The sequence below is a fragment of the Lepidochelys olivacea genome (assembly GCF_965140295.1).
Source record: "Lepidochelys olivacea isolate rLepOli2 genome assembly, chromosome: 15".
Classification (NCBI taxonomy): domain Eukaryota; kingdom Metazoa; phylum Chordata; order Testudines; family Cheloniidae; genus Lepidochelys; species Lepidochelys olivacea.
Genome location: NC_140425.1, coordinates 24,722,490 through 25,875,922, shown reverse-complemented (window position 1 = coordinate 25,875,922; position 1,153,433 = coordinate 24,722,490). Strand labels below are relative to the sequence as shown.

At 43.3% G+C, this 1,153,433-nt stretch overlaps 6 protein-coding genes and 1 long non-coding RNA gene across 10 annotated transcripts; 2 read left to right on the top strand and 5 right to left on the bottom strand.

The window, feature by feature from the left end:
• Positions 1–38,059: 38,059 nt before the first annotated feature.
• SCARB1 (scavenger receptor class B member 1) lies at positions 38,060–80,560 on the bottom strand. Of its 2 annotated transcripts, XM_084648891.1 has the most exons (13): positions 80,273–80,560; positions 61,659–61,816; positions 59,192–59,333; positions 57,643–57,846; positions 56,999–57,094; positions 56,257–56,372; positions 54,641–54,807; positions 53,048–53,166; positions 50,021–50,094; positions 48,480–48,531; positions 47,584–47,730; positions 43,056–43,172; positions 41,228–41,340 (listed from the first exon to the last, which is right to left on the bottom strand). In XM_084648891.1, the coding sequence occupies exons 1-12, from the start codon at positions 80,393–80,395 to the stop codon at positions 43,056–43,058; spliced, it is 1,515 nt and encodes a 504-aa protein (XP_084505017.1). In that variant the 5' UTR covers positions 80,396–80,560; the 3' UTR covers positions 41,228–41,340. The 2 variants fall into 2 exon arrangements, with proteins under 2 accessions (XP_084505016.1, XP_084505017.1); XM_084648890.1 differs by lacking the exon at positions 43,056–43,172 and having other exon boundaries at positions 38,060–41,340; positions 80,273–80,527.
• Positions 80,561–86,324: 5,764 nt separating this feature from the next.
• UBB (ubiquitin B) lies at positions 86,325–88,318 on the bottom strand. The gene is made up of 2 exons (XM_084649110.1): positions 88,179–88,318; positions 86,325–87,313 (listed from the first exon to the last, which is right to left on the bottom strand). Exon 2 carries the CDS (start codon positions 87,308–87,310, stop codon positions 86,393–86,395), a length of 918 nt encoding a protein of 305 aa, XP_084505236.1. The 5' UTR covers positions 87,311–87,313; positions 88,179–88,318; the 3' UTR covers positions 86,325–86,392.
• An 11,924-nt stretch (positions 88,319–100,242) lies between these two features.
• Positions 100,243–125,354, bottom strand: DHX37 (DEAH-box helicase 37). The gene is made up of 27 exons (XM_084648702.1): positions 125,145–125,354; positions 123,900–124,069; positions 122,804–122,916; positions 122,145–122,472; positions 121,043–121,191; positions 120,222–120,314; positions 119,484–119,580; positions 118,666–118,779; positions 117,049–117,150; positions 115,658–115,772; positions 115,184–115,279; positions 114,532–114,602; positions 113,547–113,691; positions 113,156–113,232; positions 112,603–112,835; positions 111,488–111,599; positions 110,539–110,645; positions 109,170–109,358; positions 108,026–108,150; positions 107,509–107,625; positions 107,113–107,285; positions 106,553–106,667; positions 105,576–105,713; positions 105,065–105,159; positions 104,896–104,969; positions 102,583–102,680; positions 100,243–101,453 (listed from the first exon to the last, which is right to left on the bottom strand). The coding sequence occupies exons 1-27, from the start codon at positions 125,245–125,247 to the stop codon at positions 101,371–101,373; spliced, it is 3,432 nt and encodes a 1,143-aa protein (XP_084504828.1). The 5' UTR covers positions 125,248–125,354; the 3' UTR covers positions 100,243–101,370.
• A 9,543-nt stretch (positions 125,355–134,897) lies between these two features.
• Positions 134,898–140,177, bottom strand: BRI3BP (BRI3 binding protein). The gene is made up of 3 exons (XM_084649219.1): positions 139,898–140,177; positions 137,839–137,941; positions 134,898–135,600 (listed from the first exon to the last, which is right to left on the bottom strand). Exons 1-3 carry the CDS (start codon positions 140,102–140,104, stop codon positions 135,182–135,184), a joined length of 729 nt encoding a protein of 242 aa, XP_084505345.1. The 5' UTR covers positions 140,105–140,177; the 3' UTR covers positions 134,898–135,181.
• Positions 140,178–151,009: 10,832 nt separating this feature from the next.
• On the top strand, positions 151,010–212,676 carry AACS (acetoacetyl-CoA synthetase). The gene is made up of 18 exons (XM_084648977.1): positions 151,010–151,166; positions 157,338–157,441; positions 159,880–160,000; positions 163,868–163,981; positions 175,186–175,283; positions 184,927–185,041; positions 185,944–186,025; positions 188,418–188,565; positions 191,722–191,802; positions 194,269–194,393; positions 198,185–198,249; positions 198,409–198,531; positions 199,918–200,031; positions 200,944–201,069; positions 203,615–203,684; positions 205,409–205,467; positions 207,202–207,404; positions 211,301–212,676. Exons 1-18 carry the CDS (start codon positions 151,049–151,051, stop codon positions 211,436–211,438), a joined length of 2,004 nt encoding a protein of 667 aa, XP_084505103.1. The 5' UTR covers positions 151,010–151,048; the 3' UTR covers positions 211,439–212,676.
• A 52,058-nt stretch (positions 212,677–264,734) lies between these two features.
• On the top strand, positions 264,735–625,732 carry TMEM132B (transmembrane protein 132B). 2 transcript variants are annotated; one of them, XM_084648700.1, is made up of 9 exons: positions 264,735–264,875; positions 375,948–376,836; positions 432,033–432,179; positions 516,788–516,974; positions 567,962–568,105; positions 610,732–610,937; positions 620,707–620,980; positions 622,198–622,389; positions 623,966–625,732. In XM_084648700.1, the coding sequence occupies exons 1-9, from the start codon at positions 264,794–264,796 to the stop codon at positions 625,115–625,117; spliced, it is 3,273 nt and encodes a 1,090-aa protein (XP_084504826.1). In that variant the 5' UTR covers positions 264,735–264,793; the 3' UTR covers positions 625,118–625,732. The 2 variants fall into 2 exon arrangements, with proteins under 2 accessions (XP_084504826.1, XP_084504827.1); XM_084648701.1 differs by lacking the exons at positions 264,735–264,875; positions 375,948–376,836; positions 432,033–432,179; positions 516,788–516,974; positions 567,962–568,105 and adding an exon at positions 602,388–602,410 and having other exon boundaries at positions 623,966–625,728.
• LOC311531379 lies at positions 584,928–859,680 on the bottom strand. 2 transcript variants are annotated; one of them, XR_014714210.1, is made up of 9 exons: positions 859,407–859,680; positions 730,058–730,168; positions 630,245–630,356; positions 622,185–622,305; positions 620,713–620,921; positions 616,774–616,982; positions 610,813–610,918; positions 585,946–586,084; positions 584,928–585,273 (listed from the first exon to the last, which is right to left on the bottom strand). It is a non-coding gene; the product is annotated as an uncharacterized lncRNA (long non-coding RNA). The 2 variants fall into 2 exon arrangements; XR_014714211.1 differs by lacking the exons at positions 730,058–730,168; positions 859,407–859,680 and having other exon boundaries at positions 630,245–630,801.
• Between the last annotated feature and the right edge of the window lie 293,753 nt (positions 859,681–1,153,433).

The following is a 1,153,433-nucleotide window of genomic DNA, read 5'->3' as shown; positions in this document are numbered from 1 at the left end:
AACGTGGTGTCAGCAGTGAGTCAGGGCCTTAGAATATTTCAATAAGTAATCATGGTGGCATCCCAGATTCCTGTCCCTGAGGAAATGGACATGAAGGGGGTGGGGGCATGTTTTGCAATTGGCCGTTCTTTAGATCAAAATATGGAAACTACGGAATTGCAAGGAGGCTGGATAAAAATTAGAGCAGCCACACTGTTAGCAGTAATGAGCAAAGGCTGCGCACATGCTCCAACGGCATCTGGATAGGTCAGCGGAAAGCCGTGTAAAACCCTAGCAGCGTTTTCAGCCCACAGAGAATGTCCTATTACAAAAAGGTATCCTTTCAACCAGTGTCATCAAGAACCTGGAGAAACTATACATCAGTATATTGCCAAACTTCAAAATGGCTGATTTATGTGATGATCAATCTTAAAAGATGAACTAATTCGTGATAGGTTTCAGAATAGCAGCTGTGTTAGTCAGTATTCACAAAAAGAAAAGGAGTACTTGTGGCACCTTAGAGACTAACCAATTTATTTGAGCATAAGCTTTCGTGAGCTACAGCCCATTTCATCGAATGCATTCGATGAAATGGGCTGTAGCTCACGAAAGCTTATGCTCAAATAAATTGGTTAGTGTCTAAGGTGCCACAAGTCCTCCTTTTCTTAAATTTGTGATAGGTTAGTAATAGGGGTGAAAGATGCACGAGCTCAAATGAGCATGTTCCGAGCCCCCACATTAACTCCATGAAGAGCTAAAGACGCACAGAGCTAGCGAGCAAGCTCACATCCCAGTGCAGAGAGTACATGGAGCAGACACCGAGATCATTAACCAAGTATCACAGGGAAGGCATGAAAACACAAGGAAAAATACATCAACATTTGGGCTAACGCCAATGCACAAACACAAAGCAGACGAAACAAACAACTTTGTTTAGTATTTGCAAAGGAAGAGCTGAGGGTGATGTGGAGGAGAATAGAAAGTACCCTAAGTATAGTCCCATGCAATAATTTTGGCAAGTGAATTTATGCCAGAGCTTGAAGACAAGTAAAACAAAGACAAAAAATGCACCGCCACAAGGGAGAAACCACAGATTTTGCTCATATATGACAACAATGTGGTGCAAAAGAGCAGAAATAAATGATTTGTATAGCTCAGACGAGTACCAGATTCAAAGACAAGGCAGCAGCACACAGACAAGAAAATGAATACGAGGCGGGGGGGCATCATTGGATGTGCTAGGCTACAAAGATTTCCTCAGCATTGTGCAAGAGAACAAAGTGAATTTGCAATCAAGCAAAACTAAATTAAAGTTATGATGGTACCATCGTAATACCTTTCGGACAATGTAATTTACAAGCAGAATGCCACAGGGAAAAGCATACAGGCTGACATTTCAGGGAGTACAGAAACCATCGTTGTCAGCTAAAACAAGCGAATGCACTAATTTAATGACACTAAACTTGGGACAAAGGATTCATAAAATAGACACAAGCAAAACAAAAACCATTATCAGAGCAGACAATGACTTGTGATAGCCCCGCCACAAAGCTTGCTAAAAATTACCAAGATGTTTTTGATGGACCGTGTTGCCTTCCGGCGTGTAACACCTGGAAATAGGTAAAATGATTCAACCAGTACAGCATCCGTCCAGCAGAGCGCTCGTCCCATTGCATTGCGGGAAAAAAAAATGGGAGCAATAAAGCACGTGGGAAAAGAAGCCTCATGGCTAAAGGCACAGAACCCACAAGTTGGATGAGCAGCCATTGAGAACCAGGCAAGCTGCACATAGTAAAGACCCAAGCAATTTAAACAAAGCACTAAAAAGATCTCACTGTCACATGCCTACAACTGAAGAATGATTACCTGACTTGCAAAACAAACATATTTTCAGTACCTGATCCAAAGACGGATATTGCCAAATGCTACTGGATAAGGAAAGCAGGCTCCCCCCACCCCCTCTCATTTGGGGCACCAGCAAGTAGATAGAGATGGTGGAAAATGCCATTTGGGATCAAACTTGGGTGAGAAGAATATCAATGCTGCTAGCAAACAGTACTAACAGGACTTGCAGAGATCAGAATGGATGGCATTCTGGTGTATGGCCGTGGAGACAGCATAGCTAAAGCTGTGGCAGATCATGTCCAAAACCTCATCTGTCTGCTAGAAAGAGCCAGGGATCCAACTCCAGAATTAATACAAACAAGATGAAGTTGCAATTGACTGCAGTCCCCTCCGTGGGACACTTCCTGACCTCCCAGTGGGATCCTGATTAAGGTAAAAGCAATGCAGCAGATGGCCACACCTAAAGATATTAAGTTAATTCAGAGACGCTTAGCATCTGACAGTTTTTTTCCCCAAGCCTCTCAGATGTGTATGAACCCAGAGGCAACTACAGGACAAAGATGCAGCCTGGATGTGATTACGTCACGATGCAGCCATCACACATATCAAGGAGGTGGTGACCCGTTATCCCATCCTGAAATCCATGGGCTGTGAGTATCAGAGGGCAGGGCAGGCTAAATCCTCCCCTAACCCAGGCCATGGCCTCACCCATGTTCCACCCCGAGGCCATACCCCCCCTCCCCTGGGTGGACAGGCTGGGGCTCCTTCAGCCGCGGGGGGTCGCGAGTGGAAGAGGCAGGGCTGGCAGGTTAGCCCATGCTGAAATCCTATGCTGTGAACACAGAGGCAGTCATGCAACATGATGCCAGTGACTCAGGACTGCGGGGTTCATTCCTACAAAAGCTGCTCGCTTTTACATCAAGGTCACTATTACCAAGAGAACAAAGATTCACTCACACTGAAAAGTAATGCCTTGCAATGGTGTTCACGGGTGAAAAGTTCAACCAGTCTGTTCAAGAACAGGAAACCGTTTGAGTAGAAGTGGCCATAAACTACCAGATAGCATTTTTTAAAAGCCGCTGCCAGCCACCCCAAAATGCCTTCAGCACGTGGTCCTGAAACTGCAATGCTACAACTTAGATGCACGCAACAAGAAAGGTATTGAGATGTGCTTAGCTGACTTCTTATCCAGAGCTGCGTTGCACCATGAAAATACGGCAGTGAAACAAGAATATGAGATCCTCAACCTGCTAGACATAGAAAGTGTCCATCAAATGCCAGTTTCAAAGCAGGGGCTGGAAAGAACCCAAGAACACACTATTACAAGACAAAGATTTTCAAGGACATTAGTCTAATCAGAGTGGCTAGACACAAGGGGAGAAATCCCACTTACCTCTCAAGAGCACTGGACCCATCAAGACAAGCTGAGTGTACAAGATACCATTATGTACAAAGGGAGTTGAATCATAATGCTCAGATAATTGATAACTGAGACTTTCATACACTGGAGCCATGCTGGAATAGAAGCCTGTGTCCAGAAAGCCAGAGAGAAGACAAATAGTATCTCCTCTGGACGACTGTTACTCATGGTTCACAGATTACTGTTTGCTTCAACCTACAAAGGTTTAGCTGAAGGCTAAAAGCCTGTTTTGAGAACTTCAGAGAGGAGAAGAGTATATGGGTCATTTAAAAATGCCAGTAGGCATATAGAATACTGCAGTCTGATGTAACCACGCGCTCTCTATGAATCTAAGGAAGCTGATCTACAGGCTTCCCATGTCCACTGCACACACATGAAACTGTCACACTTGGAGCCAATCCCTTCTGAAGCTGTGTTTCCATTGTCTTATAACCAGTACTGTGCGTAGCTTTCACAGACAAACTCAAGTTAAAGGGTCCATCACAAACCCAGAACTCTGTGCAGGTTTGAAACTTTTGAGGCTGATTTAGGGGCTTCTATATGGACACTGAAAAAATAATTCCCCAAACCAGAAAGTCTCCACAATTTCTATCTTTACCTTTTAAATGGGGGAAGATGGGATGCGGGGGGAGGGGAAGCGGAGGATGCTCAAATTTGAAAAAGCCGAATGAAATTTTCGAGACAAAAAACAAATCCACAAGCTATTTTTAAAGGCTGCTGTTTCTCATGCCAAAGTCTTAGCCCCACTTTTTTAACTTCAGCATTTGCCATGTAACTTCATCCCAGGCCCTTGTTCTCACTGAGTTTTTAAATGTGGATCCAAATTTCTGTAGAGTCAAAAGTAATTGACAAGGACATGCCAACCCACTGTTTGTTACTGGAGTTGGGTTGGTTTTTTTAACAACACTCATTGATAGCAATGGTCCTTGGTAACTCATCTACAGTCACCTCTCATTCTGTCAGAAGCCTGACAGGCTGGCTCATCCACCCCTGTACTGAATGAGGTTTCTTGCATTTGTGTCACTCCTCAGACATGTGCACAGGAAGTGTATCATTTCCCTCTTTTTTGGGGATGGGGGTGGGGGGAAGAGAGAGAGCACGCTTTTCTTTATGAGCTTCTATTGCCTGTTAAAAAGGCATCAGAATCTCTAGCCAGGGGCCATGTGCACAAACAAAAATAAAAGCCATATTCTCCCTGCTGTGCAAGACTTAATACCTTACTGCACATGAATAATCTATAGCCTCCACACATGCCACTGCATTGCCCTGCTCTGACCCGAGACGAGCGGTCTCTCTGAGCTCTTCCAAATGTCTTTCCCCACTTTACATTCCAGTGCCTGTGGCTAGGGAGAGGAGGGGAGGAAAAATAGGAGGAGAGCGAGAGACGTTACACCCTCCACTTGTGATGTGTGGCCAAGTGTCCATGTGCTGCCACACACGGGGCTGCAAGCGTTTCGGTTTTGGAAAATGTAGAGGATTGAAGTGGTCTATTGCGTGAGCTTCTCCTTTGTGACTGTTCTATCAATTATATAGAAAGGTGCAGAGAAGCTATATCAGAAGGAAGATCTTGGCTTGTGTGTGACCTTGCCTAGGCTTAATCTTTCCTGAGGTAACATTAATATATTCAGTATTGCCGCCTACTTCACTCCTCCACAACGCTCAACGATGGATTTGATCATGTGGGTCAGGTCTTATCTTGACGAGAAACTCAGGTTGAACTTCAGATTTCACTAAAGGCTGATGGGTCAAAATGTTTACTTTAGCTCAGTTATGTTCCACTGAACAGTCAAAGGACACTGGTAGCAAAGCCTCCTGCTTGGCCTTTTATACTGAACAGATGAGGGACTGCACAGACTAGTCAGGTTAACTTGACAATGGTTAGTCTGTTACCGTGCTGGGCCCACTGCCTCTCGTATCGACCAATATTGTCTCACTGTTTCCTTGTTCTCCCCCAGTCAGTCAGTCTGTGTCTATCTGCTGTTTCTTGTCTTAGAATTAGCTTGTAAATAGAGTAGGGCCTATATTTTTGTTGTGTTTGTACAGCGCCGAGCGCAGTGAGGTTCTGCTCCATGACTAGGGCGCCTAGTCCCACAATAATACAAATAATAATTAATAACTGGTTAACCACTTGCTAGAGATCGATTTCATTTGCTTTTTGCTGATGCAAGCATTCACTAACAGACTGGGCTTTTTCTATCATCTTGGTTTCAAGTTCCTCAGGATGCACTGAGTTAGAGCATTACTGATGTTCCTCCTTAACTGTACTGCCAAGGAGTTTTGGTCTTTTTCATGTCATAGAAATTAGGAGTCTGATTCTCCACTGCCTGGGTGTCACCGTTTGTGACATGGTGGGTACAAAGCAGACACAAAATGCTAACGCTCAGACGTTGTGGCATTTTACACCCATTTGGCACAAGTTTAAATGGCGACACAAGATGTAACACGGGGAAGGATCAGTCCTTAGGAGCCTGACCAGGTTGCCAAGGGAGAAAGCACAATAGGTGCTGTGCAGCTGCCGGAGATCAGGCACACACATCAATCAGACACACATGGTGCGGGGTGCGGAATCTCTGCATTCCAAGAGTCATGGCTGAAGTAAGCAAGGCTAGGATAAAACCTTCGAGGTCTCCCTCCCTGCAGAGCAAACAGGTGGTTAACATGAGCGGCCATTTAGGTAGCTACGGCCACTTGTCCTAGTGTGACCACAGCTTGCAGCTAAGTGGACAAACGATCAAAGCACCGTGTAATTCAGCAGTAGTTTCACTGAACTTTCACTCAAGGCGGTAGCACTGTGGAAGAGCTGGACTCGGAGGCACGCGCCGGCTTCTACAGACTGCCAGTCCCCTGCGACAACCTTCTCCTGCAAGCACTGGTGTAGAATTTGACTGGGATACTTTGGGCTTTTCAATTGGACAGGCTGGAGACGAACCATGGTGGCTAAACACAAGCCTCATTTCACCAAGGTCATCCCTTATGTTGGGCTTCGATCTGCTTACTCTGCCTAGGGTGACCAGATGTCCAGTTTTTAAAGTGACAGCCCCGGTTTTTGGGACTTTTTCTTATATAGGCACCTATTATCCCCCCCACCCCCTGTCCCATTTTTTCCACAGTTGCTATCTGGTCACCCTAACTCTGCCCCACCCAGTGTTTAGTAACATTCCCCCCCAAGAAACACTACCATCAAGTTGGTCTTATTAGCCACCAGAGCAAGTTGGGTGCCCCGCCCTCCAATGATGCACCTTCAGAGTCATTGTTGCAGCCCTGGATAAGACCGTAACATGGGTAGAAATTGGCAGCCGTTGATCCCAATATCCCAGCTCCTATTCGTAACAGTTCAGGGCAGAGACAGCAGCTGTTCGAGAAACTGTGGCCTGTCAATAAATCTCCAAGGCTGAAATCAAGTAGGACTCCAAGTAGCTGCATCTAAAAAAGGGGATTACTTTCCAGTGAGTGTCCTTTGAGCCATGTTTGTATTCAGTGTTTTGTGGAACCGACAGAAGGAGACCAGCAATGGATCGTAAATTCAGATTTAAAAAAAAAAAAAAGAAAAAAGAAAAAGAAAAAAAAACACACCTGTGCATTGTTCTCCGCTTACTGCCCTACGCTGGTTTTATTAGGTCCGCTCTTGCTGACGTGTCATGCTACTGGTAGACAGCATTTCCATTCGACATCCCGTTGGAGGGACTTATAATTTTGTCGTAAGCATGCTGCGCGCTGGCCCAGCATTTCTGCTTTGCACCAGTTGGGATTACTTGAACTGCCCTACTGGACTGTACAACGTGGGCTTCTCGGCCAATATGGCAAAGCTCTTGAACACGTACTTTGCTTTCCGCACACAAGTGGTCCCACTGAAGTCTATTAGATCGGGACCTATACGGCTCCACAAAATTCCATGGTCAGTGTTTCAGTAAAAGCAAAGGGGGAAGCGGTCACCGTCACATGTCTGGATTGGCTCCCGACAGAGTGCCTACCTCAGGGCAGACTGTTAGAAGCCAGGGCAGACACCCCAAACTGGTGGGGTGTTCTAGAACTAGATTTCACCATGCCAGTAGCAAACGTGGGTCCTGGGTCACTATACCACACACTTACCATTGGGCCACAGGCAGTCCCCTTGCACTCTCCAGTCTATCTTGCCACCGAGACAAACTGGACTTAGCGATAAAAGATCTTTTAAACCAAAAGTCACATAATATTCAGGTTGCTCCCAGTCCCAAGAGACCAGCCACATACCCCAGATTAATTGGTACTCTAGATCAGCGGTGGCCAAACTGCAGCTCGCAAGCCACATGCGGCTCTTTTACAGTTAAAGTGCAGCTTGCAGAGCTCCCCACGTGCCCCCCCCCATTCTCCACCTACTTACCTTGCAGCAGGATGATGGGACTAGGGGCTTCTGGCAACTGGAGAGGGGGTCCTAGGGGCTTCAGCCCTGCAGGAGATGCCTGCTGAGGCTTGGGGTTTCAGCCCCACTCTTACTGAAGCCCTGAGCCCAGCAGGCACCTTCCATGGGGCTGATGCCCCTACCCCCACCACCCTGCCGCAGGGCAGAAGCCCAGAGTCCTGGCAGGTGCGCCCGACTCTCAAACTTCTGATAATTATCATATGTGGCTTGAAGGGTCAGTAAGTCTGGCCACCCCTGCTCTAGATTTTACATGAAAGACAACACTGGTAGTTTACTATTGAATTGGCTAATTCAAGGTTTATTAGCTAAGAAAGGGAAGTGACAGTTATTGAGAGGTTAAACCAGGTAAAATATATGTACAGGTATGTCACAGTCTATCACTCCAAATTGTAGCAGAGATGTAATAATCTGCCAGTTACCCAAAAGTCTCTCAGGACTACCCAGAACAACTCTGGGGATCTTAGTCTTCTTGTTCAGTTATTCTACCCTCTTAGAATCCAAACAGTCCAGGGATGAAGGATCTTTCCTTGAATCCATTCTGATAGCTTCTCCTCACAGGAAACAAGCTGACAATCTCACTGCCTATGTGGGCTTTTCCTTTGGGGACAAAGAGTGGGGAATGCATTTAGAGTCTTTGACCTCCGATCCTCACACAATGACCACTCGCTTTGAAATTAGCACTTTTCTGTTAAAGTTCTTCATTTGCATTCCACATGGCTTTTTCCTCATTTGATGGGTTATTTAGTTACAGTTGCAGTGTCAATGTTTGCTATTCCATTATAAAAGGATATAGATAAGTAACAACAATGCATGTAACATCCCATTAGTTTTCATGAAGTTTAAACACCAAATACACTCTTATACATTTAATAATTGCTTTGATCTATACAAGTGAATTGACCCGGGGCTCTGGCATGAGATGGCACCTGGCCTGCCAGCGTCACAGTCACAAAATTAAGAAAATTCCTGCTGCTTTCCTAGCCACTTGCTGATTTCTGGACCACAGACATCCCATTTTGGATCTAGAGCATATTGAAACCTGATCCAAAGCCCATCAAAATCTATGGGAACCTTTCCACTGGCTTCAATGTGCTTTGGATCAGGCCTTTAGTGAATGAAAGATTTAACTATGAATGGCCGACGACTGGTGAGTGTTCGCAATATTTATTAACTCTGCTTATTGATATACTCCTCAGTTTTAGACCTTCTGGTCCCCTGGAACTAGGTACTTGGTGTGCATTGCATAGGGATGGGGTTACAAAGGTAGAAATGTGAGTTTGTTCTCTCAAGTCATTGAGTCTCCAAGATCAGAAATCCAGCCTAAGGCTCTAATGACCCCTGATCTCACCATTAACTAAACAGCTCTGATAAGCTGAATATGAAAAGTGTTTGTACCTTGATGAATATTTTCCAACGTCACCAGACACTCACATGTGGCCAAAATTTAGTTCAGCAGCCAGTCACTTAAAATAATGCACAGCCACCAATTCTGCAAGAAAACAACATGCTAATTCTGGATAGTGGAGCCAAAGTAATGAGCCATTACCGGCACAGAGTGCAAAATTATTATCTCGGTCACTGAAAAGCAGCCCATTAAGCATAGCACAAAAGGTGCTGCGGAGATTGCACTCAAAGACTCCAGACCTGCTGATGACTAATCCTGAAGAACAGTTCATCAGGAATGCAGGCATTAAGAGACGAAAAACTATGCCAAGCACATTGATCCCAAGAATATATTTAAGAAGGGACTAGGATATTAGCACCAATATCATTGAAGGTCTCTTTTTCTTCTTCAATATGGTTATCAATTTTCTTTTTGCAATGCAGTTTAGTGGCAGGTTTGTCTTGATTCACTGGAGTGTGTAGTAAGAATATTGAATGCCCAAAAGCGGTTTATGTTTTCCACAGCCGTGACGGAGGTCAGTGTATTTCCCATTAAAATACGTATGGGAGGTGAGGGTCATAACTCTGATGCAAATGCCGCACTCTGGAGCATTTTTAAGTTATCAATTGCCACAGATCTGACACGTGCCAACCCATATGCAGTGGTCAGAACAGAGATTATGCCAATTTTAAAGTTAAAGTTAGTCTAAAAAGTTAGAATAAAAGAATCTAGTTAGAAAGAAAAAGCTTAGGGCCCAATTTCCAGAGAGGCTGAGCATCTGCAGCTCCCACTGACTTCACTTAAAACTCAGCACCTCTGAAAAGCAGACCCGATCTAGCAAAGCATCCCAGCTTGTGCTTAAGTCTATCTCTGGTCAGCAAAGCGCTTAAACACATGCTTTAAGTCACACCGAGGTCAAAGCCACCTTCCCACCAAATTGACGTCAAAGGAGAGCATACGCTTAAGTGCTTTTCTGAATCAGGGGCCGGGCCTTAATGATTTTCTGGGTAGGGTGAAAAGGAGAATGAAAAGAAAAGGCAAAGATGAAAGAGGAGATAAAATCTTTGAGACACAAGAAATTTTAAGATCACTACATTTTTTTCCGTAGAGCCAACTATGTGCTCATTTTTGACCTTGAATTTTATGTTTATAATCAATTATGTTTATATACCAGTACTACTATTTAGCACAGTGAAGGAGTAGAACCCGGGAAGTTTCTAAGGATTCATCTACATGTAAACCCGCTACAGCTGCACTACTGCGGTGCTTCAGTGGAGACACTAGTGATGGGTCTCCCATCAGCGTAAGTAATCCACCTCCCTGAGAGGCGATAGCTAGGATGATGGAAGAATTCTTCTGTCAACCTAGCGCTGTCTACACTGGGGTTAGGTCAGCATAGCTACATCTCTCAGCGATACAGATTTTTCGCACCCTTGAGGGATGTAGCTCTGCCAATGTAAGTTCCCAGTGTAGACCAGCCCTAAAAGTCACAGGTCCTGCAATTTATTCCTTCCTGTTAAATATCCCTCGATGACATACATCTCGACCTTGCTTTATCGAATGAATGCCCTTCACCTGTCTTAGTCAAAACCAAACAGAAACCCAGCCCTGCCAACCTCCTCAATAATCATACATATTACATGACGATTTTGCATGAAAGTTAGGACCAATCCATAGAAAGAAATTCTTGACTCATATTGGCAGAAAGATGGCATTTTCTGTATATATTATTCTCTTATAGCCATTTAAATAGCGTTATCCGGGGGGGGGGATCTTTCAGGAAAATCCACTTTACAGAAGTTTGTTTCTGTGGGGCTAGAGCCAATGATAGAGCAGCAGCTAGGCCAACAGCCTAGAAGTTAGGAGACCTGAGTTCAAATCCCTCCTCCCAACGATTTCCCATGTGATCTTGGGCAAGTCACTTAACCTCACTGTGCCTCAGTTCTGCATCTGTACAATGGGGATAATGCACTGCCATGCTTAATAGGGTTGTTGTGAGGCTACACACACACACACACACAACGATACTGGAATAATGGGGACCATATCAGCACCTGAGATAGCAAGGCCATTAGCCTAGCAATATTTGACCTGTGTAAGGTTGGCCCTGCTTTACTGCACAAGTCTCCTCGGTTACAAACCATTTGTTACCTACATTTTGCCATTGATTTCGATCTTCTAGTACCTACTTGACCCTAGAGCCTCCCAAAGTTAAAGAAAATAATGTTTCCATGCTACGTTTAAACTCATTCACATACTTACAGAATGGCCTTAATGGCAGGTCCCATCTCTAATGAAAGAAGCACATTGGCTATTCAACTCCCACCACTGCCTAATTTTGGCATCTTCTTCAGTAAGCAGATAGCATCAAGCAAGGAGAAGAGGTAAGAAGTTGTCTAAAAAAAGAGTCCACAGATTGTCTTTAATTTCAGTGCATCTAAACAGACTGTCCCCTATGGGGTGAATTTAAGAGTTTTCAAATTAAAGAGTAATGTTCTTTTGGCACTTTAATTACAAAACAGCGGGTAAGAACTTCTGTAATGTTCAACAGGAAATTCAACTGCATAAGCAAATCAGCCATATTCTTACAAGGCTCCCTTAGCAGCTCTGGGACAGTTTCCAAATCACTGCACCATTAATATTTAAGGCATCCTCTATAAATTCTAGTACTTAAACAGTAAGAAGAAATAAGATACTGCTCCACTTAAGGTCAGTTACCAGAGGGCAGTTTAAAACAAGGCTTGCAGCTTCACAACTTATGTGAGAGTCCCGTCTTAAAAGTTAATCATCTTAACTTATCCTTCTGTTGTGACCATTGGCCAACTACAGCAACATCAGACCTTCCAGAGTCACAGAGTGGAGGGATAGCTAATAGGATACAAATACTTTCAATCTGAGGTATTAGTTCAAATCCAGATCACAGCAGGATTTAGTGGCCTTTGTTAAATAAATTGGTCGTCTTATTCCCATTCCTTTGCACCAGCAACCACCAACCCAACAGGATGTCTCAGCAGAAATGTCACAAGAAGATCATGACTGAGGGTAACTCAGAGATGATTTCCCAAGCAAGGCTGTCCTCTACTGAAGAGCATGATAGCTGCTATCTCTACAGCTGGTAATCAGGCACCATTCTTGAGCACTGACTTCACTTCAGAGGTCTGTCTTGGTGAGTAATGCAGCAACTCCACTGAAGCTGCTTTTAAGAATGCTAGAAAACCACACGTATGGCCCAAACGCAAACACACATTTTATTTTCAACTCCAGTAGTTACTTGTTGTCTTTTTTTCCAGGCTGTTTCACATAAAGACAAAGGCCAACAGTCTCTGAAAGGGAGTGACCCTTAACAAACATGAACCCTGCCAGGGAAACCTCATTTATTTTGATACCAGTAGGTGGTAGGGGATCAGAAATGCCTCAGATTCACACTCAGTTGTGTTTGAATAATTTAGTGCTGTATTTCCTGGCCAAGTCCCTGTGTACGTACATTGGGCTGAGAGAGGACAGTGTGTGTGTGTGTGTGTGTGTGTAACAGCTCATTGAGTAGGCAGCTTGTTGTTTCTAAGACCACTGATGCAATAGTTACATACCATTATGGGGTATTTTATATAAATCAATGCGTATTACGGATGTGATTCTCCTTTGTGTTAGTAATGCCTGGGCTTCAATCGGAGCTTCTAGGCTCTCAGCTTTTTTTGGAAGCCAGTCCCCTTCTTAGGTGAAAAAAGATAAATTTAGGCGCCTAACTTTAGGCACCCAATTAAAAAAAAAGTCAACCTATGACCTAGAGACTCTAGGAGAGATTCTCAGGTCTGCTGCATTGTCACTGGATTCTCTAAGGGTACATCTACACTGGAGTTGGAAGGGGTCATTTCCAGCTCAAGGAGACATACCCAGGCTAGCTCGATCAGAGCTAAACACACTAAAGACAGACATGTAGCTGCCGTGGTAGAAGTAGCAGGAGGGACTGGCTGCACTGAATACATGCCTAGGCTCTGGGAACGGATGGTCAACATAGTCGGTCCTGCCAGTCACGCCATAGCAGCTGCACTTCTGTTTTTAGCATGCTAGCTCTAATCAAGTTAGGGCATGAATGTCTCCTTGCTGTGGACATTACACCTTCCTGCTCTAGTGTAGACATACCCCAAGAGGCACAACACACATTAGAACTCATCGCCAAGAGGGGTTAGAACGGCTTAAAGCCAGCTTTACAACCTCCAGGATGCCCTGGGGAACATGTGTGGACTGCAGTGCTGTAGCCCCACCCCGTCTCACCCACTCCAGCCCCACCCTGATCCACCCCCAACACCGGAGCTCAGAGGGGGAGGCTCAGGAGACAGCCTTGCAGTTGTCTCTGCAGTGCCTACTCCAGGAGGGGTCATGAGAAATCTATCCCAGCTGGACAAGGGGCCTTTTATGGCCCCTTTATGCCACTTCAGCCCTTTTTCCTCACCTGCCATAAAGAAGCTGGAGCAAGGGCAAAAACCTGGCTCTCTGTAAGCCACCAACTATCCTCTAAGCCGCCCCAATGCCTCTAGAAAGACTTTTGTTGAAAAACGGACATCGCTTGCTCTAGCTTAGCCCTGGTGCACCCAGGCAAGTAGCACGGTGCAACAAAAGCCACAGCAAATGCCAACTCTTTATATTAAAGCCCATTTCAGCTATTCAGCAAGCCCCTGCCTTCTCCAGCTGCTGCGTCTCTTGGAGCAAGTAAATAGGATAAATGCTCACTGTAATTTATTGTTCCGCTGAAAAGCTAGCCCCTGCTCAGAACCTCAGTGGATATACCCAGCCTAGGATGCATTCAATTGGACTGTTCAATAGCCAGTTCTAAGCATCATGTGAAGTATTAACATAAGTACAGTCCCCCGAAGAAGGTTACAGAAACAATTAAGAGCTCATTGAATCCTGGTGAACCTGTATTTCATTCCTCTTTATTCACAGGGTATCTTAAACCAGTGCCACTTACAAGCATTTTAAAAGTTGCATGCCTGCCATTTCCTCTGGCACAGAACTGCCACCTGACACATGGACCGTAGCAGGGCTTCATTAATGTGCAATCAAGAACGCCGGTATGAAAGTTCAAGTGCCAAGAGCATCTATCCCTATTGTCTGGCTGTGGGCTGTCACTCAGACCCTTGGCTACATTCCCCACTCTGCCTGCTCTCGTAGGAGTTGTGAACGCACACCCACCGCAGGTCTTCACAGCTGAGTTAGCGCAGGCGATTGGCACCTGGGTTGGCCAATCCAGGCAGTGCAATGTCCTACCCAAGTTGCTGTGTCCTCACTGGCCCTGCACGTGTTGCTAGGACTCCTGGGGGCCTAGTTGGTGCGGCGCTAAGCTGAGCTGAGGGACTCTGATAATTGCCCAGTGAGATGTGGGAGAACTTCTCTGTCCTTCTGGGGAGAATTGTGGGGAGGCATTGGAGGACTGCCAGCATTTGGGTGATTTAGCCTGCATCGTCACTCCAAAATGGGCAGTTCACCAGCCCCAGTGAAAACAGAATCCAGGGCCTAGCCCACACCCCTGACCAGCCCAACTAGCCCAGGTTGAAACCACCACCAAACTTGGGTGAGAGATTGGCGTGTGTGGACTGGAAAGGGGCCAGGGACAACACTCACGTAAACTCTTCAGTGAAGACACACCCTAAGAAGGGTCTATACCCCAGTGCCTGAGGGCTAGCACTTATAGGCCTCGTAGAAGCTACGCGTTCAAACCCCAGCCGTTCTGAGTCAGCCCTGCATCTGCCTGTAACAGAGAGGACTGTTTTAGGGAGCGGGGCACGGGGAGTAGAGCGCATGGGAACTAGGTGATTGCTCTGAGTCGTCTGGCAGCCCATCATTGACCCTCCCTGTCTTCTTCTGCAGAAGCCGCAGGATCCTAACACACCAACAGCATCTGTATGTAGTTAGGCCTTTTATGTTTGTTTGTCGTTACTAAACTCAGTTATTTGGAGCCCAACTGCGTCTATGCGGTTTCCTCATATTCTTCACACTGTGTGGAGACCAAAGACACAACAGGAGGTATTGTTTGGACAAGACCCTAGACCCTCTCTGGTTTGTGGAGACATTAAGATTTCACAGCCGTTGTAAAAAGAGGCTTCTGGGAACAGCATGACTGCACACAGGAGGCCATTTTGATGAGCACGCCAGCCCACCCCTGCCAGCATGACCTCGCATGCACCATGCGTGCAAGGTCACACCAGTGGGGGCGGGGCAGGGCGTTCTTCAAAATGGGGTTCCCTGTTCAATACCAGACAAAACCACATCCGGTTTTGTCTGAATACTGGATGGAGACAGAGCTTGGGAAAGCAGGACTGGCCAGCTTAAAACCAGACAAATGGCCCGCCTGTGCTGGGTGGATACATTAAAATTGTGTTTGTGTAGATGTAACCCACACAAACTGTGGGACTCTGTCCCCCTCTAGTGGCCGGACCACATACAAGTCTGGATCCAGAGTTTGCTCTCCACTACTACTAACCTGTTCAGGCTGTGGCGTTACAAGTGATGACCCATGTATTTTAGGCCTCTTCTGGATGAAGAGCTGTGCGTGTGTATATTTTACTGTCCTATAAATGTGTACAGTGATTTAGAGAGAAATGTTATTTTCAATATAAGCAGGCAATGGCATGCTGTACCAAAGCCTAGCACTATGGGGCCTTGATCTCATTTAGGGCTTCAAGGTGCTACAGTAATACAAACTAATTAATTAATTAAATCCTATGTAACAAAGTCATAAAACCGCCACCAATTCCCTAGTGGTTGTCCTGGACATACAATAAAGCAGAATATGCTACGTTATGAACCATAATGCCAGAGCTGCTGATTTTCTAGTTTCCCCAGGGGTTTCGACCCCTGCCCTGCCCCAAGCCCCGCCCCCACTTCACTTCACGGCCCTGCTCCACCCCCTCCTACCCCTGTTCCGCCCCCAGCCCTGAGCACACCCCACCCTCCCTCCCTGCCCCTGCTCCTCCCCTTCCCCCCAGCACACCACTCAACAGCTGATCCGTGGCAGGCGGGAGGCGTGGGGGGGGGGGGGAGGGAGAGCTGATCAGCGGGGCCACAGAGTCAGCGTCTATGCATGGTGCAATTCTGCCTCTTCCCCTGTCCTCAGTTCAGAGCCTCCCACCCACTGCAGTGCGCGAAACTCCTCCTTAAACACCCAGAACATTTGTAAGAACCAAAATGTACCCCACCCCCCCACTACCAACATTTTTGCACAAGATACCAGAGGCAGCCTAAGAAACTCAGATTCACGAGGCGGGCTGGAACAATTTGTATAGTGGGGGTGCTCAGAGCCATTGAACCAAACTATAAACCCTGTATTTGATGGAAACCACTTCAAGGCAGCACCCCCCATTCCAGCACCTATGAGATTCACTGTCTGGAGAAGATACAAAGCACTTGTTTTATGAAACATCTGGGATGAATAGAAAAACAATGTTGTTTTTCTCATGTTCGCAGTGAGGAGAATGAGGTTTCTGGAAGGGTTCTGAGAACCCCTCATGGGATTCTGGTTCAATAATTGCTGGTTACAGATATGTTTTTTCCCCCCTTACGCATTATTGACCTTGCAACTTTTTCTAAAGCAAACTGAAGATGAAAGCCCCAATCCGCTCACTCTCACCCCCCTCTGGGTATGTGGTAATTGCAACATGTATCACTTCAGAGCACCAGGTGTCTCTCTGCGGCTATCTGCAGCGGCCTGTGGATTTAAAACTACACCCACCACTTACAGCAAGAGCCTTTCATCCCAAAGGGGTGCCCATGCTGAAATGCACTCACCCCTGGGATGGAATGAATTATACGGCAGTAGTGTCTAGGAACCCCAGTATACTAGGAACCCCAGGCTTGGACCTCATTGTGTCAGGTGCTGAGCAAACAGAACAGAATACAGCCAGATTCACTGTTGCCCTACACCTTGTGCAAGCATATTGTGCACCAGTATAAAATGATTGCAAAGGGAGCGTGAAATGGTTCTAGATCCAAATGGTGACCATTTACATCCACTTTGAACTCATGTAAGTAACCTCCCAACGTGCCAGGCAATGGCGAACTGGACTCCAATTGGAGCCAAACCCCAGCATGGTGCTAAGCTAATGCTTCGTTTAATGGCAGCCGTGTAACCGGTGCTGTACAAATCTGGACCCTAACAGCTTGCAAACCTAGAAGACTGATGAAACAGAAAAGACAGGCTATTCTGGGAAAGCCAGGAATGAGAGAAGGGGAGTTATATTTTGGTGCACAGCACACTGGACTATACTGGGAAGTCCCCTACCCAAGTACCACACTGACCTGCAGTTGCATAGCTTGAGACCCGACAAGTTCAAAGCCGAAGGATGTAAACTACCGGAGCAACATGCAGCGTGCAGGGACGCTGGAAGAATTAGCATCGTGGGGGTGCCGAGAGTCATTGAACTGAACTGTAAACCCTGTATATAATGGAAACCACTTCAAGCCAGGAAGCGCAGCAGCACCCCTAGTTCCAGCCCCTATGTTAGTGTTCTGTACTGGTGCCCTTTCCTCATTATCCATGTGGTGGGTGCAGCCCCCTTGAGTCCCCACGAGACCGAGATGTGGGTTGCTTCTCTTCTCTAGGACAGAGTTTTCCCCCTGCTTGGGGCATACAAGAGTTTGTCTAAACAAACAAGATTCTTTCCTTCCCCCTCTCCAGGGAAAGGGAGAATCAGAGCAAACAGAAAAAGGTGCTCAGCTTACCCGCAGGCTCCAGCATCCTAGATCAGGGTTAGGGCCTGTCCGTAAGCCCCCTGCTTTTGGGAACCCCCACTCTGTACCTGGTCCTTACAGTCTGAGGGGCAGCAGGGTCTGTGACTTGTCTTCCTCCTTGTTGATCTCTCCCAGGCATAGCAGACTTCCCCCCAATTACCAACCCTCCCTATTCTTTCCTTCTCTAAGCTTCCTGTCTCCAGGCACAGCAAGCCCTCAGGTGTGTCTGGTTAGTGCTGGCTGAGCCCATAAGAGTTCATTAGCCTCCTCTCTGCCGGGGTGCAGGTGTGCCCCCTCACGTTCCATCAGACTGATATTAAACTTGCCTCTTGTAGGAGGATTTGACTTATTCACATGATAGTTGCACCTCGAAGCCTCAAGAGACTGGAGCTCCACTGGGCTCGGCCTTGTACAAATAGATAGCACAGGCTAGTCTTAGCCCTGACCAGCATACAGGCTAAATAGACAAGCTGCAGAAAGAATGGGAGGGGAAAGAGAGGCACAAAGAGATGAGTTCAAAACAGGTCATTGCAGACAGCTGATGAGTGGCAGAGTTCAAATCAGAATCCAGGCCTCCTGAGTCCCAACCCAGTGCTCCATCAAAAAGGGAAAAAATAACCCACTCTGTCTTCTCCCCTGCCTTGTCCTGTCTGTGATTTTAAGAAGTCATTTTACTTTTCATTAAGTATCAGCTGCTGGGGGGAAGGAGATGACAGCACCTGGGAGAAAGGCCCTAAGTGCCCCCTATTCTTTCCTATAATAAAGATCCTGCTATTTAGACAGGAGACCAACTAAAACCCAGAGCTGAACTTTCCCAACTTTGGTGAAGTTTGGGTCCAGATGTGAACTCTGGAGCGTGAGTAGGCTCTGACATAGAATGCAATGGCTCCCAGCCAGGATGCTGGAGAGGGGCCCAGTCACCTCTCACCCATTCATAATTCAGCCAGCTAGAAACCAGAGCGTCCAAAGCACAAGACAGCTTTAAAGCCAAGTTATATATACACAAACACACACCGCATTTGTGATCCAGTGCTGCTTGATTTATGGTATATTTCAGCCAGTCAAAATGCAGCTGGTCAATAATGGTACAGTCATAAAGCATCACGCAGCTACACCAGCATCCCTCAGATAAAATGACCCGTCGGCATCCATCACTTGGGATAGGAGAAATAAAGGCACTGGAATATTGTTGTCCCAGGATTAATGCCTCCTGCTGCTGTGACAAACGTTCCAGCGTTGCCTCAACATTTATTGTTGATAAACGATTTGACTTTGCCTTGACATTTCTGTAGCAGCAGGAGACCGTTATCCTGTGACAATGTTTTATTCTATTGACATTATCTCTTAATTATAACTTGAGTAATGTAGGAGAGAGAGAGACCACCAATGGCTCAGATGAAAGTCGTCATAGTTTATCCTGTCAGGGTGTCTTGGAAAGATTCTACTCTGCTGTTTTATGACCCGGTCAGCTTTGAGATGCAAAGGGCTCATTAACAGAGGGCCGTATCCTCAGCTGGTGTAAACCTGCATGGCTCCACAGAAGTCAATGGAGCCGTGACAATTTGTGCCAGCTGAAGATCTGCATGTTGAATGACATCCACTTGCCTGGGATTAAAAAACAAACAAACAAACACTCAACAGGGAAGTGGGATTTTTGGGGAGAAAAGGTCATTTGCATATTTTTTTTAGAATGAGAATTTAGCAAGATTCAAAAAGGGATTGGACATTTATATGGCTATCAAGGCTATTCAGAGTTATAATTAATTAGAAAGTTTTTGGATGGGATATTAAACCTCATGCCTGAGGGCTTGAGCCAGCTGGTAACTATTGGAGATCAGGATGAGACCTAGTGTGGGGCCAGATTATCTCACAACTGCCTATGGCAGGATTTGACACCTTCCTCCAAAGCATGGGATTCTGGCCACGATCAGAGACAGAATACTGGACTAGATGCACACAGGACCAGACCCGAGTTCCTAGGAGATGCTGCTGCATGGTGGGCAAGTTTATGCTCTGCACTGATTGTTTTCTGGAGTTTACAAAACTGTTTTGCATATGTTGAATAATGGCTGGCGTTAATTTAATAAGGGAGGACATCCCACTAAGGGGATTCCCAAAGCAAACTCTAGGCAGTCCCATTTACGGTCTCCTTTTTACACGATCTCTATGGTTTTAGAACACAGACTGGGAATTCCAAAGGAAGCTCCACATGGGACTTGGGTATTGAACTCCCTTTAAATACGTAACTAATACAGAAGCACCGGTCCCGTAGCGAGTCTGCCTTGGTGGATCCCGGATTGGATTGGAAGCCCTGATAATAACCTTACTATTAAGGCATGTCGGTGTCTTCAACACTGATGGCACAATACCTATTTTAAAAAACAGTCTGTACAAAGAATACCCAGACAGCAGCATGACAAAGCCCACAGCTACAATGAACTAGGAAATTTAAAAACAGCAAAAGAATACACCACTCCACCCATTCCAGCAATGCCCTCAGCCCTCTCCAAAAGCCCTAGCCCAGAGATGACCTTTGCAGCCTGCCCCGAAAGTCAGAGGGGAGCTATTTTATACCAAAAGAGTTGGGGAAGGGAACAAGTCCTAGAAGCGAGGGGTCCTCGTGGAAAATGCCAGGCCAACAACCACCTCTCTTTTCTATCACGGGAGATCCAATTCAAGTGCTTCTGCTGACCACACCACCAGGAGAGTAGTGTCATGATTCTGCTAGATGGAAGCCTGCTAAAAAGGGTGATTAGAGTCTCAAGTTAGACAGCATTTAGTCCACTTTGGAGCCCACAGGTAGGCAGCCATGTTTAGCTGTCGTAGTCAGATACTTCCCCTTTGCATTTCTAAGGAGTCCACTTGTCTTGGGGGGTAGCTGCCACTTTGGGAGGTAAAGTGATGCAGTAGGATACAAGGGAAACACACAGACACTGTGCTCTCGCATGGAGACCTGACTGATTCCTCCTTGTTTACACATCTGCTTTTTGTGCATGGAAAACATAACCTGGTGACTTTTTCTTTTATTGAACTCTAGAATTTCCAGAACATATTGATGTTCTTCATACAGCTCTTCCCAGGCTGCCTTGATCCTGCCCTGCTTGTTGTTTACAATGGTAATATTTATCAGATTCCCCCACTGAAGCAGTTGCCTTACTAATGGTTTATTCCAGATCAAGAGTCTATCCTGCGAAGAACAGGAACTCACTTTGCATCCTTTACAAATCCCTGAGTCAGGAAATCACATCTGCTTCTTTCAGCAAGAACGCTGCAGAACATCAGTTTGGAGCTTTTGAACCGTCTCTTTGTAGAAAAACAAAATAGCTAGAGAATAGCATTTTAATATTTAAACAGGGCCAATTTAATTAACTTCCAAGAGGATGCGGCTTGGTACTTAGCTACCGGGATGCACATATATTTAAGACATGCAGAGAGCCCTAGTTTTCATCTTGTAGCCATCTACAGCTTATGTTAATGCATACCTATCATTAATGGGGGGGGGGGGAAGGGATAGCTCAGTGGTTTGAGCATTGGCCTGCTAAACCCAGGGTTGTGAGTTCAATCCTTGAGGGGGCCATTTAGGGATCTGGGGCAAAAATTGGGGATTGGTCCTGCTTTGAGCAGGGGCTTGGACTAGATGATCTCCTGACATCCCTTCCAACCCTGATATTCTATGATGTTTTAATGCAGAACATCTAGAAGCATCAGCTGCTAAGGCATTTAACAAAACAGGATGAGAAAAACTATATGGACTATCATGACATCTTCATTCTTCTTCTGCATCCTCTAGATCAGGGGTTCTCAAACTGTGGGTCAGGACCCCAAAGTGGATCATGACCCCATTTTAATGGGGTCACCAAAGCTGGTGTTGGCCCTGAGCCTCAGCAAGTCTGAAGCCCAAGCCCCAGCCCCATTGCCCTGGCCTGAAGCCCAAGCCCCACCACCCAGGGCTAAGGTTACATGCCCCATGCCCCAGGCAGAAGCCCTTTGGCTTCAGTTTTGGACCTGCCACCCAGGGTGGCGGGGCTCAGGCGGGCTTGGTCTTCTGTCCCCCCTCCTGGGGTTATGTAGTAATTTTTATTGTCAGAAGGGGACCATGGCTGGGGCAATGAAGTTTGAGAACTGCTGCTTTAGATTTTGGTTTCCTCAAATATCAATATTATTTATTTGTACTAGTGAGATCAGGTTGCATTATGCCAAGCACTTTACAAACACATACTTAGAAACAGTCCGTGGCCTGAAGAGCTTAGGGTCTAAATAGACACGACAAAGATCCTGGGTGGGTTAACAGTGGCACACAGAGATGAAGGGCCAAATTTTCAGTGATAAGTAGGCACCTAAACATACAGATAGGTGCTTTTTGAAAATCCCAAGCAGGTTAAGTGTCTCATTGAATCCAATGGGAATTAGACATGTAATCTGCTTAGGTGCTTCTGAAAATTCCACTGAGCACCTACCTGCATCGTTAGGCACTTAAATAGCTTTGGGAATCTGGCCCAAAGTGACTTGAGTAAGGTCAGGTGGCAGCTCAGTGGCTGAGCTGGAAATGGAACCCAGCGTCCCGGCTTCCAGCCCAGTGCGCTCTTCACCTTATGTCCAGACAGCAAACATGGAGGCAGAGGAGAGTGGAAAGCAACTGATAAGACTTCCAAAAAAAAAAAAAAAAAAAGGCAAGGTAAGCAAGGTCCAGCAAGAGAGGAGTGACTCACTGGGGAACCTTGGAGGGGTTTTGGACACGATTGCTGGAAGAGGAAGTGTATTGTCACCACCACCTGTAACAATATTCAGATAGTTCCCATTGCTACTGACCTGCCAGAAGCATCCCCCATTTTCTTTACTTCATGTATCCTTTCGAGGGCGTGTTCACAATGGGCGAAATACACCCCAGCACAGAGTCAGGACAAGGCCCAGGTACCGCGTTGGTCCCAAGGATTAAGGAGCGACTGAACTCTGGGCTGGTCGTCGACACTGGGGAGAATTTCACTCTCAGCATTTGACCTGGCCCCACGCTGAAGTTCTAATATAATTAGAGACAGTTCGGGAATGGCTTGAACCAAACTGAACTAATGCCCGCGACGCACAAAACTAATTGATCACTGGCTGTAACCAGCCCTTTCCTGGAAAGCCAATTACCTCTAGGTAGTGCCCATTCGCCTGATCTTATTCCATAATTGAAGTCAGTCTGTGATTGAGAAACTGTGGCTTTTGGGGGGAGGGAGAAAAGGGGGGGAACGTCGTTCATTTTAAATGAAGGAATACAGATTATGTGGATTAATTGTGTCTCTGTCCAGAAAGCACACACAATAGGTACATTCCAATATAACGGTCCCATTACACTAAGCACTATACAAATACGGAGAGCGACATTCCCTGCCCCAGAGAGCTTACAAAACAGAAAAATTAAAAAATTATTAAGATGCAAGTCACGTTAGCAGGGATTTCCCTACACCCCCCTGAACTCCTCCATCCCCCCTAGTGGTCAACTAGTTACATCATGTAACTAGTGTTGCCAATTTAGTCATTTTCCACCCCCTACCCCCGTAAACTCAAACACTCCCTCTAATTTCAATTCCTGGGGAAGACTCTGCCTGTGAGTTACCTTAGACCACGATAGAGCTGACATATGTTCAGTATGGCGCTACATAGGCCGACAGCCTCTCCCTCTGAGATGGTAAAACCACTCTTCTACCGAGGCATGAACCCTTGGTCAAGACTTGAACAACCTCTTTCAGAAGTGGTTACCAAAGATAAAACAATGGGAAAGACTTATGTCTAAAAGTAAACCTGGCTCCCAGGACTTCCATCCCATTGATATGCTGCCCTTAAAAAAGTCTGTCTACACTGAAGTTAGACACCCACGGCTGGACTACGCCAGCTGACTCAAGCTCAGGGGGTTCAGGATGTTTAACTGCAGTGTAGACTTCCGGGCTCAGGCTGGCGCCCGGGCTCTAGGACCCTGTGAGGTGGGAGGGTCCCAGAGCTTGGACTGCAGCCCCCATCAGCTAATATGGGCCAGCCCGGGTTTTTAATTTCAGTGTAGACATACCCCAAGACTCCACCCAAACACACCACTTCTCTCCCTTAATCTGACTTAAACATTCACCCTTCTCCAGCAAGAAGCCATCACAAGAGTCCCTGACTCAAGGATAGACCAGGCCTTCTGAACATGTTCACGTGTTGTTCAGCTTTAGATCACAGCCCATGCCATGCCCAGGTGTCGTACAGGGCTGCAAAGGACCTATGATCAGCTGTAGCTTTCAAGGGTTACTTGACATATGATGACATAGATCACGTGTAAATGGGGGTATGGCATGTGAACTCCTCCAGCCAACTAAGATTGCTAAATCCTCTGGTTTCTCTCAGAAGTCTTGCAGCTGAGAAGAAAAGCTTCCGATCAATTATTTGCCTGTAGGAGGTGGCAGGGGAAGGGTAGACTTTTCAAGCCAAGGAAGATCTGAAACGTGTGCCCCTAGGGCTGCCCTCCATCGGAGCTGATGCATGTTTGCTGCACTAAGGCAGGTTAAGCCCAGGAACGAAGGAACATAATCCATACATAACTTTCACCCCCCTAGGATGGACAAGATTGGTTACCTCTGTGAGGATCCTACTGCAGGGATCTCAAAGTTCCTATCCATTGAAGATTGCAGATGGTAAGAGCGATGGTCTATATAACAATCACTCCCCTCCCACTAGCCACCACACAACATCCCTGGAGCAGCCACGGGAACTGCTTTCACGGAAAAGTAACCTTGTTAGCCTACTTCAAGTGCATTAAAAGAAGCTGAAAATGCATTAACAGGCATATACGAGGAGAAGTCAGTGCCATGTGACTAGCCATCCATCCACTGCTTGAGAACCACTGGGCTAGAGTAAAATGTGGAAGTCTTATTCTTTGCAGACCAACAGTCTATCCAGTGATGTGGGATGAAACACAATTACCACTCCTGGCATGGCGAAGCTGTGCGAGGCAGAGCTCTAAAGTAACACACAGAGGGGACTCCTTATTCCTAAGAGGAAGATGGTTTATAAAAGGGCCTCACACAATCAGTGCAAAAGTCAGAGCGACTCCCTCTAGAAGATCAGGGCTTTGGGAGTGGGGATGATCGTGGTTTTGTGGGCAAAGGATAAAGATAGGTGTTGGCTCATCAACTGTGTTTCACCAGTACACAGCATAAAGCTTTGACCGTCTGTCTTTTCTTGGCATTGGGGATTGTCTCAGTGCAGCGCTAGGCACATCATCACGTGATAAATAAAGCTATACCCACAAGAAGGGTACTTAAGACAAGACACTAGAAGTGCTTATCACTCCCAAAACAAGTATAGATTTGAAAGAGGGCCAGCCCGAGCCTGCAGCTCAAACACTATTCCAATGGATCCAGCTAGGGACTCATTTGATTTTCTAGAAACATGGAGTCAAACCAAAGACTGACTTGGAAAACCAGAGAATATCTCGGCGCATCGGGGCGAGGGGGTGTTCCTTTAAATATTCTTAGCTTTGGAAAGACATTTGTAATCACTGGGCATTCCTTCACCGTCAAATTGAGACTAAGGCTGGCTCTTGCTTCGGGTCTGCATCTAACCTAGAGAATTTAGTCTGCTCCTCATCATTTGCAGGGGGAAAGGAAACTCAGAATTCCAACGTCAGTGAGTGGAAGATAACGGAGGGAGCGTGCAGATATTGTACAAAGGAGTAAGAAATCGAGATGTGCTCCTTGGCACCCCGGAATCAACAGGAGGCTTCTGATGGGAACTGCAGGCCCCAAGGAACAATGGCTCACAGATGAAAGAGACAAAGCGGCAGGGTCCTTACCTAAGGAAGAGGTTACTGCTTTCCTAGATTCCTGAAAACACAGAATTAACCCTCAAGTGCAGCCAAGGAAGTTCTTGGCAATATATCAACAACTTCAATAAACCTACAAACACAAGAATACCATACACACACACACACCCCCGAAAAGGGTGGCATTCTTCAAACTATCTAGCTGCATCCTGCCCCAGCATGTGCTCGTGTCTCATGCAAACCACTCCAGAGTACCAGTAAGAAGCTGCCCCTAAAGCAGGCATCCTAAGCAGAGCTGGTCAGGAATTTTCCAGTGAAACATTCTTTTTCTTTTGGTTTCAGTGACTCGGTGTTTTCCAAACTGTTTGTGGGAATGGATCAGTTTCAAGGAATGTTTTGCACAAAGTATCAAAAGATTGTTTTGATATTTTCAAAATGGAAAGTTCTGTTTTTCCGGCTCAATGTGATATTTTTTTTTTTTTACTATAATGAACAAAGTCAAAACTGAATTGATATGACCTCACCCACCTTGTCTCTCTCATATCCTGAGATCAACACAGCTACAACACCACTGCATCCAACTGAAACGAAACATGATTGACCTGAACCAATTTTTTTTTTGGGGGGTGGGGGTGAGGGAGGAATTTTGGGATCATAATGTTTGAGGTTGACTTTTTGTCCCAATTTGGTATTTTTCAATATCTCAAGAATTTTCACAGGACAGGACAACTGTTTCCTGACCAGCTGTACTCCTAAACCCTGATCTTTCAAGTAGCCATTTTAAAGTATCTCTAGCAATCAATTACCTGCATTTGGTAAAAGTCTAGCTCAGAAACTCTATGCCAGAATTTCAGATCCAAGTGAGCAGAAAGGCCTGGACTCCAATCCACGTCTTTTCCCGCATTGCATCCCAGCATGCCGGGCTTTTGCAGCTTGCAAAGTGGTACTCTGAAGGTTAAGCAGGAAAGTGTGGACGCCACTTGAAAGACATGATCTAAAATGGACACTTTGCAATGATAGCATCTCTCATCAGACAATCTCAAAACACTTTTCCTCAAGCCAACGGGTAAACATGACTTCCATGTCAGAGCCTGGGAAACTGATGCACAGCCTGGTTAAGAGGCATTTCAGAGACAGGGACTTCCTCTTTTCCACACTCAGTCTTCTGCTCAAATCAATAGATACCATCGCCTCCACATTCAATAGGAAACGTTTGAGAGTAACATTCAAGTTGTCAGTGACCCCCAATGGAGAAAGGAAGAACATACTTACATGACCAACTCCTTATCTGCAGTACTGTACACTCCCTTTCTGCAAGCCGACAGCAGTAATCTATTTAAGCTCCTCACCCAAATTCCGTAAACTCTGTTTGCTAGCTACTGCTTCAGATGGTCCAGCAACACTTCACGTGTTGTTATAAAAGCTAACTCAGCATATTTACTTCACCACCACCGAAGGGCTGCGAGAATCAACGGCCACTAGGAAGATGCAGCCTGCACAGCTGAAATACAGCACTGCAGGCAAACTGACCAAGGCACAGTGGATGAAAAGCGGGGCTTGTTCTCTCTGCACTTCATTTGCAGCTGCAGGACTGCAAAGTAAAAGACACTTGGAATAACTTTTAAGCGCATACGTGAAGAAGTGCTCCTGGCAAGGCAGAAGGGTCTCCCCGGTAAATCCAGCCACAGCAGAGAAAGAGAGCTGGGAGTAGCACGGTTTTACAGGAAAGCAAATAAAGGAATTTTAGGAAGGGCCATCTGAAAAGGCAGGAGGGAATGTAGCCTGCTGGTAAGAGCTTGGGACAGTGGTGAGTCAGGCCTCTGTCACAGATTTGCAGCACAACCTTGAGCAAGACAGACTGAGGCAGCAGGCAAGAGGATGTTAGCTGCAAGCGCAGGTATAGCATTGTTCACAGTGTGGGTTTTTAGAGTTTGCCAGGCACCATCAGCATGCTCGAAGCTGCCAGACAAGACTCTTGCTCCAAGGAGTTGACGATCCCTGGTCTCATCCTGCAAAACAATGGGTTCAGGCCATGCAGGAGCCCATAGGAGTGCAAGGCTCTACCCGTGTGCATCACGCTGCAGGATCAGAACCTGAGACAACCAACCCAAACCCCCATTTAGAGTGGTCTGCAGTCCCCGGATGAAGGCGCAAGGGATAAAACAGAGTCACAAAATGTTTCCATTGGCCATGGATTTCAGTGGCACAGCTCAAGGTTATCAAAGGAGAACACAACACCATGCGGTAATTCCATTTCAGAGGCGGCACAAGACTAATCCCCCTCCCGCCCCCCCATGACATTTTGTTTGTGCTGGAAAATGTAAACTTTGATTTCCACCCCAGAGGTGGCTGCCTTTCAGCCATTGTCTGGAGAACACTTTGGAGTCGCGGTACAGAAAGTAAAATATGACTAACTTTAATCGAGAACCTTTGGTTCTGAGGAGAGTTGTCCAGTGTATAGTGGCAGCTATGGTACCTCAGAGAGAAGGCAGGTGATGTACTTACCTGGCCCCAGCACTACAGTGTCTGAGCACCTCTGTGTCTTCAATATATCGATCTGCACAGCACCCCTGTGAGGCAGGGCTGTGCTATCATCCCCATTTCACAGATGGGAAGCTGAGGCCCAGGGAGACTCAATGACTTGCCCAAGGTCACACACAGAGTCTATGGTGGAGTGGGGACTTGAACCTGGCTCTCCTAAGCCCCAGCCTAAAGGCACTGGACCATCCTTCTGCTCTCCTGCTTTTCAACGACTGAGATAATATGCTTATCCCGGGCCCCCATTTACAAGGCGCCAAAGCCTTTGGGATTTGCCCAGCTCTGGTTTTCCTGCTTAGGCCATTAAATAAATATGCAGTAGGGTTCACTCATTACAAGACAGAAAGCCTGAGAGGAACATAGGTTTAGAGCATCCTTTGTACAGTCCGCATCCCAGTGGGCTCAAAGCAGTAAGTCTTTGCCAGATCAGGGCCTTCGATACTATATATTGATTAGTGAGACAAAAAACAGAGAGAGAGAGAGAGACGGACAGACAAGGGGCATCATTGTAAGTGTGACATCTTCCTTGTATTCCTTAGAAGGCCAATGGCCAGGCCAAGCTGACCACACTTTGACTGAGGGCAACGGCCAGTGCTAAGGTGGGCAAGGAGCTTACCAGGCCACAGAAGAGCCCTGCAAACTCCCAGGGACAGACGCCGTTCTGCCCCTCACAAGTACGCTGCCTTTGTGGTATGTGGGTACTGAGCTGGCTGGCCACGAAGCCTGGGGTAAGTTAAAGCAGCTCTAACTTACAGCAGCCTTCAGCCCGGCTGCCCCACTTCCCAGAATCTCCATGGTGCTCCTCTTCCCACCCCGACACATCCCCACCTGTGACAGGAGCAGCATAAGGACATGTAGGTGAATCCTCCTCCGCAAGGGTCAGGCCCCCGTCTGCTGCCCGTGCATTGCCAGAGCCGTATACAAGGGCCAGGGTGGGGGCCAGAGCTGGGCCGGGTGGCTCTCCTCTCTCAGTGCGTGTCAAGATGCAGCACTCAGCCTAGAAAGGACACCACAGGCCATTACGTCCAAAACAACAGCCTGTGCCATCTTTCATGCATTCGTTTCTGGGAAAACCCATTCAGGTCTGGGGGAAAACACAAACTTAAGGCCAGAAAACAAAAAACATCCCCAAAACAGCACGTCTATCTCCATCGCCTCCACCCCAGGGGCACAGGTTTAGAAATAAAACCCTGTTTCCAGGGGGAGCAATAGCCACATTTGGGATCAGTTTTCCATTTAGCTGATAGTTTGGGGGGAATGTTTTCTGCAGTGACAGAAACTGCATTCCCAGCAAGCCTCTGAACAGAGAGAGGGGAAGGTCCTGGACTGCAGCCCGCTCTGCACTGGGTAGTTTCTGAGGGCCTGGCGTGCCCCAACAAAGCGAGCATTGCTTTCCCCCCTGAGGCGCTCCTCCCTGTGCCATGCACTCAGTCTTTAATGGAGCACAGCCAAGTGAGACAGAGACCACTCAGAGAGGATTGCAGCGGCTTGCTCCCACATGCACCACGGAACGCCATGTTGATGGAATCTGAATCCGTCCCGTCTCCTGCCAAAAGCAAAGCAAGGTATTAGAAAATAATCCCTTTCTTTGGCTCACCTAGAAGGCCTAGGTTCTAGGGCAGCCCTGAAGTTGGCATGGGATGAGAACAGCATGGCACCCGTGCATCTCCTCACCCACCCCAGCAGCAAAGAGAAAGCAACCCAACCCAGACACCCTGTCTGAGAGTGACACTTTCAGGGATGGTCCCAGTTGGGGGAGAGCCAGGTTCGGATCTCATTACAGGTGACCTCCCAAGGGGAAAAAGGTGGCTTGTGCCCTCGTTTCATTATGATGGACAGAGAAAGCCTGAAAAGTTTGGTCAGAGGGGGTTCCCTCCCCAAGTACACACACTTGTTTTTCCAAATTAGAACATCAGATTTTACCTACCCTGGAGGAACATAACGACTGGTGAGCTGGTGAAGTTATAACATTGCAAAAGCATAAAAGGTAAGCACCTGGAGTGGGGAGGAGCATGGGAATTTAGTCAGACCACTTAAACACAGTTGGTGTTTTCAACTCCTCATTTAACTCCAATGGCCAATTAACATTTTGGAGACAGGACATCTTTGTTAAATATTCAGCAGCCCTCCACCCCTTCCGCTGAGGCAAGAACTGACAGTGCGCATCTCGGAAACCCTCCAAACGCCTCCAACAAAACAAAGGCAGGACACATTTGGGGAAAAAAAAAAAAGCAGAAGCACGGTCTTTCTGACGGAAGGGAAGATGGTTTGGATGGCACAATCCAATTCCTTACAGCATAAAGATCAAAAAGGGAGCAAAACCCCATCCCTAGCCCCTTTTAAAAAAAATCCTTTGTATCCTAAGGGGTGGAGCCTCCCACTGCCAAACGAGTGAAGATTTGGCCAATTTCCGCAGTCTCAGAGCGGGCTTGTGTCTGTTGGCCCCAGCCCTGGAGCGGCTGCTTTATATACACACTGCCTGCCCGCCACGAATGCGCACCTGGCTAGAGAGATGCCGGGTTAGCTGGGATTTGATGTTGGTGTGTGGCCACAAGCCGGCGGAAACGAGCAGCTGCCTAGCTCCAAGTCTCACATCTGGGAGAAAGGGCTAACTAGCAAGGCACCCAGGGCAGCCCCAGGCAGAATGACCTGTGCACAGCCAGCCAAGGCACTGCACAACGAAGCTTTACGAAAACCCTGAATTCTGCTCTCGGAGAGCTGGAGTGACTGGCTCTCAGCTTCCCAACAAGCCCAGCTCACCTTGGCAGTGCTGCAGGGGCGTTATGCAAAGGGCAAACTGTTCCTGAACAAGTTCTTCAGCGTATCAGGCCCCAATGGGCTTTTCTCCAATGTCCAGCAAGTGCCTCATCCTCCGTCCAGCTGTTTTCCTCCTTGGACCGAGGCCGAATCCAAGAGAAAGCAGGAGCCACAACGATGTTCAAATTCCCTTAGCGCTTCTGGGAGAGGTTCCCCACCCATACTGCAATGCAGCCTCCTCACCAGGTTTGTTTGTGGCCCATCTGCCCAGTCTTCAGCAACCAGCCCAGCAGCCCCACAGCCATCTGTACCGGCAGCAAGAGGAAAGGAGGAGAGCGCTCCTTGGCTAGAACTTGGGTAGATCCACAGCATGGTACCTTCCACCCCACCTTGCAAGCATGCAGCAGGAATGACTGCAGAAGGTGCCCTGTCTACAGATCGGTGAACTTCAGCCAGAACGTTATGTGCAGGGGAGGTGGGGCTCCTGTAATCTGGACTAAAGCGCCCCATTACCACCCTTCCCCCCACAACCAGACTTTCATTGCCAGACACTGTGGTCAATTACCAACAAGCAGTAACTCTTGAGTTTTCCCAAGGGCTCCACAACCGCGGAAAGCGCCTCAGAATTTAGACTAGGGTTTTCAAAGGAGCCTAAGGGAGTTAGGTGGCCCAATCCCAGTGCAAATTGGACATCCAACTCCCTTTGGCCTTGTCACAGGAGCTTTAGATTCCAACACAAAGCACATCCACCTCCAAGACCAGCAACACTGTTCACAACATAATTGCGAAGCAACACAAGGCCTGAGTTTTCTTACATGAGTGTATATCAGGAGCTATTGCACTGACGTCTGTGGTGTAATACAGGTGTAAACGAAAGAAGAATCAGCCCAGACCGAACAAGCCTGAAGGTAGGACTCAATCAGCAGAGGAGAGGAGATTAAAATCATCTTTTAGAAAGGACAAGATCTATGAGGAAAGAAAGTCCTTCCAGTAAATTTAACTTCAGGTGGGTTGGAATGAGACGAGGGCAATTTTCTGTGTCACACAGACAAAGTCAGCTGCTGGACAAAGCGCCACAGATTTTTTCTAGTGCGCTTAAAAGACAAGAGCCCTCAGGCTTTCACTCACTTTCCCCATCCCGCACGGCTGTAGCTTTGTGTTACTGCTCGGGTACAGAGGGGGTAGAATTGCATCACGGTTACACTGGGCTTAGCCTGGAGAAAGTAGTTTACCGGTGAAGCGTCTGCTCTATAACAAAAAGCAAAGCAACTCCCCACCCATCTAGGGGACGAAGGTAAAACATGCACCTGTGTGAAGCCAGGAAGTTACACTTAGGGCTACCTACGTTTTTAACACAATCCAACAAGCTGGGGCAACCACCTCCACTCGGCAGCCAGCCTGGACAGGTGTAGGGGACAACACAAAGTGCAAGGCCCTGGGCATCAGGTCTCCAGAGCACAGCCATTTGGAGAGTTCAAACCCACCCCTTTTGCTACCTCATCTGGACTTGCCTTTGTGCCCATTAACCTGTCACAGGTGACTTTAGCTGATTTCCTTGCATCCAACCCTGGGGCTTATCAGACTGCTGACAGCCCCAAACTGGGCTCTAATTAGCACCAAGGAGAAGGGAATATAAAGGGAGAAGAAGAGCTAGAGGGATGTGGCAGTAGGAAGAGAAAGTAATGATCATCCTCTGTTTATAAAGTGCCTTTCCTGGATTCACTCAGACTGAAAAGTGGCCACCTCTGGGGTGGAACATGGCAGCTGTTTAAAACCATACAACAGTTTAAGGCAAGAAATAAAGAAGGCCATATTCAGCTGACACTGCCGAGGGAACTTAGTAACAGAAAATAATTACCCAGGCTCAGGTGGGTGGATGCTCTTCCTCTTACAGACAGTATGAGGGGCTCTTCAGTGATCACAACTCATGGCAGGGGGGCAGTTTTCCAAAGGGTGCAGAGAGGAAGAGCAGGATAAAGCAAAGGGGCAAGGGAGACTTTGCAGCTGGATCAGAAGAGCTTTGGCTGGCTCTGTGTAGAAAACAAACAACAGGTGCTGTTTCTGTCCCCACCCGCAACCTGCTTTCCTTGCCGCTGACCACCCCTTCTTTGAGAGTGGAGCCCGGAGCCCCAGTGTGAATTAGAAGTGCTAAGTAAGTAACATGACCTGAGAGCAGTCTCTGGGGAAGCAGGCTAGGCTGAGAGCAGGCCTGTTCTCACAGAAGCATAGATTCTCCTGGCCTTTCAGGTTCTGGAGACCCCTCCTACCCAAGCCATGTATATCACAGAGGATGCTTGTCTGCAGAGTCCACTGTGTTTATCAAAAAATAGAAGGGGGGACCAAGTCACCCAGTGATGTCAGAACTCCAGGAAAGAACTGGTCTGAACAAGTGAGAATGTTCATCCATGCCCACAGCTGGGCAACGACAGGCATAGAATAGAAACAGTCTTTCTATGACAGGTTTCAGAGTAACAGCCGTGTTAGTCCGTATTCGCAAAAAGAAAAGGAGTACTTGTGGCACCTTAGAGACTAACCAATTTATTTGTGCATGAGCTTTCGTGAGCTACAGCTGACTTCATCGGATGCATACCGTGGAAACTGCAGCAGACTTTATATACACACAGAGATCATGAAACAATACCTCCTCCCACCCCACTGTCCTGCTGGTAATAGCTTATCTAAAGTGATCATCAAGTTGGGCCATTTCCAGCACAAATCCAGGTTTTCTCACCCTCCACCCCTTTCCCCACAAACTCACTCTCCTGCTGGTAATAGAGAGTGAGTTTGTGTGTGGGGGGGTGGAGGGTGAGAAAACCTGGATTTGTGCTGGAAATGGCCCAACTTGATGATCACTTTAGATAAGCTATTACCAGCAGGAGAGTGGGGTGGGAGGAGGTATTGTTTCATGGTCTCTGTGTATATAATGTCTTCTGCAGTTTCCACAGTACGCATCCGATGAAGTCAGCTGTAGCTCACGAGAGCTCATGCTCAAATAAATTGGTTAGTCTCTAAGGTGCCACAAGTACTGCTGTCTTTCTATGGAGTCTATACACAGTTTGCACAGATGCAGCGCTTGCCATCGGCAGCCTCTCTTAGAGCCTTTTTCCAGCACCAGTCGGTTTCCACAATACCTCGGTGATGTATGTATTATTATTGTCAGACCATTTTACAGACGAGTAAACTGAGGCACTGTAAAACCAGCCTCAAACAAAAGGAAAAGAACACCAGAGCCCAGTCTGACTCCCATTCCTCTGCACTAACCACGGGATAACACTGTAATGCTCCCTCTCCTGCAGCATTTCTGCTCAAAATAATTCTGAGTCAAATGGGCAAGCTGAGCTTTTCAAAGTGAATTTGCTCCACTTCAGTTCATCAGGAAACAAGCCACAGAGATTTCTACTGGTTAAATGCATTTTGATTAGCAATAATTCACTTATAATGGGCATTTTTATGGCACTAATCCCCATAGAACGTTAATGAATGGTGTCTCCCATCCTTTGCATGATTTTTCAGGGGCGAAAGCCCTGCTCTTCAATGGGATCCAGGTGCCTAAATACCTTTGTGGATCTCTGCCTAAGTGACTTGCCACGGTGACATGAAGTTTGTGGTAGAACTGGGGCTAGAACTCATATAATACATGTTCCAGACTTAGCTCCAAATCACATGCCTTCCTGTAGTATTTGAAACCTGAATGACCCAGAGGATTGTTGACAGGGAACTGGAGAGAGTCTTTCTTCACTAGGTCCTGCTAGAAGTAGGTCTGAAGCAAAACCCAGGCCTGAACCCTACTAAATTTGCAGGCATGTGGATTTGTTTTGTCCTCTTTCTAGATGTCTCTGAGTTCAACTAGGGCAGGACAGATAATACCTTCTAAAAGGAGCCTCCCAATGCTCTGTATGGTAACAGGAGATCATTCTAATAATTACCAAGCTGGTTTAGGCCAATTAAAATCCTCAGGCGAACACAAATGCCTTTAACTTTGCTTGGACCAGAGAGCGGGAGGGGGGGCTGACCTGGCAGCAGAAAGCAGAGGGGGCACATTAACCAAGGCAGGGGTCTGTGCTTCATCTGTATTTGCAGACATAATAGTCCTGTGGCCAAGGATCATAATGTACAGAGCCGAGTAGAAAGGAAATTGGCCAGAGAGAGTGAGTCAGGGCCATGAAAGGACTTGGGGGTTGCTCAAAGCATTTTTAAACGAATTGGAAACTTCAGAGGGAGCCAACGAGGTGAATGAAGCACGGGGGAAGTAGACTCAGAATGCTCCGAGCCGATGAGGAACCATCTTGCAGAACTGCTGACCAGCTGTGGCTTCCGGACAGCGTGTGCCGAGAGCCAGAGCAACGCCAATCAATCCACAAAGGCACAAACGAGCAGAACGGAGGCAGCTGAGGTGAGAAAGTGGCTTGATAGCCTGGTTAGCTTTGTCCATTGATCAAAGATCTCATTAGTGGGCTTAGAGCAGAGAAAAGGAATCCTGGAAGTCTAAATTCTATTCCCAGCTCTGCCACACCCTCACAGCCATGCTCTGTGCCTCAGTTTCCCCTTCTGCAAAACAAACATCATAAGGATGCTCCCCTTCGTCTCCAGGGTGTCATGAGGCTGGTTTGTGAAGTGCTTTGAGATTTGCTGAACATCTCGGCAACTTATATGTATCTATGGAAATTATTATGCAATCATCTGACTTGGGTTGGGATTCATATTTTGATGGGGTGGGTGGGAGGGAGTGCGAAAAAGGAGCCTAGATGTCAGGTGGGAACAGCTCAGCATTCACCATTTTTGAAGTGCCCAGCTGTGTCTTTCATGCTGCTAGGGAGGGAGCCAAGAGCTGCTGCCACTTGGAGCTGCGGAGAAAGCCAAATAAAGCCAGGTATTGTTAGCCCAGGATAGGTGAGCAGGCCGGTGAGACAGGACGGAACCCAGCGGGAGCACGTAACCACTGTGCTGAAAGGGGCCCGCCCAGCCCAAGCCTGAGAAAGCGCCACCTCATAGCTCCACTGAGTCCGATCTTGTGAATATTCTGGTCTTGCACGTGAAACCCAATGAGACAAAGGCCAATAAAATTATCATGGTAAACATCAGTATTGCATCATGGCTGCATTTCTTAGCTTTCCCTTCAGTCTGCAGGTGTTACTCGTGGAAGAAGTGCTGGGTAGTGGTTAGAACAGGGGCTGGTTCTGTTCCCTGGCCTGCCACTGACTCACTACATTACCTTAAGCGAGTCATTTAACCTCTCTGTCCCTCACCTTATACTTGGCTGTAAAATGAGTATGTTGATGGAAGAGGAGGGCTGTATGTGCACCATTGCCCTCTACTGAACAGAATCAGAACTGCGCAACTGTGTGTCGTGCTACTGTGTGTCATGTACCCTGCACTGCTGACAGCTAATGAAGGTTCTCCCGATGGAAACTGTGTTTTATCCCAGCTGTTGCCATGTTGTTCTAAGTGGCCGTGTTGGATGCAGCAAAGCAACCACCATGAATTCCTAGCCGGCCATAGATCTATTGCAATATAACAGCACCTGACCCAACAGAGCGTTTGAGAGACTTAATCAATGTTCGTAAAAAACTTGAAGATCTTCAGGGCCTTTAAACAAGTGCAAGGTGTTATTGTCCGGGGCACGTACTGGAAGAAGCAGAAGTTAAAAATGTATTGCAAAGAGATAGGAAGCATTATTAAAATTGTCCTATGAGCAGCTGCAAAGGGATCAGCTGGGTTGTCAGATAGACCTGAACAGAACAAAATGAAAGCTTGTACGTTCCATCCTTTCCCCTGCATTGGGAGATTAAATTAAAACTTTATAAAAAGTTCCCTTGGCTCAGTCAGTTTTAACAGCACTAACAGCAGCCATTCACACACGCTCCTCGTATTACTGGGCTTGGTCTGTGGGTTTGCTGGCATAAACCACTCATCCTACCTCCTGTGTACCAACAGTGGCCCCCAGTGACCACTCTGCTGTACTTCTAGCAGGAGTTGTTTCCTGACACTCCACCTTTAAACACCGATTTCATGCCCCATGAAACTCAAGTCCTCAGGCTTTAATCCATGATTAATTATAGGGTAGACTTCTAAAACTTTCTCTTACTCTAGATGAGGCTTTACAAACGTCACGTGATTTACAGAATACTGCTTTCCAGTCTATATAAAATCCACTATCTGCTATTTTAAAGCGACACTAGCTTGTTCATTTCAGATTTGTTTGCAGAAGAGTAAACCCAGGGTTGTGAGTTCAATCCTTGAGGGGGCCATTTGGGATCTGGGGAAAAAATTGGGGGTTGGGTCCTGCTTTGAGCAGGGGGTTGGACTAGATGACCTCCTGAGGTCCCTTCCGACCCTGAAATTCTGTGAGGCACAGTAGCACCAGCAAGCGCTTGAGTAAGTGAGGGCTTTAAGTCATTGCTGCTGGTCTGGACACAGTCCTAAAAGGCTGGGGCAGCCTGGAAAAGTGTCATGTTCCTATTTCACTTGCTTAAAGAGCATATGGCTCAAGCGAGAGGAATATATGTTTACTTGCAGTATGTTATTCAGCCAGTAAATATCTCCATGGTCAAGCATTCCAGACAGTGGAGAATCAGGTAAACAAGAGAAACAAAGCTGGCCCTCAAAGTGTGTGGAAGCCTTCATGTCTCTAGTGAGAGCTGTTTTCTTTAATAAATACTCCTGATGAATGTAATTCCACACAGCATGACTGCCAGAGAACAAGCCTGGAGAGGGGTCCCACAGGTGGAGTCTAATATTTGTACTTTGAAAGACCACTAGGAAACTAAAGTTCCTATTTTTAAAATGATTCCTTACCTCTTAGCGGCTAGGTACTTGGTAATGATCATTTTAAAATTCAGGTTATTTATAGGAGAAACTAGAATGAAACCAACTTCCTTCCTGTGAACTGGTAGGGAGTTTTTAGGTGGTAATAATTTCTGACCACACAATGGTGCTTAAAATAATGCAGCAGCACCCTACCCATATGCTCCCATCCATTGGACATTTTTGCCAAAAAAACCTCAGCATAAGGTGGCCCCATTGCCTGGTTTGTCAATCACACACACACCCCCGCCCACCATATGCAGAGACTGGGTGGGCACGGTATTTCTCAGAACTTTGGCACGATAAAGATGGTGACAGTCCCCGTGACTGTTGCCAAGCAGTGTTGGTTTGTTTTTTAAGTGCTTGTGGTGGCTTAATACATCCCAGAATGACAGACATCAGACAAGCAGAGGAAACACAGCCAGCTGCTGGAAGGAGGGTGCTTTATGGGGGCAGGGCAACTGTACATCACAGCAAATTTTGCAAGTAACATTTATGATGGGGCCAGAAGACTGTAAGGAACGGAGGGATTGCACCGCCATCTCGCTGCCTCCCTTTCAGAGAGTTAATATTCCCCATCTCCTGTACAAAACTCATGTGGCACAGGAACTATGCCAAGCTGCTGGAGCCTTGTAAGCAGATGGGCTTAGCAGCCATTATTTCTACCAGCATAGCACTCAAGAAACCAGTCAGGTTTAGTCTACATCTAAAACGTTTTACTGCTATCATAATGGGGTGAGATGTGTGTGTGCGCGCACGCATATATCTTTTTGCACCCACATAGCTATGCTGGAAAAAACCTTCATGGAGACAGTTATACCACTATACGGGATTTATAACAGTATAACATTTTGCTTCAGCAAATGCTACATTAGCAAAAGAATTTTTATAGACACTGGCATAACTGCATCCATTTTTTTTTTTATGTCTAGGAGCAGAAAGGGACCCATAAGCACAGAAGGGAAAGAGTTATTTTAAACGATCAGTTGAGTTGGGGGTAGTAAAGGCATTACAGTACAGTGGTTAAAAAATGGATATTAAAAGTGTTTTTAAATACAACGGCTGAGCTGACTTCACTGTTTAAACATCTTCTCCCCTCCTCCCCAGCCCTTCTCTGCTTTACCTTTCCCCTGGCAGCAGCAAGGATTTGGACTCTGGCCCCACCCACCTACAGCTGATGCCCACCAAAAGAAGAGGGTGGATTCCCACTACTGCTGCTACACAACAGGGCTCTCCTGCACCTAGAATTGCTCCGCTCCCGTCCCAGGGCTGCCGGCAATTTTTACCGGGGGAAGGGGTGGGCTAGACTTAAAAATAAAGTATTTGCTGTTGAAGGTCACTTTAGTGAGTAGTTTTGTAGCATGATTAAAGTTGTCCACTTTTAATAAAGCTTCTGTTCCTAACTCACTGTTTCCTTGGTTACAGCAACCCCCTGCATTTGGGGGAGCCACCCCCCCACCACCACAGGTGAGGGTCACCAGTCTCACAGAGGGGACCTGGGCTAAAGACTGTGAGTGCACAGGACTGGAGCTAACAAATGGTAATCCATAGACCTTGTTCAATTAATGATCAGGCCCTAGCCAGGGGGTGCCATTGGAAGAGGAGGAGCTGGACCTGCTGGCAGTGAGGTGCAGCTGTCCCGCCCAACACCCACGTGCCCCAGCTTTGCGATCGCATCAGACTTTAGCATGCAGCTGGCTTGACAGAACGCAGAGTCAGCTGGAGAGCGGAGGTGGGGCTGGGGAAAGAAGTGGGGTGTGAACCCTACAAATCATTTGCCAAGAGTCTATGATCTAAGCTAGTGTCTTGATAGATGTCCCTCCACATCCCATACCTGCCAGGCACGCCCAACACTAGCACAAGAGCCATAAGACCAGCCAACTGAGAGTGTTCTCAGAGCACTGATCCAGGCAGTCTTAGGGCACAGCAGTTAATAGCAATTTGCATGGTAAAAAGAAATCCTCAACTTCTCTGGAAGCCCTACACTGTGTAAGGCCCATGCACCCCCGTGCCTCACATAGGAAAGTCCTTCGCTGCCATCAGGACTCACAACGCAAAGCTTAAGCCACAGGAGTGGTTTTCCTACCATTCGGGTGTATTTCAGTTGTCGCTGGTCTGCAGCCTTTAAGGCACCCTGAGAGCCACCCACTAAGTTAGGGAATCTCCTGACATGGGAGGGGCTTTACTGTGTGGAAAGCTACATGGAACACCCTGCCTGCAAACTGCCAGGAGGTCTTCTTGGCTGGAGTGTGACCTGCCTCACATTCTGCCAGCTAATTTTCCATACGTGGTAGCACACCCCGTGTCATACTGCAAGGAAGAGATCTCATTTGATTGGGGAATGGCACAGTTCTGGAATAGCTCTTACCCCTGGTGACATTTTACAATGTCATGATTAAAGACACTAGTAGAACAATGAGAAGAGTGACATCATATGTGGAACAATGCAATGCACCTGGCTGGCTCTGTGTAGGTAGAAGAGCTCAGATTAATTTGAAATCCAGGGAAAAAACTAGATACTTGTAAAGAGTAAGTGGTTTCCATACAAGTTAAAAGTCGGTGGCCTCTGCACGAATTTCACCACAGAAGTTGAGTGGGAGCGCCAAGGAGCTAAGCAATATTTCTTTGGCAAAAATCAAATGAGCACCACTGCCACATGTCTAACCCACAATGGCACCTGGGAACCAACTAGCCAGATTAGAAAAACCCACTAAGCTTTAGAGCAGTGACAAATGAGGCTTCAGTCTAGAGCACCACCCCTCCAAAACAGCAATCACCACAACCTTGAATCTTACACCCGCACATGGCTGCATAGCCTAAAACCGGTATATAAAAAGAGTGGGCAGCATACATCTCAACCTGTGCAGCATGTGAGAACTCATTTCTACTCAGTGACCCCGAGCAAATGAACCCATCCCATCCCAGTTTAAAACAGGATGAATAGGACCTACTGCAAATCGCTGCCAGTTTTCCCAGATTAGCATTAGCCTCCTGAATGGGAGTGAACTTCAGCCAGTGTAGATCTATTTAGTAAGCCCCTCTCCATAAACCTTGAGTGGCACAGGTTGTTAAATACTGACATTTTCCTTTATACACCAGTTATTTCTACACATGTAAACCTTGTTTGCTTTAAAGGATTATTCATTACAGTGCCTTTTTCTTTTAGAATTCTCTCAACAGCTTCTAGGTGGAGAGAGACTACGTGGGCAGACGAAAGGACTCTTCAGGGGATTAGCCACCAGGTATTCTTCATCCCTGCCAGGCTGGAAATAGCAAAAAAGAGAGGTCTCAGCCCATGCCAGCCCCAGGCCAACAAATGTTCTTTGAATGTTTTGTATTTCAAATGCTAGGACTGAACTGGTTTTATCCTCATCTCAGGTCTTGATGCAGGAAGTGTGAGCCGTGGCAATACAGCTCAATAGCCTCTGAGTATTTTGTGCCTCTCTCAAGATAGTTCGGAATCAGGTATTTTATCCAACTCTGCATCTCCTTTCTAGGATCCTGCTAATGGACCCAGAGCAAGTCTGATCCCTAAGCAGAGTCAGGTACCAGTGGGAATCACCCTTCTGTAAGAGACTGGCACTTCAGGCTTCAGCAGCATCATTCTGGTTTGTTTTACTATCATCTTGAAGGAGTGGTGTTGTTTCGGAAGACTGAGGTGGTTCAGTCCGTGGGTCTGGCTCTCGTGGGCTCTTCTCTCTGGCGTTTCTCTGAATAAATAAAAGCAAGGACAGGTGACTCAGGATGCAGCTAGACACCAGCATTGGTCATCACATAAGCCAGTGACTAAAGATTTACAGGCTACTTGACAGTATGTTCAGCACTGGAATTTGTCACCATGTAAAGACTCCAGACTAATCTGTAGTTTAATGACACCCCAGAAAGGGAGAGCAAGCTGCTCCCCGACATGTCCCATTCAGAGACCAGAAACGTGATGTTTATTAATCCACAGCTACTGTCCTCTCAAGAGCAGCAATGAACCCTGGGATGAAGTAAACGCTTAAGAGCACCAACACGTGGTCCATTTTATCACAGAACATTCTACACAGGTTTCTAAACAAAGCCAGGATGAAATAAAGCTGAAGAATGAACTACAGGTTCCAAGAGAGGTGTAAAATTGGCCTTTACTACAATAGTATCTCAGACAGTAAATACATCAGGCATTCTAGATCAATACATTACCCCAGCAGCCTACAGCACTTAGTCCATTCCTGGGCTGTTCCATCCTGCCAGTGAAAGTTTAGTGCAAAAAGCCTTTTGAATATACAAACAAGCCGTATGGCAACTTAACCCAAAAAGCTTTCCAAAGTAAGCATCATGCATGAGAACAGCGTGACCTGGTGACTCATTCTTTAGAAGGTGGTTGACCTACTTTTCTGTAATAAATGAAGAGCAATCCTAATATATGTGAGTATGAAATAGTCAGACTGGTAATACTGGGATACATCTGTCAGTATTCTTTAAGTGTAAAGATCAGAAGCAATAAAACCCTCTATTTTGCCTAATGAGAGAAGTAGTCTCAGCTCCATGTGGGTGCTCCATATTTGTACAGAGCTCTGACTGTGACCTCATGGAATCCCAGCAGATGCCCCTCCCAAGAGATTTTTACCCCAAGTTAGGTTAAACAATCTCAGGCTGCTCAACCTGGAAAGCACTTAAGCATATGTGTTAGACTCCCTTGTAGGAAGGGCTCCTTTCTTGATTATAGGGCCTTTAACTGGAGTATGTCTCTCGATCCACAAAGCGAGCACACATTTAAAAGGCTGAACAGCTCAACACCTTGATATAGAATCTAAAAATATTTAGCAGGTGCCAAGAAAGTTTTAGTCAATCCATTTCTAAATCACGGCTTTGAAAAAAGTGTTGCCTAGTCTCTCCTGGTGTTGGCTGTATCTGTTAACACTAAGAAGACTGGCGAACAACAAGTTTTGGTCTCCAAATTCATTTTCAGATTTAGCCAAAGTGAGGGAGGTCCACAGGTGTCACCCAGACTCTTGTATGTCATTGCTGATTTTACACCCTTCCCCCCCCATGCCCCAGCAAGCAAAAGTTCTTACAGATGATAGGACCTCACCTCCATGCCAACTGTCACATCTAGCCAACATTGCACCCATCTCCAGGGCTGCAGATCATGTTTCACATCAATCTACCAAGAAGGGGGTTTGAAAGAAGCGTTACCTGCACCTTCTCTCCCCAACACCTAATGAAGTGTGATCTAAATGCATGCAATATTCCCATTTCCTAGTTTAAACCCAAAGCAAGCTTATTGCCATGAAGCACGAATAAAGTTTACCAAGAGGGGGTATTTTACACGTGAACATTGAGCACTTCAATTTGACAGCAGATTTAAGCAACATTTCAGCAGATTTATCATCAAGTTAGTATTGTTTAGAGAAGAGGAGTTTTACCTTTACTGGGTACCCACCTACAGGCTGGCTTCCTGCAGCACCATCCCCTTAACTGGAGTCAGCCGTTTTTCGGACAAGGCCTGGTTGGCCTCTTTAGTCTTTTTATTGCTACTCCAAAATAAAAAGCATTTTTCCTAGAAGATAATCAGGCTAGTTTATGTTGTATTTTAAAAGACATTTGGAAGAGGTTTCACTTGAAAAAGGGCAGCTGTGTTTAAGTTGTAATCATGGTTTGCTTAGTTACTAAATTCTAGTTCTTTACACAGTGTTTAAATTAGAGCTACAACTTTATTAATCTTCTTAAAATAATCTGTACCAAGCCATCTTTAAAATGGTCTGTTCACATTTCAGACCCTTTAGAGACTTCTAATGAAATGTAAAAGGGTTTGTTCAGTGGATTGGGATTGTCGCACACAGTCAGCTGCAGGTAAGCTCTACTGTGGTTGTGCAAGGGAGGATTTTTTTATTTTTTTTTAAAAAGCTTTTGTTTGGATTGGTAGGACAGACAGACACCATTTTAAATTGGCTCAAGTTATAATCCAGAATCTAACTTTGCATTTAAGAGACTATTTAACATTTTCCAGTATCTCACTGAGGTTGAGTTTAAGCAACAGTGCTCCCTCTAGAAAGCTGCTATGGGAAATGAAGTACATTTTATATGCAGTTGCAAGAATTTAGGGAGATTTCATAATGGATCACAGATGGATTTAGAGCCTTTGCCTTAGCTCAGGTGCTCAGTGAAGAGCATTCTGGCTCTTCAGAGGGAGGACTGTTGTTGATTAAGCAATCTATTAAGAGCTGATCATTAACCCTTCACTAGATCAAGAATACACCTTAAATGCAGCATTTATTTTGACCTGTGTTGCAGTTTGTATTATGCATCTATTGATCACTATAGAGTTACATAATCCTAAATGCTCAGCAATATTCCCCTACAGATTTATAGGGCCACTTCCAGGTTCTCTGCTGTGATTTTTGTTAACTCACTTTTTAGCGAAGAAGAAGAAAGTTTCCTGAAGTTGCATTTGGTTGTATAGCACCAATATAGGCTCAGTTGTGGCTTAGCTGGCAACACTACTTAGCTCACCAATGGATAATTGCAAGTGCCTTGTGCCTAGGATTCTCTTTTGCAGATCGGTATTCAGTTTGTTACCAGAGGCCTCCATTCATGCAAGTGGCCAACTGGAGTTTGTTAACCCTGTACTGAATCCCCATTGATTGAGTGCTCCCTGTAGAGGATACCCACGGCTTAGGGTCTGTTGTGGTGTCCCTGTTAAAGCCAACTCCTGCAGAGTGGCCACTGGAAGGAGCTGTGAGCCAGTGTATTTGACAGCAATACACTGGTTGCAATTGCCCTGCATAAACACCCTCCACAGGAAGTTCTTTGGGCTGGTCTTCCCTACAGAATTAACTTGGGTTCCTTGCTCTGCGCTCACAGCCCCATCTCCATCTAAGGGTGCAGAAGCAGGGGGTAAAGTCTCAGACCAGTGTAAATGTGGAGTAGCTTCTGGTTTCATAGATTGCAAGGCTAGAGGGGACCACAGATCTAGTTTAACTGCCTATATCACACAGGCCATAGAAACTGCCCCAAAATATTTCCTTTCAAACTACAGCATCTCCAAAAAAAAAAAAAAAAAAAATCCAGCCTTGATTTAAAGGATGCCAGGAATTGAGAACCCACCCACAACCCTTGTTACAATTTCCTATGGTTAATTACACTCATTGTTAAACAACAATCAAAGTCAACGATCATGTGGTTCCCACTTTATGACAAGGAACAACAGCACTTTGCTTTTCACATAATGGAGCTCGCTACTAACAGGTCAGTCACTTGGGCAATAGTTTTGATCATCATTTATCCCAGCTAATTTACTAATCTAAATCACTTCAGAGAACCATCAAGTGAATCAAACACTAGTGAATCAGTTTCAGTATACAGTAAATGGCTTAGCTTTAAGATTACACACACACCCAGTATTCCTTCGGAATTGTTCATCCACGCTCACTTTGCAACAAAGGGATTTGGAAATAATATGCCAAAATCAATTATGCTGTGGTGTGGCCTGGTTTAAATCCAATTATTTACTACTTGGAAAACCTGGGCAACTAGTTAAAATGGGTTTGAATATCAGCAGTTAAGATAAGTGGGATAAGGAAAAGCTAGCCATTTCTTTAGTGTATGCATAAGTCATGATTGTTTCAAGGATTTAAGGACTGGAGGGTAAAGTATGATCTGCTTTGGGCATCTGTTGCGCTAACATTGCGGATAGCTCAATCACAGGCGAGTTGAGCCAAAACAACGAGTTTTAAGCCAGATTCAAATGAGCTAGTTGGGAGAAGTATGTACACACGCGCGACTTGCTGGTCAATAACCAGGAGGCTGTTTTAAAGCACACATGGACTATTTGGAGTCTTTTCAGGTGCACATTTTGGGGCCAAAGCTGAAAGACGTCACTATCAACGGTTTGTTTTTAAAGTTTTTTTTGCATCTTTTCTCCTGCATTATCCTCATGTTGCACAGCAATCCTCAAGATTACTCCAGCACAGTAAGGGAGTGAGACTGCCCCATAATGCCGCTATAAGTCCCAAAGCCACTCATGTTGAAGTGCCCTATATGCTGCTCTCTGAGTAAACAGCACAGATTCTCAACACACCTTGATGATCTTCCCTAAGCCCTGGTCTACACTTGGGGGGAGAAGAATCGATCTAAGTTATGCAACTTCAGCTACAGCTATGTGAATAACGTAGCTGAAATCGACGTACTTAGATCGACTTACAGTGGCGTCTTCGCCGCAGTGACTCGACTACTGCTGCTCCCCCGTCAACTCCGCCTCTCGCAGCACTGGAGTATAGGAGTCGACAGGAGAGCACTCAGGAGTCAATTTATCGTGTCTAGTCTAGACACGATAAATTGATCCCTGCTGGCTCGATCGCTTCCCGCCGATCTGGCAGGTAGTGAAGACATACCCTAAGACAAAGGGCACCAGAAAGTTTTCCTGCCTTAAGTGTACCTGAGAGGAACTACTGCAAGTGTACACTGGTTAACAGACTTTTTAGGAACTTAGGAGCTGGCTTGAGTCACTAAGGCCTGGTCTACACTACAGTTAGATCGCCGTAAGCTGCCTTGCATTGACTTAACTACGTCCGGGTCTACACTACAGCCTTGTCCCACCCATGTAAGTGCCTTACTACACCAGCAAAACTATTCCACCTACATGAGAGGCTTACTTCGGTGCAGTTAGGATGACACAGTGTCTGTGTAAACGCTAACTTACATGGGTTGGCCCCTGCTCCCAGTTGGGAATGGAGCGGTGGGGAGGGTAGCCTATCAGGAGCTGGTGGGCTCTCAGCTCCCCTCACTGCCCCTCTTAGGTTGGTGGAAGTGCTCCTGGTGAGAATGCGCACCACCAACCCAAGGAAGGTAGAGTGGACATGCACAACTAGTAATTACTGTGGTGGCTGCAAGTTGACCTAACAAACTTCAGTGTAGAACTATCCTAAAGTTGCTAAATGCAGCAGAAACCAGCAATGGATTCTGAAGTCTAGAATCTGAACTACTGTCATACTGCTGCCTTTGGTACTGGGGGGAGAATAGGAATCAGGGTTCCAGGAAAGAAGAGGGAGAAAGCAGCTTACCCTCTTCTTGTTAGCTTGCTGCATTGAACACAGTGAGCTCCTGGCCCTGTTCCAGACTATTTTACCCACTGCAAAGGATCACAGCCCCTACAGAAAGTATTTGCAGTCCAGACTGCTATGTGGTTTAGCAAACCCCACTGCGAAGGCACTGAGTGATCTTAAATAGAGATGTCAGTCAGCTCTAAGAAGCAGCTAGGCAAGGGAATATCTTTTATTGGACCAACTTCTGTTAGGAAGAGAGAGAGACAAGCTTTTGACCTTGAAGTCACCTGAAGCAGAGCTCCGTGGGAGCTTGAAAGCTGGTGTGTGTCTCTCTCAGCAACAGAAGTTGGCCCAATAAAAGATATTACCTCACCCACCTTCTCTGGCTAATATCCTGGGACCAACTGCCACAACACCATGTATAATAAGCCAGACTTCTGGAGAATAAGCTTGGGGTTTAGCTAGTGAAAGGAACTGTTCATATACTTTGAGCCATTCAAGCAATAATTAACTAACAAGCATCAGTGGCTACTTCAATGCTTGCTCTGGTCAGACCAAAAAAAAAAAAAAAGGGGGAGAGTGACCTTCCCACACCTATCACATGGCAGAAATAGCTTGTAGGAACATTGATGAGGAATTTGGAGGCAGGGCTGGAAGGTACAAAACAAAGACGCCTCATTGGTCAGAGTGTCAGCCCAAAAGACCCACTCATTTATTGAAGTCTTTCAGGTGTTAAGAGTTAGAAGTGAGCAGAGGTGAGCAATGCCCCCTAGTGCCTACTTCGCAGCAGGGCGTGTGACCATCAAGCTATGACATCTTACATTGGATTAAGTAGCACTACAAGTGAAAAATCAGAAATTTCTGGATTAGGTTGAAAGTTGGCATCAGTTGATTAAGTCAGGAGTTTTGCCGTTTGCTTTTTCCTACCTGTCTCTTCACCTCCAGTACAACGGCAGCAACAACCAAAGCGACGCCCAGACCGATGCAGATATATTGCACGTACTCCAGCACAGATGGGATCAGAACCAGGTTGGTGTAGAACTGCTTTAAGACTGAACCTTCAATGGCTCCGCTCTGCCCAGAAGAGAGTAGTTTTCAGTGGCAGTTTCACAGCACAGAGACTCTGTATTAGTGGTGTCCCCACTGCCTCTAAAGCCTGGCTTGGAAAACTTATTTCGGTATATAGAGGAATTCAGGGAAGCGTAAGACGTTAACAGGCCACAAGGAAATAAATGCTAGTCTGTAAAACAGAAGCTGCCAGAAGAAGGAAACAGAAACAGAAGGGACTTGCACTACAAGTAGTACTCCTGGTGGCAAGAAATGCCTAGACAGCAGGGTCTAAAGTGTTTGGGCCAGCGACAGTCACGTTTTATTCATTTCGTTAAGTGACAAATACTCAGCATGCTCTTCCAGCTTGCACAGCTGGTAGGTATTTGCCCATCTGTGTTAACTTGGGAGACCTAGACCAAGAAGTTAAGATAGAATATCACCGATGCTTTCTAAACGCATACGGAAGTGGACAGAAGAGTTTAATGGCTCAAATTGCAAGTCTGAGTCAGGAAGTGTGCAGCCAAATGTTGAACAAAGTGATTCTAATCCATTTATGCAAAGTTACCAGTTAAGAACTGTGCAGCTTAGACCTCTACTCCAGTTGAAGTTTCTCCAGTAGAGACATGTAACGCTGCCCTTCTAGTCCCTTCCCACACTGCTGCTCATCACAAGCCATCTACTTCTTCCAGTTGCCCCTAAATTTCCTCCTCTGCAGTACAGACTTTGCATGGTTAACGTTACTTTTCCAACCAAGAGGAGGAAATCCAACTCACCTCTGCAAACCAAAGTATAGGCAAGACAACTGGCTTGATCTGTCCCGTTTGACTGAACAGAAAGAAAAGTTCACACTTATATTTATAATCACACAGTCAATCTACACAGACCAGCATTATACTCCAATGGTTTCTAAGGAGCTGGTCAGTTTTTACTAGACATTTCAAAATTTTACAGGCATGAAGACAATGCAAAGAGTTGGTAATTTCCCCCACCCCTCCCATTTCAGTGAATTCTTTCTATGCAATATTAGGTCTGATTAAACTTCACAGATGCAAACTTTAAAGTTGTTAGTTTTTAGGAGAAGAACTTGAATTTTAGTTGATGTTTAATAAGTAGTCAGCATTTCCCAGATATCACTGTAGTATCTGAAATACCACTGTTCTTCCCTTAGAATTCCCATAGGAATCACTTTCCAAGCATTGAGTTTAATGGGAACCTCTGTGCTTAATCCAAGAGTAGTTGTAATGCATTCTGGTAACCTATGGAGTACTGAAAGTGTAGGTAATAGTGTTACTGTCTCAGGTAATTGTTAGAGGCTGGAATAAAACTGGTTGAGAGAGAGCAAGTTTACCTCCTCCTCCAAGAGCAAGTAACCTACTGCTCCAAGTACTATAGCACCAGATTTTAAGAGCTCAGAACCCATTTGGAAGTCTGACCACTTGTTTTGATACTTGAGTGGTAGGAGCATGTTTTTGGAAGGCTGACTGCAATTGTGAGCACACAGCATTTTAGGAATCTGACCCAGGGAGTCTACTTTGAATTTTCGTTTGCAACAGGGCCATCAGAACACAGACTATTGCACAACTAGGCACTGCTACATTCCAAGCTCTTAGCCTAACATCAGCCTGCGGCTTTATGTCTACCCTAGAAATGCTTTGCCAGTGTATCTCCCAGCATGGATGCAACTGTAAAAGCAAAACTGCACTTTGTACCAGTATAGAAACCACCCCCCTCCCCAAGTGAAACAAGCTACACTAGTAAGAGTACAGTTTTGCCAGTATAAACACATCTGCACTTGGAGTTCTGATAGCATAGCTGTGTCAGGGTTCACACCTCTTCACACTCCTGACCAACACAGCCATGTTGATAGGAGTCCAGTGTAGACATAGCCATGAACTGGTACAGAGGTGTCATCCACACAAATAGCTAAAGCAAGCTAAAGAAGAAAGCCAATTGAAGAGGCATATATCTGCAGATGGTGTGTTAAAAAGAGAAAAACCACGTAGAGCTTGTCTGTTCATGAGCTCAGCTGAGCAGTAAGATACCAAATGTCTTTCTCTCAGACAGAGAAGGCACTATGCTTTGTGAGGTATGTTTATGACAATATCTTGACAAGTTGAGGTTTAACAACTGATATGAAACTGAGGAATGGGATTAGACTGAACAGATTGTACTACAATAGAGCTGTTTCTTTGGAGCCCGAAGAATTATAACAAAGAAGCTATTCAAACAGCATTACATTTGTGAAGTTAGTCTCCTTAACTTTCAAGCATGTAAGCCACATGCCTCTTGGACATCCTCAGAGCAAGCTACTTACCTTATGCCAGAGACTTTCTTCATATACAGACTCAGTTGCAGCTTGATGGAGCAGTTCATTGGAATTCCCGTGACCTGCATTAGAACAGGAAACCAAGCACTTCTCAGCAATACCTCCTGGTGTTCATGTAGAGGAAAGCGCTTCAAAAAAAACAACTAACAAAGAATTGCAACATGTGAAAGCACACAGTGTATACAAAAGAGGCGAGGGAAGGCGACCAGAAAGAGGGTAAACGGCTCTGAGGAAGACCTTGTCTTAGGAGGCAACCTGTATCATTGTTTTTCACTTTGAGCCTGGGCTACGGGGAGTGCTTAAGCAGAGACAAAGAGGTGTGGCAGTCGAGTCAAGATTCAGAAGACAGAACAGTTGTCTAGGAAGATCGTAACAGCCTCTTCTGGGAAATCTGATGTGTTAGCAGAAGAACTCTGCTTTCAGAAGATACTTGAAAGGGTCCTCCAAGGTGGGCAACCAAACCATTCCTCAAATCACAAGACAAAACAAAAGCTGGCACATAAGAACGGCTGCTACTCTAACAGAGAAACACTAGGCGGAGCTGTAGCAGACCAATATTTTCAAGTTAGCACACAGCAACTCTAGAAGGCCAAATAACTGACTTACACTCTAGCACTCAAAGGCCTAAAGGCAAGCTGGAACAATCAAAAAATCGGGCATTTCTATCCTAGTGTAACTTATGAAGATAGTTTTAGTGCCACTTCAGCTTGCTTTGAAGTTTAAGAGCATGAGGATATTGCCCTGCAGACAACTAAGTGTCAAGGTGGTAAGAGGCACAAAAAGCGAATGCCCACCCACACAATGTTTCATTCTTTGATTCAAGCAGTTTACTCACATTACTTCCACAGTTGTGCTAACATCCATGAGGATGATTGACAGGTGTCTGGCTACAAACTGTTGCAATATCAAAACATCTGTCAAAATGATGTTACTATGGAGAGTTAAAGCTAACAAGATTAAGGCTTTAGCACGATTGCAACATCACTACAGCTTCCTGTTTAAGAGTATTATGCTACCCATACACTATTAAATATCTTCCCCACCATCCCCAGCCTTTCCCACTCCTCTGCTACTAACCTTCAATAGCTTTGTAGTGCAAAGCGACAGAACGGTTTGTGAATTGTGCAGTACTGAGGTTTTATCTCTACAGTTCATGTTTATTACAGCTATTTTAATTAAGCCTTTATTGCCATGGACTTTATTTTATGATCTACACAGATTAGCAAGTAATTGGGGGCGGAGGGTGGAGAATTAATCTTTACCTTTTAAAGAGCCAAAGTACACTTACCTCAGCCCAATATTGTAAAAACATGGCGTGCTTAGCTCTAGAACATCTATTACCCCTCCTTATCCCTGCAGATTGACAAGACATTTGCATGAGAGCTATTGTTTTGGTTGTTTATTTTAAGCCTGTGCATTCGTCTATAGGCAGGCTTAAAACAGCTCTACAAGTGATATCTAGAAGTCAGAACACAGCCCCTTAATGTGTTCAAGATTGCTTCATTGCCCTGCAACCCAACCTCTGGTAAGAGCACCACTGCACTCTCTGCAGGTCCCATGGTTGCTGGTCAGGAGGAAATCCTTAAATTGCATTCTCTGGAGCTTACCAAAAAACCCACCACACTTTACTGAGCGTGCCTTGGGTGCTTGTTACCTGGGGAAACCCTATAAAATACAGGATCCAGAACAGCAGCTAGACTTTAGGATGGTCCTGGTAGCCTACCAAGCTGGAGGTGCCACGTCTACATTGGAAGTGGAAGAGAAACAGGTGAGAAATAGAACAGTCACAAGAGAAGCCAGCCAAAAGCTAGTAACCAGAAGGGAACAGAATAAGGAAGATAACCTTCTGGGGGTAAAGTTTTGGATACAAAATTTAAGATTTAGGATAGGCTTGTCCAAAAGTGTGTTGAAAGGGGTCCAATAGCAATAAGTGCAGGATGCAGAAAAAGTATTTATTCCTCCCTTTTTTTTTTAATGACAGCAGCCTGTCAGGAGGTCACTGACAGTTCTAGCTGTTGCACAATCACTTGGAAGTGTGCCCTGTTTGTACATTTGCGTATGCTACTGGGCTACTTCTCACAGCATCAAATGGCTTTGCTCTGTAACTTCATGGATAGCATTCCTGTTTGCACTACAGAGCAGAGTCTTACTGCCAGATACTAAGGAAAAGGAAGACATTTCACCCACTACAATAGGTTAGCGGTCAGCTCCAGGTAAGTATTTCCTCCAGGATTAGCTGGTGCTCTTGTAAGACCTGTATGTTGTCTTGACAGACCGTGCAAGAGAACAGCTAAGTTCTGACTAGATACAGCAAAGTGCCGGATCTTGGTGAGGTTCGATGTGCAGTGAGGAACGGGGGAGGGTTTGAACCTCATTTATTCTATTTCTTTAGTACATATTAGACTTTTATTCACTAATTTTGAAAAGCCCCTTAGCAGGGTGAGAAGTCATTCCCAGCGGGGCCATTAAGCCAGAGCCATCAACGCAATTATGCTGGTGCTGTGTCTATCTGGCACGCTGTATTTTGCAATTCTCTGGAAGTAGATCAGAAAGTTTTAATTATGGTTTTACAGCCATTTTATCTAAACACATCTCAGCAATAACCATTTAAAATCCTTGTACTATGGAACCTAGTCTTGTGGCAGCAGTTTTAGTGCCAGAGCATGAGGAAGTTGACGGGCAGCCAATGTGCGGCTCTGTTGAGAGCCTACGCTGAAAATGACAGGTTTCAGAGTAGCAGCCGTGTTAGTCTGTATTCGCTAAAAGAAAAGGAGCACTTGTGGCACCTTAGAGTGGAAAAACATTCACTGAATGCATCCGATGAAGTGAGCTGTAGCTCACGAAAGCTTGTGCTCAAATAACTTGGTTAGTCTCTAAGGTGCCACTAGTCCTCCTTTTCTTTTTACACTGAAAATAACATTCCCAGACACCTCATTGTGCAGAGCCTAGACAGAAAAGCATCTAGAGTCTCACTCTCTCAAGAAACAGCCTGCATGAGACTTGAAGCTAGCTCACCGGATGAACGTCAAGGAAGAGCCCATGCTGCTCCTTATTGGGATGTAATCCATCGACGGCTTCCACCAATACAGGGTCAGCATTGTAGAAGTGCGGGTGGGATATGAACACTGGTGCATCTGAACAGAGTTAAGTCACATTAGAGGGTTTGCACGAATGTGCTTATTTATAGGAGTTACTGGCTAAAGAAATGCCAACATGAGATCTTTCGTGTTGCAAGCCAGATCCTTGAGGGTCTGCTTCCCCCTGCCCCCCACAGCTCATCACCCCATGCCCCAGATTTGGGCAGAATGACATCAGACCTAAGCCTACTTTGGCAGATGAGCGTGAAGGAAGGAGATTTCCATACCTTTCCCAGCAGTTTATTCCATTGCTTAGTGAAGCTTAAAATTTCTTAATACTTAACCTACTTTTTCCCTGCTGCAGCTTAATCCTACTACTTCTCACTATCCATGCTGATTTAATAACTCATCTGTATTGTCCAGCATCTTCTATGCCTTTGGAGATCATGAAGCCAGAGGTGTCACAAAACTGACAGGGGCCTTCTGTTCTCCAGAGCAACAGCTGAAAGGTGATTGGGCTTCAGTTTAGCTTCTTCACACCCATGGGTAATTGTGCGTGCCCAACTGATACATCTCTCTTCCCAATTGTGCTTAACTATTTCCCCTCCCTATCAGGTTAGATATGTACAACTTGACTATAGGACAAAAACCTTGCATGAAAATTTATCCGTCCTTACTGCTAATCCCCTGGAGATGCTCAGGATACAACGAAGGGGCTTTTGTATAGCCTATGGACCCATGCCATCTCTGTACACAGCACAAGCCAAGAGTAAAAGGCTTGGTTCTGGAGGGCAACATTCACTGGATTCTTGTTATGATCTGGATATTAGCAGGTTTAAAACCAGATTACATGGGCTACAAGCATTGCCAGAGGTGGCATGCCGAAAGATAGTCTGTACAGCCCATCAACAGTGGTACAATCTCAAATTAAGACATGTTGACTATTTTTCTTGGGCCATCAGGCAAGGCAACAGCCTAGAATGATTTTTATTTTATTTTTTTTTTTAAAAAAGCAGTAGAAGTAGAACTGTGCCCATTTTATAAATTATTAGAGCTCCAGCATAACTGCTTGGAGCAAAAACCAAGCATCTTGTCCCCTATTTTCAATAAGCTTTAGAGATCTACATTTGTCGTCATTCTAAAGTGACTGCCAATATCCTAAAACCAGTTCTTGATTTTTTTTTTTTTTTTTTTTGGTTTGCTTTACAGCTTCAGGCCCTACTCCCCACTTCCTTACACCTTACTTTACTTACACTGGGGGCACAGCATGGGGAAAAGTGCTACACAGTCAGAATTCCCCAGACATGCTGCCATTGGTAACTAGTTGTATTACTTAAACAGTAGCAAGACCACAAAGAGATTTGCCTCAAGGGAGTGATGGGAGAACTACTGCTTATGGCTTGAGATTAGCCTAGCCAACACAGTAGAGTAGCCTAGGGTGCATTCCCCGCAATGCAAAGGGAATGGACTGTGTTTCATAATAGCTCTGTCTCCAGCTGCTATTGGACAGACACGGACATACAAGACTCACTCATTCGACAGGTGCTGACATTCTGGATTCCAGATTCCCTGCAGGGGCAGAAGCCTTCATTTGGAGGATAATCTGTTCCGTTGGCAAATAAAGTCTTCGGAGCCACAAATCGATAGGTTGGCACCCCTTTAAATACTCCAGACTGCTCATACACTAGCTTCATGGATCTAGAGGGATTACAGTGAAATATCAGAGAGAAGGAAGCAGCTCTTCTTACAGATAACTAAGGGGTGCAGATGAGCTGCTTTGTGGTGTCACTAAACTATTTGATGGGCCATATCTGCTCTCTCTTGTTTAGTCTCAAGTTTAAGAGAAGGCTCTCACCCCTGTTGCATCTGGGGCATTTCTATCAGGGGTCCTAAGCAGTGGCACAAACAAACAAGTCTATGGGGCACTCTGGTAAGAGGGGAATCAGGAAAGAATACATTGCTGCACTCAAGGAAAGTGAACAGGGATGCAGAGAAGATTCCATGCCCCCTTCCTCATGTAGTTTCACCCAGGTCTCTAGGAGTCGGAGTCCTTCCAGTGGCAGGGCTCCTCTCTTGTCTGGTTCCGAGTACTGCTATCCCAGAACATGTTACTGACCTCTTGACTGGAGACTAAGTACTTAACCCTGCATTCTCCCTTCTAGGAAGCCAAGCTTTTTCTCCTGCAGGAAAGGCAGGTGATCCTTACAGACAGCAGCCTGCAAGGTTCATATAAATACCATGCCAGGCACTGGGGAAACATTCTGTATAGGCGTGGTGTTAATTTCAGTTTGTAAGAGCATGAGAACAAGGCAAGGGGACTGAACTGGAAGTGACCAATGTCATTTCCTTAGTGGGACCCACAGCACTATGACTTGACTGGAGCACTTGAGACTCCACAGGCTTCCATATGCGGAGCGATCTATTTATTCGGAGGGGAGTGGTGACCGCTGCGTGGCATGGAGCTCCAAGAGAAACGGATGGTTACTTTGGCCTACAGGATATTGCTCATCCTTGGAAGATGACCTTCTGCTTTGTTAGAGAAAGAGAAGGCCAACAAATTATCCTTGCTTGATTCTCACAACCCAAGTCTTGGGACTCTTAATTACTAGGGTGCCCAACCCTGTGACCTTAGCACTAAGTTCTCTTGGTATTGCTTAATGCCTTCTGCACACACAGATGTTACGTTTCTCTTGTAAGACGGCCTTTGGCTTAGTGAGCTAGTTTGCATGGTAACTGGGAAAAAGTTAAAAAATCCAAACATTTTCAATTCTGTTTGCTGTCATAGCAAGAACTTGTTTTGCATTGCAACTGCTACCTAGTAACGCAATTAGCATAGTAGACCAGTGTAGACTCATTTTTTGAGAGCAGCAGATCTTTTGATGGTAAGACGTGCCCAATCAGACAAACAACTGCACTCTGAATATTTGAGATCACTTCAGAACTCCACCTTGAACACTGGATGGTAGCTGAAGTTTAGTTCTACAAATCAGTGTTATTTTAGAGGACAGGTGAGTTATAATGAAAATAGCTATTTAACTAAGCAAGACCATACATCTTCCACCCACTTGCATCCTAAAGCTGAAGACTTTGCACTTCCAGTCATGTGGATAGACATGCAGCATATAAGACAATGTAAGCTAATCTTACCGGCAGGCATCAGGACTATAAAACTCTAGAGAAGAGAAAGGGGTCATGAAAGGAGGCCACATCTCTCCAGAAGTCCCATTGATCATGTTACACTCATCAGACCGCCAGTAATTCAACTGCAAGAAAAGTTGAAAGAGGAATTTAAAAGCCAGACTGACAACTACGTTAGCCAAACAGCCAAGCTAACAGTTTCCTCTACATTTTAGCCCTAAGTTATTCGCTTGTTCTTCATCCTCCACTTCAAAAATAGTCTTCCAGCAGTTCTACCTGGTGAGCAACAGAGCAGTTCAAAGAAGTCTAGAGAGCTCAAACTAAAAAGAGACCCTTCAAAAGAGTGTCATGTAAACCTTGTCTCCCATCCAACACCAAGAGGAAGTCCATTCCCTCAACATTTAAGGACTTTAGCCCCAGGCAGGTGGCCTGTAACCTGAGCCCTGCCACTCAGGGCTGAACCCCTCAGCCCTGGGCAACAAGGTTCGGACTTTGGCCCTGGGCCCCAGCAAGCCTAAGCCACCCTTGGCGACCCCATTAAAACAGGATCCCAACCCACTTTGGGTTCCTAACCCACAATTTGAGAACCCATCTTAGACCTTTGTCTAGCATCAGGCACCATTTTAGCTTCAGAAAAAAAATTGGTCAGCCATAAAAAGAGCTCTTGACTTGGTTAGCAGAATGATGTTAGGCAAAGAGGTGTCTTTTTAGAAAGCTAGAGTTGCTTCCTAGAAAGCAAGGGTACATTTACCTTTTTTAATCCATTCCACGTATCCACAATGTGGATTTGATTGATGTCTGTGGCCCCTGTATACACTGTGAACATTCCTGTATTCGAGTTGTTAAACTGTACAAAAGAAAGAAGAACAACAACTTCCCTGGACCCATCCTATGCAGCAAGATGACAGCATGTGGCAACATCGCTACATTCCTAAGCTTAGTTCTGGGGACACTTTCTGAAGACTAACCAGGTTAGTAAAGACTTTGCTGACTAACTCCTTTGAGGTATGCCTAGGGACATTTTAAGTTCCTCCCCTGCTGGGGCAATGCTGCCTAGCATTTAGAGAAGGGGAATAGGAGTCAGGACTCCAGGGTTCCATCCCCAATCTTGGCACAGACTTACTATGGGACCTCAAGCAAGACTGCATCAGGTCCCCTATATGCAAGACACAGATAATGCGGTACAGGAATATGGGAGGCTAAATGAACTACTGTTCCAATGCTTTGATGCAGGGTTCCAAGCAGTGTGAACACAGCAAAACTTAACCCATCTCTTTCAAGAAGCTATGAGATCCGTGGCCTTGTGGGCAACATTCACCTGCATGAACAATCCTATGTTGGCAGAGGGGTAGCCTAAGAGTTGGTTTTAAAGTTACCAAGCACAGGTGTACTTACATCCACAAATAAGCCAAACTTCCCCTTGAAAGGGATCAAACCAGGCACAAAATTGTTCAGCACGTCTATAAGAGGGTCGTCATAGCCCCACATGATCTCTCCCACGGTTCGGTTCATAAAAGCGCCCTGTCCCAAGCCAGCCAGTGCGCCACTTATTAACATCTTCAAAAACTGAGGTAATGTCTCCAGCATAACAGCTGCCCCCTAGGGTAGAGAGAGAGATTCAGACAGGGAATACCAGGATGCCATTTGGTATAGGAAGTGAATGGTAACAAGTAACAAGGGAAAGTGGGTGTCAGCTCCATTGTTTGGCCAGCTGGTCTGAAGCTCCAGGATGGATTCCTCAAGCAAGAGAGTTTCCCCCACCTCGAGCCTTTTGCAGTTACCTCCCACTGCAAGCACAGGATACACAGGAATAATTTCTGCTTCGAGTTCTGCTAAATTCTCATTCAAACCCCATGTGACCCCTAGTTTTACATGGTCACAAGCTAAATTCAACCCAGGTTAGCTAAGGTTAGAGAACCAAAGCCAGCATTCCCCACCCCCACATCAATTCCCTGGAAACACTTGTTTGGTTTTTAGAAAAAAACAAAACCCAGTGACACTCAGCAATCACATTGTAACAAGGTCACCAATCATCACAATCCAAGGTACTTTCAGGAGTCCTCTGTGGAGGAGGCCCAACTCCACCAGGGACAGTTTGAAGTGCTATTGGGACGCTTTTGGTACATGCTCCAGTACCACATGGTGTGAGTAGAGGCTCTTATTGTCCAAGAGCTTTGCTGAAGAGAGACTTGATGCTTGCTTCCCCCCATCCCCCAGCTGCTTTACCTCAGCGCTGGCTGCAACACACCATTGGTTTAATACAATATCCCTCATCTACTTGAGAACTGAGCCTGCCCCCCAAAAACATACCCCATTCTGGACACTTTCCTATTTGCCTAAATAGCTCACTCCTGCGAAAGGGTGGAGGTAAACACCCCCCTCCCTCACTTCCCCCAAGTTTTGGAAGTAGGGATGAACAGGGCAGTATTTTCTGAGGTGGACTGCTCAATTCTGGGTTTTGTGGCTGCCCCCCTCCATCATCTGTGTCTTGACTGAATGCCTTTATACCTGTATGGAGCCACATTTTGCTCAATCACCCCTCCTGCTTACCCAAGAGCAGGTAATTACCACTGTGCAAAGCTATCAAAACTCCCCCAAAAAGAAACAAGTTCCCCATGTCCTGTAGGCCAGTGCTTCTCAAGCTCTCTGATGTGGGGGACCAGCAATTCCCCCCCCCAATGTACGCGCAGACCAGCAGCCGATGGCTCCGGTCTGTGGCACCAGTCCGTAGACCACCATTTTGAGCAGCACTGCTGTAGGCCACAGCAGCCATATGGAGCCGGTCCTTGCTTAAGTCTAGTGTCTATCGTCTAAGCAGGGGAATGCACAGCCTTTGCCAGGCAGGCTGGCAGAGTGTCATTTTAGGGTACTGCAGCAGAGTAACTCCCAACCCCTGCAGACACAAGAGTAAGTAAAACCCCTTCGGAGTTTAAAGTAGTCTTACCATCACAAGGATGTTTGGCACAACAATGTAATCCTCTTCCATCCCGTGAGACAGGTCTGGCTGGAAGTAAAACCTCCGGTATTCCAGGAAGGAAACTGTACCATTATCATGGAACGTTATATTGGTTTTAAACCTGTACTCTCTATTTTAAAAAAAAAAAAAAAACCACCAGGCATAAGTAGTCATTGGGGGACTTTCTCCAACAACTCCAGATTACATATCTCCAACCCCCATGCTGCAGGAGTCAGAGTAAAGCTCACACAACATGCTAAGGTTTTGCTAGCACATCACTAGTGCCCTTTCAGTTCTGGCTTCATTAACTCCATGGCTGAAGTTGCTATTAGGTTCTCTTCTGCAAAAGGAGTAGGTGCTTATCCGGCACTTCATGACATATTCTGTAGGAACCATTTCAAGAGATTTGGCTTTGGGATGGGGAGTCTGGGATGAGATTTGTGGTGGGAATATAGCCATTATAAGTGGCCACCTCTCTGCTGTTCTCAGTCTGATATAAAAGAGCAGTCCTGAAGCACTTCTTGAACTGCAGAAAGCCAGCTCTAGTACAATCCTGCGCAGAAGGCCAGCTCTAGTACAATCCTGCGCAGAAGGCCAGCTCTAGTACAATCCTGCGCAGAAGGCCAGCTCTAGTACAATCCTGCGCAGAAGGCCAGCTCTAGTACAATCCTGCGCAGAAGGCCAGCTCTAGTACAATCCTGCGCAGAAGAGTGAAAAGCAGAGGGGAGGAGGCAGGATATGTAGCAGAGAAGAAAAACAGGAAGCCAGAGTGAAATGCAACATAAAGGAAGGGAGTCATCTGGGGAACAGAAAGTAAAATCAGGCCAAGAATTGAGATGAAGAGCAGAGTGCCTGGCTACTTGATTTAACACCCTTTGCTAGTGGAGAGATTCTGTTGCTAGCAGACAGGAATCTGAAAGATCAGTGCATTCTGGGAAACACTGGAACCCATCTATGGCAGCAGCTATTTGCTATTAGTAGCTAGTTACCTTCCAAACCAGTTGACAATCAAATGCAAACTGCTTGTGTGACTTGAATATCGTCCCCTCCCCCAATCTGAGAAAAGAACAGAGTTGTCTACTACCAGTTCACACAAATTCAGCAAATCACAGCTATTAACAAGGGGCAGGAATGCACAACCCTACTCACTGGGGAGCCCAACAAAAAGGAGACAGGATGGTAAGAGTTAATCTCCCCACGCCGCCCCAAGGCAGATATCAACCCAACATCTAGCACATCCAACTGGCAGAATTCCCATGCGGATTTAAGTTAAGATCCGGGATTCAATTCAAGGTTCATGTGGCAAATACAGTACAGTAGACCTGCTCCCCTGGGGCTGGGAGTTTTTAGTTTGTGACACAAAGTGTGCACGTTGTGGGATTCTGGAGAACTAGCTAATTATGCTACTTTGAATCAGTGGAAGCCCAAAAGAAAGCCTCGTATTGTGTGAGCCAGGTAAGAATAGAGGCCCAATAATTACAGCAGAGAAAGGACAAGAGTCTTGATTAATCCTAATCTGCTGGAACACACACTTATATTAAGCAGCTTTGCCTTTATTCAGTTTGTAGGCTCATAATAAGCCTACTCAAAACTGAAAGCATGTTAAGATATCTCAACCTACAGGTGATCAACATGGCTTTAGCAGAGTGCTGACTTGCCCGTTCGGACGGCAATGCCGATGTGTATATACAGTCAGGCTCCCAAATCCTACCCAACCAAAAAGGGATTAAAGAGAGCTAATCTTCCCACACAATCTTTCTTGGTCTACTGAACTGACTTTGGGTACAAGTTTGTGTCAGGGACATCTGGTAAGATTACTGTTAACAAATGGAAGGCCATCTGGTCTAATGCCTCCCCCTGCAAACGCACCAAAGCCAAGATTTTCAAAAAGTTACTGATTTTTGGATGTACTCCTTAACATTTCTGCTCCCTTTAAAAAAGGCCAGATTTCAGAGGACAGGTGCCTGGTACTTTTGGAAAAAGTCAGGCTTGTTAAGAGCGAGTGAGTGAGTGTAAGGGGTGCACCTCAATTTGGCAACCAAAATATTGGCCTGAAGTATTACAGCTGAAGTTTAAAAAAAGAAAAGTCGTTCTTTCAGACTTCAGTTTTTACTGTGCATTTTTCTCCTGTGCCTCCTAGCTGCTCTCTTGTTTGCTCAGCTCTGCTTACAACCTTGATCATCTTAGCTAGCTCTGTTTTAATTGACAGCCATGAGCTGGAGGATTAAAAGACGACTTAAACTGTTCCCTGTCCTGCCTTGTCTGGGTTCAGTGATGTATGAGACAGAAGCCCTGGCATGGATTTCAACTATTCTTCCCCCTAGATCTGCATCACTCAGCCCCACGTAAACCTTCACCAAGCTGGAGCAGAACTTCAGGAATAAAAGTCTAACAGTGAACCCTTCATTTTGGCTCAGCTTGTATGAAGGTGATTCTGCCAATAGCAATACTAGACCTGTAAACATAAGGCCCACGCTGATTCACCACTGGCTTGGCTCCCAGACGAATCTCTGTTGGATTCATCACCTCAAAGAAGAAGGCTGACAGGTAAAAAGGAACAGGAACGTCTTTCCACATACTGAAGGCGATGCTATTGGGGTCAATCCTCACATTCTGTAAGAGAAAGCAGACATTTGGGCTAGGCTTTATCACACCTGTATTGTTCCCTCTCACGGAAGACAGTGATTTTACTGTCATTGATGCAATGGACTCGTTACGGAGCAGCTTTTAAAGTGTACAAGACAAAACAGACAAGCGATCCTTACACTGGTCATACTAAGGGCTAAACTGGAAGAAGGCTCTTCGTAGGCTGAACTTTTTTTTTTTGGCACAGTTAAAGCCCCCTTGTGAACCTGGGAGCTCGGTCTTATCAAATTCCTTTAGTGAGAAGTAACTTTATTAAAAAGTAGAACTTGATCAAGTAGAGCAGGTTAAGAAGATGCAGACAGCCTGGCCTTCGAGGGTATTTGGGGCGGAGCTGCTCCATTTTGCACGATGAGGTGCTTGTTTTGGATTTGAACTAGTGGTCACTGCGCTACCAGCTTCAGCGCATGCAGGTACAGTGGGCTCAGCTTGATACACGGAGCTGGCTTCTCCAGTCACTTTAACAAGAGCATGCTGACTCACACTCAGTGTTCACACCACACTTTTCACACACATGCTAAATGCAGACACGTTCTTTGATCAAGCCAGCAATGGAGGGTAGAATCTTGTTCAAACTAATTTTCCTCACACCAACCATTCTCTGCCCTGAAGCGCTTACAGTCTAATGCAACCAAGGACAAATCACAACACAGATGAGTGCATGGGATAGCCAAGCTCTGGGAAACCTTTGCATACAGGGCTGTTCCAGACCTAGGGAAGGAGAGACAGCATGAACTAAAGCATATGCCGAGAGCGGTGGAAGTAAACAGAGTGGCCAGGACAGGTGCTCAGGTGGCACAAACAGAACAGGAAACTCTGAGTTTTGCCATAAGCAGCTTTGTCTAAGACAGTAATTTGAGCAGCCACAACATGCTTCCCTTTAATCTGCCTGTATTCGAGCTGCAACAAGCTATCCAGGTTGAAGCCTGATAAGAATCTAGCAGAATCCTCATTCCAATGAGAATGGAAGGCAATTTAAGGCAATTTTTTTCTCAAATTCCATAGCCACAGCAGGATACAAGACCCTAAAAAGATTCTTTGGAAAGCCAGAGAGAGCACCTCTATCTCTGGATTCAACTTGGCTACGTTTGTTTGTACAACTGCACTGCCCCAGAAAAGCCTGCTCATTGGAGGTACAGATGTCAGCAGCACTGACAAGAGCAATACAGGCTTGGAAGAGGGAGATAATATTGATCCTGCAGGCTGATCTACATGAGGCCCACTGACCCCTGAAGAACCCTACCTGCATGGATCGAGACTATTTCGCTACTAATGTGTAATGAGATCGCCCTGGGGATGCAGCTGGGACTGTGGGACCGCTGTGCCCCCTTAATGCTCTCCAGCCGGGGCTGTCTCTCAATACCTAGCTAATGACCAGCAGCAAACCCCTCCAGGCGCTGTGATCACTCAACACAAAAGCATGGAGAGCCCCACACCTGGCTATACTGCATGAATGCTCCCAGAGCCACTCATTAATCACAGAGAAAGGCACCAGAACCAAATCCTCCCAGCACTGTACCTCAGGTCTTGCACTGCTCAAGGTGGGCAGTGCAGGTTTATTAATTGTTTCACCACTTCAGTAACGGAAAGTTGACATACACCAGCCTGTGCCAGACCTGAGCAGATCTGCCCCATGCTTCATACAAACGCACTGGTAAAGATAAACAGTAAAACAAATTTATTGACTACAAAAGTGATAGGCAAAAAGTCAGAGTGAGTTACCAAAAGAAATAAAACATAAGCATGCAGTCTAAACTCTCAGCCCTATTAGACTGGGCAGCAACTAGACTAAGCCGTTTTTCCTCACCCCACTGGATATTTCAGTCCTTAATATACAGGCTTGTTCCTTAAACTTGGGCCAATCTCCTCTGTTGGAGTCTTCAATCTTCTTCAGAGTCCTGGTTGCTTGCAGTGTAGGTGGGGGCAGAAGGGCCCAGTATGTGTCCACTCTGTGTTTTATACCCTCAGTCCAGATGCTTAGAAAAAACAAGTCCAGGCATGTCAGGGCATTGCTTAGTCTCCAGGCAAGGTTTAGCAATCCTCTGGTTTAGCGAATATCTAGCTGATTCCCCAGCTTACAGCATGTTTTAGTGACAACCATACAACACAATTCTCAACTTCATATGCATTAATGATATACATGTATGGATAGAGAAATGACTTTCAGCAGATCATAACCTTTCCCCGGATACCTTACAAGGCATGTTTTATGCAAGCTCACAATTATATAAAAATGAGGAATGTGGGGGTTACAGGATGCTCCCTCAAGGTAAAGCATGTCATAGGTATATCTGGAAGAGGGCACTGGACTCTACTAAGCTGGGGAGGGGGCAGAGGGAACCTTACAGCTTGACGATGGTCAGGGACTCATCTGATATCAAGAGGACATAGCTTGTGGTTTGCAATTGTCAAGTCCTATTTGGCACAAGAGCGTCTTCAAATGGACATCAGTGCATCAGCTTTGGCGTTTCCCCTTCAGCCACTACTCAATCAGGCATAAGCCAGAAGAGAAAGGATACTGCATGAGCTACAAGACTCCGCTTGTTTGTCCTCAGACAAGCAAAATTTCCACTGAATGCATCCGAGGAAGTGAGCTGTAGCTCACAAAAGCTTATGCTCAAATAAGTTTGTTAGTCTCCAAGGTGCCACAAGTCCTCCTTTTCTTTCTTCAAAATAAGGAAGAGGAGGAGGGTCTATTAAGTAACATGGCTCAGACAGCAAAAGTGCTGGAGAAAGCAACAAGATTTTAAGCTATTCTAATTGGAGAAGTACTTCCACCAGATCCAGATTACACAGAGCCTTGTGTCCAAGAGCTCCCTCTGATTGTAACCCAAGTCCCAACCTACCATCCAAGGTGGCATGACATGTGCCTAGGCAGCAGGCGGACTCCGACAAGAACGTTCAAGGTCTGGTGTTTCTTTATAAGCATGCATCAAATGAAGAAAGGATCATAGATAGGCGGACAAAGGAAAGATGCCTTGACTGAATATGCCTCCGCTGTGTTAAGGATACCAGGTAATTTTGGTGTAATAAGCAGCATTTCCAGGGCTTTTAATGAGAGATTTTACAAATCCTTAACTCAATAGCCCTGAGACAGGCAAGTTGTCTGGAAATATTCACTGTAGGCCAGCATCTATGTATTAAAATACATATGAAAATAAGATCCTTGCCCCAAAGATTTTACAAGCCCCAGGCACACAATGTTCAAACTGAAGAGGGACTGGGAGTGGAATTTTGCTCTGCTGGATCTGTTAAAATGAACCCAGCCTCTCAACTAGTAAAGTTAGATTTCTTTATGTCACGAGTATCACTTTTGATATTTGATTTGGTGCCTGTTCAATGGTTAGTTTCATTTGTTTCCTTCCTTTGTAAATAGGTTTAAACTCCATTCAAATGATTAAATAACTCGACACTCTTATGGAACCAGATTAAAGTTGTGTTGATAATCAGTTAAGGAATTTCAGCATGTATCATGCTTTGTGCAGTTTTGTTCTGTGACTGGTCTTTAAAAAGGAAAGCCACATGAAAGGCTCAGAACTCTGCATCCCATTTATGTGAGTTTTACATGACGTCCATTACTAAACTGGATTTAAGATGCTCCGACTATCTGCGTCAGTTATTTAAGAGCAGCATTTTGCAGTGAATATGTAAACAGCTCTAAAGATACCCTACTTTTGCCCCACCAATGCCCATTCACTGTGGTCACCATCATGCACAGGGCTGGCCACAGTATCTTGGGAAGGCTCACGCTAACGCAGTGGGTTCATTTTATAGGGGGTGGGACAGAGGTCATCTTTGGACCACCATCAGCCTCTGAAGGGGCACGAGAAGCAAAGCAGAGCTGTTTTGAAGGTTCTTCCTTCAGATCAACAGGGACAGGCCCTCCACCAGGTCCCCAGCCAGAGGAAGACTGTGCACATTTGACAAATTGCATTATTCAGATTCTTCCAGTCCCTCCACTATAGAATCCACAGTCACCCGCAATATTAACGTAAGTGCCAAAGACAGCCACCCCATCCTCACCCCTGAGCTTGGAAAGATAGGACATCTGGTAGGAAACGGTGAGCAGAAAGGAGTCACTTGAGTTGGACTTTCTCTTGTCAACCCCCCACTACATCCATTAGCCCTATAAATGGAAGGCAAGAAAGGAATAAAGTGATATTATCCCATGCTTTTATAGTCAATACTTTTCAGTCTCTGAAGAGCAACATCTCCTTTCTTTTCATTTCTGGAATCTTATTCATCCCCTATTCCGTTGTCCACCCTCCCCACCCACTTGTATTCTCCTCCCTTGATCACCCTGTCCTTATCCCACCTGTATACAATCCATAGCACTTAATGCTTCATGGACACTCACTCTCACAACACCCCCCATAGGCAATATCTGATTTTACCTACAGGGATGTCAGAGTCAAGTGACATGAAGGCCAGATGTGACAGAGAGGAGATTAGATGGCAGAAGTCCTCAGGTCTCAGTTCCTGTGGAGCTGCAAAAGGCAGCTTGAGGTGAACTGGCAGATACAGCAGAAAGGCTGTAGTTTGCATTAACCTGGCATTCTATAAAAATACTAGAATCTACTGTTGCTTGTGTACAGCAAAATCATCCAGGCAGCTGGTATTAAAGCCAGCAGCGAGCACTGCTTGAACCATTCATATACCGGATTTTTAGCAAAACAAGAGGATTAGCCCTATCAGGGCAATTCACCGAGTCAGATAGGCTTTGAGACAATTAGCAATAAATTGCCCCTGCAATGTGTACACTTTGGCTACTGACCAGGTGTATTATGAATTCTGGATCCTCTGATACTGGCTACTAGATTAAGTGGCCTGAAGGCCTGACCATGAACAGCAAATGTCATTTGTACCACCAAACTGGTATGCACTATACACAAACAATGCTCAAAGCACAACAGCACTTTAACAGGACTTAAAATGTTGTCATCTGGACTAGCCTTACTCCAAGTTAGATTTCCCCTCAAATTAAGATAAGCTTTCAAATATCTTATGCAACAGACAAAATATGTGAGATTAAGTGTTTGAGGTTTTAGACTGTGGAGGTTACAAGAGATTTTAGACCTCATGAATGTATGCCATAGTTGAGACAGCATTAAAGCTCAGAGGCATGAGAAAACTTTTAGCTGATATTGCGAAGTATTTCTGCTAATGAGTCATTAACACTGGGGTTAGGCTTTGCCAGAACCCTGGAGACCGTGATAAAGATGGCACAAGGGAGATCAGTAAACTGGTGACTAAACATAGCGCTGGAGTAAGCAAGTCCAACCACCTTTCAATAAATGGTCTGCCAAACTCCGGCAGATGGTCAGACTGCATGTGTCCAGTACTGAAGAAATTAGTTTAAATTAATTTAGGTGAGCAGGGAAGTATTTAAGTGGATTCTTCCAGCTAGATCATCTCCTGAACACAACCTGCACCATAGCCAATAGACCCTTTAGTCTAGTGCAAGTTCTAATTTGTAGTATTTGTTGCATTTGCAGCAAGCCAGTGCTATGGAGCCAGCAAGCTCATCCCTGGGGAAGGGAGTGAAATAAGAATGTGATGCTCTACCAGCCAATTAAATAACAGTTTTAAAAGTTCACCCCGTACAGTCCTCAGCTAGAAGGATGGAAGCTGAGACAGCCATTCACTGGGAGGGTTGGAGATGGGTAAGGGTTCTTAGGATCACTGCAAGAACGCATCAGAGGATAGAAAAGGAGATAAAAGAACAGCCACTCCGCAGTGATTCTTACAGCGGCAGTTTTACTGAGCACACACCAAGATTTGTTTTACTTCGGATCAAGTGGCTCTTCATGTGATGTGAGTGCAAAGATTGGATTTATGAACCAAAACAAATGCCTTTCTACCTAAAAACCCAGAGCATTGTCTTGCTTAGTTCACAGTTACATCATTTGAGGATTAAAGACGTTTCATGAAGCACATGAATACCAGAAAATAGGATGACCTTCCACTTCCTGAGCCTGCTTTTTCATGCTTAATGGTGAAACCTAATATCATAGGACATTGTAGATGCTGGGCCACATGACTCATCTGGTGGCATGATGTCCTTTCCACGTGGGGGTGTTAATTTTTGCTGATGATTTGGAGCTACTACAAAAATAGCTGACAAGCACTGAGAAGTCTTTCTGAATTATTTGTGGATAACTAGGACCACAGCCATGCAGACAGCCATATTTCCAAGCAAGACAATCACGCTGGTCTATTTTCCCACTCTGCTTTGGAATAGTGGGATCTGAATGCTGAACAGATGCTCACCTGTCTTCCAGGTGATGTGAATGGTACTCCTACCACCCCAAGGCAGTGACTCAAGTCACTGACTCAGTCAAGGTTCTCCCACTCCTTAGACAAGCTATTTACTCACTCCCCACCGCCAGAGGGTTAGCCCTGGTCTACACTAGGACTTTAGGTCGAATTTAGCAGCGTTAAATCGATGTAAACCTGCACCCGTCCACACAATGAAGCCCTTTATTTCGACTTAAAGGGCTCTTAAAATCGATTTCCTTACTCCACCCCTGACAAGTGGATTAGCGCTTAAATCGACGTTGCCGGCTCGAATTTGGGGTACTGTGGACACAATTCGATGGTATTGGCCTCCGGGAGCTATCCCAGAGTGCTCCATTATGACCACTCTGGACAGCACTCTCAACTCAGATGCACTGGCCAGGTAGACAGGAAAAGAACCGCGAACTTTTGAATCTCATTTCCTGTTTGGCCAGCGTGGCAAGCTGCAGGTGACCATGCAAAGCTCATCAGCACAGGTGACCATGATGAAGTCCCAGAATCGCAAAAGAGCTCCAGCACGGACTGAACGGGAGGTACGGGATCTGATCGCTGTTTGGGGAGAGGAATCCGTGCTATCAGAACTCCGTTCCAGTTTTCGAAATGCCAAAACCTTTGTCAAAATCTCCCAGGGCATGAAGGACAGAGGCCATAACAGGGACCCAAAGCAGTGTCACGTGAAACTGAAGGAGCTGAGGCAAGCCTACCAGAAAACCAGAGAGGCGAACAGCCGCTCTGGGTCAGAGCCCCAAACATGCCGCTTCTATGATGAGCTGCATGCCATTTTAGGGGGTTCAGCCACCACTACCCCAGCCGTGTTGTTTGACTCCTTCAATGGAGATGGAGGCAATATGGAAGCAGGTCTTGGGGTCGAAGAAGATGATGAGGAGGAGGAGGTTGTAGATAGCTCACAGCAAGCAAGCGGAGAAACCGGTTTTCCCGACAGCCAGGAACTGTTTCTCACCCTAGACCTGGAGCCAGTACCCCCCGAACCCACCCAAGGCTGCCTCCTGGACCCAGCAGGCGGAGAAGGGACCTCTGGTGAGTGTACCTTTTAAAATACTATACATGGTTTAAAAGCAAGCATGTGAAAGGATTACTTTGCCCTGGCATTTGTGGTTCTCCTAGATGTAGTCCTAAAGCCTTTGCAAAAGGTTTCTGGGGAGGGCAGCCTTATTGCGTCCTTCATGGTAGGACACTTTACCACTCCAGGCCAGTAACACGTACTCGGGAATCATTGTAGAACAAAGCATTGCAGTGTATGTTTGCTGGCATTCAAACAACATCCGTTCTTTATCTCTCTGTGTTATCCTCAGGAGAGTGAGATCTAATTCATGGTCACCTGGTTGAAATAGAGTGCTTTTCTTCAGGGGACACTCAGAGGAGCCCATTCCTGCTGGGCTGTTTGCCTGTGGCTAAACAGAAATGTTCCCCGCTGTTAGCCACAGGGAGGGGGGAAGGTTGAGGGGGTAGTCACGCGGTGGGAGGAGGCAAAATGCGACCTTGTAACGAAAGCACATGTGCTATGTATGTAATGTTAACAGCAAGGTTTACCCTGAAAGAGTGTAGCCACTGTTTTATAAAATGTGTCTTTTTAAATACCGCTGTCCCTTTTTTTTTCTCCACCAGCTGGATGTGTTTCAATGATCACAGGATCTTCTCCTTCCCAGAGGCTAGTGAAGCTTAGAAAGAAAAAAAAAAAAAAACACACTCGTGATGAAATGTTCTCCAAGCTCATGCTGTCCTCCCACACTGACAGAGCACAGACGAATGTGTGGAGGCAAATAATGTCAGAGTGCAGGAAAGCACAAAATGACCGGGAGGAGAGGTGGCGGGCTGAAGAGAGTAAGTGGCGGGCTGAAGAGAGGGCTGAAGCTCAAATGTGGCGGCAGCGTGATGAGAGGAGGCAGGATTCAATGCTGAGGCTGCTGCAGGACCAAACCAGTATGCTCCAGTGTATGGTTGAGCTGCAGCAAAGGCAGCTGGAGCACAGACTGCCACTGCTGCCCCTCTGTAACCAACCGCCCTCCTCCCCAAGTTCCATAGCCTCCACACCCAGACGCCCAAGAACTCGGTGGGGGGGGCCCTCCGGCCAACCAGCCACTCCACCACAGAGGATTGCCCAAAAAAAAGAAGGCTGTCATTCAATAAATTTTAAAGTTGTAAACTTTTAAAGTGCTGTGCTTAAAGTGCTGTGTGGCATTTTCCTTCCCTCCTCCACCACCCCTCCTGGGCTACCTTGGTAGTCATCCCCCTATTTGTGTGATGAATGAATAAAGAATGCATGAATGTGAAGCAACAATGACTTTATTGCCTCTGCAAGCGGTGATTGAAGGGAGGAGGGGAGGGTGGTTAGCTTACAGGGAAGTAGAGTGAACCAAGGGGCGGGGGGTTTCATCAAGGAGAAACCAACAGAACTTTCACACCGTAGCCTGGCCAGTCATGAAACTGGTTTTCAAAGCTTCTCTGATGCGTACCGCGCCCTCCTGTGCTCTTCTAACCGCCCTGGTGTCTGGCTGCGCGTAACCAGCAGCCAGGCGATTTGCCTCAACCTCCCACCCCGCCATAAACGTCTCCCCCTTACTCTCACAGATATTGTGGAGCACACAGCAAGCAGTAATAACAGTGGGAATATTGGTTTCGCTGAGGTCTAAGCGAGTCAGTAAACTGCGCCAGCGCGCCTTTAAACGTCCAAATGCACATTCTACCACCATTCTGCACTTGCTCAGCCTGTAGTTGAACAGCTCCTGACTACTGTCCAGGTTGCCTGTGTACGGCTTCATGAGCCATGGCATTAAGGGGTAGGCTGGGTCCCCAAGGATACATATAGGCATTTCAACATCCCCAACGGTTATTTTCTGGTCTGGGAATAAAGTCTTCCTGCAGCTTTTGAAACAGACCAGAGTTCCTGAAGATGTGAGCATCATGCACCTTTCCCGGCCATCCCACGTTGATGTTGGTGAAACGTCCCTTGTGATCCACCAGAGCTTGCAGCACTATCAAAAAGTACCCCTTGCGGTTTATGTACTCGGCGGCTTGGTGCTCCGGTGCCAAGATAGGGATATGGGTTCCGTCTATAGCCCCACCACTGTTAGGGAATCCCATTGCAGCAAAGCCATCCACTATGACCTGCACATTTCCCAGGGTCACTACCCTTGATATCAGCAGATCTTTGATTGCGTGGGCTACTTGCATCACAGCAGCCCCCACAGTAGATTTGCCCACTCCAAATTGATTCCCAACTGACCGGTAGCTGTCTGGCGTTGCAAGCTTCCACAGGGCTATCGCCACTCGCTTCTCAACTGTGAGGGCTGCTCTCATCTTGGTATTCATGCGCTTCAGGGCAGGGGAAAGCAAGTCACAAAGTTCCATGAAAGTGCCCTTACGCATGCGAAAGTTTCGCAGCCACTGGGAATTGTCCCAGACCTGCAACACTATGCGGTCCCACCAGTCTGTGCTTGTTTCCCGAGCCCAGAATCGGCGTTCCACAGCATGAACCTGCCCCATTAGCACCATGATGCATGCATTGGCAGGGCCCATGCTTTCAGAGAAATCTGTGTCCATCTCCTGATCACTCACGTGACTGCGCTGACATCGCCTCCTCGCCCGGTATCGCTTTGCCAGGTTCTGGTGCTGCATATACTGCTGGATAATGCGTGTGGTGTTTAATGTGCTCCTAATTGCCAAAGTGAGCTGAGCGGCCTCCATGCTTGCCTTGGTATGGCGTCCGCACAGAAAAAAGGTGCGGAACGATTGTTTGCCGTTGCTCTGACGGAGGGAGGGGCGACTGACGACACGGCTTACAGGTTTGGCTTCAGGGAGCTAAAATCAACAAAGGGGGTGCCTGTACATCAAGGAGTATTTCAGGCAGGACTTCACGGAGGGTTCCAGTAAGAAATGGTGCACCTAAGTTATTGTCCTTATTGGAACAAGGTTAGCCTGGCCTCTGATTGATACATGGCTAGATTTACCTCGCTGCACCTTCTCTGTGAGTGACTGCAGTGTGATCTAGAAGAATGAGTCCCCTAGACAGGGGAGGGGGGGAAGCAAATGAGTACAAAACAAATCTGGTCTATTTCTTGTTTTGATCCACTCCATCTATCTTTTACATCTTTGGCTGCCAGCAGACGGTGCAGAAGGACTGCATGCCATCTACATCTCATGGCTGCTCGGCAGAAGATGGTACAGTACGACTGCTAGCAGTCCGCATCGCCTGCCCGCTCACCATAAGACGGTTCAATAGGACTGACTGCAGGACTAAAGAGAATGACCTGGTCAAGTCACTCCAAATTTAGTCCCTGCGCCCATGTCTGCCCAGGCGCTCCCAGCCGACGTGGCCAGGAGCACCTCGGACATGATGATGACGGCTACCAGTCGTACTGTACCGTCTGCTGCCACAAGGCAAGGGGTTGCTGCTACTGTGTAGCAATGCCGTACCGCGTCTGCCAGCACCCAGGAGACATAGGGTGACGCTTACCTGAGCGGGCTCCATGCTTGCAGTGGTATGGCGTCTGCACAGGTAACTCAGGAAAAAAGGCGCGAAATGATTGTCTGCCCTTGGTTTCACGGAGGGAGGGAGGGAACGGGGGCCTGACGATATGTACCCAGAACCACCCGCGACAATGTTTTAGCCCCATCAGGCATTGGGATCTCAACCCAGAATTCCAATGGGCAGCGGAGACTGCGGGAACTGTGGGATAGCTACCCACAGTGCAACGCTCCGGAAGGCGACTCTAGCCTCGGTACTGTGGAAGCGCTCCGCCGAGTTAATGCACTTAGAGCATTTTCTGTGGGGACACACACTCGAATATATAAAACCGATTTCTAAAAAACCAACTTCTATAAATTCGACCTTATTCCGTAGTGTAGACATACCCTCAGTGTTCTAAAACAAGAGCATATGATCTGTCAATGTTCTCTATTGTTGCAGCACTCAGTCTCTGCTGAATTTCTGCAGTATGCAACCCAAAACAGCTCTGCCTTGCTAGCAAAATGGGCCAGAGCAGCAACTGGTCCTGCAGCAGGACTTGGCAATATGAACTCAAGTGCATCAAGCAAATCAAAGTGTGAATCTGACTCTTCCCAACCTAGTGATCTGATCTCTCTTCTCCACATCCCTCCTCACACCAGGAGTTCATTTGTCTTCCAGCTACCAGACTGATTGGGGGGGGGGGATTTTTAATTCTAGACACACTTAAGCCCAGACCCTCCAAAGTATTTAGGCTCTTGAAATCAATGGAAGTTAGGAGCCTAACTACCTTTGAGCGCCATAGTGCCTTTCCCCACTTTGGAAATAGTTAGTGCCACATCTGAAATTTGAGCCAGTGGGGTTGCATGGACCTAACAGAAGGTAGAATGTAGGTTATGCTTAATGCCTTATCCAAGTAAGTGTCTGGATCTTTGAATTGCTCTACCGGAGCTCTGGGTATTTCACACTCTGAAAAGTCAGGACTCTCTAGCAATCATCCTAGCTGCAGATAACTGCACACATGCCAGACCTGGCCTGCATGCCCCATTGCAGAAGGGAAGGAACAGTAGAAGGACATTAGCTGCACAGCATTAATCAAACTGTCAGCTTTTAATCCATCTTAATGCTTCTTATGGGGACACATGGCATTTTCAGAACTTCCTGGGGAGCTAGCCAGAGAGATTCCTCTACTGCAATAATCATATCTGTCAAAAGCTCAGATTCATTTACCGTAGGGTTGGGACATTTGACTGGTCCAAAAATAATTGATCAGTCAACTATTGGTCAAGCATGGTCACATGTCAAAAATGGTCTAATATTTTAAAGCACTAATTTACTAGAACAGTAACAAAAAGAGAAAGACCTGATGGTCTCCATTTGGCTTAGCCTTAGATAGATATTTATGTATAATTAGCAAAAACCCAGATTTGACTGAGTTATTTTAGCACAGAAAAAATGCTATACAATGAAATGAAGTCCCTCCCGCACTGCCTTCTGGTTAGTTTCTATAGGTTTGTCTAGTCAGTTTAGACTATAAACTCTTCAGGGCAAGGACTGTGTCTTAACTTGTTTAATGTGCTTTGTAAGCCACCCCATAGGTTTATGGCCTGCTATACAAAGAAAGATATTGTAGAAGATTTCAGGCAATCAAAAGGCTTTATATTCAATTATTTGGTCTTTCTTCCCCTCCCCCACAACCACCAGATGGCAAAACAGGTAGTAAAATGACATTTAACCAGCCTAACGGGGTATCATGATGCAATGAAATATTTAGGTGGCTGCCTACAGCAAGACCTTCTTGCTGGAATATTTGACAATATTTAACAGTGATCAAATAATAGGTGGTCGACTGACATGTCACAGGGCCCCCCCCCATGAAGCTACATTGCTCAGGCTTCAGCCCCAGGTGGCAGGGCTCAGGGACCTGGGTTTCAGCTCCATGCAGTGGGACTTCGATTTGCTGCCCTGTGCCCCAGCAAGTCTAATGCTGGCCCTGCTAGAGGCCCCCTAGGAGGATTTAGATTTCTACCAGCTACTCAAAAGCTTATTAAGCCTGGCAGCTGTAGCCCAGAAAACACACTGAACTTAAAACAGTTTTGCTGCATGACATTTGTTCATTAGACAGTTGTCCAACTACATTGGCTGCAGAAGCAGTACAAGCTTGCTAAGTAAGCCAGTGTTTCATTCAAATCCAGGGTCCTTGTAATCATAGCGGCAGAGTGAAGTAGTAGGACCAATATCATGGAAATTAGGGGTCAGCCAGGAATCAGCCCTAAATTAAAATCTGCTAAGAATTAACTTTTCTCATTAATATACAGGTGGTTATTTGATCACCAAGCCACCTCCTTTACAATGTTATGACCTCTATGTTATAACGGTGCTCTCTGCATAGGCTGTACCCAGCTTACACTCAAATCATTGGATGAAAGTATCACCATATCGACTATTTGTATCGCCGACATTCACTAGATCAAGCCTCTTAACAAGACAAGTACTTACAGATGGACAAGTCATGTTTCTTTCCCTGTGTCATCAAACACGCATGGTGTGGGGAGGACCATTGAGACAAAATAACTACAGTTGATGGCATCACACAAAGACATTCCTAGATCTGGAAAATCTCTGGGGCAACCCAGCAGGCAGCACCTGATGGAGCCAGAGCGCACATCCTTTCGTGTATCAGAGAGTCTAACAGCTCAGAGTGCTGGGGTGTCTTAGTCCGTCCTGCCAACATGTCAGAGGAGCATCCAACACAGCTTTGGAATAGAATGAGCGAAGGAAGGCCAGATCTCCGAGAGGCTGACATTTCGTACAAAGTAAATCACTAAGTCCTTGTAGCAAGTCTGAGACAGCTGCCACTCATGATTGTCCCAGTTCCAGTCATCCCAATACAATCATGCTGGTGCTCTATATGTTTTTATGGAATGTAGAACACTTCCTCAGTATAAACGTCCAGGGGCAAGTATAACTGACCGATTTATACTAAGGTTTACTCATGCTGGTATTCAGGGAAATAAGAAAGAGCCCAAGCTACCTGGAGGCAGTTAATCAGTAGCCCTAGTTATTGACGGCTGGTCTAAAACCATTTAAAAAGATTAAGACTTGCATATGTTGAATCCTTTACTGTGTTATCACGGCAAACCTCAATCAGTTACACAAATATAAATTTTGCAAATGGGATAAGAGGAAGGAGAAATAAAGTATTAAAATTAGATCATGCTAGTAAAAGGCCGAGGAATAGAGGAGGGGGAAGGTCTCCTCAATATCCAATTTCTTGCTATCTTTGCCACACATCTCGAAGTGTCAGCCAGTTCATCTCACTATCTCTTCCCTGGACCTTAGATACTCTTGATTCCCAAGTCAACATTACGTGTTCAGAAATCCCATTTAGCATAAGAGAACCTCTTGCTGCCAGGCACCTGGTATTATAATCTTTGACCTGCTACATAACAAGCATATTAACTTCACTGGCATCCTAGGCATTGCATTAAATATGCTGTTAAGACGATCTTCGACCTCAGGAGCAAGCGGCAGCAGCCACCACTGCTACTGCCTAAGAAGCTGGCTCCACCATTGCCAGTTCAGGAAGTTCAACAAGCAACTTTCCATTGCTGAGCACTTCTACTATTGAGAGCAGTCGCCCAGGACCCTAGTAGGGGGAAAGCCCAGGATGAGGCTTCAAATTTTTCACCAAACACCCCGTAAGGACAGCACCACATTACACAGATATTGTAAGCAGGAGTCTGCTATCTAGGTACTTGTATTCAAGTCCTGTGAGCGCCGTACAAGCACCTACTCACCCACTCCAAACACATATGGCCTGAATGCTGAACTGCACCTCAGGTTTGATTCGGCCAAAACTAAAGAAAGTGACTTGTCAGCATTTTACAGGAATAAAAATGCTCTCAAGTACAGCATGTCCTAAGGCTGGGATTTTAAAGGAGACTAAGGGACCCTGACATCACTTTAAAGTTTTCCATCACTTTAAAGGGGATTTGGGTGCCCAACTCCTTGGCTCCTCTGAAATCCCAGGCTAAAAGGCGCTAGAATGTAACACACTAGTGTCATAAAACAAGTATTTAAGTCTCTAGCTTGTACGGCTTCCTGATGACTCTAAATACTGTCACAATCTATGGCCACTTACAGCTTTATGTCTATCACAAAGCCACATGCCATGGCCACCACTGGAACTTGACAGCAACAGTAAACGTACATCTCAGATCCCTCCTGCTCCAAGAGGGCAGGCCTCCTATCACTTGAGCTAAAGAAAATCTCCTTTAGCTCTTAGCAATATAGGGCCTATGTCAAGGGAGCAGCTCTGACTCTATCCAGATGAATGTAATGAAACACATGCTACCTAGTACAATCAATAAAGTTGATCTTTCACCACAAGAATTATTGCGGGTCATCCAGGATGTTACTTGATGCTGAGGGCAAAACCTGCTAAAAGATGCCATTAATTATATTATATTAGTTAACCTCACAAGTTTAAACAAGTCCTATGCAGTCAGGACATGCTCCCTTGTCAAAATGAAATTTAAAAACACCTAATGAAAAGTTGAGGAAACTTAAAATCACACTGCTTTGTTAGGGGAAAAAAGTCACCCTCCAGTGATCTATTCTCAATGGCAGCATAACAACTTACGAAAGATGCTATATAAAAGTCTCTGAAGGATCCCAGACTGAGGAGGGATATGAGAACAGATTTCAAGTACATAAAAGGCTGTTACAAGGAAGAGGGAGAACAGTTGTTCTTGTTAACCTCCGAGGATAGGACAAGCAGCAATGGGCTTAAACTGCAGCGAGAGATTTTTAAGTTGGACATTAGGAAAAACTTCCAAACTGTCAGGGTAGCTAAACACTGGAATAAATTGCCTAGGGAGGTTGTGAAATCTCTGTCACTGAAGGTTTTTAAGAGCAGGTTAGACAAACACCAGTCAGGGATGGTCTAGATAATATTTAGCCCTGCCTTGAGTGCAGGGGACTGGACTAGAAGATCTCTCAAGGTTCCTTCCAATCCTATGATTCTATGACATTGTCTATACTAGACAAGTTTGAACCATTGCAGCTTCATCAGTGGTAGCACTAGAGTAAAGCAGACACAAGGGTTTTTTTGTTGTTGTTTTAAATCAAATCACCACCTTTCCCTGCTTAAAGAGGGTCTACACAGCACAGGGGGAAAAGATTCCAGCAGCCACCAATTAGAGCTAGCAGAATGTAGGTAAAGTATTGGCAGGAGACCTAGTCAGAAACTTAGTGATAAAACACAGCTAGCCTGCGAGCTGGGAAGCTCCGGAGTCTCTGCCCCAGGGCAGACTCATGGTTTGGCTGCTGCCCTCATGTCACAGGCCCTGAGAGCCCCAGCAGCTTTGGAGTGAAACTGGCATCTGCTGACAGTGTCACTGTTGCAATAAACAATGTCATTTACTCCATAGCTGAAGGGTGGTCGGGTAGACCAAATTTTCATTTGGAAACACCATTCCAGAATGTCTGGTTTTGTTGTAATTCAAAACAGAACCATATTTTGAAATGCCAAAGTTTCTCGTGAACTTGAAATCCTGATCACTGTTGCCAACAGGGGTAGAGGCAGGAAATTTCAGGGAAAAGGAATGTAGCAGCTTTTCACATAGCCCTAATTTGTACAGGTTTGGGAGGTCTACTTATATTTCTTTTGTGCTAACCCTTCTGGTTGGGGGTGGAGGTGGGGGAGAACCTGGATTTATGCTGGAAATGGCCCACCTTGATTATCATACACATTGTAAGGAGAGTGATCACTTTAGATAAGCTATTACCAGCAGGAGAGTGGGATGGGGGGAGAGAAAACCTTTTATAGTGGTAAACACCCATTTTTTCGTGGTTTGTATGTATAAGAACATCTTCTATATTTTCCACAGTATGCATCCGATGAAGTGAGCTGTAGCTCACGAAAGCTTATGCTCAGATAAATTGGTTTGTCTCTAAGGTGCCACAAGTACTCCTTTTCTTTTTGCGAATACAGACTAACACGGCTGTTACTCTGAAACCTTCTGGTCTTCTATTGCTACCTATCCCATGGACCAAATACTTCATTTTCATTAACAAATGCTGCCGTTATGTCACGAAGCAATTAGAACTAGTGTTGCTTGGGAAGGGAACAGAGACCTTAAAATATACTACAGCGCAGGTAGGAGTTTTTTAGCACGAACCCCGAGCTTTCTACAGCATCCTTCGCTTCAGTAATGGTTAGCATTTTGAACACATAAGGGGCAATGCATGATTTATTACAATACTCAGTACAGCAATCGTTTACAGAAGTGTTACTATCTAGGACTTGGGGGTCCATTAGCATTGCTCAGTATAGTACATCTTTAAGAGCTAAAAGTCAATCAGCCAAAGTCATCCATATCTGGAGCAGGACAGAAAAGCTTTTGTGACAAAGTTTTTCACCTAACAGAGAAGTAGGTCATGTTTCTGAAGCACTCCTAATGGGTTATAGAGTAACAGCCGTGTTAGTCTGTATTCGCAAAAAGAAAAGGAGGACTTGTGGCACCTTAGAGACTAACCAATTTATTTGAGCATGAGCATTCGTGAGCTACAGCATCCGATGAAGTGAGCTGCAGCTCACGAAAGCTCATGCTCAAATAAATTGGTTAGTCTCTAAGGTGCCACAAGTACTCCTTTTCTTTTTGCTAATGGGTTATGTTACCAATGCATTTTAGCGGGGAAGGAGGAAGCATGCAAGCAGAGAGCCCCAGCACCCAGACATCACTCCTGTAATGCTGGATGGGAAGGAAGGCAAATTTTAACCATATGCACAAGGAGCAGAGAAAAAAACAAAAAGATACTGTGGGGAAGTGTGAGAGCCTCTCACACCCCCACCAAGCCATCCCCAGACCAAGGGGACAGAGGAGTGCTTCAGGTCACAAGCCACGGCTGACCAGAACCCCCCAGTCGGTCATTTGTGCATCTGAGCCCAACTCCCCACATGAGCATACAGAAATACTTCATGTCAGTAGTATTTGTCCCCTCACCTTGTTTACTCCTCACCAGAACTGACTCCTTTCTACCTTAGTATCCTCTATGGACCAGCTTTAACGCTTATTGATTTCAGGGGGGAGTTAGAGGGGCCAGCACCTGGCAGGGCCAATGAAGAAGAGTTGACTAACTAGAACAGAATTCACTGTTCCTGGGGCACTAGAGAGGACAGATGGGGTGTCGTGTCAATCAACCCTGGGCTAGCGGGGGTAGTCTGCCCTTCGCCCCACATGGGGACATGTCATTACCCAGCCAGCTGCAGCCCACTTCGCCTGTCCTGTGTGCCCCCATCCCTTCTGGGTAGGAAAAAGGTTCCCCAGCCCTGCCAGGGGGATCAGGCTAGGTGACCTAGTGGGGTCCCTTCCAGCCCGAGACTTCTAGGAGCCTCCGCGGAGGGAGATTTGAAACATCAGCCCGGTCAGCACCTCAGCACGCAGGGAGGCTGGAGCTCGAGCGAGCCCGGAGCTCGAGCGAGCCCGGCAAGGCGGATCTGGAGGCGAGAGGGGCACGATACAGACATTAGCGGGGGGGAACCTGGTGCCGCCGCCGCCCCCAGCCTTTGATGGGGGAAGGCAAAGGGGTCGCCAGCCCGGCTGGCTCCAGCGCAGGATGCACCCCCCCGCACGGCGAGCCCAGGGCGCGGGTATCACCTTGATGACCTGGTCCCGGACCACGCTGGGCAGGACGAAGAACAGGACGAGGCCGAAGAGGGCGAAGACCAGCCCGGTCAGCCCCAGCGCCAGGGGGACTCTGCGCCCCGCGGGAGCGGCCATGGCGAGCAGAGAGGCGTCCCCGGCAGCGCAGCCACCAGCCGGGCCTCGCTGCCGACTCCGCGGTTTTATTCCCTCCGCCCACGCCGGGCCGGGCCGGGCCGGGCCCGCCCCCTCGGCCGGCTCTGCCCAGCGCTCGGCGGGAAGGGCCGCGCCCGCCCCCGGCCGCAGCGGCCTCTGGCTAGGGGGACCCGAGCGAGGCTGTTCCCCGCCCCGAGGAGCAGGAGGCGGGGGCGGTTCTCTCCGCAGTCCCCGTCACAGGAGCCGCCCTGGGGAGCGTTTTTCCAGAAATCCGCCCCCGCCACGATCCTGGGGAGCTTTTCTCCAACCCCCCCCCCACCTCCTCCCCCAGGATCCTGGGGAGCTGTTCTCCAACCCCCCCCCCACCTCCCCTCCCCCCAGATCCCGGGGAGCGTCTCTCCAACACCCCCCGACCACCACCACAAAGATCCTGGGGAGCTTCTCTCCAATCCTCCCCCCACCCCCAGGGAGCTTCTCTCCAACCCCCCCCCCACACCTCCTCCCCCAGGATCCTGGGGAGCTGTTCTCCAACCCCCCCCCCACCTCCCCTCCCCCCAGATCCCGGGGAGCGTCTCTCCAACACCCCCCGACCACCACCACAAAGATCCTGGGGAGCTTCTCTCCAATCCTCCCCCCACCCCCAGGGAGCTTCTCTCCAACCCCCCCCCCCCACACCTCCTCCCCCAGGATCCTGGGGAGCTGTTCTCCATTTCCCCCACCTTCCCTCCCCCCAGATCCCGGCGAGCTTTTCTCCAACCACCCCCCCCACACACACACACACCAAGATCCTGGGGAACTTTTCTCCACCCCACCCCCCGAGAGATCCGCGGGAGCTATTCTCCAACCACACCCCCCCCCAGATCCTGGGGAGCTTTTCTCCAACCCCCCCCACGCCCTCCCCCAGGATCTCCCCCCAGATCCCGGGGAGCTTCTCTCCACCCCCCCACCTACTCCCCCAGGATCCTGGGGAGCTGTTCTCCAACCCCCCCCACCTCCCCTCCCCCCAGATCCCGGGGAGCGTCTCTCCAACACCCCCCGACCACCACCACAAAGATCCTGGGGAGCTTCTCTCCAATCCTCCCCCCACCCCCAGATCCCAGGGAGCTTCTCTCCAACCCCCCCACACCTCCTCCCCCAGGATCCTGGGGAGCTGTTCTCCATTTCCCCCACCTTCCCTCCCCCCAGATCCCGGGGAGCTTTTCTCCAACCACCACCCCCCCACACACACACACCAAGATCCTGGGGAACTTTTCTCCACCCCACCCCCTGCGAGATCCAGGGGAGCTATTCTCCAACCACACACACACCCCAAGATCCTGGGGAGCTTTTCTCCAACCCCTCCAAGATCCTGGGGAGCTTTTTTCTAGCCCCCCCCACCTCCTCCCCTAGGATCCTGGGAGCTTTTCTGCAACCTCCCACCGCCAAGATCCCAGGGAGCTTCTCTCCAACCACCCCCCCTCCAGATCCCAGGGAGCTTGTCTCCAACACACACACCCCAGATCCTGGGGAGCTTTTCTCCAACTCCCCCACCCCCTCCCCCAGGATCCTGGGGAGCTGTTCTCCAATTCCTCCACACACCCCCTCCAGCTCCCAAGGAGCTTCTCTCCACCACCACCACCACCCCCAGATCCCAGGGAGCTTCTCTCCAACCCTCCCCACCTCCTCCCCCAGGATCCTGGACAGTTTTTCTCCAACTCCCCAACTAGGGTGGCCAATTTTGGTTGGACTATTCCTGGCTGTTTCATCACATGACAGTCTTTAATTAAAAATTAATCTTTAATTCCTGGAGACTCCAGGGTAATCATGGAGGGTTGGCAACCCTATCCCCACCATTCCCCCAGGATCCTGGGGAGTTTTTCTCCAGTCTCTCCCCGCCTCCTCCCTCAAGATCCTGAGGTGCTTTTCTCTAATCTTGCCCCTTCCAACCCCCAGGACAAATCCGCTTCTGGGTTGTTTTTTTTCCCAACAATCCACTCCAAGAGACCCATGAGAATCTGTGAAATCTTGTATAAGGCACTGGGAGTTCTTGTAATTTTTTTCGCTTTGAGCGAGTCCTGGTTCGTGATGGGTAGGTGTCCGGGTCACACAACTTCCTTGTCATTTGGCACTAGCTGGCACTCAGTCTCCGTAGAGAGGCCAGGAAGCAAATGGACCCTGGAGGCAAACTAAACTCCCATGCCAGAAGCGGTGCTGCCAGCACCAGGGGTGTAGCTGAGGCCCACTGGCAAGGCAGAATTGATGAGCTTGCACGAATGCTGTCCTTCCAGTATCCTAGGCTGTTTCTGTGAACAAAGAAAGGCGTTGGATCTCACAGCTGTCAAGCCTGCAGCTTGCTGCAGCACTGACATTCATATAATTGGTTTCTTTAAATCATAACATCACTAGTACCAGGCCTTATATTTCAAATCAACTGTGTAATAATTACGGGCTCAATTTTGAAGTCTATGCTGAGGCAAAACAACTATTGATTGGTTCCAGCTGGAGTTTTACCTAATAAGGACCATAGAATTGGGTCTAGTTATGCAGAACCCTGTATTCTAAATCAGCCAACCTAACAAAAGTCCAGTTCAGACTGTTCTAGAAAATTGTTTATGAAAATCAGCAAAAGGTGAAGGCAAACTGGTTCAAAGTTAAACTATAAGTGATCTTTTTCCAAGGCTCCTAGTGAAACCACATGCTGAGATGACAGTGAGCTGAAAGATTCTAGAAGTGGGAGGAAATGCTTACAGCTGATATCACTGAAAAGTGTCTCAGAAGGTTAATGTTCACAGGATGAAGCTGAAGTCTCTTTGTGGCCATTCAAAGGAGCCAGGGGGCCAAAAGCTGCAAGCTTTACTGGGATAGCTGCCACCCCAGTCACCTGGAACCCACCATGATACCACTGGGCCTTCATCCGCCTGATCTTAAACAATGGTCTAACCACATGAGGCCAGAAAGCAGGGCTCAGACAACACCACCACCAGCTTCGCCTAAATCCAGGACGTGACACTTTGGGCTAGTGGACACTACAAAATTAAGTCGACAGACAGCCACTGCAGTAATTAAAGCAATGGTTCACTTCCACACTTGCTTCTTCTGTCAGGGGTGCACATCCTCACCACATGCACTTCCACAGACTGAAGTGAGATATTGTGTGACACTGGCAGCTGGAGCCTGGGGCTGAGCGCCTCAGTTGTACATGCGGGGTTCACAGCTGCCCCTGCCTCCCCCAAGCTGTCAGCCTAATTTCTGGCTAACAACTTGGGCTGTAAGTCTCACAGCTGCCAACCCAGCACCTGAGTGAGTTTGGGCTGTCAGCTTTGGAGGTCAAGGGAGGGCTCCAGCTGTCAGCCCCATTTGAGGCAGACAGCCAACAGGTGATTTAAGTAGCACAGTCTACACCCATACTGCATCATCCTAACTACATCGACATAAGCGCTGCGACTCTCATGGAGGTGGAGTTATGTCAGTGCAGCTGGCCACTTCAGGCATGTGCTGTATTAAGGGCTTTTGTTCAGTAATAAACGTTATGCTGTTTTGTGTTTAAATTCCAGTTATCACAAATCATGAGGAAAAATTAGTAAACAATGAATCATTCACGATTTTCTAATGTACTGAGAACAATTAAGAATGTAAAAATATTAAGTTATGTAGTTGCTTAATTTATATATATATAAATAAAATGTTCCCTCCCAGAAAACAAAAACAGGTACCAACAAAAATCTAGTGTAAAGGCTCTATCTAGTTTCAAATCAGCATGTTCTAATGTTTATATTAAGCAATGAGAATGCACCTCCCTTTAGAAAATAATTGAAATACAAATGGAAAAGTTTATTAAAATGGATTTAAATCAATCTATCCTGATTCTTAGTCTTTAAATAGTGCTTTATGTTCAAAGCACTGTAACACATTAGTTTATCATACAAGTAATCTGAATTACATCAGAGGTACTCTCAATTAGAAATCACTGCTTTGAAGTAGATTGGCACCCACACCATGTGCTCCCCTAGGACAGGAGTTGGGAAAAAATATTTGAAATTACATAGTGACTTTATGTAGGCTAAACTCACCCAGAGGGCCTGGCCTAACATTTTTCCAAAGTTTCCCACAAGAATTTTGTTCCCAGTGGTCAGAACCTTAGTTACACATTTATTCAAAATATACAATTCTCCAGCATCCTCCTAGCACACCATCAGCAGTCTCAGAAGCTAACATCACATGTTGAACTACCAATGCAGATTCCCTGTCTCCTTGAAGGCCTCAGGAACTTTTGATTGCAGTCTAAACAGCAGGCCTTGACTCCTGCACAGACCAGGAACAGGAGACAGCGTAGTCACCATAAACTCATTAAGCAACTGTGTATTTAATGTGATGCATTACTCTGCTCTACCAGTAGATTACACAAACAGAAGATAGGGTTCCATAGCATTCACAATGTTCCATATAAATTTGTCCCTACCAACAATCAAAGCATTTCAAGAAAGAGGCATTTGAGACTCCTGTTTTTCCATCTCTAATTAAAAGAGCCCATCCACACCGAGACAGATCACTTAGGACTTAGGTTAGATCCCTCAGAATGTTTCTAATTACCACCAACTCCTTGAATTCCCTTCTGGTTCCATGGGTTTTCAGCAGCAGCATTTCTAGCACTGTACTGGAAACAAAACTACTGCTCAATTTAATTCACTATTTCAAACCAGGGTGTTGCATTCCTGTTATTAGAGATGCAGATGCATTGTTGAAATTTTAACATACTTCAAGTTCTCTTCACCCCAATTATTGGGCGGGGAGAAGATATCAAGCATCCTCATCTTTTATTGCTAAACGTAGCAGCAAAATGTTTACACTAGACTTGAGGCCTTAGCTAGTGTACTCTGTACCAGCGGTTTTCACACTTCTCTTCTGGGGACCCAGTTGAAGAAAATTGTCGATGCCAGTGACCCAACAGAGTTGGGGATGAGGGTTTTGGGGTGGAGGGGCTCAGGGATGAGAATAAGGGGTTCAGGATGTGGGAATGGTCTCTGGGTTTGGTGGGGCTCAGGAGAGGATAAAGGCTCTGGGCTGGGAGGTTTGGGATGCAGTAGAGGATCTGGGTTTGGGAAGGCTCAGGCACAGACTTACCTCTGATAGCTCAGTGGTGCAGTCAGAGGTGCACTGTGGACCATGCCGCACGCCAAAAGCGTTCAGCAGCAGGTCTGGCTCCTAGGTGGAAGCACACAAGCAGCTCCACGTGACTCTCACCCACACCCAGTGGTCCTGCCCACCCGTCCCCCCAGGTTCCCATTGGCCCAAGTGTGGAGCCAGTGCTCAGGGTGGGGGCAGCACACACAGACCTGTGGCCCCCCCTGCCTAAAAGCCAGACTGTTGCTGGCTGCTTCCAGAGCACAGTGCAGTGTCAGAAAAGGTAGGCACTAGCCTTCCTTAGCTGGGAAACACCAAGACTTTTAATGTCCCGGTTGGCAGTGCTGACCAGAGCAAAGCGACCCAGCACCTTACATGTCGCAACCCATGGATTGCAACACAATGCTCTATACAATATATGCCCAACTTGTTACAGCTATTAAAATGAGTTCCTTCCCAGCATGCAGTAGGGGTCAGGTGAGACCACCTTACCCAATTTTAACTTGGTTGTAATTTAAAGAAAAAAAAACCACAGACAAGCTGTTTTATTCTTCAATAGCAACCTTTAAAGGTTAGTCAGACTCTAGTAACTGATAAAGCTCAGCCACAAGAAACTAGATTCCAGACATCTCAGAAGTACCTTATGACTCAGTGGTCCATTTTACCACCTTTATCAACAGCGGACATGCTTTTACAGTTGGAATAATCGAATAAAAAGTTTGCCAACTCTGTCATTATACAATTCTAGCTCACTGAATCAAGTCTGACTAAATGAGTGCACCTTTACATTACAAAGGGACAGACAAAGAACTTGTGAATGCAAGCTTTATTGGAACAAGGTGCAGTGAAATTTCTATTCAGATGCTAACAGGAGCAAGTTCAGTTACCGCCCCTTAAACGCAGGACCAAGTGCAGGGTGGATTCTTTCTGGATATTGTAGTCGGACAGAGTGCGCCCATCTTCCAGCTGCTTTCCGGCAAAGATCAACCTCTGCTGATCTGGAGGAATGCCTTCTTTGTCTTGGATTTTGGCCTTGACATTCTCAATGGTGTCACTGGGCTCCACCTCTAGGGTGATGGTTTTGCCCGTCAAGGTTTTCACAAAGATCTGCATACCACCTCTCAGGCGCAGGACCAAGTGCAGGGTGGATTCTTTCTGGATGTTGTAGTCGGACAGAGTGCGTCCATCTTCCAGCTGCTTTCCGGCAAAGATCAACCTCTGCTGATCTGGAGGAATGCCTTCTTTGTCTTGGATTTTGGCCTTGACATTCTCAATGGTGTCACTGGGCTCCACCTCTAGGGTGATGGTTTTGCCCGTCAAGGTTTTCACAAAGATCTGCATACCACCTCTCAGGCGCAGGACCAAGTGCAGGGTGGATTCTTTCTGGATGTTGTAGTCGGACAGAGTGCGCCCATCTTCCAGCTGCTTTCCGGCAAAGATCAACCTCTGCTGATCTGGAGGAATGCCTTCTTTGTCTTGGATTTTGGCCTTGACATTCTCAATGGTGTCACTGGGCTCCACCTCTAGGGTGATGGTTTTGCCCGTCAAGGTTTTCACAAAGATCTGCATACCACCTCTCAGGCGCAGGACCAAGTGCAGGGTGGATTCTTTCTGAATGTTGTAGTCGGACAGGGTGCGTCCATCTTCCAGCTGCTTTCCGGCAAAGATCAACCTCTGCTGATCTGGAGGAATGCCTTCTTTGTCTTGGATTTTGGCCTTGACATTCTCAATGGTGTCACTGGGCTCCACCTCTAGGGTGATGGTTTTGCCCGTCAAGGTCTTCACAAAGATCTGCATTTTCTGTACAAAAATAGAAGTTATGAAGCATATAAGCCTTTTTGTACTCCAAAATACTAACGTTACATCCCAAGAAATCAGAAAAGTATGGATTTACCCTTTCGCTTAATCATCAAGCAGCGTAGAGAGCTTTTGACACCAGTACACACCTTGAATTGCAGCTCCACTTTGTGTCCTCTCCCCCCCCCCCCACGTAGGCTACTTCCTCCTCCAAAGCTCACTCCAAGGCCCCACTACAGTGAGTTGCGTCACACTGAGATAACACCAGTACCCCAGGGCCACTACGTCAGTACGGCTGGCCAGCCGCGCCCAATGCAATGGGCCAGTCCGTGCCAAACAACCGCGCCGGCGGGTCCGCTCAGGCGGGCCCAGGAGCCGGTCCCTAACCCCGCCCCCCGGCAGGCGGGCGTCAGAGGCACGGGGCAGCCCACGGCCATGCAGGGGCGGGGCCTCCCGCGCGCCCAGACCGCCATTTTAGCGCCGGCCCGACTCTAGTCCCCCCTTCAACCAGGGAGCCGCCCTTCGCCGCTCCTAGCGCAGCGAGCCGGTTGCCTCAGCCCGCGCTCCGTAGGTTCCTCCCGCCGCGCTACGGCACAGCCGCCTCCCTACACGGCAGTGAGCGCAGAGAGCTGCCTCCGCGCCCCGCCCGCCCGCTCCCCCCACGGCTCATCGCCAGGCGCCTCACGATCGACACCAACCCCTCCCCCCACAATATCCGCGACGGCCCGGGCCATCCACCCCCGCCGCCGCCCTCGATAAACGTAGCCACCGGGCTGGGCTCTCGGCACAGCTTCGGACCCTCTTTTCCCTCAGGCCGGACTCGCCCCCCAAGAAGCCCAACAGCTAGCCAGGCCCGTTGCCCACTCACCGCAGGGACGGCGCTCCAGACAGACAACAAAACAACACTCACTGAGGGTCACGGGAATGTAACTGCGTGACGACGCTGGCGCGGTCCTTATATAGTCTCTTCCTCCCCAGTTGAGATCCCTCCGCCGGGGACTATCTCGTCTCACTGCATCTTGGCGCGTGCACCCAGCATGGGCAAGGGGGCGAGTTCCGGTCGGCAGTGCGGAGGAATCAGCCGGCCGCTCAGTGTGTGACATGATCCGATGACGGCAAGGGCCAAGGAACGGAAGATGGAGCGTGGAGTAAAACCCGGACTGGAGTTTCGCCTGCCTAGAACGGGGTCTCAGCTCAGCCTGGTTCCCTGAGCAGGGAATAGACCTGGGGGACACGTCCCTGCGTGTGATTGTGATAGGGTGACCAGACATCAAATGTGAAGAATCGGAAAGTGGGTGGGGGGTAATAGGAGCCTATATAAGAAAAAGACCCAAAAATCGGGACTATCCCTATGAAATCGCGGCATCTGGTCACCCTAGATTGTGAGTTGGGGCTGTGTGTCTCATTGTGTGAGCTGTGTGTTTTCTTCTGTGTGTCTAGGTCATTGCAAATCTCTACATGAAAATTAATGTGGAAAAAAAGGCAGAAAAAATAAAATAAAATAAACCTGAAGCATCGTGCATTCTAATTTCATCTGATAATACTTCTATTCTTTTTCCTCTGGGATCCAGACCCTGAGGTCAAAGGGGGCCTGAAACACAAAGCAGAGTAGGAGAGGCAGAATGGCAGATGGTGACTGACATGTAGGGAGGAAGATCAAAGCCTTGGAAATGTGAGGAAGACAAGGTGGAAGAATGGTTTCAGAATGGTAGCTGTATTAATCTGTATTAGCAAAAACAATGAGGAGTCCTTGTGGCACTTTAGAGACTTACACATTTATTTGGGCATAAGCTTTCATGGGCTAGAACCCACTTCATCAGATGCATGGAGTGGAAAATACAGTAGTAGGTATATTTATACATAGTACATGAAGAGATGGGAGTTGCCTTACCAGGTGGGGGGTCAGTCTAACAAGACAATTGAATTAACAGTAGAATACCAAGGGAGGAAAAATCACATTTGTAGTGGTAATGAGGGTGGTCAATTTCAAACAGTTGACAAGAAGGTGTGAGTAACAGTGGGGGGAAATTAGTATGATAAAATTAGGTTTTGTAATGACTCATCCACAGAAGAGTTTGTCTAGAGTTCCCCAAAGTGAGCCTTGTGAGCCATTCAAAGTGTCCAGCGCTGCAACAAGGCCATAACAAAATAGGCTTTGTTTGCATGATTCATTCAGATGGTATTTAGTTCATTCCACCTACAAAAGCCTTTCTTTGCATGTACCCAAAAGATAGAGCTGCCTAAGCGTTCACACACAGAACAAGGAGTGCTGAAAACCAATTGAAAAAGAGCTGAAACCCAGCAACAGCTACCTGATTGGGTCAGACATGACACCCATAGAATTTACAGAAGGAGGGGGCGGGTTTCTCTTTGGGGATTTATTTCAGCCTGTAAGTGGGTTGTAAGCTCCGTCTGTATTAACATTTACTCAATAATATCATAATAGGTTTAAAAAAAAAAAACAGTCCAAACATCGAATTGGCTTAGTTGAAGCAAAGGTCCCTTAGTTTCTGATCAAAGTAGGGCTGGAATTGTAGGGTAGAGGTTGCATTGTGTGCGTCCTTAATTATAGAAACATAAAAGACTTGAACAGAAGCTCAGCTGTAGAAGGTGAATCACCTAGTCTGAAAACAGGCAGGGACGTTAGGCTTACTCTGCGAGTTATCGGCCGTGCATTTCGGCAGGACTGATTTGAAAATGATCAAATCTAAAAACTGAAGAACAACCCATTTTGCTACAAAATGGAGTTTCACAGCATGATTAGATAGACATGGGTACCTGCCTAATTTTCATCCCCTATGTGCCATGTATCTACATTAGTGGTGTAGAGTCTAGTGCAGGGGTGGGCAAACTTTTTGGCCTGAGGGCCACATCAGGGAATAGCAATTGTGTGGCGGGTCATGAATGCTCACAAAATTGGGGTGGAGGCCCGGGGGGTGGGGTGAGGGTGCTGGTTGGCGGTGCAGACTCTGGGGTGGGGCTGGGGAGCTTGGGGTGTAGGAGGGTGCTCTGGGTTGGGACTGAGGGGTTTGGAGCAGGGCCGGCTCTCGTTTTTTTGTCGCCCCAAGCAAAAAAAAAAAAAACCCTCCAAGAGCGCAACTGCCAAAGCGAAGAAAAAAACAGAAAAGAAAAAAAAACCTCCAAGAGCGCAACTGCCGAAGCAGAAAACAAAAAAAAAAACCCATCCAGAATGCCGCTTCTGGAATTGTGCCAGCCCACGCACGTGCTTGGTTTGCTGGTGCCTCGAGCTGGTCCTGGTTTGGAGGGTGGGAGGGGGATCAGGGCTGGGGCAAGGGTGGGGGAAGGGGTGCAGGTTCTGGCTGGGGATGCGGGCTCTGGGGTGGGGCTGGGGATGAGAGGTTTGGGGTGCAGGAGGGTACTCCATCCTGGGATCGAGGGGTTTGGAGAGCGGGAGGAGGATGAGGGCTGGGGCAGGGGGTTGGGGCGTGGGGAGAGGCTCAGGGGTGCAGGCTCTGACTGGCGCTTACCTTTAAGCGGTTCCTGGAAGCAGTGGCATGTCCCTTCGCCAGCTCCTACGTGTGGAGCGGCCCCTGACTCCGCTAGCACCGGAGCAGGGCCATGCGACTGCTTCCGGGAGCCGTGTGGTGTGGCCCCTGACCCAGTGCCCTGGCTGGAGTGCCAGAGTGGCCCCCAACCCGGCGCCCCGGCTGGAGCACCGGAGCAGGGTCGAGCCACATGGTGCAGCCCCTCACCCGATGCCCCCGCTGGAGCATCGGAGCAGGGTACGCCCCAGACCCTGCTCCCCAGTGGGAACTTGGGGGCCAGCTTAAAACGGCTCCGGCCCGCAGTTTGCCCACCCCTGGCCTAGTGCCTGGCACTATGGGTGAATTTCCCCCTGAAGGCTGACTCCTGCACTTAGATCTATGGGGTGCCCCACTGGTGCAGAGGCTTGTGCTAGAGGCTCAGATTGCAGGCCTGAGACCTTAAACCCTGATTCAGAAAAGCACTTAAATGTGTACTTTGGGATGCTTTCCTGAGTTGGTACTAAGATTGTAAACCATTTACCGCAGGAAACTTGTCTTCGGGCTTGTCTGTAAAGCACTTTTGGTTCAATACAATTATGAAAAATAACAATGAATAGTGCATAAGACCTATTCTTACCATGTTGCTAGAAACATCATTTTATTGCTTTTTCAATTTAGATATTCATGCTGGTCTGGAGCACCAAAAACAGTGGCAAAGAGTCCTGTGGCACCTTACTGACTAACGGACGTACGGGAGCATAAGCTTTCGTGGGCGACTACCCGCTTCGTCGGATGCATGTGGACGGCGAACATAGGCTTCCAGACCACCGCAGAACTGTATCATGTTTTGGGGGGAGAGGTGTGGCGGGGCAGAAAGAGAGTCCCCGAGACAGGACAGACTCTTCTGCCAGGCCGCTGGAGAGTGAGGATATTGCTGGGTGAGTTAGGGGTGGCCCCCTGTGGCAGGTAGGCTTTTAGACCGGTTGCCGTCCTTTTTCCTCTGTAGAGAGGGGAAGGGGTGCCATGTGGACCCCCTCTCTGATCTTTGTATGGCGTCTCCAGGAGGGAGAGCTCATTTGAGACGTTGTCCCGTTTGCCACGGGCTGCTGGTACAAAATGAAGGCGGGCGAGGAAAACGCTGGAGATGCCGGGGATTGAACCCGGGGCCTCATACATGCAAAGCATGCGCTCTACCACTGAGCTACATCCCCTGCCTGGCGGGTGACTGCTCAGAGACGGGGATAGACTCTCGCCGGGGGACGATGGTTTCGCCAGCCCAGGACACATCCCTTCCGCGCTGCAAACGCCCGGCGCCCGCGCGCCGCCCCAGATGCCTCGCTGCTCCGCTCGTTGCTTCAACGGCCCCGCTCTCCACGCCTCAGAAAAGGGCGCGCGCGCGCGCGCGCGCGGGGGGGAGGGGAGGGGAGGGGAGGGGAGGGGGCTACAATGCAGGGCGCAGACCGACCCGCAGCGCCCCGGCGGGGGGGTGGGGGTGGGGGTGGGGGGGGCGTGCAATGGGGCTGCGCTGCCCCTGTGTGGGGCGCATTGAAATAAATCCACCGGGGGCGGGAAGGGGGGGATCCAGAGTAATGGGCGGGCACGGCGGCGCCAGGGGAAGCGGGGGGGGGGGCGAGGCTCGCAGCGGAGCGGGCGGGCGGGCAGTAGGAAGCTCGAGGCAGCCCGTCGAGGCAGCGGCAGCAGCGGGGCCGAGGTGGGGGCCCCCCCGGGCAGCGTTGGGGAGGCGGGGGCGGGGGGGGGGTCTGTGGCCTTTTGAGAGACAGGCAGGCGGCTCAAGGACACGCGGGTCGGTTGCGCGGCTGCCCACGGAGGCGCGCTGAGCCCCCCCCCCCCACTCGCCGGACGTCAGCGGGGGGGGGGGGGGGCGGGTCGCTCTTGCCCGGCTCCCCCCCCCCCCCCGCAGAGCGCCAAAGGCTCGCGGGGGGAGGGGGGGTATCAAAATACAAAGCGGCCTCCCCGTCGGGGAATCGAACCCCGGTCTCCCGCGTGACAGGCGGGGATACTTACCACTATACTAACGAGGACAGGCTGAGGGGATGTTCCCCAAAGCGCCTATTCGAAGCCTCCACTTCCAGAAGCCCCGAGGTGCGGCTGGGGCAGCCTGGGTTGCTGCCGGGGGCTCGTTAGGCAACAGGCTCGCACAGCTGCAGCCCAGCCAGTACCGCCGCGAAAGCAGCAGTCACCCCCCGCTCCCCAAAAAAAGGCCCTGTTGGGGTTAGCTCCCAGGGGGCTACGCAGTTCCAGCCGGCCCTGGGCTTGGCATCCTGCCTGGACGGCCCTTGCCCCCCGACCCTTCCTCCTAAAAAGGGGAAAACTATCTGCCGAAACCCGGGATCGAACCAGGGACCTTTAGATCTTCAGTCTAACGCTCTCCCAACTGAGCTATTTCGGCGGGTGAAAAAAGTTATGGCTGAATGTGAACACCACCCTGCTGCAGAGAAGCCTTTCATAATGCATAGCAGGATTTTTTGGTTTGTTTGTCACATTTTGTAGGGTCAACCACCCGCCTCACTCCAGCAGCAACTCCAATCTCATTCTTGAAACCCATTTTTAAATGCTCTTTCCTTTATACAATAAAAAAAGCAAGTAAGATGCCAGGTGTGAAGGATAGGGCCAATATTAATTCAATAATAATAATTATTAATAATTAATTCAACACTAATTAACTGCTTTAGCATATTGATTTGTCACATTAACCGTGTTATGTTCTGTTGCACTGTGCAAAGGTTGTTCTTTTGTTTCAGGTTGTTTCATTGTGTTCCATCAAAAACTCATAATTACATTCCAGAAAGAAATTCAAGAGTTTGGGGGCAATGGGGCCTGTGGTCTCCTCCCCTAACATAAGAGGCTGGGGTGGAGATCAGGTGCATCTAGGACAAGAGTAAAGATGAAGGACAGGTCCACCTCTGTAGCATCCACGGAAGCCTATTGGTAGTTTGGGTGCATGGGGTGGCTGGGGGAAGGTCATACCTAAACACACAACATGTCTCTCTTTCCAGAGGTTGTAAAACATAAAGGTAAATGCCAAAGTCATTGTAAATAGTCAATGGAACAATGATAAATGCCAACAGAAATGGTTATCAGTCCCCCAAAATTGTCTAGCATGAGCAATTTGAAACAGACTGGACAAGGTAGGATCCAGTCAGAAGAAGAGTTAGAACACATTTTAAAATCTAGGAAACATGCTTAACTCAAACTGCTTAGGTACAAACTTGTCATAAGCCATTTTACATTAGCAGTTGTAGTCTAAGAACTATGGCCCTGATCCTGCAAAGACTTACACACAGGTTTCACTTTGCACACTGTGGTCCTGATTGAGGAACGCACTGGAACATGTGCTTAACTTTACCACTGGGACTGGTCCCGTTGACATCAATAGATAACGGTGTGCAAAATTAAACATGTGCCTTAGGTCTGGTCTACACTACCGAGTTAGGTTGACATAAGGCAGCTTACATCGACCTAACTATGGAAGTCTAATTAGGCCTGGTCTACACTATGGAGCTAAATCAACCTAAGTTACGCAACTCCATCCACGTGAATTACATAGCTGGAGTCGACATACCTTAGGACGACTTATTGTGGTGTCTACACCACGCTGGATCAATGGGAGAAACTCTCCCGTTGACTTACCTTATGCTTCTCGTTCTTGTGGATTACCGGAGTCAACGGGAGAGTGATCTGCGGTCTTCAAGAGACCCGCTAAATCGACCCCCTGAAGGATCGATCGCCGCAGCATCAATCCACGGTAAGTGTAGACATACACTTCGCTCCTCCCGATGTAACTGCCCAGCTACGCCAACTTAACTCCAACTCCATCTTTATGAGTGGTGTAGAGGCAAGCTCAATGTAGTTAGGACAATCCAGTGTCAAAGTGTGGACACTGTGTTGCTTATATCAACTGTTACTAGCTTTCAAGAGTCTTCGCACAATGCCCTACACTGACAGTACAATTGATACAAGTGCACCTGGTGAGGCCGCACACTGCTGACACAAGGAGCAAAATGTAGACACGCACAAGTGATGTAATTACTGCATGGCATCTGTATGCCAAAATAAGTTATGTTGACTATTTTTGTAGTTTAGACAAGCCCTTGGTCTTTTCAGCATTAGGATCTAATGTTGCAGACCTTGTTTAACATTAATGATTGTTGTTCTCTGGGGAACTTTGTTCAAAGAAGCTAGTACTTCATCTTCATAAATAATGACCTCACCTTGTAACTTCAGGGTGATGTTTAATAGTCAGCAGAGGTTGGCATTTTTATGAGGAACCCAATGTTCCATGCTCTGCTTGTTCTAATTATTGCCACTAATGAGACAGTTACACAAGGCATAGGTAATCAGATGACAAACAATATATTAACTGATGAAATATTATAGCATGCGTTGGGCCAGAGATTGTATATTTATGGATGATGAGGCAATTTTATTACATCCTCCTGCTTTGACATGTTCATACATTTGCTAAATAATGTTATTTCACAAAAGCTTATGCTCATATAAATTGGTTAGTCTCTAAGGTGCCACAAGTCCTGCTTTTCTTTTTGCAGATACGGACTAACACGGCTGCTACTCTGAAACCTGTTGTTGTGGATGAAATTCTTGTTTTCTGCCCAAAGGAGTATTTTGTGTATATGCAGAGGAGTAATTGTTTAAAGTTATTATTATGAATAATAAATAATAATTAGGCTGGACGTGAACATGGACCTGTACTGTGGGTTAGCCGTGCCATTCAATAAATCCAGACTCATAGAGAAAGACTAGATCACTTAAGATACTTTTGCAATAGAGAACAAAGGGCCTGATACTGTACATTCTCGTGCAGAGAATGCCTACGGTTTTTAATAGATGTTCCGAACATGAACGGCCTGCAGGATTGAATGTAGCTAGTGGCCTAGTGGTATAGCTGAAACAAGTGGGTGTTCAGGAGTTTTTGAAGGACAGGAGCGAGCTCATCTCCTTCAAAGAGTTTGGTCATGTTTAACTTGTCTGAGCATGCAAATTGTGTTTTTTACACTTAATGGAAGCATCCAATTATTGTATGTGTGTGTTCAAATAACTGAAAAATGCTTTCAGTTTAACACTTGAAGCATAGCACATGCATAAGCTTCAGTGAGGCCTGCAGCTCTGTTATATTTTTAAACAAAAATAGTTAAGAAATAAGGAAGCTGTGAACAAGAGGAAACAGAGCTGGTTAGCATAGTTTTCCTTGCCGATTTTAGTACTTGCTGAATGCAGGTTACTGTGTATATGATTCGCATCCTTGCAACCCTGCCCATGTCCCTCTTGCACAGGTACCTGAATCCTCCTACTCTTAAAATAGCATCCAAAAAGGCCCTCAGTATTTTTCTGATGCTTGCAGTTTCCAATGTTTCATGTGTTCTAGCCTGAGCCCTAGAGTGTGAAAATCTGCTTTGATTCTGAGAGGTACTGGGCACAGGCAACTCCCACTGACATCAGCAGACCCCTCCTGCTCCCATTTAAGTCAGTGGCAAAACTCCCAAACTTTCCCCAATTTGAACCGGGTCAGACCTAAACAGTGGTGCAGGTGTTCAGCCGCCAGTCAGGATCTTGCAATCCTCTTACCCTCGTCAACTGTGCCGGGCTGCCCAGAGGATTCAGGGGGCCTGGGGCAAAGCAATTTCGGGTGCCCTTTAATTAATTAATTATGCGCCTTTTTAATGTTTACTCACCCGGCGGCGCTCCGGGTCTTCGGCGGCGGGTCCTTCACTCACTCCGGGTGCGTTCGGCCGCACTGAAGGACCCGCTGCCGAAGTGCCGCCGAAAACGTGGAGGACCGCCCAGCCGGTAAAAGCGCCACCGGGTGACACCTTTTTTGTGATCGCTCCCCCTGGTTACTCCACTGGCCCTTCCATCAAAAAAAGTTGCAAGACTATAGAAAACTATATTCTTATGGGGGTCCCGGCAGGGCCCGGGGCAAATTGCCCCACTTGCCCCCCCCCCCCGGGTGGCCCTGCAAAGGTGTGTTTATTTAAAACATACAGACAAATACTCTGTTGCTTTTCTTTTCTGAACAATGAACAGCCATGTTAATCTGGCGCTGGTAGTGAGAGACTAAATACACAACAATGAGGAAACGCAGTTAGGATTTCCAAGGCAACCTTGGGCCCACTCTTCGCATATGTATCATGGCCCAAATCCTGACCCCTTCACTGCTTTTCTTCCCATGCACGTATCCTACTAACAAAGGGTGTAGCTAATTGTTTGACGACATTCGGGTTCATGCTGAAAAATGTTCAAGAGACCAAATATCCAAATTTAGCCAAAGCAATCCACGATGAAAAGGAGACATACATACCCTCCTTCCGGGAAGCAATTCTTGTCTTGCAGCAGAAGGTCTGTTTCAAAGATATGTGTTTCATCCAGTAGAATTTATAGGGTGATGTTATAAGTTACAAAACTCTTTACACCAACCAGTTTGTAATACTTCCTTAACTTACTGTATTGTTCTGATTTTCTTCTTATCTCTGTTTTGGACACTACGTTCCAAACCAGCTGGGGGGAGAGGAACAGCCCGACCTCCGCTAGGAATCACCATTTGTGTATCTTGGCTTAACTGGCTTCCTATTTTCAAATGCCAATGCTGACTTCAGCTTTGCAAAGTGTTGTGGGATATTTGACATGGGTAAACAGAATTGTGGGGAGAGTATACACACACACACAATATACAGTGCACACAGAACTAGTGTGGTGTTTCCTTGTCCCCGGGGATTAAGCAGGGGTGGTCTGCCGCAGACAGCGCATCCTTACAGTGCTCTGAAACTGTGAACTTTTACAAGATTTTAATCAGTCAGAGAGCAGAGCGGCCATCCCCCTCTGACATTCTGGGGTGCAATCCAGACCAGTGAGGAGTTGTGTCACCATTGCCCTGCCGTCTGGGCTGCCTCACAATGCTTTGCTGCTATAGCTCCCACCTGGGCCAATCACAAACAGCATGCAGGTCACACCCTGAGTGTCTGTGTATAGCCACAGCCCTGGTCCAGCAACTCTGACTCCAGCAGCCTGGCCCCCCAACCAGGCTGTCTTGCAACAGCCTTGGTTACTATTTGTGAGGTGACCTCAAAACACTCCCAGTCTCGAAGTTTCCCCAAAACACGTGTGTTCTGCACTTTCCATCCCTCTCCTGGGCAGTCCAGATATATTCGGTCCATTGCCCCTCTAAGGGGATCAACATACAGCAGTGTGCCACCCTAAATGGAGTTACCCACATAGTTCACAGTTTTGATGAAAGAACAAAACAGGCTTATTTAACTACCAGGAGACAGGTTTTAAGTGACTACAAATATAAGGCGTTAAAGTCAGAAATGGTTACATGAGAAATAAAATGTTACAAGCTAGACTTGGGTCAAGATAAAATTCTTACCACATGCTTCCAGCAACAGGGCTGACCAAATTTCAGATCAGGATCTTTCCCAAAGTCCAATAGCTGCTTCTTTTGTCTTCTTAGGTGAAATGGAAAGAGATGGATAGGGAGGGATTAACTTGGGGTGGTTTTGCCCCTCACTCTTATAGTTAAGTCATGCTTTGAAATGCATTTTCCTGAGGGCTACCCACAGAGAAAGTTCATTTCCATTGGGAGGTTGGAATCAAGGGGTCTGGTGGTGAAAGAGGTTCTGTGCTGTTGTTTGCTAAGAGGCAGATCTGTTTGGTCCTGCCCTGTTCCTTGCCAAAGAATGGCCACTTGAGAGGTAATTGTCCATCAGCTTTGATGACACCTGGCTAATGTTGTCAGCTTGTTCTTTGTCTTTCAGAAACAGGTTTACCCACTCCCCGGACCTGTCTGGTACACACGCGTCAGTCACAATTTCAGCTTATGTTCGTAACTCTACATATAATGTCGCAACACACATTTCATCATGACGTTATTGACCATTGACCATTAGTTTTCAAACTATACCTCACAAGGCATATTTTGTACAAAGATTATTACAATAACATGTGGGGTGTGAATAGAGAGGTGCATTCTGCTCCCCCCCCCAGTTTATTACTCCATTAACTTCAAAGCAGGTTGCTTGGCCCAAGATGGTTTCTGTGCTAGGACTGGCTTATATCAATGCTGATAGGTTTCATGAAGGGTTTGTCCTCCCCATCCTCAAAGCCAAAATTCCCTTTGAAACAAGAGGAAGGAAACAAAAAACATTGCAGCCTCCCCGTCGGGGAATCGAACCCCGGTCTCCCGCGTGACAGGCGGGGATACTTACCACTATACTAACGAGGATACACTTAAAAAGTCTTTCCCCACAAGCTGTGATATACTGAAACCTGCTTAGTACAGCTTGTGCCCAAGGAGTGCAGCCGGGTGTATCCATTTAGCTCGTGCTTACAAAGCTGTTACCAGCAAGGGGATGTAGCTCAGTGGTAGAGCGCATGCTTTGCATGTATGAGGCCCCGGGTTCAATCCCCGGCATCTCCACATTTTGGGAGCTCGGCTCATCTGTGGAAGGCAAAAGCAGAATTTTGCCCACTCGCTCTGCCGGGGTTTAGTCACCCAAGCAATGCGCGCGAGGAACTGATGCAATCTCATTGCAACAAGGGCAGACACCTGGGTGCAGGCCCCCAGGGCCCTAAAAAAAATCCATCCCCCCCCCAGCCCCCACTTAGTGCTGCTTCGTATCACTCCCGCAGTAATGTTTTAAATCAATGTCCTGGACTCCTCCTGCAAAAGAGACACTCCCCTAGGGTTCAGAGTAGCAGCCCTGTTAGTCTGTATCCGCAAAAAGAAAAGGAGGTCTTGTGGCACCTTGGAGACGAACAAATTTATCTGAGCATAAACTTTCGTGAGCTACAGCTCACTTCATCAGCTGCAAACCATAGACAGAGTGTGGGGTGCATTATTTCTACCCCCCCATGACCACTGCTGCCCTCACCCCCGAACTAGCTTTAAAGTAACACAGGGTTAAGCAAGGGCAAATTGATGTGGCCTGAGCACTGGATTTAGCAATAACGAACATTACAACAGTAGGTGAAGCGAAAGGGAAGTTTAGCTGGTGGTTTAACCCCAAGAATGCACAACGGTTCCTTGCGGCCAAAGGTCTCACTCTGAATGTGTGTAGGGTATGCTAGGGCTGTCCTTTGCCACCTCCCAAGCATGCTTGCTGCTTCCTTTCAATTCCCAAGGCAAGGGCAGAGGATCCGTCAAAGGTGCATTCCGACAGGCTCACTGCAGAATACAGAAGGGTATCGATCAGCCAGACCATGGGGGCAGAATTGAGGGTATGGAAAAGCAGCCTCAACCCCAGTGGCTTTATCGGTTAACCGTTTAAATGAAATATTTTTAGTCGTTTAAACGGTTAATTTTTAAAATGGTATTTACATCCCTAATAAGGGCATGTCTAGCACTCTGCAAACCTGTTACAATGAACAGGAAAAATTAGCCAGCAGATATAAAAGAAATAGACAATAGTTTTAATTCACAAAATCCCCTTTCAAAATATGAACAATTTTTACATTTTTTTACAATGTATAAACAGTTTCAAATAGCTATTTATGGCCATATTTCAATAACTGCAGGTCCATGGTCTCTACGAAGGATAAAAAACACCTATTTTATACACAATAGCTCACCACGTTTCTAGAGATACACACTGAACAGACCCCAAACAAAGCTGCATCAGCTTTTTCCACATTTAAATATATCTCCAGTTTAGTTTGGGATGCTGACTTGCCTACGCAAGGAAATCATGATGCCCTTTTATGATGCTTTAATATAAAAAGTGAGCCTGATTTAAAGATTATATCTGTAAAATAATCTAAGGCATCCCCCCCTTGCCCTATATTCCTTTTCAAAAAGAGTTTTGCACTGTACAAATTGACAATACAAATAACCCTACAGCATTTGCTGACCAATTGAAATATGACCAGCACCAACTGGATTTTTGGCAAGACACACTGTGTTGTCTAGCAGGACAGTAGTCTTGGCATTCTTCCCCACTGGAGCTAGACGCAGGCAGGCTGGTTGCAGGAAAAAAAAAAAAACAGTTGGAAAAAGTGATGAGACAGGAAAGGAATTAAAAAAAAGAAAAGAGAAAGTGGCTTGAAGGTGTGAGGTTTGTGGCTATCCTGGTTCTGTGGTGAATTCAAATGACAAAAAGGAATATTGGAACATGAAGGGGCTATATACTCATTTGTGTCTTGAACTTCAGCTGTGCATATGAGGCGTTCATCCTGGATGACCAGGAACACTAGAGAGATTTTTGGGTTTTTTTTAAGCTACAACATACCACGGTCACATATACCCCCCTTTACTTGCTCAAGTCAAGTACTCTACACATCTACTATAGTCCGATTGACTAATATAGTCTAAAAAGAAGCTTTTAAGAAAAATCAATTAAATACAATAGATAAAGTTACCCAAGAGATAATAAATATTACAAAACACCCTAGCAAAAACAGCTGGTAAGATGTCCTCCATTAGTAAATCAGTCTCTCCCCACCAAAATATGGACTTTCCTTTTTTTCCCTCAAGTCTTCCCTCAAAAAGGGAGTTCTAGAGAAGTCTGAGATAGGGATTATCCATAGAAGGGAAATCTTCACAATTCATAATGTCACAGGTGGCCAGCGTTTGGCTACGTCATCATGCATAACTTCGGGGATCCATTGGCAATACGCAGACAGCAAGTCTGAAACAGAAAGGTATGAATCATCAGTCCACGAGTCAAAAATAGCTAACAGCAGAAGAGGGTCTACTAGAAGGCAGGACTAACAACTGGGTCAGTTTGATCATGCTTTCAAGAGTCTGTAAAAGAATTAAACTCTGCTTACAGCCAGAGAAATAAAAACATAGCAATGGAAGGCTGGATTATTTTAATTTCTCTGTTGCACTGTGTTTTCCCACGAAAGACCAAAGAAGAAACTCCTTTGCACACATTCATTGCACAAATCTCAGTATTCAGGGCCACAAACTTGAGAGAGAACTTTTCTCCTTGAGAAAGGTACAGCTGAAGTGTTGGGGCATTTCTGCTTTTTTGTGATGAAGACAAATCATCATTAAATCCAAATTAAGGCCCTGATCCAACAGAGTACTTATATAAGTGTGTAGTACCATTAATTTTGATGGGACTATTCCCAGGTTAAAGATAAGGCCCAGGGCTCAAGAGTGAGTAGGAGAACATAGAGAGGTACAGGACTGGAAACCAGGACCTACTCAAGGCTCTCTCTGGGACCTTATACAGGCCACTACTCTGCCTCAGCTTCCCCACCTGTAAAAATGGGGAAAAATACTTGTCTGACAGTTAACGCTTTTAAAGTGTTTTAATGATCTAAAAGTATGCAAGAGTTATTGTTAAAGTTAATACTGGGAATCCTGTTAGGAAAGGATTTTTTTTACTCCTTGCAGCATCTGGTATAAAGGTCAAATTATTTGGTATGCTTAATATTGTGAAAAATAAATTTAATTGGCACAGGATTCTTCCTATATCATGGCCACTTTGTGACAGAGCTGCTACAAAATCTGCTTAGCATCATTTACAAATCCAGACAACTGTATGACAAAAAAATAATCTTTTCAAATATTCATTTCCGGAGGACGACAGTTTATGAACTCTCCTAACTCTTCCAGTCCTACTGGAAGACCAAAACCACAACTTGAACTACCCTAATGGGGAAGACACTGAAATGATTGCTAATTTCTCTGGCAGGGTATTGTCTGTTCCTTTTGTAAAAGTTCGAAAGACCAGCTCTGCTTGAAATCAGATAAGAACCCTATGCTGGAATGGTTAATCGCCACCACCCAGCAAATGGATCACTTACACCTGGGATTTTTTTTCCACGCAGCCAGCAAAGCATCACGACTATCAGCACTTTCTGAAACAAGAGCCGTCAGCAGGATTTCTGTCCGGGGCTGAAGCCTGAGTGAATTCCAAAACGAAAGGGGATCAGATATAGATGTGAGCTACGTTCATTTATTTAACTATATTATGGCTGCATCTCTACTTCAGTGCTTAATGTCTAGCGTTCTGCATTTGTTTTATGACAATACTGGTTAGAGGTTAGATGTAGACATAAAACATGTAACCTATGACTAAAGGGACAGTCCCAACTTGAAATCTACCACTGTTGTATGCAGGGTTGCTGTAGCCACGTTCGTCCTAGGATACGAGAGAGACAAGGTGGGTGAGGCCGTATCTTTTATTGGACGAACTGTTGGTGAGAGGGACACAAACTTTCAAGCTACACAGAGCTCTTCTTTGGTCCTGGGACAGGCACTCTGTGTCACAGCTAAATACAAGACTGAACAGGGAGTTTAACATAAGTAAAAAGAAAAGGAGTACATGTGGCACCTTAGAGACTAACAAATTTATTTGAGCATAAGCTTTCGTGAGCTTTCATGCATCGGATGAAGTGGGCTGTAGCTCACGAAAGCTTATGCTCAAATAAATGTGTTAATCTCTACGGTGCCACAAGTCCTCCTTTTCTTTTCGCGGATACAGACTAACACGGCTGCTACTTTGCAACCTAGCATAAGTAGTTAGCACATATTCAAGGTGAAGTGGACCGTTAACGCCCCTGTAGTCATAGGATAAAAAGGGGGTGAGCGGGTTCCAGATTGTTGGAATGAGTCATAAATCCAGTATTTTTATTAAGACTATGATTTTTAGTATCTAGCAAAGTTATGCATTTAAGCTCCCAGGTTCGTCTTTTGAAAATGTGCAGGCTTCCTTTGAGAATGAGGTCTGATAGGTCAGATATAGAAAGAGATCACTTTGTGAAAAGGTCTGTATTCGCAAAAAGAAAAGGAGGACTTGTGGCACCTTAGAGACTAACCAATTTATTTGAGCATTAATATAAATTTGTTAGTCTTTAAGGTGCCACAAGTCCTCCTTTTCTTTTTGTGAAAAGTGGCACCCACAGATAACAGGATGTTGCTGTCTTATCTTTTTCCTGTGTGAGCTCATTTGAAAGTGTAGTGATTGTCACTCTCATAGTTGCTGGGGAATTTAGTGCACTGGATGAGGTACACTGCATGTTATGATAGGCATGTGTAGGTTCCATGGATCTTGAAAGGTGTGTTGTGTACGGCAGTGCTGATCATTGATAGGGTCCTACCAAACTCACGGTCCATTTGGGTCAATTTCACAGTCATAGGATTTCAAAAATCATAAATTTCAGGATTTCAGCTATTTAAGTCTGAAATTTCATGGTGCTGTAATTGGAGGGATCCTGACCCAAAAAGGAGGGGTGTGTGTGTGTGTGGGGGGGTTTTGCAAAGTTGTTGTATGGCAGGTTGCAGTACTGCTACCCTTACTCCAGCGGTGCTGCTTTCAGAGCTGGGAAGCTGGAGAGCGGCGGCTGCTGGCTTGGACCCAGCTCTGAAGGCAGAGCCGCTACCCGCAACAGCGCAGAAATAAGGATGGCATGCAGCCTGCAGAGCTGGACCCTCAGTCAGCAGCTGCCACTCTCTGGCTGCCCAGCTCTGAAGGCAGTGCAGAAGTAAGGGTGGCAATGCCATGACCCTGCCCCCCTAAAATAACCTTGCGACCCCCTTGCAACTCCCTTTTGGTTCAGGACCCCCAATTTGAGAAATGCCGGTCTTCCCCGTTAAATCTGTATAGTATAGGGTAAAAGCACACAAAAGACCAGATTTCACAGTCTGGGACACATCTTTCATGGCCACGAATTTGGTAGGGCCCTAATTATTATACTGCTACAATGTCAGTGTCACAAAAGGAAAAACCTCTTTGGAACTTCTATTTTGTTAGACGACTGAAAATGGTTTAGCTGGCTAAACTGTGAAGAAAATTAAATACAGAGGCCCAGAGACTGATCCTGCAAATAGTTACACACAAGTAATTTTACTGGCACCAATAATCCCATTGAAGCCAGCGTAACTACTCACATGTGTAAGTCTTTACAGGATCCTTACAGTTCACCAGTTTCCCTTGATAAAGGCCACTGGCCTTAGGTTTACTAAGACAATTTTCCTTCTCTCTCCCTTTAACAATTGAGGTAATTATCTTCATGCTCTTCCCAGTTTGGAAGTCCCTCCCTTTTAAGAAGGCTCAAGTGACTAACACCACTCCTGGGTGGCATGACCTTGTTTAGCTGATTATTTTAACAACTTACTTGGACCATGTCTTCAGCATTGTGAGTGGACTGGACAGCAAACAACGCTTATAAGAGCCCAGCTGTTTAACAATCTAAAATAAACATTAGCATTCGTTAGACACTTGCCATAAAGTAAGAGAATGCTCTAAAATGTAAGGGGAAACCATGCAAGTTGCAATACACTTACCTTTCCTTCCAGTAAAAATTTGGCAAAGTATTTGTAGCGATCAATACCCTCTGGGTAATCTACCTCCACTGCTGGAAGCTGCCAGCCTACTCGATCTGGAAATACAGGTCATATTAGGTCTTCTATTTAATTCTCAATGTGCATTTTCCCATCAGCGTAAGATTGCAGAGCACAAAGAGACATTGCAGGCATTTAGAGAAATGCGCAGCTAGTAACAGTGACATCAGAAGTCCTCCAGTATAGGACAGGATGTGACACACATCACAGCACTCCCAGTGCCAAGAGGTTGGTATGCTAGCAGCTCTGCGCTAGCTCTGGAGAACTCAATGGAGATACATAAGCCGTATCAAGGCACGTACAACATTGACAACTAGCAGGATTCAGTCCTTTTGGACATAAAGAGTTTTTATTTCATGGCCTTACAGCCAATAGGGCAATACAGAGCAGTTTACAGGGGAATGTAATATACATCAGAGCTACATTCCAACATGCTGTGCTTCAAGAAACTTACAGAAAACACTTGGTCTGTGGCACCTTATTCTGCCTGTATCCGGGCAATAAAATGGAGGAGGATTTTCCAAAGGTTTCCCAAAGTGACAGTACGGAGGTAGCAGGACTGGGATCCATTCAGATTCAATGGCCGAAACACCTTCAGAATGAAAACACATACCACAAAATGAAGCGTCTTTGCCTTCAGAACAATCTGTTCAGTACTGTTTACGCAGGGGTAATGTTCAGTGAAACTCGCATTCACTGGAGGCGAGCTCCTCAGACAGGTTGCCTCAGGGTCCATTTGAAAGTATCCCCATGGATTCCAGCACAGTTTTGTTTGACCTAGAGTCAAAGGAGAGCGGAGAGGGACTCTAAGCCCTTGTTTCAGACCCAAGCCTCACTCTCCTGCCCTGTACCATTTTGTTGGGTGGGAGGGGAGGCAGAATCTGACTTGATGGAGCCCATTTCTCTTTGGCTGGTCTGTGGAAAGCAGCTACCAGCCATGAGGCTCCAGCGCCTCTTTTGACCACCTGGCTCCTTTGAAAAAGGTCTTTCTCCCTGCTTAGGGCAGTCAACTGGGGGTGGGAGGAGAACCACCCGAGCAGTCGGAGAGAACGCAACGTGCAGCTGGATGTCGGTTTCCTAAGCCAATCCAACTCTGCACCTAGGAAGGGAAAGACCACCAGGAGCCAGAGGGGGGATGGTCTAGGATACTGTGAAACAAGGAGGAAATCAGCAGCAATTTTCATGGCTGCCTCAGGGAGGCCCAGAGCCACCAAGGGCTGGCAGCTCTGGAGGCTGTTTCCAGCTGGACAGGGCTCCTTGGTCCTGGGGATAAGTCAATGAGAAGTTAGTCGCTGCCCTCTACTGATCCCCACGCTCCTGGCCAGCACCAAAGGGCAGGTAGGACTTGTGCAGCGAGCAAGTGAAATACTCTGATTCCACAGTAAACTGCTGGACGGATCTGAAGACTGAGGAGGAGCTGAGCAATCTTACCTTTCATGTACATTTGAGTAGTTTCAACAATTTCTTGATACACCACAAACTCTGGGAGTTGTTTGAAGAGGACAGAATTGGGGTGGATAAAGACAGGGTCATCCAGCAGAGGAGTCTTAAAGAAAGCACAAAGGGCTCGAGATGAACGGTAGCATGGAAGGAGACCGTGATTATTAGCAATCCAGTTCCTTGAGAGCACCTAGTTTAAATCCTTCACCAATTTACGATGTTCTTTAAGTGATGGAGATTTTTGGTAACACCCTGGTTTTCTGCATCACCTTCCTTCTAGGGACCTCACAGCACTTTGCAAATCGCCATTCATTACGTTTCCTAAAATCTTGACGAGACACCATAGAAAATAATCACCCCAGACTGGGAGTGGGTTACCTGCAGCATGGAAGAGTTAACTTCCTATCATGACACTGGAGCAGGGCTGGGAACAGAGCCCCAATCCTGCGTTTGGGCCACGAGACCATGCTCCGCAGAGAACTCTTATTTCTAGATCACAGAGTTACAGGAGGAGGGTGATGGTCAAATTGAGCCATGCCACTCATCTTTACCTTGTAGGCATTTTTCCATTTCTCATCCAGAAGTTCCTCTGCCTGGATTCTTCGGGCAATATGGTCCCCTAACCCCGCCAACACTATCTGTCTCAAATAGGTCACCTGGGTCTCCGTGGGGGGGTTCATTTTTGGATCAACGAAGAGGCCAGCATCGGGGCAGACTGAATTCACTGAGGAAGAGCAAGAGTAGTTAAGATAAGTAAATACTGTCTTCCTCTCTAAAGCCATGGATATTTGTCACGGAGACTTAACCTCCAGTTTAGGGTTTACGAAAAATACCACTGTGGTGAGCCACAGAGCATGGGCTATGCTGCTGGCAGCATAAAAGGCTGCACCGTGCTGAACAGAGAAAGCCCAAGCCCGCAACTGAGTTATCTGCTGCTAAACGTTTACCTGCTGTTGTTAGCTGCCCCCGTAAGCGCCTGATTTCCACCATAGCTTTGTATCGCAGCCCATTCGCTTCACAGAATTTAGGAGTGCACCCTGCATACTCACAGGCCCCCACAGCTCCTGGAAAAGGGTATTTATTCAGCAGGGAAAGAACAAAGAGCTTTAACAAAACAAAACAGAAACGCCAACTAGCTTCCCAAAGATGAAACTGATTAGGCTGCAGAACATTTCCTCACAGTGGGGTAGCGAATCCCATAGTTTCTATCTATTCAGTTTTGCTCATTGGCTGGAACTAGCCTGGAGGATGCACTGATGAACATATTACAGAACACCAGCTTCCAGAGGGCAAGAGATGGACTACAGGACTCAACTTCTATGAACAGCAAGTCTCCCTCGTTATACGGCATTTCCCTTTGCTGCGGCACTATGAATCCTTTAGCTTTGTATATCCGATTACATTGATTGAAATTAACCACCTCCCCGCAACAAACAGTATGTTCAAGTCACTGGCAAGAGATACCTAACATCACCATGAGGTCTCCTAGCTTTTGAAAAGGCCCTTGTCCAGCCCAGATCCTTCGCATCTGTATAACTCTTGCTTTCTTCCCCTTGAGCTTCTCCGTCTCTTCTTCACTTACAGCTGGTCTAAACCAAAAGCACAATCAATACACTTTAAACCTTCCTAGCAAGCACCAGAAGCCATGTCAAAGCAGCCCTGTATTTTCCCTTCCAGAATCACTAACCACCAGACAGACTGATGTAAAATTGGTAGCAAGAAGCCTGTATAAAACTGGAAGATAAAAAGGAAACCCAGGGATCAGTCGGTTCATTCTCTCAGGCTGATCCAAAAATAGAAAAAAACTGGGACACTATCAGAAGAAAGCGCTGCCCCAGCACTCCAGGGGTTGATCTACCACCTGGGAGAATGGCGTGTGAATGGAACGCCACCCCCAGGAGTATTAAGAAGCTACAACAAAGGATCAGGGACACTGCTGCTGTTGAAGCCGGTGCTGCATCCTATCAGAGAGGTGTACGTCTGAACAGGGTGTTGAGGAAGCCATTGGACGAGAGACTCAGACTCTTCACCATGCCCCTGCCTACATATGGACCCAACTCCCCCGTCCAGCAAGTGAGACTGAACAGCCAGTGAGCAGTTTTAAAAAGCTAAGTCGTTAGTGCTGGGGAATCAGACAGACAGCACGCTGGTCATGTTTAACAGAATGCCCTGCCTCGCCTCTACTCTGATCTCCCCTACAGCTTTCCAACTTCAGGCTACTGGCAGAATGACCACTGATGTCAGCTATACATGGGATACATTTTAGTCTGTTATCTGTAACTCTTCAGCAATCACAAGACAAATGTTAGAAACGGGGAGACAAGATCTTTAGGTATCTACAAGGCTATGGTTTTAATTAATGCCACCAAGCACAGAACGCAGGAGTCAGTCAACGATGCTTCACTGCCACCTTCATGCTTACCTCTATAGGCACCAGTTTCATGGGGTAACCATTAGAGATGCTGTATATAAGGGGTTAAACAAGCATTTCCCTGTCCAGCTTCTCTCTCCAGTTTTGGCTGGTATTCCAGAAAGCAATACCTAGGCACTCTTTAAATGGTATCTGGTGCTAAGGGAACCTATTTGTACTCCAGCTTAAGCCACTCACCTCTCAAACTCCTCAAAAAGCTCTCGAACAGTCATTGCGGACACTATGGTAATGGCATAGGGCAGGCAGTCGTGCTGTTTACTTAAAGCGAGCATCTTAGCGTAGCGTGGGGCCACAGGAAAGGACGCCATGGTCACGCCCAAGGGACTAACTGGACAGCTCAGCTTTGCTCTCTGCAGCTCTTTCAGCCTGGAAGAGGCGGAAACCAAGTCATGAGATAACAGCATTTCCCCCCCTTTCGCACAAGCTTTTTCTGTAGACTTTGACTCGCCAGCTGTTTATTACACACTTGGATTTTTCTCTCTCCGATTGCATATGTGACTTTAGTAGCAACTAAAGACTCCAAATTCAGGCTGTGAATTCCTTTCTTCCCAACACTGCCTCCACCCTGCCCTGCCCGGACCACCTCCAAGTGTCAGGAGGGCTCATTCTCAGTCCTGGGACTCTCAGGGTGTGAGCAAGTGTGGGGATGGCAGCAGGAGTTAGGCTGAAAAACCAATTCATTTCACAGAACAAGAGTCACATGGTGACAGTTTCTGGTCCCTAGCAGCCCGGGCTGCATTCGAAACGGTCACTTAGGGCCGATTTACCCAAATTCACAGCAAAGGAACTGCATCGGTTTCAATTTGCCCCTTTTGTTATTTCATTGCAAGTCTGCGTGCGAACCCTCATTTCAGAATAAGAGTGTCCAATTTTGATGTAGCTTAAATTGATTTTTTTTTTTTACTGATTTCGGTGAATATCAAAACAGGGCACCTATTCCAGAGTAAGAGTGGCCATGCAGAAACTCACGGCAAAACAACAGAAGGGATTAACAGAATTAAAACTGACTGTTATTTTGCTGCAAGCGTGTTGGGCAGCCAAGGTTTTAGAAATGAAAAGCTTCATATTCCACTATCAATCCACTGAGCTACTGGGTCCCCTTGTTTCACCTTTATATTTAATCGGCACAAACATTACAAGGCCTGGAAAGGCCTCTGAACGTTATTAACCAAGATTTCAGTGGTGCATGAAATGCTCCCCATCTGTAGGGTTTATACAGTGCTTCAAGAGCGGTGTCAATTCAAAATGCAGTAGAAATCCAAGCCATTAAAGTCTGAACAGCTGGTTTAAACACCAGTTTATGACAGACTAGGAAGTGCAAAGAATTCTGGCAAGTAGCCTGGTTGACAAACCTGCTACAGCATTGATACCCAGGAGAGACGGTCAGAGAACTAGTACAGAAGGGAGACGGGCAAAGCTCCGTCTCACCATCATGTAAAAGAGGATGTACGGAAAAAAACCCACTTATTGCTGCCTCCAGCCACTGCTATAATCCTCAGTAACTCTTCGCTGTGAAGAAACTTGTGGGAGACCTCAGACACCCTACCTTCCTGTTTTGGGTGGTTCCTGCAGGGCTCCGAGCGCTATCAGTAGCTCTTCAGCGGCTGCAAGCGCCTCTGTTGGAGGTGGGGTTGGAAAAGGGAAGTTGATCACCTAAGAACGCAGGAAGAAAGGAATGTATAACTGACACTGAACAGTAGCGTTTAGGTGTAGTTTATCTGAGACAAGTCCTCTTTGGTTTCAAAAGTCAGAGAGGCAATATATTTAGGAGAACTCCCCAGCACAAAGAGAAACAGACACCTGGAAGGTAGTGGCAAGAGCACACAATTAGGAGTCAGGAATCCAGGGTTTTACTCTTGACTGTTACTGAATAAAACTATGGTCTTAGACAAGCCACTTGAAGGCCTTTTCAGAAGTGCTGAGTGCCCAGAACTCCCAATTTAAGGCAATGAGAGTCTGGGGGGACTCGGTACCTCTGAAAAGTAAGCCCTTAGCCTGTGTGTCTCAGAGTACCCCTCTGTAAAATGGAGATATTGCCCCTCATATGGGAGCTGAGAGGCTTAGAGGACACCTGTGAAGTTAGCATACACAAACAATGGACATGTAGGCTTTACTGCTCCTTTTGCATGAACATAACCTCTGTTCTTTTAAGGAACAATAGATTCCATTATTTTCCTTGCCCCATTTTTGAAATCCCAGGTCTGTGCTTCGCTGGCTGTTTTCATGAGACTGTTGCTGAAAAAGCACAGTGCACGCACAAGTGGAGATGAGGCTGTAAAGCCTATTGAGGAGGTCTGATGCAATGCATTGCAAGATCAGAGCCAATGAAAACCAAGCCCTGGGACTACAACATAGCACTCCCCCCCGCCATCTATAATACAAGGCACAACGTATCCTCAAACCAAACAGGCAGCGGTACGGCAATTTATGCTTATTTCTGGCTCCCAGAAGACATTGAAAGAGTGCTATAACATAAAGCCGGCGTTTCGGCTCACCTTTTCAATGTTTAATGCTTTCATCTGTAGAATCAAGTCTTCCACAGGTCGCCTTGTAATTTCCGGAGGAGAAAATTTCTCAAAGTCACTGAAAACTGCAGATGAATAGAGCCTAATGAAAGAGAAGTGCTGGTTAGGGACTTATATGAAATCTGAACCAACATACACTTCACCGAGATGAAAACAAAAGCAAATAAAGGGTTTTTTTTTTGTTTTTAACATTGCTTTGGAATAAGAAAAAGTGAATTTTTAAAGGTTTAACCTTCAGATTTTGAAGCATTTTAACCACATTTACATCTAAAATACCACACAAGAGAAATCAATTCATCTTCGTGCATAAAGTATTAAGACAGCATCATTAAATCGGAACTGGACATAAAGCGTTAACAGATATTTCTAAAATCACAGTGGTACAAATTAAGCCAGCACAAGCAAGCAGCTCAGTGCATCTGTCCCTCACTGACCTGCAATTTCATCTACTAGATGAAGTCGTACAGTCAACGTATTGTACTAGGTAGCTTGTGGAAATATCACGCTACATCTGTTTCAGTTGAATAAAACATAACAGAAGTGCTGACTATACTATGATAAAAGTTAAGCCAAGCTAATGGGCTAGTGCCACGCCAATCATTCCGGTCTAGCTCCTCCCACTGAAGTCTCATTCCTTGAGCCAGAGGCAGCTAGCAATGCTGCAGTTAGGAAATCATGACTTCTTCTCAAAACTATAGCTGACTCTAAAATCCCATCCAGACCTCCTTTGTTGCAAAGACAGTGGGCAGACAAGAAATTTTCAGGAAGGCGTCCAGGAGTTAATATCCTGCAATCTTTTCCCTCTTTGCTAACATTATCTAGAGGCTATCTTGGGCTGGGCAGTTCTATTTGGATCATTTTAAGTGTTCTGTATTTGGGCTGTTTTATCAAGTAGTGCTTCAATGCCTTGAGAGAGGTGCATTCTAAACAAGTGAAGTGCACGAAATGAGACCCAGGGGAGCTGTCCACTACACAACGGCGAGTGTTGGTATTTTCCTTTCATTTGGCTGCCCAACAAACAGAGAATGGTTTTCAGACCCTGACCCCTCCTTTGCAAGAAGCCTGTGGAGAGGGAACTGACCAACCTGTAACAGTGCCCTGGCTCCGTGCGGCCAGCTCGTCCTGCTCGCTGGTTTGCAGATGCTTGAGACGTCCAGGTGACTCTGAAAGACGAAACCCCAGTAACTTTGTCATAGAAGCGTTTCTTGACTTTCCCGCAGTCAACCACGTATTTAATGCTGGGGATAGTGAGAGATGTCTCAGCCACATTGGTTGCAACAACACACAGTCTTGTTCCAAGAGGAGGAGGTCGGAACACCTGCAGCAAACACAGTTCAGCAGATGTAATGCATTGCACGTAAAGCAAATTAGCAAGGTCAACTCAGATGAGCTAGAAAGACAGAAGCGATCACAATGAGCGTGACCTCACATCACATCTCTTGGTACGTGAATTGAGCAAAAAGGTCAGCAGAGGCCTGTTTTCTCCCCTACCTGAAGCTCCCACTGGGCCCATTCTGGTCTGCCCACTGCAGGCTATTTCAAGATGCTCATTTTAGCACACAACCCAAGAGCTGCTGCATACATTCTAAAGTCAGGTATTGAGAATGGTCACTTATTCCTGTGCAAATAACCCTTTACCTTGGCTTGCTTTTCTGGTGCTAGTAAAGAGTAGAGCGGGAGCACGTAGAGTGGAAGGGAAGAATCGGACTTCTCACCTGTCAAGAAACAAAATGGCATTCTTAAAAACATGGAAAGCAAACACTAAGCGTTTCATTCCCAACAGTGTCCTGGCAAACTAAACTTTTATACACCTTTCAACCTGAAAAAAATCAGATTTTGTATATCACTTCTTTTAAAATTGCCATCAGAAACCCTGCAATGAGAAACCCACGCTTTGTAAATAATGGTTTACACTACACACCCCAAAGTGTTAACACAACAGTTTAGAAACAAAGCAAACAGGACAGTTTCACATATTGGTAAGTGAGGTTTGTTTGACATATGTGGTTTTCATTTCAAAGTATCAAACCTTCGTCCAGTCCATCATCCCCCAAATCTAGGTCAATGTCAGAGCCCACAGCATCCTCATCATCATCCATTTCAGCTTCTCTGTCCTCATCGCCTTCGTCCACTGGCAAAACGGAGTAACTGTTCAGATCGATTTTGGGTAGCAGCTAGAGGCAAGAGAAGGGGGAACCATTAAGCCTTTCTAGATTTAATATAAGCAGTTGTGCAAATCGTCATTAAAAGCTTTTAGAAGCAGGTAATAAATGCAACTCTAGGGTCCCAATCCTGAACTTCCATTGATCTCAAGATGCACGGGGGATTGGGCTCTAAATATTTCATTCGTACTACATGGCAGGAACATTAACTCAGCATCTGTAACAGAGGAATCAGGAAAGACAAGCCGGTTAAATATTTTTAAGGACATTTTGAGTAGAAATGATGTTTTGTACATCAGGTTTCTCCCTTCCCCACAATCCTCCTTCAGGCAATTTTACCTATCAGGGTCTAAAATCAGAGAGCAATATTTTAATAATGTAATGATCTGTTGACAATAAAGTTTACATCACTTACACAGTCAGCAGCCAAACACCAGTTTTCCTCACAAAGGAATCCTGAACCCATCAAGTCCAGAGTTCCTTCCATTAAAGTGCTAATTTATTAGTGCTTCCTAGTGGAAATCCATCTCCCCTTCTTGTAGTGCCCAGGGGTGCACTCAAGCCCTCTCCCTCAACCAACCACTTAATGCAGCAGTTGCAAATCTAGATCAAAGTGGGATGGAATTCTTTACTTAAGGGACAGCCACACAACTGCAAGTTGCTTATAAATCGGACCAAGTATTTAAAAAAAAAAAATTGTTTGAAAACCTTCCGTTTTCCTGAGCTATATACAAATGACTGAAAAGGAAGTTCAGTGTTGGCTTTCAACAGGGGTAATCTAAATTCCTGCCCTTTTGAAACAATTAACCACTCACATGAGTGCCAATTCCGTTCAAGTTTAAAATATATTACCATAGTTTTCTTCTGTTTGGATTTCTTAAATTTCCTGGCTTCTTCGACTGATTCTTCCTTCTCTTCATCTCCTATGAAGAAGCATGAGGGATTCTCAGAGTGCTGAAAGATGACTCTGCAGAGCAGAGCTTAACATTGTCATTGCCCCAAGGAGCTCATAATTCAAGATGTCAAAGCAAAAAGTAGCCAGTGACCAAGTAGGTAAGGGGGCCTCAGTGGCATTTTCGTTATGTTAAGAAATCACAGCATGTCAGTGGCTGAGGGCTGGCAGATTGCTGTGAAATGGTGCATTTTGAGGAGGACTCTGAAGCAGAGGATTAGCTTGCTGCAACAGGAGAGGATGTGAAAATGATCTTCCATTTTAGGAAACTGCACCATTCTTTGCAAGCTCCTGTAACCACTGCAAGGCTGAAACAGTGGCGAAATGCAATGGACCCCAGGGGAGTTAAGGATGGGGAAATCACACACAACACAGAAAGATCTGTTTTCTCAAAGGTTATTTAGCTGAAGCTGAGTCATCAGCATGTCTCTCAATAGGTCTTTCCAAAAGTTCATTTCTGGAACACTCGTTGCTTAAAACCTTAAAAGTAAACTTGTGTCTCCGTGTGATGTAACGGTCAAACACTAGCAGCCCTTTAGTCCCTGGAGTTACCTTCAGTTTTATTTTTACGGAACGGAAAGGCTTTTCTTAGTCTTCTACAGAGCGAGTGTACTTCCGCTTGGCCTGTTAAGAACACCAAGATCCCTCCTGCAACAGAACAGGTCACCTTAAATCAGAAGACAGGTAGTTTCAAAAAGAAAATCACAGAACTAGTGCTCACTCTTCAGAGAGGACAATGCCAAATACATCATAACTGTGGAACATACCGCGTATCCCTCTTCACAATTCCTTACTAACACATGAGAGAAATCATGCAGCACACCAACGCATATTTAAGTATAGGCTTATTCTCCAACATCATCCCTTGCAAGGAATAAAGTACAAGAGACAGCGCTGCTGTTTTTTATGGGGTTTTTTTGTTTTTAAACAAACAAATTTTAGACCCTAAAACAGTTAGACCCTTCTGGGAAACATCTTAAGTGTAAAGAATTTGAGATGCTGAAGAGTTCTCTGCAGCAGTCCTACCTGCGGGTAACATTCGGTGGATTTTACAGACTTTTCTGAAACATTCCCCATTGTAGTCATCTACTGGAGTTCTCTTATTAAAATGAACAGCCACAGGGAATTGCCTTGCATCCACCTAGAAAGGAATACAACAGGAAAGAGCCTCGTTTTACGATTACAGCAGAAGTGGGTTTTATGTACTGTGGCTCAGGGGGAAATCAGAAAGCTCGTTAAAAGCCTTGACAATGTGTCCTTTCACACAGTTAAACAGATATTTCACCACGCGCCATAGAACTGGTTTATACATTTGTTTTAAATAACCTATTCTTGTAAACCATTTTATTTCTTCTCTGTATTTACGTTCACATTTACTGTTTTGATGCTCTGAAAATATGAGTGCAGCAAATCATCTTAAAAAAATAAAGAGAATGAGAATACCTGGGCGGTAACCCAGTCCAGCAGTTGCTTTGGTAAGCGTTCTATCCGCAGCCCCAGTGTCGAGCTTACTGTTAGTTTGAGACCCCGAAGACGGGAAGCTCACTACAACCAATATGTTTGGCTTTTGCCCTAAGGTATAACAGTATTTTTCATACTACAAAGACCTTTCCAATGATACTTTACGTTCAATCAACCAGAATTACCACTTTGAATGGAGACCTCTCTTTCCAGTATAATTTTCTAAACAATCAAGGGCTTAAGATTCCTTATATCTGGCTTGCTACCCACAGAAAACTAGCTGTCACATTTAAAGCAACAAACAGAATAATCGTGAACATCTTGCACTCCTACTGAACACAAACAGCACTAAATTAACATTAAAGTGACTTCAGACTTTCAAGTAAGAATGAAGGTGCTAATCTGGCCCCACGGTGCCTTTCACCTTCTGTGCATGGGCAGTATCAGCACAGCTCTGAATACTATGTTCACTGCTTCAGCAGAGCCAACATTTTGTAGGTTACCAAAAATAGCAGACGTTTCTCCAGCCTCTACCACACAAATTGATGACAAGTCAGTAGAATCAGAGACTCATGAGAGCTATTTAAGAGTCCAAAAGGCTTTTTAAAAATTATTGAGTGTCAAAATTTGAGGGATTCCACTCTATGAAAAGTAGAACTCTACTTGGATCATTTTCTAAACTGTAACCGTCAATGTTTTGAGATCACTTTCTTCAGTGGGAGCTGGAATTCTTAGCAAGAGAAGCTGTAAAATACATAGTTCAAAACAAATTACAAGCAGGACAATTGCCTGCAGTTGCCATCGCTGAAATGACTGCAGTGCTGGCTGAGAGGACTGTAAATAAGAGGCAGCAAAAGGAAAAATGCCCCTGTAAGCATCCAGATTTATAAAGGAAACCCAAGTCAGACCCCATTCATTACAGCCATGGCAGCAGACGCCACTAGGATGACCATTACCTGGATAGCAGGGGGAACAGCAGGAAAGAGTTTCTTGTTATCAGTGAAGTCTTCAACACGAAGGGTGGCAGACATAATGATCAGCTTCATAGGTTGCCCTTTCTGTGGAAATGCAAACATGCAGTCTTACGCTGCAGTCTGGCCACTTGTAATCACTTATGTAGCACTAGACACGCGCACGTGTGCTGCCATAACAGACACCAAATGTAAGCCTCTGCCCCAAAGCCCTCACAGTCTGAAAGGCACAAAGTGCAATACAAGGCCAAATGACAGTACAGACAGAGGGCTGAATATTGTGGTCCTTAGACAGACAAAAATCCTATTCGCAATCCTGACTCTGCCACAGACTCACCAAGAGGCCAGCCTTAAGCAAGGCACCGAACCTCCCGCTGCATGTTTGCAAAGGTACAATGAAAACAGACGCCTAGGAATGGTCATGCTGAAGTAGCCAAGTGGTCCACTTACTCCAGCATCCCTGTCTCCACCAGTGGCCAGTACCAGATATTTCAAGGTACATAAGAGCAGCCATACTGGGTCAGACCAAAGGTCTATCTAGCCCAGTATCCCGTCTTCTGACAGTGGCCAAAACCAGGTGCCCCAGTGGGAATGAACAGAACAGGTAATCATTAAGTGATCCATTCTGTCACCCATTCCCAGCTTCTGGCAAACAGGCTAGGGACACCATCCCTCCCCATCCTGGCTAATAGCCATTGATGGACCTAACCTCCATTAACTTATCTAGTTGTTTTTTGAACCCTGTAATAGTTTTGGCCTTCACAACATCCTCTGGCAAAGAGTTCCACAGGTTGACTGTGCGTTGTGTGAAAAAAAATACTTATTTTTGTTTGTTTTAAACCTGCTGCCTATTCATTTCATTTGGTGACCCCTAGTTCTTGAGTTCTGAGGAGGAGTAAATAACAATTCCTTATTTACTTTCTCCACACCAGTTATGATTTTATACACCTCTGTCATGTCCTCCCTTAGTTGTCTCTTTTCCAGGGTCAGTCTTATTAATCTCTCCTCATATGGCAGCCATTCCATACCCCTAATAATTTTTGTTGCCCTTTTCCGAATCTTTTCCAATTTGGTGAGGGACCTTGTCAAAGGCTTTCTGAAAATCTAAGTACACTATATCCACTGGATCCCCCTTGTCCACATGCTTGTTGACTGCCTCAAAGAATTCTAGTATATCAGTGAGGCATGATTTCCCTTTACCAAAACCATGGTGTAAGGTAGATGTAAGATTCCCCTAGGGGAAGTCTTTTCCTAATCGTTGGCTTATACCTTGAAGGATGAGGGTTTACATTCACATGTAATGGTGAGCGTCCTCACTTTCTGAATAAATGTCTAATTTTAAATCCCCCTCAGTTCTTGGACTTGATGTCTTGTGGCAGTGAGTTATGCAGGTTAAATGGGTACTGTGTAACAATTTATTTCCTTTTTATGTGTGTGTAAGTGTTTTACGTGCCCGTTTCATGGAACATCCCGCAGTTCTTGTGATGTAACAAAAGACAAAAGCGGCCCCTTATCTACTTTTTCTTTGCTATTCATTATTTAATCTAGCTTCCTCATACTCCTCTTTATTCATCTCAGCACAACCACCTCTGCTTTTGTTACCTTTCCACGAAGGGGCACGATGCGAGATAGGAGGCCGATCAGGATATCTGTGTACACGCTTCTTTCATGGGCTTCATCAATAATGATCACTTTGTACTTCAAAAGCAAGAAGTCCTGGAAATAAAGACGGAAGCTGAGTCATCTCATCACATCAAGTCAAGTCTCAGTCGGGTCGGTCTCTGCGTTAAGGTTGGGTCAGTCATCGTAGTCATCCTTCGAATCTATCTAGGTTTATATGACCATCCTCATTACTATCCTATCTGAACACATCACAGAATCTTTAGTGTACTGAAATGGATTGTCTTGAAATTGGTTGTGCATCATGGGGGAAGAAGTAGAGGTGATTAGGGATCATTTGTCCTCTTAACACCTCTGTGAGGTAGGAAAGTGCTATCCCCATTTTACAGGTGGGAAATGAAGGCACAGTCCTAGTCTAGCCATATTTCACAGTCTAAGTGACTTGCCCAAGGTTACATAGGAAGCCAGTGGCAGAACAGGGGCTTGAACCCAGGTTACCCCAAGATGTAGACTGTTGCCCTAATCCCTGGACCATTCTCAGACTGGAAAATGTGATGTAGAAATCCCAACGTCTATTCCTATGAAGGTCAATACAGCAGCTGAAACAAGAACTGTACCTCCAACAAGCATAAAAAGAATAATCATAGACACCTAGTCACCAAAAATACAACTTAAATGCTGAAAGGGGTTTTGTTTTAGAAAGGAACGCTTGTACTCATGGCAAGTGCTAGCAGGAATGTGTGGAATTTCTCTCTAGAGACATTAAATACTTTGTTTTTTCATTGCAGAAGGTAATCTACCTTCTGAATTTCTTTCAGTAGCACACCATCCGTCATGAACTTAATTTTGGTTTCATCTGTAACGTTTCCTTCATAACGTATTTGATATGACACTACCCTGTAGAGAAAATACATCAGTATTACACAAACAAAGCCACACACTTTTTTTTTTTTTAAAAAGAGCAAAGCATTATAGACTGAATGTAAAAAGCTGGGAAAGGAAGGAAAGTCAGAGTTCAGTTTAGAATGCTGCCTTCAGCCCAATTCAGCTATGACTTGGTACCGCAGCATAAGGCGCGTGAAAGATCACAGATTGCCTGAGTCTCCGCTTCCCAGACTCTAGCACATGCAGAATGCCACTGTCCCATACAGGAACCTTCCCCGCTAAGAAAGCTGGATATAGAATGGCTTTATTTTCAACTAGCCCGTTGTTATGGCACACCTGCTCTCCCCTTCACACAGCACAGCCATGTCTCCTTCCGCACCTCCTCATTAATCCACGGGCTCCCCAATGGGAGCTATGAGGGCTTGTTAACACCAAGACCGCCATCGATTTTTCTAGGGAGCAGCAGTGCTGAGTTCATTGAAAGATTCCTACGGCTCCTCTCTGGAAAGGCCAGCAGAACAGACTGCAACTAATCCGACCCCAAGATAACATCCCTCCAACCTCTCCCACTCAGCAGAAGATTTATACTAGAAGGGGACTGGGTTTTGCTGTTTTTGACTTTCCTGGTTAGCCCCTGATCTTTTGTCCCTTACCTGTGTGAAAAATTCATTTCCCTAGCGACCCGATGAGACATAGACACTGCGGCTACACGCCGAGGCTCTGTGATTCCAATGATGCCATCGGAACTAGGACAGAGGAGAAAAGCTTTTTACAGACAAACCTAGGAAAGAGGACAAGAGGCTTTCCTCCGGGTGGGTTTTGAGGTTGTCTTACCACACCCGCAGGTTCTCCTTTATTGTTGGGAGGACCAGGTAATCCCTACCAAACTGGCTCTTTTGGAAAAGAAGTCTGGGCTGGAGAGGGAATACTGCAGAAGTGGAACGTTCATTGCACCTGAATGAGACTGAGCGGCGGAAGGCAGGCAGCATCTTGGTTATGCCACCTAATCCTGTAAAAGGGTCTGTAGCCCCTGACAAGCTGCAGATGGTTTTTCACTACATATGATGGTGTTTATTTCAATTTTGCAAGGAACATGTGGCGTGTCTTGGAGAGATGAACCCACCAGCTTTCCCCCTTAGCTAACCTACCTTCACAGTTAGTGACAAGTATTATAGCCCTACTGTGAAAAACAAAACAGTCATGTTTAAAACACAGTAGCAGTTTAAAAGCTCTAAAATAAATTATCTGGAGGGATTTTTGTGCAAACTAAGGACTGCCCACAGATTTTTCTCCTTCAAGTTCATTTCACCTCCATCTGATGTAGGCACAATTGCTGCTCATAGAGTTAATAGCACTAACACAGGAGTCTTAAACAGAGACAAAGTTCAAAAAACAGAAAGGGACGGAACTTAACTAAAAAAAAAAACCAAAACAAATTCTCAACAATTTTCAGTATAAAAGAACAGAATCCTACCTGGCATAGCCGGCTTCATACAGAAACTGAGGCACTTGAGTGGTTTTACCACTCCCGGTTTCTCCGCATATGATGACAACAGGATTCTCGTTAATAGCTTCCATGATAACTTGCTCTTCAGCGAGGATAGGAAGCTTTAGTCTCGCTTCCTATTGAAAACAAAACAAACTTTATTTTCAGTCTGTGTGTCTTGATCCCTCTTCTTGCTTTGCTTTTCAATGGGTCAAGCTCAGTAAAAAAAAAAAAAAAAAAAAAAAAGCTGTATGAAAAGTCTGAAAGATTCAACCCACCATGGATTTTCCACTCCAAAAGTCATGAATGATATTTACACACACAGTCCAATACATGTAGGAGCAGAAGTGGCTATAGACCTCTAATATCTAGGTTATTTTGGTAACAGTCTGCCCTCCTCCTCCTCCTGGCTTGAAAAGTTTTAAAATGTAGGGTAACACACCACCAGGCCAACCAAGAACTGGGATCAGCAAAATATTCCATCCTGACTTCTCAAAAGGTAGCTGGCAACTCAAGCATGAAACTAAACCAGTCCTCCGATTTGTTAGATTCCATATAGTCATCTAAGATTCTCTTGAGTTTAACAACATTTCAAATGGAAACTCATTCCATAACTCACTATCATATATCTGCTCAATAAGTGGACGCTTTCAAATTTCTGCAGATTAAATCTATCCGAAACTACATTTAGCATAATGGAGAATAAAACCCAGTTTAACAATTAAGATTTTCAGTTCATTACACCAAAAGGGTTTAAGATCTCAGATCACTAATAAATTAAATATTTAGAATTAGTGACTAATACATGGTTTGAAACAAAACTGAAAGTCGTTTCCTTCTTTATTCACTTGACAAGCTCAAAGCCCAAAGTTGTGTCTCTAACCGGCAACAGCTGGTATCAGTAATACAAAGCAATGCTGGGAATGCACTCTGCACTGTTTGCAGTGTTATCAACGTTAATGACTGATGCAGGTGAATCCCACAAGTCTCCACTCAAGTATTTGCCATGAATTAGTCTGATGGAGAGTGTCACTCCGATTTTTCCTCCTTGAAGAACGTTTATTGTGATGAATCACTAACAAAGACTGACCTGTATCTCAGGCGACCTGTCCACTGGGATGAAAACCGCAGGCTTGGAAGATGGCTTATGAAAAGCTTTTTGATGAGCTGATGTGCTAGGAGGAGCCGGATCACTATGCAATGGCTTCGTAATGCATTCTTCCACCTTTCCAAAGTTAAAGCTGTCAGCGGCTGGCTTTTCAATTGTTTCTTTATGCTCTTCCTCTTCACAAGAACTATCAGAGGATTCAGTCTTCTTCTCAGCCTCCAGTTCTAGGTCTAGTCTGCACCTTTTTTTATTTGCACCACTGATGCTACTAATCTTCTCCGGACATGTGGTGCCTGCTTCTTGTACTGTCCTAAAGCAGAACATTTACACATTATGGGCATTTTCCCCAATATAGCGAGCATTTTCACACTTCAGATCCTCAAACACGCCCCCCCCCCCCCAAAAAAAAAGGAAAACCGCTCAAAGAACATGAGGCTGTAATAAGTCTCATTTTCTTTCTACCTCACCATAACTACCAAACTGTTTTGGACTTTAAAAAATTTACAAATCTATCAAGTAGTATGTATAGTAACATAGGTGAAGAAGTCATTTAAAGGAAAAAGGGAATCTACGTGCAACACAGAGACTGAGAAAGCAATAGTATGCCTGATTCACAACTGCAGCAATAGATGGAAGTTTACCGTTTGGTCTGGTACATGCGTCCTCCAATACCCAGCTTGGAAGTGGTGTACAGAAGTTTCATTTCAGCCTCAGAAGCCTGGACCTCATTTAACTTACTTAGCAATTCAGCTCGCTACAGAAAAAAAAAAAATTATATATATATACACACACACACACATAATCACTGTTAGAACTGCTGTACCAGCAAAAATGATTCACTTCAAGTTCTATCTTACTCAGCTACCAAGTCAACTGGAGTTTAGCTTGAGTAAGGACTAGGGGGACAGAACCATACTATATTTGCATGCTGGGAAAAACCACAATAAGGTAGAGAGAGATGCTATGGAAGTGTTGCTAGTGACCCCATGAGTAAGGCTGGTCAAGGATCTTCATCCTACTTATTTCTCTACCTTTTAATTGATGGAATTTTGTCTCATATTTTGATACAAGAGGGGTATTGGAGCCTTTCATTCTGCCAGTCATCTTGAAAAAAGTAATGTTTGCCCAATGCTTTTTATTTATAAACAACATTTTTCACCTTCAAAATACTTTGCAAATATTAGACAATCCTTAGAATAATACTTCTAAGAATCATCCCTATTTAACAGATGCTCAAAGTGGTTACGTGACTTGTCCAAAGCCGGACTAGACTTCAGAAGTCCTAGGCTCCCAGACCTGCACTCCTGCTCTCTCACTGCATTCTGATATCAGTGGTAGGACTCTACTCAAACTCTGTCTACAGCCGCATGCTGTACCAATAGTCCCTGGGTAGCTGTATACTTTTAGCAAAACAAGCAGCAGTTAAATAGCGAACGCCGTTCCAACTTAAACTGGCAGCAGGCTTCACTGTCAACCTCCCACCTGAAATGCATGTGGCAGTCTACACAGTTCTTGACAATGCACTGGACCACAATAAGGTGTCTAGACACTTCTCCTCTGCTCCTGCAAGCTGGTGATTGGCAGATGCTATAAAATGATTCTAAGGAGAAAATCCTTGCTTATATTCCCAGGGAAGCGACTCTGGAATCCTGTTGACAACAGGCCTGTTTAAACAGTTTTCTTTATCACCGACTCAACCACAGCTGGGCAAAGCCTTACGACCAAGATGCAACCTACCTGATTTTTCTTCTCTTTCTGCTCTAAAACTTTCTGCAAGATTTTCCTCTGTTTTTTGCTCAGGGGCTTCTTCTCTCGTTGTGTCTCACAAGCTACTTTTTTCGTCTTTGTCTTTTTAGCTGGCAGGACCAGGGCATTACTTTCATCCACTCCTTTCAGCTTTGCCTCATCTGAAAGTGTCGATTTTGGTCAGTCACATGCCCTAGATAGCTTATTTTTAACAGGCTTATTGCAAAGCTCGCTGATTTTAAATAAAAGGGCAATAGCAACAACTATATTATTGACAAAGCCAGTAGGATGGCTGAGCAGGGAAACAATGCTCCTCTCCTTTCATGGTTATTTTCATGATGAAATCTGTCTTTTCTTGTTTTTGAGTAATACCACTGTGGAAAAAGGTTAAGTTTTCATAATCAAAACATTGTACCAAATAATTCTCCCCTGGGAAATGAGTACTACCCCTATTTTCATAATGAAGAAAGGGGTACACACAAGGTAGGTGACTTGTCCAAGCCCACACACCAAGTTAGCAGCACTCAAAAGCTTTACCACATGGCTCTAAAACTTGCCTTGACTTGGGTCTGAACTTATTGACACCTCTTGTTGCTGCTAAAAGGTAAATAACCCTGGATTTATTGATAGGCTTGTATCTGAGATTAGGGCAGGTACAGCACAAGCAAATGCACTGCAAGTTTCCCCACACTGCCAATGACAACGTACCTCAAAACCATGACAGATGAAGGTGAGGGGCAACTCAACCTCTCAACCAGTTCATTTTCTTCCAAAGAAAGAGACATTAGGGCTCAACAGGAGTGACTTACTGTGTAAAGGGGTCACGCATTCGGGAAGGAGAGTGAGCATGCAAGGAGGTGAGAGCGTGCAAAGGGGGTCACCCACTCAGGAAGGTGTGTGTGTGCGCAAGGAGGTGAGAGCGTGCAAAGGGCACTCACTCAGGAACGGGAGAGTGTGCAAAGGGGTCACTCATTCGGGAGGAGATGAGTGTGCACAGTGGAGGTGAGGGTACACGGCGAGGTAAGGGTAGAAGGGAGCGTGCCCATTTGGGAGGGGGTGAGTGTGCACGGGGGGGGGTGAGCGTGCCAGGGGCGCCTCCTCAGGAAGGGGTGAGTGTGCCAAGGAGTCACCCACTCGGGAGGGGGCGAGTGTGCCGGGGGGGGAGGGGGCGCCCGTTCGAAGGGGGGGGGAGGTGCCCCGGGCCGCCCATTCCCGCTCATAGGGCGCCGGACTCACCTCCCAGCTCCAGCTGCACAGGCTCTGGGGCGGGCGGCGGCGGCCCCCCGGCGCCCCCCGGCGGCCGCGCCTTCCAGTTGTGTCTCTTGCGCGCTTTGCCCATGGCGGGGGCGGGCGGGCAGCGCCAGGAGCAGGGACCCGGCCCGGGACGGGAAAGGGGCCGCCGGCCTGCCTGGCACCCACGTGCGGCACCGGCAGCAAACACTTCCGGGGTCGGCGCCCCAGATCGCGCGAGAGCGGCGGGGTCAGGGGGCGGGGCGAGAGAAAGAGGCGGGGCGTGGATGGCTGGAGTGACACGGAGCAGGGGAGGGAGGACTTGTGGCCCCTTAGAGACTAACCAGTTTATTGGAGCATGAGCTTCCGAGAGCTACAGCTCACTCCATCGGATGCCTACTGTGGAAACTGCAGAAGATCTTTTTATATACACACAAAGCATGAAAAAATACCTCCCCCAACAAACCCACTCTCCTGCTTGTAAGGAGAGTGGTCACTTTAGATAAACTATTAGCAGCAGGAGAGTGGGTTTGTTGGGGGAGGGATTTTTTCATGCTTTGTGTGTGTATAAAAAGATCTTCTACACTTTCCACAGTATGCATCCGATGGAGTGAGCTGTAGCTCACGAAAGCTCATGCTCCAATAACTTGGTTAGTCTCTAAGGGGCCACAAGTCCTCCTTTTCTTTTTGCCAATACAGACTAACACGGCTGCTACTCTGAAACTTCTCCTTGCAACGTGTATGATGGTCAAGGTGGGCCATTTCCAGCACAAATCCAGGTTCCCCCCCCCGCCCCAAAAAAACAAACAAACAAACCCACTCTCCTGTTGGTAATAGCTTATCTAAATGGCCCACCTTAATTATCATACACATTGTAAGGAGAGTGATCACTTTAGATGGGCTATTACCAGCAGGAGAGTGGGTTTTTGTGGAGGGGGGGAGGGGAGAAAACCTGGATTTGTGCTGGAAATGGCCCACCTTGATTATCATACACATTGTAAGGAGAGTGGTCACTTTAGATAAACTATTAGCAGCAGGAGAGTGGGTTTGTTGGGGGAGGGATTTTTTCATGCTTTGTGTGTGTATAAAAAGATCTTCTACACTTTCCACAGTATGCATCCGATGGAGTGAGCTGTAGCTCACGAAAGCTCATGCTCCAATAACTTGGTTAGTCTCTAAAGGGCCACAAGTCCTCCTTTTCTTTTTGCCAATACAGACTAACACGGCTGCTACTCTGAAACTTCTCCTTGCAACGTGTATGATGGTCAAGGTGGGCCATTTCCAGCACAAATCCAGGTTCCCCCCCGCCCCAAAAAAACAAACAAACAAACCCACTCTCCTGTTGGTAATAGCTTATCTAAATGGCCCACCTTAATTATCATACACATTGTAAGGAGAGTGATCACTTTAGATGGGCTATTACCAGCAGGAGAGTGGGTTTTTGTGGAGGGGGGGAGGGGAGAAAACCTGGATTTGTGCTGGAAATGGCCCACCTTGATTATCATACACATTGTAAGGAGAGTGGTCACTTTAGATAAACTATTAGCAGCAGGAGAGTGGGTTTGTTGGGGGAGGGATTTTTTCATGCTTTGTGTGTGTATAAAAAGATCTTCTACACTTTCCACAGTATGCATCCGATGGAGTGAGCTGTAGCTCACGAAAGCTCATGCTCCAATAACTTGGTTAGTCTCTAAAGGGCCACAAGTCCTCCTTTTCTTTTTGCCAATACAGACAAACACGGCTGCTACTCTGAAACTTCTCCTTGCAACGTGTATGATGGTCAAGGTGGGCCATTTCCAGCACAAATCCAGGTCCCCCCCCCCGCCCCAAAAAAACAAACAAACAAACAAACCCACTCTCCTGTTGGTAATAGCTTATCTAAATGGCCCACCTTAATTATCATACACATTGTAAGGAGAGTGATCACTTTAGATGGGCTATTACCAGCAGGAGAGTGGGTTTTTGTGGAGGGGGGGGAGGGAGAAAACCTGGATTTGTGCTGGAAATGGCCCACCTTGATTATCATACACATTGTAAGGAGAGTGATCACTTTAGATAAGCTATTACCAGCAGGAGAGTGGGGTGGGGGGAGAGAAAACCTTTTGTAGTGATAAACACCCATTTTTTCATGGTCTGTGTGTATAAGAACATCTTCTGTATTTTCCACAGTATGCATCCGATGAAGTGAGCTGTCGCTCACGAAAGCTTATGCTCCTATAAATTGGTTAGTCTCTAAGGTGCCACAAGTACTCCTTTTCTTTTTGCGAACACAGACTAACACGGCTGTTACTCTGAAACAGAGCAGGGGAGGGAAGGAGGAAGAGCGAGTGGAGGGATGGAGGGAGAGAGGAGGGCAATGGGCGAAGGGGCCGAGGAAGGGCTGCTGTGCAGACCCTGGCTTTCCTCTCCTTTGTGTGAGCAGAGCAGATAAGTTGCATCTTTCTATTGCCCGTAAACTCAGCACACCAGCACTGGCTGGTTCACCTCTCAGATAAAAATACAGCTACAAGGAAATCCCCAGTGTGTGTGTGTGTCTGTTTATTGCCAATAGCAACATGAGATTAGTGTGCAATGCAACTAATTGGAGCCCTCAGGTTCCTGGCAAATAGCCAGCTCAGTATCTCATTTTGGAATCATAAATAGGCGTGTGAGTAGCCCCAGGGATTGCAATGGAACTTAAGCAAAGTTTGTCCATCTTGGAAGGATGAAGGGCGGAGTTGACTGTGCTAGTAGATGAAAGAAGTGTTACTCAAAGTCACGCAAAGTAACTATTTCTTCAAGATGTGTTGTCCACATAGATTCCACTTCGTGTGCACACCGTGCTCATGAGATTTGATTCCACTGGGGCTTTCATCAACAGAAGTTGGCCCAATAAAAGATATGACCTCACCCACCTTGTCTCTCTAATATCCTGGGACCAACGGCTACAACCACATTACATACCATATGTATACGATAACACTGAACTGCAATCACGGGAAACAAACTGGCATAATAAGCCTCTGTGCTAGGCACTGTACAAACACAAGGCATCCCTTTCCTGGATGACCTAAGTGTAAAAAAGAGACCACAGATGGATACAAATGGGGACAGCAAGATACCAGTGGGATGAAACTGTTAATGCTGAAAAGTAAGCAAACATCTTTGTTCTCACATGTACTTATGCCTCATTGCCAACCCCAAGTATTCAAAAATCACAAGACAGACACCTCCAAAAATCATGAGATTTTATTTTTTTTAAAATGGGGTTCTTTTTATTTGGTTTCTGTTTTTTGAAGCTTTGTGGTGCATGGTCACATTTGCAAGCTTTTCTCCACAACCATGAGGACTAGAAATTTACTGTTTTTGTTTAAAAGGTGATATTCTCACCTAATCACATGCTTCCAGGAGCTCGGTGTAACGCTGGCAGGCCAGATGCCAGCTTTTATCCAGGCTGCAAGCATTAGCTAAAAACTGACAACCTCATAGCTAGAGACCAGACCAGGTATGGTAGTTTTCCTCAAAATAGGTATTAGTCTTATAAGAATGTATTTAGTATTTAGACTCTATGAAATGCTGGTAAGTTGCTGCGTGCCTTAAACTCACGGGTAACGTTAGTATTCCATGCTATAAGAAAATATGTACGTTTTGCTTCTTAACTTTGAAAATGTTTGCTCTGAACTTATGAATTCAGGCACAGGAATCATTCCCTTCCCCCCCGCCAGGAGGCGGGGACAGGGGATGCTCTTGGGCACCATGGCCCCCTGCCCAGGACAGATTGAGGGACCCTGGCCCTCCATAGGAGCCTGGGCTCCCCTGGGCAGCTCTTAGCATGGCCTACCTCCAGTTTGCAGCCTGACCACAGGGTGGGGAGGAGGATGAGCAGGGCCACAGGGGAATAAGAGGGGCAGGGCATGGGGCTCCTACATGTGTATATGTTTGCTTTCTTTAATCTGTTAACATTCCTTTTTCCTAGTTAATAATAAACCTTTAGTTAGTTTATTACAGGATTGGCTCCAGGTGGTGTCTTTGGTGTAAGATCTAGGGTACCAAATGATCTGGGGGTCAGTGACTGGCCTCTTGAGACTGGGAGAAAATTGCATATTATGTGATGTTTTGTGTAAGTGACCATTTATCACTAAGTCCAGTTTGTCTGGGTGGCAAGATAGACTGGAAAGTCTAAGGGGACTGTCTTTGACTCCATGGTTAAGTGTTACAGTGATCCAGGAGTTCACATTTGTTACTGGCCTGGTAAAATCTAGTAATAAAACTCCCCACCAGTTTAGGGTCTCTGCCCTGTTTTGACAGTCTATCCTGAGGTAGACACGGGCACTCACGGTTGTGAGCCAGATACATGACGGGGGCCTTTAATAAAACCATCAAATATTCGCAGTTAGATCAAGAGATTAGCAACACGGCCCTGCCCCTCAGGAAGTCCCATTAGCAGGGTGGGACAAGTTTCTCCAATGACACAACTGCAGAAGGCCTCCCTGGCCCCTGCTCTATCACCTCACTCACCTTTGGTCTCCCTTCCAAGGACCAAACTCATCGGATCCTGCTTAGCTTCCCTCCCGCTAGGTAATTTCACCCCTCTAACGTCAGAGAAGCGGGGTAGGGATAAGGGGGTTTGAAATTCCCACCTGCCGCCGACCGTTGGTCTCGCATTGTCTCCGCCGCCCCCTGCGGCTGCGTGAGGTCCTAGCTCGGGCGGCGATAGGCCCTGGCCCCCGTGGACAGGCCGCCCCCTGCCTGCCCGCCAGCACAGGCAAACCACCAGCAGGGAGTCCGCCCCCCTCGGCAGACAGGTGTCACACAGGATGATCTGCCTACCCCCGCCAAGCAACAGAGAAGCTGGCTCATGATGGCCTGGGAGCAGCCCCCCGCTTTACCCACAAGAGGGGACCTGCTTTGTCTACACCCAGCTCAGACATCCCCATGCAGGCTCACAGACACGAACAAAAGTGCACCTGAAGGACAAGACACCCTTTGTCCTATTGCATTGACAGATCAGCAGCCCCCTGATGACATGGCATAGTGCTAGGAAGGGAAAGGGTGTGGGAGGAAACATTACTGCTGTAAAATCTGCGTAGGAGTCAATGATCCACTCTCTTTAGTCTTTTGTGACCTAGACACAGACCATGGGGATAGATCATTATCAACAGAACTAAGTCAAGGGACAGAGGCTTGCAACAGCTTGTATACCATAGGTAAGAATAAAGACAGGTTTCAGAGTAGCAGCCGTGTTAGTCTGTATTCGCAAAAAGAAACGGAGGACTTGTGGCACCTTAGAGACTAACAAAGTTATTTGAGCATAAGCTTTCGTGAGCTACAGCTCACTTCATGATGAAGTGAGCTGTAGCTCACGAAAGCTTATGCTCAAATAACTTTGTTAGTCTCTAAGGTGCCACAAGTCCTCCGTTTCTTTTTGCGAATACAGACTAACACGGCTGCTACTCTGAAACCTGCTTCTTTTAAAGGGTTTTAAGCTGCAGGGATATGATCACAAACGACGTATGATGCAAATTTTCTCTAATTTAGACAGTCAGGTGCCATCAGACCTCTTTCTCAAATAGTGGAGTTCCAGAAAATTACTTTCCTCCAAACACACGACTTGCAACAAAACAGTCTTAAGAGCAATACAGGTCTCAGTGCAAAGTTTTAGCAAACATTTATTTTGTTTAAGCTAAGTCACAATACCATAATTTATTTGCGAAATCGGTCTACAAATATTTAACTACATAATACATTGATCTGGTGGTCAGAGAAGTAATAAATAAAGCCATGTATAGCTCTGTAAAAATAAGTTTGATAGTCATAACTTCTTAAAATATCAGCAAAATCTAATATTTCCCTAAGGGTCATATGTCAAAAGTAAACACACACAATTTTCTTCAGAACAAATCGTTTTACATAACAATTTGCACAAATTTAAATATGATCTACACTTTAAATCTCATGTACAAAACAGGATGTGAAATTAAATGACTGACATCAGTGCTGAGAACTAGTGCTACAATAGCAAATATAATTCCTGGTTAAAAAGAAGAAAGATCAATTTTTAATGTGCTAATTCTAATCACAGTTCAATGGAATTATCCAAAAATTTAAAATACATGCAGATACAATAAAATCTTTATTCTCAAAAACCAGACAAGTAGAACTTATGGTCAATAACATCATTAGCTGCCAAAACTGGATTATTAGTATGTGAGGCAAATCACATTAAAAAAACTTTACACCATCAAAAAGCTAAGGTTGGTACTGAGTCTATTTTCCATATTAACTATGCAACAAGTCTTTAAAAGCAAATCACAATTTGAAGAACACACTATTAAGTACTCTACTGATCTACATCGGACTTTGTACATTGTACTCTGACATTCAATACCACTTTTGAAAACATTACATTCTGAATCCAAAACAGTTAACTATAGGTGAGTTGTGTACTTTCGGATAAACTGCTACAAATGTAAAGCTTTACAGAATGTTGATGTACTGAAATACACACAGTAGTTTCAAATATTAGGCCCTAAAGTATGAAATATAAAAACTTAAGACCTTAATGGAATTTCTGTTAAAGCCAGACAGCTTGAGGTCCATCATAAAAGATCATGTCAATCAATAAAGTAAGGTGACATTCTTCTAAGTAGCTGCTGAAGACTGGACAATAAAAAGGAGCCGGTCAATATTACTAGCCTCTAGAACGGATGACAGGATTTGTTAAACTATGCTAAAGAATGCAAAGATATTACTGCCCATCTCGGAATGAGCCATTTAGTGATTAGAGCAAAGTACGGGGAATCACAAGATCTGGGTTTTATTCCTATCTCTGCCACTGACTTGCTGTATGGTCGTGGGCAAGTCACTCAAACTCCGTGCCTCAGTGTACCCATCTGTAAAATGGAGTGATTACACATCTTTGTAAAGTGCCCTGAGGCCTTCAGATAAAAGCCAGTATCACACAATCACTTCCTATGGAATGAATTATGAAGAATGGAGTAGAAGAGCCTAGTAGGTGAACAGTATGGAAAATAATATTGTATGGAAAAATATTAGTAAACTATATTTACAAAAGTAACTTGAGAACTGAAATACACCACCAGATTAGCCTTCCAAAAGCATTTTAACTACTGTGCACATTAAATTCAGAGCATTTACAATCACTGAATTTTTGTTTGTGCTCTTTCAAAATAACTACTTTTGAAGTTAGCAGACTATACACTGAGATAATTGAATATTGGGAAACAATACTGATTAAAATAGCCAATTTTAAATAAACTGCCTAAGCATATTTGCCTTGTCTATTTATAACATTTTAAATTTTCTACTGTGTTTAAAATGAAACATTTCACTATACCTGGGATGTAAGTAAATACAAAAATATATTTTCCTGCATGCAGCAGGGTGGGGAAGTTTGGGAGAAGAGTGTTGACACAAAAGGGCTGGTTTTACCAAAAACTAAAAAAGTGACATAAAAAGAGACATGGGAATAATATGAATATAATCCAAAAGTAAATTTTATGGTAACATTTTAATGTAAGTCTGTAATATGCAATTCTTATTATTCTTATATTAATCTTTGTGTTTTTATCTTCAGTACTAAATATAGATTACCTAAAATATAAACATTTTATGTAAAATATAAATCATATTCATAGAAAACAGGCATGAATGTACACTTCAGGTAACAGTTACACATCCCTGTATTTCCTTATTTAGGACACAATTATGCAAAACTGACTCATGTGGGTCACCTTCTCCCCCAGGAGTTGTCCCACTGAAGACAGTGCAACTATATGCTCTAGTAAGGTTTGTTTGCAGGCTTCAGTCCTTAGGCCCCAAATTCACAAAGCACTTTGCTAACTTGGGACTTTAATACCTAATTTCAGAGTCTACTTTGTACCCAGATCCTACGAGCACTACTGAGGGTAGTGATTTTTACTATGAATAGTCCCGTTGCTATCAACAGCACTACATCTATTAGAGACCACAGGGTTGAGCCTGTAGGACCCTAACCTAGGTTTTTAAAGCATAAGAATGAAGAAAGAAGTTTAAATACAGCATTATTAGTTTGGAAGCCTGCACATAATCATACAATTTTTTTTTTTTTTGTAGACAAGGGTTGGGCTTTTTGTTGTTAAATCAGATACTTTGCAATTTTCAACAAAAACTTTGTAAGGATTCAGGGTTTTTGCATTTGCATATGTGGCCACTTAGATAGCATGAAGGATTAAAAAGGCTCACACTACATACTGTCAATTGCAAATTAAACCAATTAACTAAGTTTAAGTTATCACTGACAAGTTGGTGCCAAAGATCAAAAAACCCTATATTTTAAAATGGCCATAAATATGGATTTAAAAATAAATCATAGTAATACAAGTTCAATATGACAGACCAAAAGAGAGATCAGGCAAGTAACATGCATTTTTAAAATAGTCTTCTTGTATGCTTCAGCATTAAAAATTAAAAGGAAATTTACAATGAAAATTCAATGAAATGTTAAAATCCTGGTTAAACCCCAAAACAACAAGTTGAAGACAAAATGCCAAATTCTGCTTAGGTGGTTATATGCAATTCCCCTGAAGAAAACAGGGACACATATGTGAAATAGCAGTTTTTGGCTCAGCACAAGATTTTATTTTAACACAGCTTTTAAAAAATATTAGAAACTGGTTCTTCTGAAATGATGGTGCATATTATCTGTTTAGGTATTTATACTGTGCTCATTGCTATGGCATAAATGCTTTCCCACCATACATCCCCAGAACAGCCTTGAAAGTACTGCATTACAAAAGTTAAATGATTTCTCAGACTTTCCTCCCTGAGGTTACCTTTGTCTCAACACACTTCAACAAATCTTACAAAGTCAATGTCATAATGATCTAGCTTGTTAGCATGGTAAGGATACAAATACAAACACCCACCAAAATAAAGTCGCTTCAAAGCTTCCTAACATCACTTTGAAATAATCCTCTATTTTATACACACTTAAGTGACTGACCTCCCAAAGACCCACTGGGGACACGGACTTCAAGCAAAAAGCACCCATAAGACTTAAAATTTTAGAAAAAAATCCAGATCTTCCTCAAGATAGATTTATTGCTGCTTATTGGTCCTGAGAAAGCTTTAAGCAACAATACATTTGGAAGTATTTTATCTGCTGCATTTTTTGTTCTGAGGAAGCATGTGGGTCCTGAGATTTAAAAATAAAAAAAATTTCTTCTTATGCGCTCGTATGTGGAAAATGCTTTACTGTGAAGATCAAATATAAACTACTCTGCCACTGAAAATTTGTCAGCACACTACATTTCTTATCCTCGTAGCAATTTTTGATTTTTTAAACTGCACTTTAAAACAAAACAAAACACTGAAGGCAAAGTCCATAATATGAAAAGCTAAGAAAGAAAACCACATAGCTGTAGAGAGTTATGGGTCCTTCATTTTGGGGTGGCTTTAAAGGGCTTCTGATTTAATGAAGTAACTCCCTTCTTGCCATTAAAAGCTATGGTATGATATTTTTTGGCCTGAATGTGAGAAAATTTTTCATACTACATGAAAAGGCAACTTCAGGCAATGAAATAAATCAACAGTAAATTAGAATGCTCACACCTTTGTAAAAAAAAAAAAAATTAAAACATGGACCCACTATCACTACTTCTCAAGAAAAACATTTGGTAGCCTAAGTAAGATTTTTTTAATGTCAAATTTGCATAATGCTCAGCTCAGCTTCAATATTTTAAATAATTACTCAATTTGCTTTTATAAAAACTCTACAAAAAGATGTTTTTAAATGCTTGTAAAAGTAAGCGTTTTCACTGATAAAATTCTAGTCATGGATAACGTTCTCTGAATATATAGCTAAATCTCATATCTTATTTTACAAGTGTTTTTTTCTGAGTGTATGGTCTAGATAAATTACTCTTATTCTTCTAAACACATGATCTAAAGTTTTAACATTGCACATTTTTATCATGTGATTTTTTGTTGCTTAGTAACTTTCAATGAGATAGTGCTTAGTAACCTTCTAGTGAGCTGGTGTGAAGTGATCTATAGGTTTTATTTCATTGGTCATTGGCTCTGTCCATGTTTTCCATTATCCTAGTAAGACGTATGTTCAGAAGTCTAATTTGACTGTCAATATGGTCAATCTTCTCCTCAAGGCTGCTGCTGCTGTTTCTCCTCCAATAAAATCCAACGGGTCCAGTCATGAAGTAGACTGCTACAACAAAGCACAGAGGCAAGACTGCATGCTCTGGTTCTCCTTCATACTTCTGGAGGATGTATACACATGAGAGGGCAAACAGAGCAACTCTTACAATCCAGAAGAAGCGACCAAACAGCATATGTAAGAGACAGAAGAAGAATCCAAGGAAGATAGAAAAAAACCAATAGGCAAGTAAAACAGCACCAATCAGCAGAAGAACACGCGTAGGGTTGTTGGCAACTGCTGCAGGGCTGAAATAATGAGTCAGGTTGGAAGCTGAAAAATAAAAACAAATTTATGAGAAATTAAAAGATAGTTTAATTACATCCAGCAAAGGTAAGTGTAAACTGTGAGCATAACAACTGAAGGGCCATATATCTGCAGAAGTTTCAAGGCTGTGGTTTCTAGAGAAAAAAAAAAGGGGGGGGGGGGTGGGGGTGTGTGTGACCAAATTACTGGATAATGATAAATACATATGTACCCCCGTGTGTCTCTTTCATATACCAGCAATCATTAGATTATTTCTATGGTTGTGACTGAGTGAATTCACTTCAGTTAAAGAGAGGGCCACACTAGTCCAGGGCATAAAGTTTAGAACTAAGATCAAGGGTAAATATGGTCTTCATGTAGTAACATTTAGATATTATTTGTTAAGCTGCATTCAGCATCACACAACAGAATAGTACATCCACCTTTAGGATCACGACTATTTCTACCCTTTGTTTCTTTTCATTCTCCTCCCCCTCCCCCATCTTCCTTTGTTTCTCTGCCCTTTCCTTGTGTCTTTCCTTTTCCCCTCTGCATTTCTTTCCCTGCAGCAACTCTCAGTTTACCCTTCGGACTTTTTCCTCATCCCATTCCACCTGATAAAGCGATCAGCAATAAAATAACGACAACATGTAAAGAGATTAATGACAGGAACTCCATCTGCACGCAAGACTGCTTAAAATTATTCAGCTTTGTGGAGTCTAGATCCCAGAACCATTAGGAAAATAACTTAGTTGGAAAAACAGTATTTTAATTTTTAAAGTGTCTATTTTTGCTCTATTACAAAAACAAGTCATTGTAATCAGAGAGCCACATATCCCAAACTTTTCCTTCAAAATTCACAGAACACTGGTGCAAGGTGCTATTTCCTAGGCAAGGTTTATAAGCACAAACGAGTGTGTCACCATATTAGAGCACCTGGGCAAGCCACAGCAATATGCCCTTGTTTCGGAAAAGCTAGGAATTCAGTCAAACCAAAGAAAGATATTACATTAGAAGTGGAGAGAACATTCTACTACTAACTATTGCAAAGCACATTATAGAAAAGTGCTCCGTTAACTTCAACAAGGTTTCCATCATTAAATGACACACTTAGTGATAAAAATCCTCTTAATTTATTCCTGTTCCAGCTCCAGTGTCTGATCTACAGCAATCCTAGGACCCATGGGTCTTCTTTTCTCTCTTACAGATAGGAAAGGAGTCACATTTACAGAGTGCTCTATATGACCAGACTTAGCATTAAGAATGTTACAAATATCAGAGATGGGAGTAAGAAAAGGGAGAAATAAAGAGCAGGGAAAACAAGAGAAAACTTAGGTACAGGCAAGGAAATGTACAAAATGAAGGAAGGAAAAAAAATGTGAAAATACCAGGAAAAATTATGCAGATCTTTTTCATTCTTTTCTAAAGAAAACTTTCTAATAACTGTCCTCTCTTCAGAGAAATATTTTCAAGGCACCCTCATCATGCTAACACAGTAAAGTGATTAAGCTACACAAACCCTTTAAAAGTTTTATTTCCCATACCCCTGCCCAGAGAATTTAACAGTGTTGAGTCCTGTTTACAGAACAAATATAGCAGCAGTGCAAAGCTTTTCTCATACTGCTTTACCAAAATACTTCACCTGCTTCTGGAGTGTTGAGGAGCGTTGGGATAGATGGAATTTCAGGGATTACATTATAAGAAAAGGAGAAACAAACTAGAGGTAGAAACTAGTCCCCACCAACACTCTAGAAGGGGTAGCTACCTAAACCAGCCCTCACAGTTGCATACTCTAGGTGCTCCAGAAACTGTCCTCTCCATTCTCTTTAGTGGATGACACCCAGTCACAAGTCTCAAAACACCCAGTGAAGAACAAAGATTAACCACTAACCTGTCCAGATTTAGAAAGCTACACAAGACATCTCTTTGCCCAGATTTTCAACTCAGTGAACTATCAGCTCTTGGATTTTAGCTCACTGGTCAGATCTCCTTCCATTCTCTGCTTCAAAGCTACAGAATGCAGAGTAGCAGGATTGTTTTACTTCTTTTGTTTGGAAGTATTAATGACAAAATGTAAACCCTGGAAGTGCTCCCAGAAATTGTGGTGATGGATGATTTATAAATGCATGTAATAACAGGTATCAAAGATAATACAAATGCAAAGGTAATACATACCTTCTTAATATTCTCCATCCTCCCCATACCTGTAAAAACATCCATAAGGATTACCTGCATAATTTTGGGTTTAATAGACATCACACTTACCATCAATTCCAAGAACATCCAGCACATCAGTCCATATTCTCCAGAATGTGTCTACTAATACATCCACACCGTAAACAAATCTTTCTGTCAGCCTTGAGAAAAACTGTAAAATAAAATGCTACTGTAAAGAATGACCATTGGAAATCAACCTTGAGGGGTTTATGCAGTTTATTCAGTTTTCAGTACATCTTAAACAAACAAACAAACATAAATATATAAATATATATATATATAAATATATACATATATTTCCCTTTACCATAGTATCTGCGTGCCTCCAAGTATTTAAAAATAAATGTAGCAAATCTTTCTTTCGTTCCAGATCACAGGAAAAACTGAATTAACATAGGTTTTTGTTTGCCTGCTTGTTCATATTTGTGTGTTATTTGCAACAAGTTCATAACTGGTGTGTGAAAACCAAAAACTCTTTCAATGCAATTCTCAGATATTTACTGAAAACCTGACAGGTCCATAAACAATGTGGACAAAACTACACAAAACTTTAACGACAGTGCAAATTATACTCATTCAATTCAGCAAATTACATACCTTCATGTTGTTATGATACAGAGGGAGTTAAGATTGGGAAATGTGAAGTTAGAAGATTGAATGAGAAAATGAGTACACCTGAAGGCTGATTTGGTTTCCTTTGGGAACAGCCTAATCTAAATTTGTTTTGAAGATTACTCTACTTGTTAGTCTTATTTCAGTTCTTGTGTGTATCCCTGAAGAATCTGACCTGAATCCCTAAGAAGCCTTCTGAAGGTTGTCACTATAAAATTCCTGAACAAAAAGCTATCGAGATTATAGGTGAAAAAGATGGATATTTGGCTCAGCTTGCTTCATCTAATCTAGCACCTGCATCTTCCATGCTGCTCCCTAATTTACTGCCAGCTATTGTGCAAGAACCTTCTCCTGGCCTCCTAGTGACATCCAGCTCAGCCTTCCTCTCTCTCCATTTCAACAATCTTATCTGAACACATTTTCTTCTCCTCCTTGCCCAAGTGTCTTGATTCTTTCCCTCTGACACTTTACTGTATTGAATACAAACAATGCTGTAACTATATTTCAAAAAGCACTGTGACAAAACTGAAATATATGCTCTGTATAAATCGTTTAGTATTGCTTCTAATTTACTCTCCAGCACTAGTTTAATAATCCATCCTATTTGTACTAACAACGAGAAGGAAGCCAAAGATTTCTCATTCAGTTTTTGCTTGGGAGGGTAGGGAGTTCTCAAACCCAGTTTTTCTTTGCTATAGAGCACTAGGGGACAGAGGGCCCTGGGTCCACAATGTGAAAGTCATTGGCCACCGCTTCTAAACAGCACGAACCTGCGCTAGTATCTGGTGGATCAGAGACGCAGAGCAGCCACCCACAGAGGGAGCCCGACAGCTCGCAGCGCCCTCCCCGTCCCGCCCCATGGCCCCCGGGAAGGCTCTTTTCCTTACGATGGGTTAATCCTAATCGTTAATCCTCACGATGGGTCTCCTTTAAGTTTTCGGGGGAGCAGACTGTCCGCGCGGAGGGGGGCTGTTTCTACGCTCCTACACCAGCTGAAAAAGGTGCACGCCCCGAGCGTCCCCCCTTCCAGCCTCGCCCCACGCCCCCAAGAGACGCTTCGGGGTGAGGAGGCAACGAAGGCAAGCGGCCCCCGTGGGGCTTTCAACGATTCCGGCTCCCACCCCCCCACCTCCACCCCGGGCAGACCCCCCCCCCGCGGCTCCCGGGCAGCCTTAGTCCCCGTAGGGCTGGCGCGGGGCGCCCGGGAACTTGCGGGGCTTGCTCGGGGCGGGGGGGCCTGCGCCGGGGGGGGGGAGGGGGCTGCGGGGAGCGCCGGGGGGGGGAGGGGGCTGCGGGGAGCGCCCGAAGCCGGGACCGGGGCGGCGGCGCGGGATGGCGGGAGCCGGGGGGAGGGATCGGCCGCAGGGCCCGCGCCTTTTCCTCACCCCGCTAGGGGAGGGCAGGGGGCTCGGGGCTCGCCGAGGGCGGGGGGGGGCTCGCCGGGGGGCTCGCCGGGGGCGGGGGGGGGGCTCGCCGGGGGCGGGGGGGGTCTCACCTTCTGCAGGGCCCGCACGTTCTCCTCGCCGAACAAGCTGCTCACCCCCTGGTAGATGCCGCTGGCCGCCCGGCGGAAGCTGTTCTGCTTGTCGGCGCCGCGGCTCCGGGCCGCCCAGGCTCCCGGTCCCACCACCTCGCCCAGCAGCAGCAGCAGGAGAAGCAGCGCCAGGCCGGGCACGAGCCGCCCCCTGCCTCCCGCCGCCATGTCGCTCAGCCCGGCCGAGCCCCCCTAGCGCCGCCGCCTGAGCGCGAGGAGCCTGTGGCCGCCGCTCCCAGCATCCTCCCGCCCGGCGGGCCGCGCAGGGTCCCGCGGCGGCTGCAGCGCCCCCTGCGGGAGGCGGAGTGACAGGGCCGGTCCCTCGGGGCCGCCCGCCCAGGCGCCCGCGGCGAGCCCGGGCCGCGTAGCGCTCGTCGCCGGGCGGCGTGACGGGCAGCGCCCACAACGCAACACACACACGCTGCACACCCCTGACCTCACAATACACAGAGTGCACACCCCTCACCTCACAGTGCACACCCCTGACAGTGCTACACGCACACCCCACACCCCTCACCTCACAATACACCCACACCGCACACCCCTCACCTCACAATACACCACACCGCACACCCCTGACAGTGCGACACGCACACCGCACACCCCTCACCTCACAATACACCCACACCGCACACCCCTCACCTCACACTGCACACCCCTGACAGTGCGACACGCACACCGCACACCCCTCACCTCACAATACACCCACACCGCACACCCCTCACCTCACAATACACCACACCGCACACCCCTCATCTCACACTGCACACCCCTGACAGTGCGACACGCACACCGCACACCCCTCACCTCACAATACACCACACCGCACACCCCTCACCTCACAGTGCACACCCCTGACAGTGCGACACGCACACCGCACACCCCACACCTCACAATACACCCACACCGCACACCCCTCACCTCACACTGCACACCCCTGACAGTGCAACACCCACACTGCACACCCTTCACCTCACAATACACCCACACCGCACACCCCTCACCTCACACTGCACACCCCTGACCTCACAATACACAGAGTGCACACCCCTCAGCTCACAGTGCACACCCCTCACCTCACAATACACAGAGTGCACACCCCTCAGCTCACAGTGCACACCCCTGACAGTGCTACACACACACCGCACACCCCTCACAATACACCCACACCGTACACCCCTCACCTCACACTGCACACCCCTGACAGTGCAACACCCACACCACACACCCCTCACCTCACACTGCACACCCCTGACAGTGTGACACGCACACCGCACACCCCTCACCTCACGATACACCCACACCGCACACCCCTCACCTCACAATACACCACACCGCACACCCCTCACCTCACAATACACCCACACTGCACACCCCTCACCTCACACTGCACATCCCTGACAGTGCAACACCCACACTGCACACCCCTCACCTCACGATACACCCACACCGCACACCCCTCACCTCACAGTGCACACCCCTCACCTCACAATACACAGAGTGCACACCCCTCACCTCACACTGCACACCCCTGACAGTGCTACACGCACACCGCACACCCATCACCTCACAATACACCCACACCGCACACCCCTCACCTCACAGTGCACACCCCTGACAGTGCAACACCCACACCGCACACCCCTCACCTCACAATACACAGACAGTGCACACCCCTCACCTCACAATACACAGAGTGCACACCCCTCAGCTCACAGTGCACACCCCTGACAGTGCAACACCCACACTGCACACCCTTCACCTCACAATACACCCACACCGCACACCCCTCACCTCACACTGCACACCCCTGACCTCACAATACACAGAGTGCACACCCCTCAGCTCACAGTGCACACCCCTCACCTCACAATACACAGAGTGCACACCCCTCAGCTCACAGTGCACACCCCTCACCTCACAATACACAGAGTGCACACCCCTCACCTCACACTGCACACCCCTGACAGTGCAACACCCACACTGCACACCCTTCACCTCACAATACACCCACACCGTACACCCCTCACCTCACACTGCACACCCCTGACCTCACAATACACAGAGTGCACACCCCTCACCTCACAGTGCACACCCCTCACCTCACAATACACAGAGTGCACACCCCTCAGCTCACAGTGCACACCCCTCACCTCACAATACACAGAGTGCACACCCCTCAGCTCACAGTGCACACCCCTGACAGTGCTACACACACACCGCACACCCCTCACAATACACCCACACCGTACACCCCTCACCTCACACTGCACACCCCTGACAGTGCGACACGCACACCGCACACCCCTCACCTCACGATACACCCACACCGCACACCCCTCACCTCACAATACACCACACCGCACACCCCTCACCTCACAATACACCCACACTGCACACCCCTCACCTCACACTGCACATCCCTGACAGTGCAACACCCACACTGCACACCCCTCACCTCACGATACACCCACACCGCACACCCCTCACCTCACAGTGCACACCCCTCACCTCACAATACACAGAGTGCACACCCCTCACCTCACACTGCACACCCCTGACAGTGCTACACGCACACCGCACACCCATCACCTCGCAATACACCCACACCGCACACCCCTCACCTCACAGTGCACACCCCTGACAGTGCAACACCCACACCGCACACCCCTCACCTCACAATACACAGACAGTGCACACCCCTCACCTCACAGTGCACACCCCTGACAGTGCTACACGCACACCGCACACCCCTCACCTCACGATACACCCACACCGCACACCCCTCACCTCATACTGCACACCCCTGACAGTGCAACACGCACACCGCACACCCCACAATACACCCACACCGCACACCCCTCACCTCACACTGCACACCCCTGACAGTGCAACACGCACACCCCTCACCTCACGATACACCCACACTGCACACCCCTCACCTCACACTGCACACCCCTGACAGTGCTACATGCACACTGCACACCCCTGACCTCACAATACACAGAGTGCACACCCCTCACCTCACAGTGCACACCCCTGACAGTGCAACACGCACACCCCTCACCTCACAATACACCCACACCGCACACCCCTCACCTCACACTGCACACCCCTGACAGTGCAACACCCACACTGCACACTCCTCACCTCACAATACACAGGCAGTGCACACCCCTCACAATGCAACACACACTGCATATCCCTCACCTCACAATATACACACCCCGCACAGCACACACTGCATAGCCCACCTCACAATATACACACATTGTCCACCCCTCACCTTACAACATACAAACCACCCCTCCCAGCACAACACGCACGCTGCACACCCTCACCTCACAATAAACACTTTGCACACCCTCACAGCACAACATACACCCTGTACATTCTTCTCTTCACAATATACACACACACCGCACACCCTTCACAGCTAGGGTGACCAGATAGCAAGTGTGAAAAATCAGGACACTTTTTTTTCCCAGGGTGTGTGTGTGTTATAGTTGCATATATAAGACAAAGTCCCTAATATCAGGACGTCTGGTTACCCTACTTACAGCGTATCACACACACACCCCTCACAGTGCACCACATCCACCTCTCATTTCACAACACACACACCTTGCACATCCCTCACCTCATAATTAGGGCCCTACCAAATTCAGGGTCCATTTTGGTCAATTTCACTGTCATAGGATTTTAAAAATGGTAAATTTCAGGATTTCAGCTATTTAAATCTGAAATTTCATGGTGTTGTAATTAGAGGGGTCCTGACCCAAAAAGAAGTTGTTGGGGGGGGTTGCAAGGTTATTGTAGGGGGGGTTGCAGTACTGCTACCCTTACTTCTGTGCTGCCTTCAGAGCTGGGCAGCTGGAGAGCTGCGGCTGCTGTCTCAAACTGTCTACATCCTCTGTTCCTGCATTTATAGAGAAAAACAGGCTTCTGGGTGGCTGCAAAAGTAAGACTGTTAGAGGTATTATTGCATCCTCTGCTAATGAGCAGTGCATTGAATTAGAATAGGGGGTAGGCCTGGACATAAGGCACTCTGTTATTTGATATGAAAATAGATAGATAGGCTCATGTGTAAGCAACTTTGCTGAAAGTATCAAATAAATGAACTGGGTTTAGAGGTCGGGTGGCATGTTCAAAAGCAACCAAGTGACTTTAGGTGCATGAGTCCCATTGACTTTCACTTTAACTTGTGCTCCCAAGTCCTAAATCAGCAGTTCTCAAACTTCATTGCACCATGACCACCTTCTGACAACAAAATTTACTACATGACCCCACGAGGGGGGACCAAAGACTGAGCCTGCTGCCCCGGATGTGGGGGCCAAAGCTGATGCCCAAGACCTTCTACCTTGGGCGGGGGGCATGTAATCTTAGCCCTGGTCAGTGCGGCTTGGGCTTCAGGCTAGGGCAATGGAGCTTGGGCTTGGGCTTCAGACTTGCTGGGGCCCAGGGCCAATACCAGTCTTGGCGACCCCATTAAAATGGGCTCGCAACCCACTTTGGGCTCCTGACCCACAGTTTGAAAATCCCTATCCTCAGTCATTCACGGGCTTTTGACAATCCCACTCAGAGGCAATAAATAATAAAAAAAATGCACAAGGGAGCATTGGAGCTGGCTGCAGTGCTGTGGGGAAGAATGGAAAGTGAAAATATTACCTGGAATCTTATCACAGCTTGGCTCCTAAGAAGCAATATTGTCAACCCGAAAAGTTCAAAAATCATGAGTCAGACCCATGGGTGGTGGGTGAACACCCGCCAGCCCTTCCCCTTTCACCCGAGATCCCGCCAACCATAGCTGGAGGAGCCCTGAGCGGCCAGAGGAGCCCCAGGCTGCCTGCCCCACCCAGCTCCCCCAGCACTGGGCCGGCCCCATCGCCACCCCAGGGTGCTGGCTCGACCCCCCCAGGCTATCTGTGGCTACTAGCAGGCCCAAGCTCCAGGCCACTGGCTAGAGCTGAGCCCCCGCCCGCTTAAGGGTAGATGGCGAGGGAGGGTGATACCTCGGGGTGGAACATGGGCGGGGCCACAGCCTGGGTCAGGGGAGGCTTAGCCTGCCCTGGCCTTTGATACCCACCACCCATGGTCAGACTCCCAAAAATCATAAGATTGGCCAAAAAGGGGTGGGTCACAGGAGGTGGGGTGTGAAGGGGTAGGTGTGTGTGTTATGTATCAGTCTGCCCCTGGCTGCCCTGATGCCTGACTCTCTCTCAGGTGTGTTTGTGTTGTGAAGAAGATAGGTGTGTGTTGTGTTGTGAGGAGTGATGTGGCAGGGGTGTGTGTTGTGCTGTGAGGAGTGATGACGAGGGTGTTGTGCTGTGAAGGGTGTACAGTGTGTGTGTTGTGCTGTGAGAGGTGGGTATATGCAGTGTATGTATTATAAATAGGGCCTTACCAAATTCAAGGCCATGAAAAACACATCATGGACCGTGAAATCTAGTCCCTCCTACCCCCGGTGAAATCTGGTCTTTCATGTGCTTTTACCCTATACTATACAGATTTCATGGGAGGAGACCAGCATTTCTCAAATTGGGGGTCCTGACCCAAAAGGGGCTTCACAGGGTTATTTTAGGGGGGTCATGGCATCGTCACCCTTACTTCTGCCCTGCCTTCAGAGCTAGGTGGCCAGAGAACAGCGGCTGTTGGCTGGCTCTGAAGGCAGCGCCCTGCCAGCAGCAGTGCAGAAGTAAGGGTGGCAATACCATACCATGCCACCCTGGGCAGCTGCCGCTCTCCAGCCGCCCAGCTCCGAAGACAGTGCTGCGGCCAGCAGCAGCACAGAAGTAAGGGTAGCAGTACCGCAACCCCCTACAATAACCTTGCAACCCCCCAACAACTTCTTTGCGCAACCTTAATTTGATCCCCCTGTGCATGTGTATTATGGTGCAATCTAATTACATGATCAAACTATTTTTTTCATAGGATCCCTGCTTCATTCAGTGCCCTGGACAGACTGTGCCCTGGGGAGGAGTCAGGATCGTTATCATCAGGGTTGGGATCTTTAGATCCACAGCACAGTCCCTTGTCATTTGAACTAAGAGTAACTGGTAACTGCTGTTATCTTTGTTTGGACCTGCCACTAGAGGTGGTGAAGACACACACTTTTCCAGTGGGTTTCACACCTATTTTCTAGAGAGCAAAGGGATATTGAGACTTGGGAATATAAGTCAATTCCAGCAATGTTTCCAACAAAATGATGCAAGTATAGAGGAAAGCTCCCATAGCCACAAGCTACTCTGAGCAGGTACTTGTCAGGGTTAGGGGCTATGCTACCACTGGTGATGCTCCCCTAGGGAGTAGGGATACAGCAGCCCCTCAGGTCCTCAGAGCACAGGGGCTGTGGTTTCCCCTGGCCATTATGCAGGCTGGGTAAGGTTGGAGACAAAGGCTCCTTACACTTCCCCCAAACATGCTGCCTGTGTGAGGGCCCCATGTCAACCTCTTCCTTACAGCGATTGCACCTTTGGCAGGGACCAGTGCTGTGACATCATCTGAGCTACATGGTGTTCAGTGATCACACAGTGTTTAAGGTGCTTGCAAGAGTTTTGCTTTGTTCGGAATCCAGCTCCAACCCTGTGTGCATAATAACTTTCACAGCAAGCAGTCCAGACTCTCTGTCAAGCTCAATCTTTAAAGGCACAGCCCCAAATACAAACTTTTACAGTGAAGTGGAGAGTGGTTAAGGATGTCTCTCTCTGGGCCACATTTCATTAGACCCTAAGAATCAAGAAGAGGTGAAAGGTAGCTACAGATAATTATTAGTGTTTTAGAACTACCAAACTTCTCACTTGTACAGGTATGAATATTATTTGTATGTATTCTAATCAAGATCTGAAATTACAGCTAGTACTTTCATGTATGTAATAGATTCCAGGACTGAAGTGGACTCTGGATGTAAGCTTTTACATGTTGTCCACAAGAAGAACTGGATTTGCTTCAATTATTGTGTTGAAAGTTTCCTCAATTGGAGAAGGATCTCCCTCACTCCTGCAGAACAAGCAAGGTCCAGCCCTTTGTCCCTGCGTGGTCTGGAGCAGAACAAAGGACATTTGGTGTCTTTTTGGTGACTAAAAGCTTTATTTTGGGAGTTCTCCACCTTCAGAACAAGTCCTCAGAACCATTTGTGCTGAACTTGTTAGTGTCTGCTTGAGGAGTTTGTCTATTTTAGAACAATCCTCATAAGGGTGCTTAAGAGTTTAGACTTCCAATCATTCCATAAAATGTGTGCCTTGTGGTGTATCCTGCCTCATTGTGTCAACCAGACAACCTCTTCAGTTCTCAAAATGGAATTTAATCTTTGGATACTTGCACAGGTTTATTCACATACTTATTATATTCAAGTGGGTGTGTGGAGTGTCCTTAATCCAAACCTAGAATAAGGTGGGTATCTTGTTTTGAAATGATTTTGTTATACAAAAGTAGCATTTGAAAGATATTTGGGTGAAAATGGTGAATTACAATGAATACTGTTCACACTGTTATTCTCCAGTCTTTAAAGCTGCTGAAATGTGGGTATATTCTAGTGTAAAAAAAAAAATTTCTAAAGTAGCCATACAACGATATTCAAGGGATGCTTGTTCAGTTTTCCTTCAAGTTCTTACAGTTTCCTAAAGCCTCCTTTGGAATCCTGGAAAATTAAGGATGAGACTGAGAAAAGGAGAGAAAGAATTGAAAACAAGGTAAGAAAGGAAGAGGATCGGTGGAGGGAGATGGGAGCAGAGATGTACACAGGGGTGGAATTACTGTAAATGCTGAATATATGTGTCAAGATAGTCTGTGGGTTAGAGGATAATATATGATAAAATTCTCAAAGTGCCCCCTCCTCTTTCATCCTCGTGTATAAAGTAAACTGGGCCACTTTCTTTTCAATTAAATTCTCAGCTCAGTAAAATAAATTACACTGTTCCTCCTAAATCATGTTGTACTGGCATTTTTCAGGTATAGGCTGCTTTCGGGTGGAGGAAGGCAGTTGCTACTGCTTTTTTATTATCTTAAACGGAGTATAGATTTAATTATCAGCTGGTATGTCTAGACTGGAGGTATTCTCTTTAGGTCTCTGTCTTACTCAACTCAAAATAGATAAGGCTGCCACCTGCACGAGCGCCAAGCTAAAAGCTTTCCTCTGATTGGGCACACCTCCATCCCATTCTTCAGCTCATTGGTTCACAGCGCATTAGGTTTTTTTAAAGCTCTTAGGCAATTAGTCTGTCCTTGTGTCGGTTTCTCCATTGTCTGGCTAGCCTCACATGAGGTGGGTTCTGGGCTGATGTGGGACCAGCCAATCCCGGTGCAATCTGATTGTGGTGCGCTGCCGCAAGGGATCCGTCCGCACTACACAGCCGGCGCGATGTTCAGAGCACATGGGCCAGGTGCTATTTAAAGAAACAGTCAGCGGCTTTGAAAGGGAATTACAGTTTTTCGTATATTCCCCTCCTACACGCACGCACAACCATGATTGTGGAATTTTTTTTCTTACCGGTTGAATAATAGAAAGTAAAGAGATGATTGGTCATGCTGTAAGGCTGATAAACTGGGATGATTTGAATGGTATTTTTTAAAAAGATGACAAATGAAATGTAAAATGCCTAACTGCAACACACACAATGCGAGAAAGCCTCACTTTAAAAATGTACTTTTAAAACTGACTAAATGCAAAGTGAGAGGTATTTGGCAACTCTCTTTGGAAGCATACCAAGATACATGAAGTGAACTATTTGCCAGACATTTATATCAGTTTACTTAGATAACATGCAGGGCATCTTAGAAATAGGAAGTAGCATAAATTAAAAATCTATACATTTACAAAATAATTACAACCTAATCTGGAAATTGGAGAGACAAATAGTGTAGCCAGCTGGAAAAAGGTAAAATTCTCATTAAAGGAGAGAATACAATTATGATTTCCTTAGAATACTGCTAAAACTGATTTGCTTTGTTGCTTAACTACTTCTGTACCTTCTGCCTAATGTTGATGCAGACAGTTAAGGTTTTTTCGCTCTGGTGTTTGTTTGATTTTATCTGGTGAATGTATCCGATGAAGTGAGCTGTAGCTCACGAAAGCTTATGCTCAAATAAATTCGTTAGTCTCTAAGGTGCCACTAGTACTCCTTTTCTTTTTGCAAATACAGACTAACACGGGTGCTACTCTGAAACCTGATTTTATTTAGGAAGTATTGGGGTTTCATACACTTATTTTTCTTTTTGGATTCAAGAAAGTTAAAACAGTAATAACTCCTCTCTATTTTAAATCTAGATGTGTCTTTTTCAAGTGCCTTAGGAAAGTCACAAAATAGACAGTGTAGACCTCCTGCAGAGATATTGTTTTTGTGCCACCTGCAAATATCTTTATATCCGTTTATATTTGGTCAGATTTTTAAGGTTATCTTCACACCAGAAGGGCAGGAGACTCAGAGCCAGATTATCTGCTTCCTACTTGGAAAAGCTGTGGGAAGAGATTAACAGAGAATCTCCATGCAGAGACTACCCCTGCAACAAGCCACCTTGGCCCCCAAACCTGATTTGTTTCTATCCCCTTGGATCCCAATATGGTTTAATTGGACCTGAATCACCAACAACCTCCTCTCTCTGTAGTTGCCCCAGGAGGGGCTCTGTGGAAAAGGTAATACAGCCTTTCATTGTACCTTTACTTCATTCCATTGTGCTCTCGCAGCCCAGTGTGACCCAGCCCATGAGAAGGTTTTTTTGTATGTGGAAAAGCAGCGTTTCAAAGAAAATTACAACATTATTCAAACTCTTTTCTGCCAGCCTTCAAACTTGCTAAAACTGGGTGTATTCTAGCCTCAAAATATCTAAAGTAGTAATATACTGTGATCTCTACTGTACCCTTCATTAGAGAGACAAGGTGAGTGAGGTAATACAGTATCTTTTGTTGGACAAACTTCTGTTGGTGAGAGAGACAAGCTTTCAAGCTACACAGAGCTGGGAAATGTACTCAAAGGTATGTCTACACTGCCGTTAGACACCTGTGGCTAGTCAGTGCCAGCTGACTCAGGCTCCGGAGACTGAGGCTAAGGGGCTGTTTAATTTTGGTGTAGGCATAGCGGCTCAGGCTGCAGCCTGAGCTATGGGACCCTCCCATCTTGCAGGGTCCTAGAGCCTGGGTTTTAGCTGGAGCCTGAACATCTACTTTGAGCATCTATTTGAGCATCGGATGAAGTGAGCTGTAGCTCACGAATGCTCATGCTCAAATAAATTGGTTAGTCTCTAAGGTGCCACAAGTCCTCCTTTTCTTTTTGCGAATACAGACTAACACGGCTGTTACTCTAAAACATCTACACTGCAATCCAAGAGCCCCAAACCTCATGAGTCAGCTGGAACAGCCTGGCTTTTTAATTGCAGTGTACACATACCCAGTGTCACACCTAATACAAGGCTGAACAGATTGTTTAGCACAGTGGTTTTCAAGCTTTTTTCATTTGCACACTCTCTCCCCCCCCCAAAAAAATTTTTTTTAATAGAGGCTCAGACCCCCTCTGGAAATCTTAGACCCCCAGGGGTCCACGGGCCACTGGTTTAGCACAAGCCGTTCACACCTATTTCCAGGGACCATTCAGGGTGAGTGCCCCAGGAACACCTTTCCAGTCGGGGGGCGAGGGGTGTGCAGCGGGAAATGGGGAAGGCCCAGTTGCTTGCCCTTCTGTTACAGTGCTAGGTTGGAGCGGCATTCCCCGTTGTGACTACATCACCACCCGCGATGGCAACAGGAGATGCCTCTGCTCCATTCCTTTATCACGGCTCGCTTCTCTCCATTAACCGTGCTTGCATCCCCCCTCCCCCGAGCATTAGCGATGCTGGGGACTGCGCTGCATTTATCCCGGGTTTCTGACTGCTTGGGGTGGAGGTGTGCGGGGACAGGGCAAGGTTACCCTGGCCGGCAGCGGGTGGGGCCCCTGGCTCGCTGCCGTCTCCAGCCCCCGGCGGCGTGCGGGGGTGGGGGCGGCGCACTCATTCGCCTGCCCGCCCGGCGGAAGGTTACGGCGGGGGGCGCGCTGCCTTTAAAGGCCGGCCCGGTAGGCGGGGCGGGGCAGTATTGGCTGAGGCACCGGCAGAGCCGGTCGGGTGGAGTGAGGAGGAGGCGCCGCCATGTCCCGGGAGCCGGAGATCTTGGAGTCCCAGGTGATGTGGGAGCCCGACTCCAAGCGCAACACCCAGATGGACCGGTTCCGGGCCGGGTTGGTCGGCGCCTGCGGGCTGCGCCTGGGTGAGCGGGGCGGAGCCGGGGGGCTGCGGGATGGAGGGTGGCCCCGGGGGCGGGGGGGGCCCTGCTTGAGGCAACGCTTGTGGGGTGGCCGTGCGGGCAGTGGCTGGGCTGGGGCAACCTGCTGGGGATAGAGCCCCATCAGCACGGGGGGGGCGGGGGCTGGGCTGGGGGGATAGAGCCCCATCAGCACGGGGGGGGCGGGGGCTGGGGCGGGGCTGGGGGGATAGAGCCCCATCAGCGCGGGGGGGGCGGGGGCTGGGCTGGGGGGATAGAGCCCCATCAGCGCGGGGGGGGCGGGGGCGGGGGCTGGGGGGATAGAGCCCCATCAGCACGGGGGGGGGCGGGGGCGGGGGCTGGGCTGGGGGGATAGAGCCCCATCAGCACGGGGGGGGGCGGGGGCTGGGCTGGGGGGATAGAGCCCCATCAGCACGGGGGGGGCGGGGGCTGGGCTGGGGGGATAGAGCCCCATCAGCGCGGGGGGGGCGGGGGCTGGGCTGGGGGGATAGAGCCCCATCAGCGCGGGGGGGGCGGGGGCTGGGCTGGGGGGATAGAGCCCCATCAGCGCGGGGGGGGCGGGGGCTGGGCTGGGGGGATAGAGCCCCATCAGCGCGGGGGGGGCGGGGGCTGGGCTGGGGGGATAGAGCCCCATCAGCGCGGGGGGGGCGGGGGCGGGGGCTGGGGGGATAGAGCCCCATCAGCACGGGGGGGCGGGGGCGGGGGCTGGGCTGGGGGGATAGAGCCCCATCAGCACGGGGGGGCGGGGGCGGGGGCTGGGCTGGGGGGATAGAGCCCCATCAGCACGGGGGGGGCGGGGGCGGGGGCTGGGCTGGGGGGATAGAGCCCCATCAGCACGGGGGGGGGCGGGGGCGGGGGCTGGGCTGGGGGGATAGAGCCCCATCAGCACGGGGGGGGGCGGGGGCGGGGGCTGGGCTGGGGGGATAGAGCCCCATCAGCACGGGGGGGGGCGGGGGCTGGGCTGGGGGGATAGAGCCCCATCAGCACGGGGGGGGGCGGGGGCTGGGCTGGGGGGATAGAGCCCCATCAGCACGGGGGGGGGCGGGGGCTGGGCTGGGGGGATAGAGCCCCATCAGCACGGGGGGGGGCGGGGGCTGGGCTGGGGGGATAGAGCCCCATCAGCACGGGGGGGGGCGGGGGCGGGGGCTGGGCTGGGGGGATAGAGCCCCATCAGCACGGGGGGGGGGCGGGGGCTGGGCTGGGGGGATAGAGCCCCATCAGCACGGGGGGGGGGCGGGGGCTGGGCTGGGGGGATAGAGCCCCATCAGCACGGGGGGGGGCGGGGGCTGGGCTGGGGGGATAGAGCCCCATCAGCACGGGGGGGGGCGGGGGCTGGGCTGGGGGGATAGAGCCCCATCAGCACGGGGGGGGGCGGGGGCTGGGCTGGGGGGATAGAGCCCCATCAGCACGGGGGGGGGCGGGGGCTGGGCTGGGGGGATAGAGCCCCATCAGCACGGGGGGGGCGGGGGCTGGGGCTGGGCTGGGGGGATAGAGCCCCATCAGCACGGGGGGGGGCGGGGGCTGGGGCTGGGCTGGGGGGATAGAGCCCCATCAGCACGGGGGGGGGGGCGGGGGCGGGGGCTGGGGCTGGGCTGGGGGGATAGAGCCCCATCAGCACGGGGGGGGGGCGGGGGCTGGGGCTGGGCTGGGGGGATAGAGCCCCATCAGCACGGGGGGGGGGGCGGGGGCGGGGGCTGGGGCTGGGCTGGGGGGATAGAGCCCCATCAGCACGGGGGGGGGCGGGGGCTGGGGCTGGGCTGGGGGGATAGAGCCCCATCAGCACGGGGGGGGGGCGGGGGCTGGGGCTGGGCTGGGGGGATAGAGCCCCATCAGCACGGGGGGGGGGCGGGGGCTGGGGCTGGGCTGGGGGGATAGAGCCCCATCAGCACGGGGGGGGGGGCGGGGGCTGGGGCTGGGCTGGGGGGATAGAGCCCCATCAGCACGGGGGGGGGCGGGGGCTGGGGCTGGGCTGGGGGGATAGAGCCCCATCAGCACGGGGGGGGGGCGGGGGCTGGGGCTGGGCTGGGGGGATAGAGCCCCATCAGCACGGGGGGGGGGCGGGGGCTGGGGCTGCGCTGGGGGGATAGAGCCCCATCAGCACGGGGGGGGGCGGGGGCTGGGGCTGGGCTGGGGGGGTAGAGCCCCATCAGCACGGGCGGGGGCTGGGCTGGGGGGATAGAGCCCCATCAGCACAGGGGGGGGCGGGGGCTGGGGCTGGGCTGGGGCTGGGCTGGGGGGATAGAGCCCCATCAGCACGGGGGGGGGCGGGGGCTGGGGCTGGGCTGGGGGGATAGAGCCCCATCAGCACGGGGGGGGCGGGGGCTGGGGCTGGGCTGGGGGGATAGAGCCCCATCAGCACGGGGGGGGGCGGGGGCTGGGCGGGGCTGGGGGGGTAGAGCCCCATCAGCACGGGGGGGGGCGGGGGCTGGGCTGGGCGGGGCTGGGGGGGTAGAGCCCCATCAGCACGGGGGGGGCGGGGGCTGGGCTGGGCGGGGCTGGGGGGATAGAGCCCCATCAGCAAGGGGGGGCGGGGCTGGGGGGATAGAGCCCCATGAGCAAGGGGGGGGCGGGGGCGGGGCTAGAGGTTTGGACGAAGGTGGTGTCCAGAGGACTTTAAAAGGGCTGAAGGAGGTGGCGGGAGCCAGGAGGTGTCAGTGAAGTGAGCGTTGTAGGGCGCTTTCAAGGTGCAGCTTAAGGAACAGGAGGACTTGTGGCACCGAAGAGACTAACACATTTGTTAGCGCAGAAGCTTTCGTGGGCTACAGCCCACTTCATCGGCGGCACAGAATGGAACATATAGTAAGAAGACCGCTCTACATGCAGAGAGGGTGGAAGTTGCCATACAAACTGTAAGAGGCTAATTAATTAAGATGCGCTATTATCAGCAGGAGAAAAAAACTTTTGTAGTGATGATCAAGATGGCCCATTTAGACAGTTGACAAGAAGGTGCAGCTTAGGGAGTGGTGGGATGGGAAGATGTTATCCTACTTTAAGGGGCAGATTGCTCTATTTGCCTTTAGGAATAAAGGGCCTGATTCTGATTTCCAACCCCCCCCCCCACCAGTTTTTGATGCCTGACATTGATGGAGTTACTCCTGACTTTCACCCTGCGAGTGAGGTGGGAATCAGGCCCTGTGTCTTTGGGTTACTGCATAACTAAGACAGACAAGGCCCCCTGAAGAAATATCAAATATATTCTCTGCAAATAATGTCGTGGGGGTGTGGAGTTACTTTCTGAGAAGGACTTGCTTACAATTTCTAAAGCACGTTTTGAAACCTTTGAAGCATCCTGCACCCTCTTAGGTCTAGAGGGTGGCCCAGGCTGTGAACAGTCTCTGGTGCCCTGCAAGTGCCTAATATATGAAGATGCTTCAAAATCCTGCGTCTAATTCTATTAGGAACTAAGAGAAGAAGAATAAAAATGGATGGGTTTCCTGTCAGTCTTGGCAAGGGGTATCAGCCCTAAAGACATGAATATTAGTGGCTACTGTGCACTTATGACTTCCAGGGACATGAATATCAGGTGTCGGTTTTGCCTGGCAGAGGCCTCTGTCAAGAGGCAAATTCTACTGTCTTTGTTTAAAATTGATCTATTTTGAGATCCCAGGCATGAGAGTCTGTTAGAGAATTCATTTACATAATGCTGAATGCAGTAGCATGTCAGGGCTAAACTAACAGGTCCCTGCCTTGAAGGGTTTACAGCCTAAAGGCTCAAGTGAGGACAAACTGTACAAATAAGACAACAAACAAAATGGGGAATGGCTATCTCTTCGAGTATATATGATTCATGGAGAGCATGTGGATCTGTAATTTCTGGAAGGAGGAGACACAGGGAGTTTGTCATATTAATAGGAAGAAGAAAAGGAGGACTTGTGGCACCTTAGACTAACAAATTTATTTGAGCATAAGCTTTCGTGAGCTACATCTCACTTCTTCGGGTGCATTCAGTGGAAAATACGGTGGCGAGATTTATATACTTCATCGGATGCTGTAGCTCATGAAAGCTTATGCTCAAATAAGTTTGTTACTCTCTAAGGTGCCACAAGTCCTCCTTTTCTTTTTGCAAATACAGACTAATATGGCTGCTACTCTGAAACCTGTCATTAATAGGAAGGTTATCCTATTTATATGGGTTGATGTGGGAACAAATAGGGTAGTGATGAGAAGCTTAGGTGGAATGCAAAGAGCAGAATGGTATGTAGGAGGTTGAGATTAGGGCATATGTAGGCAAGAATAGGATAAAATATATAGGAAAGGGTGGAATTATGGTGTGCTTTGGAGGTATGGGGGGGAAGAAGAGGTTTGAATAAGATATGGTGGAAGAGTGGGAGCCAGTGTAGATTTTTAAAGTAGTGGGAAGATCTACTGGGAACATCTGGATAGAGATTATGTTGACAATGGCTGCGTATCTTTGATCAACTGGAGGAATGAGAGATGAGAATGGGGCAGGCCAGAGACGTATAGGCTGCAGTGGTTTAAAATGTCCTGAATGCTGGACTGGAAAAGAACTTTCTCATTTTTATATAGCGATCTTAAAAAAAAATTAGTCGCAGGATTTGGCAATGGCCTGGGTATGAGGAAAGAATAGAAGAGAGGAGTCAAAATGATCTTCATGCATCTGTCAGTCAAGCTCTGGTATTTCTAAGATGCCTGTTATCATGCAGTCTAAGTCCTCAATCAGAAAAATTGACATTTACTTCCCATCTGAAGGCATCAAAACAGGAACTAAATCATTGTAGCACTTCTTGCTCTGTCAACCTTTGACAATGTGATGGTGACTGCTTATCCCTAGGGAGCTTGCAAAGAGGAGGCTCATGATGATCATACTTAGAATTTTTATTCTGTATAGCTCAGTGCTTTACGAAGGTGGGCAGTATTTTTCATTTATAAATGGTGAAACAGACATCCTGAGGTCGAGGTCAAAGTTTTCAAAAATGATTAGTAAATGGGGGTGCCTCAAATGTGGGGTGCCCAGCTTGAAACAACTGGGCCCTGACTTTAAGGGGTGCTGAGCATTCAACTCCATTTGAAGCCATTGAGGAGTGAATGCTCCCTTATGGTGACATTTGTGGTAGGGAATGGCAACAGTTCATTAACAAGTGGAACATTGTGTTCTTTGTGAGGGCCTGTTGATGTATGGTTCTCAGGTGGCTTGACAAAGGAGGGGGCTACGAATTCATTCTGAATAAACAAATACACATTTTTCAGCCCATTAATGAATGGGTTGTAAAGCACTCAGGTGAGCTAAAACCATCTGTTACGAATGCTGTATCCGCGCATGTGCGTTGCTGTAGTGCTTCTAGGGCAGATGGTCTAAACCAGTGGGAGAGATTTCTCCCATTGAGTTAATGACTCCAGCCCCTGTGAGTGGTGGTAGCTGAGATGGTGGGAGAAGCTCTCCAACTGACAGTGTTGTCCCTACCGGGGTTTAGGTAGGTGTAACCTACATCGTTTAGAGGGATGCTTATTCACACACCTGACTGACTTAAGTTATTGCCAAAGTAAGTTGTAAGGTCTAAATTGTCCATGTGGATCAGTCACTTCCGCTTGAAGTCATATTGGTGATACCCCTAGCAGGGAAATGGCTGTTTATCTTTTGGATGCCTTAGATTGTCCCTAATTAGACTTATTAATGTGGATCCATCATCGGTTTTCCCTTTCCATTTATTCCGCTTCATCCACTGACTTGCTGGAAATGGCCCACCTTGATTATCATACACATTTTAAAGAGCGTGGTCACTTTGGATGGGCTATTACCAGCAGGAGAGTGAGTTTGTGGGGGGGGCGGAGGGTGAGAGAACCTGGATTTGTGCTGGAAGTGGCCCAACTTGATGATCACTTTAGATAAGCTATTACCAGCAGGAGAGTGGGGTGGGAGGAGGTATTGTTTCATGGTCTCTGTGTATATAATGTCTTCTGCAGTTTCCACAGTATGCATCCGATGAAGTGAGCTGTAGCTCACGAAAGCTCATGCTCAAATAAATTGGTTAGTCTCTAAGGTGCCACAAGTCCTCCTTTTCTTTTTGCGAATACAGACTAACACGGCTGTTACTCTGAAACCTGACTTTCTAAGCTGGTCGATATCCTCAGAAGTTTAAAAAATACTCTATTTTTTGTAATTGTAGATAAGTACACTAATACACATTTTACTTTTAGCCACCTACAATGAGTTGTACCAGTGGTCTGTTGAGTCCTACTCTGATTTCTGGGCAGAATTTTGGAAGTTCAGTGAGATTGTGTTCTCTCATCTATATGATGAGGTAAGTCAGTGCTTGCTTAATTTTGGTGGTATTTAACCTGGATTTAATAACCGTCATAGTCTTTGTAAAATTGGAGTAGGTAGAGGGATAGGGAAAGGGGGTGGAAAATCAATTTTATGGAAGTACTTTTACTACCTAGTGGACTGTTACTTAAGGATCACTTCCTAATTGTCATCTAATGTAACGGGAAAATAAGTTATTTACATTAGACATTACATTACAATGGACAAAAGTCATAGGAGACTTCATCCACCTTGAAGCAACTCTTTGGTTAGCCCTCTTATTGTCAGCAGAATACAAGCATGTATTCATCCAGCTGTTTAAAACCAGGTGTCTGTCCTAGTGAATGGAGCATGGGACTATTCCTAGTGCCAGGTGGCTAGATACTAGGGGGAAGGCTGTGTTAGTTACTTAAGAAACATCTATCCTGGTAGTTTACTGAGCTGTCAGAAGGTTGTACCTGGTCCATTGTTCAGCATGTAAAAGCATACAGGGACAGATACTGCCAGTGGGCCAGATTGTGCCATTAAAGCACTGGCCCAGTTTGGGGGCAGTCTGGACTCTTGCTGCTTCAGGAGAGAACTGTGCTGCTGGAAACACAATTGATCCCTGTCTCATTCTTAATTTACACAGTACAATCCATTAAGTGCAAGTGAAACATCTGATTGTTACTGTAAATTAGTCGTCTAAATGCTAGCATATTCACTTAGTTACAAGCACGAAAACTGGGGGCATAGCTGAGGCCTCTTTCAAACCCATGCTCCTAAATACATAGTTGGACAATACAGTGCTTCCTTATGAGCTTTCCTGTTGTAGAAGGACTTGGATGGTAAGTTCAGAGTTGCCTCTGGTCAAATACATATGCTGAGCACTTACAATCATAAAAACTCTCTTCTTTGGAGGAAGCCCTGTAGCTGAAATCTTATCAAGTTTTTGTAGAAGTCAGCTTTGTACTTGACAAGAAGAGTTTTTTCATTACACTACCTTCACCATCCATGTGATAGGACCCCGAGGGCATAAATTGAAGCTTTAAAAAAAAAGAGAACATTGTATGGTCATAAGAGAACATTTTAACTTGGAAAAATAACTAATATGTACCCTACATGTCAGCTTAAAGCAAAACACTGTAACCATTCAGGAAGCTTGAAGTAAAACTAAGCAGTTTTTTTTCCTGTCCCAAATGTTAGAGATACTCCTAAAGTGTGACTTATTGTAACATAATTTGGGAAAAATTGTGTGATGGGCACCTGAAATCTTCTTGGAACTGATGATTAGTTCAAGATGTGGCAGGGGATAAGTGTTTCTGTTGCACTTTTTTTTTTTTTTTGGGGGTAACTCCTTTCTATTGTGGTTTTCCAATCTGTTGGGGGGGGGGGGGTCTCAGATCCCTGGGTGGGTGATCTTTGGTGTAGAGTTGCTTAATGAATAGATAACTCCCTTTGCAGACCTATGTGCAAATAATAGGTGGTGCAAAAATTTACTTTTGTGCATAGGGTCCTATTGTGCCTTAGTAGGGGAGACAAGGAGAGAGCACTACCTTTGCAAATTCGTCTTAACAGCCCCCCACTCTTTTGTGTGTGGGGCAATTAAGGCCCAGTCCACATATTACATTCCATCAGTTTAACTAAATTATTTAAACATAGCATAATTTAGAATACCCCGGAGCTTCTGTTTTTTAGGAAAGTCCTAAATTTAACGTCTTTACTTGCATTTATCCGTTAAAAAATGGAGTTAGTACCTACCTTTTGTCAAGCACTCTGAGCTCGCCAGATAATATCTAGCACTTCCTTTGGATTTCATAATTAGAGCTAGGCATGTTAGACATCACATCGCTCCAGCCTCTTGCTGGCATGGCACTCAAGCTCTGCCTGCTTGCAAGTAGGACAGCACCCTGTTACTTGGGTACTAGGGTAGACTGTTCCTGTGAAGGAAACACTGCACTCAGTTTGAGATTAGTGGTACATTTTTATTGAGCTCAGTGCAGGAGGGGAAACCAGGGCAAACAATCTAAATACAAGCTTGCCTTGCTATGTGTGTCCATATTTTTTTTTTTTTTTTTAAATTGGAAGATGAGAGCAAAAAGCATGCTTTCCAGAAAGGCTTGGCTTGTGTACTATTCAAGAAGTCACAAACCAGTTGTAGTGACGAAGGGGTTTAGTTTGAGGTTTGTGCATCTCTATCTTGAACTCAGGACTGGCAGACAGGAATGTCTGAGTTCTGATCTTGGCTCGGACACTGATTCCACCTGTGGCAATGGGCAGGTCACTAAACTTTCTGTCGCCAATGTTGCGGGACCTAGCCTGTCTGTCCCCCTGTAAACTGAATAAATGTACTTGGCTATTAAAATGACTTCTCTAGCTAATGTCTGTAAAGTCCTCTGAAGATGAAGAGCTGCAGGTTTTCCTATTTTCCAAGGATGTCTGATACTGTTCCTGCAGGTAGTTGACCCATCTAAGGGAATTGCAGATGTTCCAGAATGGTTTAAAGGCAGTCGGCTCAACTATGCAGAAAACCTTCTGAAGCATAAGGAAAATGACAAAATTGCTCTCTATGCGGCGAGTAAGTATTTAGCTGTGACTTCCATTAGCCAGTAGCCCTGTGTTCTTTACTTGTGAGATAGTGAGTTTGCCCAACTAAAATGGGTAGTGCTTTTTTTACATGTTCCTCATCACTGCCTGATAAACCTTGAGATAAAGTAGGTTTTGGATGAAGTGGGAGGTGGACAGCAAATCAGCCAGCTCGGAAGCATCTGCCCAGGTCCCCTATCTTGAAGGACAGTGAGAAGATGGTCTGTGGTGGCAAGCAGCCAATTTTGGAAAATTCCCTACGGACTGGTGAAGATGAGCTGGGTTAGTTGGGGTTATGCTGTCTTGTTTAGCACTATCGTCAACTCTTTCATTTAATCTGCATTCCAGCATCGTTGGAATTTCCATTATAAATGCTTGCTTTAAAATGGGGTCTTTCTGTTACAGTCACTCCTAATCTGTTACCTTAGATATTGTCAGAGATTTGGGGGGTTTAAAATCCTTTTTTGATATTACAGGAAGAAAGGGTCACATGGGGGGGGGGGGGGGCTCCAAACTTCACTGTGCAATAACATCAAAGTTCAGTTCCAATAAACTTTCCCCATTGTAATAGGATACATTTCAGGAAAATCAAGGTTTTAGGATGATGGATGGAATCCTCTATTAATGGATGTTTATTGCCCTGCTCATACACTTGAGGTTTAGTTGTGCTTTTTAAAAAATGCTTTACAAACACTTGCTAACTTGCTGCTTTAAGTCTTCAAGTCACGAATATACACTGAAGAGAATTGTATGAACTGAGCTGAAATCCAAACATTATTTGCATTGGGCCTGAAGAGGCATATCCAGAAAAGAGAGCTTCTGGCACTTACTTGCATGATCTTTGTTTCACATTAGCAGATTTTGTGTGTGTGTAGTCTCTCCTGTCTACAGCCTTTTTTACGAAATTGTCTCATTGTGGCTGCTCCCTCCACCCAGAAGTGCAGTGATGGAACTGCTCTGGGGCTGCTACTGCAAACACACAAGCTGTGGTAACTGCTGTGCCACTATTTATCACTTCCTAACATAATTTGCACCCTTAAGAATCTGCATAAGTGTAAGTTATGCTATGTAAGTGTTCAAATAAATGTATATGGATGTAGTATAGCTCCTGTTTGGCAAAAAGATGCACCAAATTTAGTGTAAAGGCTATATCTGGTTTCAGAACAACGAGCTTTAATGGCTGCCAACCAGTGAGTTGACCTTAGTTATTTTCCTTAAAAAAAACAAACAAAAAAAGTACAAATGCAAAACAAGATTAAAATTGATTATTTAAATCAAAGCAATTTGAATCCTGGTTTAAATCACTCAACCTTGCTTGCATGTACCAAGATTAAGATTTAGCTTTTAAATTTGTCATGGAACTTGGATTGTTTTTTAATATACATAAATGAGCAGATCTTAGATATATACAGAACAACCTGAACAGTGCAGTTCACTTGTTTTTCAAAAATCTAAACCTTCCCAGTACCTCCATGTATATCGGGGGGGTTTTTGGTAACTTTTTGATTTTTATCTCCTACTCTAAGGATTTTTGTTATACACCTTGGAAGGAGATACTCAGTAAGGAGCCACTACGCACCTTAAATTAGATTATTCTTCTGAGCTCTCAATGTAGCTTTAGCCAGGCCTAATCCTTTTAGTGAGGACTGGCCCAGACAAATGCCCCTTTTAATTGCTTAATAATAATCAAAGACCTATGACCCGCAGTCTGAACACTCCAGTTAGACAAAATATGATGTAAAATTTTAGGCTTGCTATTGGAATGGTAAAGAGTCTATGTGGGATTCTTTTTCTCTTGAATATGGAGAACAGGTAAGTGGGTTTTTTTCCCTCCCTTTAGATATATAAATAAAAACATGAGAGCCATCTGCAGTAGGTTACCCTAATGAAGAAGGAAAAGTATAAATAGCTGCATTTTGTTTCTTCAATTAATTAAAATGAAATTGAACATCTATATAAAATCTATACAGAGTTGAGAGAGAGTGAGTGGCAAAATCTGTAACCTGGTTCAGCTGCAACAAGAAGTGATCTGTTAAAGTGTCATTGAAATGAAGTTTATGTAGCTTCAACCTTGAAAGATTGACTCATCACTTATGCTCTTTAAAAAAAAAATCTTAGAAACCTTTTCTTGTATTTAGGAGACAATGTAGTTAGTTGTTTTTAAACAAGCCCTCTGCAATGGCTGCAAGGCAAACAGTTAGTGAAAGTGGGTAAATTTGTGAAACTGGCTTAATTGACCTTTTTTTTTTGTCTCAAGGAAAAGGTTAAAAGTAAGTTGAGGTAAATAGTTTCTAAAATTATTTCCATTCTAATCTAAGGAATTATGAGCCAACTGTTTTGATGAATTAGTTGGGTTAACATATGATGATGTTGTTTCTTTTATGTAGAGATTAGGTTTGTTTGTTCTATTAGGTGTGCCAGAGACTCATCGCTTTGTTTAGCTTAACCATGTGAGACAACATCAATAGGAGGAAACAATATTTCCTGGTTCACAGGATATTTTCTAATACATAGTTCTAAATCTGCACTATTATTGATTCAGCATGGGCAAGTACTGTACGAGTGCATGAATGCAGCGAGTATCAGTACTCCTTCTGCAGAGAGTACGGAGTTGCATCTGCATCTTCATTCCAGGCCCTTTCCAGCGTTTAATCTTCTTAAGTAGTCTTATTTCAGTATATTTGTGAACTCCTTACTGCTGTGTCAGAATGGAGCTTAGGGAATCTGTTGGGTTCCAGCAGTCACTGGTGGAGATCTTGTAGAAAGGTTGTGAGTCTCTCAGACAGAAGATTAAATGCAACTTTTATAAACTTCTACCCCCTTCCATGCAGACCTTTAATTTGGATTGCATCTTGGCTCTTGTAATATTTCACACAATTGGTTATGAATGTTTGAGGCCTACTACCCACTCCATGGGCAGCTAAACTTGCAGAGGAGGAACAGCAAAGCAAATATTATACTCTGCTAAAGGAGCTCTGCTGACCATAGCAGTCTGCTAGAATACAGGCTATAAGATTCAGCATCACTAGTGCAATTTACTTGCCACATTCCTTGACTTGTATATGTGTTAGGAATTCTGGACCTTGAAGACAGGGCAGGCCCTTTTGTCAGTGGAAGACAGATTGGGGAGCCAAGAGAAGACAGTTTCAGAACTCTTAGACGTTCACTTATTTTATTTAGCCAATTTATTAAGGCCTTATGTAACCTCTAGTCTTGAGTACAAAAATTAAAACTTGCGATAGTTCCGCTCTTGAGATGAACCTGGCCCAGATGAGTATATTTGCGCTGGAGACATGCCAAGAAGAAAATTGCAGTATCTTCGAGATCCTAGAATGCTAGGAGTCCTAGAGTAGACTCTAACTGAGACATAAATAACAGGCTCATACATTTCTTTAGTCACCCAGTGACCAGCAAATTTAAATCAAATTTAACCTTAACAAACAACTGATTGTTTTGGTTTTTTTAGCTCTAATTAGAAAACTGGGCAGCAGTCCTTTTTTTCTAGATCAGAAAGGTATGGGGTAAAGCAATCAATCCATGCTTTAATTTTGAACAAATGCTCTCTGACTCTTGCCTATCTACAATCAGCAACTTACATTTTCAGGAACAGAGGTACAGTCCTGCCCTGTAGGAAGTGAATCCCATCCATTAACACAGAGGTCTCATTATAAAGACAAGCTTTGCACAGGACAAGAATATTATTGAAGGGCTAGTGTTAACAATTGTCTGAGAGCTTTTTCCTCAAAATAGCATCCTCGTCTTTCTTTCCCCCAGGATGAATCCCTTGCAGTGGACTCTGGTTCTTAGATTGCAGTGTACCATTTCTAATTGATTTATGTTGTAAACCCTTTTTCTTCAGAGGAAGGCAAAGAAGAAATCTCAAAAGTCACTTTTGAAGAGCTGAGACAAGATGTTGCTTTGTATGCTTCAGCCATGAGGAAAATGGGAGTGAAAATAGGAGACAGAGTTGTTGGTGAGTAATTTTGGGGCAGGATTGGAGGGGAAATATCCCTGAAGCAAACAAAGTGAGTTGTTTGGGGCTCCAGAAACACGCACATAAGAGGAGCACACCAAAGAAAAGACCCTTGTGCTGGTGCATTTATATTGCTATGAAATATGCTTCTCGAGGGATGGAAGCTGGTTTAGCCTCAAGTTTTCCATCTCTGGAGGAAAAAGTAAATGATTTATTCATAACTTCGCACAGAGGTCTATTTCACAACTTAAGCCCTCTGTGGAAGTCAAAAGTGAGCAAGATGTACACGGCCAACTGGTGAGCCTGTTAATAATAATGTCTCTGCAGCAATTTGAGGAGACGAATATTCTCATTGAACTCTCTGCTCTCATATGTTTTTATTTTGTGTGTCTTTTGTCTCATGAAGAACAAACAATATTGGCTAAATTCAAGCAAAGTGTAGGCAAGGGTTATGCAAGCTTCTGTTCAGCTCTGTCAACGCACCTCACTGGTGATTTTTGCATTCAGTTTTCTGATCTGTGTAGTATGTCTGAAATAGAGCATAGGTCTTCAGGGCATGGATCTTCTCTATCTCTGTCTGCGCATCAGATACTAATGGTACTTGCAAAAAGGATGATGCACAATCCCTTCATGTTTGAAGTTCTGGGTTCAGGTTCTCACTTGTGCATGCTGGTGGGCAGTGGAGCACATCTTAACCCTTGATATACTGTTCTACCACTACTGCTCTCACTCCCCGCCCGTAGATGTCTCTTGGCTAGTATCTGTCACCTATGCTAAATTGTATGTTGGTCTTGGGGAGAAAAATCTAATGAAACTCACTCTCACTTATGACTTAAGTGAGAACTCAAACCCAGATCTTCAAAGATGAAAAGATTGTTCATCGTTTATTTAAATCACACTAATAGTACTTCCAGAGTCTACAAATGGGAGTAGATGAAATCCATGCCACAGAGACCTTTACTCTAAGTGGAACATATACTGTGCTATACAGAGCAGATAAGTGGACCTTCAACTGATATGAGCCTCTGGTTTGGTGAAAGGGAAGGACACTTATTAAATAATACACGATGAAGTCCTGAGGCCCTTACTTAGGTGAAATGCCTGTCAGTCAGTGGAGCTTGCCCTGATTAAGGATTGCCTCAGATTTTATCCTGCTGGTGTCAGGTTCATTACTGGCTCAGAAAAACAACTTTAGATCTGAAACCAAGTGTTGAGTGAAACTAACGGGTGGAGGAAAGTTCAGATTTTAGCACCTGCATCTATAGGGTTCCCGTTCTACCTCTTATTTGGGGCACGGTATATTTAACAAGTGCAGGTCATGTCCGAATGAAGTTCGGACTTCCCGCTTGCTACTGATTATTCACCCCCCCCCAGCAAACAGTCAAATCACTACAAGTAACAGGAACTGAAGGCATTTGGAAATCTGCCTGAGTCACATAATAGTCCAGATCCTTTTTCAGATAAGCTTTGTAGTGTCTGATTGCTTGTAATTGTGGACTAGACTGAGCAAATTTATGCTGACTTTGAGCACCAGCTATTCTGAAATGAAGTTTCCCCTGGTATGCACAGAAGGAAGTGTGCAGACATGAGTTTGTAGACAGTACTTCATGGAGAGAGGGAAACAAGCAACATACCTTGTTTTATATTGTAAAGTTGTGACTTTTTTTTACCACAGAACATCTCTGCAAGCAGATGTTCTCTAAACTGTATGCCGAAGTGGTGCAAACTGTGTTAAATATTCATCTGAATCCAGAGGGCTCTCCTGTGGTGGTGTGTGTTGAATCTCCTCTGTATGCCGCGAAAGCGAGATTCATGTTCATAGCCAAAAAAAAAAAAAAAAAAAATTGCTGAAGGGAGGCATTGGAAGGGTGAGGGGAGAAATTCAGAAGAGGGACCACAGGCATGTTTTCAGAAGCTGCAAAACTTAGCATGGGGGATGTGGAGGGATTGCAGCACGTTTCTAGCCTTCAGGCGTGAGTACTGGTCCTGGATGATCTTCATTACAGTTCCGTTGCCTGCCTGTGGCTAGGTTAATTCCATCCTACCCACCGCTGCTTAATTCCTCCCTAAAAGTTCATTATTTGGGTGTTGTGCAATGATGGTGAATTCTGCTAAATTGAGTGTCTTAAACTCTGGGATGAAATAACTTCTCACTAGACTGTAAAACTTTAAAATAAGTCAAGCAGTGACTCCCATGACTGGAGCCTTTCCCTGCCTGAGTCAGAGATTCTGGCAATGAGGAAAGGCTCTGGGAGATCCCCACTGCTGCATGCAGCTACAAACTGCAGCGTGGATGCAGCCATAGCCTGGAGGAGGGTTGGGGGAGGGAAGGAAGGAATTGGGGAGGAAAAAAAAAATCCGGTCTGTCTTGTTGCTTGTGTTTGTTTTGCATGCATCTTCACACTGCCATTTATCAAATTCCTTCCACAGGCAGGATATGTAGTAGAGATCTGCACTGCAGTTAGAAGAGGCTTTGGGCCCATCTAGAAATGTCTTTTATTAGCTCCTGTAATGAGAGCATTTTGTCTCTCAATTATAGGTTGGCTGACTTTTGCATCTTATTTGCTCTTTATTTGTTTCAGACTTAGAGCTGCTAAAGCTCTGCTTAATTGATATACATTTTTTTTAAATGCATTCCAAGTAGGGGTGTGTTTAGGTAATTTACTTAACACATAGTGTTGATAGTAACTGTTTAACATATCTCCTTCCTTTCCAGTTTAGGGCCTGATCCTGCTTCCTTTAAAGTCCCCTCCCCCCCAAAACCACCTTGTTTTTTCACATTGGCTATCTGGTCACCCTGCTTGAAAGAGTACGCTTTAAATGCTATTTTCTTTTTTTTTCTTTTTTCTTTTTTATTTTTTCAATAAAGGTAAGGTCAGGAGATATGCCTAGCAATTCCAAATTTAACTAATGCAGCATTTCCTCCTCCCTGAAGCGTAGGCATCAAGGATGAGCTACAAGCATTAGGGTCCCAATCCTGCTATCCTAACAGGAGACAATTCCCTTTGGCTTCATTGGGAGGCTTGACTCTTAAGAACCACAAGAAGAGGTATAAATTGGAATTTCTTGTCTTCTTGTATTATACTTCCAGTACACAGCGTAAATTGAACACTTTAGGGAGAAATACTTGTGATATAGCAAAATGTTTAATTTCAAGGCACTGTTATCTTCCAGGGTTTGTGATCTATTTAATATGTAGCTGATTCACCATAGTGGGGTCACTTCGTCTACATGTTTTATTCCTTTCTCTTCATAACACCTTCCTCCCCCCCCCCATAGCCTTTTCATGATTTCTCAGGCTATTCCTTCCAGCTTATATTGGTCTTCAAAATGAGTACGAAGGGAGTGTCTCGTCCATTGTAGTGGCTACGCTTTTAATGTTAGGATCTCCAAGGCACCAAAAGAAATGTTTCTCTAAGATTTTTATGTAAAACGCTAACATGGGTTCCTATCTGAAGATCAGCTATTTTAAGAGAACCTACATAGGAGTCATAGTATCATACACGCTTCCATATTGCAACTCTAAGGAAAACTGCCTTTTTAGTGATGTATGAGCTGACTTTTCAAGTCCTGATGGCCTAGGAGTTCATGTCTGACCTTTAATTTTGTGGGTCTTATTACATTACCTGCTTTTTCAAAATGTGTCTTTCAAAATACTAAGATCACTTGGATTCAGGTCTCACAAGCTAAGTAGGGATGGCCTGGCTCAGAGCTCTTATGAGACACCTTCAAAGAGACCCCAGTGCACTGAAGGAAGTGGTAGTGATGCACCTGAATACAGTCTTCTGAGTTAGTTTTGAGCCTGGGGCCTGCTGTAGTGTTCAGGTGCGCTGCTCGAGGTACCATCTCTTGGCTGAAATGAGGTCCTGATGTATAGTTGCTAGAGATGATCTGGGTTTTTGCAGGAGTAGGGAAGTTAACTCTTTTGGTTTGGTCAAATTCCAGTTGGTTTTAGAAGTCTTGGAAAGCATCTTTCCGTTTGATAGATAAACATGTGGAGGGCAGAGTGAGATGTCGGGTGATATTTAAAACCACATGTACTCTATTACCACCTTCCTTATCATCTTGAACCTTTGTTTGCCTAGCTCCCTGCCTAGCCCCAGCAATTTTACAAATTATTCCTCTTCCTGCCCTAAAACTATATTGGGTAGTGTTCTGTGTTAAACAGCTGCCACCTACCACTCTAGAGAGAGCCATCTGTATGCGCTTTCATCCTAGACCAAGCTCTCAAACCAAAGAAGATCTATTCTCCTATTAAGATGTGCTGTGCTACTCTGACACCTGCTCTCTTTATGATGTAGAAAAGCAATATCAAAAAACTTGTTGTTTTTCTGCTTTTTATATTAGAAAAGTAAGTCCTGACTTGTGCCTTTCTCTCTTCCCTTCCCTCCCTGCCCTTGAGGTTTTTGGCAATCTTTGGAGGGCCCGAATTGTGACATCACTGCTGGAGGCTGAAACGAAGATGGCAGCTGTCCAAATCCTTAGTACTGCAGAAGGAGGTGAGGGAGTGTTGAGTATTAGGCTGGGAAAGCTTCAGCTCAGACTTCCACACCCACATGCAATACCACAGTCCAGGGCCTCCCAAAGATTGCCACCTTCCTCCAGGACCTAACCTGTTTTGAACATAAAAGTAGCACTTAGAAAACCCTTTGTTTGGCATGGGAGCTTTGTACATTTTACAGCAGCAGTAATAGGCATATTTCTCCCCCCCCCCCCCATTTTGTGAGTTATTATTTCAAATGGGCAGAAATGCTGTTTTAACTGAGTGTTGCCTGACCTTTCCAGTCACCCTACTGTGATTTGGATGCTTTCCCTGTCATTCTGGCCCAAAAAGCCCTCTTGATCTGCAACCACAGTAGCAGGATCTTGGGCTGTTGGAACCTTCATTCCATGGAAGCCTAATCTATAAGGGAAAGTAACCAGCCCATCCAGTTGACATCCCTTGTGAATGTTTTACTCTTGCCTAGTTGTCTCTTGGGCAGCAAACTCTTCATGATAGGTATCGTGTCCTCTGTTGTAAGTGCAATGAACACTTCCATCCCTACAACCATAAAGATGGAGGCAGATGAACAAGGCAGCACTGTTGGGGCTTTCTCTTTCAGCTTGATCTCTTCTCCTTGGTCTTCAGCTTCTTATTGCCAGGTGTACTTAAAAGCTTAGCAGCTGTGAGGAAGAGCTATTTAGCAGCAAGCATTGTTTCAAAAGCTGTGGCAGCATATACATTTTCTGTCTGGGGATGTCTTGCAGGTCTACCTAGATCTTAGAGGGGTGTGTGGCAGGTGCAGTAACACCTGTAGCCTTAACATAAACTGTGGCTCATTCAAGCGACACCAAGGGGACCCAATCTTGAGGTGCCTCATATCCCTCCTCCACCTCAATGCCACTGCTAATGTAAAGCTGGAAAAATAGTCCTCGCTGGCAAATAACTGACGGATATCAGAATAAAATAGGCTCCAGTTTATCTTTCTTTCTCCTTTCTGGATAGTTGACTCTTCCTGTGCTCCTGTAACCGGTATTGTCTTATCAGCCAACAAACCCCGCAAAGGCATTCGACAAAACGGCATTTCATTGTATTTTTTAAAGCTAGTACTTAAGCTACTAGGGCTAATGTGGTTTTAAAGCTAGCTTTCTAAGAGGATTGGTGGGTTACTAATAGTCTTGGGTTGTAGTAATATTAGCCAGGAGGCGATCTTAAAATCCAAGTAAGAGTATGAAATGTTGTGTTAAGGTTAAAAGCTGACACGGGCCCTGGCCTTGAATTATCCCCTTTCTTATACCAGGCATTTAGGAGTAGGGAAGGAGCTGCCTTGAGGATTTTTCAGCCTTGAGTTTGCTGCTTTCCTTGTGTTGTACGGTTTCATGGCTTAAAGTAAACCTTGGCCTGAATGCCAAAGTCTTTCCTTTTCTGAGTGACAAGTGATGTTTGGATGCCTCAGTTTCTGGCCAGTTTCTGGATGCCCAGCTTCCGTCTGCAAAGGAGCTTGATTTCTCTTTCAGAGTTGGGTGCTCAGCATTTTCTGAAAATAGGGCCCCTTGTCATCTTTGCAAATTGGGCACCCAAACTCTCTGGCTACCTCTGGAAATTTTGGCCTACAACTTTTAGCAGGACTGACTTCAGCATTGTAATGTCCCTACACATTTAAACTTAAAACCTCAGCAAACACCAGCTCAGGTAAATAGGGACTTACGGGAAATGCAAAGACCTGACAGTTCTGTGTCTTGAACCTATTTTTAACATAAACAACAACTTTTTCTCATTTTTAAGTAGCCTGTAGTATTAAGGTCTGACGTGTCCTGTCAGAGTGGGTGTCATAGGTTAAATTACTTTGATGTAGCTTATGCTTAGAGCCCCGTGCAAATCATGATTTATTAAAGAAAGTTCCCAACGGTGTAAAATGGAGAAGGACTAAATTTTGCAAAGTTTGCACTGAATGAATTTTACAGGTAAACGTAGTAAATTTCAGGGGCAGAATAACTTTTACAAGCTACTTGTAAAAGTCATTGTATCCTTGAAATGGACTAAACTCACCTTTTTGTATTTGAAGACTTTGTAGACACTTTCCTTTTTAAAATACATTAAAAAATTGAAATCCTGGGGTGGGGCATTTTTACTGTTTCCATGCCCTCTGTGAAATTGATTTACAATGGGTACTACTCATGCTGCCTTTGTTTTCATGGAAGCTGCATACTAGTGGTGTAAGATGTGTACTCCCTGAGCCAGCTGTGAGTTCAGCTGATTGCAGATTGAGCCCTCTTGTTCCCAGTACCTAGTCCCAGGTTTCTATCCATGTGGTCAGAACTGGTTGGTTTAAATAAATATCCCTCCTGTCTGGGCTCTACCATGTGAAAAGCGCCACTTTACCAGGTGTAGCTGGGTTTGTCAGTTCTCTTGCCACTTGGATCTCTGTGTGAGAAGACCTCCGAAGCTCATTGCACCATGTGGACCAACTCTCAGTATCTGGGATAGCTTGCATGGGAGCTTGATGAATTTATGAAAGGAATTATGTAACACGGTTGCCTCGGTATCGCAGGGGATTGGACTTGATGACCCAGGCTGTACCTGCCAGTTGTGTTTTCTTTACCTTCCTAGGCTTTCCCAGAGTACATTGAGAAGTATGGTTTTACAGTGTGGGAAATGAGGTGAAAACTAATGCTGTCGCTTATGCTGAGCTTTGTGTGCTGTCCGTGTCAGGAGAGCTTGTCCAAACCTGCTTGCATGTAACAGTTTTGTGCAGTGCAGATACAGGAAAAAGGGATGTTAGTCTCAAATTTCCCCTTGGATGTTCAGGATGGATCTGTTGAGGAGATGGACTGGCACTCTTTTCCTGGTCTTGGTTAAAGAACACTATTCTAACCTGTAAATGGTTGGCGTGACAAAGGTAATTAATAGTTTACTCCCATCAAAATCAACAGGAGTTAGGGCCTTTGTGAATCCAGCTGTCAAGTGATTGTAAAAAGGACACTTTCTCACTCAACAGATCAGGTCATTGTTCTTTTAGCCTTACAGGACCAACACAGCAGAGAGCACACACTTGATACTGTTCCTTTTTTGGGTATCAGTAAAAACTCTTACCAGATTTCAGTCACTTACACCTGTGCAAATGTACTGAAAGCACTGAGGGATTCCAAGGATATCCCTGAGAGCATGCTTTGAAAGCGGTAAGTTGCCCATATGTGGATAAGGGTTTAATTTGCCCTGCAGAATCTGACCAGTGGTGGTGTGAGAAGAGCAGAAACCAGGCTGTTTTTCAAGTGCTTGCTCATGTCAATTCCATTCTAAGTGTGCGTGCCTCTGTGTGTGGTTGTTAGCGGTATCCATAGGGCTGGCTGTGGTGCCCCCTAGAGTGCTGCGCTCATGCCGCAGTATATCAGGTGCCTCCAGCCCTGAGCCCCCTCAGTTCTTTCTTTCCACCATGGTGGTCAGTTGGAGCACCTCTGTCCCTTGCTTCGCAAGCCGGCCAGCAATTTCTTTCTCAGCCTTGTGCTTCTAGTTGTAAATAGTTCTATTGTTTGTTAGTAATTAAGTAGCTGTTAAGTGTTCAGTTAGTTAGGGTCTCAGCAGGGACTTTGCTGCCCCTGTCTCTGGGTTTTAAGCCCTGCTCCACGTGCAACAGCCTATGCCTGTTTGACCCACCTGATAGAGGCACTGCGGACAACTGGGAATCCCACTGAAGGAGCATTCACATCTGTAAGAACTTTCCTCAGAGGAACCCGACTCAGGGCCCTCCTGATGCAGGCTGCCCTGTCACATGTAGCCAAATGGTGAAGTTGCTATAGGGAAGGTTTGGGCCAGTGAAGGAGAGGGTGCAGCAAATTTCTACCTTTTTAAAAAGTAGTGCATGCTCTGAAATGTGAGAGAACCTTTTGAAAACAGGAACATTGAGCCTTGCCTCACAAACTCTGATCCCAAAGGAATGAGCATGAGTTTACTAAATGATGCTTTATGCCTTTGGGCGTATGGCTTATAATATGAGAGATCAAAGTCAAACATGGTAGAAACAATGCAAACTTTATGTAGGTCCGTGTGAAGAAATAACATCTTGATGTATGCTGAGAGACTTCTGTTGACAGTCCTGTATTTCTTCCAGAACTCCCTATGTCAGGGCATGTCAGACCACATCCAGTGCCTGATCAGAGATTGGATAGATGTTCCATGATTAATGGCAAAAAGCCTAACGGTCCATAAATTAGTGGTGATTGGTCAGCCCTATTTAACATGGCACACGCCAATGATATGAAGGGTGATGCAGAAATAGCTCAGTCCACCTCAGAAACCCACCCCTAGCCCCTGTAAACAAATTCACTGCTTGCACGCTGGGAACAAGCAGCTCCTTAAAATGCATCGCAGTAGACTGGCTAACAAACCAACCCAGTGCGTGCATAGAAACCAATAACCTCTGGGTTGAGGGTGTGTGGGTTATTTTGTTTTTTATAGAGGCAGCTTTAGGGTCTTGTTTTCAGAAATACCCATCAGGGCAGGGAGTGTTGTCCTCTGTGTTTTGGAAAGTTCCTAACACATGATGGGATACAATGGTACAATTTACTGCATTGTAAATTGGACCCATGAAAATCCATGGGAGCTACAGGTACTTAGTATCCTTGGAAGCCAGGCCCCTGGTCCTTTAAAGAGCCCATGCATATATTTATAAAAATGCTCAATTTTAAACTTTAGGGTACCTAATAAAACTCCTATTCTGTATTTGGGCATTGTTGCTTGCTTGGATGTCGTTTAGGTCCTTTAAAACAGATAAGTGCCCAAATCCATGTTTGGGCACCCTAACTTAATGTCCTTTGAATCATCAGGTTTGAACCCACATCTCAACCTTTCAATTGACTTTGGGGGCAGGAGCAGCCTGTTGAAAATCTACCTCTCCTGACTCTTCCTCTTGTCAGAATATCTGACAGAGGGGATCTTTTTGTGTATTTAAATCTCAAAATCATGTTGGAGGCTGATGATGATGCTGTATTTCAGATTTGCAAAGCTAATGCATTTTGAATGCAAAGTGAAAACATACTGGCTGCATTCCTGCTTGAAAAGTGCATCTGTCTGTGTCTGTGTATACAGGTTATATTACTTTAGGATCTACTGTATATACCCTACAGTATTGCTGACCCCAAATGTTCAAAAATTATGTCAGGCTCACAAAAACTCATGAGATTGGCTTTAAAATTATGAAATTATATAAAAATTATGGTTTTGTGGGGTTTTTTGAGCTTTTAGGCAGGGAATCACAGTCAGCTCAGCTGGGAGCAGCCTGGGGCAAAACCATCTCCCTTCAGCCAGGGTGTAACCTGGGGAGGTGGGGATGGGAAGGTCCCTCTTACTGTCCCTCCAAGCGGTGCACTCCCTGGGAGCAGATGGCTGGGTCCCAGGAAGGGGTGTCATGCGCAGGCTGGGGTCTCTGCACTGGGAGAGTCTCCTGCAGAGCAGCAGGAATGTTACTCCTCAATATTAACCTCTCCTAGCTGCAACCAGAGCTCTCGGGACCCCAGCAGCAGCTGTGGGGCTTGAGGATCTTGCAAGGAGCGTGGACTCCCCAAAGCAACCCTGAGTTACTTCAGTGAGTGCAATTCATTTTCTCCTTCCACTGGGACAGAGTGACCCCAGTGATCACTGAGTCGCATCCCAGCACCTCCTGGGTCCTAGCTATCCTGTGCCTGACTCTTGGGGGTTCCACGTTTCCTGGGCACAGGGCTGACTGGCTTCCTCACTCGGGCTCCCGCTCTCAGCCCTGGGTGACTGGGACTCCTGCTGTTGGCCCTGAGGCTGCCTGACTGCTGGAGTCCTGGCTGCTGGGGCCGACGAACAGTGGGAACTCGCACAGGATTATTTAAAAAAAATTTTTTTTTTTGACATTTGAGAGTTCTTTTGCAAGATCATATGTCAGGCTTAATTTTACTTACAAATCGTGTCAATTGTGAGGAATTTGTGAGAGTTGGCATGTCTGCCCTGACACTCATGTTGATTAAGATTAAGGGCATGGAGCCAGAAATAAGTCAGCTGATCTTGACGCTAGATGAGCCGTGTCACTTCTGCTCATGTTTGCAATGTAACGTTGCCTCTGGCTGGATAGCTTTAGCACAAAGCTAGTTAGGTTATCAAAGGGGGGTGGGGAGAGGCTATCTGCACAGCGATTATTTCTCCCTCCTTCCACCTGCCCTGGCATGCTTGTGGGGAGAGAGCTGCCGTTAACTGAATTTGCCTTACAGTTGGATACTGGGCATTTCATAATCCCACCTTCTAAACAAACTTTTTTTCCAGTACTTCTAAGTGCCTGGTAGCTTTTTGGTAATGGGTAGTCCTATGTCTTCAGTTCACATTTGCCCTGGCCATTAAATTGCTCTCCTCTTTTCACATCCCCCTTCAAATCTTCAGCTCCCTCCCCGTGAGATTTTGATTGATAAACAAGATCTGGATCTTTGTGACTGCACTGTAAATTGGGAGGCTGTCAAATATGGAGTAATTCTTTGTCAGTGCAGTTACAACAAACTTTCCCCAGTGTCTGTGATCAGACTCTGGCCCCTTAGAAGGGGGAAGTGGCATCTGGCAGTAGAAACTTGCAGGTGCAGTTATGTGTCTGATAAGATATTTTATTTCTCATTTGCACATCTGTATAAACTGACTACAGTAAAGGTTGGGTTTACTTTAAGATCTGCGCATTCCAGGTCTCTCCCTTCTTTAACTATTGAAATCCTGTTTGTAGGTTATTTGCCCAATGGTATTCACGCAGTGGAAGCAATGCTGGCTACTGCAAGTATTGGTGCTATTTGGAGTTCAACTTCGCCTGACTTTGGAATTAACGTAAGTAATCTCAGAATTGCCCATTCCAGGGAAGTGATAATCATGAGCCTGCCTAGTGCAGATGGTGGTTAGATCTGGGATGTATCTGTTTAGAGTTCTTGACTGAAGAGGTACATGTTCCATTTGTTTACTACTTCTGCCATCTTGTGGCAAAACTCCAGAAAACTAGATTTCCTTCCAAACTTGAGAAAGGAAACTGTTTGTTTAGGCTGAGACTTTTCAAACTGCCATGGAATCCAGAAGCCCAATTTCCATTAATTTAAACACAAACTAGGTGTTCAAATCCATGAGAAGGTTTTGAAAGTCGCAGCTTTCAATTGCTCATTTCCAAATCAAGCCTACATTGGTAGTGTGCAATAGCTGATGCTGTCTGACTACTTGTTGCCATGTTACATGAATTGGTGCTTAATTCACTCCATAAAGGATAGATCACAAAAAGCACCATCTGTTAATACCGAGGTGGCACACTTAGATTCATAGATATTAAGGTCAGAAGGGACCATTATGATCATCTAGTTCGACCTCTTGCACAACGCAGGCCACAGAATCTCACCCACCCATTCCTGCGATAAACTTCTCACCTATGTCTGAGCTATTGAAGTCCTCAAATTGTGGTTTGAAGACTTCAAGGAGCAGAGAATCCTCCAGCAAGTGACCTGTGCCCCATGCTACAGAGGAAGGCGAAAAACCTCCAGGGCCTCTTCCAATCTGCCCTGGAGGAAAATTCCTTCCTGACCCCAAATATGGCGATCAGCTAAATCCTGAGCATATGGGCAAGATTCACCAGCTAGATACCCAGGAAAGAATTTTCTGTCGTAACTCAGGTCCCACTCCATCTAACATCCCATCACAGGCCTTGTTGACAGAGGCCAAGGATTGAGTAGGCCATGGAAACTGACAGTCTTCCTGGTGTCAAGGTAGCCTCTCCGGAATATGGCTCCAGCACATCAACATTGTAAGAATATACTGTGGATGGTATGAGACCCCTTCCTGGCCTCATCTCTCAATCAATTTATGCCCTGAAACATGCAGATCAACAGCCCTTATGCTAGCTAGGATAGTTTACAACTGCAGAAGCTATTCCTATTCCTAGATTAATCCTCTTTTGAATTATACTGAGCTATTTGCCTACAATATTCACTGCTACAGGATAGTTTTGCAAGTCTTTATATGACAAAAGAAAAACCAGTATCTATTTTCTTCCAGTATTTTTTCTGGTTTTACTTTTATCCTATTATCGTAGAATCCTTGAAGATTAGGGTTAGAAGAGACCTCTGGAGGTCATCTAGCCCAACCCCCTGTTCAAACCAGGACCAACCCCAACTAAATCATCCCAGCCAGGGCTTTGTCAAGCCGAGCCGTAAATCCTCTAAGGATGGAGATTCCACCACCTCCCTAGGTGCTTCACCACCCTCCTAGTGAAATAGTTTTTCCTAATATCCAACCTAGATCTTCTCCACTGCAACTTGAGACCACTGCTCCTTGTTCTGTCATCTGCCACCACTGAGAGCAGCCTAGCTCCATCCTCTTTAGAACCCCCTTTCAGGTTGTTGAAGGCTTCTATCAAATCCCCCCCTCACTCTTCTCTTCCCAGAGGCTTCCTAATAATTAGCTGCAGGATGGGACCAAGATCCATGAATCCAAATGCCAAAAAAAACCCCTGGCCCTCCTATTGGGAGAAAGAAGGAACACTTTTTGATAGATGGTCCTCCCCTATATCAGAGCTGCTCATCTTTGAGGGCTGACATTTGAGCATTAGTATTAAGGATTTTGGAGTTAAATAGCAAGACTGGTGTTCAAAGGCATGTACAGAACTTTAGTTTTAAACGATCAAGGATGTTGCATAGCGATCCCACGTCTAGAAGAAGCAACGAGAGAATGTAGCCAGGATTGCAATGGTCTTCATGTGCCTGCCAGACAGAAACTAGTGCCATCAAGCCTCATTGCCGAGGACAGAAGTCAGTCCAAGACTTCTCACACAAATCTCCTTTTGGGAGGTGCTCTGAAAGCTAACAAGCAGCCAGTTTCTAACCACAGCTGCCTTCGCTTCTGTGCCACAGCAGAATTCTGTGGCTTTCTAGTGCTAAGTGCTATATCTTGTACGTGAGGTAGTACACAGCGTGCACTCTGCCTCATGCTGGTAAATGGCTTGAAGATCTTTGGCTGGAAGGAGCTGAATGAATGTGAAGTATTACCTGGGATAGGATAACTAAGACACTCCCCTGTGTTGTGCTGGGCCCTTTCTCCCCTTATTTTGCACACCAGCTGCTTAGTTTCACTTTCTTTTTCCATCCAATTGAGGAATGTCTCTGCCAGTACACAACTTATTTGTGACCTCTCCAGGAGTTTGCAGTTAATACTTTGTCATTCTCTTGTGCTCTTCCTCTGACAAGCTTTAGAGGCCTTGTTGAATTAAGCCTCAGGACACCCCTTTGAGATTAGTATCAACCCCATTTTACCAGTGAGGAAACTGAGGCACAGAGATCAAGGGACTTGCCCAAGGTTGCACAGGAAGCCTGCTGCAGAGTCAGTGTTAGAACCCACATCTCCTGCTTCACTCTGGTGCTTTAACGCTGCCTTAATGAGCCCTGCAAATCGGTGGATAACTGCATCCACGGATGCAGATACCTGCTGACCACTTTTCGGATAGTGGATCAGATGCAGCTACAACTGTGCAGGGCTCTACTCACCGGCAGCGCCTGGCCAGTGGCATCCAGCTCAAGCAGCCCAGGGGGCGCAGAGCGCTTAGGGCCAGTGGCTGGTGCTCGGTAGCAGGTTGGAGTCAGGGTCTGTCCTGCTTCCTGTCCAGCAGCTCAGGCCCCTCAGGCAGTTCTAGCAGCGCCAGCATCCCCACCATGGTCCAGCCCGGCAGCACTGGTTGCGTTCCCAGTCCTGGGCCTGGCCCGCCGGCTCCTGGGCAGCAGGACCAATCTGCAGCCATGGGGATTGGAACAGGCGGTGCCCCACCCCTCTGCCCCACTGTGGTGCAACACCTGCTGCTGCTGCTGTGTGCCCTGACTTGTGAGCCCCCGTCATAGTTGTAGTTTCTAATCTAATTCGTCTTTAGCCTGGGCTGCATCTCTGAATACCAGGCTGGCTTTCCAGTAACATAGATGGCACTTCTGATTTTGGCCTTTTGAATTTTGAGGCACAGAGCCATGTTGAGTCACTATGGATAAGCTTGTGTTTGCAACGGCCTATCACTTCATCCCAAGACCTGACAGGTAATATAGTAGGTGAGGCTCTCGTGTATATAAAATCATATTGTAAGTATTCAGTTTTTGGGTGGAATCTATCTTTGCAGAATGAAACTGCTGCATAAAATGACATCAAAGTTCTCGCTTGGCACCTTTGAGCAAGTTGTGACCTACATTTTCTTATTCCCTTGAAGGCATAAACTGTATCTTATGGGATTGGAAACTCTCTAGCACATCATGAGCAGTACTAGATACAAACCACAATGGTAATACAGGAGTATTGAATCCCTGTTCATTCTTATAGGATTTTTAGATTGCAAGTGTTATGAAGCAGGGACTGTTACTTGTTATATTTGTATTGGAGAAATCAAAATGGGGACCAACCTGGTTAAGTGATTTAGATGTTACCTCAATATAAATGGTTAGTAATCATAGAACTGGAAGGGACCTCAAGAGGTCATATAGTCCAGTTTCCTGCTCTCATGGCAGGACTAAGTATTATCTAGACCATCCCTGATAGGTGTTTGTCCAACCTGCTCTCAAAAATCCCCAGTGATGAGATTCCACAACCTCCCTCGGCAGTTTATTCCAGTGCTTAACCACTGACAGGAAGGTTTTCCTGATTTCCAACCTAAACTGGCCTTGCTACAATTTAAGCCCATTGCTTCTTGTCCTATCCTCGGAGGTTAAGAACGATTTTTCTCCCTTCTCCTTGTAACAATCTTTTGTGTGCTTGAAAACTTGTGTCCCCTCTGTCTTCTCTTCGCCAGACTAAACAAACCCAATTTTTTCTATCTTCCCTCATAGGTCATGTTTTCTAGACCATGAATAATTTTTGTTGCTCTTCTCTGGGCTTTCTCCAGTTTGTCCACATCTTTCCTGAAATGTGGCACCCAGAACTGGACACAATACTCCAGTTGAGGCGTTATCAGCACAGAATAGAGCAGAAGAATTACTTCTCGTGTCTTGCTTACAATACTCCTGCTAATACATTCCAGAATGATGTTCGCTTTTTTGCGACTGCATAACACTGTTGACTCCTATTTTAGCTTGTGATCCACTATGACCCCCAGATTCCTTTCCACAGTACTCCTTCATAGGCAGTTATTTCTCGTTTTTTGTAGTGTGCAGCTGATTGTTCCTTCGTAAGTGGAGTACTTTGTATTTGTCTTTATTGAATTTCATCCTATTTACTTCAAACCATTTCTCCAGTTTGTCCAGATGATTTTGAATTTTAATCCTATCCTCCAAAGCACTTGCAACCCCTCCCAGCTTGGTATAGTCTGCAAACCTTATAAATGTACTCTCTCTATGCCATTATCTAAATCACTGAAGATATTGAACAGAACTGGACCCAGAATAGCCATCTGCAGAGCCTCAAAAGTATCAAACTGTCATAGTGCCCAATAGGGACTAGAGGGCACCATAATTCCATTTTCTTGCACAAAATATTTTTTTCAGCAATACAATGATTAAAAAAAAAATAACTCTACACATTGTAATGACCATTTGTAGAACAGATATTTTCTGCTTGGTCTGAAAGTGACGGAGTATTTTCTTTGCAGTGTGATTTGATCTTTCATCTGGGGAAGATTGTTCATTTTACTTGTTCTACAATGTACGAATGTGTTTCTCTCCATGCTGATGGGCTATTTTCAGTGCCCAGTTTTGTTAAGTTTTTGTGATAGGTTTTTTTTTTAACCAGGCTTAGCCTTGGGATATCTGTACCATCTGTCATAAATATAAAGGGAAGGGCAAACACCTATAAAATCCCTCCTGGCCAGAGGAAAAACCCTTTCACTTGTAAAGGGTTAAGAAGCTAGGATAACATCGCTGGCACCTGATCAAAATGACCAATGAGGAGACAAGATACTTTCAAAAGCTGGACGGGGGGAGAAACAAAGGCTCTCTGTCTGGGTGATGCTTTTGCTGGGGACAGAACAGGAATGGAGTCTTAGAACTTAGTAAGTAATCTAGCTAGATATGCATTAGATTCTGATTGCTTTAAATGGCTGAGAAAATAAGAAGCTGTGCTGAATGGAATGTAGATTCCTGTTTTTGTGTCTTTTTGTAACTTAAGGTTTTGCATAGAGGGATTCTGTGTTTTGAATCTGATTACCCTGTAAGGTGTTTACCATCCTGATTTTACAGAGGTAATTTTTTTCTTTTTCTTCTATTAAAATTCTTCTTTTAAGAATCTGAATGCTTTTTCATTGTTCTTAAGATCCAAGGGTTTGGGTCTGTGGTCACCTATGCAAATTGGTGAGGATTTTTATCAAACCTTCCCCAGGAAAGGGGGTGTAAGGTTTGGGAGGATTTTTGGGGGCAAAGATGTTTTCCAACGGGCTCTTTCCCAGTTATATACCTGTTAGACATTTGGTGGTGGCAGTGATGAAGTCCAAGGGCAAAAGGTAAAATAGTTTGTACCTTGGGGAAGTTTTAACCTAAGCTGGTAAAAGTAAGCTTCGGAGGTTTTCATGCAGGTCCCCACATCTGTACCCTAGAGTTCAGAGGTGGGGAAGGAACCTTGACACCATCAATAGCACTTATGCTCCTTCTGTTAGTCAAAGGCTGGGTTGGCTCAAATTCAAATCCAAGTCTGTGGCCTTTTGATAGTCAGAAGTAGCAATATCCATTTCCACCCAAAGGGTAGATCTTTCTCCTTCCGTGTGTTCATGTAACTCCATTAACACAATTAAAGCTTACACACCTACGTTTTGGGGTGGAACTGTGTGGTTCTGTAACTTGTAGCTTTCAACAATATTTCATATTTAAAGGTATGTTTGTTCTATGAAATTTTGGAGGTCATCTTGCATTGCTCAAACAATTTTTTTTAAAGGCCCTGCATGTTATAAATCTTCAGCAAACCTGGAAGATACCTGTTGCCACAGGCAAATAAACAGAGAACTAAGGGGGTTCCCTCCCGTGCGGAGCCCTTCCCCCTCCTTTCAACACCCTCCGTGGGCCTCCTGTTTGCCTCAGAGGTATATCCACAGGCAAAGGGGACGGTTTGGCCTGTGCATAAGTAGGTGGACAAAAAAAGCGTAAGTTCAGATCTTGCACTGAGAACTGTGTGGACAGACCCCTACAGGCAGCCCCTTGAAGTCAGGAGGCCACCTGCACAGTTCTGAGTGCAAGATCTGAGAATACAAGCCAATTCTAATGCATCTGGGCTTCCTTGAGATTTGATCCCTGCTGAGCTATCTGGTTGGATTGAAGTCCCAGTATTGCCAGTGAAGCAAGTTCCATCTATTTGTATCCTCCTTGCAGAGGAGGGCTTGCATCCTGTCGTGAATCCAGTCTAGCGGGTTCGCATGGCCCAGATAAGATCCCGCAACTTGTAATTGTCTGAGTCTTGGATTTCCTCTTCCCTTCCCCCAACTCCTCCCTCACAGGACATTCCTGGTATTCTGTCCGTCTTCGTTTTTAAACTTTTTTTTTTTAAAGCCACTTGTTTAGATGCTATATTCAGCATGGGGGGCAGCAGTCTTTTGTGTGTGTGCATGCACGTGTTACTAGGACACTTGAGCAATTTCCAGAAAACACTGCAAACAAATCGATAAGATGGCAATCCGATTTGAGACTGTCCCCTACTTGGCCGTAAGCTCTTTGGAGAACTACTTTAATGTTGTAATGTAATTAAATCAGCGTGTCTGAGTGTGGGTCTTCTCAACAGTGAATGCTTTAGATAAGTTTCTTGAAAACCTGTGTCGTGTCATCTCACTGGAGTGAGACTGGAGATTTTTCAACTAACTCAGTATGTTATTTCTGAGGCTAGGACGAGAATCGAAAGGCTTAAATTGCAGCAAGGGTGGTTTAGGTTGGACATTAGGAAAAACTTCCTAACTGTCAGGGTGGTGAAGCAGAGGAACAAATTGCATAGGGAGATTGGAGGTTTCTAAGAGCAGGTTAGACAGATACCTGTCAGGGATGGTCTAATACTTAGGCCTGTCTTGAAGGCAGGGGACTGGACTAGATGACCTCTCAGTCCTGCAGTTCTATGATTGAAGCTTGAATTTATTGAGTTTCACATTCTCTCTCCACTTCCCTGAGAAACACACCTTGATGCTTTTCTGTGTACTGTAAACTGCTTTTCTTTAATTGATAGCCCAGAGCGCTGAGTGACTGCTACTAGGATAACTTGTGGAGTCAGACCAGAGTAGAATTTAAAGGAGACAAGGAAGTGCTTATTGTCCAAAGTGCAAGAGGAATGTCTGCAAAATCCAGGAGTAATATCTGAACTAAGGGGGAAACTCTCTCTGTTGTGGAGAGTTGGCATGAAGATCTCTGCACCACCAGAAGCCCTATGATGAGGCTGCGTGGACATTGGAGAGGTTATGGAGGACAGGGTCTCTGCACTCCTTCAGGAGGTTTCATACCAACCCTGATTAGGCCAGCATGGAGAACATACAGTGGGGGAAGAACTACAAGATGCCTGGTTATGATCTTGCTCACATCGGTCCTACACGAGAGTAACTCCATGGACTCACTCCTGTTCATACTGGCCTGAGAGAAGAATCAGGTCAAGTTTATCCTCAACTGTGCAGATCCAATGGCTCAAAATCATCCTTCTGGCCTTGGAATTAATGAATCTGCATAGGGAGAGTTGCTGCGGATTTGCCACAAAGGATGAAATAGGCATACGTGGTCTGTAGTCATGCAGCTGTGCCTGCAGGTTGAGTGGGTGAAGTCTCTCTTTCCCAAGCAATTACTTTAACTTTATGCAGGAGGAGGAGGGGACTTCCAGTTCACTGCAGTGGTCTACTTAGATTTCTCCTTCAGTTGGTCTGGTCCCAAAGGCTGGTTCTGTGTAGGAGACTTGTAAGCGGCTCATTATTTAGTACAATTTCTTAGTTGCTGTTACCACATTTACTGGGTGTATAAAAGTAATTTGTCTTCCTGGGAAAGTGATCTAAGGAAATTGCTCTAAGTGCAGTATATAAGAAGCCCACAGGAATTCCTAGAAAACTAGTTGTTGCATCTCATTTTGACTAATATGCAGAGGGCTAGGCAGGAAGCAGAAGGGAATGGAGGTGGCTAGCAGTGAATAAACATCCTAGTGAACTGAGCTGAGGTGAAATTTTTTGGTCAAATAGTTCATTTGTTGAAAAATGAAGCTTCAGGGTGACTGAAACTATTTGCTCTAATCTGGTAAATGTTTCCTTTTTAAAATTTGGTGGAAAGAAAAATTAGAAAGTTAAAACATTTTCAAATGTATAGCTACAAATTGTTTCATTTTGAAATTTAGCTTGGTCTGTTTGAGTTTTTTTTAACTTTTTTTCTTTTTAAGAAATTAAAGAAAAAACTGGGGGGTGGGGTGAAGGAAGGGACCATTGTTTTGAACAAAAATATTTGTTTGACCCCAAATTAATCTTTTGGGTCAGTCACTAAATTGAAAAATCAGTTACTCTCTCAGCTCTACTGGTGAGGTCTCTGGCTTTGTAGTGTTTTGGGAGATTGTTTTCCTGTGGCCAACTCTGTCAATTTTACAATGCTTAATATTTCAATGAACATAGCTAGAGAGGAAGATGCTGTCTGCGATATGTTTTTATTAATAGGATTTGGTCCTTGCTGTTGATTACAAAAGCCCCATTTTAGGAATGTTTTTAGCATGTGGTGTAAATCCACCAAGTGCCAAGAGGGCTTATCACTCAGATGTGAGTATAGTTCTGGTTCATTATTGAAAACAGAGGCCAGTTAACTGGAGAATAAGAGCTGAATGTTTAGTATTTGTGCCTTAGGGAGAAGAAGCTTGAAGAACTGAATTAACTTTTTTTTTTTTTTTTTTTTGCAATGCCTAATCATGTTAATCAAGTTAGTGTTTCCTTTACTAACCTTCATTAGCAGAATAAATGGTTTCAAATTGATGTGGCCTTTCTATTGGATGCATTTATATATATAAAATATATATTTTAAATGCTGAAATGTTTTTTGGTTTCTTAGACAAATACATTATTTTGTTGCAGTGGCTTCAGGCCTGATTTTTACAAAGATATTTAGATGCCTTATGATGCAGATAGGGGCCTGGTGCTAGGTAGGTACAAATCTCCCTTACAATCAATTGTCATAAAGTGCCTAACCCACGCTAGGCATATTTGCTCCTAGTTCCATCATTAGGCACCTAAATATTTTTGTAAATCTGACCCTACAACTTATAGTGTTACTATGGTATTCTGGGTAATCTGTCTAGGACACAGTAGTACTTTTTGGTATAGGCATTGGGATTATAAAACAGATTGGTGCTCTCACACTCACTGTTCCTTAAAATGTTGGGGGTGGATGGAGAAAACGGAAGTGATTGGTCTCTAACATTATCCCTGTACTCTGCCGTGCCTGTTCTCTTCTTGACGTTTTGTGACATGGCTTGGACTTAGCAACCAGTGGCTTTTTCCCCTTTGCAGTGTTGTTTGTGATTGTATTTCTTGTCCTTTCCCTTTTCTCCACAGGGCGTACTGGACAGGTTTTCACAAATTCAGCCCAAGCTGATCTTCTCTGTTGAGGCTGTCGTATACAATGGCAAAGAACATAACCACATGGAAAAACTGCATAATGTAGTAAAAGGTATTTCACTTCATACCATGTTATCTCGCATAGAGTTGTGGGAAACTTCAAAGCTGTTTAAGTGATGAGGAAATCAAATCTTATTTAGGCAAAACTATTTAGCCTTTTGGATTTTTTTTTCAAATTAAAACAGCAACTATAAGAGTCCGTATTTTCCGCTTGATGAGAATAATTCACATGGTGGGATTCCTGCAGGGTTAGAGGGAAAGGGCATATTGCTGAGCTGACTTCTCCCTCCCACCACTTCTTCCTGGCTCACTTACATGGGATTGGGCCTTTGAGTGGAGAAAGAAGCAGAGAGAGCATGGAACATTTGAGGAAAAATGCTGTATGTGCTTATGCTGAACAGATGGAGGCAGTGTTTGCTAGTGAATATAGCGCTGGGCTTAGACTTGATTCTATTCCCATCTCGGCTACTTGCCTGCAGGTTGACCTTGGGAAAGTCACTTTACCTCTCTGTGCTTCAGGTTCCCCATCTGTAAAATGGGATAATGGTACTGGCTTTTTTTTAAAGCATGTTGATCTCCTGATGAACAATGTCTATAAGAGCTTGGTTTTGCTATTCATGTGGCCGAATTCAGCTCTCATGTATGCTCATGAAACCTGTGACGCACCAAGGTTGTGTGGATTTTTCTAATAGAAAAACTTGGCCCTTGGGACTGGTTCTAATCCTCCCATTGTTGATGTTACACTGTATTTACATCTAAGTTTCAATCGCTTGCTGCTGGTGCTGTTTGACGTTGTCAGTGACAAACAGAAAGATGGGAGTTGGGAAAAGCTTGAATTGTGTCCATTACTTGTACGTACATTACACAAACTAACCAAACAGAGAAGAGGCCTTTTGTTTATGTAACTGGAAATAAGTGAGTAATGGTTTTTGTACTCCATTTTTTTTCCCCTAGGACTCCCAGATTTAAGAAAAGTGGTGGTGATTCCATATGTTTCATCGCGAGAAGTGATAGATATTTCTAAAATACCAAACAGGTAATGGGACAAAATCAGCCTTTGGGCATGTGCTCTGTCTATCAGAACTAGAGATGGGATGGACACGGAACCCTACACGGATTTTTCTCACTAGTGTGTTCCTGAATGTTGGGAAATGTTAGTATTTGCCTGTTAGTTTAGTTACAAACTTCATGTTAGGGGGCCCAACTTCATCTCATCTGGAAAGAACCTGTAAGGATCAGGCTCCTGTTACATACAAGGATCCTCAGACATCCAGCAATACAAATCTCATGGAGAAAAGAATGGACACTTGACCTAGCACAAGACGCTCTTCTCTTAGAGCTGTGGGATAATCTTGACCAGACACTGAAGAAACCATGTTTTTATAGCCTTTTTTTTTTTCTTCAGTTGGTTAGCTTTTTAAGCTTCTCTCCATTTTAACTTTTCACTTTTTCTTCTGTATTTAGCACATAATTTAGGATCTGACCATGCAGCTCTTATATGAGCAGTTTTATTGGATCAGAACTGTTCTCACTCTAATAAGTTGGTGGAATCATTGCTCTCACTTACACCTTTGTAAATTCAGGGAGTTTAGCCCATTGACTTTATTGGAATGATTCTTGAGGTTTTTGGGCTTTAGGATCAGGCTTGGAAGTTGACTTAGACTGATCAGTGTTTTTTTTTTTTAAACTTTCTAGTTCATTTCATTTTGTGTTGCATGCTCTAGTATAGTGATGGTGTGCTTTGCTTTCTAGCATTGCTTAAGGATGCTGCAGTACGCCAAAAGAAAACGTCTTGGCTTTACAAAATAAGGTGTTTTTTTGTTTTTGTTTTTTTTAACTGTCCATTCAGCAGAATTTTTTCAGAAACTTGTGACAGAATAATGGGAAGGAATGGGAAGGTGGGGGCGGTGGAGCAAGAATACTTTTGTCAAACTAGTAAAAATGTTGTTTACTTCAGTAAACTTTTTGCTTATATTAGAGAAACCCCACTACTGATGAGCATGAAGCTAAACGAGCAATTGATCTGCTTTCTTTCATTACAACACTTCTCTCTCTCTCTCTCTCTCTCTCTCCTTCTCCCCATTAGTATTGACCCAGCAAGAAATCTCTCCACAAAGAAAGATGGAATTCGGTTGCTTACAAAATGAATGTACTTTTCAGCTTGTCAATACTAGATTTATCACTGCTGTCTCAGTCTCGTTCCTTCCCCCAACATGCATTTGTAGTATCTTTTACTCAGTCATATTTCACGTTTTGTCTAAGCAATAATTGATATAAAACAGGAGCATCCAGTAAAATTACATTATCCACTTAATTTAGCTTTATACAAAGCAACAAGCTACCCTCGTTAGCCTTCTGAATTTTGCTTTCCATTGCTATTGATTGTTGGGTCCTGCAGATAAACTTGAACATAAAAGTGTGGTGAGACTTTTATAAAAGCAACAAAATGACAACTATTGAGTTTGATTTGTTGTTTATCTTAGAGAAAATGTTGCTCTGTGAAATATCCTATTAGCACATTTCTATAAATGAGATCTGGTATAACGAGGAGAAGAAAGCATGCTCCAAAATCGAGCAGTAAACAATTTTAAATAACAATTAGAGGTAGGTTGGCTGGTTTATTTACTGTTCAGGGTTAGGTTATTCAGATACCTTTTTGATACTGCTAATGTTCCAAACCGTGCAGTAAGCGTCAGATTCTGTCACTCCAGAACAATTTCATTGTAATTGATACTACAAGCCAAAAGTACATTCACAGCTGAATCAAGGGCTGGCATAGCTTCCTTCTGACAGTCATAACAGCCATTCTGTCTGCACTGCAACCTGGACCCACATTATAACTGTTATAATTTAATATTTCCCTTGAGGGCCTGATCCTTTATTCCAAGCCAGGCCTCAAAGATTTTTCTCAGGCCTGATCTTAAGGCCTGTCTACACGGTGAGCTACTGTGTGGCAAGGCAGGGTTTGTTCTACAATGTCCCAGATTGCTGCACAGTAACATTCCATCTGGACTCGGCTACAGCACAGGGAGGTCATGGCTTAGTGTGCTACTTGAAAGTATGGTAGACTAATTTGCACTCTGCTAGTTGTATGATAGGGGCTATACAAGTACCTACCTGCTACCTCTGCCTCTCTGTATGGGGCTTTTAAGGCTGGCAACTGTTCATATGTGCAAATTTGTAGGCCTGTTCTTAAAATATAGCCGTTAATGTCTTATTCTTAAACATTTTGTTGACATTTCATTTTAAAGAAAATCCCCAAAGGCCTGAAAAGCCAAAAGAAGGGTTACATATACAGGCTGGATTATTTTAAGAGTGCTGTTGGGTCTGAAAATGATCGTATAGATGTCTGTGGTTGAGTAGCAGTTAGTTTTGTTTTTAAAGTTGAAGTCGTTTTAAGTAGTTGCTTTTCCCTCTCTTTTGTACAGTGTTTTTCTAGAAGATTTCCTGGCTACTGGGAAAGGAGACCAAGCCCCCCAGCTGGAGTTCGAACAGCTGCCCTTCAGTCATCCTCTCTTTATCATGTATTCATCTGGCACAACAGGAGCACCAAAATGCATGGTTCATTCAGCAGGGGTACGTCTTCCCTCCTGGGGCTGCAATGTCGCACTGTCTATTTATAATCATCAGAGCAATTTTTTGTTTTTTTTGGGGGGAGGGGAGAAGAGTGTATGTGGTGATGTAAGATACTGATCGTTCCCAAGGGGGGCCTGGTTGGCTCAGTGGATTTTGATAACTATGTGAAACCTTTCACCTTTCGGTCCATAGCTGAAAGAGATGGGTCAATAAGGACCAAAAGTCCTTACTATCTGGAGCTTGTTCTGGTTGTTCATGATACTTCCCAGTGGACAAGTATCTGTCACACAACCACAGTTGGCACAACTGATGTCCTTGCTGGGAGAGACGAACGACTGAATGAACCTTGACAACTGTGGTTGTATCTGACATTCGCAGAGATGACATGGGGAAGTTTGCAACCCCCATGCTGGGCTTTTGTGACTAGAAGAATTCTGCCACTTGAGCTGTTAATCCAAAACCATCTCCATCAGTAAATTCACTTAAGGCTTGTCTACATTTAAAACACTCCAGCAGCATAGCAGAATTTTTCTGTTGTCCTAGTGCTGTCTACTCTGGGGGGTTAGGTCAACTTAACGCACTGCGCAGTGGTGTGGATTTGCCACACCCCTGAGTGGTGATGTTAAATCAACCTGATATTCTGGTGTAGACCAGACCTTTTTGTGACAGTTGGGTAGCTGTTGGTAACTGCTCTGGGTTCAGAATGTTAGGATAAGCACTTGTGAAGACAGGTTAGTGAGCAGAGAAGGTAGTGAAAGGTGTGTGATAAATACAGTTGACCAGCTAGATTAAAATACACTGAGGTAGAGAAGACAAAGGGAAGGGGGTTTTCTCCTCTTCAAAGTTCTGTTCATCACCAGATAATTTACAGAGCTGCTTAGCTTGCCCTTGAATCCTACCCTTCCTCTTCTTCTGCCTCATCCTCCCAACTTGGTTGGAGCCACACAGTGGTGCTGATACAGCTGAAGTTTAGTTTCAATAATCAAAAATACAAGAGGAGATGAAATGACAGCAAAAGTGTATTAAATAACGTTGATCACAGTGGATTTAAAATAGCTTGATTATCCCCTGGATCTTTTTACAGGAAATGTTTTTTCCTTGTAATCTTAACTTCATATACCCTACTGTGTGCAATGTGGTAAATGCGTATGTTTCCTCTGCAAGTCTGTTGTGGTGTATATTTAAATGATAGCCATAAATAATTTAAAGGAAGACAAACCTTTAAAATGTATTATCCTGCAGGCAGAAGTAAGGGTAGGTGGGGGTGTGTGTGTATTTAAATATATGTAACTTTTTTTGTTTCAGAAGCAAAGCTCTAATGTATTAATGGTCTAAAGAGAAACATGTGGAGGTTGTTGTAGGGTTTTTGTTTTAGTTCTCTAACAAATGATTCAGCAACTTTGTTTTTATTTTCATTTTATTTTTTAATTCCTAAATCATAGAAACATAGTCCCCAATTCTAATCTCCCTTTACACTGATTTCACACCTTGGCAGTTACACCTGATTTACACCCATGTAAGCAAATGGAGAATTGGGTTCTTCAGCTAGAATCCAAGACACAAAGGGGTAGATTCTCTTCTCTCCCCCCCCCCCCCAAAACAAAAACAAAAAAAGAGCTAGGCAGTCTTCTCCTCTGAACTGGTTTACACTCCGTTTTCTCCATAGTAGTAGTTCATAGTTTGTGGGTGGATTTATCTTTAGAAATTTCGTTACTATTTCAGACCCTGAGAATCCAGAAGTGTAAATTGGGAAGAAGAGAGGCAACAAACATTTAATTGAATTTGATCCAATGGGGGTATAGTCTCAATTTCTACAGGACTGTAACTATAAGGGTACCATTAAAAATCCTGCTCCTGCAAAGATTTAAGCCTGCATTTCACTTGCACACTGTGAACGCTCCCATTAAACGTGTGCATAAGTCTTGTGCAAGATTGCTTCTCAGTTACTGGTTGTGGTATGGCAAAGCCATGAATTCTACGTTTAAAATGCAGGTTGTAGAAAGTAGTCTGTAGCTAGATGGCAGCATTGTGACATCTTAGCGCACTGGAGCGTTAGCAGGTAAAATCCAGACGTGGCTCCTCTGAGATGCTGAGGAAAAATTGGATTTGCTTGTATATTTTTTATTTAATATTTTTTCCTTTCCATCCCTTAAAGCATGTGCAATTTACATTAGTTTTTTGTTTTAAATTTTTATCTATAATGGATTTTCTTTCAACATATATTTTGCTTGATTCATGTGAAGTCCCTAATAGCTCCACCATGAGCACTTCCAAAAATGCAAAGCACAGTTTTTGTTTTTAAATCAACCATTTTAATGTGTCACTGTAGTAAAGTGACACAAGGAAGCAGTTTATACGTTCATTGATCCTAGAAAGTCTGTCTTGAATGATGATCCAAGAAGTGTTTTAGCTACATTTTCAACAAAAGAGAAAAGTGAGTAATAGCGTAGTTCAGTGCATTATGTGCCAGTGGAATTTTCCATGCTGCTAGCCACATGAATGCTTAGGAGGAAGTCTACATAGTTCTGCCTGCAGTCTCCAAAGAATTAAAATTTGAGATAGCTTGAGCTACTGTTGTGACCTAGTATATGACGTGAATGCTTTGTGCCATGACGCCTAAGTCCAGAACAACTTTGGGTCCCTCACTCCTTCCAGTCAGCTGGGTGTATTGTGAGTGTGAAACTACGTCAAAGGACTTTTTCACTTGGGGAAATGGATCTGCAGAACTAGAGTGATATATTACTGTACTGCTATAGTTCTCTTGGTCAATTTCCTCATGTAGGCAAATCCTTACGGGTTACATCGGGTGCTGCACTATCCTAGTGGCTGGCTATGGAGTGATGCTGCAGTTTGTAGTAAACAACATGCTCCCTTTGTTGTAGGTTAAGTGCAGACACTGCTGAGATCTAGTGAAGGAGGATGGAAAGTTACATGAAAGGGGAGTGGAGAATGCTATCCATGCTGACGTGGATAGGTCTGGGAGTTGCTGCCTGTTTGTTTCTTTTTTACTTTGAAAGATGGTGGAATTCAATACCTGTCTGTAACCTTGAAATACTCATTGTGCAGCATTAGGAGACTGAAAAGTATATTTGGCCACCAGATCTTTGCTTTTTATTTACATAAACTTATTTTTCCCTTCACTCTTTTATTTTTCAGGGCACACTAATTCAGCACCTGAAGGAGCATATTCTTCATGGCAACACGACTAGCAATGACGTTATTATGTACTATACAACGGCAAGTGGGGCTTATGACATTTATAAAACTTTTTTTAAAAGTTTTAAGCTTATTGCTATAATGACCTCCTCAGGTGCATCTTCAAAGCATCTGCATCATGTGGGGAACTGAACATGTTGGAGATGAGTGACAATTTTACCCTGTTCATCTTGGTGGAATAGCAAGAATTTGTGCATCCCTGGGAGCCTGGTGGAGGGGGTATCTAAAAGGCTATGAACCTTCATGGTTGGGGCATGAGCCAACCTCTGTCACCCCCACTTGGGAACCCCATAAGTGCACTGGGATTCTTTGCACCTTCCTTTGAGACATCTGGTTCTGACCACTGTCAGAGATGTGATAGTGGGCCAGATGGCCCACTGGTCTTCTCCATTGTGGAAATGCCCATGTTCTGAATGAGTGATTTCTAATAATATAAAGGGAAGAAAATATAATGGCTGTTTTGTGACTTCTTGGAGTTTAACCGTCCTTATTTGGTGCTAGTGTAGTCAACACAGTGCAACTTAGGTTTAACAGTGACTTATTTTTAAGAAAATAAAAGCCTAAAAAGGTTGTTTTGGGGCTTTTCAAACATTTTAAATATTATCCTAACACTATCCTACTACCGTGATGCTCTCCATGCTCCCAACAGTCATTTATATTCTGTTGAGGAAGGTGTAAATTTATCTCTGTGGAAGTTTGTTTATATCATGTTGGGGCAGTAGCAAGGTAGAAGGTATTGTACATGGTATGAAAGGAGTTTCTGCTTGGCTAGCCTGTCTTTCCCTGGTGAGCTCCTGTATAAACTTGTGACAGTAACAGCTAATCTACATTGCCTCCACTGAGGAGTCTGGTTATTTTTCCCCTATCGTTGTTTAGGCTTGTACCTCAATGGCAAATCAGATAATACAAGTAGAGGTGATCAGCAGAGGTGTGTATAAACTCAGATCTTTATAATAAACTCTTAGGCTGTAGCAGTTTGAGGCTGGAAAAATTTGAGAGATGTGGGAAAACTAATTATGCTTAGTTTGTAAGAGTCCTGCTGAAGGTCAGAACAGAGGCTGCTATGGCCCTTGACATAAATTAGAGCAACCCCTACTTCTCCCAGGCTGCTCTGAAAAAGCAATCTCCAATGCTTAGTACTATGAACACACTCCTAGTGTGACTTGTCTGCTGGAGTTGCAGTGGAGTTGGGCAAGAAGGGGAGGGATAGCTCAGCGGTTTGAGTATTGGCCTGCTAAACCCAGGGTTGTGAGCTCAATCCTTGAGGGGGGCCATTTAGGGATTAGGGCAAAAACTGGGGATTGGTCCTGCTTTGAGCAGGGGGTTGGACCACCTGACCTCCTGAGGTCCCTTCCAATCCTGATATTCTATGATTCTAAGTAGGACCACTTACAGATGCCTTACATGGCCCAGGCACTGAGATTTTCCTGGCTAGCTGCAGGCCCCCATATGCCAACAAAGTGACATGTATGGGTGGAGGGAGGGAAGAATCCTTTTTCCCCCAAGTGTTTTTTAGCACAGGCACTGTACCTGCATTCTGCAAGGAGATGCGTACATACAGTGAACACTGGAACTTTCATAATTTCTGATTAAAAGTTTTGTTTTTTTTAAATGTCAAGACGTATTGCATTGGCATATGATGGGATTCAGTGTAAAGCAGCAATGGAGTGTCATAAAATACACACTAGATACTACAAACCATGTCCGAATTGGTGTTTTAGTTGTCTCAAATACCTGCTGTCACTTGTATCCTGTGAAGTATTTTGGGCTAAATACCAAATCAAGTACCACCTGAAGTATTTGTGGAAGTTGCTACACAAAATAAAACTATTATGTTTTTGGTCTATAATTATCAGGTAAGTCTAATGCCCTATAATCATTGTAATTTGGGATAAGTACATGGGACTCCTTGTATGATGGATTCTCCATCTCTTGATGTCTTCAGATCAGGACAGGATGCTGTTCTGGTACATGCGCTTTATTTGCGTGCAGGTTACTGGGCTCAGTACAGGAGCAACTGGATGAAACTCTGTGGCCTGTGTGTTAGGAAGGCAGACTGAGTGATCTCATGGTCCCTTCTGGCCTTAAACCTATGAATATATTATCGGGCTAATTTCAAACCGACATACACATTTTGCGGCCCTACATTAATTCCATGAGTCTTCCTCTTCCCCCCCCCCCCCCTTTTTTTTTTTTTTTTTTTGAAGGCCCGAAATAAGGTTACTAAAGTGGGGGCCAGGTTCTGAGTCAGCTACAACAAGTGTAAATCTTGAATAGCTTCGCTGGATTTACAGTGATAACAGTTGAAACTGGTCCATGGGTTATGATAAATTTACTCTAACAGTAAACAAATGTAATGCAGTGGTATTCTGAAGTAACATTGAGAGACTGAATTCACAGGTCAATAAATAGTTGGGAGAGATGTCTCCCTCCGAGTATGTGAGCTCACAAAGATAGAAATTAACATGGGAGTCTTGTTTGTTCTAGACTGGCTGGATGATGTGGAATTGGTTAGTGTCTGCGCTTGCTGCAGGAGCTTCAGTGGTCTTATATGATGGATCTCCTCTTGTTCCATCACCCAATGTGCTCTGGGATTTGGTTGACCGACTGGGGTAGGTAAACAAGATGTTGAAGTGAACTATAGAACTTCTTCTCAATTTAAGTCCTAGAAATTGCTGTCTTCACTCGTTAGTCTGTTACTAATCCCACATAAAAACAGCTTCAATAGAGGCTCTTTGCTTGATCTGAAGCCAACGTATAGGGTGGCATAGTTTTTAAACTTTGGCTTAATTTAGGATAAACTCTTTAAATCTTAGACTGAAGTGGTCTTTTTTAGAGGGAGTGAAAGACAAAGGGTTGAATGGTGTGTTTTAGAATTCATTCAGGCATTTTGATTCCCTGTAAATAAAGAATGTCAGTTCAACAGTCAGTTTTAAGAGCAGCCTTTTCAAAAGGCAGTAATTGGGAACAGTCTAAAGAGTAATTTCTCAGTGCACTCGGAATTAGTGAAACAAGAATCCTTTATTTCAGACTACTCAGCATAAACCTGAGTATGGTGCTTGATAGAATTTGAAAGCCTTAAATTGACTGGGGCCATTCAGCAGGGCTACTTGTATTTTCATACTTTGCTTTCTAATCTGTTTCATTCTTTGTCAAGCAATTTTTTAGTTGTCATATATACCTGTGTGAACATAATGCAGTGCCGGGTGCCCTCTACTGGTGCATAAAGAAATAACAAAATTTGAAACTAAAGCAGCTTTAAGGCCTTTCATGATATTTGACCTTTGTGCACACTGGACAGAGCATTGATTTTTATAACTCTACCATTTTGCAAACTGGAGGTAAACTGCAGATCTTTACATTTTTACCATAAAAATATTGAGTATTTAAAAATTACTTAATGCTCAGGTTTAATGCATTTATGGTGGAAAGTGGATGCAGTGCATGTCACCTAACTATTGCCAATTAATAATTAAAATGCAGCTTTGCCTTTCATGCTACGCAGTATTTAACAATTTGGTGCTGGCTATTATAATTAAAGGTTACATCTTAATGAAATTGTTTCTAGTGGAAGGCTAATAAAATCTGTTGAAATTTAGAGGGATTCAAGAGCAGAACCAGTGGGATAAAAAGTTAGTCTAGAAATAGAACAGATTATTTCTGAGCATCATCAGGGTATGTGGAAGGTAAACGAAAGCAGTTCAAGCATGTATGCAGGTCTAATATTTTAATTGATTGCTAAAAGCATTAGCCAGCTGTATGCTAGCCTTCTAATGTAGTTTGTTCCAAAATATTCATGTTGGCTGTTATCTTATATGTAGCACACTGCACCTTCATGACAGGGCATAACTGTTTACCCTGGAGATACTGAATAACAATAACTCCTTGATTGGGATGATTTTAGTAAAGAGTCTGCTCAGTAGTGCTCGATTTAGCCCATATCAAGGGGTTAAGTCAGGGTGGGCAAACTACGACTCAAGGGCTTCATTCGGCCCTCCAGATGTTTTAATCTGGCCCTTGAGCTCCTGCCGGGGAGTAGGGTCGGGGGCTTGCCCTGCTCCGCACAGCTCCTGGAAGCAGTGGCATGTCCCCAATCTGGTTCCTATGTATAGGGGCAGACGGGGTTCTGCACACTGCCCCTGCAGCTCCTATTGGCCAGGAACCTCAGCCAATGGGAGCTACAGGGGTGGTGCCGGTGGACAGGGCAGCATGCAGAGCTTCCTGGCCACACCTCTGCTTAGGAACTGGAGGGGGGACATGCTGCTGATTCTGGGAGCTGCTTGTGGTAAGCGCTGCCTAGAGCCCATACCCCGACCCTTCCCTCCTGTGCCCTGACTCTGCCCCAGTCCTGATTTTTCCCCCACCCTTCGTCCCAGCCTGGAGCACCTTCCTGCACCCCCAGCCCTGCCCCACCCCACCCCTGAGCCAGAGCCCTTAGCCCCCTCCTGTACCCCAAGCCCCAATTTTGTGAGCATTCATGCCCTGCCATACAATTTCCATACTCAGATGTGGGCCTCAGGCCAAAAAGTTTGCCCACCCCTGGGTTAAGTGGTGGTAAACTGGTGTTGGGGGGGAGGGAACTACTCAAAAGACTTCGGAAAGAGAGTATGTCAAATAGTAAACCAAAAAAATAGACCAGTGTAGAGTATCCTTGCTGTATAATAAATGGCTCAGAGGGTGCTAGTAAGTAAAATATTGCATAAGGATAAAAATACTTCATATGATTGTAGTAAACCACAGCCAAAGGACCAGCCAATCACTGTTTGTAATAGAGAAGAGATTATGATTTATTCTTTATACAAAGAGGTGCCCATCCCGTGCTCTAGGCGCTCATGCAATATTCCATATACTTGCATGTCTCTAAAGCACCTTGCAGAAATAATAATTATCTTCATACACTTCAGCATATCCTCAAGGGAATTTATTGCCACCATGTAAAACTAACACTATGCCAACACAAATCACTTGAGCATTACTTACCCAGGAGCAGGATTTCTTGAAGGTTAATGTATAGATCAGGCTAACACTTCCAGCAATAAATGGAGTTGAGGGGGAGACTTCATTTTAACTTTTAATTGGTGTGTGGGAAGACTTTTTTTTCCTTCTTCTCTCCTTCCTTGTGATCAGAAAACTGAAAATGAGTTATATGCAGTCATTTAAAAATCTGTTTCCTGGTTAGATTAATGGCATCTCAGAACTCCCATATTAAAGCAGTAGGCAAATGAAGCTCTTGGGATTCTATTGCAGCCCCAGTTATATTTTTAACTAATATAGACAAATGTAGGTATTAAGCGTCATTGATTACTTTGGATAGTTTAACTTTTTCAAACTGAATAACACCCACTGTTCTTTTTACCACATTACTGCTTGCTATGCAATCCTTCTAGAGTCCATTGGTTTGATCAGGGGGTTGGAGCCAGGACTCCTGAGTTCTATTTCTGGTACAGGCCTTGAGTAAGTCACTTTGCCTCTCAGGACCTGATCAAATGGGTGTTACAAGAATATTTTAACTTATTGGATGGTTGTGAAGCTTGATTGTTTAGGGGAGAGGGGTAGCATGCAAGGAAAATGTTTATGCTCCTGATGCTTTAACTGGCTTGTCTCTTTCTTGCATATGACCACATTCTCCAGCTATGTATCTTATTTATTTATTGCATTAATTGAAATATTTATTTCACACTGTGCCTTCAGTGTTGGTGTGACTGTTTTGCGTAATGTGAATAGTAATGCTGCAGAGCTGATTGCATTGTCCTAAAGATCTGTAATTTGCAACTGGGAAAAGGAGGAGACTGCTCAAACTTAGATACTAAACACGGTGCCTTAGCAAGTGTAGCAAAAAATTGCCTTGTTTTGTGAGTAGCAGAAAGGTGCTGAACCAGGGTTTTTTCCTTATGACATCTCCTCAATTCTAGAATTCTTCAACAGGCAGCCACATATACACTGTGCTCCATATGTATGCAACTCTCATTGACTTCAGTTGGAATTGAGTGTGTATCTGAGAGCAAAACTTGGATCACTGTTGTCATTTGCACTGCACTGGAATAACACAATTCTGATACTTGAGAGACTATAACAAGGCGACGATGCCCTGTTAAACAGCAATTATGGCAAATTAATGAATTATATGTTAGGAGATTTCCTAAAGTATTTGGAGTGCTTTGTACTTCAGGATTCCTGAAACTGTAAGCGAATGCTTTCCACTAGATGGGAAGGCTGTGCTTAATATTTAAAGCCAGAATTAAAAATTTCAAAGCTACAGAAATGACTCAATTGACCTGACTAATTTTGATTGCGGAAAAAGACATGCCTAGAATCATTGAAGCTTTAAGCAGATCTGATACTTGACTGATCCTGCAAGGTGTAGAATGTGCAAAGTCCTTGAAAATTTCTTTCCCCTCTCTAGGATCACCATCCTTGGAACGGGTGCAAAGTGGCTGGCTGTGTTAGAAGAGAGAAACTTAAAACCATGTAAGCTTCAAACCCCTCTGTTTTTTCTCTGGCCTTGTAGCCTGTTCACAGACAGTGAGCTGAGGATTAAGTTTGACTATTTGGATTTATTTAAGTGGTGAATAGATAATGTGATAGAACTTAAATGTTTGTAATTCCTGGTTTTCTTCCCTCTTTAAGGTGACACCCATAATCTTCAAACACTTCATACTATACTATCTACAGGGTCACCGCTCAAATCTCAAAGCTATGAGTATGTCTACAAACATATAAAGAGCAGTGTCCTCCTGGGATCCATTTCAGGTAATACTTACTCCAAAAGCATTTGCTAATTCCTTCTGTAGCCAGTTCCCATCTTTGCTGCCTCTTTGCAACTTTGTGTACAGGAAAATTGGGCTGGGAGATCAGTCAGCCGTGATTATACTTAAACTGCAACTACCTTTGACTTGTGCAGGGTTTTTCTGCATAATTCAGCATGCCATTGCATTAGTATAATGAACTTGGTGCACTCAAAGACTTTGAGGTGGAATTATTGTGACAGAGTAGATGTAAGGAAGCAGGATACTTTCTTTTGACTGGCTGTCCTCGCGGGCAGCAGGGTGAGGGGAGGAAGAGAGTCTGTTAACCTACAGCACGCATTGTTCTCTGCATAGCTGATTTCACCAGGAAACTTCTCCTGAGACTTATGCCAGGCTTCCATTTCAGTTAATGGCCACAATAGACGGGTCAATGTGTAGATTATATAATTAACAATGGAGATGTGTCAATCCATATCCAGTGTAGTGTGGGGAGAGCTCACTTGGGCAGTTTCTCTTCTATTCATATAAAGTCGCACTCATACAGGGCCCTGTTGTGCAGGGTACCAAGGATCCGGTCTTCAGTGGGACCGTGTCAACCTAGTTTAGACCCCAGATCCAGAGTCCAATCCTTCTGCCGTTAAAGTCGATGGGAGTTCTGTCTCTGACTTTAATGGAAGCAGGTCTGGACCTTAAGATGACATTTATTAATGGTCTCTGATGTCAAAGTACAGTCATGTGAGTGAGATTTGCAGGATTGGGCCTTTTGTTGTAACTCTGCTTTTTATTTAAATATGACTAGAAATATCCTGATTACTCGAGTAAAAACTTTTTTTTAAAATTAAGGCTTAAATATTCCCCATGAGTGCAAAGATCCCAAACATAACTACTATTGTGCTAATGCACAAGAACAAGAAATAGAAATGGACCACCAGCAACTATCTAGTCCAGCTATACTGTTTGATTGCAAGATGCCCCAAGGAACCAAAGTGTCATTTCCTTATCTTAAACCCCTCTGGATCAGTGACCTAACTGTAGACTAGGGGCCTGAATCGCCACTCTCACTGTGTAAATTAGGAGTTACTCCAGTGAAGTTAATGAATCTTTTACCAGTGTAAAACTAGTGGGAGAAAAAAATTCAGTCCCTAAGGTATATGCCTATACAAAGGGCATGCGTATTGTAAGAAAAGCCTCTCTAACTTTCTTCATTGTAAATTGTATAGAAATAGTAGACAATCTGGGCAGTGTATTCTAGGTTTTGTTACTTAGAATGGACAGAATTTATTTCAGTATTATGTGAAAATAAAATAAAAACTCATGTGCCCTTTATTTGATATTTTAAAAAGTTCTTTAAAAGTATCTGAATTCTAAGTGTCCCTCCTTTTTGTTATAGGTGGAACAGATATCATTTCATGTTTCATGGGTCAGAATGTTACAATCCCAGTTTACAAAGGAGAGATTCAGGCCAGGAACCTGGGCATGGCAGTGGAAGCATGGAATGATGAAGGTAACCATTTTCCAGTCAACTCCAATAGGCATTTCTAACTAAAATGTAATAGCTGCAGGAATTTGGATGGTGATTAATGGGACTGATAGAGAGACACTCATCTCTTGATCAGCTGATAATCCAACCCGATGACCAAAAGTGGCAACCATCTCATGGCTAAGTGGCTAGCTGTAAATGAGTTAGTGATCTCAAAACCATTTCTCAACCGTGCCCTTAATGGTGGTGGTGGTGGTCTTTGATGTAGAAGCTTGTCCCACAAGAAACTGGACTGAGCAAATCTGATGGCTGTTCAGGACCCTGTGTTAGTATGAGACCATATCCCAACATCTTGTATTTGTGTTTGGTAGTTATGCTCCTGTCCAATTAAAATCTGTCTGTACCAGACACTGGACTAAATTCACCACTGATGTAATTCCATTAAACTTTAATGAATTTTTTTTTGCATTCCTCTGCAACATAGTGTGATTTTTTTTTTTTCCTGCTGTGATCATCTGGGTGTATCTCACCTAATCAGTTTCCTGCTATTCTAGCGACCTTGGGCATTGGTAGTACTTTGGTCTTTCTGTTCTGTCCCTGTGGCTCAAAGTTTAGCTCCTGAGGACTGAAGTACATTGGTCTAATTGAAGTCTTTTTGGGTTTAATATAGGGGTATTTGGGAGAGGCTTGTGCTAAACAGGAGGCTAGAACAGAGGGGACCATTAGATCATCTAACCTTACTCTGTGAAGTTAAATCAAGGTTGAATTTAGCCCATTGACCATAAACTTTTTAGATCAGCTACCAACGCCCAGAGTGACGGGGCCTCTGGGTGTTACCATTCTGCAAATAATAATCCTATGTTCTTTGCTTTGCTTTTGTACCCAGCGGTTTACAAAAGGGAAATGCAGAAAATCTGTCTCTTTATTTGTAAACAGGCGAACCAGTTTGGGGAGAAAGCGGTGAGCTGGTTTGTACCAAGCCTATGCCCTGTCAGCCTACACACTTCTGGAATGATGAGAATGGAAATAAATACAGGAAAGCTTATTTTTCAAAATTCCCAGGTATGTAGTGAAATGCTTAGTTCATTATCTGAACTGACCAGGCATACAGAACTGACGGTTGTTTACAAAATTATAAGCCTGCTCTTTCCCATGGTTGGGTGGATGCAGCTGTATCTAGATTTGCTAGGGTGGCACTTGTAACAAATGTTTGATAAATATCTTGCTATTTATTCGCTGGTGCTTTGGTCTGAATTTCAGTCTGGGTTAGTCGAATTTGAATTTCTGGAAAACTAATTCCTCTGTTGCTGCTGTTAGGCAGATAGGACTGCTAGAGCAGCTTGATCTGGCTCGGCACAGATGTACGCTGTTGGGTGTATAAGTGGGAAAGGAATGATCTTCTATTGACTGCTACTATACGGATGCCAGACTGTTCCTGCCTAGTATTAGAGGTGAGGCCTAGGAGATAAGCCCAGGCCTAGTACCTAATTAGTGTGAGGGGCAAGCCAGTATCTCGTTCTCCACTCCTCCACCAGCCCTGTGCTGATAAGAGTAAGGGGACAGATGTGCAGCGGGTTAGATGCTTGTTTGTGCTTTATTCTGGAGGACTGGATCCACCCATAGCCTTTGCTCGTACTTGCACTGAAGCACAGCAACATTGCCCTCCGTGTTGCATGCTGGGCATGGGCTTGTGAGATCAAGGCCTTGAGTCCATTTCTTTTCAGCGCTAGATGGAGATGTTTATCAATCACAGCCTCACAAAGGCATTTCAAGTGAGTAACAAGGAAGAGTGCCTTTTACTGTGAGAAGCCATGATCCACAGTAGGAGAGTGCTACCTTTCACTTAACCACAGGGGTCTGTTTACCGTTCCATTCCTTGGCCCTTTTCTTATTTTATAAGCAATATTCAGCTATTGCTGCCACGTTTATAATTTTAGCAACCTTTTCTGTCCCATTGTTTATACTGAGTGGCCAGTTTCCTTCCATGGGGGTGGGGGAAGGGGATGACCGTGTAACATCACAATGCCCGGCGAGACCCCACACGTTACAAGTTGCATTTCAAGTTTTAATTCCACTATAAAGTTTTCTTCCTAGCAGATGGCCTAGGATCATACACCATGAAATAAGTCGAACTCTAAATAAAGCCCTGGTACACTTTTTAAAACAGATCTTTTGACAGCTTTCCGCACACTCTTCCACAGTCACCAATCAAAACAGTCTTTGTGTTCTTCCTTTGCTGCCTCACTACAGTTTGAAAGACTGCATATAAAACCACTGCACGCACTCTGCCTAGCTGTGGCAGTAGTTACCAATACACAGCCACCTCGTCTGTCATTTGTTTGTAAGCTTTCTCCTGGAAAGAGGTGCGTGTTTTATTTTTAACAATAGATTCTTTCTTTCTTTGGCTTTATAGTACTATGTTCTTGATGATTCGGTGGTTTATAGTACATTTCACTTATCTGGCCGCTAAAACCAGAGTGGCCTTTAAGAACAAAAGGGACCACTGAATCCATGTAAAAGCATGTGCGTGTGCACCCGTAGCAACCGCAACTCTGAAAGGACAGATCGCTGTGTTTGACAGCAGTCTTCCCTAAGAAACCTGTACCGATGGTGGTTTCAGTGAACTGTTGGAAACCCTATTTTTTGTGGTGGTCTGTAGAAATGTTTCAGGTTGAAACGAAGTATAAAATTCCTCAGTTGAGGAGTGGAGTGGTGCCTGCACGGGCGTGGTTGAGGTTTTGTCCTTACCCAATCTAATTCAAATTTTGCTTAACGTTTCCATTCCCAACCCTGCTGTAGATGAGAAAAACATCTAGCCCAGCTTCTAGGGGTCTGATTCTGATTTTTTGCACTAGTGTAAATCCAGAGTAACTCCGTCAAGCTAACGGGAGCCCCTGTGACTCTATTGAGAGCCTGCCATGTAATCCCAGAGAGTGCCTCTGCCCCAGAATTACTGACAGGGTTGAGGGAGACATCCCCTTTGAGTGTTACCTCTACTGGAGGTACCCTCATGCCTCACTGTGGGTGGTGGTCAAAGCATTGACTCAGATCTCCGAGGATCCTGTATCACACAATCAATGAAGCATTTAACACAAGACTCAGGAGCCTGGGTATGTGGAGTGAGGCTGGGCGTTGACTCTGAGCACGCTCAGGCTGATCAATCTTTCTTCCCCTCCCTCTGATGGGGAAAGAGCAACATCCCAAATCTGGGTCCCATACAGATGCATGTTGTGCAGCCAGCTAGAACTAGCCTCTGTTGAGGTCAGGGGAGTTAAACCACTGTGTGGAGGATCAGAATCCTGCCCGGAATGTTGAGGATTAGACAGCTCTCCCTCAGGTGAGTAAGGGCTGTACATATTCACAGGAGTGGTCCGACTGACAGAATCAAAGGACTTACACCTTCCACGTACTTGTAGACTTTTGTGTGTGTCCCCTTTGTCATAAACTCTACAGACTTAACTTTTAATTTTCCGCCTAACTCAGTCTCTCCAAACTCTGGTGCCGTCCCCTTCTGGTCTTTGATAACTAAATTGCAGTTGCATGGTGAGTCAATCAGATCTGCATTGATGGCAAATGGGCTGGTTAACACTTTGTCACCTTCTGACAGGTGTTTGGGCCCACGGTGACTACTGCAAAATAAATCCTGAGACTGGAGGAATCATCATGCTTGGCCGCAGGTAAAGTATAGTTTGGTAAAACTGTTCTGAGGGAACATGTGTACAGTTGGCAGGCTCTGTTGGGTTGCAGGAGAACATGTACATTTCTCAGATGACTCCCCACTCTGCTTGTTGGCGGAGTTTCTGGATCTGAGGAAATATACTAGAATCCTATTACTTTCAACATCGTAAATTTCAACATTTATGTAACACAAGACCTAGGGGTTACCAAATGAAATTAATAGGCAGCAGGTTTAAAACAAACAAAAGGAAGCCTTTCTTCACACAAAGCACAGTCAACCTATGGAACTCCCTGTCAGAGGATGTTGTGAAGGCCAAGACTATCACAGGGTTCAAAAAACTAGATAAGTTCATGGAGGATAGGTCCATCAATGGCTATTAGCCAGGCTGGGCAGGGATGATGTTTCTAGCCTCTGTTTGCCAGAAGCTGGGAATGGATGACAAGGGACCGATCACTTGACTGCCTGTTCTGGTCATGCCCTCTGGGGCACCTGGCTTTGGCCACTGTTGGAAGACAGGATACTGGGATAGATGGGCCTTTGGTCTGACCCAGTATGGCCAGTAAGTTCACAGTGAAGGGACAGCACATTGTAAATAGCTAATATACGGTACTTGTGCAGGATTGCTAGCCTACAGCCTCTTGGGTTTTGAGAGGTCATGCTGCTGAGAAGCTGGGATTTCACAGGATGCAGTGAGGCCCAGTGGGTGGGGCACCAGACAGGGAGTCAAAACTGGGCTTGCTCTTGGCTCTGCATTTGATTTGCTACATAATCTTGAGCATGTTGCTGCCCTGCACTTCTAAAAGTATCCTTTGAGTTCTTCTGTTTTTGTTTTGATTCTTTTGCCAGAGGTCCAACTTGAGGCACCATGGGCATAACTTTCAAAAGTGCCACGCACCACAACTCTAGTGGGCTTCAGTGATAAGTGCTGGGTGCCTCTGAAAATTAGGCCTTGCATGTTGGACTCCCAGAAAATGGAGAGACTGAAAATGTCTGCCTTAACCTCTCTACCTCGGGTTCCCTATGGCGCTGTGGGATAATGATACTTATCCATCTTTTTAAACCACTTTGAAAGCTACAGGTTAGAAGTGTGAGGTGTTACCTTGTTATAAGTTGCCATGCTTGTTTTGAAGAGTTAATAGGACTTCAGGATCAGGAGCATTGTTTGGTAAATACTGCCATATAATTTATCAGCTCTCCGTTTTAATGGCAAGTTAGTGGTCCAGGATTTTGTCCAGATTTTCACGCAACAGGCCTGGTTCAGTTTCTAGGCTCAGCTCATGGAGTCCACTGTCTGCAGGGAGTGAGACGTGCTTCTGAAATGGAGATGCTCTGCCTCAGGTGGTGGGAGAGGGAAGACAAAATAGCAGTGCCAAGGAGTGCCTCAAAGGCACCTGGCTGTGTTACTTGGTGGCTGGATATTGGTGGCTACTTTTTGTGAAGGCCTGTGTGCATGCAGGTTTAAGTGAGGAAAGCCAGTGGAATCTTTGGGCATGGAGGAAACAAATGATGAAGGGAAGAATGTGGTTTGTTTATATTTTGTGTAAAACTTAATTTTAATGAGCACAAAGCTGCTTTTAGAAAAAATCTCTTGTAATCCTATTTCTGCTACAACTTCCTGCATATTTCACCACACCAAATATTGAGAAACCTAGTAAATTGCATCATTTCTTCATCAAACCCTAACTACATTTTTATAGTCCTTTGTTTGTGTGTAACTTTCAGTGATGGTACGCTAAATCCAAGTGGAGTGAGATTTGGAAGTTCCGAAATCTATAACATAGGTAGGAAAAACTTTCATCCACCTTTTGCAACAGTGACATTTGTGTAGTCTTAAATCTGAAATGTGAGTATTTAAAGGGTTGTTGAAAGGATTAATTAATTAACACATGAGATCTTTCATTGGAAAGGGGCTAAAGAAAGAGGTTATTCTCATTTAACAATGAAATAACTGCTTTGTTGACTATGAAATTTCCTTCCTTCCAAAAGGATCTACAGAGCTGGAGGTGACTAACTGAAATGGACTGCATTTTCCTCATAAGATGTTGCACTCATGTAATAAGGCTTACAAGAATTGTGTGAACCATTTTATGTGACTTCAAAAGAGAAATCCATTATTTCCATTGTTTGTTCTTCCAAGACGAACTATTAGACAGTGCTCGGTTGTTTTTACTGAGCCGTTGTCAATAGCCGAAATAAATTCTTGTGCCTTTTTATTACTGCCATAAGTGAATCTGTGCACAAAGGCAGTGTGTGACTGTATGAAGTCAGCAGAAAGTTAGCAGTAATGAGGGAGGGCAGAGAGATGGTGTCAAGCATTCCTCTGGCATAGTGAATTGAGGTATTGTTCTGCTGCAAAAGCTGTCATCCTCGTACAATGTGAAATCTGGAGGGTCAGTTTCCCTTGTGGGTGGTGGGGCAACTTTCAGAATGTTCATGGCTATTGCCCTAGGCTGCATTTCACTTAGTTACTCCCTTGCGTAAGCTTTGGAACAGTCTCTCTCCCTTGTCTTGTTTTTGGAACCTACCAGCCAGAGTCTAGTCCAGGTTACATTGGTGGAAATGGTATCTGATTCTGGCTTCCTGTGTTCAAGGGCTCTGTGTAACTATCAGTATAGTAAATAAATATTTTGTTTCAGTTGGGGATGCAGTTGAATACTGAACCAGTTTGTGATCAGCCTGTGATTTGATAATGCCTCCTCACCTTTTTTTTAAACCAGTTGAGATTGTACTGCCTGGATCATCCAGCTGCACATGGTGAAATGTACTTAAGGCATCCTGCCTCATGACTGGTTGAAAAGCAGTCATATGATGGGCGGGGGGCGGGGGGGGGAGAAGAGAGGGGCTGGTCAGGGCTCAAGCTTGGATTCAATTCCCTGCTCCAACACGGACTTCCTGTGCCACCTTGTGACAGCCACTTAGTCTCTCTGGACCTCCATTCCCCATCTGTAAAATGGGGATAGTAGCACTGGCCTACCTCACTTGGTTGTTGAGGGTAAATACATTAAGGACCCGGAAGTGCTCAGACTGTGGTAATAAGGGGTATAGAAGTACCTTAGTTGTGGTAAATCAGCAAACGTATTGCCTGTGTTTGAACAAAAAGGTTTATTAAGCCAACAACTATATCAAAATTTTAGCCTGACCTAAGTCCGTATTTATTGGAGTTATAAACTTTGATATTCACTTTCCCAGAAATCAATGACTGGGATTTAAAAAACATAAAAATTCCACAAGGGAGTTGGTGACTTGGATGACCGACTTTCAGTGTGGTTTGCTTATTTAATTGCATTAAACTTTTTTGAAAATCTTAATTAGGTAGGCCAATGCCACTGACAGTGTGGTACTTGGGTGCCTAATTCCCTTAGGTGTTCTCTTTAAGAATCCTAGTCAATATCTGTTTGTTTGCCTCATCAGTGCCAGAACAGGTGATGGGAGATGTGCCCTTTAGTGTAAAATAAAAAAAGCATCCAGTGGAAAAAACAAGTGCATGTGATGATAAAGCACTCTTCTTCTTTCAGTGGAAGCCTTTGAGGAGGTTTCAGATAGCCTCTGTGTCCCTCAGTACAACAAAGAGGGGGAGGAAAGGGTGATCCTCTTCCTGAAGATGGCGTCGGACCAGGTGTTCAGTCAGGATCTGGTGAAAAGGATTAGGGATGCGATACGCATAGCGCTGTCTGCCAGACATGTTCCTAGCCTCATTCTAGAAACCAAAGGCATTCCGGTATGTCATGAAAATACTGCTTAATTTTTTTCTTTGTCACCTTGAGCAGTAATTAAGGAGCAGTTGTCATCACTCTTCAAACCCACACGCCTGGAAATTTTAGCATCTTAAAAAGCATTTTCAAGTTTTATAAATAGTTTGTCTACGTTGCCTAGCGACTTCACTTTTTTTTTTTTTTGCTTTCTTCTCAACTAAGCTTGTTTTTGGAACTATCCCTACCCACCCTTAGTTTATAAATATACATGTGCCCTGCTGAGCTAAAGATTGGGTTATATTTTCTTATAAAATACTTTGTGCTTTCTCAATGCATATTATAAAGCTAACTTTAGCTTATAGGTGTGCCAAAAAGCTTTTGCTTGCCTTTTTGTTTGTTTTCCATTTCAAATAGTCTGTTTTTGAAAGCTGAGCATTGAGCAAATGTTTGAAATCACTTTTCTTACACCCGTTTTTGCATTTCAATTTTAGGTCCATCCATATTTTTAACAATAGCTATAACTACAATAAGAGACCTTCCTCTGCCTGTGTCTAACAGATATATAATTAGTCACACTATATATAGCACCAGCGTGGCATCATTTTAATATCAGACACATTCTCTGCAACACGCTATATCCTGCCCATTGAATGGGCTCCATGGAAATGAATCTTTTCCATCTTGAGCTATTATAAATCTGTGATCTTAATATATTGTGTTTAACAAGGCCAGGGAGAAAGGGACGTCCCTGATGTCCCTAGTGATGGCCTTTATCCTGTCTAGTGACTCTTTTTGGAGCACAGGTGTGAATGAGTTGTACTTTAATGGGTATATTTGCATGCTGTATAGAGTCATCTTGCCTCTCTTCTCAAGTGTGGGAAACCTCTTCTGAAAGCAGAGATGGACATCAGAAGTACTTTCCCTGCTTTAACTTTTACCTAAATTCAGAGAAATATAAGCAGTAGTGAGGAATCTTCCAGTAATTCAGTACCGATATGGAAGGCAAGAGCTGGGGTTCCCAGTAAAGAGAGTACTGTCAGTAGGTGACTGACCGTGTCACTGTTAAACCACAGGGGCCCTTTCTGCAAAGTCGAACACGTTCCTTCCCGAGGAAAACTCAGCTGCCTCCACAGAGTGGTGGACACCTTTATACATTTGTTTGAGAGAGACCCTCCGTTTTCAGACATGTCTGTGCAGGTGAACATGCTGGGGCCTGATTCTACTCAACCATGCAGCACAGTAACCCATCTTGTCTTCAGTGGAGTTACTGACACACCCCATTGTAAGTCAGGCTTATGGAGCCTGGTCCGAGAGGAGCCTGCTTGGTGCTTCTCTGTTCTTCTCCCAACTCACTGGAGGAGCCTCTCCATTTTAAAAGCCCTATCCCCAGTCCCCACCTGCTGCTCTGTGAGTAGCTCACTGTTGGCAAGGCTGGAACGTGCAGGGTGGTTCCTGGCAGGCCATGTGCATATGGGCTTAAGTCTTCAAGCATTTTCTCTAAAGCACTGTAAGCCTAATTTTTCAAACATGCCTAACTAAATCCAAATGTAGGCTTCTGACCCAAAGTGGCCTGCCTTTCAGTGGCACTGTGCACTGGGAGCTCCCATTTGGTTTCATACATCAGGCAAGGGCCTGATTCTGGTGTCTTTTGGCTTACACTGCTGTAAATAAGTAGCATTGGGCTTAGCATGTCTTGTTTGCATGAGGGTTTAAAAAAAAAACCTTCGTGACTTACCTCTTGAGTAGTGATATAGATTTTTCTAGACTGCATCTTTGGCTTCTACATAAAATGTTAAATTTCAAAGATGCATAAATCACCTGAATGCAAAGAATGAAGTTGATGGCGATGAGGCATTTATGAGAGCCAGCCCCTTAGGAATGCCTGCTTAGATGGTTAATTAGTTCACATTGTGACTGAATTTACAATGGAATGAATTTTAGTTATGTTTCAGATAAAATGTATCTGCAGTAAAATGATCAAAGCTGTCTCCTTGCTTTCTTTGAAGGTTTTACTTGGGAAGGAAAAAATCTTTCCATATACTGCTATTTCTAGATGTCAATTCGCGTTTATAAAAACAAAGTACCTGCCCCCAAAATTATAGGGCTTTGAGCCTGGTGTCATTTTACACTGGTTGAAATTGGGAATAACTCTGGCATCAGTGGAGTTGGTGTAAAACACCCCCGTAAGTGAAATCAGGATCAGGCCTATATTTTACAAACTGTCAAAAATAGACATGCCAAAAACTCTGGAAAAGGCTTGGAAATTACTTCATGCTTCTAGTTAAATGTTTAAAGAACATTTTTTCCCGTGCACAGATAATATACAGTGATAAAGGGCTGTGCGCACAAGCATACATTTATATTGTAAAATATTCTTGATCTGGTTAAAACACCTGATCCGCTTTGACCTCTATATCGTCTTTGGGCTGTGCGTGTGTTAACTGATACAAAACTGTGGAAGTCCCCTGCTGTTCTGTCTGTCTGGGTATTTGGTGTGGATAAACCGTTCAGAGTTAGTATTTAGGGAATTCGAACTGGGAAAGATTTGCAGTACCTTGACTCAATGAGCCCTGTGGCCCCAATTTGGCAAAGCACTAAATTTTTTTGAAACATGTTGTATGACTAGCTTCTCCCCCCCCCCCCCCCAAGAAGTGAACTTCCAGCAGCTCCCATCGGATTCTAGTCAGCCTCGCTTCTCAAAACCAGGTTGGTAATCACTGAGGAGGAAGAGTGGCTGTTTAGTGTTATGCAAGGGGATAAGAACTATGTAGTATTAAACAAGGAAAAAATAGACCAAATACCTGAATAACTTCCTAACTATACAGTATTGTTGCCAAAGACCATTTATTTGGCCTGCTCTGAAAGATCTGTAATGAAAAGTTGTCTCAGAAGGGTTAACTTCTGGGCTTCACCTTGAGGAGATAACTTTGAGCCCACTGGCTGCTTTGCTATATCTTGCCACAACCTCGGTTATCTTAACCAAAATGAAGAGTAGACAGAACAAGGCGGTGGCTGGTACTAAAAATCAGGCCAAACGATGCTCTTGTTCAACAGCTTCCGTAATGGAGACACCTGGTGCTCCCTAAGATGAGATCGACCATCCCTCAGGGATCATCCCTGCCAACAGGAGAATCAGGTCTTCCCTACTTGCCTTTGCCAGCCAAGAATTCCACTGTTCTGGAGCACAGATTGGGATTTCTTCACTGCACAATTGCAGTAGTGCCTTGGTCAGCAACACTGAAACCCAAGCACAGAGAACCTGTCTTTTGCCTCCTCATGATGTCTTGTTCCCACAGAAGCTGTTTTCTATCTGAATCTGTTGATTAACAGCAATTAAATGTCTAGGGAAACAAGTGAAAGTCCTTGAAGTAAATCAAAGTTGTGTAGCTTGGCTCCATCTCCAAGTCCAGGGCTTTGAAAAGCAGGGTTTTGGTTTGGCCCCTTATAAAGAGAGAGAACACTTGCGGAATTGAGATCAAGGTACATGTACACATGCACGTATCCAGGGCTTCTTGGATCTAGGGTTTTGGTTTGGGCCTATTTCTAGAAAACCTAAAAAGCTGAAAATCATGTGTAATTTTAAATGGCAGAAAGTTGCAAAATTTTAATTATTGCATTAAGGGCCCGATCCTGCTTCCCTAGAAGTAAAGGGGAGCTGGCTTAGGGTGATAGTATTGTCTGTCTATTAAAAAACTAAAATCACTAATAAAACTCATCAAATTCAGTTTGCTTTTCAAACTGTTTAAGAAACTATTTGATGTCAGGTGTAGCAGAATTCCTGCCTCCACTGCTAGGGGTAATGAATCAATGCCAGCCTTAGCAGCAGCTTTTCCATTAGACCATTTATAAAGCAACCAGACAAAGAGTGTAGCTTCATTGTTGCCTGATTTATTTATTTACTTATTTTATTTAATTTTTGCAGTACACAATAAATGGGAAGAAAGTTGAAGTGGCTGTGAAGCAGGTCATTGCAGGGAAGGATGTTGATCAGCGGGGATCTTTCTCAAATCCAGAGACGCTGGATTTGTACCAAAATATTCCTGAGCTTCAGAATTTCTGAATCTGTTTGTTGCATCTCTGTGTTCTGTTTGGTTTTTTTTTTTGTATATATGAATACTGTATGTAAAGAAAAAGCTATTTAAATACCAGTGGTTCTTTTAAAGGAAAAAATATTTCATTAAGTGCATTATGAAAGGCTTGGGTAAAATGTAGCTACCTTTTACTAGATGAATAGGCAATGTGTCTTGGAGTCTATCTTTAAGCCTGGAAGAGGGAAACTGCCTGTTGGGTTTTTATACATGTGACAAATGCATCTTTTCTGGTTAGATTTATATCAACAACCTGGCAAACTAGAACCTGAAGAGCAAACGGTTTCCAATTGATGATGGAATATTGTGTTCATAAAATTTTCCTTTTTTTATTTTTTAAATGGAATTCAAGCTATTTATTTAAAACAACACTACTACCCGGTTAGAGCCAGGTGCAGGGAGTCTGTGGCTTTTTTAAATACTTGATGTTTGTCCTATGCAGGAGGGTAAAGGCATGTCAGCATGGCCATGAAATATAAAAGTATGAAGTACTTTTTAATGTGTTTTTATAAAGCCACATCTCAATTCGTGGCTGCTACTCTGAAACCTCTTTTTATTTGACTGACTCAGTGTGAGCAGTCTTGAAATATCTCACTGTACCCTTGGAGGTAATTGCTGCTTCATTTTGTGATATCTTCACATATAGTTTTAAGCTTTCAGCTGATATGTTTTTATAGATTTTTTTTTTGGGGGGGGGGGGGAGGGACAAATGCTGTGTCACTTGTGTTGGTGAAAAGCCAGAGTTTGTCTGATTTTCAGTGGAATTACATCAGTCTAAATGAATAGAATTTGACTCTTACTGCTCTAAAATCCATTATTAGAGTCTGCAGGCAAAAATCCAGTACTGCATTAGCTGAGCAATTCCAGTTATTAATGTAATAAAAGCCAATGTTTTTGTAAGACATTTTTTTTACTAAATGTGATGTTGAAAGTGAAAAACTAAATTTTTTAAATTCTTTATCCTTCCAGTTTATAAAGGGGAAAAAACCTTTTACAAGTATGTTGACACTATAAACACAGAAGATACAATTTTCACAAAGAAGATACAATTGCAATAGGTATACAGAACCCCTGGCATTCAGGATCCCATGCACTGTTTGAATATTGTGGGTAAAGTATTTAATGCGTTAAAATCATGGGGTGTCCTTAATTGTGTTCAGTGCATTCAACGCTGTTAATATGTTCAACTTAATAAAAATGAAACCGATCCTTAAGCGTCGGTTTTTATTTTCACTCAATTGTCTCATTTGACTCTTTTCTTTTCTTCACGCTCTGGTATGATCGGATTCTTAGCTTAATTTCCTTTTCTTCCACCCATCCCCCAACACTTGAGTCTTTTTGTCTCTCCCCTCCCCCAAAATCTCTGCATTGTGTGCTCTTCAGGGCCCGGGTTGCCATCTACATGTTCTGCACAGCACTAGGCATGTGGCACATTACTGAGATGCCTGTTGATGTATGGGGTGTGGCACATGTGACTAAATGCGGAAGCAAGCCTCTTGAGAATGTGCCCCTCTGCTTTACATCTTCCAGCACGGTCCTAAAATAGTATGTCCGGCTAGATCTTCACTGCAAAGTGTGTGTTTATATGGAGACAGCGAACACCAAGCAAAATGCTAGTGGAGATAAGTAACTGGAGTTTTTATCTCAGTGGAGCTATTAGAGGTCAATCCTATCTCCCCCACATATCTGGCATTTATCTCTCGTAGCTCTGTCCAGTATAAATTCCAGTGCTTTGCCTCCATTAGCATTTTAGGTTGTGATAGTTGTCCCACTGTAAATTCATCCCTTCTGCAATGAAGACCACCTCAGGTCTGTAATTACTGCACTTCTCACTTGTTGGCAAGCTGTAACTTTTCGTTAATGTGCTACTAAAGCTTTGATCAAAAAGGTTCTTTTTTAAAATTTTGAAGGTCAAGAGGAAACTTGAAGTGGCTTTGAGGATGGTCTCAATGGGCAAACTTCAAGAGTGTGTTTACTTCTTTAAACCCTTCAAGCGACTTGTGTGTCCAAAACTGAGCTGGGAATTTTTGCAAGAGCAGGTGATCTCTCGAGCACTGATCCTTCTTGCACAAGAACCTCCTGGCTTGTATGGATTTTGATCATTTGTACCGGCTGAGCCACAAGATGCAGAGATGGAATAAAAATACTTTTTAAGATAAGGATGAGAATTTTTTATTTTCAGTCTCACTTCTGTTTCACTTCAGATGTTTGATTACTCTCTCTGGACCACTCATCCCTATTTAAGATGATAAATAATCACAGAATATAGATTGTCCTCATGAGGGGAAGCAGGGGTGTTGCAACGAAGAAGCTGTTTCTGTTAATTGCCTCCAAGACTGCACTTGAGCCCTGGAAATCTTGAGCAGCTGTATTGCCAGGCTTGGACTGAATAACACAGGCAGGGTTTCTTCTCTGGGAGGTAGAGGGACAAAAGTGTGCACCTCCTTAAAGGAACAACTCAATCTTTCCAAGGATGAGGTGAGTTTGAGGATAAACACGGTCCCTAGAAAATGTCTCATGGGACCAGTGTAATATATAGCCACTAACAGCTGAACTCCTACCACTTGCCTTCATGTTGCAGAGGTATTCTTAACTAAAAGTGGGTGTGTGACAGGCAGGTGTCTGGGGACTTTGCCTGGAGCAATCTGGTTATAAGAGGGGGTTTGCTAGCCATGGTAGGCAGCCCACCTAGGAGAAGGGACTCCAATTTCAAACTAAGAATGTCCTAGCCAGCTGGCTTGTAAAAAGTTGTGGCAATCGCATGTGATCTTTGGGCCTTTGTCTTCAGGGAGTGAATCAGTACAATGTTAAGGTATCCCCAGGAAGCGACAATAGGGAGAAACAGCTGTGGCTACAGTGAAGAAAATGGCTTATGAATCAGCTGACAAAAGATAGAATACATGTGATGCCTCATTAGGAAGGACAACGAGAAGCCTATAAAACTAGATAGTATAGAGTTAGTCTGTGCAACAATTTAAATACCTCAGTTCAGTGTTGAACCATAGTGGAAATGGGGACGCAAATGTTGGGAGCTGCATGAAGAAATATATGCCAAATAAACTAAAGCGCAAAGTGTAGAAGATCATGATTAGGCCAGCTGTGACATACAGGTGGAAATGTTGGGTAATTAGGAAGTGAGAACTACTTCATGCTGGCAAAAAGAGTGCTCAGGTGGTTACTTGGTAAGATGAGAGCTGATAGGCTATGCAATGAAACAGAATGAGCCATGATGCTCGTAAAAGCTGAGAGAGTGTCAACTCAGCTGGCTAGGTCATGTGAGACAATAGTAGTCATGGGACAAAGGTCATAAGGAAGATCTAGGAAAAAGTGGTTTGAGATGCTGAAGGAAGATGAGAAGAAGGTTGGTGTCAATTTGGAAGATGTACTTGAGATGAAGATGAAGAACAAGAACTGTTGCCCCATCTTGATGGGATAAGACAATGAAGAAAACTCTTCCCAAGGCGGGGGATAAGACTAAAAGAAACATCATAATCATAGGGACAGCGATTTTGGGGGCAAATCCTCTTCCAGGGAGAAAGCTTAGTAGGCAAGTGTTGCCCCACTGGGTTGGGTAGTAGGCTTGCTTCAGGGAGCTTGCTCAAGGAGTCCACACCCCTGGAGTGCTGTGCAGTTTTGTTCTCGGGGGGTGGGGGGGGGGTGTCTCCATTTGCCTTAGCATTCAGGAGGTTAGTGGGTAGAAGCAGGGAGGATGCAGGATCATGGCCATCTGTGACTGTATCCCTGTGTTCACCCTTTTTACAAGACTATAATGGATTTTGTACAAAGTATGCCTTGTAAGTTTTCATTTGAAAACTTACAATGTGCTGATCATTATTGTCCTGGTAAAATGTGTGGTAACATTATATGTAAAAAAAAAAATATAAGATTCTACTGTATAACATTGAAACACATTTCAAGTTTAGAAAAGCCGGCATAAACCAGTTCCTCAAAGACAAAAGGCAAACTGATGCCTCAGCCAGGTGTCGACAAAATCAAATGGACCATCACCTGGTTAAGCGGCCATTCTTTGGCAGGAAAAAAGGTGAGAGAAATTTACATGTTAGCAAAGAAACAGCTGGAAGTTCCCTCTCACAGACTGGAGATGATTCTCAAAGGGAAGAAATGGGCAACAGACGCTCCAAATGATCTCTCCCTTCATCTCTACTCACGGCATCAACACCTGAAGGACAAAGAAATTAACACTGATCTAGGGGAGGGGTCCTGGCTGAAAAGTTTCTAGCCAGTAAGACTGCTAAAGCATGTGGTAAGAGAAACCTTTGCTTTGAATTCACTTAACTCTGGTATTAGTTTGCGTTTTAACTTTATTTCTTTGTAACCTATTCTGACTTGCCTCCATACTAATAATCACTTAAAATCACTCTCTGTAGTTAATAAACCTGTTTTATTGTTTTACCTTCACCCGTGTGTGTGGCTGGGGGGACTTCATTTGGGATAATATTTGTGCATGTCATTTTCTATTAATGAAATGTCGGACTTTATCTGAGCTTGTGTTGTCCTGGAGGATACTGAGCAGTACAAGACACACACTTCTTAGGGAAAGTCTAGGACTGGAAATTTGCTGGTGGTGGTCCATAATGTAATTGATGGGTTGGTGGCCAATCTAGGGAGGGGTGATTTACATGATGGAGGCTGTGTGTGGGCAGGTCAGGAGCGGTTGATCTCACAGCGAAGCGTTGTGAAAGATCCCCCCCCCCCAGATTGGAGAAGCAACGACACAGCTGTCCATCAGTTCAGATGGTAGCCTGGGTAATGTGCCACCATCCCAACACACAACCCTGTGTGGAACTCTTCTGCAACTGCTAATCTAGCTCTCCACCTTGGGAGGATGCGGGCCTGGAAACACCTTCCTGGCTTTTGGGGGCCGGTAGAGCACTGTTGCGAAGCCAAATCTGTTGTCTCAGTGGAATTTTTCTTTACTGGCTTTGAAACTAAAAAAAAAAAAAAAAGTGTAACAGAGTAGTACCCCCAAAATCTTAGCTTTTCTAGCAACGCACTTGTGCATATGCTTAATCTTATGTATAAGAACAGTTCCACTGCCTTCACCAGAGATACCCGTGCTTAAAGTTAAGTACATGCTTGCTTGTGCCTTATACTTCAACTCCCTTAGATCCATACATAATCCCTTTAATTGTCCGTTATGAACAAGCAAAGGGCTGTAGCAAAAATTAGTCAGGTGTTGAATATGCAGTTAGCAGCAGTATTGTATCCGTGCCCTCACAGCCAGGCAGCCCTGTCTTCATGATGTGAACTGAACTATTGATCCAACTCTGAGGTAGCCCTTTCCTCAGACAGGCCCTGCCTGAGCTGGGTAAGTGAATAATGCAGGCATTGTGGACAAGAGCTTCAGGGCCACTGCGGAACGTAGAGATCTTTCATTGCCAAATGAGATCTTGAAACAAACCAGTTTCCATGTAACTTTCTGAACTGTGGCAGAGTTGACACATCTGTTCATCATGCCGGTATGCTGTACACTTCCATATAAAGGCCGTGCACCCTCTAGAAACGTAGAGAAGAGAGTTGCTTAGCTGCCAGTAACCTATGATTAAAAGTCCCTCCTATATACTTTGAATTCCATGCTCCTCCAGCATGCTAAATATAAATTTTATATTAACTGTGTATATGTAGTCATTAAAACTTCATTACACTGTTCTTTAATTCATGCAAAACGTCTGGGGTTTATAGAGCACACAGATCCTTATAAGTAATTTTGGACTATTTCATTTATAAAAACCAGATGGTTTGGAAACACACATGTTGATGACCTACCCAACCTCTAGGCATAGTATATGTGTGCGTGTGTTTTCAATAATGTCTCCTATCAAATGCATGGTAGAAAGGTTGATAACAGATGGAATTCGATTTCTTACAAATTTCAGATTTTAAAATAGTTTGGAAATGGCTTCAGTGCATAAACCCAAACCTTGATGTAGGATACTATGCTGGTGTGCATTTGCTGATCTAAGGAATGCAAAGAACTTTAGAACCATTAAATTTACCCTGGTAAGTAGGCAAGTAACCTCTTTATACCTCAGTTGATTTAAGGACCTGATTTTCACAAGGGCTGAGCATCTGCAACTCCCGTTGAAGTCAGTGGGATTTGTGAGGGCTGAACATCAGGCACTGAAATGACCTACCTAAGGTCACCTGGGAGAGGCTCTGGAAGAGTTGGGAACAGATCTCCGATTTCCTGAGTCCCACTCCCACATTTGAACCACTTTTTATTAAAGCCACCACCACTAAAACTCGCCAAAGGCAAATGCAAATCTCTTGTTACATCTACAAGTTTGGATGCACCAGCTATGTTCCACCCTATTGGGGAAAGTACAGTACCAGGATGAAGCTGGTATATGGTACAGGGGCAGACTGACTGTTTCTCGCAGGGGAAGTAGAGGGTTCAAAAAGCTTCTTTCCTTCAGGTCTCCACCCCCACCACATATATGCCCTGTGCCATAGGCACCCACTTCTGCGGCACTGGTGGGTGCTCGACCCCCCTCTCTGCCCCTGCCCCTAGTCGACTCCTTCTCCAAATCCCGGCCCTGCCTCCTCCCCTGAGGGCGCCACGTTCTCCCTCCTCCCTCCCAGAGCTTGTTACACTGCAAAACAGCTGTTTTGCGGTGGCAAGCCCTGGGAGGTGGGTGGAGGAGCGGGGATGCTGCGTGCTCAGGGGAGGAGGTGAGGTGGGGGGGGGAAGGGGAGGTTGGCTGCCGATGGGTGCAGAGCACCCACTAATTTTTCCCCATGGGTGCTGCAGCCCATGGAGCCAGCGCCTATGCCCTGTGCTGCTCCTCCTCTTAGGAGCTGGCACACTGGGAATCTTTGCACTTAGGGAGGTGAGAACAGTGTTGCCATCGGCAATAGCCTCCTCCAGTAGCCCTGGGAGGAAGAATTGGCTGGATACCAAGGTGGGCTGACGCTGCAGCCTTCGCCAGGGTGGCGCAGCAGCCAGGCGTCCCCGAACTTGCAGACTGATTCCCGCTGGGTGCTGCAATGGTGCACCACTATCAGTGAGTGGCCGTGTCTGATCAGCATATCTGCCTTCACAGCAGACTCAGCTAAGCTCTTTTGACCACAGCGTCCCACTGGGAGCTCATGTTCCGCTGATCAGCCACCATGACTCCCAAGTTCTTTTCAGAGTCGCTGCTTCCTGGGGTAGAGTCCCCCATCCTGTAAGTATGGCCTGAAGACTTTGTTCCTAGCTGGATAATTTATATTTGGTCATATTAAAATGCATATTGTTTGAGCCGAGCTTACAAAACGCTCCAGATCACTCGGTCTCGGTGACTTGTCCTCCTCATTATTTACCATCCCTTAGACTTTGTGCTCTCTGCAAACTTTATCAGTAATGATTTTAATGTTTTCTTCCAGGTCACTGATAAAATTAACTAGCATAATGCCAAGAATTGACCCCACTGGGGCCACACCAGCAACACTCTAGCTCAGTGATGATTGGCTGTTTACGCATACATTTGAGACCTATCAGTTGGCCAGTTTTTAATCCAATTAATGTGTGCCATGTTGATTTTTGTATTGTTCTAGGTTTTTACTCAAAATGTGTGATACTGTATCAAATGCCTTACAGAAGTCAGTGTATTTCAGCAACACTTACTTATATCAACCAAATGTAATCTCATACCAAAATCTTTACTAACTTGATATCTTTTCTGTAAACCTTGTTAATTGGCATTTAATTAGATTACTCTTTTAATTTGTTGTTGAGTCCCATATCAGCTACTCCATTATTTTTCTCAGGATCAATGTCAGGCTGACAGGCCTGTAATTACCATTTACTCGTTAAAAATATTGGCACAACAATAACTGTTTTCAAGTCCTCTAGCGTTTCCAGACTTGTTGAAAATCAACATTAACAAGCCCTCGGCCAGCTCTTTTAAAACTTTTGGATTCAAGTTATCTGGAGCTGCTGATTTTAAAAACATGTAGCTTGTTTTTAAACATCTGTTTAACAGCCTCTTTAGTTACTATGGGAATGGAGAAAGTATTTGATCATCATAAATCATGACATGACTGCATCTGTTTTTTTCGCCAAATACAGAACAGAATATTTATTGAACACTTCCATCTTTGCTCCATTATTATTAATAATTCTACCATTTTCATCTAGGAATGGAGCAATGCCATCATTAGGTTTCCTTTTGTTCCTAATAAGATACATGAAAATCTCCTTCTGATTGTTAGCCATAGTTTTATCTGAGGCCTTTTGCTTCCCTTGTGAATTTTCTACAATTCCTAACTTCTGATTAAATTCATTATTATTAACTTCCCCTTTCTTCTGTTTTTTATATATGGGATTTCACTTCTTCCCTTCTAAGCCAGGTTGTTTTTTTAACCCGTGTGGCCTTCTTTCTCAGCTGTGGGATTGTGGCTTTTTGGCACGTAGTAAAATGTTCTTAAACCGTTCCCAATTATCATTCACATTTTTCTCTTTAAATTCTTTCTTCCGGCTGATTTTTGTTCATAATTAATGCATAACTCATCCAGTTGTGCATTGTTGTTCTATAATGCCTCTGCTTTTGTCATTTGGTTTAAAACATGTACTTCCCCTCATGCTTACTTTTTTAATAATTAATTTCCCTTTAGTGGTAGTTTTCCAAGAGGAAATAAAAGAAGCAGGAACACAACAGCCTGTACTGGCTTCAGCTGATAAAAAATCCGTATTGTATGTGCAAGAGAAAGAGATTGCTTGAGTTACCTATTCAGTGACTTTAAAAACACAAAAAGAAAAGGAGTACTAGGGGCACCTTAGAGACTAACCAATTTATTTGAGCATAAGCTTTCATGAGCTACAGCTCACTTCATCGGAATGCATCCGATGAAGTGAGCTGTAGCTCACGAAAGCTTATGCTCAAATTGGTTAGTCTCTAAGGTGCCCCTAGTACTCCTTTTTTTTTTTTTTTTTGCGAATACAGACCAAAACGGCTGCTACTCTGAAACCTGTTTAAAAACACAGGTAGTTGCCTGATGGAGTGGACTTTCCCTGGAGCCATTATTGTCTTTCAGGTTAATACATACAGTTTTTAAAGTATATTATTTACAAGGTAGCACTGTCAGGGTCTAATAGGTAAATTGGTGCTAAAATACCATTTAAAATGCATTAGAGAGCAGTATCAACACTTTAGATATGGTTTATCATGTTATGGAGAGAGAGAATCCCAGGACACAACGGCAGCGTTAAGTTTCTTTAATACTATTTGCTTTGTGGATGGCTCTAAGAGAGAAGTGAGATCCAGCCAAGTCCTTGCTAAAGGTGCACACGTATCATCGTCACAACCGTCGCTATCTCTTACATCTGTCGGAGTCCTGGGCCTGTTCTGTCTTGACATAGTTGTCATACTGACAAGCTGAGGAAGTGGCAGGTCAGAGTGACAAACACTCAAATTCTTTAGTGTCACCAGATATTGAGGTCATGTTGCTAACTAACCCCATTGTTCTAGACAGTTCATGTGTGATTGCTGAATACCAATCAGGAGCTGAAGTGGGGAGAATATAAGGAACCACCATACTGGGTCAGACCAATGGTCTATCTAGCCCAGTATCCTGTCTTCCGACAATGGCTGATGCCAGATGCTTCAGAGAGAATGAACAGAACAGGGTAATTGAGTGATCCATTCCCTGTTGTCCAATCCCAGTTTTTGGCAAGTGGAGGTTTGGGGACACCTAGAGCATAGGGTTGCATCAGTGACCATCTTGGCTAATAGCCAGTGATGGACCATGAATTTATTTAATTCCTTTTTTAATCCAGTTACACTTTTGGCCTTCAAAACATCCCCTGGCAATGAGTTCCACAGGTTGACTGTGTATTGTGTAGAGAAGTAGTTCCTCATGTTTGTTTTAAACCTGCTGCCCTACTAATTTCATTGGGTGACCCCTGGTTCTTGTGTTATGCAAATGAGTAAATAACTGATCACTTTCACACCATTCATAAGTAAGGTGGGTAGCATAAGACACAAGGGCATCCTCCCTGAGGAGCATTGCATCCTTTCTATTCATTCAGGAGAAGACCGATAAACTTGTCAGACAGAACTAACGAGCCCTAATGAATCTGTTGTAGTCGGGCACTTGGATTCAGTGATCTGCACTTCTAGCCACTAAAGAGAAAGTGCCTTAACACAGTGGGTTGAGGAGAGACACTGACCCTGGTACCAGCCTGGAGGGCTAATTATTTTATTTGAAAGCATTCTGTCTGCTTTGACTCAGTTTAAATGTAGATTCACCACTCTGATTGAGAGGAATTTAAATAGTATTTGAAGTAGTATTCTCTCTCTCCCCCTCCTGGCACCAGCGATTCCTCTCCTCCCACTAACTGCTCTTTATTCAGCTTTTAAACCATGGTGCACTCTGTGACTCCACCCACAAAGGTTCACGTTTGCCAGAACAGATCTAGTCTGCTGTCTCTCTACACCTGAACTTTGTCTCCCTTTAAATATTTCAGTCTGTGGCAAGCAGGTTGCCTGGTTCAACCTCTCATCTCGTCACTGACAAAAACAACTTCCCTCAGTATCTTAGTCACTGTCTAGTTCTCAGCTGTCTTCCCCAGAGCTGAGATCTTTATTTCACCTGTGCCTAATTCTCTCTCCAATTGTACTGCCTTCTTGAAGATGGAGTATTTCTAGCTTTAAAGGACCAGGGTTTAATATATGAAGAAGGTCTGATTTCCCTTTCCTCCAGATGGTATCTTTTTTTTTATTTTTAAGTGAAAACTAAATTTGGTTAATTGTAATTTACTGAAAAAATTTCAGTGCATGTCTGTAAATCTTCATGAAGCTACAATCACATACTGCAGAATAGGGTGGCTCTAGATATTTGGAGACTGTACATATTTTTCCTTGCTGGAAATTAGGGGCCTTTTTAGATTCAAATAATAAGATAATCAGCATCAGTTCAAGCATCTTTCTCAACATGATCTGTGTGAGAAGTGGAAGTGAATCTGTTACGCAAAGCAGAGGGCAACAGTCTCTCAAGTGCCATGAGGGAGTCAGAGTGGTTCGGATAGAATCGTTTTCGTCACAGAACAATAAGAAATCCCAAAGTTTTGATGTAGCAGACAGCAGCCGTCTGCACAAACTCTCATCATTACTTCTGATGGTCACAGGGATTTTGCCAAGCAACCTGACAGAAATGCATTTCACAGCTGTACAGATGATGGAGGGGCGATGCGGGTGGGGAATCCCTAGCATGCCATTTATAACTGGGTTACGTAGCGCGTTAGTGAACGTTTAATTGGATCTAGTACTTTCCAATGAGAAGATTTTAAATAAGTCATGTCTCTCTTACTACTTTAGGCAGGTGTTTTTGCAAGGTTCGAGAGCATTATCTCTGCCAGCATGAGGTTAATCTGGAATCGGAAGATTAGGGTTGGAAGAGAACTTACCAGGTCACCTAGTCCAACCCCCTGCTCAAAGCAAGACCAACCCTCAACTGACTGAGTTCCTTGGAAAAACCTTAATTTCTAGTATTCTTAGTAAATTACTGTACAATAGTAAATGTAACAGAACACGTAGTTGATTTTTGTAACTACTATGGAGTTTGCTCAAACTATCTTGCAGCTTAGTTCTTTCATTTGGTGCTACTGCAGTAAAGAAAAGGGACAATCAGATCTACTGGTGAAAAGTGCATTCCAGCATGGTTTCTGTTTTAGTTTTTACAAAGAGGCCATTTATAGCAGTACTAGGATATTAAGATTCGAGCGACAAATTATCCAAAACATTCCTTCCTTTCATCATAAATCTTCATGCACAACTATAAACAATTATTTGATTGATGCTCTCCAAGATGGTCCTGGGTATCCTCTGGTTGCTGCAGTATGGAAGGAGTGAATCAGAAGGGATAGGTTCATAGCAGCCACATGCGCCGTGCTAGGTATGAATGTGTACAGTGACCACTAGGCGGTAGAGGGCGAGGAGAGGTATATGTGTCTGTGTAAACAGGAAACAAAGATCATGGTGTGCTGGGTCTATGTAAACCCTACTGCACAATAGGGTGACCAGATGTCCCGATTTTATAGGGGCAGTCCTGACTTGTGGTCTTTTTCTTATATAGGTTCCTGTTACCCCCCCCACCCCCGTCCCGATTTTTCACACTTGCTGTCTGGTCACCCTACTGCACAATGCAATCCATGTGAACACAGTGTTCACAAGGTCTCAGCAGTAAACCCAGCTGAGGAAGAAGCTCAGGTTGGTATTACTACCGAGATCCAAGAGCAGGGTTGATAAGACATTAGCAGTGTTCCAACTCTCATGATTTTGTCATGAGTCTTATGATGATTGTTTTCCTGAAAGCCCCAGCTCCTGGAATCAAGTGGATATGTGATCATTTCAGCCTTCATTCTTAAAGAAAATAAGTTTTTCTAACCCTCCTGGCTGCGTAGAAAGCTTCAAAATGTGACCCTAGTGGGCCCCAAAGGCTCAAAAAGCAGAAGGCAAATTAAAAGAACACCCCATCTATTATTTCTACATAATCTCACGATGTTTAAAGCCAATTTCATGATTTTTGGTGAACCTGACTCATGACTTTAGAATGCTTGGAGTTGGCAGTATTCAGTGCTTAATTTGTAACGAAAGAGGTTCTGGGGCTCAAGCAATTAGGTGCCAGGGCTCAAGGAATGTTTAAAATTTCATAAATGATACAGCAAGTCCAGAGGTGCTGGGGATATGAACTACCAAGCTAGAGCTGCCGGAGCTCAGCCCTGGCACAAATTAAGCTCTGGCCATGCTGCGTTACTGAGATTGACGTCCTGGGAGTAGGTCTGTGACAGGCAGGGGTCAGAGTGGATGATGGGAGTCTGATATTGTTTGATTTACTGTTCTTTGGCATGGTGACTTTCATATAATGTGGTTTAACTGACCGGTCCCCCTCATCTTCACACAGTGGCTGGAGAATCCTGTTCGCTCTCACTCCGATATTTGGAAAAGCTTCTAAAGTTTTGCAAACTGTGGGGCAAATCCGGGTCTCACTGAAGGACTAAATTTTGCTGGACTATAATGGGACCCAGGGTAAACCTGAGTGGGAACTAGTGACGTAGACTACTCAGGAACCAGCCTGCCTTTGTTGGGTTTTCTGGTTACTTGCTTTGCTTTCTCTTCCTTCTCTACAGTTTGATCTCTCCTCTCTACTTGAGTCCCTGCTCTTTTCCACTTTCCAGAACAGTTTGCTGAAGAGTCTGTGATATCACACAGGAATTTGGTACGACGGAAGGATGCAGAGCACTATTAGGGGGAGTGTAAACGCTCGAGTTTGGAATTATACATGCACCCAGAACATTGTCTGGGAGCTCGCCAGGGCCAGAGTTTGGCCTGAGCTCTGCAGGCTCTGTGGCCAGATTTCAACCTCCCTTCCCACCTAGACTACAAGGACATTTGGATGATCCAGGGGTTTGGCTGGGCCTATTAATATTGGTCAGCTGTGACCTTCGGATCCAGATCTGGGTTTAGAGTCTGATTTCCCCTCCCTAAAGAGCAGAAGTGTTTGTTTGGCTTGGTAGTTCGGGCTCAGGCTGCTCTCTCTGCTGAGTACTCAGCTAGGGGTGATGCTAGCTAGGCAGTGAGGCTCTGTTATTAAGCTCTATCTGTTCATCGCCTGCAAAGGAGTAGGTAGCATGCTTTATACCCAGTGAAATGCTGCTGCCCAAGAGCTCATCTACATGTAGAGTTGCACCAGTTTAGTTTAAGGTGTGATGTTTTAAAAACCAGTTAATTTAAACTGGTGCAACAGGCTGCATGGACCCTCTCATTTTAGTTTAAACCAGGCTTATTTAATTTAACTTAAATTGGTTAGGAAGAGGTTAAAGCTAAACTGAAATAAATTGCTCTTAAACCCAGCTAAGAATACATACACAGGTTTGCACTGGTTTAAAGAAAGAGGTTTAAAAATGGATTTTGGTTTAAATGGGTGCAATTGTTGTGTGTGTAGACAAGCCATAAGGAGCCAGTCCTGAGTGTACCTAAGTGATCTCCATCCAAGAATTTTAATTCTCCTAGTTCTCATGTCTAATAAAATATGGTAGATACATGACACTTCATGTATTAATGCAAGTGTGTAAGGCATGAAGAGAGATTCTTGTACAGGATTAGTTCTTATAGTGCAAATTCAGAGTGAGGTTTATAAATTGACCTGGTTATCTGGGACCATGAAACCTATTTCACGCTTTGCGTTAGGGGTTTTGTTCCTGTTTCATGAACCATTTTATTGTCACAATGTGTGGGGTGGCGGGGGTGGGGAGGGAGACACACACCCGTGCACGTGCACACACGCATGTGAACTTTCAACACAACTAGGGTCTCAGCAGGCTATTACCAACCTGTGGAATTGTTGGAAAGTTGCGATGGGCGAGATCAATGTGTCAGATTGCTATCCCCCATCATCAAGAAATGTGTTAGGGAAAGGCATTATTAAACTCCGCTGGTGTGAATTGGATTACAAGTGCTGCTGAGGCAGGGGAAAAAAAGACACTACCATGTGTTTCTACCACACACACACACAAATTGCCAGGGTTTGGGTAATGAGAATAATCCACATGCATTGCCTATGGGAAAGGGCCTTTTCTTAGAGACTGCGCTGGGAAGACAAGTGCATGTCAGCTCAGTCCTGTTGGTTTTGTTCTGCAAACTCAACAGTCACTGGCTGCAGTTATGGCAAGGTGCCGGGTGTGAATGACGCTGTAGAATCAGGCCTGAAACTCGTACTCAGGTTAGACTCCTGTTGATTTCTATGGGAGTTTAGCAGGCTGAGGAGACCGGCTGAGTGAGTTCTGAGGCATCCATGCTGCTTGAACAAACCGTCATGTGCTCAGTTCCCTGATCCCCTAAAATTTAAACTACTGCACTGGCAGCATGGAATGGAACGACGGGGAGAGAGTGTGCGTGAACTTTGTAAAACTTCCTACCAGTTTTAACTTTAGTGGCTTGGGGATGATAGATTGATTTAAAGAAAAAAGACCCCACTCCCACCCCCAAAACCTCCAGGCAAAACAAACCCCATGGAAAAATGATTAAACGAAGAGATGGCCATATACCATTTCCAATCCATGTTGACATGCACGGTGAAACCTGTAATTAGATTGAAAAGATGACTGACCGTTCCCATGTCATAAAAATATTAAGACTTCACCACAAGAATGGAATTTTCTTCTAGTGTAGCTCTATTGAAATGTTGCAGGAGGCAAGTTAAGGTATTTTTTTATAGCCCTCAAGACGAGCAGGTTTCTTCTCAACTATTCCTTACCTTGCTCGCTTTAAAAGTCAAACCGTAACATAAGTGGAAAGATGAACTGGCTTAGGACACTATGCTGGAACTAGATTGCATAGGGGTGCTGCCACAGATGTCCCATCTGATCATGAGCTAGTCACTTAATCTCTCCTTGCCTCAATCCCCATCTGTAAAATAGGTCTAGTATTTCCTTTCTCCCACCCTTCATGTGAGCTATTTGGAATGTAAGCTCTTCAGGGCAGGGGCTGTCACTACAGTGCCTTGTCCAATTGCTTTGCACTGATCTTGGTTAGAGCCTGCAGTTTGTACCCTGATACAAAGAATGTCCAGACTTTTAGAAGGGAGACTTGAGTATTTTTCCTCCTTGATTTGGGGTGTTGGGTTTTTTATCCTGATGTAAAACCCAACTTCCTGCCAGGTTATGTATCACATAATTACTGTCATGTACAAACTTGAGGAAAGAACTTTTAAACCTGTGCAGATTCTGATGCGACAATTCTATTCGGTTTCAGTGGGTACCTGATTAACCCTGTAAATTGAAACTCCAAAAGGTCAGTGCTTCTGTCTTATCACTGTATTTAATTTTCCTTGCTTAGACTCAGGGGGAGAGAGGGGAAAGGGACTGGAAAAGATTTATTTAAATCCATGTATGGATTGAGTGTGAGGACGATAACATTTTTTTTTTCCTAAATGGCTTTAAACACACAGATAGTGCTGGTTTACTTTATTCCTCTTATTTCTATCTCCCGGGGTTCTGAAATGGAAACATGGTTTTGCAGTGTAAGAATAGCTCAGCCAGCCAATGTGGCAATGTTGTTTTTCATTTTTTATGATCCTAAAGCTGGCTTAATATAGATCCTACATTATGTAATTAGGGCTTTGTCAAAAACGTGATGTCTGAGCTGCATCTGTAGCAGGGTATTTCCCAGAATTAGGGGCATCGTAAGATGGTGCTGTGTGTGCATTAATAGCTGAGGGAAGAAACCTCCAAGTTGACATCAGTTGGAACTAGACTCCACAAGAATAAGTTCAGGTCACAGGAGAAATCACTTCAAAAGAAGAGAATTGAATCACTTGCTGAAATCTTCAGGGTTCACGCCCCCCCCACCCCCCATTCCCGGCTCTAAGTCTCCTGTACCATTTTTTATATCTTAAATGTTCTCACGGGGCATGTTTTTCCAAGGGTCTAATTATAAACTTCATTATAATTGTTCATTAGTTTTATTTTGTTCAATTAGTTTAACAAGTTGCCAAATGAAATACAAGGCAGGCAATTAGCTTGATATAATTGTAATGAGCCCCTCAAATTGGGTTACCAAATACGTTCTTTTATAGCCCATTTTTTTTCAATCAGGGACTGATACCGTAAATGCTCAGGGTGTCTCCTGATCTTTCTTAGTGGAAATTTCCCTCTGCTGTTAAAGTGGAGAACAAGACAAGAAGAAAGAGAGAAGCTGAAACATCTCTTATCTTCAGCATAAGAACCTAAGAATGGCCATATGGAGTCAGACCAAAGGTCCATCCTGTCTACTGACAGTGACCAGTGCCAGGTGTCCCAGAGTGAGTGAACCTAACAGGTAATGATCTAGTGATCTCTCTCCTGCCCTCCATCTCCACCCTCTGACAAACAGAGGCTAGGGACACCATTCCTTACCAATCCTGGCTAATAGCCATTAATGGACTTAACCTCCATGCATTTTTCTAATTCTCTTTTAAACCCTGTTATAGTCCTAGCCTTCACAACCTCCTCAGGCAAGGAGTTCCACAGGTTGACTGTGCACTGTGTGAAGAAGAACTTCCTTTTATTTGTTTTAAACCTGCTGCCCAGGAAAGGCTTCAGTGTTACTGAAGAGACCCTATAAAAATTCAGTACACTGAAGACTTTAAAAATATCTATCGTATTTTGCAGTACATGACAAACCTTACCATGCCCTGTTATGATCTCAGAGGACCCTGACTGTGACCATTTGCGGTAAGAAAGGAAAGTCCTGGAGAGTGTGTGGGGGTGTGTGTGGCAGCAGGACAGATGGGTGAAACGCTCCTGTAAGTCTGAGTCAATCAAACTTAATGGTCCAACCACAGTTAGTCATACTTGAGACTGTGAAATTCTTCCCAAGAGTTCACACCCCACCCTGTTGCGGGAGCTGCATAATGTTATCTCCATTTTACAGAGGAGTAAACTGAGGCACAGAGCAGTCAGGGACCAGATCCTGTCATGAGCTCTGTGCTAGTGCGGGGATCTAGAGCAATGAATGAGATTTCATCTCACTAAAATTATTATTTGTATTACAATAGCACCTAGACGTCACTTAGTCTCTCTGTGCCTCGGTTCCCCCACTGTAAAATGGGGATAGTACTATGTCCTGTCTCCCATGCTTTCTCTGTCTTGTCTGTTTGATTTGGCAGGGACTGTCTCTCACTGCATGTGTGTACAGTGCCGGTAGAGAGGGGCTCTGATTTTGGGTTGGGCCTCTTGGAGCTAATGTCCTATAAATGATTCCAATAAATATTTGGCTGGATCCATTATAGGTGTGTTTAAACTTCCCTCTAAGCCATGGGGAATGGTCTGCTGCTAGGGGTAAGTTACTAGGCTTGACGGACTGAAGGTCTGACCCTATTTGGGAAATGCAGTGAGTTGTGACATAGCAGTGGGAGTTGACCATGACGAACCCTATGTTGTGGGTTACTGAATTCAGCCAGTCAGGAAACCAGAGGGTTAACATTCAAGGTCCAGCCTTGGATCCAACTTGTTGAGACCCTAGCGAATGAGACCACAGACCTTTTTCTTCGATTACGTTTGAAATTCCCTGGGGGAAACCGGGAGGAAACTTCCTGTGACAACCGAGGTGTGACTCAAGCACTTCTGGGGAGCTTTTAATTGGGGTGTGCAAGGAAAAAAAAAAAAAAAAGGGCCGGTCCCAGACTAAATGGTTTTGCATATCTTGCTGAAATCACAACGGAGAATATTCTGTGTGCAGCTGAACAGAAAGTAAAGAGCCCGTCTGTGAAGAGTGCAGCAGCCTTCAAATATCCACCCGGAACCGATGTATTCTTTGCAATTCCTTTCCTTTTAGAACTTGTGTGTTAGATGAATAAGTGACCTCCGTGGGAGAAGATCTGTCTAAACTTTATGACATGAGACACTTAAAATCGCTGCCTACAATAAGCTTTGAGTCAGCTTAGTCTGAGAACAGGGAGAGTCACTGGCTGAGAAGAAAGAAGGGTCAGGACAACGGGGACCATGGATATTACAAAACTGTATTTCTCTCCTTGTCCAACTAGCCTGACATAGAGTGACACAGTAACTCCCTTCCCTCCATTGAGGGAGGTGGGAAGGCTCCTGACAGGCGAGTTGGCTTCTCTCAACATCACTTACATTGGACATGCAGATGTTAGAAATTGGGCTCCCCGCCACTCCAAAGGCCTTGTCTCTCTGCAGGTGTGTTCATCCCCTTATCACAGTAATGGGTGTTCTCTTGGAATGGCTGTGGGATTCCTAAACATCCTGTTCTTCGAACGCTGGTTGCGGTGTGAATTCCACATGTGGGTCTGCCTGAGGCCGGAAGTTTTCCCAGGCAGTCCCCATTGACCCGCATGTGAGCAATATCTTCCCTCGTGGGCCTGGCCAAGCGTAAAAGAGGCAGGGTGGATCAACATCACTCCCAGTTCCTTCTGACCGCTGCGTGGCCTGAGTCGGAACCCTGTTCTCCCTCGCTCTTCTAATCTCTAAAGGAGCTGTAGATATTTAGAAATCTTAGTCTACATAGTCCAGTATAGCATAGAAACCTCCCCTTCTCCAGTTGGGGAACCCCCTTTTTATCCTGGGGACTATGCCCAGGGTCTCGGTCTTCAAGAACTGCCTCTTCACTGCTTGTTAACTGGGAGTTAGTCAAGATGCAGCGGCCTAACCCGTGACAGCACAGCCATGTTGTTGATAACATGCTGCTGTCATGCCCCACATCTGCGGCGGGGCTGTATCTGGTATCCTGAGATCGAGTGCTGCAACTCACTGCCTCGTTCTGTGCTTGCATTCACAGGGTGCTGGGGACAGCTTGTCTGCCCACGCTTGGGATTGTGGGAGGAAATGGCCAAGACCTTGGTAGGACTCAAGATGGTGTGGCGGAGTGCTGCTGAGTGCTGAAGGTATGGATCCCACTTGCCCCAGTAACTGGTAGCTGCTGCTTCTCATGGAGGCAACACATCTCTTTCATGCCTCTTCAGAAGCTGCTGCCAAGAGACAGTGACAAGTGTTTCTGAGGCAGCTTTTGGCCTGCAGAAGATGGAGACAGCGGCTTACAACCAGAAGCACAATAAGAGGAGGAGACGATGAGGCTGTGGGACTTGGGAGCGTGGACCGAGTCAGTGCTGGTTCTCATGGCAGATCCCCTGCTATGCACATGGCTACTTCTGGACCAGGACCACAAGCACTCGGGTGGGACTACACTGTGATGGAAACTTGGATGACCATACTGGGCGCAGAACTTTGCCACGAGGAAAGCCACATTCCTGGAGCTGCGTGAGGAGCTCCCCCTGGTACGTGCATGGCAGAATAAGGTAGGTCGGAGAGCCAATACTGCTCAGCAAGAGCGCTGCTGTTGTGCTGTGGCAGCTGGCAACCTCAGATCGTTACAGACCCGTTGGCAAGTCCTCGGTTGGCACGGTGGCCATGGAGGTTTGCAAGGCAATTAACGCTGGGTTGTCCCCCAGGGATGCAAAAATTGGAAATGTTCCTGAAATAATTGCAGTTTGAACAGATGAGGTTCCCAAGCCGTGCAGGTGTGATCGATAGCATGCAGACCATCCTACGCTGCCATTTCAAGCAAGCGAGCCCAGAAATGGGAAAGGACACGACTCCATCATTATGCAGGCTCTTGGGGACCATTGTGACAATCTAGGGGTGCACTGGGAGGGTGCATGGTGCCTGGGTATTCTGGAGGTCTGGCCTGTTTGAGCATGGGCAGGCTGGTACTTTGTTCCCCCGCAACCCACCCACACACACATCAATGGGGGTGTCTGTGCCAGCTATGATTTTACCTAGCTCAGCATAGCCTCTGCTGCTCTGGTTGGCAAAAGGCTTATCCTGACGTGTGCCAGCCAAACAAGAGGCAATTTAACGATGTGCTGAGCAAGCGCAGATGGTGGTGGAATAGGCAGTGATCCACTGAAAGCAAACTGGCACTGCTTCAGACTGCAGCTTGTCAAAGCATACTCGGGAAGTTCTAGTTGCATCAGCGGAGTCCGTGCAGATGCTTCGTGCATGGCATTCAGGAACTCTAGATTTACACAGCTGGCTTGCTGCGCGGCAAGTATACGTGTAGACACGCCCTGACCAGCTCTCCCCGGCATTGTTGGGAATATGCGTATGGATTGAGGATGCTGAGCAGAGGCATATGAAGGTGGAACTCTTTTTGGTGAGGGGGGGTCAGAGCACAGGTGGAAAGAAAGTACAGAAAGTAGATGCCGGTGGGGGCTTGTGGGAAGGGGGTGAAGGACGGTCAGGCATCCACTTGTAGGATTGGCCATAGCTGCATGCTTCCGCTGCAGTGACCTTGGGTTAGCATCACGCAGCACGAGCTAACCAGAGGTCTGCCCCAGACCTCAGGGGATGACGACTGCCTCGCCGTGTGTGGAGGGGGACCACAGAGTGTGTTAAGGGGAAAACCTGTGTTGAACCCAACTGAAATCTGCAGTGAAGACAAGGCCCAAGACTGGATTTTACCGCCAGGCAGGGCTGCCCTAGAGAGAGACTCTCTCAAGCTTATCTTGAGTGATTCCCTTAGGAGGGGATGGCTCTTTGTGCTCTCTTAATGGGAGGCATTGATAAGGACTACAAACGAGTCATGAGACCTTGCTGGGAAGAGTTCGGTTAAGGGAAGGAGAGAGAGGCTGGTTGTGCAGTTACCGCATTGGCCTAAGGCTCAGGGTTCAAATCCTGCCTCTGCCACAGAATTCCTGGGGGGGAGACACTCCATGCTTCAGTCCGCTACCTGTAAAAGGGGGCGAAAAAATGTACCACCTTTCTCCTGTGGCTTGTCTGTTTAGACTGTAATCTCTTCAGAGCAGGGTGTGTGTGTGTGTGTCTGCTTTTTGGGCTGCTAGGTAATACAACACTGCAGTAAAAAATACTAACGAATAATAAGAGAAGCTGCCAGCAAGAGTCTGTTGTTAGCCAAGCTTCTCTTTTGGTTTGTGCTATGGTGACTCATTAGACTGTGTCAATGTTTTTGTACGAGTCTAGGAAAATGTTTAGTTATTCAAAATCTCTTTTAATTCCTGTACTTTTGCATTTTTTGAGAGGATACCAATTAAAGCACCATGTTCTTTATAAACCTAGACTAAAAACTCATTTCGCCCCCTCCTGTTGCCTTTGCAACAGCCAGTCCCTCCAAAAGGGGTAGGAATAATAATAAAAACTAATTATTTTCAAATTATTTTCTATTTGCTGACTTTAACTCTTCAAAGCCGATTGTCTCCAAATGTGGCTTGTGATTCTAGATCTCAGTCAGACTTGATAACCAAGACAGCAGAGCACAAGCTGTGCACTGTAAACTCTTTGAAAATTGGCTGAGCAATTCCAGTTTGTCTTGTGTTTACACCATGGTGATTCATAACGGTCTCAGCACAACCTGAAGTTTAAGGCATTAGCACAAGGGGTGGGAGATAAGGTTGATTGTCCAGCCCCAATTCCGAGGGCTTGATTTGTCCATTTCAACAGTGAAATAATGCTGGTTTTTGGCCTAGTAAGTTACAGTGAGGGCCAAATAAACTGTAAAAAGAACAGGAGGACTTGTGGCACCTTAGAGATTAACAAATTTATTTGAGCATAAGCTTTCGTGAGCTACAGCTCACTTCACAGGATGCAATAAACTGTGTGTCAGATCAAAGAATGACATGGGACCCTGTTCTGCTTTCTGAGGCAGTGAGAATCGGCCAAATCCATTTGGCAATTCTGCTATCATGACGCCTGGTACCAATAGGTCCATTGGGTTTACCCCTTCTCAGTCCAATTCCCACTGCGGGAAGCACCCAGGATTTGGGCCAGTAGGTCCCCATCCTGCAATGAACTCTGAGTGGGCAGAGTCCAATTGACCTAGGTGGAATTCTGCACAGGGGCAGGGGTCTGCCAATGCACAGCTGATGGCAGAAATGGGGCTGTGACAGGGTCCTGGGTAAGGAATGCTTAATCAACCCCCCTGCCACGCCAGCACCAATTAAGGGGAGTAGACTGGAGCAAGTTGAATAGGCCTGCGTCTGCCTGGCAACTAGCAACAGCTGCCAGCCTAATTAGCCAGGGGCTATGAAAGGGCTGGGAGGGAGGGAGAGCCTGAGAGGGACCTGTGGCTTTGGTCTGCTGCTCGTAAAGTCTGGCTAGGAAATAAACCTATAGATCAAGTGAGTGGTTGTGATGGGAAACAGCTACAAATAAAGTGCAGTGATGATTGTATCCACCTGAGGGGGCCCTGACTGGTTGGTGAGGGAAGAAGCCAGAGGGGCCCAGCTGTGCCTCGCTATAGGGGCCTTAAAGAATCTGTGTTTCTAAGGGTTAATCAACAAACTGTTCTTCTCTGGGCAGATCTTCCCGAATCTCTCGCCATCCCCTGCCCTTAGAGTATCAGTTTAAAAGGACGGGAGGGAAACGTCTAACGCTTTTTGCAATTAGTGGGACAGACTCGCTCCTGCAAGTATGTGCACGGTAAAGCTGCATCTCCTCTATTTTATCTCAGCCGCAAAGGCTCATCCATTAAGGTCTAGAGGTGCCAGGTTCAATCCCCACTATGAGCTGCATGGTGCAACAAGTGGGTTGCCTGCAGCAGAGAGCCCCTGGATCTAAATAGGTGAGTCTTTACTGCCTGTAACAGGCTTATCAACCTCCTCACTAGACGAGGTACAGCGTGCCACACTGAGTGGATTCAGCCAGAGTAGAAACTGCACAGAGTGGGGAAGAATTCATCCTGGGGGAGGTTTGGGGGCAGCCCTGCCACCACTGGGATTTCCTCAGCTTTCAATTCGAGCTCGGGACTGCACAGCAGCTGCCTCTCCAGAGGGATAGGCACTGGCTCGGGGCTGGAAGGGGGAGTTTCCTGCAATTCTTCCATGTCACTGATCTGGTGTATGCACTTGTCCTGACCTCCATCTGGAAGCATTGCTTCCTCTGGGGGGGAAAAAGGGAAAATCACTGCTTGTAAGAACAGATGGGAATACTGGATCCTCTTCCTTGTTATAAATCATTCTAAGGAAGGTTATGGATGCATGCATCCATGGAGAGCAGCTGTTTCTGCTGCGACTTTTGGATAACCAAAAAAGGGTGCACAGATTCATTCTCCATCTGCAGAGCTGAGGCACTCTGGTTTGTCTAGCTGCTGAGCAAAAGCTCTTGCCTGCATTGTCTGATGAAGTTACCGGGCTCTCTACCAGAATAACAGCATGACAAATTCCTCCAAGGGGGCTGCACATCAGATCTGAATAACAGGAGACCAACACACGTGGCTTTGTTTTTTAGCCACGCAGACAGTGGCATTTCTGTGGCTCCGTGCTGGACTTTAATTTCTCTCTGATATTGTGCTGGGTTTTACTTAATGAAAAGATGAAATATTAAACTAAGCTGAAGACGGAGAATTGCCGGTAAGTCATTTATAAAATCGTATTTTGATGGCGAGCACGGAAAGACTTACTGCAGGGCCTCTTGGCAGGGCAAGATGACCTGGCAGCCCCGAGATGAGCATGTGCTGTAAAGCCTGGGCTCAAGATTTTTCAAGAGTTACTGGTGCCTGCAGGCGCCTTAAAGGGGCTTGATTTTCAGAGCGTGGGTGCTCAGCACTTTCTGAAAATGAGGCCCCTTTAAGGAGGCCTTGAATTGAGCAGACACACTCACGAGTCGCTTTTGAAACGCTTGGCTCTAGTTTTTAACAGCCACACTTTTGCCACTTGGTCCCACTATTGATCCTGATCATCCAGATGTGCAATTCAGCTCAGTTACTCTTGTTGATTAGATTTATATAGCGTGCATGGTGCTGTACAGTCCCGGCCTTGCAAAACAGGCCATTTACAGGCCCGTTTCTGCCTGCCCATTGTGTGCATGAGGGCAACATTGTCAGGTGGGTACCAAGAGGTGTCCTCCCCACCTTGCACAGACCACGTCAGGCTCGGGCAGACTTCCTGCTTCCATTCCCCTGCTGGCACAAGGTGCCCTAAAAGCGGGAGGAGCCGTTCCCCATCCCCTCTCCACCCTGCGCAGCAGGGAAAGTGAGTTGCATCCCATGAAGAGGAGTAGCATGTGCACTGTCTCCCCCAGCGTGCTCTCCATGTCTCCAGCTGCTCCCCCTGCAGAGATGTGGCTCCAAGTCCATAACACATCCTCCGCAATCCAAGACCCACAGGAAATGATGACCGAGGCTGAGCGAAAGGGAAGATGAGGGTGTCAGTAGGTGGCATCCCACTCTGCCTCACATGTTGATGATCCAGCCTTAACCATTTCCTGGGGTTTGGCCCTATTGGTAAGTCAGATAGCCGGAGCTTTAGGTCTTCTAGAAGCTAAGCTTTCTTCCCAAGCTGGGCTCTGGCTAGGATTTTCCCTGCAGGACCTCTTCTGTCCTAGCTCCCTCAGCCAGTGGGAGAGGTTGGTATCACATCAGTGACTTCAATGGGTTTACTTCTGATTTGCACTAATGTGAGTTCAGAATCAGCCTAAGTGCCTATGAAGCTGACAAGAGGGGTTATTAATCTGGGGAGTAAGGCAGAAGTAGCTAGCGCTAGAGCGAAGGTCAGTCATGGAGAGTCGTGCTCGCCTAGAGAAGCGGGCGTTGAAAGAGGGGATGTTATCTAGTGGTTAAAGCAGGAGACGTGAAGTCAGAGCTCTGTGATTCTATTCCTACCTCTGTCACTGACTCACTGTGTGCCTTAGGGGTGGCCACTTAACCTGCTTTGCGCCTCAGTTTACCTTTCCCCAAATGACTGTAATAATACCTGCCTCCTTGGGTGAAGCAAGGTTTTAATTTGATTGTAAAGTCCTTTGAGGTGCTCTGGCGGATGGTGCTATATCAGTGCAAAGTGTTATCAAAGGGAAATCTATATTCATTCCTCATTGTTGGCACCTTTCCTCAGCGTCACTGCCTGACAAACCCAGTGGCTTGACAGATGGATGAGTTTTGTGCTCTATTAAAGGGTTTCCTTTAAAGCTCTTATAATTTCACCTGGGGATCTTGTTCCTATGCTGAAAGGGAGAGAGAAATGATTTGTCTCATCTGAAAGACTAACACCTCCACCCAAGATAGTTTATATGCTGTCTTTTTTTTTATCTGTCGCAAAACCCCTGGAAAGCGGCATTATGTCTCCATACCGTCTCTAATTAGTCTCTGTTTTCCAGATGGAGTGCGGGCTGGTGTCAGAAATCTGTTCACTTAGCAGGTTGAGATTAAAGACTCTGATAGCACGGGATGGAGGGAATTTCACACCTCTGCCTCTCACACTGAAAGCAGCTCTTACATCAGCTAGTCAAATATTACCTCCAGGCGTTGTTTAGCTTAATGAACGCTCTTGGCGTTTACTTTAAAGTCTGGGCTTCTGCCTAAATGCATGTCCTGATGGTGCTTTTCTCCTCGCCTTCTCCTCTTCTCCTGCGTCATCTTCAGGAATGGAGGGTGAGCACACATGCAGGACAGAAGCCATTTTGCTCACTGTAGTTCAGAGAGCAAGGAGCACTTCCGAAGGGAAAGCTTCAGGCCTTTGCTGACGCATGCTGCCATGATGTGGAATGAGAAGGAGCTTGAACAGCTCCTTATTCCCGGGGGAAAAGGTTGGCTGTAAGGAGGATCCGTTCTGATGAGCAGGCCGTTAGGTCCCCTGGGTTGTCTCGTTCCCATGCAGGGTGGGTCTGTTAACACGGAGCCGTGCTCGACCAGCCTGGCGGAGCTTCTAGCCAAGCCCGCTCCTGTGCTTTGACAAAACGAACGTGGCTGCTATTCATCCCTTTTGTGTGGCGGGGAGAGTGAGTCCGACTGAGAGACTAAACAAGCCTGGGTCTGAAAAGGTTCAGATCATGCGGAGAACAGCCCTGGCGGGATTCAACGTGCCTGTAATTCACTTCAAAGCTTCATTATTCTCTGTGCCCTTTCCCGCCTACGTTTGACCCCAGAGGGGCTGGCTCACGTCATCTGAAGGGTCTCAGAGGAGCACTCGCTCCTGCTTTCTCTGAAGACCAGGGGTAGCAGGATCAGGAGTCTGCCAGCGAAGCATCGAGGGCTGCAGTTTGGACAGGTCACATTTAGGGCCTCTCTGCTCTTATTTCTGTTTAAAGCAGGCTTACTCCTGTTTGATCAGGGACAGGTTTAATTTAAACCAGGAGTCTCAAACACACGGCCCATGGGCTGCATGTGGCCCGCGGGGTTATTTCCTGCCGCCCGCCAAGCTCCCCGCACCCCCGGAGTTATTTCCTGTGGCCCACCAGGCTCCCCTCTCCCCGCTACCCCTCCCCCCAGCGCGCCGTGTCCCAGCTCCTCTGCCTACCTGCAGGTGCTTCCCGCCGCCAAACAGGTGTTTGGCAACGCTTAGCACTTTCCAGGAGGGAGGGGGAGGAGCAGGGAGCCACATGCCCAGGGGAGGAGGCGGAGAAGAGGCAGGGCAGGGATTTGGGGAAGGGGTTGGAATAGGGGCAGGGAAGGGGTGGGAAGAAACGGGGCCTCATGGAAGGGGTGAAGAGGGGGTGGGGCCAGAGGCAGCGCGGGGGAGGAGGGGTTCCAGTGATGCGGCCCTCTGGCCAATGTACTAGTCCTCATGTGGCCCTCGTGGTGATTTGAGTTTGAGACCCCTGATCTAAACCGCAGTTAGCCACTTGGACTAATATAAGACTCTCCACAGGGGATTGCACTGGTTTAATGAAACCAATGCGTGTGTGATGACATAAGAACGGCCATACTGGGTCAGAGCAATGGTCCATCTAGTCCAGTATCCTGTCTTCTAACAGTGGCTGGTGCCAGATGCTTCAGAGAGAGCGAACAGAACAGGGTAATCATCGAGTGATCCACCGTTTGTCGTCCACTCCCAGCTTCTGGCAGCTGGCGGTTTAGGGATACCCAGAGCATGGGGTTGCATCCCTGACCATCTTGGCTAATAGCCATTGGGGGACCTACCCTCCAGGAATTTATCTAATTCTTTTTTGAACCCATTTATAGAGGGAAAACAATGTATGGATAAACACCCAAACCGTAATTCCAGCCTTATTCTTTGTCTGAACAGAGCTTATGAGTCCTGCTGAATCAGACTGAATTGCGATTGTTCTGGGCCAGGAACAAACACCCTACCAGTTCAGTACCATCCAACTCATTTGCCCTGGCCCTTGAAGCAGCTTTGAAGCCGCATCTCCAAGGCAGAGGGTAGAGCGTTCTCGGTATGGTAATTACCTGCACAGGAGCTTGGAGGCTCCTCAAGGATCTCCTGAGTTCTTGGAGCATTTATTCCCTGGGGGAGCAGGGTTTGTCCCGATAGATTAAGTAGGAGGGTCCATCCCACTCCCAAATCAACAGGTTTTTGAGAGCTGCAAAGTCCCTGTGTATTTACCAGGACTCCAGCAACCCCTTTTCCCCTCTGGCCCCCTGACAACATGTCTCCTCTAGGCTTTCAACCTTCCCAGACTACTGTACCCCCTTTCAGGAGTCTGATTTGTCTTGCGTACCCGCAAGTTTCACCTCACTTAAAAACTACATGCTTACAAAATCAGACCTAGAAATACGAAAATGTCACAGCACGCTGTTCCTGAAAAAGTGCTGACTTTCTCATTTTTACCATATCATTATAACATAAATTGATTGGAATATAAATATTGCGCTTACATTTCAGTGAGTAGTATACAGAGCCGTACAAACAAGTCATTGTATGAAATATTAGTTTGTACCTACTTTCTTAGTGCTTTTTATGTAGCTTGTTGTAAAATGAGTCAAATATCCAGATGAGTTGATGTACCCCTGGGAAGACCTCTGCGTACCCCCAGGGTTACACATACCCTTGGTTGAGAACCACTGCTCCAGAGGCTGTGCTGTGGGGGTCCTAACCCATGGAAGGGGACCCTAGAGTGAAGCCAAGGCTTGCACCAATTTACCAACAAAAGACCTCTGGGCTTAGGAGGGGGGGACAGAGTTGCAGAGAGCAGCTGTCCTTCCTGCTCCAACCTCTCCCATCCATAGAATCACAGAATCAGAAAGGACCTCAGGAGGTCATCTAGTCCAACCCCCTGCTCAAAGCAGGCACAATCCCCAATTTTTTTTTGCCCCAGATCCGTAAACAGCTCTCTCAAGGATTGAACTCACAACCCTGGGTTTAGCAGGCCAATGCTCAAACCCCTGAGCTATCCCTCCCCATAGGCGGCTCCCTCCCAAGTTGGGCTGCCTGGGCTCGTGGAAGGGCTTCTGAAAAGTCACTTGGTGCGGGAATGAGGCAGCGCTTCTTCCTTCCCTACGCCCCCTGAATGGAGCTGCCAGCCCTTCTCCCCGGGCTCAGGCGGTGAGGACAACTTGGCCCTAATTGGTTTGTCTGACACCCAGCCTCCATCTCCCCCCACCCCCATTGTAAAGGGGCCCTCGGCTCCTAGAACTCTTCCCTTCCTAGTGAGCTGCTCTGTGTGAATACAGCCACAAAGCAGGTGGTGAATAGCAGAGGAAATCGTTAGTCTAGCTTTAAGGCTCCTATTTATTAAAGACCCATTCCCTGAAACTCTTCTGCTAAGAATATCTACAGAGCGATATTGGGTGGGGAGGCAGGAGATGGTTTAAAAATAGTGTTTTTGGCAAGTCTGTCTTAATATAAAGGTTGAAGCAAAGCAGAACTGCAGATAATTCTTCAAAGCCAAAGCATGAATGCCATTCAGGGAGGATGGATGTGTTCTCCATTCATTTGACTAGGAAAGCTTTTTATTTGCCGTCTTGTTCCATTTCTGTCTGCAAGGTATCTTTGAAACAGCCTCTTTGAGGGCTGCAGGCATTTCACAGTTGTGTGTGTGGAGAACGGGCAAACTTAGGAGAATCAACCTATAAGAATGCTCTGTGTGTGTGTGTATACACAGTATTTGAAGAGCAAAGATTTATTTTAATATGCAGGCAGCTTAACTAAGAATGGCTCCTCGGATGGAATTAGCTGATAACTTTTCACCTGTGATGTCTGTCATGAAACCATGAGTGTTTTCCCCAAAATGCCACGGAATCAATGTGTGAAAGAAATAGACCCAGCGAGTCTCTTCGGGACTGGACTGGCACGAGGAGCTAACCACCTTTTTTGATGTGCACAATCACTAATGCCTGCGTTGACCAGGGACCCACTGCTGGGAAAACCTGTGCAGAAAAGTAGATTCTGTGCGGGATCCCCAAGTCTGGAACTGCCTCTCCTGATGGGGCCTGAAAACTGCAACGGCTAGGACCAGTGCTACATACAGAATTACTAACACAATTATGCATCCCTGCTGAGGCTGTACACACACCTCTTTTTTCATAGAAAAGCTTCAGTGAAAAGGGAAAAGATGATGATGATGATGATGACTGTGCCTAGATGCCCCAGCTGAGATTTGGGCCCATCGTGCAAGGTGCAGTGTGAACCAATAGCAAGAGACAGTCCCTGGCCTGGAGATCTTACAGTCTGAATAGACAAAAGAGGGGAGAGAGAAAATACTAAACCCATTTTAGAGATGGGTAGCTTAGGCACACAGAGCTTAAATGATTCACCCAACATCGCAAAGCCAGGAGTTAAATCCAGAACACCCAAGTGCCAGTCCAAGGCCTTCTCCATAAGACCATTTTTCCTTGATGCAAATCTTTGGCTCTTCTCTACGTCTCACCAGACACCCTGACCCAAGGGAGTGAATGTCAAGTGAGTGCCGTGTTCCAAAGCCTCTAGTTGTCATGTTTTCAGCAAGCGCGTGAGGGTTGCATGGAGCCAAATAAAATAAAGGCCACTCCACAAATAGCAACAACAACAAAAAGCCCATAAAATCATAATTATACATATCCCGTCCAGCTCTGAACAAAGCTATAGTTAAAGCTTTTCAAGCAGTCTCCATCTGTCTGCCATGTTGTGAGAAAGAAGCCATTCCAGATGGCATTCAGGATTATAGCGGATGGCTTGGTGTGCCAATGACTCAAAGCTAATTCTTAATAACGATGTAGCTTTGTAAAAGGAACATCTGGATCGGCTCGAGGTGGCTTGTTAAAATGTGCACACCTGTGTACAGAACCGGAATGACATTTTGACGCTGGGACAGCTGCTGTGGTATTAGAATTAATTTTCATCCTGAGCTCTGCTAACCTCCCTGGGAAAGCACGCTCGAGTTTAGGCAAGCTGCTTGATTTCTTTCCCATGGAAAAAACCCAAACCACTTTGCGTGGGGCACACAAGCCTTACCTGGGCTGGCATGTTGCAGGAGATCTCAGCGCCTTGCATGAGTCCCAGCCCAGCTCTGCTCATGGCAGCAACGTTGGGAATGCAAATGTAAGCCGGGCACAGATGTTTAGGCCACCATGCCACTGGGAGGAGACAAATCAGACAACATGGAGGTAAAAATGCCCATAGCCTCTGTATGCTATCTATCACAGCCTCAATCGGTGCTGTCTGGCCAGGTGCCCTGCTGGTGGTCAACATTGGGACTTTTCCTGAAAATGCCACTGTAAATGTGACCCCCAGAAATGATGCAAAGGGCATGCTGGAGCCAAACTCCATGGAAAAGAGGATTTTAACCTTGACTTCTTTAGCAGCATACGGGCCTGGTCCTGCTAGGTTCTGAGGTGCTCCCAGCTCCCACCCATGTCAATGGGAGTGGAGGATACTCAGCACTGAGCATGGGGCTGCTCAGGACCCTGCAGGATTGGACCCTATGTGCCTAGCTCTTGTCAGGAGACAGGGCAGGTTGACCTGTCTAGCACTGATGAGATTTCCAGCATTATTTACTAGGCCAAAGAGGTGTGGATAAGCGACCATCATTTCACATGCTTCCCAGAACCGAAGTGAAGATCCAAACCCTTAGCAGTTTCCCCCATTGCTAATTTAAATGGCTGGGTTGCGAAAGCCACTGAACGCCAGAAGAAGAATGTTAAAAGGCATAAATGGAGAAGAGCTCAAAGGAGAGCTGTCCAGGTAAAGAGCAGCGTTCGGATTCCCAGCAGCCGAGACAAGCTTTAATTCCAGGGGGCAGTGCTGTCAGCAGCTGCTCACCTGCAAAAGCAGGAAAGACACAAGCTGCGAACCTCACCTACTAAGGTAAAGTGCTAAAGAAAGACAGTGGGGCCCAGTCCTGTTCCCACTGTTGTCAACAGCCCTTTACTCCAAGGGGAAGACGGATTGGGCCCTATAAGCTCTGGCCCCTTGGCCTCAAGTTAATCTACAACCCAACATTTTCAAAAGTAAGTGATTGTGTGTCTCCCGTTCTCGGTGTCTGGCTTGAGAGGCCAAAAAGGGACCCAATTTAAAAAAGAAAAAGTGGGGGGCTTTGAGCCCCCATTCTTAGAAAATCAGATTCTCTAGGATGCCTCAAGCTGAAGCAGCCAAAATCATGAGTCACTTTGGAAAATCTTGAGCACAGTATTTTATTATACAGCACTGCTTGGTGCAAAGGATTCAAAACCCAGTGGAAAATTATGCTTTGGAGCATCTGAGAGCTGTGGTAGGTGCAAACAAATTCTCTGTGGAGGCACTGGGAGCTTTGCCCACCTAAGGACTGCAGCACCAGGCCTTTGATTGATCCACAGCACCATTCAGTAAACAGCAGCCTGACGGGGAGTAAACAAACACTCTGGTTCCATCCGCACTGAGGAAGCTCGCTGTTTTGATCAGCCGAAAGCCATCAGAAAATGATGCATTCAGAATATGGTATGAAATTTATTTCCCTTTATTTTGACAAAGATAAAACCAGGTTCCCTGTAATTATGCAAATAATGGCATCTGTGTGGTATACAACTGATGTTTGTTTATATGCTGAATTATCTTTTTTTTTTTTTTTTTTTTTTTTTAAGAATTATTTTTTTTCCGGCTATCCGCAAAAATAAATAGACTACTCGAAGGAGGCTTTATCTGATCAGCTTCCACGAGTCCTTGGGCTCCTATTATTGTCCTGCAGCCGTTGTTTGCGAGGCGTCTAGAGCATGCATAGAAAAGCCTGCACTGCCTGCAGAAGAGTTTTGCAGATTTATGTCGTCATATGCTGCGCAACTGCTGAGGCACCCAAAATGAATGACTGAGCCATATTTACATGTACGTTTCAAGCCTTGTGATGCACATTTTGCAGTAAAGATAATGTTTTCCCAATAAAAATATAATTGAAGCTGTTCCCTTTAAAGCTTTCTTTACCTACCCATAAAAATCTATTTTCCCTAGCAGTATGTAATACAAATTTTAGAGCGTAATCCTGCTCCTCTTGAAGTCAGTGGTAAATTCCCATTGATTTCAGGGGGAGCAAGATCAGGTCTTTTGCTTGGTTAACAGTGTTGCTCCTTCTCACAGCAGTGGCCTGCTTATAATACCAGTGTTTCCCCTCTGGTGAGTGATAGCAGATGTCCAGGGCCTTGTAGACCTACTTCCCTATGGAGGAGAAATCAGCGATGCAGAGCCGCCTGGGTGTATTCTAACTGTAACTTGTTCTTTTGTGTACAAACAGTCTTCCAGAAATCTCAGCCCACATCCCAATGCCTGGTTCCCAGGAAGCTGTTCTGTCTGAAGAATTGCCTGCAACTGTAGAGAATAAAGCAGAGAGCAAACTACGAATAACAATACAGCATTTCTTCAAAGACTAAAAACTTGCTCACACACTAAGAGAGGGAACTTGTAAGACTGTGTGATGGTGCCAGATGGTGACACACACCCTAACAATTGCCTTTTGTCCATGTCATTTTTTGACTTTTGTGTCTCAGAGTTTTGTAATTTCTTAGCCTGCTCCATTCTGTCTTGGCAGTTTCTTGTTTTTCCCCTGCCTCTTTTATTCCCCTGGGGCCAGTGAACTCTAGTTCTATCTACTCCCACCGGGCATCTATAGTTTAAGGCAGGGAATAGGTCCTAGAGTAGCTAGAGCAGCAGCCTGTGTTGTCCTGAGTTCTTTTCCCCAGTTTGACCACTGACTCGCTGTACAGTGTTGAGCGATGACCTTGAAGGCAACGGCAGTTTTGGATGTACAAAAAACACATGCGCCAGCCCCTTCTGTAAGTCACTCAGAGCCAGATTTTCAGAATTGTTTAGCACCTGTAGGACACGAGACAACACTGGCCCTTTAAGAGGGGAGAGCCGGCTACCTCCACATCGGAAGGCACCTGGGCCATAGAAATGGGGAGAGAGTGAGACAGAAGGGGCAGTCAGGAAAAAGGCAGGGGAGAACTGTCGGAGTCCAGGAGACGGTGGGAAGGTCCTGGGGGACGGTAGGAGAGCAGCAGAGAGGTTTGCTGGCTGACTTCCCCAAGCCAGAGAATCCAGGTGAGAGGGCTAAAGGTCAGAGAGGTGAAGTTGAGAGCTGGAGAGGGCCAAAGGCAGGGAGCAGCGGAGGGACTTAGCAGCTGCTGTGCAAGAACAGAGGGCCAAGGGCCAGGCGGAGTGAGGGGTGCTTCCCTAGTGAGGACGGGCCCCCAGGAGAAAAGCTGTGGAGGTCCCTGCTGGAGGGGTGGGGTTGCACTCCATCTGGAAGAGCTGCAGTGGTTGTCCTGGTGAAAGAATAGGAGAGGACAGGTGTGGAGCTATGATGATGGGCTAGGTGTGTTGGGATTTTAAGGACTATGTGTGTGGGAGGGTGAGAAATGGGCTATGCTTGGGACTATTCGCGCTACATTTGGGTAATAAACCAGCCCCAAGGAGGGGGATGGTTGAGGCAAGGAAGCTATTATGGAATTACTGGGGACTCTGAAGGAGGGAAACCGAGGCAGGTACATTGGCTCTGCTGTAGCCCATGGCAGGTGCCTGGCTCCTTTAAGACAGAATGGGGCTAGTCCCCAGTGATTCATTATCTACTTCTCAGGCAGGACTATGTAGCTTACGTGGGGCCATCTCAATTTGCCCCAACTGGGGATGGACTTAGAGCCTCTCATAAAGAAAAGAGCTGGGAATGCAGGGACACTTGCTGGGTTACTGCTCCTTGGAGCAGGGGAGCTCAAGCCCGGGCAGCCAGATTCCCCAGAGGAATGAAGAAGCAGGAGCAAGCTGCTGGGGCCTTCCCTGAGGAAGGCTGAGAGTTCCCTGAGAAGGGAAAGAGGAGAATCTGAGGAGGGAAAGGCTAAGGGCAATGAACCTGGAGCCTGCTGTTCTGCATGAAGGACAGACTACCTGGGGGGGGGAGCCCTGGCTGGATTTAAAGAGAGATAGAAACCGTGAAAAAACGAGATGGATGTGTGCGTGGGGGGGTAATAGGTACCTATATAAGAAAAAGTCCCCCAAAACAGGACTGTCCCTATAAAAACGGGACATCTGGTCACCCTACCCTCACTGTACAAATTGTTCCAGCACCCCTGGCTGGCCTTGCACTCTTCTGAAAGTCTGACCCCTAGTAGCTCTGCCTCCATTTCCTTCGCTGCAAAATGGGTTTGCTAACACTTGCCTCTTTAATCGGGGGTTGTAACAAGGCCTAAGGATTGCTTGCAAATAGGCTTGCAGAATTTGTTTTTTGTTTTTTATAATTTCAACAGAGAACATTGATGGTTTTTAAGCATTTTTAATGTGCAGTTTTACAGTTGCAGGAATTTTCTTCTTGGAGGGTGAGACAATAGGGCGTAAGACCATCATTATTTAAAGACACTTGACACTGAGATTCATAAAGCCTAACGTTTTGACTGTTAAAACACACATTGTGAACATCCCGTGTCAAAATATACAAAGCAAATATTCTAAAAGTATAAATATACAAATCAAATTCTAATAAATTCTTAAGCAGCATTTTTCTTACTTTGCCCATCTCTAAATTTGGATTATCAATGGAAATATTTGTTCATTGGCTCGTGTGTATGGTAAATGTCGATCTCACCACTTAAAAATCGAATCCTTCCAAGGCTGTTAGTAATGCCCTGTGAAATTTTTGGAGGAGAGACGCCCCAAGAATTAGCCCTGTTGTTAGTTTTGTTTGTTATACCTATTGAGAGCTTTATATATAAAGATGTCAGAGAGATAAAGCAGCAAAAAACACAACAGAAAAAAATACAAACTGATCCGAATAATTGTTCCACATAAAAGCTAAGTGCTCCAGACCAAATACCAAGTCATGGGCTCCCAACGCAATCAAAGACTGTGGGAAAGCTAGAGAGGTTTTGGCCCTCAGAGTTTATCATGCAAATGTTGCTTTCTGAGATGGCGACAGATGTGCTGCTTTTCCAGAAATAAATCACGAGGGCCCAGATCCTCAAAGGATTTAGGAACCAAATTCCTATTAAAATCCAGGGGAGTTAGGTATCTGAATACCTTTTGAAGATCTGGGCCAAGCTGGTTTGGGAATCGTGTGGGAGAGAATCCATCGCTCCAGGTCTTTGAGAACTCTCTGGTTTGGAACTTGGGAGTGCGTGAATCAATAAGGAATCTGATCCTCTAGTCTGAGCAAGTGCTAGAAGGGGAGTTAACAGGCAGGACACTTTAGGACTGAGTTCATCAGCATCCAATTCAGTGACAGAAACCAAGCAAAGTACTCGGAAGCAAATAAGCTTCTGATGAGCACAGCCCCACAGAAAGGGTGGGCTCAGGGAACTGTTACACTACTCTCCTCCTCCCACTTTATTTTGCTTTACACTTTAGCTGATTCTCTGTCCCCGTGAGAGCTGTTAACATGGAAGCTGCATAAAAGCAATCGCTTAGGAAAACGTGGCATGGCTGCCCTTTACCGTAGGCAGAAACACTTGCTCTGAGGTTTTGTATAATTTTCCACTGAGAACAAAAGTTCAGTTTGTGCTGACCTGCTCTTGAAGGATGAAATAATAACTCCGTCTCTCTTTGGAAACTCCAAACTGCTTATTGTCAGAACACGCGGCATATTCCAGATTTGTATTAATAGACCTCGCCTGTCTTATTCCGCACTTAATGCCTGTTTGTAATTCTAATAGCTGGCGCTCATTTTTTGACAGCTCATCCAGCGGCTTTGCCTTCAGCACGCTGGGCTCTTGCATCTCCTTGGGGAATCAAAGTTCACAGTACTCAAAGCTAATCGGTGGAAAGGCTGGCCCTGAGGCCTGGAGATGGTGGGTGTTGCTGCCCGGCTTTGTGTAGCGTGACCTTGCTTGATAGAGACAGGTTCACGTACAGGGCTATGGGACTATAAGCAGGTGGGAAGATGATAGCTTGCTGCAAACAGCTGCATAGTTCCAGGTCCTTTGCTTAGGGCTCTATCTGACTAACTTAGAAGCAAAGATGCCAAGCAACCTGGAAGTTTCACTGCTCTCCAGGGCTCGTCTTAGCCCTTGTCTCCAGGGCTAATGAGGCCTCTGAAGCTGGCTCCAAGTCCCTGCAGGCCTTCCTTCTTCTGTCTGATCCGAGTGGAGAATGAGACTTTGTCTCATGGCAATTATTGAGGTTTCAGGTTTTCGCTCAGCATTGGAACAAAACCAAAACCTTTGGAACAGCTTCACAAAAGCAAAATTGCGTCAGGAAGGCAGGGGAAGGTGCGTGTGCACACGCACGGTTAGGGCTCTGGTCTGAGATGTTGGAGACCCAGGTTCAAGTCCCTGATTTGGAGCAGAACTTTTAATTTCCGATCAGGCAGAGCAGGGTTTCCAACATCCCAGGCCAGGGCCTTAACGGGCCAGTCAGTGAGTCTGTCGCCCTCCTTCCCAACTCAGACTTTGCCAACAAAAGTTTCATGCAAACAGATTTGAAACTTTGTTTTGTCAAAAATGTTCCGGCCTGCTCTAGTGAAAACCCCTCCTTCGATACTCAGTCTCTCATCTACCCCGATGCCTAGGAGGTGGGAAGCTTTACGTGTGCTTTCCTGTAGGGCATGGGATGAGGAGCAAGCACATGCCCTCAACTACACCTGCTGGCTTTAAAGTCCCAGGGGTCAAAACAAACGTGCGTGTGTCCCACAAAGCCCAGTGCCCTGCTTCAAGGACCTACTAATGCCGGCAGGAGTTCAAGTGGAGACACAGAGCCAGGAATGGGTTACACACTCCAGAGACCATAATGGAGGGGTGGGCAGCAGCTGATCTAGACCCACACCCAGTTGGTGGCAAGTTGGGGTTTAAATCTAGCCTGCTGGGCACCAAGTGTCCATGGAATCCTGCAGCCAGGCAGTAACAGTTCCCTAGTGCACTTTGATCCCGTCCCTGCTCTGGACACAAGATACCACAAGTTTTCAGAAGGACAGAGCTAGTGATAGAGGGACTAGAGGGTGGGCACTGTCAGGCAGAAACAGGCTGCTGTTAGGGGTCAGAAAACACAGGTGAAAATGTGATCCAAGCCATGAGATCTAACCTGATCCTGGCCTGACCATCCCCAGAGGAGCCGTCTCTCTCTGGTTGTATTCGGCTGAGGGGGCCCGATGGTGGAAATGGAGCCAGGACCGCCACACGCTTCTTTCTTGTAAAGGTTTTATGTTGCGGAGGCACTGAGCAGTTCCAGGGCTTTTCTCTCCTTCCCTGTGATTGTGGGTGTCTGTCGGAGATCCTTGTTCCTGAGCCGTCTTATCGCTCTAATACTCAAGCCTGAGGCAAGATGAGCATGTGTCTGTCCTCCAGCCTCTTTGTTTCCAGCTCCCTTTGGTGCCTGAGGAATGGGCAGTCATGTTCTCTGGCTCCCTGCAAGATGTTCTCTGCCAGGGCTTTCCTTGCCCACCTGCTGAGAGCTCTCCTGGTGCAAACAAAGCTCTGCTGGACACCTTCTTCCACTTCTCTCCCCACTCTGCTTCCACTAAATAGAGCCTCCTGAGCAAAGAATCTTCCCTTTCCAAAAAGGAAATAAATAGAATCCCACGGGCTGCATCCTGACCTTGCGTGCTCTGGTTTCTTCACATCCAGGAGGCTGTTTTCTAGGGAGTTGCTCCTACTATATGCTGGCCTAACCAAATGCAGAATCTGGCTGCGTATGATGTGTCACGACAAGGACTTTATTTCTCTTCTGAGCAATTGTGAATTGCAGGTTCAAGCAGTTATGTTCTGTCTCTGTTTGTAGCTGCTTGTGTTTGCAGCAGCGGAGAAGACAGCAGCTAAACTGAGATGGAAATATTAAAGGTGACTTTAGGGTTGGCAGGGGGTAGGGGTTGTTCATTAAGGAATCTCAAAATACCCACCTACGTTTTCCTTAAGCTGATGATTTCTTCTTATTGAATGGAGGAAGACAATGCAGAAAGATCAATAGAGCAGTCTGAACGCTGCCTCCTTGTCAAACTGTGCCAGTTGATGGTGTGAGAGAGGGGGATATGGGAGAGGTTGGTTTTGTTGACAACTAGGACAGTGCTTTTTAAAATTGCTCTTATCTATAAATATTTACATTTGATAACTTCTGTTTTGTGTGTGTCCATTTTGACCTGATCTGTGTGCATGGGTGCTTTAAATTTAAAAAGAAATCAGTCAATCTTCTGCTCTGATCTGCCTTCAACCTCTTTTATGAAACAGGTGCAGGAGGGAATGTAAATTGCAACAATATACCACCCTTTAATCTCAGGCACTTCTAGCTGATCAGAGCACAACAATTCACAGACTCCAGTTTGTTTTGGGGGCATAAAAGGTGACATTAACTCTTTACCTGCTGGATTACAATGCTATTCTAAGCAATATCTAACAGAGGCAGAGAAATATCAGATTGAATACAGTGAGGATTATAGGGTTACGGTACTTGATGTGGACTGAAGAGATCTAGGTTCAGTTCCTGGCTCCACTACAGACTTCCTCTGTGGCCTCGGGCAAGTCACTGAACCTCCCCTGGTTTCCGTTCCCCAGCTGTAAAATGGGGTTAGGACTTTCCCTTGTCTATTTAGATTGTAAACTCTTCAGGGCAGGGACGGTCTCACTATGCCTGTGTGCCATGCTTAGCATGCTCGGGCCCTGCTACCGACGGAGCCTTTCAGTGCTCCTGCAATACGAACGTACGGTGACCTACCAAGAAAAAGCTTAAGAGGAGGATTAAATATCCCCTGTCGCTTTAACTCACAAAATGGATGCAACATTTGTGCATGATTTAGGCCCTCTCTTGCATGGCTTTAGCCAGCTAGCTCACAACTTGTGAGCTAATGCACAGCTGTGGTCTGAGGGGACCACCTGATTTAATGAAGATCTAAAATGAAGCACGGTTTCTAATGGGGGCCATCTGGCACCCTGGCACAACTTCCTGCCACCATCTCTCTACAACACGGCATTAAGGCTGCTTCTTACAAGGAAACTGGCTGGCTGATTTGCAATGTCCAGTTGGTGCCTATTAACAATCCAGGTTAAACAGACTGGCAGCTCATGAGGCAGCATTAAATGTTTTAATTCCCTCAGTCTGTGGATCCCAGTGTTAAATAATTGGAATGTGTTGCTAAATTGTTGCAGGGTACGAGAGACCCTGATGCTGATATGAGTCTTATGCTCCCCACACTAACTTCAGTGGGACCGTTGCCTCTGCTAAGGTGGACACGAGCGATCGGATTCCAGGCAACGGAGAGAAGACGTGAATGAATAAACCCCAAACCACATGCAACTCGAGAGCAAAGTCTCTTCTTTTGTGGGGGGGTGGGTTCATACCATTTAAACAAGGGAAGGCCAACGCAGGGAGGGGCCTCTTCCCTGAGCCTCGTCAAATCCTCTCTCTGCCTCAAAGGTGGAAGCAAATACAGAGCCAGCATAGATGAAAATACCCACAGAGTTCTTGCAGGGCTATGTAGCTCCAGATCCTCAAAGGTAGTTAGGCACCTGACTCCCACTGATGTCAGTGGAAGTTGGGAGCCTACAGGTAAATTCGGAGGAAGTGGGCCTTAGCCAAGTACGGAACCTGAGGAGATGGCTTGCGGAGAGCTGTGGCTCTGAATAGCAGCAGGTCCATCAACCCAATCCCGCCCTTCCTGTCCCCATGTGAAACAGCACTCTGGGAACGGCCATGGAGCACGGAGCGGATTTTATCCCCAATCTTACTGCCTCTCCCCCCCCCCCCCCTTGAACAGCAGGACTGAACAGGCTCCATTGACTCTGGAATCGCTGCAGCGTGGACCAAGCTCATAGTGGGTGTTTTTTCTTAAAGCCTCAGCTCCTGGATGCATGGTTATGTGAGAATCTCGCCTTTAAAGACAGGGAAAGTTTACAGCTCTGCGGGTTGTGGAGAAAAGCCTGAAAATGCGACTCTGAAAGGCTTAACAACCAGAAGGCAAATAAAATGAACTCAAAGGGTATGTGTGATTGCCCCTTTTTCTTTTTAAGCCAGTCTCGTGACTTTTGAATGCGTGGGGTTGGCTAAAAGGATGTAGCGGGATTCCTCCCTCTAAAGACAATGAAAATCCTGGGCCCGAGCTATTTAAGCTTGAAATGCTGTGTAATAAACCCAGATTTGGTCATGCTGGTCACAACTGAATCAGATGACAAAATGCTGTAGGCAGGTTTCAAATAGTATAATGTACCTTAATGGGTAATTAAACGTTATTCTTTCCATTCATTATGAATCTGTGGCAGAACAAAGCAGGGATGAGCTAATATTCACTGGCTGCTCTCCTTACCTATCAGTTTCCTAAGTATTGTTGTTTCTGTTCTGCTCCTGAAAACTGGAGCCCGCTTGCTTTGTCAAAAGGAAACCCTCCTGAATTCTCACTAGCCATCGAAGTTCAAATACCAAAAGTAGTAATAATTACCAGTACTACGGCTCTGCAATTCTACAGCACACTTCCTCCAAGAATCTCAAAGCACTTTGCAAACACTAGTTCCTTAGGCATCACAGGATTATCCCCCTTTAAAAAAGGGGGTAAATTGAGGCCCAGAGGGGTTAAGTGACTTGCCCATGGTCACATATTGACTCTGTGGCAGAACTGTGAACAGAACCCAGGAGTTCTGACACCTAATCCCCTTTTCTGTCCATCCAGACAACACTATTATTATTTTGAAACCGTGGGTTATGTTGAACAGCTGCAATCCTGATCAGTGTCCAAACTGAATGTCACTTTTCCTTTATTTTGTTCCTTCTTGCATCTGGGCTCAGAAAAAAGGCACAGAATTCAATTAGAAGTTCTGCCCTGATTATATGAGAGATGTTTAGGCATGAGCTTGATTGGTTCAGGTCCTGGCTGGAGCCCCAAACTCAAATCACACTTTTCTGAAGTTTGAAAAAAGGTCCTTTTACGGTCTCCTGCCTGTTGTTTTTCACTGCCATGATTCCCCCAGGTTCCAGAGGACCAGATGAAGTACTGAAATACAGAAGCATGAGGGAAGGTACTGGGTACCATATGGGAGAGCCTTTTCTCTTTAGATTTCAGCCCCAGTTTGGCAGAGCAAAGAGGGGGTGGGAGTGGATTTTTGGCTGATTAGATCAGATTTTGTTGAGACAAATGGTGACATTTCTGACACTCTCCCATCATTAATGATATTCAAGCTTACAGCCATGTTCCAATATTTTCTATTTATCGAACATCCCAAGAGTGCATGATCTTAGCCTGGCATTTTCTAAGGTGCTATGAGAATTGGTGCCTAACTCCCATTGACTTCAATGGGACTTGGGCACTTACCATCCTCAGCCTATTTCTCAGCCTTACTGTTTAACCTGGGGCATTCCCGAAACTATATTCTGAGATTCCGGTGAATAAAACCCCCAGACTTAGTGATGTTCCAAATTCTTTCCCATCATTCATATACAGTTTGCTTACGTGTGTGAAAATCCCTTGGGCACAAGGAAAACTCAATCAACAGCGTACCAGCATCATTTAAAAAAAACTGTCTTGGGAAAAGATTTATTTGAAGAACCAGATGTGGAAAAGCCAGTGCATGGCAGCCACAGCTTTGTGTGTCTTGGCTGCTTCCACAGTGTCTCGTCAGTTTGCTTGTGCTGCTCTCACACCAGAAGAACGTGCAAAGACAAGACTCGCTCTAAGCCAGCCAAGGCACTTGAAAGCAGCTCAGCCACTGATACAGAAACCAGAAGCTCGGACAGATTGAGCAGGCTCAGTCAATAAGCATTCGTTGTTCTGATGCTTTGATGAGAATGGCCATGTTTTAGCATCTGTAACTATTTATTGCATTGATTGAGGTGCAACACTTCTTGGGGGGGGGGTTATTCCCCAATAATCCCCTTCTGGTGGTGTTGCTGATGTCTCACACCTACTGCTTTAGACTTAATGAGGAAAATAAATCCAGACTGTCCCTGTACTTAGTGACTCGCTGGATTCTCTATATCTCTTTGTGCTCTGATGCTGAAAATGCCTGAAACAATCCCCAATAGCCTCTATAATAGAAGTAACTTCCCTACCAGATTTCAGAGTAGCAGCCGTGTTAGTCTGTATCCGTAAAAAGAAAAGGAGTACTTGTGGCACCTTAGAGACGAACAAATTTATTAGAGCATAAGCTTTTGTGAGCTACAGCTCACTTCATTGGATGCATACAGTGGAAAATATAGGGGGGGAGATTTTATGTACACGGCTAACCTGGTGGCTGAACTCTTTGACTTTGTCCTCACCCATAACTATTTCACATTTGGGGACAATGTATACCTTCAGATCAGTGGCACTGCTATGGGTACCCGCATGGCCCCACAGTATGCCAACATTTTTATGACTGACTTAGAACAACGCTTCCTCAGCTCTTGTCCCCTAATGCTCCTTCTCTACTTACGTTACAATGATGACATCTTCATCATCTGGACCCATGGAAAAGAAGCCCTTGAGGAATTCCACCATGATTTCAACCATTTCCATCCCACCATCAGCCTCAGCCTGGAGCAGTCCACACAAGAGATCCACTTCCTGGACACTACAGTGCTAATAAGCGATGGTCACATAAACATCACCCTATACCGGAAACCTACTGACTGCTGTACTTACCTACATGCCTCCAGCTTTCATCCAGACCACACCACATGATCCATTGTCTACAGCCAAGCTCTACGATACAACCGCATTTGCTCCAACCCCTCAGACAGAGACAAGCACCTACAAGATCTCTATCAAGCATTCTTACAACTTCAATACCCATCTGCTGAAGTGAAGAAACAGATTGACAGAGCCCGAAGAGTACCCAGAAGTTACCTACTACAGGACAGGCCAACAAAGAAAATAAGAGAACGCCACTAGCCATCACCTTCAGCCCCCAACTAAAACCTCTCCAACGCATCATCAAGGATCTACAACCTATCCTGAAGGACGACCCATCACTCTCACAGATCTTGGGAGACAGGCCCGTCCTTGCTTACAGACAGCCCTCCAACCTGAAGCAAATACTCACCAGCAACCACATACCACACAACAGAACCATTAACCCAGGAACCTATCCTTGCAACAAAGCCCGTTGCCAACTGTGTCCACATATCTATCCAGGGGACACCATCATAGGTCCTAATCACATCAGCCACACTATCAGAGGCTCGTTCACCTGCACATCTACCAATGTGATATATGCCATCATATGCCAGCAATGCCCCTCTACCATGTACATTGGCCAGACTGGACAGTCACTATGTAAAAGAATAAATGGACACAAATCAGACGTCAAGAATTATAACATTCAAAAACCAGTCGGAGAACACTTCAATCTCTTTGGTCACTCGATTACAGACCTAAAAGTGGCAATTCTTCAACAAAAAAATTTCAAAACCAGACTCCAACGAAAGATTGCTGAATCCGAATTAATTTGCAAACTGGATACAATTAACTTAGGCTTGAATAAAGACTGAGAGTGGATGGGTCATTACACAAAGTAAAACTATTTCCCTTTATTTATTTCCCCTCCTACTGTTCTTGTAAAGTGCTGGAAATGGCCCACCTTGATTATCACTACAAAAGGTCCTTCAACACCCCCCAACCCCTGCTCTCCTGCTGGTAATAGCTCACCTTTCCTGATCACTCTTGTTACAGGCTGTATGGTAACACCCATTGTTTCATGCTCTCTGTGTATATAAAATCTCCCCACTATATTTTCCACTGTATGCATCCAATGAAGTGAGCTGCCCCATGCTACAGAGGAAGGTGAAAAACCTCCAGGGCCTCTTCCAATCTGCCCTGGAGGAAAATTCCTTCCCGACCCCAAATATGGCGATCAGCTAAACCCTGAGCATATGGGCAAGATTCACCAGCCAGATACCCAGGAAAGAATTTTCTGTAGTAACTCAGAACCCACCCCATCTAACATCCCATCACAGGCCATTGGGCCTATTTACCATGAATATTTAAAGATCAATTAATTACCAAAATCATGTTATCCCATCATACCATCTAGTGCAAGACAAATATGTTTGCCCACAAGAAAATGAAAGAGACGTGTTAATGGGGGAAACCCATTTCACAACTTGTAAATACAAATGAGACCATTTCCCCTCTTATTAGCTGGCTGAATGGTTTTATGTTGCAGTCAAAGGTCTCTGTAGAAGAAATGTAAAATAAAAGCGTTATACTTACAACAAGAAAGTTCATGACTGGTTGAGAAACCCCCTTCAGGGGTAGTCAATTATTTTTTGTCTAGGTCCAAATTTCTTGGACAAGGTATAGTGAAGGTCCCGAGTGCAGAGAAAATAATAAAAAATAATAATAATTAGTAAATAAAAATAATTCAGAGTCCATTCAAAAGCATCTGGCAGTCCAGATTTGGCCTGCTGTCCACCTATTGACTACCCAGGCCTACATAGTTATTATTTATATTCTCCCCCAGGTATGGGAAGATGCTGATCCAAAGAATCATGTATGCAACTAATAGAATCCCACTGATCACTATCAGCCAGTTACATTGTTACATATATAAGTTGAAACTTCCTGATTAACTCATCAGAGGTTTTCAGAATCTCTGGATCTATCTTGCCTCTCAATACTAGTTAGGTTTTCTTTTTAATTGAAAAATTCATAACAATAATGGGAGGATTTCCAGATACTCTGCTCTTGTCCGGTCTTGCTATTTCTCCTATTTAAGGGAGGGGAAGGTCCTTGATTGCTGTGGGTTACTATTTTGGCAGGGGCTGGGAAAAAAACGAACCTTTCAAAGGGATTTGAATAAGAAGAGATGGGGTGAAAGGGAAGGTTAGAGCACTGGGATTGGAAGGTTGCTCACAATATTTTGGGCAGTATGGAACAAGACTCAAAGATAGGATTAGGAGAAGCTAATGAAGGACATGGAATTATGTTGGTTTTTATAGGTAAGGGGGAGACTCTGGAGAAGTATGCTAGTAACCTCTTTGGGGCAGAGCAATGCATTTTTGTTTGTACAGTACCCTGGAGTACATCTGATGAAGTGAGCTGTAGCTCACGAAAGCTCATGCTCAAATAAATTGGTTAGTCTCTAAGGTGCCACTAGTACTCCTTTTCTTTTCACCTAGAGTATGTGGGAGTTAGCAAATAACTGTTTACTACTTCTAAGGGAAGGGGGAAAATGTTGTCGAACGTCTTACATTTGTAGGTGCTAAAAACAGATATTCAAGGAAGAAAGTGGATACTTCATCTAATTCCAGAGAAACAAGAATTGATTCCTTTCTTCTCTGTTTTAACTCAAGGAAGCCTTAGTCATTGAGGGAATCCAGGTCAAGGGCAAGTTTACCTTAGGTCAGTAACATTAGCTTCCTTATCGCCACTTGACTGATTGCCAGTAGCTAGTCTCTTTTCTGGGAAAGAAACAGGATGTTGAACAATGTGCAACATATCCAATTAAACTTATTTTGGGCCCATTAAAGCTGAGTTAGCAGCTAAATGTGCCATATAATATTTTATTATGGTGAATAAAAGATAAGACAGCAAGGTGATCTTTATTATTGCAGTGAGTTCTTTTAATTAACCCTGTGTTTCCTTAAGGAAATTTAAACCTCTGAGTTTCCTTTTACTTGCCTTGGCCTAATTCTTCCTGAATGAATTGGACTTCTTTTATTTCTCCGAGTCTCACAATTACATACCATTTCATTTTCCCCTTATGAAAGATAAGCATTGATTCTCGTTTCCATTTGCATGGAGCGGTAAAACATAAGACTTAAAAATTTTATGACAATAATAGCTGCTAAGGAGGCAAACAGGATGTGCTACAGAAAAGCTGGCGCATGTGAAAAGGGGAAAAGAAAAACCCAGAGACATGTTTACAAAAGCATGGAAGAACCCAGGGGCATAGGTTTTGTTAAACTGCTCTTTCCTTTTTCTCTCCCAGCAGTTTTGTTGTAATCACATTAAAAACTCAATCCTTAAAGGACTCAGGTTTGCTTTTTAGTGAATATTGAAACTTTTGTTCCTGCAGAAGATTTTTGGATGCAGGGGATAGAGCCAGTGAATTTTTTTCAAGGGCAGCTCAGGAAGCATCTAGTAGTTTGATTTTTTTTTTAAATTGAAACACATTTGAGGGAATTTATTATTAGTTTTAGGATTTTTTTTACTCTGTGTGTGTGAGAGAGAGAGATTTTTTTTTTTGCACATCTATGTGAGAGATTTTTGCACCACAGTTGTCTGGTTTTTTTCCTTCCAGCAATAATGAGAATGACCACTAGAGGGGAATCTTGCTCTTTTATCAATAAGCAGTATCTTGGCCTGTTGAGTAAGGACAGATGCACAGGAAAAGCTCAGGTCCTGGATTGTGACCACCCAGACACTGCCTTTTAGCCTGCAAGAAAAAATCCTTCAGTTTGCTGGGGAGACTCTAGGTAATTAAAAATATTTTAACTCCTAATCAAAGCAAAAATCGGGAGACGTTTTCCCAGGACCCCGGCAGCTCTGGAACTGCAGCTAGGCCATGGTGCAGAGGTGGTCATTCTGCCTTTTCTGCACTTAAGCGATAGGGATGGACCATTGATATTTATCTAGATGAAGAAGTGTAATCAACACACCCTATTCCCTCCCAGCTGGACTGTGGAAATTTGCAGTGCAGGATGGACCCGTGTCTCCTGCTGTATCCCAAAGTACTTGTTAGCTTCTAGTGTAACCCCTTGTCGATAAAAGGAAAGGAGGACTTGTGGCACCTTAGAGACTAACCAATTGATTTGAGCATAAGCTTTCGTGAGCTACAGCTAGCTCACGAAAGCTTATGCTCCAATAAATTGGTTAGTCTCTAAGGTGCCACAAGTCCTCCTTTTCTTTTTGCAAATACAGACTAACACGGCTGTTACTCTGAAACCTCTTATCGATAGCTACTGCAGCCTGCTGGGGGAATGGAAGGGGACCCTGTTGATCTGCATTTAGATGCTGTGTGGGACTGAGGCTTTCTTCTGTCTCCCGCAAGGGAGTCCCTGTGAAAGCAAGGAACAGGGAGGGACCCAGAGCAAGGCAGGTTTTGCAGAGCAAGGCAAAGCAATACATGTGCAGAGAAACGAGTTCAGCTCTTCCCTCTGCTTACAAAGATGCTGCTGCCACGTGCCACTGAAAGGGCTGCCTATTGCCTGCTTTTCTTACACTGTGTGGCTGTGTCATGTCAATAACACTCATTCCAAGACATGTGACCGTGCAATCTCTTCTCTCTCCGGTTTTGGAGAGGCAAATGGCGCACACCTACATTATGGATCATTCACAGATGTGACAAATTCTGCCCAGGAGCTGGGGACTCCGAATAATTAAGTTCTCTTGAACAGAGGCAAGAGTGATATTGTAGAGAACAATGCTTTTTTGTTTTTGTGGGGGTTTTTTGCAGCGAAGGATGATGGCAGTGAGGATCTGCATTAGTCAGTTCGGAGCTGGAGGAGATCAATTGCAGATGTCATCTATTGTTCCCACTATCTGAGCTAATTTTAATTTTACATTAGGGTGAGGTGATTTGGTGACCCAGCGGGCTAATGCACTAAAAACATTTTACTGCTACCGCCAGGAGCTCAGTATATTTGGGGCTCAGCGAAATCGGTTTGGTGGTCTTCACCTAGTCCCTAGTAGATGTTTGTTTTGCAAACACACCAAGTTGGCCCAGTTTGTTAAAAGTGGGATTTCTACTGGCGTGGATCCAGGCTGGGATTGCACAGCTGGGCTGTCTTGCTCTGCTAGACTTTACAAAGCAACTGGCTGCCTAACCAGTGAAGTCAGCGCCTCCTTCTCAAGAGCAACAAATTCACAGCCAGTACTTTTGCCCTTTTTATTTACAGTGAGTAATCCCACCTGTTAAGTATTGTTCCCAAATAGATCCCAACGGAGGGGGATTTTGTTTTACTTCCCCCCTTTCCTTGCAAAGCCCCCTTGGAAATAAAAACTCTTTATTTTATCTTGAAATAAAAATGAAGCTTTGCCAACATTTAGCAACCCTCAGACAAAGAAAAAAGAAAAAGTGTTTAACCACAAAAGCTGTGCAAAAGGAAAGGAGAATGCTGTTTATGGACAAAGTAGGTTGTCTCAAAAATCCACACCAGTGTGCCAGCTGCTTCTTGGAAACCTCTGCTTTATTTATTGAACTGAAAAACAACCTGGCTTGGATTTAGTGACTAAAGTTAGGATTCAAAATACAATGCAGCCTCTTGCATCCCTGCATCAGAACCAAAATTTTTATAAGTAAACCCTAAGCTTTTAAAATTCAGACTCCGAGGCTGAACCTTCCCCTCTAGTGTGTTCCTAGGCTCGCAGTTGGAAACGTTTGCCGGTTTAAATTCATGCTTAGGAAAGAGGCAACATGCATAAATACAGCACTTCCCAAAAGCCGGCTGTCAGAAGAAGCCCTATTTGAAACTGCAGCAAAATGATTCGTAGGGGGAGCCATTATACGTTTTAACTGCTGCAGTTAAAAGAGGGGTAAGAAATCTTATAGCTTCATGCATAAAATGAGACATGGTAGTAAGAATGGAATATACAGGAGGTCAGGCTCTGACTCAGAATTTAATCCCAGTGCTGTTGTGCAGCATTGCCTTGGGTAGTTTGGCCATCCTGCCACCTGTAGATTAGGGATGCGAGGTTTCTTGCACCATTCTCATGGAAGGATGCCCTTGTTGTTTCTCTGCTTTTTCTGGGTAGATCAACATGCTTCAAAACCAAAAATCAATCAGGCGGGATTGACGATGCTCAGCTGTCAGGGTGCTGTTCACACACATTCTCCTCCAAGTGGAGCGGCAGATTCTTTTGTCTTAAATTTGGGCATCTATTAACAGTGGCTCTGAAGATGCTCATGGCCAAATTGAGTATTTTAATACATGGTTTAGTATTTTATGAAAGCAAAGAAATTATACTATCAAATGCCCCAAATTCTCTGAAAATGTAATTGGACCCTTTTTACTTTTGAAAACTACATACATATTTAGTCATATAAAATCCAGTGGATGTCATTTCATCTGTTTGTGGGAAGAGGATGTTAGTTACATTTGGGCTTGTATGGGCTGGGAGAGGCCATCTGAAAAACAAAACCACTCTTTATAACCAGTGTTATGAGCTGGGTAACACCGTGTTATGGGATTGAGTTTGATAGATATGAACTCACCCTTCAGTTCTAATAACTGAAAGCATAACCTCCCATCTATGTGCTAGGACAGGTGGGCCTGCCCAAAGTATAGGCCCACCCCCTCCATTGAGGAGGAGGAGCCATTGGATCCAGGCTTCAAGTGAGTACTGGGGACAACAAATGGGAAAATAGGGAGGGGAGTGAGGGTTAAAACTCAGGGACCCGGAGGAGGACACGGAGCAGAGAAACCCTGACAGCGCCCACGACTCCTCAAAGGTGTCAATGGGCATTGCCCAAGGGACTCTGCCCAGGGGTGTGATTGGATGAGGGATGAAAACAGGCCCCACACCTTAGACAAAAAGAGTGTGTGAACCCATGCTGGAGCTTTGACTGAATATTGTTTTGGGGGTGTGTGCAGGAAGGTAGAACATGAAGAAACCGAGAACAGAGAAGAAAAACAGGAGAGAATGAGAGAGAGAAAGACTGCCTAAAGGAGCAACGGAAAGGAGAATGGCTGACACTGCAAGAAAACCGGGGAGAGATTTTTGTGTCAGGAATGCAGGCTGAAAAGTGTTCACTTGCTCTAAGCAAAAGAAGCCATTTCCTGCTACTTGATTCTCTTTGCTTCAGAGAAACAGGACTTTGTAATTTCTTTGTAAATAAACAACACTACATCAAAGAAATACCAGACTACCACCAGTTTCTACTCCCCATTGGAACACCCATAGGGCACTAAACTTTGACTGGGTGCGTGGGTCAAAAGGGGACACCGCTATAGAAATATGGCAAAATAAGCTGGTACCTTTTAAACACAGCAGTGGCTGCTATGGATATATGGGGTTTAGCCTGGGGAGGATTTCTCAGGGTGATGCTGATGGTGAAAAACAACGTCAATATGTGAAAGCAAAACAAAAAGTAGAATTCTGTTCTCAAAGGGGTTTCTCCAGGGGGAGAAGAGAGAGAGAAGCTTTGTGCTCCCGGACAGCTGCTGTCCCTTGGTCTCTCTTCCATTGTAGTGCTTGATATTATTGCTTTGAGAGTGTGCAGTTGTGAATCCAGAGGACCCGAAAAGCGTAGAGGATTGATTTGCCATTTTGTGCAGTTCTTAATTGACTTGCATCCCTTCAACAGCGCACAAAAGGCTCCCTGTGGCATTGCTTTAACTCGGTGGGAGTGCTGGGCACCCAAGGAAGGCAGGCGGTGATGCCCTTAGCTTTGCTTTTGGGGGTGGAAGGCAAAGTTGCGGGCTGCAGCTTTTGAACATTCCCAGAGCTGCCTCTGAATCATTCTGGAGGTTAAAAGAGCAGGTGAGGACTTGTGGCACCTTAGAAACTAACAAATTTATTTGAGCATAAGCTTTCGTGAGCTACAGCTCACTTGATTCCTGAGGTTGGTGGTGCCATGCAAAGGCCCCCGGTTGGTGAGTCACACCATGCACCTGATATCCCCTGTCTGAGGCACACAGTATAAAGAAAAGCCAGGCCCAACGCAACTGTGCCTTCATGCATTCTTGCTGGTCTCTGGAACGGGCCATTTTACATTCCTCCACCGCAGAAGGCCTGCGACACATTTAGCTAATAAAAGGCTTCTTCAGAAATTGCTGCAGCAGGTCCATCCTTATCTTGGGGGCATCCACTCACCCGCTCAATCTAGTGTGACCACAATGAAAAGAGGGGTGGGGACAGTCACCCAGAGAAATCAGAGCAAAAAATCCCAACATCTGTGGTTAGCTTTTGGTATTTTCCATCACCTGCTGATTATTTTGTACAGATTGCAGCTCTGTTGGGGGGTAGGGGCTGTGTTTTGCTACATGTTTGTACAGCCTGAGGGTTACTGTCACCTTAATAAAGAATAGCCTCAATCCTTCTGCAGTAAGTTTCCTTTTTCTGCAGGGAGACAGCTTTTCATGGTGGCCCAGGACCTTCTGAACAGCTAGGCACCGCTCAGTAGTTACCAAGAGGCAGTGTGACAAACATCTAGAATTACGGTGGGTTCAAACTCAAGCACGGGCTCTAGTTGTTTTTTAATCAGGACCCTGCCTTAACTACGCTCTGCCGAAGGAGCTGGTTTGAAACCAGCTCTGTGGCCAGGTGGTCTATGGCCCAGGGGAGTTTTGTGCCAAGAGCGCAATGGGAAGAGCCTGGGCCTTGTTTGCGCCTCTCTCTTGCACCTGTTGGAACCCCAGCCAGTGAGTTCAGGGCAGCGGCTCCCCCTGGGCAGGTATCCACCTGCTCTCCTGGGAACTGGCCTGGGCCCCCAAAGCCAGAGACGGGAGAAAGCCAGCCTGCGGGAAACCAGCCTCAGGCTGATACTGACTGTCCCATGAAAGCGCCTTCCCCCGCCCCAAGAAATCCTGGACTCGGTCCTGCCCTATGGATCTCAGCTCACCAGGGGAGACTGGCCTGGATTTGGCCTCTCCTAGGGCAAGCCGCTCCGCACCTGCTCAGCAATCAAACCTCCCCCCGCCCTAGCAATGGGGGCCCCTCCCAGGCTTGGGCTGAGCCCCCCCCGGCGGCGCTGGGAGCGACCCCGAGAGCGGCCAGGAGCCCAGCCGGGGGCTGTTATGAAACCCCTGAATGCGGCGCTTCCTCCGGCCGAGAGCGAGGGCCGCGGCGGGACCCAGCGGGGGGCGGCCCCTGCGCTCCCCCGGGCGGGCAGGAGGCGCTCGGGGGCTCCGCGGGGTGCCCCCCACCCCCCTGCACGGCGGAGCTGAACAACTTCCCGAGCATCCGCTTCTCCCGGCCTCCCCACGGTGGTTTCCCAGGCTGGGGCCAGCCTGGCTGAGATCGCCCCCCCCCCTCCCCCGCTTCTCCCCAGGCTGCTCCTCCATGGTGCCCCCCCCCCACCCCGTCCTGTGCCCTTCTCCCGAGGGTTGATCCATCCAGCCGCAGCCCCCAGGCCTGTCCCGGGGCAGGGGATCCGCGGGCTGCCCGGGAGAGGGGCTCGCACAGCTGGGCAGCGGCCAGTCTGCCCCCGCCCCCCTGAATCCCCCCCCATTTCCCCGAGCCAGAGCCTCGCTGGCTCCCCCCGCTCCCCTTCGGGCTACAGCCCAGGCAGGTAAAGGCGATTCCCCTCCCCCCGCAACTCCCGGGGGTTCCCAGGGTGTCCGCCCCCCTTCCTCCCCCCCCCCGCCTGCCCCGTTTCCCAGCCCACCCCCCTTCCATTGGCGCTGCCGGCTCGTCACTCGCAGCCCCCCCGCGCTGTAGCCCGGGAGTTGGGGGGAGTTGGGGGGGGATCCTGGCGCCGCTCGCAGATGCGCCCCGCTCGGAGGTGAGACGGGCGGTCCCCGGCTGAAGCGCCGCAGCCGCCCGGGCTGGGCTCCGGCCGCAGGCTGGGGCTGGGGGGGGGGGGGGGCGGGACGCGCCGGGGACCAGCCGCCGGGGTGGAGCCCGGCCGCCGGGGAGGATTTGCAAGCACCCGCGGCGCCCGGGGATGGGCGAGGGTTCCCCGCGGCGCTGGGAGGAGCGGAGACCGCGGGGCCAGCCGCCGTGCGCCCGGGAGGACGGGCTGCTGCGCCCCGGCCCTGCCCCAGGGGGCTCGGCTTTCCCGGGGGCTGTGGTCATCGCTGGCGGGCCGGAGCCGCTTCTTTAGGGGTTTTTTTTTTTGGGGGGGGGGTTTAACCACAAGGGGGGGGAGGGGGATCTGTTTACTCAGACCCCCCCCCCTCAATCCGCCACACCCCCCTCCCCTTGCGAATAACTCCGCACCATGACTGCTGGGGATGGAGCAGAGAGGATGGTGCCCAGGTGCCCCGCGTTGGCGTTGGCGCTGGCCGCCCTGCTGTGCGAAGGTAAAAAAACAAAAAATACAAACAAAAAAAAACCCGCGAAGTTTTTCCTCGTTGTTGTGGCGGGGGTTTCACGTGTGGGCCCCCCCCCGCGCGCGGAGGCTGCGGGCTGGACACGCGTGGGGCATGTGCGGGGGGGGGGGTGCGCGCGCGCGGCGGGGCCGGGGTGTCCCGTGTGCCCCGGGGAGGATGGGGCTGGCTGGCGTGTCCGTTCCCACGCGTGACCTTCGCCGGGCGCCTCCGTCCCCCGGCTCGCGGCGCTGGAGGGGGACGAGCAGGGCAAAGCGAAGTGACGCAAATAAACTTAAGGCGGAATCACCCCCCCCCGCCCCCCCCCGCGGCTGCGAACTGTCCGCAGGGGACTGAGGAGGCTGGGGGGGGCCCGGATCTCTCACCCTGGGGCGGGGGGGGGCAGCTCCTCCCACACTGTCCATTGGTGTGACAGTCCCTTCCTGGGCTGGCCCCTCTCCCCCACTACGGTCCTGGGGTTCATTTTCCTTGGGGGGGGGGTGCCCGAAATAGCAGCCCTCGTTCAGGTCCCGGGGGGGGGCGACCTCCCCCCCCACCCACCCAAGCCCTGCCCGACCCCTGGCAAAGCTCGCTCCAGCTTTCCCAGTCGGGAAGGCGGTGGGAGGGTTTTCCACCCACCTGCTGGGCTCTGTCGCCTTCTCTCCCACCCCTGCCTCCCCCTCGGGGCACGGGAACGCTTTCCCGCCTCCCCTCCCCTCTGGCGAGCTGCGGGACACCCAAGGCGGCACGGCTGGAGGAGGGCTGGCAAATTGAGGGTCTGGCACTGCCTCCGCCAGCGGTGGGGAGATGTGAGGGGTGGGGTCGCAGGTAGCATGAAGCCGGCTGGATTTCTCCCGGGCTGCCAGCCCCAGGCTTGCCAATCCCACTGGCGGTGGGGCCCCGGCATCCTCCCACCGAGCGGCAGGGACAGCCCCGAATCCCGAGGGCTTTGCAACCTTCTGGAGGGAAACACAGACCGCTGTGTGTTTACAAGAAATCCTGGGGAAAGTTACTGATGTCACCGCTCTGGGGCAAGGGCAGAGTTAGCGAAAAGCGAGTGAGCAGAAGCGTAAAGATCCCGACTGTACCTGGGGGGGGGTCGCTGCGCGCTCGGTGAAGACTCCCTGGTGGGAAATGCTCACCGGACACTCTCCCCGTTGTCGCAGAGAAAGAAATCCCAGGAATTTAAAACTCGTAGGTGACCTGATGCTAGTGCCACCTTTCCTGGCTGTAAGGAGATTGGCCAGGAGGCAGGGTGTTGCCTGCTTTTCTTGGCTTGATAAAGAGCAACAAGGGTTCAGGAATCGCTGGAAAAGAAAGGTCCCCCATCCCACAAAGCCTGGCTTTAACTCAAGCGGACTAGTCCCCGTGGGCCCGCATTCATGTATCTTTGCAGACAATGGGGGTTCTGCTTTAAAACAACTGATGCCCCACTGAGCCCAGGGGGACTACTCTTGCAAGACTAAAGCCTCGACCCACCGGTAGCATATTTGCTAGCATATTTAGGCTCTGATCCTGCAAGCTTACCTGAGTGGGGAGTTGAGGGCTCTGAGCGTCTCCCCTGCGGATCTGAGCATCTTGCAGGGTTTCAGGTCAATAGCAGAGGAGCCAATTAATTCATGTTTTGAAAGCAACCGACTTTAAACTATATAATATCCCTGCATTATGGTTTGCAATCGAGCGTGAGAGCAGCGTTTTATTTTGGGTCCCCCCTCCGATCTGGAGAAGGGGTCAGATTGCCTCTTGGTGGCTTTGGGGCGAACATCCCATCCCAGGCTCTTGCAGAAGTCTCGAAGGACCTTCTCCTGGAACAGCTGAACTCGCCACTGGGGGCGTGGGGTCCCGCACAGCGGTTTAGTACGAAATAATGGTAGTTAAAAACAAGTTGAATGTAGATGCGCCGGTGCCGAAATAGCGCGGTAGTTCTTCTATTTTTATTGACCATTGAGCCGCACGGCTGTCACTCTGGGTTGCAGGCATTTTGCTTGGAAACACTCGCGCTGAATGTTTAGTTATTGAAGGATTTCAGATTAAATATGAGTGAGCCTTATGATGTGAATGTAGAAGCCCAGTTACCACTATGACCTGGGACACAAGGAGTCTTTGTATGCAAACAGGACAGATTTCAATAAGGACCCTTGAGTTATGGGTGCAGAGAATGGGAAAATGCTCGTAACTGCGAAGGGAGTCAGCTTTCAGCCCTCCTGGATATGCGCCTTCCCGGGGGGAAAGAAGAGGAAGGGGCAGGCAGAAGTCGAACCCCATAGCCCTGGAGGACAGGAAAGCTCGGCAGTCTTCTCCATGGCATTGGGTCCCTCTCCGCATCTCTGCACTTAAACCTTCCTCTCTGCGCCACCGCGGAGCCTGTCCTGGGAGAATCAGTTGGGGGAAACTTTCCCTAATCCCCAGTCCGGCTGCCAATTCACAGATAGCGAGGTACAAATTACATTTCTCTCCCCAGCAAGGCGAGCAAAAGTGTTTGATCAGCTCGCCCTGGGGGACGTGAGAAAACAGACCTGGGACTCTCTGCTTGCCAAAGCTTAACATCCCCCCACCCCAGTCAACAGACATAGCCGGGGTGGGGGACGCCTGGGCAGTGTCATTGTGTTTGTTACATGCAATAGTCCTTTGCAAGCTTTTGACTCTTTGAAATATTAATTGCCGGAGTAAGACCCAGCGGTTGATTTCATTAGAGTTAGAGCGGGAGACCAGTGGTTTGCATTTGTGGACTCTTTAAAAAATTTCAAATAGAGGTGTGGATCCTTTTGGAAATCTTATATATCGTCTGCGGACCCACAGGGGTCCACGGACCACAGGTTGAAACCCACTGCTGCTGCCTGTCTCTACAGTAGTAGCAATGGAGTGGGGTTTTTTTCTTACTCATTGTAATGTGCATCTCCTTTCTTTCAGAGTAGCAGCCTTGTTAGTCTGTATTCGCAAAAAGAAAAGGAGGACTTGTGGCACCTTAGAGACTAACCAATTTATTTGAGCATAAGCTTTCGTGAGCTACAGCTCACTTCATCGGATGCGTACTGTGGAAACTGCAGAAGACATTATATACACAGAGACCATGAAACAATACCTCCTCCCATCCCACTCTCCTGCTGCTAATAGCTTATCTAAAGTGATCACTCTCCTTACAATGTGTATGATAATCAAGTTGGGCCACTTCCAGCACAAATCCAGGTTTTCTCACCCTCTGCCCCCCTTCCCCCCCAAACTCACTCTCCTTCCTGACTCTTTTATACATATGAAAACCCGCTTTGTTGCTGGAAATGTACCATCTTAGCCGACTTCTGTAACGTTCTACCTCTGCTCTTCAAACTACTCTGTGGCCTTTGGAAAGGAGCAGTGCAGTTCCAGTTCAGGCTGGTGTTTGGTGAACACCTCACAGTCCGTAAAAAGAGCAGGAGGACTTGTGGCACCTTAGAGACTAACCAATTGATTTGAGCATGAGCTTTCGTGAGCTACAGCTCAGTTCATCGGACGCATACAGTGGAAAATATAGTGGGGAGATTTTATATACACAGAGAACATGAAACAATGGGTTACAGTCTGTATGGTAACACCTATTGTTTCATGTTCTCTGTGTATATAAAATCTCCCCACTGTATTTTCCACTGTATGCGTCCGATGAACTGAGCTGTAGCTCACGAAAGCTCATGCTCAAATCAATTGGTTAGTCTCTAAGGTGCCACAAGTCCTCCTGCTCTTTTTACGGATACAGACTAACACAGCTGCTACTCTGAAACCTCACAGTCCCACTCTTCTCTTTGGCCTGTCTAATCTAGTGCACCTGTTCACCTTGGCTAGCTGCACACTAGAGCTGGCCTGTGTCATGCCCATCGGCCATGGGTTGTAGATGACAGGACAGTCTATGGTCTGTGAGCTGCACTTTCTGGGCATCACAAAACTTCACCTGAAGTTCAAATTTTCTGTGAGGCTTGGAAATATTCAGAACTCCGCCCCAGCCTTCATTATATCCGATGGGTATCTTTGCGTCTGCATCAGCTGGTTCTGTGTAGAAGCAGAAGGTGAAATGCCAAAGGGCTACAAGAAAGTGGACTTTGTGCACATTCCTGACCTGCTTAGAAGCAGAAGCCAAAGGGAATTTGATGCGCAAGCCTCTCAGTCTGAGACTGCCAGCCCTGGTTCTGCAGAGCCAAGAGGTTCAGATCCTGTACTGCTGAGGTTTGGGTCCTTTTGCTTAAATAAACTTCCAAACACTTTGATGTTTACCCATAATAGGGAGAATATTTTAAAATGATCTTACTCAAAGCATCTGGCAGCTCCTCTTTACTTCTAGGTAATGAGAATATTCCACATCTCCCCTCTAGTTATAACGAGGAGAGAATGCAATATGTTTCCTTGAGGGAAATCTGTTTGTCCACTCTCTTCGCCTTTTACCCTTGCCAGCTATAAGATGGGGAGCAGTGCACAAATTTATTGAATTTCAGCCACAACGTGGTTCCCCTTCCTGTTTTTCTGTTCCTCTCCTCACTTCTAATGAGCCTAGTGTAGCCCAGTGATGCTCAGACCTCAGTGGTTCAGGAGTCAAATTAGCGATTAACATTATTCAAAAGAGCCACAGTCATGTGAATTCATTTTTAATATACTATAGTACTATATATCATATTTAAATATTTAGTTTTATATAAAGAGTGTGTGTATGTATATGTGTGTGTGTGTATATATATATATATAAAAATTCTCCCAGCAAAATGCCTGACCAAGTATTTTATCAACTACTGTTGGTTAATAACACAGTAAAAGCATTCTGATTGGTTAATAACTTAGATTAGTTAATAATTAAATCACACAGTGGTTTAATATTGTGTTGCAAAGAGCCACAGGAGACACATTAGAGGGACTCATGTGCTCAAGAGCCGCAGTCTGAGTATCACTGGCTTAGGCAGTCACTCATTTGGGAGCATGGAAGTTGTCATTAGTAAGGACCAGATCTTGCAGGCTTTATTCTACTTATAGTCTCCATTGGCCTCAAGGATACAGGTGAAGGCCTAATGAGGAGGTTTAAGGGGGAATGATGGGACTGGCAGGATAGGCTCATTGCTTTCTCTTCAGGGGGAATGCTGCCTCCCATGCAACCAGTAGCTCAACAGGGTGGCAGCAGCTTCTGTTGACCTACACTTTAGCAGTGTTGGAATCCTGCAGGGATATGCTGGTTATTTCTTCCTGATTCATTAGCAGGTGCGTACATTAACTCTCCTCTGGATGTAAGGGTGCATGGGTCTTGGTGAAAGGGAACATAAGACTGGCCATACTGGGTCAGACCGATGGTCCGGCAACGGCCAATGCCAGGTGCTTCAAAGGGAATGAACAGAACAGGTATCAAGGGATCCAAGTGTCTTTCTGGGTGCAAGAGCTGAGGTCTAGGATGGCATGGTCTTTTCAGGGAAGCCCTAGGAGCAGCCAACCTTGAGAGAGAAAATGCTAATTTTAGTGTTATTGCTCACTGCTACTAAACCCAGCCCGTTAGAAGGGGGTCACTGTGAATGAAATACAGGGTGTGCAGTAAAACAGCTGGAGTTCACACCCTGCTCACAAACTCCCACAACACGTTTGCTCATCACCTGATAGGCTTTGAGTGCATTTGCTTGTGGACCAGAGAGGTGAGGAACAGTGAAAGGCAGGGAAATCTTCCCAAGCTTTCCGTCTGCAAGGTGGTCGCATTTTAACAAGCGCCTTTCAGGAATCGTCCGTGGTACATTACTGTTTCACCCCGACCATTTCATCTATTTTATACCCCCAGAGCCATGGCAACCTGGGGCTTTATTCAGACAGCTCTGTGGGCATCTCTGTGTCTCGGACCAGTTGTTCTGCTCTGTGTTCTCATCACCGTGTTCTGGACGGCTTTCTGAAGTGGACTCGACTTGTTTGTTCTCCAGTGTGTTGCTCAAATCACTTTGTGAGGATCCAGTGGAGAGATCATTCCCCTGTCTCTGGTGACACAATAACTGGAGTGCATGGGGCTTCAAGCAGGGTGCGCACACTTGGCTGCTAGCGGCCCCATATGCCCTGCTCTGGAGTGTATCTTCCTGGGTAGTGGTCCTTGGTCTGTTGCCGGGGCTCGGCCTGGCAGCAGTGAAACTGTCTCTAAGGTTATGTGACTAGGTATCCTGTGGATGACCTGGATGAGTTGCCCGACTTTTCACATGCCTGCCTGATTCCACCTGTAACCCTTCCCATCCTTAAGGCATTGCAATTAGCCTCCTTGCAGGTAGGAAGAGCTGAATGGGACTCTCTTTCGAATCCCTCCAGGTATTTCTGAACTGGTTGCAGTGGTCACTTTTGATCAACAGGAGGTACTGTCTCCTTCTGTGCAGGTGAGCGGGCATCAGTGCTATTGTCTGCTTGTTGGGTGAGCCGTGAAGAGCTCGGGACTGGGTCTTCCCGAGCTTACTCACTTTTGGTTTAATGAATTTACTGCCTTAATGGCTGTAAAATGTACGCAGGCCAGGAAGATCCTTGCGTGCAAAAAAGTGCTTGGAATGGAAGAGGTGGAGGGGGATTATATATGTGTGTATCTACCTGCCTATTACTCTAGCTACAGAATATGGCAGCATTTTTATGCAGAGCCATCTTTGACACTAAAAACCCAGAGTATCCATTGTACAAGAAATTTCTAAAATGTGATCACACAAGAAGTTTAAAAATGCAGATTATGTTTACAGGTTAGTACAGCATCCGTTAGATTTAAATATTTCATCTAATAAGGTTACTTTTCACAATGGAGCTTTATGTGTGCGTGTAGAATCATATGCTGCCTCCTGCTGAAAGTCCCACTAAAGGAATATATTTCAAACACTCTGATTGCACATCACACCAGTGTAAATCTGGTGTAGCTCCACTGAAATAAATGGAATTACTCTGGATTTATGGCATTGTTACTGAAATCAGAATCTGGTCCAGCGAGAGTACAGTCCTGTCCTTGCTCAATATTCTTCAGTCACTGACACGCCACCCTGATTTTGTATATTTCAAACACTAGAAAATCATTCAGCGTGTTTCAATTTTTGATCATTTTCTTCAATTTGTCAAGCTTGGTCTCAAAGCTCCGTTCACTGAAATCAGACTTTTCAGCTGATCGATCGTCTTTCTTTAGGTTTCCACTCCAAAATAGTTACATACAAAAATCCATACAGTACAATTAGTTTTGGTGTATTTTACTACTGGGCATGATCCAGGCTTCGAGACACTCACTCGAAACACTGCTGTCCCAGTGACTAAACTGGCATTAACACAGTAGGTGCTGCTTATTCTTTATAATGGACCCATATAGGGCTAGACTGGCCCCGCTACAGGAATCACTGCGGGAAGAGGGCACGGGGGAGGGGAAAACTCCCTGAGGTTCCACTTACGGAGTTCCCTCCAAATTGATATTTTGGGACCTCATGGTGGCAGGATTTGCTTTCCCATGGGAGAAGCAGGGTGTCCAGACCTCAGATCCCCAGCGTGTCATCTGCATGGAGATGTTAGGTGAAATCCTGGCTCTGCTGAAGTCTCTCATTGACTTCAGTGGGGCCAGGATTTCACCTTTGTGCCTCCTGTCCCATGCTCTAGCTCCCTAGACATGTGCCTGCCAAAGACACCATGATGCTGCTAAGGACTTGCTTGCTGATTGTTGCCCCAGGTTGTTGAACGGGGTTGCTCACAGGGTGGGGTGACTGTGGGTACAGATACATATAGCTTCAGACTGCATTAATTCATCAAGCTGCTCCCACTGATGTCAATTGTAAAGCTCTCAGTGGAAGCAGTACTGGGCACAGAATGGTACTGACATCTTCAGATGGGTACGTGCAAAGTTATCTGTCTATGTGCAAAGATACTCATTTTGTTCACGTAACTGTGCATTTGGCATGCGTGAAGGAGCCATGCATATTCAGGAAGTGCAGCATAGCCAGCCAGCTATGAAAAATTGGTCTCATGTGTTCTGTAAAACCCTATTCCTTTTTGTTTAAACCTTGTTGGTTTAAAAATCTTAATCTGTTACTTATCAGCCACTCAGTGGACCATGTTTTCCAGAGAGATGCATGCCTGTGACTTTGCCATACTTATTGTTTAATAAGCCACATTCTTTTCTTGGTTACACTAGTTGTAAATCCGGACTAACTCCTCTGTCATGAGTTGTTTACATAGTGGCGTAACTGAGATCAGAGTCTGTGCTTGCCTGTTCTTCACTTTCTAATTTACCAATGATAGTGGGCCTCATTCTGCTCTCTCATACGAATGTAAGTGTGGACCAACTCTGCTGGAATGGATAGTTAAGGGAGATTAAAATCAGGCCCCTTAAAATTTCATCAGACACTTGATGCTTTTAATGACAGGCAGTGGCTGGAATTTTTTTAACAGAAAGCTAGCACTCACCTTTGACAATTGCTCTGCTGGTGCCTTGGAATGTGATTATCGCACATAAACACTCTCCAAGTACAGCCTTCAAATATTCTCACTTTAAGGCTTTTCAGTGAGAATTACCACTTGTTTATGTCCCTCGGTGCTTTTTAGGTAGTGGAAGATGCTTCTGTTCCACATTGTCAGGAATTTTCCCAAATGGTCCCTCAGTGGAGGCTGTCGACATCTGAAAGCAAAGAGGCAAAACTGACATGCAGAGATGTCCTCCTAGGCGAGTTACAGCAGTGGGTAAAGGGCACACTGTATCTGACTCTGTCTAGGTCCTTATGTGGCTCAGATTGCTGTACGATCGGCTGCCCTGCCTACCCTGGAGAGTGACCACTGTGATATATTCAGAGTAAGATCTTTGGGGAAGGGGCTATACGTTTGCACGGTACCGAGCCTATTGGGATCCTGACCTGGCTGGCTTCTAGGCACAAGGGCAATATATATGTTGGTGATGATGATGATAATCCAAAAATACTCTTACAACAGGCTTTCAATTGTTCTTTGGTTACACAGGTGGGTGTTAGAGCTGGGAAAACTTCATTAATTTATGAGGTACTCCAGATTTTGTGTGTGTATTTTAAACTGCTTTTCTTCCAAACTTTGGTGATGAAATGAAGGCAGGTATGCATATTTCAGGAGTGATGTTATTGAACGGCAGTGTAGACACTGTTTTTCACAGAAAACCAGTTTGTTCAAGTGCAAAAGCAGCTGAGACTTACCACTTGATCAATTTGCCTGTCGTTTAAGATCATTTTAAAAGAGTTGATTTACACCCTCACGGTCTCTCGCCACTTCAGGCAAAGACAGGAGCGAAGTGTGGCATCAGATTTTTCACCAGAAGAAGAAGAAGGAAAAAAACCAACAACATTGTGCCAAGCTTGGGGAACACGTTTCGCTTAGTTCTGTCCTCATGGAAGGGAGGGAGGTACGTATGCCAGGAGCAAACATCACAGTCTTCCACTAGGCCAGAGCCTACTGCATATGGGTTTTTTTATATGCCGTTTCCAATATCTTCTATTTGTACAGCTGTGCTCCTCTCAAATTGCTTTGCAGATTCTCTCTGGGTGATCACTTCCCCCACCACTGGGATGGAAAACAGCAACCAAAGAGAGATCTGGTGGTTAGGGTGCTACTCTGTGAGTTGGGGAAACTTGAGTTCACTTCCCTGATGCTGCCGCAGGCTCCTGATGTGGCTGTGGGCAAGTCGCTTAGGGCTAGATCCCCAAAGGAATTTGCAGTGCCTAATTTTTAGGTGCCCTGCCACCTAGTAGAATTCTCAGCCCTGAGTTAGGCCCCTCGGTTCCCTGTACAAGGCATGGGGACAGGTAGGTGCCTACAAATGGGATTCTCAGAAACCAGCAAGCTGAGCAGGGAGTGGCCTAAGGCAGCCAGTAGGAAATGCTGAGGAGAAGGTGGGGGCTCAGGCCCCACCCCTCTACGGTATTTTATTTGGGAGTCCCAAATAGAGTCCCTAACTCTATTTGGGAGTCGCAGCTATGACGCCTCTCCTGGAGGTAGGGCTGACCCGGGCCAGCCCTTTCTCGAGAGGAGAGAGTGACCCCCATGCAATGATGGCCAATAGCCCACCCAGTAATTTGGTTCAGGGACTTGAACTCCAGTCTCCCACGTCCCAAGAAGTGCCCCGACCACCTGGTTACAGAGTCAGTCTTTCTGTCTGGGCCAGTGAATATTTATATGAAGCAGACACAGGATCAACATGACAGATGGAGACCCCCCTGCACCCAGAATGCTTAACAGTGTGGGAGCCTGGGAGCTCCCCTGGGATGCAGGCATCCTGGTTTCATGTCCCCGTTTGAAATCAGGCAGAGCAGGGATTTGAAAACTGGTGTCTTACAACCTGGGGCAGTGCCCTAACCACTAGGCAGTTGGGTAGTCTGGGACATGCACATGTCCCAGCCCCAGCAAAGCACATTGCTGATCTGGTCACTGCTGGCTTTCTCTTGTGTAAGGCCCAGCCCAATAGGCATGCTCTGAGAACACGCGCGGGCTCAGGCCCCTCAGGTGAGATAAGCAAGGCAATGGCCAGAGCGCCTCTGGAGACTTGGGCATCAGCTAGGCTGCCAAGGAGCTTGGGGTTGTCAGGACTTAAGCAGTTTTGTGCCTGCCCACTGATAGAAACTTTGGGGCCAAGGGGATTTAGGTACCTGCACGGTTAAGTAGCTGAGCTAAGGTTTTGAGGATCTGTGGCACCTCAGGTGTCAATTAGATGCCAAAGTCCCTGGGTAGATCTAAGCCCTTCGTCTCTCTGGGCCTCACTTCCCCACCTGAAAAATGGGTTCCATAGAATTCACAGTAACCCTGCCTCACATGGGTGTTGAAGGATTAACTATCTGGATGAAAATTAGATGCCACTAGATGATTTAATGGTCCCTTCTGGCCTTAAATGCTGTGAAGCTGGATACAGTAAAGAATGCGAGACCTCCAGACGTTATGGTAATAAGTACCGAAGTTAGAAAATATATATATATATTTAACAACAAACGGCAATGCTACAAAGCTATTCAGAATGGGAAGGGAAGAAGAATACAATTGAAACCACTGGGGAATTTAAACAGACCAATGTAATGACCTAAATCAGAGTCTAGTTAAGACTTTGAGTCTAAAATCCCTACTCCTGCGAAAAGGGCCCTGGGATCTTAAGGGCTCTCCCCCAGCCTGTGGAGTGAGTAGCGCTTGCTTATTTGAGTTGGTCCCTTACCGCTCACAGGACAGATACTCCCTAGTATTGAACCACTGTCTCAGCCTGGTGCTAAGTTGCGGGTAGTGTGTTAGGGAAATCTCACCACCTCTAAGGGAACTCTGTGAAGAGTTTGCCTGTGGAAGATAATATTTTTTTTTGCAGGAAGAAAAGTCCTTCTTCTTACCAAAGAAAGAAATCAAGATCCTTTTGATGATTCCGTTAAAGGTGCCTGCCTACATCTTTGGTCTCTTTTGTTAATATGGAAACATTTGAAAAACAGATGGCAAAGCAGAGATTCATCTCTTGTTAAGTGCAGAGGTATGGTGCATGGTACCCTTATCTTCTTGCCGGCCATGTAATAAACCTGCCAGCAGATGATTTTAATCTAGTTTCTCTGATCGGGAGAGCAGTGGAAGCAACAGCATTTATGTTGTTTATGCATTTTATGTGCAACGTTAGATGTCAGGACACCGGCAGGATCCAGGCATTGCCTTGTCAAAAAGGAGACTTGGACATCTTTCATAAAGAATTTCCCAAGTTGGAAAAAAGAACCATTTTATGTTATTTAGCAGACTCTTAGTTGGACTCCAGACCCCACCACTCTCATGAATGACACACATGCTTAATGTGTATCTTTGTTTAGGACCTGCTATCAGTTAGTTTGGCGGCTGCATGATTGCAATGGGGTAGGGGTGGGGAGTAATTACATTTAATGGAATGTGCTGCTTTGAAAGGAAGAAATGTGGTACCCAGAACTTCCTATAGAAAGATACAGGCAGAATCCATAGACTCTAGGGCAGGGAATCCTTGAACACACCGGAAACACAGCAGTTGTGGCTGCCAAAGAGAAACAGTCTGTTTGCTACTCACTCAGGAGTGACATTTTTGATTCAGAGAAGAGAAGAACCCCACAGTAACCTTAAAGGGAGAAAGGATGGTCTGGTGCTTTAATCACAGAAGTATGAGTTGGGAGATTTGGATTGTATTCTTGCTTCTGCCACGAACTTCTTTGGTAACATTCATCAAGTCACTGGGTGCTCAGCAGCTCTGGGAATCGGGCAGTGAGTGTGTCTGTTCTTCAGTTCTCCAGCGGTAAAATGGGAATGCTGCTGCTGTCCCAGCTCACAGGGTGGTGAGTGTAAGTGTCACAGGTGTTTGTAAAGCCCTTGGGCGGAAGACCGCATCGAAGAGCAAAGTCCTATTAAATTCTTTCATTGCTTAATGGGGGAAAGAAAGAAGAAAATGTGTGTGTACATTTAGTGAACTAGATTTTAGTTTAATTATAGAAGTTGAAATCCAGGGTCTAAAAAGTTTGATCTAATAGCAGCAGCTCTGTGGCCATGCAGACCGAGACACATCATGGGCTTCTCTGCGCTCTCATCTTTTTTAGCACGGGACACTCAGCTACCCGCATGCATCAGTTGCACAGAATCATAGGAATAAGAGATGGAAAAGACCCATTAAGTCATCTTTTCCATCCCCTCCCACAATGCGGGATTGTTTAGTCCATTTTTAAATGACTCCAGGAATGAGGCGTCTACTGTGTCCTTTGGCAGACCATTTCACAGTCTATTAGACCTCCCTGATATTCAGCCTAAATTTCCCCTTCCCTCAGTTGCATTCCATGATTTCTAGCTCTGTCCCTTGGATGACCCTAAGCTATTCCTCTTCCTCTTCAGTGCTTACACCCTTTAGATCCTTGCATTAGCTGATGGAAGAGTCGGTAACAAAAGGAACTATTTAAATGGTGGCCGGACAGTGGCTAGAAAAATGAGTTCTGTGCAGGTGGATAAATATATGACAGTTGTAAGTTATCTGTACAATAAAGGACACGGGAATTTAGTTGAACACGGTGAAAGCATGCTCTGTGGCTCATCAAGAACCAAAAGGAGGAAGGTAGAGTCACACTATCTCTAAAAACATCATCTTGCACTAAGACGTTCTCTGCCCTGTTTTGCAATAATGGAGTATATTCGTTATCAGCATTATTATTTGTTCATCTCTGGCAGCCACTGGAATTAATATAAAAAGGTTTCTTCCTTTTTTTTTCTATATAACCAAAATGATATGCCCTTATTCACTGATTGTATTTCATTTGAAAGGAATCCATTGAAATTTGTTAGCGTCAGTGAATTTGGGCCAGAAAACTCATCTCCGTTAAAAACAAGTCATATAAATGTTAATGTCATCTGAAGTTGAGACACTTTCCCCTCCTAAATCCACTGGGCAGAGCTAGACCAATACCACCACCTAGCTCTTATTTAATGCTTCTCCCCTGTAGATCTCAAAGTGCATTAGAAATACTGTCATGCCCTTTTTCTAGATAGCCACTGTGCAGAGGTCTCCATGGCAGTGGAGAATTGGGATCTTGGATGTCTCACTTCTGGGCATCTAAAATTAGAGATCACGTCTGCATCTTGGCCTATGGCTTGCAATCTTTTTGAGGCAATTGTACAGGATTACCAGAGAGTGCCCTGATCCCGCAACCCCTCGGGAGGTACAGCGTGCTCTTAACTTCTGCTGAAGTCAATGGGAGTTGAGGGTGCTCAGTGTCTTTCAAGAGACAGTCAACCCCTGCAGGATCAGGCCCGTGGAGCTGGGTGGTTCCGTGTATGCTCTAAAATGCCCTGTAGGTCCATGAGGACTTCAAGTGCACATGGCTGAATGAGAGAAGGATGTCAGAGCTGTAAATCCAGTACGGACTCACAAGTGAAGTAGGGAGGGGGAAGCCTGAAGGTCCCATGGCAAGAGAGGTATAAGCACACTAGTGTCTGGGAATCACTGTGTCAGGCTTCGGTACTGGGAACGTTCTCATGTAAGTGGTTATCTACAAAATGTGGCATCAGCTCTCCGTTGGAAACGATCTCTTTCAGCAGCACACACACAATTATTTACTGCACAGCTTTTTCCATTAGCATAATCATTACTCCCTGGCCTGGGTTTGAATTCGGAGCATCCCACTGAGGCACTTAAAAAATTAATTACAGCAACGAAAGAATTCCTCTAAAGAGTTCCACGAATTGGTCTGGCTGAAGCGTTTTAGCCTTGCTTCAATTGGTGCAGCTCTTGTCAAAGGATTGTGAGAACACTGCATGGGTCAGTGATTTCGATTAGACAAATTAAGTTAGGAAAAATTGATTTGATTTAGAAAGTGAGCTTTCAGATCAAGGGGAATTACCTGCGTCTTACTCTGCTGGGCTTCCTCTCTCTGAGTGAAGACAGGCATAGGCAGATGATTTAGGGTTAAAGTAAATGGCTGTTTTAAAAGGTATCTCTGAAAGCTGAAGAAAAATGAGTTGACATGTTTCGTCAGATAAACAAGTATTGACCCATATATCAGAAAGTCAGCTGAAGATACGGACAAGTCAGGATACTTAGGCTGCAAGCCTATTCACATGGCTTGCTAAGAAATGGGTGGGTAAGTATGTACTCTGGAGTCTTAACATTGCGTTTAGCTTTGTTCAGAGATTGCTTTCATGCCTTTTGAGTCTGCTTGCTGTAATCTTGGAGTTTGCTCCAGAGGTTGGCTCCAGCCAGCATGAGGCTCTGGTTTTCACTGAGGCTCTGGTTTTCATTGATATATGCAGAGCCATTTTTATGGCTGGGGAATTTGCTGTTCATGATAGTTTCTTATGAGCTCAAAATTAATATTTCTTTTGTCTGTCCGTTTTCATCAGCTTGAAAGGGTCACTGTTGACTGCAATCTATTATCCTGAACGGGCCCGTGCCCCATAACAAGCACCATGTCTGGCAGTGAATGCTGGTCAGGCCAGGCCCTAAGAAACACCGTCTGAACTGATCCCACTTCCTGCAGCATCAAGGAGCTCTTTAGAGAGGAGGCCCCCTCCAAGTACTGGCCTAGCCCACCCTTATTTCCCTTGTGAGAGTAAAAGGGAGAGCAGAACAAGGGTTGCTGGCTGATGGGCAGATCCTGAAGATGCTTGTTGCTGTACTGAGTTACTGCGGCAAGAAGTCTCACTGAACTATTCAGGGTAGTAAGTGTTTCAGGATTGGGCCTTTACATATTATTTTTTTGGAGAACGCAATATTATTTGAAGAAACTGATCATTTTCTTGAAAGGAAGGATGGCCTGGTGGTTGGTGCACTGACCCGGGACATGTAAGACCTGGCTTCAAGACCCTGTTTTGCCACAGACTTCTTGTGTGAGCATGGGAGAATCACTTAGCTCCCTGTGCCTCAGTTTCCCATCTGTAAAATGAGCTAAGACTTGTGGTGGCTGGCAATCTAGGTACCAAAGCCAAGAAACCAACAGAAGCTGTCCCTACCCAACTTGGACACTGGAAAAAAGGTGGTGGTGATGAGCATTTCCTTAGAACTTCAAGTTCTGCTACTTAAAAATAATACTTAATGAGACTAAGACTTTTTTGCCTTAAAAGAGCTCTTCAGTCTGCTTAGTGCATCTCGTACACCAAACCTCTGCAAGTCGGTGAATTTGAAGAAAGAAGTGAGGCTGGAGACATTGCCAAATTGGAGACCTCTGCCAAATTCCACACTGTACCCAATTTCAAAGTAGCAATCCATCTGTCCACTTAGTGGGAGAAATGGAGATTGTTCCACAGTAAACCGTGCCCTAATGTTTTAAAAAAAAATGATTAATGTTTTTAGTTTTAATGTGTTTTGCTGGGCAAATCTGAAACACATGCGAGTGTGCTCAGAAACCATGAGGCTTTATTAATCCTTTTGGTAAATCAGAGTTACCACATCATATGAAAGAATGTGAGGAAAAAACAGCTTGTCATTGCTTTTTAGATACCACGTTGTAACCCCCATAATGTTTCAGAGGCATTCTTCCCTCCCGGAAACACTCCAGTTAATTACCAGCGGAGTTATTGGCAAATGAATATTTTTCTGACCCTCAGGTAGAGTCGGGCAGCAAACATTGTCATCTTCCCATATCTCGCAGTAATATAGACTCAGGGTGATGCATTATGCAACTGTGTTCCCTTATGTTATAGTCACTCAGTTCTATCAGCCTGTCCATTAAAATCCACAATATGCAGGGGTTTTTAATCTGGTTGTAAAAAATTTGCTCCGGGCTCTAGCTCAGATTACAAAGTCTTTGTCGGGGAGTGATTTTTTGAATGCATTTCCCAGTGTTTTGATTTGTAAGAGTGTCAAGGAAATGAACTCCAATGGCACTTTGATTTTTGTAAAGCAAAACTGACAGATAGTGAGCTGGACTAAATAGAGTTTCTTTTTTAATTTATGTATAAAAGGTAAGAAACTAAATGCTACCCCCATATTTAACTAATTATTCTTGGTTTTGTGTGCTCATCTCTGATATGTTGTTTTCCATCTCTGGGGCCTATCAGATGGGGCTAAATGTGGGAGTAAGGTGAGCAGGATTCAACCCTTTTGGGCTAAATTAAGACCTAGTGTGCAAACTTTTACTCTAAGGCTGAGATGTTAAAAGCCATCTATGGGATTTAGGCACTCAAGTGCCATCCAGTTTTAATGAGAATTGGGTGCCCAGGTCCCCTAAGTGCCTTTGAAGATCTCAGCCTATATGCGTGAAAACTGTTACACAGCTTAAAATGGGGAGTCATTTCTAAGGGCTAAGTCTGAGTTCTCCAGGACTGTAGGTGCAGAGGAGTACAGGAGGTCTTAGGCAGCCTTGATTATACAGCGCAGGAGTGGAGAGATGTGGGGGCGAAGGCCGTTTTAAGGACAGGGTTTCCTTTGCTGGAGAAAAAGCAAGGAGGCTAGATGGTCCCTTGTAACACCAGTGCCTGAGGAAGTGTGAACACGCGCGCTGCAGATGCTGAAATCCCAGAGGTGTGTTCGTGGAGAGAGCCCCCAGTAAAAGTTGCAGTGGGGCCATGGGCATGTTGGCACATTCAGAATGTGGGTTTCCATGTTTGTGTGTGGGGAGGAGAAAGGAGGTGGTTGATATTTGGCACCTGTAGGCTTGAACAGCATGCGGAGGGATGTCAGAATACCAGGTCTTCTGCGCATCAGGACCATAGCCACTAAATCATAGCAGATGCTTTGCCTGTGCACACCAATTTGTAATTAAAACACAACTTGCCATCCTGATTAGATTAAGCAGTTACATTCATTTGCAATAGTTTTTTCCCCCTCTGCATTGTGTAATTAGGAACATATGATGCTTACATTAGCTCAATTAAAAGTTATAATGATTAATTTGCATTTCAAAGCCTAACCATGAATCAACTGGTACAACACGCTGGAACAAGTTCAGTTACACTGTAACTGTGTGAGCTGCCCACGTGAACACTTCCCTCTGCTCGTGCCAGGGAGTTTATGTAGGAAGTGTAATATGTAACTCCATGGACTGATCTTCACAGGTGGGAACTGTAGGTGCTCAACACCTCTGAAAATTATACAGGTTCTGTGTTCATCCCTATGGTACCTGAGCGCTTTCCAACTGTGCTTTAAGCAACATGACTAGCACCTGCCACATAGCATTCATTCCTTTTCTCAGAATCAGGCTCTAGAGATTAATATTATTCAAAAATCACCCAAGTGATTTAGGAATTGATCATCATCCTGTTTTCAAGGCCACGTCTCCGCTGCGGGTACTACACAGCAGTGGCGGTGTGCTTGTGTAGCCTCAATGCGTAGACGCAGACTAGAGCCATGGAAGGGGCTTTTCCGTCGCTGCAGGAACTCCACCTCCCCCAGCGATGGTAGCGAGGTTGATGGAAGCATCTACCCCAGGGGTTAAACTGGTACAGCCACGGCGCTCACTCCTGTGGTTTTTCATACCCCCGGAGTGCAGTAACTATGTTGATCTATGTTTTCAGCGTAGACCGTGCCTTACGCAGTTAAGAGCCCAAGTCCCATGGAAAGTCAGTGGGACTTAAGCTCCTAAATCACAGGAGCTTTTGGAAATTTTTATCCTAGGTACTTATTCAAGCCCCGTTTATGTAAGGTATAATTCTGAAATGTTTGGGCCAAATTCAGAATGCTTTCCCCAGACAAGTCTCCCGCTGAAGCTGTAACAGGAGATTTGCCTGAGAAAAGGCTTTGGGACTTAGGCCCAAAATTAGTAACGTAACTTTGTTTAAAAAAATAACATTGTAGGCTAACTGTAACAAATTATTTTTCTTTACTCAGTCAGAATGTTTTGTCTTTTTATCCACCTTCTGCCAAACTCTTAAAAAAAACCCTGCAAAACAATATTTTGAGATGTTAGAAAAGTACACCCCCATCAACAGTATTTCCATTTGTTTGCTGGAAACAGACTCCATAACAAAAGAGATCAGTGTTTGAAACGTACGTCAGCCGCAGATGGTTGATACAAAATCTGCTCAAACAGCCTCGACATCTTATGAGTTATGGCTCCAAACGAAGATGAAACACAAAAGCAGTTTCCAATCTTTCCAAGAAATGGATGGGACAGGCTATAATAACGGATTGCCACTTTTACAATGTATGGGCTTTAAATGAAAAATCTCAGTGGTGCAAAGTCTGGGGACGTTAGAATATTCATTTACTGCTTAAGTTACTGTATGAGGGAAGAGAGAAGATTTTTTTCCCCCATTTTTTTGACAGCCCTATGGGAACGATAGACACTTATATGGTGCTTCTGTGAACAGATTGCAGTGTTGGGGGAAATTGGTCCTCAGCCATTGGGTGTGTGTGTGTGTGTTTATGCTGATGTTACATTGACAGGATGTTAAAATGTTTTACTTTTCCAGCCATCAATTTCAATTGAATTTCATATCGCCATTAAAGTTCTATGCTGTTTTCTTCACTGTTCCAGCTATGTGAACTCCAGCCATTTACTTGCAATTCCTGCGGCATGATTGTTTCACAGAGCAGCAAAAGTAAATTGGTTCCCAATGTTAATTTTTTCTTTAAATGTCTCTAACTGTCCATGAGCGATGTCCTGGGTTGACTACATGCCTCTTCAGCTGGTTTTTCCAAAATGCTTCTTTGACTCACCCGCTGGTAGATGTAGTGTGTTGAAGGCCCTTGAATGTAGAGTTTAATGGCTGGGTCTCTTGTATTTTCTGATGATGGTGGCAGAGATGCCAAGCTGCTAAACTGTTTTCCCGTCCCCTCCCGCCCCGGTTTGCAATATTGTTAAGAATTATACTTGTTTGGATAAATGGAGGATTTCTAACCGTTTCCTGCTGACCTCATTTCAGTACTAGCAGTGTGGCAAGTGGCTAAAAAGCCATCATTTTCCTGTTCTGCTCAGGGTAAAATTAGTCATTAAGATCTTTGTGCTTAAAAAAAAAAAGAAAAAAAGTTATACATGGCTCTTAAAAAAAAAAACAAAAAAACACTTACCTTTTTAATAGCTGTGATTTTGATCCTTTCTTTCCGGTTTGCATTCTGTCCTCTTTGCTGCCAGCTAAACTTGTAGGGACCTTGTAGGCTGAACTTAATTTATATTTCAGGAATTCTCTGCAGTGCCATGGCTGTAGCATTTTATCCGATGTAGCAGCCTATGTAGTTTAAGCGACTGGAATTGTGGTCTCTAGGCCACCAATAGTTTGCCTCGTGGTTAGTGGAATTAAATGGGGTTTGTTTAATTTTTCAGAACCAAGCAGTGGGAACCTAGTTGGAAAGAGAGATGAATACATTATTTTTATCTGTAGTGAAGTGGCTCGTAAAACAGGGAAACTCTAAGCTCCGCTAGGGTCTGATTCAGCAGTTCATCCCTGTTCAGCAAAGCATCTAAGAATTGACTGGGACTAAGGCACATGGTTAAAGTTAAGTGAATGCTTATACACTTAACTGGGGCCTATATGAGGGGAGCCAATATTTGACACATGACTTGAAATAGTTAGAATAAGCCCCTTTGAAAAGTTAGCACATTTGTTTGGCTGAGCAAGACCGGAGGAACAGAGCTGTGCTTCTAATTCCAGAAAACTGGCTATGGCTGCATACAGAGGCTGTGTGGCATATGGACAGGGTGTTGGACTCAGAGTCAAGAGAGGTGGGTTCTAGTCCTGCCTTTGCCACTGGCCTGCTAGGTGACCATGGGCAAGTCACTTCCCTGGGGTGCCTCAGTTTTCCCGTTGGTAAAATGGGAATTAAGATAGTGATCTCCTTTGTATAGCACATAGAGATCTTCTGATGTAGAGTTTGAAAGTAGCTCTGTCTAAGAATGAGGTAGTATTATAGTGGTATGCAAACACAGGAGAATGTCCACGTGTATTTTTCAGAAGTCTGACATATTGTTCCCTTTTCTTCCTTTCCTCACTTATGCTACTGCTTATGTGAGCATGGATTCTGTGCATTTGCTTTCTCAGCCCAAAAGCTAAACTGTACCCTTTAGGATTAGATGACATAATACTCAAAACTGCATTGGAGACACTGACAGGGCAGTTCAGGTTGCCCAAAAAACTGTAATTCTGCATTTCTAAACATTAACCTGCATGGGTAAGTGTTTTAACTGAATTTCCTGGGGTTGTAGTCCTTGTTTTGGGAAGAAGGGTTTAAAACAAAAATGACAAGATCATTCCAAATAAGTTACAGATATGTGTTCCTGACCTTCACTCCAGCTTAATACAGGTTTGTGTCTGGGAATAATAGTTATAAACATGCATTGTCTTGCCTTTTAAACACACGGCGGCTGACCACACTGTGCAGGACTCATTCCTTCACGGAGGTGACATTTCACCCCCTGTCTTCAGCTATCCAGGACAAGCTCTTCCAAGGAATTCAGAAGCCGTTCCCACGAGGCCCTCTAACTAGCAGCTATTACTGCAGGCTGTTGCATCAGCAAAGAGGGCAGGGGAACAGTTTCCTGTGTAATTACAGTTCATACGGCCAGAGGGCCTGATTCTGTCACACCGATAGTGTCTTGCTGGGACTACTCAGAGAGCAAAGTATCCCTCAGCCTGGTAGAACCCTTAGAACTTGATACTGGGGTGGGCTAAATGGTGTTCCAGGATACATCTCCTTCCATAAGATAGAAAAACGTCCCACTCATTCCATCACCTTCACTCATGATTGGTACTTCCATTAAAGTCAATGGCGTTGCTGGCCTGAATAACAGCACTGGCTGCAGTCTTTTTCTCTCCGTGTTTGCTAGGCAAGTCAAAGTTCTGCTGGGCTGATATCATTTTCAGAGCCAATGGTACACAAGGGACTGATGTAGCAGCATCATGTCCGACTGCCTTTGACTGCCCTAACCTGATGGATCAGGTGCCCATTTTGCAGCGGGGTGAACCGGAGGTGGCCTTTCAGTATGAGATCGAGTGAGACTTTCAGGAATGCAGTTGAGTGCCTTAACTACTCAGCCACTGCACCTCTGTCTTCTATTCACTGTCTGCTATCTTGGCATCCATATGTTCTGGGCAGGGTGATTGGTTAAAATATGGCTGTCCTCATCCATCAGTGAGGCAGCTGCTGGCTTGTGTTAAAAGAGAGAGAGGCAAAGATTTGTTGCAGAATAGCGAAGGTGAATTTAGAGTTTCACCCTTTGAGTTTTCTAGTATTGGGGGAAAACAGTGATTTCAGTTCTTTAATTGAAACCTGCCCCAAGTTGAGTAGGCTTTTGCTTTCACTGATGCCAATAGGTGTTGTTGTTGACTTCCCTGATAGAAATATTGGGTCCACTGAGTCACCTTTGTCTCGCTTTCTCTGAGAAGAGTCTTTGTAGCTTTTTAGCCTCCTGGTAGGCATCTGCAGCTTAAATTGAGGTTTAAAAATGTATTACTGAGTGACAAGCCAGCTTCCTGTATGTGCTCTGCTGGGCTGGGCCACTGAAATTCCAGGAGATTTAGGAAAGCCAGTGGCTTGGGGAACCTCCCATGGCGTCACCTGCACTTGTCTCATCTCAGGTTCAGCGAGATACAGTTTCATTTCAGGAACTGATCAACCTCTCCAGGCAATGGGGAGAAATCTCCCTGGAAAGAGCCAGTTACAGAGGATGGGAAATCAGAGCTGGAGGAATAAATGGATTTTTATGTCGGGACATTGAGGGATGGATTGTGCCTGACACAGGGTAAAGTGCAAGGAGCAGAGGGGGCAAGAAGCCTGCAACTTCATACCCTGTGTTTAAGGGCCAGACAAAATATCAATCTTTGTGCTTGTAACCCTTCTGTCAGTCAGAGTTGGCAGCAACAAGGGCCAGGTTCAGTACCTAGGAGTTCCTTTTCAATAATACAAGATAAAATCAGCTTGAGCCCCCACCCAGTGACCTGGGACGATTACACACCACCCCCTGGGCGCCTCTAAGAGGCAAGCACAGAGCCTGAGGGTAGCAAAACACTTTTAATATAAGGAGGGAAATAATGCGGCATTAATTTGGGGAAACGCCGCAATCAAGGTTTATAAACATAAGCCATGAGCAAAAGGCTCACCACCAAGTAAGTTGGGCAGTGTCCTTTACCCCCAGGTTCTTAAGTCCAGCAACTCAAAAGTCCCTTTAATCATAGAATCATAGAATATCAGGGTTGGAAGGGACCTGAGGAGGTCATCTAGTCCAACCCCCTGCTCAAAGCAGGACCAATCCCCAATTAAATCATCCCAGCCAGGGCTTTGTCAAGCCTGACCTTAAAAACTTCTAAGGAAGGAGATTCCACCACCCCCCTAGGTAACGCTTTGCCTTCCAGTGTTTCACCACCCTCTTAGTGAAAAAGTTTTTCCTAATATCCAACCTAAATCTCCCCCACTGCAACTTGAGACCTCGTTCTGTCATCCGCTACCACTGAGAATAGTCTAGATCCATCCTCTTTGGAACCCCCTTTCAGGTAGTTGAAAGCAGCTATCAAATCCCCCCCTTATTCTTCTCTTCCGTAGACTAAACATCCCCAGTTCCCTCAGCCTCTCCTCATAACTCATGTGTTCCAGTCCCCTAATCATTTTTGTTGCCTTCCGCTGGACTCTTTCCAATTTTTTCACATCCTTCTTGTAGTGTGGGGCCCAAAACTGGACACAGTACTCCAGATGAGGCCTCACCAGTGTTAATGTCCCTGTCCCTTCAATACACTCCACTCATAGTTGCTGTCCTTGGACAGTGCAGACCCAGAGTTCACCTCCCACCTTGGGTAGAGGTGGGGGTAAGGAGGCACCTTACTCGCTCCTCTGCTTGCCGCGCCTCTCCACCAGCCGCCCTGCTGGCCAAGCCAAGATGTCGTCACTGCCCCCCACTTAACACAGCTCTCAGTGATTTTAGCTGTTAGTGGGGGACCCTCACTGCTGGTGCACACTGGGCAGTCTCTTGCATCAGAGACAGTGTCCCAAAGCAGGTCTAATACTTAGACCTAGATATCAGTGATTTCAGCTCTGCAGCATGTAACAAGACATGAGGATAAATTAACTTTTGTTATTACACAGCAGAGAGAGGAAGGGTCAAATGGTGTCTGGGGCCCTTAGGCAAGGTGCACACCACTGTACAAGTACTTGTCCCCACCCTCTCTTAACTGAAGTACCTGTCCCCACCCTCTCTCAACTGGGCTTTGGAACCCATGTCCCCTGCCTAGTGAGTGCCATTTAGTTGCGGGTGAGTCCCTCAATCGGCAAATGCCAAGTACAGTTCTGCTGCCCTTGATTCACACAATGAGGATGACAACGCTTTATTACTCCTGCCCCAATAACGAGGAGACTGGGGATCCCACACCAGCCAAGAGTGACCATTTGGGCCAGCAATCCCATTGTGCTGAGCACCTAGGTAGGGTAGGTGTGCCCATGCAAATGAGATCAGCTCCTGAAGACCTTTTTCACTTCTCACCACTAGATGTCAAGGGAGAGCTCATTCAGACTCTGTTTACATGCTCCAGAGAAATGGGGATTGCTCCCTTCCCAGCACCCTGAATGGGATTATGCGAATCCAAGGGGGTGGGTAGTAGTTGAGGCCATGGCAAGTTACCTATATTGATGTTGGCCCACTGAGCAGCCCAAGCATGGGGCTGTACTGTTCCAGAGAGGGTGGCGTGAAGTAAGCCACCATGTTTCTACTATATGTTCTGTTCATGCAAGTGATCCACTGAGGTCAATGGGAGAAGTCCTGTTAATAAGGCAATCAAGATTTATCACTTGCACTTCACAGTGTGAGCAAGCATCAGCCGTGTGCTGAATTGAAGGCGGGTTGCCGTACACCGCACCACTTTGCTGTAAAGTTTAACTGGGTTACAAGAGAACACAATTTACTTTGATTCAGTCCTTTCTTAAAGAAGTACAGATTTAATCAACATGGATTCTAAATTAATGCTGGGCATGGAGCCAGCAATGATAGGAAGCAAAGATGAATACTCAGCCTGTCGCTTCCTCTTTTAAAAGTACATTGAAGGAGGTCAGAAGTCACTGCGGAGGCTGGTGGTGGATATTTTTCCGAGTGGCGTGTGGATGAATTCTGAGGGTTGTACACCAAGCTGGTGAAGGTAGCCCTCAAACAACATCTCCCTTCACGCTAACGCTTCTAAGCAGGTTGTTTTGTAAATGTCTTACTCTAAAAATTGGAGCTCTACCAAAGTTGTCATATTGTTATTTAATTGTATGCCAAATGCTACTTCACAGCCACCTCTCTGTGTTAGGGACTGGTTTAGGGGATTGTTAATGGCACGCGGAACTCTTGACCTCCAGGTCATCAGTTTGTATCTAGCCCAGTTCAGCAGTGGCCAAAGATCATTCTCCTCTAATCACCACTCAATGGCGTACATGCGAGTTGGTGTCTACCTGTCACAAAACTCCCTATCGTTAATTGGGAGCTTTAATCAGAGAAGCCAGGAATTTAAGAACTGGATTATGCTGTCTTGCTGGGAGGAGGTTTCTTCAAGCCAAAGATATGTAGGACCTCCACCTTCTGCGCTACCTATCTGCCATGTTTAACTGTCTTTGAAGTCATGTCATGTTAAAAATCCCTGTGGATCAGTGTTGCATGCAGGCTAATAGGCAGCTTTGGGCTTCTTATTTTTCAGCAACTTTGAGTGGCTCAGCACTTGTCTTCATGAAAGGAGCCACTCCACCCTGAAGCCTTCAATTGGGCAATTTCCAGGGGAAGGGATGAACCATTTCATCTGCAGCCAAAGGCTGCAAAGCCGAGCGCTGTTGGGATGAGGAATGCAACGTTCTTAAAAGAAAATCTTGTGCGGGTAATTTTTCAGGCTGTTTGAGGGGCTGTGGATTAGTAAAGTACATCATGTGCCCTGGGATCTAGGAAATAATGTACCTAGAGTGGGTTGCAGTTCCTACTGCCACAAAAATAATCAAAAGTAGGTGAAAGAAATAACACAGAGATTCTAATCTGAGGGGAAAAGAATGGTCTGAGTCCTGTGTCGAAAGAGCAGCTCGCCGTTAAAACGGATGGCCCATGAAGACGAGAGGGGCTGCTACAAGTCAAAAGCAGCTAAGCCATGAGGCAGACCCAGTGACCGTTTTAAACCTATAAACATAATTGCCTGAGGAGTCTGCCAAGGAGCCAGACGCTGTAAATGAAAGAATCACTTCCACAGCTTGGCATCTGCTTGGAATCCAAAGGGGAGGAGCAGCGGTGGTGAATGCATGTGGAATGGGTAGCTCTCACGCCGACAGCCAAATATGTATATTTTAAATATTTGTTCTTATTGAGATTTCTGGTCTGATCGTGTCGACAACAGTGGATTCCTCAAAGAGAGGCGGGTGGGGGTGTTGATAGTGAGTTCGTCCATCTTCTGAATTGCGATGCCCAAACCGGTTGTGCATGTGTCAGGATTAACCAGTTGTTCCACTGCGGTGAAGATTTTGGTGCTGCTCTAACATAAAGAGGCTGGGGTAGCTGAGAATGATGCTTCAAATTCTAATCTTTGGGCCAGGTTTCCAATTTCCCGGGGCTCGTATCAGCTACTAACTCCACAAAATCAGCTGCTTTCCATGCGCTGCTAAACTCAGGGACTGATTTTGCGAGACAGGTGGCTACACCTGACCTGGTGTTTACAGTCAGAAGGGCCTTTAATTCTGAAAACAGAAGAGGAAAGTTCCTTTGATCTTTTGCCAATTTATTTTTACAATTCAAAATGATCACAAACATAATAAAATACGCACCTGAGATTGCCACCATCACTTTAATCAAAACCATTAATCGCTTGTTTGGGGCGAAGAGTCCGCAACGAGAGACATTGCAAAGGCAGTTGTATTTTTAAGAAAGCAAATACCTTAATGAGAAAAATACTTTATTGGGGATGGGAAGGGGGGAAATTAATCAGCTGCAGTTCCATTTTTGCACTCTGAGACCTGGCACACTTGGTTACCAACATCTGTGTCCGTAGCAGAGACGTGGATCCTTTTTGTGTTTGCTTGAGCTGTCTGCCCGCAAAGAAGGTAGTAGCAGCAACACTGAATTCTGCTATGGCATGTTGCATCTTCAAAGAACATAAATAGCCAATGTTTCTCAATATAACCTTCATTCTGCACCCCAGGGAAACTATGGCTGAGAGCAGTGGTTGAAGTAGGCTGAAACAGCAGAGGGAGCTCTTGCCATGCCAGAGGGACATGGGGCAGCTCCTTCCCTGCTTTTGGGATCCTCACTTCTCCTTAATATAATCCATAGAAGAGAGGTTAAGAGAGTTGCCCAGAACCACAGAGGGGACGCAGTGTCAGGAATGAGATTAGAACTCAGGAATTGTTAGTACCTAGTTCTCAGCTCAATCAATAGACCCATGGCCTCCACTCGGGAAAACTCACAGCAGGTCAGGTAGAAGCAGGCTTGGCAGAATTTGATTTTTTTAAAAAATAATTTCAAGGGACAATATCGATGTTTATTCTGAAGCATTTTTTTAGTTTGACTCAAGTTTTCAGTTGTGCAAAAAACATATTTTTTTTTCATCTTTTACCGAATGATCACAGTTGTGGGAAAGTAAGGGCATGTCAGACAGGAATTAATGACAGACACGGAGAGTCCAAAAAGTTCATGCTTTATAACTGTTAAAACACAAATTGTCAACATCACATCTCAGAATAGACACAGCAAATATCCTTAGATCAAACTCAGATAAATTCTCAAGCAGCATTTTCCCTAGCTGTAAGTTTCAGTTATTATAGATGGAAACATTTCTTGTCTATTTGTGTGTGTGGTAAAATTGATGTTTACTGATAACCTGATCCTTCCAAGTCGAGGTATAAGATATTTGCTGATGGGCCAGAGGAAGATTTGTTTACGTTAAAATGGATGGGTGGTGGCTATTTTAACACACACTTTGTCACCCCCCTATTTTGTTGCTTTTCCTGTTGCACCTCTCCTTCCCATCCCTTCTGTGTGTAAGGTTGTGTGCATATTTATACGTATGTGTGACATTTAGCTAATGATCAAAAAGCATTTTAGTAAGGGGTGGCTATCCTTCCACAGTTCAGGGTTAGAATTGCCCTTAAGCTCTCTCTCTCTCTCTACTATTCCTACTCTATTCTGCTAGTTAAAATTAAAAATTGCTCTCATGACAAGCGCTACACCCTGAGTACATAGGATTCCTCCCTAACCAAACCTTTATTAATGCTTTCTCATTGGAAATCTGTCCATCACCTGCAAATTGCACTCTGTGTGCGTTAAGAGCATTGAACAAGGGCTTGCGTGAGCTTTTATGCACATTGTGGCTTGGAGTCTTGCTCTAGTCTCTAAGTTTATATACTCTGCTCATCACCATGGTATCTGAGTTCCTTGGATACAGTAAGTATCAGAGAGTTCAGCTTTTTTTCCCCCTTCGTTTTCAAGGTGAAATTTTATCCTGAGGAGCATTTGCACAAAATGTTTTCCTCAGATATGTTACATAAAAAGCCCTTTTGTCTTGTTCCCAGCTAGAGAAGCACAAGTCTGTCTCTCCCTCCCCCCATCTCCATCTGTAATGGAGATATTCACCTTCCTCACCTGTTGTCTTCCACAAAATATGAGCTTTCATGTCAGGGGAGGGTTGAATTCGCCCTTTGGCCATGGAAGGAATGACTGGGGCTAGAGACCAGCCAGAGGCTGAAGTAATGGCTGCTGTCCATCTGCACCTACTCATTTAAAATGTTGGACCACTGGATCTGTAGAAGCATGGCTGCAGTATCCCCATCCCTGCTCTGCCCCCAAAGAATTCCTCTCACTGGACTTTTCAGAGCTGCTTGCAGAGTCTCTTGTACTGAGGTGCCAAGGATGCCAGTGGTAGCAGTTTGAATGGAGGGCACTGCAGGGTTTAAAATGGTTGGATTGGCCTTTGCACAGGCCTGGTGTATCTGGGTGAATTTCACTTGTCCAGAATCGAGGGCTTGTGAGAGTCTAGCAAGTGAAATATTTGCTTCCCTTCAGAAGAGGTACAACACATCAACACCTCCCAAGGTGTCTCTGCACTGATGCGTAGGGGAACCACCTTTTGGTGAAGGGGAAGAGACTGATAATGCACATTGCCTATGCCGTGACAATTGGGATGGTGCTTCTGAGTGATACAGGAACTGGACTGAGAATACCCACCTCATTACGCAGCTGCTGAATGGGAGCGAGGTTTGGTCACTACCAGCCGAGGTCACATTTGGACTGGTGATCTTGAAGGGGCATTGGAGTGCGGGCAGACACCATGTAAATAGATTGTGGGCCTGATTCTTCCTCTGTGTGTTCTGATCTAAATCAGGAATAACTCAGTTATACGCAATGGAATAACCCTGGTGTAGATGTGGTCTGAGATCAGAATCAGTCCCATGTATTTCTTTAAAATACTGTTCTGCGTGAATTACAAGAATCAATTACCTTACAAATTTTCTATTTAAAAATTGACTTGTGTTTGTTTTCCCCGCCTTTCCTGACTGCGATCTTCCTTTCTTTCCTGAGCAGTTTTGAATCCCCCCACTTCCCCTAATAGGCTTCAGGCATCTGTGTTGGGTTTAATTCCCCTAATGCAGGTGGTGTTGATTTTATATTAGTACATCTACTGCAGCATATTGAAATGACTCAGTTTCCAGGGGGCTGGTTGCTTTGCCTCTAAAAGGAAGAATATTCTAACCCAGGAAAGAAACAAAAAACCTAAGTGAAAACAATGTGAACAGTGTCCCTGCCCAGATTCTTCTTAAGTGTTGTTTTGCATCAAACTAATGAACACTGAATATATTAGGTTGATTCATGTTGTCTCTACCCAAAGGGGTGCTATAATAAATGAGTATGAAGGATTTAATGTTCCTCTGCTCATACTTTGCTGGCTTGTGGCTAAAAATAGGACACATTTCTAGTATTTCATAGGTATTGGCTTGACACATCTGTAGCCTTTTCCTCTAATCAGGGACAGGGTTCAATACACAGGCTGAAATATTTTTTTGACCCATTTGGGGGGGTTCCTATAGGTTATAACCGAGACACTCATTTAACAGCAGTGTAGTGTTACCTGTGGAAAGCTGAGAGAGATTTTTGAAGCTATTTTCAGCACAAGCTACATCTATTATGAATTAACTAGATTGAATAATAAGTGGAGCCTGATTGTTCTGGATTTTTTCCTTTTAGATATTTAAATAAGTTTTTACTCTGTTTTTACTCCCCTGCTCTCTCCCAACAATGCCATCTTGCATGGTTGATCCTTTAATGTCACCTAACCTGCCACTGCAAAATCAATAGATGAGCAATTGTGAGTTCTTGGTTGCATCACAACAAGAAACTAAAATCCCCTTTAAATGACCCTGAAATGCAATTTACTTTTTTTTCGTTAGTGTTTGAGGTTTCATTGATGTCTACAAAAAAAATGAGAATTTATGGTAGCACCAAATGGAATGTGACAAACATCTTGAACACTGACAAGAAATCTTTAAAGCCAAGAGATGAGGATTTCCAAAAGAGGAGCGGGTAGTTCCCAATTCTCAGGTTTTCACGTCATTTTAACACAAAAAGCGTCAAACACACTTGCAATTTTTTTGCATGCTCTTTTAGAGCAATCCAGCTTTAGGGGGTAAAATAGGCCATAGAGTTCTTATTTATGTTACTCCAGTTTTAAAAATGCATCATCTTGTTTCTGTAAAATACTTCAGGTGTACAGGCTTTTGGTTTATTAATAATGCTTTGCTCATCTTTTTAATGTGCAAAATCTCGGTGTTTTTAAAAAAGGCTGTAAATATAATTATCCCAGTTTTACAGGTGGGGAAACCGAGGCACAGAAACTTGGTTGCTGGCAGAGCCAGGAATAGAACTGAAGTCCCTGGATCACCAGTCCCATGACCTGTCCACTAGACCACACTACCTTCTATTTTTTTTTTAAAAGCACCTGTGATATAGTTATAGCACTTTATGAGAATGTGTCTAAGCCACCTGTGGCCCTTATTCCCCATTGTGGTCTGTTAACTTTGCGTGCAGGGATCCACGTTTAATGAGATTCCATGCAGATGCAGCAGATTCTCTTGCACCAGCAGATTCTCTTGCAGGCTCATGGTCCAGGTTGCCTCTGGCCTAATATTAATATAAACCAATATAAAGACGCGCACTTACCACTAGTGAGCTGCACCCCCTTGTGGCAGCCTCTGGGGCTAGAAATCAAGAGATTAGCTGAAATTCTCATGTACCCTTAAAAAAAAATTTCTGGCCCTCGTGGTTGCAGAAGAAAGCATGACCCAAGTGTGCCCTAAGGGCTCAGAAACTGGAAGGCAAATAAAATGAACCCCAAATTTATGATTTTTTAAAAAAAAGCCAATTCTGGGGGGCCTGACTCATGATTGTTGAATGCTCATGGTTGGCAGTGCTGACAACTCTGATGCATAAATTCGCAAGCAGGAATGTATAAAAGAGACTGCAAAACTGTTTGACATTTACAGTTTTTGCAGTGTTGAAAATAGTTTGCAGACTGGAAATGGCAGGTGTCTTAAGATCACCCATACTCTTCTCAGAGCCATCTCTGAAAATCAGACAAAATAAATGCTTCCATTTCTAAGGCTGTCAATCTGATGTCTATTGCCACCCACAACAAATGCACTCAAAATTGTTTTTTTGTTTTTAAAAAATTAAACACAGAGCCCAAACTTCCATGACTTTGATTTTGGAAAAGTTTGGCCCCTTTTGGGTGATCAAGGGGGGTACAATATTTATCATTATGCCTATTCTTAGGCATCAATCTTAACTTTAAGCATGTGCCTAAGTGTTTGCAGGATCGGGGTAGTAGTTTTCCAGACTACTGTACTCCTTTCAGGAGTCTGATTTGTCTTGTGTACCCGCAAGTTTCACCTCCCTTAAAAACTACTTGCTTACAAAATCAGACCTAAAAATACAAAAATGCCACAGCACGCTGTTTTTACCATATAATTATAAAATAAATCAATTGGAATATAAATATTATACTTACATTTCAGTGTATAGTATATAAAGCAGCGTACAAAAGTCATTATATGAAATGTTAGTTTGTTCTGACTTCGCTAGTGCTTTTTACGTAACCTGTTGTAAACTAGGCAAATATCTAGACAAGTTGGTGTACCCCCTGGAAGACCTCTGCGTACCCCCAAGGGTTCGTATACCACTGGTTGAGAGCCACTGCTGAGGACTGTAAGTTCCTGAGGCCAGGAAGCACGTCTTCAATGCCCCATGAGTAAATAAATAATAGTTTATTCAGGATTTTCAAGCAACTGGCATTATTTCACACTTTCATTTATTTAAAACAAGTATTCTTATTTTGTCCCCTGTAGGATAAAGTTTAAAAACAACTTTAAAAAAATCCCTGTGTAGTATTACAAGTAAATGTTGATTGACAGCTGGATGTTTCCGATATAGCTGGACTGACATTCTGTTTAATGCAAAGGGATTTTCAACCAGTAACCATGAGGCATCCCTTCACGCACTTGAGAAGACTGTCAAGACTGTCACAACACAATTGGCCACTTACTTTGTCCCCACCAGTTAACTTTAGTTCCCGGAACAGTTCCCCGGTGGCTTTGATTTACCAGCACAGCAGAGGCCTGGAATGTGGAACAGGTCTGGGCGTTGTGCGCTTGGAAAGCAACGGCGCATTCGAAAGTACACTGTGCTCTGTGTTCCTCGTTGAGGGCTTCAGTAACGCACACTAAATTAAATCCTTCTTTGAAAGGTTTAATTTGGCGTGTGACCAAGAAAACAAACAGCATGTTCATATTCAATTGCTCTGGCAGTCACCATCTCTATCACACTCACACTCACCCAACCCACCAGCAGTCATTGCAGGCCATGCAGCTCTTGTTTTCTAACTATAAGCAATACCTATACTGACCTAAGAAGTTTGGCAGTGTGAATGCTGGCTCCACCAGTGCATGCCACGTTTAGCAATACACAACACAACTCTGAAGCACTGTCATGTCCAGCTTATGTCATTTCAGCCCTTTAAAATACCATGGTTTTCATTTGTCATATCTATCAATGACCTGAGTCAATCGCTGCTCAAGTTATTCCAGCCTGCGTGGAAATTTACTATCGGCAGACAATTTGCAAATCGAAGGAGAGACAAAACTGATCAAATATTGCAAATTCTTTGCCGAGCTCTACTTGAAATGTATCCCTCTCTGCGGCTCCGATCCTGCAAGCGGATGAGCACTTATCACTGTCACTGAAGTCACTGGGGAAAACTAAGGAAATCTGTGAGGGCAGTTTTCCTCCATAAGTATGGCTCTCCACAGTTTTACCTACCTCTTGCAGTGTTGTGGCGATGAAAGAGTTACATTGTTGTAAACTATACTGGAAATGCAAAGTAGATGGGCTATTATTTATTTCCCATGCAATCCCTCCTCCTCCTTCACCTCCACAGCATTCCTATTGCTTTTGAAAAATCTCCCTCCTCCCATGGTGGGGTAGGCAGCGCTATGGGTAGTCTGTGCTTGGGCTTCATTGCTAAGCAACACTGAGCAAGCACCGTATAGCTCAGGCTGTGTTGCGCAATGGATGTGATGTGTGTCTTCTGTGGAGCAGGCATGTTTCCTGGACGAAGCCTTTGCTCCATTTCAATCACTCAGGCGTACCAGTGTCATTGATATGGGGAGAGTACATTGATCATAAAGGTGGGCTGATGTGAGGCTAACAGCATCGACATGTTGTTCTGTGTGAACTGATGCTCATGGCTATTGATTGGCAAACCCTTCGCATTGAACTGAGTGTCGGTCTAGTTGGCTCATAATATATGGATGTCAGTTCTTCATTTGACACTAAACTTTCCTGCATCCGGTGTCGTTCCTTGAAAGTTCTGACTATAGATAATAAGACCAAGAATATCATATTGGCCCTATATAAATCCATGGCACACCCACATCTTGAACACTGTGTGCAGATGTGGTCGCCCCATCTCAAAAATGATATATTGGAATTGGAAAAGGTTCAGAAAAGGGGCAACAAACCTGATTAGGGGGTCTGGAATGACTTCCGTAGGAGGAGTGATTAATAAGACTGGGACTTTTCAGCTTGGAAAAGAGACGTCTAAGGGGGATATGATAGAGGTCTATAAAATCAGGACTGGTGTGGCGAAAGTAAAGAAGTGTTATTTACTCCTTCTTATAACACAAGAACTAGGAGTCACTAAATGAAATTAAAAGGCAGCAGGTTTAAAACAAGTAGAAGGGAGTATTTCTTCACACAGCGCACGGTCAACCTGTGGAATTCCTTGCCAGAGGATGTTGTAAAGGCCAAGACTATAACAGGGTTCAAAAAAGAACTAGATAAGTTCATGGAGAATAGGTCCATCCCTTGCTATTAGCCAGGATGGACTCCCTAGCCTCTGTTTGCCAGAAGCTGGGAATGGGCGACAGGGGATGGATCACTTGATGATTACCTGTTCTGTTCATTACCTCTGGGGTACCTGGCATAGGCCACTGTTGCTAGATGGTCTGACCCAGTATGGTCATTCTTACGACTAAAATGGCAACTCAATGTGTTATCATGAACAAAATGGAAATACAGGGATAAGATCTTGGTTGTATATTTACTCTTTTTATACCTTGGAGAGTGCAGAGTTTAACACACCTATGCCTTTAAAAAAAATGTTTTGCATGTATTTTTGCCATCCTGATGCAGATGACAGAAAGCAAAATTCTGTGCTGATGTCATTATTATTTGTGCAATTGCATTTGGAGGCTGTGTTATTAAGTAATTTTCATTTCTTGTGCATGAATGCACAACATTTATTTAATGCTCTGGGGACAGTTTGAGTATTTCAAATGTAAGCTGGGTAATTGAAAACAAATGTTAGCTGCTTTAAGATCGCTCTTCATAGTAGCCACAGTTTGAAACACAGATTTCCCCTCCCTCCCAGTTTAGTATTAGTTTGAGATGAATGAAATGTTTGGATTCTTAAATCCTAGCTGGCTCAGAGAGATGTGTTCATTGTCCTTTTGTTTCCAGAGATAGACAATCTAGACTTTGCACACTCTAAAGTCCACAGCTAGCTCCCTCTGCATCCTGGCCACCTCAGATCAGGTGCATTCTCCACATCTCTCAGACTTTCCCAGCGGTGATTAGGTAAGCACCGTAAATAACTGAGGCTCTGCTATGGTGCTAAGAACCTGAGTCATGCCAGTGAGGAACTGGAGGTTCACCCAAGCAGTGGTGGTATAGAACAAGTATAACATATGCTGCCTCCTGCACTTGACACTACCTTCTTTGTGGTGAGATGTGGCTTGGGCCCCTTCCCTGCTCCATATGCCGTGTGCCTCTGACAGCCTAAGCATCATCAGCAGACCTGCCAGGGCTCAACGTTGCACTCAGGTGGCCTATGCAGCCATGCTGTGGCTGTTTCTTGTGAGAACTGGGCTAATGGCTTGCCTCCATGGCAGCGTTAATGCTGCTCGCATTAGCCTCGCTCCAGTGAGAGTGCCCAGGCTCCGGAATAAAACTCAAGCAGCACAGAGCAGCTGTTTTAGCAGCCGACACGTTGTGCTAGCCCAAGTTCAACTTATGCCCCCCGATGGGCCAGCCAACTTGAGTTAAGTCACTGCCACACTTGAATGACAGGTTTATACGTGTGGATGGGACTTTAGGGGCCACGCTTGAGTTATAAATAGAGTTAACTTTGCAGTGAAGACAAACTTTAGATCATGATCACATTATTTCACTCGGCTTACCAAACAGTAGCTAGCTAGTAATGCCTTTCCATTGCAATTGACTTGGGTTGGATTCAGACCAATGACCTAGAGATGGGCAGTGTTGTGTGTTCCATTGCCAGTTCCTAGAGCAGTGGTCTTCAACCTTTTCTTCATTTGCGGACCCCTAAAAATTTCAAATGGAGGCATGGATCCCTTTAGAAATCTTAGGCATAGTCTGAAACCACAAGCTGAAAACCACTGTCCTAGAGCCATCCAGTTTCCTTATTTTTTCTTTATTTTCGAAAACGCTCCCTGTGTTGGTATAGGATCAGTAAATTTACCTTTCTGTCTGCCAACGTGGGGAGATGAGTATACTTGCACACCTCTGATTCATGGCACCTCTTTTTTGTTTCCAACGAAACAAACCACTCCTGAAGGACAAGCTTAGATTTAATGAAGGGAGTTTAGAGTTGGTTATTCTTTGAAAAGTAAGTCTACAAATAACTGTGAAGCTGAATGCTTTTGTGTCTCAGTGACATCCAGATCAAATTTAGCTGCTTAACAGTAAAAGGATGTTTTTAAAACTGCTCTGGGAATTTAAAATCCAGCGAAGTTCTTTCTGATTTGTGTATCATCACCCATAGTAAAGACACTGCATTGTGGCCAGAACTCAGGTGGTAATTCTGTTGGTGAAATGCAAAGCAGAATAAAGTCCACCTCGCTTTCCTCATACTGTGCTGTCTTCTGTGCTGCCTCAAAGAAATAATAATAATAATTAATAAAAAGCCCTTGCTAAAGTCAGCAGATCTGACTCAATTCACATGGGTAGCAGATTGTCCGAGGAAGAAGGTGACATGTTTATATAGCCCCCTGGTTCCCATATCAGAAATTTAAGTCCTTATTGACCCTGGCCATAGTCTTTTCAGATACCTTGAAGCTCTGAGGGAGAAGCAGCTTCCTTTGTAAGGCAGGTATACCCAGAGAGGCCATCCCTGCTATGCTGTGTAGTAATACAAATGAAGTCATTTGTAAAATAGCTAAAATGAAAAGGGGCAACTCCAACCTCTAAGATTGACTCCATTTGGACTTGTGAAATGGTCACATTTTCCTTCAGCTGAGCTTTGGGTGATGGAATCAGAATATACAGTCACTGATGCCTGGGCTCATTTCTGGTTGAATCCGCCCACCAGGGACGTCTTTTACAGGAAATGGTAGGCTCCTGATTTGTCATCTTATCATAGAAAGGGAAATAAATCCTGCTGTTGCTTGCCCCGTATCATCATTCTCGCTAAATTTGATCCAGTCTGGAGTAATTCTTTAACTGGCAAGAACAAAGTTTTTGAAAAACAATGTAACCTCTTCCTTAAAACATACAAATCTGAAGATTCGTCCTGCTAAATAAAACCAGCAAAGACAGCTGAAAATTCAAACCACTGAATAGCTGAGATAGTGACACATGCTGTTGACTCATACAAATATATCTCCTTTGGGAGAATCCCTAGTGTAGGAAATGTCTGAGCACGCATCCTATATGGGTATTAATAAGGACTGTTTTTTTTTTTAACCTTAGTGGATCTATTTAAAAACTGATCTTAATTCTCCTACGATTCAAAAGATGTCAGATTACACAAATCAAATATCTGACATGTTAATAGCTGAGGAGGCTCAAAGAGGTGATACTGAAAATATAACCTGAGGAAATACATGCCTGATCAGTGGCATTTTTTTCTGCTCCTGCTCTACAGTACTTACTGTAGCTTGCACTTCCTTGGTAGCAGTTTCCTATATGCCTGTTAACCGTAACCTGCATAATGCAAAATGAAGCTTGCATGCAGTAGGTGGACACCTGCAGTGTGTGGAAGTGAACTGTGGAGTGAGCAATTTTCTTTTAAAGGGTGTGTAAATACACCCTTATTTTTCAGACCATATACCCAATCTGCTACCTCATGTGCATTAAAAAATAAGCTCGCTTTGGAATCGGCTATTGCATACTGATTCGCTATGGGGTTTCTTGCATCAGTGTTAGATAAGATATTGGACAGGGTTCTGATTCAACGTGGGAATTGTTATAATCCTGACTTTAGGGACATGGATTGCACATAGTCCTTTCTGTTAAAGGACTCTGTGGCCTAGCGCTTTTCTATTTTGCTTTCTAACTGAATAATAAAATTACAACTGTCCTTGTCAGAACAGCAAGTGTAGCATCTTATCCACTCAAAAAATTTGGCTCCTGAGAATCATGAGCCAGGGAGAATGGATCATAATTTCAGGATATGTGCCACTCCCAGTCAACCTTTCTAAAGAAATTCTGACTTCCAGCTAGGACGTGTTAGTACAGTATTTCAGCAAAAGTTGTCAAGTGTCTGCAGGCTAGATCAATATGCTGTGTTAGCGTGCGTCTGCGGGGGATGGGGCAGAATAGGGGCTCGCTAAACTGGATTTGATCTTAGAAGGATTAGTCTAAATGAAAATGAAGCATTTGAAATCCTCAACTAATCCATTTCTCCCCCGCATTCCCCCAATGCTCCCCTTCTGCCTGAGGGAATTCATCATTTTAGCAAGGCAATTTACAGCTGTTGTAGTCAGCTGTGGCAGAGGGTCGCTCAGCAGAGGGTTAGCTCAATGTGGGGTTCGTGAATTTGAAGGTTCCAGTCATATGTTTCGTGCTGTACTACACTGAAGGCAAGTTGGTTGGAGCATGAGTTGCGAAGGGCATAACACAGAGCTAAAATCCATTTTGGGTCCGCCTGAAATTCCAGTTATGTATTTACCAGTGATTCAGGAGAACCACAGGAACCACTGGTCCATCAAGTCCTATATCTTTCCTTCAGCAAGGCCCAGTACCTTCAGAAGAAGGCTGAAAGCTCTGTATGATGCCCCCTAGTCCATTGTGCAATGCTGCACATGAGGGTACCGTGAACTAACAAAATCTGCAGTCGCATACAGGTAGGTCATTCCCCATTTCACATAAGATCTAAATGGGATTTCTGTGGCCACTTAGTGCCTGAGCCTCCGTTCTTTATGCACCACCAGTCTTCGTGTGTGAGGTTAGTGGGTGTCGTGTCTGAAAGGAATGCAGGAGCAGGTCTACACCGCACAGCAGACGCTGGATGTATTGCTCATGGGCAGGCTGTATCGCTGGCCAGTGATGAGTGGCTATTCTGCGAGCCGTTATGTTTACTTCCTTGATTTTTAATAATGTGATGCCTTTCTGGTTATGGTTTTTAAGGTATTTAGAGAGAGAGGGTGGAGTCTTCACACCGATAGAATTCCCCCTGAAGGCAAGCACTGCAAGATTTGACACACCCAACGTCGCTGAAGCTTTGGGGACTGTGATGGGTCCGGCACTGCAGCGCCCCTTTGTGGCAGGGGCGGATGGGGTGTCGGGGCCTCGCCACTCTTACGTTCCCACGCCCGTCTTGTAAGGGTGTTCCGATGTGGCCCAACAGCTGGTTTCCCCATGCTTGCCCCTTGGCCGGGGTGGTGAGACCGAATGGTCTGAGACCATGTATTGTGCCCCCAAGTCTCAGGGCAGCGTGGCCCCATGGCAAACAGTCCATATAGCTCGCCCCAAGTATCCAGACAGTATGGCCCAACGGCCCGAGTATCAGGGCATCGTGGCCCAATGGCCAAAGTCCTTATAGCTTGTCCCGAGTATCAGGGCATTGTGGCCCAACGGCCAGAGTCCATATAACTTGCCCTCAGGCAGGGAAGTGTATCCCAGTGGTCGGAGGGGTTGGGGGACCCAGGCCCGCCCTCTCCACCGGGTCCTGACCCAGGGCTCTCCTATTGGCAGGGTTTCCCCTCGCGCTTAGCTCGGTGGGGATCCGCCCGCAACACACCGAGCGTCAGTGCAGCTTTAACGCTGCTTGTCTCTAAAATGCCCCGGGTCACTTCCTACCCTCAATGTCGTCTTCTCCACTCCGGGGGGCGGGGGGGGTCCTCCGGTCCATCCCCTCCTGCCGAGACCCCCATCTGGGACGCCGGGTGCATCCCGGCTTGGCCAGCCCCTGGACCCAGTAGAGTTGGCTGTCCTTCCTCAGGAGCTGGCGGTGTGCCTCCTTCTCCTCCGGTGGTCAGCCCAGACTGAGCACCTTTGCAGGCGTTTATACTTATTCTCCAGTTGGAGCATGCCCAGCAGGGCGTCGGGGCGGGGCTTCCTCTGCCAGGAAGGAAGGGTTAACCCCTGTGGTACTAGTGCGGGGCCAGTCTGCCCCATCACAGGGAGGTTTACCTGAGTAAGGACAGTAAAGACTAAAGTCAGCATGGTGCTGAGTCTTCCTCAGTTCCCATTGAAACTGCCTCACAATAACTCCAAAGGCCAGATATCTAAGGTCTCAGCACCCACCATTGGGGCCAGATTTTCAGAAGACTCCTTGTCCTGCCTCAGCACCTAAGCAAGGGCCAGAATTTGAAAAAAAGTGTTCCTCACTCAGCGGCTCCCACTGTGGTATTTATAGTCAGAAAAGCTTGGAGTTTTGGGTCCATAGTGTGGGTGCAAAGCTCTTCTGAAAATTCCATTTCAAGAATCCACTGGCTAGAAGATAGACTTTTTGGAGGTGTAGATCTAACTTGGGGTGGGATCTGAGTTACTACAGAGAATTCTTTCCTGGGTATCTGGCTGGTGAATCTTGCCCATATGCTCAGGGTTTAGCTGATCGCCATATTTGGGGTCGGGAAGGAATTTTCCTCCAGGGCAGATTGGAAGAGGCCCTGGAGGTTTTTTGCCTTCCTCTGTAGCATAGGGCACGGGTCACTTGCTGGAGGATTCTCTGCTCCTTGAAGTCCTTAAACCACGATTTGAGGACTTCAGTAGCTCAGACATAGGTGAGAGGTTTTTCGCAGGAGTGGGTGGGTGAGATTCTGTGGCCTGCATTGTGCAGGAGGTCAGATTAGATGATCATAACGGTCCCTTCTGACCTTAATATCTATGAAACTTATTACAGTATACCCTTGCTGGATGCATGGTTGTGGTGGATCTTTAGGAAAAGGCTGGTGGTTATTCTGTTGGTTCAAATGGACAAGATGTCTGCATGCTTTTATTTCAAGATCCGTGGATATGTTGCTGTTCTGAGGTTATGAAGAACTGTACAACACTCAAATTGGAGACTTCGCAAACAATCTCTGATAAAGAACATTCAGGTTTTGAGAGTTCTGTTAGGCAGATGGGGGTGGGGAGAGTGCTGTGCTTTGCCACTGATTATGAAAGTTCGGGAATGGCAAATGTTGAGCTTTTCTCTGCAGTGTTTTATGACGCATCATATGCCTTGGCAGAACAAACTGGGTCACTGTTTTTACTGGTTGCTTGTGGAATGTGTGGGACTGAAGGGCAACATTTTAAAATTTGCACAGAAATTGGGAGTTTAGCTGTCAGGATTTGAGATACTTATTTTTCTTGGATTATGCTTCTATTTATTGGCATCTGGAGGTGCTTGAGAGACCTAAAGCGGGAATAGAAAAATTGGATTCTCGGTTTTGCAGTTTTGTTTTTTTTAATCCTGCTAAAATGTTTTCCTTTGAGAGTTGGATATTGAGTGACCTTACTCTCCCATGTCTGTGGAAAGGTGAACTACCATATGTATTCCTAGAAGAGAGACAATAATAAAAAAAAATAGTTAAAAAGGAGTAGGGTGAACTATTCCGAATCCACAACATTGGACTCTGACCCTTAAGAGGCATTCTGAAACAGTTTGGATTTGTACTTCTCTTTATGTTCTTTGATATATATAAAAAACCCATAATTGGGCCAACTAATGAAAATCATAATCCTTTAAAACCCCAAATCAAGAGTTAATGGGAATTTTCCTGAGTAAGGGATATGTATAATGAGCAAAGATTTAGGATTTGAACCTTTGACATTGTCAGTTTGTATGATGGGAACTTTAAATATTACCCCTGGCTATTCCTATTCATGTTGTTGCAAAGTGTAAAGGGGTGCAACTCACCCCTGCGGCGCCTCCTGCTGGTCCTTGCGAATCAGTTCTTTTCCAGCATGGAGCGTCCTCTGCAGGCCAGTGATCCGCCACAGTTCTGGCCCCCGTGTCCCTCACAGACCCTGGTGCCCCTTTCTCTGGGGTTCTGCCCCCTGGCAGTACCCCCACACTCTGCCTCTGGGTCTCCCCTTCCTGGGGAACCCACTATCCCCACCTTGCCCCAGTCTGGACTACTGCGTCATCACCAAGCCCCCCGCTCCCTGGGGTTTATACAGGGCAGCTGGGGCCTGATTGGGGTGTGGCCCAGCTGCGGCTGCTTCCCCAATCAGCCATCCCCAGCCACAGCCCTCTCCAGGGCTGCTTTTAACCCCATCTATTTTAGGAGCGGGGTAGCCACCCTGCTACATAAAGCATTGCATTTTCACTCTTTGTCCTTTAAATTTTGGCATTTGCTCCAGGGGAGGGCAGAGAAAATGAAGATTCTGAATTAGAAATAATGTTTGTTCTTGACAGGAACATATTTTCAGGATGATATTTTTACGGTGGTGGGAGGGGAACTCCAATTTCGTCACCCTTTAAACTGGATTTGAGGTAATTGGTGTACGCATGGTGGATACCTTTATGTAATGCTGCTGTGTTCCATCCTAGACTTGGCCATATTTCTCTGGTGTGAAATAATTCCTGTTTTACATAAAGGCTAAATTCTTCCATCCACTATGTGCATGCACCGCCAGTTGATATCAAAGTTGTACAGAAGAGCAGAATTTGGTGCAAAGTTTGTCAAGTATTTTGGGCTCTTTCAGAATAGATGACACTGTCACACTTGTAAGCAAATTCTTCTTCTAATTTTGTTTAATTTTTTATATCCTACTCTATACAGACTTGGAGCCTTAACTCCATCCCTAGCAATTTTAAAATCAAGATTGGATGTTTTTTCCTAAAAGATGTACTTTAGGTCAAAAAGGAATTATTTTCGGGAAAGTCTATGATCTGTGTTAGCCAGGAGGTCAGCCTAGATGACCACAGTGGTCCCTTGGAATCTATGAATCTACCTTCTGTCCTGCTGGAAGGGGCTGGCTTTTTTTCTGATTCTTAAAGGCAGTCATGGGAAATCCCGTGCAGGATAGGAAGATTTTTAAGGCTCAAAGACAATAATATTGGCTGGGAATTCCAGCGAGAATTGCCATGGGAGTTGAGCACTCTAATCCCTTATGGTCCTTACAAATTCCCAGGCATTGTCTGTGTCTGCTCTGAGTTTTATGGATTGGAGCATATTTCAGATTATTCAGTGTTCCCACTAAGTGGCTTCTTTTATATATGAATGTTTATCTCTGTGCACATACACCATTCAAGAGAGAAATGCGACTTAGTCAAATACTGTTTCTGCTCCACCACTGTTGCAAAAGAATGGTACATTTTATATGACATGGGGCTTTGCTATTTGAATTGCTACTGTTAAAATAGGAACAGATATGTGCCTGTCAGTGATATATTGATAGGTATTGACTATAGAAAACTAGTGACAGGGGCAGACTGAATAGTCCCTGTGACACAGAAGCCCCTGAAATCTTATCCCACAGTGTAATTGATTATTAGGGATTTGTGTGGCTCCCAAGCCAGAAGGAGTTCTTATTGGATCTGGACTTTAATGGCGACACAGTTACCTGAGGGCAGAATTACAGCTTGACAGTTCCTGAGCATTTATCCACTCCATCTCTTCTCTTTCTTTAATGCTGTTCAAGGTGACTGTCAAACCCACAGAAGTTTTTCCGAATGAAATGTAAAGTGTGTCAATCTATCCTTCTGTGCACAGAAGTCTTTTTCTTTTTATCTCCTAGTAATTGTTCCCCCTAGGATTGGCTGCATGATGTTGAAGAATCTTTTACTGTTGTACAATTAGTTTCAAAACAGTTTATTCTGCCTGTGCATCCGTCTTGTTCTCCTGGAGGCAGGTGGCTGCGGACCAGAAAGACCTCAGCATTGGTTCCATGGCTTGTTTGGTTTTTTTTAATCCTTGCAGGGTCTGTTTTTAAATGTGTGTGTGTTGCACAAGTCAGACTAGGGCAGGAAAAGGAGCCGCCTGGAGGAGAAATCTGCAAGAGAACAACTAGCAAAAAGGCTGCTTATTGCGGAAACATTCCAGTAGGAGGCGCTAACGGGCAATTCCCATTCTCCGTGCTCAGCCCAAGGCAGGGGGAGGTCGCTGCAGGGATAAAGAGCAGTAGGTCCACTGATATACAGTACATCTGTCTATCTAGGATATTTGTATGGCCACGGTTACCAATGCCTCACAATCTTTAAGGTGTTTAGCCTTAATTAGGCAAGTGCTATTCTCATTTTACAGATGGGGTGCTGAGTGACTTGTCTGGTGTCCCCCTGGGAGCCTGTGGCTAAGCAGGATATCGAACCAACATGAGCACCCTAACCACTGGGCCATCCTGCCTCTCTTTCTGCTTGGGGACTATTCCACATGGCAGAGTAGCCTCTGTGCTTCTCTTTTCACACATCAATAGCTCTCTGGATTGGTAGATCCATGGGTCCCTCAGTAAATCCACGGGTCCCCAGTAAATCCCTACAGAACTGGATGTAGAGGTCTACTGGGGCTGCCTGCACCGGCTCTCGAAATCCAGTGTCCTCCCCTTGCGTAGTAGAACCACAGCGTTTCTGATACAGGCAGGGCCTGGGCATTCACACAGAAGGTCAGGTGGGGTTTCAGGCTTACCTGTGCTTACCTGATTCGCAAAAGAAATCTCCCGGCCCTATTCAAACCATGCACAGCATTGTTCAAAACAAGCTGTAATGTACAAATCTTTCATCTGTTCTGCGATATCCTATTCTCCATAGAAATATAGTCTAGGTATGAAAGAAAGCTGAATGAATTCTGATTGGCCTGTTCATACAAGTAAGACTGCGATGGAGATTTTGCCTCAGAAACAGTGCACTATACCAAGTTGTGCTCCGAGATTGTACGTTCTTGAGGCAGGGATTCTGTATGGGTTTTGCTGAGTATATACTACCTGGTGTAAAGCAACCTGGCAGTGTTTAAATAACAATAATAAATGGCTCCATGTTACGATAATACAGGAAAACCATTGTAGAACTCCGTCAGCTTTCAGACTGTCAGCTACATGAACGAACAACCCACTGGTGAGCGAGTGTTATTGGTTATGTGCTATTTGTATCCTATATTTGTTTGTGAAACTGCTACTCTGAAACCTGTCAAGTTAACTGTCAAGATAAAAGGTCATGAAACTTAAGAAAACACAAAACCAAACTTCCTCACCTCTATTAGAACTTTAACTTTAAAAACTTCATTGACTTTTCACTGTTTCTTTTTTGTTTGTTTCCCTTCTTGAACTTCTTTCAATTAAAACGCTGAAAATAAACTAACAACATTTCACTTTTTAAAAAAAGAGAAGTCCTTTTTCCGATTTAGGTTCTCCTGCATCAGCACAACATTCCAGTGTTTGTGTTGCAAAAACTGGAAGGGAATATTTATTTAAATAAACAGCCCCACCACAAAATCCCTGTGTCTAGTGGACTTTCACAGAAAAGATCTATAGAACTGAACAGATACGAAAACAATAGAATTCTTTAGAAATGCAATACGTTTTTGGTAGGAATCGCTTTCAAACCTACAGAATTTAATAGAAAATGATAGGGTTTTTAATCATCCTGTGGAACTCTGTAGCACAGACCTAAATCTTTCTTAAATTTTGTAGGCTGGTTTAGGGGGAAAAAAACCTACAGGAAGATAACTTTCTATTAAAACCTATAGAACTTTTCCATAAAGAGAATAAAAAGTCATTGATTAGTTTCTTTTTGTCTTAATTTTTTTTTTTAACAAAACCTAAATTTTGGCCACAAATCTTTCTGCCTTGTCTTTTATCCGTGGTTTGGGTCTTCTTTGCCCCAGGATTGAGCAGGCAATAGAAAGAGGAGGCTCCATTCAAAATGAGGGTTATAATCTTGCTGAACCTCTAAGTTACTGTGATCCTATGTCTCTTACTGGGCCTCCTTTTCTGCTTCGCATAATCCATCTAGAAAACTGAGTGAAGCAGGACCTTGCTGAAAACCAGATCCTGAATATGTGTCAAACTTTGCTGGATGCAGAATATATATACACAAATGTACTTTGGCTTTCAGTTTAGAAACGGATTTTCGGGGCCTGTGCTGATGGTGTCTAAGACCTCCCTTCTTCTTTGCTACCTGGCTCCTTCTGCCTGAAGAGCAAGAACCCTGATCTTGCACGCAGTCTTGAGTATCCTGTTTGGCAGCGTTGAGCGTTCTTGACTGGCTCACTTCACATGTTTTGAATTCGATTCAGGACTGAAGTATATAAGAGAGCTACCCTCTCTCAGTGCTCAGAAGTTTCCTAGGTAATCCAATGAGATGAATCATGCCTCAGGGAGGGTTTAATACTGAAACTGCAAGATTCCTACCAACTGTTTGAAAGATTCAATTTCTGAGGAAGGGATTAAGTTGAGACAAGGGATGAAAAATGTCTGGTCCCTCCCATCTGGTTTGACACAGATAATTAAAAGACCCAGAATGGTTCTGGCCCACAGTAAGTGTGGGGGACACTGGCCATCAGCTTTTCTTTCTCTAGAGTTGTTGGATTTGATTTGCAGTGCTTCTGTAAAATGAAGTAACGAAGGAAAAACCTGAGAAAATCATCAGCCTTTTGGCCACTTGTAGTTTCTCGCCAGGCTGGATTGGAGCCTTGTAACGATTGTGATCACATGGGCCATTGGTCTTTTAAATGAAATTTCATTCCATGCTTTGAAAAAATACTTTGCATTTCCTTTAGTCTGAGGGAAACCAAGTCCACGGATCCCCTGGTAAATGGCTTCAGTAATTAATCCTATGAGGCTTGTAAACGTTGGTGGTGTCTCCATTACTTAGACACAGAAATAAAGATAAATGGCCCTGGTTAATAATCTCGGGAATGCATAAATCTTGCTTGCTTATGGTAAAAGGTAACACAAGAGGACATTGTTAGTGAAAGTTTTATTCTATTTCTGGGGTGATGCCTGTTTACGTGGTCACAGATTTAAGGAAGAAATGCTTGCATGTGTACAATATCCTATCTGTGCCTTTGCTGTCTGCAGCTGCCCCCTGAGCCCCTCACAAAGGGAGGTTCTACAGTATGAATGGAGAAATCTGTGTCGGGGAACAGGGAGGTAAGGCCTAAGGCTGTATTAACTCAGGCCAGCTTCCTCCTGTCTGGTGGTATGGGGGGAAGGAAGATAAAATCTGGAGGAGTGTGACTTTTCTGCACCACTCCTTCCCATTCTTGGTCCACCCATTCAGGTCTGGAGCCTACAGATTTACTGCATAGGTCCTCCCAGCCCCATGGAAGAAGTATGCTTGCTAGCCTGAGCTCCCTCTCTCTTTGTGGGGATAGGCTCCTCTTTGCTTATGGACTTGGTGGGGACCACTGTTCCCTCTAAGCTATGCGCACGCGCACACAGATCCTAAACCCCGTGCACATGGTGAAACACCGCGCACACAAAAATTTGCACAGAAGCACAACAATTTGCACAGAAGAAATTTTTTGCACACGCAGACTGTCAAAAATTAGAGGGAACATTGGTGGGGAGCATGGGATCCTTTTGTTATCACCCTTCAGAGAAGCTTTATCTCCATTTATATCATGCCAATCCCGTCATTCCAAAGAAGGTGGCTGTCGGAGATATGTCTGTATCTTCCTGAGTTGTCATGGTAAAGTGCCCTGGACGGTGCCAGCTCTCACTGTGAGAAAGTGCAAAAATTTTGTACAGAAAAGCTAGTGGGTTGCACCTGGCCCTTCATCTTCACTATTGCTGTCGTCTTCTCCTGTGCTTTCTCCTTGTCACCCACATTGCTCCATCCCCCAGTCCAGACCAAATGCAGCTGGTAACCACCTGCATTGCCCGTCGCTCTGACCATATCCTCTTCCTCTTTGGATGACTCAACTGGCTCCCCACTTTTTCCACCACATCAACTTCAAGCTTCTTCTAATACCCTTCCAGGCTATTTTGTAACTCTGCCCTCCTTGCTGATCCACTCTTGCTTCAACTCCTCTTCCACCAGACCCCCTGCTCCACCAGAGATGCTAGCCTTCATTGCCTGTTTGTCCACTTCTCCCATCGCTGTCTTGGTACCTCTCCTCCTCCAAATCCTTCCTCAAGAACCATTCCTCCTACAATGCCTAAAAGAAATCAGCCAACGAATAGTGTTGAGGGACATTTGGGTATAGCTGATGGTTTTTGGAGAAAAAAATGTATAAAATGTATATAAATACATAGTGATTCTATCCCACTTCCTTGCTGTTCACTTCTTGCTTGTCTCCTGAGATTGAAAATGCTTCGGTGTTAAGCACCTAGGTACCTATCTGTATCTTTAGGTGCCTAAATACCTTTACAAATCTGGCTCTGAGGCTAAGATTTTTAAGGCTCATGTGATTTTGGATACCTCTGATTTTCGGCTGGTCAATCTGAGGTTCCTTAAAGAGGCCTGGTTCTCAGCACTTCCTGAAAATCAGGGTCTTGTTACGGTGTCTCAAATGGGCTCCCTAAAACACTATCATGTTTGCAAAATGGGTTCAGCTCTTCCCATGTGTGTGTCTGGGCAGTGCTTAGCTCACAGTCAGTGTTACAGCTGTGTTGCTAATAATATGTAGTGCTAGCAATAATATGCAGAGCTGCATTAATAATAATGTGAAGAAGGACTTAGGGGGAGGGATAGCTCAGTGGTTTGAGCATTGGCCTGCTAAACCCAGGGTTGTGAGTTCAATCCTTGAGGGGGCCATTTAGGGATCTGGGGCAAAAATTGGGGATTGGTCTTGCTTTGAGCAGGGGGTTGGACTAGATGACCTGCTGAGGTCCCTTCCAACCTTGATATTCTATGATTCTAAGTGTTAGCTGTACTGTAACTTTTCCAAACAGCGCAGAAAGAGTTGGGTAATTTCCTCTTGATTCTGAAGCAGTGAAACAAACTCTATTAACTCTGTGTGGCTTGTTTTAAACAGTTGATATAATTAATGCTGCTCTTTAGATGGGGCTGCTATTTTTATCCATCCTGAACTCATGTACTTCTGTAGTAGGCTCTGGGGCAGAGCTCCTGTTCCTCAGAATCCCAAATGTGAGACCAGCTCTAATGATATTTACAGTTAGTTCACAGTTCAGTGAGCAGAGCTTGGGGCCAGTTTCACAAGTGCTCATCGTCTTTATCAAACTGTTAACAAACACTGGGAAACACTTTGAGTGAAAACAAGCAACAAAAATTCTAAGGGGGTAAGAAACTCCTGCGTCATTAACTGTGCATTATGGCAGCTGATGAAAGACCACAACTAGCGGAAGGCGTGTCTAGGATGTAACTTAGAATCAACGGTCACTACAATTACATTGTACTGAAACACAATTTAACTGGCACATAAGTGGTTTTTTTTTAAAACTCCCCTTTGAATCTTTAATCATTACCTAGGTATTTGTGTTTAGGAGGGAAAAGTGGGGATGTAGTTTTATATTTAAGTCACTAGCCTCTGAGATTCAGGACATCTGGGTTCAGTTTTGGTCTGCTACAGAATTCCGGCATGACTCTGCCTCAGTTTTCCATCTGTAAAATAGGGATATTGCTATTTCTAGAGCTACTAACATGAGTTGCAAACATGGTCATGGTTCCATTTTTCCACTGCTCCTGGTAAGCGAATTGAAAGAACTCCCAATATCAATACTGCACAATCCTTAATTTGTCCCTTTTTATTGTGCAGATTCTATAAATACATATTTAAGCATATTTCCCCGAAGTAAATGTCTTACCTTGGTTAGCCCAAGAAATTGAACATTTGCTTGAATTACCAACAAGACTTTAGCATCATCTAACTCATATAAAAAATATGGAAGGGTTTATGTTTAAAACTACATGGGAAAGATTTTTCAGTATAACCTAAGGGGTGAATCTTCTCTCACTCTCTCTAGACATTCTTATTCTTGTACAAGAATGCCGATTATTGGTTTATCTTACATAATTTGGAAAAGGAGTCAAGCTACATTTGAAAAAAAAGCCATGTTTGTATACAGGATTAAGCCTCCATATGGGGAGATTATAATTCGGTATAACTATGTCGGTACAACGGATAAAACTTTCCCATGTAGACGAGGCCTAAGTCATTGAGTGTCTCCAGTGTATCAAAGGGTGTGATTGCAGCTTGTGTAGACATACTTGAGTTAGCTTTACCCTAGCTTACTTGGATACTAATGCCCTAAAGCCACAGCAAAGCGGGCGTCAGCATGGGCTAGCTGTTTGAGTAATTACCCAAGGTCCTGGGTGGGCTTGTTCAGCCTGCACTTCTGTGGCTTCACTTGCCTGGCACCTGAGCTAGCTAGATTAAAACTAGCTCGGGTAGATGTGCCTGAGTGCCAGTCGCACCCTGTGACTGCAGCATAGATGTGCCGTAGTTGTCATGGTTCAGGACTAGCTACACCTTGAGCCCCCTGTCTCCTCTCACGGTGCACCCGCGCAGAGGACAGGCCCTGTGCTGTCACCTCTCTCAGGGTGGAACCGTGAGATTCTCCCGCTCTGACTGTGTCGCCGGGCGCCAGCCCCTTCTACCCACTGTGATTATCCAGCAGGTCCGACTGGGTTCAGGTCCTGCGAGTCTTTCCTGCAGGAGCTGTGACCGGCAGTGACCCAAACCGCCTTTTCAAAACCAAGTATGGTTTAATCTCAACAGTAGGAATGTGCCATGACAAGAGCAAAGGTTTGAACACAGCAAAAGGTCTACAGCCATATCTGTCTGACTATGATGGGATGAATACCCCAGATAGCAGTAAAGGGGAGCCAGAGAGGCCAGTTAGCCCATGCTGTGATACCTGGAGGAGAAACCGGTAATTAAGGATTAGGCCCAGCTGGGGAGAGCTAGACTGAATGGTTCCTATAAAGGGAGGACTGCCAGGCAGTGGGAAGAGTAGGCTCAGGAGAGCTCTATTTGGGAGTTTCTACAGTCTGAGAAAGAAACCACAGAGGGGCCTGCAGGAAAGTGCCTCTACCCTGAAAGGAGAGGGCAGCTGGGGAGAAGGAGACTCCTAGAGCAGCTTTGGGAGAAGAGAGACTCCAGGGAAGAAGCCCGGCAGGTCAGTGGCTCGGGGGGAGCTGGGTCTCCAGGGAGAAGGCCCTGGGAGGCAGCGCTCTGTGATGGAGGGAGGAAGAACTCTGCAGAGCCTGGGGAGGAGCAGAGAGTCTGAGGGTTGAGCTTGGGGAGGGTGGAAGAGTTTCTGTTCCTTTGAACTGGGCTATTGTTACCCTGGAAGGGTAGGACTCTTAGGCCAGGTCTACACTAAAAACTTACATTGCTCAGGGGTTGGAAAAACCCACACTCCACAGTGACGTAATTACACTGACCTAACCCCCGGTGTGGACAGCGCTGTGTCAACAGGAGAGCTTCTCCTGTCGCCGTAGCTACTGTCCCTCATGGTGGTGGATTAACTACGCCAAGGGGAGAAGCTCTCCTATCAGTGAAGTAGAGTCGTCAATGGTGCAGCCGGGCCACTGCAGCTTTTTAAGTGCAGCCCTGCCCTCGTGTGACCTGGCTGGAGGGTCAAGTCACTGCACAGATCACGGAAGTCATGAGGAGGAGGAGGGAATGGCATAGGGGCTGCATTGCCAGAACTAACCATGAGGAGGCGCACTGGGATGATGATGATGATTGACGCTTACCTATAGGCTTAGGCAGGCCTAGCTTACCCCAGACACCACCACCTCAGGGGGCTGGAGTTCAAGCTTCTCCACAAAAATCTCTGCTTCTCTTTCCCCTGTTCTTCAGGGGCTGAGCTTTTATTAACCCCAAGGTTCTTTGTTTCAGTTTCAGGATCTCAAACCCTCTCCTCTCCCTCCTGCCCATGATACAAGTCAGATGGTTGAACTTGAGCATGGTCAAAGATAAGACTTCAAGCCGAAGAACCCCTGAATTGTCCCTCTGAGAATTGATAAATGGGACAATCAGAAGTGACTGTGCACTTTCTCGCGGATGTGCCATCAGCTCCTGCTGGAATTAACCTCTTGTAATTATATACACCACAATAACAGATGGAACATATAATATTCATAAAATATTCTGGGCAGCTCCCACGTCCTTCCAATAGTATATCAGGGACTAGGACAGATGTAGTGAAGCCCAACGAAGCATGTTGGGAGTGTAAATAACAAGAGAACTTGAAAATGGGGAAACAGCTTCAGACTTTTTTTTTTTATCCAAGTATTTGGTACCGGATTTTAAACATGTTGTTCTGCATTGTTTTTTTCCCAAGGATGAGCTGAGTATCTCTCAGGAGTTCGGATTTTGTTATTGAATGACAAAGCTGGGATGCATGTATCGAGGACTTTCCGCTGAGTACGATAAGCCCTTTAAAAAGTTTTTTCATGTGGCTTGTCCTGAGAGTTGGTAGGATTTAGTCTTAATTTTATGTTTAGGTTACTGAACCAGTACAAAAAGCGAGAGAGCCAGCGAGACATACACACAATTCAGGCCTAATTCACTGCTGGTGTAAATGAGCGAACGACTTGGCTTCATAGTAGCAGCCGTGTTAGTCTGTATTCGCAAAAAGAAAAGGAGGACTCGTGGCATTTTAGAGACTAAGAGATGAAGTGAGCTGTAGCTCACGAAAGCTTATGCTCAGATAAATTGGTTAGTCTCTAAGGTGCCACGAGTCCTCCTTTTCTTTTTACTTGGCTTCAGTCGAGCTGCCCCTCTTACACCAGTGGTGAATTTGGCACTTGTCTCTGGAATTTGGAGCCCTAGTATCTGTGTCTAGTAGGCGAGCACATTCCCCTCATTATCTGCCCTGAGGATGTGAAGCTGATGTTGTTGTTTGTCAAACAGGCCAGTACAGCTTGCAGTTTTCCTTAATCTAGTTATTTGTGAGAAGGAAGCCTGCGAATAGACTGTATTGCTTTCCTTGTTAAAATATCACTTCATTTGGTCAGTAGAAGGGAAAGAGTAAAAGTCAAAACCAGTTTGCAGGGTAGTCAGCGCTGTACATTTATTTTTCCTTGCTGGTAACCAGTAATTGGGACCCTTTTTCAGCCTTGTCAATTGCTATTTCTTTTATTTATGACTCAATATTTGTTTGATGGCAGCTCCCACAGGTCTGAACCCGGGAGAGTTCTATTGTGCTAGGTACTATGTGTTCACACAAACAAAGACCCAGGGTCAAATTTTCAAACACACCGAAATCTCTAGTTACGCTTAATCCGTTTCCAAAGGGAATTAAGCTAATTTGGAAAATGGCACTCTTCTTCCTGAACAAGAGTGCTCACACATAGTTATTCTGGAATAGCTATTCCATTTTAAATTCACACCCCATCTTATTCCAGAATGAAAAGGAGGACTTGTGGCACCTTAGAGACTAACCAATTTATTTGAGCATGAGCTTTCGTGAGCTACAGCTCACTTCATCGGATGCATACTGTGGAAAGTGTAGAAGATCTTTTTATACACACAAAGCATGAAAAAATATCTCCCCCCCACCCCACTCTTCTGCTGGTAATAGCTTATCTAAAGTGATCACTCTCCTTACAATGTGTATGATAATCAAGTTGGGCCATTTCCAGCACAAATCCAGGTTTTCTCACCCCCCTCTCCCCCCACAAACCCACTCTCCTGCTGCTAATAGCTTATCTAAAGTGACCACTCTCCTTACAATGTGTATGATAATCAAGGTGGGCCATTTCCAGTACAAATCCAGGGTTTAACAAGAACGTCTGGGGGGGAGGGGGTAGGAAAAAACAAGGGGAAATAGGTTACCTTGCATAATGACTTAGCCACTCCCAGTCTCTATTCAAGCCTAAGTTAATTGTATCCAATTTGCAAATGAATTCCAATTCAACACTATGCCTACCTGCATGCCTCCAGCTTTCATCCAGACCACACCATACAATCCATTGTCTGTAGCCAAGCTCTACGATACAACCGCATTTGCTCCAACCCCTCAGACAGAGACAAACACCTACAAGATCTCTATCAAGCATTCTTACAACTACAATACTCACCTGCAAAGTGAAGAAACAGATTGATAGAGCCAGAAGAGTTCCCAGAAGTCACCTACTACAGGACAGGCCTAACAAAGAAAATAAGAGAATGCCACTAGCCGTCACCTTCAGTCCCCAACTAAAACCCCTCCAAAGCATTATTAAGGATCTACAACCTATCCTGAAGGATGACCCAACACTCTCACAAATCCTGGGAGACAGGCCAGTCCTTGCCTACAGACAGCCCCCCAACCTGAAGCAAATACTCACCAGCAACCACAAACCACACAACAGAACCATTAACCCAGGAACCTATCCTTGCAACAAAGCCCGTTGCCAACTGTGCCCACATATCTATTCAGGGGACACCATCACAGGGCCTAATAACATCAGCCACACTATCAGAGGCTTGTTCACCTGCACATCCACCAATGTGATCTATGCCATCATGTGCCAGCAATGCCCCTCTGCCATGTACATTGGCCAAACTGGACAGTCTCTACGCAAAAGAATAAATGGACACAAATCAGATGTCAAGAATTATAACATTCATAAACCAGTCAGAGAACACTTCAATCTCTCTGGTCACGCGATTACAGACATGAAAGTTGCGATATTACAACAAAAAAACTTTAAATCCAGACTCCAGCGAGAAACTGTTGAATTGGAATTCATTTGCAAATTGGATACAATTAATTTAGGCTTGAATAGAGACTGGGAGTGGCTAAGTCATTATGCAAGGTAACCTATTTCCCCTTGTTTTTTCATACCCCCCCCCCAGATGTTCTTGTTAAACCCTGGATTTGTGCTGGAAATGGCCCACCTTGATAATCATACACATAGTAAAGAGAGTGGTCACTTTAGATAAGCTATTACCAGCAGGAGAGTGGGTTTGTGTGTGTGTGTGAGGGGGGGCAGGGGGTGGTGGGAAAACCTGGATTTGTGCTGAAAATGGCCCAACTTGATTGTCATACACATTGTAAGGAGAGTGATCACTTTAGATAAGCTATTGCCAGCAGGAGAGTGGGGTGGGGGGAGGTATTTTTTCATGCTTTGTGTGTATAAAAAGATCTTCTACACTTTCCACAGTATGCATCCGATGAAGTGAGCTGTAGCCCAGGAAAGCTTATGCTCAAATAAATTGGTTAGTCTCTAAGGTGCCACAAGTACTCCTTTTCTTTTTGCGAATACAGACTAACACGGCTGTTACTCTGAAACTTATTCCAGAATAACTGTCATGTGTAGACAAGTCCTTAGGCACCTAAATCCTATTGAAAGTCTATGAAATGTAGGCTCCTAAGCACCTAAGTAATTGTTGAAAATAAGACGTAGGTTTCTAAATCACTTGGTTGTGAAAATTTTATACACTGTCTCTACAGTAGTCCCCTTTGATACACATAAGTATTTGCAGGATCAGGACCTATTTGTTTAATGAACTAGCCATGATGATAATTAATGTCTCAGTCAGAAACCTCAGGCCCAGATTCTCAAAGGTATTTAGGGACCATTGATTTCAATGGAAGTTAGGTGCCTAAAAATGCCTTCGAGAATCTGGACCCCAATCCTTTCCCATTCTAAGGTAACAATGTTAGAAAACATTATCTTTTGTAAAAAGAAAAGGAGTACTTGTGGCACCTTAGAGACTAACAAATTTATTTGAGCATAAGCTTTCATGAGCTACAGCTCACTTCACCAGATGCATTCAGTGGAAAATACAATGGGGAGATTTATATACACAGAGAACATGAAACAATATGTGTTACCATACACACTGTAACGAGAGTGATAAGGTAAGGTGAGCTATTACCAGCAGGGGAGCGGGGGTGGGGGGGAAACCTTTTGTAGTGATAATCAAGGTGGGCCATTTTCAGCAGTTGACAAGAATGTCTGAGGAACAGTGAGGGGAGGAATAAACATGGGGAAATAGTTTTACTTTGTGCATTGACCCATCCACTCCCAGTCTCTATTCAAGCCTAAGTTAATTGTATCCAGTTTGCAAATTAATTCCGATTCAGCAGTCTCTCCTTGGAGTCTGTTTTTGAAGTTTTTTTGTTGAAGAATAGCGACTTTTAGGTCTGTAATTGAGTGTCCAAAGAGATTGAAGTGTTCTCCGACTGGTTTTTGAATGTTATAATTCTTGATGTCTGATTTGTGTCCATTTATTCTTTTGCGTAGAGACTGCCCAGTTTGGCCAATGTACATGGCAGAGGGGCATTGCTGGCACATGATGGCATAGATCACATTGGTGGATGTGCAGGTGAACGAGCCTCTGATAGTGTGGCTGATGTGATTAGGCCCTATGATGGTGTCCCCTGAATAGATATGTGGGCACAGTTGGCAATGGGCTTTGTTGCAAGGATAGGTTCCTGGGTTAGTGGTTCTGTTGTGTGGTGTGTGTGACCACAAACAAGGGCGTTTGAGAAGGAGTCGTAATATAATCGCTGTGATTAGGAAGGGATGCATCTCCAGTGCCAACGCTGCTCCTGCCTCCTCCACCTGCACCTGTATCCAGAGAGAGAACTTTACCATGGATGCCTCTACCCAGATCCTGGTGTGGATTTGCAGAGACTGTGGCCTGCATTTCCCACTCTCAGAAAGCCAGGCTGGGGGGACCGTCCAGTGTGAGAGGTGCCTGTTGATAGACTCCTCAGGAAGCAGGTGGGAGAGCTACAGGAGGAGGTGGCCAGGCTGAGGAGCATCCATGCCCAGGAGGAATTCATTGACAGTATTCATATGGAGACATCCAAGGCTAAGGAAGCTATCTAGCTAGAGAGGACTGCTGTCACACCACCGAAGGAGGAGGAGGATATGGCTCTGTCACAGAGAGGACGCTGACTGCTGGTTACTTCTGGCAGCAGGCAGTGCTCCACCCCTGCTCCCAACCCACCCATGATAGTAATGAAGAACCGTTATACTGCCCTGGCAACAAGTAATGAGGAATCACCCCTAAAGGTGGAAGAGGAGAAGCCATGTACCCCCAAGGCTGGGAGGATCACAACCACCACTCCCAGGAGGAAACATAGGGTAGTGGTGGTTGGTGATCCTCTTCTGAGGGGGATGGAGGCACCCATCTGTTGGCCTACCTTGGCATCCCAGGAGCTATGCTGCCTGTCAGGGGCCCGTATGCGAGACATTACAGAGGGATTGTTGAGGATCATCCAGCCGTCTGATGACTACCGCATGCTACTCACCCATGTGGGCACTACTGATACTGCCAGGTACGACCCTTAGCAGATCAGAAGTGACTACAGGGCTCTGGGAGTAAGGGTGAAGGAGCTGGGGGAGCAGGTGGTGTTTTCTTCAATCCTTATGGTCAAGGGTAGGGGCCCAGGCAGAGACAGATGCATCCTGGAGGTGAATGCCTGGCTGCGAGGTCATGGTGTCGCCACAGGGCTTTGGCTTCCTTGACCACAGGATGCTGTTCTGGAAAGGAGGTGCTAAGCAGAGATGGGGACCACCTATCAAGAAAGGGGAAGAGCATATTTGGATACAGACTAGATAACCCAATGAGGAGGGCTTTAAACTAGGTTCAATGGGGGCAGGAGACAAAAGCCCTCAGGTAAGTCAAAAACACGGGGACCTGGGAGAAGGGTTGGAATCTGGGGGGAGCATCGGCTGTTATAGCAGGGATAAGGGAGAGACAAGAGTGAATATGGGGGAAAATCATATCAGTATCTTAGATGTCTGTATACTAATGTGAGAAGTATGGGGAATAAGCAGGAAGAACTAGAAATGCTAGTCAATAAACACAATTATGACAGACATAGCATCACAGATTGACTTGGTGTGATAATACACATGACTGGAATATTGGTATAGAAGGGTACAGCTTGCTCAGGAAGGACAGACGGGGCGGGGGGAAGGGGAAGGGGAGAAGGTGTTGCCTTATATATCAACTTGGACTGAGATTGTGATGGAAACAGGAGACAGACTTGTTGAAAGTCTCTGGGTAAGGATAAAAGGGGTAAAAAACAAGGGTGATGTTATGGTAGGTGGTCTACTGTAGACCATTTAACCAGGAAGAAGAGGTGGATGAGGCTTTTTATAAACAACTAACAAAATCATCCAAAGCACAGGACCTGGTGGTGATGGGAGACTCCAACTACACAAGGGAAATAACACAGCAAGGCACAGATTATCCAACAAGTTCTTGGAATGTATTGGAAACAATTTTTTATTTCAGAAGGTGGAGAAAGCCACTAGGGGAGAGGCTGTTCTAGATTTGATTTTGACAAATAGGGAAGAACTGGTTGAGAATTTGAAACTGGAAGGCAGCTTGGGTGAGAGTGATCATGAAATGAGAGTTCATGATTCTAAGGAATGGTAGGAAAGAAAATAGCATAATAAAAAAGATGGATTTCAAGAAGGCAGACTTCAGCAAACTCAGGGAGTTGGTAGGTAAGACGCATGGGAAGCAAGTCTAAGGGCAAAAACAGTTCAAAAGAGTTGGCAGTTTTTCAGAGAGACATTATTAAGGGCACAAGAGCAAACTATCCCACTGCGTAGGAAAGATGGGAAGTCTGGCATGAGACCACCCTGGCTTAACCAGGAGATCTTCAACGATCTACAATAAAAAAAGAGTCTTAGGTGGAAACTAGGTCAAATTACAAAGGATGAATATAAACAAATAACCCAAGTATGTGGGGACAAACATAGACAGGCCAAGGCACAAAACGAGATTAAACCAGCTAGACACATAAAGGGTAACAAGAAAACAGTCTACAAGTACATTAGAGGCAAGAGGAAGACCAAATACAGAGAAGGGCCGTTACTGTTGCGCGTGGGGGAAAAAAACCAAAAAAAAAACCCCAAGGCAAACATCATTCTGGACTGTATTAGCAGGAGTGTTATAAGCAAGACACGAGAAGTAATTCTTCCGCTCTATTCTGTGCTGATTTGGTCTCACCTGGAGCATTGTGTCCAGTTCTGGGTGCCACATTTCAGGAAAGATGTGGACAAATTGGAGAAAGTCCAGAGAAGAGCAACAAAAATGATTAAAGGTCTAGAGAACATGACCTATGAGGGTAGATTGAAAAAATTGGGTTTGTTCAGTCTGGAGAAGAGAAGACTGAGAAGGGACATGATCACAGTTTTCAAGTACATAAAAGGTTGTTACAAGGAGGAGGGAGAAAAATTGTTCTTGTTAACTTCTGAGGATAGGACAAGAAGCAATGGACTTAAATAGCAACAAGGGGCAGTTTAGGTTGGACATTAGGAAAAACTTCCTAGCTGTCAGGGTGGTTAAGCACTGGAATAAATTGCCTAGGGAGGTTGTGGAATCTTCATAATTGGGGATTTTAAAGAGCAGGTTAGACAAACATCTGTCAGGGATGGTCTAGATAATACTTAGTCCTACCATGAGTGCAGGGGACTGGACTAGATGATATGTTGAGGTCCCTTCCAATCCTATGAGTCTAATTTAAAAAAGCATTCTCAGGGCTTGAACATGCCACAGGACTGTGTATGTTGCTTTAAAGAAGATTTGATGTAACACTTTGCAGAAATTCTGTGGTTGCATAAAGGTTTCTTTTAGGCTCTGATTCAGCAACCTAGCCATTGACTTCAGTGAGATTTAAGCAGGTGCCTAAAGTTAAGCAGGTGCTTAAGTGCTTTGCTGAAATGGGGCTTTTGATTGTAAGCTGTTTGATGCAGGGACTGTCTTAATTTTATGTCTTGGATAGTAACCTATAGGTTGTTAGAGGTTAACAAATTAATAATAATAATTATCATTAATGGCGATAAGCTGTTCTGTATGTTGTGATCAGACAAGACTTTATAGCCTACAGCAATGATGGAATCTGCCACCTTCTGGTCCAGATATGTAGGCCCCTTCCACAGAAAATATTTGACACTCCCACCAGTAGAGGCCAGCAGTAAACTTACACATGACATAAAAGATATTTTCATCTCAGAGAGCTAAGCATTCCTGTAAGCCTTACGCACGTCAGAAATCCCATTGAAACGAATGGAACGACATGCAAAGTAAGACACTACTCACAGGGAGACAGGGTAGTAGAATCTGGCCTATGATGATGGCTTGCAAGAGAGACATTCACAGATTCAACAACAGGTACTTGGAAAGGAATGCAGAATGGCCATGTTCATGAGCAATCCTGAGCTAGTTCGTCTGTGAACAGGCTAAAGAGAAGTGATTTCATAGCAAAGGAATTGTTAATTACTGAGCTCCTGTGAATTCCTATAATTTTAAACTCACCTTGGCAACAAATCAAAAGAACATGTGGTGCCACAGTGTTAGGGTATTTTTATTTATATCTGATTCACAATTGTCTCCATGGCAATGTGAGAGATGAAGGCGGAGGAAAGAAATGAGTTATCACATTATTAAATGACCCAGTGGAAAAAAAACAGAGGCATGTTAATGATTAATTTAACATTATAGGGCTGCCTGGCAAGTCATTATCATTATAGTTAAGGATTTGTTAGCCTTTCTATTATAAATGTTTCAGAGTAGCAGCCGTGTTAGTCTGTATAAATAAATTTGTTAGTCTCTAAGGTGCCACAAGTCCTCTTTTTCTTATTATAAATGTGGTTTTCAAGTGTTTATAACTCATCTGTTTTAATTTGCATCAGGCTGCAACTTTGCACACAGGTTCTCGGCAGAAAAGCAAAATAAATTACTGTCATTTTAAAACGCCCTGAATTGGATCACCAGTTTTTAGCTCTAGAGCATCTCAGAATTTTGTTTCTGGCTGGGGATTATTTTTTGTTGTTGCTCTACTCTAGTAGCTAAATAATGGCCTACTTTTAAAAACTGAAATTTGGCAGGAGCTCCCTGCTGCATTTTTCAAGAGCTGAGTAGGACCAGAGCGAATGCGTTAAAACACAGTGCAATACTTCGGAAATGTACCTTTCAATTCCCACTGTGCCATTATCAAAAATAAAAATAATAGAGGTTATGTAAGTGTGATAAATATCTGCAAAGGCCGAATCTTAGTCAAATTACTGTCCCCCTCCCCCCTTTTGTTAACAGTGCATTTAGCAGCCATTCCCTTCATGACCGTATAGAGATTATTCTAAATACCACTGCTGTAAATGGAACTTTTGCATACGTAGGACCAAATTTCAAACTTGCCGTCAGTTACCTAAATAAAAAGTCTTGATTTCCAAAGACCATGAGCATTTGCAGCTTCTAGAAACCCCAGAGTTCGTTTTGGGTGCCAAGCACATCTAATAATCAAGGTGCCTTTTGACTAATTTTAGACACCCAGGTTTGAATTTTTGTCCTTGAGGATCTGATTCAGAAGACTACCCTCCTGGAAGATCTCCCATCAGGACCTAGTTTTTAAAAGAGAAAAGTTCCTTTCAGATTGCAAACAGTGTCTCATGTCAGCGTGGCAAGTCGAATGTGGGATGGTGGGAGAGGCATGAATGAGTTAGCGTGCTGTGAGTGTGTCATCTGTTCGCATGCCTGCACTGCTGGGATTCTGACACAGTAAGAATTCAATAGAATACAGGGCAGGAAGATTTCACTTGCATAGTGCTGCAGTTATGTTGGAGACTATTCTTCCATTCTTCTCTTTACCACAGAATTTATATGGGAAAAAATGACTATTAGGTAATTAAATGTATAGTTAAATTGTCATTATGGTTTTAATAAAAATAGTGATTACCATACATCTCTGTAGCACATTTCATCCCACAGCCCTTTACAAAACTAAATTGATATCAAAACAGGAATCCCTAATATAAACAGGGCTAACTTTATCTATCACAGAAAGAGTCACTTCTGGGGTGGAGCACAGCAGCTGTTTAGCAGTGTGCACAGGAATACTAAACACACTTTAGGAAGGGAAATAAGGTGTGTTTTGTCCCAACTGAAACTGCTGGGAAATGTAGGTAGGTTGAAAGCAATTACAGGGGGTTGAATTTGACAAGGCCCTGGGCTTTAGCACTCCTACTTACATGAAAATGCTTTGACTGCAAAGGCTCAGAACCTGATTTTACATTTCAATTAAAAGACCTCATGTCCAGCAGTGCCGTGCCCCCTACCACCATGCTGGGGCACTGGTTCAAGGCTCACTCAGTGGAAAGACTCAGCCACACACCAATCTCCTGCAGCTTCTGCGTATTCTTTGGTGGTCTCCCATCTGACTACTGATCTCATTTGACCCTGCCTAGCTTTCGACTTTTATTTTTTTAACAAGGTAACCGCAACCAAACCGTGGGCAGTGTAGAACTGTGCAGGTCCAGTGATTGTTAGATCTGAATTCAGGACGTGAGCTGCAACTTTTACCTGTATAAGTCCAATGACACCTCTGCAATCTGCTAACTAGCACTCTGTAGGTGATAGAATAACTAACTGGAGTAAAAACATCAGGTGAAATGAAATATAGACTGCAAACACCATTCTAATTAGTAGCTTTATGGGAATATTTGACTCAGTGATCATGGAGCATATTTCTTGTTTTGCATTTTAAGACTGTTTGGAGTATTAGTCATGGCTGAATGCTTGCCTTTGTCTTACTATCTGGGATTTAGAATATTTTCCTCCCTGTCCTCTGTGCAGGCTGCTGAAAACTGTACTTGGCCTCAAACTGACCTGTTTTTGCCTCTGTGTCAGTCAAATAAACATAAAGAACAAGGGCTCATTTGACAGCTGGTGGTGTAACTACCATCAGAGTGGCTGAATAGCTTGCTCTTTTCTCAAGGAATCCTGACTTGATGGTTTAATTTGGAAATCTGGGGGATGAGTTGCATGTAAATGGAGGAGACAGTACAGGATCTGTAATTTCTGGTGGTCTGTTTTTTTGGAACACCAGAAAATAATGGCCAGTTTGACCTTTGCCTTATTCATGTGAGTTGTCCACTGAAGTCAAGTAAGATGAGGATAGTTTTATTTTCCAGTCTTGTAATGCACTGTATTGATGAGGTATCTTCTTGGGTGGATTTATAGGAAGTGTAGGCTGATCTAGTAGTCACAGTGAGGAAGGGATGAAATGGTTTGGGGAAAAATAATAGCCCCTCCCACCAGAACCTCTGAACCCAACCCCAAACTGGTTGAAGTCTCTGAATGGTTTGGTTCTCTTTTGTTGCCTCTGTTCATTTTCCTGTGCCTTGGCTCATCCGGGTTGTGGCAGGGCCCGGAGAAGTAGAGGAAGTGAAGTGAGAATTGAAGCAGCACAGAGGAAGGCTGGTGTCATAAATATAAAGGGAAGGGTAACCACCTTTCTATATACAGTGCTATAAAATCCCTCCTCGCCAGAGGCAACATCCTGTTACCTGTAAAGGGTTAAGAAGCTCAGCTGACCTGGCTGGCACCTGACCCAAAGGACCAATAAGGGGACAAGATACTTTCAAATCTTGGGGCTGGGGAAGGGTTTTGTTTGTGCTCTTTGTTTACGTGGTTGTTCTCTCTTGGGACTGAGAGAGGCCAGACAGAAATCCATCTTCTCCAACCCATCCTAATCCAAGTCTCCAATATTGCAACCAGTACAGGTAAGCCAGGCAAGGCGGATTAGTTTCTCTTTTGTTTTATGTGAATTTTCCCTGTGTTAAGAGGGAGGTTTATTCCTGTTTTCTGTAACTTTAAGGTTTTGCCCAGAGGGGGATCCTCTGTGTTTTGAATCTGAATGCCCTGTAAAGTATTTTCCATCCTGATTTTACAGAGGTGATTCTTTTACCTTTTCTTTAATTCAAATTCTTCTTTTAAGAATCTGATTGATTTTTCATTGTTCTTAAGATCCAAGGGTTTGGGTCTGTGTTCACCTGTACCAATTGGTGAGGATTATTATCAAGCCTTCCCCAGGAAAGGGGGTGTAGGGCTTGGGGGGGGATATTTTGGGGAAAGACGTCTCCAAGTGGTCTCTTTCCCTGTTCTTTGTTTAACACGCTTGGTGGTGGCAGCATACTGTTCAAGGACAAGGCAAAGTTTGTACCTTGGGGAAGATTTTAACCTAAGCTGGTAAGAATAAGCTTAGGGGGTCTTTCATGCTGGTCCCCACATCTGTATTCTAGAGTTCAGAGTGGGGAATGAACCCTGACAGCTGGTCTGGTGGTTAGGGTGGTTAGGCTATGACTTGGAAGCCCTGGGTTCAGTTCCCTGCATAGGCTTCCTCTGTAGCCTTTGGCCAATCCCTTCGTGTCTCTGTTCTTCCTCAATAGGGGTAGTAATGTCTCCCAAGAGTGCTTAGGATGACTACATTACAGGATTGTGAAGTGCTCAGATGCCGTGGTAATGGCATCCATATAAGTACCAAAGAGGGATAGATAGAAGCCTCAACATTATGAGACAAGATTTTCCTGTGGGATTTTTGGCCTGATCAAAGCTACCAAGTGGTGGAAATCTTTTGAGATGTTATACCAATAAAATAAAAACCAGCAGGATCTTATTAAAGGGGAAAAGGCAAAATGCCACATTTATTGTGAATACAGAAAGAATCATAGTAAGCAGTTAGTTATAGCTATAACATTCCATTCAATTTCATATTTATTCACACATACATTCATACACACACACACACAGGTTCTGCAAGGTTGTTATCATAGTTACCAGCCTTAGAGTTGCTCATGCCAAGCCACTGGCCAGGTGGCCTGGACATGAGGAGGGAGCAGGGCCTTGTCAGATGCTCATCTGATGCTCCTGGAAGTTGGTTTGCAGAATCAGACCCCAAAGTTCTCACTTTCTAGAGTCCATTTTTATAGGAATTTCTTCCAAGGCCAGTCTATGGGAATTGCTTCATCATGCTGTTGCTGAATCAATCAGCAGATGGCACATTCCTGACGGCTCTGTGCTGTCAGATGTTATCTTGTTCTTTGGTTCTCCCATTCTTGAGGCTGTTGGGTGGATTCCAGTCTGCCCTCCGGGGGTCCTCTGGTTATTTCCACTTGACGCCTTCTTCAGCTGATGGACACTGGATTCTTAGGCTGGCACCTCCCTGATCATTCAGTTATTATCCACACCAAGCATCCATCCACATACATCCTCTATCTCTATTTTAATCACAATTGTTAACAAAGAGAGATGAATACAACAAAAGGACAGGGAGTCTCTGGATGCTGTTTCTGTTGTTACAGAGTATTGCTTCGAGTCTCTCTCTGTGTGAGTAGTTGTTGTTACAAAGAATTGCTTTGAGAACAGACTGTGTCTTAGAATGTACTAACACAATTAGCAGCTTGCAAGTTTCACACAAAGAGGGAGAGAAACAGTACCAAAAACCAAGAGACCTCTTAATTAGTAATACCCTGGAATTTAAACTCTGGGGAATCAAACTCATTTGTGATTTTAATACAGAACTTCTTTAATATGATCCAACAGAGAGAGCTTGTTATTTCTGGTTTCCAGGCAACTTTTGCAGTCTGGAGCAGTCTGGGTAGTTAGCTCAAAGAAGCATCAAACAAGAATCCAGATTTTGGGGGTCCTATTTCGAGGAAACCTGAATTCTGAACCTCCAGAGATAGAGATGACTTGATCCAAACACTCTTGGGACTTTGTGATGTTTAAAATCTGAATGCAGAGTTGGATTTGAATGTGGTTCTGGGTGTGGAAATAGCCTGTATCTCTATGCTGGGCTGATCCTAGCCCCTTATTGTGAGCACACCTGAACTTTGGAATTGTAGGAGCACTGGCTATAGATCTTGCAGCTTTGCCCACCTCTGCTTTTGAGTTTCACCCCATCCTGCTCCTTGCTTTGGAGTCTGTTATAACACCAGACAATTCTGGGCTGGTAAATGAGCCAAAACTTGAGTTGAAAATTTGTCAAGTCTGCTTTGCTGACTGCAAATTGGCTTAACCTATCTATATGTCACAGGTCACTGTGAACATATTCCGTATTTGGTGACTAGTGGCTCACAAAGCTGTAAATGTACCTTAGGATTGGTCAGGGATGAAAACTGGGATATAGAAAATCAGTTGGTAATCAGTATGCTAGGGAGGCAGTGCCCAGAGACCCCAGTTAAAACCAGCGCCCCATTGTGGTAGGTGCTGTGGCGACCACGTCTAATGGATTTCATATATAGACATGGGCTCTGTTCTGAAGCGCTGACAGTCTAGTAGAACTCTAAAGTTCTTGACCCAACAAAAATAGCTGGAGTATCTAAAAGGCTGCTTCCATGTGCAGGGAGGAGATGTGGCGGGGCTGATTGCTGTCAGTGGGAAAAGTGACAAAGCAGGGGGCTGGTGTTTAAAGCCTTTCAAGAAAGAGTGAGAGGGAGAAAGATTTCCATGACAACAACTCAATTAGAGGGAGAAATGAAGCCTCTCAGAGGGAAACCTGAAAGAAGGTGTCAGTGAAAAGAAACTAGAATGTGGGGCGGGGAGGGAGAAGAAAGAAAATGACTAAGTGGAATCAGAAACTTTAAACACAAAAGTTTGATTATTCCTTGTGAATCAACCATTTCAAAGGAAATACGTGATTCGAACAGCAGTCTGAAGCAAGCACATGTCAAGGTGGAGAAATGCATGCAGCGAGAATGATAGGCCGGTTGTTTGGAATGTGTTTCATAATACTTTGGCTTAGGGAGCTAGTAATGGGGTTTGTCCTGCATATTCTTGTTTAAATTTCACAGTTCCATTAAACATGCTCTCAGTCACGCAGCTCTTTGTACTACAGTGATGCCTACCCACTTGAGGCGAAAGGATCTTTTAATTTAAGGAGGGCATCTGGGATCAGTTTCCAGGAGCTTGATCTCTTTCTCTGTTGACCTGACAGAGCTGCCTGCTTGTGTTCTCTCTGTTTTATTTTTTTAAGGCCTCTTTCTCTTTCTGCTCTGAAAGTTCTGGTTGCGCTTGTTCATTTCAAAGTGCTAGCAATGTCTTCCCCATGCCTCCTTATTCCTTTGTTAATCGCCACCTCACCCGTCTTTTCCAAACGCCTGTTTCTCTGTTTGCATGCTTTCTTCTCCTGCTGGTATCAGCCCAGCTTTTCCTTCTCTTCGCCCGTAAGCCCAATTCTTTTTGAAGTTGACTAGAAATGACCTGCAGTCTGCACATTTGTATCTGGACCTGGATCCAGTTATTAAATACCCTAAAGTTTGGTGGTGGTTGGATCTGAAGGCTTGGTTCTGAACCATCACTGACAACTAACCATTTCAGAAGCATTACGGAACCCATCCTGGGATGCTGGTTGGGACACAAATGTGGAGAAGCCGCTCTGATGAAATTGAAGAACTTTCCAAATATTTTGTCTGCTGAATAAATTTGAATCACGTGTAGCACAATGGACTTGAAATATACTTGGATACGTTCTCCTACTACATGCTGAGTGGGTATCCTTTTCAAGGGCATTGGATTATGACTAGTAAAAGTCAGGAAGACACACCGTAGGGAATAAATAACCAGGTCTATAAACAATTAGCGCTAGCCATATGTCTTCGTAATGCTGTGTTTACACAGACAAGTGCACTGGAATTTCGGTTTATCAGTGTGAGAAAAATAAATGCTGTTTTCGGCCAGGCTGGGCGGTCTGATGTAGTGTAATACCATTAATTCTGCAGGAGCTTGATGGGAATGTGCTGTAGAGAGAAATCTGCATCATCATCATCCCAGGTTAAAAGGATATTGAAATATATTTTAACAAGATTGTGAAGAGCTTTGACAGTTACTGATGAAAAGTGCTATATAAGAGCTGGTTATTATTATCCATAGTGACATATGGGGGGACTGCACTGATGTATAGGAGCTGAGCATCTGATCCTGTGTGTGCTCCACAAACCTGTATCCACCTTCCTAGCAGAACAGCCCCAGTTCTGCTGCTGCTTTGGAGGAGGGAGCGGGACTGGGAAAGAGAAGAGCAGTTTAGTTTGTGTATTACTGACGAATTATAGACACTTGCCTTTATAGTACCCTGTTTTCAGTTGCTTGTAAGCGTTGCCAGACTTGACCTGTTTGGGCTGAAATTCTCCATGTTTGGTGTCTGCCTTGAGCTGATATATATATATATATATATATTAAGCATTTCAGCCAAAACCATCCAGCCATTTCTAAGTATGAGGCTAGTGAAAAACAAGTTGTTTTGCCCGTGGTAAAATATTCTGGTGGCCTTTCGTTTGGGAAGCTCTGGCACCCTCGTGCTTTCAGAACGGGGACTAGAAATGCATCGGGGGTTTATCTTTCTGTGAGAAAGGTGCCTTCTCTCATCCCCTGTGAAAATCTGCCCACATTTGGCCGTGTTATAAACCTTTGAAAAATTGTACTTTGCTCATGTACAGTAGAGAATTCCTAGAGCACAGCTGATTTCCCCAAAGAATCCATTGGCATCGAGCAAGCTCCAGTCCAGGGCTGCAGGGGGCTGAACTGGACTCTCCATAGGGTGACCATATGTCCCGATTTTATAGGGACAGTCCTGATATTCGGGGCTTTTTCATATATAGGCACCTATCACCCCCACACCCTGTCCCAATTTTTCACACTTGCTGTCTGGTCACCCTAACTCTCCAGCACCTGTTGTTTCAAGCCCAGGCCAGGCACCAGAACTGGAAAGCGGAGAGACTCTTTCCTGTGCTCTCAGTGCCCCTGTCACACTCCCCCTCCCACACCGCTGATGCTCAGGCAACACTGGATGAGGAAGCTGCCTGATTTGAATGCAAAGGGGATACGAGCCAGACCTGGGGGTGGCAGGGGGGAATAGATCTGGAGAAGGAGCCTGATTGTGTGTGTGTGGGAGGGGGAGATGGGGAGAGAGGGTGGGGGACTGGGACTGGAGGCTGTTTGGGGGAAGTTGGGACACTGGGTGTGGGAGTTGGAGCTCTGGGGAGACTAGGATTTGCTGAGCAAAGAGAATGGGACTGGGACCTGCAAGGAGGCGGGGGGAGGGAAGGTCAAAGGAGACTAGGAGCTGGCTGGGTGAGACTAAGATTGGATATGCAAGGAGACTGGGATAGGGAGGAGAAACCGTGAGACAGTGGATGCTGGGGAGAGATTTAGATTGAATAAGGAGATGGGGAGACTGGGATCAGGAACCAGTGGGATGTGGCGGGGAGGTGACGCTGCGCGGATGAGGCGCCAAGGTGCTGAAGGAGAACTGGGAGTGCTGGGCAAAGAGACTGGGACAATGAGCTGGGTGTGTGTGTGTGTGACACTGAGCTTAGATGAGGAGCCTGGGGGAGGGAGACCGGCAGCCAATAGAAATGGAGAACCTGGATGAGGAGGGAGGTGAATTGGAAGCCAAGGGTGGTGCCGGGGAGGAGACAGGATGGATATACTCTGGAGATGAGTTGACTTTCTGTAGTGAAAGAGTGGATTTCAGGGATACCAGGGAGTGCCAACAAACATATATAAGATCATCTTGCTGTGGTAGCACATTTTGTGCAGCATTTGCGAACTGCAGCCAGGCTGTAAAGCCAAATACTCATATGGAGGGGCTGTTGACAGGAAGTTTGCTCAGACGGCTGCATGTGAGAAATCAGGCAGTGTTTCTTGCATATTTACCAACTAAACTTTTCGGGTGGGATTGAGTTATTCGCGTCTGAAATGCTCTTTGGCATTGATGGGGGAAAAAGCCAGACCACATCATGAGCCAGTAGGAATGGTGACTAAAGCACCAAGGGGCAATGTGCCACATTGTTGTTTTGCAAAAAGAAAAGGAGGACTTGTGGCACCTTAGAGACTAACCAATTGATTTGAGCATAAGCTTTCGTGGGCTACAGCTCACTTCATCGGATGCATACTGTGGAAACTGCAGAAGACATTATATACACAGAGACCATGAAACAATACCTCCTCCCATCCCACTCTCCTGCTGGTAATAGCTTATCTAAAGTGATCACTCTCCTTACAATGTGTATGATAATCAAGGTGGGCCATTTCCAGCACAAATCCAGGTTTTCTCACCCTCCGCCCCACCCCACACAAACTCACTCTCCTGCTGGTAATAGCCCATCCAAAGTGACCACTCTCTTTACAATGTGTATGATAATCAAGGTGGGCCATTTCCAGCACAAATCCAGGTTTTCTAACCCCCCCCCACCAAAACACACACACACAAACTCACTCTCCTGCTGGTAATAGCTTATCCAAAGTGACCACTCTCCCTACAATGTGCATGAAAATCAAGGTGGGCCATTTCCAGCTCAAATCCACGTTTTCTCACCCCCCCAGCCCCATACACACACAAACTCACTCTCCTGCTGGTAATAGCTCATCCAAAGTGACCACTCTCCCTACAATGTGCATGATAATCAAGGTGGATTGTCTGGCTATGTAGACTCCCTCCTCAGGCCCTACGCTAGCAGCACTCCCAGCTACCTTCGAGACACCACTGACTTCCTGAGGAAACTACAATCCATCGGTGATCTTCCTGATAACACCATCCTGGCCACTATGGATGTAGAAGCCCTCTACACCAACATTCCACACAAAGGTGGACTACAAGCCGTCAAGAACACTATCCCCGATAATGTCACGGCTAACCTGGTGGCTGAACTTTGTGACTTTGTCCTTACCCATAACTATTTTACATTTGGGGACAATGTATACCTTCAGATCAGCGGCACTGCTATGGGTGCCCGCATGGCCCCACAGTATGCCAACATTTTTATGGCTGATTTAGAACAATGCTTCCTCAGCTCTCGTCCCCTAACGCCCCTACTCTACTTGCGCTATATTGATGACATCTCCATCATCTGGACCCATGGAAAAGAAGCCCTTGAGAAATTCCACCATGATTTCAACAATTTCCATCCCACCATCAACCTCAGCCTGGTCCAGTCCACACAAGAGATACACTTTCTGGACACTACAGTGCTAATAAACAATGGTCACATAAACACCACCCTATACCGGAAACCTACTGACCGCTATTCCTACCTACATGTCTCCAGCTTTCACCCTGACCACACCACACGATCCATCGTCTACAGCCAAGCTCTGCGATACAACCGCATTTGCTCCAACCCCTCAGACAGAGACAAATACCTACAAGATCTCTATCAAGCATTCTTACAACTACAATACCCACCTGCGGAAGTGAAGAAACAGATTGACAGAGCTAGAAGAGTTCCCAGAAGTCACCTACTACAGGACAGGCCTAACAAAGAAAATAACAGAACGCCACTAGCCGTCACCTTCAGTCCCCAACTAAAACCCCTCCAATGCATTATTAAGGATCTACAACCTATCCTGAAGGATGACCCAACACTCTTACAAATCTTGGGAGACAGACCAGTCCTTGCCTACAGACAGCCCCCCAACCTGAAGCAAATACTCACCAGCAACCACAAGCCACACAACAGAACCATTAACCCAGGAACCTATCCTTGCAACAAAACCCATTGCCAACTGTGCCCACATATCTATTCAGGGGACACCATCACAGGGCCTAATAACATCAGCCACACTATCAGAGGCTCGTTCACCTGCACATCCACCAATGTGATATATGCCATCATGTGCCAGCAATGCCCCTCTGCCATGTACATTGGTCAAACTGGACAGTCTCTACATAAAAGAATAAATGGACACAAATCAGATGTCAAGAATTATAAAACATTCATAAACCAGTCGGAGAACACTTCAATCTCTCTGGTCATGCAATAACAGGTATGAAGGTCGCTATCTTACAACAAAAAAACTTCAAATCCAGACTCCAGCGAGAAACTGCTGAATTGGAAATCATTTGTAAATTGGATACTATTAATTCAGGCTTAAATAGAGATTGGGAGTGGCTAAGTCATTATGCAAGCCCTTGTCCCCCCCCCCCCCCAGACGTTCTGGTTAAACTTGGATTTATGCTGGAAATGGCCCACCTTGATAATCATACACACTGTAGGGAGAGTGGTCACTTTGGATGAGCTATTACCAGCAGGAGAGTGAGTTTGTGTGTGTATGGGGCTGGGGGGGGGGGTGAGAAAACCTGGATCTGAGCTGGAAATGGCCCACCTTGATTATCATGCACATTGTAGGGAGAGTGGTCACTTTGGATAAGCTATTACCAGCAGGAGAGTGAGTTTGTGTGTGTATGGGGCTGGGGGGGTGAGAAAACGTGGATTTGAGCTGGAAATGGCCCACCTTGATTTTCATACACATTGTAGGGAGAGTGGTCACTTTGGATAAGCTATTACCAGCAGGAGAGTGAGTTTGTGTGTGTGGTTTTTGGAGGGGGGAGTGGGGGGTGACAAAACCTGGATTTGTGCTGGAAATGGCCCACCTTGATTATCATACACATTGTAAGGAGAGTGATCACTTTAGATAAGCTATTACCAGCAGGAGAGTGGGATGGGAGGAGGTATTGTTTCATGGTCTCTGTGTATATAATGTCTTCTGCAGTTTCCACAGTACGCATCCGATGAAGTGAGCTGTAGCTCACGAAAGCTCATGCTCAAATCAATTGGTTAGTCTCTAAGGTGCCACAAGTACTCCTTTTCTTTTTGCGAATACAGACTAACACGGCTGTTACTCTGAAACCTGTCATTGTTGTTTTGATGGATAATCTCATTTTCACTTTCATTTGCTCTGTTTGATTGTTGTTAAACATTTGTTGCTCTGTTTCAGAGTAGCAGCCATGTTAGTCTGTATTCGCAAAAAGAACAGGAGGACTTGTGGCACCTTAGAGACTAACCAATTTATTTGAGCATAAGATTTTGTGAGCTACAGCTCACTTCATTGGATGCTCTGGTTACTTTCTGCTGAAGTTTTGTTTTGTGTTTTTATTCACAAGATGAGAAACCCACAAAAACTTGACACTAATTGGGTACAAAATGTTGTGTTGATTGCTGAGATGACCAACATGCAGTTTGTCCAGATTATAGGAAGTGGGGCTATTAGCGTTTGATAAATAGCTTGTACAAGCCACACAAATTCAAAACACTCTTGCACTGCAGGTGAATTGCAAGAGGTTTTTCAGCAGTTGCAGGGTGTCATTTTGTTATGTAAATAAAATTAAAATAAAATGCCTTTGGACTCGGAAAAGACTCAAATTTCCCAGGTTAAAACTGTGAGAACTGAAAACTGTACGAACTGGGAAACAGCTAATGCTCTGGGGCTGCGGCCAAGCTTCTGACCCAGTCAGGAATAGATGGAATTAAAACTGTTTAGAATATTGTGCGTGTTTTAAGCAATCTTATGGTTATATTTAGCCTCTAATGGTCAAAGAGAAATAAAAAAGAAATGTTGTGTGGCTTGATTGCCAGTATGTGGCAGTCTGAAAAGATGATATGCTACAATTTGATATTTACTTTTTATTTGCCAGTGGAATATATTAGATTATTTTGAATGTAACTAAACATGGAAGGGAATTTTTAAAAAACATTATTGGATACACTGCTTTTGATCCAAAATTAAAACTGACTTGAAATTCCTGCAGGGAAGAGGTTTGCGAGATACTGAAGGAAGATGAGGGAAATGAGCATTACAATAAAGAGTTACTGGTAGAGAAACCTTAAAGAAAATATGCTCCCTTCAGCAAACCCTCTACATCATAAATTAGCAACATCTATCCTTCCTATTTTATAGGTCTATTTCCTTTCCAAATCTACCACTTTGTCTCCCGCAAATGCCCTCCCCGCATATTTACCATATTTTGAGAGATGCCCCCGGAAATGTGTGAACATTTGTGAAGCTCCTTCAACAAAATCAGAAATACTTGGCACTGAAAATACTTGTCACTTTACTGTACTTTGTTAATTAGCCTTCTATCCCTCCATGTGTCATATATACCCATTGTGACATTCTGTACCCTGGGGGAGCACACTGCACCCTCATATTCATCCTTATAATAGGATTGTGTGGTATCCAATGCAAAATTTGTCATGTTGGGTGTCTTCGGAAGGGTCATGATGCACTGAGCATTGTTGTTATAGTGATGTTATAGGTTTTAATTTCATATATATAGTTATGAGGCTGAAAATGTGTCCTCATGGCTTAAAACAAGCCCAGGCAAAAGTCTGCAGGAGCAGAGGGGCAGTTCACACATCATCAGGGCATGTTTGGGACAAACCCAGCCTAGCCTCACAGGAACAAAGGATACTGGCCTAGGCAGAAACAAAGGCTTTGGCTACACTTGCACGTTATACCGCAATAAAACTTCCCAGAGCGCTCTACCTTACTCCCTGTCCACACTGGCAAGGCATGTAGAGCGCTCTGACTCCCTGGCTGGAGCGCTCCTGGTACTCCACCTCCCCGAGAGGATTAACAGCTGTTGCGCATTGGCGGAGACACTCCAGCTCCAGTGTAAACGGGAAGTAATGTTATTACGCACTGATTGACCTCCGGAAACTCCCCATAATCCTTTTAACTGAAGTGTCCTCTCTTGTTTTGTTGTGAACTCTGGACGCGGAAGTGCCATTTCAAAGCTCTGTTTCAGGGGCTGTTTATCAAAAAAAACAAACACAACTACTGTTTGCTTTGAATGAGTGAGGGGCAGGCAGGGGGGCTCCGTTTGGAGTGCCGACAGCTAATGTTTGCTTGAAGGGAGAGGCAGCATGGGTGGGGGGAAGGGGAAGGCGGTTGGGGTCCGTTTAGCGAGCGGCTGCTTATCTCGTCTATGAGAAAAAAAGAAACAGCTGCCATTTGCTTTCAGTGAGTGGGAGAGAGACGGGGTGGAGGGGGGTCTGTACTTACAAGACAGAATGCTGACACACTCTCAGCACCGCAAAAACCCACTCTCTCTCCCCACCCCCCATTTGAAAAGCACGTTGCAGCCACTTGAATGCTGGGAGAGCTGCCCATAATGCACCGCTCCCAATGCAGCTGCAAATGCTGCAAATGTGGCCGCGACAGTGCGCTGGCGGCTGTCAGTGTGGACAGACTGCAGTGCTTTCCCTATTCAGCTGTATGAAGGCGGGTTTAACTCACAGTGCTGTACATCCGTAAGTGTAGCCAAGGCCAAAGTATCTGGACTTTGGAGTGAGTCACCCCCCTTCCCTTGGCCAGTTTGGGACTACGATGAGGTAGCACTCACCTGACTCTGAAAGGGGGGGCAAAGCCAAGAGGGAAGAAAGAACATGATAAAAGGGAGAGATGTTTGCCATGCTCTTCCTCTCTCTTCCACCTGCATCTACAGACACCACCACCAAACGACTGAAGCGCTGATCAAAGGGGAGAGCCTGGCTGAAGGGCAACCAGCCAGCCTGTGGTGGGAAACATCTAAGTTTGTAAGGACATTGAAAGTGTTAAGATCAGCTTAGAATGCATTTTGCTTTTATTTCATTTGACCAAATCTGACTTGTGCTTTGACTTATAGTCACTTAAAACCCACCTTTTGTAGTTAATAAATTTGTTTGTTTATTCTACCTGAAGCAGTGCGTTTGGTGTCAGAGACTCCCCTTGGGATAACAAGCCTGATACATGTCAATTTCTTTGTTAAATTGATGAACTCATATAAGTGTGCAGTGTCAGGCGGGCATAACTGGACACTGCAAGACGGAGGTTCCTAGGATTGTGTCTGGGACCAGAGATATTGGCTAGTGTCATTTGGTTGGACAATCCAAGCAGTGGCTGGCCAAGAGTGCTCACTCACGGAGCTGGGAACAGCTTACACGCTAGAGGCTGTGCGTAAACAGCCCAGGAGTTGGGGCTTTCACAGCAGAGCAGGGTAAGGCTGTCTCCCAGAGTCGAGGATTGGAATGACCTAGCAGATCACCGGTTTGGATAACACCCGGGGAATGTCACACCCATTTAACAGATGGGTGACTCAGGCTTAGGCTGACCAGACAGCATGTGTGAAAAATTGGGACAGGGGGTGGAGGGGGTAATAGTAACCTATATAAGAAAAAGCCACACATATCAGGCCTGTCACTATAAAATCGGGACATCTGGTCACCCTACTCAGGCTATGTCTAAACTACAAGCTAAGGGTTAGCTTATGTCTAAACTACAAGCTAGTGTAGACACAGCATCAGAAGGAGAGAAGTTAAGTGGCTTGATCAGAGAGTGATTGAATGAGGAAAATACCCAGGAGTTCCTGCCTCTGAGAGTGAAAACCTGACCCCATTGAAATCAGTGTAAAACTCTCATTGACTTCAATGGAGTCAGGATTTCACTCACTTTATCCACTAATCAAATCTGCCTCTTTGCAGTCATAGTCTTACCAGTGAACAATGTGTCCGCTCAGAGCTGTGTGTGTCCTGGTGATGCGAGTGTACAGGCACTGCCATATGGAGACAGACAGACCTGAATTTTTCAGGTGCAAAGGTACTACAGACTTTCAGAAGTGCTCAGCTCCCAAACACTCCCTTCTGAAAATCTGGCCACTAATTTTAGTGCCTAAATGGAAGCTGAGATCTCTTGAAAATCTACTCCCTTGAGCCTAGTGTAAATTAGACTGCTACTGGAACTACATGGTATAAAACTAATTGAAGTAAGACCAGAATCAGAGCTGTATTTTATAATAGCTTTTGCTGCGTTAGAATAAGGACAAATGCAATTTTTGCCATATCCAAAGTGCAAAAACGGGTAAGGAAAGCGATTTCAGTGCAAAGTTCACAAGCAGTTATAGAAATGCTGTGTTTTACATCTGGGAAAGGAAACAAGTATGATGAAGTAGGTATCTCTTTAAGTGCTGGTGTTGAACATTTTTCTACCTCTCTCTTTCTAAAAGCATTAAATTATCCTGGAAACTCTTCAATTCCGAGCTTGCTAAAGTGCTAAAAACCGTAATAATAGCAACCCAAACAAAGCGCAAAGCAGGGATCCTCTAAGCCTAATTTGCCTCATGGAGAAGAGGGCTTTGGTTCCATACGGCAGATGCAATTTATGCGTGGCTTGCCAGTAAGGAGCATGGACTGCTGTGCAGAAGGGCTATAGGGATTTAACTCTGCAAGGGATAAATATCAAATACTTCTTGTAAACTGTTGAATCAAACTGAGAATTGACTTACGGTGTTCTAGAGTTTTGTTTCGCTAACTTGGAAGTGTTTGATTCAAGTACTGTGATGTACAATGTCAGTATTTCGTTTGTATTTGTATGGGGCAGGGTTGCTATGCGATGCGTAGTCTCTGCATTTTATATTCCATGTTTATGTTTTTTTAACCTCACAGAGGAACGGGAACAACTGTCAATACACTTGGCTTGAGGCGACTCCAAACCAATTTTGGCACAGAGGGTCAAAAGCCCTTAAAGCCAATATACAGTGTCATTAGGGAATAGTCAGGCAGAACCCTGATGGAATAAAGTCTACCTTTTGAATTAAAAGAAGATTTGGAGTTAAATGGGCCAAATTCTGCACTGAACTTTTATTTGTTTTCCCCATTGCCAGTATGACAGGACTCTCCGCTACATAGAATCATAGAAGATCAGGGTTGGAAGGGACCTCAGGAGGTTATCTAGTCCAACCCCCATCAACCTTTTACCTAGTTAACTTATATAATAGCAGCGGCAGCATTATTACACCACTTAATAGCTTATATATTAATAGCTTATTAGGCCCTTGCATTTGATGACCCGCTAGCAGCAAATTCAGACTCATGGCTTAACACTAAGGGTGCCCAGGAAATCAGTAATGTTGACTTAATGATTCTCCACAAACAACTTTACCGTAATAAAAAGTTACAATAAAATGTTAACATACCACACCGTCCATTACTTACTGAGGATCAGGTTAATATTCAAAGAACCTGACTAAAGATTCTGGCTTGCTGGCTGGGGAGTCCTGCTCCTCTGAGTAGGCTAAAAAGGATGACCAGATTTCTAGATTCCTGTCCTCTTCTCTTGTGTACGTACTTGGTGTGAAAGCTTTTACATTACATGGACAATCTCTGTTTTACTCTACTGCAATTCCATAGAAGGACTGCCATTTTTCCAGTATTGTGCAATACAAAGTCTAGCTGCTAGCAATAGAAAATAAATTAATTTGTCATTCATGTTTAAAATGTGGCTCCTTTACAGGAGCTTTAAAAAAGCAGGTCCGGGGATCTCTAGGAAGCTGGCATTTTGTCAGAAGGCGAATCTCTTTGATAACTTCCTCCCCAAACCATTTGCTTCCTGGACATAAACACCACATGTGCAAGTGTGTTCCCCGCAACCCCTCCAACAGAGCACCTCCCTAATAGCAAAAATCTTATGCCACTTAACTGGAGTTAAAAAGTACCCATACGATAATTTATAAAAAAAATTCTTTATGACCTATGCAAACTGAAAATATCTATCTATCTATCTATCTATCTATCTATCTATCTATCTATCTATCTATCTATCTATCTCCCCTTCCCATGTACATCATTTGCTTTGTCCAAATCCTGATAATTTGCTTTGTCCAAATTCCTCTCCAATCTTTTCGTTTGGGTTGTTTCCTTATCAACATCTTTTTAGATCAAAATTGTATATATCTTAGAAATTAAACCTTTGTTCTAGCTTGCACTTGGGTCAACTCCTCAACGTGGTTAAAGGTCGAATTAGAGCCCCCTCCTATTCAGATGTCACAATAAAATCTTGACTTGTAAATATTGAAACTACGAGATCATTATATTATTTACATTATTACATATCTCTTGGTATGATTTCAAATCAGGATCCAGGAACAGCTGCCTGAATTGAGTAATTGCCACTCTTACACATGATGAACAGTCAACTTGATATTTTCTCGGGATAAATGCCAGATGATAATGAAAGTAGTTATGACTTCCAAAATTTTACATGGGAAAATAGGCTGCAAGTGCACATACAACTTGTGTACGCAGGTATCGCAACTGTGCATACACACCAAGCATGTGAACTGGGGCAAATGTTAAGTTATACATTTAAGTCTGAAAGCATGTGCAATTTTGAAAAATTAGGTCCTGTAGGTGACCAGAATCTACTGTGTAAGAACCGATAGTAAAGTCTTCAGAATAAAGTTACAGGCAGGCTTTGGGATAAGCTTTAGGATAACCAGATTTTAGGAGGATGCTTAGACTGTGTAGGACAAACTCACTGGTTCCAAACCACAGATCCTTCACTTCCTTGAATTTACAGTAATGCTTGTTCCATTCCTTGACTGCTTGGTTAAACTTGTTCTCTCCAGAAGTCCAACTAAGTCTTCTCTGGACACAGAGGTTTGCAAAATGGAGCAGTTCTTGTATGTCTACACTACGAAATTAGGTTGAATTTATAGAAGTCGGTTTTGTAGAAAATGTTTTTATACAGTCGATTGTGTGTGTCCCCACACAAATGCTCTAAGTGCATGTAGTTGGCGGAGTGTGTCCACAATACCGAGGCAACCATCAACTTCCAGAGCGTTGCACTGTGGGTGGCTATCCCACAGTTCCTGCAGTCTCTGCCGCCCCTTTGAATTCTGGGTAGAAATCCCAGTGCCTGATGGGGCTAAAACATTGTCGCGGGTGGTTCTGGGTACATATCGTCAGGCCCCTCTTCCCTCCCTCCCTCCATGAAAGCAAGGGCAGACAATCCTTTTGCACCTTTTTTCTTTAGTTACCTGTGCAGATGCCATACCACGGCAAGCATGGAGCCCACCCAGCTAACTGTCACCGTATGTCTCCTGGGTGCTGGCAGACGCGGTACTGCATTGCTACACAGCAACAGTTTATTGCCTTTTGGCAGCAGACAGTGCAGTATCATGGGTAGCCGTCGTCGATGTAGTCCAGGGTGCTCTTTTAACTGACCTCGATGAGGTCAGGGGCGCCTGGGCAAACATGGGAGTGATTCAGCCAGGTCATTTCCCTTTTAAGTTTCATTTCATGGTGATTCAGTCCTCCTGGCAGTGCACTGTCTTTTAATCTGCAGCCAGCAGAAGACAATGGCCAGCAGTCATACTGCACCGTCTTCTGCCGAGCACCCAGGAGATGACAATGGCTAGTGGTCGTACTGCACAGTCTGCTGCCAGCAAGATGTATAAAGATAGATGAAGTGGATCAAAAGAAGAAATAGACCAGATTTGTTTTGTATTCATTTTACCCTCCCTCCCTCCATTAAATCAACGGCCTGCTAAACCCAGTTTTGAGTTCTACCCTTGAGGTTTTGAGTTCTATCCTTGAGGGGGCCATTCTGTTTCTCGCAAAGCCACCCCCTTTGTTGATTTTAATTCCCTGTAAGCCAACCCTGTAAGCCATGTCATCAGTCGCCCCTCCCTCCATCAGAGCAACGGCAGACAATCGTTCCATGCCTTTTTTCTGTGCAGACGTCATATCACAGCAAGCATGGAGCCCGCTCAGATCACTTTGGCAATTAGGAGCACATTAAACTCCACATGCATTATCCAGCAGTATATGCAGCACCAGAACCTGGCAAAGCGAAACTGGGCGAGTAGGCAACGTCCGCGCGGTGACGAGAGTGATGAGGACATGGACACAGACTTCTCTCAAAGCATGGGCCCTGGCAATGTGGGCATCATGGTGCTAATGGGGCAGGTTCATGCGGTGGAACGCTGATTCTGGGCTCGGGAAACAAGCACAGACTGGTGGGACCGCATAGTGTTGCAGGTCTGGGACGATTCCCAGTGGCTGCGAAACTTTCGCATGTGTAAGGGCACTTTTAGGGAACTTTGTGACTTGCTTTCCCCTGACCTGAGGCGCAAGAATACCAAGATGAGAGCCACCCTCACAGTTGAAAAGCAAGTGGCAATAGTCCCATGAAAGCTTGCAACACCAGACAGCTACCAGTCAGTTGGGAATCAATTTGGAGTGGGCAAATCTACTGTGGGGGCTGCTGTGATGCAAGTAGCCAATGCAATCAAAGATCTGCTGATATCAAGGGTAGTGACCCTGGGAAATGTGCAGGTCATAGTGGATGGCTTTGCTGCAATGGGATTCCCTAACTGTGGTGGGGTCATAGACGGAACCCATTCCCTATCTTGGCACCGGAGCACCAAGCCGGCAAGTACATAAACCACAAGGGGTACTTTTCAATAGTGCTGCAAGCTCTGGTGGATCACAAGGGACGTTTCACCAACATCAACGTGGGATGGCCGGGAAAGGTACATGACGCTCGCATCTTCAGGAACTCTGGTATGTTTCAAAAGCTGCAGGAAGGGACTTTATTCCCAGACCAGAAAATAACCGTTGGGGATGTTGAAATGCCTATAGTTATCCTTGGGGACCCAGCCTACCCCTTAATGCCATGGCTCATGAAGCCGTACACAGGCAGCCTGGACAGTAATCAGGAGCTGTTCAACTACAGGCTGAGCAAGTGCAGAATGTGCATTTGGACGTTTAAAAGTGCGCTGGCGCAGTTTACTGACTCGCTTAGACCTCAGAGAAACCAATATTCCTGCTGTTATTACTGCTTGCTGTGCGCTCCACAATATCTGTGAGAGTAAGGGGGAGATGTTTATGGTGGTGTGGGAGGTTGAGGCAAATCGCCTGAACGCTGGTTACACACAGCCAGACACCAGGGCGGTTAGAAGAGCACAGGAGGGTGCAGTGCACATCAGAGAAGGTTTGAAAACCAGTTTCATGACTGGCCAGGCTACGGTGTGAAAATTCTGTTTGTTTCTCCTTGATGAAACCCCCTGCCCCTTGGTTCACTCTACTTCCCTGTAAGCTAACCACCCTCCCCTCCTCCCTTTGATCACTGCTTGCAGAGGCAATAAAGTCATTGTTGCTTCACATTCATGCATTCTTTATTAATTCATCACACAAATAGGGGGATAACTACCAAGGTAGCCCAGGAGGGGTGGTGGAGGAGGGAAGGACAAGGCCACACAGCACTTTAAAAGTTTAAAACTTTAAAACTTATTGAATGCCAGCCTTCTGTTGCTTGGACAATCCTCTGGGTGGAGTGGCTGAGTGGCCGGAGGCCCCCCCACCATGTTCTTGGGCGTCTGGGTGAGGAGGCTATGGAACTTGGAGAGGAGGGCGGTTGGTTACACAGGGGCTGTTGCAGTGGTCTGTGCTCCAGCTGCCTTTCCTGCAGCTCAACCATATGCTGGAGCATATTAGTTTGATCCTCCGGCAGCCTCAGCATTGAATCCTGCCTCCTCCCATCACGCTGCCGCCACCTTTCAGCTTCAGCCCTCTCTTCAGCCAGCCACTTACTCTCTTCAGCCCGCCACCTCTCCTTCTGGTCATTTTATGCTTTCCTGCACTCTGACATTGCCTCCGCTCATTCGTCTGTGCTCTGTCAGTGTGGGAGGACAGAATGAGCTCAGAGAACATTTCATCGCGAGTGCATTTTTTTCACCTTCTAATCTTCGCTAGCCTCTGGGAAGGAGAAGATCCTGTGATCCTTGAAACACATGCAGCTGGTGGAGGAAAAAAAAAGGGACAATGGTATTTAAAAAGACACATTTTATAGAACAATGGGTACACTCTTTCACAATAAACCTTGCTGTTAACATTACATACATAGCACATGTGCTTTCATTCCAAGGTCGCATTTTGCCTCCCCACACCTCGTGGCTAGCCTCTCATCCCTCCCCCGTCCCTGTGGCTAACAGCGGGGAACATTTCTGTTCAGCTACAGGCAGGAATGGGCACCTCTGAATGTCTCCTTAAGAAAAGCACCCTATTTCAACCAGGTGACCATGAATGATATCACTCTCCTGAGGATAACACAGAGAGAAAAAGAACGGATGTTGTTTGAACGCCAGCAAACATTCACTGCAATGCTTTGTTCTACAATGATTTCTGCGTACGTGCTACTGGCCTGGAGTGGTAAAGTGTCCTACCATGGTGGATGGAATAAGGCTGCCCTTCCCAGAAACCTTTTGCAAAGGCTTTGGGAGTACATCCAGGAGAGCCGCGAATGCCAGGGCAAATTAATCATTAAACATGCTTGCATTTAAACCATGTATAGTATTTTAAAAGGTACACTCACCAGAGGTCCCTTCTCTGCCTGGCGGGTCTGGGAGGCAGCCTTGGGTGGGTTCAGGGGGTACTGGCTCCAGGTCCAGGGTGAGAAACAGTTCCTGGCTGTTGGGAAAACCGGTTTTTCTGCTTGCTTGCTGTGAGCTATCTACAACCTCATCATCATCACCTTCCTTGTCCCCAAAACCTGCTTCCATGTTGCCTCCCTCTCCATTGACGGAGTCAAAGCAAACGGTTGGGGTAGTGGTGGCTGAACCCCCTAAAATGGCATCATAGAAGCAGCATGTTTTGGGCTCTGACCCAGAGCGGCCATTTGCCTCTCTGGTTTTCTGGTAGGCTTGACTTAGCTCCTTCAGTTTCACGCGGCACTGCTTTGGGTCCCTGTTATGGCCTCTATCCTTCATGCCCTGGGAGATTTTGACAAATGTTTTGGCATTTTGAAAACTGGAACGTAGTTCTGATAGCACGGATTCCTCTCCCCAAACAGCGATCAGATCCCGTACCTCCCGTTCGGTCCATGCTGGAGCTCTTTTGACACTTCATGCCAGTGGCATATTCGCATTCGTGTAGCACTTCAGAGGAAACTTGTATTGCATAGTATTAGAAACCCTTGGGAACCTTGTCAAAGGGCAAATGAAAGCCCTTGGAAATGGAGTGTAGAATTCTCGACTGGTATTGAGCAATAACTAGGAGCCAAATCCCGGAGCACTTTAGATGTCCGGGATAACATTTCAAAGTCAATACCCAGCTGTACAGGGAGTAAATATATGTGCAGCGACACTGAAGAAATAGACTGGTCTGATTTAATGCCCAGTCCAGAAGTCCTTACGCAGGCAAAATTCTTGTTTATTTCTGCCTTACTGCATTAATGGGCTGTATTAGTCCATTAGTGGTAAATCCTGAGCTTTCCTCCATACCACTGAAGGAGCCACGTGCAGTGGAAGATTCTACTTGATGGGGGAAAGGGGTATATGGGAGGAATTGCTTTCTTTCTGGTGGGGAAGGGGCAGCAGTTTAAAGGGGGTGTTCACCTCCTGCATGGCACTTGAGCCCAGCTTTGTGTGCATTTCGGGGTGGTGGTGGTTTGGCAGTGACCTGGGGGAGTTAACGATAGCAGGGCTGATCAATCTGCTTGCTATGCAGAGGCACCCACCGTTGCCCCCCGCAGTGAGTGTTCTGCCAGCGGAGGGGTCACTGAAGGCTGAGTGTTACAGCGGTGGCCAGGGAGTAGCTTTGTGAACAGGAGGGGACGGATTGCTGTCCTGTCTCAGCCCTGGTCTCCACAGTGATCACAAAGGCACACTGTGCTGTTTGAGCTTGATTCTCCTGTGGAGAGGGATTGGTAGCTCAAAGCCACTTTTTGTGGTGCCCTGATGTTTTCTCTGGCTGAGGCTGGGGAAAACTATCTGGATTTAAATAAGAAAAGAAGTCAACTCCAAATTAACTGAAGATCCATGCTTTGTTCTTCGCGCACTGGCGACTGTAGCACTTGTGTTGCAGCGGTAATAAATCAAAGAAAAGAGGGTGGAGACCGTTATCTTCCAAGCTTGTAATGTATGCTAGGTTAGTCACTGAAAGGTCAGCTAGATTCCTGTACATCAGCAACAGACATAAAAATTAGTGAACTGGATGGTTGTTGTGGAATTTTTTTAACGAATGAGAGTCAATTTTTATTTTTATTTTTTATTTTATTTTAGCATAGTGTAGTGGAAATGAATTTCTGGGTTCTCATTGAGGAAAAGACCACAAGAGATGAAGCAGGAGTGAAGTATTGACCTGATTCTGTGGGTGTCTGAGGCAATACTTCCCTCACTAACCTGTTTTAAGTTGGCCCACCTCTATTAACGGCAGAGTTGCTGAACGTCATTGCACCCAGCCTGAGTTTGGCCTGGAGCGTCAGGCCATTAGTGCTGCGAATGCTCATGCTGGAATGGATCAATGATCCAGTTAGTCCAAAATCCTGTCTTTGACAGTAACCGATGCTGGATGCTTCACATGTAGGTGTAACATACCCATGGTGTGTATGGCTTGGAAAAATAACTAATTTTTGTTCCTGCTAGTGGATCAATGTATGTTCTGAGGTATGAGGATAGGGGACCCTTGTGACTTTACCGAATGCAACCGCAGATTCTGCAAAACTCTGTCCATCCATTTAAAGTACCTTATCTGTCTCTGCCCCCATTACTACAGTATCTCAGTACCTCACAACGTCTAATGTATTTATCCTCACAACACCCCTGTGAGGTAGCACATTGCTACCCCATTTTGCAGCTGGGGAGCTGAGACACAGAGAGGCTAAGTGACTTGCCCAAGGGGACACAGAAAGTCTGTGGCAGAGCAGGGACTTGAACCTGGGTCCTAAACTACTGCTCTTACCACTGGACCATTCCCAGAGCAACAGTCCCAGTGAAAATGCTGTCAAGTATAAAGGCAATCCCTGGTACTTGCTCTCCCTGCTGCAGTAGGAACAGCTTTGGGTTTAGAGGGTGAGGTTTGGTTTAGAGCATCACATCTTTTTATGTTAGAAGTTGGACTAATTTGGTCCTTCTCTGATGTCACCCATATATTCTGGGAATGCTGCAGTTAAGTGTTTTGGCAAACATGAAGCTCAGGTTGCGTTAGTACATGGTTTCTGAAATGCTTCTGTTAAAAAAATGCATTTTTCCTTTTTACTTGGAGGAAAGAATTGAGGTTTTTTTGTTTCAGTTCAATCCATCCAATTAACTGCATGAAAAAAATGCAGTAGTTCTGAAAACGAATACTCCTGAGGAACGGAGAGAACACGTTCTGTGTAAATATGATAATCTCCTGCGAATCTTGCACCTCTAATGTTCAAATGATAATCTTCCAAAGAGACCACCACAATTGGGCAGCTCCCTCATCAGCTGTATGGTTGTAGGGGTGTTTAAAATACTCGGTAAAAGGAAAATTTAGCTGTAGTTTATGCTTAGGGCCAGACTGATCACTGCAGCCCCTGGGGATGAAATCCTGTGGATCCATACTGTGGGGCTATGGAGGGGAGGAATGTCACCTCAGGGGCATTGCTCACTCCCCGCCCACTTTCTCCAGACTCTGCGGAAGCATGTGGGAGGCTGTACGGGGCTGGAAACTCTGAGTGTGTGGGTGAAGCAGCATTAACCCTGGTGCTTTCCCATTGTGCTGTAAAGCCACTCTTAGTGTATTTGGGGGGCACTGGTACAATGGGTGATTCTGGCAGCACTAGTCCATTGGAGTCTTGGAGCAAGGGAAGAGCCAGTGTGGAAGCAGGGGGCCTCTCTTTGGGCCATCTTGTGCCTGAGTGGGATCTGCTGATTTTGGAGGGGTTGAATGTGCTACTTCCCTGTAGACAGGATGCCAAGGTAACTCTGGAAGGGGAACGTTGTATAGTATCCAGTGTCCGCTGATTCCTTCAAAGACAATTATTTGGCCCTGTATCTTTACTAATGACTTTGAAAAACTGTTATTTTTCTTTGGCATCACTTATTTAGAGGCCACTATGAATCTATATTTGGTTGCAGACTTGGGGAAAGCTTAGTTGAGGGGCATCTTTCCATACTGAGTATCAGAGCTTTTTTTTCTTTTTTTTTAGTGCCCTTGTTCAGCAGAGCAGGTTGCTGACAACCAATCAAGTGCCAGGTTGTGGCTGGCGGTCACTGCTGAGGTTAAATCAGGTTTTTTTGTGGTCTTGCATTAGCAGCATGGATTGACAAGTTCCTACTCAATTAATCTGCCCTCCTGTGTTTGAGTTTCTATCTTGCACATCTGGGACTGAAGGCTGTGAAGGGGAGGATAAAGAAGAAGTTCATTTGTACTCTGTCTGTAAATATTTGCTCCTGAGCTTTATCTAAAATTCCATGGAGATGGAGAGGTAGAAAGAATGCATTCTAAAGGGACACTTTTTTAACCAAATAGCTCTTATTTTACTTCTGCTATTGTTTGCCTATTGGAGATTTTGAACAGAGCCTTAAGAGTTCTCAAAGTGTCTGAACAGAGGACATGCCTACTCTACAAAATTATGTTGACCACAGTTACGTCGGCCTACAGCTGCAGCAGTAATTAAATTGCTTTTGCGTGTCCATACTACACTCCTTGTGTTCTCAGTGCCTGTCCTCATCAGGATCACTTGTACCGGTTGTACTATCAGTGTGGGACAGCGTCTGAAAGCCAGTAACAGTCAATGCAAGCAACACAGTGTCTACTGTCGGTGTAGCAGGGCGGTTACATTGGCGGGACTGACATTTTAGTGTAGATACTTACAGAGCTAGGGTGATATAAGCTGCCTTGTGTCAACCTAACTCTGTAGTGTAGACCAGGCTGTCGTAAGAATTGAGGGTGCGCTGTCTCTCACAGGTGGTGCTCAGCAACTTGTGGCATCAGCATCAAAGGAGTCTGGCATAACCTGATGATGGAATTTCATCAGAGAGTAATAAAGGATCCATTTCTGAACCCCCTACTCACAAGTAGTTCTTCCTCATGGTAGTACACTCACTGAGCTGGAAAACACCACCCAGTGTTCCTAAGGGTGGCAGAGTTGGTTCCAAAATATTACGGCAGTGGTGGCTTGTTTAAATAGATTAACATGGGCTACTGCTTCTTTGTCACGTTTCCCTTCTTTGTGAGGGCCAGGGAAACGTCGTTTTAATACTGAAGAGCCAAAGCAGGACAGATGCCAGGGTGAAATGATCTGAATTTGCTAGTTGCAGACCGTTGCCTGGATGGATGACAACACAGTGGAATCCAATATGGTGCTCCCAGTTATCTGAATGTTCAAGATGGCTGGGTGCTGTCCCCTGGGTGAGTTTGGACATTGAAGGTTTTGGATGACGGAGTGAATTTTCAATGCAATAGTTGTCAGGGGACGTTGTTATCATTATTGCACACGTATAGATTGTGCCTAGGTGCACATGGCTCTTCATGTAGGGTCAGCTTCTGCAGCCCCTTACTCCCTTAGAGTAGCATTTATTCAGGAGGCTAACTCATGTATTCATGAGACTTATTTCTGAGCTGAAATAACCCCAGGGTGTGTCCCTGTGCCTCGCTCTGTTATGGTGGCAGGATTGCACGTAGCCTTATGAAGGAGCAACAAAATGACTGGCATAAAAGCCACGGTGGGCTGGTATGTGGCTGTTGGCCTGAGTGCTGGCAAGACTTCATTCAGACTCAGCTGTGTCACCATTTGCCTGACAGCAATTGAACCATCACCGAATGCTCTTGCTCCTTCCTTCTTCCCCTTGAGCCTGGAGTCCCAGGAGCTCCAGCCCACATCAGGCCTTGTTCTTGGAAATACTTGATATCAATGGTTCTCTACCTTTTCCATCCCGGGACCCCCCTTCTTGCAGCAGAAAAAAGTTTTGGGGACTCCCTCTCCTTTAGCCATTAGCAAAGGAAGGAGGATGGTTGTGCCCCCTGTAAACCTGTTGAGACTGCCCGGGGAAGAAGCCCTGCTTTATGGAGTCTCCTGGCAGATTTGTTCACCATGATTTTTCTCCTCCTTCCAAAGTCCTTCAGGCCAAAGTCCTTGCTTGAGCATCAGACTCACAGAATAGGAATATGGATCAGCACTGGGAATACTCTTATCCAAGCCTTTCAGAAGAGACACCCAGCTTTTCAGTGGAGTATAGGCTAGAGAAGGTAAATGAGAAGACTCATGGCCCCACAGTTAGGGTGCTAACCTGGGACTTGGGAGACCTGGGATCAATTCCCTGCTCCATCATGAGCTTCTTATGTGACCTTGGGCAAGTCGTTTTTAAAAGGTACGTAGGCATCACCTAAATCGCTTTAAAAATCTGGCTTTTAGTCTCTTTGTGCAGATGTAAATCTGTAAAATGGGATAAGTGCAGTGCTGTGAAGATAAGATGGTGAGGTGCTCAGATACTATGGTAATGGGGGGCCTGTGGTGGGGGAGATTACCACCTCCCAGGCAAGAAGGAGTGAAAGAACTCCTGTGCTCACAATCAGCCCCACCCCGCTGCACCTATGTGGCGCGTCAGGCTTGGGGGAAGGCCCTCAAAAGGGGGGAACTCGCCCCAGGTGGGGTGGCACTTTGAGACAAGCAGCGTTAGAGCTCCCGGGCCAGGGCACTGGGTTACTTGCTGAGGAACGGTTTGAGAGCACCGCCAGCTCGTGCCTTTTGAGGAAAGTCGATGGGCTGCTTTGTTAAACACCCCCCAGGACTAACTCTTGGTCTTTAGCCGTGCAAGTGGGCGGGAGCTGAGACTATCTGCAGGGTCTGAAAGACGTCTTCCCCTCCTTTTGTGTGGGAGAGAGGGACTGCCTTTGACAGGGCCATATAAGTACCTGAGATAGAAAAGAGCAAGGGGGAAATGCAATGATTATTTTTGTGTGTGTGTGCGTCACAAACTTGGTGGTGTGACACTGGTGAAACTCATCAGAATAAAAAAAAAGATTTATTTTTAATTTTAGCGGATAATCTCCATCAGACCAGAAGGATTTTCCAGTCAATCAAATTTTGAGGCCTGCAGGCATGTTATAAATAAATATAATCTACAAGAGTTAAACCAACAGTAATTAAAGCAGAGTTTGGCTCAGTGGTCCAGAGGGAAACATCCTTTCTGCCAAACAAAAAGGAAATGAAAAATTCACAAAGGAAGAACTGTTTGTCTTCAAGGCTTGTCTGTGGCCATCCTGACCTCCCTTTAATCAAATAGCTACAGAGCAACTCTAGCTGATGTTTTCAGGGAAGAATGTGGATCCTGAATGTGTTCTCATGGATCCCTGAAACACGAAGATCCTGCTCCCTCCCTCATCCCGAGGGACATGGAGCATGGACAATCTGAGCTCCTTGCTTGGGAGGGTCCTAGCAGGAAAGTCTTTCAAGAAGCTTGTAGCTCTTTGGTGCAGGGACCTTAGCCAAAATTGTCAAACTTGGGTGCATAAAATTAGTGCAGCCAAATCCATATTTAGGCATCAGACTTAAAAGCAGGTTAATTTCTACTTCCCCACCTCCCCGGCAGGGTTTATAATCTGCAGCTCCAATTGAAATCAATGAGAGTTGCAGATATTCAGCACCCGAGAAAACAGGAAACTTTTATTCGGGTGCCAAAATATGGGATTTAGGTGCTTAATTTTAGGCACCCAAATTTGCAAATGTTGGTCCCTTGTTTTGTATTTATCTGCAGGAATAGATACCTAAGGCTGAGAATTTCAAAGGGGCCAGCCCACATTCAATTTCAATGGCAGCCACACCCCCAACTCCCTTATGTGCCTTTGCCAATCCATCCCTAGCAGTATGGTGGACCCAGATTGCTAAGCGCTTTTAGTAATACACGCCACAAGATCTTGAACGGAATCCTAGATTAATATTTGACTGCATCTCTTTAAATCAAGATTCAACACTCAGAATAGAGCGGCTGGGTTCCTAGCAGTTGTGTACGATGTGAATCTGGAATGCTAATGTTGCAAACAAACTTGGATCCAAATGGCTCATTATCCAGGTGTAAAAAAAGTCGAATATTTTGGCTCGTAAATTTATGAGCTATCAGAGAGAGTATTGTCAAAGTCAATGTTTATCTCCCCTATTTGGCAAATTTATGCACCTTAACAACTGCTTCAGATTTATTGTTACTGTGCTTTGTGCTCATTACATGGAGTTTAAGAACACATGCGGTTTTGGAGCTCTGCAGTGATAGTCTGAGCCCATCTCTGACGGAAAATATAAGACCCGCTTTAATGACTTATCAACGCAACATAGGATTGCACCAACATGTCCCAAAACTTGGGGAAACCTGTCAGTTAAAAATTAATGGAGTAGGAAGCCCTAACATAAAGTAAAGCCTTGAGTAAAACTCCATGGCTTCATGGACTGTTAATTCTTTATTAGGTTTTCCTAAGACTGAGATAAAAGGCATTTTATCTTTTTTAAGGTTTGCATTAACATGTCATTGAGTTTTATAGATACATTGATCTTCATTTGGCTAATCTGGAAAGGGTAATAGAAATGTGTGTGTTATATGCTATAGCAAAGACAACTCCATAACACTTCAGGATTTTAGTTATTTTTATTTCTTCAAATTTTAAAATGTGGCCAGTGCCTTGACATCCTGAAATTCAGCTAGACGACTGTTTTATATTGAATGTCCTTTCAATGTTGTTCTTTTCTTGTTCCCTGTCTGTCTAAGTTGGCAGCAAGGTTGATGCATCCCCTCCAAAAGCCCCCCCCCCGCAAAAGTTTTAATATACCATCTTTCAGAAGTACGTACTATACTGTATCATGTGACTGGTAATGCTGGATTCTGTACAAACAGCATCTAGAAATAGACAGAACTCTGATACTCCAGGGGTGAAAGCCTGGCCTCACCTGAACTCAACAGAGCCATGATTTTCCCTGCAGGTATTTAACAGTAACAAATAATAAATGATTATTAATGATGAGTCATTCAAAATTCTCATTTATTATCTGTTACTGTCTGGGTAGGAGCATGTAGAAGGGGAACAACCTAGCAAAAATATACCCTCAAGGGTCCACTGGAGCTGTGGAATCAACATTCTCCCAGCTCATGGTGGAGATGCAGGACAGACGGAAGGTGGGGCCGCAGGAAAAAAGAGGAAGGGTCCTGGATCTGTCCAGCTGTGCAGGGGGGCTTGTCCTCCTTGCTGCCCTGCAGCTCCACCCTCCCTCACAAGCCATGGCAGCGTGAGAGAATGAGTAGCCATTGCTACCATTGACTTAACTGTCCCACGCAGCATTCTGATCTTGAATGGTCTCACTCACTAAGTTGTAGGTGGAAGGTCCTGCTTTTTTCCAGGGGAGCCTCATTTAATAAGACACTTTCTGGGAGGCCAAATTCATTGACTTTGATGGAGATATGCTCCCTTATACCGGAGTTGCATTTGATCCTTGCATCAGCAACCAGCCTCACCAATACTGACCAGGCACTTTAGAACTTAATTCACTTCTCATAAGTGTGCTCTCCCTCCTGGAGCCTCCTACAAACGTTCCATGCTTAACACCAGCTAGCTGCGATCCTATTTCATTTCTCGGAGAGTAGATTAAATATGTTGTTGTATCATAGATCTGATTATATGGTTAAATATGGTACCCCTCTGACCTTAGAAATCAAATTTTAGATTTGCATGCATGAGTACTTGTTCTGGGAGTATTTGCATAGTCCTCCAGTCAGGGAAGAGAAGCAATACCATGTGACTTACCTGACCAGTCACAACTAACCAACACAGTGGGAACGTTGAAAACTTACAGTTCAAAACCGATCCGTAGTTTAAAAAAAAATTTCCAGAAAGAGTCAGTGAAATTTTTTTTAACAAATGGAACTGAGGAAATTGTTGTTGGTTTTGGCTGTTCCCAGGGCAGACCAAGCAGGAAAGTTCATTCATTGTAAATTATTCACTTGGCTCTAGTTCTAACCAGCAGATGTAGCCTACAGCTGAGGTGTTCTGAGTTTCCACAGCATTTTGCTCTCTGAACTAGCAGGTGGGCAAACAGTACTGGAGCTAAGAAGAACCCTCCAGCGTATCTACCACTCCTCCCAGTTTAGTATCATCCGCAATGATTTAACTGGGGATTGGTCCTGCTTCGAGCAGGGGGTTGGACTAGATGACCTTCTGGGGTCCCTTCCAACCCTGAGATTCTATGATTCTATGAACTGACTTGAACTTGAATTGACTCAAATCTAAACTCTGCTTATTGTGCGACAAACCCGCAGCCAGCCCAGGGTTGCTCATTCAGGTACCATGACACGTCCCTCTAACAGACTCATCGCCCTGGCAGGCCGCAGCAGCCTATCCCTGAGCAGGGCCTGGGTCAGATGACCTATTTCAGTGACCTTGCCAGAGCTGCAAGTTAGTCTGTGCCACAAAGCCACTTGGCCGGCAACCCTGCTGCTGTCTTGCAGATTTACAGCCTGCCCTTGATCCGTTTCCTGCTCCTGCTCCCATCCTTGCCTGAGCCCTCTTCCAGCCTGCTTCAGCCTTGTCTGTGCCTGTAACATGGCCCTGACTCACTGCCGCAGCGCCTCCTGCTGGTTGTCCAGGAATTAGCTCATCCCAGCCTCTGAGCGCCTCCTGCTGGCAGGTGTCTCCCTGCCTGCTTCCTCGTCAATCTCCACCACTTATAGTACTTCCGACCCTGCGTCCCTCACCGGCCCGCAGTGCCCCTTCTCCTGGGGTATTGCCTCGCAGCAGTGCCCCCAGACTCAGGAGTCCTCCCCTCCCTGGGGAACCCCAATCCCCTAAACCCACTTTGCCACAGTGACTCACTGCCAGTCTTCATCTAGCCCCTTCCCTTAGGGGTGAATTGCAGTCTGAAATGGCCACTCCTGATCAGCCAGGGGGTTGGACCTGCTGCGTCCTCCTTCCCTGGCTGCTTACCCACAGCCTTAGTACCTCCTCCAACCCTGACAGCAAGGCCTCTGCCTGGGGGTTTGCCAGGCTGGAGCTCCCTAGCTCCTCCTGCCCTTCCCCAGCACTGCACTGTCCAAGGTACCCTTTTCTCTTTCAAGCAGCCAGGTCCATCTCTCTCCAAGGCTGGAGAGAGACTAACTACCCCTTCTGATCTGCTCCCTTTTATACCGGCTTGCAATTGGCAAGCCCTTCTGCCTCTTCCTAATTGGCTGTCAGCCCCACCCCCCTCCAAGGGTTGGCTTTTAACCCTTCCTGAGCTGGAGCAGGGTGACTGCCCTACTACAGTGCCCTACCCTGACCCGCTGCAGTCCTGCACCCCGTGCTGACCCCCAAGCCCTTGGACTGACTCCAAACTGGCTTTGAACTTCACCCTGCTACGTTCCTGATTTGTCTTGTCCACAGACTCTGATCCTGGTTCTGACCCAGGGCCTATCCCTGGGTTTCAGTGCTGCCCTTGGCCCAGTTCTGACCCTGCATCTGGCTTTGACCACCTATAACCCAGAGCCTGACACTCATGATATTTCCAGCCTGGTGTCTAGATACAAATTTATGAAAGATTCGGATGAACAGAAGGGAAATAAGTTTTTCTTGTGGTTCTGTTCCACTGCATGGTCATGCAGGTTCTGTAGTGCAAACTATAAAGTTCAAGTATGGTGGACTGATGTCATCTGCATCCATGAAAATTATGTGATATATATGTGCTTGCCATATTGATGTGCACAATGGGCAAAACTCTGAGCTGAGTTACACAGGAGCCAAGGAAAATTACGTTGACCTCAGTGGGAGCAAGACCAGGCTGTTGGCTGAGATTGGGATCAATGAAGTTATATTGGATTTATGCTGGTGTCATTCAAAACAGAATCTGGCCCTATAGGTTTGTATTAATGCAAGTGTTGGCTTATATAAGATAAGGACTAGCTCTTAGTATTTCTAAGCTCAGTGAGAGATTATTACCCAGCCCAAAATTCTATGCAGTTGACATCTCTTGAGTAACTACACTTTCCTGCATGTCGTACTGCTCAGTTAGACCGATGCAGTATGTCCTCATCTTAAACTAATGTTATTTTGATGAACTGTAGCTTGTCAAATAATATATATTGGTCCCAATTCTAGTCCGCTGCATACAAATGACCCCCTTGTCAACAGCACTGTCCTCGTGTCATTGAGGGAAGAATTAGGCCCAATTTTTTTAACTTCACAGGTAGAGCTGGGCAAATAATTGATTTTTTGGGGGGTTCTCTGGCAGTTCCAGAAAAAGAAACAAAAATTCGTTTTGGGTAAACATTTTTGGTGAATTGAAAAGTCAAAACAAAACACTTTGTTTTGATTTTGAAATGTTTTTCTTTTTTAAAAAAAATTAAAGGCAATTTGGAAACAAGAAGTCATTTTGAATCAAACGGTGTCCTTTTGAACATAGTGAAACAAAACTTTTAGACTTCTGGAATTTTTGTAGTCGTTTTGAACAATTTGCCGAAATTGACATGAATTCATGAAATCCTTGATAACCCAAATCTGCATTTGCTGCTGAAAAATTTCAGTCCAAACCCCAGCTCTACTAACAGGTGCTGGCTCTTGCATTCTCATCATAGATCACTTCATTTCCTTGACTCTTGAAGAGTTTAGAAATGCTGTTCATTCTCAGCTCCTAATGATCATTATCTTTAATTACATTATTATATCAACATAACTGAACCACACTGCATGTATGACCTAATGTGTGGAGGCCTGTCAGCAAGATAACTGTATTTGGTGCACCGCAGCATGAAAGCCATCATAAGGTTTCACTTTCTTTATGCGCCAATATTTTGACAAGAACTCTTGGAATTAGCTCCTCCAGAGCAACTGGGGATTTCCCTAGTGCTTAGGAATTGGAAGGTTAAATTGCAAATCGGCAAGAAGGAGAGAAACAAACAATGAAAGAGACCTATGTAAAGTTGCAGACTCGCTCTTCCCTTCCGGAGAAGAGCAGTGCTCCATACATAAATGGCATCTTGCCACCTTTGATCATTGTAGTAGGAGACAAGTCAGACAAAGAAAAGGTTATTTTGTCTTTTCTGACAGTATCTGCCATGAATTTGTAAAATATGTCAAACGTATATTCTAAACATAAAATAATGCATTCATGCATGAAAAATTATGTTTGGTTCTAATCTCAGGATTGTGTCAGAATCTTAAGGGATTGTAGGGAGAAGATCAGGAGTTACCGTAGGAATGCAAAGATCTTGTTCACAGAAGCAAATTAATGAAATTGCTAGCGGCTGTTGTCGTTTCAAAACTAAAATGTTGGGATGAAGTATAGAAATGTGAGACTACCCCGAAATTTTTGTTCTGGAGATGGTGAAACCCCAGAAAAGGCCAGGAGAGCTTCCTTTTAAAGGAAATATCTTGTGGTGGTGGTCACTGTTTCCGATGAAGTGAGCTGTAGCTCACGAAAGCTCATGCTCAGATAAATTGGTTAGTCTCTAAGGTGCCACAAGTCCTCCTTTTCTTTTTGTTTCTTGAGAGTAATCTCTGAACTGATAACTTAATGCTATTGATACCAAATTCAGTAAAGCTAGGCGTATGCCACTGGCTCTTGAAAGGGCCAGAGATGGCATATTGCTTTTGGATGGTACAGTGGTGTGAAGTTGGCTGCCTTAGAGAGAGATGCAAGGTGCAGATTAGAGACTGGGCACACAGAATTGTTAGGGCTAAGATGCCACCGAACTAATGGTGCGGTGCGTGAACCTCTGAAGTGCTGGTGCTCTGATTTGTTTTGCTGTTTTAACCAGTTAAAAGGTTGGATGGTATCTAAGGCCCCAGTCCTGAAAATGCTCAAGTATGTGCTTAACTTTAAGCACGTGAGAGAACCCATTGACTTCAATGAGACTCACTCACGTATTTAAAGTTAAGCATGTGCATAAGTGTTTGCAGGACTGGGGCTCAGGTCTCATGGGGTGTGATCCAGCTCCCATTGTGAAGTAAATGGAAAGACCTCAATGAGGAGCTGTTGCCTTCCTATAGGCCCTAATGCTGCAAAGATTTAAGCCTGAGGTTATCTTTCTCTGCATAGTTGGTAGCCCCAACATTAAACATGTGCTTAAGTCTTTGCAGGATTGGGGCCATAGTCTGTAAACAAGGCTGGAAATGTCCCAGTAACCCTTTGCTGTGCTCTTCTTGCTCACAACAGTGAGGGGAGCTGTGAGACTGACAGGGGAAGGTAGGGGTATGCTTCCTATACCACCTAGGACTACAGCATGTTTTTAGCAGCGTTCTTCCATGAGAACCATGGGTGGGATGTAGAGTACGTCTACACTGCAAAAAAAGTGTTCTTCTCTGGGGTGAGCTAATCCACATTAGCTACCTTGGGTTGAAATAGCAGGGAAGCCATGGCAGCTGTGCTTTTGACTTAGGTTAGCAGAAGCAGGACCGGCTTTAGGCACCAGCAAAGCAAGCACGTGCTTTGGGCGGCACAAGTCCAGGGGTGGCCTTCCGGCCCTTCCTTTTTTTTTTTTCCGCTCGGGCAGTCGCGCTCCGGAGCTTGGGGCAGCAAAAACCTAGAGCCGGCCCTGGCAGAAGGAGTTCAGCCCCAGGGTCCCCTATATATAGACTTTTAACTCTGGTTAGCAGCTTGAGTTAAAGCTTATGGGGGAGGCTGGGGTAGAACTCCATGGGGTAACCCGAGCCCGAAGCTGCGTTGCCGTGTCTTTGTTGCTGATTCAACCTGTGTTTAGCTAATGTTGGTTAGCTCACCTGAGTTCAGAACGCACCTTTTTTCCGCAGTGTTGCTATACCCACAACGTTCCTGGGAATACAGAGGCCGTGAGATGCGGATGAGAGCTGGCCAGTCTGAGGGTTTTATGTACATTCAAGGCATGTGTGTTTTAAATAACCATAGGGACAGTGATTTTATTCTGAGTTACTTTTATAGTGAGCCTTAGCTTTTTGGGCCCGTCAGTTTGGAGTACGTCCCGTGGCCCGCGCCGCTTCCAGCAGCTCCCATTGGCTTGGAGCAGCGAACTGCGGCCACTGGGAGCCGCGATCGGCCGAACCTGCGGACGCGGCAGGTAAACAAACCGGCCCGGCCCGCCAGGGGCTTTCCCTGCAAAAGTGGTGGAACAAGTTTGGGAACCACGGCTCTAAGCTCTCCCAAGTGACTGGATGGAGGGCCCACTCTTCTAAGGGCTAGCTTTGGAACTCAGTTTACTTCTTTTGGTCGAGCATGTCCAACAAGGTCTACTGACCTCTCTTCTGGCCCATCTCTAGTGCAAATATTTTTTTTTTTCAATACCATCAAAGAGAAAATTTCCTATGAGTAGTTTTGCCAGGCTCACAAAATGTTGCATCTAAATAAACTGCAGCTATGGGATAAAGAAGAAGTGTACAAAGTCTATCTTTCCCCTATCCTGTTTAGGTTTCTATTTGATGTAAGTTTCTATAATGACCACTCAGCCGTGCCACGAGAAGGGGGTTTGCGCAAATAAAACCACCCAACCAGCAAACAAATAAATTTTTTTAAAAACAGCGGAAGGAACTGGTAGAATAGAAATATCTCTAAGACCTTTAAAACAATAATTGCTGGGTTGTACTGCACATACATTTTAAGCTATGGGAAAGGGGAAGAGGCCCCAGAGTGTAGTTTGGGCCAGATGTAATCTTCACTGAGCTGGATCTAAATCTTGGGGCAAGGCTGTGTGATTAGTGCGACAGACTGAAAATTCGGCAGTAGATTGAGGTCATTTAAATAAGAGGTTTTTACTGAATTGAACCTAATACAGGTTTCAGAGTAGCAGCCGTGTTAGTCTGTATTCGCAAAAAGAAAAGGAGTACTTGTGGCACCTTAGAGACTAACCAATTTATTTGAGCATGAGCTTTCGTGAGCTACAGCTCACTTCATCGGATGCATGCCGTGGAAACTGCGGCATGCATCGGATGAAGTGAGCTGTAGCTCACGAAAGCTCATGCTCAAATAAATTGGTTAGTCTCTAAGGTGCCACAAGTACTCCTTTTCTTTTTTTGAACCTAATACAGTCAGTACAGTGTATCCATTTCTTTCTCCTGCAAATAAGAACTTAATCTAGAAATTATAAGCACTGATGTTGACAACCCAGCCCACACTTGTGACTCCCTGGGCCAAAACAGTCTCAATGGAAATGTTTTGGGCAGAGGTAAGATGGGCACTGGGAGTGCAGCCTGTCTAAACCAACTCTTTATCACTATACCAATGACTAGCCGAGAGATGGTGGTGCACTGTGTATTCAACCTGAGCTGTTCAGATCAATATCTGTATGAGGAGTGTGACTTTAATAAAAGGACTCTCTCTGCTTTCCTACCTCCATGACAGATAGACCGGAGCTAACATAAATCCTAGCCTTTCTGCTGTCAGTCTCCTGGCTTAGCGTGCCATATAGATATTTTGACACAGAATACAAATATTCCTGAGCTGGCTAATAGTGGTGAGCATATATTTAAGAGATTTACTTCCACAATTACTACCGGTGCCTTGAGTGAATGTGTTTCCCCTTAAAGCCCTTCTGTTGTCTGGCAAATATATACACAAATTCATTTTGTGGTGTTTATGGAATATCACTGGGGGGGGGGGGTGCGGGGCGGAAATAGGCTTCTTTGCTTTGAATAACAGCTGCATGGAGCCTCATCCTAAATACCTCCTTAGCAACGAGCCTCTCCAGTAGCTGTGACAAATCATATCTACTGTGTCTCAAGAGAGAAGAACAGCACTCTGAAATAATGGCAGATAGAAGCGATAACTTGTTGGAATTCAGGAGAGTTTGTTCATCAGTGCTGCACAGTAAAAGTTGGCTAAATGAGAAACACTGGTGCAGAGTATAGTTTAGTGGTTGGAGCAGTGTTGTGTGTCAGGGCTCCTAGGTTCTGTTCTGAGCTCTGCCACTGACTTCCTCAGCAACTTGGGCAAGTCACTGAGTGTGGGATTTTCACAGATGCTTTTGGCCCAAATCCTCAAAGGCATTTAAGTGCCTGACTCCCATTGAAATCAGATACCTTTGAGGATCTGGGCCTAAGTGACTTAGGAGGGCAAAACCCATTAGCTGTCCATGGGATTTGTGCACATACATCCCTACAGCACAGATTTTTAAAGGTATTTAGGCACTGCGGAGCACTTAAGAGTCCAAATCCCTTTAAAAATGATATTTAGTATCCGAAATCAGTTAGACATTGCGACACTGAGCACCACAACGCATAAATACCTTTTAAAAATCTGGGCTGCAGGGACTTTTGAAAATCCCACCATTAATCTCTATCCCTCAGTTTACTCGTGTGTAAAATGGACATAAAAATACAGGTAGCAGAGGAGAGTTGTGAGCCTTAACTAATTCTTGTTTGTAAAGTACTATGAGATCCTTGGGTGACAGCTGCTGCGTCAGTGCGAAACCTTATGCATTTTAAGATTGACCCATGAAGCCTGTTTTGAGCAATTTCTGTCATTTGCTAGAGGATCATGTACTAAGGATTTGCTGTGTAGAACTTTTTGACTTTTGCACTGTGACTATCCCTTTCACAAAAATGTGTTGTTCCTGGAGGTTGTACTGGGCAATGCTAGAATTTGGGAACAAGTGGATACTGAAGTGCAGCATTAATGCAGTAGAGTAAAAACAGGTCATCAAGATGCCTCCATAGATTCACATTTGTAATATATTACTATGTACGTTGTGGCAAGCTACCCACAGCCAACTGTGCTGGCCTCTTGGAAACTCTCCTGTGCTCTTGTGTCCTTGCATTTCTTGATGGCCTCTTGCTGGACTTGGAACAGCCTCTAGCCTCTACTGTATCAAGCAATATTGCTCTCCTCCTTCAGTCCTTTTGATGCCTTCCTCAGCTTACTATCTGTCCACCCCTGTTCTGGCACCTCCCCCTCATACTCCTCCGAGCTCACATTACTATGCAAGATGTTCTCATTTTAATGGGAAAAAGCTATTAGACTCATGCCAGATGTAATTAGTCCTCAGTCACCCTGACTTCAGGCTGCATATCTTCGCTCCATCCCTTGGACTTTGTCAGTTTGAAACTGTAAACTCCAGGAGTCACATGGACCGAAAATAAGGGGTGATGCTCTACCAGGCTCTGCCCACAAAACTAACTGCCCACTCTTGCTGCCAAAATGATATTGTGCTTGCAGTTGATTGTGAAGATCTTCATAATAAGACTCTCTCTCTTCTTTCTGGCACCCTATGATCAGCTGTGAAACTTAAATTGTAATCATTACACTCCAGAGTTAACATCCTGTGAGACACATGAGAGGAGTTCACACCTCTCTCCATTCCTGTTTCAGGCTCTCTGCAAACTGAAGCAGATTTCATTGCATCACTTTATGCCTGCTCTACAGTGTTAATTATAAGGTCTAGTGCTTTTTTATTACTCTATTTTTAAATGAAAGATTAAATTCTGCAGCACAAGATGCAGTCATCAGCGAGCAGGGAGTGGGGGGGGGGCCAAGAGTACTGGCTTGCTGAGCCACCAGAGTAAACCAGTTTGCAACAAGGATGCTGTTTTCTTGCATGCCTCTAAGCTGCTGTGCACAACTGTGGAGCTAAGCCGTAATACTCACCCCCAACAAGTGGCTGTCCCATTTGAAGGCTCAGTGGTGCTCTTTCGACTGAGGGAGGTTTGGAGCTATGCAGTTCTGCTTGTGCTTTCTGAAGCTCAGTGGGTGCAGCTGTAGTCCTTCCCGGGGTAAAGCAAAGCCTTCTCTGCACACTCCATCACCTATGCCAGCTTGCTGCATGGAGCGGGGCCATTGCTCTGCTTGTTCCTCAGCCCTTTGGGGTACTTGCACTTCATGGAAGGTGGGGAATGTGACTATGTCTCGCTGCTGTGCAAGGTGCAAAAAGTGTGTGTGATCCTTTTTGTCCTTTCTCCTCTCCAGGTACCAGGGTACAGTCTAGCCCTTAATCCAGTTTATTTTAAATGCTATTTAATTTATAATATCTCTGTAGTTCAGTTGATTCAACAGATGAATTGGTGACCTTTCACCACTATGTTAACAATTCTAATTGTAATTGACAGGGTAATTTCCTGGTTGCTCTCCTATGAGGTAAGCTGCGAACACTAGCCAGAAGCAGTCTGTGACTTTTTAACCACCATATCAACACCTCCTCATTGTAACTGAAATGGCAAGTAGGCCAGCGATCATCCCAACAAAGCGGCTTGAGCAACCCTCATAGTCCCATTAAAGCAACAGAACTCTCAGGGAAACAGTATTGTGCCAGGAAAGCAGCTTTCTCCAGTTATTTGCACCTTGAGTGGCTTCTGCGGTAGTATGCGATATTGAAGAAACCTGTGTTCCAGTAATGCAGGGATAAACCCAGTGTGTGGAGCTCGAAAGCCTTAGCTCTCAAAATAGCTCCCTTGCATTTGTCAGTGGAGGGAGGAATTAAAGAGGGATAGTGAAAAAATGCAAAAGGACCGTAATAATCTAACTGCCTCAGTTCATTTCTGCCTGGCTGTTTTGGGGAAAGAGAGAGTGTTTCTAATTTTCAAACAGGCCTCTCTGACCACGCTTATCGCCGTCCCTTTATTAAAAAGTCACCTCTGCTACTTACCGTGTGCCTCACTCCCACATCACTCGTGCATTGAAAAGGCCACTTTCATTTTAATGGGATTTTGTTGGTTTTGACCTATTAGATTCGGAAAGGAAGGCTGCAGACCTTGGGGGGTATCAGCTGGTGTTTAGATAAAAAAACGACCTGCCTTACTAGCAGTGGCTAGGAAGAAAACCAGTGTTTGTACAGCATCTAGCACAATGGGGTCTTGGGCCATGACTGGGGCTACTAGGTGCCACCTCTATACAAGTAAAAATAATCGTTGAACATCATTTACATTTGCTGGTTCAACTACTTCTGTGGAATGGGTTTTGAATCAATGTTTATAACAAGAAAAACTCTTTGGATAAAAAAATACGTGAGCTTCTTAAGTGGAATATGTGATGGTATAAAAGTTTCATCAGCATGTGTTTGGGATGGGTGCCATGCACAACTCACAGATAGTGAAACCAGCCCCACATGTTTCAGGAAAAGCTATTTTATGAATGTTTTAAAGAGCTTTAAACCATTTTTTTACTGGGTCTATTTTTTTGTATCACTTGGCCAATAAAACAGGGGCCCTAGTTACTATGTTCCCCACCGTACAGGGCTCCCGGGGAGCCATAAAACCTCAAAAATAACTTAGAATTGATTTCTTACACTTACAAATGTCACTGGCTTAGTGGCCAGGATCTCAGGCTCTTCCAGAGCTTGAAGCGAGTGCACCGTTATATAGGAAAGGGGGAATCTCTCCATCCAAGTGGAATAAAGCTCCCATTTCTAGCCTTGCAGGGATGCTATGTATCCAACTTTGCAAGTGTGACAAACTTAGGTTCAGAAAATCTCCTGATGTCAGACTGAATCTTGTCTGTCTTTGGCTTGGGTGGGGTTAAGTTTGGATAGGGTTAATTTTGACAGGGAATTCCACATTTGGGAGGGAATTCTACGTTTCTGGGGCTGGTTGACTTAAAAAATAAATTTTCCCATGTAGACAAGCCTTACATCTTTGTGGGGGAATCAGCTGAATGTTCACAATAACATTATTTATTGCATAGCTCTGCAATTTATCTGCTGGTGAGGGGGGTGTGTGTGTGTGTGTGTGTGTGTGTGAAAAAACAATAGAAACTCCTCTCCCCAACTAATCAAGTTGTAGACTAGTATCTTCCTAGATGATGCATACGCAAATGCAGAATAATGAAGCAGTGAGCTAGAGCAGTGCTTCTCAAGGTATCCGATGTGGGGGACCGGCAATTTTTTTTTCCAGCGTGTGCGCAGACCAGCAGCCAATGGCTCGTGGACCAGCATCGGTCCGCGGACCACCACTTTGAGTAGCACTGAGCTAGAGGACAGAATGAGCAGTTTCCTTACCTTTCCCTGAGTCCAGTGTTCTCTGCCCTTCCTAAACTGGACTAATATGAATCATGTGCCTTGTTTCCTTCTCGTTCTCCAAACTTTTTTAATTGGTAGAGAACCTGAGTTAATCTTTGGGCCTTTTGGGTATTGGATTACAGCTGTGCCTTGCTTCTCCAGACGCCAAATGTAATCCTGCCAACAATGGCGGAACTGGCATGGGACGCTAATCCCGCCGTACCTATTCAATCAGTCATTGAAGGGTGCATATGAAAGCAAATTGCTAGCCCAAGTGAAATTTAGATTTATTCAGTTGGAGTTAATTATAATCTTTATTTAGTCTCAAGTGATGCCTTCTTATCATGCACTTATTATAGCTGCGAAAATTAATTTTTATTCTACCATAAAGGTGAATGTAATAATCTGGGTTCAGGGAGGGGATTACTTTAATAAGATTTATAGGCAGTCTTTCAAACGGTAGAGTTTTATTACAATCTGTAGATGGCCTTGCTCGATGCACATGTCTATCAGTATGGGTGATGGTGCCAAATGTGCTATCTGCATACTAACAGTGAACACCAGCTCGGAAACTTCCCGGCCCAACTTTGTGTTTTGGCTAAGCAATGCAGGCACGATAGGTAGTGTGGTGCTAGAAATGATAATTAAACTCTCTTTACTAAACAGGTGGGTGGGCTGAAGGTTTCATCTGCCTGCGTGACTGTTGGATTTTGCACTTGGAAAAAGCTCAATAGACAAAATATTTCTAAGGACACAGATGTTGATTTCTTGTATTTTTTCATGCCATAGGCACATTCAGCAAAGATACGCGTGCAACGTAAGAACAAAAGCTAAGATGGAGAAAGTGAGACTGGTAAAACAGACTGCCCAGATTTTTGGCACTGAAATATGGGTAATAGCGGCTGACTGACCTTGTAAAGATAGACACAGTAGATACAGGCCAAAATCATAACCAGCTATTTTAAACTGACTGCAATTTTCGGTGTTTGGATAAAATGGATTTGTTTTTTTTGTCCCCGGCCCCTTTGTTGCCTTGGTTTTGTAGCGCAAACACCCGACTAGCAACATTTTGCAATGCCAAAATCAAGACCTGAGCCAATATCCAAAGTAATCATTGCATAATGCTTTAGAGCCCTGTTCAATTATTTCTATCCTATCAAACTCCAGTTGAAACTAGTGGGAGTTAGGAGGGCTGAATAGGGATCCTACAGCTTCTGTTCCCCCCCACCCCCTGATGGTTTATACGGTGGGTGCTACTGGACTGGTTTTAATTCAGTGTAATGAAGGTCTGCAAGCCTTTCCTAGCTATCTCTTGGAAACTTTCAGTATAACTTCTCCCAAAAGTTACTCAATCAGAAGTGGAAGGAATTATTGTATTAGTTTGATGTTTTAAGATTTTTTTCTCTCTCTAGTGCCCATGTATTTTGCTGTGGAGCTGATTCAAATACGCAACAGTTTCAGATTGATTTTTGAGTGAGGGTTGGTCTATTCTTAAAATGTAGGTCACTATAGCTCTGGCTGTCAGAGGTGTGAAAAATCGACACTCCAGAGTGCTGTGGCTATGCCAACCTAATCCTTGGTTTAGACACCGCTAGATAGATTGAAGAATGCTTCTGTTGCCCTAGCTACCATGACTTGGAGAGGTGGCATTCCTACAGAGATTGGAAACACCTCTTCTGTCGCTGTGGGTTGTGTCTACGGTGTGGAGCTATGCTGGTATAGCTACGGCACCATCGCTATGCTGCTGTCCCCAGAGTGTAGATGTGGCCCGAGCGATGCAGGTTGTACCTTTTGAGGGAAGGATGCTAGCGGAAAGGAAAAGAAACTTTCAGAAAACCATTCGGATAAGTCGCAGGAACTCTGCAGAGTAAAATGACAAGAATCCCGCCGTCAAATCTCTCATGTCTATTGTATTGCATGTATGAATCATGTGGGGGGTGGAAGAGGGAAAGACAAGTTGTCGGTATGCTCCCAAGCTCCTTAAATCCTTATGTAACCCACACACCTTCTGGGCATGGTGCTCTGTCTCCCTCTAGTGGCACCGAGACCACTTAGAGATTTAATGATTCTGCCACCGCCTTAGCTAAAAGCCATGTGCCTTTAGCTCATGTGGTAGACACTCGTACACTGAGCTCTAGAGGTCCCAGGTTCGATACCGACAACCGGGGCCTGTTGGTGTTACACTTGCACAGCCTAAACTCTTCTCACTCAAGGATGTCTCTGCTTACAGTGGGTTATGCAGATCCTCACACTACAGTCATTCCTCTTCTTTCGTGCTTTGATCAGCAGTGAAATAATTAATAGTGTGAACTCCCAATTGAGGGGAGTGGGAATAATTTACACCTCATTCGTTTAGACCCGGTGTACTCTAGAAAAGGTTTGGCGGTATACCTATATCAGCAAACTCTCCTAGTGTGAACGCCGTTATACTGGCAAAAATGTGCTTTTGCCATTATAGGCTAAACTAGCTGCTTAGTGGAATAAACCATGCTGGTAAAAACACTTTCATGCCAGTATAACTGCATTACACGAGGGCTTTTGCCACACCCCTAAGCTCTATTACTATACTGGCTTTCTAAATGTTTCTAGTATGTTTTCATACGCACCCTTCAATGACTGATTGAATAGGTAGTATGCAGACTCAGGCCGATACCAGATTTATGTTTGGTTGAGTTCTGGAATATCTTCTCAACCATGATGACTTTTTTTTTTTTTTTTAAATGAAAGCTTGAATTTTGGAGCACAAGATGGCTGCCAGTGCTCAATGGTTATATTATTTTAGTTAGGCACTCGACTCTCACAAGCATCATAAAAATAGTTGGTGAAAAAGTACTGTTTGATTCTATGTCCATGTGTGCACAAAATTTCATGACTAGACCGCTGTAAATTCATGTCAAGATGTGGCTGTCAATGAAATAACCGCTAATGAAATAACCTGCTAAATACGGCTGCTATTTTAGGTATTGTGCTATAGGCACATGGGAATATACTAAACATTTAATAGTTTGAGGAGAAAAAAGCAAATTAATTAGAAATTAAGGGCTAGATTGTGACCAGCCCAGTGTGGCTATGGGAGACATCCAAAGAAGCCTTCCACCCAGCAGTGTATCTTTCACAGGAAGTAGTCACTCTCTGGGGGAGCGCTCCTACCTAGTGTCAATAGCAGTGCTGTCCTCTCAGAAGAGGGGGGGCATGTCTGTGTCCCCCTGTCTGTACACTAGACAGTTGAAGTAGGTGGTTGGGCAGGGATGGTGTCCCTAGCCTCTGTTTGCCAGAAGCTGGGAATGAGTGACAAGGGATGGAATGAGCCACACTGACCAGATTATAATAGGGTTCAAAAAAGAACCAGATAAGTTCATGAAGGATATGTCCTTCCATGGCTATTAGCCAGGATGGGCAGGGATGGTGTCCCTAGCTTCTGTTTGCCAGAAGCTGGGAATGAGCGACAGGGGATGGATCACTTGATGATTACCGGTTCTGTTCCTTGTCTCTGGGGCACCTGGCATTGGCCACTGTCTGAAGACAGGATACTAAGCTAGATGGACCTTTGGTCTGACCCAGGATGGCCATTCTTATGTTTTAGTGGAACCAGAGATTCATGCACAATGCTGTTATAAATTCCCAGTGTGGCAGATTGTCTTGCATACCCCCACTGCAGAACTATGGCTTTGTGGCAACAATCAGGCCTAAAACGTGTTGAGTCTTAGGCTTTGTCTACATGGGGGGAATTGCCAGTATAGCTATTTCGGAAGTACAATTCTGATGTAATTTAGCTATTCTGGAATACCTCCACTGTGTGGACGCTCTCTTCCACAATAAAAGTGACTATATTCCAGAATAATTATTTCACTTCCAAAGCACAGTAATTCATTCTGCAGTATAGTCACTGTTATTCCAGAGCAAAGTCACTCTTTTTGAGGAATAGTGTCGACAAGGAGAGTTACTCTGGAATCGCTATATTGGTCAATTTCCCTGTGTATAGACAAGCCCCTAATCTTCCAGAAAACCAGGTGAGCCATTGACCACATCCTAATGCAGTGCCAGCAAGTATTACTTGAAGTTATTCCTCTTTCATGTAGCAGAGTAGCTTAACGGTCTCAAACACCTGATCCTACTCACTTTTGAATTGAAAGGCAAAGCTCCCACTGACTTCATGGATACAGGATTGGGCCTTCTATTTGCTTTCAAGATAGTAACACTTACAAAGCTAAATATTTCAGCATTTTCCCCAGTATCTCTTCCATATCTACGAGGGCATTGCTTACAAGGTCAGAGCTCAATTTCTGGCAGGTTTCCATTCAGCTACCAGAGGGTTTGGGTGAGAATTCACATCTGTAATGAGGCCTTTTTTGTTTTATTCTAAGGAGAAATGTGTTTTGACAGACTCTTTTCAAAACAACTTAGATTCAGTGATTTACAATGCTGACATTCAGCTGCCATGATCTTACTTATGTTACAGTGGTTGTTTTGCCTGCTAATTAGAATATTATATTAAAAGTCTCTGAAATACTCTGTGAATTTCATTGGCATCTTTAGTCTGCTTGGGAGCTTCATTTTAATATCTTACCCTCAGCCTGCATGATCTTCCTTTGATGAAACCTTGAGTTAGAGGAAAGACTGATTCTCATTGCTTACTATGATGTTCAGCTATGGATTTGCTTGTGTTTTTACTGTCATGTGCTGTGTTTCATTATGGCATTGGTTCAGGGTCAAGTGCCATAGCTGGATTAAAAAAAATAGTCTGGATAATTTAAAAACTAACAACGTGCAAAGAAGAGAGAGCAAATCTCCTTTTTTAAAGGCGTAAGCTGACCATGATAAGAGTCATGAAGGAAACCTCTTCCCCAGGCACAGTTAGGAAAGTGATTACAAGCATTAATTTTTTTTTTTTTTTGCAAGCTTCCTCTGATGAGTCAGGTATTCATCTTTGCCACATTGTACCCTGCCTCGTGGTCTAGCAATCTGAAGGGACAGGGCAAATGCTACTTCCTTACACTGAAGAGCAGAATGTTGTCACAAAAATGAAGGGCCAAGATTTTCATAGGTGACTAGTCACTTGGGGCGTCTCTTTTTTTGAGAGACCAACTTGAAACACGGTAAAGGGGCTTGATGTCCAGAAATTGCTGAGCACCTGATCCAGAGGGGCTGGAACTAGGGGTGCTGCTGCACCCCCCGACTGGAAGTGGTTTCCATTCTATACAGGGTTTTTCAGTTTGGTTCAATGGCTCTCAGCACCCCCACTATACAAATTGTTCCAGCCCCTGTGCCCTGCCAATGGAAGAAAATCAATCCCTTTTAAGGCATCTCAAATTGGGCACCCAAAATCACAGGTCACTTTTGATTTTGCCCGAATGCTTGTGTGTGTTGTTTATATGCATTTCTTTTTTTCCTTTCCCCTCCCCTTCTGTTAGTACCACAGTGACGTGACTATGGCTTTGAAATAGCACCATGCTCCGGGGAAGTTCCCTGCTGCTCTGCTAGTTCTCTCCCACCATTGCTCTTCTTTGTTTTATTACTTTAAATGGGACCAAATAACGTTCTTCTCTCCTGCTCTTACTGAAGCTGTCGTTTAAAGAACAGGCGATTTAATAGTTGTTTTGTCGCAACTCCTAAAGCTGACTGCTACTGTAAAGTGATTGATGCTACAGTGTTGAATCTTGGAATTAAAACGGAGGGGTGGTGGCCCGTTGTGGTATGAAGTATTTCTTTTTAGGTGTTCAGACAGCATCATAAAATGCTGCTCAATTCAGATATCATATTTTGTTTCAGGCTGGTTCTGGGACAAAACCTAGCTGTGTCTACTGGTGTTTATGGTTTCCCGTATAAGCTTTCAGACAAAAATTGTCTCATTTTATTTGAATTATAGCAGGATAGAATCCTCGGCTTCACACCAAGGTGTCAAAAGATGCACTGACTGCCACTACTATAATGAAATCAGTGAAGGGGAGAGACATACCTTTTAAAGTTCCTGTAAATCAGTATTTGAGAGAAATAAAACATCTGCGTAAAAAGGTGATAAAACTTGCTATAATGTAAATGCTAATATATTTAAGCCTCACATCCTTTCCCAATTTCTCTTTAGTTCCTAGAATTGCGCCAGTATCTAAATCTCCCCAAGAATCAGGTTTGTCTTGGGAAAAGGCAAAGTTTAACATCTCTGTTGGAAATCAGAGGATACCTGGCTGCTGTATGTCCTTTGCTTATTAGTGTAGCTGGATTATTTTATGATGAATGAGACTTTGGAAAAGCCGTGCCTTCAGATGCAGCTAGATGTATCTACAATTAGTTCGTCAAAGGCACTTGTCTGAAATTTGACTTTTCAGCAAAGAAACAAACCACCCTACCTCTCTGCTCTCACAAGAACAAAGTTCACTTGCAACTACTGAAATCTGTAATCTCAGTCCCTGCCATGGCCGGTCTTGCTGGGTCAGGGTACTCCATAAACAGCAGCACAGAAATGGAGCTGCTACAGCATTGCTTGGTGACTAGAATAGGCTTTGGAGCTACCCACCATTTTGAATGGTTTTGGTTTTTTTAATTTCCCTGCTATAAATAAGACATGTCAAATCCTGCGGCATGATCACCGAAGGGCTTTCTCATTCGGCAAAGGAGTGACAGTATGGATACTGTGGTAGTCGGGGCTGGGTCAACCCAAGGAGCACCAACGGGCCCTGCAATGTTTTGTGCTCCCCAATTCTATAGCAATCGTAGGGCCCCACTGTTGCTACTGCTTGATCTCCTGTTGTTTTCGCTGAACCGTCGTCTTAGTTGGCTCTGCGGGTTCCCTGTGCCCACCAGACTGCCCTGGGCATTACTCCCCCACCTTCTGATGGCTGCCTTGCTATCCCACCCCCTGGCATGACCGACAGACACCTGCAGGTCCTCTCTTAGGCTAGCCAGCACATAGGCAGCTTCTACACGTGACCCCATGTTGCTTCTCCTTGGGTTGGCTACTTCTCCTTTTCTGCCTCCCTCCGGGTTCCATCTCACGCTACATTAGAATCCCTCCAAGTCCTGTCATCTCCCACAGTTGCTTTTGCACCCAGTCTAGCCTATGACTTCCCATAGAAGATTATTTTCTCCAACCACTGCATGCTTCAGGGCGCTCCTCAGCTTCCCCTTGGTTCACCCCTGGATGAAGAGAAATGCAGAAGTGAAGTGATTAACATGCCTCTTCTCGTCCCGAGAGTGACTGACACTGGAAGAGCTAGACTGTGACCCTGGCTATGCTCCCTCACAGGGGTTGTCAGGGTCTCCTCACTCTCTGGCGTGGGCTTCCCTTCTTGTGCATCATGCATGGAGCTGGGAGGGGATATGCTGGTTTTACCGTGGGACATAATCTGTTCTGTGTGTACGGTTAGTACAGATCCCTTCGTCCCAGGAGCAAGGGAGGAACCAGGAACCAGCTTGTGACTCAAAATGTCCACTCTGCGAGTGGGAAGTGTAATTGCAGCACATGCCGGCATAACTGAGCTCATTCAAAATAGCAACACAGCCACACGAGTATGTACTTAGGGTTGAGGGCGGGGACGGGGGAGATGCTGCACTTTTGGGTGGCTAGCCCATGCTGTTTCCTCTGCCATGGTGGCCCGCTGCTATTTTTAGGAGCTAGTTTGATCAAAGCTTGGCTATGCCGAGGCGTGCTACCGGTGCACCTCCCAACTGCAGTGTAGACGTGTCCTCTGAGTCCCAACATGGCTCCAGAGCAGTGCAACTTCACTGCCCCTTACCTGGAATTTGTAGCAAAGCCACAATTAAACCCATAGCCGATATATATGTGTGTATGTATGGCACTCACGGTGGGAGTATCTCAGCTAAACTGTGTGCATGAAAGCAGGAGGGGGGATGCTTTTCATGAATATTGTGTTTTGCTAATGCATGTTATGATGTTTTTACACTTTCTTGTACATTCAGGGAAAAAGCAGTTAGGTGACCACATTAAAAAAAACTGAAATATATCGCAAAAAAAGAAGAAGAAATTCTATAATAAGTTGGGGGAGGGATTTAAATAAGCAATAGAGAAAAAAATCAAGCAATCAAAAATAAATGAGTGGAATTTTAAAAGAGAACAAGTCAAAGGCGAATAGATGAAGAGATTTGCCTTATAACATATCTTCAAGAAATGTAGCCTTGTTAAATACACAACTTGAAAAGGCAGCTTAAATATTACAGCTTTTATAGGTGCTAAATTTTAGCTGACAGTATCTGAGTCATCTAGCATGTAACAGGTGTAATTGTTGCTGTAGCATTGTGCATCTTCTGTAACCACTAATGACAAAACGTTACATTTGCGCCCTGAGATTTAGATATAGACTGTAAGAGGTTTGACCTTAGAATCTGTCATTGTTCCTGCGATCTCTTCACATTATGGAACTGCTTTGTATTTAATAAGTTGGATTCTGTTTGTTTTTGGTATGATTCCCAGAGGATCAGCTTTTACTGGACTTTTGCCATAAAATAAAAAATATTAGTTTAGAAGACGTGATTTTTTCCCCCCTTTTCTTTTAGTATTATAGTCCATTTGGACTATACTTCACTATTCATTAGAGATGGGCCCAAACCAAGACTTTGTAATCTAAGTCTCTTCATTGACACCCTCTCCCCCTGCCCCGGAATGTTTTGTGGTAGGAAAAAATGGAATTCGAGCTGGGCGGAGGATGACAAATCTGTTTTCTGACTACTTTCAGGGTTTTGAATTTTTTCCCTTCCTCACTGGAACAAAACCAAACTCTTTAGAAGGTTTTTGTGAAATGGACTTATGTCAAAACATCTGGTTTTTGGATCAAAAAGATCAGGTTTCATCTCTCTGTCTGGGGCTGCCCTGGACCTGAGAGACCGTCCCACTGAAACCTCCCACAAAATTCATAGGTATCTGTGGTTTTGCAGAACCCAAACTAGAACCTGGCCTTATCTCTGCTACTAGTGCCTGATCCAAAACCCGCTTGACTTCAGTTGGCTTTGGATCAAGGCCTTATGGCAAACTTTATAAGGGGCACTACAGGAACAATGGAATGTTAAGTATTGGCACGCTAGGTCTAATAGTGTGCCGTGTTACCTTCATGGTGACAATATGTAAATGCTTTGTAGAGGTGACTAACAATAATTATGTATAGTAAATAATTTCTTCTGGGAGGAACTGAAGAAAAATTGCTAAGTAAATATTAGAATTCTTTTTTTGTTTTCTTTTTCTTTTTCCTTTGGTTTGCAGTGGTGGAAAGCCGAGGAGGAGTCATGGACAGCACACAGAGATTTTCAAACCTGCCGGTATATCTTCCCATGAGCTATCACATCTCCAGTGCTGATGTTTCCTTCTTCCTCAAAGAAGCCAATCAAGATATCATGAGGAACTCCAGTTTGCAGGCTAGGGTGGAGTCATTCTTTATATACAAAGCCAAGCAGCCACCTGTAGTAAATGCAACTTATGGACCTTTTTCAGTGGAACAAGTTGTTCCTGAGGACCTAATGCTGACTTCTGCTCCTTTTGGTTTCGCTAATGAATTCACATTTAATTGGAAATTAAAATCACACATAATCGACAGCTCAATCTATTCCAACAGACCTAAAGTGCAAGCCTTGTTCTATATCGCAGGAAAGGACTGGGATGACTATGATTCTGCAGAGAGATTGCCCTGTGTGAAGATGTTTGCTTTCCTGGAGGCTAGAGAAGCTGTGGCCAGCTGTAGGTTGAAAGGTCATTTAGGATTATGTGTCGCAGAACTGGAATTAGCGCCGAGCTGGTTCAGCTCCCCTCCACCATTGATTTCGGAGCGTGAGCCAACAGCAGCTTTGTTGGAAGGCATTACTGTGGAGCTCTTCTATAAAATGTATGCAGCAGATGGGGAGTGTTCTCCTGAGGATGCAAAATGGGAAAACAACATACACGCAGGTCAAGATAATGCACATGAGGCTTTGCCGCCTGTGGAGAGGATTGGTAGCATCATTGTCTATCCAACTCAAGACAAACTAAAACAATCTTCACTGAGGCTAGATGAGAACGTCATGATCCACTTACCACTCAACCCTGTCAAGGAAGGTGACATAGTAACCTTTCATGTGTCCCTTTCCGGTGACTCCCTAGCAGATCAGTTTACATTAAGGTAGGTGTTTTTAAAAAAAATACTTTGTGTATTCAAACAATCCAGCAAATAACAGGGGTTGAGTGCATCCCAGGTATAGATCCATTGACTTCAGTGGGTGTTTGCCTCAGAAAGGACTTCAAGATTTGGCCTGCAGCTTGGGGGAAAATTATAAGTGTTCTTTAAGCATCTGTGAGTATAATAGGATTTGGTACCTGGAAGCTGACTTTGAAGTCTGTGCCATTAATATTTCTATGACTTTCTTATAAAATGTGTCATTGATTATGACTAGTTTAAGTGACTTTGCTTCTACTCATTATACCTCCTGTAGGCTAGCCAGAATGATTGACTATGCTCGTCCATTTTGCTAGAGAAATATTTATAATTGGCATTTCCCACTGCTTTGATGTAGCTTTAATCCATTTCCTCTTATAGAACGTATTATCATAGTCCCTGAGCACCTCCAAAGTATTTATTTTTTGCTCCTCACAACACTCCCACACGGTAGGGAAATGTTATCCCCATATTTTTTACAGATGGGGGAACTGAGACACACAGATTAAGAGTTTGTCCACGCTGCCTTGCAGTTCAGATTACATGGGTGTGAATAGTGGTGCACTCCAAAATGCTGTGTTGTAAATCCTTGCAGATGCTGTGGCTCTGAATTAAAAGGTTCCTAGTTTGCATGATTGTAGTCTGCAGTCCTTTTAGTTTGTGCCTGTAGCATCCACTAGGGGGAGTTACAGTGCAGCACTTTGGTATGCAGTGCTATTTACAGCCCCTGTAGTCTGAACTGCAGGGCATGTAGACTTGCCCAAGGCTTTTTGAAAAAAAAAAAAAGTGATCCGGGTAACTACAGGCCTGTTAGTTTGACATCTGTAGTATGCATGGTCTTGGAAAAAAATTTGAAGGAGAAAGTAGTTAAGGACATTGAAGTCAATGGTAAATGGGACAAAATACAACATGGTTTTACAAAACGTAGATCGTGCCAAGCAAACCTGATCTCCTTCTTTGAGAAAGTAACAGATTTTTTAGACAAAGGAAACGCAGTGGATCTAATTTACCTAGATTTCAGTAAGGCATTTGGTACCGTACCACATGGGGAATTATTAGTTAAATTGGAAAAGATGGGGATCAATATGAAAATTGAAAGGTGGATAAGGAATTGGTTAACAGGGAGACTACAGCGGGTCCTACTGAAAGGTGAACTGTCAGGCTGGAGGGAGGTTACCAGTGGAGTTCCTCAGGGATCAGTTTTGGGACCAATCTTATTTAATCTTTTTATTACTGAGCTCGGCACAAAAAGTGGGAGTGTGCTAATAAAGTTTGCGGATGATACAAAGCTGGGAGGTATTGCCAATTTAGAGAAGGACCGGGATATCATACAGGAGGATCTGGATGACCTTGTAAACTGGAATAATAGTAATAGGATGAAATTTAATAGTGAGAAATGTAAGGTTATACATTTAGGGATTAATAACAAGAATTTTAGTTATAAGCTGGGGACGCATCAATTAGAAGTAACGGAGGAGGAGAAGGACCTTGGAGTACTGGTTGATCATAGGATGACTATGAGCCGCCAATGTGGTATGGCTGTGAAAAAAGCTAATGCGGTCTTGGGATGCATCAGGAGAGGTATTTCCAGTAGAGATAAGGAGGTTTTAGAACTGTTATACAAGGCACTGGTGAGACCTCACCTGGAATACTGTGTGCAGTTTGAGAGGGAATTCAAACTGGAACAGATATAGAGAAGGGCTACTAGGATGGTCTGAGGAATGGAAAACTTGTCTTATGAAAGAGACTCAAGGAGCTTGGCTTGTTTAGCCTAACTAAAAGAAAGTTGAGGGGAGATATGATTGCTCTCTATAAATATATCAGAGGGATAAATACCGGAGAGGGAGAGGAATTATTTAAGCTCAGTACCAATGTGGACACAAGAACAAATGGATATAAACTGGTCATTGGGAAGTTTAGACTTGAAATTAGACAAAGGTTTCTAACCATCAGAGGAATGAAGTTTTGGAATACCCTTCCGAGGGAAGCAGTGGGGGCAAAAGATCTATCTGGCTTTAAGATTAAACTCGATAAGTTTATGGAGGAGATGGTATGATGGAATAACATGATTTTGGTAATTAATTGATCTTTAAATATTCATGGTAAATAGGCCCAATGGCCTGTGACGGGATGTTAGATGGGGTGGGATCTGAGTTACTACAGAAAATTCTTTCCTGGGTATCTGGCTGGTGAATCTTGCCCATATGCTCAGGGTTTAGCTGATTGCTATATTTGGGGAAGGAATTTTCCTCCAGGGCAGATTGGAGGTTTTTCACCTTCCTCTGTAGCATGGGGCACGGGTCACTTGCTGGAGGATTCTCTTCTCCTTGAAGTCTTTAAACCACGATTTGAGGACTTCAATAGCTCAGACATAGGTGAGAGGTTTTTCACAGGAGTGGGTGGGTGAGATTCTGTGGCCTGCGTTGTGCAGGAGGTAGGACTAGATGATCATAATGGTCCCTTCTGACCTTAGTATCTATGAATCTATGAAACAATGAATCTAAGGTCATGCTAGAAATGCATGGCAGAGCCAGGATTTGGAACCAGATTGTCTGAGTCCCTATTCAGTGTTTTAACAACAAGACCAGCTATCCTTTCTCTCCTTAGTAGTAGTTTATTTATTTTCAAGCTTAAATGATTGCTTGCTTGTGGCATGGCACATTCCCATTGCACAGCAAAGGAGAAAACTGGAAAAAATTAACCCACCAAAAATACGTTTTTCTTTGTATACCTCTCAAAATTGGAATCCGCTTCCTTGGTCTTGAATAGAAATGATTGGAAAACAGAAAATCTTTTTGTGAAAATTTTAGTGGAAACTTTCCCCCCGTTTTTTTGGGGTGAAATGTTGTAATTTTTGAAATTTTCCAAGCAGTTTTATTAGTGAATTTCAGTTTTATCAGAGAACTGTTGAGTTGCATAGTACTTGATTTCAGGCACTCTTAACCAACATGAGGGTTAGTGCTGTATATTTATTACTATGCCTTTAACTGTTAATGTTGGTTAAGAGCTACACATAGACACAACTCAGAGAAATAGGAGCCAGACTTGGGGAATAGAAAGGCCCAAAGGTAATTGGAAAGTGTCTTACCGAGAGAGTGTTAAACACTAGGGAAAAGAGGAGTTGCAATACACGCTGGCAACTTAGACACATTTTTACTCCTCACTTTTAAGTCTAAAAAGGTGCAGGAAGAAGATGACAGAAACATACTATCCGTGACAAAGATGCAAAGTGAATGAATAACAGATCTTATGCCAGCACCTTTCTTCTTCTAAGTACTTTGTCATGGTGTCTGGACTGGCTCACGACTGTGAGTGCCTTCCTCAAGGCAGATTGTCAAAAACAGGGCAGACACCCAAATTGGTGGTGTGTTCTTTGATTTATATTTCGCCAAGCCAGTAACACATGTCAACTCCTGGGTCACTATAACACTCTTCCCATGGAGTCGCAGACAGTCCCCTTAGACTCTCCAGTCTATCTTGCCACCCAGACACTAGACTTAGTGATAAATGGTTGCTTACACCAAAAAAATCACACCATATTCAGGTTGCTTCCAGTCCCAAGAGACTTACCCCAGATCAGTTGGTACCTAGATCTTACACCAAAGATATTGCCTGTATCCAATCCTGTAATAAACTATCTAAAGGTTTATTTAAGTAGGAAAAAGAAATGAGTTATTTCCAGGTTAAAGCAAATGAACATATTCTCACCAAATGAGTTCTCTAAATCCTCTGAGTGACAGAGTTGTAGTGATCTGCCAATTTAAAGTGTCTTTTAGAGGGGACCCAGGAGATAACCCCTGAGGATCTCTGGCTTCAGTTTGGTGTCTCTAGTTCTGTCAGAGTTCTAGCAGCACAGAGATGGAAAATTTTCCTGTGACTTTGTTTTATTTCCTCCATTCAGCTTACAAGCCCAAAGGATGAGTTTCCTTGAACGTAGCATTTCCAAGGTGTGATAGGGCCATTAACCAATCCTTTGTATTGCAATGTTCCTTGATGGCCCTTCTAGGGAGGAGGACAATTCCCGTGTCTGGGTTCATAAGGTCAGACCAAACATTTTCAAAGTTATAAGGCAAAACTTACAGATTTTCTTATAGCCTGGAATACTGACATTACAAGTGAGATTAATGCATGCAGCGACTTAAAAGCAATTCATAGAGTTTAAACGCTAAATACATTCTTATAAAACTAATACCTAACAAACAAGTGAACTGGCCCGGTCTCCGGCTATGAGTTTGTTAGTTCTTAGCTCGTGCCTTCAGTCTTGGCAAGAGCTGGCATCTGGTTTGCTAGCATCACACACTTTATAAACATGAATTAAACATTTTAAACATATAATGTAACATCCATATTATTATGAAACATGGATATTGCAGTCAGAATTAGTCAGTGCCTATTGTACAAACACAGTGAATGACCGTCCCCATGTTGCTAGGGTAAAAATGTGTCATGGATATAAATTCTCATGCTTCAGGGCCTACAACAACCATTATGCTTATGGTCAGGAAGAAACTTCCCATAAGAGCAAGTTATTCTGTAATTGTTCAGTTTTGGGTTTCTTGCATCTTCCTGAAGCAAATACTCACCAGCAACCACACACCAAAAACACTAACCCAGGAACCTATCCTTGCAACAAAGCCCGTTGCCAACTGTATCCACATATCTATTCAGGGGAAACCATCATAGGGCCTAATCACATCGGCCACACTATCAGAGGCTCATTCACCTGCGCATCTACCAATGTGATATATGCCATCATGTGCCAGCAATGCCCCTCTGCCATGTACATTGGCCAAACTGGACAGTCTCTACGTAAAACAATAAATGGACACAAATCGGATGTCAAGAATTATAACATTCAAAAACCAGTCGGAGAACACTTCAGTCTCTTTGGTCACTCGATTACAGACCTAAAAGTGGCAATATTACAACAAAAAAACTTCAAAAACAGACTCCAAAAAGAGACTGCTGAATTGGAATTAATTTGCAAACTGGATACAGTTAACTTAGGCTTGAATAAAGACGGTGAGTGGATGGGTCATTACACAAAGTAAAACTATTTCCCCATGTTTATTTCACCCCCTACTGTTCCTCACACGTTCTTGTCAACTGCTGAAAATGGCCCACCTTGATTATCACTACAAAAGGTCCCTCCACCCCACCCCCCCCCCCGGCTCTCCTGCTGGTAATAGCTCACCTTACCTGATCACTCTTGTTACAGTCTGTATGGTAACACCCATTGTTTCATGTTCTCTGTGTATATAAAATCTCCCCACTGTATTTTCCACTGAATGCATCTGATGAAGTGAGCTGTAGCTCACGAAAGCTTATGCTCAAATAAATGGGTTAGTTTCTAAGGTGCCACAACTACTCCTGTTCTTTTTGCATCTTCCTCTGATGTATACAGTACTGATTAATCGTCAGTGATGGAGACAGGATACTGGACTAAATGGACCAATGTTATGATGTTGGATCATATGTTCTTATGTTCCCATGAATCTGTTCAAACCATGGGAGATATGGAGGAGCCGAATCAAAGAGATTTAACTAATTTGCCCAAGATTACAGTGGGAGTCCATGTTAGCTCTGAGATTCTTGGATCCGAGGTTGGTATTCAGCCTAGAAGACCAAAGTGGAAATTCCCCAAGCAATTAGATACTACTCAAAAGAGTGTCTGGCAAGTCATTTCCTTCATTATGTTTGTAAGTCAAAGAAACAGTGGGTGCTTTATTTCAGGAAGCTAAATGCTAAAGGTAAGAGGCAGAATGCAGATCTGTTACCTGCTCACTGACGCTGCTGGGTGGAAAGAGCAGAGGCAGTTGTTGCTCTGAATGTTTCAAATGACATTCACTCTTTGCCTATGGAGAATTTATTCAACTAAAGTTTACACAGTTAGCAGGGAATTATGCTGAGGGAAATAAAATCACCATAGTTCCTACATCTAATTTATAACAGTTTTCCTCTGTCGGCTCTCCCTGTTTTTCAGTCCATTAGTAATGTCCATAAAAACCCAGAAGGTTATTATACCTAGAGTTTCTGTGTGTTTTCACCAGAGAAAAATATATTGAAGTGACTATGTTTGCCTTGGGGAAATATGTTTTTGCCCAGTATAACCGATTGTTTTAAATCGTGTCTGTTATAAGTGGAGTGTAATGTATTCCATTCTGGTTCAGATGAGACTATAGATCAAAATCAAATCATTCTTAAGATTTTCACTGTGATGCAAACTTCATTGATATGACTGTATGCAAACAGAATGGATGTGTGCAATTTTATGTGCCTCTTTAGTATTTCATACACTATGTTGTACAGTGTTTTATTTTGTGCTGAATTTTGTACTAGTAAATACTGAATTTCAGTCCATAAAAAGAATCCAACTCTCCCTTTTTGGGTGAAATATTGGGATCTTAACCTAGCTCTCAAATTACAAAGCTTAACAGCTTCTTGGCAAATGGTGAGGAAAACAAATAGTAATTTGATGATGGACCCTGTTGTTTTTTGCAACCGTATCAAGAAAGTGGTTCAGGGAAGGTATCTGTATTAGAAAGCACTCAAAATGTATCCGTCATACCCAAAGAGAATGTTAACCAATTCCAACCTGGAAAACTCAAACCTTTGTTATCTTGCAAATGGCATCTAAATCTGTATTGACCTTGTAGACTCAAGTTGCCAACCCAAGCTCCTTTATCAGCCTTTACAGATTTTACATTTTCCAATGAACGTGTCCCATTAAGAAGTCCATGTTTGAAAGCTGGTCTCTGTGTGTCCAACAACAATTTCTTTTCCACACAGATCACTCCTGGAACAACTGTTCACTTTTTAAACCCGCTCCCATTTATTAATGCTAGCCCCCATCTTGATCGGGATGCAACTGGAAAGTGAGCCGGAGAGACACAACATACTGCTTTCAATCATTCACCAGTTAAATATATTTTTGTTCTTTTTTATATTACAGAAGCTATGTCTGAGTAATCAGAATAACCTATGGCTTTGTAATAGTCCCTTAATAAACAGAATTTGATTGATTAAAAGCTTTAGCTTTGCTTTGACCATTAATCAGTCTCTGCAGACATTTATTGCTTTGTATACTGCAAAGCAGACTACAGAGGTTATGTCTGGCTTGAAAGACAGACAGATAGACACACTTCCACGCAAACCGCCAGAATTGTGATGAACCCCAGAAAGCATAGAACTTTGGAAGTTAGGCTTGAATGCCGTCCGTTAGCCCATTGCCTTGGATTCTGTAGCAAGTTCTCTATGCAAAATGTTGCTGGTGTTGTGCTCGTTCCATAGTGGTGACGTGGGCTTGTTCCCTATTGTTGGTGAGAGCCTATGCAGTGATGCACAATTGCATGGGATTCAGCTGCTGCAAAACTGCTTCGTAGGAATAACTTTTAAATCAAGATTCAATTTGTTTTAAAAAGGGATGCTGTGGTTCAAAGAGGAATTATTTGGGGTAAATTCTGTGGCCTGTGTTATACAGGTGGTCACACTAGATGGTCATAATGCTCCCTTCTAGTGCCTGTTAACATTAAGCAGTTTGGAGAACCCTGCAAAGCTAGTACAAGAATTTATAGGCCAAATTCTCTCTTCTGATGCACATGTGACTACTAAGGATATTTACTTTACTAATATAAGTTTATAATGAGTAATATACATGGATTAGTATATAATAAATATATACACAGTGAGAAAAAATGGAAACTATGAAGAAGCAAGGGGAATTTTATTTTATTTTATTTTATTTTTTTTTACAAAAGGAGTCTCCTGATATAAATGGAGAAGTTGTATAAACATGAGAGAGGAGAGACTGATTCTTTCTTGACTGAAAAGACAGATGTCTCATCAAATAGATGCAGCTGGGGATGGTTTAACATTGCTTTCCTGGAGTGTACAGTTATTTTAACACTATCTTGGGGCAGTAAAGACATTTTGAAAGAAAAACCTTTTTGTGGCATTTAGTGGAGTAATGGATAATCACTTACTTCTTAGTTATGAAAAAAGGAGCCATGACTTTGTTTATAAAAACGTGTGGCATATTGGTTCTGTTTTAATTGTGAATAAGAATACAGAAATAAAGCAAGTCTGAGAACTAACAGTTCATGGAGAAAAGGTAGGGATGTTAGCATACTTTACATGTGCCTAATATGAATGACCCGTCATTCTTTAATCCTCTGTCCGAATGGAAACCGAGACTGGAGATATTCCAATAATAAGGAAGGGACAGACATCATGTAATGAATCCTATACTAGACAAATACAACATGCTGTAGGCGGGATGCAATCATCACCATGCTTAAGAGGAATGGCAGGAATATACAGAAGCTAAAAACCTAGCAGATATTTGGTGGATTATACTTTTTTTCCTCCCTGTGCCGCACTCTGCATATTGCAGCAGTGAAAATTACTTTTTGATTTGGGATGAATTAGTACAAGGTGAAATACAGGAGTGTTAGCTTTTACTAATCACTCTCACTAGCAGAACTGATATGAAGAATTTATATTAATAAACATAAATCCATACAGATGAGGTTAAATGTCTGCCTACTTAGGGGAGAAAAATCACACAGGACATTAAAATAGACTTTACAAGACTTCTTTGTTAATGATGAAAGATCTGTGAAGACATGAAATGGTAAGAGGCAGTCTCCTGCCAATAGCTGCTGAGAGCAACAAGGAAAAACAAAACCGGCTTTAGACCTTGAAATACATAGGAAACAAGAGAACACAAAATACTGGGAACATAGCACGGCTGAGTAGCGGGAACATGCTGAACATGGCCTTCATCGTTTAAAATGAAATCATTCTGAATCAGGTAGCAAGGCAGGAACATGGTGGCTACACAACTAAAATGACTACTTATTAAAGGCCGAGAGATAACAATCCAGCACAAGTAGAGTGGGGGGTGGAGGGAAGGACCCGTCTCAAATTAATCACAGTTCTCTCTATTAACAAAAAATCACAACATTAAATTATTCCTGGAGACCATAATGGGAGACATGGGAATACTTGAAAAAAATGTCTAAAGAACTTAAGATACAGTCCGTTAATATTGACACAAACCCTATCTCGATGAGATATGTGTGAGTGCACGTGTGTGTGTACGCCACACACAACAACTACATTAAAAGAACATTATTAAGGTTGCAAAGTCAAGCGTTCAAAGATGGGAAATGCCAGGATTAAGGTTGACTGATGCTGTCTTTAATTGCATCATATGCTATTTTTACACAGGAGTCCACAGGACCACTGCCTCGCTCAGTGCTCGGGATGGATGGTGCTCACTTAATGAATAGTTATTCTCACAACGTGTGGCCCTGTGCCTTATTACTGCGCATTGTTCAAATCCTGCTCTGAAGACCATTATTTGCTCCTGGGTTTTTCTGTGGAGCTCGTCACCATAGTATTGGAGTGACTCACAGATTTTCCCCATTTTCCATATAGGGAGTTTACGTACAGGGATATTAAGATCCAAAGTTTCCACTAATTTTGGCTGCCCAATTTGAGAGATCTAGGACTTGTATATGTAGCATTATATGCACTTTCTATGTTCAAATAACAGCTCCTACTGACTTTGATTGCAGCTGTGAGTGCTCAGCGCTCCTGCAAATCAGACCCCAGGGTCTCAAGTCAGACATCCAGAAAATGAGGAACACACAATTAGTGACCCCCTGTGAAAATTTAGTTTATGTGACTTGCTCAGAGTCACACAGGATCTTTGCGGCAGAGGCTGGGATAAAATCCAGTGCTCCAGGGCAGCAATGGATTGCCTAGGACACCATCCTTTCTCTTCCTTCAGTCACTTGCCTCATGCACTCCACCCCTTCCAACACCTGCAAGAAATGAGGCGGGGTCCTACAGCCAACAGCCTCCTTTACCACGCAATCCTGACTCATCTCCAGAGCAGGTTCTTTCTGTGCGCTGAATAAGACAGGGTCCTGTGGGAAAAAATAATGTAATCCTATAGGTAAAGACTGCGTCATAATGCACACACACGAGGGCTGTGAATTAAAGTTGCATAGACGATCTTAATTCTGGCATTTCCTAATTTTTAAGTGCTTGACTTTTGCAGTCTTAATATTCTTTTAATGTAGTTTTGTGTGTGTGCAGTTTCCGAGGTGTTTAGAAAAGCAAACGAGAAAACAGAAATCCCATCATATAGACACCAGCATGATTTATCAGCAGGTTTGGAACCTTTAGATCCCCTTCACAGACCTCTGGTACTTGAGCTAATTGAGTAACTGATAGCAATAGGAAAAGGAGTACTTGTGGCACCTTAGAGACTAACCAATTTATTTGAGCATAAGCTTTCATGAGCTACAGCTCACTTCATTGGATGCTGTAGCTCACGAAAGCTTACGCTCAAATAAATTGGTTAGTCTCTAAGGTGCCACAAGTACTTCTTTTCTTTTTGCAAATACAGACTAACACGGCTGCTACTCTGAAACCTGATAGCAATAGAAGGTTGTCATCCCTTCTGTGGACTGGCATTAGAGGGGGATGAGACGTATACTCTGCCAGTGGATTTCACAGAGATTTTCTGATAGCAGAGGAACAGTGAGATTCAGGAATGTTGGTTTCCATTCCAGGCTCTGAATGGGAGTGTATCTAGTTGGCTCGGACTCTTCCATCTGTTACCCTCCAAGTTTGAATTTACCTGTCCCCTTCCCAACTGTGCCTCTTTTCCACCCCAGGTTCCTTGTTCCAGCCCCATTCTCCTTGCCTATCCAGTCTCCCCTACTCAGGCTTCTTATCCCAATCCTAATCTCCCCACTTCCCTAGTCTCACTGTTCCAGTCTCCTTGTCTAGTCAGTCCCAGTTCTCCCCCGACATCCCAGTTCCGTGTCAAATCTGTCTTCCCTGCCACCTTTACTAATTCCTAGTCTGAATCATCTTGTCCAGTGAGTCCAGGTCTTCCCCTTTCCCCCATCTTCTCAGATCTTAATGTCCTCCCACATCCCTAGCCTGTTGGCTCCCAAACCCACTCGAGTTGCCCAGCCAGTACTAAAAGCTTAAATAACGATAGATGTCCAAACGAGGATAAATGACCCGGTTAATTCTATAAAATCACAAAGGACTCACAATGTCGCAGCTGGCAAAGCCATTTAATGGACTTTTAGATAACGAGCAACGACCTGCTACAATAGTAGGGCAGCAATCATTCTTCATATGAAAAACAGGCAGCATGGCAGCGAGAGGCTGGTTTCACGATTGAATAACGGGTATGAAATAGTCTCAGAAATAACCACAATGCGATCACAATGAAGTAATACTAACGGCAATAACTCTGTCTCTCTCTGACTTCTGTCCTGCAAAAGGCAAAAGCACCAGAATCTCACTGGCTTATGGAGATACAGAGCTTCCCATCTTGTTGTTAAAGTGCATATCCTATAGGAAGGAAGCCTATCTGTGCCTCAGTTTTCCCTTTGTAAAACTGGGGTTAAAAGCACTTCCCTATCTCACAGGGAAGGATAAACACATGAAAAGACTGAGGCTGTCTGAGTACCCAAGGAAGATAGATATTTTATATGAAATAACTTAGTATATTCCATATGCCTCTAGATACGTAACTGTAGAATGGAAAGAAAAAATTATTTATGGAAATTTAAAGGCAACCCACATATAAGCTGGCACCTCGTATACCAGATTGCATTAGAAATAGATAAGTGGGGCCAAGCATAATCAGTTGCAGTGCATCTCATACAATGTATCAGGCGATGGATTCTGAAGCACTTAGTTTTACATCTGAGTAGCAAACTAATGGAAAAACAAGATTTAGAGCAGAAGCACTGACAACCTCTTGTCTACACTGGTGTTAGCAGGAGCTGTTATAATCAACAAACAAGCGGAAAATGTGAAAAACGTTTCCAGTATATTTGGAAGGTGCCAATATACCCTATGGCTTGACACAAATTTATCCTTGTTGACAGTAATGGAATGAGATTTTACATTTTTAAGTAGTTGGGATTTTACAAGCCCATTTTCAGGCCTATCCTTCTTTCCTGAAGTTTCAGCATGACAGCTCCGGCTAATTATCTCCAGCCAGCTTCTGCGTAACTTGAGATTTTGTTTCAAAACGTGTAAAGATCTGGGGAGCAATGTCAGACCAATGTGGCATTGTGCACATTACGGAGAGCACACTGAGGGGGAAAGCGTGAGATTCTGTTAAAAGGCTCAGGAGGCATTTCGCTTTCTAAAGCGTTGTAGTTGTAAGGGTTGGCTGGGGTGCTGTGATGAGGGTGCATAGTGCTGCAGTGTGACACGCATCTAAGAACCTAGATGAAGGGAGATGGCCACCTTGGAGATGATTGGCTCGATTCTTTGGTCCAGTTAAGTTCCCACTGTGCTGGTTAAGTGAAGTGAACTTAGACTGGCTGAAGATTCCTCATGGAGCGTCCTCTCCTCTGGCTGCTTCCTTCTCCCCTAGAGTGGCGGGGAGGTGGGAATGGATAGGTCTGGGCAGGGAGTAGGTCGGGGTGTAGGGGAGCAAGGCTTTGCTGCTATTGATTCTCTACTAGGGGAAGGTCTTTCACCAGCCCTGTAAGTTAAAGCTGCCTCCCTGAAGTTTATGCTGTGGCCAATCAGCTGAGAATCAGGGAACTGTGTTCAGCTCCCTGACAGCCTCCCTTTTCCACTCGGCCCATGTGTTGCTTTGCTCTGCCACAGTCGAGAACTGAGCCTGGCAGGTTTAGGCCCTGATTCAGCAACGTACTTAAGTATGTGCTTAACTTTATGCATGTGATAAAATATTTCACTGTATAGGAATGGGAAACTCACATGCCTAAAGTCAAATATGTGGTTGACTGTTGTGCTGAAATGAGTTCTTCTTTTTGGAGCACTAAGTAGCCGGTGATTTCTAGATGGTCATTAATGTTAGATGTGGGGGAAACTTTGAGTTATACCCTCACCGTTGAAGGAAAGGGGCAGGATGTTTTGGATTAATACAACAAAATCTTGGGTGAATTCCTGGCCACTTTGAAGTCAATGGGAGTTCTGGTGATGACCCCATCTGCTGGATTTCACCCTTTAACTTGGATTGCTTCCTAGGGCCACTCATCCAGGACTCATCTAAATCTTGTCTCCTGTTCTTGTCTAATGTCTCAAAGATCCGGCCTTTTCTGTCTGGACTGATTACCAGCACTCTTCTCCAAACCCGTATTGTCTCAAGGTTGGGGCTGTGGGTGTCTTTGTTTTATTCCAGGGTGTTGCACAAATGGGGCAGCTGATTGTGGCCTGAAAATATTATGGTAATTTAAATAATAAATAATGGGAAGTAAAAGTTGCAAAAGATGGAACTAATTGAGTGAGATTTGTACATACACAACTGGCTCTGAGCTCAACAGCAACTGGAAATGAATTAAAAGCTATTTTCAGTTGACAAAATTGATTAAATATTCAATAGTGCAGCGAGTGATTTAAAGGTAGCCAGTTATGAGGTAAAATTTTTATGTACCCAATTACTTCCTTTAAAAAAAACAAACCTAAAAAAACCCCTCACAAAGCTTGTGATGTATGAGGGTAGATTAAAAAGGTTCTTAGCTTGGGGAGAACATTCTAACTTGCAGAACATCTGCTGGTTTCATGCAAATTGTGTGCCCTAATGACTCAACCAACATTGGGATTGGGATTCTTTATTTTGGACTGTGTGTTGAATGCTGCTGTAGCTGTGTGCTGCTAGCCAAGGACTACGTGATCAAATCCCAATGCGGGTCTTCATTAACTGAAAAGGCAGTAAGTCTCAGTCTTGTTTAAACAAATTGGATTGCTGTAGTTAGTGGTCCTATGTGTAATGAACAGTACTAAAACAGAAAGTAGAAAGCAGGCACCTTTAAATTTGCTTTCTTTGGGCGACAGACTTTTGGGTCCGATTCTGCTGTCAGTTGCGCAGGTGTAAATATGGTGTAACACCATTTGAAATCAGTGAAGTTTTACTCTGAGTGCATTGATTTTAGTTTCAAATGTTTCATATACATGCTGATGCATCTGGGCAGACTTTTTGGTCCCTTTGTTTCCCAGTGTGTTTTTTCACAGCTGAAGATAAGAAGGATGGTCCAGTGAGTAGGACACGAGCTTCAGGCTTGGGAGACTCAGGTTCGATTTCCTGTTCTGCCACAGACTTCCTGTGTTGCCTTGAACAAGTCACTTAGTCTTTCTATGCCTCAGTTTCCCCTATCTGTAAAATGCGGTAAGAGCACTCCCCTCTCTTGCAGCACCCCTGTGAGGATAAACAAACACATTAAAGATTGTTTACACAGTATGGCTCACACAGTATGGCAGTGGAAGCCATGTAAGTGCTTAAGATAGAATATTCCAAGAAAAATGTTCAGTGCATGGGTTCATTTTAATGCTTAAGAAAAGTAAAGAAATAGAAGTCAGATAATCGGCTACAATCCACATTGGTAGAAAAGTTGAAAGGAGGGCATTTAAATGGGCATAGTTAGGGCCAACGGGGGAGCCGGGTGCTGCTACATCCCCATCTGGTAACTCTCTATTATGGCAGGTGAATGGAGGGAGGCCAAGTCAACCCGCAATTATGCCTTGTTTTAATTGGCCATTGTGACAAAACTACCCGCTTCTTGCAGTCACTTTCTTCTCTTTGGGTGGTCTAAGCTTTTTATGTTGGATTAATGAAAGAGAGTAGTTAGAAGGCAGTTACACTGAAAAGCCATCTCTAATTGCGCTGGTACTAGAAGGCAGTGAGTGGGGGAAGCAAAAAGCAAAGAAGCAAAACCAGCGTTAGATACAGTGCATTCCTTGCGCATTCAAAACATCCACTGAAGTTACTGAGGGTTTGGTGCAAGGAATGTAGGAGGTAGGCGGGATGTGTACAAATTCTTTTATACAAAATCTTTAATATAGGAGATGATAATAAAATGTACCAATTAATAATTGAAAGTTCCTGGGTGTTCAGAGTTTTGGAGTTTGTCCCATGATAGATGGGGGCTAGCAGTGAAGCTTGGATCTGGATCCAAACAAATTTTAAATTTTGGGTTGTTTTGGATCCAGGGTTTTGGCTCTGGTCCACACTGGCGTAATTCCATTGATGCTACCTCCACTGAGGTATGTATGAATGAAAGTAATAGAATTTTGGGGGCAGGAGGGGGGACAGAGAGAGAGAGAGAGAGAGAGAGTGAATATTGTAAATTCACATGCATGATAACTAATGGGAAATATGCCAATGCCTGGAGTGGATGGCCTTGTGATTTTGGTGATCTGGGCCATTCATGTGTACGTTATGTGTTCTGAACCCTTATTTTTAGATGGTATACACCGCCACAGCATAGTAAATCAAACACATTCTTAGTTATGGAGTTGCTACTGTTGTCTGCGTGACAGAGCACAAGCATCTGCACATAGCTCCGTAAATTTCAGTGCTTCTTTTGCCTTTTAATTATGTTCATTTGTCTGTATTAGCACGGATACCGCTGCTTGTGTGATGCATTCTACCTATAGTTCTCAAAATATAAAGAAAACAGTAACAGAACTGTGCAAAAAAATCTGCTGTCTAATTCAGTCTTAAGAAGTTGTGCAAGCAATAGACATTGTGCAATGAGCAATTATGAAATGCTAAAGGAACAGCTAGTTGTAGCCAAGCAGCCTTTGTCTGAAGGTGGCTCTATTTATTTACCTCTGGCATGAATTACACAGTGGATTCATGCTAAAATGTTTTATATGAATTCATTCAAACTCTCCATTATTTAAAGAGGCTTTAAAAAAATAACTGCCAATGGAAATGTAGGTCAAAGAATGCATATCCTATATTTGCTGAAAAACTGTGTATTGAACATTTCATGCATCTGAGTTCATTAAAGCAAGAGCCCCCCCCTTTCCTGCATAATACCTTTCACCTGGGAATTCCAGAGAGAGATTGATTAGCATTAAGGGTCAGGGTTTGCCACCATTGCTCACATGGAATAATACTTTACTCTGCAAATAGTCCCATTAAGGCCAAGGGGAAAGGTACACTTCTGTGTGAGTAAGGGTGATAGAATCTGGCCCCACTCAACAGACTTGGGAGGCAGGGGGTACTTAGATTCACTCTGGGTCAAAGAGCAAGCCCAACCAGAACTGTAGAGTTCTGATTTGCAATACATTGCTCTAACCCCTAGACAATACTTCCTCTTTTGGTGGGAAATAGGAGGGTTAGAATGCATTCTTTGTGTTGGCTCTTAGTACGTGAAATGCTAAACTTGTCCCTCAAACGATATCACAGTCCCACCTCATTGATGAAATGCACGTGTACTGTAGAGGCCTATTTTCTTCTAGAGGAATGCCTATGGAGTAGAGAATGACCTCACCACGCATTAAGTGGCGGGGGTCATTGTCCGGCTTGTCGGAAAGGCTGTGTGCCCCCTTTAAGGGATAGAGAGCCAGGGAGTGGCTTTCTGCTGCAGTTGCCTTCCAGGTCAGCATGGGGATGCTGACCCATCCCCCAGGGGACTGGAAGTGGTGGTGAAGGGGACTATATAGGTCTATGCTGGTGCAGGAAAAGCCCTCTTTTACCTGGACGGGGTGGAGAAGCACCTCCTCTCTCACCCATGGAAGTGGTGAAATGCCAGGTTTGGTCAGGATCTGCTGTGGGCCTGGCACTAATCACTCCATTCTCGGGGGGCTGGGAAAGAATTTTTCCCTCGCTACCAGATTGCCCAAGGCAAAATGTCCCCCCCGCCACTTTCCCCACAGCAGGTTCGGGGGAGGCTTCCCTGGGGCAAACATGAAACAAGAGTTCGGCTATGATGTTGCAACTCAGTATGTAAACATGGGGTGGATCTCTGGTGCAGGAACTCCCTAGGGAGGGATACAGTGATCAGATAGAATGGACTGGGAAAGGATTGAAAGGATGTAGTGTTTAAAGGAGCAGAAACGGGAATTTCAGTGCTCCTCTGACTGGTACAGCAGGGAGCCAACCCTCCTCTAGCCTCCATTAGCCCTCATTCGGGGTGGTGGATGCTGAGGTCCCAGCAGCAGGTTGGCTGGGGACCGGGATGGGGAAGGGAGGGGCTGACAGATGCCCCTTGGTATATATTGAAATGATGATGGAATTACTTGCTCTGTACACTTTTGTCTGCCGGGTACTCCCAGGTGTTTAAGAATAAAGTTGTGGCCTAATAAACTACGCTCAGTGTCCCCTGTCCATCTTCCAGCATAGCTGCACAATAGGTCACTTCATCTCCAGGATGCCCTGTAGTGGACGGACACTGAGAGTTTTGAGAAGGTTTCATGTCTCGGTTGCTGGATCACCCTGATGAGTATGTTGTGTACAAAGCAGACTGCTGCATGCTCGCCTCTCTGCCATCTCCTTGTGGGTGTCTCACTGCCGCCTTTATACCAGAATAGCCAAAACTAAGCTCATTATCTACCCACCAAAACCTTCTCCTCTCTGAGGCCCCTCTGTCTTCAATGCACAAACTGGATATTCTCTTAGATTCCTTTCTCTTCCACCCTGGCTCCTGCTAAGTCCTGCCCCTTCTTCTGTAAAATCCCTCCTTTCTACTCCGAGAGACAGAACCGTGGTCTGTCTCCTCTCTTTCTCCGCTTGCTCCCTAGCAGCCATGCCTATCTCCTTACCCCCTTCTAGTTTATGCAAAATGCCTCTGCTAAAAAATCTCCTCTGACTACATCATCCTGCTCCCACCCAGCTGAAATCCCTTCACTGGCTTGTCCCACTCCTTCTGCATTACGTTTAAGCTCATCCTTTAAACCATCCACAATGCCAGTCCGGCCTTAGACAGCTCCCTCACACTATACACCCCCCTCAGACTGCCTTTGCTTCTCCGTATCCCACTTCTAAATGATGCTACAAGCTGCCTAGTAACCTCATCTCTCACTGAAGTTGAGGCACTCCACAACGCCCAGCACTGGGCCCTCTTGCATCTTTTCAGCTTCACACTTCCTTTCATGATACCTTCTAGGCTTGGAACAGTCCCTCATTTCCTTTGTGCCAAGAATTCTCCCTCACCAGCTTCAAATCCCTTCCCTTTTGTGATTCTCTTCTAAGCTGATCTGTTTACTGACAGTGCCCCATGCCTTCTAGCACCTTACCGATCGTTGTCTTTATGGCCTGTGTCTGGAAGTGCTCTAGGTCAGGGTTGCTGTATTATGTGTACCACGTGATATCCAGTAAATTCACAGGGCTACATAAATGCTAAATAATACAATATGTATTTGACTCAAATATATGTTTCAAATCACACACACAAATCTAGTCTAAAGTCTTCTAAAGCTAGTTTTATACAAAGAACTGCTATTCTCTGTAAAATTGCTGAGAGATAAGACTTCTGCTGTTCAGTGTTTTTATTTAAGCATGAAATAAAAAATTCAAAGGGAGCCTTTTTGCAAAGATGGCTTTACTTACTCAAGCTAATAACTTTTTTTCCTGGCCCTTAATATTAATTTAGTTGTCTCCAGGTTGCTATCTTGGGATATCAATAGTTGTCTATTTACCCGCAGAACAGGGAAAGCACAAGAAGTTAGCAATAGCAGCTCCCTCGAAGTCCGCTACTGATGTATCTCAAACCAAGATCTCAAGTTAGATGTGGAGACTAAAGCAGCTTAATCGTTTTTTAACCATTTCATCCACTTCCATTTCAAAATTAAGATCGATCTGTCACAAAATGAATCTCATTTCATCCGATAACAAATTGCTGCTTGAGTTGTTCATTGTGTTGGCAAACATTCATACAAAGAGGATTCGACTTGCATGAATGTCATGAACATGGCAAGCTGAAATTCAGTGTTATGTGTTTGTATTGTGGTGGTGCGTATTCATGGACCAAGACCCCCATTGTGTTAGGCACTGTAAAAACACAGATCAAAAAGACAGGCCAGACAGCACAGAACAGAACAGCACAGAACAAAAAGACAATATTTACAAGTACTGAATTCCTGGAATTGTTTGCAGACAATTTGCACTGCTTTTTCCCCAGCTCTGTAATACGAGTGTCTGAGTTATAATATAAAAAGAAAAGGAGTACTTGTGGCACCTTAGAGACTAACAAATTTTCTTTTTGCGGAAACAGACTAACACGGCTGCTACTCTGACACCTGAGTTATAACATGTCGTGAACTGGACACTTAGCCAGAGGGATCTGCTCACAAACTTATTTTACTTAAGCTATTTGAAAAAAGCAGATCTCGTCAGCCTAGACTTGTAAAATTCTACTTGCCCAGGGTGAGTGAAACATGGTACTTTTTTTCCCCATTGTGATCATTACTATGGAAAAGGATGGATGAGCAGAAGCTTTGATTGGCCTGGTAAATATTCTGGACAATTTTGCAAGCTTTAGTTTATTGTAATATTCCTTTTGCTCAGGTTTTTTTTTTAAACACAGATGCTTCTTGATAGTTCTAATACCCTTATCTAGGATATAGTACACCTTCCTTTTAGGACTAAGCAAGTTCATTGTCTGTCTCTGCTGTTATCAAGATGAATAGCGTGTTGATTGACAAGAAAACTAAGATGACTTCTGTTGAAATCTGTTCTGCTCTCTGAAACTACTTACATTCATTATTCCCAGGATGAGTAAAAGATTTACAATAGTTTATAATTTGGTCTAATTTCTTTCTTCTTGGTGTGCTTATTAATCACCTTTTCATAGAGCAGCCAGGAGAATTTTGTTCGTTCTCTGTGGTTTGGCCTGAGAGAGCAGTATTTTTAATATTAGGTTTTCTTGGGAAATTAAATAGATATCCTTGAATTTTGGGGACCATAAAAATAGATGAGTGATAGAATAGACCTTGTTGCAGTTAAAGAATGATGAAAGAAACCCGTAGCCATACAACCTCAAGATGAGCTCGTAAACTAAGCAGGCCTGGGCTAGTCAATACTTGGATGGAAACCTCTGAAATCATAGGTTTCAGATGGGTAGCCATGTTAGTCTGTATCAGCAAAAAGAATGAGGAGTACTTGTGGCACCTTAGAGACTAACACATTTATTTGGGCATAAGCTTCCGTGGGCTAAAACCCACTTCATCAGATGCATGAATGCATGCGTTTTAGCCCACGAAAGCTTGTGGCCAAATAAATTTGTTAGTCTCTAAGGTGCCACAAGTACTCCTTGTTCTTTTTGCTGAAATCATAGGGGCTGCAGGGGTTAGGGCTGGGGTTAGTGATTCATTCTACATTGTTAGTATTGAACCAATGCTCCAGCATGGCACCGGGGTGGCGGGGGGGGGGGCTGTGTTGATGGAGGTATCCCCTTGGCTGAGAGGTAAAACCAAGGTCCTGATTGTTGGTTGTTTAAAGATCCCATGTCACTGTTCACATTGTAAGGAGAGTGATCACTTTAGATAAGCTATTACCAGCAGGGATTGGGGTGGGGGGAGAGAAAACCTTTTGTAGTGGTAAACACCCATTTTTTCATGGTTTGTATGTATAAGAACATCTTCTGTATTTTCCACAGTATGCATCCAATGAAGTGAGCTGTAGCTCACGAAAGCTTATGCTCAAATAAATTGGTTAATCTCTTAGGTGCCACAAGTACTCCTTTTCTTTTCACAAGAGTAGAGTAATTCAACCCAATGTCCTGGCTAAATTCCAAGTTCAGTAATTACAACTTGCCTACGCAAGTTCTGCTTGCCATTTCAATCCTGTGTACTGTTCTTCACCTCTTTTTTCCTAAAGTGTTGTGTTTCCATATGCTATTATTGAGGATGATAAAAATAATACTTGGCATTTTTATATAGCATTTTTCATCCATAAGATCTCAAAGGATTTTACAAAATCAAGGTATCATTCCCTGGTTTTACAAATTATTATTTTTATCTCGTGTGTTCCGTCAAACCCATAATACATTACGCTGTGTAAACTCAGGAAGGCAAAATCCCTATTTCCCAAGTAGGGAAAGTGAGGTACAGAGGGGATAAGTGAGTGTCCCAAGGTCACTATCACAGTTAGGAACCAAACATGGAATTGCTAACTCAAAGGCTGGTGCCTTGGCCACAGAAGCTACTGAAAGCCTTTTAAAGCAGCTGCTACATTTCACCCTGGAAATGGCCACCCTTCAGGGGTAGGTGAAATGAACTAGATTGTTCACCCCTTTGTACAATTGCTCAGGGACACAACCAGAATTTTCCTAAGGAGGAGGCCAAGGGCTGCTGATTTTGGGGTGTCTTCCTTGGGCCGAGCATATGATGGGGAGAGGGCCTATTGCACAGAGGGAGGGTTTTTTTTCCTTTTTGGGACCATCATCTATCTCCTCAAGCCCCCATCAGCCCCGGGCGCCTCCCACCTTTCCCAGCCTGGGGTGCCCCTGCCTATATCGCTCCAGCAGCTCTGTGTTGTGGACTCAGCTGCCTTCGCAGATGTGGAGAAACCTCAGCACTCTGGCCTCTGCAGGATCCCCATACATGATGCTTGTGCAACAGAGCTGCCCAGCCAGGGGAGGGTCTGGGGACCACCAGGGTGCGTGTGCTTCTTGGCAAATCCCTGCGGGATGCCAATGCGGGAGGGGGAGGGTTTGGCTCTCTGGGCCCACCCTTCGTTGTGCCCCAGCAATCACTTCAGAAAGTGGCTTGAGGTCCGACTGGATGAAAGGCACAGCAAAGATATCTGTATCTTCTAAATCTGGGATGGAGACCGCCTCTGTATGTGTTGTGCAAGATGCAACCCTGTTTAATTCAGAAACTGTCAGTGTTGGCAGTAATTTCACAGTATCCTTGAGGAGAGATTTATTGCATTTTCATGTGGATTTACAGTGGCGTATGCAGTAGGTAGTCGGCTTAGACATGCCTTAAAGTGTGGGTATTTAAAAAAGTAATTATGTGCAGAATGTAGTTTCTGTAATAGGCTTTTGGAGAGTTTGTTGAATTTGCATCTTCAGCATGGATAGGCTGCCCAATGACATGACTGTACAGTAAACAATTCTGAAATGTTTGCCAGCCCAGGGACACAGCTGATTAAAAATACAAGGTGCATGTTGTGATCACTCTGTCCAGACTAGAAGGGGTGTTATTTAGCGACACATTTCATCAGCTTGTTGTCTAGGAGGAAAGGTACCCATTTGTTTGGGCTTTTAAACTTAGTCCCTTTATAACTTGCCATTAGATATAGCACCTGGGGCCATAGGGTGCTATTGATTTTTTAAGCGGGACTCCTCATTGATATGTTTGCATGTAAAATAGGAGTAGAGATTTCCTTACAAAGGGCACCACAATATTTTAAATGGCAGATATTGGGATTGTACAGGATTTGTTACAAGTCCTTTGCCAGGCCTGATTCTGCTTTCATGTGAACAAGATATTGTGTAACCTCACGAGCCCACAAAGAATATCTCTATTGGGGTGTTCTGTGTACATTCCCTTGAGAGTCTGTTAATGCTTTTGATGCTCATGTTATATGACACATCTTTCATGGCTGAGAAACCTTATATGTTCTTGTTAAAGGGAATCTCATTGACCGTAATTGAAATCCTGGCAGCACTTCAGTTTCATTAAAGGATAACTAAAAGCGATGCGTTTTTCTTCCTATGAATCAACAGCAGCCCTTGTGCGCTCTAGACATTGTACATATTATTAATAAAACTAACTTTTGGCTTGCAGCTCTCCTGCGTGTGATGTTCTTTTTTATTTTTATATTTTGGGAGACCGCATATTTGAGTATGGCGCAGGTCCCCCTGGCAACAGTGCAAGGACAAGGTGTGGGGGAGAGTGGCGTTAAAGATGTATTTAATATGATAGGAAGGCCTTTCACTATACATGCCAAGGTTGAGGGGGTTGGTGAGCAGGGATTCCTAGATGCTGTTCCCTCTTCTTCAATTGAGGTGCTGCAGTTTGCTTAATGTCTTTGTGTCAGAATTTATGCACCTGTAAAAAAAAGTGTTTTAATACTTGCCTACTTTGCAGGACGGTTGGGAAGCTTTTTAAGGCTTATAAAACATTGAGATCCTCAAGGTGTTCTGCAAATGCAAAGGACTGGTATCATTGTTATTTCACGGGGCAAAACATGCATCCGCTGCCGAAGGGGGCGCGATACCTGCGGAGAACATAACACCATCCGAGGTGCTGCACATGGAGTAGAACACAGAGAGGAGCAAGTTTTGTTGCAGCTTCTAAAAGGAGCAGGCTGCATTCACTTCACTGCTTGCCATGCTGCATGGAAATGGCTGGTGCCCTGCTCTCACCCCCTTGAAGATGTTTTCTTGCTCTGCTCCTTAGCTCTGATCACCTAACAATAATATTTTGAGCGGAGCAAAGATCCGAATTTTGGTCCAGCAGGAAATTCTCTGTTGTAAACTTTGGTTTTTGTCCCAAATCAGGACGAAAAGATGAAACATTGAAATCATTCTACAGACAGAAATCCTGAAAAATTTTGATTTGGAAATGGCAAAATGGTGAGTTTAGCGTCTGTGCACATTGAGCTGCAATTCTGTATGATGCCACATTGCCTTATGGGAGTTGTGGTTTGGAAACCTGGTGCCTTCCTTCTCCTGCAGTAGGCTAGACTACATCTCATATAAGCATGGCCACTGGCATCTGTCACATCATGGAGCACAAAATCCAGCTGGGGACCCTGGCCTATAAGGAGGGTCTGAACTACAACTCCCATAAGGCAATGTGGCACAATAGGGAACTTGCAGTTTAATGTTGAACTGACCTGAAAAGAATGGTTTCATTTTGGTTTTCCTCATAGAAAACATGATTTTTTTTTCCTGAAAATGCGTTTTCTGTTGAAAAATGATTTTGACAGAAAATTCCCAGCGGCGCTAATGATTATCCAAAAAGAAAAGGAGTACAGTGGCACCTTAGAGACTAACCAATTTATTTGAGCATAAGCTTTCGTGAGCTACTAAGTGAGCTGTAGCTCACGAAAGCTCATGCTCAAATAAATTGGTTAGTCTCTAAGGTGCCACAAGTCCTCCTTTTCTTTTTGCGAATACAGACTAACACGGCTGCTACTCTGAAACCTGTCAATGATTATCCAGTTTGAGAGTAGTGCAGGGAATAGACTCTGTGCACGCTTCAGCATGAGCCACACTAGAAGGGCCATTGTTTGGCCCCAAGAGGACAGAAATGTTTGCACGGTGAATTGTGTGAAAATAACACTAGCAAAGTAGAGCTGGGCAAATACTTTGTAACAAATAACGTAGTAGAAAAATCTCGCCCCTGTCTCAGTTGATGAATTATTTGGGAATAGCTCTGGATTTTCTCAGATTTCTTAGAATTTTTTGGCTGGATAGCCTCTGCGAGCAATTCTTGGCTTGTCGTTTGTTTGCTCCAACAAACTGGAAAACTGTGGATTGCTGGGCTATGGCCAAGCGGGCTACAAAGTGCTAGTGGCCCCAGAGCGATCATGGTTGGCTAGTTTAGTTTGCACATTCAATGACTGAACTATTTTGATTGGGCCCATGGGCCACATACTCACATGGTATGTTCCATTTCTCTGAGTGGATGGGTCCAACCAGGTAGAATCAGAGTTCCACCAGGAACACTCAAGATTGCAAATTTTAAAATTCACTTTCTCTCGGCAGCATCTGCACCAAATTCGCTGTTTCCACGAACGTCCCTGCCAGTGGTTTTGAGGGAAAGAACACTTGCAGAAATTGAACACAAAAGGGGTGTGAACCCAGCTGAAGTGAAGTTGTTTACCAGTTTGAAAGAATATGCTTTTAGATTGTGATATCTTTGGGGAAGGGACTGTCACTTATTGTATTCTTGTAGCGTGCCTAGAACGATGGTTCCCTGACTTCATTGGCCTCCAGATACTCCTGCAATATACATCAGAAATACTAAGATTCTTAGAAACCAGTGACTGTGTTCACTCTGCTCTGTACAGCAGCAGATACGTAAGATGGCACAGGTACATTTTATTTTCTCGGATCCATGGTCAGTCATGCTCGATAACAGTGTGAAAATTGGATTTGTCAACTAGTAATCCCTCAGTGATCAATAATTAGTTGTAATTATGTGCTGTTTAAGTGCTCTGGAGAAGGAAGTTTGTGGCTGGAATGGGAAATTAGGAATGGCAGATATATCAGCCCATTTGACATCGGAGAAACTAATTTAAATAATTGAAGTTGCACAAAGAAAACAGAGCTGAAATCCTTTACAGAGCCGCATTATGTCACACCGCTGTAGTCCTGAAGATCAGATGCAGCATTTTAGTCAAGAAGTAGGTTATATAAGAGTTAATTGGGTTTACTGACCATAAGCACCATAATTTGAATGATAGAGGAGTTTGCTTTATTTATTAGTCCCCTGGTATATGTTTCCTATTATGGGAATTGTGTAAGACAACCCTTCCCCCCCCCGCCCCAAAGGGTTAGTGTGGAATGTCCTTTTGATATTTTAGCTGTTTCACAACCAAACCCCAACATATATGTGTATATGAATAACCTAGCTCACTGTACAGTCCATGAGAAATTAAGTCTCTATTTAAATATGTAATCTTTGACCTAAGCAAATCTATTAATTAGGTATGGAAGAGTCACCCAAAATAAAGCTGGGCACATACTGTACTCTAACAGAGACGTCCATATGCTTGGTTTGGATTTAGATCTTCTCTGTCTATTTTCTACTAATGATCCTTAAAAAGTGAAAAATATAGGCTAGATTTTCAGAGGGGCTGAGATTTATTTCAATGAGAAGTGTGGGTACTCAGCTCCTCTGAAAATGTAGCTCCTTGGATTTGAATAAAGGACAACCTCTTCATCTACCACAGGTGGCAATTCTCAACCAACGAGCTAAAGAGGATCTCTGACATCCGATCGGGATAAGTTATTTCTGCTCTCCAGCCATGTCTGATCGTTGTTCTCTATACAGTCATTAAAATGACATGAACCATTTAACCTCAGGAAGTGGGAGTGAGAGTAGACCTATTACACAATTATATGTGAGAATGAGCTGATATAATTTATGGTATTTGAGGGACCAGTGCTTTTTAAGGTTCTTGTATCCCTGTGGTACATGGCTAAGCTTAGCAGATTGTTGTTCACATCTCCATGATGTATCCATAGTAACCTGGCTGGCATCCAGTGGAAGTGATTGACTTTTATTTTGAATGAGCCTGCGACACACAGAATTAGAGATGCGTTTTCTGTTAGAAATCCATAGTATGTCCTGTGGTTTTGCCACAGCACAGGAAACTGCAAGATCTGGGCTCTGCTCCTGGCTTCACCACAGATTTTGTGTATGACCTTTAATGAGTTGTCTAACTTCTCTGTGCCTCAGTTACGCCATCCATAAAATGGGGGTGGAGGAGAAAAATAACACGTACCTTACTTATGACTATTCTTGTTCCTTTCTCAGTAATATTCGAGCCTGACATATGTTCCTACCAGCAACTTCCTTCTACTTCAATAGGAGTTGAGGATACTCAGCACCTTCCAGAAAGGAGCCCTGCATTTGCAGTTGGCGTTGATCATTTTATGGGTTCTTGTGATAAATTTAAATAATTTTGGATTTAACCACGTTGAATATTTGAAGTGAAACTGACCAGTTTACACCTTGGGAACTCTCTCCCCCAGACCATATAGTTAGTAGAGGAGATACTTTAGATCAAATTCTGCTCTCAGTTACACTGCTGAAAATGTAGAGTAACTCAATTGTTGTATTTGCAGATTTTGGAATTATATATGCTAAATAAAGTAGAATTGCTATATAACCATGTTAGGGGCTTATTCCTTCACCCACTTACTTCCCTGGTCCTTCTCGCATGAACAGAGAGCAACAATACCCGAAGTCCAAAGGTGCAAACAATTCAATGTTTATTGGGGTGAACTTCCAGCAAGCATGATTCCAGTTTCCTTCCTTAGTTTCCCCATCCCCCTTCCCAGCTCTGACACCACAGAGCCTTACCTGTGTCCCTGTTCCCATTCCCCCCTCTTAGCAAGACATGATTCCAATTTCCCCACCCCCATATCCTGTTCCCTCCCCCCCCCCACTTCCTGATTGACTGCAGACTATGTAGTAAAACTTGAGTTCTGCTTAGCTATACCTTAACCAATCATTTCACTGAAATTTAACTAACCAATCCTAACATATTGTAACATGATTATTTAACCATTATATCCCACCACCTTAATTAGTTTACACTCAGCAAACTTAATTATAAGCAGACCGAAACAATCACAGAACCAAACAGAGATTATACAGACAAACAATAGGGAAATGGGGACTACAGCGATAGAACAACACAGAAATGAGGATTTCACATCCCAGCTATTGATAAGTGAGTCTTACCAGACAGGATGCTATCAAACTAAGTTTCCTTTTACATCTTCTAGGCACTTCCCTTTCTCTGGAGGTGATAGGCATTATCAGGACAGGACTGTATTCCTAACAGCCCAATAGCACCTTCTTTCAATGTGACTAGTTTGGAATGTGAGGATGTGACCGGTCGCTTCCCAGCTTATGGCTGCCTCTGCTGCTTAGCCAGAGGCCTTAGCCTAAGAACAGGGCCTCAGACTGTCACAGTGAGAGAAGGCCCTTATACGGGCAGACAGTGATTTTGATTCTTTCTTTCATACTTCTAGAACTAGCTAAGTGATAAGAATACACCTACATTCTTAGAGTAGGTGAAATCTACCCTGGCCCACCCTTTTCTAAGGGCCTGATTTTGATCTCACTTACATCAGTATAATTAAGAAGCAATTTAGCTGAGGTCAGTGGATTTATATGGATGTAAGGGAGATCAGAATCCAGCCCCGTATCTCCGGTTGTGCCAGAAGAATTGAGAGTAGTGCTCAGTAGAAAATAGCATTTTGAATACATGATTTGGGCTTAGTATAGCTGATATATTGAACTCCAAGAGCTGAAGGCTCGATTTGCTTACAGTAGTTCTGATAATCTGTCATTGTAGAGAGACAAGTGAATAATGGGTTACAGAGTAGCAGCCGTGTTAGTCTGTATCCGCAAAAAGAACAGGCATCCTTGTGGCACCTTAGAGACTAATACACTTATTTGAGCATAAGCTTTCATGGGCTAGAACCCACTTCATCAGATGCATGCAGTGGAAAATACAGTGGGGAGATTTTAGATACACAGAGAACATGAAACAATGGGTGTTACCATACAGACTGTAATGAGAGTGATCAGGTAAGGTGAGCTATTGCTAGCAGGAGAGAAAAAAACCCTTTTGTAGAGATAATCAAGGTGGGCCATTTCCAGCAGTTGACAAGAACGTGTGAGGAACAGTGTGTTTGTGTCTGTGTGTGTGTGCGGGAAATAAACATCTCCCCACTGTATTTTCCGCTGCATGCATCCGATGACGTGAGCTGTAGCTCACGAAAGCTTATGCTCAAATAAATTTGTTATTCTGGAAGGTGCCACCAGTCCTCCTTTTCTTTAAGTAAATAAAGATGCAAGATAAAAGTGATAGCAGAGGCCAGTGCAAAGGAAACCAACAGGAGACAAAATGTAACTGAAAGGCTCAGGGGACATAGTTTGGAACTACAAGTTCTTCCTCTTGTGTAATGGAGACTTTGTTAATGTTTTGAAAAACAGGCAGTTACAAAAATTGAATTCTATGAATCCCTAGAACAATTATGAGCATTTTAATTTGCTTAGCAAGGCCTCTAAGGAGAAGGCATCTGCATCTATTTGTCTCTGTATCATGAAGAAATAAACATAAAAAAGAAGATCTGTTTGTTGGTGACATTTCCCCCTGTGCTCTCTGAGGAGCTAAGATACAATAAATTGGTTAGTCTCTAAGGTGCCACAAGTCCTCCTTTTCTTTATACAGGAGAGTGGCACAGAAGTATTTTTTTTAAACATTTCTCCATATTATAGCCAACATGGGAACTTTGCGGTGCCATCCTTTCAACAAATGATGAGGAAGGCGGCTCCTTGGAGTTTACAGAGCATATGGTTAGCAAATGGACACTTGTTTAGCCCTATTGGTTTGAGTTGTCTGATTTCCATAGTTGGCATGCCACTGGGATTGGCAGAGAAGAGTTAATTATAGTGGAAAGATGGTGCTCTAAAAGGAGGACTATACAGTAGGCATAGATGCTGACTCTGTGGATCAGACCTTATGAGCAGATTTGGCCAGAAAAGCCAAAGGAGTAGCCAGTTGGGAAGAGGAACTGCACTCCATATGTGAATCTGTCCAACAGCTGAGCATCTGTACTCTATATTGCCAAGTCTGGAGCAGCAGAAATCTTAAGGAATGGGGCAGAGAAAGAAGCAGCATATTGCACATCTCCAGTAACACTGAAGATATACACAGGAGGAATTGTCAAGCAATCGAATCCTGTTTCTAAGCCATGCCCTGAAGTCCTTAGGAATTTTCCTAAAGGAGGGCACCCCAGCTCCTATTGTGTTCTAGGCCTGGCTTACTGTTGTGGAAAGAAGTCCAGATTGTATCTAGAAATGGATCTTTCTGACTTTATGGAAGCCATTTCGGAGTATAATGGAGCAGATAAAGCAGGGGTGGGCAAACTTTTTGGCTTGAGGGCCACATCGGGTTTCCAAAATTGTATGGAGGGCCGGTTAGGGGAGGCTGTGTCTCCCCAAAGAGCCAGGTGTGGCCTGGCCCCTGCCCCCATCCGACCCCCACCCCCATCCGATCCCCACCCCCCGCTTCTCGCCCCCTGATGGCTCCCCCAGGACTTCTGCCCCATCCAACCCACCCCGTCCCCTGATGGCCCCCCAGGACTCCTGCCCCATCCATCACCCCCTGCTCCCTGTCCCCTGACCATCCCTGGACCCCGCCACCCCTGACTGCCCCCTGCCGCCCCATCCAACCCCCCTCTCATTCCTGACTTGCCCCCCGGGACCCGTGCCCCATCCAACCACCCCTTCTCCCTGTCCCCTGACCGCCCCTGGAAACCCTGCCCCTGACTGCTCCCCACTGCCCCATCCAACCCCCCTTTTCCTTCCTGACTGCCCCCTGGGACCTCTGCCCCATCCAACCCCCCGTTCCCTGCCCTCTGACTGCCCTGCCCCCTATCCACGCCCCCTCCCCCAGCCGCGCCGCCCAAAGCACCGGGTCAGGCCTCGGCTCTGCAACTGGGCTGCCAGCCGCCCAGAGCGTTGTGCCGGTGGCACGGCACGCTGAGGCTGTGGGAGAGAGGGTCAGTAGGGGAGGGGCTGGGGGCGAGCCTCCCCGGCCGGGAGCTCAAGGGCCGGGTAGGACGGTCCCGCGGGCCGGTTGTGGCCCGTGGGCTGTAGTTTGCCCACCTCTGAGATAAAGGAAACTCTGTGCACGTAATAATTCTAAAGCAAGTATTTTACAGAGACTACATGGATTCAGGTTTGCTTCACATTCCTGTTTCTCAGAGAAGAGGAAGCAAGTGGATAAAATGGCTTGAGAGAATGGATGTGAAACCAAAGGAACAAAATGTTACAGGGCCAATATTATTACCTGATGACTGGACATTAGGGAATACATAGTGTATACTGTATTTTTTTTTGTTGTAAAGGCTTGCAGTAGTCCATTGTAAATTATGAAACAATGGAAATACCCATGTCCATACATGCATTCTGCTTAGAAATATGCATCCTAGTTACTTATTTAAATAAGCTCACCTCATGCAACTTCCTTTATGTGCTGAAAATATTAGAGGAATAGGGCATGTTTGTGTCAAAGTCTAATAGACCTAATGGAACCTAAGAAGTCAGAGGTAGAGTTGATTCAGCAGTGTCAAAGGTATCCTGCAGTCTATTTAGTAAGTGCCATGATTTATATCATGCATTTCTGTACTTCATAGTCTTTGCTCTTATTTTTACTGAAGGATGTAAGTAAGAAAACACAAGAAGAGGACAGAGATGCAGAATTAATTTGCAAAAAGAAAAGGAGTACTTGTGGCACCTTAGAGACTAACCAATTTATTTGAGCATAAGCTTTCGTGAGCTACAGCTCACTTCATCTGTAGCTCACGAAAGCTTATGCTCAAATAAATTTGTTAGTCTCTAAGGTGCCACAAGTCCTCCTTTTCTTTTTGCAAATATAGACTAACACGACTGCTACTCTGAAACCTGTCAGAATTAATTTGGCAACTCAAACCCTGCCACCAAGCTTAGCAGGATGTGAGAAAGCAGAGCAAAGCAATAGAGAAATTGCTACTTCTGCCTTACAAAGAAAGCGAGAGATACAGCAGTGGTGAATGGTGCTTTGCACCCCTGTAGCACCTTGCAACCAAGGCTTTATGGACATTCATGAATAAAGCTTCATAACCCCAATGTGGGCGGTTAGTATTTAAGAGAGACTCTCACATGCTACCTATCTTGGTGGTTAGTGCACTGGCCTGGACTGTGGGAGACCTGCTTGATGCAGAGCAGAGTTTTTCATCCCAAGTCACTTTGAATCAGGCAGAGCTGGTACTTGAAATTGGGTCTCCCACATCCCAGGCCATTCCTCTAACCACCTGCCTACCTACGCACAAACCGATAAGCTTAGTTTTCAGTCCAAATACTGACTTTTTGACACAATTTCATTTTCAAGGAAATGTTTGAAAATGTGTTTTTGTTCCAGTGAAAACACATTTTGAAATTTTGAAGATTGCAGCAAAACAGAATTGTCACCCTCTGGTCAGTGCTAGTATTATCTCCATTTTATAGATAAGGAAACCGAGGCACACTTACATCAAGCCTGCGTTCTGTTACTTCACTCCACCACAGATCTCCTGGCTCCTAGTCCTGTGTTTCAACTGGATGTGTTTCTTCTACAGAGGTATAGTACAGTGCACTTTCAAATGGGTTATACATCTAAAATGGACATTCTGCCTTTTGTGCTACAAACTGTCATGGAGAGTATTGTCCTTAGGGCGTATAGCATATGTGTAGCAAATGGACACTTATCTAACCCTACTGGTTTATGCTTTATGATTTCCATTGTTGGCTTGCCATGGGGGTTTGGAACAGAAGAGTTAGGCAATATAAATAGAAAGATGACATCCTCAAAAGAGCACCATCCAGCACATGTTACCGGATGGCCTCATGGTTCAGAGCCAATAAGCAAATATGGCCTGGAAAAGGAGGGTCTGTTGCAATGTTTACAGTAGCACCACTGCAGAAGAATGGGCAACGTCCACAGAGGTGAACTCTGTTGATCTGATTCGCCCATCCATCGCCAATGACTTCGACTAGGTTGGATATTAGGAAAAACTTTTTCACTAGGAGGGTGGTGAAACACTGGAATGCGTTACCTAGGGAGGTGGTGGAATCTCCTTCCTTAGAGGTTTTTAAGGTCAGGCTTGGCAAAGCCCTGGCTGGGATGATTTAATTGGGGATCGGTCCTGCTTTGAGCAGGGGGTTGAACTAGCTGACCTCCTGAGGTCCCTTCCAACCCTGATCTTCTATGATTCTATGATTCTAGAGGAGGTTGCCTCTTAGCTCAGTGGCAGAAACCTAGGGCTGAATTTAAGCTTTGATTATACGTTGGGCCTACAGATCACATTCCCTCAGTTGACCTCAGGGTGCTTTACAACAGACATCAGCATCATTGTTGCCATTCATTGCTATCAGCGGAGTTACTGTGAAGATGAATTGGTCCCGCAGAGAGCATTGCCCAGAAGGACGCCTTCTGCTTCTTCATAAGGCCTCTTTCAAATCTTCTTTTCCCTCCTTTCCACAATTAACACGAAGAACAACCAAACACAGACATTTTGCATTATTTAATACCTTACAGGGTTTGGATGACAGAGTTTCTCGTGTCATCTTTCCATTGGCTTTTAAATGGCATCCTGGCCCACATTTGAAATTACTGTAGTAATGATCGGGGCTAAATCTTGAGGTCCTTACTCAGATGTCTCTCAGGGCCAAATTCCATGCAATTGTGCAAAACTGCCATTAAGCATTGATTGAGTCAGGATTGTGGAATTTGACTTCACCGGAAATTGCCTAAATCAGGACAGAGTAAAAACTGAATGAGGACCTCAGGATTTGGCCCGTAATGAAATGCTATATTTTTAACGACTTCCAGGTAGTTTATTAAGTGAAAATAAACGTGGCCAGTTGAAGGGCTGCAGCAAAACAGGGGTTAATGGTGTTATTCCTTGCAGCGGTATTGGGAACCAATGTATATTCAATTTAAAAAAAAGAAAGTACACTGAAGTGCACTTTTAAGCCGATTCATCCCACTGTTCTTTTCATTTCCTATTGTGAATATTCTGTGGAACTGACTGTTGAAGGTTTTGCTCAGTCTAAGGGGTGCCCCACAGTTGTATAACAAGGACACAGAAAGTAAAGCACAAGTACATGTTTAAAGGGAGTGTTTATAGAAACCTGGGAAATTGTGCTTTGACCCAAGCTTTAAGAAAAGCTGCATGTGTTTCGCTCGCTGCAGCTCTCTGAAAGTTCATATGTAGAGAAGCACTTCTCACCACTGCCAAATGCATTTGAAATGAAAGTTTCTGATTAAATGGGCAGGTTGGAGCCCCCCAGCTGCTGGCAGCCATCTTGTGCAACAATTATAGCAGTTTTCAGAGTAACAGCCGTGTTAGTCTGTATTCGCAAAAAGAAAAGGAGTACTTGTGGCACCTTAGAGACTAACCAATTTATTATAGCAGTTGTGATCCCTGCACAGAAGCTGTTGCTTTAACGATCAGGAGAACTTTAAATACCTAACCCCAATGGTTAATGGTTTAAATATTCAAGAGTATTGTTTTTCTTCTGATTAACTCAGGATGGAAACTGGTCTAGAATCAGATTGCCCATGTCACAGATACAGGTATACAACCAATTACTTTCAACTTCACTTCATGAGCTTAGATTGATCTGCACAGAAAGCATTTGAGAGGGCTCTGGCCCTATTTGTAAGCCATATCCTGAAGTTCCTACTAAGGGAGAGATCCTGTCACCTCTCCTCTCCTCCCCTCCATGTCCCATGGAAAAATCCAGAGGAGGCCTGTGGGTGGAGAAAAAAAATCACCAGTTCCATTCCATTGAGGGGTTGTTGGGATTTGCAGGGGGTTCTGCCATCCAGAACCAACTAATCTTGGAAGGAAGGGTGGTCCAGTGGCCCATTTCCCAGTTCTGCCCCAATGGTTCTGTGTGACCTTGGGCAAGTCACTCTAACCCCTCTGTGCCTTAGTTCCTCATCTGTAAAATGGAAATAATAGCACTTCCCTATCCCTTGGGGTGTTGCGGATCAAGACATTAGATTGTGAGTGTGGTAATAAGGGTCATATAAATATCTAAGAGAGGCAATGGGTCCCATGTCATTGCCCTGGTTTCAGTCTCCTCTGTTCTCATTCCAGGAACCCCTGCTCAAAGGAGACAAGTTTCTTTATGGCAGGAGGTGCCCTGCCCCAAAGCTAATGCAGCCAGTGATATCTTCAGATTTAGACTATACAATTTGCTAGAAACTCAGATAACAGCAAGGTGTAAATTCAGTCTAGTTCCCCTCTAATATGCTTAGTGACAGGTCTACACTACGGGGGTGGGAGGGGGGATCGATCTAAGTTACGTGAATAACGTGAATAGCATAGCTGAAGTCGACCTACTAGACTTCACTGTGGTGTGTCGATGGGAGATGCTCTCCCATTGATTCCCCGTGCGCTTCTTGTTGAGGTGGAGTACCAGAGTTGACGCTAGAGTGATTGGCGGTCGATTTATCACATCTATACTAGACACGATAAATCGACCCCTGCTGTATGCATGCTGTCCTTTTGGTCATCTAAGTTGTATGGCATTTTTTCTACTCCAGGATTTGATAATTACACTCTCAAAGGGTTTTCAAGTTGGCAATGCAAACTGTCTCAGTGCAATGGCAATATATTTATTGGCAGTATATTTATTTGAATAACTATGATGCTTTTCTCTTTCTGGATACATTTTAGTAAACTAAAATTTACTGTGATGAGTGATCATGGACACTGTCTAAAAGGGGGTAGGAGACCTTTTGACTCAAATTCACGCTCTTTATTGAAATGAACTTCTGTTAATTTTTTTGGATGGTATCTGCCCTGCCCTTTTCTGTAGTCAGAATTTCTCCCATCTATTTATTTAGTTACAGTTTTCTAAAACATGCCTAATACAGCATCTAGGGGGCCAACACAGGAAGTTTAAAAAACAAAATAAGACTCCTTTTGTCTAAAACAAAATTCACCTCAACTCTTTGTACTCCCAGAGAGCAGAGGTGATCACACCCTACTCCAAAGTTCAGCAAACTTCTTTGTCATGCCAGGAACGGAAGTGAATTCGACAAACAAAGGTCACCCACTGAGAATCCTCTTTCCAGAAATTTAAATCTATCACCCATACGTGTGAAGATCCCCTGCAGTTTTATGCCATCACGGTGATGGTCTATGGCTGGTGCTTTCCTTTATTTCCCCATGATCATCATAAAGTCTTAGGGCTTGTCTACCTTATCTACCTGCGCCACTGCGGCGTGTCTGTTCTCCCATCAGCATAATAAAACAACCTCCACGAGAGGCGGTAGCTATGTTAGCGGGAGAAGTTCTCCTGCCCAACATAGCAGTGTCTGCACGGGCGCTTACGTCGGTGTTTATGTCGTTGCTTACGTAGGTGTAACTTACGTCACTCGGGTGGGTGGTTTATTCACACATAAGTGATGTCGACATAAGCTGTTATGTAGACATAGCCTTAATGCCTTTTCTCTTTTTCTCCAAACAACATCAAACTAATTTTGCCTAGATTGTCATGCTCAATGCAAGAGCAAGAATGTGGAGGAGGCTGAGTTTTCAACCAGTGGCAGGAAATCACATTAAATTCAATGTAATTACATTGTTCTCGAGGTGTGATTGTGTTTCAGCTACCACTCTCCCATTAAATTACTTCCAATCAGTCTCAAGCTGCAGAACGAAATGCTCCTGATGTAGATGTAAAAATGTAATGCCTATGAAGAAGTGCATTTTGCATTTATATTTTATCTTCACCGGGCACTGTATATAACACAATCTTCAGTTTTACCCTGGTCCCAAGCATATATCTCACCTATTACACTCAGGTGTAATGTACATTGACTTCTCTCTTTATCCTAGTCTGCTCTTTGGTACACCAGCTGTGAACTGTTAGCAGTTAAATTTGATACATAAGATATCTTGGATGCATGAAGGCACTTTATGACACATGAAGACTGGTAAAATGTTCCCACTAGCAAGACAAAGTTTAACCTTCATCTTTATTATACATCTCAGGTTGTATTTTCCTTGCTTTTACAGAAATGTGCATGTACTTCAGTATCTCTGACCAGAAAGGCTTTAGACAACGGTTTAAAGACCCGATTTTCAGACACGTGACTTTTTTTCAGGCAAAGTTCTGTATCTACCTATAATTAATTGCAGGCAGATAAGTCAGCAATAAAGACTCAGTTCAGGAAAGAATTTGAGCATGTGCTTAAGTCCAATTAAAGTCAATGGGATTGAATCAATGCTTAAAGTTAAGCATGTGGTTAAGTTCTTTCCTGAATAGAAGCGCATCAATAAGTGCTCTGTTGAACTGGTGCCTTGAATTTGTATCTTTTACCAGAAAATTAGGTAGCGGGAAATCTAAATGCTAGGTTTAAAAAATGGCCTGCCTTTTAGTACCCGTAAACTGCAGGCGAAAATAACCTGGTGATACAATTTTGCACCAGTGATTATTTACACAGGAAGATGCTCTTGGATGCTTAAGTACTTGACTTATGCTGCAGTCAGATAAAGTGTAAGTAATTGCTGGAGGAAATTTTTGGTTAGATAAAATCAAGCTCCCCAGTGCTGATGAGCTCTTTATTTTTCCAAGCACAGGGTAATTTTAAACCTTCCACTTCCTCAAAGAATGGGAATTTTAGGTATATGGCAATCTGGTGTATCTCAGCTTCAAAGGGACACTGGCTATAAAGAGTCCAGGTCTTTTCCCCCCAGTTGCCCTACTCTAGAATTAGGAGTGGGTGGACACATGGCTACTCCCTTGAAGACAGTATGGGGAAGATTTGAGGGAGGAGCATGGCTAATCTTGCTGTCCCCTTAAATAAATGGGGAGAGGGAGCCAGATCACCATTCCTTGAAAATATTGGGGAAGAGGAAGACTCCAGGACTGGCTTCCCTTAGAACAGGGCTGTGGGTAAATGCTGTTGGGGTTGCCATCCTCAGAGCCTGGGGAGAGGGAGAATCCAAAGAGAAAATCTTCATTCCCTTCCAGGTTTGGGGCAGAAGAACCATTGAGGGATTCGTCCCTCTCCTCTCCTCTCTCTGTAGCCTGGAGAGGAAGTATGACTGTTTTTCTACCCACGTATAGCCAGTTATAATTACTTTAGCCTTTAGTTAGTTTAATTGATTCATAAGTGCAGATAGGGATTTTGGTAGAAAATCACTCTTGAGCCTTTTCTTTCCAGTCATGCCATTTTTTTTTTTACTGACTCCAGATTTACTAGCAGATGTTAAGAATCCCTAACACACGGAGATTATTGTGTCCCAGATGCCAAGTTGTGAGTCCATCATGTTTTAAGATGGAACTTCTGAGTCTAGAGCACTGCATGACACCCCTTGTTGAAATGACTTAACAGCTGAATTCCTTTATTAGAGATTTGGAATACCCCCTAAGCACCACAGAATCCCTTGTTGAATTAGCTTGTCTTTTCTGTGGTTATATGCCCTGTGTATCAGAACAATTTCAGTATTCAAGTCTTCTAAACAAGGCTCATTAATTGCAAATTCATGACTAACGGGGTTAGGGACTAGTTAGAATTAAAAAAGCAGCCTATAGAACAGGAATGGAAAGTGCTTAATGCTCAGTGGGATACCATATCTTACTGTGAACAGTTCCCACTGCAAATCTCTAAATATACTATAAAAGGTCATAGCCTCTCTATAGCAGGTTGACTCACCCCCACCCTTCCAAGGTGAAAGCCTGTGTTTTCAAATGTTTATAACATTAAGTACAGTGTACCCCTTTTTGAAACTCTTTCAGTTTAAACTACTTGTTAGTCAGTGTCTGAAAATGTGTAGCCCTAATTAAATCTGTATTTTCCCCTCCCTTTTTGTTTGTGACATTTCACAAAACTGGTTTCTAATTTGTCTTCTGAAGAGGTGAAGTGGAGGAAACATAAAGACAGTCAAGAAAATGGAAGTCCTTTATACCATAGCAGAAGAAATGGAAAAGCCAAATGAAACCTCGATGGGTGCCACAGTATGGTCTTATGGCACACAATTATTTTAGGAATTATTTGTTGCTTGTTTTACTGTTGTTCCCAGAGGCCCTAATTAGGATCAGAGTCCCATTGTGCTAGGTACTATATCAGCAGTACTTTTGATAAAGCATTAGAAAAATCCCTGATTGTTAATAAATGAATGTCCTCTGCTCTCAATTTATGGGAGTAATTTATGTTCACAAATTCGCCATGATTCCTTACCTAACAGACCCCAAGATTCTGTCATCCACACAGTGGGAATGATAGTACCTTAGGCAAAACTTTAGTGACATAATGTTAGTCAATGGACATCATACAATGGGGAAGTAAAGGGAGGAGGAGTTGTAGAATAATTTAGTAATAATGACAGGAAGGAAAACTGAAGATGGAAAGCAACTGATAATAGACAGAACCTAATTCACGGGGGTCTGAAGCAGAGTGACCCCTGCAAACGTGGTTAAGATTGCCTTAAATGCCTATAGCTACTCTTCTTTGAGGATCTCAAGATGATCTGCACACATAAGTGGGCCAGTTCTGCAGCCCTTACTCACACTGACTAGCATTTACTCACATGAGTAGGTGCTCAGCATCTCTAGATCACACAATTATTGTCCCCTAAATTTTGCATAGTTTGTTTAACTTCAATGGGACCTATTCTCTGTTGCTCCTTGTTCTATCCCTCCTCCAGCTGGTATATGAGTTTGGGGCAGGTGTGTAGGGGAGTCTGGCTGGCTGTTAATTCTTGGACCTTATTGTGAGTGGTCCAAACAAATGGCTTCACTTGTTCAGGGCTCAGCATTTCTCAGGAGCCAGCCCTGTATCATCGTCAAGCCATATCTATCTATCTTTGCTTTATGTTGGCAGTACCCATCGTAGTCCAACAAGAGTAATGCAGGCAAACGACCTAACTAGTTTTAGGATGGAGCTAGATAAATTTCCAAATGGATTATATACGGGTTTCCTAAAAAACCTAGGAGGTCCCTTCCAATCCTGTGTTCTTATGGACCAGCATCCAGGGCTTCAATTCAGATTAGAAATCTGGGACTGGATTTGGGCTCCAGAAAGTGCTGTACTTTGTCCTCGAGTCCAAAGGACAGTATGCTTGCTAGCTACTTTTTACTCTCTTTCATTGCTTTGCCTGCTACCTGTCTGTGTCTGTCCCACCTGTCTTCACCCTGGAAGCACAACAGAAAACATGAGAGCTTAATTTTAAAAGGGCTACAAGGATTAAAGCAGCCTTGCAAACTTTTTAATTGACCAGGGCGAATAATTTCTCTTGAGAGGTAAGTAAAATTTTATTAATGACTTTCTGGCAAGTGGTTTTGGGCTGTGACTGGTAAATTTTCCTGACAATTTTGCTAGGCTGGATTAAACACACTGAGCTGATGCAGTGTTGTGAGCAGGCAGTTTCAAATGGCTGGATCATTTTCACCTTCTGCCCACATAATACCCCTGGAGGAATTCTGCACCACTGTGCATATGTATAATTCATGTCCCATGCAGATTTCTTTGCTTCCTCGCAGAAAAATGACCCTTTGACGGGGAAGCAAAGGGAAGCCACAAGAGTAGTCATGTGCTCCTCTCCAGCAGCATGGGTGCATTGTTTCAGGCACCCAGACCCCCCACTGAGCTGCCCACACATAGATTGACCCACACAGAGCCCTCTGACCCATACCAAGCCTCTCCACACTTGGATCCTGCCGGGCTGAACCTGCCTGCCTCACACTTGGTGATCCTGGTGTGGAGGGGCAGGATCCTGGTGTGGAGGGGCAGCACCCTGGAGTGTTTCTGGGGCAGGCCTGGCCCTTGCAAAGTGTCAGGATCAGCTGCAGCCTCACCGCTGAATCTGTGCCCTGGGGTGGGGTGGGGGGGCTGCATGGTAATCTCCCACCTCTGTGCAGCCAATCATCTGTGCTCCCCACTGCCATGCGGGAGCCTCCACATTTATTTATTGACAAATAAAATTTGCAGAATTTTAAATTATTGTGCACAGACTTTTAATTTTTTTGGCACAGAATTCCCTCAGGAGTAATATAAGAAGGTGGATCTATTAGACAGGCAGCAGCTTTCAGAATGTTGCTTCGCTAAATAAGTGGTGCAAGAACAGGTGGGGTTTTGTGGTCTCAGCATTGGAAGCAGAAGATGAATGAGAAAGCTATAGGGAAGAAATGGCCTCAACATGTTCGTGATTTAGAAAACTTGCAGGTAAATTGAGGGAGATCCCCCATCCCAGTACCTGACCATCTAAACTGATCATCTGTGGAACATTCTCCGAACTGGACGTGAGGACCAAGTCCACATCTTCTGCAGAATCTTCTCAACAAAGCTGACAAAGGAACAAAGATTGGAACCTGGGCTCAGCGAATCCTTATGAAACTGTCAAGACCACAAGGGGTGAAAGGACAGGTGTAGAAATGGCAAGCTGTCCACAGGGATTCTTGAGGAGAGAAGCACCCCACAAGCATCACCTGTGGAGACTGATCTGGAGCTTTCAAAGACCATGGATCTCTGGGCTGGCAGCCAAAGGACATTTTTCTAGTGAGCCACAGGACCTGATCCAAGGTGCAGGACTTGTAGGTTGATATAATTGTTGCGAAGTGCTTATTCTGTGAGTGAATCTTTAAGAAGTGTTGTCTGCCACTAAAGAAAGTCTCACAGTAAAGAAAACAGATAGTAAAAAAGGCTAGGATAGGCTATTCCGCCAAGAGGGCTGAATTCCCTTGGAAATCATATATTACAAGCTCACTTAGTGGTTAGTGATGCATCTACTTTACGTCTGAAGTGTAAATCACACACTGTCATAAATATAAAGGGAAGGGGAAACACCTTTAAAATCCCTCCTGGCCAGAGGAAAAACCCTTTCACCTGTAAAGGGTTAAGAAGCTAGGATAACCTCACTGGCACCTGACCAAAATGACCAATGAGGAGACAAGATACTTTCAAAAGCTGGAGGGGGGGAGAAACAAAGGCTCTCTCTGTCTGGGTGATGCTTTTGCTGGGGACAAAAACAGGAATCTACATTCCATTCAGCACAGCTTATTTTCTCAGCCATTTAAAGGAATCCGAATCTAATGCATATCTAGCTAGATTACTTACTAAGTTCTAAGACTCCATTCCTGTTCTGTCCCCGGCAAAAGCATCACACAGACAGAGAGAGCCTTTGTTTCTCCCCCCCTCCAGCTTTTGAAGGTATCTTGTCTCCTCATTGGTCATTTTGGTCAGGTGCCAGGGAGGTTATCCTAGCTTCTTAACCCTTTACAGATGAAAGGGTTTTTCCTCTGGCCAGGAGGGATTTTAAAGGTGTTTACCCTTCCCTTTATATTTATGACACATACTCATACTGGTCACTAAGGTTTTCACTAGAAGCCAAAAATATGTTTTTTTGATAAGGTATGGGTGCTGTCTTCTGTGAAAGTAGAATGAATTATATTGAAATTATAATTCATTAAAGAAATGCTGCTTGAAGGGTTTGTTGAAATATAGTTGTCAGGAAGAGAAACATGAAGGAGTGTGAGACAATGGGTCCTTAAACTAATTAACTTAGAGCTCCTACTGAGCTAGGAGATTGGTAAACGTTAGTATGCAAATAAGATATGTATGTATATTTGTCAGTTTCTGCTTCCTTTTGTCTCTTATGTTAAATTGGCTTTGGCTTGTCTGTATAAATAAGTTAGCTTGAGCTTTTGCAGGGACTCACATATCTGGGTGCATTGGCAAAGCGCTTTGCTAGTAAACAGAGTGGTCTGACAAATTATGGGAGTCCTGAATCTGACTTTGACACTTCTCAGAAAAAGTTTAGGTCTGAGCTACATTGGAAATTGAATTCCATCTTGCTGAGAGAAAGGGAGATTACTTCCTGAGCTTGGCTGATTCACCATTCTAGCACTTACGCCTCAAGGTAAAGGTACAGACCAAGATGATTGATAGGTAAACACAATAGGACTGCTGTGACGTGTTGACAAGCGTATAAGGAATGGTATTTTTATTTTTTGACAGTGAAGGGGAAACAGCCTTACTGGTAATATCGAGCCATACACTGTGCCACTCCGGCTTGCGTTGCAGTGTCTATGGTCCCCTATGTCCTTTCTTCAGTCAAACAAAGGAAATGCCCATGAAATAATCCAATTAAAAACAACTGGTTCAGACAAACTGTTCATGTCCCTTTAAAATAGGAAAGGGTTTTCATTGCGGTGACCCCAACTCAGCAATGGTTTTTCATTTTTTCCTCCAGCTGCCTGTTTTCTCTGAAGTGCCTTTGCATTTCCTTGGTTCTTTTCTTTCCCTCAGTTCTTGTAGTTGCTGTTTCTATTTAACAACCCTTCCTTTTTTTTTTTTTTTTTTGCCCTTTAGGCTGATACGCTGAGCAGTGATGTAAAAATACATGAAACGTGCACTAAGGACCATTGGAAACAAGCAACGAATTGTCTCATGCACTTTACCATTAATGTATTCTATTGTGGTTTCTCGCACAATTTTTAAAAAAACATCCTTTAAAGACCACCTCTTGTAAATGACCTCTTATTTCTCTTATCCCTTGAGAGGTTGCTTAAAACAGATTACACTGTAATTACATTGTGTTTGTACACTGATTGAAAGAGAATGCTTCCAACAGTCAGAATAATACAGGGAGGGATAGCTCAGTGGTTTGAGCATTGGCCTGCTAAACCCAGGGTTGTGAGTTCAATCCTTGAGGGGGCCATTTAGGGATCTGGGGCAAATGTTGGGGATTGGTCCTGCTTTGAGCAGGGGGGTTGGAGTAGATGACCTTCTGACCCTGATATTCTATGATACAGCAAACATAAAGGCATATGCTTGTACCCTCTTGGTAACTCAAACCATCCTATTCTGTTGTCACCATTTAGAAACTCCATGGCTGACCCTTCTGTAAGTAGCGGAAAAGGTAAATTGAGATTCTCTTTCCAAAGATACCATCAATATATTGTATTATTTACATATAATGCACACTGTAGTTTTAGGTAGAACTGGTTGGAAAGTGGATTTTCCATTTGAGGGGATGGGGAGTTCATCCCAAATTGGGACAAAAATCCAACATTTCAAAATTTTTCATAAAATGAAATTCTGGAAAAAAAATATTTCAGTTCAATCAAAATGTTTCAGTTTGAAGTGGATGCTTTTTATTTATTTAATTTTTTAACATCAAATGAAGTAAATTGCTCAATAAAAATATCTGAACATTTCAGTCTGAAAAATGTGAGAAAAATGTCAGAATGAAATGTATTGACACTTCCAAAATGTTTATCTAATTTTTATCAAATTCAATTAAAAAAACAAACAAACAAACAAAAAAACAAAAACAAAACGTGGTGTAGTTAAAACCAGCTTTTTTCAATGGAAAGCTGTTCTGATTAAAATTTTCCAACTAGCTGTGGTTTTAACATCATAGCTGCATCAACACTATCTGCATTCTATCCCTTTAAATTCCCAGCCTAGAAGCGCATGTACAAGTGAACCGCAAAGGTGAGCAAATTTGAATTTCTGCTGCAGTACGAAGATAGGCGTCATTGTGCTGCTGTACTAAAGAAAGGTCTTAATTATTCCAAAATGGTCCATTCAGTCAGTGAAATAAATAAATGGAATGATTTCAAAATGACACACAAGGCTGCCTTTGTAAGGTGCTACATGGAATACAGACAGTGTAGCCTAGTGGAGAGGGCATTGGGCTCAGACGCAGGAAATTCTGCCACTGCTTTGCTGTCAGCTCACATATCTTTAAAATGGGGATAAAAATACTGACCACCTTTGTGAAGTGCTTTAAGATATACTGATGCGATCTGATTTATAAGTAATACTATAAAATATGGTACAAACCCTGATAGGGCAATTATTAGCTATGTTAATGTCAATTATAATTAATACACTTCTTGCTTTATAACATGGACATCTAATAAGCAAATATTGTTCCTTAAGGGCAAGAAAATTTAAAGAAAGATTTGTGAGCTATTCTGAGCACCAACCCCACCCCAAATTTTGACAGAGAGAAACTGCAGTACTAAGTTTAATCAGTGTACAAAAATCTCCCATTTTTAATTTTCCTTAAATTCTAAGCATCCATGTATGATCTTTTTACTAGGGAAAGTTTGACAGAGAAAGATGAACAGTTTTGCTTTTTTGGAAGAACCTAAGCAACAGCAACAATGACCTTCACAGTTTTTTATTTATAAAGTTGGAAAAATAACACCTTTAATAAGACTTTTTTGGTCTCCTACTAGGCCTGACATGTATTCGGTCTTCAAACATCTTTTCAGGGTTGACTTCTATGGGAACATCTTCCGTAGAAAAGGGACCAGAAGGCATCTTTGTCTTTGCACAAGGAAACCTATGACTTACTTTGATATATGGCTTTCAGAGATGTGTTTCTACAAGATAGCAGGAACCCCAGGTTCAAATACTTTGGGCACCTTCAGATTTGATAATGCATTCTGCTACTGTAGTTCTGGGCTTTAAGGAACAGTTTCATCTACTGCAGCATTACAATGGTTTGAAGGCAAAGGACATAGATTGAGTATTTCAGATCCTTCGGAGAAAGGTTGGAGAGAAAATTTAAAGGCTTTGATTTTTGTTCTGTAGACCTGTGGTATTGACAGTCACTCCAGCATTTTGTACAGAGAAGCTACACCATAGACTGTTTTGTGGGAGCAGATAGGATTAAGAGGGCATATGCTTGAAGTTTTCAAGATGCTTAAGAGAACTATGGGAGCAGATGCTGATGAACTCCTCGAATAACGATAAACAACACGTATCAGAGTAGCAGCTGTATTAGTCTGTATCCGTAAAAAGAAAAGGAGTACTTGTGGCACCTTGTTAAACAACATGTAGTGTCTCTGGTACCTGGACTAAAAATGAAATAGGAAAGTAAACTAAATCTTTCTTCTTTTATGTGTTTTCTTTTATTTAAAAAAAAAGAAAAGAGAGAGATGCAGTCTGGTGAACTTGTTCGACAAATGTATTCATGGTGACAAGAAGAAAATGTCAGGATAAGTACTGAGCAAGGAAAATACGATGACTAGTTTGCACAAACAAGCTTTAAAACCAGGAGCTGGGCTCACGTGGCTCCTTTTGATCCATAAATTCTCTACAATAACAATAGTTAATTAGTTAATGTCTGTACAGTGCCTTGAACATGTAAAATGCTGGGCAAATGTTAGGAATGATTAATTTATTTATTTGTAGAGAATGAACAGTGTTTCATACATTTTTCGGTAGGGTAAAAGACAAGAGGCCTGATTCTCCTCTCACTCTGGTGAAAATCAGGAATCAATGAAAGCTAGTGTAGGCAAGGGCAGAGTCAAGCCTGTGTTGCCAATGTGAAGAGTTTGCAGCGTAGGTAATAGCGCACAGAACAATCCCGATACATTTATTCATAATCTGATTAAAGTAATTTGTATGTTTAAGGACCAGCAATGTTTCCTGGTGGATTGCAAATTAGAAAATCTGGAGTCAGTATTTCGCATCTTTTTTGACGAAACTAACTGCTAAAGGACTCTTAGATCCACAGTTGTTAGACCCATTTGGAGATTATAGAAATATAATCCAATGAAGTCCAATGTAAACTTTTAACTGAACAAAAGTACAGTTTTTCTGCAATACTAATAAAATGGAGCACTTTTTCTCCATAGATCTTGAGGTAAACTGTACCATCCCCATTTTGAACTGAGACATGGACAGGTTAAGTGATTAACAGCCTGCACAGTGAGTCTGTCAGGAGAAAGGGCACGCAACTATCCTGCTTACCTGCTAGCTTAGCCCCCAGGCAGTCTGATGAGTGCAGCTGGCCCCCCAGTTGAGCCACTTGATTGGCCAAAGTGCCCAGTTGGCTAACAGGACTAGCGGACATGCTCTTAAGACCAGCGGCAGCAGAAGGTGCTGGCTGCTCAAAGCATTTGCCTATGGCTGCGCTAACTTCTGCTCTCGTCTTTTTCCGGTCCCAGTCCTCCCTTTTTCCAGCACTGTCCCAACCCTGCTCCTGCCTTCCCTGACTCCAGAAAATCTGGTTCTGATTCCTGGTTCTCACTTCAGCTTGACCCTTGACTTTGGCATTCGGCCTCTGACCCCGGCTCTGACCTTTGGCTCTGATTCTTGGTTCTGACTCTGTTTTGATCCTTGGCTCTGTTATCTGGCCTCTGACTCTGGTTTTGACCCTCACCTCCGTTTTCCTGCTCCGCATGCCTGCTCCAACAATTACACTGGACGCCTGCTCCGACCACTAAGCCAGACTGCCCACATCCCAATCTCTAACAGTGTCAGTGGAATATGACACAAGTTTCCTGACTCCCAGTCCAGAACCCAGCAACCTGCCTCCATTTAAAAATGAAAAGTTCCATTATAGATACTTTCCCTTGGTAAACCCTAGTTTTTAAAAAATGTAAATTTTGCATTTCCGTCACAAAAAAGCTCTGTTGAGAGTAGTTCTCAATTTTCACCCTGGATCAATGTAGTAAAGACTTGCAAAAATATCCGCTTTCAGATAAGAATAGTCACAAATAAAAATTAGGTTTCAGAGTAGCAGCCGTGTTAGTCTGTATCTGCAAAAAGAACAGGAGGACTTGTAGCACCTTAGAGACTAACAAATTTATTTGAGCAATGTGATATATGCCATCATGTGCCAGCAGTGCCCCTCTGCCATGTGCATTGGGCAAACCAGACAGTCTCTATGTAAAAGAATAAATGGACACAAATCAGATGTCAAGAATTATAACATTCAAAAACCAGTCGGAGAACACTTCAATCTCTCTGGTCACTTGATTACAGACCTAAAAGTTTCAATATTACAACAAAAAAACTTCAAAAACAGACTCCAATGAGAGACTGCTGAATTGGAATTAATTTGCAAACTGGACACCATTAAATTAGACTTGAATAAAGACTGGGAGTGAATGTGTCATTACACAAAGTAAAACTATTTCCCCATGTTTATTTCCCCCCCCCCCCACTGTTCCTCACATGTTCTTGTCAACTGCTGGAAATGGCCCATCTTGATTATCACTACAAAAGTTTTTTTTCTCTCCTGCTGGTAACAGCTCACCTTAACTGATCACTTTCGTTACAGTGTGCGTGGTAACACCCATTGTTTCCTGTTCTCTGTGAATATATATCTTCCTACTGTATTTTCCACTGCATGCATCCGATGAAGTGGGCTGTAACCCATGAAAGCTTATGCTCAAATAAATTTGTTAGTCTCTAAGGTGCCACAAGGACTCCTGTTCTTTTTGCAAATAAAAATTAGTAGCTCTACCTTCAAGATGTTCAGGATGTTTCCTTTATCTTTGTTGGTTTCTTCAATTCATTTGCCTGTCTGATTTAGATATAGAGCTGGCCAAAAACAGCCTTTCCATCCTGCAGGAAATTTCAGGATTTCATTTTGTCCTGAATCAGGACAAAAAGTCAAAATCTTGGAATTTCTCATGAGTGAAACACTTCGTTTTGATAGTCAAAAAGTTTCATTTGACATCATCTTTTCAACTTTTATATTGTAAATTATAAAAGTCAAAATGAAACAGTTTGGTAAATTCCCATTAAATTTCAATGAAATTGATATTTTCCCACGAAACATTTGCTTTTGTGGAATCAGCATTTTCTGATGGCAAATTGTTCTGTCAGAAAATTTTCAAACAGATCTATGTAGAGGCTTTGCCAGGTAGTGTTGGAATTCTTGAAGTAGTTAAAATGGTCTCTGTTGATATTATTTATGCAGCCTTATATCTACAAAATGTTTCAGAGACACACTAAAATCTCTGAGGGAGAGATCCCTCCTTCCCTCACTTCTCACTCTCTCTTTTCTTATGTCCATTGGACATATGTTTCATAGAAGCAAAATGTAGCTTTAATATTGAGTGGGTCAGGTCAATTGAAGTCAATGAAACTATGACCATTTATACCAGTTGAAGATCTAACCCTGAATGTTTAGAAGTTTTGATGAAAAATGCGGGGTGGGAAATTCCACAGTACTTTATTTGCGAAATTTTCCATGTATTTTGACCAGCTCTATAGCTGACTGGAAAAATTTTTTTTGGAAAAAAAAGAAGCAGGGAAATTTTGAGAAAATATTCATAGGTTTCCCCCCTTGTTTTTCAACTGGCCCTATTTTTATCTTAATTCTTCTGAAGCCTTAAATGGAGTCTCCATAGAATCACAAGCAAGCATACTAAAGGGTAGGGTGTATTAATTTGCCTTGTCTAAGAGTTAATTTATCACATGGACAGTACTTTCAGAATTCAAATTAAAATGCTGTTTACGCTTTTCATTATTCAAAATCCAATATGTTAGTGAACGTAATACTTAGCACATTTTGATACATTTGATGGGCTGAAAAAAGATTGATAGCTTTATTTCTATGAGTAGAGGAATGATAATTGTATCACTCAGGTTCTTTAGGATTCTATTCTCTCTCTTACATTCTGCAAACAGTTTTGTTAGTTCATGATCCATTGACCTCTTTTTATCTATTAGCCACCATGTTTATTGAGCAATTTTGTTTCTTGTCCTTGTGCTGTTTGCTGTACCTCTTTTGTCTTTCCTTTCCTACCCAATGTTTTGGCGTAGGGATATTCCAGTACAACAAAATAATAGCTGCTTTCATACAACCTGCATCATGTAATGTTTGTAAGGACAGCTACAAGAGGTTAAATAAAAATGGCAGCTGCAGAGAGAAATTAAGAAGTATACAGGAGGGAAGAAAGACCTGTTTTCAGATGCAGTTTGAAAGATGATCGAGAGCTGGGGAGATGAGATACAGGTCCATGAGTTCCAGTGAGAATGAACTTGCATCGGCACTGATGGGAATACTGGGACAGAGAGAGAGCCAGAGGAGTGCAGAGAGACACAAATAGGCAGGAGTTAATCCATGGAACTGGAGCCTGAAATGAATGGGAAGTCAGTGGAAGTCAGTGGAGTTGTTTCTAAGATGGATGGGACTTGATGGTAGAACTTCAGGTAAAACTCCTGTTCTCTTTGCAACATGCTGTCTCTGTCTATAGTTACTGATCTCCCTTCATCATCCCTAAGGGCAATCATCTGCTTTGGTCCCATTGTCAATTGTCAGGTACTTTCCTGTTTCTACTAGGAATATCTCAAGATCATTTTGAGGCTTTCTTCCTGTTATCCTTACTCAAACCCTGTTCCTGGGGGGTTTTGTTCCATGCATTGCAATCACCCTCTGCTCCATGTTGCCATCTGCCTACCATCTATCTTTCTCTTTTAGGATTTGTAGGCTTGTTGTTTTACTTCACAGAATATCAGGGTTGGAAGGGACCTCAGGAGATCACCTAGTCCAACCCCCTGCTCAAAGCAGGACCAATCCCCATTTTTTGCCACAGATCAACTAACAGCCCCCTCAAGGATTGAACTCACAACCCTGGGTTTAGCAGGCCAATGCTCAAACCACTGAGCTATTCCACCCCCGTGATTTAAAAAAAAAACAACCCCATGCTATTTCGGCTTCTACCATCATACTCTTTCTTGAGCAGGACTCACTTTGCCCCAGAGACTTCATATCATATTTGACATGTATTTCAAATAAAGTTAACTTTAACCTTTTAACAATTCAGTATTAATTTCAATAAAAGCATGTGCAGCTGCTATTGTATTGCTATTTTTAGGAGGCTTTGGTAGAGAACCAATTTCAGTGTAAGTCTGTGATGAGCCCATTACAATGTAAAAATGAAATAATCACTAAGATGAAGAAGATTTAGGGCCTCATCCTGAGACTTGCTGAGCGTCCCAAGGGCTGAGCGCACTCAGTATCTTGCAGGAAGTGCTCAGCAGTTCATAGGCTTGGGGCCTTAATTTTTTTTTTCCCTAGGTAAGTAATATCTCATTTTTTCAATGCAACAGTTAGGTAGGGCTGATTTCTGTTGGTTTCTTGGCTTTGGTAAGTATCTAGACTGCTAGCCACAGCAAATGTAACCCTATTTTGTAAAGTTCTTGTAAAGTTATTTTTGCTCCCGCAGTGGAACATTCTATGGAAGCTTCTTATTATATCTGTTGTTATTATGTAACAGAGGATGAATTCAATTCAGACCGTGTTGTACTTTTCCATAATAGCAGGGGGAAATAAATTACCATCTCAGAGCTATTTTAGAAATCTTCCTTTCTAATCAGTTTAAGTGAGTTCCATCTGCTCTAAGCATATTCCTGGTATAGGTTTCTAAATATCTTTTCATTCTGTTTCTGTTTAAAATGTATTTTTGCTGAGGTTGTACATCACAATTATAGCTGCTTGAAAGCAACTGCCTGTGTATAGCAAGCAGACATTTACCTTTCAGGTTTCCCATTCAATTGCACGGGAAGCAGTGGAAGTATCCTGTATCACATCCTTTCAGTGGTCAGCAGTTTTCTTCCCCCACACCAGGGATTCCTTGCAGCTTCTCTCCTTTTGGTCTTATAATAGCTGAGAGAAAAAGTTCCGAGCTGTTGAATTCATAGGGCCAGATGCTTTTAGGATGGGACTGCGTTTTAAAGTAGTTCCTTATCACTGTGATTTGAGGGGTTGGAGAATGCTTCTGCCTTACTACTCCATTCAGTATATCGTACCCACAGCTTTACATGGTGGAAGACACACTAAGTACGAAAAAGTGCTGTCAAAGCAACCAGACACATTCTGGAGACTGAAGCCAAATAAACTCCCTACTTACCATAATTATAGTAGGGAAGGAAGACATTTATAGGGGACATCAGGTTCACTCACAGGGAAGTGGTTTCATTGGTTCCCATCCTCTGAATATTCTTGAAATTACGTTTTTTCCTCTTTCTGCCAGCAGCCGCCTCCCACCCTTTCTGGGCTGATGGGCACACATGTCCCAGGAGGCCAGGCTTACGCTTTTGACTGTACTACTAGTCCTATCACTACTTTTACCAGTCTGCCCTTGGCTATTATTTCCCTTGCTCTGTTCTGATTCTTCTGGAAAAAGCTAGAGGAGAGCCTCAACCAAAAGTACACAGCACAATTATCCTACGTTCTGGAAAAGTTTGGATCCACTTCAGGACCATAGCTCTCAGGTCCATCCATGGGAGGTGTCAGCAAGGTCAGCGGCATGTAATTTACTTTAATGGGGTGTATGTGGCTTGATTGTTTCATTTCCTCAAGGTAAAGTTTGCAGTACCTGTTCCTGGCTGCAGTCTCCAATTCTAGCTCTGGTGTCTTTCATGAGAACTAATTCAGTGGAGAAAAGGGTATACACGGTGGATGCTAAACATACCGCATCCTGGATTGCATGTTGTTCGGGGTACATGGTAACCTACTTTTTAGAGAGCCCCCTCTATTGGATTACAGTATCTATCAGTCTTAGGTACTTCATGGCCCCCGTTACAGAGGATCTAAGTAACTCGCAAAGTCTGTATCAGAGCAGGTTGAAAAAAATGTCAATATAATGATTTTCCCTCTGAGGGTGCTGTTTTGTCAACATTGAAATATTTGAGGGATCATGTTGATTTTGGTGAAAATTTGGATGGATTTTTTAAAAAAATATTCGGACTAAAATGGAACGCTTTTGTTTAGATTTTCTCATTTCACTCCAATGTTATCTTCTCATTTTGATTTTTAATGTTTTAACTTTTTAAAATACTTTAAGTGAAATATTATATTTAATATCATATATCCTGTTTTGACATGAAAAATGAAATGCTTTGATAAGGTCACTTCAGTGTTTCCAAAACAAAATATTTTGGAATTTTCATTCCACAGTAAATTTCAAAATGTTGACTTCTGTACCGATTTGGGATGAAAAGAAATTCCAAAAAGGCCAGAATTTCCCCTTGGACAGAATTTCTATTTTCTGGCCAACTCTGGTATTTATCCTCACAACACCCCTGTGGTGAAAGGAACTGATACTATCCCTGTTTTACAGATGGGGGGGGTTTGAGGCCCAGAGAGACTAAGTGACTTGACCAAGGTCACACAAGGGTCTCTGCCACAGCAAGGAATTGACCCTAGGGTTTCCTGAGTCGGATAGTAGCAGCTTAACCACTGGACTGTTGTTCAAGTCAGTAATGTCAGCTTTGGAAGGAATTGCCCATTCTTTTTCACATTCAGCTCCACCAGTTCTCACAATGGGTTTTCCATGTCCATGGAACTGTGCGACTCTGTCTGAGGGATGAAAGGATCAAAATGTTCTTCTGCAGACTTGTTTAATTTGAATATCTTGCTTTCCCAAGCTGAATTCAATTTCCTCCCTCTCCCACCCTTCCTGGCTCTCATGACGTCCAAAAAGGCCAAATGACATCTTGCAGCATTCTGAAACGTTTTGGAGAGAGTAAGAGGGAGAAAGAAAGTACGAGACGTTCCCCTGATGCTAACCCAGTAAGACAGCAGAAACACAGCAAAGGAAATCTGCAGGCGCAGTCAACAAGGCAGCCCTGCCAAAAACCAGAAGGCCTCCTGTTAAGGGACAGTACCCTAAGGGGGAGAAGCAAATGGTGAGCCAACAGGACAGAGTCATCCGGGAGTTTCATCTGCCGTCCAGATGGTCAAAAAATAGCTCGTAGCTGTGCTCAGACACAAGAGGAGTAGGTGGCATTGCCTTCTGGTTTACAGGACTCTAGGCACCAGCAGTTGGTTGAGGCAGAAGAGAGTGTCAGTGTTGTTGGGCGCAATCTATTTGGGAGAGCTAGAAAAGCGAGAATGGGATGCAGGAGTAACAGTATGTGCCAACAGTATTTACAGGAGATGGATCTGAACTATATGCACCCAAACTTTGGTCAAGTTTGGATCTGGAAACCCCGAGTATGTGGTTCTTTCTCTCCTCAGCAAAGAGTCTGCTTCCCCCTCAGGAAATTCTTCCCTTTCCCTCTTATTCCTCTGCAGAGTCGGTTCTTCCCTCATCCCGCAGACTCCGCCCCTTCCTGTCTTGTTCCCTGCTGGCACCTTATCTCCCTCCCTCCTGCACATCTTTTCCCCTCAGCATTCTCCCCCAGGGTCTTTTACCCCAACTTTTACCCCAACCATGACTAACTCTCTCCTCCCCCATGGTTCTGTCCGCTTCTTGGTGTCACTCATCACCTGCTTCCATGACTCCCCCTGAATGCTGCCCTCTTTCTGCTTCCCAGCATCTCTTGCTCCCTTTCCCCCCATGGTTTCTCTTGGTGTCTCGGCCTCATTCCCCTCCTTGGTGCTCTCTATACCTCTTAGCCATCAAAGAGCCTTCCACACTGATGACTGCTCCTCCAACAGAGGATTAACTTGGGGCTGGGGGAGAGATGGAGGGGCATTTGAGGCTGCTGCATCCATACCAACATCCTCTTATCCCCTCAGCGTGCAGCAGTGGGAAAGCTGGTGGGGGCAGATGCAGAGAGGTAGGTGTGGCAGGGTGCATGCGGGGTGGGGGGAGGGAAGACTTGCAACACAAAACCCTGCATGGGTAAAGGCGTCTCTGCAGCCCAGTACTCTGGGGAGACTGTGAGGGTGAGTGTGGAGAAGCTGTCTCCTGCATTAATGGGATATAGGGTACGTCAATCAAAATAGATTCAGCTTTGAGTGCAAGAAAGAGAACACTGAAGCATAAAGAAATCTAGTGAAACGGTTATATAGGAGGAAGCATTAAAATCAGATGTTTGGAGGAAGTCTGGTGAATCCAAAAATGATACAGGACCAAATCCTGCTGTCCTTCCTCCTTTGTGCGTCCTTGTCCCCTACAGTCTCAGTAATCAGACAAGGACCTGATTCTCTTCTCATTTCCATTAGTGTAACTCAGGAAGTCAATGGAGTCACTGTGCGATAAGCGAGAGGAGGATTTGGCTCAGTATAACTAATGCAAAGTAAATGAAAATGCCTCGGAAAAGGGGAAAAAGAAAAGGGCATTTTGGCTTGGTGAGAAGCTGCTCAGAGATCTGGAGAAGCACGAGGGAAACAAATCTGGCCAGATGCGTTCTCCGTTGGAATTCCTTTGCCCCCAGAGGAGTTGTATCGGGCACGGATTTGGCCTGTCACATTGGTGAAGGCTTGCAAGGGAAAAGATAAAAGCAGAATGAGTTAAAACGATCTCAAGGGTAGCGGCTTCCACTGGATCTTGAAGACCCTTCGATCCAAAATCACGAACTCTTCAAGCACTTAAAGGAGATTCGTAAATAGCTTTCAGTGTGGTGCTAGCATGGACAGACATCGGGGTGGGGGGTGGAACAGGGTCGGATAAACCCATCACAGTTCACTGTTAAGTAACATTTCAAGCCTCAGCCGTGCTGTTTCATCCCACCATAAGACTTAGAGGTCCCTTTTGGCATTACTTATCATTCATTAAGTCTGGTAGCAGTGCTTTCAGCCGAAGTATACTCCAAGCACGTTTTCAGTGCTCCCATGGAAATCCCTGGATTGTTTTGCAGAACTTGAACAGTACAAATGAAGTCCCTGCTGTTCCAACGGAGTTTATTTTCCGTTCTTTGGCATCCCCTTTGTAGCATGGAACAACAGCACAAATTCCTTTTTTTCTTTTTTGGCAATCACGCAAAAAGGCAAAAAAAAAAAAGTCACTGGACTGACTTTAGAGTCATTGTCCTCTGCACGTGCTGAAGAAAAAAAAAGATTTTTCCGTTTAGCTTATTTCTTCAGCAAATGGAACGGGGCAATGCTTTTTGTCGTCATATAATCCACTAGGATTGCTCAAGCTAAATGCAACTCTGTCATTGTTTTCATTCTGCAATCCACTCACCGTGACAAGGCAATAAGACATGTCTCCCCCTCTCCCTGATGTGGTGCTCTTTGACCACTTGAGCATGTTCCTTGTGGTAGGTCTCCCTTATACGTATAAGCAGCTCATTCCGAGAGCTTGACAAACATTAGGATCTGTTTATTCCACATCACTATGGTTCTCACTGTTAAACTAAGATATAAACACAACAAATTAAATCAATGTATGCTTAGTCACATCTGTTTCATTTATGTCCAACTGGTGCCACTGAGGCAAAAAGTGCTCTGATTCTTTCCACATTGTTCAAGCTGAAAATTAACTGGCTTTGCGCACAATGAAACTCATACTTGTGTCAAAGAATCGGATCACTTCTATTGTTTTAAGGCAGAGTGACTTACAGTTCCCGTGGACCAGTCTATTATGGATGCAAAGGGGAACATTTCCTCTTTTATTTCCCCTGTTTACCTCGCCGGGTTTATTTTCATGTGTTTCTAACTAAAACCATCTCTGTTGTTCCCCAACAGAATTAAGGCAGCACCAGGTGTGAAGATAATGGCCATCAGAGTCAGTGATGCAGACCAGTGGGGAATTCAAGAGGAAGTAGACAATGGAGGGATGCAGACCACTGCCTCTGTTGTTTGTGTGCGCAATGATCCAAATATAGAGAGCAGGTAAGAGATCCAAGCTATTTGATGCCTCACCATAGAGGTGATGTCTAGCAAGAAAATAATAGTCCCTTTTATAAACGATGCTGCTTTTGAAAGCACTGCTGTCCTTTCGCCACCCTCCTAAATTCAAAAGCCTTGCCAAATTATAACATGATTCCATGTTATCTTACGAAAGCTTTAGGGGTTTTTTTTCCCAGTGCTTCATAAGTGAATAACCTAATTATACTCGATACAGCAGAAATTACCTCTCTCCTATTGTCTGTCACCTAGGGGGGATGGTAGGAATAAATGCCTGCTGCAAAAGAGCCAACAGCAAGAAGTGGATTAAAATGGGAGAAATACTACAAATAATTTAACGGCATATAGGACAGCGCTCTCACTTTTATTTGAAAAGCTATAAAACTAATAGCTACCAAGTATCATTCATTACCACCGCAGCATACCTATGGTTGTCTCAGACTTCTCATGAATGCCATATATATTTATGATGATGATGCTCTAACAAACTATATCCAAAGATATCAAAAGTAATGGAAATTTAAATTGTGACTCAAAATTATGTATTTTATAATACAAGCAATTGCTCTTGCAACTACACTATATTTAGAGTACACAAAGCATATGTTTAGCCCAAAATTGTATTGTAGCTAGTCACAAAACTGTGTCAGACTTTAAATTCGAGAATCCTCCTTCTGCATCTGTCCTTCTCTGAAGATCCTTTTAAGGAAGAAAAACAGATGATAGTGTCTGTTCAGACCCAGGGAAATTATTATTGAATGTTTGGATTTCAGATTCAATTTCTCACCAGTTTCACATTCCATTTCTCATGCTATATTTGAGGAACAAACACCGCAGGGACCTATTTAAATAAAAAGTTGTCAATGAGATTTCTAGTGCAAAATTTCAGTGGAATATTTCTATCCATACTGGGTTTCTTTAACTTCTTCTCCCCTATTTTTAGCCTTCTCCACTCACTTCTTCCCCCCTCCCGCCCCAAAGTGGCAAACCCAAATTTTGGGGTCTGATTTATCTGGGTCCCATATTGGAGGTTGAAGGGAAATTCTAGCTTTTTTTTGTAATTTGCTGCTGTTCATTTTCATCATAACAATTATCATTGCTATTCTTATAGCTCACCTATTTCTAACACATGGGATGGGCACTGCATAATTTGTTTCTGATTCAGTTCTTTTTCAATAAGACTCCTTGTGTCTTCTGTGGCTAAAGCTTTAAAAGCTTTGGGAGGACTGTCTGCCAGTGCAGGGTGTTTGACTGGGAGGAGAACCACCACTGTTATACTGGAGTTACGGTTGCCACATGCAGACTTGGGCTATGAAAACTCCAATGATTAAATTTAGTCAAGGTTTCTCTGAATGAACCCAGATTGCCAGTCAAGAGGCTTGCTCAATATTGACCTCAAGTTTAGATTTTCCATTACAATAGCTGTGATCTATGTTCCATTTAGAGCAACAAACCCCCATCATATTAAAAGGGAAATGCTGAGGTTTAAGGAAATCTTAATATTATTCTTTCCTGCAGAAGAATCTATTTAATTGAACTGAAGTTACTAATTTTTGTTTTAGTAAAGCAAAAACTGTGGAGAACACTGAAAGTTTTTGCCTTGTACATGTTTCACTAATCCATGAAATTATACCTGTCACAGTAACTTAGTTTTTATTAACACTGTTTTTTACTTTGTGTTGAACTGTTAAATTATACAAAAGCAACAAATCTCAAGTTAATTAATACTTTGACCCTTTCCTTTGTGAGATTAGTTTTAATATTTCTGGATTAATTAAAGTATGCAAATAGAAACTGCTGAAAGATCGGTTCCAGATTTGCAAATATTGTAGCGCTTAGAGTAAATATTTAACTTTGATCTTTATTTTAATTTTCTTTTTTTTTTTGGCCTTGACACTCTTTCTTTTGAACAATGTGTATAGTTCATATACAGATTCTGCCACTTTGTTTGTTGGTTCATTTAAATCATTGGGGGCCCAAATCCTGCTCCTATTTCAATCAATATGGCAAAATTGCCATTGGGACTGATTCTGCATCCCTTGCTTCTGTTAGTAACTTCAAGTAGCTTCATTCAAGTCAAGTGGAGTTTTACCTGAGGAAGATGTTGCAAGATCATGCTCCTTAATTGTATAGCAAAAGGACAGACTGTAAATATTGATAAATAATTTTTTCCTTGAGGGACTCAGCCAGTTCCCACAGAAGTCAGTGAGCTCAATGTTATACCACTGATTTCCTTGGAGTGAAACCAGTGTAAAGCTGGAGTAACCCAGTGAATTGAGCCTAATAATTTTAGTGGAAGCATGTCATCCTGGAGGAGGAACTTCTTCTGTTTGCTAATATTTGCAGCATATACTTTTGCTTTACAATTAAAGGGAAAAATCCTGCAACCCTCACTCCAGTGGACTTCAATGGAACTATTTGGATGAGTAAGAGCTACTCATATATAAGAGAGAGTTGCAGAAGCGGGCATTCTGTTGAAATTTCCCTGACTACTTTTGGATGCCCTTACCTTACTGAGGTCTGTTTTCCACTACTTAGGCATCAGCTGCTATTGCTTTCCCCAATGCTTAGCTCTGATAAGAGTCATGAAGGACCTTGGAGTCAGACTTTGACTACAAGAAGAACAGTGGCTTTAGACTGCAAGACATTCATAATCCAGTTTCTATTCCTTTTAGCTGGCATTATCTTTCAGAGCCCTTTCAAATTTGCTTACTTTTCTAATCTTTCTCCTCCTTCTCTCTGCGGTATTATCCTTTATCATGAGTTTTTCATCTCCCTTTTTCACATTTGTGAATGCAAATTGAGTGTTTGTTAAAATATTTTAAATTAAGACCTTTCCTCCTTTCATGCCAAGTGCATCATGCCTTGTCTCTACAACACTTACCAAAAAAAAAAAAAAATCCTTATCACAATGGCTCAGGCGGTTTACATTATATTCTATTAAAAATCCATTTTGTCTAGAGTTGTCACCATTCATAGATTAAAGCTTTCCGGAGTGTGTTTTGTTAGGAACACATTCATAAATTCACCTCCTTAGAACTCCAACACATCCCATAAGCTTGTATTTCAAATCTCTTTCGATAACACGCTTTAACAAAGAGCATAAAAGGGAGCAATTATTGTATTTATTTGTATATATTCCCAGACACACTATATAGGTTCTTATACCACCCTCACCACTGTAGTGTCTGAGCACCTTCCAACAGTGCATTAAGAAACATGACTAGCATCTGTCATTTGTGCTCTCTCTCGTCCTCTCCGCAGGGGCAGAACTGTGTGGTAGTATTTTGTTTTGATAGTGTTGTGGGTTTTTTTTTTAAAATGCCTATGCCACTCTGTGTTAATATCGGTGAAGGCAAGGTTGCAGAAGTGTGCTGGGCGCTTGAAGCAGAAGGTGATGAAGTCTCTGATGATCTTTAGTTCCTGTGGAGTCTGGCACCAGCCCCTGAGAAAACTGTTTCCTGCACAGATGAGCTTTGCCCTTATTGTGAATACATGTGAGCACGCCTACACTATTCAGGAGTTATTTAATAAGCATGCCTTGTCACTTCCAAGTGGCAACTGTTTACATTTCAACCAGCTACTGAGAGGTCAAAGCAAAGGAAACCAGAAAAGGAAAAACTAGGAAGGAAGACATGAAAAGATTATATCTTGGACAGATCTTTGAACTCAGCAGCTGCTTGACAAAACAGACTCTGGTGCTGAATGTAGTAAAACCTGATAGAACGTTCTAATTTTTTTTAATCTATTAGGCAAATAAAAATCTTGCTGTCATTCATGAGGATGCAGTTTCTACTCCAAGCACATACACATGGAGCCAGAGTCTCCCTTTTCATGGGGAAAAATTATCATTTTGTGGGCCTGATCCTGTGAAGGGCTGAGTGCTGCTTGTGAGGTTTTGTGCACTCTTATCTCCTGGTGACTGCATTGGGAATTGAGTCCTCAGCATCCCATTTACAGTCCTTACCTTGTTTTCAGGATTGGGTCCCTTGTCGTCTAGGAACATGTGGCTTAATACATAAAGCAGTAGCAAGAAAATAGGTCGAATGCCAGTAACTAGGAGACTGCCAGTCACACTAGTGCTTAATAATGTCGTGAGAGCTGATCCTGTGCCCACTGAAGACAATGGACTTTTTCCTTTGAATTCAGCAGGAGCAGGATTGGGTCTTACAACTCCATAGCTCCTTTCTTCGCAAAGAATCTGAAAGCACCACTGGAATGTAGCTACCTCTGGTTGGCATGTAGCTATTGCATAGCAGCCTGGGACATAGTAGGGTCGGGAAGCAAAAGGTGAAAGACATCTGGGCAAATACCTACTTTTGGGAATGTGCTGTGGGAACTTGCGGCCTAATTCTGCAAGGTGCTGAGCACCATCCCTCCCACTGAAGTCACTGAGAAATGAGCACTCAGCATCTTGTAGTATTGGGTTATTTAAAGTCACCATAGAACAGGACATTGGTTTTTGAAGGTCTCATCTGAAACACTTCCCAGTACAGGATATTTTTTCATGGTGCTCAATTTCTCTTCCCTGGAACGTGGAGGGGATCAGTTAACCCTCCCGGGATTTGAATCTATGGTTTGGTGGTGACTAAGCATCCCAAATGAGATGTGTAGACTGGCACGTGGGCCCTCTGCTTTTTGAAGGTGTATATTTAGTATGGGTCAACTTCTTCACTCAGAAAAACTTTGCCATTGAATTCTTTGGCACAATTGCCTGAGGGAGGAGTGTGCGATGTGCCTCTAAGTCTATGACGAACTAGCACTTTAATCAGAATGGTTATATTTATGCTAACTAGCAACATTAATTGAATTGATCCTTCCCTCAATAGTATTATTGAGACCAAACAAATTATTTTCACTTAGGGGATTATTTCCTCTCGAGGTCTGTAATACTGCTTCTGTCTATTAGGTTATCTACCACTGTATAAATCAAACTTACGCTAAAGTAAGTCAGACTACAGAAAAGCAGGGGGATAGTGGGGAGGAGGTGGGAAGAAATCTATAGCGATATCTTTTAATTTTCGTCAAGGAATATTTATTCTGTCACTTGAAAGTTTTTTTTCACCTGATAGAGGCTAGCCCGACTGCACATAATTTGAAGAAATTGGTCTTTAAACTTGGATAAAAGTTAGAGTTAGTAGTTACCTTTCCATATTTCGCATGGGAGAAAAAATATATTCTACCCCTCTTGAAAACATTTTCCATTTAACTCAAGATACCTTGATAGCCACACACAGCAAATCAGTTGTGATAATATGTATCTTTAAACCAAAGAATAGAAGTGGCATGACTGTGTGTGCAAATGGAGTCTTCTATTCTGAAGAGGTTTTTCTGTACTTGGGAGTGTCACTAGAACTAGTAATATCACGCAAAAGAAGGAACATTTTAAGTGTGACTGCCTGTTTTTGTGTTTTATATATACATGTGCACATTCATACAATATATACAATATATACATTGTGTATATATATATATATATATATATTATATATATATATAATATATTGTATAGATATTGTATACACAATATATACATATACACATTCATACAATGTGTGCATATTCGTTGCATATAAATGTATGTACATATTATTTGAGCTGGCACAAACTACTGAACAAAAATATTGTTTTTTCTTTTCTTTTTCCTGGTGGTCCCTGCCTCAAAATTCAGAGTCTGGGCTCTCTTTTGCTACACTCATCTTTGTGAAAAGGGCTGTGATGATCCCTATCCACTTTATTCTGGGCAACATTATTTTTCCCACTAGATGTTGCCAATCCCACTCAATATCAGAAGTAATAAACAAATGCTCACCCTGTAGCTGGAATGGTAGGGAAGGGTTCTGCTTTGAGGCCAGTGCCGGTCCTGTGCTATGTATTGGCCGGTATGTGGCACGCTCTCAGTGACAGGATTATGACTGCACACTGTAGCCCCGTGACAGTGTTCCTGAACCTCGTTGGACCACACACGTCTTTCTGCTGTAGCACTGTTAGCCACCCAGCCAACTGGGCTTGATTCTGCCTGAATTCTGCCCTCACGCTGCAGTAAGTCCATCAGCAACCTGGCCTGTGGGAGAACAGATGCAGGCCTTGGTTTTTCACATACCTTGTTCATCAATTAAAAATGGAACCTCACCCAGTCATCTGACCTGTCATTGAACATCAATGACAAATCAGGTGGCTGGGTTATCAGCGCTTGTTAAAGTCGTGTGTGTGTGTGTGTTTGTGTGTGTGACATCTAGATATTGACGCTAACAGGCAGTTAATGTAAATGGGGAAATTGGCATGTTTGTGGTGCTGCTGTTGTTTCACTTAATCTTTTTGCTGACTCCAGTGTTTGGAGCTGTGTTCATACTCAGGAAATAGCAGGCAAGGTAGGTACTGTGCTGCTACTTACTAGACTTACATATAATTTGAAATACACAAGCTTTCAGGCCCCAAAGGTCCCTTGTTGCAGGGTTGGCAGTTCAGACAGAGATCAGATGGCCTGGCACTCAGGTGTTGAGCCCCAACAATGTCCTTTGCAGTCATCTTAGGAAAGTCACACTGGAGTGAATGTGAATGAAAATTAAACATGTACTTAACTTCACACACAAAATTAAGTGCTGTCTTGAATAGGGATGGACTTAAGCAGATGCTCACATGCTTTCCTGAATCAGGGCCTAAGATTGTAGGCTATTTGGGACCTTGCTATCTTTTACCATATGTTTGTACAGCACAAGACTGATCTTGAATGCGGGTTGGTTGCGGGTTGTCATACAAATGATTACCTAAATGAGGAGCAGCATCTTGCCATGGCGCACACAGGAGTGTGCTGTTAACTACACCCACATAAGGCTCTGGGACATGCTCCATAGCACTCTAGGGACACGGTTTACTGCAAAAGAAGCTTGCTAGGCCTCAAGCATATAAGAACTACACCTGGCTGATGGAAGCTCAGTTTCACCTGTTGCTTCTACACAAAGCAGCAGTAACTCCTAGAGAGAAAGGCAAAACTTGTTGTGTCTTATTTCAAGCCCATGCACATGCTGTGGGCTGGAGTCCGGCTTAGAAGCCATTAGGTTGAGCTATTAGTAAGGAGAGAGTGCGAAAAAATGAGCAGATGGGACAAAGAAGAAAAACATCTGTGGAAATATAGGGTGAAAAATAGAGCGGAATGAAAACTACATAGAGAGGGACTGTAAAGAAAGGACTGAAGAGAACAGTTCTAGTGGGAAAATAGAGAGGGCTCACTTCTGTAGAGAGGGTAAGCTCAGCTTGCATCAATTTACAAGTGACCCCTGAATTTGGCCCAATGTATGTAAAGCAACCATCTGTGCTCACCAGCTTTGTGCAGAAGCTTTTCTATCCCTGTCAGAGAAGCTCTGGCTTTTCTTCAGCTGGAAAAACATGTTTGTTTCGCATAGAAAGATGACTCAATTTAAAAAGAGAGTCTCAAGCTACAGGAAAAATGTCTGCTCAGACAGTTCTGCAAGCCTCGTGAAGGCAAACAGTAGCTCTGGTTTATTTTATGGCTGTGTGTGGGCTGAAATGGAGTGTTTGTGCAGTGGGCTTCTGTGTGCCTTGTGAATCAGATGACACTGAGGTGGGGGAAGGCCGGGTGCAGATTAAAGGATTTGCACAGGTCCTGTGGTCCCACGTGCTATCACCACTACCTCACTTCACCAGGGGAAGGGCAACGACTCTACTCGGAATATCCTACATACTAATATAGTCACAGTTGAAACGCTGTAGCCCTGTCCCTTCGGTTTTGGGGCCACTTAGACCTTCATTCAGAATAGCTTCCTTAGTTAGGACGTCACTTACGCACATGTTTAGTTGTAAGCATCTGCTCAAGTCCCATTTACGTCGGTTGTAATGATAAGGAGGTACTCAGAGTTAGCTTTGTTAATCCTAGTAAAAGCAGCACCATGCTGAAAATATAAATGGTGACCGTAAGCCATGTTAGGGATAACTAGATGGATTTAGTTTGTTACACTTGAAAATACTGGAGAAGTCAGAAATTAACCTCTTGAACAATGCTGAAAGCTTATGAGTAAATTGAACATTTTTGCAGACAAATTATTTATTTATTTCTGGCAATCACATACAAAGGGATTGAAGGATACAGAGGCCAGAACTGTTTTTTCTTATATTATGAGAGGAGTAATTGAACACAAACTGAAATTGGGAGGCCTGTGTTTTAGGAACCTCTGAGGCCCATCTTACTGATTTACTATTTGTAAGTCAGCCAATTGGAAGGTCCAGCACACATTTGAATTCCATTACAGATGAAAAATTGACTTGCTTACTTAACAATCAGTGCATTAAAGTATAAAAGCCAACAACTAGTTTACTCGGCGTTTAGTCAAAATTTAAGCCCATTTTATTGTCTGGAGGTGCGATAGACTGGAAAGCATTATGTTTTTTACTTTTTGATTTATTTGACTCCTCAGTGCCAGATACATTATAAACTAACTTAGCATTAACTTTACACAAATTAATTTTTGCTTGTGTTAGAATTCCCCCTCCTCCCCAGCTTAAAGGGTTTGATTGAGAAGCCAGTGATATAATGAGTATAAAATAAAAATCAAATTGAAATGAGCTGTTAGGAAGGTCTGTGTGTGTGCGTGTGTAAACACTTGGTGTTGTTTTGAGAAGATATTTTGTTGGAATAAGACTAAGGGCAAATCTAATGCTAATTCTGTAAACTGTGGGGCACGGGCTGTCTTTTTGTTCTGTTTGTACAGTACCCGGCGCAGTGGGGTCCTGGACCATGACTAGGACTCCTAGGAGCTACTGGAAGACAAATAATAAATAATAATAATAAAAATGGAAGTCAGTGATAAAGTTCTCAGTGACTTTGGTGGAGCAGGATCAGAGTGCACCAGATTAGCGTCCTTTCTGCTGGTGCAAGGGAGATAGAGGTGCAAGCAGTGTGATTGGCAGCAGCAGTTCATTACAGGGACAATTCCACACTCCATCAACGCTTATTTATGGGAGTGGTCCCATGGGCGTCCCTGGAGCTGTTTGCATGAGTACAGCTTGTTGTAAGAGTTGCGGGATTTGGCTCATAAGGAGTGAAGAGTTATGGGAACAAATTGTGCCTGCTAAAGAACTTCACTCTGTAATGTCTAGCTAAAAATGTAGGCCACCAGGTACATTTCTTGAACATGTGACCTGTGGGCACTTGAACACAGGGACTTAAAGGCTAACATTCAGTTCGTTCTTTCTGTACAGTTTGGTCTGGGTAGGTTTTCCCATGATACCTGTTGCGGAGCTCACTTTGAAAGATTACAGTCCTTAAGGCAACAAGCAAGCTTACCTTAAGAGTGACTGCAAATGGCTTAACTCTTGGATATGCCTCTTTTGTGTGTTTAAATAAGCAAGTCTCCATTCACTTGAAAGTTTTGGGGCCTGTTGGGCCCAAAAGTTTTTGTAACAAATGTAGTCCCAGAATTTTACGAAGTAAAGTCCTCTTAGAAGACAGCTTTGTTGTTAGGGGTCTCTCTTTTGTGTGTTGTCTAAAAATCCTGTACTGAAATTCCTGTTTTCTCATTTGTAATCTCTAGATTGTGAATAGTGCTGTGCAGCTGTATAAAAGCATGGAGAGGCGGTGCAAGAATCCTTCCCCTAAGCCCCTCCGGCACCGGTGCATGGTCCGGTCACAAACCCAAGCCTGGATTTATTCCTTGGGTTGATTACTCATGGCTCCTATTGTTATATATGTTAATTTATCCAAAGGGCTTGGGGCCAGTAACGGCCCTGTGTCCCTCCCACTCTGTTCAATGGAGTAGAACTGGTTAGGCACAGTCAGTATGCTGTAGTTTTTCTAAGGGTATCCGTACACTGGAGCTCAGGGTGTAGCTTCCAGTTCAGATAGACAGACCTGCCCCAGCTTGGTTAGTGCTAGCGCACCAAAAATAGACGTGTAGCCATGACAGCGTGAGCAGTGGGAGGGGTTAGTTGCCCCCAGTACAATGCCATCTGATACCCTAGGTACATACTTGGGGCGTCTAGCACCTCCTGCCATGCATGCCATTGCTACTACACTTCTAATTTTAGCATGCTACCGTGATCAGATCTAGCGTAAGTATGTCTACCTGAGCTGGAAAATGGCACCTCCACCTTCAGTAGAGACATAACCCGATAGCAAGTCGGCTGTGCTCCTGAAGCTATGAAACTGCAGAGTTTAACATCGAAAATCCCCAATGTCAAAACCAAAAACCACTCAACAAATGTCAGCAACATCACGAGCCGAACATGAACGAGTCTTGAATCGGTTGCTGAGTTGCTTGAGTTTGACACATTTTAGCTCCTCAGGTAACTGGCTATTTTGTTTATGTGTGTGCTTGGTGCTGTACAAGCTGCAAAGAAAGACATGGCCCCAGCCCAGAGAAGTTTTCAGTCTGCACATTAAACTCTAGAAATTCTCCAACTTAACAGTGAATGGAGAGTAAAGATGTTTGGTCTTAAGGTACCTAGTTTTCAACTTCTTTTAGGTAGTTTTTTTTCTAGGCTGATTTCATGGATACATAACCAGGGTTTCATTTAGTCAGATAAGCACTCATCTTAATGTTGTACCATTTAATTTCTTTAGTGTCAAGAGGAGGAAATAAGTTATTCCTCTCTTTAGAAGAGTGATTTAAGTAGGGAATAATGAATGCAAAATGCTGTAGTTAAAAATCAGCAGATAAACTGATGGATCATCTGTCACTCTTAAGCCTTGCTCTAATGGGAAGGGAGATAATCATTTAAAAAAATAAAAATGGTAGTGATGAATTTAGTGTATGTTGGCTGTGAATCACTTTTTAACGAAAACTGTTATTTCTCAATTTATCAAGCGCTCAACACATACGCTCCCTGCTGACCTACATACTGTAGGAGCAAGAAGTTATTTTCAAGGGTCTTTTAAAGGACTGAGCACATAAGATGAGACATTTTGTAGCTTATAGGCCTGAATTTTCCATTGAATTACACCAATTTAGTCTCTAAAGTGCCACAAGTACTCCTTTTCTTTTTACCGATTTTATATGAGTGGGTCTCCATTAAATTCAGTGAAAGGGCAGAGTTATTGCAAAAGAAATGATGCTACAACATGAAAAGCTTTCATAGACACGAGCATAAAGCTGGACTGAACACAGCAGAGAATCAGGCCTTTGGTGTTTTGGTAACCTGCTGCTGCCTGCTTTTATACAATTAGAAAAGTCAGCATTTGAAGGGAGTTATCAACAGAGTTATATTGGATATAGCAACGTTTCTCTATACTTAGGAAAGGAATTGGCTGTGTGGTAACTGTTGACTATTGGAGACTGTTGCCTTTATTAATTTACAAAGAGTTGCTGCCAATGCATTATTTTTTTCTTCCTTATAAATATATTGTAACTGTAACAAAAGGCAAATGAAGAATTAAAAAAAATTACTATAAATTACTATCCAAAGTTTAACGCAATCCAGTTTTTTTAAAAAAAATTAAATAAACTCTTCCTGGGATTTCCAGGAATGTACACTAGGAAAGGGGGTCTCTGTTAAAATCAAACTTACTGGAAAAGTCTTTTAATATCTGCCACATACCAAACATAATTGTTTGTTCATCTTTTATATTGTGGTGGCACCAAAAGGTGTCTGCCAGGTCTGGGACTGCATTTCTGCAGGCAGGATTCTTCAGAAGGGTTCACAAACTACAACTGGGGTTAGATTTCCAAAGCCCCCTGAAGTCAGTGGGTGCCTTTTCACTGACTTGTGTGCCTTTAGATCTGGCCCTAAGTGAGGCGCTGAGCTGGTGTATGATAACTGATGGTCTCTGCCTCAAGCAGCTTATGAGAATCTAATCTAGCTAGGTTCTTATACCGTGCCCATTGCTACGCTGACTTGAACACCTATCTTCACTATTAATTAACAACATTGTAGAAGGGAGATTTTCAAGTCCATACTGCTGTATGTTTTCCAGCTTATCAAAGATATATATCTGTTGTGTCTGTAGCTTTATAAAGTGGTGCATTCATCAGGGGTAACATCGGTCCTTGGCCTTTGCAATAAGTGTCAATGTAGATGTGTTTACCTTACCTCTTGTCTGTAACAGTTCCACGCAGCAGATATTCCACAGGCTATTCACTGTTGATGGCCAAAGGTCGATGAAAGCCTTTCCCATTGTGGCATAATTTCTTTTGCAATGTGAAACAGAGGCGGTCACTCTTGCATGATTGCAATAACTCCGCCCTTTCATTTTACATTGTTAGAGCAGCTGAACAAAACGGGTCAAACCCTGGACTGCAGCTCCCCATCCTTGTTATGTCAGTGCACAATTAGCTAAACTTTTTGTGTTTCACATTATGTTGTTGCCCCAAGCCAGGTGAACAAATGCACTTTACAGAAAGACTATGATGAAGAACGAGACATGAATATGTTATCAGAAGCCAAAATTACAGGCTTCCTTTTCTGTTGACTTGGTGCCTCAGCATCATTATATTTATTCCTCATGTGACTGTTTTAAAATGCGGCAACGTGCACCATATTTTGAACCTCACAGAACATTTTCTCCTTTGATCTTTTTAAATTAACAATAAATGTCATAAATAGCAGGAGAGCTGGGTGGACAGGAGAGAGATTTGTGTGAACCGTTCGAGTGGAAAACATAATTGATCACCCATCGCAGAATTTGGAGGAACCGTTGTGCTTTTGCCTCTTGTAATTCAGTGAATTTGTAAGGTTTTTAGTTTGCCAGTAGATTAGTCTCTTAAATTTCATTTATTTGATGAAGGGAATGGCTGCTGGACTACTTCCTCCCCATCTCCTCTGAACTCCAGCAGAGATCCACAGAACTTATGTAGTGACGTGAACTGTAATTCTGTTTCAGCCATGATTATATGTCAGTCTGCAGTACACTGTAAGTGGCACTTTTGGAATCCTGCTGTGAGTGGTTGATTAGATTCTGGTCGCTTTTAGTCCTGTACATAAGATATTTTTAATTTAACTTTTATATTTTTTTTTTTACAAAGCAGAGAAATGCACACAAGTTATGGAGATTTTTTTAATTTTGTTTTTTTTGCTAACAGTGCTTGCTTAAATACAGAATATTAGGAAAGACTGAGTTTCCATCAGAAGTCTTCCCACCTGTCTCAAAAAGCAAGTAAATAAATAAATGTGAAGACTCATATCGGCCTCAGAATTGGTAGGGTAGGTCTGAGGCCAAGATAGAATTTCCCTACAAAACATGACTCATAAATTGCATTTGGAACTCTCTATAATAAAATGAACTGTAACTGCAAGTGTATCTGTAGCCAGGCTTGTTACATTTTTCATTGTCAGCACAAGCTTTCTCCTCCAAATATCCTATTGAACCAAAGAAAGAAACTCTGCTCTCTGTTAATGCTGATGTCTATAATTCATCCCGTTCATTTTCTGCACTGTTATTTTCTTAGTGTGCTTCTCAAACTTATATGGTACAGCAGAACTTAATTGATCAGGTCTGATGCACTTCTTTTCTATTCTTGGCAGAAGTGTAGGCTGCTTAAGCCATTCTGTGGGAGATGCCTTCTGGAACATGCAACGTGCCACGCTTTTGGGATATGACAGGTTTAGGGCTTAATTCAGGAAGATCCTTTTAATTAGTTTTGGACACTTTCTTTAACGCTGCCAATTAGGCTGTCGACTCTGAGCAGCTTTTGCAAGCAGGGAACATTTATTTCTGTAGGCCTGATGCTACAAGCTCTTTGCAGCATGAGTAGCCCCACTGGGTTTTGTGGGATTACTTGGGTGAGTAAGAGATTGACTGCTGGACCCCAGTGAGTGCTGGCAGTGTTCACATGTTAGCAGAATGTGTATGATAGCTGCATGCAAAGTTAGAAAGTGTATATTATTATTAATTTAATAGATTAAGGCCAGAAGAGACCATTAGATCAGCTAGTCTGAGTCCTGTATAACCCAAGTCTGTGGCAGAGTGTACCACCTTTTTAAGGGATAATCTGGGGTTTATAGCCAAGACAGTCTGGGTGCAATCAAGGAGCACCCTTCCCCTCCTCAGGGCTGGGCTATATAAACAGGAAAAGAAAGCTGAGCAGGACAGAGGGGACCAGAACCACGTTGGCTGCTACAGGTTCAATATGCTTGTCTGACCTGGGCCCTAGAGACTTTTTCTGACTATACGATGGGTTGCTGTGACTCAAGGCAGTGAGGTCAGGGCCTTATGAAGTGAGTTAGGGGCAACACCCCAGATTTGACATGTAAGGAAAGGGAGAAAGTCTGCTTGCTCCCTAGACCAATAAGACAGCTAAGAACTCTGCTGACCGTGGTCAGTTTGAGGGCCTTATTAAAGGAGATGTATGGGGAAGGGAGGCTTGTTAGTTTGGTTCTGGCCTCCTCCTTTTAGGATCCTGTACACAGCCACAGAATTTCACTCAGTTGCCTCTATACTGAGCCCAATAACTTACACTTGGCTAAAGCTTGCACCACTTCCGTTGTTTGCTCCCATGGTTATTCATCCTTGTGTAGTTTTATAACAGCTTTATTTCTAATTTGAATTTTTCTGGCTTTAACTTCCATCCATAGGAATATTTTTTATTTCTTTTTTTGATAGGTCATTAGCAATGGGCTTGACGCTGTATAAGACATGAACATCAAGACAGTCCATGCCCCAAATTGTTGGACCCCCAACCCCAAAATTCACTGATGTACCTGTAATGAGCCTGATGGGTGAATTGGGGGTGCAGTCACTGGCAGGTTCAGAATTGCACCTGTCAAAATGGAGGCTGTTTTCAAGCTCATGCCCTATAGATTGTAATTTAGTGCAATGCCAGAAGAAAGCAAAATGTAAAAATGTGGCACTACAGGTCAAGACATCATATTATTTCTATTGGATGAAATTCACCGCTATGCAGAGGTCCAGCGGAAGGGCTATCCACCACGTAAACCCTTAAAATAGGGTTCAGGTGGGATTTGTAGCACATAGACTCTATGGTGCTCCCCTGCACAGGGGTAAATATCACCGGCTTACTATAAGGAATACTGCAAACACAACGATAATGTTACTTATGTATAAATAGGAATGGAAAGATTTTAATGGCGATTGACTTAAAGTAAGTAAAGCAGGGTTGCCAAGTCTCGCTGCTTTATCACGAGCGTTGTGATATCTGGTACTTTTCTTACGGCCCTCACTCCAGAAGTCAAGTGATTATATATTTCATTTTAAAAGCAATATAATATTCTACCTCTCCTGGTTTCAGGGAAAAATCTTGAGAATGTGTCTTGACTACGTCCTGGTGCTCAAAAACACAGTGGCAAACAAAGGAAGGTCTGACATTTAAAATATCTCTAGATTTCTAAGCATAACTCATGATTTTTGGGGGCCTGAGTCATGATTACTTTGGTTGTTTTGCATGTTTTGAGCTGTCAGCCTGTTTGCTTCAGCATGTGGTTGCTTCCCAAGCAGCCAAAATTGGTCTCTGAAAAGTGGCGGTTTCATTTCCCATCACAGCAAGTAACCATGGAGCGCACACTCATTCCACCACAAGCATGATGAGGTTGTAGTTAACACACCATTCAATTCTGTGGATCCCTGCACTGTTAATTTTTCTGTGGGTTTACACTAATCACTTGCACTGGGAATCGGGCCAAAACTAACCGAAGAGAGTTCTAGTGAAATACATTGTTTTAATGTTGTGGGCGGCTCTTATGCATGGGGTCAGTGTATCTGAAGGCATGGTTGGAACAATCTAATTTTTCATGATTAAATATTCAAATCAGGCCTTTTCGGTCCCAGATGCAGCTGCTCATCTCTTGAGGTGATGCCGGCAATATGCTGTCAAGAATAAAAAGCCGCTACAACTCTATTTCACTGATAATATTAATATTTCTTCGTAATTTACCTTAACCATGGAGCAAATTCTGGCCCTGTGTTAAGAGCCCATAACTCCCATTGCCTTGCCTCATTTATGATTTATAGAATGCTTTAGGGTTCATGGCACTTTGGAAACATATATAAAAGATTGACAAGTCCCTGCCCCAAAGAGCTTGAATGTTCTGCAAGCTTAGCAGCAGTCAGAATTTGGTCCTATGTGAATTTTGCTTTTAAGCCCACTGCATAAAGTACCCATTATGCTGCTACCACAAGAAGTGGCATTTCATTGTTAGTTATAAATGTATAGTCTTTTTCATGCTTGTTAAAGGGGCTGGAATCCTCTCTCCACTGAGCACAGGATAGAATAGTGACAGTGTGAAATATCCTATGATGCCCTGAGAATGTGCCGAAACCCTAACCTGGAAAGACCACCTCTAGCTGTGAGTCTCCATGGCCCATGCAATCCTTCTCTAGAGAGACTGCCAACGAGGGAGCCGTGTAGTGCTAAATGTTGTGGTATGTTTTATGATGTGGACATATCCTCTATGAGATGGAGAAGATCAATAACTCATTTCACATAGGGCACTGAATACTGTTCAGATGGTGATGACTCTTGGCCACCATAGGCCTAAGCTAGATTTGAACTGGCGACCTAGATAAATGAAAAGTGTCATATCCCATTATCAGTTCCCAAGAACACCTTTAAGTAGATATTTAGAGGTACCTTTTTAGCAATGCTCTCTATAGATCTTAATACAGGTCAGTCAGTTGATTCTTCATGTGATGCATAGAAAATCATTCCTTTAAAGTTTAGGGGGCTAGGTATGTAAGGGTGTGAGAAACACCCTGTACTTACATGTACCTCTTTTTCTGCGGAATACGTACATCTGTCAATCTCTGTCTTTCTTTTTATCAAAAAGCACTTTTTCCCAAACTTGATGTGGAAGTAATTGGACTTGCTTATTATAAATATTTGGGTTGTCGTCTTGCTACTTCTGGTACATTTTTGCATGTAATATTAGACCCACAAAGTTTCACTTAGAGTAAAATGTGGGTAAATTTCCACTTGCACATAGACAAATTAAGGATTTCAAACCAGTTGTATAAGACAAAAATACATCAATAACCTGCCCAAATAATTTAGCAGAATTATATATATAAACATAAAATTAAAAGCAATTTTCTGAGCCTCATGATTACATTGATTTTTTGTTTGCAGCACACCTGCTTGTACTGACTTATCATATTTCATCATTTATGTAGTAAACTATGTCCCACAGCATAATGTGACATATGCAAATGAATATGATGGATCACAAAATTTCAGAGCAGGAATATTTGGAAAGATACAGCTTTTCATATCAATATGTTTTGAAAGTGTATTTTATTAAACATGGACGAAGGTCCATTATTTACAACTGGGATTTTTAAAGGCACTTAAGCGAGACCCTCAAATCCCATTGACATAGAAGTTAGTTACTTCACTTAGTTAGGCTGCTTTGAAAATCCCGGCCTACATTTTTCTGGGCAATAAGCAAGTAGAATTACTCTGAGAGGCCAAGTCTTGTTTCCAGTGAAGTCAACAGCAAAACTCCCCTTAGTCACAGAACAGGTATATTTCTATAGGACAAGACAGGAGGGGGTGCTGTTTTGTTTGTAGTCATGAGTTGTCATAAGGAACTCTGATGCTCACCAGGTCAAAGCTGTCTAGGGTTTGGCAGGCACCCCGCCTTTCTCTTTGTATAGAAATCCAGCAGCAATCTTGATACATCTACTTTTCAGAGATTTAGCAAATAGTTTCAAAGAGAGAGTCCTTCACTTTAAGACTTCAGGGGTGAGATACCATTCAAAATCCACCTGTCATTCTGCAAGTGAAGTGCTTATACCAGTGCTAATCATTGCACATGCACCCATATCAGTTCTTATATTTGGCAGTCGAGCACCTTCCTCTGATTTGGGTTGTCCGTTGTTACCTCTTTGATTGAAGTAAGTGTTGATCTTGTTATGTAGGGGCCTGAGTCTGGAATTAGGCAAAATTTACATTGGCCCATAGGTGACGCTCCTATTCACTTCCAATATGACTGTGATGGGGGGTATGCAGGCCCTACCCTAGTCTGGCGAGAAAGAGTTGTAATCCTTTGGTACTAGGAAGGGCTGTAGTCAGTGTGAAGAGACTCCAGAATGGTCATGTGACTGAGAGGGACGTGTCTGTGGGAACTGTACTAAGCAATACTCCAAGCTGAGTCTGACAGGGAGGGATGTATCAGGGGCTGAGTAAGACCTGATGCAGTAGAAGTCTATGGAGAAGGATAACTGTCTGGGGAAAGGGCAACAGCCTAGGGTCTGGAGTGAGATTTAGGAGAGCCTTGTAGACTGGAGGGAGGACCCTGACAGCGAAACAAGAGAGAGATCTTGCGAGGAAGAGGGGGTGAGGTCCTGGGGAAGGGCCAGAAAGGACTTGGGGAGTCAGGGTGCAAGGTGAACACTTTTTGTTGCTCTATATTATAAACCAGGGGCTGGAAGGTGAGACTTTCATTTGGAACACCTGTTGCGTGGTGTTTGCTTGACCAAATGAGGGAAACTGAGGCAGTGTGGCATAACAGACAGAAATGGTAGAGTGAACAGATCACTTTGATGGAAGAGGACTGTGGTTCTTAATCATGCACGATATTAGCATGAGTTCAGTGGGGTCTTTGCCTGAACAAGGACCGAGTAAATAATGTGTAAGACTTGACTCCACATGACCACTAAGATGGCATTTATTCCCTCTCTGGAGCAGCAGGGAGCTGGTGACTCTAAATCACACACTTCTTTGCAGGCTGCTCTAGGGATAGTTCAGCAGTGTTATTCAGCCCAGTGTTATTGCATGCTAGCCCATTGTCTGAACATAAGAATGGTCATACTGGGTCAGAGCAATTGTCCATCTAGTCCAGTATCCTGTCACTGACAGTGGCCAGTGCCAGATGCTTCAGAGGGAATGAACAGAACAGGGCAATTCCCAAGTGATCCATCGTCTGTTGTCCAGTCCCAATTTCTGGCAGTTAGAGTTGTAGGGTCATCCGGAGCATGGGGTTGCATCCCTGACCATCTTGGCTAATTGCCATTGATGGACCTATCCTCCATGAACTGATCTAATTCTTTTTTGAACCAAGTTATACTTTTGGCCTTCACAATATCCCATGGCAACAATTTCCACATGTTGACTGTGCGATGTGTGAAGAAGAATTTCCTTTTGTTTGTTTTAAACCTGCTGCCTATTAATTTAATTGGGTGACCACTAGTTCTTGTGTTATGTGAAGGAGTAAATAGCACTTTTCCATTCACTTTCAGCACACCATTCATGATTTTATAGACCTCTGTCATATCCCCCCCTTACGTCTCTTTTTTTCAAAACGGAACAATCACAGTCTTTTTAAAGTCTCCTTGCATGAAAGCTAATAATAATTAGCTAATAATTTTTGTTGCCTTTCTCTGGACCTTTTCCAATTCTAATATATATTTTTGTGGGGATGGGACAACCAGAACTGCATGAAATATTCAAGCTCTGGGTATACCATGAATTTATATAGTGGAATTATGATATTTTCTGTTTTATTATCTGCCCTTTTCTTAAAGATTCCTAACATTCAGTTCGCTTTTTTTGACTGCCACTGCACGTTGAGTGGATGTTTTTGGAGAACTATCTCCAGTGACTCCAATATTTCTTTCTTAAGTGGTAACTGTTAATTTAGACCCCATCATTTTGTGGGGTATAGTGGGGATTGTGTTTCCCAATGTGCATTACTTTGTGCTTATCAACATGGAATTTCATCTGCCATTTTGTCGTCCAGTCACTCAGTTTAGTAAGATCCCTTTTAAACTCTTTGCAGTCAACTTTGGACTTACCAAACTTGAGTAACTTTGTATAATCTGCAAATTGTGCAGCCTCACTGTTCACCCCTTTTTTCAGATAATTACTGATTACGTTGAACAGTACAGGTCCCAGTACAGATCTTTGGGGGACCTCACTATTTACCCCTTTCCATTGTGAAAACTCGCCATGTATTCCTACTCTTTGTTTCCTATCTTTTAACCAGTCACTGAGAGGACTTTCTCTCTTATCACATGATTGCTTAGTTTGCTTAAGAGCCTTTGGTGAGGGACCTTGTCAAAGGCTTTCTGAAAGTCCAAGTACATGTTATCAACATGATCACTCTTGTCTTGATGCTTGTTGATACCTTCAAAGAATTCTAATAGATTGGTGAGGGATGGTTTCCCTTTACAAAAGCTGCATTGATTCTTCCACAACATATCATGTTTATCTATGAGTCTGATAACTGTGTTCTTTACTATAGGTTCAATCAATTTGCCTGCTACTGGATTTCCATCTTGTAATTGCTAGGATCACCTCTGGAGCCTTTTTTTAAAATAGGCGATAATAATGTACTTCAACAGTACATTTTGGGAAGCACTAGTCAGGCAAACAAAACCAACTCTCTCCCCATAAATAAGAGTTTTATGGGAGTCATATTTTCTCCTCTTAGAATCTGTGAGCAAATCTGAATGGTGCTGTCTTGGTTTATGTAATAATAGGGGCAGTTCAAGCTTTTCCTCTCTCTCCTACCTAAGAATCTCATTCTTGATGTGTATCAGCTCAGTGAATCTAATCCTAGGTCTCTCTCTCTCTCTCTCTTGTTCAGAGGTTGCCAGTCATGCTGAACCATATCAGGTCATGTGATGGATTTGTGATATGCACAAATGTTTTACAAGCTATGCTTTAAACTATGAGGATCACATAACTATGAGCCACAGAAAACTGCTGGAGGGAGTTAATATCCTGACTGAGTGCATTGCCCAGAGGGACCATTTTGTATATAACAGTCTAGTAGAGAGAGTCATACCATGCGGCTGAGAGGCCTGGAACAAAAAAGACTAACGTGCACAATGTTAAATGGTATCTTGGGTTTTGTTGGGTCCTGATTCCTAAAATGCGACACAGTGGCGACAAAGATAAACCTTGTCATCTGAAAGAGCTGCTGGGAATAACTGAGAGTACGTAGTGACTAAAACAAATCAAACTTTGAAATCCTCCCTTCCCAAGGAAAGTGCAGAGGGATTTAACTAGATCGGACAAGTATATTTGCAGAAAATGTGCCGCGTTTGTTGGGGAGAGGGGAAAGAAGATTGAACAATTAGATATTCCCTACCAGGCCAGATCATTGTTCTATCCAGTTTGGGGCGCTGCCTCCAGCAGTAGCTAAACAAGGTATGCTATAGAAAAAACCACCCTTCCGAACAGTTGCAGGTATCCATTTTATGCCCTGAAACACAAAGCTTGACTAACCTTATTTTCTTAGCTTGCATAGCTACAAAATGTTGGTAGAGGTAATGAAACGATCAAGTCCTCTCAAAACCTCATCCACGCTGGCTGACTTGGTGGTCTCCTGTTACAGGTTGACTACATGTTGTTTCCTCTGACTGTATTTGTTCTACTCAGGCTGACCTTTAATTGTATTTAGGTTGCCCTAAATTTAAGTTATTTATCGAGTGGGTCCATATGAGACCGAGGCCATGTCTATATGCACAGCGCTGCAGCTGGGGAAGACATTCTATGCTGATGGGAGAGAGCTCTGTGCACATGAGCGCTTATGTCAGTGTAACTTATGTCACGCAGGGGAGTGGTTTTTTCACACCCCGGAGTGATACAAGTTATGCCGACATAGGCTGTAGTGTAGGCATAGCCTTATTCAGTGAGTAAGACTGGTCCAGTGGTTAGCATGCTAGCCTGCAACTCAGGAAACTGGGGTTCAATTCGTGCTTTCCCATAGACTCTGTTTGTGGTCTTGGATAAGTCACTTAGCCTCTCTGTGCCTCAGTTCCCCATCTGTCCAACAGGTAAAATAGCATTTGGCTAGCTCAAGGGGTGTTGTGAGGATAACTACACTAAACGTTTTTATGTGCTCAGATACTATGATAATGCAGACCATATAAATACCTAAGATCCCATTGTCAATACCCATTGACTTCATTGTGTGTTGGAGCGGGTCCTAGTGAATAGAGGCTGGCCAACCAGTTCACAATAATAATAATAAGCACTGATCTGAATTTCCTACCAAAGCTCAGACTGAGTCTAAAGCGAATTGTATTGGGGATCCGTAGGAAGAGGAGATAAGCATGAGATGACTTTGCCCCTTAGTTGGTGGTTATTTATTTCCTGACAGAGTCTCTTGCTGGGATGCACTGTAAGCCTCCTGAGCGGCACATCTGCTCATTTATTGGAAGTACTTACAGGAATACCCCTCAGTTCTCTGCTGTTGCTGTGTCAGGCTGTTTCACTTGGTGAAATCCTCTTCTTGCTTTTGCTCTGGAGGCCCCTACTTGGATAACGACTACATTGCTTGGGACACTGGAGCAGCTGCCTGGAATGGATCCTTTCTCTGGGGTACAGCAGTGCTCCATTACTAAATCAACAACTGTGAATGGCACAGAAAACCGGAATGAAGGTGAACTTTATCTTCCTTTGAGTTACCTCTTCATTGTTGTGAAGAGGGCAGTGCTGTAGGTATCCCTCAATGGTAGGGCCACTGCTCTTATACAATTAAACTTATCAAAAGCTTTTGGAAAATGATGCTCACTCTCAGCTTTATCTATTATTTTATTAACCTTTTGAGAGATCTCCAGCAGCTAAGTGAGACAGTTTTCTCCTTGCAGACACTCGTCTGCCTTGACTCTATCATGTTACATGGTACTTACCTGAAAACACTACTAGACTGTCCTTAATTAGATTCTAAGTCAGGTTCCCAGGAACAGAAGAAAGGCTCTTGGGTGTGGAGTTCTCCGGATCCCCTTATAGACTGGAATGGCTGCCCAAGACCCTCCACATCCATTGCGTGGGGGTGCTGCTTGGAGGTGTTATTGCAGGTAACCCTGCACAGTTCCCCCAACAACAGTCCCCTGGTTTGAAGAGCTGCCTGCTGCCCTATGGGGGAATTTCCTCCAAATCAGGATTTCTCGTCTTTAAAAGGATACTTGTTTTGCTAGAACGCACCCGAGCCTTCCTCTCTTTCACCATGCCTTTATAAATCTCCTTCTCGGACAAACCATTTGTACTGCTCTTGCGGTGTTCTTAAGCAGCTCGTTGACAGGTTCCAGGTCTCATTTTCATTTTCAGTCTGATTTTTTTAACCATTTTCCTTCTTCTCAAAATCATTCCCCTATCGCAGTGGTTCTTAACCTGGGGTGCGAGATGCCCTTTTTGGGGGTGCGAGACATGCCAGATTTTTTTAGGAGGTAAATCATCGAAAACACAAATTAAGCACAGGCATGTAAGTACACTACTTTGTTTCATCAAACCTATGTATTTAATTAACATTATACATTTTTTAACGATTACTGTAATAGACAAACAGGTTTAAAGAACTGACCTACTTCAACGATTTTTGATAAGGGGTGCAAGAACATATTTTGAGAACCAGAGAGGTGCAGGCTGCAGTAAAGGTTAAGAACCACTGCTCTATAGGGTTCCACACCAATGTGTGGCCACCAGGATAGTAAGCTCTTTTACGCAAATAAACCTAATTGTGCAGTAGTCACTGATATTCAGTGGAGCTAACATCCTCCCCTCCTGTATTAACGCCTGTGTATTCTAGAAGACCGAGTGGAGAGTCACCTCTTTCAGATTATAAATGGTAACAAAATCTGCTTCAAACCCCCAGTGCTTTACAGTATTAATAAACGGTGGGCCTGATTCTCTCTTGCCTTGCGCTGTGTGTTGGCATTTACACCTGTGAAAAGGAGGAGTGGTGTCGGAGTATGAGATGTAAAGCAGCAGAAATTTAAGCCTTGCCTTTCTGTGATAGTCTTCTGTTTACTATGGGCTGTTAAAATCATCCATTACTGCTGTTATACCCCCAGATTGTGCATGTCTTTCAATATTCTTCTTCTTTAACATCTGAACATGACCCCAAAATTGCATTGCATGGTGCCTCACAGGGACAATGACACAGTCCCTACCCTGAATCCATTCAGTTGAATATGGCATAGTACAATGCAGGGAAAGAAGGCACCGGAGAAATAGGCAGCGGGAGCTGAGCCTTTCTCTTTTCCTCATTTATGATTTTAAAGAAATTTGGGATGTTGAGGGTTGGTGTAGAAGTCATTCCTTATCAGTATTCTGATCTGGGGTCCTCCAAAGAATTCTTAATATGCTACCGATATACCTCTAACCTTGGTAGCTAAACCGCTGCTAACCAGCAGTCACCTATGCCCTGGAACTATCATTTCTTAATATCTGTAGGTTTTCTTATATAGAACTTGATGCACAACTTTGTGCATTAACCTCTCCTGGCTTTCCTAAGCTCATGGGCCTGATCCCGTCAAGTCAATGAGAATTCTGTGAGTAAGATGTCTGCAGACTCAGGTTAATTTATAACAGGACAGCACAAACGTCCTTCAAGAAATCCAGAGGAAAATTCAAACACCAAGCTGAGCCCCCGACATTGTCTATGTGGGGATCACTTGGAAGCCTGTGAAATTTTACATGATGCTTTTTGTTTGCTTGGTCTCCTGAGAACATACTGAGCTATCAAAATAAGACCATAAAAGGAGCCACTGGTTTTGGTATGTGTGTATGTTTGGCAAAAACCACAGCAATAAGATTTAAACCAGACACCTTTTTGACGTTATAGTACCTAACAGGAAGCCCAGGCCAATCGATGGGAGGCTGTTTTCATTGTGGCTGCAGAAATCATGAGACGGACTCATGCTATTGCAGTGATACATGGTGCTGTCAGTATAATGGACTTGGGTACTTGGCATATACAGTAGGCGTGTGAAAGGCAAGGGGGTAGTCTGCAGGCCTCTAGGGCCACACTTTGGCCTAGGGATTTTTTTTTTTTAATATGGCTAAGATAAAGACTACTCAGTTTTTGATAAGGCGAGCGCTTTTCACCCTGCCCTAGTACCTCTGTCATGCCATATATGACAGTATATATCCCCCAAGGGATACGGTGTATCCCCTAAGGCAAGGCTCTTCCTGTCTTCGCTCTACAGTGTTGTTTGTGAGCTTTCTGCTGCCTTGCAGGTTTCCTCTTGCTGATACCCAAGCAGGTTCCCACCGCAGGAAACAAATGGAAATTAAAAAGGAAATTATCATCGTCAAATAATGACTCCCATTTCAGTTCCTTAGGAAAGGACCTTAACTATAAAGGCATTATTGGACACAGCTGTTAAGGAGACTGAATCAAGGAAGTCCGATACAGACAAGGCTCCAAGGACCACATTTATAATCCACCAAAGACTATTTCTTTTATTGGCAGCAACATTTTAAAACATCATTTAAAGACAAGTTTGACGGGATCAGCTCTTTTGTACAATTGGTTAATGAAGTCTAAGGACTCATCTCCTGTGGTATCTACTGAAGAGCCAGGAAAAGTGTGTTTTCATTATCTAAACGTTGTAATCCAGCTGGCTCACTTAATTCTATTCTTATGAGAGGGGAAAAATGATAAAAATGCAGTTACCTGTTAAACATAATCAAGATGAGGGATTGCTGCTTATAAAGCTTTATAAAACAAATTCTCTTGCACACCTGCCTTTCTTTTACTAACTGTAATGAAACCAGAAATGGCCAGTAAAAAAGAAATACCTGCTCTAATGAGGTAATCTGATTTATAAGGCTCCATAATGTTAAGTATTTGAATAATCAGATTGAAGACTTGTCTGGAGAGGGGGATATTTTGTGGAAACTTACTGCTAGAACAGAGTCCAGTGATGTGGAAGAGCGGCAAGTAATGGAACACACGTGAAAGCATGTTACAGCCAAGGGGGGACTAGGCTGTGTCTGGAAGAGCATACCTGGACACTCGATAGCTTGTTCTGCTTTCAGAGTGGAGGGAGGATGACCGCGGCATCAAATCCCGAGGAGGAGGAGATATTCCCCACCCTAAAGGTTTTGGGGCAGGGACATATTATGAGGGTTAAAGACAGAACTATCTCTACATTACGAATCAGAGAAGACTTGGTCCATTTGTATCTGTGCAACGTGGACTAATGGTCATCTCATCAGAGGCCTGATCCAAAGCCCAGTGATGCCATTGGAAAAAATTCCCATTGACTTCACTTGGGTTTTGGATCAGGCCCTAGATGAGAGAAGTCTGAGATCCACCATGTTGACGCAGGCCCTAATTCAGGAAAACATTTAAATCTGCGCTTAATTTCAAGCACGTGCTAAAGTCCCATTGATATCAGTGGGCATGTGGGTTGGAGCATCCTGAATCAGCGCCACAATGGGGTTAGTTTTGCTACAACACCAGAAAAGGACAGTATAAGGAATATTGGCATGTGCTTTTTCCGGAGGTGGGAGTGTTTGTGACTGACATTTAGCAGTGATTTATCTTGTGATGGGTGCATTGTACAAACATCAAGAAACACACATTAAAATACATTTTGAAATCAATTATACTGAGGCAGAGCTAAGGCCACAATCTTCCATGAATGACGTTAGGATTCTAGGGACATTGTTTTTGATATTGTAAATTTTGTGTCAATTTTAATTATTTTTAATATTTATTTTGTGGTAATAGAGCCATTATATTCCAAGCCATGGTAGCTATTATATGTAGATGAGGGAGGTCCTAGAAACAATTTAGAAAGTCATGAATAGTCAAAGGATTTTGATATTAGTCATAGGGTAACAACGACAGTATTTACTTTGAATCATGACACACCATGAAGTTGGCTTATACATGTAGCAATTCATTTGAAGCTAAATAAAATGCCACTTAAATAACAATAGTGGACATTAGTAATCCTAAAATATCAGTAATAATTCTGTGTATTTCAATCCATTACTTGCTCAAAAGTGTAATCAAACAAATTATAGCCTACATATGGTCTGATGCCCCCTCATATTCAAGCATTTTTCCTTGGTTAAGGAATGAAAATAATTTTAAAGTAGAGGAGGAAGTTTCCCAGGGTCAAATTTTGAACCAGGCTATCAATCACAACAGGAAAAAACCTAATTTGGAAGGAGTTAGTTGGCTGCACAATACTGTGTTAGAAGGACTTGTTGATAATTAGCTACATGGAGTTGAGTTGTGCTAACCATAGGAAAACATGACTGTTAACGTGATGCCCTTTGACTTGAATGCTACCAACCTGGAAAGTGTATTCGCTTACAGTTTAAGCTATTGAATATTGAAGGTCAGTTATTTTCCCTAGGCAAGAAAATCCTGAAGGTGTGGGCCCTGGGTTTATATTGTAACATCGACCTCAAATTTTATTTCCAAGGAAAAAAAGGGTTGGAATTACATAATATATAATAAAGGTATCTTACAGTTTAGCACTTTTCATTTTAAAGGTTCCCAAAGTACCTTACAAACTCTGGACTATGTTCCCTACTCTGATCCACGTGGTGGACCTCATGAGTTTTAGCTTGTTCTCCACACATACTCTAAATTCTATTGATTTACTGTGAAGATTGGAGAGGAAAAGTCAGTCCTAAATCTGTTGGGTCTGTGTCTTTGTATACCATATAGTACTGAAGACACGGTTGATGCTTAAGGTTTTATTCTCAGTTACACCAGAGCAGTGTAAAGAGGCCCTTCCACCACCTGAGAATTCAGGCTTTAGGAAATAACATACAGACATCACTTCACCCATGCTGAAATGTGCTCTGAGCCATGTTGGAACGTAACAACTCCTTTAATAACACACAGGAATATCATTCATAATTTAGGATGGGAAATAAAGCAGAATACAGTGGGCCAGATCCTCAGCTAGTGTAAATGAGCATAGCTCCAGTGAAACTAAAACTATGCTGATTTCTGTTCTCTTTTGTATTGGTTCTTATATTGCACTCATCACTGTAGTATCTGAGTGCCTGATTTATACGAGCTCAGGATCTGGGCCTATAGTCCAACTCCCAGTGCATACCACATTTGACTCATAGTTTTGTGAGAAACATATAATTTTTAAAATACATACTTTGCTGCAGCAGCTTCACTGCTGTTCGTTGTTTGAGCTGGCTTCATCAAAGCTAATTTGGGCATGTCGACATGTGATGCAGTCAGACCTCTGATTGCAGTGTAGACATACCCTACAAATATTAAGATGCTCAGTGTTAGGCCATGGGGCTTTTCTCTCTGGATTGAGTCTGGGCATACAGAGCAGTTATCTGCCTTCCCCTTTTCTTGACTTCAGGGGCGGTGGGAGGGGCAAAAGAGAGGACATACACACTGCCCTAATTCTCCAGCAAAGACAGGTATCCTCTTTTAGCCATTAAAGGGTACGTGAAAACCAGAAAAAGTGCAGCCTTGCGGCCCAGGCCAGTATTTTCAAACTTCAGTGCCTCAAGTTAGGCACCTAAATCCATATTTAATCATATTTAAGCACCCAAATAAAGGCCTGATTTTCAGAGATGAGGGAACTGTGTTCCTCAGCATCCCTGAAAATATTCAGGCTGCTGTTATTTAGGTGCTGTACAGTAGACCCTCAAGTTTGTAAATCTTGGCTTAAATAAATGAATAGGAACCCAGAGTCATTGATGGGTGGGATAAATGGTGTGGGATCTTTTTGTCACTTTTTTGGGGGTGATAAATATGTTTTTGCCTATTTTATATTGTTTCCATCTGATCTATGAACCTAAGAATCTTTCCTGTCTGAATTTGAAATTATTCTGACATTGGTCCTGCTTTTGAGCAGGGGTTTGGACTAGATGACCTCCTGAGGTCCCTTCCAACCCTGATATTCTATGATTCTATGGTGCACCCTCCCCTTCTCCACTTATGATTATGATTTCTTTGAGATATATTGCATTGAAGTGTCACTGTATATTTGTAGGGAAACAACCATGAAACTAACAGTCCACAATCTTAAATCCCAGATCTGTAAACATTTGCACATTGGAAATGAGATGGCGCGCTCTCACCTTAGTCATTGAAGTATTTCTCTTTCTGTCGTGGAAACTTTTACAATGCAAAACTAAACTAGGCAGGTGGTTATGGGCAGGATACCTAAAAACTGATGATTTCCAAAGGCTTTTCTGTCAGTAAGTGTAATTCATGTACATGGAAAACAGCCCTTGCTGCCTGAGAGCCCTAGGGCTTGGACTTCTCTGTACATGAATAGAACACTAGTAGAACATTGTTCATCAAGGCAGCAGCTCTGCTGGAAGAAACCATAGCCTTACTGTGCTGGCATTTCTGTGTCTAGACAAAAATGTCAAAGGGCAGGTAGAAAGTGAACTCAGGACACCTTGCTCTTTCACTTTCAGGTAACAAGCCAATTTCCCCACGGTGCCTATTTATGGCCTTAGCCATACGCTCTAAAATGTTGCTGGCTGACTTAAATATATATATATATATATATATATAGATGAATGATTTATATTTATGATCTGGAATGTGTGTTAATGCAGTTGTTGTGATGTTCATTCCTGGACAGTAGCAAGCAGACACTGTAAATACAAGCCAGAAGGTATGGCACATAAAATGGAGTTTTAGAAATGACAGCAATGGTATATCTGCCTGATGCTGCAAATTAACAATAAACCTCAAGGGCATGGTGTAATTATTTACTTTGCTAAATAACACAGAGAAGCTATGGTTTAATTATAGTAGTTTAGCTATGAAAAAGAATTGCAGCAATTTTAGCTTCAGTGCATTGCATTAATGAGCCTTGCTAACAGTTACTTGTAATATTGGATAATGCTTCTTTTGTTTTAAATCATCTTTTTTTAAATGAGTTGCGTGCAGATGAGAAGGAACCTTTCCAAAATATCTCAATGAAATATTTTAGTTTCCAAAAGACACACACCAACAAGGCACTTGATAGCACAATTATACTCTATAAAGCCAGATGTGTTTGGCTCAGCTCTTCTGTTACTGACACCCCTTGCATGCTGGCTTTTTGTGGTGATTTCATCAGGAAAGGCATGTGACTGAGAATCTTTATCCAGATGATGAAAAATCTGTATGTTTCTACCTGATCACATGCAATCTCAAACTCCTTTCCAGTTAAACTGGGGGTGGGGTGAGAGGGAGAGGGTGGGGGAGGAAGAGGAGTAACAATGCACGCAATTGTTTTTTCTAAAAATGTAGCTAGTCCTGATTTTTGTGATGATGTGGTACAATACAACTGTAAGGTCCATGCCTATCTTCATTGAAGTCAATGGCAAAACTGCCATTGACTTAGTGGGAGCAAAGTGAGCCATGGTTTTGTAGTGTGTCTCATGCAAAATGCATCTCCTTACTGCTGCTGCTGCCTGCTCTCCACTGGTCTCCCTACATTTAACCTCTGCCGCTGCTTGTCTAGCCAACAGGCTGTTGCTAAAATCATCTCTGTCTCCCACAGTTCTGACCACCTTATGCCTCTCCTTGGACGCTGTTCTCCCATTGAAGGCGCAAGAAACTTCCATTTGGCAGTTAGTTAGTTGCATCTTGTGGCACCTACAACCATTTGTACTGTCACTGGCTCCTGTATTCTTGAATCCTTTCATTGTCTTCTCTGCTCTTTCCTTTCTAACATGAAGCTCTTTACACCCTGTCATGGGTTCTGTATACACCAGCCAAAGGGTTAACAAAGCAAGCCTGCCCAGCCAGAACTGATTGGCAGCCCAACAGCGGCTGTGAGGATAAAACGGCTGCAAGCAGGAGTGTGGAGTGGCTGCCAGAGAGACAAGGGGATTGCAGAGAGGATCCCTCCAGCAGACGGGGAGAAGCTGCCAGACTAACCAGTCCACCAAAGAGGGAGAAGTAGGGCAAGGCGCTGGGGAAAGCTACCGAGGTAGGCAGTAGCTCAGGGAACAGCACGGGACTGAGGAGGACTGGTTCTGGCTGTTCCAAACAAGGACCCTTAGCTGGAACCCGAAGGAGTGAGTAGTCCTGGGTTCCCTTACCTACCCCCGGCACGGACTGCTTGAGAGCTAGGGCTGATTAGCCCCTACTGGTGTCAGGGGAGCTTCTGCTTCCCCATTATCCTAAAAGAGCCAGAGACTACTGAGGACCTGGCCAGGAGGGGTCAATCAGGAGGGATCAGTCCTTGACAAACACTTGATAACTGCAGAGTTGGGTGTGACCGTGTAGCACATACAGACTCCATAGTACACCCCCTCAGACTTACAACTCAAAGTACAACTTACAACTTTAAATTCATATCTTTAGTTGATGTGGATTAATTTTCCTGAGCGTCCCCGTGTAGAACGCTGAGCATTTTACAGTGAACTGTATTAGAGAAGTATGAGTAATCTTGGAAACAGTTTGTGGCTAGTTTATATGATTTCACATCTCACTGGGTGGGTAGTTTCATTCTAGTTTCAGCTACAGACCTAAACTATGCACATTAACTCGATGCTTAAGCAGAATGTGCTCTCTCCTGTCTTACATCTCTGAAAAGGCTTCAGGGCCGGCCTTAGGGAAAATGGCACCCTGGGGTGAACTTGCATCCCTCCCCAGGCCAAACTGGACACGACCCACATCCCTCCCCAGACTGAACCCCCTGAACTGGACCCAACCCACATTCCTCCCTAGACCAGGGGCACTGGTGGGGGGATAGGACGAAGGGACTCCGTTGCTCCACGGGGCCCAGGCTGAGGGGGCTTACCTGGAGCAAGGAGCACCCACTGGTCGGGGTGTCCATCCACTGGGTACTGGTGCCACCTCTTGCTCAGCATGGTCTGGGACCCCCATGCTCCCCGGCCTCTGCATTTGAATAATGGCAGGACCGGGGTGGGCGCACGGGTGGGGGAGCTGCATGCGCAGCACCCTCCCACCAGTGCTGCCCCAGGCCTGGCAGAAGCCTGAGACCCCAGGGAGGAGGTGGGTGCCACAGGGAAGCCTAGCAGTAATGAGGGTGGAGGGGAGCCCTCAGCTGGCGGCCAGCTGGCTGAGAGGAGCAGGGTGGGAGGGCCTGGGCCGGGAGGGAGAGGAACCAGCAGCGTGCAAGTAGAGTGCAGGGCCGGGTCAGCGCACAGCACCCTCTTTGGCAGGCCGCCCTGGACAACCACCCTGGCTGCCCACCCCAAAGGCCGGCCCTGAAAGGAGTACCATAAGAAAGATGGTAAGAAACATGAAGTGCTTAGTGTGACGAAGAGCAATGTACTTTCCATTCACATGGAAAATCAGTTTGTACACAGCTACTGCAATTGAGATCCAGACAGGTGTCTTTTAATGAGAACTGGCTTCTTCATACAGACTGCTTCACTGAGATGAGTACACTAGAGTCTGAATGAGTTCTCCCCTGCTATCTATGGAGGAACTGGGGGGAAAAGACTTCAGGAGTAGACCAGATTTGCATAGACACACCTATTTTCCCTAGGTGATTTGCAGACAGACCTGTTTCGGTAGGGGACGCTTCCTATGTGGGTCAACAATGAATTAAGCTGTTGCAGGGGTGCTGTAATGTTGGAAGATCTGCTCTTAGATGAGAGGTAACACCAGGGTCTTGACTATTTACATTTATAAGAGGTTTGAAGGTACTTTTCTCAAGAATAGAGATGTTAGCCTCAGAGTCCTGCCTACTGCAATTCTCGCCACTGTTTCACTTATATAAAATTATCAGTTGTTCAAACTGAGGAAGTTACTTTTCACTTCAAAATGCGAGGGGAGAGTGAAGAGCTCCATTTGTTCCAAATGTTGTGCTCATGAAGCTTGACATGGTAGAGCAGCCATCTTTAGAACTATTGTACAGTGTGGGCTGGGATGGAAGAGAGGGAAATTCATCACGCTGCTGCTTTTAATCCCATTCTGCTTTCCCAAATTTATTTTCCTCAAAGTTAACTCAGTGGGGGCTCACTAGAGCTGCGTGACTAACTGGTTTTTTGGTTTGAATTTGAAAAATAGGAAAAAATGTTTCAGGTTGAATAAAACATTTTATTTTATTTCGTTTTGGGTGTTTGTTTTACTCTTTTTGGTTTGGGTTTGGGTTTTTTATTTAAATCTAGGTAAAATTTTTAAACAAAATGTCGTTTCAAAACAAATAGTCAAAACACTTTGTTTCAAAAATGTCAGTGAAATGTTTTGTGCAGTCTTCACAAAGTGTTCACTCTGTATCGGACCTATCCGTCCTCATCCTCAAAGGAAAACTGCACAACACATTCAAAAGACGGCCCTGGCAGCTTAAATTCATAACTTTGCTAGACACTAAAAATCACGGCCTTAATAAAGGTTTCAGAGGGGCAGCCATGTTAGTCTGTATTAGCAAGAAGAACGAGGCGTCGTTGTGGCACCTTAGAGACTAACAAATTTATTTTGGCAGTGGCTTTTAGCCCACAAAAGCACATGTAGCTTATTAGTCTGTTTACTGGCCCACGAGTCTATTTTGAGATGAATTGCCTGACCTAGATGGCTCCTCAAGTCAACAAGAGAACAGCAGTTAAGAAAGAGAAAGGCCCATGGGTTGCGTACAAAAGAGCTTCAGCCAAGCAGGCAGACCACTAGAACACAGCATAGCTCAATACCAAATACAGGGCAACAGCAGGATTGAAAACACAGGCAGCATTTAAATGAGAAAGTACGTGTAAAATTGCAGACATGGAACAGCCTCTTCAGCAAAAGGAGCAGATAAGCCAGACTCTTTCCCACCAGGGCCCCACAGAGTATTCAGAGCATTACCCGTTCTTGTGATCTATACACTGTACATCGAGAGTCACGGAAGTGGTGATCCATAAAATATATAAGTATAATAAACTCAGACAGCAGCAGCGGAGTTAGGGGCCTCTTGCCATGATCACCTTCCTTCCAACTGTTATAAATCTGTAACCAGAGCCTTGCTGATCTGCCCAGTACACTCAAAGACGTTCATATGCTGGATTGAACATATGCTCTGAGTATACTCCACAGAGGCTGGCAAAATGCTTACTAGTCTATACAGCCATTTGTGTTGCCTACATTCTGCTCAAGTGTAAACCCCAAACTGAATTATTTGAACGAGCTGAAGATTTTGGATTGCCGTCTTACAAGAATAGCTCATGAGATTTCAGTGGTGTTGAATGTTAATTGAAATCCTAGCCATGATTTGGCCTTGAACCTTGAACCACCACTTCAGCTCTTCTATAGACATAAGCAGGTGTGTGTAATACATTAGTAGTGCGTGGAGAGTACTGGTTGGAATATCTAAGATGAAAAGTGTTACACTATATAGTGTATAATATTGTGGTCCGCTGACCAGTGTGTATGTATTTTTGCCCTCTGCTGGATGGAATCAGAACTGCCCAACTCTGTGTCATAGACTCTACACTGCTAGTAGCTAGTGGGGCTTCTTCATTAGGTCAGTTGATATGGGCTTGTGCTTTAGGAGCTAAAAAATAAGATATAATTTTTGTCCCTGCTTTTGCTGTGAAGTTCCAAGTGGCTGTGCTGTGTGGCAGAGTTACGAACATGAAGTTCTTTTTGGCCATGGATTTGTTACTCTCTTTATCATCAGTGACTTACTCTTTCCAGTTGAGAGAGCAGAGGTTTTGTTCTTGACATTTTTTTCCCAGAGGCCATAAGGACTTCTTGGCTTTGAGTTGAAGCCCAGGACATGATGATGCAAACAAACAAACTTTGCATATGGGCCGCTGTTATGTTGCTGCCACTAATGTCTGCTCATCTGTAAGAGAGAGTCTGTGTAAAGCAGATATGGAATAGTAAATTAGGAAATACAGCTGATCATAGACAAGCTTAAACTTTAGAAGCTCCATAGGATGGCAGGGAGGGAGAGCAGAGGGTGGCTGTGGAAAGAAAAGGATGCGACTCGCTGAAAGGCTGGTATTAGGATAAATGCTTCCTCTGGGTGCATTTAGGCTACAGTGGTTGGTGTGGGGGGAAGATAGTGGTCACTGTGCATTTTCACTTCTGCTAGGCTGCTTATTATTCTATGAGGAAAGATTGTTTAATTGTTATATGTAGTTTCTTCCAGTCATATACAAGTGGCTTGAATTTCATTTACATGACGACTCCTTTGCATCACTCTGATAGGGTAAAAGGGCCTTCATGTAAATGAGAATCAGCCCCACAATCTTAAAAAAAAGTAGTCCCCAAACCAAAATGAGGCTTAGAATCTATTGCTCTGTAAGCATTTGAAGTGATCTGGATATTTGCCAGACTGACTGATCGGTTTTCCCTGTTATCCCAGGTTCTTGGAAATGATGTATGTGCCTCAGATCCACAGGGCTACATTCGTTTGAGTTTAACAAGAGCAACACATGGGTAGGGGCTTAGAGAATCAGGCATCTTGCCTGTATGTGTCTGTATGGGGTGTAACAACCCTGCACTGGGCAAGCGCAGTGACGAACAAGTCACTTAGGGCCCAAGAGGCCATGACCCCCTTGCCTCTGCTGCACTTGCTGTAGGTGGAGGGAGCAGATAAAAGGAAGCTGGTTAGCTCAATCAAGGCTGTCTGAGGAGGAGGATGGACATGTGCTGCTTGCTCCTGCTGAAGAATGGTCAGCCCTCCAGAATGTTGAAGTGGGTATCCCTGACGACGCTATGGAGAACCCACCGGCTGTGGAGACTGACAGAGATGCCAGGCTGCGGCCCAGAGAAGACAGGCCCAAAGTGTATTTAAGGGTAGGAAGTGACCCAGGGAATGTATTGGGAGCCGATATTTGAATCCTGAAATGGGAGGTTGCTGGCTTCACAGGGCCCTGGGCTGGAACCTGGTGGAATAGGGTGGGCCCAGGTTCCCCTACCTTCCACTGCTCACTGGAAGGTGAGCATTACTGCTAGAGACCCTACAGACTATTCGTTGGCTCTTTCCCACCCAGAGGGCTGGAGTCTCTGATTGTGTTTGTCCCAGTTGAGAGTCTCGACGACTGTGTGACGAGGTGTATCAACCCCGCACTGGGCAAGCAGGGTTGCCTCCCGCTCTCCTCCCTCCCCCCGAATGGGCAGAGCCCTGTGATAGTGCCCTTGATGACCAGAGATGGTGGGGTGATCCGGTTCTGATGAAATAACAAAAATCTGACTCTGGAACTTTCATCTCAATCCTGAACGTGACCTGAAAACTTGTGGATGTTCAGAGATTTTTCAGATAGTTTTAAAATAAATTGCTATCTGCACTTCCAGGTTCCAGTTGGAGGCCTAGACAGGGAAAAGTCAAAATACAACGAGAGAGGTGATTCTGAAACTCTAGTCTGACTTGGAAGGAGGAACCATATCTCAGAGCAAAGCTTATTCAGAGGCTTCAGAATTGGTTTTGTAGGCCAATGGTAAGGCTCAGATATTGAGGCGACTGTTTAAGAAGTGACTACCACTACTTGCATGTAAAATTACCTTTCCTGTGGCAATCACAGCATTCCTATATTCATCATGTACTTGGAGCATGGAGTACAGGGAGTACCACGTTGATATGCTGCAAATAACCTGGCAGTTGTAAATTGGCTCTCAGATACCACGTTGATGAGCACCATAGAAATGCCTACAAGTAAATAAATGGGCAAACAGGTCCAGACCCTGCCAAATGCTACATGCCAGCCACTTGAACTTTGGCCATCACCAGACAGAACAGTGCCTAATGTAAGTTCATACTGAAACAATCTGCTGAATTTTAAACAAAATCAATGCTTTCAGACCATGGTGTCTGTTTAAGGAAAGGTACAATTAACTCTTCTGATACATATGTTAATGAATCAAAAAGGGTTAGAGACAGGGAGGGGCAACACAAGTTGTTTGATTTTAATGAAATAATTTTTTTTGGCATTTTGTTCTATTGAGAGAAATGTCCCATTAAGCTTAATCCAATGAAAGCTTTGATAAATTGTCTTATCAAGCACCCTGTGATAGAAAAATGAACTAATTTAATTGTGGTGGCTAAACAAAATGGACTATTTTCTTTTGTTAGAAATTAAAGGGAATAAGATCTAATGTCACTGCACTTATTTGTATTTCTGATATGTAAATTCAAAGCATTCAGTGCATACATAGTGAGATGATCCATAGTTTCTCTAGACAGAGTAAAAAATGTGAACCAATTTTTTTAATGTGGAAAACTGATATAATTAGAAGGCTGTTAACATTTTTTTCAGCTGTGTGAAATGAACAAGGCACAGGAGACGAGTTCTTCGTAATAATTAAAGTTCAGGAATAGCTTTATAATATGTTTCAGATTTGATAGATATCTTTTTAATTTACAGTAAACATCTGCTTATTTTAAAAAAAATAGAACTCGGGTGATGATTCTGTTTGCTTCAGATTCTCCAACGTCTGTTATTTGCCCAGGACATACATTAGGCATCTTACTAATGAAGGGGAACGTATGGGTTGCCACTTCACATGGGGGAAGACCAAACAAATGCAACAGTTTCTCTTCAGTCCTGGATGTGCACTGAGTGTAACCCCTGGATACCAGTGGATGACATCATTTTTTGAAACTCAGAATGCAGTTCTTGCAATAAAGGTTGATGAAGCATTTAGGACAAGCTAATGGTAAAGAAATGATACCAGGGTGAGGCCTTTTGGAATTTCATCACTTTTAATATGGCCATTATTTCTATGACGTTGTATGGGTAGCATATGGTGGACAAGGCACTATCTTATGTGCGAAACAAGAGTCCTGGCCCCCAAAGTGCTGAGAGGCTAAGGGCTTGGTCCTGCAAGGGGCCAAGCACTCTGGCCCTGATCCAGCAAAACACTAAAGTGCAGGCTTAACTTCAAGCATGTGAGTAGTTCCATTTCAAACAATGGGACTGCTCTTTATCATGGGCTGGCTGGCTGGCCCTTTAAGGCAAGCCAGGCTCAGCTTTGCCTGTGACCCACCAGCTAGCCCTTAGCTGATGGTGACATGGAAACTTCAGGATCATTAGTGACGCCAGCTGGGAAAGGGTTAGGAAAAGGCTATACAGTGAGGGGAGAGTCTGCAGAGAAGGCATGACTCTCCTGCAGGTAGGAGAACCCACAAGGAGCAGCACAGGCTCCTGTGGGGGAAGCCCTGAGCTTGGACCCACAGTGAGCTGGGAAATCCTTAGGGGCAGCTGCCAGAGTCCCTGGGGAAGGGAGGCAATAAGAGGCAACTCTGCTAAAACCAGAAGCAACTGAGGAAGAGCCTGAGAGAGGTTGAAGACTGATGAGCTCAGCAGAGAAAGGAGGAGCTGGAAGGCTCTAGGGAGGAGCCAGAGGCCTGGGAGTCAAAGGAAGGCCTTGTGAAACACAAGCTGCTGGGAAGCAGGAACAAGCGGGCGTGGAGGTAGGAAGCAGCCCAGGGAAATAGCAGCATGTCTGAAGAAGCAGACCTAGCTGATTACTACTGCAGGGTCTCTGGGCTGGAACTCCATAGAAGAGGGTGGGCCTGGGACCCCCTACCAACCCCTGAGGAAGGGGCATGCAAGCCTCACTGAAGGAATATTGAGCCCAGGGTGGGGCTGAAGACTGAACCCAAAGGATGGGCCAAGGAATAACCCAAGGGAGGGGTGCTGATGGCTCTTTTGCGTTTGTATTTTGAGTTGGATGTTTTGTCACCCTGAACTTTGTGACTTGGCCAGTGGGCTGAGCCATGAATGATCTGGTGAGAGGCAGCCTGCCAGCAGCAGGTCCCGGAGATGATGGGCCCCTTGCAACGTCACACTCTGGGACAGATCCATGCTATGGGTACTGAGTGCACTACCTTACCCACAAACTTTGGGGAGCATGGCCATTGAAAAACCCTTACAGAGAGAGCCACGTCTGGTCCCCTTTTGTAGTGGCTAGTTCTGCTGGCTGGTGTATGGGCGGGCCGGTGTGTGTGTGGGGGAACGGACGGGGGGGGGCAGAGGGCCATGGTTTTGGCCTGGCCTGCTCTTTTCCTACCCACTTAGAGAAGGCTAGTGTAGGCCTGGCATAAGCCTTGAGCAGCCCTTATGCTCAAAGAAGTGCCGGATCATGTCATCCTGTACCCCTGGGGTGCGTGTGCAAAGTGCACAACTCCCATTGAGTTGAGCTTGAGCTGGGTGCGTGCGTTGCTGCCATTTGTGCCTCTGAAAATATCCCCCCGAAATGTCTTCCACCCTCTCTTACAACCTGTGCAGGGCTGGGCACTGCCTTGCTTGGAACGTAACATGATCTTCCTAGCTGGCATGCTGCTAGTTTTGAGAGTGAAATGTGTCTCTGTGTAGTGCCTTTAGGAACACGGTTGGCAAGATTATTCTTCTATTGTAAGATAGGTTGCTTTTTTCCAAGGTCCTAAATATTAAATCTATCTTCACTCTCATTCTGTTGGCTTACTGAGCCATTTCTTTCCATATTCAATCCTAAACCCCCGCTTGATATATCTACAAGTTTACCTAAATCGTTGTCATGTGGATGATTTCGGGCAGACTAACTCAGTGCATATGGGTGTCTTCTACAATAAATAAAAAACACATCACAGATTCATGGGCACCATGGGATCTGTATAGCAATTCCACTGCTGTTTTATTCAGATGGCCTGGAAACACAGTTCAGTTGTGTCACATATTGCAAGTTTCTGATATTTCAACGCAGACTGATTTTCCACTTTACTTATAATGGAGAATGGGACATTCATTGTATTAGTAACAAAACAAAGCAAAACAAAAAAACCTCGCCAATGGAATCTACTTTAATTCGTAGCTATCACGCTCTATCCATGTCTAAAGCAGACTTTAAGTAACTTTAGTTATGTCATGCAGACATTGTCTTGGTCCCGAAACATTGACATTCAATTTATTTTGGCTTTCAATCAGCATTTTCAACATACACATCCAGGTCAAGAATCCTATTTTCTTGATAATGCCCAGGGACATACATGGCAGATCCAGAAGCATGTGTTACAGATTACATAAATGGAATCGAAGGGCAATCTTTCTTTGTGTCACTGACCATACTTTCTAGACATGAGTTACCGCACAGAGATGCTTTATGACCTATATTTCAACAGCATCTTTTTTGCCTTCTTGTAGATTGCAGAGGAAAGAACAGCATAGATAGGTCGTAAATAAGAGATGTAAGTTAGTGCCACCTAGAAAATGAGCAGCTGGGGAAATGTAAATTGAGGCACCAAGGGTCATATGACCAGTAAATAGGGCACTCATCTGATTTGTCTGTGGATCACAAATAAGATGACAATTTGGATTCCTCCAAGTTAGTCAAGCTTTATTTTCCTGCCCTGATGATTTATTACTATTATTTTTAGTTCCTCTAGGAGGAAGTTAATGCACTGGACTAGCCTTCAAAGATCTGGGTTTAATTCCTGGCTCTGGCACAGATTTCAGTGTGACCTTGGATATGCCATTTTTGTGCTGTTCCTCAAGTTCCCATCTGTAGAAAGGGGGATAATCACCCTTCCCTACACGGGGGGTGGGGGGGGGGCGATTGTGAGACTACAGGAAGTGATGGCTGTGAGGTGCTCTGATGCTGTGCCAATGGGTGCCAAATAAGCACTACGCTCAGAGAAGATTCTTGCAAGCAGAAGCTAATTGCAGTGTTAGAAGCACAATAAAGATAATGGATTTCAAGAAGGCAGCCTTTAGCAAACTCAAGGAGTTGGTAGGTAAGATTTCATGGGATGCAAGTTTAATGGGAAAAACAGTTTAAGAGAGTGGGCAGTTTTTCAAAGAGACATTATTAAGGGCATAAGAACAAATTGTCCCACTTCATAGGAAAGATAGGAAGTATGGCAAGAGACCACCCTGGCTTAACCTAGAGATCTTCAATGATCTGAAAGTAGGTCAAATTACAAAGGATGAATAGAAACCAATAACACAGGTATATGGGGACAAAATTAGAAAGACCAAGGCACAGAATGAGATTAAACCAGCTAGAGACATAAGGGGTAACAAGAAAACATTCTACAAATACATTAGAAGCAAGAGAAAGGGCAGGGTAGGCCTCTTCCTCAATGAGGGTGGGGGAGAACAATAACACAACATGTGGAAATGGCAGAAGTGCTAATGACTTTTTTGTTTGTTTTACCAAAAAGTTTAGTAGCAAGTTTAGTAGGACATCTAACTTAATGAATGCCAATGAAAATGAGGTAGGATCAGAGGCTAAAATAGGGAAAGAACAAGTTAAAAATTACTTAAGCAAGTTAGATGTCTTCAGGTCACCAAGGCCTGATGAAATACATCCTGGAATACTCAAGGAGCCATTAGTGATTATCTTTGAAAAATCATGGAAGACAGGTGAGATTCCAGAAGACCGGAAAAGGGCAAATATAGTGCCCATCTATAAAAAGGGGAATAAGGGAAACCCGGGGAATTATAGACCAGTCATCTTAACTTCTGTACCCAGAAGGATAATGGAGTAAATAATTAAGCAATCAATTTGCAGATACCTAGAAAATAATAAGATGATAAGTAACAGTCAGCATGGATTTGTCAAGAAGAAATTATGTCAAACCAACCTAATAGCTTTCTTTGACAGGGTAACAAGCCTTGTGGATGGGGGCAAGTGGTAGATGTGGTATATCTTGACTTAGTAAGACTTTTGATACTGTCTCACATGATGTTCTCATAAACAAACCAGGGAAATACAACCTGGATGGAGCTACTATAAGGTGAGTGCATAACTGGTTGGAAAACCATTTCCAGAGAGTAGTTATCAGTGGTTCACAGTCAAGTGGAAAGGCATATTGAGTGGGGTCCTGCAGGGATCAGTTTTGGGTCCAGTTCTACTGAATATCTTCAACAATGATTTAGATATAGAGACTTCACTTATAAAGTTTGTGGATGATAGCAAGCTGCGAGGGGTTGCAAGTGCTTTGGAGGGTAGGATTAAAATTCAAAATGATCTGGGCAAACTGGAGAAATGGTCTGAAGTCAATAGGATGAAATTCAGTAAGGACAAATGTAAAGTACTCCACTTAGGAAGAAACAATTAGTTCCATACATACAAAATAGGAAATGACTGCCTACGGAGTACCGTGGAAAGAGATTTAGGGATCATAGTATATCACAAGCTAAATATGAGTCAGCAGTGTAACACTGTTGCAAAAACAAGAGAACATCATTCTTGGACGTATTAGCAGGTGTGTTGTAAGCGAGACACAAGAACTAATTCTTCCACTCTACTCTGGGCTGATTAGGCCTCAGCAGAGTATTGTGCCCCGTTCTGGGTTCAACATTTTGGGAAAGGTATGGACAAATTGGAGAAAGCCCAGAGAAGAGCGACAAAAATGATTAAAGGTCTAGAAAACATGACCTATTAGGGAAGACTGAAAAAATTGGGTTTGTTTAGTCTGGAAAAGAGAAGACTCAAGGGACATGGTATCAGCTTTCAAGTACATAAAAAGTTGTTACAAGGAGGAAGGAGGTAAATTGTTCTTGTTAACCTCTGAGGATGGGCCAAGAAGCAATGGGCTTAAATTGCTGCAAGGGCAGTTTAGGTTAAACATTAGGAAAAACTTCCTAGCTGTCAGGGTAGTTCAGCACTGGAACAAATTGCCTAGGGAGGTTATGGAGTCTCTGTCATTAAATGATTTTAAGAGCAGGTTAGACAACACCTGTGAGGGATGGTCTAGATAATACTTAGTCCTGCCATGAGTGCAGGGCACTGGATTAGGAGACATCAGGGGGCCCCTTCCAGTCCTACGATTCTATGATTCTAAGTGCTCATCCTGAATAATATCAAAGTAAGAGAACAAGATGAGCCTGTTTTACAGCAATATTGTGAAATTAGAGCGTTCTCCCCTATTCTAGAATAACTGGCATAGGAGAGGGTCAAAATTGCAAGTTTCACCTACTTATTCTTCTGTTGGGGAAGAGAGCTGGGGTTGCCTCCACCATGGAAGAAGCTAGGGGCTCCAATGTAAGGCTACGCTTACACTACAAGTTAAGGGTGTGATTCCCAGCTCATGTATATGTACTCATGCTAGCTTTTATTGAACAATGTAGACATAGTAACATAGGCAACGGCAGCATGGCTTAGCCGTGTTGAGTACAAACCTGCCTGACACTGGTGGGTATGTATTCAGTACTCAGCTAACCCTTGCCACCCCTGCTGCTGTCACAGCATACAAGTAGTCTAAGAAACTATGGATTTCATGGGATCAGCACGAGACAAGAGGCATCCCTGCAGATGCCCTTATCTGCTTTGTTTTCTGGCGTCCCTGGTCCTAGGACAGCATGACTATAGTAACTAATATACAGCTAGCTGGTCATGCCCCTAACCTGTATTCTGGTCCCATCTCATTTCCCCGTATGGGTCATTTCCTACGCAGGAATGATCTCTGGGAGGCCAAGGGAAGGCGATATAGTACCACAGAGATGTCTGATTCCTCCTGCCACTTCAGCACAGTCTGGGATGGCTTCCTATTTGAACATAGGAGGAATCATCCGCTCTTGATTTTACTCAGCGGGTGTTTTCCCAGAGCAAGCGGTAAATAAAGATTTCAGGATTAGACTCTGTGTGTTGTTAAAAGGAAAAGATGATTATGCTGGCGTGCGAGCAAATGTTTAGGGTTAAAGTCTCCTAGAATTAGAGTGGCACCATTTGTGTTATTAATTAAGGTCCTGGCAGTGTTTCCACTATAAATCCTTATTATAAAATTTCACTCTAGATTAAAACTCAACCTAGAAAGTTCCCTCCTGGGAGGTGATATCTTGAAATCTGTTACCAATTGTGTCAAGACTTTGAGAGTTGCCCAGTAGTCTTCTCTTCTTCTTTGCCCGCACCCACACAAAAGAAAAGAAGGGGAATTACAGTCAGTTCTTTAAGGGTTTTTTTTGTTGCATTTATTATATAAATAAACTGGCATTAAAATAATGATGGTAGAAAGCTGCAGCTGGTGCTTCCTCACAATTAACATATCTCTGAGCGGGGCTAATGACAATGGCTAGGTGCACAAGGGTGGATATCTGCATTCTGGTACTCAGTTATGACTGCATTTTCAAGGGCTCAGGACCCACCATCAGGGCCAGGTGTCAAAAGTGCTTAGCACTCGACAGCTCCCATGTGTGATATGCGAGGCCAGATTTTTCAAGGAGCGTCACACCTAACATGCTGAGAAATTTTGAAAATCTGCCTCCGAGGGTGGGTGCTGAACACTTTTGAGAACCTGGCCCCTATATGCCCATAGTCTCCATAGGCCTCATTGGAAGATCCACGCATGTAGGGAAACCTCAGTGTGATTCTGAGAGGAGAAATGGACTTTGTGCCAAATCTGAGGAAATGGGCTTGATGCAGGAAAATCCCACAGAAATAGGCGGGAGGAGGCCTCCTCTTTTAGGCTGTGGAACTGGTTCATGGCTGCAATAGTCCATGCAGCTATTGAATAGGGCCCAGGAGACCTGAGTTCTGTTTGCAGTCTCTGTGGATAAATTCTGTGCCTCAGATTATCTGTCTATCATTTGCGCCTACCTAGCTATCTTAGGTGTTTATATGCATTCAACAGCCTTCACCAGGAGACCATCATTTTAATTTCTGCAATCCCATGCTTCATTCACTACATACCTTCCAACTTCTCCAGGGGTCCATCGGACAACACCCTCTATGTCAGCACTTACATGGCCCCAATTACTGTAATATAAGAGCATCTCGCAATCTTTAACATGTTTACCCTCAGAGCTCCCCTCTGATTTAGGGAAATGCCGTAATCCCCATGAAGAACTGAGAAACAGCGACTTGGCCAAGGTCTGCGGAGAGCTTTTGGCAAAGCAGAGAATTGAAACGTCCAAGTCTGAAGCTAGCACCCTAACCACTGGGCTATTCTTCCTCTCATCATCGTGGTATCTGAGCCTCTCATTTGAGGATAAATCTTTGTACCAAACTCTCAGGGGCATTGTGAGACTAAGACCTTGACTACATTTGCCTACACTTGCAGCAGCATGTCGGGTATGTGCAGCTACACGCCGCAGTGAAAGGCTCTAGAAGGGAGGAAGGAGGCAGTGGGAAAGTCTCAGGCAGCAGGATGCTACATGGCTAAAAACGGCCGTGTAGATGGAGAAGGCGCTGCTAGGGTGTTTGTGGAGAGCGTGTAGGGTATATACCTTAGGGTTCAGGCGTGCAGAACATTCTACCTGACTTGCCTCAGCAACGCTTACTGTCTGCACTGCTGTTTATGCTCAAGTTAGCTGGGCTTGTAGTGTCTGTAGTCTACGTACCACTGCAAGGATAGACTTACCCTCCGTTCATTGCTGTTTGCATAGTGTTTTGAGATCTTTGGATGGAAGGTGCTGTATTATTGCTATTTATTCATTTATTTTATTAAGACTGTAACTGGAAAAGTAAAAAGCTTGTGTGAACTAACATACCCCCCACCATTAATTTTTTTTGGGATCATCTCTGAATACATTAACTGTAAGTATATTTTATCAGGAGAGACGAGGTTCACGTACTGGGATTGGAAAGAGCATTACCATAATTCTGATTTAGTGCCCGCTCCCTATTAGAACCAGACTCTCATCAGACACACTTAAATGTTAATTTATGTTTTTAACGGGCAGAGTACTTTACTGCCCACAGAGTTCTAAACTGAGCTGAAATTTATGTTCCCCTCTTCAAAATCATGTGTATTTCACTCTCACTTGGAAATGGAAGAGCTGAATCTGTGAAGACTGACAATCTGTCCCTGTGGTTTACTGGGCTTTTTTAAAAGGGGTTTTTCAGTAGAAACCGGAGACCGGAGGATGCAGATTTAACAGAAATCAGCTGACTGTGCTGCCTTTCACTTTTATATGAGGGTGGAGGAGGAATTGGCAGAGCAGTAGAAGAAAGCTGTCTCTGAGCTATTATCATATCGTTTTATCTCAAATTTCTTTCTTTCCTTGACGTACAATTTTTTTGGTTGCCTTGATGCTGTGGTTTAAATTGTAGCTTGAAGCTGCCATGCATCATAAGGAGGTCCTGGAGGCATTGTGCTCAAGGCACACCTGGTGCCTCTGGAGCCCAGGGAGTCACCGTGATACTGTCTAAAAGGGGACAGCATGCCTTCCTGCTACTCTTGTGTCAGGGCCTGTGGAGTGAGTCCTGGGGGGGATTTTCGTAAGGTTGCATTGATAAACAGCGGGAAGGAGCCTGTAGAAATATATAAATAGTCCTCAAGACACAAACCAGATTCACACAGAGATAGCAAGAGCGGGGAAGAGTGTCAACCACGTCCTTTCCATGCTGCCTGTAAAACTAACCAGGAACCAATTTTTTTCTTCAGGAAAATGCTGTTTGTCAAAACTGCAACTTTTTACAGAAATGTATCGTTTTTTTATTAACCTGTGTTGGAAGGTTTCTCGGGGGCAGAATGGAATTCCAGGTCAGAGAGAGGGAGACCCCCTGCAATAGCCAATAGTCTAGTGGATAGGGCACTCCCCTGGGGTGTGGGAGAGCCACATTCGACTCCCTGTTCTGCCTTATTGGCCAGGTAGAGCAGGGATTTGAACCAGCCTATCAAGAGTCTCTTTCTTGGTGTGGAACAGCAACATCATTTTTTGGAAATCTCAAAGTTTCACAGGATGGGGAAACCATTTTTCCACCCAGCTCTGGCTGTCTGCAGGGCCATGGCCTACTCACTCCACCACCCTGCCACTAGACTAGCTTCACACAGTCCCGCTGCTCCCAGGCTGAGAAGACTGATGGTTCCTGATTTCTGTGCCAGGGCAGGATTCGAAACGGGGGAGGCTCCTTGTGCCCCTTTTCTCACCTCGACCACCCACTCATTGCTGCTACACAGTCTTGCTGGTAGAGCGTGTTTTCCACTGACATTCGTATCGTTTTAGTCCAGTAGTTCTCAAACTGTTGTATGGGTGACCCCTTTCACGCAGCAAGCCTCTGAGTGCGACCTCCTCCCCCCCGCTTATAAATTAAAGACACTTTTAAAAAATATTTAACAGTGGAGATGTTGGAGATGGAACCTGACAGCTCGCGACCCCCACGTAATAACCTTGTGACCCCTTGAGAGATCATGACCCCCAGTTTGAGAACCCCTGTTTTAGTCACCGTTGGCATAGTTGACACAAGGTGAATCTCTGCTGTCTCTCCATTACTCCGGATGTCCCATCATCGTCTTTCTCCAGCCTGCCCCTTGTTCTTAATTGTGTTATTACTAATTAGTATTTGTATTGTGGTATCACTCCAGGCATAGACCAGAACCCCACTGTGCTAGGCGCTATACAAACAATGAACAAAAAGACAGTCCCGCCCCAAAGTGCTTGCCACCGAAATAAATATATACATCACTGCAAGCGCATAGCAGGTAAGATATGTCAGCTGGATAAAGACCCTTTCATGAAGATCTTATGGTGCAGTGGCTCTTGTGGGCATGATATGGTGCTGCACGACGCTGAACCATTAGAGTGGCAGGTGGCCTTTACAGCTCAAATGAAGCCCACCAAATTTTCCCAGATTTTCAGATCTCACAGTGGCTAGTCCTCTCAGTCACATTGCCTGAAAGCTGCAGGTTGCCATTAGGCTTCTGGGATCGTGGTGTTGGTGAAATTCCCACAGCAGCCTCATCGGTGCTCAAAAGCTGCTTTCTCTTCTCAACCTCCTGCCATCATCCAACAAACATTGTCATAAACACCGTTTAAACTTCGTCATGAAGGGAAACTAGGAAATGTGTCTTTCTTTGACTGAACCATTTTGTTTCAGTCTGTCTCTAGTAAAGAGGAAAGTATGACCCCTGGAGTCTGTAAATTCTGTTTTCTTGACTATCCTAAAAGATGGGGCAGAGTTTTCCTTGTTCTTGGGGCTGGCCCTAGACCAAATGGCACCCCAGGCGAGGAGTGTCTTCAATGCCCCCTGCTCCATTAGTAAAATTTTTGAATACCTTATTTTTTATTCCATTTGTAGCCCATTTCACAACTTTGATGCACGATTTGCATGCATTATTATCCCTTATATACTCACGAGGACATGGCTGACAACATTTTAGGAGGTTTGAGGAAAATGTAGTCCTCACAAAGTCTGGAAGGTTCCATGAGAGTCTACAACGGTCCAGAACATTCTATGAGGTTAGTGAAAAAAAATGAATCCACATACGGAATACCTGAAACATTTTCCTTCAAACATTCTATTTCCCCTTTTGTTGTGAACACCAAAAACAGCATGCCGAGCCCAGCATCTCCCAAACCTGGCACCCCAGGCAGTCACATGGGTCGCCTGCCCCTAAATCTGGCCCTGCTTGTGGTTAGGAAGTACAGTAAGAGGGTTTCTTATGTTTAGAGTCAGTTACAGCTTGGAGTATAGTACAGGTGGAATCTGAGATGTAAAGTAATCAGAAAGGACAGTTTGAGGATGATTGCAGTGATATAGGTTTTTGACGATTTTTTTGACATGTGCCAGTCACGGCTCAGAGCACAGTGAATGGAATTATTCCCAAACGCCCTGCAACCTTCCATTTTCAGAAATCTCCAAGTCTAATAAGTATCAATTACAGCTCCCAACTCCACTTCCCTGACCATCATCCACTTTCAAATAAATCTTCCACTAGCTTCCAACTACGAGGTTCCACTTGACATTTAATTTAAATATGCAGCAGCCATATTTGAGATGCTCCGATGCAGGAGGAGTTATTTTTGTGATTATAAAAATACATACTACAAAATGTCACCTGGAAAGGGTCTGTTCCATTTTATTAGGGTCGGAACCATCATCCAGGTCTTGCAGTGTCAGACTGTAGGTGACATGAGTGTGTGTGTGAGAGAGATTTAGATATGATTTGGTCAGGTTAAGAGATTATACAATATTTTGCTAAAAAAGCAGTACAGATAGGAAATAGGTAAGAGTAAAAGATTTGGGAAGAGGAATAAAAAAGAATAGCCCTTGATAGAATGAGGGTGGAGGAGGGAATAAGATATGAAGGTGGGAAATTGGAGTGTTGGGATTAGTATTCTTACCTATATTAGATCGTGCCTATGAAACTCATTAAAGGTAAGGGATCCCGTGTGTTGGGTGCTGTAGATAACCAAGATTAAACAGATTAAAGAAGAAGAAAGACAGTCCCCATCCCAGGGAGCTCCCAGTCTAGGTCAGACAGGATGCAGCAGGTGAACAAAACAGACAAATGAGGCAGGAGGATGAGGTAATAATAAAATGAGCAGAGTTTAGCAGGAAGGCAGACGTCTCAGCTCACCTAGCCAGTGCCAGACATCCAGGCAGAGGTTGGCTTTAAGGTGGGATTGAAGAGGAAAATGAATGTTATGAATTATGAATTTTGACAGGGAGTTTCTCCCAGGCATTATATGGGGGTGGGGCATGACAGAGAGCGCAGGATGTCTGAGGGGAAAGGGGGCAGGCAGGTGATTGAGGCTGCCATCAGTGGGAGATCAAAAGTGAGAGCTTGAGTGCATAGCCCCATCCTGTTTATCAGGCCTAATGGTGAAAACCCTTAAAGACCAAGACGAGGAGCTTGCACTTGATGTGGTGGAGGAGGGGGAGCCAGCGGGGAGAGACAATGAAGTGGGCAGGTATGCCTTGGTTGAAGTGATGAGCTGGGAAGATGACCCTTGCAGCAATGTTTGAAAGAGGCTTGAGATGGTCAGTGTGACTTGCCTCAAAACCAGAGATTACAGTAGTTAATGGCAAGTTGATGAGGGCCTGAACAAGAGCTATGGTAGCCTGGACAGACAGGATATGGTTAATCTGTGAATTTTAATTAGGCTCCATCCAGTGATGAGCTGCCAAAATCTTAACAACCAGTTCCCTCCTCACCCCACGAGGGGGTCGTGCCCCGCCCCCAGGACTCCTGCCCCATCCAATCCCCCGCGTTCCTTGACGCCCCCACTCCTGGGACCCCTGCCCCATCCACCCTGCTCCCCTGTCTCCTGACTGTGCCCAGAACTGGGCAGGAGGGTCTCGTGGGCCACCGTAGTGGGTGCCTACCCTGCCCCTAAGAGCCAGAGGGATCTGCCGGGGGGCGAGGTGGGGAGTCCCAGCAGTGCTTACCTGGGGAAGCTCCCAGGACACATCCGGCAGGTCCTTCTGGCTCCTAGGAGCAGGTAGCATAGCTAGGGGGAGAGCAGGGGGAGCGGGAGCTCCCCCACTGATCATATCAAAAGTGGCGCCTTAGGCACCGACTCCCTGGGTGCTCCGGGAAAATTTCGCGCTCAGGCCCAGGGAGGCGGAGGTGAGCTGGGGCAGGGAGCGGTTCCCCTGCGCGCCCCCCCGGGTTACCTGCTGCGGTGCGGGCGTCCCTCCTCCCGCCCCCTCGCCCCAGCTCCCCTCCGCCTCCCTGGGCCTGAGTGCGAAGCTGCCGCCTGCTTCTCAGCCCTCCCAGGCTTCCCGCGCGAACAGCTGATTCGCGGGAAACCGGGGGGGGCGGAGAAGCAGAGCAGGGCGGCACGTTCAGGGGAGGAGGCGGAGGCGGAGTGGAGGTGAGCTGGGGCTGGGCGCGGGTCGGGGAGCTGCCGGTGGGTGCACCCACCAAATTTTCCCCATGCGTGCTCCAGTCCCCAAGCACCCACGGAGTCGGCGCCTAAGGCGCCACTTTTGGCCAGGTGTTAATTTTAGAAGCCCTTTTAGAACCGGTTGTCCGGTTCTAAAAGGGCTTCTAAATTTAACAACCGGTTCCAGCGAACCAGTGCGAACTGGCTCCAGCTCACCACTGGCTCCATCTAAGGGCGTGTCTGTAGAATGAATTAGCGCACAGCAAGCTGGGTTGTCCATCTCCAGTGCTCTGGTGCACCACATAAACCCTGCTGCTGCACACGAAAAGTGCTACAGCAGTAGGTCTAAGTGCACGAGAGAACTTTTCGTGTGCAGCAGCAGCGTCCAGAGGGACAGCGCGCGGCAGGCTGAAGAGCTGTAGATTTATGGTCCGGCTTGCCACGTATTAACGTCTCATAATGACAGACCCTGAGCTGGTGTCATTTACATGCCCTGGAGGCTTGGAGAAAAATGTAAGTTACACCATCCCTTCAATTCTCTTTAGATGTTAAACTCCCTTTGGTAATTCGCCTGCCCTCAGAATTGTTGGTGTAACTTGGGATGTTGCCATCGCTAGGTGTCTTGAATCACAATTGACTAGGTGCATTCAGAGTTGTTGATTTTAATTTGCCTTTCTCTGATGCACCAATTATTGGCCATTGCTGGAGGCTGGTTCCTGGACTGACTAGATCAGTAGTCCAATATGGTAATTCCTATGTTGCATATGATGTTGAATGATTCTTTTTTCAACACCTGTCAACCTCTGTCATGGGATATGCCTGGCTCTTGGAATGGAAGTAACACAAATATTTCAGTCACACTCCATCTCAGATTTAAATTATTTTTAGCAACTTCTGGGTAGTCGTATTTGAAAAGCAGCAATTTCACTTTTTGAGGGTTTGTGCAAACATTTTTGCTGGCTTTGACCCAATGAGGTTCAAACCCCCAATGTTAGCTTTGAGTTTCTCCTTTGAATGAAGTCAATTTTGAGATTTAAATAATGTAAAACCACTGAACGGGTAACAGTTTGATTGAATAGCTGGCAAACATGAGTGAACCTTTTGACAAACCCGCTCTGATTTTTGACTTGGTAAACGAAATCTTAGACAAGGTGAGACAGAGGGTGTTGTGTATCTTTGTGAACATTTTTTCACAGCTCTTCATCAGAGATGAAAATCAGATGGCTGCTCTGTGTTTTACTGGCTGAAAGGCATGGGTCAGTTGCATATGACTTTGCATGCAAACCTTGTCACATTTCGTACTGGTGTGTCAAAAGAGGAGATGAGCCGATTTAAACGTAGTGGCTGATTTACTGTGGGGTTTTGAGGTGTTGTTGAGAGAACATTCTGTGGATATATTTGTGCATAAGTAACTGGTAAATCAGTAATTTACACTGAGACATCAGGCTGAAAAGGTGGAGTTTGATTCAGCCTTGCGTCCAGAGAGGCAGCTGTGCCCAGGTGGAAATTCTCTGTGGGTGGACGGAGTCGTTGTGCTGTCTCCATCTGCAAGAGGCTCAGATATAACATCCATAGGAGTTCCACCAGCACAGGGGATTTGTGCTCTTCTCACAGGTATCCCATCCCCATCGCCTTTTTTTGGCAAGCCCCATCCACTTGGTGACTTGTGTTGGCTGACTACACCCCTTGTCCCGGGAGGAGCAGGGGTTGCAGGTGGCGTGTGCAACCATTGCTCTCAATGGACTTTCTGCTCTCAGGGGCCTGCACCTACTGGTGGAAGCTGGACACTGATTCTGGCCCCTTTTGTGTGTGCCTGTGTTAAGGTACTTTCTTTGAAGCTGGAACTGAAAGAAACCCAAGCCTTTGTTTTGTGGCGCATGATCGTGCCCTTTTACATAAAGGCATTTTACATTTACCTAATTAAAGTTGCCCAGATGAATTTCTCCAATCATTTACTATGCAGTATTGTTGAGAAGCTGTTAAGGGGGGGATAATTCATTTAAATTATAGCACAAGGGAACATCCACTTCACTTTAAAATTACATTACCCGGAGCACTGGAATGCCTTTATTGTAAATGCTTTGTTGAAGGCTCCCTTGGTCACAGTACAGCTGGCATTACAGGTTTCATAATATTTGGCACTTGTTGTGACTCCAGGTTATTAGAGTTGCAGTGTGAGGCTGGAGATATTCACCTCTATTTAAGAATACCAGCTTAATTTAGAAACTAGAAAGCACTGAAGTATCCATGTGGGGAAATGTGTTTGCAAATATTTCCGAGGTAGTTACTCCTGGTAGATTTCCAAGTCTATTCAATGTCTAACATAAGACAAGCTGGCCCTGTCAATAAGACTGAATGCTTACATTATACTGCCTCCTCATTGCTCTCCCAACATGTTACCCAGGCTACGGTGCATACTAGGATGCCCTGTCCATCTTTCTGCAGTCTCAGTCAGGCAGCCATACATTGTGGTCACAGTCAGAAGGTTCTCTTCCGTTGCAAGGGCTAGAAACTTTAACTTTCCAAAAGATGGAACCTTTATTTCTGCAGAAGCTAATGGAGCCACCAGAGAAGTTTTGGGAGAGCACCCCAGAGAATATCAACTCCGGCCCTGATCTTGCAGGGACTCCCTGTGATTAAATTTAAGCAGGTGCTTAAGTGCTTTGCTGGATCAGGGCCTTAGTGAGCATTGTCTGTAGAGCTGCCAGTTCCCTACACATCAGTCATCTCTTGCTCCTCATTTTATGCAAGGCCCAGCTAAAGCCACAGAATTTAGCTGGATCTTCTGAAATTGACAAACGTTGGAATGACTGCTTGAAATGCATATGCATTGTAAAGTAACATGCAACGTGATACACTGATACTGTAGAATGAGAGTTAGAGCTCAGCGTATAGTGTTGTATACATTTGGAGGAAATTATCATTTGCTAACTGCTTAGCTAAGGAATACTATCGTGTGAATTTATTTACCTTGAAAACTATTTATGCATTTGTTCTACTGGTTTTGTTGGCTGCATTTACCTTAAATACGAGTTAATTGTTTATTTCTGAAACTAATGATGCAAGAGTAATTAAAATTAACAGAGAAAAGATTAAAATTAGCAATCAGAGAGACAGCTATTGTGCTTTCATACTAATGGGAATTTCTTTACATGTCTTTTTATGCAACACACAGATTATTGGAAAAATTGGAAGTGAGAATATGAAAAGCCTGTCTGACAAATGTATTTAAATTTTTAAAATGTAAGAGTGAAATGAAAATTTTCCTTTAGATTTGTTAAGCTTCTTCGCCAGCTGAGAATTTTAAAGTGATTGGGCAAAAATGTAGAGAAGACAGTACCTCTCCTCAGAAAATTATATTATGGGGCTTTGATCCCCCCACACCTCTCTGCTTCCAGTCCCAGAGGTTTCAAAAGTTTACAGAACTGGACTGTAGCACTTATTTCTCATTGTACAGGGATGAATGCAGAATCCCCAAGCAGGTGTTATGGTCCAAGGGCTTGTCTAAATAAAAAGATTATACTGCTTTAACTCTGCCGTTATGGTTACAGTGGTATAAGCCTCTAGTGTGGACCCAGTTATACCGGTATAAATGTGCTTTGTATGGCTCTTCCTATACACTAAGGGGAATAACTGTGCTGCTATAGGACATCCTTGGAATCTATGAATCTTTACACTTGTGTAACTGCATGCACGCTAAGGGCGTGGCTATACTTGCAGATGGAGAGCGCTGGGAGTTAAACCACCCTTTGGAGACCGCAGCAGGGGAAACGCTGCCCTGTGTTTACACTGTCTGCTGCAGGTGCACCGGCGTGGCCACATTAGCAGCTCTTGCAGCGTCACAAAGAGCAGTGCCTTGTGGTAGCTATCCCAGTGTGCAAGTGGCTTCAGTGTGCTTTTCAAATGTGGGGGGTGGGGTGGAGTGTGACAGAGAATGTGTTGTGTGTCGGTGTTTTGGGGGGCTGAGAGCGTGTCAGCAGGCTGTCTTGTAAGTTCAGACAGCAGCAGACCCCCCCTTGCGCCCGCCTCTCTCTCTCACACACTCACAGCAAGCAGCATTCCAGAGTAACGGTTTGCTTTGTCCTGGAGCAGATAAGCAGCCGGCTGTCAGAAACGGAGCTTTGAAAGGGCATATCCACATTCCTGCAGTGATTCAAAAACAAGGACAAGAGTGGACACTTGACTTCAGGGGATTATGGGACGTTTCCGGAGGCCAATCACAGCGCAGTAATGCAACACTTCGTTCACACTGACGCTGGGGCGTTTCAGCCGAGGCGCAGCAAGCTTTATGCTTCTCGTGGAGGTAGATTACCAGAAGCGCTCCAGCTGCAGAGTCCAGGCGCTCTGTGTGCCTTGCCAGTGTGGACACATCGGGAGTTAGAGCGCCCGGGGCTGCTTTAATGCGCTCTAACTTGCAAGTGTAGCCAAGCCCTAAGGGTTGTAGTAATATACTGGTTTAAAATCACACCCCTAACAGGAATAGTTATATGCATTCACTGTGTGTATAGGCCAGGTGTAAGATAAAAGGGGAATCTGTGTTCCTTCCATGCATGAAACTGCTGGCTTCTTAATCATGCTCTACACTATGGAATGAACATTATGGGGGCGGGGAGGGGCAGTCCCCTCAAAACCACCAGGCCTGTGTGAGGCCAGGGCCACCAGCATGGGAACAGAGTGCCAGCTCTGAGCCCCCAGGGAAGGGAGGCTTCAGCAGAACAGAGTAGCCATAGTTTCCCCACAGCCCATGGCTGCCCTTGCAACCTCCCTTTAAGGGGAGGGAGAGTTTACGTGTGAAAGTTAACACCTCCTTTCTGAGACTGCATTCACTTTGTTGCCCAGTTTTGTGAGATCCTTTTGTAGCCCTTCACAGTCTTGCTTTGGACTTCACTGTCTTGAGTAGTTTTGTATCATCTGCAAATTTTGCCACCTTGCTGTTTACCCCTTTTTCCAGATCTGGTTGATTCCTCCTGGGCTTAAGGGGCTGGGGGGGCGGGGGGGGTGGATATTATACACATTTCCCCCTTGCTGCCACCTCCAGACCACTGGCGCCACAACCAACATCAACATATTCATAAATGATCTGGAAATTCAATGTTGATAAATGCAAAGTAATGCACATTGGAAAACATAATCCCAACTATACATATAAAATGATGTGGTCTAAACGAGTTGTTACCATGCAAAAAAGAGATCTGGGAGCCATTGTGGATAGTTCTCTGAAAACATCGACTCATTGTGCAGCAAAAACAATGAGTAGTCCTTGTGGCAGCTTAGTGACTAACACATTTATTTGGGCATAAGCTCTCATGGGCTACAACCCACTTCATCAGATGCATGGAGTGGAAAATACAGGAGCAGGTATAAATACATGAAAAGATGGGAGTTGCCTTACCAAGTGTGAGGTCAGTCTAATGAGACAATTCAATTAACAGTAGGATACCAAGGGAGGAAAAATCACTTTTGTGATGGTAATGAGAGTGGCCCATTTCAAAAGTTGACAAGAAGGTGTGAGTAACAGTAGGGGGAAATTAGTATTGGGGAAATTAGGTTTAGGTTTTGTAATGACTCAACCATTCCCAGTCTTTATTCAGGCCGAATGTGATGGTGTCCAGTTTGCAAATTAATTCCAGTTCTGCAGTTTCATGTTGGAGTCTGTTTTTGAAGTTTTTTTGTTGAAGAATTGCCCCTTTTAGGTCTGTTATTGAGTGACCAGGGAGATTGAAGTGTTCTCCTACTGGTTTTTGAATGTTATAATTCCTGGTGTCAGATTTGTGTCCATCTATTCTTTTGCATAGAGACTGTCTGGTTTGGCCAATGTACATGGCAGAGGGGCATTGCTGGCACATGATGACATATATTACATTGGTAGATGTACAGGTGAACAAGCCCCTGATGGTGTGGCTGATGTGGTTAGGTCCTATGATGGTGTCCCTTGAATAGATATGTGGACAGAGTTGGCACCGGGGTTTCTTGCAGGGTTTGGTTCCTGGGTTGGTGTTTTTGTTGTGTGGTGTGTAGTTGCTGGTGAGTACTTGCTTCAGGTTGGAGGGCTGTCTGTAAGCGAGGACTGGCCTGTCTCCCAAGGTCTGTGAGAGTGAGGGATCATCCTTCAGGATAGGCTGTAGATCCTTGATGATGCGCTGGAGAGGTTTTAGTTGGGGGCTGTAGGTGACGGCTAGTGGCGTTCTGTTACTTTCTTTGTTGGGCCTGTCTTGTAGTAGGTGACTTCTGTGTACCCTTCTGGCTCTGTCAGTCTGTTTCTTCACTTCACCAGGTGGGTATTGTAGTTTTAAGAATGCTTGATAGAGATCCTGTAGGTGTTTGTCTCAGTGGATTGTGTGATGTGGTCTGGATGAAAGCTGGAGGCTTGTAGGTAAGTATAGCGGTCAGTAGGTTTCCGATATAGGGTGGTGGTTTTGCTGATACAGACTAACACGGCTACCACTCTGAAACCTGTCATGCAGCGTTAGTCAAAAAAACGAACAGAATGTTGGGAATCATTAAGAAGGGATAGATAATAAGACAGAAAATATCATATTGCCTCTATATAAATCCGTGGTATGCCCACATCTTGAATACTGCATGCATATGTGGTCGCCCCATCTCAAAAAAGATAGATTGGAATTGGAAAAGGTTCAGAAAAGGGCAACAAAAATGATTAAGGGTATGGAACAGCTTCCATATGAGGAGAGATGAATAAGATTGGAACTTTTCATCTTGGAAAAGAGACGACGAAGGAGGGATATGATAGAGGTCTACAAAATCATGACTGGTGTGGAGCAAGTAAATTAGGAAGTGTTATTTACTCTTTCAGATCACAAGAACTAGGGTCACCAAATGAAATTAATAGGCAGCAGGTTTAAAACAAACAAAAGGAAGTATTTCTTCACACAGTGCGCCATCAACCTGTGGAACTCCTTGCCAGAGGATGTTGAGAAGGTCAACACTATCACAGGGTTAAAAAAAACCTAGATAAATTCATGGAAGATCGGTCCATTAATGGCTATTAGCCAGGATGGGGAGGGATGGTGTCTCTAGCCTCTGTTTGCCAGAAGCTAGGAATGGGAGACAGGGGATGGATCACTTGTTGTTTACCTGTTCTGTTCATGCCCTCTGGTGCTCCTGGCATTGGCCACTGTTGGAAGACAATATGGACCTTTGGTCTGACCCAGTATGGCCGTTCTTATGTTCTCTAACTCCCCCACCGTGATTCTACAATCCTTACTCAAGCTGAGTAACTCTTACTCAAGTGATTAGCCCCTTGGGGTGATTTGGTGTGTATGTGCTCTCCAGTAGCAAGGGCTGCAGAATCAGGATTTGTTGTTACTATTTTATTTAACAAAAATTATCTGATAAGCCACCGGTGTGAGATCTGATTTTTCCCAAAGCACAACCATCTATCTCGTACCAAAACATGGGCAGAACTGCCCATGTCTAACTTAAGGCCATGGAAAGAGGGGGAAAATTTTGTTATTCCTTTTCTCCTTTGTGGTAGAGGATCCTGGAAGGGTTCGCTGTGCTAGCAATTTAACTTAAGCATCAAAATCTTAGGTTGCTGTAAAGAGTTAAACTTACAATGTGGAAGACACTGCACTTGTGCGGAGAAACTAGTCTCCGTTCCCACCCCACACACCGCAGCTGCACAAATAAGCAAGGTCCAGCTTGCCTTTATTTTTTGGTTAAAGAACATTCAGCATTCAACTGTTCCTGCCTCTTGCACACCCTTTGTGCTCCCTGTTCATTTCAGCAGCTACCCAGTAAACAGTCTGTTAAAGCCACTGCCGTTGTGTGGTTTAACTTGCAGCCACTGTACTTTCTCCATTACCCTCTGCCTTACACCCAGACCGTAAGCCCCTGTCAGAATTTCCTTCCTCAATAAGCAGGTTGAATTTCCATCCTGCACCCCCGCCACCCAGGAATTAAGCTGGCAGTTGTTCTACCATCCCCAGCAAATTTTAGTCCTCATTTTGTTCCAGAATATCTTGATCTTTCAACAGTTTGTTAGGTAGAAGCAGAGGAGGAAAGAACAGATGGCCATTGGTATTGCTGAACAGTATCATTGATGACACCTACTCAAATTGGCAGCTGCCATTCTAGTTGGTGCCAGACTGCAGATGTACTGACATGAGTTTTAGACTCATCATTTACTGTAGAGCTAAACTTGCAACGTAGGACGCTTAGTGCTACCCCACTGAGACCATATGCATCACCCGGAGAGTAGGCAGGAGTGGGAATCTTTTGGCATGGCAAATGTTTTAGTAGATGGAGTTCAGGTCTTAGTGGCTTGTATAGGCTAATGATGAAGGGCTAATACAGGAAGATAGACTTATTGTTATGGTATTGGACTGGGAGCTGGCTAGGTGATCTGTGTTCTATCCCTGTTCTGCCACAGTCCCCATGTGACTTTGAATAAGTTATTTAGGGTCATGTTCTGCAACCCTTGCTCCCACTGAGAAGCAAATGGACAGTACCATGGAATGGATGAGGCAGAGTGCATGCCACAAAGTGATAATGTGTCACTCTGTGAGCTTCGAGGTAGTGATGGGTGAGATTGTCCCCGCTTCTCTTCAGCAGCCCTGGGAGTGGTATGTGTCTGCCAGGCCCCTTTCACAGAGCATTGGGCAAATTGTGCAATCTTGCCCTCAATAATTCCTCTTTCTCTTTATTGTTTACACCCTTCAAATACAGAGAGAGTCTTAGTATTGTCTACACTCTCTATTAGTGTGCCATTTGCTGCCTCATCCATAAATATTACCAGTCTAACACCAGTCCTGTACCCAACTGAACACCCTCTTCAGGGCAGCACTTATTCAACATGTTAAAGATTCTCCAAGTAAAGAAATTTCTCCTAAATTCCTTTTAATGCTCAGTCATTTCAATTTGGGCCTCTTCTGTTCCACTGGAACAGCTTTGTTACATTATCCAAGTAATGAATATATGTCTGTCATTATTATTCTTATATTTAATATCTATAATAATATAGGATCATTTTCCAAACTGTACATATTTTACAAGAATTTTTATAGAGGTCTGTGTTGCAAGCAGCAAGAATCGTGGTTTATCTATCACCTACACCTGCAAATCATACAAAATATTGCTGAATAAAACTGTAAGTTTTTTATGCTTCTGCAATGATTTTGTTCTGTTTTGTATCCTAACAGGTGACAGAACAAAGCATAAGTGAGTTATTGAACATAGTTTCTAGCTTTGGATGAATAGTTTGTAGTGGATGATTTATTCTACTTCTTCTTCTCTTTGTGAATTGTCCACACGCTGTTTGCAATGTGACCACCTTTATCTGTCGTTTTAAATTATTTGCCAGATATCGTCCCCAAATGATTTTTGGTCTGTAGATTTCAGGCAAGTGATTTATTGTGAGTGTTCCATTCACCGCACCCCTCTGTCTTTCATCTCACCCTCTTCTGTAAAATCGTGACAATTATGCCTACCTACCTCCGTAAAACACTTTGAAATTTAAGGGTATATATACCTGATGCAAATGAAGTAAAAATTTTGATGAGTCATAAATAGATTTGATGAGTAATGAATAGATTATTCATTGTGTCTGATTCACTTACTCCTAATCTGTGAATGTATATATGTAAGTGTAACCCACAGCTGCTCAGTGTGATGCTGTCACCTTCTAGCGGTGGCTGGACTGCAGTTTAGCCTGCTGCAGCCTTGATTAACAGAAGGGAGTCTTTTAGCTGAAGCAGGGGTGAGTCATGCATCTACATCCAGAAGCCTCAGGTTCAGTCTCCGTTGCCAGTGATTGAGGGGCACAGTACATTATAGACTCCAGTCCTGCGAATATTTACACACATGCTTAACTTTGTTCACATGAGTAAAGTAAAATCACGTGTAAGTGTTTGCAGGAATGGGCGTTGACTCCGTAGCCTATTAGAGTATGTTTCAAGCTATTCTTTGGAAGGTATTGCCATTTAAAGATGAAGCGCCAGGGGAGTAGATATTTTTGTAATTTATGCAAATAAATTTACTCTCAATAAATCTGTCCTAAATTCTTAATTCAAGAGTTTGTTAGTAACCCTGGCGAAGGGTAATTAACATTTTAATGACAATAAAAACAGTTTCCAGAGCATTATGGTTATAATTAAATATCTTTTCCATAAATTTATTATGGAGATTGTAAGTAGCATTATCTTCAAATCTTTTTTAATTGCACAGTTTATTATTTTTTTCAAGGTTCAGGAGAATAAAGAAAAGGGAAGAAGGGGAAAATATAGAATATAGACGTGTATGTATACTCACACTCACACACAAGGAGAAATGCTTTACTGCTGCTGGTAGTTCAGCAGGCGCAATTCCTCATCCGTACCAGAACTGACCCAATGGCTCAGGATGCCACAAGGGAAAACTTTCTCGTGAGGTAGAAAATGAAGATCCTGTCCCCATATGGTCTTTGAAGACCCCATAATGTTTTTTTTTATTGCAAGAGTAGGGCTGTTAATTCTAGTATCCTAGACAAATTTGAATTTAGTAAATTACATTCTGCCTCTCTAAATTCTCCCTGTAACTTCAAGTGACAGTGTCGTTCACATCCTGTCCTAAACTAATGTGAAACGTTGAGTGACTGTTCTCTTCCACCTGTGACAGGTTGTCTTTCCAGTGGAGGCGAAGTGATTCCCTGTTGGTGCATAGTTTGCAGGAGCTTCCATAGAATCATAGAAGATCAGGGTTGGAAGGGACCTCAGGAGGTCATCTAGTTCAACCCCTTGCTCAAAGCAGGACCAATCCCCAACTAAATCATCCCAGCCAGCGCTTTGTCAAGCCTGACCTTAAAAGCCTCAAAGGAAGGAGATTCCACCACCTCCCTAGGTAACGCATTCCAGTGCTTCACCACCCTCCTAGTGAAAATTCTTTTCCTAATATCCAACCTAAACCTCCCCCACCGCAACTTGAGACCATTACTCCTTGTTCTGTCAACTGCTACCACTGAGAACAGTCTAGATCCATCCTCTTTGGAACCCCCTTTCTTCTCTTCTGCAGACTAAACAATCCCAGTTCCCTCAGCCTCTCCTCATAAGTCATGTGTTCCAGTCCCCTAATCATTTTTGTTGCCCTCCGCTGGATGCTTTCCAATTTTTCCACATCCTTCTTATAGTGTGGGGCCCAAAGCTGGACACAGTACTCCAGATGAGGCCTCACCAATGTCAAATAGAGGGGAACGATCACGTCCCTCGATCTGCTGGCAATGCCCCTACTTATACAGCCCAAAATGACATTAGCCTTCTTGACTGCATAATCTAGGTCAGGGTTTAGTTCATGATTCCTCGTTCATTAAAGTCAATGGAAAAGCCCCCACTGACTTTAATGGTGCAGTATTAGGGTCTAACTGAGATCTTATGTGGAAATTATATTTGGAAGGGAATTTTCCATGAGAATGATTTTCCAATGGAATAATGTTTCCAGTAGTTAAGGTTTGCTGAATGTGAAGGCTAATGCAAACATTGAGGACTGCCCTTTATTGGGTGAAATATCAGATCTTCTCTGCTGTATGAACGGAGCACATGACCAACTTTAAGAATGTGAGTTGTCCCACTGGATTCAGGGCCTATCTGACCACTCAAACTTATGGAGATTCTCCATTCACTCCAGGGCTGGGGTCTGTGGAGCGGCCCTGAACTGGGTTTCTTTTGGCAGTTTCAAACATCATGCATCAATGATGACCATTACACCCTGTGTGCAAGTATTATTATTCTAGCAAGATTAGTTATCCCTTTACCTCTGTCACCAGCAAAGTCACTTCATTAGGAACCCAGGGAATGCAAAAGGTTTTGTGTGTGTGTGTGGGGGGGGGGGGAGTCATTTTTTTAAAGAGTAATTTGGAATCTGAATATCTCATCATATGTGTGTGCCAGATAGTCAAAGTGCTACTCCAGTAAATACCCCACTCTCCTGCTGGAAAGTCACTGTCACCATTATCCCTCTCATTTACTGTGCATGCATCTCAAAGCTGCAGACTGAGCCTGTGTAATTGGCTTGTTGTGCTTTTAAAAAGCTCTTGACGCGTGTGCGCTGTAAGCTGTGCTATATGTTCAAATGTTTTGGCATTAAGTATGAATCAAAAGAACAAGAGTCTGAATTTTCAGCACCCCCATGCCTAGATGAATACATGAAGAAAGAAGAGAGTTAATTTTTGTTGTGGTTGTTTGCCTAGATGAATACATGAAGAAAGAAGAGAGTTAATTTTTGTTGTGGTTGTTTTTTTAAACAAAAAGAGGCTTTAAGGAAGGCCCATTATCGTGATCATCTGGGGATAGAGTCATCTGTCCTTCGCCTCAGAGACAATCCTTGCTATTCACCTGGGCCTCTTAATTTAAGATAAATTGTTTTAGGGATGCCACATTATCTGCTTTTTCTTTCAACGGCAAAACCACCACTCCTACTTGATCTCTTTAGTGACCAGAATTTGAACTGGGGTTGGATCATAACAAAAGCCATAACATTCGCCCTCTCACTATTTAGTGAGAGTATTGTCCGCTTTCAGCTGGGCGTGCGTGGTGCTCCAATGTAACACAGTGCCCTGGGGAGTTAGTCAGTAGGCGTATGCCTGATTGATCTTTTTATGGCGGTCTCCTGTAATCGCTCTTTTATGGACCAGAAGTCTAATTTTTCCATCAGGAACTGGGTACCCAGCAAATATTATGGGATCGTGAGGTGTGCAGAGATAACATGCTGTCCACTGAGGGCTCGAGTGCCTGGTAGACATACTCCAGTGGAGGGCCAAAGGGAGCCCTGGGCATTTTCTACCCAGGACCATGTATGCTGCACGTCAACTGCTAGACCTTCTTTATGGGGCAGAGTTTACTACTCCCTCGAGCCAGTGCCAAGAGGGGATAGACCCCCTCCTCCTTGACCTTCCCCATGCCTTCTGGGTTAGGGAGGGGGCAGTCTCTGTTCTCCCTCAAGCCCAGGAAATGAAATTCTGCCCAGCTCCCCTGCTGCTCTGGCAGGGATCTCGTGGCTTCTGGATCACAGATGATAGTGAGGGCCAATATAGGGCTCACAACCTATTTAAAGGGATACTGCCCCATTCCTACAGATTCCAGGGCTATCAATATATTTTTTTTTGTCAGCAGTAAAAATTACACCATGTTAGGAGGAGGAGGGGGAAAAACCCATACAAGCCAAAGAAAAATCGCAATTTTTTTTTTCAAAAAAATAAAGCCTTGATTTTTGTCGCTTTGGTTCCATGAAAGATATCCTTCTGTTCTTCATCTGAGATGCCAGCTGCAGGCAGTTTGTTAAAGGAAGCTTAGAATTGATGTGATTTAGAGTATGGTAAGAATGAATGACAATGGCTTTATTATCTTTTTTTAATTTGTATGTTTCCCCCGGAACATTTCCCATTAAGTGTAATTTAAAATTAACAGCTTACTCCAATCACTCCAAGTTACAGGTGGCGAGCAAAAGCTGCCCTTAAGGCATTTTGATGAAATGAGGTTTCAGTGAGGTATTGCACAGACTTCACAGATTGAAATCAGGCTGCTGGTTTGAAATGTTCTGCTGGTTTGGGTGTTGAATTTGCTGAAAAAAGATTTTTAGAAGCAATACAAAATCCTGAAGCCATGTACTTACCATTACTACCAGGTCTTTCTACATTTCCCCCTTTTCTTTTCACAGTAATAAAATAGGTAATGTAGTAGCTGGAGCATAAAGACTACACAGAAGATGAGGATATGGCTCCAGTACTTAGACTGTAAGCTGTTTTCTTAGATTGCAGCTCTTTGGGGGCAGAGACCCTCTTTTTCTTGTGTTTGTACAGCACCTAGCCCAGTGGGATCCTTGTTTGTGACTGAGGCTCCTAAGTGCTACCTCAATACAAATAATAAATGGTGATGATAATGGAAAGTAACCTAGACCCTGATTCTACAGGCCCTGTTCTGCCTCCATAGAACCCCTTTTATTTCAGGGGGGCTCCGTGTAGGTACAAGGATCTGCCCTGTGGGGTAGCTTGTAGGAGCAGGGCTTTAGAGACAGAAACTATGAATGCTAAGGGATACTGGAAATCTGCAGGAAATTTTGTTAAATCCTATGAATATTTTTCTCTCTGATTCTTCAGAAAGTGTTGGAGAATCTGCAGAATTTATTCTAAAGCCACTTCACTAAAAACACACATGGAAGCACTAATACGTTATCTAGTAAATTATTTCTGTTTTTACTGAATATCATTAAACAAAGTGAGACACTTTGCACCCAACTTTGTCTTTTAAAAATAAAATCTCCCCACACTTTTCTGAGATCTTCCTCATTCCTTTTTGAGATCCTTCCCCATGTGATCTTCCATACCACCCAAAGCGTTGCCAGTTACCCTAGATCTTCTCTTTCCTTCTCTCCCGCAGCCCTATGCTGAAGACTTCATTGTTTCTCCCTAATATAAATATTTGGTATAACTTTAAATTACACTCCTCTTTAAAACATGCAGATTTATATCCATTGAACATCTTTTCATAAAGGACATTAGCTTGATGTTTTTCACAAAAAGGATCAGCAGTGTAAGAGCGAAAACATGTTCAATGTTATCATTAGGTTTCAGAGTCAATGTCACAATCGGATGTATGGTGGAATTCTCCTTTGTCTTGGAGCTACTGTTTCAATGTTCTGTTTACAAACCAAGGAAAAAATCTGGAAAGTTTTCTTCACATTCAGAAGTCAATTAAAAATAACGACTATTTTTTTTCAAAAACCACAATTAATACCAAATCCACGGACAGATGCTAAAACTGCTTCATGCTGTAGGATTTCTGTGCCATGAATTTCCTGAGAAAACAGGAGAGCACTTTGAATTCTGAATTGTTTTAGCACTGATATTAATTACAGCATTGCTAATAATAATTAATTATGTATTCATGGTCATATCCTGCTGGCACATGCAGTTTTTGTGAGTGCTGCTGCCCTGGAAATTTTCCTCAACAAATGAACCCGTAAATGTTACCCTAAATTCTAAAATAATATTAGGATTACGATTAGCTCCTTAATCATGTGTAGATTATGTGGTTGTTTGTGTGGCAGTTTACACTTCTTTGTGTAATTTTCCTCAACAATTAGGATTCTCCAAACCCTGAAAGGACAGGATCTCATTTGGTGGCAGTCAACCCATACATTTTCTGTATCAGAAAACTTCAAGAGCTCTGTGCATTTGGGTTTGAGTTGAATTAAGACCAATTTGAAAGTGGTTATGAGAAAGCAAAAAGGGTACACAAAAATAATTATTATTTTATTTGTATTACCGTAGCACTTAGGAGCTCCAGTCGTGGATCAGGATCCCATTTTGCTAGGCGCTGTATAGAAACAGAACAAAAACATGGTCCTTGCCCCAATCTAAGTATAAGGCAAGAGACAACAGATAGAGGAGTACAAGGAAACAATAAGACAATATTGGTTAGCCTGATAGGCCATGGTCTGTGCACAGTGTTGTCATGAAAAAGGAGAGTGTGAAGGAAGAACCTCAGAGTTATGAACACCAGAGCTGTGAACTGACCAGTCAACCACACACCTCATTTGGAACTGGAAGTACACAATCAGGCAGTAGCAGAGACCCCACACTCCCGCAAAAAAAAGGGAAAAAAGGCAAATACAGTACAGTACTGTTAAAAGTAATCTACTAAAAAATAAAGGGAAAGTTTAAAAAAAAGATTTGACAAGGTAAGGAAACGGTTTCTGTGCTTGTTTCATTTAAATTAAGATGGTTAAAAGCGGCATTTTTCTTCTGCATAGTAAAGATTCAAAGCTGTATTAAGTCAATGTTCAGCTGTAAACTTTTGAAAGAACAACCATAATGTTACAAACATTTCAGAGTTACGGACAACCTCCATTCCCGAGGTGTTCGTAACTGTGAGGTTCTACTGCTATGCGTTGGTTTTGCGGATGTTGGTGGGAAGCGCTTCCCAAGCATTGGAGACAGCATGTGAGAAAGCATCTCCATCCTTATAGGTTTTTAAGGCCCGGCTTGACAAAGCCCTGGCTGGGATAATTTAGTTGATGTTGATCCTGCTTTGAGCAGGGGGTTGGACTAGATGACCTCCTGAGGCCTCTTCCAATCCTAATCTTCTGTGATTTTATGAAAGCATGAAGCTTGTTTGAAAACGTAACACGTGGCCGATGGAAGCTGGCATCATGGGTAGATTGGAGGCAGCAGCTGGCCTTTCCGTACTGAATGAGAGACAATAGGGAGAGTGGCAGTAGACTGTGAAGGGCCTTGAAAGTGAAGGCAAGTCGTTTGTTTGATTTGAGAGAGAAGGGAGAGCCAGTGAAGAGATGCAAAGAGGTGGCTGACGATGTCAAAGCGACTGGCTAGGGAATAGTCTTTGCAGTAGCATTCAGAATGGGGCATGATGGCATTTGTCAAGAGCAGAGAACAGGATGTTGTGGTAGTGAGACACGAGGTGATGAGAGGCTAAAGGAGAGGTTTAGCTGTGTGGAATGATAGGAGAAGCCACCGTGTCCTACAGATGTTATGAAGAAAGAATCTGCAACGTTTGACATAGCCCGGATGTGAGGACATAGCAGAAGGTCTGAGTTGAAGGTGCTACACAGGTCATGGACCTGAGGGTACATCTACATTGCAGCATGCTTCCCAGTCCAGGTAGACACTAAAAATAGCAGGATAGTTGGGGATAGCACAGGTGGGGACTCAGGCCAGGTGCCTTAGTATGTACCCGAGAGGTCCCGGTAGGTGTGTACTTAAATGGCTAGCCTGAGCTGCCACCCATGCTTCTCTGGCTACACTGCTACTTTGAGTGAGCTAGCACATGTCTATACCCATGCTGGGAAGCATGCTTCTAGCTGCAGTGTAGACGTAGCTGGAGTGACAGGCAGCAATATGCTGTTGAAAGGAGGTTGCGGGCAGGACTTGGGGGGAAGATTAAGAGGGCTATTTTAGCTCTGTTGAGCTTGAGCTGACAGCTAGACATCCACGAGGAGATGTCAGAGAGAGGCCAGATTTTAGCTCACTGCTTATCAAAAATATATCTAATGAAATCGTACAGTATTCTATAGGGCCTTTTTGAATGTAGCTTGTAATAGAAAAAGTGGAACTTGGATTTGCCAAGTCAGAGCTCGCTGTTTATTGCTATTTCTTTTTTATGGCCCTCACACAGGTTAGATTTATTTTCAGCAAATAGGGCTTGATCCTGTACCCACTGAAGTCAATTGTAAAGCTCCCACTAACTTAATTGGGACAGGATCAGGCATATATCCATTAACTCAACTTCTCGTATGGTCAGTGCAGTAAAATAAAATAGAACAGGCTCTGGGACCCTGGAGCACTCAACAGAACAATGTGCTAGTTATCAGTGACTGTGTAGGCCAATGCATCTGATGGATGCACTCAACAATAGTTTACACAAAGTCTTGGATATCATAATTGGAGTAAGGTAGTTGCTATTCCACAGATATGGCTCCGGCTTGAGAACCAGGATTCATGGGTTCTCTTCCCAGCTCTGTGGCTGACTTGCTTTCTGATCTTGGACAAATCACTTAATAGCTTTGTGCCTCAGTTTGCCCATCTGTGGAAATGGGATGCTGCTGCTTACCCAACTTTGTGGAATGCTTTGAGATCTAGGGATAATAAGTGTCCAGGATCAATTACTCTTTATATTTTTTTTGCTGGTAGAAGGAAAATTGGCCACAGTGCACCAGTTTTCCTTCCCAGTTTTCAAAGAGTGACATGACGGCTGTGGCTTCCTGCCAAGACATCAGAAGTTCCTTCTCTCCATTGGGTGTATGCTTTGAGCCATTTGGATTTCCCCATTCGTGTTTGTTTTATATCCCTTTTCTTCAAAGACTTCTTGCCATTATGATTTTCCTTGCTGTATTTGGGTCGGGAAGGAATTTTCCTCCAGGGCAGATTGGAAGATGCCCTGGAGCTTTTTCGCCTTCCTCTGTAGCATGGGCCACGGGTCACTTGCTGGAGGATTCTCTGCTCCTTGAAGTCTTTAAACCACGATTTGAGGACTTCAATAGCTCAGACATAGGTGAGAGGTTTTTCGCAGGAGTGGGTGGGTGAAATTCTGTGGCCTGCGTTGTGCAGGAGGTCAGACTAGATGATCATAATGGTACCTTCTGACCTTAGTATCTATGAATCTAAGAGACCTGGATGGGGCTCCTTCAAGAGCCCCTCAATATCCCCTAGGTAAGGGGTCTCTAGCAAAAAGCAATTCCTAATTCTCTCTCTGCAGGTACTCAGGAAAGACAAGGAGAGCAGAAGGCTCAGAGACAGATAAATTTCATCTGTCAAGTATCAAACACAATATAATCTTTGCAGGATCATCTTTCACATTATATCCCGCCAATCTCATCTGGATTAGCAGGGGTTGAGTCACCTACCATCCTGAGAATGTTCAGTGGCAAGGATTCATCTCTGGAACATCCTCACTGGGGGGAAAGTCTGTACAAACACAGTTTGTACAGAACCTAACACAGTGGGGTGCAGGTCCATGGTGGGGTTTCAAGGTGCCGTACAATACAACATCATAATTAATAATACATCTCTATGTAACAGACATTCAGTGAAAACATGTAGAAGGAGTTTTGGGTGGGATTTTCAGGAGAGCCTAAGGGAGTTAGACACCCAAATCCCAGCCTTTATTATAAAGCACAGAGGGTTAAGTGAAAGCTCTTTACAGTGGAGGAATAAATGGCCTTTGTTATAGCGGGCACAGAGCTTTCAAGTTGGAATGCCTGAAGTGAGTTCAGGCAAAGACCCGCTTTCGCTTCCGTTCAGAGGTGAAAGTCCAGTGCTCCATCCCACTTTCTCACCACTCTGAGGATTAATGTAGGTGCTGTGAAACAGCACAGGGTAGAAACGCATAATGGTGCGGAGAGGGATTTACAGTCAGATGCTGGGAAGAATACAGTAAATCCTTTCTTAATTGACCACTCAAAGGACCAAAAAAAATTGGTTGCTTAATAGAGGTAGGCCCTCTAATAAAGGTGGATTAGAATTATACTCTGGGATCCTTTTTGGGAGTCACATAAAACAGAAGGTTGCTGAACAACAGGGGTGTATGGTACAGATTCCACTGTAATTAAAAGGAAAACGTGAAACACTTCAATTGAGATTAGAATATTAAACGTTGAAAGCTCGGTATTCCTCTGTTACTGATCATCAGTTAAGAATTGCATATGTGGAACAAACCATTGCATTTTAAAAATGGAACAATAAAAAAGCTGCTGTAATTTAAAAGCAGCCAATTTACTAGGAGTACAGTTTGCAGCTCAGTCACTTGCTAATCAGTCTGTTAAACATAATAGCCATTCTTGTCTTGAGGCAGTTAATCATGTTGTGAATGCACTTATCAGCACATATTAGAAATACAATACAAGACTTTCTGACAGAGGAATGGATGCAATTACTGCAATCAGTATACATTTAGCTACTGTCTTATCATGCTGTGCTTTTTTTTTTTTTTTTTTTAACTATCCCAGCAGAGATGGAATTTTCTTAGTAAATACAAGTGATGTACTTGAGGGTATTGGTAATAATACCATGCTGCTACAAATGAGGTCAGCTGAGGTGTTTGAGATAACCCTCTTGGTATAAATCAGAAAGGGCTGCTGGCAGTGTACTCTTTGTCAGTCCCCATGCTTTGAAATCTGATGACCTTCAGGATTTGTTGCAGTGCTCATATTTCTCCAAACCCCTCTCACCCCCAGCCATTTGACCATTTCAATATCAGAGATGGTGAATTGTTTGAGTAAGAGATGGATTAGTTGTTGGTGGGAATCTTAAGTTGCCGCATTTAATAGGCCGAAGATGGTTAGAGTGTGTGGATGGGCGCTCTCTTTTTTAGTGCTTCAGTAAAACTTACCAAACAAGTTAGAAACAAGAGATTTCAAATTCCCTGAAAGAGGATATTCAAAAATCACGGAGGCAAATTGCTTCCAGCATAACCATCCACCGTGATAGGTGTAAGTATAACTCTCCTGAAAGAAAAACTGGGACAACAAAATACAAAACTTTCAGCTAATCTGTTTTCCAGAGCTGAGCAATTCGTTTATGGGGGGAAAAATAGATAAAAGACAATATTCTGAAAAGAGATGCATGTAAAGAGGATGATTTTGTGACAGCTGACAGCATTTTTCATAAAGCCTGCTCAATGCTTACCCTAAATGTTAGGACTCTTGATATTTTACATAATTCTTCTGGGCAAAGATGAATTTACTGCCAGTGTTTCGAAGAACCTGCCGTTACACTTCACACTGCTTTCACATGACTTGCTCCATTTTTCTTGGCAGCTGGAAATGTATTTTTTTCGGCAATATAATGATTTTTTAATTGTGTCAAAGGAGAACAAAAAACAGGAACAATTGCAGTGGAATAATTGTAAAGGTAAGTTCTGTATGATGTCCTATCCATCTTTACATTAATTAATATTTGTTATTAGCTCTGTGCTTTTATATTATAATAAGGTTGCAAGGGGAAAAAGCAGAGGAAAAAGAAACAAGCCAGAGAAAAAAAAGGGAGAGACGATCCTGTGATTTAGGCTTGGATTCAGGAAGCCTAAATTAGTGCTTTATTGTACTGGGGCCAGAGCCAATAAATTATCACATAGCGTAGAGATCAGTCTATAATTATCTTCAGCACTATTTCACCAGGTCCATCACTAGTGCTCTTCCACACAGAGCCATTCTATAGTCACCTGTCAATCAAATAACTAAAAGTAAAGACCAAACATTACCAAATGTGTGGAATTCTTCCTCTCCTTTCTGTGCTCCTCATTGACATGATCCATTGCATCAGTGTTCTGTCCTGGGGGACATTGCTCTTGGATTGGTATTGTAATGTCAGGTGCTTTGCTGTAAATTAGCTCCAGTATAAACAACTCTGGCTGCACTGAAGGAAGTCCCTGGTATTTAACTGTGCCTCTTCCTAAGCGCTCTGAGGTCTGGTCCTCCTTATGCAGGTGAGTAACTTAACTCACACGAGTAATCCCAATGAATCCAGCAAAGTGTTGAGCATCCTCAATGCCCGTTAACTTCACTGAGAGTTAAAGGTGCCCAACTTCTCGACGGGAGGGGGACATTTGATCACCTCAAAGGATAAAGCCCCAAAGAGACATTATACATAGAAATGTGGGGTTGGAATAAGGACCTCTAGGGGTCATCTCGCGCAGCCCTTGTGTTGAGGTAGGACCAAGTATTCTATCATATGGATGAAGGAATGAGAGGGAAGATGGAACATCACTTCCCCCCTTTCCGTTTCTAATTATACCTTCTCAGTTCCCAATGTAATTACTTACTTATTACTCCTTTATGACAATGCCCATTTATTCACAGTTGTGACCCGGTCTCCCAGCAATGCCCCACTGCATCCCAGCAACAGCCAGGGCATTGGAATTCATGTCACATGTTGGGGATGTTATTGTATTGTGAGTGTGACTTATCCTCTGAGAAGGTGACCTAGAGACAATGTTGCATGGGTGACCATTCTCTTGACCTCATTTTCATGCCATTATGAAATAATGGTGGAATAATTTTTGAGAGGGGAAATATTAAATTCCCTCCCTGCTGCTAAGTAGATCAGATGCAATATTTATCTTTACAGGTCTAGCAGAGTTCAGATTCATTATTTTGTCAAAAATCCAGAGACACTTTTCATAGAGTAATTTACATTACAAATCTTGGTTATTCTGATACTTTTGGTTTTGCAGTGAGCAATCAGGAACATAAACTGGTATCAAATAACAAAGAAAGCATGTGAAACTATAGTAAGTAGCTTTATTCTGTCAATATATTGAATGTGGACCCTAATCCACTCCCCTATTTGCTCATCTGGGTTGAATTAATCTCCTTTATTAGTTAATATGTAGTAATGCTCAGACACACATATAGTGTCATTTTCAGGGTTTATTAAGTATTTTGAAATCACTAGTGGTGAAAAAAATCAGAACTAAAATTGGTTCATCATAATTGGCCTATAAAGCCAATTTTGTTCATGCCCTACTTAAACCAGGAGATTTGGGGGGCGGTGATGGGGGGAGGTAAACTCACTTGTGGTGAAGTTAATGGGTTAAACTCATCCCTGGTGTAACTCCATTGGCTATGTTGTTATCATTACCACTTATTTTGTTAGCAGATGTGAACTATCCCTAAGACACACATTAAGGATATGTCTACGCTGGCAAGTTTCTGTGTAACAAATTATACCACTTTTATTAAAGTGCTGGAATACAACTGCTGTTGCGTGTTCACACTGTGCGCTGGAGCGCATCCACATTAGCAACTCTTGCAATGGGAAAGAGAGCAGTGCATTGTGGTCACTATCCCACCATGCAACTGGCTGCAGGGTGCTTAGGGAAGGGTTTGCAATGCCTCATGGGACAGGCACAGTGTCGTATGATGCAGATTTCCCAATCCCATTGTTCCATGGGCATCCTACTACATTGCCAGCTGCTTTTCAACTGAAGGAGGGGTGTTTGACAGAGAGGTTGTGCGTGTGTGTGTGTGTGGAGCGGGGGAGAGAGACAGTGTGTTTTGGGGGACAGAGCGTGTATCAGCATGCTGTCCTGTACGTTCAGACAGTCCACATTAATGGTTTGCTTTGTGTCCCGGAGCAGATCAGCCCAACACGCAAGGGCAGCCGAGTTCAAAACAATGAGTAGAGCAGCCATTTGAGGGATTATGGGACACCTCCGGAGGCCAGTTGATTGCTTCCTGCGCTGTAATATGTTTACACTGCCAATACAGCACTGGAGCCTCTGTGCTGTAAGGCTTACGACTCTCATCGAGGTGTTCTTTTTGCAACCCTGCCACTGAGGAGTTTCTGTGCACTGAGTGGCTTGGCAGTGTGTACACCTCGGGAGTTACACCGCAGAAAGCTGCTTTCCTGCGCAGTAACTTGCCGGTGTAGATAAGGCCCATCTCCTGCTTTGAGCTGTAACAGTAGGTGCAATAGGTTCAAAAGAAGGGATTTTTTAAATGTTCAAAACTTGTAGAAATCTGAACAGAATGTAGGAGGACAAAAATAATTCTTGGCCACATTTTTATTTTTATTTGTTCTTTGATTATTTCATCTATGGACTATTGCAGTAGTTTTCACACTGGGCTCCTGGTGATTTCTATCCACCCTCAGCAAGCAGTTGCAAATGAGGTTGCTTGCTTAATTTTCCAATGTCCTTGCTCTCCGTTATTTCTTTGTTTACACTGGCTGCCCATTAAATTGAGGATTAAGTTCAAGGTGTGGCGAGAGGCTTTTAAAGTCCTCCAGCCCCTAGCACTCTTCTCCCTTTGTTCTTGTGTATCTGCTCCAACACATTGGGTCCATTAGTGTCACCATCTGCAGCTCGTCACCACATCCTTTTCATTCACAAATTCAACTCGCATAGAGCTTGCATCTTTAGATTCCCTCTGGTTGAATTGTCTCCCCAAGGAGATCCAGCTGTCAGACTAGATTGTCTCTCTAAAATATAAATGGCAACCTGCTTGTGAGTAACTTTTTGCTGTGTCTGAGAGTGGTGGTTTTATTAAAAAAAAAAAATGTTTGAAATACTTCCATGTTTCTGAATGACTCTAATACTTAGTATTGCCAACTCCAAGCAGTCAGAAATCATGAGTCAGTCTCTCAAAAATTATGAGATTAGGTTAAAAATCGCAAGACGTTAAAGAAATAATAAATGGAGGGTTCTTTTTATTTGCCTTCTGAATTTTGAATCTTTAGGGCACTTCCAGGTCTCATTTTCAAGCTTCTTTCTGTAACCAAGAGGGCTAGAAACTTGTTTAAAAACAATCAAAGCCAAGATTCTTATGTAATCCCATGAGTCCTGGAGCTGGGGCTTAAAAAATGCCAAATATTGCAAGACCCTGCAACAGTGTATCCTGGAAATGAGGCTATTGTGACTTAGCTCAGTTTTATGTTATATATATAGCTGAGCTACTACCCAACACTACACAACCATACAATTGTAAATAGTCTGATGAGTCATGTGCTTTAGCTTTCTTTTTTCAGTCTCAGGCCTGTAGTTTGTAATAGGAGGAGTGGGGAGTGTATGTGTTCCTCCGTGCACACCTAGTGGCCGCTAACTCCTGCACATGGATTCATGGAGGAGCTATTAACAGGTTGGGGATGGATTCCGTTCTCGCCAATCCCTGCATAGATTCTTCACAACAAAGCTCATTTCCTTGGACAGGTTGTGTGGGTAGGTGAATCACCCTCAGTGGGATTCCTCCATATTTCAATATATAGAGCAAATTGTGCTTACAGTGTCGTATCGTAGACAGACCTAGAAGCTGTCCCCTGGCTTTGCAGTGTGTCTCTAGAGACTGGAATTGTGACGGTTGGCTTCTGTTTCATGGATCTGGCATTGATTTGCTATTTGACTATGAAGTCACTTCGGGCCTGCTCTTATTCTCTTTGAAGGCAGTTGGAATGTTTGCTATAAACTTCATTGGCAGAATGGCTGGGTCATTAAATCGCCCGGTGCCTCAGTTTACCCATCTGCAACATTGGTGGGGCAATACGGGGGCATGGGGAAATGTTTATTATTTATTTATTTATGGTTTATAAAGTGCTTTAAGATCCTTTGAGGAGAAATGCTGTTATATCATCTAATACATCGGAAATATTTTTGAACTCTAAATCATCTGTAGATTAAAACTCAGCCACTGCAGATATGCATGCAGTAAATGTTTTATGGCATATTTTACAGGCTCTGCACAACAATTTGAAAATATACAATGTTATGATGATCTCAAAATGTTTAAGGATTTCTGAACAGGTAAAGGAAAATTATAAATAAGCTGATAAATCAGGAGCTGTTTTGGCTCCAGTGTTTATTAACCATTTTAAGTTCGGCAACATTTCTCCTTATAAATACTTTTTTTCCCCCCTTTTAAACAAAAATAGTTGGTTTTATTCGTATCCAGCATCCGCTAACCCTGACTTCTGCTTCTGTCTAATTGAATGTGTTTGTTAAAATCCCCAGTATGGAGCTTTCTCATGGTGATAAGAGTTCTATTTTAAGAACTATGCAGTACAACAATGAAGAGCTTCTAAGTGGTAGTCAGAAAAATATTCTGGTTTAATTGAAATGTTCTCTGAAACCTAAAGAGCCTCCATAAAGCTTGAGCCGGGGAAAATTGAAACCAAGGACTGAATGGAGCTGCAGTGCAAATGGGTGCATTGCTCTCAATGAAGCTCCACCCAATCACAACAGAACTGACTTTAATCTGGTAAGTCCTATTTAGTAAAGGCTTGCTAAAATAGTGTCCACGGCCTCTTTTCCTAGCAGGGTTTCCTGCATGCTGTCACAAAGATAGAGGCAAATAAAAACGATTGTCTCAGTTATCTCTGGAGTTGTCATGATGATGTGGATAAAATCAAATAAATGGGATGTCATTGCAAGAGTTAGTGTGAGGGACAGTTGTGAATTGGCAGTGAAGAAAGCTGAGGAGCTTAAAATGTTTGCTCATTATCTAGATTTATTGTTTTTCGTAGGGAAATGTTGGCTAAGCAAAAATATGGGTAATGTCTGGTCTTGATGGTGTGCTTTGAACAAAAACAGCTGTTTTGTTATTGGGCTATAAGAAATTGCTGTGTCAATCCATACATGATCACCAGATCATGCTGCTTGGCTTCATCCTGCATTCTTTGCACTCTCACAGCAGCGATGGAAGTCCTGAGGTTTAGAGTGTAAAAAAGAACCTGGATCAGGCACCATGAGAGCATCTTCGGACCAGTGGTGGATTGCAATGTAAACTTGAAAACTGAAGTATGGTACCTGCCCTGTCACTGCTAGGTAACAGGGCACAAGACACAGTGAGTGTAAATTGGAGTTTTAAAACTCCATCATGGGGGAATCAGTTTCCAACCACAAAGAGCAAAGTTCCTTCCCTCTCCTCCGCCTTCCCCCTGAAGCTTGCTGAGAACGTGACAATTCTGCCATCAGCCTTTTGGTCCTTCATGTTAAAGACATCTGCCCTTGGTTTTTGCACAGGCCCTGTCAGATCTGGAGTGGCGGCGATGGAGATGAGGGAGAGTATACCGTCTCTACTTCCTTCCCCCTACTGGCAGTAGGAGTGAGTTGGGCGGGTGGCTTCTTTTCAGGGCATTGTACCTGTCTCCAGTCCTCAAAAGAATCATGTGATTCCCCAGGATGTGCTTATTTTGATAACTAAGCCCTAAAAGTCTGGGTTAATCGGAAAGACAATTAAACAATCACTTCAGTCACTAACCCCATCTTTTGAAAGTTATGCAACATATTTTTGTTAAACACACCCAGTGTTCACATTTCAGAAAGTGGCACTTTACGAAGCTTAACCTGCAGGATAGTATGGAAATCCTCCTCTCGGCTCAAAAATGAGGAGATTTTTGTTTGAAATTTCCATATATGCACTGAAGAGAGAGGGAATATGCTGAGGGCCCGATTTTCCTCCATTAGAAACTATTGGAATCTAAGTGTCTTCAATGGGAGAAGGATTTTTTACAGAGGTGCTATTGCCCAACTGCAGCTGTGATTGACTTTAGCTGGAGTTTTGGGTGCTCAGCGTTTCCAAACAGCTGTTGAAATATGGGGCCTGATCCTGTAGCTCTTTGCTCTTGATCAACAAATATATATACAAGAAGTCCCACGGAGATCAAAGGAGTAAGGCTTGGACTACTGACATGTTCTGAACCTTACCTGTCTCAGGTCCTATTCCTGTTCACATTGAATTCAATGGGAATTTGACATTAACTTCAGGGGGAGCAGGAGTAGGTCTTTATTAACTTTAAAATGATCCAAAATATTCTCAAATGACATGGCATCAAAGACATTTATTATTATTAACTAGTTCACACTCATTTTTTTTTCACAATTTCCCACTGCTGTGTGTGTCTCATAAACAGACTGTCATTTACTGAAAACATTGTGTCATGAATTAATGAAAAATCATGATTTGTTCTTAAAAGCCAACACCACTAACATAACTTTCTGGTTTTTATGAAAACTGAATTGTTGACGGAATTTGACAACAAACTCTCAATAATCCAGCGATGCACCTAACCTAGCCGCATTTCAGAACTTGCTTTGCTGTCATCTTCCACTGCGACATTGTGAATATTTCATTCTTTACAAAAAGCAGACACCAGCCTCTTCAGGTACATTCGCAATCCAGATCTTTGTTAAAAGAATCTGATTCTGATAGCTCTGCCTTCTTTTGTTTATAAAAGGTAACTACTAACTAGTCAGATTTCAACTATCATTATGACATAAATCATAGTATGATATTGATCCAGTATTTAGATTGCTAATGCTATAATTCCTGTGTTCCACCTAAAGAAATATGTTAAATATAAAGTGAATCCAGTCATATTTCAATAACAATAATTGATTTTCTAGTGCTTATTAATGCCTTTGCATTAGAGTTGTAGTACATTTTCAAAGTAACCTATAAGTTTGCTAAATGAGCCCATGCAATTCACATATTAATAATATTGATCTAATATTATAGTGAATATACAGAGCCATTGGTTTTTAAGATAGAGATTTTAAAAGGTATCCTTTACTGCCACTTGCAACGTTAAGGTAAAAGAAAAGTGTGTGTGTGTGTGTGTGTGTTTGAAAAAAAAAGTACCATGACAGTTCATTGTTTTTTGGTAATGAAGGTCAATAGAGGTAACAATTAGTCTAAATATCAGGCTTGATTTCAAAAACACCTAAGTGACTTAATAGCACAAATACTATGGATTTTTAGTGGAACTCATGCTCTTAAGGCACTTGGGTGGGATTTTCAATAGCACCGATAGTCTCTATCTGGAGTCGTAGTCCAGGATTTGTCCCACTGGAAGACCATTCTTGATTGGAGACATCCATTGTCTCAAGGTGGGCAAATGCTCTTTACTGCGTTAATAGAACTCAGTTTTAGAACTGAGTTTTAGAAGGAAATATTTAAAGCTTCAGCCCTGCAAGTGATATCACATAGGAAGATGGCTGCCTCTCCATTGCTGTATCTTCATGGAGGTCCATGCAAGTCAGCAGGGCTCTGCTTGGGTACGTTGACCTGCCTGTGCAATGTGAGGTGCAGGATTGGGGACCAAAACGTTATTCTGGAATTTAACCAGATTGTGTTGTCCAAATTAATTGCCATTAAATATATTTCTGGATCTTATGAAAATTGCATTTGGAATGTATTTGGCATGGGTTTCTAAATCATATCCCAGAAACCATATGTTCCAGGACAGGAACACAGAGTTACACAAACCTCCCAATGATTTTGTAGTGCATGGAGCAATGACAAGTCTGAAAATGGCCCACGGCCACTTTCTGTTGGAGACCTGGCAGAATCCATTAAATACGTTTGAGGTGAGACATTTTGGGAAGCTGAGTAAAATCATCAAAATCTTGAGGGGTTCTTCATCTGCCCTGGGAAAGAGATATTGCGACAGAGCAATTACAGTAGAATGTAGGATTATAAATAAGACGGTGTTTTGATGAACAAGGCCTCCTTACTTCAGGCTGTGAGAAGAAATAAAACTGAGCCATGCTTCCTTTTTCTCCTCTCCAGAAAGAAAAATGTCTCATGAATGTCTCATGTCTGAAACACTGGGTGGGATTCATCAAAGGGAGTTAGTAATTACCAAATTGAGAGAATCATGAAGCGCTTTTCTAAATTTGAAAGGCTCATCAAGAATAGATCAGGAGCAGGCAAAATTAATAGTTATGAACTCATTTCCATAGAAATGGACTTATTAGCAAGCATGCCAGCTGCCTAAAATTATAAGGTCTTTTCCTCCTGCTTGCAGGAAATAATCTTACTTTTATTTAAAAAGAAAAGTTAGACTTTATTTTTTATTGCTCTTCTAAACTGGGTTTGGCAAAGTTCTTGCAAGATAGCAGACGCTTTGACTAGACAGTAAAAATGGAGGAGAAAGAAGATGAAGGAAGGGAGAGAAGAAAAGAAACTTACAACCCTCGGATTCCATGAGCACTTCTCTGCTGCAAACTTGTTTAGACAAAGATGGAATGGGCTGCAAGAAAGAGTTGCCAGGTTTTAGGACAGAGTTTGGTTTAATAGGATTTAATGGCTGATAATAGTATGAGTTACACTCTTCTCCTTTGCTGGTAGAATTTCCACTTCCATGGCATTTTATCTTTGCTGGACACTTAAAGAACATCAGTGACCCAGAGGATGTGAGAGCCAACTTCTCAATATTGGTCACAAAGTACAGAGTAGGCCAAGGAGAAATCGAAGATTTGCCATGACAGGACAGAGCTTCTTTAAAAAGAAAAGATGGAACAGAAAGGCATGTAGATAATCCCCACTACTGAAGGTGGGAACTTTAAGACAGAGTATCATGGTTGGTAAATAGAGGTTGATGAAGTCTGAAGAAAGTAAATACTAAATTCTCAGGGATTGATTCTGATTTATTTGAGATTTTACTCCAGCCTACCTCCAGTTGCTTCAGTGGAGTTTACTTCTGATTTGCCCCACTGTAAAGGAGAGATGCTCCAGGTCTTTAGTGCCCTGGATTTAAGAATTTCAGAGTTCCTGAATTAACTACTGAGAGGCCTGCTGACAACACACTGTTATTGAAAACAGTTAATACATTGCTTTATGTATCAATATTCATTAAGTGTCAGTCTTCCTGCTATTGGAAACACAAGAATCTATAGATGAGAGATAGAACAAGGACTGTAGGGACAGAAGGGAGGCCATGAACTGAGGAAGAAAGAAATTGACTTTTAAAGCTTTATCATTTGTTTGCAATAGCTGTAACCTGGGAAGAGATCTGGAGCAAAGTCTGTGGACTGATCGTACGCCTCTCCGTGGGGGACTCCGTGTCCCAGATACTATAGCACATAGCATTGCTCTGAGGGCTAGATCTTTGTTTTGAAGAGTGAAAAAGAGAGACCACAGTTTTGGAGACAATTCGCTGACCTGCTGTCAAGAAAGTAATTTGTAGCACTGCCGATGAATAGAGTAGTGCAGGGGCTTGAATGCCATTTTGTGAAAGCTGTGTACTTGGTGGAGGAACTCTCTAAATGAAACCTAATTAGAGCACAGTGAATCTGGCACATCAGTACAGCTCTTTTAGCAGTCTTCCAAAAAAAAAAAAAAAGAAAAAAGCTGGTGCCCTGTTTTGAAATGTTGACATCTTTCGGTACATTTAAATTGTTTCAGAAACAAAGCAGGAAGCATTTGACTAGCAATATTTTTTTCATTTAAGTAATGGCAGAGAATTTTCCTGGCAAACTGGATTCCACCAGCACCCTTTTTTCCTGTTTTGTAGTTTCCGATTGTTCATTTCAAGTCAGGGACTGTGTGTGTGTGTGTTTGTGTTAACTGATCAGGAATTTTTTGACACTAGATTTCTTCACAGAAAATGTCAAGCTGTTGAAACTTTTCATGGAAATTGTATCTGTTTTGATGAAGGTTTCATTGGGAAAGTTGCTCAGTTTGAGAATGGGATTTCTGGTTAAAATCAGAGAGTGAGACCTCAGAATAGCCAATGGTCTGTTGGTTAGGGTGCAGGAGACTCGGGTTCAAGTCTTTTCTCTAAATTAGGTAGAGTAGAGATTGGAACCTGCTTCTCCCCTGTCCCACACGAATGCGCTGACCGCTGAGATAGTGGCTATCCTGGGGTCAGGGCCCCCACTGAAATTTTTCATGAAATGGAATTCTTGATTTCCTGCCAATCCTAGTGAGTGTATCTGATGTTCTCCTTTTGTATTCTATGTCGGAATTTAAATCTGATTTCAAGCAATTGGAGTATACAGAGGTATCTATCTTTAAATGAAAGTTAGAACTTCGCCTGTTTACAGAGGAAGTGGCCATTTTCCTCCCTGACAGTCTCTGCAGTCTGTTATATATAGGCTCAGATTAGATTTTTATTGGTAAATGTTGGTAAACATTGATTTCACAGTTCACACACAAGCCGACGAAAAAAATGTTTCCACTGATGGTGATTGAAAACTACAGATAGGCAAAATAAGAAAAGTGCTGCTTGAGAACTTATGGGAGTTTGATTTAAGAATATTTATATATCTGTATATTTCAATTTGAGGTTTGTAATTTCTTTTAACAGTTATAAAGCTTTAACTTTCTGAATGTCAGTGTCTGCTGTTATTAAATGATTTCCTGTCAATGTGAAAATTTAAATTGATAAAAATAGAAAAAAATACTTAAAATAAACAAAGCTATCATCTGTCAAAATTACAAAAATATAAAAATGTAATTCTGCCAAGTCTAGCTGTATACAGAACACACACGCGCTGTTCTTGCCTAGAATCAGAGATACGTAGGACTGGAAGGGACCTCAAGAAGTCATCAAGTCCAGCCCCCGTGTGCTGAGGGAGGACCAGGTAAACCTTGATGACTATGGAGACTTCGTGCTGTTGTCTTTAACATAACATTGGCCATTTAGACTGTAAGTGTATAGTTTTTCTCTGGATACAGAAAAACAGAAGAGGATAACAGAGTCATGGGTTGAGCACAAAACAGCTGACATCATGACATTGTTCGTTTAGCTCGGTTTTTGACAGAGCTTGTGGTGTACTGAAATGCTACCTAGTCTTACTAATTACTTTAGAGATGAATCCTAACCAGAACTGTAGGTCCAAAGAGTTTTTAAGAATTCTGAACCCAGTTCTGAATTTTTTTTCAGTTAGTCCCTTTTGGGGTAATGGGTTGAACCGAAACTCCAGATCCAGACACACCCAGAGGGTTCAAAATTTGAATCTAGAATTTGTATCCAGGGCTGATCTCTAAATTTAATTTCTGACTTATGACTGTCTTCTGTCTGTGACTAAGTGAAACAAATAGTTAGAAGTAATGAGCAGGGTCCCGTACTATTGAATTCTGCATTATGCTGACAATATTTTTCTGCAGAAATTGAGACGTTTCTAATTATATCCCTGACTTTGTATAGCGTAATTTGTCTTTGGCATCTTGTTGGTAGTCTGGTTGGTCACCCAGGCGATGCATTAATAGCTTCTAGCCTTGCCTGAGGGTAGAGAAGATAAATGAACATTAAGGTCTCTGCACTGCACTTTCACTTCAGAGCAGCAGTATAAGAAAGTTAAAGCTATGCATGGATAGACTTTTCTGCAGTATTACTTTAGACTAGTTTAGTGGACTCGAGCATTTTGGGCAAAAATCATCTTAAAAAAGCAGTAGTGTTGTAGTTGTGGGAGTGAGAGCCAGGTGTTTGTAAGGGGGGTAGTGTTTCCCAGTAGGTAGATCATTCAACTTGGCTTTAGGAGACCTCGGTTCCATTCCTGTCTTTGTCACTGATCTGTTGTGTGGCTGTGGGCAAGTCCTTGTACCTAAGGCCTTGTCTACACTATGGGGGGGGGAGGGAGATTGATCTATTCACGTAGCTGAAGTCGACATACTTAGATCTACTCACCGCGGGGGCCACGCTTTGCGATGTCAATGGGAGACACTCTCCCGTCGACTCCCCTTCCGCTTCTCGTTCAGGTGGAGTACAGGAGTTGATGGGAGAGCGATCTGCGGTTGATTTAGCGGGTCTTCACTAGACCCGCTAAATCGACCGTCAGTGCATCGATTGCAGTGTGTGGATCCCCTGGTAAGTGTGGACATGCCCTCAGTGTCGTTCTTAATAAAAGAAACAGAAATAAGTCACAAACAGAGTTTGAATGCTTTGCATTTACATCCACTTTTAATCTTTTATTCCCAGATGACCAAAATAAAACGATCTTCATACAATTACAAGTGTGCATCAGCAACAAGCAATATATTCCCATGAACTGAAAATACGGATAATGTAACCGCACGTTTTTGTGATGTATAATTAGCACAAATCCATTTTTTGCATGGAGATAAAGGCCAGTTCATATTTGAATGAGGGGGAAAAAAAAAAAAGCTGAGAGCTCATTTCTGGTGCAACATGAGGAATGACCAAACATTCTACTGTTTCAGAACGTCAGTATTTGCAACAACCAAATGATAGTGGTACCTGAATAAACAATTTAGCAACATCTGTGCCGTGTGGTGTCTGGGGTTTATATTACAGGTTCATTGAGATTACTTAGAATTAAAGTCTGAGTTTAATGGGAAACATGCTTCCTTTCCAGAAAGCTAAAAGATAGATTGTCAGCTCATCTATAAAGTATAGCCATTGCCCACTGGATTGTTTGATTTAGTCTTTTATCAACTTCTATAGCCTATGGGTTAGCCTAGTGGTTCTCAAACTGTGGGTCAGGATCTCAAAGTGGGTTGTGACCCCTTTTTAATGGGGTCGCCAGGGCTGGCGTTAGATTTGCTGGGGCTCGGAGCTGAAGCCGAAGTCCGAGCCCCACTGCCCAGGACTGAAGCTCTCAACTTCAGCACCCCCCCAGGGCCTCAGGGCTTTGGCCCCTGTCCTGGGTCAGCAGGCTTGGGCTTCGGTCCCTGCTGCGATCATGTAGTAATTTTTGTTGTCAGAAGGAGGTCACGATGCAATGAAGTTTGAGAATCCCTGTATAAGCCTATAGGCTTAAAGTTAACTTTTAAGTATAAGGATAAGATATAGGTATAAGACAACAATATAAGACTACAGGCCCAAACCCATAAGACATTAGCTTAAGTAATTAGCATAAGTTAGGCCTATTAAGCATTAGCATAAGCAAAATGATCAACAGTGACCCTAAATCCCAATATTGCATAAGAGATAATTTTGCTAGAAATTCTTATGAAATTCCGCAAAATGCTGATTGGTAACTGCAGAAAGTCAGATGATGCCAGTTTGGCTGTTTTGGGATAGGAACGTGAGTGAGGGTTTTCAACCCTCCAGGACTGTCCTGGAGTCTCCAAGAATTAAAGATTAATTTTTAATTAAAAATTATGTCATGTGGTGAAACCTCCGGGAATACATCCAACCAAAAATTGGCAACTCTAACATGAGCAGAAGCTTAACCTCAGTATTGCTATAGTAACTAATTGACATATATGCTAATATATCTGAAATAATTAATATTTGAACATACAGAATCAGGATACCCCAACATTATTAGAATGAGGAAGTGAGTTATGGGCAAAGGAGGCTGAACACTCTGATGAATATTCATAGCAGCCATTTATGGCTAACCACGGCCTAGAGTCTAGACAACTGAGACCTCAACCATTGGAATCACTTGACATGCAAGATATAGGATTGGACACTTGTGGACCACCACCTGTTTTTCTACTCTGGGTCTTCACAAGGATTGTATGAGTGTGCATATGGCATGGTGCTGGATGTAAAATTAATATTGCATTACTGTTGCATTCTGGTTTGGGTCGGAACATTTGTGAGTTTACTAATTGTGTCAATACAACTATTAAAAGGTCAAAAGCTTTTTCCTCAGTGAGTGTTGCAACTGTGCACGTTGGGGTTTCCAATTAAACCGTAACCAACCGATTTCCAACTCTCTGGACTCTTGGAACTGAAGCCTGTCAAACCTAGGGTGTTAATTTGTCGATTGGAGATTTTTAAATAATTAATACACAATCAATAGATCAGGCAACGTTTCCTGAAGTCTGCATGTTGAATCTGATAATTCCCCTACTGGAAAGAAAAAAACCTGTTGCAATTTATTTTGTGCTTGACATTTCGCTGATGCTTCATTTTAAATTGCACTTAATGTGCATTTTGTTTTCCAGAGCAAACATCTCCTTCTATGAGATCTTGCAGATGGACTTTGAAATTGACAATAGCAGTAGCCTGGCAGGAGCTCAGCAAATTACCTGGCAGGTGGAATACCCCAGAGAAGACTCGATGAGTGAACTGGTGGTCTCAGAGATCTTTGTCAGCCAAACAACATTTGCAGGAATTGTTCCTCTTGCAATGGTAAGAAACTGCTGCTTTGTTTTTCAAATGCTTCTTTTGATTCCTTTCAGTACTCAAGGAAACATGAACCATTTTTTTAATTTGCTACTTCCTATGCATCTGCTGAAAATGGTTTAAATGCAAAAACTACATTTCAATAATATTTTATTTACCTGATATACCATAATGGCTCCTTGGAAACCATTAGAGTCTATTGTGCAAATTCTTTTCTGTTAGTGGATTATTGGCCTGGTACATAGTAACAACTCCTTTGGAGCTGTTGTCTTCTGTTGTGTTAATGCGACTGCCATGCATACTCACTAAGGCTAAATGCTACAATTAGTTATGACATTTTCATTTAAATAAATTAGCCCACATGTGTAGAAAAATTCATTTATAAGCCAGACAACTGGGCCATATTTTGCTTTGCTTTTCCCCAAAGCACTCAAATGCACTAGACTAAATCACCGACCAGTGGGCTGCAAAATGTCAATTTAATAAAAAACTCATTTTGAGTTATACAGTGGGGACACAAAATCGTTTCTAAAGACTTAGATTTTTAGATTTAGAGAGAGGCCCTGTTTCCAAAGCAGGGTGTAATATGTGTGGTCAAAAAAACCTAACCCCCGCTTTTTTTCATGTAAGTGGCTACTTGTGTACTCAAATGCAGCTTGTTATATGGACCTTCGGTGTGACTGTGGGACCTCTGTTACTAGAACTTTTTGCTGGTTGCAAATCAATTGCATTTAAATGCAGTTACACTGGTGTAAAGCAGATGTAACAGAATGGTGAATTAGGCCCTGTCTGCAGAACTTCCTTTGAGAAATTGTCCTAAAGATCTTATGAAGAATTAATTTTTTTCCTGCTTAATTTGATTTAAAAAATTATGAATTTAATGATAAATTTCAATCTACTGATACATTTTAAATCTCTCCCCACCCCAGTCCTGCGAAAGGAAGTTAATTTTTTTTCTTGTTCCTCTACCACCTAATCAACAAAAATCCAAACATTCCAAGTCAGCTGTAACTCACGAAAGCTTATGCTCAAATAAATCTGTTAGTCTCTAAGGTTCCACAAGTACTCCTTTTCTTTTTGCGGATACAGACTAACACGGCTGCTACTCTGAAACCTCTCCACAAATGTTACCCTGTCCTTCTGGGAGAGAAGAAAAGGAGGAGAGCAGTAAATACAGACAAAGATCTAGTCAGGACTCTTTTGTGTTCTCACTGACAATGTCTAAACTTGCTGGATATCCAGCGATAGAAAAAAAAATACAAGTGAGGTATTTTACAGGGTGATTTTTTGGGAGGCTTTCCTGGAGCATATAAATAAGTGATCAGTACACTTAGAGGAGACTGAGCAAAACTAAAATAAACTGGAGGTGATGTTGTCAATTATTAGTGATGATTCAGGTTGTAATACTAATGTACAGTGAGGGATAAACAATACCACTGTTATACAAGTTGGTTGAAATGGCTCATAAGATATTTACACTACTAAGAGTGCTACCGGTACATAGTAGAGTTGGGTTCAAATTAGCAGCCCTCTGGAGGTGAACTTTCAAAGGTGCATAATGTATGTTTGGATCAGAAATTTGCAATTGGTCCTGCTTTCTCTATAATAGTCCCCCGCTCCCTCTAATCGCTGAATTGGCCGCTGGTGCCTATTTCTAACCCCGGATCTCTGAATGTAGGTCAGAGGTTTGTAGTCCTGATCTACAGATGCATCTTAATTTTGCTGCTCATATTCTCATCTCTTATTTTACATCATGATGGGGAAAAAAACCTGAAGTGTAATATATATATATATATATAGAGAGAGAGAGAGTAAAATATATATATATATATATATATAATATATATATATAATATTTACGTATTTTTGTCTCCTTTTGGGACATCCTAATGTTTCTTCATATGGTCACAGTCCTTAGTGATGTTTTTCATCAGTAGCTCAGCTATCTCCCTCTGACTGCAAGCTTCTTTGCCTGGCTGGCCCTAGGCTAACAGAAGAGTCTGAGATAGCAGTAGCAAGAACAACAGATTTTATTTGCATTCCTTCCTCTCATATTTGCTCATTTGTGGTGCTGCTTCACTTCACTGCAAGACAAGCTCCAGCCTGTGTTGCTGAACTGGGAACAAAAGCCAATGCACCATACACTATCATGTTCTGTTCAGTGAAACCAGGTGTTACAGAAAGTTCTTGAAAAGTTAAGAAAATATATTTTAATGTTCTTCTTGAGGGGTTCCTCAACTCCTTCCATCACTAATAAGTCAATTTTATTGTAAATTTTTTCCTACCGTTTCCTGAACTACATAGAATCTGTAAATAAATATCATCTCATATATTTTTGTCCCTTAGAAGAACACTATAAAGGTGTATCAAAATGCAGTGGGTTTTAAACTCCTTGTTTCTACATTGAATGTAAATTACTTGGGGGGGTCCCTTTAATTTCTTGACTGTTCTAATTTTCCTATACAAAACGTAGAGCCAAATGCAAGCTCATTGGCTTGAGAGACGTTGCATGAATGTGAAAAGAGGAGTTGATTCTTAGTTTGTGGGATCAGGTATTTTGATGACCTCAAAATCCCATGGCCAGTGAAAAATAATTAAGTCTTTGTAATTTCCTGTACAAATTCACTTTGTGTATAAATCGGACCATCGGCACTGTGTAAAGCTAAACTGTATACTGAAAAATGTCTTGTCAGGAAGAGTTTTGCAGGTGGCTACCATTATAATTAGCTGAAAACTGGAACTCTAAGTCTGGTTTACATTGTTTGAGACCTCTGTATGTTTGTTGAGGGAAAACTAAACAAACAAAACCAGACTGTGGAATTGTGCAGAGCATTAGGGACCCTTCTTAATAAAGACTTAAACTGAAGTTAAATTCCTAAATCTTTCTGTTGGTCAGGATAAATAAGCCCCATGCTCATGCCAGAACAAACAGGGTTTCTCTTACACATGGTTCAGTATCTCACTATTGTTTTCTGCTGCTGCTGCTGGTAGGGCCAATCATAAGTACATCTGTAACTTTTTCAAGGCTTTCCTGGAATACAAAATAAAAAGAGCAAGAGCCCTCTATGATCAACATTCCCTCATTGCCGGGTTGTCAGGACCAAGATGTGGGTGGATTGACCTGGTGGTTAGACCCAGAGCCCAACTTACTGGTTAGAGAAAGGGACAGGAGCCAGAGCCATGGACGAGAGCTGGAGTAAGGAACCAGGAATCAAGCCAAGGGGTCAGAGCCAGAAATCAGTAGCTGGAGTCAGAAGCTAGGCAAGAGAGCAGGGCAAGGTGGAATGAAGCAGGACAAGGACAAGGCTGGAGAGGCTGGATACAAGGCAGAAGCATGGCTGGGTATGGGGGCAATTGCAGACTTGCTGCTGATGCTGCTGAGCTTAAGTGCAGACCTGTTGGCTCCTATTGACAGCCAGGTGAGCTGGCCACTTGGGCAGGCCGGGAAAAAGGGCGATTCTGCTGCAGTCCATCTTGGCTCATTAACCTGCCCGAAGGCTGAGCCACCTAACGGCAAGCTAAGCTGGGGAAACTCAACCCCATGGTTCCTGAGAATGATGGTGGCAGTCGTAGTGGTAGGGATCGTTCTCCATTACCTAAACTTATTTTTCTTCTAGATAAAGTAGGTGTGGTGGGTCTCATGCTAGCATTTGTGTAATAGTCTGATCAAAAGAGCTGATTTCTTGCTTCGGTGGGTTTACGAATCATCTCTCATGAAATCTTGTGTGTTAACATTCACAGTTGGTAGGAAGTTTAAGAGATTAGATTTGTGTCTGTAAGATGTGAAAACATACAGTTGATTTCTGCATATTATGTAGCAAAACAGGGCTCCATATGAGCAGACAATCCTGCTGTACTGTGCAGATAGGTGCTGCATGCCCCTGGCTGCAAAGTACACTAGTCCCTTTGTTTAAAATCATTGGTGCATTAAAGAGCAGCGCTTTGAGATTGCTAACAGAGAAGGGCCTTGTACAGCTGAAATGTAACTCACTCTTACATAGTTAATCACTTTGGGTCCCAGTAAGAAAAAGTGCAGGCTTGTAATGCAAGATGTACATTTTGATTGATTAGTTGGGGGTGAGGGGGCAAGCTTATGGCACAAGTAATTTCCTTATTGGGCGTAGGCGGCATTAAGGTTTCAACATACAGTATCTTTATACGAAAAGGAGATGTGGGTGTGGAGAACACTAATTATTGCACAAATGCTAATCGAGAAATTGGTATGCAAATGTCATTAGGAATTCGCTGTGAATTTGCGAACAAATAAGACAGTTCCTGGTTTCTCAGAAATAGAGGAAAACCCCAACCAGGAGAACGGGTGGTACAGTCAGCTGCCAATTCTAAAACCACGAACCCAATTGCATCTGGCATTCAACAGTAGTGCCCAAGAAGTACAAATCTACTTACATCTACATGTGTATGTTCTGAACAAGACTGAAACGTCTTCAAGTTTGTGCGAAACTAATGAACTGAAATACCTATTTATTTATTTATGTATTCATTATGGGCAACTGGGCAGCTTTCAAAGATTTCCTCATTGAATAATATTCAAAGTGTCCATTGGAACCATTTATTGTGACGTGCACCTTCTTGGTTTAAATCCAAATAGCAGTTGGACCCCACTTACACAGTTTGAGGAGAAGCTATATTGTTTTGCAGCTTTGAAGTGGCCCAGCCAACAGCTCTTGGTATTATTCTGTTTTACCAGTAACTATGAAATAATCTGATTTTTTTTTTGAGTGGAGAAGTGTGGAAGAACAAGGCTAAAATATAATTTTGGAATTCTGGGAATGCCTGAAAAACTTGAATCTATCTCCATTTGGAAGATCATCCATATAATTTTAACTCCAAAGCACTGTTTTCACTTTTTTAATATTTTGAATCTAATTTTGATTAGAACAAATACAATAAATATGTTCACAAACAGCAGAAAATCTAAACATTTTCCTGCTGGGACACAGGGAGTTTTCTCCACAATTTGAAGCAATAATTCCTTGCTCTCCTGATAATGATAAAGTCCAATTTGAATGACTGTGTGGAACAAAATAAAGTAAAATTTATTATGGAAGTGATCAGACCATTTTACTATATTAGGACTGGGACAGTTTAATTTTAGTTAGTAGAATTTACTTTCCGATCCCCACATCTCTAATTCCAGATGGAACATATGCATTGCAGGGAGTAATGGAAAAGATGAGGTAGAATAGCAGGCCACCTCCAACTGATTTGGTAATGAAGTGACTTCTCATGAAATGAGAAAATAGCAAGGTGGTTGATCACAGTTGTTTATGGCCTGCACTTGACTCAAGAATGGATTTGGATGACCGCTGTGACAGGCCTACTGCTGTTGCAAAAGGATATCAGTCTACTTTAAGATGAGCTGTTCTTATAAATCAGCTACCCATAGAGAGGTTTCTCTCCTTTAGTGGCACATGGTGGGAATGCTCTAGTTAGGCTATATCATCATTTCCATCATACACCTGCTAGAGAAAATATGGAAAAGGAGGTAACTCCCTGTGCATCCTCTGGCTGGGCCATAAAGCCAAAGTTATGGGAGGTTAAAGGAGGTCCGGTGACTGTAGATAGACAAAGGTAATTCATCCAAGACATCTGGATGAACACTCCTCCTCTTACAAAAATGCCATTAGCACTTTCATCTTTTGTCTGATGCAAAAGGGGACGTGTTGCCTCCTAATATCCTGCTGGACCATTGGTTCAGTACTGGCTTAAATGGAACGGGACCACTTACTGAATCATTCGCACCACTTCCCCTAAACGAGGTTGTGAACTCAAGACGACATTGCTGCATGGATTTTCTACCTTTTTAGAAACACACCACAACTGTTTTGGGCAGATCTGTCTGTGGCTTCCAATTCTCTTGGCCAACATTCCCAACACAACTTTCATCTTTTTTCTTTTATGTTGAGCTTGTCAGCCTGGGAAGTGATTTTTTTTGATGTATTTGAAGGTAGGAAAGAATTAATTTCACACGATACTGAGTTATATGCATACCGTTTGTAGGAGGGCAACATACAGCTTGATGGATCTGCCGTGCCCTCAGGATGCCCCTTCTCCAGGGAGACACTGTTTCTGTGCATATATCTAATTTGGGAAATTCACTGTTTGTGAGTGAGTGTGACCAAATTGTTAAGGGCTCCTAATAGGGTATACGCAAACATACATCTATGATGTATAGATCTATATAAATAACATATGCCATGTGTGGTGGTGAAATCGGTGTAACAAGTTGCATTTAGAATTTATTTTATCATTATCTTAAAGCTGTCTATTCATCCGTCTCTGAGCAGATTTCCAACATGACAAATCTCTGAGCAGCTTGAAGCAGCCATTTCATAAACATCAATTTGCCAAAAAAAAAAAAATTTCTCCAGTTGTACTAAAGCTACCCCGGTAATTACACTGCTCTGAGTCGCACGTTTCAGTCTTTAGCCAGTTCTGCCCCTGTATCTTCAGTGGCATAATTTTGTAGCCTTGTATATTTTGAGATATTAGATTGTAAAATCCCAATATTAAGTGTAGAAAAGGTATTCTAAACAATTTTTCTGCTTTCTAAATTTTATGAACTATACGTTTTCTTATTCTCAGAGGCCTGTACAGTTGGATTCTTGCCACTAAAGGACATTTGTTTTGGCAGGTGGAGGTTAAAGGGAGAAAAAAAGATTTGTATATATTTTAAAACTTTGCTTGGCAGATCACTCTCCAGGGGATGGGAGCCTTTAATGGGAACAGGTGGAAGGAGATTGCTAAACATGCTACAACTCACCCACTAATGGGAATGTGACTTCTTGGGGTAGAATTGCTGTCCCAGGGACGACTCAGGGCAAGAAGGCACAGAAGGTGGCTTGGTGGTCAGCTGCAAGTATGGTTATGCTGGGGTGGCTGACCCAATGGGAGTTCACCTTCTTGGTACTATTAAAGAAACAGGCTGAGAGGTGAATATGTGGACTTATTGTCACTGTTGCACAGAGAGGTGCTGACATAAAGTGAGCTGGGGAACAGTGAGCAGGGCAATGAAATGCCCAAGTGGCCACGGGTGTCTAGAAAATGGGAAAATTGGGAAACTTCTTTCCTAATGTAGGTGGTCATGGTTGTAGGGCTTCCTCAGCCTGAAGCCCAGTACCATCTCCAGTTAAGCATGAGGTGTTAAGAGTGCTTCTTACCCTAACAAGATAGATTGGCATTTTTGTGGGCTGGGTTTACTTTGGGGGTTAGGAACTCCTTTACAGGGTAAAAAAGGCATGTAATGTTGACAAATTTGAAGGTGTTATTGGGAATGGGCCATACTGTAAAGAAAAAGATTACACAAGAATTAAAGGGGAATAGGATAGCAGGGCCATTCGGTCATCTCACTATACAGGACTTGCAGGTTTTCCCCCTAGGGTTGATCCGGAAGAAGGCCCTGAGTGAGTATCATGTAATTCCCCACCTGTCTTACCCACGGGATAGCTCAGTTAATGATGAAATAGGCCTGGCCTTGTGTTCCGTGCCCTATTCCTCCATTGGTGGGGCTGAGTGCCTGGTTAGGTCTTGTGGCCAAGGGTTTTTAGTGTGGAGGTTCGAGTGGGGTGGTCTGAAAGCATCAGCCTTAGGGAGGATACATGCTGTTCCATCACTCTTATGCACAGGGATCTTGTGAGGATCCTGCATCCCATGTGTCACTGTGGACAAGAGGTGACCTTGTTGAGGGAGACATTCTTGGTACTATGTTTTGGAGCTTTTAGGATCAGCAAGCTAGTATCTGGGTCCTGTAGGGATTCTTCTGGAGGGGGCTTTGGAATTTAGGGATATACATTGGGAGGGGCGATTGGTGATATTAACCTTGAGGAGGTCAAAGACAGATCTTCCCCGTTGAGACTGTGAGGGCATACATGGCAATAAGACCAGAGAGGGATGGGTCCCACCTTTATTCATGGTAACGGGAATCCCCTCGCAACCTACCAGTTTATTACAGTTTTAAGACAGGTGTAATGTGCTACAAAAGAAATGAACGATCATTCTTAAAAATCATCACAAATTGACTTTTTTCCCTCAAATACTGCTCTAAATGTAACATTTATATATCATTTATATATTCAAAAAACGGTACTGGCTTTAATTAACTAATCAATCCTGAATAAATGCAGCTTGGTAAGAATGAAAAATTATATGGAAATGAAGCCACTCTTACTCAGTTTTACCTGTTCCTGAATGTTTTATGAGTCACTTTTCAGATTCCTTAAAGTGCTTTTTGAAGCACACTCAAAAGTTCCATAATAATATGGCTTAATATCTCTAAAACTGATTTACTTAGAAAAAGTTGGGATTTGCAACTTGAAGAATAAATTTTCCCCCAATACCTAGAGCCTTTATGAATGACTTTGACAATGTAAATACTGATTTATCAACTAAGATTGTCTGTAACTACTTAAGGCCTCTTTAATGCAGGCAAAATTTCCACTGTAGTCAATGGGAAATTTACCAGAGCAAGGAATAATTGTTCGCTTAAGTTGGAGTCTAGTTCAAATGCAAAATTTCTAATTTATGTTATGTTTTTGTTTTCTTTTTTTTTTTTTTGAACTTTCAGTGCCAACCTTTGAGAAATTTTGCCCACAGAAAATATGAAGTGTCTTGAGTTAGACTCTCAGCATTGTCTATTCTGAATATCTGGAAAGGATGTTCAGACAGTGAGCAGAGTATAAGACCACTTGTTTAGTACAACAAAGCATGATGCATTCAGTATCAGCATCAGCTGCTTTGGTCCTGTGAAACTTATTTTGTTTTCCTTTCGGCACTAAATAGTTCTAATAATTGAGTCTTTCAGCATCTGGTGTACCAATTAACATGTGCTGCTAATGTCTCAGAAAGTAGAAAGGTGATTCATTTTCATCATGTTTAATACAATCACAGAGCGAGGTGGAGAAGTAGAATGTCAAAAACACTTAAATTCTTCTTTGCATTCAGATATTCTGGTGCATTACTGAGTATTCACAAAAGAACTTCCTTTTCAGTATGACAATAATTAAATGTAAACATTGAGCCTGCTTTTCAAACATAGGATACCTAGGATAGGATGCCAGTCTGATGACTCAAATTGTGGTTTATACGTCCAGTATGTCTTGCATATTATTATAGAGTTGTTTAGTTGGATTTCTTTAGACACCTATGTCTTGATTCTGTTCTCACACCAGTAGATAGGAAATCAAGAGTAACTTTCCTGAGATCAATGGAGATGTAATGGTATAAAACTGGTGTAACTGAGGGGAAATTGTGTCCTTATTGTGCATCTCTGATCTGTTTCAAGAGTCAGCAAATAATTAGGGTTTTCAGAGAAGTCCTTTAGAGACGAGTTCTTACCGTACCATGACAGTGTTTCCCATCTATATTTTGTTCTAATTTAGTGTCATTTTGGGAGCCTTAGTTTCCCCTTGTTCTTGTTTGGTTCTTGCTCATTTCTTCACCACCAATAGCGGCTTGAAGGAGCCATATCCACTGAAGGAGCAGGTGAACATGTGACAGACATATAATGCGATGCAGCGGCGGAATGAAAAGCGTGTTCAGTTGTAACAGAAAGACTTGAATTAAAATAAAGTGATGTATAGAAGGCTAAGTACCTGATTCTCTTTTACACTGAAGGCCCCTATACATAACTCGGGGCTGAGGGAACAGATCCTCTGATGGTGTACGTTGACTCAGTTGAAGTCAGTGGTTCTATGACAATTTGCACCAGGTGCGAATGTGCCTCTGGCACTTGCACTTATATCCCCTTTACACAGAGAGTTCGGTGTTAATTTACCTTAGTGTAAATGGAAATCATGCCTTAAAATCTTTGAAGAACAATTCTGCCTAGAAAAGTGACTAGGCAACAATGGCCTCTTCTTACTCAACAGATCTGGTTCTTGTGTGTATTCAGGGTCCTATCTGTTTACTTTAAGTAACAAAAATACTGTACATTTGTACTCCTTTCTACTCATGTTAGTCCTGCAGAGGCAATACAGCTAAGAGTATGAACTGGATTTTATTTCTTCTCGTGCATCATCAGCTGACTAATGCACTAAATGTCCGTTAGTTACTCCTGAGCAGGTCCCTTGAAGACAATGGAGAGGCACAGATGTCAAAGAGCATAATTGACAAGTGGGTGGCATGGGGTTCACTGGTATAATTGAGATCTCTAAATTCTTTATTCCTGGAGAAGATGTATGAAAAGGAGAAGGACCTTTGCTTGACTCACAGATCTCAAGTGAAGTTTTCAGGGCTGGCAGGAAGAAAAAACATCTTTTTACTTATAAACTGAGCACATTGGCTATGTTAACTCATTGAGAAACAATAAACATGAAACCCCACAATGTCCTATTTAGAGTCACTTTGCAAAGTAGAACTGCGGTTAAAACTAAATGTAGAAATTGGTGGAATAAAGATGGATCTGGTTGCATAATGGTACAGCAGTTCTCCCCATCATCTCTCTCAATCAGATAGACATCTGCAATTTATCACAGATTGGGAAACACTGAATCGGCTGAGCTTGTTAGGATAGCCCTACTCTGTTTTCTGGGGTAGACGAACTCCCCCCCGCCCCCCACCATCACTTTACCCATTCCTGGCTTGTCACCCAGGTTTCCACCACAGAAAATGTGACTGGCTTAAATTGTCTACCTAAAGGTCAAAATCAGCCCTAACCCAGCAACTTCAGAGAGTTTCTAGGCAAGCAGGAACTTTGCCAATGTGAAGAACAAGAGATGATAGAGAGACATTGTCACTGTTTTTGCAAGAAAGCTCCAGCTGCAGCCTAGGAACAATAGTTGTTATAATAAAAGAATATTTAGTGTTACCATATTGTCTACAGCAGTGTTTCCCAAACTTACAACAGTTGCGTACTCCTTTTGAGACATTTGTCTTACCAGTGTACCCCTTCTCCAGTGAAGATTATCTTGGGGGTGGAGGGTAGCCACATTTTTATAACACACTCCTGGTTCATTTCATTTTGGATTAAATGTTTATTAGAAATAAATACAAAATTATATTGCATACAGTTGAAACAAAAATTTTAATAGAAATAATAGTTACATATAGAAATAGTACTAGAAATAATTAAAATAATAGAAGCGAATCAACAGTCTGGCAGAACAGCATATATCTATCTATCTATATAGATGTGTATATATATATAGATATAGATAGATATATATATATATGGTGAATTCGTATATTCTGAAATTAAAATACGTTGCTTTGGTTAGGTTAGTGAAGAAAGCATTAGTTTTAATGCTTACTATTTCGGTACTGAAAAATTTTCAGTACAAATCAAACTATTCAGTGCGAGGGATGGAACTGCTTTTGACCAGACACGATCGCGGGGATATCTGGCTCAATGTTTGTGATCTTAAGACGAAGATGGGGCTCTACGTCAATAAGACGATTTCGGTTTTTTGTTTTGATGCCAACCAGCGCACAGAATCCGATCTCGCACAAATCCAAGGTGGGAAAAGGCAGAAGATACTTGACAGCTTTGTCTGACAGAGCTGGATATTCAAAGCTAACCCCCAACCAAAATGACGTCAGTGTATTTTGCTCAAATTTTGTTTTCAGGAAGCTATCTGCAGCCCGCTCCAAGAGCTGTTCTTCTGAAGCAGAGAGGTTATTTGGCAATGTTTGAACATAGATGATAAAAGGGTTCCTTATCCATTCAAAGGTGCCGTCCGATTCAGGGAAATACTTACGAAGATCTTTCTGCAAGCTTTCCAAATGCTGCTTTATGGTTTGCAACACATCACTAACATGTTCGTTAGTGGAGTTTATTACTCAGTCATGAAGAGATGGAAAAGAATCCAGTTCACGACAACTAAGACGTTTATGCCACAGTTTCAATTTTGCGACCATGGCACTCACTTTGTCTTGAACATGGAATATGGATATGAGTTTCCCTTGCAAAGATAGATTGAGGTTGTTTAAATGAGCAAAGGTATCTGCAATATATGCTAGTTTGCATAGTCACTTCCAGTCGTGTATACAGTCTTGCAGGTTAAATGTTTCATCTAAAAAAACTTGCAGTTCTTCTCGCAGCTCAAACAGGCGATTCAGAACTTTTCCACGTGAAAGCCAATGCACTTCAGTGTGAAATAGGAGTTTTGTGTAATCACTGCCCATCTCATCACAAAGCTGAGAAAACAGCCGGGCATTCAGAGGGCGGCCTTTCACAAAATTGATTATTATCACAGCTTCATCCAGTACTTGCTTTAGATCTGCCTGCATATTCTGGGTGCCGAGTGCTTCCCTGTGAATGCAACAATGAGTCAATTTTGCTTCTGGCGCAACAGCTTGAATACGTGCAACAACTCCTTTCTTCAAACCAATCATGGCTCTGGCGACATCCATGCTTCTTCCAACGCAACGACTCCAATCCAAGTTATTGTTTTTGATAAAGTCATCAATAACTTTAAAAATAGCTTCTCCAGTTGTACGTGTTGGTATAGGTTGGCAGAACAAAATATCATCGTGGACTTCATTATTCAGCTCGTAACTGACAAACAACAAAAGATTAGCTAAATTCACAACATCAGTGGATTCATCCGCTTGCAGTGCATAGTAGCGACTCTTTTGTACTCTTGACAATAATTGCTGCTTTACGTTTTCAGCCATGTCTGTGATTCTACGATGAACAGTGTTATTCGAGAGGGGGACACGATCTATAGCTTTGCTAGCCTTGTCTCCAATCATCACTTGCACCATTACTTTGGCTGCAGGTTTTACTAATGTCTCGCCAATCACTTCAGCAGCTCTGGACTTTGCAATTAAGTATGCCACACTACATGAAGCTTCCAAAGCTTTAATATTTTCACCTCCCATCTGTCAAGGTTCCTCCCCCACTCTGAACTCTAGGGTACAGATGTGGGGACCTGCATGAAAACCTCCTAAATTTACTTTTACCAGCTTAGGTTAAAACTTCCCCAAGGTACAAATTAATTTTATCCTTTGTCCTTGGAATATCCACTGCCACCACCAAACTCTAACTGGGTTTACTGGGAAACATAGTTTGGACGTGTCTTTCCCCCAAAAATCCTCCCAACCCTTGCACCCTACTTCCTGGGAAAGGTTTGGTAAAAATCCTCACCAATTTGCATAGGTGACCACAGACCCAAACCCTTGGATCTGAGAACAATGAAAAAGCATTCAGTTTTCTTACAGGAAGACTTTTAATAGGAATAGAAGTAAACAGAAGAAAAGGAATCACCCCTGTAAAATCAGGATGGTAGATACCTTACAGGGTAATTAGATTCAAAACATAGAGAATCCCTCTAGGCAAAACCTTAAGTTACAAAAAAGACACACAGACAGAAATAGTTATTCTATTCAGCACAATTCTTTTCTCAGCCATTTAAAGAAATCATAATCTAACTCATACCTAGCTAGATTACTTACTAAAAGTTCTAAGACTCCATTCCTGTTCTATCCCCGGCAAGAGCAGCATACCAACAGACACACAGACCCTTTGTTTTTCTCCCTCCTCCCAGCTTTTGAAAGTATCTTGTCTCCTCATTGGTCATTTTGGTCAGGTGCCAGCGAGGTTACCTTTAGCTTCTTAACCCTTTACAGGTGAGAGGATTTTTCCTCTGGCCAGGAGGGATTTTAAAGGGGTTTACCCTTCCCTTTATATTTATGACACCGTCACATTACGAATTGTTTTCTGGGACTTTTGGAGATCTTTGCGCCTATTTTCGAAGAATTCTACAGGTTTTCCCTCATATTCTTTATGTTTGCTATCAAAATGGCATTTTAGGTTGGATGGTTTCATACTTTCATTTGTGAGTCTCATAACAAATCACACATAGTGGAACAGGCTCCACCATAGTATGTACTTGCTATGATCTGTAGAGTAGTTATTCACTTTTATCCATCAGTATGACTTCTGCGCATGCCACAAAGGCAAGTGTATTGCCCCAGCCACGGTAATGCGCATGTGTGGTTTGCATCGGCTTTGCTGTGCTTCTGACCCTCTTCTTTCTTCGGTACAGCTCTTCGGCAGTATGACTTCCACTTTTCTTTTCTTCACTGCTTGGGGCGGCAAAAAAAGCTGGAGCCGCCCTGGCTGCCAGCCGGTGTGAACAGAACCCTAGGCCGGCAGAGGGCTGAGCGGGGCCGGTGGCCAGGACCCCTGCTGGCAAGAGCTGGCAGTCCGGCAGCGGGTCTGAGCCACTCAGACCGGCCCCTTGCCAGCTGGGGTCCCAGCCGCCAGCCCCATTCAGCCCGCTGCCGGCTGGGGGTCCCGTTATGATAAAGTAAAATAAAAAATTCTGCCCCATACCCCTTGTCAAGGTTCCTCCCCCACTCTGAACTCTAGGGTACAGATGTGGGGACCTGCATGAAAAACCTCCTAAGCTTATCTTTACCAGCTTAGGTCAAAACTTCCCCAAGGTACAAAATATTCCACCCGTTGTCCTTGGACTGGCTGCTACCACCACCAAACTAATACTGGTTACTGGGGAAGAGCTGTTTGGATGCGTCCTTCCCCCCAAAATACTTCCCAAAACCTTGCACCCCACTTCCTGGACAAGGTTTGGTAAAAAGCCTCACCAATTTGCCTAGGTGACTACAGACCCAGACCCTTGGATCTTAAGAACAATGAACAATCCTCCTAACACTTGCACCCCCCCTTTCCTGGGAAATGTTGGATAAAAAGCCTCACCAATTTGCATAGGTGACCACAGACCCAAACCCTTGGATCTGAGAACAATGAAAAAGCATTCAGTTTCTTACAAGAAGACTTTTAATAAAGATAGAAGTAAATAGAAATGAAGAAATCCCCCCTGTAAAATCAGGATGGTAGATATCTTACAGGGTAATTAGATTCAAAAACATAGAGAACCCCTCTAGGCAAAACCTTAAGTTACAAAAAAGATACACAGACAGAAATAGTTATTCTATTCAGCACAATTCTTTTCTCAGCCATTTAAAGAAATCATAATCTAACACATACCTAGCTAGATTACTTACTAAAAGTTCTAAGACTCCATTCCTGGTCTATCCCTGACAAAGACCAGCATATAGACAGACAGACAGACAGACCCTTTGTTTCTCTCCCTCCTCCCAGCTTTTGAAAGTATCTTGTCTCCTCATTGGTCATTTTGGTCAGGTGCCAGCGAGGTTACCTTTAGCTTCTTAACCCTTTACAGGTGAGAGGAGCTTTCCCCTGGCCAGGAGGGATTTCAAAGGGGTTTACCCTTCCCTTTATATTTATGACACCCCTTGAAACCCTTTCACGTACCACCATGGGTACACGTACCACACTTTGGGAAGTACTGGTCTAGAGAAATGATTTTGGTTTGTGAATGGCAGCGCTGGTGGTTTTTATATATGGATACAAATCCTTTGCTGAACAGTAATAGGATTGTGATTCCCAGGATGTCATTATCTTTAAAGTGTTTTTCAGATGTAATCATCAATATTTCACCAGTGCAGCAAGCCCCTGGCGCTGAAACATTTTTTGTGTACGCCGCAAGTATTTAATCGATGTCTTCTGAAATCTTGCTTCCTCCCGAAAAATGTAAGCTGTGGGTTGACTAATGTTGTGAATCACTTAGAACCACAGATGGCCATATATACACGAGTAAGTTTTCTTTTAAATGGGAGATTGAATAATAGCATCTTCAGTTGCTGCTGGCAAACATGCTGACAGGAACACCCAGGAAAAATGGTCCTTAAAGATGCCCATTTCTATAACTCAAACTGAAAGAAAATTGCTGAGTACACCACTTTATTTGTTTTAGGATGTGCAAGAATGCAGAGGTTTTTACATGTTACTAGCTTGCTTTGCCTGCACTATGGCTACAGGGTGATATGAAGTTTAGAAAAGAGATGACTAAGGGAGATCCGATAGAGGTCTATGAAATCGTGAACGGTGTGGCGAAAATGAATAATGAAGTGTTATTTACACCTTCAAATAATACAAGAACCAAGGGTCATCCAATGACATTAACAAGCAGCAGGTTTAAAACAAACAAAAGAGGTACTGCTTCATACAATAGTCACCCTGTGGAAGTCATTGCCAGGGGATGTTGTGCAGGCTAAAAGTATAACTTGGTTAAAAATAAAGAATTAGATAAGTTCATGGAGGACAAGTCCATCAATGTTAGCTAAGATGGTCAGGGATGCAACCCCATGCTCTGGGTGTCCCTAAACATCCACCTGCTAGAAGCTGGGACTGGAAAACATGGAATTGGTCATTCAATAATTGTCCTGTTCCGTTCGTTCCCTCTAAAGCATCTGACAGGTTTCAGAGTAGCAGCCGTGTTAGTCTGTATTCGCAAAAAGAAAAGGAGGACTTGTGGCACCTTAGAGACTAACAAAGTTATTTGAGCATAAGCTTTCGTGAGCTACAGCTCACTTCATCGGATGCATTCGATGAAGTGAGCTGTAGTTCACGAAAGCTTATGCTCAAATAAATTGGTTAGTCTCTAAGGTGCCACAAGTACTCCTTTTCTTTTTTCTAAAGCATCTTGCACCGGCCACTGTTGGAAGACAAGATAGTGGGCTAGATGCACTATTGGTCTGACCCAGTATGGCCATTCTTAAGGTAAACTCAGTTTCTAAGAAATGTCGTGAAATGTCCAACTATACAGCAGGCCACATCATCTTCCCCTTTTATGTATGCAACTTCCATCGCTTTCGCGTATTCAAAGAGCCGTGTTCTGGTGTCTCTACTTCCCAGTAATTCCAGCTTGGGAACCAGCCATCGTACTGTATGCTTCTTTGCATGATTGGTCAAGATCCTGGCTACCATGCCTGGCAATGTCTTCAACCTATGTTGCAGCAGGCACAGGAGTGAGGCATCTTTTCAAAGCAGCACTAAGGGCTAGCAAGGGAGGTCTCCAAGCACAGCAGAATGCCCCAAGCTAGCTCCACATGACTACTACAGTAGTTTTCCCCAGCCCAACACACCTTACCTCATTGTGCACAAAACCGGAGTCTTATGGGTGGAACTGTTCCCCAAATTTAGCTGCTTATGAGTATGGATTGAAATAGGATCAGTTGCAAGGAATAATAACAAATAGCTCTTGAAAAGGCTTCTGATCAGAAGTATCTCTTTTGACAGCAAAGTTTTGGCCATGAGATCTTTTGTCCATATTGCTTCTTCTTAAGCTGGAAACACCACAAAAACAGTTCTCAGGCATTACAACTCTTCATTCTTCACTCTTAATTTGTCATGAAAGAGGTGCTGGGGCTCAAGTAATTTTTTTAGATTCATTACTGATACAGCAAGCCCAGAGGTGCTAGGGCTGCAAAGTGGCAAGCCCTGGCATCAATTAAGCACTGCCTCTTCCAGTCACAGTCCTACCCAGAACCAAGAAGTGCAGAGGCATATACAAATAGAACAAAGCTCAGTGAACATTTGTGAGCCTCTAAGAAAGGTTGGCTTTGATATGAGTGTGCAGATGGAGATTTAGGCTTATTATTTTAGCCCAACAGATCCACATTTGTGCTGATTACTGCCATCAGCAATGTACATGGCCATAACCAAAGTATAGAGGGCACAAAACCTCTCCAGATGGCATGAAATCACCTAGTTGGATCCAGAAGCTTCTGGATTTGAAAGTACTGTCCTGGCTTAACAATTTCCTTTTGTCCCAGTCTTCTGAGTTGCAGGATTTTTCCAGCCTGTGCCAGGTCCTGAGCAACCTTCAACCCCAAGGATGACTATGGGAGTTAGGGTGCTAAGTACTTCGAAGAACTGAGCCCATATCAAAAAATTTGGGGGCTGTCCCTCTGGCTTGCCTTCTTTTTTGCTAACAGGGAGGTGAGAAAACAGGGCAGGATGGGGGTAGAACTAAAAAACAACACATGGAATAGTAGCATTTCTCTGCCAAGAGTGGACTCTGACTCCCTTTAATTCTCTAGACAGAGTTGAAATCAGATCAGTAGTTTCTTAGAGAGATTTAATTCTCTTGTTATTATCTATCTATCTATCTATCTATCGCTAGAAGGGACTATTAGATCATCCAGTCTGACTTCCTGTATATCACAGGCCATAGAATGTAACCCACTTCATTAGGTATTGAGCTCATTCCTAAAACGATCAGCAACAAGAACTGCATTAGCACCAACTGGTGCTCAGAGTTTGTAAGACTACAGGTTCCTCACTGCAGTGTCCCCCTAGCTTTTACTGTTGTGCTTACTTCTTGCTGTTTGCAGCTAGGAGCTAGGATTTGACCTCCTTAGTTTTGCTGTGAATGTCAGTGCGGATCTGAAAGCAATGGGCTCCCTGTGCAAACCCATAAGCATGCTAGAGCCATGGTACTATCTCACTAGGAGGGTGGTGAAGCACTGGAATGGGTTATCTAGAGAGGTGGTGGAATCTCCATCCTTAGAGGTTTTTAAGGCCCCGCTTGACAAAGCCCTGGCTGGGATGATTTAGTTGGTGTTGGTCCTGCTTTGAGCATAGGGTTGGACTAGATGACCTCCTGAGATCTCTTCCAACCCTGATCTTCTATGATTCTATGAAAACAGATTCCTATCCAGAAAAGTCTGGCAAGGCTCTGCAGTTGCTTCCAGGGCTGAGCACTTCCTTGATGATCCTCTAGTCAAGTGAGCAAAGTTTGGAGATGATTTTAAAGTTTAGGAACGTGGCTATAACTTGTTCCTGGGCGCCTCTTGCTCCCCTTTTGAAGCTTCTTTCTACAGTAATGACCAAATCACTTTGTGTTCCAGAGCTCAGATTCTGCCTTGGATTTCATTCGGGGCAGTCCCTTCACACTTCTTCAAGGAAAAGGCTTCCCATGTAAGCTTGTTTTTAATTCAGTTCAAGTCTGTTTAAGTCTGTCTGAAGTGATGCGATTCGAATATCAGTGTCTGCTTTCCTGCCCAGACCACTATTGAAACTAGCTATAAAAAGGGGCGAGTTTAAAAATAAAAAGCCTTTGTGTAAATTTTCATTTTTCATACAGAACTTACTTTGCTAACGATGCAGTAGATGCAGTAACTTGTGTTCACCTTTCAGTTAAAGGAGAACAGCTCAAGCCAAAATGGAAATTAACCAAGCCTAGAAACAAATGTAGCTTCACTTTTAAAAAAGAAATGCTTACCAGCCCCTATGAGTTCCTGCTGGCTATTCTGGATCAGTTAGAGAAACCCCAGAATACGTCATCCTGGATTGTCAAAGATACTTGAAGACTCAGTCATTGTTTCTAGTGACCCCAAAGGAACCTGTGGATCTTCATATATGTTTAAAAGATTAGTTAAAATGTATTTAGATGCAGAATACCCAGAATACTGTCTGCTTATTGGGTGAATACAGCACATGTTTCGGGTTTGAAATCAGTATGGATTTTCGCTTTCCAGTTGCCTTTAAAATTGCATCTCTTCTAATGGTGCATGTCTATTATTCTGCAAAGAGTCCCATTAAACACAATACTCTACCTTTGAGATGTAATAATAATTGCCATTATGGAGGAGAAAAATGTACGAAATAAATTCAAGACAGAGTAGCTTCTCACCCCAGAGAATATAAATAACAGTAAGTAAAATATTATCAAAAAATGAGAACTTAAGTCCCAAGCCTACACCATAAAGGTCAATTGGAGTTTTGCTATTGACTTTAAAGGAAGCAGGATCAAACTCTTGAACTTTTCTCACCAATGCATTATCAAAATGGTACACTCCAAACTAAAACCTTGTCCAGTGGTTTGTGTGCTAAATCAGAAGAAATAAATGTGTCTGCTCATACTTTGTATCATTTTCAGCTTGCACATTGTAAAAAAGTGTTTTATGTGCCTATAGCAGAGTAATCATGCTTTCCTAGGTTTCAGAGTAGCAGCCGTGTTAGTCTGTATCTGCAAAAAGAAAAGGAGGATTTGTGGCACCTTAGAGACTAACCAATTTATTTGAGCATAAGCTTTCGTGAGCTACAGCTCACTTCATCGGATGCATTTAGTGGAAAATACAGTGGGGAGATTTATATACACAGAGAACATGAAACAATGGGTGTTATCATACACACTGTAATGAGAGTGATCAGGTAAGGTGAGCTATTACCGGCAGGAGAACGGTGATATATGCCATCATGTGCCAGTAATGCCCCTCTGCCATGTACATTGGCCAAACTGGACAGTCTCTACGTAAAAGAGTAAATGGACACAAATCAGACGTCAAGAATTATAACATTCAAAAACCAGTCGGAGAACACTTCAATCTCTTTGGTCACTCGATTACAGACCTAAAAGTGGCAATTCTTCAACAAAAAAACTTCAAAAACAGACTCCATCGAGAGACTGGTGAATTGGAATTAATTTGCAAACTGGATACAATTAACTTAGGCTTGAATAGAGACTGGGAGTGGATGTGTCATTACACAAAGTAAAACTATTTCCCCATGTTTATCTCCCCCCTCCCCCCCCGCTGTTCCTCAGATGTTCTTGTCAACTGCTGGAAATGGCCCACCTTGATTATCACTACAAAAAGTCCTGTCCTTCCCCCCCTCCCCCCCGCCGCTCTCCTGCTGGTAATAGCTCACCTTAAGTGATCGCTCTCATTACAGTGTGTATGGTAACACCCATTGTTTCATGTTCTCTGTGTATATAAATCTCCCCACTGTATTTTCCACTGAATGCATCCGATGAAGTGAGCTGTAGCTCACGAAAGCTTATGCTCAAATAAATTTGTTAGTCTCTAAGATGCCACAAGTCCTCCTTTTGACAGTCTTCAAATAAAATGTTGTTATAGGGCATAAATGATTTTCTTGAGTAATGCTATTATGACAATGACCATAAGACATGGCTAATAAAGATTATATTTCTTAGTAGGAATGCAAAATTCTAGAAGATTTCTTATGGAGAGTTGCATGGTGCCAGTCCATATAGAAGCCATTTGATCAGAGGAACAATCTGATCCTGAGATCTGCTGAGTCAAGCTGCACCAAAGACATAAGTTCAGTTTCACAAAGGATTTTGAAATGTAGCTTTGTTCCTAATCCGAATGAAAACAAAAAAATTCAAACTTGTTCACTGAAGGAAATTTTTTTAAAAATTGTTCAGGTTGATCGACTTTTCAAATTGTGTATTAAATGCAAATGGAACAATAATGCAGAATTTAAAAATACATCAACACAAAAAGTTTCCAAATTTAAAACAATTAAATGTTTTGTGCTGAAATTCTTGAAATGGGACATTTTGACATTGTTGGAAGTTTTTTTTCACAGTTTTCTTCTGAAACAAAATTCTGGCAAAATGGACCTGATTGTGTGAAGCTTTTCAATTTTGATGGCATGTCATATTTGGACACAATAGTGTTCCCCTGAAATGTCTGTGGCCAGCTCCAAAGTAGAGCATCCCTGGTTGTTACTGGATGTGTTCAGCATCACTCTATATTAGGTACTAAGGCCTTTAGTGGTGTTCAGGTTGTAATTTCTTGCCATCTAAATGCTTGGAATAAAAAATAGTAAATAAAAGGAATAAGTAACCCTGGAAAACAGAGTTGGCACTCGGTGGGACAGAAGTAATTGCATTTTGAGTGTTTCTGTGGAAGCAACGTGACATGACAAATTTTTAGAGGCTCTGTCAATACCATTAATATTTATAATGCACTCTAGAAAACTGCTAATATGTGCCACATCCATCAAATATTAGTTCAGCAGAATTGTATTCAACTGTTAAACTTTGTTGGCTGATGAACACTGAATCACAATAGCCAGAGATTATATGACGGGTTTTATGCTCCAGTTTTCTACCTACTTGAGTAAAGTCATCATGTTATTCCATTGTGAGACAACCACCTTCTTTCATAAAATCAGGCATCCTTACTGATGTCTGGTACAGCCAGCGTAGTTATTGTAAATTCACAACATTCCTGAATACACAGGTAGTATCCATGCCAAGTATATCACAGATCTGGTTGCAAGATATGCAGGATCATGTAATAAAGCCAAGATTTTCAGCTAATCCCTTCTTGGAAATCATTCTGAAACATGTCAAATTGCAAAGATTTGGCTACAGACTGCCAATAGCTTTCAGTTTTGATGATGGCTGATGGCTAATTATCATTATTCCATGCAGCGAAAGCCAGCCCTGCAAACCACCCTTCTCTCTTATTCCAGGTCCCTCTTTAAAACTCACTCAACTTCCACAAGGCCCTCAAGAAATGGGTTTAAATTGTCCCTGCCCCTGGATTTCCCAATACAATAATTCTCGGTATCTAGCTTTAAACTATATGTTCTTCTGGGCAGGAACTATCTTTATTTTCCTGTATTGTGATGCACCGAGCTAATAATTAAACAGTTATGTATGAAGATTACAGACATTAATATTTCCACATTTGCTGTAATATACCCTCTATCCCTCATTTAGCTCATTGGTTTGAGCATTGGCCTGCTAACCCCAGGGTTGTGAGTTCAATCCTTGAGGGGGCCATTTAGGGATGTGGGGAAAAAATTGGGGATTGGTCCTGCTTTGAATAGGGGGTTGGACTAGATGACGACCTGAGGTCCCTTCCAACCCTGATATTCTAGGGTTCTATGATTATTTTGGGTGGGAGGGATAGCTCAGTGGTTTGAGCATTGGCCTGCTAAACCCGGGGTTGGGAGTTCAATCCTTGAGGGGGCCATTTAGGGATCTGGGGCAAATGTTGGGGATTGGTCCTGCTTCAAGCAGGGGTTGGACTAGATGACCTCCTGAGGTTCCTTCCAACCCTAACCTTCTATGATTCTATGATCCCAACCATAAGCTATTCCATTAATAGCAGTTATTCACTATAAAGCTGGCTAATAATTCCTCATCAACTCTTCACCTGTTTGAGAAGTACCCGGGGGATTTTAAGCTCAGCGTGTCCAAATAAAGTTTAATACGACCATGCTCCCTATACAGAATATGTGGGATACCCCATGTTCTTTGTAGGAATGGGTGGACTTACTGGTAGATTCACAGATTAAAATGAATAGAGGAGCTGTTCCACCAGGTGAATGTTTCTGCAGAAGGGAATTGAGTGCAAATATACACAGAGATCCCCTGAGAGGGTAATCAATAGTAGCGAGACCAGCTGGAGAAAGGAGCTAAGCAGCCTCCTGAGAGAGAGGTTGTAAGCAGGAAAAGTCACATCAAATCCCAGGAAATCAGGCCCAGAAACACAAAGGTTCTTAGGCACCTAAGTCAGCCCCACTTTTGTCTCCACTGTGATCCACAAAACTCCTGCTGAACCCCATAGGTGCTTAACCTCACTCACTGCTTATATTTTCAGGGTAAAAGTTCACTAGGTTCCCATTTTTCCGCTTCTGGGCCTCTGCATTGCTGCCTCAGGTGTCCGGATACCTGTCTCCCACCTAAGCCCCAGAGCCATTCACAAACTGGGGGAAGATAGGCGTTCATCCGATTTGGTAGGCAGGCTCAGAGGTGTGCCCCTTTCAAATCCAGTGGCTGGAGGAGAAAGTGGTGCTGTTGCCCATCTTATAACTTTTAGCCCAGTGGTTAGCGTACTTGCTTGGGATATGGGAGTCCCAGGTTCAGTTCCCCACTCTGCCAGAGTGACAGAAAGTTAGGTGCTGTGATGCACAGCGTTGCAACACCTAAGTCCCTGTGTGGATCCCACCCTCATTGACCAAGGCAGACTGGTAATAACCAGTGGAACTGGGAAACATAGCACATTGGAAGATATAGTGTGGTTAGTTTGCTTACCTAAAGTGAGTACTTTTCTTATTCCTTAACAATTAGCCAATAATTTGGGTTGAGCTCATTTATAATTTTTCCAGAATGCTCATTTCAGTTTTTATTGCCAATTAATTTAGCATGCTAGTCTCAGTCTACAGTTGATTAGCCAGTAATCTGAACTGAAGCCCTCATCAAAAGGGCATCATTTGTAAAATAGAGATGAAATCTCACAGATAGTGAAATTACTGTTAATTAAATCTGCACGTGCCTATATTGGGAACACGTGAACAAAATGCTATTTGTTTTTGCACGGTGCTGCTAGCTGGAGAGTGAGTCTTATTAACACTATTTAATTGTCAGCCTGTGTTCATAAAAATGTACAGCAAGCAGAGTCCCTTCTGCATGAATTAATTTTAACGGCGTGTGCACATGACTGATGCATATATTGCTTCAATTAGGCAAACAAAATCATGGTCTTGCCAAGCAGATGTGGTACCATATTTCTTATATACATATTGTTGCACTGAAATCTATTTTTTTTAAACAGACATTTGTCTTTAACACACATTTTGCTCAACACGGGTTTGACTTCATTGATCTGAGCATAGTTACCTTCTGCTTTATGCAGATATGAGATCAGAATTAGGCCCAGTAATTGTTAATTTTTCCTGTATTTTTTTTTAATTCAATTAAAATGGCATCGTAAAGCTAGAGCAGAACAATAATCTGGCAGGTTTAGAAGTTGTAACCTAGATTCTAAGCTGCTGTTGAGCACAAAGCAATTACTTCCAAAGGTGTGTCTGGTCTAGGGAAATGTTATGCTGTAGCATTATTAAGATAATCAAGATACCGTGTAATGTGGTGCTTTGGGAGAATCCTCTACAGCTCATATTTTATTCACTTGTGTGGTACTTGAATTATCAAAGGCTCAATTCTGCCACCCTCTCTTTCACTGAGAGATATAATACAACTGTCGACTTTCGTGTGGTTTTCAAGAGTAATCTGAAGTGAAACATAATACAGTAGCCCACCCCAGAGAGGGCAAAGGCGTGGATAACTGAGATGAGGGCCACACTAAAGAGCAAGGGTCACAAGCTCAAGGCCACTTGAAGATGGTAAAAGCATTTTGTACTTCTGGTGTTACCTGAGAAGATAAGAGCAGCAGCGAATCCAGTGGGACCCAGAGGAGAAAATTCTGTGCTGTGCCTCTTACAGCCTTTAAGCCACCCTTGCAGCCTCCTGATGTGACCTGTTCCAAGGGTTGGAGTTGCCCCTGAATTAATTTTGGCAGTCCCAGAAAGCTATGTGTTATGGCAGCCCATTATCAGCTGCCTCTGGGCAGCACTGCTGTTCAGAATCTCAGTGCTGTGACCCCCCAACCCCGGTATGTCCCCTGTGCCAGGGTTTCTCAACCCCTGCTTTGGGATCCAAAATGAGGTTGCCAGATGTTTCAAAGGGTCACGTGAGAGCTCCTGGGGCTCCTGTCCCACGGGGCTGGCTGGGTTCGCTTCACTGCTCCAGGGACTGCAACCTCTGGGGTCCCAGCGCCACTCAGGTTTGGTCCAGCCGTCAGGACGACGGGAGCCCGGGCAGGCCAAATTTGAGCGAGTGCCACTCCATGAGTCAGGTCACAACTCCACTCACACAAATTTGGTCCGGTCGGGGTCAAGTGCTGCAATCCCGGAGGTTACAACACCCAGACCAGAGAGCCATGCCAGTCAGCCCCACAGCACAGGAGCTGCAGGAGCCAACGCTGTGGTGGGGAACCCAATCTTCCTGGGGGCAGAACGTGACCGAAACCACCCTGGGGTCTCCACCCCCAGACTATTTACTGGGCGGTGACAGGCCATAAACATTTACAAATGGGTCCTGAACCCAAGAAGGTTGAGAACCACTGCCCTATGCTATGAGGGGGTCCTTGGAAGATAGTGGAGCCTGAGGATGCTTTCCTCAGTTCTTGTCCTTTTCCAGTTAAAGCTGTCCTTTTCCAGTTAAAGCTGTCTTTACATTGCTGTAGTCCTATTGCCTAGCTTTCCGGGTTGAAGTGGGGGAGGGAATCTCATCAGAGATTACAGACCCAGTCAGACAAAGGGCAGACCTGATAGCCTGGTCAAAGGTCCTGCAAATTCTTCCAGAGGTCTCTCCACTAATATAATCTCTATGGGTCTGTAGTTTAAGCTAGATAACAGTGCCTTGGAAAGGCTCTGAGAAAGCAGGGAAACTACAGAATTGAGGTTTGGTGTGAAGATGATGCAAAGCCATTTGGATACTCAAATATCTTTGTGAACCAAGTTTAGGTTAGCAGGTCTGTTGCACTTGACGTTGTTAGAAATTTAAGTGATAACTGGAGCATTTGATCACCATTTTTCATTAGCATGTTATTCTCTCCTAAGAGTAGGGATTTTGAAATGTTTTTGATCTCATGCACATTTAACAACTCTGGTTGTTTCAACCCTCTATTTTCAGGATAACCTACTTAAAATTAACTTCAAAGGGGGAAAACATGCTATTAAAGCATGCATTAGAAAAGACTGGAAAACTAATGATTTTATAGAGCTTTTTACTTCTAGGTTGCCAGTTCAAATCCATCTCAGGTCAATAGTAACTGAAAGTTGTTGGGTCCAAACCACTATGATATTTGATAACTTTGCTGTTAACCTCTGTAGAAATAATAATACCTTGTTTTTCATTAGTAGACCTCAATGCACTCTACAAAGGTGACAGCATCATTATCGTCATTGGGATGGGGTAGCAAACTTGCTCATGGTCACAAAGGTTAGTAGTAGGATGACCAGATGTCCCGATTTTATACGGACAGTCCCGATTTTGGGGGCTTTTTCTTATATAGGCACCTATTATCCCCCACCCTCGTCCCGATTTTTTACACTTGCTAACTGGTTGCCCTAGTTAGCAGTAAAGCTGGGAATAGAATCCAGGTCTCCTGAATCCCTGTCCAGTGGTCTATCCGCAGACCATTGTGTATCCCTTCCTTTGTTACCTAGTAGGATTTTCAGAAGTGCCTTGGTGCCTAACTCTCGTTAGGCATGACTTGCATCTCTAAATGCCTAAATACCTTTAAAAATCTGACCCTAAGTGATTTAGGGGAGCAAGTTCCATTGACTTTCAACAAGACTCGTGCTCCTAAGTCAGTTAGTTGCTGTTGAAAATCCCATGTTGGATCTAAGGCCAAACTTCTCCAAAGCTAAAGGGTGTTTAGATCCAGGTTTTTGGATCAGTGTGTCTTAGAGCTCATGATCAGGAGTAACTTACGTTAACACATTTGTTAAGCAGAAATCAGAAAGTAGCTGAACCTACGGTCTCCAAATAGTAATTTCAATTCAAAAGCAAATTTTGCTTCAACGGCGTTCATGATCTTTTTTCCTGATAACTTCCCATGAACATTTGAGTGCTGAAGCTTTACTAGAGCCAATACTTGCATAAAGTGAGTGTCACACTTGAAAATTTGTGTTCAGTCGTAAATTTGCCACTTGGCCTCTGCGACGTGGGTTCATAGGTCACACAGGTTTGTTTGTGTTTCTTGAGTGGATGTCGGCATGAATTGCAAACTGTAAACTGCTTTGTAATATGTGCTTTTGCATTGTCGTGAGTTACATAATCCTGTCTGTTCTATGTAACTAGAACATAACACAAATTTCAGATTGCAAACGGTGAATACTTGTAATTGGTGAATAATCTTCAGATCAGGAATTATTCACTGAAAAAACAGAGTGAATAATTCTGAACAATAAACATTTTCCTAACTGTTCATGAAGAATTCATAAAGAGGAAAACAAGAAAAATCCATCAAATGAACTATTCGCTCAGCAGTAGTTAACAGACATTAATTTTTAACGCATGTACATTCTCATAATGGTATTGTGTAGATAGCTTCAGTATACAGTGTCTTGATATTAGTAAGGGATATGAATCAACTGGAAGGAGATTTTAATTGGGAAATATATTGTGTTTCTCTAGTGAACTTCCATAAAATGTGTAAATATTGAATCTCTTTAATTTTCCTCTGGGTTGAGAATATAGGCACACATTGTTCTGTACTCATTTTGATCAGCGGGTAAGCAAATGTCTCTTACTCTTAAATTCTAATTTAAAATTCTCAAAAACATTATGCTCATAATGAGGCGAGAAACTGCAATGCAGCAGATGAAATAATTGTGATGTTTTCCATTTCACTAATCATTTTTTTCATTAATCACGTGTAGGGCTTCTTTAGACGAATTCACATTCCATCTGGTCCTATTTAATATATTGGCCCATTGAAGTCTTTAGAAGTGAGGGTGCGGTGGAAAACCTACAATTTTGGGATGAGATCTTTCACCCCTCTTGTTCCCCTAGCTTTCATAGTGCTCTGATGGTAACAAGCAAAGCAACATGGGCCACCTGGAGATTCTATTAATCAATGGGATCTCCTGTGTCACGCAGAACCATTATAATGACTGCTTTAACCTCTCTCTTTAGGGTATGTCTATGCTACAATTAGATACCTGCAGTTGGTCCGTGCCAGCTGACTCGTGCTCGCATAGCTCAGTTTGCAGGGCTGTTTAATTGCGGTGTAGAAGCCAATGAGACACGCGGTCAGGAAAGTAACAAATACTTTCCTTATGGATTGTATTTTCTAATGGACAACCAACCTAATTCTTACTGGTTGAGGGACAATCTCCACTCATTGATATATTTTGCTTTCCACAACCAAATCTCTGTACAACTTTTCATGAGTGATGAAATACCTCAGTATTCGGATTCTAATATCTAAACTGCATTGTTTAAATCTGTTCATCTAAATTTGGGTTAGTGTTGATTATGTAACTCTATGTATCATATAACTTTTAAAAAACTAACTTTGTATTTGTGGATAATCTAAGCACTATTCCGAGACGTGCAGATGCTCTTTTCCCAACCTGTGTATTATATAATTTTTTTAACATTAGCTTTAATAAAATTTTTAAATCTGCTCTGGCTCAGGCTGCAACCTGAGTTCTGGGACCCTCCCACCTTGCAGGATCCTACAGACGGAGCCTGGACGTCTACACCACAATTAAACAGCCCCACAGCCTCAGTCAGCTGGCATGGGCCAGCTGTAGGGTTTTAATTGCAGTGTAGACATACCCTTAGCTACCAGCTTAAGAGGCAAGCTGGACATGTGATTTGTGCAGTTTTATATCCGTGTGTAGACTAGATTAGCAAAAGGATTGGGGGGTAGTTTGCCAAATAGACTACTGGCCATGGCAAATCAAAGTTCATGTAGATCACTGTTCAATAAACCAGCAATAATCCAAGTTTGCCTCCGTTTTTCTGACAGCAAGATAGCAGTGACAGTGAAGAGACCTTTTTTTTCTTAAATGAATGGGGTAGGCAGTAATAAAGCCTTAGGGCGGGTGGTGTAGAAACCTGTATAATTATTACAATAAATGCAATACACTAGAAGACAGGTTGGATTGAATGTAAAGCGCAAAATAATCGGCTTTAATAAATTTGTCATTGAAGCTCCTGGCTAAGTGAACGATTGCAAACAAGGAAGTTTGGGGTGAATTATCAACTTCTCTTGGGTGACTATAACTTGTATTTTATATGTGACTCCTTTATTATACTCCATCTAGATAGCTTTATAAAATAAACAACACGCAACCCAAACAAATAATTGCAAAATACACAAAAACTAAGCCACCATAAATGATATTATATATAAAGTTTGTGTGTGCGCCGGTTTGTTACATCCTTCCAAGTGTGCTTATAGCGTGCTGCATTTGAAATTTAACCACATGCAACTCCCATTAACACTAATAGCCTCCATGTTGCTGGAGTTCCCATGTATCCTTAATGTTACTGTAATGCAATTTTATTTGGTATTTAATTGTAGTGGTTTAATGATTGCATTAATAAGTTAATAAAATGGGCTAACATCTGCCCTTGCATACACATACAAACAAGCAAATCCACTGACTTCCACGGGAGTCGAACTTGTGTTTCAGAGCAGAAATTGGCCCTAAGGAAGTATGGTAAAATACCCACATCTCCCAAGGACATTGCAATGTATTTGCATTGGAATGTGACAGTGTCAGGCCAAGCACAAGGGAGAAGAGTGCTTTTAAAAACAAAACGAACAAGAGCTCCTCCACGTTTCCAGTTAGTGTTGTCTTTCTTTCGATTTATCAAATAATTGGCCATACTTGATAGTAAGGTTACATTTATAAATACTTTATAAAGACACACTACATTATTAATAGAGGTTTTAATCCATGGTTAATCAATTATTACAAATTGTTATAGAATGCAACTGGCCAATAGGTTACTTATAAGCCATGGCTTAGAACCATCTTCTACTGATGTGATCAGAACCATCTATAAGAAATGCTACTTATATCTGTAACATGCTTTTAACGGCTATGAATGGTTTATAAAGGGCTAATAAATTATTAATAAATGGAACCTTAATATAAAGTGTGAACTAAGGCTAAAGGTTAAAAAAAAATCAGATGGAAGCAAGTGGCAATAAAAACAGAATGACATGAAGGTCTGTTCTTTCAAAACACTCCATGCAATTTACAAATGCCACTCCTTTCTCCCCCCCTCCCCCCTTTCCCCTTCATATGTTCATACTTTTCATCTGAACAGTAGAATTGTTCAAACTCAGGCTTGGCCTTTGCAGTTTTCTTATACCACCCAGTGGCTGGATCTGACCTCTCATTCATAAACACTCAACCCTAATAATTAAGCAAATTCCAAAGAGGATTGTGGTTGGGAATTGGGAGACAGAAGGGTAATTTAGCATTGTGCCTCTAAGAGTGGCAAATTATTTTTGAAGTTAGGTCTGACTTGTTCTGAAGTGGGTTTAGATTAGAGGGTATTTTGTCGCATCAGAAGGTTGTGCTTGGGAAGTGTGTGTGTGTGTGAGTGTGTGTGTGATTTCATCTGTGTTCCAGGCCAGATGTCAGATGTAGGCAGATTGAGACATACTCTGTAGACTTGCTGTTCCTAAGGACACTGAAGCCATATGCTGCCTCCGTATAAGGAAGTCTTTCCATTTTTGTCAACTGTTTACTGTTGGAAGGCATTACAGAATGAAAGTAGTCTGTCTAGGCATGTGGCCTCATGGGCCATTTCTGTCTCCTTGAAACAACTAATATGAAAGCACTGTAAATCCCCCAGGAGTGGGGAGGCACATATGTGACCCAGAGTGGACTCTTGCCTACCAGTTTAAAACAGCCCAATGTCTACAGCTGTTTTCCATATATTTTTGACAGATGCCAGAGGGCAAGAACATTAATCAGCTGTAGTATAATGGTACAGCAGTCAGTGGACCGGATTCCCCTCTCAGTCACTGTAGTAACTCCACTGATTTCAATAGATTTACACTGGTGGAAGTGAGAGCAGAACGTGATGGAAAACTGTATAGAGCTGCCCTGCTTTTCACAGAATGGAAGCGTCTGCAGGGATTCTTGAATTTTTTCATTGTGCGAGATACATCTCCATTAGAATGATTGTCTCGTAGAGACACCTCCTTCCCTGTGTGATCCTGCAAATCAACTCTACCTCTACAGACAAATGAATCCAAGTGGGTAATGCATCAACTGCTCGCATGGGACAGTTAGTGTTTGGGAACAGTTTCATAGAATCATAGAAATGTGGGACTGGAAAGGACCTCAGTAAGTCATCAAGTCCAGTCCCCTGCACTGTGGCAGGACTAAGTATTATCTAGACCATCCCTGAGAGGTGTTTGTCTAACCTGTTCCTAAAAACCTCCAATGATGGAAATTCCACAGCCTCCCTAGGTAATTTGTTCCATTGCTTAACTCCCCTGACAGTTAGGAAGTTTTTTCTAATGTCTAACCTAAATCTTCCTTGCTGCAATTAAAGCCCATTGCTTCTTATCCTGTCCTCAGTGCTTAAGGAGAACAATTTATCACCCTCCTCTTTATAACAACCTTTGGGTATGTTGAGTTGTCTTTATTGTGATATAGCAGCCAGAAACAAGGAGAGACAGCACCTGACTAGCCAGCTGTAACGGGGTGGACTAAGCCACCCCTGCTGGAGGCCTGGTGGTCCTGCCACACCCCGCCCCAGAAAAGGGCAGTAGAGAGGTCCTCCAAGCTGCCTAAAGCGGCTGTGTGAGAAGCAGCCAATCAGGGCCCAGCAGGTCAGTATAAGAAGAGCTTCAGGGCAAAAGTGAGTTCAGTTCTTTGCTAGAGCTGGAGGAGTGGAGGCGGTGTGTGGCTGGCTGAGAGAGCTGCAGGACCCCGTATGCGGTAGTGCTGCCAGAAGCTGGGGAGAGCGAGCAGGAGCCCTGTGCTGGTTGCTGGGACTCCATCAGGACCAGACCCTGACGAAAGGGTGAAGACGGCACAGGGCCATGGGGAAGTGGCTCAGAGAATTAGAGCAGCAGCACGACTAAGATGAAGGGAGACAGCGACAGCTGCTATCTACAGGGTCCCCAGGCTGGGACCTGGAGTAGTGGGTAGGCCTGGGACCCTCCCACCTCCATTAGCCACTGGGAGAAGTGGCCTGGACATTGAGGCACACCCAGAGGAACTGAACTGCAGCAGCCCAGATGGAGAGTTGTGGCCAGAAAGGCCCTACGAGGGAGAAGACTTTGTTGCAAGGGAGGGAGCCCTGGGAACTGCTCTATCCTGGAGCAGGGACAACTTGTGGGAGACATTACGGGGGCACGAAGAGAGACCCCTGTTGGACTTTGCTTTGCTTTCATCACACAGACAGACTGGGTGTGACTTGGCCGGAGAGCTGAGTCACCACAGTCACATCACAGAGAGAGAGAGCACGAGCAGGCACACGCAGTCAGCTAAGGGGCCACTCACAAGAGGTGAGTGCGCCCTGTTACACCAGCCCACCATAAGCCATCAATGAACCTGCCAGGGTCTCATTTGAGGAACCACTGATATTTGTCGTACATGCAAGAAAGCATCATTCATCCATTTCTCAAACATCTTGCTATATTCAACAACATGGGTATCTGTCACATTGTGCAGAGGGGCAAAGTAGGACTGGTGATCTGGCCCCTCAGTCTCATTATTTAAATCCATTAGTGCGGCAGAATAAATCACTAAACACATGCACAAAAGCTCAGACTCTTTGATCAGAGGAGTTTCATCTGGTGTCACTCCTGATTAAGGATATATCTGCATTGCAATCGGCAGTATGCTTGCAGCTCAAGTAGTTATACTCTTTCTAGCTTTAATCTAGCTAGCACAGCTGAAAACAGCAGTGAAGGTGTGACAGCTAGGTGAGTTAGCAAAGCAAATGCATACTCAGGGGTCCAGGTGGGCTTGTGCAGTTCATGTTGAAGCCTGTGTCTTCACTGGCACTTTTAGTCATGCTAGCTAGATTAAAGCTAGCATGTGTATGCCTACCCACTCACGCCCCCAATTGCAGTGTAGACGGGCACTTAGTGAGAGGAGCATCAGGTCTAGAATATTCCCACTACAAAACGTAAACATATAGGACAAACTTACCTTACGTGTAAGAACAGCTGTTTCAACATATTGGCCATGAAGACTGTATCAAATACAGTATGTTGAAACAGCTGTCTGACTGTTCTGGAGGTTTAATTTACTAAATCATTGCTCATTTATTACTTTCCCCCCCCACAATTTATACCAATGCTCATACCAGCCCCACTAGGCACCTGGACAGAAAAATAACTATAAAGTTATATGCATCATCTGAGCACGTCAGTTAATGGTGATAAAAGCTTCCCCACAACACACCCCAATCTCCTCCTCAACGCACCTCTTCTGAAAAACGTGTAATGTTTTGTAATCTTCTCTCACCACCTGTTGGATGAACACATCTAGGGACGGATGGCATGCAAGCTGGTCTCAGGTGCCCAATTAGAATACAAATGAGTGATGGTCTCTACCAGCCCAACAGGTATGTCTGCATTGCAGCTGGGAGTGAGACTCGCGCTAGCTCAGCTTGAGTTAGTGTGTTAAAAATAGAAGTTCTGAGATTGCAGTTTGGGGTCTCAAGTCCACCCCATCTCTTGGCTCCGAGCTCAGGTGGCTAGCCCAGGTCTCTGCCGGAGCCACAGCACCCACCCTGCTATTTTGAGAGTGCTAGCTTGAGCCAAGCTAGTGCGAATCTGTCTACTCGGGCTGGGAGGCTTGCTCCCAGCTCTAATTTAGACACTCTAAAGAGGGCTTTATAGAGCAAAATCAACATCCAGCATTGTCTGTGAGCCTATCCAGTCTATGGAACATAGAAGTCATGTGTTCCATGCACGAAGCACTGTGAAGTAAGCAGGCCACTGCATTCTGTCCAGCTGAAGTTTCCAAGTGGTCTGCGTATAGAGCATCCTGTAGTAATCCAGTCAGGAGGGAACAGACGTGGATAAATGTAGTGAGGTCTGTATTTGAGGGGGAAAGGATGCAATCTAATTTCTGCATGTAAATTGCGGGGTGGGGAGCACTCTTGACCACTGTTGTTTTCTCGACATCAAGAAGTAGTTGGGGATTCCTGGCTTGTAAACCCAAATAATAAATGGTGGACAGAACCACCCATCTCTTAATTGAACAGGCAGATATTTCTGCTGTCTCCAGTGGTGGTTTCCTTACAGCCAACCAGGATAACTTTTGTCTTATCCAGTCGGAGGGTCAGCCAGCTAACTCTCATTCAGCCGCCAGTCTCAGCTGGGCCCTGGGAATGCTGAATAACCAAACCATCTAGGTCGGATGCAAGGAGGGTGAAGAGCTGCAGGCTGTCAGCATATGGATTACATTGCAACCAAAACTGTCTCACTATCTTCCCCTGAGGCACGTACTTAGGTATATAATGGACAGGGAAGGGTGTGCAATAGAACAGTATTTCGCAATACTCCACACGAGAGCCTTCAGAATGGCTGGGCAATTGCACAGCACAACCCTCCTTGTGTGTTAGAGAGAAAAGAACAAGGAGATTCATGCATGATACCAGGCTTGGAAATTTTAATCATTAATAATCATCTACAGTGTGCTACTGTCCTACAGAGTTGTGCATCCTCTGAAGTGCTGTGCTGAGGAAATCTCAAATGAAAAAATGAATGCATGAAGTGAATAACATTTTATGAATGAAATCCCGTGGATTAATTTGTTTTTCAAGCATTGACAGACACAGAATTGCAAACTAATTCACAGCAATTGCCATCGGAAAAATCCTCTGGCAGTCCATTCAGAAAAGAAGAAAAAAGCTAAAACCAAAACACCCTTTCCAGTGCTTATATAATAAATGACTGCCTCACAGGCAGTATATCAGCAAAATCTTTATATCGAATTCAGGTCTGCCTTTTATAGCAAAAGCTTTGTATCAAATTCGAGTTTCTTGCATGTTTTCACAAGTGAACAGCCCAGGCAAAAGAACTCGGAGATCCTGGATGAAAGTCAGTGAATATAGAATATTCCAGAATACGTTCAAATTATACTTTAAGCCCGATCCTGCAAATTCAGACTCCCAAATATTAACTTTACTCCCATCTGAAGGTATCACCATATCATCTAGTCTGACCTCCTGCAAACCATAGTATTAAACGTAGTGCCTAGCACAGTGGGGTTTTGATCCATGACTGTGACGATCATACGTGTATGGTAATACAAATGATAACAATTAATAGGAGTAAGGGTTTGCAGCTCCTGGTTCGCTGTGTAAGATATTTAGAGAACAAGAAAAGTCCTGTTATAGAAACGCTGCTGCAGAGGGGGGAGCTGTGGCATGCAATTGCTGCCTGGTAACAACGTTGTCAAAAGAAAACGTTGTGAAATGTTCATACTCAGTGAATCTTAGGTCAGCTATGTCTCAGACAGGTGTTGTTACCCTCTGGCTTCAGAGCGCATCAAAAGCTTCAGTCCCAATCTGGCCAGCAAAGAGACTCATGCCTTGTATTCTGTTGCATCCATGTTTCTGCCTGCTATAAGAAAGAAATAACATCACCGTTTTATTCCTGGTTCTTCTCTGTAATAGTCTTTGTCAGATTGCATTATATATGAATATCAATGAATATCAGAGTTCACTTAAAACATCACCGGAAAAAAAAACCCTGGTACAATTATCCTCATGGGTAGAATAAAGAAAGAACTATGATTCCAATTTAGATAAAAGGTTTCAGATAGCAGCCGTGTTAGTCTGTATCCGCAAAAAGAAAAGGAGTACTTGTGGCACCTTAGAGACTAACCAATTTATTTGAGCATAAGCTTTCGTGAGCTACAGCTCGCTTCAAGTACTTGTAATAGAATATAACCTCTAGGCAACAAGTTGACTGTCAGCATCACATTAAAAAAAAATCAAACCCAGATCAACATGTTTCCTATGGTTGTCATAGCCCTCTGAAGCTATTTTCATACCACTTGAAGAGTTGGTATTTGTCTTCTTAGCTTGTGTTGTCCTGTCTATGAGAAGAGCAAAAACACTTCATGTTTGACTTCCAAAATGTACCCATCGTCAAGCAGGATAAAGCGGTGTGAAATCTTTGACCAGCTTTTTCAGCATCACAAAGAAAGGCTAATGCAGAACGGTGATGTAACATTCTTGAGCTCTGAAGAATGACGATGTTCCATCATAGCCAAGGGGTAACAAAATTCCAATTCCAAAATTCTTGGCCCTGATTGTTACTATGCTAGTAGTGCAAAGGGTCTTTAGTGTGAAGAAGACTGGCCAATAAGGCCATTTTAAATTACCAGAGTGATGTAAAAGGGCCTTAACGTAAACGAAAATCAAACCCTTAATCTCCTATAATCCCAAATTCTCAGCAACTCTTGGTGTTCACACCTCAACTGCCAGAAGAGGGCCTCATCCTCCCTGATTGAACTAACCTTGTTATCCGTAGCCTGATTCTTGCTTGCATATTTATACCTGCCTCTGGAAATTTCCACTACATGCATCCGACGAAGTGGGTATTCACCCATGAAAGCCTATGCTCCAATACGTCTGTTAGTCTGTACGGTGCCATGGGACTTTTTGCCGCTTTTACAGATCCAGACTAACACGGCTACCCCTCTGAGACTTCTCATCATCCAGACACTCTTTGTCCAACCATGTTCTCAAACTCATTGATTTATCATTTCTTTGGATTGCAGATACTTAGGCCAAATTTACCAGACACTTCTGCCAGCCTAGTAATATCAGTCAGGGGATAATTTTTGGCAACATTGCTATTTTGCCAAGTACTTACTGTAGATTCAGTTATACAGGAGAAAAACAAGATTAGAACAGTTTTAAAGTCCCTCCTTGGACGAAGGCTTTGGGGCTGGTGGGTAGGATAAAGAATTCTGTTAGCAATCTTTGTCACAGAAACACACTGTGATTTTTTTAAAGTAGACACGTGCTTTTATAGAATAACAAGACATTTGGCTCTTTGCAATATGATGATTCTATCAAAAATCATGGGTATAGTCACTTTCTATTTTCACTTCTTAGACAGAAACATATGTTATCAACCTGCCTACAGTTGTTTTCTCGTTCTATTGTATTACATCCCTCCTTTGAGATATCAGAAGCCATCTCAAAATGTACCATTTTACAAAAGTTTAATTTTGTGAGGTCTTCTGTGATTTTCCCCTGAGTATATTCAGCCATCTGTGGCATGGGAGTAAATGTTATCATTTTTCACTTAAGAAAGGTAACAGATGATACCCAAGGAATGAAAGACTTACCAGCCTTTTGTTTGCAGTCTACTGTGTTTTCTCATGATTTCTGAATTAATGGCTTTCTGTACAACTGAATTTCAGCTAATCAACCAATAAATTAACTGTCTCAAAGACATGTTAGGCATTCACTGGCTATGCAAAGAAGGCCATTCAAGAGGAAAGGAGTAGGAATCCGTATTTGAATTTTACGGAATCAAAGGCTAGAGGAATATGAGATTTGTCTAAATAAAACATTCACCATATAATTGTTAGAATAGACAACAGGGTGTGATTCTGATGTCACTCTGTTTCTACGTTGGTGTAACTTCATGTTCTTCAGTGGAATTACATCTGATTTATACCAGCATAGCTGAGAACAGAATCAGGCCAACAGTCTCCACAAAGATCTGGAAAAGTTCTGCAACTTTTTGAGAAACTATCTCCCAGATGCTGAAGACACATGGAAAAATATTGATATTCTAAAAAGAAGTGACTGAACAGTTCTGAACCACACAGATGATATTATCTTTTTCCACAGGAAACACGTATACAACATAGGAGTTCGCTGAGAAATTCAATCATGGAAATCAGGGAAGTGGGACTTCACCTTGAACTTAAACAAAATTGAGGTCATTCCTAATAAAAATGGAGAAGAGAAAGAGATAATCAGATGTAGGGACATGACTGAACAAGCAAATACTTGAGTAGGTGCAAGGTGAGGGAGTCTGCAAAAACAAAATCTTAGAGAAAATCAGGCCAAGAAAGAATATTGGGAAGTGAAAAAATCTTCATTAAATGGAATTTGAAAATTATCTGTGGGGTGCAACCAATACACTGTACAAGAAATCACATTAGAGGAGTGGAAATAATTAGTATCAGAGCAAAAAGCCAGAGAAAGTCTCAGGCAAGTTTAAGGCTAACACATTGCATGCAGGAAATGACTTTTAACGTGGATTTCAAAGGCTAGGAGATAAAATGGACATAGAGAGTGAGAGAACATTTCATAGAGGGGTGGAGGGGCAAAACACGTAAGAGCAGTATACATTTGAAGAATGCGCCCCCCCAAAATACAATGGCTAAGGTATGAGGAAGCCATTGAGTTTGCAGTGAATGGTGAAGGCTGCTGCTGGTGCTGCCTGACCTGGCTACAAATCTACACTACTGGTTTTTCACTATGTCTGATACAGGCAGTTCTTTGATGTGATGCAGATGAGGAACGCCGTTGCATTACGCTGGGGCACTTCTCTGACGTCAGAGTTATTGTGAGCAACGTCGCACGGCTTTCAAAATTCCATTTTTTAAGTTAAGACAGAAAAAGGGTAATTAATTGCAATGTTTCGAATATTGTCAACTTGTGAGAGCAAGAAGTGGATATGTAAGAGATGTATACTGTACTTTTTTCAGAGTAACAGCCGTGTTAGTCTGTATTCACAAAAAGAAAAGGAGTACCTGTGGCACCTTAGAGACTAACCAATTTATTTGAGCATGAGCTTTCGTGAGCTACAGCTCACTTCATCGGATGCATACCGTGGAAACTGCAGCAGACATTATATACACACAGAGACCATGAAACAATACCTCCTCCCACCCCACTGTCCTGCTGGTAATAGCTTATCTAAAGTGATCATCAAGTTGGGCCATTTCCAGCACAAATCCAGGTTTTCTCACCCTCCACCCTCCCACACACAAACTCACTCTCCTGCTGGTAATAGCCCATCCAAAGTGACAACTCTCTACACAATGTGCATGATAATCAAGGTGGGCCATTTCCTGCACAAATCCAGGTTCTCTCACCCTCTCAGCCCCCTCCAAAAAACACACACACAAACTCACTATCCTGCTGGTAATAGCTCATCCAAAGTGACCACTCTCCCTACAATGTGCATGATAATCAAGGTGGGCCATTTCCAGCACAAATCCAGGCTTTCTCACTCCCCCCCCCCTTTTTCCTGGGGACACACACACACAAACTCACTCTCCTGCTGGCAATAGCTCATCCAAACTGACCACTCGCCAAGTTTAAATCCAAGTTTAATCAGAACGTCTGGGGGGGCGGGTAGGAAAAAACAAGGGGAAATAGGCTACCTTGCATAATGACTTAGCCACTCCCAGTCTCTATTTAAGCCTAAATTAATAGTATCCAATTTGCAAATGAATTCCAATTCAGCAGTTTCTCGCTGGAGTCTGGATTTGAAGTTTTTTTATTTTAAGATAGCGACCTTCATGTCAGTGATTGCGTGACCAGAGAGATTGAAGTGTTCTCCGACTGGTTTATGAATGTTATAATTCTTGACATCTGATTTGTGTCCATTTATTCTTTTACGTAGAGACTGTCCAGTTTGTCACTTTGGATGGGCTATTACCAGCAGGAGAGTGAGTTTGTGTGTGTGGGGGGGGGGGGGCGGCGGAGGGTGAGAAAATCTGGATTTGTGCTGGAAATGGCCCAACTTGATGATCACTTTAGATAAACTATTACCAGCAGGACAGTGGGGTGGGAGGAGGTATTGTTTCATGGTCTCTGTGTATATAATGTCTTCTGCAGTTTCCACCGTATGCATCCAATGAAGTGAGCTGTAGCTCATGAAAGCTCATGCTCAAATAAATTGGTTAGTCTCTAAGATGCCACAAGTCCTCCTTTTCTTTTTGCGCATACTGTACTTTGGCATTATTATCATTTTTAAAAATTTATATTACAGTTGCACTTAGAGGTCCCGTCTGAGATCAGGGCCCCACTGTGCAAAGTGCTGCAGATGCATAGGAAGAGACAAGATGGGTGAGATAATATCTTTTATTGGAATAACTTCTGATGGTGGAAGAGACAAGCTTTTGAACTACACGGAGCTCTACAACAGGGCTGGGAAAGGTACCCAGAGTGGCACAGCTAAATACAAGGTGAAACAGAGTGTTTAGCATATGTAGTTAACACATATTCTAAGAATCCATTCAAGGTGAAGTGGTCCCTTAACACCTAGCAGTCGTAGGACAAAAAGGGGGAGTTAGTGGGTTGCAGATTGTTGTAATGAGCCATAAATCCAGTGCAGGGCCGGTGCAACCGCTAGTCGAACTAGGCAGTCACCTAGGGCGCCAAGTGGTTGGGGGCAGTGGTGGAGCAGAGGTAAGCTGGGGCAGCGGGGTGGCGGGGCGGTGCACAGGGGAACCACTCCCCTCCCCAGCTCCCCTCTGCTCCGCCTCCTCCCCTGAGCACCGCTCCGCTCTGCTTCTCTCTCCTCCCAGGCTTGCGCACCAAACAGCTGATTGGCGCCGCAAGCCTGGGAGGCGGGAGAAGCGGCGGCGTGCTCAGGGAGGAGGCAGAGCAGAGGGGAGCTGGGGTGGGGAGCTGCTGCACGCGGCTCCCCGGGTTGAGGGGAGAGAGGGAGGGAGGGGGCGGCAGGGAGCTGCCGCAGAGAGGGCTCCCTGGGCCAAGGGGAGGGAGGGAGGGGGTGGCAGGGAGCTGCCGCAAGGCGGGGTGGGGGGGGCGCGCGGCGCAAGGTGGGAGTTTCGGCTAGGGCGCGAAACCTCCTTGCACCGACCCTGATCCAGTGTCTTTATTAAAACCATGATGTTTAGTGTCTAGCAAAGTTATGCATCTACGCTCAAAGGTTTCCTTTGAGGACGAGGACTGAGAGGTCAGAAATGCAGTGATCATCTTGTGAAAAGTGTTCGCCCACAGTTGATAGGATGTTTTTGTTTCTTATCATTTTTCAGTGTGAGTTCATTTGAGAGCTCAGTGATTGTCTGGTTTCACCCACATAGTTGTATTCGGAGCATTTAGTGCACTGGCTGAGGTACACCCATGTTGATAGGCCTGTGTCAGACCCATGGATCTTGCAAGGTGTGTTGTGAGGAGTAATGATCATTGTAGCAGTGGAGATTTGTCTGCAGGTTTTGCACCTGTTCTCATAGCAGAGTCTGGGGCCCGCTTTGATCTGTTTATGCTAAACAATCTGTTCCACTCTGTATTTAGCTGTGACGCTCTTTGCACCTTTCCCAGACTGGAAGAAGAGCTCTGTGTGGCTTGAAAGCTTGTATCTTTCACCAACAGAAGTTGCTCTGATAAAAGAGATTACCTCACCATGTCTCTCTAATATCTAATATCTCTCATATCCAGGGACTAATATGACTACAACAACACTGCAAGCATACCTAGTGAGAGACGGTCCCAATCTCTGAAGAGCTTGCAGTCTAACCTCCTGATACTGCAACAATTTAGAAAATATATATTCTATAATCTCATTTCCAAATAATGTTATTAAGAACTGACTTTTTTTCTTCACAATTTATATGCTAAGGCTATGATCATTCCATTTCTGAACACAAAAGAATTGCATCCGATACTAAATACAGTTTAATTATAAAAACATTACTAATCATATATTTTTTATGGAAGAGGGCTTGTGATTGTGGTAGATTTGGGAGATCTAAGGATATAGTTCCATATCTAGAGAGAGACTATGGCTCTGTTCTAAGATTCTTGGCTGTATTATCAGCATCAGATTCATTCTCTGATATTTTGAGGTATTCTGACAGGCAAGATGCAGGGCATGAACTCACCCTCTTCTCCTCCTCAGCATTTTCAGGACTCTAGAAGATTTCTTTTCCAGTTTCCTTTGTAGTCTTCAGGGGCCTGATTCTCCCTGTGCGCTTTGGGCAATCATTTACACCTGTGCAAAAGTGGGTGTAAAATGCTACCCTTCTGATTTGTCCTTGTTTTACACTCTCTGTGCTCAGGTGTCAGTGAATCACTTGGAGATTGCAGTCAGGTTGACCATGACCTCGAGGGGTGGGAAGTCTCTGAGCAGTTGGAAATCTGAGCTGTGAGAGAGAGAGAGAGAGAGCAAATGTGCCAACAGCTATTTGCTAATGCCACTTTGCAGCTTTCTCTCTGAAGAAATGAACAGAACCAAAAAAGCCTTCACAAGTATGGAACTGAATCACATAATTCTTTTTAAAAAAAAATGTGATACCTGAAGAAACATGAATAAAACCTTCCTGGTGTTACTTGTAAGAGTGAACAGAGGTTAGCTGAGTTTTTGTGCCAGTGAATGGTGAAAGTGACAGTGAACTACTGTCCTACTACAGGCATGGAACTATAAATAGGTCCATTTCTCTTCTCGGAGAGCCTTTCAGAAATGCTGTTCAAAGCAAAGATATAAGAGGAGCTGAGAAACAACGAGGAGTCTGAAAATTTCTGTCCCTTTTAACGTCAAGTTATCAACCTGTCGATTCTTCCTTTTGAAACCAGAGCTGCTGAGGGCTATTAGACTGAAGAGAGCTACTCGTTGTGTGCTATTTAAAGATTTCGGGCTGCGGTTGGGGTTGGTACATACTCCTCCAGTGGAAGATGTCATATCTTCCAAAGTGAAGCATGCTAAACTGACCTAAAGCCACTTTACTGCTGAATGAGAGTGTCCACACAGGAGCTTAATCGCTTTAATACATCCACTTTCAGTTTGCATTAACTTTCCAAGTGTCCCCATGTAGGCCAGAGAGAGGGCCTCCTAGAACCCCAGGGAGCATAAGGGGGAGGGTAGACACTGCATCATCCTCTGTGAAATGATAGCCTCCGTTCTCTTCTATTTCCATCCAGCTCCACCATCAACTGAGGGAGGGAGACAGCAGGGAAATGACCCTGCTGCCTCCCTGACTGTCTGCTCTCTTGCTAGATGCTAGCTTTTGCCCCATTGTCTGCTTCGTATGTCTCTCAGCACCAGGCCCCTATTAGACAGGGAGAGGAGGCTTCTGCTTGTGTATTGTATTGAAATGATGGTAGATATACATTGGCTGGGCTATGGCTATGCTATTCATTCACATTTTGAAGGGCAGCATTTGTATTTGCATGAGTCATATGGCTTCACTGGATCAAGTCGCTAACGCATTTGGAGCACCCAGCAAAAGAGCTAAATCTGTGGTGACACTTGTCGGCCAGCATCTCTCATCTGAGGACCTCAGAGCACTTTGCGGAACTTCACAATACCCCTCACAAATACCTCCCCAAGTAGATCTTATTATATACCTATTTTGTGGGTGGCTTATGAAGGTCAGCTAGTTAGTGAGAAGCAGAACAGGGGATAGGTAGATCTATTTCCCAGGAGTCCTGATTGCATGATATACATTGTCCACATCCCTGAGCAGTGTTCTTTCATGGCTACAGCAAGCATGTGCAATGTATGTATTTGGGTATTCTCCTATAACATTAAAGCAGCCGTTATTACAGAAGGATATGGATTTCTTCCCAGGTAGCAGTCATGACAGATGATGATTACCCAGATGAGCAGTAAAATCATATGATAATGCAACCCTATATTTCGATTAGTGCTGGCTTTACTTTTCAAGCCAGTAAATTACCAACCCTCGCATTATAGCAATGATATAGTATTCTCTCCATCTCACGCAGTAAGACACGGCTGGCTGAGAAACATTCAAAAGAAATGATTCAAAATGGTCATTGCATTTTTTTATCTTTTTTTTGGTTGGACATGCTTTCTTAAACCAGTAGCACTCAAGGTCCCTGGGCAAAATTGCAAATGGTGGCCAGAAATTCAAACCCATAACTCCTCTTATAAGGCCAGATGGGATCACTGTCATCATCTACTCTGACCTCCTGTGCGCAGGCGCTGGCTTCTAATTTTCCCCGAGGGGTGCTCAACCCCCGCTCAGCCCCCGTCCTTCTCCCAAACCCCTACCCTGTCTCTTTCTGCCCCCGCTTCAACCACATCCCTGCCCACACTCCACTCCTTTCCCCAGGGCCCCACCCCACCTATTCCTGCCCCCGCGCCGCCCCACCTCTTCTCTGACCCGTTCTGCCCCTTCCGGCAAGCGCATCCCATCCCCGTTCCCTCTCCCTGCCAGCGCCTCCTGCACGCTGCTGAACAGCTGTTCTGCGGCATGCAGGAGGTGCCAGGAGGGAGGGGGAACAGTTGATTGGTGGGGGCCACAGGTGGGCGGAAGTGGGGGGGGGAGGGGAGCTTGGCTGCCGGTGGGTGCTAAGCACCCACTAATTTTTTTCCCTGGGTGCTCCAGCCCTGAAGCACCCACGGAGTCGGTGCCTATGCTCCTGTACAACACAGGCCATAGGACTTCCCTGAATGAATTCCCATTTAAACTGGAGTATATCTCATCATAAACTGCTCTGAAAAGTTATTTCTTTATCCAGGAAAGATATAAACCTTCCTGCTTCTGGTTTTTAAGACAATCTCTAACTATTAGGGATTAGGAGAAGGCTTCCCTGGAGAGAGATTATTCCATATCAGCCTAATGTGAGACTTCCCTAATGTGAGACTTCCCTGGAGAGAGATTATTCCATATCAGCCTAATGTGAGACTCTGAAACGTGATGGCCACCGATGGAGACAGGATACTGGACTAGATGGATCGTGGAACTGAACCACTATGGCAATCCTTGTGTTCCTTAACAGAAAAGATTGATATATATTGCTTTGCCTTCTTGGGGTTTCTGAAATTGTTATTTAATTGACATTTCAAAAAGAATTTATCGTGCAAGGGTGTGAATTTGGGCCCCGATAGTACGATCCACAGCCTGTAGGCATGCAGCAACTGGATGGAGTCGCGTGGGAGAGGAGCATCAGGTCCATGATTATCATAAGCTAAGTAGCACTGTGTTACCATAAATGTCCAACATGACAATAGTTTTACTATCGTGAGAGCACTCCCTATGTGTTTTATAAAGATTACCAGTCATTTACTACTACATACAGCTGGCATAAATTTACCAGATGACTGCTCAGATACTATGCTAGATAATTAAGAATGCTTTAAATACCTACCTAGAGAGATAATTCTCAAAGTTTTGCCATATACACTCCATGCAGAATAGGCAATTTCAAAGTAAGAGATGCAACTTCGTCAAAGGCCTGCTTCAAAAATTATTATTGATCCCCTGCTGGGTTCCTCTACAGTGCAGTCCATTAAAGCGCCCAATAAAGTATCCAAACCTGATTGTCAGATTGGTTGGAATATCCATTTATGGTTATTAATTCAGATTACCTACTCTAGGTAGTGGGGGAAGATGCTGAGAAAAGATAAGGAACAGCAAAAAAATTATTCAGAGAGTGCGTGCATAAATAGAGATGAGAGATTCTAGCTCCAGCTACCTTTTGTTCTCTGACATGCGGTCAGTGTTGTAAAAAGAAAACCATCTTTTCACGCGTCCTCTATTGCATGGGACACAGAATGGCATTGAAGCACAAACCAGAGACCTCAGTGGGTTTTTCTAACATGTGGTTTGCCAAAAGCAGACAGGTGACAAGCTTTCTCCTGCTTTGAGAATTTCTCATCCTTTTATTGTCACAACCTTGAGTTTACATTTTGGAACACAAGTGTCAAGATGTTTAACACAGCTGGCTTTGTGAATAAAGTCTGTTGGGACATCATGGGCTGAAGCAAAACAGTACAAGCCTGTTCTCAGGAAAGGTCTCTGGAACAGCAGAGGATACTGGTGTTTAGCTAAAACACAGAGGACTGTTTGACAGGTTGCAATTACTCCTGCCACGTGCATCAGGCTGCTTTCTGAACCTACACTTAATGGGGTGCAGATTGGCTATTATGAGGGTTTTTTTAAAAAAATGGCATCTTGCTCAGGTCACATATGTGATGTTATTTACGCTGCTAATCAGGGTTCACCTTTGGCTGCAGGATTTGCTTATCATTCCTGGATAAACCTCAAAAAATCACCAAATTTCTTTCTTTCTTTTTTTTTTTAATGACATTACAGGAGCAAGTTTATAAAAAGAATAGCAAACATCAGAAATCTCAGCTTTGACCTCCATGAATTTCACGATACAATTGCCATTCTAGCTGACACCTCTGAGATCCTAGCACATGCTGTGTATAGTACACAAGTTAAGGAATCAGTTTCCTCCAATATATGTTTTGTTAGGAGATAAGACAGTAAATAAAATTTCGTTTTGGAATCTATGAACAAACATGTTTGCTGATATGTGTTTGTGTGAGATCAAGTGTTATGGTAGTACACTCTATAATATACATCTAGAATAATATTGAATTAGGCTGATATGTGCTGCATAAGGGCCACGAAAAGAATCTGTGATTAAGAACCTCTTTCTCTTCTATAGTTTAATCTACCTTAACTTTGTCTGCAGGATGTGTCCTCCTGCCTCTTGTTCCTTGGGAATCCCAATATGAATTAAATCTATTATGCAGGAAGACAAAAGTGATAAAGGATGACCTTTAACTTTGGCATGATAGCCTGCAGTATTTGTGATTTACCATCTGTCATAGTTGATCATTCTTAATAATGATACAATTTATAAAATGTTCACGAGGAAACAGCTGGAGCCTGAGAAAGGGTAGAGGGGCAGGGATATGACCTTCTAGTGACATGAATGAATGTTGGGGGCGGGGGGCAGGGCATACAGATCCTTCTGGGCCTGATTCTGCCACCCATGTATGTAGAGAATTGTACGTGACTGCAGAAGTAGTCCCAGTGGAATCAACAGAATTATGCATGAATTAAGGTACTGCTCAAGGTGACTAAAGCTAGCTAAATTTGTAATTTAAGATCTTGCAGCCCCTTCACATGCAGAACCCCTGTTGGTTTCAGTCATGGGCATGTGAGGACAGCAGGATCAGGCTCCCAAGTATGACCAGTGAATAATCAGATATTGCCCAAGCTCACTGCTCTTCTACTGGCATTAAAGTGTGAGACTGGCCACTTGGCATAAGGCAGAGTCAATGGAGTGTAACTGGATTAATTTAGGGAAAAAACCCTTCAAAGAACAATGAGCACTTATGGAAGATTGTAAATGTTCCCTAATGTTTAATAAACACATAATCTCAGTTGTACGTTCTCACCCTTGGATGAGAAAGTGGCAGATTTTACCTGTGAGTCACAACAGATATGCGGTAGTGGAAAATATAAATAGCTTTCCACCAAGTGGGGTTCATTAATATATGTTTGAATCCTACAACACCATTCAGCTATGAGAGAAAAGTACACCAGAATTGTTTTGGATTATAATAATTTTAGCAAATCATCTAATTTATATATTAAGCTTGCTTAATAGTCTTACATTGCCTTGCTCTTTGATCTGAAGCAAACAGTGGTGAATAGTTTATCTAATGAGGTTAAAAAAACCCACGTCACAACCTGCCTTGTAATTTCTAAGAGGTGCCATTATGGGACTGGAGAATGGGTTCCAAAAGATTAGTTCCAATGTTACAAACTTCTTTTCACGAGATACACACAGGGGGAAAAATAAAAATAATAAAGGAATGCAATTCTGCAGACAAATGTTTCATCTCCATGCCTTCTTCACTAAAGACAATCATTTCAACTAAATGCCAAAAGGCATTTAGCTGTAACATTTGTCAGCAGAACAGGGCTGGCTTTAAGTTTCCCTCCTGATTTACAATTGAGTATTTTTATTAGATTTACTGTACTGCCACATGTTTTGTTAACCTCTAAGAAATAAGCCGGCCTGTACATTAATCATTAGGATTGATATTCATCCTTGTGTACAGGGCCAGCAGAAGGTCCTCTGCATTACTTAAGCAATGCAGTGCAGATAGGGGTAGGATGTTTGCAGAATGGCTGCTCACGGATACTTGTGGGGAAGAAAAATGCTCTTGTGGTTAAGGTGTTGGACTTGGGACTAAGGAGACTAAGAGTTCAATTTCTGGCTTTGGAATAGACCTTGTCTACACTTGCGGTGATGTGCAGGGTATGTATAGCTATCCGACACAGTGTAGCACTAGATGAACCGCTATGCTGATCTGTTGGCCAAGAACCTCCACCACAGGAGAGGAATGCAAGTCTCGGCCCGGCGGAGTTCCTCGGCCAGGCTATGACCATGTGTTTCAGGGGAAGACACCGCGCTATGCAGCACAGCTATTTAAAGCCTAATTATTTGGGATTTTCATACCACTCTTGTGGGTTTCATAGAGGGGGGTTCATTAATATCCACGGCAGTCATTCCTCAATAATCCCTACTCTCGGTAACGCACACACCATGTTAATAGGGAACGTTGGCAATCACAGCTTTATCATGACTCTTGACAAGTCTCCCATTCATATTTCCCCACTCCCCGGTTTGTCCAAAGCAATGAGTTGTAAACATTTACAGTAGATGCACATAGGGTTTATTCATATTCAAATAAAGCCATTATCCTGGCCCGGAGTTTTGGTAGTTTTCTACTCTTCCCCTAGAGTATTTCTCTCAGTAGTGCCATCTAATCAGGTTTAGGTTTTAATTAAACAGCTGTCATTTGCTTCCTAGTTCTGTTGCGACCTGATGTTGTATTAAATTTTAATTTAGCCTAGGCTGGATAAGAAGTAGATTCCTTCAGACAACAAAGAAACACTATTAGCAGGTTACAGTTGTAATTAAGAAAAGCTCTGCTGAAGTGCTAATGCATTCAGGTACAGAGAAGGAATTAGAGATAAACACTTATGTAATTATTATTCAGGGATAGAGCAGGCAATATGAATATGCAGCTCCCACATGAGTTAATAGAATTCCATTTTTTGTATGCTATCTATACTTTTTTTAAAAAAAGCCTCAGTTTACAGAAGCCAGACACGGGTGTTTACCATTTCACATCTGGGACGTTTTAGTCTCTGTGGTTAAGATCCTCAGCTGGTGAAGCTTGGCATAGTTTCATCAGCTTCAGTGGAGTTCTGCCAATTTATGCCAGCTGACCTGTAAATCAATGTTATTACCCTTCTGTAGATTTCAGGCACTGTCAGTAATAATCACTACAGACATGTTAAATTCAGGAAATGGTTCGTCTCTAACAAGCCCTACTACAAATATATAAAAGACACCTACTTGAGTCTCTCTGAAATGTTGTTACTTGTCAAAGATCCATTTTAAAAAATATGTAATATATATATCTTATGGACAGGCAATTAGTTCAGTTCAGACTTCACACTCTTTCTCACAGAGGAAATACATTTTTGGAGTCTGAAAATAGTTAACTCGTAAAAAGGTCTTAACACAGTCTATTGTAATTGCACAACACTGGATCCAAGCATCTGAGATATTGATTTTATATTGTAACTTTTCCTCCCAGTGAAGTTTATTTTTGTGATGCAGCAACTGCTAATCAGCACGGCGAGTTTCTCAACATGCTGAGGGGAACACGGGGCAACACTTTATGTCAAGATCAAGATAAAAGTATTTCAGAACATCCAAAAATAAATGGGCTAGTGATGTGTCAATTCTTAGACCTATTCTCTTGTCATCAGCTTCCCAGTTCAGATGAAGTGTACAAAAGGAATAACAATCCTTTTGTAACCTTTGCATTAACCTTCACTAGTGCCAAAGATGATGTCAATGTAGCTGATAATCACCAATTGGTTTTTAAAATGAAGCTTGTTGGGCCCCATTCTCCTCTTGCTTACACTGGTGTAAAGCAGGAACAACTGCTGGTTACTGGTATAATAACTGGTGCAAAACTGACATAGGTGAGATCAGCCGGGCCCATATAAGCCTTTGAAGTCAATGGGAGTCTTTCCATTAACTTTGATGGGCTTTGGATCAGGCCCTGAGTGGAGAGTTATGTGGTTCATATTCCCCTCCCCACCAGAAAGAGTTCTCAAAAGTACGATTATTCAGCTGTACTTGTTAATTATGTCCCTTGTGGGACATATTTTTCTACCTGATCCTTTGAAGAAAAAAGTCCTTTATGGAAGAATGACTTGGAAAATTGCATTGTGATAAAATGGTCCAGGTGAAATGCAACTTATCACAGGGGCATCACCTCACCATTATGTATGGGTCCTAGGATATATTACATATATACACACACAAGCATATTACTGTGTGTGTATATGTATAATGTCTGACTGTATATGGTTTGCAGGTTGCTCACCAATGGTTTTGGCATGGATGAAGCAGCCTGAATTTGATCCTATATGTCTTCTGCAATCTACATTTTTTTCTCCACAAGGTGATACATTTCGGTTCTCATTCTTGCTCAATCTATAGTCCTTGTAAGGACTTTGCAGGGTTTTTGTTTTGTTTTTTTTCACTTCTGCTTCTGTCATCTATTTCTTTTACTCATGCTGTCCCTCCCTACTTGATGGCAGCTGGTTATAAATGAGACTGATCAACATAAATGAACATTAAATAGTCATTTACTGCACAAAACATCTGGTTTATGCCTTACCTAATGGAGAACAAAGAATGTAAATATGGCTTCATGGCCAGTACAATGTCTCCAGGTGGGATTTTGATGGGGAAAGATTTTAAAATTTGCATTTGGCATTCTGTTGTTTTTGATGCCACATCTCTTTCTAATGTGACATGAAATGAAGGTTTCACTCAAGCCCCCAAAGAAGGAAACCACTTAACAGGCACATCTTTTAAGGAGAATTTGGGAAACAATGAGTGGGGGAGTCCTTTTATCGTAACACTTGGTATCCACATCTACAACCACTGACATAACTTGGGAGGTAGGGATGGAAAGATTTGTGTAGCTCTATAAAGATTGTGACATATGACCCTGTCTTCTGCAAAGCATGAAGAAGAATGCAGAACAAACCTGATCTATTGCGTCATGCTGGCGATATCTATTGGTGTATTAATAATTTGCTATTTTGTATCATCAAATTACTTTAGCAGTGCACCTAATTTTTAAAATTGCAAGTCAAGGATGAAGGTCAATAAGCATCATGACTAATTTCCGACAACACTGGAAATGTCTACGTTGTGCCCGGTGGCCATGCTTCTTTAACGTGCATCCCCTTTTTGTGCATGTGTGTGTACGTGTAGGATACAGAAGTCCTCAACACGGCCATTCTGACAGGGAAGATGGTATCTGTTCCGGTGAAAGTTGTTGCTGTGCACGAGGATGGTTCTGTGATCGATGTTTCAGAGTCCACTGAATGTAAATCAGCTGATGAAGACGTCATAAAGGTATGGTGGCTAAACTAAGGTGTGCAAAGTGGAGAGATGGAGCGTCCCCTTTCTGCCCCACCTCATCATGCCCCTGAACAGAAGCCAACCACAATCTCTGTCCTTGTGCTCTCTGTGGCAGTTCAGGCCCTCAACTTTGCAGTCATGGAATCCCACCTAGAAAAGATCCAGTGTCAGTGTTCAAAAGGGCATTTGATTTCTGGAACTTATGCAGGGAGAGCATGCCCCTTCTGTATTGTGGAACCCAGCAATGCAGGTGCTGCGTGTGTGCCTAGCAGAGAGGCTGGTGTGAATCCCTGGATTGTACAGCATGAATGCATGAACACGGAGAGTGCAGGGCCCTCAGTGGTGCTGAACCACCAAAAGAGGGAGAATGGAATCATGGCCCTGCTTCTTTTTTTGCTTGCTAGCAGATCAATGCTGCTGAGGGGGAAGCACATGCTGTCTGGTGTTATACTTGGGAAGAATCAATCCGTCATTCAGGCACCCTTGTTGCCATGCAGTCCTTCTGCACCCATTATTACATAAATAGTAAGAGTTGCTAGGATTGATATATTGCCAGGTTGCTAATACACTCCTGACCTTTTTGACCTTGTTTTTCCAGTCCAGAGCTTCTCCTAAGCAAAGACATTGCACTCTACCAAATTCCGAGGTGGCTTTGTGATGTGTATAAGAGTGACAATTAGACCAAGAGTGAAATTCTAGTAAAAAACTTCTTTATAGTAAGATCTATGACTTTTTAAACCACCTTGTCCCACCTACTGTAGCAAAAGCAGACTTTGCTTTCAAAAGTAATAGGTTAAATCTGTTCCCTCTATATTAACACCAATCACTGGCGAGACAAAGGCATTGTAAATATGACCTTTTCAAGTCATTGACTGTATAACTTTGCCACTGTTGTTACCATATAAAACAAAGTCATTCAAATTATTATTATGTAGACATAAGGGTAGAAAAACATTTTAACTGGAATTGTGTGTCTATTATGTCTGCTTTTTGTTGGTGGTGCATAAGCATCAGATCTGAGTAGGATTTCTCTTACCTTTATCCTTACCTCTATGGAGTTTTCAGAGAGTAGTCTGGGAATGGTAGTTGTTTTTCTTTGTCTGAGTTGCATGGACACACCTGTTACAGAAGATAAGGCTCTACACTTACCTCTTCTGCAAACAGAGATCCTCTGACCCAGGAACTTTCATACTAACTACCTCTGCAGCCTTTGAGAAAGAACATTCCTTCTGGTCTTCTAGGTAGTAATTGTGTCTTCTCTAAATACATTTCTAGATCTGACAAACCATATTTATATGTTCTCTGTAGATTGCTATTTGAAGCACCAAAGTCCATGTCTTAGTATTTTAACTCATCATTGTAACCTTTTTTTGTAGATAAGACCATAGAGGTCTTAGTAGATAGCACATACTTTGTCAGAGAATTTTTCATGCTATCTTAGGAGAACAAGAAAATGTGTATCGTCAACCTATTATTCATTTTGAAGTATATGTACATGGATTTTCACCGGATCCAAAAATTCACCCTCTCGTCTTATTTAAAAAAAACTTGGAATGACTTCATTATCAGCCATTGCATCTGGTATGTGGTAACCAAACACATTTCAATTTATCTCCAAAGACAATAAAGGGGAGTGGGTTAAAGAACTTATTTTGTAACATTACTGGTGAAATTTTAGGGTATCTATTGTCAAATTAGAGAAGGTGTTTGTAGAAGTGTTACTAGAAGAGGAGGTGTTTTCATCAGTATCTTGTAAGTCTTGATAAAAATCGCAAAAAAACCAAAAACCCCAAGACATACTTTGGCATGCTGCATTTTATGACGTGAGCAAATTCTCTCATGCCACATGTGGACAAAAAGGAATTGTGCTGAAATGTGTACCGGACTCAACATGCACTTCAATTCAAATTCCATTCAAATTCTCTACATAAGGTAATTGATTAAAGAACTATAGTGATGTTCTATTGTCAGGTCTGGAAGGATCTGAACCAAATCATACGACATATGAGAGGGGTAGCTGTGTTAGTCTGTATCCATAAAAACAGGCTTTGAGTCTTGAAGTCTGGAAATCATACTACATCACCCTCATCATCAAATTCAACACAGTATTTTATCCACAAACAATTTTTCCTGACTGCAGCTTCCTTAATTATGTTATCAGTTGAGGTTTTCACGTCCCCAGACCAATGCTAGCTGGCTTTGTGCACGTTTGTTCAGGTTTGCTTGTATTTTTTGTTTCACTCTAACCCAGAAACTCCAACCCAACACCTAAGTTGGTGACAAAATCTATAGCCAGGCAACGTTTGCTTGCTTTTGGTTTTTTTGGGGGGTCCACACTTAGCTCTCATTTTCATGAACACAAATAATTTCTGAGTTATCTAACAGAGACCAATTTACAGTACAGCTGCAGGGGGAGTTGATGGGGAGGGGTTATTTGTTGTGCATTTAAGTAAAATGTTTATAAACTTTAATGGCCTGGTTCTCATTTGCAATGTGACTCCGGGTTTCACCACTCTGGCAGTGTAATTAAATTTGTGACCGCTTTCTGATCCAATCGCATTGCCAAATGGGTGTAAATGGACCTTAGTGTAAATGAGACTCAGTCAGGCCTTATGTGTTTCTGTTTCCCAGTATATCCACTGAAATAAAATCACACTTCCTTTTTGCTTTCAACCCAATTTTTTTGACGTCTTTACCAGAGGACACATGAATGAATATCTCCACATGTGACCAACTTGGTTTTCAAAGGAGCACAGTCGCCCGCTATAAATTTCACTTTTATTTTTTTGCTATGTACTATGCTGCTGTTCTTATCTGATTAGTGGCTCTGTTATTTATCACTTCACAATGAATTCAGGTTTCATAGGGGTAGCCGTGTTAGTCTGTATCAGCAAAACCAACGAGGAGTCCTTGTGGCACCTTAGAGACTAACCAATTTATTTGGGCATAAGTTTTTGTGGGCTATAAGCCACAAGGACTCCTTGTTGTTTTCACAGTGAATTGTTGCTCTTGTAAACTCAAGAACTGAGGGGGTTTTTTCACTTCAGAAAACCAGATACAGGTCTGTAACACAGAGCTTATGGACTTACCTTTTGTATTAGTAAAGTGTCTACTAGTTCTAGAATTTTCTGTGTTTAGAGAAGATTGGATCACGTTAGACATAAAAAGGTCAGGAAAAAGACTTCCTCCCTAATAAAATTAACATCTGCAGCCTATAGGGAGGTGTTACATTTCAAAACACTGCCTGTTTAAAATCCAGTTAGTTCAAGCAGCAGCCCTCCATATGGGTATGCTGTCAAAGCTGGGCATGAAGTTGTTCTGGTTCCTGAATTTAAAAGGTCCACTGGAGCCGGCAACTAAATAAGGCTTGACATGACCTCTAAGAAAAGAGACAAGCTTTCCAGTTGCAGTGGTGAATTTATACACTTTGTGAAAGCGAGGCTCCTGCCCTTTGACTGCTTTTCTTTTCTTTTTCCAAAATAGGTTTTATTCTCGGGCAGAATAAGAACTAAGGGCCTGATCCTAGGTTTATTCAAGTCAATGGGAGACTTTTCTATTGACTTGGCTGGGGTTTGGATCAGGCCTTAGAACAGTAGATCAAATTCAGCACCCTATATTATCCCATTTGCTTCAGAGACTGAACAGGGTGTAAATCAGTGCTTAATTTAGCCTGCTATGTGAAACTTTCTGGCATCAAATTGATAGATTGATAATTGATAGAAGAGACTCTCACCTGGGACCATGGGACCATGCACGTCCTTTGGCTATTAGAACAGGTAGACCATTATATTACTAATTATGTAATTAACCAAAGGCAAGAGGTCTGAATCTCATTTATGCTAAGGCCAATTACCTCACCTTAGTCATGTAAAGGGGCCTAAAAGTGGGAGTAATTTTATTTTTTTGGATAATTGCAACAACCTCATAATGTATTTTACCCCAAATGATTGCTATGTTCTCTCTGCCTTAATTCCATCTGAATGTGGTTTTTAGCTGGGAATTTAGCAGGCTCGAACTCACGATTGTTAATGATCTGAGTTGGAATTTAGCACGGACACGGGCGGAGGGGTTCGCTATCTATTTCAGAAAGAACATGTAGCTGACCCCCTTGATAAGCACCTTTTGAAAAGTCCATATTGATTTCACTTCCAGACACATTTCCATGTGCCATACAAAGTTAAACCCTCTCATAAAAGTTGTCAGTTGGGTTGGATGTAATTTACTAATTTTGTGCTTCTTTACACCATTAATTCCATCCTGTATTGTTCCGTCCTAATTGCAGAGATGTCATATTCTGTTGGCCAGAACCGAGAGCATTGCATTCTTAACCTTTTATGTCTCTTTGGTAGATTATGAGTTTGTAGATTGTTAATGAGACAATCCTTTTTGCTTATTTCTGTCTTTGCTCTGAATTACAGAGATGTAATTCCACTGAATTCAGTGAAACCACTCTGGATTTACACTGATGTAAATGAGCATAACCATGTACTATTTATGTATGTTACCAAGTATGTATACATTTACGGCTGCCTAGATACCATGTTGATTGGGTGCTGTATAAATATGTAGGGCCCAGATCCCAAAAGGTGCCTAAGTCTTGAGTTTAGTTGTCTAAATCCCAGTTTTTGCTCCACTGTGATCCACAAAACTCCCGCTGAATCCTGTAGCCACCTAAACTCACTCATGACTATAGTTTCTGCCTCCGGACATGCACACTGCTGCATCTCTCTCAAAGCATTTCAGTTGCCTAAGTTGAGTGCAGGACCTGATCTGGTAGGTGTGCTCAGGGAGCTACCTATTGCCCACCTTATGACGGTTAGCCCAGTGATTGAGTACTTGCCCTGGAGGTAGGAAACCCAGGTTCAGTCCCCGCTGCCAGAGGAGGAGAAAGAATTTGAAGAGGGGTCTCCTGACTCTCTGGAGAGTGCGGTCACCACTGAGCTATGCACATTGTCATGTGGGGCTCCCTCAGGCTCTCCTGTGGAAGCTGTTCCACAGTGGATAAATAATGAAAGAGTGATTGTAACAGCGGGGACTGGGCCCCGGGTCCCCAATTGGGGCCCTAACCCCTGGACATTCTCACTGCCTTTCTTTCTTTCTCTCTGGCTGAATGTGACAATGGAAAGTCACTGGGCCAGACCAATGGGCCAAATTCATCTGTGCTGTAATTCCATTTGTTTCAGTAGAGTTAAACCACAGAGGAATTTAGCCCAGTTTTTCTTTACTGAATGGACTCTCAACCACACTTATTAGATTCACAGGGCCTGCAATGCCACTGCACCCATGCAATGCCACTGATTTCAGCACAGTTACTCATGATACACCCTGTACTTAGGATCAGGCGCCTTCTGCCTAAGCAGAAGCATATATTGAAAACACCGGTGTCATAACATCCTGAGGACTGTTAGAGAATGCATGTCCCTTGTTAGCTTGCCAGGGGAAAGCACTCTAATGCATTATTCCTCACTTTCTGGTAATATGCTGCCTAATTATGATGAAGGTCAAATTCAAACCATTTCTGCCCGCTGCTTTAGTACCGCAAACCGTATCTTGAATCCTCCATAATTAATGGTAAAGCAGTAGAAGACCGAATTTCCCCTCCCCACCACCCACTACTTCCTGTCTAGCTGTAGCTAACAGGGCTTCGTTTCTTTATCTGATATTGTAACGAACAGTAAAGCTGGTGGTTGACACAGATTGAAACATGACGGGGGAAGGAGAAACCTCATAGGAGAGAAGGGAGATCACACATACTCCGCCCCTCCCCTGCTAGCCTGTCCTTAAGGCCTACGTCAAGATAAAGAATACCTCTGGGAATGAGCTTTTCTGGAACAGGAATAAGTGCAAACACCATTTCCGCTTCTGTGTTTGTATAGCACCTAATACAATGGGGTCCTGGCTCGTGACTAGGCCTCCCCCAGGTGCGACTGCAGGACAGCTAAATCGTAATGTCTGGGTGGGATGGGCTAACTGCGGAGGCTAACGTTTTTCAGACCCGGGTCACTACAGTTACGCGCCTGAACACGACTACTGTGATTTTCAGAGATGCTGAGGTGGGGAGACCATGGGCACTTGGGACATCTGAAAACCAAGGCGCCCAAATTCTGAAAATGTTGCCCCTAGGGCTAAAGGCCTAAGGGGACGATTTAAATAGATTCAGCCTCTCTGTTACCTACATGGCAGGAGGTCCTTTCAAGTGTCCAAGTGCAGAATGGCAACCCTGGATTAGCGCAGATGAAGGGGTATGCAACCCCCACTTGTTCCATACTCAGAGCCAGGTGGCTGAGGCCCTTTCAGGATAGTAATTTTTCAGTGACATGCTAAGCATATATGTGACAGCTGCCATAGCAGGGATTGAAACGGGACCCTCCGGAGCTAAAAGCATGAAGTGCTCCCGCTTGAGCTAATGCTCCTTAGCTGGGCCTGTTACAGACTCATGTTCTCTGTGGATCAGCCACATAAGGGGCCTGGCTCTTTTTGATAGGTTTTTAATGTCTTTGTGACAGAATTAAGAGTCTTTGGCCCAGATCCACAAGGTAGTCAAGGCTCCAAACTTACAATTATTGCAATGTTTGCAGAGATGATGTAGCTCTGTTAATCCCAGGATATGAGAGAGACAAGCTGGGTGAGGTCATATCTTTTATTGGACCAGCTGCTCTGCTGGTGACCGAGACAAGCGCTCGAGCTACACAGAGCTACTTCAGGCCCAAAGAAGAGCTCTGTGCAGCTTGAAAGCTTGTCTCTTTCACCAGCCACAGGCACCGACTTTCCAATGTTCCAGGGGGATGCTCTGCCCCAGGCCCTGCCCCCACTCTACCCCTTCCCCCAAGGCCCCACCCCCACCCGCCTCTTCCTGCCCCTGCCTCTTCCTGCCCCTGCTCCATTCCCGCCCCGCGTCTTCCCATCCAGTTCCGCTCCCTCTCCTGAGCGCGCCGTGGCCTTGCTCCTCCCCCACCCCCCCGAGCCTCCTGAACACCGCGAAACAGCTGATTGCGGTGGGCGGGAAGCTCGGGCAGGGAGGTGAAGGCGCTGATCCGTGAGGCCCGCTGATAAGCTCGGGCAGGGAGGCTGGGCAGAAGGCACTGGGGAGCGGGGGGAAGCTGATAGGGGGGGCTGCCGGTGGGTGCTCAGCACCCACCATTTCCCCCCTGTTGCTTTGCCATTAAAATCGCTGATCAAGGGTGTAACTTACTGTAAATAACATGGACCAGGAATATGAAGGCTAATCTTATCTATCAGTCTATCATTTCTACAGTGTCTGTCACCAGACTACCTAAGAGCTTTATTCAGTGCCCAGTCATCGCTCTCAAGGAAATTGTTCACTCCAGGACTCAACCCTTTCTGGAAGCAGTGGAAATACGAAGCCAGCTTGGTTGATGGATTTACCTTGGTATCAATTGGTTTATTACAGCATGCCTTTTAGCCAGTTTTTTTTTTAAAGTCAGTTAGTTCAGTGCTGTTGAAAGGTTCAGCAAAGACAAACCAGGAGATGCCAACACTATCCCTCCACAGTACAGATGGTCATGGGCAGCAAGCTGCCCTGAAACTGCCTCAGCCAATGGGAGTGAGATGGTTCCATTTAGTGGGGTCAGACCCCAGGTCCAGTCAGTCTTTTTCAGGATAGGGAGAGGGCCAAAAAGGCGCTAATTGGTGTCACTGGACCAGTATCACCAAGCCGTAGGATGGAAAATACTTAGTCATTGGGCCAGAGAAAATGAGAGAATGACTCTGTAGCCCAGTGCTTAAGGCACTCCCCAGTGACCTAGGCGACCCAAATTCAAGTCTCTGTTCCGATAAGTAGTAAGGATTTTATAACAAGTAGAACAGTTTCAACAAGAGAGATTGAGGGAGATCCACCCATCACCCAGTGATTCAGGCACTCTCCTGGGGGGACGAGCCCAGAGTTCAAATCCTTTCTCCACATCAGCCAGAGTGGGGATTTGAGCGTGGGCCCCTCACATCCTGGGGGAGTGCTCTAACCACTGGACTAAAAGTTGGGGGGAGGTGGAAGGCAAAAGCACCCCCATTGTTCTGGGTAGGGCACTAGCTGCTAGGCAGCTTCGGAAAATGCCCACCCGAATGGGCCCTTCAGGTGAGAGTGGTAGTGGAATGACTACCTCGAGGATCTAAATTTTGGATGTAGGTGCCTAAAGTGGCAGTTAGCCACTCATTTCCTTTATAGAGCTAGCCATTAGCCTTGCAGTGCCTCAGCTCCCCATCTGTAAAATGGGGATGCCACTACTTCCCTACCTCAGAAAGGTGGTGTGAAGATAAATACATGAAAGCTGTAAGGCAGACCCGACACTTTCACAATGGTATATAGCAAAGATTTATTAGCCTGGCACTTTTTAGACAGCTTATGGCATAACGTGTGTGTCTTCTGGAAGCTATTTTTAAATACACAGGGTCTTCAAAGGTAGTTGGAATGTCTTGTCTGAGGGAGGAGAACACGTGTGATGAAGTGCAGTCACACAGCTTTCAGCAAAGGTGCTGCTGAGAGGAAGACAAAACTCAGCGGCTTTAGCATTTGGCTGCCATTAGAGCAAACAGTGTAAAAGGGCATTGATCCTAATCCTGGGAAACGAGTGCTTCAGTATTTTATGTGAGTCTGAAGTGTAATATTGCTGAGGATAAACACTGAATATTTCATATTAAGAGATGAACTGAGAGAACACTGGCCAAATTAGCCAGAACAAGGTTAGCAATAGCAAACTGTTGTGGGCAGAAAATGGTAAACTCTTAAAAGTTTCACCTCAGATTCTGCAGCAAATTAATTTTGCTTTATAAACTGTAATGGATGGGCCACTTAAACATTTTAATTAGGGATGTGTGAACCTCCTGGAGTTTGCAGCTTTATACCACTTCAACTATTGTTCATGCTCGGAAAATGAATTCACATTTCCAAACGTTATTTTCCTGTAATTAAAACAACCCGCCTGATCCCTGAGTACATACCTGGGAAGTTAGGCCGAGCCACGGCCACACTGCCTTTTCCAGTGCGTTAGCTCGAGCAGAGCTAGCGTATCAGTCTACCCGCACCGGGAAGCACTGTCCCAGGTGCAGTGTAGACATACCCTTAGGGGTCTCAGCTACAGCCAGGCGACTGTATGGAAGACAGTGGGGTTATATAATTCATTCCATGAAAAAGGTAATACAGCCCACTGTGGTGGAACCTGGTGGGAAGGAATGATACATGCCCCTGTAGCTCCTGCCCATTTGGGATGGATGTAGGGTGGAAATAATGCTATGCCTATGACAGCGCGCCCCCTGAGGGGTGAGTAAAGATGATTTGTGCACTCCGTTTTGCTATCTAGGTATATAGCAGGATAGAAGAGATGTCTTCATCCTTAATGGCCCAATCCTGAAATGTGTTAAGTGCCTGCCAAGGAGTGCTGAGGCTCTGATCTCCTGCTAAAGTCCCTGGGAATGTTGGCAGCTCTCAGAAGGTGCTCAGCATCTTGTAGGAGCGGGCCCCTCACTTTGCGCTCCCTTGGTTCTGTGGGCCTTAATCAGATTTTGAAAGCTGTACGTTTTGTAGTTTAATTGATCCACACCTGCATTTTGGTAACGTGTTCCGAGATGCACTCCCTGGAGAGGTATAATTGGACTGGAAGACAGAGCTGATGAGGCTGACACGCCACCGTCATTTTGAAGTACCTACAGTAAATTTATTTGACATAAAAAGCACCTGCCATTGACAGATACCAGCAACCTTTCTCCTTCAGGGTGAGAGGTCTCTTTTTGCATTCCCGTCATGTGGGGGGAAACTTGAATAAAGATGATCTTGTTTTCCTCATAGGTAGAGCTGCAGGAGGTGAAATGTACAGGCAACTGGAAAGTTGTGCATCCTTGTTGTTGAGCACAAGACTTCCTTAAAGAACTGGCACCCGACTGTGTTTTTTCAGGCTTTTTATTCATTTATTTATTTAAATCCAGTCAGAAAGAACATCAGCGATTTATTGGGCTGACACCAATTGGGCAATTTACACTATTTTTTTCATGCTTAGTTTAACTAACTCTATGATACAGAAGATGGGAAATGGATGATGTTCACGCTGTGTGGCCCTTTTCCTTCTTTCCCTTGCTTCTTGGGGCTAAATGCTGGTGTCCTTATTCAGCAAATCCCCCACTAGCTTCAATGGGAACAGCTCCTAAGGCTTGAATAAAGATGGCAGGATTTGGCATTTTGTTTTCCCCCATGGATTCTTAGGGCCTGATTCTCATTTACACTGGCATCACTTTAAGGCCTTTTTATATTGCTAGATAAAGATCCACTTTCACTGCCAGAGTGGTGTAAAGTTTCCTCAGTGTTAATGGGAATCAGCTCCTAAGTGCAGGGTCCATGTAGTTCTCATAAGCATAAAGTAATGGTTTAAAATCCTCATTAAAATATTTATGATCAAGGTCCTTATGTTCAGCATCAAGTGGCACCTAAATTTTGTGACAAAGCCTCTGGATGTTGCAGCTCTCCGGTGTGACAGATTGGAAATTCGCTGGCAGTTCCTGGGGAATTAAAACATGGCGGCTTTCACTGAATTAAATACAAAAACAAATAGCCCTTCTGTTATTTATTTGGATATTGGATTCAGTTGATTTTACTCTGCCTTTAAATTTTTGGTGTGCTACAGAATTTTGTATGGACAACATGATGTGATGTTGTAAAAGCTGCCAGCATGGAAGATACATTTTGGCATCTGGGTAGGTGGATGTTAAGGCTTTTAGCTACTGGGAAGGTGTGGTTAGTAGTATGTAATTGTTGGATAAGCTAGCATGGGTGTTTCTATTAAAATGATCGGCAGTGACATAGTTAACAGCGTTGGCATTTTAAATGACATCAATAGGTTCCAGAGTTAACATCCTATGGGATGAATGGGTACTGTTCACACTTAAAGCTACTGTTGTAGACTGTGGCAGTCAACACGATCTTTTTACATTTTGTTCAGATTTGGGGCTTTTTATTTAGAACCTTATGAGTAGAAACTTAATTTTGTTTTGAGAAAATGGAGGCTTAGATTCTCCACAACAGCAGGAGCGCTTCATACAGATTGAGGGCATTCGGTGACGCAATAGTTGTAATTAGACTGGAGAAGCCTGTGGTTTAGAATAAGTGCTTAATGTGTGGGTGCGTTGGTAGGATAGCTTCTGAAGGGAGGCCTGTTACAACAGAGCTAATGCTTGAGGAGTTAGAAGTGATATGCTCAGCTTTAGCCAACAACTCATCACTTTATTCAGTCCAGGAAATTATTCAGTTCCTTTTGTTTTCAGGGTAGGCCCTAGCTCTTTTAAGTTCTATTTGTCACTTTTCCCACAGTCAATTCATAGTGATCTCAAAGGTGTGCTGAGACGTTCTAACCACTGAACAATAATTTAAAAGATGATGAGTATTAATCTAAGTCTTGATCCTGCTAAACTTGTGCTCCCATGAGTAATCCTTACTCATGCAAGTAGTACTATTTACCCCATAAAATAAGGATAAGAGCCTCAAACTATGTACAACTTGTCTTTAAATGGGATACAGCAGATCACTAAACGTTACTCTGCTGGTACATGCAGTGTTGTTGTATCTGTGTTGGCCCCAAGATATTAGAAAGACAAAGCAGTGGGGTAATATCTTTTATTGGACCAACTGGAGCTCTTCTTCAGGTCATGCTCTGCTGGTGTGTTTTTCAGTGGATGTCCAGTCTGCTTCTGCTAGAGGGTGCTGTATGACTCAAGATGGGGCAAAGGGTGACAGTTCTGTCCTTGCATTATAAGTTGAATGACACAGTCCTGCTACACACTGGACCACTGCAAAGAACCCACAACTATTAATGCAAGTCCAAATTGAAATCTGCGGTAAGCCAAAGAAAAGATAATTTGTGCCATAAATGGAGAAATAACGAGCAACGATACAAAGGTCCTCGCAAGTATCAAACAAGGGTTGTGAAATGAATATACACGTTAACGAAGAGGACCTAGGCATTTATTTGCATTTTACTGCTATATTATTGGCAGAGTGCTGGCAATGAGCTTAGACCCGCCCCCTGCACAGAACATTGTCTAGCCTTGACGAGATTACAATTGAAGAAGACGACCACGCTGTGGACACTCTGAAAGGTAATCCTTTATTTAGTTACTAGTACAAATATCCAGCACAGCTCAGCAGTGAGGAGAGAATGACATTAGCCAGGGAGCAGAGAATGCAGATTACCCAGCAGGACTGACAGCAAGCAGAGTTCTCTGCTCTAAGCTCTGTTGTCAAGTGGGATAAACTGCTAGCAGGAAATGATAGTTCCTATTCATATGCATTATTTAGTTGCTCTTTTCCAATTGGTCCTTTTGAAAATACTGTTTGGATTTAATTTCCACCCCTCCCCAAAGGGTCTCTCACTATGTTTTTATGTGAAAGACTAAATGAAAATCTAAAGACACACAGTGCTTATTTTGATCTCTTACACTCCCCATTACCCACTTCAGGGTGACGTTAATGTATGTTCTTCCTTATTGTTTTCCTTAATTCACTCCTTTCCATCGAGGCCCAGCACGTAAAAACTTTCCAAGCCAGTTTTTAACAGCATGAGCCTACCTGGTGCTTGCTGTCTGTCATTCTAGGTGACATTTTATGCCCTCAGTCTTTTGGAACATGATGTCATTTTTTCCAGTCCCGAATGCTGTTTGGCCAGCTGATCACACCGCCTGCTGCAAAGAAAGATAATATACCTACAGCACTACAGATAATTGTAAGCTTTGATTTTGTCAAGTCCCCAAATCAATGCACCAAGGTGATCTCTTAAAATGGTTTCCTTCTGGAAACTGTGCAAAAAGGGGCATCAGAAAAGATATTCAGCATTTGGTTATTAAGCGTATACAGGGCAGCCCGCTGTTCCTTGCCGGCAGAACGTTTGTTTTAGACAAGCCTTTCAAAAGTACACATTGCCACTGGAGAATGCCTTGGTGCACTTTTTATCCCTCCCTCCTGTGAATCAAAGTTTTTAATAAGTGGGAATGGCGCGGTACAGCTGTATCTCGGAAGAGTTAGCTAAAGAGTCCCTGTTATACACCAGCCACAGTCTTGTAGGTTTTCCCAAGCTACAAAGGGACCAGTCTCAGAGACATTCGCTACAGAAGGAGAAAATCCTTCCTGGGGATAAATAATTCATTCCCATGTTTGGAATAATGCTTCATTTTACACATTACAGAGAGCAGGCATACAGCTGCTAAGAGACTAAGGAAAGATTACAGGAGCAGAGCCTCTCAGCCAGGTACAATGGCTCTGATTCATCCCTGCTTTGGTGCTTGAAGCAGGCACGGGGAGGTGACGGCTTGCGCCTACTGTATTCTGTGGGGTGCTGGGCTGGTTTTGCCCTGGAGAAAGTTATAGGATGCTCATAATTGCACATAGACTACAATGGCCTCTCCTACCTCTGGCACATCCCATACTCCACCCTGTGTGAGGGCCTCCTTCTGGGGAGGGTCAGGGGGGAACCAGAGATGGCAGGGTGTTGTGCTTTTGCTCTTTATACAATGAAACACCACTATGCAGAAACCACCCCGTAGGGTCCCAAATAACAATGCTCACTGAGCGTGCACAAACATGCATGGCCTAGCTACAGATGCTCTGCTACTGTGACTGGTTTCTGGTGGCTTCTAGGACATAGAACACAGTTCATCACTCTTCATCAGGGTGTCCACACCACGCATTCCACCTGGGGCTCGTTCAGCTGGTCGATACAGGTGTGAGACCATGGCCCTGCCCTCTCTGAGGAGTCCAGCAGCAGCGCTAGCATCATGTAGCTCTTGGGGCCAGGGGACAGCAAGCGCTCTGGCTGTGCCCAGCCTGCTAGCCCGCTCTCCGTCCACGCAGGAGGTTGGCACGTTCTAGCCCTAAAATTTTAGACAATACAGAGATAAGAATGGCCAGGCTAATCACCAGACCATTATTCTTTCACGTTGTTTTTTAATAAATCAAAAAGCTGCATCTGTATAAATGTTTCCCAGCATCCTTAGTGAACACCCTGTAATGATAAATATTTGGGTTACAGCCTTTTTTTTTTTTTAATTGTTGTTGTTGAGTACCGTTGTGTAAAGTCTAACAGGCAGCCATTTGCTGAGTCCTTCTGTTCTTCTGAAAACTGAACAGTCGGGCTTGTTTAATCGCCTTATGTTATTATTGATAGTCTCGTGGAGTGTAAATAATTTTAGTGAGGGGAAATGTATTAATGCCAGCTTTGAGCTCCTGAATTCTTGCAATAGGCGGCCTCCAGTCTCGGGCTGTTTGAATCATGCATAGAGGAGCTTGCAAAGGAACATGAATCCTTTCTGATGCTTCCACTGAAGTCGTGTGTGCGTCCGGGGCTGGGCTGGGAAGGCTTCGAATAATTCTGGTCACACATGTTCACGAAAGATTAATTAAACCTGGAACAGATGCAGAGAAGAGCGACTGGGATGATCAGGGGAATGGAGAGTCTGTCTTACAAGAGAGGATTAAAAGAGCATGGCTTGTTTGGTCTAGTAAGATGAAGGCTGGGAGAGGATAATCTTTATGAACACAGCCAGGAGGCCAAATACCAAGAACTGTTTGAGCTAAATGACAATGTTAGCACAAGAATGAATGGTTATAAACTGGTATTGCATACATTTAGGCCGGAAATCAGAAGAAGGGTTCTAATCACCATAGGAGCAAGATTCTGGAACAGCCTTCCAGCAGGAGTAATGGGGACAAACAACCTAACTAGTTTTAAGATGGAGCATGATAAGTTTATGAATGGGATTACATGACAGGGCTGACTGCGATAGCAAGAGCCTGGACTTGATGACTCAAGAGGTCTCTTCTCCTCCTGTGTCCTGCAATGATCCTGAAGAATTTTGTGGAGCGCTTTTAAGGTCCTCTTCCCCAACTGCCTTATGATTTAAGAATGATTTCTCCATCAATCAGTGCTGAGTTCAGAAAGTGCTTCAATGATCTCAGGGAAGGGCTTGAAACACCTAAAAATGGATACGGTACTAAGTGTCTCAGGAGGGGAGGAGTAGGTTCAAGGTAACAAATGCTAAGGAAGTATGTATGAGAAAGAAATGTTACCAGAAATATGCAGTACATAGAAGATGAGGCATGAGGCCCAAATCTTCCTCCCTGCGTAAAGCCTAATTAAACAGGCTTTGCACAGGAGTATTTGCAGAGAGCAGTATCTTCTCCTGCTTCTTAGCTACCACTCCAGCCTATGGATACTGCATCACTGGGTGCCAAATGGAAGGAAAAGGATGGCCAGTGCAACTGCATAATTGCAGATCAACTTACCATGCTCCTGCAACTCATGAGCTGTTGAACTCTTTCCTTTTCAGCTGTGGGTAGAGCTCCTGCAGACCCTGATTCTATGCCTTTCTGGCTGTATCTATGCCACAGAGGGTAGGATCTAAGCCTCAACATATAACAAAACTGTGGAAACATTTCCAAGAATTCAAGTGTCCTAAACACTGTAGTGAAACCAAAAGTTTTAACTGGAAAAATGAATTTGGTGTGTTGTTTTAATTCTATTTTGAATAAAATCTTAGTGGGATAATCCCCCTCACGCCCCAATGCATGGCTAGAAATGAAGTGTATTAAATATTTCAGAATATTTCTACACGAGAAAGCGTCCAACTGTGAAAGGAGGTGTTCCTTCATGTTGAATCAATAAGACTGTGCTCGTGCCCTGCATCGAACATGAGTTCATTGAAAAATTGGTGACCTATAGCAATCTATAGTGCTGCAGAGGCTAAGTCATGTTCAACAACAAAAAAAAGGAGCAAAATATAGAAAAGCAAACATCTTACAACCATGAAAGAAAGGTGCTCTTTCAAGTTAAAGCAATAGGACTACATCTATGGCCTGCATAAAACACAAATCTTTAATAGAGTTATTTCAGTAAACGGCGTCTAATGGCTGTAGTAGCCACAAGCTGACTTCAGAGATACCTACCGCAGGAACATGGTGGGTTATTAAAAGGTGAGACCTGAGTAAATTTAGACAATGCACAAACAAAAATCAATGCCTTTAAAAACTTGAACTCTCCTTCCTTTGGTGTCTTTGCATTTAAGCTCCATGTTACAATAGCAATAGATGCCATTCACCCTTTGTCAGGTGTATTAACACCTGCAGCACATAGAAAATAAAATTCATGGTGAGTGTAAGACTCTGGGGAATATGCTATTTGGATGTGGGTATTGTGGCAAAAAGAATGGTTTTGGTTTTTGTTAATGACAGCAACACTTTCTAGGGCATGTTAGATCTACAATATGTCCCAAGGTAGAGATGCTTGACCTGGGTGTCACGAGCTATGGAGAGGTGAGGTGCAAACAGGTGTCAAGGGTGCTAAATAGGAAGGGCATCCCCCAGCAAGGTAGGAGGAGGTTTAGGTGGGGGTATGCCAGTATTGAAAAGATTGAGAGCCACTGTCCTAAGGAAGACTGGATGGCTATTATTGCAGAAAGTAATAAATGAAGTCCCCAAACTAGCAAGCAGCTGTGCAACTGCGAATCCTTGCACCCATATGTCATCATTGGCAGGACTGGAGCCTCCGAGAAGTTATGGAGTGTTCCCCGCTACAGCTGGTAGGAAAATTTCACACAGTTCAAAATGTTTATGACAAAGAGCATGCGGGGAGGAGGGATTGTCAAAGTTTTCATTTTTTTAACTACTTTCTAATTCCAATCAGAAATAAAAGGGGGATAAAGAGACTACCATCTTCCTGAAAATGGAAGCAGCTCGTATGTTAAAAATCTTAATCAAGAGAGGAGGAATAACTGGCAGCTACTAAGGGTCTAAGTGAAGGACACAAATCCACACCGTGTAGAGGTCAAGCACAGGAGTTTATTACGTACAGAGCTGACGGAGTGTCACCTCGCTTATTAGGCTCAGAGACGCTGTCAATCGATTACAATGGAATACATGGATTTTCCATTGGCGGGGAAAATGATGGGGTAGGTAGTCCCACACCCCCGGATAGGTTTAGCTGCAAGACATGCTAGCACAGTAGCCAATGGTCAAAAGGTTACATAATGTCTCCGCCCGTAGTCTCAAGTTAACAAATTAACATTTAGCATTTAATTAGTACTTTAATAAATGTATTAGTATAGAATATATGTTGGATTCAATTTGGGGTCCATAGGACTGAAGTAGCTCCTTTGATTGTCCAACAGATACATATCTAGGGGTAAAAGCAAAGAAACAATGAACGTATATGGCAATAAAGATTGTCTTTCAAGTTGCTTATTTGTGTTTTAAGGCAGGCATTGGTTCCTGGGAAAGGGAGGTGGGAGGAGGCCGTATCTTATACTGACATGTTCCAACCTTTTCATAAACTCAAGGTTGGATGTGTGGGAAGAACATCTCCCTACAGAAGAAACTAACACAACAGAAACAGGGCTTCTTTGTTCTATTTGCAACTTGGAATAAGACACAGTTATTGCCCCCCGCATCTGGCGTTTTGCTGACCAGGCATATCTTAGCAAAAGCAAGGTTATCTTTAGTTATTCTGCTTTCTCTTAGCTATTGCTAGGCCTCTGACCTCTTGACCAAACTCTGGACTTTGGGCCTGTACACAAATCCATATACCAGGTTATTACATTAGTAATGGATTTTAACCCATCACTAAGTCTGAAGAAAGTTATGATGGTAATATTTGAAATAGAAGTGGTAATCTAAAAATATTACAGCAATATCTCCAACTCCCGAGAGAAGGGATAGAATCAGAATTCACAGATTATTCACTGAGATGAGAATATTAAAAGGTGCTGGTAGAACTTTGTTTACCATCTGACGGGGAAAGCTCATGTTCCCAAGCACACGGGAATTGTGATGGAAAAAGGAGTCTTCTTACCCATACTACTCTGGGGCAACGCAGCTGCTTCATTGCCTCAGGGCTCCCGTAGCCAATCACAAGTGCTGTATTCCAACTACCTTGGAGAGAGATTTGACTGGTAGATCTGCAGGTTCCAAGATGCCTGGCCCTGCGCTTCCTAGACAGCAAATGGAGATGGACCCAAGGCACAAATTATTTGAATTTGAACGTTCCTTAAGTTTGGTAGACCCAAGATGGTTTGGGCCCATCTCCTGCAAAAATCAAATCACTTTTAAAAGTTATCTTGAGAAATGCAAGGGGAGTTTAGACATTTGGAACAGATGCAAACAAGGCCTAAGGAATTTTTGTGGGAAAGGAGACCACTGGACCAGTTTAAAGTGAGTATTTGAGGCTATGCAGAACAAACTTTTATCTTTTCACACAATATGGAAATGTAGTGTGAAAATTCTGTTCCTGGAATGTTTAACTCCTTGGCATTGTTAACATGGTGCAGCAAAACGTAGGGTGAAAACTGGACCTACCAGGGACAACTCAATTCCCTATTTTGGAGTTAGGCTAGTATTTTCAAAAGAGCCTAAGGCAGGTAGGCCCAGTCTTTTTAAAGTATTTAGGCATTGCTCCACCTACTGGCAGAAACATAGGCGTCTAGGAAACTTTAGGTACCTACAGGGTTATGTGGCAGCCGAGTGATGGTTTTGTGGCCATTGGTGCTTAAATGTTGGATTTAGGCACCTAATGAGGCAATTAGGCACCCAAATCCCTTTATGAATCCAGCTCCTACGTGCCCGTCAGTTTTGAAAATGGGACATAGACATCTCAGTTATACAGGCCTTGCAACGCCGAGCTGAGCAATGCCTAAACACCTTTAAAAATCTTCACCTTATGCATGGAACTCCAACTAAATTTCAGTGGCATTTGGACATCTAACTCCATTAAGTACTTTTTTTCAGGGGGAAGGGGACAGGGCAAGGAAGGACAAAGGAATACGCATATATATTTAGTTCAGAAGACCACAGGAAGTGAAAGGGAAGAATATTAAATCTATGAGACAAAGATGACCAGCAGAAATGCAGTGGGAGATTCTGAAGTAGACATAGCCAGAAATGCTAAACAAAACTTCACTACGTTCTCCATTGCCACAGAAACGAGATCAATAAAAGATGATGTTTGAACATTTCTGGATGAAATGGGAAATGAAGCCACAGAGGACCGTATAACAGCTACCATATCACAGGGTCCAAAATGTATTTACAGCCCAGAACGTTAAAAAACGGGCTATGTGATAGCAGCTGAGAAGCAGCATTGAGAAAACAACTTTGAGCTCAGTGAAGCAGAGAGCAAGCGAGCTTCTTAACGGAGAAAATGGTAAAATCGCCAGAGAGGCTGCACAGCTGTTAACTAAGGTTCCAAATGAACCTTGAAAGCATAACAGCCATGTGATAGCATTCTTAGGCGAATGGAGTCAGTGCTGGAAACCCAGTTAGCCAGAGAGATAGCAAGCCCAATATTAAATTATACCAGTTCTACCTAATCTGTACAAATGAGGTAGGAAGTGGCTCTGAGAGCAATAGTAGCTGCAAAAGGAATGATATCGGTGAACTGGAAAAGGAAACTCATAATGTATATTACATATGGGCCACTGCCCATCAGGTTCTAGTAAGCTACGATAATTCCTTCCCCAGGTATGAATAAAATGAACACTTGTGATTTTGTGTGGAAGTAATTTCTGGATTTGTGCTTGGAATAACTGGCATCTAGAATAGCCATCTTGGTTTGCCTATTCCACAAGCTCTGTTTTAGCAGCAGCCACTAGACTGGCTTGTTGAGTTCATTTTCTGCTTATTTCATTTTCTGCTTCCCTTTTCATTCTCTTTTCCTGCGATTCTTTAGTATAGATCCAGTTTTAATAGGCCATTGTTTCCTTTCCTGGCAATCTCAACATACCCCTTTGTTAACAATGTCTAAGTATTTATGCATTTTAAAATAAATAATAATGAAAGTGTAACAAGAACAGAAATCTTTGCAGGCTTCTGTCTGGGTACTTACACTACTCATTAGCATAGCATGGGAATGCATCACAATTCTGAATGAATTTTTTCTTCACAACACTGCTGTATTTTCATTTTACAGATGGGGCACTGAGGCACAGAATGACTGGGTGACTTGCGCAGGTCATGCAGGAAGTTAGTGGCAGACTCAGAAATTGACCCCACATCTTGGGTGTCAGTCCAGTGTTTTATCTACTAGACCATCCCTGCTTCCTAGAAAAAAGCCCTTAAAAATCTCTCTTAACCTGCAAGGGGAGGGAACGTCTTTTCTTTTTTTTTTTTTGAACGGGAACTCAGTGGTATTCAGGAAATGAAAAATGTTAAAGGAACAGATCTGTAGAACGGGGGGTCTATAGAATATATTTTCATTATATATACGGGAAACAAGGCATCTTTGAAGCAGATATTAAAAAGGAAATGAAACAAAGCAAGCAAAGTGACCTTTCCTATTTTCCCCACTTATTCTTCACATTGATTTAAATTAGGGATTCAATGTACTTTCTGCAAAGTCTCACTGTCCTGGCATCCAGTGAAGTGAGCTCTAGCTCATGAAAGCTTATGCTCAAATAAATTTGTTAGTCTCTAAGGTGCCACAAGTACTCCTTTTCTTTTTGTCCTGATATAGGTTGCTTTAGGCCCTTTCCCTAGAAGACTTCCTCTGTAATACCCACTACTTCCCTCTGCACCAGAGACACAATCCACTCCTCTTGTATGCTGGCTGGAATTAATAAAAGGCAGCTGCCATTATGACTCAGAAGCAATTACCTTGTGTTTTTATGGAGAGATTAAGCCCCTAATATGAAGAAGAGTCAAAAATTGAGCCCTGCATCCCTTACTAGGGTTTTAGAATTATTAATGTACTGCAACAGGCAAATAATTGTTTCTCAGCATAGTGTCACGTTGACATAACAGGGGAGACAAATAGTTTCTTTGAAAAGATTTGAGACCTTCATTCAGTTGCTTTCTACTACGCTTAAGCAGCTCGAGAATACTCACTTGGAGGGCATGCTGGCTGCATTTATAAGAGACTGAAGATTAAATTTTCCTTCTAGTGCATTAGTACATTCATTGTGAAGGACTTCCCTTTGTTTCTTGAGCGATCCTTCAAGCATATTTCCTGAGCGTAGCTGTCTGCTGGAATAAAGCTCAGCAGCACCAACACCAAGGAGATGCTGGTGTCTTTTTATTTTGTTGCGCGCTGGATATGTTTAAAGTGTTTATCTAATATAGCAAGAAAGGGGATTGAGAGTTATGGAAAATTCTGGGGGGTCTCCTTTTCAGTTAACCATCTGTACTGTTGGGCTTGAACCAGCTCTGCTGAAGTCAGGGTAGGTCTTTACATTAGCTGTAGCGGGCCTTGGATAAGGCCCCAAATACTGTTGTACCACTGCTGCCATTTAGCAAGCCCTGTATGGCACATACTGTAAGTGAAAACACTGTAGAGCCAATATTGCCAACCCCAACCATTCAAAAATCATCAGTCATGCCCTCCCCCAAATCCATGGAATTGGCTTAAAAATCATGAGACATTTTAAAACAACAAACTTTGGGGTTCTTTGTAGTTGCTTTCTAAAGCTTGAGCCTTTTGGGTTCACATTTTCAAGCTTTTCTCTGCACCAGTGAAGGCCAGAAACTTATTTTAATTTTATAAATGAATGCTGGGAGTTTCACATAATCACATGACTCCAGGAGCTGGGGGCTTGAAGACAAACATCGTGAGACTAGTGATAAAATTGCAAGAGTTGGCAACAGTTCAATGTGATAGAACGGCCCAGCCAGGACTACATAGAAATAGCCTTGACCATCTCATGTGGGGTCAGAAAAAGAACATGTCATGCCGAACTATTTAACTGAAGAACTTGCCTTTGTGGAACGTTATTCGAATGTAGGTTGCGATCGCTTCATTTCCTTTTTTAATTGTTCCATTTTACTTTTTAACTAATCCATGAATTATTTGTGTTTCTCAGGCGAAAAGCTAGCAGGGTAAATGTACATGCAGCGTATGCACCGAAATCTAGGCACAGAACCAGCATTTTGTTTTCTGAATAAAAATGTGCCCCTCTGCATTGCAGAGCTATTTGTGGATATTTAAAAGTTTTCCCAGCAATGAACTAGAGCAGTGATGGCATGTCCCCATCAGGGCACAGTTTGAGAATGTAGTGCCATGGCCGGCACTCCTGGTTTAAAGCATTACTCTTAATACTCTGGTAAGCCTGCAAACATTATTACTTGGCTGTCTACCCTTGCGGTAGATTAGAATGTTGTTATGCTTGCCCAGAGGTGCCGACCCAAGATGAATTTAGAAGGACAGTCTTCATTACATTGTCCTAATCAGGCAAACCCCTGTTGTATTGAAAGAATATAATTTTCTTGGCAAGTAGTGGAATGCACTCCCGTGCCAGAGATGTCATTCGGAGACAACATTAGACGCCTAATTCTAAACGTAAAGGGAAAGTTTCCTCTGATGAATGTCCTGGGACTGGGAAGGAGCGTCTCTAGTGGTTAGAACAGGGGTAGTTGGAATTGGGATTGCTGGGCTCTATTACTTGCTCTGTTGCCAATTCATCACCATGGGACCTTGTGTAAACCGTGTACTTTGGAGAGGCAAAATCCTGCCCTCAGCCCCATACAGCCATGACGGGGGTAGGTGGCAGTGGGTTCCAGGAATAAAGCTGGCTGCAAGAGACAGGGAAGGATGTCTCGTAGGGAGCTAGCACAGCGCATGAAGATGATGATGTAACTGTTCCCTCTTGGAAGGAGCAGCACGCATTCCCTACGCACTGAGATCTGGAGCTGGCTGCTGATTGCAGACAACTTGCTTGCTGGCTGGGGCAACTGTACATACCTCTCATGAAATGAGTCTGCGACAGGAGGCTTGCATTAGCCCCCCCATGCCAGACTTGTGTTGCTGAGGGCTGTTGAGAGAGCTCCTTACACACGTTTCTCTCCCATGTGCACTGTAGTGAACCTATTTGGAGAGGTTAAACAGGATTTGGTCATAGTGAATATAGTGCATCCATGGCACACAGACAGCAGCTGGTAGTTCTCGGTCTCTTGGACTAACTCACAACAGCCTGAGCTGCCTCACATCACCACACTGGGTCTAAGTCCTGCCCTAATCCAGGAAATCATGGAAGTGACTGCGGACTACACCACTGGAACCAAGAGCAGATTTTAGTCCTATGTGTCTCAGTTTACCCATTTGTAAATTCATTCTACTTATCCTTGATTGTCACAGAGGGCCTTGTGAGGCTTCACTGTTGGAGATCCCTGGATGACGGGCACTGACATGAAGGCAAATTATGATGACTACTCTCATTCCACAAAGAACACTTCAGGGAGCAGGCCAACAGACTATATCCAGCTAAACTTATATCTGGGGAGGTGTGGGGCTGCCCTGCTCGGGGATGGGACGGGCACTGAGATGCCTCAGTGTGTGCAGAGGGAGCATGCACACTCCAAAACCTCCTTCATGTGTGCAACACACTGCCCTCTTCTTGAGCAGAATGGAGGGGACAGAGCCTGGAATCTACCTGCTCTACATTCCTCTGGGATGCTGTGTTCCCCTGGGGAGCAATGCAGAGAGTATAGTACCATCAGGGCCTCATATGGTCCCCGCATTCCACAGACATGTAAGGGTTGGGCAGGATCTCGCTCTCAGCACTTAATCACAAAGCTGGCGACTGAAGAAACAAAGTCATTCACAGAACTACCATGTTCTAAATAAGGTTAAGACTATGCCAGCATTTTCACTGAAAATTAGGGTTTGCGAGAAGCACATATAACGATTCAGTAAGGAGGAATCAGACAGAAAGTGTCCCTGCAAGGCCGCAAAACCTTAGATATTCCTGCTATCTTTCAGCTCAGCGTGAGGCAGCATCTATAAAATCCTTGTGGAAGGATGGAAAATTTGCAGATTGCCTGCACTCAACAGTAACCTGAAAAGACCTACAGGTCCCTGGGAGTTAGTTAGCTACAGCAGTTATAACTGATGTGTGATGGGATTTTTAATTAGGCACTCTTTATAAAACTCTGTCTCTCCCTCCCCCCCCCCCTTTAAAATGTCATTGGCGAAACCACAGAATATACAACAAATGAAATTGAATGAATACACATGTAATTTATTTTTTATTTCATGGAGCCTTAGATTTTAAATTTGAGTCACAGGAGTTAGATCCATGAATCACCAATACTAAATTTTTCCATGTTTTTAAAAAACCTGTTATTCGACATAGTGAAACTGAAGTATGTTACATCTGCCTGAATACTTTCCCCTCTTACATTTCAGAATAGTGTGATAATTATCCTGTCAACCTGTAACCCCATTTACTTGAGTAATTCAAGTGCAAAAGAGAAGGGAAAAAAACCAAAAAGGAAACCAACCTCCATTACCTTGTAGTCCCAACATATGTGTTGTTTTCACCCAATTAACACTGTTTCTCCTGAACGGTTTAGTGTTTGCAATTAGAATTGATGCAAGAAAGAGCTGGCACCAGATGCTGGGGTTTCACCAGATAAACAACTTCTAGGACACCAGCCACTGAATATGAAGCGAATGGATGTTTACCAAAGCTAAGTGTTGGTAATGCTTCTCTGTTAAAGTTTAGGGATCAAATACTTAAGTGAAAGTAGCCCTAAATAAGAATGTGCTAAAACTTTGTGCCAGAGAAAGATCTTTTATCTCACTGTACAACAATAAAGATGTCTGTCTGTAGACAGGCATGCTGTCTGGGAAGGATGTCAGCCCAGGAGAGGTACTCCATTATAGTGACAAGACAAACAGGAGGCATGCTGACTTACTTACCCGCATTGGTGAAAAGAAGCAGTGACTCAAGGAGCAAGAGTGGAGCAAGATTTCCATTGCAAATGAGCAAACGTGCAAAGGTTCCTACTCTGAGCCCGAGCCCATGTGTTCCCATTACCAGTGGGCAAACTGGCTGAGAGAAAACAAGAACCAGCCCAAGAGACTTGAACTTGCATTCATTTGAGATTTGAAAGAGATTGGACAACTTGATATAGGTTTCACATGCATCTTCTCTTTTCGGACTGGAAGTGCCAAAATACCAGGAGACAGGCTATGCATGAGATAGCTCATCTCAAAGTGTGATGTACTGGAAATTTCCTGAGAGAGCAGGTTGTGCAGAGGGGTCTCTCAAATGACAATGTGTAAAATGGCTGACCAAGCTGTATCTTTATTACATACCATGCTGAAGTCTAAATCCCAGGCAGGGAAGTCCTGGCACCTACAAAGGGCTTGGTCTAATGCTCATTAAATCAATGGAAGGATTCCCCTTGACTTCACTGGGTTTTGGATTGTGTCCAAAAAAGAAATTGCCCTGCTTGCCCTTCTCAGCTAATCCCTATTTCCTCACCTACACCAATCGGGAGACCTCTCTGGTCTCCCCACTAATTTCAAAGACCTTGTGTGTGCTAAGGCCAGTAACATAGCTTAATGTAATGACGCAGGCTAGTGGCACCAGTCACCTTCCCGCTCTTCTGCTGACAGACTGGAGTCCCCAGTGGCCCAGCCTCTTTCTGCCTGAACTAATGGTTAGGGTTAATGCCTGTTTGCTGGGAGTAAACATATTCTTTTATCCCTCAACTACACCAACTCCTTAGGATAGCCATTTGCCATGACTATTCGGACTCCTCCTGTCAAAACCATCTATTTCCTATCCGGAAAGTTGCAGAGCTGAAACAAATGGGGAGTGGGGAGAGTTGGGAAAACATCTGTTCTCACAAAATTCCTCAGTACAATTTTGCAGATTTAAGAGATTTAGAAGAGCAAGTAAAATCCAGCTGATTAACAAAGCAATCTTCAAACAGCGAGGTTTACCCATCACTAGCCACTCTCTGCTGCTCAACAGAAACCAGAAAATATTTTTGCAGAAACCAAATATTGTCCTTGGCCAAAAAACATCCCCAAGCCCTTTCAAAATTCACTGTAGATAATATGTGAGGATAGAATGTTAGAATGTTGGTCCCTGCTAGCAGCTGCACAATGAGCGTGCCCGGTGAGCAATTATCACTCCATCTGAATGATGTTAAGCCAAGCGGCAGACTGGAGGGAGTCTCTGAGCACAACCACCTTCTATGTTCCTCCCCCTTCCACCCACACATCCACCCAAGTTGTGTCAGCTCCATCAGTCACACCCCTGCATGGAGTGCCTAGAAACGGAAAGAGAGCAGCTGCTCTGCACCTGGGACTGAAATCCTGGCAGATCGTGTGTTTGGTTTAATCATTTTCCATAGATCAACAGTTTCTGAATAGTGCACACACTTCATTCAGTGCAGCAGGTTTTTAAATTCTCATTGTACATTCATGGATCATTGAACCTTTTCTAAGCCTCTGCAATTGTTCCCATTGTTAAACCAAAATGTTAATGTCTTCCATGCTGTTCTTCCCTCTAGTTCAGTGCATTTCAACAGGGGTTAAAAGGTAAAAACACTCCGAAAATTCAAGTGCTCATCCCTATAAGCTATTCCTCCTCACCCCGCCAATATCGCTTGACCTCTTATCAATAGTGTTAAATGCTGACATCTATAGGAGATAATAGAATTACAACAGCGGTTTCTCCAGTAAATCAATAGAGTATCACTGATGCTGCTGTACAAATTGCTGCTGAGGCAGTATTAAAGTGGTGTCATGTTATCAGTGTAAAGATTTATACATTTGTAATGAACAACTGATTGTTTTCTACAATGGCCTGTTGTTTGGGCCATCATGTGTTTTCCTTTATCCTTTGAACACACATTTAGCATATTACCAAGCCAATGTTTTACTGGAGCAAATCCTTACCATTCATGGAGGAAGGAGCTCACTTTGTATCCTTTTCCCCCCTACTTTGTTGCAGGCCTCAATATAAATTCTAGTTCATATTTTGTAAAAATGAAAGTAATATTCTTAATGAGAGATAGGTTCCAATCCTGCAAATTAAAGAAAGTGACTAGGGGAATGGCTTTTCTAGATGTGACTCTGACAAGTAGGGAGGAACTGGTTGAGAACTTGAAGGTGGAAGGCTGTTCTTGATTCTATGGAATGGCAGGAGGGAAAACAGTAGAATAAAGACAATAGATTTCAAGAAGGTAGACTTTAGCAAACTCAGAGAGTTGGTAGATAAGATCCTGTGGGAAGCAAATCTAACAGAAAAAAAGTTCAGTGAGAGTTGGCAGTTTATTTAAAGAGACATTATTAAGAGCACAAGAACTAGGTGTAGGAAAGGTAGGAAGTATGGTAAGAGATCACTCTGGCTTAACCAGGAGATCTTCAACGACCTGAAACTCAAAAAAAAAAAAAAAAAAAAAAAAGTCATCCAAATTAGTGAAAACTAGGTCAAATTACAAAGGCTGAATATATATATATACAAGCATGTAGGGACAACCTTGGAAAGGCCATGGCAAAAAAAAAGAAAAGAAAAAAAAAAGATTAGCTAGGGAAATAAAGAGTAACAAGAAAGCATTAGTAAAAAGAGGAGGAACACCACAGATGAGTAGGCCCATAACTCAATACGGAGGGAAAGACAACAGAAAATGCAGCGATGGCTGAAGTGGTAAATGCCTTTCTTGTTTCAGTTTTCACCAGAAAGGTTAGCAGTGATTGGATGAGTAACAGAGTGAATATCAGTGTAAATGGGGTCGTATCGGAGACTGAAATAGGGAAAGAACAAGTTGAGAATTATTTAGAGAAGATAGATGTCTTGAACTCAGCAGGGCCTGATGAAATACATCCTAGAATACTTAAGGAACTGGCTCAAGAGATCTCTGAGTCACTAGTGATTACCAAGTGGGCTTGGCTACACTTACATTTTATAGCGCTCTAACTTGCTGGCTCGGGGGTGAAAAATCACGCCCCCGAGCACAGCAAGTCAAAGCGCTTTAAAGCGCTAGTGTAGACAGGCTCCCAGCGCTGGGAGCTATTCCCCTCGTGGAGGTGGATTACCAGGAGTGCTGGGAGACCTCTCTCCCAGCACTCGCGCACGACCACACTTGCACTTCAAAGCGCTGCACTGGGAGCGCTCCCGCAACGGCGCATTGACGTTTCCAGTGTAGCCATGCCCTTTGAGAACTCCGGAGGACGGGAGAGATTCCAGAGGACTGGAAAAGGACAACATACAATACCTGTCTATAAACAGGGGAGTAAGAATAACCCAGAGAATTACAGACTAGTCAGCTTAACTTCAGTACTTGGAAAGATAATGAAGCAACTAAACAAACAAACAGTTTGTAAGCACCTAGAAGTTAAGGTGATAAGTAACAGTCAACATGGATTTGTCAGGAACAGATCATATCAAACCAACCTAATATCCTTTTTTTACAGAGTAACAAGCCCTGTGTATGGGGGAGGGGTGATACCAGTCAGCTCTGTGTTTTTGGGGAACCAGGGCGCAGTATCTAGCCTGTCTGACTCATGAAAGACACCCCCACCCACCCCCCAATCTCTTCTTGAACCAAAATCGATCAGAGAAAAGGCTTGCAGAGAGTAGTGAAGGGCGTTGGGAGACACACCTAGACCCCTCCTGACAAGGGTGACAAGATTAAGACCATTAGCATACAGAATGAAGAACAGAAACAACTCCCCTAGCCTCATCTGCATGAAAGATGGGACAGGGAGACATCTCAATTTGCATACAGAATGGAGAACAGAGAACCGCACTGAACTCTGGAATCAGAAAAGCAGGGACACACTGCATCATGGGAATCTCTGCTCCAGATGTTAATGAACCTATGCCTGCACACACCCAGCTCAGCAATTATCAGACCAATTCTAGTAATAAATCCTTGATTGATATCCAGAATACTGAAGCAGCCTAGTTGCATTGTGAGCTCCCTGGAAGAAAACACTACCCATAGCCAAGGGTGATCAGCCTAAAGAAAACCCTGGAGTCATCAGTTTACCCATAAACAAATCTAGTGTTCTCCCTTGAACCATTGTATTTTCTCTACAAAAACCCCTACCTATGCCCAAGTAAGTGTTCTGATGCTTAGATCTAAACTATGCATCAGTTCCACTGGGACTCCATCATCTCCTGACTGATCATGCTGGGGGCTCTGCCTGTCTCCTGCCCTCAGGACCCTGAGCTACCACCATCACCTGGGAACCCTGACCAGTTCAAGCTTCAGGGAGCAGTGAGATCCCCTTCTTTCTCTCTCTCTGTTTTCCTTTCTAGCTCAGGTATTAACCTTTAATAATATATGTTATGTTGGTTTAGGGTCTCCTTGCGTAGTTATCACTATTATTCAATAAATAACTTTTACGGTCAAGCTGGTTGCTTCTCTCTCTCTCTCTCTGAACTTTACTTTGTTGTGTTTTTAGCTTCCCCCATTTACTCTGCAGCAACGCTTCTTTTACCTAAGCTAAAGATCCTTGTAGTGCCCCAAAATACTGTGGGGTTTGCACATCAAGTGGGTTACTGCCAGTACAATTGTGACGTGAAAGTGGGATAGGGACGTGTTAAACCTGTGGCACATAACTGGGGGGGGGGGAGAGTACACTTACAAAGTCTGTGGATGAGACCAAGCTGGGAGGAGTTGCAAACATTTTGCAGGACAGGATTACAATTCAAAATGATCTTGAGAAACTGGAGAAATGGTCTGAAATAAATAGGATGAAATTCAATGAGGACAAATGCAAAGTACTACACTTAGAAAGTAATAACCAATGCACAAATACAAAATGGGAAATGACTGCCTAGAAAAGAGTATTGCAGAAAAGGGCCTGGGGGGGAAAAGTAGATAAACTAAATATGAGTCAACAGTGTAACACTGTTGCAAAAAAAGAAAACATCATTCTGGGATCTATTAGCAGGCATGTTGTAAGCAAGGTATGTGAAGCGATTCTGCCCCTCTACTCAGAACTGATAACACCTCAGCTGAAGTATTGTGTCCGGTTCTGGGCACCACACTATGGACAAACCGGAGAAAGTCCAAGGGAGAGTAACAAAAATGATTAAAGGCCTAGAAAATATGACCTCTGAGGAAAAATTGAAAAAACTGGGTTTGTTTAGTCTGCAGGAGACTGACATCATAGTTTTCAAGTACATAAAAGGCTGTTATAAAGAGGAGGGTGAAATTTTGTTCTCCTTATTCACTGAGGAGAGGACAAGAAGTAATGGGTTTAAATTGCAGCCAGGGACATTTAGATTAGACATTAGGAAAAACTTCCTGTCTGTCAGGGTGGTTAAGCACCAGAACAAATTACATAGGGAGCTTGTGGAATCTCCGGTTTCAGAGTAGCAGCCGTGTTAGTCTGTATTCGCAAAAAGAAAAGGAGGACTTGTGGCACCTTAGAGACTAACCAATTTATTTGAGCATAAGCTTTCGTGAGCTACAGCTCACTTCATCGGATGCATACTGTGGAAACTGCAGAAGACATTATATACACAGAGACCATGAAACAATATCTCCTCCCACCCCACTCTCCTGCTGGTAATAGCTTATCTAAAGTGATCACTCTCCTTACAATGTGTATGATAATCAAGTTGGGCCATTTCCAGCACAAATCCAGGTTTTCTCACCCTCCGCCCCCCCCCCCCCAAACTCACTCTCCTGCTCATTGGAGGTTTTTAAGAACAGGTCAGCCAAGCACCTATCAGGGATGGTCTAGAAAATTAGTCCTGCCTCAGTGCAGGGGACTGGACTAGATGACCTATCGAGGTCCCTTCTGGTCCTATGATTCTATGAAACACTTACTTGTGAGTTTAGTGGTTATTGTTGTTCTTTTGGGATGTGTTTTGGTAGCACTTACTCGGAGCCTCTGTTGTGGACCAGGCCCTCATTATGCCAGGTGTGGTTGTGCTTTCCATTGGTTATTCCGAGTAATACACGTTACTTTCACTTAGTACGGTTTTGCAGGATTGAGTCCTTATTTCTAGAGGCAGAAAACTCTGGTGAAGTTTAGACCGCAACTTTGGACCTGCCCCCTTACTCCTTTAGAAGGCCAGGGTATTTATCTAGGTGCTTTGAAAATCCCACTAGGCACCTAACTCCCATTGGGATTCTAGGAGACTATTTGTTTAGGTGCCTAAATACCTTTGAAAATCTGTCCCCTAGTGCCTGATCCTGCCCCATTTAAATCAGTGGAAACTTTAACAATGGCCAAGGGTCAAGCCTTAATATATTTTTTAAAATACTACAGTATCCTACAGTAATTGCCCCAAACACAGCGGTATCCTTGCCATAAGGTGTAGTTAGTGTTTTGGACTGTTACTGTAGTACTTTTTGGGGTTGAACAAGCTTCCCCACACCCTAAGCTTTGGGGGGGCGTTCTGAACATCACCCATGGCTCCTTTCTCCACACTGAGCCAAACCCTGGAACGGAGTACCCCTGTCAACTTTGGGGAAGTGTAGAGATAGTTCTGAACTTTGCCGGTTTGAGCCCATTTCAACGTGGTATATTTCTCACTTTTGCTGCATTATAATCTGGGAATAATGAGTTACTATTATATTCACATTTATAATTATAGTTATTAGACCTGTAAAAAGCCCTAGAGTTATTGTTCAGGTGAAGCGGTGAAGGTAGGGTGGGAGGGGCCGAGGGGGAAGAAAAAGAAAAATGCTAAAGGTACGGTATACTTCATAAAAACAGCAAAGAATCCTGTGGCACTTTATAGACTAACAGACGTATTAGAGCATTAGCTTTCGTGGGTGAATACCCACTTTGTCGGATGCATGTAGTAAACTATAGCATGTTATTTAGAGGCTCATCTAAGGTTTTAAATTTACATGTAGTGGATAGACTCTGACTACTTTCTTGGAATCCAGCTGCTTTAAAGCCTTTACTTTAGACCGGTACCATTCACATATTCTATAGCAATATGCCCTTCTTTAATAATAATAAAAACGGAATATTATCTTGAACCCTGAATCACACAGTACCTACAGTGTTCTTACATGCAATTAGTATTAGGGTAAGATTTAAACTCATGCTATCACCATTTGCTTTTGATAAGATCACTTTGAATTGCACAGTACAGTGTGGTACTTCCTAAAAACAGATCCTAGATTTGCACAATCAGTTCCCTGCACCAAAAATAAAGAGACCCAGAAGGTACCAGTTTTGATTTTACCGATTCCTCTCCATGCCCCATAAAGCAAATATGACGTTGCATAGGTTGAGGAAGGTAAGAACATATTCAGTTAACGTAGCAGTACCCAAGGAATTTAATACTTTCTGGTCCCATTTCAACAAAGCTTGCATTTAAAATCAATGGGATTTATACATGTGGCTAAGTGCTTTGTCAAGTAGGAATGATTCACTGAATTGGGCCCCCTGTGGGGTTTGGAACACCCTCCATTCCCGCTGATGCTCAGCATCTTGCACAAAGTAGTGCTTACCCCTTGCTGCATGTTTAGGGCCAGGTTTTGACAATACCACTAGGGCTGTGTGAGAGGATCATAATCTTATTTGTAATAACTGCTTGTAACCTAGAAGCTGAAATCTGTTTTGTTATTTTTACTCCTTTACGCCTGGACATAGATTGGTTACAGTGGGGTTGCATGTGAGTGCTAAACTGCCAACATAGGTTATGAAAGAAATAGCACCGAAGCTTTCTTGGATGTTTAATTCCCTGGAAAGTATAACATAAAGCTTCCTGCTTTCTTCCTTCCATTTGCAAAAGCTGACTCACTTCTTTGCATTTTATGTATTCTGTGCTTATATGTACAGTATGCATTATGGATCAGAGCACAGGCTGGGGTGAATTCTGAATCCGCTCCAACTTTGGGGCATGAATGTATTTGTGGAACTGAAGTGTCTACGAGTGTTGATGTCCTTTGAATGTGTCTGATGCTCTATAATGGCACAGTTACTAATGTCCTGGGGATGAAATGCTGTTTAGCTAGCATTCGTGTATTTGGCGGATTTTTTTTATTCCCCAGTGGGATTGTTCCTCTGCCTGCTGAACATGTAAACCCCTTCTCTACATAACTGAACAATTTGTCTATTCATGTTCTTACAACGCTCCCAACATTGTGATATCAGAGACAGTCACTTTGTTAATGGGAACCGTTCTGTTACCTTTTGCCTTAGATGTTTTCTGTGCCTCGCTTTGATTAACCATAAAATTAGCATATCGACATTTACTTCTCTCTCAGGCATCGGTTGAGACATTATAATGGCTGTGAAGCAACATGGAACCCTTTTGCATGAAGGGTCCAGACCAGTTACGTAAAATTATTAGAAGTATTTTTGGCTACAGGTATTTGTGACAGGGCAATGAGAATACAACAGGATTTTGCCTGCCTAGGAGGTGATGTGCTTTGTTGTGAAAGGGGACAATACATGTAAATCATTTCTTCCTGAATCTTAGTCTTAGATTCTGCCAGCAACTTCCCCACCTCACTCCACTTTCTGATCCTCTCTTATAGCATGTTGGGCCAGAGAATGAATTAATTTCCCACAAAGCTGGCCCAGCTGCAAATCTCTCCACTCCAGGCAGAAAACTGTAGTCCTTCCTGTCTAGAGCATTAACCCCTTTCCTGCCAACCTCTGAATAAAGTATGCACACCTGTCTTTCCCTCCAAACAGTGAAGTAATCAGTATCCAAGCCTATGTGGGGCAGGGGTACTTTGGAGCAAGGACAGAATCTTTTGAATTCTATTGCTGTGACAACTTAAAGTTGCATTGAGTGAGCATGCTCTGATGTAATGAGATCGCTGGAGTTGGAAACTTAAGATTTCACCTACAGTATTTGAGTGTTTTCCCATTTAATTAATGAAGCAACATATATTTAAAAACAAAAGTAATTGAAACCCAGTGACCATGAAGAGATAATTGCCAAGTGTACATGCATGCATCTCAGAGAGGATTTGTTTACCCTGGAGAGATTAGCGGAGGAGCTTCTGTCAGAACCAAGGTCTTTTAATATTTCTAATAAGAATAAAATCAGGTCTTACAGCTGCTTCTTCCCAGTGTCTTCTGTTTTAAGGACTATCTGTTTGCAAGGAGCATATTTCTAAATGTCGTGGGTATTCTGGATCTTGTTTTCCAAATGGTAACAGAATTATACTTAAAAACCCACCAACAACACTGTAATGCATGAATGTGCACTGTCCTCTGTGAAAGCTGGATAGTTTGAAAAATAAACACTATGCTAATCACAGTGGGTGGTTAGAACATGAATTAAATTCTTACTAACATTTTTCAAAAGGAAACAAGGCTTAGGATATATCTTCTAGGTTGCCCTGAGGGAATACATACTCGTATCCTAAACTGCCTCAGGATGGTATCATTACTTCAGAGGGAAGTACTTGAAAGAGTGCTAATTTGCTAGTTTAAAAATATTAACTTGGAAAAAAGTTAAAATGACACTTTGAGGCTATTTTGCACATGTCTAAAATTAAAAGAGTATAAACCTTCTGTTTTCATCATTTCCAGTTTCAGCATCAAGTTGCCTGCCTTCCCTTCATCGCGTGGATCTCATCACTTGTCTGAAATGGTATATAAGACATCATTTGCAGATTCCAGTCCATACATTCAGCCAAGGGGAAGAAATAACCCTGCTTGGGAACAACACTGGAGAAATTGCACAGCTAGAAGTGTATTATAAGAACAACAGACCAAATTCCTGCCCTCAAATACACACAACCTCCCTGCAACTTCTATGGAAGTTGCATCCCAGTGCAGGGTGGGGCAGCAGAATGTAGCCTAACATCTTCTGTTCACATGGTACCTTTAAGCCCATTGGATCGTGCTTCTAAGACAAGCGATACCCATTAGTTCCTCCACTGCAGTCCTGCCACCTCTAGGATGGAAACTTTGGAGTTGCACATTAGCTCAGTGACACAACACAATAATTTAGGACAAGGAACAAAGGATATCATCACATCCAGTTAAAACTTCGGGGGGAAATTAGCATGCGACAGTGCTCCTGGCCACTAAAGGACAGAGCTCCTGGGGAAAGCCTAGCACAGGGCTTCTCAATCTTTTTCTTTCTGGCGGCCCACCGGTGTCACAGCAACGTCTGCATATAAAAGCCAGGGCCAGTATTAGGGGGTAGGAAGCAGGGCAACTACCCAGGGCCCCATACCCCACAAAGCTCAGTTGCTCAGGCTGTGGCTTCAGCCCCAGGTTGCAGGGCTGGGAGCCCTGGGCTTGAGCCCCACACTGAGAGGCTTCAGCTTTCTGCCCTGGGCCCCAGCAAGTCTAACACTGGCCCTGCGTGGTGGCCCCCTGAAACCTGCTCGCAGCCCCCAGACCTCTGGCTGAGAACCTGGCCTGGCTTATCAAGAGGTGCTGTTGTGTAGTTAGAAATACCCCAGTTACTTAAAAAGAACAGGAGGACTTGTGGCACCTTAGAGACGAACACATTTATTTGAGCATAAGCTTTCGTGAGCTGTATCCGATGAAGTGAGCTGTAGTTCACGAAAGCTTATGCTCAAATAAATTTGTTCGTCTCTAAGGTGCCACAAGTCCTCCTGTTCTTTTTGCGGATACAGTCTAACACGGCTGCTACTCTGAAACTCAATTACTTAGTGTTCTTGAGCATAATCTTTATTCATCCAGATCCAAGTCAGTTTCAAAATTAGGCCCCGATGCAGGAAAGCATCTCTGTTCAGTACAGCACACAGAGCCATGTTTAAGTCACATTGAAGTCAACAGGACCTAAGCATATGCCAGAAGTCAAACATGTGCCCAAGAGCTTTCCTGTACAGAGACCTTGTTCTGGATGATTTTTAACTATCAGTGCCCATAATACTTTGGTTTATGGCCACAAAGGCTAAGTTCTGTTCTCTTTGAATTCTGTCCTTCCAGTCAATCAATCAGGTAAAGAAATCACACTTTGCAGAGGTTTCAGTACAGCAAAAAAGCTGGAGGTAGAGTGATTATGTAACTTCACCCCTTATTTTCTCCTTTACCACATTCTTTGCTTAAAGCACCATCAAAGGCATTTATTTTTTATTCCTTTTCTCCAGTTGGAGTCATTCTTCTGGAAATGTTGGAGTATTTTTACTTGTTTTCAGACAAATCACAAAGGGTTTGGGGCTCCCTTTGGAACAACTCTGCGTCTTCCTCTCGCAGAATCTTTCCATCACTCCAGTCTGCTACACTTGGTAGAACTCACTAAGGAAGCTGAGAAACCAGCTCCAAAACAGCAAGAAGCGTTTGAATGTCCAGCTGAGTCCAGGCATTAACACTGGCAGCCAGGGAAAGTTCTCTAAGTAAACCAGCATGGTGGAGAATTTTGAGTCCACCTCTCTAAATTCTTATTGTGTTAAGCTGCTCCAGTCTCTAATGCCTCATTGAGCCTCCTGATTTAAAAGCCTGTTTCTATAGCCTTTGCTTATACTGAATGCTACGTACTCATACTAGCAGTTTCATTGCACCCAATTGGATTCCTCCCATAAGTAAGTAGCACTCACCACAAGTGAGAGTTGTAGAATCAAGCCCTGTACAAATTGTGGCCATATGTTTTGTTAGTTATTGTTTTAAAGGACTCAGACACTTGTCATCTCTATTGCATCTGCCTTTTAACATGGGTACAATTAATTCTGCCCACAACAGAACCATTTAAATGCCTAACTACCTGATGCAGGTGCAGTTAATAGGCATCTATGGCATCATGGTTAGAATGGTAGGCCTAATAATTTGTACCCTCAGTGCTGGAGGCCAGTTCAGAAAACCCGATCCTCTCAGTTTCTGGGAGGCCTCACAACTATAAATGCTTGTGATTAGTGGGGAAAAAAGCCATCCCCCCAAATCACAGGTAGCCATCTGATCTAGCAACATTGCGGGCCCTTGCCACTTTCCTGGTCTTTTCTCTCTCCTTTCTGTTTATTCCTTATACAGACAACACCCCCTTCTTTAAAAACTACTGCAAGTGCTTTACTTTATTTCACATTCGATAGAGCACATTTTCAAGTATCAAAGTATTTTTGCAACATGGTAGAAAGAAATAAAGCAATTTAAGAAGACTAGTAACTAGAAAAGTAAGTTTTAAGCTCTCATTTGAAGTGGAATAATGAGTCAATTATGCAAATCTCACACGGTAAAACGTTTCACTGGAATGGCGCAACATGCTTGGTGTTTGGAACTGTCCAGGGCAGAAAAGGAATGGAGATTCCACAGGTACAATGGAAATCCAGACTGAGAAGTATCTTAAATACCAAAGGTTCATCTAGCCCAGTATCCCGTCTTCCAACAGTGCCCAATGCCAGGTGCCCCAGAGAATGAACAGAACACGTAATCATTAAGTGATCCATCCTTTGTTGCCCATTCCCAGCTTCTGGCAAACAGAGGCTAGGGACACCATGCCATCCCATCCTGGCTAAAATCCATTAATGGATCTATCCATGAATTTATCTAGTTCTTTTTTAAACTAGAACTCGGGCTTCAACTTCAGTCCTGGGTCCCAGCAAGTCTAATGGTGGCCCCAGCAACATCTTTAAAATGGGGTCACAACCCACTTTGTGGTTGTGACCACAATTTGAGAATGGTTGCAATAGTCCATCCAGGAAAGTATCCACAAAGCAGTAACAAATCTGCATCAAGAACAGCTAGCCGGAACTAATTCACCTACACTGTTAGCCATGTAAGTATAATTTGCGGGTCTTGATTCACCATGACCGGTGAAGCAAGGTGCAAATTGTACCTCCCTATGCCAGCAGGGGCTGCAGGTGGGGAATCCATCCCCCTCGGGAGGCAAGTGGCATTTGTAGTGCCACCTTCCCCTACAACCCCCCCGCAGGGAAGGGCAGCTTGAAATTGCAGTTGAGTTCCCCAGGTGCCCAGCTGGTGGAGCATGCCAAGGACATGGTGTGAATCAATGCATCCCCAGGCTGCCCAAACTGCACACCCCTCCCCAGCCAGTGCTGTCCACTTTCGAGGTGCACAGCTGCCTTTCTGCAGGGGGGGCTAACACTCTGGCTACACCCCTCTGGGAGGACTCACTGGTGCTGGGGTCATTTATGCCTGTATCTGGTCTGAAGTTTCTAAAGCTGTGTGGAGAAGCTTTTCAGTACAAAACAAACGTCAAGACCTCTTCGAGGAAGGAAAGTCAAAGAAGAAGCAGAAAATTGAGGAAACGTAGGGTGGGGTTGAGGGTGCATGTCACAGCTAGACAACAAATAGGTTCAGGACAGCATGAGGAGGGAGGGGTTTAATGTACGGTTTGTGGGGCAAATTCCACCTCACCTCCCTGGGTGTAGAGGCCACTCCAGCAGTGGAATAACGAAGGTGCCCAAGGGCAGGAATTAAGGAAACCACACAGAAAGTGCAGGCTTGCTATGTGGCATGGAGCCCAGCTCCCACAACTTGGTGACGAGGCAAAAAAAAGAGGAAGATTCTTTCCATCTTGCCTCCTCCCATTTCTCAAGCACCTAGCCAAATTCCTCGAGCTGAGGAGCTCATTTCCGACTGGGCTTGCTAATGCAAACATTTAACAACAACAATAATAAAGCACAATAATCCAACAGGGAAGCAGTTTCACAGAACTGTGCCCACACCACACAACGTAGACTGTTTGAAGTAGCTCAGCAAATTATTCCTACCGGAATGAAACAGACAATGCCTGTAAGAATACTGCAGAAAAGGTGGCTAAGGCTGACATTCAAGAAATATCACAAGATTACAGTTTGAAGTTTATTACAAGAACGAGTCATTTATTCTATTTGCCTTTCACATTGAAAATCCCATCACTGTTGTTCTCTTTACAGCCTCAGCCACAGTCCAGAGATTTTGCATCCCTCACACGTGTTTTGGAAAGCAGCAGTATACAGTGCGCCTCTGACCTTTACTGAGATCCATAATGTGCTTGATCGGTCAGTCTTATCCCCCTCTTTTATAACCTCCCCTGGCCGTGGTGAACTATTTTACAGAATATTTAAAAGGTTGCAGTCATACCACATTCCGCTCTTTCATGCGATGGAGGGATCCGGAGAAACTTACTAAATAATTTTAACTGGTGTTGGTTTTGCTGTTCAATAGCGCTGGTTACATACATGTATATATTTCTCCATTGCGTCATTCAGCTTAATCTTGTGGTTCTTCACTAAGGGTCTGTCCACATGGGCAGCCCAATGCCTGTGCATCAGTTAAACCCTATTCTGAAAGCCAGTTTAACTAGTTCTTAATCAGCTCTCTGTACAGGAGTGAAGTTCACCCCAAAGTTACAGCCAATTAGGGATCTGATTCTGTGCTTACGTAAGTTTTACCTCTACTGGGAAGCAGCATAGCCTAGTGGCCGGCACTGGACAGAGACTTAGTAGACGTGGGTTTTAGTCCCACCTCCACCACTGGATTGCTGGGTGACCTTGGGCAAGTCACTTCACCTCTCTTTGCCTCCATGTCCCCATCTATAAAAAATGGGGATAATGATGCTCATTTCCTTTTCAAAGCACTTTGAGATCTATGAATGAATAGCGCTAGATAAGAACAAGGCATTTTTATTTTTATTTCTATTTTTATTACTGGCTCCAGCTGAGTTACTCCAAATGAAATGACAGGTTTCAGAGTAACAGCCGTGTTAGTCTGTATTCGCAAAAAGAAAAGGAGGACTTGTGGCACCTGATGAAGTGAGCTGTAGCTCACGAAAGCTCATGCTCAAATAAATTGGTTAGTCTCTAAGGTGCCACAAGTACTCCTTTTCTTTTTTCCAAATTAAATGAAAGGAGAATCAAATCATTTTTTCCACACTGCATCTTGAATAACCTAGCTACAAACTTTAGTACTTGCGAGAACAACTTTCACATTTTCATGTTTACTTTTTGCATGTTTTGCCCAGATATAGTTAAACAAAGCAAAACAAAATGTATCTAATTCAACCTCTTTTCTAAATCACTGGCATGCTGTTGAAGTAAGTTGAGGGTAAGGTTATGGCTTTTGAATAAAGCAACAACTGCACATGGAAAAATTCATCATGCAAGAGAGGGTTTTGGGTGGGGTGTTTGATATCACATTTTAGCATTTTTTTTACACCTTTGCCTGTTTTCCTAAGAGATAAGTAAATGTTCAGTGACCTGAATTTTAAACAGCTTCCTAGTTATTCTTTTGGATTGCTAGATACTTTGGTACTTGATTAGTCTAAAATCAAGGCTGAGACAGGTTGTACAGAAGAAATTGTGCCTTGTAGAATTACTTGTGGGGATTGGAGCCAACCACCCGCTACAATGCCAGGAAAGGTTAATTACACCTCACTTTCATTTGACCTGAATTCAAGGGTGGATAGCTAGACCTCCTGCTCACCTGGTTGTAATATTTGATAAAGGAAACATTCTAAAATTGCATCTCTTAACTTTGCCAGGCAGGTGACAATGGCTAGTGTTGGGATGTTTTATGCTTGCTTTGTGCATTTTAGAATGAAGGATGGCCGCTTTAAGCTTCAGATCAAACCCACTCTGGTATCTTCCCACCATGAAGCATTAATGGGAGAGACAGCTCTTTTACTCTTCCTGTTCGCTCGGCTATTCAGCAGCAGTTCAAAAAAAACAATGCCATGCAAGTCAAAAAACCCAAACCCTTCAAAAATCACACAATAGCAGATGGCGGCTCCCATGTGCAGAGAGAGCACAGTGGCATCTACTGTGCCTTTTATCAGGTGCAACACAGGTCCTGCACATCTTGCTCCTCCCTTCCCCAACTGTGGGGTTTCGGGCAACACTATCAGGGCTAGAGTCCCTCACTTGGTGTCAGCGAGGATACAAAATTCACTGCTGTGCAGAGTCAGCTCAAGATCTCATCTGTGAAATCCGTGAACCAAACCTACTGGTTTTCTTATAGGTACGATGAAAATCGGCCCCTTCTTCGTTTATTTTGCACCTTTCCTGCTGACTGAAGGAGATGCAAGAACATTTTAGGCATCTAAAAACACAGTCTAAAATATTCATTTCAGTCTTATCATGTAGTAGTTAATCCCCTGATGGGGGTCTTGATGTTTATCCTTCCCTCTTCAAGTTTTCTTAATTATTTCTGTCCCGTGTTAATTCGAACAAAGCTCCCTAGATGTAGCCTTTTCGATTTAGAATCTCAACTGCTCTTTCCATTAATGGCCTTGATTAATGTGCTTAAAAATGCCTCAAAGACATTTGTGACACATTCTGAGAGGGGAACGACAAGGATTTTGAATATGTTCAATTTAATTTGTGATACTCTTTGTACCTGTGAGCTTGGAGTCCATTTTACATTTCTTAGCAAGTGCTTAGATTTGTTTTTTATTCTATTACTTTCCAGGCATTGATGTGGAAGGAGCGTGATCTCCAGACAAGTGGCTTCGTTTTGTTAGCCAAACCATGGCAACTTTGGCCAAAGCCCGTTTGGAAAAAGTCATTCATTGTCATTTCAGTCCCTTGATTAGGATTGATCAGAACACACAATTGAATGGGGATAGACACAAGGATGGGTTTTAAGTGGCAGGCTGCAACTTGACCAAAATTTAACATGGGAGAAGGGTGCTATTTGCACACTTCCCCATACCAGGCATTTAAGTGGGTCCAATGTGCAGTTTATAGGGCATCTGTCATTTAGCCCATAACTCATGGCAGACTCCATTGCCAACCCCAAGGATTCTGCTTACTCTGCTGAAATCTCTCACCTTCCCTCTGCAAAGGGAACAGAAGAGAGGGCCAAAGAGGGATCTCAGACTGCAAAGACTTCAGATCTCCCTTTTGCCCATCGACCCAGGGTCTGCCGTCAAAATCCTGTGTCTCTTATTTTCTGGCTGATGGCCTTTTGGCCTTTTATCCGTACTGGGCACAAGTTGCAACGGACATTCATATAGTTCCTAACACTGCATTCCTAAATCCTCTCCGTCTTCAGCTTTCTATTCTGTGTTGTAACACAAGGAATATGGTGTGACACAAGGAAGTGCTGATGCAAGACGGATATTTATTTAGCAGTCTCAGTGGAATGACGTGGGTCACGATTACTAAAGATCACTGCCCCGCTCCCCTGGCAGAGGTCAGTGTATGCTGACTTCTTTGGCAGCTGTCACATCTTTCCTTTTATTTTAAAAACTAAATGCAAATTATTATTTATCTTGCAGCAGCAGGGACCAGGTTCCATTGGACACACACGTCGTAAAGCAGTGGTCCTTGACTCAGAGAGTTTCCAGTCTAGGTTAAGATTGTTACAGGATAAGAGTTTATAATCTAGGGGCTCAATTCTGCATCCAGATCTGTGCCAAGGAGCTCTGAAACCAATAGGACTCTGTGAGGGTGAAGTGGATCTATCCATATGACTCCAGGTGAAGGATGGGGCTTAGGTTATTAGTTGCTTCCATATAGTACTTGTCCTGGAAGTATTTTAGTGTAGCAAACATCATGAGATTACATCAGCTCTATATTTATTTTGGTGAAACTCCACTTAGAAGTTCTAAAATTAATAGTTATACTGAAGTTCTGGATGCATATTATGGACCACAAGAAGGTCTTTGGCACTGAACCTTACAGGACTCATATGAAAAGAGAAGGATTCTGTTTTATGGGTCTGAGAGTTTTTTTCTTTTTCTTATTAACATATGCCCCCTTTTTCTGGATTTAAGTAAGCTGTAAACAAAATTTGATGCACATGAAGTTTGATTCATGGAGAATTTAATTTCTCCAGTATAAAAGACTACCACAGGTCACATAACATCACAGCATTATTTTTGTAATTTAAGTAGTATCCATTGAGGAATGCAGAATTGTTTGCCACTAATTCGAAAGCTAAAGATACAATATGCGTTACTCCCATTATTAGCAATGTCTTTGTGCCGATGTATCATTCACGCTGCGTCTTCCTGAACTTTTACCCGTTTTGCAAGTAATCTTGGGATTTGTTTTAAAGGTTTCTGGCAGATGCGACTCCATCTTTGTTAATGGCAAGGAAATGAAGAGCAAAGTGGATACCATTGTGAACTTTACTTACCAGCATTTTACCACCCAGCTAGAAGTGACGGTCTGGGCTCCACGGCTTCCTTTGCAGATAGAGATCTCGGATACAGAACTTAGCCAGATCAAGGGCTGGCGGATACCTGTCACATCCAATAAGAGGTATGATTGCTATATTTGCATGACCTAGGTGCATGCATATGGGCCAGGGATTTTAAGATCCAGCAGATTCATTTGGAGGCTATTTTTCAGAGGGTAGAACATCCCATTTGCAAACAGAGTTTATAGTCTGCCTCGGCCTGAAACAGTCACTACTGTGAAAACGGTAGGCCAAATTCTGTCCTCCTTTCCATCCTGTGAAAACTCAGTGAAATCAAAGCTAGCTGCATGGATGAGAATCTGCGGAAAGAGTGCGGATATATCACGTCAAGCAGCCAGCACTCAGTAAGACATAGGGCATGTCTACACTGCAACCACAGGGTGCAATTGCAACTTGTACAAAGATACCCGAGCTAGCTTTAATCTCAGTCGCTTGGGAACTGGAGGAGTGAAGGGTTCAGCATGGGCTTCACAAGCCTGCCAGAACCCTGGGTAATTACTTGGGCCCACACTGAAGGCTGCACAGCTGCAGTTTCCCTGATCTGGTACCCGAGCTGGCTAGATTGATGCTAGCTCAGGTATGTCTATGCAAGCTGCCTGCAGACCCCGTGATTGCAGTGTAGACACACCCAAGGCACTGTAGAAAAGACACAGGTCTGGGCAGAGGGCAGGGTATGTGGAGCTCTTGACTCCTAATCCCAATTCAGAATTCCTGAGGTCTAGTTTGACTGTTGGCGGCCTCGTGCAATTTACTGACGAGGCCAGCCTCAGTTTCTCCATCTGTAAAATGGGCTAGTACTTGCCTCTCTCACAGTGGTGTTATCAGAATCTTAGAGCATAGTAAAGACTACACTTTAACTGTGGAGTTATGCTTTAAGGGTTTGCATCAGGTATATATAAGACATTTCAATGCACAGAAACTCAGCTAGTGCATAGTGTAACCCTTCCCACCCTCCCTCCATGCAGGCATGTCCATAGTTACAGCCTGATTCTACTATCCTTACTCTCACTGAGTAGCACCTTACTCTGAGCTGTTCTGTTGAAACCATTTTGCCTGAAAAACATGTAGATGGCCCTCCGAATGCTAATATTTGCATGCACAATTCATTGCAGGTGCAAACCTGTGGGCACAATTACTTGTGAGTACAATATTTATTACCCACAAGAATAGATCATGTTGTGGCCTTGCTGTAAATCAGGCTTTTAGAGTTGAAGTCTTTGCCCCTTTTTCCTTGTGCTCGACATTAATGTAGCTCAGTAAGCTTCGTTACATCTGTTACACAAAATTCTGAAGGGAATATGGCATTTTCAGTTAGACACCCCCCCACCCTTTAATCTCCTCTTTCCCAAAGAATGCAGGTCCAATTTCTTTGACATTTCTGAATATAGATGGGCGTCTCATTTCGGTTGATTATTCCATTTGACCTCTGCTGCACCTTCTCCATTACTGTAATGCAGCAGAGGTCTCCAATAATAGACTCACCTTCTGTCCGCTTATTTTTCCTGAGCCTGTATCTGCTATTTCTAAAGTCACAACATGCAGCAGAAGTGCACTTTGCACAGTATTGTGTGTCATTGTGTTTCATGGGCCTAGATGATTCGCTAGATTTGATCTTACCATTAAGACCAGCAAGTTCAGACTATAAGAATGCGTTCACAAAAGCTGTTTTCAGTGACTTACCGTTTTGCCCATGGTTTGATACTTACGCTGACTTACTATTACAATGTCATTGTGCCATGTGACACTAGACTTTAAAGAGCATGCAGTGCCTCAGTTACGCAGCATGGTGATAACACATAGATGTGAAAGATAAGGGGAGAAAAATTTCCCACAGATCATCAGCAATATCAAGAAGAGCAAGGTGGAGCGATCTGAGCAAACATAAAAGCATGTGGGTGAAAAAGGTACAAGGTGAGTGAGCATTAAAGCAGCAGATCTTTTGAAGAAGCATCAAGCTTTGTACAAGCAAGTTCTACAGAGGAGCTCAAAGAAGCACTACCTAGCAGATCTGATTTAGGCAAGAAAGCATTGCGGATTCACAAAAGATTGTGTTCTGATAAAGAGACTCCACTGGCAAAAGGGGGGAAAGGCTTCTTGAGGTCTTTTCTCCTGCCCCTCCCATTCTCAAAGGACCCATGGGGGAACAGCCAACATTTGGACAAGCAGCTAGATTAAGCGTTTCCAGGAATACTACTGTATTGATGAATTTCAGGATCACTTGAAAAATTCTATTGGTGAGCATGGCATGACATCAGATCAAATTTATAATGCAAATGCAAAAGGGTTTCTCAGCAGTGATCCTATCACTGAAAATCCTAGTAGTTCCAGCTAGGAGCCTGTTGCCGGCTGTGCTCAGTGACTAGGACACATCTTAGCTATTGAAGAGACCAAACAGAGAGCAAGGAGTAGAATTATTTAGCACTTTACAAGGGGATGTAACTTGGGGTAATGGAATAAATTAACCAGATACTCTGGCAATGAGCTCACTACAAATGGGCAGATAATCAGATACCTTCTTTTGTCTATCTAGAAGGTGCTCCTGATCAGGTGGCTGTGTCAAAAGGACAGGTAATGAAGAACTGGCACAATGGAAACTTTTCTAACTTTCACTGGTGAAGACAAAGTTGCTCTTTGTGGAGAGAGAAAATGTGCTCGGTGATTGAATTGGTGCCAGCTGCTACAATAGTCCCAGAATCACGAACTTTCATTTGCTTTAGCAATCCAAAGAGATGCACCGTCTGCTGCTTATGGGCCTGATGCTGCAGTTCTTACTTAGACGCAAATCCAACTGAAGTCAATGAGGTTTTTGCTGGAGTAAATGACTGCAGGATTGGGTTGCTGATGTTTCTTATAGGAATTGGCTTTTGAACACCACGCATGGTGAGTTAGACATTCAGCGGTTGTTAACATCATGGACGTTTTGACTTTAAACCCATTACGCCCAGCTTTGGGCATTTCCCTCCTAGGGTCTAGTGCTGATTTATTGGGCCAGCTGAAATAAAGATAATGGTCTGAGAGCCTGCACTGTTTGCAAGCTGGCAAGCAATCTTCGTTCACTGCTGCTCAAATTACATCTGACCCACTGGCACATCTTTAGCAACCATTGTTTCCGTGTAGCGTGGAAGAAAAAGCGGGGCTGCTGTATTGCTACAAAAAGGTAGCCGGTTGGTTGACACTGGGTGTCAGCTGCCTATGCATGTGTGACTGGACAAGTATTTCAGGTTTCGAGTAGAAATAAATTACCCTGGGTTTATGAAACACTAGGATTTTTTTATTTACTTTTTTTCTCTATTTTAAATCAATAGGTAATCAGGGACTAGCATTAGCTATGCTAGCCTTGACATTTGCACTGTATGGGAGCTTCAAAGTTTCCTTTCTTTTTTCATGCTTTGTGTGTTTTACTCAATATTTCATTGTTTTTCATGTTTAGAGGCGGTTTGTTTTGTTTTTCTCTCTGTCTGGGTGTTTATATTACACCAGCACCATACTGTATTTGTACCTTCCACATATTTATGGGTTTATACTCAACACCCCAGTGAGGTAGGGAAGTATTATCCCCATTTGACAAACAGAAGCACTGAGGCACAGAGAGGTTAAGTGACTTGCCCAGAGTTGTGCAGGAAGATAATGGCAGCTTCTGAAGTTGAACTTACGTCTCCTGCTTCTCAGCAACGTTTTAGCTTATATTAGTCACTGCTAAACTGCCCTGGAACAGTGTAATGTTGTGAGAATGCCAGACAGCTGAAATGTGTTCTTGTATCATCCACTGGGAAGACGTTCCAAATGGAGAAAGCTTTGATTTAATACCCAAGAAGCTCCCAACGTTCTGTGTCAGAACGATAACCTTTGTATTCTCTGAACACAAAATCATATGAGTCAATATTGTCAGTTCGAAAAATCTCATGAGCAGTTCAAGAACTAGGTCTGGTATTTTTTAAGAGGGCTAAAAGTTAGGCATATAACGCCTATTGAAATTCAATGAGTATTGGCACCTAACTCCCTTAGATTCTTTTGAAAATCTTAGTCTATATTATTAGGAAATCTTTAGTCCTATAGTTAAGGCTACGTTTATGTCATGAAGGTCATGGAATCTGTGACTTCCAGAGACCTCTATGACATTCTCTGCTTCAGCCCCAGGGACTGCGGGACTCTGGAGCTGGCAGCCAGCAGGATTCCAGCAACAGGTGACAGCCTTGCGCAGGGGGTGCGGGATGCCTCAGGCGAGTGGCTTGGGGTGTCTCATTTTCTCTTTAGGAAATATGGTCACACTGTAGCTCCCAGCCACCCTAGGCGGACGGGGAACCCCGCAGCTCCCAGCCACCAGGGTGGCGGGGGAAACCATGGAGCTGTAGCAGAATAAGTCACAGACAGGTCACGGCTTCCGTGAATTTTTGTTTATTGCCGGTGACCTGTCCATGACTTTTACTAAGAATAACCATGAGAAAATCGTAGCCTTACTATAATGAAAGGGTCTGTTAATACCATGTTATTGTCCACATACCATAGTAATGGAGGGCATATAACTATGTGTAATAGTAAGATGCATGTAATAATTGATCCTTTCTTGCTTAAATATCTTCTTCTGTGCAAATTTCCTCAAGGGAAAGTAGGAAGATAGGGTAAAATATAAACATAGTGGCAGAAATCCTGAATTCCTTGCTCCCTTTGGATTGGTATGACAAGTTTTCACCTGCTCCTTACTGAATTAAATGGCTTTTACTTCAGTAGAAACTGCATGCGAACTGAGTAAGGAATTTTGGATTTGGGCTATTCTAAAGAAGGGGAGTATACAAAGTAGTCTCCATTGTGTATAAGCAGAAATATGGCTTACTATGCAAATCCATAAATATAGGATGAACTTTTATACTTATCCATATGAGATGGAGAATCATAATTTAATCTATGGTGCATGCCACTATCAATAGGGGCAGTCAATTTTCCAGATGAAAATCTGTTCTCTGGCTAGGTATATGCATGCTTAGCTGCAAATTAAAATTAAAATGCACAAGCTTAAACCACTTGTAGAACAGCTGTATAATAGAAAAGCAGACAGATCACTGATTATATCATTGCTAGCAGGCACCATTATAACAGGGTTGTTTTAACTCTACCCTCTAGCAAGGATTTTATCTGTCTGAAATGTAAATGAAATGGAATTCTGGCAACCTTGGTGCAGTCCAGACAAGCAAAAATCTTCCGAATACATTTTGTAAAGGAGCAAGAAATATGGATAAGCAGAATTCTGAAAGATATTCAAAGCACAAGGCTCACTAACTTTAGAGGTAACCAGAAAAAAAGGCAATATGAAGCAGTAGCTTGCATTTAAGAGGACACTTAAAATGAGCTCAAGGAAGTTCAAGGAAGGATTTTAGGCCTACTAAGATCACTAACAAGACTCTATGGGGACCATGTAATTTAATGGATTTCAAACACTTAGTTGGGTCCAAAAAGGCAAAGTACTGAAAAGCTCTGTCTTATTAACTGAATCAGGGATTTGTGGCTTTGAAGTGGAAATGGATATCATTTGTTTAAAAACACCCTTGAATTAAAGAAGAACAACTTGAATTGGCACCTGGCAATGGAAACTTGCAAGGCATGTTCTGAAATTGCCGGCACCTCACTTTCCATCTTTGCACCAACGTTACGTTACGCTGGGGGCGTAGCCTCAGACATTCTAAGTTCTAAAGTACTCAAAACTTTTCTAACATTCTCCATGTTTGTGCAACAGAAAAGTTCTATGGTACTAAGAAATGTGGACTTGTATGTAGAACTCTTCAGATGACTACAAGTGGGCTATATTACAAAACCCTTCCCAGGGAGAGGAACCCTGGTGATCTCATGCCTGGGGGGCCTGGAGACTCTGCAGTGAGGGCAATGATTGGAGTGATCTCTACTCACTGGTAGCACAGCTCCTGGGGGAGTCACTCTGGTCTGGTGCTAGTGCTTCTTGGGGTAGCATCATCTCCTAGGTGGATACTTGTGAACTCTAGAGAGCAGCATGTTGCAGGTAGCAGCTTCTCATTGGCTTCACCTCCTCTGGCCAAGGACATAAGCTCTTCTGACCCGTTGCACTGCTGATCTCGTGGAGCTGGAGTGGCTTCCATAGTCTGCAGGTAATAGAGGGAGCATGGCATACGACTCCCCTGTCATCTGTCTTCCCCCAGCTCACATTTCTGTGGAGCAGAAGGGGGCTGACTGATTCCTCCATCCCCACCCAACCCATTTTGAATGGAAACTGAATATATTTTCCCTGTGAACAATTCGCCTCATCTGCAGGTTCAGACAGCAGACTAACCTTTAATCGCGGCAACACACAAGTGGGTCGGACTGAGTCAGACATTTCGTATGTGAAAATAATAAGGAAAACACAAATCCAGAAGCTCCCATTTTAAAACCGAATGGACGGGGATGTCCACAGGGCAATCAGAGGCGTGACAGCAGCACATGGCGTTTTGATCTGGCTCGCTCCAATAACACTAGCAGTGAAGCTGAGGCCGCATGGGCTAGCCGCTCAGGAACATACCCATTGTCCAGAGCTGGGGTGCTGCTGTGGCTTCACTGTTACTGGAGCAAGCCAGATCAAAGCTACACGTGCTGCTGTCACACATTTGATAAGGCTAACATTTTCCCAAAGTTTGGGGTTATCAGATTTTGGGCTTGGTTTCAGGCCTATTGCTTAGTACTGACCGAACAAATCTGAATATGGTAACAAAGACAGTTGGAATGTTCCGTGAGACCCAACAGGATTCCATCTGTCTTAACGAGAAAGGGTTGGTCTAAGAATGAGAACCCTTTTGAAAGTTCATCACTTTCTTAGCTATATCTGCCCAGCTCAATGAATGGGTAAAGGGTACAAGTCCTTTACAGAGCAAATGAGCTCTTTTATAGTATTTTACAGCCTCCAAAGCCCTGAACTGGCCAGGGGCAGTTTAGCTGTGCTCCCATCACATTTGTTTTGCTTGCCTGGGACCAGTCAGCTGATGGAGGCCAGATTTCATTTTGTGATGGTAGAGGCAAGGCCTCATCGTTCTGGAACAGAACAGCCTCTAAATAAAATATAAGTTTTAGATATTAATTTAGATAAAAGATATTAATTGCACCAGAATAGTAAAAGATTGGTTGTTTCTCTTTTCTGTAAATGAGAAAAAGGCTAGATTAGGGTTTGCAAAACCTCAGTCAGGTTTTGATCTTGCAAAATCCAATCATGGCAGATTCAGATCTGGGTTACACTGTGTCTCATTTTATGGGGTCAGATTATTTAAAAAAAAATTCAACTCTTATCCCACCTCTAGACTAAACTTAAAGCAGGGCAGATTTTCATAAGAGCTCAGCAACCAACAGCTCCTGTTCAGGAATCGAAACAACTGGTCAGATTTTCCAAAGAGCTCTTCAAGCTGAGAGTTCTGAAGTGGGTGCTGAGAGTTCTGAAAATCTGCCCATTTATTTTGATGCCTGAATGGGAATAGCTGGCCCCAATTGTGGGCTTAGAGCAATTTTGAAAATCTGCCGTGGATATTTGTTTATTTCTGCAGGCGTGAAATAAATTTCGGTGCATAGGATTTGCACTGCTTTTTGCGTGGTCCTGCTGTAAGTCGTTCTTCAATATCCCTTTGTTCAATATAATGTGCCATATTCTTCCTGAATGTAAATGCCATTGATTTCAGTGAAGTAACTATTCAATGATATTAGAGAAATTTATTCAATGATATAAGACAGACAAGGGTTGGGGAAGAGGTAATATCTTTTATTGGCACAACTTGTGCTGGTGAACAAGACAGGCTTATAAAAAGGAGGGTGATAAATTAATCTCCTTAAACACCAAGGATGGGACAAGAAGTAATGGCTTTAAATTGCAGCAAAGGAGATTTAGATTACACATTAGGAAAAAACTTCCTAACTGTAAAGGTAGTTGATTACTAGAACATATTACCTAGGGAGATTGTGGAATCTCTGTCACTGGAGGTTTTTAAGAGCTGGTTAGACAAACACCTATCAGGGATGATTTAGAGAATACTCAGTCCTGTCTCACTGCAGAGGATTGGACTAGGTAACCTATCAAGGTCCCTTCCAGTCCTACATTTCTATGATTCTATGAAACTTCCCTAAGATTAACTTTCTCATGTGAACAGTTGCTGCATTACCCACATGGATGTGTTATTCATTTGTCAGCAGAAGTGGAGTTGGTTTGCAGGATCACACAGGGGAGGAGATCTAATGGAGATGTAGCTCACAATGTGAAAAAATTCAAGAATCCCTGTAGACTTTTCCATTCTGTGAAGATTCTACCTGGTACTCTTCTTCCAGTGTGGCTTGGGCCTGATGTTACCAAGATATTACCTCACCTGCCTTGTCTCTCTAATAACCTGAGACCACCCTGGCTTCAACAACACTGCAAACACTATTCAATGATGTTCACTATGGCCACTTTGCTGTATACATCAATACACTAACTTACAGAACACCAGGATTTTCCCAGTTCAAGTACGCGAAGGATGTGGATTTTTTAGTCTTTTTTTTTTTCAGCTTATTGGTTGCTAACTTTGTTGTAAGACCATTTACAACAACAATTGTGTTTTATAATAGCTTTTTCATAACTTGTGTATTTCAAAGAGATAAGAGAACATAGCAAACATGAAAATACTTCCCGAAGCCCCATGAAAAATAAGAGGATTCTTCCCCATCCCAGCTTTAGAAATGGTTACAAAAAAAGGAGTGAAATCAAATATTTCTAGGCAACAAATTCCACAGCATGGGGGCATAATGAGAGAAAGTGTGACCACCCAGTGCTTAATAGCTGACTTTCAAGACAACAAAAATGGTTCAATTAGAGAATCTGTGTGCTTGTCCTAGGGTGTAAAGTGAATCAATGGAAAAAACAGAGTTTAAAGCATGGAAAATATTGCTCTGTGTATGAACAGCAGTATTCGTGTACAAGTCATTGTGATACTTTGTAGAAAGCCTGTAGGAACCTTTAACTGCATAGCTGCAATTATTATAGTATATGGGGAGATAATTAGAAAATTATAAAGTAGGTGTCTCTAATGGTACCATTGAGCATAGCTGTGAGTGATGGCACAGCCAGCCATGAGCCTCATACTTCTATTTGCACATCATATGATGTTATGTATTAACTGATATGCTGATTACCTGTGGAAGCGTTGGGTTCTATTGATCTGAACTCCTGCCTGGGTGTTACATTGAATTATACCTGTCCAGTTACCCACATGAACAGGGTTATATTTAAGATTAAATAGTAATGTCATACATCTCAAATGCACAGTGTTCTGTGAGCTGGAGAGGTGGCTAAAGGAGGCGCATGATCTAAGCAGGGGTCCCTGAATGTATTGGGCCTTTGCAGTACATGAGCAAAGACACCGCCATGAAGGTGCTGCAGAACGGGTCACGCTTAAGAGTGGCAGCCACCCCCGTTATGCAGATGTAGCCTCCACTTCCCCCAAGGCCAATCTGCAACCATCAGCATGCACGTGGGGGTGTGGTACCATAGCTCCGACTGTCAAACTTTTCATGATGTTTTTCCTAGTCACCTAGAGGATTTGAGCATCTGATGAAAAACAAAACAAGTTCTAGACCCACTGGATCTTCAGCAATGATGTAAATGCCTGAGAGGGTCAGGGAGGTTCAATTTGGAAAAGCTGTGCAAAATTGTCATTCAAGTTTGCCAGCCGAGGCATCAAAATCTATTTTCTCACCCTTCACCAGGCTGGGAGATGATAATGAAAAGACGGATATATTGACTTGCTACTCGGGTGGAAGTTTTGAAGGCTGTAATGTGATTCTGAGAATTAAGGATAATAAATAATCCATTTACAGGCCTACCCGTGACAGTGATGATGAAGAGGATGATGAGAGGAAGGGAAGAGGCTGCAGCCTTCAGTACCAGCATGCCATGGTGCGAGTCCTCACACAGTTTGTAGCAGAGTCTTCCGATTTTGGAGGCCAGCTGACCTATATGTTGGGCTCTGAGTGGCAGTTTGACATCACGAATCTCGTGACCGATTTCATGAAGGTGGAAGAACCTAAGATTGCTAAATTACATGATGGACGGGTACTAGTTGGTCGTGAACATGGGATAACCACAGTTCAGGTAACAGCTCAAAATATACCTAGGTATAGGTGGGGAGAATTTGGGGTGAGAGCAGTTGATTACTGGCTATAATATAAAAGGCTGTTATGTCTGGGGAAAACATTAATTTAACACAGAAGTCTGAATAGGTTTCACTTTTGTTTCCAGTCATTTTCACTGCTTGATTCTTAATTACAGCAACACAATGCAGTTTGGGCCAGTTTTTCAAAGGTATTTATGTACCTAAAGATGCAGATAGGCGGCTAATGGGATTTTCAAAAGCACCTAAGCAGGTTAGGCACTTAACTTCTCTGAAAATGCCACTTGACAGCTATCTTTAGCTGTAGATGTTTAAATATCTTTGAAAATGTGGCATTGTGTGTTTACAAAATCGTAGCGGGAACTTAAAATGATTGATATTTAATTAAAAATCATGAAATGGTTTTTTTTGTATTTGCTTACATAACCTCCCATTATATCCTTGTATACAAAGTTTATATTTTGGAACTAAAATAAAAGGATAGTGACATTTGGGCATGAACCAACACTCAGTGAATAGAAAGACTCCCACTGACTTCATAGGCAGTGGAGTCAACATCCTCGGGCTAGATTTCCAAAGGTATTTAGGCACCTACAGGTGAAGATCGGCACCAACTGGGATTTAGAAGAGCACCTAAGCAGGTTAGGTAACTAACTCCATTGAAAGTCAATAGGTGTTAAGTGCCTAATTCACGTAGGCCCTTTTGTCAACCCCACTAGCATCTTTAAGCACCTAAGTACCTCTGGCAATCTGGTACTCTGTCTTTTTAGAGATCAGCCCAGCTGAGCTCTTACAGGTAGTATATTCTGAGGCCAGTAGACTCTGTATTTCTCTGTCAAATTACAGTATCATTCAGTAGCCAGCAATGTAATTATATTAATTAGAGCTTTTACAGAAATTGTAAATGTAACTATATATTTTTAAAAAAATCAAATAAATTCAGTTTAGTTCATTAATCTCCACTCTGTACCATACTGCTCAGGGATGAGGCTGTAATTTAAAAACAATGACATGTTTAATAAAACTATTTTGGGTATATATAGTAATTAAATGGGAAATGGGTGTAACGTTTTGGGAAACATCAGTTATAGCTTATAATGAATGCAACACACACTGAACTGAACAGAAAATCTAGTTACTTTGTTTTATAACATTGAGTCACTTGTTTAAAACAAGAAGGCATACTTGCTTTTTGAAGGTGCTGTCGCCTCTCTCTGATTCCATCTTGGCTGAGAAGACAGTGATCGTGCTAGATGACCGTGTAACAATCACAGACCTAGGGGTACAACTGGTAACAGGCTTGTCCCTGTCATTACAAATAAACAAAGGAAATAAGAGAGCTATTGTTTCCACAGCATCTGCTTGCGATATTCTTCATACCCCAAAACAGGTATGTTCCAAAATAGTATTGATAATTATAATTAATTGGTTTGTTTACGGTGTTTTGTAGAATGCCAGGAGAAAGCCTCCTGTATAGCTATGCAGCATGTATAATGTATGCCTGGTTGAAAAGCAGGATGTCTCATGCAGCTTAAGACACAGTTCCCTGTCGTAGCTTACTCATTGCTGGCCTGCTCCCTCCCAAAGACCCTCACCACATGTGTAACAGGTTGGCCATGTATCTAGTCCAAGATTCCTAGCAATGCATGTTGCTCATGGTAGGTGGCTGAGTATACACCTCCTTCCAGAGGACCACACCCCATTGGGGAAGAGGTGTGTGTCATTGCAGTGGGCATGTGTACTTCCCAAGTGTGCTATGGAAGGATCCTGGTTAACTAGCGAGGAGCAAGATTCCCATCCTTATACCTTGTTCCCCCTCGATTTGGGCCAGTATAGCCACAGGAAGCTCTTAGCTCAATATGAACATTTCGCTGATTTACATGGCTGAAATCTGAGGGTTTTGAGTACCTTCTATGGGTTGAACCCCTGCAGCCCCTAGGCAGACTAATTTCAGCGTAGCAGCCGTGTTAGTCTGCGTTCGCAAAAAGAAAAGGCGGACGTGTGGCACCTTAGAGACGAACCAATTTATTTGAGCATGAGCTTTCGGGAGCTACAGACTTAAGTAGTACAGTTTTGCAAGATCAGGCCCATTCATTTGGATGAGATTCAGCCTTCTTTATGCTCACTTTATTCTGCAAGTAGTCCCAAGAGTGAAAATGAAACTATGAAAGAAGTAGGGTGTATAACTCAGTATGTGAGAGAGAGAGTGGCAGAATCTGGTCCCACAGAAGCGGGTAAGATTATTCAAAGCAGTTATGTTTTGATAGTGAGGTACGTCATGTGCAACTGTTATGTGTAGAATGATTAATGCTGCTGTGAAAAAACGTTGAGTTTGATCAAACTATCCTCAAACTATAAGCGGCAGCACATGTTTGTCAGTGTTTCTGTGGTGTCCAAAGGGAACTACAGTCATTTCTATCCCTTGCACATGCCATTGCCTACTTAGAAATACTACGATTGAAACTGAAATATTTCATTCAAATCTGGTTCATAATGCATTCTGTTTAAATAAACGAGCATGAACACCACACCTAGAGTTTATACAAGTGCATTATATTGCACATAGGGTTAAAGCCAAGGAGCATTTTCAAAATGTCCCTTGTTATACGACATTTTTCTAAATGTATTAAAAATCATGATTTGGGAAATCTGAGAATTTTCATCAATGGGCTTTTGATGTTGAAAAGTGACTTCTCACTTTATACCCAGAAATACTTGTGTGCATCGTTTTGCAAGCACATTAGAGTGCACCTGCAAATAAGACGAATATCTAAATGGAATACAGCACACAAAACCAGAAGCTGAGTTGAAGCATCTTTGTAAAAACAAAACAAACAAAAACCACACATAAACAAAGCGATACAGTGTATTTATGTCACTGGCATCAAGTAAGTGTAAGCTCTCAAAACCCTAAAACATGGTGTCTTAACTTTCAAACTATTATTTCTCCCCTTTTCCTCTTATAGGAAGCCATAGTCAGTGCTTGGATTTTGTTCAGTGATGGCTCTGTGACACCTTTAGATATTTATGATTCCAAGGATTTTTCTGTCACCATCACTTCGCTGGATGAGATGGTGGTATCTGCCCAGCAAAACCTTCAGTCAAAGTGGCCTCTGGTAGTTGCAGAGGGTGATGGGCAAGGACCCCTGATTAAAATAGAAATGGTGATCAGTGAACCTTGCCAGAAGACGAAGCGAAAGAGCATTCTGGCTGTTGGGAAAGGAAATATCAAAGTGAAATTGGGTCAGAAAGATTCAGACCACAAAGGAAGGACCAACGACATTGATGATGTAGATAGAGAGTTTAACCACCATCTGAACAATGCTATAGAGAAGACAGCAGAACAGGAGAGGACAGTGCAAGAATGGGCCAAACATGGAACCTTTATTAATCATGAAGACAATGCCAACAAAAGCACAACTTCCAAGTCTCCCATTGATGAGAAAAAGGCTCATGAGGCTGGCCTCCAGAATAACCCAACGGCTTTCACAAGTTTTCCTACCCAAGTAGAGGTACCAGGACAAAATAATCCCAATGACCTTGCGTTGACTTCTAGAGGGTTAACTGATTTGGAGATTGGCATGTATGCCCTGCTGTGTGTTTTCTGCCTAGCAATTTTGGTCTTCTTAATTAACTGCGCGGCATTTGCTTGGAAGTATAGACACAAAAGGTTTGCCGTGAGTGAGCAAGGCAACATCCCACATTCTCATGACTGGGTCTGGCTTGGAAATGAGATTGAACTCTTGGAAAACCCAGTTGACATTTCACTCCCCTCAGAGGAGTGCACTACCATGATTGACAGAGGGATGCAGTTTGAAGAAAGCAACTTTCTCCTTAATGGTAGCTCGCAGAAGACTCTCCATAATCAGATCCTCAGATCTTGTGAGTATGCTTGTGAGAAAGAAGTTAAAAGTGAACCTATAAATCCTTCTGGGCCAAAACGGAAGCGGGTCAAGTTCACTTCATATACCACAATACTGCCAGAGGATGGAGGTCCTTACACCAATTCAATTCTATTTGACAGTGACGATAATATTAAATGGGTATGTCAAGATATGAATCTTGGCGATTCCAAGGAACTTAGAGACTATATGGAAAGACTGCAAGACAATATGTAAAATACTTTCTTATGTTTGTATTCACCTTTATGCCTTCTGTTTTATGGATAGTGGAGCAGTCAGTCCAGTCAGCAATAGGAGGTTACAAAGGAGTCTAACTTTTGGACGTCCCAAGAGGATAACTGCACATCATTGAGTGGGTACAAGAGGCTGGCTGAGTTAATCCTGTTTCACTATAAACCAGGATGTGTCCCTGAAACAGCTACATGTAGGTGTTGGAGGTGTCGCACATGATGGCTGTTTTCATATACGGCCTGGTACTAGCTAAATGCTAATACAATTATGCTCAGACTCAGAGGAGACTACATTTGTTTGTCAACTCATGATAAACAGTGATTCAGAAAACAAGGAATTTTTGGGGTTGATTTTTCTAGTCGTCATCCTTTGTAAAGCACAGTGGATATTTCTTGCATACAGCCTAAGCCTAGGCTTACTTCAAAAGAGATCTGAATGAATCTGTCCAATTTTATTTGCCTATGAGCAATGCAGCCAAGTATTCTCATTTTTTACAGATACAAACACCCACATGTGGTTAATTTCTTATCTGTATTGTTTAGGAAGATGGTTTGATTTAGAGAACATTAAATATTTTCTTTGGAGATTTTTTTTTTGGGGTTTACCAAAGTGTTCCACAGTATATTTACAGTTATTCAGGTTTTCTATTCATGTGCATCAGCTCTAAAGGATACCTCTTCATCACTGATTATCTTTCTCCTTCCCATGCAAATCTTTAATATTTGAAATGTAGAAACGTAGTAGAAATCTCACACTGGAAAAGGGTTGTATCTCCTTACAGGGAACTGTATATACAACAATAAACCCTGGAAAATAAAAATCAAGAAGCAGTCCTGGGTTTATTTTTGCCATTGACAATATGAAAAATAACTTGAAACAAAGCAGAACACACTTTAAAGCAAAATGCCTCTCATGAAACAACACCACTTATGGAAATTCTTTGTGGGCAACATATGTTACTTTCACGATAAATGCAAACGTAGTATTGAAATGCACTGAACAGGAAGCAAATTGCCTGGGAAATAAGCAAAGACTTGAAACTGGTATTACACTGTCCTAAATTATATATATATACATATACACACACACACACACACACACACACACACACTGCAGTTTAGCACTACGTAGACATCCATCTACAATGGCTGGTGCACACAGGCCCTGTCTAAAAGCCATCTCTAATCATATGTCTGGTACAGAGAAAACCTTTTTCAACAAGCTCCATAACAAAAGAAAATACCGGGCACAGTTATATAATGGCTATTCCCAAATTTGACAGGAATGCTGGAGATTCAAAAAGCTTCCATTCCACAAACATTATATTCATTTTTACATTGAAGTACGATTGAAATGTGTTGAAAATTGTAGCAAAGAAACCTTTATGTATGAAATGTCTAAGAGAAGCAAAACAGTACATTGGGCCCATCATGAGAAAATGTAATTGACAGCTGATCCAAACACAGCTGCCTCACATCCCCCAACTCTCCCAAAATAATGAACATAATAGCACTTTAGTGTGAGCTCAGACGTACCACATATCTTAGTAAACTAACGCTCAAGATATTTAACATATAGTCTCTCCTTTTCTAGCTGAGCAAAGATTGCTAGAGAAGTCTTGATTGCTATTTTGAACCTGATTAATAAAACCAGAAAATCTTCATAAAATTCAGCTCCTCCAGATTTTTCTACATTTTGCTAATGTGTAAGTAGTTATCCACTCAGTTCAGCAAACTGCTTAGAGTCCATCCATATTCAACAAAGTACTTAAGCATATCTTAAGTCCCATTGATCCCAAAGTGACTTAAGTACTTTGCTGATTCGGGACCAGTATGTTAACGTTGGACAAGAGTCAGAAGCCACATTGTTTATACTGAAAGTCTTCTCTCTAAGAACAAGATTTGAAAAGAGCAAAATGGTAATTTTTGTGTGTTTCACATTAGAAGTTATGTAGCTGTGAGACAAGGATCACTAAAAGTAGAGTGCACATATTTCCATGCTGGTGTTCCATTGTGTGCACATATAAAATAAACGATTAAGTGGAAAATACAGAGAATATAAGAGGAATTTATAGTCTAGCACGCCTGCTAGCTGATCTGACAAAGAATTTCACTTAGGCCAACCCACTCTCCAGTACAGGATCTGTTTGGTTTTAGAGCCTTGATCTTTGTTCTACGCAGGAATCACACACAGCAAGTCCACCTGGATGTTAAGTCTGGTCGCCAGTTACAAAATACAAACAGTTAAAAAGATAAGTAAAAGAACTATAGTAGTTAACAAAAACTCAACAAACAAAAACAAAAAAATGGAAACCAGAATTTAGCGTGCCACACCAATACATAGAATCTGGTACAGATGGAAAATGCTCTGGAAGTACAAAAATATATTATAGTTAAACTTTAAAAGATCTAACATGGTACATGAAAGTTCAGAAATAGAAAGTGACAATAAATAAAAATGCACAAGGCCAAAGAATAAAAAAGCAAAGAGAGAAAATGAGACCGTCCAAAGTGTCCCCGCAGTTGCGGCGGTGTAAATGCAGAGTGACACCATTAAAAGCAGTCGAGTTCCGCTGGATCTAGACAGGTGTAAAAGTACCACTCCTGTAAAATGAACATTATTTGCAGACCAAATGAAAGAACATCAAATAAATATTTCTAAGGCTAATTATTAACCAAAGGAAGGAATGGCATTTGGAGGCAGATTATATATCAAGAAACATCAAATGACTAAAACCCACCTGGTCTCGCTAAGAAAACCTCTAATAATAATAATTAGATTGCTATGTCCACAATTATGAAGTTTCAGTAGCTGCCGAGATAGGAAACTCCTATGGCTCCATACAGAATACACAACTTGTATTTGTGGTGCATACTGTTCTACATAAAGAAAAGGAAATAGGTTGTATGGACGGTGTTTTTGTCCCCCACCCGCACCCCTTCCCCGCAAACTATCAATACAAGGGAGGATTCACTGAATATGTTGATTCTTAGCAACTTTAGAACTGTAAAGTGCCAGACTCTCGGCTACCGTAAATCACTGAGCGGTTAGCTCCACCAGCTGAAGATCTGGCCCATGGAGAATACTGAAGAAAGAGTTCATTTCCAACTGTGCAGAACTATTATATTTCATTTGGACATTATAGACTAGCTCCATATGGCTTGTCTATGCACACTTCCTGATTTAAATACAAATGTGGGAAAACAGGTCCCCCTACTCCTCTTGCTGTAGAATGATACAGCTTCATAATGGTACTAGCTGCTCTTCCTTAGTTCTTATTGGGGAATGAAGAAGCAAATCTTCCAGCCATATGATTCAATAAAAACAGTATATTATATAATGGGATACAATCTGTATTTCAACGTAGAGTGCTTCATAAATGGGATACCAAATATTCATAGACAATATGCTCTTTTCTGAAATACATATTGTATACGCTACATTGAAATACACTGTATAGTACATAGTGAAATGCATACACTAACTACTGAATCTACAATACTGAATATGTATATTCATCATGCCCAAAATATTTATAGAGTATGGTAAGTCTTAGATGTATAACATAATGAAACCTGTACAAAATAAACTGTAAGTTAAGACAATGACAGATGACTTTTATAACTGTGTAATTTGTGTACCCATTAAGTTATTCAAGCCTCAGTTTACATAATTAAATGTGCCATTTTTAAAAGTTGTTCATTTTCTATAGGACAGAGTTCAGAAATAACACCACTCTCCAGCAAAGACGCACTTGAGTGACATTGTGAAACCCGTGAACCCTAACATAGAAATAAACAGATTGCTCATGTGATTCTTCAATTTGAGTCTCCTATTTTAATCACACAAAAATGAAGTTGATGAGCCATGTGTATGTGTGGTGTGATGAGCTAGGGAATTGCATGCACTATTTTGGCAAACCAAAACCATGTGGGGTTTCACGCCTTGGGCACCCAGTGCCCACATCAGAGTGGATTTTCAGGTCTTGATACAAATGTTTCATGCAGTCCGATGTATGATATGCCAGTCCAGCCCATTGTTTCCATACTGAGGCACCGGGAAAATGGTAGTGATAGTTTGTATTTTAGCCCTTGCAAATTATCTGTGAATGGTGCACATCAGTCAAGGTTTCAGTTTTAGTAAGAACGCTCCTATAGTTGTGTGAAATATGCTTGTAGTTTTGGGAAGTGGGTTTAAGATGAACCCGCAGGTCTTTTACATTTCCCAATGCAAATTATGGGCTAGATTCTTCTTTCTACTATGCTGGTGTGAATCTAGAATAATTATTTTATGTATTTATAGGATTCTTGGGGTGCACGTGAGGATAGTATCTAAGTATCTCCTATTAATTATCCTCACAACCCACCATTGAGGTAGATTATTAGCCCCATTTTAGAGATGGGGACCAGAGACAGGTGGCTTATGTGACTTGCCCAAGGTCCACAGCAAAGTCCAAAACATAATGCAGATCTCCTGTAGGCCACTATGCTACCTTTAAGCACAAGACAATCCTGCCTCCCATAGTCAATACAGTAACTGAAATCAGAGTTACATATGTGGTCCCATCCTTCTCTCATCGATCTCAATAGGAATAGATTTAGGTCCCCAATGCACAAACTGGCAGCCACCAATGCCAAAGGGTGCCAAAGGGTAAACTGCGTTTGCCCTAAGAGGATCCATTGCTATTGCTTTCTTTACTAAAAACACCTTTATTGCTAATTTAATTAAATTTATCTGACAGTAAGGGATGTATTTATCTGCCTGGGATGTAAGCTGGGAGCTTCAAAGAGGCCGGATGCTGAGTTTTAATGGATTTTGGATACGTAACTCCCATCATCCGCATTGAAAATCACAGCAGTAGCAAAGGAGAAATTTTCAGAAGTGACATATTGTCCCGAATGGTATTTATGGGGAATTACTTTGGGTCTGACATTGAGTAGCATCTTCCTAAACAAGGAGACAACTCATGTTGTTGGGTTCTACTCAGTGCAAGTTAGTGTATCAGAACATGGACCTTTATACATAGAAAAAATTCTTGTGTCTGACTCCAGAATCTACAGTTACATTGCCCATAAATACAGCCCTACAATCAAATGATAAAAATCAACTTACCTCTCCAAGTACATACCAAAGATGATCTTTATGGGATGCCTTAACTACATGATGGAGTTGCACGTGATAGCAGGAGAAGAGTGACTCGATGACCTGGGGGTCTCTTTCAGTCCTATGTACAAATGAAAAAAAATGGCATGGATCAATAAACAACTGGATGACAAGTAGGGTACAAGTTAGGGTCTGGTTTTCAATTGATGTTGTGTCTGGAAAAAACCCTGAGCCGTTAGTTTGACAGCAGAAAGATCTGCAGGGTGATATTTGTCAGAAGTTAAATAGGACAAATCGTAAAGTCCTGATGCAGCTGAAACTCCCACTGGTGTTACCAGGAGTTGTGACCAAGACAGGACTGAACAAGGGCTGCATGATTCTGGAAAAAGGATAGATAATTACTGATCAGATCTGAGGCCTGAATAGCTTGATGTGTCTTCATATTACACAAAACCAAACCAAACCCTGCTATTTTCAATCAGTAGCACCGTCTAGCCTGCAGCAAATAGAACGAGAAGTGGTGCTTTGTGTTTATGTAAGGGTGACATATTGTGTTATATAATATTTATGAAACGTTGAGTTTTTGCTTTGTGAAAATAAAGTGACAATTTGTAAATTTCTGGGTGCCCAAGAAGTTACATTATCTTTTAAACTCAGAATATAAATTTTTATCCAAAGAGTCCATTTGGCACCAAAACATAATTTTTAATGATTGTAGGCAAAATAATTCAGTTGTCTTGTTGATACACAGGGGCAGTTTAACTAAAACTTAAAGGGAGGAAAATGATTTTCTGTGAGAATCATTTAGTTGTCTGACTTTAGGTGAAAATTAGTATTACCCACCCTTGGGCCACATATGTATGGATGATGATATCGGTACAGAGCACAGGCATTCTAATTCCAGCGTCTGCCTTGCCAATCGCACATATAGGCATTTCAGTACTTATTACATATGATACATGCTAGGCCACATGCTACAGTCCTTAGTCACATAACGAGCCAAACTCTGAATGGGACTCTCAGTGGGAATTTGATCCTGAGTAAGGAGCTTAAGATTTACCCCACTGACTAGAGTTGAAGTCAGTAATGGACAATTTTGACCCTGCAGATTAGAACAATGCTAAGGAGGGTAGCATACAAAATGCCATAAGAATATTGTTGGCCCGAGGACCACGTTTTTTCAACGCAGGGGGCTAGTTTATACCGTATATATGTGCTCTGTATGGTTGAAATCTTGATCTAACTGAAGTAAAAGGCAAAATTCCTACTGACTTTATCAGGGCCTCGATTTCATTCCTTTAGTATACATTTTCCCTAAACATGCTGCAACCTCAGTTACTTCCTGTGTTCAGACACCGTGGTACAGACAGAAAACCCGCGATAGAGCAGTAGGGTGAAATCTTGCCCCCATTGAAATCAATGGGAGATTTGCCATTGACTTCAATGGGGCCAAAATATTTTTTTTATCCATAAAGTAGACTCTGTTCATTCCCTTTTAGCCAATAACTGACCCCGGAGGCAATAGCGGCGGTTGTATTAGTTGAGTCTGATGCCCCTGAGTGGAGGGGGGCAATATTTGAAGTTATATAGTATTAGGATGTTCAAATGCACTCTACTCCTGTAGTTATTCATTGGCTAACTGCTTTTCAATACACTGGGCACTACTTTTATTTTTCAGTGTTTGCATTTTGCAGAGTGAAACTGCTGCTTTTGCCTCTTTATTTTGATGGACATTTAGACTGACAAAATAATTAAAACAAATCCATTAAAATGCACATTGCAAACTGTACTCGAAAGGTGATCCATGCCGTGGAGTTTGCATAAGTCATTAACACAAAGAGCGTGCACAGGTCTAACCCAAAGCTTCCCACTTAACCATCACTTATTCCCACCTAAGACCTCAGAGAAGTACTGAAGTGGAATTCAGTAGTGCCTAGGTCTTGTACTGAATTTCATCCATTGTGAATAAATTATTTGAAGGGTGGGGGGGAGAGTGAGGCATGAATTTGTTAATTTTTTTTAAAGCATGTTGAGATTCCAAAATGAACAACACTTGTGATAAGTGCAAGATGACATTATTATCCATTATGAATCAACACGTTTTAAAATATTCAAAATGTATAACAGATACTGTATAAACAGATGCCATTTAATGCATCATAGTCTATAAATGAACCATTAATTTCAGAGCTAAAATATTCCGCCTTCAATGGCAAATTAATTTTGACAGCATGCTTTATTTTATTTCCAATAGCTGGTTTAACAGTGTGTTCTATTTCTACAATTTAATTCAATTTTGGAATACAGTGAAAGGCCAGAGCCAAAATCCAAGTGATGGTGATGGTGGTTTTCCCAGGGATGGAATGAAGAAGAGAAATTGTGTTTCTCTGATTCTAGTTATGACCTTGTTAACTTCTCCCCTTGGATTTTGTGACTTGGGTGAAGGTGCCTATATTAATGTCAACTACAGTAAACAAGGCTAGATTCTATGCTTCTCTGTGTAGATGTACTTTCACTGGGTGATGTATGTGTTATAGGTGATTTAAGGACATGATATGCAGTGTATTCCACAGCATGATTAACATCTTTCTAATAGCATCACCTCTGATTGAGATAAAATGTGTTCGGTGATATCCTCTGATGCTGAAAATCCCCCAGTAACTCATTTTTATAGGCAGACTATAGGGCTCCTTTCCCGGAGAAGCTTACTGAAGGCAGGGAAGTTTATACCCTGCAGATGGGGTTAGGCAGTAGTACCAAGGCTATGGACGTGATCCAAAACCCACAGGAGTTAATGGGAATCTTTCCATTGGCTTCAGTGGCCTTTGGATTAGGACCTAAATCGAACAGATAACCAAGGATGCTGCCATTATTAATGGAATGGGCCACAGTAGGTGCAGGGCCAGATTCTGCCACCTTTCTTCACCTTGAGTAATGCCTTACTCCAGGAATAGGCCGACTGGTTTTGATACTGAGTGAGCTATTTCTGGAGGGTGGCAGACTTTGCTCCACAGGAAAAAGGAAGCGGAGGGGAACCACACCTGTAAAATGTTCTCCCCCTGCCACCCTCCAGCTCTTCAACCCCCCACCCCACCTCTTCCCATGTGATGGATGGGCTGGGGTAGCAGGGAAGAGTCAGGGAACAGCAATTCTGCAGCTTTTCCAGTGTCTGCACAGCCCCAACACCAGAGGAGCAGCATTAAATAACCCTCTGGGGTCAGTGGTCCACCCTGGAGATGTCACAGAACACAGCCTCACCCTGGGAGCCACTGGCTGCACAGCCAAGGGGCTTGCTGGGTTGCCTCTGCTCACGACAGGGCTTGAGAGGAAGGCTGAGCAAGTCTTTTGCACGGATAGCATCCACAGGGTGCCAGCAAGTGTTCTCTGTGGCTTGCTGCCAGCTTACAGGGTCACTCTGATCTCCATCCTTTCCCCTTCTCCACGTTTGTGGACCAGGTGCATGTGGCTGTGATGCAGCCTTTCCAGGCGGAGGTGACTTTGGGGTGCAGTGTTATTTGTATGGATTTCTCTGCTGCGTGGCAGTGGTATGCGCCATGCTGTGCAGACATGGTGGAAGACCTGCTCTGTGCCCTAGGGGCTTCCTTTCCCAGGCCTTCATACTGCAGGGGAGAACACAGGCACCAGGGGCACCGAGTCACCTTGAAAGTTCACCTGCCACTTTGGTCTTGTTTTCACATGCAAGTAGTTTTGGACTTGAGTATTGTTATATGAAAACTTACTCAGCAAGGGAGCGCTGTCAAAGTACTGTACACTCAAAGCTTACTATGAAATCAAGGGTTTGCGCATATATCTGGACAGGAGACTTGGGACTAATGGCCCATCTAGTCTGGTTTCCTCTCACTGGCAGTAGCCGGTGTCAGAGGATTCACTGAACGACGAAATGCCCCAGAATAGACAATTATGCACTAACATACACAACTTTGCCCATCAATTTGACAAAGGCCAGGTTGCCACCAGCTCTGGGTAAAGAGGGGCTGTGAGTCAGCAGAACAGATTCAGTTATTTTTCTGAATCATTTTAATAAGGAAAAAAACCCACAGTGAGCTGAAAGTACCCATTTCATTTACAGACATGACTTCTGGAGATTTCAGGACACCAATGCACACCCAGTGAGAAATCTCTCTTCAGTGCATCAGCTTCAGGGAACAAACAGCGTGCACAAAGCATACATTTGTGTACCAGAATTTGAGCTGGGTTTTGATTTGCCTCATTACTGAGGGAGAGGGTGGCTTAAGGCTGCAGTGTGGGTTTGCACTTTGAGGGTTGCCCTTTGTTATTATTTGAAATTAGCAAACACATTATCACCAGCAAATCAAGCTGGGATTAATGTTGATTCTAGGCATTTAGTGCCTCGTGTCAGTAGATGCTGGGAACATAAGGGATTTTCTGTCACTCTTCAGCAGAAGGGATGCTGCTGCCTGGCTAGAGATAAGGTTTATGAGCTGTCCTGATTTTTAAGGGCAAGCCACGATTTGGAAAGAGTTCAGCTCAGTCTCACCCTATTTCCAGTCTCACTAGCAGTGGAAGGTATGTTGAAAAGAGGTTGGCAGACCACCTGCTAACAACAGGGATCTAATGAGACACTTTGGGACTGCCTGTGCTTTCTGCCAGGCTGAAAACCATGCGATGGCGCCACCTGCTGGATCATATTTGAAGTGCAACAGTAGACAAGGCTTCCACAGGGATCTATCTGTAAGGTCATCTGCCATTCAAGCAAGAGGAGGGAATGCAGATATACAAAACCCCGGGAAAAGATTGTGCCAGCATATAAAATACAACTCCTCACTAGTAAACACAGAAGTGTTATGTGCCCGAGAGAGGGTTTTACACTTAGATAATAACAGAAGGTGTCAAAGTACCAGCCGTGTTAGCCTGTATCCGCAAAAAGAAAAGGAGGACTTGTGGCACCTTAGAGACTAACCAATTTGAGCATAAGCTTTCGTGAGCTACAGCTCACTTCATTGGATGCATAGGTGTTTTACTCAGACTTTTCTCAACAAGCCTAAGTTTAATATAACCCTAAACCAGTGGTCCTGGAACACTTTTAACAGTGGGGATGCTGAAAGCCAGCCCCCTTACCCTTATCCACCCTCCCCCCAAGCTGGGAGCAGGCCCATGTCTCTGGGAGAGGGGGACCCAGACAGGGGTAAGGGGACCGAGACTGGGGCCACAGCTGGGGGTGGGGCACGGGGCCAGGACCAGAATCCTGGGCGTGGGGCCATCAGCCGAGACCCCAGGTGTGGGGCAGGGTGGGTGCAGGGCTGGGAGCCTGCATGTGGGACTGGGAGCAGAGCAGCACCCCCCCCACACACTCCGAGTTCACGTGCCTATGCCCTACACCCACTTTCTCATCTTTAAGAGAACTGAATCCATTTTAAACTAAGCTTGATTTTTAAAAAGGACAACTGAAATTGTTTGCTGTGGAAAAAACTAGAATTCGACTGACGATTGTACATCCTGCAGGTATCAGACTGTGCCCTCTTTTGCTACTATATCTGATTATTTAGTTCCTTGGTTGCTTATATCATGAATATTTTTTTTTAAATGAGATCTACCCAACTTATGACTCAGGTGTTTTGGGTATAGTATGTGCTGAACAATGTATGAAGGAAATTTTTATCTGTAAATATTATCCATATTGTATCTGTATAGCTGTATTGTAAACCAACCAGATTAATGGACTTGATTAAAACCAACAATCCATCATTAACAGTTCTTAAAAGTGTATGCATGCTGCCTTCTGACTAAATTCTGTCATTTAAAATGTCAGAATTTCAAGATTACTTTATGCAAGTACTCTGAACCTTTCAACACATTACTTGGAAAGGCTTTAACAATGAATAAGCATTTACCTGTTTTAACAGGCTGGTTTCCCCAGACTGGGAACTTGAAGACAGAGAGGGTAAAACACACACACTCACACAAAGCTGCCCAGCTGATGTAAATCAGCATTGCTTCTCTGACTTGAATGGAGCTATGCCAAGTTACATTAGTCGTGGATCTGGCTCTGTATGACCCACAAACATCTCCCCTCCCCCCCACTACTCAGTCCTTCTGGTGACCTCACATAGTACAGGGACATGAGTATCTTCTGAGATGAGTCAGCAAACTTTAATGAAGTAGTATTTAGCACTATGGTTTGCCTGACCCACAGTAGGTCAGCTGAGCTGAGAGCAGTGTGTGGAATAGAGGTGACGTGCGATGAGAAGACAGGAAAAAGGCATTCCAGTGATCTCTTTTTAAATGGTTTTCTGCTGACCATGATCCTTGCTTGCCAAACCATCCATAAGATGCGTGGAGTTTCCTCATCACTACTCAAAATAGATGGATGGACAGACACAGGGTCACATACTTCCAGGGGCAAATTCTTTGAGCTGAAAGCAAATCTTTTTTTCCCCCTCAGGGCCAGACCTGCTCTCCGTTACTCCTATGTAACTCCACTGAATTCTTCTAGCAAGACAAAGATATTAAGTTCTTTGGACAAAAATAGGATACAAAAAGCACATTGGCAAGATATACTGTAATACAAAACACACAGGGACTGAACACAAAGGAAACGCTCATGCCTAGCACTGCACAGATTTCTAGAGTTTTGCTCAGTTCACCTTACCTGCATATTTTACAATTCAAAGAAACAGCAGTAAATATGGTTATCCAGGCTACGTGATTCTGCCATGAAAATAAATTCACCCCAGTGCCTGGGGTCTGTGCTAGCCCCTATACGCTAGTACACTCTACATTATGGGTTCAAATTGGATATTGAACCTAGTTACAGCTCAGGACTAGAATTAATTACAACTGCAGGTGACACAGGTACAGCGTGTCTTGGAAGGAGAATGACGGACACCTTTAATTATTCATGGGAAGAAGCATTTTCTAACATCATTCCTGGAAATACCTTCCACAGAGGAACAGTCCCAGTGCCGGAATAGCAATTATGCTGCTCCTCTAGGAATGTCACGCAGAGCCAGGTGATACCTGAGGGCTCCATAGTACAGTAGGTCTAAGTGACAGGCAACTCTGGCTCAGTAACAGCAGCATGTATTCCAGAAGTGAGACACCAAGCAGCTGTCTGTATAGCAAAGGCCAGATGATAGATTAAAAATGTTTCTTGCTCTTTCTGTATCAAGGCTCAGTTGTTTAAAGTACAGTACATTTCTTAAACCCCTCAAAATTATGTGCTTTTTCCTGATGCCATTTCTGCCTGTTTTTAATCTTTAATACAGATGCAACAGATTGCTGTCCTGACTGAACTGCTCTAGGACCTCTTCCACGGAAGCAATAATGTTTCCACAGAGGAAGGATACGCTCAGAGAGCCCTCCAAGTATATGCGGGGGGCGGGGGGGGGTACGACAGTGAAACACTAGAATGCAAATGCTGTGCAGCGCCATTAACACACCTGGATTCACAGACTTCAATTTGACAACTTCCACTAGGCATGAATCCTAAATGGCCTCTAGCCTGTGTTGAAACTACACCCTAGTTTTTGGTGGGACAAGGTGTGGGCTTTCACCCTTGATCTTTAGTGGTGGGCCACACAGGTGGGGGAAGGGTTGGAGACACTGGTGAGACAGCTTGTTCTGTAGCTGCCTGCATTGCACTTGTTCTTTGAATAAGAAGTCATCTAAGAGGCCCAGATCAATGGTAATTGGGCACCTAAACCCCTTTGTTGGTCTGGGCTCAAACCCCACCCCTTTCCACTGCATTTTGCATCAGGCTAGCTTAGGCATGGAACTTGCTGGCTTCTGAGAATCCATCTCTTAGGCACTTAACTCTCCCTGAGCATTGGCGCCTAACTCAGGGCTGTGAACCCCACTAGGAATTAGGCATTGCAATGCATGAGTCCCTTTGTGAATCTAGTGCTCTGGTGCTTTTGAAAAATCCCACTAGCCACCTATCTACTTTTTTAGACATCTAAAAACCTGGCCCTTTGGCATATGGGAGCTTAAATCTTATTGGAAATCAATAGGTTTTGGGGGTCCTAAGTTCCAAAGCAACTCAGGCCCAGCTTTTAAAGGTATTGGTGCACTCAGTGTTGCAATGCCTAAGTGATTTGGGGGCCTCAATCTTATTTTCCAAAAGAAATTTAGGCATCTAGGAGCCTAAATCCCATCAACAGTCAATGACATTTAAGCTCCTAAGTGCCTAAACCATTATGAAAATAAGGCCCCTAAATCAGTTAGGCACCGCAACACTGAGCGCAGCAATACCAAAATACCTTTAAAATGTGAACCTAAGTGACTTAGGAGCCTATGCCTCACTTAAAGTCAATGGAATTTGGGATCCTAAATTATGTAGGCACTTTTGAACATTTTACCCAATGGTTGTGACACCAGAAGTAACATTAGGAATACAAAGCTGGGTGCCTGTCTCTCAGACAGGTAACTTTACGCAAAACTGATTTTCCCCAGGCTTGTTAGATACTGAGCAGTGCCAGCTTTATCCTCCTTACTTGCAGGGGGGAAAAAATCCTCTTGGTGCTCAAGTGCACTTTTCCAAATAGGTGAATTAGAAAACACATGCTCTTGTCATTTCTATTGTAGTCACAATTTAGTGACCCAGTAAATCTGAACCTGTTCACTGAACAGGTGAGCTAAACTGAAAACCAAAACCAAAATTAGTTAAAAAACATGCCAGGGGCAACAGCTTCTTAGTTTCCACTCCCATCTCATTTGATATCTTCGATTAGTTACAAAACAATGCACCAGCCTGCATCTCTGCCTCCTTTTCCTTTTCTTCCTCCTTTGGATCAGAGGCAGCCTTTGTGGGGAAAAAAAGCCTTTCCTTTTGGTGAATGTCAGTTTTTCAATATTAGTGGCAAAAATGAAGACGCTTTTGCTTATTTACCATAGACCTAGCTTGACAAAGCCATGGTGTGCCACTGATATACATGCAACAATGCTTTTAGCTATTTCACAAACAAGGATAAAGCCTGGAACCACAGAAATAGACCATGACTTCATAAGCTAAGGAAGCTACTAATTATGGGCTATACATTCCATCAGTCAGCCAGTAGGGGGTAAACATATACGCACGCCCACACCTTAGACCAGTTGGTGTCTGGACATTCCAAGCTGTGCACGCTCAGGGAAAAGTGTTCATAATAAGCCAATCAAGCTACAAAACAGCATGAAATGATTCCACAAAGGAACTTCCCCATTGGTCACAAATGCACAATGCAATGCACTTTTCTCTGTCCGGCAAGGGAATCTACGGTGAGAAAAAGGGGTCGCAAATACACGCCACCCAGGGGGCAAGGTGTGCAGCATCATTTCCAGTGCAACAGACATACAGCACACATGGAAGCAGGTGAACATGCTGGGAACAACCTTAACATTTGCTCCCCAGTGTTGAAATGAGGGAGAGCTTCACTATACACGACCCTGCTGTCGTCAGATGCTTTGTTTCCCAGTGCATATTTCTGAAAACAAAAGCAGTCAATGGATTGCCAATTGCAGAGGGGTTTTGTGTCCTCCTGCCCTGCACTATGGGTAAGGGCCCCCACACAAGCAAAGGTTTGTTTTCTTAACTATTGCCATATAGTGACAGGCACTTTACAGATGGTATGAAGACAAAAGCCCAGATCCTTAAAGGTCTTTAGGCACCTAACTACCTTTGAGGATCTCAGCTGAGGTCCCTGACCAAGGAGTTTGCAATCTACATAGTACAAGTAAAAAGAAAAGGAGTACTTGTGGCACCTTAGAGACTAACCAATTTGAGCATGAGCTTTCGTGAGCTACAGCTCACTTCATCGGATGCATACAGTGGAAACTGCAGCAGACTTTATATACACACAGAGAATATGAAACAATACCTCCTCCCACCCCACTGTCCTGCTGGTAATAGCTTATCTAAAGTGATCATCAGGTTGGGCCATTTCCAGCACAAATCCAGGTTTTCTCACCCTCCACCCCCCCAAACAAATTCACTCTCCTGCTGGTGATAGCCCATCCAAAGTGACAACTCTCTACACAATGTGCATGATAATCAAGGTGGGCCATTTCCTGCACAAATCCAGGTTCTCTCACCCCCTCACCCCCCTCCCAAAATACACACACAAACTCACTCTCCTGCTGGTAATAGCTCATCCAAAGTGACCACTCTCCCTACAATGTGCATGATAATCAAGGTGGGCCATTTCCAGCACAAATCCAGGTTTTCTCAGCCCCCCACCCCCATACACACACAAACTCACTCTCCTGCTGGTAATAGCTCATCCAAACTGACCACTCTCCAAGTTTAAATCCAAGTTAAACCAGAACATCTGGGGGGGGGGAGGGTAGGAAAAAACAAAGGGAAATAGGCTACCTTGCATAATGACTTAGCCACTCCCAGTACAAGTAGACAACATACAAACACAACGTGGAGGGGGAAAGAAAGAGGAAGGGGAAATGATAAAAGCCGAGTGGCTCCCATCTTAGTAGTTCCATGGTTGCATTATATTTAAAAATAGCGTACAGCTTGTACATCTATTGCGCTAACACTTGGACTACGGAAGAGCGACGTTTAGAAATTTTAAGGACTTGGAGGAGGAGTGGGGAGGAAGCCTCATGGTGGCCTGAGCTGTGCAGCTCCCACACCTGCTCACTGGACTAGAGCTGTGCAAATAACCGATTTTTCCATCCGCTGGCTGTTCTAAAACTGTCTCTTCATTTCAGTTGACGCAAAAGGAAAATGTTTCAGTGCATTAAAAAGTTAAAGAAAATCTCATTTGGGGTCAAATGGAACATTTTGTTTGTTTAGTTTTTGAGCTATTTTTTAAAAAAAATTAAGTACATTTAGAAACAAGTAATTTCCAGTTGAAAACTGAAAGCACTTCATTTGGAAAAGCTCTAAACAAACGAAGCATTTTGGCTTTTTCAGAATTTTTTGAAAAAAAGTTTCAGCCAAAAAGTTTCACCTGTTGTAAACAGGGCTTGGTGCAGCTCCCGCTAATGCTAGTGGAGAAGAGGTTCAATGGGCAGTCTTCCATACCTATTCCCCATCTGGGTGATGGTGCTACAGGGAGCCTGGGCGGCCTATTTTTGACTGCTGCCTCCTTGAAATGCTTTCTATCCTTCCTCTTCAGACATACATCAGTGCCAGGAGAGCCGCACATTGTCTGTCCACTCACCATTGGTCCTCCCTTGGCTGAAGATCCCAGGACAGCAGCACTCAGCTCTGACTCATTGGTTCTCCACACCGTGTTTCCAAGGGCTGCCCTATTTCAAGATGCTTTTGTGGCTTTCCAGACACCATCCTTTATTTCCGTGTCACAGTGCAGTACTACGCTGCCTCCTGTGCACGGTGCTTCCTTAGCCCAGCCCTGCTGTGAGACTCGGGGCTTGTCTACACTTGAAGTGCTACAGTGACAGAGCTATACCACTGCAGCTGTGCCTCCGTGGCGACTCTACTTGTGCCGAAAGGTGGGGCTGTCCCGTCAGCGTAGGTGATCCACCTCTCCAAGAGGGCTGTTGCTAGGTCTACAGAAGAATTCTTCCATCGACCTAGCACGGTCTACACCAGGGGTTAGGTTGGCTTAACTATGCCAGTCAGGGGGGTGGATTTTTCACACCCTGAGCAATGTAGTTGAGCTGACAATTTTCTACTGTAGACCAAGCTTAGATGTGGGCTGCCTTCTGTCTTCCCACAGTGCAATTTTAAGGCTGGAGAGAAGGTTACATAGGGTAGCTTCCTATCTAGCTATTAGGAGAGGACACAAGGAGAGAAGACATACCCTGGTCAAATCCTTACTGCTGAGCACTGGGCTGAGGTATATCACTGGGAGACCACTTTTCCACATCTGACCTAGCCGTGGAGCTTCACTGTCTCAAGTGCTAAAACATATCCAGCGTACTCAGGAAGCCAAAGTGGTATTTTTTTTTTAAACCAGTGTCTCTTTAAATCTTTTTACGCCATTTCAGTTGGGATAAGGGGTCTTTTATCTCCACCTTCACTTGTCTTCTTCAACTACTGTAAAAGGGGTAGCAACTTTACTAATTTATTTGCAGAAGCCATTGAAGATTACATCTACTGTGATCAAATCCCCTTAAGTAAAATATAAACCCTCTACTTCACTGAATTTAAAGCCTAAATCAATAATGGACATGAAATCATCAAGTTTAATCTCAAATGCTGTGAACCCAAGTAATCACTCTTCTTGATATAAAACTAATTCCATTTGACAATAAAATACTACTAGCCAGTTCCATAAACCAATGGAACAAATAACTTTCTTAACCCTGACAGTTGCTGTCCAGAATCATTACAACAATCTTTCCTGAACTATCAAGCATTTTGCGGTGGTACTGTCTTTAGCTGGACTCTTAAAAAAACAAACATGCCATAGCTGCAAGGGTTGAGAGAGAATTTATTTTAAAAGCAAAGAGCTACAATATTTTCCCCTCTTCCCATTAGCCAAAGCAGTGCTGTTTGCGCACAACAGCTACAAAACTAATGCAATTCCTCTTTTGGAGTTTCCTTAAGAAAAGTCTTTTATCTGTGTGGTGTTGACATGATGGACTATAACACCGCAGAGCAGTTATGGTCTATCATGCCAGTGCAGGCTGTATTTTGGGACTCCTTCATTCATGCATCATTGACACAATAGTCAATAATGGCTCCTTTGGAAACTTTTTGGACTATCTTGTCAATATGTACCTAGGTAGTTCTTAATCCATTGTTACAGTCCCAAGTATCACAGTACCTCCTGCGTGCCAATACACTTATGACCTGTTGATAATATGTAGCTGCTGGGCATATGCAGTGGTGGTGTTTTCCAAGCTAAAGTGACATTGACAGGTTGATTTAGGCCCAAAATTTAGGTTTGGCAAAACCTACAAACAGTAGAAACGTGCCTGTAATTTCCTTGACATATGCATGGCTACAGTCCGTTTAGGAGTTAAACATTTCCCTACTGTGTTTGCAGATGAAGGCCCCTTGAATTCAATGGGGCTGGGCAAAGGATGCACTCATATAGAACTTACTGCAGGATCGGAACCTAGAATGTTGCAGCATTGTAATAGTTCACAGGAGCGGGAAGTGTACATGTACGCACAAGCTGGGACATATGGACATCTTTATAGAGAAGCTTGCAGGCACAGACTAATGGCACCTGGCCATGCTCTTGTTAGTTTTTAGAATATAGACCTCATTGTGTAATCTTGACATCAAACCCTTATGTTCCTAATTCCTAATGTCATGGATAAATAATATGCCAAGCATCTGAGACGTGACGTCTGTCCTGAATGCCCATATACTCAGAGTTCTACTTGTAATTACAAAAGACTGTCCTGTTGATCCTTTGAGAGATAGCCGACTAAATATAAGAACACTATTACTCCAGGATACAGGAGTGTTATCTCAGTAATAACTTGTCCTTGTAATAAAGTGCGAGTCAGGCAAACAGAATAGGAACAATGAATGAATGAACATAAACATCCAGCCAGGGCTAAAACAGAGACAAAACCTCCCTACTGCTTCTGTGAGATGAGAACAGTTTGTAATACATTACACATCAGTGTTTGCGATGGAAAGGATAATCCTTAGGGCAGAATGCATGATACTGGCAATGTTAGAAAGTCTGCGGAACCTCAATTAGTTATATACAGAAATTTCTGACTCAAAACTGATTGAACCAGAAAATGAAATTCTACTGACTATCAATTAACCTAGTGTCATTTAGAGTACTGTTGGAACTAATGGTCAGATTTTTCAAATATATTAGGCACTTTTAGAAGCAGATGCCTAAACTCCCATCAATAGGAGTAAGGTCCTAGACTCGTTTGATAATCCTACTAGGTATCTATCCACATCTTTAAGCATCTAAATAACTTTGAAATCCAGTCTTAAGTGACTTCACAATTTATGGATAGGTCATCGTGTCTTCCTAGCAATACCCAAACAGCTATGGAAGACTCTTGAAAATGGCCTTTCAATATGTGGCCTATGATGCCTTTTAAATGACCACAGAGTGCTAAGACTTACAACTTTGCAAATTCATTAAGCCACAGCACGCCCCGTTAAAGTAAGCACTATCCCCAATTTACAAGAAGCTGAGGAACAGACGGGTTAACACCAAGGTCAGGGGCAGAGATAACTCCTGTTGAGTTAGTACATCGTGTAGCTCCAAAGAAATCAATGGCCGGATTTTCCAAGGCGCTCAGCTCCCATTTAGGCACCACAGGTGCTGAGCATTTGAAAATCTGGCCTTGGGCTCTTTCAACAATCTCACTCAGGGGGACTAAAAGTAGTAACTCAACATCATAATATCAGGGTCAAAGCATTCTGCACACACTAGGGTCTGATTCTGCTCCCATTGAAGACTGGGGAGGCTTGCTCATCAATCTGTTAGATCCTTGGATGGAAAACAGTAAACCAGAGCAAATGCATATTGTTATTTTCTTTTTAATACCCGAGCCCCATTTTTTCCTTTCAATATTTCTGTCACTTAATGTCTTGTCATGTTCCCTGATTGTACTTCGGCATCTCTGGAATTGCTAGAACATTTAAAGTGATCTTACCCAGGCTCTTAAAACAAACAAAAATACCTTCATTTGATACAGTCATTGCATCAATAGCTAAGGAATAGGTACGAGTTACTGTGTGAGTGAAAGACATTTCAAATGAGAGTTGTAATTTTATAATCCTAACTTTTTGGGATAACTGCTACTTTAATGACAATTAATAGTTTCAAAGCACAATGCAGTCTGTATATAGAGAAGACATGATTTTTTTGCTTGATCTCTGTCACTCATATTTAATTAAAACAAGAAAAAACAATATTCATTATTTTTTTTTACCATGGTAGGTTGGAAGATTTCTTACTCATGCAAATATATTCAAAGTGATATTTTAGATTTATAATAAGATTCCAGAAGATAATGAATTTAATGTTGTAAATAACATGCCAGATTTTAAATGACAATTATGGCTTTCTGTGGTTCAAGAATCAACATGCTGTTTTTGTTCTGTTGGATAAATACTCATCAGCACTGCAATAACATTCTGGCTGTAATTATTTAGAGCTTAGTCAGAAATAGATTTCCATTATTACCTGTCACTGAAGGTACAGGAGTCTGTGCGGCTGTGAAGTACAGAGCCTGCTCCAACTTCTCTGCTCAAAAATCTTCAGTTACACTCCTCCCTCACCCGGCTACATGTGTAACTGCATGGTAGTGGAAGGATTGATATCTATCTCAAGGACTTCCATAGCACCCACAAATTTCCTCCCTTAAAACTTAGGATGGCCACTAACACATTCCCAGAACACCAGACATTCCAGTACTTCCAGGAACAGCGGGGGCTGGCATGACGTTGCACACACTGTGCGTATGAGGTCATACTGCACAAATGACGCCATTATGAAGAGCATACCACACCAACTCCACCAGCATAACTTCACTCAGCTACATGTGTGGGGGTAGAGCAGCCCACCCTTCAAAAATGGTGTCTCCCATCTGATACCAGACAAAACTATGTTTGGTTTTGTCTCAGTACCAGACAGAGGAAAAGACATCCAAAAGAGGACCGTCTGGTTTAATACTGGGCGCATGGCCAACATATTTAAACTCAGATTTGTTTCTACAAGGCTAAGGTTACAATTGTGCTCTCTAAATACATGGCCAGATTCACAGAGAATGACTGGCAAGAGAAGATGTGTGTACTGTTTCTTTAAAATTGTAGCCGGAAGCCAGACCAGGAGGGTCCTGGAGAAGGTTCTAGAGAAGCAGAGAGAGAGAGAGAAGCTCCAGGGATAAGATTGTTTTCCTTAATCTAATCAAGTTCCCTGTTCAATATTAGAAGAAAGCAGCTCGTTCTGTGACCCTTCATTATTGACATGACAAGCACCTTGGCTAGAAACCTGTAAAATGCAACATCAGCATCTTTCACAGGGCTCGGAAACTAATTTTTTCAGATTCCAGCTAACCATCCCTCCACTCCCAAAAATAACCACCTATGTTTCCCCTCCTGTATTTGTTCCAAAGTGCTGTTCTTCCTTATGCTAAACTATTGTAGCATATTCCTATGCACTATCCTTTTAAATGAAGCTTAGTATGGAAATCTAAGCACTGGTACCTCTAGCTTCCAGATGTGGCCCAACAATTAGTGCTTCTGTGTGGAAATTTACACATGCAAATTTTGGAGACAAAAGCATCATGTGCAGACAGGATGCCAGGCCCTTTTAAGGCATATACCTCAATGCATGTGGCAGCAAACAATTAAAGCATGATTATTAGTACATATGAGGTGCATGATTGTCACACTCATCAGGACCGCTTGAGTGGAGAAAAAAATAACAGGTGTACCTTGGCCACACAGCAAGAGCATATATTTGCTCATTCATACGTATGAACAAACCAGGTGGGCTAGAGTTACAGCTAGAACTGGTTGAAAATTTTCCAACACAACTCTTTTCTATCGAAAGTGCTGTTTCATCAAAATCAAAATGTTTTGCAGAAATGTATCCTTTGACTCCATTTTGTTTTGGAACCCTCAAAACAAACCATTTTGATGTCAGACATGATCAGAATGAGAGGTTCTGATTTTTCATCTTGAAACCATTTTTCATTTTTGATTTTTTTATGTAGCTGAAATTGAAAGGAAACACTTCAATTGTATTGAAATGAAATGTTCAGATTGACCCACAATGAAATTTTAGGGAAAAAAAAATTCATTGTACAGGAAGTTTCAAAATTGCTTCTCTCTCTTCCAATTTGGAATGAACACAAATTTTAAATGTCAGAATTTTCCGTGGAATGGAAATTCTGACTTTCGGCCAGCTCTGCTTACAACCTTCGCTTCCTTCCACCAGTGAAAATTTGACCATCTATAGAATCACAATGCTGAGTTCCTTAAATGTCTGCAAAAAAAGTGCAGGAGCCAGAAAAAAGAAATGCAGACACCTCCCAATAAAGGTTGGTCTCATGTTGTTTCCAGACCATTTTTGCAGGCTCATGATGAGGTGAGATGATATGGACAGGCTTCAGAGAAGCAGTCACAATTTTGGAGTTCAAGCTCAGTTTGGATAAGTATCCTGATCTTTACGGGTAGCTGTATCTCTCTAAACATACAGTATTATTCCTTTGGATTCTACTTATATCCATTACCATAGCACCTCACTTCTGTGCAGCAATGGGCAATGCTGGAGGGAACCGACTTCATTAAGTGGGATTCAGTTGCCAGCTATCACCAATACTATTTAACCACTAGCACTAAGGCAAATCTGAAACAAGCCCTGCCTAAAAAAATATCATTGATGATGTACCTGCAGCAATTATTGTCAACAGATGTGCTCCCTTACCATGAAGTCTGTGCCCTTTTAATTATTGGGCCAAAGTCTGGTGTAATCCCCTCGTGCTCAACTGAATTACTTTGGGGGAGGATTTGACTCACGTTTTCTTGCCATATGAGAGAAACAGGCAGAGAAATTGTCCCTTTCACTTTCTAAAGTTGAATCGTATGCAACTTTGTGCCTACCGGCAATGCTAGTTTAATGGAAATTAATGTACACACTGGACAGAAAGCTCATTGGCTTGAATACGAGGGTCTAGATTCCCAACAGTAGCCTAGGGAGAGGTCACCCACCTATGATTTACTGGGTCCTAGCACCTGCTGAGGGCCATGCTGGAAATGGGATTGATTTTTAATTTCCCCAATTTGGCTTTGGCAGCTGTAGGAGGTTTCTCTTTCTTTTCTAAAATATTGATGAGTCAGGAGCAATGTTCTGCAGTGGGAAAGATCAGCATTCAAATGAAATCTCTGCTCCTTAAGTAGCTACTGTTTTCATAAGAGTTATTTATGGCTCTCCATGAGCCGGCCAATTTTTTCTGCCAAATATTTCGGCTTACTATGGAGAGGACATCTGCATCCTTCTGTGGGCTGCCAGGCTAAGAAAACATACGTCAAACATCTAGAGAAGATGGGGAGAAGCAGTAACTCACTGTGACAAATTTCTGCTCTCAGTTATGCTGTAAATCCAGAGTTACTACTGATTTCCAATGTTTTTCTTCAAGAATATTGGTTCAGATTCGGCTCTGATTTACACCTTCAATTCCATCGATTGCATTGGATTTAGATGTATATAAGCCAGGGCTAAATTTTGCTCATTGAGTTACTCCAGATTTACACCAATATAACTGACAACAGAATTTAGCTCATTTTCAGCCATCTACCTGAATGCCAGGCAAATTGTACCCCAAGATATTTTTCCAGTCAAAGCCACTGGGTTTTTTTTTCCAATCCTCTCATTATTACAGTAGTGTTCAGGGGCATCAACCAAGATACCGGCTGCATTGTGCTATATGCTGGACATACAAAGTAAAGGGTCAGTTCCTGCCCAGAAGTGCTTACATTCTAACTAGACAAGAGCGGGAGGAAGTAAGTATGATTATCCCCATTGTACAGATGGGGAACAGAGACCAAGAGAAATAGTCTTGCCTAAGATCACACATAGGGAGTCTATGTCAGAGCAGGCAACTGAACCAAAAACTCTCCTGAATCCACTTCAGTGTCTTCACCACATGTCATAAATATAAAAGGAAGGGTAAACCCCTTTGAAATCCCTCCTGGCCGGGGAAAGCTCCTCTCACCTGTAAAGGGTTAAGAAGCTAAAGGTAAACTTGCTGGCACCTGACCAAAATGACCAATGAGGAGACAAGATACTTTCAAAAGCTGGGAGGAGGGAGAGAAACAAGGGGTCTGTGTGTTTGTCTATATGCTGGTCTTTACCGGGGATAGACCAGGAATGGAGTCTTAGAACTTTTAGTAAGTAATCTAGTTAGGTATGTGTTAGATTATGATTTCTTTAAAGGACTGAGAAAAGAATTGTGCTGAATAGAATAACTATTTCTGTCTGTGTATCTTTTTTGTAACTTAAGGTTTTGCCTAGAGGGGTTCTCTATGTTTTTGAATCTAATTACCCTGTAAGATATCTACCATCCTGATTTTACAGGGGGGATTTCTTTATTTCTATTTACTTCTATTTTTATTAAAAGTCTTCTTGTAAGAAACTGAATGCTTTTTCATTGTTCTCAGATCCAAGGGTCTGGGTCTGTAGTCACCTAGGCAAATTGGTGAGGCTTTTTACCAAACCTTGTCCAGGAAGTGGGGTGCAAGGTTTTGGGAAGTATTTTGGGGGGGAAGGACGCGTCCAAACAGCTCTTCCCCAGTATTAGTTTGGTGGTGGTAGCGGCCAGTCCAAGGACAATGGGTGGAATATTTTGTACCTTGGGGAAGGTTTGACCTAAGCTGGTGAAGATAAGCTTAGGAGGCAAGCTGTACTAACCACAGACTGTAGCTGAACAGTCTCACCTGTATTCCAGACCTTACTAACCAAAAAAAGAGCACTGTCGTTACAATAATATTAATATAGCAACACACAAACGCATACCACTTAGCTAACCTCCATCTCACCACCCTGATAGAAGAGTGGTCCACCTCATCTGCTATCTATACTCCAGGATTCAGAAGAACATGGAATGCAGACACAGTGCTCTACGTCAATTGTGCAGTAATTGTTGGGACATTTCTTCCTGATGGCCGATGGTGGTCAGCTCACACCCTGAATCTTGAGGCTGGATAGGTCATGTGATTTAGTAATGTTAAGTAGCATCCTCTTATCAACATATACTTGGTTGTTTCAGGGAGTGCTATACAGTCACATCATTGAAGAAAAAAAGGGAGATTATACTATTTTGATTCACAGCCATTACCTACAAAACCTTGGAGTCATCTTCCATATCCTAGAGAAATAAATTTCACTGGCATTTACAACAAATCTATTTAGCAATAGTTTGCTGGAGTTTAATGCAACAGTTACTGCAAACAAACAGTAGCATGGGGTCATTGGTAGTCCAATTCCATAGGTATATTTGATAAAGGTTTGTTATTTGTACACAATTGCAGAACTACAGCTGGCTGAAAATTTTAAGATGGAACAGTCTTCTGTTGGTAAATGCTGATTTAAATAAATCAAGATGTTTTGCATCAACATAATGATTTTGTTGAAATTTTTGATGAAAAATTATTGAGGTGTTTCATTTTGATAAGGTTGAATTTGGATGTCACTGTTTCAAATACATCATATAGCACAGCTGATGTGAATCACTGTGACCTTATTAAAGTGAAATGGTTTGAGGAGGCCTTTTCGATATTTCTGAAACAAATGAGTTTTGAATTTTCATTTGGCAGGAAATTTCAAAATTTACATTTTTTAGGTCTGGTTTGGGGGGAAAAATGGATTTTTTGTAGAACGGAAAATCGGAATTTTGACCAGCTCTGTGCGGAACATCTTCATGAGCATATCAGGCCACTCCGACGGGCTAAATCAGAGAACCTTTAGGGCTACTCTAAACGTTGCTGTTATGGGTGCTAGGTCCTCTACAGCATCTGCAGGGAGAGTGGTGTACATGGAGCTCGTACAGAAGTAGCACGCCACCCAACGATCACCCTATATAAGGAAAGGCCTCCAGGCCTTTGGAGCTGGTTTGTGCTGGTGGCAGGGTACAAAACAGCCAGAGCACTGTTGAGGTTCCAGGTGCTAACCCCTTGATCGGAAAAGTTTACCTATGCTGTGTGCTGCTTAGTGTGCACTAGTAAACACACCCGATATATCCAACCTGAGCTGGACCCAAAGGTATGGATTTGCAGCAGTCCACATTATGGCAACTTACAGGCATAATGACCGGCTCCTATAAACACTTTCTACCAAACATAGCATGAATAGCCCCGCTGACTTTGGGACTCATGCGGTAGTAAGCATGCGCTGTATCAGACCCATACTTTGCAGCCTTACGGTGATGATTGTTTTACTAAAGCAATCTGTTACAAGAGGAGGAGTGCACTGACTGACTTTTTTTTTAAATGGTTCAATGTCTTCATGCATGCTTTGTTTGTTACCAATTTGTTAATTGACCACGAGGCAGCAGAGTTCCCCAAAACTTACTACTAATAAATGTTATTTTGCTACATTCACCCCCACTTAACTAGATCTGTGGGGTGCCTATATCTAACACATCACAGTCTGGTTTCTCTCCTATTAGAGCACCATAGACAAGTATTATTTGCTAGAGGCCCAGGGAATTCACTGGATCTGTTTCACCCTCATTGAAAGTCCATTTACTATAACAGAGATACACCAGAGATGAAGACTGGCCCAGTCTTTCCAGCCAGTTAAGATGCTGTTGCCACTAAGATTTTATGTTATATTTACAAACCTACACATCTGACTGACTTTGGGGGCTGGCAACTGATCCCCTCATTGTTTGACGTTTTTCCGTGTATGCAGTATGTTTGTTTATTTCATGGAAAGGGAAATTTGCCACAAATTTAAGTCAGCCCAACTTTGGGGCTGCTACTGATGATTATTATTGGCTTTACAAAATTGTGCTATTTCTTCTTTTCCTATTTTGGTTTCTTCTTTTTTGGGGGGGGCATACTCAAACAGCAGCCTGCTGTAGCCTGCTGTATATCCCAGAACCATAGCTGTGTGGCAGTCCTGTTTCGGTCTGTTGGTGCTGCGGACTCCCTGTTTCACACCAGAATGGTTTAGGTGGCTCTGAAGCAAATCTTCAGAAGGGCTCTGGCAGCCCCATTTGTATTCTACAGGCATTTATTAAAATGATCTCCAGGTCTCATGGTGGAAATATTGTGGTGGATTATTTAGTTTCCTTTCTGTCACACAAAAAAAATCATAGGGCAGACTCAGAAGTGAGACACAGCGAAATGGTGATGTGAGTTATGTGCTGATAAATTAAAAAGGCAAAGCCCCAGCTTCATCTTAGGCCTGCTGTTAGTTGCTTTTCATTCTGTCCCTCCAGTCCGTGATTTTGTAACTTACCCCATGATTTATATCACCTATGAATGTAACTCAGACTCCTCCACTAGGGAGGTTATCAGTGAAGATTCTGTGCATCTTCTATCACTTAGAATCATAGACTAGCAGGGTTGGAAGAGACCATCTGGAGGTCCAACCCCCTGCTCAAAGCAGGACCAATCCCCAATTTTTGCCCCAGATCCCTAAATGGCCCCCTCAAGGATTGAACTCAGAACGCTGGGTTTTAGCAGGCCAATGCTCAAACCACTGAGCTATCCCTCCCCCTTCATTGTTATTATTAAATTATTTGTATTATGGCCATGCCTAGAAGCCCTAACTGAAAGCAGGGCCATATTGTACTAGGTACCACACACACACACACACACACACACACACACAGAGTCCCTGCCCCCTGCAGTGCTCTAGAATCTAAGTCGATGAGTCAGACGAAGGGCGAAAGAGAAAACAGAAATAGGAAGCAACTTGCCCAAGGACCCACAGCAGGGCAGTGTCTGAGCCAGGAACAGAACCCAGGTCTCTTGAGTCCATGTCCACAGCCTTCTTCTCTAGAACATGTTGCTTCCCCTCTGGGTGCAACCCACCCTTGCTCCCACTGAAGTCACCTGCAGGTTTGCCATTGGTTTTAATAGAAGCAGGATCTGACCTTTTAAGATTTGAAACTAGGAAGTGCCTAGCTTCCTGTCTGAAGAGTGCTAAGCACTTTGCACCTCTCAAGATCAAGGCCTCACTGAGTGGGCTTAATGCATGCCGCCAAGAATGTAGGTGATGGTTGGAATGTCTGTGCAGAAGCCTGGCAATGCCTCTTAGGTGACACTTCTTTGGAACGCAAACAAAAGGAAACCCCAATCTCCTAGTGCAGATTTGTTTGGTGCAGAGTCCTCACATGTATGTATTTTTCCCCATTAATGAGATTCTGCTGTCAGGTTGAAAAAGCTCTTTAGATTCATTGCACAGAGGAGAGGGGACACTTTTGCTGACAGCCTAGATTCTACCCGTCTCTTCAAAACTGAAGGCATTAATATTAGATACATACAGATAACTCTAACACTCCATCTGTCATGGGAGCCCACTCCAGTGACATTTTTAGGAGACCCATTGCTGGCAGATTCTTCCAGCGCTTGCTATGTCATCCTGTAAAGCAGGGGGAAACTGCACAGTTGCAGCCTGCTTTGAGAAAGAGTCTCTGAAGACAATCATTGGGCCATCAGCTTAGACTCTCTTATGCTCCATAAATCAGAGAGGATAGTAGCCATTCCATTCAATACAGTGCTGGGGGAGAGGAGGGTGTATTTCACTCCAGAATATAAATCATTCAGGAAGCGGTAGATGCATAAGGATCTATTGTTATCAACAGATTATACTAAATAATGCCTTGGTTTTTTTGTAGCATAAACCACCCCATGACAGAACATTTCAGAACCCAGCTCAACCAACTTAGGCTCATGCTATAGGGTGAAAAATAGCCGTGTAACCATCCCTGCTCAGGCTGGACTTGAGCTTGGCTCTAAAACCCTGCAAGGGGGAATGGCCTCAGAGCCTGGGGTCCAGCCCAAGGAGGAATGTCTACAGGGCTAGTTTTAGCCCCATCAAGCGAGCTGAGTCAGATGCCCTGGGCTCATAGACTGGCTGCCATGGGTTTTTTTCGCAGCATAGATGTACCCTGGCCTCATTAACAGAGTATCTCCCACTGCCACTCCACCAACACACAAATCCTGCATCCCCTCCTCTCTGGCTGCAGGAAAAGGATAACCTGCACTGGGGCTACACACAGAGCCTTGTATGTCATTGAGCCTGGCTCAGGAGATGCTCCCTCTGCAGCAGTGCCCAGTGGGAGTTTGAGGGTGAGCCAAGGGAGGAGCTGAGCTCTAGGCTCCATCACATAGAGGGTGGCTTCTACTCCAGCCTCAAAGAATGGAGGAGAAGCTACAAGGTAGCTCAGCCTCTGAAGTCTTGTGGGGAGAATTGACTTCATGGAGCCCCCCATCAAGGTCCTAGTCTGGATGCTGGAAGCAGGATTCAGTTCACTCTGAATAGCTACAGATAGAGCATTATTTTACTGCAGCAATGGCTGGAGAACCAAGGGCCAGATTTTCACACCTGCTTGGCTCCTATTTAGGCGAACTGATTGCCATAAGAGCAAGTTGGGGGGGGGGGGAATCTCTTTTGACAATCTATCCCAATTTAGGGTGCTGAGCACTTGAAAAAAAAATCTGACCCCAATGCTTCAGGAAGGAAAAAGTTTTAAGAGTCCCGATAGCTCGTGAGCTGCAAAAACGTACCAACGAGACAGCCATTTCAATGGGCTCACATGTAGTGAGAGTCAAAAAGTAGACCCAGGAAGTCACAGAGAGAGAAATTTTGCAGGAAATAAATGAAATCATTATTGAAAAAAGGCAGTGCATAAAAAAAAGCAGTTTCTATATTATGCGAGGCAGGGAAAATTGCCGGCATAAAAAGCAAATACTGTGCTACCTTTCAGAAGCTAGGGACAGTTGTCCCCGCTAAGTTTAGCACAAGTGACTTCAACTAGCATACTTTCTGTTTCTGAGCCACAAAGAACCAGTATTTAATTGGAAGCATTATATTGCTGGCACTGTCATGGAGAGGCTCGACACAGATTTTTCAGAACATTGCAGGGGGATAATGGGGGGGGGGCGCGTTGATCCTGGGTTCTTTGTTTGGTTTTATTCCCCTCTTTAAAAATGATTCCCATATCCCACATGCCCTGAGTGGAACGGTGTTAACAGAACGTAACCAAGGAATATATAACTGTTTCTCACTATTTCCTTGATATACAGAGCACATCACCAATTTCCACCTTCAATCTTCCCATTAACTGCCACACAGCTAATACAGCCTTAAAAATAACGCACTCATTTTTCCGTGCTGTCTGCTCACACTGGTATATTTACTATGTAGTCTTAGGATGATAATTGCATTAGAGTTCTAGGGCTCCATATTGCTTCAGTTGAGGTGAATGGGAAAATGTCCCTTGTTTTCAGTGGGAGTAAGAATGGGCCTGTTGAATGCTAACGCGCAGTTCACATTGCTCTCTCGAATGTTCCATTATGAGAAAAGCTCTGTCTGCTTCCAATATGGAGACCAAGCACTACACGTGCAGTCTGATAATGACGTCTTGCAAAGTAATCATCGGGGACACTTCATTAGCCCAGCCACAATACCTGTGCTCACCCCCTCTCATTATAAACACGCACACACCAAACTAATGATATTTGAATTGGACATTAGCAGAAAAACTTGCCCCAGACAGTCAAGCAAGTAGAATTTAGAAAAGCCGGAATAACATGATATTATTGAAAACTATTATTGAAAAAGGGGAAATGTTTGTGTGAAAAAAACAAATGTATCCTTTTATGATAACAACAAAAATTAGCTCCACTGTAGGAAATTATAGGCTGGCATTCATTTTGCCATTAACAGAGTAATATACTGTAGACTTTAAAGCACACAATATAATTACTCTAACACAGTGATTAGCCAGCAATTAGTATCTGCCCATCTTACGTTAGAATCCTCCCTTTTTTGTAATATGTCTTTTTGTCTCTACCTATGTTCACCAGTACAAAAGCTTAGACATGTTCACAGCATTGCAAATAATTAGCACAACTCAGATGTTTCAACAATGCACCACAGTTCACTAATCAGTATGGAAGTTGGTGCGTAACATAAGGACTAATTCACATAATCTCTATGCTAATTATTCATTTGTTTGCATATTGCTAATTACAATGTTAACTGTAAGATATCACTGTCAGTGGACAAAGTGTGGGCCTCCCCTTATTCTACAGAGCAATGCCTCTGGTTATCTGCCAGATGCCTCTTGACACATTTGGAATAGGGGCCATTCCTAGGGATGAAAATTAAGAAAAAAAAGACAGAATTTGAGTGGGTTTGCAAGAACCAACTACAGAGACATTGGCACAGAGAAGCTGATTGCACGGTGGCAATTTTGTCTTTGACATTGAGGCATTGCCATGGGCAACAGTGCTGAGAAAAAGCAAACATGCTGGGACTCTAGAGAGCTAAGAAGTGGAAAATTGGGACTAGATGAGTAATGAAAGCCAAAGTCTCATGCGATGAGCAGAGTTTGATAGGGTTGTGATTTATCACAAACTCCCTGCAATTTATTAACAAAAAAAAAAAAAAAAAAAAAAGAGAAACTTTCAGACTTAATGAGTTTCCAAATTTCTGTTTGGATCTTTTGGAAGTTGCTAAACAGGGTTTAGGGGTGCTGACTTTTTCCCTGCTTGATCTTTCCAGATTTTAAAGCGATATGAAATAGGTTTTGTCTCGAGAAGAGAAGACTGAGTAGTGACATGACAGTCTTGAAGTATGTAAATGGTTGTTATAAAGAGTTGTTTTCTATGTCCACTGAGGATAGGACAAGAAGTAATGGGCTTAATCTGCAGCAAGGGAGATTTAGGTTAGGTATTAGGAAAAACTTTCAAATAAGGATAGTTAAATACTGGAACAGATTACCTAAATTCCAGGTAGGTTGTGGAATGCTGGTCATTGGAGGTTTTAAAGAACAGGTCGGACAAACACCTGTCTGTCTTACCAAGCAGGATCATTGTTTGCTCAGGAATGTCAAAGTTTTGATTGCTTCACTGGTATCAGTGAAAATCACATTGACATCCCTTGCTGGAAACTCATGTTGACATCTCTTGCTGGCAATGAGGATTTCATAAATATTTGAAATGACTGGAAAATTAGAATCAGGACAATGTATGTGATTTCAAGGATTCTGTGGGGACAAAAAGCAGTGCCAGGCCATTAGCTGCAAAGCTGGGAATCTCCCTTCCAAATGGTTTCTGGGACTGCATTTAGCGTTGCAAGAACCCAGCCACCTCACCATAAAAGAACGGCTGATTGAATGAGTGCTCAGTAGGAGCAAACAGGTACTCCCTACTGTCTCCTAGGCAATTTTCTAATCACTAGGCTGAAATTAAGGCCTCTCCTTGGCTTTAGCAGACACTCTGCACCTCTCAGAATCAAGCTCCTGAGCTCTGAACACATGAAGCAGCTTCTACAGCCTGTTTTAGCCTGATGTAGCTGCCTCTTTGCCTGTCTCTGAACAAAGGCACTTGCCTGCACTAACTCAGACAATGATGGACCTACAAGAAAACGATATAAATTAACTACTACTTTGGCTGTCAAGATATTGAATAATCATACCTTATTTGTGGCACTATAAGCATGCATGGGCTTCATGTCACTTCTGATCCTGAAAGCTGATCCCTTAGAGTAAACCTCAGCACCTGCACTGAGCTCTGTTAACTTTAACAAGGCTCCACATGGGCACAGATTCACCCACATGGATCAGCTTGCAGGACTGGGGCCTTAGGGCGGGACCATTTTTTGTAGAGGGACTGCTCAGTTTAAAGAAAAAAATAACACGTCATACAGGACTACAGGCTGGGAACTTACTGCTGTATTCCACTGCATTACAACAGAATGGGGCAGGGTGACTCCTACTTACAAAACAGTTGTAAGGGAGGTGCTCCATCCCATACTACTCTGGGGAACCCAGTTAACCCTATGGTAACTCCTGAAAATTTTTGCTCGTGGAGTAGTAAACAAGTGACTTGTAATTTTGGAAGGCTCAATATTCTGTGCGAGACACCATAAAGGGGCCTGATTTTCACAGGCTGGGTTCTCTACACTTTCTGAAAGTCAGCCCCTGTTAAGGTGTCTCCAGCTGGGCACGCAAAAATCCAAGCACCCCAAATCTCTAGTTCCTTGGAAAATCTTGGTTCATGTCTTGGAATTTCAGCCTAAAGTCTTTGTTCCGAACTTTCACCATAGAGAAACTTTTACACCATTCCTCTCTTGGCATCTGAATAAATATTCAGACAAGGAGGTGGGGAGAAATTTTGGCTGCTCCCAGAAATACATTAGCAAATTCTGATTTGGCTCTAATGCATTTCAGACATGGCAACATTGTTTTGCATGCAAGCTGTAGGAGAACATGCAATTTAGCAGGCAAGCTGTAGGAAAACAGGCCCAGGAAGTTCACCACCATTAGGATCCAGCTTGAAAATATTTGGAAGATGTTCTGAAATAAGTTGAATACGAAGAATAACAGTAGTTACGCGAATGCGTTTGGGTATTTTTTTCTACTAGCTTTTAAAACAGCAGATAACAGCTCTGTCTGTTAAATATCTTGAGCGTTCCAACCTGTCAGTCAACATGATGTAAAATTAAAAGCATTATTCTCATCTGCCCATTATTAAATATATACTTGTAGAACATTACGTAGGAGTCATTATCTTGCTCACAATAGCATCACCTCACTGGTGTAGCATATTTCAATTATTTTGACATCGCTTATTGCTTTAAATATGATGAGCATCTAAAACCCAGCCCAGCTCATCTCACTAAATTATACCCTATTCATTCATCGTGCAGCCATTGTTTAATGAAATCTACACATTAAGCATTTAAGGATTGCAAAACTGTGACTGATGGATTCTTATTGGATGTATGAATGCAACACAAAGCCAAGCAGAAGTGAATGCTCAGTGGTTTGAGCATTGGCCTGCTAAACCCAGGGTTCAGAGTTCAATCCTTGAGGGGGCCATTTAGGGATCTGGGGCAAAAACTGGGGGATTGGTCCTGCTTTGAGGAGTGGGTTGGACTAGATGACCTCCTGAGGTCCCTTCCAACCCTGATATTCTATGATCTTACAATCTTTGATCACTTGTTGCTAGTTAGCACAACAAAAGAGGACTGGCTGAAGAAATGTGAATGAAAGAAAACTATGTAAGTATATGCAAACATTTCTAGGAAGTAAAGCACCTTGTGATAGTGGATTGCCTAAATCCAGTTATCCATTAATAATGTCATCACACAAACTGCACAGGGATACGCACTTAACTTCATGCTACGGTAATCCTGGTAGTCAAAATCAACTCTTCCTCTGAGCTACTTGATGTCTGGATACTGTTCCAAATGTAGAAACAGGCAGCCAAGAAGCAGATTAAAAAGGAAATGAAGACCACAGCTGGGCAAACAATAGGGCCAATCGTTTAATTGATTTTGCTTCATTTTCAGTTTGTGGATTCTACTGTGGACAGATCGTAATGTAAAAACATGCATCTATCTTCAAAGCAATTCAATAAATAATTCTTGATTGTTAGTGTCTTAGCAAGAAGTCAGTCACTGTTGACATTCAAAATTAAAGCTAGATTTGATTGACCACATAGGTCACATGGTATGTTTGCATTCCCATGATTGGGAAACTCAGCATAGTGACAGAAACCCAATTCTGAGTTAATTTTTGTGATTAGGAATGCAACATTTTTTATTCACATATTCTCCAATATTTTCTTAAAACTTTCCTGTGCCCATAAATATTCTTACCAACAAATCCAGTTGGTAGAATAATCAGAAAGTTAACACAACTTTGGTTGAAACAAATTGGTTTAAAAATTCAAATACAGCCAAGTTGATTTTTTTGGGGGGGAGAGAGAGGGGGGCTTTGCTCTGGTTCAGCCTCTCATACCCACCGTCAATGGGGAATGCGAGCGTGGGGGTGGAATAGATGCCATAATTTGCAGCTGGTGCTGCAACACTGAAGCATGGCTTGTGTAGAGCTTAAATTGCTGTTTGACTTGCAAAAAGCCTCCCAGAGCTCCCATGCTGGGCTGGGAGAGGATGGAGCAACGTGCTACTACCCTTTCATATCAGTTAATTCTGCAGCACCAAGAAGAGTTCATAGATTATCAGTGTATTGGCAGAGAGGATGGAAATGGTGCTTTAGGCCAAGTCCTCAGCTGGTATAAATTAGAGTGACTCCACTGGAATCACTGGAACAATGCTGATTTACACCAGCTAGGGATCTGGCTCTTCATGTTTATCATTGCCAAGATCAACAGAGATTATCAAAGTAGATGCAAGAGTCCATGAGGAAGGATTTTTTAAGATGCAGTCTTTCATCTGAAGGAAGCTGTAATAGAATCTTGCTAGATGAATTGCAGGAATTACTGGCTGGAGCCCAAGTACTGTATGGTTGTGATGCATTCACTGTTTAGTAAATGTTAACAGGTAAGGTGCACCGTGACGTTTTAATAATTTTTTTTAAAAATTATCAGTTTACACCACATTCCATCATTTAGGTTCTAAATCCCCAGGCAAAAAATCAATACAGTGTGAGTAGTGACCTTGAATATATCAACCAGTTTTAAGAAACAAAAGTAATTGTGACAATACCGGATAAAAAAATGCCCATGCTTTGTCACTCTTCTCACTAAAGCAAGGAGCCCCTGTACTGAATATTCAACAATTCAGTAATTTCTGCTTCCTTTATATGCATCAAACACCACAGAAACCAGAACCTCCTATTTGCTGCAGGTTCCAGCTCTCTGCTCTACTGAGCAGCTATAGAGCTCTCCAATCCAAGATAGCGCAGGACTTTTGCACCTCTGCAGCCACTTCCTACAATAGTTGCTCTCCCCAGTTCATGCACAGCTGAAAGGAATCATTGCTTTGGCTTGCAGAATGTCTCCTAGAGATGGAGAGTGCAAAGAAGCCTGGTAATGGCTATTGTTATGGAATGCTAAATTCTATTATATTGTTCAGTTGCTAGGTGTCACTGGGTATAAAATACCTTATGGAAACTAACCCTAGCCATATTCGGCACAGCATTAAAGGATCTGATGAATGAACATATCTGGTGTATAAGCAAGCTCTATAGCCAGTCCACATCTGGTACAGGGACATGACATGGTGTCAGAAGTAAACTAAGAACAAAAACAGAAGGAAAACAGCACCAAAGCTTGCAAATAGAAGGAGCAAAGCAAGAAAAGTTTCAGGATCTCAACATGCCACTTTTCAATGCCCCAGAAACTTCAGCTTTGACAAAAGTTCAGAATGTACAAACTGAAAACAATATGTTGCAAGATTTTGCATTGCTGCCAAACTCCACAAAGAAACTGGAGCTAGGCAGGTATCTTCTTTAATTTATGTGATATGGAAGCCAGCAGAGCAGATCTTTAAATCTTCTGGCTTTACTGAAGACAGTCACAAAGACGATGAAGAAAAGGTTCTGGCTATGTTTGATGCATACTTTATACCTCAGAGAAATATGGTTTACAAAATAGCATGTTTTTACCAGAGAATTGAAGGACTAGGGGAAAATGCTGAATGTTTCAAAAGAGCTCTGCATACACTGGCTGAAAACTGTGATTTTGGGAACATGAAAATATCACAGACAGGCTGGTTATTGGGTTAACAGATAAAAGCCTTTCACAACAGCTACAATTGAAGAGAGATTTAACCATAGCCAGAGCTAGCCAAAGAGTAAAACAGGATGAACTGGTGAAACAGAAAAACCTACAGAAACTTGAAAAACCTGAAACTAGCTTAGAAACTGTAAGCAGACACTTGAAAATCATCATCATCACAACCTCTGAGGCAAGGAGAGAGAACTCTCTGGCTAAGAGGGACAAAGTCCAGCCTACATGCACAAGGTGACGAAAAAGTCATATCCCAAGAGATAATGCACATGCAGTCAAAGGCTCATGGTGTAATACATGAATGAAATATGGACATTTTGCAGCTGTTTTCCCCATCAAAGCAGTCAGGGCGTTGACTCATATTACAGACAATCAAGAGCCATTGTTTCTGGGATTTGTCGCGTGTGATGACACAGAGTGTGCTTGGAGAATGAAACTGAATATTCATGGATAGACTACTGACTTTAAAATTGACTCAAGAGCAGATGTCACAGTCATCTCAGAAGGAATTTACAATCACCTTCAGCCCCAACCAGAGCTGAAATTACCTGACACAGCTCTGACTAGCCCTGGAGGTATTCTGAACTGTGGGTCACCACAGAAGCAACTTACAAAGGCAAAAGAGTGTATATGACCAAAGACTGACATCCTTCTCTCTCAGAGGCAGAGTGGCAGTCATGATGGGCCTAGTGAGGAAGGTGGAAGAACTTGTCAGAGGATTTGATGATATTTGACTTTGGAAAGGAGATCCAGGACAAATCAACTTAAGAGACAATGCTGAACCATAACATATGTTCAGCCATTAGGTGGCACCATGTAAAAAACCCTATTTAAGATAAGCTCAGCCATACCTCGCACAGCAGTAAAAGATCTTATGAAAGACACATCTGGTGTGTATCAGCAAGTTCTGTAGCCAGTACATGAACATGACAGCTGTAGTTGCTGGCAGTGCTTCCTGACCTAAGAGGTATGTTTCTGGGAGGGACATGAGCACGGTTACAGCTCTGTTCCCTGGATGCCAAAGTACTTTTTACATGTGTGTTTCCCTCAGTATTCAAGAGGTAATCTTCTTTTCATTTTTATTCATTCCCAACTGATGGCGTTAGCTGAGGCATGAAGGGAAGTGACTTACTGAAAGTAACTGTGAGCTCATAATAACCCACACTTATAGGATACAGTCCCCCCAACTTAGAATTTTGCATTTTATGGCCTGTGCTTTCAAACAGGCATGCAATAAAGTGTGCATGTGCTGGAATACATTTGAAAATGGGGGCCCAGATGTGTCAAATATGTCTCTCATGTAGCCATTGCCATAATATCTGTGGAGGCCTGCTGTCTCTGCATTTTCTTGGCCTGCAGCCCTGGGGTCAGCAATAGATGAGCTAAAACCTCACAAGACAGACAGTTCTCAGAACTTTCCAGCACAGATGGCCACACCCAGAAGACACGGATCGTTTAAGTGCTTCTATGAACTGAACCCCTAATATCCCTTATCAGACACATAAAAAGATCTTAGTTGTTGTTTTCATGCGACAAGCTCACATGTCCAAAGCACAGGGAAGCATGGAATGGACTTACTCTGTTAACCCATGAAGATATGTAGCCTTATGAGTCATACCAGAGTGTGACTCTCATCTTTGTGGCCTGTTGAATGGTTAACTGAGGAAAAAATTACCTGACTGCAGAAACCTTAACTGTTTCTACTGTGTGGACAGGCCTAACCCACAGAGAGAGCCTAATGAGGGAAGACCAGCTTGCTCAACACAGCTTTAGGGGCACAAAGCAGCCCAGCTAGCCCCTTAAGAATTTCCCCTGCATTAGTGGTAATGATTCCCCCGCCACTCCTGCTGCAGGGCAGGTGTCCAGGAGGAAGGGCATGCAGCACTATGTCCTGGTGAGGCTGGACTGCTGGAATAGCCCCTTAGGGGCCGTGGGCAGCCAGCAGAAGTTAAGGGGCCCACTGAGTATTCTGACTTGTGTCAGGGATCCAGGCCAGTGCAGATTGGAAAGGATCCAGCTGCCTTCCCCCACCTCACTTCCAATTTTCATAGTATTATAGAATCATAGAACTGGAAGGGACCTGGAGAGGTCATCTAGTCCAGTCCCCTGCACTCAAGGCAGGACTAAGTATTATCTTGCCCCAAGTGCAGGTTGCTGAGCTAGAGGATCTGGCTTAAGCACATTACAGTCCACATCCTGCAGACTTTGCTGTATTGAACCTCCTTTCCCAACAAGGAATTTTATTCCTAATTCATGCTACACAAATCGTAGACCTCCATGGCCACCTATCCAGCTTCCAAATGCTTTGTTACCCTGTAGCTAGAGTAAATGCCCAGGAGGCCCTGCAAGGGAAGCCAAGTGCCACTATCCAGCTGGCTGAAATCCTTTTATTCTAAATAAATTAACTGGCTCCCTTCCCATGGAGGCTAGTGGGAGGAAAGGGAGCATTCATTCAAGTGCCCTCTGCCCTCAATCCTTTCTTTGTGTTCAGATTTGCATGACTGTTCTATGAGCCCTCACAGGGGCCCTCTGGCTTGTTGACAGCTATACAATAACACAGCTAGAAGGGTGTGCGCATGGCTGAGAGTTGCCAAAGAATTAGCTTTGAATTTCAGAAGTGGAACTTTTCTTAAGGCCAGATTTGTAAGTTAGTACCTATAAAAATGATTGGAAAACCTAAGTGCTTATTCCAGTAACACTGGGAGACAAAAGTGCTATACTCTGTTCAAGGGAAGAGCTGGGAACCAAGAGTCAGGCCTCTGTGGTACTGTCCCTGGCTCTGCAACTGATTAGCTTTGTGAGCTTGAGTAAGTCACTCAACTTTTCTGTGCCTCTGTTTATCCCTATATGCAATGGTATTTGACAAGTCTTAATGCTTCCAGGGAGCTTTGTGATCCTGCAATGATAGCCTCTCTATTAGGGCGAAGAGACAGCATCAATTATATTTCAGAGTAACAGCCGTGTTAGTCTGTATTCGCAAAAAGAAAAGGAGTACTTGTGGCACCTTAGAGACTAACCAATTTATTAGAGCATAAGCTTTCGTGAGCTGTAGCTCACGAAAGCTTATGCTCTAATAAATTGGTTAGTCTCTAAGGTGCCACAAGTACTCCTTTTCTTTCATCAATTATATTGTCTCTCTTTCTTCTCTCCCACTTTTTGGCCGTGTGTAGCATAAATTACTCAAGTAACATGAGTAGCTGTTAAAAGAACCATGCTGTCCTTGTGACAATTGTCGATGGGTGATAAACATTCAGAAAGTATTTTATAAATGTGACAGTGGAAGGTAATTTTCCATGCTATGGCTGAGATAAAAGGCAATGACGACTATAATGCATTTCTCTAAGTTTTAAAGTATGAGCAAAGTAAATATAAATCACAGAGGCTGTTCCTGTGTTTGGTTTGACTGTTTTACTGTTTCAGTTTACTGACTCCTGAAGCAAAGATCTGTATTTATGTTTGGATTAAATTGAGATAGGAGGCACCACTAGAGAGAGCTACTTCTCTCATATAAATGTTATGTGCATCATAATGAATGTTTGGGTTCCTAAAGGTTTTTACTTTTGCTGCTGTGTGACACAAAGAAATGGGGGGTGGGGGAAATGGGGGAATACAATGAAGAAAAAACTTCACCTCCCTAGTGATAACTGGCAAGCGTCTCTCTCACAGTGAGAACCTGGATTTGTGCTGGAAATGGCCCACCTTGATTATCATACACATTGTAAGGAGAGTGATCACTTTAGATAAGCTATTACCAGCAGGAGAGTGGGGTGGGAGGAGGTATTGTTTCATGGTCTCTGTGTATATAATGTCTTCTGCAGTTTCCACAGTATGCATCCGATGAAGTGAGCTGTAGCTCACGAAAGCTTATGCTCAAATAAATTGGTTAGTCTCTAAGGTGCCACAAGTACTCCTTTTCTTTTTGGATCAGGTATGGGACTTAACTTAAAACCACAATATTTGTTTTGCTGGTGCCAAAATGCTATGCCAAGGGAGACCTCCATAGACATTTCTCTTATCTTCTTATAGCGCTGGAAGGATTTTGCTACTCAAAGGCAGAAATTAATATCAAACATATAATAACAGAAACAAGACCTAGGATATGAACTGGAGACATTTTGGCCTCCAAACAATAACGTTGCTGGCTGAGTTAAATGCATTTGATTCAGTCAGTAGAACATTTCTATCTACAGTGGATAATCACACTCTCCAGCTCAAAATGATTACAGATACCATGTCTGAGCTGGGGCTCGAGCCACTGGTAAAGTGGACCTACCAAATTATGTTGCTTTAATACACTGGTTTGCTGCTGTTCGGTTGAAATTGACAAAAACCCCTATGCACACTGAGAATGCATAGAGTACATAGCATAGTATAGTCAAAAGAAAAGAGATAGGATTTCATTATAGATTTTCCACGTGCAGAACAAATATTTCCTCCCCATTGGATTCAGCCGCCCCTCCTCCAGGATATTGACTGGGCATTACAACAAATACTGTCCTAGAACATATTGCCTATCGAATGACATCAACAGTTAGAGCTGCCAGTTAAGGATGAGCAGAGCAATTCACTTCTTCTTGGTTTTAAAGAACACCGTAACTATCCGAGGCCAGAAGATGCATAGGGCTGGACTGCAGCCCGTAGCGACAGCCCTGCAGTAAGGTTGCCCCCCGCAGGAGCTCTGGGAGGCATCTTGCCTTATTGCTGCTCCCTTCCAATCCCACATTTCTTTGATTCCGTGATTTGCATTGATCGTCTGAGTCTTTTCAATTTTTGCTGTATCTTTTCAAAAGGAGTGACCAGGACTGAACACAGCATTGAAACAATGAGCGCATTATGATATTTTCAGTATTATTTTGTATTTTTTTCTGAATAGAATCTAACACATTGTTGGCTTTTTTTTTATGCAGTACTGCATATGTCTTCACTGAGATGTCCACCCAGTGATGTGTGGGTCTTTTCCTGAGCGGTTACAATTAATTTAGAAGTCACCAGAGTGTATGATTAATGTGGAAGAACACTTGCCTACAATGAATTTAATCTGCCACTATGTTGCCCAATCACCCAGTTAAGTGAGTTTGGAATTCTTCACAATCCCCTCCAGGCTAAATAATTGTCATCCACAACTTTGCCACCAATTGTTCACTCCCTTTCACTATTTAGGATATTAGCTAATAATGGCTAGATTAGATCCCTGGGCATCCATCTTCCATGTTGAAGACTGAAGTGAATAAAATTTAGAAAATACCTTGGCAGTGCCCATAATTTATGGGCAAATTTTGCCCTCAGATATGCATGCTTGGCTTCCATTTGGACGTAAGGTTTATGTTCCTTTCAAAGATCGTCCATAAATCTCTATAACAGTATGATTGGTACTCTCACAGATTTTTGTTGGGAGGCCTTCATAAAAGTCATCTCACTTAAGGGTTTTAGATTAGATGTTATTGTCCCTGTCGCCTTTTCCTGAACTACCGAGCTTGTACTCTTCTAGCAGGAAAGAACAGGTTTCCTTCCCATTTGCCACCTGTGGTAATTTGACAAATAGTAAAAGGACATTAAAAATATCCTCAATCTTTCATATAAAATGAAAAGTCAATACTTTTAATTGGAATTTTTATTTTTAAAGTTCCTCATTTATCTCTTCCCTCTTTTTCTATTTGCTTTTCAGGATCTGAGCCCCTGGCATAATCTACAGGCGGTGTTGAAATTGTAATGCTATGGCAAGTTTATTTCAGTGGAATTCTTCTAATGTTTGCTCTTGATAAAACAGCACGCGGTTCTCATAATTGCCTTTCTCTATTCTCTCCCCAGCTCAAGGGGATTTCTACTCTCGGGAGTGCCTTTTTATCTGCCTTCCTAAAAATCTGATAACATGCTGCTGGAATTTGGTTATGTAGTTTTCAACTCAACAAGGCACTGCATAGAAAAAAGTCAGGGAGCCTAATTCTGGTCTAACTTACATTGCTATAAATGAGGAGCAACTTCATTAAAGTCAGTGGAAGTACAAAACTGATGTGAGATCAAGATGAGACCCTCTGTAGTATTTTTTTCCCTTAGAGCAACAGATAAGTAATCTTCAAGCATTAATAAACATGCTTATTCAGAAATCAACATACTGAGTATGCTTCACTGGACAAGCTAAATTTTCTTATTTCTGTGTAGGCAGATCCCCATCCCAGATCGTCAGGTGGTGTAAACTGGCATAGCTTCAATAAAGCTATGTTGATTTACCCCAGATGAAGATCTGGCATATAGCATATAAATCATATAAACAGCCAAAGCTTAGGCAATCTTTGAAAGAATTCTCAGGTGGCTTCACATACCTTGCTACCAAAACAGCATAGAGAATTCTACACCCACTTTCAACTCATAAAAATGACCGCACAAGGGACAAAGAAGTTGAAAAGAATCAGACCCTATTATGATTACAGCTGGAATTTTTTGGTTCAGAAGCCAAAATAAAACAAAAAAACCCACCTCCCCAATTCATACAGAAATAATATTTTTTGTCAAATCAAAAACTAAAAAAAAAAGTTCATTTTGAATCATCTGAAATGTTTCAACCCAAATTCAGCAAATTGTTTTGGACCTCCAAAACAATTCATTTTTGGCAAAAAAAATTTCCAGAAAAGAATTCACCCAGCTCTACTTATGATGACTACAGCAGTAGAAGAAAGATGGTCCCTTGCCTTTGAACAATCACACAATCAGTCATTGTTACTTTTATCCTTCCTCCTGTAGTGAGGTGGTGTGGCTCCCCGCTGCCCCGGAGAGGGATGAGCCCTTCTGGGCACCAGAGTGGGCGGAGCTAGGGAGCTCTGAGCCCGCCCCTCAGAGGGTCAGGAGGCGCCCCAGAAGTATAAAGACTCGACCTCAGAACTCACTGAGAAGACAGCCGCCGGGGAGGCCAGATGCCTCCGACCTGCCCCACGCCCGCGACCCGGAAGAGTTGTCGGGCCTGCCCCACACCTGCGACCCGGAGGAGTTGCCGGGCCTGCCTTTCGCCACCTACCCGGAGGAACCCATGGTGCTGGACCCCCCGGAGGACACCACCGTGACCCAGATACCACAAGAGGGGGAGTCTGGAAGTAGCCATGGGGCAGCCGACCCTACTCTGGCTGCAGCACTGCCAAAGCCCATGTCAGTGTGTTGCGGCCGGGATCCCCACTGACTCAGCAGCAGGTCTTCTGCTGCTGCTAAGGCCCTGGGCTGGGACGCAGTGGAGCGGGAGGGCCTGCGTCCCCCCTGCCACGCAACTCGCGGGTGGCCGTCTCCCCCTTTGCCAGGTCCCTTGGAGGCTTGGGCCTACTATTGGTACTGCGACTGCTCAGCCCCTGAACAAGGGCCTGGGCTCATTGCTACTGCTCAGCCCCTGCCTGAAGGCCTGAGCGTCTGACTTGTTGTCACCCCGCCCTGAACCAGGGCCTGGGCTTATTGATACTATTTGTACTATTACGGCTCAGCCCTGCCTGAGGGCCTGACTCACTGTTGCCCCGCCCTGACCTAGGGCCCAGGCTTACTGTGCTTTCTTGCAGTTGTCGCAAGGGCCGCCGAGGGAGACTCCCACGGCCGGACTAATTCCCCCAAGACATCAATGGTGTGTAGTGAGGCGGTGTGGCTCCCCACCGCCCCGGAGGGGGACGAGCCCCGGCTAACTTCTTTACACTCCTTATATCTCGGATAATATGGAGTTCCAGTTTACCCTGATTAAAGTCCCAGTCACCCCTCTCATTCTAAACTTTCTATCTCCGCTGTGAATGTTCTGGCAACTATTAATGAGATGCAGCATTGAGCAAGCACTATGAATGCAATGGTGCAGAGCTTAATTATTATAAGGTGGCATCCGGAAATATGGCCTTCTACATTTATATTCAAATACATCAGTTATAAGGGAGCAGACAGTATTTGTTATTTTAAATACACGGGTATATGGCTGATATTCAGTTAAAGATATTCAGATTATTTGGCATCGTGTGTGACTGCTTTATATGGGAAATTATTACTTTTCATACAAGAATGCTGGCACATAATTAACTTGTCACTGCAATAATTCAGCTTGATTCCTTCAAGAAATATCTCAGCTGGAAAATAAAAGAGAGCTTCCTAACACGCTCATGAGTAAGGGCCCCATTTGTCAAATTTTGCTCAGGCAAGTAGTCCTTACTCACGTACATGGTCCCATTGAACTTGAGAAATTGTAGAAATATGAAGTACAAGATCAGTCTTAAAGTGTTATCATGATATGGCCCAAATTGATTCCATTAAGATCTCTTAAAGGAAAGTGTCAGATGTGAATTCTTACCAATATCAATTTTAAATTATTTGTATTACTGGGAGAAGTAGATGGAACTGGCTCCTTCTAACCTGCACTGAGGACATATCTGCTACCAGTGGCAAAGTTTCCCTCCCGCACCAGCCCTCAGAGAGCACAGCTTGGCTGGTCCAGAGAATCTGGCTTGAACTGTTTTAAACAGAGCTGGTCAGGAATTTATCAAAGTGGTTTATAAACAAAAAATGCAATTTTTTGTCAAAATCAAAAAGGTTCAAGAACACGTTGAGATGTTGACAATGTTTTGTTTTAAAAACCAAAATATTACAGAATGGAATGTTTTGATTTTTTCATTTTGAAACCACCTTTCAAAACAAAACTGATTTTCTATTTTAAAAATAATTAAAGGTTGAAATCTGAATGAAATTATTAAATTGTATTGGAACAAAACCTGTTGATTGACCCCTAACTATTTGCAGGGTGGGTGGTGAAGAAGGGGAGATGTAATTTTGTGGAATCTCTTTCCACAGCATTTTGTTTTTCTTCCATTTTGGAACAGAAATGAATGTCAAAAGTCCAGAATTTCCTGAAAAATAGAAAACCCAGCTCTAAATTTGAAAAATCAGACTAACAGTCCCTTCTCTGGTCAGTTACTGGGATTTCATTTTGTCATGTTGTAATTCCTATTAGATCACCACTTTTCCATTGTATCTCCCTGAATAAACAGGGCAGACGTGACCTTAATTTCTATGATTAAAAAAGAAAAAGAAAACAAGCCCTTAAGAAAACCTTTGAAATATTTATTGCTTCTTTATGATGTAAAAAGTATCAGAAACATCATGGTTTCCTTTTGCCTGTAAAAAAGCAAACTGAGTGATATAACTTGCATTCATGCTTCACATGTTCATCTAGTCCTCAAACATAACTCCCCTGGCCTGCGATTTAGAAATCACTCGGACAAGAAATGCAACCCATTCCACCACTGCTAGGGGAGAAATGTCCTTTCGATGTCTTGGGGATCATTGCCTTGTCCAGTCTGGTTTGTATTTTTCTTTGGCCACCATACCAGGGACTGAACTCCAGGACCTCAGAGCACAAGCTGCTACATAGTGAGCTAAAGAGCCCAGATTCTGTAGCTGAGAACAGTAGCAACTCATAACCTTTGCAGACTGGTATAAAGGGGAAACTGGAATACTCCTTCATGAGTGGGTTACAGTATGATTCACCCAACTAATGCTAAAGTCCAACTTCAGATCTCACCTAACTTTTGACCCCAGAGTTCCATAGCATGTATATATTGGCCCAGATTTTCTATTGTGTAAAATGGTGCACCTCCATTACTTTGGTAGAATGTCCTGGTTTGAAAATTTGATCCACAGTGGCTTGCATGCATTCCTTAAAATGAAGGGTTTATTTTTTCCAGTTTAAAATGAAAATTACTTGGATGAATAGTAGAAGCAAAAGACACAGTCTTGTACTGGGCTTTCAAAGGAGTTTTGCTTGAGTAAGATGTGTAAGACTGAGCTCAATGCATTCCATCTATTTAGAATATATTTGTTGGTCATAATAGATAATTGCAATGCCAGGATTGCATTAGTTGTCAAAATTTGGACTGAGTCCACCTCCCCTTTCATGGCTTGAAATGTGTGAAACTCAATTGCTCTGGTGAAGTCTTAATTTTATACCAATTTACTTTTGAACGTTGAAAGGAAAATAAAATTTAAAATGTGCAAAAGATTAAAGCACTCTTGCGCTAATGAGTGCCATCTGTTTATTTCTTTTCTTTTAAAGCATTTTCAATAGGTGGAAATGAAAGACATCAGACACATTTTCACATCTTGAGCCTCAGGAAAAAAAACAACCCACACAGACTCATCATCTTCAGTTAGCAAACTGATACTAAGGGGGAAAAAAAAAAAAAAATCACACCGCAGTGCCAATCACTCCTAGGCCCAGCTTTTAACTCTGCCACTAACTCAGGGGTGGCATGGCTTTCAAAAAGCATGGTCCTTGCGCAGCTAATTCACAGATTAGTTATGTGGATAATCACTCTTCTAAGTTGTCCACACTTTGCTTGTATCACTCTATGTTCCCAACTTGTTGGCTCTCTATCCCCTGTGTAATCAGGTATCCTGGGGTTGACTCGGCCATGTTACCTGGAAGCCATGGACATATTGAAGTGACATATTGAAGCTTGTTTGGCTCAGTGTATTACTCATAATGCTGTGTGGACAGACACTTCTGTCCAGAGAGCCATGGCTCTATTAGTCAACCATATCTCAGAAGCCAAGGCCCCAGAGGAACCTCAGGACCCTTCTGACTGTCTGGAGTGGGGAGACAAACAGGTCAAGGTGAGTTCAATCTCATAGAATCAAAGTGTGTAGCAGTGGGTCACTGATCACCTGGATGAGAAAAAGAGCCAGCAAACTGCTATGCAAGGGGGAACATAAAGCCAATGAAAGTACAATACTTTTGAATGACGAACTCCGATAAAGACCCCAGCCACTAGAATACCATGTCCCTATTGCAACACAGGCAAGTTTATCATGCTCATTTTATCCAGAAACAGACACATGGTGTGTTTAAGTGACTTGCCAAAGTTTCACTTGCACTGTGAAACAGTAGCAGAAACAGGAATCCCAAACTCCTAGTATCTTGCTTTAAGCAGACAACAACCCTTCCCCTAACTCTGAAATTCCCAGAGGAAAACCAAGAGGTGAACTGGCAATAGGTCCCTAGAGCTGCATGGAACTTCTATTCATCACTTCATACAAATTTTCCTAACATTTTCCATAACTGGCCATATTTCTAGCCTCTGCCAAGATTACAACAGAATAGGTATCTAATAAATCTACATTCAGATAGTCTCTATTCTGGCACATGCTACAGGAACTGAATGGGCAACAGAAGTCTGAATTATCAACTGAAGATATGGCACTGGCCAAACCTGATTGGCTAATACAGAACCAAGCTGGATGGTCAACGTTGAGAGAAAACACGAGTGAAGACAGTAAGAAGTGTGATCAAATACAGAACCAATCTTACCTGAAGGAAGAAGAAAAGGAAAGCATATGTTTACTACAAAAGGAATCTTCCCTCCAGATTTATATATAACAAAAGGTTTAATAAATCCATACACCTAAATAAACACAGATTCAAAGAGCGCAAGCATCACTATGTTTTGTATTACAACTGTTAACTATCAGAGGGGTAGCTGTGTTAGTCTGTATCCACAAAAACAATGAGGAGTCTGGTGGCACTTTAAAGACTAACAGATTTATTTGGGCATAAGCTTTCGTGGGTAAAAAACCACTTCTTCAGATGCATGGCTTTACCCACAAAAGCTTATAGCCAAATAAATCTGTTCGTCTTTAGGGTGCCACTGGACTCTTCATTGTTAACTGTTAACTGTATACTGCCACACAACTGGAGTTGGAGGCTTTAGTACAGAAGTCTCAATGTATCATAATTACCAAAGCATCTGTGCTAAGTATCCATGTGCTGCTGGTCCGGGAGAACTAGCAGTGTACTCAATAGCCTTAACATTCCTGACATATCCACATCCAGTTGGATAGCATTCCAAGACTCACCATCTCAGAGTGACCCCTCACAGCAAGACCCAGCGTTGCAATGGTCTGCCTTAATTTCCCCACAATGATCTTCACCCTACTCCCAGCACAGAGGTGACATGGTCTTCCGGCCAAGGCACTTCATTAAAATGTTCAACACCTTCCAGGAGAACAAAGTCCCTTAGTCCAAGTCTGAAACACAAAAGCTTATGCTCAGATAAATTGGTTAGTGTCTAAGGTGCCACAAGTCCGCCTTTTCTTTTTGCAAATACAGACTAACATAGCTGCTACTCTGAAATCAATAAAAGAAGAGCATCTTCATTCAGCCCTACAGGACCCAGCTTTTAGCCTCCTACCTTAGAGGTGGGCTCCCATGGTGACAGCCTCTCTCATTGCCAGCTCTTGGGCTCCTATCATCTGGGTCAGGACTATCCTCCTACCAAGGGCCTGTAGGAGGCCACAGCCAATTCCCAGCTCCTTGCCTCATATCAGAGCAGCCTATGTACCCTCCTCCACAGCCAGCATTCAACTGCTGGGCTTTCCTCCTTTTAAGTCCCATGCCCTGCACAGGTGGATTAGGGCGGGGCTAATTGGCCCAAGACCTCATGGCTCTTAAAGAGGCAGGTCACCCTGTTCCAGATAGTATAAAGCATGGTCACACTGGACTGCAGCATAACAGATGGAAGGATACAGGACCCAGCGATCTTGAGTAGACCTGCGTATATAACAGATTGTTTGGTTCGTTGTCAGTTCCAAAAAATAGGGAAGGGAAGGTGGGGAATAGTTTTTGGTTGACTAATATCAAAATGTTTCAGAAGTTTTAGGCAAATCAAAAAGTTCAAATTTTTTGTCAGGTCAAGCTACACATTTTCCTGTGATTTGGAGCTTTTTAAAATGTTTTGGAATTTTGTTTTTAAAATAAAATGGTCAGAAATGTCAAAACACAGTCTTTTTGCCACCCTCTCCGGCCCCCTCCCAAATTGGAACATTTTGTTTCTAAAACGTCAAAGTGAAAGATTTCAACTTTTCCCAAATTTTTTTCTCTTTTTGTTTTTTGGCTGAAACTATTGGGAAACTGACATGAATTTGCAAAATGTTTTGATGTTGCCAAATCTGCATTTTTCAAAAAAGGTTTTAGAGAAATTTTTTTGCCTGGCTCCATGATACATGCTGCTGCTGCATCTTATTTGATTTAGAAATCAATAATTGATAGCTTCTGCCATGGTAGTTAGCACATGTAGAGAGGGTTTGACCACCGGTATTTGAAATGGTGCCGAAGAGAAAGTTGGAATCTTTGTAATAGTATCTGATTATTAACTTAGCACCTAGAGGCCCATACTGACATTGGGATCACATTTGCTAGATGCTGGATAGTAGATGGCTGTTAGTCTTTAAGGTGCCACTGGACTCCTTGTTGCTCCTATCCAGAGGAACTTCTAATCTAGACAGACAAGACAAAGACAGAGTGTGTGAGGGGATAAAAGCAACACATAGATAAACTGACACGTCCGAGGTCACACAACAGATCGGTGGCAGTTCTCTTGTGCCAGAGCAGAGCCCTAGTCACTAAAATACACTGCTTTTCAAAAAGAGAGCACGGAATGATTCAGAAGAGATCCAGGAGCCACTTTGAAACTTCCAAGCTGCAGGTAGGGAATTTCTGTTAAATACCTGTAACTTGTTGACAAACAGCTGAATGCATACTGGGCAAAATTCTAATGTTCTCACTCCATTGTCACCAATGGGAGGTCACCAAAATAACCACCATGTAAGGACTTCAGGCTGTAGTCCATTGTGAGGAGTGCGATTGACAGATAAACAAGCTTCCAGCACAGATATCAGGTCAACGATGTTTCTTTGTTCCTGAAAGCACATTAATATTTTCCAGTGATCCACCGCCCCAAAAAAGATTGAATATTTGCAATAGCATTTCAGCTTTTATCCTCCTCCCTCCTCATTTAACTTGCCAAGATTAGTGGTCTAATAAATTAATACAACCTTGATTTGACAAGCTTTTCCCCAGTCACATTACAATGTCAAATACCAGGGCCACTGCCTTCAGCAGAGCCTTGACCATTTGTCATCTCCTTATAATTAATTACAGCTCTTTCAGCCAAGGCTGCTACAGAAAATGATACGTGTATTATACAGCTTTCTCCATTCACTGTAATGCGGATTTTCACTTCCCCATTGTTCTCTAAAGATGCAATGCCTGGGGCTCTGGATGCAAAATGCCTGCTGTTGTTATCAGGAGTGTTAAGCCTCTTTCCTTGTGCAGGGTTTTGCGCCTCTGTATCCACCTATTATCTTGCAGGACAAATAATGCTATGGCTATTGTCCCTGGCATGCATGGAGCATCACTGGGTAGCTGGATCTCTGCCAGTATTTTCTCAGGTCCTGTTCACCTGAAATAGTTCTTTCAGTTGTAATGAGCCAAAATGTACTCCAAGATTGCACCTGAAGTACTGTAACGAGTGATCCCTTTAAAACCAAGGATAGTTTGTGTATGTAAAAAGAAAAGGAGGACTTGTGGCACCTTAGAGACTAACAAATTTATTAGCGCATAAGCTTTTGTGAGCTACAGCTCACTTGATTGGATGCATACAGTGGAAAATATAGTGGGGAGATTTTATATACACAGAGAACGTGAAACATTGGGTGTTACCATACAGCCTGTAACAAGAGTGATCAGGTAAGGTGAGCTATTACCAGCAGGAGAGCGAAGGGGTGGGGGCAGGGGAACCTTTTGTAGTGATAATCAAGGTGGGCCATTTCCAGCACTTTACAAGAACAGTAGGAGGGGAAATAAACAAGGGGAAATAGTTTTACTTTGTGTAATGACACATCCACTCCCAGTCTTTATTCAAGCCTAAGTTAATTGTATCCAGTTTGCAAATTAATTCCAATTCAGCAGTCTGTCGCTGGAGACTGTTTTTGAAGTTTTTTTTGTTGAAGAATTGCCACTTTTAGGTCTGTAATCGAGTGTCCAAAGAGACTGAAGTGTTCTCCGACTGGTTTTTGAATGTTATAATTCTTGATGTCTGATTTGTGTCCATTTATTCTTTTATGTAGAGAGTGTCCAGTTTGGCCAATGTACATGGCAGAGGGGCATTGCTGGCACATGATGGCATGTATCACACTGGTAGATGCAAAGGTGAATGAGCCTCTGATAAAAGAAAGGGAGGACTTTTGGCACCTTAGAGACTAACAAATTTATTTGAGCATAAGCTTTCATGAGCTACAGCTCACTTATGCTCAAATAAATTTGCAAGTCTCTAAGGTGCCACAAGTCCTCCTTTTCTTTTTGCAGATACAGACTAACACGGCTGCGACTCTGGAGCCTCTGAGAGTGTGGCTAATGTGATTAGGCCCTAAGATGGTGTCCCCTGAATGCACAGTTAAATGCCTGAGTGGTCTCTACAGCTTGAACTAAAGAGCCCAGGTGCTCTCACTGGAGGCTGTAACAGACCTTGCATCTTCTGTGGAAAGAGCACAGAGGAGAACGTCTCTCACACACAGAGTCTAATGTGTTACATACATGCAACTGACTGTGGACCACATTCATCCCTGGTGTAATTCCCCTGAAGTTAGTAGTTGCACCATGGATGCCTAGGGCCCTATATTAAGTTTTCTAACCCATTAATTTTAATCTCTTTAGCCGCTTAAAAAATCCGTGCTTAGCCTCTTACAAATTCTGGTGCATTACAGAAGTGTCACACTGATTCTCTGCTAATACTTTAAAAAAGCCCCCCTCCCCTAAATAAAAGATAAGCCTATGATAAACCCTCTGACCCAGGGATATCCATGCTGCCAGGAAGAACTGAAATATCTAGTCATATTTTTTCTTATTTATACAATAATGCCTTGACATTTGGGCATGGATTTATCAGTCTATGCTTAAGTATATGTGGTAAATGAAAAGCAGATATGTCTGTCTCTTTGTTATCTATGATTTTCATTACAACAACTGTTTATTTCTACAATAGCACTAACCAAGAATAGGGCCACATAGCTCTGCACAAGCCCACAGAGAGAGTAGGGGAGAGAAAGTCTCACAATCTACACCCGACAGACAAAAAGGTCCCAGGGGAAGCAAAAAGAAAAGGAGTACTTGTGGCACCTTAGAGACTAACCAATTTATTTGAGCATGAGCTTTCGTGAGCTATAGCTCACTTCATCGGATGCAGTGGCACAATGAGGTGAAGTCACTTGCCCAGTCGCACAGCAGATCAATAGAAGAGTGGGGAATAGAATCCCAGTTTTCTGACCCCTAGTTAAATGCTCTACCTACTAGACCACACTGCCAGACATGACCTTCAATCAGAGAGGATCTGGCAGCTAGGTTTCGAAGGGCATAGTTGTACCACCATTTTCCCCTCTGTTAAATAGCCCACCGCTGTGAATATTTTGTGCACGAACTTCCAGTGCCACTACTTTAAGATGTAAAATTTCTTTTTATTTTTATTACACAATTAGGTAAATTGGACAGATGTTTTACTTTATTTTCGCACTCTTTAGTGCTGGCATCTATCTGTGTCATCCCTTTCTCAGCCTCCTCCACTGAACTCCCCACGTTACTCACTTGGGTTACTAATTGTTACATTTTTGCTTCAATGGCCGTTGTTATTGATTGTGCATGGTAAGAATCTTTGATTGAGTTCTGCAGCAATGGAAACAATGAATACTTCTAGGAAGGCATCTCTGTCTTAGTCCACTGAATGCATCCGACGAAGTGAGCTGTAGCTCACGAAAGCTTATGCTCAAATAGATTTGTTAGTCTCTAAGGTGCCACAAGTCCTCCTTTTCTTTTTGTCTTAGGACAGTATCCTGACCTGGGTAAGTCGGGACACATGAGTTCAATAAGCTACTTACTTATACCGTGCCTGAATTTGACATCACAAGTATTTGGCATGAACATGATAAGGCCCCTATACTTTTAGAGCAAAGGATGTATGCTTCTTACTGTGCTGATTTAGGACCACCATGAAGAAATTTAAATTCAGACAGATCCAGTGTCTACAGCACAGTATAAATTGCCAGAAGGAACTGCAAAAACAGATGTCAACTAAACTAGATTTTATTAGTTATATTTTAAATTCTATTTTAGACAGAGATGGTTCTAAGGTCTCAGGGCATCTCCCGGGTGCTGCCAGAGTGTTCACTGAGAAGCATTGGGCCGGACACAAGAAAAGCCGTAAAGGTGGGATTTGAAACCTAAACACATTTACACAGGCCTCCAGTGAAATATTAAAATCTAATGTGAACATTGACCCTGATTGTGCAAATATTACCATTTATAATCCCATGCCTGGAAAAGTACATCTGTGCCCCTTTACTGATTAATACAGATGGTCGAAAAGTGTGCACTACTTTCCCAGGGAAATTTCTAAACCATCTCCACTGAAAGTATTTTGTGTTTTTTATGGAAAACGAAGACTAAACACTGAAAAATATTTGGCTTCTGAGAAACAAATTTTTTAAATTCATATTTACAAAAAAAAAATTCTGGTTTCCAGTTTTCCAATGAAAAGCCAGAAAATTACAACCAAAATGAAAAATGTCTGCAAAAATGGTTGCGTTAGTCCAAAAAGCCATTTGCTGTCATCAAATATGATTATTTCACAATACAGACTTAGCAAGTGTAAATGAGGAGGGAGAGATTTTAAGGATCTTTTCAGTCAAACTATGAGAGAAAGTGAGAGTGGACCTGCAATCTTATTTATCCCTCCTTTCTAGAGGAGTTTTCACAAAGTTAGAGTCACTCTTTCACCCCATTTTCATGGGCAATTGCCTTTTCCTTTTTCTGGTCAAGACAGACGTAGGAAGCACTGGAATGCTGTGGGAAAGATTCCTCTTGGAGAACTCCAGCCCAATCAGGGAAGTCCATTCCAGTGAGATTCCCATTCAGTTCTGCAGACTTAAGACATCTAGTTTGGCACTCAGACTTCTTGTGTCTTTAACCAAACTAAGCCTCCAAACCTTCTGATGCTCAGTCTTTGGTAGCAATTATATTGGAAACATATGAGTATTGGTTAGAGCAAAGGACTGAGAGCCATGACTCTTGGTTCTATTCCCTATGCGGATATGGACATGGGACCCAATCCTGCGGCCACTGAATTAAAATGGCACTAGCATCATCCGGAACAGGATCAGGTCTTTGACGTATAACCTTGGGCAATTCACTTAACATCTCAGAGCCAAATTTCTGCTTGTGCAAATGGAGGCAACTCCATTTACCTCAGTGAAGCTTCTTCCATTGACACCAGTGGCCTATATGGCCCTTTGTTGGTTTTCCCATTAGTAAAATGGTAGTAATAATACTGATCTCATAAGGATGCTGAGAAACTTTAAGTATTGGGCATGCATTCATTGAAAACCCCCAGCACATTAATCCACCAATTCATAATTACTAGAGAAATATGTCAATGGAAAAATTAAAGTGTGGGGGATTTATATTTTAAGCTAAGACTATATCATTTGACATTGATTGTGTGTGGGATGCATTTGCATTGTCAAAGTATCCATCTGATTTTGAAAGAAAGAAAACAGTAGGATTGGAAGAGATGGTGATAGCATGCTAGCAGTCAGGGATCTCCGCTTTTATTTAGTGTCCCCAAGAGTAAGTCATTTGAATTTTAAGGCACAGTTAAACCTGACACTAAATTATAGTTAACAGTGGTTACAGAAGCGTTTTCACAATAATTAAAGTGCTGTTCCTCTTTATTTGCCAAATTGTCACTAAGGCAGCCATTAAAGTAATATGAGTTTCATCTTGTATGTATATAAATAGGCTTGGAAAGATTACATTCTTATTGATGAACATTGGGTTTCACTGTTTGCCCAAATGAAAAAATACTTCCATAGATAATAATAAAAATGTACAGATAGCCAAAGTAGAAAAATGCTGCTTGAGAACTTAAAAGTTTGATTTAGCATATTTACTTGGTATATTTTGACATGTGATGTAGACAATTTGTATTGGAATGGTTATAAAGCTTTCACATTTTGAAATCAGCATCTACTGTCATTAAATAATTATTGTCTGATCTGCCTTGTTGTCTGGCCCCCAGCCCCAATTTCCTGTAATTGTGAAAATTCAAATGGATGAAAATCACTTAAAATAAATATCGATATAATCGGTCAAAATAAAAATCAAAATTTTCCAAGAGTATATACAAGTGTGAACTGTTAAAGAGAGTAAGGATGTTTATACAGAGATGAAAACTGAAATACGTATGTGGGTATGATGAAACACACACACATCTCCCCACTTGGAGTTTTTCAGCTCCAAACCGAACCTCTACGGGGCCCTACCAAAAGAATAACAACTATGATGGCTGTCAGAGCCTCTTGACCCCACTTCCTCAGCATGCTTGGAGTCAGGGATGGGGGCAAAAGGAACTATAAACCCCTGCTGAGGGGAATAGGGAGATTTCACATATTGGTGATAGCTAGCACCAAGGAGAGAAAATAGCTTATGGCATATCCGGAGTGGGGTTTTATATACATGCCTACACACACACACACACACACACACGCGAAGGCTAAAGGGAGCGGCAGAGTCTCAAAAATACAGAACTAGATAAAACAAGGATCAGAACAGAGAACAAAACAAGGATCATAATAGAGAATTTCATTTCTCTTTAGCATCAAACTATCCTTATTGGGTAGTAGTGTGGCCTAGTGGATAGGGTAAGGGACTGGAACTCAGGAGACTTGAGTTCCATGCTGAGCTCTGCCATGAGCCTTCGGGGTAGGGTGACCAGATGTCCTGATAAAATCGGGACTGTCCCAATTTTTAGTTCTTTGTCCCGCATCCTGACCAATGCACAGCTTTGGCTGCTCCAGGGTTTTGGGGTTTTTTTGCTTCGGCAACTTGGCTCCGGATACTTTTTTTTTTTGCTTCCCCCATGTGTCCCGATTTTGTCCATTTCATCTGGTCACCCTACTTCGGGGTGACCCTGTGCAAGTCACCTCACCTCCCTGTGCTTCAGTTTCCCCATTTGTAAATGGGGCTAATAATACTGACCTCTTCTGTAAAGCACTTTGAGATCTAGACATTAACAGGGGTGGGAAGATGTCAATCTACCACTGAGTAATGAATGACACACCAGAAAAATTCAACCCACCACACAACAAAAGCCTGAATAGTGCCTCAAGTACCCTGTGTGCATCTGTGTATTATCTATATATGTTTAGTAATTATGGTAACTCAGAGACATCTGTTAACTACAGTATGACCAGATTCACCAGTTGGTGGTTATTCCACAGCCACAAAGATCTTACTGTGAGAAAGATTTTCCTGATGTGCAGCCTAGAGTTTCATCCCATTACACCTAATTATACTCACTTTAATTAGGCAGAATTCCCCTCCATCCTTGGTTTTTAGGCCTTTCAGATATTTGCATGCTGTTCTGTCTCCCCATAGCCATCGCTCAGCCAAACTATACGGTTCACTCTTGTAATCTTTCCTTTTATATCAAGCCCCTACAACCCCCCCCCCTCTCTGAACTATCTCCAACATTCAGTACCTTACTGGTTCCAAAAACCTGACAGCGTTTGAGTTGGATTCTCTCTTCTGCAGCCAGGAACATTCTGTATTCTAGTGACCCTTGTCATCTAAACTAGCTCTATGAATAGGTTTTTAAAGTCAATCTCATGCAAGTCTTTTTGATACCAATCTCAAGTTGAGGGGGAAAAACTGACCAGTGATTCCTTTAAGATCCCCATTTGAGATGTATCAAATAGAAGGCTGGATTTGCTGCTGTGCCAAATATTCAGAGTGCAGTGGTGGTGGGTGGAAGGAAAGGAGCAGGCCACTCTCCAGTTCTGCGCCAGCCCTCAAATATGTCCATCTGCCTAAATAGAATATGCAGGAAGCATCTGGGAAGTGCCCTGGGTAGTATTCCACTGTAGCGTAGTCTATTTCATCATCAGCTTCACCTGGTCTAGGACCTAGGGAGGCTCATTTTGGTGACTGGCAGAAATGTTGGGGTCAGTGTCTGGGAGCTAGAGAGAACCACAAGGTCTGTGCATAGGGCCAGCAGCTTCAGTGAATAATCTACTTTATGTTCATTACAACTAAATCCCGTTTCTATGACAAGGCACTATTTTGGCTACCTCTGTCTAGTTAAAACCTATGCCATCCTTTTGGCATCAGTTTATATTTAGGGTCTCCTACTTGGCTATGTGTGCTCAGCACCGCTCAGGATCAGTCAATAAAAATATGTGTGTATATATATATATATATATGTGTGTGTGTGTGTGTGTAATATGTACACACGGTGTGTAATAACGCACCTTCCATATTAGTGTCTGATAGCTGGCAAATCATAATAAAACAAATCAAATGTATTAGTTATGGCTAGAACAAGCTGGATCCACTATCTACATTGTTTGAGTGTTATAACAGAATCAGATGGGTAAATAGCAGCTCTTAAGACTGGTTTACCATTACTTTTGGTTTCAGAGTAGCAGCCGTGTTAGTCTGTATCAGCAAAAAGAACAGGAGTACTCGTGGCACCTTAGAGACTAACAAATTTATTTGAGCATAAGCTTTCATGGGCTACAGCCCACTTCATCGGATGCATAGAATGGAACATATAGTAAGAAGATATTTATACATACAGAGAACATGAAAAGCCATTACTTTGGGCTGATTGAACCATCTCTTCTTACACTTATTTCTGAAAACCCTGATTAAAAATATAACGACAGCCATGGATATTATTCTGCGTGAATGCCATTCTATTGATACTCCCACTCACCCATGCTGTCAATACATTGGCTGACAGACTGAAGCATTTTGACTCCACGCTGATATACAATAGTAGTAATTTTAGTAGGGCTGAAAATCAGAATTGCTTAATGACAGATACAATCAAAAACGGTATTTTGTTAGGTTTCCTTAGAAACTACATTAAGAAGCTCAGAAAATGTGGAGAACAAAATGTTTGAATACAATGAAATACCAGTAATACATTCAAAACCTTTCAGATGTAATCAGAAACAAAGCTGAAACAAGAGGGAAAAATATATTTTTCTCTAGCTCAATAAGATGCTTAATCGAGGGTAGGAGCACACAATAATGTCGGAAGGTATGGCATATGCCTGTTTCATTCAGAGATGGACCTAAGCCAAAGTCTGTGGTTTTTTCCTTCTGAGTTCTGGTGGGGCTCAGCTCAGGAGTCAGCTAAGACTCAAGGATGACCTTAAACAATGTTATAACATCTTTCCACAAGATGAGTAGCTCGTCTGAGAACGGATCCCCAGAATTCTCAGCCCTAGGACAGTTGCACTACAAAAGTGTAAGAATAATGGTCTAGATGTTCAAGAGCCCAGCTCCCATTTAGGCAGGGATTTCCTGGGTGCTGAGCACTTTGGAATACCTGACCACTTCCTCTAGGTGCCTACATGGGATTTGAGCTCTTCTGAAAACCTGGCCCCCAAACTTCTTTCAGCCCCCAAGGATATCAAACCTCTTCATAAGTTCTGCATAAAGGCAATATTTGCCCAACCATGAAATGCAGCCATCTCTGAGATGGAATGTGAGAGCTCCTTTCCAGCTCAAAGCAACCCCAGACAAAAATTTAGGACAGAAAATGCCAATGAATACTGTATTCAATTGAAACTAAGAGCAACAAACTGTAACTACTCATGCTGGAATGTTGACAGGACACTGGGGCTAAGAGAGACGCTGCCATTATAGTAATAAAATATCATGAGAGTTAATTGCCACAAGCAGTCAGGACCTCTATTTTACATCTCATCTGAAAGACAGAAAGAAGAAACAAGGAAATAAATAGAGCAGAAAGTCACAATCTTGGAAAGCAAGGAGCGACTGAAAGGAACTCTGCATGCTACAAACTAATAGCAAAGTGAAATGGTTTGGAGGAACTCTGTGTGAAGTCTGTTCTGTGTAGGTTGCTTAAGAGTAAGTCATGCTATCTGGGCAGATGCCTCATACCACAAACAGAAGAATTGTACAAACAGTGTGGAAACATACAGTGAGCCAATACCAGTTTACATTACAAGACAGTGCCTTATCTTGAAGTTATATTCTTTGATGCTAGTATGGATGGTATTTGTCAGGAGGACAGTTTATCGGGTTAAACAACTGGATGACATAAAAGGAATGTCAAGGACTTTGCACGAAAAGTCAAATTGTGACTAGCTGGTATAAATTGTTTTGACTTCAGTAGAGTTTAAACCAGCTGAGAATCCGTCCCTATAATAATTTGGGTTTAATAAACAAAAAGGGAAGAAGGTTGGAATTTGGTAATTACTTAATGGTGAATTAATTAAGTTTTTCAATGCATGTTTCTCAAGCTTTATTCACATGGTCATGCCCATTCCTCTGAACTAAACTAAGACAGGAATCCTGCTTCTCAGAGTGGAAAGTTGATGCATATTCTAAGTCATCCCAGGTTTGCCAATTTCTGACTATTTATAGGAATACGGAAAGAGTCAAATATATATCCAAGATCAATGCAAATAAACCAAGCCAGTTTGACCCTCACAAATCTGATGATCTTGATGCTTTAGTGTATAAAATCAGAAAGGCCTACAGAACCCTTAGGAGACAGGCAAAATCCATTTTGAAATTAACCAAAAGAAACCAATTCTACAGAAATACTAATGAAATTCAAAATACTTCCACTTCAACAGCTAATATATTTTAATACTTGTTGAAAGGTTATTAAGTTTAGTTGCTTTAGTTAAAGGATAGTACAAAGTGTTATAAAACAATCCAATAAATATCCACTTCAGTGGTTTCAAATGCAGTATCACTGACCCAAGAAAATTAATGTCTACCTGTGGGTAATTCATATATCTGCTCTGGTGCCTGGTTTTCGCTGTTGGATTTATGCAGAGGAACTGTTGATTAAAGCAATTAAAAAAGAGAGAGAGAAGGAAATACAAATTGCACAGCTTCAACACAAAGAGATTTCTACATCAGTTTTTCATGACCGACTTAAAGTCCAAATCTGCATTAACTACCTGCAAAAAGACAGAGGGGTAGAAATGAGGAAGGTAACTGCTCTTTAATTATATCAGAAAGATTATCAGACAACCTTGCCAGAAATCATCTATATGGCAACACCATGTGAAAAAGGTAAAACATAATTACCTCTATTTGAAAAACTGTAGTTTAGTAATTCTAGATTTGCCTAAATCCAACTAGCCATATTCAGTAGTATTTGGGAGCTCTTGCAAAATGCTAGAGAGGAGTGAAACATAAGCAAGACAGGAGATTTATTTCCAGACTTTCTGCCCTTTGAGGAGCTTCTGAGAGGGACCAATGAGGAGAAGGGTTACTTCTGAACTACCCAACTCTCTATGCAGCTAGCATGGGCTAGTGGATTGAACACAGACCTGGGAGCTAGCATCCTCCTGAGTTTTAATCCTGGCTCTGCCACTGACTTGTTGTGTTGCCTCAGATAAGTCACTTCACCTCTCGGTGTCTGTTTCCCCACCTGTTCACTGAGGAGGAGGAGAAGATTTATTGAAGAACCGAATCTGATTTCAGTTACACTGGTGTAAATCTGGGCATCTCCCTTCAGATGAGGAGACTACTAGCTTAAGCTCCTAATGAGTCAAAACAGCTGCAGAGTGATATGAGACGAGAGAGAGAGAGAGAGAGAGAGATGGAAGATGCCTTCTCACAGGCACTTCCCTCCACAGGGTCTTTCCCTTTAATACTGTCCCCACACCATTACCCAGAGCCTTCACAGGGGGTAGGGAGGATGAAAGGGAAGCTTTACTCTCTTTGCTATTTGGAAATTTCCCTCATATATAAATTCCTCTTTGGTCCCAAGAGTCAAAGTTAATCAGAAGTCTTACCACAGCCGAAGCAAGAGAAGCAAAAGGGCAAGGCAATTGGGCCTGCTCCCCTGGTGAAACTCATTTTCCATAGATGTGTGTTACCTGCAGTGAATACCTCTAGCCCAGGCACATGCAGAGTCCTTAGGCTCTCAGGAAACACTTGCCTCACTTACTCTCAGCCTCCAGTACTCTGACAGCAAGTAACAGAGCTGCGACTGAGCCCACTTGGTTCAACACCTGAGTCTTCCATAGCTTCCATTCCTTGCTCCCAGGTTGCATGAGGTTTATATACCTGCCTTTAGGGAGACACAATCCAAACCACGAAAGAGTTTATACCAGTGGTGGGCAACCTGGGCCTGTGGGCTGCACGCAGCCCATCAGGGTAATCTGATTGTGGGCCGCGAGACATTTTGCTGACATTGACCGTCTGCAGGCACCGCCCCCCACACCTCCACCCCGCAGCTCCCAGTGGCCGTGGTTCACTGTTCCCGGCCAATGGGAATGGCAGGAAGCGGTGGGCCATGGCCACTGGGAGCTGCGGGGAGCCGTGCCTGCGGACGGTCAATGTTAGCAAAATGTCTCGCAGCCCGCAATCAGATTATCCTGGTGGGCCGCAGGTTGCCCACCACTGGTTTATAGGGTTAAAACCAGGCTTTGCAGAATTGGATTTTTTTTAAAATAAATATTGACATTATCCATCAAAATTATTTGTAAGCATTTTTTCCCTATTTTTATCCATTTAAATTTCCACAGTTGAGGGAAATTACAGGGGAGGTAAGACAACAGCACAGGTCAGACAGTAATTATATAATGAGAGGAGGCATTAATTTCAAAATGTTAAGGCTTGATAACTGTTACAAAACACAAACGGTCAACATCACATGTCAAAATATACAAAGTAAACATCCTTAAATCAAACTCTAATAAGTTCTCTCAAGCAGCCTTTTTCTATCTATAAAATTTGATCATCGATGGAAATAATTTTGTCAGTTCGTGTGCTTCTGGTGAAATCAACATTTACCGTTAAAAATCTTTCAAGCCTAGTTAAAACCAACACCTTATACTTCATATGGAAATTAGATGGCAGCCAAAACAGATCACAGAACAAAGATGTAAAGTGCTCCCCATGGGAAAGGTCATTGAAGAAGTGGGCAGAAACATTGTGAACTAATACAGGAATTAGTAATATCTGTAATACCAGGAGGACTAAAGTTTAAGGGCCAGGTCCACGTAGATCATATTATGGCACTCCTTGAGCTAACAAAGCACAGCAAAAACTACATCTGAAAGGAAAGGCCCACGCATGACCTTGCAGTCAAATGCAAATAATGGAAACTATCCTTAGAATATGCCTATATCTGAACAACCTCTTCAGCCAGAGATCCAAAAAAAACCTTATCATGTGACCCGCATAACAAAGAGCAGACATCCCCTTTGATCAAAGATGCCCACCTTGGAAATCTCCATGTGTCTGAGGCTGACATGTGAGGTTGACAGTTGGAGAATGAAAACATGTGTGCATTGAAAATAAATCAAGTGTTTACATGACAAAGTGATCCTTCTGATTTTGATATGAAACCACATCTATTTAAAGAACAAACAATTTTACACAGACATACAGTCACTATTGTGAGCAGCATAGCAGAAGAAATGCCAAACCTTTTCCTCTTCTTGCTAGCCTAACACACAGGAAAATTAATAACTCATTAAAATGGGACTGAAGATTTTCTTTCACAAGAAAAGTTTTATAATATGCAAATTCTTTAACACCTAATAGTGCACATAATACAATGGTGTTGTGCAACTCTTGATAGCCAATTTCAATGGACTTTATCAAGATTTTAGTTAATGCATGATGTTTAACATCTGCAAAGCATAAGCTGTTTTTCTGATTACATTCAGTACAGTATATTTGATATCTCCATGAGAGTGCTCTAACTCAAATTTAACAGTACTCTTTAAACTGGATGGCTGACTCTAATATTTTGCTGCAACATGTCTTGCTAGAAAGCAGTCCCTGCCTTGTCCGGAATACAAAGGCTATTCCACTGTACCAGGTACACATTTATTAAGGTCTTATTTTCAGGGGCTTAGGTTTGTTTCAATCCCTGTGCACCTGTTAATATGGAGGAGATAATGTGTTTCATCTTTCCATATTTCTTCTAGATTTTGTGCTGTGGAATTCAATCTTAAGCTCGGTAACATTTGAATGTCCCCTTTAATAAGCAGAGCTGAAAATTCCAGCTCTTCTAGATCCCAAACTGTGGTCCAAGAGCCATGGAGAACTTGCTAGTGTGTGCGGAGAGCTGGCTAGTTTCACAATGCTACCTTTTCCTTCTTTCCCGCCGCTAGACAGTATTCAGGCAAGGAAAAAAATACAGCAAATACTTTCCTAAAGTCAGGTTTCAGAGTAGCAGCCGTGTTAGTCTGTATTCACAAAAAAGAAAAGGAGTACTTGTGGCACCTTAGAGACTAACATTTATTTGAGCATAAGCTTTCGTGAGCTACAGCTCATTTCATCGGATGCATTCAGTGAAAAATACAGTGGGGAGATTTATATACACAGAGAACATGAAACAATGGGTGTTACCATACACACTGTAAGGAGAGTGATCACTTAAGGTGAGCTATTACCAGCGGGTGGGGGGACCTTTTGTAGTGATAATCAAGGTGGGCCATTTCCAGCAGTTGACAAGAATGTCTGAGGAACAGTGGGGGGTGGAGGGGGGGAATAAACATGGAGAAATAGTTTTACTTTGTGTAATGACCCATCCACTCCCAGTCTCTATTCAAGCCTAAGTTAATTGTATCCAGTTTGCAAATTAATTCCGATTCAGCAGCCTCTCATTAGAGTCTGTTTTTGAAGTCTTTTTCTTGAAGAATTGCCACTTTTAGGTCTGTAATCGAGTGACCAAAGAGATTGAAGTGTTCTCCGACTGGTTTTTGAATGTTATAATTCTTGACGTCTGATTTGTGTCCATTTATTCTTTTACGTGGAGACTGTCCAGTTTGACCAATGTACATGGCAGAGAGGCATTGCTGGCCCATGATGGCATATATCACATTGGTAGATGTGCAGATGAACGAGCCTCTGATAGTGTGGCTGATGTGATTAGGCCCTATGATGGTGTCCCCTGAATAGATATGTAGACAAAGTTGGCAATGGGCTTTGTTGCAAGGATAGGTTCCTGGGTTAGTGGTTCTGTTGTGTGGTGTGTGGTTGCTGGTGAATATTTGCTTCAGGTTGGGGGGCTGTCTGTAAGCAAGGACTGGCCTGTCTCCCAAGATCTGTGGGAGTGATGGGTCGTCCTTCAGGATAGGTTGTAGATCCTTGATGATGCGTTGGAGAGGTTTTAGTTGGGGCTGAAGGCGATGGCTAGTGGCGTTCTGTTATTTTCTTTGTTGGGCCTGTCCTGTAGTAGATGACTTCTGGGAACTTGTCTGGCTCTGTCAATCTGTTTCTTCACTTCACAGGTGGGTACTGAAGTCGTAAGAATGCTTGATAGAGATCTTGTGAGTGTTTGTCTCTGTCTGAGGGGTTGGAACAAATGCGGTTGTATTGTAGAGCTTGGCTGTAGACAATGGATCATGTGGTGTGGTCTGGATGAAAGCTGGAGGCATGTAGGTAGGAATAGCGGTCGGTAGATTTCCGGTATAGGGTGGTGTTTATGTGACCATCGCTTATTAGCACCATAGTGTCCAGGAAGTGGATCTCTTGTGTGGACTGGTTCAGGCTGAGGTTGATGATGGGATGGAAATTGCTGAAATCATGGTGGAATTCCTCAAGGGCTTCTTTTCCATGGGTCCAGTTGATGAAGATGTCATCAATGTAGCACAAGTAGAGTCGGGGCATTAGGGGATGAGAGCTGAGGAAGCGTTGTTCTAAGTCAGCCATAAAAATGTTGGCATACTGTGGGGCCATGCAGGTACCCATAGCATGTTACAGTTTTAAGCATCTTATGGGAGGTTTTGCAACACAGAGTTTCATATTCTTAGAATTTCTAGTTAATGTGGCTTTGATCTCTCTCTCTCTCACACACACACACACACACCCCCTCAAAGAAAAACGTGTCTGAAACCACCTTGTTCCACGTGTGCCCAAACCCAGAAGTCAACCTAGTTTTGGTTTGAATACAGCCCAGGACTCCTTGATACTCCATCCACTTTTTCCAAAAAGTATGCTTATATTTCAATGAACCTGAGCTTTGAGTTGATAACAAACACCCAAGCAAGCAAATGCCACCAGGTTTTATATTTTGCTATGCACATTTTGCAGAGAGCTAGTAACTAGTATGGACAGATCATTGACAGCTAATGTTTCTACTTAGAAATATGGACTGTTTATGAATGAACTTGGATCTTCCAGCCAAACAAAATGAACCTCACAGGCTGGTTTTTGGCAGGATTTTACCATTTGAGAAGATGTGGGATTGAACTTCACTTTATTTTATATAATAGTCAATAATAGCTAAGCACATATTTCCCTTTTAACTTGGGGGAATTAATCTTATGATGTCTGGTTACGATCTCCAGTGATTCATGGGACTCACTAAACTGGAAGGCTTCCAAGTCAGTGACTGTATTGTTGATACATCTGACCTCTTTTTACATAATCCCATAAAATATATCCTTCCTGATGTCTGGCTGGTAAGCACCACTAAATATACAATGTTTCATTTTTAGCCAGCCTAAACGGACAGTCATTGGATTAATATTGTAGTGTCTTAAAATACTGCTCTGGAATGAGTAATTTAAGGCCTAATGTAAAGTAAGTGAAATTGCATTAAAGAAAATCCAGATGTTCTACAGCCCAAAGGCTCTCAATGTTGTTGTTTTTTTCTTCTCTACAGCCATTGATTTTTATAGGCATTTTACCTGATGTTGCCTGATCCTTTGTTAATAATGTTGGATTAATGGCCAATTGATCTGACTGTGATAAGGTTCTTCCCCCAGAATCAGGCTACGCAGAATTCACATGATGGGGTTCAATATTTTGTGGGAAATCTCTGGACGGATGACAGAGACACCTCCAGAGGAGGGCTCTACCTTCATGTTTCCTTTCCAAATCCAAACATTTACCACTGCATTAATACTGGGAAAGAGTCCATTGAAGCATTGGCTAATGGGCTGGCATGCAGTTGCAAAACAACCTTGCAGCCTGGATTGATTATAACAGTTTGATCCATTTCTTCCTGATGTGCATTTCGTATTCGGTGTTCAAGTAATTGAGCATTCACCTGTCATCATGTGTCATGACCTTAGACAACTGCTTGTGTCTTTTGCAATACACAAGTCCCAGTTCTTGATTTTGCCTCAGTCTTACCCTTAAAGCACTGATAAGGGAGTAGTAAATCGGAAATAGCGATGTCCATTTCATAATCGCGACCTGTCAGATTCCAGCTGTGGAAATTCCCCAGACTGCTGTTCTCCTAGTTCCAGGGAAGGAAGTTGGTCCTTGGACCTGGATGATCAATACAGCTTTAACTGATTAGCATGATAAAGTCTGTCTTTGTTACGCTTGCCTCCTGTCACCCTGATTTTATACACTGCTGAACTGAGTTTGTCAATGATACAGAAAGGTCCAATCCATTGATTACATAACCCATGCTCTGGCATTTTGTAAGATAACAGCATTACCTGGTTGCCATCTCCCAAGCTTTGAATGAAGTTATTGCTTTCACAAACACCACCTGGCCCTTCTTGTGTGTCCAGGCCGAATTACTTTCTTAACACAATCATAATGTTGAGCCCAGTTTGACAATGACACAAGAAGTCCCAGTAGCTTATCGCTTCTATTTTTGAGTACTCTAAACTGTGTATGCTTTTTGGTGTCTGAGCCTAGCAGGTTCAACATGCTGTGATTCCTTTAGGATTCCCTGCTGGGTCATTTTACAGATTGATTGCCTGAAATAAGATTTTGACAATAGATATACTATACTTATTTCTTGTACTCCCTGCCTTTCTCCTTTTTAGCTTAATAGTGGTGTTGTGGTGACCAAAGAGCTCAAAGGGGCAGAGTCTACAAGGAGTTGGAACAAGTAAGACTTGCAACTGCTACAATGGCACAAAAAATACTGACCTCAATTTTGGGTCAATTTGGAACCCTAAAGTATTTTTTAAAAGAACGTGTTGCTTGCGAGCTGAGAGAGAGATTTCTAAGGCTTGGATTTTGTATATAACTTTGGGCCATGCTGAACTTCTGGGCCATGCACATAAGGCTCTTTAGAGTAGTCTGTAGTACAGCTGGTTGTTTCCTAAACCCTAGCTTGCATTTAATATAATCAGAAATATTTCCCTGGTTTGAGAACTTTATAACTTCCCTTTCCCACATTTTAGCTGTAACTATTCTCTGTACTTGCTCATGTATAGTGCATGGTCAGATGACCTCCCCTAATACCAAACGTAATTCATCACTAATTAATTTTAGAAGTAGGTTTTCCATTTTTATCAGTTTAAGACAAGCTTGTTTACTGATGCTCACCGTATAATTCACATGTTGCAACCAAAATCACTTTGCTTTAACAACAATGAGATTTTAGAAAGCCCTTTGCTGGTTTCCCATATGTTCACAGACAATACTACAGTGGCATAATGACATATTAATAAACATCATGTCCTTTTCACATTTAACATTGGGCTGGTAGCTGTAAGATGCTCTTCATTGAGAACGTAACATAACATATGGGTCGGCTGTTGAAGACAATCTTGTTCATCTTCTTCACGTCTCCGAGCTTCATACAAAGTCCTTTTTTAGATTTTACTACCTTTGGTCCAGTTTAAAAAAAGACTAATTGCATAATTTCTTTAACATTGTAGAAACATAGGAACTGCTATACCAAATGACCAAACCTGGTCTGTATCTTGTCTCTGACGGTGGCCATTAACAGATGATTCATAGTAAAGTGTAAGAAACCCCTGTACTGAAGAGTTGTATAGTATCCTGCCCATAGGAGAAGTTTCTTCCTAAACTCAGGAAGTTTTGGGTAGGATTACACCCTGCGGCGTTAGGCTTTATGCCACTGACCATGAAGAAATTTTAATCACACATTAAAGTTTAAGCAGTGCCAATGACTTTATTGAAACTACCTATGTGGGCGTGAGAGGGTCCCTTTCAGGTGTCTCAAATGGGGCACCCAAATTCTCTAGCTGGTTTTGAAAATGTATGTCCTTGTATACTGCAGTGGTTGAAGCGACAGATCATTTATCATAAGATATATGAACCTGTTTCTTAAAATGCAACATTACCACTATGCTTTTTTGTTTTTAAAGAGATCTAGCATCAACTTAATGGGCCAGGATTTCACCCATAGAGAATTTCCTCTTATTTATGGTTTCCAAATGCTTCTATCACCAGGCTATATGGGCACCAATGCATTTTTGTAAGACCTGTACCCATGTGCAAAGATCACACAAGAAATGAGGATGAAGCAGTGGGTTCTCATTCTGACTTCTCATATTATTTGAACTTTGCAATCACATACATCAAATTGGTTTCATTTGATCTGCTCCTGCCTTTGTCCTACAGCTATCACTTTTGTCTTTTTTCCACCCCTCCCCACAATGAAAACTAGGGTGTGTGAACTGGGGGAAAGAGATAAACCTTAATCTTAAATAGTCTTTGATTGCTGTATATTCCCTTCAGAAGAGTGGAGCTTGAGGACTGAAAGTGGTATTGAGGATGAAACTAGATGTAGGAACACTTGTGAGGGACTTTAAATTCTGTTGCAATTCAGTCACTGGCAAGAAGTTGCTTTTTAAGCCATTCCATGTGCTTAAAAATATTCTGAAATTTAGAAATTCCCTCTTCTCTTTCCCATCTGAAATTATGATTTTCAAGCAGCCATCAGCTGAAAAGCACGCAATTTAATATTTTTAATCTAGCTCCATGGCCCAGATGGCTATTTAGAGCCATAGATGCATGTGCTACTGGGACTGTAAATACCTCTTTAGCCTCTGGCTAAGTGACATCTGTTCTTCTTAGGCAGATGTTTCACCACTAATAAAAAAAACCCATCTCTTACGCTCATGACCTATTTATCAAATGTACCCTGTCTTGCCCAGTGTCTGGAGAAGATAATAGAGATAGGAAATCTTTGCTCAGAGATTTCCCTTCACTTTTGGTTACTCCAGCATACAGACATCAGTGATGCTTTGCAATGACCTTAATTTGGCTAAAAGAAAAGGAGGACTTGTGGCACCTTAGAGACTAACCAATTTATTTGAGCGTAAGCTTTCGTGAGCTACAGCTCACTTCATCGGATGCTGTAGCTGTAGCTCCCGAAAGCTCATGCTCAGATAAATTGGTTAGTCTCTAAGGTGCCACAAGTCCTCCTTTTCTTTTTGCGAATACAGACTAACTAACACGGCTGCTCCTCTGAAACCTTAATTTGGCTACAAACAATGGGCCTGGCTCTCTTCCCACTTATGGCAGTTCTACAGCAATGTCACATAACAACGGAGCCAATTCTGATTTACACTGGTGAGAAAAGTAACTAGACCCAGTGGTTCAGATCTGCCTCCATTGCCTTGATTTTGTCTCCTGCTTCTGATCAAGCTCTTGTTTAAATGCTTGGAGTTGCGTTCTGGCTCAGCTGTGCCTGAAGGGGTTTAGCTGAGTTTCTAATCTGTCTAAATCAACAGGGCCAGTTTGTTTCCAGAGGCGATAACTAACTGTGGCAAGATTTCTAGGGGCTGTTAACACTGGCTATGGGTATGCTTCACTGTCTACTTAAGGCTCAGATGTTCTAAGGTGTTTAAGGGAGGGCAATGGCCCTCATTCAGGGATTGATTGGGAAGCATGGCCTAGTGGTCAGATCGCAACGCATGACTAGCGGGGGGTTGCTGCTAGTGGAGCCCAGGCCCTCCCATTCCACTGGGCTCCAACGCAGAGCCCTTTGGGCTACAAGCGGTCTGTAAACCAAGGTTTAGACTGCTCTCCCTGCGTCGCTTCTGACCTCCCGCCACCCATTGCGTCATCTTAGCCCAAGGCTTTTCCCTGCTGGGGGAGCCCAAATCAAGAATATAAGAGGGGCTTACCAATGTCCAGGGTCCACAAGCAGGGGAGAGTGGGAATACTTCCCTCTCCGAGCATTTCTGGGGTGGGTCCTCCATTCCTGCGGGGAGAGCACTTTTGGGGCAGTTGTGTCAGAGCCTTCTGCCTTCCCTCTGCACTGCTGGGCTGCAGGTCTGCCCTCAAAGGAGCTGTTTCCCTGCCTTTTAATTCCTCTACCCGATGGAGCATTTACTGCAGGTGTGGCAGGGCAGGGCTGGCTGAACCCAAAATAATCCCTTAGCCCCTTGTTGCCCAGTGTGGGGTTTGAACACTCCATCACAGGGCGTTATGCTCTTAATACCTTAGAGTCTATGCTGCTGCTTGGTAAATCTATGGGAATGTAAGAACTATGCAGATAGCACACATACATAGCTGTATCTTTCCCCATGTTATCCATTTCTGCATGTTACAAGTAACGTGACATCCATCAGCCTATAAACCCACCAAATTGTACTGCAGTGACCTTCAGATACCTTGGTGAGGGCACTGAAATACCACTTTGATGAGAATGGTATAAATGCCTCGATAATGTAGCAAGAGAGGATTTTAATTGATACAAAGACTTCTTCATAGAAGTATCCCTATAAATAGAACTTTAGGGCACAAAATGTGTACCAGGTTTAGTGAACTTGACATTGTTTCCTAAGGCTGAAAACTCCAGAGCCATTCTAGGTTAAGAAGTAATCTCTGATTAGAGCTATAGACCTGAAAATGACCATGATACGAACAGAAAATAAAAAATCAATGAACGTACAAATATTCCTGATAGGTAGCAACACATTTTCCACCTTGACACCAGACACCATGATACTCGGGGGTGATGGATATAACTGACTTAAAGGACTAGCTTAAGAATACTGTCCATTCATTAACAAAATATTGTCAGTGAGTGTAATTCTCATGACTATGTGGCTTCAACCATGCACAATGCAGACAGGTGCTGTGTAAGTGTTTCAGTTGGCTCCAGACCTAAGCATCACTCCCTACCCCCACAGCTATTCCAGACCCAAGCCCCCTTGAGCAGAAACTTACAGTCAAGCAGCTTTGCTCCAGACTTTGTAACAGAGGCATCACACAGCTATTTACTTTTTGTATTACTGTATAATGAGATTAGGAGCCCCTTGTCCTAGGTGCTGTACAAACTCATAGTCCCTGCCTTGAAGAGCTCACAACTAAACAAGTAAAATTCCACATGGAAAACAGAGGCACAGAGAGATTAAATGACTTGTCCAAGGTCACACAGCAGGTCAGTGTCAGAACAAGAATATAACCCAGCTCTTTCTGACTCCCAGTCTAGTTTCATTAGATCACACTGCCTTTCATGCAACACATGACACAGACAAAAAACCCGAGCACTAGGATAAGACCACCAAACTCATTTTTAATTCTGAGTTGAGAGAAAGCTGAACCTCCAAGTCCAGGGGGCAAAGTCTGTGGGATTAGGAGTCTAGTTTACACATGGGGGTTATGGACTGCCATCGAGGCCCTTCCTCTCCATAACCAGAGTCACACGAGTTAGATAAACTGGATTTATCCCCAAAACATATGATATATTGTTCCATTTGATCTATAGGTCTCATCAGCATCCTTAATCGTTTCCTCATTTCATAACTGAATACAGGCCAGAAATATGATTAATTGGAGGATTTCAAATGTGTCAGCTTATCTGCCATTTGCTGCGTTTGGCATACCATGAACGAGAGCATAGAGTTTCCCATTTTTCCTTATCCTTCACTCACGTCAGAAATGCCAGCCTACTGAGATGTATCATCAGAGAGAAAATAACTGAAATGTCCCTGCTTGAATCAATCATCTCTCTGCTGACATGGCAAGGCAGCACAAAACCCCAAAGATGAAAAATTGCTTACGATACACCGGGGCAAGTTAACGACATCACAAAGAGAGTGGCCAAACCCTGAAGGCCTTACTCAGACCTAGCGTGCCTTGACTCCAGTTGGAGCTTTGTCTGGCCTGGTAATACCCTAGGCCTGGCTCTGCAAGCACTCATCCATCTGAGTAAGTCCCTTAGGTATTTGCAGTACAAGCACAGGGCGAAATTCACCTTGTGAAAGGACCTGCACACATCCCCTCAGTATAGGGCTTCTGCAAAGGATCTGCACACATCCCCTCAGTATAGGGCTTCACAGGTTGCAGAGCCTGTGGGTGGGATTTTCAGAAGTGCTCAGTGCTGGCCTAACTGCTTCCTTCGACATGAGAGGGAAAACTCTCATTGACTTCAACAAAGGAGCGGAGCTGGGCCAAAGCTGAGCACTTCCGAAAACCCCACTACTGGTGTGAGCTATTTGCAAAGGGGTGATGTTCACCCATTAACTTCCGTGGTGCAGGCTTATTATTCCTATTTGCCACAACCACAACCTCCAGGCCACAAGCAAGATCAGTGGCTCATTAGCTAGGAAGAGAGTAAGAGAGAATCCCTACCCTGAGGAGCTTCCTATCTAACTAGACAAAGGATGCGAGCAAAGGCACATCCCAATTTTACAAATGGGAGAATGAGACATGGAGAAGTTAAGCGACTTGCCCAAGGTCAGACAGGAAGCCAGTAGCAGAGCTCCTGCATTCCAGTTCCCCATCTAGTGCCATAACACGATGATCCTTCCCCTCCAAGATCATTCTCAGGACAATAGAGCTGCTTATGAGCAGAGATTGCATGATTGGGACTTCATGGCCCATTACTGTTTCCATCAGAGTCAACAAGAGTTTGCAGCTGAATTCACTGAGGGGAGGCTCTAATCTTAAATGGAAGTAGTTCAGATGAAGGAGCAAGGGAGGGAAAAATATTCAAGCAAAAAAGGTTGTATGTTTATAACCAATTCATGTCTTGTTAGCGCCTGTTTCTCCACCCCCACTCCCCCAATTTTTATGATAAAATTAGCGAAGTAAATTTGATAAATAACCAGATCCTAAAATTGTGATGCCTAGTTTAAAGAAAGCGGCTTTCAATCATTTTCAGAGATCTTACAAATTCAGTGTTTTCTTGCTAACTACAGCAACCGAGTTTTATGAGGCTGGAGGGCACAAAGCTAGGTTAATATAAAAGATGAAAGCCTAAATAAAAAGTTCTATGATAACTTTTCTGTCAAATGTGACAAATAAAGACACCTGATGGTGAGAAATAGTATCGAGGGCTTTTGTGGGACTAAAAAAAGCTGATACCAGTTTGCGATGGCTGCATTCGTGCCAAAGTGGTAGAAAGACACAAAAACAAAGCTCCACTACCACACTATATACACTGACTCAACACACAGAATAATTGCAAACAATACTAAATGTCTTGCTGATTATTACATATCAAACAATAGGCCCTTCAAGCAAGTTTACACAGCTTGATGCAGTCACGCAACAGACTGATAGAAAAAAGTTATTGTTTGTATTGCTGTCGCGCCTAGAACAGACCAGGACTCCATTGTGCTAGGCGCTGTACAAACACAGAACAAAAAGACAGTCCCTGCTCCAAAGTGCTGGGAAAATAATTGATTTTTCGATATGCTGGCAATTCCAGAAAAAAATGAAAAAAATCTGTTTTGGGTTGAACAAAATGTTTCATTTTGATCATTTTAAAATCTTTTACGTTTTAAAATGAAATGAAAGGAAATTTTGAAATGAAAAGTCCTAAAATCAGAATGTTTTGTTTCAAAAATATCAAATCAAAACATTTTGACATTCAGGGCTTTAAAAAAATTTTTTGTTCCCCCTGTCAACAGAAACAATTTGGCAAAATAGACAAATTTACAAACTCTTCTCCTGTCACCAAATCTGCATGTTTTACTGAAAACTCTTTCCTGTGAACAATGTCAACCAGCTCTACTTACAAGCTAAGTACAGGGTGGGTTTTGCCCAGAAAATAAGTTAACTTGAGAGTTAGTGCTGACCCAGACCTCCAAACAATCTGCAAGGTCCGCTCTTTAGGTAGTGCAGCATAGGTCAGATTGTCCACTGCTTTTGTTGTTTGGTCTTCTGTACAAATTTGAACTATGTACATAAAAACACTTTTTGGTAAATGCATTATTGCATCCTCCTACTTATTCAATCAGCAGAGGGAATTTAATTGACTCTTTCACTGGATTTTTAACCAATATACACCATAAGTAGACACTCAACAGATAAATGATTTGTTAGAGGAGGTTGAGCCCTCCCCACCCCATATAAAAATGTGCTAAATTCAAAGCTAATAAAAAAGCTGAGAACTTCACTGAAACCTTTATTTTTCTCTCTTTCACTGTTTCTATTTTCAGCAGCAGAACAATGCCGTACAGCAAACAAGGCCCAGGAGACAGAGACAGAGATGCATGCCTAGAAACTGGCAATCAGTTTAAGTACTGGTTCTCTGCACATTCAGCTGAAAATCCAAGCTGGAAGACTGTGCAAACTCATTCAATAGATTCTGATTTTATAAAGAGGGAGGAAAGGTCTAACACCCCACTGTATTAGAGTCCTCTTAGCATAGGGTCATCACTCTTGCAAGCCTAACAGGCGGGATTTTCCTATTAACTTCCTTTTTTCAACTCTGCTTCTACTTTTCTGACTTGGAAGTGGTTAACTTGCAAAGTTATTCTGAGATGCTTATCACACCTGTCAATAAATGGTGTGAAGCATTTCACAGCTGCAGAGAAACTGGCAAAGTTAGTCATTTTGCTGTCTTTATGTTACCAGGGAGAACACTTTCGCTTTTCATCTCTGGAAGTTTATCCAAACTTTCCCAATAAGCAAAAACACTTCTCTGTCACTTAAAAACACTGAGACCCAGTCAGGTAGCAGCTTTGTACACAGGCCTTCTATTCCAACCAATGCATGAAGTGTGACAGCAGGAGTGAATCCACATGGAGTTGCAGATTGAAAATGACATTCATTCAGCATGGGATCAGCAATTAAATGTGGACAGACCAGAACTCTGACTCTTTGTCCGAGAACCTGAACTTTTATTGAGAGTCAAGAGAGTTTTGGCTGTTCAGTTCTGAAGCACAACTCAGTGTCTTCCAGAAGCAAGCCTGCCCTACAGCTTCCCTGTAGGGCATTCCAATTAGCTGGGTGACATTTTCCATACAAAACCTTTTTTTTTTTTTTTGGTGAAAAAACGTAGATTTGGATCAACCAAAAGAATTTGTAACTTCAGGTCAATTTTGGAGAACTGGTTTAGTTGAAAAAAAAAAATGGAAATGTCAACACTGTTCATTTTGGCATTTCTGAAACTAAACATTTGGAAAGATGTTTCCTTTTCAATATTTTTTGACATTTCCATTCACCAACATTTTCAAACACGTTTTTGGTTTGAATTGACCCCAAATGATTTTTTTTCCCCAGACCTGCACCTGAGAGGGATATTCGATTATTTACATAGTCCTAGCTCCAGCACTTCTGCTTCTGAATGCAACCAGGGAGTACAAAAGAGTGGGAAGATTGGGAGTCTGTTCATCTCTGTTATTTGAACCAGTTCATCCATCCCTATACAAAACTGCCCAAAAGGAATCACGGTTTAAGGGTGAAACTTACCCCCTGTGCAGAGGGCCACTACAAGGCTCAAACACCACTTCAGTCCTCAAAATAGGATTTAAGTGGGATTTGTGCTGTGTATAGACCTGGCCCTGGTCCTCAGCACACGCTCACAGGTTAAAATGTACTCCTAAGGCTTTAAACAAAACAATAATTATAATGCAATACAGAGACCCTTTGTCATTTTGTTTACCCAGGTGCAGTAACCATTTTTAGTGAGGTCTTGATTTTTATCAATCAACATATATAGAGCCATAAATTTACATGACACTGCAAAAACAAGACTACTATGCATCTGGGATGAGGAAGGATTTTAAATCCTAAGCTTACATAAGATGATCCAGATCAGAACTCAGGCTCCCAGTTCTTTGCTATACCACAAAGCCACCTTGCAATGGAGCATTGACTACTCATCTAAAACAGCTCAACTTTGCCTTACACAATTCAAACAGGAAGCAACAACTAGCATTTCAGAGACCATGCAGTATTTCCATAGGGTCGTGTCTGTATTGGACAATCTTATGGAGAGCCTTAGTACTATCCTGCAGAAGGTCTCAGTAGCAGCATTTACTTTAATCTCAGCCAAATCATCCCTCATTTACCTGCCGGAGAAAAATGTGGCCAGAGAACCAGGAAGTGACTGATGATGTTGTTTCTGCGGTGCGTTTATCAGACAACAGAAGAGCATCTCTTGCATAAAGCACATTAAGGAATCAAAGCACTGCATCCTCCCTCCGTTCTCAGATCATTGATTAAAAGATGCCGTGCATGCTTTTCTGTCATGGGATGAGGCTGACCTTGAACACGAAAGGAAAAAAATCACCCGCTATATGTCAGAGATGATTAATGAGAAAGAAAAAGGGCTCCTTCCAAACGGCATTAGTGATCAGGTAGGGGAAAAGTGCAAGAAAAAACCTGAAACACATCAGTGCACAAGTCAGGAGAGCACACAGCGGTTCCAGTACCGCTGAAGCTTCCTGCTTCACTTTTTAATTTCATCTGTACCACATTCATCTCCGCCACCACAAGAGTTCCTCAGAGGCTCTCTTCCAGGATGTGGTCTGAGGAGTATGGCAGAATAGGCTACAGGGCAAGGAAAACGCACCATTTTGCATCTCAAAGTGCAAACAGAAAATTATCTAATAAAAACAGGCGCAGTTCTGCACTTCCAGCATGAAGAAGAATGGCCAGAAACGTGAATGCCAGGTATAGACTATAGCACTGCTGTGGTACTGGCTGCCGTCAGGCCTTTGATCCACAGACAATCACAGACCTTGTTAAAGCCAGCGGCTGGGCCAAGCACTCTTTCAGGCTCAGAGAAGCATTCAAGCCCCTTTATGTAGCAAACATAGCTGCAGACAATGGTGGCGCATGGCAAGCCAGAGCTAACCCGGGTAGTTTAACGGGTTTACCAGGCTATAAACTCAGGGGCTAGGATACCAGCTGCCAGCTGTGTGTGTTGGAGGCAGAGAACGTCTGGAGGAGGAGGAGTTGTGAGTTTGATCCTGAGAGGAAGCAAAGGAACAGAGCTTCTAGGACACAGAACTTGCTGGAGTGGCAATCTGGGGGGTTTTGAGCATGAAAACTGCTTGCTCTTGGTTTCCACTGTGGGAATACAGGACTTTGTGAACATTTTTTGTAAATAAACAAGATTCCACCAAGAAGATTTCTGGCGAGTTTCCCTGATTTCTTATCCCCTCATGGAAACAACCTTCAAGGCCCTGAATTTTGGCTAGTCACTCTGGCCAAAGGGGCAAGAGTATACTGGTAATTTCATTCTGAGTAGGTTCTGCGTGGCACTGACTGAACATTTTGATCATCTATTGCAGCCAAGAAAATGACTTCCATGAAAGTGGACAAAAACAGAGTCTGAACAATGGGCAATGAATTCCAATTCAGGTATAAAGAAGAACAACTTGGGGAAGTAATTAGGTGACCAGGAGGATATAGTAGAAATAAAAAGAATCTGAACAAACATCTACAACCTCAGCTAGGCTTTCAGTATTTTGAATTTGATTGTATGCGTTCAATCATGATGTGTGACAAGATTAAGCATGGCCACTTTACTTTGAAAACCTCTTCCAACATGTGTTAACTACTTATGCTAAACAATCTGTTCCACCTTCTACTTAGCTGTGACTCTGAATACTTTCCCCAGACCTGAAGAAGAGCTTTGTGTATGCTTTAAAGCTTGTCTCTTTCACCAACAGAAGTTGGTCCAATAAAAGATATTACCTCACCCAGCTTGCCTCTCTAATATCCTGGGACCAACGCGGCTCCAACAACATTGCAAACAAAGCTTAAGAATCAACATTAGGTTTGTGTGATCTTAAGAGACTTGCTCCCCTATCAGCTGTTTCTTTTACATAGTACTGCTGCTTGCCTTTAGCTTCCTTTATTTAATCTTGCCTAAGACAGTAATTTTCTGTGGGTCATACTCTCCTGTGCCTAGCACAATTAAAATAAGAACTTATGAGAAAGCCTGCCTTCAAAACTCTGTGGACCAACCAAAGTTTCACAGGAGGTAGTTGTCATGCTAATTTATAACTGGAGATGGACCAAGGAAGCAGAGTTTAGATTTGGATTAGATTTGGGCTAGAATTCCACTTTGGGGTTTGAGGATGAATCCAGGTTAGATTTGGGTTTGGATTCAACAGCACAACTCCCATGGGTGTAACTCACAGTAGAGGGAGCCATCCATGACGGGCAGGATCCAGTATCTCACTCTGACTATCATAAAGGACTAACTCCAGAAGAGAAAACACCACAAGAATGAGCAGACGTTTAAATCACGTTTTTGAGGCCAACATTGGTCTCCTGGTGTCATTTTACATTCTGCATCTATTGACCTTCATCTCCCCTTCCTCACAACTGCACAGCACACATTAGAAGATTATATTTCTTTGACCTCGCTGATTTGGTCGCACATTACATTACCACAGACTTTCAGACAAGCTTCTAGACTTTCACCTCCAGATTGCAACACTGAAATCCCATAATTTTCACAAACATTTGTGGGCTTGGTTTTGGTCAAAAATCATCACACTCACTCCCTTTGATGGATGATTTCTTCACAAAAGCCAGGCGCTAACCAGAAAAATACTCGCTCTGATTACTGCCTAGCAGCCAGTGGACTCCTACCAAGCGTCCCACTACCCTGTCTCCAGTGGTGCAAAATTGCATGACTTTTTTAAAAAAACACTTCCATTGAAGACAATGGTGATACCTTTAGATAATGCAGGGTTATGGAATTTTTCCGGTCAATGGCATAGAGTACGTTTGGACCTTAGGAAAAACTTCCTGTCAGGGTGGTTAAGCACTGGAAGAAATTTTCTAGGGAGGTTGTGGAATCGCCATCATTGGAGATTTTTAAGAGCCTAGGTTAGAAAAACACCTGTCAGGGAGGGTCTAGACCAGGGGTTCTTAAACTTCATTACACTGCAAGCCCCCTTCTAACAATAAAGTTACTACATGACCCCTTGGGGGGAAGGGTGTCAGAACCCAAGCCCCGCCACCCTGGGTGGGGGGAGAGGGGGCTGCACCCTGAACCCCACTGCCCCCAGTGAGGGTAGACCTCGGGCTTCAGCTTTAACCCTGGGTCCCAGAAAGTCTAATGCTGCCTGGGTGACCTCATTAAAATGGGGTCCCAACCCATAGTTTCAGAACCGCTGCTCTAGTTAATACTTAGCCCTGCTGTGAGTGCAGGGGACTGAACTAGAAGACCTCTCGAGGTCCCTTCCAGTCCTACGATGCTACACGTAACAAATCTTCCCTCAGCTTGAAACTTACCTTCTTTCTCAGTGCTACCTCGAGATGTTGACGTTTGCTGTGAATAGCAGCTGTTGCAAGAGCCAATAGCACTGGTAATAAGAGAACTGAAACTAATATCTTTTGGCTGAATTAAGAAACATGAATTCTCCCGGCAGCTCTCTGAGCTGCTGACAGCCATTAGACTTATTCCTCCAGGCATTGTTTCTGCCAGTGTGTATTTTTTTTTATCCTTTTTTTCTTATTGCCAGGCAAATTTCAAGCTATGCCATGCAACGCAGAGCAGTAAATTGAAATTAACATTATCTAAACCTGCAATTAAGGGGGAATTAATTTTTCTTCATTGAAAATTAAAGGGAAAGAAAGCCCACACCCTGGCACTTCACAAAGAAAATGCATTGTCACATTTTTAAGTCAAAGTTAATTATGAATTATGGATCATTTGCAAGAAAGCAATACAAAAGAACCCACTGGGCCTGGATCCAAAGATTAAATGAATTTATGATAAAGTTGATATTGACCCATTATTTATAAAGTCAGTTAAATTCATCTTAGGCGGGGGCTTCTAGTGAAAAATGATTTATTATACAAAGTAATATAAAATGTAATGAAATAGATAGTCTCTTTTTGAAATAAATTTACCAGATCTAATGGATAACAATAAGTCTATTTCAACATGAAATACCACTTTAGCTCCTAACTAAATGTGGGGGTTGCTAATGCATTTGAGCTCTTGTGTTGAAAAGTTTTGTCAGGAAAATAGATGGAGGTACTGATTTTATTTTTGGCCTTTAAATTAACTGCAGTTATGATATTGCAGCATTTGTTGTTCCCCTCTCCCTTCCCCCGACCCACAAACAAATACAGACTATTTTCTAATTTAGATGCTGTGGATTCGACCACTGCAAGCTGTGCAAGAGTTTCTCTGGAGCAAACATAACTTGGAGCTGTGCGAGTCAGGAGACCAAACAAGGTGATTGGGGTCACACACACCCCCACACTCAATTTCAGAATATCTTACATCCTGTTGGACATGAAAATAAAGCTAGGCAACAAGTGAATGAAAAATATCACCATGCCGCAGGGCTAGAGAGCCACAGAACTGACTGACAGGTGTCTCTCTCTTTCTCTCTGTTCAAAGCTTGAACTGTTTTATTTATGTGTAAGGGTGGGGGTGGGGGGAAAAGAGGAAGAGTCAGCCCCTCCCCAATCCAACCCACCCCTGGATTGCCTGAATACCAGAGAAAAACCAGCAAAGCTGGCACAGTGGGCTTCATCCTGTTCCAGTTGAAGTCAATGGCAAAACTCCCTACTACTGCCAGGGCCAGATTAACTTTTTTGTGGGCCCGGCACCAAATATATTTCTGGGCCCCCCTGGGAATGATTGTAAAAGGGGCTAGGGGCAAAAGCACACACGGTCCCTGGAGCAAGGGAGGGGCCAGGGGTAAACTGCAAGCGCAGTAGGGCTCGGGATCCCCTCCCCCCTGGCCCTTGCCCACATAGAGCAGGTACCTACCTGGTTCTAGCCCATTCTCTTCGTCTCTCTCTGCACTGAGCTGCCCCTCCTCCCGGGGCGGCAGGACAGGTTCTCCTCCAGCTCTCTGGGGTGGGTGTCAGGAGTGGGAGGAGTGGAGGCTAATGCGGTTACTCCGATAACCGGACTTTTCGTTTCCAGTCAGCCGTGCTAACCGGACGCTCAGGTCCCGTTTTCTACTGGAGTTTCCAGTCTAAAACTGGCAAAGGGTCCTGTGGCACCTTATAGACGAACAGACGTATTGGAGCATAAGCTTCCGTGGGTGAATACCTGGCAACCTGGGGGGGTAGGGGCAAGCAATCATTTTTAAGCTGGGAGGGAGGGGGGATGCAAGTGGGGGGTGGGCTAGGGAGCAGAGAGGAGATAGTGGGCAGAGCCATGTCTGCTGTACTGCCCAGGTAGGTTGGAGACTGGGGTGGATCAGCTGACACAGTATCCCCAGCCCAGGTGACGTGACCGACAGGGGTGGATTTAGAGTTAGTGGGGACCCCCCAGCCCTATGTTCAGCTTCGTTTTTGGGGCCCCTCCTGGGGCCCCTGCCAAGAAAAAGAACATTCTCTCTTTTCTCCCCCAGCCCCCGTTTTTCATTCTTTTTTCTTCATCCTCCTTCTATACGTAATAGGAAGTACATGAAAATAAAGTGAGGTACCTTGATTTTTCTTGTAGTCTAACTTATTTTTCCACAGACCACTTGAAAATCGTGGAGAGTCTCGGTGGACCACTTAGCGACCTTTCCCAATATTGTAAAAAAACTTTGGGGTGTGGGGTCTGGCCAGGAGCTAGGGTGCGGGAGGGGGCTCAGGGCTGGGGCAGGAGGTTGGGGTGTGGAGTGCTTACACGGGCACCTCCTGTTTGGTGCGAGGGGTGCAGGTGGGAATGGGGGAGGCAGTGTAGGAGCTCCCGTTTGGTGCTCAGGGTGGGGGTGGAGATGTGGGGGGTGCAGGAGTCAGGACATGGGGTGTGTGGGGGCTGCGTATGTGTGGTGGGTGCAGGAGTCAGGGCAGGGGGCTGGGGAGGTGTGAGGGGGATGCAGGGGTCAGGGCTGGGGGTGCAGGAGTCAGGCAGGGGGCTGGGGGTGTGTGAGGGGGTGCAGGGGTCAGGGCAGGCGGCTGGGGAGGTGTGAGGGGGTGCAGGGATCAGGGCTGGGGCTATGAGAGGAGGGAGCAGGGGACAGGGTGGGCAGAGGGCTGGGGGTGCAGGAGTAGGGCAGGGGGTGTGTAAGGGGGTGCAGAGGTCAGGGCAGGCGGCTGGGGAGGTGTGAGGGGGTGCACGGATCACGGCTGGGGCTATATGAGGAGGGAGCAGGGGACAGGGTGGGCAGAGGGCTGGGGGTGCAGGAGTAGGGCAGGGGGTGTGTAAGGGGGTGCAGGGGTCAGGGCAGGGGAGTGGGGTCGCGGGGGTGCTCATGGCAGGGGGCTGGAGGGGGTCGCCCCGATTCCAGCCTCTTCCCAAAGGTCCCACCCCCGCCTCTTCTCCTCCTCCTCCCTGGAGCAGCGAGCGTGCTGAGGCTCCGCTATTACTGATGTGTCTCTCACTGTCATTAAGTAGGGGAGCAATCCACGCTGTAGGCAATTAACCCTGCCCACCTTTGTGGTTGGGTCTGACCTAAGACTTCTTTGCACTGGCACCGTGCTTTTCACCGGGGACTCCCACACATTCACCAAGCCTCACCACCCCACCTGTGTGAGGTTAGGAAGCATTACGCCCCATTCGGCAGACGGATAAACTAAGTTACAGGGCGATTATGGGCCAGATATAACTCTCCACATGCTGGGTAATACCTTACTCTGTCAGGGGTCTCAGGGAAATCAGTAGGACTGTCTGTGGGGCAGGGTACCACCCAGTGTGTGTAAGGGTGGCAGAATCTACTGATGTGTGTTTTGTTCCAGGGAACATAGCGATTTAGTAGCAGTGCCTGGAGGAGAACAGAGTATCCTAGGCCCCAAGACAGCAAGACATTTAAGCACATACTGATGTTTAAACACGTGAGCCCACATGGCGGGCCCCCTTTACAAAGCTCTGGCAGCGTCATGGGGCCTTAAAGTAGCTGAAGGTTACATTTACTCCAAATGGAAGGCCCCTTTACATTGCTAGCATGTCAGACCTTAGTGTCAGTCAGAATCAAACCCCAATGGTGTTTGAGCATGTTCTTTGCTCGATCAGGGCTCTATGAATCTGCGGCTCTAACCACTAGACAGACATCACTTCTTGCAATCACTCTCCAGAGTGTACGTCCTTACCTGGAGCAGCCTGCTCCGAGATGCAGGGACAAGCCAGCACTTCTCACAACATTAATTCTATTGTAATGACTCCTGTAAAGACATCATTTGAATTGTAATGTTTTGTCAGTTTTACTTTTTCTCCATTTTAGTTTCCAGAATAATCCATTCTCTTATCTCACTTTTACTTTTTAGCCATTGAACATTTCTAAGCTTTAGTATTTGTGCATAATGCAAAAAATCTCATTGCCATAGGAAAAGCCGTTTCTCTCTATTCTTTTTTTTAATTTATTCATAATTAAAACTCCCGTGTTAGTGACAGTTTTCAAATCTGACATGACATTTTTATAATCTAGTTAATATCACAAAAGGCTTCACTGCATTGCAGTCTGGGAAATATGCAAAATAAGATGACAAGAAGAAACATTGCCTCAGTAGTGTTTAATCATAAAGCTATGACTGAAGAATGATTGTTTTTATTATAGGAAAACTACATAACAGGGTTTGTTTTTGCCAAAAGCGAGTGATAGTTCAATACATTTTGCTCTATAAGAATTCTCTCATCATCACAGCTTCTCTGTGCAGACAGGAAGATATGGTAATATTCACTAACATTGCAAACATACATGGGTCTCAATCCAAAATCCATAGTGAAGCTTAAAGAAAGATTCCAAAGTCCATTGATGTCAATGGGCTTGGGATGAAGCGCTATATGACTATATCCCTCCTCTCCTACCTTCCGGATGTCACTTGTCATTTTGTATTATAAACTCAGAGGCACAGAGCATGTCTTCAGATATGTCTGCACAACATTCAGTAGACTGTGAACTCAATCCTGGTTGGCGCCCCTAGGTGCTAGTGTAATATAGATATTATAGCAAATGTATGTTTACATGAACTACATATTTTTATTATTGTGTCTATACAATTATTCCAGAATTCTCAGGTAGGTCCCCAGCCTGAGTACAGCTAGGCTGGGTGGTGAGTGACACAATGGGTGAAGGAACTCTCCTTCAGAAGCTGTGAAGCCCCTCCGTGGACGCAATATATGCTTCCTATTTGCCTCCTGCCACAGATGGAGGGATGAAGGATCTATGCAGTGGTGGGTCCCCTGACTGCCCTTGTCAGAACCTTATGTGGCTGCAAAGGCAGGGGGCAAGATTTCCCCAGGTGCATGATGTCGCTCTCCTATCATATACCCAACACCATATACAAGAAAAAACAACCCAACTCAATGCATTCAGCCAGCAAATTGGACTGAAAATCAACCGTAATAAGACAGATATCATGACCTTTAATATTGCCTCACCATCACCAGTACGGCTGGAGGATTATGTTCTCACCAATGTAGAAACATTCACATACTTGGGCAGCACCATCAACCAGGATGGTGGAACAAGCCAAGACATCCGGAACAAAATCAATAAAGCCAAGAACAGCTTCAGGAACTTAAAAACAGCCTGGAAATCATTAAAATATAACACCAAAACCAAACTCAAGATTTATCAGAGCTGCAAACTTTCAACACTATTTTATAGTGCAGAATGCTGGGGAATGAGAAAGTAGGACATGTCCAAACTGTCTTCATTCCATACAACCTGCCTCAGAAAAATCCTCCATATTTTTTGGCCCAGAACAATCTCAAACCAAGATCTATTGAAACAGTGCAGCCAAGAGGATCTGAGCACCATCATTGCCGGGAGGCCTTGGAGATGGATTGGCCATGTGCTTTGAAGGGAAACTGATTCCATCACCAGAGTAGCAATAAGATGGACACCTGAAGGCTAGTGAAAATGAGACCACCCAAAAACAAAATGGTGAAGAGCTGTGGAAGCCAAATTGAAAACCCTGGGGCACAGCTGGGGAACCATTGAAAGACTTGCCAGAAACAGCCAGGAGTGGAGGAGCTTCGTCACTGCCCTAAATGCCAGAAGCATAATAGGAACATGGTGATGATGATGATGATGATGATGAAGAAATTCTGAGTCCCTCTAGAGGTCAGCCTGAGTTTGTGATAAAACTGTAGGAGTGCTCCATCAAGGGGAGATGAGAGAGATAAGGAGGCGACGCAAGCCCTTCAGGAACTGCCTGGGAATTTAGAGTTAGCTCTTCAGAGATCCAATGGAGGGTTGCGCCCCAGCAACATGGCTCCAGAGGCTCGCCGCTTGCCACCTCTTAGCGAGGAGCTGTTTAACAAACAGCATTAGCTAATTTGGGGGATACTCATGGGACTGGTGAGGGGCAATGCTAAATATGGCATTCAGCTGCATTCAGACTACTCCCTCCCCTCCTGGAGCCCTGTCCCTATCCACACAGGGCACCCCATCGAGCCAGGGGAAGAGCAGGGAATGCCACAGACATGGCAGTCTCCCCTCTTCTGCACCTCCCCAAACTCTGTTCCAACATGTTTTGTCATGTCCATCCGGAGAGGGCAGTGTTCTGGTATAGGCCCGGGGTGGGAGAGGGGGGCCTGGCAGGGGTGCTCCGAAAAAGCGAGGCTCAAACGCAGCAAAGCAGCAAATTATTGGCTTTATCGAAGGTAAGTGACACACCTGCAACGGGGACTCCAAGCGTTGCTGTCACGGAGGTGGAGAGCGCAGCGCACCGGAGCAATGCCTGGGACGGAGTCCAACGAAGGGGTGGATAGCAGGCATTAATATACACTTAACATTATCAGCTCATGTATAACTACTAAGGGGTCGTGCTCCTTTCCCAGCAAGGGGCCACACGAGGCAGTCAAGGCCGGCTGAGGACCTGTTTCGACTGCTTCCTCATGTCCGACCCTGACCGATAGTAACCGTCTGCACGAGAAAGCATTCTTCCCTAGGCAGGCCGTCACAGAGTCTTCTGCAGTCCCTTACAGGCAGGAAGGACAATTTGCCTCTGACTTCATCTGAGTGGCAGCATATGCAGGCATATTATGGTCTCCATTCTGTGCATCCCTGTTGACTTCAATGGGAAAATTACTGGGCAAAGACCAAACATAGCCCTACGAATCTACGCAACAACTTTTTGGAAGGAGGATGTCTGACTGAGTCACATGGGTCAGCTGCAGCCAAGAGCTGGACAGAAGCTCTCTCTAGAAATGAAAATAAATAGCGAAATGAGTGTGGAAGCTTTGAAGTGTGCATAGAGCCTGACTTCCATAGCCAAATGATTTATCCTGCATTTACTTTTCTGGTCGTCGTCTGAAGCAGTGACACCGGACTTGTAAGATCTTTGGGGCCAGATAGCATTTTTGGGGAGGTTGTGGGGGAAGGAGGAGAGAAAGAGTGAGTGTATACCCAGGTGCAGTGCCTTGTGTGCTGATTCCCAATTGGGTCCTTTAGATGCTATTGCAATAATAAAATAAACAAATAAACAACGCGTATTAATGGCAAAACAATTTAGCATGTATATTACACCATTTCTACTTACAGAATAAGTTTGCATTCCTGATACTGTCATTTAGACACAACCCTTAATTGCACGGTCTAAAATCCATATATATTCAGCTTTAACACAGTTTTCAAATAGTTAAAGACAGAGCCTCATTTATGTACAAGGATATTTTTCTTATATAACACACAAATGCCTCTGGTATAATTTATGAAAGTTGCTTAACTGATATTTACAGCTGCTACAATGCATGCAAGATACAGCTTCAAATAATTCACAGTAGTGTCCCTAAAATGTAACCTAATACTGCCAGCATGAGTCAGCTTTAAACAAATAACACAAGGGTGTCATAATCTTTACTTAGTACAACCTAGTGCTGATCTTCACACGTCAGATGTTTAGGCACAACTGTCTGCATTTCATTAGCAACAGAAGCTTGACTAGAAAATGAGTGAGTTTGTGCGTCTTAAACATGTTTTTCCCCTCCAGATTTCCCCCAACTTCTCACTATGGAAATCATATGATCATCCATATCATATACAGCCAGTTGTCAAGGTCCTACACACTTAAAGGGGCAGGAAGAATAAGGAGACACCCAAATGTTAGTAAAATAAATACTGGTAACTTTCTTTCTGCTGGCAAACACCATCAAATGTAAAAGTAAAATAACTTTTGGGTTAATTCTATGATAAAATCCAGTGGAGGAACTTACGACCCGAGAGTCAATAATTGCATCATTCTCTTATATTTGTCCCTCCTTTTCAGAGTGGGCCATCGGCTTTCTTGTTTCTTTCCTGCATCCTTCTTCCATGTCTCTATTTCCATATATTAGTTGTGTTACAGTAATGCCTACAGACCTCAAACAAGGTTCAGCCCCATTGTGCTAGGCATTGTACATGTTCCCTGACATCATGAGCATACATTCTAAATAGTAACCAAGACAGGCAAAGGATGGGAGGGGAAAACAGAAGCACAGATAGACAAAGTGATTTGGCTAAGGTCATATAACAGGGCAGTGGAAGAGCCAGGACTAGAACCCAGGTCTCTTAAGTCCCAGTGTTCTATCCACTAGACCATCCTGTCACCAGAAGCATGCCCACTGGGTGACTGGTGACAAGCAAAAACAGAGGATATCCAAACATGTGGTTATAAAGGGGACAGCTGGCACAATAAGCCTTCTGCCCCTGTATAAGGACAGGCATGATGGGGAAGTGTTAGTCAGAGCTTACCTTTGTAAGCAGCATTGTGTTTGGAGGTGGAGGGAAGAGGGAGAAAAAAAGAGGATACTCTCCGTCACATTACACCAGAGGTGCAAGTAGGGCGGTATGGTCCGGTACACCGCACCAGTAAGATATTTACAGCCGGTACGCCGTACTGGAAAGACACAGGATGAGCAGAACGTGGGGCTGCTGGGTGGTCCCACGCCAGAAGCTCTTGAGAAGTGGCTGAACCACCCCCCACCCCTTCCACGCAGTTGAGTCTAGCATCTCCTGTCTGGGGGTTGTACAGCAGCCCCGCTGGTGGACAGGGCTGGGGCCCGCCCAGTGGCCCTACATTCTGCTCCTTTCACCGCTGCGGTTCCCGGGAGAGCCCTGACCTGCAGGGCTCTCTCGGGAACCTCAGCAGCGAAACTTGCAGCTCCTCCTATGCAGCTGTACTGCCCCCAGCCCCTCCACGCAGCTGCATGCCTGCATCTCCTGTCTGGGGTCTGTACAGCAGCCCCACCAGAGGACACGGCTGGGCTCACCACAGCGGTTCTAGAGAGCCCTGCAGTTCAGAGCCTCTGGCGCAGCGGGAGAAGGACAGAGCCCCTCCAGGTAATGTGGGATGGATCATGGGGAAGGGAGAGGGAAAGTGCGGGGTCCCAGGCTGGAGGTGGTCACGTGAGGAGTCACGTGGCGGGTCATGTGGGGAGGTCACATTGCCGCCCCCCCCTCCCATAAGCTGGTGCAGAGTACCAGTAAGAAATGAATTCTACTTGCACCACTGCATTACACCTCTACAAAAGCTACGGATTTGGGAAAGCGGATTAAGGAGTCTGGTCAACATTCTTCATTTTAAAAAAATTAAGAATTTCTCAGTGGGAAACAGAAATAACTTTGGTTTTCAGAGACTAAAAAGTCCCCCGTGCCAGTTTCATCATTCCCTTTCTCCATTTTTTTTTGTAATGTTTTGCAGCTGGAATCGGTGGGGGCGGGGGGGGGGAATAGGAGCGGGAGGAAAAGGGAGAAGGAGTTTCTTTAGTTTTTAAATTTTTAGATAAAAAACGTTGAATAAAAAAAATGAATTTTCTGTTAACGTTCCACAAAAACAATTGCCATTTTCTAAGCAGCTCCCGTATCAATATAAGAGAAGGTACTGGAACACTGAATTGTTCTGGCATGACCCTTTTCAATTGGACAACATCCAGGAAGTCAGTAAGTGAAGGAGGAGAGATTATAGCAATGCAGCATGCGCTTCGGAACTCAGAGTCAGAAGATTTTACAGAACAAAACCAGCCTGTGGAGCTGGGAGCTACAACCATGGTTGATGCCACTCATTCTCTCCCTTGTGATTTTTCCTTCTCCGTGCGCCGATATTACACATAACACTCAGATATGTGCTGCACAGTCTTAGAGCCTTACATTTCCATCTGCCTTCAACGTGGATTTCCTGCCCTGCAGGCTGAATTCTGAAAAGACAATCCCTTTTTTTTCAGAAAGGAAACGGCTAAAAAGCTCCAGGATTCTACACAGGTGCTCAGTTAGAGACAACCAATGAATCTCTCCACCAGCATCTATCAGCATAGCAGTTACCTTCTAATGATCTGCCTGCCTTCTTTCCAAATGGCTCACTTTCCTTTAGTCACCTGGAACTTGGTTGCTGCTGCAGACAAGTTTCATTAACGTATCTCCCCATTTATTTTTATTTTTCTCCATTCCAGCATGCAGCATTCCTACATGCCACAGGGCTGCCACAGCATGCTGTCATTGACATCACAACCAACATGTGAGATTCTCCCCTGGGGCTGCATTCACTGTTCTGTCCTGTACGTGCAATTCCGAACCCAAAGCCCAAGCAGCAGACAGACATCCTGCCTCGTTATAGACTTCCCCCGTCCCCCTTTCCTATTTCAAGCTGAAAGACAAAACCGGTCAAATCAGCAGCACCTACGCTGCAAACGCAGTGACAAAACAAACAAGCTGCTAAATTTTTTGTCAGGGAAATGGAAATCTCCTGTTAGATTCAGAGCAAGAACACTCCACGCTCATTTGCCCAAAGCGCGTCTGAGCAAACTTCAAAGGCAGTCAAAGCCTGCGCACCCAAGTCAGGAAAACAAAGATGCTGCCAACTGAGCAAAAAAGAAGGGGAACAGTGAACACTTTGCTGCCTTATTGCAGGTTTCATCTTTCTGCTGGTGATGGGCAATGGACTCAGATGCCGGCATCTGCTTTGCTAGTTGCAAAAAAGATAGCATTGGTTCCAACAGGACGGGACCGACCCCAAGCCATAACATGGGGCCTGACGGGTGGAGAAGAGGGGCTGATGGAGCGAGGAGAGAGGCAACTGTATTATTGCATGCTCCTTCCCTCCAGGAGGCTTCAGAACTCCTCTGTACAGCCCAACAGGACATCAGCATTCTGCAGCCTGGGAAGAGGTTTACTCAGAACCACATCATGCTTCCCCTCAAAGCCTTCTGATTGGAGGTAGCAGGGCAGGCACAGAGGGAGAAGCAATGGCTGCGCAGCTGGGGGTGGGGGGGTGGGAGGGAGCTGAGGAGTAGCATGAGAGTGCCAGGAGCCATAGGCATGGAACCCGGTCTCCTCCTGGAACAGGGTCTGCAGCCCCATACATGGTCCCCCAGGAATCCTGCCACCCCCACCCATCTCACACAGCTATGATATTTTTGGCCAGTGGAGCATCACTTGCCACTTATGGCCAAATCCTGTCTCCAGGTAGGTTCCCACTATAATCAATATTGTATCCAGTATAGCCAGAGTCTCTCTTTTCAGCTCCAGTCCTTGTCGGGATTCTGTTGTATAGCCTTTCATGGTGCTGGCAGTGAAGGCTGATGAGTCAACATTTGCTCCAGAGCTTGGCATAATGGAAGGATAATCACTTGAAGCTGGGCTACAGCAACAAACCCAGCCCACGCTTTAGAGGAAACTGGCAGGTTGGCTTACCTGTTACCCTTCAGATCCATGCCATTACACAGGGGCTTTACGTAAGCGCTTAGAGTGAGGACCTGATTCCCCTCTTAAAGACAGCGATGAGAATCAGGAATAACTCCACTCAAGTCAATGGAGTCATAACTGGTAGGAGCGTGGATTCATCCCATTCTCTCTCTCCATGTTCTTCTTTTTCTCCCCTTATTATTATTACTAGCTATTTGTGTTACATAAGGGCCTGAAGGACTCAACAGACATCAGGGCCCCGTTGTGTTAGTTGCTGCACAGACACATATTAATACAACCACATACAGATTACACTTCACAGAGGTGAAATGACTTGCCTAAGATCATACAGCGGCAAGAATAGAACCAGAACACCCAGATCAATGCCCTGTTCGCTGGATCACCCCTGCATTTCCATTTCAGTGTCTCTTTCTATAAGGAAGAAACAATTCTTCAGGATTTCTTTTCAGGGCAGGTAAGTCCTGCCTAACCTTGGGCATCACTATACCAGCAAAAACCATCACTCCATATAAATGTTTGAGCAGTTGGGAGACTGAACATCTGAATTCTTCCTGCATGGTCAAATTTTAGAGCACAAACAAGGCTCTGCCATCTCTGCCTGCCTAAGCTGGTGAACGCAGCGGCCACCTTCCCAGGTTGTGACATTATTTCCTTCTGGACATCCCTATTGGATTGCATGATACTGCCAAGTTATGTGAATTGATTCACCTCTTGTATTCCTTTGGCCTGCTGATGTAAGGCTTGGGTTGGGAGGTGCCAGTATTCTCATTAGATTTGTTTTTTTCATAACTCATTACCCACATCTTTTTTGCAGCACTGAACAGTCATTCAGTCTTTGCTTGCCTACTGGTTAAGATATCATTTAGAAGAGCTGTGTCAACAGCAAAATCTAATGTTATTGAGCTACATGATGCCTGCATTGTATCTTGACAATCTGGTGCATCGTGATCTTCAAGGCATAACTTATACACATATCAAGAAATATGAATGAGGCCCTGTCTTACATACCAGCTAAACTGACACCTTTGCCAATAGGAACTGTGTCGTTTTTTAAAATGGTTTTCATATTTGCAATCAAGTGAGCGGTCGTCTCAGCAAGCTAACATTACAACAGTTTGTACGATGGCCTTAACAGATTTCAAATGTTCTTTATCTCACTGCTTTGCTCAGCCAATCTGGAATTATATCCCTTCTTCTCAATGCTACATGAAAATTTTGGATTGAAGTGTATCCCACCCTCATTAACATTACATTAGTATTACAACAGTCAGTTTGATATCAAATTGCTCTCTGTTTGTCCATGCTACATTAAGCCTCATGATAATTGACCTTATGCTTAAGCCACACCTTTTTATACTACTTAAAACACTCAGCTTGGGGAGATGATATTTGAAAGCGGGTGAAGTGGAATAAGCTGCAAAGTACATTATTATTGCACATGGAATGGCTTAGGTAAGTAATTTGCATGTTGCTTTAAATCAAGACATGGTATAAATCAAAGATGACTCCTCATGCTGTGGCAACAAAGTTATCCTAATATAAGTCCCGACGTCTGTGGGGGGAAAAGATTACCACCCATCCTGTTCTATTTTTTTATCTTGTATTTAACTTTAATGTCCTTGCCTTGTAAAAAAGAAAGTGACTTTTCAGCTGAATGGAATTTCTGATGGAATGTAATGGATTGTAACAACTTTATCAATCCAGCCACTAACTTCTCCCACCAAAAAAATAAAAAAGGCTAGTTGGGCAAGTGCTATCATTTCAGCTGTCTGAGTCATTACATTTTCATCTTTAGGAAGCTGAGCGTGTATGCACTGTCTGGACTCAAATGACTGTGTAATGGTTGATTGCTTCCAGTTCCTTAGGTAGGTTGGTGTTCTGCTGAAGATATTAGTGGCTAAGTAATTGGGAAACTATCTTGTGCAGAAATTGTTAACCTAACACTTAGCAGGATTAGTGGAATAATTAATCATATACACATGAGATAAATGGCTGGTCTATAGGGAAGATTTTTTCCCCCAAGGGTAGGGTGAGGAGATAATTGAGCACCAAGCTTGCTATGATTTAACCACTGATAAGATAGGTTTTATTATTTCGAGTGATGCTCACCAGAATGCTTATAGCTGAAAGGCAAGTGAATGCAATGGGGGATTCCCACTGAGTTACAGAAGGTTACTCTGGAAAATGTATTCTACCAACACTTATGGGAGAAGTAATATTATCTTTGAAAGTGGCTTACCAGCCATTAACTGAAAGCTGGATTGGGAATTAAAATTAAGCCTGGATTATATTTGTGGGGAACACATTGGATATGCACCTCCTTATGGCGTACCACTCAGATGCCATTACATCAGATTGGCGACTTTTTGGAAACACTAGAAAGAATGGACTAAAACAACAACAAAGCTCTCTCAGGCAGGTAGCAAGAAAAATGTTTCAACAATTTCATTCTCAGCTACCAGTATTGATAGTGTTAATTTTGGAAATATATATAAATATGGCCTTAAACTGAAGATAATGAGGTAACTTTATGCCTGATTACAAGGTATGCATCTCTTAACTAAGTAGCTCTATGGGGTGAAGGAAGAAGATAAAACAGACATTCAAAGCACTTCTAGTTTGCATCAAGTTCTGAAACCAAAAGATCCATCCAGTCTAACTAAGTTTTGTTAGACTTTATGAACTCCTTAGACCCTTGTAAATCTATTCTTTCCAAGAAACGGGCAAGAGCTTGGTGTCGGTAAAAAACTCAGCCATCAAAACCTATGTGGGCCAATGTTCAAACTGAGCAAAATGAATAATCCAACCCGTAAAGAGAAAAATAAATCTATAGGTCATCAACATCGGTTTCCATTCTCGTGTTACTATTCTCCATCTGATCGTTACAAATGTTCAAACATTTTCTTCTAGTGTTTCTGTAAACAGGACATTCTGCCTTATGAAAATATTTTGTTAAGGTCAGTCATTTGCATCACGTCCTTTCTTTTTTTTTCACGCCAAGTCCTCCATAATCTCTGTTTTCTTTGCTGTGGTCCCCCTGACTAGAGTTTGACACCTGTGACCAGATTTTCAGAAGTTCTCAGCCCCTTCCCCCACCACTGGAACCAGCTTTCCCTCAAAGAACTCAGCTTGTATTCAGGCACCAAAACACATGGCCAGGTTTCTCAGGAGACCTCAGCATTTTTGGATTTATTTAAGATTTAAAAAACGACACATATAAAAGCTCTGAGCTCCCAGCAGCATAAATATTAATATACAAGTGAATTAACTCAACCAGCAGTAGTAAAGAATCAAACTGAAAAAAAATTTACCTCAACCAACCAATAAGAACAGAAAAGCTCTAGAAGGCTTTTACCCCAATCCTGTCCAGAAAAGGCTCTTCCATCCAATTGTACCCAGAAGATTGGGTGCTGATCTCAGCCCCCCCAAGACACAAGAGCAGACATAAAGCTGTCTTAAAAAGGGTATCTGAGGATTTATCTCAGGGATGAATCTGGCATAATTATTCTGTTCTGGATTAGCACTAAATATTTGGCTTTAGCCCTCTTAACCTACTGTGTTCCTAAATCAACACCTCTACAGTGAATAAAGAAGTCCCACCAGGTTTCTGATTCTACACCAGGGATTTTAAAAGTGGCATCTACACAAGTACTTGGCTTTGACTCAGGCAAATGAACCACATTTCAGCCGGTGAATTAAGATCTCTCCCACAATGCAAGTGAGGAAAAGCAAGTAAAAGCGTAACGGTGGGTGTGAAGTTGTTTGTAAAAAAATAGGTTTCAGATAACAGTAAACTAGTGTCTGAATCCTAGAGAGGGGTGCATACTGGGGTGCTGGAGTGACCCTAGAAACTTGTGGACGAACAGATTTCCAAAGAATTTTTGGAAGTAACCTCAAGGACTGAGGCTTAAATCCTAGGACCCAAGAACATGCCATGTGTCCCATTTCCTAGAATGCCACTTAGTAGCTCCTAATGAAGGTGGCTTAAAGGGCATGAAGACACAACCACGGTCATCCTAAGAAAGGATTCCTACAGATGGCATAGGAACCTTTTGGCCCAGCAGTAATGGGAGCCTGCACAAGTGATGACCATGTGATATGGTCTGAATTAATAAAGAACTTGAGGAGTGTGGGTGTGTGTACGTGAGAGAGAGATGCCTCTCTCCAGTGACTGGCGCACTGAAAGTATAGGGAACTCATTACTATAAGCCACCACAGGAGATTTTTTTTAGCTCAGTGGTAGGGCCCTTTGTTTGAGGTGCTGAGTGGACAAAGTCCTCGTCTGGATTTCCTGTGTGTGTAAAGTCTCTCATTGTGGATGCCCTTCGCAGGACCTGGATATGCTGCACAGTATCACCATAACATCTGTCACAAGCACAATCTTTCAAGCCTTACTCTGGCAAAGCTCCCAAAGTCTTTAATGCACATTTTGGCTGAGTGGGGACTGACGGATTGGGCTCATTAAAAGAGAAAATATTTTGGAGGCCTCAGTCCTCCTTAACTGTGATAAACAATATTAGCAAAAGGAAGAAAAAAGGAAAAAAATTAAAAAAAACAACCACCCTTTTCAACCTTGATGCTCTGGGAGGAAAAAAAGGGGACCCTCGGCTAATGTTGCATTGAACACTTTACATAATCTACTCTCTGCCTCAAAGAAGCTCTATTTTAAGATTTTTAAACTTCGTTCAGCAATTTTCAGGATAAAGAATTTTGATTGTAATGATGGCTTAGAGTCTATTGGAGGAAAGTGACACAAGACGTGACTACAAAGACGTCCCTTTCTTCCTTGTTCACAGATTCCTCTGATGTATGGCATGCCACAAAACTGAAAGTTAAAGCAATGAATAAGCCTGTTGTTAATTTCAGATTTGGCTCCAAAAGGATTAAAAACAAATGTCAAAGGTCGACATTTAAGAGTAAAATTCAACACTTTTTATACACCTGCAATTTTTTTTAAAAAGAACTATCAGTAGTGAACTGGGAAAAGCTCCAGTCATAACAACAAGCTCAAAATTTAACTTTATATAAATTGCAGCCACCTGCTTACTCAGTTTCCAAAAGAAAGCCTTTTGTGGGCTATAAAATCAATTTCTTTAGCTAACAGAACCTCTGGGAGCTTTGGTTAGTCTTCTAAGACAGCCAGTCTTTTGCCTCAAACTGTATGCATTATTAGAAGATTACTAAGCAGTTACCTAACTAACCAACCATTAGCTCTCCCAATACAACCGGATACGTACATTAGAAGTGCCAATACACGTAAAAGATTTGGAGAGGTAGGGAATCCCAATGCAGTAATGAAATATCAATTGCTCAAGTAGAGTACTGGATGAAGCTGCTGTTGGCTGTGCAGCACGAACCTGAAATGCCATCTGAGGACTTATTGCTACATGCAGCATTGCACACAGACCTTTGCTGGTTTTAAATGCTTCCACTAGGTGGAGTTTTTTGTTTGTTAGAACAGTGGCAAATGGCTGTTTTAATGTGGGAAGGAGGAAGGGGAAGGTAAAGGAGTATAAAAACAGACTTATGGCCCCAGTTCAGGAAAACATTTTAGCACATCTGTAACACCTCCCCTGGATGCTCTGAAGAGGCAATGCTTCACCCGCAAGCACTGAGTCTGTGTGTTATAAAATCAAACTTATTAAAAGCCGGGGAAAGAGAACCCAACATTAATTTGGGAAAACACCACAATTCAAAAGCAAAACATCCACTCCACAGTGCATTGGGCATTGTCCTTTGCTTCAGTGTCTCATCTTGTGTTGTGAAAGTCCAATAAACGAATGTCACTTAACACACCACTCCCCTTTCCCTCCACTGCACCCCACTCACGGGTACCAGTCCTTGGTTAGCAAAGACCCAGAAGTTCAGAGGTGCGTTCACAGGGATACGATGTCACAATCTGAGGTTCCTCCACTTAATTCAGCTGTCAGTGATTTCAGCTTGTAGTGAGTTTCTATGTTGTTTTGCACTGCAACACTGTCCACGCAGAAAGTCTAAGGCTCAGCCCCTAGCCCTGCTCAGCAGTGATGTCAGCTCCACAAATCACCAGCTGGAAACAAGGAGTCTCAACTGAGAGTCTAATCAGCTCTGTCTGTAAACGTTGGCAAGAGACAGGTCAAATGGTGCTAGAACTCTTTTGGGAGCGTTCATACAGCCAGGTGGAAACACCTATCCCCACCCACTCTCAGCCTCACTGGGATCTGGCTCCTTAGTTAGCAAGTGAGGTTCAATTTAGGGTGACCTCCCTCAATCAGGATGTACTAAACACAGTTCTGCTGCCCTTTACTCATACAATAAGGATAACATTTCATTACCCCTGCATTCAAATACCAGAATGATTTGTAACCCCAAACCAGCCAAAGTTGGTAATTTTGGCAAAGCTACTCCATCTTCTGCACACCAAGGCAAACTAGGAGTGTCTACTCAAACACTGTCTGCTCCTGAAGTCTTTTCCTCCAGCTCATCACTAGAGGTCAGGAGAGAGCTCACTCAGAGCCTGCTTTCATATGCTTAAAGTGCTTTGCTGATGAGGGATGCTTTCCTGAACTGAGACCTAAATTCCCCAAATACAACAACAAAAGGTTTGTTTTGCAACTCTTACATTGCCCAAAGTTTAAGAAGAAGGGCTGTATCCTACAAATTCACATCAGCTGTCTCATGTGAGTAAGTTTACTTGCAAGTATGAGTGTATGCAATCTGGGGCCCAACACTAGACTATCTGCTTCTTAAAGTTGCTGGGCCAAAGTCATTCCAGGTGTAACGCCACAGGTGTGGAGGGAAAATAAAAATTAAGACGGCATGTTTGAAGTGTGACACTATCTAGAAAGGAACACTTGAATCTGAATGTATTTAGGAATCCAGGGGGAATGGACTGTCACTGACAAGTTTAGACATCTTCCTTTCATTGCTCATCTTAATACACTATGAAGGGGGAAAACACGATTGTATTCATGGGCTACTGTTACTTTGTGTCAATTGATATTCACTGTGGCTGAATCTCATAACTCCGATTGCTTCACAATTCACATTCTTTATTCCTGAAGTGTACTAAATAGATGAATCATTGCCAAGAGCTTTTGCAATTTAAAACATGTTTGTGGCAGAAATGCCAGAATGAATGCGGACTGTTATTTCCCTTTGAGCCCTAATGGGTATCATCTGTATCGGAGCAGCTAAAAAAAACGGATAAAGGAAAAAATAGACATTCTTCTGTCTTTATATTTGCTCCACTACAGTATTTTGCCTGTAAATACTAAATATATGTATGACTGTATAAACTTATTTAAAACATCAGGACACTGGCTGTAGTTTCCACAGACAAGGCCCGGATGCACAAAACTCTTTATACCCATTTGCTGCTTGGTGGCTTCTACAAAGGAGCAGTTGGTTTCAGTCCAACCCTGAATGGACAAGCATTCTATCATAAAAACCATGGCCCCAATTCACATGCTTGTTGGTAACATCAGCAGAGGAGCTGAGATCTCAGAAGTCATGAAGACTGAGCTATCTTCTTTCATCCTTAGAGGTGGCATCTTGAGGTCAGCTGTGGAGGCCCGGCAGCATGGGGAAATGTACATACTGCTGCTGCATGGGATGAGAGGAGGACTTCAGCCACTGGACATGCCACGTTAGAATTTCTCATGAGTCCTACTGTGGAGTCACTTCCCATGCAGATCTCCAGTTCAAGTCAGTGGGCGTTCAACATGTGGGTTGATCCTGAAGCTTAGTCCCATCTATATTAGTGGTCAAACTGAATGTAGGAACAGCTAATATTACTTGCGATGTCACTTGCTACAGTGTCTTTTGACTTTCATGATCATAAAGGATATGTCACTTTCAAGACATACATACAATACATAGAGACTCCATCAAAACTGTGATTTAGGTAGGGGTCAGCAGAGAGATGGAATTGTACATTTGAGAAAATATTTTTTCTAGCAGGAAACTGAGCACCAGACTCTTCATACTTGTGATTAATCCCCCGCACCCTATTGAAATTCAGGTGATCTAAAAAATATTGCTATGGGCTTTTGGCAAGAATAAAACTATTGATTTTGCTGTTGTGCAGAAAATATAAACATAACTCTGGCTTAACTCAAAGTATTTTTTCCCCCTTTGTTTCAGAAAACTCTGGGGGTTTTCCACTACCTGTCATTAAGGCAGAATTTCAAAGTAATGTGAAATTGGCTGGCATATGATCAATTAAAACTGACCTATAGATTTTTTTTAAAGAGTCTTTCAACAGGTTCTTGAAAATTTAATTTATAATTTACTGTAACATTTTAATACTTTAAACTGACCTCTAAAATTAAATGGCCATTGCCTAAAACAACTATAATAAAGAGCAGAAAAAAGTGACAGAATTAAATATACCAGACTCTACATCATGGATCACCAGCGAATGGCAGGAGTGATTGTACCTAAAGTCCAAATCCTACAATTTGTCATGCCCAGGCAGAGCCCCAGTGAAGTTAATATGACCCTGCCCATACCAAATGAATTGCACCATCAGGACCTAAATGCTGGTTTTGAGGAAAAATAAAGGACTACAATTTTTACCAAAACGTCATTTGATTTTTCAACCAGTTCTCGCCCTAATGGTGATAAGGTATGGAGTTCTCTTAGCTCTCACTGAAACAGCTAGCACTTTGTAGGACAAGGCCGTAAACTCAGTAGAATCCCCTCTAGCTTGGATATTTGCATTCCACTCCAGTGGAGCTCATATTTGAGGCTCATTCTACATCTTTCGATTAGTTTTCGATTAGTTTCGATTAGTCTCAAAAGCAAAAAATCACAAATTATTAGTAATACTATGCAAATTGCTACCAAATCAATGCAGCAGAACGAAGAAGGAATCTCAAAGGAGCATGCATGTCTCTCCATTCTAGCTGGGATTTAGCAGAAGAATCAGTGCCAAATAATGAATAGCCTGTTATTTCTCTGTGATCTAACATGAAAAATGAAATGTTTACTTTTTCAATTACCATTGCTGAGAAGGTAAAAGACCAGGAGAAAAAATGCCTAGCATCAGTCCAGATTTATAGGAGCCAAGCAGTACTACTTTATATGAAAGAACAGCATACATATGCATATTTGCATTTCCACAGCAGTTAGGAGCTCCTCAGACATAGACAAGGACAGTATTCTGCTAGGTGTTATACCAACACAGAACAAAGAGATGATCTCTGCCTCAAACAGCTTACCATCTAAGGGAGTACAAGGAAACAGTGAGACAGCAGTGGTCAGCTTACTAAGCAGTGGCCTTAGCACACTAATGACCTTGCCATTGTCAAGTGGTTTTTAGGAATCTCAGCAAAGAACTGCTTTAAAGAAGGCGCTGAAAGATAACAACTTTGCTTTATGGGGGAGCTGCTCCCAAGAATGAGGGGCAGCGTGGGAGAAAGCACACAAGTGCTTGCTTGAAAATGTAACAAGTGGGCAATGGAAGCTGGCCACATTGGTTGGAGGCAGGAGCTGGCATCACAGAGATGATACGTAGGTAGGGTGAGAGTAGGTCAGGAAAGGCCTTGAAGAGAAAGATGAGCAGCTTACGTTTGATGCAAGGGAGGCAGCAGAGGGATAACTTGATCAAAGAGGGGTAACTTGATCAAAACGACTAGTAAGGCAGATGAACTTTACAGCGATATATTGAATTGATATGAGCAGGGCAAGACTGCATTGGTCAAGGCCAGAGAAAAGGATGTTGCAGGAATTGAGGTAAGACGATCTGAGCCTGGGTGAGAGCGATACTGTCTGGCCAGAGAGGAAAGGCTGTATCCTAGAGATGTTATACAGAAAGAAACTGCAAGATTTAGACAAAGGCTAGATGTGAGGACCTGACACCTTTATTTTTTCCATCTCAAGCAACATTTCAAACTATATATTTTAAAGGATGCAGGCTTAAATTTTCAAAAGTGGGTGGTCATTTTGGGTGTCTCAGGTTTGGTCTGTTCAACTAGACATGCCTTAAAGGGGCCTGATTTTCAGAACGTGACGAGGCATTTGACCTCTGAAAATCTGGCCTCTTAACAGTGCTTAAAGTTGGGCACCGAAAATCACCAGTCGCTTTTGAAAGCGTTGGCCAAAACCTCATTTAATTACAATCTATTAATGTTACGCACCCAGAGGGAAGAGAGCAGACAGATTAATAGTTGCACTAGCTGCTGTCCCACTGTTAAAAATACATGGCCAAGTTCTGACTAGAATAACAGTTACAGATGCTAAACCCGTCTCTGAATTTGGTCCATATTATTTGATATAAGCATCTTAGAAATTGTTAAGTGTATACAAACACCCTCCTCTCTCCACACAGTGTGTCAATAGCAAAGGAACCCAAAACATCCAGCTCTAAAGGCATGAGCCTCTATCACTGGGGCTAAAGGAGTAACTCCATTCGCTGTCAGCTATAGTAGAATCTTATCTTTTTATGCAGACCAAACAACAGAGAGGGAGAATCCCTCTCTGTTGGGAGACATGCCTTTGGTCAGGGACAGAATGTGAATGCACACTCGGAGAGGACTTTGACAAAGCAAGTGAAAAGCATGGGACCATGTGAAGCAATGCCATTTACACATACCCAGGCAACCATACACAAACCATGGAGTTTGACCCCAGAGGTGGCTGCATTGCAATGGTGTGAAGTGGTGTATTTGTTTATTTTACACACACACACCGCTCCTCCTTATCTAGCTCAGTGATGTAGTTTAGGCTTAGTTAGCTAGTACTGGAAAGTGCTCAAGAACTTTGGACTGAAGGCACTATACAAGAACATATTATTACTTCTTAATTCATATTGTCTTTGAATTATAGCAAGCATGCTGCATTAGAACAAAGAGTGTAGTGAGACTTCAGCAATGCCAACAGCCTGAGTTAAAAAAAGAACGAGAGCTTTATTATGAATTCTTTTGCTCTTTTTAAGCGTGTCTCACAACCTTGACTTTACCTCAGCTCACAGGGTCCAATTCTGAGCGCATGGACGCCATTTTAAAACTCCATGGAATTACAGCAGTGTAAAACCAGTCTAAGTCTCAGAGCCCTTGTTTTGTTCATAGAGTAAAGCCGTGTCAACTCTTGCTGACTAACAGCAGTCACATTCTTTCAAGGTTGGCGCCTCCTAAAAAGTAAACTATGAAAATATGACAAATGACCATCGTGCCCCAGGGAATTTCAGTTACCACCACTTCAGCAAAGGAGGTGCATAGCAAGCCAACAACATTTAGCATTAAGGGTGGGGGAACCATCATATTCTGAGTCCATGTTTCCTATCTATTGATTTATATGGACAAAAAGCTTAAACCTATATCCTGCATCACTTAATGGCACAACAATGAAGACACAAGACAGAGGATCCCCCTAGAAAACCTTCCCATTGAGAGAGAGATAAGTATAAACCACCATTAGGAGTCCCAATTGTCACGGCAGATACTTACCACTTTAAAAAAAAAAAAAAGATACTTCTCTTCCACCCCAGTTTTTATGAGACGAAAGGTTGACTCTGGCTGTCTCAAAAGAGAAACAACTGCAGGATAAAGATGACATGATCTTAATGCAGATTGGTGATATAAGTTTACCCTTATTTTCACAAGTGAAAATGATTAATGGAGTACAAGCACAAAAGGCATGACTGAATTTTAACAGACTATACAGTGTGTTGAAAGGTATGATTTGTGATAGGTATTTTCTCTCTGTCTCTTTCCCATCTACACATGATAGTATGCACATGGGCTACAAAATGAGCCAAAGTTCTGGCTTTAAAACAAAAAAAATAAACCAACAAAAACTCTATGATACTCCTGCACCAGCCTGTCTGTATGTGCTTCTCATTCTCTTTATTAGACAATGTCTTGGTATCTCCAATGGTGATTAGCTGCAGCTTTCAGCACCAGTTTAAACGCTCACTCATTCTTTCTACATGTGATCCATGTTCACACAGGGTTAGCAGACTAAAATTGCAATGTGTCTCTTGTAAAAACATAAGAACATAAGAATGGCCATACTGGGTCAGACCAAAGGTCCATCCAGCCCAGTATCCTGTCTACTGACAGTGGCCAATACCAGGTGTCCCAGAGGGAGTGAACCTAACAGGAAATGATCTAGTGATCTCTCTCCTGTCATCCATCTCCACCCTCTGACAAACAGAGGCTAGGGACACCATTCCTTACCCATCCTGGCTAATAGCCATTAATGGACTTAACCTCCATGAATTTATCCAGTTCTCTTTTAAACCCTGTTATAGTGCTAGCCTTCATAACCTCCTCAGGCAAGGAGTTCCACAGGTTGACTGTGCACTGAGTGAAGAAGAACTTCCTTTTATTTGCTTTAAACCTGCTACCCATTAATTTCATTTGGTGGCCCCTAGTTCTTATATTATGGGAACAAGTAAATAACCTTTCCTTATTCACTTTCTCCACACCACTCATGATTTTATATACTTCTACCATATCCCCCCTTAGTCTCCTCTTTTCCAAGCTGAAAAGTCCTAGCCTCTTTAATCTCACCTCATATGGGACCCGTTCCAAACCCCTAATCATTTTAGTTGCCCTTTTCTGAACATTTTCTAATGCCAATATATCTTTTTTGAGATGAGGGGACCACATCTGTACGCAGTATTCAAGATGTAGGCGTACCATGGATTTATACAAGGGCAATGAGATATTCTCCGTCTTATTCTCTATCCCTTTTTTAATGATTCCTAACATCCCGTTTGCTTCTTTTTTTTTTTTTGACTGTCGCTGCACACTGCGTGGACATCTTCAGAGAACTACCCACGATGACTCCACGATCTTTCTCCTGTCTTATAATTAGATTGCAAACTCTTACGGGCAGGGACTTTTTTGCGGGCTGTTTGTACAGTCCCTAGCATAATAGGGTTCTGGTCCACGAGGGGGGGCCCATAGGCACGACTGCAACACAAATAAATAATATAATAGCCGCACTGTTCCCGGAGCAGATCCGAGAATGAACAGAGGCTTCCCCCACATGCTCAGTCAGATAATCTGGCTGGTCAGTGAGTGGGAGGCGTGGACCCAGGACTCCTTCCACACTCCTTTGTGACCCCTCCTTGCCCTCAGCTGGGGATACGGATGAGTAGTCCCTGCTCTCCACGCCATATCTCGAGCCATAATCTGAACCTTACTTCCCTGAGTGGCTGAATAAGGGGCTCCACAGCGTTTCTGCGTATAACAGAAAGCTGGGGCATCTCTCTGCTAGCCATTTCTACAGAGCTCTTATTGCCTCTGCTGGACAGTGGCAGGGGTATGTGCATTGCCCTGGTTGTATCCCCACACCCCTATTAGTGTATACATGTGACATGGCTGTGGGTGATGGATATCTGTGGACGCTTAGCCTCTGGCTACTCTAGCATTTTCCGTCCAAAGTCCATTTCCTGCAGAACAGCAACCTCACACTACCACCAGACTTTGTCGCAAAGTTTGCATTTGGATCCCAACTTTCCAGGGTGTGACGATCCAGGGGTTCGGTTAGGGTCCACTTCCACAGAAAACGAATGGTGTTATTGAATAGATCAAAAGTTGTCGGACAGCCTGTCGCTTCCTCCCCTCAGCAAACTCAATACACCAAGGAACGTTACCGTCAAACTGACAAGGATTAAAGAGCTTGTAGTGTGGGTTAGCAACAGCTGTGCTGGTGGCAGTGTAGAAGATCCCCCAACATCTCGTAAAACCCAAATCAGGCCAGGAGAGACCACTTTCCAAATAAGTGGCTTGGTTAATGGTTTATGAAAGGCGGAGAGTGACTGGAATTACTTCAGTGCTGCTTATTATTATTTATTTAAGATAAATTGCCAGGAAACTAGGATATCTACTTTGAAGAGATTTTGGCCCTGATTCAGCATTCAGATCCATAGATGCACAAAGTCCCATTCATGTTCAACTGCAGGATTTGGGCCAATAATTATAAGAAAATACACACCTGCATATTTATACTTCTCTGTTTTGAGTTAAAGGCAAAAGACCAACTCTTTTAAAAAACTGCCTTTTAATAGGATGGGGCTCTTAATGCATCAGGTGGAAACAGAAGTTCCATTGCGACCCCTTTTTTTCCCCAGAAAGAGTTGGGACAAGCAGTATCCTCTCATGTAAATACAATTATCATGTTTAATCCAGTGAAGAGTGGCTGTAGGATTGGCCTTTTCATCAGCAGATTGCAAACTGATGAAAAATGAACCTTTTGATTTTAAATTGCAGATAAAAGTCAAACATACAAAGCATCTGAGAACATGCAAAACAACCAATCATCCCCCATGCTTCCAAATCTGGCTAATTGCTTTCAGCCCCATTTTACCACTATGGAACAAGTCAGAACTCAAACAATATCTAATGGCAGTGTATCTAAACTACAACAATGGACTGCAGAATCCCTTAGAATACTGAGTTTTACTTAATCATATGATGGGACTCAGTAATTCCCAGCATTACCTAAGGAAGATGACACAACAGCTCAAGAGTAATCAGCAGTTTTGGTCCCAGCAAGAATATTTTTCTCCTTCTGATGACCATGGATCCAGAGATGGCCATCTTGTCTTCTTCCTAAAAGATTAGATGTAGATCCATAAGCAATTTACCTAGGTAAAAGTAAAATTCTGTTTCAATCGCTTTTGCTTTCCCTTTATCAGTATTGTTTATATATTTGTATTACCATAGTGTCTAGGAGCTCAAGTCATAGACTAGGATCCTATTGTGATCACGACTTTAAAATCTCATGTGTCCCAGTAACAGCATTTCAGTATCTCAAGTGCTTGAATACTCACTGTATTTGTTTTACTCCATTTCCCCCCTCTCTCCAAAGAAACCTCATAAAACCGTTGTTACTTAGGATTCTATGTGGCAGACCAGTGCCAAATCCATAGCCGAGTGAGAATAAAATCCACAGCCTCCTCCAGAATCACAGTTTCCTGTCACATAAGCAAACACTGAATCCCCATTTGTTGTTAGCAGTATAGGGCCCTGCCACGCATCTGGGCAATTCTGATTCCATTCATAGAGGGACTGATACACATGCACCCTACCCAGTTCAAGACAACATTTTTGTAGCCAGTAGTAACTTTTGGCACAGAGAGGCACATGGTTTACAAGGAAACAGAGAGAGACAAGGGTGTTTAGCCAGAGTTTTCATTGTACATAGCAGCTTGATGGCCATTTTATTTCTACATATGCCTGATTGCTACAACTAAGTGTTTATCTTTCAGGAGTGCTGATTGTTCAGGTGGCTGCAGCTGTGTTTAAAGTGGTTTCACTTCAAACAAGAACAGTTTGTTCTCACTTTATTTTTTTTAATGTAAAAGTGGGTTCTGTGCTGAAAATGTACCAAAAGATGACCATTATTTATAGCAACGGCTGTAAGATAACAGTGTTATTACATGCCGCTAACGTCTCTTCTAAACCAGCAGTTATTTTAATGCCATATTTTATCATAGACTATCAGGGTTGGAAGGGACCTCAGGAGGTCATCTAGTCCAACCCCCTGCTCAAAGCAGGACCAATCCCCAACTAAATCATCCCAGCTAGGGCTTTGTCAAGCCTGACCTTAAAAACCTCTAAGGAAGTAGATTCCACCACCTCCCGAGGTAACCCATTCCAGTGCTTCACCACCCTCCTCGTGAAAAAGTTTTTTCCTAATATCCAGCCTAAACCTCCCCCAGTGCAACTTGAGACCATTACTCCTTGTTCTGTTATGACTCTGGAAGTTGTAGAAGATACTGCATTGGTGGCCTTTTAAATAAAAAATGATTGAATTATTCAAACTCAATAGGTTCAATTCCTGGCCAATGCAATACTTAGTGTCCGCATGTCAGATGAAAGAAAAGGAGTACTTGTGGCACCTTAGAGACTAACCAATTTATTTGAGCATGAGCTTTCGTGAGCTACAGCTCACTCACGAAAGCTCATGCTCAAATAAATTGGTTAGTGCCACAAGTACTCCTTTTCTTTTTGCGAATACAGACTAACACGGCTGTTACTCTGAAACGACGCATGTCAGATGTTAGTCATGTCTCTTGATATACAACTGGAAGGCAATAAGACACTACAGTGATCAGGGCTGTATAAACCCTATAATAAAACAGCGTAAGTCCTGTGTGTGTTCAGTTGTACTTGAAGCTCAGTGCATTATCAAGTGCTGTTCTTCACCTGTTTGTAACACACACATGCGATCAAGGGGACACTGAAATTAAGTGAAATTAAATTTACTCTTCAAAACACCCTCCCAAGGCTTTTGATTAAAATCAAAATTTAATTGAAATCCATGAAATTAACGGACCCTTCTTGAATTTTTTTTAAAAATGCCAAAATAGTGAACGTGGGGGTTAGTTTCAAGTTTTGGCGTCATTGGCAAGGAACAAGTGTGGGCTTTTGCAGAACAGCTCCTTAAAAAGGTGCACATAAAACCATCACACTGATAGGAGTCAGGTGCGAGCTTGGTGGAATGAGCCATTTAATCTCTCTCTTTCCAATAGCTGCTTAAATTTAACCTATTATACAATCCCACTTCTCCATCCCCATACTCTCCATCCCGTGAACTGAGGTCGTGTGTCTTGTCTAGTGTTAAGTCTATCCTGAAATGCAACCTACACAGATGCACGGCTGCATCAACGCATAACCCCATTAAGTTCAAAGGGAATCCAGGTGGGCATGGCCTGGGATGGTGTGGATCACAATGTGTGAGCGGGGCCTTTCGGATTACAAGCACTTTATCATAGGGAACACACTACACTCCATGTGTTTGTAAAACCCAGTATAAATTTAGGGCACTCTATAAATGCCTTACATTAAAATGAAAGAATTAGCCGTGCAGAAGCAGAATGTCCATTATTATTTTACCAAGAAACAGCAGAACTGCTATAGCAGTTGTCCAGTAGCTAGACAGATTGTTAGGAATCATTGGAGCTATTCCTATGCCAATAACTCAATGAATGACCCTGGGCAAGTCACTTGAGTCCAGCTTTTTTTTAAACCAGTATTTAAGTTTTACTACACTCATCATGGCCCTATCCCATGCAATTCTGCCTCATTTAGTGAGGGGACAGCAGGATTTTGCCCTGATAAAAAAAATCCTAATGCAAGGTGACTTAAAAAGCAAAGACTTCTACCTTTGCCTAAAATATCTTAAAAGATTCCACTGCTAATAAGAAGTTAGTGGAATGAAATCTGGAAGGATCTGTGAAAGGTTCAGTTCATTTACTAATAAAAATTCCCTCTGACGGATGGGAAATATTCATTTTAATTCCATCTCTACACTAACATGCTTAAAGCAGACACGTACTAATTAGAGATTCTTTTCCCTTAGCTTTGTTGTATAGTTTTTCTATATTAATGGACTGAGAAGCCAGTAGAACCATTCATCATCAGTGCTCCTGATAAATATTTAAATCGAATATTCAGAGGGTTCAATAGCTCCTCTACTCTAAATACAAGGATCATTCAAATGCTGAAGCTGGTGGTATAATTGGGTCCTCCAGCCTGCTGGACAATATTTCAGCTGAGCATGAAGTGACAGAAAACCTCACTTAATAAATAGCATAAAGGCTCTTGTGAGAAGCTGTGAAAGTTTTATACAACTCTTATTGGCAAGCTTGCTGCAGTAGGTAATAATAATACCTTGCACTTAAAGTGCTTTACAGACATAATTTAACTTGGCGATACCTTGTGAGCTAGTTAAGTATTATTGGACCCATTTAAAAGATTACAGGTTTCAGAGTAACAGCCGTGTTAGTCTGTATTTGCAAAAAGAAAAGGAGGACTTGTGGCACCTTAGAGACTAACCAATTTATTTGAGCATGAGCTTTCGTGAGCTACAGCTCACTTCATCGGATGCATTTAAAAGATGGTTGCTCAGATGCACACAGAGCTTGAGTCAAATTTTCAAAGTGCCGGAGTGATTAGGCTTCTAAGTCCCATTTTCAAAAGTGACAGGCTCCTAAGTGACTTACAGTAACATTTTCAGAAGTGACCAAGGCCCAGATTTGAAAAGGTATTTAGGCATTGCTGCACTTCCTCTTTGTGTTTTCACTCTCTCTCTCTCTCTGCATTTGAGATGCTCAGTGACACTCTTTGTTGCAGGCACATCATTCCACTTAACTGAGCTCCTCATTAATTCACTGGTAGGGGTCAAGCCAGGAATCTGTGACTATATTTCTGTCCCCCGCACCTTCTATCCTCTTATTTATTATTTGGTTCCCATAACATTCAGCAGAAGTGCTATCACTCAGTTGTCCTTATCATGTGGAAAATGAAAAGTGCATCTGAGATGAAACAAACACCTTCAAGCCATTTAGAATTTGAGAAATATTTATGTTGGAGAAGGAGATCACCTGCATTTGTTTCCAAAGATGAGCTAATGGGAGGGCAGGCCAAATATTTCAGGCTTAGCATGAAGTGCCGATTATTTTATGCTTCCATTCTACTAGTGTGAAAAATAATTGACTGGGGCCCTAGATCCATAACACAACAACAAGCATTTATGATGCAGAAAACAAGATTATATAGGTAGAATTAAGATGGGGTTTAGCTTCAGTTCTTTGGTGAGTTTCCCAGGAGTTTCGGATCCATGAACTTTCTTAACACCCGCCAGTGTGTTGAGGAGCTTGAAGAGTTTAAATGATCCCAAATTGATGGACACGAGATGTTCACGGAATAAAATAATGTATCTGTTTTATGACATTGTGGGGCGCAATCCAGACCAGTGAGGGGCTGTGTCACCCTTGCCCTGCAATCTTGGGTGCCTCACAATGCTTTGCTGCTGTAGCTGCCAAACTGGGCTCCTCACAAGCAGCCAAACAGCATGCAGGTCACACCCTGAGTGTCTGTGCATAGCCACAGCCCTGGTCCCGCAACTCTGACCCAGCAACCTGTCACCAACACACCAGCCCCACACTGGCTTCCAGCAGCCTTGATATCTACTTGCAGGGTAACCCCCAACACACACTTAGTTCCAATTCCTCCCCCATCCAGTTCACAACACTGGATAGATTTTGATTAAAGAATCAGACATGTTTATTTAGCTACAAAGAGAGAGATTTTAAGTGACTACAAGTAGAAGGCATTAAAGTCAGAAATAGTCACAAGAAAAATAAAGATAAAATGCTTCCTAAGACTGCTAAAGTAATCAAGTCTAGTTTAAGGTGAAATTCTTACCACTGGGTCCCAATAACACTGCCAACCAACTCTCAGGCCAGGATCTGCTCCCAAAGTACAACAGTTGTTTCATTTGTTTCCTTAGGTGAAAGACAGAGAGCTAGGGAGTGATAACTTGGGGTGTTTTGCCCCTCATTTTTATAGTTTAGTCACCCTTGAAATGCATTTTCCTGAGGGTTACCCCCAGACAGGGGTAAGTGCAAAGGGGGCGGAGGGAAGCAGCAGCATGGCTCCCCAATCTGTGGGGGCACAGAACTTCTCCTTGGCCGGGGCCGGAAGAGCAAGCTCTTCCAGCCCCATGCTGGGGTGGAGATGACAGCTCCTCCAGCCCTGAGGCTGAAGCTGAAGGGGGAGATCCAGCTTCTCTGGCTGCCAAGGGAGACTGAGCTCCACTGGCCCAAGGGGTGGCGCGGGGGGATATGAAGAACCAGCCACGGAGCCACGGAGGGGAGAGCCAGCTTCTCTGGCCGTGGGGGGCACCAAAAGTGCCCCCCCAAAAATGGCCACATTTTTATTCCTGTGCATACCCCTTCCCCCAGATAAAATTCATTTCCACTGTGAGGACAGAGACAAGGAGTCTGGTGGTGGTAGAGGTCCCATGCTGTTGGCTGCTAAGAGGCAGATCTGTTTATTCTTGTCCCCTTCCTTGCCAAAGAATGGCCAATTGAAAGGATAGGTGATTGCCCATCAGCTTTGATGACACCTGGCTAGAGGCACCAGCTTGTCCTTAGTTTCTGAGAAACAGTGTTACCCACTTCCCAGTCTTGTCTGGAAAACATAATTCAGTCATGATTTCAGTTTATGTTCATAGCTTTACATACAATGTTGGTACATACATTTCACCAGGATATTATTGACTACCAAGTTATTAGATTTCAAGTGATACCTCACCAGGTGTATTTTGTAGAAAGATTATTACAATGGTGTGTAGGGGGTGTGAATACAGAGGTGCATTCGGTCACACGTAGACTACAACCTTTTGGAGGGCAGAGACCATCTTTTTGTTCAGTTTGTACAGAGCCTAGCACAATGAGGTCTGTGACTGGGGCTCCGAGGTGCTACCACAATACAAATAACTCACATTAACAAATCAATAATCACACACATGCTCCAGCTAATTTCAGGTCTGATCCAAAGTCTACTAAGTCAATGGGAAAACTCCCACCTATTTCAGTGGGTTTGGAATCAGGCCCCTAATGGATGAGTTTTTCCCCCAAAGGAACCTAACAGAGTTTGGTGCCTAAATCCTACTGAAATTCCTTTTACCTCTATTGAAAATCCCAGCATATGTGTGCCCTCCAGTTCAACTTCACTTCAATGAGTCCTTCACTGTATTTCCACAATATTTCCCTTCTCCATCATATCTCTGGACATTTTTTAATGTATTTTTTTACTGTAACGAATTAGATTTCTTTTATTTCCCCATACGCTTACTGGCTCTAGATGGGGCTGAATTGGAAAGAAAAAAAAATTCAGTACATTAAAAGAGGAATGGGAAGTATTCTAATGATTACTTCTCTGTCCAGGGTTTTATGGTGCTTTCATGGCCCTTAATGGGCCATTTTATCATGAAATGTAAGGAACTCGTATTAAATTGTTGACCTAATTTTTGATACTTTGCTACAAAAGCTCCCTGCCCCTTAAGATAACAAGCTGTCCACTGACATGGGTTGGAAGAATAATATGCTGAACATCAGCCAGCCTAAGCTCTTTGTCTGGCTGACAGACTATCAGCTATAGGGGAGACTGAGTGTGCCAGCAAAAATAGAGTGAAGGCTAGCATAATTAAATCTGTAGCACCTAGTTTTGAACGCACTGAAAAAAAGGTGACAATTGAGGGGAAAAGCTGAGCGAGAAAGAGTCAGTTATATGAGAGACAGGCCAGTGAAGTGTAAAGTTTGGACCTGGATCTGGCTGAATCCTCAGAGGTCAGGGAGTTCCAGTCCAGGGTTTTGGTTGACTCATTATTGAGACAGGAGCTAACAGCAAAATCTGGATCATGCCGAAGTGGCCGAGGGTTCAGGGAACTGGGGGAGGGGGCAGCATGACCCTACTGGTGGGCATCAGCTGGTAAGAAAATAAAAAACAGGGAGAACGGAGAAAAAGTAAAGAATAGGAACCACCTCCTTCTAGCCACTTTAAAAACATGTTTATTATTGAAAAACCGATTCACTTCCTCCCCAACAGGAAGTGCAGGACTTGGCCGTCTTATCTAAGGATTTTAGGGGTTGTTTGTTAATTTGCTACAACCATATTGCTATGCTAATACTTATTCCAGTGCTAAGTGGACATAGTTCAGAATCATTTCCAATAGCTTGAGAGTTAAGTGATAGAGCATGGTTTCAGAGTAGCAGCCGTGTTAGTCTGTATCCGCAAAAAGAAAAGGAGTACTTGTGGCACCTTAGAGACTAACAAATTTATTTGAGCATGAGCTTTCGTGAGCTACAGCTCACTTCATCGGATGCAAAGCTTATGCTCAAATAAATTTGTTAGTCTCTAAGGTGCCACAAGTACTCCTGTTCTTTTTGCGTGATAGAGCATGTTGTTGCACTGGCCTTTAACTTCTACAGACATATCTCAGGCTTAAATGTGTAATGAGTTTGTTGGACTCAGAAACAGGCTCCATTCCAGTGAACACCTTCAAAACGACAATAGTCCTTACCACAGCTGTCAGGTTTTGTTTTGTGTTCTTTGCAGGTCAGAGAGATAAAGTGTGCTGGCAAAGAGGTGTATTGAAGCTTACATTATTCCTAGCTTTCCTTCATTTTCAAAGCACTACAATGCAACACATTTAACCAAAACCCCAAACTATGTATTTGAAGCCATTCTGGGAACTCTGCAGAATGCATCCATGGTTCCTTATAAACCAGTCACTTAAGGCCAAATTTTCAAGTGCTCACTTATAGGCGTACTGTCCCAGGGGATCAGAGAGTGATACAGAGTCCAAACAACAGAGTGTCCCTGGGATCCGCCAGGAGACACATTGGACTCTGCATTCCAGGGGTCAATGAGCAAGCAACAGGCTGCTCGGCATCCAAAGTTAGCACTGGATTTCCTGGGGGAAAAAAAACTCAGATCCCATTATATCACCTAAATAAGGAGGAGATGGCCTAAAGAACTCAGTACTCAACATGCTGAGCTTCTGGGAAGTTTGGTCACATAGGCCCTGATTCTAAATAACCTTGGCATGTGCTTAACTTTACGGACTGGGTGTAATGCCACTGCATGCAACGGGCACAGCTAAGTATGTGCACGTACCTTTCTGGTATCAGGGCCTTATTTTGGTGCCTAAATGAGCTCTTGAAAATACGGCCCCCGTGTATTCTAACTGAACCACTGATTTCCTAGAATTAATTATTTGATTAATTCTTGGTAGGCTGTAAGTGCCCCTTGAAGACTTGCAAGTAGTAAGTAAACACTGAATAATAGATTATTTGAATTACGTTTCACAGTGTTCTCAATTTGGAATCTTTTAAGCCAAAGTGCTAAATGTAAACAAGCTGCTGAACAAGAAATTGCTGAGGCAATGTATCTGTTAAGCCTCTCACAGACATTCTGATCAACTATGGAGAGGCTTTCGAGTTCAGTCTATCTCTCAGGAAAGCAGGAAAAGGAAAAGGAAAAGGAGAGAGCACAGACATTCTTACTGGGCAGAGTAAGCAAAAACGGGAAGCACTTACATTCAGGGTTTTTTATACATTATTTAGTTGTATTTATTTAATGATTGCTCAATTCAGCGACTGTAACATTCTTTAATAACTTATGCTGCATATTTTATGCCAGCCAGGAGGTTCAGTGTCTTCAGAGGGGGAGGAAAATGTGTCTTGACATGTGGCCTTTGAAAGCAATGGGGAAAAAAGGGGAAAGCAGAGGATCCTAGGGGAGAAGAAACATGTAACTAAATATATTAGTGATTTATCATGATGATAAATACTTTATACCTGCTTTTACCTCTGTGTACTATAGCTCACTAGCTACCATATGTGACCTTCCACTAAAGAGATGCTACAACACATTACATCTGGTCAATAAGTTGTGAATAAGCTAGACAAATTTACTCTGTATTAATTATCTGTATTAGGTTAGTGTCTACAGACGCAACTGAGATTGGGACCCCACTGTGCTCGGCACAATACAAACACATGGCAAGAGACAACAAACCTGTCCAAATAAGAACTGCACAAAACAGACAAGACAGAAGAAGGGTGAAAGATTGGCGGGGAACGGTGAAGTGATTTGTCAAATTTAACAGCACTTGAGTGGCAGAGTCAGGAATGGCAAGCAGGTCTCCTAAGTCCCAGCCCAGTGCTCTAGCCAATGGACCACCCTGCCTCTCCTTACAAAGGCTGTGTGTTTTCCTAATAATAAAAGCCATTGGTTCCTCTGGAGCTTTGCTTTCCATTCTGACCTTATTAAGCAAATAGCAGTGAGTTCATAAGCTTTTCCAAGGCAGCGTGTGGGGACTCATGAGCCGGAGTTTAGAATCTTGGGTAAACAGCTCTCTGCAGCTCTGACCTGAACTTAACTTATTAACTCCAATGCCTCATGTAGCTGGGCTTAACACAAAGCCTCCAACAGTCCTAACAACTCAGTAGATTACCCACATCTACTTGGAATGATCACTGAACTTCGCAGCGATGTGGTGGGAAGCTTTGTTCCCTATCCAGAGGGGGAGAAGGAAAGAATCTCTAGTGCTTTACTGATTATAGTCATATACTATTTTATTTAATAGCTAAATATTTTTACAGCATGATTTAATACAAGGAGACAAGAAACATGTATATATTTAGAAAAGAGATTAGTAGCTGACAAGCTCCATCATATCATGGCTTAATTTCTGTAACTGCGATGCCGTTCCCATTTTAATGTCCCGAAAGGTGATTATTGCACACTAACAGACGATGGATAGGGTTCCCACGTTAAAGCACTTGGAATGTCTGTCATCCAGCAGCAGTTCAAAACTGTTATCCAGCCTACAATGCAAGAATGTTAAAAATGACACCCCCCCCCCCCCGTCACAGGCTAATTCTCCACCGCTGCGGCATTCAAAGGGCTGTCATGTTGGAGGAGGTTTGTTTTGAAGCTTATACAATGGCTGATAGCGTGCCTGAAGGAAGGCAAATAGCTCTGAACTCCCTCAGCTTCCTCTGAATTCCTTCCACTTCAAGAGTGAATTGAATCCCTTTTCTTTCTTCTACCCTCTCCCATTATGGTTTATGCTATGAGACTAGCCATAGCTTGATGGGACTATGCTATGAGCATACAGATTTACGGGGGGGGGGGATTGCCAAGCCCCAAAATGCAAACATCCAACTATAATCAATGTCTCACATGGTTCAAATTCATCACTGTAATAAAAGAGAGTGAAGCAGTGTGGACTAATGGACAGTGAACTGGACTGGGACTCAGGAGACCTGGGTTTATTCCTGGCTTTGCCACTGGCTGCTGGGTGACCTGGGGCAAGCCGTAGCCGCTTCTCGTGCCTCAGTTTCCCTGTTTGTAAAATGGGGATAATGGTACTGCTCTCCTTTGTAAGGCACCCGGAGATTTCCTGAAATCTCAAACATAATGTCTTTTCTGCTCTTACACCTCACTCTAATTAGTGCTACTTGCCTGAGAGAGGCAGGGAAGGTGGGTTCTGAAGCTACCTAGCGCTCTCATTGTCTGCTTGAGGAGAGAGACTCAGCGTGCCACATTCAACAGCAATACAGCGGTTTAAGCTGCATGTAGGGCGCACATTACACTTTTAAGTTAAAACCATACAACTTTTGGTCATTCAGTTCCTAGAGAGGACCAGGGCGTGTTGTATGGGAGACAACATCAGAGACCTTTGTGATGGGAGGTTAGAGAGGTCATTCTCTGCACCCACAACACTCCCGCTTTATTAGCAGAGCTAGCACCGATTTGGCGGCTAGTTGGAACAGAACTGAGCGAGATTTCCATAGTGAACAATATTACCAACCCCAAACAGTCAGGACCCCAAAAATCATGGTATCAGGTAAAAAAAAAAAAATCTAGAGAGACAAAGAAAATTGTTGGGTTATTTTTTTGCTTGGTTTCTGAGCCTTTCGGCTATACTCTGTTCCCACTGTCAAGCTTTTCCCCACAGCCAGAAGGACTACACACTTTTGTTTTTTTTAAATGAAAGCTGAGATTCCTAGCTCCAGGTGCTGCAGCTTAAAGAAAAGCAGTAAATATTGCAAGAGTTGGCAATGCTGCTGAGGGAACTGATGGAAGGGGAAGCAAAAAAAGCCACTCACAGAAAGTTATGAGAGAAGACTGAACACCCTTAATTCAATTTATGTGCACTATACCCCAAGTTTCAGAGTAGCAGCCGTGTTAGTCTGTATTCGCAAAAAGAAAAGGGGGACTTGTGGCACCTTAGAGACTAACCAATTTATTTGAGCATAAGCTTTCGTGAGCTACAGCTCACTTCATCGGATGCATCCGATGAAGTGAACTATACCCCAACACTCCCACAGGTGAATTCTTCATTGCCATGAGCAGCGGTAGCTCCCACTGTAGTCAATACGAGTTCCTTTCACTTAAAAAATGGGGCTGAATTTAGTCCCAAGAGAAAACCACAGTGATGCAAGCTGCAGAGAACCACAGCTTTCAGCCGCTCAAGCTATGTAATTCAGAGGCAGCTGGAACTGAGAGACTAAATGAAGCAGATCTTTGTCAAATACCTTGTTGGAGGGAGTAAGGAGCACCATACAAGGTACGTCAGCTTGTCCCTTGCACCCTCACACGGCACATCTGTTTTCTGATCAATTTGTACCTGATGTATCATTTTCACCACCCCCATCCTCTTGACAATGAATGGATGGGTTGATCCCTCCAAATGATGAGTCCATTACTACGGGCTATTTCATATTTACTGTGATTGCATTTTCTGTCCACATGTCCTGTGCATCTTCTGTTCAAAAGCAAGAGCTAAGTCTAAAGCCATAGGCCCTGCATTAGCATCAGATTTTGTAGCAGTTTCCTAGGAATGGGCCAGAAGGAGACGACCGAGGAGCCTAGTTGCTCCCGAAGGACAACTTCCCGGCTGAGAATTGGAGGCGTGGAGCTGTACTGTGCTGTGCTCTGCTACATCACCTCCTCAGTCCTTTCCACCTTTGATATACCCCTTCCCATCTGCAGTGAGAACTGAGGCAGCAGCTACCTCTGCTAGCTATATACCAGCTGAGACCTTCCCCTGCCTGAGGAATTCTCAGCTAGCCACCTATGGCCAGATTCCAGATCCTCTGGCCACTCGCATGATGTACTGTAGGGAAGCCAATTTGAAGAGGAGAATCTGGCTCTCAGGCTGCAATGAAGCTGTGCGACAGTTTTGAAAAAACTTCTTCTCTGAGTGCTCTTGGGGAGCCCAGGAGCTTTCCGGTTTTATGATGAAGCCATGTGAACTTTGCATTATCTGCATTCTGCTTGAGTTTAGCTTGGAGTTCTGGCTTGACTCAAATGGCAGCATTTCACACAGCTGTAATGTTAAATACCAAAACTGATATATTTGTTAATATTCACACATTGCATTCAGAGACACACACAAAGACCAACCCCACTGCATTGCCAATTCCATACAGGAAAAACAGCTTTTCACAATGAAATGACCCTAATCCACCCTCCCGGCCAAATCCTGAATTCTCAGTTTGTGAAACTGTCATTTCACGCACCAAAGCCATAGGCCATGTTCAGGGTTGGGGTGACAAACCCAACCCCTACAGCCTGGAACCAAATCAAGTGTTTGCAGGAAACCCACTGAAGCAAAACTCCTGAGAGCTGACATAGCTCCAGGTTCGAGCAGTGAGCCAGCGGAAAGTGAGTTATAGGAGCTAAGTGCTTCCCGTGAATGACACCTTTGAATCTTCCCTCTCTAAGGTACTTGTACAGCCCCAATTACCATGGTATCCGAACACCACATAATCTTCAGTGTATTTATCCTCACAATACTCCTGTGAGGTTCTATTATCCCCACTGAGGCACGGAGACATTAAGCAGCTTGCCCAATGTCACACAGGAAGTCCATGGCAGAAGGAAGACTTGAGGGACAAGTCCCTAAAATCCTAAACTAGGGTCCTACCCCACTGGCCCAGCCTTCCTCTCCAAAGCAGTGGATCTCGTATAGCAGTCTATGGATCGCTGGTGCTGAACAAAGGGAGTGGGCCAGGAACTATTGCTTGGTCACAAGCTGCTGAGTCCTCCCCTTCTCCCACTAACCGGCATTACAAGACAGTTAATTAACTAAACATTTTTGTGGTATCAGGTTTCCAAGTATCAGTATTAAAATCTGAACCACGATATACAGTTTTGTTTTTTTTTTCATTCTGAAGTTCACCACATCAAGCCTCTCTTCCCAGTCTGAGGAATCTGTGACGTGACAAAAGGAAAGGTAAACCAGAGTACCCACCAAAACAAAAGACAACATATCATCCCTCCATTTGGAGTGACCCCTGACCCTTTGTATTTCTTTGCAGCTGATTAATATTTATGTCAACTGCCACTTCAATTAAAAACCTAGTGGAATTAATTGGATGAGAAAACAACTGCATCGCGGCAGATAGCAAATGAAAATCAAAAGTGCTTTGTCTTTTTTTGTTTGTGTGTTTGTTGTCACAGGCATAATTAAGGCAGCTACAGATTTAGTGCAGGGACGTACCCCTAAAGTGCTTCCAAACTAATAACCCTTTGAAAAGGTAGGAGAACTACACAAGGGAATCAGATTTGATTTAAGATGATTTAAGATGATTGCTGGCTCATGCACTCATTAAGACAGCCTGCTCTACAAGAAAAAGCCACAGTATCACCATCCCATCTGTGTTCACAGAATTACCTCTGGTTTGATTATTCTACCCCCAAGTCGTAGGGCTGCATAAGTGGACCTCGCGCCTTGACCTTGAAATATTAGATCATTAGGAGAACGGGGACAGAAAGCTACTCTAACCACACTGCCAGCTATCCTGCAGTCACACAGCTATGTGGAAGGGTATCGGATGCAGGCGTGCGGCAAAGGATTTAAAATTCAGTTTTGTTTTTTTGCCATCCGTCTTTTTGAAGATCCTGCTCAGATTTCAGTTAACAATTTATTCTCCATATTGCACAGGCTGATTAGTGTGTGTGTGAGAGGGAAAGAAAATCAAGTGTTATCAGAATGGAGGGAGAATTAAAGCCCTGGCTACATGATTTCATATTATGTAGATCTTGGCTAGACTTCAGTGGGTTCTTGCGTGAGTTTTACTTCAGATCAAGTATTACGCACAAGTCTCAACTAGAGCTGGGAAAACAACATTAAAGTAAGTCAAGAGACTTGAATGTTCACTCTTCCTTAAATGCAGCTTGAGCAGGAGAAGTAGTTCAGGAAACATGCACTGCACTTTGCCCCCCTGAGAAATCCTGGCCCCATTCAAGACAATGGGAGATTTGCCATTGACTTAGCTCAGGACAGGATTTCACTGATGGCGTCTTGCACAATTAGACGACAGAGACTGTCCTAGTACAATTGCTGCAATAGTATCACCCCTACCCACTGCTGCTGTTGTGATCCAATAGGTTCCAACAGATCAGTCCCTACGGACCTTCAGTACATCCACCAACTCCCCTCCTCGCAATCAGAGCAACGCAAAAAGATTAGCAGCTAAACCCAAACACAGTCATCTCATCAGGCTTCATATCTTGCTACGACCTTGAAGTTCAGACCAGGTTCATCCAAAAGGCTCCCAAACCTGGGCCCAGTTTTGAGTGAACCTGAAATCATTTAGAGAGCTGAGCCAAATTCACATAAACCTGGTGGTCTTGTCTAGATTTGGGTGTGAGCCAGAACTCCAAATTGGGTCAAACCAGGACCAGGAATTTGAACAGTCCTGAATTTTGTTCACCCAATAGACTGGGTCTGAAATAGTCATTCACATAGTGTGTTTACCCATTTGCCTGACCTCCCATCTTTCCCCTGCCCCACTCTAACATCCTCCACGGTAAGAACAGCTGCAGAACATGGGGCTCACTGGGGGTGCAAAGAGCACCTGGAAAAGCCTCCAAGATCTGTCCTCCTGCAGGCAGTTCTATTGCTTTTGAGCCTTGTGCACCCACCCAAGATGTTGGGAGGTTGGATTTGCCTCAGTCATTCTGCTTTGCTTTGCCTTTGTGTAACGGATGCAGAAGAATTGACACACACTAACTGTTAAGTGTATACAGCCTCATTTTTTCAAATACAAGTTAAATATAAAGACAGAAATTGCTTGTTGTGGATCTTAATGTCACCACTATATTTAGATAATGGCTTATCAAAGATATTTTATTTGAAAGACAGTCTTGAGAATTTTCTCCCACAGTGAACCGACCCGCTTGCACAGGGGACTATGTAGAAATAAACAAACATCAGTGTGTTCAAACACATGAAAATAAAGATGCAATTAAAACTTTGCAGTTAAAGAGAACTGCCAGCACATTTCATTTCTTTGCAATTTTTCATTTACATCCCCATCAATGCATTGCTTGATTAAACCGAATTTGGGCTATAAAACATAATAGTATGTCTTCCACCCTGGGGCATACACTGCTGTGATTAACAGGCCTTGGGCCTTCAGCTAAGGGCCCTGATTAGGCACTGAAATCCACTAGTGCAGAGAGCTAAGGCCCAGCTACATAGAGTTATGCTGAAATCAATTTAAATATATCCACGGGGCAGCTAGAATTTAAAGAGAGCCAGCATCTTCCTTCATAGAATTTAGTGTGTGTTAAATAATTATTATTCTTATGCCATTAGCGGCCAGAGTCCCCAGTCAGAATCAGGGGCCCATTGTGGTAGGTACTGCAGCACACACATAGTAACAGAGATAATCCCAGCACTAGAGAATTTACACTATAATGGAATATTTCCAAATAAACGAGGACAGGGAAGCATGAAGCCCCAGGATAAAGCCCTAACCACTAGATCATCCTTCTACTCTCATGTTACTATAAATTCAAATTCTTATTTTCCAAGGCCAGAAGGTACCATTGTGACCATATAGTCTAACCTTCTGTGTTACACAGACCATAGAATTTCTCCAAAATAATTCCTAGAGCATAGATTTTAGGGGGAAAAAAATCTAATCTTGATTTTAAAATTGTTGGTGATGGAGAATCCACCAGGGCCCGTAATGAATTGATCCAATGATTCATTACTCACATCATTGAAAATTTACCTCTTATTTCCAGGCTGAATTTGTCTAGCTTCAACATCCAGCCATTGGATCATGTCATACCTTTCCTTGCAAGGTTTGTTCCCTATCTAGATACTTACAGACTGTAATCAAGTCACCCTCCACCTTCTCTTTGTTAAGCTAAATACAGTGACGGATTTAAGGAGCTCAATCTAAGGCATGTTTTCTAATCCTTAATCAGTCTCGTGGCTCTTCTCTGAACCCTCTCCAATTTATCAACATCCTTCTTGCGTTGTGGACACCACAACTGGACACAATATTCCAGCAGCGGTCACATCAGTGCTAAATACAAAGGTCAAGTAACCTCTACTCCTACTCCAGATTCCCCTGTTTATGCATCCCAGGATCATATTAGTTTTTTTGGCCTCATCACCACATTGGGAGCTTATGTTCAGCTGATCATCTGCCACAACCTACAAATTTATTTTCAGAGCTACAGCTTCCCAGGATAGAGTCCCCCATCTTGTAAGTATGGCCTACATTCTTTGCTCCTAGATGTACCTGATTACAATATATATTGTTTGCTTGTGCCCAGTTTACCAAGCAATCCAGATCTCTCTGAATTAGGGACCTGTTTCCTTCATTATTTACCACTCCCCGAATTTGTGTGATCTGCAAACTTTATTAGGGATGACTTGACATTTTCTTCCAGATCATTGATAAAAATATTAAAGAACCAAGAATCAATTCCTACTGGAAATACACCACCCGCTTGCTGACAATTCCCTGTTTACAATGACATTTTGAGACCTATCAGTTAGCCACTTTTTAATTTGTTTAATGTAGGCCATGTTAATTTTAGGTTTTGTTTTGTTTTTTTAACCAAAATGTAATGTGGAACCTGATTCTTGTCTCACTTGTACTAATCTTCCCACAGGTGTAACTCCATGGATTTTAGAGCAGTTATTCATGACCTGCATTGGTGTGAGAAGAGACCCCAGCCCTCTAAAACTGTTGTTTGCATCCCAAATGAAATTCACAGAATGAGAATGTTATTAAAAAACCAAGTAACAAAAAGGCTACTCTCTCTCTCTCTCTCTTAATTCTTAACTGTTACAGTGTAGGGGCCAAGTGCTAGAGAAGGAAAAAAATAAATGCCAATCCTGTCTACCGTCATCAGTTTGTCATATTTCCCATCAAAACTAGCCCCCTAAATCCCATGCAAAAATATTGCACCTTGTATGAATAAATCAGGTTATACAAAATATGCAAATATGCAAAATAGAAAGTTTACAGATGTTCTATGGAAAAGCCAGCCTCATGCTGCTGTCCTTTTAAAATGGCTATGGTGCAGTTGGTCAGAATAAGTGTTTATCAAAAGGAAAAAAATATTTTTATGTGGCAAAATGTTTCAGGCTAAATTATTTAGTGAAGGGTTATTACTTCTACTGAATGACATAAAGGGCCATGCAATACTGCTAAGGTTGAAGCAATTTTGCTGAGGTACCTGTAGCAGTGTTAAATATCTCCCTCTAGACAGCACTAAGAACGCCAGGCTTCTCTAAGAAGCAATGGGCCACGGTGTAGGTGGAAGCTTTGTACATTTCAAAAGCTTGCATTTTAAATCATTATTACTTCTATGCCATTAGCGGCCAGAGTCCCCAGTCTGAATCAGGCTTTCCACATTTGGAAGGGACTTGTCTACATTGGTAGATACACCGGTGGAAAGCCTTGTTTATAAATCACTGCACTTCCCTTTAGTTCACATACTGCCAAGCATGTCTTTGGTACTTTTCACCACTGTCGCTTTGGAGGAGGGGAGGTATTTTACAGCTCTAGTGGACAAGGAGGATCTGCTGGGAATGTGTTTCTTTCTAGCAGCTTTGTACACAAATTCCCTGACATTCCTGGCATCTATAGAGGGAAATGGCTCTTCATGCAGTGTGTGTGGGCTTTGGCCACCTCTCCATTTAACACAAGGAATGTAGGATGCTTTTGGCTATGTTTGTTAAAAAAAAATATTAAGATGCCTTTTTAGTGGTAGGCTGCACCATCTGAATGGGTAGCTTGCCTTCAACACCTGCCTCTCTTGTGAAGAGCTGCCTTTGGATTGGAGTGGGTGAGACTGCCAAGATTGTGCCACTCATTGAGGGGTTCTGTACTTAAACGCAGCCCTGATATAAATTGGTGCAACTCCACTGGTGTCCGTGGAAATCATGCTTCAAGCAGGACTTCAGCGGGATTGTACCTGGTGACACATGGCCTGGTTCTTTGCCTCCCATCTCCCACTCCAAGCCATCTCACTTCCTGTTGCTCCTTTACAGTACAAAGCTTTATTGCATGATGCACAGATGTTCCTCTCATGTCATCGCACCCGTTTTTCCCAACTGCCTCGCAAAAACACATTTTCTTGTGCATATCACTTCCTTGTCCAGCAGCACTGTTACTTTCTGCTTAAACAGCAGGCGGAATTGCTACCGTTGGGGTTTGACATAGTTTAAAATCCCACACAAAATCATGCCAGTTTTCTCTTTAGGCTGTTTGGCAACTGGGCACATCTAGGGTTGAGCTCTTCCAGCACTACTTGTTCTTGGTCAGCCCCTCTCCTTTCTCCTCCTTCGCATCTCTGTGGGAATGCATGAACTTTACTTTCCTCTGATCCTCTGCATCTTCTAATCAATTCTACCTCATCGCAGTTGCCAGCAGACTTGCTTCATAACACCTTTCCAGCACAGCCCACATAGAACTGAGACATCTGGCAATTTGATCTCTCTCTCTCTCTGACTACTATTATGCTCAAAGGAGGAAAACCTACTCGTAAAAATGACAGCCTGAGAAGCCCCTCCATCTGCATGCCTTTGTAAATGGTGGCTGTTTACTGCTAGTCACAGCAATTCATTGTTACTCCCCCCCGCTCCACAAATTCTCACACTCATGAAGTTAGTGTCATCTTTCATGACACTCCTCATGCCATGCTTTTGTGCTAATAACCTCACCCTCCTCTGCTAAACTCCTATCACCATCCAGGCCTCACTGCTTTAAAAAAATAAGTATATTTTTTACCTCAGCGTAACTAAGGCACATGAACTACCCTGAGGTAAAAACACAGTGAAGAAAGATATTTTGGTTTTACTATGTGGTAAACTAGGCGAGATTAATCCTAGGTGGAGATATAGCGCTGACTTCAGCAAGATTACCTCATGGTAAAACTAAAGTCCCCATCTTCCCTGTGTGTAGATGAAGAACTAGAATATATATTATAAGGACCAAGTTATAAGTGGAAGAAGAATGGGCTATATTTCATCATTTGTATGATTTCATAATTCAAATACATAATGAACCCAGTATAAATTGTCATACTTTAATACATTTCTAAATACTGTATAGAGAGTTAATGATTAATAGATGTTATAAACCTGTTACAGACACGAGAAGCACATGTTCTACATGGTTATAAGCATGTCAGCAGATCCTGTAGCAACCTTTTGACCTATCAGTCTCTAACAACCAATTGACTAACATCTGTTATTTATTAGCCCTCTAAAACTATTTAACAATATACCCTTAATATAAAATGTGACCATGTTGTTTTTAAAGAAATTGCCAGCAACTAAGGAAGTCAGTGGTAAGTTTTGTCAGGCTTTACTTGTCCCAGTGCGTCATGACACGCTATTACATAGGAGAATGCTGCAAAACCAATCAGATGAAGCAATAATTGCAGAGTGAAAAAAATCTTGGGTGAAAACCTGGTTCCACTGAAGTCAGTGGGAGTTTTGCCATTTACTTCAATGGAGCCAGGATTTCCTACCCCCTTAACTTCTGAACTATCCCATGCTAGGCTGGTTGGTTTTATCATAGGTAGAGATAGGTGTCAGGCAAAATATTCATTACCTGAACGACTGGAAATGTGAGCATGTTTCCACTTTGTTGTGGATTGAATATCTGTCCTATTTTCAAGAGATTTTACAATTTTTTTGCACTATAATTAGGGCATTTTAGAATGAATTGTTTCAATTTGGAAGCTGTGATTCTGCATCTCTTCATTGCAAAGAATTCATTCTCTATTTTTGCAAAATTTTCACAGGATTCCCCAACATTTGGAAGAGTTGGTGCAGTCATATATATTGGCAAAATGAAATTTTAGAACCGTAAGGTCCCTCTGAGGCCACCTTATTCATAACTGGCCTCTCATCTGGAGTACCTCCATTGCGGGGTGCGCACCTGAAGGCACTGAAACACGGAGGCATTCAAGCCGCGTCTGGAACTATGGCTGTTGATGCTTTTATTTGTTACCTGAAGTCTACTCCAGAGATGCAGCCATTCAAGAGTCGTGGGCTTGTCATCTGGAATTTTAGTGAACAAAGCCTAGGAAACAAACGAGTCATTAAAGTGGTGCTGCATACGTGAAAATGGGCTGCATGAGCACATCAGAGGAAGCAGCTTCTTTTGATTTAGGGTGTTAATGGACTATACTTGTCCCTATCAAAGACTTTCTATTTAGTTTACAAGATTTGGTTTCCATCACAGTACTGAAAGACATCAATAACAAAATAACATACTTAAAACGAAGAGAAAACTGAAGTCTGATGTTCATGACTGGAAAATATTGTTTCTCCAGCTTTTTTTTTTTTTATTTGCCATCCCTTGCTTTTGGATTTGCATAGAATTATGCAACAAGACATGACAAGAGAGCAGTAATGGGCCATTAGCAACCTGAGAAGTGCATTAACGGGTCATTAATGCATGTCCTGCAGTATCCTATTGTTAGGATTTGATAGATCATTCTATATTTAAAGAGGTGGAAAATTATAAATGGAAGTTTAACTCCAGTTTTTCTACTCTTCCACTAAAAAGATCTTTATTCTTTGGACAAAATAAACCACAGGAAAAATGGAAGGAAAAGTCAGGGAAGAGTAATAAGAACAGATTTCTATTGTTCTCAACATTCAGCCATGGGTCTAGTTCTCCCAGATGACACAGACACACACCACTAGCAAGAGAAATGGGTCAATTAAGTCATCATCTCAGTTATCAGAGACTCAGAGAATAAAATATCAGAGCCTCCACGGGGTTGTTTTGAGATACCCAACCGAATGGCCTACCATCTCGATTAAGCAGGCTGCCCAGATCTCATGAAGTGCTGAGCACTTTCGACTCCCATTGACACATTGAGAGTTAAGGATGCTGAGCGTCTCATGTGACTGGGCATCAGTGGAAGGAAAAAAAACAACCTGAAGAGACTTCACATGAAATAAAATACATTGCACTGATGAAACTTGCAAGCAGACACAGGGGGCGAGGACGTGAAGGAGGAACACAGTCCTAATGCCTCTGGAGTGCTGTATGCCACTGAGGGCACACAGAGAGGGCTCTTCATATGTCACCCCAAATGCAGGAACTGGCTGTGCCGTGTGGAAGAGCAGACGCACTGCTAGCATGCTCTGTCATGGGTGGGTGCAGTGTAGTAATGGCTAGACAAGGAACCCAGGGCCTCCCACTACACTGGGATCTAGTCAGAGGTTGGCACCACCAAGTTGCGCGACGGACACTTGACAAAATTACCATATTTAGTGACGGACATCAGGGGGAGGGAGATTATGTTATTCCGTCATTCAGCTGCTTTTTAATTACCATGGACCTCAATATTTTTACCATGGACACTTGTGTCCATGTAAGGACACATTGCTGACCCCTGGTTCTAGTCCAGGGACCCTAGGGCAGGCAGTCAAGGTTCACTCTGCCAGACTCCTTGCTGCTGCCTCCCTCGTCTTCTTCCTACCAAACCTGTCAATAGGCCTTTCCCACAGCCTCTCTAAGTTCACCCTTCTTTCAGGGCCAGGACTCACAGGGCTGCCCCCTGGAGGCCACCCCAACAAAATCCCAAACTAAAACTACAAATCCACTTCTGCCCCTCTCGGGCTTGACCTGGCATCCCTCTTTCTTCTTCACTTGACCACATCCTCCCAGTAAGTCCAGATCCTGCCCTATTATCAGGGTTCATCACCGGTGCTTGCTCCATCCTGGGGGCTGCTCTCCAGCTCTCCAATGTCTAGTCCCACAGAGCAACCCACAGAAATGTATTTTGTTAGCATGTGGAACCAGTGCTTAACAAAGGCAAATGTCCACACTAGGAATGCAGTTATAATACAAAATAGTTGAAAATAAAAAAGATACTCTTCTTCTGCCTTACTTATCTGAAATCCTTGGAATAAAACCAAATTTTATTCAGGAATAATAAAGTCTCCTGATTGACAAAATCATAGCCCCAAGAACTTCAGTCTCTGAATTTGAGGAATGGGATCAACAACTAGTTCTCCAGCTACAAAATTAGTCCAGTGGGGGTGTGGACTGAGAGTCCTGGAAAAGGGGATTTTCCGCAGGCTACCTGTGAGATTTCTGTGCTGGCACTGGGATGTGTGTGTGTAAATAAAGCAAATTATACTTAGAATAGACTGTAGATCCCTGATTTCCCCTCCACCATGAACAAGGACACCATTTCAGATTTTGGTGGGAGGGGGGAGCAACTCCTGGCAGGTGAGGAGAAGGAGGAGAAAATGGGGTTGGGGGTCGCTTCCAGCCACGGTACAAAACTTGGGGGGGAGGGAGGTGCCCCCGTCCCTAAATGTCACCCCTGACCAGGAAGCAAATCTGCAAGGCCCTGGATACCTTCCACCCTTGATGCAGGAGAAAGAGGCAATGATATTATATTTGGCTCTTTCTCTGCAGCCATTTGGAACTTCAGTTCTTATTAAGTAAGAGTAAATAACTTTGGAAGTCATGGGTAAAACTCCTTTGAAAGCCAGAATTGTATTGGTGGCAGAAAAATCCAGGCTTTTACCCCAACATATGCATATAATTGATAGGAATTAGAGATTAAGACCACCTCCTTGATCATCAAATCTGTCTGTTAAGGGGAGATATGATCCACAAAGAGAAGACTCTGATATTAACTAACACCACATTTGACCTGGGTCAAAAAGGCCCTGAAGAAGGTTACAGTTATAGGGGCCAATCTTGCTCCCACTGAAGTCAATGGCAGCGTGCCTAGCCCTGCATATTTAAACATGTGTGCTTTTATCTAGGTACAAGAGGCCCAATGTGCACACACGGCCTATGAATGTGCAAGTCTTACAGTTGCGTGCACACAGCCTCGGCGCATGCAACAGTGCTCAGGCATTTCTACTTGCACACTTAGTTCACTGACGCCTGCATTTTTGAGTGGGAGCCTCGGGGGAGGCCCTTCTTCTTTTCCAATGCTCTTTATTAGCTATGGCTTGGAGAAACTCGGTGTTTAAGTGATGTCAGAAGGAAGAAAATGTCATGCTTGCTTATTCCTTGAGCATTAGCACATGTGCTGCTCACAGACACGCAGTGGGTCAGACTCGCTAAATGCTCGCAGGGGCCCTTCTTGAATAGGAATCTTGCTTGGGACCGACAGCTGACAGTTATATCGTGAAGGCGCCACTCCTACTGACCAACACATGAGTGAAGGGCACTCAGTATTTTACAGGATCAGGCCCTAAAGCCCTGATCCCCAACACTCACTGAAGACTTTGGATCAGGCCCTAGCTCCCCTCCTCCACCCCCGCCCCCTGATTCAGGAAAGCACTTAAGTACATGCTTAAGTCCTACCAACATCAGCAGGAATTAAGTTCATGCCTAAGTGCTTTCTTGACATGGGATGCCTTCCTCCTGTATGACTGCATTTGACAGAGGCAGCCAGATTCCAATGCAGGTTCAACTAAGGTCTTATAAACCTCTGTTCTGAATGCCCATATTAAATTTAATAGACCAAAATGAAATATGTCACCCTATTCCACTCCAGCTGGAAGGCACTGTTATTGAGGCTGTGCCAAACAACTGTTTGTGATTTTCTTAATTATCAGTCACAGCACAATATATTTTAATATTCTAACTCTCCCATCAGTCTCGGTGCAAGGATCTGTTATTGGCTTTTTAAAAAGAGAGCACTGAGAATGTAAGAGGAGAGGCAGGTCAGTTATGCAGCTTCCAGATTTTTAATAGAGAGCGGTGATTGAATTAATCACCCTGGGGATTTCTCTTTGTGTGAACTGAAGGAAACAGGTATGGGAATAATTCCACATCACTAACAGAATGTTAATTTCAGAGAAACTCCTCTGCTGAGTGTTTTGAAAGGACAAAATTTTAATTCCAATTTCCAGAGGTGCCAGATATGCTTACACCAATTGTCTTTTGTAGAGTTGCTACAGTACACACTCTGCAATGGCAGACGACAATATGTATGACAAGGAATCCAAGATAAATAACAAACAATCCAAGATCGGCAGCTCTAATTACATGTAACTCTTTTCTCTGAAGGGGTTATTTTGCTACAGTGGCTTTTAAAACTATAAAACAACTTTTTTTTTAATATACCTTCATTAAAATAATGGAGCATTTGTGTGTGTGCGTACGCACCTACCAAAACCTTGTTATGTATTGAGTTAAATTTTGTAATTTTATTTTGGCTGTTCCTCTAATTAAGTGTACCTGGAAATGGAAGTAAAACCTCATTTGTTTATATTAACTGCACTCTGACCAGTGAATTAAAAATCAATTATAGCTGTTTAAAAGCCATGTTTAATTTTGATTTAAATGATGAAAGTGGTTGTAAAAGAAAAGAAGAATTAAATATTAAAAAGATGAATTAGGGGGTAAGCACAAAGCAATGAGCAAAGATCAAAGTCAGTTACAAATTTATTCCTTTTCTGGTAACTCAAAATAGCAACAGAACAAATCTTACCTAAGCTCTCTCACCAGGCTTCGCTGTATGTACTTTCCCCTGCAGGATGTTTTCTGACCCAGGCCCTAGTTCCCACTGTCTCAGGAGGGACTCCAGTTCTTCTACCCTGGTTACAGTGGATAAGATCCACTGCCCCACAAGAACAGGCATAGTTACCCTGCCTAGAGATGCAGGTTTCTAGCATCATTACAGCAGCACCTAGAGTCCCAACTAGGATCTGGGCCTCATTCTGTTGGGTGCTGTACAGGCATGTAGGAAGATCTGAACACTGGTCCAAAGTTCTAGCATCTCAGGGTGGCTCAAAGGAGTCCTAAACTGCCACGGAGAGTCAATGCACTTCTAGGCACCCACTTGTGGCCGGGCATGGCATAACAGCTCCGTCACAGGGCTAGCACCCCCTGCTAACCAGTGCTGGGGCTCAATAGTCTGAGCCCCCAGATCTCATCAGAATGCTATTTCTGAATTAATGTTGATGCAAAGAATTCCCGTGGACAACTCTCCCCGGCTTCTGCTCGAGCAGCCAACGGCAGCATGAATCCTGAAGAAGTGACACTGCGAAGGACCAGCAAAGTTGTATGAGTATCCAGCTATCCCCAAGTTTAAGAGACCAAACCTCCTGCCTCTTCCATAAAGGAGGGGAAGCCACACCCACTTGTAGGATTTGCTGCCTTCTGTGGATTTTCCTCACAGGGAAAAACATGACTAAATTTTCAGATTAAGAGCTTTTTTTTGCTTTTTTTTTAAAACTTAAGTTTCCTTTGTGGATTGGTCCCCTCAAAATTGTTTCCTAGGCATTCTAAGAGATATGGTCTTGTCTGTCTTGCTCATTCAGCAAAGTCCTTCTGCACATACTTAAACTTTAAATGTGTGCTTAAAAGCTTTGCTGAATTGAGGTCTAAAGCTCCCTCCAACTCTTCATTCCTTTCAAATCCAAAAATCCCACTGAAATGACTGGAAAAGTTTGGCTGTATTTAGAGCTCGACAATAATAAATCATGAGGAAACATAGCATACAAGGGTGAGAAAATCCCTAATCCAGGGGTCAGAAACCCGAGGATGTAAAGGATATGGGATAAAACCTAGAGTGCTAGCCCCTAGCTGTATATGGTGCTCAGCACTCCCTCAGCACCCCCAACATCTGCTGAATTCAGAGAGAGTTGAGGGAGTTCAGTACCTCACAGAATCTGCCCTCAAGGCAACAAGCCCTGCCGCTTTTCCATAGCTTCCCATGTGAATTTGGGAATGGCAAAGCCTGCTCACTTGGCATGGGTGTATCTGATCGCACACTGATCTGCATGTACTGTGACTGACAGTGATTACCAATGACACTAAACTTAGAAAAGTGAAGAGCAGCACTGAGTATGCATAATATCAGTTGTAAATGAACATAGGTAGTTGTATGATTTTTGATTTTGGATATGGTTGAGCAGTGGAATGTGCAATATGTATGCATTGTTTGGGGACAGGGGGAAATGGGTATATGGGAATTTTCTCTCTCTCCGTGAGATGGATGAGGAGAAGGTTTTTCTATATGAGGCCTAAAAATATCAGCGGTTGGCTTGTGTGAATAAAGAATTAAGAACTGAGTAAGAATGTCAGGATTTGATTCTTTGGAAATAATGGGCTTGTCTGTGCCAATTCTTTGGAAACAGGGGGCTGGATTCACCTATACAGACCAATTGGCCAGTTAGGCCACATTTATAGCTGCTTTGTGTCATTGGAATAGTCCAAAGCAACCAGAGCATACCAGCAAATCTGCTCCTCTGTTTACCACTGCATCTTTTCAGATACTGGGATAGTCAGGCTTGGGCTTGCCCAAAACTACAGGCCACAATTGAGTTTGGAGGGACCAAAAAAAAAAAAAAGAGAGAGAGAGAGAAAAATAGGGATGGGAGTGAAGGCCATAGGGCTAAAACAAGTGATCCGTAGGGGAATGCTGAGCAGACCCCAACTACTCCTCAATGGAGTTCAAGGAGCCAGTGGACTGCACCCAGAAGAACTCTATCCAGAGATGTGAAGCAACAAGGGACCCAAACCAGGCCCCACTATTTATCACTGTGGGGGGCAGTACATGAAGATGAGCTTTGCTCAAGGACCTTTTCTCAGATGCCTTTAGCAAGAAGAACAACAGTGTCTTCATGATAATATGATTATATTTTGGCCTGATGGAACATTAACCAATGCCACAAGTTAGGTTGGTTAACTAGTAGATACAAAAGAAATGCATCGGATTTCAAAAATAGTTTAAAGACAATTATATTATAAAATAAGCAAGGGGAGACCATCGGCAATTATTTGTTTTTCAGCATTTTAAGTGTATGAAGAGTCTTCTCTTCTTATGTTATTGCTGCTTCATAGGATATGTCTATACTGTGGAAAAAAACGCAGATTAGATAATATGGGTTAGAACAGCAGTAAAGACATGGTTCATCTGCTTTTAACTCAAGTTAGCAGCTAGAGGTAAAGCCACACGGGATCCTGAGGTTGAATGAGCTTCTAATTAAAAGACAAGTACTTGTGTCTTCATTGTTATTTGAACCTGGGATAGCTAAAATTAGTTAAGAACATCTTTTGCCGTGCAGACATACCCATAGGCTTTAAAAGTAGCAAGGGACAAGCTGCTGTGAAGCAAGTCTTAACTTGACTGACTTCTGACATTAAGATTAGCATAGTCATTTTTAGGCTGAAAGGCCTGCCCATGTTTGAGGAAATGCTGGAGAAATTTGATTTCTTCTACCTGACCAGTGGACAGCAATTGATCATCAAGCTGTGATGTTGGGTTCTTCATGATTGGGCAACACCAAGAAATTCTTCGAGGTAGGCCTGGTCGACTAGATTATAGAATGACTTGGTTACCTCAACCTCATGCCTTCCACCCACACAGATAAAGTCACAAAGGCCCTGGTCCCAAACCAGTAAAATCATTGGGTGCTTTGCAACTGACTTCAACAGGTGCAGGCAAAACCTCCCCCAACCATCCACCATAGAACAATAGGTAGCCATTGGAAGTCATTAGAAACTTGTTCTTATCAAAAGTATTTGAAAGAAAAAATGCATATTCCCTGGCACAGCCCACCAATTTTGATTTTAAAATCAGTCTTGTCTTATTGGTCCTACAGAATCTGATTGTGCCTATCAAGTGTTCTCTATGGGCTACACGTCACAGCCCTTATTAAGCCCGATAAGAGAATAAGGAAACCACTGCCCCTGAGCCCCCCTGTGCAGATTGTGACCACTGCCTTTGGGGAATTGCTCGCCCAATACTCCCTTCCCTGCAAGTGAGTGAGCAGAGAGTGGTGAGGAGTGGGAAGAGCCCTCCTTCCCACAATCACCAGCTAGACTATCCACCACTCCCTCCTGAGAAGGAAGCAGGAGCAGGGGAGTCACAATTTGGTCTTTAATCTGCTCCTAGGGCTGGCATGTAAACTTCCAAATTTGCCCTGAGAAGGGGGCAATGAATGGCTGCATGGCACTCACATTTTCATCTAGACAGAATTTTATAATCCCATGCACGTTTCATTTACCGTAAACGACCACTCTTGTTTTCTTGATTAAAATGAATTCAGCTCTTATGTAATAAAAATGGATGTATGCTTGATACATACAGCAGCTGTTCAAAGAGGAGCAAAGGTGAAAAAAGTGAAGCACTTTCACTGCATTAGTAATGCACCATCAGCTTTATTTTTACTTTTATTAAAGTAACTGACAGTCAATTGGGGCACATATATACACTGTCTGCAAAATTATGTAGCCCTAATAAGCAGGTGTATCTATCGTAACAAAGAATATACCAAGTATAGGGGGAAGGGGCTAATAGATTAGGAAAGGCTAAGTTAGTCAGCTGTCTTATAATGGTAGGACATAACTAGAGCTGAATGAATAAATGGATCTCTCAGTTTGGGGACCTAACCAAAAAAATCTGGAGAGGGGAAGAAAAAAAAAAAAAAAAGTTGATTCAGGTCAAATCAAAATGGAACTTGGTTCTTCTGAATGAATCTCTCTCCCCCCAGCCCCAGCCCAGTTTCTAGTCAAGTGAAACATTTTATTCTACCCAAAATGATTTTGGGGCAGGGGGTGGGGCGTGCTGTTCTCTTTTGGGAGTTAGCTATTTTTTAAAAAGATATAAAAGTTTCAAAATGAAATACTGTTGTGTTTCAAAATGTCAAAATATTTCATGTGGCAGTTATCAAAACAAAATGTTTTGACATTTCCAGCACAAAAGCAAAAACAAAAAAACCCCGGACTTTTTCAGCCAAACCTATTTGCCAAATTTGACCCAAGTGTTGGTGCCCCCTCCCCACCCAAAAATGCATTTTTAGTGTATTTACTATTCTAAAAAAATAGTTCACCCAGCACTAGAAATAACCACTCTGTATTAAGATCAGCTTGAGCATAACAAATTATTGTAAGTCTTTATGAAAACCGATATAATTTTATGGAAAAAGAGCCAAAGTGATCACATTTTCAAAATAAAAAACTGGGATTCTTTCACAGTGACTTTTCAGGGTTGGCAAATAAAAGATGGAGGTGACCTTTATTTAACTCATGTGTGCTGGTGTCACCACTGTCTACAAATAGTTACACAGACACTTCACTGGGAAAAATCTTCCAGTCATTCAGTGTTCTGAATGTATTATGAAATGCTGAACAAGCTATTAACATCCACTTTGTAGACACTCTCTAAGGCCTGTTCTACACTGGGGGGGGGATTGATCTCAGATACGTAACTTCAGCTACGAGAATAGCATAGCTGAAGTCGACGTATCTTAGATCGACATAGAATCACTTACTTCGCGTCCTCGCGGCGCGGGATCAATGGCCGCCGCTCCCTTGTCGACTGCGCTTCCACCTCTCGCCCTGGTGGAGTTCCGGAGTCGACAGCAGAGCAACTGGGGATCAATTTATCACATCTACACTAGACGCAATAAATCGATCCCTGATAGATTGATCACTACCCGCCAATCCGGCGGGTAGTGTAGACGTGGCCTAAGGTGCTCTCTTTCCCAATTATTCAACTTCTCTTCACTCCGGTCACTGACCATCCCACTGAACACTTGTTCCACTGGACTGTGTAAGCAAATTCTATTTTGCAGTATTTACAAGGAACATGAAAAAAACATTTTTTTTTGGTAATCATAAAGAACCCACAAGAATGAAATCCTGGTCCCAAATGTTGATTCAGGACACCTGATATGTCCAATTCTTGATTTCATGAAAGAAGTTCTGAGGACCCCTTGTGAAAAAACCAGGTCTGTCTCAGCAAAATCAGGATATAAGGAAACCTTATTACTAACAGTTGTAGAAATGGAGCCTCGGGCATTTCAGCCTGTGGAAAATTAGGCCATGTCTATGTCATGTCATGCTGGTGAAGATGCTGTATGCCAGTGGGAGAGAGCTGTCCCACTGGCATAATAAAACCACCTCCATAAGCTGAAGAAGCTATGTCAGCAGGAGTCTCCCTCCGACATAGCACTGTGCACACAAGCACTTATGTTGGTGTACCTTATGTTGCTCGGGGACTGGTTTTTTCACACCTCTGAGCGACATAAGTTATGCCAATATAAAGGGAAGGGTAAACCCCTTTGAAATCCCTCCTGGCCAGAGGAAAAACTCCTCTCACCTGTAAAGGGTTAAGAAGCTAAAGGTAACCTCGCTGGCACCTGACCAAAATGACCAATGAGGAGACAAGATACTTTCAAAAGCTGGGAGGAGGGAGAGAAACAAAGGGTCTGTGTGTCTGTCTTTATGCTGCCTTTGTCGGGGATAGACCAGGAATGGAGTCTTAGAACTTTTAGTAAGTAATCTAGCTAGGTATGTGTTAGATTATGATTTCTTTAAATGGCTGAGAAAAGAATTGTGCTGAATAGAATAACTATTTCTGTCTGTGTATCTTTTTTGTAACTTAAGGTTTTGCCTAGAGGGGTTCTCTATGTTTTGAATCTAATTACCCCGTAAGGTATCTACCATCCTGATTTTACAGGGGGGATTTCTTTATTTCTATTTACTTCTATTTCTATTAAAAGTCTTCTTGTAAGAAAACTGAATGCTTTTTCATTGTTCTCAGATCCAAGGGTTTGGGTCTGTGGTCACCTATGCAAATTGGTGTGGCTTTTTATCCAACATTTCCCTGGAAAGGGGGGGTGCAAGTGTTGGGAGGATTGTTCATTGTTCTTAAGTTCCAACGGTCTGGGTCTGTAGTCACCTAGGCAAATTGGTGAGGCTTTTTACCAAACCTTGTCCAGGAAGTGGGGTGCAAGGTTTTGGGAAGTATTTTGGGGGGGAAGACGTGTCCAAACAGCTCTTCCCCAGTAACCAGTATTTGTTTGGTGGTGGTAGCGGCCAATCCAAGGACAAAGGGTGGAATATTTTGTACCTTGGGGAAGTTTTGACCTAAGCTGGTAAAGAGAAGCTTAGGAGGTTTTTCATGCAGGTCCCCACATCTGTACCCTAGAGTTCAGAGTGGGAGAGGAACCTTGGCAGCTGTGCACACAAGCACTTATGTTGGTGTACCTTATGTTGCTCGGGGAGTGTTTTTTTCACACCTCTGAGCGACATAAGTTATGCCAACATAGGCAGTAGTGTAGACATAGCCTTAGAGATGACTCTGATATGAAATGCAAGGAAGAGGCAGAAGATGTTTACCTATTTGTCCTACTAATTACCTCCTAAGAGTTTAAGTGTTCCATATGCTTTAAATAGGGCAGGATTAAGGCAATCCCAGGCCCTAGGCACATCCTAAATAATAGCCTCCCTAGGCCAATGCTCCTGCATCATGGCCAGCCCCCATGCTGTGGCCATGGGCATTCACATGGTGACCCTTTCTCTCCTTGGGTAACTTGGCAGTGGCAGGATTCATTCATGCAGGGAACCCTTTCCTGTGAGATATGTCACCGCTGGGGTTGGCTCTCAGGAAGCATTCAGCATCTTACAGTATCAAGCCCCAATTACTACAGCTGGTTGGGAAATTTTTGGCAAAATGTTTTTCAATTAAAAAAACATGCTGATTTGTCCAAACCAAAACTTTTCATGGGAAAGGGTCAGATTCAAATTTATCAACTTGAAGAGGTTTTGAAAAAAAGAGTATCTGTATTGTCAACATGGGACATTCTGACACATTTGAGTGAAAAAATTCAATTTTCTGGACTGAAGCTACGTTTTGTTTCAAAGTTTAAACTAAAAAAAAAATTGTCAAAATCAAAATGAAACATTTTGAAGCCAAGATGTTTTGACGGACCTGAACTGAAGGGTTTTGTTGAGTAAGAAAAGACCTAACAAGCCAACAACTGAAGTTAGTTTCACCAATCTCTTTCTCAAAGGCTAAGCTTGCAAGTAACAAGCATGTCTTGTCTACACTACAAGAGTCTAAGGCCTTGTCTACACTACAAGAGAAATTCAATCTAAGCTACCCAATTTGAGTTACGTGAATAACTCAAATGAATACTTACTGCACTGTCCACACTACGCAATGTCGATGAGAGATGCTCTCCCATCGACGCCCCATACTCTTCTCCATCTGGTGGAGTACAGGAGTCGATGGGAGAGTGATCGGCGGTCGATTTAGCGGGTCTTCACTAGACCTGCTAAAATAGACTGCCGATACGTCGATTGCCGCTCATCGATCCCCCGGTAAGTGTAGACAAGCCCTCAGTTACCTACAAACTGTGGGAATTTGAGGGTAGTTTAATTTAAGGGTTACCATCAGCTACCATTTGTGCTTGAAGATTTTAAGAACGCAATCCTGGCATGCATTGTAATGAAAAAGGAGAGACGCATACACTAGAGAGACAAGAAAAACAAGAGCCATTCTAACAAGTTTCAGTCTATTAGATTTCATTATCATGGAGATTCAGTGTAATAAGGCAGGTCATAAACATGGCTATGTGATTTGACTATTAGGAGAGGAAAGGCACAAACTGCACTAGACATCAACTGCACATAGTACAGCATTTACCAAGGAATCCAGAGTCTCAGACTAGCTGTATGTAACCCAGTAGGTCCTGGAATTGGCTGTAAGCATCAAGGCTGCAAAGAGTTATTGGAAAATTACAACCAACATAGACACTTTGTTTTCTTAATCCTGACATTCCAACTTTGTGTTCTCCAAGTCACTTGGCCCTTCAAAGCAGAAGAGGTAATTGAATTTCAATCATGTCATGGCCTGATTCAAAATAACCCATAATGACACTCATTTCAATAGTGTAGTGTGCTGATTTTTATTCTTGGCATAGTGTCTGTTCCTTGCAGTAGCAATTTCCATATGCTCCTTGCCCTGAATTTCAAAGAATAAGTTTTATCTAATGGAGTTGAACACTGAGATTTCCCCCGCCCCCATGACTTGTGGGTACAATTTGAGATAAAGTAGCATGCAAAACCAAGCACATATTATACTACGCAATGATAAACAGGACTTGCAGTTTACTTAATTATAACATTTTCTCTATCCTCAGAGACACCCCATGTCTTTTGTTATAACATGAAGGCTCAGTTTTATTCCAAAGATCGTGCATTTTTATTAGCGAGAAGTCAAAATTTTTAGCCAAAACTCCTCTCCCCAGTCCCCCATCAAAAAATGCAGAAATTCAGCAACACCGAAATGTTTCATAAATTCACAAAAATTTTGAATTGTTAATGTCAAAAAAGTAAAGAATTAAAAAAAAAGTCAAATATTTTGATTTGACATTTGCTGAAACAAAGTGTTGTGGTTCAAGATGACTTTGCTTTGAACCTTCCTTCAATTTTATTTAAAAAATTAAAGTTAACCCCCCCCCTCAAAATCTAAACTAAATATTTTATTTTGGGTCAAACCAAATGTTTGGTACAACCCAAAAACAATTTTTTTTGTATTTTCTGGAGTTGCCAGCAAACTGAAAAAAATAAAACAGTTAATGACTCAGCTCTAATGTTTATCACCAGATTAGCTCAAGATTGTTCAAATTCTGCAAATAGAGTTTGGCCACACAATGTACATTAATTGAGAGACTTACTACACAAGTTGCCTTATAGTTTTCCTTCCTCTAACCTCTGTCAACATGTCAGTCCTTGCATTATGAGCACCCCAGAGCAGAGACCATTCTCCCAGTGTGTTTGGAAAGTGCCTAGCACATAGTGGATGTTAGTGTAAATACAAAACATCTTGCTAGATTTACAGCCCGTATGCATCTGTGGGATTAGTGCTTGACCAATAGAGTTTAGTGGCTAAGGAACTTGACTTGGACAGGAGACCTCAGTTCAATTCCTGTCCCTGCAATTGGCCTGCTGGGTGTCGTTGGGTAAGTCACTTCATCTCTCCGTGACTCAGTTTCTCCATCCATGAAGTGGGGATAATACTGCCCTTTGTGAAGTCCTTTGAGCTTTAAAGATGAAGAGCACTGTATAAAAATGAGGTATTATTATGTATAAAGGCTTTCACGTATCAAAGATGAATGTGAGAAATTTTAAGCATATGTATGAATACGGGGCAGTGAGACAGTTCAGGATGTTGTCAATAGAATCTTCTATTTGTAAGTCCCTGGTTCAAAACCAAACCTGGTCAAAAGTACACTAGCTAGCTGTTCAATGGACTGTGGAGAAAGAGCTGGAGTAGAATGAGCAGAGCTATCCAAGATTGAAATGACAAGGAGATTGAACCTGAAGCTTGTATTGACACTGCCAGGCTCTACCTGTTCTGTGGACAGAGGACTTCACGCTCCAGGGTTGTCAAGCCAGCATTTTTCATCAGCACTAAATTTTATTTAAATGTATTATTTACGTATTTTACACATACATGGACAGGACACTGGACTGAGACTCCAGCCAACTTAGGTTCTGTTTCTGGCTCTGACAATGACCTGCTGTGTGACCTCAGGCAAGTCAACTCACCTCTATGCTTCAGTTTCCCCATCTGTAAAATGAGGGCAATGATACTTCTCTTCCTGTTTGAGTACTTTGAGATATCCTGATAAAAAATTCTATAGAAGACAAATGTCATCTTCCGTAGGTAGATATCTTGTACAACCACACATCCCCGCACACCCTATTTCAACTGTGGATCAATATTCAAATAATGGGGATATTTTACATTGTATGTCAATGCTGCAGCACCTGGGATTATAAGTGCAACTTCTAACATACAATAAGAAATTCCTGCTTTAACACATTACACAGTATTGGTGTTAATAGAGAGGAAAGGCACTGTACAGCTGGCCCAATGCAGAAATACTTTAAGAATACACTCCACAACATTACTTTGGACAACACTATTAAAGAGGCTGTATATGGCCTGATCTTGGGGGGGGGGGGGGGAGAGAGAGATGAGATCTATGATGCACCTTGGGGTGTACCCAATAGGAACCATTAACTCACTGTGACCCTAAAGAAGTTCCTTGCCTTCCCTTTGTCTCAGTCAAGCCAGATGGAATATGTAGTAAGAAGCAAGACTTCGCTGTAAAGACAGTATTCTTGGAAGTTAACCCACTGGGGGTGTATCTTTATTTTCTTATACGAGGTAAGATGACTCATGTAATTCACTAGTGCAATGGATAACTTAACCAGTAAAAATAGAGGTGTGGGTACTTTCCAGGACCAGAATGGGGCAAAGCAGCCAAAGGGCATGCATGAATCAACCCCAAAATTTCTATTTTGCTGGTAAAAAAACTCTGCAGAGTGATTACCTGTACTGTACACATTGGCATTACTGGAACACATTATTACTGCCATATAGGTATTAATCTGGGTGCCTCTAAAAATCCTCCCCCGCATCCAGTAACGTATATTATTTCAGGCCATGAAATAACATAATTCAGCCTACTCTTCTCCAAGTTCCTCTTCCACTGGCAATTCTTTTAAGGTTGGAAATCCTTGTCCCCATGGTATACTCAGGATCTGGTTTATGGGAAGCACAAGAAAGGCTAAAGCCTTCTGAAAAGATCGTTCAGCCGTCAGTTAGACCAAGATAAAAACAACGTACATGTTAATCAGTTCCATAAGGTGCTTAAGTCTTAGGGTCTCTGATTGTCAAGAAGAAATGCAAGATACAAATTGTTACTGGGCATCTTTTGGGATGCATGTGCCAAAGCAGATTCTTATGCTTGCCTATATTTTTGAAAGCCTTACGCCTGTCTTATTAAACACGGAGGTTGATTATAATATTCTTTTTTGTTCGTTCACTTAAAGGCAAGTGTTTGAAGTTCTTTAGATTACTGGTGATGACTAGTGAGTTGCCAGTCCCCTTACTTCCCTTTTACATATTGTTTTCTGAAAACAAAACAAAAAAAACCCTGCTTTCTTTAACCAGTTTAAAATTTGTTGGCCCAGGAGCTGCATGAGACTCATCCCTAGAGGCAGCTGCTCACCCAACTCTTCTGTCTGGAGGAGAGCAGGAAATACAAGGCACATCACAATCTTTCATCTTTGCAACGCGCTTGCCTACTTCATCGAAATCTGTGCGCCGCTGCCAACCATCTTGTGGGTGGCTTGTGAATGGTACAGTGTGAACTGTTGTTGAACAGCAAATCATGGGGCAATTAGAAAAGCTTTGGTCTGGAGTGTGAATTGGGCTTTGGGGAAAGAGAAAATACGGAAATTACTCCCCCCGTATTTTGTTTAGCTTCATTTTCTTTTTCTAATGTTTCAGAGGCATGCAATGTTTGTTGGACATCACCTGCAGCATGAGGTTACTTGTTCAGTTATTACCAAGGACAGCAGTATGGTCTGACACAGTGGTTTTCAACCTTTTTTTCATTTGTGGACCCCTAAATTTTTTTGAATGGAGGTGCGGACCCCTTTGGAAATCTTAGGCAGACCATAGGCTGAAAACCATGGGTCTAGCAAACAAGGCACTGGTCTAAGAATCAAGATCCTGGGGCTCTATTCCCAGGGTTGCCACCACTGAGCTGCCATATGACCTTGGAAAAATCATTTTACAGCTCTGATACTCTGCTTCCCTTCCCACCCTTACTCCGTTCCATTTAAAATGTAACCATGTTTATCTTCAGCACTGAGCACAATGGGGCCTCTGGGCACCCAGTATTAGACGTATTATTAAACAATGGAAAAATCTAGGGACTAGAGCTTGTCAGGAAAAATTCTCCTTGCAAAAAGATCTTACAAGACATATTGCAATTTATTTTATTTTTGTAAAAAACAAACAAACAAACAAAAAACCCACAAACAACAACCCCCACCCCCAGCCCTCATTCCCCCCTAAAGTCTTAATTTGTCAACTGATATTTTAGGTAAACATTCCCATTTTGTTGAAAAACCATTTTCCACCACTAAAATTTTTTTCCAGCCCCCTCCCCCACAAAAAGTTAATTGGCTCTCCTAGGAGCTAAACGCCTCTCTTCAGTATAACTGAGTTCCAAACCTGACCCTAAGATCTAGGCTGCTGCTTTTGTCACTGCAGTCAAGTGGGCAGACCCCTGCACTTGCTTGGAGCCCCACTGATTTCCCCAGGCCTTTGCAGAAGTGTACAGATCCATCTGGGTGGATGCACTTCCAGGATGAAGACCTTAAATAGCCCAGCAATCTAACATGCCTTTCCAACCAACCTAACCTGCTGTAGCTGATAGATGCATTGGGTATGTCTGCACTATAATTAAACATTGATAGCTGGCCCATGTCAGCTGACTCAGGCGTGTGGCGCTCGGACCTGCTGAATTGCAGTGTAGACATACCCATTCGGTTTGTCACTCAACGTACACCCTAGCGCTCAACTTCTTCTGCAGAAGTCACCCTGCCTGGAGTAAATTTCTCTCTGATATGATAGCTTTTGTTGTTTGCCTTTCATCAGTGATTGCTTAAATCCACAGAGTGCCAGACCTCTTAACAGCACAGCCATTTCATTTGCATAAGTTATGTCATTCATCCTACAGCTGTAAGTGTCATTCAACATGAAGTGGAAACATACAGCAAAGTATGATCCTCACTTGGCTTTGCCTAAGGCAACACAGCTGTCATAAAGAGAGCATAGGTGAGTTGATGTAACAACCTTTAACATGGCCAAGTGATATGGGTTGAAGATATTGTTCAACTGGTCATGTACCTTCAGCAAAAAGATGACCATAGGCATAGATTCCAGAACACTTCCCTTTGCTACTTTGTGCCGGTTTCATCAAGTAACAGCACCGGGTAAAGAGCAGAGATCCACCTAGGTGTGGCCTTGATAGCCAGTGAGGAGTATCAGGGCTTGTCTACATTACCCACTGGATTGATGGGCAGCAATTGATCCAGCGAGGGTCGATTTATCACATCTAGACTAGGTGCGATAAATCGACCACTGAGCACTCTCTGATAAACTCCAGTACTCCACCAGGGCGAGGGACATAGGCAGACTCGACGGGAGAGCATCAGCCGTCGACTTACTGCAGTGAAGACACCATAGTGAGTAGCTCTAAGTACGTCGACTTCAGCTACATTATTCACGTAGCTGAAGTTGCGTAACTTCAATCGATCCCCCCCAGTGTAGACCAGGCCTCAGTTGTGGTGGTTCTGTTAACATCCCAGCTGATCCCATTTGGCTGTTCAATTGTTTGTGGGGCAGCCCCAGGGCTAGGTACAGTGGCTGCTCAACCCAAAGAACATCAGTAACAATCTTCATCAGGAAAACAGAAGCCAACCCCTCAAAACTATTTAGACGAGTTTGACTGTGGGAAGGAAGGGAGTAGAAATCTGGGGAATCTAGGATCATTTTATTCCGGTCATACAAAGTCACACTGAGGTTTAAAGGCAGCTGAAATCTGGCCTTTTTCTTCCAGGCTGCCAAGGAACTGGTGTTGTAGAGATGGCCAAAGTCACAAAGGTCAAAAATGGAGCAGAAGCCAATCCCAGCGTTGGGTTCCATTTCAGCCTTCTGAGAGGCCCAAACCAGAAAAAGGTTGGATTTATTGCTGAACTCCTCCAAAATTGAGCGGAGGGGTTAGGTGATCTAGGATTCCGTGTTGAGAATTCTCTAATTTTGTTGAGGAAAAACAAAAAAGTATAATCCTAGCCTCAGATTTAAATGAAACAAAGAAAGGCCATGTTAAAGACCACATGTACAGTTAATAAAGAGGGACTGGATATGAAATAAGGCAGGCTAGGAATTCTTGGCCACCTAGCAGAAACAATGGACAGTTGGAAGTGGGGCACATTTCAGACAGGGATATGAGTTAGTGAAGGTCTATTATTCTACTGGGAGAAAATGATGAAAGCATTTTAGCATGAATATGCACGGACTGAAGCCTTGCAAGTCTAACCCTTTGGAGGAATGACCCATCTGCTTCATGGAGAAACAGACACCAAAGCAATGAGAGTGCTTTGCAATGAAGTTGGTGCTCAGGAATATTTGAGAGCAAGCACTGGGGAAATATGAGCACACAAGTAGGAACACATGGTTCTGTTCCAAAGGAGATAGAGTGAGGTTTTTTTCCTGAGCTAGTGTGATGGTAATTCAAATGCCTCTTGCAATTATCAGTAGAGTACCAACATGGCAAGAAGTCAAGGGAAAAGCTGTTGCAGACTGGAAGCCTGACAGGCTCAAGCAGTCCTTTCATCTGGTCTTCATTATTCTGTCAGATTTGGACAGCTTTAGAAGTGGCAGGAATTGTAAATCCTTAGCTGTGCTGGGGACTGAGTCATCAGCTGTCAGACAGCCAGGGCCCAGAAAGTCTGAAGGCCTTGATTAAGGCAAGCTGGGGCCATAGGCTCAGCAGGACATAGTCACGACTCCTTTCCCGCTTCAGCCCCACCCACCAGCTAGAATGGTGGCAGGTGGGAAGTTCTCTCCTCCCTCTCAGGGAAGCCAAAAGCAGCACTAGGACCACAGTTCCCTGGAGAGTGGAACACATGCCGTTCTTTCTCCCCATTCTCCTTCCAGGAGGCAGCGGGTGGTAACAGCAACGGGGGTGTTTCTGTTTTGGGGAGGGCTGCTGTACTCTCCTCCTGCCACGCACATAAACCTCAGCTGAGGTGGTTGGAGGTAATGGACTGTCAAGATGCATGAGGCAGTTCACCCCTCTCAGCGCTAGTATTTCAGCTCTCTACAGACTCAGGCAGATCTCTGCATCGATTACATTCTGGTCACATTTTCAAGCTTTTCTTCACAATGCCAAGGATGAGAAACCCATCTTAAAAATATAGCCAAGATCCAGCCCTGGTCAGATTTTCTACTGCCTCACTCCTTCTGAGGTCCTAAATATCTATACAAGGCAGCTGATAGTTAGGCTCAGAGTCCTTACATTACAGCTCTAATGCAAGACACCTCTGTGCAGTGAGAACAATAGCTCTAGGAGCCATAAAGATACTGAAATCGTGTTTTCCTCTGCAGAGGATTACCCTGGATCACGTCTCCTAGCAGCATTGTATCATCCACTAATTTCTTTTATGTCTTTATAATATAGAGCAGTACTCTCCTTAATGATTCCAAAATAAAGAGTGGTTTGTTTTTTAAAAGAAATTTCGGAGTCACACCACCATTATTCCTTTATTTTACTAAGTACCAGAGCTTTTATGTTAACAGGTTTATCCTCATTATCCATAGTTTATGCTTGGCAATGTCACAATAAAGATTTTCTCACGCCTACTCAGAAAAAGCAGGTTGCACCACGGTAATAATTTGAAGAGGGTAGAAGAATGGCACCTAAAGGATTACAGAATTAAGCCCAATTAATAATTTGCAGTCCAATTTACAAAAAGAAGAAGAAGAAGAAGAAGAATATTCACGTTATTGCCTCACTGGTCCAAGAGCTCTTTGAAATGGACAGGAGACAAGGGGCTTGTTGCCGTGCCTACTTGTTCAGAATTTGAAGGGAAGCAACACTCTTTGAATGAGATACAGACTCTATCTTGTGAGGGCGGATCATGGGGAGGGTGCGGAATGGCGTTTTCAGCTCAGGTAGTCAGGCCCTTTAACCCAGCTAGCAGTGAAGAAATGGCAGCACAGAACCCGGTGCAGGCTCGCAATGCGACTATGTACCCAGCTTGTACTGCTCCCATCGAAACCTGTGCTTCAGCCATTTTTAGCTTCAGTCTAGCTAGCATGGCTAACACAGGTATGCCTACCTACACTGCAGTCACTCATCTGACTGCAGTGTAGACAGACCCGCAGCTGCCCCCTGCGCCCCAGAGGGAAGCAACATCTTTTAGAGTGGCACTGCCCTGTCTCAGTCCAAGAGGAGACAGATGCTGGGGGTGGAGCACTGTCCTGCTCTTCCAGGTTTGAGGAAGGAGTAGCTCACGTGAGCCAGGCTGGGCTCGGGCCCTGCCTTCTGAGTGAAAGGGGCTCCCTGAGAGGTAGGGTTGCCAGTTTTGGTTGGACGTATTCCTGGAGATTTAATCCCATGACAATCTTTAATTAAAGATTTATCTTTAATTCCTGGAGACTCCAGGCCAATCCTGGGCAAGCTCTCTTACTGAGAGTTTAGGGAGTCCAGAGTTTTGCAGAAGCAGACCCAATCAGTCTAGGTGATCCTGAACAGTTTAGTAAGATCCAAACACTTCTATGGTCAATAACACTAGAAAGTAAAACTTAGAAAGTGAAATGTCCTATTCAATTAAGATGTAACAGGAATTTTGTAGGACCCAGGCTTACATTCAAGTTAATAGGCAACACTCTATATGGAACTATTCTAATGATTTACAATAAATGCAGAATAAACTTTGTAACCTGGAGCACATGCAATAACTGTCCTTCTACACAATGTCTGTGCAGCACCTAGCACCACGGGGCTCTGATCCTGATTGAGGCTTCTGGGGTATGTCTACACTGTGCATTAAGCCCAAACTCTGACTCAGTTTTGAGCCCAAGCTCCCCTTCTGTTTACACACAGATCAGTCTGACGTGGGTCAGCAAGCACTCAGAACCCAGCTCCTAGGATCCTGCTAGTGGGGTGGATCAGAGCCCAAGTCCTGCTGTGACTTGGGTCTGAACCATATCATTTTGCAGTGTGGACACAGATGAAGCTGCAGACTGGAGTCATACGATCTACACAGGGCAGCAGTATGGATGTGTTAGCATGGTTGTGAGACCTGCATCCAACTACTGTAATACTAGCTTTACACTGCAGTGGGGATGCTCAAGCATAGATTTGGAGAAAGTCCACAAGCCCAGGTCCCACAGATCCAGGTTTACAACCCAGCACAGACATCACCTTGGTGTCCTGTAATACAAGTAGCTGCTGCACCATGACTGTAAGCCCAGTGACTTGCTACTGCATCTTTCTGTTTGATTCCACACCCTCCAAGGTTATGTTGTTTAGGTGTTAGTGCAGTAGGAGTACTTCTCTGAATAAGCTATGGCCTAGTCTGGGTTTAAATGCAATATGAAAAGGAGAAAGATTAGCTCACAACCAGAGAGAATGAAGTGGGTCATTGGCAGTGATTGAGACAGGAGGAGTAAGCACTGCTTACTCAAGCTAGGGAGAGAAGGGACAATATCCCTTTCTTCTGTTTTAGGAAGCATGGTCTTGTTCTTAAAGTGTGGCAGTGTGACTCTGGAGGCCTGGGTTTGATTTCCAAGTGATACAGACTTCCTGTGCAACACTGAGCTAATCTCTATAGCTCTGTTCCCCATCTGGAAAATGGGAACAGGAGTCCTGCTTTGTTTTATCTAGTTACATTATAAACCCTTCTTACTATGTGTCTGTACAGTGCCTTGCACCATGAGACCCAATCTCAGTTAAGGCGAGAAGGTGCTACCATAATATGAATTATAAGTTCTATGCAACCCCTTCTCTTAACTCCCGGTTGTGGATAGTATGCAGATCTATTCTCCTGGATAGTGTAATGTCTATTTGGTTCCTAGACATACTGTACATTAGATATTACCTTCAAACAGAGGGACTTGTGCAAAATGTAGCAAACAGAATCTCACTGACTGGGAGTGTGGAGATGATATTTAGGAGGACAGATACAATCTGCAAACAACTGGAACAGGATTAAGGGCATTGCCTCTCTCTCTCACACACATAGAGCAGGAATTAAGGATGCACCAGTCAGGAAGTATTCTAAGTGGGACTGGGTTAGTTTGGTAAATTTACCCAGACCCAATACATGGAGAAATGATCTGTGCACAATTTTGACAGAGACGCTAATCTTTTATAGAAACTAGCTTTGGGCTTGTATTTTGAACCATTTCTGCAGCCCGCTTCACTTCTCAGCATGCTTTTCTCATCCCACCTCTCTACTGGGAGGGATTCAGGGGTTGCTGCAAGCACAGCTGAGATATAGAAAATGTAAATTGCACACAAACAGATGCAGATGGAATTGAGTAGAAAATTAGAATCAGGGTGGGGGGAGGGTCAGTTTTGCAGCATCTTGCGCTTTTGAAATCTTCACAAGAAACTTTGTCCCCGACTCTACTTCTGGAAAAGGCAATTAGAAGAAACGATCCAGCAATGACCAAAAAAAAAAAGGCATTAAACCCACAACAAGCTACCCATTACAGTGTTTGGTTAAGTTTTGGATTTAAAGAAAGAAAAACCTAAAGACACAATTCTGAGAGTACTCATGAATAAGGATTAGCGCTGCGAACACAAACCAAACCTAGGAAAGAGATAAGGGACTTCCCAAAGGGTCAGTAGCAGAGAACCGATCTGTGCCTTAGCCTCTGCTCTAACCACTAGATAATATTACCTCCAGGAGAAGAGAAACTGAAGGCCAGCTGTAAAATTCACCCGTTAACAGTGAGCTTGTACGCATGTTTTGCGAGTGTTCCTTCTCATTTTCAGTGGTCCACCATAAAATCTGAAACAGAAGGTTTGCCCGTTCATTGGGGATAGAATGGCAATATAAGTGAAGTGATCACCCACAGCTTAGGAAGATTTATGTTTCCTATACTTAGTGCTTGTAGATTTTCCTTCCTCTTTTCACTTCTTCATTGATTGTTTCTAGCTTCTCTCGGCTTAGAAAATTTTTCTTCATTATAAATAGATCTGGATTTTAGTTTTCTGGCCAGGCCTAAGCCTCCCAAAAGCTCAAGGATGGTTGGACTCTAGATACTGACTTAGCTCATCCTGGGCTACACAAGTTCTAACTTGAGCTCCAAGAGTTCTCTCAACATTTGAAGGTGCTCAAACCTAAGGGGGAGGAGGGCGCGCTTGGTTTTGTCCAGCTCTACTTATTAGCTAACTTAGCAGGCAGCTTTCACTAAGTTAGTAGGTTACTCATGCAGGGCCTGATCCAATCCCTTCAAATGACAGCAGAGGGTGCAGAGTTGAGCCCGAAACATCCTGAGAAAGCTAGTAAGAATAATATTGATGTGCAGGGCCACAAATGGAAGGCCTTTGAGAAAGGTAAGAAGGTGCTGTTACAGAGGGATACTTAAGGTCAGGCTTGACAAAGCCCTGGCTGGGATGATTTAGTCGGGGATCGGGTCCTGCTTTGAGCAGGGGGTTGGACTAGATGACCTCCTGAGGTCCCTTCCAACCCTGATATTCTATGATTCTATGACTCTACTTTGGCTGAAGAGATAAGGAGCTCTCCTAATCAACAGTGGAAAACAGATTCAAGCCAAGTGGAGAGGGGGCGTCTCAGTGGACATAACTAGCCACTTCCATTTCTCCTTGTGTATACTTACCAACATAACTTCCTCTCCTCTCCCCACAAACAGTCTCTCTCTGAATTTGACCCTTTGAGTCTGAGAATAGAGGAGTCTCTGTTGGTACCTCCTGTGCTGAGAAGCCAGAAGAGATGTAGGTGAAGAAAAGCAGCTAACAGGAATAGGAGCTAATGGTACTTGCACTCCTGCTCTTTCCTCAATGTGTAAGCAGAACTAACGCCGTTACCCTAGAGGTGTGAGGGCTGAGGGGGTTGCACGCACTGGTGTTGCTAAACCACTGTGGATACGCTGCTAACGTAAAATAGGGTAGCTTATCAGGATACACTGCATCTGTGTAAGCCTCATCTGGGGGCTGCACATCTCCATGACTGGATTGTACTAGTGTAGCTTCTTTACCCCAGCACAATTTGCCCTAGTCTAGACAAGTCCTATTTCCTTACAGTTCATTGACTGTGTCTAAGGAAGTCTAATTTAAACACGTCACCTCTGAATTTGGTCTGCAGTCTTTCTGATTTTATTTACATCAGCACCATTGCTGCCATGGCAACATGGTAGTTACTCGTGTGCAATACTGAGCCGACCAAAATTGTGCCTGAATTGGGAGCCATGTCTTAGAGCATTATAACAACTTGAGCAGGTAGTATCTTGGCAACTCAGCACTTAAACCATGTGCATATTTTACTCACACACACACACACACACAAGCTCAGAAGTGAGTGTAATTACACACATGCATATACAGAAACATTCTTGTATTTAGAAAAAGAGAGAAAAAAAATAGCCCCTTTAACTCAGATGACAAATTCAGCCACTTATGTAAACCTACGGCAAAATTCAAGAAGTATAGGATTTCTAAGTGTGAAATAATGTGAGATAACATCTGGAAAGAACCACAGAGCAGCTGTTAATATAAATAATTTACCATTAATTGTTTCCATAGACATTCCTGAAACTGTCATGCCAAGAAGTGTTCTAACAGGGTGACAATGGAAAAAGGAGTGAGTGGTAAAAGCATGCATTTATGCACTATGTTCCCAGTGCTTTCTGAAGCATTTGCTTATTACCAGCTTTCTGGAGCTGTTCCTTAAAACGGTACTTTGTCACAAAAAGAAACAAAAGTCAGGAATTTTATTTCAGCCACAAGTGTGGGAGAGGATAGAAATTGTAAGTGAATTATAAAAGCAGGGATACTGAAGCCTGCCTCAAACTAGATAGTTAGGGATCCATTTTATGACTCCTAAATGCAGGATCAAGTTTAGGGAGACCTTGGATCTGATTCTGCTCTCATTTATACTGGTATAAATCAAGTGTATATTCAATAAAGTTATATTATTATAACTGATTATAACTCCTGATTATAACTCCTGATTAGAAGTGAATGAAATTTAGAATCTCCACATTACACCCCAAATTGGGATGAAAAAATTGAAGTTTAAATAATTTCCATTATGGAGAAAAAATTGAGAGTTTTGCACAGAAAGTTTTGACGTTTTTTGGTTTGTTGAACTGACCCAAATGTTTTGTTTTGAGTCAGTTCAACACTGAAACTGCATTTTCCCATGGTGGCACATTGCCTTATGGGAGTTGTAGTTCCACAGCCTGATTCCATATTTTCCTCTTCTAAGGCCAGGCTCCCTGGCTGGACTATATCTTCTGTGATGCACCACATAAAACTTGGGTGGGGGGAAAAAAATCTATATTGCATTATGGGAGATGTAGTCCTGCAGGGAGCTCAGTCTATAGGAGAGAATGGGGGTATGAATTACAACTCCGAAAAGGCAAAGTGTTGATAGGGAAATGCAGGTTAGTGTTTTATTGAAAGGATTCAAAACAAAATGAAATATTCCAATTTGGGTTGAACTGACCTGAAAACAACATTCCATTTCGATCTTCCCGACAGAAAAAAAAAATATTTTTTTTCGGCAAAACAGAGATTTTCCTGAGGAAGATTTCAATTTTGTGGCAGACATTCTTCCCATCCCCCCGCATTCGAAAAATCACTCCAACAGAAAATTCCCAAACAGCTCTCCTCATGGTTAACACCAGCAGAAACGAGCATGGAAACGGACCACCTATGCATGGTCTTTTAAGCCCAGAGTCAGTAGTCCCATCCTTATTCAGCAAATCACTTGTGTATGTTCTTAATTTCAACCAGATGTTTAAATGTTTCATTGCATGAGGACCTTAAATGAACCAGGGAGAACTACGAAGTCTATCTGGCCCTATAAGCTTCAATAAAAATTCCTTTTATATGTTACAACAAAGCCCTACTTATTGTCTTCTGCAAGGACAATACTGTAATAAAAATGAATTTGCTCTTGGTCCTTCAATGAGGGAGTAGAAACAACAGCCCCTGATACCTCAAATAATGAAGAGATCATGAACAATCCATAAGCTGAAATTGGACTGCACAAACTATTGCTTCCAAAATGATGAAAACCTTTTAATCTAAACAATTCATGGACCGAGAGGGATAAGCCTACCATGAAGAGTTTGACTAGCTCTAGCCATAAGGGAAAAACAAAAGCTGTATGAAGTGTAGAACGCTCTTGTGGGTTGAGTTCAAAGTCAGTCAAGGTTTGAGTTCAGTCTGTATTCTTAATCCTGACATGGATCATTAGAACCATATATGCCTATCTTTTTTTTGGTCTGCTAAAGCTTCTGCAATGGTTTGGTGATATCTGGATATCCTCAAATCCTCTGGAGCTCCGATTGTGGTATATGGAGAGTCTGAGCCACGTTCATAGGGGGCAAACTGCAAAGATTCAAGGGATCAAGGCCAAATCCTGGGATCAAGGCCAAATCCTGGAAACCAAACCTATTTTTAAAAAGTTAACTATTCAGGCACAACAAATGCCACCACCTCATTGAAGTGGCTGCTTGTCCTTTCTTCACCTGAACCTGCCTCCTTTCTGGGAGCTCATCTTGGAGAGAATTTCCATTCTGCCCTGCTTTTAAAGGGATAGTCCCACCTCCCAGAACTCCAGTCACAGACTAAACTCAAAGTTTTAGTCAAAGCATTCAACAATCCTTTTTTTTTAAAAAAAAAATTTCCAACCAGACCTAGTCGTTATCAACCTGGATTGTAAAGTGCAAAATTAGCAAACCAAATGCGAAAGTCTCCATATCCCATCCTCAGAAGCTTCCTATCTCCTTTGAAGACAGTTTTAAAAATGAATTATTGATTCAGCTGTATCAGTATTAAAAACAAACCAATCAACACCAAAAAGAAAAGGAGTACTTGTGGCACCTTAGAGACTAACCAATTTATTCACCTTAGAGACTAACCAACACCAGCATTTAAGTCCATTATTTGCCAGACCACCACAAATCAGCTGCCATCCTTCTTGTTTTTTTTAAAAGGATTTTTTTTTGAGGTGACCTGCATTGCTATTCTGTTAATAAAAACACATCATGTGGAGCGAGTTACTTTATCTCTAACTATAGCTGGTTTTTCAAAGGTGTAAATGATCTCAAGGGAAACATCACAACAGTGACAGAAAACTCGTTAGAAGCGAAGAGGCCAAACTTCCCCCAAAGTACTAATAAGCTCCCTGAGGCACTGGTCATTTTAAACTGTGCATAATATTTTGTTCCTGGATTAATGCAATGCAGCATGTAGGAATTTACTGTGTATATTGTCCATGTTTAACACAGTAAAATTGCATTACATCCACTTCATGCTTTCACATTTGTGTCTAATTTCCTTATCAGTATAAGTTTAGATGTATTAGGCGATTTTCACTGGCCAGCGTTCAGGAGCATTAGTTGAGAATCTACTGCAAAATAATTTTGTTTGCAAGGGAACTTGCCCGGCCACCTATAATCTTTGCCTTTCCATTAGACGCTTATTATACATCAACAGTAGGTCAACCTCAAAAGGTTTTTTTTTTTTTTTTTACTTACTTAATACAGACACACACACACACTTTTTTTATACATTTTTATACATACCCCTAAAATTACTGGGTCTCAAAATATCAGGCTAAAGTACTGAGAGAAAGCTGTTCTCTCCCTTTGCTCCCCATGAAAGTGTCATTTGGTTTGCTGTGCACTTTGCCCTTTATATTCCCCACAACTCCTCAGACACTCTTTTGTTTTCATGAGACTTTGTGACCTACCTTGGAAAGACTCTCACTGTACTGCCCTGGAGACTTTACTCTTTGATAGAGGAGATCAACCAGAACAAGAGTAATTGTAGACATGTTTTCATCTTTGTGTCTGGAAGCGCAAAAACCTAAGCTGGGTTGGCAATACAGAGAAAATACAAAATATGGGAACAGCCTGACAGAACTGTGGCTCACACTATCTTTCCTCCATCTATAGTTGGCATGGTGGCTGCTCCTCTTCAGTATGAACCTGGACACGTTGACACATGGTTCTGTAAATTGCTTCCATATACTTCATTTGACAGGGGGATTCCTGAGAAGGCACCCAGAGACTTCAGCCAGTGTAGTGCAACCTCATCTCTTTTAATGGTTTGAATAGAGACTGAGAGTGGCTGGGTCATTACACATATTGAATCTATTTCCACATGTCAAGTATCCTCACACCTTCTTGTCAACTGTCTAGATGGGTCATCTTGATTATTACTACAAAAGTTTTTTTCTCCTGCTGATAATAGCGTATCTTAATTAATTAGCCTCTTACAGTTTGTATGGCAACTTCCACCTTCTCTGTATGTGTGTGTATATATATATATATATATCTCGTCTTACTATATGTTCCATTCTATGCATCCGATGAAGTGGACTGAGGCCCATGAAAGCTTATGCACTAATAAATTCGTTAGTCTCTAAGGTGCCACAAGTACTCCTGTTCTTTTTAGTGGTTTAGGAGTTACTACGTCTGTCACTCAAGGATTTCCCCTATCCTGGAGGAAACATATGACCAGATTGGCTGTATTGAGGGTGGGTTTGCACTGCTGGAGTTCACCAGATATTCACATTGTTAAGGTTCCTAAAGGGACTGATGTTGACAGATTTATCCCACAGTGGTCTACTGAGAATTAAGCTAAACAATCATGATTGTTTACACAGCATCCAGGTACTGATAGCACTTTACAAGAATATGACAGACAGATTTTGCCCTGAATATACAATGATAAAATCCAAAGTTCTGGACAAATCTTCCTTGGGAATAAGAGTAAGATGTAACAGGCTTAATTCTCAGTTTGTATGAACTGACCTCCTTTGAGCCATGCCAATTTACACCAATAGAGGATTTGCCCCAAATTTTTAAAACCTATTTTGTTTCTTTGCCTGGGCTAAGGAAAAATTATGTGTACCTTTTATCCCCCAGGGGATGCACTGAATTGCAATGTATCACTTTTGGTTTCACCAGTCAAATTTCATTAGCTGCAACCGAACAAAAGATATGCATCAGCTAGGACATTTGAGAACAACCTGCTTTCTCATAAATAAGGCTTTAAAAAAAAACTTTTCAAACAGTTGTTGCTCAAGGTATGTCTGCCCTCAACACACTGAAGAGGGGCTGCTGCAGTGCTTTAGAGTAGATACTTACTACAGCGACAGGAAGGGTTCTCCCATTTCTGTAGTTAATCCACCTCCCCTAGAGGTGGTAGGCTGTCTACACTGAGGGTTAGACATATACCTATATACATGTACATATACCCATATACATGTTGATATAGCTACCTCTCTCAGGAGCATGGATTTTTTCATATCCCTGAGAGCTGAAGCTATGCCTAAGTAAGTTTCAGTGTAGACCAGCCCTAAGAGTTAAAGGGCCAGATGCTCAGGTCCCAGAAATCAACAGAGTAACACACATGAGAAAATTCCGCTCTCAAAACATGAGTCAGGATTACACAATTGGGGCTTTAAATATTTATGCATGGAAAAAGACCAAACCCTATATGCACCCAGATCCTACAAATACTTGGGCCAGATTGTCAGCTGATGTAAAGTGGGATAATTTCATTTGCTTCAGTGCACATATGGCGATTTACACCAGCCCAGGATCTGGCTGCTTTTACTGATCATAGGACTTCCCAACAATATGAATTCAATAAGTGTGGTGGATAGAGCAGTGGACTGGGACCCAGGGAACATATGTTCCATTCCCAGTTCTGCCACTTCACCCTCTGCCTCACTTTCCCCATCTGTAAGAGTGGGGATAATTATATTGAACTCCTTTGTAAAGTGATTTGAGATCTACTGATGAAGAGAGTGTTCTATACAAGACTGATTTACACCTTGAAAAAATGCTAGCATCAGTAAGTATTTGCAGGACCGGACCTACAGTTATAACTATTCCTTTGGTTTCAGAGTAGCAGCCATGTTAGTCTGTATCCGCAAAAGGAAAAGGAGTACTTGTGGCACCTTAGAGACTAACAAAGTTATTTGAACATAAGCTTTCGTGAGCTACAGCTCACTTCATCAGATGCATGTAGAGAGGAAAGGAAGGGGATTAGGACAAAGGGAGAGTTTGTTAGTTAAAAACAAACATCATCTTGAACACCAAGTTTAATTTTGTAACATGTTGGGAACCTCTGGAATGAAAGGTGCTAATGTAAGATATCACAGTTTCCAACCTAACATTCTTCCAGAAAAGTAAACAGATTGAAAACTGTCATAAATGCTCTCTTCCTGTCCCCAGTTCTCCGTAAGATTTGAGTGGGAATGCAAGAGAACTAAAGTAAATTACATTTGTTTTTGTATAGGTTATGCTGAGCCCATTAAACCAAGTACGCACAAGTCAGAAGTTAAGTACTTGTTTCCAATGCAAAGCTAATGGGAAAATAGGCAGTGTGCATTCAGGACTTCACAGGCCAAGTAATTTGATTAAAAGACTGTATGAACATTGATCTAGGAGGTAATCAACATCAGAAAGCCAGCAGTTTCATTTTGTTTTGAAATCTTAGCATAGAGCCCACAAGATTCCCAGTACTTCTGGGGCTTAACAAGGTCAGGAATAGTCTGACAATAGCTTTATAGCATATCCAGCAAAACCAAGCAAGTGTTGCGGTCACAGAGAATTTTAAGTAAGCTTTTTGGAATATAGGGCTTCTTGTGTTTTAAATGTTGGGTTGCTTCTAAATAGATCCTTAATTCAGCAACCCGTAGTCAACACATTTCACCTCCCTCTGTGGACCCAGACCAGATAGCCATTTATAGCTCAAGAGCAGCTTCTTGAACTGCATCCAAATGTTCTTCCAGTTGTGTCCAGGTCATTCCAAGAGGTCAGTCACTGCAAATAATAATCCTGATGTGGCTGGAGCCATGGGAACAGAGAGAGCGCGCACCCACACTGATTTTCCTCTAATGGCTCCAATCTACGGAGCCTTAATAAGATGGAGATTTAAAATTCATAGCAGCAGCAGCAGACCAAAAGCCACCATCAGGATTTTAAACAGGAGATCAGTTAAGACTCAGAGCTGAAATTTCTACCAGAGGGTTGACAATTCTCAGGCTGTTTTTGCAGGTTTGGAATAAGTTTAGAAAATACAGATTGGGTCCCAGCATCAAAGTGCCAATTCTATAACACAGTATCTCTATATTACAGGAGTCTATTGCACCAGTGCAGTTTATTACACTATCCCTTGCAGGTCTCAAAAATTTTTTTAACTGCTGTTTGCAAAACTCATCTTTTAGGGGCATGTCTACACAGCCCCACCGTTCAGATTCTGGAGGTGTGAGGCAGCGTGTGCTAAAGTTCTGTGCTGTGACTCCCCCATGTGGATGCTACGGGGGTGAACTAAAAGGTTCCTATTTCACATATATATAATCCTCTTCAAATAGGATTACATTAATGTGACCGAGGGGCCTTTTAGTTCACTCCCGCTGTGTTCACATGGAGGTGTTAGAGCCCAGCATTGTAATGCACGCTCTGATTCACACCCCCATAATCTGAACGGCAAGGCAGTATAAACAAGCCCTGAGGTATAGGTTTAGGTCTTACGCCTTTAATGGGACTCAGGCAAGTCCTTGTTGTTGTGCCAAATTAGGGTCAGGTTTTAAGTGCTGTGCTGCCTGACTAGTTTGTCGTCTAAGGCTATGTCCACACTACAGCTTAAGTCGGTATAAAAGTTATGTCTCTCAGGGGAGTGAATAAGCGATGTAAGTTACACCAACCTAAGTGCCGGTGCGGACAGCACCACATTAATGGGAGAGCTTCCCCTGCCAACCTAGCTACTGCCACTCACGGGGGCTGGAGGAATTAAGTCAACAGGAGAGCTTTCTCCCATCGGCTTTGAGCATCTGCACTTGCAGCTTTACAGCGGCGCAGCTGCACTGGTCCAATAAAAGGTATTATCCCGTCCACCCTGTCTCGCTGATGTCCTGGGACCAACACGGCCACAGTAAACACTGCACACAACAATGGAAGGCTTCATAGTTTATCTCAACATCTGTGTATGATTTCCTTTCATGCCACATATTATACATTGGACAATCATCATCGCTTGTAGGAATCTCAAGACCTACATCACGTACTGTCAATAAGACACAAAATTAGGGACCAATTTCTTTTAGCGTAGAATAAAAGTCACTCAATACAGAGAATGGATAGCCAGAGAACTCTGATGGGTGGAGTTAGCAGGAATTTGAGCCCTGCTTACACATGCCAGGAAAACACCTAGGCTTAGAGTCCCCTATGCTCCTTGCAGCATGGTTTCTAAGTATTATACACACTTTTCTAGGACATTTATATGCAGCAGTAAATGGGGTGGGGGAGGGGAGCCAGAGGTGCGGTCCTGCCTGGCTTGTCTAAATCCAAACTGTCATTGTACTGAAATGCTTAGAGGAGCTTCATAAAGTATTCAAATCCACTAAATTTAAATGGAATTTGGGCACTTATCTCCCTTACATTCTTTGCAGAATCCCAGCACAGGTATTTAAGGAGAGAAGTGTAGTTATGTTTTCATGCTATTTTTATTATGGTAATACCTGGAGGGGCCAACCTCCAGCGCTGCCCCGCCCAATCCTCATTGTGCTAGGAGATGTATACACACTTTGTAAGAGACCCTCTGCCCTGAAGAGCTTACAACCAAACCAGATAAGCAAAAGAGGAAGTGTCGTTATCCCCATTTTACAGATAGGGAAGCGAGGCACAGAGAGAGTCTATTGTTTGCCGAAGGTCACCTATCAACTGCATGGCAGAACTGTTGATTATTAGAGCACTTACAGCACTGCTATAACCTCGTTAGGGCCTGTGGTAGCACACATTTCCAGGAGGGTTAATACATCTCTGATGAAGGAATGCAAGATGCAAGAAGTGTTTGTGCCCTCGTGAGCTGCGTTCATAAACACAGCCTGCAAGTACACAGTGTTTACACAGGCATGTAATACGGGAGCACTGGTGACCAATGTGAGTGGACATGAAATAGATTGCACTAAAACAGAACAGCTTTGGGGTTGCAAAGTGTCAGCGTTGTCCAATTAAGAACTGGCTTAAGCTTGAGCCATTTAATTCCACTGACAGGTATCCCAGAAGATCAAGATGAACAAATATTGCGCCATTTCCGAACACTGAGCAGTTTTGGTAGACGTTCCAGCTGTATTGTTGGTTTATGACCAGAACCTCCTTTGTGGCCTGTAAGCTTTCAGTCTCCACAATGGAAGAGAATACTGGAATTTTCTAATAGCCCCATGCTATAGCCTTGAATAAAGGATACCAGCTAGAGTCACTGTGTGAACATTTGGTGGGAGTCTATCATCAGAATTTAAACTACCATCTGTTACATGGTAAGAGCTGGGCATTACTGTTTCAGAAGGTGACTTAGAGAGACAAGCTGAGTACTTAGAAGTCATTCAGTAGCTGCAATGCTATCTGGGATGATTCCATAGACCTAGTAGGTATTTGGAGCATACTGAATTTTATCCTCACTCCTCCCACCGATAGGCTTGCCTACCACGTAAGCTGCCCAGAGCAATAAGACTCTGGAGAAATACTTTTCTAGCATTACTTCCAGAAGTAGTCACAAAAAAGCAGTGCTTTGGGGAGCTGTGACAGATACGGAAATTTTCTTCAATATCCTTGAAAGACCTTCTTGTATTAAGTTTGTGTATTATTGTGGGCCACGACATAACCTCTCTCTGGAAGGACGGGGGGCAAGATGTGATGTGAGGTCTGAGAGTGCAAAAGACTATATTGAGAGTGTGCCAGACAAGAATGGACTTCGGGGACAATAAACGTAACGTGGATTTCCTGCGGAATAGAGAGGGAGAGATTAAAGCATGTTCCCTGCCGCCAGTTATGCAAATACCCAGTCTTTTGAAGTTACACCCTAAGGAAAGGGTCAATGTCTGCTGATTATCTGTTTCCAGAGATCAAAGACTCAAGCTCTATACAGAACCGACCACACTGTTGAGCCTGGGTTCGAGTTCTGAGACCATTATGAACTTGGAAGCACAGGAAAAAACCCAGTTGAGGGTTTTGAAGGACTAACACCTACCAGTGATTGAGGCTGGAGTTAGAGGTGACCTCTGGAAGCTTTTTAGCATGTGTGTAGGTTCATTTATGGTTTGTAACATGTTTTCTCCGTAATGCTTTCACCTTAATAAACATGTTTGCTTAGAAAGAGTGTGTGGTAACTTAATGGCTGGCAATAACACTCTTCACAGCTTCCAGGGAAGGCCTGTCTACACTTGAAATGCTGCTGCAACTGCACCACTGTAGCATTTCAAGCATAGACACTACTTACCCTGATGGGAGGGGTTCTCCCGTTGGTTTAGGTAATCCACATCTGAGGCGTGGCACCTAATTTGACAGAAGTGTTCTTCCGTTAACCTGGCGCGGTCTCTGCTGGGGATTAGGTCAATTTAACTATGTCACACGCCTGAGCAATGTAGCTAGGTCGACCAACTTTTTACTGTAAGCTAGGCCAGATAAAGCAAAGCACAGATGTTGGCCTATTAAGGCAGTCTGAGTTGCTGGGAATATCACAGTGTAAGGCAGGCAACTGTACCCCAGTCAGGAGAGAGAGAGAGAGACCTGTCTACACCCAAGAGAGGAGACAGCTAGGGGCTGGAAACCCTTAAGTGAATGCCCTTGTTGGACCACAGAGGGGGAACACAGGTGTAGCTGAAACTGTGACAGAAGTGACCTAGATTTTGGCAATTGTTTAACTTGATGCCTCATAATGTACCAATTCAAAATACAGTGTTGCTCCACACACACACCATCCACTATTTGTTTAGAAGCACCTGCAATTTGGATTTTCATTTTAGGATAGGTCTAGCGTTTACCCACAGACGTGATGGGTAACTGAATTCTTCTGTTGAGATCATTAGGTGGGGCCAGATGCAACTGTTCCGTTTTATCACATTTTAATGTTAACTGAGAAAAACAAAGTCAGAGCACAGGAAGCACTGAATAATTGAAGGTGGTTTCCTTACTTGGCGGGGGCGGGGAAGAGGTGGGATATTAGATGGCAGCACTAATGAGGCCCTCACAGGTTCTGCAAGGCATTCCACATGAGGCCAAAATGACGTTCACTGATTCCAAGGGATGTGCAGCTGCTACCACTAGTTTACTTTGAAAACAAATCCAAATTATGCATCCTATCACTGGACTTGCATTCCCAGAAGCAGCTTAGCAAACAAGTGCTGTCTCTCCCCCGCTCCCCATATACACACGGTTTCCATCACTGGATAGGAATTCAGTGTAGTTTCCGATTTTTCTTTTTAAAAAATACTCCTTTAAATTATGCCATTTCAGTGGTTCTGATGGTCTATGTCCCACCCAAGGTCTCAGTTTATATTTACTGCTGTAAATGATGGGCTAGTTAGAACAGACCTACAATCCCATGTAAGCCTCTAAAAATGCTTGTTTCATTCTTTTGAGCTTTGTAATTGAGAACCGCTTACATTAGTGATCACTGCAAACAACTGTAGTGATGCTATATGATGTAGGGACACTGGGAAATATTTTCAAATAGATGAAGATACTTATGAATCTAATAACAAAAATGCATATTTTTGAAGCGAGAGATGTCAGAGGACATTCAATGACCATAATGAAATAGCAGTAGAAATTAAAAAGTTTGAATGGAAGCAACTTTAACAACAAGTAAAATATCCCCCAGAGCTCGTCTTCCTAACTTGAGCCTGAAAATCAGGTTTTAGCTTGCTGCTGTTAATAGGAAAGCTGCATGTACATTAATTCAATTAAAAAGCATTTTAGCATGCTTGTGTAGATTCTTAATATGTACAATATATTTCTAAGTGTTAGTGTAGCAGGTGGTCACCCCACTCCTGCCCTGAAGGGGTTAAAAGCAGCCCTGGAGAGGGCTGCGGCTGGGAAAAGCTGAGGGAGTAGCTGACCAAAGGTGTGGTCGGCTCAATCAGAGCCCAGCTGGCCCTTATAAGAGGGCTGGGGGCCAGGAGCTGGAGAAGTCTCACTTTAGCCCTGGAGTGGGAAGGACTAGTTGCCTGAGAGCAAGGTACTTGAGGTAGAGCAGTGCTGGGGAAGGGCAGAAGGGCCTGGTAAAACCCCAGGCTGCAGATCTTGGTAAAGGCCCAGAAAGGTACTGGGGCAGCCTGGGAATAGGCAGAGGCAGCTGGTCCTAACCCTTGTCAATGATGAGTGGCCATTACACTGCAGTCTGCCCTGTGGGTGCGGGCTAGCTGATAACTGGCAGTAGCCACTGAGGCAAGGTGGATTTAGAGAGTTGGGGGTTCCCCTGGGAGGGGAAACCCAGAGTAAGAGGGGGTGTAGTGCTGGGGCAGAACCCTGAGGAAAAGGGCACTGGGGTCTGGGAGGGACAGATGCCAGCAGCAGGCAAGACACTGGCCTGTAGATGGCCCTCTGGATGCTGGAGAGTTAATTCCCTGGACAGCCGGTAGGAGGCAGTGTGCTAGTGAGTCTCGTTGCCTTGCTACACAGGTAGTTACTTGCACTCCCAGGTGTGTGTGTTTTTTAAAAAAGTATTTTCTAGCTTAAACTAAGATTTATGGCCTCTAATCTGGAAAATACATATGATGCTTAATTTTAAGCGCACACTAAGCGCTTGCATGAACAAAGATGTTTTCCTCAACTGGTGCCTGGACTAACAGAATAGCAGGTGATTGTTAAAGTTAATAATTCTGATCTCCCTTGCACCATTATAAATCAGGAATAACTATGGTCAAACTGATTTAACTCTAATCAGAATCAGGCACTTCTCACTAGGCTGAGTTAGTTCATCAGAGAGACTTTAATCCACTCGTCTTCCTCTTTGTTTCCAGATGCTATGTTACATTAAGACCTAGAGGTGATGCATGGAGGGGACACCCAGCGTTTGCCAGCTGGGCCCCATCCCTGTATAGAAGTTCCTAGAACTGCAAGTTGCAGCCATGAGGAGAGGCAGCAGCAAACATCTGGGAGCTGCAGTAAGTGGCTGCTGAGGATAAGGGGGGAACATGACAAGCTATTTGGGGGCAAACCTTTAAATCCCCCTTCCGCCCCCTCCCATCAGCAGGAACCAGTGATCTGTTAAGTCTGCTAAAACGACACTCAATCCTGTCCTAATACCTGCCCTTTAGAAATTATTGGTCATTTTTGGGAGCTCAATCTGAGGCACCTTAAAGGGGGCTGATCATTAGATCAAGCGCTCAGCACTTTCTGAAAACTCAGCCATCTTTAAGGTTTCTAGGTGGGCAGCCAAGAAATGGGGCACCCAGTATCAGCCACTTGAAAGTTTAGGCTAAAATTTTTGCTAAGGGAGCCATGGCTGTAGTTGCTGCAGGCATATTATGCAAATATGACCAGAAAGGGAGGTAGTCTGCACATTCATAGATGGAAGGGAGCTGTCTGTGAGAATGTCTAAGCGGAGGTCCACACTACAAGACTTTGAGACTCCAAATTCCTGCTGGTCTCTAGAGTGGAGAAAGTCAGTCAGATAGCGCTGCTAAAACTAGCATGCCTAGCTTCAGCATTTCAAAGCTTTAGGTTTGCTGTTTGTGTCAGATTTCCAGGTGCTTTATCAGGCACATCTAATTAAACAAAACATAATCCTGGTGACAGACACTTATACTGAAATGTATTAATGGACCCTTTTAAATAGAGATTTATTTAAAAGAGGAAGCTGCTGCAATGTGCTTTCATTATGCAGTCATTTAGGGAGGATACAATAAGATCACTGGACGCAGACCTCTGTTTGCTGACAACTGCTAGAGTAGGTGGAGGACAGAATTTCATCCTTCCTTTAGAAGGGAAAGGAACAGGGCTGAAAAGGTCATCTGCTCATTAAATGCTAGCCTTTAAATCTGGCAATGATTGGATGATCACAATCTCTTAACTGAAAGGAGTTGCAACCATTTCCCTGGTAAACATCCAGCTAAGAATCTTTGGTCAACTGGCTGGAGAATCTTCATCAATCTTCTCTTCCAGATACATCATGCCATTTAAAAAAAATGCATATGACAAGTACTGGAGCAAAAGCCCCTGCTATCCTCTACTCTATAGGAAGAGCACTTTCTGCTAACAAAAAAAAGTTATTATGGGCTATTATTTTAAGAGTATATTAAATCTTCCAATGTCAGCCACTACCAAAGTTCTGTAGAGTGCTTGGAATAGCTGTTCTGGTCAGAAAGATACATTTTACAATTTGATGGTGCTGTAAGAGACATTGTTTAAACAGTAGAGTTGGGTGAACTGGGTCAAGTCAAACAAGGAGCAATCTGTCCCTTTAATTTATACCTCAAGTGATCCTTGGTTTGGATTTCTCTAGCTTATCTTCCATTTTTGATTGCTTGACCAGGGGGTAGGCCACCAGCACTCCACAGAAACATCCCCCAGGAGAGAGGCCTGGGAGGAAAAGCTCAGGAGGTTCCCCTCAGTCTTCACAAAGTTATTCAGTGAGGGGTGGGGTGATCATTTCCCTGCAGAAGAGGCTGCAGTTTTTCCATACATAAGCACGAACCCAAGAAAATCTGCAGGAGTAGTCCTACTTTGACTGAATTCCTCATCTGAGTTCTAGTCCAGTGCCTCCATTGAAGTCTCTAGCTGAAACTGTTAAGTACAACATTCAACCTGTCTTCTTTGTAGTTTTGCCTATAAACAAACTTTGACCATTATGATTTTCCATCAAACTTCTCACCCCTGTCTTGACTTCAATCTGACAGCTATTTTGCTTCAGCACTTCAAAGAATCTTCCCCTGTATTGACCTCCTTGCTTGTGCCCAGTTCCCACTTCTACTGTCACTGACAACTATTCAATTGATGTAGTTTACACCTGCTAGCATCTTATAGTCAATCATTAAGATCACTCAAGTTTTACCGTGGGGAAAAGAATAAAGTGCTTTGCTATGTCAGTTAATTCTCTGTAAAGTTTCTTTTAAGATCTATTCCCAGCATTCTTTTACCTCTGTTTCTATAATCAGTTGTCACTTTGAGGGTCTCTTGAGTTGGGTGCAATTTTGCTACCTTAGCTGAGCACATAGTAAGGGGCTTTATTTTCTCTCCAACTCCAAAAAAACAAACATTCCTTTGGCAATTCACTTATTAGTGTATTAGACACATTCTAAGCCATATAAAAGCAGTCAATTCCCTCCTCTCAGAGTGCACTGAAACAATTGAACACATAATAAGCATTTGCTTTTACCGAAACACATTTTTAAAAGCTAGTTTTCACTTAGCTCAGATTTAACACTAAAGATTTTACATATTCCTCAACAAATCAGAATGTGGTCCAGCACAGGTGATGCTGGTGGAAAACCTAGAATAGTTATATAAACTTCAAAAGAGGTTATTCCTCATTTACACTGTCACAGCTGAGATCATAGCAGAGGCCGTACCCAGGATCAGGACTCCATTGTGCTGGGCACTGTACATATTTTCCAAGAATCTCTTCCCTAAAGAATGTCTATTTTGATTGTAAGACAGAAGGGTTGGGTGGTAAAAGCCAAAGGTGATGGTGATTATAGTCAAGAAGTGTTAGGTGCCTGTAAGTGCTTTGTAAATCCCACTAGGCGTGTTTAGCTGCATAAACACCATAGTTGAGCATGGCCCACTGATTAATTGTTCATAAATAAAATTAGAGGGAACTAAAAGTCATGTAATTCAGTACTTTGACCCCTAAGCTCTCACAGTCAAAGACGCAAGGCCTGGAGTTCATGGATTGACAAATGCTAACTTTTTTCCTTATATTAAACTATGTTTGTCTCTGGCTCCAAGCAAAGAGATTCTGATCACAGTACTTGGAGCTGTCTGACCACCAGAAAAAAGCAATTCATGCAGCAGCACATATGAACTTCAGGATCTGCTGAGAAGGAAAGGGGAGGGGGGGGAGCCAGTTCTGATTCCTTCCCTATGCAATTCAAAGTATATGGTCAGAATTTCCTTGTGTAACTTATTTTACAGGTCTCCCTTCTGTATGTTTGTTTTTTTTATTAACCTATAGACAGTATTTTGAAGAATTGCCTTCCCCCTGTATTTAGAAAGAACCTGGCCCATTTTTAAGTGTCACAGGATACCCCTGCAGCTACCCCGAAACAGACATGGCAGTACAGTACACCATCACCTCACAGCCCGAGCATGTTTGACTTTCTCCTTTCCTTTTGTTTGCAATCAGGAGAAGACACAGGTATGTTGCAGCAGGAACTTTCCACACTGTTGCTCACCCCCTAAACCCTCCACTCTATTCCTTGTTCCTCCCAATTGTACCAATAGCCTAGTAATTACCAACCAGGGGTTCATATCCACCGAACAGAAAGTGGTTAACTGATTCCAGCTGAGCCTGCAGACTGCTCCAAGCTGCAGTTAGCTCAGGGATGAGGGTGCTACCATAACATAAAATACTGTTGGAGGACCAGCAGTTGTATCTAAGAATGCCTAGTCAGCCACCTACACAAGTCACGATCGGTCATTTCTGCTGCCAAAGTAAACAGAAGGATAAGTGAAAGCAGTCATAGAATGGCTAGGTAGCTTTTGTTTTGTGCTTTTTCTTTGCCAGATTGGCAATAGATTCATACCATTTGGAGATCATTTGTCAGCGATCTCTTAGCCAGAAAGCTCCAGACCTTACAGTCTGTGTGGTACTGTGGAATGTGTTCTCAGAGAACTCCTTTTGATTTTTAGCCTCTCGCCTTGAGGTGACATCACTCATGCTATTAGCATAGATAGCAGCATTTTCAAGATGCTGCTGACCATCTCCGTCTTCCTACACTTTCCCAACTGACCAGCTGCACTGGAAGGCACCGAGGAGGGCTAGATTTAGCAGAAATGAGGTGTCGGGCAAATTCAGCACCATCCTCTGCAACCAGCCATGGCTCCTTTGAAGTGGAACTGGGATGGTTCTCCTATGAGTGAAGAGGAATTGGATGAGGGTGGACTGTGCATCTCCTCCCATTCCCCTTCGTAAGAGTCTCCTGCAGGCATTTGCAGAGGCACAGGGGGGCAATTCCCCCTCCCTGCAAATGTCCAGCCTGATCACTTGGGCTAGGCCTTGGCCGACTTCGATAGTACTGCTTGTATGAGTAAGTTTTCCAGGATTCTTTCGTTAAGGCTTATCCACGGTATGTATAAACACATGCTCAGCTGAATCAGGGACTTAATATAAACCATAATGGCTGCTTTGAAGCCCGTGGGCTAAGTCTCCCCTGAACTGCTAATTTTACACCAGTGTAACTTCATTGACCTCAGTGAGAGTGAAACAGGAATAAAAAAGATTGACGTAGGTGGAGAAATAGAGCTTTTGTATTCTATTGTCTAAATACTGCTCTTTGACACACTAAACACAGAGCAGAGAGAAATAGCTTCTGTCATGGAACTATGTACATAGGGACTTACTTAGGGTAGGTCTACCCTGCCATCAGTGGTGTGGCTGAAGCATGTGTGAACTTAGAATCATAGACTTTAAGGTCAGAAGGGACCATTTTGATAGTCTAGTCTGACCTCCTGTACAACACAGGCCATGGAATCTCACCCACCATCTCCTGTAACAAACCCCTTAACTTATGTTGGAGCTCTTGAAGTCCTCCAGTCGTGGTTTAAAGACTTCAAGGTGCAGAGAATCCTGATTGAGGTAGCTTGAACAACAAGATCAAGGAAGATGCAGCAGCAGAGGTTAGCCATTCAGGTACATACTCTGGATCCAGGGTGGGCTGGATGTGGCTTCACAGCTATTATTACTGGAACTAGCTAGATGAAAGCTAGCTTGATATGTCCACACGTGCTGCAGTCACACCTCTGACTGCAGGGTAGACCTACCCTATATTTGATGAGTTTGTACTTTCCCATTGGCTGCATCTGTTTAATGTGAAGTCTGTCCAGATGCTTTAAGGCAGACTTCTGAGTACTACCTATATTAACACCCCCATGATCCTTTTGTACAAAGCCTTTACAATGGGGAAATGGTTTTCTTTCACATTCTGTGATTAATTGCTCCCTGGCTGACACCTTTCTTGCCAACTTTCAACAAGCAGCACATGATTACAGCCAAGATTTAGAGACCAGAAAATAGATTATAATGGGAAACCCGACAGATGCTGCTGAGGAGTTAATGGAATAAGCTCTAGTACAAGGGAAGTTACATGTTCCTCTTTTAATAGGAGTTGAAATTGTTGTCTTGTATGGGCCTATGAGGTAATTGACCCATTGTAGCATGATTTAGATGTATTCCTAATTACTCACTTTTCACCTCATCCATGCTCCTTAGGCCTTGTCTACATGCAGAAATTGAGTGGCATAGCACAAAGTTGTGCAATTATTCCAAAATAAAAATTGCTTATTCCAGAATAGAGTGTGTCCACATGGGGAAGCTATTCCAGAAAAGCTAAAAATATGACCAGCATTGCTATGCTGGTCAGTTTCCCCATGTAGACAAGGCCCAAGTAACAGTTACCCAGACATTCCAGTTAGTGAAGTGTCAGTGAATGAAATAGAGTAGGAGATTTTTAAAGTGAAGGGGAACTGGGACACCTAACTGTTCCTTGTGCCTTTGACAGTCCTTCTCTACACAGAAATGTAGATTCTTATTTACGTCCAGGATGCCATTTTCCCCTCGCCTTCCCTTTAACACCTTTCAGCATTTGCACATCTTCAAGACCTGAAACTTTCTTGGGAGTAAAATGCAAACATTTCTATACTTCAAATGTGTGCCATGCTTTATTAGTACAGCATTCCCACAGTATCACCTGGTCAGTCTCCACATGATACAGCCAGTTGCCATAGAATTATTATTGAAATCACAGATTGTGCCCCAGAAAGTGCCATTGGGGTGTTGCATATTTTATGGAATTCTATATTCCTTAGACATTTATTGCAGTGCAAAGAGATTAGGGGAAAACAATGCATATTGATTTGTTTCCTCCATCCTTTACCACTGTTTCCTTCAACAAGAGCTAAATGAGGACCCCCATCCTTATTTATTCTTTTCTTGGGAGCACAAAAAGCGGCTGGCAACTGGGGTAGTTTTCTTGATATCCTTAAAGCAGTATTGTTGATGTATTGACAGGGAGACTATTATACTTGACAGATTCCTCTGAGTAGCAAGGGATAGTTCCGATAGTGACTCATTTTAAAAGATAGGCATAACCCTGGGATTTATGACAGGTGTCTGGTATGTTGATGTGTGGACATTTTCTTGGCCAGGTATTAAGGACAATCTGAACTTCAGTTTAATGCTCATTCTCTGTCAAACTATTCTATGAAACAGAATCTCCCAGAATGTCTTATCCCCTGCAAAGAGGCCAAAAGCGATTCTTCTAACCTTCCATCAACCACTTGCTCCATTACTGAAGCATAATTACATTACAATACCTTGGTCCAGATCCTCAGTTAGTGTTAGACAATGTAGCTATTTGTTTCAGTAGAGCTATGCTGATATATATATAATTTTTTTTTTTACCAGCCGACAACCTGCCCCCTTGAATATAAGGAATAGCAAACAATTCAATTCTAACCCATCTTCAATAATAACAAAAGCCCTACTGTATATGCACAAAAATAAACCTAGTGGGGAGCAGACACTTGATATTTACTTATTGCTTGTCTTTCATTTCAGGTCTTAATATGGTGGGTTGGTGACATTAGAACATGAAGTTTACATCCAGACAGCCACACTGAAGCAGAAACATTGCGGATGTTAGAAAGCTCCTTGACCTCACCAGCTGAATGCCAGACTCATACTCCCAACAGCCCCGCAGCATGCATCCGATGAAGTGGGTTTTATCCCATGAAAGCTTATGCTCATAAATTTGTTAGTCTAAGGTGCCACAAGTCCTCCTTGTTCTTTTAACTTTAAGATGAAGACCTGACACATTATGAAACTTACCAGTTGATATAATCACTGAAGACCAACCCACCCATTTTGGCAGAATGTAATTTATCATCCGTCATGAAGCTGGAGGCATTTGTGCCTCACCAGCATCTCTTGATGCCTGTTCAGTCTGGAATTAACGTTTTGGGAGAGGAGAAGTGTAAACACAAAACAAAGAACCCCCATAGTTCAAGAACATTCTAAACATTTGAAAATTCAGCCAGCTTTATAGCCTGTTAAACAAGAAGAATATTGAAAAAACCTGAAAATTTCAAAATATGGACAGTTTCAAACTTGTAGACAATGTGACCAGCTCTGGCTACTGTACATCTTTTGTCTCCCCAGCTCTCCATCAGAGCTTTTTTCCCCAGCTCTCCATCAGAGCTTTTTTCCATCAGTTTTTCAAATTTACTTGATGCCCAGCTGAGAGCAATAAAACTGCAACCCATGAAGATTCCACATTTGCTGCTCAGATTAGTGATTGTATTTCTTCCAAGATTTAGTAGCAGCCCTTTACCGAATTCCACTATATTGCTGAAAACTAAGTTGTTTAAAACATTCCATTTAAGAAGCCATCTTAAAAGTGTTTTCACATCTTTTGTTAGATACTGGTGTAAATACAGATTGAGGTTTCAATAAAGCGTTCTTTGCTATTTTATTAAAACAATCATAACAGAAATATGCTGCAATGAATTGTGTCACTAAATCAAACTGTGAAATATATTCCTGTTGTACATTTTAACCAGCCAACAAACTCCAGGCAAAAACTTATTACCCTACTGATTGCTTTAATGTCCTTGTCTGGTAGAGAGACGGACTGCTCATTTAAAAAGGAGGACATTTGAATGGTATGTTTCAGCATTCAAATAACCCAATTGGTATAATGCAATATCAAAATGTTTTAAAAGACTTTGCAAGACAGAATATATAAAATGCATTATTAAATGGCACAGGAAAACAAGGGAACCATGGCAAACTAGACTTACTAGACTCAGAGAAGCCTCAATGCTGAAGCGATATATAGGAACATTAGGGCTAGCCAGAGACCATATGGTCCACTATAAATCTTGGCGCGTAATGTCAATCAGTTGATATCGCAGTCAGTGAGAAACAAAATACAAACAGCTTCACTGAGTCACTAAACAATTTGAGCCAAATCCAGTCCTCCTTACTTACGCAAGTAGTGCCATTGACTTCAAATACATTAAGTCCCACTAAAGTCAAGAGGACTATTCATGAGTAAGGCAAGCAGGATTTGGCTTCTATAGGACATGCTTCATAGTTTAAAGAGCATGTATTACACAACACACACAAGTTATCCTCAAAATATTTGTCATGCCACAGTACAGGGGCTACAGTTCTATCTAATGTTGACACAGATAAAGCCAGGTGAGCAGGGGGAAGGAGGCTCCTTATTCCCCACACTGTGCAGTATGCAAGGGAAAGGTATGTGAATAATCTGTTTTTTCTAAACAAGTTGCATGGGGAGGTCATCTTCAGCTCACACTACAAGTGTGTTAACATAGTCTCCATTAGAGAGATGTTGGGGAAAAATGGAGGCACAGACACTGGAAAGGATCAGTAATAGAACTGGGATTGGAACACACATTTTCCTGGATTCCGGTGCTGTGCCCCAAACCTCTCCTCTCTACAGTTGATTATTGCATTTGTACCGCACCTAGCACAATGATGGCCTGACCCATGACTGAAGATCCTAGGCACTACCACAATACAAATAATTATTACAGTATCACCTGAGGGCCATGTTATTGGTTTGCCTCCATCCCACTACACACTGTACACACATTCTAAGACTGTTGCTTCCCTGAAGATCTTCCAATCCAAATGGACAGGGAAATGTCGTATTCTGGCCATTTGACAAACTGGGAATTGAGGTGCAGAGAAATTATGTGGCTTGCCTAAGGTAACGCAGGAAGTCTGTCGCACAGGTGGGATCTGAACTCAGATCTCAGAGTCCTACTTCAACCACAAGGCTGTTCTTCCTGAGAACAAACAAACTGATGGCTCTGGACTATTCAAAGATCAAGTACCAATAAATGCTGACGTATTTTAGGTCAGACTCACATACTGTGCTTCTTGAATTTCATTGTCACTCAGTATCTGAGGACTCTAAAACATTTTCATACGCAAGAGGTCTGAATAGGCTATGGATTTATGTTTTTTGTTGCTATGGTGATTTGTATTGTCACAGTTTTAATAACCTCATCAAAAGCAGGCATTCAAGAGCAATGTGGCACCTCTACATAATTTAACACCAAGCCATTCAGAGCTTGCGGTACCATTTGAAACACTGCAAAAGGAAATTAAAAACAAATAGAAATAAATCACCACAATACTGAAAGTAATAAATATTTGAGCTGGGGAGGTGAACAGTGAGTAGAAAGAAAAGTTATTTCTAATAAAATGGTAAAAACCAAAGGCATGATCATGCTCCTATTGAAATCAACAGCAGAATTCCCACGATCGGCAGCAGATTACTCAGAGCCAATGGTTATTGCAAAGAACAAGCTTACCCATTTGTCTAATTTATTAGGCCCCTAAAAGATAATGTGTACACATTACAGCAAGTAATTAGTGTCAGCTAAAATTACACTACATTAAAAAAGCGCATATGACAAATTCCTCATGGGTGTAACTCCACTATTGCCAGTGGAGGGTAGAAGTCTGGCCCAAGACACTACCAAATGACTGTTCATTTGTTAGGTGAGGGAATATCTTTTATTGAACCAATTCTGGATGGTGGAAGGGGCAAACTTTTGAGCTCCACAGAGTTCTTCCTCAGATCTGAGCACATTTGCATGCTTGAGCATCATTTATAGGATGAAATTATGTTTCTAGTTTATTTGTTCCTGTTTTAACTGTATTTTAATACATTTTGCTGAATGTCCCCTGGATACCTTGGAAAGGAAGGCTTTAATAAGAGCCAAGGAAAATATAATTGTTCATGGTAGACCAAGTTACAGTCTCAGATACCTATTTACAACTCTGATTCTAGTGAGTTGTATGTGTTGATGGAGGTAGCAAGAGATCTTTGCCCTGTAGGGCTAGATCAGAGGTGGACAAACTCCAGCCCGCGGGACCGTCCTGCCCAACCCCTGAGCTCCCGGCCAGGGAGGCTAGACCCCAGCCCCTCCCCACTCTGGCCCACCTCCCAGGCTTTCTAATAAGCCTGTCCTGCCACTCTGAGTGGCATGGTAAGAGGGCAGGGAGCAGGGGTGGGGAGGTGGATAAGGGGCAGTGGGTCCTGGGGGCAGTCAGGGGACAGGGGAGGTTGGATGGGGGTGGGGCCCTAAAGGGGCAGTCAGTCAGGTGATGGGGAACAGGGGGTTTGGATAGGCATGGGAGTCCCAGGGGGGCCAGGCTGTTTGGGGAGGCACAGCCTTCCCTACCCAGCCCTCCATACCGTTTTGTAACCCCAATGTGGCCCTCGGGCCAAAAAGTTTGCCCACCCCTGGGCTAGATCCTCAGCTGGTGTAGACAGGCATTACTCCATTGACTTCAGTTGAGCAACACCAATTCATACATGTGAAGGATCCAGCTCCGTGTTTAATTTATGGAGGCCATGTGTAACTTGAATTAATTTCAAGCTGGGACAGATGCCACCCATTCCCCATCATGCTGATAGGGCTTGAGCCAAAGCCCATTCGAATCATCAGTTATCTTTTCCATGGTCTTCACTATGGTTTGGAAGAGGCCCCAGGTCTTTCTCAACTGCACATTAAAAATACAGAACACTTCTAAATGTATTGTAGTGCTGCTTTCAGGTCAATTGTGGAAGAGAATACAATAAGCCTTGAGAGGCTGAGTGCCCAAAATCCCACTGGGGTCAATAGAGTAAAGAGGGTACTCAAGAGCTTTCAGAGTTTGTCTACTATTGTCATAGGTAACCCTGAGCATCTTTTCCTACTAAAAACCCACCAATGACAGCTCTCTGGTAATTAAAGTAAATACATCAAACTGTAAAAATCTAGAACAAATTCAATTAAAAAAAAATTTCCTGCAGCAAGGACTCCATTAAAACAGCATTAGTAGTCTGAAAGGCACACAACAGCAAAAAATTCAGTTAAGGATTAAGCCAATAACAAAACACGATTGGAGATCACGTTAGCTTTTAGTTGGGTGCTTGCTATTGTGTATTGAAGATTTAATCCTGAATTTACTTGCCTGCAGTCAAGTCAGATTATTCTTTTTATTTTAATAAAGTTGCTTTAGTTATGCAAGAATGATGGGTCCAACTCAGACCTCTTGCCAGTGAAATTCAGGGTGAATCTACATTAAGCTGGGAGGTGTGATTCCCAGCTTGCCTAGATGTACCTGCGTTAGCTCGACCAGTATAGTCTGGGCAGTGGCTCAGGCTAGCTGTGCAAATACGTACCCACATGGACCCTGTTGTTACCTACTTGGGTGGCTAGCCCAAGCCACCACCTGTGTTACCCCAGCAACACTGCTATTTAAGCAGGATAGCTCGAGCAGAGCTAGCGTGGGTACCTCTTTGCACCCCGGGAATCACAAACACCACCACCCCGCTCAAATACAGGTGTACTTTCAATAGTATTCTGGATTTACACTGAAGTAAAGAGATGAGAGGTGTCAATACACGCCATCCACTGGCACCGCTGTAATACTAGTGGCAAATGCAGACTAAGGGTTCAATCCTGCTGCAGTTGAAGTCAATTGGAAGACTCATGACCTTCCAAGTGAGCAGGATCAGAACCATAATTAGACAGCACTCCGTTCTGGGTTCGCCACAAGCCCTCAGCACAGGGCAGTGCACAGCCACCCCTCTCTCTTTGTAACTACTAAATTTACCTCCTGCTCAGCCACCAGATGCATCTCTTGCAGTGTCTCTGCTGCTCCTCTCAGTCTGTGTCCTAGTAGTGTCCTGTCTGGCCTTCCCAAATGACAGGGGCAGCCATTTTACCTATGGCAAGGCTTCAGTCTCACTGCAAACAATAGAGATGACAGACATCTTTCCTAGGGGAAGCCTCACTTCTACATGCAGTTAATCTTAAGGGAAATGGCAGCCATCTTGCTGGCTTTAGCCCCACTGACAGTAAGTGGAGATAAAAATCATTTTGAAGAAGCAAGAGTGAGAGAGTGGGCAGGCTCTTGTGTTTTCATGAAATGGTTGGGGAAAAAAAAAAAAGACAGTCCTAACGTAACTAGACTCGCAGCATAAAATTGCAAGTGTTGGAAACCCTGGGCCCAAGCAAAGAAACTGATAAAGTCCACTCTTGACATGACCTTGCAGTTTGTTTCCTGGTGGGTTAGCATAGCTCGACTGAATGCCCAGAATAGAGATGCAGGTGAGAGCACAGTAGGCAACAGACCTACATCTACCCCTAGCAGAGGGTACAGACGCAGCCCAGCTACCGCTGCAGGTGTCTGTACAAAACAGACTTGCTTTCTCCCTGGGCAGGAAGCAGACCTCATCCCACCATACTGAAATCTCTCTTTGAGTTACTTGCTGAAATGGGGCCCTTGTCCACCACTGGAGAGGAATCCCACATTTTTGAATGGAATATAGGAGTTAAAGGTGCTAACATAACCTAATCACTGTCCAACATTAACCAGTTGGAAACAAGGTCTGGTGTTTGGTACACAGAGACCTCGGCCTGCTTAGTACCAAGGCAAACATTGTTAAACATACTTTTAAACATCTATGAAGGATAAAGGAGAGAAAAAAAACCAAAACATTTGAAATGTAAGGTATTAAGTAAGAATCTCACTTTAACAACACCCCTTGCTCCTCTCCCTTTAGCTGGAAAGAGCTTTTAGAAAGAAAACCCACTTGTCTGATAGTCTTAGATGGCAATAACTGTCCTTTTGGATAAAAAAAGAAGTTAACTGAGATGGGCTGTAACTGTTCCAATCAATCCCATTTCATCCCAGGTCACCGCCTCTACTGGCTCCGGAGGAGTCCCAATGCCAACTGGGTCCCTCTCTTGGCCCATTCTGGTCAGGACATCTAGCAGGATTAGGATGATGAAGGCCCCCGTGTCCCAGGAGATGGTGGGGGAGGAGGCCCCCCATGATGGTGAAGCTTGGTTCAGTAGCCTCTGTCTAGTCTTATTCTCACACTCACACTTTCGTTAAGGACCCAAAAAAGAGTGATGGGTGGAATAGCCCATCATAATTTAGTCCATGAATTAGGCCTAATATCAGACACACCAATTTTGGTTCCTTAATTTCTAGACCCATATTTTCCTACTTACCAAGCAGGATCTCACACTCCTTCAGTTTATCAGTAGGCTTTTGTTTGGACTAATTCAGCTTTTCTTCTGGGTTTCTTGCACCGATTCATAACATTCATTTACTGAAAACAACTTGACCTATTTTTCCACGGTTAATTCTTATCCGGCCATCACAGTAGCTCCCTTACAGCCCAATCAGTCTAAAGAGTCATTAAGTCCAAGAATTTAGGAACAGGCCCATCCATTGCAAATACTTATCTGGGCCTTGATTTCTTCAGACTGCCCTCAAAAGTGTGTCAAAACCTGAGCCAGCAAGCTCCTCAAATACCTGTCTGGAGAGGAGATGGTAACTCAGTGAAAGCTGTTTGTGGACTCAGACAGCAGTCTACTTAAGTAGAAAACTGGGGATCAAGTTCTGGCTGCCCCAATTCAGAAAGGTATGTAGGCAGGGGAGTATAGAGCTGGTCAAAAAAATTCCCATCAAAATCATTTGATAGAAAATGGATTTTAAACAAAATGAAAAAAAGTTTAAGCTTTGTAAAAACACTCCCCCCCCCACACACACCCTGAGCATCTGTTCTGGAAATACCACCACAAATGCCTCATGCCTGTATTTTCTTCTGTGGACCACATCTCCCATGATGCACCAGAGCCAGACACTCCATGATGTACCTTAGTGGCTCAACAAGAGGGGAAGACTACAGTGCATCATGGAACTCAGCCCAGAGAGAAGGGGACATAAGATGCTTGAACTACAACTCCCATGAGGCACCATGGCAGGATTTCCAAACCAAGTTTTTAATCACTTAGCGGAGAGAGTTTGATTTGACTGAAAATTTGAAGTTTTCCCAGCCAACTCTAGTGAGTGGTTCCGTTGGACTTTGTTTGTGTTTAGGCTTAGTCATATGCTTGCTAAAATCGGGGACATAACTGCCTTCACTGGTATTTTGGTCAGGCCTAGAAGCACACACCAGAAAACAAGAAAGCAGATGGAGTCTCCGGCAGAAGTTTTCTGCTCAGATTCTGGCTTTGCTAACAGAGGCAGCCACCACATGAAAGGACACCTGACAGCCACCATGTATGGTGAGGATTACATGGCATATACTTCCTGACTAGGGCGGAACAAGAATTTGACATTGATGAAGTCTTTGGCTAAGATTTCAAGATCTGGCCGAGAGACAATCTGTGAACCCTAGTGACAGCAATAATCTGCACTCAGACCTGTGCAGCAGGAACTACTGACTGTCAGAATCTAGGTGCATAATACTGCTTTAAGAACCATTTGAGCAAGTGACAATCATCCCGTCATCATCATATTTGCCACATCCCGAGATCCATTCAGTGCTTGGAATAAAAGCCTTCATCTCTCTCCATGCCTGGACTCTGCTATAATAAAGGACATCACTAATAAATAATAATAAATAATAATAATGGGGACGTAGACATACCTGGGTTTTGTGGCCAGCCTATGCTCTCGATTTCTTGCAAGGAAGTCACAACAGCCTTCAAGCTCACTTAATACTTAGCAATACTGAGAAATTAGGCCACGAGAAATGATAAGCACCCCAATTTTGCTCCTTTCATTTGGGGCTGTAAGCACTCAACATCGCTGGACGTCAGGCCACGAATTTCAACTACCCTTAAATTGTTATTTCAGCAGCTTCTTTGGCTATCTGCAGTATTTTAATATTTTTAGTTCCTTGTTTCTGATATGTAACTAGTTTATGAAGAGCATGTCTTGCCATTACCATGCTTTTTAGAGAGTTTGCTCTTTGGTTCCTGCATTTCCCACTCCTCCATCCTGCTCAGTTCTGAGGGGGAAAAAGGGAGTATGGCAAAATGGCTGGCAGATTACAGATCTTCAACCAGTTTGATTTTAAAAATAATCTGTATTATATTATCACCCTCTTTCTTTTGGGCCATATGATTCTGCTCCAATCCATCTCAATTTCTGCTTCAAGTGAAAGTGGTGAGTTTACAATATATGAGAGAGACACTGCTTTGCCTGGCAGAACATGTGTGAATCCGACACCATAGATGTGTCATGACTTATGAGGAGAGGCTGAGGGAACTGGGATTGTTTAGTCTGCAGAAAAGAAGAACGAGGGGGGATTTGATAGCTTGCTTTCAAACTACCTGAAAGGGGGTTCCAAAGAGGATGGATCTAGACTCTTCTCAGTGGTAGCAGATGACAGAACAAGGAGTAATGGTCTCAAGTTGCAGTGGGGGAGGTTTACGTTGGATATTAGGAAAAACTTTTTCCACTAGGAGGGTGGTGAAGCACTGGAATGCGTTACCTAGGGAGGTGGTGGAACCTTCTTCCTTTGAGGTTTTTAAGGTCAGGTTTGACAAAGTCCTGGCTGGGATGATTTAGTGGGGGATTGGCCCTGCTTTGAGCAGGGGGTTGAACTAGATGACGACCTGAGGTCCCTTCCAACCCGGATATTCTATGATGAGGAAGCGTCCTGGTATGCAAAAGCAAAATAGACACCGTTTCATTAGCTCCACCACACTGATCTGTGCCAGAGCGAGTTTTATTTTCTTTTTAAAGCCAAAACATTTGAGATTTTTAGATCAGTTTATAATAGTAACAGGGCACGGCATTTCTTGTACAGCACCTTTCATCCAAAGATTTCTAAATACCTTGCACTCTTTTGTTAATTTTGAGCCAAACGGACCTGTGGTACATGGTAACCCAAGGACATTAGGCATTCTCTGCTTGCTTCTATATTGAAGAATGGGCGGGGCGGGAGAGAGAATAGCAGTGTTTGGCCATTGCTTGCATGTGTGAGAAGGGGAGCCTCCACTCCATCCCCTCCCAACATACTGGCTCAGCTATGCTGGCCAACATACGGGGGGAAAATAAGCTATGTCAGGTAAAGGGCTGGTGCAGATAACTTCCTCCTGGAGAAAGTAAATTAGGAAGTGTTATTTACTCCTTCTCATAACATAAGAACTAGGGGTCACCAAATGAAATTAACAGGCAGCAGGTTTAAAACAAACAAAAGGAAGTATTTTTTCCACAATGCACAGTCAGCCTGTGGAACTCCTTGTCAGAGGATGTGGTGAAGGCCAAGACTATAACAGGGTTCAAAAAAGAACTAGATAAGTTCATGGAGGATAAGTCCATCAATGGCTATTAGCCAGGATGGGCAGGGATGGTGTCCTTAGCCTCAGAAGCTGGGAATGGATGACAGGAGATGGATCACTTGAAGATTACCTGTTCTGTCCATTCCCTCTGGGACACCTGGCATTGGCCACTGTCGGAAGATGGGATACTGGGCTAGATGGACCTTGGTCTGACCCAGCATGTCCGTTCTTATGTTCTGCAGCCAAAAGGTAAGCACTTCAGATAAGTGCTACCTTACCGATTAACCAGGCCAGACTGTAAGGTTAAAAATCTAACCCTAAATCAAGCAAGCCACACCTGTAATTGTAACATATTTGTTGTTTGTTTTTCCAAAAATAATCTACAGTCACATACACAAAGCCAGACATGTCTTCATAAAATGAAGCCCTGCATATAACTGTCCAATTATTTAAAGAGAGATAGTCCTTGAAAGTTTTGCTTACAGAATGAAAGGGAAATTTGGCTTTCAGAAACACCCATTTCAGGGGAACAATGAACAACTTTTTCAAAGCAGAACGTCAGTTCGCCACAGAGGCTAACACAGCAAGTACAGTATATTATTCAATATTCCAAAAATGACCGAGGCAGAATCACGGAGAATATAAGCAAATTTGGAGTTCCATTTTATCCATTCATTTTAATTTTTAATTAAATCTTGATAATTGCAGAAGAGCACTATTTTTTTCCTATCACAAATGTGCAGACAGATCACTTTAGATGCCCCTTTTGCCTCCTCTCGGTTGGTTGAAAAGGAAGAAGATTCTCCTCTGCACTGCCCCACAAGAGGCATGAGAATGTAGTTAACAGGAAGCTCACTGCAGCTCTGCCATTCTTCCCAGGGCCTGTAGCTTTGTCTAGCTCTGCAGCGTCTGAGAAAGTGACAGTCTTCAAAATACATTGGAACTTTTTTGATGACATATCAGCACCACGCACACATGTACAGAAACACTGCCAGGGATGACAACTGCTGATGAACATGAAGGATAGCGTACGACGTATCAAACAAAATGTAACTTGTCCATTTACAGTACTGCCACCTTTCATTAAAGGATCCCAACATAAGCATCTCAACACCTCTGGGTAAATACAGGTAAATATCCCACGAAGGGTGAAGCATAAACTGAAGCACAGAGAATTGACTTTCCCCGTGTCACTAAATGACTCAGTGTTAGAGACAGGAATAAAAACGAGGACACAGATTCTCAGAGTTTATACCAGCTGAGGATCTGGTCCCTGGAATTCAGTCTCTGGCTACTATCACTGCAAAGTGCTCTAAATGCTGCAACTCTGCAAAAGCTTATGCACATGGTTAGCTGTAGCCATGTGAACGGTCCCAGCATGGGGGCCTTCATTTTGAAACTTCGGTTTGCAGAAGTTAATCATGAATGATTAAGTTAATGGAGAGTGAAAAAAGTTAAGCTTCTCAAAGTATACACTGGCAGCCTTGGGGTCGAAACAAGTGGGGTTTTTTTAGGGTTTCAAGATTTTCTCTTTCAAGCCACATTTCTCTTTTTTTCCTTCCCTTCTTCTAATTGTTTAAGTGCTGGCTGCCACTTCCTGCAGCTCTCATTGGCTGGGAATGGTGAACCGCAGTCACTGGAAGCTCGGGGGGGGGGGGAGAGGCGTGCCTGCAGACACTCAACGTAAACAAAACGTTTCGTGGCCCGCCAGCAGATTACCCTGATGGGCTGTGTGCTGAAGGTTGTCGACTCCTGCTGTAACATGTTCTAGAGATAGAAAGATGGGCCCAAACTAGTTCTTCAGCAACAAAGACAGACTGGCATCCCCAGACAGGTATCAACAAAGTCAAGTGGGCTATCACTTAGTTAAGCGACCATTCTCTGGCAGGGGGGAGGAGTGGACAAGACATTTAGGACTATAAGGTGGATAGAAAGCTGGCTAGATCGTCAGGCTCAATGGGTAGTGATCAATAGTTCCATGTCTAGCTAGCAGCCGGTATCAAGCGGAGTGCCCCAAGGGTCGGTCCTGAGGCCGGTTTTGTTCAATATCTTCATGAATGATCTGGAGGATGGCGTGGACTGCACCCTCAGCAAGTTAACAGATAACAATACACTGGGAGGAGTGATAGATACACTGGAGGGTAGGGATAGGATACAGAGGGACCTAGACAAATTAGAGGATTGGGCCAAAAGAAAGCTGATGAGGTTTCTTTTGGCGCCGATCGAACTGCCCAATAAGATCACAAGACTTGGTTTAGTAGCGAAGGTGCCCGACCAGGTTTATTGTCGACGAAGCATGGTAATAGCACCTGGCAGACTCTACGAGGATACTAAGACATGTATGCTCAAGACAATGGACGCAGCTAAGTCAGTGGCGGGACTTTCCACTGCTCCCAAGGCTGGCCAAAGACACTCCCTCTGAGATACATCTTTATACACCAATACAAATAAATGATGTATTTGGGTGCCACCTCATTGCCTTCTACATGTTGGATTGATCAAAACATCTCTATCCATCATGCGGTCATCCTGACCTTATCTTTAGGCTGCGTCAGTGTGTTCCTGTTATCTTTGGGGGATGTTTTGGTATGGAGGTGTTCTGGTACCAGCTTTCTGGAATGTGTTTGCATATATATTCTTGTGCCTAGCACTACTTAGGAATATGTGTTTCTGCAACATCAGCCCTGTTCTTGCCAGACTCTGTGAGCAAGGCCTGCATCTTGCTCACAACTTAAAACTTTGCTGATATAAAGCAAAGTTTTAACTACTTTAGCCCAGGCCTCAGGCTTCATACCAGGCCTCGAATACAAGGCCTTATGTTTCAGGCCCTCTTCTTACCACAAACAGTTCGAACTTCACATCCACGTAGGGTTGCCAACTTTCTAATCACTCAAAACCAAACACCCTTGCCCCGCCCCTTCTCTGAGGCCCCATGCACTCACTCCACCACCCCCCCCCCTCCGTTGCTCACTCTCCTCCCCCCTCACTCACTTTCACCGGGCTGGGGTAGGGGACTGGGGTGCAGGAGAGGGTGAGGGCCTGGCTGGTAGTGCAGGCTCTGGGGTGGGGCCAGAAATGAGGGGTTCAGTGTGTGGGAGGGAGCTCAGGGCTGGGGCAGGGGGTTCAGAGTGTGGGCTTACCTCAGGCAGCTCCCAGTCGGCAGCGCAGCTGGGCTAAGGCAGGCTCCCTCCCTGCCCTGGCTCCACGTAGCTCCTTAAAGCAGCTGGCATGTCTGGCTCATAGAGAGAGAGAGGTCAGGGGGCTCTGTGTGCTGCCCACAGATACCGCTCGCGCAACTCCCATTGGCCAGCGTTCTGGACAGCGGCAGCACGCGGAGCCCCCCTGGCCACCCCTGTGCCTAGGAGCCGGACATGCTGGCCATTTCTGGAAGCCACACAGAGCCAGGACAGGCAAGGAGCCTGCCTTACCACCGCTGTGCTGCTGACTAGACTTTTAGTGACCAGCGCTGACCGGAGTTACCAGGGTCCCTTTTAGACTGAGCGTTCTGGTCGAAAACCGGATGCCTGGCAATCTTATGGCCACAAGAGGCTGTTTGTCACCATGACTTAGCAAGGTTGCCTTCATCTCTGCTCCGGACATCAACAACTCTTAAAGAACCGAAGGAGAGGGGTGGGCAGGGGGTCTTGGCTGAGAGGCTTTTCAGACAGTACAGACTGCTGTAGCTTATTGTGAGAGAAACCTTTTTGCTTTTAAGTTCACTCAGTCTCTTAAATTAGGCACTTAAAAAGATAAAATGCAAGCTATTCTTAACCAATCCTGACTTTTATGCCTCATTACTTGTAGTCACTTAAAAGCTCTCTTTTCTTTCTGTCGTTAATAAACCTCTTATTGTTTTTTCTAAACCAGTGTGTTTTGACTGAAATGTTTGGGAACCTCCACTTAAGATAACAAGGTCTGTGCATATCATTTTCATTTGCTGAAATGATAGACTTTCTATGAGCTTGCATTGTCCAGTAGAGTGCTGGGCAGTACAGAATGTACATTTCTGGGGGACGTGGCTGGGCCTAAAAGAGTCTGCTGGGGTTCGTCTGCAGTATAATTCATGAGCGACTAGCTAGTAGCACCCCCAGCTATACAGTATTGAGTAACTTACATGCTGGAGGCTGTGTTTTAACTGGCCAGGAGTCGCTGTTCACCAGTTACCCAGTGTAAAAGGCATCCCAGTTTGGACAAATGAGGAAACACAGCTCTTCATCAGTCCAGACTGTATGCTGGGTAATGTCACACCCAATCTAAATGTTTTGTGGATGTTAACACATTTCAGTTTTGACCTTTTACCTTTCAAAATGCAGCATTTCAAAACCAAGAAGCAGAACTTTTTCATTTCAAAAATGCCAAAACATCCTGTTTTAACAATTGCAAGGTATTTAAAGACAGGAGATTCATCAAAAACAACCCTTTCCTGGGTACAGTTTTGGTTTGAACAGACTGACATTTCCCAATAAAAGACATTACACACACACACACAAAATCATGGATAGTCCTAGTTATCAGTGCAACTTGAATTCCTTTTCTTTAAGGATCATGAGAATATGGGTTCTGATCAGTTATCCTTGCCTGTGAAGTACATGGTTTGGCACTGTCTAGCTGTACTAATTTGTTTCACGCAAATGGTATATTGCTGTTTAATGCAATCCCGATAAGGAAACTTCATATCCTGTTATAGTACTTTGTACTATCAAGTTATCAACCCTGTGGTGCAAGCCTGTGGCCTCCTGCATTGTTCAGTGCTAAGTAGGCACAGACAGCCAATGTTCTGGGGATGGAAGAACCTCAGGAGTTTCATGTTTGCAACCCTCCTATACTGTTTTAGACATTTTTGTACTTAAAGTAGTTGCAACCTTGATGCCTGTCATTTAAACCCTGCCCCATGCATCTCTAAAGGAAGATTTCATTTTAAAATAAGAGATTTCTTAGCTGCAAGGAAGTCTGTGCTAGACATGAGGGATATAAGTACCCCCAAAAAAGCTATGCTGGAAGAAACAAATGATAGTACATAGGATATAATGGGCCAGATCCTCAGCTGGTGTAAATCAGCATAGCAACATTGAATTCACTGGAGCTACAGTTTATGCCACGTGAGAATCTAATACACCATGTATATATTTGTTAGAGATATTTCCCTGTCCCCACTCCCTTTTCCATAGTCAAGACCCCTCTGTCCTGTTTTTCACTAGATCTTTTCCATGGAGCGCTGATCCCTTTTATAACAGTCTTTCGCAGACAGCAACCGCAGTAAGGTTCAAAATAAGGCAAAGGAAATTCTCTTCAGACTGCATGCACTGTATGAGTAAAGGAAAAGCAGTCCTACAAAAACAATCCAAAGGCAGTAACAGCTTCTCATGTCAGCGACTTATTACAGTAGATTTGATAACAGCAAATATCTACTAAAACAAAAATAAATCTCTTGTGAAATGAATACAACTGAAATTATTCCCTTTTATCATCTGACATCTAACCAATTAGCAGCAAAAAGTTTGCCACGGTTGATAAGTTAGGTCCCATGACCTGCTTAAAATTAAAAAGGAATAAAAAGAATGCAAGCCGAAGTGCTGATTTTGTCTGTATACTATAACAACTAAAGTGTTTTCTCTAGAGCTGGTTGAAAATTCTGCTGAAGTTGTTTTGATAGAGAACTGATGCGTCGCTGAAACAAATAAAAAACGGAAAGCTTCAATTACAGAAATCTCGAAACATTCTGTTTTGACCAAAGCTAAATGTTTTGATGTTTCCTAATCAAAGTATTTTGTTTTGGCTTGGCTCAACATTAACTTCAGATCCACTGCGCTGCCTTGGGCCCCCATTCTTTTTGATAGGGTTCTTCTCACATCACAGTGGGAGAGCAAGAGGGGAGACCCTGATGTCCATGGGCGATATAATCTGACCAGGGCTCTGTTTGTTCAGAGTGCTCTGAACAGTTACACGACACCCCTATATAAATAAAGAAATTAAGTTGTCTGTGCCTTGTGGATATAAAAGGAGCAGAGAATTTCCTGCAATTGCATGGCATACGGGGATGGAGGAGGCAGGAAGAACCAATAGGGATAACGCTGTAGAGCAGTGGTGCAGATAGGGCGGTGATTGGTAATGCTATTTGCAAGGAAAGTCTCTTCTGATGCCATAGCATCATGTTCATTTAGAGCTGCATTCGTGAGACATGTGTTACAGCAAACACGAAGTGTGCTTACTTTGTGCTGGGAAATCCAGCCCAGGAGAAATAATCAGAAGGTTTTGGTTTGCTTTACACAGACTTTGTGGAAGGAGGTAGGGAGGGTCAAATTAACCAAACTATGAGCTACAGGGCCAAGTGACAGATAGGACAGAGTGATACCTGGTGCTGAAACCGCAGTTATAAGTTGTACCTTTCCATTTGAATGATTAAATTAAGGGTAATTGTTGCAATTGGGGCTATTTTCTGAAGTGCAGCAACTTTGCTTACCCGTGAAAGTTGGCAGAGTTCAAAATAGAAATAAGATGCAAATTTCTACCAGTAACTAGCCATTGGAATAGATTACCAAAGGATAAGGTAAAATATCACTTGGAGTATTTAAAATCAAGACCAAGTGCCTTTCTAAAAGACATGCTCTGATTCAACCACCAATAGCTGGGCTAGATGCAGGAATCACTGGCTGAGTTCTAAGGCCTGTGTAACACAGGTGATAAGAACTGCCTCTTCTGGGCAAATCTATGAAATCCTTCAATGCTCTGGATTGTAGAAAAATGCATTTTGCAGTCTTCTTCCCCCTCCCGCACCCGAAACCTACCATATTCACATAGAAATAAGTTATTGTGGCAAATTGTTGGCACTACTAAGATGGGTCCCACACTTTCTCTTCTTGGGGTGGGGGTTTCAGGGCACCGTTTCTTGCCCCTGATCTGGGGTATCAACTGTCCCACTAGTATCCCAGAGAAGGGGAGTGGACAGCGAGGGACCCAGGCCCACCCTCTACTCCGGGTCCCAGCCCAGGGGCCCTAGGGATAGCAGCAAACCATTTGAACTAGCGATTCCTTCCCCTGAGCTACTTCCCTCTCTGGCCCTTCAGCTTGTGGGGCTTCCTGCCCTCTCTCTGCACAAGCCAAGTTTCCCTTTACCTAGGGTCTTGGTCTTCTAGCCTGCCACAGCACTTCTCCAAACTGCTCTCTGCTTCAACACCAAACCACTCTGCTTCAACTCCTTCCCCTTGTCTGATTGAAGCAGGGTTTTTTGTTTTTTTTTTGACCAGGTGACTATCTATAGCAACCTCTCTTCCCTCTACAGGAAATAAGGCTCTCATCATCCTGGGGCTTACATATCTCCCCTCTATCACCCTCCTGCTGCCCTCTGGCCATGCTGTATCCCATTATCAAGGAAACCACTGCAAAAGTAACTCTGGCCCAAAAGTAAGTCAGTCTTGTTAAAAAAAAAGAATTATGTAGGCATTGTAATTAGGCCACTGAAGTGGTTTCATACCAACGTGAGCTAAACTACATGCTGTGCTGCAATAAAGTTAATCTTTGCACTGACACCTGACTTGCTGGAATGTCTGTAGAACAAAAATTAAAAAAGATGGAATGCTATAATGCAATCCTAATTGTTGGGATAAGCCTTAATACAAGAAGGGGTCAGGGAGGCATGGTGCTTAATTGATTTTTCTTGTAGAAAATAAAGGCGGCATGCAAAGAATGAAGTACTATGATATCAGTGGGAACAGTCATTAAAAGCTTATTAGTGGGATAGGTCCAGGCAGTAAGACATAAAAACAGAACATTAAAGGAAATAAAAAGTTTGCCACCATGAGTACAGTCTGTTTTTATTTTCCTCACTGAAGTTTCTTCTGCACTTTAATATGATGAGGATAATTACCATACTATAAGGGGGAAACTTAAGAGCCTATTCAACAGGCAAAGATAGGAGTCTAATGACAGCAATGAAGAACAACATCTCAAAACTTATATAGCCCAGGAGCCCAACTGAACTCTAGAGAAGTTCAGATCTGGAGCTGAACTTGGCAGCCCAGGCCCATCTGTACGGAGAATGATGACTGGGATTTTCAAAGTTGCTCAAACAATTGATGCCTAATTACTCATTTAATTGGAGCTAGAGTTAGGCATCCAAAATCCCCTAGGCTTTGGAAAAAAAACCCAAAACCACAAAATATTAATGGACAATATTGTGCCTTGTCCTGCATAAGCATGCAAGAGACGGGAGAGGGCACAAGGAGTCTTCCTCCTCCCTTGTGATTTGCTCCACTGTAGGAGTGCAGTCTTAATCTTGGCCAATTGTATACCAGTGACATGTGAGGAAATAGGGGACTCTTGAGCTAGCAGCAGAAGAGTGATATGACTGGGGAGGTCCTTCCATACAGCCAATGGGCACACTGCACCCTATTAAAAGTTTAATGGGGCCTGCTGCTGAACACTCCCCAGTGGTCCCAAAAGCAATTATTTATACTGTCTTCTGCAGCTTTGGCTTTAGGCCAGTCTACTCAGAGATCAGGAAGACCTGGTGATATCACAGATAATGCTGGCTCCTGTGGAATTTTCACTTCTGTTTCTAGACCAAAGACGAGTCAGTAAGCGTCAGGTACTGTAGATTCCTCTGAATCAGACCAAATCTTATTCTTTAAGAAATTGGAGTGAAGCACAGGGCTGGTAGAAAGTGTCCTCTGATAGCCTCAGAAGCAGAGATCCTTCACTTATCCACAGAACAGGCTTGGCAGTAGCATTGCAATGTTCCCTACATTGCTCTACCCATGGGCGGCATGTGGACGGCTGGCTCAGGGAGGCTAGCCCCTTCTGCCCAAAGCCTTGCCCCTTCAACCAAGGCCCCGCCGGACCCCAGAGCCCCCTCAAGGCAGCCACTTGCCCCCACCCCAGGCTAGCGCCCCCAGCGCTGGGAGGTGCGGTCCCATCCTCCCCAGCACCGGGAGGGAGGGCGGGCTGCGCGGGCTGGGGCTAGCATTGGGGCCGTGCAAGAGGGAGCCATGTCACAGGGGAACTGGGAAGAGCCAGAGCAGGAACCAGGAGGGTGCCTGGGGGCGGAGCATGGGTGGAGCCACACCTGGCTTTTTGGGAAGGCACAGCCTTCGCCAGCCTATGATACCATGGCTCTACCAATGTGTTTGACCCCTAACTTGCAGGAAAAATTTTAAACGAGAGATGGTAGGATGTGTCTGTGGCCCATTCAGTCTTTGGCCTCTGCCATTAAGAGGCATGATGATTGCCTACTGGTCACTGTTTTATTAGTAATAAAATGATGGGACATGCAGAGTTGTAGGAAAGGCCTTTACTGATCAGGCACGGAGGCCAGTGTTTGCCACCGTAAGCCTGGCCACCAGTTGCATTCCTGAAATCTAGGTATCATACCCAGTTAGGTCCCTATTGAAACATGACCCTCTTTCTTCAGTCCCACTCACACTGCAGTCACTTTTTTACTTTATTGCTATGCCCACAGGACAGCGAGCTCCCATGATTAGTTTAGTTAGGGTCTGTACAGCACTGAAGATGGATAGCACTTCATATTATTAGTCATGGAAGCTGTTTGCTATCACTGATCAAGAGGGAGAAGAGTGGAGGGGAAACCAATATTTTATTAGTACAACAGGGCAATCAAAACCTGATTTAGCAAATATTACCAGGATGGTTATAATAGACTGAAATAGTGATGCAACTAGCCATAGCTTCATCAGTAGCAGGACTTGTCTGTGCCCAGAAGATACACTGATGGCTATCCAAAGAGCAGTGAATATCAGTGAGATAAAGTTGCTACCCAGCCCCTCTATATCTAATGGTACACCCACACTGCAAACAACAAAAATCCCTTGGCAGTGGCGTCTTGGAGCCTGGATCAACCGACTCAGGCTCGCAGTAGCGGGCTAAAAATAGCAGTATAGATATTCCCATTTGGGCTGGAGTCTGGGTTCTGAGACCCTCCCCGCACTCTGGGTCTCAGAACCCAAGCTCCAGCCCAAGTGGAAGTATCTACATTGCTACTTAACCCCACAGTGCAAGCCCCATGAGTCAAGGCAGTTGGCCCAGGCTCAGGCCACAGGGTTATGTGTTTTTTAAGCGTAGACATACCCTAATACTTAGGTACACTAGTGCAACTTTCTCAAGTAGACAACCCTAAGGCTATGTCTATGCTATGAGCTACCATTTTGCTCTCATCGAGCTAAGGAGAGAAGAAATAGCGGTGTAGCTATGGCAGCACTGCTAACGAGTTCACAGCCGCCTGAAACCAGTGGGTACACAGGGTACGTACGCATACAACTAAGCGGTGTCTCCCTGCCGCTACCACAGCTACATTGTTATTTATGCTCACGAGGGGAATCCCACCGCTAGCTTCTAGTGTAGGTACAGCCTAAAAAGGGTTTTAAACCACTGCAACCGCTTGTGTGGACACAACTTAAGGGCTAAAACTGGCACAAGAACAAATGGAGATGAACTGGCCATCAATAAGTCAAGGCTTGAAATTAGACAGAAGAGTGAAGTTCTGGACCAGTCTTCCAAGGGGAATAGCGGGTGCAAAAAACATAACTTGTTTTAAGACTGAGCTTGATAAGTTGATATGATATGATGAGATTGCCTACAGTGGCATATGGCCTAGCCATGATGGCTGTTAGCAAATGTCTTCAGCTGCTGAAGATGGAACAGTAGATGGGGGGAGCTCTGAGTTACTACAGAGAATTCTTTCCCGGGTGCCTGGTTTGTGGATCTTGCCCACATCCTCAGGGTCTAACTGATCACCATATCTGGGGTTGGGAAGGAATTTCCCCCTCGTCAGACTGGCAGAGACCCTGCTGTGGGGGATGGGGAGGAGGGGTAATGTCTGTGGGGGTGGGGTCACCTTCCTCTATGCCACGGGCCATAGGACACTGGCTGGTTTGAAATAGAGTAAATGGTGGATTTGCTGTAACTTGAAGTCTTTAAGTAAAGATTTGAAGACTTAGTAACTCAGCCAGAGATTTTGGGCCTACTACTGGAGCGGGTGGGGGAGGTTCTGTAGCCTGCAATGTGCAGAAGGTCAAGCTAGATGATCATGATGGTCCCTTCTAGTCTTGATGTCTGAGACACTTATTTTGGCTTAGCTTAATATAAAATAGGCTTGGTTTAAGACAAACTATCCAGAGTCACTAGTTTAACTAAATCAATTTTAAAATGGATTTGAGTTAAGCCAGTGTAGCTTTCTCTTAAGCAAGACCTTAGTAAACACTCAGGAGTTAGTTTACTCCCAAGAGAAAATAGTGCTTGTATTAGCTACATGAACAGCGAAAGTCTGCTCAGACTCTTGAAAACCACTTCACACTGGCCATGGTGAGCAGCTTAACACAAGTCACACACAAATCACCATTCCTTCAGCTCATTTGCCAAGTCCATGCAGTGACTCAATAAAGGTTAGGATTCTATGGCTGTTCAAAGGAGGCATTCTTAAACTGACTGTTAAGACTTGTGGCATAGTCAAGGTAACTGTAATTTGAAATGTTTTATTCTGTTCTATTTTACTTTTAATAGTTGTTAGCCTCCTACCCATGACAGAGACCCTAGAATAAACCTGGGAGTTTTCTGTTTTGTTTTGTTTTTTTTATTTAAAAAACAGGTACATTTAGGGCCTTTCCTACTTAATTCCCTCTTAGTACCCTCTCCATGCCATGTTTTTTCCAGTCTGCTGAGAAAGAGAAACATTTTGATTCTACATCAGAGAGGGTTTTAAACTACCCTTGTAACAGACATATGGGCCAGTGCCTTACCTCTTTCTGAATGGTGAAGTTGCTGCCTCAGTGTCTCTCCAGCAGGTAGGGTAGCTTGTCCCTCAAGTCAAAGCAGAAAACATCCTCCCCTTCTTGGTTTCAAAAGAGTTCCACAAATGAGAAGTTTCTGCACCCCAATCCAGACAAAACAAAGGAATAAAAAGAGGATGGCTTGCTCCAGCCAGTCTCCCTCTAGAGAAGCAAAAACTGCCTGAAAACTAGGCCACTCCAGTAATCAAATCCCACTCCTCCCTTTGCTACTTGCTCGAGCCTACTGCTCAGTACATTTGAATCCTTTCACAAGCCTTCTCCAAAGGCACTACCTTCTTCCCTCCCTCAGCAAACACAGGCTGGTCACACACCAAGCCTCTTTGGGGCATAATTGGCCCCAGCTGGTCCCCTTCCTACCTCATTCATGACCTGAATTAACCTCTTCCCTGCTCTCCAAGTGTATCAGGTTTCTGCGACCACCCACAAGACTTTAGGGAACAAAATTTGCAGCCCAATCTTGCCCCCATGGACTTCAGAAGGATCCAGCCCTTGTTGTAAAACTGAAAATGAATGCACCAAGGCTATAAAAAGTAGAAAAAAAATATTTGGTGGGAGCAGAGTTTGGTCAATGCTGAGCTCTTTTGAAAATCCCACCCTAAATATCTGGATTATGATCCAAATACAATTTCTCCCATTGAAAATGCCTCTCACCCATGCTTAGGCTGCCTTTGGACAATATAATTATGAATGAGATTCTTAGTGAACGGAATTATTCTATCTATGCACTGCAGTTGTAGCCATGTCAGTATGTAATACGCAGCAGATACTTTAAGACATAAGTAGTATTTCCAGATATTTAACATTAAAATGTAAATTTGTTTCTTATCTACAAATGATGTAGATCTTAACATGTAACAATTTGAATAGTGTTTATTCTTTTCTCAATTGTTAGCTGTGGACTTTCATTGTAGGGATTATAATGGTTTTCTTTTGGCTTTAGCCCTATTTCTGTGCAGTATAATTGGGTTATTGTGGTTTAAATAGACTTAGAGTTTATATATTTTAAAACAGCAAGGGAAGGAAGGAAAGTGACATTTCTGGAAGGGGCAGCAGTCATATGATAAGCAAGTGCAAGGAGAAGACAAGTGGTGTTTTAGTCAGATCATTTGAAGTTAGTGCATAAAATTAATAATATATCAGCAGATTCACTGCCTGTGGTGAGGTTAGTAGAGGTCTTTGTTTTAAAAATCCTTGCTGCTTAATATAGCCTTCAGGGTGAAGCAATGTGCCAGGAATTCATAAACGATATTGGCATTGCTCTCTCTTTTCAAGTGGTCTCTTTTCCAGACTGTCTGTAGCACCAGACGCAGAGAGGAGAGACTAATAGATTCTAGAATCCCTGTAGAATACGGGTTTCATAGAGAAAGCAGATTGATAAGGGGCTCGCGTACTCCCAGCTCAGGGAGGTCTGATACCAGGGGACTAGTTTTTGTTATTAAAAAAAAAAAGAAAGAAAGACAGAGAGAACTATTAGGCTACCAGCATCCAGTGCAGTTATTGATGGGAAAGGGACTAGACAGAAGGGTAAATGGATGGTTGGCACAAAAAGCTGATGGCACACAAAGCATTAAAGGCCATAACATGAGGAAACTGAGGCAACATCTACACAGCACACCACAGGCGGTGCCGTGTAGTAAACATGTAGCTACGCACTGCAGGGAAAAGCGAGCTGCATCCACACTGTAGCACGGAGCTACACGTGCCAAGGAAAGGCTCTGGCAGGGAGGAGGGAGTGGGCAAAGGCTCTGGCAGTGGGGAGACAAAGGACGCTGCTGCTAAAAATGGCAGTGAAGGCGGGGAGAGGCACTGCTTGGTCATGTAGAGGGGAGAGCCATATAGAGGACATGCTATAAGGTTCTGGCGTATCTTTATTTGCCAAAACAGTGCCTACTCATCTTCACTGCTACTTATACCCGTGCTAGGGGGGCATGCAGCGTCTGTGCTCTGACCACCACCAGAAGGAGAGTAGACATATGCTCATTGCAATGTGTGTAAGTTGCCTCTGTTCAGAGAGATCCCTACTTCTCATAGCCCTTTTCTGGGTCTCTAAAGAGAGTGAAGTGATGGCACAGGAGCAGGGGACGGTACAGAGCATGAGGATTTTGTTCAAATGGCTGACATCAAGAGATTCTGAAAGTCAAGTATCTTTCCGTCCAAAGTGGGGAAAAAACCCACGGCAGCATCAGGAGGAAGGATGGTCTCATTAATACGCTGGAGTCAGACTCAAGAAATTGGGGTTCAATTCTGAGTTCTGCTGTAGACTTTCTGTGTGCCTTGTCACTTGATTCCAATGGGAGTTAGGCACCTAAATACCTTTGAGAATCTGGGCCTTAATCTTTCTCTGACGCAATTCCCTATCTGTAAAATGGGATTTTCCCCTGCCTCACAGGGTAGTGGGAGGATAAATAGATAAATGATTGGGAGGTGCTCAAATACTCCAATAATAAAAGCTGCATACGCACCTCCTGTAGACAACTAGACGGAGGTCCAAAAAGAACAATGAACAGCACGTTTTGTCAGACCCATTTTGCAAAGAGGCAAACTGAGCGGTTCAGAGATTTGTCCATAGTAACATAGTAAGTCATTAACAGAACAAAAAATAGAAGCCAGATCCCCTGTTCCACGCACCCTAACCTGATGTATTATTTCAAATAATTCAGCAAATCCCCTCATAACGGCCACCTTTTTCTAAGATGTCAGATGCAAATCACCACCACTGCAACTACTTTGAGAACGGAGAGGCATACATTGTTGTTAGAAAAACCGCAGGACTTCTAGCATCCACGGTGGAAGAGGGAGCCCTGGAGAGAACAGACAGGGAGAAATGATTTCCAGCTCTGTGGGACAGCATAACATGCTCTGTAAAAATCATATGCCATCTTGCAACAGTCATGAAAATAAGGGCTGTTCCCTATGTATGTGTCTTCCTCTGTGATGCTGTCTGGCACCCACCTCTAGATCTATGCCCTCAAAAGCCTTCTACTACCCACACATTCCATCGGTAGGAAAACACCCTGGTTTTGGTCATCTATCATTTTCTCTTCAGAAATATGCGTGTGGAGAGAGAGAGAGAGAGAGAATGCATAATGCATAAGCCAAGTAATATTGTCAGCTACAGATACTGTACCTGAAGGAGCACTGGGAGTTAGAATTTAACTGAACACAAAGACTAAACTGACAGGTAGAGACGACATTTCTCAGACATGCGCTAGTGTGTGAAATTTTTTGCATAAATTGAGAGATCTGGTGGAGCTCCACTGGCACAGAAATTGGTTTGGAAAAAACAGTATTTGATTTTCATTTTTTAGCACTGGAATGAAGGAGGGGTTGGGCGGAGCTGGGTTGTTTGAGATCCAAGAGCAGAACTGTTCTATGTGTGAGATGTTGCTCAGCAGACGGGGGGTGGGGAGATGTAGCCAAAAGAGCATCAGCAGGGTAGCACCCAAAGCAACTATATTAAGAGCAGTGGTGAATGAATGTGAAAAAGGCTCAGTGTGGAGGAACAACCTAATCTTTGAATCCTATTATCAATCACAGAATCATAGAATATCAGAGTTGGGAGGGACCTCAGGAGGTCATCTAGTCCAACTCCCTGCTCAAAGCAGGAGCAATCCCCAATACTGTATATCTGTCTACTTATGTGGCCTGCCCAGGGCCGGCTCCAGCATTTTTGCCTCCCCAAGTGGCAAAAAAACCCCGAAACTTGCTGCCGAACGGGGAGGTGGAATCCTGCCCGCCAAACACGGAGGCAGAGTGGAGGAGAGTCGCGTCCGTGCCGCCGAATTGCCGCCGAGCGCGAAACGCACTGTGATGGAGTGGCCGCCGAATTATCGCCGCCACCGCCCCAGAGCCCGACGTCCTGCCACCCCTTTACATTTGCCGCCCCAGGCACCTGCTTGGTTCGCTGGTGCCTGGAGCCGGCCCTGGGCCTGCCATCATTGTAGTATTTGACCACCTCACCACCACTAATGTCTTTATCAGCACAACACACCATTATGATGTTCTCTATACAGATGGGGAACAGCGGCACAGAAAGACTACATGGAATGGAGAAAGGTCTCTCAAGGAGTCTGCAGTAAAACTGAATCTAGGTTTAAAATCCTGGCCCCATTGAAATCAAGGATAAAATGTCAAGGACTTCAATGGAACCAGGATTTCACCCTAGGTCTCTTGCATCCCAGTCTGATGCCTTAACCACAAGCCTATCTTTCTTCCCAGCATGAACGTTTTTGTTCTGCAAAATTGGTTTAGAAATCCTGCTAGAACAGCCTCTTGGCTAAGATTTCAGCTCTTCCAGGCCCAGCCAGAATCCAGCGGTGCAGACATGACCGAGAACAGTACAGTTTTTGGTGTCTGGCTTGGGTCAGTTCTTGTTCAAGCCGAATTAATTTGGCCATTGCTAATTACAGCAGGCTAGATTAGGACACCTTCACTCCCATAAATGGCATCTTACTCCTAGAGTTGCTCCACTGATTTCATTGTGGATACTTGTTCAGGGCAACGGCAACAGTACACTCTCTCTCTCTCTATGGTACAGCAGGGCTTCCAGCTTCCTGCTCCCCAGGCCATCACCTATCTTGGATGAAGACCTGCATCTTGCTCCCTTCTGATGGGGGTATCTCCAGGCTGAACAGTTCCCTGCCTTCACTGTGTTATTCTCAGCAGAGACAGGGTGCCTAAACAGGCCTGCTTGCTCTCTCTCCTCAGACACATTACACAGCGTAATTGCTAACAGTTATAAGTTACCACACAGCACTTCCCAGACAAGCGTGGGTTTTCCTTCTAGTAAAAGCACTACGGAGAAAACACACTAAAAAAGAATATAAGACCCTATACGTTCGCTAATATCACCCCCTGGGCTCTGGCAGGAACAGTCCTTCTAAATCCCACCCAAGTGGTTTCAAGTTCATCACAGCTTCAGCTCAGAACAAGTCTGCTCATGACATGTTTAGTCCACCCTTTACAAAGTTCAGGGGTCTTTGAGATGGAGTTTCCAAGACCAGGTAATTGGCAGACAACTGTTTTTTCTACCCCAGGCATAGCTTCAAAAGTATGGATTTGAAGTGGGACATTTGCGTTCCCATCACCCTCATGCATTTTCTAGGAAATCCACTTCACATGCATTGTCCCCAAAAAGTTCTTTGAAGTTCCTTTTTATCTCCCAGAGATGGCATTAATCCTGCCCATAGAAAAGTTATGTACAATTCTACAATAACACATACACAATTGCATTTTTAACACACTAGACTGCAAAGGTATTGAACCTAATTCAATAAAGTTTAACTTATTTTAGTAAAATTTCTCTTAATTCCATAAGGTTTGACCAGGATGTGACATTCCCCAGGGTACAATCTGGACTGTTGAACAGCTGTGGACCATCAGTTGTCCAACCTGGGGTGCCTCTTACACTGCTTGCTGTATAAACATCCACTCCTGGCCTGTTCATACACAGCGTCTAGCATGTAAACTCACTCCTAGTTGCACAATATTGAATAGCCATTCACAAATTAAACTGCAGAGCAACTCTCTAGTCCCAAATTCTCTAGTCCCAGACTTTCCCCCAGAAATGTGTGTCTTGTACTGCCCAGCACACTTCTGAACAATGCAAGCTCATAGAAACTCTATCATTTCATCAAAGGAAAATTATATATGCACCAGCCCTGCTATCCCAAATGGAGTTTCCCCACACACTTTAATCCAAGCACATGGGTTAAGATAAAAAAATAAGATAAGTTTATTAACTACAAATAGATTTTAAGTGACTACAAGTATTGACGCATAAAAGTCAGAATTAGTTACAAAAGAAAATAAAAGAGTAATATGTAAGCTAATACCTAATTTAACAAGCTAGGTAGCCTTAAAAGCAAAGGTTAGTCTCACCATATGTTGCTGTAAATTTCACAGGCTGGGTCTTGTTCCAGCCTGCGACCACTCCCCCTTAGTTCAATTCTTTGAGAGTTGTTGATATCATGAGTAGAGAGACAGGAGGAGTGAAGTGGAAGCCACTCTCTTTCATTTTATATCACCCACCTCTTTGAGGATTGCTCCCACTCAGATGCAGGCGACAGATTGTCTCTTGTGGGCATGAGGGTTGAACCATTTCTGTAATGAAATATAAATTTCTTATTTACACCTTCCCATTGCTGAAGAATGACTGCTGAAGCCAGTGATAGCTCTTTTAACACCTGTCTGGAGTGCCAGTGTGCCTTTGACTCTGAAAAACTGGTTTGAGCCTGCCTTTCTAACGCGTTACAGCAATATTATAGAGTAGAAACTTATAACTTTACATACAACATTGATAGAAATATTTTAACAGGACAATAATGTCCAGCAGATTATGACATTTCAAATGATATCTCACAAGGCATACTTTGTTCAAAATGTATCATAGTCTTGTAAAAGTGGTGACCATAATAATACAGACTGCCACACAGGATATTGCAGGGTATTGTCGCTCTGTCACATAGCGTACTACTAAACGTAAATAAAGGTATCACAGCCTGGTACTCAGAATGTGAATAAAGACAGATAAAAATAACCCCATCCAAAGTGAAACTGATCAGTTTTTACCACTGGTAGTTCTACTTTGTGGTGGAAAGCCTTCACACATTTGCTTTCATTCTGCAGTGGAAACAAGGTCTCTCCATTCTTGCATACCTATATACATTTACATACACACATCCCTCTGCAGATATATAGAAAGACTGACTGATATAGAAGACCAAGTTTTTCAGAGATGAAAGTCAAACAGAAGCTTCCAAAATACCATATCAGAAAGAATAGAGAAGTAAAATTTTGTGAAAAGTGCTGCAGTAAAAAATGACAATGGTCTCTCCACTTTTGATGTTGCTGTCACAGCCACAATGGAGTAAAGCAGAATTTTTTTACTCTTTAAATAAAAGCCATTTTAATGTTTAATATGAAGAAACCTTAATGAAAGCTGTGAGAAATCTATGAGACGCAAATTGCCTGATAGTGATTTTTATCTCCAAAAATCCTGATGTGTTCCTTCCACCATCATCATGATATACACTTGTGAAATACAGCCATCTTCAGGATACAATACAGCTGTAAGATCAGAAGTCTATAGTATGGGACTATGATTGAATACAAAATATGTTTCTTTTGAGAAATACCCCATATAAGCATAATCCCCCTTTTCCAGAGAAACTACTGACAGGTTGGCAAAACACTTTCATTTGAAAAACCCAGGCTCTCTCTATAGAAAACTTTAAAATCTTATATAGCAAGAGAAGAGGCACAGTCTAGTGAACTGAACATGAGAGTGGGAGCCATGAGCTCCTGAGATCTAGGCCTCATTTGGACATTGACTTTCTCTATGCTGTACGCAAGGAAATGTTTAAATATGGGCATGTTTAGTCTTGAGAAAAGAAGACTGAGGCGTGAGCTGGTAATAGTCTTCAAGTATGTGAAGGGCTGTTGTAAAGAGGATGGGGATCAATTGTTCTCCATGTCCACTTAAGGTAAGACAAGAAATAGTCTGCTTAATCTGCACCACGGGACATTTAGGTTAGATATTAGGAAAAAGTTTCTCACTATAAGGACAGTGAAGTACTGGACTAGATTACCAGGGAAGATTGTAGAACCCCCATCATTGTAGTTTTTCAGAACCGGTTAGACAAACAACTGTCAGGGATGGTCTAGGTTTACTTGGTCCTGCCTCAGTCTGGGGGGATGGACTAGATCATCTTGAGGTCCCTTCTAGCCCTACATTTCTGTGATAAGTCATTAGACCATATTTCCATCTATAAATTTGGGGTAGCAAAACTACTTCAGGGGGTGTCATGAGTATTAATACTTTAGGGCTACACCTTCAGGGGGTGTCATGAGTATTAATACTTTAGGGCTACACTCTGATGCCCTTATTCAGGTTGAGTAGTATTACTCCACAAATTGTCTCATTGACTTTAATGGAGCTACTCATTGAGCAAGGTGCTACTCAGATGAGCATGGATATCAGAATTCGGCTCTAAGCCAATTTGATCCAAGACCACTGATGTCAGTGGGAAGACTCCCGTTGACTTCAGTGTGCTTTGGATCTGGCTTTAGCTGCTAAAGCGTTTTGAAGATGTCAAAACCTATGTAAGTTCTAAGTAGTGTTAATATTTAGAGTGCGCCCGTTTTATTTTACTATCAGAGAAACTTGGAGACATATAGCTGCAAATTGAAAACAAACTGATAACTGATGTGGAGCAGTACAACCTTTGCAATTATTAGTGAAATAAGAAAATACCCGTGTCAACTAAATAATCTACTGCACTTCCAGATAACTGGATCCACGATTTTTATGGGAAAGTTAACTGAATAGGAAAGCCTTCTTCAATTGAAAACTGATAAAGCAATAAAATCACGCCTGATTAAGCTAAAGTTGTGCATTGAAACTTGTTTCTTCTCTCTTGCTTCTGCATTTCACTGTCTGGGGCCATTAGGTTTTATTAAAACATGACAGTGTTGTCGAGTAGGCTACTAACCAGCTCTTACCACAGAAAGAAATGGAGACAAAAGACCATAAATGTATCTTTCCGAATGAGATCAGGCCATACACATGATTAAAGGTTTTGGTTGCCTGATGTGGCTTTTATATACTACATAGATGGAGGAAACATTAAGAAACCCCATCCAAGTGTGCCTGTGAGAATTAGTGACAATTGTTTGGACAAAGAAAAAAGAAAATTAAAAATCAAGTAAAGAAATGCCACTTATCTATGGGGGAAACATTTTTAACACCTCAGTGCTTTTTTTTTTTTTCTTCCATAAGGACAGATTCAGTTTTAATTAGAAAAACTGATCCAGAAAAATGCTTATGCCATCAGCAAACGGCTCTTTCATTTTGCTGGTGCTCAGAACTTTAACAGGTGGTTAAGTAACTCATTATTTCATGCAGGCTCTTTACCTACCTTTGTTTCTGAAGGCAGAAAAAATTCTTTATTGTTACATGTTTTTTGGTAATGCAGCAGCTGCTGTTTATGCTAATTCTTGCTTACTTGCAAATAGACCTATGTTTATTTTGTGCCACACCAGCTGTCAACAAAGACATTTGAAGAATAATTTCCATACTTAAAAGAAAGGCTATGCTCCCTCTTCCGATTGTGTGTCTCTTTCTTCTGCATTTCAGGCCCGACATATGTTCAAGGGAGAAAATGTCTAATGACAAATTAAGAGATGGGCTGAACTTACAATGGCTGATGATCCTGTTAGTATCCACCAATTTTCCTACCTACCATTAGCTCGGCACTCTGAACTCCCATGCCCCTCCCATCCTCTACCCTCATTCTAAGAAGTACATCCTCTAAAATGTGGTAGTCCTAGGAAACACTGTTTGAGACCCTAACATATAGGGGCATTCATAGGTATACTTGGTCCAGCCTCAGCTCAGGGACATGGAATAGATGACCTATCCAGATCTTTCCCAGTCCTACATTTCTATATGCAGTTCTCAGATGTAATTGGATGGTTGAAATGACAGACTATCCAGGTGGATAGACTACCACCAGGTGGGTGCATAACTGGTTGGAAAATCATTTCCAGAGAGTAGTTATCAGTGGTTCACAGTCATGCCGGAAAGGCATAATGAGTGGGGTCCCGCAGGGATCGGTTCTGGATCCGGTTCTGTTCAATATCTTCATCAATGATTTAGATTATGGCATGGAGAGTACACGTATAAAGTTTGCGAACGATACCAAGCTGGGAAGGGTTGCCAGTACTTTGGAGACTGGGATTAAAATTCAAAAATGATCTGGACAAACTGGAGAAATGGTTTGAAGTTAACAGGATGAAATTCAATAAGAACAAATGCAAAGCATTCCAGTTAGGAAGAAACAATCAGTTGCACACATACAAAATAGGAAATGATTACCTAGGAAGGAGTACTGTGGAAAGGGATCTGGGGGTCACAGTGGATCACAAGCTAAATATGAGTCAACCGCGTAATGCTGTTGCAAAAAAAGCAAACATCATTCTGGGATCTATTAGCAGGAGTATTGTAAGCAAGACACGAGAAGTAATTCTTCCACTCTACTCCGCACTGAATAGGCCTCAACTGGAGTAATTTAGTCTGGAGAAGAGAACACTGAGAGGGGACGTGATAACAATTTTCAAGTACATAAAAGGTTGTTACAAGGGGGAGGGAGAAAAATTGTTCTTCTTAACCTCTGAGGATAGGACAAGAAGCAATGGGCTTACATTTCAGCAAGGGCAATTTAGGTTGGACATTAGGAAAAACTTCCTAACTGTCAGGGTGGTTAAGCACTGGAATAAATTGCCTAGAGAGGTTATGGAATCTCCGTCATTGGGGATTTTTAAGCACAGGTTGGACAAACACTTGTCAGGGATGGCTTAGATCATATTTAGTCCTGCCTTGAGTGCAGGGGACTGGACTAGATGACCCCTTGAGGTCCCTTCCAGTTCTATGATTCTATGATCTGCACTGAAGACCGACTTCAGATGTGAGAGGTGTTATCCAGAAGTGCTCTTTCTGAGTAGCCCCTGAGAGTTATGGGCATATAAGTAGTACGATATTACTGAGTTTCCCTTTAAGAGTGGGGCATGTTTCTCATAATACTTTACACATACTGTGCAGAATATAGCCCTTTGTTTTTTCAAAGTGCTGTAAAATAGCAGAGGTAGAGTTTAAGTGATTTATACAGTCAGTCAGTGGCAGAGGCAGGATTAGATTTCAGAACTTCTTGGCTCACACCTCTGACCTGAGTCCACCAGATCATAGTGACATTTCCCAACACTCAAGGGAATTAATAGGCTTTTGCAGTGACCATTATAGATAAGACACATCATAGCCAGGTGCAGCATAATGTTGCTCAAAGATTAGGCTTTGATTCACCACAGTTCATGTAGTCCCCTGTGCCCCAGGTAGAATTTCCCACTAGAGGCAGGCATTGGTGTTTTGTACCACCACTTTCCCCCAGATGGCATCTTTATGGCAGTAGATCCCAGAGACATGCATGGCCTACAGGGCTCTTTGCTGCACCTCCTCACTGGACAGGGCCATGCATGTCATTCTTAACCCCACATTCCAAAAAGAGACAATAGCAGCTGGAGCAGGAGCTTCAGGGGACTTTCCAACACTGTAAGGAGCCCGGTGGAAACATGGAAAGCATCAAGTCGTGAGTGTGGCATCTTGCTGCATACGGCCCTTCTGCAAGAAATGAAACACTTCCATCCCTTCTGCCCATGGGCCCCCCTCTGCAGCACTCAGAAATCAGGACTTTCCTAGTCACTGGTACTATTCAACTGGGCTTTAAGAATCCCAGCTTCTCTGATGCCCTTTGGCTGGACTGCCTCATCCACCGTGTTTTTCAGGACAGCACCAGCTCACCATCACAAAATGCAGCTTGAATTCAAGTGTCGCAGAGTGACCACCGTGAAGCTACAGAATGCATTCAATGGCACTTTCTGCTACAAGCTGCTGCTACATAAACATTTACCTGGGGTACTTTATACCAAGTGAAATGGACCATGATAAACTAGAAAGGATTCACCCATTATCCATCCAGCAATGGTATCAGAAAAAAAGATGATCAAATGTGTTACAGAGAATGCCCTGCTCACCACCCCTGGACCCAAGCTGCTGGAAGCTCAAGTGTTTGAATGGTTTAAAGAGTAAGGAAGGAGTTATGAGAAAAGGAGAAGACCTCCCAGAGGGGCTAGCCTCCTTCTGCCCCTGTAGCCCAGGTGGAAGCCCCGCTCACTAAAAGTTCACATGCAACCTGGTATGTTAGTTAGCACTGTCTCAAAACTGGGCCGTGCTTGCTGGGGAGGGGTTCTGCTGGCTTAATACAAAGCAAGGGAAATTGGGGGTCAGGGTCAGGCTCTGGCTCTAGACGGAACATGGCTTCTCATCCCAGTGCTCCAGCATATCTGTAATATAATCCCTATGACTAGGCAGGAGACTTTGCTGACGGTGGCTGTTCAGTTCCTGCAATTAGGCAGCCATCCTATCAGTTTCCTGGCCTACAGCTGGCAAACCTTCTAAACCACCCAGAGTCGGTTCAGATTTACAAGCTGCTGGCACACACGTCTAGGTGTCAGGTCTGAGCTATATTTCCTGGGGAACTCTCAGAATTTCCATGTGCAGTGAGACATGGGAGAAGGGAGCAGAGTGGTTTTGTAAAATTGCCTCCCCCTGATTCTGAGACTGGCTGATATGTTGTCAAGAGGTAAACGGGAAAAACTGCTTTCCGTCAAAATGTCTTCAAGCCTTTTTCTTTAATAACTTGTCATCGCTGGGTGAGAAGAAGTCCTGCAGCTACAATTTGTAGTGAAACTGTGAAAAACACGTCGTTAGAATTATGAAAAATAAATCCCAGGCGTGTAACCATGGCAGTTCACAGGAAAAGCAAAAGGAGCAAAGTGAGACAGCAGTTTACAAATTATATAATTTATACACACACACACACAAACTATTGAAGCTGAGTTCATTAACTAATAACCAGACTCTGAACCTAGATCTAATGAGCAATGGCTGCACTAAACAAACAAAAAGTTTGGGTTTATTCATTTTCCTCTAGAAAACTATCCAGATGCACTTTTAGGCTCCTGCAAAGACTTATGCACATGCTGAACTTTACACACAGTGAGCAGTGCCATTGAATTCAAAGCACGCATGTGAGTCAGAACCTTAGCACTCAAACCTTAGCACTCAAACCTGCAGTCCAAAGCTGCCACTGAAGTGTATGAGTTTTGTCTTTGTCAGGATTATAGAACCCAGCTCTTTTAAGGACAATAATTTCTAATTTGGTGTGGAAAACTATGAGTTAAATTCTGCTCTCACTGACACCAGTGAACTCAGGTGCAAAAACTGGGCAAATTGCAAACACTTGACCTGGACACGTAAGTTAGGTAAATGTTGCATGCATAGTTTTGCATGCCCAGTTGCATGTCTGGTTGAAAATGACGTGGAGTGTGTCTAGAGCTGGCTGAAAGGCTTTGAAATTTTCAAAATATTGATGAGAAACATTAAATATTTTTCACAAAATGTTTCATGAAAAATGCTGCTGACCAGCTCTACTCTGAACACACTAATTCTGTGAGAATGAATGTCCTGGCTTAGCAAATGGAAGGCTACAGACCTGAGGGTGAGTTTGATCTAACAGGCTTGTATCTACGTAAGAAGTTCCCAAGTGCTATTAGTTACATACCTAGTCTGTAAAAATAACCGTGAATAAATAATCACAAATACACACCCATAGAGAGACCTCTGTAATAAAATAACAATGAAACTATGATAAAATTGCATTTCCTAAGAGATTGTAAATACATCACTTTGTGGGCTGGAAAACAATGTATCAGCACAGAAGTCAGACTTTCAGGTTAGGAATTCAGTAGCAAATGATCAAAAAATAACTAAACCCCAAATTTTCAAGCCCAGGTCCTGAACTTGCTTGTGCAAATTTTGCATGAACACTAGTCTGCATGAATAAGCATTCGTTGTATAGGACAGCTGGACAATTGTGCATCTATCCAATTAAATAAAGTCTTCTGAGATTAAACTTTGGGAGAGTTCAAGTATACTAGGCAAGAGTACTGGAAATGTAGACATTAGAGACTACAAATTCCTGGATTATATATGAGTGCTGTCTTTCATCAGTTACAATTACTGTACGCTCACTATGATGATATTCAAAGAAATATCAGGCTTCATGCTTCAAGGCAGAAGCTAATCACCATTCGTGGTCAGGAAGAAATGTCCCCCTATGGCAGTGGTTCTCAATTTATTTATAATTGTGGGCCGCATATGCAGCTCTCTCTGTGTTATGTGGGTCGCATCCCCACAATATATATACTACCCGTATGGCCCTGAGGATGTCACATGGGCCGCAGCTGTGTGCTGATTGGGCCAGAAGTGGCCCGTGGGCCACGGGTTGAGAAGCACTGCCCTATGGTATAGTGTAGCCAAGTTAGATACATTATGGGAGTTTACTCCATTCCTTCTGAAGCATCCAGCTTTAGCCATTGCTGAAAGTAGGACACTGGGTTAGATTTGCTATTTCTCTGTTGCAGTATGCCAATTTCTAAAGTCTTGTAAACCAAAAGAAAGATTATTTACAGATGTAGGGAGAGGAGATAAAAAAAAAAGAGAGAGGGGAAAGGAGAAGAAATAATGAATCCAAAAGATATTGCCCTTGTATTAGACTGTCCCATGTTTGTACACAGGTCTTGATTAATGACCTAGCCCTTCCTTCCAACACACAACCTGCTTGCCATGTATCTAGATACAGCACATGCCTGTCCAAGAACACTAGCCGATCTTACAATATGCCAAGTGATGCATGCTCTGTATCTGATAGAAGGGTCGAGTCCCAAGAATTAGGCTGTTGCTTCCAATAAGTGGATCCGCAATATAACAACAAAGGGAAAACATCTTGGAGAGACAAACTCCTTTTTGCGGTTGTTGTCTAGAAATTTAATCAGAAAAGGAGTTGCAGGCAGAACATCTGTAAAGCAGACAGACAGATGTTTGCAGTATGCAATTGTGCGCTTTACCTTTTTCAGAAATCCACGTATTTGCATGGCATTTCCTCCTCAAACCAGCTGATTCTCTTTTAAAGCAGTTTACTCTGTTGTTCCACTGTAAATGGGGTGGAAGGATTTATTTATTACTATTAAGTAGATCACGGTTCTTTTGAGAAGAGGACACCTAAACAAAGTCACATTGCTACTAGCTGGCTCTTTGGAGCTTTTCCAGCTCTCTTTTTAGTCTTTTTGGGGATGCTAAATAAACATTTAAAATGAACTGCACAATTGGAACAAAAAATCCCATAAATAATTCAGAAGAAAATTAATGGCATTCAAGATACTCGTTTCTGATTATCAACATGGCTGCCTTTTTTTTTTTTTTTTTTACAGTAGCAAGCAGCTGGTACAGAACATAACGCTAATCAGTTAGTGTCTTTCACATTTTATTTTTTTTTTAAACTCCTTGGAAATGCATCCCCAGTTAACTGCTTTGAAGTTCAATTTTAATTTAGATGCAAACTACCCCAAAAGTACGGATAGTCTAAAAAGTGCCTCTGGCAGTCTATAATTACAATGCAATAGTGCTGTCAGATTTGATTAGAATGTCATTTCACTCACTCATTCCACACAGCACAGTTTAGCTTCACATGATGATTTAAATATTCCTCCTCATCCTTCAGTCCCTAGGCCTGCTGTTAGGGTATATAATGGATAGGACTTTATTTACTTGCTGGTTTTCAGTCATTCAGGTCCTCTAGACCATATGAATGATAACACTGTGCAAAAAAACCCCAATCCCACAAATGTCTTGGTGCTGAAATATTTCAGTTGCAATGTTTCATCTGCAAAAGATTCACAGCATAGACTTAAAACAATCTATCAGTATTAAGGCTTAATAAAATGGCAATATTGAGTTATAATGCACGGCTTTCGAGAGTATCAAATTAGCTAAAAAGATGCTTTTCTACCCAAATAAATAGTGTTTGGGTTCAATTCAATATTCTTATATTTGGGAGGACTTCAGTGCTTGTGAAGGGTACTAGACTGAAGTCCTCCATTTACCCACTGAACAAGTATAACATGGTCAACAGCAATGTAATATCTTTCATGCTGTCTTGCCAACATATAGCAATCCTATTCTGAAGGAACCACACCTGAAGATGAAGAGGTAATTTTGGCTCCACATCCATTCAGTCACTCGCTTTGTTGCTTTGACTATCAACATGGGTGCCAATTAATGTCAAAAGTGGAGGTGACCTTGTAGCAAAGATACTTGTAATTTAACATGTGCCTGTCATATGATAACATTTCGTCACTATGTCCTGGTATGGTTAGGAACTGGAGACCAAAAGGTGAAAGGCTCTGTATCGAATTGCTACTCTTCTTAGGTCATCCAGTCCCTCATGAATGAAATTTATTGTTGAAGTCAGAATTTTATTACCTAAAAACAGGTGGTAATCGACAGGCTATGCATTAGCTCCAAGACCATCCTAGCAAGATCCTCACCTGGGGATCAGATCAGTGGAGCACCACCAGTTTACGCCAGCTGGAGATCTAGGAATCAGCTGGTGCAAATCAACACAGCTCCATTGACTTAAATGGAGCTCGAGCAATCTACACCAGAGAGGGATCTGGTCCAGAGTCTATTTTATTAATATTTGCACTTCTTGCCGATTTCTGTACAAGCCAAAGGCGGTGAAAATGGATCTGAGCTCTGGAGATCTCAGGCTTTAAAAGAGACTTGTGTTACGCCATCCAAAATGAAGGCTGACGACAGGCCTGCAGAATTTTCATTTCAATACAGGCTGCAAGCCAGAGGCGTGAATAAAAACTTAGCTGAGTAAGCATTCTGATTTCATGAGAGGCAGAAAAGCAGCAGTATGCCAAGTGTTCTCTGGGTAAAATGAAAGTTTTAGGGCAAGAAGTGAACTGCATCCTGGGAGATTTCTTCTTCCTTAGCAGTGCACCTCTGGACAAGCATGAGAAAGCCCATACAAGGCTTTCAGGGGACATGAACATGTGTTCCAAGTTTGCCAGGTTCACAAACCTAACGAAAGGCAGGGAGTGGCTGAGGGGGGAAATGAAGCACACATACAAGCTATACTGGCCTTGTCTTGTGATCAATAGTAGCAGCATAATGCGGCCTCTCTGGGGATCTCTTCAGATCTCAGGCTCCATATTGAACATCGAGGCCAAAAGGGTCTGCAAATGATGCAAGACAGATGACCACAGGAGAGGAAACCACAAGGTGTTCCGAGGCCACAACTTCCTACAGCTAATAGTCAGAGCTGTGACAGCTGACTCCATAAGTGACTGATTCTAGAGGAAGTACCAAATACCTTAACTAGTGGGCTTAACTAGGGTGGTGGAGAGATGTACTGCTACTTTACAGGGGGAAATTATATCGGGACGGTCAGAAAAAAACCTGCTCCCCCCCCATGCCCCCGACCTCTGAGCCAGCAAACAACATGCTCTCTCCCCCTCTTGAATCAGCAGGCACATACCTCCCTTCTCCTCACGGAGGCTACATACCTGGGCTTCTACTCAGATGACTTGTCAAAAGAAACCCCCTTTAAACAATTGAGGCATCGGTTTGAGCGTCCATTCCCTCCTGCTGCACTGCCTCAGCTGCTCAGTAGGGGCTGGAGCAAATTTGGCATGTTAGGACTTTGACCAACATTGCCCTCTTCACCCACTGCTCCCTCCCTCTTTCAGGTGCTTTTCAAAGGGAGAAAGCAGATGAAAGCACAGTTTTGAAGGCGTGTCCTTTCAAACAGCCAGTCCCCTCCTCTCTGCCCCTTTTTCATTGCACGTGTTATATTTGAAGCAAAGACAGCAAGGAGGACTGGGCATTCATTCATAGCCTCTGGGGTTTCTATTTCTCTCAGTCTCCCTGAGCCCTCCCCAGCCCTAAACTGTGGTCTCATCATGGCATCACGATCTTGTTCTTCACCACGTCTGAAGGTTCCAGCAGCAGTCCCTATGAGTCCAGCTCTTGTAAAAAGTTTAATTCTACACCTGTCTTTGGTGTCATGAATGTTATGTTCAAGGTATACAAAGAGAGAGAGAGAGGTTAGATAAAAAACAGGTGGCACTCTTGCTGGAAAGTTGCAACGTGATGCTATTTTATTTCTTGGAATTCCAAATGATGATACACCAGAACCCTAAAACAGAAAGGGACAAAGCAGGCTTCTCCCCAAAGCAGAGAAGCACAATCACCCCATGTTACTCTAAGATGCTGCCATAAATATAAAGGGAAGGGTAACCACCTTTCTGTAAATAGTGCTATAAAATCCCTCCTGGCCGGAAGCAAAAGGGTTAAGAAGCTAAGGTAACCCTGCTGGCACCTAACCCAAAACGGCCAATGAGGGGACAAACTTCTTTCAAATCTGGAGGGGGGGGGAACAAAGGGTTTGGGCTGTCTGTGTGATGCTTTTGCCGGGAACAGCTCAGGAATGCAGCCTTACAACTCCTGTAAAGTTAGTAAGTAATCTAGCTAGAAAATGCGTCAGATTTTCTTTTGTTTAATGGCTTGTAAAATAAGCTGTGATGAAGGAAATGTATATTCCTGTTTTTGTGTCTTTTTTTAACTTAAGGTTTTGTCCAGAGTGATTCTATGTTTTGAATCTGATTACCCTGTAAGGTATTTACCATCCTGATTTTACAGAAGGGATTCTTTTACCTTTTCTTTAAATCAAATTCTTCTTTTAAGAACCTGATTGATTTTTTCATTGTTCTTAAGATTGAAGGATTTGGGTCTGTGTTCACCTGTACCAATTGGTGAGGATTATTATCAAGCCTTCCCCAGGAAAGGGGGTGTACGGCTTGGGGGGATATTTTGGGGGAAGATGTCTCCAAGTGGTCTCTTTCCCTGTTCTTTGTTTAAAACGCTTGGTGGTGGCAGCATACTGTTCAAGGACAAGGCAAAGTTTGTACCTTGGGGAAGTTTTTAACCTAAGCTGGTAAGAATAAGCTTAGGAGGTCTTACATGCAGGTCCCCACATCTGTACCCTAGAGTTCAGAGTGGGGAATGAACCCTGACCGATGCCTTTCTGCAAACTGACTGCTGCTAGGCCCAGATTGCACCTTCCCTACAGAGGCCCCTACCCTGTAAACAGGACGAGGAAAAACTCTGAAATTTAAAGTGACAGCGTACAATTTTAAACAGTTTTAAATACATGACAATGAACTTCCACAGGGAGGGGGGTTAAAGGAGGTAACAGTGAGACACTCTTCATCAATAGCCTTTTGGGCCCATTTAAGGTTGTGCTGAAATATAAGCCTGTTAGTGTGTTAGAGTTCACAAGGTTTCAGGGGCTAGTGTACCAGGTTTTGTATCTCTTGGTCAAACTTCCCTGAAGGCTGTGTTTCACTAGAGCTGTGTGAAAACCAGTTTTCTGGTTTTTGAGATTTCAAACAGTTTTCCTAGTCTACATACGGATGAAACATCTTCAAAAAAAACAAAACAAACAAACAAAAAAACAGATAGGGAGAGCCCACCTCATTATAGTTACTAGTCTGGTGACTAGGATACTCACCTAGAAAATGTGAGATCCCGATCTGGAGCAGGGTTTAACGTGGGTCTTCCATATCCCAGGCCCTAACTACTAGCCTACCTGGCTAGACTGGAGTGGTGGGGGGGGGGGTGGAGGGGGGTAGGGGAAGAAGGGTCTGTCTCAGGTTTTGACCAGAAATTCCATCCCAACAAAAGTTTTGTCAGAACTGACCCTTACACAGAAAAAGTTTCAGTTTTGACAAAACAGTCATTTTCCAACCAACCCCCCCCCCCCCGCCCGCAAACCAAACGGGACAGCTCTATCCTTCACTCTGTATTCAGTAATTTTGAATATCAGACAAGACACTTCGCGAGCCATAAAAAACCTATAAGCAGAGATGAATCTTGGAGCCTTCCTTCTTTCCAAACGGCTGTGGACCCAGGAGGTTTCCATTTCGAACAGAGTTATTGAAGACAGCCTAATCAGGGAAGATCACTTGGAACGTTAGCTAACACCTCATTGCCCATAGAAATGTTTCTTAGGTCAAAAATTGCGCAACCCTTGAATATTGCTTACGCGGGGGCTGTATTCATTCTTCCTCCTTCATCTGTCACAGCGGAAGGCATTTGTGCATGGGAGGTGTAAAACGAAAAAAAACAAAGCTATAATATTAAGATCTTAGTTGCAATCATTAATCTAGAAAGAGAGCAACAGCAGGTAGTGAGGAAGCGTTGGGAGCCAGATTGTTTCATTCCATTTTAAGTCTGCAACAGAAACAAGCAAAACTGAATCAAAACCTTTTGAACACATTGAGACTAATGGGCATTCAGTTATCAGTACATACTACCGGCTCGTGTAAGTGGGAGCACTTTCCAAATTAGGGCTTTATTTTCTTCTTGGAGATTCTGTGTTTGGTGTTTTCTTGTGCGTGTCCTTTTCATGCTATCTGACAGTCTGAGAAAAGTGGTAGTTAGAGAACAATTAAGGGCAAGCAAATTAAAAATAAATGAAATCATCCTTCACACAGCATGTTGTCATCCCTTGACATTCACCACTTCAGGGAGGCAGAGTCATATACTAAGATTCTACTTTCTACAAACTTTTGCCAAAAAAAAAAAAAGTCAAATTTCTCGACCCTGATGTGGCCCAGAAGGAAACTGTGAACATTTTAATGTGATGTGCTGTGATATTTTCAGCATTTTACATACCATTAATTATACTTCTCTATCCAGCCCTTTCTCTCTTTCTCTGTAGATCTACCATTATAATTAGACAATATAGGCAGCAGGTGAGCTGTGACCAATGCTTATCAGGTTGATCACAATTGTCTCACTCTTACCGTCTATTCCCCCATCTGTTTGGTGCATGCACCTGTTGCCTCTCACCTTAAACTTAGACCGTAAGCTCTTTGGGGCAGGAAATAGCTTTTTAGTTATATGCTTGTACAATGGGACTCAGATGTATACAGATAAAATATTAAAATAACAACAGTTGAAATGAGGGTGTCATGGGTAGATCACTTAAAGTAGCATGCAATTTAACCAGACTGCTTCATATTAACAAGGTTGCATTTGGGTATTTTTTTTTTAAACACCGGGAAGACATCTATGTAGATTTTCCTATTTCTTCCATGGATTTGGACTGAACCTAACTCAGGAAAAACCATGCGCACAAGGTGGTAAAGAGGAAGAGAAGGCCTGAATGACCTATTTCCCAGGAATAAGGAAATAAAACAGGACTGGCTTGGGATTTATTTCTCTTGAAGCAAAATAAGACAACAATGCAATCTGTTTGTGTATTAAAAAGGAACAGTGGGAGGCAAGAGGGTACAAGGATGGGAACATCTGCACAAGCAACCCCTTTGAATAATAAACAGCATGCAGTGGCTTGGGATAAACGTCTGGGGAATATGCAACACACACACACAGAGCCATCCCACCAGTAATGCAGTAGCAGAAAGGTGGGAGGGGAGAAGACACACACAATGGGCTTAGAGTAGATGAGGGACAGGTATTCCATTAAATGGCACAACATCCATTATCCATTTCCTCAGACACACTCAATCTAAGGGTAGTGTTAATGGAAGAAGCTGGTGGCAGGCAAATTACCAGAGGCTCTTAATGAAGAAAGGTTCAAAAAGCATAGGAAAATGCAGCCTATAAAACATCGCAGCATCTGCACGCTAAATGCAAAATGGATGGGGAGGCTTGGCAGAGGTGTGTAGCTCTTGTTTTATTGTGGAACCTTAAGGTTTGCAAGAGCTGATAGAATATGCTGTCCCCAGATTGGTACATATCTGTAATAATCTAGCTTCTTCATCAAGAGCACCCCAGAGCTACAGAATACAAAACTCTCCAAGCAATACCGACAAGCATCACCCAGGACACAGTGTATGTGGGAATGTAAGGAAGAAGCTGGAATGAAAGGGTGGCAGAATGGGTTGGTCTGTAGACTGGGATTTAGGAGACCCGTACTCCATTCCCATGACCTCGTGCAATTCATTTAATCTAAACTGTGCCTCAATAGTCCACCCATAAAATGATGATAATACTTCTCAATCGCACTGGGGCAGTGAGAGAATAAAATCCGTTAACATTGGTGAGGCAGTTAGATATCACAGTGATGAGGCTCCTTAAGTACCTAGCCAGATGATAAAAGCCTGGCTCTTACAGATATTTTATGAGGTAGGATTCATGATCTAAACCACACTTGCTCACTTTATTATTTATTTCTAATAATAGGTAGACAGAATATAGAGACAAAATAAACTGAAGCTTCAAAGACCATTATGTACAATAGCAAAGACAACTCTGCAAAGCAGCATATTATTTGGACACAGATATTACCGTGGTTTCAAAAAACCAAAGCCAAAAATGGTTTGGACGTAGGTTCTATTCAACCCTGCAGAATCTGTTAGGGGGAGGGTTGGAAAAGTGATGTCAGTTAGGGCCCATTTCTAAAACGGGCTATTTAAAAAAATCTGAAATCACAGTCACAGATTCGAGCTGATTGGAAAATGTCCCAGTCAGACAGTTTTGTGCCAGAAAATGCTGATTTGACAAAAACTAAACATTTCACAGGAATGCATCCATCACTTCAAAATTTTCTCTGGGGAGAGTATTGTTTTGATAACATCAAAATGTTTCATTTTGACTTTATCATTTAATCCTTTATGTTCTATCTAAAGTGGAAACATTTCAAGTTTTACACTATACATTCAATGTTCATATACGACAATACACATCAAAAGGATAAAAGTCAAAATGCAATCTTTCTGTAAGGTCAAAAGAAAATATTTTGGAATATTTCATTTCAATATTTCATTTTCCTGCAGGATGGAAAAATCCACTTTCCAGCTAGCTCTACTACAGATCATAGAATATCAGGGTTGGAAGGGACCTCAGGAGGTCATCTAGTCCAACCCCCTGCTCAAAGCAGGATCAATCCCCAATTTTTGCCCCAGATCCCTAAATGGCCCCCTCAAGGATTGAACTCACAACCCTGGGGTTAGCAGGCCAATGCTCAAACCACTGAGCTATCCCTCCCCCCAGATATCTGAAGCAAATCATACACAGTGATAATATTATTCATTATTTGTATTGTGGTACTGCCTAGAGGTTCCAATCAAGGAGCTCTACTGTGCACCTTAGAGGTTGACTTCCCATTCACTCCGGATTAGCCCTGAACCCTGACAAAATATTCAACTGCAATTGTAAGCATGAGCAATGAATGTCATACAGAAAGGCACTGCATGTAATGATCTGAGGGCTTCAGAGCACCCTTAGTTTTGGCACTACATAGATTCATCTGAACCTATTTAGTTTCTCTCTTCTAAATGTTATATGATATTATAGAAGCAATTCCTAATACTACCTTCCCACCTTAAATCTGTCACTTCTGAGGCGATTCTGTCTACCGGCTGCTATTTGATTTGAAATGCATACATGAGAGATTGAAATGGATAGAGTATATTATCTCTGGAAGCATTTGTTACTGACAAAAAGTATTAATTGCACATGGAAATCAATGCGGAGCATTGTAGCTTTCAAACAAGACACCGAATTAAATACAAGGCCTATCAAATCTGATAATCCTTCATTGAATCAAACACATTGTCAAGGTCACCACAAATATGCAGCTTGTGAAATGTCTCAGTCAATAGTAAATCACATACTTGGCTGTTAGTGCATTATACTGTATATACTGTGTGGTGGCTGCCATTAAAAACCACCAGCAATTATCAACAGCTACTACTCTAAGCTACATAAGAGAACAGAGTTATTTTCTATTCTAAAATACATCCGTGTGGAGGAAAGGACAGTTCTTATGGTCCAGGCACTGAGCTGGGACTCCAGAGATCTGGGTTGAGTTCCTGGCTCTGCAAGTCACTTAATTTTTCTGTACCTTGGTTCCCCATCTATAAGAAATGTGGATAACACAACTCCTTTACCTCACTGGACATTTCTGAGGATAAATAAACTTATGTTTGCGAGGCTTTCAGATACTATGGTGATAGGGCACACAAGAACCAATATAGAAAAACTTAATGGTGCTGTTCGTATAGCAAGGCTGCTGGTGTAACACAGAAAACAGGAACACTCTTCTTTCGATTGTCCCCTAAGCAGCTTATTTTTCTCACTTTAAAAAAGTCCAGCTTTTTAAGATAATTTGATACACCCGTCTCATCCTTTACACTTTCAGTTCATGCCTTCAAGTATTTTGTAAAAGCATATTCAAGGCTCCTCTGCCCCATTTTCAGGGTAATACACTTCCTTTTGTTTTTCAGAAAAGGTCAAGAAACATCAAACATTTGCGAAAGGATGCAATTATCAGGATAAATTACAATCAGCCAAGTTCATTTTATTTTAGATGGCTGCACTTCAACTGCCTTTGACTCTCTGTTTCATTCTTTTACCTACCATGATCACAAAAATGTAATTGCCTGTAGATTTTGCTCATCATCGTCTCAGAAAAATATATCAATAATAAACCGTAACTGTCGCGGTGGGAACAAGAGTCTAGCATTTATCGGGGGAGCATTGCAACCAGGACTGTCAACATCCATGTTTTATGATGCATGGTGGGAAAATGCACACACATATTTCCCATCATTATAAATCCTAACCTTGCTAATTTCAGTGTCACAATCGGTGCCTTTTCAGATGACTTGTCACACCGTGGAGACTTTCCAAATATTAGGTTTAAGTTAATCTTCATTTGCTCTAGTGGTTGTCTGTGAACTGTTCCGCTTGGATGGCAACTGTATGTCATACGTGGAGTTATTCCACTCAAGGAGCTACTGCCACTAAAGTTCACTCACTGTGTTATTTGTGCCACCAAAAATGTCTCATGCAGTAATGCAACTGAGATAAACTCTGGCCACTCAAAATTACATGGTGATTTTTAAACATAAAACTTTGGCTGAAAAGTGATTACTTACAGGCTAAAGACCCACAGTATTATGGCTCTCTAAACAGAGCATCAACCTTGACTTGGATTTCACTGATGTGATTCTAAGACATAGACCTGATTTTCAGAAGCGTGGTGTGACATTACACTCCATATTCTTTATAGAAAAATGTTTATGTTATGAATATGGAATAACTAAGATATATTTGGTATAGGCTAAGAGTGGTACCAAGGAAGTTCTATGAGAATACTACTACTTAACTAGTACCTGTAAACAGGCTTAGAGCCTTGGCACAGCAGAGAAAGCATAACCAATCTAGATGGCTATGTGGAAGGGGACACTGAGGCACACCGCCTCATGGCATTGGTGGCTAAATGCCAAGACACCTACACTCTAGAAGATATTAATATCTACATTGTGTTAACAATGCTGTACTTTGAAAGACTTTCAGGCAACTTGGAAACAGGCACCCAGCATAGGCGTTGACTTCTGCTCCCGCTGGTAGGTGCTCAACCCCTCTCTGCCCCTGGCCCTGCCCGGACCCCACCCCTTCCATGAGGCCCTGCCCTGACCCGTCCCCTCCCACCCCTGCCATGCCCCCATTCCAACCCCTTCCCCAGAGTCCCCACTCCAACTCCCTGCCTCTATTCTGACTCCTTCCTCAAATCCCCGCCTCCTCCCGAGCTTGGCTGCCGATGGGTGCAGAGCACCCACTAATTTTCCCCCAGAAAATATCTGTGGGTGACACTACAATTTTTGGTAACACTAAGAAATTAGATAACCAAGAACTAAAAAGAATTTTACACACACTGCCCCCGCGTTGTCAGTGACCAACCCTCTGGCAGTAATCTAAGGGGGCGGGGGGGAAGTGTGACGTTACACTCCATATTCTTTATAGAAAAATGCTTATGATATGAATATGGCAAAACTAAGATATATTTTATGCAAGATGGGTCATGTGAGACATCATTGGAAAGGTTATGATTTACTGAATGTGATTATCCAATTTGTATGCATGTATCATTTCTGTATCTAAAGTTAGGAATATTAACTATGTAACAATTACAACTGTGTGCGCACTTGAGAAACACCCACCGGACAGCAGGCCATCTGCCTTGATGGGTCATAAGGAAAAAACAGTAAGACTTTGAAGACACTAATCTCTCTCCTTCCTGAGAAGCATCCTGGGACATTGCTTTGACACTACAAGTTCATGTGGTCATGTCACCTGGTACTAATCACCATCTTAGACTTCTAGTGATTTTCCACTAAAAGGAGGGGATGGTCAAGACTAGGAAACAAAAGGTTCCTGCCTTATGTAAATTCTATTTAAGGCTGGGGAGTAAATTGATCTTGGTTCACTCTTCACTGAATCCCCACCCAGGATGATAGCTGGAAAGATCTGAGAAACAAAGACACAGGGGGACAAGAGTTGAGCTCAGGCTGGAAAAAGGATCTGGTCTGTGAATATGGTGTCTGAAGATTTAAGCTGCAAGCAGGGTAGCTAACTTTCAAGAACTTCTGCAACCTGCCCAAAAGCAATATTTAGGGTGAGAAATTACTTCTTGAAACCAATCTCTTCAAGATCTTAAGCTTAGTATGTGTGTTTTGTTGTATTTGCTTGGTAATCTGCTTTGTTCTGTTTGCTATCCCTTATAATCACTTAAAATCTGTCTTTGGTAGTTAATAAACTTGGTTTTGTTTATTACAAAACCCAGTTTGTGCAATTTATAATGGGGAGGGCGGCAAGAAGTTATACATATCTTGTTATACATATCAAGTTATACATATGAGCTTACGTTCTATAGATTTTTCTTCAGTGCAAGACAATATAATTTTGGGTTTACACCCTAAAGGAGGTGTGCTGGACAATGTCCTAGCTGAGTCTTCCCATACGGAGCTGTTTGCAGACTCTGTGTGATTCTACCGCTGGGGCGTCCCTACTTGTGCGCATGCTGCCAGAGGCCGGAGAGCCTGATTTAGCAAAACGGGGAGAGGGAGTCCAGGCTACTGTAGCTGGTGAGCTCAGCGAGACCTCAGCACATCAGGTGACATCCTGGACGGGGCGTCCAACACGTGGAATCCCTACAACTCCAACGGACATCACTAGGAACCGTACAGCGTCCCCCTCTCTCAGCCATATGTGTATCGGTAAAGAAACTGCAGGAACGAGCCAGCCAGAGACTGAACCCAGCAAGCGTCTGCAGAAAGCACTGCACACAGGGACTGTCACCAGGCTGCTTCCTGCAGTTTTCCCCCTGAACATCCGCTCCCCTGTGCTGACGCGCTGTTTGCTGCATCCCTCCTAACCCTTCCCTTCATTTGTCTCCCCACATAGCTCTTGTTCTCCTAACGTGACCCCACTGAAGCAAACCTCTGGTAGCACCCACGCACAGGTAGGGACACACCAGCTGCAGTAAAATAAAAACCTAAACAAATCATAGAACTAACCTGATGTTTGCAACCCCTGCATTTTCCCCTCTACTTGTGTTTTCAATCCTTTTCTCCTACCCTTTGTGAGTCTTATCTATTTACACTATAAGCTCTCCAGAGCAGGGCTTGTCTTATTCTGTGTTTCTACAGCATCTACCACAATGGAGCTCCATTCTCAGCTGACCCATAGGCACTCCTGTAACAAACATAATTAATAAGAAGAGGAACAGTGGGTACTCAGCATTTCTGAAAATTGGGTCCATACTCTTCATTAAAAAAGTCAAAAAAAGGAAAAAGCAAAGCCTGGTTTTTCCCTGGGTATTTCTGGCTGTTGCATTCTCAAGAGTTCCTTTGATTTATTATCCCAACATGCTATTAAAATAATGAATTATGTGTTGGTACATTACATTTAACACCGTATACACGGAGGCAAGTTACATCTGCTAGCTATTAATCAAATATTCACCAACAAAGGTTGATTAACAGCATTTTACATATTTACAGCAAAGATGAAAAGCATAATAAAGCTCAACTAAAGTTAAAAGGTAATAAATTATTAAACTGCATTTATACACGCACTGATTAGAGCGTGGAATAGATAGAACTGTAGGTAAGGTTTTGTTCATCAGGCAATACCATTTACATATTGACAAAGACAAGGTGTTGGTTGAAAGCTTTTGTATATATAATTTTCTAATAAATTACTTCCAGCTCTGCCTGCTATATACAATGTAACCCAGAAGAAAATGGAACTAACTGGAGTGATGCACATTTCAAGTTAATCAGTCAGTGATGGTGTGTTAGTTTCAAATAAGTTCCCCCAAACCACTATGTGCCTCAGGCCTACATACATCGGGACCTAAATTTTTTAATGTTGTGATTTTCAGTACCATAGGTTTTTGGGGCCAGATTCACAAAGATATTTGGGATCCTAACTGCCATTTAAGTCAATGGGAGTTAGGTGCCTAAATATGGCACCTTTCCAAATGCGGAACACCCACCCTTTGCCCATCTGCCAGCTGGGTAAAGCCTTTAATGAGCCACACTTTTGCTAACGAGATTCGAGATGTTGAATGCCCACCTTAAAGCGGGTTGATTTTCAGGGGGCATGTGGTCAGCGCTTACTGGAACTTAAATAGAGACCTTATGTTGAGCACCCAAAAATAGAGGCATTTTAAACTGTTTCCCCCACCCCACAAGACCTTTAGCTAGAGTGGGGAAACACATCCTTTTTGGAACCTCAAAGATGGCTAGGTTCAAATTTGGGGCGTTTTGGGCTGGGATTTGAATTTTAGCTGAATAGATTTGTACAACGTGAGATGTAACCTCACGACCAGGCCCAGGTATTCTCAAAAAGTCTGAGCCAAGTTTCTGGAGTCTTTGCAAACCCCAGATTCCAACTGAAGTCAATGGGAGTTTTGAATGCACAGGGAATGCAGGATCACACTCTGTTGTTAATTATTGGCAGTTCCTTTAACTAGACTACAGAGAGAACTACTTTTTTTCTAAATTGCCTTTTTATTGATTTTCAGCAAAAGAGTATTACAGAAAACAAACATGGACTATAAATTAGAGATTAAGGATGCAGCACACATATTGTTGAACAAGAGAGAAAAATGTAGCATGTGAATAAACTCTGCCAAAAGAATACAAAGCAGAAAGTAAATAACCAGATGCAAGAATTATATGAGTTCAGAATCTGAGTTCAGTGAGAAGAGATGAAGGTTTGCATTAGAGAAAATTACAGCAAGAGAAAAATTATTAGGGGCCAGATCTCTAGCTGGTGTAAATTAACCTCAGTGGAGCTATGTCCATTTACTCTACCTGAGAATCTGGCCCATATGTATTTGTATTAGGGAGTGGAAATAGATCCATTTATTCTCTATGGAAAAGGATTCCATATGAAAAATCTATCTTGATAGATAGATATCAGTTATTTAACAGCACATTTATAAGGCATTCTACAGAGAGTAATCACTTATCAATCTTTTATATAAAACAAAGGCAGAGATAGAGAGTCTCAGGTTTAATCTACTGTGAGTGGTATTGTCTGGCCAAGAAAGCAATTTATAAAATAGGAGTGCAATTAGACTGACCTTCAACGTTTTGCAATCCACTCTAAAGAAGAACAAATTTGAGAAATGTAGGCAGTATGGAATCTATAGAACTACACATTGCATGTCTCTTACACGTATTCCATTTTTAGAGTCTTATCCACTTGCAATTAAAATCAATGTGAATATTCCATGGCTTTCATGAGATTTGGATCAGGCCCTATTTAATTTTATGGAAATTGGCTGAGGCCCTTAACGGACGTAATTAAAGAAGTTTAAGTTGGTTTGGATGAAATGGAGCTTTTACAAATCTACACTCAAAATTAGAACCACACTGTTGTTTTGGCAGCTTGAAAAGTTGAGTTTAACTATTTTTTTGTGGTTGCTTTTCTTTTTTCCCCCTTTAAAAAAAATTTTTTTTTTGCACTTCACTGCACTTACAGATTCCAATAAGAAGCGAAAGGCCTTAAAAACTCTCTCATGCCATTTCCAGCCTAACCAGAATCAGAAAGTGCCAAAAATCTCCTCAAGAAGAGGTCTATGTGTTGATGTGAAATTTCCAGCCCAGTTATGTAGACTCCAAAGTTTCATGTATCTCAGAAAATCTATGGACTAGTATCTTTGGTTGGCTTATAGAAACAAAACCCCAATTCAATTTTTTTTGCTGGCTTTTTAGTTCACCCATCACTATATCTAATCAATCTATCTATCTATCTAATGTCTGTGAGGAACACATGGTGAGTGTTCTCTTTGAATTTGTACTAAAAGGAAAGACTTACGGCACAAGAGCAGCAGATTGGGGCTGTGGGCACTTCTTGGCCTGATGTAAGTGGAGCAGCTGGATTGCCAAAAGACTGCTTCAGTGGCTTTTGTGATCTCTGTGGATGTGATTAACCCAAAAGCCACTCTCCAGACTAAAGGATAACTCATTATCCACCCTCACATCTCTCCTTAAAACTCTCCTCTGCTGTGAAGCAAGACTGCCATACCATTTTACTCCCTTAATTGGGATATCAATGGAGTGACTGAGCACCAGTCATTAAAGTGCTGAGCAAAACTTCTGTCGTTTACTCTGGACTAAGCCCATCAAAGTTCATGGAACTTTCAGGAGAATCTTGAGTCATTTACAGTTCTGTATGAACGATAGCCGTTTTACCCAGTTTATATAGGAAACATTGTGAAGGCTGGCAGATTTGGCAGAGGCCTGCTTTGAATTCACTTTAAGTCAGAACTCCTGGGGTAAGAATCTACGGGGACCAAGACCACAGAGTTTTGCACAGCTTTATTATTGAAGGCAAAAATCCATTAGATCTTACCATCCCTTCTTTTCCCTGCATGAGAACTTGGAGACCCTCAAATTTCAGTATTCAGATCAAGATTCCAGCCAAACGAGATGTAACAGCCACACAGAGGATATTAATTGTGACTCAGAATACAGCTCAATACTTGGCATGAGACCAGTGCCAGCTTCTGAACAACTCAGAGGCAAGAAGTGATGATAGCTTCCAGCAGGCAGGAAGGTTTCAAATATGTAACTGGAGGGAAAAGAAGGCTAATGGATTTAAATGTCTCATCATTAACAATTAAACACCCTGCTTCTAAGTTTGAACCACGTTTCTTCTCTCCCATCACATTTCGGCAAAGTTGTCAAAGCATGCAGGCAGTCTATGATTTTAACCACATAAGAAAAGTCACAAAGGCGTTTATTTTTCTAGCTGAAGGAGAACAATTTTCATTCATTTTCATTTCACTAATGACATCGCTGGACAATCAGATGGTCAAATGCAATAATAAAGTAAAAGAACAATTAAAATATAATGCCCCTCATTCAAGAATCTCGACACTTGATAGTTTCTTGATTAATCCCCACTGTAGCCCTTCTTTCATAAGTGGGGAAACTGAGCCACAAGGCAGTTAGGTGACTTGCACCAGGTCACATGGAACACCTTTGGCACAGGTGGGTATAGAAGCCATTGGCAAGATTCTCACCCCTTCTGTGGCTTCTGTATGCTGGGCTGAAGGGCTGGAGTGGTCTAAAGAGACCCTAAAATCCCAGTTCCAGCTAGAGGAGGATTCCCTCACAATAGAAACTGAGGAAAACAGCCACAAGCCCTGATGTTGGGAGCCACCATAAAGTCCCCCCCAGAGCCACTTTAGCTCTGCCATACTTCCTGGGCAATGAATCTCAGCTCAGATCTTGCTCCAGATTCCTATTCCTGAGCTTTAAGGCCACTTTTCCTTTCTCTGAATCACTAAGAAGTAGTGCAAATACCCAAGCACTGGGCCCTGGTGTGTGGAAGAGATTATGAGTCCAATAAGGACATTGTGACTGCTACCAATTTCACGTGGAAGATGCTCACATACTGCAGTGATGGGCTGCAGTATAAAACCCTAAGATACACAGATGGCTGGATGGATGAATTAGTGGCTGCTCCATTGGGTAACATACTTATTCATCAGGAGGTCTATATAAGCAGCTGAGGAGGTATATGGAATAGACCAGCATTCAACAGCTCAACAACATGCCCTAGACATCCAGGTTTTGCTCATCTTACTACAATCACACATCTGTCTTTTCCCCCTCTAAGAGGAGGTTCAAAGAAAATTACATGGATAAGCCTCATTTACAGTGATATTTCTCATTCCCCTTCTGCAGCAATGGCTAATTTAGTGCCCTTGTTTAAAACGTGCCAGCTTGACTAGCCCTGGGAACTGAAGTCCTCAAGACAGCTACAGCGTGGTGATGGGTAAGGCCCTACCAAACTCATGGCCATGAAACATGCATGATGGAAATCTGGCCTCCCCCTGTGAAATCTGGTCTTTTGTGTGCTTTTACCCTATACTATACAGATTTCACAGAGGAGACCACTGTTTATCAAATTGGGGGTCCTGACCCACAAGGGAGTTGCTGGGGGGGGTCACAAGGTTATTTTAGGGGGATTGTGGCATTGCCACCCTCACTTCTGTGCTGCCTTCAGAGCTGGGCGGTTGGAGAGCAGCAGCTGTTGGCCAGGCACCCAGCTCTGAAGGCAGGGCCGCATCCAGCAGCAGTGCAGAAGTAAGGTTGGCAACGCCATCCTTACTTCTGTGCTCCTGCTGGTGGCGGCCCTGCCTTCAGAGCTGGGCTCCCGGCCAGCATCGGCTGATCTTCATCTGCCCAGTTTTGAAGGCAGCGCCGCATCCAGCAGCAGTGCAGAAGTAAGGGTAGCAGTAACGCAACCTCCCCCCTAAAATAACCTTGTCACCCCTCCCCCGAACTCCCTTTTGGGTCAGTACCCTACAATTACAACACCGTGAAATTTCAGATTTAAATAACTGAAATCATGAAATCTGTGATTTTTAAAATCCTATAAATGACCAAAATGGATCGTGAATTTGGTAGGGCCCTAGTGATGGGTAGAGGCCAAGCATTCCCCTCTTGCACTGAATTTCTCACTCTTTATCAGTATGAGATATGATTTGTTAATCTGAGTGATTCCAAGGTTTCAATTTAATTTTCGATGGCGGTAAATATAATCTTTGCTCTAGCACTCAAGATTAAGCTAGAAAGGTCACGGCACCATTCATTCTCAATAGTCCACATTCCAACATTTACAACTCAGACTCTTGAGTTATTACATAGAATATTACGGTGTGATTTAGTTCCAATTTGCATCCTAATTTTGGGGTTGGGACCAGGAATATTTATGCCATTAGCCAATTTATTTTGCATTGATTTTAAATATTCTTCCACATGCACCCAATGAAAAATGTGATTGGTATATTTGGAAAATGAAAAAATGTAAATGCTTATATTGAGGGATTGCCATTAAAAAGACTTCAGGCTCTGCACCTTGTGACCTCATTTACAGCTGGATAAAATTATTTATATAACAATATTGCCTTGACATAGACTTTAGAATCACAGAAGGTCAGAAGGACCATTATGATTGTCTACCAAAACTAGGGCCCCGCTGTACTAGGTAATAATCAAATACTTAACGAGGGGCACTCCCTGCCTCGAAGAGCTTCCGAACTAAACAGACAGAGGATGGGATTACAGTGCAAGGTGAAATGACTTGCTCTGGATCACACAGCAAGTCACTGGCGGGGCTGGTAATACAAGTACGATTGCCAGTCAGATGCCCTATCCACTAGACTCCGCTGTCTTTCTTTAAACGAGAAAGTAAAACTACTGTAAAATTTTACCATTCTGAGCTAATGCATTCTATCAGTTACCACCCTGTGGTAGGGGACTGGACTAGATGACCTCTCAAGGTCCCTTCCAGTCCTATGATTCTATGATCCAATATTCAGTAAAGCAGTATTTCCTTAAATACAGTACAAAAAATAATTGACATCTCAGATAGTATGGTAACGGTTAGTAAAGATTAACTTGATCATGGAAACCACTAAATGTAGCAGACAGATGGAAAGATAGACAACAGGTGGACGGGTAGATGTCAAGAGGAGGGGTGACCTAACAACAGAATATTTGGTTCGGAAGCCAGTCCCATTTCTTTTTAATTTAGAGTCGACCAAAAATAGTATTTTGAAATTTTCGACAAACCAAAATGTTGAAAGAAGTTTTGTTTTGTATCCATTAAAACACTTTGGTCAACCCCAAAATGGAACATTTTGTTGTGATTTTAAGGGGGAGAGGGTTAAAATGTTTTAAAATGTTTTTATATAAAATGGAGAGAAATTCCAAAATGAAAAATAGCTTTCCGATATGAAAAGTCAAAATGCTGTTTCAAAAATGCTGAAATGACTCATTTTGTCATTTCTGAAATGTCTTTTTTTTTTATTGAAACAATTTGTCAAAATCAACCTAGTTTCATGAATTATTTTGGTCAACTTGAACCCATATTTTTCATCAACAAAAGGTTTGGCTTGGCAAGTTTTTTACGTAGTATGATCAAGTGTATTACATAGCAAAGCCCATGTTGTAACTAAACAAATGAAATAATCTCCCTTCTACCAGGCCCAGTATTCAATACAGCCAATTACAGTGGTATGTTATGGCATGAAAAATAAACCATAGAAATCAGTAGCATCAACCAAAACCACGCAAATCAATATTTTAACTAGAGAGAGGACAATGCACAGGAAATAATTTATCCAGTGTATCTAGTCTTCATTTCTGAACTGGCATATATTACTGTTCAATGCCCTACTTAAACTCCTCCAACATACGTTTGCTCTTGACTCTATATCCCAGGGTTGACCAAACTTCCTGATCCTCCAAGCCATATACAATAATCCTCAGAAGTTCGAGAGCCAGGCATGCCTGGTGGGGCTCAGGGCTTCAGCCCTGCAGGGTGTGCCTGCCAGGACACAGGGATTCTGCCCCATGGCAGGGTGTGCCTGCTGAAGTCCTGAGCCCCCGCTCCCTGCAGGGCAGAAGCCTCTAACCCCACCACCCTGCCACAGGGCAGAAGCCCTGAGCTTTCCCCATTCCCAGTCTGGCAGGTGGAGATTGGCTGGGACGGGGGGGTGGGGGCACGGGAGGCTCTGCAAGCCACACTTTAAGTGTAAAAGAGCTACAGGTGGCTCGTGAGCCGTGGTTTGGCCACCCCTGCTATATCCTCTAGCTTTGGGATGTCCAATCACACCAAGCTTCTAAAAACATATATATAGTTTAAGGAATGTGTTTAATCTAAATAAATATCCATATTCAAGCTACACAGATTGGTGCTCATTGCAAGTTATTGATGAAATTTTCTAGGAAGTCTAGCTGGGACACTGAATATAACAGAAAATATTCAGTTTGCATACATTTTCAGCATGTTTGGCTATTATATATTAGTGGCATTGCACTAAAATTATAATGACACATTACATTTTAAAATTTAAGTTGGGTTATAGTATCTGTTAAACTTATTAACTTCACTTATACCATTTGTCACTCCTTTTGTATAGCTTTAGTATGGAGTTCTCTTTGACACCTTTGTCTTCAACTTATCAAAAAAATAGGAGCAATTCTGTTTCCTGAAAATATTCAGCTGTCAGTGGTTGAGATAATATTTTTGATCAAACAACTGCTGCCCAATGAGCTGAGGAACAGCTAACTTAATATTCTGGAAGAGGAACATCCTAATAAGTTATAATGTGACATCTCACCTCTTGGGATGAGCAAAAAAGAAAACCAACATGAACAGCTCATTAGTGTCTGTGCTTCTTACAAATGCTGCTCTATAGCTCATTAGTGCTCAGCCTCTTGCTTCTGGTGGTACCTGGAAACATTTCATACCACACTGCAACCTCATTGATTGAAGGCTTTTATGTCAGTGGCTTGAAGAGTGGTCAGTTTGGATGAGCTATTACCAGCAGGAGAGTGAGTTTGTGTGTGTATGGGGGTGGGGGGGATGTGAGAAAACCTGGATTTGTGCAGGAAATAGCCCAACTTGATTGTCATGCACATTGTGTAAAGAGTTGTCACTTTGGATGGGCTATCACCAGCAGGAGAGTGAATTTGTGTGGGGGGGTGGAGGGTGAGAAAACCTGGATTTGTGCTGGAAATGGCCCACCTGATGATCACTTTAGATAAGCTATTACCAGCAGGACAGTGGGGTGGGAGGAGGTATTGGTTCATATTCTCTGTGTATATATAAAGCCTGCTGCAGTTTCCACGATATGCATCTGAGGAAGTGAGCTGTAGCTCACGAAAGCTTATGCTCTAATAAATTGGTTAGTCTCTAAGGTGCCACAAGTACTCCTTTTCTTTTTTTGAAAACCTACTGTTAGGGTGTCTGACAGCAGTCATGATAGGAATGGTTTCTATGCTTTTGACGCTGCAAAACATAAGAAAGACTGGATAAGGAACAGTGGGACAGATTTACAGTTGGTGCAATCTCGAGAGGTTGGCAAACAGAGTCAAACCCTAGAACTGCTGCGCACTTGTAATTCCCATAGGGCTGAAATTACCAACTCGTTTGTAGGTAGTAGAGGCCCTGTCACTACCGATGAAATGTTTTTATTTGTACTCAGCAGCATGCTTTAATTTGAACATTGACACTGTGTTACGTTGCAACATGAAGGTTAAATTTCTGTCCCAGGGAGAAGCAGATACAGAACCAGATAACAAATATTTTCACAAGCCATATTTTATATATAGGGCTTCAGGCCTGCATTTTATTTTATGTATATATATATGTAATATTTTATATATATATGTCAATATATATATGTTATATTCAATGTCCCATTGCCTAGGCTGACCAGATAGACAGCATGAAAATTTGGGACAGGGGATGCAGGATAATATACACCTATATAAGACAAAGTCCCAAATATCTGGTCACCCTACATCTACCGCTGTGCGGTCTCAAAAAAAAAAATCATCCTTACAGTGAGATATCTTAAAAGTGGTGATAAAATATATAAGAAATAATCATACTACTGTGCCCTCATTCAGGCAATCATTTTCCACTCAAGGATCTTAAAGCACTTTATGGACATAAATTAATGAAGCCTCACCATAGCCCATCAGATAGGGAATTATTATCTTCATTTTACACCTGGAAACTAAGGTATAAAGAGGCATGGCTGTTTTATCCAGGCTATATATCTTAGATACTTATATGGGCCCCTTTACTGGTATATCCAAGTATGACAAATATAACAATTTCCTGCAATATCCTGGACAAACCTTATTGAATTAAGTGCAAGCATCTTAGGAACTCACTGTAGTAAAAATGGAAATGGTTGTGTGTTATTGTATGTCACTTCTCTAGGAGACATGACTAATGTAAACCTTGAGAAGTGTTGTGAGCTCCAAAGGACTCTCTTAAACAATGGGCTAAGAGATGAATGAACTGTTAGTTGGGTGGGATTCTGGCTGATTCCCTATTCATGGTCTCTTCACAGACCCAAGTGACCCTCAGATTCCTGAGGGTGTTGTTCTGAGCAAAAGGATTCATGAACTTGTAGCCACAGGAAAACCCTGAGTAAGTTGCAAAGGACAATTCACTGGCCAGACCTTTGTTGGAGTCAGGGGGTGGTCTCTGGTAAGCTCATCAGCATGTGCGTAGGGTTTTTTAAATTGTTTTTAATATGTTTTCTCTGTAACATTTTTACCTCAACATTTAATGTGCTTGCTTAGAAAGATCTGTGTGGTAACTTGTAAGTATGGCAATTACAGTGTTTATTCTCTGAGGAGAAAAGAGTCAAGCAGGCCTGCTTAGGCAGTGAGACTTTATTGGGCAATTCACAGTGTAGGTAGGGAGCTGTGCAGCCTCGAAATACCCCAGTCAGGAGAGAGATAGAGAGATGTAGGCCTCTGCCCCAGAGAGGCAATGGCTGGGGAGCTGGAAGCCTGACAGCAGGTGCCCTAGCTGGACCATACCATGGAACACAGGTGCAGTTGCCCTGAACTGTGACACTGAGCGCCTCAGAGTCCTTAACCTCACAACACCTCAGAGAGGTAAGGAAGTGCTGTTTATCCCCATTTTACAGACAAGCACAGAAAAGCTAAGTGACTTTCCTAAGGTCGCACAGGAAGTCTGTGGAGCAGCAGGAGCTTGGACCCAGGTCTTCTAAGACCTAAGCTAGTTCCCTAACCACTGGGCCATCCTTCTTCCAAGCTCACACGAGGAGTCTGTGAAGCCAAGAGCCGCTGCAAAGAGCTTCACAAAGGAAGCCATTTGAAGTGCCCAAGCAACCAACTTGGATTGGTTTTAAAAAGCCTGCATGCACTGCTGCATATTTCCGATCACCATTACAGGCACATTATTTATTAACTGCCCACGTACGTTGACATCTCTTTTGTTGGACGTGCCCATAACATGTGGCAGAGTCAGTAAAAGAATCAAGAGCTCCTCACACGCAGCCTTGTGCCTGAACAATAAAAACACCCTTGCTCTTTGACAGATACGATTTACCATTATTTCATCACATCTTGTGACAGCATCACTTGATTGTAGTCACTGGCACTGAGCTATTACAACATACCAGCTATTTTGTAGCGATTGTCAAAGCTCTGATCTTAATGCCTGTAGTTTACCTATAGATTGCCATGTGTCAGCCCTCCAAAGCATAAATACAGACCATCCAATGACATTTTGAGAATTGTGCATCAGATTCAGCCCTGGTATAATTCTTAGAGACCAGTGAAATTCTACCAGAGATGGATTTGGTCTGGTGTCTCTTGATTCTGAATATATAATGGAATCAAAGTCTTCGGAGGGATCCCACTGTACATGAAATGGTTGCATTTATCAGCATTCAGATGCCCTATGAAATATTGCCCAGTGTTTTCTCCATTGTAAAAACAAACAAGAAATTCTTTGATAAGACCAGACTGTGTGGGCAGCTGCAAAACCGGCAAAGTGTGAGTTTACTATCATCAGAAATCTAATCTACTCTAAACTTGAGCAATGATTTAGGAATGTATCAGTTTGATACATGCTGATAATGGCTCTTGATTACACTTTCCTGAAAGCAATTAGCTGGACTAGGATGCTCAAAAGCAGACATCACTATTTCTAGCTTTCTAACGGAGAAATAAAAAATGATTATTTTAATACCCCTGATGTGTTCCTAACCATCCTGGACAGATAAGCTATTGCTGGGTTGGTGGTGACATTTTCCCCCAAGATCAGGTTACATTTACCGTAAATAGAACAGCAGTTCCCAGTTGTCATTATTTAAAATTGCAGTTTCCAGCAATAGCAGTTGCATGCCTGCTCCTCTAAAAATACTTGTAAGATCTGTCACTAAGTAACACTCACAGAAAACCTGATTTTCATTTGCACTAAGGCCCTTTTACTTTGTTTAATTGTCATTAAGGCTCACTGTTCTATTTTAATAAAGTTTTCTTCAAGTGCTGAAAAGCTAGGAAATAAGTAACTGAGGTCAACCCTCACATTTCTGTTTCTGGATCTACACCAATACAAAACGTATCAATTCCAAACTGTTACTATTTTTTTTCCACAACACATAGTTAACATCCAAGGCTTCAAAAACTACCATAAATCATAACGCTGATATGCATGAATGAAGGACACATGTTAATGGTGTATATGTCCTCTTTTAAGGTATGCTTTTGGTTTGGCTTTCTTCAAAAAGCACGATCACATCTCATCTTCTTGAATAAACTACCCTATAGCCTTAATTCCAACACACATCTAAGAGACATATGTTAAAAATATAATTCCTTCTTTAAAATATGAGGTTTTCCTTTTGTGTTTTTCAGCGAAAAAGAGACCAATGTTTACCATATGTCTCCTTCTTGTATTTTTGTTGAGTTAAGGCTCTATGGTACTTTAGACAAGAAGGAGACATATGTTAAGAGCTGTTCTCATTTCCATATTCAGAAAAATAAAAATAAATAAATAGGACTTGATCCAATTCTCACTGAAATCAAAAGCAAGATTCACATTGATTTCAACGGGAGTTGAATCAGTCCCATAACATTCATGAATTTATTTACTAATTTCCTTTAATAAAGGTTAGGCAGAATGGTTGATTTTTTACACTATCAGAAATAAAGAGACAAATATAGAGGCATCAGACAAAGATCAAGGAATACAACGGAGCTGAGGCACAATTATCAGGAAGTGTAGATATTATTATAAGAAAAGCTACATCAATTATTTGTTTTAAGTAACTATAAAAATCCATGATCAAAAAAATACTTCCACGAATTACTTAACTAAAATTATAGCTTGCCCTAACGTTTTCATTAACTATTGTTTTGAATGAAACTGTCTTTCCCTGTGACATGACTGTAATTCCTCAGACACTAGTAAAGCCCATAAAACCAGAACACAGAAACAGAACAAGGCAAGTTGCAATATTAGCACTTTCACTGAATAAATACTTGAACCATTGCTTATGGCATCAAACATGCCTCTGGATCCACAATAGGCCATGGTAATTAAATAGTCCCTAAAAGGATCATAGACCATTAAATTCTATTACCTGCCTTTCAAAGAGTCTTTTTACTATGAAATGAAAACCTGTTTGTTATACCTTGGGGTTACCCATCCCTGATCTTGGCGAACCATGTTTATGATAGAGCTGACTAGACAATGGGGATTTGCCCCCTACAGAATTTTTGACATTTTGCTGAAAAATGATTTGGGGGTGGGGAAGGAGAGTTGGCCACTGACAATTCAAACCAAAAATTACCAAAAATTAGGGAGGGCAAATTATCCTGAATCACCAAAACCCTGTTTGTTTTTTTGTTTTGTTTTGGTTTTTTTCAGTTTTCCAATGAAATCTCAAAAGTTTTCCAGAAAAGCAGACGAAAAAAGTGTCGACGAAAATGTTCCCACCAGCCTTTGTTTACAGACATGGAAGTGACAAGGTTAAATATTATCCTAATGTTTCTGAATTAAAAAACAGTCAACATGAAGAAATGCAGATTGTTATGCTACTTTAAGTAACTCTCATATGGAAATTGGGTGCCCTGCAAGGAACCCCTGCCTCGATTTCCCTCTTCTGGAGGACCCTGTAACTCCACACAAGCTTTGCTGGGCTAAGTTATTACAGAAACCCCATAAGCATAATCCAGAAATCCCCAGCACAGTCCAAACACGACATTTAATCTTTCAAGTCCCAACAGCCCATCAACACAGCGGGTACAGCTCAGGCTTCTCTCACTATATTCACCTCTCAGGTACAGGTACAGCTGCGACATGCCTCACCTCAGCCCTTCTAGTCGGGGTGTGCTTCTCTGCCCTGTTTCCTGCTCAGGTATGGTTCTAGTTCTCGCCTGGAGATGTCAGCAGGCTCATCCCTCCATCATTCCCCAGTCTACAGCCCGCTCTGCCCCTCCAGCTTCAGCTCAGAAAGCCAGCAGACATCTCTCCCTTTGTTGCTCTCAGCCTTCAGCCCTCTTGTGGCTCTCCAGCTGGGGGAAGTTTGTAGAGGACACCCCGACTTCCTTCCTGTTTTCACCAGCCTGATCTGGCTCCACCACTCAACCAGGGAAACTCGCACTACTCCCTTCTCTCAATCCAGCTCTGAGCTCACTTTCTGGCGCTCTCAATTCTGGACTCTCTCTTGCCTTTGGGTTCTCTCTCATTTATAACTTTCGGGGCAACCCCGCCATCCTCATTACACCAAACTCAGATGCTCCTGGACTTGAAGAGGAGAGTGGGCCTGATTTCATTTAAGGGGCCAGCTACCTTACTACAGGCTGGTCTGCAAATTAATGTTGACTATGGAAAGGAAACCGTTATCCTTTCTTAAGGTTACAGTGGATGAGTCTGTCCACTCTGTACCAGCAGGAGAGCCAGCCTCCATCATGACTTCCGGAAAGGGGGGCATGGATCAGCATTCACCTCGCACTCCCTGTCAGTACCTGGGTCAACCTGGGGAAGCTAATGATGCAACCAGTGGACCAAATTCAGTGATGAATCCTGGTCACAGGCCACCAGAGTCACCAAAATCTGCCTGAAAGTGCTGATCAGCAAGAGGTCATAACTGTTACTTTTAGCTAGAAGGGTATTTTACCTAGCAGAATATGAGTTTTCTTTGACTGAATTTATAAATCACAGAGTGCTTGGGGAAACAGCCTTCATAAATCTTTTGTAGTGTGGAACCTATTGTGGTGTGGCAAACAGAATGCAATGCAAAGCAAATCAAAGCCCTTATGGGTTGTTTAGGGGATGTGGGTGGGGAATGAATGAGTGGTAATCAGGAAAAAATGGGGGAAAGTAAACGTTACTCCTGTTTTCTTTTACAACCAATGGCTGATTTCTCCTGCTTTTGGTCCTTAAAGACAACTCTATGCGTTACAGATTCCTTTCCTCTGGCTGGAAGTCAGTTACACCTTTCTCACAACTGGCTTTAGTGTTGTAGGAGGTCAATTCAAGAAGACTATGTTAAACTGCCACAGCTGGTTCTTGCTGTCAGTTTCCTCCCCTAATAGCTCATCCTCCATCACCCATGTTTAAAAGGCACTCCTGACACTAGGAAACACCACACCAGTGTCAGATATATTTATAAAAAAAACTGCTAAAGGAATGTTTTTTTCTGTGTTAATTTTTGAATTAAAAATACTTTCCATATAAACCATCACACTTTTCATTGTAGCTAGTTGGCAGCTTCATCTCTCTTAGACCAGGATGGGCACATAAACTAGACTTCATTTTGGAGGAGGGTGCATTTCCTCCCTCAGCTCCCAGGGGCTACACCCTGCAGTTGAACAGGATGAGTCTACCTCCCATGTGTTCCTCCAGGACAGAAGTTGGTCCATCTCAGTTCCAACTAGAGATGGACATAGACTAAGTGCTTTGGGGGCAGGAACTATCTTTTTGTACAGCACCTGACACAACAGGATCTTGGTCCATGGCTGGGGCTCCTAGGCGCTAATGCAAAATAAATAATTAACAAACAAACAAACAAACAACTAAGGCAAAAGAACTGAACCGCCCCAGTTGTGTTCCGTGAGTTGTTCAGTTTTGTTTGTTTTAAGCACTAAAGTTTTGGAGAATTGCATAAGAGGTGCTAGTTTTTTCCCTGTAGTCATTACAAAATGCAAGACCAGCATGGGCTGCACTAAACAATTCACCAGAGAAAGTTAGAAAGGTGGCTGGAAGGGCGTTAGGTAGGGTGAAGCACGGGAAGACGGGGATGATCATGATAAGGTAAGAAAATGCCTTTTTCTTGAATTAACAAAATATTAGTTACAAGCTTCCCAACAAGGCTGTTTCTCTGATTGTTAATTCCCTTTAGGTGGGGTATGTTCTGTTTCCAGGCTTATATCCCCAGCTCTGCTTCTGACTCACTGCGTGTACTAAAGTTGGTCACCAACTCTGAGTTCTGTTTAATAATATTTGTGTAGGTCATGTGGGCACCGAGCAAATCAAGTCACTAATCTCTGTAAAGAGCTTTGAGATCTTCATCTGATGAGTGCTAGAGAAGTCCCAAAGTACAATAACGAATCAAGTTCCTGCATGCCATCAGCGTAAGCTCAGGTGCAACACCAGAGGTATACGAATCTGAGAAAACTAGAATAGAGGTGACCCTCTAGGTTCTGCAAAAGAGCCGTGGTGCTTGCAAACAGAGTGTCTCCTGCTGGCTCATTCCCACATGACATCACCCTGCATGACATTCTCCCTCCTTGTGGGTGAGCAGGCTGTACATTTGGCTGAGATGGAAGCAGAGTGGGAGCACAAAGGGGATAAAAAGGCTGGTGAATCAACAAGGCTGCCTGGAACAAAGCTGATTTTTGAACAGATAAACAGTGAATGTAGGACACATCAAGTGTGCATTAATTGAGAGGTTATTTTCCTGTGATGACTTCTATTCATGTTTACTTTTAAATAAAAGATTTGTTGACAACTTGGGATACACTTCTTTATATTATCGATGCACAAAAGAGAATAAATACATACCCAATGAAACCAAAGCTATTACACAAGAACTCTACGTATCTTTGAGAGATTGTTTTCAAGCTGTAACACTAATAATCCTTCCCATCCCAGCTTCTAGGGCAGTTTCCTGTGAATATTTTTTTTTTTCCAGAAAGACCACAGTATAAAAGTACCTGGACCAACCTCCCCGGTGTAAGCCAGTTGAAATCACTGGAGTTATGACTTTGACCCACCGTCACTCCAGTCTGCATGACAGCAACCTGTCCTTCCACGGAAACCTTTTCCATTTATTTGTGTTCATTTAAACACACACACACACACACACACACCCCCGAGAGCTGGATTATAATTTTGCAATCTGTCCTGTGAGAGAGCAAATTGTGACTCAAAGAACTGTAATTCCTCCCCCTGATTCCCCTTGCTCTGGTGGAAACGTGTTGCTTCACCCTTTTTTGTGGATCATCTTATTCCCCCGTGTGCATCTGGGAAGAGGAGGGGCAAAGCAAGGGGCTCCTCTAACTTCATAACTATATTTCATCTACTTGCTTGCAATGGGGAGTAGCAGGTGACCAGCCCTTGTTCTCTGCTCTCTCCAGAGCCACGTAATGGAAGAAGGCTGCTGCTTACTCCTCTCCCTGATCAAGAAAGAGTTGTTACACTAACTCTTTATGGCTATTTCATTCACACGCACGCACACATTCCCCTCAATAAATTCATTACTTACCTGATACCAAAACCAGCAGCATGAAAGAAAAACAGGAGCAGAGTTTACTCATAGCTGTCTCAGAAAAAGACATGACCAGAGAAAAAGGAAGGGAAATCAATACGCGATTGCTCTTCTCCATCCACTGTGAAAGTGTTGGTGAGCGACATGATTCATCTCTGCTGGTGAAAATTGGATTATAAGTGTTGTTGGAGCAGAAAGGGAATTTTGAAAGGAAAATATGTCCCTATGTTCATGGCTGAGCTGGCTGCTCAGAGATTTTTAATTGTCTATATGGCAGCTTCTGGAATGGAAGAGCAATCCTGCAATGGAACACACAGGTACAAAAGTCACCAACCCCCATACTCTGCTTTCACAGTCACTGAGTTTTCTTTTAATCTCCCACAGGAACCCTTGGGTTGGAACGACCTGGAGTGCAGAATGAAGGAGCGGAATCCAGTCGGATTGCAACACCCATCTTTCTTTTCCAATCGAAAAGGCCTGAGGCAGGCGTTAATAAACATACGGTGCACTTTCCTAGCACCTTTTATCAGGCGATCTCAAAGTGCTTTTCAAACGTTCATAACCTAAGCCCTAATAATCTAAAGCCCCTGGGAGGGAAGTAAATTTAAAACTCTCCTCCTAGGCACATGCCCTAAATCATGTCTAAAACCCCATTTTACAGAGGCTGAAATTGACATGCAGAGAAGTTAAATGACTTGCCTCAGCCTGCTTCATTTCCCTTCTGATAAAAATAATTGTCAGCAGGTCTAAATAGTCAAAGTAATCAATATTTAAAGGGTTGCAGAGCATTATTACAAAGGGGTTTGATTTCATTTCCCTGACACCTCGAGAGGTAACCGGATTTAATAAGGAAACAGCTGAGCCCTTGTGGCTAATTCTAAAGATCTCACAGTGATAAAAGTAACATAGAGACGGGGGACTAATAAAAACAAAAGCAATGAGGTTTTAATCAGCAACAGAAGGATACCAATTGAGTATTAGAAAACATTTTTTGTAGCGAGAGTTAAGCTCTTATGCACAGTGAAACAATTTGCCATTGTTGTTTTGTACACTGTTTTGTAACGCAGTATATCTTGCAGAGTAATCATTTAAATATGCATGCAGATTATTAATTAGTGAAATAATAATAATTCAGCCCAGACTGAAAGCACAGGCAGGGAGAGGAAAGCAGCTGGCTTTCTCTCTGACCTTTTCCAATTCATAAGCTATTTCATAATGACCCAGCTGCTGTTCAGGGACATGTGATATTATTTACATGTTAACTCTGTAACAAAATCCGTATAATGTGTGAAGCTGTAATATATGTGTGGGGAGAGAGAGAGAGAACACATTTTTTCTATAACATCACCTAGCCACAGTTCCCCATTCATTCTGGTAGATATCCACAACAGAGAAAAGTGAAAGCTGCTATCACACCCACTAGTCAGACTTCCTCTTGAGTTAGTCTGGAGAGAGAAGAGAGGAGACAGATACAAGCAGGCATGCCAGATCCTGTCAAATCAATAGTAGTAAGGCCAGCAAGACAGCTAAAACAGTGTCCATTTCCTCAAGTGCCCATGGAACCATCAGGCATGTCAGCTGCTGATTGGTCTTTAATATTTCATATATGGCCAGATGCAAGATGCTTGTACCCTCTTCCATTGTGTACATAGCACATAGGCCCAGATTTTTCAATGCTATTTAAGAACCTAAAGATGCAGATAGGTATCTAGTGGGATCTGTAACATTTTTAAAACACCTAAGCTCAATGGACGTTAAGCACCTAGGCATTTTCAAAGTCCCACTAAGCAGTTATCTGCATCTTTAGGTGCCTCAATACTTTTGAAAATCTGGCCCAGACTAGCAGCATGTATTCATGTCGATACCACGATCATTAGTGGGGACTGAATTCAGGACTCATAGCATCAAAAGCACAAGGGTAAGTAGCAGGCTGTTGTGATCACTGGTGCTATCTACTAGAAAGAGACATGGTTAATCCAATGCACTACACTAAGGCTGAGAGTTTCAGAGCTGCATAGAGGATATGCATACCCAATTCCCATTCAAATTAATGAGACCTGGACGTTCAATCCTGGAGGCAGAACTGTGAATCTCTCTCGACATATGCATGTATGTTATTTACATAGATCAGAGAGGGGATTTAAAGACACCTCACCTGGACATACGTGCCAATTCCGCAGACAAACCAAAGCCATGCAAATAACTGGTTCAAATCTGGACCAGATGGACAATAAACTAAAGTCACGACCATCTAATGGCTCTCCTTTCAATGGAAATAAATGACCTTTCACGTCTCAGAAATGCTGGCTCCATGGCACTGGATGGAGGGAGGTAGAATTTGGGGAGGTGCATGCTGTAGAACACTGCCCCCTGGGGGATGGAGATGGGGCTGATTTAGGGAAGTTAATGGCAGTTATGTTGGCCATTCCAGGCAGAAGCTACAGTACTGGCCACAGAACAGTTATTCTGCTGCTATGTAGCACAGGGAAGGGAAAGAGGTAAAATCCCCTTCTCCTGTATGACCCAGAGCACCATCCCACCCCTCAGGCTGTGGCTGGAACTGAGCATTGGTCCAATGTCATTTAGAGTCACTCTCTTTGTAACACAGTGAGTGATCAAAACACATCTCCTCATTGCAATGTGCCCTTCTCTGAAAGAGAAAAATTACAGCTAATGCTTTAAAATCAAGACTTATTTCATTCCTAAAGGATGAATCAGGCATTTGCATTCACTTTGCCACAATGGATATTTTGGATGAGAAGCTTAAACACAAGTGCGTCTATGGGCATGCAGAGAGAGAGAGAGAGAGAAAGAAAAAAGAAAAGGAGTACTTGTGGCACCTTAGAGACTAACCAATTTATTTGAGCATGAGCTTTCGTGAGCTACAGCTCACTTCATCGGAGCTCATGCTCAAATAAATTGGTTAGTCTCTAAGGTGCCACAAGTACTCCTTTTCTTTTTGCGAAGACAGACTAACACGACTGTTACTCTGAAACCAGAGAGAAAGAAAGAAAAAGAAGCAGCTAAAATAGATCGAGCAATCCCAGATCCTGCCATTGTGCAGGATTCTGTTACTTGTTCAAAAGCAATGTGACATGACGGCTCAACATTAGGTGGGTGATGGGATTTGAGAGTCCCTGCAGCCAGAAGCCACTGACGTCAGTGGGGGTTACTTCTCGCCACCATAAGGTTCCCAGAATGAACACTCTCCTCTCTCAGTGGCTGTCTTCTCCTCCAACCTGCACTTGAATGATTCACAAGAGATGTGTTCAGAAGAGAGGGTTGAAATGCCAACCCCCCGGCAATATATACAGAGCAAGGTTTATAAGATGCTCCATCCACCTGCACCTTGCAGAGAGGTTTCTTCTGTCTCTGTTTGGGGCAGTGATGTTGAGAGCCCTCTTAGCCCCACCCTTAACGGAGGAATAGAGAAGCTGAGGTTAAGCCCTGCCCATTTGCAAAGGCTCATTAGCTCTGGGGGAGTGAACCGTAGTATTATATATGTTGTCCCCTGCCCTTCTCTTAGCAGCCAGGAACAGGAGCTTGTAATGATGGGACTAGCTCCTGAGAGACCACGGACTTTGAACTGAATTTATGAATATTCTATAATGCCCTGAAATCCCTATACCATACAGTCATATACTTTATATGTTATTGCCATAAAAGGGCTTGCCCACAGCCTATCACTTTCTATGTTACCATGTAAGGCCAGATTAGAATAAGTGCTTGAAGCTGAAGTCATCACAGTTGCACTCACAGTGAATTTGGCCTTTAAACTTCAGTCAGGCTGGAACATGTAGCCCATCAGCATTTCTGCACTAGGTTGATTATTTGAAATGATGGAGATCACCTGATCAAACAGGTGACATTAACCTGCCATTTCCCCCACAATGACACGTTCCCCAGCAAATCCAGATAACTAGCCCCCCTACTTCTGCAAAATAAGCCAGTGTAAAAAAAATAAAATCAAACCACTGCATTTATTGTTCACAGTCAGCTGCAATTTGCAACCATAGCTACATTTTCAGAGATCCCTTATCACAGCACATGCAACCAAACTCTGCAACTTTATGCTATGAAAGCGACACTGGTGTGGTCTGAAATCAAGTCAAGCTTGTTCTTAGCCCAAATAATGCAACTGTCCAGCGTTCTCCCACAGTAAACCTGCCTCTCCCAAAACGAAACAAAAGGCAGTTGAGAAAAAGCAATGTAATTAAAAGGATTTGATGACTCTGATGGAAGCAAAATGGAATGAAAACTGAATATGACTATCTGTGGGAAAATCAATGTAAGATATGCCACAGGTTTTAAAAAGGCTTAAAGAAAGGATTTCCATAGCTTAAGGTTTCGCAGAAAGTATTTGTTTTTTTTATTTGATTCAGTACTATAATTTATTTTTGTACAAAAAATAACATCAGATTTGGTTGCTGTATGCAGTTTAGTGAGGGCTTGCCTACATGGTACATTAGTCCACTACTAAATTCTAGTGCACGCTAGCATAATCATGTACTAACTGCCCCGTACGGACCCTGCTGGCATGCACTAAAAGTTCCTTAGTGAGCATTAATGTAGACCCATTTCAAGCAGTTTACCCCAGGGAAGGATCTGCCCCATGCAGTACAATTGTGCCCCACCTTTAAACAACCTCCACTAAGAAACCAGTTTTTCAACCTCCTTCAGTAGATCTGACGCTACCATATAGAAGAGTGTTGCTTTGCTTAGTGATGGAGGTTTATTAATGGACCACAAGGCATTAGAGTTCTAAGACAATAGTAGGAGTTTAATCCAGGGGGAGAATGTTAATATCAGAAGGTTCTTTGGTGGCCTCTGTGAAATAACAGGATGGTCTCAGTACATCAGCTGGTGGATAAATGTTCATGTCACAAAAACTACGTAGAAATGGCTTGGCAATGCATGCACTGACCAGCAGGTTAGGCAACATGTCCTACTACTCTATTCACAACTAATCCCACTGAAGTCAAGGTGGGAACCCTTATATATTAAAAAACTAGTCCAAAAATTATAAATGAAGCCAGCAATGAAAATTTGTTCCTGTTTTCCAGCAAGTTCTAATTCTTAGGGTTTAATGAGCCTTGCCATTTCGCAGGCTCAGGTACAGAAGGACAGTTAACAGTTACACAGAGCACTCCCAGTCCATACCTTGTCTTTTGATGCTGCAGTGACAGCAGATCAATTATAAAAGAAAATGTAGCTGGGCCCTTGCTTGTCAGATGCATGACAGAGCTCTGCCCTGTTCAGAACACTGTGACTCAATGCACCAAGCTACCTCAGTCTGCAAGCTATAATGCATGTACTCACACCTTCCACTCTGACCTGATACAATCAGGACCATTTCTCTAGTAGTTTCTCTTTCTTTCCCCCCCACCATTCATCAGTTGGAATTGTGCCCTTTCAGCTGGCTGTCCGCCCCTCACAGCAAGTGTGCTTGTCTCCCGAGTTCAGTGGTATTCACTCCTTCATGGTTCAATTTTCTCCTAGGGGATGCTGTCTAACACTTGATTGCCTGCCGACAGAGAGAGCACCATGGCAATATACTTTTTGTTACACTCTTCCAGACACCGCAGTAATTGCAACAGGTTTCCAGTGCACCCCCTGCAGTACAGTGTAGCAGCCAGCTACATTAACTCAGTGCCTTCCTCACCTGCAGGGTTCTGCTTTTGATCCTGACCTCTGTGACTTGAGCTGTCAGATTCATGCCGTCCTTGTCAATTTCACACTGGAAAGCAACAGGTATATGACTGGGGCTGGGAGTATGTTGATCAAGCATGGCATTAGTACATGCCAAAAAACTACCCAGGATACAGTGTCTTATGCTATCAGACAAATATGGTGAAACTGCCAGATGCAGTTGTTTAGATGGGAAGAACAAAGTTTACTCTAGGTCCACACATTTAAAAATGTAGACAAGACCGATCATGTAACTTTCATACTTAAAAATGAGCAAAACTCTGTTACTGTTCTAGTAACTTACCCAGAAAATAGACTGAATATTGAAGTCCATCTGAAAATTCAATAACTAATGTGCTAGATATCATTAATGCCCCTTAAGCCAAATGTAAATTACCATGGTGCTTCAAATAGAAAGTTAATACGTGATACTATCAGATGTTGTTTGTATCTTCTTTCCATGAGAAAATTTAAAGAGGACTTTTTAATCCAAGAATTCCCATGGCACATTGCAAACAATGGGCCCAGTCCTGCACGTGTTCCCTGCAAAAAGTTTCTATTGGTTTCCTTTTTAGTTCAAATACAATGCTGCAGCTGCACCACAATATATAAATACAATCTGGGTGAAATCCTGGCCCCTGTGAAGTCAATAGCAAAATTCCCCATTGACTTCCATGAAGACAGGATTATATATAATCAAGTCATCCACTGATAAAATGCAGCCCCTTCCAGGGTAAGAACCATAATACTGCATGACAATTTTGTTCAGATAAGACTACGTTTTCATGAAGTGAGACCAGTTACCTATGCACACATTTGTTCCCATACCTTCTTGTTGCAAGAGGTAATTTCAGTACATAGGCAAATCATTTAGCTACCTATATGTTAATTTGCACATACAAATGCAGGCAGTGTGCATGCAAAAATACATTAATAAATACACACACACAAATCCATGTGGTTCTTGGACCAATCAATCATTTTCCTCAATCTCACAAGGTGCATGAAGAAATCTCTCTCCTCTTAAATATGCAGCAACTTGTGTCCATTTCGTATAGGGGAGGCCCAGATTATTAAATCTCTGTGCACCATTCCTGCATGACTCTAACGTATCTTACTATGTCTAAAGTAAGTCGTAAATGCACTGACCAAGACTACAGATAGGGCTTTTGAAATCCATTAGTTCTTTCCCCCAGTGACATCTTCAGCCACAGAAAGAGTAATAGAGAACTGTTTAAAGAGTTTTAAAAGAATGTTTATGAAAAACAAAAGGCATCATTGCAAGATACGATAAAGAAAAACCAATCGTTTATTTTTTTATTCACTAAGAAATGGACCTTGCCCCTTTAGCTGACTCAACTTTGCAGATAAGAAATGTAGATGAAATGTGCATTCATATAAGCACTCACAAATTCAAACAAACAGACCCTCTTATGTAGCTGTTTACCGTGTATTAGCACCTCAAATAAAGACAGCACCAAAGCCTGCTCTCATTTACCCTCCTCTAAACCAAGAGTAAATCCCCCAACTGAGAATTGGACCCAAGGTTTACATAAAACCAACACACAGGCAGCTGAAACAAATTCATATGAGAGAAAAACGTGCAAAATTCAACTTTTTGTGAATTTGTTATCCCAAAAGAAACTCTGCTCCTTTGCTGATCCCTCATCACCACACTATACATTGGGCCCAATCTTCAGATGGTGCAAATTGGCTCCACCAATTTCCAAATGCAATCTGCTGAAACCTGTGAATTTCCTTATAGGAAGAAGCTGTTAAATTTCCATATTTTTCTTTGCACCTTTTCTGCTGTCACACAAAATTCTCTCCTTTTTATTTTTTTCATTTCACAAATTAGCACATATGGTAGAACATTAATGAACCTGCCCTCCCAGATAACTACACTTGTGTGAAACCACAGACTTTCCCCCCATAGTAGATTCAAGGACAGCTGATTCTGGGAAGTTTCAAGAAAAGAATTCTACTTGGCAGGGTGAAAGGGTTAAACAAGGTCCTGGAGCTGCTGAGAAAATGAGGAACCAAGCTGATATAGCGATTTAGGGGCTACTGTTTTTTCTCTTTTCCCCTCCCCCCCCATAATGAATGCTTCTTCCTACACTGAGTTGCCATAGTTTCAGATTTCTGTGCTTCCCTTGCTGCTGGTTACTAGGGCATTTTTATATGCCCTGATGATTGTGTGTGTCCAGGGTCTGAATTTGTTTTCACACCATCCACTGTCTCCTGCCTGATATTCTACAGTTGGCATCATTATTCTTCTTTACTATTAAAATCACTTCCATTTGGGTTTCTTTTTTAATAACCCTTTTCATTTCTTAATAACCTTAAAATACATTTTAAATGCCCCCTTTCTAGTTTCAATGCTGGTTACTGGTTAGCCTCCAAAATGAATGTAGGAGAATTGGAATTTACAGGGGAATAACAACATTTATATTAGTGGAGGCTTTTCTGATGGTGCACACTGGACGGTGGTAGCAGTTAAAACAAATCAACTTACAGTACTATCTTCTCTCAACAGGGAAATTCATAGAGAAGAGAATCTGGACACAGGAAATATGGAGTGGAATCCCAGTGTGGTCTATGTTTAATGTATCTACCATATAAAGTTATGAAATGGCTTAAGTAAAACTTGGTGTTAATGAAAAGATTGGGACTTACTATTTCCCCATTCACACTATCTTCTTGAAACTCAGATCTCCTATTTTCCTCTACAGCTTCTAGGTGCTTAAAAAAAAACAACCCTGCAAGAAAGCCTTCTTGTGGTGTCACTTTTTAGATATGGTTAGGGTGACCAGATAGCAACCGTGAAAAAACCGGAAAGCGCGGGGGGGGGGGGAGGGAGATAATAGGCACCTATATCAGAAAAAGTCCCAAAAAACAGGACTGTCCCTATAAAAATGGGACATCTGGTCACCCTAGATATGGTATATTGAGTAGAGCTGGAGGTGCGGGGGGTGGGGAGGGGGACAGATTATTCAGTTTGCTGGCAATTCAAAAAAAATTTAAATGTCATTTTGGATCAAACAAAACATTTTGTTCAACCTGACTTGAAATATTAGGTTTTATTTTGAGCATTTAAAAACCATTTTTGACTATTTAAAAATAACATGAATGGAAACTTTGCAACAAAAACTAATCGTGAATTGAAAAAACAAAACATTTCAAAAATGTCAAAATGACCATTTTTTAAACCACAATAGTCTGACAAAACAGAAACAAATTTACATAACTTTTTGGTATTGTAGCATCTGCATTTTTTGCCTGAAAAAAAAATCCATATGACCAACTTTGCCCAGCTCTAATATTGAAGAGCAAGGGTTGTAGCTCTTTTCTTAGTTCTGATTAGGCCTTTGATTCAGAGATAACCGACTTCAAAATGAAAAGTCATTTTCCACAGCTGGAAATCTAAAGAGATTCCACTGAATTCAATGGAGTCACTCCAGATTTACACCCACGTAATCACAGCACAATTTTGGGCTGGTTTTGTTTCCATAATTTTTTAACAAAGCCAAAGTCCCCACATGGAGTTTTCTCCCAATGTGCCAGTACAAAACTTATACATGCCTCATACCAGCCCAGTGAGTAGATCTGTATCATTAACCTTATTTTACAGCCTAGTCAATTTAAGGTGCAATGGCAACCACACATAACACAGAGCAATCACTTGATATTTGACTAAAGCATTTTACAATAACCATTATCTCTGATAAAGCTCCTCTAAGTACTAGTACTGTGTATTTTCCAGATGATTTAAGGAAAACACGTATCGGAGGCTCATGATAATTCCAATTCCAGGCTTGCAGGAGTTAAAAGAATGTAGGATTTTAAAACTCTCTGATCTCTTTCTTACTCAACATCTTTCTACACTTGATCTACATGTTGATTTTGCTTCTATTACTTGTTTCCCTCTCTCCCACTCTAGGTTTACATGTCTCTCTGCAATGGCCCTTGCCTCTTTGTGTCCTTGCAAGTTATTCTTTCAAGTCCCTTTTCCAGGTTGCCAGCCCGCTTTTCTTTTTTGTGTCTGGTCTTGGCAAGTTCTCTCAGTGCCCCTTTTCCAGCAAGGCCAGGTTTTCCTTTTGTCTCTGCCTCATTTATTTTGCAGCTGCTTTGTTCTCATGCCCAGACTATTTAGCTACATGTCCTGAAAATGTTAAAAAACAAAAAAACAAAATGAGAAATCCCAACAACTAGTTTCCTTAATGTATTGCATCAAAGGCCAGTGCTGCTTCTTGCACCAGATTGTCAACCATTTGCATTTATTTACCTCTTCCCACAAGAAAAAAAAAAACAAAATAAATAGGCTTAAAAACTTCAGTACAAAAATTCAAAGCACTTAGCTTTGGACAACTGTATTGTGAGAGCACTTACATTAAGCAAATGTTGCAATACAGCAACAATTGGCATGTCTGAGAGCAGAATGTGGCCCATTGATAACGTTCACCCCCTCCCCCATTCTTTTGCAGGTTAATGTTACACATCAGCCACTTTCACAAGATGTAGACCTCTACTACATGTTGCTAAAAGATCTAAAGGTAGCATTCAGACCCAGACAGCCCTGTTATTATAATAGATTGCTTCAATATCCAGTGGTCCACATTTCTTCATGCTGGGATATCAAGCAGCACAGCTGAGAGATAGGGAATTAGATCGTATTAGACTCCAACAGAATGTTTCTTTCCGTTGGCTTTGCTGCTTCAGATTGTAGCATGAGAGTGGAATACTCAAATACCCAAAGGTTTCAGAGTAATAGTCTCTAAGGTACCACAAGTACTCCTTTTCTTTTTTTCAAATACCCAAAGGTGCATTTAAATCTCCAGGGTAGAACCCTTTTCCCTTGCCTGATCAAGGAAAAGTGAACAGTTGCTAAATCGCATTAATACCCGTTTTATTCATCTACATTTTAGGGATTTGGGTTTTTTAGTCAGCTCCCCATAGGAAGTACCAATTCATTCCATGATATTATTGAAACCGCTGCTCTTTGAAATGGGTAACCGGTCAGCCGTTACTCTGTGCACAATTTTCTCATTTGATACATAGGATATGCCACTGACAGAAGACTTTTAAGGGCCTCTAACTTGTAGCATGAAGATAAATCACCTCTGCTTGGTAACAATACAAATGTCACTGTTTTTGCAGCCTCATGTCACAACTATTCCCCCTAATGGTGCGCTTGAGACCCGGGGGCAAACGATATTGTAGGATGGTAAAGGATAGAATTGTACATTTCTAAAGACTGATTTGACTCCAGAGATAAATCTGAAATGCATCCCTGCCTCATTATATCCTTCCCTTACAAATGGAAATTATTGAATTTCTTTTGCCTCATTTAATCCCTTTTTCTCTTTGCCATTCAGTGATGGCTTTTGCTTCCTAACTGTCCCAGGCTGACACCGAGTGAGAGGCACAGTCTCTCATGCTCACAGAGTTATATATGTGGTAACAATGACTGCTATTCATAGACTGACAGATTGCAAGGCCAGAAGGGATCATTGTGATTATCTGGTCTGATCTCCTGAGAATTTCCCCAAAATAATTCCTAGTGCATAGATTTTAGAAAAACATCCACTTTTGATTTAAAAATGGTCAGTGCTGGGGAATCCAGCACAACCCTTGGCAAGTTGTTCCAATGGTTAATTACTCTCACTGTTAAAAAAATTATGTCTTATTTCCAGTCTTTTTCTAGCTTTAACTTGCAGCCATTGGATCATGTTAGACCTTTCTCTGCCAGACCATAGACCCTATTATTAAATATTTGTTTTCCATTTAAGTATTTATAGACTGCTATCAAGTTACCCTTAAATTCTGTGTTAAGCTAACTAGATTGAGCTCCTTGAGTCTATCGGTTTAAGGCAGGTTTTCTAATCCTTTAAATCATTCTCATGGCTCTTTTCTGAACCCTCTCCAATTTATCAACAGCTTTCTTCAATTGTGGCCAACAGAAATAGACACAGGAGTCCAGCTGCAATTGCAGTGCCAAATATAGAGGTAAAATAACCACCCTACTGCAACTCGAGATTCCTCTGTTTATACATCCCAGGATCACACTAGCTCTTTTGGCCACAGCGTCACACTAGGAGCTCACATTCAGGTAGTTATCCATAGGGTTCCCAGCTTTGAAATGCAAAAAACCCAGCAACCCTCCCTCCCCACATACCTGCTGCAACCCCTACCCCCAACCCCAACAGCCACTTATAGTATCGAGAGAGATAACACATATAGATACGATTGATAACATCTCATGTCTCCTCACTCTCGAGTGACTCAAACATACATGCCGTGCGCTTGCATGTTGGTGGGCAGACAGCTGCTGTATTTTCAGCAGTTTCGATTGGTTATTGCTTAAACTGCGGAAGTGGGAACATTGCACCATCTTTTTAGCTGGACACAGAAATTTTTAACATTAGATATCCCAGTGTATTGTGATAATAATGCAAATTTTTAGACCAATATATAAAAAATCTTGGCAGATTACATTATTTTTCTAAGAACTGGCAAATCCATAAAAAAAAAAAACAGTCCAGGCCAGTCAAATACCAGCCAGGTGGTAACCGTAATTATCTACATGATCCCTGAATCTTTTTTACTGATTCCCAGAATAGAGTCTCCCTTCGTAAATATGGTCTACTTTCTTTGTTCCTAGACATATACATTTACAATTAGTCATTAAAACACATATTGTTTCCTTGCACTAAGCTCAGCAAGTGTCTCAGATCGCTCTGTATCAGTGACCTGTCCTCTTAATTATTTACCACTCCTTGCTTTTTTTTTTTGTCTTCTGCAAATTTTATCAGTGATAATTTTATGTTTTCTACCCAGTAATTAATAAAAATGTTAACTAGCGTAGGGCCAAGAGCCAATGCCTGCGGGTCTCGACTAGAAACACACTCATTTTGATTATGATTCCCTGTTTAACATTACGTTTAGAGACTTAGCAGTTAGCCAGCTTGTAATGCATTTAACGGGTGCCATGTTAACTTTATATTTTTCTAGTTTTTTAATCAAAATGCCATGTGCCAAGTCAAACACCTCACAAAAGTCTAAGTCTATTACATCGATACTATTACCATTAGCAACTGAACTTGTAATCTCATAGAAGTAATATATCAGGTTTAATTTGACAGGATCTATTTTCCATAAACCCGCGTTGATTGGCATTAATTATGTTACCTTCTTTTAATTCGTTATTAAATCGAGTCCCATATCAGTTGCTCCATTATCTTGCCTGGGATCAATGTCAGACTGACAGGCCTATAATTCCCCAGGTCATTTAATGAAGGCTTTTCCTCCCCTCCATGAAGATGACTGGTCCATAGCGTGAGAGATTGGTTTGTTCTACACCAAAGGAAAAAATAAAACAATATTTGTTTGCTTTAATGTATTCTGTAGAATTTTGAGATAGGAAGGGTCAGATTCTAATCTCACACCAGTGCAAATCCAGAGTAAGTCCACTAACTTCCAAGGACCTGATCCTTCAAACACCTAAGCTTGTGAGTGAATCCAATAAGTACAAGTGTGCCAAATTCTGCTTTAAGAAAAGGAGGACTTGTGGCACCTTAGAGACTAACAAATTTATTTGAGCATAAGCTTTTGTGAGCTACAGCTCACTTCATCGGATGGGAGTAACTTCATGGGGCCACATCCTATATATGAGTAACTTTACTCACACAAGTAGTCCTCATGTACCCATTTGCTTATTACATGAGTAGTTCCACTGAAGATAATGAAACTATTCATGTGGATACGTATTTGAAGGATGATCCCCAAGATGTTACAGTACTAAGGTTTATACCAAAATTTGGCCCATTTTGCATTTAACCTGTTATATCAGAACGTACCAGCATGGTCAAAGTAAATGCTTTAAAAAGGTCCTTCTTCCTGAGCTATACCAAATTTCAGCACATCAGTGGATACATTCTTGTATCCAGCAGCCTGAGAACTTCATATGACTGTGAATTTGATTGTGAACTCAACAAAAACAAGACGACACCCACTGGCATCAGCAAATAAACTGAAAAGGGAAACACATTTGCAACGTAATATGATTATATTAGTGCCTTGGCAGTGTGTTATGCTGCACTCTTAATAGTGAAGTCTGATCTAGGGACAAAGAAATGCCAACCTAAGAACCTGTTAATACCACTTTAATTTCTCTGTGCAGGGTTTGAAGAAAAAATTACATAAAAGCAGAGAAAGTTAATCATTGAGGAGACAAATTAATCAACCTTATGATACACCAGAGTGGTTCCGTTAAAAAAACAAAACAAAAACAGGGAGGCATAATGAAAACGTCAGTGAACTTTCAAAGTGTCTTACCTTAGCACAAAAAATTGCTACAAAATGTCAGAATACAAACTACGTCTAATTTCAAGGACATACAATCTACATCTAAATAGATATTTTAAATGATTTGGCTTTCCTCTCACATCCATCCTATTTCTTTTCGAAGATTATTAGTGTCTTTGGAGCACAGAAAAAAGCTCTCTCTTAACTAACAACTATACAAAACAAGGGCCTGATCCAAAGCCCATTAAAGTCCACAGGAGTCTTTCTGTTTACTTCAGTGGGCTTCGTCTCACACATTAAGGACCCCAAATCAAAGCACAGCCTTAAAGCCCATTAAAGGGATCGATGGAATTTAAGCACATGCAAGTGCTTTGCTAAATCAGGGCACAAAGCTTGAAACGGTTACTTTGGTTACAAATTCTGTAAATCCAGTCCTCAGTCTTTATTGAGGATAAACTCTTACTAGAGCCAATGGGAGCTTTGCTTTAGTAATGACTAAACAAAGCTATGAGAGGACTTGTGGACTAGGCTTAATGTGCATTCACTGAGTGGGGAGTATGCTTATAAAATTTGCAGATGACACCAAGCTGGGAGGGGTTGCAAGCACTTGGGAGGACTGGAATAGAATTCAACATGATCTTGATAAACTGGAGAATTTTCTGAAAGGAAATTCAATAAAATCAAGAGCAAAACACTACAGTTTGGGGGGGAGGAGGAAATCAAATGCACAAATACAAAATGGGGAATAATGGAGTAGGTGAGAGGACTGCAGAAAAGGATTGGGTGGGGTTATAAGTGGGTCACAAATTGAATATGAGCTAATACAATGCTGTTGCAAAAAAGCTAATATTTTAGGATGTATTAACAGGAATGTTATATGTAAGAAATGGAAGATAATTGTTCTGATCTACTTAGCACTGGTGAGGCCTCAGCTGGAGTAGAGTGTTCAGTTCTGGGCATCACAGCTTAAGAAAGATACGGACACATTGGAGGAATGCAAAGAAAAGCATCAAAAATTAGCAAAGGTTTAGAAAATCTGACCTATGAGGAAAGGTTAAAAAAAACCACAGTATATTTAGTCTTGAGAAAAGAAGATGGAGCGGAGACCTAATAACAGTCTTCAAATATGTTAAAGGCTGTTATAAAAAGGACAGTGATCAATTGTTCTTCACGTCCACTGAAGATGGGACAAGAAATAATCAGCTTAATCTGCTGCAAAAAAGATTTGCGTTAGATATTAGGAAAAAGTATCCTTATAGTTAGAAAGTTAAGTATTGGAATAGGTTACCAAGGGAGGTTGAGGAATCCCCATCATTGTAGGATTTTAAGAACAGGGTTAGACAAATACCTGTCTGGGATGGTCTAGGTTTACTTGATCCTGCCTCAGCGCAGAGGGCTGGACTAAATTACTTCTTGAGGACCTTTACCTCCCCCCTCCCACATGTCTATGATTTTTCTATCATATTGTTCAAGTAACAAAATATCAATGCAATTCCAAAGGGCCCCCAATCCTCAGGCCTTTACCTAGTTCCTAAATTCTTGCTGAGGAAAGAGCTCATTGAAATGAATGGGAGTTTACCTGTGTAATAATAGCATAAAATCTGGGGGCCTGATTCTTCTTTCAATCGGTGCCTGATCCTGCACTATTCAAGTCAATAAAAGCATGGGCACTAGCGGGTGCAAGATTAAAACCTTGCACTGGTTTTAGTCCTATGTAATTGCAGTGACTTCACTGGAGTAACGGGCAATTTATATTAGTGTAACAGAAAGAGAAAAAAATTAGGCCCTGGGTACAGACTTAGGTATCTGGCCCAAATTCATGGCCTGATTCTGCAAGGTGCTGAGCATCCTGAACACCCTTATCCTGTCCAAAATTTGAAATATAATTGCGCAGCTACTCCCCCCCCTCCGCAAATTCCACCCTTGTCACGCAATGTGTAAAAACAGCAGGGGGGAAAGAGACACAAATGGGCATGGAAACCCCAGCACAATACAAGACATCTTGTGGTAGAATTCTCACCATTTATCTTGGAAGTGTTACATACATAATTCTTTGCAGACAGAGACACACAGACACATTGGCACCCTCTTACAGAGCACAAGACATTGTTGGGAGTCTGTAGCCTGTCTGTTGGGAAATACAAAAGAGGAAAAAACCTTCAAAAGTTTGTGTCAGTGGCTTGTCCTCTCTTGGATCATTGCCAACCTGGGAAGAGTGACTTCCACTCCCTACATTTTCAGTATGCTCAGATACAGTGCACTTAGGGGGCTAGGGGGTCAGATGTAACACATAAACCTACTGGAGAGGCAGTGTTTCTTTCTGCCTTTATTTAACATAGTCATAGTGTATTGTTATGCTGCCCTCTGGATGAGGTTTTAATTCCAAACACATACAATTTTCTGTCTATCAAACATCCTGAAGCATATTTTACAGGGAACGGAAGAAAGGATGGAGAGATGGGCTAATTACCTACAAAATTACTGACTCATAAAAATTAGAGATGGAAAAAGATGTAGCAGTTTGTCTGTCTTGGTTACAGTCTATCTATCAAAAGCAACATGCATTTTCTTGACATAATATTAGTACTATGGACAGTTTCCTAGAATGTCAGTAACTGTAGCCATAGAAACAGGCATAATCCATATCTGTGGACAAAAAGCTAACTGTATGCTGAGATAGCTTCCTTCGTTGCCAGACAGCACCGGCAATGAAATAAGAGTTTTGATCCCAGCAGGAAAAGTTAAACATAGGACTTGATTATGCATTGGGTTAAGACGCTCTACAGTGGTCTGATTTCTAAAGTGTACCGATGTGTTGTACATTAGTGCGCACCCGCCGGGTCTACATGGACCAATTAAACGATCCCTAGTGCACTTTAATACACTACTGTTTCAAACAGTACTAGGTTAAAGTGCACAAGCAGAGTCTACACGGACCAATTAAATCACGGACCAATTAAATCACACCCCATAGAGCGTATTACCCTACCATGTAAACAAGGCCTACCACTGATAAATAAATGTCCAGGTATATAACATATTAATATAGAAAGGGGGAAAACGGCTTGTTAATCTTTAAGCCCAAGTTACATATTGCAGTTTTTCATTTTCATTAAGGCATTTTGTTGTTATTCACCTTCCCCACTTTCCCCCATAACAACTCATAACCATTCTGAACATTTGGCTTTTGCACAAGTGGTGAAAAGTAGCAGTCGATTAAATGCAAGGCACTCGCCTCCTCTCTGGAAAACTGCCATGTAATCACCAAAGGGCAAAGCACTCCAAAGCAGCGGCCTTCTTTAAAGAATCTGAGAGCAGAGGAGGGCTTGTCTATAAAGCATCATTTTAAACAGATCACCCTAGGGAGTGAATTCCTGTATGATACTATTCTGACCTTTATTGCCAACCATGAACTTTATCAATTGAATATTAATTTGCCTGAAGTATAAATCCACTGTCTTTTTAACATAATCACTTATATTGGACACCCCACTAACTCTTGTTCTTTCATTGGTTGTCTTTGAAAGAACTTTTCTGGTTTTGTTTTTCACACCTTCCTCCAAGACTGCAAATAAATGCAAACTTTACTAGATTCACATTGATGCCTGAGAAGGTTTAGGTCCAGATCCTCAACTGGTGTAAATCAGCACCGCTTCTGTGACATCAGTGGGGCTACACTGACTTATGCAAGCTGAGGTGCTGGCCCTCAGAGTAAAGAATAGCAACTTAAGTTTGGCTATTTATCCAAACTAACTGAACAGAGCTCTAGTACTATGCAACTGGTCTGGAAATCGTGCAAGAACAGGTTGTAATGAGGCTCCAGTATGTTCCCCCAACGAATCCATAGAGAATCCACTGAAAAGGTACTCAACCCTCCCGCAGCTACGAACACAGTTCATCATGAGCATAGACAGCAGGCAGAGAACTGGGGACAGCTCCACAGAGAGCACTGGTTTTCAGCATACCTCGGTGGGATCCAACCATTTGGTCTTGGAATCCTCAACCCATTCAGTGGGGTTTGGGTGTTGAGCCCCCTTAACTATTCTTCAGGGAAGCAGCCCACCTGCTGATGGAGTCTTAGCATTTTCCCCACACTCTGAAACCTTCTAGGTTGCCACAGATCTTTCTGCAGGGGGAAGGCAAACGCAGCCAAATCACAGAATAATGAATGTTAGAAGGGGCCTCCAGCAGGCTATCCCTACATTATGGCAAAGAAAGAATTGATTTCCCTCCCCGCTCTTTCATGTGGGTGGCTCCTCCGCACAATAAATACAGGCACGGGAGACTCTGCCACTAATGCACCTGCTGTACTAGCCATTTCCCAGCTTTCATTTTCTGGGCTTTGATTAAACTAGCTGTTTCCCCCCCTTTACCTCCCAGCGCTGTTTCTTCAGTCAAAGAGGGAAGGCGAGTGGCAATATAAATCATTTCCCAGAAGGAGGAGAGCAACTCTCTTGAATGGCCTGTGTACACAGCTGTGCTTCTTTGCTAGTCCAGTTCAGATCTTACTTCAGTCAGCTCAGGAATGGCAAAAGGCATATTCCTGACACTCAGGCCACCCTGCTGCCCAATTTCGACTCCCTGTGGCAAAGTATGGAGGAGCTGTCGTTTCGCAGTGAAACAGCTGTAAGAATTTTGACCCCGGCAAAACGTTTGCCTACTCTAGCGCTTAGAAACAACTGAATCGTTTTGGCTAATACTTTCCAAACAAAACGCTCACCCTGAGGAAGACACCTGGAATGGAAAATTTCAACCCGCACAGTTAAAGGCTGGGGAAATTGCAAGCAACTGAAAACTAAGCATTCAACTGTACTGAGCTGTGTAAGCAGAACTCATTCAACTATTCTAGGCGGATGTGGCAGGGCTGTGATGCAGAGCACTGGAAGTGAAAGCAGAGAATGTCTCTCCTATGCTCTCAATGCTTCCTCCGCTGGGCCCAAGCAACACGTCAGAGGAGGAGCAAGCTGCCTGATTGGAATGCAGAGGGATCAGGAACTGGACTTCGCAGCTGCAGAGGGCATAGATCAGGATAAGGAGTTTGGGGGAAGACTGAGACAAGAACCCAAGTGGTGGAGACTGGAAATGCTGCATAGCCAACCTTAATTCCGGCATTTCCTAACTTTTGAGTGTTAGACTTTGCAACCAGTACGTTCTCTTACTATCGTTATTGGGGTGTAATAGGTATATAATTTCCGGAATGTTTTCTGTAGCTGTGTAGCTTAACTCCATAAAGTAAATTGTAACTGTACCTAGTAATTAATGAGAAGATGCTGTAATTACTACTGCCTTTTCTTCATGTTTCTGTGTTATTTTGTCATATACAGTATTTATATATGTAGGATGAAATTCTGTTCTTGGTTACACAAGTGTAAATCCAGAGAAATCCCAAGGAAGTCAGTAGCACAGCACTGGGAGTGTCCTTGCTCAGAACAGCCTGAGGAAGTCATGTACAAGTGTTTAACTCAGAGAAAAATAATCTCTGGAGGTAGCGCTGTGCAAATTACTGATTTTTTCACTTCTCTGGAAGTCCTGAAAAGTCAAAGAAAGACTATTTTGGGCTCAGGCCAAACTTTTCATTCCATAACAGAATAAAACGTTTCATTTTGATTGTGAGCATTTTTGTAAATTTTATTTAATTTTTTTTAAATTAAGAAAATTTCAAAACAAAAAGTCTTTTCAAATAAAAAAAATCAGAAGTTTCATTTAGAAGATATTGAAATGAAATGGTTTTGAGACAATTAGGTTAAAGTAGATGACTTCATGAAACCAAATCTAAATTTTCCACCAAAAAAAGGTTTCCCTAAAATTTTACCCCACTCAAAGTGGCGACAGAACTTTCTTGTCAGAGGGCTGATGCACAAGAACAAAAAGTAGGCTTGTTACTCTGTATAAAGTGCCCCTGGTTTGTTCTGGGAGAGAGGGACAGAATTTGAGGTCTGGTGAGTTTGCAGATGTTTTTGTTCTTAGAGGACCAAGACTTAAGTGTCAACTCATGCCTTCAGTTAATTCCATTGGGCTAAATGTGTCACTCCTATTACTCGGTTGACTTCAATGGGATTATAACAGGGGTGAGTCTAGCACAATTGCTTCAATGGGTCTTCATCGGAATGATGAGCAGCATTCAGCCCTCTTGTAGATAAATATAATACCCCTGGCTATGATCTAAGTGCAAGAACATGAGACATCTCTGGTGAAGAGACCAACCTGGGGGTGCTGATTTCAAATAGATTATGCACTTGGTTATAATTTCAGTGGACACTGGAGCAATGGCTTAATTCAGTCTCTAGTATTAATACCTGGTTTAATTACAGTACATGAATGAACTTTTAAAATGAACTGTAGCTCACAAAAGCTCATGCTCAGATAAATTGGTTAGTCTCTAAGGTGCCACTAGTACTCCTTTTCTTTTTGCGAATACAGACTAACACAGCTGTTACTCTGAAACCTGTCAAACTGAACACAGACACTAATTCAGTAGAAATGCCACTAATCCAGCCATTTTAGAATTCAAATATACATTGTGTTTAGTCCAAATTTATTCACTGAGAAAAACAACCCCTTCATTAAAAGGTGACAGTTCTGAACACACGTTCACGCAAGCAAAAATCTTCACTTAGGCTATGATCTTGCAAACGCTTACACACATGCTTACCTTAAGCATTTGAATAGACTCATTGACTTCAGTGGGATTATTCACAATCTTAAAGTTAGGCAAGTGCATGTGTGTTTTCAAGATCAATGTCCTAGGCACTGGCTGCATTAAAACTACCTAAATCGAGATGGATTAAATTCACAGTTATGCTGACTTCATGCATGCAATTCCCACTGAGTCCACATGGGGGTCTGCGGACAGAATGGCTGTAGCATGAGGCCCTCTGTACGTACATTTTGAGGAATCAAGTTAAAAATCTGTGTTTCGGTGCTTTCTTGTCCCACCATTTCCTCCTGGCTGTATATATAGAGAAACAGGGCTTTGCTCATATGCAAATTCAACAGTTGTGAAAAGCCCTCAAGGTCAGGGCATAAGATAGATAGTAAAGGAGAACAGTGCTGACAACAACTGATAAGCCGAGTTTTGCAGGTGTTGAATATCTCATCAATCACATTTTGAGGTTATGTCATGGAAGATCTATCCCACGTACTGAAATTCATAAGTTATATCACACAATGGGAATAAAATGAGCCACGGCACGGAAGAATTTACTTATCCTCCTGATCCACATTAGAGTGTATGTGTGGTTCAGTGGTAGATAATCTAATGTAAGAAACGGTGTTCAGAAAAAAGGTTTGATAAATGAGAGGATTTCCACTGTGAATAGCTGTCCCAGCATGGTGAGAGTTTATTAGAAATATAGGCATGCCAATACAGTATGACCATTTGGAAAGCGCAGGTCTGAAAATAAAACATTTATGTGATTGACTATATCAGCTCTACATTGGCCAGGAAGTAAACATACCTAATGCACTGCCGGAATACAAAGGACTATACCTAACAGGCAGGGCTGCCCAGTGGCTGGAGGCCCAAACTGGAATTCAGGAAAGTTGGGTTCCAATTCCTAACTCTGACACTGACCTACTGGATGACCTTGAGCCAATCGCTTCAACTCTCTGAGCCTTAGTTTCCCAGTCTGTGAAATGGGGATAATGCTACCAACCTCCTTTGGGAAATGCGTTGAGATCTACAGATGAAAAGCTCTATATAAAAGAGAGAGCTATTATTACAGTAAGATTGAAGGATGCACCTTAAGCAGCCATGACAGGATGCAAGCCACCTCAATGAGGATAGGTGGTACTCACTCCAAGCCAGCCAACTGCTGCAGAGAAAGGTGGCCATCATATGGTCCTAAAAAGACTGAAGGGCCTACACGCCAAGGAACATTTAGCGAGGGATGCTGCCTGAGAAGGCACAATACTTTATGGAGCTCACCCTGTGGCAGTGCATCTCCACTCTATCCCCTACTCAGGGCTCCAGATCAGATACAGAATCCGAATGAGTCTGCATGTTACTTTAGGACTTTTCACTAGTATGAAAGTAGACACACCTTGAGAACCGTTGCAGGACGTTGTTTGCACAAAGGGTCTAGAAAACACATCCAGGCGTCTAAACGAATTGGAATAATATTGTTCCTCGCTATTGATAGTGACATATAAAGGCATCCATTGCTACTCCGGGCACCTCTGACATTACATAAAACAATCCAATACAAACAAAAGCAGCAGCAAACCTCCCCTCTCCTCACAACACAACTCAGGACTCAGGGCCTTCACCATCAATACTCCATTCTCTATAAACAGTCACCCTCCGATGCAGAACACTGTACAGCATCCACCCCCTTTGTTAAATCAAGGGGACTCCAACCCAAGTATCTCTGTTGACCATAAATTTGGCATGGGGATTAAGGCAGTCTTTAGGCAGGCAGATCCATGCAATTCAAGGCTTCATAAGTTAAAATAAATACCTCATGTTCCAGCTAGAAACCAGCAGGTAGCCAGAGCATATCACACTGCAGTGAGAGCACTGGGATCACACGTTCTTGGTAAGCTATGTTGCTTAGAAAGTAGGCTGCCACCTGCTGCACCAGCTTCAGCTTCCAGGTGGTATTAAGGAATAGCCTTATGAACAGCACAGAGAAACATTTCCAGTCTTGAGGTGACAGAGGCATGGATCACCATAGAAGCCTGTTGCTGTGACAACCTAGAGGTGAACAACATAGGGAATACAATACCTGAACTACAAATGTATTGTTTCTACTGGGGTAGCATCTAGGAGCGCTAGTCAGGGACCTGGACCCCATTGTGTGAGGCACTGTACAAACAGAACAAAAAGACAGACAGTCTCTATCCAAAAGACAACTCTACAGGCCATCTTTTGTTGTACTATGTTATGTTCATGGCATACAGACTGAGAAATTAGATGACAGATAAATACTCTCGCTGGAAGGTCGCAATGTAACAACGAGAACCCAAAACCACGCTGCTCCCTAATGCAATGACGTACAACTCACTCCACCTTGCGTTAGGCTAGTTTTTTCCCCAGAATGGCTCTGCTCACATGCTTCTTTGCTACACAGCCCCCTCTAGCCTACAAGCAGGACCCAGAAAGCCCTCTGATCTTCAACTGTTAGCTTGCAATTCCAATGCTGTTCTCAATACACCATACAGTACATACCTGTTCTTCATGAAAAAAATATGCTGAAGGGCTAAACTCTGTTTCAAAGTTTTGTGGTCTGCCTATAATCTTTCAAAGACTCCAGATCTAACCCTGAGTTTGCATTCTATACTTCCACCGTTGCTGGCTATATTTTCCAGAGCCCCCATATATTCTGTGTAGCTCTTTCTTTATTGTTTTCAACAAGATTATTCTTCATTAATAAAATATTACAACTCAGGCCTATAATGACAGAAAGAAACTTCATCTGGTTGTGATCAGTGATTACATTTTCAGTGTTGCTCTGAATAATCTCTTTGAAGCAGAACTGCACTCTGAAAATAACTCCTGAGTTTCTATAAATATTGCCTTGTTATTGACTTTGGGCCACAAAAGCAATGCCAATAAAAGTACTTACCTAGCCCTCCTCATGGCAAATTAGTGCCCTGCCTTGGCCTTCATGCACAGATTTTGTATTTTTAGTACTGAGAAGTCACTGGTTTTAAAAAGAATGGAAAAGTAAAGGGGAAAACAACTTTGGTTGTAGACTGGAAAAAAGGGGAAAAATTAAGAATATAGTCTTCAAAGCATAGGTTTTTAAACACCAAATATCCTTTCTGTGTGAGAAGAAGAATTCAATAATCCACCTGAGTATTAGAGCTATTTGAAAGGTATCACTTGTAAAGCACAGGTCCTGTGAAATGTGGCCACAGGGGAAGGCAAATTGCCATAGTTTTGACTATTCACCAGTTTCGCAAATATGAACCGCCCCAAATGAAACATTTTTCATAGATGAAAAAAAATATTTCAGGTAAAGCTTTTCTTATATGTTAAGAAACCATAAAAGCATACAAAGCCATTTTACATTTTTTTTTAAAAAAATGCAAGAATTTGTTTTCCAAAGACACAGAGGGAAAATCTAATATTGGAATCCAATGTAATCCTTTTTTGTATAGCATCTTTTATACAGACAGTATCCCCCAAATGCTCCACAGTGTTCAATAATTCCAGCCAAGATTGTACCTTCCTCTACATTCCTACACAGAGGATAAGGGAGGGTGGGAGGAGGAGGGACTCACTGTTGGCATAGCCCACTGCAGTTGGGCGCAACATAGCAAGCAGTCTTCCTGTAGATCCCCCTGCCACTGGCAGAGGTCTGCCATGTCTCATGACTCAGCCCTCTGGACAGGTCGGGCTTTAGTCCTATCACTTCTGGGTGGACAAAAAGTCCAACAAATAACATTCCAATGTCCTTACAAAAGGTTTTTAGCCCCAACTTTAGGCCCTGGGGTCCCCACACCTTGCTCTGAGGGCTCTCAGTCATCTTTATCCCCATCTCAGGGGCTTCATGCCACCTTACCAGTAGCTGGAAGAGGAATCCAGGCCCATCCACTACACTTGATTGCAGTCCAGACACCCTAGACTCATTGCTGCCATCTCCCTGGACATCTCCCTACCAGCAGGCCTCTCCCATATTATCTGTGCTCATTTTCATACCCCTGAGATGGTCTTGCACTAAAAATAAAGGTGATCATCAAATAACTAATCAAAAACATGCCCAAGATTTTAATTGCACAATTCTCAGCCTTTTGCCTAGCAGCCTGGCGCTGCATGTGAACACATAGCGAAATTTACAAAAACGGAATGCTAAGGCCATCAACAAGTGAAATCATCAGCATCATTAGTCTTTCAGCTCCCACTGCAATTGTCAGGACTTTAACTCCAGTCGACATCATTTATCCCTTAGAAAAACAGATCAAAAGAAGGCGTGAGGAAACACAAATGAGCATCCTTCATGACAAGACCATAGATGTGGGTATTAATAAACATTAATAAATCCCCTTGCACTGAAAACTTTGACAGAACTAAGATAGGGATATTCTGCTCCCTTCCGAAAGGATGGGAAAGAACGGAGAATATTTTTCCAGCTACAAGATTTGCTTCAGCCAACACTTATTGTCTAATTCACTGTCGGAAAAAGGTGTCCCATGTTGTCTTAACCGTCCTTCTACTGAAAACCTTTCACGTGTCTGCTGTGTTCAAGGATCCTCTTAGTTCATCCCTCTAACACATATCTTGTCGAGTTTTTGTAAGCTTTATTGGCATTTTGCTCATGTTTGCATTTTTTCCTAATGATTTTCTGTTCCTGTGGCGATACATCTTAATTACTGGTTTCTCTCCCTTTGACCTCATTCATGTCTATTATTGTAGTGTAGGTGATGGCAATGCACCATGTCCCTTTGCACACCATTTAATTGCAATCACCCTCCATTGTACTTTTATAGGCGGTATGGTTCTACTGCCTTAATTTAGACTGACGACTCCCAGTCATAATTCAGTAACAAGACAAAAAATCAGCATCCACAGAGAATAGCTAAATCACCTCAGAATCACAATAATCCAAACCAACCTCATGACTCGGCATGAACTCTGTTGAGGACCATGAAATTATAGCCTTATTAAATGGACATATGCCCAGAATGGAATAATTTTACATATACCTGGACGTGTGAGAAGGAAGGCTGTACAGAATTTAAGGTGGAGCCAGTGGAGAGTAAAAACAATACCCTTGGAAAGGCAGGTCATTATTTGTTGTCTGAAAGACAGAAAGACACAGATGATTGGGATGAAAAAAAAGTCTGGGAACTCATGTGATGGGGCTTGGAAACTGGAGACATTCAACCTGAAAAAGGAAATGCTGGAGCTACGGCAATTTGTGACCAAGATTACAAGACAGATATATGTAAAATACATATATCAACACAGAGGATCATGACAGGTTATATATAGACAGAAGCATTTACCAAATGTGTTTGATAAAAAGAGGAATTAGATTCATCAACAAGTTTCAGAAATTTGTAAATGTAAAAAAGGGGTCAGGGATTGTTAGCCAGAGTAGAGTCATTTTATAAAATAATCAAGCTCAATAACACCACCACATATGTTAAAAGGAAATACCTACACCTCATTTCTGGCTGAGGGTACCTGGAGTCCATTTCTGTAACCTGTGGTAAGGGCTTGTCTACATGTGAAAGTTAATTCATATGTAGACAAGGTAGGGTGTGACTATAAAGAGGATTAACTGTTCCTAATTAACCCCATGTGTGGATGCTCTTATTCCGGAATAAGAGTGCCTTATCATGAATTATCTTAATCTACTTTGGAAGTATCCAAGTAGTCCTTACTCATGCAAATAGTTCCATTTGCTTCAGTGGAACTACTCACAGGAGTAAACAGTACTGGATTGGGCCCTTGGTCTATAACGTCACATATCACAATATGCAACAGTCACCTTGGTCAGTCATGCATCTGTTAACTTTGGAGAGACAAACTCTAGATTTAATATTCAGTGAGTCAAATCTTCACCCAATTTACTGCAAATTCAAATTGGTTAGCATCTCGAGTCTAATGAATTAAGAGGAGGTATCAGAAATCTTGCAAGATAGTTGAGCAGGCCCAAGAGGTTCAGCTAAATTTTGTGTGAAGATCAGATAAACCTCGGTATTCCTAGGAAATTGACCCAAATTTTTGAAGTCCGTTCATCATTATAACTATAACATGCTATCATGTTATTAAAAAATTGCTAGCGCAAGAAAATGACAATAGCCCTAAAAAGATAACAATGATAAAAATATAATTGTACAAGAGCAACAAACCACCAGGCTAAGATTCATTGGGGTGATTAAGGAAAACAGAGGACCGTTACTGACAGATTAGATTAATATTGCCAAGATCCACAGCCCAGTTTGATGTCCAATGGGGCAGTTAAGAACAAAAGTGGAAAGTTAATGAAAGATGAGACTGATATAGCTTAGAGCTTGGATTATTATTATTTTACATCATGATTAAACATGAGCAGCTGAAGGTCACATCTCACAGAGGGAGTAATTTTTTCTGGGAAGCAGGAAGTAAAATAATGAAAAGGTTTGTAATTGTATGACGGATGGAAGAGAGAACCAACCCTCAGAATTATTAACAACAGTTCACCAATCTGGCTCACTAGGCACCATGGCATCCTCTTCAAGACACAGTCGACCCTCTGGCCGTCTAACCATCTGTACTCCTGCTTTCTGGAGTTTAGTACTGCAGTCCAGCTGTCCAGCCACTTCCCCAGTAGTGAATGGAAAGGGGGAGGAATGGAAATCTGGGCCCGCCCACTACTCCAGGTCCCGACCCAGAGACCCTGTAAATGGCAGCCACATGCTGAGTCCCCTTCAACTTCTCAATATATTTCCCTGGGCAACTTCCCCATGGGCCTCAGCATGTCAGTCCTAGCAGCCAGCCAAGAGCTCCCTTTCACTCCCCTGGTTCCAGCCAGCAGCTGCTCTGTCCATGGTGCTAGCTTTCATCCATGGGCTAGGAACCCAGTACTCCCTCCTGGGGTTCCTGGCAGCGACTGACCCTGCTCTGCCCTGTGGCTTTTCTTATCTGAGACTGCTGGGCCTTGATTGGTTACTCTCTGCAACTCCTTCCTGATTGGCTGTGGTTCACACAGCCTTGGCAGGCCACCCAGAGGACTCACCTCCACTGCTCCCAGCTGATGTTAACCCTTTCTACTCCTGTGTGGGGCAGATGCCCCATCACAGTCTGGTTGTTCCATCCATGTCAGCTAGGAGATGATCTTGATAGAGGCCTAAAAATACTCCTAATTTTCTTCCCTATAATACCTCTGCTCCAGTTGAAAATCATCACCATCCTTCAAGCTGAGGAAAATTGGATGGAACAAGTCTTAAAAAATGGCCAGAGGGTTCATTGCTGAATGACATAAGGTCTGTAAACCTGTCCCATATCCCCAAGAGCACCCCTGCTGCACTCCCAGCCTCTGGACAGGAGACCAGGAATCAGGGTGGATTTGATTTAAATCAAATTGATTTAAACCATGCTTTAAATCACTAGTCAGAAAGACTCAATTTAAGCATGGTTTTCTACATAAAAGTGGATTCTTATTGGTTGTTATAACCTTAATACATATTCTTCACAACTCAGAGACAGATGTAGGCTTCATTTTTAGAAGCTACACACTATACATTTTTAAACAGTGATTTATTTTGAAAACTTTTCAGATTAGTTTACAGCTATATCAGAAAATGAATGAGTGGTTATTTCATTTAAGAGAGGTAATTGAAGCAGATATTTATGAAGTCATTGGGAGGTGAACTACCTCCAATTCAACAGGTTAATCATTAATATTTGGAGGATTTTCTTGCTTTACTGTATTAGGAGGAGATCAGACAGACATTTAAATTGTTTTATTTAACTAAGACAACAACATTAAGTATTCTGGATTTTTTTCTTCAACAGCAAGTATATAATATTTTAACAAAACAAGCATATGTCATTTGCTTCTCACATTTATCTCCAGACTTCTCCTTGCCCAGATCTATTCCGCCCCCAACAAGCTTTTAATTCATTGAAGTTTATGAAACTTTGCACTTTTAGAGAGAGGTAAGGGATTGACTCTGTGTACACAAATTTGCAGAGGGACAATAGAGTTGAGGTTTGTTATATCTTACCTCTGTATATTATTTATTTATTTTAAAACATTTTTGCTGTTAACAAGCATGTTACCTCTGGAGACACAAATCCACAGTTTGAGAACTGTAAAACTAAGCATCTCTGATGGTATCTTCTAGACTGAGCACTGCGTCCCATTGGGTAGATAGAAAGATTAACCTAAATAATCTATACAGAATCCAGTGGAACCCCATAAATTGGGTCCCTAATCCATGAACTATTGGAACTCATTTACAAAACTTTTCTTAAGTATTACATGAATATATTGTCTCATACTATAGAATTAGAATGTATAATCCCTATTCCATGATGACATACCTTTGAGCTATAATGTATCTTAATTAAAACTACCTTTCGATAGGTTTTTTCCTCAAAAAGCATTTTATCAAAAAATCAGATTTAAATAAAAAAAATCAGATTGAAATATAAAAAATCCAATTTTTAATTATTTTTTTAAATCATTGATTTTTATCCACCCTGCCAGGAATGAAGCCCAGGCCCTACAGAGCACTCACATTTTGGGTGTGAAGATTTATGGCTTTCAGTTGGAAGTTCTGACTGCTCTGCAGCTCTGACAATCTGGCCCTAAGTGAGCTGGCAGGGAAAAACTTAATACCCACCATGTGTCAAACACCAGGGCAACACAGGGTTTTAGAAGCTTCACCAACTAGGCAACAATCAAAGGCTATGGAAAAGCAAAGGCAGCATTATGGGCAACATACTTTTGAAATGTTGAAAGAATTGTGGTCCTGACATTATTATCATAGCAAATCCCAAACGGACATAGCCACCAGGATTGATCTCTGGTTAGGTCCTCAAGGTGGTCTGGCGGGGTATTCAGTTTGTGTCCATCACTGGCAATCTTATCACACCAGCTTAGCTATGCTTAGCCTATGTTGTGGCATTTCTTGGTAAACTCACTTGCAATTCACTGCTCTTCCATTCTAATGTGTCTGTACCAAGAAAACGACTGAAACAGGACTAGAGGTGCATCATTTCAGAGACTGTAAAGGTGCAGCAGACGGGGGGTTGGTTAGAGGAAAGGATTAGCTGAGTGCAGCCTATAATAGTTTGGAGAGACAAGTAGAACAGAAAGAAAGAATCTCATTGTGTCACTGTGCCACCCCAGTGCCTGTGGAAGGCTGCTGGACCTAAATATCAGGATGACATTGCTGAATGGATCCTCATGCTGTGCTGTAGCTGGGCTTCCAAGGAAGAAGAAAACAGGTGGATGACTGAAACAGTACATAGTTCAGAAACAAGAGCAGCAACACTGACTACTGAAAAAACTAGCCCAGGAGGAGCAATGTGAACACAAATGCTTTACACACAGTATTTTGCAATCCCCAAAGCCAGTCATAGAAACAAGCAGTGTGCTCAGGAAATTCACTGCATGTTAATTTTGGATTTTCTTGTGTTCTCTGATCTTTTTGCACGTTACCACTAACAGCTGATTGAATTCAGCTGCCTCACTTTCTTGGTGCTGTATTTCATCATCTCTCTTCTTTTGCTTGTCTTCCTACCTGTCATGTTGTAATTCCACCATGATTGCAAGCATTTTGTGCACTCATTCATCTGTCATATCCCCTGAGCTGAGGATTATGCTCTATCCACAAGAAAATATTTTAAAGAAAGCATTTTCCAGTTCTGTAGTTTTTCACCCAAGGACCCAAAGCACTTTACAAAGATTAATTCAATTAAACACCAGCAGCCCTGCTAAGAAGTAGATAAGTATCAACATCTTGATGGAGGACTCTGTGCAAGCATTTAGGGTTGGATGTCATTCCAGTAATGGGGAATACAGAAGTCAATCTGCCCTGGAAATGGTCTTCCTTTCTTACCCATGTGCCTATTTTCATTTATCTTCTGAATGTTCCAATAAAATCTGGTTTGTAAAGTTACTGGCATGTTCTGGGGCTTAAGTTTGGTTTTGCAAAACTCAGTCAGGTTTAGGTTACAGAAAACCAAAATAAGGGTCTGACCCCTTCATTCCATTCAATCCATCAAAGTTGAGCGAGGGATAAAAAGTGCCAAGTGATACCGTACTTTGGTTGGAACAGAAACATATTGAATCAAAGTAAAAGGGAAGTGTAATGGTGTGGAGGACACCTCAGCAGGTCCACAGTGGACAGGCATGGTGCTGCAAAGGAGCCCATGCCTCACTTTCCCCTCATATAGGGTATAAACAAATCCACGCTGGCCTTTCTGGTATTAAAGAACACCCTCTTCAGAGGGTCTTATTTATTTAACAAAAAAGGACAACATGCAAACAGCAAAAGCTTCATTCAGCTATTCCACTGGAAACTCTCTGCCTCAGAGTTAATCATCTTACGTCCTGCCCCTACCACTCCAGAACACTCTCAGGCTGGGCCCCTGCTTGGTGACCAGCCAGATGCCAGTCTACTCCCGATACGGCATAACACTTTGCTGAGCCCGGCCCTAGTAGTTCCCCAGGTTGTCCCACGCCTAGTTCATTCTCCAGCACTGCTCCAGTCCCTTGCTTGGGACCACTTTCTCCCTGGACCTGTTCCTCTTTTCATGAGCTCCTGCCCTCCAGGGAGACACCACTAGAAGTAGCTTCCTACCCAACTCCCCTGAAGAGCCTGTCTCCTCAGGAGCTTCCTCTCTTCTCATACTTATTAGGCCCAGGTGCCACCCAATTACCTAGGCAATTCCACAGGTGGATCTGGTTTGACTCATTCTCCTTAGCGAAGCCTGCCATAGGTAGTATGGGGGCCTGACCCCCTCAGAGCCAGACCCAGGACAGACTTTACAAAAACACTCCACGTTGACCAAAATTGAACTTCCATTGAAGTCCATGGTCAATGTTCCTACTGATTTCAATGGCAGCAGAATTAGGCCAAAACTAGACTAAGAAAATCTAATTCTCAACAATGTAATAGCCATACAGGAAAACGATGAGCAGTATCATTTACATGTGTGTTAAAATGCCCTGAAAAGAAAACCTTTGAAACCATAGATACTGCTCCTGCCAAACGTTCAATGAGAGGACCTACGGGTGTCAATAATTAAAAGAAGAAGAGAAGAAATGGTACCAAATAAGTGTTAAGTACACAGGTGAATCAATATGCCTGTGTGCTTTGTGTACCCAGAAAACAGCTGGTTTTAGGAACAGTGCAATGCAAATGTGGAAAGAGGCAGCCTGGAGCAGCCAGTCCCCTCTGCTCTCTGGGGGGTGGAGAGGGAAGACCTAAGTTATCTCTAATGGATAAAATGCAAAATCTCTCTTTGGAAAGATGTTAAAACCCCCTAAACTGCAGGAAATTTCAACATTTTTTTAGGGAAGACCCCACCAAACCTTCCATATGTATCTGTTTTACAGCAACTCCAACCTGGGCAAATTTAAATGACTACAATTTTGGAAATGGGGTTAGGGAGCCGTTGGGATATGTCCCAAGCAGGTTTGTATACATGCAGCCAAATAACGCCTCTTTCTATACCATCACAATGACTCCTTTCACACACATTTTTTCTATCTTAAGAATTTATCCATCCCACCCCCAACCCATGGCTATATTATCTGAGCACCTCGCAATCTTTAATGTATTTATCCTCACAACACTCCTGTGAGGCAGGGCAGTGCACTTATCCCCATTTTACAGTTGGGGGACTGAGGCACAGAGAGACTACATGATGTGCTCATCCAGAAAGCCTGTGGCAGAGCAAGGCTTTGCACGCAGGTCTGCAAAGTCAGTGCTCTAACCATTGGGCCACGCTTCTTCTCTTGCCCTGGTCTTTTTCCCTTGGTGTGCCCTATCATCATATGATGATGCCACACTGAATTGCAGTATAACATGTTTTTTGGGCAAGACATAGGCATCTTCCTAAATAGCTGAAGCCACCCCACAATGGCTCAGTTTGGATTCTGTGTGGTTTTAATAAATGCATTTCCATGACAGCTGGCACTTGGCGGCTGTAATTTATTTGCAAACATGATTAAAAATTCTGTCAAGATTAATCCTTATTTTTCTACTCTTTAACTACCTTCAGACAAAATCACCTACAGCAATTCGTATGGTAATTAACCAAAAAAATAAAAAACGTAGACATGAAGAAGGAACACGGGTAAAAGGTAAAGTTATTAAAATTCAAATCATTTTCCCCATAAAGTTTAGGTATAGCTGCCCCTCGATGTCTGCTCCACGTGATCTGAATAAGTAATTGATAATCTGCTAACAGACTTTTATATACAGTGCACTAAGAAAAATCATGATAATTACAAACCCCTTCACGACATATGTGAAAGAGACTTGGCTTGTGAACTGTATTGAAGAAATCCAACTGCACTGGAAATTAACCCAGAAAAATATCATGATTGTTTAATTACAACCAACAACGCAGCAAGCTAGGGCTAGACTGGAGGTGCAGAAGGAACCATCAAAAGAAGCCTTCCCCCTGCTACTCTAGCACTGGGGCCGGAGAACAAGGGACCTGCTGTATTCCAGATCCAGGGAGTAGCTGATCCCCTCAAAAGCAAAAGGAAGCGGTGAGTTGAGAGAAGAGCCAACGATGTCATGCAACCACCAACTAGTCAGCAGGCTAGTTCAGATCCAATAACGCAGTGGGATTTGCATGAGATCATTGGCTCCATCCTCAGTTTCATGAGGAGTGATTGCTTCACCCAAGAGAAAAGGGTGCCAAATCTCCTGCCCAAGGGCGTATTCCTCCAAATCCCTGGAGGGAAATTCCAGGGAAAGCTGCTGCAGTGTAACCCAACTCTTACAGTGGCTTAGAGTCATCATCTGGCCCAGATTCAAAACCAAGGTCCTCCTAACCACTTATTAAAGTTCTCAGGACAATTTGAAAAAAAAAGCATAGGGAGTTCAGTTCCTGCTAGATTCCAACTTATGTGATAGCTTCTGCCTACCTGAATCCCCCCTGCTTTGGCTGTTAGCCCACTGCCAGATCACTCCCCAGAGGTGGCTAAACTCATCCTGATATAGTTTGTACCTACCTCAAATGGCTGCTGTAATACTGAATTAGGTAGGGACAACCTTAACCTAGCAGAATACCTAGGAGTGCAGGGGTGGTGCGCGTGCTCTGCTGCAATAATTATTTCAGCTAGGGTTGAACTCTACAGGGCAGACTGGCAGGATGGAGCGTTGTGTTGCCAGATAGCATATGGTGCTGCTATCAACAAATACTATAATCTGCTGGTGTATCCCCTAACTGGCATGCCATATCTGCGTTGTGCAGGCCAAACCCAGCAACCAGTCCCACTTTCTGTGGGGCAGAATTCATGCCTTGGTGTTTGCTGATGGACATAGGGGCACTTAGAGCAGCTGGGAGCTGGACCAAGCGTTGAGATGCTCAGGTGAAAGGTGCTACGGAAGCACAGAATATTTATTATAACTACTGTATTTCTTTTTCTGATTATGGTATACAGAGATGGCTGGAAAAGTCACTTGTGGGCTTGATCTCCTCCTACTTTGGAGCTTTGTACTGTGTATGAGGGGATGTGGTTGCGTGTCGGGAAGCTAGTTTCAGGCCAGCCTCGGTCCCAACCAGAATTAATGCTGCTTCTGGGCAATTTATCCCAGCGATGAAGGGTCCGCTATATTGCAGTGAGGAAAAAGAGTGGCCACAGCCAGTCCACGTGTGCCAGCAGGGAGTTTCCCTCCAACAGGGAAATGTCTTGAGTGGCGCAAGGGGGCAGGATCTGAGTAGAGAATCTGGCCCAGAATCTGCCCACTTGTTGTGTGTTCCCTTTAACTTTTATGTAGGAAGGAGAAGTCTGGCTGAAGTGCACTAGATTCCTTCTAAACTTTCGAGTGTTTCTCTGCTTCCACCTGGAGCTTAGGGAATAGGACACATTGCTGTGCCATTATTAGTCTTACACGGAAAATAGAATTCGGTCCACGCTGCAAATTCATTTGAACAGGTCTGGGGTTTAGGCCCATATTTAAATGAAACAAAATGAGGAGAGGATAAAGGTCTCAGTGAGATGCATAGGAAGAGTATGATCTTGAGTACCCTGAAATTTATTGGCCAGACCCTGGGCCATCAGTCTGGCTCCTTTGCTTCATGTTTGCATCACAAAGGGGCCAGACAGCTGCCTTTTCCTTGGCTCTACATCATTCCCTGGTGGTGTCCCCACAGCAGGTGTGTGAGTCATATGGCCGGACTGCTGCTGTGCTTTGAGAAACCATGGTTGTGTAACATTCCCTTAGGTGCTAACCAGCAGGTGTCCCTATATTTATCGTGCCCCTACAAAATCCCTGAGGTCCCTATATTTATCGTGCTCCAAATCAAAACCCAGATCCAAACATCCTCAAACTTTGCAGCTTGCGATCATCATTCAACATTTGGATCCAAATTTTGCCACTTGAGATCATCTCTCAAGATCAGATTTCACTCCCCTCCTAGCTCTTTGGTTTTATGAACTTAACTTTTTAAATGTATCTGAATCATGAGGAGTTTGGATTTGACAATTCTGTACTTCCCTTCTTATTTCATGAACAAACTCAAGTACTGACATACTTACAATGTGGAGGGGAACCAACATATAAAGTGACAGTTATCTTAGTAATGCCTCTAATCCATTAGTACATGGTGAGCAATAAGCTAACATAACAAGCTGACCTTTGCTAAGCAGACAGACTGGGAAAATATGTTTCTTTTCTTTAGGATATGAACTGAGCATAACAATATTTCAGAAGCAATAAAGATCAGAAAGACATAACACAAGGAAGATGAAATCTGACTTGTTGACTTATTGTAGCTGGAATATTCTATTGATTCCCTTTGTCATCACGAACAGCCCATTGGTGTTCTTCTGAATTTTGGTCAAGGGATCCTCACTCTTTCATAATTTAGACAAGTTAACCTACTTAAACAAGATAATCAGCTATCATAGGATGCTATGGGGGGAGGGACAGCTCAGTGGTTTGAGCATTGGCCTGCTTAAACCCAGGGTTGTGAGCTCAATCCTTGAGGGGGCCATTTAGGGATCTGGGGCAAAAATTGGGGATTGGTCCTGCTTTGAGCAGGGGGTTAGACCTCCTGAGGTCCCTTCCAACCCTGACATTCTATGATCTGAAAAGACATAAATCTTCCATATGCTAAACAAATGACTACAAAAAGCAGACATTAATGGCAATAAGCTTGTAACACTGCAGCCATTCAACAATTAGGGGCATTCAGCTATTTGTTACAACACTCACTTGTGACTTTTTGGGCCATCCACTAAAACCTTTAGGGTCAGATCTTCAGACTCCATTGACTTCAGGGATCTGCCCCATACGGTGAAATTCACCCCTCTGCAAGGAGCCAGCATAAATTCTGTGCACTGCTTCAATCCCAATCAGGCTTTCAAAATAAGGTGAGAGACTTGAGTGGTGTATGCCTCTTGAGCTGGGTTTCTGCACAGAGGGGAATTTCACCCGAGTCAACATCAGAAGTCATGGGTAAGTTCTGTTTCTCTCTTTTCCAGTTAAAGATGATCATGGCCCAACTTGGTTGATTGCTCGTGAAAGGTTCTCTCAAATATTTTGGAAACCGAGCTGTGTTGGTTAGTTGTGATTGGTTACGCAAGTCATATGGTATTGTTCCTATTCCAACATCTCTGGCATGTGTGGTAGTGTGGGTGTATTTGAATTTTGGTTTGCAGGAGTATTTGTGTAGGCGACTTTGAAACTATGTAAATGTACCTGAGAGTACATTTACTGCTCAAGCACTCTTGGGCGACTAGAATGCAGAGGGATGAGTGCTGCCAGAGGAAACACATACAAGCTGGGCTGATGTTCGTGGAAAAATATATGCGGTATTTGTTCTGCTTTGTCTGCAGTGATCTTGATGCAAACCCATGTTCTCTAAAACCCGTGTCCTCTGAAACAAAGTCATGAATGGCACAGCGTGCAGCCCAGGACCATGGTTCAATATTTGTCCCTTTCCTTGATTTTTGCTGTGCATACAATGGCACTTGATTCAGCCTTGCTTATCATCACTGATTGGAAAAGAACAGTGCTTCCACCGTCTCTGTACCTATTCTCTTTGAGGTGGCATGAATCGTCCTGAGAGAGTTAAGTAGGAGCTCTTGGCATCAATCAAGAAGGATTTCGGTGAGGGTGGGTGCACAAGGCGAAGTGTACATACAGGACATGCCAGCATCGAAGGGCTCTTGAACTGGAAAGACTGATCTGATAGGAGATGAGTCATTAAAGTGATAAAGATTAAAATCTGAGAGGTACCATAGTCTAGTAGATAGGGTACTGGCCTGAGAGTCAGAGGCCTGCATCCTGTTCCTGGCTCTGACCTGCTGTGTAACCTCTGCCAAATCCCTTTGCCTCACTATGCTTCTGTTTCCCCTCCCCCGCACCCATCATGTGTCTGGGTATTTCGATTGTAAGCTCTTTGGATCTCTCACTGTGTGGCTTTTACCGTGCCTCACACAATGGTGTCCCAGTCCTGGTTAGCACCTCTACGTGCTACTGTAATACAAATAATAGAATTGTCTATAGTGCAATAATTTAGCAACTGCTCACCGGTTGTTTCCTGTCAAACAGAATTGTAAATAGTTTTCTAAATACAGCAAAGTAGTCACTATGGTCCAGATCAAGCCTTTTGCCCATTCCCTTAAAGATGTGCAAGAACAGTGGCGGGTGGGTGCTGTGGGAAAGTTAATATAACCTCAGTCTGTATTAATTCCCCCAAGTATTCTATGCAAGGGGAAAACAATATGACTCCTGGCCCTGGTCTCTCCCCACTCGGAGATCCCTTCCCGCCCTGGCATCCAAGGTGCTGATGGGGGATTGTGAATCTGACTCCCCGCCCCCACCTGTTGAGAAAGCAGATCCATGTAGCGGTTATCTCAGGGTCACCATTCTTCCCTCAGTAACTAATTACACACATCAAATACCGCCCTGAGATCATGAAACACCCTGGAAATGTAGGGGATTTTTAATCCACAATAATGAGCTGCAGGGATAGTAAGGATGGGGTGGGAGGGAACCCTAAAAGAACTGTGCTTAGTTCAGAAAAGTTTCTCAGAGGTTGGGGGGAAATGGAAATGTCACTGCCATGAGCTGACAGGGTACATTTAACACAGCGCCTAATACCAGGGGTCAGACAACTGTGCTGTTCTACCAAAAAACCTATTAGCAGCCTGCAGAAAGGCCTCTCAATCCATCCACAGAGAGGGTTAATGAGATTCCTTAATTAGGTACAATGGAGAGGGGAAGCTGGAGCTTTATATTTTAGCTCTGTGATCAAACAAGACCTTAAAGCCCTCAGGGCATTGTCTTTAACAAGAAACAGTAGTGTGAATAATTCTACAACCACAGGACCTAACGGGGAGAAACCAGATCCAACCAGCTAGGAAACTGTAGATACACAGGGAGAGTTTAAAATAAGGCATCCTGAGTCTTGCCAAACTTTTAACTTCCAATGCGATCAGCATTCAGGCTATGGTGAGCTTGTATTTTACTCCCTGGGCTTTGGGGCTGGTTCCCAGCAGAGGGCCTCTGGCTTCATGCAGGATCCAGAGGAAATCTTTGATGGCTGAAAGCAGCCACAGCAACCGCTGCCTCCTTGGCTCATGGACCCGCAGTGTCGCTGAACACTGGTGGAGCTGGTTGCAGAGGGGAGTGTCCCAGGAGGTAAATTCCCATTGCAGCTTCTGCCAGTGAAGTCCTATAGAACCCCTTGCTGAATTTAAAGCTGCCATCCCTTAGTGCTGAAGGCAGCATGGTCTACTGGATAGGGCACCAAACTGAGCATCAAGAGACCCAAATTCTATTCCTGGATCGGTCACTGACCTGCTGTGCCTTTGTTTCCCCTCACACCCTTTGTCTCACTTGTCTACTAGACTAAACTCATACAGCCCAGCGCCTCTTACCATGTGCACCATGCCTAAGCTCAACGGGGCCCTGATCACGGCTGAGGCCTCTAGGTGGTACCATAGTACAGATAATAAATCACCACCACCACCAGCAGGGCACTGATGATCGCTCCTGCCCTGCCCCAGGGGAGGCTTTCTTGCAGGATTGCACCAGTAGGGGTGAGTCTGGCCCACCATCTGCACACAAAGTTATAAACAAATGATCAAATGTCAATCTCATCTGGAGAGAGAAGGCGAGTGCCTTTGGGAGTGTCCAGAGCTCAAAAGTCTGGCCCCAGTATGGCAAAGCACTTAAGCCCCCATGTGTAGCATTAATCGTGTGTTTAAGCATTCAAGTCAATGGAACTACTTGCACTTCAGGACTTTACTGCATGGGGGCCCTGGAATGCACTCTGCTATCATGGTTTAATTATCAAGCTTTAATAGAGCATAGAGTTTCCTTTCAATGTTTCACCCCTCTCACTAGGAATAGAAGCCATTTTATTTACATGTTGTAAAATGATGGTTTGAAAGACCATCTACAATAATTTATTTTCCATAGCAAACTGCTAAAGGCATTACCCGCTGGTTGTGAGGATCATATTTTCGTAGAATCCTGAGGTTTTAACTCGTCTCTGACTGAGATCCTGCATTCCAACCCAGAGCCTGATTCTGAGGCGCAGGGATTTGTGACTGCTCGGGACCTCTGAAGATCATGGTGAAATCCTAGCCCTACTGAAGTCATTAGCAAAACTCTCACTGACTTCAGTGGAGCCAGGTTTTCACTCCCAGTGCTCATCTTTCCATATAAGGAGATTAGAGGCAGCTCTTCAGCTGCCTGAAACTAACTTAGTAAAGTACTGAAGGGGGCAGGAAGACACGGAATAATTTTTTTGCTTTGCAATGGTATTTTGGAAGTGGAATCCAAAGGCTCATACTGCAACAGAGTTAGGGAGACTAAAGGATCATGAGTAACGAAGCACCTTGACTACTATTAGTGGAAGACTAGAGTGTTGGAGAAGGACCAGGATATTGGACTCAAGGACCTAATTCTCTTCTCTCACCGGTTTAAATCAGAAGTAATCCCATTGCAGAGTAATGCAGTGGGAACAGAATCAGACTCAAGGGACTTATGTGAAAAAGTGAAGAGACACCCAGTTATTGTGGAGGTTCCTGTGGAGACACCCAGTTATTGTGCACAAGCAAGACCTGATTCACCCCTGTGTAAGAGGGAGTTACATCCTCTAACACCAGAGGTGGATATATGGTCCTAATCTTCAACCAGACTGTTTTTCTCCCATTCCTCAGGTGGAGGGACAGTTAAGTGAAGGGATTACTGCTACATAATTCCGAAAAGATATTGCCTTTCTGGATTATGAATTCGGACTGAAAAATGTGTCTTAGTTGTATTTTTCTGCTATACCCGCTAAGTCTGTATATTTAAGAGCGACTGTGAATTCTTCTTCTTTCTGCCTTTTCTCCAGGGAGGAAGTGTAGGTTATTATAATAGATTGTCAGTGAAATGGTTCGTGTTAGTAATGCTAAGGGAATTCTGTGCAATACTTAAGTCAGTTATATGCTAATGCCTGATATTATGAGGAGAGATGTGCCAAACCCAGAGGCTATAATCTGAATACCTTCAAATTTCAGGGACAGGTTGTTTTTGCAGCCTGGTATTCTATAGTTTTGCTTATGGGACAGCTCTGTCGTAGTCCCTGGATACTCTGCTCCTGCTAAGACCTTTCCCCGTCCATGTGTCCACTTCTCTTTGGGTGGGATCCCAGAATTGAACCATTCTGGGTTTCACCCCTCTGGTTACAAACAAGTTACTGATGGGCTTGACACCTGCAAAAGTTTCCCTCAGCAAGCCTGTAGACAGCAGCAGTATCAGTGAGACAATAGTGCGCCTAGGAACCCCACTCATGAACCAGGACCCCTTTGTGTTAGGTGCTGTACTCACAGAACCAAAGGACCTGTCTCAAAGTGCTTACAGACACAGAAGCAGCTTCTCCAAAACAAAGTATAATTTATTGTGCCCAATATGTACATTGTGCTATACACAGAAACATGGCTCTAAAACAGAGACCTTTACTTATGCTTGACATTCCTCTCATGCTCCGAGGTAGACGTGACTTAACCTTGGTGTCTCTTGTTCTAGTCATGGGAACCAAGTTGTATCCTGCTTCCAGGAGACCCTGACTCTTGGTCAGTTTACTGCAGCCTGCAGGATGCTCCTGCTCAGTCTCTGCTGTCCCCCCCGCCCCCCCCCCCCCGCCCTTATCTTTCTACCAGGAGCACCTTTGAACAGGTCAGTGGCTTTTGATCTTCACATTCTCAGCCATGACCAAACAGCCCAGTCACAAAGTTGGACCTACGGAGTCCCTCCTCATGTGTTTGTGGGGGATGCTCCTTATCCAAACCATTTTTTAACCTTTCCTGCCTCGTTTCTTTTAACAACCTCTTTTGATCTAACTATGCATCCAGACAGGATAATATCACCAATATATTGAGGGACATTGGATATTTATTTACAAAAAATTATACAAACATTTTCCTGTTTCCACAGGATCCATAATTGATTGGGACCTGATTATCTGGTTCATATCTGAACACAACTGATCTTGCAAGCTTTCTCCTATTTGGAGCTAAAAATCTCTGGAAAGTGGTACACAAGTGATCAGCACCACTGAATCCAAACCTGGATCCTAGCCCTGATTGAGCTGTGAGTTCAAGCCCTGTTCTAAACCTATTCCAGTTCAAACATCATCTCATCTCTAGTTATGAGACTGTTAAAATGGGGATTCCAATGGCTACACTAAACATTTTGTATACAGTCATAGTGTGCTTTCACCCTCTGGATGTGTCTCAAGTATTCAGGAGTAGAACTGGTCTCCGACTGGATCTAAATGTCTGTGTGGGTAACAGTTCTCATTCTCCAGGTTTGAAAAACATTGTCAGAAAAGGATCAATCAAAACATTTCACAGATTTGTGTTGGAACAAATTTTTAAAAAGTTGATACAACATTTTGATTTTTTTTTTGAAAAAAAATGACATTTTCTATTCAAAACTACTTTGCTCCAGTTTGATTTTTATAAAGGTAAACCCAAAATGAAATGTTTCATTTGACCCAATATAAAAACCAATTTTGTTTGTCCTGAAATAAAATCTTTTGACGTTTTTGGCCACCAGACTGAAAAATTGGGGGTATTTGAACAGCTTTATTTGTGAGTTGATGGACTCAGTTCAGTTCCTAGTGGAAGAAGTGCATCAGAAAGTTATGCAATGGCAGTGTTTGATGGGTTTCACACCTGCGCAGTCCAGTCACCCCATGCAAAAAACTGCATCTCTGTAAAATACAGACTTCTGTTACCTTGCATTTATTCCAAAGCACGTGAAAGCTTAGGTGTGAAGCCTTTTGTTAGCCCTCTTTAATTTGAAAAAGGAGTTTACATAATCTGCTCTGAATGTGTGTAAGTCATATCTGCTTCAGCCTTGTTTTGCATTGTCTGCTGAACAGAAAATTGAAGGCTACACACTAATAGCATGTTAACAAGCAAGTATTCGTTGTGGCACCAAAAGCTTTTTCTTTTTCTATTAATTGAAATTATCACTGTTTGACATAAAATACATCAGCTAATGATTTTGAACAAGCACATTTCGCAATTAGAGTTGGCTAATGAAAACTAAAGAGTATAACAAATCCCATCATGAATATTTTGACCGGGGGGAGGGGTGGGTGGCGGGAAATCACTACTATTAGTTTTGCTTGGTTCAAACTGAAAAAAAACCCAACAAAGCACAACCACCGAACCATTTTCTGTTAGTTTAGATACTACAAATGCCATGGTGCTGGGGTTGCTAGGAATATATTTGTTGTTTGTTTTAACTCACGGTCAGAGCATTTTACAGCACAGCTCTGAGGATAAAAAACTTGGGAAGTTTCACCTGTTTCAAACTGAGGTTTAAAAATATCATATTGTTTTGCTTCAAAAGAATCCCAGATTGCACACACTCAGATGTTTTAACTTCTAAACCATTCCAGAGTTTTGTTCTTGTAGAGGGTCAGAAATAGACTCCAAGCCTCGCTAACTTGTAGCATGATTCCCCACAGTGCTCTTTAAAAGCTCTTTTGATGTAATTTCAAGCAGAATATATTTAAAAAACAGCACTGTCCATTAATGTTCTAGACACCTTACCTAAGGCACTTCTCATCACTGCTGTGCCTATAGCAAATGCATTTCTAGGGTATCTGATACCAGTTTATCAGTCAAATTATTGCATCCCAGAGTATGATCTACACTTAGTGATTTCTGTAGACTAGTTTTATGACTGATGACAGAATCCAGAGGTCTAGATGTGATAAGATATGTGGTCCATCCAACTGCAAAGACTGAATAGTTATTTATTATGGTTTACAGAATATCAGATGTGTGCTTGGGCCAAAGAAAAAATCGACAGGTCCCTGCCCCAAGGAGATTACAGCTCAAATCAAATGTAAAACAGCAAAGGATGACAATAACCAAAGATTATGAGACAGGATCTTTGTATCCATGCATAATTTATAATCTGTCCCTACCCAGTACCCCTGTGGAAAACAGATACACAATACAGATTTCTTCTGCTCTAATCTGAAGATATAAACATCTAGACCTGGATCTTGCGAAGCACCCAACTACTCAACAACCTCAACTCCCCTTTGGAGTTAGCAATTCAAAATCCCTTTAACAAGTTCAGGTTCTTTCTGGTGAATGAACAGACTAGTGAATGTAATGAAAGCCAGCCTGACTGCTGAACTGCCAGAATGGAAATAAGGATAAATTTGAGTTCCTTCATACTTCACAGTGCTTAAATGAAGACAAATGTTATGCCATAATAGGGAATCTAGTTCACAGTAATTAGTTTGACTAAGTCTAGAAGGAAATGAGTTTACTCTAAATTAAATTATCTCAAAGTAATTTAGACTGGAATTTTCAACTCCCATTGAATTTCGGCACTTAACTTCCTTAGACTCCTTTGTAACTCTAGTATGAGCATTGAGGTTGAGATTTTCAGAGAGTGCAGGGTGATTCACTACTATGAATGCACTATAAATAGCTTTCACCATGATATCAGGAATCAAAATGTATCTTAAACAGAAGGCATTTATTAGAGAAATCACTACAATTACAGGCACAAACAATCAGGCTTCCACACAGCTTCAGTTCCAGCTTCCCAGGGACCCTGCCCTGCCTGGACTTCTACCCAATGCATAGAGACATCTAGTGGCTAGCTAATATATAACAAATCATTACAGCTTTTGCTTCTGCAGCACTGGACTCAAGACCATAGTGGAAATTAGTTTCACAGCCTTATTATAGTCATTTGAGAGTATGATACATCCTATTGTGTTGAAGGAAAACTAAATATTCCCTGATAGTCCCAGGCTGAGAGTGGCCTGGAACTGTGAACTCACTCAAATCAGTGTCAGGTCAAGCACAAATGTCATTGATCTGGCCTGCCTGGCAAGAGGCCAGGGCACAATAGACCTTGGATCCAGTGGTGGAGGGCTGGGCACTATGATAGAGAGCGAGGAGAGAGAGAGGCAGGTCCTAGCTGACCTCTCTTGCCTCCAATGTTTGAATTTAACCCACTGCTGTGTTATGATTTATGAGGGGTGATCTGAGAACCCCATAATTCATAGCACAATAGAATGCTAATTTGAGACACAAGGAAAAGCAGGCTAAGCACTGAGACTGCCAGGCCCTCCAGCAAACTGCATCGTGAAGTGGTGGCAGTGATGCTCCCAAACCCCCTATCGGGAGAAGAGACTATCCCCATGCCCTTGGGAGCTAGAACTGGTGATGGTGAGTGAGTTAGTAGACAAAGCATAAGTCACCATGCCCAGACCATCCTTGGAGGCCCCTTTTACTCTCCTTCCTCTGACAGGCCTTTTCTCCACAATCCAATGTTGTCCTACAAAATTCTAAACTGCTGTATTCCAGTACAATTTGGGACTAAAGTTCAGTGACAGTCAGATCGTCTGAGAATGCCATTTCATCACTGCATGTCTCTTTTGTAGGATCAACATGCGACCTGCACAGCTGGGGCATTTAAGTCTGTGATAAAGTGGGAGCTTGGCAGACAACCAGCACTAAGTTCACAGGCTTCCAGTGGCTTGTTCACCTGAGTTTGCCAGCCACTCAAAGATGTGCCTGACATGCGTTCTTATCAATTAAACCTAATCTACTACCTGCATAAAATGGCTGCTAATCTAAAAAGATCTCCTTTGATCGACACCCAGACCCCAAATAATTTGCTGCCAAAAGTACTCTTCAAGACAAACAACAGTGATGCTGAAACAGGACATTGAGAATCCAGTATTTAAAACAATGATGGTGTCCGCCATGTGTGTAGTAGATGTAATCCACCCAGGGATTACTAGCACATTTGTGGAAACAGGCATCTAAGGACTGAACTGTGTTAAAAAGTAATTCTTAATATCTTTCTGCAAAGGATATAATCTGTTAAAAAGATTATCTGAAATAAGATGACACACCCAAAACCACCTCGACAGTATCGTTTAAGAGATAAAACAGAGCTGGAGTGTGGGCTCAGATTCCCCCTCCCAGCAGTAGAGTATCTGATAGCCTTGAGGGATTCTCTCATACAGTTAATCAATTCTTATCATATTTAATCCAGATACTTCTGAGAACACGCTGCAGAGACAACTGGAACCAATTTAGCAGATAAAATTCCCCAAGTAGGTAACCAATCCCCCTTCAACCCAAAAAACCCACAAGTGGGACTGTCAATTTCAAATAATCTAAAACAATATCAAAGCCCCATTATGTATCATGTTGCAGTACTTGTTTTTAACAGAATGCCTCTCAAACTTTGAGCAAAGTGGACTTTCTCATGAGGAATCATGAGATCTCATGGCAGGAGATGACTCATGATTTTGGGGTGTATAAGACAAATGGGACAGATTTGTTCCCAGTGATTCAGTCATCAGGCAGCAGTAAATCTTCTTGGTGTGCAGCACAATGAAACAAGCTGTTTACAACTTCACCGGGGCCTGGAACCATGTTAAAGAACCACAAAACTTAGCCCTGTCTGGGTACCAGAGAGACCTGGATGCTTGAGGTCATAGACTGATCTAACCTGTCTCCTAGAATGGCTTTGGCACAGTTAACCCTCTAGGCATAGAAGTGGGGATACAGAGAAAAGCGCATGTCCATGTGCCATGGGAGGAACCAGGCTCAATGTTTTATTATAACCAATTGTAGATACTGTCTGTTGGATAGGTGTACTCTCCTGTGCAAGATCAAAAAATACTCTGTCCTCCCCGGGGAGAAGTGGATTAGAAAGAAGAACTGGCCCCAAATTTGAATCATCCCCTACACCAAGTCAAACCTGAGCTTTTCCTCAAGTCCTGACTGATTTCAATCAGACTCCCACTTAACTTATTCTGAAATACTCATACTCTTTTGTAAACCCCGTCTAACTTCCCAGGTTACTCGGTAGCAAGCAACACACACCTGCATGCCAGGGTGCCCGATTTTCATCAGCAGTAAAGGAGATCTTGAATAGCCCAGTGGTGATGCTGGATAGGTGGGAATCCTCTAACCACCCTTCTGCTGCAATCCTTTTACTGAAAAGAAAATTAATGGTGATGCCCCCGCTTGATTGGGAACCTCCAGGAATAAACTGAGCTAATCCGTGCAATGGGTTTAACCCAGAAGTACCAGTTATAAACTCCATACAAAAAATAACTCTAATCTAAGAGCATAACGTATCTTTACTTCACAACTCAGAAAAACAGGATATAACAGATTGAGATTCATTAAAATGCCACAACCACTTCAAGTCAGTAGGGGGCACGTCAATAAAATCAATTAATAAATGCCATTCACGGTAGTAAGGAAATGTAACCAACTTACATACTACCAGTTACCACACCCCTGAGCGTGCACTCCTCTTAATTCCAGAATTCTCGATGCTTCCGTGGGTGGACATGAAACCCTTAACACCTGGGACTCTGCTGGTCTGGTTAAGTAGTTCAAGTCAACAAGGGGTAGACCGATTCTAACTTGGGAATCAATCCAAGCTGCACAACCCCTGTGAAAATGGGAGTTGTTATAGCCAGAGGTCAGGAACTCTGGATACTGGCTAGACAACAAGACCACTTCTCTTCTCAGACTCAAGGAAACCACGTAAGGTCTCTTCGCTAACCTCTTTCCCTGGAAAGCACTTTCCCAAACAAAAGACTTGTTACTCCCACTGCTTTCACTGCATGCCAACTTCAATCAGTTCTGATCACAGCAACAGCCTTTGCCCCAGCTCCCATAAAGCCCAGCAACAGCTTTCTTGGCTCCCTGCATGGTCAAAGCACCAATAGTTTCTGGCTTTCTATCTACAATTTAGCAGTAGCTCCTAGCTTAGACATAGCTCCACAAAGCAACCCCCTTCCCCTGACCAGGGGACCGGTAACAGCTCTTGAGTCAGAACAGGGGATGGTCCCATTTGGTGTCCCACTTGGATGGAGCTCAGAGAAGATTTCCAGCCACTCAGCAATTACTTTTTTCTTTTTATTAGCACTCCTCCCCCCCCTCAAAATGGAGCCCACCACATACTGCATCTGCCTCCAAAAATGAGGCACCTCTCACACCTGGAGGTGGAAGTCTCTCTCTTCCCCAAGGTATCATGGGAGTTATAGTCTCCAAGGCCAAATTGCAGCACTCGGGGTCTTCCCAACCAGAACACCCCAATTAAGTCCAGATGCCCTCAAACAGGGGGTGCCTACGTCCTTCTTCCCCTCCTTTCAAGATCTCATGGCAGAGTCTGGCAGCTCCTGTCAGACCCCAGGTACCGGTAAATACAAATGATGAGCTATATAGCCCCAGAGTACACAAAACCTGGACAAAGCAGTGGCTGCAGTAGAGCAGAGGCTGTCAGAACTTGCAATGAGACCTTCAGCTGCATGAGAGGAACTCTCCCCAGAAGGCTTGTGTCAGGGGGACCACAGAGTAGAAGGAATCAGATCAGAGAGTATTAGAAAACCTCAGAAAATTGGGCTCAGATAAGCTTTTGTTCTTCCAGCATCTATTCACGCGTCTAGGTTCTTCTGTGGCTGCCCATCTCTGCAATACATGAGTACCACCTCAGCAATAGCTCTAAACCTTTTGAAGTGTGCTTATCACATATTACCAAGGCAGAACCAAATAATAAAACCGAACATTAGCTGTGTCATTGTACAAGTGGACTCTGAAAAACATTTATGGCAACATTCTAGCCCCTAGCATCTCCTTGTTCATCAATATCTCCCTGGAATGTAACTGTTTTAATTAAGGTCTCAACCTCTATTCCTTGCTTTTAACGTGTCTCTCAATCCATTACTTAAAACTGAGTCCAGTTCTCATCCTTCAAAGACTTGATCCACAGGTCCTAAAGGAGATTCAATCAGAAGGGAAGCAAAGGGAACAATCAAATATTGTATCCTCAGATTAAAACTCAAGAGGAAAGCTTTTCACACACATCTGGTTAAAAGTCTGTTGCTGTAGAGGAAGGAAATAATTTACACAGACCTAGGAAAGTATAGCATTTTCCAAGCATATTCCTTACTAAAAAGCAATGTTAAAAGCTTGTTAGAGTTGCAAGGTAAAGCACTAAAATGTCATGAAATGCAACTATTAGATTGCTTGAGCAGTCTTAATTCTGCCCCTTGTACACATGCATTATGATACAGCCAAATTTCATGATAACATGATATTCATTATAAAGGATCGTTGCCACATTTACCAGCCTGGATGCTGGGGTCACAGTTCACCACGGTACCTATGCATCTGAGCAGCCTCAATGACACCAGTAGCCCTGCTCATCTATTTAAAATTAAGCTCTGTAATGGCGTCAGCATCTGCCGACCACAAGCACCCCCTCTCTGGTTGACATGGGCCTGCTATCACAGTTTTGAGCGGAGTAGCACCCACATCCTGCAAGTGCCCCCTTTCTTCAGCCAGTGGTTCTCTGAGCAGGTCTTCAGCGGCTCAGCCCCCTAGCTGAGCCACACACACTGTCCCCCGTTCCGGGACATAGTCTCAAGTTCTTTTCTCGGGCCTGGTCTGAGGCCACAGCTTGAAGGCTTCCTCCCAGAGGCACTGTCTTCTTCAACAACCCAACTGGGGCCCATCTCAGTCCTCCATCTTCGAGCTCCAGGCAGTAGCTGCATGCTCTATCTCTGCTGCTCCCTTTTATCTAGCCCTTTTGGCCCCTGATTGGTCACTCCAGCAGCCCCTCTGATTGGCTGATCCCCTGCAGCCACTGTAGGCTGCCTGGAGGACTTCTCAACTGCTCTATTCCGGGGCAGGGTGAGGCAGGGCTTGCAGACCTAGTCCACCACATCACAAGAACCTACACTTATGTGCTTTGCTGAATTAGAGCCTGAAGGAACCAAGGGTCCTGCAGGAAAAAAAAGGAGTAATTGATCATGGAAATAAAAAGAAGGTCACAATTTATCTTCTATTTCATGGGAAATTCTGTGACTTCCATTTTTTTCCTTCCAAAATTGAATTTACAAAAAGTTGAAATTTCCCAGAGAATAAAATTCTAAAAGTTTCAGACAACCAAAATGTTTTGTTTCAAAGAAATCAAAACGTTTCATTCCTACCTGAACATTTTAATTAAAAAATATGAAATAAAACTCTCAATGACTAGAGAAATCAAAACATTCTGTTAATAAAATGTTAAAAATTGAAATCAAACATTTCGACCTTATTAAAACATGTTGTCTTCATTTTTCTCCCCCAAAAAGGAAATTTCTTTGAAATTGACACAATTTCACAAAACATTTCACTTTTGACATATCAATATTTCCAATGGAAAAACATTCCTTTGGAAAATTTCTGATCAGTTCTAAAAATATTTTCTATGCCCAGGGAGTGCTATTTCACTTTGCAACCTTTATAATTTTTTAAATGGAATTTCCTAGGTTTGTTTGGATTTTTTTAAAAGGAAAAACAGAAAAACAAAAATTCCATCCTGTAATATGCTTTTCCCTGTACAAGGTGAGTACACAATGAAGCAACTTGTTACCAGGAGAGAAATACAAGGGAGTTTATGTTGAAGCTTCAGCAAACTAGGAGTTTGTTTGGGACAATAATTATCTTTGCAACCAAATCATAGAAAATAATATTGTACAACTAGAAAAGAGCTTTTACAGATGGGTTATAGCCCTTCATTTTGCAGAACTACTAATTCTATCCTTCTCATCAGCAATTTTTAATTAAAAATTAATTTTTAATTTAATTTCAATTTTAAAATAACCTATTCTTACTGACATAGCATTTCATGTAAGAATTACCTAGTAAAATTCTATGACCTGTGTTATACAGGAGGTCAGACTAGCTGATCACAGTCATCCCTTCTGCTCTTAAAAAAAATAAAAATCTATAGATCAATTAATGAATTTGAAGTGTTGGAAACTCAATAGCCTACACCAGCCATCTGTTCAACCATCCATTTATTTACTTTAATTGTACACAATTATTCAGACTGGAAATACGGAAAGCAATTGGGTTTGTATCTACTTTAGAGACAGATTCCAATACCCTGTATAAGTTAGTGGCATATTACTGCACAAATAGATCAACTGAAACATAATGGACTCATTTGGGAGTAAGATCTACAGGAGTAAATATATCAAAATCTGACCCTTAATAGTCTGTCCACATTTTCTGTCTTTTACCCAAGCAATTATAAACAGTCACTTTCACGTATCAGTTATCCATTAATTGATTCATGGATTTCAGATAGGAAGATTAAAAGGGAACCTTAACATGAAGCAGTCCAAAAGTTTTAAACATTTACTTTTTCCTTTTAATGAGGCAATTGGCATGATCAGCAATAGTTGCCATTACACATTGTGCTCCATATAAATGAGATAAGGGTATACGTGGGTTTTTTCCTTGAGTTTTGCTTCTCTGCCGATTGACTGCCAAATGGAAAAAATGTGGCATCTTAAGACTTTTAAATTTTCAAATAACCAAAAAACAGGGTTTTCTGCAGGCATTTATAACAATATATTTTTAAGCCAGATTAATGGAGTTTTTTTGTGCAGTACCAAATTTATTAAAAGATTGCTTTTCCAGGTATGTTTTCCTTTGTTCTTTTGTTACACTGTTGCTTTGAAAAATAAATTGCAGCAGCAGGGGGGAAATGAAATATAATGGGAACCAGCATTATAAGCACATTAGGAATTAGAAGACTATCCTGGAAAATATGTATTTGAGTATTAAATAAGTTTTTATTTCTTATTTGATTTACCCCAATGCTATAAGTTTGCTCATGGGTAGGAATAAAACTCAGTTTGATGCCCAAAGACTGAAAAACAACTGTGTTCCAGTGAGACTTAATTAAAATATACAGCAGCGGAATGTCCTTCAACTGCAGGTGAAAGTAGCGAAATCAGAAATGAATGGGGCTGATGTGGAATAGTTCAGAAAATACAAAACAACCAGTAGGTTGTAAATGAGGCATTTACAAGATCATTTGCCCTGTGGAGAATTTCTGGCCCTGTGAGTTGTATTCTGTTTGGCTCTTTTGGAATGGGGATTGGCGGGGGAGGGGAGACCGTCTCCCTTGTAGACCAGGTGAGCTTTAAAGTGACACAAACTGTATAAGAGGTATGGAACAGAGCTAGTGTCATTGCTACATGAGCTTCAAACACGATTTGAGGGTGGATATAATTGAGATTCAAGTAGCAGAAGCATGGGGTCCAATCCTGCTCTCAGTTACATGTCTGCAATTCCTACTGGGACTTAGGCAGCTATAACTGAGAACAGAGTTGGGTCATGTACATCAAGCTGGGGTGATGGGTTGGTTAGGCTCTATGACATTCTGAGGTGCAATCCAGATCAGTGAGGGACTATGTCACCCCTGCCCTGCAAACATGGGTGCCTCACAATGCTTTGCTTCTGTAGCTCCCACTGGGGCCACTCACAAACAGCCTTCCAGCATGCAGGTCACACCCTGAGCGTCTGTGTATAGCTGCAGCCTGCCAGCCACACATCAGTCACACACTGGCTTCCACCAGCCTTGGTTACCCAACACACTCCCAGTCCCAGATTTTCCCCCAAAACATGTATTCAGCCCTGTCCTGGACAGTCCAGATAAATTAGGCCCATTGTCCCTCTAAAGGGATCAATATACAACAGTTTGCTACCATAAATGGAGTTACCCACATGGTTCCATTTAAAGACAACATTGGATTAGCTTTTAGTTAAAGAATAAAACAAGTTTATTTAACTACAAAGAGAGAGATTTTAAGTGAGCACAAGTATAAGACATTAAATTCTGAAATGGTTACAAGAGAAATAAAGATAACACACTGCCGAGGACTAAAACTTAACAAGCTAGACTTGGTTCAAGATAAATTCTTACCATATGCTCCCAGCAACAAGGCTGACCAAATTTCAGGTTGGGGTCTCTCCTAAAGTCCATAGGTTGTTTATCTTCATAGGTGAAAAGGAGAGAGATGGACAGGGAGAGAACTTGGGGTGTTTTGTCCCTCACTTTTATAGTTCAGTCGCCCTTGGAAATGTATTTTCTGAAGGGTTACTCCTAGGTAAAGTTCATTCCTGGTGTGAAGTTGGACTTAAGGAGCCTGGTGTTTAAAAGGGATCCTTGCTGTTGGTTGCTAAGAAGCAGATCTGTTTGGTCCTGCCCCATTCCTTGCCAAAGAATAGCCACTTGAGAGGTGATTGCCCATCAGCTTTGATGACACTTGACTAGAGGCAGTAGCTTGTCCTTTGTCTTTGAGAAACAGGTTTACCCTCTCCCCAGATTGTCTGGTAAGCATACTTCAGTCATGATTTCAGCTTATATAATGCTGCTACATACATTTCATCATGATAGTACTGACAGCAAGCTATTAGTTTTCTAATGATTCCTCACAAGGCATATTTTGTACAAAGATTAAAACAGTCGTGTGTAAATATAGGGGTGCATTTCATCATAGTGTCATTAGCCTTCACCTCTGTGAGCCAAAGAATTCAAATCACAGAAACATCCATTTAAATCCTGGATTTCTTCACAGTGAAAACAATGATTTTATCCTTCCCGTCATTTGATAAACCCCAGAGTGCAGGATGACTGGCTCTGCTCAAGTGAGTGTTATGATCAGAGCCGGGAGGGGGTATGAAGAGAATGCATTGTACAATGACTCCTCCCCAATTCCCAGGGCCCATTAGGGTCTATGTATACAAGACCATAAAAAGCTGGAGGAGCCCTTAGGCTACTCTAATCATGGTGGAGGAGAGTGAACAGGCTCCCAGCTGCCACCGAATGGGCAAAGATAGCGTAGAGTCCCCTGTGTTACCCTCCATCCACCACCCCTATACAGGATCTGAATAATACAAAATCAGGCCCAATTTATTCTGACCTTTTCTGAGAAACAGGGAGAAGATAAAGAATAATCTTTCTGCAGCTGGAGACTTCAGTGGTATAGTCCAGTGCCAATGCAAGAGCATCACTTCCATTGAAAAGAGTGAGAAGTACATGAACCTAATAGAAGAACAGATCCCATAATCACGATAAGACAAAGTTTCTTTGATACCTGGATAAATGATCCAGTTCTGGTGGTATTTTAATTGTTAATGTGCTAATTATATTATAATCCAAAATAGACTCCTGTAAATCCATTTAGAAGCATAATTAAATGAAAATCAAGTTTGAATAGAAGGTGCATTGATTTTCCATGCCAGAAATGAAGCAATTTAGTCTTTCTTTTACTCAAGGTACTACTATTCTGTGCCAGTACTAATTAAATTCTAATGTGTTCAGAGCACAGAAATTATATTGTCTCATTGTGAAGTAACTATATCAAACTGAGGGACAGAGACTTTAATGGCCTGATCTGGTGAATTAACATAAACCACATTATGACGAAATGCTAAGTACATTTTTCATTGGAATTGACATTTCTTGATTTTTATAGATTACTATATTTAGGGAGGAAGAGAGCGTTGCTGGTTAATTTTTGTTATCGTTTGGTCCTAGAAGTTGGAATTGCAGAAGAATAAATTATAAAATGTCTGTAGAGTTAGAAAACACTTAATAAAAACCAAAAATGTAAGCCAATCCCCCACTCCCCAAAAAATCTCAGAGTCCCAGACTTGTTATAAAACCTAGTCACAAGCCCCTTGGTTTGAAGTGTAGTTGCCTAGAAAACTGTATATATAATAATATTAATCCTTAGTCTTCTGATGGCTTTGATCCAGTCAGCCAGCTGAATGCAGCGGATGGATGCATACAAAAAGGCTGTAGAAGCCATAAGATTGTTTCCCAGCCAGTTTCTTTAGGGCTTCCAGCCAAATATCCTTATGCTGTGGCCCAATTAAATCTAATTTGCACAAGTAAAACAGGATCTGAATTTGGATAGGAGGCCTGCAAGAAATACAAAAAACTCCATATGGCAAGGAGTGGGGTTGATGATTCAGCAGAAAGACAACTTCTCTCCGAGCAAATACTGACCCAGCTGTTGAGAAGACTGAGAAAGAAGTTTTGTCCAGTGCATACACATTATGGGCTCCATTTTCAAAGGCCCATCTTCCCTTTTTGCAGGTATTGTTTGCATCATAAAATTGTGCCTGCTTTCTCTTACATCTGCAGTTGATTGCAGGCAGAAATATCAGTATAACCAGATACACATTAGTAGAGGATAGCTAGCTACCTTGGGTTTATTAGTCATGGATATTGTTGATCTGGTAAAAGAAAACTAGTTTTCCCTGTTCCCTAGTCTTGCCTTGTCAGCACTGCCATTGGCAGACTGTTGGCCTGCCAGCATGCCATACGGTCATAAATAGAGCTAATAGGGAATTTTTCCACAAAACCTTTGATCAGCAGAAAACGGCAATTTGCTGAAACTGAAATGTTGGGTTTTGACAAATTTCTTGTTTCAAAGTTTTTTCGAAAATAAACTTGAAAATTGTCAAAAAGTCCCACCGTAACATTTTCAAAACATTAAAGTTCTGGTTTTTTGGGTAGAAACTACTTTTTGTTTAGAAATTTTAAGGATAAAAGGAAAAGTTAAGGATAAAAAAAGGTCAAAGTCAGCATATTTCAATTGGTCCAGTCCAATTTTTTTTCGATTCATGAAAGTTTGAGATTTTAATACTTTGTCCCAACGTGGGAAAAGAAAACTTTCAAAATCTTGAAAATTCACCCAGGACAGGAAAACCATTTCCTACCCAGCTCCAGTAATAACCCTGTACCAATGCTTCTATATGTGATCAATATGGATTCGATCATTTTGAATTAATTGGTCAGTCAGTCATTTAGGTAAGTACCACTCTTGTCTGGCCTTAGGCTAAATCTCTAAATTACGGTCGGTCAGAAAACAAATGTCTGTTTTGTGAAAAACTGAGGTTTCAAAAATTGTTTTCATCCAATGCACAATGAAAGCGAGACCTTTCAAAATAATTGAGAGAGAGAACTCACCCCAGAATAAGCAATGGTTAGGCCACTCATCCAGGATGTGGGAGACGTAGAGTCAAGCCCCTGCTCTGAATTAGGTATTCTGGGGTTACTCTCTCTCTCTCTCTCGTTTTTTCACGAAAATTTTCAAAAGTCTCAGTTTTGTCTCAATGTTGACCAGGAAATATTTTTGAAGTCTCAATTTTTTGTGAGATAGGAAACCTATTTCCCACTGAGATCTAAAAATAGGAAGAACAACAACTACCTCACAGAAGTGTCATGAATCTTCAATTAACAAATGTTTGAAGTACTCTTAGATCCTTGTTTGAAAGGAGTTCTATAGACGTATGTGGCAACAGTCCATTAGATACCTTTGAGTATCTGGGCTGCAGTGTTAAAATATTTTTTCCTCCTTGATCTCCTTCTTTAATCATTTTCTTTCTTTTCTGCTTCTCCAGAAAGGCCTTGTAAGTTCTTTCTCCAACATGGATATAATTCATGCCTAAGTTTATCAATAGTCCGCGCTTAAGGAGTTCTCGGACTTGTGACAGAGGACTTTGGTCAACCATTCCAATAAGCATCTTCTCCTCTTGTCCCATATTTACAACCACCATGAAATTTACTACTTTCAGAATTAAAATTCTGAATTTGATGCTTGGTGGCCAGAAGAAGCTGTATGAAGTAACTGAATCATGTTGGGTTTCTACAATACCTGATAGCAAAGAAAACATTTAAAAAACTATCAAACACCAGAATCCGGTATAATTTATGAGCTAACAAGAGTCCTTTTAGGGAGGAGAGGGAAATGCTAGGAATATTAATTAAAGTTTTACTTGCTCCAGGAGTGTGCATTTTGTATATGTGTTAAATTTCTGCTTTAACATCTACTCTTGGAGTAAATGCCAGAAGAGATTGATTCAATTTCTGTTCATTATGAGAGAGAAACTTAAGATTACTCTGATGTACAGACACTTGGTATTCCGAACATATTTCAGTCCATGGAGATTAGTGTGTGTGACAGGAACTATGATGACTAGTGATCAAGAGCCTTAAATCATGGTGCAGTTCGTATTAACAGAAAAGCTTAAGGGACTGGGTCTGTGTTATAATAGGGCTCAAATCAACAGCTTTCATTAACAATGTCCAAAACTGCAAATCAGCAGTCTTTATCTGTGCATCACTTTTATATGTAAAATTTATTCACCAAAGAAAGAGAAACAAAATTCCATAAATTACCATTCCTTTTTTCTATTGCTTCGGAAACCAAAAAGAAAGTTTTGAATAAATATCTATACCCCAAATACATGTGTAATTAATACCACATGTTTTAAGAACAGCTAATAAATCTGTAAATCCTTTGGTGGCCTCTTGAGCCCTACAGAGTCTTCCTTTATCCTTAACCTGTGGGATATTCTTGCTGAGGGAAATTCTACAAAAATTAAAGAACTGGAAGAATGTAAACAAAACTAATCCTTCTATGGCAGAGTGTTGGATTCCTTCTGATCTTTTATTACAAAAATTCCCTTGAAAGTATTTTGTCCTTCTTGTAATGTGATGAAATTGCATCCACCTGGGGGAAAACTCACTCTGAATTCATTACCTGAACCAGTAACAGAAATGTGCCTAACACCTAGCACTGTGATTTCCAACAGCTGCCTTCCATGATCACCTGGCTGGTGAAGGAGCCAACTGTCTTGTCACAGGAAGAAGTGAAAACAGTGTATCTGGTTAAGCCAGAAATACGGGAAAACAAAATGACGACTAAATAATAAGCCAAATGCCCGCCTGAGCATGTGCAACTCCAAATGGCTTCTCATGGTGTATCCCAATAACAACAACGGTTTGCGCTTATGGACAAAAATCTTGAGCCCCATCTGAAATACCTTCCAGTTTGGTGGGAGGGAGGTCAAGATCCAGTGTTTTGTGGCTGGCTCACATCTAATACAGAAAGGAAAAATAGTCCAGGGGAAAGGGTGTTAGCCTGGGATGTGGTTTCAACTTCCTGCTTCACCACACATTTCTATGTGCCGTTGGGCAAATCATTCAGTCTCTCTGTGCCTCAATTCCGCATCTGTAAAATAGGGACAATGGAACTGGCCTACCTCACAGGGATGCTGTGAGAATACATACGATTATAAGGTGCTCAGATGTAACTGTTAGGGAAAAAGGGTTCCCCTCCCGTCTAGGGTTAGGAGGGTAGCCTTCCCTGGACTTCTGTATTAGCCAAACAAAACACAGAGTCTTGGCTCTTTGATAAAGTGAGGCACTTTATTGCTAGCAAATACGACAGCTGAAGGGCTCACCAATTCCTTTTCAGAGGAAAATGGTGAAGCCCCGAACAAAGAACAGGGATGAGCTTTTATAGCTTGGTTCAACATACATTGTGATATCTCTTCCAGTTCGAACCGGTTAACCCAGTCTGTTTGAAGTTCTGGGGTAGGTACGAGCATGGAGGCTTATCTGTATAAGGAATTCTCTCCCCAAAAGCAGGGAGTGCAGGTTACACACAGTTCACATTCTTTCTATCCATAAACAAAGTAGAAAGGACAGATGAGCATAGAAAAAAGACAGCAGCGTAGCTTTACATGATTATAGGGTCGTTTTCTGGGTTTTTCCCCGATCATAACTGTGATGGGGTGGGGGGTAAGGTATACGTGTAGCAGAACTGGTGGAACATTTCCCCATGGACCAGTTTTATATCAGAAAGTGTTGATTCAACATAATTAAAAGGTTTCCCAGAACTGCATCAATTGTGTCAGAAATTTTGACAAAAAATTATTTAAGCACTTTGTTTTGATATGGTCAAAGAACTTCCTTTTGACTTTATTGTTTTGATTTTTAGATTATACTATATAGATACAAAGCACTTAAAACTAATCAAAATCCAATGTTTCAATAAGGTCACTTCAATATTTCTGAAACAATTTTGTTTTGCAAGAAATTTTGAAATGGACTTTTTGTTTCAATTCAGGATAAACGGAAATGTCAAAATATCAGAATTTCCCATGGAATAGCTCTAAGAAGTGCCTAAGATAGATAGACCGTACTGAAACTCTTGGGCCAGATTCTCAGCTGCTATCCCAGCATCGCTCCATTGAAATCAATGAAACTGTTTGATTTATACCTGCTATAGATCTCACCTGTGAAGTCTGAAAAAGTGAGCTGAAAGTGAACATAAGAACAGCCATACTGGGTCAGACCAAAGGTCCATCTAGTCCAGTATCCTGTCGTCCAACAGTGGCCAATGCCAGGTGCTTCAGAGGAAATGAACAGAACAGGTAATCATCAAATGATCCATTCCTTGTCGCTCATTCCCAGCTTCTGGCAAACAGTGTCACAAGAAGATTTCACATACAACTTCCAGTATCATTCTTGTTCCAAGATGCCCTATGGAATGCATTATTCAGATATTTTTGTTTCCATTCCATTGGATTGAAATTCAATGGGTGCTGGGGGCAGGATGGATGTTAAAAATAATTCTAGAAAGTTTTCCAAATCCCCCCAAAAAACTTGATTCTTTGTTTTTTGGGTGAAGGTTCACATTAGTTTTTGTTTTATCCAAACAAGCTTGCCAACGACTCATTGAAAAGCTCAATAAAATGTTCACATTGCCTTCTTACATCTTCCAAAGCAGGAAGCTTTGTTACCATAACCTCTTCCAATGGTATTGGGGGCAGGGAGGAAGGAAAGAGTTTAGAGGTAAAAAAAAAATACTTTGTTTTGACTAGAGCAGAGGTTTATTTTGATGCAGTTTAATGCCTAAACCAAAGACACCATTAAAAAGAAACCAATACCAGCTCTTGAGTTCAGTATAATAAAGACATTCAGAACAAACGAAAATGATAACAAAAGTTCAGAGCTGAGATTTATCCTTGAAATGCTGAAGACACTGTACGGCCGCATAAATGCCTCGAGGCAACAAAGGCTGCAACAAAAGATGGAAAGAGGAGGCGAGTCCGTCGTCCGTTTTCTTTGTTGCCTTTTTAACTTTCCAGGTCAGGGTCATTTTTGTTAATGATGTCATGAAAAGTCATTGTTCTCAGCAAGACTGTAGAATGTTGAGTCATAAGTTAGAACGCCTCATTCCCAGCTACTATGCAGTTTATCCCTACCAATATCAGGAGGGGAAAAAAGGGATGAAAGAAGCCAAAGCAAATTTTCCCCACCAATATAGAGAAAAATCAGGCATATCTAAAGCTTTTCTCTTTTCTAGAAGCCGTTGCTTTTATAACAAAAGGAATAAATTATCTCTGTTTTCATACAATGCTCAATTCACAGCTTAGTTATGTTAAATAACTTGTCTTAATGGGATAACTAAAAACACCCTTCAGCTTTCTGTTCACACATCAGACATTTACTGTACTTGAAGTAGCTTCTTTGGGGAATGACCTAACCATGGATTAGTTATACAAAGTTTGCTGGCACTGACATTTAATTAAGAGGACATATGTCTGATAATTAAACTTGGCTGTTGTACGAAAACTTTCATGGCATACTTTTGGTGAACCATGGCCAATGACTTTTGATAAGCATTCTAAGTTTCCAATACACATTGTCATGATTTGTGTCTTGCAGTATTGGATCAAATCTCACATCACTGAAAAGAACCCCAAGAGCTCACCCAATTCCTTTTCTGTGACTCACTCTCTATCAAATTGTGAAGTACGTTAAGAAGTAAACCCACAGGAAAAACCACATTGTAGCATACACATAATTTACATGAATCTCAGAATACATTACACCAGGTATTTACTTACTACCATGATAATTTATTCTGCGTGATGAAACACTTGCATTGTCTATTAGCTCCACTGTAATTAATTACCTTCCTCAGTATTACTGGACCAAAGGAAAAACAAAGCTGTGCTGAGTGGCAAAAGGTAACTCTAGTGGAGCTGCCTGATGGGTTTGCAACAAAATCTGAAACCACACAGAACACTGTCATGCTTTACATTAAGATTCCATTTACAAAGGATTAATAAAGCATGTTATAAGCACGTTACAGACATAACTAATATGCAAATGAACACATGAACAGAAAATGTTATACACAGTTATAAGCAACAAAATGACCTGTTTTAATAGTTAATTGGTATAGAGTCCAACATAGACTCAGAGGACTAGAAGGGACCTCGAGAGGTCATCTAGTCCAGTCCCCTGCACTCATGGCAGGGCTAAGTATTATACAGACCACCCCGACAGGTGTTTGTCTAACCGGCTCTTAAAAATCTCCAAGGATGGAGATTCCACAACCTCCCTAGGCAATTTATTCCAGCACTTACCCACTCTGACAGTTAGGAAGTTTTTTCTAATGTCCAGCCTAAACCGCCCTTGCCGCCATTTAAGCTCATTGTTTCTTGTCCTATCCTCAGAAGTTAAGAAAAACAATTTGTCGCCCTCCTCCTTTTACGTCCTTGAAAACATCTTTTAACCCTTTATAAGTGATACATTCATAAAAAGCATGACCCAAAATTTGACTGTTTTCTGATTTTCCTACCAACTTAAAATGCCAGCCTATGTTCATAAAAAATATTTGCTGAGGGTTCTTGCCCTGAAAATGTACAAAAGTCTCAGTTTTTACTTGAAACCAGGAAAAAATTAGTTGTTTTGACTGGTGTTGATGTGAAGATTTTTTGTGTTTCCTCTAACTCGAAGTTCAGGTGGGGGGTATGAGACGCAAATCCATGCACACAAAATCAAAGTACATATTCAATTTAATTAAAAAATATGTAGAAAGGATCTTTCATCCTGATAAGTTAGCTCTACTTTGTTCAATATCCAACAACAGGAGTCTTAAAGAAGTTCAGATAACCATATATAAATGTATGCATCGAATACAGACACATTCCCAAGTGGCTACTTTGCAGTGATCTCCTGTTGTAAGCACATATCTTGAGTTTTGATGTAAAAATTTAGGGTGAGATTCACCCATATGCCTAGGGCCAGTGCAACACTAAGATCCTCAAATAAGAGCTTAATGGGGATCTATGTGGTGCATTAGACTTGTGCTGGCTCTCTTCACAGGGGTAAATTGCACCCTCACTGATAACCTACTGATTCCAGATGTGCCAAAGGTTATGTTTTTCTTAACACTGCCTATGTCTTTTGTATCATCGGATGATACTCTCCCCCCTCCACCCCTTTTTTTTTTATTAAATAGACTTTTCGGAGCTGTAGATGTGCCCTTACAAAGTTTCCAACTTTCGTACATATCTAGATAATATTACCCAGTTATGTGTGGTTTTCCTTAGGTATTTCCTATACAGCTTAAAAAATTTCCAACAGATATCATTATTTGCACTATCTGTACTTACCACTGTGGTAATGAAGTGCTAAGTAAGTACTGTAGTTCAATAAGCATCTGATTTTTAGGATGCTTACCCCCCCCCCCAACTTAGTTTCCAAACCTTCAGCAATACCGTCTTCATTTAAGGCCCATTAAAGAAACCCTTAGTTAGTTTGCAACCAGATCGTCAGTTGCATTTCCTACATGGGGTTTGGACTTGTGTGGAATATGTCATTGTTTGTGCAGTGAACAGATATTAATTTGTTATTTGGTTAATGTAGCAGCATTACATGACTTTAAGCATCTCATAAACAGAAATCCATTTTAAAGATTGAATCAGAGTGCAATTGTAGACAAGACATTTACATGCAAAAATATTGGTACACTGGGTGTTTTAATTTCTATTTCTTCTAAGATCATCATCTTAAAACTCTAGCAGGTATATTAAAATAGAACAATAGCAAAGAATGACTATTTTTATTGCATTCCTCATTTTATTCCCCTAGACAAGCCATTGTTTCACAGACACGACATATTAGTGCCAATTGTAAAACCTTAGAAACCACTACAATCCCCAGAACTTTGTTACAAAAGCATTCCTGTATCTTCTAAGGATTTTATTAGTTGTCTGAACAAGTACAGGATGATCCCAGAGCTGGTTCAAAAAAATTGGATTCCCCCCCCCCCCCCCCCCGGCATGAAAATGTGGACTTGTCAATGAAAAATCAAAACCTAAAATATTTCAGTTTGGATATGCTACCACAGTGCTTCATGAGACTTGTAGTTGGTTGCCCCATGTGCCCATTCTCCTCTATAGGCCAGGCTCCCTGATCAACCTAGATGTCCTGTGATGTGCCACCGTCTCCCCTTTTGGCGATGGCATCATGGGAGATAAAGTTTGGCTGGGGAGCCCAACCTACAGAGAAGGGGACCATGAGGCATCCCCACTATAACGCCCATGAGGCACTGCAGAGACATTTCTAAATAGAAATAATTTTAGTTTTCAGACCAAATTTTTTTTCCCCCAGGCACTGGATTATTGACCAAATTTTTTTTTGTTGTTTTCTGTGGAAAGTGCACCCTTTTCATTAAAGAACTTTTGTTGTTGTTGGAAACCTATTTTTTTCCACTGGAAAACATTTTCAACAGAAAATTTTCAGCCAGCCCTCGATGATCCACCCCATTTACATTATCCCTAACATAATCATCTTCCTTCCCCATTGTTCAGACTGTGTCACTCCTCACCTTTTCCTCTCTTTACTGCTTCAAACTCCAATTAACCACACTTACGTGTCAAGTCCTACACAATCAGTACTCTGCCTTCATCTTCCCTTCCATTTTCTCCTACTTCTCCTCCTCCTCCTCTTCTCAGCTCTGTGCCTTCTTTCTTGTTGCCCACTACCGGTCCTGGGCTTACAATGAGCCTCAGATGACTCGACACTTGCATCCACACAGCATCTCATTGCCTTCAGTGGGGCTCTGCATAGACACAGGATCCGGGGCTATGCTTGGAAAACAAAATCTCTCCACTTCTCATCTGCCAAGTGCTTCCTTGCTTCTCCTCCACATCCCTCTTTTAAACCCAGGTCTTCCATGTGGGTTTCCTTTTCTATATGAGTTTCCTTACCAATGACTTCTACACCCACTTCTTTCCTTTTCTGAACTGGGTTCTATCGGTTCCACCATGAGTTCTTCAAGGCAAGGACTGTATCTTATTCTGTGCTACGGAAGACACCACATATGTGGCTCCATATAATTCTTAGTACACATCACTAATTATACTGATAGTTTCCAGGGGCCCTGACGGTGCCAGTAGGGAAGTGAACTTTCAGTGGGACAAGTTAAAAAAGTGACATGCTCCAGCCCTTACCTTGCCCTCAATCAATGCATACAACTCTCATTGAGATCAAGGGGGCTTGGGAGAGCACATCGAGGACAGAATTTAGCCCTTAGATAACATTTACTGCAACAGTTAATGGGCCAAATTCAGTTCCTGTTGAAGTCACATGGGTTTTGCCACAGACATCAATGGAACCAAGATTAGGCCCATTGCATGTTGATTAAATATCACTTGGTTCGAAAAACAAAAACAAAAACCAACCACAATTTAGTTTAACAATCAAAGAGGACAAGGGGTTTAAATGCATAGCTCCCTGCACACTGTGATAAGTACCATGTCCTGCATCATTAAGAGTGTGATTTTTCAAAAGAATTTACGGGAGTTAGGCACGCAAATCCCATTGAAATTCAATGGAAGTTGACTACCCAAATCCCGTGGGCTCCTTTGGGAACCCCAGCCTAAGGGGTACGCTAGCCATTAGCATTGAATAACATACAATGCCTGCTCTGTTACATCTTAGAAGTAATAGGACAATTATTGTTTTTCATACTTAGTTCTTATTGCTTACTGCAGGGGTGAGCTGGAGCTGGTTTGCACCGGTTCACGTGAGGGACAACCGGTTCTAAAAGGGCTTCTAAATTTAACCGGCCAAAAGTGGCGCCTTAGGCGCCGACTCCACGAGTGCTCCAGCCCTGGAGCACCCAAGGGAAAAATTTGGTGGGTGCAGAGCACCCACTGGCAGCTCCTCCCCCCACCCCCCAGCCCCAGCTCACCTCACCTCCACTCCGCCTCCTCCCCTGAACGCGCCGCCCCGCTCTGCTTCTCCCCCACCCCCAGCTTCCCGCGAATCAGCTGTTCGGCGGGAAGCCGGGGCCGGCTGAGAAACAAGCCACGGCTTCCCGCTCAGGCCCAGGGAGGCAGAACGGAGGTGAGCTCGGGCGGGGGGGGGGCACGTAGAAGCAGAGCGGGGCGGAGGAGGGAGTGGAGGTGGGCTGGGGCCGGGTGTGGGGCGGGGAGCTGCCAGTGGGTGCTCTGCACCCACCAAATTTTCCCCCTGGGTGCTCCAGCCCTGGAGAACCCAGGGAGTCGGCACCTAAGGTGCCTTTTGATGTGATCAGTGGGGGGAACGGCCGCTCCCCCTGCTCCCCCCCCAGCTATGCTCCCCCACCCCTAGGAGCCAGAGGGACCTGCCGGATGCTTCCTGGGAGCTGCCCCAGGTAAGCACCACCGGGACTCCCCACCTCACCCCCCAGCAGGTGCCTCTGGCTCTTAGGGGCGGGGTTGGCACTATGGTGGCCCACGAGACCCTCCTGCCCGGTTCTGGGGGTCGTCAGGGGACAGGGGAGGGGGGTGGATGGGGCAAGGGTCCTGGGGGGGGCGGCGTCAAGGAACGCAGGGGGTTGGATGGGGCAGGAGTCCCGGGGGGCGGGGGTGGGCAACGACCCCCTCGTGGAGTGAGGAGGGAACCCGTTGTTAAGATTTTGGCAGCTCATCACTGGCTTACTGTAAATAGTTGAGAAGTCAGCAGCTGCCAGCATTTATCACAGTCATATTCTAAGTGCCTGGGTTATTTCCTTTTCTACGTACTGGGAAAAATTGTGGTATATTAGAAACCACAGTCTAGTAACTATTATCAGATGGTGGCTTTTCATATAACGAACACTGGAGAGTCCCTATTTCATTAAGTAGCTAGCCTATTATATGGCTCAATCCTACAGTCTTAATGCAAGTGAAATACTTGAGCAAAACTACCACTGATTTCAGTGGGTAAGGACAACATGATCAGGACTCCAAAAAGTATCTATTTACCATAACACATGGTGGCAATATTTTAAAGGCAAACAGAATGCCTACATGGACCACTGATGATACTGAAAGGATATTTAATGAAAATCTAGCATCATTATCCTCCTGTAATACAAGACTAGGAATGAAGCCTGATCCAAAGCCCATGGAATTCAATAGGAATCTTTCCATTGATTGCAATGGGTTATGGATTAGTGCCATGGAAAGCTGACGAGCAAAAATTTATTTTCTGCTTAATGTCAGTAGGTCACTTTCTTGTTTCTTATTTAGTCTCTTTAGCCCATGGGGAACATTGATTTTCAAAACAGAATTTTTGTAAAATGACAAGACATCTGCAATGAGAAAGCGATACAGTTCCAACCTGGTTTGTTCCCCTTGTAGTCTGCTTTTCCCAAAGTAACCAATAACCTTTTCCTAGCTAAAGCTCAGAACCAGTACCCTGTCCTACTTTTCTTTGACTTGTCTGCCACCTTTGACCGCACTGACCATGCTCTTCTTGAAGTCTCATCCTTCCTTGGCTTCCATGATTTTGTCCTCTTTTGGTTCTCTTCCTATCTCTCCAATTGCTCCGTCAAAGGATCCTCTTCATCCGTCCTCCAACTTTCTGTGGGGTTCCATAGGGCTCTGTCCTTGGTCCTTCTCTTCTCCCTTTACAGCCTCTCTCTGGGTAATCTCATCCACAAACACAAATTCAACTACCATCCTTACGCTGACGAACCCTCAGGTCTACTTCTCTACTCCAGACTTGTCTCCTTTTGTCCAAACTAAAATCTCAGCCTGTCTCTCTGACATCTCCCCGTGGATGTCTAGGGTCTCTCTTTAGTCATTCTGAGCTTGAGCTGATGGCTAATCTCCCCCCATGCTCTCCCTGCTGCTCCTTTCTCTATCAGACCACCATCCAGCATAGGCACCAACTCCATGGGTGCTCCGGGGCTGGAGCACCCACGGGGAAAAATTGGTGGGTGCTCTGCACCCACCGGCAGCTCCCCGCCCCCCTACCCCAGCTTACCTCCACTCTACCTCCTCCCCTGAGCGCGCCTCATCCCTACTTCTCCCCCTAGGTCCCAGCACTTGCCACCGCCGCCAACAGCTGTTTTGGGTGGCATATGCTGGGAAGGATGGGGAACGCAGCACGCTGTGGGAAGAGGCGGGTCCGGGGCAGGGATTTGGGGAAGGAGTCTAATAGGGGAAGGGAGAGGGCGGAGTTGGGGCAGGAGGGCGTGGGGCAGGGCAGGGCCAGGGGCGAGCACCCACCAGCACTGGGAAAAGTTGGCGTGTATGCCATCCAGCCTGTTACTGAGCATCATCTTCAACTCAGACTCCTCTCTAGGTCCTCACATCCAAGCTATGTCTAAATCTAGCTAATTCTTAATATCGCTAACATGCGGCCTTTCCTATCAATCCACTCAGCTAAAGCTCCCACCATCTCGTGTCTTGGTTACTACAACATTCTTCTCTCTGGCCTTGACAAATGCAATAGTACCCTGCTTATATCTATTCAGAATGCTGCTGCAAAGATCATGTTCCCAGCCTATTGCTTTGACCATGTCACCCCTCTCTTTGCACCCCTTCCCCTTCTGTATTACATCAAACAAATTGCTTGTATTCACTTCCAAGGCCCTTCAATCAATCCCCACCCTACCTATCAGCACTCATTCACTATAGAGCTGTTGAGTCTCATTTTCAGTTGGCCCATGTTGCCAGTCTCCATCTCCCACTGACTAAATTTTCAAACAAGAACCTTTGTGCTTTCTCCCATGCTTGGGAGGAGTTCCCCATAAACATCCACAAAGAAGCCTCGTTATCCTTCTTCAAATCCCTCCTTGAAACGCTCCTTTGCCACGATGCCTACAAAAAACTTAACAGTTCGTCTGCTGATGTGCTGAGACCACTTTCATCTTGTGACTCCTTGTGTTCCCCGGTCTGGCTGCCTCCATCTGTTACCTTAGACTGAAGTTCCCTGGGGAAGGGACCATCTTTTTGTTTTATATTTGTACAGAACCTAGCACAAGGGGTCCTAGGTGCTACAGTAATATGAATAATAATAATTGTGTACACACACACACACACATACATATGAATAAACCCTGTTGAGAAACCCATTTCTAAAGAGGATTATCTGCCAAACCTACAACTGGAAAACAAATATTGATGTAATGGCTCAACAGCTAGTTGCAGATTTACTAACACAATGATTACAAAAGTGCACTGTCTGAAAAGTGAAGCAAAGTAAGTAGGATTAGGAAGGGCAAGGACAACTGAATTAAAAATGCTCATCTTTTATTAATCATATACATTTTGCATAAGATGATTATTTTTGCTAGCAGGGTCTAACAACACAATTACTCTACATAATCATTGCTACAGTTTGCCTACCATATTACAATTTAATGTTATGGTGCGAAAAACGTCATCTTGTCACAGAACCCAGAATCCACCTCAATGAGCCTCACACAGAGATGTACTTTCAGTCGTTTTGGTGCGGTTTTCAGAAGCTAAGAACTCATAGCTCATCACATCTCAGAATCCTGTTTAGGTCAATCTTTAATACTGTATGCGGCTGCATGTTAGGGGTTAAAAAGGAAGCATCATACCATAGAGTAGCTATAGCTTTTACCCCGAGGCTACTGACCTATTTGAGCTACCATTGTGCACCTCCTCCCACCCTCTGTCCCGCCTGCCAACTATTTGCCAGCACCTTGAAGGAGAGGAGGTAGAGCTATAGTTCCTCTACTCCAGGGCCCACTTGGGGCACTATCAGTATCTAGCGTGGGAGCAGACCCTATGCTCCCCAGCATATGGAGACTGCAATTCCGCTTGGCACTTAACGCAGGGCATAGTATGGGGAATGATCTTTGCACTGTGCCTTCCCGCCCCCCACCGCCCGAAAGGAGCCAAGGAGTATCTGTCCCTAAGCAAAGACACTTAAAGAAAGGCTGGTCCTTTGCATCTAGAAAGGGCATGGTTACTAATTCTGTATATGGCACCTACTGCTGACCATCATGACTGAGCACTTTCCAGGCAGACACACAGACAAAGACATTTGGTAAAGACTAATGATGTGCATCTTTCTCTGGATTCAGTGACAATGATACTGACCACGTTGCTTCCTTTTTATTGGTGAGGACAACCCAAGAAGACTTAGAAATTCAAGCCCACCGGAGCTCAGATGTTCCTTCAGAACTTTTTAAGTTTCCCTGCTCTATCTCTTCTTCCTCCTCCTCCCTTCTCCCGACTATACATCAGCTCCCTCCAAATGCTCAACCTAACGCTGTTTATCTAGGTTCTTCGACCGGGCCCATCCCTGGGATATCAGAACACTCATCACTCCCTTTTCTGGAGTCCTCACAGGTTCCCCACCTTTAATGATATCACATTATCCCACTCTTTAGTCTTCCAGGTCTGACCCTGCACTGAATCACCTGGCCCTATTGTTCAAATCTCTCATGATTTAGGGACTTCTTTGGGACTGAGAAGCTTCTTCCCTAACACTGGCAAAACTCCATCATGCCATATATTGAAGATAACAGTGAGCCAGCACAGATTTTCACACTTCACAAGACCTCACTCAGGCTGTGGTGATTCTGCCATTGGAGCAGCTAGGGAACTGCCTTGCTCAGCAAAATGAGAAAATACCATTCAGGATAATTCAAATTTACTTTAGCTTTTCGTTTACCAGAAAAGCTCCCCCAGAATAAGTCTCTGGAGCAAGGCAACTGTCCTGGGGCTCAGGCTGTATGGCAGTTTCCAGGAGAGGCTCCACAGAAGCAGAAATGGGACTTCACTGAGCAGTCTGGTAGCCCCATTGGAGTAGCGTGGGGATTGTTAAAAAAAGTCTTTAAATTATTGAACAAACATGCACTAGAGGCAAATTACAGTGACCCACTTAGAAGTTTGACCCAGAGTTACCGCTGAGGTCAGAGAACACTTCCCTGAATCTTTTCCAAAATAAAAAAAAAATAAAAAAATAAAGAATTTAGAGATTCCTATATCTTCAAAACCTGACGGCTCATCCCAAATTTTCTGACACAGAATATTTTATTATTACTACAGGTGTTGTTGACTGCACCATGAAACTGCCTTTGTTTGGCTAATTTCCCACCCAGCTGTTATTCTCCCTCTTCTTCTAGCTTAGAATGTGGCCTACAACTGTAAGGAGAGCAGCCTCAATTGTCTTCTTGTCCATCTTTGGCTACCTTTCTACCCTGCATTTTTCCGGGAGCCTTCTCACTGATGCAGCCTTTGAAGCGCACTTTCTCTCAGCGTCTAGCGCAGACATCATTAATGTTGGGGCAGTTTACATCAGAACCCAGACCCAAAGAGGCTGGTGTCACAGGGAGAAACTCATTAGGCAGGTGACTTTTGATAGTTCAACATTTTGAAAGTATCTAATTAACTCAGCAGGGGGGTGTGCTGATTTTTTATATTCCCAAGCCTCAGATTGGGTAATATCTTGTTAAAGATTCAGCTTCCATAAACTTGAAAATGGCTCTTTCCTTTTCACTGGAAAGAAATGTGGGCATTAATAGCTGTATCCTAAAGCCTGATTGATTTTTGGCAGACCAGAATCTTTGAGGCTGAAATCACCCTAAATAACACCTGCTCATTGATCAAGTTCCAGTATGTCTATTGTAAAACTGTGACTTCTTACAGCATAATGCAGGCCCAGCCTTAGGAAGTCAGAAGCTCAGGGACACCCAGATCATGGGGATGCATCCCTGACCATCTTGGCAAATAGCCATCGATGGACCTATCTGCCAGGAACTTATCTAATTCTTTTTTGAACCCAGTTATATTTTTGGCCTTCACAACATCCCCTGGCAAAATGAACTCCCAGGTTGGCTGTGACCCTCCTTTCATGAGACAGACACACTGTCAGCTTGCCTCCTAGGTGAAGGATTCTGTGCGGATTTTTTTGCCCTTTTCCCCCTTCCCCGATATACTAATCCCAGCCTTTGTCTTTATTTATAAACACGACACCCCCAGCTGTTTGTTTCTTCTTGTAGACTTCCTTTCTAGTAGATTTCATAATCTCTTCCTTTAACTGTGGCTTGGTATGCAAACAGGGCTACACATTGTGAGGCATACAATACACAAGTGACCAGTCAGGGAGCTAGGAACATTTCCAAGGTAATAGATGCCTTTCAGGCAGGAAGTATGTCACCTCCTGGTGATCTGCCTTAACTTTAAGGCCTTAAGAACCTACCTTTTCAGTAGAGATATATAACTCCTTAAATATGATCTGTACACACACTTTGCAATGATCATGATGACCAGTGGGCTACTGGCTCTCACACGCCATGGTTTGTTGAACTATTATGAGTATATCCAACCCAGGGCACCTCTGTAAAACCCTACATATTCCCTGTGCCCTCTGCCAGTTGGCATCAAGGGGTCTCTGGGTCTCACCACACACTGGGAGCTCTGGGCCAAGTTCTACCCACAGTTACTCCTGGGAAAACCTATAGATTCCAACAGGTTTCCTTGGGTGTAACTATGGGAAATATTTGGCCATGGGTGTGTGATATAGGGACAAAAGGGTAGTAAATAGACTGCCCCCTACTCAGGAGGCATTGTGACTCTAACACCTCCAAAGTACAGTTCCTCCCATGCTTCCTCTTTTCCTCAGAGTGGTAGTAAATTTACTCCTGACCTGTACCACACCAGCACATTACAACACCCCCAGCCCAGCCATGCTGTTCTTCTGCACTGGCCAGCACGTACAGAGAGTGGCACCCATTCCACACTCACACCCTGTTGACCAGCTCTGCAGAGACATAAACAGGTGCACAGTACCCACTTACTCCTGCACACCTTGACCCCAGGCCTGGGTAAATCCATGGAGAGGTGTGTGAGGGAGGGTCTCCTACTCTCTTTTATACCTCTGTGTGATTGTACAGCACAAGTCACAAGCTGACCCCCGGAAAAGCAAGAGACAGCCCACAATGCCCTTGCAGAGATGATTAATGAAGCTGACCCTCCCGTGCACATTTTACCTATAGAAACGCTGTTTCCCGCGTGTGTCAACAGCCGGACAGGGAAGATTGTGCGATGCCATCTGGTGTATTTAGTTTCAGATCAAGGCAGTGATGCTGAGGTTTAATGGGGTTATTTTTGTGCTCAGCGCTACTGCTACACAGAATGGTAATTAAGAGGGGCGTGCACTGGACTGGAAGGCACTATGTGTGAGACTTGTAGCAGTAGCCCTGAAGCTATAACAGGACTGAAAACAAGTTCTGTTACTTAGAGCTTCAGTAAATCAAGTTCATGGAAGGTGAGGTTGGTAGAGGGTTGGTTTTTTTCCAGCTGTAGTATCATCATTAGAGGGTCCTCAAGATTATCTCTTGGTCGAAGCTGCATTCATCTTTCAGAGATAAGAGGTGGTTGGGAAAAGCTTTTGTTTTTAATGGAGGAATCTGCAGTTCCTCTAATTTTGTTTAGATAAGAAAATGCCTCATGAGCTGCTTCTCTCTTCAGAAAAGAAAAAATGCACATGTGAGGGGAGACACAGATGTGGTGTAGAACAACTTCAGAGTGGCTCTTGGCTTATTGGCCAAGAAGTGAATATTGTTTTGTTTTGACTTGTTTTGGAAACAGAGGGACAGATGCAGAACGACAGGCAATGTTTGAATATTCCAGCCACTGGCTGCATGCCCTCATTGAAGGAAATGACAGGAACTAGCAGCCAGAAAACTAGGAGATGCCCTGGCATGAAGAAGATGACCGGAAGAATGGTTGTGTGGTTGAGACACTGGACTGGGATGCAGGAGATCTGGGTTTAACTTCCAGGCCCTTAGTGCAGACTTCTTTTGGGATCTTGGGCAAGTCATCTGTTCTCTTTGGGCCTCAGTTCCCAGTCTCCAAAATGGAAACAAACAATACTCCCTCTCGCTCACCTTTTATCTGGCTTTTCTATTTTGAGTGCAAGCTCTTCAGGGCAGGGATGCTCTCTTACCCTGTGCATAGACAGTGACGAGCATAATGGAGCATTTTTAAGTAGCGATCCCATATTAAATCAGTACCGCTGCTGCAGAGCAGTCTGGAGCATAGTTCTGGTTACATGGTCACAATGCCACTGAAATCCGACCTGGCCACCCCTCCATCCAAACCGTGGAGTGGCTGGGTCAGATGGTGTTGCATCCTGCCATACAACAAGTCTGTTCTTGTACAGTGAAGCACAGGAGAGTCTGCCGAGAACTCGCCTCCGAGCAGCACCGGCTCATGTACTGTGTGGGTAAGAGAGAGGGGAGACTCCCCAGTTGAGGGAGACCTGGAGTCCCTTTGTGGGATAGTGAATAGAGTGATCATCAGGGAGCAGAATTTGCATCCCCTCCTCCAAAATATCTGAACTGGTTGGGACCTACCAGAGTAGGAAGGCGAATGTTACCACGGTACAGCAGCAAATGTCCTAAATGACCTCCATTTCTTTGGCTTTACTTACTTCAAATACTTACTTTAATTTCAGCATCTAACACCTCTCTCTCAGGCTCTAAGTGCCCTTGACAAATTACTAAAAACATGATGCGACAGAGATGGAAACAGCAGCAACAAACCAACTACCTTTCCCTCCCCGAGAGAAACCAAGCCACAGAACTAAAATGTCCCCACCTCAACTCTCACAAAACTTAATACAGATTACATCCCCTCACTCCCAACCTCAAACTTTCCCATGTTAATAAAATGTCCTTTCCAGAAACAAGACAACAGCTCAATTGTTTTAATGCCTATGTGTCTTCTCTCAAACTGCCTTTGTTTTACATGATTCCTGCGGTCATGTGCATAGTTTGGGTAGCAATGGTTTTCGACCCTTCATGGGTACTCACAGTGGAAAATTACGTCCCTCTTTCCCTAGGTAAATATGCTGCTTGTCTAGATGTTGATTGGCCACTCTATGTAATATTGGCTTTTTCAACAAAGCAATTTATTACTAACTGCAAGAAAGAAACCTCATAAAAGCAAAATTGTCATGAGAACAACATTATCTGTCAGACTCAGACTGGTTTTCCTCTCACATCATATTTACACTCAAGTAAATTTATTGTGCCCGATTCTCCATTGACTTGCACTTGGTATAGCTATTTACACCTGTGCAAACAAAGGGAGTGCAACAGTGGGCGTAAACCACTACCATTTTGATTCAATCGTATTTTACACAGGTGGAAAACACTATTCAAGCTGGAAAGCAGTGGAGAATCAGGCTTACTCCAGACTTAATTAGAATTACTATTGATATACAGTTAGGCATATCAGAATTGCAATACAAACAAAGTTCTTTGCTTTCTGATACAGGTGAGCTTCATGGAGCCACAGTGAACAACAAAACTCATTCCACTGAAAGAATTAATCATTTTGTAAAGGATGAATCACATTGTAAGGCTGAAGGACAGAAAATTCTTGAAGGAGAGATGCAGATAACGTGTAAAGAAGAACACCAAACATTATTGTTTGCATCAAATGGTCCTATTGTTTGTTATATGAAGGAGACTTATTTTCCCTTACAGATCTCTGATATCCCAATCCTGCAAGATCTTACTCACATGATTTCAGTGGGACTACTCAAAAGGTACATGACATTTCTAGTAATTTTTAAAAGGCAGAGCTCTCATTGACTTGCATAGGGGCTGCAGGACTGGCCCCAGAATTAGCAAATCCACTCATCAGTGGAAGTTAGTGACAGATTAATGGGAAAAAATTATATCTGAATTCTGAAATGTGCAAATTACATAATCACATCAAAGTCAGCAAGACATTGTACAGAGGACAGGAACCAAATGTATTTGTTCCGCAGGCAATCTTAAATATTGTAATTTTACAGTTTTGTACAGTGTTGTACCATGGTAACCATTTGACATCTCATCTAGTAACTCAGTGGAGTATTTTAAAAAAAAAACACCTCACTTGTCTAAATTTTAAGTAATATACTTCTGTAGTGGAGAAAGTCAACTCTTCCTCTATCAAAGACCTCTAGCTCACCCTTGTAGAGGAATAGGCTCAATGGGGCAGATTCTCAGTTGGTGTAAATCAGCATAAACTTACTGACTTATATGAAGCCTTACACTAGTTGAGCATCTGGCAAAAAGAGTTAATAGGATCATAACATGCCTGGAAAAGACCTAATACAGGGAGGCATGTGTCCAAGGCACAGTTGCTTTAATGACAACAGCAAGAGTTATTCTCCTGTCAATGTGTCCTGTATTGGTAAAAGTGAAAGGATTGTGCATGGAAGACTCACAGGGCAAATATTCAAGTTTTCATGCAAGGAAACGCCTAGTTAATGACACTCCTGAATATTTCGTGCATGGTCATGACACTTCTGAATATTTCATGCATGGGCATTGCACTTTGGCCATTACAGCATGCATATAAAAGTCACGTAATTGGGACATTGGGCCAGATCCAAAACTCATGGAAGGACTCCCACTGAGTTCAATGGGCTTCAGATCAGGTCAATTTAGAGAGGAATGAAGACCTCCAGTTATTCAGGCTCCTTGATGATGCCCAGTAAGGAGTTCGTGATTACTTAATGTAACTACCTCATTTGCTGCTGTAGAGGCCCACAGTCAAAGGAACTCCCTGCAAGCACTTTGCTATTGTAATTGTACCCTTTTGCATTAAAAAAAAGTGTTAGTATCTTTTAGCTTTTTTGTCAAGTTGAATCTCTGTAACTACTTGGAACATTAAGCTCACATCACCAAGAGCAATAAGCCCATGGGAGAAAACAAATTCACTCTATCTCACTACAGTTTTTAGCTTGCTTTAAAACCCACCTTTAAAAGCTTTGTGAATAGATGAAGTCTCAGACTTTCGGGCCAGAAGGAACCATTGGGAGTCTCACCTCCTGCATGTCGGAGGCAACAGAACCTCACCCACTCCCACTTATAATAGACCCATAACCTCTGGCTGAGTTACTGAAGTTCTCAAATCACGATTTAAAGACTTCACATTACAGAGAATCCATCCTTTACCCTAGTTTGAGCCAGCAAGTGACCCATGCCCTATGCTGCAGAAGAAGACAAAAAAAACCATCAAGGGTCTCTGAACATTCCCCAGTCATCTGCATTTCTATCAGTGATGGGATGAGTGCCTTTAAGCGGAAACTCGTTAATTCTCTTATGAGCTTGCATTCAAAAGGCTCAAAAGACTTCTCTTATCTGATACTTCACTTTGACAGAATAAACAGATCTAAACAACAGTTGAGCCTGCCAGTAGTTTACCTTGTCAAGAAAAGATTAACGGTGGTATTCTCACATCTAATTTGTGTCTCCTATTGTACAGTAACCTATTTTGTGGTTTATCTGCCCAGCTATTCACAGTGTAGACCCATCAAGACAAGAATTTAAATATTTATGGGAAGAAAGGCATGTGTTGATAGAATTAGAGAGCTATGTAAAGCATAGCTTCCACAGCAGCCTTACATGGGCCTTTTCTTCATGGGCAAACCTCCCATGGGTCCATAGTCTAGGTCCCATTATGAAGAAAATCATGGCCTGTGGGGTCCATACAGAGATGCCTTACGCAGGTACATCTCCATTGGAATCAATGGAGTGGTACCCACTTCCATCTAGGCTGAACTTGGCCTTGGTTGTTAATAGTGGAAGTACAATGACATTTCATACAATTATAGTGGAAAATTGGTTACAACCTTAACTATAGTCAAAAAGTCTCTCTACGATTCACTTAGGCTTGTGTTTAAAACTAAATAAAACAGTACACAGGAGCTTGCAACATTTTGCTTCTTTACTCAGTTCCAGGCTTCTTTTCCTGCTCTCCCAAGACTTAAAGAAACCTAAGAAGTTTGTTTCACAGGTTGCATGTGGAAAATTCTGTTACGCAGCATGTTTAGAAATATCCCACTTTCCCACTGCTGCTTCTAACCATAATCAGCAGGCAGATTCTCACTTCGTCATACACATTCCCTCTTAAGGGACCCTCTCCCCCTTTTGGCTGATAGTATCTCTTCCTGCACCACATTCAATTGTTTGTAGCTATAATAGGCAGTCATCCTGCAGTCGGATCTGCACAGGTGAACTCTTATGCCTGTGGGGAAATAAATTTACTGTAAATGTATCTGCATGGTTGCAAAGGCAGATCCAATTACCTTAGATGATATGCTCTGCAGAGCAAGAATTGTGTCTTTAATTCTCTTTGTAAAGTGCCATGCACACCCACATACCAGAGTAAAGTAACAACAACAACAACCACCAACACCACATCCTTCAATGCAGATGTTATATCATCATGAAGTATCCCATTACCTTCAGGGAAATTGATGGACTTTACATTAGTGGAAATTCTTGTTTATTCTATGAATATACATTTCTATATATTTGAAGCTATAGCCAACAGTCTGAGGGTCTCATTGTGCTTCTTACTGTCTGTCCATTACACATGAAAAAAATGATAGAAAAGGCAGACAGTTAGAGCAGAAATTCTAGTCCCACTACTCTGGCTAACCTATTTCCAACTGAAAGAAACAATGGGTTATCTATAAAACAATTTCTACTATCTTAAGACAGAAGAACTTCACCATCAGTGAAACCTGCTCGTACTAGTTATTGAGAGAATTTATTCTTCGACAGTGAACGTTATTCTACAAGAAGAAACTTTGACATTATTACAATTCAAGATATATGATTTTATGATTTTTTTTGCATGGGGGGGAGCGAATTAAATTGTCTCAGTTGAAATCAGGGCTATTGTGGCATGAAAAGATTACATATAAAGAGTAAGGCCTTGTCTACACAAAAGGAAACATTTGGCTAAACCAGGTTTAAAAAAAACAAAGCACAATTTGAGTAACCATTATGGATGGGACATAACTGGCTTCTAAACATGGTTTGTAAAACTGTCTCCAGACCACATTGGTTCTTAGGTTATGAATATGGCCTCTAAGCCGGGGTAGTAGAAGTGGACTGGACAGAAGTGGACTGCTTAGAGAGCTCCCTCATGTTAGCATATTCACTGGTTCTGTGAGGTATATAATCCATTATCGATGCAGGAGCAATGTAAAGGGACTAGAGAGGAATACTGGTTTGGAAAAAAGGGATTTCCCCAGAGAGCTGATGAGTGTAAGAACAGTCTGCAGCTTCCTTTATCATAAACCCATCAACTAATTGGCATAAAACCTGCTACTAGGGATTCTAAAGTGCATGTCTAAGAATCATTATGAGGGAGTCTGAATACAGGAAAGTGATCTTGAAAGGTAGGGAGAAAAAGGGTGAAGTCATAAGAATATTTTTCTTGATTAAATATCCTTAAATGGGTGTCTCTGTTTATTTATTTGTGTCCGCAGTCTGAAATACTCCCTTTGCTACTCAAATTTCTGTTCAAACACAGAACGCTCATTGTATTTGGAACAGTGCAGTTCAAATGCATTAGCTGAAAGATAATGACATGCAGGTATTTAAAACTACATCCTCATCAACACGGAGCGGCACGGTAATATTTCTGATGGTGAGAAGATTGTTTTGTCAGATGGCAGCACATGGTGATTGAAGTGCACACTGCTAGAGCCATGCCTGAACATAAGCAGCAAAGTGATTTGTTTAGAGAATGCATTTTACATACTGTAAAGCTTTGTAGGTGAAATTCACCCCCTCTTCAGAGGACTAGCAGAAGACCCATGGACCACCTACATCCACTTAAAAGGGTTTAAGTCCAAAAGGTCCTAAAGGAGGCTTTGCAAGGACTTAAGTGCCAGAGCTTAAATCTTCTGCTGGCCTTCATCCTGTATACATGGTTGAGGTGACAGACAAACATTGAGATGTCCAGAATAAATTAGTGGATTAGAGACAGGACCAAACCAAAACTTTGGAGAAGCGTGGATTCACACCCAGATCCAAACTTCACAGCAATGGCCTATCACTAAAGCAGACAGAACAAGACCTGTGGACACAAATAACTCACTCCAAGCTTTGAAAAAGCTCTCCTACAGATCCAGAGTAAGAGCTAGCTCCCATGCCATGGGTAGATGTGGCCCATCTCACAAATGGATTAGATCAGATGTTTTCTACCTGAGGGTTACAGCCCCAATTACATGCTAGGTGACTGTGATCACTCTACTCTTACCACGTTGTTCAATGGGAGAGGGGCCAAGGCCAAGCTAGACGGGAGCGGGTGGAATAGGTTGCTAACTACTATATCTAACACCATCATAGTATACCTTATACAAAGGTTATTCCAGGCTCGCAATCGCTACAAATTGTTTCCTAGTTTTATCTTTTTCCTGCATATAGAAAATTATTGTATGGCACACTGTAAATGAAAGGAATGATACAGACACTTCATCATAGTGTTGATACAAGTTGAAGAACGGATTGCTATTTGGTATATTTGCCCGAGGAACGTAGAAGATGACACAGAAATTTTCCCTCTCTAATTTGTTACCTGACTCTAAATGTTCAGTAATTTCCTATCCTTGTGATGGGATTTCCCTTTCATGTAATGATTTTTGTGTAGTTTGCATTATTACTTGGTACCAGAGAATAGAATGCAGCAATCGATTTACCTTGCTCTACATCTTCAAGACAGTTGTGAGGCTTCTCTTTCTCAAGGAAATTCACAGATAAATCACTTAGCATGTTTGCTATTTAGCCCATGTATGTAATATTTCATTTTTATGATATTAAATTATGTCGTGACCTCAAGGCATGAGATGCAATAAACTGCATGGCAGCCAACTTTTTATACTGGAGGCCTTCACTATTTCAGTATAATATAAATATTGAGCATATAAATTTCAGGGAGAAGGTCCCATTTAGGTAGATCAAAGGCATCTGCTTATTTTAGTCACAGCCTGTCATTAATTCACTCCATAGATAACTCCACAGGGAAATCCAGGTAAAGACTGATGATGTCCTAAGGCCTAATATTCTGCTTCAGTTCTCCCCTAACATAGACCCATCAACTGTGCTATCTGCAATTATTCTTGATAAATTATGTTCCCCAGCAGGTAATCATTTGTGTTGCTAGTGCTGATATGGACAATAAAAAAAGATGAACTTCCATGCACCTGCTAGGTGAGCATGACCTTATGCACTAGACAGACAACCACCCCTGAGTCTGCCAAGAGAAGTGAGATGTACCAGTTTTAAAGTATCCCTCTAAATGTGGAAGTACCCTATCTTCCACCAGAGCTCTATTGGTCCAATAAAAGATATTACCTCACCCACCTTATCTCTTTAATATCCTGGGACTGACACGGCTACTGCTCACTGCAGTATTAGCCAATATCATTAACACAAAACAGCGAAGAACGTGTGGGTTCGTACTGGTTGTCTGATATGGGCTGAATTCAGCCTGAGTAATTCCACTGACCGTAGTCCACTAGGCACAGATGACATTTTACTTTAACCTCTGGCAGTGAATTAAGGAGAAAATCCAGCCCCACGTCCATAGCTGTGGAAGGCTGATGGCAGTGGAACTGATAAGGTTCTGTGCAAAGGGAGGTGCATGTGGGAACATCATGCAGAAGCTGTATACTCTGGAGTGGTGTGCACTCAGATTTCCTCAGCAGCAGCGGAAGGATGGCGCCACATGAATCATTGCTGCACAATCCCTTGTCCTGTGAGGTGCTGAATAAGGGCATTCAGAGGCCAATCCGGTCTTTTGGGCTGCAGTAGCCTTCTCAGAGCATCTCCAACTTCATGGCCTGGTGAGGTGGATTTCCTGCCCTCACACTCTCTTATATTTCTACTCAGCAAGAAAGTTGCATCTAAGTGCTGAGTCACAGATCCCAAAAGTAGCAGAGGATTAATACGTTATTTATTTTAATGTTGCTTATCTTGAGAAAGCATTTTTTGCAGGGAAAAAATTGTCTCTATTGCTCTGAAATGGGAATTAGAGATGGTTGGAAAGATCAGCTGCAGAATTCTTAAAGACTGATTGCTGGTGTGTTTCAGCTATTGTATGCTAAAAAGATTTAAGGGAAATGTGGCGTAGTGTTCTACACAAAGGAACTCCTGGGTTTTAATGATCATTGCACAACTCACAGCATGACCAATTTGTGTTTGAGTTAAGAGCAGGTATCAATATATTTCAATAAAAGTGGGCCAAATTAAGCCCTGGCATAACTCACTGATGCACTCCAGTTAAATAAATAGTTGCATTAGGAATGAATTTGACCCAGTATAAATGTACACACACACACAGGCTTCTTAATCGATATGATGTGAAATTGCCCTTTGAATGGAATATTCTTATAATTTTTTTAATAATAATTTCCCATTTTTTCCAGCCATTTTTCTATTCTTCAGTTGAACAGGTTTGGGAAGGATAAAAATAGAAACCACTCTTTTGCTAATAACAAGTTATTGTGTCCTTTTATCATCTTACTCAAGGTTGTTTCTACAGTATTTTGAAATCATTTTGCACAGACTGCAAACATCCAAATACCTAGATTTTTGATATTGCAATAGTGAGATTCAGGATGGAAATGACCTGCTGAGAACCTTAGGGAGAACTAATTCCTTTTCGCTTGTCTAACTTGGGCTAAATGTGTGTGCTATAATATTATAAGTAAAGCACTAGAGAGGTCAGAAACTCAGCTGATGAAAATTGTTTAGAACTTGTTAAGAGCTGCTGTAAAGAGGAAGTCTTAAGAATGGTCATATTGGGTCAGGATAATAGTCCATCTAGCCTAGTATCCCGTCTGACAATGGCCAGTGCCAGAGGGAATGAACAGAACAAGGCAATTACAAATGATCCATCCCCCGTTGTCCAGTCCCAACTTCTGGAAGTTGGAGGTTTAGGGACACGTGGAGCACAGGATTGTCTACCTGACCATCTTAGCTAATAGGTCCATCAATGGCCGCCTTCCATGAACTTTCTAATTTTTTTGTGAACCCAGTTATACTTTTGGCCTTCACAACATCCCCTGGCAATGAGTTCCATAGCCTGACTGTGTGTTCTGCAAAGAAGAACTTCCTTTTGTTTGTTTTAAATGTGCTGCCTATTAATTTCAACAGGTGACCCCTGGTTCTTGTCTTATGTGAAGGATAAATAACACTTCCCTATTCACTTTCTCTACACCACTCAATTGTATAGACCTCTTTCAACCCTTCCCCCTTAGTCATCTCTTTTTCTAAGATGACCAGTCCCAGTCTTTTATGGAAGCTGTTCCATAACCTTAATCATTTTTGTTACCCTTCTCTGTTCCCTTTGCAATTCTAATATACCTTGGTTGAGATGGGTCAACCAGAACTGCAGGCAGTATTCAGGGTGCCGGCATAGTGGCATTATGATATTTTCTTCCTTATTATCAGTCCCCTTCCTCGTAGTTCCTAACATCGTGTTCACTTTTTTGACTGCTGCTGCACATTGAGAGACTGTTTCATAGATTTCGGTCCCCCACCTTGACGCCGCGACGCAGTGCAAGGCTCTAATTTGCCATTCCAAATAACAAACTTTGGAACTGTGCTTCGTATTCTTGAGTGCCGTCTACTGGCACTCTAACTATTTACTTTATATACTGATCTAGAGCAGTGCTGCAAGTGCTCCGTACAGGTGGGTGGCTCTGCGTTGATTTACTGCCTTGAGGCTCTGACCTACTGGCTTTAACGAAGATATTGTCATTTGCCAGCACTGTAAGGCTGCCGCAAAGAGAGAGCCTTTGACTCAATTCTCCACTGTAAGGATCAGTCATTGCAGACAGGGTGCCAATCTCTGCTCAATCTCTGGTGTGCCTGGCCCAAGTTAAAGCTTGAAGGGGGGAGATTTAAGTGGTGCTACTAATGGATAACATCCCCCCCCACCCCCAACAGACAACCAGATACAGTAGAACCTCACAACTTCATACTCTTTCTGTCCATTCATCTCTCTGGCTAAGCCCCCTCCCTCCCTGACCCATTTCCCTTTCCCTCCCCTAACAGGTCCCCTCCCCTTTACACTTGTCAGCACACATCTGGCAGAGGAGGGAGTGGCAGGTGATGAAGCTGGCCGCTGAGTCACCCCCATCACTTTTACACTGGTTGGAGAGTCCCCCTATGCAGGAATCTCCAGAACATTCAACAGCCAGTTTAAGTCCATTTTGCACTGTGTGAAAACTGTAAAGAGAACTTAGCAGACTGAAGAATCCAGCCCTTTGAAGCCATATCTGTGGATCTCTGCAGAGTCAACCATTAAAAATGATTGAGGGCAGAGATGCGGCGGAAATTAATTGCTGGCAAAACTCCTCAGCTGCTCGTCACTCGGGTATATTTTCAAATTCTCAAGCAGTGTAGGAAGCAGTAGTAAACTTTGTAGTTTATGCATGGATCTGTTTCAAGCTAGGTTAAGCTATTGCTTTCTCTTTCCAATAATTTGTTCAATTGAATCCAATTTTGAAAGCTTAGAAGAATAATTTCAAATATAAAGAATTCCCGACTCTTTCCGCATCTTCACGCTTTCCTGATGCTGGCATTATTTACCCACATGTTGCCAGTGACGAGGAATTAGATTATAAACTTATGAAAAACTAATAGCAAAACAACTTCCTTGATTAATTTAAGGAGGTAAAAGGACTAGGGAACCCTTGCAAATCCTGTTTTAAAGTGCTTGGGGTTTTTTTTGTTTTAAACTAAAATGTCCATTAAATGAACAGTAGCCCATACAGCAAGCACATTTTATTTTGGGGGGGGAAACAGTCAGTGTCAGCCATGTGGGCAGTCATTCCTAATGGGTAGAGCAGAATTCAGAGCCAAGCGTCAGAGCTGGAGTCAGAGGCCAGGTGACAGAGCCTAGGATGAAAACCAGTCAGGAATTGGATCGAGGCTAGAACCAGTTTACCTGGAGTGAAACAAGGCAGGAGCAGAGCTGGGTCCAAGGCTGGAAAAAGGCAGAAGTTAATACGGCCATGAGTTTGAGCAGCCAGCACCCTGCCGCTGGTCTTAAGAGCAAGTCTGATGATCCCCTCAGCCAATCAGGGAGGGGGAATTGGGCCAATCAAATGGCTCAATTTGGGACCAGCCCTGCTCATCAGACTGCCTCGGGGGTAAGCCAGTGGATCCTTACTCCTGACAGTCAGTCTACAGTATGAAAATAATAAACAAGTGCTGTGATCACCTATTTTCTATATTCTTCAACATCATGCCCATCAACGTACTTGAACTATCATGAGTTGGCCTGTTTCACTGAACACTTTAAATACAGTTTATGTGTTGTCAAAGACCATACACTGCAAGGTGTGCTCTTCATACAGTATCTAACATATGTGGAAAACACACTGCTTTCCCCTCTGATTTTACAACCATATCAGCGAACAGTGACATGGTGCCGGCTATTCAGTTATTTAAATATACATTTATTTGGGCTTGACTGTGGAGTTACCATAAGCCCTGAGAAAGGGAAGCCCATAGTTCTGCTGCCCAAGAAGCTGACTAAGTATCAGAGCATCACAATCTGGTACCTGCTTTCCTCTCTGCTCCAGCATTAGGGGGGCTGTTGTCTCCCCGGTGCTGTCATCTACAGCTTATCTAGTCAGAGCAGGAATATTAGAGGCGCTTTCCTCCCCCACCTTCCTCCCTTGCACAGGTACCAAGAGTGCACCATAATCTCCCCCTATATGATTAATAAGCACTCCAATGAATCTGAAAATCCATAAAATGATGACAGATGGCAGGGATGTCAAGAGCCAGTAAATGGGACTTGCTTCCTATCTGTTTATTACTGGAAACAGCCTTGCCATTATAGTATTTGCTCATCCCCAGAAGACATTCTTCTACTGCTGAAAAGCATGCTAGCTGCTGCAATAGGCCCTCTTGGTGCCTGGCACGCTCGTACTGGCAAATGTCTCAAGAACGGATCGCTAATCCCACCCTCACAGATGTTGGTTGTCTTTTACAATGACAGCCAGGCCATATGTGGAGAGAACATCAAAAGGAAGCCTAGAAGGACAGGCAACGTGCCAACCAAAACAATCCTTTTGGGCCATCAGGAAGAACAGAAGGCACTTGAAAATCCCATGATCTGATGCCTATTGCTCTCCATCAGCCAATATAAAGTATATATATGTAACCAAGTTTCTGAATATATAAAGGAAGAAGTCATTCTGCTTGGGTATTTATAGGTTGGACATGATCTGTTGGCTCGGTGTTTCAACAGCTTAATCAAGTGAGAGAAAGAAGAGGGGGAAAAAACCCCAAACCTCTACACTAATGAGTGCTGGAAGGCATCAGGATTTTGCTGAGTGGCCCATTATTGGCCTTGCGATGTCAGCAAAGGCCACCCTCTATAAACAAACCAAAGCTGAATCCCCATGCTATAACACAGCAAGAGAAATAAATCTGCCAGAGTTAGCTTGAGGAGGGGGAGGGAGAAGACACATAAAACAATGAACTGCAATAACTAAACCCAGTGTGCACTAGTGTTCTGTTTTTAGTAGGGAGTGATCTTCAACTCCCGTGAGCAGTCAATGGAAGAAAAATGACTGGACTACTGCCATTGTTTATGTAAATGACTGGCAACAAAGACTGCTGAAAAAGAACACTTATACTGGAGTTCACAGAATAAGCAGTTTAAAAAAGTCACTAAAAGGAAGAATGCAATTCTCCCACCCCCCAAAAAAAATTCTTCTCTTCTCTGTACGTAGTTTTTGCTTTGGCCCCACAACCACTCAGTCATCAGCATCCTCTGGTGACATGTTATCAGAATAAAGTCTTGTTTCATGTTCGTTCATTTCCAATAATGTATTTCTAATGGGAGTTTGAGGGTTTGTCTACATGGGTTAGTGCGCAGGGATCTAGAGTGTGAATTTGAAGTATACTAGCTACTCTGTCCACCCCGGGATTTAGTGCACTCTTACTGCACACTAAGAGTGCCCCCACACGTTTTAGCTTAATACCCTTCCAAAGTGCATTAAGCTAACATGCACACAGGCTCTCTGTGCACAGAAAGAGTGTCCACACAGGAAGTTAGTGCAGAGAAACTAGTGAGTTTTAACTTAAGTGAGTTAACCCCTTAAGTCACTGAGCACAAATGGAGCCTACATGATCAGCTGCTCTGCATCTGAATTCCAGGCTTCTGGAGAGGAGGTTTTTAGCATTGATCCATGTTGGCTAAATAGCAAGGGCTAGCGTGTGCTCATGTTAGGGGCAGAAAGCCAGCACAATACCACTAAACATCCTTCTAAGTAGACTTCAGGCATGCTCCTCTGCATAGGGGTTAATTTCATCCATGAAAGAGCGCTTTCCTCACACAAATAGTCTTAGTGAAGTCAATGGGAAGTTGTGTGAATAAGTGCTCACCAATGAAAGTGTTGCAAAATCTGGACCTTAATTATTACATAATTTTAAGCTTGGGCCATTTATTATGGCATTTTGAAAGGAATTCTATTGTGGAAATTGCATTAACCCATTGGAAAGTGGACAGAGAAGAGACATTGTTATCATGCTATAGGATACTATTAATTTATATACAATATGGATCATACAAAGCATTCTACATTGATGGTAGAATAGAGTTTGCATACTTCTATTAGAATTAACTCGCAATGTATCCTGTTGGGGGAAATCTCATTGTTTGCAAGATCCAAGCCCAGTGTAAGGTGTATACACATTGAAAAAAAACCCTGAAAATATGTAGACAACCTGTCTTCTTCCCTGCGGCCCTTTCTGCTACCAGCTCCCTGGTTTTACAGAGGCCCAGCCTGTTCCTGCATGGATGAGTAATTAGGGCTTTCCTCTCAGCTTAAATATCGCAGTCACCCCCATCCCCCCAGCAGCCTAATAGGTTAACTGGCCCATTTGGCCTACAATAACCCTTTCAGGGCAAGTGTGGGGAGCACATCCTATCACACTCACTGACAGTCTTTGGCAATTGCTTGCAGGACTGTATTGGTGTGTTCAGAACATCCCTAGAACATTGGTTGTGTCTACACTCAATTGATGCTCTGTTGATTAAATACAGATGTGGTTCTGGGTGAATTAATAAACTGAGTGTGTTGGGGTCACCCTGCAAATAGTAACCGAGGCTGGTGGAAGTGTAACCAGAATGTGGCTAGTGTGTTGCTGACAGGCTGCTGGGCTCAGAGCTGCTGCACCAGGGCTGTGGCTAGACACAGGCATTCAGGGTGTGACCCATATGCTTTTTGTGAGTGGCCCTGGTTGGGAGCTGCAAAAGCAGAGCATTGTGAGGCCCCCAAGGTTAAAGGGCAGGCGGTGACACAACCCTGCCCGCACTAGTCTGGATGTCATCCTGGAATGCGATAGTGATTTTGAAAAAAGTTACCCATTTTCAGAAGTGACAGACACTTAAGGCTATGTCTACTCTGCAATAAAAGGCATGTGATGGCCTGGCCATTGCTGGCCCAGCTCCGCTGATTCGAGCTCACGGCGCTCAGGCTACAGGGCCCAAGTGGCTGTGGAGATGTTCAGGCTTGGGTTGAAGCCCAGGTTCTGAAACCCTGTGAGGTGGGTGAGTCTCCAGCCTGAGCCAGACTGTCTACACTGCAACTTTTAGCCCTGCAGCCCAAGCCCAGTGAACCCAAGTCAATTATCCCAGCCTCTGAGACTCACTGACATGGGTTTTTTACAGCAGTGTAGACATACCCTTTAGGAGCCTAAGTCCTATTGACTTTTACTGTGGAGAATCATTAGCTAATAAACACAGAACCCACTCATGTCATTTTTACAAAGTCAATTCTCCAAGATGAGCCACTCTTCAAAGAGACTAATAAATATTAAAGCTTTGCTACCAGAGTTTTGCCCTAAACTAAAACAAAAGATACTTATGCAGTTAAACTTACACAGATGGAAATCTCCTGTGATAAAGTTTCACTATTTATCAGAAAACCTGGTGTACCCGGGATGCAAAATTTCCTCTCTAGCTGGTGTTTGAAACAATCAAACAAAAGTTCTAGATATGTGTTGTACCCATCAAAGAACTCACACATGTATTTAAATCCATTTCACACCTTCAAAGGATGAAACTGTAAAATACGTAATTTTCCATTCATTGTTAGGAGGCAGACTGGATGGAAACAGCTGAGCTGAAAAGGTGTCCATAAAATAACTTATTTTGCTTGTTCAACTCTATAATACAAGAATATAGATTACAACAATGTTCTTGTTCCACTGAGTGAAAGGAAGATTATGGAAGATAAACATTCAACAAAATTCACAGAGTTTTACTTTGCATGCCTGTCATTCCTCTAATGACTGAAATTATATATTCCTCCCAACCTCAGAGATCCATCTTATTGACCCCTTTTTTACTGCAAGCTACAGAATATATTGGGATTGAGTCATCTTTGCAGTTACAGGCAGTTTTAAGAACTTCAGCCTTTCATTATATATATTTTTTCTCTGCAGAGCAAAATATATATCTCCAGCCCTTCAGTTCCGTTAATGAGTCTGTTTGATTCAGGAGAGGGGAAAGTACAAATAAACGAGAAGGAGAGACAGAAGGATGAAGGTGTTTCTTTCAAAGCAGGGGATCTGTGCAGCTACCTGGCATAGAAATAAAAGAAGTGGCCGGGTAATTACACTGAACGTTAACATCTCAACCTAATATTAAGGATTTGAATTCTTGATCTCTTCTGAATGAGACTCAACTGGATTCTTGAAAGGCATTGTAAAAACAAACTCTGGGCTCCTGGCACCCCTGCTGCCAGCATAACTCTCAGCAGACAGCCCCCAGGGTTGGGATGTGCACCCAGAAAGGCCTTCGTGATGGAATCAGGGTTGCTGGAGCCAACTGATGCCATCTTAAAAGTGGGTGCGATTAGCCCAGGAGAGTGGGTGCGATTAGCCCAGTCAGTGCCAGGAAATGTGTGGATTCTTTGCACAGCACTGTAGATACATACCGTGCATACTCACTGCAACCAAACTCTTGCCCTAAAGAGCTCACCATACAAGTCCAGGACAATACAAAATGGAACACACACACAAAGTTTGGGGCGGGGGAGGACACTGTTGTATAACTGGGGCACTTCAAAGGACCAACAGCACTCCAGGCAACTGTTCCAAGGGCAACACGAAAGAAAACAAGGAGCCATAAGGGCACAGAAGAAACAAAGGCAGCAGTGGCAAGGTAAGGTGGTGTGCAGCAGCAGGAGCGAGAGGAAGGTGTAGGATGAGATGGGGCAGACCCAGAGCTGGGAAGGGCCCCTTTCTAAGATACAAGTATGAATAGCTTGAATATGGTGTCGAAGGTGTGCAGAAGCCAACAACATGGATAGGGAACTGGGCTGGGAATCAGGAGACCAGAATTTTACTCTCCTCTCTGCCGTGGGCCAGCTGGGTGACCTTGGGCAAGTCACACCCACTTTGTGCCTCTATTTCTCCTCTGGCCCTTTGTCTTGTCTATTCAGAGTGAGAACTCTATTGGGCAAGAACTGTCTCTTATGTGTATGCACAGGACCTAGGGCACAAGGGCCCCGCTATCAGACAAATCCTCTAGGAGCTACTGTAATAGAAATAAATGACAGATAGCATTGGAGCAGCAGAAAAGGACTGAGACAACTACTTTCTCACTCGTGGAGCAGGATTCCCCTCCAGATAAATATTGAGGAGGCACGACAATGCCTGAACTGCGAGTGCCTCTGCTCGGCTTGTTTTTCAGCTAAATACAAGGGCTCCATTTGCCAGGGCTGCGAACAGAGCACCTTGCTGGAGCAGTAGTAAAAGGAAAAGTAGAAACAGGCCTATGGAGGAGGAAGAATTCTGCACTGGAGAAGGGAAAGGAAAACAATAATTTTTAAAGCAGCCATATTAAAATATAAACCTACTCTGGCTTTGAGCAGAGCTGCACCCAGGCATACTTAAAATAAACAAATCATTTTAATTAGCTGTTCTTGGACTCGTGAGCTTGTGGGGCTTAGGGGTGCAGGGGAATAGAGAAATAAATACCTATAAACCTAAATGAAGTGTGAACTGGCCCTGCTGCAAGCTCTCTCAGCTCTGCTAATAATCACTTTCAACAATACAACAATACAAATCCACAGGGACCTCTGTTGTTCCTTTCATTCTGGAGATTAAAAGATGGAGCACTCACACTGCTGCTGAGCGGGCTGTGAACGGGGAAATCAATGACTCCTTCAGTCCGGTCTCTTTGCAGGAGTGTTATCAGCCATGACATAATTAATTTCAATTCAACTATTTAAAAGGAAGATGCTGTAAACAGAAAAATGCCCTTTCCTGAAAAGACGAGGCATATGGAAGATGTTACTAACCTTTCTGTTCATGACACTAGATCCTTTTCATTGCAGAAGGAATGTTAAAAGGGGGTTTCCATATCCTTTCCGGCCCAACCATTTCCTTAATGTACTTAATATACGTCATTTAAGAGAAACTGAAGTGGGTGCTTTAGTGGACACTTTCTACTACCTCACGTTCCGGGGAGAAGCTGTGGTTCTTCAAGAGTAAGCATCTCCATCACATGCTCCTGGAGGTCAGTGCTCATCTGTCTTGATGGCCTGCCACCTCATTTCTTGCCACCAAGTGCTTTCATTTTTAATGTTCTGGGAACTGGCTCACAATACATTTTCAGGACCCACCAGCACAAAATCCCATGCAATCTAAACAGTGAGGTTCTCCACAGGCAGACCCGGCCCAGGAGGGCATCAATAGCTTCTCAAACTGGCATGGTATTAAAGCAGGGGTGTCTCAGCTATCCCTGAAATGAAGCAGACTACGAAGCTGCCCGGCCTACTGAAAGCTACAGCTGCCTCTGCTACTCCACCTAAAAAGAGTCAGGGCATTGTGCCTGGTAGAACTCAGGGGTTCCTGTTTCACAGACACCTCTCGACTGGTTTCTCTGTGTGAAGTGGTGATAAAGTTGTAGAAATGGCTGAGGGACCTCTACGTTCTGCTCTTGGCAGGCAGTGGGGAAGGAGATTGCACATGCCCTGGCTTCAAAGGGGAGGTTATATTGACCCCCACTTTCAGACCCACCCTTCCTCTCTGTCCCCAAAAGTCATCCTCCATGCTGCATGGACAAAGGGTCATGCCTAGGGTTTGGTGTCCCTCTGCACAGACAGTAGTTCCCCTTCACCCCCCTCCTCCATCACGCACAGCAGAACTGCATTAACTTGAGCCTTCCTAGATAGCAGGGCTGGCTTGGAGCAATATCCCACTCATTATAAGCAAACACCCATCATTTGATTCTTCTCCAGGCTCAGTGCATCTCTGAAGGTTAAAAGTCAACAGCAGTAGAACATGGAATTCAGCCAAGGTCTTGTGTGTTAGGGTCACTGGCCGCTCCAAAGGAGACTTTTCATTAATAATTGTTTTCCTTTTATGCTGCACCAAGCTGCTAAGTGGTGATAAGCCACTCAAGTTGTAAAGAGAATCAGGGCAGCATTTTCCTCATGTCTGAAAAATAATAAGGAGCTGCATAATTTCTCTCTCTCTTTTGGACACAATCGTCTGTATTTGTGATTTATAAACAGCTGCCAGGCTTACTGCACAACCAATTCAATTTGGTGACCTCTTAGCTCTGTCTACCTCAGGTATTTCTACAATGTGGTATATAACATTTAAGCACTGAATATGCTGCACACAGTATATAGTGTAGATTAGATACAAATACACTCAGCTTTTTAAACAGTGTGGGTAACTAAACAGTAGAGGAGTTGACGAAGGGGCACTGGACCTGAGTCTTATTTACAACGAGTGTAATGTAATTTACACAGCCAGAGAGTGTGTAAAGTGGCTTTAGTGCCATGAAAGTCTTAGAGATTTTAAATCAAGATTGGACGTCTGTTTAGAAGAACCATTCCTTGCACTACAGTGAATTGCTTTGGTGGAATTCAATGTCCTGGGTTATCTTTGATTTCCTCTAAAGCCGTGGTTCTCAAACGTTTCTTTTCGTGGACCACTTGAAAATTGCTGAGGGTTTCGGCTGACCACTTCATGATCTTTCCAAATATTGTGTGTACCGTTAGCTAACTATTGTAAAGCACTTTGAATAAAAGCGCTATATAAAAAAATAATGAACGTTTTTTTGTTCTACAAATAAAAGCACACTCATATTTTAATATCAGCAGTCTGACCTTTCTAATGCGATTGATGTGCCCTCTCTCCCCCGCCGCAGCGGACACGGAGCTCAAGCTGGGAAGGGGGGGGGTCTCTCCCCGGCAGCTGCAGCCCTGGCGCTGGGGAAAGTCGCCTTTTTCTCTGGCCGCTGCAGGCCTGCGCGTCCCAAATTCCCCCCCAGCCCCTCTTCTCACCCCACTACCTTCTCCCAGCTACCCCCTATTCCCCTCAAGGCCACCACCTCACCTTACATGTGTATCTTCTCCAGGGTCCAGGCACCTAATTAGTGGAGCCACACTTGCGTGGCTCCACTAATTAAGGGGGTGGCCCTTCATTCTCTCGTGTGCAACCTCCCAGGCGCGAACCTTAGAGGGAACTATCACGGATCACCTGAATGGAGGTTGTGGGCCACTGGTGGTCCGCGGGCCACAGTTTGAGAACCTCTGCTCTAAAAATCACCTCAGGCCTTAAAATCTATACCTCAACAGGCCTCAAACAACAAAAATACAATAGGGGACTCCAGTATAGGGCTTTAGGGCCTAGACGTGGGTGGTGTAGTCAGAGAGAGTATTTAAGTGAGATTTTAGCCCCTTTACCCATTTGTGAATTATTCTCAGGTTTTCAGATTTACGAACATGCTCGCTATTCAAACATTTTCAGCCAAAGGGTTCTTTACCAACTATTTGCAACTTACAGTACGAGACTGGTTGCCTACACCTCATTGTTATTTGCATGCAAACTGAATGGATGACAGAGTTATGTAAACAAAATAGGAGCTGAAAGATTTCCAGGAGCCAAGTGAGTCTGTCAGGCACTAATCATCACACAAAGCTATTTACACAGGTACTCATGAGGCTCAGTTTCTGTGTGAAGTTCAGAGGGCTAACATAAAGCTTACGTACCATTTAAGTCTCTCTCAAGATCTATTTTAATGACATAAATGGGTCGTAGGTGGTGCATAAGCCTTGCATGGACTCTCTTCACAGGGATAGATTTCATACATTGACAAACCTAGGTAAATCCTGTTCTACGAGAACAAGGTAAATTAGAAGGTCTGGAGCTGGAGTTAGACCTGACAGCCAGAGCACTTTTCGAGGCCAAACAAGAAGGCAGCCTATTACAAGTGGAGTGATATATAAAAAGGTATCTGTAACAGCCAATCTTTTACGTGCATCTCCGACCACTCCCAAAGTTCAGAGAACCTTGAATTTCAACAGAGTTCTCCAGCTTGGCTCATAATCATCAATGAACACAAATCTAAGCCAAAAATCTGACACTGGATTGTTGTTGACTTAGGGTGAAGCTCATACCAAAGTTAATGGCTGAGCCCTTCAGAGCAGAATCTGGCTCTTCCATTTCCCCTCTATTAAAATACACAACCAAAAAACACCTATTAAATCAAAAAGATGCATTTCAGCAAGTTAACAGAGCCATAAAGGTAGCACTGATTCACATTTTCTGCTTTCTGCAAAAACTATGGAAGCCTTAAAAATTCAAAAAATAGGGCTCTTTAAATTTTGTCATTAGGGAGAAATCTTAGGACAGCAGAGTGGACTTGTCTCCTAATGGTAATGGATGACAAACTGAAATGTTTATTTTCAAAATTACTTTAAAAAAATTCACACCCAACACTGAAATCAAGTAGAGATCTTTCATTTCCATCAGGATTCTAATGCCAAGATATTGAAAAGTAAATAGTGCAATTACTTCCTGAACTAGTGCTGCTTCACCAGGAATTTCTGCTAATGTTTTTGTGGATGAATAGTCCTTTTGATCCACATCATCCATCCAAGATCTTTTTCTGCCTCGTATTCTTCAGCCAACAACTTTCCTCCAAACAGAATGGGTAACCCTGACCCACCCATTGAACCCCTTCAAATGTGCCTTGCGAATCGAATCTTCCTTTTCATAAGATCTATGACGAGGATTTGCTGAGTTCAGTCATCTCCAGTACTTTCTCGTTGCTTACGTTCTCTATCAACGATACTTTCAGAATTCTTCTAATACCACAATTTGAAGTTATTATCGATTGCTTGGATGTCCACGTTTCACATCTGTAATTTAAACACAAACCAAATGTAAGTTTTTAAGAGTCAGAATTTAGTCTTCAGATTTATATCTCTTCTCATCAGATGATTATTCTTCCAGAAAATCTCTTTCGCTCTTGCTATTCTGGTGCTGACTTCAATATCCAATCTTCCATCTTTCATAATTATGTTTCCTAGGTAGCAATATTTTCTCACTTGCTGTATGGATGTCTCATTCATTGGAATCTTGCATATTTTCCCAAATTCTTGCATACCACTATAGTTTTAGTTTTGTCTTGTCTGCATTCAACTCTAGACCATATTCTTTGCCACATTCATATATGTAATCTTCACTAACTTCATCAGACCTTCTTCTGAATCAGCCAACAGTGCTGTCATCTGCATAGCAAATGTTATTCACCCATTTCCCATTCATTTTAATACCGTCTTCTGTTTCTTCAATTAATTTAATCAAATATGTACTCTAAATTTTGAATAAAGTTGGTGACATTATACAACCTTGTCTCACTCCTCTCTTGATCTCTATTAGATTCTCATATTCATCTCCCATTATAATCATCTTGATTCCAGAACAAATTGATTTTGTTTCTTGGCGTTTGTATCCATCAATTCTTACAGATCTTCCTGTGTTAAGCAATTTGCACTGGAAGATTCTGTCAAATGTTTTCTGGAAGTCTGCAAAAAACCCCACAAATATATTGTTTTCCCCATTTCAACTGATCTTTCTAATATGAGCTTCAAGTTCATATCGTGCCCCTTCCGCATTTGAAGCCGTATTGTTCTTCATTTATTTGCTTATCAATCTTTTCTTGTATTCAATATTGAACAACTCACAAAAGTATCTTAGAGGTATACAATATTAGGCTGATAGTTCTATAGACTTCACAATTCATAGCATTTGGCGGGGGGGCATATGCGGGGGGAGTTGATTTGGATACAAACAGAAGTCTATTGACAATTCTCCTGTCTCAGGCTTATTCTTTATTACCTCTGACAGGGCTTTCAAAGCTTCACCCCTATGCTTTAACAATTCAGTCAGTATTCCATCACAACCTACTGCTTTTCCATTTGGAAGTCTCTTTATTGTTGCCATGATTTCTCCATCCATTATCAGCAGGCTTTCCTGATTAATCTCTAGTTAAGGTTTTTCCAGACTAAAATCACCATATAGTTCCTTAATACATTCTTGCCATCTCTCATTCATGTTTTATGGATCTGTGAAATATTGTCCAATTTTGTCCTTAAAGGTTCTATTTTCCATCTTTCTACTGCCATTGAAGGCTCTTATCTTTTGATACATCTCACTTTGTTTGTTCCCTTTATCCACTTGTTCAATTTTTTTGCATTTCTCATTCAACCATTCAGGCTCCACTAATCTGCATTTTTTCTTTATTTTATTTAGTCTTTGGTATTCCACTTTTCTGTTGGTAAGCTTTGTGTTTTTATTTTTCTTCTTTAGTCCATCAAAGCAACAATGTCATCTGTTATCCATGGGTTTTTCTTAGCTATTAACTTCTTCCCTATATGCTTATCTGAACTTCTTTGATAGCCTATTTCAGGCATTCCCAAGTCACTTGGTCATTGTTTTCATTAACGATCTGCATCACTTCTTCTTGGTAGTGACTTTGTATCTTGTGGTTCCTCAGGGCTTCCATGTTCCATCTTATATAGCATTTGATTTTCTGTAACTTTTTCAATTTGATATTCAGTCTCATCAATACCAATCTATGATCTGATCCACAATCTGCCCTTGGTAAATCATTAACCTTCCTAACACCATTTCTATGCCTACAGTTGATTGTGATAAAATCAATTTGGTTTTTGTACATCCCTTGTGGTGATTCCTATGAATGCTTTGTGCTTTCCTTTTGTTCATAATAAGTATTGCAGATAACGCAGTCATTTTTCTTGCAAAATCCTAAGAATCTTTCTCTGCCGTGGTTTCTTTCACCAAGACCAAAAGGGCAACTGCCATAGATTCTCTCTTCCTACTTTCGCATTCCAATTTCCTATAAAACTTACTATTCTGTCTTTCTTCCCACTGCTGATTTCTATTGTTTCTACGTTTTCATAGAATACTTCTGCATCCACATCAGAATCTGCAGTTGTAAGGGCATATACCTGAGTATTCATTATATCTTTAGCTAGTTTAGGGAGTCAAAATATCCAGCCAAAATGTCCATTGGTTCTATGTTTCCAAAAATAGTTCCCTCAACTCCTCTAAGAGCTTTGGATTTGTTCCTACACTAATGGAAGTCAATGGCAATGCTTTTATTGACGTAGCCTATTGTACGTTCTTTGTTTAGGACTTAAGTGGTACATAGGTCTAGTGTACAGGGGTGAATTTCACCCTAGCTGATCTTTTTTTTGAGCAACAAGGATTAGGGGGAATACCATAGAAATTAATTAATTCCCTAAACCACGGAAATTAAGTAGATGTATCCAAAGTTACAGTAAAATGCATGTATCTTTTTATTATAATATTATTTATTGATGAAAGTCAGAGTGATTCAATAGAGCATAAATTATCCTCTATTCGTTTTTTATTTAATCAGGTTTATTGGCAAGCTCTTGGCAATTTTCTTCTCCTGTTAGACTTTTCAAGTGTCTTCAACAGATAAAAGGTATTTTAGTTCAAAGAAATATGAGATTTTTTTTAATGGAAGTACTAGATATGAATAGAATAGATACAAAAAAAAGAAAAAACCTCCAGACATCAGATTGTTTTGACAAGCACCTATTAGAAGTCAAATATCATATCAAAGTAACCATAAATAATCAAATGCCATCATTTGCCATCATATACACATTTTTGCTATTTAAAAAAGTGACAAAGGCTAATATGAGTGCAAGGCTTTAAAATCTAGAGAATCAAGGACCCCAGGAGATTTATATCTGAAATCCTTTGTGTGCATGGCTCCAGTTGTGCAAACAGCTCTGCAAGGACAGAGCCAGTGCTGCCAACTTTTGTGATAGTAGCAAAAGTCTTGTGATTCTCTGGTATATTTCTGAAAGCTCCAGCTACCAGAATCAAGTGCAAAACTTGAAAATGTGATGTGAGTGCAAGCTACAGGATCAAGTGCAAAGCTTGAAAATGTGATGTGAGTGCAAGCTACAGGATCAGACACTAAATAAAAAGAACCCAATTTTTATTATTTTAAAGAAATGTCATAATTGTTAAGCCACTTGCATGATTTTTTTTGGAGTCTGACTTATGATTTCTGAATGATTGAGGTTAGCAATACCGTAGACCCTTCTGCAATGCCTCAGAGGCTGGAGCTGCTTGCAAAAATCCAGGCCTAAAGGTTGGATCCTGCTCCCACTAAACTCAGCGGGCTTGAGCACTCTCTGGGCTGATCTACACTACAGCTGTAAGTCGACCTAAGTTATGTAACTTACGTAACTGAAGTAGTGTAACTTAGGTCGACTTACAGCGGTGTCTATACCGTGTTGTATCAACAGGAGATGCTCTCCTGTCGACTTACCTTACTCTTCTCGGGGAGCTGGAGTACATGTCTCTACAGGAGAGCACTCTGCCATTGACTTAGTGGGTCTTCATCAGACCCATTAAATTGATACTGCTGCATCGATTGTACCGATGTAGTCGTAAGTATAGAGAAGCCTTGTGTGTGAAATTCACCTCTGTGCAGTAGGTCCACACAAGCCTAATAGCTCCACTGATTTAAACAGTACAATGTCCATTTACACTTGCTGAGGACCAGGCCAATACAGATTAAATGAGACTTTTGTTCTGGATAGGTTTTTTGCTGGCCCTCTGCGTGGGGGTGAATTTCACTCTTGGCTCCCCTGGAAGTTGACAGGAGCCAAACGGAGGGTGCTCAGCAAATTGCAAGAAGCACTTGGTTCCTCACAGGATCAGGCCTCATGTTTATAGCATAACCTTACATGACCATAGCTCTTAGGCTGATGTAAATCACTGTAGCTCCATCAAGTTACACCAGCTGAGGCTTTGGCCTAGGATGACCTTCAGAGCATGGAGTTAGGATTTGTGAGAGATTGCTACAAAGAAAGAAAGATAAGCATTCAGCAGACCACTCTATTGGGGCGTGGAAGAAGGGCAGACAGAAATGAAGAGACTAGAATTAAATTTCTTTCCCCCCAACCCCCCACTCCCATTTGCAGAATTCCCAGGGGATTCTTATGGGCTGAGACAGACATTTATACAGTAAAGTTGTTTGATCTAAATCAACTTGCTACAGTGTATTACACATTATTCAGAATTACTTTGATGTTTCTAAAAATATGAATGTTAAGTCATATAATCTTATATGAAATTACAGCTTCCTCATCGCAGAGGGAAAAAAGAAAACCTGATGCCACTGAGGTACTTGAGAACACATGATCTATTTTGATAACACACTGTATTTATAAAGTCTGTCCCCAGGCGGGCTATGCTAAAATGAATTGGAATCAAAAGGCATGCGGTCAGGCTGATTGGGAATAATTCTGGTACCCTTTTTTCCTAGGTCAATACCGAGGGATGCAACAATACAGAAGATCCAAAGCATGCACCTAAATATATCTCCTCAAAACATTAGACAGAATTATTCCTGTCCATCTCTGATAACTGCCGTTATTCCATGATGGCTATGAGCACCACATAGGTTTATGGATTAGTACTGATTTTTTCTTGCCTGTTTCTGATTTCACCAGGCCATCATTCATTACCATTGCACATCATTGGTTCCACAAGCAGATGATGTAAAAGGAAAGTCATTTTTATAACACATGGACCTTGGGTTATAGGTCTGTTGCATGCTCCTTAAATGTCTTATTTTGAATTGTACTAGACCTATCTTAAGTATCCTAAATCTGAAAGCACAGTCATTGATAGAGGCTCTAATCACACTTGCTGATCGTAATGGTCCTTCTGGCCTGAAGAACTATGAATCCTGGAAACACCAATGCACTTGCGTAAATTTTGTTCAGGTGAGTCATCCCATTGAAACCACTGACACTTCTCATTCGTGACAAGTTACACATGCATGCATTTGCAGGATCGTGAGGAGAATCAGGCCCAATGGTGTCTAGCTCTGATATATCTTACGCCAGTTTTACCTTGAGCTTGATTCTCATTTCATGTACACCAGCTTTACTGTGCTGCAACTCCGCGAATGACTCCAAAACATAGTGTACATAAGGCCAGAGCCAGGCCTTCTGTTTCTGGTGGCAGATCATTCTCATCTGAGAAGCTCTGGGTCCGATTCTCCTTTCACTTACATTGTTGTGTTTCCACTGCCTTCCGTGGAGTTTATTCTGGTTTACACAGGGGTGAGAGGAGAATCAGGCCCTGATTTAAAATGCATTTGTCCTTTGTAATCCAGCAGAGCTCATATCCAGAAATTGTTTAGTTCTTTGTTTTCTGTTCTCATTTTCTGTAGTTGGAGTCCCTGTTTCTATTCTACACAAATTATTACATTGGACCGGTCACCGTAACTGCAGAAATAAATAATGATACTCAACTTGTACATAGTGCCTTTCATCCAGAGTTCTCAAAGCACTTTACAAAGAAGGTATTATTCCCATTTCACAAATGGGGAAACTGAGGCAGTGATAGGTGAAGTTACTTGCCCAAGATCACCCAGTAGGCCTGTGGCAGAACTGGGAACAGAATTCAGGTCTCCCGCATAGGCAGATGACTGTGGTAATCGTACCATAAGCAGTTTCCTCCCTCCAGACATACAATAGTTTTATACTTAGGCAACAAAAAGTCTTTTCAATCCAAAATTATTTAAAACCTTGCAAAGTTTAGTTATTTACAGTTAGGGTAAAGATTTGATAGAAAACTTTTGCTTTTCACAGCATTAGCTGTCAGGTCATCTTTCTTTAATGCAGAGAGTTAGTGCACAAAATATGGAAAGTACTAGCTGGCTGTGCACCTGCATGCTTTTACAGAGCTCGATCCTTGCTTGTGGTTACCGCTTTGTGTGTTTCATTAAACTACCAAATGGAGACAGTGGGGTTTGGGTTTGGGATTTGTTTTGCTTAAAATATGGATGGTCGCTGCAGGGATGTTAAAGAGCCCTGGCCTCGAAACCATGAAAAAATGCAAGAACACACTCTGACATTTCCATGCTTTATCAAAACCACCATGAAACACACACAAAACATTTTATGGTTGTCTGGTTACCATGCCACTGGTATTTTTCATTATTAATTCTTGAGCAGGTTCATCACCTATAACCATGCCACCACCAAGCCAGTATTATCATTCCCATTTTACATATGGAGAAGCTGAGGTGAAAGAGAAGCCATTTCCCCAAGGCCACACACTGAAAGTTCCTACAAACACTTTGGGCTCGTCTACAAGGAAACCTTCAGGAAAGTTAAGGCAAATCAATTAACTGTGTGAAGTCAACAAGCATAAGTTAAAGTGGCCTCGATGTGTAGGAGGTCAGACTAGATGATCACGATGGTCCCTTCTGGCCTTAAAGTCTGTGAGTATAAGTGTATCAACTTCAAACAACGTCTGATGGCTCTCATACAGGAGTAAAGAGGCCTTTGTTCACTGTACTCTTTACCACTTTACTCTTGAATGAGCAAGTTCATAGAGGGGGTATCTAATCACCGCAGGAACACCTCCTTCTGGCCACATCCGGGGATTAACTGTGCCAGTTTCTTGCCACTTCCTGCGGTTACTCACTCCATCTCACTCTCTTTCGCTCTCCAGGGACTTGACTGTTCCCGCTCATGGGTTGGCCCTCCAGCCACTGTTATTTCCCCTTGGGGGGAAAGGGGAAGGAGAAGGGGGAGAAGAGCATGTATCAAAGTCTCACAGGACCTACTGCCCCTTAATGATACCACTCCCGCAGTGACTGGTAGTGGAACCAAGGCCTCCCGTCTTCTACACAGGTCCCAGCTCAGGAACCCTACAACAAGCAGTCAGAGTCCGCACAATCCTAAACCTCATTGCTGTATCCCTGGGCTACTTCCTACTTTGCCTTCTCTCACCCTGGGAATGACTGCTGCCCCTTTCTGCTCTCAGCCACTGGGATCAGACAGGCCCCTCCAGGTCCTCTCCTGCTGAGCTTCATCTTCAATTAGTCCTCCTTACTCCTTGGCTCCTCCTGCAGGGGCAGCCTAGGCAGTTAATTGGTCCACCTAGCTCCCTGAACCCTTTCACCCCATCACATTCTCTAACTTATGTGCATTGGCCTTACACTTTCGGTTGATTCACCTTAACACCAGCCATGTGAGCAGCACCACTGAGATCAGGATCTGTGGCCCCCATTTAATAAAGCACTTAAGCATATGCCTAATTTTAAGAACATGATTAGTCCCGTTGGGACTAACGTGCTTAAGTATGTTGCTGGAAAGAACACATGCTTGGATTTAGCAGCAAGCCTTGAAGTCATGGTCTTAATGGATCCATTCACATGTAAAGTTGTTCCTTTATCTTAGAGTGGAGACCATTGAGCTAAAAAGTTGTGGGACGGAGAGGTTAGTGCTTTCACTGCCTTTGTTCTAGAAGATAAGCTAATACTTGGCAATTGGCTGTATATGTCCAATAACCACACATCAGGTAAGCACTCCATTCTAGAGCCTGAAGACTATGAACTATGCTGATGTTAAACCCACTGAGGATCTAGCCCAAAGCCTGTCTCCACAGGCCATCGTCAATAGTCCAGACAGCTAGGGAAACCAGGTATATGATATTTTTCACTACCTATGATAGATGCTGGTAGCAACGGATTTGGAGATTTTGCACATCTCTAAAAATAAATAAAAAGTGTTTTATAGTGAACTTGATTTTACATATAAATTTTGGACTAATAAAGCATATCTTTGATCTGTAAGGGCTTTAGCCTCTAGATTGCATGGTGCAGGTGTTTAATTACACAGGTATTTTCCCCCTAGCTCTGCTGTAATGTAATCCCTCTTAAATTAGGTATTGATGCCTAAGATGCATATTCTTTAATACAATTTGGAGGTCATAATCATACCCTTAGAAACAAGTAATCTGTATCACAAAGTTTTCACAGTCCTTGAATGCTAATGCAGCAACTGATCACTTTGATATTCCTTGCTCTCTCCCTCTTCCTCATTCTCTCTTGATTTTTTGGTGTCAGAACCACCTGAGTATGATGCCATACATTTTAAAAGTCATCTCTAAAACAGCAGCATTAAACATGCCACAGTGAAAACCAAACAAAGGAATATATATTATAGCGTTCACGGTACAGTGAGCATTAGAGTTCAGGTTGCAAAGACACGTTTATGTTCTTAAACCCATCTTTACACTCACTCAAAAAAAACACCCCACTTTCTTCACAAAACTTGCAGCACATCTAATCTGTGAAGGAAAAATAATAGTTACAAATTCATGGCTGCCATGGCTGCCTAACTTGTAATTACGTTGCATGCTACAGATATTTCAAACTTCAAGGCAGGGCTTTGGGGCAGAGCCCAGCGCGGGAGTGCGGAGCAGCTCCAGGGCAGTGGAGCCGCAGGTTTTTGCCTGGAGCTGGAGTGGAGGCGGAGCACAGCTCGAAAGCCCTGCTTCAAGAGACAGGTCTTGGACACGGCGTCTTCTCCAAAACCAAAGGCCAGTTAACTAACGGATAGGCAGCAGTTCTCAAACTTTATTGCACTGCAGCACCCTTTTGACAACAAAAATTACTACACTACCCCAGGAAGGGGGTGTGTGTTAAAGCCTGAGCCCATCCAAGTCCTACCGCTCCAGGCTTGGGGGGCAAAGCCAGAGCCCGAGCCCCACCGCCCCGGGTGGGGGGGCCAAAGCTCAAGTTCAAGGGCTTCAACCCGGGATGGAGGGACCTGTAACCTGAGTTCTGCCACCAGGGACTGAGTCCTGCCAGCCCTGGCAACCCCATTAAAACAGGGTCACGACCCACTTTGGGGTCCTGACCCACAGTTTGAGAACCACTAGAATAGAGATAGGATGGTCCAGATTTAGGGCACTGGCTTAGGATCTGGGATATATGAGTTCATTTTTTGAATCAGCTGATTTCAAGCAGAGCTAAGTACCTAGAGAGATTTTCAAAAGTGTCCTGAGTTCCAATCAGCATCTCTCATTACCTAAATACCTTTAAAAATACAGCCATTAGACTCTTTGTGCCTCAGTTCTGCATCTGTAAAATGGGGATAACAACTTCCTTACCTCATGGGCAGGGGGAAGGGGAGGTCTGAAGATAAATACACTAAAGACTGCAAGGCTTTCAGATACTACAGTAACATAGGCCATATAAATACTTTACAATCGACAGAAACTAAAGAAGGATCTCTACTCACTCCTAATAGTACCGTGCTTACGACACACAAGTGAACAGTTGTGATTTCATCCAGGATGGGACAGTGGGACACAAAGACAAGTTCACGTCAATCTACATTACATTAAATGGAGCACTTAAATTAACTTTGATATGAGACTAACAAATTTATTTGAGCATAAGCTTTTGTGAGCTACAGCTCACGTAAGCTTATGCTCAAATAAATTTGTGAGTCTCTAAGGTGCCACAAGTATTCCTTTTCTTTTTGCGGATACAGACTAACACGGCTGCTACTCTGAAACATTTGATATGAGAGATTACTAATTTCACAGAGGTGCCTTATACTTAAAATGGAGAATGCCATGGTAAGATCTCTAGAACCTGAATGTACATTTTAGGGGTGCCCAATTGCAATATCAGATCATTAGACATTTGATATACTGTACTGGATAATCACTTATCTCATTAGATTAATAGAGATAAAGTCTACTCTTATTTACCGCATATGCTACCCCACTGGAGTCAACTGGGTTGTATCAGATGCAAACAAGGGCCCAATTTGGCTCTTAGTTTCATATTATATAATGTTTGGAATAAGTTCTTAAGTGTACTGTGACATAGCAGGAATGTGACAGTAGTTTTATTATAATCATTTAAATCGCAGTCATGCCTTAGAGGTTTCAAGAAGATGAGAGACTCACTGTGCTTGGCACTAACATATCTATTGTTCTTAGGGTGTCCTAAACAGGGCTAACCCCTCACATAAACATGCCCTGCCTAGAATGCAGTCTACATTCAACATGACATGAAAACCTCACGTCATAAGCCAGGCAAAAAGTGGGTGAATAGGGATAAAGAATGAAGATAACAATCCTAAGATCACTCATTAAAGCACAGACATACCTTAATGGTTGCATTCATTATATTGTGCTTGCATTTTACCTTTCCTCCTCCTTCCCCAGTCCTAAGCAAAATGACAGAAGTGCATTTAGGAAGGATTTGAATCAGGTGAGGGAGGAGGAGCTTAATAAACAAGCTTAATTCAGCTACAAGATCAAGCTGCAGAGAAGTGTTCTGGCTCCTTCTAGAACTCCACCCACAACACCCTCTTTCTGCTGCCCCCTGCAGGCTGTTAATAAAATACAGGGTGGAAGCCTCTCTCTTTGTCACTGGCTGAATATACCCTCAGGACAGCACACTGTCACCTAGCAACTGCTGAGACCTGACTCAGCCCTTTGCTGTTGCCCTTGCCTGTGGTGTTTACCACATGCAAGTGGCCTACGGGATACCCACCTGAGATTTAATCAGCTCTCAGAAGTTGCTAGGTGACAGTGTCCTGCCTTCGGGATATGTTCAGCCAGTGATGATGAACAATTTCTACTTTGCATTTTAATATATGTGGCATATATATACATGCACACGGCAATTAGCATGCACTTACAATAACAATGAAATGATTAATCAGCTGAGATTGCAAATGACTGGAAGTTCATTTTGTTTTTAACTGAGAGCGTTTAGCCAGCACCATGATTAAAGAGCAGGTTCTAAGGTCCCGGAGAATAAACTTCGGCTTTCTTGTTACTGATGAAGGCAGGATTTTGCAGCAACTTTGTTATTTTGTGAAGGAGGAAAGGGAAATTTGGTGTTCTGTTTCTTTTAACGCTTATGAAAATCAGGGGGCATTTTACATTAACTGCAGATTTGTCACATCACCTGAACTACATAGAGGGTACAGTGTGTTAGCAAGGGAAGGAGGAACTGGAACCAAAGAAGATTACAATAACTCAAACTTGCTTCAAGAAGATAGTTACTGGAAAGATGAGAGCTGTGTTCCCATTAGATGCTGAAGGAGGTGATACACTATAGTATTGATTCTAGTAGCCAGAGTTTTCCAGATACTATATACTTAGGCAATGAAAAAAATGAATACTCTTGTATCTGACTACTTGCTTGTAGAGACATGTATCATTTTTGATTATTAGGCCTGTACAGTTATAGAACAACCATTTACATTGACTTATGGACAATAAATGGCCTAATCTAAAGCCCACTGAAATCAACAGAAAGACTCCACTGAGACCACAGCTATCATGCTGACCAATATTGTCTCGCTGTTTCCCTGCACTCTGGACTGCATCCATCTGTTGTCTCTTGTCTAGACTGAGTTTGTAAGCTCTTTGGGGACAGGGACTGTCTTTTTGTGTGTTTCGTACAATGCCTGACACAATGAGGCCTTGGTCCATGACAGGTGCTCCCCCTAAGCACTACAATACCTCCAATAATAATAATAATAATATCAGTGGACTCTGGGTCCAGCCCACAGTTACCCAACGGAGATGGTGAATATAACAGGCAGAGTAGCAATAGTGTGTGGGAACAGTTAATGTGTGGATTAAAGGCTGTGCATTTGTGAGCAGTGGGTGCTCCAATTCTGCAACATTATCTCCACTGATCCATCAGCTCACGCTGCCTCTACTTGCTTTGCCTTTGTAGGAACATGTCCAATCTCTCTTCCCATCCCCCATGCCCATGTTATTGTTTTAAAATTCTCACTTTTATATTTATTGCCTAAAGCAACCCATCCGACCTTTCTTTTCCCTCTTATTTCCTACCCTGGGGTTTGTTCCTTTCATTCATCTCTGCACAGTCTTCTTCCTTCTGCCACTGTTTGTAAATATTGTGATTTTTTTTCACTGCTCTGTGGAATTCTTCTTCTTCTCTCTCTCTCTCTCTCCATTTTTCTGACTCTCTTTGTCATACTGAAATCCAATCTCCAAAACCTGTCTCTTTTCCCTCTCCTTAATACTGCTCCCTTTCATGATTTGTCATCTCATCACTTCCTCTTCTTGTAAGCCCAAGCTGTTTTTTTCTCACTCAGGACCACCAGTTCTTAACCTGCATGTGTTTATTATGGATTATCATTATTTTCCCCCTTTCTCACTGTCTCTGTCTGTTCTTCTTCAACAGACCTTTGGTCAAAAATGCTGAATTAATACATACCAATGTGTGTAATTTACACTCCCGCTGGACGAACAGTTGTTACAGACGAATCCTTGTTATTCAGGTCAATAACTTGGTGATATAATATACTGGCTCTGTGTACATGAGTGAGTGAATGAAGTGCTCTTTGGTGGTTGACCCATAAAGAAGGTAAAGCAGCTGCTACTAGGGAAGAGAGCAGCCTGAAGTAGAGAGAGAAGCAGATCAGGGTTCTAGTCCTAGATCCCTTTGAGTTCCCATACAACATATTTTGTTGTATTGATCTGTTATCTGTAGACATGGATTCATTACAGATGGACCCCTGACAATAGCATTCATGCCCTGAAGTAACGTCAGGAGGTTGAAATTCCCCTATTGTGCAGAGCCCTAACACATGGCCTACAACTCCTTTTGCCCCACTTCAATTCTGAAAATAGGATTTAAATCATGTGGGGGCCTAGCCCTCTGCATATCGGAGAGTTTGACCCAGTTGCATGCATGAGTGCACTAGGAGAAGAACATGCACATCCTATTAATTACAGCAGGTTGAATAATGAACATTATTTCACAAATAATTCTTTATTGGGGACAATGCAAGAAATTCATAACAAATATTAATTGCACCAAGTTGTTCAACCGGCCCCTCTACTATCTACCTGCATCAATCATCAGAGGGAAGGACTGCAACTACAACGGAGAGGAGGGAGCTTTACAAACCCATGACTTGGATTCTTTTCTTGGCTCACACTGCAGCCTCAGTCTTGCTAAGAATAGTTCTCCTAATAATTAAACACTAATGTTCTTTTGTGAGCACATTATAATGAAATAAATTGCTTCCAGGGAACAATAAACTTTCGAGAACATCTGAAGCAGTTTAACAGCAGAGAGCATTTTGCTGCTGCACCGTTCACTTGAAAAGGAGAGGGATAATATCTTGGAAACAACAGAAAATGATCTTCCTAGCTTTTAGTATTTCTAACAAATTGGGGCACTTTAATGTGCAATTTCAGTCATTCCCAAATACTCAGTGCCACCTGAGGTGGTAGGATTTATTGTACAAGACTCTGCTGCATTTTCCATGCAAAATTCTGGACCCAAAGAAAAGGAGTAACTTTTTAAGGTTAAAGAATACAGATCTGAGTGGAGTATTTCTTTCCTACAGGGTAACCTTTTTAGCCATTTGGAACTTGACTCTGCAGTCTTTACATGAATTATCTTAATTCATCTAAATCCTCACTGCATTGTATGGGACTTCTCAGGTGAATAAGGATTTCAGGATTGGGCTCTTGTCTTCTTAGGGCCTGGTCTAAGTCATATAAAAGTCAAAAGCCAGAATCCCCTTGACTTCAACGAGTGTGAGATCAGACTCTTTTGGCTTGATCCTCCCAAGTGGTCAGCACCTTACTGTGCTTCTCAGGATCAGGCCCACATTAAATACTATGTAAATGACATAGACACAGGCTCTATACATGGATGTATTTGTTTTCTAAAACAGTGTAAATTTTAAGATCATTGTAACCTACTAATTGCAAAGTGCCCTGTAGGAATGCTTACAATGTAGTTATATGGTATATGCCAGACATGCTATACCATGACCATGAAATTAAATTTTGCATGCATGACCAGTTTTGCAATTTAAAAGTCCATTTAAAATACACATTTTGTGTAAGCAAAGAGTGGATAAGAGATGTAACTCTTTCGCCCACTTTCCTTTTGCAATAGATTAACCCTTTCTACCTGGCCCAGCTTTAATGTTTGAATGCTAGTAGACAATGTGTATTTTTGCCATGCTGCTTATTTAGAGTTATGGGCTAGAGCTCCCAGAGCTTGAAAATTGTAACAGCTACCAAGAGTTGACATCATTCATATATCAGAGGAATAAAATGTATTCCTGTTTATAGTGCAATTCCCAAGCAGTGATAGACACTCCGGTACAGTATAGCCATGTGAATGAAGCTGTTCGTATTAAAGACAGTTAAACATTCTATTCAGAACAGATATTTTGGTTGTTGCTAAGAATATAAAAGTAGTACAAACCATAGGAGATCAATTCTGAATCATGTGAAACAGGCAAATATATCTTCCTTCTGCTGTTCTCAAGATGTATCACATTTGCTTGTGCACTGGCGTTTCTCCAAGACAGATGGATTATCACTAGAACACTTTTTAGTATACCTTTCTTGTACTTACATAGTGTAAGGTTCCAACATTTAACCAACTGGTGCTTGTAGCTTTGAAGAACTTGTAGGTTAATTGGCAAAGAGTCCTGTGGCACCTTATAGACTAACAGTCATATTGGAGCATAAACTTTTGTGGGTGAATACCCACTTCATCAGATGCATGTAGTGGAAATTTCCAGAGGGAGGTATAAATATGCAAGCAAGAATCAGGCTTGGGATAACGAGATTAGTTCAATCAGAGAGGATGAGGCCCTCTTCTAGCAGTTGAGGTGTGAACACCAAGGGAGGAGAAACTGTTTTTGTACTTGGCAAGCCATTCACAGTCTTTGTTTAATCCTGAGCTGATGGTGTCAAATTTGCAAATGAACTGAAGCTCAGCAGTTTCTCTTTGAAGTCTGGTCCTGAAGTTTTTTTGCTGCAGGATGGCTACCTTTAAATCTGCTATCGTGTGTCCAGTGAGGTTGAAGTGTTCTCCTACAGGTTGTTGTATATTGCCCATTCCTAATATTTGATTTGTGTCCATTTATCCATTTACATAGGGACTGTCCAGTTTGGCCGATGTCCATAGCAGATGTAGGTTAATTATGACTCTGTGGACATGATGTGAGTGTTAAAAGAGAGCACTTTGGTAGTTAAATAGTCTGCTCATTAGTTTACGAAGCAGACTAATTTGTTGCATTTTTTTTCTGCTTGAGTAAGAATAATATGTATTGAAGTACTACTTGTTTGCAAAATGTAAATCCCCTTTCTTTGCATCTTCCTATTGGTGGACTCTTGTAGGTTGGAGTGAGATTAAGTTTTAGATTTTATGAAGACACTGTGGTGCTCTAAATAAAGAGAGCTGCTTATAAAGCATCCCCCTGTTTGAATCTACACAATGACAGTCATCGATTCTACGGCCAGAAAACACCATTGCGATCATCTACTGTCGATACTAGCATTGCTACATGGTTTGGGCTAAATTATCTGTTCCACTACACTGGCAGCTTCTGAAATGATCAGAAGGGTATCATCTGCTGTCCATGACAAGAGATCCACCCTCAGCCTGTGTATAAAGCAAGATGCAGACCGAAATATACCGTCCCTGTCTTTGTATTGATGGGAACTGCAGTGTTTCTATGTCTCCATCAAGGTGTCTTAGTTATAACACAGGCAGTGGGAGTATCAAAAAGGAATAACTTATCCTCCGCAGTTTTCTTTCCAATTCTGATTAATGTTCACTTTAAAGATCCTTATTCCTACCAGTTAAGAAAACTGACTTTAAAACCTTCCTGAGAAACGGGTGGGTTCTGGTTTGTTTTGGTCAAGGGTAATGGAAAAATACCCTGCTACAGGTCAGATGCCAATAACTCATCTGCTTAGCATTTAAGTGTCTGCAAAATTAAACATAAGTTTTATTTTTATGGCCATGCCTAGAGGCCCTAGCCAAGCACTTAGCTCACTGGCAGATCATTGACAGACAGGGCTCATTGTAGTGTTTTCTGTACAAGCACATAGTAGGACATGGTCTCTGCCTGAAAGAGCTTCCGTTCTAAAGAGGTGGATCAGACAAAGGTTCTGGGAAAGGGCTGTAGTATTATCCCCATTTTACAGCTGGGGAACTGAAGCACAGAGGGATTAAGTGGTTTACTCAAGGTCAGACAGGAAGTATAGAGTAGACCCAGGAATTGATGTCAGTTCTCCTGAGTTCTAGTCCAGTTCCTTAACCACAAGATCATCTTTCCTCACAAATGCAATACAATTTTTCATCCCTTCCCCCCACCCCCAGTGCTACCCTCACTTTTTGAATTCTACCAGCATTTTTCTAATTTTTTGCTACCATTTAGAAGACATTTGTAAAAAAAAAAAAATGAAAGAATGTTTCATTTTTATTTGTGGAAACTACATTTTTAAATCATACTGAATTAGCAGTAAGTCATTTTTTCTCCCTCTTCTCTAACCTTGGTTAAAAAGTTAATACCACATATACAAATCATAATGGATAATCTATGCTTTGCTACATAAAATTTACCTCCGCGTTTCCATTTACTTTTCTTCATTTGCTTCTGATTACAAGTAACAACCAGCTTTTTGGTAAGTATTCATTAATAATTTCTTATTTTCACTACCCCAGATGTTCTAGTCACTTGTTGCTTAGTACACAACCAAAATCTGTCATGAAATATATGCATTCACGCAATAAGGAATATGTCCATCGGTAATCCCTCATAAAATAAGAATGCTGAATAATACACCCCTTTCATAGTAAACTCAGAATATTACCACCATAATATTGGTGTGTAATTTGAAAACAGCTCCCTGCTGATTTTATTATGCATCATAGCAAGGTTCCTATATTTCTCTTTTATAATTCATGGCTTTTTTAAAAAAACAGTCTCCTTAGATGGCTTTTGAACTTTTCATCTGGTCGATGTCAAATGAGTACATTCTAACCAACTCCTTGACCTACTGAAGCATATGAAGAAGACCGATTGTTTCTAAATTAGCTACTGTACCTTGCTATGTTTAGAACTTTTTTTTTTTTTTAAACTTCCCAAGACAGAGCAATCATAGCTCAGGGAGCTGAAAATTCCACCTTTAAATGTCTTTGAATTCCATACTAGCTCCTTTTCGTTTGCCAGATTTTGCTTGTCGTCTGGGATTATATATTCCTCCCCGCCCGCCCAGTAGCCGCTGAGGGAGTTTATACGAATATAGAATGCACGTAATTAGAAATAAAACATGCACAGTCTATTTCTAAATGTATTTGTATGATTTCAACAATCCTTATAAGTCTCTGGCAGTATAAACTGCCATTAAGGGGAGTGTTTTTGCAGACCTTCATATGGTATCCCTTCATTATATTGCTCTTTATATCTGATGAACAGAATGAAGTAGCGTTACGTATTTTGGAGACTGTTGCCTATTTTGAAGCAGTAAAATCTTGAACAAAACAAATGTGTTTGTAAAAATATTCTGTATTGACCATGGGTTGAATGGCAGTAGTTTTAGGATTACCATAAAGAGCGAGAGGCACTTACACACCACAGTGACAAGCGGTGTCAGGAAACAGAGGCTCCCCAAACCTGCAATCACTTGTGCGCCAACAGACAGACCCTCAATAACTTCCATGTGACTTCGTGAAAGCGCAAGGGTCATTTTACGCACAGCACATTGTCGAATCAGCGCCACAGAGCAACCACTTATCCAGCCTAGCACTTCTACTGCAATATTAATGAGGTACCAAAGTTACTATCATGTTCACAACTTCCTACATACAGCATTGCTAGTTCAGATTTACAGTCACCGGCCCAGCACCTTAAGTAAGAATCAAAGAGATACAGTTTTCCTTGAACTGGTTGTCATGTAAGGAGAAATATGCTCACATTGCTGTTAATTCCACTGCAGTTATTGACTGGACTTGGCAATTACTGCAGAGATTGATTATGCTCTGTAACTAACTGATCACTGTATTGGCATTTGTCAGATAAACACACCTTAACCCATTAAACCAATGTATTCATGTCACTATTGATTCTTAGGTAGAAAGTAGAAGAAAACCCAGGCACTGATTACCACTAAGTATCATGAACATGACACAATAGGATGCTATTGTATTCCATTATCATGGGATGGACTTAGCTAATGCTCTGAAAATTTTTATTCAGCGGGACGCGTCACAGTTGAAAACTGCATTGGAAGGAAACAACATGGTAACATGTAAAAGCGTCTTTGCATTTGTCTGTATGATGTTTCTCCATATCCAAAGATAAACAGATACATTCAGTCTGAATGACTTTTAAAGGAATAGCAAGAAGAAGAAGAACAAAAATAAGATCTCCATGGCAGCACAGCCTGTGCGTGGGCGTTTCTCTGCCTCTCTGACAGATGACACTGAACTGAATGTACAATACCTGCCTCTCTCTTCAGATAACAGAGCCCGAGAGCTTTAGAGGTGCAGTACACAAAAAATAAAGATAGACCAGATATATAATTACATGCACCACAATCTGATGGGGCTGCTACTTTAGTCCAACAGGTAGACCATTCTCCTAGGAAGCCTAAAAGAGCCAAGTTCTTGGACTTCTTGAAGAACAAGTAACCACGTGTTTCTTTCTTTTAATAATTTGCCTGGTGGCCACATGTACAAAGCAAATGTCACAACTCCTTAGGTCTTACAAAACCAGGTGATGATTGATGCAAGGTTGAATTTTATCACTTCCCAGTTGTATTTGGGATGTAGGAGAGATTAAATGAAAGGTTCTTGATGAGGAGACAATTTTTCAAAGCCAATGCCCTGAAGGACACAGTTTTTATCAGTCACCAGAAAGAAGATTATAGTATATCAAACATATTATCACATTTTCCATTAACATTTTAACCAGTCAAATTCAGCTAAAGAATAAGTCATCAGCGGAATTTTTTTTTGGTTAGAAATTATAATAGAATACACTGACCTATATGTTACCCATTACTACCCTGATCCAAAGTGGATAGACTCCCATTGACTTCATGACCTTTGGACCAGGCTTATCCAGTAGACACCTGAAACAAATGGCCTTTCCTCCACATTCAAATGCGATCTGGGACTTGCATGGCTCAGTCAGGGCCTTCTGAAACAATGGACTCGGACACGCTTAGAGAGCTCACAAATGTTTGAGGAAAAGTGACACCCACAAGGCACTGCTCTTCCTTGGCAATATACTGAAACTGAAATTATCCTTATGACAAGACATTCAAGTCCCTTGTCATTTTAAAATATTTTAATTTTAAATGTTTAAATTTTTGTTTAAAAATTATTTCTGTCTTTGGCAGGGAACTACAGGACTGGCTGCCCTGAATCAGTCCAATAATTCATCTAGCCCAGAACCCTGTCTACAGCAGTAGCCAGTACCAGATTTTTCAGATAAATGTATAAGTAATCCTGCTCTGGGCAATTATGAAACAACCTGCCCACATGGAAAGTTTCTTCCTAACCTTGTAAATGGAAGGTTGATATATGCTCTGAAGCATGAGGACTTATATCCCTTCCAAAACGCTTGTATCTTTTTATGTTTTCCAGTTCTTGCTATTGTAACTCTACATGTTCTTGCTATTTGCATAAACATCCAGCTCTTTTTGACATCTTACTATGCTCTTGGTTTGATAATATCTTGTGGCAATCAGTTTCAAAGGCTGTGTGTATGTGTGAGTGTGAGAGTGAGAGAGAGAGAAAGCATTTCCTTTATTAATTTGGCATTAAAGGTGGGGGCAGAACTGAAGATTCATGAAAAAGGATCAGGGCTTCTCCAGGCTACACAGGAACTAATCAAACAAACAATAGCAGATGTCCTACAAATGGTGAATTTTTACTTCAGTGCATTATGTTTAATTTGTGGAGTTGTACTACGCATGCACACTTTGAAAATCCCACCTCGGGTCACAAGGTACAGCAGAGACACATTTTGAAAAATTCATATTAGAAGCATAGAGTATGTCGTTTCAGAAGAGGTTCTGTACAGTATTTATGATATACTTCTCTGTAGTTTCTAAGTGGACCTTGAAAGTTTAGTATTTAAAAATTCAACTTTTCTTCACCATATTATGTCTGGAAAAGTGAAAAAGGCCACTTGACACTGAAACTGTACAGTGCTAAGCGATATGAAGTCAATCAAAGTACTGGATTAGCCCTCTCCTCCTGAATAGAAGACTGTGATTATTATAGCTCTATTGGAGTTGAGTCTTGCTTCCTTCAAGGCAGAACAAAAGACTCTTATCTTTGTCTTCCAGTATGCTCCTAGCAACACTCCTCTGGATGCCCATGGATTTTATTTCCTCTGTTCAAACCACACCACTAACCGCCTCTTTTGTTTCCTTCACCTAGACCCATCTGTTGATCTTCCGAACATAGCCTCCTACAGCTGCAACCCCAAAGTAGCAGAACATCTCATAAAACAATTATTTTATCCTCACGGCCCCCCACTATATGGCATTTTGCAGCTGAGGGAACTGATGCAGACATGTTAAGTGATTTTGCCCAAGATCACTCACAAGTCTGGGTCAGAACCAGAAATCAAAAGGAGAACTCCCATATCCTACTCCACCTCTTAAACAACAAAAGACGATCTTTCCTCTCCCCTAATGTACAGAATAAGAATGAGTGAATAAACGAAATATTGTATCGTGGTGAGGAACGTGTTAGAATCGTGTGAAACAATGGAGGGGATCTGTGGCACCAGGACCATGGATTGGGAGACATTTCCATGGTAACTATTTCAAGGCAAGAGCAGAGGAAAGGGAGGGCTGTAACTTTACAAGTTGTCATCATTATCTTAAAGAATTGTTCATTGTAGTAAGTCACATTTGCATTTCTCAGCTAAAGACCCCTACAGATTATTCCAAAGGCCTCACTAGCCACAACCCTCATAATGTAGTTTGATCCATTCAAACTTCTAAAGATATCCAAAGAAGAAAGTTCTGCTAACCAGTTATGAGGTTAGCAACCAAGAATGGTGGTAGCTTCCCTTCTGCTGTCATTTGGAGAATCAACGGAGCCTAAAACCATGATGGCCTTCTTTAGACACAATACTTTGTTGCTCTGACATAGCTATTGTCAGCCATCGATTCTGAAGGGCTTTATAAAAAGAAGGCCTCATTATCCTCATTTTACAGATGGAGGAATTGAGACACAGAGGTGATGTGACTTTCCTAAGATCACACAGCAGGGCAGAGGAAGAGCTGGGAATGCATGCCCAATCTCCTGACTCACAGTTCAGTGCCCTGGCCACTGGACTGCACTTCCTATCAATCTATAATAATAATACCCAACTCTTATATAGTGCTTTTCATCAATAGATCTCAATGCGCTTTACAAAAGAGGTCAGTATCATTACCCCCATTTTACACATATCAAAACTGAGGCACAGATAGGTGAAGGGACTTGCCCAAGATCACCCAGCAGGCCAGTGGCAGAGCCAGGAAGAGAACCTAGCTCCCCTAAATCCCAGTGCATTCCACTATCCTGCGGTCTACACCTGTAGAATAACAGTGACTTCCGTGAAGTTGCACCAAGTGCAATTCAGAGCAAACCGGGGCCCTTAAAAATCTCCCTGCCTGTCAGGTATATACTGTCAGATAAATAATTGTTCATAGTTTCATTTTTTTGCCAAGCTGCATTGTAATCTCTTCTCCTTGTGTTTTCCTGGAGATGTCAGTTTCTCAAGGATTTCTTCATGATCACAATGATGTAGGTTTTCAAATATTTGGATAAGACTTCAAAGTACATCACATTTTCTTTTCAATTCTAGGGAGAAAAGCCAAGGATTCTGCATATGACTGAAAGTTAATTACTAAAAGAAAAAGGGAAGGTTGACTGGCGTGAAATTTTATTTTCACTGACTTTAACCCCTCTTACTGCCCAGGGAACATAAACCAAGAGTTAAGACTGCTACGGATTCCTTTTGCGTCATTGGGAAATCATTGAGAATATCGGTTTATCCTGGAGTTTAATGTTGAGAGTGATCAATATTAAAAAGCCAATAGTTACTCCCAGTTAGCACAATTCTGGTCACTCCCTGTCCAAAAGTATATAGCAGAAAGAGAAAAGCTCCAGAGAAAGGCAATGAAAATCCTTAGAATGACATGGAAAGCTTTCTGTCTGAGGAGAGAGTTTTAAAAAAGGACCAGGATTATTTATTTTTTGAGAAGAGACGAATAAGAGGTGACACTACAGAAGTATTTAAAATAATGGAAGATATACAGTGCTCTCATTTGTCTCTCTCAAGAACAAGGAGGAACCACTGAAATTACAAGTCAACACATTTCAAACTGCTAAGCATCTAATTAGCCTGCAGAATTCACTGCCAGAAGACATTTTAGGACAATGAGTTTAGAACCATTAAATGCATAATTAACAAGTGGAACTCCCTGTCATCACATATTAATAGTGCAAAGAGCTCAGAAGGATTGAAAAGGAGGTAGGATATTTCTATGAATAACAAGAATATCCAAATTTACCCTGGGAAGTATTTATGCCACTAACTGCTTTGGGTGAGGAGTAAACTTTCCTCCTGAGTATGCAATTGCATAATTTTCCATTACAAAGATTTTATACCTTCCTCTAAAGTTTCTGGTACTGGCTACTGTTGGTGACAGCAGGAGAGAAGCCTCTCCAGATGGACCACTTATCTGATACAGTATGTTTATTCCCATACTATATCTGATGTGAGATGGCCACCCGCACCCCCAAAAAGCGTGCATTTCCTTTCTTTTGTTCAAAGGCTTCTGCATTGTACTGTTGTTTTAGCAGTCGGATAACAGATCAAAGCCACTCAAGTTCATTTTCTCTCCTCATCTTAAACAGATGCCACCTTGCTGGATTCTTGCAAGTGTGAAGAGATTACTTCAGAAAATATTTCAGTCCTGCACCTTTGTTGTGGCCATGCAGTCATTTTCTCAGCAGACTTGGAAATACCATAGCATATAATTTTACATGCCACTTTTCTGCTAATCCACAACATCTGGGAGCTACTGTTCCTCAGGAAGCTGCAATGACCAGAAGTGACCAGTCAGGGTCATGGATCTCATTATTCTGGAATAAAACTGACAGTGACAATTCCCAACAGGTTTCATTTTAAATGAGACTTTTCACTGACTGAAAAGTATCAACATTTCCAATAACAAGAAATCAGGTTGATCAGAATTTTGGACAGAATTCTGACACTGACTACACCAGTAGTTCTCAACCAGGGGTACAGTTACCCCAGGGGTACTCAGAGGTCTTCCCAGGGGTACATCAGCTCATCTAGATATTTGCCTAGATTTACAACAGGCTACATAAAAAGCATTAGCGAAGTCAGAACAAACTAAAATTTCACAGACAATGACTTATTTATACTGCTCTATATATTATACACTGACATGTAAGTATAATATTTATATTCCAATCAATTTATGGTATAATTATATGGTAAAAATGAGAAAGTCAGCAATTTTTCAGTAATAGTGTGTTGTGACACTTGTGTATTTTTATGTCTAATTTTTTAAGTTTTTAAGTGAGGTAAAACCTGGGAGTACACAAGACAAATCAAACTCCTGAAAGGGCTACAGTAGTCTGGAAAGGTTGAGAGCCACTGGACTAGACGGTTTCAGTTCCATAGGGGAAAAAATTCCCTTCCAGGAGGAGTGCTGTCTAGTGGTTAGAGTATTCTGCCAGGAGTCAGAACTTGAGGATTATTTTTTCAACTCTGCCCGTGGTACCCTAGGTAAATCTTCCCTTCTATTGACCCAGCTGTATAATGAGTATAATACCTCCCTACCTCACAGGGGTTTTATTAAGTTTAACTGATATTTTCAGATGCTTCTCATACTGCCATAAGAGTTCAATATATTGCTATCATGGAAAGGGACTTCCAAAGTAGGTTTTACCAATACCATAAACCATATCCCAAAGCAATTTTCCTTTACAATAATAGTCAATCTGGAGATAGGCAGGAATATAGATACTGTCCCCAGTTTGGGACGGATTCTCCTCATGAATCCAGGATGCCTGACTCAGGGCCGGCCCCAGGCACCAGCATTCCAAGCAGGTGCTTGGGGTGGCCGTTCCGCCCACCAGGGCGGCAAATCGGCGGCAGCTTCTCTGTGCCACCCGCCGCAGCAAATCGGTGGCAGCTTCTTCCTTTTGCCGTCTGCGGCGGCAGTTTTGTTCACTGCTTGGGGAGGCAAAAACTGTAGAGGTGGCCCTGGCCTGACTTCCACTAGAATAAGTCTAACTTTCCCCTATATTCCTTTCACAACATGCTACACACCTTTTAAGGCCAGATTATTAAAAAAAATAATAATCTTCTCTGCCTGTGGACACAATTCATGCTGCCAAAGTTTGTGCCTGCATTTTGTGCCCACAATTCAACTGGGGGCATCCCTGGCACCTGCATTTCAAATGGCGGTACAAATCGGAGTGTTTGAAACGGTCACTGTCACAAATTACAGGTGCAAATACTCTGAACCGTGTCCTTAATTCGCTGTTTTTGGTCAATGTCAATTTGGTGTCTTGAAATTCACGTTGCTCTTTAAAAACTGAGCCGGTCAAAGGCGAGTCTTTTGACTGCTTCACATTATCCCCTTCAAAGTATAAACATATTTTTCAGTAAAGTCTATAGCAATCAATACTGGACGCAAAGAAGGTTCTCATCACAGCTATATAAATCAATTTCCATTATTGGAGATTGAACGCTGGAAGAGATCTCATCAAGGCCATATGTATCAAAGAAGCCACCTCCGTGGAGAGTTATAATGCATTTGTCTAGCAGCTCACCCAGCCGTCCTGTTCTCTCCAGCTGCACACTTGCATTTAAAGTCTTAGACAATCATCAACAATTCCTGATTACTATGCTGCAGAATCTTTGCAATTAACATATCTTTCCTATTTTTTTTCCTTGGTCTCTTTTTTTCTTAATTACTTATCTGTGCTCTAAATCCTTTTCAGGTGCTGCTAGACAAAGAGACTAAGGGTCACATCTTCAGCTGGCAGTTATTGATGGAGTTCCACCGATTTCAATGGCACCAGAGCACAGACTCAGAGATTAATTTCCAGCCCATAAACTGGACAATGGGTGCACTCTGTCTCATTAAACTCCTCGCCTTTTCTTGCCACCTCTTGCTGGTTGTCTTGTTACTTGCAACCAGCATACATCCAACTTTCATGCTGTTATTATTATTTATTACGTATATGGCATCATAGATATGCCAAGGGCTTTGCAATGGAGATAAAGATTGACCTTTTGCCCTGAAAAATATACTTTTAAAGGTCTTAGTCCTGCAAAGATTTATGCACACTACCCTCATGAGCAGTATTGTTGAGTTTAAAGGACAGCTCACATATGTAAAGTTAATTAATTACATGCAGGACTTAGGTATTTGCAGGGTTGAGGTCTAAGATCACAACACAAGAAGATGACACCACAGGGAAGGGGAGGCAAAGGGAAGGAGAAAAGAAGGATAATATAGTATTCAACAGGACACTTTGGATGCTAGTGCACACATCTAGGGTTAGATTGTAATTTACAGTCTGCATTGAGTAAGAGGCAGAGACACGGTGCGCTCCTTGCTCCCCACCTTGCTCCATGGAAGATTTAAGCTGCACAGGGCCTTTTCCGACTGAAGCTCATTTTCCCCCAGTGCATTGCCTGGAATACTGGAGGATAGAGCATAACCTCGTCCCACTCTGCATTCCCCACTCACCTGCACAAGAGAGGGAATAGCATAGCGAGTGCAGGGGTGCAAAGGAGCTCCCTACCTTACCTCCTTCCCCTTGCAGAAGTGGGAGAATTATTAGAAAGGACTTGAAGGAGAGAGGAGGCGGCCTGGTGGATGTGGTCAGCAATGGAGTTCCAGGCATAGGTGCAGCATGAAAAAAGGCAACAGCGGCAGTCAAAAGGCACTAGTGGAATAGCTCTTCGGCCCATGGTCCCTTCCACGTCCTTTAACCTGGGTTTATAGGATCTGAAGTAAAGGATCTGAGAGGAAACATAAGCATTAAAAGCACCCTAGGGCTCAATGTATAGTGTTTGGAAATACAGCATTTATGTACTATTTGTATGGCAGTTTATGGTAGATTGTGACTGATAGGAGACTCTTTAAACAAAGACCCCCACCAGGGATCAGAGGCAGCTTTCTAAGGGCGCGTCTGCACCATCTGGAATAAAGTAGAGGGTGAATTTAAAGTGGATTAACTATTCCCAATTCACTCCAGATGCTCTTACTCAGGAATAAGAGAGTGTTGCTTTATTCCAAATTTGCTTAATCCACTTCCAAAGTAGCTTCAGCTAATTCAGAATAAGGCACTCTAAATAAAAGCCTCCGCACATGGAGTTCATCAGGAATAGCTATTCTGGAGTAACTCCCCATGTAGACAAACCCCAACAGAGTGAAGAAGTGATCAAGCAGCTGTCATTGAGCTGCATGCTTGCTATGACTTTATTCCCATTTGCCTCAGTGGGTCCAGAGGTTGCACAACACCTCAGTGAATCGGGACAGTTTTTTAGAGGCCTGCTCCATAGCCTACACTGAAATCAATGGGAGTCTTTCCACTGGACTTCAACAGGACTTTGTATCAAGCACCAGACCCCTACTGACTTCAGTGTCACCAGAGTTTCACCCTACATACCTAGGCTCCTAAAATCATGCTTACGTTTAGGCCCCCAACTTTGCAAAATGTGGCCTCCACAAGAGGCAACAATGGAGGTGAAGAAAACATTTTACTTTATTAAAGCAGCTGGAATGGTTTGTAGTCATTAAAACAGTGATCAGAGTAATGGTCAAGTTGTGAACCACTGTCCAAGAGATGAGTGAGCATGGCTAATTGCACGGTCTGTCGGTCCTTGAGCTGTTTACAAAGGGCTTGAAGATGTTGCAGGATGGTGACCACGTGTGTCTCTCCTCAGAGTTGGGGCACAGAAGAAAAAAAGCTTTAAGCTAAAAATTTCCTCATAACCTTTCTGCTGAGACACAAGCTTCGTGACATAAATAAGCAGGGCTGATGTTCGACTGTAAAGTAATATGAATGTATTAGGAATATGAATAGTAGTTCTGCCAGCTAAGATTTTAAAGCATCCTTTAAACCCCAGTGATGGAAATTTCTGTCAGGTTTCTGTGGCTTTGTATGAATAGGTATCATTTGCACGCTTGTATAACAGAAGATATATTTACTGCAGGTAAGGTGACTGAAATAGTAGCTACTTCTCCTGGTATTTTTTATAGCATCGAAGGCCCATTTCTCTCTCATTTACATCAGTGTAAATCAGGAACAACTTAGCTGAAGTCACTGGAGTGAGCAATGTAAAGTTGATATAAGTGAGAAGAGACTCAGGCCCTCAAATCTTGAAATGGGTGAAAATGGCTGCTACAACTGGAAAATTAACTAGCAGCTCTGGATACAAACAAAGGTCAAAGATGGAAAGATTATTGTTGCACTATGTTGGAGCCAAAGCATATGATATAGAAAATATCCCAGCAAGCACTTTGAGACCACATGAAATGTACAAAGCTATGCATAACAGAGCATTGCAGTCTAAAGCCAAATATTAAGCAGGGCTGGATTTAAACTCAAGATGGCTAAACAAGGAGCTGATGGACTGCATGCACGTTAGCAGGTGCCCTTGATATAAATGAGAGCTGACTGCATGCAGGGAGTTAATCATGAGGACTCCTTGAGTTTGGAATTCACTGCTCTCATTTATCCGCCAGATCCCAGACTTGTTAACCTTCCAGTGGCTCATCTTTTCATCGGTGTTGTTCATGAAGTAATTTCATACTGCACTGGGTTGCTCAGGTACCTGAAGTAATGGTGCAAGCATGCACCAATCATCAGATGTATGCAGGTGTTATGGTTACATTAATTGTGGTTTGTTCATTCCAAGAGTCTCAACTTTGGGCGGTTTTGTCTGGACAGCTGAGGTTAGATTTCCCTTTGTGAGGTCAGAATTATCAAGTCCTGGGTTTCCCAAACCATCCCTCAGAAGCTGGGAGATGCAAATTAGGCATTGGCCCACCCTCTCTGCCAACGAACTCACAAGGATGCTTGAGCCCTTGTGGGGAGGTTCAAAGTTTCCTTCTGAGGTAGCCTGCATGGAGTTACATGTTGTCACCAAGCCTTGGGATAGGTTCCATCTGAACCTGCGGTAGATGTAGCCTAGTTAGCCCTTGGATTGTTTAGACTTCTCTGATGTGGAATATCAATAAGAGAGGAAGGTCAGCCTGGGGTAGCTGTTGCCTCCCTAGTTTCACTCTTGCCAGGACTGGTTGCCTTTAAGGGTACCTTTTTCCTGATCTTGGGGTACAAAGTTTCAGAAGGCTCATTTTCAAAAGTGACTTAGATGCCCAAGTTCTATTGATGTTCAATGGGAGTCACCTAGATCATATAGGTAGGAGCTTCTGAAAAATTTACCTCTAGTGCCTAATCTAGTGTTCACTGAAACCCATTGCCTGGGATTAGAACCTTTAACTGAAACCAAGCTGCAGCCAACTGTTCAAATCTAATGCACATGTTCAGCTTCACATGCTGCCCTTGAGGTATAAAGGGCTCCTCTCCATGGCAGAGGTCTTTGAAGATATTATCAGAGCTGTTATTCAACCCAGCAAGTAATACCTTTAACTTCACGGGGACTTTCGTTTTTAGAAATACCAGATGGCAACATGAAGTTCCAAAGTGGTGTTTTTCAGGGGTTGAGAGTTCACAGCCTTACTTGAAATAAAGAAAAGTGTGAATTTTTCCAGCAAATTATCTTCCATTTTTGTAAAAGTTGCTTTTTCATAAGGATTTGGTCTTCACACTGTAAAAGTTCAGGCTATTAAAGCAGCAAGTCAGATGGTAAATGCTAGAGAAGTGAAATTTTTTCTAGCCAGAGCTACATTACTGTTTGAAATTTTTAAATAGCTTTTCAAATATGTCTGTGCACTAGCTAGACAACATGCTGTATTTCTGTGATTGCATGCCTCTGAATTACACAAATCTGCCTCCATGTCATATTTTGATCCTCAGCTGATCTGATACTCATTCCAGATGCTAGATATGGTGTCCTCGGTGCTGTCCTGGGACAGGAGATGAAAAATAGAGATCAGAAGATCATTTCACATGTGAGTCATATGCGATCTGCCAGACACACAGCACAGGAAAAATGTCTGAGGATGAAGTTTGAACCTGAGAACATGTTCATTTGTTTGTGATGCACGGTCTTAAATGAAGAGTTGCAATTCATCAATGATAACCCTAGAGATAGGGAAAGGACCATGTGCAGAGGGAGACCTCTGTGGGTAGACCTTGCGCCTCCCTTGCAGAAATGCTTTTACAGGAAAAGCAGCTATCACCATGATGCAATCTCCCCACTGCTGAACTTATACAGTTAATAGAAGCTGCTAAAAACTGCATCCCCCTCCACTCTTCATCACACTCCCACAATTGAACCGTCTCTAATGATCATTTAATCCAACTTCCTTATGTGCCAGGTCTTTAGATTATCCAAACTATTTCAGATTCTTCCATCCTCCTCGCACTGCCTTTCCTTCACTGCATCAGTAACACCCACGAGCTATTTTAATATGGCCTAAACTACCATCTGGGTCCCCTTGGCTCCTGAGGCAACAGCTAGCAATTTCTTTCCATTTTAGAAAACTTCCCACTGTTCTGGGTTTCTCAGCTTCAACTTGAAAGTAATTTCCTAAGACTTCCATCAGCACACCTCACATTCCTCAATGGATACTAGCCCCATACAACACCCTGTGAGGGAGGGAAGAATTACCCCATTTTACAAATGGGAAACTGAGGTATATGACCAATTAATTAACTTGGCCAAGGTCACCCCCATAAGCCAGGAATTGAATCCAGGTCTCCTAAGGCCCAAGTCAGTGTACTAGCTACTAGGACACCTTTCTTCTGTTCTGATACTCCACTGTCTCTAACTTAAAGTGGCTCTTATAAAAAGATCTCAGGATTTACAGACTCATAAATCTGTCATATCTAGAAATTAATTTTCCCTATTATTACACTGGTCAACTTTTGGTAACATTTTAAAATAGATGATTCATGATTTTTTTTAAAGTTGATATAGCCAAGGCTCTAGGCTGATCCATTTTCATTTCTCCAGCATAAAATGTATGTAGCTCACCACAGAGGTATGGCCTGCATCATTTATTATTCAGATAGTCTTGTATTGGTTCAGCTGGGGATACAAAATGAAGTCTGCTTAGCAGCTACCTGGATTCCAAAAAGGTAAGCTGGAGACACAAGGGGGAAACCACTCACGAATACTGATAAGAGACTGGTGTTTATTTCCTGTCACATGACACTGGTCAGAATGACAAATGGTTGTTATAGCTCTGTCACATGGCAGAGGTCAGCACCTACTGGCCTACTAGGAGATACTATTATACTTGCTATCAGACATGCAAGGTGATAGGAAAGACCTCTTGAACCAGATGGGTAAATCCTACTTACCTTACCAATGGTAGGAGCTACTTGGAATCATGGGAGACTGAAAACAGGGGGAGCATTGCTGGAAACGGATAAATATACTGAGACAACAAAAATATCAACAAAGAGTTTAACTGTTAATACAAGTTAAAGTTTCCCAAGGAGATCCTGCACCTGAACTCCTCCCATTGCCTTCAACAGGAGTTTTGCCAAGATTAAGCAATACAGGATCAGATCCTTGACATTTCTCACTTAATTTTTTTAATTATTTATTTAATCTCCTTTGCATGCTTGCAGACTCCGCATTCATCACGGTTTGGAAGCTATTCTTGGCTTACCTGCCTTTGGCATTCTCAAGAGTACCAAAACATTTGATGGCTAAATGCCATGCACAATGTCAGTAGTATGACCAGGTGCTACAAGGTGTAATATTGCACCACGTGTCAGGCTGGCCTGTCCCAACCCAGCAGATGTGGAAGGAGTAGCTCACTCCTCGTTAGCAAATTTATATAAGGCTGATATTTCCTCCACTCCTACCTTCCAAATAGCTAAATAAATTCAGTGACCTATTCAGGGCCTCAAGAGATTTAGCTGCTTTCAAATCATCTAGGGTTTGGGCCTGGCCCACATGTATCTAGACAGTTTGGATGAGGTATGTATTGAACTGGATTCTTTGTGGGGAAGAGTAGAATTAAAGCTAGGGTACAAAGAGATTAAGGTAAAAAATTTCCACTAATTTTGGGTGCCCAATTTGAGACACATAGGACCTGATTTATTAGAGTACTTCGCATTATATAGCATTTCATATGTTCCAGGCACAGCTCCCATTGACTTCAGCTGCTCAGCATTCCTGCAAATCAGACCCCAGTGTCTCAAGTCAAGCATCTAGAAAATGAGGAACATACAATGAGTGACCACCTGTGAAAAGTTTGGGTTAAGTTACTTGCCTAGCATCAACTCTGTGGCAGAGGCAGGGATAGAATCCCATTCTCCAGGGCAGAATTCGACTGCCTTCACCATGAGACCACCCTTTCTCTCCCTACAAACCCCTGCCTCATTCACTACACACTTTCTGGCTTATGCAACAAATTAGGGAGGGGCTCTGTAGACAACAGCCTCCTTTATTACATGACGCTGATTCATTCCCTGGGGCAGAGGCATCCTGTATTCTGAATAAGGCACGGGTCCTGTGGAAAAAAATAGTATGTCTCAGTCTTCCCTGCCCCACACACCCTGCTCCCAGTCTCCTCTTCCCACCTGACACCCAGATTCCTTGACCAGACAGTTCCAGTTTTCCCTCTGTCCCTCAAGTCTTAACAGATTCCTCGTCCCAGTTTACCCCTTCTCTCCCCCTTGGTCAGGTTTGTGTCTTCTCAGGCAGCTTCCTCCTCCACTTTGCCTGGATGCCAGCATGTTATACTTATAAGAACCACACGGGATCTTTACAGGAGAGAAGGCAGCTCACCATATTTATTGAAAATACAACAGTTAGCATATGCTCTTCAGTCACACACACACACACACGCAGTCCTGCCAGTTGATGTTTATAGTTACCAGTCTGTTGTAGCTCGAGTCAATCTAGTGGCCATTTAGATTGAGCACGAGTGAGGAGCTGGGCTCTGTTGGTCGCGATCCGATGCTTTGCAGGACTGAACCCAGAGTTCCATGGCAAAGCCCCCCCATCTTTATAGTTGTAAATTTCCATTTGAGTCCATGCATTTTGCAATGCCATCCTGTAATCATCAGTTCTTAAGTCGTGTTAATCTTGGGGTTTTCTGCTGTTATCATTTGAAGTTATTGTCGGACTTCCCATCGTTATCTCATATTTGTTGTCTCGCCTTCGGGGGGGCCTGCCTCACCTCTGAGGTAGTCAATGCTGCTAACATGTTTAGCATCCAATACAATGGATGTTTTCTGATTGTCTCCTGGTCTTTCCAAGTCTCTCACTTTTTCTTGACCATTTGGACATTTGTGATGGCTTTTACACCTTATCTTTTCCTGATGCTTGCATTCCTCATTCACACAAACAGTCTCTGACAGAAACCTTCGAGAATACAAACAGTGTCAGCTTATATTGATCAAAAGACACTGTAAATTAAGCCTTCATCTAATCTCCTGAACACAGACACAATACAAGATCCTGTCTCTTACTTACTAAACTTTATAACAGGTCCTAATTGTAATGCATATGGGAAACAGGATCCCAATCTCAGATGGTCATTCCTTTCTGTTATTCAAAAAGGATGGCTGGCAGAAAAGTTTACATCAATTCTTATAGCATATTTATAAAATCCTGCTCCTACAGGCATGGGGGGGGGATCATAGAGAGCACAGGAGAGACACGTTCCATCCTCTCAATTCCTGGGCTTAGGCCCACCCCAAGCCAGAGCAGTCATAACAGGGAAAGTCCAGCACTGCCCCTGTATCCTGGGCTGGAGGATGCAGGCTCAGTTGTTCTGGGAGGATAGCATGTTCCCTGTCTAGCCAGCACTGGCAGCTGTAAGAAGCTCAAGCATGCTCAGCAAGGATGGAATCTTCAGATACTTTCGCTGCTAAAAATCAATGAAGTCTCTACTGGGCCTGTGCAAATTGTGATTTTTCAAAAGGTTTGGCCACATTTAGGTGGATTTTTACAGGGTCAGCAAAAGACAAATCCCCGATGCAAAAGGACGTTAGAGCAGTTCAAAGAAAAGGTAGCTAAAAAAAATTTAGCGTGGGCAAAATAATTTTTCCCTACCCTGTTTTCAGAAATGGCAGGACCATTTCGACTAACATTTTCCAAAACAATTCTACCTGAGGCAGACACCTGGCACAGAAAATTTGGCCCAAATGGTTAAAGTTTGGCATAGTTATTACAACAAACTGAAAAGTGGGTCTTATAAAGGGGAAAAGTCAAGCAACTTTAATAGTGCTGCTAACCCTGCCTCTAATAAGAATCTTTTTTTGATGGGCAAGTTGTTCCAGCTGAAAATCTGGGGAAAATGAAATCTGAAGCCATTGTAATATGATTACAGAAAGGTAAGCAGCAGCTAGATCTATTCAACTCACTGAACGAATGTGATATTAAGTGAGTCTCACAGAAAATATCCTTAGATATTAAACAAAGCCTGCTTTTTAGTCTGATGTGATTTAATGAAATTCATGCACTGATATTTAATTTTTTATATATATATATTATATATATATTTATAACATTTTTTCCTCAAAATACAAGATGATAGCAAATGGATTAGCTTTACAAGTGTACAGGGACGTTTTGTCTACCCAAAGCAAGAACAAAAAGCAAGGCAGACATTAGGACCAGTGATGCTATACAGAGTTGCAAACATATTCTCATATTCATACAGATAGGGGATACAAGAATCTAGCAACCAGGTGCTGATATGAGTTCATGTTATTACTGTTGTCACTGAGAGTTACACACTTCACAATGAAATAACCCCCAGTGTTGACAATTTCTCATTGTGTGCAGTCTATTCAAAGTAAAATATCTGACATGGAAAATACTGAAACACGTAATAAGCAAATTAATAAATACAAAAATTAGTAAGACTTACTGACCAGATTTAATGCCGCCTATTAACATCAGGATTTTATTTAAACTGGTATTTATTATTTGTATTTCAGGAACACCTAGAGACACCAAACAAGATTAAGGCTTCACTGTACAGGACACTGTGTAGTTCTTGCCCTAAAGAGCTTACAATGTAAGTAGGGAAGACAGGCAAAAAGTGGGAGAAAGGAAGTATTATTGTTAGAGTATTGCAGGTCAAAACTTAGATTTCCTTTATTTTGTTTTCTCTGAATCAGAATGAAAAGTTGAAATTTCCCCCTAAACAAAATTTCCAACAAAAATTGGCTTCTGGTCAATGAAAATGCTTCCATTTTGACATTTTAAAAATTATATATTATTCTAGAATATTATTAGAAATTAAAATTTTAAAAGTTATTCAAAATAAAAAAATTGAAACACTCCAATCCAATAAGGTTGAAGCAGATCAAGACTATTTGTTTCAATTTTTTTCTAAACAAAATTTAATCAAAACTGACACATTCACACAGAACATTTACACAAATTAACGATTTCTTTGTGGAAAAATGTTCCATTGGAAAATTTTGATCAGCTCTAATTATTATTAAGATGAGAGAACCTAAATCCTCAAAACCTTAAAGTGATGCAAATGTGGTGTGTCTAGAACTCAGTATAAATGAAATTAAGGCATGGAGTCCAAATCTGTACTTCATTAACTTATTAATTGATTGATTCCATTGAAAGATGAACCCAGATCCCAATTTCAGGTCTAAACTTCCTCAAAGTCCAGAGTTGATCAGATCAGGGTTTTTATTTTGGTGGGGCAGGTTTTTTTGAGGAGAAGGGATGTTAAAAAAAATGCCCTTTACTCTCCCTCAGTCCTGGGCTATCTGGTTGCTGGATGCTGAAACATGGGGAACTGAGGCACAAAGAAATAATTTTCCCGAAGAAAAACAGAGAGTTTATACAGTTTAATTGTATTTGTGTTGGTCCCAAGGTACTAGGGAGTTAAGGTGGATGAGATCTATTGATCTCACAAAACTGGGTGACTGGGCAACAAAACGGCAGATGAAATTCTGTGTTGATAAATGCAAAGTAATACATATTGGAAATGCAATTCTAATAATTCATACAAAACGATGGGGGTCTAAATTATCTGTTACCACTCAAGAAAGATCTTGGAGTCATTGTTGAGAGCTCTCTGAAAACATCTGCTCAATGTGCAATGGTAGACAGAAATGCTAACAGAATATTAGGAACCATTAAGAAAGGGATAGATAATAAGACAATAAATCCATGGGATGCCCACACCTTGAATATTGCAGGAATTCTTGTCCCCCACATCTGAAAATAGAAAAAAGTTCAGAGAAGGACAACACAAATGATTAGGGGTATGGAACAGCTTCCATAAAAGGAGAGATTAAAGTGAGCTGTAGCTCACGAAAGCTCATGCTCAAATAAATTGGTTAGTCTCTAAGGTGCCACAAGTACTCCTTTTCTTTTTGCGAGTACAGACTAACACGGCTGTTACTCTGAAACCTGTCATTAAAAAGACTGGAACTGTTCAGCTCGGAAAAGAGATGACAAAGGTGGGTATGATAGAGGTCTATAAAATCATGAATGGTGTGAAAAAAGTGAATAAGGCAGTGTTATTTACCCCTCCACATAACACAAAAACCAGGGGCCAACCAATAGGCAACAGGTTTAAAATAAATAAAAGGAAGTCCTTCACACAGTGTACAGTCAACCTGTGGAATTCGTTGACAGGGGATGTTGTGAAGGTCAAAAGTATAACTGGGTTCAAAAAAGAATTAGATACATTCATGGAGGATAGATCCAGGATGAGGATAGAGCCTAGATGGTCAGAACATAACCCCATGCTCAGAGTGTCCCTAAACTTCTGACTGCTGGATGCTGGGACTGGATGAGAGGGGGTGGATCACTCGATAATTGCCCTGTTCTGTTAATTCCCTTTGAAGCATCTGGTATTGGCCACTGTCAGAAAACAGGATACTGGGCTACATGGCCCATTGTCTGATCCAGTATGGCTGTTCTTATGTTCTCTAACAGGGAGTTTATAACAGAGCCAGGAACTGAATCCAGCTCTCCTGAGTACAGTCCAGTGACTGAACCCCAAGAGTATCCGTCCTTTTCACTGCTGAAGTTCAGCATAGTACTTAAGCAGATGCCTAACTTTAAGCACATGACAAAAGATCAGATTTTAGAAATGTTAGAGAGGGAACTGCAGGAAGGCTTGGCAGTGAGGGCAGAATGGGAGGAGGAGTCGAAACAACCCAAATGTTTCTAATCTTTATAAATGGGCAGCATAGTGGAGCGTCCGGTGGTAATCCAGAAAAGGGGTGGGGATAATGTAAGAGGAAAGCTGAGTAGCTCAGTTTTTGTAATGGATAGTTGAAGAGAATAACGGGGATATCAGAGAGCTAGGAAGGGAAGTGAGCCTGCTGGGAGAGGCCAGGGAACCCATTCAGACACCATTGATGATCCAGGATCAAGCCCACAAAAGAAGAGTACTTTCATCTTTTAGCAGTGACATTCACTCACCTTTCGCTTACACGCAATTTTCTTTTGGCCTGTATACTTGGAGATTCTGCTATGATCTATTACGTGATGAGCTTTGCAGTAAGCTGGAGCTACAGCTCTTGGTCCTGCTTTCACTGACAAATTCCAACACCAGAGCAATTTCTTTAAGTGCCACCTGTCCCTGGTTCCTGTAATGGGCTCCAGTAATTACAGCTGACGTTGCCCTCATGATTCAATTTTGAAACGTTGAAAAGTACAAAATAATGCCTGAAGGATGGAGTTTAAGTTTCTCAAAGGGTATGTTGTGTTAATGGGATTTTTCTTCCCCTATCTCTTAAGCCTTGCTGCAGTGAATTAAAAGAAAAGCTGGCCACACTTTAATGGGAGCATTCAGATCCAGCCTGGAATAATTTTAGATTAAAAATTCACATTTTACAAGGTTTTTTCAGCACTCAGATTCTTGGTTGCCAAAAAAGGAAACATAACATAGAAGTTGCAAGAAAGAAAGTCATCAAGACTGTAAAATTATTTTCATGCCCGCTCCAGAAGGGAGAGGCTGGAGACAGGATGCTGTACATCAGCAGGCAAGGCATAAACAAAGGAAGGGAACTCCAGCGCAGAAGTCTTAGGCCTTTTCAACCCAAGCAGTGCCACACAATCCACTAATCAGGGGGTCCTGAAGGTTAACAGCTGACCCAGTGGTCACAGCACCGGCTGTAGAGGAGGCAGGAGCTATTTCAGATGAACTGCAAAACCTAGCCTTGTTCAGCATGGGGCCCAATGTGCCTGGTGTAATTAACGACATGCCAGAAGAAAGTTCCACATTGCTATGGACATAGCAAATACCCTGGGGTTGAGTCTCCCATCACCAGTGTAAATCAGGGGTAACTCCACTGATGTCAATGGCCTTTCACTGGTGTAAGCAAGCAAAGAATCAGGACCACAATCTTTCCATGCAAGGACCAGATTCTCTCCTCCAGTCCTCAGTGGAGATGAGAAATCTGCCATTTGGTTTGGAGAGAATCATTTTGTAATGAGAAAACGAACACGAAGAACCGTCTGTTTTCCTATAATCCCCAGGAGGGACCAAGTCAGTCTTGGGTTTGGAGTGGCGAGGGGTGCACAGCTTCTACTTACCACAACAAAGCACTCGCAAACCTTGTTACTGCCGGATAGTGTACTGCAGCATAGTTGTAGCCGGGTTGGTCCCACGATATTAGGCAGACAATTAGGTGAGGTAATATCTTTTATTGGACCAGAGAAGCTTTCGAGCTGCTATGGTGGGAGTACCTTTCCCAGACCTGAAGAAGAAATCTGTGCGGCTCGAAAGCTTGTCTCTCTCACCAAAAGAAGTTGGTCCAAAAAAGCTATTACCTTATCCCCCTGGTTTCTCTTATATTGTGCTGGCTATTACCCTTTTCTTCACTGCTTTCTTACTGTTTCTGCAACCTGTGAATTAATATCTTGCTATACATACCGAGATCCCAGCTTCACAGGATCTGCATGAGTGTCTTCAGTTTAGCTATAGAAAAACCTTGATCTCTAAATCCGCAAACCATAGTTACATGTTTTTAAAGTCATGCTTCACGTGTAGTCCTGTTTTATCCTTTCATGTGTTCAGCATGAGTTTTACAAATTATTTCCTACACTCCAGTTGTTTCAGCATTTTGTTTTCCCCCACACACACCTCCTTTAATCCTCTCTAGTTATATTTTCAAGGAGTTCCTGTAAGTTCATCGATTGCTGAAATGCCAGGGGGTTTGTAGGCAGTGAGGCAGATTGATACTTCGGGGCTGTTTTCCATTAGTGCCTTTTAATTTAAGCCCAGGATGTTTGCTAACAACCTTGGGAAACCAAAGAAAGGAACACTGGGCTGTGTCAAGAAGTGCATTGGGATGGATACAATCCTAACAAGGAAACATGGCATGGTGGGACATTTACACAATATCAGAAGCTGAAGAGGTGACCGAGGCAAATGGTACAGCTGTGTGAACCCTGATGTATTTGGTTTGGATAGGACGTATGAACCAAACCTAGCATATTTCTGGCCTCAGGACAAGACCTGGGACCAAATCCAGGTAGTTCACAGAGAGGTTGAGTTCAAAGGGCCTGATTCTGATCTCACAGCAGTTTTACACCAATGTAAACCTAGGACATCAATAATCACTACTATTTATGCTTGTGTAAGAAAAATCAGAATCAAGCCCTTACCACTTGGCACACTCTGAGGGCTCTATAAATAAATAATCATTCAAACCTTCAGCCTCAACCGGGTGCCCCAAACACACCTCAGCTCTGCAACCGTCCCAGGCCTCTCCGACACAGAAACCATCAGACTCACTACCGACTGAGTAGGCAATGTACAGCCACTACCCCCAGGCCCCAAACGCTCAGCAGGATTTTTACAGGAGCATGGTGGTGACCTGAACAGGTATGCAGCAGATGGGAAACGATACCCTCTCGTGTTGCCTGTTGCTTTGCATGCTGTATGTATTTGAAGTTTTTTTTGAACAACCACAAGCTGTCTGAAATGCCCCATATTTGTTTGGGTGCCATTGCTAGGGACAGCCACTCGAAGGAGTGGCCAACGGGAATGGGATTGTTTCCTTCTTGGTTCCTAGTAGTGGTGTCTTTGAGAGTCCCCTGGTGTTCAGGAGGCCTCGTGGAGGGAACCACCTGTTCTCCAAGTCAGTGAGGGTTGAGGGTGGATTGAGCACCCCCGCTCCCTGTAGATTTTAATGCTAACAGTATGAATAGGGTCCCTGGAGCAGTAGCCAGGGATGGCAGCAGGGCGGGGGTAGGCGTTCAAAGGGTACCTGGAAGAGGAGAGGATGATGGGCTGTGCAAACAACTCAGATACCATGGTGATAGGCACTGTATAAGTTCCTGATGAGAACAGACCTTCCCAGGTCTTCCAGATTTTTGTGGACTGGAGCTAACATTTGAGTTGGGAACAGCACCCTGATGGGTTTCATTTGGAGTTCAGCTCTATGGAAGGATTTCATACAACACTAGAGGGGGGTTGAAAAAAAAAAAAGTGGTCAGTTACTAAATTACACCAACGATGCCAAGAAGCCCATAATAAAACATTTATTACCACTATACAGTGAGCACCAGGGGCAGGACCTCTGCCGGGGTGCATCGGCATAGCTCCACTGAAGTCAAAGGTGCTATGCCAGTTTACACCAGCTAGATATCTGGCAGATAATTAGAGTTTGTGAAACAATAAACATCTTACCTCCCCGCCCCCAATACAGAACTGGCATCTTTCAGGACACAGGGCCATTGCTACATACGTGTTAGCAACTCTGCAATTGCTTCTCCCTCCTGCTTTCACGTCTGTCTTAACAAAGCTTCATCTGAAGCTGGATCTGTTCTTCAGAACTTTTTGTTCAGCAAGTTCTAAGGGTGTTTTGTGAGGCTCTGGAACTGGAGTTGATGAGTGATGAGAACAGGGAGAATCCTAGAGCATTTCTGTAAGAGAATATTAGATTTATCAGAACAGAAAAATTATTAAAAGGAAAAGGTCCATTTAAGATCACCAGCACAAAGTCCAAGGGTAAACACTCCATGTGAGCAAGAATTTTGCCCTCTACCCCCTGTGGAAAGATTCATTCAGTCCCTGTGCAAGGCTGCATAATATGACATTCTTTGAGTAGTGTTCGTCCATAGCTACAATGACTTATCAAAGGAAAATCGGGTTTTCTGTTTTGTGTCAGACAGGTCTGACACACAGCCAGTAACCTCTGAAACAATGGTTATGCTGGTCTGTTTAGAATTTTAACCAGAACCATTTTTTCCCCCTTGGTAATCAGGGTGTACAAAGAATGAATTGCTTCTGAAATACCTATTGAAGGGTACAGGGCGTCTCTTAATTAGCATTTGAAGTCTGGAAAACGCCATGTGGTGGTTTTGTGATTCCGTAACTGCTAAGTCCCAATGACTAAAGATGGATACAATTTGCTTCGAAGACAAAACTGCATTTGACCTTTTAGCCCAAGCGTGGAAGACAAGCTTTCATTTCAACTCATCCTTTGCTGGCTACAGTCCATTTATTAGCTCATGAAGGCCCAATTTTTTTTAAGTGATCCAAAATTTTGGCAGGTTTCAGAGTAGCAGCTGTGTTAGTCTTTATCCGTAAAAAGAAAAAAAAGAGGACTTGTGGCACCTTAGAGACTAACAAAGTTATTAGAGCATAAGCTTTCGTGAGCTACAGCTCAGCTCATGAAAGCTTATGCTCTAATAAATTTGTTAGTCTCTAAGGTGCCACAAGTACTCCTTTCCAAAATTTTGGGTGCCTCATTTTCTTAAGTGTCTCAAACTGGGTACCCAACTCTAGAGTCACCCAATGTAACCAGCAATCCAGGCCTGAATGTTTTCTGTAGCATTATCACAAGGTGTAGCAGACACAGGTAGAGCTGACTGGGAGTTTTCCCTCAGAATGATTTTTTGACAGAAAAGGAAGTTTCTGCACATTTGAATTTTTCCATGGAAAAATTCAATTTTGCCAAAATCTGATTTTTCTTCAGGAAAACTGAAACAAAAAACATTTCATGTTGGGCCAGTTTGTCGCAAATTGAAATATTTTGGTTTGTGGAACTGACGCGAACCATTTAGTTTCTAGTCAGTTCAATATTAAATTGCATTTTCCTGATCATGGAGCATTGCTTCATGGCAGTCATAGTTTAGAGTCCTGATGTCCCCATGTTTTCCTATTGGCTGAGCTCCTTAGCCAGACTACATCTCCCATGATGCAATGCACTCCCCATCTGACTCTGCAGCATGGTGCATCATGGGAGTCACATGCTTGCAAATGCATAATGGGAGATGTATTCCAGTCAGGATGCCTGGCCCATAGGGGAGAAAGGGGGCAAAGGACCCTAATTACAACTCACATGAGGCAATACACCACAACAGGGAAATACAGTTTAATGTTAAACTGACTCAAGATGGAACTGTTTGGGTCAGTTCAACAAACTAAATATTTCAATTAAAAAATACTGAAATGTTTTGTTTTGATGAAAGTGACAAAACAAAAGTTTCAATCATTTCCAAATCAAAAAAATTTCAGAACATTTCATTCTGTGAAAATTGATATTTCATCTCTTCATCCCAATTTGGGACAAAATTATGAAAATTCCTGTTTTCACTTTGCTCTAGACACAGGACAGTGTAATAGTGATTTCTGGAGTGACCTTTATTTAGCTTGCTAAGCATAAACATGAAACATCCAATTTTTTTCTAGTTCTCTAACAACTTAACTCCTCCCATTCTGCCTAGAGTCACCAATTGGGCTGGTTAAAAAGTTTTCCATCTAGACCAATTTTGAATGGGAAATTGGGTTTTTTTGACAAACCAAAAAGAATTTTGGATTTGGCTTAAAACTGAAGAACAGTTCAGAAAAGCCCAGGAATAGTCTTTATATCTCATCGACCCTGCAGTAAGAGCATTTTGATTTTACAAGAACTCAGCGTTACTCAGTTGAATTCACTCTACAGGGCAGATGGAACTTTAAGGTTCTATGGCTATAAATATTAGCTATCAGAAGACGGATACAGAAATAAAAGATCCTGGCAAACACTTTAATTTATATCCATTTAATTCAAATTTGAATTAAGTTCCCCTCAGGTTCCTTGCATTCCATTTTACCAAAGACAACGGCACCTTTACTTAGGTCTGAAATTATCTTTTTGTCATAGCCTTATTTTTAATGAAAGGAGAGGAAATGAAAGCAATTTAAGTTTGAAATAATTAAGGAGGAGACATCCAAACAGCACGAATGCACCCAACTCCCTTTGAAAATCAATAGGAGTTAGAACAGTTGGGCACTCATCGTGTCTTTAAAAAAAAATCTTCCCCTATATTAATAAAGAATTCCGCCAAGCAGCTGGTTTTGAAGTTCGCACTGATTGATTAACTTCCTTCCCTGAACTGGCGTTAACCAAAAGACATCAGGAAGTCCAGTCACGCCCATTTGGGACATGGAAAAATGTCCAAGGCCTATTTTCTTTCATCAAGTTTATTTTGTTTTGACAGCTCTAGCCAAAAAAAATTATTTTCCCTACTGCTGTAAATCAGTCTGTGCCACAGCAGACAATTAAGCTCATACAATTATATGACATAGGCAGGATATTTAAGCTCTGACAATATATTCTTGGGCCTTTCGTACCATTTGTAAAGACGCAGCTATTCTTAAGTACTATAGATATGCTTTATTGTGGGTTTCTGGGTTCAACTGCACCCACAGCAATCATGAAACCAAGGGTATCAAACCCCACATACCAGGTCGCAAGGGTTGGAGCAGGGAGCCAAGCCCAGGCCCGCAGGACAGGAGACGCTGCTACAGGGTGTGTAGGGGGTGGGCTTGATCCCCAAAGCCCTCCCCCTCCCCCATGCTAGGCTGGTAGGTTACAGTGCATGAGTGGAGGGTGCTTCTGCAGCTATTTATTGCATTATTATTATGCATCATAATTTTGTTATTACTGGTAGAGTACCACAGACGTATAATCAGATTGTTGGCTGGAATAATAAATGACAAATAACCCTGCTCTCTCTTTATTGTGTTTTGTGTCATACAATGATTACACTAGAGCTTAGTACAGTTCCCCCATTGAGTCAGGAGACTGCCTCTGCCCCTGCATGCATCACTGTACGTAGCAATTCATGTGAATAAGCCATGAACGTTTATGGCTTTTGGCTACCACAGCTGCTTCCATGTCCTCTAAAATGACACATCTGATTGCTAGAGCTGGACAGAAACCTGGAAACATTTTCCATAAGAATCAGGCCAGATTCTAATATCCCAGTATTGGCAATAGCATACATTCAAAAGCCATGAGTTAGGCCCCTCAAAGACTGCGAGAGTCGTGAAAGTATCACAAGTGTTGTCAACACTCCTCCTTACTCATATGGAGCTGCCCCTTACTCCATGGCTAGTCCTATCAGTGAGACCCAGGGCTTGTCTACACTGCCCCGCAGTTCGACTACAGGGGGAGGGGGCATGTGTGCGTGCGAATAGCAGTGCACAACAAAATGCTGTGTTATAACACCCCCCCTGTGGGCAATGCAGGTGTGAACTAAAAGGTCCCTTACTCACACGAATGTGGTCCTGTTTGAAGAGGATTACATTAATGCCAATGAAGAACCTTTGAGTTTGCACCCACAGCATCCATACAGGGAGTTATAGCACTGCCCTTCGATGTGCACTGCAACCCCCTCATCCAAACTGTGGGGCAGTGTAGAAATAGCCTCAGGTACCATTCAGTTGAGAGTTAAGTTAATAGACTCTAGCCCCCATTGTGTTGGATAAAAACCTTGCCAACTCAGACCTTTCAAGACATTCCCATGGCTTCTTCATACAGCCAGGGAAATTCATAGCGTATCTGTGATTGAGACGGAAAGACAGCAATATGGGGCGGGTGGGGGTGTTCTGAACACTGGACTGTTATAACGTGGCTACTTTTGGTCACTTGTGCGTACACAAGGAAGTTCTTATGCATGATATGCAAATTATGGAACTCCATAATTTGCATAGATTCTCCAGATTTCTGGACTCTCAGACTTCAGAGATACACAACTGAGTAGTTTGTTCAGTTTCTGAGAACGTTCAATGCTGGCCTCTCTTATGACCCTGTCCCCCTTCAGAAAAGGTCATCCTAAGGGCCCACTATTGGGGTGGTAGCTTTCTGGGCCACACTGTTCACAAGACTAGTGTTCCTTCTTCCTCATGGAACTCAACTGCTGCACTTTGACCGTCAGACCTTGACATCGCAATTTATCTGAATGCAAACAAACTCCTTCTGCCACCATGGACATGGAAAGCAACCATAGGCGTGGCATCAAATGGACTTCTAGCATGGGCAGAGAGTGTTCAGTGGAGCTTGTACTAGACTTATGTTGATGGTTTTCTTTCAAATTGATTCAACAGCAGAAGGAATCCAATTGAAATCTTTCCAATTTCCCGTCTCACAAACATTCTTTTTCCATGTCTTTGCAATTCTGATATTTTTCTCCCCACCACCAACCGCTTCACTTTCTTTTCATTCTTCATCTCTGTAGGTTCTGCAGAAGTTGGGCAATACTTGTATCCCTCAGAACTGTATGCACTTGACTATATAACAGCTTAGGGCTTGTCTGCATGGGGAGTTAAGATGACTAAACTAAAGGTGCAAAGTTAATGTACAAACTTCAAAGAGCAGTATCCCCCATGTGGATGCTCTCATTCAGAAGTAAACTGGTCTTAGTTCACTGTAGTACACCGGTTAAGTGTCCTGAATGTCCCTGTGTAGACAAGCTCTTACTGTGTAAGTGTGTATAAGAAGTTTTACTTTGTTCTCTGTTCTTTATTGCACTGACAAATAATGTAGGACGACATGTAGGGAGATGATATTGTAATGCGAGAGGAAGGTTTCCATTGATTTTGATCATTATGGGATTACACCTAGAGTTATGTTTTGAGTTTCTGGTTCAAATAACAAAACAAAATTCAGTTGAAATCAGAGATTCTCCCAGATTTTGCTTTACAAACAGATGAAACCATAAAATCCGCATGATTTTAACACAAAACTCTATATCAGACCATGATCCTTCACCTGAAATGTTTGATTGAAGCATGCATGAGCTTTAAAAATATACATCTTTTGAAAAACAGCTGACATTTTGAATTGGTAACAAACTCGAAAACCAGAGCAGCTTTGCTTTGTTTCAGGTTTCACTGTCAACAATATTCCACAGAGGTCTAAATAAATACCCTTCAACATAACCTTTTATAACTTGGCAATATAAAGGGTTTGTTTTGAAGTCCGCTGAAACTGATACTGGGGTTACATATTGCAAAGAGCCAGCAAGGCATAAAATGAGGTCCCTGGAGTTGTTTTGATTAATACCGATCACTCAGGCTTGAGATTTTAAAGACAGGTTTCTCGTTACCATGCCATTTATACCAGAGCCACGCACTAGAGATTTGGACAAGCTCCTGTAAGAATCTCTGCACTAAACTGTGTGACATGAGAAAGAGTCACTAATGTCTCAAGAGCAATAGAATGTATTTGTAATACTCCTCAAATGCTCACCAATATCACCTACTACCTGCACCTCACCACGTGTGTACCACTATTATCTTCTATACACAATATAGATATGAATGGTCTTAAAGACATTCGAAAAACACAGAACTAAATTCAGCCCACATTCAGTCACAGCCTTTGATAAATTGTGATGCAAGCACACATACGTTGCAAAAAAAGAAAGCTATTTGCTTACACTGATAATGCGTCTGATTCGGTTACAATTCAGTAGCATCGTATGACAAAAGTAGTGCCATTGAAATCAGTGGACCTCCTTGAAATGTAAGATACTAAATCTGCCCCGGCAGAGAGACAGGGGGCAGCCTATGTTCTTCTGAAGTCCTAGGTAAGCCCTTAAAAGAAGAAATAAAGGAGGACTGCAGTGGGAAACCGGCATTGTGCTAGCTGGCTGCAATTGAGGTTGCGGGGATGTCATCTAATGTGTCTAAGGTGGCAGGATAAAACCCAGTTTAAGGAAGAATCTCTAGTACAATTTGAGTCAGCCAATATGGATATTAAGGATGGGAACGTTCATTTTCCAACATTCTGAAGCTACCTGAACCCCTCAGGTTTCAACCTCAACAGCAGATGGGAATCATGCAGCTGAAATTCAGATGCCTCTTTCTGCCCTTCCATCTTTCCAGTTCAAAACACTCTTCTCCCATCCACCACCACTAACCCCTTCACTCTCCTCTCAACCCTCTCAGCTTTGCTCTTGTCCCTTCTGCAGGTCATGTGTAGCCCCGGAAATCTGCGTGCTGTACTATAACCAACCACGTTTGCCCCCCAGTATTTCTTAACCGGAAGGTTATGAATACCAAGCTGATGGGGAGGGGCGGGGTCAAGAGGCACTGAAATATTTATTACATGGTAAAGCAAAGAAAATCTCGCTCCCCTACTCACCACACACCCTTATCATTCAATGTCAACCTCTGGAAATACACACACATTATCTATCATGGTTAGCATTTGTTACTCTTACAGGAAACATAAGTGGGGGAGGGACTTCAAATAAGGAGTCATCCACACAAAGAGGTAAAAAAACACTGACCTCTGTGCTAAGGCTGCATAAAAAGTTTTCCTTTGCATCATATCCTATGTTGCATTGACAAACATAACATAAGAATGGCCATACTGGGTCAGACCAAAGGTCCTGTCTTCCAGCAGTGGCCAATGCCAGGTGCCCAGAGGGAATGAACAGGTAATCATCATGTGATCCATTCCCTGTCACGCATTTCCAGCTTCTGGCAAACAGAGGCTAGGGACACCATCCCTGCCCATCCTGGCTAATAGCCTGTGATAAATGAAGGTGGGGTAGCTCCCTTTTATGGACACCCAGCCAGCCAGTTAGCTATAAAGTCTTTCTTGGTGGCTGTTCTCTGCTTGCTTTACCTGTAAAGGGTTTAAAAAGTCCCCCAGGTAAAGGAAAGGGAGTGGGCACCTGACCAAAAGAGCCAATGGAAAGGCTAGAATTTTTTTAAGTGGGGAAAAAACTTCCCCTTTGTCTCTGTTGTTGTTCGGGAAAGAGGGGAACAGGGAGCAGTTATGCTATGAGAAGCTTTAAGCCAGGTATGATCATAGAGCATCAGATCATACCTAGAAATACTTATCTGGAACCCCCAAATGTGTAAGTAGATCAGGAATGTTTAGTAAGACACAATTAGGTTTATTTATGGCTAGTGGACTCCTCTGTGCTAACCCCAGATACTTTAGTTTGCTTGTAACCTTTAAGCTGAACCCCCAAGAAAGTTATTTTGAGTGCTTAGGCTTTTACTAGATTTTAAAAGAGCATTTCCAAAAATTAAAAGTTCCAGATGTATTTTCTTTCTTTTTGTTTTTAATAAAAATTTACCTTTTTTAAGAACAGGATTGGATTTTTGGTGTCCTAAGAGATTTGTGCATATGTTGTTTAATTAGCTGGTGGCAACCACTAATTTCCTTTGTTTTCTTTCTCACCTCTTCCCCGGACGGGGCGTGAAAGGGCTTGAGGGTACCCCACAGGAAGGAATTCCCAAGTGCGCCTTCCTGGGTTCCAAAAAAAGGGGTTTTGCATTTTGCATTTACCAAGCCAAGGTCAGAAATGAGCTGTAACCTTGGGAGTTTAATACAAGCCTGGAGTGGCAGATATTTTTTTAAAATCCTTGCAGGCCCCCACCTTCTGCACTTTAAGTGCCAGAGTGGGGAATCAACCTTGACATAGCCATTGATGGACCTATCCTACATGAATTTATCTAGTTCTTTTTTGAACCCTGTTATAGTTTTGGCCTTCACAACATCCTCTGGCAAGGAGTTCCACAGGTTGACTGTGTGTTGTGTGAAGAAATACTTTTTTGTTTGTTTTAAACCTGCTGCCTATTAATTTCAATACAAAGGAAGCAGATACTGTTGGGGGGAAAAAAGATGTTTTAAGGCACAAAGATGACCCTGGCCTCTGATGTGGCTTTCAGAGTCTCCACTCTGGCTTTGGGGATCGAGCCACTTTGGAAAAGAAGCAACCCCCACTTGCCAATGGCCGAATGAGGAAGAATCACAAAGAGCGAACACTTAGGGAGTTCCTCAGATCCTATACTGAAGAGGAAAAACAAACATACTAGAGCTTTGGGCCTGAATCATTTTGTTTCTACCCAGCTCTCTCACATCTCTACATTTATTCTAACTGGTTTGTCAAGGCCTGTGTTTCACTTGGAGAAGCTGATCATCTTCCTTAATTCCACTGGATAAAAAGCAGATGCTTTTGAAAAAGAGGTTTGTTTAAAACTAACAGAAAGCAGTGTGTTTGTACGCACTTGCACAGCACACATCTGAAAATGAGGCAGGAGGAGAAGAAAAGGAAAATATGAAAAAGGTGCGGTTTTATTTTAAGTAGGACATTCTTTTCCTCTTTTGAATCCATGTGTATAGCCTTGAGGGAAGAAAAGAAGTGCTGAAAAGGCATTATTATAGAAACTAAAGTAAAGTACTTTAGCACAGCACTCTAAAATAGAGTGGTGCTAAAAACAATGGCTTGCTTTCAAAAATTATTGATTGATTAGAACCAAAAATCTTGCCCTTTCTTTCTTTCGTGTGTATGGCAATTACCTTTTTAAAGAAAAAGGGGATTTGAAGCAAGTTTGCCACAAATCTGTAAGGAATTGCCTTCCCCCTACCCCACCAAAAGAAAAGTTTGTAAAATGATCTGACAGAATTATCAGATAGATAGATAGACAGATAGATTTTATGGGCCAAACCCACAGCTTGCAGATTGGTTTCACTCTATGACTTCGATAGAGCTATGCTGATTTAAGCCAGTTAAGGATCTGGCATTCTGTGTTTTATCTTCCTTTCCTCCCATCATACTCCTCCTTCTTCTCTTATTTTAGCTAAATTCTACAGATAGATTGGGGCAATATTTCATCGAGGAGAGCTTCCTTTGCAGGTGCACCTCAAATTTAATGGTTAGTGCAATTATTAAATTGAGTAGTTGCAATGCCAAACCACTGATTACAGCACGCCAGGCAGTTAGGTGTAAATACTGTGACAAGATGGCCAACATTAGTCTGGTGTGTCCTGCGCTTGTCTTGGCGGGGAGCTAAGATGCCACCCCTTGCCCCTGTTCTTGGGGCAACTATGGCCCCACTAGTAGCCCAGGAAGGTGGTAAAGGAGGGAAGCAGGAAAAGGGTCTGGGGTGCTCATCACTCTGAGCCCCAGTCCCCCTCAACCCCTGCGGGTTCCTACCCTCTTCCCCCTTGGGTGGGATACCTGCAGTCCTTAGATGCTGGGGAAGGGAGTCTCCCTCCCCTACTGGGGCAGGGTCCCCCTTACTTCAGTTCCCTGATTTTCCAAGTCTCACAGCACACCTTCAAGCTCCGCTCCGGTCCAGTCCTCTTTCTCTTCCTCCCCTATCTGCCTGAAGCAGGGGGTTTTATTAGGTTCCTGTCAGGGCCTTCATGGACTGCAGGTGCTCCAATTAACCTGCAGCCGCCTTCCCTAGTCTACAGGGAGCCACGCCTTAATTAGCCTTGAGCGTATATATTTCCCCTGTAGCACTCTCCCACTGCTTCCTGGCCCTCCTATATCACAATACTTAGATTTCTTGCCTGCAATTTATTCTGTAGGTACAATTATCTGGGAGCAAATTTGGCAAGAAAAAAGGTGTAATTCCCTCTGAAAAATATACCCCTTGGATCAACTGATTGCCACACAACAGGAGAAGACAGACGGAGGTGCTGGCGTTGGTTTCTGCGCTGTAGATCCCTAACATTGATCTCATCAGATCTGTTGGCCCAGGGATGGAATGTCTTTTTAAAAATTCTTCTAAGTCCTCTCCAGGCACAGCGAATTTAGGATACAACATCTCAGTGTTGAAAGTGCTTAAGAAAATCATTCTGGCCCTGATTTATGAATCTCTTAAACTCGTGCTTAATTTTAAGCATATGCTCAAGTCTCACTCACTTCAGTGGGAGTTGGGCCCTAATTTAGGACGGCATCCATCCTTAGGACAGTACTTAAAAACGGTGTTGCCAACTCTCATGATTCTGTCATGAGTCATAGGATAATAACTATTGTTTACCTTAAAGCCCCAGCTCCCAGAGTCAAGTGGATATGTGATTATTTCAGCCTTCATTCTTAAAGAAAAAGTACATTTCTAGCCTTCGTGGTTGTGAAGAAAATGTCAAAATGTGACCCCAGTGCACCAAAAACAGAAGGCAAATTAAAAGAACACCAAATCAATTTTTTGTTTTAACACAATCTCATGGTTTTAAAGCCAATCAAGATTTTTGGTGAGCCTGACTCATGATTTTTGAACATTTGGGGGTGGCAATGCTGTGAACATGTGGTTGACTTCAAGCATATGCATAAGTGCTGTCCTGAATAGGGCCCTCTGGCCTGAAAAAACAAACAAAAAAACCAACCCAAACCCCAAAGTTCAATCCTGAAGCTGTTAGTTCTTGTCCCTTTGAATCTTCCTTGCTTTCTCATTAACTTATTTTTGCTGTTTCCCTGCAGCAGTTTCCTATTCATGTGGATCCCAGTGCTGGATATGAACAAGTTACCTTTAAATTAGGTGCAGAAAGCTGTTTGTCAGTGAAACGCGGTCAGCTTTAAATAGGTCATACGGACTATTAACATCTATAAAAAAAAATTCTAAGGCCAGAATGTCAGTTAAGAGCCCTGTTCAATTAACATTCACTTTCCACATCTTAGGTCATGAAGCATCTGCAGAGCATTCTGTTCTCAGAAAGGCTATTATGATCCTGAACAAAAGTTGTGCATGACCGCTACTGTGAAGCCCAAATTGAAAGGATTGGTGGTTTGAACTATGGTAATGGTGGAGTCTCTGTAACTTGAAGTCTGGAATAAAAGACTCTCAGCGTGGCCACAGTTGGCCCAGGTCAGCTGACTCAAGCACATGGGGCTTGGGCTGTGGGGCTAAAAATTGTTGTGTAGATATTCAGGCTCTCCCCAGCAATTTTACATCCGAAGTCCCATGAGCCCAAGCCAGCAGACCAGGTCAGCTACAGGTATTTATTTGCTCTGTAGACATACCGAGAGTCCACGAAGATCATTCAATACTCTTGTGCATTTAGGAGCCTTCAGTAAATCTCTTAATTCCCAGCGAAGGACGATTCCCCTCTCCACCCAGGAACCGCCACCAGTAATGTCAATCTGCTTATATTCAGCCTTCCCTGAAGCCAGCTAGAGGCCAGGGTGGTGAATGATCTAGATGATAGATGGAGATAGTGTATTATGAATAACTAATAATACAGCAAACACCTAGAAGCCCCAACTAAGACCAGGACATCATTGTGGTAGTGAAATACATACATCTAGTGAAAAACAGTCCTTACCCCAAAGAGATCACAATCTAAATAGATAAAGGGTGGGGGAGGGGGACGTGCGCAGAAGTATTAGCAAATCCCCCCTATGGTATGTGACAGACTCATAGATAGAGAAAGGAGGTATATGTGCTCTTGCCAGAAGATCATTTGAAAGTAAAACAGTCTTGCTTTAGTGTCAAAGGTCAGTTAAAATTAAGTGTGGGAGCAAAAACTGAAGTTGAACCTAGTATGGTGTAGATCTGCCTGGTAAGTATGACAGATTTTGAGCTCACACAGCAGTTAATTCTGCTCACTGTTCAACTGAATATTGGTGGAGGAAAAATGCATTAGTTAGTACTCCCCTCTGCCACTGGTGATCTTCATCCACAACCAATACTCAGCATCCAAGTGGGAACGCATTCTCAGGACAATGCAAAGGGGGAGATTTTCAAAAGGTGCAAAGAGTGATTATGTGCCTTGAAAGAAGACACTAGGAGGTGGGTACCTAGCTCCTAATATGCACCTTTGAAAAACTCTCCCAAAATCATTATGTTCATTTTCCAAACCCTCCCAAAGTGTTACACGGAAGGTGGCTGTACTCAGAATTCAGCAGAACTAGTCTTGATACCGACCTGCTATTAAATTGCATGTTCTAGGAGTTTTTAATTTTAACTTGAATCAAAGCTTCATTAGCCCACTGATGTAGCCCAAGCAAAGTCTTAAGATATTAATAAGGCTACACGTAAACATTTATTAATATAATTTATAATTACATAGGCGCTAGTACCTTTCAGGAGTCAACTGGTAATGTCTCCATTGCAAATTAAGTACCTGCGCTCATTTGAGGCATTTACATCAAAGTGTTACCAAAATGCCTTATTTGACTGAGCTAAAGATTTTTTTTTTTCTCCTGAGTTCTCCCATATTGTTTTACTACACATTTATCATGGATGCTTTCCACTAATGCAGCTGCTTAGCAGTTCAGATCCAGAAGCATTAAAATCAGTTATTCCTAGGGTGAGCAGATGTCCCGATTTTATAGGGATAGCCCCGATTATGGGGTCTTTTTCTTATATAGGCTCTTATTATCCCCCCCCCCCCCGCTGTCCCGATTTTTCACATTTGCTGTCTGGTCACCCTAGTTATCCCATGCCCGTTAGTTTCTTTCATTTCCTGATATGACACTCTTCTAATATTCTCAACACAAAACAAATCCTTCAAACACTAATTATTTTAAATAATCATCTGGCAGTTTTACCAAAGAGTGTTTGCAGAAACAATAGGATTCGCCCCTGCCGCAGAACCCTTTCTTGTGCCTATTTAAGCCAAAAGGAGAAAGTTTACTGAATAAGTATCAGGTGTGCTATACAGACTCCTGGGCATCAGAGGTTTATTTTAGGTTCAAATGAACAGCATACAGATTATTGGGGGGGTTGGCTATAGAATAAGACCTTAACAATGAAAATCTCAATGAACATAAAGAATCCAAAGATGTATTTTGTAAGGGGGGGGGGTGCCCTCTGCCCCATGTCTTGGCCAAAATCTCTCTCTCCCCCATGTGATACACTATGGCAGTTCTATGTTCCAAGGTGGCTCTAGGGTGAATGGATGGGATTTGTGGAGAAATGTTGGGATCCATAGGGATGAGAGAAGTTGTATACCTGTAGCAGATTGCTACTTAATGGCTTTGCACATGCAAGTCCCCCTAAATACTTGGGAGTGAAGTTCTCTTCTCCATCCTCATTGAATCGCTCATCTGCAGGACAAATCCCTATTGCTGTCACCTGTCTCCAGCACCCAGTGCCCAGAGGCAAAACAACAGCAGGGGTTCGTTACCCAGTGTGCTTCACTCAATAATCACAACGGGGTGGAGAAGCAGAAAAGTTTATTTGCAGCTGCAAACAAGGTACAGGGAGAATAGAATCTCAAATCCTGCACACCAGAGCAGGTCATTACACACACTTTTATATTCCTTAATGCTACTGCACTACACATCAGCCAATTAAAACTTTACACAAATACTCTGCCTTCCTTATATGGGTTACAACAATATTTATTTCCTACAACCTCTAACAAGCATTCCTAGCAACTTAAACAACCAGCACATTCTGTCTGGCCTTGTAACTGTCTCTCCTATTATCTTTAACTTGGCGTCAGCAAACCTTATATTATGAAGGCATTATCTGCAGCTGCAACATTGTTTTAAGAGCAAAAGAGCTTACTCAAACCAGCCAAGCCTGAATTCTATTAAGGGGGGTTGAGAAGAAGCCCTTAGGCCTTCAGCAGGGAGACCTCCTCGATCCTTATGGCCTTCCATCCCCTCAACTTAACTAGTGACCATGCCCTGGGGTCTCCAACAAGATGCTTCAGGGGAAGGTTCAAGAAACCCTGAACAGAGTAACAAGTACAGAGTAACAAGCCCGGGGAAGAAGGCTCCTATTAATCAGAGCATTTAGCAATTAGAGCTGGTGAAAAGTTGGAATTTCCATTCAGTGGGAAATTCTGAAAATTTGCAGAAACAAAAAGACGAACAGACAGACAAACAGATACGCAATTGTAAACTATGGCTGATACTTCTGCTCTGCAGTGTTACATCAGCAGCCACATCATAGTAGTCAAGGACAGTTATGAATAGATTACTTCATTTATATCAGGTTTCAGAGTAGCAGCTGTATTAGTCTGCATTCGCAAAAAGAAAAGGAGGACTTGTGGCACCTTAGAGACTAACAAATTTATTTGAGCATAAGCTTTCGTGAGCTACAGCTCACTTCATCGGATGCATTCAGTGGAAAATACAGTGGGGAGAGTTATATACACAGAGAACATGAAACAATGGGTGTTATCATACAGACTATATCAGGGTGTCACCATGCCTCCATGGATCACAACTGAATACCAAATTCAGGACAAACTGCTGGGAAAAAGGGCAGACACACCCCAAAAATGGTGGTTATTCTTCCATGAGATATTCCAAACCAGCAACAAAAGAAAACTTCTGTCTCACCACGCTGGCTAACAAGAAGTCAGAAATACAGCCTCCTTAGGTATTCCAGTCCTAGATTCAACACCCAGACACTAGACTTAATGCTGAGTGGTCATTTAAAACAAAAAAAAAACAACAAGGACTCTGGTGACACCTTAAAGACTAACAGATTTATTTGAGCATAAGCTTTCGTGGGTAAAAACCCCACTTCCTCAGATGCATCTTTAATGGTGCCACCGGACTCCTTGTTGTTTTTGTGGATACAGACTAACACGGCTGTCCCCTGATACATTTAAAACCAATTTCATCAAACAAAAGGTTCTTCTGATCCCAAAGGACCAGCCACATACCCAGGTCAATATCTTACCCAATAATCACGCTGTTGCCAATCCCTTAGTATCTAATATCTAAAGGTTTATTTATAGATAGAGAGTAAGAAAGAGAAAGAAAGAGAGAAAGTTAATATTGGTTAAAGGAATCAAATACATACAATAAATGCAAGGTTCTTGGTTCAGGCTTGTAGCTGTGATGGAATAAACTGCTGGCTTGTTAAGTCTCTGGTTGCTTCCAAATCAATGGAAAGTCCTCAGTCCTTTGATCAGAGTCCTCCCATTAGTAGAAGTTCATAGTCCAGAGGTTTGAGTAGGAAAGAGGCAAAATAGAGATGTTTCCAGGGCCTTTTATAGCTTCTGCCAAGTGAAGGGAAACCCATTGTTCTCACTGTGAAAAATTACAGGTAACAAGATGGTGTTTGGAGTCACATGTCCATGCATGCTTCGCTTAGTCATAGCAGAAGCCATTACCCATACTCTAGTTAGAACCTTCACAGGAGAGTCCATTAAGTGCAAACAGGCGTCTCCCATGGTCCATTGTGAGTTAAGTGTTCCTTGATGGGCCATTTAACATGAATAGTCCCTTGAGGATGTGCAGGCAAAATACTTTGTAGTGTTACCACACAAGCAAACATTTGAAATACAGGTACATCATTAATATTCATAATTTCAGATACAAAAATCATACAAATGGCATAATCATATTCAGCGAATCAAAACTTTTCCATAGACATCTTACATCCCACACTTTGTACAAGATTTGTTGCAATTATACAACAGTGGTAGCAACAATGATCTACATAGTCATATTTTAATCAGATAATGTCACACTGGGTAACATCTAGAGGACCCACCTTAAATTGAGGCCCTGTTGTGCTTGGTACTGTACAAACACATTGTACAGCACAGTGCCCGCTCTAAAGAGTTTGCAACCTAAATGGGTTTCATAGAGTTTAGATCACATAATAGTCCCATCTGGACTTAGTCTGACCGTCTGTATATCACAGACTATTAAAGTTTCACCAAATACTCCTATATTTAATCCAATGACTCTAGTTAGACCAAAGCACGTCAGCTCTCAGGAGACTAAACTCTTGTGTGCCACAGGTAGCAAACAGGAGCCACCAATGCCCTGCAATGGCAGGGAACTGATTAGCTGAGATCTGCCCCAATAATCCTAGCAGGTGAACCATGCCCCATGCTGTAGAGGAAGGTGAAACCCCCCAAAAGTCCCTGCCAATCTGACCTAAGGAAAACTCCTTTCCTACTCCAGATATAGCGATCAATTTGACCCAGCTCATGTGAGCAAGAACTCAGTTACCAGCTGAGTTTCTGGGGGCCATGGGGAGTGCGACGTGAATGCTGATCCATCAATATCCAGCCCGGGCTAGGGAAGCTAATGATCCAACCAGCAGTCCAAATTCGGTGATGAATCCTGGCCCTGTGCCACCTGAGGTATGTTGCGCATGCGCTAAGAAGAAGCTGAGTTTCTGTGGGACTTACAGTAGACAAAGAAAAATTATTAGTCCATTTTACAGGTGGGAGGGACAGAGAGACTGAATGACTGGCCCAAGATCACAGAAGACATCTGTGGTAGACCTGGAAGCTGACTCTAGATTTTCCAAGTCCCTATCCAGACCATTGCTCCTCCTTAGTACTTAGGGATAGTTTTCTGGTTAGGTTGGTTTTCCAAAGCTCCTTCATCTTTGTTGTGCCAACATCAAAGAATGGAACTGTGTCCATCCCACCCTTTCTCTTTTATTTTCTTTTGTTTGTTTTTTTAATACAAACTTGTTTGCTTACCTTTCCAGTTCAAACCTGGTCTCTTTGGAGGACCGGCACACTGGAGTGATACAGGTTTAATGCTGACATAATCCAGTTACCCTGACAAGCAAAAGTTAAGAAAGGCAAAATGCCTCTGTGCATGAGGACTGCCTTCTGAATAGCAATTAATGAACATGCGTGAGGCTTTTTAGCAATATCACAGTCGCCACAAAAGAAGCAGTCGCTGCAGAGATAAGGCGTCTCTTTCTCAGCCAGCACTGTTGATAATTAAATGACCTTGTCAGAAAGTTTAGATGTTTAGTGATTCAGCTAGGAAAAGGGGGGGGGGGGAAGAGATAAAATTGCCTTCATAACTACTTTTGATGTCAAATCAACTGTGGAACATCCCATCTTACGGGGGGGGGGGAATATACTTAAAATCTTTATTTTCAGAGACCCGTATATAATGGGGCTGATATGACAAGAGCTTGACACATACCTTTGTGCATTTTTGAATTTTTACATACGTAAATCAAGTAGCGTAGGGCTGCAGGCTGCTTATTTAACAGCTGTAAAATAGGATTAATGCGGTCTGGATTAAGCAATACATATTTAAGGCAAGATGAATATCTGCATCAGTCCTCGAAAATAGAGAAAATATATATATAAATAAAAGTGAAATAGAGCAAAGGCAATGTTAATATCAGCAGGAAATTTCACACTGTTAAAACAAATGAAACAACACCTGATGGCTGCAATTAAATTCATTACTTTGTTACAAACTATGGAGTTTTGTAGCTCTACAGTCTAATGATTGAGTAGGACAGATGATGATAAAGCTCATCAGTGTGGCTATTTTTGACTTTATGTCAGGTCATGAATGTGAATCTTTGTTGCCATGAGTAAGCATTTATTTTTGGTCGTGCATGGTTTTCAGTTTGGGAGGGGAGGGGATGTAGACAAAGCTACCACTTGCTCAGGAATATATTCAGCGTTAAGATGACCCTTGAACATCTTTGGGACAATGAGAGTTTTGCATGTGTAATTCTGCAAGACCAGTACATTTGGTTGTTCCTTTGAACTCCCAGAGTAGAACGGGATGAACTGTTCATAGCAAATTATTCGTTGGACACATTTTTTTCTGTTTGTAAATATTCCATGAAAAGATTTTGATTTTGATGCCTGGGAACTAAAAGCATTAGGACACTTCTGTCCAGTTTCCTTCCCGCATTGAGATCTGCTTGGTGCGCCAGAGACGATAGGGAGCCTGGGGCGGTCTCGGATTGTCATGTTGGATCAATGCTAGCTCCTGCGTAGACTGTATCAGTCAACGTCCTGCTTCAACTTAAAATAGATGGTAACAGCCCCCAAGAGTTGGCACAGTACACCGGGCTCTGGCCACATCCCTATCTCCTATACCAAGGTCACGTTGGAGGTGTGACACGGGAGTCAGCAACACCAGCTCTGCACCAAGTGAGAGCTCTCTCCTGCCAACAGAATTCTCTGCTGCTCAGTTTGGGCTGCTTCCTGATTCCTTTGACACACAAAGGTTTAGAAGACAGCAGAGATTCTGGCCTGGGTTCCTGGCTATTCAGGGGGATGTCACCAAAGTCACATGCTTCTGCTCTCCAGTTGGATGACTAAGTTTTATAAACCGAAGGAGGGGAAATAAAGTGATTTCAGAATGGGCGTACAAACATTGCCAGAATGAAACACTAGGTCAACACACGTGCACAAGAGACCATGTATATTCTTGTGAAGAAAAAAAAGCCAATCATATGCAGGGTCCCAGAACATGTATAAAAGGGTCACAGATACCATCAAAGTGAACTTGATGATTTTTATTCATGAATGTTCTTGTGCAGAATTTATCCAGCTCTATTTAAAACTGATGTGAGGATGTGCTATGGCTTTGTGGAACACCGCTGATGTAAGGGTATGGATTTGTCCCCTTGCTGGTAATGCAGAAATGCTAATAACTCAGAGGGCAGCATCCAGAGGAACTTGCTCAGTTTTTACTTCATTCCTATTCTGTAAAGTCCTGATGTATCGAATGTGAGTTTTGCTCTCTGCTATTAGAAATAATATCTACATGCTTGATTTTAATTTTTGTAAAGATTTCTGGTTAAAAATATACCCCTCCAAATTGTGAAACTAACAGCACTTGCTACAGTAAAGCAAAAAGCAAGCAGGTATTGGGCAAGTATTCCAGCATATTTCTTAAATTAAATGAAATTTAAATGTTGACCCCTGATATTCCGGTAGTGGAATGTTGCTCACAAAGATTTAAGTGTGCTGTGTCATGTTGTGGTTTTATAACGTAGTCAGGATAAAGACACTAGGGGCCCAATCCAAACCCTGCTAAAGTCAATGAGCTTTGAATCAAGCCCTCAGTGCTTCAGTGGGTGTGAAAGGTCCCATAAAAATTAAGTCCTCTACTCATACTCCAAACCAGGACATACATACAAGCTGCACCATCGCTAGCCTACATGTACCTCTGAAAGAGGAAGCCTCTTCTAAGGATAAAGTGGCAGGACAGTTTCCAGCCCCATTCAATCCCTGGCTTCCTTGCCAATAAAGTTTCCAATTAGAGTCAGGAATGCTGGTGATGTAGATGCCTGCTGACTGATGAGACAACTGATTCATTCCACACATGACAAGGAGCAGCTAGCGGTCAGAGAACAACTTTTGGTCGCTAACAACCTGAGTTGGATTTGAGCCAAGGATCTGATAATAAGCTCATACCCCACTTTTCATCTTCAAAGTGGCTTTGTAAACATTAATAAATCTTTGCAACTTCCTCTTGAAATAGGCAACGTATTACCCCCTTTTAGAGATGTTGTTATTAACACACAATTCAGCCAAGGCCATAGAGCGATTCAGTGTCACTGCCAGGTTTAAAAAAGCAAGAATTCACGGCTCCCACTACTCATTTAAGATAGCAGGACCATGCTCCTCAAGCATTTCTAGAAGAAAGAGGTTCCTATTACTGCTCTCCTGAGCCAGTTTGCCAAAATAACTGATAAATATAGAAAAATACAATGAAACCTACAGAAAAATTAAAGTTGTAACACTTCCTCCTCTGCTACATCTCTAGGACTATTTAGAGCAATACAGTGCTTGCCATTAAAAGTTAAATATACAAATAGCCACATGGCAGTATCTTAGATACACAACATTCTCAGAGTGCCCAGTAGGAAAAGGCTGACTTTTTAACAGAGATCACTGTACACAACCTTGTGGCAATGGGAAAGTGGTAAATTACTTCCTCTACCAATGGGAAAGTTGCATGATCCATATGTTCTTATGTTGAAAGGAATCCCAAACTTTTTCCAAAATACTATGGGTCAGATCCTCAGCTGGTGTGAATTGGTGAACCTCCATTGACTGTAGTGATTTACACCAGCTGTGATCTGGCACTGAGACTTCTCTTGAATAGCGATGCACATCTGTGATGAATCAGGCACTGTTCCATGAATAAACTTTTAAGTGCTGTGTGCAGAATTTCCTAAGCTATACACTGACATCCGAAAGATCCTAGATGAAAGGAAAGCTTTGCTATGCTACCTCAGTGTCTACAGTTGAGGATTCCTGCATGTCTGCACGGCGTGTCTAGTGTAGACCAAAAGCGGGATTCACATTGGGGCGTAAAAGCGTAAAGAATTCAATTCAAACCAAGCTGGGGGTGAGAGGGAAGTGATATACATTTGGATCAAGAGACAAAAACCATGGAATAAAAGGACTTTGCATTTTAATATCCATTTTTCCTCCTTGTGAGAGAAGACATGATGAACTTTTCTTTTTCTGGACATGCTGAATAGAAGAATCTTGCATATTGTGCCTTTCATCTGAAAGGGCTTTACAAACTGCAGATCTATAACACTGTGGAAATGCAGCATTCTCTGTAGTGCAGGGCTACCGTCATCTCACTGCATATCTCATCATGGTGACAGAAGGGGAAGTTTTAGCTGAGGAGAATGGAACTGATACCTGCTTGTGTGAAAAGCGTGAGGGGATTCTCATGTTCATACTGAGCAGACGGTAGCTGAGATTTTAAAATCTCATGTGAAAAGGCCCCCCTCACATTAAGCTATGTGATATTCTAGTTGACCATCTCAGAAAGGAGGGCTGAGTGGAACTGGGTTAAATTAAAATTTGTGGGACGATTAAGCATTGAAAACTTGATCCTTATAGTCCTGGACCTTAAAATCTCACATGTCATAGGGAAAGAGAGCATCTTTTTGTTACAGCAGCTCCGTGTTATTCACTGGAACGCACATAAGGCAGCACAGGGCAGTGCTGAGCAAAGGAACTGTCTTTACATGAACCACCAGAACCTTTCCCTCAGACACAGAGGTATGAAAAGAATGCAGGATCACGCTCCTAGCCCTATAGGGTGGATGATAAGAAAGGAGACAGGCAATGTTGCACGAAAGGGACTTGCGAGAAGCCACAAAGCAGTCACAGGGCAATGCAGTGATACATTGTTTAAAACAAACAAAAGGAAGTATTTTTCATACAACGCACAGTCAGCCTAGGGAACTCTTTGCCAGAGGAAGTTGTGAAGGCCAAGACCATGACAGAATCCAAAAAAGAACTAGATACATTCATGGAGGATAGGTCCATCAATGGCTATTAGCCAGGATGGGCAGGGATGGTGTCCCTAGCCTCTGTTTATAAGAGGCAGGGAATGGGACACAGGGGATGGATCACTTGATGATTGCCTGTTCTGTTCATTCCCTCTGAAGCACCTGGCACTGGCCATGGTCGGAAGACAGGATACTGGGCTAGATGGACCTTTGGTCTGACCCAGTATGGCCGTTCTTATGTTCTTATGAGGTGGTTTTACCATGCAACCTCTGGGTATCCTAGAATCATAGAATATCAGGATTAAAGGGACCTCAGGAGGCCATCTAGTCCAACCCCCTGCTCAAAGCAGGACCAATCCCCAACTAAATCATCCCAGACAGGGCTTTGTCAAGCCTGACCTTAAAAAGTTCTAGGGAAGGAGATTCCACCACCTCCCTAGGTAACGCATTCCAGTGTTTCACCACCCTCCTAGTGAAAAAGTTTTTCCTAATATCCAACCTAAACCTCCCCCACTGCAACTTGAGACCATTACTCCTTGTTCTGTCATCTGCTACCACTGAGAACAGTCTAGATCCATCCTCTTTGGAACCCTCTTTCAGGTAGTTGAGAGCAGCTATCATATCCCCCCCTCATTCTTCTCTTCCACAGACTAAATAATCCCAGTTCCCTCAGCCTCTCCCCATAAGTCATGTGTTCCAGTCCCCTAATCATTTTTGTTGCCCTCCACTGGACATTTTCCAATTTTTCCACATCCTTTTTGTAGTGTGGGACCCAAAACTGGAAACAGTACTCCAGATGAGGCCTCACCAATGTTGAATAGAGGGGAACGATCATGTCCCTCAATCTGCTGGCAATGCCCTTACATATACATCCCAAAATGCCATTGGCCTTCTTGTCAACAAGGGCACACTGTTGACTCATATCCAGCTTCTCTTCCACTGTAACTCCTAGGACCTTTTCTGCAGAACTGCTGCCGAGCCATTCAGTCCCTAGTCTGTAGCAGTGCATGGGATTCTTCTGTCCTAAGTGCAGGACTCTGCACTTGTCCTTGTTGAACCTCATCAGATTTCTTTTGGCCCAGTCCTTTAATTTGTCTAGGTCCCACTGTATCCTACCCCTACCCTCCAGCGAATCTACCTCTCCTCCCAGTTTAGTGTCATCTGCAAACTTTCTGAGGGTGCAATCCACACCATCCTCCAGATCATTTGTGAAGATATCGAAAAAAACCGGCCTCAGGACCAACCCTTGGGGCACTCCACTTGTTACCGGCTGCCAGCTAGACATGGAGCCATTGATCACTACCCGTTGAGCCCGACAATTTAGCCAACTTTCTATCCACCTTATAGTACATTCATCCAGCCCATACTTCTTTAACTTGCTGGCAAGACCATGTAAAAAGCTTTGCTAAAGTCAAGGAACACCACGTCCACTGCTTTCCCCTCATCCACAGAGCCAGTTATCTCATTATAGAAGGCAATTAGATTAGTCAGGCATGACTTGCCCTTGGTGAATCCATGCTGACTGTTCCTGATCACTTTCCTCTCCTCTAAGTGCTTCAGAATTGATTCCTTGAGGACCTGCTCCATGATTTTTCCAGGGACTGAGGTGAGGCTGACTGGCCTGTAGTTCCCAGGATCCTCCTCCTCCCCGTTTTTAAAGGTATTTAAAGGTAGTATTTCTCAAAAAAAAGCAATGATACATATGGATGAAACACAAAGAGCAAACTGGTGTGCGACTGCCTGCATACGTCATATCTGTCTAAGTTCAGGCTTTTGGCCCAAGACTTGGGTTTTAGCGAATTTCTCAGGCCCTCAAAAGGGCTGCCAAAAACCTCAAGATTTTCAATGGTGCCTCAGCCAATGCCAGGAAAGTAATGCTGTCAGAACAGATGGGAATAGAAGGTCCATATACGCTGCAAAGAATACAGTTGAGTTCCTGAGCACCACCATTTCCCCAGCTCACTTAGGGTTTGATTCTGCAGCCCTGAAATCAGTGTAAGCTTGGTCATAATGTTAAGAGCTAGATCATGCACTTCAAGTGCAGGGACAGATTATTTTCCATGAGTATAGAATAACTGAAAATATATTTGATATCATACAGACAAAATAGATGCGGACTGAGGAGAGATCTTGGGGTGGGGGGTGGGTATTTACCTATTGTGGGCAGCGGGGCGGGGGGCGACCTCTCCTGCCACCACCCACATGCTTAGATAGCAATATAAGCTACTGATTCACAACATGAAGGAGCAAAAAGTTGCAAAACCACTGTCGGAACGGCATCCTGAAATTATCTTGGGAATCTTTCCTTCTTTCCCGATCAGAATCTACTGATATAAACACTGACATTTTCTGGGTCTCACTCAGGATGCCAACACAAACAAAAACCCCTGTTCACAAATGCAGTGGTAGCATGACACAGAAAAAAGTGTACACCTAGAGCGCCACATTATACACATTTATATACACGCTTTGAAGTCAATGGAGTCCTGCCAATTTGTACCAGTGGAGGATCTGACCTTTCCTGTATTATATATTTGAAAAGCTAGCTATTCACTTATCTAGGCTTTTCGGCACATTTGAGCTATTCTGTCTATTTTGTAAGCTCTTTAGGGCAGGGACTGTCTGTAGTAAAGTGCAAAAACACGGTCACCACTTAACCAATGATTTCTTTTTAAAACCGATTCTCACCCACATTTCCAAGTTTTACTTCTTTGCCCATTTCCAGGTCCACACAAAAGGCCTGAGCCGAGATAACTAAAGACAGGAAAAAAGCAAAAAAAGGTCAGACACGGGGTGCTACATTTCTTAAAGGGCCCTTCTTTGAATGAATGAGGACTCAAATTAATTACCGCATTTATTGTAAATTCTCAGAAAATTCTGCACTCCCCGTGCTATGTTTTTGAGGATGTGCTGAATTCTTCACACGTACAGAAACAGTGGTTGAGCCTCTACTTTAAATGAAAAACAAACAAAAAAAACCCCAACCTCAACTGAACCTTAACTACAGAACTGTGACTGGCATCTAAAGAATAATATACAGTTGTCATTTGTACGTTGCCTTTGTGATTATACAGGGTACTTAACAAAGCGTCTTAGAAGCGATGATGCTCTTCTATCTCACATGCAGTGTCTCAATAGCGGTATAACACAGGAGCCCAGGGAATTACCCACAGCATAGAGGCTTGCATTGTATTCCAGCCCAACATCAGCTATTCCCAGCCTACTGCAGGGCAAAAGGTCTCTTCAACATTGCTAGGAAAAGATTAACAAATGAAAAATAACTGCAAAATATTAAAGAAAGTGATTCACTAGTAATGACAGAAAGAACTTGCATTTTCTTACATCACATGGCTGTAAAACATACCTATCAAATTAATAGTATAAATTTTAAATTATGCATTGTGTCTTTGTGAGATGAAATCAGTGTGGCATAATTAACATGCTCCCTTCCCAGAAAAAGGTCTTTTGTGCTGTCACAATTTTTCAATATAGTTCAGCTTGAATGGGATTTTTGTGGGGCAATAGGAGATATTAGTTGGCAGCAAAATCACCATTGACCTTTTAGTTTACAAATAATCTGCTTATTTGAAGGCTGCACACTGCATTTTAAACAATAAGAGGGAAACATAATGGAAATAATTTAGTTTTAGCGTTCAGCACTGAGTGGCTGGTTTCATGCAGACAAAACAATATGTGCTCTTTATTTTTAAGGGCTTTAGTCCAACAGCAGCAGAATTTCATTATCAGAGCGTGCAAAATATTAAGCAGCATATGTGCCACTGGTACGCATAATATTTGTGATATGTTTATTAGATTCTGGAAGTCTGAGCCAAAATATTGGAAACGGTTGAGCCCTACTGGGCAAAAGTTATGCTGAACATATTTTTGCTCCTCTGTGGCATAGGTAGAAAGAAGCAGAGTAGTGATCTTAATCATAAACTAATCTATGCCTTCATGTTATAATATTTTAACCCTAGGATTGCCACTGTGAATTTAGTAAGGCTCTATTCTGGCAAGGCACTACAAAGGTCAGAGCAGGGGAGCTGATATCAGGGTTCTTGGCTTATATTTTCATCTCTGCCACTGACACACCATATGATTATCACAAGCTTTTTGACCTCAGTAGGACCAATCCTCCACTGCCTTGCAACTTGTGTGGTCATTCATGGGTGTGCAAAGTGTGTGTAAAATGCAATCACTTGAGACTGGTTACAAACCTCGTGCCTGTGATCTAGCAGTTCTCAAAGGCTTAGCGTGCAGTTTATATGATAGTGAATGGACAATGGTGGCATTTTTCTAAAAAAAATGCTTGAACTATTGTAATTAGTTTTGTTAGCAAAGAGAAGACTGTAACCCATCCAGATGATAATTAATTAAATACCAGTTTGAGGAAGTGTGGATGGAATTCACTGTTAGCATCTGGGTATTCCCAAGAGATTTAAATTGTGCTCCCCATAGTCTCTGCTGGAGCAATCATTGACCCATCATTGTATCTGCTGGATGAAGATTCAGGGTGGGGAAAGACAAGGGGAGGATTTGGTTTTTCAAAACTTTACCCAATCGTGACCTAGGTAAGTTCAGATTACAGCAGGGCAAATTTGGGGGTGGGGAGTGAATAGTTTATTCAATGAAAAAATGCATTTTTGGTTGACCCAAAACTTTGTGAATTTTACATGAACTTGCAGAATAGTTTCAGGCAAATTATTATTGCAATTTAAGTGCCATCCATGCAGCAGCCACCACAATCCTTATAACCATTAGCTCAGCGGTTAGAGTGCTCACCCATGCTATGGGAGACCCAGATTTAATTTCCTTGCTTTGCCAGAGGTGGAGCCGTGATCTGAAGGTGGTTCTCCTATACCCCAGATAAGTGCTCTAACCACGGGGGCTACAGCGTTGTTCTCTCTTTCTCTCTGCCCAACGACTATTCAACTACTTTATGCAAAGTGGATTCCTGGGGAGTGAGCAACAAGTAACATTTATGGGAGGAAAAAACTAACACCGTGGCTTTGTCTGCCTATGAAAGTTACCCATTCTGACAATGCATGCAGCTGGACAGGGTTTAATCGCAAGTGTAGTCAAGGACAAGCCACGATCTGGACCAGTTCCGAAACCTCAGATTCAGCACCATAACTAGTTTGTTTCTGGCTACACTTGCAGTTCAAACACATTCAGCGTTGGTTCAACCGTACATGTTGCTGCCAAAGTGCGTCAACAACAGGTAATTTTCACAGTATATTTGGGGTCTTGTGGAAATGACAAAGACTTGCAACAGCAGTAGCTATTAGTGCCTGTTAGAAGTCAAGGGAGTTCTTTGCATTTCATTAAGAATCCAAAAGTGGGTGGATATGTATGTATGTATGTGCGTGTGAGTGAGAGAGAGAAACAAGGATTTAGGAAATTCAAAACCCAGACTTGTTTTCCATTGAAAATTGGCCCATTTTCCCAAAATAGGCCCATTTTAGAATTAAAATGGCAAAACCAAGTCCATTTTTCATGCAAAGGCAGCTCGGATGAAGTGTGTAAAAATCCCCCCCACCCTTATGGCTTTGTGATGGTAAGCTATCTTGTTAAAATAGCAAATCAAACAAAATTTGAGGGGCATGCAGTACTGCAAGAACGCTAAATGACAACGAATTTTACTGCAAGATTAAAAAATAACATGGGACTGATTTATTTGCATGGCTCAACAGGCTATTTTTAGATGCCTTTTGGGAAATTCCTTGTAGTTACTTGTTTATTAGCGTCTGTTCCCTGTCGCTGTTTTTACTATCTGCTGGAATGAGCACATATCCTCCAGCACCCCAGAAATAAGTGTTTTTCAAGTCAAATTCACAACCTTGAATATGTAGTATTTGAGGCAACGGACAGAAAATTGAACAGCACTGCTTAACCTTAAGCTAGCTAGCTTGTAACACATTCCACTTCTACTGTGCCATTACCACTGGATGGCATTAGTTAGCTGTGTAGCAGGAGTGGCTGTGAAGAGGGATAATTACATCAGCATGGGTTTTCTGATTGGTACAAAAGCTGCAAAATCTAGGACTTATCATAGGACTGTCATATGACAGGATGTTTATATGAAGAGTGAATTTCACATCGTTAAGCAGCATATGCAGCTTTCCTGAAAGACTTAATAGATCAAGAGGCTCACAGAAAAACGTTACCATGAGGCTTTTCACATGGAAAGGACAAGCCACGTTATCCTATCATTTTATCCTTAAGCAATAATACACCAGCTGAACATTTTAATCACATATCAGCATTTCAACTACTGCCACCATGATAAACCTGTGAATACATAAGATACTAATATTGGAAACTGAGTCAGGGCCAAGCTGTGATGTCGGAATCTGGATCAGTGTATCCTCAAATGGGGCTTTGGATCTACTGTTTTAACCTGGGCTAATCTCTTCCCCCAAATGCCAGTCTAGACTCGCAAAGCACAGTAATGAGGCTGAAGGACAAAAAGCCATTCTTAACCTGCTCCGTTATCCCTGCATCTCAGCACCCTATGGTGTACCATTCATTGCTCAGGTCAGACCATGCAATGCCTAGGCAGGGTGCAGTGCAACATCAATACAGGCCCAAAGGGTTCCCTGTGGTTCCACACAGAGGGGACCATTCACACTCAGTTCTTCCCCCTCCCTCCCAGGCAGAAGTGGGAATCAGCTGCATTTGTGGCATGATCCCCCCCGTATCCTCTGGCCCTAAGGAGGGCAAGCCTCTGGTCCACCATCACACAGTGAGAGGAGGAGATGGGGTAAGCCAGGGAACAGATAGGGCTGAGGTGGGTACACGTCTTCCCTCCCTCCAGGCCCACAGCAATTGCCCAGCTGAGATTGCATTATCTTTTATTTACAGGACTCACCCCATGCCCCCTGGGTACTGGGAGCAGGTAAAGGGAGTCCCTGGTATCCCACCCTTCACTGGCCAGGCAGCCCACACCCAGTCCAGAGCCAGGGCCAAGCCATGGAGCTTCTCACAGATGTCACAGAACTCCATAGATCCCCCAAGTTTGGGTTGGCTCTGGAGTCTGCTCTGCAGGTGGGAAGGAGCAGGGTATCCCCCCCTCCCACAGTGCAACAACGTGAGATGGTCTCTGAAGGGATCCTTGCAGATCTTTTCTCCCCCAAGAGCCATCTCTTGTGGGTACATCTTTTAATAAGACCACATGCCCCTGGCAGATCTAGGGTGGTTGCATATAGGAACCGATTCATAGAATATCAGGGTTGGAAGGGACCTCCGGAGGTCATCTAGTCCAACCTCCTGCTCAAAGCAGGACCAATCCCCAGTTTTTGCCCCAGATCCCTAAATGGGCCCCTCAAGGATTGAACTCACAACCCTGGGTTTAGCAGGCCAATGCTCAAACACATTCACTGCTGTGTTACTCCAGTAGATTCACTAGGGTCACGCTGGTGTAAAACTGGCGTGGACCTTTAATTCGGGCTTTATGGGAGCACTGCCAGCTATGAGCACCACTAAACAGAGGCCTCTCCCACCTGGCCCTGCCTATTTTCTGGACTGCAGTGGAGAGCTCTGGGCTGCACAATGGAAGAGAGCTCGCTTGCACCATCGTATCCTATCCTTCCACAGCTGGGTCTTGCCCGGTAGTGTTATATTTTCATGATTTCGTCACGAGTCGCACAATTTGTGAATGTTTTCTTATAGCCCCAGCTCCTGGAGTCATGTGTTACATGAGAATTTTTTTTTTTTTTTTAATGCTGAGAGAGAAAAGTATCTATCTGGTCTTCAATATTTGATGGTTTGAGTGAAAAATAGCCATTCAGAATCAGCTTAAAATGCCTAATAGCAAATAAATTATTGTTCACATGGCATCATAATAATAAAGGAGCTTACAAAATTAAATTTAATTTTGTCCTAAATTTAGCAATTATTAATCTTGCACTTAAAAACTGTTTAAGCATTAAGAGCCCAGACTCTGAAGGCAATTTTTTGCTAATTTCCCACAATAGAAAACTACCCCGATAGTTTTTAAGGAAGCTGTTTGTTAGGTTTCCTTTCCGCACACCTTTAGCCGTACAGCTCATAGGCCTGCTAGCTATTCATTTGCTTCAGATGTCAACTGTTCCCATGATTTTTATAAACAATTCCTAAACATGTAGATTGGCCATGATACGAAAAATACTAACACGTCAGTGTGTTCCTCTACAATTTTACCCCAGAGGTTTTGCTCGAATCGTCTTTTCATATAACAAAGTACACAGTGTGCCGAGCACACACTAAGCACATGGAAACAAATTCAACATAATACACAACTATTTCAGAGACACCCCAAACAGCAGCACCTTGAGCAATCACAGCTCTTGTAAGGTCAGAGTGGTGGTTGGGTCACTGACCACTAACTTGCCTTCGCTAGACATATGTTCATTACCACAGTTGATTGGAAAACAGAGGTCGGGGGCAAGGGTTCCTGTGGACATTTTTGACTTTTAATTGAAAAACCTGAAAACTGGAAGTTTTCGGGTTTAGGATTTCCAGGAGTTTGATTTTTTTTGTGCCCCCCCCCTTTTTATTTTTTTGGACAAAAAGCTGACATTTTCCATGGAAAGCAGACACATCCTGCAAAAGAATTTCAGTTAGTCGGAAACTTAACTTTCCATCAAAAAACAGTTTCAATGGATAACTTTCAACCCTACTCATTATGCTACGGCAAACTTTGAAAGTTCTATGCTGACTGTTTTGTATCTGCTGGACTGTACACCGAAGAGCGGCAGCTGCTTTGGTGCCAACTGCAGGAGTTTTCCCCATACGCTCGGTGCATTTTTGAAAGTGCTCCTCTGGGCTCTCCAGTGGTTGTTTGGCTATTCAGTGAAGTGCTGTGGGTAGCGCTGGTTTGGAGCCCTCTCCTGGGACTTGTTCATCATGCAGCGTTAGGCTCTGGAACAGCAGCCATACAGAATCTCTGATAAACAAGGAATGCTTATCTGTGGATGGTACGTCGAATAAGGATGCTGGTAAATTTGTCCCACAATGGGATAATGTGGTTTGCCCAACTTGGTAGCTTTACACTGGGACTCGCACCAGGAGTCTGTGTGGGAAGCCTGTGCAGAGGAATCTAGATCTGGCAGGGATGCTGGTTGCTGCTTTGACTTGCTGGTGGGGGAAGAGAAAAAGAATATACCGAAACATCTGAATAGCCTATTTCTTGGTTGCAGGTTGTAGCTAATGCTCTGCTTCCTGAGATCACCAAATGCAGTATGGATAGTCTCCGGGAAGAATTCTATGTCAAGGCTATGGAGAAGTCTTAAGATACAAGAGGGACAGTCATCATTAAAGTTAGATAGGTCTTTCCCTGTATGAAAGAAATGTTCTTTATTGTGTACAGGACACCCACACAGCTAATGATACCCTGTCTATGGAGAAAGGCTTAGCCCAGAGGTTTTGGTTAGACTTGGGGATAAACTTATTCCATCCTTGGGCTTTCGCCTGCTTTTTAAATAATCTACAACAATGATCCAGGGCAAGATCGTGCCTGGCTCTTACACAGATGTGCAGAGTCCTTACAGGGTAGGGCAAGGGGTGCTCTAGGAGCAACTGTCCTGTGCCACTCGCAAAAAGGCCAGGTCCATTTATGATCACTGTGATCCCAAGTGCACAAAAACTGGTCACTCCCCCCTCCTCTGGGGAAAAGGAGGGGTGAAGAAGGCAGGGCGATTACCCTGCTCCACCCATTACCCCAGTCAGTGCCAGGGAGTAAGATGCTGTTCACAAAGCAGTGGGCACACTTCCTCCACACGGATGCTCTGTTCAGGGCTGTGCCTTACAGGCCTGACTGAGCCCTATAGGGCAGAAGTCTCACAGACTTGAAATTTGGAACTCAAAGGGGCAAGAGAGACCTGTTCTGAAAAGGCCTGTAAGATAAGCTGTCCATGGTAACAAGAGTCCAACTCTTCAGGTTGCTACATAACATTAGTTGATAAAGCCCAGCAGAAAGTTAAAGGCAGAAAGACTGGATTAATCCAAACAAAAACTGATACCATCCAAGGACTACGTTGAGCTCATGACTGGTAAACAAGGAGAATGAAACCACAGATTAAATGGACCAAAGCAGGAAATTTGGTGTGTCGGGAATTAGGACAAAGTAATGAGGGGATGAGCTATTCCAGCCTTCAATCTTCTTATTTATTTATTTGTTTTTAAAGAGACTGCAAGAACAGAGAGACTTTGGGAGTCTGGAAACTGACTGGAAGATGGGTGAACTTGGAAGGCGGGAGCGTTATTATCACAACTGCCATCCCCCACCATCTCTGGTGACCCCAGCATCCACCATGATACCTTTGGGTCCTCATTGTTCTGATTCTGAAAGACATCCTGATCAGAACAGTCCATCAAGAGGTGGCAATGTCATCGGTTCCCACCACCAGCTTCAGCTCAATCCAGAACACCATCTGGAATGGGAGACTTGCATTGCTCCTTGTGTGTCCTTTTCCTTCCCCACCTCATTTCTTCTCTCTCTCTCTCTCTTTTTTTTCGGCCTTCTGTTTAATAAGAATCTTCAGTCTGCCAAGACTTTTGCAACGTGCTGAGAGCCCATGACCGGAGAGTCAGCTAAAAGCAATGCCCTGAACAGCCCCATGCTGATACAAGTTTTCCAGGACTTGGAATGGCTGATCAGACCATTTGCTGTGCCAGTATTTCTCCAACAGCGAGGTTGCAAGTGAAAGCAAGCACCAGAGAGAAGGTATAAGTTCTAATCTTTGCTTTTTTTTTGGTCCCCTTTTTTGTGTGTCTTAGCTCCAGATCATAGAAATGTAGTACTGAACGGGACCTCAATAGGTCATCTAATCCAGTCCCTGGTACTCAAAGCAGGATGATGTAAGAACTAGACTATTCCATACTTCTAATTTCCATTTTTCCCAAAAAGATTGTATGCACCATCTTTTATGGCATTTAAAGGCTGTCAAACAGGGGGGTTTACTTATAAACAGCTGAAGGAAAAGAGAATAAGGGATATAGTTAAAATGAAAGCCTTACTAATATTTACATTTCAAATGCTTTAACTGTTTTTCCTTGTTTTTCTTATTTTATTTAAAAATAAAAGTTAAAGATTTTTAATGGCGGTTGTTTCTATGGGATTAAGCAAGCTGATGCCTCTGTTTGAAACCCAGAATCATGTTTATCTGTTTAGTGTTGTGCAGTGACAGGGTCATGTTAACAACTTTGATTCTCTGGGCCCATTTATTGCATTGAAATTAACACCCCCACAGGACTGAGACTGTATGCAGATGAAATAAGTTACTTTAATGGAAGGTTGTTTAATTTACCCTCTAACCACCACCACATTTCCATGTGATGGTCAATGTTTGGCACAAAAGAAGCTGGCTGTAACCCTGACTATCAGTTGTTGCTATAAATAGCATAATCTCACTTCTGCAGGCTGAGGTTTGCTGTGGAAGAAAACAACTGAAACCCTCGTTGATTTGGGGAGAGCTCTGGGCTCTTGGCAAACATTTGCCATCATCATCAACCTGGGTGGGGCTTTATAACTTACAGAGGAGAAACTGTGTCCCACACTACAGATCCCCAGGGCATCTTTTTATTTGTGTATCCTGTGAGCTCTACTGGGACTTTTCTTTCTTTCAAATTGAGAAACAAACTGATAATCAAGTCAGTCCCTCCTAGACAGCTAAGTCAGAGGGCCAGATCTTTAGCTGGTGTGAATGAGTGTAACTCAGTGAAGTCATGGTGGATCTGGCCTAGAGAGTCTATATCATACCTTGCAAGTTCCTCTGAAAAGCCACATTAGAGTCCTGCTGTTAGCATAATGCATCAGGAAACTTCTGATCCATTATCCTTCACTGAGTAAATATAGTAGACTGTTAAATCAAGGAACGGAAATATTTATCCAATAAGGCCTTAGGGTTGTACAGTCTTTATTAAACATCTTGCTTGGTTTAAAAAAAAAAAATAAAGTATGGGTACAACTAATACAATTTTTGGGGGACATCTTAATGCTTGGGATACATCATTTCAACAACCACAGCAAAATTATACACTCCGTGTGTGAGATCCATCGATCGATTGATAAAAGTAGGACTCTTACCCTATCAAAGGCTCCAAATGTAATGTATTTATGAATCACAATAATGGAATAAGGATCTGATGAACAAGAATGAAAACACTGACATAGCAAAAAGCAGCAGCATTTACTGTAAATTATTAATTGCCTAATTATGACAATATGAAATAATAATTAACAAAAGCACCGCCATTATTGCCCGACCAAAAAAAAAAACAACAACTTTGTTTCAGACAGAATCCCACAGAACTGGAAGGCTAATTTTATTCTCCCATTTGTGGAAACATTAGCAAAGCCACAAAAAGAAAGCTAGTCAACCAAAGCAATATACTGGCTGTAGAACAATTTGAGCATTATTATAAAGTTTCTCTCATCTCCCTGCAGGAGAGCAGGGTGAATCCATTTGTGGAAAAGTAATTTCTTCCAGTCATTTTGCAAGATGATTTATTTGTAGAGGAAGAAAGACATTAATAGTATCTCAAATTTAGATAGTGCCTTTCCATCCCAGGGGATCTCAATGTGCTTCACAGGGTATATACAAAAAGAAAAGGAGTACTTGTGGCACCTTAGAGACTAACCAATTTATTTGAGCATGAGCTTTCGTGAGCTACAGCTCACTTCATTGGATGCATACTGTGGAAACTGCAGAAGACATTATATACACAGAGACCATGAAACAATACCTCCTCCCACCCCACTCTCCTGCTGGTAATAGCCCACCCAAAGTGACCATTCTCTTTAAAATGTGTATGATAATCAAGGTGGGATTTTGCGAATACAGACTAACTCTGAAACAGGGTATATATACACGCACATAGGATTCACTTTGCCCACTTCTGGGGTGATTGATGGTACCTGTTTAGCAGCAGGCATAAACATTTTAAGGCAGGTATATCCAACTGAAACCAGAGGTGGGATTAGAATGTACTCTGAATAGCTACATTGGAATTTGTCCGAAACACCAGGGCTAACACTTGCAAAAAGTACTATAGAACTTTTAATGACCACAAACAGACAGCACCTCTGTACTACAGCTCATAAAATTTATGAACAGTGCCTAAGTGACTCGGGAAATTAAGTCTCATTTTCGAAAATGATTTCAGAATAGAGCTGGGGGAATTTTTTCCACCCAATTTTCTCCCCCCGGTGAAAAATGTAGATTCAGCAACACCACCATATCTCGTGAATTTGTGTTGGTTTAGCCAAATGATTAGTTAAAAAAAAAATTGAAGAAATGGAAGCATTTCACTATTTTCAAAATAAAACGTTCCAGTTTTGCCATTTGAAATTACTCTGTTTCAAAATTTCCTTTAATTTTATTTTTTAAATGAGAAACATTTTTAAAACGTTTTATTTGATGCAAAATTAAAACTTCAACATTTCCAGCAAACCAAGAAAATCCATTATTTGCCCAGTTCTAAGTTGGAGCCTACGGGACAGAGTTTTGAAGGTAATTAGGCACTTACTAAGATTTTCAAACACACGTTGGTGCCTCATACTCGTTGAAATCAATGGGAGTTTTAAAGGTATTTAGGCATATAATGGGATTTTCAAAAGCAAGTAGGGGCCTATGTCACTTAGATGCCTACTGGAGCTGGGTGGCAGGTGGAAACTGTGTATAATTGCCATATAGCTTTTCAGCACTGAGCTCTATTGGGGTGAGGACCATGTAAGGCAATGTCTAGCCAGGTCCTTAAAAAAGGAGTCACTAACCAAACCAGGACCATGCTGCTGCCACTGTGAAGAGTGGGGTGGGGCAGGTGCATACAGTCTTGGCCCACCCAAGTAAAGAGGAATTTGCAAGGCGTAGGCTGGGCACTTTAGCCCATTGTCCGTGTTGAGCTATCCAGTGGTATTGATGCAGTAGGGATGAGATTTTCTCTTTACTCATGAAGGTTGAAGAACCCATGGGTCAAGTCTCTGTGCAGGTTGTGAGCTCTCTGGGCAGAGACAGTCTCATGCGGAGTCTCCTGGGTACTGATCACTTTGTCAGTGTATGTTTATACACTTCTGGGAATGGGCGACAGGGATTGGATCACTTGATGATTACCTGTTCTGTTCAGCCCCTCTGGGGCACCTGGCATTGGCCACTATCAGAAGACAGGATTCTGTGCTAGATGAACCTTTGGTCTGACCAAGTATGGCCATTCTTATGTTCTTAAAATTTTACTCCCATCCTAGCTTTTACCCCCCAAAAATTGTACACCACTCTCCTACTTCCAGCAAGATACTGGTTCACCACACACCAAACCCAACTTCCCTCTCCCTGCAGGAAAACCCACCTGCAAATATCCCAGCGGCGATGGCTATGCCTCTAGCTGCAACTTCCATTACAAACCCCCTGGTTTCACATATTTATGACTTTTTGAAGAATTCTTCTTTACATCTGAATTTTCCAGATGGTTAATTCCCACAGAGGCTCAATCCCCTTAGGGGGTAATTTGCAAAACCATAAAAACAATTTAAAAGACCCAGAGTTATAAGCGATCAAAAAATCAATTACACACATGCATAGTATAAACACCAGGTGGCCAGACTTTTCTGGGTTATCTGCTATATGTCATTAATAAAACAGAGAAAAATAATATCTACAATCTGTAACATTAATTTGTTCACATATTCTATATTCCTTCCAAAGGGCCCAATCCAATGCCCAAAGCAGTCAGAAAGACTCATATTGACTTGATTGTGCTTTGGATCAGACCGGCTTAACCTTTAAAAACTAAATGGAACGTGGGGGGAAAACCCCTTTTTGTTTTAGCTTTTTATTGATTTCAGCAGCAACTACTTGAATCTGTTTTTACAACATGAAAAATATGCCAGCAACCTTCTGTTTATCTCTTTCAGATCTGCTACACAGAATGCTGCTAAATTACTCCAGCATTTGCCATCCACAGTTGAAAGGAACTGAAGACTGGGACTTTAGGGCATGTTGAGATGTCATGAAGAACAAAATCACAGATGGGGACATAACATTCAAAGAATGTATTGACAACAGTTATTTAAGGATGTCAGTAATTTAATAGTACGTTTTATGCTGGGTTTAACAATTTATTCCCGTCAATAATGGAGGTTGAGAGAAAAGTGGTACAGTCTTTCCAAATGGCGGAGGTAAACAAAGAAACCCACACATGAAGTTGACAAGGTATTCTGAATGTCTGTTTAGGTCTTGGGAATTAGAGATGGGGAGTTTAAACCTGGATTAATTTAAAAAAAAGCAATTTCTACGATCAGTGTGTTTCAGTATGTAAGATAATCCTTTGTTTTACATGAGCTGTAATGATGTTAACCACTGAGGGCCAACATCCAAATGGTTTATATTGTGTGCCCAGAGGATAATACATTGGGTTCACCATTGTCTGATTTTCATTTAGTCCTGAACCAGTCCTTTAAGCAAGGTTCTCTAGTTTGTGAAATCTGCTTTGGTTTATTTCATGAGATGTTTCTTGTGAATTTTTTATTTTTCTTTTAAAACATGGGCTATTTGATCTATGCACCCGGCAATGGTAAGGTAAACCCAAGAGTCTCTGCAGTATTGGAGGATAGTATGGTGCAGTAATTTTTGGAGTATGGAGCAAAAAGCGCTGCTAATAAAAGAGCATTAACCTCACATGTGTAAAGGTGCCTGGATTTTCATTCACAAGACACTACACTTACTTATGCCTTCTCATCCAGTCAAAGCAAACCACATTTAAGCATTTATTACAGCATGTTTGAAAACATTTCAATTCTTTTGTTTTCACTATTGCTGACCAGAGAATGACAATTCCATTTCATGACATTTTTCAAGATTTCAGCATTTGTTTTTGTTCCACCATGGAACAAAATTAAAAGCTTTAGAATGTTTTCACAAGACAGAATTTTCAGAAAGGTCAGGTTTTCTTTTTGGGTCCCTTGTATATACCTTATAATGGAAAACTTTCATGTACTAAAGATCAAAGCTTTCTAAAGTACCAGACAAATTACCTGTTACAGAGTGAAGTGTAAATGCTGAATTGTAAATACTTTCAACATACACAAATTAGTTATTACATACTTTACCTACTCCAAAATACATACATCAATGCATTTTAGTATGTGTGCAAATCTAACTAAAACATAAAGAACGGCTATACTGGGTCAGACCAAAGGTCTATCTAGTCCAGTATCCTGTCTTCCAACAGTGGCCAGTACCAGGTGCCCCAGAGGGAACGAACAGGGAATCAAGTGATCTATTCCTTTTCAACATGTTGAAAGAGTTTGCACTGTACATGGTAGCTCTGAATGGATGATAAAAATTACAGAAGTGTAAGACTGGAAAGGACCTGGAAAAGTCTTCTAGTCCAGTCCCCTGCACTAAAGGCAGGACTAAGATTATCTAGACCATCCCTGACAGGTGTTTGTCTAACCTGCGCTTAAAAACCTCCAATGATGTATATTCCACAACCTCCCTAAGTAATTTATTCCAGTACTTAACTACCCTAATAGGAAGTTTTTTCCTAATGCTCAATCTAAACCACCCTTGCTGCAATTTCTTCTTGTCCTATTCTCAGAGGTTAACAATTTTTCTCCCTCCTCCTTGTAACAACTTCTTATATACTTGAAAACTTATGTTCCACCCCTCAGTCTTCTCTTCTCCAGACCAAACAAACCCAGTTTTTTTTTTCCAATCTTCCCTCATAGGCCAGGTTTTCTAGACCTTTAATCATTTTTGTTGCTCTCCTTTGGACTTTCTCCAATTTGTCCACATCTTTCCTGAAATGTGGCACTCAGAACTGGACACAATACTCCAGCTGAGGCCTTATCAGCGCAGAGTATAGCAGAAGAATTATTTCTCATGTCTTGCTTATACCCCTCCTGCTAATACAACTAAGAATGACATTTGCTTTATTTACAACAGCATTACATGGATGACTCATATTTAGTTTGTGAGCCACTATGACCCTGTGACGGGGTCGGGACTCACCACTGCGGCGCCTCCCGCTGCGGACTCTGGAAATTAACTCAGTCCATGTGGCGCGCCCTCTGCTAGTAGTGTCCCATCCATCTCTCGCCCTCTGTTGGTGTCTGGACCCACGTTGCTCCCCACTCGGCAGCGTCCTCTTCAGGCCACTGCCCTCCAACAGTGCCCCCTAGTCCACGCTCGCCCCCTTCCAGGGGTGGGTTAACAGCCATCTTTTGGTTCGCCCCTGCCTCAGTGGCCAACCACACCCCAAAGTCTAACCCCTTCAGACAGGGGTCTGGTGCAGTCCGCTATGGACACTTCCCACAGCCAGGTGCAAGATAAGGGGGGGACCCAGGCTGGCCCACTACTCTGGGTTCCAACCCAGGGACCCTCTAGCCGCAGCCTCCCCGCCCTCCTTCTCTCCCCTCATCTGTCCACTCTCCCTGGATCACTTCCCCTCTGACCCCTTTGCACCCTCTAGGCCCTTCTGGTCAGGGCCCGCAGCCTGGCAGGTGGCAGGTAACAGGCTGAAGCTCTCCTATGCTCCCCTGAGCCTGCACTGCGCTGCGCTGTCCCAGGTGCTAGTCTCCTTACTCTGGAGACAGACCTTCCCTGTTGGAGGTCTGGGAGAGACTGACTACTCCTCTCATGGGCAGCCTTTATATAGGGCTGAGCCCGGCCCTGATTGGTCGCCCCTTGCTCAGCCCTGATTGGCTGCTGGTCTGCACAGATGCTCTGGCCTGGCTTCGCCCTATCTCACATAGGGGTGGGGCAGCCACCCCACCACAAACCCTCAGATGCCTTTCCGCAGTACTCCACAGATTCTTGAATCTGTGCAGGATTGGGAACCATATGAATGACATAAGATAGTAGAATGTGTATGTAAGTTACTTTAACTGGTCATTTCTAATATTTTAATTCTTAGGTTAATGGTAATGCTTGAATTATGAATTTTGCAAATCTCTGTATGAGTTTGTACAGCACCTAGCCCAGTGGGACTTTGACTCCAATTAGTATGACTGGACACTACTGTAAGACAAATATATAAATAATAAAATTAAACAATAAGCATAAATAATATAACATGTACTACAATATGTAAATAACAACTGGCAATAAAATATAGATAACTTTTAATCTTTTATTAAAATAAAATAACTAAAAATACCTGTCGGGATGACAGCAATTGCTTTCCAGTGCACATGTCACGGTTCCTCCCCCACTCTGAACTCTAGGGTACAGATGTGGGGACCTGCATGAAAAACCCCCTAAGCTTATCTTTACCAGCTTAGGTCAAAACTTCCCCAAGGTACAAAATATTACACCTTGGACTGGCCGCTACCACCACCAAACTAATACTGGTTACTGGGGAAGAGCTGTTTGGACGCGTCCTTCCCCCCAAAATACTTCCCAAAACCTTGCACCCCACTTCCTGGACAAGGTTTGGTAAAAAGCCTCACCAATTTGCTTAGGTGACTACAGATCCAGACCCTTGGATCTTAAGAACAATGAACAATCCTCCCAACACTTGCACCCCCCCTTTCCTGGGAAATGTTGGATAAAAAGCCTCACCAATTTGCATAGGTGACCACAGACCCAAACCCTTGGATCTGAGAACAATGAAAAAGCATTCAGTGTTTTACAAGAAGACTTTTAATAAAAAATAGAAGTAAATAGAAATAAAGAAATCCCCCCTGTAAAATCAGGATGGTAGATATCTTACAGGGTAATTAGATTCAAAAACATAGAGAACCCCTCTAGGCAAAACCTTAAGTTACAAAAAAGATACACAGACAGAAATAGTTATTCTATTCAGCACAATTCTTTTCTCAGCCATTTAAAGAAATCATAATCTAACACGTACCTAGCTAGATTACTTACTAAAAGTTCTAAGACTCCATTCCTGTTCTGTCCCTGGCCAACGCAGCATACAGACAGACACAGACCCTTTGTTTCTCTCCCTCCTCCCAGCTTTTGAAAGTATCTTGTCTCCTCATTGGTCATTTTGGTCAGGTGCCAGCGAGGTTACCTTTAGCTTCTTAACCCTTTACAGGTGAGAGGAGCTTTCCCCTGGCCAGGAGGGATTTCAAAGGGGTTTACCCTTCCCTTTATAATTATGACACGCCCCCCAAATCTCAGCTAGGGTGAAACACTGGCTGGGATTTCTTCCTGGAGCTCTAGGAAAACAGAGTTAATAAGACACATGCATCTCTAAATATACTACCAAGTACATAAAGACTAACAATATTTTCCACATCTCAAGGACGATTTTAACCAGTTGATTCTGGGAAACTTTCACGGGAGAGTGCATCAGCCACTTTGTTAGAAGCTCCTGAGATGTGTTGGATGTCGAAATCAAAATCTTGGAGAGTAAACTCCACCAAAGAAGTTTTTTGTTAGTTTCTTTGATGGTGTGAAGCCACTTTAGTGCAGCATGGTCGGTTTGCAGGTGGAAACGCCATCCCCAAACATATGGGCGTAGCTTTTCCAGAGCGTAGACAATGGCATAACATTCTTTTTCAGTGACTGACCAGTTGCTTTCCCTCTCAGACAGTTTTTTGCTGAGAAACACTACAGGGTGGAATTCTTGATCAGGTCCTTTCTGCATTAAAACTGCTCCCACACCACGCTCGGATGCATCTGTGGTTACTAGGAACGGTTTGTCAAAGTCTGGGGCCCTTAGTACAGGGTCAGACATGAGTGTCGCTTTAAGCTTGTTAAAGGCCTTCTGACACTTTCCGGTCCACTGAACAGCATTTGGCTGTTTCTTTTTGGTTAGGTCTGTCAGTGGGGCAGCGATTTGGCTGTAGTGCGGTACAAATCGTCTGTAATAACCGGCCAAGCCTAAGAAGGATTGAACCTGTTTCTTTGACTTTGGGACAGGCCACTTTTGGATAGCATCCACTTTGGCCTGTAGGGGGCTGATAGTTCCTTGACCCACCTGGTGTCCAAGGTAAGTCACTCTGTTTAGGCCTATTTGACACTTCTTAGCCTTAACAGTTAGTCCTGCCTCCCTTATGCGCTCAAGGACTTTTTGTAGATGTTCCAGGTGGTCTGCCCAGGAATCCGAAAATATGGCCACATCGTCAAGGTAGGCGACTGCATATTCTCCTAATCCCGCTAGGAGACCATCTACAAGTCTTTGGAAAGTGGCGGGTGCATTTCGCAGCCCGAAAGGGAGTACATTAAATTCATACAGCCCGAGATGTGTGATGAAGGCTGACCTTTCCTTGGCAGATTCATCTAGCGGTACCTGCCAGTACCCCTTGGTTAAGTCCAAGGTAGAGATGAACTGGGCCCGTCCCAGTTTCTCTAATAGTTCATCAGTGCGTGGCATTGGATAGTTGTCTGGGCGAGTTACAGCATTTAGCTTACGGTAGTCCACGCAAAAACGTATTTCCCCATCTGGTTTGGGAACTAGAACCACTGGAGATGCCCATGCACTTTCAGAGGGGCGGATTACACCCATCTGTAACATATCCTGGATCTCCCGTTCTATAGCAGTTTTAGCTTGAGGAGACACCCGGTAAGGGTGGACCCTAATTGGGTGAGCATTACCTGTGTCAATGGAGTGGTATGCCCGTTCAGTCAGTCCTGGGGTGGCTGAGAACGTTGGCGCGTAGCTAGTGCACAGCTCCTGGATCTGCTGTCGCTGCATACGCCCAAGGGTCATGGAGAGGTTCACCTCTTCCACACCACCAGCACATTTCCCTTCGTAATAGACACCTTCAGGCCACTCAGCGTCGTCTCCTCCCTGGGCTGTAAACTGACAAACCTTTAATTCTCTGGAATAAAAGGGCTTTAGAGAATTAATATGATACACCTTAGGCTTTCGGTTGGAGGTGGGGAATGCTATGAGATAATTAACAGCTCCCAGGCGCTCCTGGACCACGAATGGCCCTTCCCACGATGCTTCCATTTTATGGGCCTGGAGCGCCTTTAAGACCATGACCTGGTCTCCTACTTTGAAGGAACGCTCTCTGGCATGTTTATCATACCAGGCTTTTTGCTCTTTCTGAGCATCCTGTAAGTTTTCTCTAGCAAGGGCTAAAGAGGTTCGGAGGGTGTTTTGTAGGTTGGTTACAAAGTCCAGAATGTTAGTTCCTGGAGAAGGTGTAAATCCCTCCCATTGCTGCTTCACCAACTGCAATGGCCCCTTAACCTCACGGCCATATACAAGTTCAAATGGGGAAAACCCTAAACTGGGATGTGGTACAGCTCTGTAGGCAAAGAGCAACTGCTGCAATACTAGGTCCCAATCATTGGAGTGCTCATTTACGAATTTACGTATCATGGCCCACAAAGTTCCATTAAACTTCTCCACCATGCCATTTGTTTGATGATGGTAAGGAGTGGCAACCAAGTGATTTACCCCATGAGCTTCCCAAAGGTTTTTCATAGTTCCTGCCAGGAAATTAGTCCCTGCATCTGTGAGGATGTCGGAGGGCCAACCTACCCTGGCAAAAATGTCTGCTAGTGCCTGGCACACACTTTTAGCCCTGGTGTTGCTTAAAGCTACTGCTTCCGGCCATCGGGTGGCAAAATCCATGAAAGTCAGTATGTACTGCTTTCCTCTGGGTGTCTTTTTCGGAAAAGGACCCAGAATATCCACAGCTACTCGCTGGAATGGAACTTCAATGATGGGGAGTGGCTGGAGAGGAGCTTTGACCTGGTCTTGGGGTTTTCCCACTCTTTGGCACACCTCACAAGACTGGACATAGGTAGAAACATCCTGGCCCATTCCCTCCCAGTGGAATGACCCCCCCAAACGGTCTTTGGTCCTGTTCACCCCAGCATGGCCACTAGGGTGATCATGGGCTAAGCTCAAGAGCTTGGCCCGGTATTTAGTTGGAACTACCAACTGTCTCTGAGGATGCCAGTCTTCCTGGTGTCCCCCAGAAAGAGTTTCCTTGTATAAAAGTCCTCTTTCTACAACAAACCTGGATCGATTAGAAGAGCTGAGAGGCGGTGGGTTGCTCCGTGCCGCCGTCCATGCTCTCTGGAGGCTTTCATCTGCTTCCTGTTCGGTCTGGAACTGTTCCCTTGATGCTGGAGACATCAGTTCCTCATGGGATTGTGGACCTAGGCTTGGTCCCTCTGGAAGCGATATAGGGGATGGAGCTGTTTCTGTTGACTGTGAACCGCTCTCCGCTGGTGCACTATGTTGGGATTCAGGCTCCGGCTGAGCCTCTTGTGTAGGGTTATCGGCTGCTGCCAGTTCAGGGTTGGTGGGGCTCTCTGGTGTTGAGGTTGCAAGTACTGGATTCAGTGCTGACACGGGGTCTGGTGTTGGTTGTTTGGCTGGTTCCGGTTCTGGGACTGGATCCACTACTGCTGTTGCAGACATTGGCCTGGGGTCCGGGTCCATCACCTCTGACCGGGTTCTGATAGAAGTTTCCGGAACAGAGCTAGGCCTCACGGCTTGTTTAGCCTGGCTGCGGGTGACCGTTCCCACCCTCTTGGCCTGCTTCACGTGATTGGCCAAGTCTTCCCCCAACAGCATGGGGATGGGATAATCATCATAGACTGCAAAAGTCCACATTCCTGACCAGCCCTTGTACTGGACAGGCAACTTGGCTGTAGGCAAATTGAAAGAGTTGGACTTGAAGGGTTGAATCGTCACTTGGATCTCTGGGTTGATTAAATTGGGGTCCACTAAGGAAGCATGGATAGCTGACACTTGTGCTCCGGTGTCCCTCCACGCGGTGACCTTCTTCCCGCCCACACTCACAGTTTCCCTCCGCTCCAAGGGTATCTGGGAGGTATCTGGGCCTGGGGACCTCTGGTGTGATTCCGGTGCAATGAACTGTAATCTGTTGGGGTTCTTGGGGCAGTTGGCCTTTACATGCCCCAGCTCGTTACATTTAAAACATCGTCCAGCTGACGGGTCACCAGGGCGAGGTGGGTTGCTGGAGAACGGGGTGGTGGGACGATAAGGGGTCTGGAGGGTTCTTTGGGAGGTAGGTGGGGCTTTGGGCGGCCCCCGGTAATAGGGTGTGGTCTGGGGTGGTCCCTTCTGGTCTCCGCTCCAACTGCGACCAGTTTTCTTCTTCTCTGCCACCTCCACCCATCTGGCTCCAATCTCTCCTGCCTCGATTACAGTTTTGGGTTTCCCATCTAGGATGTATCTTTCTATTTCCTCAGGAACACCCTCTAAGAATTGTTCCATTTGCATTAGGAAGGGCAAATTTACTGGAGATTCAACACTTGCTCCTGATATCCAGGCATCCCAATGTTTCACAATGTGGTAGGCATGTCGGGTAAATGACATGTCTGGTTTCCACCTTAGGGCTCGGAACCTCCGACGAGACTGCTCGGGTGTTATCCCCATTCTGACTCTCGCCTTGGATTTAAACAGTTCATACTTGTTCATATGTTCTTTAGGCATTTCAGCTGCCACCTCAGCTAAGGGTCCACTGAGCTGCGGCCTCAGCTCTACCATGTATTGGTCAGTAGAGATGTTGTACCCAAGGCAGGCCCTTTCGAAGTTTTCTAAGAAGGCCTCAGTATCATCACCTGCCTTGTAGGTGGGGAACTTTCTGGGATGGGAAGTGGTACCTGGAGAAGGATTGCTAGGGTTTGTTGGTATATTCTGCTGGGCCTTTATCCTCTCCATCTCCTCCACATGCTTCCTTGCCTCCATTTCCCTCTTGTGGGCAGCCTCCTGTACCTCCTTCTCCAGCCGCATGAGTTCTATCTGTCTTTCATGTTCCCTTTGTTTTTCCTCAGCCTGAAATTTGGCTAATTCCAGCTGTAGTCGAGCCGAGGATTTGGCCATTCTAACCTCTCTGTTTTTAACTAACTTTACACCCGAGGTTTAGAACTAAACAAACAAAACTTGGCTGTAAAATTTTGCTGTGCTGGAATAGAATACCTATTCTCTGATAGTGATTGTCAGCCTACAGAAAAAGACAATTCCCTTGTCTCTGCTCTGGGCCCAAATTAAAGCAAAAAACCTCCAACTACTTGGAAACCTGCTTACCCAGCCCAAAGGGAAAAAAAATTCTTTTCAAACCTGTGCTCCTTGTAAAACAAAAAAAAATCAAAATCCTAAAAAAAACCCTGCCACTTTTGTCTCCAGGCAAATGGGTAGAGCACACACCCCCTATTTACTTTTAGGAAGAAAAGAAAAAAAAAACCTCTGGGTTGGAAGACTGTGAATTTCCCTGCAGGAGTTAAGTACCCTGCCTCCAGGCAAAGAAAACCTGCAATTCACAAGATAATCCCCTTTTGTCTCTGCTTGGCCACAAAGCAGAGAGAAACCAAGCTGCTTTCAGTTTCAAAGCTGCTTCTGGACTTCCTAAAAATTCCTTTTTAAAATCTGTATTTCTAGTTCAAAAAATCTCAACTGGATCTCAAAATGATTTCAGGTTAATCCCACCACTGTGCCACCATGTCACGGTTCCTCCCCCACTCTGAACTCTAGGGTACAGATGTGGGGACCTGCATGAAAAACCCCCTAAGCTTATCTTTACCAGCTTAGGTCAAAACTTCCCCAAGGTACAAAATATTACACCTTGGACTGGCCGCTACCACCACCAAACTAATACTGGTTACTGGGGAAGAGCTGTTTGGACGCGTCCTTCCCCCCAAAATACTTCCCAAAACCTTGCACCCCACTTCCTGGACAAGGTTTGGTAAAAAGCCTCACCAATTTGCTTAGGTGACTACAGATCCAGACCCTTGGATCTTAAGAACAATGAACAATCCTCCCAACACTTGCACCCCCCCTTTCCTGGGAAATGTTGGATAAAAAGCCTCACCAATTTGCATAGGTGACCACAGACCCAAACCCTTGGATCTGAGAACAATGAAAAAGCATTCAGTGTTTTACAAGAAGACTTTTAATAAAAAATAGAAGTAAATAGAAATAAAGAAATCCCCCCTGTAAAATCAGGATGGTAGATATCTTACAGGGTAATTAGATTCAAAAACATAGAGAACCCCTCTAGGCAAAACCTTAAGTTACAAAAAAGATACACAGACAGAAATAGTTATTCTATTCAGCACAATTCTTTTCTCAGCCATTTAAAGAAATCATAATCTAACACGTACCTAGCTAGATTACTTACTAAAAGTTCTAAGACTCCATTCCTGTTCTGTCCCTGGCCAACGCAGCATACAGACAGACACAGACCCTTTGTTTCTCTCCCTCCTCCCAGCTTTTGAAAGTATCTTGTCTCCTCATTGGTCATTTTGGTCAGGTGCCAGCGAGGTTACCTTTAGCTTCTTAACCCTTTACAGGTGAGAGGAGCTTTCCCCTGGCCAGGAGGGATTTCAAAGGGGTTTACCCTTCCCTTTATATTTATGACAGCACAGGACTACCACAGAACAGTGTTGCACCCAGAAGCGAAGAAGAATATATAGTCAAACCAACAGGGGAAGTTAAGTAACTAGAATGTAATTACTCACATCCGAATTTTTCTAGATACTTACTGGGGACAATACACACCATAACTTTTTGAAGTGGCCATGGAATCTTTAACAACCACAAAGTATCAGATCTAGGTTTCATATCTCCATCTAGATTTCACCACAGCACCCTTAACACTATGTTGAGGTCCTAGTTCAAGACTGACAGAGTGCCATTTAATAAAAAAAGGGGTCCTGGTATGAACAAACATAGGTATGTGTCATTAGTGGGTATTTTGATTCCAGCCACTTTATAGTACAAGTGACGGGATTTTTCTGAGTGGTGATTTCACATGAGAAACACAGTAGAAATTAAAGAATGAAATTCAAGGAAACATGTTTTCAGTCACAGAGACCATCATAAGCATCTGGAACTGCCTACCAGACAAAGCTGTTGAAGCAAAAACATGAGGGTCATTAAAAACCATGATAGCATCTTATGGTTAATGGTGTACTACAGAAAATGGAAATGAGCCCAGAGAAGCTGAATAGCCTTTACTCAGTCCCCTAACATTATTTCTTCATGTTCTTGTGTTCTGAATTAATATCTTGTTTTCCAACCAGTGTAGCATTTCCACTACAATCACATGCCACTTTGCTTTAGCAGAGTCATTAAACAAGCTATTTACATCAATTACGAGGCAACCCATTGTCCCAGCTAATTCCCCCAGTTTTAAAGTCTTGCTAGGGTGGAACATAGCAATCCAGCAGCATTCACCAGAAGTGTAAAATGCTGCATTTCCATGTCAAAGTACCCCAAGAGATACAGACGGTAATGATCAATGGCCACACACTCACTTCAATCCCAGGATCAGCAGCTAACCACATACAACAGAAGGAACAGAACTTAGAGGACTTCTCCAAAAAACACCATATGGCCAAATTCTCCTCTGAATAGTACTCAAGTCAGTGGTGTATCTCCAGCCCAAGTGCTTGGAGAGGAAGAACTGGGCACTCTCGTCCCCTAAGATACCATCCCACACATACATGAGCATGTGCCATAGTAGTATTTTCCCAACAAGATACCACATTGTATCTAACTTTTTAGAGACCATTATATAGGACATGAGCCAGTCATTGGCTGGTAGATACCAGCCAAAACATTTTCAGACAAACTATAAAGCAACCAGTCAAGAGACTACTGTAAAGTTTGAGAATCAAATACATTCCAATCAATATGAAGAGATGTCCACTTTTGTAAGAGGAAATGTTACTATTTAAAATCCGACTCAATAGCAACACCAGAAGCACTCAATAGCAACACCCGGAAAAATCATGGAGCAGGTCCTCAAAGAATCAATCCTGAAGCACTTACATGAGAGGAAAGTGATCAGGAACAGTCAGCATGGATTCACCAAGGGAAGGTCATGCCTGACTAATCTAATCGCCTTCTATGATGAGATTACTGGTTCTGTGGACAAAGGGAAAGCAGTGGATGTATTGTATCTTGACTTTAGCAAAGCTTTTGACACGGTCTCCCACAGTATTCTTGTCAGCAAGTTAAAGAAGTATGGGCTGGATGAATGCACTATAAGGTGGGTAGAAAGTTGGCTAGATTGTCAGGCTCAATGTGTAGTGATCAATGGCTCAATGTCTAGTTGGCAGCCGGTAACAAGTGGAGTGCCCCAGGGGTCGGTCCTGGGACCGGTTTTGTTCAATATCTTCATAAATGATCTGGAGGATGGTGTGGATTGCACTCTCAGCAAATTTGTGGATGATACTAAACTGGGAGGAGTGGTAGATATGCTGGAGGGCAGGGATAGGATACAGAGGGACCTAGACAAATTGGAGGATTGGGCCAAAAGAAATCTGATGAGGTTCAATAAGGATAAGTGCAGGGTCCTGCACTTAGGACGGAAGAACCCAATGCACAGCTACAGACTAGGGACCGAATGGCTAGGCAGCAGTTCTGCGGAAAAGGACCTAGGGGTGACAGTGGACGAGAAGCTGGATATGAGTCAGCAGTGTGCCCTTGTTGCCAAGAAGGCCAATGGCATTTTGGGATGTATAAGTAGGGGCATAGCGAGCAGATCGAGGGACGTGATTGTCCCCCTCTATTCGACATTGGTGAGGCCTCATCTGGAGTACTGTGTCCAGTTTTGGGCCCCACACTACAAGAAGGATATGGATAAACTGGAGAGAGTCCAGCGAAGGGCAACAAAAATGATTAGGGGTCTGGAACACATGACTTATGAGGAGAGGCTGAGGGAACTGGGATTGTTTAGTCTGCAGAAAAGAAGAATGAGGGGGGATTTGATAGCTGCTTTCAACTACCTGAGAGGTAGTTCCAGAGAGGATGGTTCTAGACTATTCTCAGTGGTGGAAGAGGACAGGACAAGGAGTAATGGTCTCAAGTTGCAGTGGGGGAGGTTTAGGTTGGATATTAGGAAAAACTTTTTCACTAGGAGGGTGGTGAAACACTGGAATGCACTGCCTAGGGAGGTGGTGGAATCTCCTTCCTTAGAAGTTTTTAAGGTCAGGCGTGACAAAGCCTTGGCTGGGATGATTTAATTGGGGATGGGTCCTGCTTTTGAGCAGGGGGTTGGACTAGATGACCTCCTGAGGTCCCTTCCAACCCTGATATTCTATGAAGCATTAGAGGTGCTCAGTTATCACCATCAAGAAAAACTCCACATGGGGTAGTAGCATGTACTTACTGGTAGCAATCTTCAGGAACTCAAGAAGGAGAAGAACATTGGCTATCCTCTAGTTTTCAAGGGCTCTTTGTTTTTTCAGGATGGCAGAATACAGTGAATAGGGAGAGGATCTTTATTGTTAGAATGATTAAAATGGAGTGCCTTTGTCATGATTTGTTTTCAGGTATCAAACTTTAAGCCAACATGAAATTTCTACAGCTAGTCTTTACACAGAACTAAAGACTCCAGCTACAAATGAAGCATTACTTAGACAGAATGATAAAAATGGGAAGGGAATTAATTTATATCGCAGTTCTGCGTGGCATTCAGATGTCTAGCTCTCATTGCCTATCTCTGGCTGAACGCTCAGTATTCAACTTTTCAAAGTGTAGACTGATTTTTATTATTCTGAACCTGGTATTTTGCATCTGGGCACATTTTTTTGCCTACAGGTTGGAACATCTGCCAGGTGTGACATGAGGGGCCACATCTCACTCACCTCCAAAGGAAAGAGCAAAGGATTGGAACTTAGAAACAAGAAAATGTATGAGACAAACAGAGGTATAAAACAGAGACAGAAGGAAAGGGAATGACAACAGTTAGTAAACCCAAAGGCTACACCTACTTATTGTGACAAGGTCGGGCCACATGGCTACAGGAGAGTGATAGAAGACAGATATATTAGTCCCTGGTTAAGCAGGTCCCTTTTAACCTGGGTAAGGTAATAGAGGCAGTTCCAAAACAATCAGGAACTTGCTGGAACCAAGTAAGGCAGACAGACTAATTAGGACACCTGGAGCCAATTAAGAAACTGCTAGAATCAATTAAGACAGGCAGGCTAATCAGGGCACCTGGTTTAAATAGGACCTCACTTCAGTCAGTCAGGGGGGGTGCAAGGAGCTGAGAGTGAGAGGGCGTGCTGCTTGAGGACTGAGGAGTACAAACACTATCTGGCATCAGGAGGAAGGTCCTGTGGTGAGGATACAGAAGGTGTTGGGAGGAGGCCATGGGGAAATAGCCCAGAAAGTTGTAGCTGTCGCACAGGTGTTACATGAAATACTTTAGACAGCTGTGATCCACAAGGCCCTGGTCTGGAACCTGGAGTAGAGGGTAGGCCTGGATTCCCCCCATCCCCCCAACTCCCTATTGGATACAGGTGGTGTTGACCTGGACTGTGGGTCCCATCAGAGGGGAAGGTCCCTGGCCTGTCCCCTGACCCACTAGGTGGACCAGCCTAGACTGTGGGGATTGTTCTCCTTCCTTTTCCCCATGCTGGCCAGTGATGAGGTTAGCTGAGTGAACGGCAGATTTAAGCCACTAGCAAAAGTGGCCAAACTGAGGGCCACCACGAATCTCTGAGGTGAGCAAATCCGCCAATAAGTGCAGGACCCACCAAGGCAGAGGAGGAACTTTGTCACATTACTTACGCTTGGCTAATTTACTTACGCTTATGCTGTCACTGTGAGTAAAATAAAATAGTGGGCACTTTATGAAGGCCTTTTTGTTGTCTCTTCTTCCACTTTGTACGTTTGTTAAGGATACACCCCCAAGCTCCATTTTGGGGATTACAGCCAATCTAGCCAAAAGCTGTGCAGTCTGCATAGATATCCGATCAAGACACCAGTCCTGACAAGTTTGCAATCTAACTAGACAAGACAGACAGTGGATTCAAGGGGAAACAGAGAAACAAGAAATGAAGTCACAGTATATTGGTGGCAGAGCTAGAGAATCTTAGTCTCTCAACTACCAGTCTAGTGCTCTATCTAGACCCCACTGCATAACTCTCTAGAAAAGTGTAATACCATGTATTTTTGCCTCTGTTCTTACTGTTTGGAGAATAAAATGTTTTGCCTGAAATTAAAATAACCCATTTAATCTATTTGACTTTTTCTCCACTGCCCCATGTTATCACACACATACATCACAGTCATTCATATATCTCAGCACATTGATCCTTCTATACAGATTATGTGCTTTTGCATTCTCCTCTGGCTTGTCCCTGACTATCTCTCTGGCCCATCATCCTTGTATTTTGCCCCACTGTGGCTTAAAAGGCATTTAAAAACAATGATGCTACCTCCACATCTACATAAGCTGTCTTAGCTGCTGTGCTTTCCAAAACTCTCTTGTTCAAAAATGTGGCTGTCAGCAATGGAAGGGCAGAGGGAGAGATGTACAGATAACACACACATGCATTCTCACTCTGAAACCCTGCCATATACAGAGGCATAGATACCCTGGTCTGGTCAAGGGGGGTGATTGTAGCTTAACAGGTATGAATAGCCTGAAGCCACGACAGAGCAGACAATCTAGCCACAAGCTGTGCAGTCTGCATAGATATCCGATCAAGAGAATGATGAGCAATCTAGTTGAACAGCAGGAATGGTCGAGATGAGTAGGTCCTTTACTAAAAACCCTGAACCATCTAGGCACCCTCTAAGAGGGCTGGTAAAAAACCCCGGCCTATTTCTCAACAGAACTACTTGCACCTGGAGCTTTCAGCATGTGTTTCAGAACCTTGCTGCAGCAGAGATCTGGGTGTGCATGGAACCAGGACTTAAATTCAGAATATTTCCCGGAGCCCCTCCCCAGTATGCTATAAAAACTCCAAGGGGGCGGCGGGGTGGGGGGGCTGAAAATATTTACTGGAGCTCCACTCTGAACAGCTCCAACTAAATTTAAGCCCTGCACGGAACTTACAGACCCACTGTAATCCCCAAAATGGAGCTTGGGGGTGTATCCTTAACAAACGTACAAAGTGGAAGAAGAGACAACAAAAAGGCCTTCATAAAGTGCCCACTATTTTATTTTACTCACAGTGACAGCATCTCATCATTACTTAATTATAGATGTCTGTTAACTTTCTTTGGATATTTTCACTGGTATTACATTTCCTTTATAGGATGGTACTTAAGAGATAAATTTGTAATGCTAGTAGGATCAAATCTCTTTAGCCTGTTTTGTCCTTGGCACAAGCAAAAATAAACACATCTACCTGTAAACAAAGGCTTTTGGCTACATGCTATTAGTGACAGTTGCAATCTGGAGAAACTGAACTGGAACTCACTTTTGTTCTAATTAAGAGGAAGTTCTCAGCAGGGAGTCCTCTGCGAGGAGCCCTCAATTTTGGCAGTCAATCCTTTCCCCTAGTCCAAACTAACATGAAATTGTTGACCTTCAGGCTCTTTCCCCATTCTTTGGGGAGGGTGGGAGTACAGAGGGGAATGAGATAAAATCTGAGGCAGAATAGTCCGGTTAATTTGATTATGGTCAGGGTTAGGGCCAAGTGGAGTATTTTCTCGTAGAGCTTTCTGACTTTATTGGGTGGCAGGGCATAGAGAGGTGTACATTGTCATGAAGGTTCTAACAAACAAGAACGAAAAGAGACATTAAGAGATTTTCTTCTTCCTTGGAAGAAATCAAGTATTCGCCACTGATAGTCAAGTTACCAGACTCCACAGACCGATGGTTTGATTTGGCATGGTAACTCCTCTGTTGCTCAGGGGGGGGGGGTGCAATTACATATGATTACGTTCATACACACGCACATCCTTCATCTATGGATCTCAAAGCTACTTATAAACAATTAAACCTTGTAACACATGCACAACCTACCTGGGAAGTGAGTTTACAAATATTACCCCTATTTTTCCAGAAGTGCCAGCACTGGGACTAGAACCCGAAAGTCCTAGTTCTCATATCTGTGGTCTAGTTACTGAAACCTCGCCTCCTCCTAAGTCCCCTCCCAAAATGTACATGCCAGTGACCTTTTAATGACTATATTATAAATAGAGAACCATCATTGCATGTCTTAACTCCTATTTTTCATGAATAAGTCCAGACAACTGCTCTGCTCCCAGTGTCACCAATGCAAACTTGGGTTAAGCCTCTCTGGATTTATACTGGGTGTAGCCCACTGCAGCATTTGGCACATTTATTTTAAAAACTATACCAGAGCAGCAATGCACAGGCATAAACGTCAAGGCTAGGCAACTATACAGGGAACCTGATTCTCCTTTCACACCAGTGTAATTCCACTGACTTAAATGGTGGTGTTCTTGGATTTACACCCGTGTAAATGAGAGACGATTCAGACCAATAGCCTCTATTACCGTCCAGAGACTGGTATTCAAACAGCTATCAGATGTTCATCCCTCCGGTATTACAGTTTCTGGTAGCTACTAATAATCCCCAGCCTCTATGTGCCAACCACTCCCAGGAGAGAAAGGAAGAATTACACGCCGATTGCTTCATTGAACATCACTGAAGAGCACCCCAGCCCTCATTTAAAAGGCAGGAATACAAATGAGCTTGCCACAGAACTTATTTGCTCCAATATCAGCCCCTTCATGTGATATTGGCAAAGTAAGGCTTGAAGTCACGGACTCAGAACTATTGCACACCATGTTACTTCGGCGAGAAGTCACAGAGAAGCAATATTTACACTGACAAAATTATCTAACATAGTTTCCACCACCACCCCCTCCCTCGCATTGCCTGAGATGTGAATGGAAACAGATCACCGACAGGTTTCACAATATTGATGACATCTTCATCATCTGGACCCATGGAAAAGAAGCCCTTGAGGAATTCCACCATGATTTCAACAATTTCCATCCCACCACCAACCTCAGCCTGGTCCAGTCCACACAAGAGATCCACTTCCTGGACACTACAGTGCTAATAAACAATGGTCACATAAACACCACCCTATACCGGAAACCTACTGACCGCTATTCCTACCTGCATGCCTCCAGCTTTCACCCTGACCACACCACACGATCCATCGTCTACAGCCAAGCTCTGCGATACAACCGCATTTGCTCCAACCCCTCAGACAGAGACAAACACCTACAAGATCTCTGTCAAGCTTTCTTACAACTACAATACCCACCTGCAGAAGTAAAGAAACAGATTGATAGAGCCAGAAGAGTTCCCAGAAGTTACCTACTACAGGACAGGCCTAACAAAGAAAATAACAGAACGCCACTAGCCGTCACCTTCAGCCCCCAACTAAAACCCCTCCAACGCATTATTAAGGATCTACAACCTATCCTAAAGGATGACCCAACACTCTCACAAATCTTGGGAGACAGGCCAGTCCTTGCCTACAGACAGCCCCGCAACCTGAAGCAAATACTCACCAACAACCACATACCACACAACAGAACCACTAACCCAGGAACTTATCCTTGCAACAAAGCCCGTTGCCAACTGTGCCCACATATCTATTCAGGGGACACCATCACAGGGCCTAATAACATCAGCCACACTATCAGAGGCTCGTTCACCTGCACATCCACCAATGTGATATATGCCATCATGTGCCAGCAATGCCCCTCTGCCATGTACATTGGTCAAACTGGACAGTCTCTACGTAAAAGAATAAATGGACACAAATCAGATGTCAAGAATTGTAACATTCATAAACCAGTCGGAGAACACTTCAATCTCTCTGGTCACGCGATCACAGACATGAAGGTCGCTATCTTAAAACAAAAAAACTTCAAATCCAGACTCCAGCGAGAAACTGCTGAATTGGAATTCATTTGCAAATTGGATACTATTAATTTAGGCTTAAATAGAGACTTGGAGTGGCTAAGTCATTATGCAAGGTAGCCTGTTTCCTCTTGTTTTTTCCTACCCCCCCCCCCCAGATGTTCTGGTTTAACTTGGATTTTAACTTGAAGAGTGGTCAGTTTGGATGAGCTATTACCAGCAGGAGAGTGAGTTTGTGTGTGTATGGGGGTGGGGGGGATGTGAGAACCTGGATTTATGCAGGAAATAGCCCAGCTTGATTGTCATGCACATTGTGTAAAGAGTTGTCACTTTGGATGGGCTATCACCAGCAGGAGAGTGAATTTGTGTGGGGGGGTGGAGGGTGAGAAAACCTGGATTTGTGCTGGAAATCACTTTAGATAAGCTATTACCAGCAGGACAGTGGGGTGGGAATAGGTATTGTTTCATATTCTCTGTGTATATATAAAGCCTGCTGCAGTTTCCACGATATGCATCTGAGGAAGTGAGCTGTAGCTCACGAAAGCTTATGCTCTAATAAATTGGTTAGTCTCTAAGGTGCCACAAGTCCTCCTTTTCTTTTTGCGAATAGCAGCCGTGTTAGTCTGTATTTGCAAAAAGAACAGGAGTGGCACCTTAGAGACTAACCAATTTATTAGAGCATAAGCTTTAGTGGGCTCCAGCTCACTTCTTCGGATGCATAGAATGGAACATATAGTAAGAAGAAATATATATACATACAGATAAGTTGGAAGTTGCCATACAAACTGTAAGAGGCTAATTAGTTAAGATGAGCTATTATCAGCAGGAGAAAAAAAACTTTTGTAGTGATAATCAAGATGGCCCATTTAGACAGTTGACAAGAAGGTGTGAGGATACTTAACTTAATGAAATAGATTCAATATGTGTAATGACCCAGCCACTCCCAGTCTCTATTCAAACCCAGGTTAATGGTATCTAGTTTGCATATTAATTCAACCTCAGCAGTTTCTCGCTGGAGTGTGTTTTTGAAGCTTTTCTGTTGCAAAATTGCCACACTTAGATCTTTTACTGAGTGGCCAGAGAGGCTGAAGTGTTCTCCTACCAGTTTTTGAATGTTATGATTCCTGATGTCAGATTTGCAAAAAGAAAAGGAGGACTTGTGGCACCTTAGAGACTAACCAATTTATCTGAGCATGAGTTTTCGTGAGCTACAGCTGACTTCATCGGATGCATACTGTGGAAACTGCAGCAGGCATTATATACACACAGAGACCATGAAACAATACCTCCTCCCACCCCACTGTCCTGCTGGTAATAGCTTATCTAAAGTGATCATCAAGTTGGGCCATTTCCAGCACAAATCCAGGTTCTCTCACCCTCCGCCCCCCCCCCACACACAAACTCACTCTCCTGCTGGTAATAGCCCATCCAAAGTGGCCACTCTCTTCACAATGTGTATGATAATCAAGGTGGGCCATTTCCTGCATAAATCCAGGTTCTCTCACCCCCTCAACCCCCTCCAAAAACCACACACACAAACTCACTCTCCTGCTGGTAATAGATTGTGAGATTGTCAGATTTGTGACCATTTGTGACCATTTATTCTTTTGCATAGAGATTGTCCGGTTTGGCCAATGTCCATGGCAGAGGGGCATTGCTGGCACGTGATGGCATATATCACATTGGTCAATGTGCAGGTGAACGAGCCCCTGATGGCATGGCTAATGTGATTAGGTCCTATGATGGTGTCACTTGAATAAATATGTGGACAGAGTTAGCATCGGGCTTTGTTGCAAGGATAGGTTCCTGGGTTAGTGTTTTTGTTGTGCGGTGTGTGGTTGCTGGTGAGTATTTGCTTCAGGGTGGGGGGCCGTCTGTAAGCGAGGACTGGTCTGTCTCCCAAGATCTGTGAGAGTGATGGGTTGTCCTTCAGGATAGGTTGTAAATCTTTGATGACGTGCTGGAGAGGTTTTAGTTGGGGGCTGAAGGTGACAGCTAGTGGCGTTCTGTTATTTTCTTTGTTGGGCCTGTCCTGTAGTAGGTGACTTCTGGATACTCTTCTGGCTCTGTCAATCTGTTTTTTCACTTCAGCAGGTGGGTATTGAAGTTGTGAGAATGCTTGATAGAAATCTTGTAGGTGTTTGTCTCTGTCTGAGGGATTGGAGCAAATGCGGTTGTATATTAGAGCTTGGCTGTAGACAATGGATCGTGCGGTGTGTCCTGGATGGAAGCTGGAGGCATGTAGGTAAGTATAGCGGTCAGTAGGTTTCCAGTATAGGATGGTGTTTATGTGACCATCGCTTATTAGCACAGTAGTGTCCAGGAAATGGACCGCTTGTGTGGACTGGTCTAGGCTGAGGTTGATGGTGGGATGGAAATTGTTCAAATTATGGTGGAATTCCTCAAGGGCTTCTTTTCCATGGATCCAGATGATGGAGATGTCATCAGTGTAGCACAAGTAGAGTAGGGGTGTTAGGGGACGAGAGCTAAGGAAGCGTTGTTCTAAGTCAGCCATACAGGTTTGTCTGTATTCAAGCTCTGTCTGTAAATGCACTTCTGCAAAGCATCAAGGGCTCTGTCAGGCTTTGAAGGCGCTGCCCCAGTTGAGAGGCAATGCAGAGATGCACTGCCCCAGTGGGTGCTCCTGCAAGCATTATGCCTGAAGCAGAGGTGATGATGATTATTATTATTAATCAGACGTTGATCACAGACATGGCTCAGTAAAGTGCCTAGAGGAGACAAGGATAATTCTTAGAGGGGCTAAAGTGTATGGGTGGAGCAGTGAGAGATCCTCCATGCCAGCTCCAAACAGGGCAGCCTAGGAGGCAAGCTTGGGAGAGAATCTGGATCCACCATTATATATGTATCGAGTGATCAGGCACCCCCATACAGGGAGCACTTGAAGAGTTGAAAATGGGCTGTAGAGTTGACTTGAGTGATATTTAATTCCTATAGCTTCAATAGTTCCTGCTATTACAGGACCTGATCCAAAGCTTGCTGAAGTACTGGGAATCTTTCCAGGGACTTTATCATTAGCTTTGGATCACTACAAAAGGGGGATATATTGCTCACCTGCTACACACACTGACTTCATTGAAAGGGTAGAATGCTCCACCCCAGGGGAGTCAAGCCCTAGAGGAATAAGTTTGTTTTTCTTTCCCTTGTTCGCCTATGAGTGGACTGACCAGCCGTCTGCAATGCACCAATTTGCTGCTATGCACGGTGGGACTAAAATGATTTGTCAGCATTTCAGGAAATGAGCGGCATGACAATGCAGAGAGCCTTTTATTCTGGAAGGCATATACTGAATTAATTCATTTACCATTATTGGAGCAGTGCAATTAAATGGATAGCACACTGGGCTGGTGGTCAAGAAAGTGGGGATTTATTCCCATTTCTGCTGTGTAACACTGTGCCAGACACTACAATTCCTCAATTTCCCCATATACAAAAAAGATAGGAAGCGTGGGTGAAATTTTCAAAAGCACCAAATGATTTAGGAGCCTAAGTCTCATTGAAAGTCAATGGGGAAGTCTTGTTGACTTTTAATCCGACTTGGGCTCCCAAATCACCTAGATACTTTTACAAATGTTAACCCAATGATACTGATCTTCCTCTGTAAACTGCTTTGGCTAGGAGAGTGAGGTATATATCAGATACTGTTCGATAAGCTGTTAGAAGCTCAAGGTTTGAAACCAGCATTCCATGTCGTATTTACCCCATGCTTTTGTCATCACCACAGGGAATTTCCCTGTTTTTTTTAATACAGTTAATTATACTTAGTAGTAGTACCCCTTAGTGTTGGTTAGTTAGTTTAGTAGTTTAATAGTTGTTTTTTAACCTGGTGTGATGCCTTTACCAGGTTTCAAGCACCATCCCTTATGTAGGGTAGCTACCCCAAGTAGTGAAATGCATACTCAGCGCTTATTGTACCTTGGGGAAGGGCATATTAAGGAGAAGTGCTCCATTTGCAAGTCCGCCAAAAAGAGGACACAGTTGGCTAGAGACTTAAACCTGAAGTAGTACCTTATGGATCAAGCCATGAGGCCTGCTTCAGTGTCAGGTTCAGATTGTCTGGCCCCTCAGAGGGCTTCAGTGCCACAGCGAGATTCTAACTCTTCTGTGAGACGAAACCATCCTCCTTCCTCTACTTGCTTGAGAAATACGGTTCAAAACTGACAAGAGTCATTCCAGGGCTTGGGGAAGTTCTTCCTTCTCTAAGAGGAGTGCTGGTTGGCACCATGATTCCTTTAGTACTGGGCTGTCTACCCAATCTCCAGTAACGAGGTGAGATCATTCCAGTACCATCCGTTGAGTCCAGTACCAACAACCTCGGTCTCGGCACCAACTATAACGACCCCACAGGCTTATCAAATAGCGGCAGATTTACTCTGCCTCTCTGTGCCAGACTGGCCTGTGATACGGGAGTGATCAGCTGTGGTATTGTCTTCTGCGTTCCCAGGACCATCTAGTTTGATTGCCTCAGAATACAGGCTGTTGCAGGCATCATCTCTGGCATCACTTAAAAAGCAGCCTGCAGAGTCAAGATCATTTTCCATATTGGCACCAACAGATCTTTTGTCAGTGCCAATTCCATCTCCAGCCCCAGAGACAACGTCAGCTTCTTTGGGCCGTATGGGCCGGAGCTACAGATTCAACACTAGCCTCTACTTCGGTACCAAATGTTAGTGCTGCCTCTCCGACAGGGCCGGCAGTCAAGGCAGGGACTTCTCTAACTTCGCTGGTACCAACGTGGCCCATGCAGTAGGCTCCGGATGAATCAGGGAGTGTGATTCACCAGAGGTGGCTCCTCCATTTCCTTCCCTTTGGAGCTGTCAAAGTTTGACTCAGGCTCACAGTTTATCAGACCACCCTGCTTTATTAGCAAAGCTGCTCTGCTAATACATTTAGAAGTGAGCCCCCCCGAGTGGGGCTTGTGTCTCTTAATTTATACAGTATTTTGGAGAACAAGTTACAGAGAAGTTACAGACAAAAGAAGAAAAAGGTTTTAGTCACCACCCTTCGAGATCCCTGAGACCAGTCACGTATCTTCAATTACCTGCCACCCTTAACAATCTCCTTTAACAGCTTCCAGTTAACTTAACTAATTGCCCTTCACACCTTCCATTCTGATGCCTGCTTCTTAGACGTGCTGGCTCTATCTTAATTGCTTCTCCATTCAAAAGCTAACTGTCCCTATGTGTGCTCCCTCAGATACTTTGTAACATGTTTTGGCATGCCCTTTCATATATAATGTATCCAGCATGTCCCCTTATACAAAGTTATACTTATACAATGTTATACTTCCACAGAGTGTTCCTCAAATTTGAGTTCAGAGTCATCTTCTGCTTCTTCTCTTCCATCCAGGCACTGAGCTCAAGAGTCTTCAAGATCTCCATGGGACCACCAGGATCGATACTGTTCTTGCAGTCAAGACATGGGTTCTTGGCCCAGTTGCCACCCATCCCATATTCCTTTCCTCAGTGGCATTCATGGAACCCTTAGGTTGTCCCTCACCCTTCAAGGGATCGATCCTCAACTCATTCCAAGTCATGGTCACTGAATCATCCTGCTGTCTCTCCTGGCACTTGACACAACTTGGCTGAAGATACGTAAGGAGGTTGATACCTCTGAGCTGGTTCAGTCTGAACCTTTATTGCAGAAGGAAGCAGGGTCAAAGGTTCAATTGGGAGCGTGGTTAATAATGAAGGGGATGGCTCACTGATTCAGAGTGATCTAGATTGCATGGTAAACTGGGCCATTGGTAGACTGGAAATAAGGCATACATTTTAACAGTGAGTAATTAATCATTGGAACAATTTACCAAGTGTCAAGGCGGATTCTCCATCTCTCAATTTTTAAATCAAGATTGGATGTTTTTCTAAAAGATCTGCTCTAAGAATTATTTTGAGGAAGTGCTATGACCTATGCTATATAGGAGGTCAGACTAGCTGATCACAGTAGTCCCTTTTGGCCATAAGAACCTACGAAACAGAAAACATTCAGAATTAAGGTTGTCACTTCACCTTTAACAACTCATCCTATCATATTAAGCTAGTGAAGAGACTTTAGAGGAGAACACAGTCCGATGTGCCATAACGTATTGTTAAAATAAATAGGCACAGTGAAGTAAAGAAGTAATAGCAGGAGCCAGTCTTTGAATCTCTCTGCTTTTGTCAGTTTAACTCACAACCTTGGAGATATCTTCTGTTTAACATGTCTCTTCAATTCATTTCCACTGGGGGATTTTTTTTTAAAATGTTAGTGTAAAATAAAAAGCCCATTACCATCATTCTATATTCAAAACCTATATACACAACGCTGTAACTTTCCAGCTGACATGTAAGGAGCCCACCAGCTGTTTCATATTTTTCTAGTCATTACTTTCTTTCATTTTAAAGGCTGCGAATCAAGCTTCAATATATCTCAAACCTAGCAGTGTAGGTAGACAATGATAATTTGTCTTGCTATCTCTAGGGGACTGGTATAATTTTTATTGTGATAGGAATCCTACAATATTCTCCATAAACCCTGCTGTACAATGTGATAGGGCTCAAAGGAGTGGCTAGTCAATGCATACTAAGTTACTAAACCATACGAGGCTGACATGCTCTTTTGCATAAGGAGTTATTCCAGCTGGGCTTCCCTCTTTGGGCCGAGAAATTATTTGGAATTATTACTACTTGTATTATAGTAGTGCCCGCAGCCCTAAAAAAAAAAAAAAAAAAAAACATGGCTCCATTGTACTAGGCACTGTTCATACACATCATGGGCCATTCCCTGCCATGAAGAATTTACAATCTACAAGATGGACAAAAAGTAGCATAAAAACAAATATCGTTATCCCCATTTTATAGATGAGGAACTGAGGCAGAGAAAGATTAAGGCAATGTATAAGCAGCAAAGAAAAGTCTACAGCACCAAATCTCAGAGCCCGGGGCTTGGGCTGTGGAGCTAAATAGCAGTACAGACATTATTATGCTATTATTATTATTCTGCTATTATCAGCAGGAGAGTGAGTTTGTGTGGGGGGGGGGGGGTGGAGGGTGAGAAAACCTGGATTTGTGCTGGAAATGGCCCAACTTGATGATCACTTTAGATAAGCTATTACCAGCAGGACAGTGGGGTGGGAGGAGGTATTGTTTCATGATCTCTGTGTGTGTATAATGTCTTCTGCAGTTTCCACGGTATGCATCCGATGAAGTGAGCTGTAGCTCACGAAAGCTCATGCTCAAATAAATTAGTTAGTCTCTAAGGTGCCACAAGTACTCCTTTTCTTAGTACAGACATAAGGGCTCAGGCCGGAGTCCAGGCTCAGAGAACAGACAAGTGGAAAGAGTCTCGGAGCATGGGCTCCAGCCCAAGCCAGAATGTCTACCCTGCTATGTCCTGCAGCCCCATCCCACAAGCCTGAGTCAATTGACCCAGGCTATGAGACTCTGTGCTGTGGATTTTTCTTTGCAGTGTAGGCATATCTAGTGACTTGCCCAAGGTCACATAAGGAGTGTGTGAAAGAAATCAGGAGTTGAACCCTAATCTCCTGAATCCCAGTCCAATACCTTGACCATAAAACCATTCATCAGGGAATCAGTAGTGACTTATTTGAGTGTTGTCCTAGGTTTCAAACATTCTATTTGTGGTTTCAGACTCCAAGAAGTCCATCAGAATGAAGTATTTATAGCAACAGGATGGTTTACTGAACATTATTGCTCTACTGTCTCTTGGAATGCTCAACTACTTGAGATGATTTCAGCATTTTAGTAACACCTGCCACTCTGTAGTTTACTAAGCACCTGTTCTGTCAATACCTTACTCAGAGCAACTTGAAACTCAAAAGGAGTCCCGGTAACACTTGTTTTGAAAGTTGCAGAATCTCACAATGTCCATGTATAATTTCTACTACATTATATTGGTAGGTCATTTTTAGGAAACACACACTCTGCCTCAGAATAGCTATTTTCAACAACAATAATTTAGGAGATGTACAATCCAGCCATGGAACATGAAACCAAAGCGATGGACTCCAGTGACTAGCATCAATTGTTTATGTTCCTAAACGACCAAATTCTGCCCTCAGAATCCTATTGCCGCAAATAGGGCTCCACACAACTAAAACAAGAATAGAATTTAGTTCACAATGCTTTGAATGTCCTGTACTTGTAGCTAAAGTTTTCATTAAACTACTTCAATAAGCAATTCCCTGTGCTAAGACCCATACTACCCAGTCAGCACTATGGAGAAGAGTATGTTGAGTGTAGCCTGTGAGGACAAAATACAATGGATTTCTAGCAGCACACTCACACCTCAAGATCTGTCTTGTTTTAGGAAAAAAGTGTAACCCATATATGTACAATCTACCATAGCACCAGTGCTATTTAGGAAGCAAATTGCAATTGCATGCTGTAGTAATTATTCAAGTTTTTATTGATTACATGACTTCAAAGGTGAAGCTGTACAAATGGACTCTAATAGAAACACGCTGAGCATCTACGGATTTGCACCAAAGGACTCAGCAGTCGGCATAACGCCCCTGGCAATATTACAAGAGTCAAAGTTGAAAATTAATGCTGCAGCCCTCCATTACAAACTAAATTTTTAACAATTTCCACAATCCCGGAGGCTATAAGTAATCAATATTCGATACTTAGTGTTTTCCTGTTTATAGACTGAATATACTTTTAAGAGTGCTCAGGGTCTTAATGAGTACTTTTGTCAATATACAACAGCCTATGACAAGATGATGCTTAGTTTAGCTCAAGAATGCAGAACTTGTGTTAATTGAAATGAAGTTGCAGACTTATCGGTAACCACAGGCATATATACAACAGAACTATTCTCAGAAAAAGGCTTGAACTTTTTACTAAAATAATACCTAACCAAAAATAAATCTGCAATAAGCTTTAGTGTTTGGCATAGGTATGGGTCTCCCTTCCTTGGTTAGCCATTGAGACCAAGATTTTCAAAATTAGGAGCCTAATGTTGGCTATTACATCATATTAAGCCTCATAATTAAGTAACCTGATTTTCAAAAGTGCTGAGCATGAAGTAGCTCCAAATAATTTCAAGCTAGAAGCTATTTGGTGCTCAGCACTTTTGAAAATTAGGTCACTTATTTAGGAGCTTAAGGCCCAGATTCAGCAAGAGCCTTAAGCACATGCCAAAACAACCTATAGCTTTCTTTGACAGGGTAGCAAACCTTGTGGATGGCGGGGGGGGGGGGAAGCAGGAGATATGGTATATCTTGACTTTAGTTAGGCTTTTGACACTGTCTCGCATGACCTTCTCATTAACAAATTAGGGAAATACAACCTACTTGGAGCTACTATAAGGTGGGTGTATAACTTGTTGGAAAGCAGTTCCCAGAAAGTAGTTATAGGAAATGACTGCCTAGGAAGGAGTACTGTAGGAAGAGATCTGGGGGTCATAGCGGATCACAAGCCAAATATGAGTCAACAGTTTAACGTAATTTTGGGAGGTATTAGGACTACTCCACACTGATTAGGCCTCAACTGGAGTATTGTGTCCAGTTCTGGGTGCCACATTTCAGGAAAGATGTGGACAAATTGGACAAAGCCCAGAGAACAGCAACAAAAATGATTAAAGGTCTAGAAAACATGACCTATGAGAAAAGATTGAAAAAAATTGGGTTTGTTTTGTCTGGAGAAGACAGAGGGTACAAGATAACAGTTTTCAAGTACATAAAAGGTTGTTACAAGGAGGAGGGAGAAAAATTCTCTCTTTAACCTCTGAGGATAGGATTAGAAGCAATGGGCTTAAATTGCAGCAAGGGCAGTTTAGGTTGGACATTAGGAAAAACTTCGTGTCAGGGTAGTTAAGCACTGGAATAAATTACCTAGGGAGGTTGTGGAATCTCTGTCTTTGGAGATTTTTAAGAGCCCATTAGACAAACATCGGTCAGGGATGGTCTAGATAATACTTAGTCCTGCTTTTAGTGCAGGGGACTGGATTAGATCACCTCTTGAAGTCCCTTCCCGTCCTGAAATTCTAATTTAAAGCATTCCACTGAAGTCCCATAGATTCTAAAAGGCCTATTCCTTGGCTTAAAGTTAGGTATATTGTTAAGTAACTAGATGAATTGTGGCCCAAGTAAAGATTTGGGAGCTAACTATAGCGGTCCATCTTTTAAAACTGGCCATAATGCCCAGTGCGGCCTCCTGGTCTTCCCCGTTCACCTTCTTGAGATAGAACAGGAATTCTAATTAGATTTTTCAAAGAAAGTCAAGAACAACCGAAAACCTTCAGTACAATACATATAAAAAGACCAACATAATTTGCTGTTGTTTGGGGTAGAGCTGTTTTTAAAACATCAGGGCTGGCCCAAAATGGCTGGAGGCAAGATAGAAAAACAACAGTTGAGATTAATAAGAGTTGAGCTGAACATCATGTGTTAGAACACAAGCTTTCTGAACTTCCAAACAACTTCCCCCTTAAGACTCTCCAGCAGGATGTCAAGTGACACCACACTCATCCAAAAACACACTAAGATAGAAGCATTATTTATGACATCAGAGCAAGATGACTCTGGCCAATCCATGGCTTGAGGGTAGGATGCTATTTTGAGCTACTTCTGCTGCTACTTTTCCACATCAACCCTTTCATGAATGTCCTATACAAATATTTGACTCTTGTAGAACCCAGAGAAATTGATCTTTTTTTTTTCCCCCTCTACAAAAGCTTGATCCTTTTAGGGCCTGCAGATCCCCACTACTCCTTTACAAAGATACATATGTACTAGGTAGCAGCTTTTATGAAAATCAACTGTTATTGTCATCTTCTTCTAAGATTACCAAGCAAGCAACTCTGTATGTTTGCTGTCATATGTCCAGTGTGTCAATCTTTCATCAATCCTAATTCTAAACCACAGCATTAAGCTTTCATTGTCTCCATTTTTAATTAAAAGTGGTGGGAGTCATCTTTGTTGCATTTTAAGTAATCTGCTTATCTTAATAATGAAATGTCCCATTTTCATCTGAGGTCAGGGATTCAGATCTACCCTGAGACACCTTCTCTCTTTATCTGACTGACTAAGCCATGATGTTTTCAAACAGTTGTATTAGTTGAATAATCAGACCAGATTTGTCCTCAGTAACAGATGACAAACTGAACTCTGGGCAAGCTAAGCCTGCCCAAGTTTGGTATTAGAAGAGCAAGTCACTAATGAGATATGTCTACACTGCAGTTAAACACCAGTGGCTAGCCTATGCCAGCTGACATGGGCTCATGGGGCTCAGGCTGTGTGACTGTTTAATTTTGGTGTAGATGTTTGGGCTTAGGCTGCAGCCTGAGCTCTGGGATCCTGCCACCTCGCAGGGTTCTACAACCTGGGCTCCAGCCCACACCTGAATACCCACACTGCAATTAAAGAGCTCCAGGACAGCTGACACAGGAAAACCAAGGATTTTTAACAGCAGTGTAGACATACCCATAGTCTCTCTATTCAGAACTTGTACAAGTCAACGACCATACCTACTTTTAGAGTGCGAGGAGTGGAGAGGAAATATTTTAATAGCGAAAAAGTAATCTGAAGTAAATTGATGCGGTGTGTATTCTGGGCAAGAACTGTCAATATTTTAAAGGAATACACCCCACTGGAAAGATTTTAATTTGTACCTGTAATTTTTCCTCACCCATCAGTGACTTGAAGCTTGAACGTAAGGAACTTTGATGCACTTGAAAAGGATAACTTTGCCAAGCATGAGGGAAGAGATATTTAAGAAAAAAAAAAAAAAAAAAACAGGAAAACATGCGAAGTTTTGGGAAAAGGTCTTTTTAAAAAAAATTTATGTTGACAAGGCATAGCAGCAGCAGCTAATCTGCAATGACTAAAAAGAAAGAAATAGTCACAGAGGAGACTGCTGTGACTCAGACAACTAATCTTCTGGTTTACCCTCTGCTCGATGCCCCTATGTAACCAAGGGCAATGCAAACCTGCAGACTCTGTCCATCTGAGGCCCAAACCAATGCCAAGTGAAGTCAAGGGAAAGACTCCCACTGACTTCAATGGACTTTTGCATCATGCTCTCCAGACTTCAAGCTTTTATTTATAAATAATGAACAGGGGCCATGTCTGTTGGCACAGCACCTATCACAGTGGGGCCCTGACCCTCATTAGGGTTTCTGGGTACCACTGGAATACAAACGTTAAGTAGTGACGACTATTTCATCTCTTCTGCTTGCAGGAGAATATAGTAGCCTGTACGCAGTACCTCTCAACCTTTTACCCAAAGAGCTCAAAGCACATACATTTCTTAAATTATGGGCCCAATCCTGCAAGCAGAGCCACAGGGGAAAATCCTAACTCCTGTGCAGATAACCACAGAAGTCAATTAGACACCATGTGGCTATAAGGAACCATCAATGAAGATCCGTTGGCAGGATCGGGTCTCACGGCTCCCCTCCATTTCTTGCATAAGTAGAAGGGAACCAAAATTAAGCAGAACATGCTACAGGAGCACAGAAAGCAGGTGGCAGATTTGTGCCAGGCCCCTCCTCCTCCTCCTCTCACCCCATGTCCCTGGGATCCTGTGGAGGCCTCTTCATGTGAGCTTTGCATGGTCAGAAGTATTTAAGAGCACAGCTATCGCTAGTAGCAAGTGGAGTTAAGAGGATGCCACATTCTACCGCATGTTCCTCTGCAGACCCAGCAGCTATCTAACGAGGAATTACCACTCCTGAAGTATCCTTCCCATGGCTCTGACCTCACAGCGGCAGAAGGAGACAACCAGTGGCAGCATGGCTCCTATGGGGGACATGTTTCCAAGGCAAGGGGTCCCAGGAGGGCACCACAGAAAGTCTGGGAAGCAGGGCAGAGACAGCAGGACTGGTAGCAGAAGTCTCTACCAAATTAATGCACACCATGTGGTTCGGGCCCATCATCAAACAGGAAGCCAGAAGTTGAAGGCTAGTGCACAAACCGCCTATGCAAATTTCTCACATTGCTGTACGTTATAGACTCAGATTTCAGTGCTAGCTCTGCACATTTATAATTTGAATTTATTTATCTCGCAGAATGCCTTTCACCAACCCCAAAGCACTTTTCAGAATTTCAGGCTACACCTAGGGCTCGTTGCACTTCAACCACAAATGCAAATACAAATGCAAATGCAGCCACATCTGGGGTTGAACACGGCAGCTATTATAACAGAATCAGCAACATTACAGCATTTATAGGTGTAAGAGGCAAAGATTACTTTAGCTAGATAAAGTGTCAAGGGTATTTAGATTGCAGGAGCATAGTTACTAAGGCTGGGTGATCTTGGTCAGAGAAAATAGGAATCTCTTTTCACGTTTATAGATGCAAATCCAAATTGAGCCTTTCTGAAAATATTCCATTACCTTTTTAAAAGGTGATTTACATGGGTCTCTGAACTTTCTAGGACCCAATTCAGGAAAGCACATAAGTGCGTTCTTGAATGGGACCCTAAACAGGACTGAAACTACTAATAGTAAAATAGAACAAAAGGCCATTTTCATGGTATTTTCAGCCATAGAAGGGACAGGAAGTACTAGAATCTCACAAGAGGGACTGTTCTCTTGAATCTGACCATTTTGGCTGGCTTAAGAGACCTGGATATTTTGGATACACTTTGGTATGAATACCTGAACTCTTTGATGCTTGTCTGAACCCACTACAAACATCAATGTTGAGGTTGGTCCAGTCTCTTCCTGGTTTCTGGCCACGACTCTCAGACAGACACCTCTAACTCTTGAAAAAAATGCCATGGGATCTCAGAAACCCAGAAACAGGATCTCAGTTTTAACATCTTCTAGTAAATTTCCAGTGTCAGCCATTGAGCTGGCTCTTAGTTATCTCAAAATTGTTTTTAGGAGGCATGGGGTGGGGGTTGGGGAGTGAAAAATGATATATGATATGAAACAATAAATAACAATAAAATTGAACAATAAAATATAGCAATTGCCTTAAGATGTGAAAACAATCTGTTTCAGTCATGGCTCGCCAGAAGCTATTTGACCAAGTTCAACTGCTCGGAAGTCTGTTTCACTCTTCTTTTATGTTCTCTTTGCCGCACCAATTGATGTCAAGCGTGAGCCTCAAGAAAGTTTAGAAAGCAGGCAAACAAGCTGTAAACAAGTGACTGAGGGAAAGGTAAAATGTTTTATTGCTGGCAGCTTGCATCCAGCTCAGATTTTGCTGTTTTAAACTGCATCACGCTGTTACACTGTGCATTGATTTATAGTGTTTATGGCAGCCAATATTAGAGGACTATACAGTGTAAAAGAATGTCACACCTGCATTGTAATCACTATGTCTCACTCTGCCTGGGTGATTTACAGTAAAATGCATTCTGCAGTCAAGTGCTTTTTTTCCCCTTCTTCTCAGGAAATCTTACTTCATTTCTTTGTTAAATGATGATTGCTCACGGACTGGGAAGGATGAGCAATGGCAAATGCAAGAGAAGCCAAAACCCTGGGGCCTTTTACAGAATAACTCCACCTTTAGATAGATGTCCACCACAGGTGGCAGGGGAAGGAGACAACCAGAAACATGAGAGACTGAGTAGCTGAATTAAAATATGAATCAATAATTTGTAATTTATAGAGGAGTGAAACCTAAAGATGACTAATCTGGAAGCAAGCAGCCGTGTTAATTTATAGTAGACAGTGTTATTAATGTATCTATATGCCTTGCTGCACAGGAGGTGTTACTGAAAATAAACATCAAGTAAATCTATAAGACAGCATTGCTTTGAACATAGGATTGGCTAGGCTTTGAATTTATTTTGTCCTCCCAACCCACTAGACTTGTGCTGTTCTCAGTATAATGGGTACTCCATTCCCCCCACCCCTTCCAATGACTTTTGGAGCCAGCAGTCCCAAATTTTAGGATTGTTGGGCTATCAGTCTATTTAAAAATAAAACATTTTTTGTAAATTGAGTAAGCTTCTTGTAGCTCGAGGGGAAAGCAGAGGCTGCTGGGAATTTGCTCTTGGTCATCCAGCCGTAGTGGGAGAGAGATCCCCACTATAAGAGGAGTAGTGGAGAAACAGTCTAATTACACTCCACCATCAACCTGCGAAGTGCTTGTGGAAATGCTTGGATGGATTCTTCACTGACTGGCCTTGCTCTGGCTGTTCCAAAGCCCTCCAGGGAGGGAGGGAGCGTCAGGCAAATAGCCTCTAACTTTGGCTGTGGAAGTGCTGAGAAAGCTGAGCAAGGCAGTGTGCAGTTGGGGTAGTTCTTATTCCACTGCACCGTCAAGCAAGAGTTGGAAGAATCTAGCCCCAGACAGAGACTACACAGCACATATCCACAGAGGAAGCTGAAGAGACGAGAACAACCTGCTCCTTTCCTGCAGAGCTCAACTCCTTTGAAAACAAAATCAAAATTTTTAAAAAAAGGGATTACTTGTCAGCATCGTGCCTAACACATTTCCACAACAGACAGCAGGTGGGAACTGCTCCTTAAATAAATACTCAAAACTGTTTTAATTGACAAACACATCCCACAGCGGAGTGCAAGAAATGTCACTCTCTATACAGGGTGAAACCAATTAAAGGTTGCACTGATATTCTCAGCGGCACTAAAAAACCCAGCAATAATGGTAAATTGTGATTATCAGCATTTCATGACAAATGAGTCATTTGATGAGAAATCAAAAATCTAACCTGAAATTTAAAGTTGAAGGTATTTTTTTCTCTAACTTCCTTCTTGAAGATTGCAGTTAAAATTTAAACAATTTACAGACCTTGTTAGTGAGGCATTCTTTTCTGATTACTGTGTTTATATAAAACCTTCTTAAGAGAAAAACCAATTGTGAGAAAAAACAAATAGAAACTGCTACATAGATGCAAATGCATTATGTGATGAAAACATCCACCACTTCAGTAGACAAGAAATATATTCCGACATCCTTATGTTTCAGGACATAAACTAAACACTAAATAGTGGTCAGGTAGAAACTTCCCCACTAGGCAGGTTATTCCAATTGGGGAGTTTCTTGTACCTTCCCTTGAAGCACTTCTCAGAGAAAGGATACTGGATTAGATGGACCACTGGTCTGATGCATTATGGCAATATCTATGTTGCTATGTATAAACCATTTATTTTTGACCAGCTCTAAAATGTAGATATATCCTATACATGTGGAACTGATCTGATACACTGCAAGACCATGTGATAAGTCACATTTAACATGCATGCATCTCTGACCAGGTCGTTGCATTCTGCCCCCATGCTTATTTCCCTGGAAGTTATTCTAACATTTCAACACTGAGCTGATGCAAAAACAGCCACCACTTAAAATTTTGATATAATCAGACAAAGATGAGGATAGGCTGAGCCACATTTAAATACAAACGTTTCAAGAGAGCACCTGCTGCTCTTTTTTGGCTGACCTTTTTTAGCCAAAATTAATTTCGGGTGGATGGGAAGTGTAAGACTGACAGTGATGACTTTCTATTTGTCCTCTGAATGTTTTTACTTTCTTCCATTCCACTCTCTGGCCAAACTTTGTTTAGACAGAATTTAATGCTGGTATTTTCAAAGGACTCTAAGAGCTAAATTTTCAATGGAAGTTGGGTGCCAAACTCCCTTAGACTCCTCTAGAAACCCCAGCCTGAAGTCCTAGAAAATCGTAACTTCTTACCTAGCTCATGATCAGCTGGTCACAAAGGCACCACTTGCCACACTCCTTCATGTAGATGAATAATAATCTCTTACAATTACCTTCCAAAGCGTCTTTTAGCCCAAAAGGATCCCAAAGCATTGTCTGCATATATAGAAATCCCATTACCGCACTGTAGCATATTGAAGACTCACCAGTGCGGCGCCTCCTGCTGGTCGTCTTGGGAATTAGTTCAACTCCAGCTCTGGATCACCCTCTGCTGGCCGGTGTCTCACCTGCCTCAGGCCCCGCATCCCTCCCGGACCCCGGTACCCCTTTACCTCAGGGTTCTACCCCAGCAGAACCCCCTCACTCTGGGTCTCCCCTCCCAGGGGGACACCCACCCCTCTATCCCCACCTTGCCTCAGTGGCTACTGCCAGTCCTCATCTAGCCCCCTTTCACAGGGACAGACTGCAGTCTGTAATGACCACTCATCATTGGTAAAGGGGTAGGGCCTACTCCCTTTGCCTATTCCCGGGCTGCCCCTCTGCAGCCCCAGTACCTTTTGTAAGCCTTCACCAAGGCCTGCAGCCTGGGGGTTTACCGGGCTGGAGCTCCCCAGCTCCCTTTGCCCTTCCCCAGCACTGCTCCACTTCAGGTACCTTGGTCCCAGGTAGCTAGCCCTTCCCACTCCAGGGCTAGAGTGAGACTCCTCCAGCTCCTGGCCCCATAGCCCTTTTATTCAGGCCAGCTGTGGCCTGATTAAGCCAGTCACACTTGGGGCCAACTACCTCGCCAGCCTCCCTCAGCTGCTCTTAATCCCTTTTACCCCTGGGGTGGAAAGGAGCACCTGTTTCAAAGCGTACAGCAATACTACGTAGCAAAGCATGACAGGAAGTAAAAGACACTGCATCCAGGGGAAACCGCAAGAGGGTGTAGCTATGCAGAACAAAAAAACTGCTGGCCAGTTGCTTTGCTAGCAAAAGGCTGCTGCTTCCTTTCTGCCCATCTTCTGCCAGTAATATTCATAACAGTAGGGGGCACTGCCAGAGAAGGATTTTTCACATACTGCTGCTAAAAAGAAAAGTAGCGACAGGCAGACTACATCTGGGCAGTAGGAGTCATTTCAGGGAGAAAGAGAGACCAGGTTCATTTTGAAGAATACTTGCAAAACTGCCATTGTCAAAAATATTCTGAACTAATAAATAAATACTTTGAACTATATCAAACCTCCTCTTTGAAATTCATCTCAATCCCTTTGGTATTTCTTGACATTCAAGATGAAGCGTTTTCTTCGAGCAGAAAAAAAACCCACAAAGTTTCTCAAAGTAAGCTTCTCATTAAGAATACGTTGTTTTTTCTCCAAGTCTGCTGCTCTGTAACTGCAGACTTACCCCAGCGCCTCCTACAGGAGGAGATGAGCCTCATTACTACTATAAACATCTGTGTTTCACATAGACATGGACAGAGTTCCATTCATGGATGGCTGTTCCATGATATGCATCTTGGGACAAACTGGCAATGGCTACCACAAAGATTGATTTCTTGTACAAATGTTGACCAATTATTACTTGTAATGGTAGAACCTAGATATTCTGAGATTGCAACCACATTATGCACAGCAGTTAGCACACTTTGTGAGCGATAATGCTTGTAAATTCTGTAGGGCAATCTAAATTGATATGATGGAGGAAAAAAAAAGTATAATCCCCATTTTAGATACAGTGAATTGAGCAAGAGACATTCTGGAAGGATAAACATCTGATGAGAAGGGATATAAATCAGAAAACTGAAGTCCTTACATTTAGTCTGCATTAAGTTATAGATCTGAAACATGGACATTCCAACAATTGATAATAAAGACACAACAATCCTTCGAATTACCAGGTCATAGAAGAATTCTGAAAATATCACGGATAACCATGTCACCAATCAAAAAGTATTGGAGATTATTGGAACCCAAATGCCAGTCACATATCTTATGGAAAGAAAGATCCAGTTTCCAGGAGGTTCATTGGGTGATGCATGTTTACAGGCAATGGAAGGGAAAGTTGATGGCAGAAGAACATGAAGAAGAAAAAGAAGATCTTGGATGGCCCATGTGGCACCTTGAGTGGATCAAGAGGACTATTCATCCACAAAGAGATTAGCAGGGGATAGTACAGAACAGGCTACCGGGGTTGCAAGCCTCCCATAAAGGAGATGCCACGTAAGAAGAACTGAGGCAGAGAGAAACAAATTAAGATGGAGACTGCCCAAGCTTGTTGGTCTCAATAAGAGACAGCAATATTTTCACAGCTAGCACAATATGACTCTTTACATCTTTTTCTTTCTTTCAGTCCTCTAGTGGCTGCTATAGACCCTTCGCTTTTCCAACTGAGCTCATACTAAGGAAGCTCGGAAACGTGAATGGACAAGAGACCAGAGGGGATGGACAACTCCAGCGAGTTCTTCATTTGCTTGGCACTTTTCTGAATGGCAGGTAAGGAGCCAAGCAGCCACTGAAAATACCCAAAAAGCCTTTAAGGAACAAGAAAAGTTTAACAACCTTTTTCTTAAATCTGACATTTTTATTCTGTGCTCTCGTTTTAAAAAGGAAAACAAACAATAAATCATATGGTTTGGGGCTGTATCTCCAACAAAACCCCTACAAAAGCTATCTTGGAAGAAGCATCATATCAACATCTCCTGGTAATTGAACAAGTTATTTATAACAAGCCTTTGAGCAGGACTGGAATATATCAGAGAACACTGTTTTCCTGGTTCAGTTTTTTATGAGAGGTCGGACTCAGTACACAGAAAGTATATGTAAGGGTATTTGTTTGAGTCCAGTAAGATCAGAAACAGCTATTGTTTTGTCACACCACGATACAATGATATGATGTTGCCGAGAGACATTTTTTGCTTAACTTTCATGACCTTTGACTTCCATTTATGAAGGGGCAGGCACCATTAGGTTGGTCCTGTGGGTTGGTTTAGTGTTTTATCAATCCTTTTTTCTTTTCAATCTGTACAATGGACAGCTGCAAGGTAATGGGTATAAGCCAAATCCATAGTGCATCTGACAAGAGACGTATATAGGGCCTGATTCTCATATGCACTTAGGCAAGCTTAAACTGTTATGGCATTAAAGTAGAAATAAATTACATTTATACCTACTTGAAGCCTCTTTATACTGCCAAATTGGTGTAAACTGGCTTCCATGTAAATGAGAATCAGGCCATACAGCATTTAACCCGCTTGCAAGGTTTGTTATCCATCACCCTCCATTGCTGATCTCTTGGGATAGCTGCCTGCTATTGCTTCCACCTTATGATCTTCGGCCTTTAGCTCAAATGGGAAACAACCGTGTTTTGGAGTGGGAGGTCTCCAATTCTATCTGCAATGACAACCCAGTCAGAGAAGTTGCCACAAGTAAATTAATTGACCAAATGCTGCTTCTTGAACTGAACGTCTAATAAAAAAAATCATGTCCATCTATCAGCTGTTTAATGTTATGAGCAAGTTGGCCAGAGATCAAAGTAACGGAAGGACTATCTTATGACAGGGAATTGGTATTTTCTCAGTGTTCTCTAATTAGTTATTAACTCCTGTAAAAGACCTCAAAGAATTATCCTGACAAATTTCGTGTCCACACAAATCCTGCGTTATCTGGACACTTTCCAGCTCCTTTGAACATTGGATTATGCCAGTCTGTTCTGTGCCTTTGTTTGTGATGAGAATGTTATAGACTGCAATCATTATCTGGCTTGCAACAGTTTCAAAACCAGCCACTGACTCTCACACCCACTGGTTGTTTAAAGAAAAGAAAAGAAAAGAAAAGAAAAGAAAAGAAAAGAAAAGAAAAGAAAAGTACAAGACTGACTGGATCCTGCCAGATTTTCTAAGCAACCAGTTCCTGCTTTTAAATCAAAAGTTATTTTAAATAGCACGTTTATGAGATATGAATTCTAATTCTGTTCAGCAAGAGATTTTACTGCAGGAAATATGGATACTCTGTTGTACCAGATACTCAGAAGACCCAATCCTAGAATACTCACTCACTCACGTGAGTATTTCTTACTCTTGCCAGTGGTCCCACTGACTTCAGCAGGACTAGTTACATTAGGCAAGCATGCAACTTGAACTACATGCCTGTGCCATTACACAGCACACCCAGATCTTGAGTCACGGTGTGCAGAGTCACACACGTGCTTGCTTCTGCCCTGGCGCTAGGGGATAAGGAATGGGCGGAGCTTGGCACTATCCTTTATTTGCTGGTCCCCACAGCTGAGGTTGGGGTGTAGTAATTCACTGCAGCTGTTGACTATTATTACTAATGACTACCTCCCAGAGCAAGAGGGGGAAGCAGCAAGCAGGCAATTATGCCTCCTTGAGCCACAACCCCATGCTGACTGTATCCTTGTGACAAGATCTAGCCCTCTGACTTCAACCCTTACTCATACGAGTCATTCCACTGAAGGATTGGATCTACAGAATATATTTTGTTATAAGATTTATTACAGTATCTTTTTTTAAAACTATGAATTGTCATAAACACACGAGTGCCATGCTCAACAGATAAAATTGATTGCTCCACTGTAAGAGCTTGCAGTAATTTTAGAATCATTCCTCTCCCGTGTGACTTGCGCATAAAGCAATCCCTCACTTGTATAACATAGCCCTCCACAGGGGACACATGACATTTTGGGTACCTGATGTCGTTTCTCTCTAATTACACTTAAGCAGTACTAAATATGGCCCCTGATCCTGAAATGGGCTGAACCCCTTCATGAGTTGCCCAGCCTTCTCAACTCCTGGTGACTCATTCGGTGCTCAGCACTTTGCTGGATTTGATCCCATTCTTTCTGCGCTCCAGATCACAGTCATTTATGATATTAGCGGAACCTCTTGCTTAGCGATCAGTAAAGAGCTGGTGTCAATTATGTAGTTAAAGTAATGGTCATTTACTTTCACTGTGTACTAGGATCCTTAACTTTTCATAAGTTAGAGTCTCTCTTTCTTCCTCACTCATAAATGCTGGAACTCGAGGTGCTGCTGCACCCCTCCCCCACCCCGGCTTGAAGTGGATTCCATCAGATCTGGAGTTTGCAGTTTGGTTCAATGGCTCCGAGCACCCCCATTATACAAATTGTACCAGCCCCCTTGCCCCAACTTCATTTCTGTGCATCCACCTTCCTCTCTTTTTCAAAGAATTTTTAACCTATGTAACTAAGCAATGTGGAGTAGATCCTACGACCAGCATGGAAAAGGAGAATTTTAATCAAAAATGATTAGGGGACTGTGGAACACATGACTTATGAGGAGGGGCTGAGGGAACTGGGATTGTTTAGTCTGCGGAAGAGAAGAATGAGGGGGGGGGATTTGATAACTGCTTTCAACTACCTGAAAGTGGGTTCCAAAGAGGATGGATCTAGACTGCTCTCAGTGATAGCTGATGACAGAACAAGGAGTAATGGGCTCGAGTTGCAGTGGGGGAGGTTTAGATTGGATATTAGGAAAAACTTTTTCACTAGGAGGGTGGTGAAACACTGGAATGCGTTGCCTAGGGAGGTGGTGGAATCTCCTTCCTTAGGAATTTTAAAGGTCAGGCTTGACAAAGCCCTGACTGGGATGATTTTGTTGGGGATTGGTCCTGCTTTGAGCAGGGGGTTGGACTAGATGGCCTCCCGAGGTCCCTTCCAACCCTGATATTCTATGATTCTATGAATATTTCAAAGATACATGAATCTCAGTGGAATACTTAATCTGTGCTTCCTATGGCCTCAAACCTGCAAATACTAGCTTCTGGCTACAGTGCTTGCTACCGTTAAGTAATCCCATTGCACTCCCAGAGACTCAGACTTTAAGGCCAGAAGGGACAATCATAATCTACCTTAATATGCATTAATTTTAGCTCACAAATGACATTCATAAGCCCCTCAAGCTATATTTTCCACAGTGACAGGTATGTTTCTTTGGGGTTTAACCTGCCCTACAATATTCCATAATGAGTCACATGACCCACATTCCAACATGAAGGCAACTGCGTTCCCCACGCCCATACCAATCCCTTGTGAAGGCTTACACATCCTGAATTTTACACACTACAGTCAGTAGGAATACTTACAGTGAGCCTGTTAACATCATAAGAAGTTAAGCATATTTGTAAGTCTCTGCAGGATCGGGGCCAGAGTTATATAGCAGCTTTCATCCTGAAGGATTTTGAAGTGCTACACAGAAGGCATTTCTGAAACACAACCACATCAGGGGTGGCTGGGAAGCAACCACTCAACAAAGCCCTGCACAACAAGGAAGGAAATGTTGGCCAAGGACTCCAAAGCAAACCTCTACTCTAAGAAAAAGTGCTAAAGGATCTGTAATTCTGCACAGAACAGAGAGGACTTTGGTTAAATAAGGTCTCATCCAAAAAGGTCTCACGCACTGAGCTGCATGGAATTCAATTTCTCTACCTCAGAAGGGTCAAGGGTGAGTTGAGCCCGCCCGGGATTTGAATCTGTGGCTCCATGGCTTCGAAATGCAAAGCTTGATACTGCTAACTAGTATGGCTAGATAATGCAACACGTCAAGCTGAGGTATCAGATAGAAAGGGGGTGGGACTACAACCCTAAAAGGCTAATTAACAGGACACCAGTTCATGCTCACTCTACAACCCTGAGCAGAAAATAGGCACTTAACTAACAAAGAAGGAAACCCCAGCAGAACCTTTACCAAGGGAGTCATTACTATGCAGACAGGAAAGGAGAGGGAGCAGGGAAGACAGAAGGAAAAGGACACACCAAAGATGGCTCTTTTCCATCCTCAACTGGAATTGAACAGAGTGTTTATCTAGTAATTGTGATAACATATACAGGACCAGACCTTGAGCTGTTGTAGATGGACAAAGCTCCAGTGTCTTCAAAAGGAGCTTTACCAGTTCACATGAGCTGAGGATCCAGCCCATCATTTTCTTTTTTCCTGGATGAAGAGAAGTTGGGGGTTCCCCCCCCCCATCTCTCGCTGTTGAAATTCACCAGCACCATGAGGGTAAAAGTCAGGCAGTTCTAGAAAAAACGTTATTCCTCCACTCTCCATTCTTGGTTATACTGTGTCAAGGCCGAGGCTCCCCTTCATCATCTTTTTTTGGCTGATGGCAGCAAATCAATGTGCGGTGAAACAATCCAACATGTCATAACTCCCCCCCACGCCCTCCCCAGCAAACAGAGTAAAGACAATTACTGCTCTTAACAGAGAGTGATACTTCTCTACGCTAATTAGGTGGAGAGTGTTCCCTAGGATTTGGTGCCTTAGTTTGAATGGGAGGTTGGAACCAAGTAGGGTATCTAAAATTTCCATGGCAGACCATTTTTCCTGGTATGTAATCCATCACTGCAAAAACGAACAGTAACTTAGAATGGTGATAATCCTCCGTACCATTGACCCTGAAGATCTTTATAGCAACAGGAATGAGATCAAAGGACAAACAAAGCCTTTTAATCCCTCCAAGTGCGAGTTCAACCTAATATCTTACATTTTTGGTCTGTTAATTCGCTGCAAATCTCCTTTTAACTTGGTTTAACATTCATTATCCTTTTTCATGCCCTAATTTTACAGAAAAGTAATGTGTGAGGCTAGGAGTATATTCAAACCTTTCTCCAGGGGGGTGGCATTTCTTGTATGAAATGCTCATTTCTCATGCTAGCTATTGGGGGCGGGGAGGTAGGTGGAGGGGAGAAGCGTATGTGCTAAATGCAAAGGGGGATTAAGTTTGATAAATGAGGTGTAGAAAGATTCCTGGGAATTAGCTAGCCCACTCTCTTTTATCAGTGTGAAACCTAAACAATAATTATGAAAATCATTTCAAGATAAGGCTTTAGCAGACAGCAATTTTCTTGCATTAAAATTAAAAGTTTACTATGGATAAATGAAATCAGGAGGGGACTACATGGCTCAGTGGGTTTAAAAACACCCTAGGATACACATTTATTATTTGGGACCCGGATTCTTCCAGGGTATCCTATTGCTGTTAAAAGAAAAGGAGTACTTGTGACACCTTAGAGACTAGTCAGTCTCTAAGGTGCCACAAGTATTCCTTTTCTTTTTGCGAATACAGACTAACACGGCTACTACTAACACTATTGCTGTTAGAGGCTCTTACTTCAGAACATAAGAACGGCCATACTGGGTCAGAGCAGAGGTCCATCTAGCCTGGTGTCCTGGCTTCTGACATGGCCAATGCCTGGTGCCCCAAAGGGAATGAACAGAACAGGTAATCGAGTCATCCATCCCCTGTCGCCCATTCCCAGCTTCTGGCACTTGTATACAGCGATTACCTCTATGAGCATGGCAACAGCCTTAGACAGCTAAATAATGCTTCTTTGTATGGACCCAATCCAAAGTCCACTTAAGTCAGTGGCTAGTCTCCTGCTGACTTCAACGGCCTTTGGAACGGGACCTGCTTGCAGTACTCCCTATACCAAAGGAATCCAAGAATAAAGCAAGCACTAAGGTAAAGTTATCTAGGTGCAAACATACAAAGACTTTAAGGGCAATGCCTCAACAATAGCGCCTTAATTGTGAGCCACACATGATACACTTGCATCAGGCCCAATCCTGCCAAGTGCCTTCAATTCCCACTGAAGTCAAAGGGGCTACTTGTCTTTAAATTTAAGCACCCATTAAAGGGCTTTTGCCAAACCAGGAACACTGCTGGCTTTTATAGGCATTAGTACAGCGCTGATCACTGAAATATCTGACAACCACCCTCCCCCTACCCGGTATGAAGAGATCTAGGCCACAAGTCCCTTAACTCAGACTGTTCCCCTAAACTGAGCAATGAGGAAATTGCTGGAGCCAGGTGGGAGAACATTGCAGAGCAGGCTTCTAGCTGTAGCTGTAATATATGAGCAGTCCAGGGCCATGAGAATTTAGAGCTTACAATCTTTCTTATTTCACCTTTTCCCCCTACACCAAGAAAATGAATTCATAGGGAAGATGAGCTTCTTCTACCTTTTGAGTATGCCGATACATTAAAAAAAAAGCAACCTGCAGCAGCAAGTCTCAGAGCCCAGGTCAACTGACTCAGGCTTGTGCTATGGGGCTAAAAATAGCAGCCTAGCTGTTTGGGCTTGGGCTGGAGTCTGGGCTCTGAGACCCACACCCCGCTCAGTGGGCTTCAGAGCCCGGGCTCCAGCCTGAGTCCAAATGTCTATGCTGCTATTTTTACCCTGTAGTATGAGCCCCATGCGTCCTAGTCAGCTGACTGAGGCTCTGAGCCTCCCCGCGGAGGGTCCTTTTTTGACATACCCTTTGAGACAAACATACTGCACCATGTTGGTAAAATCTGAAAGGAGAGAGTTGGATGGGAACTCAGCTGGCAGATCCAAATGTTGGTGCTAATTTTCACCACTCAACCTTTTAGCCACAAGTGACCTACAAGAAACAGACTGGGGGTGGGGAGGAATCCCACACCCTCTTGAGCACTAAGGCTTCTATTCAGGACAGCACTTAAACACATGCTTAACTTGACTTCAATGGGACTTAAGCACCTGTCAAGCTAAGCAAGTGGCAGTGTGCTGTGCTAATTAGGGATGCACTCCTGAGTTGGAGCCTGTGAATGGTAATGTTTCAACTCTCCTTATGAGGCTCTCTAATTAAAACCATCTTTGGTTAATAACTGCCATACTAATCAATGGTTTGGGGCTCCAAGTGCTTATCAGTAGCTGGGCAAGCTCATCCTATCATTGTGCTTTGGGTTTAACTGGTGCTACTAAGATCTTTAGATGCCTAAGTTTTGGATAGGAACATTCTTGGGACTATGCTGTGACTCGGACCGTACATTAGAGCCAAGGAGTCAAAAGGAACAAGACCTTCCATGATGCACTTGTGCAAGCAACTGGACCTTGAACCCAAGTGTGTGGTAGTAAGCAGGAGTTGCACACACCCTTCTTCCACTCCCACAAGCAGATCCTTGGCTCTACATGTCCTGCATGTTGGACAGCTCAGCTGAGCCAGTGCCGGGGTGTTGTATTTGCCTCCTGAACAGGCCACAGCAAATTACCAGCCCTCTGCAAGATGGTGTCACAATGTCTCCCCAACTGCTCCTGGGGGCCTGTAGCTTATGTACTGCTCCTTGCTCAGGGCTTTTCCTAAAGTCTCTTTCTAGATCTTGGTTATTTTTCTTCAAATCAATCACATCATTACTAATCCTACAGGGCACCTGCCTTTCCAAACCGTCTAAGAGGAGACTCCTGATTAGAGATGACAATTCCTTGTCACTGCAACTTCGGTTTTGTTCTGCGCTGAAGGGGAGGCGTGTGGGGTTAGGGCACTGGCCTGTGATGTGGTAGAGTCAGGTTCAAGTCCCTGCTCTGCCTGATTCAGAGCAGATGTTTTTCCATCCCTGATCGTGCTGAGCAGGGACAGGAACCCAGTCTCCCATGTTCCAGGCCAGTGCCCTAATTATCCCCAGCTATGGAGTGTTTCTCTGGTGGAAACAGATTGGCACTACTCGTTGAAACCTATTCAGATATTTCTTTGGGAAGGGGGGCAAATTCCAATCCCAACCCTACTCCATTCCGGTCCTCACTCAGTCCCACCCTCCTGCAGGGACCATGGCTCTTCCTCAGCCAGGAAGTCTCCCCTCTAACTCGCACAACACGTGAGCTGGTCTATCAGGAGCCAAGTTCTCAGCACTCTACCACACAGACTCCCAATGTGTCAGGTTGCACATCATCATTTTGCCCCCCTTCCCAAAGAAATATTAGCCCAACCCCTCTGTCTGGTGTTCCAACCAGCCCTAAAAAATTATGTCCATTCCACTCTGTGTGAATCTAAAAGATGATCCCATTGTACTTTAAACAAGATTAAAAGTAGGTCCTGGTATTCTTGGCCAATTTTTTTCTCCTCAGTGGCTACAATTCAGTGGTCACATTTTATTATTAACACCAGACACACAAGTCCCTTAGCATGAAAGGCAACATGTAAATGCAAAAATATTACTTTATCCCTGAACAAAGACTTGGTTGCTCCAAGCTCATTTCCTTCTCCTTTTGATCCCCGCCTTGAAGCCATCCAGGTACAAGTGGTGTAAGATCCTAATCACTGCTGTAAACCAAGTATGTGACAACACACACACACACACACACACACACACACACAATCAGGACTTCACCACAGCATCCAACAAAGAAAGCTGAGTGGTGGGCGAGAAAAAACTCTCCTCTAAATATAAATAGCTGCAAAGAGTCCAAAAATACCACACAAGTCTATTTCAATGGAAAATTCTTCCTATATTTGCTCCATTGTGCAAATCCACTTTAAAAAAATCAGAATATTCGGAATCAGCTGGTTCTATTTCTTCATAATCAGCCGGTTCTATTTCTTCATAATCAGCCATTCCAGACTGCTCCTTGGGATCATGTCATACAGGATCTGGGAGCTTCTGATTGGCTTATCCTGAAGGTTTTAATTATCTTTTATTTTAAAATGCTCCTATCATTTAAAGATACTTTGAAGGTGTGCCAGCTTTTTTATTGTATTTTACTTGTATTTGGGATATTGAAGGCTTTTAGCCATTAAGTATCGGTTTTTGCTAATGTGTCGTTAACAGCAAGTGGAAAAGCTTTTAAACTGCTCTGAGGATTCCATAGTTGTTTGATTGCTTGACTTCCTAATGGATGTAGTGTAGGATTTAATATTCTGCACTTTTGCATTGCATACTAGAAGGAAAAAGGGAGGCCTTTAACTGCTCGTACTAAAAACTGCAGTCAATCAAGTTTAAGCTCATTCATTAACAAGTGTTAATATATCTGTATGAGGAAATTAAAGACATACTGTTTACACTGCACAGGCCATTGTCTTCTAGCCAGAGCTGAACATCTAGAGTAAACTCTTACCTAAATTAGGTAAACAGAACTTCAGGGGCTGGATTTAAATCAGCTGGTTTTATGTCTGAAGGCACTTACCTGTAAGCAATGTCATAAGTTACAAAAAAACAACCACTGTGTTAGATGTCCATTCAAGCACTGAATTACCTCTGCTCCTAGCAAAGCTACTCAGCTAGATCCTTAGACTTGCATCATTCCACTGAAATTAATGGCTACTTTGAGTTATGCCAACTGAGACCCTATGTATCTAATATCTTCACTGCAAATTGTTCAAATGGGTCCAGACTCAGAACTAGTATGGATCACATTGTGCCATGCTTGCTCATACTGATAAGTACCTTCGACACGTCATCTAATTAAAATGGAGTATTCATGAATAGGAGGGACAGATAACAATGGTGGAGTCAAACAGCCCTCCTCTCCCCTACACAGACAGGCAGATGCTGTATAAGCTCCCTCTTCTTTCAATCCTGCCTTGCAGTTCTGACGGCTATTCAAACAACCACCTCAGTAAGTAATTGCACTACAGTCGGACACATTCCATGCTGGTTTTGTGACCTAGGTAACATAATCGACGCAGAAGGCAAGCCTGAAACACCCATTCACACTTCCACCTCAGATGTAATCAAACCCAGGTCTCCAAAGGTAACATGCTACCCCTGAGGGTCTTAGTCACTCACTCAAAAAATGGCAAATGTAAGGCCTGATCCTCCAAGATGCGGTTGTTCCCAGCTGAGAGTACTCACCACTAGAGCTGGTCAGGAATTCTGCAACAAAACCATTTTTTGTCAGAAAATGAGGATTTGCCAAAACCAAAACTTTTTATCGGAAAGCATCAGTTTTGAGTAATTTTTCAATTTCAATTTCAGTGCCCTTTGTGACACAGTCACAACCCAATCCATACATGCAGGAGACGCCATGGGATAATTTGGGCAAGTTCCATGTTTATGTTACTGAGAGTGTTGTCCCACAGAAGAGTGTAAAGGTGAAACCTCTTTTCAAAGCCAGTCTGTAGGATGCTGATATAAGGGGTCTGTTGCCCCCTTACTAACATTCAGTGGGGTGTTTTGGTTAGCTAGCTCCCAGTACTAAAAAGGGAAGGGTCTATGGGAAATCAGGACCCTGAGACTGACAGTCCCCAGGAACAGTGGGGAGAAGCCAATGCTCCAGGTCCGCCTGAATGACAGAGTGGGCAGGCTAATCAGAGAGTCAGGAGGCCAGGGAGGTCCCGTCCTCCGTGTGAGCTGGATTTGCCTGGGTCAGACAGAGTCGGGCCCAAGCTAAGCTGGGGAGCAGAGCTGGGCCAGATCCAGAGGGAACAGAAAAGCAGCCCAGAGAAAGCAGACCCTGTCCTGGGAGCAGAGCTGCAGCCCCAAAGCCAGAGGCACAGCCCAGAGAGAGCAGATTTGCCCTGGGAGCAGAGCTGCAGCAACCAGAGCCAGAGGGGCCAAAGAAGCAGCCCAGGGAGCTGGAGGCAAAGCAGCAGCAGCGCTGAGACAGAGTGGTGGGGCTGGGGCTGGAGCAGCCCGGAGCTGGGTGCAGTGAACAGCTGGGGAGAGCGAGGGGGACCCTGGGCAGCGGCCCAGCACAGGGAGACGCCTCAGCCAGGATGCTCTGCAGGCCAGGCTTGGATCGTAACCCCGACAGGGTGGGGGCAACAATGGGAAGAAGGGTCCTACCACTTAGAGCGTGTGGCCACCACCAGAGCAAGTGTCCAACCCACAGCATCCCTACAGCACAGCCAGGGCCTGAGCAGGAGGCCTGGGACTTACAAGGAACAGACTGTGAACTGCCCGGACATTCCAGAGACACTGTTTGTGATGTTCCCTGCCACAGAGCGGGGTGATGTGTTTCCTTTAACCTTTCCCATTTTTCCTTATTCTTTTTAAAATTGTTGATTAAATAACTTGCATTTTCTTTAACTTGTATGTAATGATCAGTGGGTCAGAGAAGTGCCCAGTGCAGAGAGAGTACCCCAGAGTGGGGACACCCTAGCCCCTGTCCTAGGTGACCACAGCAGGGTTGGGGGTCGAGCCCCCCAGGAATCCTGGGCCCAGCCTTGTTGGGGTTCTGAGGACTCTGCCAGACAGGAGAGTGGAAGGGGAGTCCTCAAGGGCAGGAAGGCCACTGGGTAAAGGAAGTGGGAGCGAGGACTCAGATCCTTTCGCTGGCCCACTTCACCGGGGTAGTGCAGAAGCCAGGAAAGTTCCCCACAAGAGCGGGCCTATTCCCCCACTTACAGTGACAGAATGCAGTATGTAGCATACGGTCCCTTACAATACGTACTAACTACTTACGCTAAACAATCAGTATGCATCCGATGAAGTGAGCTGTAGCTCACAAAAGCTCATGCTCAAATAAATTGGTTAGTCTCTAAGGTGCCACAAGTCCTCCTTTTCTTTTTGCTAAACAATCTGTTCCCTCTTGCATTTTGCTGTGAGACAGAGTTCTTTTCCCAGACTTGAAGGAGGGCTCTGTGTGACTCAAAAGCTTGTCTGTCTCACCAACACACGTTGGTCCAATAAAAGATATTACCTCACGCACCTTGTCTCTGACAAAATGCAGTGTCCCTCAACCCAGAATTTAATAGATAGTTACTATTGCTTTGCTTTCTCATCCTCTCTTTTTACACTGTAGATAAAGTTATCTGGGATTTCAAGGCAGCTCTTCCACACTTTTCCCAGCACCAGCACGGTCAGTAGAATAAAGGTGGGGTTCTGTATGCTTAGTATTAAGGAAATTTTCTGTTGGCTCACGTGTGACTATCCATTGCTGGAGACGAGATATCAGACACATCAGATTTCATCAGGCTTCTGGTCTGACAGAATATGACAGTTATGCATAGCCAGCTGAGGGGCTGGATACACCTAGCAGCTATGGTGTCCTTAGCCACACAGCAGCTACTATCCAAACCTACGAACAGCTGGTGTGATAGGGAGAGATCCAGCCCTACTGCTCATGTGGAGGGAAGAGACTCCCAATGTAACCCTGGGAGCGGATGTGTCATTACACAAAGTAAAACTATTTCCCCTTGTTTATTTCCCCTCCTACTGTCCTTGTAAACTGCTGGTAATGGCCCACCTTGATTATCACTACAAAAGGTTCCCTCCCCTCCCCCGCTCTCCTGCTGGTAATAACTCATCTTTCCTGATCACTCTTGTTACAGTCTATATGGTAACACCCATTGTTTCATGTTCTCTGTGAATATAAATCTCCCCACTGTATTTTCCACTGAATGCATCCAATGAAGTGAGCTGTAGCTCATGAAAGCCTATGCTCTAATAAATTGGTTAGTCTCTAAGGTGCCACAAGTCCTCCTTTTCTTTTTACCAATGTAACCCAGTGTATGATTTTGACCCAGGGCTATTGGCATAGTCTTTTTGCAGATTGCCAGCAGGGTGAGTGAGGGTACCTGCTGTGTTTGTGTTAAGGAATCAGTGAGAAATGTACACAACAAAAACCGCCTAATATGACAACTTTTAAAAACCAAACTTATTAAAAATGTCAGTATTGATTTATCATTTTGAGTTAAAAAATAATAATAGCTTCATTGACGACAACGCTCCTCCTGAGCAATGCACAATAGCAAATAGGACATGACAACTCAGCAGCAACACCTCCTCATGAGCACAGCCTCAACCAGACTCACAGGGCTGTTTGATCCTGCCAGCTACCCCACACCACTGGTCTCTGGTTACAAGCAGATCCACTAAATCTAACAGCAAGCTTGAGTGCCACAGGGGAGGGACAAAGCCAAGGTCAGGACTATTTCTCACCTCATTCACAAAACAACCACCCTTCACTTAAACACACCAGAAGAGCCTTGCATGAGGTGGAATCTTGTGATCGAAGAGATGACATTTAACCCACTGCAGAGACTTGCTACGGAGAACTGAAAGATCAGAATGACAGCGATATGGTTTCAATGGTGAACCTTCTGCTGTGCGCTCACATGTGACTCTCCAGCCCAGCCCAAACGGTAGGAGATATGGCCTCATTGTTATTATTACCAAAAGATTCTTTTTTTTAAGAGTCACGGTTCTTAGAGCAATAAAGAACAATGCTTATGACTACACGACAGCTGTGCATTGGGATTTATGGTCCAGAACAAATACAGGCTCTAAGGAGCTTATCTCCCTGACTTCATGTAAACCCTTATATTCTAGCTGTGGAGGGAGGAGCTGCCTAACCCGACTAAAGGTATCAAAATCCAGCTCTAAGTTACGCACATAACCATGGAAGAGTTAACAAGCAAAGGACAAACCCCGGGGAGCAAAAATACAAGCAAAAGAGAGCTTGATACAGACTTAGGTTCTGTGCATGTTATTGGTTCCTCCTCTTTTTTTTAAGCCTTCTTTTTGACATCTAGACAATGTTTACAGGAGAACTGTGAGAGATCTACCCATAATGCCACTGCTCAGATGAGGTGACAGGGAGCATGATAGCTTTAATGGATAAAATACCACCACCAGGCTCAGCTTGGGAATGCCACATGTTTAATTATTCACTTGGGCAAACTTTAGTTAAGTCTTTGAGCAGCTCATCCACAGACCTCCATTACAAAAGTGTGGAGATTCCCAGGAAAATCAGATCATATCCCTTTGAGGGGAAGCAGCACGTCAGTTATTTAAGTACCAATGGCAGCTCAGCATCACCGCAAGCCAAGCACCACTCATAGCTGAACAGCTATTACAAATAGAGATGAGCAAGACTAAGAATCTGTAACCTCTGGGATTCCAAAGTAATCTGTCAGGTGCAACCAAATACACCAGTTTCTGGAAAACAGAGACCAGATTTGAACAGAGTGTGTGAGAATCTCTCTAGTTACCAGTAAAACGGCCTTGATTTCCTTTAACGAGATAGGATTCTTTCAGCAGACAGTTCAGGAATTAAACTTAGATGAGAAGTACTACAGTGTAAAATCCTGAACCGCTAAATGAACCATCTAATCACATCTGTTAACAATACAAGATACTTATTCTAGCCTGCTAGACAGTATTACTCAGTAGTTGCTACCTAGATATTTTCCACTCAGTTGAGCAAAACATCAAAGGGATCCGACAGCGGAGAGACTCCATCTTGTACACGTACTGTAGCTTAGCTTTGTAAAGCACAAAGCAGCTAGTGAAAGGTTTCAGAGTAACAGCCGTGTTAGTCTGTATTCACAAAAAGAAAAGGAGTACTTGTGGCACCTTAGAGACTAACCAATTTATTTGAGCATAAAAGCTTTCGTGAGCTACAGCTCACTTCATCGGATGCATATGGTGGAAACTGCAGAAGACATTATATACACAGAGACCATGAAATAATACCTCCTTCCACCCCACTCTCCTGCTGGTAATAGCCCATCCAAAGTGACCACTCTCTTTACAATGTGTACGAAAATCAAGGTGGGCCATTTCCAGCACAAATCCAGGTTTTCTCACCCCCACCTCAAACACACAAACTCACTCTCCTGTATATACTCTCTGTGTATATAATGTGGAAACTGCAGAAGACATTATATACACAGAGAGTATATACAGGAGAGTGAGTTTGTGTGTTTGGGGTGGGGGTGAGAAAACTTGGATTTGTGCTGGAAATGGCCCACCTTGATTTTCGTACACATTGTAAAGAGAGTGGTCACTTTGGATAAGCTATTACCAGCAGGAGAGTGAGTCTGTGTGTGTGGTTTTTGGGGAAAAAAGGGTGGGGGGTGAGAGAACCTGGATTTGTGCTGGAAATGGCCCACCTTGATTATCATACACATTGTAAAGAGAGTGATCACTTTGGATGGGCTATTACCAGCAGGAGAGTGGGGTGGAAGGAGGTATTGTTTCATGGTCTCTGTGTATATAATGTCTTCTGCAGTTTCCACCGTATGCATCCGATGAAGTGAGCTGTAGCTCACGAAAGCTCATGCTCAAATAAATTGGTTAGTCTCTAAGGTGCCACAAGTACTCTTTTTCTTTTTGCCTCCAGTGTGTGTGTTGGAGCAAACCTCAGCACTTGGTTAGCAATTCTGACAGCTGATGCTGGTGATTCTGTTCATGAATTGAATCCAGCTCACTCTGCTACTGGACTGCAGAACTAACATAGCTAATGGGAGTTAAAAATCAGTAGAGTGAGGGTCTATGACTTAAGGGATCAGACTCTTAAACGCATGCTTGCTGAAGCACTCCTTCAAAATGTTGAATTTTTAACTCTACAATGCAATGAAGTAGAGCAGCAGTTCTCAAACTTCATTGCACCGCGACGCCCTTCTGACAACAACCCCAGGAGGGGGAAGACCGAAGCCTGAGCCCAGCTGAGCCCCACCGCCCCTGGTGGGGAGGCCAAAACCCAAAGGATTCAGTCCTGGGCAGGGGGGCCTGTAATCTGAGCCCGGCCACCCACGGCTGAAGCTGAAGCCTGTGCCCTGCTGTCCTGGGACCAAGCCCTCAGGCTTCAGCCCTGGGCTGTGGGGCTTGGGCCCCAGGCTGTGGGGCTCGGGTCCCAGCAAGTCTAACGCCAGCCCTGGCGACCCCATTAAAATGGGGTCACAACCTACTTTGGGATCCTGACCCACAGTTTGAGAACTGCTGAAGTAGAGGACTTGTTCTAATGCAGCAGATCATTTAAACCATTCTTTACGGGGGCTATTGTCTCAGTAGAACATACCAGCTCCTTCAGATGTGGTTGTGTGTTAATGCTTTTTGAAATTTTCCTGGAAGAAAATGAGCACATATGGACTCCCACCTTCACTGGGAAAACAGTTAATGGCTGGTTTTCATTTGAGTCCTGCTATAAACTTAGTCACCATTCCATCCACAACATGAAGAAACTACTGGGGCTTGCAAAAATCCCAGAACCAAGCTCTCTCTCAGGACTGCAACTAAATTTTGCCAGATTGATAGTACCCCAAATTAATTCTTTTTCCTCTGTGAGACTGATCCAACCACTCCGAACTCAGTGGAAGCCTTGTATCATTTATTTGCTGGAAACCAGAGAATAGCCTGCTATGGACAAGCATCTCTTCTTCTTGCTTATTCCCTCTTCAAAGCTCAGAAGGACCAAACCACAAGGAATCTTGCTTGTATTGCCTTTGCAAAGGATGCAAAAGAAGAATCCATTCCCATGACCAAATTGTAGAAATGGCATAAACAATTCCATTTGAGCCTGAAGTTAATTATGGTACAGCAGCTGTCAAAAATTCAGCTCAAGTGCCTACTTCCTAAATTGAAGGTTGGGCATCCAAATTGAAATGCCATTTTTATTAGTTGTTGACAATCTGGGAAATAGCCTTCCCTAGCAGCATGGACACAGTAGCTCCCATTAACACTAATGGGAGTTGGACACCTACATCAAGTGGAGACTATATACACCTTGGTAACACATATAGCGGGACTGTAGACTACATCTGTGCTATGGTGGTTTAAGATGAATCATTGTAACATGACATGCTTGACAGCATCACCTAAGATAGCCAAAGACCACAGACAATCCAGTCTCCGGTTCCTACTCTGAGGAAGGAGGGGCATCTGCACCAGCCCATTGTCCCCTCCAAGCAGCTCAGTTGTGCTAGCCAGCAGGTTCTCATGGACGTTCACCTGGCCCCTATGACCACAGCTCTGAGCACTTCACAGCCTTTCATGTATTAATCCTCACTGCACCTCTGGCAGGTAGGGCAGACTTGTTATCCCCATTCTGCAGATGGGGAACTGAGGCACAGATACTAAATGACTTGCCCAAGGGGACACAGGAAGTCTGAGGCAGAATAAGGAATTGATCTGGGGTCTCTTGAATCCCAGGCTAGCAGTCTAACCACAAGGCTGTCCTTCCTCTTGGATGGGAAAGGAGGAAGCAGTCAGGCCCTGCCTGTCCCTTCCTCACTCCTCTGTGAGGGAGGTAGAGCTGTTCCCCCTCTAGTGCTGTGACCTGTGATACAGGCAGGCGGCACACACGGTGGAGTAAGGTGGTGCATTATGCCCTCTTGATTCCTGTGCAGCCATGGACAGTGGGTCACAAAATGCCTGTGCTCTCATGAAATGAAAGTGCCCCAAATGGTTATTAACAGTATAATGGCTCCAATCCAAGGCCCACTCAGAGATTTCCAATGACCTCAGTGTGCTTTGAATGACTCCCCCCCCCCCACACACACACACACCCCTCTTCATCCCAGGGAAAAGGTCAGGAAGCATTACAGGAGCACAGGGCCTGCATTATCTTTAAAATGAGACCTTGTTTTCTCCCTTTCCAAATAGGCTTCTCTTCCCTCCCCTTCCTCCCTCCCCCAGCAAACCCAGCAGTTGTCTCTCTGCAAAATGACAGCAGAGATTCGCTAGTGAGAGATGGAACCAGTTATTTCAAAAACATACAAACCTCTGCTAAAACTCTGAAACCAGATCCCACCACCCCCACGAGTTCAGATTTCATAAAACAGTGACTAAGGCGATCGGGTGGCAGCATCAAAGCTGAACACAAAGATGGAGCCCCACAGCAAAGGGTGTGGGCATCCCACGCTAGCTACCCTGGTTTATTCTGAACCCAGGTTGGGTGATGTAATGCTTAATTTTCCGAGGCTCTGCTTTTATGTGCAGCCATTTTAGCACATTAACGCTCCTCTTTATAGTTCATCTTCTGCCTTACTTCGCATGTTGGACATACACGTTAGTTTGCAAATGCAAGACACCCGTTACCTAAATTAGATTCATTCTGACATTCCTGCCATGATTAGCGGCAGCATGAGACTACTATAGATAAACTATCAACTCATGGGGGCACAGACTGTCTTCCTGTAGGTTTGTAATGCACCTAGAGCAACAGGGTCCTGATCGAGATTGGGCCATTTGGCACTACCATGCTAGAAATAAATGACAATGATAATACTTGCTTCGTGTCTAGTTTAAAGCCTGTGCATTGGATGGATCTCACACATTTTCAAGTCAATGGGAGCTTTGCCGTTTGCTTCAGTGGGAGTAGGAGCAATTCATCGTTTTATTCAGCTGCAGCGTGAAGGAACACAGTTCTACCCTCCCCTTCAGCACAGGACAGTCTTCCTCTGGATCTACACAAATGGGACATCATCACATCCCACCAGACCAAGTCCACTGTCTGGAACTTAACAATAGCGAGCAACAGTCTTTTGTTATAATCCCAAAGTGCCTTCCATTATTGATCTGGCATTCCTGGAAGCAATCAATCAATAGGAAATGGAGTTAAATCCTTTCAGCTGAAAAGAAGGGTTACTAATTAGCTGACATCTTCAAATAGCTCTCAAACTGAATTAACTCTTGCACTTAGATTCCATGTTTCATTAATGTTGCTGTCCAATCCGGTATAAAGGCAGTGTGTAATGAGAGTTTACACATTTACCATCGATTGCAATATCAGATGCTGACAGCTCAAGGGTCCATCTTAGATGATAGCACCAGGAGTAAATAGATAACATATTTGAAAGCAGAGTTCCAAGCAGCAACAGTCTATGAAGAATGTAGCATAGAACTGCCGGAGCTCAGTTCCTCTTGTTCAGGGAACAGATGGCAATAAGAACTGATTTTGAGTAGTTATGTTATAATCCCCTCTAAGTGGTTGTCAGAATACACTGCTGTTGCTATGTACGGTAGATAGAGCAAATGGTAATTTTCTAAAGACTTTTAAAAAAAAACAACAACAACACAACTTTCACCTCTGGAGCGGTTTCAGATGGAAAGCACTGCAGCGCAATCAGAGAGGCCACTGCAAAATCAGAATAGGAGAACACTCGCTGGGCTTTGATGTCTTATTGTTTATAGGACAGAAGCGGGGGGGGGGGGCAGTGATTGTTTATGAGAGACAAAAGGGAACCTGCCTTTAAGATTGAGTCTCACCTGATGACCTCTCTTATCCTGTGTAGCCCAGCTGGTTTTAAAATGGGTCTTGCCTATGCTACTGCTGATTTAATTCCCAAGCCCGTAAAAAAAAAAAAAAGGGTTAGTACGTAAGTGGCTATGTTTCTGTCCCCAAATCTATAGAATACAAGACCGGGAATGGGTCAATAGCAAAGCCACAAAACGGATAAATAACAGTCACTCTCATTCTTGGTGCAACTGGAATGTGCTGAAAAGGCTTTTTAGGGCCCCCATTTCCCGTTTTCTAAGAAGTGCCACCATTCTCAGGGCTCATGCATTCTGTGCATTATACTGACTGTATTGGCTAAATCCTGTGTGTGTCACTGCCCTCTAGTGACAGGAATAACAACTGCCCAATTACATGTACTAATACGGCTACAACTAGTGGAAATTCATCTGGAGCTCAACTGGTAGGTGCCCTTTTTTTGGGAGCAAAACTTGAATTTGATCCCTATGTGACGCCTTGAATGGCTACACTGTGCAGAAAGGGCAAGTTCTCGGTGGGCACGAATGGGTTTCCCATTGCAGGGGCTGGTAATACCAGGATTACAATATTGTCCCACTTAACTGTTTTACCATTCTGTATAGAACTGGCCAGTCCTTAACCCCGCCTTTCTCCAGCTTTTATAACATGCGGTGACATTGGCACAAGAGAGCAACGGGAAGAGAATCAGCACCTTTCTAGGAAAAGAGGTTAGTAAATCATGTTTTATAGCTGAGAGAGGCTTTTATATTAATGAAATCGATTTGAAATACAAACCTAATCTGGATAACCTAGTTAATCCCTTGCCATCCTAATTCATGAATTTATAATACAAATTCTCAAAGGTCTGATAAAAGTGGCAGGAAAATGTAATTCCCTTTTCAGATGTATCAAAATCATATACGTGGATTTTGTCACAAATAAAAACACATCCAATTGCTTAGATAGAGCTTGAAGCTAAAAAGTACAACATTTCTCCTCCGTGCATCTTCCATATTTTTAATATATTTTTGCCAGTGACATACAACAGGAAGATTAAATAGGATGCCGAGTTAGCAGGCAATTAATACTACCATTAATAATACTTTCCATTTATATGTAGCCTTCTCAACGGAGGATCAGAAAGCATTAAACAAACCTCACACTATCCCTACAAAGAGGATAAAGATAATACTTTTCCCCTTCTGAAATAATATTGTTGGTCTGACAAGCAAGCCTGAGAATCCATGCATGGGATCATATCATGTGATATGGCCCAGGGTTGAGACACAAACCACCGCACAGACAAGAAATGAACCTCTAATTCCACCAATCTTATCCATGTGTTTCCTCTACTGTAACCGAGACTTAACTGCAAGACGCTTTCCTCTTTCCACCTTCTATTGCAACCATGCTGTCAAAGCCACCATCCCTGTTGCTGTTATTTAAAAAAAAACAAAAAAAAACAGCCCTTCCAAGTACAAATAAGAGAAGCAATATTGTTCTCCTATGTTCCCAAAGGGGTGGGATGGGGGGTGGGGTGGGAGGATTTAGAAGTAGTCACAGCGTTCTTCCTTTATATTCTTTGAAAAGTTAATCACTCTAAGGCTACAGTATTTCACTTTGTTTCTTATATTCCCTTGCTTCCGCCGTAAGGCAATACTGTCATACACCAACGGAGGTTGTCACAGCTTGTAAAGACTTTTTTTTTGTTGTTGTTCTTGCTACGCTGCTGGTACAGATAATACTTCAATAGTTTTCTCAGCCAGCACCAATGTAGAAGTTGGCTCATTTAAACAATCTTGAATTATATCCAATTTGGCTGCAAGGCTGGATTTTTCATGACATTAGAGTATTGTTAAAGACTGATTTTTCTCTGTTGGTCTCTATTGTCTTCTAGTTCTTTCTAGAGTCTGCCTCACTTGGGGTGTTACCAGATTTAGCTGCGGAAAGCATCATACCCAATTGATCCTTTATGGTTGGTTCCTGTTGTGTTATCAGATGTAATTGGCCTAGTGAAATTAAAAGAAATGTTTAAAAAACAGTTGAAAGGAAATACCCCCCCTTTTAGAAAAATACACAAGCGTCACAGCATACGGTTATTGAAAAATTGCCTTACTTTCTCATTTTTACCATATAAATTATAAAATCAATTAATTGGAATATAAATATTGTACTTACATTTCAGTGTATAGTATATAGAGTGGTATAGACAAGTCTTTGTCAGTATGAAATTTCAGTTTGTACCGACTTTGCTAGTGCTTTTTATGCAGCCGGTTGTAAAACTAGGCAAGTGTCTAGATGAATTGATGTACCCCCTGGAAGACCCTCAGGGGTACACGTTCCCCTGGTTGAGAACCACTGATCTAGGCAACCATCTGGCAAGCGTTCTTTTCCTCCACTACTGCCAGTGGCATCCACATGCTTTTTCCAACCTTGGCAGTGATAAGGCTGACCTAACCATCTCATTCACAACTACTTTGTAGCATATCAGAGTGAAGAATGGCTTGGCCAGACACTGGCAGAAGTGCTAATAGGACATGATGGTATTTTCCAATCCCTCGTCATTTTTTTTTTTAAATAGAAAATGCCAAAAGCGCATAAGCTCTTATTGAATCCGAGTTACTTCTATGCTAACAATGAAATGAATATTTTAAGACAGAAAGTTTCTTGATGCTGGCCAGAAAAAATAAATTGCACACCAAGGTTTTCCAAGAAAAATTTGCAACTATTGTACTCCTCCACGTTTGTTTATACAGTGAGGAGCTCCTCAGCTGGTGTAACGTGAAATTGAAATCAGAAGGACTCGGATCTGGCCCACTCCTTTTATTGTCACCAATAAGAAGAGCTGCACTGATCTCCAGCTTCTCTGGATGGCCCCGGGGTTCTGCCATTCTCTAGCTTTTTAAGTAACTTCTCTGTGTATTCCATTACATTGCCACATAGACTGTTCTGACCTGGAGTTAACATTTTCCCTCCGTTGGCTAGCAAAGACAAGGCAGTTTGTAGGATTCACACAAGTTCGGGACCATCAGAAAGCCAAAGTTGCTGCTCCTAAATCACTTAAAGTGCTTTAAAACAAAACCAAACCATCCCACGTGATTTGCCCACAGTCACACAGGACTGGGTCTGTGCTGAAGGTAGATATTGAATCACAAGACTTTTAAACCCCCAGCACTGGGTCTTAACCACAAGACCAACTTGCCTCTCCTTAACAGGCAGGACATTTGTACATATAAACCAGTGCAAAATGGTTTAGTTTGGTTTGGTTTTTTTGAGGCTACAGCACAAGTTGAAGTGAGTGCTGCTTGTAGTGATCTGTGAGAAATTCAGCCCTGTCTTCTCTACTGGGAGTTGTAAGCAAGTAAACAAGCTAAGAATTTAATCTATCGTTATTTTTTTCCTCTTTCTTTCTCATGCTTCCTTTAGAATCATAGAATAGTTGTATTTTATATCACCACCACAGTTTTCCAGCAGAATTATAAGAGAAAACATTGAGTAGATTGCAAGTTACTGCTGGGGGTGAACACCTAAACCATAAGCATAAAAGTAGTTTAGGACTCTAAAAATTGTATCCTTCACTGGGCTGTGCAGAGGTGCTACTTATTCCACCTTATCATCATTTCGGCCCCAAAAGCTATGTGCCAAAAAGTGTTTGTTGGCTCCATTTTGCATCTCAGAAGCCGATATGAATAATCCAAACCGCTGAAATCTTCTTCCAGGGTCCATGACCTATTTTCTCCCATTCTAACACAATCCTCACTCCTCTAATAGACACATCCCCTCCTCCCCAACTTCTAGATAGCCTTCTTGGAGTTAATCCAGTGGGCCTCCCACCTCTCAGTCTTCTCATGGTCCACTTCCATTCTCGGTCATTCCAGTCTCCTTTTCAGAACAACAATTATTTCCTTCTCCACCCAGTCCTTCGGCAACCCCCACCTCCACCCCCTCTCTTTTGGTGAATTAGGACCCACTACCCCCTCTTTGGGTTCTTTGAAAAGGATCTGAGGCCCAAAGTACACCACAATATTGTGATATCTCTCTCTAGATTCCTGACTATCTTTTGAACGGTTGTCAGTGTATAACACCCTCTTATTCTCTGATGTGGATGGCAGTCAATGAGGTGCCACTAGCTATAAAAAGGGGGCAGAAGGACTGCTATAATACCGTTGCACATGTGAGAAGGGCCTCTAATCTGGCTAAGGACAGAGCTCAATCCCTTGGCAGAAAGACTTGCACGGTCAAAGGTAAGACCATGTGGGGGGATGGGAGTTTGTTGGGCGTCGTAATTTATATTTCTGTGCCTTGGCAGTAAAGCTACGTCAGATTTACAGACTGAAAACAATGGCACGGAGAGTGAGGCATGCAAAAGGATTATTTCAGGGGAATAAAGGAGGTCATTTAGAGACTATTAAAACCTGAACAGAGCTTCTCCTGTACACAGCAGCTTCAAGAAAGGCCAGTATGTGGATATTATTACAAAGCAGAGGCTGGATAGCCAGAGCTTCTGCCAAAACTCTCTCAGTGGTTCCTAAACTTGTTCCGCCGCTTGTGCGGGGAAAGCCCCTGCCAGGCCAGGCCGGTTTGTTTACCTGCTGCGTCCGCAGGTTCGGCCAATCGCGGCTCCCAGTGGCTGCGGTTCGCTGCTCCAGGCCAATGGGAGCTGCTGGAAGCAGTGGCACGTACGTCCCTCGGCCCGCGCTGCTTCCAGCAGCTCCCATCGGCCTGGAGCAGCGAACCGCGGCCACTGGGAGCCGCGATCGGCCGAACCTGCGGACGCGGCAGGTAAACAAACCGGCCCGGCCCAACAGGGGCTTTCCTCGCACAAGCGGCGGAACAAGTTTGGGAACCACTGCTCTAGCTCCATGTTGGTGCCAAGCCCCTACTGGCTCAGGAAGATCACTGTGAAATGTAGTCAAGAAACTGGCAGGGGAAGGAAACGTTAACATCACAGATGAGGGGTGGTTCTGTTTCCCCACATTCTCTTTGCAACAGGAAATCTCCTTTTAAGAAGAGGCCATTGTGCCAGGTAGAGAGTGATTAGACTTAAGAACATAAGAATGGCTATACTGGGTCAGACCAAAGTCCATTCATCCCAGTATCCTGTCTCCCGACAGTGGCCAATGCCAGGTGCCCCAGATGAGTGAACCTAACAGATAATGATCAGTGATCTCTCTTGGTGCCTTTTAAGAGAACAGTGCATGAGAACTGTTTTCATACCAACTCCCTAATGCAGCAACACCGATCTGGCACGAAATCATTTTAATATGATTTCAAGCCATCAGCATATCAATTTAGTAATTCAATACAGAGCTTGTAAGGCAGCCGCCTGTGTAAAATAATCACTTAATTACAACACTATAGCAATATTTTGTTCCTGTTTAAAGGCTGTGTCATTTAACAACGTGAGAGGCAGCTCAGTACATAGATTGCTTTCGTCATGCTGGCCTCCTTCGGACTACTCCCCATTATCATCCCTTCATTGGAGTAGAATGACACCAATCTCAAATGGAAAACATGCACCTTCCCTGAAGTACAAAGCAGTCCATGGTTAACATGACAAGATTTTTCTCCGTTCCTTCCCTCCAGGGTGTGTATGTAAACATACCACCACACAATTTTCATGACTTTTTACACCAGTTTTTTCCCTCCTTCATCAATGATCACCTATCTCCAGAAGGAGCAAGGCACCTACCAAAGCAGAAAAATCAGGCTAATAGATATGCTTTGTCACATCGGTCCCTGGAAGACTTCCTGTTCCTCCAGTATTGTGCCAATAATGTTTGCTCCATGACAAACCATTACTAGGCTGGGTTAGTTCAGGACCCTGAAAACTCCCTTCTTAATTCCTCGCGCTTCTATAGAGATTCCTATCAGTTGACCGCCAAGCACCGTACAATGGAGAGAAGTATCATTATTCCCATGTTTATGTGTTAGTTTCTCCATCATTGAAGGGTGATAGGATTTGCCCGAGATGACCCAACAGGCCAATGGCAGAGATGGGCCTAGAATCCAGAGCTCTTGAGCCTCAGACCTCTGTGAATCCTTCGAGCCACAATACCTCCCTTTACCCACCTTCTCTTTTTAAATCTCATTTTGCAAGTGGATTGTCTAGCCAACAATTACCCAATGGGACAAACTCCATCTGCCGGTGATCATTCCTAGTTGATCTGAGACTCATCTTTCTTCTCCCTTGCCCCGATACCACTCAGTGGGAGTAAGGGTACTTGACTTCATGAGAAGTCCATGAAGTAATATGCTCCTAAATCAGAATAACCAGATTCTGGCACCTGCTAGTTAGCCCTTGGACTATACTTAACAATTCCTTCTCCTTCCTTGGTATTCATCCTTTCAAATACTCAAATATTTCTTCTGGGAAGCTAAACTAAGTGTGCCACATGCAGCAGCAACTTAAAGTTGTCCCTGTTGGTTTCCAGCATGTGCCACAAAAGTAGTGGTCCTCCCATGGTGTAATTGCCTTTCCTTCCATTTGCCATTGTGGAGCTCCAGCCTGTTGTAAATCATGTGAAAAGTGTTTGCTTTCTAATAGTTCTCTTATTGGATAATGCATTTTATTTGGCACTCATTACCTCGGTGGGAATTTCTTCTTCCAGTAATTTACTGTATGTGACATAGTCCTCTAAGCATTAGTCAAACTGAGCTAACACAGTTAAACTGTAGATTTACTCTCCACACCTTGGCTTGAAAAGTTCTGTGCGTGCTTGTGTTAGGAAAGCCTAGGAGTGCCCCACTCTGCAAAGAGCTTGCCTGCTACTCTACTTGTTGCATCAGTGTTGTCTAGGGCAACAGCAGGGTTCTATGGGACTTACTCTTGGTTTTGCCACTGACTTCCTATGCAACCTTGGGCAAGTCCTTTACCCAGGCAGTGCCTCATTTTACCCACCTGCCATATGAAAATAATTCTTACCTTCCTCCTAGGGTGTTGAGACTTAATGAGCTATATGATGCCGTCAGCATGTAGACAATTCCTTGCTGATTTCTACAAGGAAATCTTAGAAACCTCTGATAGTATATGCCCTTTTATTTGTAAAATGATTTACATGATGTCACATGTAGCATACGAAGCATTTCCAATCATCCTGTAGTTTGGGAGATTTACAGTCTTAACAAAGCTAGTTTAAATTTGGCCACACTGTCCATTTATTAAAAAAATTTACCAATAATAATTCCTGTGCTCATACTAAGAGAGATCTGAGCCGCTAAAAGATTTGGCCTGGGTTATATCTGCTCCACCTATTCAGAGGCATTGCCCATGGTTTGCAAGAAGATTGCAGCTTAGTGATTACAGTATTTTACATCTCACTGGCATCTGGCATTCCAGGTAGCAATAATGGGCGAGACCGTACTTGGGTAAGAGGTTGCAGCCCTTTCTCTAGCAAGAGAGTTCACCACAGTTCTTCACGGTTTTGGCATTGTTTACATAAGAACCTTTCACTGGTTTAATTTAAATTGTTTTCTAAAGCAATTTACTTAAACCGGTTCAAATTCTTGTGCAGACACTCTGTTTAAGCTTAGGCCAAAATAAGTCACTCTTATACCAGTTTCCTTAGTTTAAGCTAAACCAAAATAAAGCAGGGTTTAAACTGAAATAGGACTGTCCACACAGGAGTTGGCCCTAGTTTAATCACTTTGATTAAACCCATGCAACTTCACGCAGACAAAGCCTTTGTCATCTCACCATTTTGATGTTCATATGAGGTGATCTACAAGGATCTCTCTAAGTGTATCACTTGAAAGCTTCAGCTAGAAGTCAATAGGATTCAACCAATTCATAAACTCAAAGGATACGGGATCAATCCCCTAATGCAGAAAAGAGCAGTCCACTTTATAGTGCTTAGCTGTGTGAACTGAACGGAGATTACACTTGTGCTCCACCGGCAGTAACGGAGTACTCCCTGCTTCTGAGTGCAATTCAAGGAGCAGATGTCAGTCAATTAACCCTTGCATGACCTGAGGCGGTACTGCTTGAGAAATCATCATGTTTTGTAAACCATCGGATATCAGATTAAGTGATTTTGTAGCAATTCTCTTGAATTATGGGAGGAAAGGTCTTGGAAACAAGGAATTTCAGTTGATGGTTCATGAGTCTGGAATTCTCTCCCTTTCTGCTCCTACCAAAGCTTGACATTGTGGGTTCAAAGGAAGGCCTATTGTTTGGTCACACTCTTTCTCTGAAAGAGGCTGAATTAAGAGTGGGTGTAATCTAAATTCTAAATGATGATCTTACTCAATTTTGGAGAAGCGTCTCCACGGATTCACACACTTAGGATAGCATTTGCACTCATCATCTTGGGGACTCTATGTGGTGCCAGCTGTTAGAATAGATCAACATCTTGTGTTTTATATCTCATTGATTTAAATGAGCCTAGGGGCTTCGGCAGTATGGACACGTTCTGATACATATAAAACAAACAGTGATTGCAGTGTATATTTATATACTAGATCAATATCCTTACTCTCCTAAAATGAGCCTCATGTGTTCTTTCCACAATGTCTTCCCTTTATGTTAAAAGGATCTTCTGTAGGCAGAAAGAAATTCACTGCAGTTAGATCAATAGAACAGTGATTCTGTGTGCTGCACAACTGGGCAAAACCAATTTGTTTTAAGGCCTATCACACACACAAACACACACACACACCCTCCACCATAAGGCCTGAGCCCGTCACAAGGCACATTAATACCTCCAGATGGTTAAGTCTCCACTGATCAATTTGAAAGAACCAAGTTCTGAAGTGTTCAGGTCGTCACAAGCTAACAAGAGCCAGAAAGTTCATAATGAGGGCGGATACTCTGGCCATAATTTACTCCATGATTAAGAAGAGCGGAAGTGGGAACGTGTCACCAAAAGAATCAAGGTGACTGTCAGCCGCACTGAACATTTTCCCTTGTGGAGCACAGCTGAAGGGTGCCCTCAAGGCCCAAGCTCTCAACTGGCCCACAGAATGGCTACTACCGTACAGTTGTACAGTCTTCCTCAAACTGCCCAGCCGGTCGAGAAACCACTGCACTGTAGTCCAGTCTCTCTCCATTTCTTGGGCTTCTCTGTTAAGCCTGCCAACAGAGTGGCTAGATGTCATAGTGATGAGCACTATGTATGGTCTCATCCCAAACCCCCTGGGAATCTTTGCATCCACTTCAATGGACTTTGGGGGTGAGGCTCAAAATGCTTAGGATAGACAAAGGAAAAGAGGGGACCAATTGTGGAGGATGACAATGCTGATGAGCTTACTGTTACCTTGAGCTCTGCTCTCTACTCCTGTATCCACTCATATACCTAGACTGCAAATTCTTTAGGGCAGGAACCTCCATTTTGTCATGTGTGCGTACAGCACCCAGCACAAGGCCCAGATGAATGATTGAGGCTTCTAGGTGCTATTGTAATAATAAAATTATTTTACTGGGGAGTTGTGAGGACAATCCACAGCGAACATTTGCACAACTGTGACTTCTAACTACACACAGATGTTTTCAAACCTCAAACAAAAAGCACACCAAAACATTATCTGAGGGTTTTCCTCATTTCATCAGAATAATTTAATCCTTCCTTATCAATTAGCTATAAATTTCAGGTCAGGTGAACTCTCCCCAAACCACTGTCTGAGGTTTGAACCAAAAAATGGTCTCATCATTGGCATTCTTGCCTGCTGCTGTAGGATAAGACAGGAGAAAACTAACAAAGCAAATCAACGAGAGAAGAAAGAACGTCAACTAGGGGAAAAGATGCTGTTTAACTTTGCATTTGGTTCCTGTTCTCTGGTATTGCATCCCAGCACAATGTAAGTAATGCAAGTGGCAGGCAGCCCACACAACACATGGATCAGCAGGCGGCACACATACCGCTGGGCATATCTGGCAGCCAGTGTGTCTGAATTTGTATTTGCCAGCTAACCAGATTTTTGGAGTCAATCTCCAAGCTATATCACAGAAAATAGGAGGTTTTTAGGGCCACTAATCTTCTTTCTCCTCTTGCCCTTTCAGCCTCATACTTCACTGTGCAAATGAGGAAGGAAGAATGTATTATCTGGAAGATTTTCAGCAAGCCAAGCGCTTAACACCAGCCACAGGAAGCCAGGGATCTTCATGGTTTGCTCCTCTCCCACTGAAGCACTACCAATGATGGACTGTGAATACAGATTGGAAGAGGAGTATGGGTCTGAGAGTTTGCTTGCTTTTTGGCAGATTCAGAAAGGTTGTGTGCTTGAGATTATAGGAATCAATCAGTTTGAGCAAATCCAAAATAACCAAGTTAAACTGGTGTCACTTTCAAGTTTAGACAAGACCTAAGGGTACTCTCTCTTTCTCCAACACTTTTATTTCCTCACTCCCAGTCCTTCTGTACGTCCTTGCTCTCCTGGCTCTTTGCACTAGCCCCCGCCCCACCCTCCAGTGAAAACACAGGGCATGATTCTCTTTTCACTAACACAGGATTAAATCAGGAACAAAAACTCATTTAAAGTCAGTGATAATACTCTAGTGCAAAACTGAGGTGAGAGGAGAACTACACCAAGGCAGCCCCGCTAGCTGGGGTCGTCCACAAAGATGGCAGGTGAAGGAGAGGAAGTGAGTCCCTGGCACTGCGACTCCTAGGGGCCAGAGAAGCAAGTGTCTCCAAAAGTGAAAAAAAGCCCAAATTCAAGATACCAGCACTGAGGCCCCTTGTGTTTGTGGATATGACATTGTCAAACCTTTTCTTTCTAAAATCTAGTTACAGCAGACTGCATTTGATGGCCTTCTGTGGAAGAGAATGCCACAAGCTGACCACAAGTTATGGGAAATGATATATGCATACACTGCCCATCTATGCCTTATACAATGAGGTAGGGTAAAACAAAAGACAGGAGTATATACTTCAAATCAACTACCTTCACCAGAAAAAAGAAAGGGCATGATTGGACTTAACCCAGATGTCAGATGTTTTTAAAAAAAAATAATAATAATAAAAAAAATCTAGGCACTGAACAGCAGCCCAGAATTTTCTCCATGAACAGTGAATACTAATACAGAAACATCTGTTAGGGGAAATCTCTCCCTACATGATTCGTCAGACAGCATCGAGATAGGACATGGAGATGTATCGGCTGGCTCATTTAGGAAATGTGATCTGAACATTGAAACTGTGAGTTCTGACTTAATGGACTCAATTTTCAAATGCAGCAGTTGAAATTGTGTCCACAATTCTTTACACCAGCCAGAATTGCAAGTTTCGTACATGTTGTTGCAGGTGCAGAGATATCCTGGTCATGGGCACAGTAAAAAGATTTTTAAAAATTGTGGACATAAAAGGGCATTTTGCAGTCAGGTCAGCGAGCAAAATTTACAGGGCAGATGCTGGAAGATAACTGAAGCCATCTGAAAAATTGGTCTGGTGCATCAGTGGGGGGTTTTGAGAAAAAGTCAATTTTATAGATTTTTTTTTTATTATTACTAGGTGAGGTAGTTATCAACAAAAATGCACATTTAGAGGTTCTATATTAGCACCCTCCTGGCTCGGCTAATTAACAGGAGTTCAGTAAATAATAGTGTCCCAGGTAGGCAGTTCCATGAAGACCAGTCAGAGAGTTAAAACTCAGGCCTAAAAAGAATCCAGTTATTCCATCCCTTAACTCCTGTTCCGAACCAAGATCAGTAAATATTCCTTCAGTGGAAATGTGCCACATTTTTGGTGGCACTTTACAAATTATATACATACCATCTGCAGAGGGCAAGCAACTTCACTGACTATGGAGAACTAGCAACAGCTGACATTTCTACATGTTCATCTTTCTTAAAGGAACCTGTGTAAAATGAGGCATTAAAAGACACTTTTCATGAACACACACTTTGGATATTGTAAACCTCAATAGCTGATGAACTATATAACAGTGTGCTGTTTATAAAAATCAGAATAACTATCACAACCCAAAACAGATGTAGGCAAGAAATTAGTGGCAATGTCAGTTTTTTGTTACATTAGCAAGAGAGCTAAACCAATCACCCGAAACATCTGCTCAGCAAAGCGGATTCTTTGCTTACTGAGTTACAGCTGCTGAGTGAAACTCAAAAATATCTGGGAGGGGGGTTGGTTCAGATATTTATCCAAAGCTTAGTGAACTAACTGAACTTCTTGCATCTGTAAAAATCTGGCTGGAAATGTCATAAGAAATATGAAATTTATGGGTACTTTGTGGTTGAGCCAAAAATATGGACTCTTTCATGGCATTTTGACAGTTCCACTAGTTGTCCTGGTTATGACTGCAAAAGTGAAGAATGGCGTAATGAAAACTAATGGGGGGGGGAGAGCTAACCAAAGATACAGTTGTTTTGCAGCTATGTCTGAGTTTCATCAATATGAGAGAAACTTCGGCGGGAGAAAGGTTTTGAACTACGAGGTTCTTTTCTGCGTAGATGACAAAAGGAGACTACAAAAGGTCATCGTCATAATTGTCTCCCCTGAGACTAGTCATTGTTTCCATTGTTGGTGCTACCCAGTGATCCGTTCAGCCCATGCAGGATTGCTTAAATTTGTAGGAAAGAAAGAACTAAAGGCCGGGGGGACAGTGGACAGGTTTGCCAAGGAAGCAAGTCTTCATGAGTCTGGATGATCCTGAAGCCTTAAAGACAAACCTCTTGCACAGGTCACAGAGGAAAGGGAACAATCCCTGTTCCCCATCTAGGGAGACCTTGAAGGTTTAAAACTGCAGAAGATCATCATTTGGCAACTTCCTGATGCCTATGTCTGCTTCTTCTTCCCAGGGAGAGGATGATTTGGCTCTAAAACTCAAATCCTAGCTGAGCCTATTGCACACTTAGGTCTCAAAGCAGATATGTTCCTCTAGAACGAGTGAGATGTTAAAATCTAGACTGGACAAATCACTAGGAAATATTGGGTGGAATCCTAGCCACTTTGGAGGCAGTTTTGCCATTCACTTCAATGGGGCCACTATTTCACTTGCAGAGTAGGGAACAACCCTACACGTGCCAGTGGATGGACTAGTTGAGTTAATAAGCTCCGATTTCTAGGATTCTCTGAACTGAAGCAGCTACACTGTAAGGATTGGAGGATGGATGTTTTGTTGTTAAGAAAGAAATGATAGGCTATTTTTTAATATTTATTTTTAACAGTTTGTATATCTTCTATATATTACACTGGTCTCAGCTCTCCACATCTCAACTTTATGGTCATTCATGTGTTGAATTTCCTTTGTACAAATCACACAAGATTTAGGGCTAGGCAATGGGAAAAACACTATTCTCGTTTTCCTTTCCATATTCATGATCTTATTTGTCATAATAATTTAGTTTTGTTTCAGTAACAGGAATGTTCATGTTTTTCCATTTTCCCTATGCATTTCCATTTTCACACTCACCCATGTGACATAAAATATGTTGAGAATAGCCTCAAGATATTCATTGAGAGTGGAGGGGAAATAAAGCTGTATTTGTATATTTCATTTCACTCCCCTTTCAGTTAATCAAGAGGGTTTTTTTTAATTCCTACACAGAGAACTATCAATATGACCAAATCAACCCAAGGAAAAAAAAAATAAAGCTTGACAAATTAAGTTCCAAAATCTGATTTAGCAAGTAGGTGATGCCAAGAATTAAACTATGATTATTACAAACAAACAAACAAGAAACCCATGATTAGGGCCTGTTACACAATACCCACAATTAAAACATCTCTAGCGTAGAAGAATTAGCATATATGATCACCGGCCACCTTGCCATTAAAAAATATAGGAAGGCCATCACTCAGATCTACACGGGGTGCTGAATTCAATGACTGGTGCCACAGAAGTGACACAGACAATCCTTTTCATCAGTCATTTTTGCCTTCCCCTTTCCAGTACCGGTCATCCTTATCCCTGAAGTTCTTTAGCAAAGACCGCAGTGACACTGGTTAGTACGGTGAGCAGGCTGACAAGTGACTTTCTCCTTCTGTGCATTCCTTAACAGATTTTTTTTGTAATTTATCTCTTCCCTTGAAGGTAAATGCTGGAATGATTTAGCTTCCTAGATGGCAGATCAAGAGGCACATGACATGGAAAAATAATTATTCTCTTTCTGATCCTGTAGGGCAAGCACTTGAGCGGCAATCTTGACTACGGCAGGAGCTGCATAGTGCTCTAAGTCAAACTTTTGAGCAAACATCCAGGAACAGAAGGAAGTTCCAAGACTCACTCTTTCCCCTCCCCTCTTTTATTCTACTTCTCCTGTAAAGGCTGCCTGGGTTCGATAGATAGCTCCTTTCAGTAGAGGTGGTCTGGGCGAGTCTCTCATCATGTCTGCTGGCCACTGTGGGTCACCTGAGACCAGGTAGCCTGTATGAAGATCCACAGTCACTACAAAAAGACCTGCCAGGGAAATAACCGCTTTCCTGGAGTGATGCAGAAAAAGAAAAGCCACAAGGGGGAGATCACTGGGAGATTTTCAAAAGGCATGTCAGGGAGGTGGGGAAAGCTAGCCTCGATGTGTTTTCTCAAGTTGTAGCCAGTTTATTGAGAACAGGGATATTAGCTTGACAAAGAAAAAAGAAACCTCAGTACAGCATCCTTCAACCACCTTCAGACTTGGATCTCCCTTTTGCCGGCAACAAAGAGAGCATTGCGGTATGCTTATATAATGGATCTAGGCATCCCAGCATGCCCTGCTGTTTCTAAAAGCCATCCTAGTCACACACCAGATGCAGCCTCATCCCCAGCCTTATGTACAGGTGCCACAGGGGTTCAGCACTCAAGCCAGGTGGAACCGCACTGGAGTTACCTGCCCCCTGCAAGATTTAAACAGTATCTTACTCAAAAGAGGGCACAGGCCAATCCACTTAATTGGAATCATTATTCCCTAATCATAGACCAGGACTAGGCACTGTGACATTGCACTCCATATGTTTTATGGAAATATGTTTATAAGTGTAAATATGATGTAACTGGAATATGCTTTATTCAAAAGCTCTCTTGTAAAGTATCATAACAAAGGTTATAACCTATTGAATATATTCCTCCTATTTGTAAGCATGTATCATTCTTGTATCTGAAGCTAGAAATATGAAGTATAACTCTGAGGTCCTATTGTAATTATGCAAAGTGTGGGCCATTAATGGTGGTTTAGAATCTTGATGGCTCCCATGGACTAGGACAATTGGTTGTAAGTGGTTTATTTACCTGCAAACCTTCCTGTGTACGTGTAGGCCAATCCAGGAGGAGTAGAGACTAGGGGTCTTACGGTGACACGTGACCATGTCACCTGATAATGAAATCCATCTTAAATCTGGTACTTTTCCATTTAGGAGGAGGGGTGGGGACCCAGAGAGATAAAAGATTCCTGCCTTCTGCCAAAGCTATAAAAGGGGGTGAAGCAAGACAGAAGGGGTGCTTAGCCATGAGAAACCCCCTGCTTACTATGTGAGAGGTCTGCTGGAACTAACAAGGACTGTACCATGGGAAAGGACTGGGCCCAGACTAGGAAGGAGTCAAGTCTGTGAAAGAAGCTTATTGGAACATCTCGGAGGGTGAGATGTTACCTGTAATCAGTTTCTTAATGTATTAGGCTTAGACTTGCGTGTTTTTGCTTTATTTTCCTTGGTGACTTACTTTGTTCTATTACTTGAAACCATTTAAATCCTACTTCTTATACTAATAAAATCACTTTTGTTTATTAATAAACCCAGAGTAAGTGATTAATACCTGGGGGAGCAAAGACCTGTGCATCTCTCTCTCTATTAGTGTTATAGCAGGCAGACAATTTATTAATTTACCCTGTATACACTTTATACAGAGTAAAATGGATTTATTTGGGGTTTGGATCCCATTGGGAACTGGGTGTCTAGGTGCTGAACATAGGTAACCTCCTGAGCTGTTTTTCATTAAGTCTGCAGCTTTGGGGGCGTGGACCAGACACTGGTCTGTGTTACAGCAAGCTAGTGTGTCTGGCTCAACCAGACAGGGTTCTGGAAGTCCCAAGCTGGCAGGGAAAATGGGCTCAGAGGTAATTTCAGCACATCAGGTGACAGTCCCAAGGGGGTCTCTATGACCGAACCTATCACACTGTAAATGTGCTTGATGTGGCAAATCCATTTCATCCAGACAGCTCCCAGGGAGCTGAGAAGTTATATTTAAGAGCAATGGCTAGTTGCATGAGAAAAGCTACTAGCTAAAGTACAGCACTGGTAGTTAGAACATTAGAATTCAAATCCAACCTCTGCCCCTTGCCTTGGTGGGACATCTTCCACAAGCTTCTATGGCGAAAATGTTTGGAAGTGGCCGCTGACCAGGCCTGCCCCTATTTTTGCACTCCCAACTTGAGACGTGCATGGCTTGATTTTCAGAAGCACCAAGAACTTGCAGCTCACATTCACTTCCCTGTGGGTGCTCAGCCCTTTCTGTTGTGCCCAAAGACAGCAGAGGCCCAGGCTGCTGCCCCTGCCTCTTTGGAAGGGAGGGAACACTACCACCAGTCTTATTCCAAGTGAGTGATGGGACTGTGTGGGTGAAGCATGTGGGGCTGTGTGTCATGGTGTGTCTAGGGCCCTGGATTGCCTTAATCCAACCCTGCTTGCTTCTTTTGCTGGCAAGTGGCTCATGTGTCTTGGAACAAGTCAACCCAGTCAATCCACAGCTTTCTAGCTACTGCCACCTTAACCAGGTGGTTATGATATCTGCAGCAGCTGCTCCTGCCTGCCTTGGTGCATGTGACCTATGCGCCCCTCCTGAGGCCACAGGAGCAGGATCTGCTTGCTCCCCTTTGGGGCGATCAAGCTGTAACATTCTGACAGAGGGATGGGTCGGTGTTGTTTTTTAAATGAGTGAGATTTACAATGTGGGACTGAAACAGAGGGGAAAAAATCCTTCACCAAAAAGCAGCCCCACTGTTCATCCATGAAAAGATGGTCTCTCCCCAGGTGGATGAGGTCTGCTACCAACTCTCATGGCCTGGATGGGCATGAGGCAGGCTTGCCCTGACCGGGAGAAGGAGGAAGAAAATGAGAGCATGAGTGAAAGGGGAAAAGACAGAACATCGGCATCTGACCACCAAGCACTTTAAGGCTGGCACTGTTCACCCTACATCTACACTTGTATCCTCTGTCACATAAATGATATCAGAATATGTATGGCCAAATCCTATCCCATATTTATATTCTGTACAGCCCAACTATAGCCCAGGAGTAGAGGTTGGGGCAGTCTGTGGTCAATTATGCTTACCTATGGGTAGTAAGCTGTATTTACAGAGCACTGAACAAAACCATGAACCCCATAGTTACGCCTCACCGAAGTAGGCGAGTATCTTCAGTTTGTATGTGTGGAAACTGACACTTGGAGGGCCAGATATGTGCCAGAGGTAACTAGAGACTGAAGTTACAGCAGGGATGAATTTGACACAGAGAATTTAAATGATCTGCCCAAGGACATACTGAGTTCTAATCCCAGTCCTGACTTGCTGTAACTCCTCACTTCTATCCCCCATGCTCAATCCTCTACACCAAGGAGAAAAAGATTCCCCACAGGGGACAAATAAAGTCTTGCACTCAGTACAGTGCCCCAGGGTAGGGCTTTGGGACATATGGAAACATCTCCTTCACCCACTGCAGCCTTCTGTATCTCCTGTGACTGACAGAAGTGTTGACAGTCTTACAAGTCCTGTCTGATCAGAACTGACAAGAATAGCTCCCGGGGTTGGAGAAGTGGAATTAAGTGAAACTCTACAACCCAAGCTATGAGAAATAACTTCACCCCTTACACCTATGCAACGATAGCTGAGTTGTCCCTGTTAGCAGTCAGTGTTAGATCCATTGACAGCTTGACAAAGCCAATAATAAAAACAGGGTTCTTCTTTCCAGTCATTATTCTGGGCCCTATTCTCTGTCTCACCTAATGAGCTGCTTTGAACTCCCACATAACAGCAAGTGTGAGAAGGAAGTCTGCTGTGTGCTTCAGTTTAGGCCTTTGTTATTACATTTAGCTGTCAATGTTTCAGAGCAAACATTTCTCCCAGCCTCTGAGTGCAGCTCCATTTGCCACTTAATGCTTCTTTATAAGCTGACATCTTTCTTATACGAAGATCTCCTGCCTCCCTCACTTACAGAGCATGCTCTATTTGCTTCCTGGACCCTACTTGGGGTTGGGGGAAGAGAATCTTCATCTTGCCTCATCTCCCACCACATCCTACTTTCTCTGCCCTTCTCACCCCTTGTAAGTTGCACTCCTTTTGCACACTCACTGAGTGCCCTGTGGGTGCAAGTGACACAGCTTCACTGCTGTTGCCCTCTGATTAGATGGCCAGACCTCACACTGGAGGAAGGCAGAAGGGGGTGAATGGTCCCCCCACTGCACCAACTGCCAGCAAAATTAAGCCGGGGGGAATGAAAAAGGAAGGAAGCAGATTTCAGATCTGGGCTGCTCTGACGGGGTAGATTTGGTTGGGGCAGTGAAGGTTTGGAGTTGATTTTATGGGTCTAATCTTAACAGTTCCTGAATACCCAGATTTATTATTGGCTTTGGCATTGTGTCAGATGCTTAGCTCTTTGGAAAGTCAAGCCCTATGTTGTCTTAGTGTTCATTTTTTGTTGAACAAGTCAAACCCCAGGAAGGGGGATGTGTTTTCAGCCTACGGAGATAATGGACTGCGTCTTAGAACAGGTGGGAGAGTCACATTTTCACTGCCATTACCAGAGCATCTTCTACTGTTCCTACCAAGTAAATGGTACTAAAACTGTACCATGTTTACCTTAAATTTCTAAACAAAAATATTCCAAACCAGAAAAACAAGTTTTTGGTTTTGATAGTTTTTCGAACAAACTTTGAGTTGAGAAAACTTGTCAAAACCACCCCAACCTGTTCCCACCAAAGTTTTCCGTTTTGATGAAAAAACATTTTGCTGAAAAACTTCCTGACCATCTGTATTCCCATTTTGGGAGGACAGGGTGAGGGGGGCGGGGGTAATAGGAGGTAGATTGGAAGTCTGAGGACCCTTGTGGGGCTATTATAAGCTTAAAGGCATTTATGTGAAATCCCAGGACATCTGTTTAACATGATCCCTCCCAAAACAATGTTAGGTCTGCATTGTCAAACCAGGAACCAGATAAGCAGGCATAACTGCATTTACTTCCAGAGTTATGCCTGCTTACTTCAGCTGCGCTTTGAAGTATAGATTTCCCGACGATGTATCAGTTAATACAATACAGAGGAACAAAGAATAGCCCCCAATGGGTTGGCAGCACATCTACATTTAGAGCAAGTGTTTGAGAATCAAGTGACCAAGTTTCTATCTCTAGCTATCACTGACAAACTAAGTTCTTTGGGAGTAGGGATAGTCTTGTTGGAACCTAGATGGTCTCTTGGTTTGTTCAGATATGGCAACTCGTGTTCCTAAGCAACCATATTTTTCACCTTCAAAATGCTTTCTCCAAGTGATTTTGCTTACAGGTATTCATCAAAGTCAGCTGATGATCAAATTAATCCTGCTACTGGCCTTTCACTATGCAAAAGCAACCCAAATAAAATGGGCATTTACAATCCTGTGATCACACTGGCTCTCCCTTGGTGATTTATCCTAGCATAAAATGCTGATAAAAAAGCAAGGAATGTGCTTGAAGTACTTCTTGCCCCATTATAGAAACTTGGCTGAAATTCTTTAGCTATTCCTAATTTACAGGCAAAAAGCAAACCAGTTTTCAAGTGTATTGTTCCATTTACAGCAGAATATTAAGTAATAATTTGAAAAAAGCAAGATCTGTTCAAAATAAACTCTCAGGTACCAAGCCAATATATATATATATTTCATTCACTTCTCAGTTTTCAATATGGGAGTCAAAACTCGTAAAAGGAACAAACACTATGTACATAAAAATGCTAATGACACAGATTACCTGAACTAATGAAAGGACACATTTTTAATAATTCACAGTCCAAAATATTTAATAAAGAAAATGGTCTCTCCAGAGGGGGAAAAAAAGCAAGTTGTTTACAGCATACACTTCCAGCTCCAAAAGCTTATTGTAACAAGTTTTATACTGTTATTAAGCTTCTGCTAATATTTCCAAAAAATGGTTTTAAGGAATTTTTCCATTACACGTATTCATTATTTGTTGCAGCAAGTGAGATTTCCATGCATCTGAAAATTATTTCCGTGTACAACCATTTCAAAAAGTCTAAGCATCCATAAAAAAACATTTGTCTCAAATTTAATTGTGAAATAAGCACACATACAAAATTGATTCTCACACAAAAGGGGAAAAATTGCATTTTGAAATTCAAAGTTCCAACTAAAAATCCCCTTTCATCTCTCTTTTATAATAAATGTCTTATGTCTAAATAGATGGTAAGAATTAAATAAGATCTCAGAGTTCCTTAAAAAAAATAAAATCTATATCCATTTCTAAACTACATTAGCCCCGTTGGAGCCTTGACCTGGCTTAAGGAGCAGAAGAAAGTAACTAGTAGCTTACTATCTGTGGAGTTATCAAAGCTTAACATTCTAATTGTGGGAATTAGATGGATTAAAGAAAACAGTGACGAAGCTGGATTAATTTCTCGTGTTTCTGAAGATGTCCTTATGACTGGTTCCCCCTTGGATGCCACCTGGAACTGGGCGTACCATTGAGCCCTCTGACCCACCAACCTGGGCTCCCTCTCACACTGCACAGCTGTGACAAGCTGCAGACACACTCCTGGTCTTACAATTCCACCAGCATACAAACAGGTAGGGGCACACCCAGCTGCAGTTACAACGCAGGCTCTGACTAGCCACTACACAAACCAAGAGTAGAAAAGCTAAAGCCAAGGTAACTCTCAGCTCCCCAGGCACGCAACCCTTCGGAGTATAAACCCAAAATTATACTGTCTTGCACTCCACAGTGAACTGTACAGCGTAAGCTCATAGAGTTTGCCCCCTTCCTCCCAATGTGGGGAGGAATATGCAACAGCCTTTCTGAGCTAGGATTCCCAAGTACTTCAGTCCAAACTCACTGATTTAGATAATAAACTTGTTTTTGCTTTAACTACAAAAGATAGATTTTAAGTGATAGCAAACAGATCAAAGCAGATTATCTAGCAAATAAACAAAAATGCAAACTAAGCCTAAGGTACTAGACAGATAGCAAATTCATACACTAATTCTCACCCTAGCTGATGATACAAGCACGCTACAGATTCTTAAGAGAGAAGCTACACTGGGTTTACAGCTTGGAATACCCAGGTCTCTCTCACACAGGCTAGAAATCCCTTTAGCCTGGGTCTAGCACTTCCGCCAGTTCAGTCTTTTCCCCCCTCTCAGGTGTTTCCAGGAGTCTTCTTCTGTGGAGAGTGAAGAATCAGAGATGATTTTACTCCCTGCCTTATATTGATTTAGCATATGGCGGGAACCCTGTGTTTCACAACTTGGTTCCCAGACTGGTTTGTGGAAAAATACTGACATCTCAAGATGGCCTCCAGACACATATGGTCTGGTCACATGACCTTGCTGCATTATAGCAGCCATTACTTACAGGCTGTCTGGAATGTTCACAGGAAGGTCCATTGTCTTTGCTGATGGGCCATCAGCACTGTCTGGCTTCTTCACTGTTGTACCAGAAAAGCTAGTTGTGGGTGTCACCCAGAGTGAGCATAATTGAAATACGGGTACATAGTCAATATTCCTAACTTTAGATACAAAAGTGATACATGCATACAAATATGATAATCATATTCAGCAAATCATAAAAAAAACTTTTCCAATGACACCTCACATGACCTATCTTGTACAAAATGCATCAGAATTATGCCATAATCATATCACTATGAAGAACATGGGGTGCATCCTGGCAGGAAATGAAAAGTGAAATATTCATGGAGAAATTCATCCCTATGCACAAGTCCTGTGCAAGGACTACACATCACTTACATCCCACTGAAGCTTTCAAAATAGGATGAGAAACACGTGCTTCCCTGAATCAGTGCCTAACTTTAAGCCTATGCTTAGTCATATTGGAGCTCAACTAGACTTAAACATGTGCTTAAAGTTACCACCCTGCTGAAGAGAATGGGGACCTTATGCTGGCCCTCTGTATAGATCCCACTTAAGTCCCATGCATAGGGTTGAATTCCACCCTCAGGGAATGGAAAATCCATTTAATCTTAAAAAGAAAAGGAGTACTTGTGGCACCTTAGAGACTAACACATTTATTTGAGCATAAGCTTTCGTGAGCTACAGCTAAGGTGCCACAACTACTCCTTTTCTTTTTGCGAATACAGACTAACACGGCTGCTACTCCGAAACTATTTAATCTTGAGCATCAACAGAAGTCATTCATTATTACAATCTGATCTGAATTGGCTGAAAGAGTGCTACTTACAGTTTTCAGTGATGCACAGGATGGTATTGCACCCAGAAAGAGCCTTCTAAAGAGGAAGTGCTTCTATATGGAGTAATCATGTTTGAACACAAGTCCCTTTGGGTAGGTCTACACTGCGATTAAGCACCCATGGTTAGCCCATGTCAGCTGACTCAGACCAGCCATAGATGTTTAATTGAAGTGTAGGCATACCCTCTGTTCGCTGGTGGTTGACTTCAGTATAAAGACCTTCACAATGTGAACGTACCAAACCTCAAACAATTTTTGACCTATCCTATTAATCATCATCTACCAACAAATAAAGATTTAACTTCAATGACATGCCAAAAATTAATTGACATTCAGAAAAGTATGTACATGCTAGAGGCATTTAGCAACATCTTTTCTAACAAATTCTTAATCATTTTAGAAATAAAAGTAAAGACATGGACAGTGACATATTATGGCTCAATGCATTGAATAAAGAATATCCCTGAAAACCAGCGACAATTAAGAAACACACAAAAAATTGTTTCTCTAAGTTATTCAGCTGGCCTAAAGTCTGGGCGGGGGAGGGGGTTCCTTTAAAACAAACAAAAAACAAAAATACTTATTTTCTAAAGTAACTGTTTAATAGTTAAAGCTTGTTAAATAAAAACCATGTTTACATTGTGCCTTTCATCTGAGAATCCCAAATTGCCTTATGTACACTAATTAAAGTGTACTGTTGCCCTGCGAAGAAGGTAAATGCAATATTTTACTCTTTTTATAGATGGGAAAACCAAGACAGTGAAGGTAGGTGACTTAAGCCTTTTTGCCAGAGAAATCTTATTGATAAGAAGTGTAAGTAATCAATTGGCTTTGATTGGACAGCTGCTAAAAAGGCAGCAACATCCTCTACGACAAAAGACTCACGGTCTGAAGTGATAGTATCTCTGGAAGAATTAGACTATTGAAAAAGAAGAAGCTCTCTCTATTTTAAAGGATATTTTTGAAATCTATGCAAAGTCAGTTACATGGAGCAGAATCATGAGCTGATAAAGATGATCAAAGAACTGGATTTTCCATTTCATGGGAAATTCTGCAATTTCCAATATTTTTCCCCATTTTGAAATGGGGCAAAAAAAAAAAAAATTCAAACTCTCCCACGACACAAAATTCTGAAACAAGGTCATTGAATGTTTTGATAAAATGGAAACATTTCTTCCAATTTCAACCTTTTTAAAATGTTTGACATAAAATGAAAACTTTCATTTTAAAATTAAATGCATTTTCATCAAAACCTACATATTTTTTGAAACATTGAGATTTAGACTTAAAAAAGAGTTGCATTTTCCACACAAAAAAATTCTAACCGGTCCTAATAGAGAGTGGAAAGACATCAGTATAAGATCTGGTTGAAAGATGTGTTTCACTTTTCCACAAAAAGAAAAAAAAAGTTGAAATTTTTAATGGAATTTGTATGGTTTCATTAACCTTTTTCCATGGAATTTTGGGGCTGTCAAAAAAAACCCACAAAATTTTGGTCTTCAGTTGTCAAAAACTGACACATTTTCAGTTTTACAATGAAAGACACCCCAAAAGTTGATAGAAAAGGGAAATTTGTCAGAAAGAAAAAGCTAGTTATTCAAAATGTTGCATGGAAATTTTTTTCCAGCCACTCTAGTCAATATCACAAGGAAAGAGAGAAGAGCAAACACCTAGAAAAAGAGGACATCTTGCATGACAAAGAAAGCTAAGTAGCAGTGTAGCAAGAGACACCAGGAACAAAAACAGAGAGAGAGAGAGAGAGAAACAAAAACTGAGTAGACTTTATGACCTACTGTATGTGATAACATCCAGTTGGCAGTACTATTGTAAGCCTGGCTGAGAAAATAATGAGGTTAGCCATCTTAATTGCCAAATGCTCACATTTTCATCAGGAAGCAGCAAGCAAGCTAAATGTTTCCCCCCCACATCCACTCCCCCGAACACCCTGTCTCCAAATCTCCTCCTCCATACACCTATTAATCTCAATTTCAAAACTAGGAAGGGGCCAGAGTAACATCCCTGGAAGAGATATGGCCAAGATTGTCAATGGTGATCTTGAGTAACTTGGTTAAGGCACCTTAAAAAGTGCCTAGTTTTTGGTAGAAGTTGAGCACCTACCCTCTGAAAACCACCCTTAAGGGGTCACAAAATGGGCACTCAAAGACAGACATGTAAAACCACTAGCCATTTTTGAAAATCTTGGTCTATGTGCACATTGTCTGACTACCTGGTTTGTTTACAGAAAGTAGTAACATACCCACGATAAAAGGGCCAAATTCTGCCTTTAGAGTCACATGGCTCGCCTTGACATCAGTGGTAAGGGCGACACATCTGCACCGGAAGACAGGTTTGGCCTTCTGTGTTGATGTACAAAATACAAATTCCACAGATGAAATACTGAGCCTATTATTATTGTATTTATTTCTGTAGACGTACTGCCTCAGGCTCAGTTCCCCTCTCACTTCTTCTCGGGGTGCGCTGGTGTAACTCCACTGCAGTCAACCAAGCGGCTTCTAATTTGTATTCTAAGCTCAGGCACAGCTTGGAAAGATCACTGAAGGGCAGCAATCTAGGAGCAGAGAGGGTGAGATGCCACCATTCTGCCTCGCCAGCTGCCTCACCAACCAGCTGCACAAGTGTCTTTGGCGATGAACCTCCTTTGGAAGGTGGTGATGCCATCCCTTCAAGTACAGAGAGGTTAACATTCAGTTTCATCAATGACATATAAAAATAGACACGAGCTAAGTAACTTGTCTCTCCTCCCCCAGCCCCCAAACACTTTTCATTTTGATGCTTTAGCACAGGACCATCAACACCATCCCCTTTTAAATCCCAGACTCAAACCCATGCACCATCACCAACTTCTCTGTAGCTGCTTTTAAACTCTTTAGCCTTGCATCTTCTCCACTACTGTCCCAAGGGATTAATTATGGAAAAGTCTAATGCTGATTTTCTCCCCCCACATCTTGGGCTCATGGAAGTTTTATTAATGGCACCAATGCCTTTCTGAATTGTGTGTAACTTCAAAAGACTAGAAAAAAAAATCAATGAATTAACAATTCATTTTCCCCAAATACTGCCGTTCCACTCTGGCCCTTGAGAGTCTCACGTCATCAGGAAAATAGCATCAAGCTCTTAATTCACCATCTTCTATTTCAACAGCAGGTGTTTCCATCATCTTTATTCCTGTACTGGCATTCAGGGATAAAAATCAAGTCCAGATAGGGGTGTGCATACAGCACTGCATGACTTTGAAAAAACGGAACTTTCCAAAATGGTTGTATTCTTTTTTGAGGTCTGCTTAAAAATGTAGACTAACACCTACCAGTGCTTCCTAGATCAAGGCAGGTAAACCTCCCTGGGAAGGAAAAACTGTTATCAACACTAATAGATATGCTGTGCAGAGACCTGTAAGTACAGCTCCATGCAGGAATTCAGTGTTTTTAAAATTCTGTAGGAAATCAAGGGGTATGTGCATTAAGATGCACATGAAGAGCAAACTCCTACTTTGGGAGCCAAAGAAAAGGCCATGTACTAGAGCAGGTTAACTATTAATTTGGGCAATGTAGTCCTTATAATTAGGACTGGATTGCAAATGATTCGCTGATCAGCAGTGACTGTGTTCATAGGCACAGGAACAGGGGGTACTGCAGCACCCCCAGGGTCTCAACTGCTGGCCCCGCATGCCTGGGGTCTCAGCTGCCTGCCCCAGCTCTGGGAAGAGGGGGGTGGATAGGGCTAAGTGGGCTGGCTTTCAGCACCCCACTGTTAAAAACATTCCAGCATCACTGAACAGGTTCGTTATTCATAAATCCTTATGAAGGCATTTGGATAATAATCGATCTTATTGGTTTTATAGCAAACTTGTGATTGGTCCTTTTAGTCCTATGCTATTGTGTTTCTCACTCCCCTCACTGGACGGCTGAAACCTTAGAACAGCAACAAGACATAACAAAAATGAGCTTTTGGTATGAATGTTCTGACAAGTAAAGGCTCGTGGCACGTGTGGCTATTTTGGTAGGACACTTTGGCAAATATGTGAGGTCATCCAGATACACATTTAAATTACATAAACACCGCTAAAGAGTAATATCTGAGTTATTGTAAGTGACCAGGATGACAAGCCCCAGTACATGCAATAACCAGAATTTTATATACATTTGAGCTGGTAAATATTTTTCAATTTTTAATGTTGATGAATTTTTCCAAGGCAAACATTTCGATGACATTTTCATGCATGTTCCCCTCCCACACATTTTCTGGACAACTATGGAGCGGAGCAGAATTTTTCAAATTTTGGGACCACAAAAATCTCTAAAGGGGCAAAACTGTGGCTGACAGAGAACCTCTTCCTCCAATGCAAAGTCAACTTTGGGACATGCATGGTAAAGACTTCGGTCTTCTAGGTGCCCACATAGCAGAGGTTGAGAGGGAGCTGGAGTGCAGCAGAGGTGAGCTAGGGAGATTTTGTGCAATTCCTGCATAGCCCACTCAGGGCACTATGTAATTATGGAAGGCTGCTACGTCCACAGCTGTCTCCAAAAAGTGACTCTGAAGCTCAGACTGGAAACCGGTCTTGGGTCTGGTTGCCCACGTTGCTGTGGCAGTGAAGATTTGGGTCAGTTTTTATTTTATCCGAACTGGCCCATCCATCCTTCATCTATTGACTGTCACTAAACTGAGAGGGGTGCACTGTCATATGGGACTAAATTCTTGCTAGTGGAGATACAGAAAGAAGGTACTGTATTAGGAAAGGGATCTATATCAAAGGCAGAGGAGACGCAGAGAGGAAACTGTATACTTAATAAAAGTTTCAGATGTGTCATTTTTGCTTACTAGAGAAGATTGCCCAGGAAAATCTGACTGCTTAATGGATTGTTCAAATGCTCATTAGCATCAAGCAGATTTATTTGAACAGATAATTATCCCCATATTGTGCTTTCATCACTGGGATTGTTTATGTTGAACTGTCAAGCAGCAGTTCTCAAATTTTATCCCTCGATGTGCTGAGCTTCCTTTTATGGCTAGAAAGGAAAAACAAAGTTTCCAAAACCTCAGCTCCCTTTTAAATGTCATTTTATTAAGTCTTATGAAAGACTTTGAAGTTCACAGACACATCAGGTCCGGTGCCTTTCAGATAGTAAGGAGAGTTGAACATATAGATCCTCCCATGCAAAATACAATGTATTCAAACTTCTCTTGGCTGATGTAATTCATTCATCACACACTGGAAGAAGCATAGAATCAGGGTTGGTAGGGACCTCAGGAGGTCATCTAGTCCAACCCCCTGCTCAAAGCAGGACCAATCCCTAGTTTTTGCCCCAGATCCCAAATGGCCCCCTCAAGGATTGAACTCACAACCCTGGGTTTAGCAGGCAAATGCTCAAACCACGGAGCTATCCCTCCCCCCAACGCACATACATGAAAGAGGTTTGAGCTGTGAATGACAGCTTCTCTCCAACAGCCAATTAGAACAGGGGTCTCAAACACGCAGCCCGCCAGCTCCGCGCAGCACCCCCCTCCCCCAGCATTTACCTAGAGCAGCTCCGTCCTGGCGCGCACCGGAGGCAGAGCAGGCTCCCTACCCCTACACCGCTCCAGGAAGCGGCCAGGACCTGGTGGGGGGGCACAGTGGTCTGTGTGTTGCACTGGCTGCTCCTCCAGGTACCTCCCCCAAAGCTCCCATTGGCCATGGTTCCTGCTTCAGGGGAGGTACCCAGAGGAGTGGCCAGGGCAACACACAGACCACTGTGCCCCCCACTTCTCCCCCCCCCCACCAGGTCCTGGCCGCTTCCTGGAGTGGCATGGGGGCAGGGAGGCTGCCCTGCCCTGTCCCCACTGCGCACTGGACCAGATCCACCCCTGAACCCATCCTGCAGCCGAACACCCTGTTGCACCCCACACCCCTCCTGCACCCCAACCCCCTGATGCACCCTGCACCCCTCAGGGGCAGGGAGGGGGCAGCCCTCGGGCCAATGTACTAGTCCTCATGTGGCCATGAGTTTGAGACCCCTGAATTAGAATCTGACAACGGATCAGCGTTTGCTTCAGCCCTTGGTTTCAGTATGGTGAGCAAGTCAGTCTATTCACAGCTCATAGTTATTAGCACTGTATGAAAGATAGCAATTTGGGAGCTAATCAGAGTGAAACAAGCTGTGCCTTTAGGCTAGGCATAATGCAGTTGCTTACTGCGAGAGAAAGTATGACAGTATATTTGTGTCCTCCCCGTTCTTTCTAGTTGTCAGCCATCGCATCCCATGTGCTGCTTGTCTATGAAGGAAACCCATTTTGCTAGCCAATACAAGAATTCCTTCACTGCAGTGGCAGGTAGTCAGTCCAACTGTGAGTGACCAGCATTTACAAATACACTCTAAAAGTTCTTCACAACTAAGGAGAAAGTGATTTTCCTTTCCTATTTCAATCCAACCCCTCCTAGCAGTAGAAATTCTTTAAAGGAGTGTGCTGAACAATGAAATCCTTTGGGGGTCCCTGTGCTGGAAGCCCCTACAAATAGACACTGCTTGCACTGTCTTGAGTGTGGGGATATTCCAGCTGCAAAGAGGCAGACCTCAGGTACATGGACTTCTTCATGGGCCTTACTGTTAATCTGAAAGTAAGGAGATCATCCTAGTCACAAGGGTATCTTCAGGGACAGCTCTTAGTTTGGCTATGCCGTGTGTAGGGTGTGATATGCAGGGGACTCAGTGCACGGTGTAGAAAAGGAAGATTGTCAGCTTTAATCTCACCTGTGTGCCGAGACCAAGTATGGGAAATTTTATAGTCCCAAAGGGGAGTATGGAGTGAATTTAAACAGGAGGAGGAAATCACCTTACCATATTAAGTGTTGTTTTCAATAGGGATAGTACTAGAATGAAGTATAGGCAGTGTCTGAAAAAATAAATAAAGTGAGCAGGTTGCCTTTTTCACATGATACCATATTGCTCTAACACTGGACCACACACAAACAACTTTCCTGGTTAACAGATGAGTCAAGACCTTACTATTAGAGACCAACAAGCAGCTCTCCATCAACAGTAGATTATCATTCACAGGAAGGTTATTCTGAAGCGTGACATATCAGGGAGCATAATTGCTTTTGACATTTGCTGGAGTTTTATTGCTCAGCTGAGATGTCTCAAATTGAGGAGCATCAGTTTCAGGTAGGTGACGAATCATTTTCAGCCATACTTCCCATTTCCTATCCTTCTGCTAGAGGAGATGGTGGAAAACACGTTTAATACTATGGTTGGGTTGGATACTTTTAATGTTTCTTAGACCCCATAGATTTTTGCTCTATGCCTACTCTGTTCCTGATAAGAACGTTTATAGGGATGAAGACTAAGACATTTTTGTAGAGGAGCTATACTATATGGGACTTAGCCAACCTGGTACAGAAGTTGTCTTAAACTGAAGCACCCCATCCTGTTAGCTGGTGTTGAGCCTGGTGGGGAACGTTATGTCCCTTCTGCTGACTCCCTGAGGCAGGTAGATTATTATATCCTCTGGATATATGGGAAGTGTGGGTCTGGCAGGCCTGCTGGACCCTGGGAGAAGCAACACCATGTGACCAGCAGCAACCACAGATTGGGAACCTTGGTCTTAGAGGAATTAGGTGTTCAAAGGAAAGATCTACTGATTGAAATGTAAAATTTCACACATGAGAAGAGGGATTAATAGTCAGGAAATGGGAACTGACAACACATCAATGTAACACATGTGATAAAGTTGTGTTTTGCTTGCTAGCTGCATTAAAAAAAGAATTCAGGGCCACAGGAAAAAAAAAACCACAAAAACAGGATGTTTAGAATGAGAGACACAGAAAACAGTCGTGAACTCTTTCATGCATAGGCAAGCAAAACAATTTTCCTGCGTTCTGAGGGGAATCGCTCTGGATTAACCTTGAATACTTGGTGATTAAAAAGACATTTTTCCAATGGATAGCAATTAGGGGACCCCCAATCATCTGCAGTGTAGCAGATCTTGCCAAATCTGGAATGCAGTCATGAGTTGCTGAACTGATTTGAGGGTTATGATGAGGTCTAGTTTAAAGGGTCACATTCCACAGGTTTTCTCCACAATCCTAAAACAATAGAGGCATTCAGATTATGTGCTAAAACAGCATAAATTGGCATCTAGTTTTGCAGCCTTCAAAATTCATTGTTGCTGCCAGGTAGGCTGAACTTCCATAGGGAGCATTATACTTGAGACTGTGTTTTGGGTTAAACAGAGATGGAATTCCAGTAAGCTTCAGAAGAGACAGCCAAAGGTAGATCTTGACTTCCCCTGAATTCAGTAGGATCTAGAATTCAGTAAATCCAGAATTAGATAAGACAGCACGTAATCATCATTCCACTTGTCATAAATGTAAAGGGAAGGGTAAACCCCTTTAAAATCCTTCCTGGCCAGAGGAAAACTCGTCTCACCTGTAAAGGGTTAAGAAGCTAAAGGTAACCTCGCTGGCACCTGACCAAAATGACCAATGAGGAGATAAGATACTTTCAAAAGCTTGGAGGAGGGAGAGAAACAAAGGGTCTGCATCTGTCGGTTTGCTGCTTTTGCCAGGGATAGACCAGGAATGGAGTCTTAGAACTTTTAGTAAGTAATCTAGCTAGGTATGCGTTAGATTATGATTTCTTTAAATGGCTGAGAAAAGAATTGTGCTGAATAAAATGACTATTTCTGTCTGTGTATTTTTTGTAACTTAAGGTTTTGCCTAGAGGGATTCTCTATGGTTTGAATCCAATTACCCTGTAAGGTACCTACCATCCTGATTTTACAGGGATGATTCCTTCACTCCTATTTACTTCTATTTCTATTAAAAGTCTTCTTGTAAGAAAACTGAATGCTTTTTCATTGTTCTCAGATCCAAGGGTTTGGGTCTGTGGTCACCTATGCAAATTGGTGAGGATTTTTACCAAACCTTTCCCAGGAAGTGGGGTGCAAGGGTTGGGAGGATTTTGGGGGGAAAGATGTGTCTAAACTATGTTTCTCAGTAAACCCAGTTAGAGTTTGGTGGTGGCAGTGGTTATTCCAAGGACAAAAGATAAAATTAATTTATACCTTGGCGAAGGTTTAACCTAAGCTGGTAAAAGTAAGCTTAGGAGGTTTCCATGCAGGTCCCCACATCTGTACCCTAGAGTTCAGAGTGGGGGAGGAACCTTGACACCATTCCTTAATTATAATACCATCTGACTACCGTGCCACAAGAAACTAAAATAATTTTACTGCCTGTTTTTGACCATTTGATGAAAGGGCTGCAGAAATCAACCTGTAGGCAGCCAGTACATCTAAGAAAAAAAAAAAAAAGTGTTTTCTGTCAGAGATTAGACAAGACAGACTTTATTACTCATATGCTAAACAGAAATGACTCACAACTGACGATGAACGCATCTCCACAAGCTAACTGTTATGAGCAGGTAAACAAAAGCAGCAAAGTTGTTCATAAAAGTATTGATGAGTCCTGGTCATTTTACAGCTATGGTAAATGCAGACATCAGCATAACATGAAAATCACCTTCTCTCATTTCAGTTATCCTGTCCGGTCTTGGTCATTGACCAACACACAGTATTTAGTTCTTCCCTCCAGATCTCACTAAAACCTTCAGCATCCGAGGCATATGTTTGCAGAAAAGAGGCTCATTTGTGCCCATATGCCTTCACCTGATCTTGTATAGCAAGCCAAGAGTACGAATCTGGATTGGGGCTTCTGGCTGCCACTAGGATATCAACATGGACCACACCTGGGCTCTCTTCTAAAAGGGTGTGTTCTCTATGACAGTGTAGACCCAGGGAGTACTACCTCCTGAAATTGGTCTGGAAACGCTCTGATGTGAACAGCAGCAGCTACTGATTCTCTGATGCATCCATTGGAGAACTCTATCAATCAGTCATGGTCTTCATTAGGATAACCCACTAGATGAGACACTACAGATGTCAAGAGGTTATGTAGAGTTAATATTCAGCTAATAGCTCACAAAGCCAATAATTTAGGCATATAGCAGTCTGGGCTAATGCTACAGAAACTCAGTGTCATGACCTAGAGGTCAACTTTTTTATTCTGAGAGAGTAAGGTACTGCCATGGTTTTATTAGATGTTAGCAATAACCACCTTAAAGTTGTAACATAATCAGATTCTTTCATCATAGGTTTTAAAAAAACATGATTGACTTACAGAAACTGCAAATTTTTGCTTTTACTTAAGCCTATAAAACACTATAAGAGACAGCTCAGGATCATAATCTAATGCAGGATGTGTGTTATTTTACTACACAAAGGTTTGGGTCAGTAGAATTACTTTCCCTCTGCAGATATATATGCCAGTCAACTAAACCCATGATTTTCTGGTAAGCAATCCAAACCCTAGGTTAAATTTCAATGCCACAATTTTAAAAAAAAAAAGCCACACCAAAACACACAGAAAGAACAAATAAAATTAGGTCAAATCAAAATCATCCAGAAGGTTAGCTGAAGGCTCAATGCCAGAAATAGCAGAGGGGAACAGATTAAAAAAAGTTTGTAAGTGAACAGTAGAAGGAAAGGTAGCATTAAGCAACATTTGAAGAGTGGGGTTTCATGTTAAAAGCATCTTGATTTTAGTAAACAGGAGACATAGGGTTATAAAAATCAAGTGTGTAGCTTCCCTTTCTAGGAGAAGCAACCTACAGGGAAAACAACACTTCTGGGGACAATACAGATTTTAATCCAATCTGCTTGTCACTGGATAGATTGAGACAACTGGGACAAAAGCTTCCTGTCAATAGTTTTCTCCCCATCTTGCTATACTATATTACAGTTGCCACCCTGTCAGATTTTACCCAATTAAGTGAGTCGCACTGAACTCCTACTTGAACAGGATGGATCTGTAGCAGACTCTTACCTTTATAACAGCAGGTTTCCCTCTAGCTGGTTGGGTGATGTGGCCTTTTAACCAAAACAAAAACCGCCTTCTTCCTGGGTAACAAAGTCCACGTATAACACAGATCCGTGGCCTTCCTGGGACACAGTCATTCGCCTAATGCACAGGGTGCAACTTCCTCTCTACCTCTGGAAGCCTTAACTTGAAGCCCCTAAAGTGAGCAAGTGCAGACATCAGGCTTCAAGGTCACACCACTGATCTCACTGAGAACTTGTGGCTATCTAAATCTTCAGATTCACCTCTATTAATGCATCACCACTCCCCAGCTTGCCTAGCTCTCTGTAGCTGTTCACCAGGTTCTCTTCCCCCAGCTCTCAGAATGAGAAACCTCTATCCCACCTCCTACTCCCTAGCCTCTTTTCCTACTGATGAACAGGACCTGCCTTTTATCCTGCTTCCCAGCAAGCCTTGCTCTGTCACATGCTCCTTCTGGGAACTACAACTCCCAGAATGCCCACAAAGAGGCTGAGACCCAAGGAAAAGACCCACTGGGCCAGACCTCCCGTTAAAGAGTCAGTATGCCTTTCTAAAGTCTTAAAAGAGCATCTAAAGGCAATGTGTGTTACTCAGCAGGAGGCATGGCTCGCATGTTGAGATGGGTCACTGCACTGCTGGAAGTGCTATCTTTTGGATGAGGCATAAAACAAAGGCCTTTGGATTTTTGTGAGAGAGGTGTAAACACTACTGTTCCGGCCAAATTTCATCTTGTTTTATTATATTGTCTCTCTAAACAACCACTGCAGTTTCAATAGAGTAAATATATTCTCTGCTCCTTGTCCTAAACTGCTGTATATCATTGAAACTAGTTGTCATGCTTCACACCAGAGCAGGTTGTGTTTCAGTGATGAATGAGGAGATGCCTGCTTTGTATCACTTTGTAAATTGCTTTGGGAAGAAAGGCACTAGATGAACATAGTTTGTTTACCAATAATCTTCCAATTCTTCCGCCATGAACCTGACCATTTGAATGATTAAGTACTCGTTAAAGGATTTAACTAGGAGCCACTTACACAATGCTTTGCACAGACAGCCCACTTTTTCTCATGTGGAAAATGAAAAGATGCTTTCAACAAGACAATGCACCATGTTTTCTGATCAGGTTCTTATACCCAAGTGTTTCTGCAAGCCATCTTCTAAGGGGATTAAGGCATAAGCTTGAGAATGAAAATGAAATCAATAAGCATGTCATCTTTGTTGTATGCAGTGTTGGTCCTAAGATATTGAAGAGACAAGGTGGGTGAGGTAACATCTTTCATTGGACCAACTTCTTTTGGTGAGAGAAACAAGCTTTTGAGCTACACGGAGCTCTTTGTCAGATCTGGGAAAGGAACTCAGAGTATCACAATTAAATACAAGATTGAATAGATAGTTTAGCACAAGCAGTTAGCACATATTCTAAAGGACCATTCCAGGTGAAGTTCGTTGTAACCTGTTATGGCAGCATTAGAAATAGCACATTAGAGAAGGGGCCAGGTAACTGGAAGTATGGAATTCCATCAGGGTCACTCCTTCAAGAAAATGCAAGGTGTCTCCTCAAAAAGAAATTTAAAAAAAATCATTTCGGGGAGGGCAAAGATATTTACAGAGAAAAATCATGACCCCAGCATCATGCCATAAATCAACAGGTTCTATAGCCTGTGGGTTAAGAAGGTCACTGATTGTGATAGATCATTGATGTTTTGTTTTACTTGATCTCATCTTGGCTAAGAAATCAAAACAGAAGGTCACAATCAAGCTTACGGCATGCTAGACAGGTTCACTACTAAGCATCAGAGCAGGCCAGCAGCACCAGGCCAGGTCTGCGCAATGACACTCGGCATTTTGAAGGCAGGCTCTGCTCTTTTGTTTTCACTTGAGCCATGTGCCACATTGGCAAGTTTCCATCCAAGCTGCATCTCATAACTGCAGCCAGCCCTAGACCCTGAAAGAGCATGGGTATGTTCAGCAGAAGAGGGGTGTCATGGGGTGCTGCCCTCCAGCACAACACTCAGTGGCCCCCTCATGGCCCGTCAGGGGGATTATACTCAGGGCCTCCTGCAGTTCTGTCAGTCAAGTACTCCGACTAAATCGGTTCAAGTCATGCACCTCTTAATGGGGTCTGACTTATTAAGTCTTTCTACCAGCATAACTCACTTTGGTTAGTTGCCCCAGCTCACCCAACTCTGGGTCCATCTAAGAGCCCTGCTCAGAAAACTCAAAACAGGCGTCCCCAGCTCTCCTCCTTGGAGATGGGCTATAATTTAGCCAGCTTGTGCCTCAGCTGGCCCCTTTTCCCAAGTTAGTCCTCAGACCCAGATACTTAACAGCCCAATCTTCTTCTGCGAGTAGTACCCTGCTCTGAGGGAAGAGACAGAATTTATGCCAGTCCCCTTCCCCTACCTCATCCCCAATTGGTTGAGTGAGAGGGAGCCTTGCCCTGCCCTCTCTGCAAGGCTCCTGGTCCCAGGCCCTTAAAGACCCAGTGACAGGATTTCCTCCTAAGCATTACTTATTCCCAGGACAGCTTCCTCTCTATCAGTATCTCTTAGGTCCTTGTATGTTTATATACACTGGACCTTCCAAAATTTTAAAGGGCCAAGCCACATGACAGGGTGGGCTGACCAGTAGCTAGCACTACCTTTAAGGAGGCAGACTACCCCATCACAAGGAAGTTATTGGATAAAGTCATCCCAAAGCTCCTTGTTATCAAGGGGCAACTCAATAAGGAGGCTTTCATTTATTGCTTCTCCTTCTCTACATAGTTTTGGGTTCTTGGCTTTCCTACTGCTGAGCTGAGAGTGTTCTTCAATGATGACTGTATTTTAGTATTTGAGGAAATATATATAATTTCTGAGTTATACTTTTATTTGGGCACTACCTCTCTAAGTCACAAGGATCAGTGAAAATGAAAGTTTCCACACATTCTTAGGATGTTTGCTCTTTCTGTTTCCTTCTTGTACTAAGTATGGTTCATATTGTAAGCTATTAACATGCAAGAGGTACTTATGAAATCACTGGTCTCTAACTGCCTTTATTTTATCCCTCAAGGTTCCTTTAACATCATGTGATCCAGAGAAGTGATTTTCTGCTCCCAAACAAAATGATTTATCTATGGAATGTCTGACGTCTCCTCACAGCGATACCTCAACTCCAAAAACTAATTCCAATATCCACTGAAGTCAATAGAATGTTTCCTATTTCATGGAATATCAGTGCTGGAAGGGACCTCAGGATGTCACCTAGTCCAACCCCCTGCAGGACCAATTCCCAATTTTGGTCCCAGATCCCTAAATGACCCCCTCAAGGATTGATCTCACAACCCCAAGTTTTGCAAGCTAATGCTCAAACCACTGAGCTATCCCTTCCCCCATTTCATCACTGGATGCAGGATTAGCCCCAGCAGAACAGAAAAACTTGAGCAGCAAATCCTTAAGAGCAACAGAAGTTCTTCTGCGACTTGACGTTCAATTTTGCTGTAGATTTGCCAGTTATGTGTCTGGTTTAGAGACTAATAATAGCAGTAAAATGTTGCCCTGGGGATGGAAAAGTTACTGTATGGTTCTGAAGCCATAGGATTATTTCACAATTAAGGCAAATCCTTTTTATGTCAGAGTGATCATTTTACAGCTGGTTTTTTTAAAATAACAGGCAGGTATTATTTATTTTAATGAACTTAAAGATGGGAAAACATCCTGCATAAATCTTGCTTCAAGAGTCATCTGAGCTGAGTAAGTCCTGTGCCCTTCATCAGCTTTCTTGCTTTTAGAAATCACAAGGAACGTTATCTGTTGCCAAAAGACAGGAGGTAGTGAGGTTCTCTCAGTCATCGAGGACATTAGATCTTTCCCATTTTTAGCTGCTATGTTCTTATAATATTCAATTATACAGCAAGGAAAGATGGTCTTGTAGTTAAAGCACTGAGCCGGGGGTCAGGAGATCTGCCTTCAGTTCCTAACTCTATCACAGACTTTACTGTGAGACTTTAGTTCCTCAATTCCTCATTTACAAAAGGAGGAGGACATTATTTCCTTTCTCCCATCCTTCTTCAGTCTTCCCTATGTAGACCGAAAGCTCTTGGAGGCAGGGACAATCTGCCGTTATGTGTTGGTATAGTGTCTAGCATAGGTGTTCTCAGACTTTTTTTGCTGGGTCCCCCTTTGAAAATATTTCTGGCTGTGATGACCCCCACCCCACCCCAAAAAAACCAAACAGATAGCAAATGACTGTACATACTTATAGGCACATGCTCATGGTATTGCCACCCTTTCTTCTGGGCGGCCAGAGAGCGGCATCTGCTGCTGTACTCCCCCTACCCCTGGCAATATTTTTTGTGATCTCATATCCCCCATACGATAGCCTTGAGATCCCCTTTTGGGTCAGGACCCCCGTTTGAGAAATACTGGTCTGGCACAATGGGACTCTGATCCCTGTTGGGGTTTCTAAGAGCTACAAGCACTTAATAATAGTAATTAAAACAATATTGTCATGGTTGTCAGAAACGGTCACATTTTAACAGATATAACAGAGTTTAAACCCTTGAACAGTTTAGCATGTTTGAAACAGGTCTGCATGTGTTGGGTTTAGGAGAATCTTGTTTATATCACTTGCAAAGTATGATTGTACTGTCCATAGCACATAGTGTGGAGGCTTTTTTTTTCCACAGGGACACTCCAATCCCTCTTTGTAGCCTGATACCAAAAAAAAAAAAAAACACCCTACACATTCTTTTATTTTTTCTTAAAATAACATCATTTGTCGCTTTCTACCTGTAGCTATTTGTGATAGTAAGTTAACATTGTTTCTGCTATAGTCATAGAATAGAATATCAGGGTTGGAAGGGACCCCAGAAGGTCATCTAGTCATTGATCCTTCCCTGTGTTCTAGCCAACTTTACAGGAGAAGCAGAGAATAATCTCTTATCTTTTACTTTTAGTAAAGCAGGCAAGGTAAAATCCCATCCAAAAAAGCTAAATATCATGAAGAAGCTAAGTGGTTAATGTATATCTTAGGCCATATCCAATGAGCATGTTAAAGCACAACTCCCCATTGATCTCAATAGGGAGGTCTGTTTAGAAATTGATTGCACAATATGGCCCATTATTAATGGTACCAAATATCTTCCTAAAACATATACTTCGCTTCTCATGCAATCGCTGTCTCAGCTCCTCTGGGAAGATTGATGGAGTCAGAGAGCAGACAGTAGACTTTCAGGAGATAATGAAGTCTGTTGGTTGGTGGAAGGTCTGAAAAAATGAAACCATCTTATGTCTTGCTCTAAAGCAGCTAGGACTGGGCTCAGGCATCATCTGTTCAGTGGGACTGAGTACCCTTCCTCAGCTCCCATGAGCTTCAGCCTTGAGACAGAGAGCTAAAGCACTCCTTAGGAACACAGGAATTGCCAGACTGGATACGACCCAAGGTCTAACTAGCCCAGTACCCTGTCCTTGACAGTGGCCGGAACCAGAAGCTTCTGAGGATGCTATAAGTATCCCGCAGCAGGCAGATGTGGGATAATCTGCTCTGCTTCCGCTCTTCCCAGTGTAGTTATTAGGGTATAGGTGGAAAAGCTGGTCTGATATAAGTGGAGTTTAAACCAACAAGGGATCACCTTGAATCCCACCTGTCAGTTAACTGGCAGACAATATTACACCTGTGTTTGAATGCTATTATCACACTGCTTTTCCTTAAGGGCTGGTAGCTGTACTTTGTACTAAATAATGTTTCTGAGTAGCCTAGCAACTGGCCTCAGGTATAGCAACCTTCTAGCCCCTGAAGTAAGACAAACATGGATGACTCTGGCAAAGGTCTGCCTCTGAGAAGAATTGGTGCACTTCTTCCATCAGCTGAAGGTGAAAGGAGATGTTTCTGCCCATGTGTGTGACCAGAAGCTTAGAGGAGTCTAATAGTACCTCAGTACTGGTAACCACTTTGACAATAGGCAGTCAAGAAACCTTGGATGAGGGAGCAATGTAGTCATTGATCTCTTAAAATATGCTGATCTCTATGAGGTATATGTGTGTGAGAGAGGGCACTTTCATTAGTATAATTTCTTCTCTCTAAAGCACTTATGAGTGTATCTAGGATCAAATTCTATGGTCCTCGGTAGAGCAATGGGAGATTTTCTTTCTCAGTGATGATAGAATTTAGCCCTTAGTTAATAATTTTCTGGCAAAGATTGACCTGTGTCAGTTACATTTATGTCACCACATGCTCCTATTGGGCCAAACCCTGAGGCCCTCTATTGAGTCCGTTCTTTTTCTCGTGGAAATCCAAGGGAAGGTCAGCAGATAAACCTCACCTTGCCCTCCTCTGGTGGGTCATACCCTCTGGTTCCCATCTCTGGTGTAGGATATTGCAGTTTACCCAAAAGGAGGGATTTTTAAAGCGCTCAGTGTTGGCCTACATCCACTTCCACTGAAGTCAACGGTAAAAAATAAACCATTGACTCCAATGGAAGCAGATTTAGGCCTAGGCTGAGTGCTTTTGAAAATGCCATGCAGTGTCTCTCAATAACTGAAGCTATTTGTAAGGTAATGGTTAGGTGTGAAGAAGGCAACAGTGTATCGTTAACAAGAACTGCTGCTTTGTCATTGTTGTTCTTCTAGTGAACTTAATTACAAGAAGCAGGAATTATTTTCACAGATTCTGTCTAATTAAAATTAAATATGAGCCAGATGGTTTTTAAATATTTCAAAAGTATAGTTTAGTAGTTTATTGACTTTAAAAAAGAACATCAACGGTGGGTAGTGCTCCATGTCTAATGAAGTTTGAGGAGAGGATACCAAAACAGTTTTGTGATTAGGTATTCTTTGAGGCAGCAGTTCAAACCAACAGTACATTATGATGAGGACTAATTTAGACAACTGCAGTGCAGTTCATACACTCAGTTTCAAGATGTGACAGTATTTGTGTTGTATGCGGCACTTTGTGGTTGAACCATTCTAGAAAGGGAAACATATATGAAAGATTGTCAGTGTTGGGGTTGGGTAATGGAAAGACACGCATTGATTAGAGTAGGTTAGTGAAGCACAAGTGTGGTTAAGTGTCTAGGACACTAGACTGTGAGTTAGGAGACAGAGGGGCAATTCCTGCCACTGGCCCTGGGCAAACTACTTCACCGCTCTGATTCTCTCACAGTGATACTTTACCTTATTTTGCAGATCACTTTGAGACCTGTGAATGAAAACAGCTAACTATAAATGTCACTTCTGGAGATATGACTTCCAGTTTTAATTAAGGTCACCGGTGAAACTAAGTTTGATGACCTCATGCTAGCCCCTTCCTGTGGTGGATGTGAAGCGGCCCTGGAATAACTTCTGACCTGGTTATTGGGAGGTTTACTATATGGATATGTTGATTTCATTTAACAGTGGGCTATAAGGGAAAACAAACAGGAAGGGAGGAAGAATAGCTTGAGATAAGCCACCCTTCAGCAAACAAGTAAGGGTTGTTATAGGACAATGTCAGAGCCATAGGCCCTGAGAAGTCTAGCTCGACCTCCTGCCGTGCCTACCAAACTGCCTTTTCCAAGGAGTGTGTGGTGGGGTGGCTGCCCCACACAGGGGGAAGAAGGGGTTAAAAGCAGCACCAGGGAGGCTGCACAGAACCCACAAATCAGGAAAGGGCTTATTGAGCCCACCAAGAGAGGGAAGGCTTGCTGGAGCAGCCAATCAGGGCTGGCGATGGCCATATATAAAGGGCCGCTCTGCAGAGCAAAGAGAGACTCCCCTGAGCAAGGGAGGAGAACTGGCTGCCTGAAGAAGTGCCATAAATGAGCAGAGCAGGGCTGGGCTGGGCAGGGGCAGGGGCAGCAGCGTGTGAGGGTGAGCTGCTGGCTGACCACTGCCAGGCTGGGCCTTGGTACAAGGGCTGAGAGGGTGCTAGGGCTCTGGGGGAAATGGCCCAGGGAAAATAGGCAGCAGGTTGGAGAGGGCAGGAGGTGGCTGCTGGCATAGGGTCCCTGGGTCATGACCCAGAGTAGTAGGCAGGCCTGAGCTCCCCCCCCCACCTTGTACCCCACTTGCCAATGAGGCGAGTGGCCGGTATCCAGACTGCTGTTTGCCCCTGAGATGAGGGGCTGGACCTTGGACTGCAGCTGGCCACTGAGGCAAGTGTTGGAACTAAGAACTACCGGTCCCCTGGAAGGGGGGAGATACTGGAGTGGGGGGCACAGCTGGAGGACCTTGTCCAGAAGAGGACGCTATGGTCCAGGGAGCAACGTGGGTCTGAAGAGTGGAGACAGCAGTGACGGCAGGCGTGATATCACTAGCTGAAGGTGGACTGGAAAGGCTGAGAGTTAATTCCCAGGATGGCCAGCAGGAGGAGCCGTGGTGGTGAGTCCCACTGTGTTACAGAGTGCCAAAGCCTGGGAACTGACATGAACAAAGGGACTCTGGCTGGATTAAAAGGGATTCATTCTCTTAACAGAGGGGTAGTTGCCAGGGTGTTGTTCAGGGAAAACAGACTAACACAGCCATCCCAGGAAACTAGGCCTGCCACTGGATGGTCGGGCTTAGATGAGACAGTTATGCATCTGGACTGCTTTAAAATCCTATTTATCTAAGAGCTTTATTCCCGCTGGTTAAATAAACAACACTTTGGTTTAAGAAAGCTGTCAACTGACTATATACCCCACTGATCACAGCCTCCCAAAGGGAAGAACTGCAGGTACCAAACACAGTCAGAACTGCTGGGTAAGCACAAAGGATAAAGGGGGTACTATAGCCCGGTCCAAGAGCAGGAGAATTCCAAAATTCCACCCCAAGGGAGGTAAAGGCCTGAGGCTTAATTCTTTAGAGGATACATTCAGAGAGACAGAGATGCAGCTAACCCGGTAACTGTGACAGTGGCAAAATCACAGTAGTTCTTCCCAACCCAGGAGGTCATAAACAGTGTGCAGGAATAAAGTAAAATGAATGAGCACAAAACCAGCATAACAGCAATACTTAAATATTGTTAACACTTATCCAGTTAACGTATTAACTAATAACAATCCATAGACAGGTCTCAGAATAAAATCTGAGCATCGCATTGTATGTTATCTTAATAATGATTAAAGCTGGTCAAATTCTGTTTGCTGAATATATTATTGTTCGAACAATAATAGTAGCCTCAAAGCAGAATTAACTTAGTGCCCAGGGCCTTTTTTGCTGGCCCTCCACACCTCAGGCGAATTTCACCCTTTGGCAATATTGAAGTATTCAAACTTAACATTTTCTTTTTGTGAGTATTTGCACAAGTAAAGTTCAAGTGATTGTATATTCAGGGAAAGTGAACATGAAAGTGTTATAAATATGGTAAAATCAAAATTGGCTTTCAGATCTGAATATATATGCATGGAATTTTCCCCCATATTATTCATTGACCTCTATAGCAAACTCCCACAGTATCACAATTCCATAGTACAATAAAGACAGGCAGCATCCCATATACATGAAAGTAGTTTCAGAATCATTTGCTGCACTTCTGAAGTAAACATTAATTAAAAATGTATAAACAACCGTCAGAACAGCTTTTTACATTTTCCCCTAGGAAGTGGTTGTTTTTTTTAATTGCCTGTGTTTCTAAAGCATCACGGAGCATCAGCTTCAAAGAAGCAAAAGTCACGCTGTAGAACCATTGGCTTAATGCCTACTTCTAAAGTGGTCTAAGTGCAGAGAGGACCCGTGACTTGTTTATCTTGTGATGTAATCTCAAGAAAGAAGGCAAAGATTCCCAGTTCCTCCCATGAGGTTTATTCCTGCACCCCCTGAGGCACCAGAATCCAGTAGCTAGTACAGAAGAGAAAGTCAGGAAATCTGTCTTCAGTCTCCTGCTCTGTTATGTTCCACACTGGGACCTTAGGTAAAGCACTGTAATTCACTAGCTAGGGGGCATATGTAACATATCGGAATGTCTTTCTGTACCTGAACCACTTAGAGGTTTGAGTCTTATACTATCTCCAGAATAATGTAGCTTGTTCTTTAGCTCATGCACTAGAGGCTCTTTAGATCCAGAAGTTCAGGGTTTGATCGCTGCAGAAAACCCTAATAGGGACATCATTACATCACTAACCATCTCTGTATGTGTTTTCCCCTCTGATAAATGGGGATAATGTTACTTACTCAACTTTGTAAAATGCTTTGAGATCAGGTGCTCTGATACAATGAGATAGATGGATAAAGGCTGCTATATAGGGATCAAGTATTATTCACTGTTGTCTTTCTTGAAATCAATGCGAGTTTTGCAATTGATTTCAATGGGAGCAGGATTGAGCTCTTTTCTGGGAAACTGCACAAGGTTTTGCATGATCATCCTATTGTCACACTTTAGACCAGTCTATGTTTTATGGCTGCCATTACTGGATATAAATTATTTGCTAATTATTGCATATGGGCATGAATATTGCATATGGGCATGAATATGTTGTATAATAAGGTTAAAAATGTTTAGCACATTACATGAAATAAGGACCTGAGAGGAAGTGTGAATTAATTAAACATGTTCTTTTGATGGATGTGTCCTTCCCTCTACATCAAGCTTGGACAGACGGATTGAGTGAATGGAAAATTAGTGTCATCATCATGGTTACTAATCATGAAGAAAATGGCTTTCTGATTTTACTAATTTACTTTTCACTGTGTCCCCAAATGACAGTATTGGTTTATCACACCATCTCAGTTCTGACATGTTTTCTTCCTTTGGTGGATTAAGCATATTAGTTATGCAACAACTGTCTGAAACTTCGATAGTGGTTGAGTTCACGATTCAAGATGTTCAGAGGGGCGAGGTGATGAAGACAGAGCAAAGGAGTAGAATTAAATCTTAGTTCCAATATATGGTTCCCATTTCTTTACACGTGTAGGGGTCTGATTCTCCTCTAACCTACACAAGTCTGACACTGATGTAATGCCATCACTCCAACAGTTATTCCTAATTTACACCTGTGTAAGAGAGAAGAGAATTAGAGAACAGTTAATGTCACAGTCATGTTCTCTTTACTGCTTCTCTTTATAACTGATATGTTTGCTAAGAGGCCTGGGAAAGCCATCCCTCCAGCTCCCTCTTGTCAGACTTTTCTTTTAATTAGCACTGTTCAGAAATTTCCCACCCTCACCCCCTGGAAAATTTTGACAAAACAAAAGTTTTCATCTAAATTTTCAGTGGAAATTTCTGAATTCTCTCCCACCACTTTAACACTTATTTGATCACTTTTCCACCCATTCGCAGCCTCTGCCACTTTGCTACCTCACATAATCGGCCTGTGTTGGATTTCCCCCATAGTCTGCAAGCTATGTGTGATGTTCATTTACTCAGTGTTCTCCATGTTGGGTGAGGAGTAGGAGTTGCTTGATAGGATGCTCAACATTCCTATGTGACTTAAATGCTAGAGGCCAGTTCACTTACATTCATTATTAATCATGGGGACAGATCCTCAGCTGGTGTCAATTAGCATAGTTCTGCTGACTTCAGTGGAGCTATGCTGATATACATCAGCTGAGTATACACATCAGGAGAGGACAAGAGAAAGAATGGCCCTCCTGTGACACATGTTAATTCCATCACATAATGCACTGGAAGGCACTCAACTCCAGATCCTCTAAAGCATGTAGGTGCCTAACTCCCATTGACTTAGGCACCTAAATACCTTTGAGGATCTGTGCCTCAGATGCCACAGTGATGATGGCAATATAAGAACCTACACAAAATAGAACATGAGCATAAGCATAATCTCTAAAGAGCAAAAACTTTTAACAATACCTTCTGTCACATGTGTGTATAGCCTTCACTCCATTTGGCTTGGGTTATTGTTCTCCAGCATCCAACTGGACATTATATCACATCAGGCTTAATCCATGACCTGTGCTGATGTTAGCTCTACCTCAGTAAAATTTATATTTGCTTTATCTGTGGGAAAACATTGTTGCCGTAAAAGAAGCAGTTATAGTCTCCAGGAGATGCTCTCCTTTATAATTTACAGCATAGCATTTTCAGCATAAGGCCATAAATATACAGTATCCTACAACGTAATTTTAAATGACAAACAAGCCTTTAGCTAGATGCCCATGGGCATTTAGTAACACTTGAAACTTACTTTACGCCATCTTTTCCAAGGTTTTATAGCCTAAGCAGTTTAATTTACATACAAAAGTACAAAGTGGAGGACCGTTCCGTCTTGGAACAAACGTAGCACCTTTTAGCTGGATACATTAGGATAAATTGCAAGTGCTTAGAATGAAGAAGTAAGATGCATAAGTGAGTCAATGTTTATTAAACACTGTTGCTCAGTATTAGGTAATTATATTTAGCTCTAAGAGGTTCATACTTTCCCTTAGAAGTCAGAGAGTTCCCATTTTCATCTTTTAAGGCACTGAAGAAGATTGCAGTAAAGGTGGTGTCACCGTCCTGAGCTCCCCTTTCTGGATGCTCACTACACAGCCATGTTTGGACCCCCAGGCTGGATTTGTGGGCTTCTAATCCCTGCATGGCTCTGGCCTCTAGGGCACACTTCTCAGGTACTGAGGCTCTGTCTGGGGCCACTTCTAATGAATGGGACTGTGCGATGCTACTGCCCTGGGCCCCCAGGACCAGTGTTGACCCTCCTAAGACCACCCAGGCACTCAAACACATCATCCCTGCAGCACATGGGTATTCAGGTTACAGTTTAACCCTTTAGGGACATATGACAGTTGAAGTAAGTGAGACACAGCCTTTGCACAGGGATTTCTAAACCAGTCCTTTTACTCATAGGTAAAGCACAGGAGACCCATATATCTAGGCAAAGTAAGAAACACATGTATGCAATTCCCTCCCTTCAAGCCCTAACCACTCTTGAGCATTCTTGCTCAGTGTCTGCAAGCATCCCATTTGACTACCTCCGTCTTCTCTTTCTGACCATGGGGTTTCCTCGATACAAGTGAAGCAAAAGCCCTGTATTTATACATGTGGGCTGATCTCTCCAAAAGCTGATAGTCATGCTTTTTAATGAATCCTTAAGGATTATGCTTTCAGTGTTCTGTAGCATTTTGCAGAAAAGACTCAGTCATTTACACCAGTGAGCCAGATAGAACCCTTGCTAGCTGCGCAAAATAAGAAATGAGCCAGAGCATTTAAAAGGGATTATTTGATCAACCCTCTAATCAGGGGTACAGAGCCATTACTACACGACAAAGAACTACCTGTGAAAATGGTACTCTAGGTGTTAAACTTGACAAGCCAAGTGTTCCAGATGAATAACTTTAGTCTGATATTTTCAAAACTAGCTAAGGGGTTTGTACAGACCAATTTCTATTAAAAGTAATGGGAATGGGGCATCTAAATCTCCCACACAGATATGAAAATCCCAGCCCTACTATTCAACATATGTGGTGGCTTTCAGACAACAGAATTGCATCACGATCGGTGCTTCATCAACCGGCTGACTGCTCATGTCCTGCTTAAGATAGATCTGGGCCCACTTGGGAAATGCATGGTTGTCAATAAATGTGCACCACCAAATGGCCTATAGAACTTCAGGCTAGTAACAAGGATAGAACCCAGATCTCCATAGCCTCTAAGCTAATGGAGAATCACCGCTAGCTGAAGTATAGGGCATGTGACACACAGGTGAGCAGTATTGAGTCTACCCAGGGGTGGTTAGTGTTGCCCACATTCACACCAGCCACTTTATTATTACAACACTATTAAGTTACAGTCTCTCCCAATGCCACAGACTCTTGATGACTCTGGAAAGAATAACACTAGCAGTTCCATTGTCATCAGGACATTGTGCATGCCATTTGTTAGTATAAAGAGCTTTAAAGGTGATATAAGAAGAAAGTGTTGGACCAGAGAGGAATTTTCCACCAACCTTACCCATATTTTATTATTCCATTTTTTTAAAAGATTCAGAAGCAATTTGAGCTCATAGCTTCCTGTTCTTTTTCTTATTTTTATTTGTTAACATATGAGTTTGGATTGTTCAAGAAAAACTAACTGAAAGCCATGTCAGTGTCAGAAGATTTTACAAGTCAAGCCTGGAAAATTCTATTGGTCTATTAATAAATATCAAGGACATTTTTCCAGAGCTCTATCAAATGCTAAATACTGCCATTAGCTGCAAAGTATATTATTATTTTGCAGTCAGGAGCATGTTAACCTTTTACATTTAAGGGAACAATAATAAATCCATCCTCTTCTAACATAGATTATCAATTCGTGCTGATACTTTAATAAATAACAATGAGGTCTTTATTCAACAGTACATAAAACATAACTAGAATGTTGTTTAATGGCTCATAACATTAATTCCTTATTTTGCCTTTTTTCAGATAATTCCCTGACCTGTTGTCAACAGTATCAGTATGACACTTATCTGTAATCCTTAAGGGTGAGATTTGTCGTCATAGCTTTGAAGTACAAAGGATCAGAAGGCTCTTTCCTGGCGGGGGGCATTTGCACTTTCCAGCTTGCAATTTCTGAAGGATTTCTTTTCTTTCTTTCTTTCTCCCCACCCCTGGATGAGGTTAAATCAAAGAAATTGGATTACATACACAATCATTTACCAGTAGCTCTGCCCATCTGGGGGAGTATGGACGAGGCTACTTAAGACAGCAGTAGGAGAGGTAGTCTGAAGGAAAGGGCGATGTGCGAGTTACATACTTCCCCTAGCTGAGGAAGTGCTTCCCGAGCTTCAGAGACTCCCAGTTGAAATCCCAGACGAGCCCCCAGTTGTAACACCGACAGACCCCGGTCGTCAGCAGGCAGGATCAAACCTGAGACCTCCGAAGCTTAATGCATGAGCCGCTACTGCATGAGCTAAAAGCCATATGGCCCTTAGCTAAGGCTGTAGAGCAGATTAATTAATCTCACTCTCTCTCTCTCATTCGTCTTGGTGCCACTAAATGGGACAGAGCACCACACCCAAGAGGTGTGTGGGTTACACCTGTCCTATTCCTGCCCCAGGGATAAACAGAGTACTCAGGTCACTAGGTTTGCTAATCCAGTAGCAATTTCACATTAGGAAAGAGAAATGCATTGACATTAGATCAGTCTTGGGGTGGTTCTGTGTGTGACTCTCTATCAACCAATGTGAGACATGGTCTCCAGTGTGCTGCAACATGAGGCCACATATGACATGCCAGTGCCCACTCCTTACTTCTGGGGATTGTCAATCAGATTCCAGTACGTGCTATAGTGTGCCAAGGGAACAAGGGAAACAAAATAAGTAGAAAGGGCATGTGAAGGGGTGTTTTAAAAATTACTGTACTTGTGTTATCTGATTGCTGAATTCTTCTGGCCTCTCTGCAGCTGTAGTTCTGTATAAAGGCAGCTAGCTAAACTGCAGTGCTATGAGCAAAAGTTTAACCATAATAGCCCAGAAATCTATTTATTTCCATCTGCTAATGTATACAATGTCTTGCTATTCATATATTTGCATAATTCAAAGTATATTAGAAGACGGAAGCAACTCTCAGCAGAATCCAGATGCATCATTTTGTCTTCAATGGCCAAATTCTGAGCTCCCGCCTTAGGACCCAATCCACTGCCTATGGAAGCCAATGAAGAGACCCCCATTCATTTTTATGGGCTTTGAACCAGACCCTTAGTTTTTATGCATTCCTTATGCAATTACAATTCCCATCATTCACAATTGGACAACCCTCCTTCAACAATCCCCAGTTTTCTACAGGGCATTAAAATACCTTATCCTCTGCAATTGTTGAGAGTTGCTGTAAACGGCTGCACACAAGAAGCCATCTGCAGTACACAAGAGCAAGGTTTATTTGTCCTACAACACGCAGGAACTATGCTACATATTCTTGCGTGCCAACCTTTCAACAAACGAACTATTTACATTTATACAACTATGGAACTCTCCTGTAACAGCAGCCAATTCATATTTCGTTCTGCCTTTTAGACTTTATCCATGAGAAAATATTGAAATGTTATAGCAATGTGGACAGCCATTGTTCCTGATCTGTCTCTCTAAGTGTACATACAGATGCTCATCACCATGGTATCTGAGCACTAATGGGCAAGTGACTATACATGGAGGCTTTCTTGTCTGTAGGTATCCTTTCATATTTAATGATTTATCCCCGAGGAATAAGGGGAAATACAAACCTATGTTTTCTGGCTTGGTCAAAACAAATCCAAGAAGCCTGAAGTCAGGATAAACTATATAACCAATCACATGGTGCTGAAAGCTGATTTACGACTGGAGTCACAGATTTGTCCCAGATAAAAGTGATAGAAAAATTGTCTCACAACGAGAGCAAAAACAAAGTCATCTGGCGGCTAGATGGTCACAGTTACCGTTTTCTTTCCTTGCTCCTTCGGTTCCTGGATGATCTGTGAAATAGTCACCCTTGGTGGACGCTGCATTCAGTGCTTTGGCTGCAATTTCTGAACCCTCAGGAGCATAAAGTGCTTGAGGACTCTTCGGTTAGGAAGGCCCTGAAGGGCATATATTTGTTCAGCTCTGAGGCAGCGTAGATACGAGATGACAGTGTCCTGGAGCCAGCTGCAGCAGGGTCTCCTAGCAACACACTGGGCACAGCTGACCCTGGTGGGAGCTGCCTGATCGACTGCGCTTCCCGGCGGGGCGCAGGTGCGAGAGGAGCCAGCCCAGCAGCAGCCGGCGCTTGCTGGCTGCTCCGTGTGTGCATGCTGCAGCTGCCGTCGATCCTGCTCCCGGTGCCTGATTCTGTTCCCATTGCTACTGCGCCCACCTCACTTTCTGCCCTTCCCCGTCCTTGACACCCCTGGCTCTGACCCCTCTCTCCACTTCCTGACCACGTCTCTGGCTCACTCATTGGCTCGGCATTTGGCGTCTGATCCCTGGCTCGGACCTCGACTCTGCTTTGACCTATGCCCCTCGGTGTTCCTTGGCCTTGATTCTTGACTCCAACTTGGCGCTGCTCTAACCCCCAGGCCTGGTCACCCCCTGGCTCTGACCATTAGGCCCCACTGCCCATGTCCCGGTTGTGATCCGGACGGGGAGTGACAGTCAGGAGACGTAGGCTATGTCTACAGTGCCCTGCAATTCAGCCCATGGGGGTGTGACAAGCAGCTCGCACCGAAGTGCTGCACTGTAATTCCCCAGTGTGGACGCGGCAGATGAACTAAAAGGTTCCTAGTGCCCATTAATGTAGTCCTACTTGAAGAGGACTAAGTGTATGCTAATTAAGGACCTTTTCATTTGTGCCTGCAGCAGCCGCATGGGAGACGTAAGCACGGCACTCTGGCGTGCGCTGCTATTCACACCCCCGTAATTTGAATTGTGGGACAGTGTAGACAAGCCCCTAGGTTCCATAGGCTCTGTGACGCTGGGCAAGATACCTTATCCCTCTGTTTCTCCTCCCACCCTTCAATTTTCAAATGAGGTTGTAAACTCATCTGGGCAAGGATTTTCTCTCACTGTGTGTTTGTACAGGGCCTAGCACAATATGGCCCCAATCTTGATTAGACCTGTAGACACCACAATGGTATAACTACTGCTACTACTAACAAAGCTCTAATAATTAAGCCCCAGTTCTGCCACATCTACTCACCCACTCTTCAAGCAGTCTCATTGTTGTATCTCTCAAACCAGTAGAACCTCTGAAAATGGCAGAACCCTCCTCTATATATGTAAAGACTGTAATAATTCAATTTATTTTTAATTAGGGCTAACACTTGCCAAATCACAAATAAGGAGGTTCCTTGTTGCAACTGAAACTCTGTTTTTATCCTATCCCATTGTAATAAATATTATAGCCCTTGTAATAGGCTTGTTTGATATGTTTTCTGTGCATGGGCTTTTCAGATCCACAGTAACATCCTTGGACTCGTTAGAATTTACCTGGCAATTGTGTTATTCTTAATAGAGCTCCATAACACCAGGAGAAAGGATTTCTGTAACTGTTTACTAATGTAATAGGATTTTCATGTTACAAGCTGCATTTTGTGTTCCTTTAATATGAGTTCATAGAAACAACACAATGAGATGATACCAAGCCATTAGACTCAGACGGTGGATGCAGTTATATGCAGTGAGTCAGAGGGTGGGGTGTTAAGTGCACCAAAATGATGTGTCCTTGTTAGGAGATTAAGAAAAAGCCACAGATGTGGGGGCTAGCAGAAAGCAGACATCTGGAATCCAGAGGAGAGATCTGAAGTTGTCAGGGAACACAGAAAAAAAAGATACAGGAAACTGGAGAGGTCTGAAGTTGTGAGAAAAGAAAAGACCTTAGGCAGAAAAAGAGAGAGGGCACAGAAGGACATAGAGTGTGAAATTTACCCCTGAGCAAAAGGCCAGCATAGTGCCTATGGACCACTCAAGGCTCATATAAACCCTATTTTGAGATCTTAACTCATCTAATTCCTCAAGGCTGTGGGTCTTCAACCTGAGAATCACAACCAGGTTTCAAGGGTTCACGACCACTCTCTGTCTGTTTATGGCTGGATTGGAGATGGATCTTGAAATACGTTTTAGTTGAGGTCATGGTATGGGGCCCCATTTGTGGGCCATCTTTACCTCCTTATCTTCCCCCAGTTTGCACACACAGTTTGAGTTTTTGCTCCCCTCACTAATGACAATATTCAGCCTCCCAAAATTCCCAAGAGGGGAAGAAGGCAGAGGAGATCCAGAATCACATGAAACAAATCAGTTAGAACCTTTGCACTATTTTTTTCATGAAAACCTTTTGCCCTGCTCTGGCGCTGTGGGCTTGTCTCATTACTGTGTTACTCCAGCAACACTGCACCTTGTGTAGCTCTTTCCATCAGTGCAGAGGGGGTCACATTACGATTCCGACACGGTCTCATTCCACTTTCACTTTACACTGGAGTGTAAAGAACTGGGCAATGGCAAACTGGGGGCCCTGTCTTCAATTCCCTCAGCCGAGAATTATCGTTATTTGTCCATCTGAGTAATGAACTTTTTATTAAAAGACTTGAATTTTGTCTATCGTTTTACCACTGGCTGGGATTTTCCACATTACGGAAAACAAATATCGAGAGACGTAAATCTAAGCAAGCATCCGGTTGTGTAAAACAGCTATCTCAGCTCGCATCAGAAAATGAACGGAGCCTTATTGTACTGAACAATCTTCCTCATCTATGCTGTACTACAGGGCCCTCTGCTGTACGGTACACGTTAAACATCAATATTACAGGTTGGTAGAATGATAGGCTCATTAGCTCTAGCAGTCTAACATGCATGATGGACCCATTAGGTTCATACTACTGTACATTGGAATTTAAAGCACTGTTTTAGTAGCAAATCACAGTCACGTTATACTTTTCATTCACTGTTGTACCCTAATAAGATCAGAAAGATCACACGAGCTTTTCAGGCTACAAAGCCAACTGAGTCAATTTCAGGCTGATCAGATTCTGTTTCATCAACTAGGCTCAGCAGACCCTTGAAACAGACAATAGCCCTGTCCCTGGGTCTGGGCCCTTTTACCTTTTGTTTCTATGTTTAAATGAAATCTGCCTCTTCTGTCTTTCAGCAAGAACACTTGGCCTTGTAACTGTGAGGCTTTTCACCACCTTGCAGCAATAGACTGTGTCTTCCTAGCACTGGGTGATTTCTTTATATTATCTAAGGCAAATGTTTGTTTATGAAATTTGAAGAAGTGAATCTGTGGCCTTGTACATATGATCAAATGATAGGCATAAGGAAAGCACAGTAAATAACTCTCATGATCATATGGAACCTCTCTCCCATCAGCGACCAGTGTGAATCCACTTCAAGTTGGTATAGACAAGCTTGGGCTAAGAAAACACATTTTGAACCCACTTAATCACTGTGACTTGGAAATCAGAAATGGAACTAGACCCGAGCAAAAAAATCACAGAAAATAATGTATTCAGTTAATTTAGTCTCTTTATCTGTGACTTGCCCATGAACTGCTTTCAATGGTCATATTAGCACACTATACTGATCAGAGCAGAGGACTCCTTTGACCTATTCCCAGTTCCTCTACTTACTTTGATCAAGTCTCTTTGGGTATGTCTATACTGCAGTTATACACCTGTGGCTGGCCTGTGCCAGGTGACTCAGTTTCCAAAAGCTGCAAGGCTGTTTAATTGCAGCTCAGACTTCCAGACTCGGGCTGCAGCCCAAGTTCTGGTACTTTCCCACTTGCAGGGTCTTAGAGACCAGACTCCAGCCCAAGTCCAAATGTTTACACCGCAATTGAACAACCCCTTAGCCTGAGCCTGGCAAGCCCAAATCAGGTGGCCCAGATCAGCCATGGATTCTTAATTACAGTGTAGACATACTCTTTGAAATCTTAAAAGGATCCAAGTTTAGCCAAGGCATCCACAACTCCACTGACTTCAATGGGTTTTCCATATTCAATGGGTAAAGTCCTGAGAAAATTCCTCTTCTGGAGCTGAATTAAGTGAGAGCTGTGGGTGCTCAGTGGGCGATCAGTCCCTTATCGCTCTATGTCATTTTTTTTCCCCAAATGAGTGTACTGATACTAACCTAACATCTCACTCGGGCTGATTCCGAGCCCACTGAAATCAGTGGCAAGGCTTTCATTGACTTCAGTGGTTATTGGATCAAGTTCTCGGAGAGGGAAAGACTTGGTGTTCAGATACCTTGGCAACAAACACCCTAGGAACATCATGATAGAAACAGCATTAGAAGATATATTTTGACCAAGTATTGTTTTGCTTATCTTGCATGATATTTAAAATAAGTTGACGGGTCTGAATAACTTATTAATCCAAGGTTTCAGAGTAACAGCCTTGTTAGTCTGTATTCGCAAAAAGAAAAGGAGTACTTGTGGCACCTTAGAGACTAACCAATTTATTTGAGCATGAGCTTGAAGTGAGCTGTAGCTCACGATTGTAGCAATTGCAAAAAGTCCTAGGCACCACTTAAATAAGAGATCCTGGTCCCACTGAAGTCAAGGGGAGTTTGAGTGTGGGATGTTAGTGCTACATTGGAATTTGACTGGACCCTCTGCATGGAGGTCAATTCCACCTGGAGATAATTGGCACTACCTTGCTTAAGGCATTGTGTCTTAGCAAAGGCACAGAATAGCACTGCCAGATAGGAAGACTGGATTTCGGATGGTAACTAGGGTTTCTAGGGTTTAGGGTTTCCAGATCCTGAAATAAAACATTGCGCATATGAATAAGATGATGCAGTTGATGTTGGATCATATTAAAGAAGTTCTGTATTTAAAATCACAAATGAGTTTGATTCCCCAGAGTTTAAATTCCAGGGTATTACTAATTAAGAGGTCTCTTGGTTTTTGGTACTGTTTCTCTCCCTCTATGTGTGAAACTTGCAAGCTGCTAATTGTGTTAGTACATTCTAAGACAGAGTCTGTTCTCAAAGCAATTCCTTGTAACAACAACTACTCACACAGAGAGAGACTCAAAGCAATACTCTGTAACAACAGAAACAGCACCCAGAGACTCCCCGCTCTTTTGTTGTATTCATCTCTCTTTGTTAACAATTGTGATTAAAATAGAGATAGAGGATGTATGTGGATGGATGCTTGGTGTGGATAATAACTGAATGATCAGGGAGGTGCCAGCCTAAGAATCCAGTGTCCATCGGCTGAAGAAGGCGTCAAGTGGAAATAACCAGAGGACCCCTGGAGGGCAGACTGGAATCCACCCAACAGCCTCAAGAATGGGAGAACCAAAGAACAAGATAACATCTGGCAGCACGGAGCCGTCAGGAATGTGACATCTGCTGATTGATTCAGCAACAGCATGATGAAGCAATTCCCAAGACTGGCATAGGAAGAAATTCATATAAAAATGGACTCTAGAAAGTGAGAACTTTGGGGTCAGATTCTGCAAACCAACTTCCAGGAGCATCAGATGAGCATCTGACAAGGCCCTGCTCCCTCCTCATGTCCAGGCCACCTGGCCAGTGGCTTGGCATGAGCAACTCTAAGGCTGGTAACTATGATGATAACCTTGCAGAACCTCTGTGTGTGTGTGTGTATGAATGAATGTGTGAATAAATATGAGATTGAATGGAATGTTATAATTATAACTAACAGCTTACTATGATTCTTTCTGTATTCACAATAAATGTGGTATTTTGCCTTTTTCCCTTTAATAAGATCCTGTTGGTTTTTATTTTATTGGTATAACATTGACGTTTGTGGACAATAAGCTTGTGTTATCATTATTATACTGATACTTTCTTCTGCTGGGAGATCACTATTGTGGGAGAGATAGAGATGAACTCTGATTGCTCTTGAGTTTTTTTAAAGTCGCACATGGGGAAGTGAACACAGGAAGAGTCTGACTCCTTATCATCCTACGCAAAGATTGAATTAATAATGCTTATTTTACTTCCTCTCACTTGGGTATTTTTATGGTGTTGGATACACTAACATTAAACAATTATTTAAAAGATCAAGCAATATAATGATAGCCTAAACCCTGGATATTTTTCCTCCTCTCTTTTGTTGCTACCATATGCATTCCGTTTATCCACTGAAATTCAGTTTTTCTGTTCCTGGTACTTCAGATTCAATCTGCATTATGAAGCAAAAGTTGTATTCAGTTGGATGATTAAATTGTGATCTCCAGATAACTGATATGCAGCATTTTTAACTGATTCCCTGTTTGGTGCTGATGAGCAAAGTGGACAAAGTCTCAAGATAATCATGATCCCCTCCCCACTGTTCCACTATCTAAGGTACTTAACCGGGCTCCCAGTATGGTAATGTCTGAGCACCTCACAATCTTTTAATGTGTTTATCCTCACAACACTACTGCGAGGTAGAAAAATGATATTATTCCCATTTTACAGATGGGAAACCGAGCCCCAGAAAGACTAAGTGATTTGCCCAAGATCACAGAGGAAATCTGTGGTAGAGCAAGGAACCAAACCAAGGTCTCTAGAGTCTCAACTTGGGCTATCCTTCCTCCCAAAGAAGGTCATCTGGCCTTATAACTAATATTTTTTCACCCCAACTCACCTGGCCTCCTACCTCAAATCTAGCCAGTTTAGCAGAACCTATGTGCCCTAAGCATGGTGAAGAGAGCAATAACTTGTGAAGAAGACAACAGTCCATTGTCTGGTTTCCCACCCTAGGAGCACACAAAAGAAATGGTAAAATTCACAGGGATGTGCTCAGTACCAAACAATCAGAGGAAGTAGAAAGTGGCAACTTTTGTGCCTTCCATGCCCATGTCCACTAAAGACAAATCCTGCAGGATGCCGAGCACCCCCAGTTCATGTTGGACCCACATAGATCAATGGAAGTTTGGTTATTGACCTCAGGGAACAGGATTGGGGCCACTGGCCATTGTGGAGTTGAGGGCTCTTACATTTCCTTACAAGCAATGTGCAGCACCTTGTAGAATAGAGAAGGACAGAGACTTGCACAAAAAACAAATATTTTATATATCATGCATTTCACACATTGGATAATCACCATGTAACTTATCATTCTGCATTTAGGAAGGAAACACAGTTGATATTTGAAGCTTGAGTGTTGACTGAATGTTTTTAAATTATAACACATGCCATTTTTAGATGTGAATTGTAGAAAAGTTTCATTAAATTCTTGTGGTTTTGATTGCAAGCTCTTTGGGCCAGGGACTGTCCTTTACTATATATTTGTATAGCACCTATCACGACTAAGACCTCTGGGCCCCTGTTACTGGAATAGACATATTCCATAATAATAGATGGCTATGCCATCTATTGGCTTTAAAATAAATTCAGCATATTCAGTAAGCTCTGTAACAAAAGTAGGTAACAAAGTAGCAAAAGCTCTCACAGGTTTCATAGGCTTAAAAACAGCTATAGCAACTGGATTTGCATTAATGCAGTTGGTTAGTGATTTGATTAAAAGTTACATTTGTAATTTAGATAAACTATCGAAAGGCTAGAGAATTATTTTTTCTCGCTTATTTTTAATGAAACTTTTTCTGGAGTCCCTCTAATCCAGTATGTTGTCTTGGTTCCAAAGGGAAGTGCAAGAAACCCTGCAGTTCGATAATCTGCCACTAGGGAACATTTCTTCCTAACTTTCATTAGTTAGAGGTTGGTGTCTATCCTAAAGGTTTATATCCCTTCCAAAACTCTTGGATTTACTTATTTAAACCTTGCTACTGTAAATGTGAATGTTCTCATGAGCCATATAAATTTCCAGTTCCTTTTTTAACTCCGCTAATCTTGTGTCCTCAATGATCTCTTGGGTCAATGAGTTCAACAAGTTAATTGTGTTCTGTGTATGAAAGAGAGAGACAGAATGAAGGTATTTCCTTGTCCAGTTTTAAATGTGCTGCCTTTCAATTATATTCAATGTCCCTTTGTTCTCATATTGTGAAAGAGCATAGCCTAGTGAAGAGAGAGCACTGGACTGGGACTCAGAAGACATGGGCTCTAATCCCAGTTCTGTTGCTGGCCTGCTGTGTGACTTGGGCAAGTTCCTTGCTCTCTCTGTGCCCCAGTTTCCCTATCTTTGAGATAGTGATATTTATCTTCTTTGTAAAGGCTTTGAGATCTATGGATGACAAAGCACTACATATGCATTTGGTATTATTAGAAGTGCCTAATTTACCTGTCTGTGCTCTATCATTCATTAGTTACACCTCTTGATCATATCTACAACAATCCTAGTTTGTCTGGGTTTTTTGTGGCTACTTCCTGTGGCGATGTAAACACAGACCATTCAGTAAATTCTTCCCCTTCATACTCAGCTTCCATGTGTTATTTGCACATGGCAGAGGGCAGAGCACGGGCACTTTGACAGTTCCTTAGACAGCTTCTACTGTGTGAATAGGAGGGAAAAAAGAAAACCCATCTCCGACATCACACCAAAGCACTAAGTCAGCCTGTGGGAATAACGAGGAAAAGGATATTTGAGATGGTAGCGAGGTCGGGGAGGATCAAAATTCCCACATGGGGACTTCTCCTTTATGCTCCTTTCAGTGTTATCAGACTGAAATGGCTTTAGATATGGTTGGTCCGTTTTGAAATCAATTGTGTGAGCCGTCATTCAGGGGACTAATACTCCTGGGGCAACAGCACCACGGTCCAGGTGATTTCAGTGGAAGTTAGAAGCCTGAATAGCTTTGAGGATCTAGGCCCATGTTGTTACCATGCAAAATGCCCTGTTGCACCTGCCTCCACTAGTGAGGCTTATCCAGGACCAGTCCGGGGTTAAACAACCCGGCTTGTTTGGCGGGTGGGCCTTGTTAAGTGGCCAATTAGATATTATTTAATTTGCTGAGGGGATGTGGTCTTGGAAACTCAGAGATTAACCAGGGACCTACAGAGCTGGGAGAGGTGAGCCTGCTCTGCTTTGGGCTTTGTTATGTTTCTTTTCTTATAACTGCTGCTGGAAAAGACTGTCAAAGAAGTAGTTGGCCCTCACAGCCAAGGTAGAAGAGTTGGTGTGGGAGGAACTTATGCCTTGCTCTGCTAAGAGCCTAAATAAAACACATCACTCCAGGAAATAGAGAGACTTTCTCTTTTAACCACAGACTCGGGTGTTTCTTTACTAACAGGGAAGCATGGGAAGGGTTACAGGCTTGCTTGCTATTTCCTATTGTTTTCTAAGAACATTATGGAATATGTGTCCATTTCTTCAGAGTTTGTTAGGTTAAATTCGCTGCTTTACAACCCAAGAAAGCCCATTGACTTCAAACAGGATATAAATCAAGGCACAACTTGGCTCCTTGTCTGTTTCTGATCCTCTTTGATGGTCTCTGATCTTCATCCTTTGCTGCACAGCTGATTCTGTTGCACTTACTGAACGCTCAGCATGGACAGTTAGCTCTCAGAAAAGCAATCATTTTTTTCCCCTGGTGTCATTGCAAAGAAATTTCTTTTCCTTACAGTAGCAGATAGGAAGCCTCAACCCCAATGCAAAATTGGGAATGTACTTTTTGTGACCCAAGGTTCCAAAAATCTGCAAGAACATGGAGCAGTTATCACAAAAGAATAATGTGAATAATTCAGACTTCTCATTTGTTATTACACTGCATACAGTTGCTATTTAGAGTTTTGCAGTAGGAGACAGAGCTCTGTTCTTTCTACTCTGAAATTACAGGTCGCTTCCCACTGAGCTAACAGAGAACCTCCATTAGCTTTTAGCACTGTAGGGATATACCTAGCTGAGCATTTCTGATTACTACCCATTGAGGGCAGTGCTACTCATGCATACTAACCCAACCACTACAGTGTATTAAAACACTCGGGGGAGGCATTTGCACTGGCATCATCAAGCCTAATGATGTATCAACTCAAAGTCATATTTTCACACTTTACTCATACTAACATTATTGAAACTAGTTAGCCTTTCTGTACATGTTTGCTCAGATTTGCTTAAGTAGATCTATACAACTATAAGACTGGAAGGGCCCTTGAGAGGTCATCTAGTCCAGTCCCCTGCGCTCAAGGCAGGACTAAATATTATCTAGACCATCCCTGACCGGTGTTTGTCTAACCTGCTCTTAAAAATCTCCAATTATGCAGATTCACAACCTCCCTAGGCAATTTAGTCCAGTGCTTAACTACCCTGACAGTTAGGAAGTTTTTCCTAATGTCCAACCTAAACCGCCCTTGCTGCAGTTTAAGTCCATTGCTTCTTGTTTTATCCTCAGAGTTAAGCAGAACAATTTTTCTCATTCCGCCTTGTAACAACCTTTTATATACTTGAAAACTGTTATCATGTTTCTCCCCCTCCGTCTTCTCTTCTCCTCTCCAGACTAAACACACCCAATTTTTTCAATCTTCCTTGAAGGGTCATGTTTTCTAGACCTTTAATCATTTTTGTTGCTCTTCTCTGGACTTTCTCCTATTTATCCACATCTTTCTGAAATGTGGCGCCCAGAACTGGACACAATACTCCAGTTGAAGCCTAATCAGCGTGGAGTAGAGTGTAAGAATTACTTCTTGTGTCTTGTTCACCACACTCCTGCTAATACAGCTCAGAATCTACAGTCAGGACAGGCTATGCCTGCTATCGTAATGAGAGTGCAGGCAGTCCTCGGACTTACAACATGATTGGTTCCTGAAAATCATGTCTTACATCGAAACGTAGTAACTCAGAACCGATTTTCCCATAGGAACCAATGTTATAATTGGGTGATTGGTTCCTGAACCAAGGCTCAATACACTATTTTCACCAAAATAACCCAGATTTTTGTACTCAATCAATTATACATGAGTAATATAGCTACATCAATGTATTTATGTTGACATAAAAAATCACATAATAAGCTAAACATACATAAAGCAACATAGTACATGCATCCGACAAAGTGGGTATTCACCCATGAAAGCTTATGCTCCAATACGTCTGTTAGTCTATAAGGTGCCACTGGACTCTTTGCGACTTTTATAGATCCAGACTAACATGGCTACCCCTCTGATACATAGTACAGGCAGTCCTCTGACTTATGACCCAATTGGTTCCTGGGCATTGCTGATCTTGTCATTTGATTTCTAGGTTAAGAAACCTACTGAAGGAATGATGAAGGAGATGGGACACCCATGAGCTCAGAAGAAGGTGGCTCTAATTAGGTGGGGTTTTCAGGGGGTTTTGAGGTGATTTGGAAGGACTTAAAGAAAGTGTCCAAGGAAGTTTGGACAGATATTCTCCTCTTTTCCTTATAAATTTCTCTGTAGCAGTTGTACATGTTGGATATGTCCCTATTCACAGATGCACTGCGCTCAATGCTGGGGTCATGTTCCTCAAACCGGGACATGGCAGCTTCTAAATGTTGAAATGCCTCAGCCAACACTTTTGTTATCAAGACTTTACGAGGAGGAGTCTCCTCAACAGTGGGTCCATCTTCTTCTTCCTCTTCTACTTTTTACTGTTCCAAATCAATGAGGTCCTCATTAGTTAATTCTTCAGAATGTGATGCCCGCAACTCATTACCATCCTCTGGTGCAATGTCAAAGTTGAGTTCTTTGCCCATTTCAGCAAGTGTGTTGGTCACCTCCTCAACAGTGTCTGTAAAGCCATGGAAGTCAGACACAATATCAGGACACAATTTTCTCCAAACACCATTCAAATTTGATTGTTTGACTTCATTCCGTGCCTCACCAATGTTCATAACTGCCTGGTAAATGTTGGAGCCCTTCCAGAATTCCTTCAGAGTTGGTCCACCTTCCTTCTCAGTTGCCCTGATGGCCTGGGCAAATGTGCTCCTAAGACACTAGGCCTTGAAGGATGCAATTATCCCCTGGTCCATGGGTTGCAACAGTGAGGTGGTGTTGGGAGGCAGAAACACCACTTTGATGTCAGGATGCATGTCATCAAGGATGGTTGGATGAACAGGAGCATTGTCAAGGATTAACAATGCTTTAAATGCAAGACTGTTTTTGCTGCAATAATCCCTGACACTTCGCACAAAACGATAATTAAACAAATCCTCGAAAATGTTCCTATTGACCATGCCTTACGACTGAATGTCCATATCACTGGGAGAAATGTCTTGGAATATCCCTTGAAATCCCTGGGGTTTTCAGAATGGTACACAAGCAAAGGTTTAAGTTTAAAGTCACCTGCAGCATTTGCACCGAGCAAAAGAGTGAGCCTATCTTTAGCAGCTTTGTACCCTGGCATGGATGTCTCCTCTTTGGCAATGTAGGTTCTTGAAGCCATTTTTTTTTCTCAAAGAGCCCAGTTTCATCAACATTAAAAACTTGCTGAGCACAATCCCCACCCTCTTCAATGATCTCAGCCAATGTCTCGGGGAAAAATATGAGCTGCCTTCTCATCAGCACTGGCCGCTTCCCCTGAGACCTTGATGTTATGCAAATTGGCCCTGGCTTTAGAGGGCATACACCACCCCCTACTTGCATTGAAAGGCTCAGCATTAGAACTCTCCCCCTGTTGTTTCTTTAGATCAGCATGAAGACTCCAGGCCTTTTCCTGAATTCTGCCTAAACTCACAGGAGCACAGCGTTGATTTTGATCCTCCAGCCAAATAATTAAGAGTTTCTCAACTTGAGCAATAAGTCCAACACGCTGCTTAGTTATCACAGTTGTTGGTATAGAAGCTGAGCCCTTAACATGTTCCTGAACTCATAAGTTGTCTTTCAGCATGGTCACGATAGTCGTTTGGGGGAAATCCAAAGCTTTACTGATTTTAGTTGGTGTCTCACCTTTCTCGGACCTCTTAAATATTTCCATTTTTATTTCCATAATAATTGTTCTACATTTCTTCGAAGAAGAAACATCACTTGCACCAGATTTTCACTTTTCTGCCATTATTATGGGCAAAGAAAAACTAACTTTTAAGAAAAAGTTTGGAAGCACAAAGAATCAACATGTAAAAATGGTGTCGGATCAGTTACTGAGGGTCTTGAGTCAGGGAGATCAGCGGCACAGAATGTCGATGCGTGTATGAACTTGTTCGCTGGCGTGACATTGCATCAGCTCAAGCGTCGTAAAGTCAAAATCGGTGTCGGAAAGTCGAAGAAAGGTGTCCATTTATAAATGGCATAAGTGCCATTTGTTGTAATTTGAACGTCGTAAAGTCGAGGATTGCCTGTAGATAGTACTACCTGCAGCTCATGAAACACACTGCCTTGTGGGTAGCCCGGGAGGACATATTCAAAGGGAGCAACCCCTGACAGAAAAGCCCCACTGTCTTGTGGGTGAATTCAGGAGAATGTATGGCTATGAGAGTAAACTCAGAAAATCCAGAGTAGAGCCCCCAAGACGGTCAGGTACTAATATTTTAGTATCTTTCCGGCAACTCCTCCAGCTGATCAGGTACCAGATGTATTGGTTCTTCCTCTCCTCCGGATTTACTGGTGACGCTGAGAGAGGGAGAGGGTCCTGATGCATGGGCAACTCAGGGCCAACATATCATCTGCCCAGGCTTGTGCCCTGGAGAGGTACTCTAGCTTTGCCATGGATGGGCCTACCCTGTCCTTGGTCTTCCTCTTGCTTCTAATGTATTTGTAGAATGTTTTCTTGTTACTCTTTATATCTCTAGCTAGTTTAATCTCATTTTCTGCTTTGGCCTTTTAATTTTCTCCTTATTTGTTTATATTCATCCTTTTGAATTTGACCTTCCTTCCACTTTTTGCAGGACTCTTTTTTGAGTTTCAGACCACTGAAGATCTCCTGGTGGGGATTTTCAAAGGAGCCTATAGGATTTAGACTCTTGGGGGCAGATTTTAAAAGGTATTTAGGTACCTAAAGATGCAGATAGGTGCCTACCATGATTTTTTTTTCCCCAACAGTGTCTACACACCTAACTCCTATTGACTTCAGGGACATGTCCATGCATTTCTGAAAAATCCCACTAGGTGACTAGATGCACCTTTAGGTGTCTAAATCCTTTTTAACATCTGGCCCCTGATTCCCTTAGGCTCCTTTGAAAACACTCAGCCCAATTCTCTTATCATGTAGCAGGGGTAAGCATTCCTGGGATGGGTACTTTGCAGGGAGAAAGCTGTATTTCAAGTATAATTACAAATCTATCATGTGTCACCTTCTGTCTTTTGATAGAAGTATCACCAGGCAGAAATAACTTCTAAAAGTTCATGCTGTTGGCTAGATTACAATTTATTAACTAATACTATTAAGGTGCATGGGAGACCATTTATCACAGTTAATGGTAGCAGTGAAAACAGTTCCCAAAGCAATTTTTAAAGTTTTATACTTTTATGAGGTTGTGTTTTGTTTTGCTGTTGCTACGTTTCTTATACTAACCTGTTTCACATTATATGTAAGTTGGTCTCTTTGGTTTAGAGGACTGTTGATGAGCAGTAAGTATACAAAAGAAGAAGTTCCTGCATTTTAGGCCCAGTGATAAGCCACACAATTAAAGCACCTCTGCTAATTGTATTGCATCCACGACTGACCACTGCCGGGAAGAGATGGTATCTTCCTTTCATGAGACATGGATTAACTTTGTTATGACCAAATAATCCATCATGAACGGAGTGACATGAATAATTCATTTTGTGCCACATGGATGGGATTTGGTGCTCTCATATTGCTCCTGAACGGCAGATGTAATTAAAAACAAAAACAACAAACACATAACCTGCTTGTGTTCTGTTGTACCCTAGATTTTTCCCTCTGGAGTGATTTTTTTAGACATGATGGGTGCACCAGGGGGCACTGTTTGCATTGAAAAGACACAGGCAACTTTGATTTGGAGCTGTAGAACAGTGTGTAAGACTAACCTGAATGGGAGAAGTTTGTCTTTCCTTCGTTCATAACGTCAAAACAAAGCACTTTCAGGAAAGCTTTGCTTTGAGTTTCAGTCCACCTTAACAATCATGCAAGGGATTTTAAGGAAGTGCTGGAAGACATTTTTCTTAATTGATCACCTGGATTATGACTGCCAGAAAATACAATATTAATCTGTTTCTGAGGGGTAGCCGTGTTAGTCTGTATCATCAAAAACAACGAGGAGTCCTTGTGACACCTTAGAGACTAACAAATTTATTTGGGCATAAGTTTTCGTGAGCTAAAACCCACTTTGGTTATACATATGTACAGAGCTCACTTCACAGGCCAATAATTGGTATCACATGTTAAAATAATGGTTGAGCTCAGGCTAAAAGGTCAGCGGTTCACCTAGATTAGCTATTTATCCTGGGCACAGCACTTTGAAGTAGCTGTCCCTTGTCAAAATGCAACCTTCAACAGATGCACATAAGAATTTCAAAGGCTTAACTCCAGCAAATGAAGAAGTGAAGTAACAAGGTGTCAAACACCTTTGAAATGTATTAGATCTGACACACTATCTTAAGTTAATCACTCCATCTATATTAATAAAATGTAATTCATACTGTGGACTGTATTCAAAATAGAGAACTTTCTTATGTACATAGTCAATGTGTGTGAAAATAGGACTCTTTGCTCCTTATGTATAAATGTAAAAGGGGGAATAAAAGGAGGTAGGATGCTTTTTAGATTAGTTGTTCCAAATGTTATTTACTATTATTGACTTGCAGTGGAGTCCTGACCTAATTAGGGTCTCTCTTGCTGCTACTCTAATGCATTAAGCACTGTACAGACTTCTAGAAAAGGACAGTTGCTGCCCGCTAGAGCTTAAAATCTTAGTTTAAAACCAGATGTAACAGGTCTGCAGAGGAAGCCTGTTGTTAAAGCTAGAAAAATACTGCAAACAATTTCATGCAAGTATTTGCTTACATTTAAAATTGAATTTCTTTGGACCGTGTTCATAGACACCAACTTCTTCTGGCGCCGGTGGGTACTCAACTCCCCTCTGCCCCCGGCCCCGCCCTGACTCCACTCCTTTTCTTTTTGCGAATACAGACTAACACGGCTGCTACTCTGAAACCATCCCCACATAGTGGTTCCCGAGACAGCTCAGCATTTCTTTCTACTTGGCACAGGAAATGCATGTGGTAACTGGGAGAAGAGCTGACTCTTCAGTGGCACAAAATATAAATGTATAAGTGTCCAAACAGGCACCAAAACATGCGTTTAAGCTCCTAATGTGAGACTCCCTCTTTTAAAAAGCAAGCCCTATAACTTTATTTCATGTGGCTGTGGTTGAAGTATCTAATAACTGAAAAAAATATATATATATATAAAAATTCTCCTTGTACGTTTTGCATGACAGAGGTTGTATAAAGTGAAGTGACATGGTATTTATCATTCCCTGCTGCTGTTCCTGAAGAGATACCCAAAAGAAACTCCTTGATAATCCATTACGTTGCCATGCTGAACTTTGAATGAAGCTTAGTGGTAAAAATTCACCAGAGTCGGTAGACCTGGTCCTTTAACCCTCACTCATGTGAGTACCTTCATTACAGGATTCAGGCCTGTTCTCAAGAGTAAAATTCCTGTTGACTTCCAGGGGAGCAGGATTTGGCTGTTACACCAGGTTCATATCCTTATTCACATTGCATATTACCGTCCTCTGTGACGAGTGCCCTCCATGTCAATAGGACTATTTGAGGAGTAATGTATTACTGTACGTAAGGAGGCAGAATCTGGCCATCCGTAAATAGATCAAAAGAGTTTTTGGGAGAAGATTTTAAGACAGCATAAATACCAAGCAGAGGTGGGATCAAATATAATGTAACTTATACAACACACCTTTGTTTACATGTTTTAAGGGAGAGTTTGGGCTAATATCAAATGAAGGCAATGAAGTTTTTCCTATTTGACTTTAAAGTTACAATTTCCTCTTTCAGTCCTTCCCAAAAATACTCACCCTCCACTCATGTATGGTTTTGTGTCTAGTATTAATCTTTAAATTTTTCACAGCATCTCACATGTTCATCATATGTGCTTTAGGAAATGAATTAGGCTGGAATTTTTGAATGTCAATATAATTTGGGTGCCTAACTTCCTTAGGCTTCTTTGAAAATGTTAGCCTAAGCAAAGAATCTTAAAGTTTAGAGAGTTGAAAAGTCTAGCACCTAAATATTGTACAAACCCCAAGAAATCAAATATAATTGTGAGGGACCAATGCAACTCCTAGCAGAATTTATTCTGTTCTCTTCAGATTCTTATACCATCCTCATCACTTTGGTACGTCGCCTTTAATTCTTAGCTGTGAAAGTCTCTAACGTAGATCTGTGTGCAACATCCAAAGTGTTCTTTGAGTGCAGCGTGTGCTGGGCAAATAGTAATGTAAACATAGTCATTTTGATTTGTCACCTATCCTACTGTCAATACTTCCAAATTGTATTGTGTGCCATCTATCTCCAATTTGCATTAAATGTAAGCTTTTCTTCACACGTAAAAAAATCATAAATATTTCTGGTTTAAGGATGATATAAAAGTGCATTTGGTCTTCTGGGTAAGAGGTGTTGGTCTTGCCAGTGGCTCCTTGCTCTCTTAAATGAAATTAATTGCACACACAGATTGTCTACAAATTTTAGTGTTGACAGGACATAAATGCTTTTTGCCAGTCATGTTTTATCCCTGGCTGCAAATTCTTAGGTTTAAACTCAACTAACAAATATTTCTAGTGTCTACAATAGAATATACAGTCACAGTACTTAACACCAGAGCTGTTCTACAGTTTTTGATGAAAGATTTTTTTTAACCTACAAATGCACTTTTTTTTCAACATTGAAAATTCTTTTAATTTCCATTTAAAAAAAAAAACGATTTTTTGCTAGAAGAAAAATCCCTGGGATGAGACTGATCAAAACACATTAAAAATGGGGGAGGCGGATGGGCAAAGTGACCTCCCCTTTTTATAGCAAATGTAAGCATATTTAGTAATAAAATTATGTAAACTGACTTCCATGAAAGCTGTGATAAACATTCATCCTCCTTGAGCATGACTAAGGTGACATGGCTATGACCGTCCCAAACACACTGTGGAGATTTCGTAAGAAATGCCTGGTTTTAAGGCAATCAAGCAACTGTTTATCTGTTTGAGTGGAATGATTTCAGAAGAATCATTTTGGGGCACTGGCAATAGTTTTTACCTCTTTTTTATAAAAAACACACTTTTCATAACTGGTGAAAACAGGTTTTACTCTTGCTTGTTTATAAAAGGTTGAAATTAAAATCTCTGGCCTTGATCTTCCAATGGGCTGCATCTGGATGGAATTGCTGCTCATGCAGAGATTGGGGCCCAAATTTTCAAGGTCAAAGGAGCAGGCTGCAAGAGAAGAGGTTTCCATTTTCAAGGAATGCTTTGTACTAGAACCTGGGGCTTTTGTGCTCTGCACTTCTCAGAGGAGTAAAATGCACCCCATGGTGGAGAGGGAAGTGGTACAGGGGTCAGGTGATTGGGCCCTGTCTTGCCTCCCTTTCCTCATCTGTGACAAAAGTAGTTCCAGGACATCAGAAGTACAAAAGTGGTGGCATCTCAGATACCTCTGTGTGCTTAAAGGCTGTAGCTGTATGCTTTCCCATCCCCCTGAGCAGGAAGGAGATGAGGGGCAAGGGGTAAATACCAATGGTATCTGGGTCTCCCACCAGATAGCATGGATGATAAATGAATGGCTGTAAAGCTGGGGCCCCAGGAATAAATATTATGCCTGGAAAGGAAGGACAAAGCAGTGGACAGAAGGACCTAGTAGAGAAAGGTGCAGCTGGTGAAATCCAGGGGGGTTCTCTTCTCCCTGAGGGACTATCCTGATGGGTGTACACCTTTGTCCATCACATCCAGTCCCCTGCTGCTCAACTACTTAGGAACTCTCCCCCCACCTTTCCTTGCTTCACCTCTTGTGCCACATGCCTGGGCCAAGGGTCCCTCCTCCCTCCTGCCCAGTCCCTGCAGCCAGGGCTTCAGCTTCCCTCGCCCCACTCTCTGCCTGGTGCTTATGTGCCCGTGGTGGGTGATTCC

Excerpts from the sequence above, each read along its gene's own strand:
- TMEM132B (XM_084648700.1), top strand. The coding sequence starts at position 264,794 with ATGACTGCTGGGGATGGAGCAGAGAGGATGGTGCCCAGGTGCCCCGCG. Across the intron at positions 376,837-432,032 it reads GCAGATCAGTTTACATTAAG|AATTAAGGCAGCACCAGGTG; the intron begins GTAGGTGTTTTT and ends GTTCCCCAACAG. Across the intron at positions 610,938-620,706 it reads CCTGTCACATCCAATAAGAG|GCCTACCCGTGACAGTGATG; the intron begins GTATGATTGCTA and ends ATCCATTTACAG.
- SCARB1 (XM_084648890.1), bottom strand. The coding sequence starts at position 80,395 with ATGGCCGCTCCCGCGGGGCGCAGAGTCCCCCTGGCGCTGGGGCTGACC. Across the intron at positions 47,731-48,479 it reads CTATACTTTGGTTTGCAGAG|AGCGGAGCCATTGAAGGTTC; the intron begins GTGAGTTGGATT and ends TCTTCTGGGCAG. Across the intron at positions 41,341-47,583 it reads TACTGGAGGTGAAGAGACAG|AGAAACGCCAGAGAGAAGAG; the intron begins GTAGGAAAAAGC and ends TTATTTATTCAG.
- AACS (XM_084648977.1), top strand. The coding sequence starts at position 151,049 with ATGTCCCGGGAGCCGGAGATCTTGGAGTCCCAGGTGATGTGGGAGCCC. Across the intron at positions 186,026-188,417 it reads ATTTCTAAAATACCAAACAG|TGTTTTTCTAGAAGATTTCC; the intron begins GTAATGGGACAA and ends TCTTTTGTACAG. Across the intron at positions 205,468-207,201 it reads TTCCGAAATCTATAACATAG|TGGAAGCCTTTGAGGAGGTT; the intron begins GTAGGAAAAACT and ends TTCTTCTTTCAG.
- BRI3BP (XM_084649219.1), bottom strand. The coding sequence starts at position 140,104 with ATGGCGGCGGGAGGCAGGGGGCGGCTCGTGCCCGGCCTGGCGCTGCTT. Across the intron at positions 137,942-139,897 it reads ACGTGCGGGCCCTGCAGAAG|TTTTTCTCAAGGCTGACAGA; the intron begins GTGAGACCCCCC and ends TTTATTTTACAG. Across the intron at positions 135,601-137,838 it reads GGATGTTCTTGGAATTGATG|CTTCCAACCTGACTCATTAT; the intron begins GTAAGTGTGATG and ends TTTATTTTTCAG.
- UBB (XM_084649110.1), bottom strand. The coding sequence starts at position 87,310 with ATGCAGATCTTTGTGAAGACCTTGACGGGCAAAACCATCACCCTAGAG.
- DHX37 (XM_084648702.1), bottom strand. The coding sequence starts at position 125,247 with ATGGGCAAAGCGCGCAAGAGACACAACTGGAAGGCGCGGCCGCCGGGG. Across the intron at positions 122,917-123,899 it reads AGAAAGAGAAGAAAAATCAG|CGAGCTGAATTGCTAAGTAA; the intron begins GTAGGTTGCATC and ends TTTTTTCTGTAG. Across the intron at positions 107,286-107,508 it reads GGGGCAGCTAACAACAGCAG|TGAATTCAGTCTGCCCCGAT; the intron begins GTAAACGTTTAG and ends GCTCTTCCTCAG.